The 1,153,433-nt window shown below is 42.0% G+C and overlaps 5 protein-coding genes, 3 long non-coding RNA genes and 1 pseudogene across 29 annotated transcripts; 3 read left to right on the top strand and 6 right to left on the bottom strand.

Moving 5' to 3' along the window:
- Positions 1 to 49,557: 49,557 nt before the first annotated feature.
- On the bottom strand, positions 49,558 to 51,351 carry JUN (Jun proto-oncogene, AP-1 transcription factor subunit). The gene has a single exon (XM_082420396.1). It carries the CDS (start codon positions 51,341 to 51,343, stop codon positions 50,318 to 50,320), a length of 1,026 nt encoding a protein of 341 aa, XP_082276522.1. The 5' UTR covers positions 51,344 to 51,351; the 3' UTR covers positions 49,558 to 50,317.
- Positions 51,352 to 55,418: 4,067 nt separating this feature from the next.
- LOC309659855 lies at positions 55,419 to 62,570 on the bottom strand. The gene is made up of 2 exons (XR_014263008.1): positions 59,691 to 62,570; positions 55,419 to 59,048 (listed from the first exon to the last, which is right to left on the bottom strand). It is a non-coding gene; the product is annotated as an uncharacterized lncRNA (long non-coding RNA).
- Positions 62,571 to 148,811: 86,241 nt separating this feature from the next.
- Positions 148,812 to 166,086, bottom strand: LOC309641164. The gene is made up of 2 exons (XR_014252546.1): positions 165,914 to 166,086; positions 148,812 to 165,748 (listed from the first exon to the last, which is right to left on the bottom strand). It is a non-coding gene; the product is annotated as an uncharacterized lncRNA (long non-coding RNA).
- Positions 166,087 to 288,104: 122,018 nt separating this feature from the next.
- Positions 288,105 to 528,013, bottom strand: LOC309640986 (uncharacterized protein). 3 transcript variants are annotated; one of them, XM_082420495.1, is made up of 9 exons: positions 447,334 to 448,742; positions 443,943 to 443,997; positions 419,426 to 419,646; positions 347,803 to 347,857; positions 337,567 to 345,445; positions 305,653 to 309,740; positions 305,380 to 305,505; positions 293,093 to 300,014; positions 288,105 to 289,116 (listed from the first exon to the last, which is right to left on the bottom strand). In XM_082420495.1, the coding sequence occupies exons 1-5, from the start codon at positions 447,385 to 447,387 to the stop codon at positions 345,336 to 345,338; spliced, it is 495 nt and encodes a 164-aa protein (XP_082276621.1). In that variant the 5' UTR covers positions 447,388 to 448,742; the 3' UTR covers positions 288,105 to 289,116; positions 293,093 to 300,014; positions 305,380 to 305,505; positions 305,653 to 309,740; positions 337,567 to 345,335. The 3 variants fall into 3 exon arrangements, 2 of the variants coding, with proteins under 2 accessions (XP_082276621.1, XP_082276622.1); XR_014252478.1 differs by lacking the exons at positions 288,105 to 289,116; positions 305,380 to 305,505; positions 305,653 to 309,740; ... (1 more) ...; positions 443,943 to 443,997; positions 447,334 to 448,742 and adding exons at positions 527,265 to 527,325; positions 527,838 to 528,013 and having other exon boundaries at positions 291,806 to 300,014; positions 337,567 to 342,082; XM_082420496.1 differs by lacking the exons at positions 288,105 to 289,116; positions 293,093 to 300,014; positions 305,380 to 305,505; ... (1 more) ...; positions 337,567 to 345,445; positions 347,803 to 347,857 and adding an exon at positions 411,811 to 415,866.
- On the top strand, positions 314,259 to 363,483 carry LOC309641077. Of its 3 annotated transcripts, XR_014252505.1 has the most exons (5): positions 314,259 to 317,141; positions 323,712 to 323,947; positions 324,298 to 324,584; positions 326,805 to 326,960; positions 358,710 to 363,483. It is a non-coding gene; the product is annotated as an uncharacterized lncRNA (long non-coding RNA). The 3 variants fall into 3 exon arrangements; XR_014252504.1 differs by lacking the exon at positions 324,298 to 324,584; XR_014252506.1 differs by having other exon boundaries at positions 323,712 to 324,584.
- A 77-nt stretch (positions 528,014 to 528,090) lies between the features above and the next one.
- Positions 528,091 to 944,156, top strand: FGGY (FGGY carbohydrate kinase domain containing). Of its 8 annotated transcripts, XM_082418642.1 has the most exons (18): positions 528,120 to 528,210; positions 546,545 to 546,697; positions 548,445 to 548,659; positions 567,832 to 567,943; positions 573,684 to 573,835; positions 601,434 to 601,522; positions 692,602 to 692,717; positions 740,344 to 740,472; positions 769,261 to 769,364; positions 807,524 to 807,631; positions 822,549 to 822,610; positions 833,895 to 834,042; positions 851,023 to 851,097; positions 856,944 to 857,064; positions 863,067 to 863,161; positions 865,035 to 865,126; positions 939,050 to 939,111; positions 943,928 to 944,156. In XM_082418642.1, the coding sequence occupies exons 2-17, from the start codon at positions 546,586 to 546,588 to the stop codon at positions 939,066 to 939,068; spliced, it is 1,749 nt and encodes a 582-aa protein (XP_082274768.1). In that variant the 5' UTR covers positions 528,120 to 528,210; positions 546,545 to 546,585; the 3' UTR covers positions 939,069 to 939,111; positions 943,928 to 944,156. The 8 variants fall into 8 exon arrangements, with proteins under 8 accessions (XP_082274769.1, XP_082274770.1, XP_082274768.1 ...); XM_082418644.1 differs by lacking the exons at positions 546,545 to 546,697; positions 939,050 to 939,111; positions 943,928 to 944,156 and adding exons at positions 539,424 to 539,590; positions 926,380 to 926,494 and having other exon boundaries at positions 528,099 to 528,210; XM_082418641.1 differs by lacking the exon at positions 865,035 to 865,126.
- Positions 944,157 to 944,203: 47 nt separating this feature from the next.
- Positions 944,204 to 1,049,250, top strand: HOOK1 (hook microtubule tethering protein 1). Of its 5 annotated transcripts, XM_082418161.1 has the most exons (23): positions 983,264 to 983,516; positions 989,924 to 989,972; positions 990,171 to 990,256; positions 996,705 to 996,777; positions 999,523 to 999,573; positions 1,000,865 to 1,000,997; positions 1,008,318 to 1,008,385; positions 1,009,568 to 1,009,630; positions 1,010,571 to 1,010,654; positions 1,015,831 to 1,015,997; positions 1,022,693 to 1,022,833; positions 1,023,972 to 1,024,173; positions 1,024,990 to 1,025,100; positions 1,030,664 to 1,030,751; positions 1,030,830 to 1,030,890; positions 1,032,546 to 1,032,686; positions 1,034,535 to 1,034,628; positions 1,037,668 to 1,037,702; positions 1,038,257 to 1,038,339; positions 1,038,960 to 1,039,060; positions 1,041,836 to 1,041,937; positions 1,043,830 to 1,043,898; positions 1,045,697 to 1,049,250. In XM_082418161.1, the coding sequence occupies exons 3-23, from the start codon at positions 990,234 to 990,236 to the stop codon at positions 1,045,865 to 1,045,867; spliced, it is 2,061 nt and encodes a 686-aa protein (XP_082274287.1). In that variant the 5' UTR covers positions 983,264 to 983,516; positions 989,924 to 989,972; positions 990,171 to 990,233; the 3' UTR covers positions 1,045,868 to 1,049,250. The 5 variants fall into 5 exon arrangements, with proteins under 5 accessions (XP_082274284.1, XP_082274286.1, XP_082274288.1 ...); XM_082418158.1 differs by lacking the exons at positions 983,264 to 983,516; positions 989,924 to 989,972 and adding an exon at positions 944,204 to 944,343; XM_082418159.1 differs by lacking the exon at positions 989,924 to 989,972.
- On the bottom strand, positions 970,485 to 1,125,644 carry CYP2J2 (cytochrome P450 family 2 subfamily J member 2). Of its 6 annotated transcripts, none has more exons than XR_014252379.1 (10): positions 1,125,355 to 1,125,643; positions 1,114,305 to 1,114,467; positions 1,111,601 to 1,111,750; positions 1,111,044 to 1,111,204; positions 1,108,266 to 1,108,442; positions 1,106,314 to 1,106,455; positions 1,103,355 to 1,103,542; positions 1,100,385 to 1,100,523; positions 1,094,867 to 1,095,234; positions 970,485 to 973,385 (listed from the first exon to the last, which is right to left on the bottom strand). XR_014252379.1 is itself a non-coding variant. In XM_082419983.1 (9 exons), exons 1-9 carry the CDS (start codon positions 1,125,562 to 1,125,564, stop codon positions 1,095,127 to 1,095,129), a joined length of 1,353 nt encoding a protein of 450 aa, XP_082276109.1. In that variant the 5' UTR covers positions 1,125,565 to 1,125,644; the 3' UTR covers positions 1,094,741 to 1,095,126. The 6 variants fall into 6 exon arrangements, 3 of the variants coding, with proteins under 3 accessions (XP_082276109.1, XP_082276108.1, XP_082276110.1); XR_014252380.1 differs by lacking the exon at positions 970,485 to 973,385 and adding an exon at positions 992,615 to 992,633; XR_014252381.1 differs by lacking the exon at positions 970,485 to 973,385 and adding an exon at positions 1,080,624 to 1,094,703.
- LOC309640246 (large ribosomal subunit protein eL43 pseudogene) lies at positions 1,024,185 to 1,024,871 on the bottom strand (annotated as a pseudogene). Its single transcript has one exon. The product of its transcript is annotated as a large ribosomal subunit protein eL43 pseudogene (transcript).
- Positions 1,125,645 to 1,153,433: the final 27,789 nt, after the last annotated feature.

Genomic DNA, 1,153,433 nt, shown 5'->3' with positions numbered 1-1,153,433 from the left:
GAGTTGTGACAAGTGAGCAGACATTTTCCAGATGTATTAACAGGCAAAAGACATTGTAAACAGAAGGAACAGCACATATATGAACAAGACCTTGAACTGTGGGCTGAAGGGCCAAGATAATGTAAGGTTACACCGATAGCGTAAGGGAAGACTTGCTGTAAGATATATTTGAATACATTGGAGTATGTGTCTTGTCATTTATTCATTCACTTGGTAATTCAACAGATATTTATTGAGTGCCTCCTATAAGCCTGGTAACATTGTCAAATTAGAATCGGAAATTACGAGACACCTCTGTCAAGATATCACTGCTTCTTAGCTCTAGAACTACCTCTTCTGCTTTAAAACAAGCAAGTCTACAGACTTTTTTTGTTGTTGTTGTTAACCTAAAAAGCTTAAATTATATATGTAACTTTTTAAAAATTTCTTTTTAATTTCTTTTTTAACATCTTTATTGGAGTATAATTGCTTTACAATGGTGTGTTAGTTTCTGCTTTATAACAAAGTGAATCAGTATACATATATATATATCCCCATATCTCTTCCCTCTTTCATCTCCCTCCCTCCCACCCTCCCTATCCCACCCCTCTACGTGGTCACAAACCACCGAACTGATCTCCCTGTGCTATGCAGCTGCTTCCCACTAGCTATCTATTTTATGTTTGGTAGTGTATATATGTCCATGCCACTCTCTCACTTTGTCACAGCTTACCCTTCCCTCTCCCCATATCCTCAAGTCCATTCTCTAGTAGGTCTGGGTCTTTATTCCCATCTTGCCCCTAGGTTCTTCATGACCATTTTTTTTCCCCCTTAGATTCCATATATATGTGTTAGCATACAGTATTTGTTTTTCTCTTTCTGACTTACTTCACTCTGTATGACAGACTCTAGGTCCATCCACTTCACTACAAATAACTCAATTTCGTTTCTTTTTAGGGCTGAGTAATATTCTGTTGTATATATGTGCCACATCTTCTTTATCCATTCATCTGTCCATGGACACGTAGGTTGCTTCCATGTCCTGGTTATTGTAAATAGTGCTGCAGTGAACATTGGGGTGCATGTGTCCTTATGAATTATGGTTTTCTCTGGGTATATGCCCAGTAGTGGGATTGCTGGGTCATATGGTAATTCTATTTTTAGTTTTTTAAGGACCCTCCATACTGTTCTCCATAGTGGCTGTATCAATTTACATTCCTACCAACAGTGCAAGAGGGTTCCATTTTCTCCACACCCTCGCCAGCATTTATTATTTGTAGATTTTTTGATGATGGCCATTCTGACCGGTGTGAGATGATAGCTCATTGTAGTTTTGATTTGCATTTCTCTAATGATTAATGATGTTGAGCGTTCTTTCATGTGTTTGTTGGCAATCTGTATATCATCTTTGGAGAAATGTCTATTTAGGTCTTCTGCCCATTTTTGGATTGGGTTGTTTGTTTTTAGTCTACAGACTTTTGTTCATTGGCAAACTAGCAGCAAAAGTCCCCTTTGAGTGCTGCTGGCTTTTGAGAGAAATAAAAGATGAAAATTTATAATAGATTAATGGGCGAGCACAAGGTAAAGAGAAGCAGAAAGAAATTCCAATATCTTTGGGCTGGAAAGGATCTTGGCTGTCATATGTTTTTACCTTTTTTTTTCTGCTGATGTCAGAGGTGACAGTGACCTGCACAAGCTCTCTTATGTACCCGTCTTGACTCCTTTCTTTTCTTACTGCCAGGGTCTTATTTCGGTATCTCATCATTTTCACCTGGATTATTACAACAGCCTCTAACAGATCTCCCTGCCTCCATGCTTGCCTCCTCCCACCCTCCACACAGCAGCACAGAGATCATTCAAAAAGCAATTGCTTTATTTTACTTTGGTCCTCAAAACCATTCAGTGTTTCCATATTGCCTGGGGCTGTGCTTCTCAAACTGTGGTTAGTGACCAGGTTTGGACAGTATTCAAAACAATAGGATGAACATAGCATCACTCTAGAATGTTCATTTTACTTGATGGCTAGTAATTAAAAATATTATTTTACATTAAAACAAATGAATATATTATAGAACACATGAAAACTTTGGGGGAGTTTACAAAGATTTCAAAGAATTTTCTTACTCGTAGCAGTTGCTGTCAGAACCTGTGGAAGTATGAATTTATTGTTTTCTGCTGTTACGGATGTTTCAGTGGGAAAATCTATAATGTCCTAGACCATAGGATAAAATTCAAATATCCTGTCTTCAATTTCTCCAGGATCTGTTCATGCCTGGCTTGCCACCCTCTTCTCTTTAATGGTTTCCTTGAAACTCTACTCACCAACTATCCCACCCCATTTAAAATAATAGCTACTGTAGCCTTCAGGATTCAGTCAGAAAACAAAAACCACTGTAAGTATCTCAAACAGAAATTAATTTTATACAGGTAATCAGGTGCTTCCAAAGCTGTTAGAAGATGTAGGGGAACAAAGGTTAGGGAAACCACTGTCAGTGTTCAAGAAAGCAGTAGTACAGGAATTGCAGGAAACTGCTGTTAATGATCTAGGCTGTCTGCAGCAGAAAATGGGTGATTTTCAAGAGGATGCCTGGAGGTTGCAGACACTGGAAAAACCACATGCCTACCGCCTGCCAAAGACCAAGAAAATGAATCTTGCTTCTCTTCTGTCTTTCAAATACTACATGCATGTCTCTAACCCAGATCCTGGATTGGTGGGATTGCTGGATCATATGGCAACTCTATTTTTAGTTTTTTAAGGAACCTCCATACTGTTCTCCATAGTGGCTGCACCAATTTACATTCCCACCAACAGTGTAGGAGGGTTCCCTTTTCTTCACACCCTGAGAGAGGCCTATCTTGATCTCAGACTTCCAGCCTCCACAGGACTGCGAGAAGATAAATTTCTGTTGTTAGGTCTGTGATGCTTTGTTATGGCAGCCCTAGCAAACTTAACACACTCTGGGATTAGGGACTTTATAAGACATAGTTGCTAGGCTTCCAGACTCCACGTTATAAGGGAGAACTTAGAAGGGCAAGAATGGCTCTGAGTTGCCAAGAGGCTCTCCAGCACAGCTGGTCTCTGTTGGGCACATGCTGAGAACCAGGCATGGCACTAAGCACTTTGCACATTATCTCATTTAATTTAATCCTTGTATCTACCAGTTTAATGCAATTCTCACAGCCACACTGTGAGTCTCGGAGGAGTTACTTTCCCAAGGTCCCCCAGCTGGTCACTAGTGTGGGACCCTGGGTCTGACCCCCAAGGAGGATCTCTCATCACTACATGCCTGGTTGCATGGGCACTTCCATCACTGGAACATCTATTGATCTTTAAGTCTATGTCACTTCCTCTGTTCCTTTTTATCAGCTCTCCCACTCCCCACCCAAGGCCAACCTCCTTCCTCCCCACAGAGCACACCATTTCCTCCTTTATTCCCCCAAATCTGTGATCTGTATGGACTTCTACCATAGTACCAAAATAGTATCAAAAATTGGAAATGGCCAATGATAGGAGAATGAATAAGTAAATGATGGTGTATTTATAGTCAGTATAATATTATATAATAATAATAATGGAATAATAATTACACAATTCAATGTATGATTCTAATGAAGAACTTACAAAAATGTTAAAGAAAGATTTCTTTTGAATAATGGTAAGTGAAAAAGCAGGATTTGCTGTGATTATTTGTACTTAAAAAATAAAATAAAATCCTAAACAGAAGGAAAAAATGGAAGAAATACTCTTAGCTGTAGTCATCTTTGGATGATTTTTTTCTCTCACTCCTATTGCTTATATTTTGCATCAGAATTGGCTACAATGAAGATGGATTTGTTTTATAAAGAGGCTTTTGAAAAACATCTATGTCCTGCACTAAAGATTTCTGCTGCCAATCCCCTTACATTCTGCTGAGGGACACAATTCAGAAGAATTCTCTGTGACTGGGAGAGAAAGGGCCACAGTGTCACAGAAACATCAAGAAGATGGAGGCTCAGGAGAGAAGCCAAAGACCAAGGAACTTTAGGTCCTTGTTTTTCTCCCCCACTATGGAGGCAGCTCCTGGGAGCCTTTCCAGATCGGTCAGGGTCGATACACCCATAGTGCCTAGCTAGGCTTGGAGGAAACTAAGGTGGCCAAACTCTGCCCCAAACCACCCCTATCTTGAAACCCCTCTAAAACCTCCCAGTAGCCTTCTGGACTCCTCTTGGATACGCTGAGCAGTAAGGAGTTCCCATGTTTGAGCCAGTCGCCTCCCACCTGCCCCTCCAGCCAGTTAAAGTGTTCTGCCCAAATCTATTCCTTGCTATCCCTGTCCTGCTGTATGGGTTCCCCAAGAACGAGGCTAGTTCTTTACTTGACGTCCTCCACTACTCTTTGACCATATGAATGCTCTCTAGATTGAGGTTCATGAGACCAGAGGTTATGTTTGTTTTGCTCCTGGCTGTATCCTTAGCACATGACACAGAACAAGCACCCAATAAATGTTGTAGAATAAATGAACAAGTGAAGGAGCAACTGAACAAATGTTCAGTCTCTGACCTAGGTCCTGGACCCCTCACCCTTTTTTTTGGACATCATCCAACATGGTAATGTTCCTATTCAAATGTAGAGCTCAGGAGTCTACCACAATAGGTCTAGGATGGTGGGAGCTCAATTCACAGGAACCATAAAATTCCTCATTAGAATATGCTATGTGTATGATGCAACTCAAGATCTTCATAGCTGTTGACAAAGCCACTTATGTTAAAAAAAAATCTGGGCTATGTTTTTAGGGTTTAGGGCCAGTGTTATAAATCTCAGCAGAACTGTGGTCCCTATTTTGACCATTCAAGACATCGTGCAATGTAGTGGAAAAGGCAGAGAACTAGGAGTTAAAAGACCTGGGCTCTGTCATTGCAGCGATAGTTTCTAGCACCAGGCACCAGGCTCACTCCAGGCTAAGCCCGGTGTTCAGTGCCTTGCCCTGTTTTGCATTTAATCCCTGTTGCAAACATAGATAGTATTTTTACCATGTTTTACAAATAGGGGAATTGAGGCTTAGAGGGGCTAAGCAACTGGCCTAAGCTTGACTCTATCATTTAATTGCCAAAAAATCTCAAGCTGGTCACTCAGACTCTCTGTGCTTCATTTTCCTTATCTGTCGAATGAGGATAATAATACCTGCCTTGGAGAGTTATTGGGAGGATTTATTAAAAGGCTGCAGTGAAAGTAATTATGAAAACCTATAAATTTGCAATACATTATTGTAAAGGCTCTGATTTTCCAGAAAACAGTCTGGAGACCTAGACTGCAATTTCCTCTCCTTGTCTGTGCATTCCAGATTGCTGTCAGTTGATGTAACAAATGTTTTCTTCCTTTCTCTAATCCTGTACTTTCTTTATAGATTAAGAGTAATTACTCCCAAATGGATACATGAAAGACCAATTTCTGCCTAACATACATCAAACCATCCATTAATATGTATTTAGATTTTTATTTATTATTCTTCATTAAATCTATTTCAAGTGAAAACAAACAAATCCGATCTTTTCTAGTATTAGATGATCTCAGCGCCAAATGTGTCTTTCTGCATTACTCTTCCAGCAGAGGGCACTGTTTCTCTGTAAAGCAGGTGGTCCTTCTCTTTCAAACACGATTGTTAGACTTTGGAGGGAGAACAATTTCCCAGGGACCCCAGAAATAAATGCATACTAAAGTACTAGGAATTAATAATAGGGAGGCTGTCATTTGGCTTTACTTCCTAAAGAGAATTTTCAGCTAGTGCAGAAATACCAATTTTTGTATTCTGCAATATTGGGTCAAGTCCCCTCCTTTAGAAATCACAGAACGTGACAGAGCCTTTTAGACCATTTAGCCCTCAGGTCACAAGGAAGCAGCCTGTGGGCCAAATTCAGTCCACATTCATGTTTTGTTTTTTCTACATTATTATTGTTATTATTAGGCTAACATTAGATTAAGCAGGAGATTGCAAATAAGATAAAGATTTCTTAGCATTTCTTTTTTTAAAAATTAATTAATTAATTAATTTTTGGCTGCATTGGGTCTTTGTTGCTGCACGCGGGCTTTCTCTAGTTGCAGCGAGCAGGGGCTACTCTTTGTTGTAGCGCGTGGGCTTCTCATTGCGGTGGCTTCTCTTATTGCGGAGCTGGGCTCTAGGCAAGCGGGCTTCAGTAGTTGTGGTGCATGGGCTTAGTTGCTCGGCGGCATGTGGGATCCTCCCAGACTAGGGCTCGAACCCGTGTCCCCTGCATTGGCAGGCTGATTCTTAACCACTGCGCCACCAGGGAAGTCCCTCTTAGCATTTTTTAAAAAAACAAATCAGAAGATCTCACAACTCTGAGCCCACATGCCTCCCTGGGGACAATTGGCTGGAGTTTAATAAATTCTGACCCCTTTGGGCAAGGCATATGCTTGCTACTTCCCCACCATCCCCATCCAGCCTGCCCCATGGGTGTACATCATCTACCTAGACCCCAAAGTACTTAAGTTTGTGACCTGCAGATTATGGTCCACCTTCTTCATGTTATAGATGAGAAAAACAGGCCCTAGAAGTAGGAAGTGCTTTACTCAAGGTCACAGTACAAGTGAGGCTCTGAGACCAGGCTAGAATCCCAACTTACAGGGTTATAGGGTTTCTCAAAAATGATGAGTGGTCCTGACTCCTGCCCCTGTGCTTTAGTCAGGAAGCTTCAGCCCTTTCCTCATCTCTCTCAGGAGGTTGATGTTCCCCAGCAGGTGGGAGGGGCCACAGAAGGGCTGAGACCGAGTAAGATGCAAGGCGATGCTGTAGAGGGCAGAAAGAGAGAGGAGAGGTCCAGTTTTGTTTCTCAGACTCCTGATTTCTTCTGCAGAGGGACAGGACTTGAAAGCACAGAGCCAGAGAGACTTAGTTCCTGACTCTTTCTGGGCCTTTGTTTCCTCATCTGTAAAATGGAAGCCCTATTACTTGGTGGAGGTTGTATGAAAGTTACTCATTCTCTGAGTAGAGCACCTGTGGTCCATTCCATTATGACTGCCTACTAGATGTCAGCGCTGAGGGCACAGCTACGCCTGGAACATGGGGCGCCCTCCTAGACGGTGGCATTATTGAGGAGAAACAAGACAGACAGGATTTTTGTTACCTTTGCCTGGAGAGGCCTCAACCCCTCCACATTCCAATAGCTCTTTTCCTAAACCAGTAGTTCTTACCTTGACTACACATTAAAATATCCTGGGGTGCTTTTGTGAATCTCCATACCCAGACTGCCTCCCAGATCAAGTGAACAGAATTTCCAGGGGTGGGATCCAGTCATCAGTGCTGTTTCAAGTGACCTTCGACACTCCAACATGCAGCGCAGATGAAAACCACTGTCTGGAATCTTCTCCCCACCCTGCCACAGCCCCGAGCCTCTTCTTTACCTGAGATCCACCCTGCATACGCACTTCCCTTCCTACTGCCCTACCCCTGCCCTTGGACTCTGGACAGATTAATTAAACCCCTCTGAGCCTTGGTTTTCTTATCAGGATAACGGAACCTCAATTAAGTCCAGTATGGTATGTGCTATTTCATGTAATTCTGGCAACCATGGGCTGGCATTAGAAAGGTTATTAGGTTTGCAAATTCATAAGATCATAGTCTTAGGGTTCAAAGAATCCTTTAGAAATCATATAACCCAACCTCCCCCCGGGCTGAAATTCCAACTTGCCTACCTCCTGAGATAACGGGCTTCCTACTTTCCAGAGTGGGGCAGTTCTAATTCTTAAAAGTTAAAACCATTTGTTGAGATGACATCTGCCTCCCTTGAACTTCCATCTCTTGGCTCTAACTGTGGTCTTCAGGAAAAGAGAGAACAACCCTCATTCTTTTGCTACATGGCAGACAGACATTTGGAAGTATGGTGATGACAGCCCATTTCACCAGGGTGAACGATCAGAGTCTTTTGAGTACAGGCTGGCTAGGACAGTTAGCAAGGTGCCCTACTCTCCTCTAGCCACAGGCAGAAACATGGCCTTCGCTGGGCTGACCAGACCTTCCCTTCCTAATTGGTCACATGAGTGGTTTGAGCTCACTGGTTGTCACAGGGGCTCCTGGACGAGCCTGTGGTGCAGTTCTTGCAAAACCCCTAGAACCGCTTGCTTCCTCTTCCTGTCTTTCTCAGCCTGGTTGCCAGCTTTCCTTTTGAAATTGTGCATTCCCTCACATTCTTCCCCCCATTGTCTTTTGGCCTGTATTCATCAAATGCAGTTTCTGTTGCATACGAGTAAAGACTCCTGGTTTACTTGGTAACAGAGTAAAGGAACAAATAACATTATGGAGTATTAATTTTAAAAAGTCTCAGAGCATAGATAAAGAGGAAAATAAATGTAGAATTTATATTATTTTACTTATTGTATATGCTATATGTAGTCTATATGTTATATATGTACAATGAATATTTTTTATTTTCATGTTTTTTTAAAATTAAACTCATTGTAAAATAACATGCACATTGTAGAAAAGTTGAAAAATACAGAAAATCATATATTACATATCACATATGTAAAATTATTTCTTGGCTGCTAAAAGTGTGAGTCTATGCCCCGGGGCAGAATTGATGTCATTCCACACTAGCCCAGCTTCTTGGTTACCTTTTGGTCTGTTTTTATTTCACTGGGAATGTGGACCAGTGCTTATTTTCACAGCCAAATTAATTAATGAGAAAATCCTCAGACTTTCCATTTATCACTTCCAAACGCCCACTTTTGATGAGTCAGTTGCCATTTGAACAATATAGGATAATTTTCAAATTAATTAAAACAAGACAACAATACACCCCATTTCTTACTCAAGTATCTCCAAGGGATTCTATTCTGACTTCATTAATCTTTGGACTTCCACTCTCAAACAGAGAAAGGACATTACTCATGTCTCCCAGTGGGGTAGGGACAGAACCCAGAGAGCGAACGGTTTGTCAGTTATGGAGAAGTGCTGGGGTAATTGGGACTATATCCCGCTTGGAGTCTTTCTAATTTTTTTTTTTTTTCCTTGCCAGACAATCAATCAGCCATATTTATATATTGAGTGGATACCTATTACGTGCTAGTTGTTTTACAAATACTTAGGGGAATGTGAAATACAAACTACTCTGGGACCTCTCCCAGAGAGGTCCATCCCCTTGATGTCCAAGTAGCAAGGATTGACAGATACGTAAGGAAATAAGCACAGAGATCATATTGTGATGTTCATTAAGTGTAAAGCAGCTGCTGTTTTGTTCTCTGAACACAGTATAAAATCAAGTTTCTCACTGTTTGTACCTTTTCTCTGCTTCTGCAAATATATTTAGTATCTGCTCTGCACAAGGCACGTTCCCATGTATCTCCCCTCGTAACGCTCATGGCAGGTCAGCAAAGGAGGCATGCTCATTTTCATCCTATAGCTGAGGGTGGGAGATCACCCAGCCTGTGAGTCGTCTCCTTTCTCCCTCTCCACGCTTTTCCCGGTTCTCCTTGTGTACTGCTGTGGCCTAGTCACCATGGTGCTCACGTGGCCCCTCTCTCTCTGTGAACCCAGGTTTCTCCCTCTCCTGAACTTGAGAGTCATACCCGAGTCACCTTGGGCATCTCCACCTAGATGTCCTGCAGGCGTGTGAAACTCAGTATGCCTTAGACCAAAGCCATCTCGTTTCCCTCCCCAAACCTATTCTGCCTCTTTTGCTTCTAATCCAAGTAAACATGCCATCCACTGACACCCTAGCCTGAGAATCAGCCTGGATGTCTTCCTCTCCTGCACAGACCTCTCCCATTCAATCAGCCATCGTTTCTACTTCCTACATTTGTTTCAAAACTATCCCCTTCTCTCCGTCTCCATGACTTCGGTCCTGGTCCAACTCTCACCCCTTATCTGCTACTTACTGTACCAGCCTGCCCCTTCTTCTCCAGTATCCACTCTTCTCCGATCCATCTTCCATGCTGCAGCCAATGGGATTCTTTATAAATGCAAATATGATCATGCTCTTCACCTGGTTTCAATTATTCAATGGCTCCCTAATGCTCTGGGTACAAAAGCCAAACTTCTATCAATAATATAAAGGTCCCTCAGGATCTGGTTTCAGTCTACCCCCCACCTTCTTGCTTTTGCTCTGACTATTTTCTGACTGGAGATTTTTTTCACTCTAGTCATCACCTACTGAACTCCCGTTCATCTGTCAAGATCCAGCTCAAATGCTATCTCCGCTACAGGAAGCCTTCCCTGACCCCTAAGATGGAAAAATTCTTGGGATGGAGGAGAATGAGATTAGGTATTTATTTCCCTGACACCTTCCCTGTTTGGTCACCCTGGTCTGGCTTTGACCCTCAACTGTCAGTCACTATTCCTTTCAAGGTTATCTTCTCTACACAACTCTTCCCTTCCAGGTCTCTGTAGCCAATTCCCTCCCCTATTCTTTTGGACCCGGGGTGGTACCAGCACCCAGGGTGGTAACAGCTGCCAGCCCTGAGTCCCTGCACAGCCCCTTTGGGTCTCCTACATTCCACCCACTCCTTGTAAATAAAGGATCCCTTTGTAAATAAACTTCCTTGAATTATACTTTTCTGTTTCCTAGAGGGACCCTAGCTGATCCACCAATGTTTTACAAACAGAATCACATTTCCCTCTGTTACCATTTCAAAACTATATTATCTTTGTTTCTGTTTGATCATTCACTGGTCTTGGTTTGTAACTCTTTTACTTGAAGCTGGGGGGCAAAACAGCTTTTCTACCGTATTTGCCAAGAGAGAAAAAAACGTAAAAATCCACTATTTTAATTTCCAGCATATAGGTCTTATCACAAGAATCTTAACAAACCACTTATGTGCCTCTCTCTCTTCATTAGACTGTGAACCCCTTGAAGGCAGCAACTGGATTTTCTCCACCATTCTTTCCCGAAACACAGCACTGTGCCTGGGATTTAGTAGAAACTCAATAAATATTCAGTTAATGAATAAAGCACTAGGAAGCACTTCTTAAATATCATAGAATAAATGAATGGGGAAAGAATTGGTACCCCGCATTTCACAGCCTTAGAGACTATAGTTGTTAACAGGTGAGTCTTTTTTTTTCCTTTTGTCCCCATGCCAGGATATTGGAGCATTATTTTGCCGGGTTTTGGAATTTCCTGAAAGGAGTTAAAAATACCTTTCTTACCCAAAGCACCTTTGGAACACATACTCAGAGAAAGCACCCTAACCAAGCTCTCACCCCCAAACTCCCCCTCCCTCTCATCGCACCCCTTCAGATTTGACAACTCTGTAGGAAACCAATTTGCTGTTAATCACAAGGGAGTTTTATTTACTCTGTTGCAAGAATTGAAAAGCAGTCATTTTTATTAGTGCCACAGCTGCTTCTTCCATCATGGAAGAAATACAATTATGCGTCTTCCTTTGGCTGAATGCAGACAGCTACAACCTCATTATTCATTCCGGTAGGAAGCAGGGCTTTATAATGAGCAGGGGAAAAAATACACTGACCCCTTATTTGTAAAGGGAACAAATCTTAGTTTCTGGAATGACATGGCCACTGCCAGCATAGCAAAAAAGGCTTTTTATTTTTTTCGGTTACATAATAGGTTGTGATAGCTTTAGAGGCCTAGCAGAGGCAGTCCTTATGGTGTAGGGGAAAGAGTGTGGGCTTTGCTTCAGGCCAGCCTGGGTTCAAACCCTGGCTCTGCTTCTTATCAGTACTGGACAGAGGGCATTTTCTTATCTGAAATTGGAAATAGGAATAGAACAGCTTCCCAGGGTGGTAGTAAGGATTAGAGATTAAATTCCTGTACGTGGTGTACAGCACCCATTGTGACATGGTCTGGCCCCCTGCCTACCTCTCCAGCTGCTACTCCCACCCTCCCTCCCCCCGAAGCTGGCATCTCTGCTGCAGCCATACTGAACTCTTCAAAACTCCCTAGAACTTGTCATACTTCTCCCTGCTTCCCTGACTGTGCACACGTGCCCCCTCTGCCTGAGTCACACGCCCTCACTTCCCTTGTTCATCTGGCAAACGTGTTTTCTTAATAGTGATGGCTCCTCTGTGAAGCCTGCCTCTCCCTCCCTCCCCTGGACAGAGTATCACCCCTCTTACCATCACCCTTTGCACACAGCTCACTATAGGATGTTGCCACACACTGAGATGGACGTGTCTGCTTATGTGTCCGTCCTGAGTATCAGTCTGTAAGCTCCTTAAAGAGCAAGAACTAGGAGCTCTCTCTTCTGTAGGGACAGCGCTGGGCAGAACTGATGGTCAATCAATGATTTACTGAATGAATGAATGAAGACTTAGGCAAAACACCTAGCTCCCTGCATGGTTGTGGCAGACACTGTGGCTTGGTTAAAGTTATACCATTTTCAACCTTCCCCACTCACCTGCTCCCACCACAGAGACCCCAGCTGTTAGGGAGTTTGGGAGAGCCCTGTCACCCAGTTTTGGCCAATGAGAAATTGAAGGAAGTCTGTTGGGGGTACGTGTGTTTCTTTTACTTTTCCTCAGGCATCCTAATTGGATCTTGACACAGGGTATTCAACTCTAAAGGCTGATTCCCCTTTACCCAGCCTCATGGGTTGACATAATGAGCAAAGTATGGTCTTGGAAGTCAGACAAAAGAGGGTTTGAATTTAATCTCCATAACTGTGTGTCCCACAATCAACATGGTACAGACTACTGACCTGGAAGGTGGATGGACTGAGTTTAAGTGCTTTTTAAAGTTGTTTGACCTCGGGCAAAAAACCGTCATCTTCCAGTGTCTTAGTTTCTTCATCTGTAAAATCAGAATAGCAATAGTACCTACCTCATAGGGTTAAGTAGGTTAATGAATATAGGTACTTAGAAGAGAGTGTGACACATACCTAGGACTGTGTGATGTCAACACTATTTTTATTAAGAATACTAGTCGTGTCGCTTTAGGCAATTTTATGTGCTCTCTGAGATCTGATGTGCACATCTATACAATGGCAGTTAGAAGTGTCTGCTTTGCAGATTGTGGCTAGGATGGCAATTCAGGCACTTAGAGCACCAGAGGCGGCACATAGCATGAGGCCACAGCTGGGCAAAGAGAGAAGAAAGACTATGCCGTGCTCTGGACCTGGTGTGTCTGGGGATGTCTGGACTGATGGTGCCTCACCTTTACTCCCTGGTACCCTCCTCCCTTCCTACCACCACGGAAGAGAGGTCCCTCCTGGGTGAGGCCAATGGCTGCCCCTGAGCTCTGAACCCCTTCCCTCTTCTCAGGGACCTTGTGCTGTTGATTCAGCCCCTGTCCCTTCAGCCTTCTCCTCTCCACTCACTCCTCTCCAAGAACATTTTAGATGGGCTCCTGTCTCTTTCACCTTAGAACAAACACCACTTCATTTAAAAAAAAAAAAATCAGCTTTAATCCAACTCTCCCTCTAGTGCCATTCTTTTTCTTTCCATCTTTTCACAGTCAAACTCCTTACCGTATTTGTCTACACAACAAATCTGTCTCCTTCCTCACCTCCCACTCACTCCTCCCGATGGTGCAGCCTTTAAAAAGTAGGTTGAATATTTGGAGTCTAGAAAAAGCAAGGTATAAAAGACACAAGGGCAGGCAGGGCTGGTTTCCAACCTGAAAAGGGGGCCTAGAGAGAAGGTATAGAAAGAAGAGGAGGTGATAGAGACTCTGGTGACCTTGGCTGCTGCTGGCCTTCAGTGCTGGATAGGCAATCCAGGCTCATGTGTTGGGCAAAACCCACAGTCCTCTAGGCTCATTACCCACATGCACACAGCTCCCTCCCACATTACGAGCCCTTTCCTGGTAGCACCTAACTTCTAATCAACCCTAGTCCAGACAGCCCCAAGCCTTCTGTGCCTTTCCAATTCATCTCCATTACTGTGTGTTCCACAATCAACACGTTGCAGATTACTGACCTGGAAGTTGGATGGACTGGGTTCAAGTGCTTTTTAAAGTTGGTTGGGGGGCTTCCCTGGTGGCGCAGTGGTTGAGAGTCTGCCTGCCAGTGCAGGGGACACGGGTTCGAGCCCTGGTCTGGGAGGATCCCACATGCCGCGGAGCAAATAGGCCCGTGAGCCACAATTGCTGAGCCTGCGCATCTGGAGCCTGTGCTCCGCAACGGGAGAGGCCGCGGTAGTGAGAGGCCTGCGCACCGCGATGGAGAGTGGCCCCCGCTTGCCGCAATTGGAGAAAGCCCTCGCACAGAAACGAAGACCCGGCACAGCCATAAATAAATAAATAAATAAAATTAAAAATTAAAAAAAAAAAAAATAAAGTTGGTTGGGGGCTTCCCTGGTGGCTCAGTGGTTAAGAATCCGCCTGCCAATGCAGGGGACATGGGTTCGAGCCCTGGTCCGGGAAGATCCCACATGCCTGGAAGCAACTAAGCCTGTGCGCCATACCCGCTCGCCGCAACTAGAGAAAGCCCACACGCAGCCAAAAATAAATAAATAAAATAAAGTTGGTTGATCTTGGGCAAGAAACCTCATCTTCCAGTGCAACTGCTGGGGCTTCACTGAAGTCTAAGCAATGCCAAGAAGAGAATAGTAAGAAGGTAAAATTTATATGTGGATGTAAGTTTTAAGATCTTTCCCACGTCTTTCATTTCTCCTGTTTCAAAATCATCCATAATCAACAGAGGCCAGGGGCAGATGCTGTCGACCTGGCTTTGATGTTGCCCACCTGGGAAATCACATAGGAGCATCTGAACTGCCTTGCCTGACAGACCCAGAAGATTGGAGCTAGTGTTTGTGAAGCAAACACATCAAAGCTCTGCCACATCCAAGAGCTCATTGGATTTAGGGCCCTTGCCAGCCCCAATTACAAAGAGACCAAGGTTCAGAGAGTATCAGGGTCAGTGGCATCTACCATTTGTAGGACTTGCCATGAGCCAGGCCCTGACCTGGCTGAGCACTTTGAAGACATTATCTCACTTGGTCCTTGTGGCTGCAGCCTTATACACAGGCGTTATTGCCCCTTTTACAGATAAAAAGCTTAGGATTTGGTAGAGACAAGGCTGACTCTGCTACTTCCTGATTAGATAGGTGACCTTGGGTGACCTTCTTAAGCTCTGTGGGCTACAGTTTACCATCTAGAAAATATCAGGGCTAGATTGAATGGGCCAAAATCCATTCCAAATTGAACTCTCTTGGGCGTAATACTTGCTGGTCATCTCCTCATAACTCCAAACTGTTAGTGTCAGCTCTGGATATTGGAGCAACATTAAAGAAGTTATTTCAGTTTTAGGACTGTAACTAAAGTGGGTGGAGAAAGAACTGTATGGTCTGTAACTGACATCCTGTTCATTTTTCACTACGTTGTTCTTGTGGGTTTCTTAGAACACTTCCCAGATTCTTCTAAATTTTAAAAGCTAGGATGTTGGAATCAAACAGATGACCCAGATTCAGTATTAGTCACAGCATTTGCTAGTTGTATGATCTTGAGAAGTTCACTGACATTTCTGAGCCTCTGTTCTCTCATCTGTAAGAGGAGGTGCTCCCAGGATTGTTGAGAAGATTAAGCAGGAAGGAGTGCGTGAAGCTGCTTGACACGTAGTAGGTGCTCAGTAAATGGTTGTGATGATAATTTGCTTTATTTTTTATTTGTATTTTTTTGAATTCTATTTTATTTATTTTTTTATACAGCAGATTCTTATTAGTTATCTATTTTATACACATCAGTGTATACATGTCAATCCCAATCTCCCAATTCATCACACCACCACCCCCACCCCCCCGCCACTTTCCCCCCTTGGTGTCCATACGTTTGTTCTCTACATCTGTGTCTCAATTTCTGCCCTGCAAACTGGTTCATCTGTACCATTTTTCTAGGTTCCACATATATGCGTTAATATACGGTATTTGCTTTTCTCTTTCTGACTTACTTCACTCTGTATGACAGTCTCTAGATCCAACCACGTCTCTACAAATGACCCAGTTTTGTTCCTTTTTATGGCTGAGTAATATTCCATTGTATATATGTACCACATCTTCTTTATCCATTCATCTGTCGATGGGCATTTAGGTTGCTTCCATGTCCTGGCTATTGTAAATAGCGCTGCAATGAACATTGGGGTGCATGTGTCTTCTTGAATTATGGTTTTCTGTGGGTATATGCCCAGTAGTGGGATTGCTGGGTCATACAGTAATTCCATTTTTAGTTTTTTAAGGAACCTCCATAGTGGCTGTATCAATTTACATTCCCACCAACAGTGCAAGAGAGTTCCCTTTTCTCCACACCCTCTCCAGCATTTGTTGTTTGTACATTTTCTGATGATGCCCATTCTAACTGGTGTGAGATGATACCTCATTGTAGTTTTGATTTGCAATTCTATAATTAGTGATGTCAAGCAGCTTTTCAAGTGCTTCTTGGCCATCTGTATGTCTTCTTGGAGAAATGTCGATTTAGGTCTTCTGCCCATTTGTGGATTGAGTTGTCTGTTTTTTTAATATTGAGCTGCATGAGCTGTTTATATATTTTGGAGATTAATCCTTTGTCCGTTGATTCGTTTGCAAATATTTTCTCCCATTCTGAGGGCTCTGTATTCATCTTGTTTGTAGTTTCCTTTGCTGTGCAAAAGCTTTTAAGTTTCATTAGGTCCCATTTGTTTATTTTTGTTTTTATTTTCATTACTCTAGGAGATGGACCAAAAAAGATCTTGCTGTGATTTATGCCAGAGAGTGTTCTTCCTATGTTTTCTTCTAAGAGTTTTACACTGTCCATTCTTACATTTGGGTCTCTAAACCATTTTGAGTTTATTTTTGTGTATGGTGTTAGGGAGTGTTCTAATTTTATTCTTTTACATGTAGCTGTCCAGTTTTCCCAGTACCACTGATTGAAGAGACTATCTTTTCTCCACTGTACATCCTTGCCTCCTTTGTCATAGATTAGTTGACCATAGGTGCATGGGTTTATCTCTGGGCTTTCTATCCTGTTCCATTGATCTATATTTCTGTTTTTGTGCCAGAACAATATTGTCTTGATGACTGTAGCTTTGTAGTATAGTCTGAAGTCAGGGAATCTGATTCCTCCAGCTCCGTTTTTTTCCCTCGAGACCACTTTGGCTATTCGGGGTCTTTTGTGTCTCCATACAAGTTTTAAGATTTTTTGTTCTAGTTCTGTAAAAAATGCCATTGGTAATTTGATAGGGATTGCATTGAATCTGTAGATTGCTTTGGGAAGTATAGTCATTTTCACAATATTGATTCTTCCAATCCAAGAACATGGTATATCTCTCCATCTGTTGGTATCATTTTTAATTTCTTTAATCAGTGTCTTATAGTTTTCTGCATACAGGCCTTTTGTCTCCCTAGGTAGGTTTATTCCTAGGTATTTTATTCTTTTTGTTGCAATGGTAAATGGGAGTGTTTCCTTAATTTCTCTTTCATATTTTTCATCATTAGTGTATAGGCATGCAAGAGATTTCTGTGCATTAATTTTGTATCCTGCAACTTTACCAAATTCATTGAGTAGCTCTAGTAGTTTTCTGGTGACATCTTTTGGATTCTCTATGTATAGTATCATGTCAACTGCAAACAGTGACCATTTTACTTCTTCTTTTCCAATTTGTATTCCTTTTATTTCTTTTTCTTCTCTGATTGCCGTGGCTAGGACTTCGAAAACTATGTTGAATAATAGTGGTGGGAGTGGACATCTTTGTCTGGCTCCTGATCTTAGAGGAAATGGTTTCAGTTTTTCACCATTGAGAATGATGTTTGCTGTGGGTTCGTTGTATATGGCCTTTGTTCTGTTGAGGTAGGTTCCCTCTATGCTCACTTTCTGGAGAGTTTTTACCATAAATGGGCGTTGAATTTTGTCAAAAGTTTTTCCTGCATCTATTGAGATGATCATATGGTTTTTATTCTTCAATTTGTTAATATGGTGTATCACACTGACTGATTTGTGTATATTGAAGAATCCTTGTATCCCTGGGATAAATCCCACTTGATCATGGTGTATGATCCTTTTAATGTGTTGTTGGATTCTGTTTGCTAGTATTTGATTGAGGATTTTTGCATCTATATTCATCAGTGATATTGGTCTGTAATTTTCTTTTTTTGTGACATCTTTGTCTGGTTTTGGTATCAGGGTGATGGTGGCCTCATAGAATGAGTTTGGGAGTGTTCCTTCCTCTGCAATTTTTTGGAAGAGTTTGAGAAGGATGGGTGTTAGCTCTTCTCTAAATGTTTGATAGAATTCACCTGTGAAGTCATCTGGTCCTGGACGTTTGTTTGTTGTAAGATTTTTAATCACAGTTTCAATTTCATTACTTGTGATTGGTCTGTTCATATTTTCTGTTTCTTCCTGGTTCAGTCTTGGAAGGTTATACCTTTCTAAGAATTTGTCCATTTCTTTCAGGTTGTCCATTTTATTGGCATAGAGTTGCTTGTAGGAGTCTCTTAGGATGCTTTGTATTTCTGCGGTGTCTGTTGTAACTTCTCCTTTTTCATTTCTAATTTTATTGATTTGAGTCCTCTTCCTCTTTTTCTTGATGTGTTTGGCTAATGGTTTATCAATTTTGTTTATCTCCTCAAAGAACCAGCTTTTAGTTTTATTGATCTTTGCTATTGTTTTCTTTGTTTCTATTTCATTTATTTCTGCTCTGATCTTTATGATTTCTTTCCTTCTGCTAACTTTGGGTTTTGTTTGTTCTTCGTTCTCTAGTTCCTTTAGGTGTAAGGTTAGATTGTTTATTTGAGATGTTTGTTGTTTCCTGAGGTAGGATTGTATTGGTATAAAATTCCCTCTTAGAACTGCTTTTGCTGCATCCCATAGGTTTTGGATCGTCATGTTTTCATTGTCATTTGTCTCTAGGTATTTTTTGATTTCCTCTTCAGTGATCTCTTGGTTATTTAGTAACGTATTGTTTAGCCTCCATGTGTTTGTGTTTTTTATGTTTTTTTCCCTGTAATTGATTTCTAATCTCATAGCGTTGTGGTTAGAAAAGATGCTTGATATGATTTCAATTTTCTTAAACTTACTGAGGCTTGTTTTGTGACCCAAGATGTGATCTATCCTGGAGAACGTTCTGTGCACACTTGAGAAGAAACTGTGATATCTGCTGTTTTTGGATGGAACGTCCTATAAGTATCAATTAAATCTATCTGGTCTATTGTGTCATTTAAAGCTTGTGTTTCCTTATTAATTTTCTGTTTGGATGATCTGTCCACTGGTGTAAGTGAGGTGTTAAAGTCCCCCACTATTATTGTGTCACTGTCGATTTCCTCTTTTATAGCTGTTAGCTGTTGCCTTATGTATTGAGGTGTTCCTATGTTGGGTGCATATATATTTATAATTGTTATATCTTCTTCTTGGATTGATCCCTTGATCACTATGTAGTGTCCTTCCTTGTCTCTTGTAACATTCTTTATTTTAAAGTGTATTTTATTGATATGAGTATTGATACTCCAGCTTTCTTTTGATTTCTATTCGCATGGAATATCTTTTTCCATCTCCTCACTTTCAGTCTATATGTGTCCTGAGGTCTGAAGTGGGTCTCTTGTAGACAACATATATATGGGTCTTGTTTTTGTATCCATTCATCGAGCCTGTGTCTTTTGGTTGGAGCATTTAATCCATTCACATCTAAGGTAATTATTGATATGTATGTTCCTATTACCATTTTCTTAATTGTTTTGAGTTTGTTTTTGTAGGTCCTTTTCTTCTCTTGCGTTTTCCACTTAGAGAAGTTCCTTTAGCATTTGTTGTAGAGCTGGTTTGGCGGTGCTGAATTCTCTTAGCTTTTGCTTGTCTGTAAAGCTTTTGATTTCTCCATCGAATCTGAATGAGATCTTTGCTGGGTAGAGTAATCTTGGTTGCAGGTTCTTCCCTTTCATCACTTTAAATATGTCATGCCACTCGCTTCTGGCTTGTAGAGTTTCTGCTGAGAAATCAGCTCTTAACCTTATGGGAGTTCCCTTGTACGTTATTTGTCGTTTTTCCCTTGCTGCTTTCAATAATTTTTCTTTGTCTTTAATTTTTGCCAATTTGATTACTATGTGTCTCAGCGTGTTTCTCCTTGGGTTTATCCTATGTGGGACTCTCTGCGCTTCCTGGACTTGGGTGGCTCTTTCCTTTCCCATGTTAGGGAAGTTTTTGACTATAATCTCTTCAAATATTTTCTCAGGTCCTTCTCTCTCTTCTCCTTCTGGGACCCCTATAATGTGAATATTGTTGCCGTTAATGTTGTCCCAGAGGTCTCTTAGGCTGTCTTCATTTCTTTTCATTCTTTCTTCTTTATTCTGTTCCTCAGTAGTGAATTCCACCTTTCTGTCTTCCAGGTCACTTATCCGTTCTTCTCCCTCAGTTATTTTGCTATTGATTCCTTCTAGTGTAGTTTTCATTTCAGTTATTGTATTGTTCGTCTCTGTTAGTTTGTTCTTTAATTCATCTAGGTCTTTGTTAAACATTTCTTGCATCTTCTCGATCTTTGCCTCCATTCTTTTTCCAAGGTCCTGGATCATCTTCACTATCATTATTCTGAATTATTTTTCTGGAAGGTTGCCTACTTCCACTTCATTTAGTTGTTTTTCTGGGGTTTTATCTTGTTCCTTCATCTGGTACATAGCCCTCTGCCTTTTCATCTTGTCTATCTTCCTGTGAATGTGGTTTTTGTTCCACAGGCTGCAAGACTGTAGTTCTTCTTGCTTCTGCTGTCTGCCCTCTGGTGGATGAGGCTGTCTCCATATTGGGGCTTTTTAATGAAGGTTTTCTGATCTGCTAGTGTTGGAGAGTCTCCTGCAGAGGCGGGGGGTGGCTGTGTCTCACCGTGAGGACAAGGACACTGGCAGCAAAAGTTCTGGGAAGTACTCCTTGGCGTGAACCCTCCCAGAGTCCACCATTAGCCCCACTAAAGAGCCCAGGTAGGCTCCAATGTTGGGTCACCTCAAGCGAAACAACCTGATTATTTGCTTTAAAAATGTTTAATCTGGTGCACAGTCAAGTGACATGTGGAAGATGCCAGGAAATGCTTACAGGTTTCAAATTTGGGATCTGCACTATGCGCTGAGCCGGTGGTTTTGAGCAGGAGGCCTGGGGAGTGACAGCAGGGTGGGGGGAGTGATGCCGAAATGATAATATTAGAGTCCACAGAATAACTCCCAGCTGCCAGGTCAAACAACTTGAGAACTGCTTCAGAGCTGTCAACTCTTCCACATTGTTGCTAAGAGACTGGGCTGAGGATGGGGGGAGGTATTCATGCCTCTAATTAAAGGGAGGGGAAAAAAACAGAGAGATGAGCTTTAGATTTTGGAGATGATTCTATGGACTCCTATTCACCGAATGCTAGAGACTTTGAAGATGGTCCACATGTTAAAGAAGTATGTGTTGAGTCCCGACTGTGTGCCAGGGATGGCTCTGGGCTCTGGAGAGGCAACGATGGACCAAGTCCCCGACCTCATGAAGCTTCTATTGTGTTCAGGCTTCTCCTTTACAGTCAGAGGACTGCTGGAGGTCCCAGGAGCTGAGTCACATGCCTAAGGTCTCAAGGCCACCTCCTGGGATAGTTGACCTTAGAATCTGGGCTTCCCAAATCCTAGATCAGGACTTTTTCCATCTACTACATTTTGCGAACAAGATTAATCTGCAGCAGATTTTTTTTTTTAATATTTTTTTCAATTTATTTATTTATTTGTTTGTTTTTTATTTTTGGCTGTGTTGGGTCTTCGCTGCTGTGCACTGGCCTTCTCTAGTTGCAGCAAGCAGTGCACGGGCTTCTCATTGTCGTGGCCTCTCCCGCCGCAGAGCACGGGATCCAGGCACACAGGCTTCAGTTGTTGTGGCTCACGGGCTCTAGAGTGCAGGCTCAGTAGCTGTGGCACACAGGCTTAGCTGCTTTGCAGCATGTGAGATTTTCCCGGGCCAGGGATCAAACCCATGTCCCTTGCATTGGCAGGTGGACTCCCAACCACTGCGCCACCAGGGAAGCCCCGCAGCAGATTTTAATGTTAACTGAGACTTCAGCACTTCAGCTAGATAAATAAAGGTCCTCGCTAGAGAGATTTCTGGAAACTAGTCCAAAAAAATAATGTTTATTTAATTTCAAGTGTCCCACTGAGAAATGTTGTATTTATTCTGAATTCCTGTCCTGCATTATTACACCCAGTTGAATGAGATTGGAGCGTATGAATGGAAGTGGTAGGATAAAATGAGAGGGAAGATTTGGGCATCTCATAACTGCTGAAACTTAGCAAGGCAGGGACGTCCAGAGGTCTGGGTCCAGAATCAGTTCCTGTCCCTTCCTACCTGTGACTTTCACCTTTCTGGGCCTCAGTTTCACCACTTGTGAAATGAAAGATTGGATTAGAATGGTCTCGAAATTCTTCTCCAGCTTTGAATTCTAAAATAAATCACCCAACAATGTTACTCAGCCCCAAAGGACCCAAGGTGTAATTCCAGAAGGCGGCTGTGTTCCAGGGATGGAGTCTTCTTTTTTTTTTTTTTTTTTTGGGATGGAGTCTTGAGCATTAATCAGCCCTTCCTCTGCGCCCATGTCCTGCAGCATCAGTCCCATGTGCCTAGTGAGCAGCTGTTTCCGCGTCCACACCTGAGATATTTGTGCCCTCAGAGGACAAGGACTGTGTCCCGTTCACTCCTGCATCTCTCCCCAGGACCCAGTGGCATACCAGGCAATGAGAGGCATTTCATACATGTTTGTAGAGGTGTCTTTAGTTGAAAAGAAGCAGATTCACAAAGGAATTTCGAACAAAAACTGTGGAAAAGGAGAAGCACTTCCAAAGGTTGCTGGGACAGAAACTTGGACTCCAGACCTAGCTAGTAAGTGACAGGGCGGACGTTCAAACCCCAGAACTGCTTGACTTCTAAGCCTGTGTCCTACCCCTTCCCCATCCTTGCACACATTCACTCATTTATTCAAAATGGTAGTTCAGTGTCATTGGAGGTTTAAGTGTACAAGCTCGGGAGTCAGGATCTCTGGGTTCAAATCTCAACTCCTCCACTTGATGCTCTGTCACTCTGAGCAGGTATTTTCACCTTGTCATACCTCTATTTCTTCATCTGTAAAGCAGGGATAATAATGGTACCTCCCTCCAAGGACTGTTGAAGGAAAATATGTGAGATGATGCATATAAAACATGTAGCATAAAGGCTGGTATTTAATAAGTGCTTACTGAGTGCTAAATGCTATTGTTGCAGATTCTGCTGTTGTTATTATTATTATTATTACTACCAGTAGTAGTAGTAGTACCTGCCATACACTGGGCCAGTAGTAGCAGTAGTAGCAGTAGTAGTAGCAATAGCAGTAGTATTTGCTACGCACTGAACCAGTAGTAGTCATAGGAGGAGGAGCAGCAGCAGTAGTAGTAGCAGCAGCAGATTTGCCCTGCGGTGGGCCAGTAGTAGTAGTAGTAGTAGTAGTAGTAGCAGCAGCAGCAGTAGTAGAAGTAGCAGCAGCAGCAGTAGTAGTAGTAGCAGCAGTAGTGGTAATAGTAGTAGTATTTGCTATGCACTGGGCTAGTAGTAGTAGTAGTAGTAGTAGTAGTAGTAACAGCAGCAGTAGTAGAAGTAGCAGCAGCAGCAATAGTAGTAGTAGCAGCAGTAGTGGTAATAGTAGTAGTATTTGCCATGCACTGGGCTAGTAGTAGTAGTAGTCGTAGCAGCAGCAGTAGTAGAAGTAGCAGCAACAGCAGTAGTAGTAGTAGCAGCAGTAGTGGTAATAGTAGTAGTACTTGCCATGCACTGGGCCAGTAGTAGTAGTAGTAGTAGTAGTAGTAGCAGCAGCAGTAGTAGTAGTAGTAGTAGCAGCAGCAGTAGTAGTAGTAGTAGTAGCAGCAGCAGTAGTAGCAGGAGCAGTAGAAGTAGCAGCAGCAGTAGTAGTAGCAGCAGCAGCAGTAGTAGTAGCAGCAGTAGTGGTAATAGTAGTAGTATTTGCCATGCACTGGGCCAGTAGTAGTAGTAGTAGTAGTAGCAGCAGCAGCAGTAGTAGTAGTAGTAGTAGCAGCAGCAGTAGTAGTAGTAGCAGCAGTAGTGGTAATAGTAGTAGTACTTGCCATGCACTGGGCCAGTAGTAGTAGTAGTAGTAGTAGTAGTAGCAGCAGCAGTAGTAGAAGTAGCAGCAGCAGTAGTAGAAGTAGCAGCAGCAGTAGTAGCAGCAGCAGCAGTAGTAGTAGTAGCAGCAGCAGTAGTAGTAGTAGTAGTAGTAGCAGCAGCAGTAGTATTAGTAGTAGCAGCAGCAGCAGTAGTAGTAGAAGTAGCAGCAGCAGCAGTAGTAGTAGTAGCAGCAGTAGTGGTAATAGTAGTAGTACTTGCCATGCACTGGGCCAGTAGTAGTAGTAGTATTAGTAGTAGTAGCAGCAGCAGTAGTAGAAGTAGCAGCAGCAGTAGTAGAAGTAGCAGCAGCAGTAGTAGCAGCAGCAGCAGTAGTAGTAGTAGTAGCAGCAGCAGTAGTAGTAGTAGTAGTAGCAGCAGCAGTAGTAGTAGTAGTAGCAGGAGCAGTAGAAGTAGCAGCAGCAGTAGTAGTAGTAGTAGCAGCAGCAGCAGTAGTAGTAGAAGTAGCAGCAGCAGCAATAGTAGTAGTAGCAGCAGTAGTGGTAATAGTAGTAGTATTTGCCATGCACTGGACCAGTAGTAGTAGTAGTAGTAGTAGCAGCAGCAGCAGTAGTAGTAGTAGCAGCAGCAGCAGTAGTAGTAGCAGCAGCAGCAGCAGTAGTAGTAGCAGCAGCAGCAGTAGTAGTAGCAGCAGCAGCAGCAGTAGTAGTAGTAGCAGCAGCAGCAGTAGTAGTAGTAGTAGCAGCAGCAGCAGCAGTAGTAGTAGCAGCAGCAGCAGCAGCAGCAGTAGTAGCAGCAGCAGCAGCAGCAGTAGTAGTTGTAGCAGCAGCAGCAGTAGTAGAAGTAGCAGCAGCAGCAGCAGTAGCAGCAGCAGCAGCAGCAGCAATAGTAGCATTTGCTATGCACTGGGCTAGGAGCTGGGTGACAAGCAGCCACAGACTTTTTTCCCGTAGAATTCCCTGCCTATATTGCTGTAATTCTAGAGATCAGAGATGGGCCTCTGACTCGCAAACTAAAGCGATCAGAGTGGTCTTGGTGAGAGTCACTTTGTACGTTAACCCAGCTGGAGGAGAAACCATCCAGAACTTCATGAATGCCAGTAGGAAAGGAGGGAGAGGCAGCAACACTGCCCAGCTGTACAGTGTTAGGTGCTAAGGGGGCAATCTTTTATATAATGATAAGATCTTCAGTCTATCTCCATATCTATGAAGAAAATCTGAGCTGATGGGGATTTTACAACAAAAATTAGATTTTTACAATAATCTAATTTCAACCTCTCAACCATAAAATAAAACCATGTCAGAGGTAGAAGGAGTCTTTATTGATAAGTCCACTGTTTTACAAATGAATAACTGGAGGCCAGAGGTGACCACCCGGGTGTTCCCTATCCCCCCAGTCTGGTTGCTGGTGGGTGGTGGAGTCAGATGGAGGTCCGGCTCTATCCTCCCCATGGGGCTCTGTGCATGACAGGATCCCTGAGAGCAGTTGTAGGTTATTTACGACTTGCTCAAGGTCACACATTTGGAAAGCAACAATGTTGAGACATCTTCCTCTCTCCCTTTCTTTCTTTCATTCAACACTTCACAAGGATGTCTGGCTCCAAGCTGGGATGCTGTACACGGGTAGCTTTCAATAAAAATCTATCAGAACAAAATGAATTTTGAAGTAGCTAAGAGCATGGGAGACTGACAGACATGGGTTCCCATGCCACTGGACCACTGACTACTAGTGTGATGTCTGAAGCTCAGTTTGTGTAAAGTGGAGGGGACAGCTCCTCCCTCCTAGGCTGTTTCTGTGTGGTCATTTGAAGGTTTTATGATTAACCTAAATTAGAGGCAGGATGGGAGTTTCTAACATACTGAGTCTCCCATTGTCCTGCCTGATCTGCTGTTCGGAGGAATGGGTTCTTTTCTTTCCTTATCTCTTTGGAAATGCCGTGCTTGGCCTAGATAACATATAGCTTTCTGTGTGTGTGGCACGCATTTGCATTCTCCACCAGATCTGCGGTATGTGTTTTCCAGCCTACTGAATAGACAGGCCCATTCATCACATGAATCAGTTTGTGCCGGTTTGTATTTTTGCCCTTAAGTGCTGCTGCAGCCCAAGCTAAGGCTGGGTCCTTGCGTTCTCCAACTCACGATTGCTGCCTGCCAGCATCACAAACCTTTCCTGGGGCTGGCATGAGTTTCAGCCAGCAGAGTCTGCACAGAGGCACAGGGGAACGTCTTCCGGTGCGAATTGGCTGTAAGTCACGACACCACGATGCTCTGGATGGAGAGCTGGCAGATGCCATCCGCAGATGCCCCTCAGAAACTCCGGCTGTTTTGCAGCCTGGAGAAAAGCTGGGAGTTATGGGGCCCTAGAGGCAGTACCTTTGCTTTCTGAAAAGGAAGCTGTAGTGCTGTGGGCTCCACCACGTGTGCAATGGCTGTGTCCAGACCTGAATGCCCCTCTCATTACTCACCGGAAATGAGTATGAACACTTCACACAGGAAGATGACTCGCTCCTCTGACAAGATGCAGAGAGCCATTCCAAGGAAATGATTTGCAATGTTTAAATATTCTATTTCTTAGTCTGCTTTTCCTCTGTTGAATCTGTTGCAAATTGATCTGGTTGTAGCATCCTTTGAACACCTTGGAGGATTTTTAATTGGTACTCAACGCCAGTTATAGAACTTCAAGGGTAATTCCTGCTCCCTGGATATTTCTGCAGCATTTGCAGTGGAGAGCATGGGTTTGTCATAGCAGTGGGAAATAACAAAATGAGCAGGTTGCTTTTATAATTGGAGATGAACAAACATAACAAAAAAATAACAGCTCACAGTTGTCACAGGTCAGGCTTGGGTATAAGGCATTATGGATGCCTAGCATGCCTGAACAAGCAGAAGGATGAAACTGGGAGAAGGCAGGGCAGGGGATCAACCTAGGCCCCACTCAAATCAGCTTAAGAGCAAGGCAACCTAGGAGACCCAACAGAGTAGCCAAGGGAATGGGTTAGTTAGCTTCTTATTCTCAAAGGTGGATGTGTCTGGAGTGGGAACTCCTGTTTGCATGCATTCTCCACAACCAGGTAGGGATTTGCCACCTTTGCGGAAGATCTGTCCACATGCAGGAGGTGTCCTACCAGCAAGGACAGATTCCAGAACCCAGCCCCCAGGGAAAGGAGCTGAGAAAAGTCAGGCATGGTTCCTGGCCACCAACCAATGGGCTGGGACAACAGCAGGCTCTGGGCTCAGGGAAGAGGCACTTAGACGGAAGCTAGTCTTACAGGATTGGGGAAGGCAGCATGGTGTCATGGGGAGCACCTGACTTTGGACTTGTGGGACTATCAATTCGAATCTCAGTTTTGGTACCTACTAGACGTGTGATCCTGGGTAGGTCACTTCACTTCTTGGGGCACATCTGCAAAATCATTCCTGCAGAGGCAGTGCAGTAACCAAGATCCTAGTCAGACAGACTTGGGTTCCAGGCCCTGATTCATCACTTATAAACCATAAGTACCTTAGCTTCTGTATTTACCTTCTGTAAGTCTCAGTCTCCCCATCTGTAGAAAGGGGCTAAGAGTATCTCCTCTTATCTCATAGATCTGGTGTGAGGATTAATTGCAACAATGCAGGTAAAATACTTAGCATTAGGCTCAGAACATAGAAAGCACTCCATGAATTGTAGCTGTTAATTTGTCCTGGGATGTCAGGTCCTGGTTGGGTTGGCAGTGAAGGCACAGGAAATGGGGCTTTGTGGTATGTGTTTGGATGGTGGTGGCAGTTTAGGGGATACCCCTGGTGGAGGTCACCATAGTTTTCCAGGCAGCCTGATCTTGGCGTCATGCACTAGATGAGGTGGTGCTTGGTCCTGGCAAAGTTACCAGATTCCTGGTCTGAGAACATCTTCTAAGCCCTGCTTGATGGGCGGAGGAGGCGAATGAGGGGACGTTGAGGTGACCTTTGCCAGATAGGCTTGCCTCAAGGACTGGGGTCTCCAAACTGGATGGGCAGGGCTGAGGCTGACAGATTTACAGCTCAGAGGGTGTTTTCCCAAACAGGATCTCCTTTAATCTGATTCCTGTAGCTTGCATCACCGACATTCTCCCTACTTGAAGAAACAGAGGTCCTGCAAGGCTCCCCAGGTGGGAGTCAGTGCAGTGCAGGCTCTGAACCTGAGGCCAAGCCCTGCTCCCACCCTGTGGCCACAACACTGGGTGCTGGCCCCAACCTCAGTCATCACAGAGGCCTGCTCTGTTCTCAGTACCGTAGGGGAGGCCAAAAGCATGGGCCCTGTTTCTGCCCTGACATGGGTGGTAATAATAATCCTGAGGATGTAATAACAGTTACTGTGTATTCCATACTCACTAAAGGTGTTAGGCGCTTTACATATGCGATCTTATCTTTTCCAAAGAAAAACACTGTAAATAGGATTTATTGCATCCATTTTATCGATGAGGAAAGGAAGGTTCAGTGAGGTTTTCCAGGATACACACAGCTAGAGGAAGAGCTGGGATTTAACTCCCTTATCAGTCCCCTTTTCATTCCTCATGCCATCTCACTTCCCTTCCTGCTATAGTTTATTATGCAGTCAGCATAAGCCTAATTATATGCAACAGACTATGAATCCTGCACGGTAGGAACCGGGTATTCATTTCCTATCCCTCTCTCACTAAGCCACTGATGAAGCCCTTAGTGGTCAGAAGTGACTAATGGGATTGTTCCTGTTCTGGTTTGATTTGAATTTCTACCTAGATTATTACATAAAAACTCTAATGAACAGGGAGGACAATGGCATGAGCAGTGCCCTTTCCTAAAAGCTACTGTGCTAGCATTAATTCTCACACTCTTTCTTCTCTCTTTTTGAATAGCTGTTCATGTTCTTTGCCAGTTTTTCTATTGAGTTATAAGAACACTTTATATATTAAGAAAATTAGTCCTATTTATTTGTTGTATATGTTAGAAATATTTTTCTCCATGTTAGAAATATCTTTTCCTATTTTGTCAATGATCTATTGAACGCATATATAGTATTTTGGGGGGTCATAATATAGTTTTGTGTTATTTTTAGGAAAGTGTTCTCACTCCAAGAGAAAAAATAAATTATTTATGTATGCAAATCTTACTGGTCTTTGACTTTATTTTCTCTTCTCTTCCACTAATTTGTAATTTTAATATCTCCCAATTCCAAACTATTTTAGTATTTATAACTTTATAATTTATTTTAATATCTGGGAGTGTATATCTACTTTTGTTGTCCTTTTTCAGCTTTCTCCTGTCTTCTCACCCATATTTACTTTTTCTCTAAACAATTATTCATATGGTACACCCTTTTATAGAAAAATGAGAAATATAGATAAGTATAAAAATAAAATTTTAAAAAATGAATAATAATACCATCCAAAGTTTACTGATATTAATTTCTTGAGGTATCTCATTCCAAACTTTTCCTATGTACAAACATACACACACACACATCTTTTTTTCTAAAAAAATTCAGGGGCTTCCCTGGTGGCGCAGTGGTTAAGAATCCGCCTGCCAGTGCAGGGGACATGGGTTCAGGCCCTGGTCCGGGAAGATCCCACATGCCGCAGAGCAGCTAAGCCCGTGTGCCACAACTACTGAGCCTACACTCTAGAGCCCTTGAGCCACAACTACTGAGCCTGCATGCCACGACTACTGAAGCCCACGCACCTAGAGTCCATGTTCTGCAACAAGAGAGGCCACCGCAGTGAGAAGCCCGCACACCACAAGGAGGAGTAGCTCCTGCTCACCACAACTGGAGAAAGCCCACGCACAGCAATGAAGACCCAAAGCAGCCAAAAGTAAATTAAAAAAAAAAAAAACCTGCAAAAAAAGGAAATAAAAAAATAAAAATAAAAAAATTCAGATCGTGCCATAGTAGAAAATGTATTATCTGAAATCTGTATAGCCATTGACTGATTAGTATGACCATTGCCTAATATACTATGTTTTATTTAACCATTCCTCTATTGCTGAGCATGCAATAAAAATTATTTCTAATTTTTCACTCAAGCTATTCATGCTTATTTCTGTCTGGGTGTGAATGAATCCTTTGCACATTTCTCAAGCAAGTTGATAAACATCTGGTCTAAGATATTCTTTAGCACCTTGGAGTTGGTTTTATGATGTCCACATCAGCTCATCAATATCTACTCAAAGACTCCTTCCTCCTTGAAAGTACCATTCAGACTGGGTGTAAAGGAAACACTCATCAGGGAGGAAGTTGGCACAGTGGTTAAGAGCATGAGCTTTGGAATCAGACAGAACCATGTGAATTTGGAGAAGTTGCCTAAACTCTGTTTCCTCATCTGTAAAATATGGACACCAATAGCTACTCAGAGGATGACAGTGGGGATTAAATGAGATTATACTTGTAAAGTCCTTAGCATTATGCCCAGCACACGGTAAGATGTTCAACAAATGACATCCACACAAACATTGTGTCCCCTCCAACTACTTAGCCACAGCTGCCCTCCCCTGCCCTTTCGAATTTTGCTGGTTGGCAGTCTGGGGATGGAACCGCTGAGGACTGAGTCATATCTTTAGAAGACTTGTTGTGCAAGGTATGGTTCCAGAACTAGCGGCATTTGCATCACTTGAACATCTCAGAATCTGAAGAAATTAGGTCCCATCCAAGACCTATTCATCATAGTCTGCATTTTAAAAAGACTTGCATGCACAGTAAAGTTTACGAAGGCATTGGTCTAGGTATCCAGGGAGCTGGTGGTGGTTGTGTAGGGGGGGGTGCGGGTGGGGATGCAGGAGGATATGGCATCTCTAGTCTTGAATTCTCTAGTCTGGAATTTGCATTTTTTTGGTCTCAAACTCATCACTCAGTAGCAATGTGCTCTTCACAAAGCTCCGATGACCTTTACCACCATGATGTAGTGGAAGGCGCTCCATCTTCAGATTTAGACAGAGCTGGGCTTCAATCCCAGCTTTGTTATCTGGAGGACTTATTAGCCAGGAAAACTTGAGACAAATCATTTCAACTTTCTTTTTTTTTTTTTTTTTAATTGAAATTTAAGTTGATTTTTTAAAAAATTAATTAATTAATTTATTTATTTATTTTTGGCTGTGTTGGGTCTTCGTTTCTGTGCGAGGGCTTTCTCTAGTTGTGGCAAGCGGGGGTCACTCTTCATCGTGGTGCACGGGCCTCTCACTATCGCGGCCTCTCTTGTTGCGAAGCACAAGCTCCAGTCGCACAGGCTCAGTAGTTGTGGCTCACAGGTCTAGTTGCTCCGCGGCATGTGGGATCCTCCCAGACCAGGGCTCGAACCCATGTCCCCTGCATTGACAGGCAGACTCTCAACCACTGCGTCACCAGGGAAGCCCCCATTTCAACTTTCTGAGTCCAGTTTCCTCATCTGTAAAATGTGGAGTGATACACCTTTCTCGGGGTGTTATTCGAGATAACCAGAGATAAAGTATTTAAGAAGCCTGGCACATCGTCAGGGTATAAAAAGTATTTCAACTCCAAAGACCTGAATTTGGATCTCAGTTCCACAACCCACTTGACCAGTCACTTCCTCTTTCTGGACTTAAGTTTCATCACCTGTAAAATAGGTGTTTAGGTCAAATAACCCCTGAGGTTTCTCTCTGCTCTCAAACTTGATAACTCTAAGGCATATTTCTGTAAACGTATTTGAATCCTAATGGTAGCTCATGGTTAGAAAAGAGACTACCACCATCCTGACAAATGATCTAAACTGCCTTTGAATTGGGAGACCTGAAAAAAGGATGGATTTTCTATGTATCGATGTATGTTTTCGACTGGTACAAACAAGAGACCCAAGGAAAGTGTTGATGGTTATTAAGTTGAATTTCCATATCATAAGGACATAAGCCTAGATGATTATATGGTGGGTACTGAGCTCTCCCAAGGTGGATTTTGAACCTCCGGAGTGTTTGGGGCACATATCTGATACTGGAAGTTCTCTGATTTGAATTAGAAAGCTGTCAAGACCACCTGAACTGAAGATGCTTGACTGGGGGAAGGGAAACAAAAACCTGACTTCTCACAATGGAATCTTAATAAATGATAGACAATTAATTAATTTAAAGTAATTGAAAGTATCCTAAGCAATTCTTTTCCCAAGCTTTTTTGAAGAGATTATGAGATCAGGAAAGTCAGAATACATTCAAACTAACAGTCTGTACCCATGAGAGAGAGAGAGAGAGAGCTAATTCCAGCATTATTTATAATCCATTTGTACATCCATTCATTGACCGAACTTGATTTGAGCACTGCTATAGGTAGACACTGTGCTAGGTGTTAGGGAATGGAGGGTCAGAGTAGAAATACGTTAGACAGTTACAATGTACTCTAAGAGATGAGACAGATACCCAAATAACTCTTATGAAGGATAAAAACTATCATCAGAGACGGAATGATGAAATGCTTTGAATATATAGGGAACAGAGAGATTATTTCTGGAGACTGGTACACATTAGAAATGACTTCTTAGCAGATGTGGCATCTAATCTGGGCCTGGAATGATTGGATTTGATCCATCAATTCAACAAGTATTTGCTAGGAACCAGTGACCCACAATGCCTCACAGACGATGCCTTCAGAGTTGGCTAGTTACGAGGGAGCTGTTTGTCAATTACTAATTTTCTATGATTTGCTCTTCTTCCTCTTCCTGTTATACCACCAGTTTTGGGGAAGTTAAACTTGCAAATTTCTTGGGGGATTATCAAAACCGGTCATTGTTAAATGTTGGTTTCTCCAAGCCAGACAAATCTGCATTCATTCAACACATATTTATCGATATAAACTGTGTTGTAGACACTACAGTAAGGCAGTGTGATTGCTATGTACCTTCCAGCTGGCTGGAGAGAGAGACAGTGTCAGATGATCTCACAGATACATGTGCAGTTGTAACTGATGAGTGCAGAGAAGGGAAGAAGACCTTTGTCGCTGAGAACTTATCATAAGGGGAGCTGATCAGGAGGGGTACCAGGGCAGACCTTGCTGAAGCATAACGCTTGACCTTTGACACGTTTGAAGTGTGAATAGGAGTTAATAGGGATGATGGGGAAGGACCAGTGCTCTAGATAGCAGGAATAGCATGTACCTGGGCTATTCTCCACAGGAGCTGGAGAGGAGAGAGCTGAAAGGAAGATGGTGCAAGATGAAGCTGGATCCATAGGGAGGGGAGTGATGATGCAGGAGGTTCAGTCAAAGAATTCTGTCTTTATCTTAAGAGTCATGAGAAGCCACTGAAAATTTCAAGCATGAAAAGGGATGGTCATATTTACATTTTGAAAAGATTCTCCAATTTGCAAGCTCTCAGTGTTAAACTAGTTGAGTTTATATACCTTCTGGCTGTGACAATGGGAATAAACAGAAGGCAGAAGAGTATAGATGAGGGGGAGGCCAGTTAGGAAGCTAGTGTTGCAGTTCAGAAGAAAGGTTATGTTCTTTTGACTAAGGTGGTGGCAGTGATGGAGAGATAAATTGGAGTTAAATCAATAGTATGGTGGATGGAACATGGGAGATAAAGGTGACAAAAGGGTCAAGGATGTCTCCTAGGTTCCTCTCTGGCATGCATAATTGGATGGATGGAATACCATTCACTGAAATGAATCAGCAGTTGGCCTTGTCTCAGGGCTGCCACATACAGTTGTGTGAGTTGTGTACTGCACAAGGTATCTGGCTGAGAGGGGAAGGGAGGTGCTGAGAGTCAGTTCATGCTCTGCTCGCCAAGCCACACATCCCAATTCAGGGCTATGTCTACCCAGGTTGGAGAAGCATGTTCTCATAATTTGCAAAAAGGAGCCATTCATTTGGCTAGATTAAAAATAGCTAGACCTTTGAACTCAGCAAGGCAGGCATCCAGGCAAGCCTGTATGGGGTGCTATCAGTTGGCGGGGTGGTTAGACATGGTAAAGCCAGGAGCAGAGTACCTGGATGGTGGAGGCAGGGGCTAGGGAAGTTGAGGAGAAAATGAGAGGGTGCAAGGAACACCAAGCTCAGTTTATTTATCCTGCAGTGGCGGTTTCTGGCCTTTACTGGACTCCTGACCCACAGGGAGGGATCCTGCCTGTGGCTCACCCTTCCTGTTATTTTGATTCTCTTGTTGGATGCCTTTGATGAAAGTAGACATGAAAATCCAGACGATCAGAGAGCAGAAGCAGTTTAAGAACCATCTAGCTCTACTCATTATATAGGTGAGAATGCTAAAGCCCAGGGGAATGGGATGCTTTGTCCCATGTCCCCATGCTGGGACTAGATCCTCAGTTCCCTTACTCACCACATCTTGCTGATCTTCCCTCTAACAAGAAATAAACTGACCTTTTGCAGGCAGCAAGGCACACCTGAAAGAGCACAGATATTGAGTAGGGTCAGCCTAGATTTGGGGCCCCACTTGCCATTTCTTTGCTGTGTGATCTTGGCTAAGTTACTTAATCTCTCTGAGCTTCACTTTCTCTACCTGTAAGAAGGAGATAAAAACACTCACTTTGAAGCGGGGGCTGTGAGAATTAATGTAAAGACTCTGGGACAGTAGCTATTCACAAGCCATGATCCAGACACCATTCTCCACTTCTGGTGTCTTCTCTAGCCCTGTCTCCCCACCTACCCCTTCTCTGTTCCTGAGAGTTTGGCAGAGATCTGCAGAAAATGTATTTCTTTGTAAGGTCTTTGTACAGCACTACATAAACTCAGCATATCAGATAAACACAATATTGAGAATGACTCTACATTTCCCCCTAACCTTGATTTGGGGGTTCTGATCCCTAAGGTGCAAATGACAATTAAACTCTGGCCCCCAAACCAGCCTTCTCCTTTCCCCCATGATAAATCTGCATGGATTTCAGGAAGCTTCATGTGAAAATAACACCTTGAAACCAGAAACAAAAGGAACTGGAGGCTTCTGCAGGAAGCATAATATAAAAGCCAGTTTTGCAGAAGATGAAGGGTGGGAGCTCAAAAAAAAAAAAAAGAAAGAAAGAAAGCGATCACTGGGAGGGTTTTTTTTTTTCTTTCCAAGTGATTTGTGATGGCACATAGTTACTTTCATTTGTTTCCTGACTTTGAGAGGCTGACAAATAGCAGTCTCATTTTGAATGTCTATAGTTACTCTTGAGGTTTTGTGCAGAGTGGGAAGGACTGTTTTGAACAATTTCTCATGGACAAGTGGAAGCTGTACTCTTGCTACAAATGATTCATCCAAGAGAAATGATACATAAACAAGACTGCCTGCTTGGAAAGCGGATGGGAGGGCGAGGTATTTCAGAAGGGCTTTTCACTCCCATGCCAGCTAACAATCAAAGCTTTTTTTTTTTTTTTTTTTTTTTAGAAATTTATCTTTCTTTATTTTTGGTTGCGTTGGGTCTTTGTTGTGCGCGGGCTTTCTCTAATTGCAGCGAGCGGGAGCTACTCTTCATTGTGGTGCATGGGCTTCTCATTGCGGTGGCTTCTCTTGTTGTGGAGCACAGGCTTCAGTAGTTGTGGCACATGGGCTCAATAGTTGTGGCTCGTGGGCTCTAGAGCACAGGCTCAGTAGTTGTGGTGCTCAGTTGCTTAGTTGCTCCATGGCATGTGGGATCTTCCCAGACCAGGGATCGATCCTGTGTCTCCTGCACTGGCAGGTAGATTCCTAACCACTGCGCCACCAGGGAAGTCCCAAAGCTAGCTCTTAAGATAGCAGAGGTGCTGTGAAATGGAGACTTCAGAAAGTTTTTTTAATCTTACATCTCATAGTTAATATCAAAGAAAGTATTTCTTAAATCTCTGACTAAGACCAGTTACTCTCTCACGGTGATCATGTATCAATAGGTTGATTCAGTCTTAAACCTTGTCCTGTTAGTGTCAGGGAAAGAGCAAGGGCTCTGGAAGTTGATCCACCTGAGTAGGATAAAGCCAGAGAAACATCCGAGGTGTGCAATTTAAGGAGGCACCATACTCTCTGGGTCGTGCGAGTGCTGACTCTGCACTTGTATGACCCTGAGAGTAAGGTGCCTCCTTAAATTTGCCTGTGCTATTTGCCTGCCCAGTATCCATTTGCCTTTCTGGTAGTCATACCCCAATTTTGCTTTGGGGATGTACCAGGTCCTATTGCTTGTAGAGGTGGTGAAAACTATCAGCTGGGCAGCAGGTATGGAGGGGGAGAAATGTAAATCAAGCCAGGACAATAGCATCTCTCTCTTCCAGGAATATGTCTCTTGAGTAGAGAGAAAAAGCACAGAAACATGATTGGGAACCATTGACTCCAACAGAGGCATGGGTTTCAGAGGAAGTCCCTCAGATTCCAGAGCTAGCTGCCTACCCAATGTTCATTCTCTCATTCACAAATGTTAAAGACTACATTTCCTAGACTTCCTTGCAACTAGGAATGGCCAAAGAAATATGTATGGAAGTTGCTGGGTGAGCTTCTGAGAAAGCTCTTTAAAGCTGGTAGGGTGCCTTTTATTGCCCTGATCTTTTCCTCCTTCATCTTGGCTGGAATGGGGACTTGACAGTTGGAGAGCACGTTGTAACCATGAAGTGACTTTAGGATGGAAGCCATATGCAAACAGTGGTGGAGCAGAAACAATAGAGCCCGTGCTTCTGAAGACTGAGAGCTGCCACACCACCTCTCTTCAGACTTCTTGTTCAACAGAGGAAATATATGTGTAACATTTTTAAAGCCATGGTGATTTGGCTGCTCTATTTTACTCAATAGGAGTGAATCCTGATTTATTATTATTATTATTTTTTAAATTTATTATTTATTATTTTTGGCTGTGTTGGGTCTTCGTTTCTGTGTGAGGGCTTTCTCTAGTTGTGGCAAGTGGGGGCCACTCTTCATCGCGATGCGCGGGCCTCTCACTATCGCGGCCTCTCTTGTTGCGGAGCACAGGCTCCAGACGCGTAGGCTCAGTAGTTGTGGCTCACGGGCCTAGTTGCTCCACGGCATGTGGGATCTTCCCAGACCAGGGCTTGAACCCGTGTCCCCTGCATTGGCAGGCAGATTCTCAACCACTGCGCCAGCAGGGAAACCCTGATTTAATTATTTTAATGATTATCCCCTGAGGCAGACATGAATGGTGCTCCCTAATTATCTATATGCTCCTCTACATTTCTCTTTCCCTTGCAGTTGGGTTGAGGCTATGTGTCTAATTTTGACCAACGGCCTCTGAGCAGGAATGACATGTCACTTCTGCACTAAGGCACTTAAGTGCCAGTGTGCTCTCTCCAGCTCTCTCTTCCCTGCCAGAGTAACACTGGAAGCTACATGATGAGATGGGGTGGTAGTGTCACAAGATAGAAGGAAATGGGATCTCTGTGTCACTGGATGTAGAACTCCCATTAGCCTGCCTTTGGGTGAGACTTTGGGTGAATGAGAAATTTACTTTTGTTTTGCAAAGTCAATGAGATTTCAGAGTTTATTCATTACCACAGCATAGGTTAACCCATCCTAACTAATACACCCCATTTTATAAATGAAAAAATTGAGTCAGCAATTAAGTAACTTGCCCTAATCAAAGGGGCTACTTAGTGACCAAGTCTATCTGACTTACAATAGCCAAGCTCTGTTGTCTCCATCTCCTCCATGATATTGGCCACCATGGGCATCCCTCACCCCGTTGGTTCCCTGTCATTTGCTTCCACCCAGGTTGTTCCTCCTGTCTCTCTGCATCTCTCTTTGGCCTGCATAAACTACAATGCCACATGTCCAAGTCTTAGGCTATGACATTAAATCATAGAATTATGTCTCATATTGTAATTCTGTCTTGGAACTTATTTTGAGTCTTGGCTGGTTGAGTTGGCCAATACTGAAAATGGCTGCTTAGCATCTGGCTTTTATTTGGTCTTTGGCTAAAACAAAACAAAATTCAAAATTAATTTTCATCACCGGGTTTATAGTATTTTCTGTTTTCTTTCCTGAGCACAGTGAAGAAAAAAAAAGTGAGATGTGGCTATAATACTGTATCTGAATCACTCAGCTTGGTGGGTTGGAACAACTTGCTCATAAGAAAAACTCGTGTATTCAACAGATGTTATGATGCAGGGGCCCTGATAGATTCTGGGAATGCAAGATGAATTTTTTACCACAGTCCTTGAAGGGGTACCCAATATAGTGACCTGTATACATAAAGAAGATGCAAAATAGTGTGATAAGCCCATAGAGAATCAGGGTGTATCAGAAAATGTGATGACACAAATGGGAAGGTTGTCTTTTCCACCTGGAGTGGTCCCGATTCCCACATGAATGTGTTAGTGCCACAGTTGGAAGAGATTTTCCAGAGATTGCTGAATATTGAATGTTGTGCTAAGTGATTTTCACAAGTCAACTCTCCACACCCCCTTCCCCACCATGCTTTACAAGTATTACATCTATTCCAAGGATGAGTAAACTGTTGTTCAGTGAAGGAAAGAGACTCGCCTAAGGTCACACATGTAGGATTTTAACTCATTTCTGTCCAACTCCAGAAATTCACATTTTCCCCAGTATACCAATCTGGTCCCTCTGGTAAAACAGATGGGTTTATTTCCACAACCTCCACTGTCTAATCCAATAAGTTTCCTGAGCCAAGCCCTCGGCAGGTCCATTGTAGCCTGGGCTTCTTGGAAATTCGGTGCTGGTCCTCCAGGGCTCCCTACCTGCTGAGCCTTATTCTTCATTCTGAAATAAGAGCTGCCCCGTAAACAGTATCTGGTGCTCGCTTCCTGGACTCCGGCTGGTGGGGCAAGAACATTTCCAGCACATATGCTTCCCTATTCCGTAAAAAATGTGTTTATACTTGGTTCCCCTGAAGGCAAACGACGCCCATACTTTTGTCCCGGCCGAATTTGTTGGCTGGGCTTTTTCTAATCCTTTACACCCTGCGAAGCAGGGAGCGCTGCGCGTGCCCTTTGGCGCCATCTACTGGCACTGTTCGAGTCTGACGGCGGCCCCTGGAGAGGAGTTGTGATGTATTCAGTAATTAATTGAAGGAATCCTGCTACTTCATTAGCAGATTCTTTTTTGCTACACGGACGAGAGAGTGACCAATTAGTAAAGAGAGTAGATATCAAAGACTTAACTTACTTTAAAGAGCCCAGGATCTCCTCTCTCTCACTTCTCCCACACCACCAGTTGTGACGTTCCTTCATCTTCAATTCTTTCTTCCTTTAAAAATATTTATTTTCTTACTATATAGAGATCAGGGCATGGGGCACACAGCTGCACACCTGAGCAAACAGAGTGGCTGACTGGTTTGCTGGCGTAATGAAAATCACTGGTTTTGAGCTCATTACTCTGATTCCACAATGGGCACCAAATCCCATTTAAGACCCACCCAGGAACTCTTCAAAGTGACGCTACTCCAGGTCTGCGCCTGGCGAGCGTGCCGCCTCTCTGAGTCTTTGCAAAGGAATAACCCACGTTTGGAGACCCAGGCCTGTCAGATCAAAACCAGGCCTGGCCTCCAGACCTTCAAACAAGTCACAACAGTGAACTTGACTCATCCATTTTCAAATTACAGCCTGTTCTCTTTACGAAATGGAGCAGAGCCTCTCAGATTGGGGCTGCCTGCTATATTTGATATATTAGGGAGAATCCTGACTCTTTCCAGGTTTCTGCCGGTCTGTTTTAAATCCAAATAGCTTGGCTGAGTGTGGTTTTTAGTTATTTTTTCATTTGAAATGGAATTCGAAACAGCAGGGGCATAAAGCCCAGATACAAATGGGAAAGAAAACATAAAAAGGTCCCTGGAGTTTCCCCTTCACCTTCCACATTAAGGAAAAGGAATATCATTGTAAACCAACTATCTGTCAGAATACCATGCGGGGAGGGTGATATTGCTGAGCCGCTGGAATTTTACAATATTTCTAATGCTTTTGGTTTTCTTCAGAGGCGTTTCGATGGAGGGATCAGGGGCACAACTTCAGAACCAAATCCTGCTCTGCCTTTTACAGTCCTGGGTCCTTAGCCATTTTCTGTAAGCACACAGAGTCTCAGTTTCCTCACCTGGGAACAAGCCTGCGCTAGTTACCTGATAGGCTATTGCGAGGTTGAAACAAGGTAATACAGAAGGCATTTACCATGGGCCTGGGCACTTCCCAAGAGCTTCATAAACAGCTAATATCATGATCAGTCTCTCGTAGCTGGGAATCGGAGCTTCTGCCTTCGGAATGAAGTGTTGACTTTCAGATAAAGCCTGGGTCCCCTTTGTTCACCGTCATCTAGCCTCTCAGATTGTTTAAGACTTGGAGTTTGGGTGCTATATTTGGACATGCCGCATTAACCACACCCCTTCTAGATCCACCTGCCCCGTGACCTCCTCCTCCCCCATCCCCTCCCCCCAAGGGAACGGTACCCTTCTAACCACACTGGTCTTCTCGTTACTTCTAACACACACTCTTGCCCAAGACAACAATGCTTTCCCCACCCACCCATGTGCCTAATTCCTCCAGGTCTCAGTTTAAAGGTCACTTCCTGGGGAGGCCTCCTTGACTTCCCTGACTGAGGCCAGCCCCTCCATCCCTCCACTGAAGCCTCCGATCGTGGCTTCCCAGTCTATGCGGTGACACTGCCGTCCAACTTCTCTGCAGCACTTTGCAAAGGGTTGGGCTGGATAAAGTAATTGTGATAATCTGTTCAATAATTTGTCTGGTGTCTCTTTTCTTTACCTGACAATAAGTGGTCAGGAATTCTGTCCATTTTGTCTATAAATAGCTGATGCTGGATGGATGGGCTCTGAGCCCTCCTTACCTTAGTCCCTGATGTCCCCTCTTCCTGGAAAACGATCACCCCATTTTTCTGTCAAACTCCCACTCATCTCTTTTAAGATACAATTCCAAATCAGCTCCTCAGTGAAGCCATTGCTGAATTCCCTTAGGTGGGGTACTTGCTCCCAAAGTATCCCGTATTTACCTGTCATGGCGATTATATATTGAATCCACCTGCTTTTGATAACAGGCTCCATGTTTTACACAGCTTCTCACCTCCAGCGCTTAGCAGGTGCCTGGATAGAGGAGGTGAGTGGATTCAATAAACATGGGGTAAATGAATAGAGCCACATGGCCTTCTGAGAGAGTGACAATCATTCAATCCCATACAGCTCTCCTCAGGTGGAAAGATTTTAAGACTATTTATGCCAAGAACTGGTTACTATATTACCTCCCAGCCATGGCTTAAGCCACGCAGTAGATACTCATCAACCTCTCGGTATTTTCTACTTGCAACACTGGATTTATCATTCACTTCTTATGCTTATAGTCAGTTCTAAGAATTTTCAGAGATCCTTCTCACATTCTGGTTCTGGGGTGTAAAGATCTTTGATTCGTTATAGGGAGGGAAAAGGATATTTCATTGTATATTGGATTCTCCTTTTTTAGGGTTCAGTCATGATGATAATAGATTTCAGTTTTTCTTTTCTACTTTTACTACTTCAACTATTGAATTGTGGAAATCCTGGTGTAGAAACTGATACTGATACAGTGCAATGAGCAGGTGAGTGGAGAAAAACACAGACCAGAAGTAGATATACTTAGAGGGCTTCTTGATGTTTCAAAATCTTGCTTGGAGAATCTTCAACTCTCTATTTTAATTGGCCTGGGTCAAGTTTTTTACAGTGAACATCACAACAGCGACTAACACTAATGACTATTGTTTTTACAGAATATTTTTACATATGTTATATCATTGAATACGTCCCTTCTGAGCATTTTCCATCCAAAGAAGCATGTTCTTGATGATTTATATCTGGAGTTCCCAACGCATTAGAAGAGATCAAATTGTGGATCACGAATGCCAACCTGGTTTTTGAAGCGGAGTAGATGCCCCTCTATCCTGGACTGAAAAATTTGATAATAATAACAGCAGATAATAATAATCTGTTTGACCTCCAGCACCTACTCCTTCGTAGGTCCTGATTGTCCTTTGAAAATCTTCTCCTCCTCACTTTCTTCTCTGGCCATGTAGTTTGATGAGACTCCCAAAACCTTGGTTTTAGAGGTGGGCAATTGACCTACACCTCAGCCAATCTAGTACGTCCTGTGCCTGACTGGTTCAGGGATGGATATGAGGTGCAATCAGATCAATGAAGTACCATCCTGGGAGGATGTGAGGAACTGCTATAGCCATCCTACTTATTCCTACAGACAGAGAATGGGAGCTGCTGGACACTATCAAAAGGAGACTGAGGATGAAGCTAACTCTTCCCACAGCAAGCTGAGTGATGGAGAGCAATCAAAGCCTCATGATACCATTTGAGCCCTGTATCCAGCCAGGTCTAGAGCTACCTCTACTGATAGCTTTTCAATGATATACTCCAATAAAATGCCTTTTGACTTTAACGGAATTTTCTGTCACTTGCAACCATAGAATTCTAACTGATACATTTATAATTTGCCAGTGCTAGGCTAAGCCCTTTTACGTAGGTTAGCTAATTTAATCCTTACGACAACCCTATGGGAGTAGCTATTATCTGCATTTCATAGCTGATGAAATAGAGGCTTAGAGAAATTAACTATCTTCCCACTCACAGGTGGGAGATGTTAGAGTTGGCATTAGGATTCAGGTCTTAGCTTTGCACTGTTTCCGGGGCATGGGAACATGGCTGGGGGGTACCATCTATCAGGCACCATCCACTTCTCACCCTCCCTTCCCAATACTCCTAACCTGGTCCTTCATTTTGCTGTCCTCCTTCTCTCTTCCCCTCCCCTCCCATACCTTGACTTTGAGACTCCAGGGAGATCAACATCAGCCCCTCCACCCAGCAAGCTCTGGGAGCCCAGGCTCAGCCCTTCCCCGGCCCATGGCAGGGGACTGGCTAAGATGACCCCCACATAGTCCTTCTGGCCACTTTGCTGTGAAGTCATGGCCCTTCCCTGGGTGTCAGTGATTGCTTCTTCCTTTCCTGGCCCAGAGCCATCCTCAGAGGCTCGTTTGACAGCACCCAGGGCAACCCAGGCTGAGAGGCACCCTGCTTGGATAAGGCATTTTACTGCTCGGGCATTCGTGTACAGCTGGCTCTGTTTGAAATCCTGTCCCTCTCTGACTTCACTTCCTGAATGTGCTGACAGGCCTTTGAGCCAAGCCAAACAGGTTCCCAACGCCCGTGCCTGCAGAGTATTCCCCTGCGAGTGCAGCTGGGGAAACAAAACTTTTCTCCAGCCCGCAGAGAGGACCTGCCAGCCCTTATATGACCAAGAAGCAGGTCCTGCGAGACGTCGTTGAATCTTAATGGGAAACGTTTTCATTTCAGCCCGGGTGGGGGGTGTGTGTGTGTGTGTGTGTGTGTGTGTGTGTGTGTATGCATTCACACTGGCTTGGGTGGGGAAGTGGAATTCCCGATCAGTTCCTCTTAAATTAACAAATCTACAGTGAAAAATGGCGAATTATTTCTTGCCTGCTCTATACAGGGTTTTACATATATGAACCGCTGACAGCCCTCTGAGGTAGACATGGCTAGCCTCATTTTTACAAAGGAAGGAACTGATACATAGCGATACTCATGGACTTGATCCATGTCTCCCAGGTTTGAGCTGCAGAGCACAGATTGAACCCCTGGGTACTTGACTCCAAAATCCCTGTGCCTCCGCTAACTCCTAATACCTCAATTCTCTCTACCAACTTGTAATATCTCGATTCTTCATGTGGTCAGAAGGGTAGCAAGGCTCTGGTGTCTTCTGAGTTCTGTGAAGTTCTACAAGTTAGTTTTCTTCTCTGAATCTCAGTTTCCTCAACCGCAAAATGGAATGATAGCAGTGTCTGTGGCAGGGAGGCTGTGAGGCTCCACTGAGATATAAATTCACGTGGCAGTACTACTCAAGGGCAGAGTCATATGTGAGCAAAGCTAGCTCTTATGAGTCAAGAAAGACCTCGACTCAGCTCGGGCTTCCACCAGTCACTTATTCCATGAACCTGAACAAGATGGAAACCTCCATTTTCTCATGTATACAATATAGCCGTAACATTTACCTTGTAATTCCCAGCAGAGTGCCTGTTACATAGTAGAAACTTAGTAAATGGTATATGTATTGAATATTATACAGGTTTTTGTTTATTATACTTGCGGCAGACACTGTTGTTTCCTACTGGAGCAGTTAGGAAAGGCTAAATAACGCTACAGTAACAAAAAGCCCTCATCTCTGTGTGTTAATACAACAAAGGTTTAATTTTTGCTTCTGTTAAGTGTCTATTGTAGATGCTGGGGGTGAGGAGGGACTCTGATCTACATCGCCGTCATTTAAGGACCAGGTTAATGGACATTCCATCTCTCTGCTTCCACAGTTGCCAAGGCTGGGAAAAGGAAACATGGTGAATTGCACACTCACTCTTAAGGCTCCCACCTGGATGTGAGAGATGCTACCACTGCTGGCATTTCATTGACTGACACAAGTCACAATGCCTCTCACCCAACTTCCAGGAGGTAGAAGACAGGGGAGTACTACCCTACCCTGTACAAGAGGAGAACTGGAAACATTTGGTGGAGAGCACTAATGACTATCCACCAACCCAAAAGCCACCCTCCATCTCACTTATTTTTTGCCATCAGAGCCTTGATTTTTATTTATTTTTAAATTTACTTTTGGTGTTCATTTTCCCATGTGCTTAGAAAAAGGTGATCCCAAGGGGGTGAATCATGACTGTAGGCCAATCATGGTGGTCCCATTCCCTTGCCAGGGATGAGTTTGGGTACAGGCATATGACCTGCTCCGGGCCAATGGGACCTGAAGGGAAGTCTACTCTGGTGGAAGTAGGGAGCTTCTAGCAGCATCTAGAAAGATGAAAGTAAACACCCTTGCATTGCTAGTGATTATTGTGTTTACCTATGATGCCAGGAACTGCTAAAGCTATCTTGAGTCCACACAAGGGGCGTCTTTGACACAATGAGAATGGTGAAACAGATAGAAAGCCCATGATGATGTCGTTGAGCCACTGTATTTGCCCTGGATCTTCTTTAAATTGTGTCTTCTGTTACTGGTCCGTGTAAGCATCCGAACTGGTGGAGTGGTCGATTATATAACAGCACAGGTACCTGCTTATCTTTTTTCAAGATTTGCTATAAGGTGAGGGCATTCCTCCCTCTGAGCATGAATCTAGGATAAATCAAATACACCTTGGAAGAGATCTGCCATCAGCAGAAGCTGATGGACAGACAGTCCCACGGAGATCTGGGAAATGCCCAAATTTTGTCCAGGTAGCTAGTGAAAACCTATAGCCTAAGAAGGCAGTAACTTAATGATCTGGTAACCCAATTTTTTTGAAGGAATAATGAAGCAACCATCAAGCAATGTCTTTTAGTGGATGTACATGAAGGAAGTTTGTGTAGCAAGAAACTGTCAGGGCTTCTCAGCACTAGTATTCTAGTCCCCCCAGAGTGGAGCGGTTTGCAGCAGGGCAACGAGAGTTCATTAGACGTTGCTGTAGCATGGATGAAATATCCCAGGAGACTATCTGATTACCTTTGCTCAGATGCTGTGTACATCAAAGAACCTTCTGATGACTAATTCAGTTCCTCAGGGTCCTTGATGTAGAATCAAGGGGGAGCCCCAGGATCACCAGGGCATCAGGTTCCTAGAAAAATATAGGAGAAGAATATGGTTCTTGATGGCTGGGGACCTAATTGTGGCCCCACCAGTCACTGCATGAGGGGCCTCAACAAAAACCCTTAAAACTCACTGGGAGCCTCAGCTTCTGTTCCTGTGAAACACAGCTACTAACAATGACACACGCAGGGTAGTGGTGAAAATAAAATGCAGTAGAAGAGATGAAATCATGTTGGAAAGGACAAGAGTACAAACTGGTGAGTACCAATCTCAGTGCTCATTCCTCTCCTCTTTGCTTACCCCACTCCAGGAAGGCAGGCCTTCCCTTAACTCCTAGGGTACCCGAGAGTTTTTCCAGGCTTCTCCTCATGCTGACCCTCCATCTGGAATTCCCTACCTCATCTCTTCTGTTCTTGACCTGATGAACTCTTAAGTCATCTAATCAGTCTCAGTTCAAGTATTTCTCCAGAAAGACCAGGATGACAATCAAACTCTTAGCATGGAACAGTTAGTACTTCACAACCCGACCCTTAAACTTTCCTGCTTCTTCTCCTTCACTTTTCTTCTCACACCTTCATTCCCAGCCTCTCCAAGCAGCTTACAAGTCCCTCAACACACCATGTTTTCTGATGCCCTGTTCCTTTGCACACAAGTTCCTCCTCCAGCCTTTTCTTCCTGCTGAGTTCCACTGGATCAACTCAGATGTCACTTCACCCATGAAGTCTTTCCTGATAAATTCTCCTCCTCCTGCATCTGGCACCTCTTTCTGCTTCATCTCCGTATCCTTCCCCACCAGACTGGGAGTTCCTGGAGAGCAGGGATTGTGTCGTGTTCCTCATTGAAGCCCCACTCTTAGCAAGGGCCTCAGTGAGACTGGGCCCAGGGGAATGCCCTTCTTTGGGATGTCAAAAGTCCAAAACCAAATAACTGGAGCCAGGGTCCAGAGTTAGGAAGGGATTGTTTCACTTTCTGGGGCCATCCCAGCTTCTAACCCTCTTCCCTTCTTCTTTAACATTCCACTTGACCCATGTAGAAGTAGGTGGTGGGGTGGGCAAGACCGAAAGGCATTGTCTTTTTCCTTGGTTCATTCAATGGGTATCTTCTCTAACAATAAAAGAGCATGAGGGATAGATACATTGGCATGATCCTTGTCTCTATCAAGCAAACACTGGGTACTAACTTCAGGACCCCTGAAATACATTAGCTTTACAAACAGAAAGTCCTCTCTGTCATTACCAATGAAATAGTGGTTTTTAATAAAGTCGCATGTAGAACTATTTTTTGTGCCTGCCTAATGATCACATATTGTCCTTCCCTATCTCCACCTCCAAGCCTAATGTTTCAGGCAGGCCCATTTTATATGAGAAGATGCCCGCTTAGTGGAGGAGGGAAGGGACGCTCTGTGTGGCTGGAAGAATGAATGTGCTAATAGTTTAATTCTTTTAAGAGCACTCATTGAGAACTAGGCTTTAGGACCTGGTGATTGGCCACGTTTGACTTTTCTGAGGGTCTTCAGTCCATCTGGAGTTGTGTGCCTGGAAATGGATGAGGTATATTTCACTAGAAGAAGTTAAGACCTGGAATTATTTTGGAGCATTTCAGTTCAATTGTCTATTCAGTCAACACACATTTTATAAACATCTCCTATGTAACCGGGCACTGTACTAGGAGTCTGGGTTCCACAGACGAGTAGGATAGGTTCTAGCCAAGAGACACAGAGGTTCACGATGGTGATACTTTGATAAGTGCTATCACAGAAGTTTGGATAAAATGCTGTGGATGCTCAATTGGGAATATTCGTTCCACCTGAAGAGGGAGTTAGCAAGGAAGGCGTCACAGAGAAGGTGCCACTTTTGCCAAACCTTGAAAAATGGGCAGGATTCAGCAGTTGAGCCAGAAGGAAAGGTATCCCAGTCAGAGGCATGAGTACAAGCAGAAGCATGGAAGGGTGAAAAGGCATGAAATTCAGATTCACACAAAGATACATTTCTCATAGTGAATGTGTAGCCATTCAGCTTAGAAATTATTAACCTTTTTCGAGTCATGGAACTTTTTGAGAACCAAATAGAGCTTAATGATCTCTCTCCCTAGGGGAGTGTGTGTTCATGTGGGCACACCCATACACAAACACAATTTTGTAGGCATTTTCATTGAGTTCATGAATCCTCTGCCCCAATGGACACAAAGGGTTAAGAATCTCTGAAATATACATATGTAAGGCAGATTAAAAGAGGATTAATGGTTTTATGTGCCACTAGCTTCATCTTCTCCAACTATTAGTGTTACCCAAACAATAACTCATTGAATGCCAAAATAACATTGACCTTTGAGGGTCTATAAGTATCTGATTTTCTGTCTCCAGAGTTTACAGGAGGTTACTGGTGAATTTCGTCTACCACAATTTTTTTTTTTCTATCCCTTTTGTTAGAATTTCAGAGATATACATTCAGAACGATAGTTGAAACAAACAAGCGTAGGGATAGGCCTGAGTTTCAGGCTTTTTTTTTTTTTTTTTAAAGTCAGAGTCTAAAGCAAACTGGGGAGTGGTGTGGCTTTTGTGTGCTGCACTGTTGTCTGGGCTTAGTCTACCTTTGCAGGTAATTAATTCCCAGCCTGCTTATTTTTTCTAGTTGGCTCTTGTTTAGCTTCCACAAAGCCCCACCCCAAAGTGCTTTATTGTCCCTCTTCTGACTATTCCTACAAATGGTCAAAATCAACTCACCTTCCGGGTTGCTGACATGGGCAAATTCACTGTTTGGCGAACTGTCTCTGCTCCCAGTAATCCTTCGTTAAATAAGTGTTATCACAATGGAGTGGATCTGATAGCTAACAAGTCAGTCCAATCCCTTCCACTCCTGGACATTCTCCCAAGGAGAAACTCTGTGTCTTTGGATTTACAGCCACAGGCAGATATTAGCACTCCCAGACCTGTTGGGTACTAGAGCACTGCTAATGAGCAAACAGCCCTGCCTCAATTAGTGGTTTGGGAAATATTCCTGGATATCCAATTGCTTTTGCTGCTTGATAATCTTACCTGCTCTTGGGATGAAAAGCAACCAAGCAAAATTGTTCCCTTGTTCAGGACTGCCTTGTTGATCTCTTAAGTTATATCTGTAGACGGAATTTAAGTTTGTCATTTCTCCCTAGTGAAGGTTTGATTTATATACATAATCATTGTACTGGTGTTCATGTTTTCTCTTGTGTATTTTTTTAATAGAATCTAGAGTACCATCTTTTGAGACTGATTCTATAATAATTATTTAAACAAGGCTGATTATTTTAGAGACAAATTAAGAAACTATAGAAGAATCTGAAATGATAAACTGCTATACTGGTAATTTGTCTACGCATAGGGAGGGGGGTGTGTGGAAAGAGAAAGAGAAAGAGAGACAGACAGACAGAGAGAGAGAGAGAGAGAGAAGGCGAATGAGGATGAATGAAGCTGGGAAAATGTTTCATCCAGACTGCAATTTCTGTGTTGACTTTTCATAAATTCTTTGCTTCTTAATTACCAAATAACTTCAGATGGCAGTAATGTTAACACCAGCAACTGAAAAGCAATGCTTCAGAACAGAGCTTGGGAAGAAAAAAAGTAGTAAAGGGAAAGGAATTCAAGATCTGTTATTGGTATGTGAATACGTTTATTGTGACAAGAATGCTGTTATAAATATTCATATGCAAAGACCTTCTCTTTTATCTAGGAACTGTTAAAATAAAGATTCCAAATTGGAAGGATACATCTTTTGTAAAAATCTGCCACTGTTCCTGCTTTGAGAATAAGCATCTATTGTTAAAATTTCCACTAACATTATAAATGGTCACAGCACATGCCACTTGATATGATCCAAACTTTAAAATGTTTGACTTCCCAGGGAGCTGCCCCTCTCCACCACAGCCTCCCTTCCCTCAGCCTCCTGAAATGCCACACTATCCTTTGTAAGCCACTCTGTATAGCTTGTTGGGGAGGGAAGAGTATAACTTGATGAGGTAATCAGCTACAGTTCTCTCTTAACTCCAGTAGGTAACAGTTTTCACTGCTTGATAGTAAGAAGCACTGAGAGTGATTTTAATGGACACTCTTAACTCTTTCAGCTCCACCTGGCCAAGTAATCTACAGGTAATGCAGAAAAGAGGTTGGGGGAGGGGTCACTTTTTCAATATTTTATTGTATTTTCTTAAATATCCTTTCTGGAATTTTCAGAAACAAAACATAAAAAAATTATATACTTTATTACAAATGGTAAACTCAGAGTGCTCCAAATCTCTTATTTACAAACAACGCTGGGCAGGACACCCAAACAAACAAACATGAAATAACTTACAAAGGCGTGAAGCTGTTTATTGACAGTAATCAGCTTTCATCAAATTAAAAAATATATACATGTACATACACAGTTATGGAAGGCAGTCCAGAAAGAGTTCATCTGCAGACTGGGCCTCGCTCTCGCAAACCTCCCTCCCGCCTCCCCCCGCCCCCACCCCCTTTGTGTTCTTAAGGAGCACTACAGAAGCAATCTACAGTCTCTATTGCAGTTTGCGACCCCTCCCTCCCCCCTTTAATACTGAATGAGATCGAATGTTAGGTCCATGCAGTTCTTGGTCAATGTTAAAGAAAAGTCTAACGTTCTGTTTGCGCGGGGACAGCCCGACCGTAAAGCGGGGCAGCCCGCGGGCGGCCGCTCCCTGGCTCCCTGCCAAAGGGAGGGCGCGCCAAGTCCTTCCCTCTCGTGCACACTGGGGGCGCCGTCAGGACGCAACCCAGTCCAACTTGGAAACCCTTGGCTTTAGTCCTCGGACACTTCTTTTTTCTCTCTTTCTCCCTCTCTCGCAACTTGTCAAGTTCTCAAGTCTGTCCCTCTCTGTGTTATTTGTTCTCCGTTGCCCCTCAGCCCCCGACAGTCTCGCCTCAAAACGTTTGCAACTGCTGCGTTAGCATGAGTTGGCACCCACTGTTAACGTGGTTCATGACTTTCTGCTTAAGCTGGGCCACCTGTTCCCTGAGCATGTTGGCCGTGGACGCCAGCTCCGAGTTCTGCGCTTTCAAGGTTTTCACTTTTTCCTCCAGCCGGGCGATCCGCTCCAGCTTCCTTTTCCGGCACTTGGAGGCAGCGATGCGGTTCCTCATGCGCTTCCTCTCCGCCTTGATCCGCTCCTGGGACTCCATGTCGATGGGGGACAGGGGCGGCGTTTCCCCGGGCATCTCGGGGACCGTCTGCGGCTCCTCCTTCAGGGCCTGCAGCCGCGGGTGCTGCACAGGGATCTGCTGGGGCAGGTGGTGCGGCGGCGGCGGCGGCGGCGGCGGCGGCGGCTGCTGCTGAGGCTGCGCGGGAAAGGCCAGGCCGGCCGCGCCGTAGGAGGGCGCCCCGCCGCCGCCGCCGCCGCTCAGCGCGCCCGGGTTGAAGTTGCTGAGGTTGGCGTAGACCGGCGGCTCGCTGTGCAGGCTGGCGCCGAAGCCGCCGCCGCCGCCGCCGCCGCCGCCCGCCACCGAGGCCACGGCTGGAGCCACCAGGCCCGCCCCGCTGACCGGCTGCGCCGCAGACGTGACGCTGGGCAGCGTGTTCTGGCTGTGCAGTTCGGCCAGGGCGCGCACGAAGCCCTCGGCGAAGCCCTCCTGCTCGTCCGTCACGTTTTTGGGACACAGGAACTGGGTGGGGGTCGGCGTGGTGGTGATGTGCCCGTTGCTGGACTGGATTATCAGGCGCTCCAGCTCGGGCGACGCCAGCTTGAGCAGCCCCACGTCGGGCGAGGTGAGGAGGTCGGAGTTCTTGGCCCGGAGGTGCGGCTTCAGGCTGCCCACGGGGTCGGCCAGGTTCAGGGTCATGCTCTGCTTCAGGATCTTGGGGTTACTGTAGCCGTAGGCGCCGCTCTCGGACTGGAGGAACGAGGCGTTGAGGGCATCGTCGTAGAAGGTCGTTTCCATCTTTGCAGTCATAGAACAGTCTGTCACTTCACGTGGGGTTAGTTTGGGCTGCGCGCAGAAGTTTCGGGGCCGCAACAGCGCGCTGGCAAGCGGGGGACACCCGCGCCTCCCCGGGCCTTGAGCAAGGAAAGTTTCTGGAAGAGCGCGCGCCCCCGCCGGCTGGCCTCCCCCGGCGCCCTCCTCACCGGCTCGCTCCGGGGGATAGCAGGGTTAGGACGCCGCCCGCGCTCTTACTTGTCCGCTCGCGCGCGCCGCCCGGCTTTGAAAAGTCGCGGTCACTCCCGGAGCTCTCTCGGGCCCAGCGGTTCCTCGGAGCCCGCGGACGAACTCGCTTCCCGGCGGCAGCAGGTAGCGCGGACCCCGCGGTGGCCGGCCGGCGGCGGGTCTCCGCCGTCCCGACTCCGAAGACTGTCCCCTCCTCCGCTGCGAGGGGGAGGGGGCGCCCGGCAGCCGCGGCTCGCGCTCGCCCAAGTTCAGCAACCGGTTCGAGCGAAGCGGAGCGCACGTCCTCCTCTCTCCGCCGCCTCCTTTTCTCTACCGCCGCCGCGGCAGCTTCCTTTGCAAAGGAAAGCTTTGCAAAAGTTCGCTCCGGGACCCGGCGGCCACTTGTCTCCTGTCCTCCTGGCCGGGAAACTTCTTGCCGCTGCAGCCGCTCTCCGGCCTTCCCCGGGCGGACAGTGGCCGCTCTCCACGCTGTCAGCAGCGCTAGCGCAGCTGGGCTCTCTCCGCCTGGGGGCGGCTGGAGAAGGGGCTCTCCCGGCGCTCCCCAGAACACCAGCCCGGGAGCCACAAGCACTAGCTCCGGGCCGTTGGAGAGAAAATGGAAAAGAAAATAAGATTTGCAGTCCTTCCCAGCTGACTGCCTGTCTGCCTGCCTGCGTCCGCGTACCTCCACTCCCGCCTCGCAGCTTCAGCCACACTCAGTGCAACTCTGAGCCCTTATCCAGCCCGAGCTCAACACTTATCTGCTACCAGTCAACCCCTAAAAATAGCCCATGATGTCACCCCAAGGCCTTCCCATTGGCTCGCGTCGCTCTCAGGAGGGCGGGCCCACCCGTCGCCATGGAGACCCCACCCTAGAAGATTCTTCTCTGGACCCGCGGAGGCTCACGGGATGAGGTAATGCTCCGTTGCCCTCCTACAGTTGGGCCCTTCTTTCTCCTCCTCCCCCCCGCCTCCCCCTCCACGCGACTTGAGCCCCTGTCTTCCTTCTTCCCTCCCCGGCGCGTCTTTCCCGGCCCGCCCGGTGCATTGTGGGCTGACGTCTTGGAGTTTGACTGCCTAGTGACGGTGGCTGCCGCGAGCCAGGCGGACTCGGGCGCTCGCAGGCTCTGAAGGAAGCGGGCTGAAGTTCAGGGCTCGGGGCGGGAAGGCAGGGGATGCGGGGACCCAGAAGGCGGGGGAACCGGTCCAGGTGTCTGGGGCCGAGGGCGCGGGGCGGGTGGTATTTCCCCACTTCAGGGCTCGATGTCATTTCGCCGCCGCGAGGGGCGGGCCGGCTGAGCGCCCGGGTCCCGGCCCCCCCCGCACTTCCGGGGGGGCGGGAGCACCGCCCTTAAGGTGGCTCTGTTAAGTCCCCTGTGGGGACGAGTGAAAGTGGGCTTTTAAGTTTAGGGGCGGTTCTTGAGAGTCGGACCCCACGTTGAGAACGCTCTGAAGTTTGTCTCCTGGTCAAGTTCAAGAGCGACTGTACGGCTGCGCCTGGAAGCCGAGTGATTTGCATTGCTTGAAACCTGGTGTTCGGCTAAGTCCCCGCCGCACCCACCTCACCCTCCCGACCGTGGGAGAAAGGGTGCGGGGGTTCGCAGCTTCGCCTCGGAGAGGAGGTTTCTTACAGGAGGTGGAATTAGCGGGCAGCTCGGTGTCTAGTTGGGAACGAGCGCTTAGGGAATCCGAAACTCGGGGAACCCGGGTGATCGTCTACTCCCCGCCCCCGCACAAGATGCATAGGCACACCACACATCCCACGTACACACGAACACACACACACACACACACACACACACACACACACACACACACACACACACCGCTCCTCCCGCCCTGATTTGCTTCCGGGAAAACTAGTCCGAGAGCAGCAGACACTTGCCAAAAGTCACACAGCGGGTCAGGAGTAGAATCAAGATTTAAAATTTCTCCACTCCCGGCCGGCCGGTGGGCCCATATCCTGTGTAGCCTCTAGGAAGCGCTAGACCCATGTAAGTGGTTCCTTTTCTGTGGTTGTTATTTTATCCTCCCCCAACCCCTCACCCCTTAGGGACAAAAGTGTATGGTGGGAAGAATACCGAAGTCAGGAATCGTGGGTTCTCTCGTGGCCAGCGCTGCCACGTTGTGAAGTGAGCAAATCAGAGAACTTCTTTGAGCTTCAGTTCCCTCATCTGCAGGTGGGGCTGGTGAGACCCACCTTACTGGGCTGAGTTAGCATAGAGTCATCGCCTCCAGGGCTAGGAGGTGGTCGCCAACAGCCCCCTTCCCTGCCCTTCTTCGGAGTTTCCCAGAGCGTCGATGGAATGCCAGGGTGTAAGAGTGTGACTTGGCAGGACCAGGTGGAGGCAGCAGTGAGGGCAGGAGGGTGAGGGAAGAAAGGGTCAGAAGTCAGCTCCTTCCAGAGTTTTCTCCAGGACTGGGGCTTGAAGTTGGACCTGCAGCAGCTTATGTTCCTAGGTTCTAATTCTGGCTTTTCAGCTTCTGAGCTTGGGGGAATTCAGCCTTGGGTTCATAGCCCAGAGCTTTAAGGTATTTGTGGCTTTGAGAGTTCAGATCCAACAGCCCGGCAGCAGCTGGTGTCAGGGAAATCTTGACAGCTTTCCTTTACTCCAGCACTTGCCTCTCATTGCCTTGTGCAGCAGGAGAAAACAGTAGCTGCTGTGAGCCAGGCACTGAACTGGGTGGGGGTAAGGATACAGTGATGACACCAGCCAGTTACTTTCCTCAAGGAGGGAACATTCTCCTCTATATTGTTGCCCTGAATCGTTTTCTTCTGTAATCGGGGAGCTGGTGTTTTTAAAATAATTTTAATGATAACAGTAATAAGAATCAATGTCATGTATTAAACACCTACTATCAGCCAGGCATTCACCGGAGCAATTTATATATACTCTTTCTCCCTACAACTATCTTGGGCTATATATATTATTATCTGGATTTAGTATATGAGGAACTAGACCCAGAGAGGTTAAGTATCCTGCTCAGGTCACAAAGGCAGCTGGAAGTAGACTTCAGGTGTGTGTTACATTCCCTTTTTATATCTTCTCTGCTGAGGGAGGCTCTTGTAAAGTATTGGTTGTCTGCAGAGGAAACGGCCCTTAGATGGTGGGATGGAAGAAATTGTCTTGCCCGATTCTCTGTAGCTCCTTTCAAAGCCTCCTTTCAGAGCTCCTGTATTTAGAAACTTCAAAACTTAGGACTTTATATAAATATATATCTTTTGCCTAAGGGTTCTGTGTGTTCCACTCTGCTTTATGTGGTTTAGTAGGCTGATTTTCTCCTTATGTTGAGAAATAGCATATTTCATCCAAAAAATAACAGATCTTTTCATGTTAACGCCCTTGCTTGGAAGCCTTCATTGGCTTCCCCTCACAACCAGGAGAGGGCTCGGATGCCTTTGTGTGGGAGAGGGGGCCTTTCACAACCTAGCTCCTGCTGTCCAGCCCCATCCTTCACTCCTAGTATCAGGAAAGGCTGGGCTATGCTGCCTTAACAAACAGCACTACCATTTCAGTGGCTTACCGCAGGGAAGTTTATTTCTTGCTCATGCCACGTCCCCACTGTGGGTCTGCAGGGGAGTTCCATTCACCGTGGATTTGGGCTGAAGAAGGCTTCGTCTTGATGCATGCTTCTCCTTACAGTCTTGGCTGGGTAGAGGGAAGGCGGCAAATCATTCAGTGGCTCTCAGAGCATCCACCTGGAAGTGACACACTGTTCTGCTCATGCATCCTTGGCCAGAGCAAGTTACGTGGCCATGCCTAACTTTAAAGCTCTGTAATCCTGCCAAGTGTCTCGAAGGGAGAGCGCCAGGAATATTTGGGAAACAACACTAATGACTCGAACAGTCTCCCTTTCTGTTCACCAAATGTTTGGCTTACTGTCCTCCCACAGGCAGAATTCCACTCTCTCCTCAAGGGGGATGACCCTAAAGACCCACCTAGTCACGGTATATCAAGCTCACTTTCCAGGGAGTGGGTGATGGTAGTAGACTCTATATCAGCTCCAGATGTGACTCTTCATCCAAAGGCAAGATATCTGCCCGGCATACTCTCAGTATGTAACAGTGGGACAGAGATGGGATAACTGCAATGGACACACTGATTGGAAAGTGAAGGAATGGGACACCACAGTGGACGTTAATCCAGAGCAGACATGTTGGGGACCCCCCCTACCCAACACCCCGATTAGATGTTGATTCTGCTCCCTAAGTGTAGCTGCCCTAGCCATTGTTTTCTGTGACCCCTGGCCTTGACCTCTGAGAGAGTCTTCCTTCTGTACATCTAAAGCAGGCATAGGAAATAGGTTTTCAAACCAGCTTTTAAAAATAGGGGTGGTGTTGGGGGAACAGAGTGATATTAAGTCTCAAATACAGTCTCCTTTAATCCAGGCTGATGTTCTTTTGGCAGTGCAACTCTCCCAAAAATGTAGGTTTCTTATCTATTTGATTCCAGGCGTTCCATGTGTCAATAGCCACAGCCAATTCTTTTCTAGACATGCCTCCATGGTTTGCCATGTTTCTTTGCTTTCTTGCTCTCCTGCCTGCTAATATCTCTCTCATTCATCTCCTTTTCATATTCTCTCTGTCTCTCTCTCTATTTCTTTGTCTTGCTGTCTTTCTGTCTATCTCTCTCCTGACTTGGCTTTGAGTGCTTTGCACTTATTGGGCTTAGGTGGGAGAGTCATACTTTTCCTCCCATTTCCTCCCTTTTCCCTTTTCTCTAATTGAAAGCATATGCTCGGTAACATCTTAATTTATCCAGAGGTTTTAACAATAGGTTTGAGGCCATACCTTTGACTTGAGCCATACTTCAGGGCTGATTTTAACTAGCCGTTTCTTGCTGAAAATCTTCCTTAATTTTACTAGTTGAGATTGAGAAACAATAGCCTCCTCTAACCCTCCATAACTCTGAATTTATAGATCGTCCCTAGTTTCTTTCATTCCTGCTTGCAAACTGGCCAAATCTTCTCTGAGCTCATCTCTTTTTTTTTTTTTTTTTATAAATTTATTTATTTTATTTATTTTTGGCTGTGTTGGGTCTTCGTTGCTGCGTGCGGGCTTTCTCTAGTTGTGGAGAGCAGGGGCTACTCTTCGTTGTGGTGCATGGGCTTCTCATTGCTGTAGCTTCAATTGTTGCGGAGCATGGGCTCTAGGCACGTGGGCTTCAGTAGTTGTGGTACACAGGCTCAGTAGTTGTGGCTCACGAGCTCTAGAGCACAGGCTCAGTAGTTGTGGCGCACGGGCTTAGTTACTCCGCGGCATGTGGGATCTTCCCGGACCAGGGCTCGAACCCACGTCCCCTGCATTGGCAGGCGGATTCTCAACCACTGCGCCACCAGGGAAGCCCTCATCTCTTTTTCGTAATAAGTTTCTAAATGCATCCAACAGCCATCAACACATGCTACTAATATTTTGTTTTACAATCTCTTGCCTCAGTTCATTAGGTTCATGATATGTCTTCTAAATTATCACAGTGATATGTTCACCAAATAGATCACCATCCTTTTACCTTCTGATAACAGTGTTCTTAGTTACTGCCCTCTAAACAAATGTTTACTTTGGTTATTGTTGTTATTACATTACCCCGTGTCTAGGTGCCAGTTTTTATATCCGTCAGGATAGGCTAGGTTTGCCACCAGAACAATCCTAATATCTCAGTGGCTTAACAAAAAACCTTTACTTCTTGCTTATACTACATGTTCAAGGTCAGAGGGGGTTTTCTCAATATACTCACTCAAAGACAGAGTCTGAAGGTTTCATCTTGAAATATGTGTGCTTCTACAATCATCACAATCACCTTCACAGGGAAAAGAAAGCATGGTGAATTCATACTGGCTTTTTTAAAAAAAATACATTTATTTATTTTATTATTTTATTTTATTTTTTTTGGCTGCATTGGGTCTTTGTTGCTGCACATGGGCTTTTCTCTGGTTGCGGTGAGCAGGGGCTAATCTTCGTTGTGGTGTGCGGGCTTCTCATTGCGGTGGCTTCTCTTGTTGTGGAGCATGGGTTCTAGGCACGTGGGCTTCAGTAGTTATGGCACGCGGGCTCAGTAGTTGTGGCTCGCGGGCTCTAGAGCGCAGGCTCAGTAGCTGTGGCACATGGGCTTAGTTGCTCTGTGGCATGTGGGATCTTCCCGGACCAGGGCTCGAACCCATGTCCCCTGCATTGGCAGGCAGATTCTTAACCACTGCGCCACCAGGGAAGCCCCCATATTGGCTTTAAAAGCTTCCTCCAAGAAATGACATGTTACTTATGTTTACATAGTATTGATCAAAAACTAGTCATATGACCATGTCTTACTTAAAAGGTGCGGGAAAGTGCAATCCTACTATGCACTTGGAAGTTAAGAGCTGGAAATGCACACCGCTGTATAGCCCAGGTTATGCTCTGGCAGCGATCCAAAAATCTTACTGAATGACAACCACGGAATTATTTCTCACTCATGCTGCATGCCCATTACGGGTTGGTTGTGTCTCTGCTTCAGACACATCATCTTTGCTCTGGGACCTTTTCTGAAACATTGCTGATTGCCATGGCAGACAGCAAAGAACATGGTGCTTAAAGCTTCTACTGAAAGCAGTTCACGTGGCTAAGCCTGTTGTCAGTGGGGAGCGGCAGCAAGTATTTGCAAATAGTAATACAGTCTACCACACCCTACACTACACATTCCTCCCATTCCTATGAGTCTCAGCTACCCTAAACATTTTCCATACCTCTGACATTTTCCTGGTTTTCCATTTATTTTCATCCTTAATAAAAATGCCACCTGGCAAACTCCTACTCACCCTTCAAGACCCTGCTCAAATAATTGCTCCCTCTGAAGCTTGCTGTTACCCCATTGCTCACCCTCAAGTAGTTATTATCTTCTTTGGCTCCCATCACACTGGGTACAGACCCGAAGCTGAGAATGTACATCACGTTTTCTTGTAAATGTCTTCTTACACCGTGACTCCAAATCCAGGAACTGTGTCTTACTCATTTTTATATTTCCAATGCTTAATGCAGTGCCTGGCACATGGAAGGATAGAAGGTACTCAATAAATGCTTATTGATGAGTTTCTTAAAAATAGTCTTTTCTATAGCAGAATTAAGGGGGTGTTTTAATAGTCAAATAGCAACAGTAACTTGTTTTAATACATAAAACTTCTAACAAATTCCCCTGCTGAAACTTCCCTAAGCACATCCTATTGGACTTGGGATAAAACCCAAATTCTTTACTTTGCCTATAAGATCTCACATGCCCTGGGTTGTCCTACCTCACCAGCCTGAAATTACTAGTACTTCTCTCCTCACTATTCTGCAGCCACACTGGCTATGATTGTATCAGTCAGGATAGCCTAGGTTATGTTCCAGTAAAAAAGCAACTCCAGATCTCAGTGACTTAAGACAAAAAAGTTTTATTTCTCGCTTCTGCTCCATGTCCGTCAAAAGTTGTCAGGCAGTCTGATCACTTTGGCTTCCCCTGGGATCCAGTCCAATGGAGTACGCACTTTCAGGAACATCGCAGACCTCATGGGAAAGGGAAAGGGAGCTTTGAAGGGCTCTAGCCAGGCAATTAGGCACATTTGCGGGAGAATGTCACATGTCACTTCTTACAATTCATTGGCTAAAACTAGTCTAATGGCCCCACCCAGCCACAAGTTGACCAGGAAATGCCATCCTATTTGTCTGGAAGGCAGAGAGCTGCAAATCTTTGGCGACCAGTCCTAATGACTCTCACACTGGACTTCTTCATTTCCTCAAACCAGACAGACTGTTTCTTGCCTAAGAACCCTTATATGAGCCCTCCTACCTCTTCCCTGTTCCTTGGTCAATTTTTATTTCTTTAGAGGTTAGCTTAAATGACACTTAAAGAGGCTTTCTTTTATATTACACCCCCGTACCCACCCCCATCTAAATTAGGTTCCTCTCTTATGCCTTTTCATAAGTCTCTGTGTTTTTTCTTTATAGCAGTTGGGATTTCAGGAGGGTGATAAATCACACCCTCTTTCGTTCCCTTCTGAGTTCAGAACCAGCTGAAAGTTAGATACAGGAATCAGATGAATGTGGATTGCAATGCCCACTTGATAGCTGATATAGGCTAGATTGGAGGGCATGGCAGACATGAGGCCATAATGGGTTTCCTCATGTTTCACCCTGAATTAAACTTACCCACAGGTCCCTGGCAAAGGCGGGCAGTTGCAGGCCTTTTCCAAATGGACAAGTGTTTGCATCCTGTAGACAAATTCATTCTGAGAAGAGAGAACAGATGGCTGAGATGGGCCTGCTTTTGTATACACCATCCCCCTTACGGTGATGTCTTTTCAGCACTCAGAACGTCTGCAAAACTTAAGGGATCATAAAGTAACAAGGGCCCTCTAGAAGCCACCTCCCAAGTTCTGCCGTTTTCCCAATGTAGGAATCCCTTTGACAGCATCTTCACTACTTAAGTGCTTCTAGTGATCCTCAGAGCTGGGGAGTGATGTCTACTGAATGCTGCCGATTGGACCTCACTGGGAATATTATGGACATGAAACTGTGGGAAGCAATTTTGATCAGTCAGAGAGATCTCAGAGAAGGTCAGCCGAATGGTGAGAAGCCAGAAACTATGACCCATGGAGAAGAATTGAAGGAACTGGGAATATTTACCCAAGGGGAAAAATAAAAGACCGTGAGACCATGTAGAGAAGTCTCCAAATAGCTGTGCAGCTATCACATGGGGGAGTTCACTTATTTTGCAGGTTTTGAGGTCAGGGCGAGGGTAATGACTAGAAGTTAGAGAGGAAGACTCGGCTACCTTTAAGGAAGAACTTTCTGAAGTTATAGTTATTTATCAATGTGATCGTTGCCTTAAAAGTAGAATGGAAATTCATCCATTCAATACATATTTACCGCTTACTATGTGCCAGACACTATACTGGGTTAGTTTATGATAATTCCTACTAAGCCCGTAGTAACTTGCAGTATTCAAGTTATACTTTGTTTTCAAAGTTCATAAAACCCTTTTAAAATATTCTCTTTTAGAATTTGTCTGGGAGTGGTCACCAATATTAGTGGCTTTTTTCCTCAATTCTAGAACTGACATTTTTTTTTCCTCTCAAAATTTGAAAACCTAAGATGATATTTTCTCATTTCCAGTGTTAGTTAGGTGAACATTCTTTGATCAAAACAATTGCTGGGAATTCCCTGGCAGTCCAGTGGTTAGGACTCCGGGCTTTCACTGCCGAGGGCCCGGGTTCAATCCCTGGTCGGGGAACTAAGGGCCCGCAAGCTGTACAGCATGGCCAAAAAAAAAAAAAAAAAAATGTTTTTAGTGTCCATAAGTCAAAATTACCTGTACTTGGGATGACTTAAGACTAGATACTCCCTTACCATTTGGGGCAGAAGAACTACAAAGTGTTCCCCAAACTCCTCTTCCTTTCCTCCTGAGCATACCGCTCAACTACATTTTCCAGCCTCCTTTGTAATTAGGTGTGGCCACATGGCTGAGTTTTAACCAGTGCAAAGGGGGTTAATGTGATGTGGCTCATAAAACCATCTCTCCCCATCTTCAGGGACATAGAGAAGGGCAGAGCCACAGGTGGAAGGAGCCTGGATCTTTGAATGACCACGTGGAAGATTAATTGCCCACTGGCCAGGATTATTTGCACTGGATTTTGCCTGAATGAGAAATCAACTTTACTGTTGAAACACCGAGATTTTGGAGTATATATGTTAAAGCTGCTAGTGTCTTCTTATTCCAACTGGTGCTGCAGGATGCCCTCGAAGAGAGAAGAAATATGGAACTGAAGTTAGGGATTTTGTTCTGCCCTTTCCTGTTTGAGGAGAATTAGTGGAGCAGGCAGAAGTGAAAGACATAGCACTTAATTACACACCAATGCTTCCTTGTGCTCATGTTTTCTTCCCAACTAATTTATAAACTTCATGAGACATGTTGCAATGTCTTACATCCTCTTTTATATTTAATCTTTTGGTGGATATTTATAGAGAAATGCCAGGTGCTTTGAGGATTTCATAAGAAATATAGGTAGCACTTATTGTTAAATGTTATTCATTTACTCAACAATTTTTGAGAATTCACTATGAGCCAGCCACTGGGAAGCATTGGTGAACAAAAGCTATGGTACCTGCCCACAAGTTGGGGTATAGCAAGGAAAATAGAGATAAAGAGGCAAGACTAGTCGAGCGTGATAAAGCTGTGAGAAAGAAGGACAGGATGTTCGGATGCACGTGGAAGGGACATCTGACAAGGTTGGCGGTCAGAGAATTGTCCTCTATTAAGGTGACGAATAAATTGAGACTCCGCAAGGATGAGCAGGAGTAGCCAGAAGAAGAGGAGACTGGAGAAAGAGTGCTCTAGGAATAGGGAATGCATGTACAAAGGCTTGGATATGGGGCTTGAAGATGGGGTGTGTTTGGAGGGACCAGAAGGTAAGCTGGAAAGGAAGAATGGAGAGGATGAGCATGAGAAGAGGAACTTATATATTATAAGAGGAACTTATATAATATATAAGTATGAGGCACATACTTAATAAATGCATACAGAAAGCCTTTTACTATACGTGTATGAATTTACCTAGGAGGAAATATGGCTGATTAATCATCAAGATATCAACAGTTGTGACATTTGGGTAATTTCTTTTTTCCTCCTTATGCTTCTCTGTTTGTTTTAAAACTTTCTACAATAAACACATATTGCACTTGGAATTAAAAAAATCAAAGTGGGGCTTCCCTGGTGGCGCAGTGGTTGAGAATCTGCCTGCCGATGCAGGAGACACGGGTTCGAGCCCTGGTCTGGGAAGATCCCACATGCCGCGGAGCAACTAGGCCCGTGAGCCACAACTACTGAGCCTGCGCGTCTGGAGCCTGTGCTCCGCAATGAGAGAGGCCGCAATGGTGAGAGGCCCGCGCACCGCGATGAAGAGTGGCCCCCGCTTGCCACAACTAGAGAAAGCCCTCGCACAGAAATGAAGACCCAACACAGCCATAAATAAATAAATAAAAACAAATACTTTAAAAAAAAAAAAAAAAAAAAGAAGTAACAGATGGCAATCCAAGGCCCCGTGTTAAAAAAAAAAAAAAAAAAAAAAATCAAAGTGTATTTTCTTCTTAGTTGTGATTGTACCTGCTGGGCCTCATCAGATCTTCAGAACAGTCATCTGAGCAAACTGAGGTCCAGAGCTGATACACAGTGATATTACAATTAGCTTTCCTCTGGTTCCATTCAGCCTACTTCCTCTCCATTGTGCCTGCCTCCCCTGCAGTGTCTAAGTACTGATGATGGGCTTTTCCTGGAACTACTGACTTTAGTGCCATGTCGCATGTTCGTGTGTATGTTGTTTGCAACTTGGAGAAACTGGATCCACGTCCTCGTGATCCTGCCCTCCTAAGAGGCTTTCCACACACAGAAGATGGTCCTCCACCTCCTGGTCTACATCCTTAGACCTCTCTCTTCTGTGATGCTCTCATGTCCTTTGCCTAGTTAGGGAGGAAATTGTTTCTCATTATTCTGTCAACCCATATCTTGATTGACTAGTGTGTTGGTGCTTGGCCAAACCAGTGACAATGAACACCCAAACATCTGAAAGTCTTGAAACACTGTATTAACATTCTCTAAGTTATGTTGCGGCGACAAACCACCTGCCAAATCTCAGAGGCTTAAAATGACATGAGTTTAATTCATGCGCATGTTACATTTCCATCCCGATCTAGGGCTTAGCTCTTTACTCTGAGACTCTGGGTGAAGAAGTGGCCCCCTTGAAGAAGTGACCCCCATCTGAGATATTGCTGGTGTGTGTCACAGGGAAGAGAGAGAGGTGACACCGGGGGATAGTTCTTAAAGCCTTGCCCACAGTCACTTCTGCTCACCTTTGATTGGCCAGAGTGTGTCACGGGGCTGATAGGGAGGGGCAGCCAATGTTTTGACAGATACCTTCTCAGCTCTCGGAATCTCAGCTTCTGTATCTATAAAATGGAACTAGGTGTAAAACATTATGGGATATTCAAACCATGGAATATCATGTGGCCATTTTAAAAAATGAGTTAATTGCCCTTAAAAAAAAAGTGTGTTGACCTGAGAAAAGCCCATGATATAGCGTTAGGTGAAGAACGCAAGTTGCCCAGTAAAGTGTATAGCTTGGTGTCATGTTTACATAAATTTAGAAAACCTATATCTGAGCATATTTGTTTGCATGAGGATATTAATAAAAATAGCTAGTGTTTAAGGAATGCTTACATCATATGCCGATTCTGTGCTAGGTGCTTTTTACGTGCATTTGCTCATTTAATCCTTGCAAAACCCAGAGAAAGGAGTAGAAAGTTATATTGAATAGTTATTATCAGCTATCTTACTTGGGGGTAGGATTAGAGAGATCTTATTTACTTTTAAAAGTAAATGATTTCTGTACATTTTTACTGATCACAGTAAGTGGATTAATCAGCTTTTGTGGTAAAAGAAACCACAGTAACATCTGAGTGCTGTGCAATGCTCAGTAATTTATTTTCTGCTCATGGGTCTGCAGTCAGCTGAGGTGGCATGGCTTTTCACGGCCCTTCTTGGTCTTCTTTCCTCCCCACTGCATCTGCCTCCCCTGCAGTTTTCTAAGTAGTGATGATGGCTTTTCTTGGAACTGCTGATATCAGTGCTGTGTTGTGTGTGCTCAGGTGCAACCTGGAGAAATAGGACCGAGGGTCAAATTCAGGTCTACTCCATGTGCCTCATTCTAGAACCCATCCTGGAGAAGTAGAATCTGCCAGGGCTCTGTTCTTTTCGTGGCAGAGGTGGGGACAAATGGAAACATGGGAAGCTTCTGAAGGCCTGGGCTTGGAACTGGTCTGTTGTCATTTTGGCCCACATTCTATTAGCTGAAGCAAGTCACATGGCCAAGTCCAATATCGGTGGAGCTGGGAAGTCATAGAGGTTTAGAAGGAGGGAGTGAATACTCACTGTATAGTAATCTACAATCAGCATTCGTTGCTTTCTTAGTTAAAAAAAAATAAATCACAATAAAGTGAGAAAAAGAATATTTACCAGTGATAGTTTAAATTGTGTTCAGTAGATTGCAAAGTCACTTTATGCATTTCTCAAAAATACAAGCTCCGTATCTACAGTTATAATGAGCACGGTGATAATAACATGGACATTTAATTAACCAAAGTATTCATTGCCTAGTAGGGCAGGTAGGCATTTACACCAGCTTGGCTTATGCTGCTCGTGGTGTAACATTCTGAGCATAATTCAGAGACTGTTTAATGGCCCTATGTATACATCTCTACTACTTGTGTGGCCATCTGCAATCCAAGGAACTTAAATCATGGAATCACAGACTCTCAAACCTGGAAGGCTATAGTGCCTGTGGTAGGCAAGTGCCTCTTAAGTTATATGGACAGCTGCTTTTGCCAATTATAGTCATTCTTGATTGGGTGTGTCTCACATTGCTGGAAAATGGTTATGGAAATCAAAATTCTTTCATTTAGCCCATGGGGACAGTGAGATCCCCAGCTGTCATTTACCTGAGTGGCCAAGATAGGATGGAGACCTAATTGTCTCTAGTAGGCCCAGGGCCTCTTGCTTTGTTTCTTTGCATAACATGAACATTCAAGCATATGGATCATTTGGGACTATTCACTAGGACCTGAAGCTTCCATTACTCTCTTTAAAAAGTATATTAAGCCTCCTTCTTTTACTGTTTCCTCTGTCTTAAGAGAACCCAAGTACTGCTTAGACCAACTAACTCTGAGTCATGCAAAAAACAGTATTGGCACAGACTCTGAAATGAAGAGAAGCATGTTAAATTCCCTAGAACACTGGCCGGGGAATCACGCGTATTTTAATTTCCTTTCTATTCTAGGTAATTTAGAAATATCTGCTGATATAGCTTATGGGAATCAATTGCATAAAGCAAATGTTTTACTAAGGACTTTATTTGTTAAGATTATGAATTGTATTTCTCAAGTTTCAGTCATTTATCCATCACTTTTTCCATTTTGCTATGTCCACTTACTTCTCTCAAATCAACTTACTATTTTTCTTTAGATAGATTCACTTTTTTAAAACTTAAAGGTATTTTTATAGGAGATGATATATTACCAGTGTAAATGGATGAGAAGTATTACTTGCCATAAACACTGATACAACTGTAAAAATAAATACATAATCATTAAAATAGATAACTTGTCTCTTATTCTACGTGTGGTAGGTGTTTTTCCACTGATATTTTGGAAAGGTATGGGCTCTGGAATCAGGAAGACGTGGGTTCAAATAACAACTCATTTTCTTCCCAATAATGTGATCTTGGGCAATTTTCTTTTTTTTTTTTTAACATCTTTATTGGAGTATAATTGCTTTACAATGGTGTGTTAGTTTCTGCTGTATAACAAAGTGAATCAGCTATACATATACATATATCCCCATATCCCCTCCCTTTTGCGTCTCCCTCCCACCCTCCCTGTCCCACCCCTCTAGGTGATCACAAAACACCGAGCTGATCTCCCTGTGCTATGCAGCTGCTTCCCACTAGCTATCTGTTTTACATTTGGTAGTGTATATATGTCCATGCCGCTCTCTCACTTCGTCCCAGCTTCCCCTTCCCCCTCCCCGTGTCCTCAAGTCCATTCTCTACATCTGCATCTTTATTCCTGTCCTGTTGGGCAATTTTCTTAATTGTTGAACATCAGTTTCTTATCCATAAAATGGAACAGCATTTTCATCCATAAAATGGAATAACTTAGTGATTGATTGCCTACCAGGTGCTAGGTAATGTGCTAAGTGTGTGGGTACAGTGAAAACTGGGTAAATGGACTTGGAGTTGAAGACTTGGATTCAAGTCCTATCTTATCTCCTTTTGGGTAAGTCATTTAATGTCTCTGAGCTTCAGTTTCCTCATCTGAAAATGAGTGTGATGGTTGCCATTTATGCCTACTTCCAAGAACTTCTGGAAGGAATGACATCATTACTAATGGGAAAGCCTTTGGTACACGGATACAGGCATTTCTGCTGTAATGTGACATGTACATTCCTGAAACACTCTGTGTTCTGCAGAGTTGTACATTAAAAATAACATGACTTTCTGCAAAAATAGGGTTAAGGCAGGCCACCGAAAACCTGTACAATATTGTAACCATACTGCTAAGATAAAACTCTAAATATCCTAATAAAAGTAATAGAGTTAAAAAGATCTGTTAAATTTTGACTAAATAAATACACCCACACCCACACATACATACTACAGCAAATGTAGGATTTTACCTTAAAACTGGCAAAGGCAGCTTGACGGAAGGCATGAGGAAGGCAAGGCAGCTGAAGTTATGGGGGCGAGGGTAAACGCTCAAAGATGGGACCGCACCATGCAGTAAGCTCTCTCAAGGAGTATGTAGGCAAACAGCCCAGCAAGAGGACGGAGGGTGAAAGGGCATTCTGCCCAGTACCCAGAGCACTGGGTGCCTCTGAGGCAACCGCATTCCACTCAGTGTAGTTTCTGCTCGGCCGCTGCTTCTCGGGGGGACACAGTGTTAACATCCCGGGAGAAATCAGTGTGGAATAAAGCAGCTTGCATGTTATGCCACTCTCATTCCTCTAGTTATCAGCCTTACCTTGTCTTCCAGTACCACGGGTCACAGCATCATGTACTGTCGTGGAGCAGTCCACACAGGCAGATGGGGGGAGTTGCAGTTCTCAGCCAGGAGCCCGTGCCCCGGTCCCAGGCTCCGTGAGCAAAACAAGCAAAGACTCCCAGAGGTAGAATTCATTCAGAGACGTGAGCCTCCTCTCCGTGCCCCCTTCCCTCTCTTCTCAGTCTGATCAGTCTAATTTCTTCTCCTTTCCTTGGTTTCATGCTTCCTCTTCCCTCCCCAGCCTGTGAGCTCCTTGAGAGACGGCTCTGTCTTATTCACTGATGTGCTCTGAAGACCCACACAGGGGCCCTGGAACAGAATAGCTGCATTACAATTGAGCCACCCTTTGTAGGTAAGGAAGAGCCCCAAACTCACTGAAGGGTCCCGGGGCTCATCGGAGCGCATCCGAAACACTGGGCACCTTGAGATGAGGATGGAGGCACTGCCCGCACCACCACCCCCACTCCGCCCACCCTCCAAGGACAGGGACAGTGTCTCATTCAGCTCTGTGTCCAGCATCCCTGTTGCTCCCAAGTTGAGGCAGGGACTCCTCAGTGGGTCCCAGCCCTGCTTTAGCCGCGAGAAGACCACGACAGGGCTAGCAGTATATCCTCCTCCTCAGCCCTCCTGCCTTCCTTCCTTTCTTCCTTTCAACAAATATTTATCGGGCCCCTATCCCATACCAGGCACTATACAAGGTCCTGAGGATGAAGTGTTGGGCAAGAAAGACCTGGAATCTGCCCTCACGGTGCTTCTGTGTGGCCTAGAGGTTAAGCGCTTAACTTCTGGAGCCACGTTCCCTGGATCTGTTATCTGGCTCTGTCCTTTTCTCACTATATGAACATGGCCAAATTCCTCTCCAAATCTGTTTCCTTACCTGTAAAATAAGGCTCATAATAGAATCTAATTCAAGGGCTTGTTATGAATATTGAATGAATTGACATATAAAGGACTTAGAATAGTACCTGACGCAGTAAGAGCCCAATAAATATTAACTGTAATTAGTAGTATTACAGTTGCTGTCTATAGATGATAAACACATGAATATAAAATCATGATAAGCTATAAGTATTATGAATGAAATTCCAGGAATAACCTGGAACTCTGTGGTTCTATCTAACTCTGTAGCTAGTAGACTATGCAAATGTTATCTGACAGGGGAGTCGGGAGGTGGTTGGGCCTGGGGACCTGAAAGATCTCTGTACACTTCTGGTTTGAAAGAAGATTAACAGTGGGAAACTTCTTAAAGGGGGTCATCTGAAAGGGCCTCTCTGAAGAGGGGCTGCAATATAAAGGATATAAACACTGACTCTCGCAGGAGGGGGGTGGCATGGGAAGGGTGTTCCAGGCAGAGGAAAGGTGGGAAAGAGCCATCCCTGGTGATCAGGTGATCAGGTGTTGAGGACCTTCCCCTACCGGCTCTGCACCTGGCCAATCTTGTTAAAAGATCCTTTGTTCCCAGTTGCTCAGTTTCGGTGTCTACTGTATGGGGAGCCCTCAGTGGTGGCTTTCAAGCGCTGGGGTCTGAACACTGGTACCACCCATATCCTCAGGATTCTAGAACTCCATGTCCTTTCACGCTGTTACTGTGACTCCCTCTACACTGCCATGCTGGCTGGGCCATTGTTTTATTTCTTAGGTTACACTTGAGCAGATTAAAGAAAGGAGACATAATGAGCATGCATTTCTATGTGCCATGGTCTAAATTCATTACCGATGCCCAAGTTTTAATCAGTATATGTTGCCAACCACATACAGTTTGGGTAACCTTGGTTACGTCATCTCATTTCCTCTTCCTTCACCAATACTCACTCAACAGATACCAGCTGAGCAAGAAGTATGTGCTCGTGTGACGGGGTAGAGGGGTTACTTGGGGCCTCAGCTTCTCCACCGACAGTGTGAAGGCTTGGGCCAGATCACTGGTTTTCAACTGCAGTGTTCACTCCCAATCTCCATTTTATTAAATGGAGCCATAGTCTCTGGTATACTGAAAAGCTTTCTCAAGTAGGGGAGAGATCAGTGGATTGACAACTAGCAGCTGAAGAGTTTTATTACTATGACCCAGAACTTAATTTTTCTCTGCCTAGATTGTTAGGCTTCGTAAGCCTCACTTGTCACAAGAACTCCATGGAAGGGGTTGTGAACTGCTGAACTAGATGTTCGCTGAGGTCCTCTCTAGCTCTGACATTCTCTGAATCCTGTAATTATTTTTCTTTTCTCTTTGTTTCCTTTCATTTAACACCATTTCATATGCATGTTTCCAAGAATCCACGGGGGTTCTCTCCCTTGTCAGCCTCAGGGATTCGGCTTCAGTTTTGCTTAGTACTTTCCCTATTGATCCCCGCTTCTTGATTCACTCTCCTTTACAGACCTTTTCAGAGCCTTCATTTCAATGAATCCTAACTGTGTGTGTGTATCTCCCCACACTCAAGGTCTTTATTCCTGGCACCAGTAGGCACTTAGCAACTGTTGGATGAATTAGTGAATTCTTAATGATTATCAAGAACCTCAACATATGTATCCATACATGTAATAACCTTTGGATCATTTGACTTCTTTTGTGAGGGTGTCAATTCGGACGGAATTGCTAGATCCAAAGTTATAAGCTGGTTTCCTGCTTTTATTACCGACTGCCAGATTACTGTGGCTTTTGTTTTGTGTAAGCAGTAGTAGTGCTGATAACACTTGTGGTAATTATTTATAACATTATCTTAAATAATTAATCAAATCAGAGTACTTCCTCTCTCTCCCCCCGACCCTTTTTTCTGGGTATCAATATCCTTTGTATCCCAAACTCCAGTGGTTTCCCTAAAGCCACTTGGATCAGTGCTACATGCTCTGAATTTAGCCAGAGAAAAAGAAATGGGCTGCTCCAGCTCTAGGTACCAGCAATGTTTCTGTCTTCTTGGAACCCTGCACCCTTTTGCCACCAATTCAGCATCAGCCTGGCTTGGGGTTATCTGCGATATTGATGATGGTGGTGGTGGTGATAATGATGGTAAAGATAACTATGAAAATATCATGGTAAAGATAACTATGAAAATATCATTAGCCCCATTTTATAGATAAGGGAAACTAAGGCTCAGAGAGGTGACACGGCTTGCCCTCAGTCACACAGCTAGGAATTGGCAAAGACAGGATTTACGTCTGTTTCTGAGTCAAAGCTGGTTGGTCTCTTTCCACAAAACTACACTACACTGCTCCACAAGTGGACCTACAGGGTCAGGAGCCTTGTGGGAGCAGCAGGTCTGTCAAGTTCTACAGGGCTGAGCTATTTATTGCTGCAGAGGACACTCATCACTATGCTAATTACATTAATTGCTGCCCACTCTGCGGCTAGGTGGGTGGTTTAACAACACCTAGCAACGTGGTAATGATGCCTGGGCCTGCCTTTCTGCGTGAAAATATCTAACTCTTTTTTTTTTTTAAACTCCTTCCTGTGGTGGCCAAAGATAGTAATTATAGGTTCTACTGGTCGGAAGTTAGTGACTTTCTACCTTGTAGGGAAAAGGTCAAGACACTGAACTTTGACACTCCATCAGCATCAACTGTGTGCTTGACACTTTAAGGGATCTTTTATAATCCTCATGACAGCTTAGAGGTGGGTATTATATTATCCTTATTTTGTTTCTAAGGGAACCCAGTCACCTGCTTGAGGTCACATAGCTGGATATTGGTTTAGAACTGAGCATTGTCGGAGGACAAATTTAGCCTCCACACATTTCCCTACACTATAGCACCACTCAATAGGAGACTTTTTGCTTCTGATGCTTGGAATTGAATTACACACCAGCAGGGTTGAGTCTGTATTTCAAACAGAGAGGAAGCAAGGCATTGGGAATCGGCGTTTTGCAGAGCCCTCCATTGCTAGAGGATGAATATTTGACATTTCAACCTTCCAACTCCCATCTCTTCCCCGAGCTTCTCAAGGAAATGTTAACAGAATTTTCCAGTTGACTTTTTAAGAAGTAATTTTGAAGACTACATCCATGTACTTCTTGTGAATGGACTAGGTGATTTTGGCAATTCATCATAATTGGCTGAATGACTTAACTTCCCCAGAAACCCAGATAACAGAGGCTAATTTAGGAAGTAGTTGACTTTGGAATGTTATATATGCATGCACGTTATGGGTGTGTCCATATTATATGTCAATAAATGTATTGTGTGTATGTGCGTGTGTGTGTGTGTGTGTGTGTGTGTGTTCTTCAGGAAGTCTTGAGGTACTGGTGGACTTAGATGATTTGGTTCCTTTATTAGCTACCATCTAGCTGTAAATGAGGTTTAAAAATATATTTTACTAATATTCAAAACAATTACATTATATAATGACACAGAGTAGTGGTTAAGATATCTGGAGCTAGACCAGAGTTTGAATCTTAGCTCTGCCACTTAACAGCTGTTGTGACTTAGGCAAGTCACTTAACCTCTCTGGGCATCAGTTTTCCCATTTCTAAAAATAGGGGTTAAAACAGTTCTCACCTCAGGGAGGTTTTTGAGGGCAGGGACTATGTCTGTACACTTCTCTGCACCCAGCCAGAATGAGGTTTGGAAAGAGCAGGCTTTGGACTTACATAATCCCTCAGCTTTGATTCTAGCACTCCCATATTGGCTGTGTGGCCTTGGAGAAATTACTTAACTTTTCTGGGCCTCAGATTCCTCATCTATGAAATAGAGGCTCATTATTCCTACCTCAAACGATTGTCACGTGATGAGGTGGGACCTATGAAGACCGAGTACCTAGGATAGCACATTGGAGGTATCCATTTCCCTTTTTTCATCCTAGAGGCTGATGACATTCAAGGATGGATGACTAAGTTCTTGTTCGATTTGTAAAACACATTCTTTTCTCTCACACTCCATTTTTATTTTCTCCTTCCCACCCTTTTCCTTTATTTCCCTCCCTTCCCTATCCGTCCCCTTTCTTTTTCTTTTTAGGTCAGCCTCCGTCTACTGTGACTCAGCCCCTCTGTCCAGGGTCACCTGGTCCCTGGATTGTCACAGCAGCTCTCTCCCTGGCATCGTCCATCCTCCCCTCCATCCGGCGCTCTATGATTTATTCTTCACACAGGGTGTCCTTCCATCAACCTGACCCAGACCTTGCTACTCCTCTGTGCCACTCCTTCCAGTATTCTCATCACACACAGAGCAGTCTGTGGCCCTCACCATGGCCCGCAAGGCTCTGTGTGAACTGTTTTCTGGCGAACTCTCTGACCCGTCTTCCTAGCGCGCTCTCTCTAACTCTGCTCCAGCCTCAAAGGCTTCCTGACTGTTATTGGAACTTTCCAAGCACGTTCCAGCTTTGCGTCCTTTGTACGTGCAGTTCCCTCTCCCTCCAAATATCTGTAGAGTTCATTCTCACTTCCTCAGTCCTCTGCCCACATGTCACCTTATCAGAAAGGCCTTCCTTGATGACCTTACATAAAATAACACCCCCAATCACTCTCAATCCTCCATTTCGTTTTTCTTCTCACTGACAGATTCTATATTATTCCTTTCCTTTTGATTGCCTCTCTCCCCACAATGGAAGCTAAGCTGTATGAGAGCAGACTTTGTTTTGTTTTATGCTGCATCCCCAGAGCCTGGCACATAGCAGGTGCTCAATTAATATTTGCTGAATACATGAATGTGTGTTGCCTCTGTATGAAATGGCAGGAAAGAGCCTCCATAGACACTCCAGGCCCGATGGCTCACTGACCAGTATTTATTTTACCCAAGCCAAAGTGATGAGCAGTGAAGAGGAGAATCAGGTGGTCTTTTAGGGGCCCACCCCCTTCACATATGTGCCTTGAAGACCAACGCTGTTTCATCTGTGGCAGTGACATGCCTGCTTTCACACTGCTTCGTGCCATAGTTGCAATGTTGTCTGGAATTCCCATGGCAGTTTTGCCATATGATGAATTTTGCTCACATAGATAGGTATCGATCACAGATAAAGATCACTCCTGGTTTATATTTAGTACCACCACAACAAACTGAAAGTTGGAGGTGTGCTACCTAATTGTTCCCAGACTATGAAAGCAAAAATACAAAGTCTGCTAGCACTGAATCACTCTTTTCCACCTGGCCTCTCCCTGCCTTCACCCTCCCTTTCCTGATTCTGTTCCTGTCGTAAAGTATGGTAGCTTAGTAAAGGGCAGAGTCACACTGGGCGTCCAGGGTTCCAGTCCCAACGCCACCACTTATTCACTGTGAGATCTCACGCAGGTTAACTCACCTCCCTAACCCTCAGTGTCCTCCTCTGTAGAATGGGCCTTGACAACACGTACTCAATACTATGTGTTGAATGAAAGATGGCAAAATGCAACACCTGGGTAGAGCGGTAGCCCGCAGTAATGCTAGTGCCTTCCATGCCTACTGATTTACACGACTGTGATATTCTTTTTCCTTATTTTTATTTTTATTTTTTTTTAATTTATGACTGTGATGTTTTGATATCCTTTCTTTGGCTTTGGTCAACCTTTAGGATAGACAACCCAGCTAAAAATGGAGGCAAGGCCTTTCAGAATCAGTACTTCATAAGGCTTTCATGGAGGTCTCACTGTTTGCATGGTGGGGTAGAAGATTCTGGGGCAGGCAGGTGGGGGGGTGGGATATCAAGGCACACAAGCACAGTTTTGCTCCTCTTAGTTTGATAGGGCTGCTGTAACAAATGCCACAATCTTGCTGGCTTCAAACAACAGAAACTTCTTCTCGCACAATTCTAGAGGTCAAAAAATCCAAACTCAAGGTGTCAGCGGGGCCACACTCCCTCTGAAGGCTCTAAGGGAGGATCCGTTCTTTACCTCCTCCAGCTTCCTGTGACTCCTGATAACACTTGGCTTTCGGCAGCATCTCTCCAATCTCCGCCTCCATCTTTGCCTGGCCTTCCCCTCTGGGTATCTGTGTGTCTCAAATCTCCCTCTTCTTTCTGCTATCATCCGCCAGTCATTGGATTTAGGGCTGACCCTAAATCCAAAATGATCTCATCTCGACATCCTCAACTTAGTTCTATCTGCAAAAACCCTATTTCCAATAGGGTCATATTCCCAAATACTCAGGGTTGGACGTATCTTTTGGGGGTGGGGGAGGGACACAGTTCGACCTGCTACAGTGCCCTCCGAGAATTTCAGTTAGGCAAAGGGACACAATACGCACAGCTGAGCAACCGGAGTCTCAAGTAAAGAGTAAAACAACCCCTCCTGGAAGGTGAGTAGGGGGTGTGATTCATTCATTCTTTGATCCAGAAACATTGCTGAACCCTTGCTGAGCTGCATGCAGGGAAGCAGAAATGATAAGGCATTCACAGACTGATGGGGGTGGGAGGGGTTGGAAAGGCGTGGTATAGGGAGAGAGTAACGGGCATTTCCAGCTCAGTGTGGTTGGGCTTGGAGGAGGTGGGCGCTGAAGCTTTGGGGGCTTAGCAGAAAGTTTGGGTTACAGCTCTGGAGGGGTGGTGGTCAGAGAAGTCTTCCCAGAGGGGGAAGGATTGTCTCACCTGAAGGATGAGGGAGTAGGAGCCAGCCACGCCCAAAGTGGGAGGAGTTCTAGGAAGAAAGAAAGAAAGCCCAACCTCTGTGGGTCCTCCACAAAGTAGGGGGCGGTGGGCTAGAGAGGCAGGCAAGGGGTCAGATTGTATAGGGTGCTGTGAGCCATCCGGAGAGGAGTGGAGAGCTAGGCATGACCAGATCTGCCTATTAAAAATAAAAAGTAGAGAAAGCCTGTAGTGAAAAGTGATTTTCCAGTAGATCTAAAAATTGTATTTATTATGTTATGTGTGTGTGTGTGTGTGTTTTTTTAAAAGAAGTATAACATATATACCGAAAAGTGCACAAGTTATAAGAGTGCAGCTTGATGCATAAGTGAATAGCCCTGTGTGTACACCACTTAGGTTGTTGGATTGTCAGAGCAGAGGCAGAATAGAGTTCAAGATGGGCCAATGACTCACAATTACTCTTGTTTGTCCTGTGGAGAAATGACCCCCATAACAGGAAGTTGCTGGGATCTGGAATAGAAAGACTTAGTTTTGAGCCCCATATCTAGTATTTCTCTGCTGTGTGATCTCAGGCAAATGGCTATACTTCCCTTATCCTCAGTTTTACCATCTGTAGAATGCACTAACAGTATCTGCCTCAACAAGATGGTGCGAAGGTGAAACAGGACAAAGGTGGGGAAAGCTCTCTGCATTATGCAAAAAAAGTGCTTGTGTGATTCTCAAATTCGAATCTGTCTCCGAACTGGATTTCTTCACTTTACCTTCTTCCTTCTCCACCTGACAGTGTTTCAGATAAACGAGGAGGGGAGGAGGAGAGTTACTCTTTTTGCAGCACTTTTTGTTTGTCTGTTTCCCATTCCAAAATACCTATTCCAGATCTGGACTGTCACTCCTGTACCCTTCTTTAGTCCCACCTTCTTGCTCACTATTGTCCTTCTCACTCAACCAGGCTCAAAGAGGCAGAGGGAAGAGGGCAGGGAGTTTGGGCCATGGAAAGAGGTTTGAGGGTGAAGATAAATCCGATGCTCCTTTCCCAGCCTTTGCTGAGGATGTATTGTCCCCAGCTCTGCACAGGGCATTTGGGATCGTGGGTGGGAGGTGGGGAGACACAGAAGGGAAACATAGTATTCACACTCAGAGAGTTATTTGTTGAGGCAAAACGGAAACAGGTCCATAAGAGAGTAGAGTCAGCTAAGGTCAAGGTCTTGCTGTTAAGAGGCAAAAAGCCCCTAAGGAGTTGAGAAACAGAAGAGACCATTAGGTAAAAGACCACGAAGAAGGTGAGCACTAGACTCTCCCTCTCTCTTCCCTTTTCAGATTCTTGGCATTTCTGCAACAGATACCTTTAAGCATCTATTGCATATCAGACCATTCTTTTATATACATTGGCTTTTATGATCCTTGCAATAAGACCAAAAGCTGAGTATTCTAATTACCATGTTTCGGATGAGGGGCACTGAGATGCCCAGAGACGTGCTCCGGATCCTACCACTATTAAAAGAAGGAAACAGCTTTGAACCCCCATTCATCCAGCTCCAAAGTTCCTCCTCTTTGCAGTCTGCTCTACCGTGTCACTGAATGTACGTGGAAGGGCGCCACACGTTTTATCGGGCTGCATCGCATTGCATGCATTTTTAGTATTTGTGTGCACATGTCAACAGGCATGTCAACGTGCCTGCTGGGTGAGTCGTAACAATTGCATTTTGAGTGTCTAACTGCATTATTTTGCTGGCAAAGCCTGGCTCAAGGAGAAGAGAAAAGGAAGCACACAAGCCCACTGCGTGGGAGGCCAGACACACAGTGAGGGCTGGTCCTTAAACAAACCAATGGGAAGCGGCTCTGGGTAGCCCCAGTAGCACTTCACTTTGTTGGGGGGCCCCTGGGTTTTTCCATGACTGTTCCGTTTCCAAAGCACAATTCATTTCCCATTCTTTTTTTTAAAAAAAGGAACTAATATTTGTTTAGCACCCATTATGTGCCAGGCATGGTGCTGGGCACTTTACATCTGTGATATCACTTAACTCCCACAAACCCTGCCAAGGGGACACCATTAGTGCCCCTGTGCAACCCAGGAGACAGATTCAGGAAGCTGGGGCCATTTGTCCGAGGTCACTCAACTGGGGTGGAGCAGAACAGGGGCTCCTGTCTGGTGCTGTCCAAACAACAGGCTACACTGGCATTTTAAAGTTATTGGTGGGCCATTTTATTTTTCAATAACGTTTTAAATGATCTCGAATTCATGACCCAGTATGCTGGCATACTCACTCTGCTCCTGATCTTTTAGGGAAAGAAGTGCTTTATCTTTTCATTCCTGAGTAACTGGGCTGTTTTGTCCCAGAGCTAAGAATCTTCACGCCAGGTCACTTGAGTGTGAGGTCTAGAGGGTACAACAATGGCCATCCTTGCTCATTTGACACTTCTTCTTCTTTTTTTTTCCTAAGGCACTGGCCTCCTTTCGAGACCTTCCCCACCATCACCATAGTTACGTGGTTGCCGAGGTAGCATCAACCATGACTGGGAAGGCAGGACCTGTGGCCTGGACGAGCCTGTGGTCAGAGAGAGCTGGTGTGCTCAGGGTCCAAAGGGACCTCAGATTTGTGATGGGCTCTAATAGTCTCCCAAAGCCCCCTGGTCCCCACTCACCATGCCCCCCATAGAAAGTAGAAGATGTCCTCTGTGTCACTTGAGAACATTTGACTTCTGAGACAAGCATTTGGGCCACCAGCCCCCTTTAAGAGTAGATGACAATTTTGAATACCTGAATGGTCTTAATTTTTTGCACTGGGCACACAGATTGACCAAATCTTTCAGAAGCAAGATGAATAATAAAGATGAAAGTTCTTGAAACCCTAGAGGCTGTCTTTTCAAAGCTCTTTCAAGGCTCATAAAAGCAGAGAGCAGTGGGGAGAAGGAATGGGGGAGAATGAGCTCTGAGCACGGGCTGTGGTGGGGAAAGCCCAGGACTCTGGTTGTGTGACCTTGGGGATACTCCACTCACCTCTCTGAGCCCCACTTTCCTCCTCTGCCATTTGCCCTTCCCCGCTGTCCGCTCCAGGTGGCTGCTGTGAGAATTAGAGAAGAATATGTTTATGGTTTGGGAGGAGGGTCCCAATACAGAGAAGACGCTGAGGCAAAAGTCAGGAGGCCTGAGTTGTCCTTTAGATCTGCCCTGGACTCTGTATCTCCTTTCTCAGGGTCTCCTTTTCTGCAGAATGAGGGGTTTAGCGTAAGTTTTACTTCCTCTGTGGTCTCTATTGATCTAACATGCCATGATTCCTATCTCTAAGTGGAGGGTTAACTTTTAAGAGATGAATGGAGCTTTTAATATTCAGCTATTCAGTTGTTCAACAAACATTTATTAAAGGACAGCCGTGTGTCAGGCACAGTGCTAGGTGATGGGTATAGAGTGACAAAACAGTTGCAGCCTGGCCCGGCATGGAGCTTCTTGTCTAGTATGAGATAGTTTGGGGGAGCTTCCTCATCTCAGATAGTTGAAGAAGTGCCGGGGCTCCAAGGGGAACACTGTTGGCTGAAAGAGCAATGTAACAGTAGTAATAGATGGGCAAATATTCATTGAACAAGTAAATCAATGCAAGCACCTTAGGGAAGCTCTTGGGGTGACCCTAGAGTTGAGGAGCAATTCCTAGGAGTCAGGAAAGGTTGTGGGTGCTCCGGCCAAGGGTGTGTGTAATTACTAAATAGTTTGTTGGTTGAGACACCTGAGAACAGGAGGATCTGTCCCTACCTGCCCAGTTCCCAAGGGAGCCATTTACTGGGAACAAGGAACAACGACAGCTTCCCATGCCCTGGCTTTTCCCCAGAGTTGAAGCCAGTGCAGATGCTGGAATCCAAGGGAGAAGAGAAGAGTGGCCAGAGAAAAAGGCCAGTGTTAGGATGACATTTGGGCCAAGCCCAGAGGATCCTCGAAGTTATGGAGTCTCATCTGTATCCTGTCGAGAGAGAACTCGGGCCCAGTTGGTGCCTAAGGCCACATGAGAGCTGGCTCTAGAGCCACGGTCAGGAGGCTGTCTGGGGAGGCGGAAAGAACCTGGGCTTAGGAGTTGGAGACTGACTTGGGTTTGAAGGCTGTGGAACATTGGGCAAATCACTTAACCTCTCTGAACCAGCTTCCTCATCTGCTAAGTAGATATCACAATGTTGGCTTCTCTAAGATGTTATGAGATGTAATCTGTCTCAGGCACCTAAAATCAGTAGCTGTGACTAACTACAGACTTGGTGATTGGTATTCATATATATTCCATTATCAGGACCCAGGATCTCTTTCTGTGCAATATGGAAAAGACAGCGCTAGAAACAACTTCAATGAGACAACTTAGAAGGAGGTTGTATTATCTTCAGTGTAAGTAAGATAGTGAAACAAGATGGGATTTAGAGGGATTTAGCTCTAGCATAACTCTCCCACTAGCCAGATGTCTGACCTGAAATAGGTATTTTTGCCCTCTTTGAAACTTGGTTTTCTCCTCTGTTAAATGGAGATAATCTTCATGCTCAACCTTTTCTCATCCATCCATTAAATATTTATTGAATGCCTGTTATGAGCCACACCATGCTTGGTGCTGAGGACACAGGAATAGGACACAGTCCCTGACCCTAAGGAGCTCACCATCTAGTGGGACAGACTGTTAAACAGATACTTACAATAGAGTGTAGTCAGGCTTAGCCCTGTCTGAGTGGACAAGGAAGGCTTCCTGGAGGAGGTGACATCTAAAGCTGAGAGCTGAAGGATGAATAGTATTTAACCACATAAAAGTAGGAAATGAATAGTATTTAACCACATAAAAGTAGGAAAGGAAGTGATGAGCTGGGAAGGGCATTCCAGGGAGAAGGAACTGCAGATACAAAGGCAAGGACACAGCAGATGTGATAATGTGGCTAGCTGAGTCTGCCTTTCTTCAGTGTGGACTCTGTAAAGGCAGTGGGAGACCACTGAGAGATTTTAAGCAAGAGAGTTGGAGTAACATCATCACATTTGCACTGTAGAAAGAACACTCAGGCTGAATGTGCATGTATCAAGTTTTATTATGGACACATAATTATTATTGGGATAAGTTGATTCTTTCCTCTTCCTTTCCCTGACCACATAAGATGGCTCACAGAAGATGAACTAACCCTCATGAGCATGCCTGGTGTAGGGTCTGGCACACAATAGGTGTCCAATTATCATATATTCCCCCCTTTTAAAAAATAGTCCCTGAAAGCACAATCCCCGGCATGCAGTGCAGGTTGGGGCAAGAACGCTGAGGGTGTGGCTGCCTGCATTTTCTGGCTGGTGTTCAGGTAGAGCTGACAGGATCTAGGTCAAAGGAAGTTCCCCAGACAGTTCAGTCTTAACCAGTCATCTGGGGTTTCAGGGAGGGCAGGTGAAGGTCAGAATATCTCCCCTATTTCAGGAGGCCTCTCCTCCTCACGGTCCTGGTCTTGAAAACTTACCAGGCATGAGCCATCCTGTTAATTTGTCCAAATCAGCTTCCTCATCTGTAAAATGGGTATGAAGTTACTTGTGCTGCCACATTGGGGGTGGGGGGTGGTTGTCGTGCGGACTGGAAAAAGTATGTGAACCACAAACAACAAAGTAACACGATAGATTTCACTAATAGCTACTGTGGGCCAGCCTTGTTCTATGAAGCTGGTATTATCCTTATCCCTATTTTACAGAGAAAGAAAGCAGAGTTCAGAGAAATTATGCAAATCATTCAGGGGCACAGAGTAAGTGGCTGTAGCCAGAGCCCTGATGTTTTAAACACTACACCATGATACCATAAACTGCTGTCCCTTGAGAACCACCAACTGCTCCTTGAACTCTCAGCATGATGCGGGTACTCCAGAAATGTGTGCAGAAAGATGGAAGAAAGAAGGAAAAGGGCAGTGTTCAAAGCCTGGGAAAGTTTTTCCTAATGCTTCCTGACCCCACCTCTAACCAACTCAGGTCTTCTCCCAGATGCACTCCAGGAAATGGTTCCTTGCCGGGCGTTAAAATGACCTGTTGCCTGTCTGACTCATTCGGCTGGGACTGGTGAGGGCAGGCTCTGTGTCTGGGTCATGGTGGTCTCCCTAGGGCCCAGCAGAGTACCTGACACTTGATAAATATGTGTGAATAAATTCTGTCCTTTGCCTGGATTTTCTGTCCAAGCTGTCCTCTTGACCAAGAGGTCTAAAGCAAAGGAGCTGGGGCTTCTGGGAAAGTCCCCTAGGGTCATTGGGCGCATACTGATGGAGGGCCAGTGACAAGTCAGTGTGCCACCCCCAGGCCAAGGCTGACACTGGACTCCCACAAGCCCCCACTGCTGGATGGACCCAGAGGGCTGGGTGACTCATCCCATTCTGCTCACCTTCTCCTTGGGACCTGATGCTGGCCGGCCGTGAGCAGAGCAAGGGGCCTGCATGTCACATGACGAACCCTAAGGGTTTGTTGGGTAGACCTCGGTGTGCAAGACACTGTACGTGCCAGGTGTGTTGAGTTGGGTCCACCTGACTGATGGCTCGTCCACAAGTCGCCTGAAAACCAGAACAATCCTCAGGCACATTGAGCAACCAGCTTCCCTTCCTCGCCGCCAGCCCCAACCCACCACGGCAGGAGCTGGGCCAGGGAAAGTGAAGAAACCTGTTCTGGGCCACCGCAGGGTGGGCGCGGGCGGGGCCCTGCTGGGAAAGGGGCGGCTGGGCCAGTTTCCATTGCTCCCGGGCCGGATGCAGCCCCGTGACTAGGGCGGAGGCCGGAGAAATGCGCGCCCTGGGCGCACCTGTGTGTCCTCCAGGGCGACGTTGGCTTTGGCAATGATAAGACTAGAGGCTCTAGGTCAGCGGTCACCCGGCGGGCGACTTCCGGCTGGTAAATCAGGCGAGCGGGCGCGGCAGCAGCGAATCAGCTGATAGATAGAACTGGAAGAGGCTTTGGACATCCTGTAGGTAGGGGAAGGAAAAAGAGGGAAGAGGCGGCGCCCAGAAACAACAGCTGGGTCGTCACACCACTGTCCTGACGTTGTAACCGCGCATTTTGCGCTTTACCCCTGCGCCTTCCCGGGCAGCACGATTGGGTGGAAAGAACCAGGGACAGAGTTGTATTTGAATCCAGCTGTCCCATCTACCGGCTTTTGTGTTCTGGGGCAAGAGACTACCCCTGCCTACCTGAGCCAGATTTGGCCAGATGAAAAATGGGGATTCCCTCCCTCTAAGCGTGGTGTAAGGAGTCAATGAAATCACATAGGAACATTGCCTAGCACATGAGTAGGTGCCCATAAAGCGGGGTTCCCTTTCCCTTCTTTGTTTCAGACCCAGATCTCACTCCCAGCCCAGAAGTCGCGCCCCATAGGCGACCATAGGACGGTGGGGTCTGGGTGGCAGGTGCCCTGGCTTGGTAATAACTCGAGAATCATTTGAACCTCTTTGCCAAACTATCAGATGGGATGGGGTGTGTGTGGGAGGATTCCGAAGGCCGCCTTTGGGTCGTGTTTCTGTGATCCTAGGAGGGCATTTCAGTGCATTCTTTGATTCACGTTATTTATTTATTCACAGATTCCTATCAGGCGAACGCTTCTTACTGCCTCCCCCGGCGACGTTCCCGGCCCGCCAGCGTTCTTTCTTCCATACAAGGCCAGCTTCCACCGGCTGCTTTTGTGTAAATAAAGCCTGGCCTTCCGCCTGCAGGTTGCCGCCGGGAGCCGGCTGATGGGGGAGGCGGGAACCGGTGCAACCGCAGCAGGTGGGCCTCGGGGAGACTGGGAGCCAGCCACGCCCAGCCCTGAGCGCAGGGGCGGTGCTCCGGGGCCCCCAGAAGGAGCAGAGCGAAGAAATCCAGGCTTAGACCGTGAAAGTCCCCACCCGCTAGCACCCTCTTCCATGGGTCACCCAGCACGTGTCAGGCCCTTGACAAACATCATCCCGAATCCTCCCAGCGACGCTGCGAGTATTCTCCCCATTTTATAGACGGGAGACCGAGGCTCAGCAAGTGTAAGTGGCTTGACCGAGGTCCCATAGGCAAAAAAAAAAAAAAGGCAGACCAAGAAATTCTAACCGAATTCTGGTTGCAAAACCTAGTCTTTTCCCCACCTCACTGGTCACCAGTGAGACCGTAAAGGTGGGAAGAAAAAAAAACAATAGCCACAACGAATCAGATTAACAGATCAAAGGGAGTTGAAAGGGCCTTCCAGAGCTTCCTCCTGTGTCTCAAACAGGAGAACTCGAACCACAAGATAAATAACAGACTATTTTTCCTGGGTGACAATTTTACTCTTTTTTAAATTAAAAATTATATAGATTTGTTAAAACAGATAACGATGGAGAAGAATATAATTTTCAGAATTATGGTAGCTGAAAATAGGAGACTTCAAAGAAATTTCAGGCTGTTTCCACAACGCACACCTTTTGTTCTATTGTCCAGAAACATTGTTGACGTCAATTACACAGATGGGCAAACTGAGGCCTGAAACCAGTCCCACTGAGGGCGAGAGGCAGAGCGGGAGGAGAACCGAGACTTCCGGGCTCTCGGCCTGGGGTGCTTTCGGTGGGGGGCGCGGGTCCTGTTTGTAAATAGGTATCCTCGGACAGCCACTGCCGATCTTTGTCGCTCTGTTAACCAAGTGCGGACGATTCTGAGTCATCGCAGGCGATCAGCGCGGCTGGGGCTAAAAGCGAAAGGGACGCGCGGGCGACGGGCCCGGGAGGGCGGCGGGTCGAGAGCCCAGGCGTCCACGCAGGCGGGGCCGCCGCCGGGATTCCCGCGGCACGAGCACGCGGGAAGCGCCCTGCCCCGGCAGCTCTCTGCGGTCCAGCCCTGCGCAGGCCGCGGGCGCCGCAGGCCACGCCCCCGCCCCAGGCCCGCGGGACCCGTTGGGACCTGAGAGCCCCCGCCCCAAACCCCTGCTCTCGGCAGGGGCTGAAAGATGCTCCCGGACCTCTGGCCAGTCCGCCCAACCTCAGGCCTCTGGGACCGGCGGCCCTCTCCTTGCGCGTGGGGACAGTCAGGTTCTTAGGCTTGGCCTTAAATCCGCCCCTGATAATTTGCTAACTCTAAAGTCTTGAGAAAATTACTTAAGCTCTCTCTCTGTTTCTGCATCTGTAGAATGGGAGTTAGCGACTCTTACCTCATATAATTGCTGTGAGAAGTAAATGTGTGCCTATCTGTAAAGGCCTAGAACATTTAAAAAACTAATTAAATGCTGTTTTACTATTATTGTTAGGCGGGCCCCGGTGGGAATCTCAGGCCAATTCAGAACTGGATGACCTGGGCACATGGACTTTCTTCAGTTCCCCCACCTGGAAAAGGGAGCTTCATGACACTTTCCATAACAGGGTGGGGGTGAGGACAGAGGGCCTCCCCGGCATCTGGCAAGTCCACACGTGGTTATGTTTGCAACTCGTTATTTGCCAGCAATGTCTTAAGCACTTTGCACTTATTAGTGCGTTTAATCCTACAATTACAGTGTGAGAGAGGTATTACTGTTTTCCGTTTCACAAGTAGGAAACCGAGACACAGAGAGGTTAAATGATTACCTAAGGTCACACAGCTACTAAGTAGGATTTGCACAAAGCCACAAAATCTGGCTTTCTACTCCATGTTCCTAACCCCTACCAGATGTACCAGGCACTATGCTAGGTCTGGGGATGCAGCCAGGAATAACGTCACACAGCCACCTCCTCAACAAAAGGCAGGATCTCCTTTCTGAGTTTGCTGGCATTCCTTCTATGTGCTTAAGCATTGCATGCACTTTATCATATTTTATATACCCACTGTGTGCACCTTGTACTCGGGAGGTATTCAACATTGCTAATTTCCCTCTTCCTGTATTTTTGGGGTCTAGTTACAAGTCTTTACTTGGAGGGTGGACCTTAGACGTTTTAGGTGATAGGGCACTTTGTATCTAGCAGGTGCTCCACATACCATACGAGCTCCTCCTTCCCTGTACTTAGTGATCTTCCAGTTCAACAGATTGAAAGTGCACACACTTAAGGTTTAGACCTTTTAATAATAATGATTGCTTCTGCCTCTGAGAATTACTGTCTGCGCCGTGGGGTTCCCAGAACGGAAGATGAATTTACTGTATTTATCACTTAATCATTTCCAAAACAGCTATGACTATGACATCTTTAATGAAAGGTGCAGAAACCTCCCTCTCCAACCCTCCCTCTTTGGGGTGCCTGTGATAACTCTTGCTGTAAATGGCTAAAGCTATTAAATAGAGAATGTAGATCTTCCTGCGATGCAAGTGTAAGCTGTCGTTACATTCATTGCTTAAATGGTATGATCATTTCAAGCTTGGCTTTTGCATTTGAAGCCTTGAGTTAAATGTGGAAAGCAAGAAAGAAAAATGCTTAACGGTTGGAAATAAAAACGTGCAGTGGGTAGGTTTCCAGAGTAATACAAAACAGCTTTAAATTTTAAAAGATTTGAAGCCTGGTCTGGTTCCAGGCAGCATACCCTACATTCCTATCATCCATCCTGGCTGTATTCTGAGGGTTAAACCACCTTTAGACAATGCAATGAGCTCAATTGAGGACAAAGTATTAAATTGTGAGTTTCTCTTTGAACATGGGATAGCTCGTGGAGCGCATTCAGCACATGGTAGGCACTCAAAGAGAAGCCATTATGATTAGAGACCGGGATGCAGAGAGAGCGTTGAAGACTTTCCACTCAACTGATTTTTATTGAGCACCTACTATGTGCTAGTTGCTTGTAAGTCCATTATTTCAAATAAGCTGCACAATAAGCATGTGAGGAAAATATCATGTTATAGAGGCAGAAATGGACACTTCAAGAAGTTCATTAACTTGCCTATCTCACCAGGGAGTAAGTGGTATAGTGTGAGTTGAAATTTGGGTCTGACTCCAAGTTCAGCGGCTGATTCACTGCACCACTCTGCTTTTTCCTGTATGCCTGGCTGTCAGTCATCTTAGACCTGGAGGCGAGAATCAGAGGGGACTTGAAGATCACCTCAGCCAGGGTTTCTCTGCCTCTTTGTGAAATCCAGGTCACCCTAGATAAACGCAAAAGCCTCACACGCTTTTTGAATGAGTTTCAAATTCCAAATAATTTAAATATCGTGATTCAAAACAAAGCATAGGGACAGCCTTTTCAGTATTATTTATTTACTTATTTTTTACCTTTTTGACTGTGCTCTGTGGCATGTGGGATCTTAGTTCCCCCACCAGGGATCGAACCCACACCCCCTGCATTAGAAGCACAGAGTCTTAAACCACTGGACCGCCAGGGAAGTCCCATTTTCAGTATTTTGTTTTTAAACACAGTAAGCCTCTCCAGGGTTCTAGCTCCTCACCTCCACCCATCCCAGTGGAGAGCTGCTGACGGTGCCCCCCACCTCCTGATCCTTTCCTTCCCGGGACGTCGAGCCCAGAGAGGAGTGAATTGCTGGTGACACGGTCAGCACTTGAACTTAGGTCTGACTGGCTAGCTCCAAGTGCGGTGTCTTTTGTCTAACAATCCCACTTGCCTCTCAGTTTGGTCTCTCACCACACCTTAGCTCAGGGTCCATGCTTCAAACCGACTTTATCACCTGGAGTTCCAGAATGTGTCATCCTTCCAGGCCTCTGCTTAGCCATATCTTCTGCCTGGAATGCTCTCATCCTGCCCCCACCCTCCCCACTCCACTTTGCCCGGTGAACTCCTGTGCATCAAGATTCAGGTGAAATGCATCTCCCTTAGGAAGTTTTCTGGACTTCCATCTGTATCCAAGTAAAGGGACTGATTCTTCTTTCCTGCCTGCCTGGGTAGAACTATCTCCTGGCATTTGTTATACTTACATGTTATTGACAAGTCCCTCCCTCTCAGTCACTTATGACCTCCCTGTGCATGCTGCCACCACCACCACTGCCCAAATTATGGTGGATTGGGATGGAACCACAACTTCGTATTTTTTTAGCAGTGACTGGCATATAGCAAGGACTCAGTAAATGTGTGTGAGAGAAATATATGTGTACACACCCACACTGAATGTCACTATCAAATTATTTTAACAGTCTTCACCCAAGCTCTAAGCTCTCATGGACAACTGTCCTCTTTTGAAGCAATAGGGAGCCACTGCAGGTTTTTGAGGTAGAGAGTTCCTTGATCCACAGGCAACATAGAGACTTTCTCATGGGATAGAAGCTATAGATCTCCCAGTTTCCAGGCCTTTGCCTATGTAATCTTTCCCTGGAAAGGTTTTATTTTATAAAAAAGAGGCTGGAGAAGAGAATTTGTTTTCATTCATTCTTTGTTTATTCAAAAAAATATTGCCTGCTATCTCCCAGGGGCTATTTCGGGCACCACAGATACAGTAACGAGCAAGGTAGATAAACTATCTCCCCTCATGTAATTTCCACTCTCCTGGGGGAGAAAGACAATAAATAAGTAAATAATAAATGTCTTGGTTCAGGTGGTAATAAATATTACGAAGAAAGAACAGGATCACAAAAGGCAGATGGAATGGAGGATGGGCAGACTGTTTTAGATGGGGAGGTCAAGGAAGGCTCTTTGACGAACTGGCATTTGGCAGAGGCTGGAATGCAGTGATGGAGGGAGCCGGGTGAAGATCTGGAGGAAGTGTATTCCAAGCAGAGGAAGCAGCAAGTGCAAAGGCCCTGAGGTGGGCTAGGGTAGGTCCTGGGTTGTTTTCAATGGCAGCTGCTGGTGTTAGATGATAATTTAGTAGTGAGATAAAATCAATATGTAGTTTGTTCTGAGTTCAACTCAGCTGTGGGTGAATGAATGAGTGAATGAATGAAACATGGTCTATCAGCCAGGAAATTGGGCTGAATACCTTGGTCAGATTTTTATAGCTTTTAGTCAACAACAAAATGAAGACTTGTGGAGCAAAATATAAGGGCAATATGATCTTTAAAATCAGTTTAAATGACCAAAATAGAACAAAGTCAGAGTGAGTTTCTGAGTGTAAAATAGATGGCATTTTACTGTTTATTCCTTAAAAAGGAATCTGCCAAATCCATCCCAGGGTTGTTTCAACAGAAATGTACAAGTTGCTTCCACTGTAATTTTGGGGATAACACTGAGATGCCACCTGCAGAGGGTAGCTTCAGCTTGATCCTGCTGGGGACTGCGGAATGGGTGTTACACCTCAGTTACCCCCACTCAAGGCTAAGGAGCTACAGCACTTGACTGTCCTCCCAAGAATAGCACTGGCCATTGAAGTCACACCAGAGTAGGTCCCCTCTGCCCTGCCAGTAAACAGTAAAGAGGAATCCCACTGGAATCTGGTCAGAACAATGACATTATCTGGTACAATAAGGCAGAATAAAAAAAGGTTGATCTGGACATTCTTCTGCCTCAGCGCTGCCTCATGCATGTAGCACTCATTATACTATCAATATAATGATTATAGGACCCAGGACAGTTAAGGGAGAGCCAGGGGCCCACGTCCCTAGGCACAGTTTGCAACCCCTTGGTTTGCTTTTACTCAGCCTTGAGGGTGGATAAATACACACTTTATGCCAAGAGGGCAGGGAAGCAATGTGAAGGCAGAAGGACCTGGATTCAGATTCTTCATTTTCAACTCCATGGAGTGCTGTGTGACCTTCAGCACTTTACTTAACCTCTCTGAGCCTCAGTTTTCTCCGCTAGAACTCTTAATAATCCGCAGGCCCAGACATTTCCACCACATTGCCTTGTCTTTCGGGCTCCCCAACCGTGTGTCTACAATGTCTCTGAAACAACAAAAATGATAATTTCTGTTTTTCAGGAACCAAATGAATTCTGGCTGAACTGTGCATAATTGATATTCATGCTTAGTAAGTCATTCAGCCTTTACTTTGCTTGTTTTCTTGCTTATAATTATAGGATCTTGGTCAAGAAACTTGAAATAAGTTGGCAGAGGAGAAATTTTATACCTTTCTTTAGAACTGGAGGGAAACTTTAAAAAAGGGCGGAGGAAAGGGAAATAAACTAAGATTTATTTAAGATGCAGTTATGTCAGGGGTGGGATCCACTGTTTGATCACTCTTTGCCTCCTGTTGGCCAAGCAGACTCAAGAGTCTGCGAGAGTTGCCTTTTGATATCAAGGTTTGGAGGTGGCGGTAAGTGGGAGATCTAAGAGCTATTGGAGGGGAAGGGACCTGGATGTCCGACATGCTGGTGGGCTTCTTAGGGACATGCCCGCTCCCAAGTGATTGGCAAGCCTGCTAAGTTTGGTGCTGAATGAGTAAATGAGTGATTTGTTCCACGTCGTATGATAGAGAGCGCCTGCCTTCTAGACCCAGTTCCACCTCTCGGGTAAGTCCCTTACCCTCTCTGGATTCCATTTCTTCCACAGTAAAGCGAGGAGCAACAGACTTGCCCAACCTACCTTCCTGGGTTGTTTCAAGAATCAGGTAACTGTCTATTACCTGTGATAATGTGTGGAGCAAGTAAGATAAAGTAACGGTAGGCTCTCTGGAACCAACTAGTATGACCTCAGGAAAATCTTATAACTTTACTAAAGCCTCCATTTTTGCATCTGCAAAAATGGAGGTAATACCCATCCTCCCAAATTCATAGGGATCCAATTAGACAATGGACAAGAAATCATCTTATAAATTGTAAAGTGCTGAAAGAAAAATGAGGAATTATCATTTTCCTCTTCCTCCTCCTCTTTGTCATTATTATATTCCCTAGTCCCTAAGAGGACCTCCAGTGTGGCTGTGCTCACACCCGCCTCATCAGGCTGCTGCTGTGCCCGGAGCGCCAGCTACCGAGTCGGAGAGGCTTCTGCTCAATTCCCCACTTTACCGACTACTAGCTGCTCTGGGACCCTGGGTGAGTCACTTACCCTCTCTGAGAACTTCTGAGAACTCAGGACAATGAGACCTACCTCAGAGCTATTTGTGGCAAGACCCAAGCAGGAGAACATGTGTGTGTATCCAGAAGAGCATCTGGTATAAGATCAATCAGTGCTGATTACTTCTCTTGCCAACCCCTCCTCCTCCACTTGGATCTTCAGACTTAAATCCGCGATGCGGTGGCTGTAGTTGGGGGTTGGTCTGGTTTATTCCTGAAGTTACTTGTCACATGCTAAGCTGAATCATGGTGAGTTGCATGAGTCTCTTTCTCCATTAGGCTGTGAACTTCTAAGAAGGGGATGTGTGACTTGCAGTTCTAGCCCTTGGTACGAGGTGGACGTGATGTTCCAGGCACAGGAGAAAGAACATGGACACTGGGTGCACAGATCTGGGTTCGAATTTCTCTCCACTACTTCCTTGTGGTTGGACCCTGGACAAATCATTTCCCTAAGCTGAGACTCAGTTTCTTCATATGACAAATGACCAAATAGAGGTGCACATATTTCAGGGTTGTTGGGAAGATTGGATACAATGCATATAAAATGGCTAGCGTGGTACCTGGCACGTAGTGGGCCTTAGTAAGTAACTCTTGACTGACTGAAAGCTCTGGCCAGCATTACATTCTGTCACCGATGCACGTCCTTTTCCTGGACAGAAGGAATTGGAGTGTGTTCACAAGAGTGGCACACCAAGGGGTATGCCACTTGCCACATACCATTTGCCCCAGAGAGGAAGAGTATTTTATTTCTGACATTGTTCAGAATTGCCTGCACATGGTGACAATAAAAAAAAGACTGACTTTTATTAAATTTACTTCTTAAAGTCTGCTACAGATAATGCCCCCCCTTATTACCTGCACCCAGAGTGGACGGCTCATATCCACCATCTTCGGTTCATCACTGGCTCACAAGATTAAGTGAGAGAGATGGTCTGGGGTCAGGGTGGGTGGGTTGGGGAAAAGATATTCTGTGATTGCAAAGTGGTGAGGTGACTGTCTATAGAGGTGGGTCCATGGCTCTGTAGGAGCACTGAGGTCAAAGCCACCCTCCCACCCTGGTTTGGGGGCCGAGATTTGCCAGACAAAGCTCACAGAGGAGGAGTCTTTCGGCTGGGCTTGCAGGAAGAGAGGGCCATGCCAAACAGGGAAGAGGAGGCAGGGCTGTCGGGTGGGGTGTAAGTGACAGTGCCTGCCAGGCACAGAATTTTCACACTGCACGCAATATTCTGGGAACCTCATGTAGGAGGGTTTTGTTGGGGCAGATCCAACAGGACATATTACTTGTATTTAAAAATCTCCCAGGGAATGTTCTTTGAATTTCCATTTTCTTGCAGGTTCTGAAGAAGATTCTAGCCTGCTGCTCTCTTGTTCTCCGAGTGCAGAGCTTGGTGGAACCCTGTCTTGGCCCATAGCCATTAGAATATTTCTCAGGGAAAGCCCTTGGACCAAGAAGTCTGTTTTTTCTTTTCTTTGGAAACTATGGTGCTCTTTGTGAAAACAAAGGCATTTGGATTCTGTTCAGGAAAAATGTAACCTACAAACAAATAGCCTTGGAAAATCTGTGCCTCCCCCTGAGTGCCTGGGTCAGGGAGGGCCGCACCCTTCTGCTGCTTTCTAGCTGGAGGCCACTTCCTTTTTCCTCTTTTGTATGTTGTCTCTGGCTGCCCAAAGGGCAGCACCTCCTTTCCATGCATCTTCCTTCCCTGCTGGTCAGTGCCCAGGTCTTTGCAAGTGCCCTTGCTCTGCCTGGAATGTTCTCCCCTCCCTGTCTGCAAGCCCTTAATCCTCCTTTAAGCCCAGCTTCAACATCTCGCCCTGAGTTCTGATTTCCCCCAGATAGTTAGTTTCCCCTCTACTGTGTTGCTCTGGGTAATTTAAGATTTAAATATTCTTCCTTTTTTTTTCAGTTAACAATTCCTGATCTTATTTTTAAAAACTGTAATAATAATAATGGGTGCCAACTTAAATTCTTGCTATGTACCAGGCAGTATAGTCCATAAGGTTACTCACCCCAGATGCAAAGTGCTTAGGAGAGAAATTGATACATCGTAAGTTCTCAATAAATGTGACTTATTATTATTTCTAATTCTCTCACGGCACTTGTAGCAGGTACAATTTTTCATGCACATTATAATGCTCAGGTTACTTGTCTGTGAGCTCCTTGAAGGTAGGGACTTTGTCTTCTTTCTCTGGTATCTCCAAGCATGTGGATATCCAAAGGGTATTTGGTGAGTAAACATCTCACCAAAGCCATTGAAACTGAAGACTGAGTGCAGAAATTTATTCCATGAGTTCCCAAATCAATAGAGTAGCTGTAGCCTAAAGAATTTAGAATGGGGAATCAGAAGATCTGGGCTTAATTCTATTCCACCTATCTACTAGCTTTGCGACCTTGGGTAAATTAGCCAATTTTTTTTTTCTGAGCCCGAACACCTATTTTCCATGAAGGGGATAATAGTTCCTAATTTGCCTCCCTCACAGGTTTGCCTTGAGCGTCAAAATGAGCTCACACATGGGAGAGTTTTGTGAATTGTAAGGTATTTTATGTATGTGACACACTATTGTTAGAATCATTTTGGACTCCATTGCCATCACCACCTTAGCTGACAGACATAAATCCACAGGTAACTCTAGTTGGACGAATCCCAACATGCCATTTTGGGTTTTCGCAATGTCTAAAAATGGAATTTCTTGATGTTTGGGATGCCAGGATTTCTTCTCTTCAAAGCATGCATCCAAGACAGTCGCCACAACCTTTTTTAAAGGTTTTTAAATGAACCTTGATTTTACCACTTGACTGCTTTAAAATCTATGACCCTAAATTTCACTTACATTCTCTCTTAGGAAATGTTCTCAAAGAATTGTAATCAAACAAGTATTTATTGGAGCTTGATGCTAGAGAGTATAAGGAGGAATGAAAAGAAGTATAAGACATGGCTTTACTCTGAAGGAGCTTACCATCTCATTTGGGAGCTTGGGCTGAGTTCTAGATTTGTGGGTGAGGTATGTGATCTGAGAAAGGAGAGATCCCCCTGTGTTGAGGTGGTTTGTGAAGATTTCAGGGAGAAATTGGGCCTTATGCTAAGCTTAAAGGAAGACTAATGTTTATACTGCAATATAATTCATAAGTCAACTCTTTGGCCATTGACTAGTGCTGCTAACACTTCCCCCTTTCAGCAGGGTTGTTGATTTCTTTAGCTCCTGGTGGATTTGGAGGTAGATATGAGAACATTCTAGAAATGTACTAGAAATGTATTCACTGACAAATGTCTGAATCCAAAAAGCTGCTAATATTTTGTGGCTGAAGTTTTCATGATGAGGAAATTAAAACTCTCTACTTAAAATTTTTTCAGTCATGAAGTATGTGTCTAAAAGATGTCAGAAAGAAAGCTGTTTACAGAAAATTGTTTCAGCATAACATTAATAACAAGTGCTCCTGGATGTGTAAAGCCAATACACACTGCTGTCTATAGGATAAAAGTAGTAATAACTCAAAGAAGAAAATTTTAAAAATACACAGTTGTAAACAACTTAGGAAAAAAAGAACATGAGAACATTAAGTCTAAATATTTAATAATGCAGCCAAAACCATGGTCAGAGGTAAATCCATAGCCTTCATGCTTTCACTTAAAAATAAGAATAAATTAAAAGAAAGCAACTAAATGTCTAACCTAGGAATTTAGAAAATGGGCAGCACAACAAAACAAAAAAAAGCAGTACAAAAAAAAAATAAAGTAAGGATAATAAGTAAACTAGAAAATCAACAAGATAGTAGAATTCATAAATAAGTTCATGAGCTGGTTCTTTGGTGGGAGGGGGAGTAAAATAGGCAAATCTATAGGAAATCTACTTAAGGAAAAAAGAGAGATAAAATCAAATAACTGATATCTGAAAATTTTCTATAATTTGTAAAGCACTTTCCCATTCCTTATGACTCTTGGTCCTAAACTAATCCTATGTGTTATATATTTGTATCTCTATTTTGCTAGTGATCAAACTGAAGATCCAAGAAGTGAGATTACTTTTTAGGGTCATACAACTGGTGAGTGGTAAAACCATGATTTGAACCCAGGTCTTCTAACCTTGTTGAATATTCTTCCAATAATCTCATAGCATGCTCTTGGGATGAATGTAAGAGAGGAAGACATTTAATATGTCTGTATTAGTTTCCTGTGGCTGCTGTAACCAATTATCATAAAGTACATGGCTTAGAACAACAGAAATTTATTCCCTCACAGTTCTGGAGGCTATAAGTCTGAAACCAAGGTGTCGGGTGGGTCATGCTCTTTCTGAGGGCTCTGAGGGAAAGGCATCCTTTGTCTCTTCCTAGATTCTGGTAGTTGCTGGCAGTCTTTGGTGTTTCTTGGCTTTCAGCTTCAGCACAATAATCTTTGCCTCCATCACGTGGTCTTCTCCCTGTGTGTCTTCACATTGTCTTCCCTCTGTGTATATGTTTTCTCTTCTTATAAGACATAGGGGCTTGTTTTCCAAATCTATGATATTTTTGCTATGACCTCATCTTAATTGTTTAATTGTATCTGCAATGACCCTACTTCCAGATAAAGTCACATTCTGAGATTCCAGGTAGACATGAATTTTGAGAGAACACTATTCAACCCAATACAGTTCAACCCTTATTTCCTATGATTGTGGTTTCAAAAGTCTTTACTGTGCTCCATCCATATAATGAATCTGTGCACGCATCTAGCCAGCTAGCCAGTGATCACTTACTGAGTGCTTCAAATGTGCCAGGTACCTAAATAGATGGCCCACAACACATAAAGAAAAAGGCATTTGAGATCTTAGGCCATATTATTAGAAGTTTACTAAGCTAGGGGCAGGTGGGAACGGTAGTCCTATTCTACTAGTCAGACCAATTAGAGAACTGTTCAGATGCAATTTAAGAGGGAGGTAAAGTGGGGCAAATTCAGAGGACAGAGACCTGGACTCTGAAATCTTGCCAGTCTGGCCACAGTTACTGTTAGAATGCCTAAGAAAATCTCAAGTGTGTACACGGGTGATGGGATGGGGTGAGAAGTAAGGGCATGAGAATGCACTTCTGATGCTTAAACGGCTGCCAGCTAGAGGAGTTTGTTTGTTGTGTCTCTGGCTAAAAGGACCACGACCAGCGGGTGGAAGCTACAGAGATTTGCATTTCAAGTCAGTTTACAGTTAAAACTAGGATTGTCTAAAGCCAGCTGGGAGTGGATGACACTGGTACCTTCATATGGGAGATTTGCAGCTTTTAACCTGCCATAGCTGCTGAGAGACACATCATCTGCTGGAGGGGTTAGAGGGAGAGTAGGAGAGGAGGGGTCGTTAGTGGATCTTATTACTCGCTGAACATCCCAAGCTAGGTACTAGTTAGAGATCTCTGTTTAAAAATTGTAGAAACACATACTCTAAAATTGCTTTGCACAAACATACTCTGTTTCTCAATATACAGTGGTTTTCATAAAATGAAGTTACTTTTATGTGCCAGACGCTGAGCTGGGGCCTAGCAATGCAAGATTGAAAAGACGTGGGCCCCAACCCACAGGGGCCCATAGTAGAGCGGGAGAGATCTAACACAAAATAGAGGCAACCAGCTATAATAATATATGAATTCGGCTCAATAAATATTTGAAGACTGAATGATTAGGTGGTTTCCTTCCAAGAATATTTTTGGTTATAGTCATAGCATTGCCTTTATCATAGGGTGAGCAACTGTCCCAATTTTCTGGGGCCTGAGAGGTTTCTTGGGACATAGTACTTTCAGTGCTAGAGCCAGGAAAGGCCTAAGCAAACTGAGGTGAGCTGGTCACACTGTTTTATAGGCTTTTTAAAAAGGAAGGAAGACATAAAAGCAATTATGGTAACAGTAGTAATGACAGTTATGGGAGCAGAGAGAGGGGCACACACTGTCTTTAAGGGGGAACCAGGCAGGGCTCAAAGCTTCATCAGGATGGGGACAATGTCTGTCTTGGTCATTGCTATATTCCCAGCACCCAGCACAGTGTTTATTAGTACATAATCAGAGTTCAATTGATATTAGTCAAATGCATGAATTAGTAAATACAAGTCAAAAAGCATTTCAGCCAAGCCTTGAAGGCTGTGCAGCATTTTGCCCATAGAAGAAAGGGGTGTATGTAGAAGTTTCCAAAAAATAGAGAATTTGGGTATAGTAATTGGTAAATATGAAGTTTAACGGAATCTACTATTTTCCTATGGCTATTAATATAGTTCTTAGGGAAAGCCCTTGAAACAATAAGTCTATTATATTTCCTCTATTCTTTTTTTTCCATCCTGCAGACCTTCCCCTGCCTTCCTTTTCTGCTTCCTTCCTTTTTCTCTGTTGGAAGAGATAATGCTCTCTGCAGAGAGGACACCACTAGGATCTCTCTCAGGGCAAGCCTAACAGGCAAATCAATTGTCCAGGAAAACAGTCTGCTTGGGAATGCGCTGAGGTACGGGCAGAGCAGGAAGGATGAGATTTAGTCAAAGAAGGACAGACAGTCTGGATGGTTGGAGCAGCACAGGAGGAGGAAGAGGGAAGGGCCTCATGGCGGGGAAAGGGGCTTGGGGCCACACGGTGAAGGGTCCAGTTGCTGAGTCGCAGTGCGCCATGTACTACTCCGTCTTGGGTCACGCAGGTGTTTCCTACTGGGTTCCCATGATGGAGGACAAAGTGTGAGCATTCCTCCTATGAAAGAGAGACATTTACTGAACAACTGCTATATGCCAAGCACTGTTGGGTGCTTTTATGTGCATGATCCACATACATGCATTTTGAAAGAAGCTGTTATTATCCCCATTTTACAAGTGAAGAAACAGAGGCTTAAAGAGATTTCGTGACTTGCCCAAGATGTTAACTAGTTGAACTCGGGTCTGTCTGACTTTACAGCGGTGGTTTCCAACTTCTCATCTTCCTTTTATAACTCAGTTAATAAAAGCAGAACCTTTTCCAGCCTCCTCCCTTTTACTTCCTGCCTCTTCTCAACACCAGTGGAGACTTCCTCACCAAATGCACCCAATATTTCCTTCCACTAAGCTCAGAGCACCCTGACCTCCTTAGAAGCAAGTCAGGATCTTGGTATCACTTTGACATTAAATATATTATTTCAAGCCAGAATACCCCTAAGACTCTGTGATAGTCTCTAACTTTCGTTACTTCTCAGGAGTATTTCTAGCAAACATTATTATACTATGAAGAGGTGCTTCTTAAAGGGACATAGTTACCCACAGCAGGAGGCTAGGGAATATTACTGATACAGACCCAAGCAGCCAAACCGTCTCTTAGTGCTTATAGCCATGATTTATTAGCAAAACAGAGAAAAACAGGAAATACCAGATTCCAGTCCAGGCACTACCATTTACTAGCTATGTTCCTTTACTTCTTTGGGCCTCAGTTATATTATCTGTAAAATGGGTGAATTATACTTGCTTTGCTTACCTCGCAAAACCGTATTGAGAGAGGACCTTGAGTGAAGTAATACATCATAAGTCAGCAAATGAAAGACAAAGGAAGGATGTTAGCTTTAAATCCTTTATGGAACAAAGGGAACAAAAATAATACATGAAATTTTATTTTTATTTCTTGGCGGTTAATCAGTTTAGGTAAAAGAAATCCAAATTCAATCTAGTTTATGCCAAAAAGAGAACTTTATTTGCTCAGATAGGTCAAGGGCAGCAGTGGGGCCAGCCTCGGAAATGGCTAGATGTGGGTCTCCGGTCCTGCCGGGATTCCTCTCTGACTCACTGCATATCTGCCTCATTCTCTTCTGCTCTTTGTGAGCATCCTACACATGCTGGGTGCCACAACTGCCCAAGCTCCGGGCTTGCCTTCCAACTTTTGTAGAGTCTTTTTTAATTCATGAAATATAACATATACTTAAAAGTATATACTGATATAGGTACAGTTTAGGCTTCCATTTTTCTCAGCTGGTTGTCAGAGAGGGAAGAGAGTTTCTTCCTACAGTGTGAGGTAGAAAAATCCCAGGGAAGCCCTGTGATTGGTGTGGGTGGGTCATGTGCCTGCCTTGGACAAATCACTGTGGCCAAGCATGGATATTACCGTTGACCCACCTCAGGTCTCCAGCCCACCTCATGTGGCCAAGGGTCAGAGAAAGCACAGACATGGCCACACTCACTTGTATTCACAAAAATGGAATTTAAGCAATGAAAGATATGAAAAGGGGATATTTCTGCAGGCTTCTGGTTTCTCTAGGATGCTCTAGCTCTGGGAGCACAGGCCTGCTTAGAGGTATAAGGGGGAATTTTGCACTTATTGCTCTCGGGATATCTTGCCTCTCCTTGCTTAATATAAGTTTGGCTCAGTGTAATGTACAGAATAAGCACCTACTTGCGTCATCAAACTTAGTATAGAGAATGGAGTGAAATGAACTGGCTCATGAATGAACTCTGGCTGGTGCTCGTACAAATCCCAGCATAGCTGGGAAGGCAGAAATTGAGTAAGTATCTGTGCTGCAAAAGAGAAGTCCAGGGGCTTCCCTGGTGGCGCAGTGGTTGAGAATCTGCCTGCCAGTGCAGGGGACACGGGTTCGAGCCCTGATCTGGGAAGATCCCACATGCCGCGGAGCAGCTGGGTCCATGAGCCACAATTACTGAGCCTGCGCGTCTGGAGCCTGTGCTCCGCAACAAGAGAGGCCGCGACAGTGAGAGGCCCGCGCACCGCGATGAAGAGCGGCCCCCGCTTGCCACAACTAGAGAAAGCCCTCGCACAGAAACGTAGACCCAACACAGCCAAAATAAATAAAATAAATTAATATTTAAAAAAAAAAAAAAAAAAAGAGAAGTCCAGAGCGCCCAGCAGCACATAACAGACCAAAGGATGTACTGACATCAGCCCGGCTCAGTGTCATGGTTGGGAGGAAGGCCTCCTAGGGAGACGGACTAGCATGCGTAACAGTTCTGGGGTTAGAACGCATACACTGGAGGAAGTAAAAGAGGGCCAGCGTGTCTTGATATAGAGAACCAGGGGAGAATGGCTCAAGATGAGGGAGGTAGGGGCCAGATCGGGCATCTTGAGAAATACTAAATTCTAGGCTCACAGTTCTTTCTCTCCCTCTTTAGCCAGGTCTGGCCTGTGATCATTCCAGGAGGCCTGTGGTCCAACTCCTAAACCTGCCCCATCCTGTCATGGCATCCCCTTTGAGAGCAAAATGAGCAGTGGAGGGAGCCTCAGCAGCTGGGAGATAGTTGCAGGGCTAGTTCCCCCTTTCAAAAGAGCTAAGCTCTGCTGCTCATAATACTTATTATTAATGGTAATCATCACATTGGACACCTCTGTTGCCATGGAACAAGCTGATCTTCAAATCTTCCGGGAGCAATAATTACTCCTCCCAGCTCCCCTATGAAAAAGGTAAATATGGGTCTGAACACAGGATGAGAAGCCATAGAGTCCTGAAAATCAGACTCCTTCTCTGTGGCCTCGAGCAGAAAAAGGAATAGGCACCAAAAAGCCCCTTTTGGCTCCCGACTCTAAAAAAGGGAAGGCAGACAGGGGTAGAGAGGGACTTGTGGCCTCACAGGTGTGCTGAGAAATTTAATTAGAGTGTGGGAGGTGTGCTTTCATGAGGGAAAGGGCTGCTGAGCGCTGCTCTTCCAGACTTCAAATTCCCCTTTAGGCAGAAAGAACTTCAGGATCAGGCAGCGAGGATGAAGGAAGGGGATGGGGAGAGCGAACATTTCCCATGAGATGGCACTAGTCTGGCTTAAAGAAGACCAAGCCAGGTCCAACTATTTGGCTTTCTAGGGCTTGGTGCTGCTGGGACAGGGAGAACCAAACCCTAATGGCATTCAGGTCCTACCTCCTGTGCTGCAATGCTCTCTGGAACCATGGCCTGTTAGGTCTTTGGTGGCCCAGAAAACCTTACTAAAGCTTGCCGGGGTTTTGCTTGGGCTCAAATATGACTTGTAGTTTGGTTCTCTGCCCTCACCCTCCCACCCTTCCACCCTCCCTCAAATGCATTTATTCAGCATTCACTGTGTCATAGGTCCTGCACGAGGCAGTAGGGATGTAACAATGGAGAAACATGGCCCCCAACCTCATGGGTTGGCAGGGAAATGGAAGCATAAGTAGATGATTCCAACTCAGGGTGGTACGCTCTGGGAGGGAAGTGCAGGGGATTGTGGGAGCCCAGAGGAAGGGCGACCTCCTAGGTCAGAGGGACCACGAATGCTCCTAGAGGGGCTCAGTCAGCCTGCCCAAGCTTATCCCATCGAGCCCTCTAGAAAAGAAGCCTTTCCCAACCACCCCAGCCCATGTGCAGCCCAGGCCTCCTCTCCTGGAAGCCTACAGCTCTGAAGGCCTGCTCTCAAAATCCCACTGCACTTCAACCGACTCTTGTGTTTTGGGACATCTCTTTAGGCATGGAGTTTTATGCTCTGAAGGAGAGAATGAATAACAATAGCTGCAATCCCTCATGTTTATATAGCGTCTTTGCAGTTTACAAAGCACATTCGCAGCCATCACCTCATCCTAGTTTACCACGCTGGAACTCGGGCTCAGCGAGTCGGAGAGACGGGTCAGGTATCCCAGCTCATCGCACCTGCCTGCGTGCCTCTCAGTGCTGGGCTTTCTCTCATTCCCGCTGCAGGTGGACAAGCGGGCAGCATTAGCAGCTAGGGCATCCCTGTGATTTACCTGCCAAGACTTCCCATGTGTGGTCCCATTTAATCCTCACACCAGTCCAGTGAGGGTGGCATCATCTGCCCCCTTGTATAGGTGAGGGAACCAAAGCTCTAAGAGGTCAAGTCATTGACCAGCATCCCACAGCACATCAGGAACGAAGCTGGGATTTCTCCTTAACTCCCAGCCTCTGCTCTCCTGGCTACACCATGCTACTTGGTATTTATATTGGTATTCATCTCTCAATGCCAAGAGTAGAGTAGGAGCTTAGGAAAGGTTCAATGTGTTCTGATTTATTAATTTGTATTCTTTTTCTGTATCATCTTCTTGTTCTCAGAGCGGGCGTGCAGAGGTGAGGGGAGAGAGTTTTGTCCCTGGTGTCCTGACCCCACTGGCACTAACGAAACACTAGTCCCTGAATGGACACCTGTTCTTTTTTGCCACCTGGAATGTGTCCAGGGAGGAATAGGATATGAAGATGTAGGAAAGAAAGTTGACTGCCCAAGGTGGATGTTTCCTTCCTGTCCCCTCCTCTCCAGTCCTGAATGTCACTGGGGGCAGCTGCCCAACAACCGGGAATAACTCTGCCCACCAGAACATCCTCTCCCTTGGCCAGAGCTAAGGACACGCTGTCCATTTCTCATGGGCCCCGTTTTCCCAACCTCCTTGCAGATCAGCACTCTTGGATTCATTTCATGACTTCATGGCTTTCTTTCTTACACCATGGAATCTTCTGGTTGTCTTCACTTGACGCTCATCTGCTGAGCTAGGCACCCATGGGTCTCTGGGAGTGTAGAGTTGAACACAGCCTCTGCCCTTGAGGCATTCCCAGGCTGGGGGGACCTTGAAAGCTCCACCCAGGGTGAAACAGGTGGATGGAAGGAAGTGCGGGGGCTTGCAGGTTCATGGAGGGGCAGCACCCGAGCAGGCAGGGAAGACTTTGGGGGGAGTGATCCTTGGGCTCGGGCTTAAAGGATGCACAGGGACTTTCCAGGCAGAGAGATAGAAGCAAGGAATTAGACGAAGAGGGATGCTTATCCATTCCTTGGTCTGTGTTCCCTTGATAAACTGCACAGATGTGTAAAGTCTGTGGACAGTCCCTAGATATGGGAACAGCTCGCGTGCCATGCTGTGTGTGTGGCTTCGTTCCTCATTCGTGAGGACCTCTGTCATCCCTGAATAGTGTCGTGGTCTCCAGCTCCCTTCTCATCTTTGAGCATTGACCCTGAACTTGTTCCATTTGATGACATTCTTCATAAAGTAGCAGCTAGCACGGCGCTTAAGAACAGTCTTCAGGGTTTCACCAGGCCTAATTATGAAGCACAGCTTTGCCACTCACTAGCTAGGAGAGCTAGGCAAGTTTCTCTGAGGCTTAGTGTCTCTATATGTAAAACAAGAAGGTCATAATGCCCCATCCATCTGTTGGGAGGTTTAGATCGGATCATGGATGTAAAGCGCTTGACCTGGAGCCTGACATATGACAAGCGAGCCCTAATCATCACCTATGGGGATATGCGAAGTGAGGGGCCCAGGACTGAATACAGGGTGACCTGGGGGAGCCTAGCAGGAGCTGGATTGTTGCCTCCTGGCCCAACGCTGGACTTCTCACACAGTGGATCATGGTGGCCCTTTTGGCAGGCACATCCCCTGCTGACTCACACCAGTTTGCCTAGTCGCTGGAAGCCTTAAGCCTCATTCTCAAGGGCTGTACCGCTAACTGACATCTCCCCAACCATTTGCTGGAGCCATTGGTGTTAAGAAGTCTTGTCCAGGGCCTGACATTTAGGCTTGTGAAATTCTACTCTACCAGGGGTACATTTAGCCCATCTATCAAGCCTGTCTGGAATCTTGGTTCTGCCACCTAACACTTGCTAGCGTGTTTCCTAGCAGGATTTCCTCCCTGACCTATCCATCCAACAGACTATGGCTAGAGAAGCTTTTTGAAAATGCTGTTTTCTTCATATTCCGCTCCTGTTCAAAATCCTTGCATGACTGCAAAATGGATAGAGCTTAACCTCCTTAGCCTGCTACACAAGACTCTTCGTGATCTAACACCAACTTACTTTTTGAACACTTTTATTCTATTTTTCCTGCCCAAATAGGGATGATAATCATTCCTATATCGTAGGATTTTTGTGAGGATTAAGTGAGTTCATAGTGGAAAAGCACTTAGAACAGGGCTTTCAAGAATCGTGAGGGGTCTGCGATCTTTTGTCGTTTGCAAAATAACAGGTTAACCTGGCACAATTCCATGGCTGTTAGGTCAGAGACAAGGATTTTATTACTCACAGCAATAGCAGTAGTCAGAGTATTAGTGTTTTCTTTTTGCTTTCTTTTTTTTTATTGAAGCATTGTTGACTTACAATATTATATTACTTTCAAGTGTACAACATAGTGATTTGATATTTTTATAGATTACATACCATACAAAGTTATAATAACATTATTGACTATATTCTCTGTGCTGTATATTAAAGCCCTGTGACTTAATTATTTTATAACTGGAAGTTTGTACCTCTTAATCCCCTTCACCTATTTCGTCCATCCCCCCATCCCCCTCCTCTCTGATAGTTTGTTCTCCGTATCTGAGTCTGTTTGTGTGGGGTTTTTTCCTATAAATTTATTTATTTATTTATTTTTGGCTGCGTTGGGTCTTCGTTGCTGTGCACAGGCTTTCCCTAGTTGTGGCAAGCGAGGGCTACTCTTTGTTGCGGTGCGTGGGCTTCTCATTGCGGTGGCTTCTCTCTTTGTGGAGCACGGGCTCTAGACGCGCGGGCTTCAGTAGTTGTGGCTCATGGGCTTAGTTGCTCTGCAGCATGTCGGATCTTCCTGGACCAGGGGTCGAACCCGTGTCCCCTGCATTGGCAGGCGGATTCTTAACCACTGTGCCACCAGGGAAGTCCTGTTTTGTTTTTTTAGATTCCACACATAAGTGAAAACATGTGGTGTTTGTCTTTCTCTGACTTATTTCACTAAACATAATACCATCTAGGTCCATCCATATTGTTACAAGTGGCAGGATTTCATTCTCTTTTATTTCTGAGTGATATTCCATTGCATATATATACCACATCTTCTTTATCCATTCATCTATTGATGGACACTTAGGTTGCTTCCATATCTTGGCTGTTATAAATAATGCTGCAATAAACATTGAGGTGTATATATCTTTTCTAATTAGTGTTTTCAGTTTCTTGTATAAATACCCAGGAGTGGAATTGCTGGATCATATGGTAGTTCTCTTTTTAATTTTTTGAGGAAACACCATACTGTCTTCCACAGTGGCTGCATCAACTTACATTCTGACCAGCAGTACACGAGGGTCACTTTTCTCCACATCCTTGCCAACACTTGTTATTTCTTGTCTTTTTGATGATAGCCATTCTGACTGGTGTGATGTGATATCTCATTATGGTTTCGATTTGCATTTCCCTGATGATTAGTGATGTTGAGCATCTTTTCATGTGTCTGTTGGACATGTGTTTTTGTGCCTTCTTTAGAAAAATGCCTATTCTGGTCCTCTGTCCATTTTTAATTAGATTGTCTATTATTTTTTAAAAATTTATGTATTTACTTATTTTTGGCCGCGTTGGGTCTTCGTTGCTGTGTGCGGGCTTTCTCTAGTTGCGGTGAGTGGGGGCTACTCTTCATTGTGGTGCGCGGGCTTCTCATTGTGGTGGCTTCTCTTGTTGTGGACCATGGGCTCTAGGTGCGCAGGCTTCAGTAGTTGTGGCACGCAGGCTCAGTAGTCGTGGCTCATGTGCTCTAGAGTGCAGGCTCAGTAGTTGTGGCACATGGGCTTAGTTGCTCCACGGCATGTGGGATCTTCCTAGACCAGGGCTCAGACCCGTGTCCCCTGCATTGGCAGGCGGATTCTTGACCACTGCACCACCAGGGAAGACCCTGTTTATTTTTTTAATATTGAGTTGTATGAGTTCTTTAAAATTTGGATATTAACCCCTTATCAGACATATCATTTGCAAATATCTTCTCCCATTCAGTAGGTTGCTTTTTTGTTTTGTTGATGGTTTCCTTTGCTGTGCAAAAGCTTTTTAGTTTGACATGGTCCCATTTTAAAATTTTGTTTTTGTTTCCCTTGCCTGAAGAGACAGATCCAAAAAATTATTTCTAAGACCAATTTCAAAGAGTGTACTGCCTGTGTTTTCTTCTAAGACTTTTATGGTTTCAAGTCTTACGTTTAAGTCTTTAATTCATTTTGAGTTCATTATTGTATATGGTGTGAGAAAATGGTTTGGTTTCATTCTTTTATATGTAGTTGTCCACTTTTCCCAACACCACTTATTGTGGAGACTCTCTTTTCCCCATTGTATATTCTTGCTTCATTTGTCATAGATCAACTGACCATATGCACATGAGTTTATTTCTGGGTTCTCTATTCTGTTCCATTGATCTGAGTGTCTGTTTTTGTGCCAGTACCATACTGTTTTGATTGCTGTAGCTTTGTAGCATAGTTTGAAGTCAGGGCGCTTGATACTTCCAGCTTTGTTTTTCTTTCTCAAGATTGCTTTGGCTATTTGGGGTCTTTTGTGGTTCCATTCAAATTTTAGGATTATTTGTTCCAGGTCTGTGAAAAAATGTCATGGGTATTTTGATAGAGATTACATTGAATCTGTAGATTGCTTTGGGTGTGAACATTTTAACAATACTAATTCTTTCAATCCATGAATACAGAATATATTTCCATTTATTTGTGTTCCTTCAATTTCTTTCATCAATGTCTTATAGTTTTCAGAGTACAAGACTTTCACATCCGTGATTAAATTTATTCCTAGGTATTTTATTCTTTTTGATGTGATTGTAAATGGGATTGTTTTTCATGATTTCTCATTGTGATAGTTCATTATTAGTGTATACAAATGCAACAGATTTCTGTATATTAATTTTGTATCCTGCAACTTTACTGAGTTCATTCATTAGTTTTTAATATTTTTAACATTCTGGAGTCTTTAGGGTTTTCTCTACATAGTATCATGTCATCTGCAAATAGTGACAGTTTTACTTCTTCTTTTCCAATTTTGATGCCTTTTTATTTCTACTCTTGTCTAATTGCTGTGGCTAGGGCTTCCAATACTATGTTGAATAAAAGTGGTGAGAGTGGGTATCCTTGTCTGGTTCCTGATCTTAGAGAAAAGCTTTCATCTTTTCACCATTGAGTGTAATATTAGCTGTGAGACTGTCATAAATGGCTTTTATTATGTCGAAGTATGTTCCCTCTATACTAAATTTGATGAGAGTTTTTATAATGAATGGATCCTGAATTTTGTCAAATGCTTTTTCTGCATTTATTAAGATGATCATGTGATTTTTATCCTTTGTTTTGTTAATGTGGTGTATCACATTGATTGATTTGTAGATATTGAACCATCTTTGCATCCCTGAAATAAATCCCACTTGACCATGATGTATGATCCTTTTAATGTATTGTTGAATTTGGTTTGCTAATATTTTGTGGAGGATTTTTGCATCTATGTTCATAGGGATATTGACCTATAATTTTCTTTTTTGTAGTGTCTTTGTCAGGTTTTGGTATCAGGGTAATGTTGGCTTCCTAGAATGAGTTTGGAAGTGTTCCTTCCTCTTCAATTTTTTAGGATAGTTTGAGAAGAATGCGATTAAATTTTCTTTAAATGTTTGGTAGAATTCCCCTGTGAGGCCGTCTGGTCCTGGACTTTTGTTTGTTCACAGTTTTTTGATTACTGATTCAGTTGCATTACTAGTAATTGGTCGTTTCAAATTTTCTATTCTTTCTGATTCAGTCTTGGAATATTGTATCTTTCAAGGAATATATCCATTTCTTCAAGGTTCTCCAATTTGTTGCATGTAATTGTTCATAGTATTCTCTTATGATTGTATTTCTGTGAGTATCGGTGTTTTCTTATGCCCATGCCCTGAGCTTCAATTCCCGTGGGATGATGTGAAGAGGTGCCAGATGACACCTGACATTTGTGGGTTGCATTATGGAGAGGATCCCTGAGTTCAAAGAACCTGAATCATTTTTAGTGGGTTGTAGGTGAGCCCTCCCTCTGCTGTAGAGTGGGACACTACCTCTATCTTCCAAGTCTGTTCTTATACAGACATCCTTGAAAAGATGGTTTGGAACAAAGGCAGTCAATGCCTCTGCTCACAAGTCATGTAGAAATGTGAAAGACCCATGGAGCATTGTCTCCCAACAAGGGCCAGGTGTGTTGTAAGTGCTGTGTAAGTATCAGCCATGATGAGGATGATGGTGGTGGTGTGTGTGCTTTGCTTCAGTGTGGTAGGTCTTCTCATTGACCTTTTAATATGACTTCTGCCCTTGGTGCCTTTAGTTATACAGTTCCTCATATCTGCCTACCCTCCTCTCCTGGCTAAATACTCTGTATCCAGTTTGAACATCTCCAGTACATCTTTCCTGACCACTCCAATACTACTGGAGCTCTCCTCTCTAAAGTCTGACAGTGTCATTTGTCTCATACTCTCAGCACTTAGCAAATACTAAGTGCTCAAGATCTTTGCAAAGCTCTTTTCTCCACTTGGTACTCCTACTTATCTCTCTTCAGGTTAACTCCACTTCATTCATTATTCATCCGCTTACATGATATTTCCTTCAGAAAGCATTCTTGATCTCTCCTGTACCCAGCCAGTATTAGGGACCTCCATTTGCTCCTGTGGCATCAACGGTGACCTCTAAATGACATTTCTTGCCTGGCTTCCCCTTGAGACTTGGAAGTTCTGGAGGACCCTTCTATGCCTAGCACCTACTGTAGTGTCTGGCACATAGAGACATTCAATTAACATTAACAAATGAATGAATAATTGCATGAATGTATGAATACCCATATCACATATTCATGCAAACTTAACAAACAAGTCTAACCATGTTGGAAGCTCCTGGAACATGTCCAGTGGTCACAGATACATCAGTAGGTGTTTAATATCTGTGGATTGATTGTGAGACATGAGACAATTACATGAGACATGTAATTGTCATTATACTCCCTTTCAGATGTGTTGATTTCATCTTGCTTTAAAGGATATCTGTGAGGCCAAGTGGACCTCTGTTTGAGAAAATAAAACATATATTATCAGAAGTATTATTCATTCTGACTTTATATGAGGGGAAATTCTAGTAAGCTTCCTCAAAGCAATTTAAAACCATAAACTTCATGTTCCTTTAACTTAGTAAATATCAAACTCATTTCATCCTTAATAGTTTACAAAATCAACACTAATTTAAACTAATGTTCTGTTTATAGCATTCATGGCAAGTTTCAAATTGCAAGTGCATTTTTGCAGTGGCTTTTGAAAGTTGATATTGGAAAGAATGACAGAATTGTCACCATGAAACCTAGAGCTGAGTTAGAGGCTAGCTCCCTGTTTTCCATAATGTGATAAAATTATACAAAGAATGGAAAACTTGGGAACTCAAACCAAAAGATGTGGACCCTCAGGACACTTGGGGAGGCAGAGATCACAGTGATTAAAAACTAGCCCTCTGGGGGCAAATGAGCCTGCCTTTGAATCCTGCTTCTCTTAATGACTGAGCCTCAGTTTCTTCATTTGTAAAAGCAGGAAACTATGGCACATATCACAGGATTGTCATGAGAATTAAATGAGGTAACACGTGCTTAAAAAAAAAACTTTGCACAGCATGTGGTACATACTAAGCTCTTAACAGATGTTAGCTGTTATTATTATTACTAATACTGCAGTCAGAAAGACCTGGGTTTGTAGCCCCTGGATTTTGTATCCCAGGCAGTAAGAGCTACATGCTGGGCATCTCAAACGGAGGGACATGAGGAGTTACTTAACTTTCCTAAGCCTTAGTTTCCTCATCTATAAAGTGGAGATGATAATAATACCTGTATTCTAACGTTGATGTGATGATAAATTGGCAGATGACATGTAATGTGCTTCAGAAATGTGTGGCATATGGTAAGCACTCAGTAACTATTAAGTAGAAAAAGAGTGATGATAATAATTATAATTCCCTGAATCTCTTTTTCTTTTTCTTTCATTTGTAAATCTGGTGTTGCTACATGGTTGTAAAAACTGGAAATGATGTTTACAAAGCACTTAACCCAGTGGCTGGTACATATTAAGTAGGTACTCAAGAGATGGAAGCTATTGTTTCTGGTCCCTCTTCCTACCTTTGCCTGGTTTCCAGCTCTGGATCAATGGAGGCAGCAATTTAGGTTTTGGGGGGCTTCTCTGACAGCACTGGGTGGGGGTGAGGGCACCGACTGGAAACCGCAACCTGGAAGTGAACTTCCCTAATCAGCACTGCAGGACTCCGACAGCTGGTTCTACTTTGGAATCAATTGGAACCTCCTGGGCCCCTTGCTCTTTCTCTGCAAGGAGTAAATGCCATTCCACAGCTAAGATTTAGAAATTTGCCACGCCGTATCAGAAACAGATCCAGCCTCCAACAAGGTCAAGGTTCTCCAGGCCGAGGCCCCAGCTCTGGAGCCTCTGCAACCTTCCTGGTGGCCTTGGAGGCTGAGGCTCTGGCCTGAGATCAAGGCTGCCTGAGGTACTGCCAATAAGCACTATCCTGTCGCTGGCCGTTAGGAACGGCCACCCAAACTCCAAACTGCCCAGATTTCCATTTCAAAGAGTGAGTCAAGTTCCAATATGGAGAGCCTGTTAAACAACAGTTTTTAGGATATGAGTGTTAGAGTGCAAGAATGCATTTGATTTGGAAAGGAATTGCTTCCTAAATGCCTGCCTTATAATTTCTTCCATCTGTCTGCATTTCTGGGGGGCCCTTGAGAGCTTCTGGGCCTCCAGAGTGGCCAGCGCTGGCCCTGGGTGCTGTAGGTACCAGAGGATGTCGGTGAATGGCCGTTGTCACCACTGCCTGAGGCTTGATGAGTCATCAGGCGAATAAGCAGCAGGCTGAGTGGAATCCTAACTCTGAGTTTACCAGCTGTGTGACCTCAGGGAAATCCCTTGCCTTCTCTGAGCTTTCGTTTCCTGATTTGAAGAACGAGGGCAGGGCTATATGCTCTTGAACTCCCTTGCAGCACTTTGATTTTCAGATCCCATCTGATCACAGATGCTATAATTGCTCAAAGGACGAAAAATAGTAGCTGCCATTAATTGAGTCATGTTAAATACTTTAATATATCGATGCATGAATTGAATGAATGAATGCAGAGATCAATTATCTCTTTTGGAAAAGAGAGTGAAAAGGGAGATAAAGTGGTGTTTTGAACACCCATTTTGTACTAAACATATGTATTAGACATATTCTAGATGACCTAATACCTCTTGTTTTGTCCTCTTTTCAAATCGGTAGGTATTATTATCACAATTTATAGATGCTTAAAGGGGTTAAGTAACTTGCCACATAAGTAGTACAGCCAAGGATTTCAACCCAGTTTAGCTACTTGGAAAAGGTATGTGGATCTGTCTTCCTCCTGAATTTTGAGCCCCCCTCCTACGTGTTGCTGATAAGCAGGAAGTGCTCAGGCCCAAAGAAGTCCTGAGTCAAGACTGATTAAATGGATGAGGCAGGTCTCAGTGATCCTCTTGGAGAGGAGCAGGCTCTGCCCAGGACGCACAGTGGGTGGAGGGGGTGGGACCTGGCAGAGCCCAAGCTCCTGAGTCCCCTGGCCTTGGGGTAGCCCCCTACCAGGCACCTCTGACAGACTACCCCATGCTTCTAGAGAAGCTTCAAGAGAAGTGGCAGAAAAACAGAAAGAGAGGAGGAGAAGGAAACAGGGGACAGAATACTGGGTCCAGCTGGACTGGGGCCAGGAATTCTGGGACACATCCTTTCCCCTTGATCAGGGCACCCTATACCCTCCTGTTTTGTATACCTGTGTGGGTGGGCAAACCTGGTGCCAGCCTCCAAAGACTCCTGGGAGGAGGCCCCAGGCCCATTTTATAAACTGGGAGATGGATACCCACGTGCCCTCATTCCCTCACTCCCCCTTCCCCTTCCCCAACCTTTCCCACCCCCCCCACCCCCCGAAATTTGTGCTGCTAGTCCTAGGGAATATGTCCTGGTGAGACCAGCAGGACAGAGAACCCAGGATTCCTTGCTTCCACTCAAGAGACTTTCCTGACTGCAAGCATCTGAAATTTGGTTAGTCATGCTTTCATTTTTTTCAACAAATAATTTCCATGCTCCTACTTTGATCCTGGCACTTCTAGACACTAGCTATAAAATAGTGAACAAAATGGAATCTATTACTGTCCTTGTGGCTCTTACAGCCTAATTGGAGGCTGGAGTGGAGGTGGGGGGGCATGTTAGTTTCCTGTGGCTGCTATAACAAATAGCCCAAAACAGGATGTCTTAAAATAACAGAAGTTTTTATTCTCTCACAGTTCTGGAGGCCAGAAGTCTGAAGTAAGATGTTGGTGAAGTTGGTTCCTTCTGTAGACTCTGAAGGGTAATCGGTTCCAGGCCCCTCTCTTACCTTATGGTGGCTACTGGCAATCCTCCATACTCCTTGGCTTGCAGACGCATCACTCCAAGCTCTTCCTCCATCTACACATTACCTTCTCCTCTGTGCGTCTTCTCTCCTTCTCTTTTCTTATTAGGTCATTTGTCACTGGATTCAGGCCCCATTCTGATCCAGGATGATCTCATTTCAAGATCCTTATCTATATATACAAAGACTCTTTTCTAAATGAGGCCATATTTACCAGGTCCAGGGTGGACCACCTATTGGGATTGCCCCATGCAGTCCACTGCAGGGGGCAAGAATAAAATGAAATCAACAAACAATGATATAATTGCACATGGTGGTGAGTGGTGAGATAGGAAAAGAAACCTGGAAAATTGTGGAATGGAGATATAGTCTACCTGTTGGATACTTAACCTCTCTGAACCTCACATTCTTTATCTGGAAAAATGAGAATATTAATGCCTAACTCACAAAGTTGATGTCAGGATTCAGTTGCTTGAGGGTTACATATGTAGTTGTTGATTGAACAAATGTTGAAAGTCCCTGGCTGATAGTTGTGTATAGGACTTCTTCTTCCACTGGCTTCAAATGTTCCTCTTCCTCCACATTCATTCATTCAATATTTTTTTTTAATATTTTTTTTCTTCCTTTCTTTTCTTTCTTTCTTTCTTTCATTTTTTTTTGGGCTGCATAGGGTCTTAGTTGTGGCAAGTGGAATCTTCATTGCAGCGTGCAGGCTTCTCTCTACTTGTGGCGTGCGTGTGCAGGTTTGCTCTCTCTAGTTGTGGTGTGCGGGTATTCTCTCTCTAGTGGTGTGTGGGCTCCAGAGTGCACGGGCTCTGTAGTTTGCAGCACGTGGGCTCTCTAGCTGAGGCACGCAGGGTCAGTAGTTGTGGTGTGCAGGCTTGGTCTCCCGGCGGCATGTGGAATCTTAGTTCCCCGACCAGGGATCGAACCCGTGTCTTCTCCATTGGTAGGTGGATTCTTTACTACTGGACCACCAGGGAAGTCCCCATTCAATATGTTTTGAGCCCCTATTCTGTACTAGACTTTTTTCCCTAGGCCCTGGAGATACTACAGGAAGCAAAATAGACAAAAATTTGGTTCCCTTATTGAGCTTACATTTTCATCATTGTGATGGTTAACTTTATTGGTTAACTTGACTGGGCCACAGGATGCCCAGCTATTTGGTCAAACATTATTCTGGGTTTGTCTGTGAGGGTGTTTTTGGATGAGGTTCACATTTAAATCAACAGAATGTGTAAAGCAGATTGCTCTCCCTAATGTGGGTGGGCCTCATCCCATCAGGTGAAGGCCCAAATAGAGCAAAAAGGCTGACCCTCCCACTAGGAAGAGAGACTTCTTCCTACTTGATGGTCTTTGAACTGAGACGTGGGCTTTTTTCCTGCTTTATGACTCAAACTGACACATGAGTTCTTCCTGGGTCTCCAGCCTGCCAGCTTTCAGGCTGGAACTTACACCACCAACTCTCCTCATTCACAAGCCTCTGGATTCAGACTAGAACTACACCATTAGCTCTCCTGGGTCCCAGCTTGCTGACTGCAGATCTTGTTGCTTTTCAACCTCCATAATCATGTGAGCCAATGCCTTATAATCAAGCTCTTTCTCTCTCTGGTTCTGTTTCTCTAGAGAACCCTACAATCACCATAATTTCCTTTGTAATTGTCCAACACCTTCTTCATCTTTCATCTCTTTTTATACACCAAACAACATTGTGAAGTAGGCAGAGCAAAGGTCGTGAAAACCCCCATTTTACAGAGGAGGACACTGAGACCTAGGGAAGATTCTCCTTAACTGCTATGTGCCAGGGCCCATCTCACCCTAGGAAAAACATTCTCGTGTCCCTGCAGCCAGAGGATGTGTGGGAAACTGAATGAAAAAGTTGTGCTCAAGTCAGTTTTTCTAAACCTCTTTAACAAGGGAGCAGCATTTTGATTCTGATTATGGTTATCATTTTTCTTTTTGTGGCCAGGGTGGAAAAACTATTACTCTCCTCTTTGATTTTTAATATAGCATTGGTCATCAATTAGAAACCTCTTAAGATTCCCTCAGGGAGAGACTGCTAAAATGTGGGCTAGGCAAGTCTTGTGAAATAATATACATGCAAGATCTTTTAAAAAAGCTTCAAGCGGACTTTAAAAAACAGTCTGGATGAGTCATGGAGACTCAGGTTTACAATGATTTTAGAATTTATCAGTTCCAGTCAATGCTAAAGAATGCTAAAGCCCGGAGAGGTCAACTGGCTTCCCAAAGTCCACAGTTTAAAAGGAGTATATTGACTTTATTGCTCAGATGTCTGGACTTCCCATCCAGTGCTTTGTTCATTATTTACTGCTTATTTACTGAATGCAGACACCGTCCCTACTCCTGCCACCTGCTCTTAGGGTCTTTTCATGTCAACCCTGTGGAGTGGGAATAAAATGGTGGTGGAAAGGATATTCACATGTTTAAAATGCAGGTTAGCACACGTGATCCTTCATTTGTAAGCAAAATATTTTGGAGTCAGGCAGACCTGGGTATCAAACCCAGCTCTGTTGCTTGCTAGTTGTGGAAGCCTGGGTAAATGACAACATCTCAGACCTGTTTCCTCATCTGCTAATTAGATCTAGTAACAGTATTTATCACTTTAATTTTTGTTCTTTTTTTTTTTGCATTCTTTTTATTTTATTTTATTTATTTTTTATACAGCAGGTTCTTATTGGTCATCAATTTTATACACATCAGTGTATACATGTCAATCCCAATTGCACAATTCATCACACCACCACTCCCACCCCCCCGCCACTTTCCCCCCTTGGTGTCCATACGTTTGTTCTCTACATCTGTGTCTCAATTTCTGCCCTGCAAATCGGTTCATCTGTACCATTTTTCTAGGTTCCACATATATGCGTTAATATGTGATATTTGTTTTTCTTTTTCTGACTTACTTCACTCTGTATGACAGTCTCTAGATCCATCCACGTCTCAACAAATGACCCAATTTCGTTCCTTTTTATGGCTGAGTAATATTCCATTGTATATATGTACCACAACTTCTTTATCCATTCGTCTGTCAATGGGCATTTAGGTTGCTTCCATGACCTGGCTATTGTAAATAGTGCTGCAATGAACATTGGGGTGCATGTGTCTTTTTGAATTATGGTTTTCTCTGGGTATATGTCCAGTAGTGGGATTGCTGGATCATATGGTAATTCTATTTTTAGTTTTTTAAGGAACCTCCATACTGTTCTCCATAGTGGCTGTATCAATTTACATTCCCACCAACAGTGCAAGAGGGTTCCCTTTTCTCCACATCCTCTACAGCATTTGTTCTTTGTAGATTTTCTGATGATGCCCATTCTAACTGGTGTGAGGTGATACCTCATTGTAGTTTTGATTTGCATTTCTCTAATAATTAGTGATGTTGAGCAGCTTTTCATGTGCTTCTTGGCCATCTGTATGTCTTCTTTGGAGAAATGTCTCTTTATGTCTTCTGCCTATTTGTGGATTGGGTTTTTTTTTTTTTTTAATATTTAGCTGCATGAGCTGTTTATATATTTTGGAGATTAATCCTTTGTCTGTTGATTTGTTTGCAAATATTTTCTCCCATTCTGAGGGTTGTCTTTTCGTCTTGTTTATGGTTTCCTTTGCTGTGCAAAAGCTTTTAAGTTGCATTAGGTCCCATTTGTTTACTTTTGTTTTTATTTCCATTACTCTAGGAGGTGGGTCAAAAAAGATCTTGCTGTGATTTATGTCAAAGAGTGTTCTTCCTATGTTTTCCTCTAAGAGTTTTATAGTGTCCGGTCTTACATTTAGGTCTCTAATCCATTTTGAGTTTATTTCTGTGTATGGTGTTAGGGAGTGTTCTAATTTCATTCTTTTACATGTAGCTGTCAAGTTTTCCCAGCACCACTTATTGAAGACACTGTCTTTTCTCCATTGTATATCCTTGCCTCCTTTGTCATAGATTAGTTGACCATAGGTGCGTGGGTTTATCTCTGGGCTTTCTATCTTGTTCCATTGATCTATGTTTCTGCTTTTGTGCCAGTACCATATTGTCTTGATGACTGTAGCTTTGTAGTATAGTCTGAAGTCAGGGAGTCTGATTCCTCCAGCTCTGCTTTTTTCCCTTAAGACTGCTTTGGCTATTCGGGGTCTTTTGTGTCTCCATACAAATTGTGAAATTTTTTGTTCTAGTTCTGTAAAAAATGCCATTGGTAGTTAGATAGGGATTGCATTGAATCTGTAGATTGCTTTGGGTAATATAGTCATTTTCACAATATTGATTCTTCCAATCCAAGAACATGGTATATCTCTCCATCTGTTGGTATCATCTTTAATTTCTCTCATCAGTGTCTTATAGTCTTCTGCATACAGGTCTTTTGTCTCCCTAGGTAGGTTTATTCCTAGGTATTTTATTCTTTTTGTTGCAATGGTAAATGAGAGTGTTTCCTTAATTTCTCTTTCAGATTTTTCATCATTAGTATATAGGAATGCAAGAGATTTCTGTGCGTTAATTTTGTATCCTGCAACTTTACCAAATTCATTGATTAGCTCTAGTAGTTTTCTGGTGGCATCTTTAGGCTTCTCTATGTATACTATCATGTCATCTGCAAACAGTGACACTTTACTTCTTTATCCAGCTGGAGCTCTTAACCACCATTCTAAATGTTAAATAATTTTCCATGTAATGATTCATTTGATGCTAATAATAATAATAACCACGATTCATGGAGAACCTACTGAGTATGAGATACTTTATTAGGCCATTTAAAAATATCTACTCTTCACTACAATGAGAGATGTGTATTATTTTCTCTGGCTTGCAGATGAGGAAGCAGGTTCATACTTTGCCTCATTTGATCTTTGTCATGATCCTTTGAGGCTGGTTCTCTTGTGATAACAGATGAGGAAATGGAAGTTCAGAGAGGCTAAGAAACTTGCTCGTGGTCACACAGTGAATTATAGGCAGAGCTGGGTCTCACACCCAGATTTTTCTAACTCAAAAGTCTTGGTTTTGAGTCACAGTGCTGCAGTTCTCAAAGTAACCCATAAGGTAGGCAGATACATCCCTGTTTTGCAGTGGGGAAACTGAGGTAATGGGAGGGGAAATGACTTACTTCATATTCTTCCAGCTTCATTATGCTTTCTGGAGATCACCATGCTTCGTAATTGCATGCAAGGGCTTTGGAGCTGATTGCACTGAGCACAGTGCCGGGACCTGGTGAGCAATCAGTAAACGGTAGCTGTTGTCATTTGCAGTGTGGGAGCTCCGCAGCCCACAACCTTGGGTACAGACCTGGTACCTGCATCCTGGACTGTCTGCATTCTATTTTGTGCTGGCTTATGCTTAGACCACAGAACTTTTCTATCATTTCCATTCAGTGCCCACTGATGACGCACCACCCCAATAAAAGCCACCTGAGTCTCTGCAAGGACAGCTCCCTTTGTGGGAGGTGCATCTGAATGGATGTGGCCCACAGGATAGCCTTGGAGCAGAGACCCAGCCCCTGACTCATGCTGAGCTGTCCCCATCTGGCTGAGGCTGGCCCAGGAGCTGTCCCCCTCCCTCTAAACCAAACCTGGCCCTTTCGTCTTGGCACAGACCTCCAGCTGCAGCCTTTGGACTTCAGGCTGCAGTCCTATTCACTCACTGATTCTTCCTCTGGCATCTGCCAGGATCCAGGAAGAGGGTTATGGAGCCTCTCTTTCTAACTCAGCTTTTCCCCTGCGTCCTTTATTATTGCTTGAATTGTGGGAGCCAAAGCTGAATTTCTCTCCCATTTCCTCTGAGATCAGTATCCGGCAAGAATCATCTCTGCACTTGAGAGTCTGGGGAGAAGTCACCACCAGTTCTGGCTCTTTGCCTCTGGAGGAAGAGTTAGTCACTTGGTTACCGCTGGCTGAAATTGATAGGAGATGTCATGGGGAGGAAACACGCTTCTTATGAGTTAGCAGAGCACAGTCTTCCAAAAAAAATGGCCTTTTTCTTGTACAGAGAAAGTTAGTGGCAAACTGATTTCCTCTTCTGGGAGTCCTGACTCTAGTACCCTAGATGCTGCCACTAATGATTCCTTTCTACTCAGCCCACAGAAGTCTTGGGAGGCATGTGACAAAAATGTGGAGTTGGGGAAGAGGAAAATGAGATATTTTAACACATTGTCTCATTTTATCCCCACACAACCTATGGTCATTATCCCCATTTTTCAAGGGTAAAAAATGTGAAACTCGGAGCGGTGTCTGAATTTGTCCTTGCCTGTCCAAGGTCACACAGTTAGTAACTGGCAGAGCCGACTTATGGACCCAAGTCTGTCCAGTGCCAAAGCCACAGCAGCGGAAGCGGCTCTTCCATCTCTTTCTCTCGCTCTGTCTCCTATTTTCCTCTCTTTTCCATTTGTCACGTCCTCCCATACCCACCCTCCAAGGAGTCAGAGATTTTCCAAAGGATTATATAAGACAACACACTGCCTTGCATACAGTAGGAGCTCAATAAGTACCCATTGAATCTGAATTGCTGTGCCATGCTTTTTAAGTGTGTTTGCATTTTCTAAAAGTATTCCTGGAAAAGATAATACCTAATGCCAACAACTAAATGGTGAATTTCTAGCACAGGGAATCTTTACTTGGACATTTCTTCCCCCTCCCTCTCTCTCCTTCCCTCCCTCTCTCCCTCTCTCCCTTCTTCCCTTCCCTTCCCTTCCCTTCCCCTCCCTTCCCTTCCTGTTCTCTCTCTCTTTCAAAACACTGGCACTAACCTAAGTGCTTTGTCAATATTTACTGATTTAATCCTCATTACCACTGTGTGAGGTAGGTACCATTATTATCAGCAGCATCCCATTTTGCAAATAAGTAAATGGGGCACAGAAAGCATGGCTTAGTTTTCTGCCTAGGAACACACAGCTTAGAATCAGCACAGGGGGAGTTTGAAGGTGGGCAGTCAGGCTCTTTAACCACTGCCAGCGCACTGTTCTGCCTGTCGAGGTGGGGATAGTTTCCGGGAGCCAATTCCATCTCTTATACCTACCTGACATTGTACAGTTTCCAAGATGTGTTCACATGTCTCATTCCATTTAATCCTCATCACCATCTGTGAAGCACAGACCATTATTCCTATTTGCCACAGAGGAAACCCAAGCTCCAAGAATTTAGGTGACTTGCTCAAGGTCACCAACTGGTAAGGCGTAGAGCCTGGGAGCCCAACCAACGTGTGATCCATTTATTTCCATGAATGAGGCTGGTGCCGAGAATTAGAGCTGACTGGAGAAAAGACAAAGCTTTGAGCAGGAAAAAAATGCTGAATGTGTTCATTTTTCTTTCTTGATAGTTGGATACAAGAAGTGTGTGTGTGTGTGTGTGTGTGTGTGTTTGTATGTGTGTGTGTGTGTGTATTCATGAAAGTATTCCTCAGACCTTGAGGTTTTAATAAAATGTGAAAAAAACTTTACCAGCACGTTCCCTTCCCTCCTGGTTTTTGGGCTCTGCATAATTTAAGGAAATGTAATCCATATGTCTGATTATTCATACTTCCATCATCAAAAAATATTGTTGATTCTTTAAGGAGCGTTTGATGTTCTGGAAACCAATTTTTTTTTTGAGGGCAGTGGAGAAGCGAGAAGAATTTTTTAAAAAAGCATCCTTCCTTTTCCTACTATTTTATTTCCATTGAAAAACATTTTATGGCATTTGACTGGGAGATGGACAAGTGGTCACTAGAATATTCTACTTTTTTCCTATCGATGTTTATTATAGTGAAGAGTCCAGGAATGTAGTTCTTGGCCTCAGGGCTCTGATATGGTAGGGAGGAGAATGAATACTTATGGAATCTCTACCCAACGAAGCCACTTTACCTACAAGGTCTTATGCAGTGTTCACAACGCCCCTGGGAGGAGGTGCCATTGGGTCTATTTTTATAGAAGAGGAGAGTGAGGCCCCGAGGCCAGAGAATGGTCCAGCTTGGATGCAAATCCAGCTTTGCCTGACTCCAAAGCCATGGTGCTCACACCCTACATCTCCTTCAAGAGAATACAAGGGTGTTTGCCATCCAATCCATTATCAATTCTATTCGCATCGTTGTCATCCTTATATCCCTAACAGACCTCTACACCCGAGCCACACCCTCCCAGGAATCCTTGCTCTTGTTGAGAGGGAGTGAGAGCGAAGGTTCAAATTCAGTGCCCCCATTCATCAAGTACCTACTGCGTGCTGACTGCAGAATGAGGGGCGGGGAAGGACAGAGGTGACCCTGACAGTCCCCTCTCCTCTGGAGCACCAAATCAAGTGGGGTCAGCCGATGTGCACCCACCACTAACAACCCCTCCAGGACTGGGACCTCTGCAGCCTAAATGCCACCTCCTCAAAGAGGCCTTCTCTAGCCCCTCATTTAAAGGAGCCCTCTACTCTCTACCACTTCAGTCTACTGTAATTTGCAACCTTGCACTTTTCACAAGATGACATTTTTCTTGTTACATATTGTTTTGTTTATTATCTATCTCTACTCCTCTAGAAGTAGAACAGTCCCTGGCATATAGAAGGCACTTAACAAATATTTGTTGAAGGAAAGCTTGTCTTCTTCACCACTGTGTCCCTACACCCTGAAACAGACTGGGCTTTTAATAATAATACTATCCAGGACTTATTGAGCACTTACCACATTCCAAGCATTCTTTGAATGATTCTACAGGTGTTATCTTGTCTGGTTCATCTCACTTAGCCTTACCAGACATCTCTGAGGTAGTTCCAATCATTACTCCCATTTTGCAAATGAGGAAACTGATGCACGAAAGGGCCAAGATCCCACAGCTAGCAAGAAGTGGGGTTGAGTTTCAAACCCAGGCAGTCTTGACCCCAGAGCTGGAGCTCTTAACTACCATTCTAAATGTTTAATGAATACGTGAACGACTGGGAGAACTACAGCCAAACAGAATGTGGGATTTGGATTTGGAAGGCATTTGGAAGCAATGTGCTATGTGTAGAGAAGAGAATCAATGCTTTGTAGCTGACAGAATCAAACTTTTCAGAGAAGTCGACAATTAAGCTTAGTCTTTGGGTGGGTAGGGTGTGAATGTGTGCATTCCAGAGTCAAGAGTCCGGAGTTAGAACCATGGTGAGGACAGAGGAGAGGACAGATCAAGCACAGGGAAGGCAGAGACGGGTAAGGAGGAGTGGGAAATAAGGCTGAAAAGGGAGGATGGGCCAGCAAGCGGAGGGCTTGGTGTGGGAATAGGGTACCAAGGAAGGTTTCCACACAGGGAGGCTCCATAACCAGAGCCTTCTGTTTTAGGCTGTATTTAGTCTTGTGTTTTGACTCCAGTGCAGACTGCATGTCACATCGCAGTCATCCAGTCATCCCAGGAGGTCCTCATTACTATTTCCACTGTACAGGTGACCCTGTGGATGCTCTCAAAGGGCTGGATTTTCCCGTTTATCAGCTATTAAATGGCAGAACTAGGGCTCTACCTCCCGCCTGCCCGGGCTGTTTCCACTACCAGGTAAACATTCCCACCACTCCAAGAAAGGAAGGATGCCACCATACCCTCCTCAACCTCCCGAGGGTAAGGGAGAGAATTCCCTGCTCTCCTCTCCCTTCTCAACATTTGAGGCTTTTTCCAGGGGAGAGAGTTTCTGATGAGAGGGTGGGGATAGTGGGGTTGGCTAGAGCATTAGTGGTGAGAGAGCCTTGTGGAGGAGGGGAAAACGAGAAGAGAGACAGCAAATTGTTTCTGGATGGAATTTTCCAGACAGGGCCTCAGTCAGAGAACAAATGTGCCTTCTGAATTTTCACTATAATTGTTATTGACCTTTAGTGCGATGAGCAAAATTACTCTCCCGTACCCCTCCGCCCCCAGCCTTTTTTTACCAAATTGTTTTCCCTGACTTTTCAAAAATGAGGTTTGGCCAGCCCAGCCCTGACTGGCGACTGTGGGAAAACAAAGCATCTCCTTATGGCCCCAAACCGAGCGTTCGCAATTAATCCATTGATCTCAGTAGAAAACCCTATTGTATCAGGGCCCGCCAGGAGAAAGCTGCATCCTGCCCCTCTCCCGCCCTGCACAGAATGTTCATTGAAGTCAACCCCCAAATTGATGGCAGGATATGGCCCTAAAAGCCTCCAAATTAAAGGGGCCCAGAAAATAATGTTGGCTGGGCAGCGGAAGCTGGGGTGGAGGAGGTGGGGGAGAATGGGGGAAGGGGCTGGGTTTCCTCTGGAATCCGTGGGTAGGAGCAGAATGTCAGGTTGTAGAGTTTCTGGTTGCCCTTGACTCTCAGTTCTCCTTAGTTTGTTCTGCAGCTTCAGACCCTTAGTTATCTAGTTTGCTGATTGTTTGGTTTTTTTGTTGATGCTGTTGCCACTGATGAAATTGACAATGATGACACTCACTAGGATCTACTGGGTCTGGAAGACTAGATACCGCCACCCCCTCTGCCTCATCTTGCTTACTTCTCTAGCAGCCCTTGGTGAAAGGGATGGAGATTATGAGGATTATCTCTGGTTTTTTTTTTTTTTTTTTTTAAACATCTTTATTGAAGTATAATTGCTTCACAATGGTGTGTTAGTTTCTGCTTTATAACAAAGTGAATCAGCTACAGATATACACACGTTCCCATATCTCCTCCCTCCCGCATCTCCCTCCCTCCCACCCTCCCCATCCCACCCCCCCAGGCGGTCACAGGCGGTCACTTTTTAAGTGGGTCCCACCTGTTATGGGCTTTACCCATTCTTTTTCATTTAACCCTTCAAACCCTGAAGGGGAGCAGAGCTGGCCAGTTAAACAATAACCCAAGACACAGTAGCCCAGTTCACCAGTCTTCGAGAGGCATTAAGCAACACTAGATTTGCAAAACATCTTTTTCCCAGAGCTTCTCCAAGGCAGAGTATGTGGATGGAAAGAAGAGTTAGATAAGTTGCCTGGGATGTGGAGTGAGCCCTGTAGGTGCCTAAACTGTCTTCCATGAGGGTGAGTGAGATGATTGCAGGACTTTGTTTTGCTGAATGGAGTATGTGGTGGGATGCTGCCGTCCTGGGACACCACACAAGCTTGTCAGTTTGTGAATTTGTGCACTGCTCACATATACCTTGTATGTTACAGGCACCATATGTAAATGTACATATAGGAGCCCCATTACATATACCGTACTGTAGACAACTCTGCATGGCAGGCCTGCCATGGTCCCCCTTTTCAATTCTCCCCTCATCCAATATGCTCTCTCTCTCTTCTAAATAAATGCTAAACAAATATTCAAAAACTTTTAAGCCTTCAAAGAACACCTACGGTATCAGTCTGGTCCTGTTGGTAGGTAATATTCTCATTTTACAGATGGAGAAATTGAGGCACCCCAGGATGGAATGACATGTTTAAAGACACACAATTAAGTAGTTGATTCTGATCCAACAAGAGTGTAAGCTCTAGGAAAACCAGGATACTTTTTATCTTATTCAGAGATACAGCTCCAATATCTATAGACCTATATCCCAACTGTGTCTAGTGTGGTAACGGACATGTAGATGGTGAACAATAAATATTGGTTGCATTAATGAGAAAGCTGTATTTTGCTCTTTTCTAGGATATGTGGTGCCCTGATTCTTCTCTGCCTGCCTCGTTGCTATACTGCAATTTGTCTGGTCCTTATGTTTTTCAATAATCTTCCTATAAGGATATTCTGATAAATCCCCCATAACATTCAATTATAGGAGGAAAGTAGGTTTCTTCAGACAAATAAAAAAGGTATACTTCCCTTGATCAGAAAACAAGAGCTATAGCAGTCTTCAAATTTCCCATCTTTGTCTTGGCTTCCACGGAGTTCAGAATTAAATTTGGTGCTTAATTTCATATTATGCTTGAGTTAGATTTTGAGTACAGTTTTTTCATGAATTCTGTGGTTTCAGATCTCTCTCTTTCTCTGATTCAATTTTACAGGTGTTTTTTGGGCTGTCGAGAAGACAATCTAATAATAATAGTGCCCATGATGTCACTAGGGCCATATGTTGTCCAGAGCTCCCTATATGTCTAAGATCTCTACTGGGAAGCCCTACCCAAGCCCAGACTTGGCTATAAACTTCATAGTTCATCTACACCAGTAGCTCTCTATTGAGGTGGATGTGGAGGTGGAGTGATTTTGCCCCTCAAGGGATGTTTGGCAACGTCTGGATGTATCTTTCGTTGTTACTGAAATCTCGTGAGCAGAGGCCAGGGGTGCTGCTTAACCTCCTGCAATGCATGGGATCGCCCCTACAATACAGAGAATCATCTAGCACCAAATGTAAATAGTGTCAAGTGTTGAGAAACCTTGATCTATACCTGTCAACTGTCATGAAGCATCTCATGGAAAGAATTGAACTTCACCCTTTTTTCTCTTTACTTGGCTGAGAGTGCTCAAGGAAAGCCTTTGGCCAGGCTTCCCGTATATTCTCTTTGGAGCCCCCATTTCCCCCTAGCCCCAGCTTCTGTCTTGCTCACATACTAGAGGAACCCAGACAGATGAGGACCCCATCTTATGCATCTTCTGACCTTTGATTTTTGCACAGGTCCTAGCATGGAGACTTTTCCTTTTTTTTTTTTTTTGGAGACTTTTCTATTTAAGGTACAAGGAGATCTCACATCTTTGGCATTGAGAAAAGAGAGAGAATTTCAGAATGAAATAATTTTCTTTTTCTTATTGCCTTCAGTTACACAGTCCCAAAGAGGAAGTTAATAAAAATATAGCTCCCCAGAGATCTGTCCTGATACGTTTTGAACAGAGCTTGGACATTTTTGCTGTGTTAACATCATTGTGATGAAGGCATTCCCCATGGCCACCTCTGCCATCCTGTGTTCTCTTAGTTGACTATCAGTAACATAAGCCCTTTGGGCCAATGGACAATTGTATTGCCAGCAAGATAGACTCTACTCTGTCCTGGCGCCCTCACAATCTCTAAGCTATAATTTTTCTTCCTCACAGTAAGCTGCCTGGTCTAAATTTCTGGACAGCTGCCTCACTTTCCCTGCTTGACACCTCAGATCTTCCTGGGTAAAGCTCAGACTTGAACTCAAGCCTCGTGAGTTGGAACCCTGCTGCCAAGTCTCTTTTCCTTGGTGTGGGCAGAGGGCAGGAAGGTGCTGGTCCTGCTTTTCCTACTCATCCTCCACCGACAGGGTCCTTCGTGCCATGAACCACGAATGTGATGATTTCCATGGTGCCATGCGGTTACCACCCTATCTGATTTTCAACATTACCTGTGTCTGCGTCCCAGTGAGGGACAGGATATTAGGAGAGGCAAGTTCAGGCTCACTTAATCAATTAGACACTGATTCATTCCATAGCATTTAACATTTTGGGCAAAAGTACTGTATGCCAAGCACTGTGCCAGCTGTTGAGTTCACAAATCTAGTAAGATCCTATCACTAGCTCACAAAGAGACCAATTGGAAGCATACGGTGCTCCGTGCATAAGTGCTGTGATTGACGTGAGTACAGGGTGTTGGTGCCTGGAGGGCACCCATCTCAGCCTGGGGAATGTGGTCAGAGAAGCCTTCCTGGAGGAAGGAATGCCTGAGCCAGGTTTTAAAGGGCTTCTATTGGCTCAACCAGCTCCTCTAGCCAGACTGGTCTCCCCAGCAACTGTGTCACACTGGTTCTCTTCCTCTTCATTCTTCTCAGCAGTCACTCCCAACAACATCTGTGTTACTATACTTGTGGCAATTCTTTTTTCCTAGACTAAAAAAATAAATAAAAATGAGAGAGCGGTGGGCCCCTTGAATTGGGGAAACTTCCTGTCGGAGAAGTTATACCCCAGCCTGTGAGTAAGCTGTGGATCACGAAGGTTCAACTTGGGGTGACTTCTGGTCGGTAGCCAGTGGTTCAAGGCACTCACTGCTTCTTATTAGAAATGGCTGCGTGGGGTGAGGATGGGGTTACCACTCCTGTCAACCAGCTCCAGCCCTGCCCCCGGCCCCCTCGAAGAGACCAGCCCCGAGAGGTCAAACCAGGAGGCAGAGTGTTTTTGCATCTTCTCCACAGCTCTGAGAGGCAGAGGTAATTGTCCCCATTGCCTTGCTGAAGAAACTGAGAGTCAGATGGCTTGAGTCACTTGCTAATAAATGCCCGAGACAGGATGCAAAAGCAGGGCTTTTCAGTCCAAATCTGCTTTCTTCACACCACCCCATTTTCTTTGCACAGCTGAGACTCCGTGACCAGTGAAGAAAAAATCAGAGCCCTGCCCTAGATCCCCTCAGGCTTGCTTTCACGGAGTTGCTTTGGAGATGAAACAGAACCAGAACAGAGCTTATGTGTTTTGTTATGTCACACCTCTTTTTCCCAAGATTTCAAAGTCCTGGGTCCATTTATCTAGATACTCAAGTTCTCAACAGGGGCGTTAGATAGAGGCTGGAGAGGGAAATGCTGTTTTGGAAAGAATGAAACCATTCTTGCAGTGTTTATATTCAATTCCGGAGACCTGGTTAGAAAAATATTTTTAAAAAACGGAAGGAAGAGTAACTATGCACTCACCAAACGTGGGCTGCTTGTCGTGGGGAACCTTTGCCCTGGGAGTCTGTTCCCGGGACTAGACATGTGCAGCCCCAAACTGCCGTTAGGAGATGAAAGGGAATCTTTCAACATTTCCTCCTATTGTCTGAGCTTTCTCCCTGCTTTGTCACCATAACATTCTTTTTCGGAATTCCATTAATGTGGAGTTTTTCCCTCCCCCAGAAACAATTAAAGGAGAGGAGCTGGCAAAGCCAGCCAGGAAAGACCTGTGGCTCACTCCTAAGTGAGTAACTATCATGTGTCTTGGAAAGGTTTGCTGCTTCCAGTCGAAGAAATTTGAGCTTACAGATCCTATCTATCTGGCAGCAAGATGTGATTTAGATTCTACAGTGAGGCGCTGGGAGGGCTGAATATGACCTGGGGACCAGAAGACCTAGGCTCAAATCCTGTTTTCACTCTTTACTAATTGCATGACTCTGAGCAAGGTAGTTAACTTCTCTGAACTTCAAGTGCATTGGTGAAAATAGGAATTCTGCCTCTGTTGTGTGTGCTCTTGTGAAAAGGAAATGAGATAGGGGATATGAAAGTATTGATACTTGGCACATGGTAGCTTTCAAATCTGGCTTGTTCTTTCTTTCTCCATCTTGTCACGTCCCTTCCACCTGCACAGACTCCAACATGAAGCTTCTGAGTTAGTCAAGTAAAAGAAGCAGGAACAGTCTAAACAGGAAGCTTTAAGCACTGACAACTCCATTTAACTAATGCTAAGTTAACTAACAACTTCAGTTAACTAATACATTTGTATGTATGTATGCGTGGAGCAGTAATTTGTAAGAAAAAAAAAAAAGGAGTACTTGACTGAGGCTATCTGTCCCTGTGGTTTTCCTCATTGCTCTGAGTACTAATGAGGAATATATATATATGACTATATAAAATATATATGTAGATTTTCTGTGTAAAATAAGCCTATCATTTATAATGCACTTGTTGTATTCTGGGTACTTTGTGAATATTATCTTGGTTAAACCTTGTAATCACATTATATAGTAGGAATTTTTATCCAAAAGTCCACATAAGGAATTAAGGCTTAGAGAGCTAGTCAGTAGTGGAGTTAGGATATTTTTTTAAGTCTTAATGTTTTTAGAGCAGTTTTAGATTTACAACAAAATTGAGAGGAAGTTACAGAGATTTCTCATATAGCCCTGCCCCCGCACATGCATAGTGCGTTCTGCCAACGTCACTCACCAGAATGGTACATTTTTTTTTACCAAGGACGAACCTACATGGACTAATCATTATCATCCAAAGTCCGTAGTTTACCTTAGGGTTCACTCTTGGTGTTGTGCCTTCCATGGGTTTGGGCCTATATAATGACATATATCCATCATTATCTTATCATACAGAGTATTTTCACTGCCCTAAAAATCCTCTGTGCTCTGCCTATTCATCTCTTCTCCCTCCCCACCCTTGCCCACTCTGGCAACTAGTAATCTTTTACTAGTCTCCGTAGTTTTACCTTTTCCAGAATGTCATATAGTTGGAATCATACAGTGTGTTGCTTTTCAGATTGGCTTCTTTCAGTTAGTAATATGAATTTAAGTTTCATTCATGTCTTTTCATGGCTTGATAGCTCATTTCTTTTTTTTTTTTTTAATTTTATTTATTTATTTATTTATTTTTGGCTGAGTTGGATCTTCGTTGCTGCATGTGGGCTTTCTCTAGTTGCGGTGAGTAGGGGCCACTCTCCGTTGCAATGCACGGGCTTCTCACTGCAGTGGCTTCTCTTGTTGCGGAGCACGGGCTCTAGGCACGTGGGCTCAGTAGTTGTGGCTCGTGGGCTCTAGAGCGCAGGCTCAGTAGTTGTGGTGCACGGGTTCAGTTGCTCTGCAGCATGTGGGATCTGCCCAGACCAGGGATCAAACCCATGTTCCCTGCATTGGCAGGCGGATTCTTAACCATGACGCCACCAGGGAAGCCCAGATAGCTCATTTCTTTTTAGCACTGAATAATATTCCATTACCTGGTTGTACCACAGTGTACTCATCCATTCACCAACTGAAGACATCTTGGTTGCTTCCAAGTTTTTTGCAATTATGAATAAAGCTGCTATGTGCATCCATCCATGTGCAGGTTTTTGTGTGGACATAAGTTTTCAACTCCTTTGGGTAAATACCAAGGAGTGTGATTGAAGGATCATACAGTAAGAGTATGTTTAGTTTTGTAAGAAACTGCCCAACTATCTTCCAAAGTGACTATACCATTTATATTCCCACCAGCAATGAATGAGAATTCCTGTTGCTCCACATCTTTGCCAGCGTTTGGTGTTGTCAGTGCCCCTGATTTTGGCCATTCTAATAGGTGTGTAGTGGTATGTCATTATTTTAATTTGCATTTCCCTGATGACATATGATGTGGAGCATCTTTTCATATACTTACTGGCCATATGTATATCTTCCTTGATGACCTGTCTATTAAGGTCTTTGGCCCCATTTTTTAATTGGGTTTGTTTTCTTATTGTTAAGTATTCTTCGTATATTTTGTATAATAGTCCTTTATCAGATGCGTCTTTTGCAAATATTTTCTCCCAGTCTGTGGCTTGTCTTCTCATTCTTTTAACATTGTCTTTTACAGAGCAGAAGTTTTTAAATTTAATGAAGTTCAGCTTATCAATTATTTCTTTCAAGGATTGTGTCTTTGGTGCTGTATCTAAAAAGGCATGCTCATACCCAAAGTCATCTGCATTTTCTCCTATGTATTTTCTAGGAGTTTTATAGTTTTGCATTTTACATTTAGGTCTGTGATGCATTTTGAGTTAATTTTTGTGAAGTGTGTTTGTGTCAATATCCGTTTGTTTTTGCATGTGGATGTCCAGTTGTTCCAGCATCACTGATTGAAAAGATTATCTTTGCTCCATTGTATTGCCTTTGCTCCTTTGTCAAAGATCAGTTGACAGTATTTATGCGGATATGTTTCTGGGATCCCCGTTTTGTTCCACTGATCTATTTTCAAGTCTTTCACCAATACCACACTGTCTTGATGACTGTAGCATTATAGTAAGTTTTGAAGTTGGGTAGCATCGGTCCTCCAACTTTGTTCTCCTTCAATACTGTGTTGAATATTCTGGGTCTTTTGCCTTTCCATATAAACTTTAGAATTGGTTTGTTGGTATCAACAAAATAACTTGCTGGTGTTTTGATTGGGATTGCATTGAATCTATAGCTCAAGTTGGGAAGAATTGACATCTTGACAATATCATGTCTTCCTATCCATGAACATGGAATATCTCTCCATTTATTTAGTTCTTCTTTGATTTCATTCATCAGAGTTTTGTGGTTTTCCTCACATAGATCTTGTATACATTTTGTGAGATTTATACCTAAGTATTTCATTTTCCGGGGTGCTAATGTTTTTAATGTCAAATTCCACTTGTTCATTGGTGGTCTATAGGAAAGGAACCGACTTTTATACATCAATTTTATGTATCTGCAACCTTTCTATAATTGCTTATTAGTCTTTTTCTTTTCTTTTTTTTTTTTGCCGGTTATTCTGGATTTTCTACTTAGATGATCACGTCAACTGCAAATAGAGTTTTATGTCTTCCTTTCCAAACTGTATACTTTTTATTTCTTTTTCTTGTCTTATTGCATTAGTAAGGACATCCAATACAATGTTAAAAGGAGCAATGAGAAGGGACATCCTTGCTTTGTACCTGATCATAGTGGGAAAGTTTCAGTTTCTTATCATTAAATATGATGTAAGCTGTAGGGTTTTTGTAGATAGACTTTAACAAGTTGAGAAAGTTCCTCTACATTCCTAGTTTACTCAGTTTTTATCATGAATAGGTTTTTTCATGAGTTGGATTTTGTCAAATAGTTTTTCTGCATCTATTGGTATGATTATGTGATTTTTCTTTTTTAGTCTGTTGATACAATGGATTACATTAAATATTGAACCAGCCTTGCATACCTGAAATAAATCACACTTGGTTGAATTAAGATTCTGCTTTTTCTGATTCAAAAGCCACCCCTCCCAGCACTGAATTTCAAAAACCCCTGTGATCTCTAATGCTCATATTAGTATTTAGAATGCACAATCTTGTAGTCACTCATACATTAGTTCAAGGAACTGTCATGTGCTAGGTACTATTCTAAATAGGGAGATTACAAGTTGTAGAAGATAATCTTTACCAGTTACCTAAAACTTGTGAACTTCAGGTATTTTTAAAATTTGTAAATGGAAATATTGTTTACCTGAAGATTTGTTTGGGAGGATTACATGAAAAAAATGTACGTAAAGCATCTCAGAGTGTGCTTGGCATATGGTAGGTGTTCATATACGATTCTCAGCACACTCAAACTGGTCAATTTGAGAATAATTATTTAAGGAGTTACAGACAGCATTAGAGAAAGCAATGAAGGATTGTTCTAGACCCTAGGGCTAACAACAGAAGGGAGATTTTACTCTCCTCGGGCCTGAAGGTGTGAGGGGAAGGACCAGTTATGGAACTAGAAGAGAGTAGCTATATAGAGAGGGCTGCCTTTCACAAGCTGTGGCCTTCAGTAGAGAAATATCATTAACCCATAGCAACCTGACATAGAAGGAGCCAGGGGCACCAATATCCCAACTTCACTCTCCTCTCATTTTCTGATCTCCTACTAGTGGTTCCCACTGAATCCCAACTGGGAGCCAGAGCTCAAGGGAGCCAACTGATGTCCTTTATAAGGTCAGCCTCCTGCGGCACAGAGTCAGATGAAAAGTGGAGAGAGTAGATCTGGATGGGCAAATGGAGAATATCCAGCAGAATAATCCATCAATATTTGAATCCAAATTCCCACTCTGAAATTGCTTACAGTCAAATAGGGAAGATGAGACTTTTACCCAGCATCCACAACACAGGGTAGAGTGGGGTGAGTCTATTACAGTAGGTTTGAGCTGGATGACCTGCCACTTCATATTTGTCACAACCTGTAGTGGTTCTCCAGTGTCTAACAAAACCTAGACTCTAAGCAGGCATTAAAGATCTGCTATAATGGAACTTGGATCATGTCGAGTCTTTCTCTCATCTGACCTTTGACAGTCACCTAAGTCATAGGCACTGTCATGACTCCATGCTTTGGTTGAACTGCTTCCTACAGCCCAGCAGGCCCTGGCCTCCCGCCTTCCCTCCCTTCTTTTCCAGCTCTCAGGGCACATTCCACTGCCCCCAGCCCACTCATAATCTTAGGATTGTTTTCCCTGTGCTTCTGCAGTGTGGTGCCTGCTTGTCATGATAGGATATGCTTCATTCAACAAACATTTCATTCAACAGACACTGAATGCCTATTGAGCCCCTGGCACAAGACAAAAAAGGAGCTACACAGGGAATTAGGACCGGTTCTTGTCCCTAAGGAGCTCATATTGTTCCCGGGATTAGAACTCTCCTGTTACTTGGCCATCTTCCTTCTAGACTATCGGCGTCCTGAGGACAGGGAATCTGTTTAATTATCTTTGTACTTCCAGTGCTTAGCAACTGTGTGGCACAGAAGTCTTTCAGAAAATGTGAAACCATAGAAGAAACAAGGATGGAGAGGGGGAGGAAGGAGGGAAAAAAGAATCAATTTATTCCACAGTTATTTGCTAAGTGCCTAAAATGGGCCAGGCTCTGATATATAATGAATAGCACAGGCTACACACATGCAGGTGTGTGTGTGTGTGTGTGTGCGCACACACGTACATGAAGCCTGAGGAATTGGTGATGAATGCCTGCAAAGCCCTGAGGACAAATCAGAGGACACCCTCTTGACTTCAGCTTTCTGAACTGAAGCTTTCAGAATCCAGATGAGAGAAGAGAAGGGATCTGTTTTGATGCCTGACAGTTATTGAGAGGTGGTGTGAGAGGACTCTTCAAACAGTTTCTGAAAGCAGGTGATTTTTTTGCAAATGAAGGCTTGTCGGCATATGGTATTTGGATGATATAATTTCTTTAATTGAAAGTGTTATCTTAACCAGAGAGTTTTGCAAAACCCCAAAACAAAGACATCTGTTGCTGTTTTTGTTCTTTTCCCCAGCAAACAATCTGGTGGTGAAAAATAGGAATGACTAAATGGAACGCCAGGGAAAATTGTGGATTTGAAAAACAAACCCCTACGTCTTTAAAAGGGGGCAATTAATCAAGGTACAAGGCAGGCAGCTTCTGAACAGAGTCTTCTGTAACATCTTGGGTCATTGTAACTCTACTTCTTTATATATGAATAATTATTAAGAAAGAACCAAGGGGACAAATTTGTGGCAAATTTAATGCATTTCTCTGTTGTCTGTGGACCTTAACTCTTAGCTCTGTGCTGCTCGTGCCTTGGCTGAATCTCCAGGCCAGACCCTTTGATCCGCTGGCCTCCTGGGTCTCCTGGACAACTCTTCCTGATGCACCTCGAACTCAGCTGATCAAAACTGACCTCATCTGTCCACTGGGACCAGCTTCTCCTCTTGAATTCTCCATTTTGGGGAGCACTCTACCACCCACTCAGTACCGTACCGCAGGACCTTCCCCCTCCTGGAGACCAGCACAAGCTAAAGTCGGGACTCACGGCTTCATCCTTGGAAAGATTCTCCACTCTGCTCCCTTTTCTTCACCCCCACTACCACTGCATCCCTCTCTCAGATTGCTGCCATGGCCCTGCCTCTCTCCAGGTCTGTATCTAACCTTGACCCCTGAATCAGTTAGGCTCATGGCAGGAGGCAGAACTCATCTCACATGGTTCAAATGAAGAGCCATTAATGAAGGGACAGAGAGGCCGGGGCAGGTTAATGTCATGAACAGGGGATGTCGAGGCACCCAGAGAGTAGCAACGGCTGGGAGCTGTTACCACCTCTAGGACTGAATGAACAGGGGAAGAAATAAAGATGTTGAAGCTCAGTGAGAACTAGAACCATGGAGGAAGGGCTGCCCTGTGGGAAATACCAGAAAGGCTATGTGGAAGCAGGGGAGGAATGGGGAAGATATCACATGGTGGATGCTTCCTCTACCCACCTCCCTTCTCCTTGCTGGAGCTCCCCATTGGTTGCACACAGATGTCTTGTTCTAGGGTGCCCAGAAGGCACAGTCAGCAGGGGTCAGCCTCCTGGGGCACAGAGCTGGCAGAGAAGGGCTGAGAATAGATCTGGGAACATGGAAGAGGAGGACCAAGGATGGATAGCCTCTCCCCTCTTATCTGTTCTACACTCTGATACCCATGTGCTAGTTCTAAAACCCTGATGATACCTCTCTTTGAATTGAACCACTTTTTTTTTTTTTTTTCTAGAGTGAGTCCTTATTTCCAGTTCAGTCCACACAGAAAGCATTCAGCATCACACTGGTGACTGGGAGCCACCTCTCTAATTCATGTAATATGTCACTCTTGGTGGTCTGTGGTCTGAGGCCGCTAATCTCATGCTGCAACGTGAATGAAACCATCCTGTTCTTCAGACCCTCTTATTCTCCCCTCACCCACTCCCCACCCCCACCAGAAACTGAACCACTTTCAAAACTCCCCAAAGCTCCTTAAATTGTCATTGAATCTTCCTTTGACCTCTTCTCACCTCCCTAGTCCTGTCTCTCACCACTCCTGGTCTTTACTCAATACCCCAGCTCTACTGCATTACTTCCAGACCCCTGAATACACCACGTTGTTCCACATCTCCATGCCTTAGTAAATGTTCCTTTCTTTCCCTGGAATACCCTCTTCTTCCCACCCAAACCTTCCCAACACTATCTGCCTGGTGAACTGCAAGTCTTCCAAACCTAGTTCAGATGTCACCTCCTTCAGGAAGACTTCTCTAACTGTCCCCTACCTGAGTTAATCACACCTACCTCTGAGCAATCTTCATTATATCCATTTTTATTTTTGCACTATTGATACACTTTGTGAATTGTTCTTGAACCTGTCTGTATCCCCCAGCCAGACTGGCCACTCCTTGAAGGCAAAGACTGTGTGTATCATGTGTCCTGGCATCCCAGCTGATTGTCATAGTGCTTGGAACATTAAATCTGTTCAGTAAACATTTAAAGAAGAAAAGAAAGTAGAGAGGAAGAGAAGGTAGAAGGAAGGAAGGAAGGAAATCATTTCAGCTGCTCAAAGCATTTTCAAGTGCCTTGCCTCATCTGACCTTCACAAGCAGTCTAAGTGCTGGACCAATCTTTGGTCTGATGCTAGGGTCACACACTAAAGGCTCCCCTGACAAGTGGACACAAGTTTCACACATGAATGGCAGCTCACTCCAGTGCAGCCAGCCCCTTCCATCTTTGGAAGACTGGCTGCCAGAAACTTCTTCCTTTGAGCAAAATCTATCTGTCTATAAGTTTTTCATGCTGTGGTTCTAGGCTTTAGGGCCACCCAGGAGATATCTATGCTCATTCCAAGGTACAAGCTCTTCTGAAATGAAGGCAACTCTGTTGTCCTCTGAGTTATTTCTCCTCCAAGCCGAGTATTTCTCATCCTTCAGAGGTTCTTCATCATGGAGTCTTTGAGACCTTTTATTACTCTGAGAGTCTCATCAGAATTTTTCTGTCTGCCAGTAGTCCTCATTCAAAACTGTGCCAAACCACTCAGTTGCTTCTCTTTAGGATATCAACACCATAGCAAGACACTGTACATCTAAAATAGCTCCATGTTATTGGGGTGGGGGGCTCCTATGTCCAGATAAGATAATTGAGGTTCTGTGAAGTGCCCGCTTGCCCTGCCTCATGTAGATGGTAAATAGCAGTGCAGGGATTATACCCAGAGCCATCTGGCTTCCAGAGCCCTTGTGTTTTCTACTGCCAGTGATACCCTCTCTTGCTCCAGTCAAGAGATGGAAAAAAAGAATGGAGGTGTGCACTGGTCAGTCTCCCCCACTGAACAACAGTCTCTTCAATGAGAAGATGTAATGAGGCTAGTTCTGAATCATCGGCAGTGACTTCCACATAAGAAGCACTTGAAAAATGAGACCATCGTCATCATTATTAAATGCTTTCCAAAACTTGCCAATTGATTAATATTCCAAGTCATTCTGGGATTTCCATATAATGAGGGTTTTGGAATCATACAGACTAGGGTTACTCAAAGTATGGTCTGTGTACTGGTGTCAGTCTGGTGTCACTCTGCAAACTGTTATGGGTCCTTGACGAGATCAGTACAGAAACTGAGAGTAAGCTGAGAAATATTACAGCAATTTGACATCACCATGGCATCCAATCGTGTGGTTTTGTTTTTTACAAAAGACTGAGAATAAAAACGTGTTCCTTCACCATAGACACCCTGAGGAGCAGTGATGCAGACCATTTGCCCAATGAACTGGTTCTATTTCCTTTGTATGAGAATTTGAAATTCACGTGGATGGTAGAATCAGTTTAGCTCAATTTGACACAACACCAATCACACCTACTGTGTGCTGTGTGGTCTGCTAGGGGCTGTGGGGAATGCAGGGATGAGCAAGGCATTGGGTCTTCCCACACCCAGCACTCATGTCAACTGTGGGCACAGAATAGATGCTCAGGAAATGTTGAATTCAGGTTTGACTTGAATGTACATTTACAATTCTGCAGGCTACCAAATGCGGGGCTATCTCCAGGACTCCTTAAGCCTGGTCAAGAAACCCTGAACACGTGGCCTGCAGTTGTGTGTTGTAAGCAATATAAGGTAGGCCTCCCTTTTGCGGATCTCCAAGTGTTTTGCGGAAAGGGAAAGGCTGACCGAGACCCCCAGTATTTAACCATGTGCTTGCTTGGGCTGTTTTTTTTTCTCTTTTTCATCGCGGTAGTCTTATCTTGCCAATGGGACTGTTTACTTTTGGAGAGTAGAGACCACATTTTGGACCACATTTTCTCAAATTCAAAGACAAACTTTTTTTCAAATTTATTTTTTCTGAAATCAGTATGGATCTTACAGTTGATATATGCATATATTGTAATCTTTCTTTTTTCCTCTCTTCAACCTAAAAGTTATCAAATCAACAATGTTTCTTAAAATCAATCGCATCTTAGAATTTAAGAAATACTGTAATTCCGTGGTACTCAAATCACTCTCAGAACCTTGTTGGACACATATAGAGTGTTCCCTAGATATCCCCTGGTTGGTTTATTACCTTCAGTTTTTAGAAACATAATCTAGACTCGCCCCAGGGCAGGAATATTAGGTGGAAACTAACAGGTTTTTTTGTATCTACAGTTGAAATAAACATTTGTTTACTAATTTAGCCCTAACAGCAATCCTTTCTCAGCAGGTAGCTTTAGCCCTACTTTATGGATGAGGAAACTGAGGCTCAGAGGGGGAAGCTGTGGTTTGAGCAGGGCCAACAGTGGGTCATTTGCTGAACTGAGAGTCCATGCCCTTTCCACTGTGCCAAACTGGTCATCTGTGTGCCTTGCAAAGCCCAATTCAAAAGTTACTCTTTCAGGAAGACTTCTTTGATTCCCTTTCCCAGATAATGGTGACCTTTATCTCCTCTACACCTCCCTGACACTCCTCCTGTGTCAAGCTAATGGCCTTAATGCTTTACGCCTTACATTATGGTGTTTTACCATGTCTTGGTTCCCACCGTTAGATACCAGTTCCTTGGGAGGCAGCTAAGAGACCAGCCTCTGCTAGGAGATGTTGGCACCTTCCTTCAGATTTTATTTTATTTTAAATGTTACATTTCCTTTGTAAACGTAATTTAAGACATGGCTCTGTCTACGTGGCTCATCTGTGATAGTAAGATGGGATTCTGGTCCCAACTGAGATCTTATCAGTCTACATGTTCTGGAGTGATTTCCTTTTTTTTTTTTTTTTTTTAAGCTTTAGAGTAACACAACTTATTCTCTGATAGTTGTGAAGGTCAAAAGTCCAAAATAAGTCTTAAGGGGTTAAAATCAAGGTGAAAGGAGGGCTGGTTCCTTCTGGAGGCCCCAGGCGATGATCCGTTCCTTGCATCTTCCAGGTTCTAGAGGCAGCCAGCATTTCTTGGCTCCTGGCTGCATCATGGAGTGATTTACTTTTTTTTTTTTGATTTAGTTTTTAATTTATTTTTTATTGAAGTGTAGTTGAATTACAATGTTAAATTCACCTGCCTCAATGTGATTGTTTGTTTCCTAGAAATAATGGGGTCATCCCACAAATTATGAGGATTGGAGGCTGTAATTATAGTGATATACAAATTTTCTCTGAGTATAATGGAATAATATCACTAACAGTAACGAAAGTCAACGTTTCTGTAGCATTTTATAAATTAAAAACTACTTCCCGTCTATTATATGTTGTTTCATTCTCATAATGACCTTACAGGGTAGGTAGCCTTATATCCATAAAGGAAAACTGAGGCCAAGAGTCATCTAAGGCACCCACTTAGAGCCAGTGAGTGGCAGAGCCAAAGCTAGAAAGCAATCATTCATCTCCATATCCACACTGCTTTTAACAATACAAAAAATGCTACTGTGGCTATTGTTATTTTTATAACAGTGCTCTACCTGATGTAAACTCATTATAGCAATGTATTCCCTGTTGGCCACGTATTTGAAGGAAATAAGTTGTGGAGCTAGCATTCCTCAGGTGATATCTCAGGTAGGTTGTTATGATTAACAGGCAGGCAGCAGACAATATCAGTCATATTTACCCTGAAGGTAAATGAACTACAAAGATGACGAGAGTGGAAAGAGCTCTGAAGTAGGAGGTCAACCACGTAGGTTCTCATACCTGCTGATGGACGGCCCACAACAGGTTCTGGACATGCTCAGTGCAGTTGCTCTCAATGAACCATGAGAAGGCTCCTGCCCCACTGACCTAGCTGGGTGACTGTGTGAGGTCCAAAGGCTATGCACTGCATTTGTCCAATGCTCAGAAAGCACTTCTCGGGTGTGGACATCACTGGGCTGCACCGTGGTCCCCGCCTAACCCAGGCTCACTTGCAAGGGAAATTCGTTTCTACAAATGGTTCTTGTGACACAAAGTTCCCATTGGTGGGTCAGATCAACTGATGAGAAGCTTCTGAGCCAGCAAAATTCCCTTGAGAAACCAGGGGAGGTAATGTCTTTTTTTGTGTCTATTCAATTCAGCTCTGCAATGGGAAACACTCAATTTCACCCTTCAAAGCCCGCTAGGAGACTGCTTTCTCTGGGAAGCCTCCCTTGGTCCCTTTACAGTTCAGCATTCTGGGCTACTTCTTCTCTCTGTACTCACTTGCATTGTTTCCATTTTATTCATCTCATGGTGTGGTGGAACTTGTTTACTTAGCAGTCTTCCCCACTAAACCAGGAGCTCTTAAGCCCAGGAACTGTGAAGTCCCCAGAGCCTACCAGGGGGCCTGGTACAGAGCATGTGTTCAGATGAGCAGGAGTTCAGATAAATAAATAACGGAATGACTTAGCATCAGAAGAGCCTAGAGGAGGTCACCAGCTGTATATGACTTGGGCACAGCAGAACTTACTTGGGTCTGACTGTCCTTTCAGTTAAAATGGACAAAATAATGCTTCTATTATGGTCAAAAGAGGTGATGTGTGTGGAAATGCTGTGGGACAGTAAGATTATATAATGCCAAGTGATGTTTCCTATTTCAGCAACCTATAATGAGCAAGCACTACATAACTGATATAGTTCTAGGCAATTCAATGGAGAAAGAGATAAGTCTCAAAATGGTAGCCTGAGGGTGTGTCTATGTCCTGCCTCTTAGTTTTGATGAAAATGTTGAGTGTGAGGACAATGGTTATCATTGATTAATTTAGAATGAAACACTTAGGCTTTTAGTCTTGTACTTGAAGTCACTTGACAATGTTGACACCAAGCTTTCCTCCAGTCCCTGTCTCCCTGAGATGGGAAACACACCCAGGGCCGCTGCAGCCTGTGCATTCCCACAACCTTGTTTGCTTTAACGCAATGCTGCTGCCATCTTAAAGTCTTTGTAATTTTGAACAAGGAGTCCCACATTTTCATTTTGCACTGGTTCCCACAAATTAAGTAGCAAATCTGCACATTCTTTCTGGAGGCAGCTGCATCCCCATTTGGATTAGGCTGATAGCTATGATGCTTTTTCTTTATTGAGCAGAAATCCTCCTCCCTGCTTTCCCCTTGCTCTAATTTGATCTTTGAAGCCTAAACTAGGAGAAGGATTCCTCTTTCAGCCGATGGTCCTAAGTTATTTTAAGACAGCTATGGTTCTCCTCCCCCTCCTGAGCCATACCCTCTCTTCTCTTTTCCCTCCCCATTACTATACTCATTATATTATCCTTATTATTATACATTCTATTTGAATGTAAAATGGGGCCTATTTCTCATGTTTATTGTATTCCATTTGTCTGCCTATGTTTTTTTGTACTGGTATTATACTATTTTATTAATTATAGTCTTGTGATATGGTTTAAAATCTATCAAGAGTAGTTCTTCAACTATTATTATTATAGTCCCAATCATCTTTGTATTTCTCCCCTGTTTATTCATCAAGAGGAACTTTAGAATCATTGCATTCCTGGGATAAACCCTGCTTAGTCATGGCAGATTATTCTTTTTAATACACACTAAATTCAATCCACTACCATCTTATTTAGAATTTTCACAGATATATTAATATATGAGATTGAACTATAATTACTCATTTTGATATCTTTCACATTTTAATATAAGGATTTATGATAGCTTTATAATATAAATGAGATAACTTTTCATATTTTCCTATGTTCTGGGAACTTCCAGTAGCATGACAATCTCTTATCTGAAAGTATAAAAGAATTCACTATATAAAGCCTGGAGGTTCTGAGACAGACTGTGAGGCCAAGGGAGAGGGTGATTCTAATGATAATTTTCTTAATTTGTTCCTCGGTTATTGAGATATATATATATATGTATGTATACACACATATATATGACATAAATTTATATGCAAGTTACTATATGCACTATATACTCTTTTTTTGCTTTCAAATTAATTAATTCTAGTCTTCATAGTTTCTTTTCTATTTCCCATCATTCCTTCTTTAGCATGGAGGATTCATTAAGTATGTTTTGGTAAAACTGTTTATTAATTCCATTTTCTTATTTAAAAATAGTAAGTTATCTAAGTAGAACTTTAGTATTCTAATATCTAAAATGTTCTAAAATCTTCCACTTCTTTTGGTTATTTTTCAAAATTGCTGTTTTTTAGTTTTAATGAGCTTATTACTATTATGTCCTCACTGGGCTTGTTCATTTTATCAATAAGAAATGATTTTTGTTACCTTTTGCCATTTTAAAATTGCTTTGTCTAATTTTTAATTTTTCCTGCTTTCTCTTTATGTTTATCTGACTTACACTGTTGCATACTTATTATTTTAAACTTTCCATAACAGTTAATGTACCAGACTTTTATATAAAAATATCTCTAGTTTTTGTTTTAAAATCTAACCTGAGAGTTTTTATCTTTACAAGCTTATTTCTGTTTATTCATGTATGCTTTACAGCTCCCTCACCATCTTGGTTAATAGTGGGTTTATAAGAGTTTCATGTCTTTTTAAATTTCAACTTCTGTGAAATCTCATTTTATTATCCCCAAACCCCCCATCTACTCTTCCCTCCATTTCCAAATCTCTGCCAATTTCCCCAAGGAGACCAGCAAATTGGATATATAAGCAATTCAATGATAAGTGTAGTAATTCTCAGACTTATGTATCTAAGAAACTTTAAAAAAATAGTATATTGATGGGCTACCTGAGGACCTTACAAATATCATATGCATTTGAATGAAAATAGACAGGAATAAAAAGTTTTATGGATGATTTATTGGTTGTAAGAAATGATCATATTTTGATCCATATGTTTAATGTACAATAAACATTGAATAATATCAGAAATATATGGTGCTCTTATAAGAAATGTATGTAACAGAGACCAACAATCCAGAAGGCAATATACATGAGTTGATTCAAGCTGCCTACGCATCATGCTGCTGTGGAATGTTCCAGGTTTGTGAATCAGGAATTTCTCATGAGCCCACCAGGCATTCTAATGTAGGGTATGCCATTTCTCCATTTCTTCTGACCAAAGCATCATGCATCTTATGCTGTATTAAAGAATACACAGACACACACACATGCACACATTTCTTACGTATATGTGTTAAATTACATTTTAGAAAAAAAATCCCAAGAGTTTTTTAAACTTTTTATTTATTAATTTTTCAGGACAACAATTATCTCATGGATTACAAGATTTCACAGAATATAATTTGGGAAAATCTGCCTTAGGAACAACTGGGTTATAATCATTCTGGGAAAGATGAAACCACAATGTGCTGATAAACTTGAAGAAGCTGTTATTCATCCATCTAGTCATTCGTTCTTACAACAGATACTTATGAAGCACTTACTCTGGGTCAGACATTGTGCTCACCTACTACAGCTATGATGTTGAATAAGACATACTCCTGGCCCTTGTGAAGACCTCTGTCTCCAGTGGATGGTCATAAGAAAGTGTGATGGATGCCATAATTGTGGGACTTACAGGGGATTAAAGAAGCATGGAAAAGGGGCCTCACCTAGCTGAGGCAAGAGAGGTCAGTCTTATAGAAAGCCCGAATGACTAGGAAAGTGTTAGGACACCAGAGCCACCACTAAGCACAGAGAGGGAGGTCCTCTATCTGTGCACGGTTTGTGAGGACACTCCTAGCTGTACGTGGACCAGAGGGCACATGGGCTTAATGTTAAAGTTAACATCACCGCCTCTCTGATGAACATTAGTGTCCCAGGCTGATATTCATGGAGGAGTTTCAAGAATTTGGGGTGTGATGGGTCCCAGGGGCCTCAGGCAGATGGTGACGTAAGGTGTTGGTGATTTCTATTCATTAAACTTCAAATACAGTTGAAAAGGGCCATCCAGTGGGTAGTATGGTGCTATTGAATGGGGGTATATTTTCTCAGATCCTGGATGGGGCTTGACCCAAGTGAGGTGTGAAATCACAGCTGCCTGAGATCCTTCATACCAAGGCTAGATGACTTTTCTAAGCCCTACAGATTGAATACAAGTCATTTTTTAAGTTCATAAAAATGGCCTAATGATTACGTACACACAATTCCAAGCCCCTTTAAAAGAAATTCACTTTGTGACCTTAGACAATTCATCTCTCAGGGCATCAGTTTCATCATCCATAATTTGAGATTTACAAACAGGATCAAGGATGACGAATATGTGCCTGGTGTGTTATTATTCTCCATCCACACATCCAGGATAGATGTCCTTAATTGATCGCTGCACGCCCTCAGGCTGAATCCAAACATGGCCTCAGACTCCTTCTCAACACTGCTCCACACATTCACTGCCAGATAAAACCGTTGTGTTTTCCTTGACTTCTGATGTCACTTTTGGTTCTAACATTTTGTTTTTAAGAAAGATAGAAAACTGTTCAGTTCATGTAGTTTGTATGTGAACAAAGAAAAGTCAAACCATCCAGGCATGTTGAAGTCTTGAAGGTAAGAATGATTTAAGCTTCTGTACATTCAACAGGAATAAGGAACAGTAGATATTTGTCTATCTGTTTACTTGACATCGTATTGTACAACTGTGGGATGGTTTAGACACCCTTGTCCCCCAAAGTGTGCCTGGTGTTTGCTAAGAGTATCACATTTTGAATTCTAAATGTTTCAAAGTTGTGGGGTTGCTTGCCATTTAAAGGAAGTTTGTGGTGGGTCCATTTGCAAATAGGCAACTCTTCTGTATTTCAGGTAAGCACCCTTTGATTTTTCTGTGGTGTTTTTGAGGTCTATTTTTCTTAAATGGAGCACACTGAGTATTAGCTGAATTAAGTGGGCTCCCCACTGAGGACAGGAAATCTTTGGGTTTTCACCTTTTGGTTTTATAAACTAATCTTACAAAGGTGTATAATCCAGAAATATCGACCTTTGGTAATAATGCTGGGGGAACAGCAAACTGGCATTTGTGTCTGAGGGTCCAAAGCCTCCCTTCTCCATAGAGATTGAGTTGCTCCCTGTCCTGCACAGTAATGCAAGCCTAGAACATTTTCCCAGCCATAGCAACTCCACTCAGCTGGGAGAAGTGACTGGGACCAGTCCCATAGCAAGAAACACCTGGCCTACCTGAGCCCACTTGAAATCACACACCAAGTTTTCCTTAACAGATTACTCCCAGGTTTCAGGAAGAATCCCCAAAGTGAGGGAAATCTGGAAAAAAAAAAATAGGAGTCCTTTTCCTTCACTCTTTGGCACCATCTTGCTCTTCTGGTATCAACATCCTTCTCCCAGAGCCTGGCTTCCTCCAACTCTCAATGGGTAACGTGGCCCTGTCCACAGGGAACTTAAAATTCATTCAGGGAAGTTCAACCCTATTAGGGGAAACTGTATACTCGTTGTTCGTTCACTCAGTGTGTGTCTACTGAAGACCTCCTATGTTCCAGGCACAGAGGAAAGTATAGATGATGGAGATGCCCTCTCTGCTGTCAAGAAGATCAGCCTAGGAGGGGAAGCAAGCAAACGAGCAGGTGGGTGCTGTGGTGGCAGAGGCTTGGAGTGCAGGGGAGGGGATGGCCTCGGGATCAGGCAAGACTCCTGGGGAGATGCAGACCATCTGAGTTTGATGGCCTAGCAGGAGCCAGCTGCTGTGGGGATAGAGAAATCAAAATGCAGATATAGAGATTACAAATATTAAGGTTTGTCTCTAATCTTAAGAAGCTTGCCATCTTCTAGTGGCAGGACTAGACTTCGTCGTTGAGTTCAGATGGGTCAACAAAATTTTATGGAGTTCCTGTTATGCACAATCTTCATGTGAAAAACTGGTAACTGAGAACACTAATTAGTGTCTGATTAGGTGCCCATTCTAGCGGTAACATTAAGTACTAAATGGAGGGAAACAGACCATGTGTGGTTGGACATTTTTTGCCCTGACAGATGCAGGTCACTCAACTGTTCAGAAGATCTAGCCAAGGCCATATGGTCTATTGAGGGACCATCCCATGATGGAATTCCAAGCCAACTCAGATGAGCACTTTCAGGACAGCACTCCTGCACTGAGTTCCTCTCTCCCACCTGTACATGCTTCTAAGGCTCCAGGAGTCACCCTGTATGAAAGGTATTTATTCTAACGTCTGCTTCTCCAGCAGTGAGTGCCTTGTTCTGCCTGGCACCTAGTGAAGACCAGGGCAAGTGTATCGAATAGGGAAAAGTCAGTAAGTGCAAAGCATTTTACCAACACGTGCCAACCCTGATCTTTATACATTACAAAGTGTAGACTTCCTCCTTGACACAAACAATGACAATAATCACAAAAGTCAACAGCAACAACAAAAACATCAACAGCAACAAAGAGCAACAAAAGTAGCTCATTACCAATATTGAATTAGGTGAGCCTTTTGAAGCAACTAAGCATCTCCTTGGAGAATTGTATCAAATTGGTCCCTGTATTCCTGTATCAAGTACCTGGTGTCTGGAGAGGACCAAACTGCTGGATGTCGACCAAACCATGAGTGTTGAAATCAGGGGCACAATGACACAAGCTCTGGAAGTGCATTGACAGTTTTGATAGACATTTATTGAGCATGTACTATGAGCTACATAATGCTATGTATTAGAGGGTTAAAAGCAACATATGCTTTGGTCTGCAAAGAACTCATAGTTTGTCAAGGGTGCTAGCATTTATTGATGGTCTATTCTACGTGAATGCATTTCTATATCTGTTTGCTCTTATAAGGATCCTAACAACTTATGTAAGAGAAGATGGTGATGAAAGGTGATCTCCCAGGGTATATGTAGGGGCAAAGACCTTTCCTTTTGACCTTTCCTTTTTCCCACGGAGCTGAGGAAGCTTCTGGTTGCACCAACACTAGGAGTTGGGAGTGACTGCAGAAGGAGCCTGAGAGAGGTGAAGGGCAACAGATCCTTGGGCTTTCAGAGACGCCATCTCCCTTCACGCTCACAGAATTCCCATCTCAGAGATGAAGACACTGAACCTCCCTGAGACTGGGAGACTTACCCAGAGTCCCTTTGCTTCAAAAGCGATGCGATACTGATCGAAGGTTGGTCTTTCTTTTGTCCTCCGTCTTCTATCCTGATGGAGATTTATGACCCCCGCCCCCCGACTCCTCTCTCTGGGGAAAGCCAGGCCCTTTGTCTTTACTGCCCCACCTGTTCAGGTGCAGTGGTGAACACCACAGTGGGAACCCAGCACCTCTGAGTTTCTGCTCAACAGCTGTATGACTTTAAGAAAGTCACTCACATTCTGGCTCAGAGTCGCTTCATTATAAAATGGGAATGGTGATACCCAGATTCAAATCTTGATCCTGTCACCTGCTGGCTTTCTTTCCTTGAACTTCAGTTTCCTTGTCTGTGAAATAGGGTGAAATCGTATTGGGTGGGTGACGTTCACAAAGATGTATGAAAGTGTCCTGCCAAAATCCCGGCACCTAGTTGACACTCATCAACTGTGCATTTTTCCCCTGTTTTAGGCAACCTGGCTTTCAGAGAACTCACCAGAACTTACAGGAAATGTTTGGGCTAAGGGTGTCTCTGTTTTCACCTCCTTCTCATTCTGTCCCTCCCCTAACCTCTCCACTCTGTCTTTGGTTCTTATCTCCATTGTAGTCCTAAACTTGTTGATCAGGGAGGGGAGAGAGAGCAAAACCATAAAGAGAAGTCTTAAGGCAGTTGGGCCCCTGCGAGGGAGGGGGGCAGGTCTCATTCTATTTGTACAGGTGCATTGTAATGCTGCCTGTGGTGTGAACATTTTCCACTTCATTACTCCTGGCCTGGGCCCAGGCCCTGGCTGCTCCCCTGGCCCCTGCCTTGGTTTAATTTCAGCAGTTCCTGGCCTTTGGAAGGCAGCAGTCACAGAAAAGAAAACAAAAAGGTCGCCATAAACAATTCTGCACATTGCCCAACCTGGGCACATGGGTGCATTCATAGAGCAGGAGCAGGGCCAGCTTGGCTGGGGCCGCAGGTACCCCCATCAAAGCACCTCAATCCCCAAGGGCTTCTGTCTGCTGAGCCCAATCTTTCTAACTGAAGTTGGCATAGGTTTAAGGTATAAACGTTGGCCATAACAAATACCCAAAGGCCCAGGATTCTGTCGGTGAAGTCTGTAAGCAATGGTTGAAATGAATAAATAATAGCTAACATTTATTCAGCACTTACTATGTGCTGGATGCTGTTCTAAGCACTTTAGATGAATTTTAGAGTGAGGTACATCCTGTTATTATTCTAATTTTGCAGATGAAGAAACTGAGGCACGAAGTATGATTCATAACTAGCAGAGCCAGATTTTGTCCCTGGCAGTCTGACTTCAGAATCTGCATATTTAAGTACTGTGCTAGGGTGTCTCCTGATACGACACATTCTATGCACTTACATTTTGATGATGAGAAACCTTGAGGTATGTTGCCAGTTATACAGTTATAGAATGATATAACTTGGACCCATTGACTCCCAGGATTGGATTAGACCATAGGTGATAAAACCTGATAATGTTGGGGTTCTCCATAGACATTGTCCACACTCCGCTTACATACCTCCACTGATGGGAAGCTCACTACTGTATGAAGTATCCCATTCCATTACGTGACTGTTTAACTCAATGGCAGTGTTGATGTCTCTATGTACAAAATGCAACTTTTTCCTAATCATGTTGGTCATCTATAAAAGAGCTAGTTCATGCGACTGTGCCTAGCAGAGTGCCTAGAACACTGTGGGCACTCAATAAATCTTTATTCCTTTCCTCCTTTCTCCTTTCTCTTTCACAAATTAAAAACAAAAGGAAAAAATTCTTTACTCACTATACCATCAGGAAGGTATATTTACAAAATAATATGAAGCTCCTGCCTCGTATGAAAGGTAAGAGGTTTAGTAGGGCAGGAAGGTCCAATTCTCACCTTCTTTCTATTTATTTCTTCTTCTCCTTCCTTTCCCAAGTGGTTTGTGAATACATATATACCAGTCATTTGCTAGTCATGGGGCTGCAGCAAGAAATAGAGTGCAGTCTCTGCCTCTGGGGAGTTCCATCTACCATGGGAGCCAGTCACATAAATAACCCGCAGTTAGAAGTGTGTACAAATGTTAGGGCAAGCCAGCAGTAGGAGAAACGGCTTACTCACTGTGTTCACCAAGGCAGGGTCTCCAAGACCCAGTGGGCAATATTTTTTCATGTCCTGGTAAACTTACTCTATGTAATTGAAAGAAATGTTTGCATCTGAAAGCAGTTTAAAATTATCCCCAAATGTGTAATTGTATTAATTGGGGGGCCATGTCATTATAGTAGAAGACACACCAGGAGTTGAAGCCGCTCCCACCCCTCTCATCTACTCGAGGGCATTACTCCTGGAATAGATCCCTCTCTCTCCTGCCTCGTCCATGCTTCCCTCTCCAGCAGGCCATTCCCATCAGCACACTAACAAGCTTGTGAAGGCAGCCATCTTTACAAAGAAACCCTCCGTTGATCCCCGCCTCCCTCTCATTTCTCTGTTCCTCTTTCTAGGCAACCTCTCGGAAGAGGTGAATCTCCTCACACTCCCCACATGCTCTCCTATATTCTTTCTTGAACCCACTCAGTCAGGCTTTGGCCCTCACCACTTCACTGAAACAGATGCTGTCAATGTCATGATTTGCTGTTCCAGAGAGGGGCATTGTGCCAAATCCCAAGGTCCTCGCCCTAACCTGTCACCAGTCTGACCTTATGGGTCACACTTTTCTGAAACACTTCCTTCCCTTGCCTGCCAGGCCTGGAGTCCTTGGATTTTCCTCCTTCAGGGGCCTCTCCTGCACAGCTTTCCTGCTGTTCTTTGCTCTCCATTAACTCTAGCCATTAGAATGCTCCAAGGATTGGTCCTCTTCCCTACACCCCCCCACTCCCTTGAGGATTTCAGTCCAGGCTGATGGCTTTCAATAACCTATGTTCTGAAGAATGGCAAATGAATGTCTCCAGCTTGCCTCTCTCTCCACCTTCTCTGTTTTCTCCCAGTGGATCTCCCACATGCATCTCAAAGTACCATATTTAAAACAAAACTCATGGGGCTTCCCTGGTGGTGCAGTAGTTAAGAATCCGCCTGCCAATGCAGGGGACACGGGTTCAAGCCCTGGTCTGGGAGGATCCCACGTGCCGCGGAGCAACTAATCCTGTGCGCCACAACTACGGACCCTGAGCTCTAGAGCCCGCGAGCCACAACTACTGAGTCCGCTTGCCACAACTACTGAAACCTGCATGCCTAGAGCCCGTGCTCCGCAACGAGAGAAGCCACCGCAATGAGAAGCCCACGCACCGTAACGCAGAGTAGCCCCCGCTCACCACAACTAGAGGAAGCCCGTGCAGAGCAATGAAGACCCAACACAGCCATAAATCAATCAATCAATTAATTAATTTAAGAAAGTAAAACGAAACTCTTTATTATCACCCCCAACCTGCTGCTCCCCCAGGATTTCCCATGTCTGGAACAGGCACCTTTATTCTCCCTGTGACTCAGGCCAGGAGCTGTGGCGTCATCATTGCTTCTTCTTGCTCACACCCCACCTTCAGCCACCAGCAAATCCTGTTGCCTCTTCCCGAGAAACAGATCCAAAATCTGCCACGTCTCACCCCCTCACTGCCACCACTCTGTCTGAGCCACCGTCCTGTCCTGCCTGAATTGTGGCACTAGCTTCCTAAACTGGTCTCCCTGTCCATCCTTGCTGCGCCCGGACGATTACTCATGTTGGAGCCGGAGCAAGCCACGTCACAGCACATCACTCCTCTGCCCAAGCCCTCCAGGGGCTCCAGTCTCACTCCAAGTGGAATCCAAAGTTCATTCCATCCCCCAAGTGGCCATTAAGAACTAGACCTCCCACTTCTTCTCTGGTGTCCACTCCTGTCTGTCTCCTCCTCCTTCTCTTTGTTCTAGCCACACTGGTCGCCTGCCTATTCCACACACGTGCCAGCGTGTTCCCACCTCAGGACCTCAAGCCTTCTTCTCCCTTCTAGCTGGATACTCTTGCACTATGGTACCCTCACGGCTGGCTCCTCGCTTTCCTCAGGTCTCCTCAGAAAGGACTCCCCAGATGACCCTATAGAAAATGGTACTCAGCATCACTCTTTTCTTCCCTCCGCTTGTTTTTTTCTCCATAGTGCTTCTCACTCTCTGACAGAATATGCATTTATGGGATTGTTAACAGTCTGCTTTTTCCTCTGGAACTTAAGCTCTTTAACAGAAGTTTGCTTTGTTCACTGCTTTAACCCCAGTATCTAGAACAATATTGGCGCATAGTAGCTGCTCAAGAAATATTTTTGGAAAGAAGAAGTTGGGAAATGAATGTTTGAATCCCAGTTCTGCCTCTAATTCCCTCTGTGACCTGGGCAAATCACTTCTCTTTGTGCCTCAGCACCTTCCGTCTAGAGTGGAAACAATGTCATGCCCTTCCAAGTTCAGCTGAGAGTTAAGAAAATCCAAAGAGACATGGATTGTGAAAGCACGTTGTAATGTATAAAATCAATGAAAGATCAGTTCCTCCCCATTTTGTCCAAATTGGTAAATGTATCTCAGATACGAGAATAATGTAATGAAAGTACATAGGATCTTGTTCATCCCTGGCGGCTTTGTTTGGAGTAGCCCAGGATGAAAAACGGAGGGAAAGAAACTTTTATAGGGTGACTGGTCTCCACTGGGAACCAGGCAGTGGGCACGGGGTGTGATCCAACCTACTATTTAATACAGCTCTGCCTGGTAGTTTACATGAGCTCCCTGAGGGCAATGTGTGTGTGTTTAATTGAAGTATAATTGATTTATGATGTTTCAGGTGTATAGCAAAGTGATTCAGTTATACATATAAATATATCTATTCTTTATCAGATTCTTTTCCATTACAGATTATTACAAGATACTGAATATAGTTCCCTGTGCTATATAGTAGGTTCTTGTTGTTTACCTATTTTATGTATAGTAGTGTGTATCTGTTAATCCCAAATTATCCCTTCCCCTCAATAGCCGTGTGTCTTTTGTTTGTTTTTTGTTTTCAGTCCTTCATGCTTTGTTCTTTATTTATTTGCTTATTTCATGACAGAATATAGTGACTTTTTTTTCTCATGATAGAAACTTTTAAGTCCTACTCTCTTAGCAACTTTCAAATATACAATAAATATTGTATATTAATACAACATTATTAACTGTAATCGCCGAACTATAAGTGCCGTGTGGTACATACCCAGGATTTATTTATTGTAAAACTGGAAGTTTGTATCTCTTGACCCCCTTCACCCATTTCACCCACACCCCAGCTGCTGTCTCTGGCAACCACCAGTCTGCTCGCTGTGCCTCTGTTTGTTTTAGATTTCACGTGTAAGTGGTATGATACAGTATTTGTCTTTGCATAATGCCCTCAAGGTCCATCTATGTTGCAAATGGCAGGATTTCCTCCTTTTTTTAATGGCTGAATAATATTTCATTGTAAGTGTGTACCACATTTTCTTTATCCATTCATCATCGACTCATGCAGTGATAGACAGGTTCTTGCCATGTCTTGAATAGCCATGTGTTTTTAACTTTGCAATTCCAGCATCTAGTTCAGGGTTGGCATCAATAAGAGTTTACTGGATTGGGAATTGGGTTTAATTTAAATTAAATTTTTTTGCTGAGGAAGGGGCTCAGTGACTGGAAGTGACTTGCCCAAGGTCGCTCAGGTAAGTGGTATTACTGTCCTGCCCCAGAACCAGAGTCAGTACACCATGCTGCTAAGCTCTGCAGACAACAACAGGCTGCTCGATTTGGTGTCTCTTAAAAGCTGTCCTGGGCAATTGGTACAGTCTTTGCACACACAACTTTCATTAGAGCAGGCAGTAGGCGATGTGCGGCCAACATAATAGCTTCCCTTTAATGCCTTTTGAAAGGAGCCCGGAAAACTCTCCAGTTAGAGAGCAAGGGAAAGGTGCAGGAGAAAACCTTCTCCTAGTCAGGCCTGTCTTTGCAGCACCTCCCAAGTTTTGATGTGCAGTTTCAAGGTTTCACTATGGCCAACGCAGTTGCCGTGGAGACACAGCAACAAATATTGGGAGGCCGGTGACACCTCCCCACCCCCACTCCCCCACCAAGCCTAGTAAAGAATGTTTGGGACAAGGCCTCTGCCCATCAGGCTGCTGTTTGCAGCTGAATGCAGCCTTTGTGACCAGCCTCCTGGCCTGCCACCAGGCTCCAAAGAGATGACTCGGCCCAGATCTTTCTAAATAGTGTTTGTGTTTCAGTTGTCCACAAGGAGGGGGAAAAAAGCTCTACATAACTCTAAGGAAATCATCCAGCCTGCGGCTGATTGGCAAGACAGAAATGATGCTAAGTCTCACTTTGCAAAGGCCCTTCAGGAGAGCCTTGCAGGAACAGGGCAAGTTCGCCCTCACTGGGCATGTGCAGGAAGCTCCGGTCTCACAGGGTCTTTGCAACTGCAGGGCCAGAGCAGTCTGTGCAGTCACTCCCAGCTTACCGATGAGGAAGTTCATGATCAAGGAAGGCCCACAAGTTGCTTCGGGGCATCATGCTAGCTAGTGGTGCTGCTGAGGCTGACATGTCCCATCATTATGAATTTTATCGGTATTTTTGTCAAGTTCCCTCGATTTCTGTTGCACAAAGGCTAGCAACTTTTCAGAACCTCTCACCTTGCACTGTGTTGTCAATCTTGAAAGAAAAAGAATACTGTGAACTAGAGAGATTAAGCCTTCGCTGGGAGTTCATTTTATTTGTTCATGGGAACCTGATCTGCCTCCTTATCATTGCAGGCCAGGCGTTGTGTGATCTTACTGGAATGTGCGGGCCCACGGCCTACCAGCTGGCTCCAGTTCTGTTTAGGGGGAAGGAGGTGGTGAAGGAAACATGACTTAACAGCAGGTGTTACTTTGAGGGCTAGAAAGGTACCATTGTCTCCTCTGCAATAAACTGCCTGATTTTCACCTGCTGACAAGTCACAAATTCACTTACCATTCCGGGTCATTACTTCATTAATTTAATACATCTTTATTAAATGTCTGCTGAGGGTCAAGCACTGGGCTTGGCTATTGGGCATAGAGAAATGAATAGTATTTGTTTAACAAGTACTGATTGAGTGTCTGCTCTGTGCTAGGTACTCTGTTAGGCCCTGGGGAGACCACACTTTCCCTGTCCTCAAGGGAGTTGCTTGTGGATAAGACAAGCAAACAGATACTTGCCATAAGGAAGGATTACTTCTTCCCTTGTAAGGACAGGGTGCTAGGGGAGCACCCAGAAAGGGCATGTAAATTAATCTCAACCTGTACTACCCACCTCAGTAGCCAGCAGCCACTTTAAATGTGCCTGGTCTGAACTGAGATGTTTTGTAAATGTAAAACACACACTGGATTTCAAAGTCTAAGTATGAGTAAGCGAAGTAAGTCAGACAGAGAAAGCCAAATACCATATGATATCACTTATATGTGGAATCTAAAAAAATGATACAAAATAACCTATTTACAAAGCAGAAATAGAATCATAGACATAAAAACAAGCTTATGGTTACCAAAAGGGAAAGGAGCAGGGGAAGGATAAATTGGGAATTTGGAATTAACAAATATACACTACAATATATAAACTAGGTAAACAACAAGGTCCTACTGTATAGCACAGGGAAATATATTCAATATCTTGTAATAACCTATAAGGGAAAAGAATCTGAAAAAGAATATATGTATATTCATATGTATATGTATAACTGAATCACTTTGCTATATACCTGAAACAGTGTAAGTCAACTATACTTCAATAAAAATAAAGAAGAAAAAAGAAAAAAGACAAAGTCTAAGTATGAAAAGCAGAGCGCAAAATATCTTGTTAGCAATTTAAATTATTACATGTTAAAATGTTAATAGCTTGGATGTATTGGGTCAAATAAAATCTACTATCAAAATGAATTTCTCATGTTTCTCATGATGTTGCTGCCCAGCAACCCTATGAGGCAGATATTATTTTATTCTTATCTCCATTTAACTGATAGAGAATGGGTTTACAGTGGTCAAATGACTTACCCAAGGTCATATGACTTAGGGAAGGTAATTGATTTGCCCAAGAACACACAACCAGACCTAGCCTCAGAGAAAGACCATTGATTATTTGGTTTAGAGATTGGGTCTTTGATGAGCATTTGGTTGTCTTCCCTCGGTGTGTATTAATCTCCTCTACAGAGGGCTCAAGAGTATGTCAGAAGGATGAGACATTTCCAATAATGAATCAATTTTAGAGAGCAGGGCAGACACATTCTGAAGCAAAACACTCATACCTGTGTCCTCCTTAACAACAGAGCCCCCGGTTTTCAGCTGGGGGTGTGGCTGCTGGAAATGAATTCGGTATTGTCTGACCTTCGTTACAGCTAGTTGTTGCCGGGTAACTAAGTTCTGGTCCATGGAGTGTAAGCAGAAGTGGCGTATGAGACTTCTGGGAAGTGTTCTTAATTGCAGGAGACATGCCCTCCATCCTGCTCTTTCTCTGTCTTGCTGGAGAGGGTAGCCACGCTGGGCCAGAAGGTGGAAACCCTGTGTGGAGGATGGCAGAGCAACAAGATAGAAGGAGCCTGGGCCTCTGCCACCATGGAGTGCATAACCTCCCTCTGGGCTTCTTTAATGTGTGAAAGAATTAAACCTCACGATGACCATGAATTTTCTGTCATGTGCAGCTGACCATAATCCTAACACCACATATCAAAATTTTCTCCAGATATGTCAGAAATGAGATGGTTATAGTGGAATGATCCCTGGAGTCAGAGACACCCAAGTCTGAATTCTTCTCAGGATGTGTGATCTTCAAACATTTGTATAGGTCCGTATTACAAATCAACTACTTTATTTTTGAAAAAGAAACACATGAAAATGATTGAAAAATAATTCAAACACAAATTTTAGATGATGAAAAGTTATTTAACGTCTCTGCACCTCTGTTTCTTCCACTGTATAATGGGACTAACAATACTTAAATGAATGTGTGTGTTTACATGTGTGTATGTGTAGGTATAGCAAATAGCACAGGGCTATGCACAGTAAGTGCTCAGTAACTCTTTCTTTCTGTCTCACGGACCAATGTGTGTCAGACGCTTCACAGAGACCTGAAGGTGCACAAGGAATAGTCCTCCATCTTCAGGAAAATCACAGTAGAATTGAGTAGATAAACTCTGTAGGAAAACACAACAACCAGCAAGAGGAGTGTCCCAAAGAGGTACAAAGAACTTGCTCAATAAGAACCAAAATTACAGAGTGACCTTGGAGGCAGGTAGACTGATTTTGAAACCTCACGAGGTGTGTGTGGATGGGCAGGCTAGCTCTCCTTTCTGAGTCTCAGTTTCCACAGCTGTAAAAGGGGAATAATGATATTCACGACTGTGCAAGATTGTGGGAAGTATCAAATTAAAGGAAGCATGTTAAAGTACTAATCACTACGACTTGGCCAAAATAAATGATCAATAAACATGACTAGTATTATCATTTTGGGCCAAGGAGATTAGGGAACGCTTCCTAAAGGATGTGGCTTTTAAGCTCAGACGTGAAGGATGAGTAAAACGTGGGAAGGGCTTTCCAAGGGAAAGAAAGTGTATTAGCCAGGGCGAGGAGAACAGAGTGTAAAAGGCAACTCGGAGGAATAGCAACACGTATACTGGGCTAAAGCGAGGGCTTCAGGGGAGTATAGACAGGAAGGAGCCTGGAAAGGTAGGCTGAGATGTCATCAAGAGAGCCTTGAATGACAAGCCAGGGATTCTGACTTCATTCCCTACATACTAGGGAGATTTTAAAGATTTTTTGAACATCAGCATGACATAGTCATGATGTGTGACTATGGCAGGTTATTTAATTTCTCAGAGGAAGGTCAGTAAATTGGGGGTTGGGAGCCCACTCAAGACAAGAGAGATGATGAGGGGATAAGTCAAGGCGTTTGCCCTGGGAATGGAGAAGAAGGGAGGCCTCTGAGTTACAGGCCACTGGGCACAGTGACTGGCTAGGTGTTGCCCTTCAGACACTCGTGCGAGAGAGGGGAGTGGGCCCAGTGTGACATCTCTGTACCCACCCCATCATCACCCCCCATGAGGGATTTCCTGGGCAATGTGCTTGGCTGGCCTGAGGGATCCCTGGGCACCCCGGTCCAGCAGGGCAGCTCTGCTTTCTCCTCAAGTCCCAGGTTCACCTCCACCCATGACTCAGTGTGAGAGGCTGATGGATTGGCTCAGTGACCCACAGAGAAAGGTGAGTCGGGTCCAGCAGAGTGGTGTCATCCTACCTGAACCAGTGTCCTGTGTTGTGGAATCTAGTAGAAAGGTCATCAGAAGAGGTCTGAAGATGCCTGGTTCAGTCACTGATTGCCAGGCAACTTGTTGAACCCTTATACACTGTTTTCTCTCCAACTATAAAATGGGTGTACCTCTCTGAGGGTGGGGTAATCAAATTAGATAATAAATTCTTCCATCAGTTCATTCAACCAGTGTTGACTGGCGCCTGCTCTGTGTCAATGTGCTGGAGACAGGGCAATGAGGAAGACATAGGTTATCTCTCAAGAGGATTGACTTCTAATGGGAAAATAGATAAGTAAATAGAAGCACTAGCACAGAACTAAACTTTCCAACATGTAGTTTCACATTTACTAACTCACTTAAGTCATCTCATGGGAGGTAAAAACAAATTACACTCATTTGCCAGATGAAAAAACTGAAGGCCAACCAGGCAAAGTGATTTGCCCTTCCTGGCATTCCTATGTTCCATTGGACATAATTCCATCACAGTCCTTAGCCCTCTCTATTAGGGTTGGAGGTTCAAACATTTATTTCCCCCACCTCCCCAAACTTTAAACTCTCTATGGGCAGGGCTAGCTTCTCATGAGTCTGTTGACCATTAGCATCTAGCCCAAGCTTGGCACATAGTAATAGAGGGCTGGCAGGCAGAGGGAGTGGGAGGGGGAACACAGCTAAAAGTTATGGGGCATCAGCCAAGTGTGGGCTTAGCTTCTCACCTTACCTTTGTTATTGGTTAATCTACAATGAAACCTTGGCACTGTGGGTATTAACATATCTGTTTTATAGGAAATGTGCCAGGGGCTGAGATGAGTTGTGGGATTTGCCCAAGGTCACATTGAGAGTAATCTCAGAGATGTCAAACTCAGAGATGACACGGGAGATGGTGTGTGTGTTGGGGGGGCGTGATGCGGCTGGGGTGTCCAGCAGTCCAAAACCCAGAACCAGAGCAAAGTTTCTGTAAAGCATTTGGCTGGTCCCTGGAAGTGTCTTTATCTGCCAGAGCCCGGTCCTGCCCTCAGGCTTTTACTAGCCTCTGTGTGCCTTTTGCTGCACTCCCCCCAGAGACCCTCGGTGAATACTTGCTGAATAAATGCATGAATGGGAGAGCAAAGGCATGGTAGAAATCACCACAAATGCTGAACTCTCCTTTTGTGAGGGCACTGGGGTAAAATGCTTATTTATGCTTTCTTTTTTCATCCTCTCCACATCACAGTGAAGTAAGCACCGTTATGGCTCCAGGTTTACAGTGAGAAACTGAGGCTTTAAAATGTTGAGACCTGGCCTAAAGTCAGAAAGATGGTAAGTGGCTTTGAATCCAGGCCTGTCAGGTTCCAAAGCCTGAACTGCCAAGCACTACTTTAACGTGAATACGTGCATCAATGAATTATGGCTCCCAAACACTTCTAGAAGTGAACCTCACACAAGGCCACAGCAGCATTCACTCCCTGATCAGGGATGTTTTCCCGTCACTCACTGATCTGACTCTATGAAATAGCCCTCTGTCTGCTGCTCCTCCCTCAGGGTCAGACAACTATGTCCAGTCACCCACCGAATCCAGCGATCTTTGGGACTTTGAAAACCTACGTTTGAGGGTGTGGATTAGCCCCTAACCTGAGACCCCCCCGGCCAAGGTACCCACAGAAGGAATCCCTCAGGAATCCCAGCATAATGCCAATGAGAGAGGACTTAAGGAATCAGGCCAAGTAGAGGAGAAGGCAATAGACAGGAAGTCAGGACATGAGAGAGTCGTGAGTCAGCAGTGTGCGTTGGCTGCCAAAAGAAAATGTAAACTTCGGTTGTATCACTAGGAGCATAGTGTCAAATAACAAGGTGACACTGCACTTCCTCCTTGGTCAGACTGGAGCTGGAATGCAGGGTTAAGGTCTGGTTCCACATTTTCAGGTTATCAGAGTCAAACCGGAACTTGTCCAAAAGCGCAGAAACGGAACATGGAAGGGAATGATGCTGTCATCCTTGTAAAGGCTGAGGGGCCTGCATTTCTTTTCCTGAGGAAGAGAAGAGGTGAGGAAGTTGGGAGAGTGGGCCCACCAGCCCCCAATTACTACGTGCCAAGCTTGGGCTACATGCTTTTTCCCAGAGGTTTCCCTATGACCGAGGCTATAGATTTCTTCTGCCTAATTCAAAGCTGAGGATAGGACTCAAGTGAGGCTATAACAGGAAGCTAGATTTGGACTCATGCTGAATGAGTGCCTTTCTACCAGTTTAAAAAGAGAACCAAAGAAGGAAACAATTTTGAAGCAAGAAAAACCTCAGCGAACCTCCTGTCTTTCTTTTGTGTGACCTGCACAAGTTACCCAACTTTCCTGAGCCTACAGTTTCCTGTCTGAAAGATGCAGGTGGTGTACATGAGAATCCAACAGCACGCGGTCTATGGGAGCAGTGCAGTGCAATGGTTACACACATGGCTCTGGGACTTGGAATGCTGGGATTTAAACCTCAGCTTAGTGTTACCTTGTTGACTGATTTTAACTTCTCAGTGCCTCAGTTTCCTTATCTGCAAAATGGGATTAATATGTGTAAGGCTCTCAGAACTGTACCTGTCAATAAAGTTAGCCATCATCATCCTTACCCTCACTCTTTATATATGAAAGTGACTGTCACACTATCTAGGACATAATAGCCGCTTCTTTTTTCTCCTCCCCCTCCCCTCGAGGCAACTCTTTCAGGGTGTCTCTGGGATACCAGATTCTTTTAATCTCTAGACTTCTGGAGAATGTTTCCAAATAGTACAACATCTATTTACATAGATTCAAAGGCAGCTACCTACCTCCATCTGAATACCAGTTTAGTGAAGAGGCAGAGCAAAAAGAAAGCCACCCCCTACTTTTAGAAGTTTCCCATTCTTATCAGTGTACTTTACAGATTACAGTGTCTTCTATCTCCTTGACTTCATTCCCTTACCAGTATGTGACTTGGCAGGCAGGAAGAACACTGATGAGGAAGCGGAGGCTCAGAGAGATTCTCTAACTTACGCAGCGCCGTTAGAACCTGAGTAGGTGAGCCAGGACTTGAATGCTAGGCTTTCTGACTCTAAGCGGCAGCATTTACATTGAGCATTAACCAGCCTCTGGCTCCTAGCCCCACACGTATTCTCGGCCTGGAGTTCTGCTCCAGGAAGCATGAGAACGTCACTCAGCCAGGCTCCAAAACTTGAAACCAAATCCCTGTAGTATTATTATTATTTTTTAATTTATTTATTTTTGGCTGCGTTGGGTCTTCGTTGCTGCGCACGGGCTTTCTCTAGTCGCGGCGAGTGGAGGCTACTCTTCATTGCGGTGCACGGACTTCTCATTGCGGTGGCTTCTCTTGTTGCGGAGCACGGGCTCTAGGCGTGCGGACTTCCGTAGTTGTAGCACGCGGGCTCAGTAGTTGTGGCTCGCGGGCTCTAGAGCACAGGCTCAGTAGTTGTGGCACATGGGCTTAGTTGCTCCGTGGCATGTGGGATCTTCCCGGGCCAGGGCTCGAACCCGTGTCCCCTGCATTGGCAGACAAACTCTCAACCACTGCGCCACCAGGGAAGCCGCCCTGTAATATTAGAGAGGATCAAGAAGGTGGGATGAGCCTGGAACCCCAGATGTCTTTGCCTGGAGCCTGAGCCCTTAGAGCTGGAGACCTTACCTGGGCCGCCCTCTGTTTTCAGGTGGCCAAGGTGGGCAAGACCAGAACTAAGCCACCAATGTCAAGAGCCCAGTACCCTCACCAGCAATGTCCAATCCTATACCTGTGCTATCCAATACAAGAGCTACTAGCAAGCTGGGCTCCTGAGCACTTGTGGGTGAACCATCACCCTCGTTTTATAAAAAGCTCGGTCAGGGAGCTTGTTGGCAAGTAGCATTGCCAGGACTTGGACCGTCTTGTCTTCCCCAAAGCCAAGCCCTTCTTTCACCACTACACCAGCCTCTTGTCCCACTCCCCAGGGAGGGTCTGTGCACCCTTCTGAACCCAGACAGGTGATTGGGTCATGTCTGCCTGTGCAGAGGGCCCTCCCTTCCTGCCCGGCTCCACCTGGACCCAACTCCAGAAGCCACCTGTGTTGTTCTACTGATAACAGTGTTTGCCCTTCCAAAGCCAGGGCCATAAAAAGTAGTTTCAAAGTCGCTGCCGCAGAAATGTCAACATGAGGGGAGGCCAGTCATGGTTTCTGAAGTGGAATATCACCTCTGGGCTGCCTCAAAGTCTGCCAGAAAGATCTTCGAAGTTCAGGAGCCAGAAGTCTAGACCTGCTTCTATCCCAAACATGCTGTCCTGCCTTGGGCGTGTTGCCTACTTTCTCTGAGCCTTGTTTTTGTCATCCGTGTAAGGAGACGGTTGGACTTGAAGACCTTCACGGGCACTTCTGTCCCTACAGTGTTTAATGCCCTCTGCTCTGGATCCGCTGGGTGGGCAACACCGAAACTCCCCGGGGTAACGTCTGTGAGATGCTTTATGTAGCAACCTTCCGAACAAAACCACCCCCAAACCTGGACCTGGATTTTTTTCAAAAACTTCAACAATGTCGCCATTGAAGTGGTAAAGCTACTCATTAATATCTTGTAAAAAGCAATTTTGTGAGTTTCTTAATGTATGAAAACAGCATCCCCCAATCCTGACACTGGGCCCAGAGCCCCAGAATATAAACCATAGACCACTAGGGTTCTACAGAGCTCAGGTGTTTGGACAAATTGCCCGTGCTTGAGAACACAAGGCAATTTTCTCAACTTTTAAAACGTTTTCTCCCTCCCCCGCCACCTTTTTCTGGGGTTTTCACCCTTGCTCGTAACTTAAACCACAAATAAAGCTTTAAGCCTCTGGCTGTGACGAGGGGAGCAGCGGCTGCCAAGAACAGCATGGCCCACGTGGGCCCTTCTCTGCGGCTCTGGAAAGCAGCTCTGCAGAGGACAGCAGAACGTTCATTTTTCTTTTTCTTTTTTCCCTCTGATTGCATAGAATATTGCCTTCTCTGTGCGGTGGGGAAAGGGCAGATTGGTGTTGATTCGTGGTGGGCGGAGAGAGATTGGCTGTTTTAGGTGAATCAGAACCAAGCCATGGTAACCCCAAAGATTCACCTGTCCCTCCGAGGTGAACCCCCTAAGATTGGCTTCCACTGAAGTCCTGTACTCTAGAACCTGGGACATATAGGCACTCGCTACATGTTTGCAGTTGAGTGAATGCACTTGTACCTTTTTTTTACTCTCAACACTGGGTAAAGCGTTCACATCCTCATTTTGTAGCTGAGGAAACCAAGACTCTGAGAGGCAAGCCAACTCATTCTGGGTCATTCCCAAGGTTACCTGGTAGGGCCGGTGTGTGAACCCAGGCTGGCACCAGACTGGACTCCTAAACCCATGCTTTTTCTGCGTCTGCCTCTCAGACACACGGGCCAAAGAAACACTGTATTCTCACCTCACAGCTGAAGCCCAGGCATGATGGGCAAGGCTTGTGGAAGTAGACGTCTCTTCTCCAAGCACTCTCTCCCATGGCTGCCAAACTTATCCCCATGGGGGTGACGCTTATAACAGAAATGCCAGCTCAACCCTCTTTCCTGCTGCCTGCTGGACGTCACTGCCTGGATTTATGCTCAGTTCTCTGGACAGAGCATGGCCCATAGTTGGTGATTATTGTTAGTTAAATAAATAAGTCAATGATGGTCCACAGATACTATCCAAACCTCAGCTCACCTTATCCACTACTAAGTCCCCATTGCCCAGAAAGGGCTTGGCAAATAATTGTTCAATGAATGAATGGATGGATGATGGATGGATGGATGAATGAATGAAGGAATGCATTTTCCCTTCCTCCTGCCGTCCGCCACCACCCCCCCCATAGTTTATCTTCCGGATTGCCTACTTCTGCTGAAGACACCACCATCCCCCTCCAATCACTCAAGCTAAAAACCTGGGACTTCCCCTTGGATACCCCTTCTTTTACATGACTCATCAAAATTGGTTACCACATTCTTTTAATTCTGCCTCTGACTTGTCTTTCATGCCTATCCTCTCCTCTCCAAATCTGAACTTACGAACTTCTTGCCTTTATTGTTCAAAACTCTATTGGTTACAAGGAGCAAAATGCCAACTTAAACTTGCTTAAGCAAAAGGGGGAGATTTAAATCAGAAGACTATAGCTGCCATAAAGATGATGAAGATGATGATGATGGTGATGGTGATGAGGAGGAGGTTTGATGTTGATGCTGGTGACGATGATCTGTCCTTTGGACTTAGTACCCTCTTGAATGGTTTTCCAGGCCTGTGTGGAGAAGGCACAGGCTTTTGACTTAGGAGATCTGGGCTCAAGTCTTTGCTCTGCCAGCTGAGTGACCTTGACCAAGCTGATTCCCCTTCTCCGAGATTTGTTTCTTTATTTATAAAGTAGTTCTGACACCACTGAGTTGTATGGAAGTCATGAAATAGGGGATGTTGAAGGAGGTATAAGTTCTGGAACACCATTCTCCTGGCCAAGGCCTCTATTGTCCCTGAAGTCTTCTTTGACCCCCACCCCTGAAGTGGGTTAGATACCCACAACCCTCTGTGTTTCCTTGAGGCACTGACTCATTCACAGACACTTCCTAAGTGAGCACCGGCTCTGTGCTGGGAGCAGAGCTTGGAACAAGACAAAACCCTTGCCTTCTTGGAGCTTACATTCTTGTGGGAAGACAGTCAGAGTCCAAATAATGAAATGACAATATAACTTCAGATTGGTAAGTGCCAGAGGACTTGGGGGTTGCAGCTCCTCCATCCTTGCCCGTTCATGTATTGGTCTCCTCCTCTGTCATGAGCTCCTAGAGGTCAAGAGCCCCAATTCACTCAGCTCTGTAGCTCAGGTACCCAGCACAGTACCTACTATACTGTCATAGTTCAATCAAAGTTCATTACTCTCCCCCATGATCCCATGATCGAATCTCATGATCACTATAGCATCCACAATTTTCTAATCACAATTTTTTCTTCAATAAATAGTCCTTAAAGTCTTACTGTGCATCGTACTCTGGCCTTTCACTGCCAAAGAGAGAAGTCTGTGCTATAGTCCTGTTATCAGAGACCTCACGGAAAAGGGAACATTCTAGCCCAGCAGGGGAAGCACTGTGGCAGAGGTTTGCACAAGAGCTGTTAGGCATCCAGGGGGACCCACTTATTCCGGTCCTGAATCCTTCAGAGATCCTTCGAGCTGTCAGCCCCCTCAGGGTGAACAGGCTTTGGCTTTTCCCAGAGGAGGATGGAGGGGCAGGATTTTTACAAATCCAGGCTGTTGATCAAACAGCAACAGCCGAAAGATAAGACCTGTCCCCGATGAGCCTCCATATTGCCCCTCGGTCCAGCTTACAAGTCACACCTGTCTTCTGGGGCTCTGTCATTTCCCCACTGAAAACATGCCCTATGCCTTAGAACAAAACTTCCTGGCCTGGGGTTCCAGGTCCTTTTTTCTGAGCCCAATCCAAGCAACCCATGCTTCTTCCCACTACCCACTCACATCCATTCAGCTCTGCCATCAACCCCCTGTGTGACTCGGGGCCCTAAACTCTCCCAGGTTTGGCTTCCTCCTCTGCCGAATGGGGGCTGATTTAACTGACTGGCCTTCACCACTTGCTTGCTTCTATCCACCCATCCAATAAATATTTACTGAATGCTCATTATCTGTGAGGTGTTGTTTCAGGTGCCAGAAGAGACAGAAATGAATGAATAGGATAAAAGTTCCTGCCTTCATGGAGCTTATATTCTAGCAAGGGGAAACAGGGAATAAGTGAATTAAAAATCAGAAAAAAGTGGTGTGTCAGATGGTGACGAGTGTGACGAGGACAAGGCAGGGAAGGACAGAGCACACCTAGGGCGATGGTTCTAGTAACTTCAAATGTGGTGTTATGAAGGGTCTCACTGAGAAGGTGACATTAGAGCAAAGACACAAAGGTGGATGGCAGCAAGCCTTACAGCTATCCAGGAGAAGGTGCCAGATAGAGGGAAGAGCAGATGCTCTTTGAAGATTGAATTTACTCCCTCCCTCCCTTTCCTTCCTTCCTTTTTGTCTTCATTTATTTCTTCATTCCAAAAAAATATTTTTAGGCACATGCCAGCAGCCATGCACTGTATTAAGACTTGCAGGTAAGAAGAGGGTCTCTTGCTTTTAAGTTGACAGAGATGGACAAGATAAACCAACAGTCCCAGTGGAGGGGGTTATAGGTTTCCGCTGAAGAAAGAGTATTTCATGGCAGGAAGCCCACAGGGAGCCTGGTGAAGCCCATGGACCTCTTCTCAGAGTAACATTTTAAAATGCATAATGTAAAAAGTATATGATTGCAAAGGCAGTCAATTATTTTTTAAAAGAATTAACAAAATATTGGATTGGCCAAAAAAGTTCTTTTGGGTTTTTTCTGTAACATTTTATGGAAAAATCCAAATGAACTTTTTTGGCCAACCCAATATACAGGAAAAATCAAATTGGTATAATTTATGAGTGTCTTTATTTACACATTAAATAATCACATCTATAGGTTTATTAACTTTGAAATTTCATAATATTGATGAGCATAGACCATTTGTGAGAAAATCTTCCAGAACTCTAGAGTGATATGAAAATTTATTTGACTTCTTTGGTGATAAATCACAGGTACAACGGGTATCACTGTGATCTGAGTGTATATTTGTAACCAAAAGAAATGTTAAATTTTGGTAGAGGTTAGTGAATATAATGATGCAATTATTTTCCCTCATGCAAGTTCACAAAGTTCCTGATTCTGACCCTAGGTTAATCTGTGCTACTATTTACAATAGCCAGGTCATGGAAGCAACCTAAATGCCCATTGACAGACGAATGGATAAAGAAGATGTGGTGCATATATACAATGGAATATTACTCAGCCATAAAAAGGAACGAAATTGGGTCATTTGTAGAGACGTGGATGGACCTAGAGACTGTCATACAGAGTGAAGTAAGTCAGAAGGAGAAAAACAAATATCATATATTAACTCATATATGTGGAATCTAGAAAAATGGTACACATGAACCAGTTTGCAAGGCAGAAATAGAGACACAGATGTAGAGAACAAACGTATGGACACCAACGGGAGAAACTGGGTAGGGTGGAATGGTGGTGGTGGGATGAATTGGGAGATTGGGGTTGACATATATACACTAATATGTATAAAATAGATAACTAATAAAAACCTGCTGTATAAAAAAATAAAATTCAAACCTAGAATCTGTCATACAGAGTGAAGTAAGTCAGAAAGAGAAAAACAAATACCATATGTTAACACATATATATGTAATCTAAAAAAAAAAAAGGTTCTGAAGAACCTAGGGGCAGGACAGGAATAAAGATGCAGACATAGAGAATGGACTTGAGGACACGGGGAGGGGGAAGGGTAAGCTGGGACGAAGTGAGAGAGTAGCATGGACATATATACACTACCAAATGTAAAATAGATAGCTAGTGGGAAGCAGCCGCATAGCACAGGGAGATCAGCTAGGTGCTTTGTGACCACCTAGAGGGGAGGGATAGGGAGGGTGGGAGGGAGACGCAAGAGGGAGGAGATATGAGGATATATGTATATGTATATCTGATTCACTTTGTTATAAAGCAGAAACTAACACACCATTGTAAAGCAATTATACTCCAATAAAGATGTTAAATAAATAAGTAAAAATAAAAAAGAGTGAAAAAAATTCAAAAAAAAGAAACTCTGTGCTAGAGGTATACACATGGTGGCTTCCAAGAGCACGAAGGAGGGCTCAGGAGAAACTTTCTAGACGGGGTGGCTTCTTAGCTGTGTTCTGAGGGAGGGTTAGGAGTAGCCAGGGAAATAGGGGTGGCGGGGCTCCAGGAAAGAACACCTGACAGCATGAAATAGTATGCCTCATTGGGGGAACTGAAGTTCAGTGTGGCAGGAACTCAGGGTTTGTGCAGGTTTTGGTGGGAAAGGAGGCAGGAGAGGTAGATGATGGGGTCAGACCATGGGGGGTCCTGGGTTCTAAGCTGCAGAATTGATCTGGAAGGTGTTGAGGAGCCCTTGATGGATTTAAGCAGACATGTCACAATCAGATCTGCATACTAGAAAGATCATTTTGGCCAATGTGAGGTGGATGGATTAGAAGGAGGGGAGAACTGGAGGGAAGAACAGTCAGGAAGCTGTTTTATTTTTTTTTTAACATCTTTATTGGAGTATAATTGCTTTACAATGGTGTGTTAGTTTCTGCTTTATAACAAAGTGAATCACTTATATATATACATATATCCCCATATCTCCTCCCTCTTGCATCTCCCTCCCTCCCACCCTCCCTATCCCACCCCTCTAGGTGGTCACAAAGGAAGCTGTTTTAATTAGTCCAGGCCGGAAAGGGCTATGAGTCCCAGGCAGTGGCTAGAGAAGACAAGAGGGGTACCAGGGACATCTAAGACCTGAACACTTGCGGAACTTGGGAGTCAATAGGGGTTGGGTAGTGGGGGAAAGGGAGGGGTCAAAGCCAAAGGGCAGCTCATCAGCAGGTAGGCAGCTGCGTGCAGGGGAGGAGCTGCCGGGCTGCCAGCCCTCCTGCTTGCCCACACCTCTCTGTCTTTGCGGAAGCTCCATCTCCTTCCTGGGATTCCTGCCCCTTTCATGTCGCCCCTCTTTCCTGGCTCAGATCACCTCCCCAACTTCACCTCTTCATCTTGCCGGAAGGCCTCTCTAGCAGTGACAGGTCATCTCTGAGCTGCAGCCTAAACATAAGAAGCCCTTGTCCAGCTCTGTTGAGACACCCGAGATCCCCGTCCAGGCAGAGCCCCCTTGAGCCCCTGTGGGTCCTCGATACCAGTCTCAGAGCCCGAGCAGCCAAGTTGGGACCTCAGTCTGGCAGCAGGGCGAGCCCGGAAGACTGCCTGTCCATCTGCAAGCCAACAACAGTCGCACTGGAATCAACAAGGGAAATGGGAAGGGAGAGACCCAGCCTCTGCGCCTGCCCTGGGCCCCATGCCAGTGTGAGCAGGGCTTTCCGGGCGAGGATTTCCCCTCTGGAATGGGAATAGCAGCTGAGGGCGGGCGAAGAGAGATCAGGAACGGCCTGTGCTTTCCAGAGGGCTTCCTTCCACAGTGTCTTATTTACTTTAGCTTCATAACAGCCCTTGGGGTGTGTGTGTGCGTGTGTGTGTGTACCTTCATGTACACACACACACACACACACACACATGCACACCCTTTCTCTGATTTACAGGTGAAGGAAATCAAGCCACAGAAGCTAAAGGACTTGTCTAAGGTCACCAGCTAGTAGGAAGCAGAAGGTGGGTGAGGAAGGGTGTTGCGAATGAGCACACCCCTGGGAAATCTTCAGGTCTGCAAAGTCCGCGGGGAGCTCAGACGGAAGGACTAGGGATTGAGGAGGTTCAAGGAGACAAGAGGAACCGTCACTGTGTCCTGTGAGGTCTCCCTGCTGGTACTCTCTCCCTCCTGCAGCCCAGCCCGACATCCCCTCAAGGCGGCCCCTGATGCAGGCTTCCAGCTGTGGCTCCTGGCGTGAAGGTCCCATCCTGGGTTCCCAGCCTACTCTCCTGACCTTCTCCCTTGCCAGCGCCCTACGCTCCAGCCACACCTGTCACACTTAGCCGGCTGGCACCATTACTGTTTCAGGCTTTTGTCCTGGTAAACAAGCTGTTTCTTCTGCCTGGTGGTCAGGGGAGGGGGAGATGGGCAGGGCACCTCTTGCTGTAACCACATTCTCCAAAAGTGGCACCTGTATGACAGCAAAATGACACGAGAGAAAGTGTGAACGGAGGACCTCGAGACAGTAGAGAAGGTGGTCAAAGGCAGCACCTTTTTAACATGCAACTTTCCCAGCCAACCAGGAGGGCCACCCTGGCCCCAGCCCACCAGGCTAACTAGCCTGTGGTGTTCTCACCTGGCCACTCCTTCGAGTGGCTGGCCCAGTGCCTGGAGCATCAGAGGCCACCAGGACGTCTTTGTGGAAGGTCTCGAGAGCGGGGAGGCATGAGGCCACAGAGGGAAATCAATTCCTCTCCCCTCTGCTGGGACTTCCCTCTTAGGAAGACAGTAGACCATCACTTGGGTCAAAAGCACAGCTGTGGAGAAGAGGAGGCGGGGGGCCGGGGGGAGGAAGGAAAAGGATTGGGGAGGGGAAGTGGGAAACAGAAGGGGGAGGGTGGGATGGAGGAGGGAGATGGAAGAAACATGGTGGGAGTTTAGCCACTTCTAGTAACAATCCCTGAACGTCTTTCAGCCACTGGAGGAGAAGTCCAGCCTGCCCAGAGAACAGAGGAAGTTGGCACTTCCTCTGAGGAGCCTGGAGGCCCCGTCATCTTCACAGCCGCATCCCAGGGAAGTTTGGGTGAGGGCTGGGCTGCCTGGGTCCAGCTTCCCGCCAGGCCTGCCAGCCTGTGGTCAGATCCTTGGAAGACTTGCTTACCTGGGTCGGGTCCAGCCCCCCTGGGTCGGGATGCCGTGTCTCAAGAGCCACTGGGGATGGGGTACAAATGTGTAGCCCGCCTGGGAAGCCTCAGGACTGTGACTGAGAGAAGGGACTTCCAGGGTCTGCTGTAAGACTCCTGACCCACTGGGGGACAGGGCTGCAGGGCTGGGTGAGAAGGAGTAAACACGCAATTTTAAAAAGGGCATAGTTGGAGGGGAGGTTTATGTAGGCTTCGAGGTGAAGCCTGAGCTATAAGAATAAAGGAAAGCACCCCGGGCTTCCCTGGTGGCGCAGTGGTTGAGAATCTGCCTGCCAATGCAAGGGACACGGGTTCGAGCCCTGGTCTGGGAAGATCCCACATGCCACGGAGCGACTAGGCCCGTGAGCCACAACTGCTGAGCCTGCGCATCTGGAGCCTGTGCTCTGCAACAAGAGAGGCCGCGATAGTGAGAGGCCCGTGCACCGCAATGAAGAGTGGTCCCCGCTTGCCGCAACTAGAGAAAGCCCTCGCACAGAAAGGAAGACCCAACATAGCAATCAATCAATCAATAAATAAATCTTTAAAAAAAAAAAAAAAGGAAAGCATCCCTCGTGGAGACCTGACTTTGTGCCAGGCGCTGTGTAAAGTGCTGGCGATATGGAATTATTATGAATGGCCCTACGTAGTGCACGCCCACTGTGTCCACCCCACTGGTGATTTAATACCACCGCCGCCCCCTGAGGGGGCCTAGGAATCCTCACCTTGTCATGGAGGAGGCTCAGACATCCAGCCAGTGACTGGGGAGCCCCACTCTCCAAGCCATCCTGGCTCTGTGGCTGCAGAAAGGGGGGCTGGGGCGGGAGAGGGACTTGTCACAGTTCAGAGCCCCTGGCGCCCAGGGTGAGAGCTGGAGGCACGCTCTGTGGACTCCTCATCCACCACACCCAACCTCTTGGAAGTGAAGGCCCAGGACTGCGAGGCTCTGAAACTATTTCAGGGGAGAAACGTCCATTTGCAGGATTTCCGGTTCATCGCCAGCTGCCAGCCCCATCTTCCCAATGGATGGCAGTTTCTTGGTTTCTCCAGTGTCAGGAGGTGTTCAGTGCCATGGGCTGCGGCTCTTCTCCATCGTCCTCCCGGGGCAGTAATGACAGCGCACCCACGTGCTGAGAGAGCCCACGTGTGACAGAGAGGACAGGAGAGGAGCAGCCAGGAGGGAGGGAGGGAGAGCCGGAGCTGGGCTGCAGGTGGGCCCGGCAGCCAGGATTCCCCCCCACCCCCCCACCCCGTAGGCTCGGGGGACCGGCTTCCCTGTAAACAGTGCAGCCAACTCTAAAAATACCCCTGCCCTGAGCTCCTGGGGTCTCCTCCAGAGCCTTCAGGGGCCTCAGCCCCTTCCCTGCAATGTCAAGGGGATGGGAGGGAAGTTGACTCGTAAAGAGGAGGGTTTCCTTAGCGAGGAAGGTATAACGATATTTTCTTCCTCTGCAAGACAGAAGGAGTACGCTCTGTGGGTTTTAGCAAGAACAACAACAACCACGAAAAAAGGCGAGAAGCAGCTTCGCCCATTCCCTTGTTAGTTATCAGAGAGCCCACCTCAGGTCCCAGGCCTGGACGTGCATTCACAGCCTGGGAACAGGGAGCCGGGAGAAGGGCTTGGGCAGGAAGCTCCAGCTGTTCCCCATATTAAGTGTGCGACCTGTGACTCCACCACTTGATGCCACAATTATAAAAGGGAATAATAATAGTGCTTACTTCACTTGGGTATGGAGAGGATTAAATGAGATGCTATACATAAGGCTCTTAGCACACAGTGCCTGACGTGTGACAGACTCTCAGAAAAGGCTTATTATTATGATATATGGGAAGCTATAACTGTGCCTGAATTCTAACTAAGATGTAGTTTAAAGGGAAATTTAGTCAGAAGGTCAAGAGAGTGGTGTTGGATAAAAAGAAGCGGGAAGGGTCTGAATCATAGAAAACTCAAATTTATTAATATTATTTGATAGATGGGGAAACTGAGGCCCAGGGAGCAGAAAGAAGGAGTCTCCTCAGGCCTGGCATTGTATTAACAGCTGCCTGCAGGTTTAACGTAAAATAACCGTGTGATGAGACCACTGAAAACCCTGCCCCAGTAGGGGTTAGGAGAATGAGGCCTTGCATTTATACAGCATTTTAGTGTTGGAAAGCCCTTTCCAAGGGGGAGACGGACCTCAGCAGATCACTGCCTGAGGGTGAGCTCCATCATGGTGGATGCTTGATGGGCAAGGACATGGCCAAACAGAACTCATCCTCAGGGCTGGTGGCTGAGTTATGCATCTGTAGACGGTAACCTTGAACCCAAGGGCCATGGGGCAGAGGCAGAGGCACAGGCAGGAAGAGCTTAGCTCAGCCTAAAGAAGAATCTTCTAACCCTGCGCTCTCCAGTTTGGGAGACACTAGCTAAACGTAGCCATTGAGCACTTGAAATGTGGCTAGTCTGGATTTTAAAGACAATTAAAAAAGAAAAAACAAGTGTAAAATATCTCATTAATCATTTTTTATTAGTTCCGTATTGAAATGATATTTTTATATCCATTGGGTTAAATAACATATATTATTAAAATGAATTTTGCCTGTTCCGTTTTAGGTTTCGTCCTGTGGCCTCTAGAAAATTGAGAGCCACACCTGTGGCTTGCAGTATCTTTCTGTTGGGCAGTACTATTCTAACCACTGCATCTGTACAACAATGGAGCAGGCTGTCTGACCAGGTAATGAGTCTCTCATCCCTGGGGATGTTTAAAAAAGCTGTTGTTCATGGAATTCTTAAGAGTTAGTTGGATAAACTCTGTAATCCCTTTAATTCTGCTTCAGTGTGGTTCCCAACTTTGAGTCTCTGAGGGGCACCTGTTCCTTAGAATATGAATGGATGTTACAGGAAAAAAGAGTGATGATCAATTTAATATGGGAAATTCTTGGTTGAAAAAAAAGTTAAGTGCCTCTATTCCAGGACTTCTCAGAACCTTCTAGATCAAATGTACGCCGTGGGTCTTCATGACAAGGACACTGTAGGCAGCATTCCCCTTATTAAATGAACTTTATGTTAAGTTCATTCCTTGAGCGTTGCTGTCCTCCAGTTCTCAAAAGAACATAGATTCTGTTGTCAGATGGCACTGAGTTCAAATTCTGACTCAAATCCTAGGTGACCTTGGATATGTTATTTCACCTTCATCAATTGTAAAATGAGGGGAAGAATATTCACCTCTCAGTATGGCTTTGAGGATTACACTGAAAAAACATATAGAAAATGCAGTGTCACGCCTGATGCATAGTAGGTGTTCAACAAATGATAACTAATTAACTAAAGCCCGGAAAGGGAAGTGGCTTTGCCAAGTTCACAGAAGAAATGACACTGCCAGAACCTGAACCTCCTTCTCTGGGTCCTTCTGGTTCACCTCACCTCTCTTTACCGATCAACAGCAAATAAGAAACCCAGTTCATGAAAAGAGATAGGAAGTTTCCTCAAATCTGGTATGATTTTATAGGTCAAGTCGGTTTTAAACGGGAGACAACTCTTTCTTTCTGTCCCTCCTGCCTTGTCCCCTCTGTGCCAATCCCAGCCAAAGGAAGCGGCAGCCAGGCCTGGCGGGCTCCCCCTCCCTCCCCTCCTGCTCCCGGTTCCTGTACCTGTGGTTCTTGGAGCCCCCAGCAGATGGGCTGCCTTTATCAGCCGGCTCCAAGCCAGAGGAGGAATCCTCAGGTCACATGCGGCTCCCTGGAGGGAGGGAGACCTTGTAAGTAAACACAGCCCCAGCGGAGGAACGGGGGGAGGGTCGCTGGAAAAGAATCCTTGACATTTTCATGACTGGATCAGGATTAAAGGCCACCAGGCATAGCTCTTATTGGCCGTTTCTGTGAAGAATCGCCAATCCAGGCAGCTCCCCTGGATTCAAGGCGGCCTTTAAATAGCCCTGGGAGCTGGGGCATTCCCAGTGTGCTGCTGCCTTGATCCAGGCCTAATCCCTTGCCCAGGACTGACCTTTCACAGTTTACAGAGCACTTTATCTCCTGGCTCAGTGGAGTCTCACAGAGCTCTCCGGAGAGAAGGGAGTTTATCATCAACCCCAATTTATAAATGAGGAAACTGAGGCTTGGATTGTCTGCCCATCACACCAGTGTCCTTGATGATGGGCCTTCCTTTGTGCCCAGGATCTGTACCCCATTCCCCCCACCCCATACCAGAACCCACATTCCAGGAAGGAGTGAAGGTTGAATGGGTGAATCTCAACATAATTCAGTGAATAAAGCTAGTCAAAAAACAGTCATACTGTATCATTCCATTTATATAGAACTCTAGAAAATGCAGGCTGATCTACAGGGTTAGAAAGCAGATGAGTAGTTGTTTGGAGAAGGGAGACAGGAGGAAAGAATGCAAGGGGACCCGAGGATATTTTGTGGTGTTGGGTAAGTACACTACCTCGGTGGTGGTGATGGTTTCCCAGGTCTGTACACAGCGAATTGTGCTCTTAAATTTATTGCACTCAATGATACCTCCAATAAAGCTATTAAAAAAAGAAAAAGATAAGAGGGGGAAAAGAAAGAAGGAGGTCGGCAGGCATATAATTAAAGAACTCTGTGAGAAGTCTTAAATGGGGACAGAGAGTTCCCTGGGCACATGGGGGAGAAGAGAGAGAATCTTCCCCAAGTTGGAGAGATGAGGAAAGAGTTCTTGGAACAGGTGTCTGAAGCGGCTCTAGGTATGGATGGGGAGGTGTGAGGTTAAGGAAGATGAAGGTAGAAGATACAGGGAGTTTGTTTGGGGAATAGAGAGTAGCGGACTCTTCCCTCCCCACTGCCCACTTTCTTCCCGATCTTTGAAGGCCTGAGGTTAAAACTAACAGCTGCAATTTTCTCTTTCCTTCAGAAACTGAGACACACGCCCTACTTGGCAGGCAGCTGGTTTTGCTAATAAGATCCCTGCCCTTCTCCCTCCTCCTCTGTGAAGCTCATCCCTTTAGGTCTGGCTGGGCCCCTGCCCTCTCCGATTTCCTCTCTCAGCTGAACTGCCAAATGCTTGCTGGGTGAGCCACTGCCAACCCCAGTGCCCAGGGCCCTGGGCACCCTCATTTCAGCCCTTTCCAAATTCCACAAAAAAGGAGGAGGTTTGGGGGATTCATGTGGGCGTGTGATGGGATTCTAGGTCCAAAATGAAATACCTTTTTTTCTCTTCAATACCCTTTGGCTTAGTAATAGACATGCGACCACTGGAGAATTTTGAATAATGAGTGTGTTAGAATATATTGTCAAAAAGCAGCAGGAAATTCAAGAATTGTTACAATGTCATGCACTGACTAGTTGGTTAATTTGCTCCAAAAACAATCACTGCTCTTACAGTTTGTAAAACATTAAGTTGGTTTTGGATGATCCATTATTCATTCATAAGGGACTCTTCCAACGACACGTGAAACCCACATACAGAATTGTGGGTTAGCGCTTGCTTTTCAATTTCCTCGGCATGGCTGTTGATTTTAAACTGCTCCTTTTCAAAAGTTTCCGTATTAATTAAATAAACTAGTCAGCCATATTCCCTGCTTCTAATTCAGCTCTCAAATGTAAGCTTGGTTCTGGAGTCAGCTTTCTAACCTTGGCTTAAGGAACATTAGTCACCGGGAGCAAAATGTGGCATCTGAACAGCTGTCTCGAGCATTCAGAGTCCAGGGCCTACAGGTTTGGAGAAGGTCAGGGAAGGGAACAAGTATTTATTTACTGAATACCTACCCTGTGCCAGGCACCTATAAAGCATAGCTCTTTTAATTCTCTGAACGGCCCATTAGTGTGTTCACACAGCTCGTGAGCGGTGGAGCTGGGACTAGAATGCAAACAATTCGATTCTAGAGCTTATACTATTGACCACTGTCCTATACGTTCCTCGTTTAACCCTCCCAACCCCAAGACATTATTATCGACCATTATCATCAGATCTGTCTTCCAGATGAGAAACGAGAAGCTCAGAAAGGTAATTTTCCCAACATACACTAAATGCAGATCCATTTGAATTCTGTGGTCCTGGGCAAGTAAGTCACTTCACCTATCCATCCATCCATCGCCCATCCATTCATTAATTCAACAGAATTAATGGCAAGTGCTTATTCTGTCCCAGGGACTGCCTGGTCCCTAGAGATGAAAAGATGTATAAAATATGGCCCCTGCTCTTCAAGAACCCAAAATCCAGTGAGGAAAGAAAACACCTAAACCACAATAAGAAAAAGGATTGTGGAATGAGAGGTGCTGTAAGAGGTATCTAAAAAGAGCTACAGGAACTTAGAGGAAAAAGCAGCAAATTGCTTGGTGAAGTAAAAGCAAGGAAGGCTCTAGAAAGAAGAGGACATTGAACCGATAACTATATGCTTCCCAGGTGGAGAAAAGGAGGGGTAGTCCAGGCAGAGAGAGCATCAAAGGCCACACGTGACACAGTGTCAGAACAGCTCAGAGGGTGTGTGCCTACCACCAGCTTTCAGTGCCGTAACCCTAACCCTAACCCTAACCCTAACCCACAGCAACTCTGTGAAGCAGGTTCTATTCAGACCACTTTATAGAAGAGAAGCCCAGGCACACAGTGGTCTTGCCTATGTGCCTAGGATCACACAGTAACTTGCCCATGACCTCACAGCTAGTAAGGAATCGAGTTGGAATTAACCCTACCCCAGGCAGCCTGGCTTCAGAGCCCACACTCTCAGCCACTCTGCTCTGAGTGTTTGGGGGGGGGGGTGCATGGCAGGCGAGGAGACTGGCCATACAAGCAGGAATTAGATCCGAAGTGTCTCCCTTTCTTCACAAGGCCTTAGATGTTCTTGGACCTCATGTAATCCATAAAAGTAATAATGCCATGGTGTCTTGTGTGTGTGTGTGTGTGTGTGTGTGTGTGTGTGTGTGTGTGTTGGAGAGGGGCATCCACCTTTCTATATAATGAGGCTGTAGAGAGATATTGTGCATCAGCTTTATTTGCTTTTGACTGGAACTCTATCTGCTCGCTGTAGGAGTACTGGGCATCTTACGCCCAGCTGCATTCCCTTGGCTTCAGGGTCAGTATTCAAATCCTTGTTTCCTTTCTGCATCCCTCACCAGACTGGAGAGCCCCTGAGGACCGAGCTCCTGTACCATCCCCCAGTACCCTGCACAGTGTCTGACACACAGTAGTTACTCAATAAACATTTGAATGAACGACTATTTGTTGAATGAACTCTGGGTCTTTGGTTAATAATTTATGTAGAGAGTAAAATTGCCTATGAGCTAACAAATCTAATTTGGTCAATAAAATCTTTCACCCTGTACAATCAATGGGGTAGGAGGGAATAACCTAAGGGTCTTTTGAAGAGGAACAATGTCGGGATTATTGGCCTAGATCAGTGGTTTACAAAAGGAAGCAGCGAAGCTATACTTAGAAAAAGCTTGCCATCCGGGGTTTTGATTCAGTGGATCTGAGATGGTGTGAGCTTCCCAGGTGATTCTGAGACGAGCAGGTCAGTATCTGGGTATGGCAAGTATGGCTCCCTTCCTGTTCTAACTTTTTTCTTTTTTTCCATCTCATTTAGCTTGTGCTTGACACTTTGAGTGATGGGAACTTCACAGCACCTCACAAGGCAGGCTGCCCAGCCCATCGTGAGAACAGCAATACTAATAACAAAGGTGCCAATACAGTCACCATATATGGAGCTTTTCTTTTGGATCAGAGGCACTGGATAGATGTTACTGATTCCAGAGGCTAAGCATGATTTATCCCCATTTTACAGTGAAAGAAACCGAAACTCAGAGGTTTAGTGGTGTACTCAGCGTCTCAGAGGTGGTGAGAGACGGGCCGGGAATCCAGCCATCCCGGGGGCGGGGGCGGGGGCCGGTGGGCCCACGTGCTTCCCCGGGGCGCAGCAGGTCCCCTGAGCAGGGGCGGGGGTGACTCTGGGGAGGAGGGGAGGGAGCCGGGCCGCCACGTCGCCGGCCCCGCCCAGCTGCACACTCGGCTCCGCCCAGTCCTCCGGGCCTCCCCATAGAAGGTAAGCCCGGGCAGGATCCCACGAGGGCCGGCGGGGCCTGGCGTCCTGCTGCTTTCAGTTTCTGAAGAGCCCAGCCCTGAGCAAACTGGGAGGCTGGGAGGAGGGTTCTGGAAGCCTTCCCAACAGATAGCAGATTAACTCCCTGCTGCCTGGGAGCCACCCACGTGGGAACGAGCTGGGTTATCAGCTCGCGGCCTCCCTGGCGGGTGACAGTCCCTGCGGGCACCCCCGGCTGCCCAGAGTCACCTGAAGGTGGCTCAAGGTTCCAGGTCCAGTCAGGCTCTGGCCAGGACAGCCAGGCTGGGAGACGAGGCGGCCGCCCCAGGCCCACCCTCCAAATATGGACCGATCTTCCTGCTTCAGCCTGGCTTGTCCCTCCCTCTCTAGGGCGTTGGTGTTACACAGTGTTAGCAAAATGCTTAGAATGTTTGTTTTCTTTCTGAGAAAGAGGCTGAGGGACATTGCCAAGACCAACATGAACTCAAACTCAGGGCTTTCTCTGTCAGATGTTTTTCTGGACAGACAGACCTGGGTCTGAGTACCACTTCTGCCGCTTCCTAGCCGGTGACCTTTGTGTAAATGTCTTCATCTCTCTGAGCCTTGCTGTCCTCATCTGTAAAATGGGGATAGTTATCCGTATCTCTAAGATATGTTCTGAGGAGTAGATTAGATAGAGATTATACATATTAAGTAAGTATTTAGTGCCTTCAATCAATGTCAATTAACATTATTATTATATCGTTATTACCAATGACTAATCATGACACTCAGGATTATTACTAATGCTACTGTGAGCATAGGTGTAAAAAAAATAGGCTCAATTAAAAGTTTTTACTGAGGGAAATAGTTTCATGAGATGTAAATAAAGAAAGAGGAGTAACTCTGGGCTGGAAAGTATATACACATGACCTCATGTAATATTCAAACAGCTTCACAAAGCAAGTGTTATACAGGTGGGAGAGTGGAGGCTCCTGGAGGTTAAGTAACTTGCCCACGTCACACACTGAGTTAGTACCTGGTGTCCTGGCCTCCCTCCTTCTGGGTGTCCCTTAAACCCCAGCTAGTCCACACCTGCCAGCCTCAGCAGAGGTGCCTCCATCTAAATGTAGGTGCCTTCTCTTCCCCCAGGCTCACCAATTTGGAGGGAAAGGAGTGAGCTCTGGAAAGTGGATAAAGGTCACTTCCTCCAGGCAGCTTTCCTAATTCTCTCCCTCTTCCCCTTGTAGAACAAACCCTCCCTCTTTTGTTCTCCTGGTGCATGTAGCATGTGACTGCACACCCTTGTGGACTGAGTCTCTTCTCCAGGGAGTATGCTTCTCTGAGGCAGACGCTGTACACTTCTTTCACCTTGGGAGGGTCAGTATGGTGCTGTAATTAAGTACAGGCTTAGAAGCCCAACTGCCCAGGCTCAAATCTTGGCTTTACCACTTGCTGGCTGTGGAGCTTGAATAAGTAACTTCAGTTCTCTCTGCCTCACTTCTCTTATCATAAAATGGAAATTAACAATAAGATCAGCCTCATGGCCTTGCTGTAGGATTGAACGAACAGCTAGATCTGTGTAGATCTAAATATACCACTGCGAATCTCTTGAGTGACAGATGTCCATTGAATGAAGACGGGATTGCTGAGGTCCTGAATTTTGCTTGTTAACAGAAATTGAAACATAAAAAGAATGTCACTGAGCAAGGGGTAAGTGTCGAGGGACCTAAGACCTGGTCCTGAATCTGTCTCTAACTTAGTGTGTGGACTTGGGCCTGTCTCTTCCTCACTCTCTTCAACTGAAAGAGAAGTTTGGCTCCCACAGCTGGATGGTCTTTGCAAAGTAATATTCAGTGGTATTAATTCTTTGCCTGTAGGGCTTTTACTGGGGTAATGTTCCAAGTTAGAGGTCATACCCAGAAATAAATGACTGGCTCACCATTGGAAGCACAAACCTCAACCACTGGTAGGTGATTGTGTTAACCATGATTAGGGCCAGCTTTTACTGCGCACATATTAGCGCTGGGCCTTGGGCCGTGTGCCATCATTATCCTGTTTATTTTTCTCAAGAACCCTATAAAGAGGTATTACTGTGATCCTGTGTTACAGCTGAGAAAACAGAGGCTCAGAGGTTGGAAGTAGTTGGACAGGGAGTAGAGTCCTTGTTTGTCAGATTCCAATTCCCTACTGCCTGCGAGAAGCCTCCCTAGAGCCTGTTCAAATACCTGTGAGGACAAGCAACATATTATCTTTCAAGGCGGTCCATTATTAGGCATCCTGAATAGCTGAGAAGGGTAAAGCTGCCATTTTTACATTTGCTTCATGACTTTGGACTTACACTCAAGGCAGTCATGGCTTAGGTACAGGGTTAAGGGAAGGGAGATTATAAATCCTCCCCCCCCACCCTCTGGAAGTCTTCAGGAGCAGTTTACTACAGAGTGGTCAGAAGACAGAAGCCTCTGTTCTCACCTTTCTGGGCCTGGCCCAGGCCCCTCATGCACAGAGTCTGACCTGGGGATAGATCTGAGGGATGTATTTCAGTATAGCCTAGACTGGGATTGGCTGAATGCAAAGAATCAGAAATTTGTGTCTGTAATCACCAGTCAGTTGAGATACATTCCCTTGGGGGTGGTATTTCAGGGAACATGTAAACAGAAAGTTTGGAGCAAGTCAGGACTGCAAAACTGAAAGGAGAAATTTTTTTTTTTTTTTTTATGGTTCCCTGGGGAGGCAGGGCTAGTTTATTTATTTATTTATTTTAAAATCTTTTTGGCTGCATCGGGGCTTCATCGCTACGCATGGGCTTTCTCTAGTTGCAGCGAGCGGTTGCTACCCTTCATTGCGGTGCGCGGGCTTCTCATTGCGGTGGCTTCTCTTGTTGAGGAGCGTGGGCTCGAGGCTCGCGGGCTCAGTAGTTGTGACACGTGGGCTCAGTAGTTGTGGCTCGCAGGCTCTAGAGCTCAGGCTCAGTAGTTGTGGCGCACGGGCTTTGTTGCTCTGCAGCATGTGGGATCTTCCCAGACCAGGGATCGAACCTGTGTCCCCTGCCTTGGCAGGCAGATTCTTATCCACTGCACCACCAGGGAAGCCCTTAAAGGAGAAATTGGCTCCAGGATTACTCACTTTGCCTGGCTTTGTTCGGTTTGTCCTTTTACCAAAAATAAATATCCTGCTTGAATAGCTATAGAGACTCATCATTGCCAACAAGATGAAGTCCAAAATCCATGGGGTGGCCCTCAAGGCTCTTCACTATCTAGTCCCAACTCACCCTTTTTACCTCTTCTCCCATCGTATACCCAATCCTATTTCCAGCCAGAGAATTCCATACGGTTCCCTAAATACTCCATGTTTGTTCCCTCCTCCATGCCTTTGTATATGGTATTCCTTTTGCCCATGGCATGCCAACAGATGTCACATCTAGATGACACCAATCCCATTTTAAAACATGTTGTATTTCCTCTTCAATTCCCAAGATTTTTCCAAATAGTCCCTGCAAAGAGAGAATCGTGACTGCCTTTTTAGAATTGCAACTAAACACATAAATAAACAAATCAAGGAACATCAAGTGGAAACATTTAGAGTTAGGGCATTGAGTGCCCTAACCAAAAGCATTACCAAAAGTATTGTGGTAAAACTCAAACTCATAAGGCTGCATATCAATGTGGTTTGGAAAATCTTGCGTTACAATACTACGAAGCTAATTTAAGGATGTTTCAAGAATGTGCTCCTAAGTTGTAACAATTCACTGTGTTATGCTAAAGTCCAACAATAGGACTGAAAAGCATTGTTAGGGGAACCTCTATAACTTGTTCAGGAAGTTAGCCAGGGTGGGGAAGGCTTCCCTGGGGCATTTTGAACGTGTCATTTTCATCACAGTTTCCAATGTATAAAGAAGGAGATTCAGAGCCCTGTTCTTCACAATAACAAAATGTTAGCATGAAGTCAGGTGGCCATCTGATCTTGTTTGCCCAGGAAGTTCTGGTTTTCACCCAAGGTCCTGAAATAATTATCAGTAGTTCTCCTTTTATTACCAAGTACCCTAGCGTGGAAGATAAATTGTATGTCCCACTAGCACTAGATAACCAAACAAGAGCTTGTCTAGGTGGTTGCTTTTCTAAGGCTCTGCCATCTATTGGATGTCAGTCCACTCTTGCAGACGCAGCCTTTGTCCCTTCCTCTGTGACAGATTAATAGCTCTGCCTACACATTCTCAGGGCACTTACCTTCACTCACTTTTTCTCCCACTAGGCTTTGGGCCTCCTCACCAAGCACCAGGCTGTATTCTGTGTGTCTCCTTGTGTAAGTCCCAGACACGGTGGGCTCTTAGCAAGAGGTTGTGGAGTGAATTATTTTGGAAAAAAAAATATTCCCCGAGAAGTTTTTGTTTGGGTTTACTTTATTTGCAGTCATCAAAGGAATAAAAAAGGCTTCATAAGAACTTGCCTTTATACCTAAACACTGAAAGGTAGATATGAAATACAAAAGCCTTCAAAAGGAAAGTCAAGAAATATTTAGGAAAATGACAAGAGGTGCCCGCACATGATTTTTCATTGTTGTTGTTAAATGTTAAATACGTATCAAGCCTCTTTGTGAGTCCTTTAATTTCATAATTTGAATAGTGACTGCATTTGCACTAAAAAGAATCAGGTTTCTTTCTACTTTTCTATATCCTTCTTAAACAAGTGTGTATCACTTTTTCTTGTACTTTTCCTTGAGCGGGTATGTTTTTTCTTTAGTAAGTATGTATTACTTCTTAGCTAGAAAAGTTTTTATTAGAAAAGATACAAATGTTGAAATAAAACAAAATCAGTTTTCTAAAAGCTTTGAAAGATCATTTAGATAAACCCTTTTATTCCATATTCCAAAGAGTCTGTGTGTTGGGGGGAGGGGAGAAGGCACATGAAAACTAAGACACTAACAGAGGGCCAGAGTATTTAAACGATCCAACAGAAGCTCACGGCCAGTAAGTGGCAAAGTCAATATCTGGACCTAGTTCTCTGAATCCATGTCTCTTGATCCCTGCACAACACCCCTCTAATTCTTTTGGATTGACAAAGAGCCTTTGAGCAGGGACAGTCTTATCTTGTCATACCTGGAGTTAGATGTGAGCTCCCTGCCTCAACGAGGCTTATTACATGGATACAGTTAAACCATGCACAGCCCCAAATTCAGAGTCAAGGAGAAAAATGGTGCATGAGTTAGGGTTTGCATCATGAGCTTTGGAATCAGGCAAGCTGGGGTTCAGATCCTGAATCCCCACTTACTTGCTGAGTGACTTTGGTCAAGTTACTTAACCTCTCTGAGGCTTAGGTTACTTAATCTCTCTGAGGCTTAGTTTCTCCCTCTCAAATGGGGAGAACAGTAAGTGTCTTGTAGGATTTGGTGAGGTTTAAATGAAATAGCATATGGAAAGCACTCACCAGTTTCTGAAGTAGAAAACATTCAAAAATTATAGGCATTAATATAATTACATAATATTAATATATTAATATTATAAATTAACTTATATAATTTTATATCAGAATTATTGTAATTATTACTACCCTACTCACCAAGCTTGCACTGAAGGAGAGCTTATCAATTTCAAATAGGGACACAGCCGACAATTCTTTCTGCCGTAATGCCCATATGCCAGTCCCAAAAGCAGCTTAACCTAAGAAACCTGTTTCTGAGGAGGTGGTGATTGACATAGGAATTGTACATAGAGAAGCCTGTGTGACTGGTTCCTTTGCCATCAGGCATTTTCCTATGTTCCTGGAGTCCTTGATAGCACATTTTTTTTTGTTTGTCTGTTTGTTTTGTTTTTTTGGCTTGGGCTTTGTCAAACTTCCTGGTGGGTAGTTTTAGTCATCCTTCCTAGCAGTTTGCAAGAGTAGGTTAAGAAGCTGGAGACCATAAAAAATGTCCTGATATGTCAGAAAAAGGGAAAAAGAAGGAAGATGGCGCCTCGTTTATTCACTTGAAATATTGCTGACTAGTTCTTTCTTCTTTAATCTTTCATGGTGACTTTCTTTTCTTCTTTCTCTTTTTTCTTTTCTTTTCTTTCCTTCCTCCCTCCCTCCCTCCCTCCTTTCTTCCTCCCTCCCTCCCTCTCTCTCTCTCTCTCTTTCTTTTTTTCTTTCTTTCCCCCTACCTCTACAGACATCTGTTTACCATTGAAAATAAAAGTAACCCTGAAACCCTGGCATCTAACAAACAAATCCATTCATTCAAGCACTAACCAGCTCATCTGCTATATATTGCTAAATACCCACTGCATCAGGTCCTAGGCCAGGTGTAGACATGCAGGTTATGTAAACTGTCTATGGAATATGAACAGACCTGGGTTGCAACCTCAGCTTCACTAGTTACTATAGATTTGATCTTCGACAGATTAGCCACTTACCCTCTGAACCAACTCCTTCTCTCAAACTCCCTGTCTCAGTCAGGGCACCATCATCCTCCTCCGGTCCCAGTTCAGAACCTGGGAATGATTTTATCCTCCTTGTTAACCCTCTTCCTCATGTCTAATCAGTCCCTCAGGGAAGCAGGATTTCACTCCTAACGAGCTCCTGAATGTGTCTTCACCATCATCTCCATTCCATCCAACAGATATTCCCTGACAGCCTGCTCTGTCCCAGGCTCTTTGCTGGGCATGAGGATACCCTTCCCCAAGGAGCTTCCGGACTGGTCAGATACACCCACAGACACACAATTCCCCTACAGTGAATGTGTGTGATGGTAATAAAAGCCCACTTTTATTGCACCCGTAACACTGCTAGCCGCTGTCCTAAGCACTTTAAATGTATTAAATCATTTAATCATCACAATAACCCAAAGAGATAGGTACTATTATTATCTTTATTTTATAGACAAGGAAACCTAGACAACAGAGTAAATAAGCAACTTGCCCAAGGTCACACAGCTAGGCAGCCATTGAGGCAGGATGCAAGGGTGTGGAGAAAAGGGAACACTCTTGCACTGTTGGTGGGAATGTAAATTGATACAGCCACGATGGAGAACAGTATGGGGGTTCCTTAAAAAACTAAAAATAGAACTACCATACGACCCAGCAATCCCACTACTGGGCATATACCCTGAGAAAACCATAATTCAAAAAGAGTCATGTACCAAAATGTTCATAGCAGCTCTATTTACAATAGCCAGGACATGGAAGCAACCTAAGTGTCCATCATTGGATGAATGGATAAAGAAGATGTGGCACATATATACAATGGAATATTACTCAGCCATAAAAAGAAACAAAATGGAGTTATTTGTAGTGAGGTGGATGGAGTTAGAGTCTGTCATACAGAGTGAAGTAAGTCAGCAAGAGAAAAACAAATACAGTATGCTAACACATATATATGGAATCTAAGGAAAAAAAAAAAAAAAGGTCATGAAGAACCTAGTGGCAAGACGGGAATAAAGACACAGGCTTACTAGAGAATGGACTTGAGGATATGGGGAGGGTGAGGGGTAAGATGTGACAGGGTGAGAGAGTGGCATGGACATATATACACTACCAAACATAAAATAGATAGCTAGAGGGAAGCAGCCGCATAGCACAGGGAGATCAGCTCGGTGCTTTGTGACCACCTAGAGGGGTGGGATAGAGAGGATGGGAGGGAGACGCAAGAGGGAGGAGATATGGGGATATATGTATATGTATAGCTGATTCACTTTGTTATACAGCAGAAGCTAACACACCATTGTAAAGCAATTACACTCCAATAAAGATGTTAAAAAAAAAAAAAAAAAAGCTTCAAAGCCAGCTAAAAAGCCATTGCTGTTAACCACCACCGAACTCTGCCTCTGCTTATGGACCCGGGAGAAGGGTTTCAGGGCACCAGAGGAGGAGCTTCTAATGAGACTGAAGGTCCATTGAGCTGCTGTCTGTGCTGAGCCTTAAACTCTGAGTAGGGGTGAGTTAGCCAGAGAAATCCTCCCCATTCCCACTGCCCCGCCCAGCGTGGGCCCTCGCCTTGACCAACCTCTTCATTGTTCCCACTCCATCAGTCTGTTCTTCCGACCTGCGCCAGTGAGCTTTCTAATCAAATCCAATCAGACTCATAGATATAGAGAACAAACTAGTGGTTATCAGTGGGGAGAGGGGAGGGGCAAGTTAGGAGTAGGGGATTAAGAAGTACCAACTGCTATGTACAAAATAAATAAGCTACAAGGATATATTGTACAGCAGAGGGAATATAACCAATATTTTATAATAACTATAAATAGAGTATAATCTTTAAAAATTGTGAATCACTATGTTGTACACCTGAAACATAGGTATTGTAAATCAACTATACCTCAATTTAAAAAAAAATCTGACCATCTCACCGCTTTTCTGCTTTCATTTTAGAACGTCTTTCCCTCATCTATAGGGGAGAGTCGAAACGAAACTACTCCGCACGACCTCTGCCTCGCTCTCAGCTTTGCTCCCACCGCCCCCCGCCGGAGCCACGCCGAAGCACTTGTGGTCTTCTGAGTGTACAGGCTCACTTCTGCCTCTGTGGGTGTCAGGTGTCGGATCCCACTCCCTCAGCTCCTACGGACGCTTCCGGGCTCAGCTCCTTTCAAGGACGCCTTCCTGGATCCCACAGGCAGAGTACTGTCAACAGCATTCTCATCACACCCCAGGTATTCTTATTTTAGCTTCTCCCCCTGAATCGGAGCAGTCGGCTTCTGAATCTGCCTCCTCCATTACACAATGAGCCCTTTGAGGAGTATTGGGCTCTCCTCACAGGGCCTGACACCTAATGAATTCTTAGAATGAGTGAATAAATGAATGAATGAGTATTGAGAACAAGGACAACTTCTATGTCTTTTTATCTCTTGCAGCTCAGAGTATAGTGCTCAGGACATGGACAAGTCCAGTTAAATACTGACTTACACATCTGTGGGGTACAATCAGAACTATGAGAGGGTAAATGCCTTCCACGAAGCCAGAAATATATCGTGAGAAAAGCACTGGACAGGCGGTTAGGACATCTGGGCCCCATCGCCAATTAGCTCTGTGGCCTTGGGCAAGACATTAACATTTCTGAGCCTCCATTTCCCCAGCTATAATACTGCTGTGAAAAGTTCAAGAGGGCATGGATGCTGAAGAACTCTGTGAAGTGCTGGATCAGCCAGTGGGAGTCAAAGGCATGATTCCTCCAGCTAATCTCCAAGTATCAGTCTAAGTTGGGTTTACTCAGTGCTACTGCAGGCCATGGGGCAAGCCTTTCCCACCCTTTCTCCTCTTCTTGGTCTGAGTCCAGGAAGATTTCCATCTGTACCTTGTTTGCAAGCCAGACTCTGAACCTAGTGTTTGGAAAAACAAGCAAATTATATTCGCCCAGGTGTATCCTGTCTACATACTGAGCTGTAAGGCCAAGTTTGTTCTCAGAATAAAGTGAGTACATGCACGTGTGTGTGTGTATGTGTGTGTGTGTGTGTGTGTGTGTGTGCGCGCGTGTGCGTGTGTGCATGCTTTCATTAGCAGGGCAGAGTTCAGGATAATAAAAGCAACTGTGGGGTAGTGGTGAGAGCTCTGAACTTGGCATCAGAATATTGGGGTTTTAATTCCCGCCATTGTCACTTCTGAACTGGATGACTTTGGTTATATTCTTAACCTCCTGTAGCCTCCCTCCCTCATCTCTAATATGAAGGCAATAAATTTGCCACAGATTCATTGTAAAGATTAAGTGAAATAAGGAATGTAAGGCAGCGATCCCAGAACCTGGTGTGTGGTATGTACTACATTGATGTTTACTTGTTGATTTTTACTTGTATTAATAATAACAGTGTCTAATGTTTTCTAGGTGCTTTCTAAGCATTTCACATGTATTATATTTTTTAAGTCTCATCACAGTTTTAAAAGAGAGATCTTATTATCCCATCCTAAAGTCTAGGAAATTGAGGCTTTAATAGGTTAAGCATCTACTCCAAAGTCACAATAGAGCTGGTAATTAAGAGAGCCAGGGCTCAGATGCATGTCTCTCTATCCTAAACTGAGGCATTTGGGACTTCCAATGTAAATATGTCTTAAGTCAACATTTTCCCCGTTATCCTACTAAGAAATTATACTAGTTCTGTGAAAAATGCCAGTGGTAGTTTGATAGAGATTGCATTGAATCTACAGATTCAATGCAATCTCTATCAAACTACCACTGGCATTTTTCACAGAACTAGAACAAAAAATTTCACAATTTGTATGGAAACACAAAAGACCCCGAATAGCCAAAGCAATCTTGAGAACGAAAAATGGAGCTGGAGGAATCAGGCTCCCTGACTTCAGACTATACTACAAAGCTACAGTAATCAAGACAGTATGGTACTGGCACAAAAACAGAAACATAGATCAATGGAACAGGATAGAAAGCCCAGAGATAAACCCATGCACATATGGTCACCTTATCTTTGATAAAGGAGGCAAGCATATACAGTGGAGAAAAGACAGCCTCTTCAATAAGTGGTGCTGGGAAAACTGGACAGGTACATGTAAAAGTATGAAATTAGAACACTCCCTAACACCACACACAAAAATAAACTCAAAATGGATTAAAGACCTAAATGTAAGGCCAGACACTATCAAACTCTTAGAGGAAAACATAGGCAGAACACTCTATGACATAAATCACAGCAAGATCCTTTCTGACCCAGCTCCTAGAGAAATGGAAATAAAAACAAAAATAAACAAATGGGACCTAATGAAACTTAAAAGCTTTTGCACAGCAAAGGAAACCATAAACAAGACCAAAAGACAACCCTCAGAATGGGAGAAAATATTTGCAAATGAAGCAACTGACAAAGGATTAATCTCCAAAATTTACAAGCAGCTCATGCAGCTCAATATCAAAAAAACAAACAACCCAACCCAAAAATGGGCAGAAGACCTAAATAGACATTTCTCCAAAGAAGATATACAGATTGCCAACAAACACATGAAAGAATGCTCAACATCATTAATCATTAGAGAAATACAAATCAAAACTACAATGAGAAATCATCTCACACCGGTCAGAATGGCCATCATCAAAAAATCTAGAAACAATAAATGCTGGAGAGGGTGTGGAGAAAAGGGAACCCTCTTACACTGTTGGTGGAAATGTAAATTGATACAGCCACGATGGAGAACAGTATGGAGGTTCCTTAAAAAACTAAAAATAGAGCTACCATACGACCCAGCAATCCCACTACTGGGCATATACCCTGAGAAAACCATAATTCAAAAAGAGTCATGTACCAAAATGTTCATTGCAGCTCTATTTACAATAGCCAGGACATGGAAGCAAGCTAAGTGTCCATCATCAGATGAGTGGATAAAGAAGATGTGGCACATATATACAATGGAATATTACTCAGCCATAAAAAGAAACGAAATGGAGTTATTTGCAGTGAGGTGGATAGAGTTAGAGTCTGTCATACAGAGTGAAGTAACTCAGAAAGAGAAAAACAAATACAGTATGCTAACACATATATATGGAATCTAAGGAAGAAAAAAAAAAAAGGTCATGAAGAACCTAGTGGCAAGACGGGAATAAAGACACAGACCTACTAGAGAATGGACTTGAGGATATGGGGAGGGGGAAGGGTAAGCTGTGACAAAGTGAGAGAGTGGCATGGACATATTTACACTACCAAATGTAAAATAGATAGCTAGTGGGAAGCAACTGCATAGAACAGGGAGACCAGCTCTGTGCTTTGTGACCACCTAGAGGGGTGGGATAGGGAGGGTGGGGGGGAGGGAGATGCAAGAGGGAGGAGATATGGGAACGTATGTGTATGTGTGACTGATTCACTTTGTTGTAAGGCAGAAACTAACACACCATTGTAGGGCAATTATACTCCAATAAAGTTGTTAAAAAAATAAGAAATTATACTAAAGACACAATAAGAGCAGAGGAAAAAAGCTGAAGATTCAAGTAATTGAAATATAAGCTTAATTACATAAGTATCTATGTAAACATGCACACTAAGAAAGATAATGTTGTTGACTGAAATTGGTTTGTTAAGAAGAAGAAGAGGAAGACAAGCACACTAATTGTGTCATTGCTTAGAGTAACAAACTAATAGATAGTGTCCAAAAAGTAGAGAGAACTAAAGGTGTTACATAAAGATATAATTAACATGGTAACCACTAGAACAGAAATACAAACCATCCTAAATAGCAGAAAAAGTATACGTAAAAATAACAAATCAAAACCGTTTATATAGTGAATGTCATAAATACATAAATAATTGTAAATAAAGGCTAACTACCTTCTGATTCCAGCCAAGATGGATAAGACGGACTGAATTTACTCTGCCACCCAGAAACAACCAAAAAGACGAGACAAAATATATTAAACAATGGTTTTCAAGACTCTAGATATCTGGAAATGAAGAACAGTTATCTCTGAAAGACAGGAAACAAATAAGGTGAGCCCTACAACTGCCCCAGTTTACTATCTTGAGAGAGTTTTCAGTTTTTGGCATAAGGAGGAAATCCAGGCAGAGCCTAGAAGACTCCCTGACTTGAGGAGATGAAGCTGAGAGTTCAGAGAGACAAAGGCAGATAGAATTCACAGGACAGAGTACTGAGAGGAAAGACTCACAGACAGAGGACTTTGAAGAGCTGCACAGGGTTTTGGTCAGCACACACATGAGGAAGTTATCCAAGACCAGGGAAAGAACCCTCCAAAAGGATTAGCACTCTTGCATTTGTGAGTAACTCGTGGGTCAAAGATGAAATCAAAGGAAATTATAAAGTATTTGGAACTTAATGAAAATAAAAATACTTCATATTAAAACTTGTAGAATGCTGCTAAAGCAGTACCTATAGGAAAATTTATAGCACTAAATGCTTATATTAGTAAAAAAGAAAGATCTCAAATCAATGACTTCAGCTTCTACCTTAAGAAACTAGAAACAAAAGAGCAAATCAAACCCAAAATGAGCAGCAGAAAGGAAATGTTAAAGGTCAGAGCAGAAAATATGGACTAGAAAACAGAAAAGCAATGGAGAAAATCAATGAAAATGAAAGTTCTTTAAGGAAGTCAATAAATCAATAAAACTTTAGTTGGACTAATCAGGAAAAAAAAAGAAGAGACAAATTTTCAATATCAAGAATAAGAAAGGCAACATCACTTCAGATATTACTAGGGAATATTATGAACAACGCTATGCCAATAAATTTGAAAACTTAGATGAAATGGACAAATTCCTTGAAGAATACAAACTACTAAAGCTTACTTAAGAAATAGAAAACCTGAATTGACCTCTGTCAGAGAAAGTGAATTTGTAGTTGGAAACTAATTCTAGGCCCAACTGGCTTCATTGGATGAATCTTACCAAACATTTAAGGAAGATTTTACACAATCTACACAAACTCTCCCAGAAAATTAAAAGGAAGGAATACTTTCCAACTAATTCTGTGGTGCCAGAATTACACTGATACCAAAACCGGACAAAGAAAAAAAATAAACAAAAACAAAATCCTACCAGCCAATATTCCTCATGAACATAGATGCAAAAATTTAAACAAAATTTTAGCAAATTGAATCGAACATATATAAAAATAGTAATACTTATGACCAAATAGAGTTTATCCAAGGAATGAAAAGTTGGTTTAATATTAAAAAATCAGCCAATGACATTTATCATATTAGCAAAGTAAAAAAAAAAAAACCACACACATTATGTTTATCTCAATAGATGAAATATCCATTCCTGATAAAAACTCTTAGCAAGCTAGGAATAGAAGGGAACTTTCTCAACCTGTTAAATGGTATCTATGAAAAACCTACAGCTAACATCCTACTTAATAGTAAAAGAATGAATGCTTCCCCCTAACACTGGGAAAAAACAATGATATCAACTCTCATCACATTTTATCAACATTGCAATGGAGTTTCTATCCAGTGCAACAAGGTAAGAAAAAATAAAGGAAATCCAGATTAGAAAAGAAGAAATAAAATTCTCTTTATTCTTAGACAACATTATAGTCTACAGAAAATCTGATGGAATCTAGAACAAAGCTACTAGAACTAATGAGTTCAGCAAGGTCACAGGATACAAGATTAATATTAAAAATCAATTGTATTTCTATTTAGTAGTAATGAAAAATTGGAAATTTAAGTTGTGGAAAATAATATTTACAATAGCATTAAAAAATGTGAAATACTCAGGGATAAATCTGACAAAAAATGTGCAAGACCTGTATACTGAAAACTATAAAACATTGCTGAGAGAAGTAACAGAAGACTTAAATAAATGAGAGATGCATCTTCTTCATGAGACCAGAGACCTAATATTGTTAAGATTTAGTTCTCCCCAAGTTAATCTATAGATTCAATACAACCTGAATCACAACCTCAGTGGACATTTTTGTATCAATTGACAAGCTATTTCTAAAATCAATATGGAATTATAAAGAACCTTGAATAACCAAAACAACTTTGAAAAATAATAAAATTAGAGACTTAACGCTACCTGATTTCAAAATGTATTATAAAGCTGCAGGTATCAGAACAGTATGGTTGGTATTGGTGAAAAGGCAAACAAATAATTCAACGGAACAGAATAGAGAATCAATAAGTAGAGCCATACATATATGAACAATTGATTTTTGACAAAGGTGTAAAGGCAATTTAGTGGGAAAGGATAGTCTTTTCAACAAATGGTACTAGGACAACTGGATAATCTATATCCAATTGCAAAAATATTGAACTTTGATTTAAACCTTGCATCATGCACAAACGTTAACTCAGAATGGATCATAGACATAAATGTGAAACCCCAAACTATAAAACTTCTTCAAAAAAAGCATAGAAGAAAATTTTTAACCTTGAGTCAGAAAGTTTTCTTAGATACAACATCAAAACCATGATCCATAAAAGAACAAATTGATAAATTGGACTTCATCAAAAATTAAGAACTTAATTTTTCTTGAAAGATACTATTAAGAGAATGAAAAGACAAGCCATCAACTGGGAGATAATGTGTGTAAAGCTTATATCTGTAAAGTGCTGTACACAGACTATAGTTGACCCTTGAACAACCGTGTGGATTTTCAAGCCTCCACACGGTTGAAAATCCATGTATAACTTTCAGCGGCCCTCCATATCCAGTTCCACATTCATGGATTCAACCAACCACAGATCATTTAGTACATGTTTATTGAAAAAAAAATCCACATATAAGTGGACCCACACAGTTCAAACTGATGTTGATCAAAGGTTAACTGTATATAAATAACTCTCAAAACTCAGTAATGAGAAAACAACCCAAAAGACTTAAACAGACATTTCACCAAAGGAAATATGGATGACAAATAAGCATACAAAAAAAGCTCAACATCATTAGGGAAGTGCAGATTCAGACCATAATTAAATACCACTACATGTGTATTAGAATACGTACAGTTAGAAAGACTGACCATTTCTAGTGTAGGCTAGGGTGTGGAACAACCAGTACGCTCATGCACTGATAGTAGGACTATAAAATGGTACAACTACTTTGAAAAATAGTTTGGACGTTTCTTATGATGTTAAACATGCACCTATCCTGTCATTCCACTTCTAGGTATTATCTAAGAGAATAACTTTTGATTTAGACATAGAATTTTTAAAACAATATTAATATGAGTATGTATATGAATGTTTATCACGGGTTTATATGTAATAGCTAAAAACTGGGAACAACACAAATGTTCATCAACAGGAGAATGGGTCAACAAACTGTGGTATATTTATACAATACAATACTATTCAGCAATAAAAAGGAATTAAGTATTATACATCCAGCAAGAAGGATGAATCTTAAAATTATGCTGTGTGAATACAAGGCAGACAAAAAAAGAATATATATTGTATGATTCCATTGATAGAAAAATCTAAAACAATACAAACAAATCCATAGTGGTAGAAAGCAGATCTGTGTTTGCTGGGGGTGTGAGTGGGAAGCAGACTAGGATGGGAGGGAGAGATTGCAAAAAGCTTGAGAAAAATTTGGGGCATGATGAACATGTACACTATCTAGATTGTGGTGATGGTTGTATACATATATACATATACATATATACCCATATATATGTCAAAAGTTATCAAAGTGTACATTTTGAAGATATTCACTTTATCATATGAAAATTATACTTCAATAAAGTTGGTACAAAAAACCCATTACTTACTTTAAAAGTAAAATGTATGTAAAGTTGAGAATATAGCATACAATTAGATGACAGAAATAAGAGCCAAACATATCTCTTATATCAGTAAGTATAAATGGGTATTAACTCACGAAAACACTATCAGACTGAATCACAAAGCAAAATTCAAATTAACCCAGAAAGGTTAAAAAGGTGGCAATGTGTAACAGGCAAATGCAAATTGAAAGAAAGCTGAGGTTGCCCATTCATATGAGAAAACATTGAATTCAGGTTTAAAAAAATACTAAGCCAAACAAGGAAGATATTGTATAATGGTAAAGGGTGCAATTCACAATGAGGATATAAGAATTTTGAAAATCAGTGAACCAAATTACACAGCAGCAATATTCATACAACAGAAATTATAAGAGATGCAAGAAGACATTAACAACAATAAAATCATGGTATTAAAAGGTAATTTATATACTTACCTGGCAGGGGAGATACCATGATCACGAAGGTGGTTTTCCCAGGGCATGGCTTATCCATTGCACTCCAGATGTGCTGACCCCTGTGATTTCCCCAAATGTGGGAAACTTGACCACATAATCTGTGGTAGTAGGGGAAAAAAATGTTAAAAAAAAAAGAGGTGATTTTTCCTCTTAGACTCTGATAGATCAAGCAGATGGATAAATAAATAAATAAATATAATAAATATCTAAACAACAAATGTAAAACAAATCTAATTGATATATAGTTGTTGCTCAGTATCTACAGGGAATTGGTTCCAGGACCCCCGCGGACACCAAAATCTGCAGATGCTTAAGTTCCTTATATAAAATGGTGTAGTGCGTGCATATAATCTATGCACATTTTCCCTTACACTTTAAATTACCTCTAGGTTACTTACAATACCTAATACAAGGTAAATGCTGTGTTAAGTTGGAGTGCAGCAAATTCAAGTTTTGCTTTTAGGAACTTTCTTGTTTCTTTTTTTTCCCCTGCATATTTTTGATCTGCGGTTGGTTGTATCTGTGGATGTGGCATCTCTGGATATGGAGGGCCAACTGTATTTCAAACTGTGTAATCTGAAAATGGAGACTACATCTTATGGTTTTACAAATCCCATTTTATACTCACAAAATTTGTCATATAATAGGTGCCCAAACTAAAAAATTTCTAAAATGCAGAAACACTTATGGCAATATTTTCTTCTTACAAAGCAAGAAAAATAGAAATTAAAATAAAATTTAAAAATAAATTTAGAGATTTATGTATTTCAGTTAAATAACTTTTAATTCAGACAGAGTTTTAAGCAACATTAATAAAAATATCATGTATTAAAACCATGGGATACTGCAAAAGCAGTTTCAGAGGTAAATTTATACCTCAATATTTATATCAATTGAAAAGTACAGGAGGTGGGCTTCCCTGGTTGCACAGTGGTTAAGAATCTGCCTGCCGACAGAAATAGAGACACAGATGTAGAGAACAAACGTATGGACACCAAGGAAGGAAAGTGGCGGGGGTGGGGGTGGTGGTGTGATGAATTGGGAGATTGGGATTGACATGTATACACTGATGTGTACAAAATGGATGACTAATAAGAACCTGCTATATAAAAAAATAAATAAAGTAAAATTCAAAAAAAAAGAAGAATCTGCCTACCAATGCAGGGGACACGGGTTCGAGCCCTGGTCCTGGAAGATCCCACATGCCGCGGAGCAACTCAGCCCACGCGCCACAAATACTGAGCCTGTGCTCTAGAGCCCGTGAGCCACAGCTATGGAGCCTGTGTGCCACAACTACTGAAGCCTGTGTGCCTAGAGCCCGTGCTCTACAACAAGAGAAGCCACCGCAATGAGAAGCCCGCGCACTGCAACCAAGAGTAGCCCCTGCTCGCCACAATTACAGAAAACTCGTGCACAGCAGCAAAGACCCAACACAGCCAAAAATAATAATAAAAGAAAAAAAAGATAAAGAAAGTACAGGAGGGACTTCCCTGGTGGTCCAGTGGTAAAGAATCCACCTTACAATGCAGGGGAAGCGGGTTCGACCCCTGGTCAGGGAACTAAGATCCTATATGCTGCGGGCCAACTAAGCCTGTGTGCTGCAACTACTGAGCCCGCATGCCTCAAAGAGCGAGCCCATGTGCCACAAACTACAGAGCCCATGTGCTCTGGAGCCTGCGTGCCACAACTAGAGAAGAGAAAACCCACACGCCACAACTAGAGAGAAGCCCATGCGCCTCAAAGAAAGATCTTGCTTGCCTCAACAAAAATCCTGCGTGCCTCAACTAAGACACGACGCAGCCAAAAAATAAATAAAAGAAATAAATAATAAATAAATCTTTTTAAAAAAAAGTACAGGAACCAATGGACCAAACGTATGTCAAAAATTTAGAAAAAAAGTAGCCAAATTGTTGGAAAGCAGAAGGAATAAATTAATAAATAAAAAAATGTAATGTTAGAAAACAGATCAGAATGAGTGAATGAATGAATGAATGAATAAATAAATAAATAGACTGATTCTTTTTAAAAAGCTAATACAACACAATAGATGAAATACTAGGTCACCTAATCACTGAAAAAGCTGTGGGGAAGAGGGGTGTGGAGAAAGGGCAATTACTAAAAATTATAGAAACATGAGAGTACAATCAAGAAACAATAAATCAAAATAAATATATGATTCTCCTTTGCAAACATTTTTTTCTAAAAATCTGGATGAAACAATTTTTGAGGAAAATGCAATATACCAAAACTGAGCCTAAAAGATATAGAAAATCTAAACAGATTGATCTGTATAGAAGAAATAGAGAAACTAGTCAATGATGTACTCCCTTTCCCAAATTTCACCCCTAAAGAATTTCACTAGAAAATCCTACAAAACCCTTAAAGCAAATAATGACAGTTCTATTTAAACTATGTCAGGTCATAAAATAAAAACTTTCAAGTTTTCTTTCTTTTTTTTTAAGACGTGAGAATTCACTGCTATCAAAATCTAACAAAGATTACACAAGAGATGGCTAGCATTGATTCAAAAATCCTAAATGAAATATTAACAAACAGGATGAAGCAATCAATTAAAAGAATAATACATCATAACCAAGTTGGGCTTAATCCAAAGCAAGGACGGTTCAATATGATTCATGATATTAGTAGATATAAGAAGAAAAACAACATAATCATCTCCATAGATACTGAAGAAGCATTTCACAACATTCAACAGCTGTTTTTTTAATTTTTAAAAAGCCAATGAAATAAGGACTTTTGAATATTCCACATGTGTGTCTCAATCCAAAAGCTAGCATTATACTAAATGAAGAAATTCTCATCCTGTGTTGTCCAATATGGTAATTACTACCCACAGGTAGCTATTTAAATTTAAATTAATTAAGACTAATAAAATTCCTCAGTCTCAATAGCCACATGTCAAGAGTCCAAGAGCCCCACATGGCTAGATGTACTCTTTACAAGTGGTCTCCTAAGAATGCCCACTATTACCACTACACTATACTAGAGGCAAAAATATTAATATGTAATTGGAGGCATAAATATTAGAAAAGATTAAACTGTCTCAGTGTGCATACAATATAGTCGTATACCTGGTAATACAGAGAATCAACTAAAAGCCACCATAAATAAATAGATCATTCAGTAAGGGAGTAGCATACAAAATTAATGTACAGAAATCAATAGTCTTCACATATGCAAATCACAATTAGAATAGTAAGCATAACTGAAAAAAATCCATTTATATCATTAACCAAAATATAAAAGTGTAGACTTTATAAGAAATATGCAACTAAATATGAAGACAACTTTAAAACATTCCTGAACATCACAAAACTTAAATGAGAAAGTACATTGTATTTTTATACAAGAAGCTGCACTATCATAAATATATCAATTTTCCTTATATTATTTTGTAAGCTCATCACAAGCTCAATAAAAATGCAGCATGTCCTTTTTTTTAATAAACTAGACAAGCTGATTCTAAAACTCCTGTGAACAAGTAAATGACAATATCCAGGCAAACTAGGGAACAGAATATCAGTATTGGAGGGTGGCTACCTTTACTATATAGTAACACATATAATAAAATATCAATGACTTAAACAACTTGGTATCCTTTTTTTAATTGACATGGTCCAATAGAACAAAATAAGACCAATAGTAGGCCCGTAGTCTATGAGGATTTAATTCATGATGAAAGTGACGTCTCGTATCTGTAGGGAAAAGATAAACTATTCAATAAATGATGTTGGAAAAAAATGACTAGAGTTATTATGACTGCATAACAAACTGCCCCAAAACTTAGTGACCTGAAACTATGATGTTTATAGTGTTCATAGATTCTGAGGGTCAGGATGTCTGAAAAGGCTCAGCTGGGGAGGTCTGACGTGGGATGTCTTATGAAATTGTAATCAGATATTAGCTGGGGCTGTCCTTATCTGAAGGCTTGACCAGGGCTGGAGAATCCACTTCTGAGGCGGCTGGCTCACGTGACTGGCAAATTGGTGTTGGATATTTTCTGATACCTTTAGTTCCTCTTCACATCAGGGGCCTCATAGCATGGTGGCTTGTTTCCCTCAGAGTGAGGAACTAGAGGATTCCAAGGTGCAGGATGCAATGCTAACTTTTATGACCTAGTCTCAGAAGGCACATGCTGTCATGAGCATCATATTCTCTTGGTCAGTTACAAAAATCCACCCAGTTCCACTTCGCTATGAAGGACTGTCACCGTCGCATTGTAAGAAGAGAATGTGGGGTGGGATCTATATCGATATGGCATTCTTTGGAAAATATAAAGTGTCACAGGTAGACATTTGGATAGGCAACTTCTGTGTATCTGTGGCTCATATTAAGATAAATACCAAATGTATTCTAATATAAGAAGTGAATCCATAAATATAGGAAGACAATATGGGAAAGAGAATTGCTTTGCAACCTGAGAATTAATCTAACATTGTTTTAAACTAATTAAAACGAATAAAATTAAAAGTTGAATTCCTCAGTTTCAATAACCACATTTCAAGGGTCCAATAGCCACATGCAGCTGAGATTTGGAAGATGAGGAAGGAGTGAAAGGGGGATGGATGAATGGGCCGAGCACTGCAAAGTGGGGTGAGGGGCATGTAGCACCCCTGGGGCTGTAAGGAATTTAGAGTGGCAGGATCGAATTTACATACTGTCAGGATCGCTTTGGCTGCAGGATAGGGACATGGATGGGAGGGAGGCAAAGAGGCAGGAGACCAGGCGAAAGGTAAAGAGTAGGAAGATGGCATCTGGCCTGGAGCCAGCTGCTGCTCCCCAGTGTCTACAGGTGAAACCACCCTTCTAGAATTGGGTTCAGTTCTAGGGGGCCAGTTCCAGAAACCTGCAGCAAACTTGAGACTTTAGAAATAAGCAAGGGCACAAGATAGTGAAGGAGTTCAAGACCAAGTGAAGGAGATGACTCAAAGCACCCAGGCAATTTAACTTGGAGTCTCAGAAACCAGACATCGTCACAGCGGCCGTCACTCTGAGTGAAGCAACTGCCAGGTCACAGAGGGGCAGACTGTCCCTGGAGAAGCCGGCAGGTTCCAAGGCCAAGGAGAGGAGGTTGAGGGTTCTGGGCTTTCCCGAGGAGTGAACAAGATTTCTTTCTTTTGAAGAAGCTCAGATTCTTTTTTCCCTCCCTGCTTTTTGTAAAGGCATCCATCATTTGAGTCACTTGAGAATAAAACTGTTTTCCTCGAGAAGATTTCTGTGGGCGCCCGAGTAGGCGTTGGGACGGCTGCTGTCAGAGAACGGGAGAACATATGGTGGTCTGTTGTGAATGCGATCTGTTTTTTGTGTTGTTGTTAAACTTCCTCTCGTTAGCGCTGGGCCTGTTATGTAAGAGCTTGAGGGTCCATATGGTTTGTTGCATAAGATGCCAAAGAGGAACACAGTTTTCTGTTGCACTGCAGCTACTCCAATTGCGAGTTTGGGAAACATGTGGCCACAGCATCATATTTGAGTAATGAAGTCAAGTAGCCCTGGGTCTGAACCTCAGTTCTACCACTCGTTAGCTGTGTGATCTTGGGTAAGTAACCTAATCTCTCTGAGATTTAAACTCTCCGAGATTTTATTTCCTCCTGTGTAAAATGGTGAAAACAGTACCAACTTCACAGAGTTAAGAGGATTCAGAATTAATAATACTAACTACAATTCATTGAGTAAATAAAATTTTTAGTGTTGCATGCTTTATAAATATTCTTTCTTTTAAACCTCATAGAACCCCTCGGAAATAGCTTTTATTATCTTCATGTTTCAGATGCAGAAACTGAGAAGATAAGTGATGGAATGGCTTCCCTCACCTAATAAGAAGCCACGGAGCTAAGATTCAAACGTATGTTCCTGTACAGATGAGCCATCAAACCTGGGCTTCTTTGCCTCCAGTGCTGGTGAAGTACAAGGCATATAACGGGCACCAGTAAATGTGACCCTGGACTATAAGCTCCCTGAGGGCAAGGCATTTGGACAATTTTATTCACTACTGAGTTCTCACACTGAAAGCGGTGCCTTGTGCAGAGGAGGCAGCCAGTAATCATTTTCAGACTAAATAAATGGATTTTGCATTCATGGCAGGGTTGCCAGCTCTGCCATTTACTAGCTGTGACCGCAGGCAAGTTACTGAGCTGGTTCGTGTTTCCACAGTTTTCTCCTCTGTATATTGCGGTCAATGGTGATTCCCTCCCAATAACTGCTCCATTACCGATCTTCCTCCAGCTTTATGAACCCTCTGTCGCAGGCTTACTTGTTTGTACTCTACACTACTTAGAACAAAATCCAAAACATACAACTACAACAACAAACGGACCTGTGCTTTCTAGAGCCCCATAAGACATTGTCCTTAGTGATGCAAATATATGCCAAGATTAATGTGTTATCTTCATCAGAGGGCTTTGCACTTCAGTGAGTGCCTTCTGGAAACATGGTAATGTAATCCATGCATAATTGCCTACTAGTAGAATTATAGCCAAACTATAGGCAGTTCATACCACTTGAGAATAAAACTGTATTACCTTGGCTCAGTGGAAACAAAGATGTGATCAACTAGTGATAGCTGCATAGCGGTGCAAGGGGTTGTGGAGGCTTGATTGCCATCTTGGACTAAACTGATCTTCCTATATTTTACAGCTGGGGGAACTGAGGCCCTGGCAAGGAAAAATGACTTGTTTAAAATCAAATAGCTAATAGGTATCAGAAGCAGCATTCGATTCCTGGTCGGTCTGATTCAGAGTCCAGTGCTCTTGCCCTAATTTTCTGACCTTTTCTTGGACCTTTTTGCAGCTTCAAGACAAAGCTTCTCCCCCTCCCCCACCCCCCAAAAAAAAGAAAAGAAAAGGGAAAGGGGGCACCTATGGAGCATCTTACCTGGGCTGGGCACTCTCTGTGAGACACTTTACAAACAAAAGACACTTCCGTTGATCCTCATTATAGCCTTATGAGGTGGGCAACATTACTCCCATTTTACAGATGAGGAAACAGAGTCTCAGCACCATGATGAAATTCACCTAAGACCTCAGAGCTGGAGAGAGAAGCCTGTATCCTCCTCCCCACCCCCGCTGAGGATTTGAACCCATACTCCAGGGCTAAATAGTCTTCCAACCCACAGATTCAGGACTTAAGCATCCCTGCCCTCCCACCTGCAGAACCAGCTGTGAAGCCTTGGGCAGGGGACATAACTTCTCTGGGCCTTAGTTTTTTCATTCTTAACTGAGAACCATCAGCATACATTCCTCAAAGTAAGCTGTGAGGATTAAAGAAACTCAAGTGCGTAAAAATGAATACAGAGCGTGGCTCCTTGTAAGTGCTTCTTCAATGTTAGTTCAAAACAAAAAAATCCAGCACTTGCAGCTTCTCTGTAGTCCCCGGAGAAGGCAGAGGAGCTGGTATGGCCCACGCAGGGCCCAGGGAGGCTACAGCCCGACAGGCCTGCCGGCGCCTTCCGCCTTCGAGCAGGTTTTGGCACCCGGCCCAGGACTGAGAAGTCCCCATTCCTCTCTCCTGTCAACTCAGCAGAACAGGCTGTTTCCAGAGAAGGTGGTTCCCCCTGAGAAAATGTTCTTGCACGCCCTGGAGGCTCTTGCCCTGCACGTCGTCCCAGCGATCAGCCGGGACAGGGCCTGGTCCCCACCCTGCACAACCACCACTCTTTTCCAAGTCCGCATCCTGACAAGTCATAAAAGGCAGTGTGTACGTTCTGAGCAGCTGTTGTCTTAGAGCACGGTCCCCTTTGGCCTGTGATGACGTTTCACCAGCTTCATGTCTCTGGGCCTCAGTTTCACACCCTTGAATATGGGCTGGTAATGTCTGGTCAACTACTGGGAAGGGAATCTGGGAGAGACCTCTGGAGACACGGCCTCCCCTACCTCACTGTCCATGCCTTTCTCAAATGTCTGCATCTGACCTCTGACCTCTGTCCCCTCCACCCCTACCTCGCTGGCCAAGGTCACTATTGGAAGTCCACATGACTCTTGACCTCTCAGCAGCAGGGGGAGCCCTGTGTCCTTGCCGGCTCCCTGCCACCCTGTTCCCTTGATCTGCCTCCTCCCTCTCTGGCCACTCCTTCTGATTCTCCTCTAAGGGTCCTTCCCCTGCTCCAGTCCTTACATGTTGCAATTTCTCCAAGATTCAGCCCCCAACCTCTTTTCTCCGCACTCCACACACCCTCCGTGTGCCTTCACCCCTGGTTTCAGGTCCAATCCTGGTACTTAGGACACAACACTCAGTCTCTATCCTGGAGGCCTCTCCTGCCCCCGGACCATCTCTCCAGCTTCCTTCTGGGCCTCCCAGCTGTCTGACAGCCACCTCAGACTCAACCTGCCCCACACGCCACGTGTAGATTCCTCATCCTCACCGCCCAGCCCTCCACCCTGTGATCCGAATCTCAGGGAAATGCACCACCATCCATTCATTAAACGTGCAAGGAGCAGCTTCGGGGTGCCAGGCACTGCTGCGGGTGCAAACAGGACAACAGGGGACAGAACAAAGTCCCTGCTCTCATGGCATTTATGTTCCGTCTACCAAGATGTCCAATGACCTGGGACTCGTTGCAACCATCTTCACCATCCATATGGAACTGGACACCAAGACTTGTCAATTCTGCTTTCGTAATATCACTTGGATTGGTCCCCTTCTTTCCAGCCATTCTTACTGCCATGACTTAGTTCAGGCAACTGCTTCTGACATGGTCTACCAGCCTTGAGTTTTGCCCTTCTAATCCACTTGACATTGCAGCCAGTGTGTTTTAGAAACACAAATCGGGTTATGGTCCTCTTTTGCTCAAAGCCTCCCATGGCCCCTTTCCACCACCTTAAGGGTGAAGTCCATTTAGCTGGCTAGATGTGTATCAGTCAGTTAGGGGTCTACCAGAGAAAGAGAGCCAGGGGGAGATTAGGAGTCTGTCTATCTACCTATCTCCCTATCTCTAACTATCATCTCGAGATTTATTTCAAGGAATTGGCTTCCGTAGTTGTGGGGCCTGGCTAAGCAAGTCCCAGAGGTGTAGGTCAGCCCGAAGGCTGGAAACTCTCAGGTAGGAGCTGACACTGCAGTCCACAGGTAGAATTGCTTCCTTCTCAGGGAAACCACAGTTTTGTTCTTAAGGCCTGTCAATGGATTAGATGAGGGCCACCCAGATTATTAAGGATAATCTTTACTTAAAGTCAACTGATGGTAGATGTTACCCATATCTACAAAATACGCTCACAGTGACACCCAGATTAGTGTTTGATTGAATAACTGGGAACTACAGCCTGGCCAAGTCGACACAGAAAATGAAGCATCACTACATGATACTCTTGGACCTGCTCCATCCTTGTCCTCACCTCTTTTTTTTCCCTCTGTCCCTACCTCACACTCTAGGCTCGGTCACCCCATGCCCTGTGCCAGCTGGCCTCGTGCCACCTGTCCCTACACAGGCCTGGAATCTTACCCACCCCTTTCCTAGATGACTCTTATTTGTCTTTAAAACCACCCAGGTGCTGCCTTCTCAGGAAGTCTTCCCTGCCTCCATCCTTGTCCAAGCCCTCTGAGATAAGTGCACTGCCTCTGAGTTTGCAAAAACCCCACTATTCCCACGAGATGGAGACTGCCTGTTGGCTGCATGGTCTGCCCCCCCAGCATGGGAACAGCTCTGGGACAAGAACTGAGTAACTGTCATTTTCTATCGCATCACTCTGTGAAGTCCCCACATTGCACAAATCCCAGTCAGCAATTATCTTTTTTATTTACTTGTGTATAAGTACCCCCCCACCCACCCAAAATTAGAATATAAGCTCCATGGACGTGGGAAATCATGCCTGTCTTATTCTGTGCAGTATCCCTACAACCTACTTGTGCCTGGCACATAGTAGATGCTCAATAAGTATTTTCTGAGTGAATGAATTAATATTTGTTTGAATGCATTGAACAATAAATACTTAAGTTCTAGGCACTATTTGGGGGGCTAGAAACATTATAATCCACAAGAAGGGCAGGGGTCTGCTCTCATGGTGCTTATATTCCAAGGAGGGGAGGCAGACAGCAACAAAGTAAATGTAAATAATCAGGCTAGGGGAAACGAAAATGTAATATGACTGAATGAATAAATGAAGGGGTGGATGAATGAATAAATGAATGAATGGCTGGGAAAAAATATAAATATATCTGGCTTCCTCTAGGGGAAGTGCCACATTGGGAGAGGGGTGGGAAATAGTGGAATGGGCACTGGGCTTGGAGTAGAAATTAGAACAGTCTGACTCGGTTCTTTGCTGGTGGTACATGTCTGAATAAATGACCTAGCCCCTTATACCTAGGTTCCCAATTTGGGATAAAGAGGTTTCAGGAATTGCTTTGTTTCTCTCACAGGGCTATCATATCACATGAGACAGCAACCATAAGTGAATTTAGTAACTATGAAACTCTGTACAAAAGTTAGGGGTCATTGTTGTTGCTGTTGTAATTGTTGCAAACCAAGCACTTGAGTTCTGCGAGTTAATTGTATTGTTTAGTTTGAGAGAGGCAGAAAGGAATTTTGGCATGAGACATGTGGGTTTCAGTTCCATTTCAGCCACAGAATGGTGAGCCGTGTGACCTTGAACGTGAATTATTTCACCTCTCTGGGTCTCACTTTCCTGATCTGTGAAAATGGGGAGAACATTTAGAGCCATCTCAGAAGGATGTTGCCAGGTTTAAACAAGACAGTCCATTCCAAGCGCTTGGCATAAGGTTGAGCCCATATGAATGGCTCAGCTAATGTTAGCTATTAATAGTCATTCTGTCAATCACTGGTGGCTGTTCATAAATGGAGCCATTCATGGTTCAATTTCTCAAGTCTCACATTTCTGCCAGGGAACTTCCCGAATTCTTTATGCACCAACACCTGTGATTATGCAAAACTCCGTTTAAAACCACAATCAGCATTCATATCCAGAACATAAACGAACGGAGAATTTGATGTTCAGTACACTCCCTCCCAACTTTCCAAAAAAATATTTTCTGGAACATAGAGAGAGATGCACTCTCCATTTCTGTAGAAAACAAGTGTTCCTGGTTTTATGATCCTATAACCCTAAACTGCTATGTTTTTTCATGTAAGGCATTTTAGAATTCCCATAAAGGAGTCCTTGTCGAGAGAAAACACAGCTGGTGCCCAATTAGAGAGGTGATCAAGACCAATCGACCGGCAGACTCTTAATTAAGCTGGACCCCAAGCTGCAGGAGGGATGGCGGCTGGGAAACTGAGGTGGCCCCGCATGCTCACGCAAAGGCAGTGAGTGGGGAAGGCAGAAGGTTTTCTTCGGGAGACAAAGAGTTGGTCATTTCAGTGACCCCTGAATTTAAGATTTATGGCTGGCTCTGCAGAAGCTGACACCTGATTTTGGCTCACTCCTTTCCAGGAGAAGCCTCAAAGTCTTCAACTTCTATTTAGGCATCAGTTCCTGTCTTATTTGTCATCACAGACCCCTGGGAAATTTCCAGAAGGGGAAGAGAGATAATCAGCTTCAGGAGGGCCTCCAGTGATGACTTGTCTGTGCTTCTCTCCAGCATGGCCATCTTCAGACAACTGCTATCTTCCTTACCAACCCAACACCCACACCCCAGTCTCTCCCATTCTAGCCTATGGCTGCCGCCTTCTCTGCCCCTCTTCCCACTCTGCCCTCTAGAGCCCCTATATGTACCAAATGCATGCCATTCAAAACCTGGCCGCTCTGTATGCCTCATCTCCGGACTTTAAGTGGAACCTGTACCATTCGCTCTCTCTCTGGAGATGCTTTGTTTTTCCATATCTCACATACCTCAGGGCCAAGAGGCAGGATCAAGTTTCTTGTCTCCCGGTGGTACTTAAGTCATAATCCTCTGCCCTCTGTCACACACACACACACACGCACACACATGCACACACCTACACCTGCTCCCAGGCATTTGGTAGCCATGTTTGGAAAGAGATGTTGTACTTGCTGTGCCCTGAATAGTTGCTCTGTGTCTATTTGTGAGGCAGTAGCAAGTGTGGTCTTGGGACCCGCAGCCTGAGGATCACCTGGGATCTTCTTAGGAATGAAAAATCTCAGGCCCCACCCCAGACCCCTAGGGGAGGGTCCCAACACTCTGCTTAATGAGCCCTGGGTGATTTTGATGCTGACCCATATTGGAGACCCACTCATGTAGCAGTTAAGTGCATGGTCTCTAAAGCCAGTTTGCCTGAGTTCAAATCCCACTTCTGACACATTAGTACACAACCTTGGCCAAGTTATGTAGCCCCACCTGTGCTGGGAATAAAAATGATACCTCTGTGTAGGGTGTCATGAGAGAATTGAAGCAGCTATACATATAAAGTGGTTAGGACAGTGTGTGGCATATAATAAGCTCTCATGAACTGTTAACTTTTATTACCGTTACCATTGAATGGAACTTTTAATAGATTCCTGGTTGTTGGATGTTTGCATCTCAAATCCTCCTGGTTGTCATCATGTACGACTTTTCAGTGATTCTTCTACATCTAGTGCTTCTCCAGCTTTCTACTGGAGAGGGGAGTGGGCTTCCACACAGACCTTTTTTGAGGTCTTATATTTATAAATCTATGTTTGATTATTAAAAAGTCATTATTTCCAAACCTCATCTCCTGGTGAAATGTACAGCCCAGGGAGCTGCAATATAGTTAATCAGTGGCTTGTTATAACCTTGCCTGGACTCCCATTCTCCCCAGGGAATGGAAGCACAGCTTCATCTGTCAGAAACTTGACCTCCTCAGCTCTGGGGACCTTCACCTTTATGCCACTCCAGCTACCCACACACAAAGCCACACCTGGCTTTTATCTTGGCTGGCTATTGCTCCACCCCTGAAATCTCAGACAGCAGGGTCCCACTCTCTGACCCCTCCCTCTTATCTTTCCAGAGCTCTCTCACCACACTGGCCCTTTGACCTCCTCCTGAATTCCAGGCTCTGGACACCTCCCTCCTTCCCTTCCCAGACTTTCAGATCTTAGTCTCTCTGTGTCTCTTCTTCTGATACATTGATGGATGGACAAGTTGCGTGAGCAAGAAATAAATTTTTTGTGTCTGTCAGCCACTTAGAATGGTTCTTGTGTGTTGTTGTGGTTTTTTTAAATTTCTGCAGCATGACCTGGGTCATCCTTACTTAGGCACCTGCCTCCTGGGTGAATGTGAAGATGAAAGGAAGGCATGTAAGTAGGGCACCAGGCCCAGTTCCTGGCCTGTAATAATTGCTCCAGGAATATTAGCTTTTACTCTTATCCACCCCCCACCCTCCAAATCATAGAGTCCATGGCACTACCTTGCAATGTGTCTGCAGATCCCCAGTCAAGTCAGTCTCCCTTCTGTTCAATAGCAATTCCAAACTTCATCCTTTATCTTCCCACCAGACCCACAGCCTTCATAGAGAAAATAGAAGCAATCAGGTGGGTACTTTCTCAATGACTTTTCTCCAAATCTGCAAGTTTCAATTTCATTGAAATTGAAGAGACAGTTGGGTTCTATGTCCTGACCGCAGGAATTGGAGGGCAGAAGTAGAAGTGACTTCTAAGACTGGGAAAGGTTAGATGTTCACTCATTCATTTATTCATCCATCCATTATGAATAACTAGTGAGAAGGGATCTGGGGCTTGGAGAGACATGACTTGAAGATGAGGGAAGATTGAGACCTAAAGGGACAGCCAGGACAGACCTATTTTTCTTTCCCAAATTGGCACTCTCTGTGCCGTCTCTTGCCCGCCTCGCCTACCCAGGTACATCCAGTGGCCAAAGGTGGGAAGTGGGAGACTGGACTGAAGCTCATGAATCAGGCCATCCCGCCACCATCCTGGGCATATGGAGGAAAGAACGAGAAGCCCAGTGAGGCATCTGTGAGGAAAGCTGGAGGAAGAAGATGAAGTGGGGATGACAGTTCCGGAACCCCCATCCACCTTCCATGATGGCTACCTGAGCAGTTGACCCACAAAGGCCTTTGTGCTTCCCCCACCTCCAGGCAGGTTTTCCTGGAACACCAGACAGACAGACAGTGATGTTTCTCCTCTCCAGACAGCATCCTCAGCAGCTACCGCTGACTCAGCCTCCCCACCCTCCATACGGGTGGGGTAAGTGGGCAGCCCAGTCTCCAGGGGTGATGCTGTAGGTGGCACCAGGAGAAAAGTCACAGACATCTGCGGACACAGAGACCTTTGATCTTCTCCCAAACCCAGGGACATTTGCAACTCTCTCTCCTTTACCTGTCACTCAGCCCCACCATCCGGATACAAATCCAAGCAGTCATCAGCACCCTCCTTAGGAAACTGGGATGGAAAGTCCTTGGAGGCAAAGCAGGTTCCATCTGAAAGGGGCTTAGGGACTGGCAAGTGCTACCCCTGGGGAGAAGAGGACCGCCCACCCATTCCAGTAAGATCCAGGAGTCCTGAGGGCAGCTCCTGAAGAGCCAGAAGAGCTGAACAGCCGATGTCCGGGGTGATATTCCGCTAAGTGCAGCAGGCACAGAACCTCGGGCCCACCGTACTTTAAGTCAAAGAAAGTGTTTCAGTATATAATATTAATGTATTTGCCTTTATACCAATGCAGTTGTAAAATATAATTATACATACACATATGTACATGCATATGTGCATGAGTACGTATGTGTACATACATGTATATGTATACATATATGCACATCTATGAAGAAAGGGGTCCATGAAGCTAAAAGTGCCTAGAGCCCACAAAAGTTCTCTTGCAGCCCTGCTCACATCACCTCTTGGGGTCTCAGTTTCCCCATCTGTAAAGTACAGATCATAACACCGTCTGCACCATTCGCCTCCACAGTGCCACAGTGCCATCCATGAACTATCACGTTCCCAATTCACAGTTTGGAAGCCTCCCCATGTACACCTCATACAACATCCAAACCTCCTAACTTTGCATTTGAAGCCTTTCACTGTTTTCCACTTTGAGCTTCTCCCGCTTCCCCAGAATGTACAGCTCTCCGACTAGAAACAGCGTGCGTGGCACTGTTTCCAGGATGAGCTAAGCCTCAAGTTCCAGCATGCCTTTGCACACTCAGAACCCTTTTGCATCAAAGATACCCCCTCTTCTCTGCCTGATGGTCTCCTATTCACAGCACTGCTATATAATTTGTCGGGTCCAGTGGACAATGAAAATATGGGGTCCTTTGTTCAAAAATTCAGAACTCCAAGTTGGCAAAGTAGAACATTAAACCAAGCACAGGGATCTTCTGAGCACAGGGCCTGGTGTGACAGCACAGGTCACAATCCTCTGAAGCTAGGTCTGGCTCCTCCTCTTCCAAAGTCAGCTCAGATCTCACCTGCTTTTTGAAACCATGCTTGATCCCTAAGACAAATAATAGGAAGCCACAAAATGAAGCACTTCTTATGTCCTAGCCACTGTGCCAAGCACTTTACAGCCAGGGGTTCATTTAATCCTCACAAATGTCCCATGAGGTAGGTAGGATTATGGTCCCCATTTTGCAGATGAAGAAACAGAGGCTCAGCAAGCAGGTGTCAGAGCAGGCATTTAAACCAAGGGCTGCCTGGGCCCAGAGTTCATGCTCTTACCAGCTAGGCTGTACCAACCCTTCTGACTCCATAGCCTTTTAATCTTGTGTTTGCCATCCAATTTCTAAACTCCCCGGCCCTCACCCTGTTCCCTCAGTCCCTGGGCATCCATTCTCTGCGCATCTCTGGCCCTTCAAACACACCAAGAAGTCAATGTCCTTCTTTCCAGCCCAGAGTAGCTTCTGCTTTCCCAGGAACCACACATTGAATTGAAACATCTTTTCCCTGGGACACCTGGGAATTATCAGTCAGTATTCTCACGTTCCCTGTGACCCCAAGTTTAGTCCGTTTGGGCTCCATAAGGTCTTATGAGCCCCATGCTTAACCTCCAGTGCCAGGGGTAGTTCAGTCCCTTTTTATCCTTTACCAGACATCAACGTTCCCCTCACTAGCCCGTTTCTTTCTCCGATCTATCTGACCCCCTACAGCCAGCCTGTCTTCTAAAAAATGCAGACCCGTTCATGTCTGCCTTCTTTAAGATCCTTCTGTTCTCCCCGTTTTCCTCAGCTCCCTGAGCCTGGTACACAAGACACCACCAGCCCCTCCACTAGAACCCTCCCACATGATCATCACTAATTACTTATTTGAAATTCCCGGAAAGAGTCATGCTTTCTCATGTCTCCGTGACTGTGCACACGACACTTGCTTACCTGGCATGCCCTTCCCAGAACTCTTAGAAAACTCCTTCTGACAAGTTGGGACTCATTTAGCCTCACCTCCTCCGGGAAGCCTTCCATACTGGCCCTTCCCAAGGCTGAGTTAAGGGCTTCTTCTCTGCCCTCCCCCCACCCCAAAACTCCCAGAGCTCGCCTCTGGCCCAGCACTTACTTGGGCTCAGACCCCTTTGGAGGTGGAGACCACATCTAATTCACCTCTGGGTCCCCAGCCTCTGGCACTGGACCTCTTTGGGACCTAGAAAGCACACAATAGGTATTTTCTGAGTAAAATCTATAGATGAATGACCATTGGGCCAAGATGCATCTGACCCTGGTCACCTCTCTGGCCTCAGGGGCTCCATTGAAACACAGCTGGGCGTAGCTACCTCTGCAGCATGCAGAGAACAGGTGTCTGTATTAGAGTAGGAGCACTGAAGGCTCTGGAAGGAAGCAAGATGGACAGATAATTGATTAGCTATTGCATTTGAAACTTCTGAGAAAAGACTTACATTCTCAGATGGATAAATGTGCTTAGAAAATGAAGTGTATTGCATTAAAAACTGAGACCTTAATTTCAGCAAAAAGAATAAGTTGTACAAAAGGAGAAATTTAATCATCATACTATATGGTTCAGCTGTGATCTACGGGGTTGCAATACTAAATGCTAAATCTAACCAAAAAATTATGTTGTAACTGGACTGGGAAGTTGGGGTAAGGGGAAGTGGCTTTGTAGGGAAGAGAGCTAGATCCTTCTCTTCCATCATAGCAAGTCGATAGAACATATCTCAAACTGAAAATGAAGGAAGAGATGTTTAAACCCATTATTTAGAAATATGGAGTTAACTATGGAAGAAATACTGGTGGTTGGCTGCCTCTGGGCAGTGAGATTTGGGGATGGAGGGAAATGGGGCTGGGGAAAGGGCCTTACAGGACTGTCTGACTTTCTGAACTATGTACGTGATGTTGGTGAAACACACATGTAATTTTTTAAATATCGCCTGTGGTTTGAAAGCAGGGATCTGTCGTGAGGCAAGCGTCTCTGTCCAATCAGCCTGACTCATCTCCTGAAACACCACTTGCGTAGTTCATCCCAGCCCTCCCAGCCCTGGAACCAGACTGGGCTGGGCCACCTCCCCTGCCCTCCACGACCCGACCCCACCCTGCCACGCACAGCGGCCTTTGCTCCCTACAGACCGGCCTCCTCCCATTTCTCCTGCAGACACTGCTGCTTCCACCCTTTGGCTTTCGCTCAGGCTGTGCCTTCTGCCTCCAGGTTAACACCTTTCCTCCCTTCTGCCTTCCCAGCTCTTCCTCCCGACACTAAGGCCATCGGGGACAAGCATGTCGGCTTTTCCCGGGCCAGCGTTGCAGACATCTGAGGGATGTCGTGGGCTGCCCCTCGCTCCCCTGGGCCTTGACACCATCCCTGCTCTCTGGATCTGAGTGAGAAGGCCTGAGGAGCCCCATTCCAGCACCATCACACCCACCTCTACCATCACAGCCAAGGATCTCTCTGAGTCTGTTTCCTCACCTGGAAAATCGAGATCTTCAGGACCACTCGCCAGGATGTTCATGAGGGTGGGCTGACATGACCTTTGTGGGAGGGCGCAAGCTGACCCCCCGCTTTCAGGCCTCCTCTTCTCTAGACACATCTTGCCCAACGGCAGCAGCAGCTGCAGTCAGAGCTCACATTTATCAAGTGTTTACAAAGTGTCGGCACTGCCCAAAATGGTGCATCATCTCATTGAACCCTTACAGTGGATAACAGTAGCCCCATTTCACAGATGACAAAATGGGGGCTCATCCAGGGTAACTTGCTGGTGAATCTACCTGTCGCCCCCCACATTAGACCACAGCAGCTCCAAGCCGAGGAGAACTGTCCACCCCTGTTCGTAGTGGCGTTATCACAGTAGCCAAAAAGATCCATCAACAGAAGAACGAACAGGTAACATGGGGTCCGTACACTCAATGGAATGTTATTCAGCCTTAAAAAGCAAAGAATTTCTGACACACGCTACAACACAGACAAACCTTGATGTCTGTGGACAGGATGCTAAGTGAAAATAAGCTAGGCACAAAAAGACAAATATTGCGTGATTCCCCTGATGCCAGGTTCCGAGAATAGTCAAGTTCATAGACACAGGGAGTAGAATGCTGCCAGGAGCTAGGGAGAGAGGATGGGGAGTCAGTGTTTAATGGTACAGAGTTCCAGTTTGAAAACGTGAGAAATCTGGAGGTGGATGGTAAAGGATGGTTGCAGAAAAATGTGAATATACTCAATGCCACTCACTGAAGTATGCACTTAAAACATGGTTAAAATGTTAAATGTTAAGTGGTATATTTTATCACAATAAAATGTTTTAACATGTAGTTAGAGACAGAAGGTAGAATGTATTTTGATGCCACTGCATTGGGCACTTATGAATGGTTAAAATGATAAATATTATTTATGAATATTTTACCACGCACACGCGCAAAAGGCGGGGAGATTTCTCTTTGATTTCTGTGGACCCAGAGTCTCAAGCAGGGCCTGGAACATAGCAGGTGTTTAAGAGTGTCTGTGGATTTGAGTAAGTTTCTGTGGGAAGGGAGCAGAAGCCTTCAGCCTGGGAGAGATGAACAGGATCAGGACGCTACTTGGAGTCAGTTCTGGGGCCTGTTCTAGCTTCTCTGCGGGCAAAAGTTCCTCGGATGCGTGGAATCCCCCAAGACAGAGACTGAAATGGTAATAACATTATTAGAAAGCGGCTATTAATTGCTAGGCATTTTACACGCATAATAGGAGCTAGCAATTATCGAGTACTTAATCTATGCTAGATGCTGTTCTAAGAGTTTTCATGCCTAACAATCCCTCTGAGGTTGCTACGATTGTAATCCCCATTTTGTGGCTGAGGAAACTGACACAGAGAGGTTAAATAACTCGTCAAAGTCGCCCAGCCAAGTCGCCATGAAACCCAGACTTGCCCGCAGGCAGCCTGGTTTGCTTAAAGACCATGGTTTGCGCTTCTGTATGGTGTCGTCCCTGGCATTTCTGCATCTTCCCAAACCCCGGCCAGGAGGGCATGGAGAGCCCCTTCAAAGGGGGGAGGGAAGTTAGGACCAGGGCTTTGGAGGCTCCACATTGGGTACCACCCCAGGTTTGGGCATCACCCAGATGCTGGCTGGCTCGGTTTTTATTGATTGCCTGGCTCTGGACAAGCTACTGCACCTCTCTGATCCTGTGTTCTCATAGCAACAGTATCCACTTCATGGGGTTTTCTAGGGGTTACATAAATTAGTAAGCATGCACCTTTTAGTGAGTGTGCTGCTGGGCGGGGGAAGCTCCCAAGAGGTGGGAGTTGGGATGGGGCTCACGCACTTCCTGGAATGATCTTGGGCAACTTCCCTTCCTCTCTGAGCCCCGCTGATCTCAGTCATGAAGCAGAATTACTAACACCAACCCCACAGGTTTGTTGTGGGGATTACACAAACACCTTGTTTTGTATTTATATCTATTTACAACCTTAACTCATTCTCCAAAAGTGTTTAAGGCAGCTAACAATAATACACGATTATTTTTAACTGGAAAATGAAGAACGGGGGGCAAAGAAAAAGGAATGGAAAGAATAAAAGAGGAAATAAGATAATTTTTAAAAGGGCCTGACTGTTCTGACACACATTAGGCACTCAATCAATATTGAGCGTTATATTCTGGCTGTAACATGTGGTCCAGGTGAATCTGGCTACTCAATGTAATCAGGGTCTGGAGGTGAGAGGGACTTCAGAGTGCGTCCAGCTGCACTCCTCCTGGAACAGGGAAAGCAGAGGTGAGACTTGAAGGGTCAGAGACCACGTCTCACTTCAGAGAAGCTTGGACTTTATTTGTATTGCACATTGGGCTTCGAGTAAGATTTCACTTCAAGAAAAGACTTCACTACTAGAGAGAGAGAGAGAGATTGAGAGAGATGACAGAGAGGCAGAGAGAGAACGGGAATTGTGTTTTAAAGAAAAGCACTGGTAACTAATTTCTTCATTTCACAGAGACAGACACCAAGGCTCAGAGAAGAGGCGTTAAACGCATTTGGCTATTTACATCTGTTGTAAGACTTTTCCTATGGAGAAACCCACCAATCACAGATAAACCCTTTTTTCATTGATCTCCATTTAGCAAACATTTCTTGAGCCCTTCCTCTGTTCATGCTGTCCTGCTAGGAACTAAGCTACGAATAAAACACATCTCTGCCCTCAAGGAGCTCACTGTTGAGAAATGAAGTCAGAGGTCCAGAGACACAGAGTGAAAGGGGCTACCTCAGGCTTGGGGAAGTCCGCCTGATTGGAGGCGTACTGGACAGCTTCACTGAAGAGGGGATGCTGACTTATGCCTCAGAGAAGAGTAGGGTTTTGTCGGGTAGTCAATGTGAGGATAGGTTCACTCTTTCTGATCTCAGCACTCCCCATACCCTGTCCTTACCTGGTATTACTTGTCTAACTCTCTTTCCTGCCAAGTTCTCAGTAATTTGTGGACAGAAAGGATACCTCGTCCATTTGTCCTGCTGTATCCAATGCCGCCAGCACAGGGGAAAGAAAGAAGAAGGGAAGGGACAAAAGAGGGCATTCTGGGCAGGAGGAAGAGCACATGCAAAGAGCCAGAGGTGGGAAACAATACGGTTCTAAGAACTTTGGGTTGTTCTGGGTGGTTCTAGCCTCCGCTGATGACTTGAGTTTGACCAGACATTTTTTAGATTTCATTTTGTGGTTGATGAGAAATCATGTGTCCTGAACTTGGATTCAGAGAATAGGGAACTCTTTGGTGGTTGGTAGTGTTATGGCAGCAGATACACTGTCTGAGGAACCTGGAATCTTGGATTTGAAATGAACCTGAGGGCCCTTCGGTTATATCCATTCACCTGAGAGATCATGAACCGTGTACAATGAACAAAAGATGTGGCTCCCATTCTCCAGCAACCTGGCCACCCTGACATTTCTGTTAACTGCCTCAATTATATTGCAGGATGTGTTACAGGATTCACCTTTTGGCTTTTACTAGATAATGTTTGTCCATAGTTATTGAGTGTTCACTTTAGGTGATGCATTTTACATACCACTAGTTCATAGACTCTAAAATGCAAGAGATTACAGGACACATTCTAATTTCAGAGATGCTAAAATCAGTATCTTAGGATCTATGAGCTATGATACAGTTATCCTTAAATTCTCTAATAAATTTTGGTGATATCCACATTTACATTTGAGAAACTAAGTCTCAGGGAGGCTACACACTTTGTCCTCGATCTCACGACACATACTTGGCAGAGCTGGGTAGCTCCAAAGACCCCCTTCCCTCTCTCCTTTTTTCCTCCCACCCTCCCATTGCCACCCTGAGTATTCAGGAGGCCCTTTCCATCATCTTGCAAAATCTTTCTAAGATTTTAGTCAATTTTGCTACAATAGGCAAAACTCTGCTCCTTCCTTCTGCTGCCACCCAGGCTGGAAATATTTTTCGGTGTTGCTTTGATTTTTCCTCCTTTGCATTTTCCGAGTGAGTGGACCAGTGTGCTCCCATCATTTCATAACTTTCCAGATTAGCCAAGTGCTCTCATGTGACCCAGTCCTCCGGGCTGTCACTTGAGTGGAGTGCTTCTATTTTCCTCCCAACTTGGACAGCCCACCAAGAAGTGCTCTGGGCTTGGGGCCTCCTTCCTCCCCTTCTTTGTTTTTTCTGTTGTTGTTGCATCAGCCAAAGATAAGCATACTCACCACCCCACCCCCTCAGGAGAGCTCTCCGCTGTCACCCAGGCCACTCTGTTGTCATGTGGCAGAACCAGGGCAAGTCAGACTGATCAGTGGGAGAAACCCTGGTTTGAAATCCACTGGGGGCCTGTCTCCTGCTTGGGCTTGGGCTTAGAAGAAGATGGGCAGATGCCAGTCAGGTAGAAAATAGCAAGAGGATAGATTCAAGGAACACGTGTGTGGTCTGGCTTGCTCACAGATACAGTAGTTAATGTTCACAGATATGCTGGGAGGTAGATGTAAGAACTGATAGGGACCTGGGAATCAGCAAGTACGGTCCCTCCTGTATCAGACGGAGAACAGAGACCCAGAGTCAAGAAGGGGATTGACTGAGGTCAGGCGGCTCATGGCAGGACCAGTATTAAAATATAATACATCCCCGTGTGCTTCAGGCCAGTGTCAGACTCTGAAAAGAGTGGCTTAGCTGGGTGGCCTATGTGGGGTGCAGACTGCAGTTGTGTGCCTGACACCCTATGTCAGCAGCCCTGCAACTCCCACTGCTGGACCCACTTAACTTCCTCCTCTGGACGCTGCCCTGGCCGTATGCCTGAGGTTTTTGCTCAGCTGTTTGCATCAAGTTATCCCTGTTCCCCTCTGACCTTGTGCCCTAGACCTTTAGGTTGGTCTTTTGCCTTATAAGGAGATCTTGCCTTACATCTCTGTTGGAGCCCTGGCCCCTGCCTTTTCCTCCAGCCAGTTTCCCAGAAGTTCAGACTCGGTCCCTGCTTCCTTCTTCCCTGGCCCTTTCCCATTGCCTGCTGTGGGACTTGCTGACATGATGCTTTTCCTGCTGCTGGGGATACCCCTGGCACCTTTGCCACACTACTTGCATTGATATCTGCTCTTCCAGGCCTGAACCCCTATTGGCACTACAACTGGGGCATTTGGGGATCACCAGTTCAGTTCTGCCTTCTTGATGTCTGGAATCCCCTTCTCCCCAGCCCAGGGTCTGCTTATCCCTGATGGCCATACTCTGATCCTGACACACAGATGGCTTTTCAAGCTTGTTACATGTTTGAGTTTTGTTTTTGAAAACTGATTTCCCTCTTCTGTTTAACCAGTGTTTACTGGATTATTGACTCCAAAGGCAATTGTTCTTAAGCCTGAGTGTGTTTTAGAATCAGCAGGAAAGCTTGGTAGACAGCCCTGCACCCAGCAATTCTGGTTCAGTGGCTCTGGGGCCTTGGCCTTGGAACCTGCATCTTTGACGAGACCTCCTTCTGATTCTGAGGCAGGTACTAAGAGAACCATGCTTGGAGGAATCCTGTTCCTCTGAAGGAAGGTGGCAGTTAATAAGAACAACAGGAATCTCACATGTCACAGTTTGCAGGGTACTATTAGTTCATCGACACCACCCTTTCATTAAAACGAAAACAAGACAAAATAAAATGCATCTTACAAACTAGTATAGAAAACAAGGGCTCTGGAGTCAGAGAATCGGGGTCCCCATTTACCAGTTAAGAGACCCTGGACACCTAACCTTTTTTATGCTGTGTTCACTCTTGCTTAAAGGGGCTCTACCTTAGAGCATGGTCAGTACTGAATGAAGTATTGTATGTAAATGTGCCCATTTTCATGTCCAATAAATGTTTGGAGAACAAAGGAAGAAATAAAGCTAATATGTTGTGATCTCTCACTGTTTGCCAGAAGGTGGGTGAAGAGCTTTATATGCATTATATCATCTCACACCCATGGTGGCCTCCCAGGTAGGGACATTCTTCCTCTTGAAGTTTCCAGGTTATGTGACTTGTCCAAGGCCACCAAACTAGCGACAGGGCAGCTGGAACTCAGACTCAGTGACTCTCACCTTAGAAACAGAAGTCCTACCTGCTGTGTTGTTGTGCTACTCAAACACGTAACTCACATAGTCCTTTAAACAATTCTTTTGGGATTTGATCTCCATCTCCTGACATCACCCTGTAGAAAGACCACAGGCCTGGGAATGAGGGAAATGGCAGTCCAGGCTCCACCGCTAATGACTGTGTGACGTTGGATAAGCCTTCTCCCATCTCCGGACGGAGGGGCCATGATTCTGCATTTAGATATGGGGCTGTACAGAAGGCTGTTGGGAATACCCACTGTGATGTCCTAATGGAAGCAGTTGATGGTTTGGGAGCAGAGGAGGAATTTGGTGTCTACATATACCCAGCTGCTGGCCCCTGCTCCCCTGGCAAGGACTTCTTGGAGCAGGTCCTCCTCACCTCTCCTCCCCTTCAGCTCTGGGTGCCAGCACATACTTTCCAGGAGATGCTCATGAATGGATATGCCTGTGTCCATTGGTGGTAGGGGGTGACATCTGCTTCCAGAGGGGGTGGGCACTGCCCGGGAAGGGATGACCACAGATGTGTGATGTCCACCTCTCTTTTCAGTCCCAACGCCCACCGTTATGGGGACACACTACAACGCAAGCCAACACCCAACACATTAACACAGGCTGGCCATGTAGATCTTTTATTTCAGCCTCTATAGAGAGGAGATGTACTCTTCCTGCTGGAAGCATCAGAAACAGCTAGAGGGCCAGGAACTCAAGTAGGTCAGAGGAAAGGCAAACCTCAAACCAGAACTCTTCCTGGCAGGGCAGGGCAGGGGTTTAGGGTGTGAGCTCCAAAGTTGTCGCCATTGAGTTCCAGCCCTTGTTCTGCCACCCACTAGCTGTGTGAACTTGGGCAAGTCATTTGACTGCTGACATGCTGCGTAAGTCTATCTGAGAAGTAAACGCACACAAAGACAAAGGCTGTCCCGTGATCATGTGCAGTGGACACGTGTTCTTGTTCAAGCCTGAGCTACCACTCTGAGGGACTTGGGCGTCATCTAATCCAGCTTCTCAAACTTCACTAGCAGTTGCTAACTTCCAGATGGAGTTTGGGGCACTGGGTATACAGCAGTACAGAGATATGCTTGTTCCAAGGAATTCACAGCCTAAAATTCCTAAAATCTTTGTTGACCTTTTCCCTCATACATGGGGTTGGCCAAATGTTTGTCTGGTTTTTCCGTAAGATGTTACAGGAAACTCGAAAGAACATTTTGGCCAACCCAATACTAGTAACAATAATGATATTAATGAACACCTTGAGCCATTTACTGGACAATTATTACATGCAGGTTCAGTGCCAGACACTGTATATATATATGAGTATTGTTGATATTCATAACAATCCTTTGGGGTTATGTATCACTATGCCCATTGAGGACGGAGACTGAGGCTGGAGGAGTGAGGGTGATTAGTTACTTGCCAGGGGTTCTGCACACATAAGTGACAGAGCTGAGACTGCAACCCAGATCCTTCAGATTCTAATAAATTCCTCTCCTCCCCAGGCCGCCTCCAGTGGCCTTCACCACACTCCTCCTCCCGGGCACAAAGCTTTACAGACGTCTGACATTTCTGCAGGACCTCATTTAATCCCCACAACCACCAGGAGAGGCAGGAACCTTTATTACCAGACCCATTTTCCATGTGTGGGATCCAAGCGCAGGTGAAGGAATCTGCCAACTGTAGCTCAGCTCGTGAGTTATAAAGACATTGCGTGTCTTAAGATCAAATAAAAGGCAGCTCTGAGGCTGCTGCTTGGTGAGAAGCCTTTTGCAGAGGCGAAAAATATGTGCAAACAAAACCAACAGCTTTCTTTATGTTCCCCAAAGTTACTAAAAATGCCTGCGGGTTTGCACACAAGCAGACGCTGTGCTGACAGTGCTGTGTGGCTTCTGTCGTGGGCGCTGGCAAGAAGAGACCTGGCAGGTATTTCTCACGTCTTGGTTAGACACTCACCAGACCAGGGAAGGAGCTCCAAGGTAGTCCCAGGGTGTGGATTTCTGCCAAGTCTCCTTTTTATTTGTCATTAAGTTAGGGGGAAAAAAAAGACACCTCATGGACGAGTGGATGAGCCCTTGAGGTGACTGGTGTTCTTGAAAAATGCTTTCTCTGTACTTGGAGTCAGACAGCCCTGTGTCCTAACTGGGGTTCTTTTCCCTGCAAGCCCCATGACCTTGGCCAAATTGCTTAGCCTCCCTGAGCAAAACTCAGTCTGCCCATCTGTAAAATAGGTAATGTGTTCTATAGGAATATAAGCTCCATGAAAGCAGGGACTTCTGTCTCTTCCGTTTGCTCCTGCATTCCGGTGCCTAAAACAGTGCCTGACACAGAGTTAAGTGCTCTTACTTAGTTGAATGAATGAGTGAGTGAGTGAATGAATGAATGAGTTGCTATCTTGTAGGGTCATTGTATGGTTGAAATAAGATGATGGATGTGAAATTGCTTTACAAACTGTAAATTGCCATACAAATGTGAGGATGTATTATTATACAGAGTATGGTCTGGTTTCTATCAAATGAATTTATTCAGTCAATCAGTCAGTGATTGCTGAGTGAGCTTTTTCTTGGGTCTGGCCTTGGGATCTAAAGAAATATGAGACCTGGTTCATTCCTTCAAGGGCCCACAGTCCAGAAGGAAGCCAGACAAGTAAATCAAGTACTAAAATACAGCAGAGACAAGCGTAGGGTGCTGTGGGAACAGACAGGAGAGACAGAGCTGCCCTGGAAAGGGGTAGGTCAGGGAAAGATGTTCCTGAACATTCTGGAAAAAATGTTCTGGGACTGTCCAAATCCCAAATCCGTTGTCAGACTCCTCCTAGCAAACCTAAGCCTTTGGGCCACTGGCTTCCTTATTACACCCTTTTAACTCTCATATTGTCATTTTCATTACAGTCACTCCCTGACGTACAGTTTCTCTTGTTCCCACGTGACTCATTACACCGCAGGGCAAAGCCCCCAACCTGGCTAATGGTGGCCCCTCCACTCACTCTGCTGCCCCACCCGTGCAGTTAACCACAGCCTGAGAAAAACATGCAAACACGCTAACTGTGCCTGGCGAGATACTATAGTTTATTCTCCCATCACTCTCCCAGTCTCAGCTATTTCAAACTTTCTCCTCTGTCCTCCAGACTCCAACCCCTCCTCCTCCGTCATCACTTCCAGCTGGAGACCTTGCTTCCCAGCTCACCAGGGAAACAGAAGTCGTCGCAAGAGAAGTCCAATGTGCTCGCATCACTCCTACCACGAGGACGCCCTGGGGAGGGCGGGCCTTACTCTGTCTAAGGGTAGAAGCAGAGGGGAAGCTTCTGGAGACATTCTCCAGGCAGGCAGCTGGAGAAAGGACATTTCTGCCCAGGTGATGGTCTCCACCCATCTGGAGGGGCGAGCAAGAGTCCGTCCCGTCGACTCACTGGGCGCCTGGCGGGGCGAGGCTGGAGATGGAGAGGTTACTGAGGGCCAGGGGGACACTGCTGGACCAGGGTCTCAGGAGGAGCCTAGGGGAGGAGGGGAAGGCCTCTAGGTGGACCCTGAAAGAGCGCAGGTCCTGGGTTTGTGGGCAGGCGGTCCCCTTGGGGGAGAAGAGGAGAGGCGTATCTTCCGGCGCTGGAGCCCACGCCCATGGCGTGACGGAGAAGTACACTGAGAAGGAGGATGGCTCCTGAAAGAACGTGGCCGGCGCAGCCCAGCCCGACCCCCGTGCAGCTACTCGCTCCATTCTCCCTTCGTTCCTCCATGTTCTCATGGGAGACCGCGGCAAGGCTCTCCACTGGGACTGAGAGGAGCGCACGTGTGAAGAGGCAGCTTCTTCCCTGACGACAAACGGAGGAAGACAAAGCCAACTGCAGATTCATTCGCTTGTTACACGTGGACGGCACGCTGACTGCGTGGCGCCGGCGGTCAGCGAGGCTGTCCTCACCCGCGGCCGGCGAGCAGCTCGCGTTCCAGGCAGGGCTGACCGCAGGCCCAGGAGGAAGGGCCCCGCGTGCCGGGGAGGGGGCAGCAGAGCAGGGGAGGGGTGGAGAGGCCCACATCCAAGTGGGCGTCAGGGAGGGCCTCGCTGACAAGGCGGCCTGGCACAGAGACGCGGGGGACGCCCACCAGCCTGGAAGTGGCTTCCAAAGGCACAGCGCGCCGGGCCCAGGCGGGTCTCAGGAGGGCGAGGAGCAAGGCGGAGGGGGCGCGGGCCGGGCACAGGTCCTACAGGACCTTCCGGGCTCCTCTGCTGACTCTGCCTTATGTTCTGTCTGTAATGGGAGAGCATCGGAGGGTTTGGCGCAGAGGAGTCACGTGACCTGCCTCTTGTGTTAATAGGATTCCTCTGGGGACTGTGTTGAAAACAGCCCAGGGGGACAAGGCTGGAAGCGGGGAGACTCCTTGTGAAGACTGGATGACCACTCAGGGGAGAGACGATGGTGCCCAGGTTTGGGCAGCAGAGGTGGTAAGACATGGTCAGACTCCGAACCGCTTTTGAGGGGAGAGCCAACAGTACTTGCTGACAGCTTGGAAGGGCAGTGTGAAAAAGAGAGAGGAACTAAGAAGGACTCCAAGGATTTGGACCTGAGCAAAGGGAAAGACTGAGCTGTCGTTAGCCAAGATGGGAAAGATGGCAAGAGGTGCGGGGATGTTCCGTGAGGTAGGAAGCGGATTTTTGTAAACATCCAGGTGTTGTAGGCGATGTGAGATGCCTCAAGATGTCCACGTGGAGGTGCTGGGCTGGCAGGGGAGAGGCTGGGCTGGAGGTGGACATTTGGGAGCCAACCGTGGAGAGATGGTATTTGAAGCCAGGAGGTTGCAGGAGATCACAAACGTGTGAAGGCAGTTACAGAAGGGAAGAGGACCGAGGACTGAGTCCTGGGCCTCCTGTAAACTGTGTGGGAAGATGTGGAGGAACCGGCAAAGCAGACTGAGGAGAAGCCACCCAGGTGGAAGGGGAATCAAAAGACTGTTGGTCGTAAAAGCCAAGGGCAGAAAGAACTTCATGGAGGCGGAGCAGGTGGTGAGTGGTGTGTTACCTGCCGCTGCCTGGATCATTAAGATCCAGACTGAGACTCAACCATTGGATTTATGGTCAGGGGTTGCTGTGACTTTAACAAGAGTACTTTTAGAGGGGAGGTGGAGGGTGATGTGAACTTGACCAGAGTGATTTCAAGAGCAAGAGAGAGGAGAGGATTTGGAGGTAGGGCGTGTACTCAACTTTTCTGAGTATCTTTGCTATAAAGAGGAGCAAAGTAGCAGGATGGTGGATGGAGGAGGGTGTGGGCTCAAGAGGAGATTGTGTGTGTGTGTGCGTGTGTGTGTGACATCACAGCACGTTTGTATGCTGATGAGAATTACCAAGTCTAAAGGCAAAAATTGATGGTGAGGGAGAAAAGGAGAGAATTACTGGAGCACTGGCCTTGAGTACACGAGACGGGATGGGATATGGTACCCAGGGGAGGAGTGCGGGTTTGCTAGAAGCCCTGGCATGCAACCATAATAACAAAAGAGAAGTCATAGGAGAGGAGCCAAAGAGACAGTGAAGTATATTCTCAGTGCTTAGCGCAGAGTAATAGAAACCCACACTTCCGTAGCTGAACTGTGTGCCAGGCACCGCTCTGAGCCATTTACATATATTAATGCAAATTCTCATAACAACCCTCTGAGATGAATATTGTTATTGTGCCCATTTTACAGAAAGAGTACTGAGGCATAGCGATATTAAGAAGTTTGTGCAAAGTCACACAAGTAGCAAGTGGCATCCCGGCTGATGACCACCACTCTCTGTCTCGGTATGAATGGAGGGATGACGGATGAGTGGGTGGTGCAAGAGAGGCTGCATGACTTTGGTGAGCCCAGAGGTGGGGCGCACTACTTGGTTTCTCCTTCTGAGACACCTGTTCATCCACAAAGCACTTTTTGGTCCTTACCTATTGAGTCAGAGGTTGGGGAGGCAGAGGTGGGGGGCTGGCTCCAGTTTCCAGTGTGGCCTTGGTGCAGTCTGGAAGGATGGCTTTCTCCCTACTGCCATGCATCTTCCACTGGTTCCGCAGGGAATTATTATCCTTTCTTTTCAGAAACACCCCTGGGATTCTGAACACCTGGAATGCCACAGTCCTCATATCTTCCTGATGAAGGGAAGGGAGGGAGAAAAGCATCGGGGTAGCAGTAGACCTGGTCCTGATGTGGGCTGAGGCCAAGTCACTTCCATCCTCCAGGCCTCATCTGTGAAACACCGGAGAGGCTAGGATGCTACGTACTTTATGGACTCACGTGTTCCGTCAGCACACAGGTCGTGAGTGCAACTGTATAGCAGGCAGGGACAGGGCATATGACAGCAAGCAGAAAGGACACATTCTGAGTTCGTGGAGATTACCGCCTGGGGAGAGGGGTGTGGCAGGGGAGAAACGGACAATTGCACAGTTATAAACCATGATGCTTGAAGGAATGTTGAAGGAACATTCTAGGACGCTATGACAGTACCCTTTCCTGAGCATTTTTGTAATTTGGGGGAAATCTGACTGAGGTTTGACCCCAAAACAGAAACTGCCTTTGTTCATTGTTTATTCATTCACTGATTCATTCCTTTTACAAATTATAATGAACACATCTTTTGGAGTAATAACTTTGCATTTTGCATTCCCCAAGGAAAGTATAAATTGTAGCTGACACGAAATGGGACTGGGAACCAGTTTATTTGTTCAAGAGAAATTTGACACGTGCTACTGTGTGCCAGGTAATAGGGACATGAGTACATAGGGCAAAAAGCAATGGTGTCTGTCCTCAGTGAATTCTCTGGGGGTGCCATGAGATCTAAGTATTGGGGGGGGAGTAAGGTGGACTAGGGTGAGACCACTGGGGTTTGAGTTTGTGCTTCAGCACACAGGAGTGTGGACCTAAGGAGAATTTTGGGACATTCTGTAGCCTCAGTGTTCTCGTCTGTATATAAAATAAGAACTTTTCTGGGTATTATTATACACTGTTCTAAGCGCTATGCAAGCATCATTTCATTGGCCCATAAAACAACCGTATGAGGTAGGTACTTTCCTATCTCCATTTAACTGATGGGGAAACTGATGCTCAGAGAGGAAAAGGGTTGGTGGCATCACAATACTGCAGAGGGTTCTCCCTCCCGTATTCCCATAAACAGGACAGGCACCTAACAGGAACCTTGGAACCATCAGACAGAGGGGTCTCCAAACATTTCTGATCCTTCATCTCTCAGCAGATAATATTAGACATGTCTTTATCCATCATGTTTGTTTAGAAGCATAGGTGTGTTCTACCATCAGTCTAAATAGCAAATACTAGAAAAGATTAACTTCTTATCTTGGATAAAATTAAACATAAATAGATTAAGTATTAAGTATAAAGTTGCTACCTGCCCCCCCAAACTTACTGAGCACTTGGAGACCACTTGGCCAGAGTGTCTTATAGGGGAGGGAAGATTTTGCCCAAAGGCGACATGGGGCAATATCAAGAGACATTTTTGGTTGTCATAATTGATGTGTGTGTGTGTGGGGTTACTGGCATCTAGTGAGTAGAGGCCAGGAATGCTGTAAAACACCTGACAAGGCACAGGACAGAGGCCCAAATGTCAGTGGTGCCCAGGGTGAGAAACCCTGGCTTGAACCCTAAAACTTGGACTGAAATTAGGTACGTGTATGGTCTCTGAGTGTGAATCTGGGCTCTGCCACTAGCTGACGACTGTGGGCACATCACTTAAGCTCTGACCTCTAGTTTTTTTCGGCTGAAAACGGGGTTAATAATACCACTGTGGGGAGGTGATGGCTTTAAGTGACATCCCTTCTGTGTGAAAGGCCAAGGGTTCATTCTCATCTTGTTCCACTGCCCAGCTCCTCAGTGAAGCTGACTGGTTTCCCGGGGTGACTGGGGAGGGTAGGCTGAGGGCCACTGGGGGGTTTGGGAGCCACAGAAGCCCTCTAAATGCGGAACATCCAGTCCACTAGGGATGAAAACTTCCAACACCAGGTTTCGGTCATTTCAAGACCTGAGGCAGAGTCCAGGCCAGGCCGTGAGCTCTGTGTCTGTGGAAGAGGTAAGTTCCCATCTACCTACAGCACTGCCATCTCCTCCAGCTCCAACCTCCTCCCTGAAACTTTCCTGTTCCACCTCCTGGGAGTCTCTCTGTCTTTTCTTTTCTTCTTTCCTTCTCATGAACAAACTTCAGACACCATGACACAGATACAACACAGTCCTGATGTCTCTGGCAAACAGACATGTAAATAGACCTTTATAGTCGGTGTTCTGGTACAGAGGGGACACCAGGAAGGAGGCGGCCACTGCTATCTGCGAATGGAGGGGGGTTTGGGAAAAGGGTTCTCAGAGGGGGTTGCTGGAGCTGCAGATACCCTCCCCCCCACCCCTGGTTAACCTCTAACCAGGTTAGATGCTTCTGCTACCAGATAGTCAGTAAGCTGCAGGTATCGCGTAGTCAGAGACTTCTATTTTGCTCCCTGATGTAGCCTCAAGGTCTAGAACAGTGCCTGGCACATCGTGGACACTCAATACATACTTGTGGAATGAATAAAGAGTATTTTAAAAGATGTCTAGAAATTTGCCAAATGGGCCTGGGAGGGAAGGGAAGGGAAGGGAAGGGCATCCCCAGCACGGGGAACAGAATGAGCAAAGGCAGGTAAATGATGAGAATTATGAAGGATACAGGAGGAAATGATGGGGTTTGTTAGTTAGCTGGGCAGATGGGACCACTCGGGCTGATAGTAGTGGCCTTTGTATGTGCATGACAAGGCATTTGAAGTCATCTCAGGATTAGAGGACTTTACAGGGAAAGGGCGGATGAAGAAGGAAAGTGTCTGGAGAGAGCATGACTGTACTCACTCAACAACATTTACTGAGCACCTGTGAAGTCCTAGGCACCGTGCGGGCCTCTTGTTCTTGAGAAGGTTATTGAGCTGGCCCAGAGGAGAGACAAAGGGGACCTGAAACAGTGGGGATGCAGCTCAGGAGATAGACTCACATGTCACTGAGTACTTGCCAGCGGCCTGCACTGGGGGTGGGTTGGGAGGGGGGCTGCTAGGGAGAAGGACCAGTTAAAGAAGACTCTGGACTCTGGTTTTAAACCATGGGAAGTGCCAGAATGCTGGAGTCATTGATAAAAATAGAGGCTACAAAAGGAAGAGTTCCAGCAGAAAGGGAACTTTTTGTGAGCCTCAGTTATTCTTTTTAATATTTGCATCATCATGACTACATACCAGCCATGTACTAAGGGCTTTAGGTATTCATTTCACATTTAATTTACTCCTTATAACAGTTCTGCAAAGGAGCTATTATCTCCCCTATTTTACAAATGGGGAAATTAAGGCACAGAGGTTAAAGGATTTGCCCAAGGTCATAGAGATAGGCAGGGGCTGGGAGAAGTGGTGATGTTATTGATTCTAGGACAATTGACTCCAAACCCACTCCTTTCTCCCTACACCAGCTCAAAGAAGGAGGCCTCCTGGCGGCCAACCTTAATCCTGAAATGCCTAAACTGCCTCTTCATGACCATCGAGGCTCCCTGGGCCTGAGCTGGGGCTACAGGGCAGGAAACCTGCATTGTTCTCAGGACTGGTTTATTCCCCACAGACCGTTCCCTCAATTGAGCCTTGAATAAAGGTTAAAGCCAACTTTTGCACTTTAGTCAGGAGGTTCCTTCCCATAAATGTGAAATCTTAGTCTAAATGAGGCTGTACCAATCTCTAAAATAGGGACGATCAGTAACGCATCTCAGGATTGTCCAGGGGACGAGGTGAGTACTCCCTGGAAAACAGCTGCATTTTGCTTCTTCGCAGTAAGAGCTTCATACAGGGGCAGGCAGTGGGGTGGGTGGTCGAGCTCCCAGGCTCCCTGGAAGCAGTTGGCTTGCATTCAAACCCCAGTTCCATCACCCAGTGTACTAGCTGTGAGATTTGGGGCAGGTCTTAACCTCTTAGTGCCTTGGTTTCCCCATCTGCAAAATTGGTATAATAACAGAATCTACTACGCAGGGTACTTGTAGAGACCAAATGAGTAGAGATTAAAGCCATGAAGCACTTGGAACACCGCCTCTGACCTCCTTGCCACTGGAGGTCTGGATCCTGATCAAGCAGAATCCCCTCAAGGACTCCTGCCTCAAGCTGTTCTCAGAAACCGGTCCCTCCATGATGAGGAGTTGCTGAGAGCAGGCTTGGATAAAGAGGAAGTGAATAGCGTGGGAGGAGGCTTGGATTCATTCTTTTCTCCAACATTTTACTCGGCACTTCATTTGGACCGTGTCAAACGCTTATGTGCTGGGGACCTTCCAGGTCTCACCTCCTGTCACTCACTCCAAGGGACCCACCATGCATTCTCATTCCGTCGAGCCTTTGCACATGCCAATCCTTCTGTCTGAAACACCTTTCCCCTTCTTCTGGGCCTTCAAAAGCCTTCCATGCGTGGATCTCAGCTCAGTGGCCCTTGCTCTGGGATTCCCTCCTCAAGGTTCTGGCCGCTCTCACCTCAGATCTTGGGAGGTATGACCCTCCTCCTTGTTCTGCAACACTGGGTGCAGCTCTCATATGGGGGCTGCAGCTCCAGGCTCCAGGTGGCCGAGTCTGTGCCAGCATCCTACTGCCTTTGTCACATGTCACCATGCACCCGTTACGTGCCAGGCACCGGACTGGGCTCTTGGAACACAGGGGTAAGACAAACACGTGTGTGTCAGCCTTTGCGGGGCTGGTAGCCTGGTGGGGGACACAGGCCAATGCTCAGGACCATATGGACGGCTGTTGGCGGCGGAGGGGAGGACGAGGGCTGTGACTTGGGAAGCGCAGCAGGGCTTTGTGGAGCAAGCAATAGTAAACCAAGGTGTATCTAGGGGGGACTAGAGGGGAAGGCAGTGTCCCAGGCAAAGGAAGCAGCCTCTGCAAAGGCCCAGGGTGAGAGGAAGCTGTGTGTCTCAGGATGGCACAGGGGTTGGCAGGGCCAGGGCTGCAAGACCGCTCTGGAAGGTGAGCTCCGATGGACCCCTTGACCATGAAGGGTTGCCTGAATCCTTCCTCCCTCTCCCACTCATCTGTGGCTCCAGGTGGCTTTGAGGACAGTCCCCCATGGCAGTTAACAGCCTGGCCTTGCAGCCAGCAAACCTGGGCTTCATTTGCGTGACCTCAACAATCTGCTTAACTGTTCTGGGTCTTACTACATCTTTTAAATGGGAACATTAATGGCCACCACCTCCTAGGGTTTGGGAGAAGACTATAGAACTTGATAGAATAAGCACAGTCTCTGGCACATGGGAAGAGCTTAATCATGTGATTGTCATCATAGCGGTAACAATAACATCTGATATTATTGTTATCACTAGTATTCTCATCCTTATTTCTATGACTGGATCTGAATCATTTCTGCCTCTCTCATGGGGGGCACAAAAGTCCCCTGTTGCCTGCCCAGCTCTTGGTCCTGGGGAAGAAGCAGGGAAGACGGGCAAGGGCCATGGTCATAGAACAACACTTTGCCCTCTACAGCTGTGCACAGGCCAAGGTATGAGATGTCTGTGGCTGTGTGGACTATTCTGGCAGATGCGCTGGGCACAGGATCTGGATGCTGTGTGAACACCTCGGCCTGGCTGGGAAAGCTGCCCGTCAGCCAGGTTCCCTCTTCCCCTTCCATGGAATTCTCTTTCTTGGGGGAAGAGCTGGCCCTCTTAGGGTTGGCTGTTCTCACGGTCCCTGTAGGATTCCGGGATACCTGCTGTGGTGGTAATTCTTCTTTTGTGGTCATTCCCATCCAATCAATGTTTCTGCTCTCTGTTTGCTCTGAGTCCCAGAGGACTAACCCCTAAGAATGGCATCACCCAGACTCCCGAGACGCTAAATTCTAGCTGAATCTGGCCACAGGGAATCTGCAGCAAGGGAAAGGAGTGTGGGAGGAGAAAGAGGTCAGGTGTCCATCCCTCCCTCTGTCTGCTCCTTTCTTCCAAAGTCTGGCATTGGCTGTGACCCAGAGAGCCATAGCACCGAGGTTGCTCCCCCTTGGTGCCAGCTCTCCAGCCTCCCAGAGCATGTGTTCCTTCTCTTCCCTTGACCCCTAGAGTGGCACAGGCTTCCCGTTGCCCTACCCCCAGGGTGCTTTGACCTCTCTTGCTGGTTTCCTTAACCCTGCCCTCACCACTAACCAGAGTCCTGCCATTAGAGTATTTGCTGCTCAGCCCTTCTGTGTGCAATTTGTTTCCTGCCATGATTCTGGTCAGTAATACCATGGAGGCGCCCCACGATTCCTCAAAGAGACCTGCCACAGCCAAGAGCCAGGCACTAGCCTGTTCCTCTCCTCAGCTGCTCATAACCTTGCTGTCTTCCAAGAAGGCAGGATGAGGTCCCATGTGGGCACCCATCCTGAAGGGACTGGAGCTGCCTAGCTTCCCGAGGCACATGGGGCTGCAGAGGAAGCCAGGGCCCCATCGAGGAGGGCCTCAGCGGCCATAATGGAGGATTTGGGATTTTACTGTAAGAGCAGTAAGTCATGACAGATGTTTGGGCTGGGGAGTGCCATAATCTGAGTTATAATTGTAGAGGATTTATCCTCTGTGAGGTTCTAGGGGATGGACTGTAGACCCTGAGAAGCTATCTGGGAGGCTGGCGCAGTAGGTCCCATGTAATGTTATGCACTGCCACCCTCAGAGACATCTGCCGCCTCCACCAGGAAGCCTCAGCTGATCACCGCATGACGAATCAAAGTCTCCCTTCCATTGTGTGCACAAAACTTTGTTATGGCAGTGCTCACAGTTGGCTTCTGTGACCTTCTCCTCCTCTCCAGGGTGAGTTCCTGGGCTCAGTGCCCACTCATTCCTAGGGTCCTGAGCCCAGCACAGGGCGGGTAAAGCAGGGCCTGCACACCGCTGAACTGGTGGGTACTTGCTAGTTCAAGTACAAGTGCCTTTGAAGGTATATCCTGTCATAACATTATCAATGAATAACGGAGGTCTAATATCAGATCAGCCTGCATCACCTTATCAAGCACAGAAAGAAAGTAAACATCTGACAAACATGGGCTCCATGCTGGGTGATTTTCCATGTGTGATGTCTTATCAGTCCACACACCAGCCTTGGGCATAGGCAGGACGGTCCCCATTTTACAGTGTGGAAACAGAGGCTCAGAGAGGTGGTCTAAATGGGCTCAGGTCGCCCAGCTTGTGAGCGGCAGAGCCGGCATGCAAACCTGGGTCTCTCTGTCTACCAAAGAGGGGAATGGGAAGACATCTGTTGGAAGAATTAGGCCAAGCCTGCCGAGGAAACTGGGCCTGGAAAGACACATTTGAATAATAACAAATCAATACAAATTCAACATTAATGATGCCTGGCTTCACACACTTTAGAGGCGTCAACCATCACCCACTGCCAGGGCAGAGAAGATGCGCCCTGAGTCTGTTCCCTCACTGTTAGCTATGGGACTTTATACAACCACTTCACAGCAACTACTCACCTTCAACAGCTTCTTCTAAGTAGCCTCCTGGACCTTCCAAGTCTTGGCTAGGCACCCCTTATGTGTGTCTATGTAGTCCTCGTAACTACTTATATACACACACGACATACAAATACCACACACACATGCACACACATAAGCATATGTGTATGTATGTGTGTGTACATATATATATATACATATATCTATAGAGAGCCTTGAGAATTCTGGAGGCACCTCAAGGAGGGCCTGAGAGATGTCTTCTCCTATGAAGAAGGCTGCAATGGTGGTGAGGGTGTAGGCTCTTTTTGAATGGCCCTGAGTGGGAAGGGCTGATGGGTGGAAGCTCCAGAGAGACCACTGTTAGACTCCCTTTAGAGTCGGTCTAAGGAAGAACTTTCTAGTGGTGAGCATTTCTTCAGGAGGCAGCAGGCTGCCCTGAAACCCTGTAAGCACAGGCTGGAGAGGAGCCGCGGAGGAGACCGCACTTCAGATGGACCGGGAAGGGGATAAGACTGGACGCGTCCTGACAGATTGGAAGATCTGTTATGAAAACAGAAACCTCCACTGATTAATTTCCTACAAAGTGCTTGGCCCATCACGTGCATGAATTCATTTAATCCTTACCTTAGCCTGTGAGGTAGGTGTAATCTATCTAGCTCATGGATGTGGAAACAGTGTTCAGAGAGTTAAGTCACATGCCCGGGAGATTTTGGCAGAGCCAGGATCTAAATATGAGCCGAGTCTGACCCCGGAGCTCCCCTAATAAGCCCGCTGCCACCACCTCACCCAGGATTTAGGTTCATACAGGCTACACCTGCGTCACCAGCACAACTTTATTTTGTTTTGTTTTCATATGCCTCAGTTTCTCCTCCAGGGTTCCTACCTCTCTGATGCTAGCCTAGCAGGCAGGCCATCAGATACAGTAGGCTCTGGAAGAGTGGAGGGCTGGCCTGGGTCATTGTTTCCAGATTGCTTGGTCCCTCCCCAGACTCCCTTTGTCTCCTTCTAGAAGGAATCCATCATTTATCAGCTTGTTACTGGACCTCTGTACATATTTACGGATCCACATGGCCTGGGAGGGGTAAGCAGGTGACATGAGACATGGCAGCGACAGCTGAGAGAGGTTTCAGAATGGTCTGTGCCTTCAGGTTTAGGTCTGATGAAAGAAAAAAAAAAAATCTAAACTCAAACCCAGCAGGCTGCCTGCCAGAGTCTGTGAAACACGGTCCAAGCTAAAGCCAGTGTCGGCCAAGAGGGAAATTACAGGCCTTAAATGGGAGACAAGTCTGCACAAAACTTCCAGTTGTGTTTGGCATAAGTTTGTTTGCATACATATGTGTTTATGTAGATGTGTTTTTCAAAGTGCGTCTTTTATTTATATATGTATTTAGCCATAAGACCCTTTTTAAAAACAGTGTACAAACTGTACTTTAAAATACTTTAGCCCTGAATGATATTTGGGGCAATTCCATTTAGTTTAGTTAAAAGTCAGCCAGTATTTACTGACAGCCTATTTTGTGCCAGGTACTGTGCTCGGCCTTGGGGTCTAGGGATGCAGAAGCCATTACCCTGTCCTGAAGCAGCTCATCGTCCATAATGGTTACTTTAAGGGATGTGGCTTAAAGTGGCTACTTTAATACCCACTGCTGTGTTCCTATATGACTTGATATTGCTAGGTATCATTTAATGGAGCTAGGTTTTTCAACAGTATAAACACAGGCAATCTTTCATTTACTTAATTTTTGTAAAACAAACATTTGTGATTTCTGTGTCATGACTGTTTGACAAAGGAGATAGAAGGAGCAATAAGACTGTCTTTGAGGGCAGAGATGATTTTAAATTCCTTTTTACTTCCCATCACACCTAGTAGGTACTCAAGAAATACTTGCAGAGCTAGCCAGGCTTGGCTATATTCATTCATGGAGGTGTATTAGTCAGGTATTGCCACAATAATGCTAGGTAACAAATTGCCCAAGACTCAGTCGCTTACAACTAGAAGTATTTTTTCTCACTCATGGGTTTGAGGGGTGGCTGGGTGGCTCGAGTTCTGGCTACAGGTTCAGTGGGGTTGTGGGTCAGGTGTGGGTCTGTTTCATTTGTCTCATTCTGCGGGCCAGGCTGAAAGGTAGCCTCTGGTTGCTCTTCTCATGGTAAATGAGCGAGTAAGCAGACAAGAACATGATGAAACAGGTTATGTCTCTTGAAATCTCATCCCAGAACTACCATGCTGTCATTTCCCCCTTTTGCTCAACATTCCTTTGCCCATGATAAAGCCCAATATCACTGGGCAGGGAAATACATTTGCCCACTTTAATGAGAGGCCCTACAAAGTCAAATGCAAAGGGTATAATTCTAATACAAGGACAGCATGAAAATTTGGAGAAAGGTACTGGGCTTCGGAGGTAGACTTGATTCCAAATTTGAGTTATTTCTTACCTGCTTTGAAGACTAGAGACATCGTTTAACTCTTCTGAATCTCTTTCTTTCTCACATACTGAGTGCTCACAATATGATGGTCACCGAGCTAAGTATTTTAGAAACATTGCTGTATGTAAGGTAGGTAAGGTTGGTTTTCAGCCCCCATTTAATGGATTAGAAAACTGAGATTGAGGGAGGTAACAGACATGCCCAAAGTCACATGCGTTCAGAGTTTCATGCCAGGCTTATACATGCCACTTCTTCTTGATTGAAAGAAGGTGTGTATACTGTCTGCCATATAGAGGAGAGGGTGCTTGTTTCAGGTGAATTTCTGTTTTCCCCTTATAGTATCTTGGAACCTCCCAGGTCACTGAACTTTTACTGTCTGATGAACTTTTCCCAAGGGATAACCAGCTGATGTGACTGGCTACCACCACCCAAGTTTCAAAGTTCATTGTGGTTAGAAAAAAGTAAGGGCTATTATTAGCAGCAATCGGAGGGCAATCACACTTCCCAGTCACGAGTCTTCAGGAGGAAGGACACTTGAAGCAAAGCCTGGATGGCATTGGTGGTGCAACGTGTTTGGTGCAGAGGGGAGTTTCGTAATCGCCATGCCTGTCAGGTGATGCCGAGGTCTCTGCTCCCCAGATATCTTTCCACTCTGGGGCCAGCTGCTTTGACATCACTCGGGAAGGACAGATGGCAGCTTCTCTTTTGCAAGACTTGATTCATGTGGCATGGAAGATACTAGCAAGAGCAAATCTTGGATCACACTGACCTGATTTGAATCAAGGCTGTGCCTCTGGCTGGTTGGGTGGCCTTGCCCTCTGCAGCACTGTTCCCTCTGCCTGCACGACCCCTCCTTCTCAGGGCCAGCTCTCTGCCTAAATGTCCTGTCATCCAGGAGGTCTTCCCTGACCCCCTCCAGCCCTTTGCTCCCTTAACACCCCAGACACCCCCAGGCCCTTCACTCAGGTTATCCTATTGCTTGCTTCATTCGTTCTCTGCTACTAGAATACCTGCTCTGAGATGGCAAGCCCTGACTCTTGTTTCCCACAGAAATTCTCCTTCCTTCCTAGTGCCCAGGGCATAGTAGCCACTCTAGGAACATTTATTTATCTAACGAATTCAATAATAAATTACTAAAAGCAGGCCATTGCTTCATGACCTTTCTGTGGTGGATTCAATATTGTCCGGGCTGTGGAAGTCACTTGGCTCTAAATCCTTGCCACTCCAAGTGTGGTCCTTGGATCTGCATCGCCTGGGAACTTGTAAGAAAAGCAGCGTCTCAGGCCCCACCCTAGAACTACTGAATCAGGAGTTGCATTTTAACCAGATCTCAAGCAATTTGTGTACACATTAAAGTTTGAGAAGCACTGTCCTAAACAGCTTTAGGCTACTTCTAGAAATCAAATCTAAGTGTGGAATCTTGCTTTGAGATAGTCAAAGACTGCCCCAGCCTCTAAAGCCAGCTCCATTAGCAGAAGCAGCCTGGTATTTGTAAGGGTGCAGACCCTGAGGGGGGACTGCTTGGACAGGATTGCCACTGTTGGGGTGGATAGGTGACATGTTTGTTAAGCAAGCAATTGCCTGAGTCCTTCTGGTGACTAGTTTCAGGAGCATGCTGGACGCCCCATGGTCCCCTGGAGGATTTTCCATTAACTCTCTAACAGGGACACAGGGATGGGCCAATGCTTGGTGTCTAGTCTCACTGTAGATCTGTGAGGCAAGCAGTATAATCTCCACTTTATGTGGGAGGAGGCTGAGGTCCAGCGAGGGGAAGTCACTTGCCCATGGCTACATAGTCGGGGAAGAGGTTCAGTGGGGATGTTCTCTTTGCTCCAAGCTGACTCTCCAAGGAAACTGCCCTTCTCACTCTGACAGTAAAACCTCTGCCTTATTCCACGTTCTGTTCTTAACTCCTCTTCATGCAGGACTAACTACATTCTCTGAACCATGTGAACTGGCTCTTCTCCATGCTCCTGACCTCAACTCTTAACACGTATGCCCACGGCTCCCTCTGTTCTAGCCACACTGGCCTGCTTTCTGTCCCTTGAATACACAAATGCTGGTGCCCACGCCAGGACCTTTGCACTTGCTCCTGCCTGCAGACCTCCAGATCTCTCTGTTTGCCTGTTTGCCTTCTTCTCATCATTCAGGTCTTGCTCAAATGTCACTTCTTCAGAGAGTCTTTCACCAACCACCCCAGGGAAAGTCATCCTCCCCACCCACCTCTCCACCCCAACCAACCATCACTCTCATTCCCATTATTTTATTTTTTTCATAGCGCTTAGTTTATCCAATATTACCATAATAATTTGTTCATATGCTCTCCCCGCCCCTCCTTCTCCCTCCGTTAGAGTGGAAGCTCAGTGAGGACAGGGGCCTTGTCTGGTTAGCTGCTGTATCCCCAGACTAGAACAGTGCCTGACACATAGCAGGGCTCAATGATATTTGTTGAAGGTATGAACGCGGGATCATATTGAAAGTTACAACACAGAGTAGATGCAGCACGGATTTTGCCATCTGATAGACCTAATTTTGAGATCCTAATTCAATTTCATGACCTTTGGCAATTCTCACTTAGCTATGTGAGCCTCAGTTTCCATATCTGTGAAATGGGGATAACAACCCAACTCAGAGAGGTGGTGAGGATCACATAAAACCATTTAAGAGATAGAATTGGGCATAATTCAGATCCTCAGTAAATGTTAGGAAACTCCTCAAACCCGCTCTACCCCTCACATCCTGAGCCTTAACCGTGACTGAACTTTTTATCGTTCCTCTGAGCACATCAGCCTGGTTCTCACCTCCAGGTCTTTGTTCATGAGGTACTTTGTCTGTACTGCCCTTCCTTCATCTTTGACTGTCTGCAAGTACTTACTCATCTTTCAGAACTCTCAGTAAAGTCTCCTGCTCCCCAGGAATCCCCATTCTCTGCATCATGATAGGACCTCACCCAAACATCTAGTCAGAGCCCCTGTGACACTGTGGCATGATTTCACACCTGGATCAGGGGGTGGGCATCTCCTCTCTTCCTGGCAGGTGGGAAGCTAGTGCAAGTCCTGACATAAATTCACTGGAGAGGTAGTCATTGTGATAAAGAGGTGTATTCGAATTACCCATGGGCTACAATTGATTTTGACCCTGTCTTTGAATGTAAACTCCATGAGGCAGGGCAGTGTCTGCTTTTCTTATTGCCGGTACATGTCACTTGCTCAGCCCTTTGGAAGGAAGCATCTGATAAGCATGTGTTTCTTCTCTGACTTGTCTGGGTCTCGATTGAAAATGTTAACAATGGTAGGCATGACTTTTTGAACTCTTTTTGCTTTGCTCTGCCTGAGTCAGATATAAAAGGAAAACAAAGTGAAGCAGAAAGGGATGGAGGGGACCCTCATCCTCTTGTTTGAACATGTAAAAGCCCCAGATTTGGGATGTCACCTTGGGGAAGCCATCTAATTCCTGGATTCAGAGTGAGCCTGATTTCTGCTTTTTATGAGAGCAAGGCCCGTTGTCCACTTGGGCTGTGGCATTACTGAATTGAATTGCCCTGTTATATCCACATCATCCCTCTGTGACGTGCCCATGGTGACGCAGAACCCCTACACACACCCACCTAGTGGGCACAGAACCCCAGCCTGTGCTCTTCTGTTTCTAGTCTTGGCTAAGTTAGCCTACAGAGATAGGATTTGCAAACCAATCTCTGCCCATGGTCTGGTTCATAACAGACCTGTTCCCTAAATGGTGTGGGGTGAGGCATGGTGCTGAAGCATTTCTTGGACAGTTTGATCCAGCTTGAGTGGAGAGGGGCAGTGAGTTGGTCCTAATAGATCTTGAGGGCCTACCGTGTAAGAGACATTCTGTATACATGATCCCTAATTCTCACAATGACCTTTATTATGCTCTACAGATGAGGCAGCTGAGGCCCAGAGGAGTTCAACGAGTCCCCACTGGCCCACAGCCGCTATGGAGGAGAGCCTGTTGCTTTGTCTTCCAGCCCAGATTCAAGGTTAGAGCCAAGGAAGTCCAGGTTAGATATACCAAGTGCCTTGACTGAAAGGTCACATCTCCTACACCCCTGATAAGTGGCAGACTTGGGATCCAAACCGGGTCTGCCTCACTCCCAAACTCTAAGCTGCCTGCTAACCCACACCAGCTCCAATTCCCTCTTTGTCATAATTGAGGAAGCAATTTGCCCGAGGTCACGTGAAGAATTAGAGGCTGTGCCACACACACATTGTCTCTGCCTGAGACCACACCACCCGTCCTCCCTCGGCATTGCCCTGGGAAAGGGCTTCCCGAGAATGGTCTCAAGGATGACTTCTGATCCCCGGCTGACCCAGGTTTCTTATGAAGCCGAATGAGTCACTTTGGGGAGGCTTGTGGCCCCTCCTCTGAAGCACTGTTTCTGTGTTTAGTCTGATCTGCCTCCAGGGGCAAGATGATGAAATGGAGGATGGCCTTGGACAGCTTCTGTCACTTGCATGCCAATCTGTCCTCGTGTTTTCCTTTTGCCAGAGGGTCTCCAGAGCTGGGCTAAAACCCATGAGCTCAACACTGGAGGGAAAGAGAGCTTATCTGCAACTCCAGCTGTAGAGAAGGAATAGTCAAGGGGACTGGATGACTTCCCCAGAAAGCCAGGCTGAAAAGTCCTTCCGGTCTCTATCAGGGAGTCACAGCCCTGGAAAGATTCTTAGAAAGCCTAAGTAATTGCAGCTTAAAGGCTGGAGTCAGGTCTGTGATCCAGCCCTGCTCTGCCTCTTCCCACTACTTCCCGTACTAGCTCAGCATGGTGGTGACTTTAAAATGAGATATGTGTCATACGCCTGGTCTAAAGAAGACAAGCAATAAATAAAGAGCTGTGTGTGTGTGTGCTTTCCCCTCTTACGTCCTCATTTATAGACAGAGAAATAAGAGCCAGAGACAGAAGTTGTGATGCACACAGACACTTGGGAGGTAGTGACAGAGCCGAGTGGGAACGCTTGTCTCTGGCCTCCCAGGCCAGTGTTCTTTACTCAGCATCACAACCATAAGGATGACATTTTTTAAACATATCCCTAAATTAGAATTGGGATTCCATGGCCTAGAGGCCATGGAAGCATAAAGAAAGATAATTCTCAGAGAGCATAGGGTGGATACACTAAAATGAAATTGTTCTTCAAGCACTGCAGCATCTGAAAAGCCCTTCAAGGTAGAATTCTTGTATGGTCAGGGCAGTAGGCATATGGCCAGACTTGATCCTTTTCACCCAAGGGACAGTTAAACTCAGCACTGTCCTCGTGCCCATTCCACTCCCCAAACCAAAGGATTTCAGCCAGGTGTGGTCCAAGAGAAAGTCAAGGGCAGAATACAGGCATATTGTGTACGGGCCCTGGAGCCAGCTGGGGCACCTTTATCTATAAGATAAGGACTGTGAATGAACCTTATAAACCATAAGTTAACTTTAGTAATTTTGTTGCTATTATAAAGGACTATTCCAGAAATAACCTTATCCCTCAAGGCCCAGGGCCTTTTCACTGGTCTCTGAGACCACATTAGAGGATGACTCTTACATCACAGCACAATATAAGGATGGCATTTGTTAAGTATATCCCTGAACTGATAATTTGAGGGAAGTGACATTCATAATTAAGAGTCAGAGATAGAGCCCCAGCATCCTTTGCTGCCTTCTGAACATCAAGAAAAGGCTCAGGCACGGCTCTGGTCATCTTACTGACCTTCAGGTCTCTGTTCAAATGACCCCTTCTCAGTGCAGCCCACCCAAACTAAAATTGCAAAGTTGCCACCAACATACTCTATCTTCACTCCTTAATTGACTCTTCATCTTCACACTTACTATCATGCAACATACTACATATCTTACTTACTTTGTTATTGCCTGTGTTCCCCCACTATTTATTTAACAATACTCATATGCTTTAAGTGCTTTACAAATATCAGCTCATTCAGTCCTCAAAACAACTGTAAAGGGAGATACTATACTTGCCTCTCTATTCAGATGAAGTAACTGAGGTACAGAGAGGTTAGGTAACATGTCAAAAGTCACACAGCTTGCAAGTGGCAGGGTTAAGATGTGATCTCTGGAGTCTAGCTCCCAAGTCCCTGCTCACACCCACCACGCCGTTCCACCCATAGGATGTGACTTACACAGGGGCAGGGCGTTACCTGTTTATTCCCGGTGCCTAGAGTAACACCTTGCACACCATGGTACCCAGTGGTTATCTGTTGGATGGAAGGTTGGTGAAATGGTGCTTCTACTATTCCATTGCTTTCAAAGCTATTCCCCATGAACCAAATCTGTGGATCATAGAAAGGCAGTGGGGCAGGTAGAAAGATCATGGGCTTTAGTGTCAGAAAAAAGGGGGACCACAGTCCTCACTCTGTCAGTCACACATACAATATTACCTGAGCACGTGACCTTAACAAAATCATCTAACTTCTCTGAGCCTTGGTTGCCTCATCTTTAAAATGGAGAGAACGGTTTGTTCCTTATAGGGTTATGCGTTACAGTGAAAGGTCAATGTAGATAAAGGGCCAGGCCCAAAGCAGGTACTCAGTAAATATCAGTTCTCTCCCTCCTTGGGAAAGATGGAGGAAAGCATAGTGAAACTCCATCTTCCTTTTGCTGAGCAAGCCCTTACTTTTCCAGAATGAATATATTAGGGTCAGGGTATGGGGAAAGCAAAGAAGACCAGGAGATGGAAAAATTTCACTTTTCCCTTCTATTGCAATTAAGACTGGAACAACTTCAGTCAAATCAGCAGTATATTTCTTTTGATTCTCAGATAAAGCTGTATTGACGTCACTTTTTTTTTTCTTCTGTTACCTTATTAAGTTTGGTTGCCTATAACATAAAACACCGGCTCTTCAGAAGTGGTTTCCACCATATTATTGAGCAGGCGGGATGATTTCAATCTATCTTCCACCAGAAAACAAAGTCTGCTTTAAATTAGAGAGAACAAAGTTGTACATCTGATGTTGAAGTTTCCCATTCTTCCTAATTTGTACGCAGAGCTTTTAAAACTCTAAATATTTGTCTTACTTCTAAGACTGTTTCCTTCAAGTCTTAGGGATTCTGCTGTGAAACCAACCAAGAGTCCTGGGCTCAGGCTAAGTTGGGTTGTGGTGCTTGGAAGTTGCTTCTGCTTTCCGGATTCGGTGAGCGCCTTGACATCAGATGGCACTGGAAACTTCCACAAACTGCCATCAGACAGAGGTCTCTCCTTCTATATGGGGAGGTCCAGGGTCCACGATCCTCTGGCACGTGCTCTGTTCTCTTTCCTGGGTCCTCCTTTTTCTCACGGTGTGAATCTCGCATGGCAGCCACACTGAATTAACTCAGTCTCTGCACTGGCTTTGCACATGCTGTTTCTTCTTCTTGGAATACCCTTCCCTCACATCCTCTGAACTCAGAAATCTCCTACTTAATCCTCAAAACCCTGGGGCCTATGGTTGCCAGCTCTGTGTCCTTTCCTAGCAACTAGCCCTTTTATCATCTTTAAATGTTCTTGTTTTTTTTGTTTTTTTTTTATCTCGGAGCTCCTTCAGAGTAAGGGTGATGTTATTCATTTAAATATCTTCAGGCCCTAGCATGGGGCCTGGTCTTCAGCAAGTGCTCAATGAATGATAGATTTAAAGAGCAGTGCTGATGTTTAAACTTTATGTGCAAGTGAACAGGGAGTTGGGTCCTTGATGGCAAAAGCAGGAGGATGAGGGGTGTGTGGACTGCTCCCTAGGAGAGCCCTTGGGCCAATCTGGTCCAGCCCCTGTGATTTTGCACACGAGAAAGTGTGAGCTTAGGGACATCCCCGTGGCTGCATGTGTAACTGGCAGGGCCGAGGTCTCCTGCCCCTAAGTCCAGTGCCTGCCTGTGACATCAGGATACCTCTTGTCCTCATGAGAAGGAGCTGCAGGAGGACACGGCTGGAGGAGCGGAGAAAGGCATCCTGGGGCAAAATACTGGGAGTGAGCAAAAATCATGGGAGCATGGCCTGCCATCTCAGCAGCAGGCTGCCTGGCGACTTGGAGGATGCTGATAAGAAGAAAGCCAGGGGGAGGGCGATGGGGAAGACCTCTGCAGTGGAGACTTGGGCTTTTCAGGCAAGAACCACTGGCCTGAGTCAGCACGGGAAGCAGGAAAACGTGCCACAGAGCCGTCCCCAAACCAAAGGCTTCTGGCTCCTTGCAGCCAGGCATCTAGCCAGACATGAAGGAAAGGGGACATTGCAAAAAATCTCTAGTAGGAGGAAGTGGTTTGCATTTCCTGCTTGAAGGAGGATGCTTCATTTTAATAGAATTCAGTAGAATTACAGGGAAAGGGGAAGTATCTTCAGCCTTCCGCTTGGACCTTGAATTCTGCCGCTTGTAGAGAAGGAGGATTCAGAAATGGCCTTCCAGGGAACCAGAGGGAGGTTTTGAGCAAAGACTCTCAACCAGGGTAGGAATGGATGTCACAGAATACATTTCCATCTATTGAACACCTATTCTGTGCTAGGTACTTACCTCAGCTAGGCCTCCTGACATTCTCCCCAAGTCCTGGTAGAAACTCAGGTTTTCAGAGGGCAAGTGGTTTGCTGGAAAAGACACAACAAAGCAGAGCCTCCCTCAGATCCGCTCCACAGACTGCTGCTGTATCAAAGTTTGCTCCCAAAGCCGACTGACGATCCCCGAATCCTTTGGACCTCAGTCTAAGTGAGCGTCTCTTGTCTGTGAGCTGAACGTCACCAGGCCAGTCCCCTTCCCTGCTTTGCAAATCTCAGTTTTGCCCAGCTCATCCCCTTCAGGAGACTCCGAGAAGATTAGACTATGAGTGTCTGAGGACAGGCTCTGGTTGAATTCAGCTGGTACCCATCCCAAAACCAGGAACCGAGTAGATGCTCTACAAGGGCTTCCTGCGTCAGGATCTTTCTGCGTATTAGCTCATTTCACTCTCACACCAAACCAATGAGGTAGTTTTATCATGCCCATGTTTGAGATGGGAAAGCTGAAAGTAATTTTCTCAGTTGATTGTCTGTTTAAAATAAAGGTGTTTCTGAGTATGGTATAGGTAAGAAGTATCCTATTTAATTGTACAGTTGTCCCTCGGTATCCATGAGGGACTGGTTCCAGGATTCCCGTGGATACCAAAATTTGTGGATGCCCAAGTTCCTCATACAAAATGGTATGGTGTTTGCATATAACCTACATACATCCTCCTGTACACGTCTCCTGTGTAGTAATCATCTCTAGATTACTTATAATAGCTAATACAATGTAAATGCTACGCAAATAGTTGCTAGCGTGCAGCAAATTCAAGTTTTGGTTTTTGGAACTTTCTGGAATGTTTTTTCCAAAAATTTTTGTCTGCCGCAGTTAGTTGAATCTGTAGATGTGGAACCCACGGGTGCGGACTGTTGACCGTACTTCTAAATCAAATCAATCTGGCTTGCCACCCCCCTGCATTTGGCAGGGAATTTCATCTCAGTTATATGAGGTGGAGGTAGCCCCAAACTCTGGGGGTTTAAAAGGAATGGAGTTTAAGAAAGAGTCTGTCTCTGGTCTTCAGCTCCAAGATGTTCCAACTACAAGGGTGATGTTAATGAAGCTTCAGTCTCAGAGCCCCTCACTTGCACAGGCCCCCTCTGAGAGGGACCCTGGAATGTGTCCACAGGTCGGATATTAGAAAATTTGCAAAAGTGTGATATTTTCACTTCAGTGGGTGGAGATTGCTGCCTCCTTCCACCCACCCTCATCTCCTCCATCACACTTCCCATCTCCTCCATCACACTTCCCATCCCCTCCATCACACTTCACATCTCCTCCATCACACTTCCCATCTCCTCCATCACTTCCCATCTCCTCCATCACACTTCCCATCTCCTCCATCACTTCCCATCTCCTCCATCACACTTCCCTTCTCCTCCATCACACTTCCCATCTCCTCCATCACACTTCCCATCTCCTCCATCACACTTCACATCTCCTCCATCACACTTCACATCTCCTCCATCACTTCCCATCTCCTCCATCACACTTCCCATCTCCTCCATCACACTTCCCATCTCCTCCATCACACTTCCCATCTCCTCCATCACACTTCCCATCTCCTCCATCACACTTCCCATCTCCTCCATCACACTTCCCATCTCCTCCATCACACTTCGCATCCCCTCCATCACACTTCCCATCTCCTCCATCACTTCTCATCTCCTCCATCACACTTCCCATCTCCTCCCTCACACTTCCCATCCCCTCCATCACACTTCACATCTCCTCCATCACACTTCCCATCTCCTCCATCACTTCTCATCTCCTCCATCACACTTCCCATCTCCTCCCTCACACTTCCCTTCTCCTCCAGCACACTTCCCCTGCTGGGTGAGTCGGAGTGAACATGGGCACTTTCTATTTGTAATTTTTTTCCTTAAAGAAAGCTCCCCACATTGTATATGGTTCAGGCCCCACGAAATCTAGCTCTGTTCCTGCTGTGCTCCACTCAGAGGAGGCAGTGCCCCTCCACATGTGCCCTGGGCAGCTCGCCTTGTGCCCCTGAAGCCACGGTTCTTCCTGTTCAGTCTTCTGGCTTTTCACTTTCAGAGGTGCTGCCCCTTCTGGAGGGAGAAGGGTGCTATACGGGAGTGGGATGCAGGTCCCCTTTTTTGGAAATAGAAGCTATTACAGTTTACTTTGCCATCTTGGGGAACCCCTGCCAGGGTCAGTCCATTCCCCCTTTGAACTAGAAGAGCAGCCTTGCCCATCCCTCCCCCACAGAATGATCGATCCCTATTTTACCAGGGAAGTAGGGGAGAGGATGTGCAGGACTGCTCAGACCTTCTGAAAGACAAGAGTGGCCTCCTGTCTTGTGAGAAGAGGTATTCCACAGTATGCGAGGAAGCAGACCAAACAACAGGCCTATTTTTTTTTTTTTTTGACCTCCTGCCAGGACGCATGGACTGAAGGGGATGGGGCTTCCTGGAAGAAGTGGCATTTGAACTAGGCTGTAAAGAACAGAAGGGTTTCTGTGGGATAACAGGGTGGGGAAGCCATGATTGGAAAGGGTCCGGAAGTACATATGCTTTGCAAACAGTGTCAGAGTCAAAGAACAGAGGAAAGGCCAGCAGTATAACAGTAGGCATGGTGGATGTGTTTGTTTTTATTATCTTAGATGAAGTTCAAAGCAAAGGTCTCTGATATCCCCTGAAGAGAGAACATCCAGGTTGTTTTCCTGCCCAGAGCAAAGTAAACAGGATTATTGGAACCTGTGGTGGCCTCAGCAGGACACTGCTGCCCGTCTGGCTCCGGGAGAGAGGGCAGTGTGGAAATGGCAGAGATTAGACACCGCCCTGGCCTCTGGACTTGGTTCCTGAGGAAACGCCTTTGTTGGGACAACCTGTCTCAGACACTTGGAATCTATATCTCAGGTCAGAAAATATGCATAGCCTTTGACCCAATCATTCCGCTGTTAGAGATCCAGCAAGAAGAAATAGTTGCTGATGTGTGTAAAGCTATGTGTACAAGGATGCTCAATTCAGTGCTGTTTATAATAGAGAAAAATTGGAAGTAAATATCGAGCAATGGGGGGTAAGTTAGGAAACTTAGAGTGCATCTATGTGATGGGAAAATATTAGTCCATGTTTATTGGTATGGAATATTCAGGATATTTTGCCAAATGAAAAACTGGCTGTAAAGCAGTATTACTATCTGCTCTCAATTATGTAATATATATTATGCTGACATTCACTGAACACTTACTGTGTGCCAGGCATGGATCTAAGCATTTAAAATACATTAATACATTTAATCATGCAACGAGCTTATGAAGAAGATGTTTTTATTATCTATACATTGCACATAAGGCCACTGAGACACAGAGTGTTTAGGTAATTTGTCCAAGGTCACACAGTAGTAAGTGGCAGAACCTGAATGTGAACAAGGCAGCCTGTCTCCAGAGCCCATATGGAAACCACTAGGCTGGTATGATCTCTCCTCCTGTGTATATGTGTGTTTGTATAGTTTTCTCTCTCTTTCTCAAAGGATTTACACCTAGATGTCAACTATGTGTTAAATAATCTTCTCCTACAACAAAATAATGGGCTATTTCTGTGGTACAAGTGAAGATTCTAGCTATTTTGCAGTTATTACTATCTTACAGCTGGTGTGGGCCCTGGAGAACATCTTGACCTTGAACACAGAGACCACAACACATGCCTATTTGGATCTTCCACTGGCCAGACACAGCAACTCCCCAGTTCACTGATTTAGCGGAGATGGAGTGCCATTTCTGCACAGGCCCGTTCTAGGTTCTGAGGATTCAGCAGTGAACAAGGCAAGGCACACAAGGCCAATTCCCTCATAAAACTTACATCCTAGCTGGGGAGGCAGGCAGGTAACCAGTAGATAAATAGCTAAGAAAAATACCACATGGAGTTCAGTGCTGTTGAGAACTGCAGTTCCAATGGTGGGATAGGGACCATTCAATGGTCAGGGAAGGTGACCTTTCAGAGGGGACATTTCAGCTGAGACTTGAATGACCAGAAGAAGCAAGATTCATATCTATACTTCTTCATCTATCTTCTCTATCACTCATCTATCTCTATCTCTCATCTATCTCTAACTATCTACCCAATCTTAGAGAGGGAGAGAGAGAGAAAGCTCGCTCAGTAAAATGTTAACATTTTAAGAAGCTGGGTGAAGGGTACTTTAAAATATTTTATATATATGTTGCAACATTTCTGAAAGTCAAAACTGTTTTAAAATAAAAGGTTGAAAATATATGAAAACAAATATATGAGAAATAAAAATGATCGTTCTACATCCAAGGAAGTAGTCAAGAGAGCTTGCTGTTGAACGGCATATGGTAGGCGAGGAAATCAAGGGGTAGGTGGATGCTGGTGCCATCGACTGAAGTGGGGTGAGGCTGAGGTTTGAGGAGCAGAAATCAGCATTCTTTTGGGGCCCTGTTAATTGAGATGCCTCATAGTCACGGTTTCCAAACTGCTGTACATTCATGTCCTCATTGGGTCTTCCCCTGTATATCTGTGCGTTAGTTAGGATTGGAATGATATTTCTTTTCTGCCAATGAAGAAATTGAGGCCAAGAGTGTGAAAATGATTACATAAGGTCTCGTGGTGAGTGTGTAGTCGAGTTAGGGGCCAAAGTCAGATCTTCCAGATCTACTCAACACAACATTCCTAAAGCTGAGTCATAAGAGGCGCTCCGCATGTATTTTCTGCTGCTCCTAAGACCCTATAGACATTGAACAAGCCGGCAAAAAAAAAAAAAAAAAGTATATGGAGGAAGCACATAATTCAAACTTAATTAGGTTGTCTGGGAGTGGTTGACACAACACTCTTTCTTAGAAACTGCCAAGGATCTCCAGTGGCCCCTGACCCAATCGAATCCCCAGGAGGTACAATGCCATGGGCTGCAACTTGACTTCTCTTGATACTAAATTATTATTCAATTTTTTTATTCTATAATAATTATTACAGATGTAGGTAAGACCACCTATTCCCATGCAAAGATAGTTATGAGAATTAACACCCAAGGGAGATAATGCAGATGAAAGGGCTTTGTGGTCTTCAGTACCCTGCTGGACAGAACTCCTGGCTGGGTCTTGGGCCTTGTTCATTGTTTCCAAGCACATGGCAAGTGCTTCAAAGTGCTTTTGGAGCTCATGGCTTGTGACTGACTTCACTTCTGCCGATTTGGAGACCAATTTAAAATTACAAGACATTACAAAAGTGAAACAAAACACAGGAGCTTAGAGAAACAAAGATGGTTATCACCAAATCAGTACCTACCAAGGTCCTGTTACCTCATTTAATACCCCCAACAATATTTTGAGGCAATTCTGTTAGCCTGGTTTTACAGAAGAGGAAACTAAAGCTTAAATCAAAACATGACCCTACCCCTGCCGTGAGCCCATACTGTCTAATGTCAAAGCCCCCACCCTTTCCACCGTACCACCTGGCCAGGTTGACCCTCTCTACTCCAAAAGACGAAAGCTAACCCAATCACAAGGTGCAAGAATGAGTTGCCTTGGAATCCACACTGTTTGCAGGTCTCCACCACCCCAAATCAACGATCTGCATTATTTCATTGGGATGGTATGCATGCTTGACTTATGTTGGCACAGAGCAAGCTATAAATTGTGCCCATGGACCCATGGAAGCCTTTTCTCACATTGGAGATGTTTATAGAAACAGAAAACATGGCCTCTGCATAAACATACTGGTCCTCTCTATGTCAACATCCTCATAAATAGACGTATCCAGGATCTCTGCCTGGACTGTTTTCCATAGATACTCAGCAAGCCCATGGGGTGGGTTATGATTACCAAGGAGGAAGAAAGAGGCCATTCCTATGTCTAGAACTTATCCTGACAAGAGGCCCACTTCACTGGGGGCTATGAAAAAATTCCCCACCCCTACTCCCCCTTCTCTGTTGCTAACAGCTGAGTCTTGTCCTTTTGGATGTCCCTCCTCTTTTTTGCAGCTTTGATCAGCAGACTCCTGACCTGGAAATCTGGAGTTGTAGAGCTGTTCTCTGCTCCTGGAGAAGCGGATCCGCCCTGTGGATTCCATACACCTCTGCTCTCATTGCTCAGTCTGCAAAGCTGTCCCGCCCTTTAGCACAGTGGACTTGCCTAAGGGTCACATTAGGGACTGCTTTTAATAGCCCCATTCTGCAGATGGGAAGAATGAGGCACAGAGAGGGAAGGGCTCATTATTTGGCTTTACATTTCTCCCAGAGTTTAGCATCTTTGCCTTTCTCAAGGAAATTTACAGTGGTTGTAGATTATTACCACTGTAGCCATCAATATCTGTATCCATGAAATGGCTGCCAGAAAACAGCCAGCACGCATTCAGATTAAACAGCACTTATGAAGATACTACCGTAGAGGTGGGGACAGGGTTAGGGAATAGCACCTAGGAACTTGCAACAGTCAGGAGACTTTGCCATCTGTTTGGGCTGAATCTTTCCCCCCAAAACTCGTATGCTGAAGTCCTAACCCCTGTACTTCAGAATGTGACTATATTTGGAGATAGCGTCTTTAAAGAGATAATTAAGTTAAAATGTGGTCATTAGTGTAGGCCCTAACTGATGTTCTTATAAGAAGAGGAAATTTGGACACAGACAAATACAGAGGGAAGACCATGTGATGACAGAGAGAAGAAGGATAATTACTCTCTCTTCTGAGAGAGTCCTCAGAAGGAACCGCTCTGCCGACATGTTGATCTTGGCTATCTAGCCTCCGGTACTGTGAGAAAATAAATTTCCATTAAGACCCCAGTCTGTGGTACTCTGTCATGGCAGTCCTAGCAAACCAACAGACTACTCTCTAAGCTTGAAAGTGAGGGAAGGGAATAAACAGCTCAACTCTTTCCCTCCCTGCCTCTGATCTCCTGCTGGGTCCTCCAGTGAGCTGAACCCAACTGAAAACCAGGTAAGATAAGGGTGTAATTAGCATATGATCACAGTGAGAGCTTTGGATAAGGGCTAAGCCCATTCATTCATTCATTCATACATACATTTATTCAACAAATATTAATCAGATATCTACAGTGGACCAGGAGCTAGTCTGGGTACCATGGATACAAAGATAAATAAGATACTATCCCTTGCCCCCTAGGGGCTAACAGTGTAGTAGAGAAGGCAGACCCTACGACGTGTTCTACTCTGTAAATAGCCCACTATACAATGCAGTCTGTCTACTAGCCGGTACCTGCTGTTTGAGCATGGAGCTGTGGCAGCGCAGAGGAGGGCTCACTCACTCAGCCAGGGAGGTGGGAACAGTACCACAGAGGAGGGACATTCCAGCTGGCCCTTGAAGGATGCATGGGGTTTTACAGAGAGATAGAGGGAAGGTCATGCTGGGCTGAGGGACATGAAAAGATCCAGAGATGCAAAAATGGAAGACCCCTTTGGAAGGAGAGGCTTAGAGATAGATGTAAACCTTGTGTAGTTAGAAGCACTTCCTAATTGTGATGCCTCACAACACTAAGGTCTGTGTTCTGAGTACTTGTGGCCACATGGTGCCGTGGCAAGAACAGGGTTCTAGAGTCTTGTGTTCAAGCTCCAGTGCCAGCACCTTCTCCCCGGGTGACCTTGGGCAAATCACTCAACACTTTCAATCTTCTGTTTTCTCTCTGGTCAATCGTCTGCCAACCCTATTGGGCGCCGTCTCTGTTCAAAGCCCTGGAGCTGTATGAGCACATGCGCTGGCCCTGGGAGCCCAGATTAGAGGGAGGGGCAGACCCTATACTGAGCACCTTTGTGCAGACGGGAAGGTTCCCAGTGCTCTGCCTCAAGTGCTCTGGGGATACGCAGGTTAACACACCGCCCTGCACACTTCCTGGGGACGTGGAGGGAGTCTGGGGAAAAAACAAAAGAGCAAATGCTTATAAACTGTTATTCTGATTGGGTGGCAGTTGTGGCTGCTGGCTCATGTTACGTAAGGGTTCATGTTACGTAAGGGTTCATTGTTCTTACATACAATCCTCACTGTACATCCTGATCACTTTTACCTTCGTACCTTGGCTCACACCACATCCACCTTATGCCTCTGACTATTGGATTCCTAACCATCCTTCAAGGTCAAGGTCCAGATCCACTGTGTCCAAAAATCCTGCCCAGAAGACAGGCCACAGAAGTATTGCCTTCCTCTCTACTCTGTTCCATCTATGGGCTCACTGGGCATTTATCCATTAGTAAAAGACAGTTGGGCGCTCTTCTAGGAGCAGTGTCTGGTCCACAGCTGTCTGGATCGGAGAATGCCAGGGCTGGATGGGACCTTAAAAAGCCACCATGGAGCCTCCAGTGTCCCAGCTCGTCCACCTGGCAGTCAGAATGATCACCCAAAATATAGGCTGGAGTGTGGTCCCCTACTGCTTAAGACCAGGTGACTATAATTTATTGACCAGACAGGGATACTTTGGAGGGCAAAAAGGAGTGCTATTATCATAATGTTAGGACAACAGGCTTAGACACCAAGCCAGCTAGGGCAGACAGTCCCTGTGTGACCCACTTACCTCTCCTGGACTCCAGCCAACCTGCAGTGTCCCAGCCTCTACTGAACAACTTGCAGTTAACCAAATATTTTTCACTTGTTCTGGCCCGTATGCCTCGTACATGCTGTTCCCTTTGCCTGAAATGCCATCCTCTTCACCTTGTCTATTTCATCTCTAAATCTCAGGCCAAGGGTAGCTGCCTATATGAAGTCTTCTGATTTGCTCCGCACAGAGGGAATTACTTCCAGCACATGTTTTCTGTCTCCTAGCACAAGGTTGTCCCCACCAGTGAGCCACTGGCCTCTCCACTCAACTCTTGAGTTCTCAGGCACCCTTGTCTCCCCATCCACTGGTCCAATATCTGTGTCTGACCCCCAGGAAATGCTCAGTGTTTATTATTATTATTTTACAGATGAAATAGTTCACCTTTGCACGTGTTGCTCTGTGTTTTCACTTCATTCTTTTCCTATTTAACTTTTGATGTGTAGGTTAGACATCCCAATGAGGGCTGACTGCTCAAATATCACATCATGAAGATGGAGGTTTATTTTATTACTCCAGATTTTCCAGCAGCTTCAGAACCTGAGGCATGGCTCTCTGTGTCTCCTGGTGGGAAAATCCTCACCCCATACGGCAACACACGTTGAGTAAAAATTGCCAAAAATCTTTCAGAGCCAAGTGAGGAAGTGAGTGAAGGAAACAACAGGTATCCCCGTCCACGCTGACTAAATAAATGCGTGAAAAAGAAAGGAAGGAAGGGACAGAAGGAAGAAAAAAGAGACTAATGTTCTCATTTTGCTTTTCAACTAAACCTGAATAGGACTTTACAAAAGGCGGCTGGCAGAGTAATAGGCAGAAGCATAAGAGAAGGAAAAGGAGCTAGCTTTTACTGAGCGTATATTGCATTTAATGGACTAGCATTTGGAATTTATGTGCTCTCACTTTAATTTAAATGTGACAACACCCCACTAGGGCAGAGATCATCATCTGGGTTTTACAGATGAGAAAATTTGGGCCCAGAGAAGGTAAAAGATTTTTCTCAAGGTCACACAGGTTTAAACTGCGGCTTGAAGGGACGTTATACCCAGGTCAGTGTAACTCTACCTCTCCTGATTTGTCTCCACCTTAGGGAGAAGTCTAGAGTCTCCCAGCAGGATTTTCAGAAGAGTCACACCCATTTGGATGAGTCTCTTCTGAGTGATTTTGTTTTTAAAAAGCAGCCCCCTCATTTCATAATCACAGCGTATAGATATGAGAAGGACAAGGCCATGTCTTGTTTGCCTCCACAGGGGTTACTCCATACACGTCTACTGAATGTCTGAGATCAGGTTCTCTGGCTTTCTGTGGCCAATCCACCCCAGCAGGCCCACTTCTCTGAGCCTTTTGATCTCTTCCTCTCTTCTTTGTCCTGGCATTTCTACTTAACTTAGTGTGGGCACTTCCTGTGAGCTTCTGCAAGATCCCCACAGCCAGCGCTGTAGCACATTGGGACTGTCTCTCAGGGTCCCTGCCAGGTGTTCAATCCTGTGTCGGAGGAGAGGTGCTCCCATGTCAATAAACTCTCTGTCATCCCACTGTCTATTGCCTCTGGATCCAGCCCCACACACATGCTCCTGGCACCTGCCAAGGCAGGTTGGGTGGGGCCTGCAGCTCCTTCGGGGTGTAGCCCCTTTCCTGGAGGCCCAGAACATCCCTGGTGGGATAATGGTGTGACGTGATCCTCATTTTTGGTCTGGGGGTCTGGAGAGAAATTCCTGAAGCAGATGTGTGCTACTTTGCCAGACAAAGTCCTCTGTGTCATCTGCAAGCAAGGGGGACTAGTCCATAATTGAGAAGACTGGGCCACTTCTGCAGCCCAGAATGTCCAGGCCGGGCTGGAGTGTCAAGGTCCTCAAGTGCTTCATCCCAGATGTCTTAACCCTACATCTGAGGGTCCCACTTCTTCCCAATCAGGGCCCTGACCTTAGTCAGTCCAAGGTGGAAAGTTACGACTTTACTGAAACTCTGCTACCCTTCTAAGTACGTCCTGGGCCCAGTCCTCAGCTTTTTCTGCTCTCCAGCTGCAGGAGAAGAGAATCTCTTGACAGGCTGCCAAGGAGGCCCTCTGAATTTCACACATTGTCTTAAATTAGTGATTAATCACTTCCAGCCTTTCACTGACTTTCTCCAATACATTGATAGACCTCAGTGGAGTCATCACATTCCATAGTCTTAATGACTACTTTCCCCCAAGTCTCTCAAACGCCTGACGTATGGCACCAGCCAGTGCTTTTCCTTATACTGTCATCCCACCCCAGCTCACCAAGAGTGAAAATCCTCCCAGTTTCAGGGCTTCAGGACGCCAGGTGCTGTCAGTACTGTCCCTGCCCCAGTGGTGGCATGCTAACTGCCAGCCAGCTGACGGGTGACCCAGCTCCAAAATCCTAGATAGAGCCATTCCTGCTACCAACAGCCTTAGGATGTGTGTCTTGGGAAAGAGACTCTGAGACGGATATTTGTACGCAGAAAGTTTATCAGTGGGTGCTTCTGGGAACACCCCCCCCCCCCATGAGGGAGTAAGCAAAGCAGGATTGGATGGAGGGAGAAGTTGAGCTGGGGTGCAGTTGCCACGGACTCTGCGGCTGGGATGGCCCTTCTAAGTTGTCACAAATAGAGGCAAGGGGGCAGGCTCATGTACCTTCCACATCTATCCACTGATGGACACGTGTTGCCCCTAGAAAGCAGCACAGCTTTTCTCGGGACAGCACCCTTCATCTAATGGTCATTCTTGGAGAGGAAGCCAGCTGTGAACTGTCAGCAGCCATCACCCCTGGCAAGTGGGGAAATGGCCTTAAGGGGATATCCGGGCAGTATTGCACAGAATCTACTACACTGAATGAATGAATGAATGAATGAATGTTCTGCTGCTCTTTCGAGCTACCTTGAAAATCCTTGGAAAAAAAAAGAAAAAAGCTCTTCTATTCTGTGGTCTTTTCAGACCCAGCAGTGCTGGTTGCCCAGGATTATGCTGTATATTTGGTACCTTCACGTTAGAAAGAACCTTTGAAAATCCCCTTCTAGTTCAATCTACTTATTTCCTGGATGAGAAAACTAAGATCCAAAATGTGTAAGCAACTTGCCAGAAGTCCTACAGTGCATTTGTGATTGAGCCGAGACATCACAAGTGTTCTTTCAGCTTCAGAAACAGAGGTCGAAACACACAAGGATTTCCTCTGATGTATAAAAGAAGCCTGAAGGCCCAGAGTTGTTTGCAAGGTCTCTAGTTATCAGGGATCCCCCATTCTAGCACATGGCTTCCATCCTCAAGGTCACCTCAAGTTCCAACATGGCTCCTGGAGTTCCTTCTATCACCTCTGGTTCTAGATTAGCAGCAGGAGAAACTGGGGGAAGCAACAGGACACGTACTCTATCCCTTTTCAGGAGTCTTCTCTGAAGCCCCACTTGCCCCCTCTGACTATATATCATTGGCTAGAACTTCACCCAATGGCCACTCCAACTATAATGAGGCTGGAATTCTGTCTTTATTCTAGATGGCAATTTGCCCAGCAGAGAGCAGAAGTTCTACATCTAAGTGCAAAGGGGAAAATGGATATTTGGTTGGTAACTTACAGAATCTGCCTCATTGGTTATGGGACTGTAAAAAAGCATACACTTAGGGATTATACCTGGATTGGTCCCCTCTTAGATGTTGGATGAGTTGAAAGTTATTTAACCTCTAGACCTTTAGTTTCTCCACATGTAAAGCAGACAACGATCCTTAACCTCACAGTTATATTGTGAACTGCCCTGTGGAAAGCACCTAACCCAAGGTCAAGTACATGAATTGGCAGAATGGCTACCCCTCCTTCTCCCAAGTACCAAATAACTTGATTACAACTCAATGTCATTACATCCCATTGTCTTGTTCTAAAATTCCAAAAGAACCATTCCCATCTTGCTCTTGGAGCACAGTTTGGTTGAGACGTGTCCAGCATTCCACCGATTTGTTGGGGATTGTTTAGTTTTGTTTTCGTTTTTTTGTTTTTTTGGCTGTGTTGAGTCTTTGTTGCTCCATGTGGGCTTTCTCTAGTTGCGGTGAGCAGGGGCTACTCTTCCTTGGGGTGCACAGGCTTCTCATTGCGGTGGCTTCTCTTGTTGCAGAGCACGGGCTCTAGGCGCATGGGCTTCAGTAGTTGCAGCATGCAGGCTCAGTAGTTGTGGCTCCCAGGCTCTAGAGCGCAGGTTCAGTAGTTGTGGCACACGGGCTTGTTGCTCCGCGGCACGCGGGATCTTCCCAGACCAGGGCTCGAACCCGTGTCCCCTGCATTGGCAGGCGGATTCTTAACCGCTGTGCCACCAGGGAAGTCCCTGGGGACCATTTTATGGGAGGAGAAAAGAAAAGTCTGACACGAGGATTTCAACAGGCTTCTCTGTGAGTTCAGCTGGTGGCAGACAGACGTAAACCCCAAACAACCCCCGGAGCACTTTTGAAATGAAAACCTTTCTTCTCCATTTTTCTTACTCAGGAGGCCAGATCCAGCCTCTAATATTGCCACACATGCCCTGGGCAGCTCCTCCCTATGCAACGCAGCCACTGCCTGCTCTCCACAGGACCCTCTGCCCCTTTGGGCGGCTCAGCTCCTCAGACAGCTTCTGTTCATTGAGTCAAGCTCTGCGGGAGAAGCCGGGATATAGAGGTGTGTAAGGTAAGGTCCCTGCTTTTGAGAAACCACAGTCTGGTGGGGACACCAATATGTAAATAGATCATTCCACTTTTGTTAGTTGAACGATCAGTAAAAGGAGCCAGGGGTACAGAGCAACACCTGTCCCAGTTTGGGGTGGGAGCTCACAGAGGACTTCTCAGAGGTGGTGATGCTTGAGCTGCATCTTAAGGGAAGAGTAAGCGTCTCCTTAGCTGAGGAAGAGGACCAGGAATGGGGAGGGTCCCCAGGAAAGAGAATAGCAAGAACAAAGGCTCAGTGGAATAATAATATAGTTTGGTGACAGTTGGATTGTAAAGGAAGAGACAGAGGGGCCTCATTATTGGAAGGACCGTTGGGTCTGACAGTCAAAGTTTCAGTGACTTACCTCTTCTCAGCTCTCAGAATAGGCCATTCTGGAAAGCAGTGAGCGCCCATCAGTGCCAGATTCAAGCAGTGGTGAACGGTGGGGGATAGAGAGTACTAAATCTAGTGTAATTGTTCTGTAATTGATCACTGCTACAGTCACTTCCAGTTTTAGGATACTGTGATTCAGGATGCTCCTGGAGAGTGTTACTCAGAGATGTGTTTGCCTGAAAACATCTGGCCTTAAGTTTCTTTGTGTTTTCCTGGCAGACCCTAATTCTCTTTAAATAGAAAACACACAAGAAAAAAAATGGGCAACTTGGAACACCTTCACAGTGCTAAACAGCCACTTTCACACGCCATCTCCTTGAAGCCTCACAAGTAGTTGTGAGTAAAAAAGATGAGCCTAAAATTTTTTTTTAACAGATGAAGAAACAGATTCAGTGGCACGCCTTCATTTACACAGTTAGTGATGAGGTGGGGAGTTGAATCTAAGCCCACCTGACTCTGAAGTCCATGCTTCTACCACCATCTTAAATGTCTTGGTTTGGTTGGATAGAACTTTGTTTTACTCCCTTCCTTCCTTTCTCTCCTCCACTTTAAATCCCTGCTCTTTTGGGAACTTTCCCTCCAGGATGACCTTGAAGTTGGGATCGTAGCCAATTATTCCAAAAGAGACTCCAGAATTGGCTGAGGTCGGGTTCTCCCAAGGAGAATGGGCCTTTGTTTGATGGTTCATTCTTCTGTTAGTCAGCTCTTGCCACAGGTGGTTGTAAGGGTCCAGATCACAGAAGGTTAGCGCTACAAGGGACCTCAGTTTACTGGAAACCGCCTCCCATTGTTTTACAAGTGAGGTCACCGAAGCTCTGATTGGGACAGTGGGTTGCACATGGTCGCTCAGGGAGTGAGCAGAATTTAACGTAATTTCATGAGAATGTTGTGTTTGGATTTACCATTTCTCTTTTCCTAATGGATTTTTGGCTTCAGGAAGAGAGACAGTGAGCCAGGCATGAGTCTAGACATGCAGACCGGTGGCAGGAGTTTCTGTGCTGGTTCAGAGACTGGTGTGAATACTTGAAAGAGTGTGGGAGAGGATCATTGGGTTTCTGCTGACTTGGGATCATCACCAGACAGGTGACTATTCTCGGTGGGAATCCCAGGACTAAAGGAATGTAGAGGACTATGTGGACACTGCAGAGAATTAGATGTCTCCAGGAGGGAAGGGAGTTTACCGATTATTGAGTACAATCTTTTTATTTTACAAATAAGGAAACTGAGGCTCAGAGAGGGGAAGTGATTGCCCAAGGTCATAAAGTGAGTGAATAACAGAGCCAGCTTTCAACCTAGCCCTTATGAAGCAGGAAGGTCTGTGGGTCAGTAATCAGAGCACCAGACGTTTGGGTTCAGCCTCTGATTCTGCCGCTTCCAGCTGTAGAAAGTGTAGCTCTGTGTCTTTAGAAAGTTGCTTAGGATCTCTGAACATCAACCTCCTTGTCTGTAAAATGAGGTCACTGCCCTATACTCAGAGTGCTGTTGTGAGAATTAAATGTGACCCTAGCATAGGTGCAAGTGTCTGGCCCACAGTAGCTCATTTCCAGGCCAGAGCATCCCACTTTAATATTACCAGAGCATCGAAGCCTTGGTAATATTATGTTGAGGCAGGGAAAAGAGAGAGTTCTTACGACGATATTACACATAAAGGTGTCGGGAAGTCAGGTTGTGAAGATGCGGGGTGTGCTATGAGTCTGGAGCACAGGTGTAGCAGGATAACACATGAGGCTGGAGGAGCCAGCAGTGGCCAGGGCCTGGGAGGTGTTTGGTTGTTGTTTGTTTGTCATGAGAGTAGCTTATACTTAATCTTACAGGTGAAGGGAAACCACTAAACGTTTTTAACCCAAGAGAATAGCATGGTCTGATGTGAGTTCTTTAAAGTTCCCTATGGGGACTGTGTGTCTGATGAGAGTGGAACCAGCGAACCCCTAGGAAACTAATGCAGTTTTCCACGGGAGACATGGAGGGCCTGAGCCAGGGCAGGAGTGGCTAACGCGGGGTAGATGGCAGAGAGAGGAGAGAAAAAGCAGCAGGGCCTGGAGACTAATTTAAGGTATCCTCACAGACACACCCAAATAATGTTTAACCAAACGCCTGGACGCCCTGTGGCCCAGTCAAATTGACACACAAAATTAACCATCATAGGTATTAAGTTTCCTGGGTATTTTTTCCCCGTGGTATCTTTTAGCTTAGACACTAGAGAGGGCAGCCTGAATCGTGGAGCTGAGCAGTATGCATGGACAGTAAAAAAATCCAAGATAAACTCTCTCCTTCTGGCTAGAGGACTAGGAAGAGTGGGTCCTGCAGGATCAAAGGTGTTTGCGCTTTAGGAGGAAGCAAAATCTCATTTTATTTTACTCATTTTACTCTCTTGGCTTGACCCCAAGGCAAGTCCTAGTCATGAGCTACATTCCCGCAGTGACAGTGGCAGCTTATTAAGCACGTAAAACTCAGAAAGAACTCTTCCTCTGATCAGAAGAACTGGGTAAAGGGATCCCTGTGGCCTAAAGACTATTTTGGGGTGGGTATCTTTTTATTTCTCCTTTTTTCTCCCATTGATTCATTCTCAGGGAGGACTCAATTGTGAAAAATGTGTGCTAGCATAAGGGAGCTAACATCCTGGCTTTCTATCCAGTGCACCAGGAAAATGGGACTCTGAGTATGAGAGAGGGAAGGATATCCGAGAAGAAGGAGCTCAAGAGAGGGGTTCCTTAAATTTGTGGATGAAATTCTGGGCTCATTCCCTGGCTGCACATATAAGGAACTGACCCAAAGCAGCACAACAAAAGCTTATGACTTAACCATTGTACAGAATACTTTCCAAGTCCCAGGCTTGCCACTGGGTGGTTCATACATGGGGTTGACCCTAGTAGCACTGCAAAGGCTTTAAAAACTAAACTGGCATTACAACCTTAGCCCAAAAAAGGTAGGTTGGGACTTGTGGTCTAACCCTAGCCATGTTAATTGTTTGTTTAAAACAAACAAACAAACAAACAAAATTCTTCAGACACTCTTAAGAAGACCCAGAGTCTCTTAACATAATATTCAAAATGTATCCAAGATACAATTCAAAATTAATCAATGTACAAAGAACAAAGAACCAGGAAAATTTCAATAACTCTCAACGGAAAGACAATCAATACCAAGCTGACCCAGATGTTGGATTACTATGACAAAGCCTTAAAAGCAATTATTATACCATGCTTTATGAAGCAAGAGCAAACATTATTGAAACAAATGGAAAGATAGGATTTTTCAACAAATAAATAGAAGCTATTGAATAAAACAGAAATTTTATAACTGAAAACTACAATAACAGAAATAAAAAATTCACTGGGGTCGGTGCGGGGAGGGAATCAGTAATGTAATGGAGTCAGTAAACTTGAACTTATATCAGGGGTTGGATTGGCCATCTTTTTCTGTTAAGGGAGAGATAGCATATATTCTAGAATTCTCTGGCTATTCAGTCCCTATTGCATTTCTTCAGCTCTGCAGTTAGAGCATGAAATTAGTCACAGAAAATATGTACATGAACAGGCATGTCTGCGTTCCAATAAATCTTTATTTACCAAAGCAAGCAGCTGGATTTGTCCTGATTGGAAAAAAAAAAAAAAAAAAGAACGGTCTCAGGGCCCAGTGCAAAAACATCAAAAGATTTAGCACACATGTCATTGGTTTCCCAGAGCAGAGGAAAAAGAAATGAGTAGCAGAAAAATATTTGAAGAAATAATGGCTGAAAACTTCTCAATTTTTATGAAAGTTAGGAATTTGCAGATTCACAAGACTTAGTGAAACCCAAACTGGATAAACTCAGTGTAAAACACACCCAGATACATCATAATCAAATCAAATATAATGAAAAATATCTTGAAAGTAACCAGAGAAAATTGGGGAACAATGATTGCATATTTCTCAATAGAAAACATGGGAGTCTAGAAGATAGTGGAACAGCATCTTTAAAGGGCTGTGAACATTTTAAAAGAGCTGTCAATTCAGAATTCTGTATCCAGTGAAAATATCCTTCAGAAAAAAAAGGCAAAATTAAGGTATTCTCAGATGAAGAAATGTTAACAAAATTTGTTATTAGTAGATCTGTTCTAAAATAGTTGCTAAAGGAAGTTCTTTGGGTGGAAAGAAAAATAATAATAGAAGGAAACTTGGAACTTCATAAATGAAGAAAAAATAAGATAAAAAGAAAGAAGACACAAATTGCCAATATCAGGAATAAAAGAAAGAATATCACTAGAGAACCCACAGACATTAAAATAATAATAGGAAATAGTATGAACAACTCTATACCCATAAATCTGATCACTCAGATGAAATGGACCAATTCCTTAAAAGACACAAGTTACCAAAGCTCACTCATGAAGAAAAACACAACCTACGTAGTCTTATATCTATTAAAGGAATTAAGTTTATAGTTAAAAAACTTTCTAATAAAGAGAAGTTTGCGCCCAGGTGGTTCCACTGGTGAATTTTACCAAACTTTAAAGGAAGATATAATATTAATTATATATAATCTCTTTCGGAAAATAAAGAGAGAAATTCCCAACTCATCTTCTGTGGCCAGCATTATCCTGATACTAAAAGCAGAAAAAAAAAACAGTAAAAGAAAATAAAGTTAAACAAAATATTAGCAAATCAAATCCAGCAAATATAAAAAAGATAGTTCACAACTAAGTAAAATTAAAGAAATGCAAGGGTGATTCATCATTTAAAAATAAAAGAAAAAAAAATAAAAGAATGTAACCACTATATTAGACTAAATAAAAACTACGTAATAATAGATGCAGAAAAAGCAATGTCCATTCTTGACAGACTATCAACAAACCAGGTATAAAAGGAAAGTTCCTGAATCTGATAAAGGACATTTACTAAAATCTGGAGTTACATATTGACACAGGAATAAATCTCAAAGATATAATGTTGAATGAGAAAGGAAATAATTAGGGTGATATTTTTAGTATGACATCATTTATGTAAAGTTTTATTACATGTAAAACTGTTACATATTGTTCATGGATAAAGTATAAATGTTTGCAAGGAAATAGAAAACAGTAAAACCAGAAAAGTGGCCACATCTGGGGAGTGACACAAGGGCATAGGGTTGGAGATTGGCTCACAAGAGAACACAGCTTTACTATAATGCTTGAATTTTTCTTTAAAAAAAAAATCTGAATCAAACATGATAAAATGATATGATTTGAAGAGCAGAATGGAAGAAACATGACTGTTCATTATATTTATTCTCTATACTTGTCTGCCTGGTGAAAAATCTTACAATTTTTAAAAATCTGGTAAAACACTGTGATAAAAGGGTACTCAGGATCTTATAGAAGTACAGAAGCCTTAGATAGAAGGGAAGAAGGCTGGGTCTTGGAGGACCTCCTGCAGAGGAGGCTAATAATTCTTGAACACTTACCATGTGTCAGGCAATATCCTCAAGTAGTAATGCTAGAAATAATAACTGATTTCACACAACAACCTTATGAGAGTCATACAACCATCCTCTTTTATTGAGTAAGAAATTGAAATTCAGGTTAGGTAACTTACTCTTGGTCAGAAAACTAGTGAATAGGGAGTTGGGATGGAAACTAGGCAGTCTGGTCCCAAATCCTGAGCCGGTCACCCTGAGAACAACCCTCTGCCTTTCTGAGCAGAGTGGTGAATTGACCCGATCTCTACTTGAGAGTAATTTCTCTGCTTGTGTCTGGAGAGACATTTAGACTTAGGTGAGGCTGGAGGTTGGGAGATAGAAGGTTATTTCTGTCTAAGCCTTTCTCTTTTTTCTTATTGATTTTCTTCCTGAATTTTTATATATTCTTAACACAAACCTTTGTGTTTTTTATTTATCAACATCTTTCACCATTCATTGTTCATCTTTTCCCTTTATTTGTGGTGGCTCAGGTATGGAGGTTTTTCATTTCCTCTGGAAAATGGGACCTGAATTGGTGGTGAAAACTAGGAGGAGAGAAATTCAAGAAAGGTTGTGAATTTTTTTTTTTTTTTTTTTTTATGGCTGAGTAAGTAGTCTATTGTATATATGTACCACGTCTTCTTTATCCATTCATCTGTTGATGGACTTTTAGGTTGTTTCCATGTCTTGGCTACTGTGAATAGTGCTACTATGAACATAGGGGTGCATGTATCTTTTTGAATTATAGTTTTGTCTGGATATATGACCAGGAGTGCCATTTGCAGCAACATGGATGCAACTAGAGATTGTCATACTAAGTGAAGTAAGTCAGAAAGAGAAAGACAAATACCATATTATATCACTTATATGTGGAATCCAAAATATGACACAAATGAACCTATCTATGAAACAGAAACAGAATCAGAGGCATAGAGAATAGACCGGTGGTTGCCAAGGTGGGGGTAGGAGAGGGTAGGAGTGGGAGTTTGGGATTAGCAGATGCAAACTGATATATATAGAATGGATGAACAACAAGGTCGTAAGGTATAGCACAGAGAACGATATTCAATATCCGGTGACAAACCGTAATGGAAAAGAATATGAAAACGAGTGTATATGTATGTATAACTTTGCTGTATAGCAATAATTAACACAACATTGTAATTCAACCCTACTTCAATAAAAAACAAATTAAAAAATAGAAGGGAGAGGTCGTGAAGGCAGCGGAAATGGCAGTGTTTGGTAAAGCTTCCTGCCTCCCATCACTTGGAGATGAGGCTGGCCAACCTGCAGGGGTGCTTAATTTTCTCTGTTCTGTTCAAGTCTAACCTCCTCCTAAGGCTGACTTATGCTGGGCTTGGCATCTCCCACAGCACCTAGCTGAGGGTCTACAGGGCTGGAGCACTTGACATCTAGAAGCCAAGGACTGGTCACGGTTTGAGACATGTTCCTCACTCCTGGGGTAGGGAAACGAGAAAAGCACCAGCAGTGCAGTAAGGTTTTCATAAAGCTAAGTTTATTCAGCTAAACTTTATTGTGTGTGTGGTTTTTTTCCAAAGGGTATGTGGTTAAATTTCTTCCTATGTAAGAATAGTGACATTTGGGACTTCCCTGGTGGCGCAGTGGTTAAGAGTCTGCCTGCCAGTGCAGGGGACACGGGTTCGAGCCCTGGTCCGGGAAGATCCCAAATGCCACGGAGCAACTAAGCCCGTGCGCCACAACTACTGAGCCTGCATTCTAGAGCCCGTGCCCTAGAGCCCGCGAGCCACAACTACTGAAGTCCCTGTGCCTAGAGCCCGTGCTTCACAACAAGAGAAGCCACTGAAATGAGAAGCGCGTGCGCCGCAACGAAGAGTAGCCCCCGCTCGCTGCAACTAGAGGAAGCCCACAGCAGCAACGAAGACCTAACGCAGCCAAAAATGAATTGATTAATTAATTAATTAATTTTAAAAAAAGAGAGAGACATCAGAACCAGAGCAGAGAAAATGAAAATGGTGACCTTTGATGTTTAAAAAAAAAAAAAAAAAAGAATAGTGACACTAGATGGTGAATTAATTGCTTTCCAATGTTCTTGTTTTGCCAGATAAAAAGTTGGCAATAAGTCTGTTGGTGCCTCAAAGTTATTTTTATATTTTTCTGCTCAGTTAAATTAAAAAAATATCTGAGAACAACTGTCAGAAAGAGCATGGGCTTTTGAGTCTCAAAAACATGTGTTTTCAGTTCTGTCACATGTATCAGCTATACAAATGGGAGGGAAGTCACTGAACTTTGGTGAATCTTTGTTCCTTCACTAAAATAGGATAATTATACTCACCTTAGAAACAGTATGAGGATTAAATGAGATACCTGTAGGCCTAGTACATATCCATGAATGGATCAATTCGGGTTTATTTTGTTGCCCTCTGTCTTCCTGGAGGGCAGAGACTGGACTTTATTTGTATATCCTGACAATTATCTAGTTGAGACTTGGATCATAGTCAGTGCTCAAAAACTCTGTTAAAAACCACAATGAGATACCACCTCAGGCCCATTAAGATGTCTACTATTAAAAAAAAATTCCAAAAGAGAAAATAAGATGTGATGGTGAGGAAGTGGAGAATGTGGATGAACTGGAACTTTTGTGCATTGCTGGTGGGAACGTAAAATGGTGCAGCTGCTATGGAAAACAGTATGGCGGTTCCTCAAAAAATTAAACACACAATTATCATAGGATCCAGCAATTCCACTTCTGGGTATATACCCAAAAGAAATGAAAGCAGGGATTTGAACAGATATGTGTACACCCATGTTTGGAGCAGCATTATTCACAACAGCTGAAAGGTGGAATTAACTCAGGTGTCTGTTAACAGATGAATGGATAAACAAAATGTGGTATATACACGCTTGGCATATTATTTAGTCTGAAAAGACAAAGAAATCTGACACACGCTACAACAGGAATGAACCTTGAGGACATTGTGCTAAGCAAAATAAGCCAGTCACAAAGGACAAATATTGTATGAGTCAATATGAGGTGCCTAGTGTAGTCAAATACATAGAAACAGAAAGTAGAATGGGGCTCCAGTGGCTGGGAGAAGTGGGAATGGGGAGTTCGTATTTAATGGGTATAGAGTTTCAGTTTTGCAAGATGGAAAGGGTTTCGCAAGATACAGCTGGATGGTGGTGATAGTCACACAACAAGGTAAACACAGTTAATGCCACTGAATTGTACACTTCAAAATGGTTAATATTGTAAATTTTGCATGTTTTTTTTACCATAATTAAAAATAAAAACTTTAAAGTTTAGAAATTGTCTGTTAAATGAAGGAACTGATAAATAAATATGGGGAGGAGAGAGCCACAAGAATGACTGAAGCAAGAGCCTTTTAAGCAAGGAAATAGACAGCAAGCGTGCTCAGTCCATGGAGAACCAGCTAAGAGGCCTGCTGGGCTGTGGTGGGGTGAGTGAGGCGGGGACTGGAGGAAATGAGGGCTGAGGGGCAGCCAGCCGGATCACGCAAGCTTTGCAGGCCCTTGCACTTTATTTTAACTCAATATGATGGGAGGGAACACATATGAGCAGATAGAGGAAGGAGGGCATCCTGGAAGCCAGGAAGAGGGGCAGGGCTGTTGTATCAGAGCTTCTGCGTCCCTCTTCCCCAAGCACCCACCTGCCCCTTGGACAGAGTGACCAGACGATGTGCAGGTATTCCCTGGGGACTCATGGCATCCTCTGATCAGACCCCTCCACCTTTGAATGTCCTGATGGTAAGTTTGGCTGGACAGGGGGAAGTATTGTTTTCCCCAGAGACCACTGAATGCACATCACTGCTCTTGGTTTCTAACATAGGAGGAAGAAGTGTGAAGGGTGGGGGCGTGGTTTCTTTTATCACACAATTATATTAGAAAGCTGGTAGCTACTCTGGGCAGGGACCCACCCACGCCAGGCCTACATGGGAGTTGCCCCTGTGGGTGGCCCAGCTTTGCCCTGGAGGAGCTTGAGTTTTCTGGCTCTGACTTCTTTAGTTCTTCATATTCTTGAGAAAAGGCCTGTGCCATGTTTCATGTGAAAGCCCAAACCAGATTCCCCCAACTCACTTTGAGTCCTATGTCACTCATGTATTCCCTCATTTATTCATTCACTCATTGATTATTTTTTGAGCACCTACTATGTGCCAAGCACTATTCTAGACCCTGTCGCTGAGTTGCTCAAAGAATCAATGTGGGAATCAGACAGATAAACCTGGAATTATACTAGGTGTGTTAAGGACTGTGATATACTGATAATAAAGAGATAAAAATAAGCTGGCTAATATTTATTAAGTGCTTACTCTGTGCCAGGCACTATTCTAAGTGATTTGTAAACATTGACTCATTTAATCCTTAGGAAAACCCTGTGAGGTGGGTATTAGCAACACCCCATTTTACAGATGCTGATACTGAGGCACAGAGAGGTTTAGTGGCAAGAACACAAAGCAGCGAAGAAATGTTGTGTCCAGGAACAACAAGCTGGGCAGTCCAGCTCCAGAGCCTTGTAACACTCTGATGCCTCTACGTGAGAACTTTGGGGAGCGTGGGTAAGGGGCATCACCTAGGGGAGGTGCCACCTGCATGTTGGCAGATGACAAGAAGTTGGCCAAGCAGAGGGCAGGGGCGGAGGATTTGTAAGGACTCTCACCAATCAAATTTTCACCCATCAAAAGTTTCAAGTGCAAAGTTGAGAAGCACGTCAGGACAAAAGCATTCCAGAAAGTTCCAAGAGAGGTGAGGCAGGAGATGAGCTGGGACAGAGGGTCTGAGACAGGCTGCCAAGGGTGGGGGGCTCACGTCTTTAGGTACTGGGAAACCACTGTAGGCTTTTTTAGGTCTGAAGTGATGTGATTACCATGACCCCTTTAGGATTTTTGCAGGAGTTTTGTTCATGGTTTGGGTTGACTAATACTAGCCAATATGTAAGTCACAAGGAATTCCTCTCTCCAAACGGCCTAGTGATTCACCATTTGCACCCTCTTCCCACTGAGCTTTATTCTCTGGTTTGCACTGTGTCCTGGGAGGCTGACCCCTAGGATTGCATCTGGGGACTCCCTTGCCTCTGTCTTCAGCTGGGCTTGGCCAGTGACAGGCAAAGGCAAGGAATTAGAGGATGGGAGCAGGAGAGGCTGGGACACTTCCCCTCAGCTGCCTCCCTGCTTCTGTGCCTCTCTCTGTCAGTGGCTACGTTCCTCTAAAACTACAGCTCCTGCCCATGGCCCCCTCCATGGCTCCACCTCTGACTGGGCTCCAGCAATGCCTGGCCCTCCTCTTGTCCCATTAGGTCTAGGGCTGGTGATAGGTCCCACTGTTGCAGGTCTCTGGGTGACTCAACATCCCTTATTGGTTCCCTTAGCCCCGCCCATCCCTATAAATTATCCCTTCACTACATCCTCTTCAGAATCCCAGCAGAATCAGCCTTCTTCTTCTTGCCATAATTAGTTCTGCCAAGAACTTCATAAAAATGGCCATTTACTGAATACCAACTGTGTGCTTGGGGCTTCACATTTTTTCCCATTTAATTCTCACCACAGCCCATGAATTATAGATCATTTGGATCCGTTTTCAAGGTGAATAATCTGAGGCAGGCACATACACAGATGTTAAGTACCTTGCCCAAGACAGTGTAAGCTTCTTGTCCAGAATCACACAGCTAGTCAGGAACAAAGTCAGAATTCAGTCCCGGGTCTCTGGACTCCAAAACTTATCATCTTTCCACTGCTCCATGTCACAGAGTAAATCCTTATAAGTGCTTAGTTTGCCAGACTCTGGAAAATCAGTGAGGGCTGTAATAGTAAAATCTCTAGGGGAAGTGGGAATGAGGTATTTTGTGGAAGGATGTGTGTCTCTGGAGGAGAGGCAGATCTTTAAGTAAAAGTTCCTGAATGTTGCCAATCCTGCATTGATGGAAAACACAACGGAGGATGATTACCCAGAATAACTCATGCTACACAATGTAGTTCCTCTGTGGAGGGGAGTGGAGGCCTTAATGAGTTCAAAAAGAAGAGGAAACTCATCCCTCCAAGACCCACAGCAGAAAGCATAAGGGTTTATTTATAGAGAAGAATTTTATTATTTTTTAAAGTCACTGTGGGTTCCTGCACAAAGCTTAGGAAAAGGCACATACTCGTGGCCAGCGGTCAAGGGAAACCACCCTGTTTCTTGGCAGTGCTGTGGCTGAAACGGCCCTTCCCAAAAACAATACGTGGGGGAAGGAAAGGCAAAACCAACAGGAGGTTTTAAAACGCTGTGGTTTGCTTTTCAATTTTTTTTTTTGGGTGTGTGTGTGTGTGTGTGTGTGTGTGTGTGTGTGTGTGTGTCTTGGGGAATGGAGTAGGCAGTGGGACGGATTCTACAACTGGTCGGAAATGTAGTACCCCTTCATATATACAATGGAATATTAGCCATAAAAAGAAATGAAACTGAGTTATCTGTAGTGAGGTGGATGGACCTAGAGTCTGTCATACAGAGTGAAGTCAGTCAGAAAGAGAAAAACAAATACCGTATGCTAACACATATATATGGAATCTAAAAAGAAAAAAGAAAATGGTTCTGAAGAACGTAGGGACAGGACAGGAATAAAGACGCAGACGTAGAGAATGGACTTGAGGACACAGGGAGGGGGAAGGGTAAGGTGGGACAAAGTGAGAGAGTAGCATGGACATATATACACTACCAAATGTAAAATAGAAAAGCTAGTGGGAAGCAGCTGCATAGCACAGGGAGATCAGCTCAGTGCTTTGTGACCACCTAGAGGGGTGGGATAGGGAGGGTGGGAGGGAGATGCAAGAGGGAGGAGATATGAGGATATATGTATACATATAGCTGATTCACTTTGTTATAAAGCAGAAACTAACACACCATTGTAAAGCAGTTATACTCCAATAAAGATGTTAAAAAAACCCAAAACCACAGTGAGCGATAGCAATACAGACAGTCCAACAATTCAAAGAGAATGATTAATTAATTAATTAATTAATTCTTAGTATATATAAATGTCCTTTAAGTAACGGTTTTTTATTAAAACGTCATGACTCACAAAAAAAAGAAAAAAAAAAAAAGAAATGTAGTGCCCCTTGTCCTGAGCGTTCCTGGAGCTGCGGTTGCAGTCATGCCTTCTCTGACCTCCTACTGCCTCCCTGCCCTCATCCAGGCCCATCTGCGAGGGTTAGTGATAATAATGCAGCTATGATAACGCCTCCACCTTAGACTTTAGTAACTCTCTCTGTTTCCCAAACTCTTTGGTATTGTAACAAAAATGGCTGCCTTTATCCTAAGTACTTGTTTTTTTTTTTTTTTTTAAATTAATTAATTTATTTATTTATTTATTCATGGCTGTGTTGGGTCTTCGTTTCTGCGCGAGGGCTTTCTCTAGTTGCGGCAAGTGGGGGCCACTCTTCATCGCGGTGCGCGGGCCTCTCACTATCGCGGCCTCTCTCGTTGCGGAGCACAGGCTCCAGACGCGCAGGCTCAGTAATTGTGGCTCACGGGCTTAATTGCTCCGCGGCATGTGGGATCTTCCCAGGCCAGGGCTCGAACCCGTGTCCCCTGCATTGGCAGGCAGACTCTCAGCCACTGCGCCACCAGGGAAGCCCCAGTACTTGGTTTTTTATCCTCATGATTTTATTTCATTTTGGAGCCAGTCCTTATCTTCACTTGACAAATGAAGAAACTGAGTCTCAGAAGGTTAAATACAATGCCCCAAATCACGCGGCTAGTGAGGAAGAAGCTGAGATTTGAACCCAGGCTCATGGCAAAGCTGGTGTCTTGTGCTTCTGAACCGTTCCGGGGATTGATGTTATGTTCCCATTTTCCAGATGAGGAAAATAGAGAGAGATGGAGGAAATGCTCCAGACCACTGGCTAAATTGGGTATGAACTTGGACCAAATGCAGAACTCAGGATGCCCCCCAGGCAGGGCCCGTGCACAGGCCCGTGGCTGCGTCTCACAAATGGTACCAGCTGGTCAGGTGGACAGACCACCACCTGCCAGGACACATCAACCAATCACAGAGCTTTTGTTTCAGACCCAAACAGGCACCCACCTCGGCTCTGATACATCCACAGCTTTGCCTGGTGATACCATCAGTTCTTACGCATATTTTTAAAGAAGAGGCCTTCAACAACTCTCCCCCTGCCAAAAAAAAAACTCAAGAGGTAGGTGGTGATTGAATCTGACATAAAAGAACCCAGCCTGAAGGACATCTGAATTTACCTCATGTTCAACCCCAAGAGGAATCAGAGCTGGAGAAAATGCTCTTGCCTGGAACACCTCTCCATAGACTCTTGCCCTCCTGCATGCTTGGTGCCCTGAACTCTGATTCACCATCACTCACGAGCTGTGTGTCCTTAGGCAAGTGACAGAACTTCTCTGAGGCTCGCTTTCCTCAGAAAACTATTTTAGGTTTTCACGGTTAGGAGTTTATTCCTTCTAAAAACCTGACTAGCTGCACGGGGACCCAGCTGGGCCTTCTGGACCTACAGGGACACAGGACCAGTGCTGAAGAGTAAGGTGGCTGCTAAAACTTAAACTCTCCCATCATGATTCACAGTTTATTTTAAATGTGGAAAGTTTTAAGCCATTACAAAGAATAGTGTATATGTTTGGAGCTGGAAAATTCTGCTCTTCTTTCACAGAATTTCAGAGTAAATAGGTCCATACAAGCCATCTTGTCTGACAAGCCCCTCATGGTATAAAGATTAAGGTCCAGGAAAGGTAAACCCTGGATTGAGACTTCATGAGGGCTTGAACCAAAACACCAGCGTTCTTTCCAGTAGGTCTTGCCTTTTAGAGTATTCCCTCATCTTCATACAGGAATAGTAACTAACTCGTATCATTTTTCTGAGGATAATAAGAATTAAAGCCTATGCAAATGTTTTGTACACTAAAACAGCGTGCATCTGACAAGAGTTATCATTCATCACAGACAGAGTCATACCAGTGATGCCGAGGAGGCAACGTGTGATGGGCCCATGGGGAGGTCTTGCTTGAAAACATAATTGTGCTTCCATTTGTTTTCAGTCAGTATATTGACATTGCTTAGAGATTGTAATCAACATTGAAGGTAGGCGATATCTGATTTCGGTTCTCAAAATGGGTGCCTGAATGTTGAGAGAGACTGTTCATCAGGACTCTCAAACTCACATCCGTCCAGAAATCTGCAGATGAATGCCTCACTGTGGGTGGTGAACTCCTATCTGCTCTAATACCAGCTGATTTTTGCCAGACAGGAATGGAAATTTGCCCCCTTCATCATGATGATGGCTGCTTTTTATACTTAGGTGCAAGGATGGGCTCCAGATTTTCTTTAAACCTTGGTTGAGCCCTCCCAAAACACACCTGCAAAGCTGATACAGGCTGTGGGACACCAGGGAACGTACTCTGTTAGTCCAGGTGTTAACTTTGGTGGCTTCTGTTCCCCTGCTTAGCACAATATGGGCATCTTCTTCTTTAAGTCCACTAGACACCAGGACCATGTTACCATTACTTACCCCTGAGGCTAGGGTTGTAGGCCGAGGGTGTCAGGGTATGGAAAATGCATAGGCTCTAGGCAGGTGGCCCAAGATTGGGTCTCAGCTCTGCCATTTACCAGCTGAACAAGGGACATAATCACTCCAACCAAGCCTCAGTTTCCTCATTTGTAAACATACAATACCCACCACCCCGGGTTGTGGAAAGGAGTAAATGAGATGGCAGGTATGAAAGGCTTAGCCCATAAAAGATGCTCAAATATGGCAGCTCCGTTCTCTTTTTATGAACCTTAGCTTATGTTCAAAGTTCAGTGCAGGCTTCAGCCCTTCCAGAAAGGTTTTCATGACCTCTCTTGACCACAGGATGCCTTCCACCTATAATTTCCAGTTGCCCTTTATAATTGACATTTAGTGGACAATCCTTGGCATTCCCAGGTAACTTTTCATATGTACATGATGCTTTGCCTCAATTAGGTCATCAACTCCCCAGAGGACCTTCTTTTTCCCTTTTCATGAGCTTAATTCCTTGCATTTTATTTTCACCAGGCACTGACTTGTGTCAAGCTTTCTCACAACAACTGCGTATGAGAGGGAGCCCCATGGACTGGATATCCCAATGGGGCAGCTGGCACACAAAGTTGGATAACTAGAAAGACCTAGGTAAATGTATAGTGTTCATGGTCACCAAGGAGACTAGGCAAGAGAGTGTCGATGATCAAACTTAACCTCACTTCCACTCCTAGAGAAATAATGCAAAGGGCAATTTTCAGGGAGAAAGCAGGTGTGGTAGGCTGAAAAATGTCCTCCAAAGATATCAGGTCCTGATCTCTGGAAGCTGTGACTGTTACCTTACACGGAAAAAGATGTAATTAAGTTAAGCATCTTGAGTTGGAAAATTATCTTGGCCCAGACGGGCACTCAATGCAATCACAAGCATCCTAATGAGAGAGAGGCACAGGGAGATTCAACATAGGCAGAAAAGAAGAGAAAGAAGGTCCTGTGTGGATGGAAACAGAGAACAAGGCCTGACTGCGACAGAAGAGAAGAAGAAGTGTGTTGGAAGAAGAGGGAACCAGAATCAGAGAGAGAAGATGGTGTGCTGCTGGCTGTGAAGATGGAGGAAGAGGCCACGAGCCAAGGAATACAAGGAATGCAGCTGTAGATGCTGGAAAAGCCAAGGAAGTGGATTCTCCCCTGGAGCCTCCGGTGGGAGCGTGGCCCTGCCAGCACCTCGATTTCAGCCCAGTGATAACTGATTTCCAACTTCTGGTCTCCAGGACTGTAAGTGAATCAATGTGTGTTGTTTTAAGCCACTGAGTTTGTAGTCGTTTGTTACAGCAGCCCTAGGAAACGAATTAGAGCAAGCAAGGGAAAGAAGTAGCAGAAAAGAAACAAGGATGGGGTGTGGAACTCATGTGAGGTGCTTGAAATAGCCCTTCAGAAAATACCAGAGGACCAGGTTGCTCGTCCCAGCCATTTCATCATCTGGCTATTTCAGCTTGGGCAAATCACTCAACCTCTTGGAGCCAGGATTTCCTTATCTGGAAAATAGGATAATAACCTACCTGTCATGTGAAGAAGCTCATAAAGGCCAGCTGTTATTATCTTAATATTAAAGTAGGCCAAAATATCATGGCCAGCTAGCAGAGGTGGGTTCCCATCACGCTTCCGTGGAACATGAGAGCCGGGCTGAAGCAACCTGCTCACGAAACTGAATAGGAGCCCCTTTTTATTCATTTCACAGGGAGGGAAAGGAGACAAGAGGGATAGTTTTATTAATTTTATGTTTTGTTCTCATACTTTTCTTTAGGCCTTTGGCCTTGCCCATCACCAGAAATCAGTTAGGATGGCATCTTAGTGCAAAATTATACATTTAGTCATTTTAAGTTTAAAAAAGTCAAACAACATTCTGCCTATAGGTGATATTCTGCAGAGACAACCAAGACCCTGAGGCTCTGCATCAGAATCAGTCTTTGAACCGCTGCTAGAAACTAGCTGACCCCCAGAGGTCATTCTGCCACTTCCTGGTTGGGTGACCTTAGGGAAGCTCCTCACCTTCTCTCTGACTCAGTTACCTCATCTGTAAAATGGGGATGCCCCCTTCCTCAAAGGGTACTTTTGTGGGGTGGTTGAAATAATACAGGTAAAGTGGGTATAGAAAGTGCTCAAAAATTGGCAGCTTTTAGCAAGGTTATTATTTGTTATTATTGTTGCCCAGCTCTCACTGAAGCTAATTAACTATAGCAAAATTTCATCCCCTATATTCTTTAACCAGTTAGCTACAGCTCCCACAAGAACCTTGTGATATTGGAGCAGTAGAGCTTAGTGGATAAGAGGCATGAAGTTAGAGACTAACCTAAATTTGCACCCTATTCACACCACTGGCTGTGTGGTATCAGGCCAATCATGGGAACTTTCCGAGCCTCCATTTTCTCATCTGTAACATGCACCATCTTGGTATTTATCTCTCAGAATCGTGAAGAGAATTATTCAAAATGATACGTTTAAAGGGCTTAGCCTAGCTGGCACATAGTAGGCCCTTAGTCAATATTCAGCGAAGTAAATTCCCTTGCTTTCATTTTCATTTAAAAATAGAGGGGGAAAAGAAGTCTGAAGGTCCAAGGCAACGGAAGTTATTGGGCCATTAACCAAAGGTGAAAACTGCAGCTTCATGCCTGGCGTTTGTGCCACTTAAAAAGGTAGAGTTATTTCTAGGAGACTGACTTAACAGGAAATAGGACCTCTCTCTTCCAGAAACCTGAGGTATTGGCCTGGAGAAAAATCCCTGAGCCCAGAGGCTGTTCACTGGTGACCTTTCACAGGCAAATTTACCCAAAGCCCGGAGGGGAGAGGCGTGGGCCCACCCCTTCCCAAGTGCACAGCTGTGGGATTTTCCTCCTGGCCTTCCTGGGCCTACCCTGCTCTGCCTGACTGGGCTCCCTGGGGCTTCTGTCACCCCTGAAACTGTTGTGGAAAGTTCAGCTTGAGAAGAAGAGGGAACTGGGCTGTTTTGCTTTTTTTTTTTTTCCCCTTCTGTTTGAAAGTCGAACAAACCCACGACTTGATTTCAGAAAGTTTAACCCAAACCAAATGCTCTTCTAATGGGGGGAGGGACCACGCTGTGGAGCACCCGGGCATTTTGACTTCGTGAAGACGGTGACAGTGGGCAGCGCCAGATCTCTCCAGAAATCAGACGTTACAGGTTCACAGGCCAGCAGGGACCGCTGGAATGTTGCTTAGTTTTGGACTCCGGATTTATAGTCCAACCCCGCCTTCCTCACCCCCTGGAACTTGATTTATTGTTGTGCAGATCCAGTGGCTCTCCTCCAACTTTATTTCTTTCTTCAGAAGTAAACAAGAATCTTACCGCTCCATAACCTCCCCGAAGTTTGTTTGTTCTTTCCTCCGTACAGTGTGGGCCATGTTTGTTCCCTGGGAAAGTCTCTTCTCTAATTATTTTCACATTGCAACAGTTTCTGCTTCTTCTTCTTTCTCTGAGGTTTATAAAAATGCTGATGGTGGATTTGCTTCAGGCGAAATTGTGCTGTAAACATTTTCTCCTAGGCAATTGGGAGCCTCAGTGACTGGAGGCCATGTTGCCTTTTCTTATAGTGTAGAGTGCCAGAAGGAAATGTGAAAATCTTGAAGTGCTTCTCTGGATGGCTGGAGGAAAAATAGGTACATTGGTAAAATAGGGAAATTCTGCTGATCTTGTACAAGGGGACTTCTTTGACAGCTCTGTGTACAAGACTCAGCTAAGAGTCACAGATGTAGAAAACAAACTTATGGTTACCAAGGCGGAAAGGCGGGGGCGGGATAAATTGGGAGATTGGGATTGTCATATACACACTACTATATATAAAATAGATAACTAATAAGGACCTACTGCATAGCACAGGGAACTACACTCAATACTCTGTAATGACCTATATGGGAAAAGAATCTAAAAAGGAGTGGATATATGTATATGTATAACTGATTCACTTTGCTGTATACCTGAAACTAACACAACATCGTAAATCAACTATAAAAGTTAACACAAAAAAGACTCAGCTGAGAAAAAGTCTTCCTCGAAAGTTGAGCTTTCATTTAAGTTGAGATCTTTCTGCCTCCAAGCACAGATGGAAAGTTGGTGCATTTTAAGGATAAGAATTTAGGAAATCAAAGGCTGATATTCCTAGCAAAATCTTGGATTATGGAACAGGTAATGGCTTGTTCTCACCAAGAAGTGTAAATCTAATCTCGATGTTTGCATGTCCAGTTTGAAAACTGAAAAATCTGTCTAACAGTAGCAATCGTTGGTTCTGGGTGAAATTGAGGCTCAAAAGGATAGTGGGTTGTTTGTTCCTCTCATCCTTATATGGTCCTAAGGGTCTTGCTTGTTTCAGTACAACCTCTCCCTACATCTATCCCCCAATAGCATTACCACCTATATCTCTAGAATTTCAGATCCACACATCCAGTTGGCCATTGTTTGAGGTTCCAGGCCTGGTCCTAGCATGTCTCCTAGTATCTGATAGGAACCTCTTTTACATGCAGCTGTCCAGTTTTCCCAGCGTCACTTATTGAAGAGACTGTCTTTTCTCCATTTATATTCTTGCCTCCTTTGTCATAGATTAGGTGACCATAGGTGCTTGGGTTTATCACTGGACTTTCTATCCTGTTCCATTATTCTATATTTCTGTTTTTGTGCCAGTACCATACTGTTTTGATGACTATAGTTTTGTAGTATAGTCTGAAGTCAGGGCACCTGATTCCTCCAGCTCCGTTTTTCTTTCTCAAGATTGCTTTGGTTATTCGGGGTCTTTTGTGTTTCCATACAAATTGTAAAATTTTTTGTCCTAATTTTGTGAAAAATGCCATTGGCAATTTGATAGGAATTGCACTGAATCTGTAGATTGCTTTGGGTAATATAGTCATTTTCACAATATTGATTCTTCCAATCCAAGAACATGGTATATCTCTCCATCTGTGTCATCTTTGATTTCTTTCATCAGTGTCTTATAGTTTTCTGAATACAGGTCTTTTGCCTCCTTAGGTAGGTTTATTCCTAGGTATTTTATTCTTTTGGATGCAGTGGTAGATGGGATTGTTTCCTTAATTTCTCTTTCTGATCTTTTGTTGTTAGTGTATAGGAATGCATGAGATTTCTGTGTACTAATTTTGTATCCTGGGGCTTCCCCGGTGGCACAGTGGTTAAGAATCCACCTGCCAGCACAGGGGACACAGGTTCAATCCCTGGTCCGGGAAGATCCCGCAGGCTATGGAGCAACTAAGCCCATGTGCCACAGCTACTGAGACTGCACTCTAGAGCCCGTGAGCCACAACTACTAAGCCCACGTGCCACTACTACTGAAGCCCACACACCTAGATCCCGTGCTCCACAACAAGAGAAGCCACCACAATGAGAAGCCTGTGCACCATAACAAAGAGTAGCGCCCACTTGCCGCAACTAGAGAAAGCCCGCATGCAGCAATGAAGACCCAACACAGCCAAAAATAAATAAATAAAATAAAATAAATTTATAAAAAACAAGATTTTGTATCTTGCAACTTTACCAAATTCATTGATGAGTTCTAGTAGTTTTCTGGTAGCATCTTTAGGATTTTCTATGTATAGTATCATGTTATCTGCAAACAGTGATAGTTTTACTTCTTTTCTAATTTGGACTCCTTTTATTTCTTTTTCTTCTCTCATTGCCGTGGCTACGGCTGTCTAAAATGGATTTTGTATCCTTACCTTCAATCTACACTCTCCTCACATTTCCCACCTCGGTGAGGGGCACCATCATAAGCTAAGGCCCCTTGTGGGAAGCCTGGAGGCATCTGAACTCTCTCTCTCCTATCTGATCTGGCCTTAGTCCTGTCCACTCTAGCTGCCCAGTGGCTCTTGAATTGGTTTGCCTTCGTCTTTTCTCACAGCCATTGCCTTATTCAGACTTTCATTGCCTCTCACCTAGACCACTACTATAGACTCCTTATTGGTCTCTGCCATGATCTGAATGTTTGTGTCCCACCCCCCACCATTCCCCAAATCATATATTGAAATCCTAATGCCTGGTATGATGGTGTTAGTAGGTAGGGCCTTTGGGAGGCAGTGATTAGGTCATGAAGATGGAACCCTCATGAATGGGATTAGTGCCTTCATAAAAGAGGCTCCAGAGAGCTTCCTTGTCCCTTCCTCCATGTAAGGACACAACGAGAAGTCTATAGTCTGCAACCCAGAAGAGGGCCTTCACCAGAACCTGACCATGTTGACACCTTGATCTTGGACTTCCAGCCTCTAGAAGCATGAGAAATAAATTTCTCTTGTTTTTAAGCTACCCAGTCTGTGGTATTTTGTTTTAGCAACCTGAATGGACTAAGACAGTCTAACCCACAAATCTCACTTCCTTGCCCTCATTAAAAGAATTGTCTCCCAAGCTAAGAGAGTGTTCTGACCACAGGATCAGATCATAGACATCACCTATGTCCCCCTCACCCCACTGTCCACACAGGCTAGTCCAGCCCTGAAACATGGCTGGTTCCAGCCTTCTCTCCAGGCTTGTTGTGCTGTTCAATGCCCACATCCACCCACCCATCCACATGGCTGGCTTGTCCCCCCAGTACACACCATGCTCTTGCATACTTCATGCTGCTCCCTGACTCGGAGTACTCTTCTGCCCCTTGTCTAACTGGCAGAAGTCCGTTAAACCTTGAAGGCCCGATTCATACATTAGCTCCTCTGTGAAATCTTCCCAGATACCCCTAAGAATGTCTGTTGCTCCTTCTCAAGTGTTTCCAAAGCAGTCTGTACACATCTTTACACTGTATTTTTGCCTTAGCCTGTTCTCACCTGTACTCCCCATCCCCCATCCCCTGCCCTTACAAGGACTGTGAGTCCCTGGAGGGCAGGATGTGAGTCCTTCCTACCTTTATATCCCTTCTATTTAGGACAGAGTCTGGCCTATGGGAGGGACCAGGGATGGGTGTGGAAAGATTTTATGGACTGAATTGCTCCCCCCGTCCCCATGACCCAAATGTATATGCTGAAGCCCTAACCTCCAATGTGATAGTATTTGGAGACAGAGCCATTGGGAGGTAATTAAGTTAGATGAGGTCATGAGGATGGGACCCTCCTGATGGGATTTAGTGTGCTTATAGGTAGAGACACCAGAGAGCTTGCTTGCTCTCTTTTTCCTCCACCATGTGAGGGCCCAGTGAGAGGGCGGCTGGCTGTCTGCAAACCAGGAAGAAAGCCCTCACTGGGGAACCTTGATCTTAGACTTCTAGTCATCAGAACTGTGAGAAATAAATTCCTGTTGTTTAAGTCTATGGTATTCTGCATGGCAGCCTGAGATGACCATGGAGTTGCTATTAAGTCCATTTCAGCACAGACCCCCTGCCCCGGGATGTACTTGTGGTGATGAGGGTGAAAACATGGTTTCCAGCATTGCTTGGAAGACCCTGGACAAAGCTTTCATCCAGGTCTGGGGGAGACCAAGACTCTGAATGGAACAGGGCAGAGGCTGCTGCCATAGGCTTCAAACTGTATCCCCTGCAGGGTTCTCCCTTCAGAATAAAGGGGAAATCATCTTGGATCCCATCTAACTTCAGGTACCATGCTCTGTCTAGGACCTCTTGCTGCTATACGCCGTTATCATCTTGGTCCCTCCCGCCCCACCTTCCAAGCCTGAATTTGCCACATCCCTAACAGCAGGAGGAATTGAACTGGGGCCACCCTGGCTCAAGGTCCTGCTCCCCAAGCTCTGATATTGCCCTGACTTGGCTTCTTTCACACATGAGGAAATCCCAGCATGCCTCAAGGATCATACTGCTTTTGACTGATGGTACATGTTTTATCCAGGAATAGGGCAGCAAAGAGGCTATGAGGCTGAGGGCAGTGTCTCCTCTGCTAAGACTTGAATGAGGCAGGAAAGATTCTAGGATCTGAAAGGTCAAAACTACAGAGTTTAATTCATTTATTCAATTCACTTTTCAGAGAACCTACTATGTGCCAGGGATTGGAGTTAGGTGATGAGGATACAAAGATGAGTTAAATAGCATCCTTGTCTTAGAAGACAGCGTCTCTTGACTCTGTGTGGGAGGTTCCCTTCTGGGACCTGCCTAATCCCAGCCTCAGCCTGAGGACTAGGAAGTCTCTTGAGCTCAAAGTCAGGCTGCACATGCAGGATGGGTAGAGCTGGGCTGGGGGTAGGGAAGTGAGAGAGCTGAAGGTCAGTTCCAGGAACGTCTGAGTCTTGCAATTATCTGGGGCCCTTACTTTCTCTGTGCCTCAGTTCCCTTGTCTATAAAGGAGGGACCTGCATCCTTGCTTGTTCACACTACAGGACTGTAGGCACCTGCAATGTGGTCAAGCCTAGGGATGCAAACATGCACCCAGTACAGTGTCTACTATAGGTGCTCAAAAAATATTGGTTGAATAAATGAGAACAAATGAGTGGTTTCTGTTCTCAGCCTTAGAGGGAAAGGTCATTCACTTATAGAGTGCTTGCTGTACTTTGCCTATGTCACAACATAGCATATGCTACCACAGATAACAGGACGAGATAGCGTAAGTTGAGGCTCCATGTGGAGCAAATGGTTTGCTTTCCTTCTCCACTGGAGGGACAGCAGTTTCTGTTCAGGGATGCTGGGAAAGGCTCCACGGAGGAGGGGAGCTCAGAGCAGCCCTATGGTAAGGTTGCATCATACACTCTTGAACCCTCCCCCAAGGCTCCTTGGAATACAGCAGAGTTTCCAGGGAGGGTCTGCTTGCATCTCAGCCTCCTTCTTCTTGAGCATGGCAGGGAGATGCACAGGGATTGTGCATCATGGAGGCAAGACCCTTTCTTGGGATCCTCTGCAGATGGAGAAGAGGTCTTTGTGGTAGGGAGACTCCTTGGCCCTGTCTCTGCTTCTGTGTTTCTAGATATTTTACCATATCTTCCTCTCTTCCTCCCTCTGGGTCTTGGTGTGCCTCTGACTGTCTTTTATTTTTGCTCTCATGATGTCTTTTCTTCCTGCCCACTTCCACTCTGGTTGGAGGTGTTTCTCTTTTTCTCTCTTCTCTTCTTTTCGAAATGAAACGACTTTGGAACTGACTGCGGTTACTTTTGACCTGGAAGTTCTTTGATCACAGGCTCCTTGAGGTCAGGAATCCACATCTATCTGTTCACTGCAATGTACCTGACATCTAGCATAGAGACTACACTCAGTAGGGACACCCAAATATTGTTGATTGAATACGTGGAGAAGGTACGTTTGCTTGGGAAGGCTGAGCAGGGTCAGAATAGGGCCTGGAAACTCTGAGCAGGGAAGCTATAGCTTGGGTCTGGCTTCAGTCTAAGCTTTAAGGGAAAGGGCAGAAAAACATCCCTTGAGAGTTTTAGATTGTCCAGCCCAGATTCCTACGTGAAAAATCTGACAGATTCTGAGTAGAAGCATCTCTTGAGAATAAAGAGGCTGTGTCTACAAACACGTTCCCTGGGTTTTATCTCTTAGAAACATGAAGACCTGGGAAACAGAAAGTTCTAAGGCATCCTGATGCTATAGGAGCACTTAATGCAGAGCCCCTATCCTCAAGGACCTGACAGTCACCTCATAAAGATCTTAATTGCAGTAGCGGTCCCCATTCTTGTCCTGTCTCCGGATGGCTGTATGAACCTGCACAAGCTGCCCACTCATTGGCCCTGTCCCATCTATAAAGTGAAGGGTATGGGCCAGATCCCTAAGGGCTCTGCCAGGATCGGCTGTTCTCGGATTTGCGGTAAGGGATGGGCTGGCGATTTGATAAGGATTCCTTATCAGAAGCTGTTACTCTCCCAGGAAAGATGGGAAACAATAATTTGATTGATCTGCTCATTGCTGGCAGCACTGAATGTGCCTCTGAGCTGTATGCTGACTCATACAGGCCTTTCTAGAGGGGCTGCTTGGCTCAGGTATGATGCTACCTTCACTGTGAATGTGGTAACCAGCACATGTGAGCATAGAGCACAGAAATCCAGGTCTCTAAACACAAGTATACGTATGGAGGATAAACTAAATGTTTCACAACTTGAATTGTCAGGAAAATAGTACTTGGTTGCCTGGTTCATCTTTATATTTCCCCCTTTGGGTGGTCCTCCTACCTTCCAACAGATACATACTGACCACAGCTAATGAGGTCAGGCAGTGTATGCCCCCTGAACCACACACAAACACATCCACCCATGTGAACACCCAGCATACATACACATGTCACACACATAGACACAAGCCTTAGACACATAGAGAGAGTCTATATGTTGTACACACAAAAAAACCTGCCTGCATACCGAGATATTCTACTTTTGCCCTTAGGACTAGCATTTGGGGATACACAGTGTGGCTGGCAGAATAATGGCTTCTCAAAGATGCCCACGACCTCATCCGTAGAACCTGTGAGTATGTTATGTTACATGGCAAAGGAAACTGAGATTGCAGATGGAATTAAGGTTGCTAATCAGCTGACTTTAAGATAGGAACATTAGACGGGACTATCCAGGTAGGCCCAATATAATCACAAGGGTCCTTAAAAGATAGAAGAGGAGGCAAAAGAGTCAGTGTCAGAGTGACACAATGTGAGAAAGACTCCACCAGCCATCGATGGCTTTGAAGATGGAGGAAGGGACCATGAGCCAAGGGATGCAGGCAGCCTCCAGTTGGAAAAGGCAAGGACACAGGTTCTGCTCTAGAGCCTCTGGAAAGGAACACAGACTCCACACAACTTGATTTTAGCCCAGTGAGGGCTGTGTTGGACTTTTGACTCTAGAACTCATATGATCATTAATTTGGGTGCTTTAAGCCACTGAGTTTGTGGTAATTTGTTACAGCAACAATAGGAAACTAATACCCACACAGGCAGAGTCCTACCACCATGGAGCCCATGGTCTAGTAGACGAGACAGAACCAAGGTTCTAGAATGCAGAATAAAAAGACTATAATAGGATCAGCTCAGCCTGCTGAGAAAACACCCAGGAGAGCCCCCCAACCCAGACCTGAGAACGAAGGGAAGGTTTTCTCATAGAAACTCCATGAGGGAGGGACCAACGCTGACCAATGTCAGCAACACCTACCACTGTATCTGCATGTACTGTGTCCAATAAATATGTGTTGGAGGGAGGAAAGAGAGAGGGAGAGAAGGAAGAAAGATGAAAGAAAAGACAAAGCTAGGGCCTGATAGATAAATAGGGTTTAAGATGAGTGAATACAAAGCACGGGAAAGTGTTTCAGGCAGACGGGACAACATGGACAAAGACCTGAGGGTTATTTAGAGGACTAAATAAAATTTAGTTTGGCTGGGACACAGTGCCCCACAGGGAATGGGGAAAGATGAGTCAGGGCAAGGTACAGATCATAAGGGGCCTTATCAGCTATAATTAGACATTTGGCCTGTATCCTACATGCAATTGGCATTCTCTTTCTCTCTCTCTCTTTTTTTCTGGGGGCAGTTTCTCTCTCTCTCTCTTTCTCTCTCTCCCTTTTCTCTTGGTTTCTATTTTAATATCTCTTAAATGGAATGTGTATATTCAGTCTCACTTAAGTCAAATAAAGCTTATGGAAACATCTCATTCTTGTCTTGCAGCTTATATTTCAGTCACTCCCTCCATTTTAGCATTGCTTTACTACCTAAATCATCTATTTTCATTTTGGGTAAGATGGGCTGGTCTGGTAGACGAAGAACACTGGATCTGTAATCACGGTCATCTGGGTTCGAGTCCACACTCCTCTATTTACAAGCCAGTGGCTCTGTATTCTCTAGTTTCTCAGTCTGTAAAATGGGATCAGGATAGTGCTTACCTCATGGGCTTTCTGTGAAGATCAGATGAGTTAGTCCATGAAAGAGCTTTCAAAGCACTAGGTATACATCATGTAGTCGATGGCAGCCATCTGCCAAAATCATCACTCGTGGTATAGTTATTCTCAACCAGCCATAACCATTGTGCTGGTAAGTGCCCATGTCCTCCAGGTCCCTCTCACCCTTCTGCACCCCAAGAGGCTGACCTACATGGACCATGTCAATGAGCTCCCTGGCCCTCTAATTTATTTATTTATTTATTTATTGGCTGTGTTGGGTCTTTGTTGTGGCGCACGGGCTTTCTCCAGTTGCAGCGAGCAGGGGCTACTCTTCGTTGTGGTGCGCGGGCTTCTCATTTCAGTGGCTTCTCTTGCTGTGGAGCACGGGCTCTAGGCACGGGGGCTTCAGTAGTTGTGACTCATGGGCTCTAGAGCATAGGCTCAGTAGTTGTGGTGCAGGGGCTTAGTTGTTCTGCGGCATGTGGGATCTTCCCGGACCAGGGCTCGAACCTGTGTCCCCTGCATTGGAAGGTGGATTCTTAACCACTGCACCACCAGGGAAGTCCCCCTGGCCTTCTAGTTTCCAGTTGACCCCAGCCTATGGGAGGCATCAGCAGGAGGTCCGGAGAGTAGATTGGGGCATTTGTTCTCCTTGGCTCCTTCCTTTCAGGGTTTCTGGGGCTCAGCTGATTTCCTTTATCAAAGGTGGCCTCTTCTCTGGAGGCCCTCTCCCTACAATTACGTACTTCTGGTTCCAGGAACTTCTCCCTCTTCTTGTCCTTTAAGACCCAGTGATGGTAATGGCTTTCCCACCTTTGCAGGCCCCAAGGTTTCCTTCATACCATCTCTTGTTGGTTTCCTTAGCACCTAAGTAATGGTCCTTTCATTAAATGTCCCCCCAAATGACCCCGTTTGAGCATGCCTTCCGTTCTTGCTGGAACGCTGACCAAGACAACTTTCTTTCAGGTATTGGGCCTGCTGGCTTAAGAGGCCAATAAGACCTCATCCTGTTAAGGAAGCCCTTGTCCCTCTGGTGAGCTGTGGAACCTTCAATGAGGTGACCACATTGTCACAAGACCACTTCTTTTTCATTCTGCAAGAAGCTTTGGAGGTATCAAGGAAATTTGTAATCTTAACATACATGATGACCATACTCCGTGCCAGAAAATGAAACCAAAACCGAGTGGCCCAGGGACAATACTGGGCTGCTGTGGGTTTCCAGCTGCCAAGGGGCGATGAGTCAGAGTGACTGGTGTGAGGCCATGAGGGGAAGTAGGTCAGTGGATCTAGGGACCACTGTAGTCACCCTGCTGCCCTGAGCCAACTCTGACCACGCTCCAGGGCTGTGTGGTCCCTTCATCCATATGCTTCTCCAGCCCCATTCTTGAGCAGGCTCTCTCCTGCCGGCAACACCACTGAAATGGAATTTCCAAGTGGTCTTCTCCTGCTATAGCCCTGGTGTGACACTAAAGAACTTGAAGTTCAGTTGTGTCTATACTTACCCCATTCACGTGTGCAGGACCCAGCACCGGCACAGCCCTCCTCCGCCTGCTCCTCACCCCCATCCCATACAGTGGTTCCTTTCTTGTTCAAACCAGGTCTTCCTTTTTCAGACTGAGAGCTTGTTGTGGTCAGAGAATGAGTCTTTATATCCTTGGTACCCAGCTCAGAGTTTGCCTTTTAGAGAGTCCTGAGGCTAGCAGGAGAGTTAGAAATATAGGCTTTGGCAGCAAGGAGATGAATCTTGGTTCCCTTAGCCTTTTATGCATCACTTCTCACATTACTCTGTTAGTATCTTCTGATTCTAGTCTCAATACCACTAACTTTAGGTAAGATATTTCATGTTCTTGAGCTGTATTTTCCTCATGCATAAAAATGGAGAAAAAATTACCCTCCTTATAGGGTTGTTACGGTAATTAGGTAAGATTAGCATATACAAAGACCTTAGCATATTAGCAAACACAGAAACTATTATTGTTATTACACTGATGAATAAAACTTTCTGAAATTAGAAACCCACATACCTACTTGTCTATAATTTCAAAATAGACAAGGACACAAGAGAAACATCAGAAGATCTGATCAAAGCAGATGAAGCATCGTGTTTCCATTAATGTATCCACCTGTGTCCACGGAGCAGCAGTTTCCTGTAGCATGAGAGGCCTGGGTTTTGAGGAGGGCTTTGGATCTCAGATTTGTCAATTACAAGTTGCTGACAGGAGACATGTCACTCCACATCCATAGCCTCAGTTTCCACATCTCCAAAACTGGTATCCACTCAAGGTTATTTTCTCACTGGATGATAATTGAGCACCTACTATGTGTCAGGCACTATTCTAGGCTGTAAATATAGCCACAGACAGGACAGGATAACCCCTGCCCTCATGGGGCTTACATTTTAGTTGGGGAAGGGGCAGGGGGTGGGGAGAGACAGATAATAAGTAAATGAATCCATAAGCTAATTTCAGGTGTTGATAAACATTATGGGGAGAATGAAAGAGGATACTGGAATATAGAATAACCCTGTGGGGGGATCGGGTTGGGTTCCTTTACTAAGGTGGTCAGGGTGAGACTCTCAGAGTAGATGACTTTGGAGCTTAAATAAGAATGGAGAGAAAAAGCCAACCATGGAAGGATCTGGGTAGGGGTTAAGTATTCCAGGCAAATGGACAACCAGTGCAAAAGTCAGAGGTTGAACAAGCTTGTATATTTAAGTCATTAAAAATAGACCAGTGTGGCTGGAGCACAGTGAAGGAGACAAGGTCAGAAGGTAACGAGGATTAAATGAGATGGTGTGACTGAACTGTCCAGAACAATGACACTGGGGGTGTGTTTGATGAGTGCTGTCTTTCCCTCAACAACATCTATACCTTGAGGACCTACTGTGCGTCAGTGTAAGATGCAAAATTCAGAAAACAATATTGCTATCTCTAAGGAGCTCATGGTCTAATAGGAGAGGAAAGATATCCACTTTAAAAATAAACAAATCAAAATGAGGCAAGTGATGAGACCTGAAAACCAGTGATAGTACCTGGGTGATGATATAAATATAGAATAGATACAGATATGGATGTGGGTGTGGATGTGGACATTGGATGTTGGATACGGGTGTAGAAGTTGGATGTGGATGAGGATATAGATGCGGATGTGAATGTGGATGATGAATGTGGACGCAGATATTCGATATGCTTGTGGATGGTGGGTGTGGAGGTGGATTCGTATATTACATATATATATAATGGAATGAATGAATAAGTGATTGAATAAGTGAATACATATAAAGGAGGCAGAGAGTCCTGGGTGGATGGCTGAGGAGAAGGCTTCCTACCAAAGGCAGAGGTAGGCAGAGGTGGTGATGCAGAAGACATGTCCACCACTGGAAGACACCAGCTGGGCTGGAACAGAGGGTTCCTGTAAGGAAGTAATAGCTGGGAAGTAGGTAGAAGACCGATCGTGAAGAATTTTTGATTTGCCCTGTGGACCTGTCACGTTATTTATACTTGTACAATTAATAGACATTTGTTTAGCACATGAATGAACAAAGCATGTCTACAGCAGGCCCGAGTTTCTATGAGCATATTCTATTTCTCCAATTTCTCCATGCGAAAGCAGAAACACAGAAAATGACTTCCTCCTGCCCTTTCTCCATGACCATTTTGAAGTCAGTTATTATGTCTTAAATTCAACAATCAGTGAAACATAAAAAGGCTCATTTCAGGCTCTGATGGGGGAAAGAGGATGGAAGAGCCAGTGGTGATTTTTTAAAATGTCATACATTTGTGTATTTCTTTATAAGAAATATTCTTAATGTTAAAATCTGAGCATGAAACAAAAATCAGGAAGGTTCAAAAAATAAAATTATTATAAATGTCAAAATTGGGGTGGCCCAGGAATACATATCGGCAGACCATAAGGACCCTCATGATTTCTACTATCCATTTGATTCTGTTCAGCTTCATGGTCAGAACCAATCACAGATTTAGACTATAGAACTCCCCACACAAATGTTCTTCTCATGGAACTGTGTTTTGGCAAAGGAAGCTCTGGGAAAAGCTAATATATGCCATTGAATATAGTCAGTATGATTTAAACTGAAGACTTTTTAAAGCAGGGGTTGCCAGTTGTTCACTAGAACTGTAGAACTGCAGAAAAGATTTTAATAATATACTACAGAACATGCAGTTTTGAGCAATATAACTTGTCATTAAGATTTTTTAGGTTGAATTAGTTGCAAATTACGTCACTAAAATTACCATAAAAAACTGAGCCAGGGCTTCCCTGGTGGCGCAGTGGTTGAGAATCTGCCTGCTAATGCAGGGGACACGGGTTCAAGCCCTGGTCTGGGAAGATCCCACATGCCGCGGAGCAACTGGGCCCGTAAGCCACAATTACTGAGCCTGCGCGTCTGGAGCCTGTGCTCCGCAACAAGAGAGGCCGCGATAATGTGAGGCCCGCGCACCGCGAAGAAGAGTGGCCCCCACTTCCCGCAACTAGAGAAAGCCCTCGCACAGAAACAAAGACCCAATACAGCCATAAATAAATAAATAAATAAATAAATAAATAAATAAATAAATAAATAAACAAACCCAAAGTTTAAAAAAAAAAACAAGAAACAAAAACTGAGCCATTGTAAGGGTTATGGGCTATGAGACAATTACATTTTTGTAGTTGTCAGCCCAAAACAGAGTTTTAGAAGTGTAGATATTAAGCTGTCCTTGCTGCCAATAATTGTATAAAAGATCACTTGCCCGTTGAAGTAATAACTTCAGCCAAAGAGAAGATCCTTTCCCCCAGTCTCTATGGGAATGTGGCACGGGGCATGTTTGTGAATTAGCATCCAACTATGATAGGCAGGATCCAGCGTTGGCCTTTGTAGCTCAGGGGTCGACATGAAAAGGACCTCAAAAAATACTGGGTGACAGTGATGCCAAGAGAAGGTTGCAGCTCTCTTAGAAAAGGACAGCTGGTAGCGCAGTGGTTGAGAGTCTGCCTGCCAGTGCAGGGGACGCGGGTTCGAGCCCTGGTCTGGGAGGATCCCGCATGCCGCGGAGCGGCTGAGCCCGTGAGCCACAATTACTGAGCCTGCGCGTCTGGAGCCTCTGCTCTGCAACGAGAGGCCGCGATGAGGCCCGCGCACCGCGATGAGGAGTGGCCCCTGCTCGCCGCAGCTGGAGAGAGCCCTCGCACGGAAGCGAAGACCCAACACAGCCATAAATAAATTAATTAATAAAAAAAAAAAAAGAAAAGGACAGAGTTGAAATAGCAGAGTTTTGTTTTGTTTGTTTAGAGAATGTAATAATTTGGAAGAGTTTTTAAAATCAGGGAGTGAGTCCATTTTGCCTTCCCTGGCTGCGATCAAATTGGTTTGCCTTTGAGGCAGGTGAAAGCTAAGCGCTTGGTCCTGGTATAGGTCTTGAGTAGCCCTGTGTCCCTCAGTTTGACAAAGACTGTCCTTCCCGCCCCCGCCCTGAAATCATTGCAGAAGCAGGGGTCTTCTAGTGTTTGGCACTCAGACCAGGATTTCAACCTGCTCTAGGACACATTTCCTGCACATTTACCTAAAGAGCCCCACACCCAAATGTCTTGTTTCCCCCGAGAGCCTCTAGACCTAAGCTGCCATGTGTTGGAAGCCCAGGGCCTGTGGAGTGGAACAATATGACTCCTTTCTCCCCCTCATAAGTTTTGGAAGGTTCAAAAAAAGCAGGTGCAAATCACAACTGAATTTGAAACCCCAGAGGAAGCCAGAGCAAATCAACTTAACAACAACAAGAAAGCTTATTACAGAAAAACCTGGAGATAAACTTCAGCTGTGGTATCTCCGAGCAATTATCAACTCCCTGGCTGATTTCAAAGCCCCCTCAGGATCTCGTGTAGATTGAATCCTCATGATCTTGTCTCATGTGAGGACCAGTGGGCTGTTCTTGAGCCGTAGGTCTGTGGTTGTGGGTAAATATATTGATATCCTAGCAACCTGTGAAAGCCACAGTACCCTAGCCAGGGCTTGTTTTCACTTTTTGTTAGCAGGAGAGTAGGTTTGAGGTGGGAGCCTGGGGATATTTTGAGCCAAGCAAAGAGGTTCTTGGTAAACATATGAATTCTCTAACTTCTGGTCATCCTTGGCTGCCCTTTGCAAGTTGGGGTCATCTTCCCATTCAGCCTTCCCATGTCCTCCGGAAATTTGAAGTTCGCTCTTCTTTTAAAAATGTAGAAACCATATCATTCATTCACCAAACTTTCACTGCTTTGGGGTGCCTAGCTCCAGGCACTGTGCATGGTTATGAAAATGGAGGTGTTCAAGACAAGGTTTCTACCCTCAAGAAGCACACTGTCTAGTCAAGAAGACTGATTGCAACAGCCATACCAGACCTGCTGCTTCCCACCTTCGTGTCCTTGCACTTGACCTTTCCTCTGCCTGGACAGAATGCCCTTGTCTCCCTTTCTCCTCTAGGGGAGGCTTCCTCCATCCCTACCCACAGCCAAGTTGTCCACACCTCTGGGATGCTCTTTACTTTGGTCCCACATCTGTTTCACATTTTTCACCTAGTATAGGATGATCTGAGATCCTGTTTATTACTTCTTCCAGACATATTCCTGCCTGGACTGTTTCCTGGCACATGGTAGACACATGATCATTATTGGTGGAATGAATGAGTGAATGAATTCACAGGAAAGGTGTAGCACTCTGAAGCTTAACTGCCTCAGCTTAAATGCTGACTCCAATGCTTATGGATTGGGCAAATGAAACTGAGTTATTTTGCTTCCCAATACTCACTGTTTCTATCTGTAAAATGGGAATAAGACCTGTTTCACAAGGTTGTTGCGGGGATGAGCAAATCCTTGATACGTGCTTAGCAAAATGATTGCCACTTGATAAGAGCTCCATGCATCGTAGCCATTGGGAGAGTCATCATTAGTACACATCTACTGGTTGACCACTAGGTGCCCTGTGCTGAGGATATAAAATGAATAAGGAATGGTATCTGCCATCAGTGAACTCCCAGCCTGATTGGGGAGACAGATGCAGTAACAGAAATTAACAGGCTGTTTTACCAGTAAGTGGGATTAGGAACACAGGGGTAGACACCTAACCCAGACTGGGGTGGAGGGGCTAGATCAGTGAGGAAGGAATCAACAGAAGTGATACTGGGGGATCATGAGCTCTAAAAACAAAAACAAATTCAGAATCTTGAAGGCCTATGCCCAAATCCTGCCTTAAATATTTCCAACATACTTCAGCATTTCCTTTTTTCTAGCTGTATTATTGACTTTCATTATTCCTTGACTTCCATGAGCATACTGCTTTACAATTTACCAAGGGCTTCCACACACCATGTAATGGTTTTATTCGATTCTCCCAACTTCCCTGTGAGGCAGATAAAGCAGGTAAAATAAAATTCAGTTTACAGGTGAGGAAATTGCGGCTCAGAGAAACCACACAGCTTCTGTGTGATATCAGCTAGATGTGGCCCCCATTAAGTCTGATGCCTTCCCATTCCCATAGTCTGTACGCCTCATGAACAAACCAGTAGCCCACCACCTCTGCACCTTTGCCACACTATTTCCTTCACCTGAAATGTCCTCCCCATCCTCTTTGTCTGAATCTTTCTCTTCTCTGAAGTCGCTACTCTAACCCTAACTCCCCTGGGGAGTCTTTCCCTGTCCACACAGCTGGCAGGAGTCTCTTGAACTCCAAGAAGACTCACTGTCTAGGCTGTAATAGGACATTGACATCCTCTGGCAGAAGCTTTTGGTCTTTTTCATGTGCCTGTGTCTGCCTTCCCTACCTGGCTGCGAGCCTCTGGAGGGAGAGTACTTTGTTAATCTCTGTAATTGACATACAGTAGATGTTCAGTAAATGCCTGTTGATTAAGTGAATGGCATCAAGGTTGTTAGCCAAGTTTCCTTTTAGGCTGATGGGAACATACTTGCAGGAGAAGCAGAAGAGCTTTTATTAGGCAATGAGGTCCTGAAGGTGGAAGTGAGATGGAGCGTCAGTGAGCACAGAGTCTGCCAGCAAAGCACATGTATAACAACTATACAGATTGGAAAGTTCCAAACAGAGTAAGACACGTGTAATGGGAGAACCCAGGTGGTAGATGGAGGGGATGGAAGCACCGACAGAGGGAAGGGGCAGTGGGGAGATCTGAAGAAGGTCATGGAGCGTGAGAAGGAACTGACCAGGAAAACAAGGGGTGGCAAGGCAGAGTGTAGACAGGGGCTCCCAGGTCTACAGAAGGAATAAAAACCAAAAACAACCCAGAGTCATGAAAAGACATGAAATGGATCTGAAGATAATATGGGATATTGTTTAAGTGCCATCCTGAAGTCCAAATAGATTCTGCCTCCGCAATGGATGGATGGATGGATGGATGGATGGATGGATGGATGGATGGATGGATGATACGAACATCCACTCAGAATAAAGAGGAAACATAAGTCAAAGATAAACTCATGACTCTGAATACTAGAATTGTTCATATTGATAACTATGTGTTGACAAAAGCAAGGTAAATTTATTCTTTAATAATCAGGAACCAAAGGTTAGCAATTTAAAAATTACTCTTTTTTTTTTTTCACACACACACACACACTGTATTTTATTTTTACAAGAGATAAATAAATATTTAAATATTTAAATAAATAAAAAGATAAATATTTATCTCTTGTAAAAATTACTCTTAATCCCCCCATCCATATATAACCACTGCTAATATACTGGTGTAGGTCTTTCCAGTCTTTCTTTTATGTCTCTCTTATCCATCTGTCTGTCCATCTAACTATATACCTACTTTCCTCCATATCTACCTATGATCCTTCTATTTATTCATCCATCAATCCATCTAGTCTTTACTAAAACAAAAATAGGCTCATCTGGCACTTTACATTTTGTAACTTAATTTTCTAACCAATTTATTATAAGAATCCAGTTATGTCTACCTATTTTTAACTCAGATTCTAGTAGGTGCATAATATTCCTGTGGAAAGTACCAGAGTTGATACTACAATTCCCTACTTGTTTTTGCCATTATCAAAGATACTTCAGTGAACGTGGGTACTCTTTTTTTTTTTAACACCTTTATTGGAGTATAATTGCTTTACAATGGTGTGTTAGTTTCTGCTGTATAACAAAGTGAATCAGCTATACATATACATATATCTCCACTTCTCCTCCCTCTTGGTCCAAAGTTCCAGCACAGAGGCTTTCTCTAAAGCTGATGGGGTTCTGGCTTGATTGAGCAAAGCTTGAACTTGATACAGGGACGGGTTTAATCCTCTGACATAAATCACCTGTCTCCTGGAGTGACACCCCTTCATCTTCTCTGGATTTGTCTCTGCAGCCGCCAGGCAGGGTGGAGGGACCTCTGCCGCAGCACAGGTACATTAATGCAGCCATCGGCAATCGCAGGCCGTCTCCAGCTGATACGGTTTGACGGCACCAGCCCTTCTGGCACCTTCACAGCTCTGGTGATTCAGAGCTGTCAATTAACACAGCTGCAAGAAAATGTCAATGATGGATTTATGGTGTGTGGCAGTGACTTCATGACCCATAGATGGAAAAGCAGATGCCTTTGAAATAAGACTAGTCAATTTGGCAAGAGGAGGAGAGAGAGACCTACCTTATATAGTAAAACAGCACCCATTCTGCTACTTCCTTGAAGTTCAAGAATTCAATGGCTCCACACAACTTCCAGGAAAAATACCAAACTTTTTAGTCAAGCAAAGAGGTAAGTAATGTGGTAGAAAGAGGATGGGCTTGAAAGTCAGAAGTCATAAATTCTAGCTCAGTTCTGCTCCCCACTAGCTGTGTGGCCTGGGCAACTGGCTCTCCTCTTGGGTTTAGCTTTCTCCATATATAAATGATCATACATAGAAGATGTCTGAGTGAGTAAATGAGTCAGTAAAAAGTCATGCATCATTTGAAAATCACTTACTGAGGGAATCTGATGTGCAGAGGGTACACAGTTGAGCTAGATAAACCAACCCCTGACTTTGGAACTTGTATTCTCAGGGGGTGGGTACTCGGGGGTCAGAACATAAAATAAATAGACTGTCAAATAATGATTAAGTGCTCTGTTGAAGACAAAGCAGAGGAATGGTAGAGACCAGCTGGGTTGGGTTGGGTTGGGTGGTCTGATGATGGTGACTGGGTAGGTAAGGCTGGAATGAGAAGATAGAGAAAGCCACAGGTAGAGCTGGGGAGGAACAATCCAACCTGAGGGAACCACTATACAAGGCATATATGTGAGCTCGGTGTTCCATTAATTAAACACATATTTACTGTGTATCCCTCTGCTCTACCACAGGAATGGGAGGATGAACAGGAAACCCACAGGCTCTGCCCTCACTGCACTTGGAGTGAAGTGGAAGAAAAGGACTATTTATTAAACAGGTGATTGTGACACAGACTGATGGATGAGCACCAGGAGGATGAGCCGGAACTTGGGGTACTTCTGGGAAAATATGACAGGAGCCTCTAAGCTAGCCTGGGAAAGCTGGGAAGGCTTCCTTGAGGAGGTGCCACTGAAGCGGAGTTCAGATCAAGCAACATCAAAGCAAAACAAAACAAGCCAGCATGGAATTTGAATTTGAATTTGAACCGACCATTGGTCGACCTGCCCATGCCCACTCTTTGACTGGCCACATTGGGATTCTGCTGGACCCAAAGTGATGTTGCAGAAAGTCTTTATTCATTTGGAAGAAGCCCAGGACATCACAGGAAAAATACATGAGATTCGTTAAAGCATCAATAAAACATTCACGCTGTCACATTATCACTTATCGCAGGGCTTCTCAAACTTGGGCTCACATCAGAATCCCCCTAGTGGACTTGGTTAAACAGAGTGCTGGCCCTGTGCTACCCCCTGGTTTCTGATTCAGGATGCTTGTGTGGGGTCTGAGAATGTGCATGTCTAATAAGTTCCCAGGTGATGGAGCTGCTGCTGGTCTGAGGACCATACTTTGAGAATAACTGACTTCGAAGGGGTGCTTGAGTCTCTGGGTAGGACTTTTAGGGCCATGGGAGTGTTTTCTAAAACTTCCTCAAAGCTGATGAAGGAGAAAAGAAAGAGCAGAGCTGGGTACAGGAGCTCCCAGGCCAGGACATCTGGGACCCTTCCAGAAGGATCCTCTCCAGCCTGGTTTCCCCTTCAGACTTCTTGTAGCCAGTGGATCCCAAACAACAATACTTACCCTTGCTTTGGCATTTGTGTTCTAACATGTAAATGCACTTAGAATTTTTCTTCTTTTCTGAGAGAAAGGTAGCAGGGCTTTGCCAAACCAAATACACATACTCGAACACACATTTCAGCTTGGCCTCTTGGATAGTTTACCCTCAGTTCTTTTTCTCTCTCCCAAAGTCCATATTAATTCTCTGCTGGGTCAACTCCCAAAGATGTTGCTGTCATAGCCTCTGGGCTCTGGACAATGTCCAGACAAACCTGCTGGGCAGCGTGTGAGGGGAATAGAGCAGAGCAAGTCCCGGCTTTGCAGACACCTCACTCTGGTTCTGAATTCCTGACCAACCACGTAGCAATGACCCTTCATGGGAGCTGCCTAACCTCTCTAAGCCTTCGTAGAATGGTTGGGGAGGGGGAATAGCTCCACAGGATTGTTGGGATCTTGGCCAGAGATGATGGATGTTAAGCCTGGGGGCATAGGAGGCTCCCAGCAGGTTAGGGACTCACAGCATTCTGTCATGTAAAGTGGTGCTGGACACAGAATTGCTGGCTCCAGGTCCATCACCCTCTCCCACATGGCTTCCAAAACACACAAGAGCGGCTGGAGGGGCCATCGCTCAGTGCTTACTAGCCCACCTCTGGCATATTTCCAGGCCCTTGACATCTTTTGCCTGGATTATTATTTTTTTATGAGTTAATTTTTTATAGCTTTTTTTCAGTTTTTAACATTATTTATTTATTTATTTATTTATTTATGGCTGCGTTGGGTCTTCCTTGCCGTGTGTGGGCTTTTCTCTAGTTGCAGCGAGCAGGGGTTACTCTTCGTTGTGGTGCACGGACTTCTCATTGCAGTGGCTTCTCTTGTTGTGGAGCACGGGCTCTAGGTGCGCAGGCTTCAGTAGTTGTGGCACACAGGCTCAGTAGTTATGGCTTGTGGGCTCTGGAGCACAGGCTCAGTAGCTGGGTGCACAGGCTGAGTTGCTCTGCAGCCTATGGGATCTTCCCAGACCAGGGCTCAAACCCGTGTCCCCTGCATTGGCAGGTGGATTCTTAACCACTGCGCCACCAGGGATGTCTGGCCTGGATTATTGCAATGGCCTGTAAATGACTTCTCTGCCTCCAGAGTGCACCTAAAATCCCTCTTATGCCTCATCCAAGGGAACTTTTGTAAAGCAGAGGCCTGATCATACCTCCAAAAACTCTTCAGAGTCTCTCCGCCGTCCAGAGCAGGGACCATGTCCTCAGCGCCTACAGATGGCAGTAGGAAATAAAAGTGAGTGCCGGGACCATGGGTAGGCAACAGGGAGCAGTGGGGATTATGGTGAACTGAAGCATAGCTGTCCAAAGGCATTCAAACTCAGAATTCTGTAAAATCCTCCATGGGCCAAGTACAGCTTGTCCTGGCACTGAGTGTAGCCTTGGATTACCAGTGTGTGAGAGCTCACCTGGTGTATGAAGTCCAAGCTCCTTAGCCTGGCTTACAAGGATCAGCATCCTCCTCCTTGCTCTGCCCTGACTTGAAATTCATACAACTGTCCAACTGTTCGCAGTTCCTCCACATGTGCTGGTCCTTAGCTCTGTACTTTGATCAAGGCTAGAATGCTTTTCCCCTACTCTTCACGTGGCAAAGTCCTGCTCATTGCTTAGAACTCAATGCAGGCAACACCTCCTCCAGGAAGTCTTCTTTTCATTCACTCCTGGTTCTGCCAGATGGGTTATGCACCTTTTCCTGGTGCCCCAATGATATGTGGCTTTTTTCCATCGTTATACTCATCACATGGTACTACAATTGTCTCTTTTGCATCTGCCTCTCCTGCTAAGGTGTAAACTCCTAAGATTAGGGACCAAGTGTGATTCACCTTTGTGCCTAATGAAAAGAAGCTGTTCACTCATTGTTTAATAAATGAATGATGGGAGGCAGGTGGTCTCCACAGCAGTGAGAAGTCTGAACAGTGGCACAAAGGGTGCACCCATTAGCAACAGGCAGAAATTGGGAGAGGCACAGGACTGGTCATCCCTCTCTCCCTTCCCAGGATGAACATCACAGGAATGAGTATAGAACAATGAAAGTAACAGAACTGAAGTGCAAGAATGTTCTTGACTTTATCTCTCAAACACTAAAGACTGTGTCCTCTTATTGCTGATTTAAATTCCCAAGAGAAAATCTGATTGTCCAGTTAAATCCCTTTAGGCCCCATGGGACAGCTGCCCACACCAGACTAGCCCAAGATGCTGGCCAGGCTGCATGTTGGCTGCCTATGGTCAGGGGTCCTTCTTTGGTCCAATTGGGGCAGGATCATATGCAAGAAAACATGGCACCTTCCATGGATAGAACCTCTCCGAAGGGACTTTGAGTGTGGCAGGTGAGTTCTCTAGCTTGGGTGGTACAGGGTTCAGGACTGAGACTAGGGTGAAGCAAATGAGGTACCTAGGGTGCAAAATTTCAGGAGCGGTCACTCAGGGTCATGTAGGTGCCTCACTCACCTCGCTCTAATCCTAGTCCTGATGGGTCTGATTTTCTGCATGACTTCAGGAATTCCCTGTCTCTGATCTTCAGTTTCTTCATCTGTAAAATCAAGAGGTCAAACTATTTGGCCTGTTAGGTTCTTTTTGGTTTTAGGACTCCTTTATACTCCCCCAGCTTTGGGGACAGCTCACCTTCCCCCATCTTACCCACTGGACTTTCCCCCTTTGTCTGAGGGACCTGATCATCTCTTGATTAGCTGCCCTGGCCAAGCCTGGCTTGATGTCCAAGGGTCCAGCTCACAAGCCACTTAGCAAAGGCAGTCATGAAAGAAAACATAACATCTGTTCTGGGCTTTCATGGAGGACATGCTTCACATTCTTCCCCTCAAAGCAAAATGGATCAGCCTTGACCTGGGGTCAACCAGGGAGAAGTAATCCTCAGGGGGTAGGGTGCCATTCGGTGCTCAGATGAAGTCATTTACCACATGGTCGTTGGTAGCCCTGAGGAATGAAAGGTATTTGCCTTCCCTATTAATCATTCAAAAAAGTTTGTGAACATCTTGGGTCAAATTGACAGTTTGCATCTTGCACACAAAGGGGCCTAAGGTTTGACTCCCACTTAGTAAAAGTCCATGTAGGTTTGTTCCTCTGAGGATAAGCCAGAGGACCACAGAGATAGGAAGGGGAGATAATGGGAAGGCGGGGAGAGGAGGCAAGAAGGTGTTATTCATCTAGTCCAATCTCAGACCCAATGCTTGAACCCAAACTAAGAGGGTTCCATCAGTCATCCTCCTCCAAAGACAGCTCATTTCACTGACGGATGGCAAATGTTATTAGAAATATCTTTTATAATGATGAGCCAAAGTATATCTCCTTGACACATCCATATATTAGTCAGTATGGAAGAGGAACAAGTCAATTTCTCACCCAAATAGTTGCCCTTAAAGCATTTGAAAACACATCCTACTTGAATCTCCTATTCCCCATGCAAAAAAAAAAAAAAAAAAATCCCTAGTTCTTTCAGTCCATCCTTATACAATAATTCCAGGCACCCATCCCCTCTGGCTCATCCTGATCCCCCTCTTCTGGGATCATAGTGTATTGGTGACCTTCACACAGTGTGGGATCAGACCACACATGGTTGTGCAAGTGTGCAGAGCAGATCAATCATCTCAACACACAGATGCCATTGGGTGATGACAGAGCCAGGAAAGAGTCCAGTTCTATTGATTCCCAGGTACCTGGGGCAGATGGAAAGACACCAGTAAACCAGCGAGAGAGGGGACTAGCCTTTGCAACATGCAAATAGTTGCATGGAATTTGTCATGTGGGTACCATCCCTGGGGGCTCCCGTGGACCACACATCTACACAAAGCCAGCACGCCCATAGATACAGAATCCAGATCTGAGCAACCAGATGTGCTATCAGCCAATCAAACAGGTAACAATTCCATGGCTAATGTTAAAAAACCGATAATACAGTGTAAAGGGAAGGCCTGGATGAAGACTCACACCTCTTTGATGTATATCCGTGTTGCCTAAACTCTCTTCTTTCCTTGATTACTAACAACCATGGAGATGCTCGGTTCCCTTTATACTACATTTCCAAGAAGCTCATACAATGTGTCAGCTCAGTTTCCCTGGCTTCCCTTATTCCAAAATTCTGGAACAATTATTCCCTCATTTCATATGGTACCAGATTTTTCATTCTGCTTTTAATGATGCTGTGATTTCTTCTTTAAGGTATATATTAGTTCCATGAATATTGCACAGTATTACTATGGTAATGGAAAGGACACTATTCTTGACTTATCCCAGTGGTTTCAGCTGCTACGTACAATGACATCTCCCAAACTTTTACCCTGAGCTATACCCTAAATCATGCACTACATCTTTCCAATGGTACCTCTCCCTTTGGGGGTCCCACAGGTACTTGAAATTCATCATCTCTCCTCCCCACCCAGACTCTGAATAATCTACCATGATTAATGGTCCTGTGATCACTGCCAATCAGAGCACTGTGCTGCTGAGAGAGGAAATTCACATTTCTTGAGCATCCACTGCGAAGCTTAACAACTGTGAGGTACAAATATTATCTTTATTTTATAGAGAAGGAGACTGAGGTACACTGTCTTCTGCCCCACGTTTGATCCTTTAACAAATGCAGTGGGCTCTGCTTTCAAAGTACATCCAGAATTCTAGTGCATCATACACATTTGAAGAATAACTATCTTGTTTCCAGCAACCATCATCTCCTGCTGTGGTTATTGCAATAGCCCCTAACTAGGTCTCTCTGCTTCCATGTTTGTTCCTCTAAAACTGAACTTTGTAAAGTCTCCAGAGAGAAGTCTTCATGTGATTCAGATAAACTCCCTGCTAAATTTCCATCTCACTTAAAATGATGTTCTTCTCATTGTCCTAGAGGACCTATGTAATCTGCCTCCAGTTCCTCTTGGAACTCACCTCCAACTGCGATTTCTCCCTCTCCCTGTGCTCCATCACATGGGCCTCCTGGAACTGCCACAAGCACATCAAGACACTCTTGCCAGAGGGCACTTGTACTTGTTTTTCTCTCCATCTGGATACACCTCCTCCAGATAGCCACATGGTTTCTCCCTCATTTCCTTCAGCATCCCGCTTAAATAGGACTGTATTCCCTGACCACCCTATGCATCATCTTCATACTCTCCCTTCTCCTCTCCTCACGTGCTCATTTTCTTTTTCTTCCTGACACATCTACAGCCAACATATATATTCAATTTTTATTTGTTTGTTATCCAGCTCCTCTCACGAGAATATAAGCCTCATAAACTTTTATTCTTGTGACAAAATCTATTTTATCTTACATCAGGGGTCCCCAACCCCCGGGTCATGGGCTGGTAGTGGTCTGTGGCCTGTTAGGAACCGGGCTGCACAGCAGGAGGTGAGCGGTGGGCAAGCGAGCGAAGCTTCATCTGTATTTACAGCCGCTTCCCATCGCTCACATTACTGCCTGAGCTCCACTTCTTGTCAGATCAGCGGCAGCGTTAGATTCTCATAGGAGCTCGAGCCCTACTGTGAACTGCACACGTGAGGGATCTAGGTTGCGCACTACTTATGAAAATCTAATGCCTGATGATCTGAGGTGGAGCTGAGGTGTTGATGCTAGTGCTGGGGAGCGGCTGTAAATACAGATTATCATCAGCAGAGAGGTTTGACTGCACAGAGACTATAATAAATCAATTGCTTGCAGACTCATATCAAAACCCTATCAGTGAGTGGCAAGTGAAAACAAGCTCAGGGCTCCCACTGATTCTGCATTATGGTGAGTTGTATAACTACTTCATTATGTATTACAATGTAATAATAATAGAAATAAAGTGCACAGTAAACGTAATGCACTTAAATCATCCTGAAACCATCCCCCTCCCTGCCCCAGTCCGTGGAAAAATTGTCTTCCATGAAACTGGTCCCTAGTGCCAAAAAGGTTGGGGACCACTATATTACATCTAGTAGGCGCTCAATAAATAGCCAGTGAAAGAATGACTAAGAGGCAACTGGTAAAATAGGGAGGACCCGAGATGGTATGGGATTCAGAGACCATCACCTACAAGAATTATTGGGAAGGAGGAAGAAAATATGACCTGGAAGGATAGCACAAGGAAGGGAGTCATGAGGACTGACTTCAACTATTTGAAAGGCTGTCATGCAGAGTAGAAGATTTATTCTGAATTTTCCATAAGGTAAAACTAATACTACTGAGTAGCTCGCCAGGTGGACAAAAGCGGTGTGGCAGGCATTCAAGACAGAGAATTATTTGAGCACTGGGTTGATGCTGAGACATGGAAGGACATGGCTTGTTTGCTGAATACCAGTTAGTCATGTGTAGCTGGAGGGGAGGGGTGGTGGATGAGGCCACAGAGATAAACTGGGTGGGCTATGTAAATATGTCATGTCACGAGTTTTGACTTTTATTGTATTTATTTATTAATTTATGTAAACATCATATGCTCCCCATTTAATGAGCACACATTCTGTTCTAGGCTCTCTACTGGGTCATGGGGATGAAAAGAATGGAATATAAAATCTCTGTCCTTAAAAGATAGTAATGGGCATTAATTAAGTTCCTAACGGCCTCTGCACATAACAGGTGCTCAAAAAATACTGAATCCCTGAATGCAGGCTAAATTTTTCTAGTTAACACTTAAAACAATCCTATGAAGCAAACGAAATTTTACCCATTTTATAGGTCAGGAAACAAAAATTTAGAGAAGTTTTCTGTCCCATCTCTATAGAGTTGGTTAAATTTTGAGCCATCATTTAAACCCAGCTCTGTCTGGCATCAAAAATTTTTCCTTTTTTGCATTATGTCCTCTTGTCACCTCAGAGGAGCTCAGACTCTCATAAATGCCTTCATAGACCAGGGAAGTACAAAGAGGAGGGATGGATCTACTATATACATGCAGGAGAGTTTTGAGGGGGACCCTGAAAAATGAGTGAGACTCTTTAATCTCCTTGCCCAAATAGTTAACAAGTACCTAGAATGTTCCCAGAACTGCCTTGCTACCAAATCCTGGGAAGCAAGGGTCACCAAGATTGAATGTTCCAGCCTTAAGTTGTACAGTCTGGGGTTAGAACACCAGCTTTCCCCTTGATTAGCTCTGTGACCCTGGGCTATCACTCTTGTTAACTCTCAGTTTCCTCATCCATAAAATGGATATTAAAAATTGTACATCCTGGGACATCACTACAGATCCTATGGCTATTATAGGGAAATAAAGGAGTACTATGAACAACTCTATACCTACAAATTCGACAACCTAGATGAAATTAACCAATTCCATGAAAGACACAATTTGCCAAAACTCACACAAGAAGAAAGATAACCTGAACAGGCCTATGTCTATTAAAAAAATTGATTCAATAATTAATAACCTTCCAAAACAGAAAGCACCAGGCCCAGATGGGTTCAGTGGTAAATTCTACCAAACATTTTAAATAAATTTTACTAAATCTCTGCAATCTCTTTCAGAGGATAGACGCCGAAGGCATACTTCCTAACTTACTCTATGAGGCTAGCATTACCCCAATACCAAAAACAGACAGACATTATGAGAAAAGAAACATACAGACCAATATCTCTCATGAACATAGATGCAAAAGTCTTCAAAATATTAGCAAATTAAATCCAACAATATATAAAAAGAATTATGCACACAACCAAGTGGGATTTATCCCAGGTAAGTAAGGCTGGTTGAACATTAGAAAATCAATTCATGTAATCCATTACATCAACAAGCTAAAAAAGAAAAATCACTTGATCATATGATCATATCAATAGATGCAGAAAATACATATGACAAAATCCAACAACATTCATGATAAAAACTCATAGTGAATTATGAATAAAGGAGAACTTCCTCGACTTGATAAAGAATATCTACGAAAATCCCACAGCTAATATCACACACGATGAGAAACTCAAAGCTTTCACACTAAGGTCAGGTACAAGACAAGGATGCCCCTCTCACCACTCCTTTTCACCATCATACTGGAAGTTCTAGCTAATGCACTAAGACAAGAAAGGAAAAGAAAATAACAGGTATGCAGACTGGGAAGGAAGAATAAAACTGTGTTTGTCTGCAGATGACATGATCATCTAAGAAAATCTGAATTAGCAAAAATCTCCTGGAACTAATAAGTGATTATTACCAGGTTGAAGGATACAGGTCAATATATAAAGGTCAATTGCTTTCCCACAAACCAGCAATGAACAACTGGAATTTGAAAGTAAAAATACAATACCATATACATTAGCACCCAAAAAAATGAAATACTTAGGTACAAATCTAACAAAATATGGATGAAATTTATGTGATTAAAACTACAGATCTCTGATAAAAGATATTAAAGAAAAACCAAATATATGCATAGGAAGAATCAGTATTATCAAAATACTGGTAAGTATCAAGTTCTTCACAACTTGATCTGTAGGTTCAATCTAATCCCAATCAAAATCCCAGCAAGTTATTTTGTGGATATTGTCAAACTAATTCTAAAGTTTATATGCAGAGACAAAAGGCCCCAAATAGCCAACACAATATGGAAGGAGAAGAGCAAAGCTGGAGGACTAAAACTACCCAACTTCAAGACTTATTATATAAAGCTACAGTAATCAAGACGGTGTGGTACTGGTGAAAGAATAGACAAATAGATCGGTGGACAGAGTAGAGAGCCCGGAAATAGACCCACATAAATATAGTGAACTTATCTTTGACAAAAGAACAAAGGCGATACAATGGAGCAAATTTAGTCTTTTATACAAATGGTGCTGGACCAATTAGATGAACATATGCAAAAAAAAAAAAAAAAAAAGAACCTAGATGCAGACCTTATACCCTTCACAAAAATTAACTCAAAATGGATCACAGACCTATACGTAAAACTTAAAAGTATAAAACATAGAAGATAACATAGGAAAAAAACCTAGGTGTGGGTATGATAATGCCTTTTTAGACATAACACCAAAGACATGAACCATGAAAGAAATTATCATTAAGCTGCACTTCATTAGAATTAAAAACTTCTGCTCTGTGAAAGAAATGTCAAGAAAAGGAGAAGATAAGCCATGACTAGGAGAAAATATTTGCAGAAGACACATCTGATAAAGGACTGTTATCCAAAATATATAAAGAAATCTTAAAATTCAATGACAAGAAAACAAACAACCTGTTTAAAAAATTAGCTAAGAACTTAACAGATACCTCACCAAGGAAGACATATAGATGGCAAATAAGCATATGAAAAGATGCTCCACATCATATGTCAACAAGGAAATGCAAATTAAAGCAGTGATATACCACTACATACCTATTAGAATGGCCAAAATCCTGAACACTGACAACACCAAGTGCTGATGAGGATGTGGAGCAACAGGAACTCTCATTCACTGCTGGTGAACCTGCAAAATAGTACAGTCACTTTGGAAGACAGTTTGGCAGTTTCTTACAAAACTAAATACATTTAGCAATAACAGTCGTTGAAAACTTATGTCCAAACAAAAACCTGCACAGAGATGTTTATAGCAGCTTTATTTATAATTGCCAAAACTTGGAAGCAACCAAGGTGAATGGATAAATAAACTGTGGTACATCTAGACAATGAAATATTATTCAGTGCTAAAAATAAATGAACTATCAAGCCATGAAAGGAAACTTAAATGCATAATACTATGTGAAAGAAGCCAATCTTAAAAGGCTATATACTGTATGATTCCAACTATACGACATTCTGGAAAAGGCAAAACTATGGAGACAGTAAAAAGATTAGTGGTTGCCAGAAGTTGGGAGGGGGCGGGGAGGATGAATAGGTAGAGCACAGAGGATTTTTAAGGCAGAGAAAGTACTATGTATAATGTTACAATGATGGATATATGTCATTACACATTTGTCCAAAGCCATAGAATACAGTACCAAGGGTAAACTATGGATTTGGGGGTAATTATGATGTGTCAGTGTAGGTTCATCAGCTAAAACAAACATACTGCTCTGGTGGAGGACGTGCATAATGGGGGAGGCTGTGCATGTGTAGGGGCAGGGGTGACGTAAGACATCTCAGTACCGTCCCTTAGTTCTGCCGTGAACCTTAAACTGCTCTAAGAAAATAAAATCTTAATGAAAAAAATGTACCTCTCATAGGAGGTCATTAGGGAATTCAGTGACATAAATCATGTAGAATATTTAGCACAATTCCTGGCACAAAATAAGCAATCACTGACTCTCAGCCATGGGATAATGAAGGTAATGATGATGAGGGTATTCTGGCTCCAGCTGACAAAGCCAAGGACACGTCTGGCTAATAACATCAGCTTAGAGGCTTCTAATCTGAAAATATTCAGAATAAAGCTGGGAACCCGTTCTTCACAGCCCCACAGTGAGAAGTGCTGTACCTTAGGTAGGGCAAGGAGGAAGATAAATTGCTCTTCAGCCCACAGTGCTATAAAACCCAAGAAAAGTTTGTTTTTGTTCTAAATCCTTTTTAAATTAATTCTTTTAAGGAAATAGTATGACATTTGCCTGGGGTCTAATCAGAATGCCTATAGATTTATATATTCGAGAACGTTAATACAAAACACTTTTCAAAATTCCCTTTGCTTTGGGGATGCTGATCTGCATTTTGTGTAAGTCTCGGCTGTGCTCTAGGCGGCTGCTCTAATATTTCTGCTGAGGCAGGCAGGGTCCACCCACCCAAATGCATTTCATCTAAGTGTGATTTGGTCTGGGACATCTCGGTAATCAGGCAAGACAAAGCAGATTGAAAGCATGTGAGCAGCCAGTTTCCCAATGAGCTGAAACAGGCTCTGTTGATAGAAACCACTCCACACAGGGCACGGGTGGGATGTGGTGAGGGAGAGGGAGAGAGGGAAGCCCGAGGTCAGGTTGTGATGAGGAGGTAGGAGTTTGGTCAAGCCCGGGGTCTGTCTGGGATGCCAGCCATGAGAAAGCAAGCTTCAGCACAGCTGTCTCAGATATGGAGTAACCCCACATATTTATATTTCAAAACTCATTTCCTAGGGGGGATTTTTGGGAATTCACAACATGTTGTTAAGGTCAGAAAATCCTTGGGCCTTGGTATTCTTCTCCCAGGACTCTATAATATTCAGTATGAGGAAAACCCAAGAAATGACCCACTCTGACTTGAGAATCTAATATGTGCTTTTCTTAATTTTCCTCTAATTATCACAGAAGAGATTACTAAGTTTCAGAGAGGAGCAGTAATTAGTGTTTGAAGACCCAAATGTCCTAGAAGGGCCCTGGGAATCTACTGGGGAGGAGAGAAGGAGGGAGATCTCCGTTTATGTCACCTTCTAAGTTGTGAGCAGGGCACTGGAAACTGAGACAGGAACGTGGGCAGCCAGTGAGCAAGCCCTGTTCCAGATCATTCTGGGGAGTTTCGCTTCAGTTCAGAGGGCTGTTCCAGGTTCCCTCAGGGGTGATTTTGGAGACCCCACAGGACTTCCCAACTGAGATAAGGAAGGAGAGGTCATCCTTATTCCCTTGAAAATGATTCCGCCAAGCCCATCACGTCAACCTTCTGGACCAGTGAGCAAAAGAATAATAATACACATTCAGTCTTCTAAAGGGAAAGTGTCATCACTTATCCTCATTTTTATTGTACTGGAAGTAGGTTTGCCAGATAAAATATAGGATGCCCAGTTAAATTTGAATTTCAAATAATGAAAAAGTTTTTGGTATAAGTATGTCCCAAATATTGCATGGGATAGACTTATACTTAAAAAATTATTTACTTTTTATTAGAAATTCGAATTTAACCAGGTATCCTGTATTTTTATTTGCTTAATCTGGCAACTCCTTCCACAAGTCACTAGATAACTTCTTACAAGTGTCCCCTTGCAGGGGGTGGGAGGTAGCAGGACATAGCACAACTTGCTATGGAGATGGGGATGATGATAAAATATGCCACTGAGGGGTAGTCAGCCTCCTGTCACTGAGACTTCACTTGGTAGTTCCCATACCTTCCCTGTACCCTTAACCCCTCACTCTTCAGCTCCTGGGGAAAACAGCATGGACCCTGAGCCAACTGCTTGGGTTTGAACCCTGGTTCCACAAATTGTTAGCTGTATGACCTTATATTAAGTAACGTAACCTCTCTGTGTGTTTCTAGGTTTCTCATTTATGAAATGGAAACAATAATAGCAGTTCCCTTAAAAAGTTGTTTTGAAGCTTAAAAGTACTTAGATCAGTTCTTGGCCCATGGGAAGAAATAAATGTTAATCATTATCATTCTTCTTCTTCTTATTCCTCGGTAACTGTATATAAAAGGAGTTGGGCTGGTGAACATCCTGTGGTCACGTCAAAGCTGGGGCAGAATTTTGGATCACAGAAGACTTTGTAGAACCACTGTAGTTCAGAGAAGACAAAGGCTTTGTGGACATTTAGTGCCATCCTCTTGTTTTACAGGTGAAGAGAAAACTCAAGGCAGAGAGGACAAATGGCTGGCTCCAAGCTTCACAGGTGGTTGATGGTAAGGTCTTGGGTGAAAAGGCAGATATAGATCAAAAGAAACTAAAGGAATTGAGCTAATGGTGGAGAGCCTTTTTGCTAGAATCGTAGAATTACAGGATCATGGAGCCACCACGAAGAGCCATGGCAAAATGTGCACCAGGGTCAGCCTAAGGCGAGCCACTGACTCAAGAGTCCAGGGTTGATGATTCCTCTTCCAGTTTTGCCCTGATGTTTGCTACGTGTCTCTTGGAAAGTTCTCACCTTCTCTGGCCGTTGGTGTCCCATCTGTCCAACAGAGATAATCATCTTAGCTCTGTCTGCTTCCTAGGGCTATTGCAAAACCTTTGGAAGGAATGACACTCTGGCCACCTCCGAAAAACTCACTACCCCACTTTGCCCTTTTGGCCTCACCCCAGCTCATCAGAGTGCTGCCTTCCTTCACGTCCTTGGCTTCTGGCCCTCAAAGGCCTGGGGTATCTGGACCTCAGCTGACTGATGACCGGCAGATTCCAGTAGGTGGGGTAAGGGTGGAGACGGCCCCTTCTTGCTGGTTTACATTACCCATCAGCCTAGATTTAAGCCATGCAAAGACAGCCTCTGAGCTCAGCTCTCAAGAAACACCTCTTGAATTGAGCAGTGACTTTGCTAAGAAGCAAGTCTGATCTTGACACTTACCAACCTAACTTGCGTATAGGTGTGAAACTGGTCCCCGCCCACACTGCCGTTTATTACTTTTTACCCAGTTACCTCTGATCAAATCCATTCTTTACATGGCTGCTGAGAGGTCCTTCTAAACTAAAATGTAATTAAGACAACTATTTGCTTAAAACCCATCATCCACTGCAGAGATTTTTTTTTTTAAGTTCATGGATAGGCTTCAGCAAATTCTTGAACACCCTGAAATGCACACCATATTCTGCTTGTGTGCACATTAACTTTGATCAGCTTCTCAGAGGGCTCTGTGACATCTCCCACGTTGCATTATGCACCCCTCCCCCCCAGAAAATGTTTTCACACTTCTGCTCCACAGGATAAAGTCCAAACTCTTTAATTTGTAGGGCATACAAAGCCCTTCATGATATACCAGCTTCATTTTGAAGTCTCTTGATCAATTGCCCAAACACATCATACTATTCCTCACCTCCTTGTTTTTGCTCAAGGTCTGCCCTCTGACTTGAACATCTTCTCCTTCCTATCTCTCCTGCTGAACCCCCTCACCTGGTTGACTCCTACTTAACTATTATAACTCAATTCAAGAGTTCCCTCTTCCAGAAAGCTTCCTCTGACCCTCTCCTCCACCCCACACTGGAGGAGAGGTCCCCCCCTGGCCTGTCACAATGCAGATGCAGCCACTTCTCTAGAATTGCACCATTCACACTGTGCTCCCATAAAATGAAAGGTCTTTGAGGATCAGATTGTGTCTCGCTCACCCTTTCCCTCCTCTCTTTCCCTAAAGCCAGTGGTCCTCTGGGACCAGCAGCATCTGCATCACCTGGGACCTTGCTAGAAATACAAATTCTCAGGCCCCACCCCAGACCTACTGAATCAGAAACTCTGGGAGTGGGGTTAGCAAGCTGTGTTTTAACAGGTCTTCCAGGGGATTCTGATGCCCACTAAAGTCTGAGAAGCACTGACCTGGAGAGACTCTCCTATCTCTTGCCTGGTCTACTGGGACAGCGCCTCACTGAGCTTCGCCATCTGTTACTTTCCAATCTATTCTCCACACTACAGCCAGATTACTTTGTTGTAACATGTAAGGGCCCTGCTCAAAAGCCTTAAGTGTCTTCCTTTTGCCCTTAGAATTAAAGTCAGATACCTCAACATGGTCTACAGGGTCCTCCATGATCTGGCCTTGCTTTTTTAGTCCAGCCTCACCCTGCATTTCCCCTCCATTAATTCTCTACCACCAGACCCACTGGCTTGCTTTAACTTCTCAGACCAGCAATCCCTTCCTGTCTCAGGCTATGTGCTGGGGCCAGGGAGAAGGACACAAGTGAGTCACCTTCTCTGCCGTTGAGAAGGGGCAGTCCAGTAGGAGAGACAGATATGGACACAAATAAACATTTAGATTACAGGAAGCAGAGGAACAGAGTTAAGTACGTGGTACAGAAGCAGCCAAGATTAATTCCATTTGGGGGCTTCTTTTCTGTGGCCATGTCTAAGTGTTTCTAAAGCTCTAAGGGGTGGGTTTTCCCATTTGAACATTCCAGCCCTAGTCATTCCATTGCCCTGAGCCTCAGTCCCCAAATCTGTAAAATAGGGGCGTGGGAAGGGGCACATCAGGATGCACGAAGAGCCCACCTGAGCACAGGGCAGGCCAGGCCTGCAGTAGGGGCTCAGCAGGGTAATGGTTCTCCCTTATTTCTGGAGCAGAGTCAAGTTTAGATTGTGGGGAGACCTGAGCCTCAGCAGAAAATTAAGTACAGCCTGAAAAAAAAAAAAATGAGTTAAGGAGCAAGCTTGAGGTTAGGCCTAAAGAGAAAGGAAATTTCCCCTCCACGTTGAGAAATCTCCCTCCTGTGGGTGTGGTAGCGAATGTGAAAGTGGAACCTCCCTCCTGGCCCCTGCACTTACCAGAAGGGGCAGTGAGGCTTGCAAAGGCCTGACAGAAAGAGCAGCAGCTGAACAGGAACTGGGGTGCCGGTTCTGGGAAGCTGGGGGCTTCTGGGGCAGAGCCCAGAGGCCCAGTGTTTACAAAGCCCAGAAGCACCTGCCCCCAGACTGTGTTAGACACAGAGCAAATCGCGTGGAGCTCTTGGCGCCATCCCCGGTGCTAGAAAGTTGGAGAGAAAGCCAGGATCACTTCTCCAGGGCTCAGAGCTCCCAGCTTTCCAGACAAACAGCCCAGCTATGGCCACTGGGAGGAGGTGGGGGACACAGAACAGGTTGAATGGGTTAGCTATTCATGTATTCATTTATTTATTCATTCATTCACTCCCAATTTCTCCATCTTTAAAATGGGAAAAGGAATTCCTTTGCTGTCTATTTGGAATGCATATAGTGGGAAAGGGTGGAGGAAGGGTTGTTATAGAGATCAAATGAGAGAATACATTCAGTCGTCATTTCATGTACACTAAGTAAGCATCTGCTATAATAAAAATAATAATGGACACTTACAGAGTGCTGCTTTAATCCTTACAACCACTCTCTGAGGCAGCCGCTGTTATTTCCACTTACGGATGAGGAAACTGAGGCTCAGAGAGAGAAATGTGCCCAGATCACATGGGTAGTCAGTGGTGGAGCTGGGATTTGAACACGAGCAGACAGGTGACTGGTCCTGTGCTCAGAGCCACAAACAGGGCCTACATCTTATCTCTGGCACTAGAGTGGGGGATCTTCAAAGTCAGGAATGATCATCTATTGACCTCTGAATCTGCAGTGCCCAAGCCACAACCCAGGATGTAGTAGCTGATCACTAAGTGTGGGTGGGCAACTTGAATATCTATAAAACAAGGTGAAATGAAGCAATCTGGTAGGCAGACAGGGAAGCAAATGGCATTGTGATGTAACAGGTAGGTCCCTACAAAGGACTCCTTGGAGTTTGTGCTGGGTCAGTATACCAGTCAGGGTATCAATGGCCCATCAATTTATTTATATTTAGAGGAGGGCTTATCTGCAAGGATGCAGATGTAGAAGAATCACAAGGGAGAGCATAGCAGCTTAGTGGCTGCTGAACTTTTCCCAGAGGGGAGGGAGAGTCCTGCAGAGTGGACCACCTTAGGAGAAGCAGCGAGGGACATGGCCAGCTCCAGTGCCCTTGCAAGGAGGGAATCATTCCCTCTCTCCTTCTGGTCCCCTTCTGAAACTCCCAATTGGCCAAGAACCCACTGATGCCATCCGCACAGATCAACCTCCTGGGCACAGAGCAAATGGGGAAAGCTGGAATATGGGTCTAAAAGGGAAAACAAAAGATATTCTGCACAGATGGAAGGGAAGTGCAGGTGTTTACTGGAAAGCAGAGCTGGAAAGGACATCCCGTCGAGGGAAAGGATGTGCAGTCACATTGTCCGGAAGGCTTGGAATACTTTGGTATATCAAAGGCATTGGGAATGAGAGATGGAGTGGTAGGAAATAAGATTAGAGAGAGAGGCAAGGACTGGGTCATGAGGAGATAAAGCAGGGGACTCTATTCTGCAGCACTGAGGAACCATGAAGGCATTTAAGCAAGGAAGTGACTAGCATGTATAAGTTTAACATATTATTATTAATATTATATAAACGCTTAAGGTGCCTGATATAAGATAGATGCTTTGCAAATGGTGGTTAACTACAGCGGCCATTCCCCAGTGAGAAAGCAGACTCCAAGAAATTAAGGAAGGTCGGGCCATATTGCAAGAGCCTGGTCTTGCCAGAGTTCAGCTGCAGTTCACTCTTGATTTCTGTCCTGTAGGATGAAGCCAGCGTGATTGGCTGCATGAAAGTGAGCTCTGTCTCTCTGCCCCATATGCAGGGTTTCCCCCCCGCATCAGATAAGCCCTGTGTAATCTAAATCCATTTTGATCTCAACAGAGATCTATGTATACGTGCACACACTTAGAGCCATGGGCTGCAGACCTGGTGCTCCTGCTTGTGATTTGAGCCATGTTATCAATACTTGCGAGGGTAAACTTGGGAGATCAAAGCTATCCAGGTCGGAAAGGCTAATATTGAAATTCCAGACTTGCAGGCACAGCTCTGAAATTCCATGGCTCAGAATCAAGTTCACATACAAAATCAAATCAAACATTTGCTTGACAGAGTTGTAGGGCTCTGGAGTGTGGGTGGGGTTTGCATTTAGGAGAAATTGGGGGCCCGCCCAGAATGGAATTCTGTGAAATTCTGGCTGAGGATAGTCTTTCGGTTAAAAGCTCTGTGTGACCCTAGTTGGAGTAAATATATTTTCATGGCCCAGCTTTAACATCACAGAAATGTTTACAGTCTTTGGAAATAATACATTCTGCTGCTCTCAAGAGGTAAGACCTGGAGATACCACCATTTACCTTGCAAGGTAATATGAAAACTAGAGATAATGGGCATAACTTTCTGAAACATAATAGGCTCTTAACACAAGGAGCTGTTTTTATAATTGGCCCCGTTCTTACTGTTCCATCCCCTTCACCACCACAAACATGCAGACAAATACAATACTCTTTGCAGATGCCAAACCATCTTTGTCTGCTTACCCCATTCACTTCAGTAAACCTTTGGAGAGTGCCTTTCACATGCTAGGTAGAATGTAAGGCTTATTTTGAGTGCAAAGATGAAAAAGATGGCCCCTGAAGTAGATCAGTCTGGTCTTGGGTGGCAGATACACTCAACTACTAGTTATAATACAATGCAGATGACTTAGAAGTGGGACATACCCAAGTCTGTGAATTCACAGGTAACAGAAAGAGTCATTCATTCTAGTAGCAATGGATTAGCTTTTGTGGATGAGCTGGACCTCCAACCCTTTCCCTAATGTAGTATAATAAATAGCACTGGATCTCAGAAACATAGGTTCAAATCCTGGTTCTGCCACTTTTTGAGCTGTGTTATCTGGAGCATATAACTTAACCTCACTGAATCTCAATTTCCTTGTCTGCAGAATGGGGATAATTATAGGATCTACCTCATGGAAGTGTTGGAAGAAATAAGGAGATATCCATGTAAGGCACTTAGCACTGTTCCTTGTAAAGCTAACACATAGTAGATTATTAAGCTACCATCATTTCAAAAAGGAATTAATTTAACCTTTCATCTTGAAAATGTAACATCCCTTCTTATTGTGCTGACATACAACTTAATTATATCTTACATCCATGTAATTCTTTTAACAATTTTATAGTAAGTTGAAACATACACAGTTGCCAATATTTGACCAATTTTGACCTATAAAACGGCAACTTCATAATAGCTTTTGAAAGCACCTTCTCCTGCAATGTCTCATTTGATCTCTACAAGAATTTCGTGAGTGTGTTGGCACCTGTGGGATGTCCTCCCACGGTCCTTTTCCAAAAGTTTCTCCTCCTCCAGTTCACACGGACGCTGAGACACCATCATGTTCAATGGCTGCTGCTGTTTGCCAAGGGTAAGCATATGGCCTAGTTGGACCGAACAGTTTCTTCTCTGAGATTTTTTTTTTCTTGTCTGAGTAGAGTCCTAGAGACTTTTGCTAGACTTTCTCCAGTAACTGAAATTGTTCAGTATTAAACTCTGGAATAGTTGGTGGCTCTGTTTTCTACCATTCATTTAACTAATTAGCATATCTTGAATACCTTCTATGCTCCAGGAACTGTGTTGGGGGCAAGGGATTAACAAATGGATAAGATCCTTTCCCACAATGAACTTTATTGTACTTGAAGAGACTGAAACTAAGCGAGAAAACAGATCAGTTATGGCAAAGTGTGGTCAATGCTGTGCTGGGAGTATGCGGAAACAGCTAGGCTACGTCGAGAGAGGAGGATGCAACCAATACACCGATAGCTGCAGAGAAAACGCTGGAGGGAGCAGGAGTGGGATTTCAGTCCCTGGTTCCAGCAGCATCTGAGGCCATGCTCTCTTGCTCTCCTCCCAGCACCTTAGTTATTCAGTTTTCCTTGGATCTCATGTTATAGTTGAATTCAGTTCAGCTTCTATCATCTGCAGTCAGAAGGACCCATTGTAAAATATAACAATCTAGATGGAAGCATTTATTCTTCTCCCTGTAACAATGAAACAGGTAAGGGTATGTTTGGAAAAGTGGGTCTGAAACCTAAGCCACGCAAATCCTTTTTGGATATGTAGCTTAAGTACAAATCATAAATAACTAATGTAATCTGGGACATGGCATGAGATTAAAGAAATAATTCATCAACTTTAGTTGGGTCATTGCTCTCATCACCATCTTTGACAGCTTTCTAATGTTCAACAATATGAAAAGATTGATAGGATCAGAGTATCTGGAAGTTGAAAAGAACTTTAAGGATCATGAAATCAGAACTCATTTTACAGATGTGGAGATGGAGGCCCAGGGCAGATACATGACATGTTCAAAGTCACATAGCTTGAAGGCGGCCAGGTTAGAGTTGAACACAGGACTCCTGACTCTCAGTCCATGTTCAGGCTACCATTGACTCATTCAAGAAACATTTGAGTGTCTATTATACATCAGGCCCTGTTGTAGGTGTTGGGGTCACAGTGGTTTCTGCCCTTATAGTTTCATTCTAAGTGGGGGGAAGACAGACAATAAACAAATAAATAGAAAATCTCATGGTACATGCTAGGAAGAACCTAAAACACGACAATATGAGAAAGTATGTGTGTATAGGGGGAGGAGTCATGTTATTCTAAGTCGAATGGTCAGAGAAGTCTTCTCTGAAGATGTGCTGTTTAAATCAGGATCTGAATGGCTGGAGGAGTCAGCCATGTGAAGATCTGAGGGAAGAGTATTCCAAAGAGAGGTGACAGTTGGTTCAAAAGCCCTGAAATTCGAATGAATTTACTTATTCAAAGAACAGAAAGAGGGATAATGTGCCTGAGGCACAGTGAGAAAAGGGGAACGAGGGGTTGATGTGAACTGAAATTGGAGAGGTCAGCAGGGGCTAGATTGTGGCTTTTGGGGCCAAGGTGAAGAACTGGGTTCTTATCCTAAGTGTAACAGGAAGCTATTTGGACAGTTTTAAAGAAAGAAGCAAAATGATTTAATCTCGAAGGTCAATGACTGACGATGTAAACCTGAAAAAGAATCAGTAGAAAACCTTAGAGGGCAGAGGCCATGGACTGCTGCTCAGTTGCTACACAGCTGGTTATCTGGTCCCCTTATTCCTCATTGATTAATCAATGTGGAGCAGCCTAACAAGTAATAATCACCATGAGAGCAAACCACAGAGAGGTAGCCAGAAACGGCCAAGAGGTTCATCCCAGCATTAAAAGTTACCAGGTCAAACCCCACCTGGAGATGGACATTCCATCCATTGGACCAGGAGGGGCATTCCAGGCAGAGGGAAAGCATGTGGTGCAAAAGCCCAGAGATGGGAGCCTCACAGTGAGCTGGGAAGAGAGAGCAGGGGCCCTCAGACAGCATTTCATTTTGTAGGGGAGAAGTAGGTGTAAGGAAATATCACCATGCGAACAAGCGAGGAGGAAAAACAGACTGATTCATCCATTCATTCATTTATTCAAACAAATCCTTATTGAGCCCAGTCTTCATGTAAAACGGTTCTAGGTACAAAGACATAACAATGAACAGAACAAAGATCCTGCCTGCAAGGAGCTCACGTTCTAGTAGGAAACGACGGACGGTAAATGAGAAATGTAACCATATGTCAGGAGCAGGTAAGTGCTGTGGAGAAAAATGAAACAGTGTGTGTGTTTTGTCTGGGCATTTTGTTCTCTGCCCAGAGGGGTCTGGCTTACAGAGAAAGCAGGAGAGAAACGCAGTCCTTGCTCTATTCATCTAGCTCTGCCCAGCAGCTGGCTGCTTCCCTACCGAGGAAGCCTTCCTGCTCTTTCTTGGCACAAATCACTGGGGTTGAATGTACAAGGGCAGGGGAGGGGAGGATGAGGTCAGAGAGGTAACAGGGCCAGGTCGTGTAGCGCCTCGTAAGCAGTGTCAGAATCTTGGGTTTTACTCTGAGTGTGATGTGTTTGCTAGCACAATGGGAAGGAAGGCACAGGGAGAGGTGCCCTATATTTGTTCCCAAACAATCCTACTTCATTCACCTGTCCTTGCCCCTGCCCTGCTTTGGCTAATACATCCTCTCTGCAGGTAGATAAAGAAATCAGAAACTTTCTCCCTCTAAAGAGACATCTACCAAACGTCCAACTCTCTTTTAGCCCCTTTACAGAAACCCCTCCAGAAATTTTTGAGTTTGATGGGGGGAGGGGTAAACCTACTATTTCCTTCAAACCTAATAACATCCAATTTAACCCACTCTATCCCCAAGGTGGTCTTCTTGGTGGGAGGGCTCCAGGATGAAAGAGGAGATGCCAAGGAACTTGGTCTTGGGTCTGCCCCTGTCTGTCTGTGTCCGCTTGGGTAAGTCAATTCCCCTCTCTGTGGGTGAGGGGAGAGTAGTAGCCGAATGGGGGCTCAGACTTCATTCTCTCTAAACTTATTTCCTACTCTAGTATTCCTTGAAGCCCCATCATTCCTTTCCTTTTCAAAGGGCTGCCACCTTCAGGCTTTGAAATGTGTACACTGTTGAAAACAAGGAGTAGGAGGTTCAGGGTGGAGAGGGGAGGCAAGGCTGGGCCGAGTGAAGGGCGAGGCTGGCTGGTCCAACACCATGGAGGCTGGGCAGCGGGAGCATGGGGTCCCTCTCGGTGACTTGGGGCAAGTACTAGCTCTCTGTGCAGAGGGAGCTCTGACAGGCTAACGCAAACCAGATGTGCACCAGAGGGAGCAGAGCCTATTACAGAGTGTTGTGAAACGGCCCAGGGGAGGTAAATAAGCAAAAACAGGCCAGTTGCCTAGCAGCATGTACAACCAAACAAGCCCCAGCTCAGTTGGCATTGGCAGGGGCGGGACTGTTCTCTGCAGTGGGGAAGAAAGAACAGGGAGGGTTTGAGTCTGATGGGGGCCTGCTCCCCAGCGGCCCTGCCCCACTCCCGACAGGCAGCTCCTGCTCTCGGGGGGGGGGGGTCTTTGCACCCAGCCAGCCCCACAGGGCTGGGGAGCTGAGAGGAGGGAGGGACTGTGTCCACTGCTAAGGGCTGTGCTCTGGTGTATCCACCAGGCCAGGGAAGAGGGGGACCACAGCTATAAAGATCTATTAAAGCTGCGCTGTGTGCCCACCTGTGCTTTGCACGTCACATATTTCTTGAGTACCTACTTTGTCCCAGGCACCACGACTGACCCCAGGGATAGGCAGAAAGGAACAAAGAGACACCCTGCTCTCCACCTATGGGAGGAGACATTGAATGAGGAATCACATAATCGAATGCACGATTATAAATTGTGATAAGGACTATGAAGGAAAAGGAAGATCAGCATGAGACCATGAAAGAGGGGGTTGGATTTAAACAGAGCATTCAGGGAAGGCCTCTCTTAGGAGGACAAATTGAGATTTAAAGGATAAGTAGGTGTTAGCCAGGTGAAAAGAGGGGAAAGAGAGTACCAGGAGGGTGGAACAGCAGGTGAGAGATCCCTGAGTCAGGAGAGAGCCTCTGCTTAGGAGGCAATGATAGAAGGGAGAGTGGGCCTGCAGAGGAGTCTGGAAAGGGGTGGTGAGTGCAGAGGTAGGCAGGGGCCAGATCACAAAGGCCCTTACGTGATAAGGATGGGGGTTTAATTCTAAGTGCAATGAGAAACACTTGGCATTTATTTGTTGATAACATTGGGGAGGAGCTCTAATGATCAGATTTATGTTTTTAAAAGATTATTCCTGGGTACAACGTGGCAATTCTGAAAGGGAACAAGAGAGGGGACGAGAAGGCCGGTTAGGAGGCTCCTGCAATAATCCCAGCAAAAATGTCAATGGCTTAGATTGAGGGCAGGAGAGCGGGAGATGAAGCAGCAGAGAAATTCAAGGTCCGTTTTCCATTGACTCCAATATTACAAGTCAGGTATTATTATCTCACTTATAAAGGTTGTGTAATTTTCCCAGGTCACACAACTCCCTTGGAGGGGCAGTTCATAAAGGACAGATCTGGACTTGGAACCCAGATCTTCTGGACTCCTAAGCCCTTAATCTGTTCATAACCCTGCACCACCAAGACTGGTTTTCGCCAATGACCTGCTAAGGATGCAGAGCTGAAGACGGTTGGCTCTGGGCAAGTGACAGGGGTAGAGTCACAGTAGCAAGGGAGGGTGTGTGTGTATGATGTCTGTGTGTGTGTGTGTGTGTGTGTGTGTGTGTGAGTGAGAAAGAGAGAAAAGAGGGGGAGGAGGAAGATGACGAGGGATGACAAGGCTGATGAGGAGGAGAAAGAGGAGAGGGCAGCAGGCAGAAGTGCTTGCACAGCTTCCCAGCACGTTTCCCGCCTCTGTGTGGCAGCTTTGCAAGGCATCTCTGGCTACTGTCAATTAGCTTTTTCCAGGCCAGTGTTTGCTTACCCCCAGCAATGATGGAGACACACACTCCCTCCTTAGGGGATGGTTGAGGCAACTTCTGCAGCTCAGCAACAAGCTGGTCTGGGAGTCAGGAGTTGGTGGTTACTTCATGGGTCCAGGCTTGGATCCCAGCTCTGCCTATGACCTTGGGCTGATTTATGAACTTTTTTCCATTTTCAGTTTGCTAATCTGCAAGATGGACATAGTAATACCTGTGTTGTAAGGTTAGTATATTTAAGGAGATATTGATGCTTAACTTAGTGCCTACCACAGAAGAAGCACTCAATAAAGAGTGTCCACTTTTATCATGGTAGCTGAAGACCCTTGTCAGAATTAAACAAGGAGGTCTGTACTCCACATCTACAGTGGACATCTCCCACTCCTGCCATGTTCTGCTGTTCAGAAGAGCACTGGCCTGGGAGTTGGGAGACCTGAGCTCTCCTTCTGGCTCTGCTGCTGAATTGCTGTGTGACTTTGGGTGAGATCCTCTCCTCTCTGAGCTTAAGGTGCTCTCACCTATAAAATAAGGGGGTTGTACAGATAGGATTCTAACCCAGGGCCTAGAAAAAAGACCGTGCTATTTACTTGGGGCTGCTCTGGTGATGGAATGGAGGAGCAAGGCCCAGAGGATAACCTCAACATAAATGCTTTTAATTAAATGTGGATTTTTTTCCCCTGAATGCTCTCTAACATCCCCAAAGAGTCTGCACTTTGGGTAAATGTGACCTACACAATAGAGTTGCCTATAGCCCCACAGATGGGTCCTCTGGTCTCTTGTTCTACTTCTATTTCTTCCACTCAGAGACAGTTCATCAACCACAAGATTGTAGGATCTCTTTCCAGCTTTCAAAATTCCTTTGAGCTTTCACAGTGTTGGAGAAAGAAAACAAAAGATAAGCAAAAGTGGAGTGCTAGAGTGAATCCCATGCTGCTGGGTTGGAGTTGGAGACATCAGCATAAACGCTCGTTTAATTTAATGAATATACACATGGAAAGAGATGCACGTACATGTAGGTTAGTAGACATACATATTTTCCTGGCTCTGTCTACTAAAAGGGCCCAGAAGCAATGATACTCCAAGAGCAACAAGCTCAACTTAAATGCCCAGGGCTTGGTTTCTAAATATCATTCTCCAATAAAAGAAATCAGGATTCCTTGGAGAAATGCAAGATGAGCCTAGAGTATCATATACTAGCAAAAAAAAAAAAAAGTGTGTTCAAAACTAAGCCAAAAAAGGATGGGGAATGTCAAAAGGACCCAGGAACCAACCTGAAAAGAGCTCCCAGTGGCCAAGGCTAGAACAATTTGAAGAACAAAATAAAAATTGTATTAAATCGTACCCAAAGAATAAACTGTACTGTATTGAACACAAATAATAAAATAAATACACATGAATCCATATCGATATAGATAAATGATTAACTGAATAAATAAGTTGGGGGGAAAGGATCAATCTTCTTTACAGACCATTTCCCATAATGAGTGTAAAAGAAATGAGGGAAATAGAAAATCACCATGAGAACAGCACAGTAATAATCGCCTCAGGTAAGATCCACTGATGAAGGCTAAAATGAATGGATGAAACCTTAAGGAGAAACAAGATATTTTGCACAGCCTCAAACTACTTTCCCCTAAATATGTATTAATACTGTGGCGATTTTAACATATGTCCTAAATTCCTTGATACTCCTCTCTCCAGAGGTAGAGCTTAATTCCCTGCCCTTGAGTGTGGGTTAGACTTAGTGACTCACTCAATTCTAGTGACTAGAGTATAGGAGGAAAAAAAGAGCAGCTTTGCAGTAGAGAAACCTGGCAGACACCACCTTATATAGGTGTTCCAGGTTAGCATTACCAGGGATAAGCCATGGTGATATGGGGTACCCACTGACAGGACGAGGTGAGGTGGCAGATCATTGATGTGTATTCTTCCCTCAGATCCATAACCTCAGTCTAATCCTGAGAGAAACACCAAACAAACTGAAAATCATTCCGCAAAATCTTGTCTTTCTTGATCTGTATCAAGATCAAGGTTATGAAAGACAGAGAAACTGTCACAGGTTGGAGGAGACTAAGGAGCCTGGAATGGTAGAGTGGATCCTGGAACAGAAACAAGGACATAGGAGGAAAAACTAGAGAAATCTGAATCACATCTGTAGTCTAGTTAATACTAATGGACCAGTGTTAACTTCTTAGGGTTGACAAATGTACCTTGGTTATGTAAGATGTAACATCAGGGGAAGCTGGGTGAAGGGTATGTGGGAATCTGTACCATCTTTGCAACTTTTCTGTAAATCTAAAATTGTTCCAAAACAAAAAGTAAAAACAAAAACACAAAACCCTTTAGAGTGTAAACTCTTCTAGGGGAAAGGTCATAATGTATATTTTTCTCTATCTTCTCAGAGTTCCTAGCAGTGTCAAATATTCTCAAGGAATTCTTGTAGAAAAGACTCTTCGGGAGGACAGAGTGTGTCCTAATCATAACTGTATCCTCAGCATTAACTAGTGCTGGCATGTGAGAGATGAACGTGGCTCTGGGAGCCTGGAGAATGGGGTGCCAATTCAGGTTTCACAGTAAATGACTCTGTACACCTTAGGAAGCTCACTTCATCTGAGTCATACTTCTTTACCTAGGAAATGGGGACAAAAATACTACTTGCCTTATAGGGTTATGAGGATTAAATGAGACAATGTATTGTGGGGAAAAGCTTTATAAATGGCAAAGCCCTGTGTAAATATTCGTTATATCGACACACAGATGCTTATCAATCAGAAGTTCCACCTGAAAGTATCGGTGTTTCCCCAGCTCTCCACCTATGACACACCTATGCACAGAGTCAGGGCTGCAACCTTCCCTTCCGGTGCTCACCTAATCCAGCTACCTGTCCGTACACATCCTGGATAAGTTAAGCACGTGAAAATGTTCAGCCCTCTTTTCCTAACATGGAAAGAACCATCTTCATTCTCTGCTTGCTTTCGTTCATGTGCTGGCAAAGAGAAATGAGGAAATCCTGGTTGTTCCACAGCATCTAAGGCTTCGTAAAACTATGAAACTCTATAAAGTTGTAATATGGTGAGTAATAATAATAATAATAATAATAATAATGTCTACCATTTATGCTGGGGTTCTAAGGGTTATATGTGAACTAGTTTAATATTTTTTAGCCATTTTTGCTCCGTCTTACTTTTTTCTGCCAGATATGAGTATCATTATCATCTCCAATCTGCTTTAACATGATTCAGTGTATATTCAGTGAGCTCTGTAAGTCTATGTTAGTTTATTTTATTCTGTACCCTGGGAAGTCTTGTTGTCCTAAGGAGGAAAACACATTCCGGGGGTATTTAGCCAGCATTTAGTCAGAGGTGTTTAATTAAGAGGTCACACTTCAGAGACAACATTTCAGTTATATTTCACTCCGTTTAACACCAAAAGTTTTGTTAATTAACATAACAGATGTTAGAAATAGGTTTTTATTGATAAAATTAATGATTTTAAAGATATGCAGTTGGCTAAAATATTATGGAAGCAGTGGTCACTTTTGTATGAATAGTACACAAGAATCTAGTGGGCTCTTTACTTTTCACTCTTTGGAAGTGTGGATGAGGCTTGATTCTAAAACATTTTGAGTACAGCTACTGATGTAGAGCATTCTGATTCTCTGCCACTATGGCGGCCATGAAAACGGGCTTCTCAGATCACTGACTGCATGAAGCCTAAGAGCCCTCACCTCTGGACTCTGCAATCCATCACTGCATTAGCACCTGAGCCATGCTCCCACCTGCTGCTCCCAGCCCATGACTGCACACACCAGGAATACTAAGATAGGCTGGTTGTGAGGAGATGACAGATGAGTACCATTGGCTCAGGACTCCCAACAACTTTGCCAAACTTCCCTTGGGACTGCGCTATCATCTAAGACACTTCCACCCAACTTTCCTTCCTTCATTTTCTCTCCTTCATTTAGGGTTAGACCAGCATCAGTGTCTAACACTTTCCTCCCAGGATCCCCCAGCTCCTTCTTTAGGAGCTTTTCTGTCACACATTTAAATTTCCCTAATAAATCATCACACATTTAAAACTGGACAGCTACATGTAAAAGAATGAAATTAGAACACTCCCTAACACCATATACAAAAATAAACTCAAAATGGATTAAAGACCTAAAAGTAAGACCAGACACTATCAAACTCTTAGAGGAAAATATAGGCAGAACACTCTATGACATAAATCACAGCAAGATCCTTTTTGACCCACCTCCTAGAGCAATGGAAATAAAAACAAAAATAAACAAATGGGACCTAATGAAACTTAAAAGCTTTTGCACAGCAAAGGAAAACATAAACAAGATGAAAATACAACCCACAGAATGAGAGAAAATATTTGCAAACAAAGCAAAGGACAAAAGATTAATTTCCAAAATATACAAGCAGCTCATACAGCTCAATATCCAAAAAACAAACAACCCGATCCAAAAATGGGCAGAAGACCTAAATAGACACTTCTCCAAAGAAGATATACAGATTGCAAACAAACACATGAAAGGATGCTCAACATCACTAATCATCAGAGAAATGCAAATCAAAACTATAATGAGGTATCACCTCACACTGGTCAGAATGGCCATCATCAAAAAATCTACAAACAATAAATGCTGGAGAGGGTGTAGAGAAAGGGGAACCCTTTGCACTGTTGGTGCGAATATAAATTGATACAGCCACTATGGAGAACAGTATGGAGGTTCCTTAAAAAACTAAAAATAGAACTACCATATGATCCAGCAATCCCACTCCTTGGTATCCAGAAAAGGTGAAAACTCTAATTCTGATGAAACTAGGGGCAGGACAGGAATAAAGATGCAGAGATGTAGATAATGGACTTGGGACACGGGGAGAGGGAAGGGTAAGCTGGGACGAAGTGAAAGAGTAGCATTGACATATATACACTACCAAATGTAAAATAGATAGCTAGTGGGAAGCAGCCACATAGCACAGGGAGATCAGCTCCGTGCTTTGTGTCCACCTAGAGGGGTGGGATAGAGAGGGTGGGAGGGAGACACAAGAGGGAGGGGATATGGGGATATATGTATATGTATAGCTGGTTCACTTTGTTATACAGCAGAAACTAACACATTGTAAAGCAATTATACTCCTATAAAGATGCTAAATAGATAAATAAATAAATCCACCTTGTGTCTGCTTCTCAGAGGAGCCAGAACAGCATAAGTGGCACTGAGAGTGCTCTGAAGAAACAGACAGTACAATTGGGAGTTGAGATGGGCTCATCCCCCACATGGCAGGAGAAGGGGACAGAGTCAGGGTTGCTAGGTGAGGCACAGATGGTCCCTGGAATCAAGTGGTGGTCTCACTAAAAAGATTTCATCAGTGGTGACCTGAAAAAATGTCCTGGTGGAAGGAAACTCTGTGGCAGGTTCAGTGATGTAAACATTTGAAAAACAAGGGAGCACAAGGCCTAAAAGACTAGGGAGTTGGCTGGTTACTCCTAAGTTGCATTAACACCCAAAAGACGGATAATGAGAGAGTGAGGGTATTTAACAAGCAGTTAGTGCCCAAGTATGAGAGTCATCAGGCCTCTATGGCAGCCTGCACAGAGCCCCTCATCACCTGTGACTGAAGGGCAACTCCAATCGAAGGGCATGCTGAAGCCCTAACTGTGAGAACTGCAGAGCTCCAGAGATGTTTGAATGCTTAGTCAAGGAAGATCTGTTACTTGAAGGACAGAGCCCTGGTGTGAAAACCTGGGACCCTGAAATACGGGACAGGGACATCTGGATGGGTCCCCCTGAAGATGTTGACTCTGCTGACTTCCAAGCCAATATCTAGGATTAAATCTCCACACAACTCAGCTGGAGGTATGCTGGGTCTAGTAAGAGAGGAAAGAGACCACACACTTAAAAAGTTGCAAGAATGAGGTGTTATGCACCAACAGGAGCCAAGGGACTACCCCTGAGATTGGATTTTGAGGATGCTTGATCAAGGAAGCCAGAAAGCAAGACTGGATAAGCAAGAATTCCTTGACTTGGGGGCACATTCTGGGGACATGGGACTTAACGTTCCAGGAAGGACACAAGGATGAGGCAAACTCATCCTAGGAATGTCTGTTTAGAAGTCTGGAAAAATGATGGTCCACTCTCAGGGAAGTGGAACTGCCAGAAGCATCCCGGCAAATGGTAGAGGAAGGAGTAGAGGGGCTGAGAGATGAGGCACGTTGGAATTACCATAATATATAAGGCCAGAAGCTCCACCTGAAGACACGCTATTCCCCGAGGCCAGCAGCAGTGCACTGGTGAGAGAAGCACAGCATTGCTGAGTCCAGAGGTGGCCTCCTCTGCAGGCCAGGGATAACTGCCGAGAGGCCATCACAGAGATGGGCTCTTTGATAGCCCCAGGGGGTGATGTCCCACCCACCCAAATAATGGAGGTCAGGTGGTGGTGCTTAACCACCAGAAGCCAGGACACCACAATTACTGTAATGACTAACAAGGTCAGAGAGGTAACCAAGGGAGATTGACCCACAGGGCACTGAGGAGATGGTTAATAGCACGTGATGTCCGTAGGGGAAAATAGACGAACAGTCAGCCAGGATGATGCTTATTATCTATTACCAAGAAAAACAAGCATGGAGGGGCAGGAGGTTGAGGGCTGTCGTCACCCTCATAAAAAGCCATGATCCTTGTTCAGTTCCATACCTGAGCCAATTTTCAGATCCAGAACTCATTGGTGCAGAAGTGGCTGGGTCCCTCAGAGGAAACACCCTGGAGCACCATGAGAAGCACATACTGTGATGCTCTCCCCCGTCCCTTCCTAAATGGACCTATGACCATTTACCTGGGTGACTATTCTGGGGAAAGGCGGAATATCAGGATTGGGTGCATTATTAGTTACAGCTAGTGCCGGCGTGCCTGGGAGGATGCAGGGAGGCTGGTTCTCCAAGAATTGGAAAACCACCACCTGGATTCAGCTGGAAGGTATTACTGCTGCCAGAGTGAAGAAGCAAGGCTGGGGTAACACTGACAGGAACAGGAAGCAAACAGGAAGGAGCAAGTCCCCTCTTCCTCTACCAGGCTTACAGTCTCTCTCTAGCACCCCATATTGGCAGAGCCTAAAAGGGAGCTGGTGGTAAAGGAGGCATTCGGTTGACAGAGTCCCAGCCCAGCATCTCAAAACGGAGAACGGAAGTGGGAGGTGGGGGAACAAGGGGTTGTAACCCAGAGACAGTCTCTTTGTAACTTACACACAGAGCCATCCCCAACACTGGTGACAGTGATTCGGTATCTTTATTCTTTAATTTCTTTAAATGCTCCATTATAATAAGTACTGACATTTGCAAATCTCACTGTAGTTTTTTTTTTAATCAAGCCTATTGTCTCATTTAATCTTTTGAGAATGATAGGAATCATTCTTTCCCTGTTGAAGATAATGGTGCCCAGAAAAGCCGAACACCTGCCTAATGATATAAGACATATAAATAGTAGACTTGGGTCTCTCGGATCTCATGACTAGGGTCTTTCACTACACCCTACTGTCTTCTCAAAATCTGGCCACAAAGCAAAAGCACTAGTGACCCTATCTTTATTAGAGAATCCTCAATTAAACAAAAAGTAATTCAGGTAAGCATATTTAGTAAATATCATTTTAATTCTCCTTGAGTGAGTTAAATTTCATCCATTCATTCAACAAATATTTGATGAGTATACTCTGTGCTGTAGAGGAAGATAAAACCTGAAACAGAATAGGCTATCTGTCCTCAAGGATCTCCAGTATAATGTGGGAGATAAAAGTGACAGTGAGTAAGAAGTGTTATTCTAGGGGTGATATAAGATGCCAGCAGAGAGGACAGCCACGCTTCTCTACTAGGGGAAGGGAAAGGAGGGGAGGGAAGTCAGTGAAGGCTGCGGGGAGGGGATGACAGGGCCTGAGCTGTGTTCCAGGAAGAGGGCACAGCCTAGAAAAGTCCAGAGGCTAGAAGGAGCAGGGTTCATTTAAGGAAACTGCTTTTGTAAGTGCATCAAGCCTCCCTCCTGGAGAATGGGCGGAGAGGAAGGCACTGGAGGAGAAGGAGAGAGGTACCCAGCTATCTTGAATATTTTGAATGCAGTCCTGAGGGCACTCGGGGAATCTTTGTCTCAGGGGTCTGCTCTTCAAACAGCGGCAAAGCCAGAGTTTGCCTTTGGCCAGCTCATTTGCGTGCTTGAGGTGGCAGAAGGTAAAACCTTCCCCTCTCGTGGGTGCCCTGGACTAGGAGGGTTCTGCTCTAGGTAGCCAGGACCAATTGGTCCTAAGTCCATTGCTGAAGAAATTCTCGTCTTTCTTGGTTCCATTAGATCACTCTTTGATGTCACAGGGCATTTTTCAGGGAAAACATCCGCCAAACTTTCCTCCTGATATCTGGGCAATGTCCCCACAGAGAAATTAAGGAGGAGAAAGCCCCTATTTGGAAAGCCCCAGGTGATCAAATTTCCAGCACTCTGTGTTTTCATTCTCTCTCCTTAGCTCTGTGAAGATCCCTTTCTGAAGTCACCATAGACTCTAAATCCCCATCTGAGAATACAACACAAAGAAATCTGCTCCTCCACGTAATAAGCCCAAACTCACTACCTCGTCACCTAGCACACTGAGGGGCTGCAATGATTTTGAGCTGAAGGAGAAACTTCAGATCCTTTCAAAAAAAGGTCCTGTCCATAATCAGGACAGCTGAGCATGACTTTTGGCGGTGGTCATATTCTTAAATACTTTAATTACACCATTAACAATGGTTCTCTCTTGGGGGTCGATTACCAGGGTACTTCCACACCCTATGTTTTTATGTTTCTGTATTGTCTGAATTTTTTTAACCATCTGTATCATATATGTAATTTAACAAATGTGTATGTAAGAATATACTTAAAGCCCTCGGAAACGTTATTCTTGTCACTAAAAAGAGTGTGATGTTTTTAGAGCACAGGAGCTGGAGGGAACTTTTGAGACAGATTCTGACTCCAACTGTGGTCCCCGGTCCAGCAGCATCAGCTTCGCTTGAGCTTTTTAGAAATGCAGAATCTCAGATTAACCCTGGGCCTGCTGAATCAAACTCTGCATTTTAACAGATTCGTAGGTGATTCCTATACACATTAACATTTGATCTAGTGTAGCCAACTTTCAGGACTTTGATCACTGAGGCAACAGGAGGGGTAACAGGAATTATTTGTTAAAGTTCACATAGCTCCTCAGTACCAGAACTAGGGCTTTAGCTGCTATTTTTAACTCCTAGACCAGGACTATTTTCATGCCTTCGGGTTGCCTCTCCAGCTTGTGGTCTTCCTAGAACCTCAGCTTATTTTTCTGTACTTTATAAGTGAATGCATTCTAGGTCTCAGGGCAACATGGAAGGTGAATATCAAATCTCTTAATACAGCTCAATACTTCTGGGTAAGATAAAGCACTGCAGTCTAGCAATTAGGTCCACCAGACCTGGACTGGGCCCCAAATCATATTCTAATAGTGTTTGAAAGAAAGCCCAAGGTGGATTTAAGAACAAGTAACAGTAGGAAAGCAAGCCGGGCCAGTGACATCAGAGCATCTCTGGAAACTCAAGGGCAGGGGAAATATCCAGGAATCCCGTAGTTATTGGTTCCCATCTGTACAGGTGATGGAATGAGTCAAGTGCTGGCTGCTGTGTTACAAAGAAGGGAATCACCTCTGATTGAGTATTCAGTGCTTTTATGGGTATTAACCAGCCAAGCTGTTCAGAATTTGAATTCAGCTCCCTGTACACACTTACCCAGAGGAAATCATCACAGGCTGTTGGCATGTCTAGAGGAAGAAAGCCTGGGTCTACAGTGCTGGCTGCCCCTATGGATCTGAAGTCATCCTCAGACTGGGGTGTATCTTTTTTTTTTTTTAACATCTTTATTGGAGTATAATTGCTTTACAATGTTGTGTTGCTTTCTGATGTATAACAAAGTGAATCAGCTATATGTATGCATGTATCCTCATATCTCCTCCCTCTTGTGTCTCCCTCCCACCCTCCCTATCCCACCCCTCTAGGTGGTCACAAGCACCGAGCTGATCTCCCTGTGCTATGCGGCTGCTTCCCACTAGATATCTATTTTACATTTGGTAGTATATATAAGCACATGCCACTTTCTAACTTCGTCCCAGCCTCCCCTTCCCCCTCCCTGTGACCTCAAGTCCATTCTCTATGTCTGCGTCTTTATTCTTGTCCTGCTTAGACTGGGGTATATCTGACTCAAGAAAAGTCTGAGTCCAGCTCCAACCAGCAGAGGGACCAGATCACAGGAAGGCATCCCCAGTGCCACATGTCTGGAGCCAAGGAGTCCTTGTCTGAGACCTTTGGCGATACCTTGGGAGGCCAAAGGTACAGGCTGAGCCAAAAATACACAAGAAAGGTGGAGTCCCAAACATCAGAAGTACTGTCCAGAAATGAGGTTCAGTGCAGGAAATGAGCACAAGGGAGAAGCCACTAGGCAAGAAGAATGGTGTGGTTAGTAACTAAGAGGTGAGCGATGCAGGAAGGGTCAGTTCTGCCTCCAGTAATCTCTAGTTGTGTGATCCTGGGTGAGCGCATTCTTCTTTCAAAGGCATCATGTATCAAATTAAGTAATATTATTGCAAGTTAATATCATATCTTGTTCAAATTAAAGCACTGAATTCTACTGATATAAGGAGTTGAATACAAAGTTACTCCCTGCTATGGTCTGAATGTGTCCCCCCCACCCCAAACTCACTTGTTGAAATCCTAATGCCCAACGTGATGGTATTAAGAAATTGGGCTTTTGGGGAGGCTTAGGTCATGAGGGTGGACTCCTTATGAGTGGGATTAGTGCCCTCATAAAAGAGAAGCCACAGAGCTTCCTCCCCCCTTCAATCACATGAGGACACAAAGAGAAGTTTGTCACCTGATAGAGGGCCCTTCTGTGACCATGCTTGTACTCTGGTCTCAGACTTCCAGCCTCCAGAACTGTGGGAATAAATTTCTGTTGTTTACAAGCTACCTAGTCTGTGTTATTTTGTTATAGAAACCCAAACAGATGAAGACACCCCCTCTTTTGTGAGAGATCATTTTTGGGGGGGAGGGATGGGGTAGAAGGAACAAACATTGCCTTATATTCAGGCCTGCAGGTGAACTTACTCAGGGTTTTAGTTAGTGAGTGGTCGAGTGGGATTCAACACAGTCTCATCCCAGAGTCTAAGTTCTCAGCCAGAAAGCTGTGGCAACATTTCCTTCAGGACAAGGCTCCAGCATCACCTGCCCAAGCCCTCCCTGAGCAGTGCCCCCTCTTCTTTCCTATACACATAAGACCTGGTTAAGTAGCTCTGCTCTGCCATCCCTTGGGACTCCAGGCTTTCCTTATAGAACTTTGCACACTGTGCTGTAAATTGGACAGGAAAACTCTTTGAGGGTAAGGGCTGTGTCATATTCAACTATGACCATGGCACTTAATAAATGCTCAGTAGAGAAACTTTGTTGAATGACTCTCAGGATATGATAAATCTACTTTGCCAGATAGGGTAGATTAGCACTCTGTATCCATTTCATCCTCCTTCTAGTAGATATTGCTATAATGTGGGAGCTAGAAAGGTAAAACATACATGTCCTAGACTCCCTTGCAGCTGAGCTTTGGATGTGATTTAGGTTTGGCCAATCAGATGCATGAACATGAATTCTGGAAAGCAGAAGTGAGGGGACCAGCTTCTGCTGACTCTGCTGCTTCTGGGGCAAGCTTAGCTGTGAGGATGTTTGGTTTTTTGGTAGCATCCTTAGTGGAGGGCCCAGAGCTGGGTTGCTTATTTTGTGGGGGTCAAGAGACAGGGCACCAGGGGTTCATTCTGTTGGCGGGGACTGTAGCAGGCATAACGTGGCTCTTCCTGGTCCTAGTAGCTCTGGAGTAGTTTTGGAACCAAAGCTTCCATTCCACAGAAGGTCCAGGAAGAGATAGATCTCTGCCTTGCCCAGGACTTTGGGCTCATTTCTAAAAGCTCAATCTAAATTCTATTTATTCAGTCCTTCCAATAGCTCCACAAACCATTTAATACTAGATGTTTCTAGTTAGGCCATTGCCTCTGCCACTTCACTAGGACAAATACAGTCACTTAAACAAGGTAAAAGGCAGTCCAGTGAACTATGGTGGCTCTGCCTCTCAAGGTCATTCAAGGACTCAGTTCTCTTTTCTCTTGGTGCCCAGTCACTCCCTAGGGTGCTGCTCTCATCCCATGGTTGTAGTTTTTCACCACAGCCATGCCCCATGTTCCAGTATGTGGGAAGTAGGCAAGAAGAAATGCAGGGGAAGCAGCTTCCTTTTAACGAAATGAATTAAAAAATTCACACATCCCTTCCTCACAGACTCCATCGGCCATAACTTAACCAGAGGACCCCCCCTTACTGCAAGGGGACTGGCAGTAAGAATGCATTAGAGGGAGCTGAGAGCGAAAACAGGGAAACCAGTTAGTTTTTGCAGTAGTCCAGGTCTTTGGATGCTAAATTTCAGATACTTTTCACTACACCACAATGTGTACTTTGAGGTACTGGGGCTAGGAGTTTGCAAACCACATTTTAGGCTTGGCTAGCTAGTGACCTATTAAACTCTGCCAATAGAGGTGAAAGAGGGAGCCTGCACAGCTGGAGGGGTGAGAGGGGACTACTCCTTCCTGTTTACTTTCTATCTCCTTGGCATTCCTGTCTGTGTTACTGAGCGATGCTTCTTTACCCTGGCAGCAGGAGTTCCTGTTAGGACCAACAGTTAAATCCACATTGCAGCAACATTCATAGAACCAGCCTCACTGTGCCCCCTCAGTGATACCAGCCAACCCAGAGATCTGGGTCCCCAGCCAATGGGACCCCTCCTTCAAGCTCAGAAACACCATCATAAGCCAGGTATGACCCCTTCTCACAATCTAAGTTTCAGCTTCATAAGCTCTCACCCTTGTTTTTCTAAGTTTTAACCTCTTACCCCAACATAATAAAGGCCATTTATGAAAAACTCACAGCTAACATCCTAATCAATGGGGAAAAACTGAAAACTTTCCTTTAAGATCTGGAACAAGGCAAAGATGTCCACTCTCACCATTGCTATTCGACAGAGTACTGGAAGTCCTAGCCAGAACAATCAGGCAAGAAAAAGAAATAAAAGCCATCCAATCAGAAGGGAAGCAGTAAACTTATCTCTGTTTGCAAATGACATGATCATACACATAGAAAACCCTAACAATTCTACACACAAACACCCCCCCACACACAAACACGCATACACACACATACACACAAGCAATCTTGAGCAAGAGGAACAAAGCTGGATGCATCATACTTCCTGACTTCAAATTATATTTCAAAGCTGTAGCAATCAAAACAGTATGGTGCTGGCATAAAAACAGACATATAGCCCAATGAAACAGAATAGAGAACCCAGAAATAAACTCATGCATTTACAGTCAACTGATCTTCAACAAGGGTGCCAAGATCTTCAATAATGGGGAAAGGATAGACTCTTCAAAAAATGGTGCTGGGAAAACTGGATATCCACATGCAAAAGAAAGAAATTGGCCCCCTATTTCTCACCATACACAGAAATCAACATAAAATGGATTAAAGTCTTAAACATAAGACTTGAAACCTTAAAGTTCCTGGAAAAAAAAAACAAGGAAAAACCTTATTGACATTGATATTGGCAAAATTTTTAAAAATAATGATGCCAAAAGCACAGGCAACAAGCAAAAATAGAGAAGTGGGACTATATCAAATGAAATAGAAAAAACACACAAAATGAAAAGACAACCTATGGAATGTGAAAAAATATTTGCAAATCACACATCCAATAAAGTGTTAATATCCAAAATACCTAAGGAGCTCCTACAACTCATTGCCAAAAATACAAATAACCTGATTTAAAAATGGGCAAAGGACCTAAATACACTTCTTAGAAGAAATTCAAATGGCCAACAGGTATGAGAAAAGGTATTCAACATTTCTAATCATCAGGGAACTGCACATCAAAACCTCAATGGGATATCACCTCACACCTGTTAGAATAGCTGTTATAAAAGAGACAAAAGATAACAAGTGTTGGGAAAGATGTGAAGAAAAAGGAACTCTTGTGTCTGTTGGTGAGTATGGTAATTGGTGCAGCCATCGTGCAAAACATATGGAGATTTCTCCAAAAAATTAAAAATAGAACTACCATATGATCCAGCAATCCCACTTCTGGGTATATACCCTGAGGAATCAAAAACTGTATCATAAAGAGATATCTGCATTTCCGTGTTCATTGCAGCATTATTCACAGCAGTCAAGCACAGAAACAAACTAAATGTCCTTCGATAGATGAATGGATAAAGAAAATAAAGTGTGTGTGTGTGTTTGTGTGTGTATGTGTGTGTATACACACACACTGGAATATTACTCAGCCTTAAAGAAGGAAATCTTGCCATTTGCAACAACATGATTGGAGCTGAAGGGCATTATGTTAAGCAAAATATGCTAAGCGAAATAAGCAAGACACAGAAAGAGAAACTGCATGATCTTATATGTAGAATCTAAAACAGTCACACTCATAGAAACAGAGAGTAGGTCAGTGGTTGCCAGGAGCTGGGGGAGGAGGAAATAAGATGATGCTGGTCAAAGGGTACAAAGTTTTAGTTATCTAAGATGAGTAAGTTCTGGAGATCTAATGTACACATAGTGATGATAGTTAACAGCACTGTGGTGTATACTCAAAATTTGCTAAGAGGATAAATCTTAAATTAAATCTTCTTAACACACACACACACAAATGGTAACTATGTAGAAATAATAAATATGTTAACTGTTTTGTGGTGATCATTCCACAATATATACATATATCAAAATATCAAGTTGTACATCTTAAATATATATACTTTTTATATGACACTGATATCTCAATAAAGCTGTTAAAAATTTTAAGCTTTGCAATCAGGAAAATAGCAGAGCTGCATACTAACAATGTGACCACGGGTATGACCCTTAACCTCTGTGAATCCTAATTTCTGCATTTGTAAAGTAGGTATAGTAAACCTCTATTGAAGATGGTCATTGTGGGGGTCAGCACATGCCGGGCACGTCATAGGTATACAATTCATGACAGCTATTATCATTAAAATATCTCACATGGAGAGCATTTGATTTTAGACTATTAATTTAACAAATATTTTTTAAAATGCTCTGTAAATGTTAGTTTTCTTTCTCTTTTTTCTTGCCAACCTTCAGGTGCCTCTGATTCATGACTTCTCTCATTCATGTTCCTCAGAGTCACTTCCCTAACACATTCAACTTGTCCTCACTTCCTTTTTCTCCCTCCAAAACCTTGACCTTGACAGCATCAGGAAGAAAACACTCAGCACAATACCTGACGTTTGTACACATTCAATAATCATTTGTTGTCTGTCTGATCTCCTCTGCTTTCTAACCACTCACTCCTGGCTTTTCCTGGTTCTTACATCCTCCAAATACCTTTGCTTCCCAGTCCCTCATGACTGGGACCAAATATCCAGACAAAAAGACAGAGGAAGAAAGTGAAAAGAAGACACCTTTCACCCACCGCATGGCCTCCTTCTATTTTCAAGGCCAGTGACACGTTGACAACCAGCTTCCCTTTAACCTTGGCCACCCGGAGCCCTATCAGCCACCCTGGGCGGGCAGCTAACACCCATTAGCAGTTGATCAAGGAGTAATTAGTGAGCCCAGTCGGGGCCATTAGCATTTCTAAGTTCCCATTTGTAAATCATAACTGGCTTGAGTGGGGTGCAGAAGCAGCTGGTGTGGGGAGATCCAGTCTGGAAATTCAGCTGCAGCTCCCACTATAGTACATATTAGAAATTCTTGGGAACCTCCATAGGCCAGATATTTCCTGTCTGCCTGCCTGCCCACCCGCTACCCCACTATCACTACATGTACACACTATCCACAGGGGGTAATAGTCACCAAGACCTCTGGACCTCTGCTACAGCACAGACGTTCAAATGTCTCCACTCCTAGTAAGAAAGGGCTTGGCCATATTGAACAGAGATTTGGAGTTAGACAGACTTGGGTTGGAAACCCAGCTCCTGCACTTACTAGTTTGGTGACCTTGAACAAGTCATTTAACCTCTGTATCAGTTTCATTTTTGAAAAACACTCTTTTCTTTACAAAAGAGTTTTTATTACTTTTCTAGCAAATCAAAAGGGTATTTGATGGTAAAAAGATCAGTGTTTGCCAGGGTTCAGGGGGAAGGAGGGAGAGATGAATAGGTGGAGTACAGGGGAATTTTAGGGCAGTGAAACTATTCTGTGTGATATTGTAGCAGCCAATACATAACATTATGTATTTGTCAAAACCCACAGGATGTACAAAATAAAGAGTGAACCCTAATATAAACTATGGGTTTGGATTTAAAATATTGTATTATTGGTTCATCGATTGTAACAAATGTACCACACTAAGGTAAGATGTTAATGTTAAAAGATAAACTAAAGCATGTTAAAATGTGTAAGTTTATTTGAGCAAACATCCATTCCAATAGGGCAGCGCCAAACCGGAAATGGTTAAGAGGGCTCCAATAACAGGAGCAGGGGGGTAGAGAGGTCCTAGACTTTAATGGAGAAGACGCAGAAGCAATGCAAAGGAAGCATTTAATTAGCTCTAGCTTCAGCAGTTGCCTTATTTGGGGAAGCCTAGTTGGCCATTTGTGATTGGTTGTCTTCAGGTTCCAAGCTCTTAGCCTTGAGGCATTTATAGGTTAGGTTTGGGTTTGCTTAAGCAGGCAGCCACAGCATTAGGAAACCACCTCTGTCTAATGACCTCTTTGTTTAATTAATTAAATATTAATAATAGGGGAAACTCTGTAGAGGGGGGAAGAGGTATGTGAGAACTCTACTTTCTGCTCAATTTTTCTGTAAACCTAAAACTGCTTTAAAAAAAGTCTATTTTTATTATTTTTTTTAAAAAAGAGTCTTGGACTAGTTATTCCTTACCTGGAGTTGCCTCACCCAGTACTGCTTGAACTTTGATGTACATATGAATCACCTGTAGGTGACTCTGTCAGTCCAGAGTGGGGCCTGAGAAACTGCATTTCTAACAAGCAAGGCTGTCGGTCCCTGACCGTACTTGGAGGTGCAAGGCTCCAGACTGAGGCAATAATTGTCTAAGTAAAGGAGCTGTGAAGTGGCAGGTGCTGAACAAAGTGGGACAAATATTAATATGGTTCCCTTCCCTGCCACAAGTTAGGTCTTGAGAGGACCCAACAGCTGGCTCCAAACTTCAGGGACTTAGCATTTAAATAACAAGTGGGTGCAGGGAATTCCCTGGAGGTCCAGTGGTTAGGACTCTGTGTTTCACTGCCTGGGGCCCGGGTTCAATCCCTGGTCAGGGAACTAAGATCCTGCAAGCCGTGCAATGTGATCAAAACAAACCTGAGTCCATTTAGGAATAGAATTGTCAAATAAAATATAGAGCATACAGTTAAATGGGAATTTCAGGTAAGCAACAAATAATTTTTAATCTAAGTATATCTTGTGTAAATATGTTCCTCAAGAACCAACCTACTTCATCAGGGAAATGCCTCTCTTCCATCACTTTCTTATCCACTTATTACTCATGAGCAAATGGCCAGCAATGACTGGATGGGTAGGAATACTGAGTGTGTGTAGGCACACTGCTACTTATCTCTACCAAGTCACTGCTAACACAGTGCACCTGACTTTACAGTTTACTAAACACATCCTTTAGTTCAATGTTTCTCAAACTATAATGCACATACAAATCACCCGGGATCTTGCTAAAATACAGGTTCTGATTCAATAGGTCTGAGGTTCTGCATTTCTAATAAGCTCCAGGTGATGTTGATGATGCTGGTCTGTGGACCACTTAGATCCCCTTTTCCTGGGATTTGATGACATGAGGAGAAGGGAAGCGGATAATCCTAGGTGGTAGGTTGTATCATCCCCATTATATAGTTGAGGAAATAAAGCCTTAGATTAAGTGGACATTCTCAGGGCTGGGGAGAGAGAGAGGGAGATGGAGAGAGAGGAGGAGGGGGAGAAAGAAAAACTTATCAGGATGTAAATCTGGATCTACCGTTCTGTGCTATACCATCTCTGCAGGAGGGAGAAATCTTGGGCCTACGTCCCTTTTTAGTCTTTCACAGGCTGTATGATCTTGGAAAAGTCATTTGGCCTCCCTGCATCTCAGTTATTTCAACTATGAGAAAGAAGGGTGATGACCACTGCCTCCCAGAGAGTGCCTTGAGAGGCAAGGAAAGGACCTGTGAAAAGGTCTTAGACTCTGTAACATGATACAAATGCTGGCTATTATTTCTATTAGTACTTGAGAACAGCTCTTTAAAAGATTGTTCGAAATGCTTTACATGTGTCAAGTATTTAGTCCTTACAATGGCCCTAAGAGGTAAAGAGTATGATTTTTATCCCCCTTTTACAGTAAAGGAAACTGAGGCACAATGAGGTTAAGTAAACTGGCTAAGGCTGAGAGCTAGCAGAGGCAAGGTTTGGGCCCTGGCAGTCTGGCTTCGCAGCCCATGCTCTTCAGCTCTAGCTATATTGCTTCTCTGTAGGTATTAGCCCACCTCTCCCCCTGCTGGTTTTATAGATAGGAAATTGAGGTTTGGAGAAGATAAGTGACTTTACAATGGTCACAGAGCAAGACTCTACCTACATGAACCACACGGAATCTTCACACTTTTCTCAAAGCAATTGTCTGGTCCCAAGAGGGCCCCACCTCTCTACCTTGCAGGAATCCAAAGAAGTGTCTCAAAGGTGGGGAGATAGTCCTAAATATTGTGTCCTGGGGAGGGGAGTGGAGAGGACCAAAAGGATCCTTTCAACTCCCTTCCAGTAAGGCCAAGCAGGTGAGACCACGTCAGCCCCTTGGCCCACTCATTTCTACCTCCAGGCCAACACCCTCCAGTGAGACCCTAGAATTCATCAACGCTGGGCAGACACACACTGAGATGAGATGGCTTCTTGACCTGAAGGTGAGCAACATGCCTTTGTGTAACAGATGCAGCCCAGAATTCTAGGACCAAAGTCTGGCTTGCTACATGTACTCAACAGTTATAATTTTAAGACAATTTGGTAGGAAGGGCAGCATGGGTCGTGAAATTTGGAAACCAATTTCTGGCTCCACCATTTTCTAACTGAATGACAATAAGCAAATTTCTTCAGCTGGCTGGGTGTTGGTTTCCTCCTCTGCAAAATGAGGATGATGACAATGTCGCTATGCAACTGAATGTCATCATGGATGTGGAAGCACACTGTCAACCCCAAAGGGCTGTACCCTTATTAATTACGACTAATATGATCGAGTCCAACCTGCCCATTTCTCAGTAGAGAATGGTCAGGACATTACCAGCCCCATGACACATGACCACACCACTCTTTCTCCCTAACATACCTTCTGTGTTCAGGCCTGGCTGCCAATCCTCTACATGGGATGTCCCTCCCTGTTTCCCCACTTGGGGAAATTCTCCTCGTGCCTCAAGGCTCAGCTCAGATGCTGCCTTCTTTATGAAACCTTCTCTCCTCAATTGGAATTAATTACTCCTTTCTCTGTGCTTCTACGGTATATACTTTTACTTTTATTTAGAGTGAATGAATGTATATATTTGGGATTAGATACCTGAGGTAGAATGCTATTTCCTCTACTAATTCTGAGACCTTGAAAAAGTGATTTACTGTCTGAGCCTCAGTCTCCGTTTCTGTGAAATGGACATAGGAAACAAACTTGAAAACCATTGTCAAGCCTAGGGTACGCACATACAAATTTGCCTGCCGTGTGACTCTGGACCCACCAGGGATTCGATGCAACCTGTCTCAAACCTCATTGAAAACAGTGTCCCAGATTTGTGACCTGCACCATTGTAATAACAAAGTAAGAGTGTATAATCCAATGATTCGGCTCATGAGGCGACCAGAGACTTGAACTCAGAGTCTTGACTATGTGATGAACTCACTTCTTTTTGCCATTATCACCCACCCTTTCAATTTCTGCTCTGGGAGACCAGCTAAACTTGTTTCTTAAGTGTTTCTGTTTTTCAGCTCTGGTAGTGTTCATAGTTATATTTGACAACATTTATCTCACAGGATATGGTGACACGTAAATGAGTTTGTTACAGTGTTTGGTGTATGGTAAGCTTGATAAATGGTAGCTAACTAGTAGTAGTAGTACTGTTACAGCATTAAGGTAATTGCATACTTCTCTTTTCCCCTAGAGGTTCTGAGTGTTTTGAGAGTAGGGCTTGTCTTACCTCCCACAGTCCCCAGCACACTGTTCCTGGCATGGGAATTAAAATGAATGTGAAGGTTATTTTTAAATGATGAAGCACCCTACAAGTGGGACTTGTGATTATTGAATAGATATTGGTAGAAATGAACTGAATTGAACCCCTCTCTGGTCACGAGGACACAGGGAAGAGGAAGCATGGAGATGAGGGTTTATGAAGGTAGGTGTAGAACTCAAAGAGAACCAGACCCACACAGAAGGTGAGGAGTTTTAACCGGCTTGACGCCAGCATGTGGGAGACGGATCCACGCGATGGCAGATGAGGGGGAAGTAGCCGCCTGCTAGAGCCTGGAGCTACCTGGGTTTGGGTGAGGACTCAGGGCTGCAGTGGTGGGGTGGGGATGAGCGGACGGATCTTGGCGTATTTCCTGGATCGTCTCCGGGGTGAGGTGGGTGCCCAGGCTGTGCCGCCCCTGGAACTCCTCCGGCAGGGAGTGGTGGCTGCTTGTTCATGTGTGAATAGCACTGCCAACATAGAACCCCTCTCCCCTTCCTGCGACTGAAGAGGGAAAGAGCTTCCCAACAGCCTCCTGGTGGCCCATCAGTGCTCAGAAAGTCGGCCGGGTCACTAAAGTGGTCCTGTGATCTCAGCAGTGCACTTAATCTCTTTGTCCTTCAGAGTCTTGTGTCTTTAAATAGAGGATAATAATGTCCACCCTGGTTACCTGGAAGGTCGTTGAGAGGGTTATATATTGAAAAACATAAGGTATTAAAGAGAAATTTACTGGTATCTATCACCAAAGCTAGGTACAGGATACACAAGAATGAAGCAGACACAGATCCTACCCTCAAGGAGCTCACATTAGTAAGGGGAGAAAGAGAGAGAGAGATTACCATACCGTGGTAAAACAGAATTATTTATGAAATGTTGAGTAATAGTTATTGACAATAATTACATAACAGTCATAGCCCATTACCTTAATATTATTGTACGATCACGATATAATGTTATTTTATTAGTGTTATTTTCACAGCAAACTTAAGAGGCAGTTATTACTATCCATGTGTACAGATAAGGAATCAAAGATGTAGGTTAACAACTGGCCATGGGTTGCAAAGCTGTTAAGTGGCAGAGCAAGGATTCAGATGCAGGCAAGCTGACCTGAGTCCTGGGGCTTAGCTACTGCCCCTCAGCGACAGAGGGCTCTAGGCTGCAGAGGAGGCTCCTGGGGGCCCTGCCTCTCTCCTCCTTCATCATGCAAGTCCACTAATGTTTACTGATTTTGCTCTGTGTCAGATGCTGTCAAGCCTTGGAAAATCAACAGTGAAAAAGGCAAAATCATTGTTCTTCCTTTGCAATGTAGACATTCTAAAGGGAGTAACAAATGAAAAGCCAAACACAAAGCCACCTTGAATGCAGGCACTGTGCTAAGCGCATTACAAATATTATGTAATCTTGGAGACCCTCCTACAAGGTCCCATCATTAGCCTCATTTTACAGATGAGGAAACGGAGGCTTGAAGAAATGAGACAGTTTGCCCAAGGTCCCATAGCTAACAAATTACTAAGCGAGGATCTGAACTCCAGTGTCTGACAAGAGAGTCAGACCCCAAAGCATAGGGTCTATCTGAGAGCTAAAGACCCACTGGGTACTAGGATGGTAAAGTGTGAGGTACAGGAGAAGATCTCATTGAGATGGAAAGACTGGAGACAGCCTCTCCAAGAGATGATGTGACATTTAATCCAAAGCTGGAATGATGGAAAGTTCTAATGGCTGGGCACTGTGTTAGGTGTTAATTAAGCCAACTTCCCCCATCATCTCCAGGAGCTCACAGTCTCCTGATAAAAAGAAAGACAATGCAGTAAGTGCTAGGACTGACCTCTTTCCTATGTTCCAGATGTACCTGGGAGAATCCAGGAGAGAGCGCTTAATTTTGCTGGGGGGCATGGATGGGTTGTAGCGTCCTTAAAGGGGGCTCTGCTGAGGGTGGAGGGCACTACATAAGCCAAGGCACGGAGAGAGCCATAGTTCAAAGTCCAAGAATAGCTGAGTTCACAAAAAGCCTCGGCTGCCATGCTAAGGAGCTTGGCCCAGATCCGAGAAGGAGGCTGTGTTGGAAGCCCAGGCCATAGACTCTGGAGGCCTAGAGCAAGTACCTACTGTGTGCCAGGCAGTGCTGTGGGTGAAGAAGAGGCCATGGGTCAACATCAAGGTGAGGGGGCAGAGGCAGGCTAGGTGAGGAGGGAAGGTTCTCTTACTCAGCTTGGCAAGTTTAGTGGAGTCTTACTTGTCAGGCAACCCTACTGATGCTTCAGGAAAGGTAACCAGTGATTTCTGAATGAAGCTCTGAACCTGCTTCTCAAGGGTGAGGGTGGTGAGACGTCAGACTCCAGGAAGGAGGGACTGAACGCCTGAACAGGTTACCTGCCCAGCCTGGTCAGCTGGACGCTTGCAGGATGATCTCAGAAAGGGTTCTTGACCCCAATCATGCTGAAAGCATGTTGGAATCAGACAGACCTGTGCTTTTACTTTTTTTCTTTTCTGTGCTTTGGTTTCCTTGCTGTAACACAGGGATAACAGTTATATCTATTCCACTAGGTTGTAGAGGATATACGAGATAACTCACTCATTATTGTTGTGAAATGAAATAACTCAAGAAGGCGTTTAGCACAGTGCCTGGCACAGAGTAAGTGCTCAGTAAAGAGGGACTGTGGGTGAGAAAGAAAAAATAAAAGGTTTCTGTAGTAATCGGGCAGTGGGAGGAAGAAAGGAAACAACTGGATGAAACCATTTAAATCCACATCATCAGTAAAAGTGATTTGCCTACTGAAATCCACAAGTCTCAGAGTTGGGAAACTCATTTTCCTAAAGAGGGGATGCAAATGAGTTTCTCTGTCTGTAGGGACAGCATTTCTCTCTCCCTCCCCTTCTCCCTCCCCAAAGAGAACTGCTCTAGGGGAAGGAACCTCAAGTTTGCAGAGTAGCTACCGTGTGCAGGGCCCTTTATCAAGATCTTTCTTTTATATCCACCCAACACCTTGGTTGCGATGTAAATTCTATTCACTCCATTTTATGGAAGAGGAACCAAGACTCTGGTTGAGCGCTACACCAACACCGGTCCGACATCCACCCAACATCCCAAGCTCATGTGTGATGGATCCTGGATTCAGACCCACCTCTGTTGAACCAACATCAAGGCTTTCATGGTTCCTTCAGCTCACAGGAGGCCCTCCCTGGGCCTGGCCAGTACTCACCACTCAGCTTCTGCCATGACACCACTCAGCACCAGAGGTCTTGAAAGCACTCTACCACCGAGCACAGAATCGTTTTCCCACAAGCTAGGTGGTTCAGTTGTATTAGCCCCACTTCACCCCTGAGAGAAGGCAATTGAGTTAATTACTTGAGCTGAGAGCCCCTGGATGGTATCAGCTGAGATAACAATCTCAGCTAGTGGCTACCAGGCCCAACCCGAGCTTTTGCCCCCTATCTTCCCCCAGAGAAACAGCAGCACTCAGTTGATCACTAACATGATTTGGATAATTTTCTCAACAGCCCTCCAGTGGAGCAGCTAAAGAAGAAAACCGTAAAAGCCCATCAGTTCAGAGGCACAGCTACCCCTTTATTATTTCTTTCCCCCGTAGTCGAGAAAGATAGATCTGCCTTGGACATCTGGCTGGGACACGCACTTGCTGGGTCATCCTAGCTTATAATGTCCTCTCTCTAGGCCTCCTTGTAAAATGAGATATAACAGAACGTGTGATTCATGAGTTGTTTCAAGGACTAAACTGGTAAAGTTTGTAGAGATGTCCTGGGATGTGCCTGGGGTTTAGGTGGTGCTTGATGAGGAGAGTAGAAAGGGAGTAGGCAGGTTTATTGAGTGCCTGTTGGATGGCAGGAAATGCATAGACAATATTTTATTTGATCCTCACAACAATCCTATGAGATAAGTAGTATCACCCTTATTTTGCCGCTGAGGAAACTGAGTCAGAGAGCTTTATTCGAAGTTGTACACCTGGTAGTAGCAATAATTCAAGCCAAATCTGGGGGACTTCAAATCCTGATCTCTCTCTTTTTTCCTCTCTGTTTCTCTTTCTCTTTCATTCTCTCTCTGTGTGTGTCTCTCTCTGCCTGTCTGTCTCTGTCTATCTCTATCTCTTTCTCTGTCTCTCTGTTTCTCTCACTGTCTCCCTCATTGTCTCTCTGTCTCTCTCTCCATTCGCTCTTCCTAATCTTCTCCCCTTCACTCTCACTTGCCTCTCTTTCATTCTCACTCTTATTTGCTCACTATCTTTCATTCTTGGTCTCTCTCAGGCCATGTTATTTCCTTAAATAACTAGGAAAAAGGAAAGGGAAAAGACTGGACAAAGATATGGCAGGCAGAGCAGTGATGAAAAGCCTGAGCCCAAGAAGGGAAATTTTAAAGGGTGAGTAGGAAGGGTTAGGAAGGCAGAGAGTCCTTCGTCTATGGATTTACATACCCAGGGTCAAGGCCAAACCCAAGGCAAAATCCAACCTCTAAAACACCTCCAGTAAGTGAGAAGAAAAAGCACAACTTTTTCTTCTATCCCTGTTTCATTGGTGAGACTCACATCTCACCTAGAGACTGGGTTCAAATCTCCAGCCCCACCACTTTAGCACTGAGACTTTGGACCAAGCCCTTCACATCCTCTGAGCCTCAGTTTCCTCATCTGTAAAATGGGCATCATAGAAACCTCCCTGCCCCCAGGATCTAGGTGAGGATTACAGGCAGTGCTGTGCACCCTGCCTGGTACACGACAAGTACTCAGCAAGTGCTCAGCAGAACTAGTATGGCTGCTATCACAACCCTGAATAAAGCTATGTCCTTAGTTTCCTCAAAACTCTTTTCTCCATGTGGGTCTTTTGTAAGTGTGAACTTTTCCCTTTCTGCAGACTTCCCATGGTGATCTGCCCCCTTTAACTACAGAGGTGTCAAGGAATCTTTGTGAATCAGCCATCAAGTGTAGGCTGCTGATGTGACTCTGGGGTTAACTTACAAGTGACTAATTTTTGGAGGCACGATTTTGTACCTTCCCACCAGTGGCACCTGGCTGGGTGTAATTACTGCTGATGAGTTTACTGAGGGGCTCATTAAAGTGTTGGTATTAATATCCATATGAATACTTTCAACAAAACCTTTTGTTCTTGGAGGAGGGGATGTAGGAGGTGGTTACGGGAACTGTCCTGCTTTTCCAAACTTAATTGTCTAAATACAGTGCTGTCTCAGCAATTCAGGACATTTTTTCCCCACTCTCTCTCTTTATTCACAGGGCACTGCCAAAAGCCTACTTTGGCAACAGGAATGATTAGTTTGTGTTTCAATAAAATCGTTCCCTCAGAGTCACTTTATCCCAGCAGGGCACGGGGAGCTGAAATGTGCTCTCCTTAACCAGTTTGAACTGTCATTTATTAGAGATGAGTCCGGGGCGAGATTTGTGGGAGTTTGGATGAAGAGGAGCTGAATAGCTTGTAAGGGAGTCATCTTTCTTTTAGCTGATACTTTGGGCTCCCCATGAATGTCAGGGTCACAGTCTCCCTAAAGACAGACCCACCTCCCTTTTCACAGGCTGCTGAATTAATAATTGCTAACAGTGCTCTGAGTGGCACAGCGCAAAGCTTTGCTAAGTTAATCTTCACAATAACACATAGAAGAAAGAACTATTGTCAGCAGTCTCATTTTGCAGATGGGGAAACTGAGTCTCAGAGAAATTAAGGAATTTGCCCAAGTTCACACAGAAATCAAGTGGTGGCATCAGTATGGGAACCCAGGTTTGTCTGATTCCAGAGCCTAAGCTCTTAACCACACTCCTCTGCTGTTTGAAGCAGTTTGGGGTTCCTGGGACCCCATCCACAGGCTTGCACAGGGTCACAGAATTTTGTAACTGGGAAGTCTTGATTTGCCTGAGAATGAGGGGTTCTTGTGATATGGGACTTCCAATTTTAAAACTGGGACAGTCCCAGTCAAACCAGGACGAGTTTGTCATCTCCTACAGGCTGGAAGGTTGGCCAAACTATCGAAGAGATAAAAAGTGAAAAAGCTTCCAGACTAATATGAGGCACTCATTACCTCTTCCTCTCTAAGTCTATAGATGAGGAAAGTGAGGGTAAATGACTTACCCAAGGTCACTCGGCTCCTTAGTAGACAGAGCAGGAAATGGAAAACAGATCTTGAGACTCTCCTGTCATTTCTTTCTTCCAATGAGCGAAGCTGCAGAATTTCAGTCAAGGAGCATTTATTGAGCTCTTACTGTGTGAGCAGCTGGGCTGTGGGTCAGCAAAAGCCCAGGAGAAATAGGAAGCATCTAAGCAGCACTGTCCAATAGAACCTTCCATGATGATGAAAATGTTCTATATCTGTGCTGTCCAATATGGCAGTCATTAGCCATATGTGGCTAGTGCGACTGAGAAAGTGAATTTTTACTTTAATTTAATTTTAATTTAATAGTCACATATGGCAAGTGGCTACCATATGGCACAGGTCTAATGGATATGATTAATATTTCAGAGGCATTTTCTTTAAGAGAACAGATTCTATCTTCTATTGTGGGCTCACTCTTGAAGATGAAATTATTTCTTCCTCTTAAAGAGAAGGACTACTATACATAAAATAGATAAACATCAAGGACCTACTGTACAGCACAGGGAACTATATTCAATATCTTGTAATAACCTGTAAAGGAAAATAATCTGAAAAAGAATATATATATATGTATAACTGAATCACTTTGCTATATGCCTGAAACATTGAAAATCAACTACATTTTAATAAAAAAATTAAAAGTTAAAAAAAGAGAAGGGAAGATGGGAACAGAAAGGAAGTACCATTTATGGATGGCATACTGGGTACCAGGACGAAGTAAGCATTAACTCACTTATTCTGGAGGACTGTGGCCAGCGATTCTGCAAGCTTTCTAACAAGCTTCCAGGTGATTCCAATGCTGCTGGTTCAGGGACCACACTCTGGGTAGCAAACCCTGTCTCTCTTGAAAAGCTAAACTTCCTCCCTTCCTTCCGCTGTCAGGAAACACTTACTAGACACCTGTGGAAAGGAGGAGACATTACAAGTTGTAAAAAAAAGTCATGAAAGCTCTGAGAAAGAGTTCCCTGTTTGACTTGAAAGAGAACACCTCCACCATCAGAGATTTGAGGGGCTCTTCCTCAGGTGAGCTTCATCCAACAGCCAATCACATATCAGTTTCATCAGATGGTACACAACCAACCAGGAAAGGGTTTTGAATGAGAAGCGTGAGGGAGAACAAAGAACGTGTGCTTTGGAATGAGGCCGACCTGGGGAAGGATATCAGTTCTGCTCCTTACCAGTAATGTGACCTAGTGCGAATCGCCATCATTCATCCCTCTGAGCCTCCATTTTCACCCTTCACCCTAGTGAAAATGAGGTTGCAATTCATGGTGATGGAGATGGTATAAGAGAAATCACGTGTGTAAAGTGCTTGACCGAGTACACACTTAACAAATGGTGGTTTCCTCCTTCCCTCTCTCCCTCCTTCTTTCTTTCTTTTCTCTCACCTCTTCTGGAAAGTCTTCTCCAAAGGCCACTCCGAGCACTAGAGAGACGATGGTGCCTGTATTCAGGTCAGTCCATCTAGACTTTATCCCAGTTGGCCACTTTCAACTCTATGAGCTCCAGCCAGGTTTGGAGTTCCACAGGAAAGGCCAGGAACCTTGCTACTTCTCCTTCTTACCCAGGGCCCACCACAGAAACTTCTTCAGGCCCTCTTCACCACCTTATTTCTGCATAGATTGGAAACACAGCAGAGAGAGAGAGAGAGAGAGAGAGAGAGAGAACATGCCTAATCACTAAACTGTGTCTGTGCTGAAATCCAAATAAATTTAGTGTAAAAAGATTAAGTATGTGATTTTCTTGACAGGAAGCAAAGTTCACATGAAGGGCCCATGTTTTAAATGACGGTGATGATTTTTTGTTTTGCACCTCATAAGAGTCTCAGAGGGAAGAATAGAATTTTTTTTAATTAATTAATTTATTTTATTTATTTATCTTTGGCTGAGTTGGGTTTTCATTGCTACATGCGGGCTTTCTCTAGTTGTGGCGAGCAGGGGTTACTCTTCGTTGTGGTGAGCGGGCTTCTCATTGCGGTGGCTTTTCTTGTTGAGGAGCAGGGGCTCTAGATGCACAGGCTTCAGTAGTTGTGGCACATGGGCTCACTAGTTGTGGCTCACGGGCTCTAGAGCACAGGCTCAGTAGTTGTGGCGCACGGGCTTAGTTGCTCCGGGGTATGTGGGATCCTCCCAGACCAGGGCTCGAACCTGTGTCCCCTGCATTGGCAGGTGGACTCCCAACCACTGTGCCACCCGGGAAGCCCTAGAATGTTAATCTAAGATGAGTGCAACTTTCTTCAGCAACCATTCCTGGGGACGACGGTGACCCTACACTCACTTTCAGCTGTTCATCTTCCCCGTGTGCTTAGTCAGGGAGAGGGGGGTCTCTTCACCAGGGTCCCTCAGCCAACTGATTTGCCATACAAGTCATTCCAACACTGTTGATTATCTATTCCCTGTCTGAGCCACCTATTGAACTGTAAGTTTCTGGGTTAGCTATGTACTACACATTCCTAGCAGCGTTTGACATATACTTAGAGTTCAATAAACATTTGTAAAAATGTATTGATTTGTTCATTGTTTTGATAATCCCTATGACGGTAGACTGCAGTATTGATTCCAATTCTTCAACCCACACTACCATCCATCTCTGCCATGGCTAAACTCCTGCCATGTCCCTTTTCCCCACCTCCACACCCACACACATGCACACACACACACACACACACACACACACAGCGTTTCTGATGCTGTAGGTCTGGGGTGACACCAGAAACAACTCAACTATAAAAAGAGCTTAAGAAAAAGCTCCAAAGCATGCATTCTTCTTTGTAACACCAAAGGAAAAGCAAAAGAAGGCTTGTTCTGATGAGCCTCCTATTTATTTTCCTTCTATAAATGTGCAGAGAAGACTAGATTAAGATAAAAGCTGGAGAGAGGCCACCCAGAAATGAGAGCTCAGCTTTTAACGGTTATTCAGCCTACGTCTGATGAATGATTGCCCTGAGACCGGAAATGGTTTCTCCTCCCAGGCCCCGTTAGACCAGGCACTTCTGGGCTGGGTCCCAGGCCTCACGGTGCTGGATCTTTTCAGGGTCCAGGGTCCAGGTCGGGGGCCTGGAGATCCAGAGCTCCTGTCATTTTCCTCTCCTCCCTCCCTCCCTCCTTCCTTCCTTCTCTCCTGGCAGAGACTGTATCCTGTTGCTCTGAGCAAGCCTAAGAGAAAGGCCAGCGGCAAGTGAGCGTGCTGGGAATGAAGACAAATGAGTCCCTTTTCTGTGGGGCTCCTGGCATCCTGTGGGAGGAAGGAAAGGACAATGCTTTGAGGGAGCTGGCTCTGCTGACCCCCTCCCGGCGGGCTCCCCCTCCCCTTTCCGGTGCCACGTTTGTCAGCCCAAAGCCTGCACTTCCTGAGTAATCATTAGATGCACGCGTGAGGGTGAGGTATGTGGTCCCCCATGCCCGGGGCAGATTCCTGGCCCAGCCTCAGGAACTGCAGCTCGGAGAGTCCGGGCTGGGACCCTGAAACACAGAGAGTCTTGGCTGCTTCTCTCTCCCTGCCAACGTGGCTCCTGCCAGGTCACTGCACATCCCTGGGCCTCCGTTTGGCATGCTTATGAGTGCCTTCTGTGTGCCTGATATGGCCATCTGCATCAGCGCTTTCCAGACCTCAGTGGGCACCAAAATCATCTGGGGGCTTTGGAGCCCTCCACCTTGAATGTGCCAATCCTGCCATCTCGGCACACAGAGCAGACATGTCATCACTGGAAACGTTCTGGGATGATGCCAGGCCCCCTGGAATGAAAGGACTATCCCTCTCTCTCCCCTTGCCCAGCTATTTCCAATCTCTTTCTGATAAATTGGTAGATGAGAGGTTGGTAGGCACAGGGATGCTGGAAGTAGTAAGGAGTAGCAGTTAGGAGAGCGACCTTCAAAGACAGATTCCCAGCAACCAAAACACAGACCCACCACCTGATCCACAGCCTTGGGCAGAACGTGTGACCATTAGGTGCATCCCTTTATTCATCTACAGAATAACAATAATAGTAATAACAACAACAACAACTTCCTAGGACTGTTGTGAGAGTTAATTGAGTTGATATGTCCATAGTTGGTATGTCCAAATATCTTAAAATAGTATTTGGCAAATTGTAAATACTATATAAGTGTTAACCAATATTATTATTATCCTAGAGGTTCACAGGTATATTTCTCCTTCATTGAACATATAATGAACATCTTTTTTGCACCTCATGTCAGGCCAAGCAGTGGTGTTTTAGTAATGAATAAAATGAGCTTCCTTGTCCTCAAGAAGCTTTCAGGATAGCAAAGTCTTTTAGACTCATAAAGAACTAACTATAATATAATATTGTCACAGGCTGAGTCCCCGAAAAACTAGACTTGGAAGGTGTTTAGCACACAGGATGTTTTTAGGGAGTGCCTTGGGATTAACACCTGTGGAAGCGGGCAAGGTCAGAAGAAGGATTGGCAGAACGAAAGGCACTCCAGAGTTGTCTGAAGTTAGGTCAGGATGGCCAAGTCTTTATACCCCTGAATTAATCAGTCACTGGACGTGGGCTGCCCCAGGAAGAGCTGCGACTTTGGGGGAGGTGGCTCTTCACAGCTGAAGCATCTCTGAGGGCTGTCAGCTGATGGTGTTCCCAGCAGCTGGAGTCATCAATTACAAGTTCCTCATTGAAAGGAGGTCTGGCTAGGTCAAAACAGTATCCACCCAAATATGGAAGGGCAATTCTGATGAAATGACAAAAAGGACAGATGAGTGCTTCAGAGGATGAATAGTTAATAATATATTTTAAACGCCACATATTTCTATGGCATTTTATATTTTTCAAAACATTCTCCCATACAAAAGCTTACTCATGATTTCCATGCTGGGTTCCGCAGGCAGGCTGGGAAGCCATATGCTCTAAAGGAAAAGCATTGGATTTGGAGCAAGAGAAGACACTGAATCCCAGCTCTGCCACTGCTTAGCTGGGAGTTCCTGAGCAAGTTGCTCGTGTTTTCTGGGTCTTCTCTCTGAAAAGGAAATGATCATACACAATTCACAGACTGGCTGTAAGGATTTAATTAAGGAATAGATGGAAAACAGTGTCTGGCACATAGTCAGAACTCAAAAAATAGTAACAACACAAAACACAACTTCAAAAAAAGCAACAACAATAAACATTATCTTCCCCATTTTACAAACAAAAGTGTTGAGACCCATAAAGGTAAGATTCATCCCTAAGAACTCACAGTGGACTCTAGGTGGATCCAAGACTATTCTACTCAATATAACCTACTGAGTTCAGTGCTATGTAACCCCATAGCTTTCATCTTACCTACAGAACCTATAGAAGTTGCACACCTTTGAGGGCTCAATCCAGATGTTCTCTTTATGGTTAACGTTAGAAGGAATCTTAGAGATTATCTTCTTGTAACTTTCAGATATTCAGGGTTCTATGTGGCCTAATCTCTACATGTAGACTATCAAGAAGCCTAGCCCAGTAGTAATTAAGGACAAATTCCTGTATTTTTCTTATGTCTCGTGGGAACTTTAAGGAACACCAATTCTCAGCAACACTCCTTGAGAAATCTTTCCTCCTTAACTTATTGAATTGTACTATTGCTCCAAAACCACACACTTAGCAAATACACTGGCATTATCTCTCAGACTTTAGCCTTCAAGGTTTTCTTTTCTTTTCTAGCTCTTCTCCTCAACTCTTTATTACACAGATCACCTAGTTTCCCTTTCCTTCTGCCTTTCGGTTTCTGTTTCTTCTACATTTTCCAGATTCACCATCACATAATTTAAGGACCCGTATTAGTAAAGATAGAACTCCATAGGTGAACTGGATCTGTGAAGGAGGAGAAGGAGGAGGCTAGGGGCAGGGACAATATTCAAAATTGTTAACAGCTGACATAGTCTAGATACTCACGGATCAGAATAGACTGGCCAAAGATTTGGATTAGGGTCCCGGAGGCTCCCTACTGTGTGATGACTTAACTATTTGATTGCTGACTCAAGGGGAGGTGTGAGAGGTCCTGGGGGCGGTCTGGGATGGCTGAGGTAGCAGAGGGAACCAATGAAGGGATCAGGGCAGCAGCAACTTATGAATCGGTAGGAAAATATTTCGGTTGTTATTTCAACAACTAGTACAGTCTTACAAGTAAGTTGCAAACTGTCTGTCTCCCAAGCCAATATACATCTTCTGTGTGGGGCAGTCAATGCATTTTACCACTTCCATCCCTGGCTCCCTAGTCTCTGGTGTCCAAGGAGAGCCTGTTGATTTCCAGGTACCTTCTTCATAGGGTTCTTTAGAGTACTAAGTAAGTTAATACATGTTAAAAAATGTTTAAGCAGTACCTAGTAATGGAAGTGTCCAATAAATATTATCCATTATTAGTAATTAGAGCCTTACAGGCATTTCTCATTTAATTTTACAACTTATAAGGTGGGAACTATTATCCCTATTTTACCAATAATAAAACTGAGGCTCAGAGAGATTAAGTAATTTGCCGAGGTTCACACCAAGAGTAAGTTATAGAGCATGAATTTAAGCCCCAAATTGAGGGACTCCAGATTTATTGTCACTACACCTACTGTCTCTGGCTCCTTCCCTCTGACTCTGGCTCCCAAAGTTTCTAGATTTGGACAACTACAAGCCCCAGGCTGGTTCTACCTCTGAAGACTCAAGCATTCAAGTTGAATCAATGCACACACTAGGGGACTTCCCTTAAGACTCTGCTCTTCCACTGCAGGGTGGGGAGGGTTCGATCCTTGGTTGGGGAATTAAGATCCCACATGCTGTGTGGCGCAGCCAAAAAAAAAAAAAAGCACACACACACACTATGGACTTCCTGGATTCTGCTTTACTCTGTATTCCTAGAGGCCAGAGGTTGAAGCCAGCAAGTCCAGCTCCTCTAACATCCCGTCTTTTGGAATGGATGTGAGCATGCAATGTTTAGTCTATTGTTTGTTTCCAGCGAGTCTACTTTTCAAGCTGCTTTACTGGAGGATTACAACTTAGGAATCCAGAACGAATGGCTTTTCCAAAGCACTCCTGATCATGTCTTTTGCATTTATTCATGTTGAGATGTTTTATCATGTTACTTATCTGATGCAACCAAAAATGTCAAATGTCATGGTGGCTGGGATTAAGTGACAGGCAACTCAGAGGTGCTGTGTGCAAAGCATGTGAAGCACATTCTCAACCCCCCAAAATGTGTTTTAAAGTTGAGAACTCTTTGTAATGACTGCATTGAAATTTCAAAACTATTCATTATGTTACAGTTATTGTAAATTTTGACAACTGCATTCGGAGGTATGTTTTAATGGAGTCTATAGTCTAGTCATTGACTCTAGGGAAATGAATCCCAGCTCCACCACTTACTAGATGTGTGACCTGAGGCAAATAACTTCATTTGTTGAGGCCTCAGTCTCCTCATCTATAAAAAAAAAATAATAGTATTATTATATTTCATAAGGCTATTGTGAGGCTTAATAAGCAAGTGCATGTTAAATGCTTAGACGTGGTTAGACATGATATTAGCTCAATACTAATTGACGTATTATTCAGAGCCAATAACCCTGATTTTTCTAGAGATTTAATAATTTGGGTAAAAGCAATTAGTATAATGTTTGGCACAGAATGAATGCTCAACAAGTATTCGTCATCAATAGCGTTGCTGTTGTTTTGGCGTTATTATTATTAAACCTGGAGGGTTTTTTTACCTTTCATTCATTCAATCAATCACAAACGTAAAGTCAGACATTGCTCTCAACACTGGAATGAGTCAGACATTCTTGGTGTCTAAAAGGTCACAAAATCATGGGGGAGGCAGACCGATCAAGAGAGAAGGGTTTCTGGAGGGTTTTTATCATATATGGGTGTTGAATTTTGTCAAAAGCTTTCTCTGCCTCTATTGAGATGATAATATGGTTTTTCTCCTTCAATTTGTTAATATGGTGTATCACATTGATTGATTTGCATATATTGAAGAATCCTTGCATTCCTGGGATAAACCCCACTTGATCATGATGTATGATCCTTTTAATGTGCTGTTGGATTCTGTTTGCTAGTATTTTGTTGAGGATTTTTGCATCTATGTTCATCAGTGATATTGGCCTGTAGTTTTATTTCTTTGTGACATCTTTGTCTGGTTTTGGTATCAGGGTGATGGTGGCCTTGTAGAATGAGTTTGGGAGTGTTCCTCCCTCTGCTATAATTTGGAAGAGTTTGAGAAGGATAGGTGTTAGCTCTTCTCTAAATGTTTGATAGAATTCACCTGTGAAGCCATCTGGTCCTGGGCTTTTGTTTGTTGGAAGATTTTAAATCACAGTTTCAATTTCAGTGCTTGTGATTGGTCTGTTCATATTTTCTATTTCTTCCTGGTTCAGTCTCAGAAGGTTGTACATTTCTAAGAATTTGTCCATTTCTTCCAGGTTGTCCATTTCATTGGCATATAGTTGCGTGTAGTAATCTCTCATGATTCTTTGTATTTCTGTAGTGTCAGTTGTTACTTCTCCTTTTTCATTTCTAATTCTATTGATTTGAGTCTTCTCCCTTTTTTTCTTGATGAGTCTGGCTAATGGTTTATCAATTTTGTTTATCTTCTAAAAGCTACAGTAATCAAGACAGTATGGTACTGGCACAAAAACAGAAATATAGATCAATGGAATGGGATAGAAAGCCCAGAGATAAACCCACGCACATATGGTCACCTTATCTTTGAAAAGGAGGCAAGAATATACAGTGGAGAAAAGACAGCCTCTTCAATAAGAGGTGCTGGGAAAACTGGACAGCTACATGTAAAAGAATGAAATTAGAACACTCTCTAACACCATACACACAAATAAACTCAAAATGGATTAAAGACCTAAAAGTAAGACCAGACACTATCAAACTCTTAGAGGAAAACATAGGCAGGACACTCTATGACATAAATGACAGCAAGATCCTTTTTGACCCACCTCCTAGAGAAATGGAAATAAAAACAAAAATAAACAAATGGGACCTAATGAAACGTAAAAGCTTTTGCACAGCAAAGGAAACCATAAACAAGATGAGGGGACAACCCTCAGAATGGGGGAAAATATTTGCAGATGAGGCAACTGACAGGGGATTTTACAAGCAGCTCATGCAGATCAATATCAAAAAAACAAACAACCCGATCCAAAATGGGGGGAAGACCTGGATAGACATTTCTCCAAGGAGGATATACAGATTGCCAGCAAACACATGAAAGAATGCTCAACATCATTAATCATTAGAGAAATGCAAATCAGAACTGCAATGAGATATCATCTCACACAGGTCAGAATGGCCATGATGAAAAAATCTACAAACAATAAATGCTGGGGAGGGTGTGGAGAAAAGGGAACCCCCTTGCACTGTTGGTGGGAATGTAAATTGATACAGCCACTATGGAGAACAGTATGGAGGTTCCTTAAAAAACTAAGAATAGAACTACCATATGACCCAGCAATCCCACTACTGGGCGTATACCCTGAGAAAACCATAATTCAAAAAGAGTCATGTACCACAATGTTCATTGCAGCACTATTTACAGTAGCCAGGACATGGAAGCAACCTAAGTGTCCATCGATAGATGAATGGATAAAGAAGATGTGGCACATATATACAATGGAATATTACTCAGCCATAAAAAGAAACAAAATTGAGTTTTTTGTAGTGAGGTGGATGGACCTAGAGTCTGTCATACAGAGTGAAGTAAGTCAGAAAGAGAAAAACAAATACCATATGCTAACACATGTATATGGAATCTAAAAAAGATAAATTAAAAAAAAATGGTCATAAAGAACCTAGGGGCAAGACGGGAATAAAGATGCAGACCTACTAGAGAATGGACTTGAGGATACTGGGAGGGGGAAGGGTAAGCTGGGACAAAGTGAGAGAGTAGCATTGACATATATACACTACCAAATGTAAAATAGATAGCTAGTGGGAAGCAGCCACATAGCACAGGGAGATCAGCTCGGTGCTTTGTGACCACCTAGAGGGGTGGGATAAGGAGAGTGGGAGGGAGATGCAAGAGGGAAGAGATATGGGGATATATGCATATGTATAACTGATTCACTTTGTTATAAAGCAGAAACTAACACACCATTGTAAAGCAATTATACTCCAATAAAGATGTTAAAAAAATAATAAAAAATAAAGAAAAGAGAAAAGATAAAGAAAACACAATAAAGTAGATCAAACATACATATTTATAAGGAAGATCATTTTTAAAGCAAGTCTTCTTAGCATGTGAACTCCTTGCGTTAGGGGTCATATATTTTGAATGCTCTAACCAATACTGAACACGTTGTGGATGTTTAATTAATACTAAGCAGAAAGACTGTCAAGACAATTATATTGTGGGAAAATGAATGATGAATTTAAAAATTACAATTAACCAATTAAAAAAAAAAAAAAAAAAGGAGACTGCCAGACGGTCTTCCAGAGTGGCTGTACCATTTTGCATCCCTACCGGCAATGCGTGAGGGTTCCCATTCCTCCACATCCTCACCAACGTTTGGTATTGCCAATGTTTGGGATTTTAGCTACTCTAATAGGTAGGTAGTGGTATCTCATTGTTGTTTTAATTCATAATTCCCTGACGATATATGAGGTTGAACATCTTTTCATAAACTTACTTGCCAACTGTGTTTCTGCTTTGGTGGGGTGTCTGTTCGGGTCTTTTGCCTATTTTTCAATTGGGTTGTTCATTTCTTATTGTTGAGTTTTAAAAATTCTTCGTGTGTTTTGGATAATAGTCCCTTGTCAGATGTATCTTTTGAGAATGTCTTCTTCCAGTCTGTGGCTTGTCTTCTCAACATCTTGAAAGTGTATTTTTCAGAGCAGAAGTTTTTAATTTTAATAAAGTCAAGCTTCAGATATTTTTAAAAACCAAAAAAAAAAAGAGAGAGAGAAGGGTTTTAGCTGCTGTGACAGAATGAAAGGCTGTACTGGGGCCAGTCAGCAGGCAAGACTGGTGGAAGCAGTAACTTCTGGATCAGAAACAGTGAGAAAAACTCTGCTGAAGAAGGCATTGAGCTGAGGGTTGATGGAAATGTGGATATTCCCTGGAAAGACTGGGCCACTCCAGGCACGCAGCCTTGAGAGATGAAGCAGCAAGTGTTGCACCTGGGAAACTGCAGAGGGTTTAGAATGGCTTTATGCATTGCGACAAAAACATGGTAAAGGAATTGAATGAGACAAGAGTTGGATAAAGCACGACGGTGGAGGGCCTTTTATGCACAGTAAGGACTTGGGCTCCAGCTCATTGTAACCCCTTGACCAGATTTAAGCATGAATGTGAAGTGATGGTCTCTATGTTTTAGGCCCCTGGAGGCTGTGTGGAGGGTAGGTTGGAGGCACCCATATGGGGAGACCAATCCAGAGACAGTGATCTGTGCAAGAGATGATGAAGACCAGGACTAGGGTGGGAGAGCAAGAATGGAGAGGAGGGAACAAATTTTACAGGTCTTAGTAACTGCTTGAAGGTGGGGGGTGGGATTCAGGTGACTGGGTGGATAGTCACACCATCCTCAGATAGTACAGAGAACACAGGAAGACAAAGAAGCAGGTCTCAGGAGATAGTGATGAGTTCAAATTGGGGCACATTAGAATGGTGATGCCCAGGGCACAATCACCAGGCAGAGATGTTGTCTCTAGGCTGATATAACAGATACCATAGACTGGGTGGCTTAAAGAGAAACATTTATTTCTCAAAGTTCTGGAAGCTGGGAAGTCCAAGATCAGGATGCCAGCAGATTCTGTGTGTGATGAGAGCCCACTTCTTCGTTCATAGATAGCTGTCTTTTCACTCACTGTGTTCTTAAATGGCAGAAAAACCCAGAGATCTCTAGGGGGTCTCTTTTATAAGAGCACTAATCCCATACATGAGGGCTCCACCCTCATGACCGAATCAAGTCCCAAAGGCCTCACCCCCTAATACCATCACATTGTGGGTAAGGGTTTCAACATATGGATTTGAGGGGGCACAAACATTCAGTCCATAACAGATATCCAACAGCCCCCTGGAGCTCTTCTGTATCCTTATAGATAAGGATTTGAGAGTCCTCAACACACAGGTATTTAGAACCAGAAGGTAGCTAAGGTTTCTCAAGAGAGGTTTGTGAGGTGAAGAGGCCTGAGGATAGAACCTTGGGGAACCCTGGTATTTATGGGGCTAGCTGAGAAGTGGTGCCCACAAAGGAGACTGATAAGGAAGGATACAAGAGTGAGGGGTAGAGAGAAAAAATGACAAGGTGTCCAGCTAAGGCCAAGGTCTTGGGCATCGTACAAGTGTGGATTTGAGTCCAGGTTCTGCAACTTACGAGCTCTGTGAGCTTGAGAAACTTACTGAAAACTCTGAGCTTCTGTTTCCTCTTCGGTGAAATGGGACAACAATAGCATCTAGCTCATAGGAATGTTGTGAGGATGGGATGTTGCGATGACGCAAGTAAGGTGCAAGAGGAAGCATCCTGCACTCATTAAGAGCTTGGCAAATGTTGATGAATCAGGAGGCTGTGTCACAGAAACCCAGAGGAGATGGAGTTGTGAGGAAAGGGGACTGTCAATCCTGCAGGTGTCGTAGGGAAATCAAGTGAGACAAGGCCTTAAAGGTGACCAGCGGATCAGGTCGTTGGAAGGCCAGTTAGTGATCTTGGAAAGCACTGCTTCAGCACAGGTGCCTGATACAGTAGGTTCCCAGAGTGGGAAGAGGACTTTTGAGGATATCTCTCATTGTAGCTTTATTATTAGACACGATGTAAGAATAGAAGCCCCACCTTGATGGGAATCTCTCCAGCCCTGGATGACTGCAAACCACCCACCAGCCTCCAGCCGGAGTGCCTGCCCCTCATCTCCCATAGTTCCTCCCCAGGTCAGAACCCCATCACACTCCTGACTACCTGCCCAAATGTAAGCCCCACAGGAGCCTCAACCCCTCTGGGTCCTGAGTACCCAGCAGAGGGCCAGGCACCAATCTACCTGCTGGGACACAGATGCGAAGCAGTAGCCAAGCCTGGCTCTTGCGGAGTTTACATCCTAGTGCAGGAGACAGACAATGAGCAGGAGACTCCAGACAGGGATATAGGCTGTGAAGGAAGCCCAGGTGTATAACAGGGTGGAGAGTAGGCTGGCGGTGGAAGGAAGCATTAGATTTGGGGTAAGGAAAGGTCTTGGTGAGGGGCTGGCTTTTCGGCTGAGAGAGCCAGCCGTGCAAGAATCAGGAGGAAGAGCAGTCCCAACCCTGAGACCAACAAGCACAAATGTGCTGAGGTGGCAACAAATGTGGCCTGTGTGAGGAGAAGGAAGGTCTGTGGGGCTAGAGTCAAGGGGGAGGGAAGGGACACAGGAAATAAGATTGCAGGGATAAAAACAAAAACCAAACAAATAATACATAAAAATAAATAATAAAAACATTAAAAGTAAAACTTTTTAATTTTTTAAAATTTTAAAAATAATTAAAAATTTAAAAAATAATGCCATTTGCAGCCACATGGATAGACCTAGAGATTATCATACTAAGTGAAGTAAATCAGAAATATCATACTAAGTGAAGTAAATCAGAAAAAGACAAATATCATATATCACTTATACGTGGAATCTAAAGAAATTATACAAATGAATTTATTTACAAAACAGAAACAGACTCATAGACATAGAAAACAAACTTATGGTTACCAAAGGGGAAGGGGGGGAGGGATAAATTAGGAGTTTGGGATTAGCAGATACAGACTACTGTATACAAAATAGATAAACGACAAAGTCCTACTGTTTAGCACAGGAAATTATATTCAATACCTTGTAATAACCTATAAAGGAAAAGAATCTGAAAAAGAATATGAATACATATGTATAACTGAAATCACTTTGCTGTACACCTGAAGCTAACATAACATTGTAAATCAACTGTACTTCAATAAAAAAATTTAAAAAAAAGATTGCAGAGAAAGGCAGGGCCTTATCACTGGTGTAATGGGCCCCCAATTTCCTCACTCACACCCCCCCTTCTGATGGTCTGCCCACCTTGAGAGTGTCCTGAGGGCCACTGTCACACACACTGAGCCCACTCTACAGGTGCGACCTCAAATGTCCTCACAGTGTCAAGGCTGTGTGTCTCTGTGCTGACAGCTGTGGTGTCACCCACCTGGCCCATGGGTTCTCTGGCATAAAGGGCCCAGGGCCTGTGGCAGAGGGAAGCATTGTTCTGAAGCTTTGTATATTTCACTCTATGGCTAGAAAAAGAAAAAGAGACTTTTCCCTCAAGTTTTTATTTGTAAAATTTGAAATTTACAGAAAAGATACAAGAATAATACAACGAGGATATGCTGCCCTTTCAGTAGCCCCACCAAGTGTTCATATTTGGCAACATTTACTTTCTCTCTCCCTCTCCCTCCCTCTCTCTCTCTCTTTTCTACTCTCTCTCCCTCTCTCCTATGTGTTTATCCATTTTAAATTTTTTGCTGAACCATTTGAATATTAGTTGTAGACATCATGACAGTTTGCCCCCAAACACCTCAACATGGATCTCTTAAGAACAAGGAAATGGGAATATTCTCCTACATAACCATAATTTTCACACTCAGGAAACTTATATGATACAATACCATTATATAATATAAAGTCATAATATAATATAATATAATAATAATATAATATAATATAACATAGTATAATATAATATACAGTCATATCCAGGATCCAATCAAGGATCACAAATGTTAATTATCATGTTTTGTTAGAATCTCCTTTTATCTAAAATAATTCCCTAGTTTTTGTTTTTATTTTGGGGTTTTTTTTTAGACTTTTATGCTAGTGAAAAATCTGAAGCATCTACGCCAGTTGTGCAGAATGTCCCTCGGTTTGGATTTGTCTGATTATTTCTTCTTAAATAGTTTCAGGTTGATCAGTTTTGTCATGAATACTGTATAGACGATGTTGAATCCTTCTCAGTGCCTCACATCAGGGGCCACAGGATGTCCCATCGTTGGTGACATTCTCTTTGATCATCTGGCCAAGTGGTGTCCACCCAACCTCTCCACTGTGGAGACAGCTTTGTAGTTGATAAGTAACCTATAGAGTGGTGCGTTCAGACTGTGACTATGCCGGTCCCCATTTTTTCACTCAATGGTTTTAACGTCCAGTGATGATTCTTATTTGAATCCAATATTATGGTGGTTGAAAAATGGTGATTTTCAATGTTTAGCTTTCCTGTTACATTTCTTAAATGATGTGCTTTAGTGAGGAAGAGCTTTCCTCACCACCCACCTCCAGGACTTATCCACTCCTGATATTCTTGGTGCTTGGGTTACGCTGTCCGAGATTTGAATTCCATTCAAATTGAAAGTCCAACTAGCCTAACTTAGGAGAAGGTGATGCAACTTAAATCACAGTTCCACTAAGGCTGGGAGAGGGGTCATTCCTCAAAGAAAACTTGATGTGCAACCATTAAAAGTGGGAAAAATGGAAGCCAGACAGGCAAAAGCAACAGCTACTCATTATGGCAAGGAGTTAATATTGATAGGACTTCTTCCCATTGCTGCCTGACATATCCTAGTACCCAAAATAGCACTGGCTTAAAAACAATAGAAAGAAATCCTAGGTCAACACATCAGGAAGCTATTCAGGAATGGTTAGGGCTCATAGTGGCCCAGACTCCTTCTATCCTATGCTTCAGTGGGTGTGGCCTTCATTCCCATGGTTACCTCTTGGTCCCCAATAGCTCCTCTAGCTTAAGTTTTCAGCACTATATTTCAACCAGAGGCACGACAAAAGTAGAAGAAAGTCATATTTCTACCCTTTAGGAATATTTTCTGGAAGTTGGACATGCCATTTCCGCTGGCATTCTACTAGGCTGAGTTCACTCATATGGCTATGCCTTGCTACAGTGAAAACAGAGGAAGTGTGGTCTTGGGTCCAGACAGTCATTTGCCCAGCAAAGAACTGGGGATTCTATTACAATAGAGGAAGGAGAAAACCAAACTGAAAAACAATTAGCCCTTCGAAAGACCCCACAAGGTACATGCTCATTCTAAAGGGGAGAAAAAACACAGCTCAGGGAAATTGAACAACCCGGTAAAGGTTGCACAGACAGTAGTGTCTGTTTGCTGCCAACAACACTGTGCTAAAGTCATTCTGATTTTATCTCATTTGATCCACTTTCTAACTCTGTATATCAGTATAGATTTGTTAGATTGCTTTCTTGGTGGAGTGAGTTACAGCCTCATGACATAATGACTCTAGTGACAGCAGGTCTTTCTTAGAAATGTGCTGTTCATTCCTGGCCAATGTTCCCTAGACGACCAGTGCAAACAGCTGAAACCCTGATACGTATGTGGCAATGACAAGAGATGCAGATGGAAAATAGAATGGCAGTGGGTATGTGTTGGAAAATACCCCAGCCTGGGAGCCTAGATACCAAGTTTCCAGCCCCAGCTCAGTCACTCATTAATTGTGTGATCCTGGTCCGATCATGACCTACTGTGCCTCAGCTTCCCCCTCCACGTGTTCCTTCTAGCTGTGACTCTCTCTTATTTTAGGTCGTATCTGTTTGCATGATGACTCAAACTGGGATCTGGATTCTAAAATTTTAAAGCCTCTACTTCCCTATGTGGTGCAATTTTAGAATCTGTTGGATTGCAAGGCCATGCTTGCTAATTGGGTTTGCATTTTGATTTTATAAAATCTCATAGGATTAATGGGAAATGTTCATTAACCAGAAGCTCTTTGAGAGCAGGAACTGTGTTTGATTTTTCTCACGGTTGTATCCCCAGCAACTGTTGAAGTCCCTGGTACATGGTGAGCTCTGCAATACTGAATGACTTATTGACCAACCTAGACAATGTCCTTGCTAGACAGACATATGTGATTAATTATTCCCCTCCCCTGCTCCTTAAGAGCAAGCATGAGCTTCAAGGGAAGGAATAAGGAAACTAGGATTTACACGGCACTTATTTTCAATTTACCTCATTTACTTTTCACAATAACTCTTCAAGAAAGCTCTAATAATCCTCTTTTTATAGATGAGAAATCTGAGATTCAGAAGGATGAAGTGACTTCTTAAAAACGGCATAATTTTTGACAAAAAATGTTCAGAAGTTATACTAAGAAAACTATAAAACACACCTGAAAGACACAAAAGTAGACTTGAACAGCATTTATGCCATTTACTGTCTCTCAAAGCAATTCACAAGGTCATCCCAAATTCAACAGCAGAGAAAATAGACTCCATCTTTTGCTAACAGGAGCAGCAAATAATTTGTGGCCATGATAGTGTATAACAAATATGCACGTGTGAAAAAGAGTGGGGCACATCTCCATGAATGGATATGGAGTGACTTCCAGGAAGAAAAGCAAAGTGCAAAAGCGTATATTTTGTGTAAGAAAGAGGAAGAAATAAGGAAACAGAAATGTATCTTTCTACTTACTTCTACAAAAAGAAATATAGGAATGATAAAGCAGGCAGCAATCAAGTTGGTTACCCACCAGGGCTTGAGGGAGTGAGATGGAAAGGATTAACTCTACGTTTTTGTAGAGTTTTGAGTTTGGAAGCATGTTAATGTTTTCAATATTCAAAAAATAAAATTAAATCCACAAGGAAAAATGTAAATCTGAATACAAATAGAAATAAATGTACCAGTAAGTACTCCAGTTACTGGAGGGAAAAAAAACTGCTATAAAAGACATTGAAAAAATTGGAATACAGACTGTACATAAAATTATTCCATTAAGGTTAAAGTTCCAGAAACTGCACTGAGGTTATATTAAGAAAATATCCTTGTTCCTACGTAGTACACATGAAAGTCCTAAGAGGTGTGATTTATGCAGCATGATATATGTAATCTACTCTCGAGTGGCTCCAAAAATAAATTCATATTATTATATAATATCATAGCATGTCCCAAAAATCTTAGTGCAGTTTTAAGCTGCAGTAACTTTAGAAGTATAAATGCTAAAAACTTACAAGCAGTGGCATTTTAAAGCTTACTTATATTTCTTTTACATTTATTTACTTTTGTGATTTTTGAACACTTTTTGTTGTAAGTTTTTGTTTCAGAACATTTTTGTTTGTTCAACCAGAGGGACTAAAACAACAAATTAGAAGAGAGAGAGAAAACGAGATAGCAAATGTGGCAAAATGTTAAAAATTGGTGGATCTGAGCAAAGAGTTCCCTGTACTATTCTTGTAACTTCTCTGTAAGTTTGAAATTATTTCAAAATTTAAAAAAAAATTTTTTAAGATTATACAGTTGGTAAGTGAGGCATCTATGTTTCATTCCTAGGGTTGTCTGATGTCCAAGCTCAAGTTCATTCTTCTTCATGGCACTGCCTTTCATAGTGAGTAGGAGGGATGGATTCACACTGACCCACCCTCATCCTCTAATCACTGGGACCGAGCAGGACCATGGGCACCACTGGCCAGGACTGGGCAGTCAGCATGCAGCCGTGGAGCAGAGGAGGGGAAAAGCTCCCACCGCCCTTGGCTTTGAAGAACTCACTCTCTAATCCACTGAGCTAACCATCTCCAGACCTTTCCTTGCAGAGAACCGTGTAATAGGCATGTAAAAGTGATGAAGGGGATTGCTTTGGAAACTTGTGTAAATAACTCTTTGGGCAGGAGAAAGATTGCCAACACCTGCTTTTTGTTTTCTGGTATTTATTAGAGCCACCCTGTGAGGGACCTCTAAGCTTCCTGGATCTTATTCATTTATCTGAGTTCATTCTTGGTTCAGGGTCAGCATTGTTGGGGGGTGTAGAAAAAGTTGGCAAGGATCAGAGGAGGGTCACTGATTCTGGGCTTTCAGTAAGTGAATATGGTTCAGAAGTCCCCAAATCAACAGTAATGATCTTCAGGCCAAATCTGATTGTTCATCATGCTTTTCCTAACCCATTACTTCCTACTCTACTCCTCTCACAGTCATTTATTAATTTATCCATCCGTCCACCCATTCACTTACCCAGTAATAATAATTAGTCTCGTATCATGATAGGCATTGTCCTAGATGCTGGGAATACGGTGTTGAATCAGACTGGTCCATGCCCGCAGGAAGAGAAAGGGATGGACGATTTAGTACAGCATGATCAGTGCTGTGACAAATGTAGGTACAGGGTACCTAAGCCAGACATGTGAGGCCAATCCAGAGAAGTCTCTGGAGATTCATCTGGAAAGTGGTAGGAGTGGTGGGTTAGAGGAATAGCGTGAATAAGGGCAGGGGAACCTAAACTTTTGCTGCTTAAAAGTGTGGTCCATTGATCAGCCGAATCAGCATCACCTGGAGCTTACTAGAAATGCAGTCTCTTGGGCCCCACCCTACACCTCCTGAATCAGATGCTGCGTATTAACAAGATCCTCGGGGAAGTCCTATGTACACTGCTATTTGTGAAGCACTAGTCTAAACACCATTCTCAGGGAAATCACCAGTGGTTGCCAGGCATCACACTCCTAGTCCAGAACACCCTGCTCTCAGCCCCAAGTGAGAATGCCCTACCTTGCTTCAAACCCTAACATCCTCAGCTATCTTATGGTTTCTGGGAAATGAGAAGTTCCTCTCCCTGGAAGAGTTGCCATGTCTAGCTTTCTTCTAGCTATAACACCGGCTGTACTTTTGGACCCAATAATTCTACTCTGAGGACATTAGCCCAAGGGAAAAAAAAAATCCAAAAGAAAATAGTCATTTATACTCAGATGTAAGATGTTTACAGCCATGTCATCTTCAATCATAAACAATCAAAAGAGAAACAACCCAAATGCCTAGCAACGGTGCAGGAGTCGAGGGCGGGGAGCTGGGTGTTCCCTAAGCACATGCGGGGGAAGCCGGAGCTGCCTCTGGGGACACGTCAGGATGTCCTGGAACATGTCCTGGCTGAAAAGTCAGGAAACCTGGGTCTACTTTTCCTTCTGCCCCTTTGAATTGGACCCCTTTGGGTAAGCCCATTCCCATCTGAGGTCTTCAGGTTCTTGGGTGATCTTTATTCTGTGACATTCCATCTGTGCTCCTTGGTGCCCTATATCCTCCCAGCGTAAGCCTGCCCTTCCACCCAGAGAGGCGAGGTCAGACCACAACGACCCTGGGAGGGGTGACGTGGAGACAGAGGTATGAGCAGAGCCAACAAAAACTGCAAGGAGATGATAGAGAAAAAGAACATGTACTGAACTCCTAATCTGTGTAGACTCGATAATACTAATAAAAGCTAATGTTTACTCCACGCTTGTTGTTTGCCAGACTGTTTTAAGTGCTATATATGAATTAATTTTCTTAATCCTCACATCAATACTATAAAGTCAGAATGATTATCACCCCCGTTTTCCAGATAAGATTTAGGAATTGCCCCAAGTCACTCTCCTAGATGTGGCAGTGCCAGGAGTTGAACCCATTGTGATCTGTCTCAAGAGCTCACACACTTAACCCCAGACCCAGTGGTGATCCCCAGACCAGCAGCATAACCATCACCTGGCAACGTGTAGGAAAGCAGTACTATCCAGACCCACTGAATCAGAAACTGGGTGCTGGGGCCCAGCAATCTCAGATTTAACAAGCTCCCCACCAACCCAGGTGATTCAGATGCAAGATACATTTCTTGAACCACTGTTCTAGCCACTTGCTGTTTTTAGTATTCATAACAATCCCTAGAAATAGGTATAATGAACACCACTATATCACCGAGGCAACTGAGGCTCCAAAGGGTCACATGCTTATGGTCCAACAGCTAGAAAATAGCAGAGTCAGGATTTGAACACAAACCCACTGATGCCTAAACACCAGCTCTTTCTAGTATACCATGCCCACCTTCAGTCCCTCTGCAAATGTCAGTTTACCTGGAAATAGAGGAGGTGGAGGAAAGGCAGAGGAAGGCAGTGGTTCTAATGGGGGAGGGGGATGCAGGAGGAGGGTGGAGAAAGACGATGCATGTGGGGAAATGAGCCAAACATCCTCTCTTTGGTCACTGTGCCCCTGGGATGGTGGTGGCTGTTTACTTCTGCCTGGTTGGCCAACCCCGTATGTGCCGGGCTGCTGATTTTCCTGGGCTCCACAGCACAGGACCTATTTTTAGCTCAGCCCTGATGGGACATGTTTGCCCAGTGTTGCCAAGTCATAAGAACCATCACACCCTGGTAGCAGGAGGGCTCTGCTTGGCTCACAGACCACACAGGGCTGCCTGGGCATGCACCCAGCCTCCGCCCAGATGCTACTTCCACCTGGGCAAGCCCTAGGTGGGGAGAAAGGGATTCCAGGGGAATCCAGGCCATGGCACATCCTTTCTTTGGTCACAGGAGGCTGTTGCTGATGCAGGTCTCAAAACTCGGAGGCCCAGAGGGGCACTGTGACTTATCCCCAGTCACCCAACCAGTTGGCGGTAGGGTGAGAATCAGAAGCCAGGCTTCCTGACTTCTTTTCCCTCACAATGTAGATGATCTTTGTGTCTTCCAATATGTTTGTGTATTTGTGTCCTATCTGTTTCTGCTAACAACAACAACAAATTATCCCAAGGAATGCCAATGCCCATTATAACAGATGGAGCTTCCCAGGAGGCAGTGTGCAAATAAAGAGAGCAAACCAGCAACCACAGGAGACAATTTTTTATGCACAGCAACAGCAATCCGGAGAAACTGGTCAAGGGAGCAAATATTGTGGCTCCTGGTCACAACTGTAGGTGGTATTTTTATGCTAATTTCCCCCCAAAGTGCTAAAAGTTTCTTCCTCTTTATTATCTAATAGCTCACCACAACTCACTTAAGAAGGAAAAAAGCCAGAGATGCTTTATTATTATTAATCATAAAGATGTTTGCAATGATAATAACTGCTATATTTGCTGTCAGGCTCTCTGTTTTGCATTCATTAGCTCATTTAAGCCTCACAATAACCTCATGAGCCTCATTTTACAAATGGAGACATGAAGACTCAAAAAGTGTTAGTCAGTTGCTCCAGGTCACATAGCTAGTAAGTGTCAGAGCATCAGAGCCAGGCCTGGAGACACCCAAGCATGTCAGCTTCACCATATGGCACATGTGCTCTAGAAAATTGGAGACTGATTGGGAAAGCAGGGGACAAACATGGGAAAGTGCCTTCACATAGCAAACGGGCTATTCTGTAGCATGAGGAATAAGCAAGACCTGTTTCCTAGCCGAATCAGAGCTGTTGGGTGAAAGTTCCCAGGATGCAAATATTATTCATGTACGAAGGGAGCATTGTGCCTCCTCGAGTAAGCAGCCTCAGATGTCGCCCCCAAGTCTGGAGGTGTGCCACTAGGAATCGAAGATGCTGTGTCTAGGACAGAGTAGAAGAGAAGAGTAAACCACCCCCAAGATTCCTCCCAGCTCGGAGATTCTATTGTGCGTGAATACACCAGCCTCTGCAGGGTAGATGCCACACTCAGTACTGCCCCGCTGATGACCCAGCACAGGCCTGCTCAGTCAGTGGTGAGGACACATTTGCTGGGGCATGGTGTTATTGGAGTTGCAACTGACTTCCTCTTCATGGGCCTCAGAATGGACCAACGGGGGGCAACTCTCTCTTGGCCACACTAGCAGGTCTCAACTCTAGCAAATGGTGATCCAGAATAAAGCCCTCATTTCCTAATCTCTCTGGCTCCTAAATATGGGAATGTGGCTAAGGTCTGGTTAATCAGAAGTAAACAGAACTGGAGTGTGCAAATTCCAGGAAGTGTCCTCTTCTGCCACTCTCTTGCCTGAAAAACAGATCTAATGATTCAAGCATGAGCAGCCCTCCTGAATCATGAGGTGGAAGCTGTGAGCTAAGGATGGCAGAGCAGTAAGACAGCAAGAGCCCGGGTTTGACAATCAGGGGACGGCCGCCCTAGGCTTGTGATGCTCACGTGACAGGAGAGAGAAAGAAGCTTTACCATTACTTGAGGGTTTCTCTTACTCCCAGCAGAATCCAATTCTAATTCTTACAGAGTTGAAAAAGTTCAAAATTCAAAAACAACCACATGAAGAAATGATTGTGAAGGTAAATCTTGAAGGGTTATTAGGATATAAATAGTCATGGAAGAGGAGAAAAGAAGACAAAGAAGAGAGGAAGAAAAAGAAGAAGGAGAAGAAGAAGAAGAAGAAGAAGAAGAAGGAGGAGGAGGAGGAGGAGGGGGAGGGGAGGGGGAGGGGAGGGGAGGGGGAGGAGGGGGAGCGGGAGGGGGAGGAGGGGAGGGGGAGGAGGGGGAGGGGGAGGAGGAGAAGAAGAAGAAGAAGGTGAAGGAGAAGGAGAAGAGAAGGAGAAGAAGAAGAAGGAGGAGGAGGAGGAGGAGGAGAAGAAGGGGGAGGAGGAGAAGGAGGGAGGGGAAGAGGAGGAGGGAGGGGAAGAGGAGGAGGAGGAGAAAGAAGGAGGGGAGGAGAAGGAGGAGGGGGAGGAAGAGGAGAAGGAAGAAGAGGGCAACAGCAACAAAAATGACAATGATGATAATGACAGGAATGTGTCCTGTTTACAACCAGGCTACAATATTCCTGATGCCCAATGTGTGAAGAACTCTACGTTCCCACGGCCACCGTCCTAATTCACATGCATGCCACATCTCAGTGAAATTTTGGGTCAGCTTTCTATTTGGCATCTGTCTCCAGTCTCTCCTTGCCTCTTCTCCATCCATTCTGCAGACTGTTGTCCTAGACATCAATATCACTCCCTTGCCCCTAATCCTTCCAGGCTTCCCTTTGCATTTCAGACTAGATAAGAGCTCCTTAGCTTGAAATGTGCCAAAAATCTACCATGCCTGCCTTATACCCCCTCCACACCCCACACCCCTCATTCACCTTCCATTTCAGGAAGAGTAAGTCACTGTTCCTCAAATGTTCCTGTTAAATTCCTGTCCCTGTCTCTTTGCTTGCACTGGCTTGCCCTTTGCCCTCATCTCTGAGTGCTGACACCTCATCTGTCCTTCCAGTCCCTGGTCAAATGCCCCCTTCCACATGAATACTTCTCAACTCTTTCACTCCAGCTGTGATCAATCTCAAAAACTCACGCATTTTCTGCTACACCGGGCTACCTCCTTCAATGTTCACACCAGAGCCTGTCTATGGCAAGAGGACTTGACAAGAGAAGGAAAAAGAGGAGGAGGAAGGGGAGGAGGACAGATGTCTCTCTCTGCCATAATCTGGCCTTTTCTGGCTCTTCATTCCTACAGAGATGTCCTAGGCCAGGTGAATTAAAGGAGACATTCCAAGATTTTTCCACCTCTGAGACTGTATCACTGTGGCCTCCATCTGTAATCTTCCTTCCCACATAAAGACCTTCTTGTTTCTCAAGGCTCTGCTCCAGTTTACTCCTCTATGGAGCCTTCATGATCCTGTCATCTCTCCCTTTTCTGACCACCTCTGATCTCACAGAGCATTCATCATGCTCCTTCCTCCACTTTATGGATCTGAGTTTTTATACTTGCTGGACAGAGCACGGAGCTTTGGAATTAGATTTGTCATTGGACAAGATAGTAACCTTGCTCAGCCTCAGTTTACCTCTCTGTAAAATGGGCATCCTAACACCTACCTCATAGAGTAGTTATGAAGATTAAATAACACAAACTTGTGCTAGAAGCAAGGTTAGCATCACCTGCCCATGAAAACCCAGCCTACAAGTTGAGCGTCGCTGTGATCTCAGTAACACCTGAACAAGATGGGCTTGACTGTGTGGTGGAGGACAAACCCTGAAACTTCCAGAGGCAGAGAGACAAAAGGACCAGGTAACCTCAGGTAAAAGGCTTCTCAAGTGCCCAGTTTAGGCCTTGGGACAGCCTGGGCTTCCTTGTCACCGGGAAGCTTAGGAGAGCAACAAGGAAGTTCTCATTGACCTGGTGAAGCTGGTCCAACAGGAGAAGCTCTGATGGGAGACCTCAGAAGATCTCAAGAGATGTGAGTCAACTGTCCCCCGGTACTCTGTGCTGGCCAGACCACTCTCAGGGAGCTTGGTCCTCTCAGAGACCCACTCTATCAGAGGGATTTGAATAAATGCAAGGTTTCAGAAGAGGGGGGCAGCTGGAGGGTAGGCAAAGATTCCACCCTCATTAAGCTCATTGAAAAATTCATTGAGCTAAGATAAGTCTGAGGAAAGGTAGTTCAGAGAGCTTGGGTCCTATATTCAATGGGCTGTCATAGGGATAGAAAAGAGTGAAGTGGGTCAGATGCAAGAGATGTAGGGCATGGTGAGAATATACTCACAGGCAGCTGAGTACAACTGACTATTACACAGAGTGATATGGGTCCAGATCTTCCAGGTTTTCTAGAGAAGATATAAATCTGGGTTTTCTTGTGAAGTGTTATAATTTTTCCTTTTGGCAATTCATTCAAAAATTGTCATTGCTCTGAACCAACCAACGCTGCAGGCCAAACAAAACACATCTCTAGAAAATGAAAGAGTCCCTGAGCTGACAGTTTGCAATCTTTGGATGAGATGATCCCTAGGGTTGCTTCTAGATTGTACTCTATGGTTATAAAATGGTCCATAAATTTGGGGTAGGTTGACTCAAACAGTGGGTGTTGGCATCATGTGTCTTAGGAAAACATACCCTGTTATGTCTCTTTAGTCCCCACCATTATTGCTCCCATCAGCCAAAGAAGGGTTGAGAGCACACAGGGGCTGGAGTCAGGCAGATCTGGGTTCAAATCCCAGTTCTGCCACTTTGTAGTTCTGTGACCTTGGGCAAGTGATTTAACTTCTGACCTCAGATTCTTCACCTTGAAATAGTAGCTGAATTTGAGTTTACAAGTGTTTTATTTATTAACTTAGTTCTCTAAACAACCCTAAGATGGGCAAAATTACCATTACCTCTATGCCACAGATGAGAAGACTGAGGTAGAGAAAAACTAAGGTCACAGCTAGTAAATAGGAAGCCGAGATGCAAACTCAGACACTCTCTCTCCAGGGTCTGTGCTCTTAGCACTTTATAATACTGGCTTGAATCTGAGAAATGGGGATGGTAGTGGGAGTGGACCCCAGGATTTTTTTGAGAATATAAATGAGGATGTATATAAGATATTTATCCCAGTGCCTGCATATTCTAACAATACAAAAAAAGGCACTTATTAACCTTTTTCAATGTTCATGCTCATGCTCTCTTTCTCCTTGTGTCTGTCTCTGTCTCTCTCTATATATTCTAATTATTAGAGTCAGGATTATTTCAATACCCACCTCCAGAAAAACCCTTTTCTATTTACCTCCACACCATGGCTTATTCCTATTCATTTTCCTGTTCCCTGCAATCCCTCCAGAGTTCTTCCCCAACCTTTTTGTTTAATCCTAGGGATTATTTATCAGGTAAATCTATCATGAGGTAATGTTTTAATAACACATTTCCCATCAGATAGTGGCTATTACGTATTCCCTGTAACCAGCCATGCACTATGGTAAATATTACCCTAAAAAGGAAATTCATGACTCACGAATAACTGAACAGCCACCTGGGAAGCCAGGGAGTTCTCACTTATGAAAATTATTATTGTTTGATTGATTTTTAACCCACCCACTGCCTGAGGGTCCTTTGAGTCATGTTGTACATATGCAGCATGCAAACCAGTGGGGGCTGATTGGCTGGGGATGAAGTCAGGGTTATTTACAATCCTATATTTATAATATCTACCTACAAGGGAAAAATCTCCTCTGTTTTATGCCATTACCTATAATGAGGAATTTGCTGGCAACGCACCCTCGCGAACACTGACAACGGCTCCCGCGCCTCACCTGCCCCAACAGGCCAAGAGATGCTTCCCAGTTCCTTTCCCCCATCCCAGGGCTGAGCTGTATGGAACATTCTCAGGTCTGGCAGTCACTCATGCCTGGTTTGAACCCCGGCACGGTCACTGACTTGCTATGTGATTTCAGGCAAGTGACAAACTCTCTGAGCCTCAGTTTCCCCCCTCAGGGATATTGCCATGAGAATTAAATCAAATAAAGTGGCATACATAGTAAAGTGTTCAAAATATGGCTTTGCTGAGGGGGCATCGAAGAACGTGAGGTTGGAGAAATTCTGCTCCAGGACAATGGTGGCTATATTTTTGAGATCATAATTGGGAAGGGACAAGGCTTCACACACATTTTAGAACCATCAGTCATTTGTTTGCCTTCTATTAGTAAGTCTGGAAACAATGCCTCCTCCATACAACAAGGTTGAAATTCACATTACCTGTCCTTGAGCACTTACTACAGGTCAGGAACTGGGGTGGATAGATGCAGGGTCATTTAGAGATGAATGTCATATCGTCCCTGCCATCACGGAGCTCACGAGTAACCAAGATTCTCTGAGTTAGATGTAGTGTCCAGACCACCTTAATTCCTGGGCCTTGACCCCAGACATTGAATCGTAATCTCTGGAGAAAAAGCCACTGGTCCTGCATTTTCACAAGTCCCTCTGATTGATATTATGTACGCTTGTCGGCAGTTAGCAGCATCCAAGATTTATTGTGTGTTGATTATTCATTCCTTCACTGGACAAATATGTGCTGAGGGTATTTCTGCACCAGGGGCCGGTCTAAGTGCGTTATATGCGCTGTTTCAGCACATCTATACAACAGGTACCGTTAGCCTTATTGCTCTAGCCAGAGAGCTAAGGAAAGTACACACTTTACATGACTGGATGTGTTAGGTGTCATAACAAAGGGACATAGAATGTGCTCTGGAAACCCCCAAAAGGGAGAAACCACATCTAATAAAGAGAGGCAGTGCCAGGAAGCCTCTAAAAAGGGCCAGATCAAATTTCCCTCCAGCAGAGTTTTGGAGTCCTTCAGGGATGGGCAAGGCACTCACTCACAAAAAAAAAAAGGCAATTGCTCCCAGGCTCCCTAGTTACAAGGTGTGGAAATGCAGACGAGCTGTCCCACAGAGAGATTTATACATCAGTAAGCACTTTGTGTGTTTCTCAGACATAATTGATAGCTTAATAATCATATCCATATGCACCAAGAAGGAAGCATGGGGCTTTTCTATTAATGTGAGGTGTTTTTAAAACGAGTTGTCATTCTTCAACTAGTTTGTGTCAGTGACATCTATTTTTCTCTAAGTAAAACTAAGTACAGTCTGTGGTTACAGAGCTATGAATGTGATGCCTATCAGATATACAGGATTAAAAAGAGAGAGAAAGAATAGTCAGTGTTGGCAAGGGTGTGGTGAAAAGGACATTCCCAGAAACTGCTGAAGTTGATGGGAGTGTAAATCGCGTTACACCCTTTCTGAGGGTTATTTGGCAGTATGTGTTAAGAACTTGAAGGAATATTCATACCTTTCAACTGTATCATTCCCACTCTGGGAAACTCTCCTCATGAAAAAAGCAAAGGCTTGGAAATACATTTATCAATCATTATGCTGTCCCTCACAGTGTGATTTTTTTTTTTTTTAAGGGCATTAAATCAGAAAGAGTTGAAACATTCCACCACAGAGATTGGTTAGGTAAATAACCACAAGTTCCCATAATAGAGGTGAAATACAACGTAAGCCCCATCGGGGTAGGGATCTCGTCTCCTTTGTTCATGCTGTATCTTCAGCACCTATCACAGTGCCTGGCACATAGTAGACACTCAGCAAATCTTTGTTGAATGAGTATAACACCGTAGTCAGGCAGGTGGACCTCCTGGCCCTCACTCTCCTCATCTGCAAAATGAGGGTGAACATAGAATGTTTTCCATAGGACTCTACTGAGGATTGAAGGCCATAATGAACACGTAAGGTGGCATTAACATAGAAGCACAAAATAAATGCTGTCTGCTGTGATTATCCACGGGAGTTCATAAGGGAGTATCCTCATGGTTAGTAAACACCAACATCCCAGCTAAATTCAGTGAGACACAACAGTTGCAATAGGAAAGTACAAACACAGTATTTATATTTAAAAGATGAGAAGGAAGCTTACTAAGTTCAGTGATATCTGAACCACGGAAACACCATAATTTTCATGAGCAAAGGAACAATGTGCCCCTGAAAGACTTGTGATGAAAGACAGAGTTTAATACATCCATGCCTCACTCTCTGCATTCACAGCCCCTGAAGGGATCAAAGCAACTCGGCAGGATCTGGGGGCCGGGGCCGGGGAGCGGGGGGCAGCGGGGGAGAGAATCATGCTGTAATCAATTATCAAAATGGCAAACACAGGGCTTTGAAAACTTTATTCACATCAAGCCACATGTTCGATGTTGAGATTTGATCTTTGTCTGCGTGCTGATAAGAGGCCCCCCAAATGAAATTTAGTTCTTGGCATACTTCTAGAATTGGTAGAGAACATCTGGGAACCTCAGGGAAAGTTCTGTCATTTGCTATTTCAAGGTTTTCCCGAAGCGCTTCTTGGCTCTAGACAAAGCACATGCCCAGACGGCTTTTCCAGAACTTTGTCTAACAACTTCAGTTAGATCTCGCCAATCTAAAAATCCTATTGGGTAATTCATGTTTTCAGAGCTTGCCATAAAACCTCCTGGTGGCATGGGAAGCCCACAATAATCTGTGGTTAAGAGCAGTGATAATTGTTTGGAGTGTCTTCGTGCTTTAAAGGAGCTACAGACAGAGTTCATATTATGGAATTTTAAGATGTTTCCCAGGCCACCAGCCTTAAATACCATCTGGGAACCCAGAGGAAAGCCAATGACACAAAAGCATTTTCGTGGTTCCACCTCCACCTCCACTGAACTGTTGGTCCAAAGGTGGGCTGTGGAGAGGGAAAATGGGTGAGAAACCAGTCTTGTATGTACAATTCAAGTATCAACTACTGAAATCAAGCGTGAGAGACCCCTGACTGAAAGCATATTTATTGAGAGACATGTTGAGAACATTCATTAATCACAAAACAAGGGGAATTTTTTTTTTTTGTTTTAAACTGCCTAAAAAAATCAAAGCAGAGAGGTTTGGCGAGGTGGTGTGCTGGTTAAAATTCAGATTCCCAGGTTCCAGGCCAAGAAATTCTTACTTGGTGGATCTGCATGCACACTGTTATCTGCATTTTTAATAATCATACCAGGTGAAAAACACTAATCTAGGAAAACTTCAGTTTAGGAAATAAATCCTATTTTGCTTGAGAAATTACTTTAATTGGCTTTTTGGACTCTGCAAATGTAGGTGCCAGGGCTCATCTTGATGGAGAGGTTAAAAAAAGACAGGACTTACATTTTTAAAAATTTTACAACATAGTAGAAGTTGGGGGTTTCCCACTGTCAGCCCCTGTCAGAGTCTAAGTGCTTGAACTTGAGAGAGAATGGAACATGGCCAGCCCCATGGAAGGAGGGGCTGAGTCACTGCCTTCAAGGGGCGGATGATGAATTCCACCAACATGCTGTCTGACATTTAGCTTTCCTTGTCTCCTTTCTTGTGATGTGACTTCCTTACTTCATCACCAAACCTGTAGTAAAATGCTGTATACAAAATGGCTCTGTGTTGGTAGTGCACCGGGGGCTGAGGAGAGAGGAGCATGCCGGGGTTTTCCGGGGAAATAACTAGAGAGAACTGGAACAGCCAGGAGGAGCAGGGGTGTGAGAGTGAAAAGTGGGTGAGAATCGAGGTGGAGGGAAATTCATAGAACAAAGAAGGAGGGGTTCACGGGGCAATCTGCAGACACTTGAGGGACCTTCCCTCTGGAACCTTTGAGAAGACTGCTGGAAGCCCAGGGTTTGTGGAATATCATTTACATACAATAAAATACTCCCATGGTACATGTACGATTTAATCAGTTTTGACAAATGTATATACCCACGTAATCATCATCACGGTCAAGATCTCCACCACCATCACCTAAAAAGTTTCCTTCTTCCCATCTTATCAATCAATCACCACACACCCCTGGTCATAAAAAATGGTCAAACAAGTTTTTGTCACTGTAGATTAGGTTTGTCTCTTCTAGAATTTCATATAAATGGAATTATACAGTATACACACTTTTGTATAGGATGATATTTGAGGTTCCTCCATGTGGTGGCATTTTTTCAGTAGACTGGTTGGTGGCTTGATTTGATGAGCAGTGACTCATTGTATGGATAAACCAAAATGTGTTGATTCATTCACCTGTTGGTGGTCATCTGGGTTGTTACCAGTTTGGGGATAGTATCAACAAATCTGTTACGACCATTTGTGTACAAGTCTTTGTGTGAACATATGTTTTCATTTCTCTTATGTAAATAACTTGAAGTAGAATTGCTATGGTGTAGGGTAGTTATATAGGTATCTGTTTAACTTTATAAGAAAATGCCTTTTTCCTAGAGTGGTTGTACTGGTCTTGTTACCACCAGCAACACAGAAAAATTTTAGTTAATCCACATCCTCTTCAATACTTGATATTGCAGTCTAAGTTTTGCCATTTTAATGACAGTTTCCTGGTGTCTCACTGTGATTTTAATTGACATTTCCCTAATGACTAATAATATTGAGTATCTTCTCATGCTTATTGGCCATTTCTATATCTTCTTTTGGAAAGTATCTGTTCTAGGATTTTGCTCACTTAAAAAAAATATTTTTTGTCTTCTTATGTTTTAAGAGTTCTTTATATATGCTAGATATTTGTCCTTTGTCAGAATTATCTACGACAAATATTTTTCCCAGTCTATGGGGTACCTTATTATTCTTTTGATGGTGTCTTTGGAATAGCAGTTTTAATTTTTCATGAAGTCTAATTTATCTAATTGTTTTTATACTGTTTGTGTCCTATTGAAGAAATATTTGCCAACATAAAGGTTGCAAATATTTTCTCAATGTTTTCTTCTGGAAATTTGTAGTTTTAGCCTTTACATTTAGATCTATGATCCATTTTAAATTTTTTTGGTGTTGGGATTTAAGTTACTAGGTTAATGGTCTTGTTCCTGATCTTAGAATGAAAGTATTCTGTCTTTCACCTTTACGTATGTTAGCTGTAAGATTTCCACAGATGCTCTTTTTTAAAATTTTTATTGGAGTATAGTTGATTTACAATCATAGATGCTCTTTATCAAGTGATTGGGGAAGTTCCCTTCTATTCTCAAGAGGTGTTTTCTTTCATTATTAAAAACATAATGAATAAATATAAATTTTTTAAAATGCTTTTTCGGCACCCATTAAACTTTTCTTTTTTCCTATTAATATGTTAAATTATATTAACCAATTCTTAAGTGTTAAACCAAACCTGTATTCCTGGAATAAACCCCATTTGGATGTGGTATATTACCCTTTTTAAATATATTCCTGGATTTTATTTGCTACTTTTTAAAAGGATTTTTACACCAATCTCATGAAGGATATTAGTTTTTTTTTTCTTATAAAGTCTTTGGTTTTGATTGCAAGATAAGGTTAGCCTTATAAAATGAGTTGTGAAGTGTTTCCTCCTCCATTCTTTTCTGAAACAATTTAAGTAGGATTGGTATTATTTCTCTCTTAAATGTTTGATATAATTTACCTTGGAAGCCTTTATTTTTATCCATGGAAATGTTTTAATAACAATTTCAAATTCTTTAGTTCATTTAGGGCAATACAAGTTTTCCGTTTCTTCTGCTACCTGTTTTGGCAATTTGAATATTTTAGAAATTTGTGCATTTCATTTAAATTGTTGAATTTTTGGTATAAGATTGCTTATAATTTACCTTATTGTTCTTTAAATTTCTGTAGGACTTGTAATGATGTCCCCTCATTTATTCCTGTTACTGATCATTTAGGCCTTCTTCCTCTACTACTTGATGAGTCTACTGGAGATTTATCCCCTTATTTATGTTTTTAAAAAAACAGCTTTTAGGTCAACTAATCTATGACAAAGGAGGCAAAGATATACAATGGAGAAAAGACAGTCTCTTCAATAAGTGCTGCTGGGAAAACTGGACAGCTACATGTAAAAGAATGAAATTAGAACACTCCCTAACACCATACACAAAAATAAACTCAAAATGGATTCGAGACCTAAATGTAAGACTGGACACTATAAAACTCTTAGAGGAAAACATAGGAAGAACACTCTTTGACATAAATCACAGCAAGATCTTTTTTGATCCACCTCCTAGAGTAATGGAAATAAAAACAAAAATAAACAAATGGGACCTAATGAAACTTCAAAGCTTTTGCACAGCAAAGGAAACCATAAAAAAGACAAAAAGACAACCCTCAGAATGGGAGAAAATATTTGCAAACGAATCAAAGGACAAAGGATTAATCTCCAAAATATATAAACAGCTCATTCAGCTCAATATTAAAGAAACAAACAACCCAATTCAAAAATGGGCAGAAGACCTAAAAAGACATTTCTCCAAAGAAGACATACAGATGGCCAAGAAGCACATGAAAAGCTGCTCAACATCACTAATTATTAGAGAAATGCAAATCAAAACTACAATGAGGTATCACCTCACACCAGTTAGAATGGGCATCATCAGAAAATCTACAAACAACAAATGCTGGAGAGGGTGTGGAGAAAAGGGAACCCTCTTACACTGTTGGTGGCAATGTAAATTGATACAGCCACTATGGAGAACAGTATGGAGGTTCCTTAAAAAACTAAAAATAGATTTACTATATGATCCAGCAATCCCACTACTGGGCGTATACCCTGAGAAAACCATAATTCAAAAAGACACATGCACCCCAATGTTCATTGCAGCACTATTTACAATAGCCAGGTCATGGAAGCAACCTAAATGCCCATCGACAGACGAATGGATAAAGAAGTCATGGTACATATATACAATGGAATATTACTCAGCCATAAAAAGGAACGAAATTGAGTCATTTGTTGAGACGTGGATGGATCTAGAGACTGTCATACAGAGTGAAGTAAGTCAGAAAGAGAAAAACAAATATCGTATATTAACGCATGTATGTGGAACCTAGAAAAATGGTACAGATGAGCCGGTTTGCAGGGCAGAAGTTGAGACACAGATGTAGAGAACAAACATATGGACACCAAGGGGGAAAACTGCGGTGGGGTGGGGATGGTGGTGTGCTGAATTGGGCGATTGGGATTGACATGTATACACTGATGTGTATAAAATTGATGACTAATAAGAACCTGCAGTATAAAAAAACAAACAAACAAAACAACTAATACGAAACTTTCATTGGGTTATTTGTATGGAAATATGTTAATATAAATGTTTCAGACATTACATGAAATTTCTAAAAATCTTATATGTTCTGGTATAATGTTATAAGTCATAATTCTAGTTATTACTTTAAAATGTATATCTCAGAAATAACTAAATTTCCTTGTCAATTGCATTATTATGAACTTTCATCAAATCTTTAACCATGGTCATTTTTAAGTCTTTTGTCATTTACAGACAGTTCTGGGTGTACACTGATGCTTTTGCTATAAAAGGTTTTCATCTTCAAGGAATTCATGGAAAAGACTCTGACAAGTACAGGTTTCTGGTAACTGACTGTACTGCTGAACTGAATGAATAAGCATTTTCAGAACTCTAATGAAAAACTGATGAACTCATAAAAGTGCTAACAAAAGATCAAGATGAAAAAATAAAAATTAATTACATGGGACTGAGTGAACTGATGAGGATGATTATAATTTTTGTGACTTTCTGTTTGAATTAAAAAAAAAAAATCCCACAGGGACTCAGAGGTAAAGAATATACAAATCTATTTTCACTGCAAAGTAAAGGAGCTGTTACAGTGGAGGATTACTGGACTGAATGTCAATATTATGACATAGTATGAGTGTGTTTCGCATTTGGTAATTGCAATCATTGTTGCTTTTGTTGTGGTCATCCATTTACAATGCTTGGTGTCAGTCTATTTATCTCTTGTAAAAATAAAATACAGTGTGTGTGTGTGAAAAAAAAAAGAGTACAGGTCTTTCACCTCCCTGGTTAAATTTATTCCTAGGTATTTTAATTATTTTTTATTTGCTTGTACAATAAATGAGATTGTTTTCTCGAAAAAAACCCAAAAAAACAAAAAAAAAAAAAAACAGCTTTTAGATTCATTGATTTCCCTAAGATGATTACTTTATGTCATTGCTTTCTGCTATTATTTTTATTATTTCTTTTCTTCTACATATTTAGGTTTGAAGCAGTTTTCTTCTTCTAGATTCTTAAGGTGGATCACTGATTTTGGACATTTCTAATTTTCTAATATAAGCATGTAAAGCCATAAATTTCTCCCTGACCACTGCCTTAACTGCATTCCACAAACTTTGATGTGTGTTGTCATTTTCATTCAGTACAATATATTTTTCTAGTATACTTTGTGATTACTTTTTGACCCATGAATTATAGAGAAATGTGTTGTTTAATTTCCAAATATTTGAGGATTTTCCACACATATGTCTGGAAATATGATTTCTAATGTAGTTTTATTGTGGTCAAAGAGCATACTCCACATGACTTTAATACTTTTAAAAGTATTATTTTCTTGCATATGGTAGATCTTGTTAAATGTTCCATGTGCACTTGAAAAGTAGGTGCATTCTGATGTTGCTGGGTGGAATGTTCCATAAATATCAATAATATCAAGTTGGTTGATACCTTTGTTGAAGTCTGCTATATTTCTTTATACTTGTTACAACAATTTGTGGATTTGTCTATTTCCCCTTTCTGTTCTGTCAGTTTTTGCTTCATGCATTTTGAAAATCTGGGGTAGGGATTTAGGAGTATTTTGTCTTTCTGATGAATTGACCCTTCTGTCATTATGAAATATCCCACTTTATCCCTGGTCATATCGTTTTTGCTGAAGCCTACTTTGTCTGATGTTATCATAGAGAATCCAGATTTCTTAAGACTGGTGTTTTCATGGTATATTTTTTCCACCCTTTTACTCTATGCCTTTATATTTAAAGAGATTTCTAATAGTATATTGTTGAGGCTTGCTATTTTTAAAATCTAGTCTTACAATATCTGCCTACCAATTTGAGTGTTTCCACTACTTACATTTAATGTAATTAGCAATATTTTGCTTCAATCTACCATCTTGTTATTTGTTTTCCATTTGTCCCATCTGTCCTTTGGACATTCTTTACCTTTTTCTGCCTTCCTTTGGATTGATTATTCCACTTTCTCTCCATTATTAGTTTATTAGTCTACCATTTTATTTTATTTTCAGTGATTTCTCTAGGCAGGGGTTAGCAAAATACAACCTGTAATCAAATCTGACCCACTATTTATTTTTACAAATAAAGTTTGATTGGAACACATCCTCACTTACTCATTTGTGTATTGTCTATAGCTGTCTATCTAGCTAAGGAGTTTCATGCTATAAAGGCAGAGTTGAGTAGTTGTGACAGTGATCAACTCACCCACAAGCCTAAACTATATACTATCTGACCTTTACAGAATAAGTTTGCCAACTCCTGCTGTAGTATTTACTATATGTTTCTATAACTTACCACAATCTACCTTCAAATAATATACCATTTCACATATAAAAACTGTAATATCTTATACTTTCATTTTTCCTCTCCTGTCCTTTGTTCTATACTTAACTTCTACATATATTATAATCTCCAAATATATTGTTATTATTTTACTTTGAAGAGTCCATTATTTTTGAAGATATTAAGAAATAGGGATTTCCCTAGTGATCCAGCAGTTAAAACTTCGTGCTTCCACCACAGGGGGCATGGGTTCAATCCCTGGTCAAGGCACTAAGATCCCACATGCTGAGCAGTGCGGCCAAAAAGTAAAAAAAAAAAAAAAGTTAAGAAATAAAAGGTATTTTATATTCACTCATACATTTACCATACTTTGCATTCTTCACTTCTTTTCTACATCCAAATTTCCATCTGTTGAAATTTTCCTTCTGTCTAAAGGACATCCTTCAATATTTCTTATAGTCAGGTCTTCTGGCAAGAGATGATCTCAGCTCATATTTGTCTGAAAGTTTTTATGTCATCTTCATTTCTGAAGACTATTTTCATTGGGTATAAAATTTTAGGTCAACATTTGTTTTTTTCTTCTTCTATTATTCAGCACTTTAACTATAGTGTCCCATTGTCTTCTTACATAGTTTCAGATAAAAAGTCTATAATCATTTTTTTTTAATCTTTGTTCCTCTTCACATAATGTGTTTATTTTTCTTTGGTTACTTTTAAGATTTTCTCGTTATCACTTGTTTTTGAAAATTTGGTTATAATGTGCCCTGGTGGAGTTACCTTTGTTATCTTGATTGAGGCTCATTGAGCTTATATTTTTCATCAAATTTTGGAATTTTTAACTATTATGCTTTCAAATATTTTTCTGCTTCCCATTGCCCTAACCTCTCCTGTAATTTTGTTAAACCACTTCAAAATTGTCTCAAATGTCACTAAGACACTGTTAGTTATGTTTTTCAATTATTTTCTTCTATGTGATTCATTTGGATTGCTTCTATTACCATGTCTTCAAGTTTACTAATATTTTCTTCTGCAATATATAATATACTCTTAATCTTTCCAAAGACGTTTTCATTAGCATATATATTTTTTAATCTCTAGAAGTTTCATTTTGTCTATTTTAAAATCCTCCATCTCTCTCCTCACTATATACATGTTTATAATAATTCTGTATAACTTAAGAGCTGTTTAAAGTCCTTCTCTGCAATTCTATCATCTCTATTACCTCTTGGTCTGTTTCTATTGACTGTTTTTATATTCCTGATTGTAGATGACATTTGCCTACTTCTTGGCATATCCACTTGTTTTTTAGTGGATACTGACTATTGTGTTTTATGCTGAGGGTCTGGATTTTGTGGTTATCCTTTAAAGAGTGTTGAGCTTTGTTCTAGCAGGGAAAGTTACTTGCTGATCAGCCTGATCCCTTCCAGACTTCCTTTTAAGACTTTTTAGGGCAAGTCTAGAGAAAGCCTTTACTCTAGAGACAGTTTAACCCTCTATTAAGGCATCACACCTCTCTGGTCCCTACTGAATGTCCCAGATGATCTATGAGGACCTTCTACTCTTAGTGGTTGAAGTCTCCCAATTCTGTGACCTCTGTGAATTGTTCAGCCTACAGCTCCCCAGTTATCTATCACCTGGTCTCATGGAGTTATGTCCTAGGCATAGATGAATTAATATTCAGCAAAGACTCTGAAGTACTTTTTCTATGTTGCTCTCTTTTCTCTGAAACTCTGCTCTACAATTTTGGGTCACCTCAGCCTCCCAGATCTCTGATCTCTGTTTTCTCAACTTCGTGAGACCACTGTGTTCGGCTTAGGATTCCCTTGGCTGAAATGAGATCCAGAATGTGATTCTAGGCAGAAGGCCAAGGGCTTACCTCACTTATTTCCCTTTTCTTGGGAATCACAATACCATACTGTTTGTTGTTCAATGTCTGAAAACAGTTGTTTTGTATAATTTTTTCCAGTTTTCTTATTGTTTATGATGGGAGAATATGTCTGGACCCTATCACTCCATCATGGCCTGACATAGAAGTTCAGCTATTGCACTTTTATTTGTACATTAGAGAAAAGGGTAAACCTCAAGACTGGAAACAGGGATATTCATGTTACAATAGCAAAATGGAACAACATTTACAAAAAGTGATGTCTAAAATGTGAAAACCATCCTAGCCTGCATTAAAGGAAGTATGGTGTCTAAGACTAGGAAAGAAATAATCCCACTTAATCCCACGCTACACACGATTGGCCTTGTTCCCACATTCATTTATTCCATAAGCATGTTTTGAGCACCATCTTTGTCATTGTCTGTGCTAGGCACTGAGGATACCATAATGAATGAGATATAGCCTTTGTCCTTAAAAAACTCATAGACCAGGGAGAAATAGACAATATGGAAATAATCATACATCATGATAAGTAATACGGTAAAGATAATCCCAAGGGTTATGAGAACACAAAGGAGGGATAGCTATTCCAAACTGAGTGAGGGTGGGAGTGTCAAGGAGGACTGTCTATAGGAGATAATGACTTATGAGCGGAGTCCTGATGCATGAGTAAAAATGCATCAGATGAAGAAAGTGGGAGGAGTTGAGGGTAAAGCACACACATGAAAAAGTCTATTTAATTTCTTCAGGGAATTACATGTATTTCAGAGTGGCTGAAGTGTCAAGTGGGAAGAAGAGGAGTGAGGTGAGATGAAGCTAAAATGAGATGTAGGAGCTGGGTAATACAAGGTCTTATTAAAATTTTTAATTCTATTCTAGGAGAACTGAGGAACTATTGAATAGTTTATCCAGGTGAATAATAGCCTAATTTGTATTTCAGAAAAATATCATGGGCTGCAGTTTGGAAAACAGGGCTGTATGGGGGAAATAATGATCCATCAGGAAGATTTAGCATTAATTTAGGCAAAAAACGCTTTGGACCTAATCTGTTATTGGAAATGGGAACCAAGATAAGTAGATGAATGAGAGATACTTAGAAGGTATAATCAACTGAGCCTGAAGAGTGGCCAGATATGGGTAGTAAGGAAAGGGAGGAACCATAGACAGCACCTGGAGTTTGACTAGGATGACTCAAGCATTCTATTAAGGCATAGCAGATTTCTTTTTCTCTGTCTGTATTGACTATTGTTTTGCTATGTGTGTGATTCCAACCTTCTGGTTACCTGGGCCTAGGCACTTCCTCTGGGTGTTTGAGATTGTTTCCTGTCTGCTAAGCTGCCTTCTATCTCTTGCCTCTTCTAACAGTCAGAATGTGTGTGAGCCAATACTCCTGGCTGCTCTCCTGGTTCTGCCTGGATTACCAGGTTGGGTACCTTACTGGGTATGTCTCATTCCTCTATCTGCTCTAGACCCTATATGTCCAGCTCAACAGTTCTGCCATATTTCTTTCTATGATTCATGGAAAATTGTGACATAGAGCTGACAAAATAATACTTGGAGATCAGCACTAGAAAGGAGTTAGGCACTATGTGGAACAACATGTCAATTTTGCAGCTGAAAAAAATTAAAAACATAGATTCATCATTCCATTGATACATTCCCTAAACCTGTGTTGATTTTACTCCCCTTCCTGGATCAAATACAACTTATTAGTAATTATAACTCTCCCATGTATAGAGGCATATCTGTATATTCTTACAGTCTTGTATTGGGTAAGAAAGATGGTGATTTCCTTGCATTATGGATATCAAGACTGAAGGATAGAGGTTCAACCTACAAAAAGTGAACCTAAGAACTGATCAAGAAAGACTGATGGGACCATGGTCAAGACTACTAGCTGTTCCGTAATATGGGTTCTCTTCTCCTTTTTTGGTAACAGAACCTTCAATTTTTAGGTGAGTGCTTGGCCCATAATAAAAACCTTGTAGTTAGGTAAATGTGTCAAAGTCCCAACAGAAATCAGATGACATACTAAAAATGGGATAAGCCAAAGAGGATTTATTTATAAAGGGGCTATTTACTAAGTTTGGGTATGGAGGAACTGTAAGTATAATGCAGTAATCTAGTGCTCATAGCAGCTAGGCTGTTACCTCCCTCGTTGCCTAATGGGATGAAGGGAGGGAACAGTTACCAGAGCCTAGAAAAAGAGAGAGGCAGGCAAACTCAATTATTTTTCAAGGATCATAACCCTCAGTTGAGGGATAGAGCCTACCCAATGCAAACTTGAAGGGAGGGATCCAGATAAATAAATACCTGATCTCATGCTTCTTTTTTTTTTTTTTTCTTTTTATTATCTCCTGCTAGAGCCCCTATTGTCTGAACTAGAACCATAAAAACCAGAGGTTACCATCTCCCATTGCTGAGGTCCCACAGGCCAGCCTCCCATGGCAGAGAGCAGATGAAGAAGAGTAGGCAGTGGGTCTGGAGAATCAAATAGCTGGCATATGGGCGTTATATAACTACATTTTGGCCAATGTAATAGAAGCAGAAATAGTGTGTTCCACTTTGGGGGGGCACACCTTTAAAAGGAGGGGCATGTCTTCTTCCTTCCTATACGCTGGATTGGTGACTAGAATTTATGAAGCCATCTTGGCCCATGAGATGGAAGTTCTGTCCTGAGATTGGCAGAACAACATGATAGAGGGAACTTGGGTGCCTGAGGATCAGGCAATTAGTTCTGGTTGTCTACATTCACCTGAGAGAGAAATAAACTTGTAACCTTATGTTGGGTTTTCTGTCACTTGCAACTGATACAAATCTTAATTCAGAGACCAAGCAGGAAATTTTGGGGGGATTTGTACTGTATTGGTTATGATTTTTTTTTAACTTATAAATTTCTGAAATAGACTTCGTCTAGCTTAAGCAAAGGGGAAATTTATTGGAAGGATGCTGGGGGTGTCTCAGAGAATCAAAGGAAATGCTGAACTACCAAGATAGGAGAACCCAAGGCAGTTCTGGTATCTCGAAATTCTTCATGGCTTTTCACCCTGGAGGACTGCCACAAATGTGACTCAGCTCCAACAACTCCCAGGCTCTTCAGCAATCCATTCCAAATTTCATATTTCTGTTAGAGAGAATCTGATTGGGCCAGCTTGGGTCAAGCTCTCATGTCTTTACTGGGGGGGGGGGGCAGGGTGGGGGGGTCACAATACAGACAGGGTCACTGGGGTCCTCCAAGATTCTTAGAACCAAGAATGCATTGTGTGTCAGACAGTCACTCCAGTGACTGTGACCATCATCTCGGTTTAAACCTATCATTTAAATACTAACAGCATGGACAATAATAATGCCTGGTCCACAGTAGCTACCAAATAAAGACATTACTTGATGTTATAAGCTCATTACAGGGGTAAGGATGGGCAACAACTCAAAGCCACAATTTTTTGTAAATTCAAAATTGTAACTAGATTCACCAAAATTCTCAATACCTACTCTAAGCCAGGACCTATGTTGAATACAACTGACAGGGAAAAAAATGACTAAATGTTTTCAAGAATTCATAAGACTGGCAGAGAAGAGAAGCATGTAGACAAATGATCGTAATAAAAAACAGCAAGTCATATGCCATAGTAAAATTAAGTGTCAGATTCCTTAAGAGAGAACAACTGAGAGAGTTGGAAGAGGTGATGTTTGAGGCGGGTATATGTGGATGAGTAGGAGTCCTACAGGCATAAAATGGAGGAAGAGAATTCCAAGTAAAATGAATAGCAGGTGCAAAACTACTGAGGCATTTAAATGCTCATCCACATTCAGAGAAAAGCTAAGACCTCCATGTGAATAGACTTCTAGGTACTGACTGGAAACTCCTTTATTCATTCATCAGTAATTCATTGAGTACTGCTCTGTGCAGGGTTACCAAGGAGTCAAAGATAAATGAGATGCAAGCCTCACCTTCAGAGGGAGAGGCAAACACAGTGGCTACAATCAGATGAGCGCTAAGCAGAGGGGAGAAAACTCTACGTGAAATGGAAATAGGGGAAAGGACGTTATCTAGGGACTTAGGAGGAGGATCCTAGAGCTGTAGGCAGGAGTTAGGACCTTGAAACTCATGCTATAGCTGCTTGAGTTTCTTTATCTTGTAGGTCATGGGACCGTCTAAAGTTAAACTCACATGCGTTTGTTAAAGTAAGACGATTCTTATTTGCTGAGGCTGTTTAAAACCCCTGACTCAAGACAGATAAATCCCATTTGTTTCATGCTTGTGTGCCAAGCACTGCGCTAGGGATTTTATATATGTTCATTTGAGCTGAGATTGGTCAGCAGTTGGAGAGTCCTACACACCCAACTTTGGAGGTGAGCAAAGCAGAGAACAGAGAAAGGAACACTGTGTAGTGTGAGGGGAGGAGGATGGTTGAGGAGGTTAATGCTATTTTGTGAGTAAGGTACAGGAATTTACATTCCGCCTGCATTTCTGAGAAAGGTCCCTGCTCTAATCAAAATGGTTACCATTTATTTGGGTACGTATGGTGTGTCAAAGCCTAGATTATTCCATCAGTTAGGAATACAGACAGCTGCAAACTGATTAGGCTAACCAGGGTCGATTTGTCTCAAGCAATGAGAAGTCCAGGGAAAAGCAGCCCAACAATACCAGGAGAGGTGCAAGCTCTTCCATCTTTCCAAGATGGCTGCTGAATCTCCATTTTTGTTCTCTATTCCTTGGAATGCACTTCCATGCCAAGAAGGAAGAAGGTGAGAAGAAAGGCTTTTGTCAAAAAGGTTTAACTTTCTTATTCAGGACCAGGTACCCTTTCTAGAGACTCCTGCTTACATTTCATTGGCCAGAACTACATCATTTGGCCACACCCGAGTGCAAGGGAGGCTGGAAAATGTAATGTTTTAACAGTGTGTCTTTGCTGCCCCCTCCACATCAAGTTAGTTTTGAGTCCTAAAGAAGGAGGAAATTGGTAGCACATGGGCAGCATATATAGTCTCATTCCATGTTTCCAACAGTTCTATACGGTAGATAAAGTTATCCCCATTCTACATATAGGAAAATGGACTCAGAGAGGAAAGTAAATTACCCAAAGTCATACCAAGTAGTGAGTATGCAATCACTACTTCATGGAATAAAGATTTTAAAACAAGCCTGTATCATTCCAAAAGCAAAGGATTTTTCATGATACCAGCCTGTCTCCCTTAGCCTTGTGACCTTGAGCAAGTCACTAAATTTCCCTTAGCCTCCATTCCAAGATCTGTAAAATGAGGATAATCACCCCTGACTCAAAGTTTCTTAAAGCATCAAGTTAGATGGTGAATGCAAAAGGGTTGGAAAGGATAGTATCGATGGGACCCTGATTATTATCCATATACATCTGCCAAAGTGTCTCTCCCAAGGTTGACGAGCAGGAATGGTTCTTGGAGAAGCACAGCTCCCATCACTGGTATTTGAGCTTGGCACCAGTAAAATCTCTTGACTGGCATTTCCTATTTGGGCCCCATGACAGTTTCCCAGGAATTTCCACTGGCTGGGTTTCCTTTGTCCATTCCAATAGCTGCCCATGCAGATAAGTTATGAGCCACATTCCACAGCAGGTCAGATGAAAACAATGTGCAAACCACTCGTCCATCTCTCTTGCCTTCTTCCTCTGTGGCTGTTCCCCAGCTAGAACTAAACTCAGGCCCCTCCTCTGACTGTGCTTCTTCTGGTGCCCTGTTTCAGGATGGAAAACCATCTGAGCACCGAGGGTGTCAGTCCAGCCACAGACCCGCCACAGCCCACCCTGTTTCTTGCTCTAGGCCTGGGTTCTTGTGCACCTGTGCCTGGAAAGCTTTGCCTTCACTGTTTTTCCCTGGACAGCTCCTCCTCCCCAGCAAAGGTTCAGGCTAACCACCAGAGCCTCCTCTTCTATACCTCTTCCCCTGTGCTTCCAGGAAGATGTTTGTTTTGTTTTACATTCTCTTCTGTATTAGCACGGGGCTTTGTCCATACTTTTATTACAGTGTAACACATAGTCCACCAGATTGAACTAAACCTCATCACAAGTCTGGCTTTGCCTTACTGGCACCAGAACCTTACCAAAAACAAACAAAGTAATATTGATACCCAAATGCATGTTCTTTATACTGAAAGAAGAAAGGATAGAAGGAAGGAAGGGAGGAAGGAAGGAAGGAAGGAAGGAAGGAAGGAAGGATGGAAGGAAGGAAGGAAGGAAGGAAGGGAGGGAGGGAGGGAGGGAGGGAGGGAGGGAGGGAGGAAGCCACAGATATAAATGGGGGGAAAAAGTCCCATCTGCTCCTTCCCTTCCTGTCCCTATTCCTTATAATCACTTAGCTATGTATCTGGTGTGGCACCACCATGGACAAATCGGAACAAAGAATCATAGCTAGACTGCCAGAGGGCTCCTGCGGAGACAAGCGTTCATTTTTTAGAATCTGGTCATCTTTCCATTTCAACACATCTTTCCATTCCATTCTACGAATATACCATCATTTTTAAAACCATTTCCCTACTTTGGAAGCTTCTGGTTTTTCACTGTTTCAAATGATGCTGGAGTGAATTTGCTTGAAAATATATTTGTGAGCATATGCGCTGGTAAATCTGTGTGGTAGAGTCCTGGAAATGGAATTTTGGTGGAGACTCCAAATTTAGACTCCCACTAACTGGATATCATCTACCTATTTCCTCAGAATCTCATGGACCCTGGATATTGTTGATCTTTTTAACTTTTGCAAACCTTGAAAAAAAATCTCACTACTTAGTTTGAATTTCTTTGATGATTTAGTGCAATTGAGTATCTTTCTATATGTTTACAGGATATATCTTTTTCTTCTTTTGTGCCATCACTGTTAGCATCAGAATCTTGACTGCAATGGGTTCCACTCAGTCCTGAGATCCATTTCTAACAACACCCCCATTAAGTTTTTCAACTCAAGACCATATGACAGTGAGGCGAGAATTTGTTAACAGTGACTGAGACAACACTCTGGAATTAGAACTCCAAAAAGTTTTCCCCTTTGGAGTTTATTTGACATCATTGTGTTTGTCAACCACGCACACCATTCACTGAGGTTCTGAGGGCAACTTCCAGACCATCCTCATTGAGCACATATTGAGGGTCCTTCACTTGTGTGGCTAAAGGAAGAGTTTTATGTGGAGGTTTGTATATGGGGTTGGTTTTTAAAAATTTTTTTTCAGTTGACTCATCTGCACGGCTTTTGTCTTTGCTTTGTCCCAGTCTGGCTGCATCCCTTCTGTGTGAGATGATGTCTAGCTCTGCAGTATTCTGACCTGGGAAGTCACCTTCTCAATTTAGAGACCTTGGTATTAAATAGTCGTAGCCAACTGCCTTTGTATGATGAGTCAATTGCATTTCATTTCAAAGTCAAGGGGCACCTACTCTGTGCTAGACTTTGGGAATACAAAAATGGATAAGACTCAGTCCCTGTTTCAGGGGGAGCCTGACATCCAGTGGAGATGAAAGCCACGTAAAGGGGATTGTCATGGTCATATGGTTAAATCACCAAAGAGTGGAACCCAGGTGCTCTGGGAGACAGGTCAGCTCCCCTGCTTCCCACTGATGACATCTCAGGCAGGTGATGTCAACTCTGCGTGCCTCAGTGTCTTCATCTGTAAAATGCAGAACATAGCTTCCCTTACTTAATAGAATTATTATGAGGACCATGAGTTAATTCAAATAAAAGGGCTTAGAACCTGTCATGTAGTAAGTGATCAATAAATGGTGGTTTTTCAAATTAGTATCAGTATTATTTTAATAGCACAGCAAAGGGACCTAACCCCATCTGGAGGCTACTGGAGAAGGTAATGGCAGGGTCAAATCTTCAAGAGTAGAGAAAGTAGATGTAGCCTTGATCTAGAGATGAAAATATCCCATTATTATCATGTGCTGAGCAGTGACAATGGGCTGGACATTTAACCTTTATGACCTCACGTACAAATGAAAACACTCAGACACAGAGAGGTTATGTAACTTGCCCAAGGTTAACACAGCTAGTAATATATAGTATTTTTATTTCTTCTGTTTTATAGCTAAGAAAGGTGAAGCGTGAAGTGGTTTTAGGGGCAAGATTTAAATCCATGTCTCTCAAACTCCTAAACCTGTGTTCTTCCCACTATGCTATGTTGCCATCCAAGGGAGTATATGAGTCTTGTCTCATTGGGACTTTTGAACAAAACATGGGCTTCTTTATGCTTCGGTTTTCTTCTGTCTAAAGCAGGCATCTCCACACCTCTCCTCTCTGCACACAGCCCTTCTTTCAAGCTCCAGGAGAGTCTGTGACAATGAGTGGGCTCCCTCTGCAAGATGCCTTGATTCCTTTGAAGAAAGGCAGCCAGGAAATGTGAGGTATGGTGATGGTGGCCTTTTCAAGGGTGGGTGATGAGTGGAAACTTCCTGACATTTCAAGTGACAACATCAGAAAGAAGTGGAATTTTCCTGAGGCACAGGCAGGAGATCTCACCAGCTATTGATTTGGGGTGTGCATCTCGCATTTAACCCAGTGATTAATTTGGAAGGAGGCAGCATGCATGCTGGGCTTTCATTTAGTGAGTTTAAAAGCATACGGCTTCTGATTTATTTTTTCTTTATTCGTGCAGGGCTGTTTTATTGCTAAGGGTTGAATGACAGGCTTCCCAGCAGGCTGTAAAGACAGGTAAAATTTAAATAAGAAACATAAAGTCTTTCAAGGCACTCTATTTATCTTTTATAATTTATTAATCACACCTAGTGAAGGCTGGTTGACCCTCTGGGAACCAGTTCAGCAAAGGAAAACTATTCGGCAGTCTCAGCTTGCCAATCCCCTTGCTTTTCTTTTTCTTTTTTATGGATGAGAAAACTAAGGATCCCAAATAGGAAGTAACTTGTCCGAGTCATAATACGGGTTAGAAATGAAGTTAAGTCCTAGCCCTGCCTGGCAACCTCGGGATCACTGAAACACAAGGAATACGTGTAGAGCTCCAAATATGTTCCCAAAACGTTCAAAGTATTTTCAAAACAAATTGATGAATTAACATATGCACTCCCTTGTCTACATCTCTTTCGTTTTCCTAAAGGACAAACTTCAGGGTGAGGCTTACAAGATCCTTTAAGAGCTGGCCTCTGCTTAACAGACAAGCTTCATCTCTGTCTTTCCTCCTTTGAACGCATCCATTTATACGGAACATCTTTATCTTTTCCCATATAGAATATCCTTCTTACTGCTGGGTCGATGAATATGCTGTCCGTCTGCCTGGAACATTTCTCCCTGGATGGGTGGCTGGATGGGTGGCTGGATGGATGGATGAAAGAATGAACAAACAACCTAGGACCTGGGTTTATAGCTCATTTCATTAGAAGTCACTGCCACATCAGGTGAGTGCTCATTCAATCAGTTCAAATTACCTCTAACCCCCAAGAATTTTAACTTCCCTAGCATGACTTTATCATTTGCCTGAGATTCTCCAATTGCAACCTTTGGGTCTGAAATGACCCACTTAATTCAGGAAGTTGCCATACTTCCTGTGGTACAAGTCTTCCCTCTTAAAACTTCAAGAATTTCTCTCCATTTGATGCCTTACTAGGAAAATCCCCCCCATCTATAAGCACACGGATTCCAAGAAATCAAATAAAAATTTGAGAAGTTCAGAGTGAAAAAAAAAAAAGAAAAAGCAGTCGTATTATGTAAGTGAGCCACATTACTTTGAAGGGTGGTACAAGCTCAAAAAGCAGGCATTCCCAAAAGGGATTGGGGATGTACAAGACATGATATAAATGTGATAGGCTGCTGAGGGGCAGGTAGAGTTCACAGGGCGGGAGGGGTGGGTGAGCATGGAGAATATGTCTTGACTATGTTGTTAGCCTCATGGAAAAGACAGAACCCTAAAATAAAAGGGTGGAGGGATGGGGTGCTGGGAAATTTGGGCAATAGGTACACATTTTATTGAGTACCTACTACGTGCCAAGCCCTGTTCTGGGACCTGGGTGTTTTCAGAGAAAAACGTGTGATGGAAAGAAAGTTTAGAATTCAACATCATGGAAACCTGGATTTCAATTTCAGTTCTATCACTCATTACCAGTTTGCTCTTGGATGGTTTATTTTCGTCGCCTCATTTGTAAAATGTGTGTGTCTTTTTGTCCTTTCATGTTTATCAATAGCCTACTATGTCATTCAGACACTATGCTAGGCACTGGACACCCAAGAGTGAACAAGACAGATATGGTCCCTGCCCTCCCAGAAGCTTACTGAGTAAGGGAAGAGACTGACAAGTTATTAGAGTAAGCTATTTGCTGTGGGACGATTAGCAGGGCTGAGATAACACTTGACATACAGGACTATTAGGATTAAATGAGATAAAGTATTTGAGAGCCCACCACGCCTTTGATAAGAGCACAGCACAGGACTGGAACAAGACTGCCTGGGTTCAAATCCCAACGTGGCCACTTATTAACTATATCACTTAAGGAAGTTACTAAGCCATTTTCCTCATCTATAAAATGGGGATAATGACAGTACTCAACTCATGGGGTTGTTAAGAAGATTAAATAAGTTAATATATGTAAAGAGTTTAGAACAGTGCCTGGCACACACTAAATACACAGTAGATATATATTAATTATTGTTTTTGCCGTTGCTGTTTGCACACGCTGGCCCATGTGTGTGCTCACAATCGCAAGTTCCCTTCCTCTACTCCAGTGCTCTTCTGAAAGTCCACGGCCCTGGCAGAGGACAGGAGTCCATGCTCATGTTCCATCATATATCAAAGACTCAGACTGGTAACTACAGAAAGGATTGTTCTCAGTGTAATTTATAATTTATTCCTGTCCAAGCAATTTGCCTTGTTGAGCCTTTGAAGAGCACAGAGTTCTTTCCTGTACTTGGCTGAACTGAGCACAAAAGGTCATGGTAAAATTAGAGCTACAGGGATGAGAGCGCCTGGAAAAGAACTTGGGCCCCAAATGGATGACAACTGGCTCCTTCCCTGGGAGCCTCATGGGAGAAAAGGCCACGTGTTGATGTTCAGCCATAAGGGGCCTTTGGGTCTCACACACTTGTGAACAATGCTTGGCTCTGCAGATACAAGCTGTGCAATCTCCTGGGTCATGTCTACATCTTAGGATCACCATGAGGATTATATGGAATGACTAATTTTCAAATGCCTGGCAGTTGTCCAGCCTTGTCATCAAATGATGTTCATTAAATTCTCAGAGCAAGAAGAGCTTGCTTCAGGGAGGTCAGCTCGGTGCTTTGTGTCCACCTAGAGGGGTGGGATAGGGAGGGTGGGAGGGAGACGCAAGAGGGAGGAGATGTGGGGATGTATGTATACGTATAGCTGATTCACTTTGCTGTACAGCAGAAACTCGCACACCACTGTAAAGCAATTATACTCCAATAAAGATGTTAAAAAAAAAAAAAAAAAAAGAAGAGCTTGCTTCTTCTCAGCACTGAGTGGTGGTTGCTGCGGGGTTACGGTTCTGCTAGTCAAACAGCTAAACATCTTTCCTCCTCCAGTGTTTGAAGATCTGGTCTACACCCTCCCGGGAATGCAGCCTTAGAATTAGTTGTCCAGGCTCCATGAAGGCAGGCACTGGTGAGTCTAGCTCCTCGTTGTGGTCCCAGATGCTCCCTGGCATGCAGCAAGAATGCAAAGAATACTTGCTGGAAGGATAAACTGTAAGAACAGGCACAGAAATGTAGTACGTTTGGAAGGAGGCTGGCGTGGTGAAGGGACTCAAAGCCACTGTGTAAGGAACATTTGTGGAACTAAGGCTGCAAAACTGGAAAAGGAAGGCTGGGGAGACAGAGGTCTTGTGAAAGGTGATTGAATCAGTCAGAGTTCAACCAGTAGGACAGACAGATAACTGAGATAGATAGGTAATAGATGACAGATGATAGATAGATAATACATTCATTAAAGGAAAATTAATGTTATATATATATATATCTCTCAAATCATCATGTTGTACACCTAAAACCAATACAATGTTATATGCCAATTGTATCTCAATTTTTAAAAATGTCAAATAAATAAATAAAAGTAAGGGAGCTGTTTCAATGACACTTGGGAAAGTTAGGATCTGTTGTGTCAATACCAAGAATTTCATGTGTCTGATTTTTGTCTCTTTCTTGTTTGATTTTATTAAACAATGCCACTCCAAAAAAAGAAGAAAAAAAGTGAGAAAATTTACAATCCACATTGTTACAGGAATAGCACAAGTTTGCTTTTTAATAGAATACCAACTATATGAGGGTAAAATCTTCTATAACTGCAAATCCCATCAATTTTTGTCTGAAAGCAAGAACAGCAAATTAAGGAGAAAGTAGCTCAGTTTATTTATAGATTTAAAAAAATCCAGTCATGTTTCATATATTCAATAAACTAAGGGCTTTTGATTTACATATAGGAAGCATATGCAAACAAATTGAAGAACAGGCTTAAAATATTCTAAACTCTGACGAAAACCTATTTATTACATAGGGACTCGTTTGTAGACCAACCCCCGAAATAAAATTTAGCAATAAATGTACTAAGTATTCACATTTTTCTAAGCAATGTATTAATAATCAATTTTATATTATCTGTACAACAGATTAAAAAAAGAGGGATATCTTTTAAAAGGAAATTTAGTAATTTACAATTCTTATTGTTACTACAATTGTTAATTATCCTGTGTAATCTGGGGAGCTGGCTAAGCAAACATCTCCAGGTAAGCAGTCAGGAAGGGAGGACCCACAGGGAAGTGAAGTCATTGCAGACCCCTGCCGGCTGTGTGGACCAGGAGAGACTTCCTGGGGAGTTAGGGTTAGAGCAGGGACTTCAGAGAAGAGAAAGATTCAGACAAACAGAGAGGATGGGGAGGGCATTTCAGGTGGAGGAAATAGCGTGGCAAAGGTGCAGAGGCGGTGGGCTCCTGGTATGTTCGAGGGGCGTACAGACTGTGGGAATGGGAAGGCACCAGACTTAACCCTGGGGGCTGCGTCTAGCTGATATCACACAGAGGCTGTGTGGTTTCCCTGAGCTTCAATTTCCTCCCTCATGGACTGGATGTTATATTACCTGCTTCATCTGCCTCTCAGGGAAGAAGATTTGGACCCAACTGAAGAAAGAACTTCCTAACAGGTGGGAATGGGTTTCTGAGTCCTTGCTATGGGCAGGTTTATTGGGAGGGTGACCTGTGAAGACCGTTCCCATGCCCACGATTTTGTGATCCCATTGAGTCAGAGATGCAGGCCCAGCTTCTGACGTTGCCCCTCACACATCAGCCTCATTCAAATACTCAGTCAACATTTGTTGCTGGCCTGCTCTGCACCAGGCACAGTAAGATCTGAGAGGCACTTAGATGAAATGACACCTGCATCACTTCAGTTTTAACATCCAATAAATCTCTTCCTAGGAATTGAGAAGGTGCCACTGACACCCTTAAAATTACATCACAACAAAGACAGGACAGTTAAAACCATGTACGTCAATTAGTGGGGGGAACGCCAGATTTGTGGATCACGTGGCCTGGGGCAAAAGCTTCGACCTCACCCCTCGGGCAAACACAGAGGTGGCTACATTGCACCCGTTGGTCCGTAGTGGATCAAGACCTCGCAATTCTACATAAGGATATCGAATCTCTTCAAATTGCAAAAATATTTTAGACACTCTTTCACCTCTTGAAATCCCTGCACCTATTATTGTATCCTCTTCCTGAAACCCTTACAGCCTGTTTCAGGTATATAATGCTGCATAACAAAGTGCCCCAAACATAATGCTTTAAAACCACAAAAATCTTTATTTTGCCCCCGAATCTGCAATTTAGGCTGGCTGAGAGGAAAGAGCTCACCTCCGCTTCACTCAGTGTCAGCTGGGTGCCATGAAGGCTGGGGGCTGGAATTAGCCAAAGGTGGGCTCCTGCACATCTCCCTCTAATGTGTGTGGCTTTTCCACGTGGTGTCTACAGCATGGCAGCTTCAGGGTAGCCAGACTTCTTACCAGTCAGCTCAGGGCTCCCGAGGCATGTGTCCCAAGAGAGAAAGAACCAAGGAGAAGTCGTATTGCATTTGGGTGACCTGGCCTCAGAAGTCACATGCATCGCGTCTCTGCCCTCTCTGGGTGGAAGCAGTCACAGGCTGCCACCCAGATTCAAGAGCAGGGAACACAGAACCCCCTACTTCCCCATGTGAGGCATGCCAGTCCCATTGTGAGAGGAGCACGTGGGACGGGAGATATATCATGGTGAATGTATCTCTGAAAAGTATAATCTGTATCCACTCTTTCTATCTGAAAAACTCGTGCTTCAACACCCAGCTCAAATATCACCTCCTTTATAGAGCTCCCCGCCCATCCCCCCAACCCCCCGCCATCTCCCTGAGGGCTAGTTACCTCCTCGATGGGGCCTAATTGCACCTGGTACATCTGCTTTCAGAGCACTTAGCACCCTGAAATGGTGTTGTCTGTCTCTTTCTGGAGACTGTGAATGGTGGGTTCTTCAAGGTCTGGAGCTGTAACATGTATTTCAATGCTCCTACCTTTCGGTCCTGGGGAGGTGCTTAGGAAATAGATGTTGCTACAAGCTAGATGGGGGTTCTCATACCCTGGTCTACCTGCAGCAGAATGCCTGGGTGCTTAATCAAAATGCAGACTCCCAGACCTGCATCAAACCTGCTGCACTGACTCTTGCAGGTGGGGCTATAGAAGCTACATTTATTCAACTCCTCGCATGATTCCAATGGGTATCAACCTTTGCAAGCTATTGTATCCCCAATGCCTAGTACCATGCCTGGCATGTGGTTGCCACTCAATAAATACCTGCTGAATGAATGAATGAATAAGTGAGTGAATGAATACATATTTTTAGACTCAACTAGGTACACAAGAGTCAGTTTGCTCTTTTGGCTAACATGACGTCCAGGTCTGGCTCCAGGGTCAGATAAGCAGACATCCCTCTAGGTTAGGCCCAGGTGGGACTCAATGCCCCCACTGTCCCTTAAATGGGCTGGCTTCCTGGAGGAGGTGGCTGAGCCAGTAGAAGGGAGAGACTCTTGGCAGGTGTAAAGCTGGTGCATTATCTCACCCTCTACCATTGGGCTCCTTTTCCATCCCCACCTCCTGCTCATCTCCCCACCCCCAAGCATCCTGTCACATCCCAGATCAGAACCATTCTGGAAGCAGTATTTGCTAGTTTGACATTTCAAAATAGCATCGAGGAGGCTAAAGATAGCTAGGTTACAAGGGAGGTTAAACAGCTTGCCAAATGACGCTGAGCAAATTCGGTCTCCTCCGCGTCGTCCAAAGAGTACTTTGATGTTTTCCCTGTTTGCAGGAGTAGAGTACTGGATGAAGGGGGAAGAGGATATTGAGCCAGAAGCCGAAGAGCACAACCCTGGTGTGAATTCAGTGAATGGTAAAGGAGTGTGTGTTTCAGAGGTCTAGTTAACAAACTCTGCTTTCTCTAGCTGTCTGGGACAAAAAGCCTGACATGGTAAGACCCTGCTTGCTGGGCTGCCTGCGTGGCCCCGGGTCTACCTATGCATCTGGTTTCCACTGGGACCAACACAACCATGAGGAAACGATTGGTCCATTTGAGATAGTAAAATTTTTAAAATGTCACTAGCCTTTTACTTCCTTTTCATTTCTTCCTGGCTCGCTCCCATTTTAACTAAATTGCCCCAAGCCAGGACTGCGTGACTGTGGATGTGGGAAGGTGGAGGCCAAGAGCGTGGTGACTGCACGGAGATGCCGTGTTCTCCAGGAATCAAGTATCCACGGAGAGATCGGCGTGTCCAAATAATAATACCTACCATTTATGGACTGTTTACTGCTCGCCAAGCTCTCTGCTAAGTTTCTTACATCCTTTATTTCATTAATTCTCACAACAGCCCTATGCCTTAGGTAATATTATGGCCTCCCTATAAATGAAGATCTGCCAGCGCTGTAGAGATGGGATTCCAATCCGGGCGCGCCTGACTCCAAAGCCTGCTCTCCTCCCAACCATGTTACAGCATCTCCCTTTACAGAGACGGACAAGGTCCATCTTCCCCCACAGGCCCTGCATTGAATCCATTCCAGAAATCACAGCAGCTTCAAAGAGCAGACGGGTGCCCCTTGCGATGGGCAGGCCACCATGGCAGAATGGTGGGGAGGGACATTCACACCCAGTGACTCAGCAGCAGCCCACTCGTCTGACCTTTTCCCATGTCACAGATATCTAATGAAAGGGTCAGCCCTGCTTGCGCCCTGCAGCCCCAGGGGCAAGTGGCAACCTGAGTCACAAGAGACGGACTGAATGTCAGAGTTGAAGTGAGTGTCTCTGCCTCACCCTCTCTAAATGTGACCGCAGCTGCCCATTCAGTGGTGGCAGTGCTGTCACAGCCAGAACATGTTGGCAGAGAGGCAGGCAGGGTGCCTGAGGGGGCAGGATGCTGGTCGTCTGGCTACAAAAGAGGGGGGCGGGGGGAGGCGGCCCAATTATGCCTGGCTTTGGTTCCAAGCTCTATAATCGGATTCAGGTGCTTCCAAAAGCTCCTGCCTCTTCCGAGCAAATTCAGTGAAGGGCAGGGGGAGGGTGCGCTAATGGTTTCCACATTGGGGGCCCTCAGCAGCGAGGCCTCTCAAGCTCAGGGGCGAGGAATCTGACCTCGCCTCCAAGTAAAGCCCTGCTCTCTGGAACACAAACGTGTTCATTAAGCACCTCTTAGGAGTGAGGGTCTTAGGCCTTGTGGGCTGGACTCTGGGAATATGGTAAATAAGCACACACAGATGCAGCCCGCCCGGCGCTTACAGCTGGTGGGAGAGACAGAGAATGGACCAGAAAATTGCAAGACAGAGTGAGGAAGGCTGCAGGCACTGTAGGAGCAAAGAGAAGGCCACCTACCCAGATTTAGGGGTTCAGGGGAAGGGTTGGTTCCCTGTGTTAGTGGCTGAGGCCGTGGACTGAAGAGGAGTGCATCAGGGAATCCGGGGGTTCCAGGAGCAGGGAAAACAGCCCATGAGAAGAACATGGGGCGGGGGAGGTGTAGGGCAGGCCAGAGCGTAGGTGCAAAGGCCCAGAGTGTAAGGAGTTAAGTTAGGAATGCGGAGCGGTTGGTAAAAACTTTCAGTCTTGTAATCCAGCAAGGGGAACAATTGAAGAATTATAAGAAGGCCAGATATATAAGGAGATCTGTTTAGAAAGGTCAGTCTGGCCGGGATGGGACAAGCTGCGTGCAGGCGGACCAGTGAGGAAGCAGCGGGGGTGATTCAGGGCAATGCCAGTGATGTCCCAGACTCGGGCGGAGAGGAGGGGAAGGGTACATCTAGTTATGAGGCCAAATCAACAAATGATATGGTCCTTGCCTTCAAGGAGAAAACAGGTTTAGCTGAAAAAACATTTTCTCCCTTAATTCATCCCAGCCTTATGTGACCGGAAGGGAGCTTAGGGGTCACTGAGTTCAATCTCCTTTGGCAAGAAGTCCAGTGGTTTTCAATCTGGGTTTGAACTCCTTCAGTGCGGGGAGGGAGTGGTGGAATATTAGGCTGCTTGGGAAGAGTCTGGGTGGGCAGCTGGCCTGGACACAAGCATTCTTGAAGTTTCAGAAACCCTTGGACCTGAGAGACTGTATATCCTCCTGGCAAAGCCCCTGGCTCCAGGCAATGGGGCAGTTTTGAGGCGACATCTATTCTGTCAGCTGTGACGGAGCAGGCTGCTGCCCTCCCCCAGAAGAGGGGGGCCACGGAGGTTGGTTGGGGGCTGAGGCCACTTTTCTGCCAATAGACCCACCCACAAGTGCTTGCTGAGTGACTGCCCCGTGCCCAGCCTTGTTCCTGGAAACTGCTGTGATAACACTCCCTGGGTGAGAACCAACACTGGCTGACCTTTTACATGGGCAGAATCCGCAGGGAAAAGTTGTTGAAAATTTAATGACAGCAATTCCTTAGGCTCGTAAAACTCTTTTAAGTTTCTCTAAGCACAGATGACAACATCTTCTCTTACCCTGAGTCAGGTTCTACAGCTCTAAAGCACTCACTCAGTCAGTGTCGTGCTTTACCCGCAGACAAGCCAGGGAGAGGCAGAGATCCTGGGCCCTAAAGCCCAGTGACCTGGATTCAAATCCTCACTCTACCCCATACGACAGTGTGACTGTGGTCCTTGCTTTACCTCTCTGAGCTTCCTCTTCTGTAAAATAGGAATAACACACCTATTTTGAAAGGTTGCTGGAAGAATTAAATGAGAAGATACTGTCTAGCCCAGTGCTTGGGAAAGGTTAATTTCCTCTGCCTTATTTCTCTCCCATTCCTATATTCCAAACAAGGGCATATCCAAGGTTGAAAAACTAGAAGAAGTGGTGCCTGGCATAGAGTGTCTTAGTCAGCTCAGGCTACTGTAATAAAATACCATAGACTGGGTGGCTGAAATAACAGACGTGTATTTCTCATGGTTCTGGAGGCTTGGAAGTCTGGGTGCCTGCGTGGTCAGGTCTGGTGAGGACCCTCTTCCTTCTTGTAAATGGCTGCCTTCTTGTTGTATCCGCACATGACATGTGGAAGAAGCTCTGATGTCTCCTCCTCTTCTTATAAGGTCACTAATCCCATCACAAGGAGCTCCATCCTCATGACTTCATCTATACCTAATTACTTCCCAAAGACCCTACTTCCTAATGCTATCACCTTGAGGGGTAGGGCTTCAACATATGAATGTAAGGGAACACAAACATTTCGTCCATAACACAGTGAGTCTGAAATAAACCTTAGTTTTCCTTTTCCTCCACTTCAAGGCCCTGAACTAGGGCTACCTCTTCTCCAGGCTTCTTTTTATGCGTCCTCTTGCGCTTCCTGGCAACCCCCTGTGAGAATGTAATGAGAGCCATGGAGCCTCTCTCCTGAAAATGCACATGTATATAAATAGGTACCATGCACACCTTCTTACCTACCCAATTTTGCTTACAATTTTGCAGAGGTCACAGATCCCTGAAGCTCATTCATGAACTCTAATTTAAAACCTGCCATAGTGCCCATATGACATAAAGTACCTTTTGCCACAAATTGTGGTTCAGTTTTCTAATTTCCCCAGGTGGATTATAAACTACAAGAAATAGGGGGCCAGCTATTATTGTTCAAGTCTGCATGCCATATAATGACTAGAGAGAGGTAGGTATATAGTGAATATTATTGAATGCTTTGGTGGATAAATGGATGGATGGATGGATGGATGGAAAGAAGGATGGATAGATGGATGGAAAGGTGGTCGGTGGGCATGTGGGGGATAGATGGGTGGATGGATAAGATGATGAACGTGTTGTCATGCTCAGAGAAGGGCCCAACCAAGCTCCCCTTGAGAAGATAAATTCATGGTGGTGGGGACCCGAATACTGGGGGACATTGAAAGCCCTGGCTAAAGACCTCTGAATTAACTCAGTAGAGAATATAAATATAAATTCTAGAGGGAACAGAAGCAGAGGAGGCATGGAGGGAACAATGTGATAGCAGGCTGGGTCTGAAGCAGGGCTTTGGGCTGGGGTGGGAGAAGACTCTGAGTCAGAAAGCCAAGTAGGAAGATGGATAAGAGGTGGGGGAACCTCTGATGGAAGTACTGAATGGAAAGCAGAAGCTGCAGGACCCATTTCTAAGGCAAACTGGAGAGAAGGCAGGACCCAGGAGGGAAGGGAGAGGGTTGAATGGAGACACAAGAATTCATCGTCTGTGAAATTCTCTGAGCCAGTCATTCAACGATCGTTTGTTGAGCCCCTCCTGTGTGCCAGGTTGTTGTAGGCACTGAGGAGAAGTCCCAGTCCTTGCCATCAGATAAGAAAGACAGAAACACTAGTAAAAGTTGAAATTTACAGAGCACCTACTATGCACCAGCCACTGTTCTGAAGGTTTAAAGTGACTCTCCTCAACAACAACCGTACGAGGGAGGTATTATTATCATCCCCACTGAACGGGTAGGGAAACTGAGGCACAGAGAGGGTAAGTTACTTCCCAAAGTTAACACAATCAGTTAAGTGTGAGGGTCAGGATTGGAATCCAGGTTCCAGAGCTTATGTGCTTCATCACTGCACTATATTGCTGCCTTAAATGAATGATGAAGCAGTAGTCATAATGCAAGGTGATGAAAGACATGTTGGCAGTCTGAACTGTTACAGTGGGTTATAGAAGCGGGGGCGGGGTGATTGACTCTGGTTGGGTGAGTCCAAGAGGATTTGAGAGAGGAGACCCTTTGGAGCTGGGCCTTGAAGAATGAGTAAGGTTTTTTAGGCATCCTGCGAGTAAGGGGTACAGGTGAAGAATGAGGGGAAGGACATTCCAGGCAGAGAAATCAAGCTGTGTAAAGGCTACAGGCACTGAGGCATGAAACAGCAGAGACCTGTGCAGGTAATCATAAGTAGTTCTATGGGACTGCTTTGCAGGACTGGGAGTTGGGAAAAGGGGAGACAAGCTGCATGTTGGAAATAACGCTTAGGGATGTTCCCTCATACTTGTGTGAAGATTTATGATGTTCAACACATTTTTCTGTCTCTTTTGATCACTCTGAACAACCCCAACAAGTAAGCAAGTCAAATAGTAAGTCTATCCCTATTTTGGAGATAAGGAAACATGTCAGAGAAATTACATGACTGGTCTAAGGTTGTATCAGCATGTAACAGAGACCAAACTAGACCCTCTGATGCCTAACTTGAATAATCTGGGCACTTCTGGCACACAAAGCATTTTGCTGAGCATTGATAAAAAAGATGAATACGATTGAGTTCTCTGTGTTTTCTGCTACAAAGGGAAAGATAAGGCAACTCAGATCACCAAAGGACTGGATATAAAGCCTTGAGAGAAAAATAACTACCAAGAATAATCAGCATGAGCATAGCGCTTCACAGTTGCAAAGCACATGAACAAACAGAACCTTACTTGATGTCTAGGAAGACAGTCTGTGGCAGATTGTACATGTCTAGGAAGACAGTCTGTGGCAGATTGTACATATAATATTTTTGTTCCCATTTTTTAGTTGAAAAAACTAAGGTTCAGAGATAGTAATCGATTTGCCTAAGGTCACACAGCTTGTAGGTGATAAAGCTAAAGACTCAAACATAGTTCTTTCTAACACCAAAGTACAAAACCCATGAGATCTGTTAATATGATAATAGCCAGTATCCATCCTATGATTACTATGTGCTAGCCACTGTGTTCAATGCTTGTCATTTCATTTCTGCAAATATACCATGAGATAGATGCTGCTGTTAAGCTCATTTTAAAATAAAGAAAATTGAAACTCAAAACAGCTCAGGTCCTCCCACCACTAGGATGATCAACCAACCACCACACAAAGCCCCTGCTCTTTGGCACCATGCAATACTGTCCTCACTGACTTTGGACTCTTGTCTAGCCCACCTGAACTAAGGAAAAGAATGCTTTGAGCTTTGCACAAAACCTCTGTGAAAGCAGGTACATTTGATGATGAAAAGTTTCTAACTATTCTATACAAAACTATCCCCTTTGTGGGAGAGCCAGTTAAAAAGGCTTTGACTGAAAATCCACTGGGTTCCAAGACTCCTGGGATATCCCTGGTTCCTTCACAATCAGGACTAGAGACCATGACTTTCATTGCTCTGGGAAAGAAAGGGCTTAGACTGGGCAGGAGCCAGGCACGAGATAGGCCTGGGCTGCAGGGCACCGTGTCCCTGGCCTGGGTGTTGAAGTCGGCAGGCTAGAGCTGGGATAACAGAAGAACCAGCTAACATTCACTGGGTAGTTACTTTGTGCTAGATACGCTTCCTAACCTTTAACAGAAATTATTCACCCTGTCATCTGCCCAGTGAGGCAGTAAACATTACAGCAATCTTTCAGATGAGAAAATTGAGGCCCAGAGAGCTTAAGTGACTTGTCTAAGATCATACAGCAAGTCAGTAGTGGAAGCAGATTTCCAGCCCAGCTCTTCTGGCCCCAGAGCCTATGTGCTAACCTACATGTTACACCTGGAGGAGGCTTTTGTAGCCAGCAAGCGGAGCTCTCCATTTAACCTGTAAGAAGGGCCCAGAGAGGTCATAAAACTTCATCAGTAACACACAGCATCACCCAACTCTCAGTCCAGTACTCAAAAGTTTCCACTCCAGAGCCATTCCACTTCTCCTTCCTCACCTCCCTCTTCTTTGTGGTAGCCTTGCCTCCAAGCTGGCCTTGTAGGTTAATGGGAACCAGCTCAGGAGTCAGTCAAACTGGGGGTTAAATCTTGGCTGTACAACTTACCAGTTGTAGGTACTTGGACACGCTGCATGGTCTCTCAGCCTCAGTTTTCGTATCTATCAACTTGTTATATAGTCTTATTCACCTAGAAGGGGGACTGAAAGGGTTAAATGAGGTACTGTTGGGTCCTTCTGCATCATTGTTTTTATTTCTTCAGAGAGCTGTGAAGAACACCATCTATTGGACAGAGCTCATCCTGAACGACGTCCAGCACAGACTAGGTCCTCAATAAATCACTGAATGCATGCATACACATTCTTAAATAAATGAGTGTCCAGCACAAAGGCCAACGTAGGTAAATAATAGTTTCTCTCGGTGACCTCAGAGGATCCGGCTGTCTGCGTTAGGCTAATAAACTAATTTTGGTTGAGGTGTCCATAGCTCCTAACAGTTGAAACTAGTGTCATTCTTCAAGATCAGATTGACATTTTAACTGCAACTTTCTAGTAATCGGACAAAAGTAGGCTTTTTAGTCCTACCATGGGAGCTTCCGGAAGAAAAATTCCTTGAGATACAACAAGGAGAGGTAGAGGGAAGAACAGCAAATTCTGGGAGGGCAGGGGAGAGCTGGGGTGAGGAGGGAGCAGCGGAAGGTGGGGAGAAACGGATTAAAGACCCTGTAAGCCCCCTGCCCGCAGGTTCCCTTGTTTCCACCGCTCACCCCCCAAAGCCTAGGACCATCCTGGGCACGTCGTGGGCGCCTCATCACTTTTTGTTTAAAAAAAAAAAAACAAAAACACGGGATGAGAATGAAAAAGGAAGAGGGGGCGGGGAGAACAAATCGGGTAGGGGGAGACAGAGATGAAGAGAGAAAAATCAGAGACGGAGCTCCAACAAAGACCCGGAGACTACAGCCAGAGGCAGAGAGAGGGTGACTGGCGGCGGGCGGGCAGGCGGAGCGCCGCGGCGGACCGGAGCCCAGCGCCGGGATCCCACGAGCGCGGCCGGACCGGGCGGCGGCGGCGGCGGCCTTGCTCCCGAGCGCAGCGCTTCCGGCCGCGGGCCCCCGGCAGCCTGCAGTGGGACGTGGCCGGCGGAAGGTCATGGCTGGGCCAGGGCGCTTTCCTGGCGTGGGGGTGGAGGACCTGGGAGCGCTGACCTTTAACTTCCCAGGTCAGACCACCCCGCGCGGCCTCTGACGCAGGGGACCCACCCGGTGTTAGCCGGCCCGCGGGGACGTGTCCTCTGGCCTGACCTTTTAAGTCCCTCCCCGCCTATAAGGCTCAGACAAAGTCCCTCCTTTCCCCCAGCCCAGGGGTTCTCCCACTTGAGCGCATCGCAATCACCGTGAGGCTTTGTTCATTAATTTAATCGAACGATTTAATTAAGTCCGTGGTTTAATTGTTGTTAAACCCATTGTTGCCCGCTCACCCCACCCTCCTGTTTCTGATTCAGTGGGTTTAGGGTGGGGCCTAAGACTATGCATTTCTAATAAGGTCCCAGGTGATGCCGATGACTCTGTTCCGGGCACCAAAGCTTGAGAACCACTGCCCTGTATGGGACAACTGTCTCCCTCATTTTCCTCCTTAGTCCACAGAGTACCTCCTTCGGCCTCCCGCTGAGCCTGCAACCCTTGACAGCTAAAGAAACAGGCAGGGGAGAGGGGATCTGCATTTGGGCAAAGCCAGGAGGGAACCGGGGAATCCCGACTCCCAGCGCAAGAGGCCGGCCCACAGCATCAGCTGCTTCCTCTAGTCTCTAGGGAGACCTGTGCGTGGGATCCAGAACAGGGCAGAGCCCTGAGTAGTAAAAGCTGAGTGGAAAGCAAGGTTAATCAAGTCCCGCCCCAGGAAAGGGAGCAAGACAGTCCTTTTCTTCAGGAGAGGAGAGAGTGCATGGAGGATGCCTATCCACCAGCCAATCGTGCCCCAAGCAGTGCCACTGACACTCACTTATTCCAGAAAATGGTAGCTGAGCAGCTACTCTATGCCAGGCACTGTCTGGGTATTGGGGATAATGGAGGAAATAAGACTGAGGTCAATGTCTTTAGGGAGAATGCGTTCTGGTAGGGAGATTAACAATAAACATAGTAAAGAGTAAATTATTGAGTATGTTAGAAGGTAATAAATGCGATGGAAAAAAGAAAAACAAAACAAGAGTAAGGTAAGGGAGTGCCAGTGGGTGCAGTTTTAAACAAGATGATCAAGGTCGGCCTTGTGGGGAAGGTGACAGTTGAACCAAGAGTTAAGGTAGTTAGCCATGTGATAGCTGAGAGGAGAACATTTGGGTAAGGGGAACAGCTGGTGCAAAGGTCCTGAGGCAGGAGCATGCCTGTGTGTTTGAGGCCCCATGAAGAGGTCAGTGTAACCGGGGTAGAGGTGCGGTGCAGGAAGAGCTGAGTTGGAGATGAGGGCAGAGAGGTAAGGGGCAGGCAGGAAGATATTATAGGGCTGGGTGGGCCATTCATAGGGGCTTGACTTTTACCCCAAGATGTTCCTCCATTTTTCTTTACTTTTTTGCCTTGACTGTTCTTGCCTTTTCCATCTACAATACCGTGTTTAAGAATAGTGTTAATCTGGCTCACAGCTGGAGCTGGTTCTGAGAAAGAGACAACTTTCAGTAAGTCAGTCAGCCCCTCCTTCTCAGATTGGGGGCTTACAAAGTTTGTAATAATAGAAGGTTAGAAAGAGTAATGAGATAGCAGGATAGAAGGTTAGCAGTTCACGTTTGCCTCAGCATCCTCAGCATTCTCTTCTCCCATCATTCTCCACGCCTCCTCCAGGCTCTAGTTTCCCTGATGCCCCTGCTCCCTGACTCTCCCCAGCCTTCTACATCAGCACTGTCCAATCAAAATACAACATGAGCTGCACATGTAATTTAAATTTTTCTAGTGGCCACATTAAAAAAAATTAAAAGAAATAGACAAAATTAATTTTAATAATAGATTTGATTTAACCCAATATAACCAAAATAGCATCATGTCAACATGTAATCAGTACAAAAATTAATGAGATGTTTTACTTTATTTTTTCCTATGCTCAGTCTTTGAAATCCAGAATGTTTTTTATACTTATATCACACCTCAATTCAGCCTAGCCTCATTTCAGGTAGTCTAAAGCTTCATGTGGCTAGTGGCTACTTGGACATCACCACCCTAGACTATACTCCTGATCTTCCCTGGCCTTCCCCTCCTCAACATAACTCCTCCTGTTTCCAGAATAAGCTGACACTTCCTTCAGGAAGCCTTCATTGATTTCTTCACTTCCCTCATTGGTCTGTGAGAATTAAATGAGTTAAACTCTGAATATAGAGTACTTAGAATAATTCCTGGCACAAAGTAAATTCAATTGAGCTTTTAGCTATCATTATTATACCACTTACTGCAATTGTAATACACTGATTGTTGTATAACTCTTATTTCCTGTTTTCCTCTCCTGGCTACACTGAAAGCTCCATGAAAGGAAAATGGCTGCCTTTTCCACCACTCCACCCTCAGGACCTTGTGTCTGGCACAAGTAGATGAACAGTCAATATAAATGTATTGAATGAATGAATAAATGAATAAGAAAATATGCTTGGAGTTATGATTAAGTATTTTAATTCTATCATTACAGTAGATAATCATAATCCTGGATGACATGATATCAGGTTCCATTTTTATAGAAGATCAGACAGTAGGTACTAAAGAGAAATGAAGTCTGGTTTCAAAAATGAAAAAAAAAAAAAAGCAGGGTGGTGTGGTGAAAGGGCCCAGACTCTGAATTCAGACAGACCTGGGTCTGAAGTTCTGTTACCTCACTCACTACTTGTATCACTTTGGAGAGGTTAGTTAATTTCCCTGTGCCTCAGTTTCCCCATCTGTAAAATGGGGATGTGAGCACTTCTTTACATTATGTACCTACATGCATAGTTAGTTTGTAAGTGGCAAGAACACAGGTCCCAATCTCAGCCCAGCTACACTTTGGCATGTTATTTACCCCTCTGTGCAGCAATACCTGGGTGTGAGTGTGTGTGTGTATTCTGTTAGTGTTTAATGAGATATGATACTATACATACAAAGGTTTGATACACATTAGATGCCCACATTAGTGTCTTTAGTTTTTCTTTCATTTCCAACCAGCGGCATGGGATCTTTCTATTCTCCTTCTCCTTTTCTTCATCAAAGGAGAAAAGTTCAAGCAGTTTATTTACTATTTTGGGGAAATTTCACCATCCTGCCTAGTAGGTAGTGTGAAACAGGTTCAAGTTAAGAAAAGGCCCTTTGTCAAAACTGTAAAACACGCCACTTTAGTCTCCCTGCCGTTTTGTCTCTTTCTTCAGCCTCCCTACTTCCAGAAAGTCCTTCTTTTGTACCATTTTGATTCTTGGCATTTTCTTCTCTCTCTGGCTCCCAGAGACAAAAGTAATTCCCACCCACACTGAATTTTGCTGCGTGTTGAAGAGGAATTCCAGGCACCTAGAAATGGTTGCTACTCATTCCTCAGCGTTCTCAAAGCTCTCTCTAGCTCTGCTACAGTGCTTTTTCCATTACTTCCTAATGTCTGTTGAATGCATTCTCCCCCACCAGACCCCTGAATGGTACGGGCAGATACAGCCACGTCTCTCTGGATCCCAGCCCTTAGCAATCAGCCAGACACATAGTAGGTGCTGGATGAACACGTGCTAAACGCATACGTGCACGCATGATGTCTGAGTGACTGTTTCTCATTACCTCCCCTCGGAAATGCCCAGAAGACTGACAGTTGTGTGCAGTGAGAGCTGTAACAGGAGGAGGTTGGCTGCTTGTTTAGAAATGAAATGGAACACGCCGCAAAGCTCAGCTCCACCGTCTGCTTTCCTTTGGTGTCCTCTGGGGACGAAGGGGAGGAGGGAGGGGGTGGGGAGCCCAGGAGGGCTGATAAGGTGCCCTCTTCAGCACTGAGTCAGCAACACCCAGCCCTGTGGACAGAGGAATATCCCGCTTTCGGGGGCTGAGTCACATGAATAACTGGAATAGTTGTTGTTTAGATCATAATGAATTCCCAGAACCTTTCCAGGCCAACCAGCAGGCACTTGCTCTCTCCCTACCCTAAGAGCTTTTCAGCTTTGTGACTTAGCAGAAAGGAGGAGCCAGGCCTGGGGTTCTGGAGGGGAAGGGCAGCAGGGGAGTGGGGTACAAGCATCCTTGCCATTCCCATCAGCCGGCACTGCAGGTTGTTTCTGGACATTTTTGTGTTTCCAAGAAGGTGTAGAAGGAGGTTGGCATTGCGGGCACAAGTCCTACACAGTCCACACAGCTGTCGTGTCAACTGGGTAAGGTGTGGACCAGAGGCCCTGGCACCTCTCAGTAAGCAATTAGGGTGTCAGTGGATACTAAATGCCTCAGGAGCCCAGACAGGTTATCCTCTGCTGAAATGTCATTAGAGGTCTGTGTACCTTGGATGAAACAAGATATCTATCTGCAGCCCTAGAAGAAGTGTATGGGGGAGGAGAGAGGTCGGCACCCCAGGCATTGTGGGACTGGTGCACAGGTCCACAGGGTGTATCTTCTCAGCTGCAAGTCCCAAGACCAGCAGCTCCCAGAAGCGCCTGTTCTGAGTGTCACAGAAGCTCTCGGGGAATGCCTCATCCAAAATATTGGCCGAGTTCAAAGCTGTGTCTCAGTGTTTCCTTCCTGAGAGCATCCAAAGAAGATCTCAGGCTTCCAAAATTTTTCTCTACCTTCTTTGATACCATATCTACTGTGAAAGTCCCACTTAGGCCAGCAAACTGCCCCTAATGCTGTATCACTCATGCTTATGCTTGTGCTAGGGCAGTGGTTCTCAGACTTGAGCATACATCAGAAGCACCTGTAAGACTCATTAACACAGAGTTCTGGACCCCACTCTCAGAGTTTCTGGTTCACTAGGTCTTGGGTGGGCCTGGGAATAGGCATTCCTAACAAGCTCCCCAGAAATGCTGAGGCTGCTGGTCCAGGATAACACTTTGAGAACCACTGTCCTAAGGCAGAGTTCTGAAATGTATTTTGTCAAAAACCCATTTGAGAATCCTTGATAACCCATTTGATAAGCCTTGCCACCACTTCCCAGAAAAACAATACACAAATGCTGAAAAACTTTGATTACAACTTCAGCGTTCATTAGATTTGCAGAAATTCATCCATGAATGTCTAGGTTACAAGAACTCCTGCTTCAGGGTCCAAACCAGAATTAACAAGTAAAATGCAGATTAATACAGTACAGGAAAGCAGCTTTCATGACTAAAAGCAGAGGCATTTCTTAGCAAATTGGTTGAGTATTCGTTTTCTAAAACTAGACAACCTGGTTTCAAATCTGGCTCTGACATTTGCCGGCTGTGCTTCAGTTTCCTCATCTGCAGATGTGGGTTGATAACTGAACCTATTTCACAGGGTTTGTAGGGTCTGAATGAGTTCATACATGCCAAATGGGTAGAATAGAGCCTGGCACATAGTACACATGCAATAATTGTTCCCAATTATTTCAGCTCAGTTGAGTCCTACTGATTCCCTACCTCCTGACATATTCCAAGTTCCTCTTCCCCAGCCCAACATCCATTGTGACTATATAATATGCTTCTTCTAACACTTTAGTGCACATATACATTCATGAATCTGTGGAAGACACTGCTGGTTATTCTCCCAATATCAACTCTCATCTTCTATAGTACAAGTCCATTTTCCAGACTTCCCTGTAGATAGGGTTCTGAATGAAAATTAAGTTCTACTAATAGACGCACTTGAATGAGATTTGAAAAGTAAAAATGAAACAAAGGAAATCCTGCTGTTTTAGATCTTTTCTGCTAGCAAGCCCAGTTGTGGAGACATGAAGTTTTTCTGCATTGTATTACAATAACCCATCAACAGTTTTACGACTTTCAAGAGTCAGTTTTAACAGTATCAATAACAGCTTCCTGCAGCTGCCTTTCTGATTCCCTAGATAAAAATATGGGACTTGTTCTAGTTCTAGAAGCTAGAACTCATGATTCAATTTGGGTCCTCCTGATGTTCACCTTTCTGATGGGGCAGAGGTAGCAGGTCTCTCTGGAAATTATCCTGGAGCCTACACTCCTCCAGCCCTTGCAATGATCCTATGAGCCTCTAATCCCCATATTGAAAGCCTTTCTGCTCAGAATACCGAGAATGGCTTCCATTTCTTGAATTGAACACTGAATAATAGAGTCTATTTCCCTCGCCCTGTTGAGAGCTATTAGGCTAAGACCATGTCTCATTCATCTTTGTATCCTTCATGTCCAAAATTGTCAAGAGAGGCTTCTGGAAAATGAACCCCTTAAAGAAGTGGGTGGAGCCACTAACCTAAGTTAAAAAGGGGCTTGACTGCCAGCGGACTGAGGCAGGTCATTTATTTGTATTCACCAAATGACCTTTGAGGGCAGAGCTGCTATCAGACCAACCAATGAACAACACACTACCATCACCAAAATAACAAAAGGTAGGGGTTGAATGAATAGCTGAAACAGCAGTGCCAGCTTTGAAACAGGAAGGTGCAGACCTTCCTTGCTCCTCACTGTGGGGCAGTTCTCTCCTCTGCAGATGCCCCTGGCCCCTCAGAAGCCCAGTGGAGATGTCAGGAGATAATAAAGGGGAAGAGAATGTGAGTAGTTCCAATAGCCTGGCTTATGAATATGCATCAGGAAAACTGCAAAGAATCGAGAAAAGAATAAGTACTGCTGGGCACAACCCCAAGGTCTGAGGCCCAACATGGCTGGAGACCAGAGGGGTTGCCTGTGTGGGGTACAGGTGCATGGAATGAGGGACATAGTGCAAAAACCTAAGACGCATACAGTGGGAAATCCATGCACTTTGGAAATCAGACTGACTCATGATGCAGTCCCAGGTCCGTTGCTAATCTCTGTGTGACCTGAGACAAATTCTTCCAGCTGCATGAGCCTCTGCCCCTCACTCCTAAACTGAAGATTATAATCCTTATCCCAGGGGATTAGCACCCCAGCAGAGGCAGCACCTGGCACACAGCCCTCCCCGAGACCCCTTCAGATCCTCAATCTCTGCACGTCCCTCAACCCCAGTCTGGTATTCTTTCTAGTGTTAACACCTTGCCTTATAAAATAACTGATTTAGTGTTTTGTTTTCTAATGATGGTGCCTGAAGGTAAGTCACTGAGGTTTGTGTGAAGGGCAATTTCTCAATCCACTCATTTTGTCTGAAAATGCTTAAGGCAGGAAGTAAGATTCTCGGAAGTTTTTAAGTGCAGAAAGGATGGAAGGTAGGAGGGAGCTGTTCCAAGAAGATTGCTCCTGCCAGCTGGGGAGAGAGTGCAGGACTTGGCTTTGCTGCCCCTGTGTAATCATGTTGTCCACGCTCATCAGTGGGGCTATTAGCATTTGAGTCTAAGCCAGTCTTCCTGTGGCATCCCGGAGGATGGCTGCCTCCTTCCATGTACGCTTTGTAATCTACTGTAGGTTTATTGTGATGAATTTCTCCGCCAGAAAGACCAGAATGTTTCCACTTAGTGAGAGAGACGGCTATCTCAGATATCTCACCCGTCTTTTCACCAAGATATGTCGTATTTCCTTAGGGTAGAGAATATCTGAAGTTCTTCAGGACAGGTCTAAGCCCTAAAACACTGGGAGGGCTGTTTATCCTTTTAATGAGTCTGTGATGTTCCAGGGGCCCCTTGGCATCTTCTATGAAGCCTGTTGTTGGGTTTGTGGACTGAAAAAAATGCACAACCTAAAAGTTGAGAATTATGTTTTATTTGGAGGGCTAAACTGAGGACTTAAGCCCAGGACACAGCCTCTAAGATAGCTCTGAGAAACTGCTCGGAAGAGGCGAGGGAGGAGCTGGGATATATAGGAGTTTCTGCAACAAAGACCAGGGAGTCGGAACATCAAAAGATTACTGTTAATTAAAGAAAGCCAGATATCTCAAGTTAAGGAATTTAGCACTTTTCTATGTATGGGAAGATGCAAGAGTTTGGGCTCACTGAAATCATTCCTTTGATGTGCACCTTAGCTATTTGCAGCCAGTATCCTGTGCTTTCCCATCCTGAGTCTCCTCAGGGTGCATCATGGGGGGTGACTGTAGTGACTGAGGGCTTGGCAGTGGGCAGCCCATTTGTCTCCATCCTGAGTTCCCTCAGTGCTCACCATCGGGGTGGCTGTAATGGCCTGATGGCTGCAACATCCTTTGCTTGAAACGGCAGGCAACATTTTTTATGGACAGGTTCATCCAGGACAGGTAGGACTCAGGGAATTAGCCTCATAGAAATTGAAGTACCTCCTAGCAGTGAAGACACATATACAGAACCTCAGTAACATCAACCATAGGGGAACTTGGAGAGATGACCCCGATACCTCTGTGGAAGTAGAAATCAGAATTAGGAAGAAAACTACCATTACTGGCACCCATTATGTTCACAGCATTGTGGCAGGGGATTCTGTAGCTCTCGCAGACTGGGCATGAAACAGTTACGCTGTCAAATTCTAGGCTTCAGCAGCCAGTGGGAATATTTGATGTTACTGCACAGGAAGCTTATCCTAGACTGAATAATTCCTCCACAGGAGGGGAGCCTTTTTGCAGGTTGAACCCTGTCTGGAAGCTGCTCTTTTCTTGTTAAAGAGCCAGGGGCAATAGCTATCATCCTGTTCTCCTGCTCCTGCCCCTCCCCAGCCAAGAAAGTGGTGCAGGCAACTCAGTGCCAACAGAGAAACACACAAAGCTCCAGGTAGAGATCCCCAGAGCTCCTACTGTACTTTGTGCACAGTGGAAGAAAACAGACCTCCTTCTTAGCTGTTGATGACCACCTGTATCTTTAAGCCCCTGCAGACCGAGAGACTGGGAATCCTCTACCATGGCTTTAAAAAATTACCAAGTGGAAGTGACCATTGTTTTGTCTACCTGAGCAGGATATAGACAAGGAGGAACTCAGAAAGGGATGAGAACAATGTAAAAACAGGATGACTAAGAAGAGCCTCTAGATCAGAGGGCTCCCAGATCCCTGGTGAGAGACTAATACCATAGGATGTATTGGGGTGTGATAGTATTGGGGTGTGTTAGGTATATGTGTGTGAGAAACCTGTTTTGCAAAGTGTGTGTATTATACATACAGAAGGGAAGAAAAGATTAAATAATGAAATAATAAGCAAGATGCCATTCCAGATATTATTCTACATGAATATCTGGCATTGAGGGTATTCTAATAATTCTTACAATTAAAATTCTCCTAAGAAGCTTTCTTTTTAGGACTTGACATTAACAAGGGTTATTCTCATTATTTTATGCCACTTGTTAAAAAAGAGTGTTTCAGTTATTCCTCATAGAAACACTGGGAAATAGTTCCCTATATCCATTTCATAGACAAATGAACTAAGGTGCAGGGGTGTTAACTGAGTTGCCAAAGCAACATAATTTATCAAGTAATAGAGCTAAAGTGCAAGTCCAAATATACCTGATTATTTACAAACCTGTGCTCTATTTACTAAACCATGACCTCGTCACCCCCATCTGTGTTCTAATCTGTGGCATGTCCTCTTAGGGAAGAAGGAAGCCAATTCCAGGGGGAAGAACTAGGACAAATAATTTTTTTTAATTAAACAATCCAATAAAAATAAAAGGAACAAAATATTTGTCAAAATAAGCCTTCTGACAAAGAAGATATACATGGCAAATAAGCACATGCTTAACATCATTAGTCATTAGGGAAACACGAGTAAAACCCACAATAAAACACCTCTACTTGAGAGCTAGAATAAGATTAAAAAGACTGATCATCCCTAATATCTGACTACCTATTTATAGCACAGTGTTGAATGAAGTCAGTGTAGGGTGTTGGAAGAAAATGTTCCTGAGTATTCACTGGCATAAACTATATTTTTAAAGTGTTATGGCATAACATATAGCATAGAAAAAAACTTTTATATACATTTGAAAATCTGGACCATTCTTCATTAATGATTATTGGCGTTTCTCAAGGGCCAGTAGAGGCAAAGACAAAACCGCTAAACCATCTGGGGGACATAATTTTTCCCAGGAAAAACTTAAATCCTCAGTTGTGTGTGTGTGTGTGTGCTAATTCAAAGTATGTAAATTCCTCCACTTGAAAGAAGTAAAGAAGATTTTCTTAACATGAAAAAAAAAAAAAAAAAAAAAAAGACTGATCATATCAAGTGTTGGTGAGGATAAAGAGCAACTGGAACTCTCAAACATGGCTGGTAAGAATGTGAAATAGTACAACCACTTTGGAAAACTGTTAGATAGTGTCTTAAAAAGTTCAACATACACCTCCCATACAACCCAGCCATTACACTCCTAGATATTTATTTACATAAAAGTGTATGTCCGCACAAAGACCTGTGACTACATGAATATTCATAGTAGTTATATTTGCACTGATGTGCATACTGTTATACATAGCAGCATCCATACAAAGAACAAGGTATTGATATACTCTAAGTCATGGATCTCAAAATAATTATGCTGAGTGAATGAAGGAAGACAGAAAAAGAATACATACTATATGATTCCAATTACAATTCTAGAAAATGCAAACTGATCTATAGTGACGGGAAGCAGATCAGTGGTTACCTAGGGATGGGGAGAGCAGGAGAAGAGACAGATTACAAAGAGACATGAGGAAAATAGAGGGAGGGAGTAATGGACATACTCCTTATTTGAATTGTAGTGATTTTTCATGGGTGTAAACATATATCAAAACACATCAATTTGTACTGGTTGTTGTATGTCAATTGTACCTGAAAAAAATCAGTAGAGATAGGCTGCCAAGAAGATACAGCAGTAAGAAATAGGAGAAAATAAAAGCAAAATCAAGCAAGGGAAGTAACCTAAAAATAAATGCAATATAATAGTTAAGAACCCAAGCCATAGACTCAGTTCTCAGCTTAACCTTAAGCAAGGCACTTAACTGCTTCTGTAAAATGCAGATGATAATAGTATCTACCTCACAGGGTAGTTGGGACAATGAAATGAGTCATACACATAAAGCCCTAGACCAGTGCCTGGCACTTAATAATGATTCAATAAGCACTAGCTATTATTATTGCAGAAATCATTGTTTTTCATCTAAAGTCAACCCTTTTCCACTGGAAAAATCTTAAAGTCCCATCCAGCTGATAAATCCAGAAATGAAACCAGAGGCCAGTGATTTCCAAATTCAAGTTTTCTGTTGAAGGTCGATTCCTCCTCTTGAACATGGCTCACTGTGGCTCCTTGAGATTTTGCAAGTCAAGTGCTAAATAATGTATTTAACTGCCCAATACACTCACTATCCAAGCATCAGGGAAATAAAGGATAACAAGACTCCCTTAGTGAGGGTGAGGGGAAGCAACAAGATACTGAGTCACTGGGGTAGAGCATCACCTGGATTCTGTTGCACTGCTCACTCTCATGGATATATATTTGTTCCTTGACCAATTATTCTTGCTGCCTTGGGTTCTACAACCAGAAGGACTTCCTTTGGCCAGTGTTAATCAGTACCAGAACTGAGAGGAGAATTGAGGAGCATTCCATCATAAGGGACTGTACCACCTTGGTAGTTCATTTCTGTTTGAGTCATGAATGTGGATCAAGGGTTGCTTTCAGGGTTGAACAAGCACAGGTCTCTGTTTCCTAGGCTCGAGTCTTTCTTACAGCACAACTCTTTTAAGCCCTTTCTTAGCCAAGCCTATTGACTGCATTGGGTTAGAGGAGGGAGGAGGCAAGGGAGACTCAGTTTGCTGGTACCCAATACCAGAGATCTTGCCCAAATTTTACTTTTGAATTTGGACCACACATTTGTAGCATCAGTTTCTTAATATCAATCCTGGGGACTCTGCACGTCTCCCTAAATCTTAGATTATTGGCCTCTGCCTCCAAGTTTTAAGAATCATAGGCTGGAGTAGTGAGGAAAGGCTCATTTTTCCTGCCATGTAGCTCCTGTCTCAACTTCATTACCCATCCAAATGTGCATTTCCAACTTTCCCAGGCAGGGATACACAGGAGAGTTGCTCAGAAGCAATCTGGGGTCATCAGGCTTCCCAGATTCTGCTGGATCCTCCCAGATATACAGTATCCTAATTGATGCACCAACAGTAAGACCATATTCTTAAGGCACTTGTTTATCTGATTCAACAGATTCAAATTCCTAACTACAGGTAGAAAGAAATTAATTCTTTGAACAGGGCTGCAAATCCACCCAGCTATTCTCTGTCAGCTATCAGACGGGCCAAAATCAATAACTTACTTGAAGAAGTAGCCAGAGGTGGCAATATTTTGACATTTTTCTACCAGGTTCCTAAAGTTCCTATATTGTGGGCAACACTCTGAGTTCTAGCAGAAAATTGATAATCTTTTAACCAACTGATTTTCTACCACCTAACAAGGATTACTGGTATCTCAGCCCCGTATGGCAGAGTCCTCACAACTCCCTACTCTATCCTGACTCAGCCAGTTTTATATTAGGGGATCTGTCAGTGGTAACATTCCTGCATTAGTCAGGATTCTTTTGGTTAGAAGTGACAAAAACCTGTCTCAAATGAGCTTGGGCAAAGGGATAACTTACTGGAAGGATGTGGGAGATTCCACACAATTGAAGGGGAAACGGCTAAGACTTCTGAGGGTAGTGACTTAGCCAGCTTTGGTCACTGTTGTAGGCCCAATACCTGGAATGGAGTCTGTTGAATGTTAAATGAATAAAAGACCAAACTACAGTAAGGGCAAGGTTGCCACATGGCCTTGATAATAACTAAAACAGCACTTCATGCCCCAGGAAGAGAGAGGAGATGGGTCTTTATAATAACCAGCTTTGGGTTGTCTCCCCAGTCCATCTATTGTCAGAACTTCCCTGCTTCCATCATCTACATGGTGTCCAGGGATCATCCCCAGGAAGCTAAACTCATACTCTGTGATCCTTCCTCCTGGTCAGTGTTGACTGTGGCAGCATTGGCCACAGGATTGGAGTGTGGCCAATCACATCTGCTCTGCAAGAAACTTTAATTGGGCCTGAGATTCAGTCTCTTTTTGGGTGGTTGAATTGGTTACATATAAATGTAGATACTGATGGAGGCTGTTATTCAAAGTGAGAGAGAGGAGGTTGGGGGAGACAGGAAGAGGAGGAAGAAGGAGAAGAAGAAGGAGGAGGAGGGGGAGGGGAGAAGAAAGGAAGAAGAAGAAGGAGAAGGAGAAGAAGGAGGAGAAGGAGAAGAGGAAGAAGAAGAAGAGGAAGAAGAGAAGGGGGAGGGAGGGGGAGGAAAAGAGGGGAGGAGGAGGAAAGAACAAGAAAAGGAGAAAGAGAAGAGAGAAGAGCAGATAGCATTAGAGAGAAACAGAGTGCCAAATGCTTTTGAGGTCCTGGTCCAATTCCACTGCCAGGCTCGGCTGAATCCCTGTACTTGGGTTCCAAGAGATGTCTTTTTTTCCTATAACAATTTTCCCTCATTCACAGAAGCTAGCTCAAGTCCTTTTCTGACACTTTCAACCAACAGATACCTCCCACCAATAAAAATATGGACACTGAGAATTCAGAAGTATACAGATCTGCCTGTTAGTGAGAGAACAGACAATAAGCGCCATGGCCTTTACTACACCCTCACTCCTGAAAAGAAATTATTTTGGCTGCAGATAACAGAATAGAACTAATAAAAGCTTAAGAAACAAAGGTATTTTGTTATTGAACTAAACTAGGAGAGGGGAGGCAGGCCATTGATGGGTTTTTTGCAAGCCCCAATAATGTCACCAAGCACCTAGCCATCCTCAACTTACTGGTTTTCTATCTTTATGTTTTTGGTCATAAAAGGCTACCACATAGCTGGGCATCTTGAGCAAAATCCAGTGGCAAACTCAGAGGGACTATGCTTGCCCCCATTGTGTGACAGGTCTGATATCATGTTCCTGGCCCACCATCAGCCTCCTTCAGGGCCCATCCTATAAGCAGCTGTGATATTAAGAGAAGAGTCCATGATAGAGGTGAAAGTCTGGCACTGGAATCTAAGCCCTTGTTTTTTCTTCTCACTATTTTATGTTGGAAGAGTCACTGAAGCTTTCTGTCTCAATTTCCTCATATGTTTTTAAAAAAAGGAAAATCGTTATCCTCGATGGTTGTGAAAAGTAAATGACATAATATATATAACTGTGCCTAGTTTAATACCTTGGAATTGACACATTTCTCAAAGAATGAGACTTTCCTTCCTTCTTCCTTCCAGCCTCCTAGTTCTCCTAGGGGAGAAAGTACAAGAGCCAGCTCAGGAAAAGCATGGGCTTTGGAGTCAGACAGATTTTATTTCAAATCCTGGCTCTGCCATTTATTAGCTATCTTGCTTTGATAAATTACTTCATCTTGCTCACTGGCAAATATTTACTGGGCACCTACTATGTGCCAAGCACTGTTCTGCCTGCTGAGGACACAGGAATGAATTAGAAAGACATACTCCCTGCTCCTTAAAGCTTATATTCTAGTTTGCTCATTTATTAAGACTAATAATACATTACATTCTATTATTGCTGTAAGTATTAAAACAATTCATGCAGAATACATGTGAATAGCAGATGCTCTCTAAATGTGAATTCTCGTCTCTCCTTCCCTTTCTTAGGCTCTATTGGATGCTGGAAAAAGTATTGGCTTGGATGTTAGAATGCTGGCATTCTAATCCTAGCCGTGCAGTTGACTAGTTAGTTGTGTGATCTTAGGCAAAGACTTTAACCTTTCTGGGTCTCAATTCCTCCTCTATAAAATAAGAGGGTTGTTTGAAATAATTTTTAAGACTCCTTTTGTTTGAATGAGATTCTGTATTTCTCAAAAGCAATCATTCACCTTGATATATTGTGGCAGAATGGGTATATTAGACTATGTGATGATTTAAAGACAAATTTATAACTAACATTCATCAAGGACTCACTAGGTCCAAGCATTGTGCTGTATCCCTGTTTTCTGCTTTAATCCCATGACAACTGTATAAGGCAGGTATTACAATCTTCAGTTTATATGAGGAAATGGAGCCTCAGAGAAGAAAATTTGGTCAAAGTCACTCAGCGAGTCAGAGGCAAAAGTGCCATTGATACCCACACCTTTCTGACTCTAAAAGCCATTAGCTTTGTCCTTTACTGCTACCGTGTGGCCACTGAGAACGTGTTATAAGACCAATTGAACAGAGTTAGTGACTCTGTAAATGAATCAGGATGTCATGTCGGGAACGAGTGCCTCCTGCATGGTTCATCCATGGGAAGACACAGATATAAGTCTGGGCCCCTTCTGCATCCCAGGTCCTATTCCTGGCTTCCCCTACAGCTGCCTCTCCCTACCTCCATCTCTGTGGATGGGTCCATGTGATGGCTGGGAAACCAAACATTATTGTTCAGGGATGATGTTTTTCAAATTGGACATCTGCTGCTTATTTGGCTGGGAGTTTGGCAAGTGTTTCAGTTTGTTGTGGTGGTCAGACCTAGAAGAAATAATTAGGTAGTCATGGCAACCAGCATCCCAGGAACACCACAGTGACGCCAAGGAGAGAGCACTGAACGGAGGGTCCAGATGTCCACTCTGCCATGAATGCTCTGGCCTCAGGTTCCTCCGCAGGGCATCTGGAACTTCAGTTCTAAAAGTCTCTCAATAGGAGAATGAAATATTTAATTCCATATGGAAAGAGATAGGTCCTGAGATCCAAAGAGCACCTGGACAGGTGGTTCAAAATTCATACGAAGCTTAGAAAGACTAAGGAGGGGTGCAAAAATGCGTCTATGAAGCATCCACTATGTCCCAGGAACTGTGCTATATGTGTTGTACCATCACCTCAGTTCATCCTCATGATATCCTTTGGACAGAGGAAGAAACTGAGGCTTAGAGAGGTGACATGACTTGCCTAAGATCACACAGCTAGAGAGTAAAGGAATCAGAATTTGAACCCTGGTCTAGCTGATCCTAAAGCTTTGCTACAACACCTATACTTATCAGTGATCAGAACCTTTCCTAAGATCGCTTCTGCTAGAAGTGGAACAGGGGCTGAGTGGAAGGTTAAGATGGCATCAGTTCTGAAGGCCATGTCACTTGTTGATATTCTCTCCCCTATGTTGCCCAACTTGGTGGGATTCTGCCCTCTGGCATAGACCTAAACCATTTTAGCATAGGCTGAACATCTTCTCACCCCAATTATTTTAAATCCATGTTCTCTCTACAGTATTTCTGTTGTGCCCTAGGCATATACTGCAGTTGAGTCTGAGCCCAACTCTCTCTCTTTCTTTGCCTTATTGAAAAAAAAAATGACAGAATGTGCAAGATGCTCTCCAATTCCTGAATCATGGATCACCTCTCTGACTCAGAAGTTGGATTGCTTGTTACCTTATAGATCTTTGAAAATTCCTGTTCCCCTTGCCAGGTTCAGAAAAATCCCACTCTTCAGTGATTTTTCTTCCTTTTTCCAGCTTCCTCTAATTTTTTTAGAGTCTCATGATATTATTATATACCCTTTGCTTGGTGAGGGCAGGTTATCTGGCACTCATGCCTGGTAGGCTCGAGGAACAGATGAAAATTCTGATATTCCTGAAAAGTGGAATCAGAGGACCTGCCTTTGAGTCCCCTTTCTGCCACCAACTAGCCTGTAACTTTGAAGAAGTCAGTGGACATTTTTCCATGTGCCAAATGAGAAGTCAGACAAACTCCACCTGAAGGTGTCTTTCAATGCTAAGATGTGGCAATTCAAGTCAGCCTTCTAGTAAACAAAATTTCAATTCCCATTTGAAAGTTAAGATTGTTCAACCTGCTCCTCACTTTAGAATGGACAGGGTTACCTTTAAGATGGATGCAAATTCAATCTCCTCACCTTGAGCTCTGGATTTTTCTACTTCACATTCTCTTTGAGTTCTGAGGAGGTAATCTATGAGCTTTTAAGAGAGCTGTCCTTCTCTCTCCTGATGGGTAGAACACTGAATGAAGGGCAAATAGAGATGGTGGTGGTGCCAGCGAAGAAAGTAAACAAGTTAAATGATACCTTCAAAGAACTGAAGGCAAGGGTTGCCTGGGTCAGGCTGTCCTCACTATTACCATATTTCACTGTGCTTTGGCCACAGTGGATGATGGTGTAATAGAAAGGGCACAGCCTGTGGAACTGGTTCTGTCACTCACACCATCTATAAAAATTAACTTGAAATGAATCAAACACCTAAATATAAGGGCTAAAATGATAAAACTCTTATACGAAAGCATAGGTGTAAATCTTTGTGATCTTGAATTAAGCAACTATTTCTTAGATATGACACCAAAAATACAAGCAACAAAAGACAAAAAATAGATAACTTGGACTTCATCAGAATCAGAATCTTTAGTGCTTCAAAGGACACTATCCGGAAAGGAAAAAGACAACCCACAGAATGGGAGAAAATATTTACAAATTATGTATCTGATAAGACACATATCTTTAAAATATAAAGAACTTTTACATCTCAATAAAAAAAGACAAACAACCCAATTAAAAATGGACAAATGATCTGAATACATATTTCTCTAAGTAGTCCCCCCTTATCCATTGGGAATAAGTTCCAAGACCCACAATGGATGCCTGAAATCGCAAATGGTACTGAACCCTATATATACTATGTTTTTTCCTACACATGTATAGCTATGATAAAGTTTAATTTATAAATTAGGCACAGTAAGAATTTAACAACATTAATTAATAATAAAATAGAACAATTATAAGAATATACTGTAATAAAATTTATGTGAATGTGGTCTCTCTCTCTCTCTCTCTCTGGCTCCCCCTCAAAATTATTATACTGTACTCACCCTTCTTCTTCTTGTGATGATGTGAGATGATAAAATGTCTACATGATGAGATGAAGTGAGGTGAATGATATAGGCACCCTGACGTAGTCTTAGGCTCCTGTTGACCTTCTGATGATACATCAGAAGGAGAATCATTGGCTTCAGGTGGTCCTGGATCATTGAGCCATGATGATGTTGATGCTTGGATGTCAGGAGCAGACGACATGGAAGCTTGCGGGGTCCTGGGTGGGACGGAATGGGACTGCATGAGATTTCATCGTGTTACTCAGAACAATGCACAATTTAAAATTTATGAATTGCTTATTTCTGAAATTTTCCATTTAATACTTTCAGATCATGGTTGACTGTGGGTAATAGAAACCGCAGAAAGTGAAAATGAGGATAAGAGGAGACTACCATACAAATGGCCAATGAGCACATGAAAAAATGCTCAACATCCTTGGCAATCAAGGAAATGCTAATAAAAACAACAAGGACACAGAATTATTATTAGGGCAGTCAAAATACTCTGTATAATACTATAAGGATGGATATATATCATTACACATTTGTCTAAACTCATAGACTATACAACACCAAGAATGAATTGTAATGTAAACTGGACTTTGGGTGATTATTATGTGTCAATATAGGTTCATCAGTTGTAACAAATGTACCATTGTGGTGGAGGAGGCTAATAATAGGGGATGTTATACATGCATGGGGGCAGGGATTACATGGGAAATTATACCTTCCTCTCAGTTTTGAGAACATAAAACTGCTCTAAAAATAAAGTCCTTAAAAAATTAAAATAAATAAATAAAAATAATAAAAAGTGTTGGGGAAGATGTGGAGAAATTAGAATCCTTATATGCTGCTGGTGGGAATGTAAAATGGTGCAGCCACTTTGGAAACCAGTCTGGCAGCTTCTTAAAAGATTAAATGTAGAGTTACCATATGACCCAGAAATGCCTCTCCTAGGTGTATACCCAAGAGAAATGAAAATATATGTCCACTTGTATATGAATGTTCTTGTACACAAATGTTCACAGTAGCATTTTTCATAATAGCCAAAAAGTGGAACTCAATGTCCATCAATTGCTGATGGGATATATAAAATGTAGTATATCCATACAATGGGGTATTATCTGGCAATATAAAGAAATGAAGATTCTACAAGATGCTGATAGATTCTACAAGATGGCTGAACCTAGAAAACATGATGCTAAATGAAAGAAGCCAGTCACAAAAGACTACATATTGTATGATTCCATTTATATAAAATATATTTTATATATTTAAAATATATGGATATATAAAATATCCATAATAGGAAAATCTATAGTGACAGAAAGTAGATTAGTGGTTGCTTAGGGCTGGGGGAAGAGGGATGCAGGAACAGGGGGTGATAGCTAAAGAGTATGGAATTTCTTTTTGGGGTGATGAAATGTTCTAAAATTGATTGTGGTGATGGTTGCACAACTCTATGAATGTACTACAAACTATTGCATTACACACTTTAAATATGTGAATTGTATGGCATGTTAATTATATCTCGGTAAAGTTGTTACTCAAAAAAGTAATAACCTAGGTTGGAGTTGTTGGTGAAGAGTAAGTGAGGGAATAGGGGAAAAAAGGTTGATTGGCTAGGATTTGATCATGTTGAGGCTGGTTAATAGGTACATGCAGGTTCACTATATTATTTTCCCTACTTTGCTATATGTATAAAATTTTCTATAATAAAAATAAAACAGCAAGACATAATAGGCTGGCACTAAATGCAACTATTACTATTATTATTATATCCTAGAGCCAAGCACTGAATTTAAGAATTTAAGCATATACCCCTAAATAACCCATTATACATCTGACAGTTTTCCTTTAACTTGCTTAAATTCCTTTTGCAGGAGTTAGCTCTTTTCACCATGGCCCCAGAGGAGCGGGAGAACTGGTCACAGACATGAAGACAGCATGTAACCCCTGATTTGCCCCCTTCTTTATCTCCCCATGGCTAATCAGTCACCCGCTCTTGCCAATTTTCCTTCCAAATGACTCTTATCTTCAGCCACCCTCATTACCCATGCCACCTACCTAGACCAAGCCCTTGGCAAATTCTACCTAGGCTACAGCAAGAGCTCAGCTTCTCTCACAGACGTTCATCATTCCCTCTCCCGAATCTAGTGCCCATCTCTCCTACACACCACCAGCAGACTCTTCCCATGAATGTCCTTACTTATTCCTTTCCCCTGCTCAAAGATTAACAGGCTCTGCATTGCTTATGGCATAAACTCTTAATTTTTCTATCTGGATTCCTAACATCTGATGCCATCCTGTGAATCCAAACTTATTTTTATTTCAAAATTTGTCCCTATTGCTTTGATTTAGCACTTCCATCCACTGTGTGCTTTCAGGCATCCATGTGCTTCAAGGGAGGTAAATCTGAAATAGTCTTATCCAATCATGTTATTCCATTTTTCTTCCCAGTGACTGGTTTGGGAATGAGCATGTGATGAAATTCTGAGCAGTAATCCAGGAGAGGAGGTCTTTTGGGGAAAGTACATCTTGGGGGAAAAAAAGTATTACGCATAAAAAGACATGGAGGAAGAGATAGGCCCTTTCCATCTGCCTCCAGCCCTAGACATCTAGGCACTGAGGAACAAAATGTGATGCCTGGAATTGCTGCAGCCCTCTTGTGACCATGAAGAGAAGGCCAAGAGAATGAGAGATGCTGTTGAGCTGGAGACGTAAATCCACTGAGCTGCTGAATCAAACCAAACCTGGAACTGAGCTACTTCTACACATCTTATTACATGAAATAATAGATGTCCTTATGGTGCAACGCAGTTTTACTTCAAATCCTAAATCTTCGTGAACCATCTCTATATAGAGTCTCCCTGACTCTGGTTTAGGAGACAACCAGACTCTGATTTCCAAGCCTCTTCCTGTGACTTATTAGCTCCTTGAATTTGTCAAGTTACTCACTTTTTCTAGTCCAGTGCTTCTCATATGTTAGCCTGCATCAGAATCACCAGGGGGGCTTGTTAAAACACAGATTCCTGAACACGACCCTCAGGGATTTATTTTCAAGAGGTTTGTGAAGGAGCTGGAGAATTTACATTTCTAACAAGTTCCCGGGTAATGCTGTGGCTCAGAGGACCACACTTTGAGTAAGAGTGTCCTAGGCCTAAGTTTCTTTTTCCACAAAACAGACATGAGAGCATTCCCTAGTAGGTTTTATGAGGATTAAACATGATAATACAGATACAGTGCTTGGCCCAGTGTCTGGCACAGAAGTAGAGCTCAGAGATGATAGCTATTAATGTTAACTTGGGAAAATATTAATCCTGCAGCTGAGGGCTCAGTTTGTGCAAATTCCAGGTTCAGAGTCATTTCTCTGGAGTTCTGGGACCTTGCATAGCAAGCTTTCCCAGACAAAAGAGCCAAAAGAAACCTGTTGACTGGGGATATTAACTAGGTGGCTGTGGGAGAATGACATGAGTGATTTGCTGGGATGATTAGAAATCATCCGAAATATGGCTAGGTTGAGAAGGAGCCAGGAGGAAGAATGGCCTTCACTTATCAGACTCCCATTAAAATGGTTTGTAGTGTGTCCCAGCTTTATCCAAATGATTAAAGAGGTGAGACCTTGAAGAGGGGTGGGGGAGGGAACCAGACTGGCCGTCGGCTTTCAAAGAGAGGAAGGCAATAAAAGATTAGTTATTAAATAAATGAAGTTCAGGAAATGATCCAATGTCTTGGGAGTGTTCAATCTCAGAAGACGAGAAGCTTCTAACCTTGTAGAGTCAAAGAAAATTCACAGAGACACACACTACCTCAGGCATGCCATTCTCCTGCAGTTTCCCAGGGTAAGGAAAAATTAAGAAGACTGAGAAATCTGGATTAAAAAAAATTTTCCATGAATTCTTTTCCTAAAATTTCCAATAGACCTTACTTTTTTTTACTTCCCAGCAGTAAAGAAAGGTTTCTATCGCTGTTGTTGTTGGTATGTGGCATAAACACAGCACTTACTGAGTCCTTAATATGTGCCAACATGATGCTAACATTTATCTGCATTATTTCATTTAATCCCTTTAACAATTCTAGGATGTAGGCTCTATTGATGTCTTTTAGAGATGAGTAAACAGGTTCAGAAAAGTGAGTGGCTTGGGTCATATGTCTCATAGAAGTGTCTTTAACCTGGACCCAAATGGTATTTTAACTTTTCAAATAATATGTACCTCTATTTCTCACTGTTCTCCCCAGAATGTCAAGTAGGTGTTAATATTCCTGTTTTTTAGATAGGGACCTGGAGATGTAGAGGATTTACATGATGTGCCCAAATGCCATCATGCATATGAAGCTGTGAAATCAGAGTTGGAACTCAGAGCACCCTCTCTACTGCATTACACTGCCCATGGAAATCACTCAGTTGTTTTTTAGGGGTAATTGTATGACATACATATTTATAATTCCTTTCCCATTGATAAATGAGACACAAGTTTCCCAAATCTCTTCTCACACTAGTTTCTTAGAAAGTGTTCACCTTCATTCTAATTTTCGTTCCTTCTTGTTTCCATTTCCCCCCATTGCCAGAGGAGGTACCACCTCTCCAAACAACTCACCTTCTGACTTTGCTATGAATTTTCATGTATGTACGAACCCTAGAGAGCCAGAGTGACTATGTCAGAGATCTTTCTTCTTTTTTGTCCCTATTTCCTTTTAATTAGTCCTCACCACCTACAACTTGCAAAAGGTCAGACATTATTATCTTGATATTAGAGATGAGGAAATTGAGTCAACAGAAATGTTAAAAACATTTTCTACCACACAACCACACGGCTTTAGTCAGTGTTCTTTCTGATTTTAAAGCCTGCACTCTTTATAAGTCTTTACCTTGAGTTGGCCAGAGATCTGATCTTGAGAAGAGTCAGAATCTGTCCACAGTCAGCTTAAGATCAGACTGATCTCAAGCAAATTGCTTATCTTCTCTGGTGTCTGTTTCCTCTTTTGTAAAATGGAATTTCTGTTAAGTTTGGAGGTAACATGTGTAAAGTGCTGGCTACTGTGCCTATAGCAAAAGACATCAATAAAGGCAGATTTTATATATATGTATATATACACATATATATGAATACATACATATACATACATATATACATAAACTTATAAAAGTGTTACAGTGTTCGCTCTTATGTTTAGCTTTGATCCATTTTGGGTTAATTTTTTTTTTTAGTTAATTTTTGTATATTGTTTAAGATAAGGGTCCAACTTTTTTTTTTCCACATGAATATCCAGTTTTTTCAAATACCATTTTGTTGGAAAACTATCCTTTCCCCCATTGAATGGTTTGGTATGCTGGTTGAAAATCATTTTACTACATGTGTGAGGGTTTATTTCTGGGTTCTAATTTTGTTCCATTGGTCTATGTATCTATCTTTATGCCAATACCTCACTGTTTTGATTACCAAAGCTTTTCAATAAGTTTTGAAATGAGGGAGTATGAAACCTCTAACTTTGTTCTTCTTTTTCAAGATTATTTTGGCTATTCTGGGTCCCTTGAGATTTCATATAAATTTTGGAATGTGCTTTTCTATTTATGAAAAAAAAAATCATTGGGATTTTAACAGGAATTACATTGAATCTATAGACAGCTTTGGGTCATATTCACATCTTAACAATATTAAGTCTTCCTGTCTGTGAACACAGGATGTCTTTTCATTATTTGTGTCTTTAATTTCTTTCAGCAACATTTTGTAATTTTCAGTGTACAGGTCATTTGCTGCATTGATTAAGTTTATTCCTAAGTATTTTATTCTTTTCGATGCTATTGTTTTCTTAATTTCTTTTTCAGATTGTTCATTGTTACTATATAGAAATGCAACTAATACTTTGCATGTTGATTTTGTTTTAACTTTTTATTTTATATTGGAGTGTAGCCGATTAACAATGTTGTGATGGTTTCAGGTGCACAGCAAAGCGACTCAGCCATACATATGCATATATCCATTCTACCCCAGTGTATGTTGATTTTAAATTTTTCAACTTTGCTGATTTATTTCCTAGTTCTAACAGTTTTTGTGGAATCTTTAGATTTTGTACATATAAGATCATGTCATCTTTGAACAGAGACAATTTTACATTTTCCTTTCCAATCTGGTTGCTTTTTATTTCTTTTTCTTGCCTAATTACTCTGGCGAGGACCTCCACTATTATGTTGAATAAAAGTGGCAAAACCAGGTATTCTTGCCTGTCCTGCTCTTAGGGGAAAAGCATTTAGTCTTCCACCATTGAGTATGATGTTAACTATACGTTTTTTCAGATATGGTCTTTATTATGTTAAGGTAGTTCCCTTCTATTCCTAGTTTTTTGAGTACAGATTTACATTTTTTAAAGACATTTTTGCTACTCAGTGGAGAATGGACTGGTTGGGGATGAGCTGATAGCAAGGAGACCCTTTTGGAAGCTGTCACACTAGAGTTTTGTTTTGGTTTTGGCCACACTGCGTGGTTTGCGGGATCTTAGTTCCCAGACCAGGGATTGAACCCGGGCCATGGCAGTGAAAGTGCTGAGGCCCAACTACTGGACCACTAGGGAATTTCCTGTTATACTAGTTTAAGCAATAGGTAATGTCATCCTGAATTCGGAAATTATCAGAAAGAATGAAGAGGAGAGAATGGTTATAAGAGACTTTTAGGAAATAATGTTAGTAGATCTTAGTGATTGATTTGATGTGCTAGAAAGGGAAGGGTCAAGGATGCTTTCCAGTTTTCTGACTTGGGGAAACTGGATAAAGAAGAACCCTTTGAGGAATAATTTTGTGAGGAAAGATGATGAATTAGTTGAAGATGAGGCACTCAGGGACAAGAAGTTAGACGGAAGGGTCAGAAGCTTGACAAGAAAGGCACAAACTGGAGAAGTTTTGATGTATTTCCATCCAGGTGGTAGTCAAAACCATGTGTATGGATGAGTTGAACAAGGTTTACACAAACAAATTCTTGGAGAGGCCAGGCGGGGAACAACCATAGTGAATGGACCTGATGCTGTACTCTCAGGGGTCACAGGGCCTGGGGCAAATGACCACGCATGTCCTGCCCAAAGACTTTCCAATGTAATCAGCCAAGCAGAGACTGCTGGCTTGCATGCAGGTCTTCTCCCACCCCATTGTTCTCCCTCATAGACCTAACAGAATAGGTTCCATCATCTTAATGGAATTTCAGGGAGCGTGACCAACCAATGGGGTGGTAAATAGAGTCAGGAGACACCCCTCGCCTTCCCCCTTGACATCATTCCACAGAGGCAGATGTGGCTCCAGCTGCAATTGGCTCTGTTTTTAGCAGCATTACTCAGAGCAGTGGCTGCCGGGAGCTCAAATTTGAGAGCCTGGGGGTCTTTAATATGAGAAAGCCAAGAGATCTCAAGGCCGAGGCCAGCAGACCTGCCTCCTGTTTCAGGGTCTGGAAGCACAGTTCTTCAAAACGTCAATGTATTAATGACCTGCTGAAGGCTTGGCTTCCAGTGCATGGGATATGTGGAAAGAAAAGGTTATTTTTGTTGTTGTTTTTATACATAAATAACACAATCTGACTTTTCAGCACTACAGATAGGTCTGGGCAGCCAGGATGGAAGACCCCCCCACCGGGGTGACTTTCTGGAGCCAGTTCTTACATGAGCCTGAAGCTCCAAGGGGATTTGGGCCTGAGCAACCAGAGGTCAGCATCTCTGTTCCTGTTTTCCCTATGAATGGCAGGCCAACTAGGGCAGGAGATTGAGATAATTGGCCTACATTGTTGAGACTGATTTTTGAAATGCTAGATTAAACAAACTTAGCATGTCTGTGATTTTTGCCTCTTTGATGCAGACCAGGGAGGAGATTTTAGGAAGCTCTTTCCAGTGATAGGAATAATTAGCTCCATTAAGCAACTAGCAAGCAAATATATTCACCTTTAAAATCCTAGATCAGATGTCACCTTCTGCATCCAAACTTTTGCCTATATCATTCCTTTGGGGCCCCATAACATTTACTTCTGTTTTGAGCCTAACTAGACCATACTTTGGGCTTCTCAAAAGCAAAGAGAATCGTATTCTAATTCTTCATGTATCTGCTCCAGGGCCAAATGAGAGGTGCCTCATACACATTGTGTTTGAATGAATTAATGTATGGTTTTATTGTTTCATTAAGGCATTGTTCCTTCCCTCACAGTGCCTACTTCCTGTGGCTCCCACATAACTTTTATTTCTTTTAGCGATTGTATTAGTTTCCTAGAGCTGCCATAACAAAGCACTACAAAGTGGGTGGCCCAAACAACAGAAATGTATTGTCTCACTGTTCTGGAGGCTGGAAGTCCAATATCAAGGTGTCACAGGATCAGTTCCTTCTGAGGGCTGTAAGGGAGATTCTGTTCTGTGCTCCCCTCTTTGCTCCTAGTGGTTTGCTGGAAATTTGAGGTGTTCTTGCTTTGTAGATACATTGCCCCAATCTCTGTCGTCATGTTCACATAGCATTCTCCCTGTGTGCACATCTAAACTTCCCCTTTAATAAGGACCCCAGTCATATTAGATCCAGGACCTACTCTACTCTAATATGAACCTCATCTTAATTAATTTCATCTGCACTGACACTGTTTCCAAGTAAGGCCATATTCTGAAGTTCTGGAGGTTAGAATTTCAAATTATGAATTTGAGGAAGACACAATTCAACTCCTAACATGTTTTAAACCTAGCAATTTTCACAGCACTCTCCACTCTCATAGCTTTTTCCAGGTCAGGGATTATGTCCTGTTCTTCTCGCAAGGCTGAGGTGTAGTAGAAGGAGCTCTCTCTAGAAAAACAAGTCACTCCTACTTCCTGGCCTTGGTTTTCTCATATGTAAACTGCAGAATTAGAGTAAATAATCCTTCAGGTGACTCCCAGCTCTGAGATTCTTGGATTTCTCTGGTACTCACTAGCCTCAGGGCCTGCTGTCTTTTCTAGGAATTCTTCCCTCATCATTAACTAGCAGCAGACCTCACCATCAGTATGTGACTGTTACCGATCAATGGCACTTCTCATTTTTTATTCAATAATTTCCATAATCTTCTATAGTTTGTTAATCAACATTTTTTGCTGGGTGTGAAGGTATACTCACAATGTAATTTTTAATAACCTTAAAGAAGATGTTATCCACACAGTCCGAAAGTAGTTCACACTCAGTTGTCCAAATGATGATCTAGCCTTCTCTGAATTCCTGTTGCATTAATGAACAACTAGGTCTGGTATCTACCTTGCGACCCAGACACCTATTGTTCACCTCTATCAGCCAGTTCTTTCCTTTATGCACATTTCTCTAGCCACATTATATGTGTATGTCTCTGTGCATCTCTGTATGTATCATCATTATTAATATCCATTCCTACCTTTATGCCTTTGTTTTAGACATTCTTTACTCCTCACATATGTCCTTTTCCCACCATCTCCTACTCATCAGTCAAGATCCTGCTGAAATGCCACCTCTTCCATGAAGCCTTCTTTTACCTCCCTAGGCGAAAGAACTCGCTCCATTCTCTGAGCTGTCATTGTACTATATGTGTATTTTCTTTCACATTTAATCAGTTTCTACTTTGTATCTGCAGAGGATCCCGCCTCACCACTTTTCAGCTCCAACTCTGAGTAAATCAATTGAATTTTCAAGTCTCAGTTTATCCATCTGCCAAGTGGGAATCATTATGCCCAACATCTAGAGTAGTTATGAGAATTATTTAATACAATAAATGCAAAAGTACTAGAACACAGTAGGTGCACAATAAATGTTAGTTCCCTCTTTGTCATCTCCCGTGTCAGGTTGGTGCATTTGTTCATTTCTGTACCCCCCCCATCACCTTCTAGAACAGAACCTGGTATTTGCTGGATGCTTAATAAAAGATGGATACACGGATTGATGGATGGATGGTAAATTGAAGAACCTGTGAGAAAAGTTGAGAATACTCAATTTGGGCTACTACTTTTATATCAGCAATGCTGGAGTTGAGTCTTCATGGCCCAAAACCATGATCTAATTGGTAAACAAAGAAAAATATTTCTGGTCCCCTACATACAGGCCCTCACCCCACGCCCCAACCCCAAACTCACACATTATTTATTTATTCACTCCTATTCAGACACTCAAAATGCTAAAGCTGCCTCTTGGCTGCTACATTCAAGTCTGCCTTTCTCCCTGGGCTTGACTTGTTCTATGTATTCTTTCTTGTTTCTCTCTATTTGTCCATCAGAATTTACACGCTCCCTGTGCTAATCACTTAGGACTCCAATTGTCACCAAACAAAGTCTTTAATTAGTAGCAGTAAGGGCTTAATGATATGGTATCATCCTCCAAAATGGCCCTGAATGAGCCTCACTTTATGATAGCCATGCCCTAGTGTAGTACACTCTCATGTTGAATAAGGATGACTTGGGTGATCCTTAAAATATTGAGAAAGTGACTGTGTGTGATGTCCAAGGCGAGGCCATAAAACACATTGCTGCTTCTGCCTTGGGCTCTGGGATTGCTCACAGTGGGGGAAGCCAGCCACCATGTTGTGAGGACACTCAAGCAACCCTAAGAATAGACTCATGTGGAAAAAAACTGAGGCTTCCTGCCAACAGTCAGCACCAACTTCTCAGTTATATGAGAGACCCACGTTGAAAGTGGATCTTCTAGCCCCAGTCAACACTTCAGATGACTTTAGCCTAGACCAACATCTGATTCAACCTCATTAGAGTCTTAAGGTTTGAACCACCAGCCAAGTCACTCCCCAATTCCTGACCCACGAAAACCATGAGGGATAATAAATATGTATTTTTGATTTAGGCCACTATATTTGGAGGGGATTTTTTTGTGTAGCAATAGATAACTAAGACATTGGGTTACCCAAGAGCAATTGACTCCTTATACCCAAAGACTAAGAGTACAACTCCTGCATTCCAGGAGGTACAAGTCCAGTGAGAGAGAGGTTGGGAGCAGATGGAACTATCTTGAGTTCCTACAAATGAAAAGCAGGGAACACTTCAGTTACTTTGTAAAACTTCATGAGAGTATCTACAAAAGGTGAATATGTACAAATCCTAACATTCAGAAATTCCATTCACAGATATGTACTCAACAGAAATGCATTCACTAAAGACACATGCAAGAATTTTTAAAGCAGCGTTATTGATAATAGCCCAAACTCAGGAACCACCCAGATGCCTGTCAACAGTAGAATGGATCAGTGAAATGTAGTATATTCACTGGAACACTGTGCAGCAACAAGAGTGATCAAGCAAGCCACAATTACACACAGTATGGATACATGTCTCAAACATCGTGTAGAGTAGAAAAAGCCAGACATAATAACATCTATCTGTGATTCGATTTGTATAAAGTATAAAAAGGCAAAATTAATCTGTAATGTAAGGTAGTAGTTACTTTCAGAGAGGGTAATAAGGGGGCTGCCGGGGTGCTCGTGATGTTCTGGTTCTTGACCTCAGTCCTAATAACGTGGGGCAGATTCCCTATTTGGAAAAATCAGTGAGCTATACACTTATGATTTATGTACTTTTCTGTATGTATGTTTACTTCAATAAACAATGTACTTTTAAAAGAGGACTTAATTTTGAAAAACAAATAAGTGTATCTGAGAGCAGTACAAGTTTAAAAAGATCTTGCTTTATATTAAGGAGGGAGATAGGAAATTCCTGGTCTGCCATTAACTTGCACTGGGCCTCAGTTGCCTAACCATAATAAAATAACTATAAATATTCATTTTGTACCAACTATACCTAAAGTATTATGTCAAAAAGCAAATAAGTATGACATTGTAATTAATTATAAAACAATATTTCAGGACAGATGATATTATACTCATTTTATAAATACGGAAACAGAAGTCAAGAGAAATTGAGAAACTTGCCCAGAATTACACTGTGTATCAATGACATGGGTTGCATTTGAACCTAAATCTCTGGCTCCTGAGACTGCTTTTTTCACCAATGCCACGTGCCTACTGAAAAGAGGGAGGTAACTAGGTGTGATTTCTCTTCCTCCAGTACAAGATTAGGATCTATGCAAGTGTAAATCTATATTGCATGTGTATGTAGGTTTGTACACACACACAAACACACACCCCTATGTGTGTGGGGGGGTGTATGTGATTGTTCATGTACTGAGTTATGTGGCCAAGGCTCTGTCTACCCAGCGCCAAGATCTAGACGGAAATTGAAAAATGTGAAGATTCACAGGGATGATTCCAAACATTTAATTTTTAGCATTGAATAATTCAAGGAACTGACTAGACCCTCCCTCTGCTGTTCATCCAGATATTTACTCAGTACAGACACTGACTCAGGTTCAGTGACCTCATGGGTGAATTGATCTGTACAACCGTCCTTTGGTATCTGCAGGGGATTGGTTCCAGGACCGCCAACCCCAGCACTAAAACCCACGGATGCTCAAGTTCCTCATATAAAATGGTATAGTATTTGCATATAACCATGCACATCCTCTTGAATACTTTAAATCATCTCTAGATTACCTATAATACCTAATAAAATATAAATGCTATGTGAGTAGTTGCCTGCACAGCAAATTTAAGTTTTGCTGTTTGGAGCTCCCTGGAATTTTTTCCAAATATTTTCCATCCTTGGTTGGTTGCATCCACAGATGTGGAACCTGCAGGTACTGAAGGCTGACTGTATTCATTTCCCTGATGTTTTTCTTGCTTCTGCTATTCCTGATCTTGAATTTAGAATAATAAAACTCCCAAATTGAAGCTGGGCACATGGTCACTAAACTAGAGACTACATTCGTCATCCTTCCTTGAAGTGGGACACGAAAGAGGGTAAATGATGCATGGAACCTCCAGGTTACCTCCTTAAGGATAATGTCCTTTATGCAGGACTTGTTTTTTATCCTCCCTGCATGCTGGAAAGCTGACGAGACAGCAACCCAGCCTCAACCAGAGAGAAGGATGACACTCTAAAGATGGTGCAGAAATCAGCTGGAAGAAACCTGTGTGGCTGGTGGAGTAGAGCCACCCCACTAACCCCACTGCTTTCCTTTGTCTGGTAAGTAAGAGAGGAAGAAACCTGTTCACATCAGCCCAATGTGAGGGCTCCGTTCAGCCTCCCTAACAAGTGTAGCTTTATAGGAGGGTGTTAATGCACAGAGACGCATGAACAAGCACCTTGGCCAATGGCCAATAGCTCAGCCCTCGGAGAGCAGACATTTGGGTCCCCAAGTTGGAGACCACTCTGTGGGAAGCAGCCTCAGAGGAATGGATAATGTCCTCTTTCCCCCATGGCTGACAACACAGTCCCATATGCACCTTTTTATTTGATCCCCAACACAAACATGTGGGGCAGAAATTAACTTTATTCCACTTTGTTGGAAAACTGGGTCTCAAATAAGTGCCTTGGTCACATTAATAAGTGACATGGAGCCAAAAGCTTTTCATCATTCCTGGTCTCCCTGGAAAAGGAGCTACACGGAAACTTGAGGCCAAGGAAGGGGTTCCTGACAGATGGCTTTTCACCATTCCCACAGAGCCACACAATTCAGAATGGCAGTCCAGGCCTCCTCTGCAAGAAGGTAAAAAAAAATGCAGGAATTTCAGGAATCTGACTCTAAATCAGCCTCGCTCTCTGTCCTTTGCCAGCCTTGGGTACAAGCTGGAATAATTGGAAGCTTTATGATCATAACCTAGACTACGGCATACTCATTCTCACTGGAGCCTCGCGACAAACCTGTATTTTTATTTTTCCCATTTTTTATAGATGGAAAACCTGAGGCTCAGAGAGCTTAAGCAACTTGCCCATGGCACCCCAGTGAGTAAGTGAGATTCTTCACATCAAACTCTCAGCTCTGCCTGAGCTCTGGCTCAGTGTCTGGCTCTTTTGAAGTGTACAATAAAATGTGAGTTACTATTTGGAATGGCAGGTAGGGATTAAATTGAAGTCTCCTGGACCTAAATCCACTGTTCCACTTGGCCTCTGTCCTGATGCTTTTTTCCTGTCCCTGAGGCTGCCTTGGTAACCTACCCAGTAATTATGATGGCATCACCAGCATGGTTTTACTGTGTGCCAGGAACTGTTCTACTTGCTTCATTTATTAACTGTGTCCATGCCCTCCAGACAAAGACCACGAGGAACAATCTGTAGTTGAACATTGGGTTGATGGACTCATTGTAATGAGGGAGCGTGCACATCACAGGGAACCATTGGGTGTTTCAGCAGAGGGTGACAGAAAGGACTTATAGGATGTGTACTTAAAGGAACTGAAGTCAGGTGATCTTGGAGAGAGTTCAAGGAAGTAGGGGTTTGCTCGGTATTGGGTGCTATCAAGAAGCAAGGATAAGGCAAAATATTATACATAGGATGGATAAACAACAAGGTCCTACTGTATAGCACAGGGAACTATATTCAATATCCTGTGATAAACCATAATGGAAAAGAATATGTAAAAGAATGTGTGTATATATATATATATGCATATATATATATATATATATATACACACACACACATATGTATATGTATAACTGAGTCATTTTGTTGTACAGAAGAAATTAACACAACGTTGTAAATCAATTATACTTCAATAAAATTAAAAAAAAAGAAGCAAGGATAATTCTGATTTGATACCTTAGTGGATCTTATCTAGAAAGAGGGAAGAACAGAAAGAGGCTAAAGAAGTAATTAATAAAGAGGCAGCAGTCACTCACGCATATTAGCTGGGAAAGGGGGACGTCTGGTATTTTTGTGGTTTGCTTAGTGACCCTGTTTCTGTAAGTGTTTAGAAAAAATATAAAATAGCCCTTTTTTGGTCTCATTTGTGAGATGATTTATGTTCAGCAAGAGAACACTGCAGCCTGGCTGCAAGGGCGAGGCCAGCACCTAACAACCATGTTTTTAGTGCTGGGCCAGTTCACAGATGTCCAGCAGCTTCTTCTCATCTGTTTCATCTTCACAAGAATTCTATTTATGACTTAGATCCTATTAGTATCCTAGATGCGGAACATGAGATACAAAGGATGTGAGCAACTTGCCAAGGTCCCACAGGTAACAAATGGAAGCACTAGGGTGAGAACCCAGGCAGTGTGGCCTCAGAAATCTTCCCTCCTGACTGGTGGGTATAATATTCCACCTCTCCAGTTACCTCCCCGGGGCCTAATTCCATCCGTAAACCCTCAGCGTTTGACCCTAATGGGACACTCCTGCTGACTCCCCAACCCTATGCTGTGGATTCCCCCCAATCCCATGGCTGGATTCCACAGATCCTCGGTGGCCCAGACTCACTCTCTGGAAAACAGCTGAAACTCCTGACCTGAGAGCCTGCCTGGACCTTTCGCTCATTCCCATCCCAAACTTTCTGGAAACCTGCTCCGCCTGCTTTGCTGGACAGCCCCCTCATCACCTCCTATGGCTCCCCGATGTCCTCCCCGCCCTGGCGAATGAGGCTTGTTTCTGGAGGGGCTAGACTTAGGGCCTGCCCAACCCCAAGTGCCTGTTGTGACATCCTGAAAGAATCTGATGAAGGCCCCCTAGGGTGTTCGACGCTGCCTGCCAGCTTGGAGGTGGGGTTGTATAGGAAGCACTAGCTGAGCCCCTATTTAACAGATCTATGTCCTCTGGGCAAGTTACTTCACCTCTCTGAGGTTCATCTGCTGTCAAACTAAGGGCACTAATGACCCCCTCCAAGTGCTGCTGGAGGATCAGATGAGATAAAGTATTCTTCTTTTGGTGGAAACTGAGGAAGGGATTACGTTTTCTGTCTGGGTTGATATGGAACAGACTAGAGAGAGTGAGCAAGGGAGGGCGACACAAGCTAGAAAGCATCCTGTGCAGGGGAGCCTTCTAGAACTATTAGTCTTCCCCTCCTCTTAGGAGATAGAAGGAGCACCAGGTTGGGGTCTATACCCTAGAGGTTATGAGCACAGACACTATCACTGGGCCTCACGGTTCCTTGTGCCATCAGTGCTAGTGTGTGGCCTCAGGCAAGTTGCTTAACCTCTCTGGGCTTTTCTCTCTTCACATGTGACACGGGAAATAACACCACTTGCACAATGGTTGTGAATGGGCAGCGGGTCAGCATCTGTGGAGTGACTGGACCAGGACAGGCTTTCGGCAGAGGGAGGTTCCCTCCATTCCCTCCACCCTGCGAGGGTGTTTGTATTTGAAAAGAGGCTGAAGGGGAAAGGGCAGTGTCTAACTTCAAGGTCGGAAGGGCTGACACAGCCCTTTCAGGCTTTTGGGGTCGGGGGAAGGAGGGCATCCCAACCCCCATTCAGCGAGTGACCACCTATCGTGAACAGCTCAGTGCAGGGCCAGGCTGCCAAGGTGAGGGTCAGGGGCGGGTTTCAGTCTTTGGTGGGCCTGGGAATGCAAGATATTGAATATAGTGGAAAAGTATTGAATTTAGCCTCAGAGATACTGAGTTCTAGATCTGGTGCCACCATTTTCTGGGCTTGGGAGAGTCACTTAACCTCCATCTTCTTCTCCTCTCCCTCCTCAAGAACTGAAGGGAAGTTCCTATAAACCCAAGGTTAAGTACTGAACTTCTGCTTTTTAGTCTTCACCACAACGATCTCCAGTATGTAATATCGTTATGCCCATTTTACAGAAGAGGAAACTCAGGCTTAGAGCGGTCAAGGAGCCCATCTTAAAGACACACAGCCAATAGCGGCTGGGCTGTGACAGACCCAGGCGGCCAGACTCTAGCGCCTGTGCTCTCAACCTCTCCCATGAGCACAAAAAGCATCTCAAGTTTTCCTCTTTCTTATCTGAAACCCTGGAGGAAGAACTGCCCCCCTGCTTTCTTCCAGGAAGCTCTGAGGATCAGACGGGCTGACGGATGTGACTGGGACGTGCTCTGTTGACTGCAGGATGCATGGCAGAGATTTGGGGGTGTCCTTGCTCACTGTGGCTTTGGAGGGCAGCGTCAGCACAAAAGAAGTCCTCAGCATGGATGAGAAAAGCAGATTTTAGCTCCAGGTAAGGGGCAGTCTTTCTGAGGCAGGAGATAGATGGGCCCCAGGCTGAACAGCTGGAGTTCGTCCCCTGTGGACAGGTACTTCAAGATGAAGACAATAGCAAGAGGGAGGAGAAACCGAGCCCTGCCCAGATAAAAGATAAAGAGACCACATATTCCTCATTCTCAAGGTCAAGGAGACCTTCCCGACTACACGTGTGTAGAAAGGCTCCTCAGAGGTCAAAAGGGAGGGGGCACCACCCCACAGTAGGTGATGTCAACCTACCCATAGCCCTCTTCGCTAGAATCCGTCTTGGCTAAGAGATGTGTGCACGCACATGGCAGGACACTGAGATAAACCAAATATGGACTCAGAGCCAGGCAAAGCAAGATGATTAGCTAGAAGAAATGCCCCATATAAGTGATTCAAACTACCTCGAAGGCACAAATCTCTCTCTGAGTCGGCCCATGTGTGCCTATCTACATGAACTCTTTTTCCTCCTAATAGACACTTTGTTTCACTACTTTCCACCTCTTTGTGGAAACTCATTTCTACAAAGCTGACGGGCCAGGCACCTTGTCACTGCCCACTGGTCCCCGGTGGTCTCGTGGCTAGGATTCAGCGCTCTCACTGCCGCAGCCTGACTTCAATCTCTGGCCAGGGAACCGGAATCCTGCTTCAAGCCACTGCAGGCCGAGGCTACCCAAGATCATGCTCCTGAGTGAGTTGGGTTGCCTCTGAGGCAGGAAGCCTTCCCAGCAAAAGAAGCACCTGATGAGAAAGCATGGGGGTTCCTTACACACCTAAGGTAGGTACTGGAAGCTTCTAGCACAGGGCTCTGCCCACGGGAGATGCACCATTCAGTGGGGTTTCCCTCCTCTTCCTCTCCTCTTTTCTTGTTAGATGTTCTCCAGCCACCATTTCCCCTCAGATTCTGTGAGTTCTCCTGTTTCTGTGAGGTTGCCTGAGCCCAACTAGATCTGAATGTCGTTTGCCAACTTCCTCACAGCCTCTGGGGCAGGGGTGGATCTGCGGGAAAACATTTTGCCTGAACTCTGGCTCGGACTCCTGCAACATCTGTGGAAAACAAGGGAGTTTACCACACAGCCCTCTCCCAATCACACACTAATTTCATGCTTGGCTCCCCAGAGCGACCTTTCTCAAGAAAAATACCATTTAAAACTTTTTCTCCACCTCTTTCCCTCTTTCTGAGAGAGGGAGTTCTGAGGCCAATGACGGAGAAAGAGTCTTTGGTTTCTCCCCTGCAAATTGTTGTTCTAATAGCCTGGGCCAAAGCAGGCAGAAGGGACCTCTGAGTGTACCCTGGTGTGACCTCCACACCGCCTGAGTGGGGACAGAGCAGGGACTGAGATGAAGGGCTAACAAGGCAGCAGTGGCTCCTTGACAGCTTTCCCTGTCACCAGAGGACAGGAGAGCCCTGTTTTCTCAGGAGCTCTGGGAGAGGAGGATGAGGAGGATGAAGATGATGATGACGATGATGCTGATGGTGAAGAAGAAGATGATGATGCGGATGAAGAAGAAGAAGAAGATGATGATAGGAGAGAGACAAAGAGAGACAGAAAGAAGGAGAGAGAGAGAAAGAGGCACTACAACGCCAAAAGGAATTTTCCATCCCTTTGAGATCCAAAGCCCTATGACTCAAGGTGTGGGTCACAGACCAGCAGCATCACCATCACCCATGAACTTGAGCTTGTCTGAAATGCAGAATCCCAGGCCCCACTCCAGATTGACCAAATCAAAACCTACATTTCATCAAGACCCTCCGGTGGTTTGGAGACACATTAACGTTTAAGAAGCACTGTCCGACATAAGATTGCCTCCAAGCTCCTAGCTATGTTCCATGGAAGTCCAAATACCTAGTGCACATTCTATGGAAGTCCAAATTCCTCCCCAAATTGTCTGTGAATTCCCAGGGAGCTCACTCTCTGAGAGTCACCTTTGGTAACTCTGGAATAATTGTTATTTCCCTGCATTAGACAGTTTATAGCTTCTTTTGCCCTCCTTTGCTCACTCTCTCTGTCTGACCTATATCAAACCAGATTGGAAACTGAGTCCCTTTCTCAGTTTCCACTAAAAAGCAACTCACACAGAGCATTTGTGTGAATGTGTAGGAGATTTTCCCCAAATGTGTTGAGTAGTGGGGATGGGGTAAAACAACAACTGTAACCACTTTATACTGAACGCTAGACATCTCTGATCTTTGACTACACAACACTGGGAATTCTTCACTGGCCCCTCACCCCAGGTGTTCCCTACTTCACCTCATCTCCCCGGATCATCTCTTTCTATCTCTCCTCCCTGGTCCCAATCTTCTCTTCTCTGCCCATCCCTTTCAGGAGCTAAGCTTCCCTCATTTTCTCATACAGAGCAGTAATGACATCCCTTCTGTCGTCTTCATACTATGCTCCTAAGATTCCCCATCTCTCCTACATGTCTCAAAACCCATCTTTATAGCAGCACTATTCACAATGCCAAGAGGTGGAAGCGACCCAAGTGGCCATCAACAGATGAGTGGATAAACAACATCTGGTATATGCACACAATGCAATATTATTCAACCTTAAAAGGGAAGGCAATTCCAACACATGCTACAACAGGGACGAGACTTGGGAACATTATGCTAATAAAATAAGCCAGTCACAAGAAGACAAATACTGTATGATTCCACTTACATGAAATATCTAGAGTAGTCAAATTCATAGAAACAGAAAGTAGAATGGTGGTTGCCAGAAGCTGGAGGGAAGGGGGAAATTGGGAGGAGTTAATGAGTACCAAGTTTCAGTCTCACAAGATGAAAACTTTCTGGAGATGGGCTGCACAGCAATGTGAATATATTTAACATTACTGAACTGTACACTTAGAAATGGTTAAGATGGTAAATTTTGTCATTTTTTTCCACAATTAAAAATTAAAACAAACAAACAAACAAACAAAAGACCTCTGGGCAAAGAATGTATCCTTCTGAATCTTAGTTTCCTCACTGGATATTGAGGATGAATATATGTGCTCTCCTCTAAATACACCTCACAGGACTTTTGAAGCTCATGTAAATTGAGGACTTTGAAAGAAAAAAAAAAGACAATTCTTTTCCCAAGAGGAATTCTGGTGCCAGGGGTTTAGTTCATTTTCCTTTGTAGCCTATATATCTCTCATTTCCTTCTCCTGTCCTTCCTAGGCTCCACCTCTCCCCTAACCCTGCTCCTCTTCCTCCACCACTTCCTCTCATGGTGTGCCTTAGCATTCATTTCCTTCCTTCTCTTATGCTTCTGATCTCTCTGGGATTTCACTGACTTTCAAGGCTTCAAGTAGCTCCGTGGATAGATGAACACCTATCTATAACTCCTGTCCAGATCTCCTTCCTAATTCAAACTAGTTTATCCTATTGTCTACTGGACTTCTCCCCTACGCACCTCAACTTGGCATGTTCAAAGCCAAACAAGCCACCATTCCCCACCAAGCATCTCCTCCAAGGTTCCTACTCTTATTGAAAGGTCTAAAAGCCATCTCCCTGGTTGCAAAAAAAAAAAAAAATCTGGGAATCACCCAATGACTGCCCCCCTCTCCTTCCTACCCTCACTCCTTAAAGGCCTACTCAAGGGAGAGGGTCTCAGATGAGTAATTTCTCAAAGGTTCATTTCTCTCTTAGGTTACTGTCGGAGGACACTGCAGGGTGGCTGTGCTCTGCTCTGCATGTCTTCTTCATTCCATGATCCAAGCCGAAGGGACATGCCATTCTTATGGCAGAGGGGAAAAAAGACATGGCTGAAATTTGCAATGGCTCTTAATATTTCTGCTTGGTCTTGGCCTAAATCACTCCCACTTTTGTTCCATCAGCTAAAGCAAGTCATATGCCCACATCTGATGTTAGTAATCTATTTCCTTATTGCATTGCAAACAAAGAAAATAAGACATGCAATGATGAGGAGGTAAATTTCAAATAAATAAAAGGCAATTCTGTTACCACGGCAGGAGATGGACTCATTAAACTCATTGACCCAACTGGGGAATAGACTTGAACATCTGTAGTGCTTTAATGAAACCTGGCCTAAGGCAACTTCAGACAATTCTCAAGCCCTCTCATTCCAGGGGAATCATGATAACCCACACTCTGCAGTGCCTATTGACAATACAATCTTTTGTTTTTAATCTTCTCAGCTTTGAGGGTGGCATATCTCAATCGGATATGAAACGGGAGAGGGCAAGGAAACTGAGAATGACTGTATGGTCCTATATCATGGGATCTCATGTCATGTTACAGATAGAACATGGGAGCTCCAGGAGGTAATGTACCACGTCTTCACTCCAACAACCTGGAATTTGGAGAGTTAGAGGGTTGTACTTCAAATACAAGTCTCTCTAACCCCGAAGTCCCTGCTTTCCTCCTCATACCTTGAAATGCCTTACAGAATTAGATAGCTATTACTGCTTAACAAATGACCAAAAGTCAATAATTCGAAACTTATTATCTCACAGTTTCTGCGGGCCAGGAATTAAGGACCAGCTTGTCTAGGTGGTTCAGGCTCTGTCATGAGGTGACAGTCAAGATGTCAGCTGGGGCTACAGCTTATCTACAGGTGTGACTGGGGCTGGAGGATATGTTTCCAATTGCCATGGCTGGCAATTTGGTGCTGGTTGTAGATCCTCTCCATGTAGACCTCTCCATAGGTTGCTTGAGTGTCCTTACAGCACGGTGACTGACTTCCCCTAAAGCAAGCAATTTGAGAGACAGAGCATGCCACGGAAGCTATCCTAGCCTCAGAAGTCACATCGAATCACTTCCGCCACATTTCATTAATTAGAATAAGACTGCCCTACGTTCAAGGGAGGGAAATTAGGCTTCACCTTTTGAAGAGAGGAGAATGATGGACATATTTTAGACCACTACACTTAGCAAATGAGAAAGAATTTGCAGCTCTGGTGTGAGTTGCCTAGCCTTTGTTTAAAATGAATTAGAGGCTTCCAACTTCTCTCAGGTTAAAGATAAAAATCCTCAACAAGACAGCAAGGCCATGCATGCCCTACACACTGCGTGCCCCCAGCCTCAAACCAGGTCTTTCCCCTTTATGTTACACACCTGGAGTGTTTTCATTTCTTCTTAAATACTGCACTCCCACCTGCCTGAAAGCCTCTCAGAGATGTTCCCTCAGTCCTCTGTGCCCTCCCCCAACCTCCTCTTGCCTTGCTAACATTCACTCATCCTTCAGGTCCTGGTTCAAAGGTCGCTTCTTCATCAAACTTTCCCTGATCCCTCAGACCACATCAGGTCTGGTCAGAAGCTTTTATGGATCTCTGAGTTTTTTTTTAATGATACTTTTCATTTGCAGTTATGTATGGATGTGATCATTTCATCCACATCTCTCTTTTCCACTAATGTTCAGTCTGTATTGAGATTAATTTTTTATTCACTGTTGCATCCCCGGCACTTTTCACAGTGTCAGGAACGTAAGGTGTACTCAATTACAAATGTGTTGAATAATAAGTGCCCAGACAATGTTCTCATAGCAGAAGGTGTGCAAACAGAGGTGGAACCACCTCTTTATATGCGTGTTTGAGGGGAGGTTCAAGCATCAGATCAGAGCTGACTGGATGACTTTTAAGGTTCTTTTCCTTCAGGGGAGTCTTTGAGATTCTGTGAGTCTGTGATTCTAGGGTTTCCACTCACTGGGAGAAAACTCTGCCTCCCTGGATGACTCACCTATGGCCCAGGTCTCAGGTCTCCTGGCTCCTAGGACACACCCTCTCAAGGGGCAGCTAACTCCAGGCTCATCTGGCAGCCTGGTACTCACGTCAAGCACAAGGAAAGGTTATGCTGGAAACCTTGGGAGCAGCTCCCTGGAGGCTCTAGCAATGGGACCCTCCATGGTTCCTTTAAGAAGTTTTACAAGGTTAAGGTTTGCTCTAAAAATAAGCCCACAAGGCTTTTAAAAAGCTTCTAAAACCATAGGTCCACAACAGCCATTTTTGAAGGGCCAGTGAGCCTTTAAAAGCTTCAAAAGCCACTACTTGGCCTGCCTGCCACAGAGGAGAAAGTTCAATATGCAGTGTGTTTAAAAACAGACCTGCTTTTAAGTCTTCTAGAATCTGCACCTGAAACATTCTGCTCCTGTCAAAGGGGTTCAAGATGGAAATCAGTATGTGTGAGGCTTGTTTCCCCAGAGGCCAGGTTCTTTGCACAGTAATCAAGTGCCCCAAATAACCACAAAACTGCAGTTAGTTGCCTATAGAGAGATTAGCTCAGGTTTTTCTTTCCTGTTCCCTCTCTCCTCCTATAGGTCTCTTCATATTATGGGGTACTGTGGATTATTCTGTTAAGTGCATACAAACACACACACACACACATAGGATCCATGGTGTGTCAAAGAAAAGTGCCTATCAGATGATCGGCAGCGAATGAGGAAGGGCACTTATTTGTTAAATTGTTCTCAAATACAATGTGTGGCACATAAAAGGTAGGCAGTTATATTTATAGGTATTGAATACCTATATTTCAGGTGGGAAGGCAGAGGTTAGAGATGAATGGAGAGCAGTAGAAAGAATATCTCAATGAATCAGAAATATGTTCTCCCCCAGTACGGAGATTCCTCAAAAAACTAAAAATAGAGTTGCCATATGATACAGCAATCCCACTCTTGGGCATATATCCAGACAAAACTCTAGCAGCACTATTCACAGTAGCCAAGACGTGGAAAGGACCTAAATGTCCATCGACAGATGAATGGATAAAGAAGATGTGGTGTGTGTGTGTGTGTATATATATATATATACACATATACACAATGGCATACTACTCAGCCATAAAAAAGAATGAAATAATGCCATCTGCAGCTACATGGATGGGCCTAGAGATTATCATACTAAGGGAAGTTAAGTCAGAAAGAGAAAGACAAATACCATATGATATCACTTATATGTGGAATCTAAAATATGACACAAATGAACCTATTTATGCAACAATAACAGACTCACAGACAAAGAGAACAGGCTTTTGGTTGCCAAAGGGGAGGGGGACCGGGGAGGGTTGGACTGGGAGTTTGGGACTAGCAGATGTACACTATTATATACAGAATGGATAAACAACAAGGTCCTACTGTATAGCACAGGGGACTATATTCAATATCCTGTACTAAACCATAATGGAAAAGAATACAAAAAGGAATTTATATATATATATATATATATATATATATATATATATATATATATGAATCACTTTGCTGTACACCAGAAACTAACGCAACATTGTAAATCAATTATACTTCAATAAAAAAAAGAAAAAAATATGTTCTCCCCAAAGACATTTTACAATTTGCAGGGGGATTGGAGAGGGGTACGGGGTATGATGAACCATATTTAAGCTCCTTGAATCCATCAAGCCTCAGTAAGGAATCCCCTATCGACCCCTATACATAATGAGGAACCTGAGAAATTAAGATGATTGCTCATGATCCCACAGGTTTATCAGCCTCTGTGCACAAATGTTCTTCATTCTGGTATAAAGGGACAGTATGACTGCTCTAGACATAGACTACTGAGGTTTGAATCCTGGCCTCACCACTCACCAATTGTAAATCTTTGGGCAGTTTTCTTCACCTCACAGACCTTCAGTTCCTTTATCTGCAAAACAAAGATAATAGCTAACATAGAGGGTGATTAAAGAGATAAATTACAATAATCTGTGTGAAACTGTTATCAGCATACCTGGAATATAGTAAGCATGTAAAATACGTTATCTCATATGAGAGAATAATTACTTTATCCTGAGTAATAAAGTATTTCTTCCCTGTTTGGGGGCAGAAAGGAATGAGCAGAGAGCTCATTTGGAAGGATTACAGCATTTAGGAGTCAGAGATGGCTACAGAACTGAAATATCTCAGGTGCATTCTGGATTACCATGGAGAGCAGAGATTCTTAGACATGAGCATGCACCAGAATCTTCTGGAAGACTTGATAAAACACAGCAGGCTGGGCTCACCCCCGAAGTTTCTGATTTAGTGGGTCTGGGGTAGGACCTCAGAATTTGCATTTCTAACAAGTCCCCAGGTGAGGCTAATGCTGCTGGTCCAGGGACCACTCTTTGAGAACCACTGTCCTAGAGCTTAACGAGTGGTAAGCAGTAATTTAACAATGATCCTCCCCAGCACTGAGCACATTCATTTTATGTCTTGTCTCAAGCAGTCCTCCCAACAGAACTCCAAAGTAACTACTTACTCACTTCCTTTGTAGAAATAAAGAAACTAACATGGGAGTTTGTATAACATGGGAGTTTGGCCCTTTATGACACAGTCAGTGGCAGAGCTGGATTGGAAATCCAAGTCTGATTGCCCCAAAGTCTGTGCTCTTAATCCCCATTTAGCAAATGAGTAAACTGAGTCACAGAGCAGTTAAATCTTGCCTAGATCCCCCATATAAAAGGTAGCTGAATTCATTTTCATATCTAGATCTGTCTGACCCCAAAGTCCAAGGCCTTAACTCAAGCTTCTGTGCGAAGCAGGGTATGTTAAAGGCTGTATCCATTCCAGCATGGAGCCCAGGACCTCTTCCCTGGTGCACGATTTTCCTTTGTCCTTTCCTTTTTGCTTGACTTCTCTGGGTAATTGCCTCCTTCCTCCAGGCCCTTGACTGGGTAGGCAGTCTTCGTGGGGATCGAATGACCACAGAAGGAAAATAACTTAGAACAGGCGATTCTTCATTCTTCCTCAGCTGGTGTTGTCCCTTCAGAGCCTGGAAAGAAATGTGGCCTCTGCGCACTTTAAATTGGACCATCAATTATTTGTGTCCTGAATATGCAGAGCTCATTAGGGCTGCATTGGCCACAGTAGAGCACCTGGGCTGAGAAAAGTAAACTTTCCTCAGCTATTTCAATCCACGCTGCCCCTCCAGAGTGGAGCCCGGCCCGGGACTGCCAGTCACTAATGTGACCAATTATTTCTGTCCTCAGTTACTAGGTCATAAATCCTGCCCTGGCACCAAGTCCCTGGTTTCTGGTGGAAGAAGGTTGGGTTTTAGGAACGACTCTACCTTCTGGCTGTGGAGTGGCGTGATACTGTGGTTAGGACTCTTGGACTTGAAGCCAGAGTGTTGCTAGGACATCATTATGGCCTGTCAATAACCAGCTGCCACATTCCTGCTTTACTTCTCAGCTATCAAATGGGTCCAGTGCCTCCCAAGTTTGCTCGTGACACTGTGTTTGAGAAAAGAGGTCAGGCATCTATAAGGGACCACTGGGAATATCTAGGTGTATCTGAAATCTCTGATGTGGTTTCCTAAAAGGAAGGTGCAGAGTCAATCCCAGGCTTCTTCCCGTTCTAGGGCCTTTGCACTTACTCTTACCTGCCCAGAATGTTCTTCCTTCTGTTGTTTGGATACCTGGATTATTCTCACTCTTCAGTTATCTCCTCAAACTTTCCCTTTTCAAAGAGGCTTTCCCCAGCTCCTACCTAAAGTCCCCCTTTCCTTTCTGTGCTCCAATTACTCTCTGAAACATCACCCTCTTTTCATCCTCTTTGGCATGGAACACAATCTATACTTACCTTGTTTATTTCTTTGATTGCATGTTTGTTACCCAATGATGTCACATGCTGCCAGGTTGAGCTGTCTTTGTGCAACATTCTGAATGAGAATTTGCTGTCCCCTCTGTGAACTCCACTCCCCCGAGATTAGGAAGCTTGCTCTTTAAAAACTCTGACAACCGCTCATCAGGGCAATTTGGGTTTTTCAAACCAAGCAACCAAAACAAAGTGCAGAAGTAAATTGAGTGCTGAGGGTGACACCTGATTGAAAAATGTTTGTATTCATTAACTTAGTTTTATTGTTTTTATTGATGGTCATTAGATGTTATAAATTTGATCTGTTTTTAAAAAGGCAGGGAAAACACAAATGGAAAAAGACAAAAGACAATCCCTGCTTTGAAGGAACTCAGTTAAACGGAGAGACAGAGTAGCAGACAATTGCGCAGCCATTTGCTAAGTTTGCCAATCGAGGTAATAAAACTGCATGGAGGCTTGTGAGGTGAAGAAGGGCAGAAAAAACCAGCATGAGTAAAGCCAGGGCTAAGAAACAGGACAACATGTTCAGGGACTTACAAGTAGCTCAGTGAAGGCTGAATGTGAGCAGAGGGGAGTGAAGGACCCATAAATAACTCTAGCGCTGCTCCACCCCATCCTGACTCTGGGTTAGGGCTGTGTGATTATTTGTCTGTCTGTGTATCTGTCTGTAATCTGAATCCCAGATTCCAAGCACGGCGGTACTTGGTGGTCCCCAGTACCAAGCATGGTGCCTTCCCAAAATCAATACTCACTTATCATTTTCTGAATGAGCTTTGAATAAATGGCCAGGTTTCCAGGGCGATCGAGGTGGCAGGTGGCAGACATATTTGCAAAGTTGCAGACAAGGCTGAGCAAACTGGGGAGAGAGAAAGGGAGCCTGCACTTTGGTTGATGTGTAGGTATTTCACAAAGGTTTTGGCCAGCAATTTGGCCAAACTAGCATTGAAACGTGGGAAGAATAATTCTAGTTTTACAAGCCATAACCAAATGTCATTAAAATATGGTAGATAATTAATACCCAATAAAGGAAAATTAGAGTTATTATTTTATAATTTCCCCCAAATCTTATTATATATAAGCAGTATCTAGGTTCAGTTGTCTACTTCAACTTAATGGTTTTGCTAATAAATGACTAAAGGAAAAAGAGATCCTTTGGTAATGAAGTTTAAAATGCAGGATTTGAAATCAAATGGATTTCCTTTCTGACCAAAGCTTTGCCACATTCTACATGACCTTAGACAATTAACTTAATCTCTCTGAACTTCAGATGTCCTTCCCATAAAACAGGGCTAAAATTGCAAGTCTTATTGTGGCAATTAAATAATGTGTTTCAATTATCTACTGCTGCCTATCAAACCACCCCGAATTTAATAGCTTAAAACAAAAACTTGTGATGATATCTTACAGTTCTCTGAGTTGCCTGAGCTTGGCCAGGTAGTTTTTGCTTAGAGCCTCTCATGAGTTGTAGTCAGATGTTGGCTGGGGCTAGAGTCATCTGAAGGTTCAACTGGACTGGACGTCCAAGATGGCGCACTCACAAGGCTGGCAGTTGCTGTCACCTGGGAGCTCAGCTAAGGCCTGTTGATTAAAACACCTAAACATGTGCTTTCCGTGTGACATGGAACAGGAACACAAACAAGAGCACAGCAACAGGGCTGGGTTCCAAGAGGGAGCATCCCTAGAACCAGCACTACCAAAGCATCTCGTGACCTTTTCCTGGCAGTCCCAGATCATCACTTCTGCTGTCTTCTGTTGGCCAAGTAAGTCACTGAAGCCAGACTAGATCCAAGGAGAAGATAGAAGTGGACTTCACCTCTTGATGTGAGGAGCAGAATGCGTGTACAGAGAGGGAAGGAATTGGGGGCAGCCGCCTTTGGAGACTATCAGGCGCACGGTACATGGCGTATCTTAGTCATGGATGAACATCTGTTCTCTCCTCCCCATCTTCAATTTGACTCATTACTTTTTCAAAATCCTTTTGATATATACTTTTAGAAAGTCAGAGCTAGGCAAAATGGCACTTTAAAGATGATCTAAGAGATTCTTCTCTTATTCTACAGACAGGAAAACTGAAGCCCAAAGAAAGGCAATACTCAATCCATGGTCTCTGTCCTTACGCTGTGTCCCAGGTTCTCAACAAAATAGATTCTTAGTAAGTGTTTGCTCATGAAGCAAGTGGCTCTCCACACCATATTACTGTTTATAAAGTATTTCCACATAGACCCTCAAAGGCAAAGTGAGGTAGTGAGACGTTACCAGATTTTGGAATAAACAGATCTGTGTTAGAATTCTAGCTCTTCTACTCCCTTTATGATTCTCGGTGAATTGCTGAACATCTCTGAGCTTCAGATCCCCTTAATCTAAAGATAGTCTAATGAAGCATAGGTTTCCAAGACACTGTGAGTGCTTAGGTCATTAATTCAAGTAGCTGATACAAACCAAGTGCTCAGTATTTGGCAGCCATGTTTGTTTCTTATTAAGTTTCACAAAAACCCTGTGAGGTGGGCATTGTAGTCCCACTTTACAGATTGGGAAACTGGACCTTGAAAAGAGTTAGTGCTTTGCTTAGCACAAACAGCTAGCAAATGGCAGCTCTGGGACCTGAAAATCAGGTCAACCTCGGAAGCACCTTCCTACCCATTACCCCCACCCTCACTGCCCACACATCTATCCTTTGTAGTCTACTCGAAGAAGCAGAGAGGAGATCCTGGGTACCAACAATTTATGAAATTAATGACTACTTAGGACTTTTTTCCATTAGGGGAGGGAAATCTGCAGATCATAGTCTGCCCATATTTTAGCACTTTTTCTAGCACTTTAGAGAGTTTATTTTATTTTTTAAAATTTATTTATTAATTTATTTTTGGTTGCATTGGGTCTTCGTTGCCGCGTGTGGGCTTTCTCTAGTTCCAGCGAGCAGGGGCTACTCTTCGTTGCGGTGCGCAGGCTTTTCACTGCGGTGGCTTCTCTTGTTGCGGAGCCCGGGCTCTAGGTGCATGGGCTTCAGTAGTTGTGGCATGCGGGTTCAGTAGTGTGGCTCACGGGCTCTAGAGCGCAGGCTCAGTAGTTGTGGCACACGGGCTTAGCTGCTCTGTGGCATGCGGGATCTTCCCGGACCAGGGCTCAAACCCATGTCCCCTGCATTGGCAGGCGGATTCTTAACCACTGCGCCACCAGGGAAGTCCTAGAGTTTTTATATTTTCCATGTTTCTTTGATCTTCAATAGCACATGAGATAGAAAAGGCCAAGATTATCATGTCTATTACATAGATGATAAAATCAATGCTTACTTTCAGCAAAATGCCCATGGCTTCCCTTCATACTCTAGCGAGAGGAGGCTGATCACACTGTTTGCCACAAGGCAGATAAATTAGAAGGAATAAAGAAGATAAAAAGAAAACTTAGAGGGAATCAGAAGATTGTGAATATAGCTTTTTCATCCTCATTCAACTGGTGTCATATCGCCTTTTGAAAGGCCAAAGATGAACCTTGTCAAAAACTGTGACATTCCTGGAAGGGCATCATAAGCAGAAGAAAATTAGAACAAGAGTAAGACAGAAACCATGGGGGAAGGGAAAGGGAACCAGATACCCAATGGGCAGACTCGGGCTGGCCCCTAAAGAAATCTTCACTTCCTGATCCACTGGACAGGGAAGGATTATAGCCCTGTCCAGCCCCTCCTCCCCCAGCCCCCATCCACTCACCCACCCCCTTTAGTTGTTGACTCCACTCTCCATGCAGATATTGACATTTGTGTCAGCCCAACACAGGGCCAGTCCCCGGGATGAAGGCTACACCCCTCTGTGCATGGCACACGTTTTAAAAAGGTTATTTGAAAATATGTGTTCTAGATCCCATGAGAGAGTGACTTGAGAGGAGAAGAATTATTTTATTGTTTTCTGGGTTGCTTTCCTCCCCAACTATCACCCTTTCCCCTACTATGAAGAAAACTCACTTGAGAAGCTTCCCTTTCCCCTCTCCTTCCCTCTCCAGAGCAAGATCAGAATTGGCAACATACTCTCATCTCCAAATGATAACAAAGTAGAATGATGTCTGGGGAGGGGACTCTCTGGCCTGGAAGAAACCCAGCTTGTGTACAGTGTTTCTGTTCCCTGTCACCAGGCAGTCAGAAGACTCTGGTTGGAGGACCAGCTCTACCCCTTTACCAGCTGTTGGCTGGGGACAAATGACATACTGCCTCTGAACTTCACTTTACTCAACTGTAAAATGGGCATACTCCCCAGAAGAGTGAGGAGACCCTTCTGTAAGATGACTCCAGGAAACATGTTTCATAAAATGTTCTCCATGTAAAGCTGTTACAGTGAACTTGGCAGGTCCCCTCTCCTTCAACTCCAGCGCTTTCTTTCTCCTCTCACTGCCAACTTATACCCAGATATGCCCATGGAAGAAATGTACTGTCCCAAAGACAATAACATCTTGAAAATGGGATTCGAAGGGATAAGGGGAGGGGAGAACAAGCCTTTCAAATGACAGCAAGTGGGAAGTCTTGAACTGCTTTTTCTTCTTTTTAAAATTACAGTTTACATAAGGGTAAACCTGTTGAAAAGAACATTGTTCTGGAATCCTGGAAAATGAGCTCTGCTGGAATTTACCATATGACCTTGGGCAAGTCACTCTGCTCTGTGAACCTCACTCTTCTACAAAGGGGGTCCCTAAAGAGGAGTGTTGCATAAGAGAATACACTCTAGACACAGACAGGCCTGGCTTCAAATCTCAGTTCCTGTGGCTTACCAGCCATATGACCTTGACCACTCTAAGTCTCAGTTTCCTTGTCTACTAAGCAAGGTTATTAAAAGTACCTATCTAATATGGTTATCCTGAGGATTAAACGAAGTAAACTACATAAGAGATTTAGTAGCTTGCTTGGTTGATAGTAAGTACTGAAGAAAAGGAAGTTGCTATATTATTAGAACTATCATTATTATTATTAGTGTTATTGTTACTGTAAAACTGTTTGGATTTCAAGTAAGTAAAGCTCTATCCCTCAGTTCTCTGCACTCTCTAAGTTGAGGTCAGTCTCAGCAGGGGTTTATTTTGAATGGCCCATTCTCCCCAGGGCCCACAGCAATACCCCAAAGAGACGGTGTCCATCCTGTCTGGCACACAACTTGGGAAGGGAAATTAGGCCCTCCTGTGCCCTCTTTCTGGAGTCTTATATTTTCTTTCTGGCCCTGCCCTGCCTGGCCCAGGTCTGATAGCTGGAGCTGCTGTGCTCTGGGCTCTCACTAGTCAAGCAGCCAGGAGTGAGAGGAAACCAGAATAAACATGTTTTGCAAGAGCACAGTCACTTTTAGTGAAAGCAATTCTAAATAAGGACAATACAGAGCCTTGGCCTCCTGTTGGCAGCTTCCTCCACAGAGGGGTTTGTCGTGAAAAACCAAAGGTCAGACTGATAAGCTGGGGGTGCCTGCAACCTGGCTTGCAGGAAGCTCATGACAGGACCTCCTCATTCATCATCTGAACCCATCACAGGCCAGAGGGTGTGGGTACAGGGGTGGGGAATCCAAAGACCCAACTGGAATCCAGTCTCAGCTCCTCTATTGTGACTTATGGCCTGTCCTTTCACCTTGCTGAACCTCAGCTGCCTTATCTATATATTTTTTTAAAAAGGAATAAAATCTGCTCTGGGTTCCCATGAAAACTTCAAAAAGATAGTTAAATAAAGGTGGTTATAAACTTTAAAGTGATTTGCAAAACTCCGAAGTTTATCAGAAGTAGGTTTTAATCTCAGCTCCATTGTCTGCTAGCCATGTGACCCTGGGCAAGTTAATTTGTTTGTTTGAAACTCAATTTTCTACTTTGTGTGTTTCATACTTGTCCTGGTCTAGTGATCCCAGAGGTCATCAAAGCAGCAAAGTATGCTAAGTTGGTGTAGTTTCTTGTTGCTTAAAATGTCCAGAGATCTGATATCAGTTTCACTAATCCAAAATTAGGGTGTCTCTCTAGAAGTTCCAGGGGAAAATCTATTCCTTGCCTCTTCCAGCTTCTGATGGCTGCCACAATTCCTTGGCCCATGGCTGCATCACCTTAGTCTCTACCCCTGTGGTCATATTGCCTTCCCCTCTTCCATGTGTAGTCAAATCCCCCTCTATATTCCTCTTATAAGAACACTTGTGATTGCATTTAGGGCCCCCCTGGATAATCCAAAATAATCTCCTCATCTCAAAAATTTTAATTTAATCACATCTACAATGTCTTTGCTACATGAAGTAACATTTACAGATACTAGGGATTAGGACCTGATACCTTTGAGCTCTATTATTCAGCTACACGTAGGGATATGTAAGTAGTCGTATTCCTACTACGCTTATTAACTTCATTATTAAAGAGATGGAGGGTGTCAAAAGGATTTCACCATTAAAAAATATCTTGTGATTGAAGCTGAGGATTAGGGACTATTGAGGTGTACCAGAAATAATGTTGAAATTCTTCATATTTCTATGCTCTGCATAGAAGTCCATCTTAGTTATCTCTTTATCCCAAGCAAGTGACTGAGCAGAGACATTCAGTACAAGCTTGATGAATGGATGAATGAATGCATGGAAATACTTGCATAAATTCGAATTTCATTTGGGTATAGAAGAGTAGTTGTGTGTGTAGACTAAAATCAGATGACCTGAATGAAACCATGGTCTCACTTATCAGCTATGAGATTTTGGGCAAGTTCCTTAGCCTGTCCAAGAAGCTTCAGTGTTCTCAGATATAAAATAAACATAATTAAAGTATCTACCACATAGGGTTTTGCAAGGAATAAATGAGATCCATATAAAGGAATTTTCATCGTGCCTGGCATGTGATAAGCACTTGTATAATATACACATTAGCTATTATTAACTTTTTTTTAACATCTTTATTGGAGTATAATTGCTTTACAATGTTGTGTTGCTTTCTGCTGTACAACAAAGTGAATCAGCTATACACATACATATATCCCCATATCCCCTCCCTCTTGTGTCTCCCTTCCCACCCTCCCTATCTCACCCCTCTAGGTGGTCACAGAGCACGGAGCTGATCTCCTTGTGCTATGCGGCTGCTTCCCACTAGCTATCTGTTTTACATTTGGTAGTGTATATATGTCAATGCTACTCTCTCACTTCGTCCCAGTTTACCCTTTCCCCTCCCCGGGTCCTCAAGTCCATTCTCTACGTCTGTGTCTTTATTCGTGTCCTGCCCCTGGGTTCATCAGAAACATTTTTTTTAGATTCCATATAAGGTATCACCTCACACTGGTCAGAATGGCCATCATCAAAAAAATCTACAAACAATAAATGCTGGAGAGGGTGCGGAGAAAAGGGAACCCTCTTGCACTGTTGGTGGGAATGTAAATTGATACAGTCACTATGGAGAACAGTATGGAGGTTCCTTAAAAAACTAAAAATAGATCTACCATATGACCCAGCGATCCCACTACTTTGCATATACCCTATTACTAACTTTTAAAAGTTTCCAAGTTTAATTCATTTAATATATCCTTTGTATATGCCAAGAATTGACTCGTTTCGGGGGAAGGGAGAGATGGTTAGTTTAGAGAGAAATAGAGGAACTAGAAATACATCTTCAGACTTACGCTAAAGAATTCTAAAAAAAAAAAAAAAAAAAAAAAAGAATTCTAATTGTTTTACTCATCTTCAACCCAGATTACCACAAGGACCAGGATTGGGCTTTGCCTCTAGGTTTTATTCCTTGGTAAAACAAAACAAAACAAAACTTAGATCAACTGAGGTCTTTCTTTCTTTTAAAAATTCCTTCAACAAGTATTTTCTGAGCACCTATGACTTAGAACCTTCCTGAACTCCTTTCCACTGGGGTCAGGGACTGAACCAGCAGTTGAGAGTTTCATGGTCCAAGGCAACAGCCTAGAGTATGGCACGGCTCTAAGCCATAGCTGTGGCTCACATGATCAGATGGAATTGGGTAGGGACAAGACTGGCAATTGAAAGAATAATATCTTCATCAGGGAGAACTGGAAGAGATACCAAAACATAGATACCAAGGCCCAAGAGATCAGAAGGCCTGGGGACTGATAAGGAGTTGGGTGAGAAGAAACGCCCAGAATATATGTTGTTGCTGTGCTTGGCTTTTATGTGTTGCTTTGTGTGGAAGAGCAGACTGCATTTAAAGGACTTATTTTCAAGGACTGTAGGCTCTACCAAGAAAACAGATATGTATACAACAAATTTAAGATGGACTGTGAAAAATGCAGCTTTAGAAGTGTGACAGGGCAGGGAGATGAAAGCAAAAAATCCAGCTCAAGGACAATGGAAGGGGATGAAACTGGGAAAGTGTTCCAAAGAAAGTGACATGACATTTCAATGGGTTTCATGCTGTTTCCTGTAACCCCTAGCCCTTTCAAAACATACTTTGAAGAATCAAACACAAGAGACCAGGAGAGATTATCTGGTTTAGACCTCTGCTTTCAAGGGGCTGTTTATCCCTATTTTATAGATAAAGGTGCTGAGGCCCAAAGAAACACAGGAAATGTTGGTGAAGAGAAAATGATAACATAGATCTTTCTGCTTCTTAATATTCTCTACTTCTAGACAGGATAGATAAGGAGGAAATACAGTTTTTTAAAATTGTAATTGCTAGATCCCTTGTATCAGCTAAAAGTATGAACAGTTGAGAATGACAAAACTCCAAACAACAATGGGTTAAATAGACAGAAATGTACTCCTGTCTTGTGTAAAAGAAATCTAGAGATAACTTGTACACAAACGTCTACAGCAACACTATTCACAGTAGTCAAAAAGTGGAAACAACCCAAATGTCCATTAACAGATGAACAGATAAACAAATGTGGTATATACATATAAGGAACTATTACTCATCCATTAAAAGGAAGAGATTACTGATATATAATCCATCCGATGTGCATGAATCTCAAAAACATTATGCTAAATGAAAGAAACCAGACACAAATGGTCACATATACTACGATTCTATGTATATGAAATGTCCATAATAGGCAAATCCATAGAGACTGAAAGCAGACTCATGGTTTCCAGTGACTGAGGGAAGGAGGGAATGGAGCGTGACTGCTTAACGGGTATGGTGTTTCCTTTTGGGGTGATTAATATATCTTGGAACTAGATAGATGTGATCATTTCATAACCTAGTGAATATACTAAGTGCCACTGAATTTTACACTTTAAAATGGTTAATGGACAATTTTATGTTACATAAATTTTATCTCAATTAAAAAAAAAAACAATCCAGAGGTGGGAAATTCAGAACTGGTTGGCAACTTTACGACAACTTGAGGGATCTACACTCTTTCTATCTTACAGTTCTGCCATCTACAGCTTTAACTTTTACCTCATGGTCCAAAATAGCTGCTCAAACTCCAGTAATCACAACTGCATTTCAGTTATCAGGAAGGAGAAAAGAAAAAAGAAGTGAAATAGGGAAGGACCCTGAAGAATGACATATACATTGAGATTTGAAGAATGTACAGGAATCAGCCAGAGGAAGAGTGATGAGGAAGAGCTTTCCAGAAGAAGGACTCAGAGGGTACAAGTCTCAGGAAGGAAAGTTTGGTGGGAGAAGTCCAGCACAGCTGGCACATGGGGAGTGAGGAGGAGAATCTTGGAGCATGGACTGGATTTCCTAGCCCACCATAGGCCGTCTGGCTCTGGAAATCTGCTATCTTTCCTCTTGCCACCACAGTTCTGGTTCATTTTACCATACCATACTCCAGAGCCTTAAGGAAATTGATTCCATAAAAATAAATGAGAGAAGAGTCTAGAGATGGCCTTTGGTATGCATAAAAGCACACATTTTATCTTCCAGTCAAGGACTTTTTGAAGTTATTTACCTCTCAAAGACAGCTGCCAAGGACCCCATGACTCAAGGGTTCTCTCCCGCCTCCTGAAGGCATGTTTTACTGCTGTCCTTCTAAAGGTCCTCTCCATTGTCTCCCTCCTTCTATGACCTCATTCTCAGTGCCAGTGAGAGCCAAGGTAAATTGTGCGGACTTACAGCCAGGGCCAGCTGCTGAGATGTGAACTGGTTATTTGTCTCTGCAGGTCCCAGGGGAGAGGCCTTTGGTAGAACAAGGAGGAGGAAGCCCTTGCCTTAGGTCACCAGTGTCCACGTCTCTCTGTTTTGGCTTTGAATGGAGCTGGGATTGTATGTGCCAAGGGGCACAGCTGGGGCCAACCTGCCCTGGCTGAACCTCTCACACCTGAAGAGAGAAAGCAGAAAACTGCTGTGCTCAGCTAGGGCTCCAGGACAATTTGGTGTGCCCTAAAGATGCCACGGTTTGTTGTGATGACAAGAATGGCAGAGCTGGAGGACCTGAGTCCTGGATGGGTGACAGGATGTTCCCAAGGGCAGAATTTGAAGAGTTAACCTGGTCAGCTCAAGGGTTACAGGTTATCTCATTAAATGTCTTTTGGTGTTAACCCAAGAAAACTCCCTCCAAATTGCTAGATTTTTGACCAGGAAAGGTGGGGACAGAGAGGAGACAAGAATGCAAAGATTAATAGGGAATGAGAACATGAATACTGCTGTGTATATGAATGAACTCTTAGCCGGGAATAACTGCTGCCTGTTGATTCCTAACCACGTGCTTCACTCTAAGTGCATTCATCACACGTTTAAATTCATTTTGTCATTGCTCCAATGCTGTAAGGTGATATGATTATCTCCATTTCACAGGTGAGAAGCTGAGGCTCTAAGAGGTGACATAACTTGCCCAAAGTCACCCAGCTATTAAGAAATAGTGTATGATCTCAAGGTCCAGGATCTTAGTTAATATCCTTCACTGTTTCTCTTTAAACTCTACTAACCAGCATTTCCCTATTCAGGCAGATATGGTGTTTCACAACACAGGAAAAGATGTGAAGAAATCACCAAGCTCCTCTTGGATTAAAAGCAGAAACAAGGTAGCTGAAGATGTGAGATGCCTGGCTGAAGGCTGGCGATGGACAGAGGGTGGAGGAGAAGCAGGGCCCTCTACTTCCTGCCATCTTGCACTAATCTGCAAAACTCCTGATATAAACTGGGTAGTTTCCATTCACCCTTGCAAATCCCCTTTCCACCTCAGTTTCTCTGGGCCTCAGAAGCCTGGCCTCCATGGTCCCCATCAACCCTCTGGCTTCCACTTGGGTTTGGCCAATGGGAGGCAACCTCAAGAGACTTGAGAGCAAGCGAGAAAGGTCAGAGTATTTATTCCCTGCTCCCTCCTGCGAGGCCACAGGTTGGCAGCGGTTGTGCTCCTCTACCAAAGGCCTCAATTCCCATCAGGTAGCTCACTGCTGAAGCTACCGCACAGCTCCTACTCTCTCTAAGGGCCCCCTTACCCTTGTTTGTTTCCCTTAATTCCATTCATACCTTTGTTAATAGTTCCTTTGTTAAACTGTCCTCAATAACCCCATTCCAATGAGTCATCTGTTTCCCATTAGGACCCAAGGTAATTCAGTACGAGAGTTTTAGGTCTGGAAGCCATGTCAAGTGTCTACTACTAACCTGCTGTATAAAAAAATAAAATAAAATTCAAAAAAATAAAATAAAATAAAACCAAAAAAAAAAAAAAAAAGAGTACTACTCTGGTGGTTTTCAATTTTTCTATTGTTACCTGCAGAGATCTAGTCAGAACCATAATTATAAAACTGATGAAGTTCTGGAAGGTCACGGAACCCTGCCGGCTCCGCATCCCACCCACTCCTCTTCTCTGCCTGCCTCCAACCGCTCCTTGAAATGTGAGGGTTGTAGGGAGCCCACTCCGGAACCAGCTGACCTAATCCAAACCCCTCACTCACACCAGGAAAGAGGCAGTTGGCAAAGTTTCCAAAGTGTCCTTTGTTGGCCCGAGTGGGTCTGATTTATGCCCTGGGCCTTCATCAACAGTTTGCCTCAATATCTTCCAAAGTGTAAAGTCCCGTAAATCTTCCCGGGGAGTGACAACTCGACCGCCGGCCCCTGTTATACAAATACACAGAAATGTCATTAAGGCAACCAAGAGCCCCACTGGCTTTGGCAGAGGTCTTTTCTGCCAGGCTCAAGTTACCTAAAATCAATATTTGAACAAGGACAAAACCACATGTTTTCAAAACCAAATTAGAGGGGTCTAATACCAGGCCTGGAGATGTGGTTACATCACGCGTGCTCCAGCAGGCCCTCTGGGGGCTCTGCCGTTGGGCTTGACCCAGCTGCACAGGCTCCCACCCCTCTGCAGTCACTGGACTTACCTGTCCTGAGTGTGTGACTTCACCAGACAGGTGACACCGAGGGACAGACTGAGCAAGAAATAGGAACTTAGAGGAAGTTAGGTGTGTTCCTTTGTGCACGCCTCAAGCAGTGATTCAGGATCTGTACCAGGCTCTCCACAAAGGTCTGGGAGCCCTAGAGTGAGCAAAGTCATGAGTCTCTGCTCCCAGGGAACTCACACTACAGCGTGGGAGTTGTTTTATAATTGAGGTATAGTTGATTTACAATGTTGTGTTAATTTCTGCTGTACAGCAAAGAGACTCAGCTATACCTATATATACATTCTTTTTTATATTCTTTTCCATTATGGTTTATTACAGGATAGATAAAACAAAGTCATTTCAATACCGAAGGATGAGTACCAGGGATGCAGGGAAGTTCAGGATGCCTTTGGAGGCAAACGGCAGGGACAGGTAACCCAGGGGCTGATTAGCGGGCCTGTCAGAGAAGCCTTCCAACAGCAGATATGCTAAAAGGTGCTCTATCTAACCTATTATTCTGGCTTTGTATGTGTGAGGCCCAGGAAGGGAAGGCGGTCAATGAGAGGAGAGAAACCCTGCCTTCTCCCAGAAGGGAAAAGTGTGAGAGGAAGAATTTGAGCTTTTCTCCCTGTTGTCAAGCTGGGGACAGTAATGGAGCACGCCCAGCTCGGCCTTTCTGGGCCTTCTCTATTTTAGAAACAGTCTGCCACAGACATCCCCCACCATCCTTTCCCCAGATTCTCTGCAAGAGTGTATGGTAAGGATGGGCAGGGTTTTTGCAGCTGGGCCAGCCCACTGGTACCTGTTGCTGTGTGGGTATATCTTACTCAGAGGGCAGCAACAAGGCCTTTGGCTGCACAGCTGAAGCCACGTTCTCTGGGTAATAAAGCTTTCAGTAACTTTGCTCTCCATCTGCCTCTTGTGTCCTGAGTCTCTCTTAAAAGGGAAGTGTTCACAATAGTTTCCTTCCAAAACAAATAACATGCAAATTGGTTCAGGGTATATTATTAGACACAACTATGGGACACAAAATTTTTTTTTCGTATTGTACTTAGAAAAATAAGATAAAATACGGCAATATATGAACCATGGTTATATTAATGTGTGGTGATACAAGGTTTTCTTATTTTTTTAAGGTAGTTTCTCCTTAAAAAAATCAGTATGTGCTATTTTTCATCTTAAGGGGGGAAACAGGTAAGTGTAATGAAATGGCCTTTCAAATTTGACAAAAATATAAGAGGAACTTGTAAATCCTGAAAAAGACGTTGCGGATCCTGGATGGAGCAGTCCCAAGTGGCTGTCAGAGCAGGCCCGGCCTGTGCTCATTCTCTTTTAACTTCTTAAGGAACTTTGTGTTCAGTGTGCAAGGCTGGAGTCCCTCTCCTCCTGAGGCAGGAGCCTGTGACCTGTCTGTGCTCATCACTTGCCAGGACCCACATGCTGTATGACATGTCTTTCCCTGGGGAGTGAGCTCTGTCACGTCCCTGTGCAGGTGTGCACACCCCGTACCCTCGGCTGGAAATACCTTTCCCCCAAGGCACATGATGAAGACACGATGTTCAGTGCCCCCTTCCCCAGGACATCTTCCCTGTTTTGTCTCTATTTTCCCTAGGCAAACTGGGTAGAGTAGACGTGTTCTACTCTCTACACGCGTTTAGAATTTAGCGGTGAAAGTACCTGGCACTTTGCATTGGAACTGCCTGTTTACTTACCTGTCTCTCAGCGTCAGATCTGCATTCTGTTCACTCCCTGGCTTCTTTAACTATTCATTTCCTTCAACCAGAACACTGACTATGCTCTACGACAGGCCAAGTACTGGGCACTGGGGGTACAAAAAGGAAAAGACAAAGATTCCGGCTTCCAATGGCTTATTGTCTAATAGAAAAGAAGTAATATTTCTCTTCCACAGAGTAAAGTAGAGCTTGGTGGTGAAGGGAAGGTAGAATTTAGCCAAGCAGATGGCAAAAAGTTTTAAAAGAAAGAAAGATCAAGGGAGAGTAAATAGCAGCCAAGACCCAGAAGCCTGAAATGGTCCATTTTATGTAGGAACTTACAGGTAATTCAGTATGGTTGGGAGAGTAAGTGCAGCGAGGATGGGACAGAGGGGGCCGGGTGAGGTGGGAAGAGAGTGCAGAGAGGCCGTAAAGTGAGGGGTAGGCCTGAGCCGGGATGTCGAGGGCTGTGTGTGCCGTGTTAGGGAGCCTGTACTTTATTCAGTAAGGGATCGAGGGCTGTTGGAGGCTTGGCGGGTCCTAGTCAGATTGGCGAGTCAGGAAGATTGTTCACCACTGTTTTCCCAGCGCCATGAAGAATAGAATCTTAAGAAACATCTGATGCTGAATCAGAACATCCTCGCCTGTCCTCAGACACTCCAGGATCTGAAAGGCCAGGCCTTTCTGCCACGGAGAGGAGCAGCCGCCTTCTCCTGGTGGGATCAGAACTACCACAGTCCTGGCTTTAACAACTTGAACTCCATTCACTATGGTGCTTAATTCACACCCACCCCCAGGTCTCTCTACTATTACCTACACTGTGTACACGTCAGGGTGGGCACAGCAGACACCCTTTCTCTCCCTCCCCCACTTGGTCCATCAACCACCAAGACCTGTGATTTCCATCTCACTTTATCTCCCAGATCAGCCCTTTCCTCAGCATCAGGCTAAACCTGCCAGACTTTAGGCCTCTGGGATAGGCAGCTTCTGAAGTGGGTCCCAGTGCTCCCCTGTATTAGTTGGTAGTGCTGACCTAACAAAGTAACACACAAATGGGGAATTTATTGTCTCACAGTTCTGTAGGCTAGAAGTCTGAGATCAAGGTGTTGCCAGGGTTGGTTCCTTCTGGGGGCTGTGAGGAGAGTCTGTTCCAGGCCGCTCCCCTTGTAGATAGCTGTCCTAAAGTTCACATGTTGGTCTCCCTGTAGGCATCTCTGTCTCCAAATTTCCCCTTTTTATAAGGACACTAGTCATATTGGATTACGGCCCACCCTAGTAGTTTCATTTTAACTTGATTACCTTTGTAAAGACTCTCTCTCCAAATAAGGTCACACTCTGGTGTACTAAGGGTTAGGACTTCAACACATAAATTTTGGGGTGGGAGTGACACAATTCAACCCACAGCCTCCCCCAGTAGTTAGGTCCTCATGTAATCCCCTCCCCCTGAGTGTGGGCCTTTATGCCCCTGCCGTGCTTACTACCAGTGACTGCAGGTGTGTGATTCCAGGTGAAGCATTTTTCTGCAGCTCAGGCTGACCCTGGGGGATCTGACCACACTCCTGACAGCTGGGAGGCATGTCTCTATGTCTGTCACAATGAGTGGGCACATCACTCAGGTAGAAGGGGCATAGGGAGGACTTCTAGGAGGAGGTGACACCGAATTCTGAAGGATTTTGCCTAAAGGGAGAGCAAAGGGCATTCGAAGTTGAGAGCTAAAATCAGGAGAGACAGGAAAGGAGTAGGAAGGAAAAAAGACAAGAAGTAAATGAGAGGAATGTCTACACCAGCACTTCTCCACCTTCATGGACCTTCTCTCGTTGTCATGATTCTGGCAGGATAAAAGGCTCACCTTTCACATCACACCCCCTCCTCATTAAACTCACAACCATCAGGGCCTCCTAAGTGCTCCCTCAGGGATTTTTGTCCGTACAACTCAGGCTTCATGGGTGTTGTGTCTTGAACAATGCAGTAAGTTGGGCAGGCGGGAAGGAGGCTGGTTTTAGGGTAGACCTTTTCTGGGTACACAGGTGTACCTACAAATTCTAGGGGGAGGTTCAATCCGGTGAGTGGAACAATTAGACCATGAGAGGCTGTGGTGACAGCAGCAGGTTATAGTCTAGAAAAGCGAATAACAGGGCCTGGCATTTAGTAGATTCTCCATAAATATCTGTTGATGAGTTGTCCTGCTCTGTGACGTCCTGGACAAGAAGGGGGGTACACTGACAAGTGCGTGAGTCTAGGGATATGGAACCCTGAGTTAGGAGATACCAGGAAGTCTGGAACAGTGATCAGCATCAGGTAGGATTCTGCAAACAATTGAATCCCAATCAGTATTTCAGCTCAGGGCCCTGGGATTCAAGACAGCGACCACATAGGGGAGCAAGCAGAAACATGGTCAGCACTGCAGTACCAGGGACCATGGCCAAACCAGGGCATTTCACTTTTTTATTCATCAACACATCCTGTCCTTCATTTGTTCATTCATCCAACTATCCATCCATTCTCTTCTACATGAAATCTTTCCATAAAAGATAGCATTTGACTTCCCTCTCACTTCCCTCTTTTCCAGCCATAAATCCTTTGCAGAGAAGTGATTGTTAGTAAGACAGAATAAAGACAGAAAGGTGTGTCAGCACAAAAATACATCGAAGATTTACTAAGAAAGTTGGTCAATATTAGGAATCAAAATGCTGATTTGGCTTTGAATGTTGATGTTCCACTCTGAAGAATTGGAAGACCCTCAAGCTTTATAGATTTACTGCTGCCCCTTCAGGTTGAAGCTGAGATTCTGAGCAGAGGAGGAGGATGTATAGGCAGGAAGTGGGTGTAAAAAAGAGAAGGGGATAGACAAGGGAGGAAGAAAGGCCCTGGATCCCAAATATCTGTATCCGTTGGACTCTGGCATGGGGGATGGCAACATGAGAAAATAAACGTTTCAGATCATCTTTATGTGTGCTCAGAAATAAAAAGGATTTTCATTTTGATGATAAGAAATACCCACAAGTTATCCTGGTATTTTGTTCAAACTAGGACCAACCTTTCCTAGGCCCTGGGGACACCAACATTGATTAAGATACAGTCCCTGCTCGGGGAGTCCCTCACATTCTAAGGGAGATGGCAGACAAGCAGACAGAGCAACGTGATGGAGGATAGTTGTGTTGATAAAGTGGGCATTGCATCCAGACTTGGACTTTCAAGAAGACTTAACAGAGGAGGTGTGGTGGCTGAGAGGCTGAATTTTGAAAGAAAGGTTGGAGTTATTCAGACAAAGAAGTAACAAGAGTTGTAGGCAGTAGGAAAAGAGCCAGGGCATGAAACGCTGGTGGTGGTGATTAGAGAAGGGGTATGAGCAGGAAGGAGAGAGGTGGTAGGGCAAGAACTAGGTCAGGAAGGATCTTGTATGACAGGATAAGAGTTTAAACTTTATTCTGACTGCTACCGAGAGCCATTTGAGGAATATTCCGCAGAACTGTGATCTTAAGTCACCAAGATGGAACTACTGGAATTTCTTGGATGCCTCCAACCGTTTACCTCTGGGTCCTAGGCTCTCATGTCTGGCCTGAAACTCATGCAGCCTTTGGCTTCATCCTGTGCCTTGGGAGCAAGGACTCACACCCCTGGCCCAGAGGATGGGCTCATTTCCATGACGTTGGGCCACTGGGTGGAGCCTCACTAGGTGGGGCCTTCCAGAAATGAGCTGTACACCCATGATGTCAGAGGGGTGGCACATGGGGAATGGAGTGGGGCGTAACCGCTGCTATCACTGTCCTCCCTCTTTCCTCCTGAGAAATTACAAATCCCTCCCCAGGATGCTGATCAAAGAGTCCTTGCACTTCTGGAGAAATTCAACCTTTTGTAAAACCCAAATTACTTCTGGAAACTGTAGGATTGTGAAAAGACCTCAAGCTTTGTAGTGAAGTTGATCTAGATTTGGATCCTGGCTCTGTTACAAGCTGTGAGACCTTAAGCAAGTTAATTACTTTCTCTGAGTCTTAGTTCTTTATCTATAAGGTGGAGATAACAATGCCTCTCTCACAGGGTTATTAGGAGTATCACAGAAGAAAATATTTGTAATTATCTTTGGCAGTATTATATTAGTTCTGCCCCCAGAGAATTTTCTTCTTGTGGAGTTTTGTTCTTTTATTGGTCATCCAGGGCTCACTCAGTTCAGCTGTTCTGCCCTAGTAAAAGAATTAGGGAAGTATTATTTGGAAACACGGATGCCATTGGCCAAACTGAAAAAAATGTGGCTCATCTTGAATTCGTTAGTAAATTACACTAAGTCAGGCACCACGAATTTATGAAGTGGGAGTGCGAAGAGCTTCGGACTCAAGGTACAAGTCCTGAGCTCCTATTTCTGTCTATGTCCTTGGCCAAGTCCCCCCTCTGGAAAATGAGGTCCTTTCTGGTCCCTTCCAGTCTTGATGGTCTCCAGAACAAGCTAATAAATGATGAGACTCCAACGAGTCATGCTTATGGGGGAAACAGGAGATGAAGCACCAAAGGGAGTCCCTCTTTCTTTGTTTATGTAAGTTCTGTGCATTTCCACGCAGGCCTGCAGCTAAGAAGAAATTCTTCCATGGGAAAAGAGTTAAGAAGTTCACGCTCCAAGGATGAATCATAAAATATTCCAAGAATGTCAGAGAGAAATATGACCTACCCCAGGGGACCCCCAGGGGGAGTGAGAGAGGTGAGCAACTGAAGTTGCCACACTCTGAGTCTGGTGCTTTCTGCAGTCTGATTTTAAAGAGATTAACATGATGCAATGCCAGGATGGGACTTCTCTCCACCTGTCTCTATCCCTGTCCTCTGGATACAGAAGTCCTTTCCAGGGCAAACCCACTGACGCTATCTTTGGAATCAGACATCTGGATTCAAAACCCAATTCTGCCACTTACTGTGTGATTTTGGCCAAGTGAATTCGTCTCTGAGCTTCAATTTCTTTACCTGTCCAAAAGAAATACACATATCTATGTCCCAAGATCTTTTAAAGGACTGAATGAAATAACATAATAAAGCCTTTAGCCTAGTATCCTAGGAGAGAGTCCATCAATGGCAGTTAATATCTTAAGAAAAGGCAGCTGGGTGGAGTGGCCATGTGCTGCGTGCATGGCTCAGGCCCTCTCTGAATCACCCTGCGTCTCGATGGATGAATACAAATTATGAGGTTGGTTTGGTTTCCAAGCATAGATCTAGAGGTCTCTAAAGTATGGGGAGGGGAAGCAGAGACTTCTTCCAGCAACGTAAAGGGAGAAAGAGAGCTTCCAAGAAGCCGAGTGGCCAGAGGAGCAGCCCTGGCTATCCGTCTGAACATGGACCTGTAGCTGGGCCGATACTGGGAGGGCGGGGCTCTGAGGGGTGTGGTAAGCCCGATGGGATTCATTCAGTAATCATTCAACAACTCTCTGCTGGGCACCTACTATGTGTTAGTCCCTGGTTCTGGAAACTAGAGACACAGAAGAGAACAAGTCATTGCCTCTGCCTTCTTAAAGCTGACATGTTAATGGAGGAACAGAAGTTAAACAAAAATAATTAACTGATATCTTTCAGGTAGTATGTATTTCCCTGATTCAGACAAATTAATCTCAGGTTTCTGAAGGGAGGCAGAAGGGCTGGCAGGGGTCCACAGGTTGGCAGCAGTCTCTGTCCCCAGGTGGGCAGTGTCCACAGTTGGCAGCAGGAGCGATTCACCGTTACTGGGGTTGAAAGCACAGGTTCGGAAGTCAGACAGCCAAGGATGACACCTCACTCCACCAATTTCAAACTCTGGGCCTTGGGCGCATTACTTAACCTCTGGGGGCTTTAGTCTCCTGCTATGTAAAAGAGGTGAAAACACAATTACCTTTGGGGTTGCTATGAGTTTTAGATGAGATGATACATACAAGGGCTTAGCAAGCACCTAGCTCAGAGTAAATGCTCAATAAAGGTGAACCATTAATTAGACTGTTATTATCCTATTAATTAGCATGACCAGAATGTATGGGTTCATCTGAAATGGATTCCTACAAGAAACAGCAATGGGGTACATGCGGAAGGAACCCCATGACTAGGGCAGGAGCTCTGTCCTGGATCTAGCAATGAGTGGGAGAAAGCAGAGGGCACTTGGGGTGAACATGAAGGGGGAAAGAAAGTGGGACTCCAGTGGTCAATGCCAAATATGGAACCTAGGCACATTTGGCAGCAGAGCAAAAATAAAGAATTTTCAGACAACCTGAGGTACAAAGAGAAAGTCGGGATTCAAGCCAAAGAGTAGCTAGTCATATCTCATCTTGACTGAACACTTCCATGTGCCAAGCCCTGTGTGTTTGCTATACCGTTTAATAATTCAGCAGTTCTCTGTGGTAGGTATTATTATCCTTTATTTTACAGATGAGGAAACTAAGACTCAAAGAGATTGTAACTTACCAAAAGTCAACCAGCCAGCAAATGTTCTTAAACCTGGATTTGAATCCAGAGGTATCTAATGCCAAAGCCCATGTTCTCAGACATAAGGCCATTCTGTTTTTCCCAAACCCACTTGGCCTGCTTTAATCAGGATGGTTACTTTCATTCAACTGACAAACATTTATTAGGCGTCCACATTGTGCTAGCCATATGCCATGGACTGACCTGAGCTAAAGTCCTCAATAACTCTTAGTATGCAAAGAAGGACGTGCAATTGAAGGAGTCCTGCTTGGAAAATGGACAGATCTTTGTGACTAGTAAAGGGACAGTTTCTGACAGCTCGATTCCTCAAAACGTACCTCAAAGGCCACCTAGCTCATGTTTTGGCATGTTGTATTGCACTGAAAATGGTGTTGCAGAATGAATCTGGGTCTCTGAGTCAGAAGACCTGTTGTAGGTCTTGGACATGTCATTTAGCCTACCAGAGCCTCAGTGTCCTCCACTGCAAAACCAGAATTTAAGACTAGAAGCCTAAAAAGACCCTTCTGGGATGACAGAAGGACTTTTGGCCTTGAATTAAAATCTTTGAGCTTCAAGGGAGAGCAGCCAAATGGTGGAACAGAAAGACACTGAGCTTACCTCTTCTCATGAACACACCAAAATCACAACTATTTGCAGAACAGCCATTGATGAAAAAGACTGGAACTTACTAGAAAAGATCTTCTACAGCTAAAGACATAAAGAAGGAACCACAACAAGATGGGTAGGAGGGGCAGACTCATGATACAGTCAAGTCCCATACCCCCAGGTGGGTGACCCACAAACTGGAGAATAATTATATCACAGATGTTCTCCCACAGGAGTGAGTTCTGAGCCCCACGTCAGGCTCCCCAGCCCAGGGCTCCTGTACTGGGAAGATGAGTCTCCAGGGCATTTGGCTTTGAAGTCTAGTGGGCCTTAGTTTCAGGAGTCCCACAGGACTGGGGGAAATAGAGACTTCACTCTTAAGGGGACATACAAAATCTCACACACTCTGGGACACAGGGCAAAAGCAGTAATTTGATAGAAGCCTGGGCCAGACCTACCTGCTGGTCTTGGACAGTCTCTTGGAGAGGTGGGGGTCAGCTATGGCTCACCCTTGGGACATAAACACTGGTGGCAGCCATTCCTGGGAGCTCTTTCTATCATGTGGATGATGGTGTTGGTGGGCACCATTGTGGAATCCTCCCTTAGATCATTCATGCCAAGACCTAGCTCCAACCCAACAGCCTATAAGTGCCAGTGTTGGGACTCCTCAGGCTAAGCAACTAACTGGGCAGGGACACAGCCTCATCTATCAGCAGACAGGCTGCCTAAAGATCTTCTGAGCCCACACCTGCCTCTGGACATGGCCCTGTCCACCAGAGGTCCCAGGACCCAGCTCCACCCACCACTGGGCAGCCACCAGCTCCGGAATCTCCTGAGCCCTGGCTCTGCCCTCCAGGAAGCCTGCTCCAGCCTCTGGACCAGCCTCACTCACCAGAGGGCAGACACCAAATGCAAGAAAACCACAATCTGGCAGCCTGCGGACCCAGCCTGCTGACAGCAGAGCAGACCCTACCCTGGAACCAGCTGGGCCACGGCCCTGCCCACTAGCAGGCCAACACAAGCTTTGAGACACCCCAAACCCCATATCCAACTGCGTCAGGAGCCAGCCCCACACCCCCACCAGATCTGACACCAGGGATTCCTGGGCCCTGCAACCAGACTCATAGACCTGGCTCTGCCTGACAGCAGATCTGTCCGGCATTAACCCTAGGACCTGGTTTCACCCACCAGTGGGCGGGCACCAGCTCCTGAGTCTTCTGAACCCTGACTCCACGCACCAGTGAGCCAGCACTAGCCCCGGGGCCTCCTGGGGTTCTTCAGTCAGCCACCTTGAGACCTGGCCCTGCCAACAAGCAGCTGGCAGCCTCTGTATAAAGCAAGGCCTGGCAACCAACCAGACTGGAGGCCAACCAAGCCTACCGGGCTGTTTACATAGTCAGCCAAACACAACAGAAGGACCCATGAAGCCCTCACGGGGGAACCCCTGGAGCACATAGCTTGGGTAACAAGAGGGGAGTGCACTGCTGGGACGCATAGGATATCTCCTACGGAAGACCACCTCTCCAAGCCTGGGAAATGTAATTAACCTACCAGATACCTAAAAATACAAACAGCAACTTAGGCAAAATGAGGTGACAGAGTAACATGCTCCAGATGAAGGAACAAGACAAAATGCCAGAAGAAAAAGTAAGTGAAGTGGAGACAGACAATCTACCCAAGAAAGAGTTCAGGGTAGTGATCATAAAGATGATCAAAGAACTCAGGAGAAGAACAGATACACAGAGTGAGAAGTTAGAATTTTTTTAGCAAAGAGTTAGAAAAGATAAAGAACAACCAAACAGAGATGAAGAATAAAATAACTGAAAGGAAAAATACACTAGAAGGAATCAACAGTAGACTAAATGATACAGAGGAATGGATCAGGGAGCTGGAAGACAGAGTATTGGAAACCACTGCTGCTCTACAGAAAAAAAGAAAAAAGAATGAAAAGAAATGAGGACAGCTTAAGCGACCTCTGGGACAACATTAAGCACACTAATATTCGTATTATATGGGGTTGCAGAAGGAGAAGAGAGAGAGACAGGTTGAGAACATATTTTAATAGATAATAGCTAAAAACTTCCTGGGAATTCCCTGGCAGTTCAGTGGTTAGGACTCAACACTCTCACTGCCAGGGCCCTGGGTTCAATCTCTGGTTGGGGAACTAAGATCTCGCAAGCTGTGTGACATGGCAAAAAAACAAAACAAAAAAACAAAACAAATAGCTGCAAACTTCCCTAACCTGGGAAAGGAAACAGTCATCCAAGTCTAGGAAGTGCAGAGAGTCCCCTACAGGATTAACCCAAAGAGGAACACACAAAGACATAATGTAATCAAAATGTCAAAACTTAAAGGTAAAAAGAGAATCTTAAAAGCAGCAAGGGAAAAGCAACAAATAACATACAAGGGAACTCCCAGAAGACAATCAGCTGACTTTTCAGCGAAACTGTGCAGGCCAGAAGGGAGTGGCATGATATATTCAAAGTGATGAAAGGGAAAAACCTACAATCTAGAATACTCTACCCAGCAAGGCTCTCATTCAGATTTGATAGAGAGATCAAAAGCTTTACAGACAAGCAAAAGCTAAAAGAGTTCAATACCACTAAACCAGCTTTACAAGAAATATTAAAGGAACTTCTCTAAGTGAAAAAGAAAAGGCCACAACTAGAAACGTGAAAATTACAAAATGAAAAAGCTCATCAGTAAAGGCAAACATACAGTAAAGTTAGCAAATTGTCTACATACAAAGCTAATAGGAAGGTTAAAAAACAAAAGTAGAAAAATAATCTATATCCACAATAATCAGTTAAGGGATACACAAGTTACATGTAAAATATGATATCAAAAGAAGTAATCATGAGGGGAGGAGAGTACAAATGCAGGGTTTTTAAAATGCATTTGAAATTAAGAGATCAGCAACTTAAAACAATCATGCATCTATATAGATGGCTATATAAAAACCTTATGCTAACCACAAACCAGAAACCTATAATAGACATATGCACAAAAAAGAAAAAGGAATCCAGATATAACACTAAAGATAGTCATCAAATCATGAGAGAAGAGAACAAAATAAGAAGGGAAAAAAATGTTCTACAAAAACAACCTCAAAACAATTAACAAAATGGCGATAAAAACATACATATCAATAATTACATCAAATGTAAATGGACTAAATGCTCCAATCAAAAGACATAGAGTGGCTGAATGGATACAAAAATAAGACATGTGTATATGCTGCCTACAGGAGAGTCACTTCAGATCTACAGACATACACAGACTGAAAGTGAGGAGATGGAAAAAGGTATTCCATGCAAATGTAAGTCAAAAGAAAGCCCGAGTTGCAATACTTATATCAGACAAAATAGACTTTAAAATAGAGACAGCTACAAGAGACAAAGAAGGACACTACATAATGATCAAGGGATCAATCCAGGAAGAAGATATATAATTGTAAATATATAAGCGCCCAACACAGGAGCAGCTCAATATATAAGGCAAATATTAGCAGACATAAAGGGAAAAATCGACAGTAACACAATAACAGTAGGAGACTTTAACACTCCACTTACATCAATGGACAGATCATACAGATAGAAAGTCAATAGGAAAACACTGATCTTAAATGACACATTAGATCAGATTGAGATTGACTTAATGAATATATATAGATATACACACAAAAAAAGAAAAAGGAATCCAGATATTCCATCTGAAAGCAGCAGAATACACATTCTTTTCAAGTGCACAGGGAACATTCTCCAGAATAGATCACACGCTAAGCTAAAAAACAAGCCTTGGTAAATTTTTAAAAATTGAAATAAAATCAAACATCTTTTCTGACCACAATGCTATGAGACTAGAAATCAACTACAAGAAAAAAAAATGCAACAAACACAAACATGTGGAGGCTAAACAGTGTGCTACTAAATAATCAATGGATCAATGAAGAAACTAAAGGGGAATCAAAAAACACTTGGAGACAAAGGAAAACGAAAACACAATAATCCAAAATCCATGGGATGCATCAAAAGCAGTTCTAAGACAGAAGTTTATAGAGATACAAGCTTACCTCAGAAAACAAAAATCTCAAATAACAACCTAACCTTACACCTAAAGAACTAGAGAAAGAAGAACAAACAAAATTCAAAGTTAGTAAAAGAAAAGAAATCATAAAAATCAGAGCAGAAATAAGTGAAATAGAGAATAAAAAAAAAAAAAAGAAAATATCAATGAAACTAAAAGCTGGTTCTTTGAAAAGATAAACAAAAGTGATAAGCCTTTAGCCAGACTCAAGAGAAAAAGGGAGAGGGCCCAAATCAATAAAATCAGAAATGTAAAAGGAAAAGTTACAACCCACACTACAGAAATACAAAAGACCATGAGACTACTATGAACAACTATATGCCAATAAAATGAACAGCCTAGAAGACATGGACAAATTCTTAGAAATGTACAATCTAAAATATGAACAGACCAATTATCAGTAATGAAATTGAATCAGTAATAAAAAAGACTCACAACAAACGAACGCCCAGAACCAGACGGCTTCACAGATGAATTCTACCAAACATTTAGAGAAGTGTTAACACCCATCCTTCTCAAACTCTTCCAAAAAATTGCAGAAGAAGGAACACTCCCAAACTCATTCTACAAGGCCACAAACACCCTGATACCAAAACCAGACAGAGATACTACAAAAAAAGAAAAGTACAGACCAATATCACTGATCAACATAGATGCAAAAATCCTCAACAAAATACCAGCAAACAGAATCCAACAACACATTAAAAGGATCATACACCACGATCAAGTGGGATTTATCCCAGGGATACAGGATTTTTCAATATCCACAAATCATTCAGTGTGAAACACCACATTAACAAATTGAAAAATAAAAACCATATGATCATCTCAACAGATACAGAAAAAGCTTTTGACAAAATTCAACATCCATTTATGATAAAACTCTCCAGAAATCGGGTATAGAGGGAACATACCTCAACATAATAAAGGCCATATATGACAAACCCACAGCTAACATCATACTCAATGGTGAAAAGCTGAAAGCACTTCCTCTAAGATCAGGCACAAGACAAGGATGCCCACTCTCACCACTTTTATTCAACATAGTATTGGAAGTTCTAGCCACAACAATCAGATAAGAAAAAGAAATGAAAAGGAATCCAAATTGGAAAGGAAGAAGTAAAACTGTCACTGTTTGCAGATGACATGATACTATACATAGAAAATCCTAAGTACACTACCAGAAAACTAGTAGAGGTCATTAATGAACTATGTAAAATTGTTGGATACAAAATTAATATACAGAAATCTTTTGCATTGCTATACACTAACAACAAATTATTGGAAAGAGAAATTAAGGAAACAATCCCATTTACCATCACATCAAAAAGAATAAAATACCTAGGAATAAACCTACCTAAGGAGGTAAAAGACCTACAGTACAAACAGATGGAAAGATGTACCATGTTCTTGGATTGGAAGAATTGTTATTGTTAAAATGACCATACTACAGATTCAATGCAATCTACAGATTCAATGCAATCTACAGATTCAAGGCAATCTACAGATTCAATGCAATACCTATCAAAACACCAAGGGTATTTTTAACAGAACTAGAACAAATAATTTTAAAATTTGAATGGAAACAAAAGACCCTGAATAGCCAAAACAACCTTGAGAAATAAGAACAGAGCTGGAGGAATTATGCTTCTGGACTTCAGACTATACTATAAAGCTACAGTGATCAAAACAGTATGATATTGGCACAAGAACAGATACATAGATCAATAGAACAGAATAGGAAGTCCAGAAATAAACCCACACACTTATGGTCAATTAATCTATGACAAAGGAGGCAAGAATATACAATGGAGAAAAGATGGTCTTTTCAAGTGGTGTTGGGAAAACTGGACAGCTACATGTAAAGGAATGAAATTAGAACATTCTCTAACACCATATACAAAAATAAACTCAAAATGGATTAAAGACCTAACTGTAAGACTGGAAATCATACAATTCCTAGAGGGAAACATAGGCAGAACACTGACAGAAACCGTAGCAAATTTTTTTTGGATCTGTCCTTTAAAGCAAAGGAAATAAAAGCAAAAATAAACAAATGGGACCTAATGAAGCTTAAATTTTGCAGAGCAAAGAAAACCGTAGACAAAATGAAAAGACAATCTACTGAATGGCAGAAAATATTTGCAAATGATATGACCAATAAGGGGTTAATATCCAAAATATATAAACAGCTAATACAATTCAACATCAAAAAAACAAACAACCTGATTAAAAAATGGGTAGAAGACCTGAAAAGACTTTTTTTCCAAAAAGGACATGCAGATGGCCAATGGGCACATGAAAAAGATGGCCAACATCACTAATCATCAGGGAAATGCAAATCAAAACCACAATGAGATATCACCTCACATCTGTCAGAATGGCTATCATCAAAAAAACACAAATAACAAATGTTTTGAAGAAAAGGGAATCCTTGAACACTGTTGATGGGAATGTAAATTAGTGTAGCCACTATGGAAAACAGTATGAAGGTTTCTCAAAAAACTAAAAACAGAACTACCATATGACCCAGCAATTCCACTCCTGGGTATATACCTGAAAAAAATAAAAACACTAATTCAAAAAAATACATGAACCCCAATGTCCATAGCAGCATTATTTACAATTGCCAAGATATGGAAGCAACCTAAGTGTCCATCAGCAGATGAATGGATAAAGAAGCTGTATATACAATGGATATATATACTACAGAATACTACTCAGCCATAACAAAGAATGAAATTTTGCCATTTGCAACAACATGGATGGACTTGGAGAGTATTAGGCTAAGTATAAGTCAGACAGAGAAAGACAAATTCTGTATGATATCACTTATATGTGGAATCTAAAACATACAACAAACTAGTGAATATAACAAAAAAGAAACAGACCCACAGATATAGAGAACAAACTAGCAGCTACTAGTAGGGTGAGGGAAAGGGGGAGGGGCTATACAGGTATAGGGGATTAAGAGGTACAAACTTTATGTATAAAATAAGTTACAAGGATATATTGTACAACACAGGGAATACAGCCAATATTTTATAAAAACTATAAATGAAGTATAACCTTTAAAAATTGTGAATCACTATATTGTATACCTGTAACATATATAATATTGTACAGCAACCATACTTCAATAAAAAATAAATAAAATAAAATAAAATCATTGAGCTCAAATCCCACCTCTACTGCAAGTCTACTCCGTGAATTTTGGTGATTCAACCTCTTATACCCACCCCATCCCACATCCTGGGTTTCTTTGTTAAACAGAGGTAATTGATTAATCCACATTCAATGAATCTTTCAAGTGGTGGCTGTTTCCTCCCCCACATTCTTGCATCATGGGGACGAGACTGGAGATTGATTAGGTGTCTTCCTTCTTACATCCAGCCCATTGTCCCATGCCTCTCCAAAAATTCACCAGCTTAGGAGCTCATCAGACACCTGACAGCTGGGAGAATGAGTGCCTGATCTGGGGGTACAGCACTACAGTTGTACCACTCAGCTCTACTTGCTTTGAATAATAAGTTCAACTTAACTGAATAGCTCCTCTCGGAGCCTGTTTTCTTTTCCCAGTGAAACTTATGAGAGGAAAGTTAGTGGGATGAACTAGTCCCTGCCACTGCAGTTGGTCTCCTGGAGGCAACAGATTTGCCCTGGTCATCATGTCCTTCCTGTCCATTTACTATTAAAATTGGTCACTGGAGTACCAGAAGATGCCCCCGTGATCCCCCTGGGTGTCAAACCAATCCCTCCATGCCCCCATTGTATAATAGCAGCCCCACCTCCTGCTGATGATCAGAATCAATGAACTCTAAGTGGTGATTCCTTTCCTTGCCTGCTGGTCTTTTGACATAAAAAGCCCAAGGTGACCGGGAGGTAGAGATAGCTTAAAGTTTATTGGGATTCTTAGAGTGCATCCTGGTGGAAGTATTCTTCTTTTGGGAGCCAGTGCCTCTAAATCCTCAAAGTCCAGAGCTGTGGGGATTAAAACACAGATTCTCCAAGTGGATCACTAGGAGACATGGTAGACAAGACACTGTTACTTCTACTCCTTTGTTCCTGGACCCCTGAATTCTACCTATTGGGGACACAGCACCATATAGTGGTCATTGATTTAGCATGTTTACTGCATCCTGGAAGATAGTGCTCATCTTTGCAAGGTGCCATTTCAAGGCTAGCACTTTAGACGCTTCTTCAAAAGGCCATTCCATCACTGTATCGGGGGCAGCTTGTGGATTATACAATATATGATAGGACCAATGGACCTCATCATATGTCACGCCTTATGTCCTTTGCCGTAAAGTGGATTACCTGGTGTAATGCGATATTAAGCACAGTAGACTCTCTTATTAATGGATTGAACACTCTGTAATCTTTGGATGGTGGTCCTGGCCAAAGACTTGCAAGTAGAAAAGGCAAACCTATACCCAGAATATGTGCCACCAAGTGACCCCTACTATTTGAGGAATCTATCATCCGCACTGCTATCAGGGAGCCTAGTTCTGTGATATTATCTTCTACAATTAGCTCAGACCCCAGTAGGACAGGCAACTAAGCTTCTCAATAATGCTTGTTCTCCTCTGTCCAAATCATTCCCTTTTGTGTTGGTAAACTGAGTGTCCTCCCACAAAACATGATTAATTGGTGAGTTTTCTAGCCTTTCCTGTATGTTCACTCTAATATGCCCACTGCTTTTGATCCCTTCTTCCATCATCTGCCATGGCCATTCTGTTGATTCTACTTTACCCAGTGTTGGTTAACACTTTTTTTTGAAGCTTCTGGGATCCACTGTATCATCTCCTGAGGTTTTCCCTAGGATATTAAATCTTATTTCACAGGATAGTATTATACAAATGAACTATCATTTATCCTACTTTATGTCCTGCTTTCCTTGATCCATCACTCTTTGGATGCAGGTCCAAATGCACTCTCCCAGTTCTTGCTGGTTTGTGTTGTGTAGGTCTTTCAGCTCCTTCAGGGTATAGGCCCTCTCCTTCTTCAGCAGGCCTAGCACTCCATCAGACTGGTTATATTAGGACTTGATGTATTTTCTGGTCTGGAGGCCATGAGGAGAGGTGGAGATGGATCCTTGTTGGGGGGATTTTGTCTTGAAAGTCAAAACTGCACTATTTCTATAAGCCAAGAGGGCTCAGAGATATATGTTGGGTCCTAAGGTTTTCACATGCAATCAACCTAGGTGTCCCCACCCCAAGTCTCAGGATTCTTTTCCTTCCCAAACAAGGGCTTACCCCTACTTTAGCTCGCTCACCGTGGTTGAGAATTCAATCTTCTCTAAAGCTCTGCTACCTTTATAATTAAGTTCTGGGACTGAGACTCAATGTTTTTTCTGCCCTCTGCCTGTCTGTATGCTGTATGCTGCCAAGGAGGACCTCTGACTCACATTTTGTCATAAAATGGTGATTAATCACCCCAGTCTTTCATACCTTTTTCCAATGTGTTAATTATACTTAACCATCTGATTCCTTTGTCCTTATAATTACTCTTTCCCATAAACCTCTTAAATGGTTGAGATATTGCATGGCTAGTGCATTCCTTTCCACTGGTATCCCATTCACCACTAATTGAAGTGTTAACAATTGTATTGTCAGGGCTATCAGGGCTCTACATATCACCAGCGATAGGGTATTCATTGCCTTTCAGGATGCCCATTCAGTTAGCCCCCACTGAGACAAGGGGTCAGGTCTTTGTAACCCTGTATCAACAAGCCATTGGATGTGAACTGCCCCTAGAGAGCGGGTGCAAAATGTGATCAAGGTAGCTCCTTTAGTTGAGGGGCAGTTCCAGGGGAGAGGTGCAAATGTGAGCCGCCAGCTGCTTCCAGAAGCCAGGGGACTGAAAACCTTCATCCTGATATGGGCCACTCAATACAACATTCTCTAAAATAACTTGAAATTATAGGAACAGTCTTACCACCATCATTCACACTGCAAGTGAATGTCAAATGCCATCTTACCAGTAAGGCCTCTCCCTGGCACTCTGTTCCTCTCACTCTGTTTCCTTTTTCTCCACAGCACTTATCTCCCTCTGAAACTCTGGTTTATTATTTATCTCCTACTGTCAGATTGTATACTCGAGACTTAGGGTACCCACTACCAAGAAGAGGATCTGGCACAAGACAGACCCCCAACAAATAGAAATGAAATACCAAATATTTATATAAACCTACTCCGTGCATCTCACTGGAACTGATGTGAGGACTAAAATCTCTAATGTGTAGGAATCTAGCTCACAGTATACACTTAATACAAATAAATAATATAAAAAAATATAAATGTAAGTAAAGAAACGTTTGTGAATATATGCCTTTATATATGGCCTTGGGATAAGGAAAGGACCTTTCTTCTTTGAGGAAAGATACTGCAATTTGAGCAATTCAGCAGCATGGAACAGAGACTGAACTCCTTATCCAGAGCTTAAGGGCAGGCCTTTGACTCTCCATAAGGTAGGGAGATTTAAGACTAGCTTTTATTTCTTCCAGCACCAGCATTTAATTGCAGACTTAACAGGGTCTGAGGTCTATGAAAGATTCGCCTTGTTTCTCTGAATGTGTACATTATTTACCATAGAGTCTATAAAATATTTACCTTTTTCTCAGCCGACTGCACCCTGCTCAGTCTTAACTACCTCACTGCTGCTCAAAGCTGATCAAATAGGTGGCCGGCATCTCTCCAGAAATGGATGGAGTGAGCAGCTGGAAAGGAACCACATTTGATGCATTTGTCAGAGCACATAGCAGTCAAGGGTGTTGAAAGCCTTTCTGAAGGTACTAGGGTAGAGGTGTGGGTCTTTAATCCCTTCCCACTTCTAACTACCTACCTACATCTATTCAGGGTGCACTTATAGAACAGCTACTGTCAGCTAGAGGTCTTGAGAAGATGGATGGGAGGAACACACATTCCTATGTCCTTGTTGGAGAAGACAAGTCCGATGATGAAGAATCACAGCAAGAAGAACACCCAGATATTGGGCTAACTCTCCATGTGAGCAGAGTGTGCAAAGCACGTGGCCTTAGGAACTAGATTTCTAGGTTGAAATTCCACCTTACTCCCTCACTGGTGAGCGTATAACCCTGGACAAATTGCCTAACTTCTGGTTGCCTCAGTTTCCTCAGGACATTAATAGTCCCAATTTCATGGGGTTGCTAAGCATACAGTACCCGACACATAGAAAGCGCTCAATAAAGGTTAGAGATGAGGAGAAAGGGGAGGACAATCCTAAGGACAGCTCTACGTGGTAAATATGTTATGATCCTCCCTTTATAGATGAGGAACTGAGATTTAGACAATTTAGTACTTTGCCAAAATTTACTTATTAAGTGGAAGAGCCAGGATTCAAGCTCACGTCTGCCTAATTCCAAAGACTCTACTTACAATCACTGCTTACACAAACACACACACACACGCACACATTCATACATAAGAAAACATGGCATAATCATCATGTGTACCACAGTTTCAGTGATACTACCAACCAACCTTCAATGAGATGAGATTTTCTTGCTATTTGTCCTTATAGCACCTCTTTCACTACAGTCACCATGATTGTAATAATTTATCAATTTGATCATTATGTGCTACAGTCTGGGTCCCTCCCTAAACTGTATGCAGACAGGTGCTTGTATTCACCATGTATTCCCAGTGCCTTGATGAATATTTCATACACACTGTCATTTAATTTCCACAATAATGTTAAGATGTAAGCAATATTTTTCTCCCATTTTATTGCTAATGAAACTGAGGCTCAAAGAAACCCGATAACTCATAGAAGAACCCACAGCTAAAAATAGGAGAACCCAGCTCAATCTGTTCCAAAGCCCATGCCCCTCTATTGGGCCATACTCTCCCCCAAAGGAAGGAAGAAGCCAGTGTCCAAGGGTAGAGGAACAAATTTCTACATATTAAGTGCCACCATGGCAGGCATCATACTGAAATTCATTATTGACGCTATCTCTTTTACTCCTCAAGACAAATTAATGTTCAAAACAAGATTGTTTTCTAAGACAAGTTTTTTTTGCAGACCCAGATGCAATCCCTGTTGGGCTGAGCTGGTGTGGGGGGAAGAGGAGGCTGGCACCGAGCATGAAGTGACTGGGGAAAACTGACAAGGCTACAAAGCCCTTCAGTGTAGCTTTGCTCCAATACTTCACGTTCAAAGAATAAGGCCAGCTCAGTTGGGGCTCAGGCAAAGGCCAAGTTCAGGAGCTCAGTCCTGGCAAGGTGGGGAGAGGGAGGGATCAGGAGATAAGTCAGATGCTTTGACCCCATCATTTTGACTCTGACTCATACGGCACTACCTGTTTGCTATACTAATGCTCTTTCTCTTATGCTCTTGAAAAAGAAAATACAGGTACCATTGATCTTCTTCATCTTTTATGTTCAATTGCTGGTTGATTCTTAATGAACACTACTGGTAGAAGTACTTGGCACAAAACAAAGTTGATAATGATAAAACCACACATAGTATAATGTGTTACTGACTACCAGTTAACAGAAATATCAACCCTTCTTAAATAAGAATAGATTTTCAAACTGAATTTTATAGAATTAATGTTCACAAAAGTAAATTGACAGTGGCAGAAGCTATAATCAGTTCAACTGAACATGGAAAAAATAATGATTGATTAATATAATACTCATTTTACAATTCACAAAGAAATATTTGATTCTAATAAAATTTCAGTGGGGGCTTCCCTGGTGACACAGTGGTTAAGAATCCGCCTGCCAATGCTGGGGACACGGGTTCCAGCCCTGGTTTGGGAAGATCCCACATGCTGCGGAGCAACTAAGCCTGTGCACCACAACTACTGAGCCTGTGCTCTAGAGCCCATGAGCCACAACTACTGAGCCCGCATGCCACAACTACTGAGGCCTGCACGCCTAGAGCCCATGCTCCACAACAAGAGAAGCCACCGCAATGAGAAGCCCACGCACCACAACAAAGAGTAGCCCCCGCTCACCACAACTAGAGAAAGCCCGTGCGCAGCAACGAAGACCCAATGCAGCCAAAAATAAATAAATAAAATAAAAAAATTTCAGTGGGGCAGTCAGAAATAGTGAATTGTGCTGTACAGAAATTCAATCAAATTTATAAACTGGCTCAATAGAATTTTCTCCAGAAAACAAATTTTTGGATCAACATGAGTACAATTTTGATGAAAATAGTTGTTTCATATAGTAACAGCTTAAACAATTTTTGGGTCAAATGCAAGGTCTCTGAATATCTTATTCATCTTACCCAGGGTCTGGTGCTGCGCTGGGGGCCTTACTTAATGTTATCTCTTATCCTTACGACAACCCTTTGTTATAGGATAGCAATCCCCCGGTTTTCAGATAAGGAAACAAACCAGAAAAGGTAAGCAATCTGCCCAGGGTAGCCCATGATTTAGTACCAGGGCCAGGATTATTTGTTGATTAAAACAGAATAGTCTCATGGAATAATGGTCACCTGGACCTCCCTTCCTAGATTTCAGGACATTTTGCAAGGGGCGGAGGTTCCTCTTTATTTCTTGGCCTCTCCAGAAAGGCAGGTGTGGCTGTGCCACTTTTCAGGTGGAAATGTTGAGACCTCAGGAGAGAAATGCACTAGCCTAAAGCTTCACATTGTATGAAGGGTTTGAGCTTTCCCTGATCCCCAATCCACCATTCTCTTTACTCAATGAAATGACCTGCATTATAATGCTATCTCTAGAGGGGTGGGATAGGGAGGGTGGGAGGGAGGGAGACGCAAGAGGGAGGAGACACAGGGATATATGTATACGTATAGCTGATTCACTTTGTTATACAGCAGAAACTCACACACCATTGTAAAGCAATTATACTCCAATAAAGATGTTAAAAAAATAATAATAAAATAAAACAGATAACTAATAAGGAAAAAAAAAAAGTAACTAGAAGCAGGGAGCTCTCTACTCCAAGAAGGGTAGAGTTGTATGGAATGTAAAGTGATTCATTCAGGGCTGATAGTATTCAGGGAATTTTGTCTCCCCACCAACCCCCATCTCCCAAAGTAAAACTATCCATCAAAGATACCCGAATTAATACATCTTTCAAAGAACAGCCCATGGTCCCTGCACTCGTTATTCAACACTCAGTGAAGGGAAGGAGCCTAAGCTGGTCATTTGCAACATATTAATATGAATGTCTTCTGTTATCACTGGTTTCTCCACGAAGCAGATTTCTCCTATCTGTTCAACAGCTATCTAAACTGGGGGTTCATGAGGAGAAGAACTAAACACATTTCAGGTCTCTGGGGAAAGAAATTAAATGTTTCTATTATGATTTCCATTTTTTTAAATCCAAATCAATAAAATCATACTGAACCTTATTCCACGTTCCTGGCATGACACCTTAGTGTCCTGTGATGAAGAAGCAATTTTATAGGACAACTTAGGGGATCACCTGCCCTGGTTCAGGGGATCACCAGACCTTTCAGTTTTAAAACTGAACACAGTGTCAGGCAAATCTGGATGGTTGACCACCCTACTTGTTCACTACTGTATTATCAATACTAGCAACCATGCTAGTACCTGGTGTGTAATGACCCTCTGCTACTCCCACTAGAGTTCTCAGTGCCTTGATTTCTTTCCCTGTAGAATGGGAACAAAGGGGGCTAATACTTGTCCCGTCTCATTCACAGTGTTATTGTTCTATATAGTAATGTTGAGGAAGGACTGTTACTGTTATTTTTTTAACTTATTACATCTAGTAAAGTAAAAGAGAATTTAAATAATCTCTGAAAAATGCTATCCAGAGTGTCAGCTTTTTGAGACCGGAACAATGTTTTCCTGTATTATGGCATGCAGTACAGTGCCTGGCAGAAAAGATGCTCAAAAACCTAGTCAGATGAATAAAAGAATGAGTAAGTGGATAGTTAGATGAATAACTACATGAATGAACATAAAGGGATTAAATTAACTCATTTCATAGGATTATTTTCAGAGACAGAAGTTTAATCCAACCCTTGCATTTTTCAGAGCCCACATACAAACAACAAATTCTTGATAGGGTTAAGATTAAAACTGGGTCATTTCAATATACTAAAATATGGTAAAAAAAAAAAATTCCCAATTAACTGTACTCATTTTCCCCAATGATATTTCTTTTCCCCAGCACCAGAAACTTTAATTCAACCTGTAGTTTACAGCTCTTCTTTCAACAGAAGCCTGAGGGCTTGTCTAACAGCAGAGCACTTGGGTTTGAATCCCATCTCACATCTACTCTCTGCTCTTATACCCAGATAGTGATAAGCTTCAGAGATGGCTTCAGAGAAAGACCTGAGAAGCTGGAGGGGGTTATCCAGGAGCCCAGGTCATCGAAAGACATTAGCATCAGCATCAAGAAATTGCAAGTTGTACCAGAAGCCTGACCAAAGCAAGCTAGAAATCTCAACCTGCTTCCATCCTTTCTTCTACGTTGCTTTTCCAAATCCAATCTCCTTCTAGGCCCCCGTCAAATTTCTCCTCTTGTCTCTTTGGCTTCCGTCATAGTTAAGACTCCATTAGACTCTGAGTAACTTGAGGACAAGGACCTACTTTATTCATCTCTAGATTCCAGCACTTAGCAAAGTGCCTTGTAGCATAGGAGCTCAAGAGGCATAAGAATGAATAAATGAATTTAATGCCTAAAAGTTCCAGTAGTACCCCAAATTACAGCATCTGTGCCTAGCTTGAAGTGTGGTTTTGAGAAATGTTAAATAAATGTGTGAAATAATGAATAAATGATTGATATGAATGACTACTATTAATGGACTATTGATTATGTGCCAGGCACTGGCTAGGAACATTTTGTATGCTATCTTATTTAATCCTTTCAATCATTTTCTCTGTAGTGCTTAGCACTATCTAACATACCATGTATTTTAACTTATTTACCTTGTCTACTATCAGTCTCCTCCTCAAGAATTTAACCTCCACAAGGCCCTAAATCTTTGTCTATTTTGTTCACTGCTGCTTCCCCTGCTTAGAAGAGTGCTGGTACCAAGTTTATATTCAATAAATATTCATGGTATGAATATTGAATAAATATTACTATCCTTACCTTGCATAGAAAAAGCTAAATTTAGTGATGCTAAGAAAAAAATCCCTGATCTTGTGTCAGACATTCCAAGTCTTGCATGCTTTCACTAAAAACTGGTCACACATTATGATGTAGGTAATATCATTATTCTAGCAGGGTGGACACTGAGACTCAGGAAGATAGGATCCCCAGCTCGAATCAGAGAACAGTTCACCTGATAAAAGGCTGGGTCACAGTTCAAACCCTAGTTCGTGTGGCATCAAAACTCTTGCTCTTGCCATGACCTCAATCCACCTTGCAATGAGAAGGCAACCCATCCCTGAATTAGAATATTCACGGGAAGGTGTTGCACACCTAGGAAAAATCGAGAGACCCCATTACAACCCAAGTCAATTTAGAAAGACCCCATTGAACAAAGAGCATCCTTTTAACATTAACAGTGCAATAAATGTTGAATGCAGGAGATTAGAAAAAAGTTATTCGGAGGAGAAAGACATGCCAATAACTTGAGCTCTTAATGAGATGCCCACCGCATCTAGGATGAAGCAGTTTCCCAGGGGATTATTTGATGTGGAAGGAATAGTAAGCAGCTCTTTAGTGGCACCCAGACACATCCTCTCACATACACACCTGCTCAGGGCTCAGTGAAGACAGTGCGTAAATGTCTGGAATATTACATAAAAGCTGTCTGCCCAACCAGTCAAAGCTATTAAAATCCATCTTGCTGAAACGAACCCTGAGAGCAGGTCAAACAAATCTAATTTTTATTGTTCCTTAAGGAGATGACTGTGTCAGAGACAAAGGAGAGAGGCAAGAGGCCAGTTAGAAAGAAAAAAAAAAAAAAACCCTAAGAGGCCTTAAAAAATTAAATGTTCAAAAGAACCATGGCAGGCAAGATAAATGATATATTACAGTGCTGGTTTAAACCTAATTGATGACTAATGTTGTAATGCATCTGAACCTACACTGATCTATTATCCGTCTGGTTCAGGATGAAGGGACACTGGGAGGAGAAAAATTGCTAACTGTTTTAACCTGATGGAACTTTAAAAAAATAACCAGCCCAGTTACTTTAAAAGATAAATGGCTCGGTGGTGACCTCCTAATGTATATCAGGGTCTTGCAATGCAAAATCAAATGTTAATTAAATAGAATCCAGTGCAGGAACGGTGCAGCAGGAGCATGGTTTAGAGCCCAAGAGGCCATAGGGAATTGTGTTGTCGGGTTTCAAAGAAACTACCAGTGGAGAGGCAGTAATGGCAGACCACATAGGAGTAATCGAAAAAAATCAGATGTACACACAAACACCATCTAGATAACACCTACATAAAAGTTATACAGAGTAGCCTGTGGGCACAGCTAAATCACAGTCATTGGAAGGGCAGGGTTACCAACAGAGTTGCTTAAATTCAGTGAGGTGGATCAGAGAGGCTTTATTTTCTTGATCAGTTACAACACAACCTCAACATAACCCTCAGAAAACAAAACAATGCAAGATGTAAGAATACGTCAAAAGGATTCAAGAGCCAACTTGAAATGGCTCCAGATGGCCAAGTCTAGGATAATGTTAACCACAAAAGAGTGAATGTAATAAATTGTAACCAAAGACTAAAATAAGAGTCAATGAGCTCATACTGATATTAATAAATGAATATATGAATGAAAGAATGAATAGATGAATGAATGAATGAAGAAAAGGGAAATCTTGTTAGAGTAGATCCAACTAGTAAGTGTGTAAGACATGAGGGAAATAGAAAAGCATCATTTCACAATCAGCAAGATAATAACTGTTTCAGGCAAAAACCTGCAATAGATTCTAAAATTAGTGAGCAAAAAAATGTGAGAAACAGAATATTTATATGTTTCCACAGTATCTCCACTTTGAAGACAGCTGGACCAAGGGACCACAGTTATCACCAGTAATGGTGCAGGTGGACATCATGTGCCTCCTGTTAAAATGCACTGAGAACACCACAGTGGTATTCTTGATAGAAATGCATAACCAGAACTTAATCATGAGGAAATATCAGACAAACTGAAGAACATTCTGACCAGAAATTGACTAGTCAGTTCTCCTCAAAGGTATCAAGGTTGTGTATCCAGTATCAAGTCAAAGAATGACTCAGGAAGTATTCCATGTTAAAGGAGATCAAGGAGATATGGCAGTGAAACACAACCTGTGAGGCTGGGTTGGATGCCGGACCAGAAAAACAGACATCTGTGGGGCAACTGGAGACGTTTGCATTAGGTCTGTGGATTAGATACCAACATTGTATCAATGTTCCTCTCATAAATTTGATAGTTATACAATGGTTATTTGGAAAAAAGATTAACATTTGGGGAGTTAGAGTAAAATACAGACTTTCTTTGTTCTAATTTTGAAACTCTTTTGTAAGTCTGAAATTATTTCAAAATGAAAAGCTAAAAAAAATTAATACATAGAATGCCATCATTGCACTTTCTCTGAGGAGCTATACCTAGAACAAGCTGTTCTCCTCAGAGGTGGGGAGAGCTACCACAAAAACCTGTATGTCCTTGCTCAATTGGGAAAGGAAAGAACCAAGAGCAGAAAGAGGTGATCATTTTGATCAAGTTCATCAGAGAGGGTTAGATACCTACAAGGCATGAGCAACCACAGAACAGTTTTGCCTGGCTTGCTCATGCCCAGGATGGTATCTGACCCTTTAGGTGCAGGGGTTGCAAACGGGTACACTGAGAACAGCTCTCTACTGACTGTGGCTTAGGAGAGGGAATCACTGTTAACAACTGTGATAATAATTACACCATTTAATTCGCACTTACTGAGTTAGTCTTTGTGCTAATGTCCTTAATATATTATCTAATCTAAGATGTATAAAAGCCCATGAGAGAGGTACTGTCCATATTTTAAGAAATGGGAGAAGACATATTTGTTTTCTAAAACAGACTTGTTTCACTAAAAGAGAGATTTAGCAGTATTGTTAAAATGACCATACTACCCAAGGCAATCTATAGATTCAATGTAATCCCCATCAAATTACCAATGACATTTTTCACAGAACTAGAACAAATAATTTTTAAATTTGTATGGAAACACAAGAGTCCAAATAGCCAAAGCAATCCTGAGAAAGAAGAATGGAGCTGGAGGAATCAGGCTCCCTGACTTCAGACTATACTACAAAGCTACAGTCATCAAAATAGTATGGTACTGGGACAAAAACAGAAACATAGATCAATGGAATAGGGTAGAAAGCCCAGAAATAAACCCACACACTTATGGTCAATTAAACTATGACAAAGGAGGCAAGAATATACAATGGAGAAAAGACAGTCTCTTCAACAAGTGTTGTTGGGAAAACTGGATAGCTACACGTAAAAGAAATGAAATTAGAACATTCTCTAACACTATACACAAAAATAAACTCAAAATGGATTAAAGACCTAACTGTAAGACCAGATACTATAAAACTCCTAGAGGAAAACATAGGCAGAAGACTCTTTGACATAAATTGCAGCAATATTTTTTTGGATCCGTCTCCTAGGGTAATGGAAATAAAAGCAAAAATAAACAAATGGGACCTAGTTAAACTTAAAAACTTTTGCACAGCAAAGGAACCATAAAGAAAACAAAAAGATAACCTATGGAATGGGAGAAAATATTTGCAAATGATGCAACTGACAAGGGATTAATTTCCAAAATATACAAACAGCTCATACAGCTCAATATCAAAAAAACAAACAACCCAATTTAAAAAATGGGCAGAAGTTCTAAATAGACATTTCTCCAAAGAAGACATACAGATGGCCAACAGGCACATGAAAATGTGCTCAACATAGCTAATTATTAAAGAAATGCAAATCAAAACTACAATGAGGTATCACCTCACACCAGTCAGAATGGCTATCATCAAAAATTCTACAAATAGGTTCAGGGAACTCTACTCAGTGTTCTCTGGTGACCTAAGTGGGAAGGAGATCCAAAAAAGAGGGGATATATGTATACATATAGCTGATTCATTTTGCTGTACAGTAGAAACTAATACAACATGGTAAAGCAACTATACTCCAGTATAAATTAATTTTTAAAAAGTTTAAGAGAAAAGAAAAAGTCTACAAATAATAAGTGCTGGAGAGAGTATGGAAAAAAGGTGTCCTCCTACACTGCTGGTGGGAATGTAAATTGGTGCAGCCACTATGGAGAACAGTATGGAGGTTCCTTAAAAACTAAAAATAGAGTTACCATATGATCCAGCAGTCCCATTCCTGGGCATATATCCAGAGAAAACTATAATTTGAAAAGATACATGCTTCTTGAGGTGAGATTGAATTGCTATAAACTTCCCTCTTAGAACTGCTTTTGCTGCGTCCCATAGGTTTTGAGTCATTGTGTTTTTGTTGTCATTTGTTTCTATGTATTTTTTAATTTCTTCTTTGATTTCTTCAGTGATCTCTTGGTTATTTAGTAGTGCACTGTTTAGCCTCCATGTATTTGTGTTTTTTACAGTTTTTTTTTTTTTCCTGTAATTGATTTCCAATCTCATAGCGCTGTGGTCAGAAAAGATGCTTGATATGATTTCAATTTTCTTAAATTTTCCAAGGCTTGATTTGTGACCCAAGATGTGATCTATCCTGGAGAATGTTCCATGTGCACTTGAGAAGAAAGTGTATTCTGCCACTTTCAGGTGGAATGTTCTATAAATATCAATTAAATCTATCTGGTCTATTGTGTCATCCAAAGCTTGTGTTTCCTTATTTACTTTCTGTTTGGATGATCTGTCCATTGGTGTAAGTGGGGTGTTAAAGTCCCCTACTATTATATACAATGGTATATTACTCAGCCATAAAAAGAAACGAAATTGAGTATTTGTAGTGAGGTGGATGGACCTGGAGTCTGTCATACAGAGTGAAGTAAGTCAGAAAGGGAAAAACAAATACTGTATGCTAATATACATATATGGAATCTAAAAAAAAAAATGGTACTGATGAACCTAGTGGCAGGGCAGGAATAAAGACACAGACATAGAGAATGCACTTGAGGACATGGGGGGGAGGGGGAAGCTGGGGCAAAGTGAGAGTAGCATCGACATATATACACTACCAAATGTAAAATAGTTAGCTAGTGGGAAGCAGCAGCATAGCACAGGGAGATCAGCTTGGTGCTTTGCGATGACCTAGAGGGGTGGGATAGGGAGGGTGGGAGGGAGGCTCAAGGGGGAAGGGATATGGGGATATATGTGTACATGTGGCTGATTCACTTTGTTGTGTGACAGAGGCTAGTGCAGTATTGTGGAGCAGATATACTCCAATAAAGATCTATTTAAAAAAACCAAAAAAAACCCAAAAAACAAAACAAAACAAAAAAGATACATGCACCCCAATGTACACAGCAGCACTATTTACAATGGCCAAGACATGGAAGCAACCTAAGTGTCCATCAAAAGATGAATGGATAAAGATGTGGTATATATGATTCAACAAATGATACAAATGAACTTATTTACAAAACAGAAATAGGCTCACAGACATAGAAAACAAACTTATGGTTACCAAAGGGAAAAGGGGGGAAGGGATAAATTAGGAGTTTGGGATTAAAATATACACAATACGATATATAAAATAGATAACCAACAAGGACCTACTGTATAGCATAGGGAACTATACTCACTATCTTGTAATAACTGATAATGGAAAAGAATCTAAAAAAGAAAAAATATATATATATCTGAATCACTTTGCTGCACACCTGAAACTAACACTACGTTAGAAATCAATTATGTTTCAATAAAAATAAAAGAAATAAATAAAAGAGAGATTTATCAATTTGGCAATGGATGGAAGTGATAACTCCATAGTCTATGCTTATTATTCTTAACCCTAGTATACTCCACAGCCTCAGCAAGAGTGCAGAACCCACTTACCAATGACTTTTTAAAAATTTAACTAGATTTGATCCATAGTTTAGGGTGAAAGTTAAAATGTGAAAAGAAAAAAAAAATAAAAAACCCAAACCAAGGAATTTCTTAGCCAAGTATACAAATATATAGGCAAGAGTGTCGCAGGGTCATTTAATCTACTTAGGACACCTATGATATCCAGCACTTAGGTAGAACTTCACTTGTTTCACAGTAATCATTAATGTGCTAATTGCTAATGATCTTCATCTGTTCTTTTGAGTCAATAAGAATTTAGTGAACATCTTCTTGTGCAAAATATACTGCTGGGCCGCGAAGGGATAGAAAAATAGAAGTTACCTATTTGGACCTACTGAGGGCAAGCCATGTTAAGATCCATCATAGCAATATTCCTTCCTCTCCTTCTCCCTCCCGCCATCCCCCTCCCACCCTTCTTCTTCTTCCTTCTTCTACTCCTTTGCCTCCTCCTCCTCCTTTTTCCTCTTCTCCTCCCCCCTTCCCCCTTGTCTTTCTCCTCCTCTCCCTCTCCCTCTCCTCCTTTTTCTTTCAAACTATGGAAGCACAGAAAAGGGAGGAATTCATTTTAACTGGAAGATTTAGGAAGACTTATGGAGTGTAGAGCCCTGAGCAGGGTCTTGAACAGGAGGCAAGACTTTAATATGCAGGGATGAGAGAAAAAGCTTTTCAGGCAAGAGACTCATTGGAGCAAAACAATATTGGTGGGGGAAGTTCAAGGACATAAGAACTAGCGTGAGTGGTCAGAGCATGTGTACATGAGATGATAAGGGTAAGGAGCAAAGGGCAAGGGGTAGGAGTGGTGGGACTGCCGAGGGAGGATGTGGCTGATCCTGAAGAAGCCATTAGTTCCCTCAGGAGGGCTCTGCATTTGGCCTTCTGGACCAAAGAATGGTTACTTGTAGGAGGGGTAAGTGATGAATAAGCAGATTCCTTGTCATCATCCAAGACCTGAATCTAATTCGTGAAGGTTAGGCTCAGGAATCTGCATTTACACTCTTGAGAGAGTCTCACAAACACCAAAATGACTCTATGAGACCTCCACCTGGGCACAGGTTGTTATTATTACATTCTTTTTAAAGAAAGGATTATATGTGCTGTTGTCCTTCAAGGTTCTCTGTAATCCAAACTTTTATAATATAAACTGGCTGTCTCTCTGCTTTATAAGAACCAGGAGAGTTTACTCATAAGGGCTCACTTTCCAGGATATATTTTGATGGAAGTGGATGATATGAGTGCCCAAAGTTAGGAAAATAAGAACAAACACTCTTGGGAAGAATTACTAGCTTCCCTGTTAGTGCAGGAGCTGACAAACAAGCTCCCCTATACAGAGGCGCTGGCTACTTTCCAGGCTGGCCATGACCACTCAAGCTCCCAGACCACTGGCTAGAAAGGTCAAAGTCATATTTTATGAAGCTCAGCTAGTTCAATGAAACATCATGTTGAAAAACCTCAAGTACTCTGTAAACAGATTTCTAGGGTTTTCTTGAAAGGTTTATGAGAACACCATGGCTTAGCACAAAGTTATGTGAGTGAAAGGACCGGAATGCACCTCTGAAGGGATGTGTGTCGCTTTGTAAATCTGTGCCTAGCCACCCAGATAAGAACACAAGTTTTGAGGTCAGGAAGACCTGGGTCCAAATCACAGGTCTTTCATTTACTAGCTGTGTGCAGAGGCAAGTTACTTAATTCCTCTGAACCTCGGTTTTCTTGGGGCTATAATGCCTAGTTCTCAAGGTTATTTTGAGGGCTGTTCTCTTCCCCCAGATATCTATATGACTCATAACAACATCTCTTTGGGTCTTCACTAAACTGTCCTTCTCAGTGGAGACTTCCCCAAGCTCTATATTTTATGCTGAAAGCACCTCCCTACCTGACCCCAACACTTCTTATCCTCTTCCCATGCTTTAATTTTCTCCTCAGTACTTAATATAATACACTATATATTTTACCATTTTTATCTTCTTTATTTTCTATCTCCAACAGTAACATTTTAACAACAGAAGAGTGGGGATTTTTGCCTGTTTTGATCACTGCTATAACCTCTGTGCCTAGAATAGTACTTGAAACAAAATAAGTGCTTTATAAATACTTACTGAATGAATGGATGGATGATTAAATGGTTAGTCAATGGGAAGATTCCAGGGCCAGAACTTTTGGTCAGTATGGCTTGGTAAGTTCATGCTTCCACTGTCCTTGAGTGCCAAATACCCAGAAATAAGAGATCAACTACAAAAAGGAAAAAACATTAAAAACCTAACTGTGTTATATGAGAGGTTAAAATTAGGAGAACAAGCTGGTGGAAGGTATTTGGGAACTTTCTGTACTATCTCTGAAACTCTTCTGAGAGTCCAAAAATTATTTTAAAATAAAAGTTAAAAAAAAATAACTGTGGTTGAAAAAAAAGAAATATTAGCATCTCTGTGGCCTAGAAATAGAACCAAAACACAGCAATAATCAGGGGTTAAAGGTGTGGCCCACTAGGCTCTTCACCTAGCCCGCCAAGACTGTGGGTAGTTGAATTTCTGGGTCAAGGAGAACCACATGTGGCAGGGACCCAGAGTGAATCTCACAAGCTAAAATTGAGAATCTGGGCAGGACTCTCCAATCCACAAAGGGAGGCTTAAAGTCATACTACCTGTTGCCCAGGGCTATGGCTTGTGTAGTGCTATGGGAAGGAGATAAACAGCTGTGCAACTAGGACTTGGGCCAAGCTATTTGTTATTGGCTCTCTTCTAGACAAGGGTGGAAAAGCAGTATTTGAAAAGATAGTGGATGAGAGGTTTTCAGCATGAAACATAGACCATTGGACTCAGACTGAAACACGAGGAAGGCCAAAGATAAATAAAAATTGAATTGTACTTTCATAAAAAGGGCAGAACATCATGGATACCAAGAAAACTCCAAAGCTACTAGAGAAAAAGGACAGATTGTCTACCACAGAATAATAGTGAGGTGGATGGCAGGTAGCTCATCAGCAGCAATCTCTGCCAGAACTCAACAGATACCTACAAAGTGCTGATGGGGAAAAAGATCTCACCTAGACTTCTATATTCTGTCTTACTATCAATCAAAAGTATTAATCTATTAGTTTGCTAGGGTTGCCATAACAAAATACCACACGCTGTGCGACTTAAACAGAAATTTATTTTTTCACAGTTCTGGAGGTTGGAAGTCCAAGATCCGGGTACTGGCAGGTTTGGTTTCTCCTGAGGCCTCTCTCATTGGCTTGCAGATGGCTGCCTTCATGCTGTGTCCTCACGTGGTCTTTCCTCTGTGTACGTAAATTCCTGGTGTCTCTTTTGTGTGTCCAAATTTCCTCCTCATATAAGGACACCAGTCAGATTGGATAAGAGCTCACACTAATGGCCTCATTTTAACTTAATCAACCTTTTAAAGGCCCTATTGCCAAATACAGTCACATTCTGACGTAGCAGGTGTTAGGGCTTTATCATATGAATGCGGGGGGGCACAATTCAATTCATAGCAAAGAGTAAGAGAAATAAAGACATATTCAGATCCACAAAAATTTAGAGCATTTATTACCTATAGACACTTGCTTCAAGAACCATTAAATGCTGTTTATCACTAAGGAGAGAAGAAAATACAAAAAATACTAGAAATACATCCAAAAAGTAGTAATTAAGTTGATTATAAATGAATTAAATTCATCTGTTGAAAGCTAGAGATTATCACATTGGTTTTTTAAGACATCCTGTTACATGAGTCATAAAAGAGACATATCCAAAACACAACGACCCAAAGATTGAAACTAAGTGGATGAAACAAGATATAACAGCCACATATGAATCAAATAAAGCTGGTACAGCAATATTAGAATTAAGCCAAAACAATTTAAGGAAAAAAAAAACATTAGTGAAATAAAGAATACTAGATAATAATGAAAAGAAATTCTGCCAAGAAGATGTAAAAACCGTAACTTGTATTTATCTAAAACCTAATAAAAATATAGAGAACAAACACTGACATAGCAGATGTGTAATCATGACTGGAAATTTCAGATCATCTCTCTCAGAGATGATTTAACAACCTTGAGTATATATACATTTATACTCACACACACAGATACATGTAAGTTTATAACATAGAGAATATATACATTCCCCTTGAAAGTTCTCTCTGCCTTGTTAATCTGGCATAAGCTTTTCAAACTTCAAGACTGAATCTTACTTGGGTCTCTTGGGAAGAATTAGTCATAACAACTCTGGGTTCCCTTAATATCGTCCACATATCTTCTATAGCACTTATCTTAGTGTTTGTAGAAAGGTACCTCTTTGTTTCCACTAGACTCTGAGTCCCTTGTTGGCACTGGTGTGTTGTCCATCTCTGCAACTCCAATTCCTGGCACATAATACATGGTTGGTAATTGCCTGTTGAATTAATGAATCCATACTTTCTGCCCTTGAGAGCTCACCAGGTAGAATAATAAGCAGCTAACATGCACTGGAAAAGCCTAGGTGCTGAGCACTCTTCTAAGTGCCTTGCAGGTAGTATCCCATTAGGCATGACAGCATCCCTACAAGGTTAAGTGTTCAGATTATCTCCCTTTACAGATGAGAAAATTGAGACTAGTGAGCTTTTGTGTTGATAACTTGTCCAAAGTCACACAGCTAATAAATGGCAGAACCAGAATTTGGTTCCAAATTCTCTGATTTCGGAGTCTGAGCCCTTCACCATCATATTATGCTACTCATATTTTATATATGAAAACACAATCACTAATGGAAATGGGTACTGGCCAAGCAACCATTGAAGTAAATAGTCAATACATTCAATGCTATTTTGCTGAAAAGATTAGTTGCACAAATTCGTATCTTGACAAACTGTAAAGTGACTCCCGCATCTTTCCCTCTTCTCTGGAAAGCACTTCTCTCTCCCACTTCTCTGGAAGGATGTCTTGCGTGGGAGATAAGGGAAGAAGTCACGTGGTCCCTTTCCTTGGAGTCCAGCTCCTCTCTGAGGTCATTCCAGAACCCTCCTGGCTACCCTACAATTCTACAGTCTTGGCAGGAATTGCAGAGTGGTGCCCTGTGACTCTCAAATCCATCTGGCTTGATGATTCTCCGTGTCCTTAATAGGGACAGGAGAGACGAGTGGTACTAAGGGCCCATGTAGACAATTGGGCAGCTGCTTTTTTCTCTATGTTATCGAGAAAGTTCAGCTATAGGTCACTCAATGGATTCTGAGAAAGACCTGGGGTGGAGGGGAGCAAGACAACCATTTGCTTCTCAACCCTCATCATCATGAAAACATTATGAACTATTTTATATTTTTGGTGCCTGGATCATATGGGTCATGAACTAACATATATACACATACAAATACACAGATATACACCATTGACAGCTTTATTCTCACCGAAGTCACAGTCAAGAAGAAAATACTGCTTTATTTGAGGAGATACGTATCAACTTCTCTTGAGTTCTGGAAGCCCTCATGCTCCATCCAGCGTCACTGAGAAATTATTATACAGCTTACACTGCCCATTGTGTCTGTTATATGGTACATGTGACCACGGTTTATGAGACAATTTACCACCGAATAATTTCCCGCCAAATGTGGAAGCTAGAGACAGTTTAATTCATGTCTAACTTCAAAGCTGAAGCAATTGAGGGCTGCAGCTGAGCAGTGAAACAGTTGACAGGGTGAACATTGTAAAGGTTTTGTCTACAAGATTTAGAGTGCAAATTTCTGGCCAGTAATTTAACATCAATGATCCTTTTTAAGAAATCATCTTGAAAAGCTCCTCCGGTTTTCAAGGTAGATCTCTTAAAGCCCCAAATTGGTGAGAGAGATAATAATCAAAATAACAATACTCTGTTTTTTGGTAGAGAGGGTTCGAGTTTTAAAATGTATTAACAATTTAGTCCTAATACGGATTTTGCTAAGGCTTTATTCTCCCCCCAAATTAAAAATGAGAAAAATAAAGTTCCCAGAAAAGAAATGACTTATCTGTGCAAAATCACACAGTTGTTAGGAAGTATTATAGATAAGACTTAAACCTAGATTTTCTTGTCTAATACAACACCCTTCCCCCATACCAAAGATTGTCGGTTGTACTTTACTTTGTGGTTATTTTTAACTGCCTTCAGATGTGGATTCCTTAGCCAAAGAGCTAGAATCTCTGCTGTGTTGCACAAGGGAAGGACAGTCAGAAGATAGCTGAGCTGAGAGGGACCTTAGAGACTATCTAGTTCCATATTTTTGCTTTAAGATGAGAAAAGCAAGAACCAGAGAGATGGGGTTATTTATTGAGACGAGACCAGGGTCAGAATCCATCTTTCCTCATCTTCAGCCTTTCTGCTACTCCCTGACACTTTATCAGAAATGTTTCATCTCCAAACTCTTGAAATTGTATTTATTTATTCAATCTACATTTACTCCTCACTTGCTATGGAACAATTAAAATGGTTTAGTTACTGAGAACACAAAGATTTATACTACAGAAACTCTTAGTCCTTTAGGGAAGATAGATACATAAACAGTTATAGTTACTATTGGAGGTTTACACAGATGAAATGGATTAGCAAAGAAGGCGTAATTAATTAGGCCTATGCAATAGGGGAAGACTTAACCAAGAAGTAACAGTTGAGTTTTCAAGTAAGAGGAGAAGTTTACTATCCAGATCATGGAGAAAGGGTTTTGCATGAAGAGAGAATTATTTGTGTAAAGGAATTAAGGCTGTGAGAAATCACCGAGAAAAACATGCCAGTCCTTAGGTATGGGTAAGTCACGGGAGACTCAGAGTGACAGGAAAAGAGAGTGGAAGGAACAGAGTCAGATGAAGGCTTCATATGTCATAGCAAGGAATGAGGACTCTCTCCACAAGGAGATGAGGAACTTTAAAGCATGGAAGGCAGCAGATTTGATTCACAGACTGACTTTGTGAGGTATTATTATTCCCAATTTTAGAGATGGAGAAACGGGTTCACAGAATAAATAACACGCTCTCATCATCCAATGTGTGTGTGTGTGTGTGTGTGTGTGTGTGTGTTAAACAGCCTCAACCAAGACTCGGGTACTCTGAATCCAAATCCCAAGTTCTTTAGACATCACCATGCTGCCTCTGAGAGTAAGTGCTTTTTAAAGGGAGAGACGGAGTCCTGAGGTCCTTCCAAAGATGTACAGCATGGAGAGTACAGAGGCCCCATATGACTCCTTCCCTGATGAAACACCCACCTGACCACTGCTTACTTCCCAGAGCCTGCTTTACTATTGGTCTGTAGAGTTTAGTTTATCTTTCCCCAGCTTCTGAAAAACAAGTGAATGAAGCAACCACAGTTTTCTCCGCTTAAGACCCTTAAGGGTTTATGTTGACAGGACAGGCAGTAAGATGTAAGAGGAAGAAGGCACTGCTCTCTCCAGCTCTGCCCTCAAAAGAAGAGCTCAGCCAATGCACAAAAACACTCCACAGTCATACTCTCCCTCTCCCTCCCTCCCTGTCTCTCTTTGTTTCTCAGATTATTTTGTCTCCAGACTCCTTCCCAAGAATCAGCATGTCAAGCCTGCCCTTTCTACATGATTCTAGGATCCAAACAAATTTTATTTATCCCTTCTGCTCAAAAAATGCATTGATTCTATGTTTCATTTCCTCTGTGATATACTTTCTGCTTTTTGTGGTTATAGAAATGAGAAACAAAGAATCCCAGATCAGAAGAGTTTTAGTAGCAACTTGGTCCAACTGAAGCATCTTTTGTAGCTTTTGTATCTATAGCATCTAGCACAATCATTTGTGGCCAATTCATTGAGAGTTTGTACCTGGCCTACAGTAGACCCTCAATAATTTTTAGTTAAGTTGCCCCAATGCTTGATTTCCTCTCTAGCATCTTGGGTAAAAACTGGAAGAAAAAAAATTAAAACAGCCATCTATGTACAGCTGAGCAAATTTCTAAAAATGTAAAAGAATACAATCAAGAAAATAATAATTACCAGGCCAGCCAAGGTCCAGTTAGAAAAACAGAAGCTAGACCCAGTAATTCAATAGAGGAAATTTAATAGGAGAAACTCATTTCATGTGTCTTGGGAGAACTAAAGGTGCAAATAGGATAGAGTAGTAACCCAGCAATTAGCAGGAACCCACTGTCACCCTTAAGGATGGCAGGACAAAGAAAAGAAATGGTATCAGAACTGAGAAGCAAAGCCACATAGAGGGAGGGGTTGCCAGGGGGAGATGAAACCATTGCAGAATCACAGCCACCCTGGAAATGCTGCCTGAGCAAGCAGAGTACTGCACTAAGGCAGCTATTCAAATAGCCAAGCACATGAAAAAGTATTTGATTTCATTAGTCATAAGGGAAATTCAAGATAAAACTACAATGAGATGCCATCATAAAACCCATCAGAATGGCTAAAATTAATGACTAGCTATATCAAGTGTTATCAAAGATGTGGAGCAACTGGAACTCTCATACATTAATGGTACCATTGTAAACTACTTCAAGCACTTTGAAAAACTGTTTTTCAGTATCAATTAAAACCAAGATGCAGGAATCCAATACTGGTATTTACTTAAGAGAAATGAAAATACATATCCACTAAAGACATGTACAAAAAAATTTATAGCAACTTTATTCATAATAGACCCAAACTGGAAACAACACAATTGTCCATCAGCAGGAGGAATGGATTAGCAAATTGTGAAAAATGTGTACAATGGAATAGGACACAGTAATAAGAAAGAACAAACTATTTATAGTCACAAAAATGGATGAACGTTATAAACATGAAGCATAATGAAAGAATCAATCACAAAAGACACTATGTGGCTCTATCTACATGAAGTTCTTGAACAGACAAAATTAATCTATGTACATGGAAGTTGGATAGGGATTACTTCTGGGTATGGGCTATTGACAAGGAAGAGGAAAGCAGGAGACCACTGAGATAAAGGAAATGTTCTATAGCTTGATCTGAGTGGCAGTTACATGGGTCTATACATATATGAAAAAATTCATTGAACTATAAACACTTAAGATTTGTGCACATTACTGTAAGTAAATTACACATTTTAAAAGTACCAAAATATTCCCTAGGATAAGTAATATGGTAATGTACATCTTTGTGTATAGATCATAACCCACATATCTGTCTACATAAATAGAAGAGGCCACGAAGTATGGTGTTAAGCATGCCAACTCTGAAGTCAGACTGCCTCGGTTTACATTCTAGCTCTGCAAACTACCACATGTGCAAGTGTGGGTGTGGCATGTCAACTCTACTTTTCTTACTTTTTTCCTCATCAATAAAATGGAAATAATAATAGTACCTACCTCATAGGGTTTAATGAGATTTAATTGTCCTAATACACGTAACTCACTTAAAATATTGCCTGTACATACTAAGTATTTGGCTATTGTATTCAGATTCTCCAGAGAAACAGAACGAATAGAAGATTGATTGATTGATTGACTTTTAAATTGTTTTCTTTTCTTTTCTTTTTCCTTTTTTTTTTTAAGGAATTGGCTCATGCAGTATGGTAGCTGCCAAGTCCAAGATCTGCAGTCAGAAAGCTGAAGCCCTAGGAGAGCCAGTGGTGTAGTTCCAGCCTGAACAACAATAGGCTTGAGACCCAGGAAGAGCAGATGTTTCAGTTTGAGTCCAAAGGCAGGAGAAAAACAATGCCCCAGCTCAACAATAGTCAGGCAGGATGAGCTCCCTGTTATTCAGGGGAGGGTCAGCCTTTTTTTTCTATTCAGGCCTTCAACTGTTTGAACGAGGCCCACCACACTAGCAAGGGAAATCTGCTTTACTCTGTCTGTCAATTTAAATGTTAATCTCCCCAAAACACCCTCACTGAAACACCCAGAATAATGTTTGTCCAAATATCTGGGCACCCTGTGGCCCAGTCAAGTTGACACATAAAATTAACTACTACTAATTAGCTATTATTATTAGTGAATTTCCTGGATTAAGGAATATTGACATATTAAAGGTTCTCCATACACATGTCACACAATATCTTTGAAATCGTTTGTACCAGTTTACATTTCAATCACCAGACTACAAGAGGGCCTGGCACACCATTTAATGAAGAAAACTATGTACAGATGTTACAGAACATTAAAAGGAAAGAACAAAGCACTTTGGTTAGGCAATAAGCACCGAGACTTGCAGCTTTAAGGGGAGCGCAAAACCCTGAAGAAGGCTGGATACGGTGATTTAAAACTAACTTGCTCTTAAAAGCTCCTTGTTTCACAGATCCCATCTTGAAATTACTGTCACCACTTTTGGTACTTGTTCTGCATTTTGAGCCCCACTCCTGTTGACTTGCCTCCCCAATCCGTCTCCAACTTGGCTACTGCCTACTTGTCATCCTCTTGTCTTGCCCTGGCACTCTTAATACACAGTTTCAGCAACTGCTATCAAGCAGCTTTCTTAAACAGATGGTGGAAAAGGGGATTCTAGATAAAGGAATTAGCACAAGCAAAGACAGAGAGGAGAACTTTTATTAAAGGTGAAACATATGTCTACCCCTGGGCTCAGTAATTTCAGTACTAGGTATTTACCATATAAGAAATGAAAGCATATGCTCTAGTGGTGGTAAGAGAGTTTATGGCCTTGAAATTCACGATGCGTGGGAGGAAGGGTGTATGTAATAACTCAGAGTCATCTCTCACCTGTCCCACCACTTCATCACCTTCTCCACTCACTCTCCAGTCCCATTCAGTAAAAATTTCTTAATGTTCCTGAATCCTGCTCTGCTTTCTTTTGTCTCTGAACCTTTGCATGTGCTCTTCCCTCAGCTTGGAACACCATTCTTTTTTTTGGCCATGCGGCACAGCATGCGGGATCTTAGTTCCCCAACCAGGGATCGAACTTGCGCCCCCTGCATTGCAAGCGCAGAGTCTTAACCACTGGACCTGCCAGGGAAGTCCCTGGAACACCATTCTTTTTTTTTTTTTTTTTTTAATAAATTTATTTATTTATTTATTTTTGGCTGCGTTGGGTCTTCGTTGCTGCGCGCGGGCTTTCTCTAGTTGTGGCGAGCGGAGGCTACTCTTTGTTGCAGTGCGCAGGCTTCTCATTGTAGTGGCTTCTCTTGTTGTGGAGCACGGGCTCTAGGTGCGTGGGCATCAGTAGCTGTGGCACGTGGGCTCAGTAGTTGTGGCTCACGGGCTCTAGAGCGCAGGCTCAGTAGTTGTGGCACACGGGCTTAGTTCCTCCACAGCCTGTGGGATCTTCCCGGACCAGGGCTCAAACCCCTGTCCCCGGCATTGGCAGGCAGATTCTTAACCACTGAGCCACCAGGGAAACCCTGGAACACCATTCTTAATTGTTATCTGTTGACTGGCTCCTACTATCCTTAGGGCTCATCTCTTGAGCATAACCATGCCTATATACCTGTAAGTCAGGATGGCTGAGAGAAATGTACATCCCGAGTAACCCTTCAAACTTGGCAGAAACCTAATTAAAGCTTTCAGATGATTCCTCATTGCTTTTAGGATCAAAATCTGGAAACATGTGGCCCAAAACAATCTGGTTCTGATTGCCACTTCAGTCTCATCTCTCAGCACTTCCCCTTCATGCTCCAAGGTCCAAGTATACCGGAAGTCTTTCAGACCCTTGAACTTGACACCCACTATTGCCTCTGGGCCTTTGCACGTGTTCTCTCCCCACCAGGAACACTCCTCTCTCTGCCACTCACTCCTCTAGGTGGCTGACTTCTATTCACCCCCAAGTCTCAACTTAACGGTCACTTTCTCAGGGGAATATTCTGTGGGCCCTAGATTTGATTAGCTATTTCCCCACCCAATCCAAAGTTTCCTCTCTCCTTAAGATAATACTCATTATGCTTTACGGATTATTTACTTTGTCTTTTTCTCACTAGACTAGAAAGTCCATAGGGTGAAAATGGTATTTATTTATTTTACCCTTTCACCTCCAAAGCCAAGAACACTGTCTCCAGCAGCTTTTATCTCTATTATTTACATAGTAGGTACTTCAGTTTATTGGCTAAATAAATGAATGGTGTGGAGGTGTGTGCATGTGTATGCATGTGTACACACACACGTAAGAAACTTTGAACAGTTATAAATGCCAGATGTGTTGGTTAATCTCCATTTACCCTATCTCCAGATCCATTTGCTGCCCTACTTTGCCCTGCTCTATGCTTTGGGAGGCTGACTCTGTTAAGTTATATCACATTTGCAATCTGGCTTCCAGTTGGATTCAGTCAATGGGAAGCACCAATGGAAAATTAGGAAGCTGAGCAAAGAGAGGCTGGGACAGTTCCTCCCGGCTTCCTTCTTGCTTTGGTGCCTTTTCTCTGGCAGCAGCTGTGACCATCTATGGCTGTAGCCCCTGCTGAGAGGCTGCTCTCCAAGGCTGCAGCTCTTACCAGACTCTAATATACTGTTTCTTCCTCTTGCCCCTTTGGGTCTAGAAGAGACACTGGCTTCTCACTGTTAGTACTCTCAAGGTGCTCCCAAATCCCTTGTTTGCTCCCATCACTCTCTAAGTAGTCCCTTCATTACAGTCTCTTTACTTAAACTATCTGAATGAATCCTGGTTCCTTATTCTCCTCTCCTCTCCCAACTGCCAGCCCTCATTTGGAGGACTCGCTCAGTTGCCTGGCACTTACTATTCTACTTACTGATCTCTTGTCTCCATTGGATGGTGAGTGCCTTGAGGGCAGAGAAAACATCTTATTTATCTCTGCATCCCCAGGGTTTAACACAGCACCTGGCCTATACTAAATACTTAATAATAATTGATTGTTGGTCCCCATCTCATCTGTAAAATTGGACTGAACTATGTCTAAAACCATTTCTAAGTCTTCCCAAGCAAAAGAGGCAAAGAAAAAGTTCTTTTTAGATCTCCCCTCCTGGAAGAGCTGCCCAGGAAGATGCAAACACATTTGTCTTTTTTGGGATGATGTTGAAGCTGTCTCCAGTGGGGTAGATGCCTAAAGAAGCCCATCTTAAGCAATTTATGTTGGAGAAGAGATTTACCGCAAAATATCACAGTTCAGATCAGATTTAATAGACCAATAAATGGCTGCTTAACAAGGACATTTGGTTACTGTTACATTAAGTTTCCTAAGGGACTTTGTTCTGTTCTACTAAAAGGCTGCAAAGGGCTATAAAAGTACAGGCCTTCCAAATTTAATTTTTTTTAAAAATTCAGTCCTTTTTGGAAATTGTTTTTCTTAAGTGACAGTATGAAAACAAGCTTCAAACGTTTTCTTTTCTAGGCACTTCCTTCATGTATTTTGGAGAAAGTTTGGCCTGACTTACAAGGAAACCCCTTAATTGTCCCTTAAAAGTAGAATTGCGTCATTGTGGATAAGATATGGTGTCCAAATAGCTCCCTGGGGGCTGGACGCTTGGAAACTCAGCATGATTTTAATTGTAAGCAGACAATTTGTTTTGGATTGTATGCAGAGCATGAAAATATAACTGCTATAGGATCTAACAACATATAAGAGGATTAAAGTCTAGTATTTCTCCACTGCTTTACTTCTTGGTCCTAGGCATTTTTGCAAGCCAGGAATTCACCGTCTAAAGTTATTCTGTGTCCTTTTGAAAATCTGAAATGTATTAATTATTAGATCCTATCTCCTTGAGGGGCAATGTCAGTCTTGTTCACTCCCATGTCACCGGTGCCTAACATTATTGCCTATGTCATCTGTGCCCAATAAATATACTGCATTTCATCGATTCTAAGACATACTTCTTTTCATAGTTTAACAGCTCTGAAATCAGAATGCCTTATATCATCAATGGCATGTCACAGATTAATTGGCTTTTCCTTTTTCAGTGATACCTAAAATCATGATACCTGTTACAGCTGATGGTATCTTAGACTCAGTGAAATGTGGAATGCCGAGTGCCTATGCTGAGCCAGATTCTATGTCAAGTCCTTTAATGCATTTTTCATTATACCTTGTGATAATAACTCTTAAATGTAGGCACTAATATCTCCATTTGACAGACAAGGCTCAGAGTAGTGCAGTCAATTGTCTAGAGTCACAATTTCTGATAGAGTTGGCCTCAAACCCGAGCATGATTTCCAAAGCCCATAATTTTCCCATTATATTGTGCTGTCTCCCAGTGGAGACTTCAGATAAATGTATTTTAGAAACTATATATGTTAAAATCTGGGATGCTTCATTGCAGCTTTAACTTTCTCTACCCTGGTTATCCTTAATTCAAGCAATGAATGCCATCTCAAAGAACTCTCAAAAGAGATCAAGATGGATTAATTAGTTTGTATTCTTGGTGATAGAGTGAAAGAAATATTGGAAGTATCCATGGATATCTCATAGCTCCAAGGCTAGGTGAAGGTTGGATATAGTCGGGACTCAGGAACTACTATAACCAGAGACTCCAGGGCTGACAGGACAGTATCTTGTCTCTGCTTCTCTCTGTGTACAGCTTCATTCTTCTCTTTTACTGGAAGTCCATGATTTACACTAAGCAAAACAACGGCCCTTAACAGCTCCAGAGTCATACATCTTAGAGCTTCAGCTAATGAGACAGGTTGAAAGAACTCTTTCTAACCCAAACCTAAAAATCACAAAGCATGGGCTCATTGGCCCAGAGTTCAAGTATCTGCCCTGCTCACCCCTGGAGCTGGAGTCTTGGGTGTTGTCAAACTGGACTCATGTGGCAGGTCCCACGGTAACTATGTGGCTGAAGTTGGAGGACAAGCAGGGCAAGTCCCAGAAAACAACAGTGGTAGGCAAGAAAATCCTCTGATATCTGTTCTACAAAGCCACCAGAGATGTCCGGAAACCATATTTGCAGATGATCAGAGAAGAAGGGAAAAAATATTTCCAGTCGAAGAGATTGGTGGGAAATAGAACTCCAGATGGACCTGGAAGGATGGCTATGATTTGAGTGTGTGGAGATGTGAGGGGAGGGCTTTTCAGGTAGGGAAGCAATGTGACAAATGCATAGTCTAGTTAGGAGCAGGTCATATAGTAACACAAAGACATAGCTGTAAATTTAATTTAGTGGCATTGAGGAAAATATATAAGAAGATGTGATAAAAGAGACCTGACTTTGTTTGAGGAATGAGGGACAGCTTCCTTGGAAAAGTGATATGTGAGCTGTGATGAGAAGGATGAGTAGACAAAAACAAAGTGAAGACCAGGGATGCTGGAGGGAACACCTCTAGGCAGAGGGAAACGTACGTAAAAGATCCTGTGGTGGGGAAACTAAGGCAAGTTTGTGGAACTAGAAGGACCAGCTGCTTCGGATCTCTTTCTGGGTCTCCATTAAAGCCCACTGAGGGATTCCCTTATGCAAACCTAACCAGGTCATTTACCTGCCTAAAGCTCTTCTACTACTTTCCATCACTTTCCAAATGGCTTACAGTGTGCTTGAGATACTGACCCCTCCATCCCTGGACCAAGCGTCCTCCTCCATTTACTCCACTGTGCCGTAGGGAATAAAATATACTCTAATTTTCTATGTACCATGATGAGACAAAAGCTGAAAAGCACCAAAGAGAATAAAGTTCAAATATCTAGCTTACAACTTAGTTCTCCTCTCTAATTTCACTGCCAGGCACATCCATCACAATCTTCCAATTTTCACCTCTAAGATATAAGAGACACATATGAGGCTTAATGGGGAACTGGGACAATGTAATTTCCTTCCACTTTCCCTCCCTACTTGCTTTCAGAGTAGCATTTATAGGTGCCTTCATGAAACTGATTCCTGAGGATTAGGCCTTTCTCTGCACTCTCTCCTTTTCTATGCATATGAGGCATACAAATTTCTTTAATATTTTCCCCCAGCCCTCTTCCTACCACAACCCCGTCAAACAAAATTGTTTCACACCTCTGTGCCTTTGCACTTCTTCCGTCTTCCTGGAATGCCTTGATCCAAATCCTTTGGAGCCCTAGTGCTGAGGGATATTAATAAGTATTGCAAAAAAAAAAAAACAAAAAAAAAAAAACATGATTGCATTTGGGAGCAAAGAAGATGAGGAAGCCCTGGCTGACCAGAGTTAAAGGGTGACTTCACCACAGGATTTCTCAGAGCTCTCCGCATGGTGAGTTGCACTGTGAATTTCTAGGAAGGGTAGTTATTTGGGATCCTGGGTTTCCCAAAACTCATTAACCAAACAGCCATTGTAGGCGGGACTTACATTTCCTCATCCCACAGATGGGATGAGGAAATGTTCCCAAGGTCACAGAGATGGGAATATGAAGAAATATGGGGTTTGGGTTTAGGATGGAGAGAAGTAAAGGAGGAGGAAGAGGGTGAGACAGAGAAGGCAGAGGAGAAAAAGGAGGAAGGGGAGGAGACACCTCTACCAGAATGAAGGCTCCCCTTCAAACCCCAGAGATGTGCCAGATCGTCCCTGCCTACAAGTGATTATTTCCCCCTTGGCTGAGTCCTCCAGGGTTGGGCTGTGTGGGGCATAAAAAATAAGCAAGCAAAGCCACCTCCTGCTGCTACTCAGGGGCCCGGTTAATAACCATCCCTAGACGGTGAGGAGTGTGCCCCTCCTTTTTTTGTCAAGGTCCCAGCTGCAAGAAGGATGCTCATTGCTTGCTGTTGGGCTGTGACGATGCCTTTTTCTGCAGCCTTTCCTTCCGTATCTCAAACAATAGCTCTTCATGCTCTGGTCAGAGTTCACTTAAGGAATGAGAGTCAAAAGGCAGATGGCTGTGGCATCACTAGTTAATTATTCTACCAGGACTGTATTTTAACTACTTGAACCAACAATATACTAATATTAACAATAATGTTATTGATCAGGGTTACCATACACTCAGCATCTTTTATGTATCAGGAACAGTGCAAAACAATGTGCATAATGAGTGTTCAAAGAATGGTAGCAGGATTATTATAAATATGCCTTTTTTTGTCCTTGTAACTGCATGAGCTGCTTCACCAACTTGGGTTGCAATTAAGGTCACATTTTCATGATTAAAAATTAAGATAAGCATGGCTCTGGCTCCCCTCTCTCTTTTTGCTTCCTCTCTTTGAATTGCTTTCCTCATCCAAAAACTCAGTGCTATTTCTAATAACTCTCAAAGGGAGAAAAGGAGGCTTTGGTCCGTGTATGAGTGGCTCTTTCTAGCTTCTGACACTACTGCATGGGGTCATCACCACAGTCTGGTCCCACCTAGTTACCTTCACGTTCACCTCCTGCCTTAGTGCCATTCTTACTATTTTAGACCCTTTCAAAGCTGCAGAGTTTTTTTTTAAGGAAGGACAATACTATCTTCCCAGTGTTATTCTTGGCCAAGGTTGCTCCACATCTGTGCTTCCAACTATCCTCAAAGCATTCCCACCAGCAGAATCACAGGCCACACACTTGACTGAAATGACCCTTCCTTTGCACCTTCTGAGGGCTAATACTGAACCTGGATAATCAGTTCAAAAATTTTTTCATGGGCTGTTTTTTTTTAAGCATCCCTCGGTGTCCTTTTTGCCAGTAGACTTTAGTTGGGCCATCTCTAGTCATTGGAAAGAGCATAACACAGTTGAATATCCAAAGGAGAGGTCAGATCTCAATGTCTTGGGTCTCTGTGCAAATATTCCTACATCCACCCAAGAGATCCACTTCAAATATGAAGGGAGGGAAGCCTCCCAAAGCCACAAATAAAAGGCTTTGTTACAGAATTCCCTCTGGCACTGTGTGCCCACTTGCCTTATGTTTGTGCAACTAAAAAGGGCCACCGTGTGAGAGACTCCTTTCAGATCAAAGAAAGTTGACTCCACTGGTGCCCAGGCTTTCTCCTAGACAGGGATGCAATTTCTAAATGGCAGCTTACTTTAAAAAAAATGTTTTGGACCCCACTCAGGTACCCCACTACATTTAGGCCACTGTCCTTTCTCTGTCTGGTTTGCTGGCTCTTTCTGTTTCTCCTATGCTCTAAATGTGAGTTCATAACCCTCTGCTTTTCTCTTTCTCTTGACATCTAAGGTCCAGCTTCAGCATCCACCATGTTGGTGACTCTAAGATCCTCATTTCCTTACCAGAGCTCTGTTGGGTACCTACCTAGAGTCTGGCACTTACATGGTGCCCAATAAATTCCTTATCTCTAAATGCCAAAGGACATCTTCATTTATATAGCCCCTTTCATCATAAACTAAACCTGTCTACAATTGAGTTTTTCTTCCCATAGAAATCGACCTTCTCCAAGTCCCCTTCTCTTAGTGGTGCCACCGGCTTCTCAACCAAATTTCAAGTCGGTGGGATTATCTTGGTCAATTTCTCCCCTCCACTTGCTGCTCTATTTTGGCCCATTTCCACACTTGTAAAATGGGATAATAATAGTGCCTCCCTCATAGCACCCAGCATAAGAAGGCAATAAATGCTAGCCATTATTATTGTTTATATTCAGGAACCAGAATTACTATATTTGGTGTGACCAGGAACTTGTCATGATCCACTGAGGATGGATCCCCACTTAAATTGTGGTTCTTAGTGTGATGACACTGTACACACACTAAGAGGGTTATTATAAAAGGTGTATTACTCACATAATGAGGCTTTCGGGGGAGATCAGAGCGGCTGGCAAGTACATCCAAAAATGGCTTGAGAGAGGGCAGGGGCAGGAAACTTGGTTGGGTTTTTATGGTGGGTGGGGGGTGAGGGTTCCCATGCATGATTTAAACTTCCCACTGGTGCCAAAGGAGGGAGTACTGGGCTTTCTTATCAGCTTGCCCAGATGTGGGGAAGAAGACGAAGGAGAGGGAGGATGAGGCTTAAAAGTATCCAAAAAATGGAGTCAGACTTTACTATAAAGCTGGGGACGTCCCTGGTGGCGCAGTTGTTGAGAATCCACCTGCTGGTGCAGGGGACACAGGTTTGATCCCTAGTCCGGGAAGATCCCACATGCCATGGAGCACAACTAAGCCCATGAACCATAACTACTGAGCCTGGGCTCTGGAGCCCACGAGCCACAACTACTGAAGCCCATGCACCTAGAGCCCCTGCTCCGCAACAAGAGAAGCCACCGCAATGAGAAGCCCACGCACCGCAACAAAGAGTAGCCCCAGCTCGACGCAACTAGAGAAAGCCCGCGCATGGCAATGAAGACCCAACGCAGCCAAAAATAAATGAATTAATTAATAAAAAAAAAATAAAGCTAATAGGGCAGACCTCAGCCAGTCAGCTACCAAATCTTCTCAACTTTTAATTTGAATTCTCTCTAATATGTGCCTCTTCTCTCCCCTCTTATGATCCTGAATGAATGAAGGCTCCAATAACTTTTTCAATTCAGGTAGCACAAAACCTCCTTTCTGGCTTCCCTACCTCTGTTTCTTTGACCTCCTCCTGCCATATTTGTCCCAGCCACCTTTTTGCTAATGTAATATCTCAAATGTGAGTTTCCTTAAGTGGTTCCCCATGTAACTTTTTAAGACATAGTCAGAAAATTCCTTGACACTTTGCCTAAAAAGAGGTGGGGTCTATGTCCCCTTCCCTTGACTAATGAGGTACAGCAGAAGTGATGCTATCAAATTCCAAGACTAGGTCAGTAAAGGCCATGCAGCTCTACCTGGTTTTCTTGGAATGCTTGCCCTGGGAAAGCCAGCCACCATCTATGAAGTCTGGCTCCCTGAGACCACCATGCTATAGAGGCTAAATACAGGGGCTTTGATGTATTTGTTTGGGAGGCTATATACAGGGGCTCCTGTTGATAGCTCCAGCTGAGCTCCCAGCCAGCACCCAGCTCAACTGCAGCCTGAGAATGAGCCATCTTGGACACCCAGACCAACCAAGACTATCGCCTACAGCCTCAGAAGACATCCGACTCAAATGGTATGACAGACCCCAAACAAAAACTTCTTAGTAAGCGCTTCCCAAAGTTCCGACCCACGACATTGTAAGTAAATTAAATGGTTGTTGTTTTACATCACTAACTTTAGGGTAGTTTGTTATGCGGTAATAATGACTAGAAAACTCTCATTTTTGGCATTAAAAATTTGGACTGTCAAAGTATAATTTTTTAAGAATATCAACAATTATATATGTAGAATCTAAAAAAAGGGTACAAATGAACTTATCCACAAAACAGAAATAGAGTTCCAGATGTAGAAAACAAACTTATGGTTACCAGGGGGTAAGGGGGAGGGAGGGATAAACTGGGAGATTGGGATTTATATAACACACTACTATATATAAAATAGATAACCAGTAAGGACCTACTGTATAGCACAAGCAACTCTACTCAATACTCTGTAATGACCTATATGGGAAAAGAATCTAAAAAAGAGTAGATATATGTATGTGTATAATTGATTCACTTTGCTGTACACCTGAAACTAACACAACATTGTAAATCAACTATATCCCAATAAAATTTTTTTTAAAAAAGAGTATCAACAATTATAAAGTAAGCACAAGCACAAGAGTAATCTAAGTTATTAATGAGGGAACCAGCAGATTACTAAAAATCATTCACATGTGAGACATGTTTTATGTGCTGAAGAAAGTACATTGGAAAAAGACTGCTTGGTTAAACACAAAACTGGTTAATGTTCTACAAGGAAATAAAACCATAATCTTTGGGGTTATTTTTCTTCCAAACAAAAATCATTTACATCTGTCCTGGAAAACAAATCTATAAGTTATTATCTTTCTTCACAGACTGTGGGCCTTAAACAATAGTAAATCATGTGCCAAACATTAGAAAATTAATAATCCTACAGTAGGCCTATTAGATAGTGCTCCAACATGATACTGAAAGAACACACAGCTAAAGTTTTGTCTAAGTTTTCGATAATTTTTCTTACTAGGACCTACACTAGATCTCACTTTTTCCTAAAAGCTTTTTGAAGGTTGAAAACAACGAAGGCACAAATGGAGGAGTAGTGGAGCTTCCGTCTCTGTGGCAGACAGTGGGAAAGAGACATTAATGGGTGATGATGTTCTAGCACCTTCAAACCACATCATAAAATCACCTGCCTGTTTCTTGTATTGAGGCTGTCATTTAGCTAAATCTGTGGTTTGCAGATATTATATGGGTTAAAAAGCTGACTGAGTATTTTGACTTTGGAAATAATGGAACACCTAGTAGTGAGGATGATGTTGGGGGAATGGCCTGAATATCGGGTTTTCAGACTCTAATCCTAAAGTCTTTAGCATAGTGTGATATATTTAATCTAAGTAGGAGATATTTGTAGAGAAAAACAGAACAGGCCCTGGACTAGGAGTCCTTTTTACAAGCCACCATTTACTAGCTGAATCACAAAACGTGGTTTCCTGGTCTGCAAAACTGGGCTAATAGTACTTATTTTCCTAACTCAGAGAGAGTTTTGGAAATGGTACAGCTCTTTTACAAGAAAAGGATTATTATTATTATTACTATTACTACTATTATTGTTATTACCCAGTTGAGGACACAAACGGGGGAAAGGAGGAAATCCATTCTAGTAGGCTGCTGGGCCTGTCTAAGTAGCTGGCAGAAGTTCTTAGTGCAGCTGACTACTACCCATGGAATTGTCTGAGTGAACAGGATGTTTTGATATATATTGACAGGGGCAGCTCAGGAAATCCCCTCTTCACCCCAGCAGTGACTCACCGGGACTCAGAAAAACCAAAAGTGAGCTGGGGGAGTCTCCTGAGCCTTGAACACACTGGATCGAGAGAAGAACTGGTCCTCCAAGGAAGGGAGGAAGTGCTACTGCAGGCTTTTGATTTGCAGAGAATTGGATTAAACCCTGGCTCTGCCACTATGTGGCCACGTGACAGCAGGAAAGTTTCTTTTCCTCTTTGAGTTTTAGTGTCCTCACCCATAAAGGGAAGATAATAATACCCAGCTCAAAGAGTTGGTGGGAAATTTGAAATTGGAGAGGGAAAAAAAAAAATCAGAGAGTTCTTCATAGAGCAGGTAATCAAAGAAAACCCCCAATCCCCATTGACAGCAGAAAGGCTAAATACATGGTGATATAGCTACACAATAGAAGATACTCAGCAGTGAAAGGAATAAACTAGAGCCATATGCACCAGAGGGGGAGAATCTCTGCAATATAATAAATGCAAATGTGTGTATGTATATGTGTGTGTGCCTGTATATTAAAAGTAGGGAATAAACATTGCAAGAGTCAAGAGAGTTTGGAAAGTGGTTAATTTGGCTGGGGGTAGAGGGAGAAGGAAAGAAGAGGAACACATGGGTAAACACCAACATTCTAGTTGTAATGTTTGGTGGCAGGTTCAATAATATTTTATTTTACTATTAACAATGACGATGGGAGTTTACTCATTGCTAACATGATAAGAGTATATCATGAACTAAGGATTACAATTAATTCAGTTTTTGCAACAACAACACAGAACGAGCACTCAATACATACACCTTCCTGTCTCCTGGTCTCCTTCCTAACCTCCTTCTTATTGAAATTTTTATTTTAAGAGCAAAGCATTTTCTTTGATGTATTTGTTTTCTTCACACTGCATACACAGTCCTTTGTCCCACACGTCTTTAATTAAAGCTAGAAATTATTGGTATAGCTATGCTTAATTGCTTCCATCTTTGGTAACTGTTTTAGTTATACAGTTGTCTGCTTCTCTTCTCTATAATGTCTTTTCTAACTTCTATTTCTCACTCATGTTTGCAATATAATAAGGGGGACATGCAATAAGATATTCAAATAATTGAAAAGAAAATGCTATAGTGCAGACAAGCTAAAGCCAAGACCTCAGAGCCGACACATAAGGCCTTTCACAGTCTTGCACCAAACGCAGACTTAACCCTCAATACACATCCTTTCCAGTCAAACCGAAAGACTTGTTGTTCCCCAACACATTGTGACTGTTTACACCTCTATGCTGTACCCTTCTCGAATGCCTTTAGCATCATTTTTTTTTCCCTTGGAAAATTCCTGCTCTTCTTTCAGAACCACACTTAAATGTCACTTTCCCCATGAAGGCTTCCTGAGCACCCCCAGGGAGGTTGTTGCTATCTCGTCTACACTGCTACATTGCTTGAAAAATACCGCTACGTTAGCCCTTAACACAGTGATTGTAATTATTTCTTCACACGTAGTTCCCCTACCACTCGAGAGGAGGGACTATACCTCGTTCACCTCAGACGTGTCTGGCGCATTACGGACAAGAAAAGAAAAATGTGTAGGAGTGAGTGAGAGATTGTTATATCAAATATTTCATACCTCCCCTGCTCACAGGCAATTCCTCAACTGACTTGGGAGTGCTAACAAGATCAAATATCCAGCCAGGGAGGCTTCTTGGAGAAGGGATTTATCTGGAGCCTTGAAGGATCAGGAAGGATCAGAAATATGGAAAAGGGGGTATCTTCTCTGAGGACTCCATCAGTCCCGAGTTGCTGTCTTTCTTGGTCTGCACCTGGAAGACCCATCCCCTTCCTGGTAACAGAGCTCCCGTGAGTCCCAATAAGGGAGATTACTCTCTTGTGAGAGAGTTTCACAGGAAACACACAAACACTTGTGGATACAACTTTGGGTGGCCTGGAAACAATTTCCAGAGGGGGAAAGTTGTAAGATATTTTTGTATTACTCCTATTTGGTGAAATATGTTCCATCTTCTGAACGTGTCCATCGATGGAAGGGAAGTTGGTGTAACCGAACTCAGACTACAAAGGAGGTCAGTTAGACAGTGAACACTATAGCAGTCCCTGGTAAGTGATATGTGTGCATATCAGCAAGTACTACAGGCTACCAAGAAAAAATAGTACGGTGTAGTGACTAAAGAAGAGGATTTGGAACTAGAATTGGGCTCAAGTTCAAGTTTCATCTACCCAGTCAAATATCCTTGGACAAGATACTCAACTTTTTTGATCATTTAGTTTGTCACTGATGATACAGTAAGAAAATTAATTTATCTCACAAGATTGTTCTAAGATCAAATGAGTAAAAACAAGGAGCATATCAGAAGTGTTCAATAAATGGTAGCAATTACTATTATTTAAACTCTCTGAGTCTGTTTGCTTCGAGAAAGAAAAAAGGTGAGGGGCAGGCAATGTTACCTACCTCCCAGGAGGTAGGTAAATGATGAAGCATTCAGTACAAATATTTAGAATAGTGTTTAGCACATGGCCCAGCATTCAGTGAATATCTGAATTAAGAAGAGAAGAAAGCTTAAAATGAGGAAGTTGATCTAAGTTTTGTTTAGTATTTTTTTCCAGAGGTGTAATCAGAGACCCTCTTTAACAATCTTAAATAGCTATGAGCAATTTCACCAGGAAAAAAAAAAAAATCTAATGTATGTATATACTTTAAAATTCTAATAAAATTGTAGTGACCCTCTGAATTCTACTTAAAAAACAGAGTGCTTGGATCCCCAGGTTTAAAATCCCTGGTCTAAATAAAGTTATAAAATATAGGTCAGAGGAAATGGGAACTACACTGTAGATTTTCTTTTCCTTGGTTTTAAATGAGTGGGTCTATTATTCATTTAAAAAACTCTTGTTAACTGAGGCAGACAGACTGTTAAGTATAAATTAATAAACTCTCTTGGTGAAAGAAAGAGGAACCAGTGGCAAATATTTAATCTTTTCTCTTCGAAGTTGGAGTGGTTTAATCTCTGCCCTTTTTGAGCATGTTATAGATTTTAATCCCCTTTTGGCCTCTTCTTTTGATTAGAGCTAATGGAATTGTTCCCCCCGTATGTCCTCATTTTCCATTCCTCAACCTGTCTGGACTTTTGCCTCTGAAGGTTAACATCACTATGAAGTAATGTAATCCATCTTTACTAGTTAGACAGATTTATTCAGAGCTCTCTCCCCACAGCTGTCTGTAAGCACGGTGAATCCGACATCCAGAATCGCCCACTGGGGTTGGATATTATATTTATAGTATCTAAGCCCAAAGCTAAGAAGCAAAGAACCCTCAAAATCCCCACAACTTGAGTGAACTTAGTTTCAATTAATTTGCCTCACTTCAGAGCAGTGGAGTTAGCCTTACCAACATTTCTGGGTTGGAGAAAATGTGCAGATGCATAGATTCACAAACATTAAAGTTTAGAAGGCTGTCTAAGGGACAGCACCATTTCTTATGGAGCGTCCCTGTGAAAAGCTTCTCAACAGAGGCCCGGGTAGCTACTATCAATTAGTTGGAAGTACCTTAGGACCAGAGACCTCTTTGCCATTTCTGGTATTCTAGGGAATGCCTTTGGGGAATATCCTTGTCATCATCTCCACACTTGAGTCCCTCTTTGGAAGGGGACCTCCTAATAGCCTTTTCCATGGTGAGGCCATAGAACTTTCTTATATCCAAGAGTCAAAAACGGTCTACCCCGTTGGAACTGACTTCCTTCTTGGGAAAAAAAACCACATCTAGTCCCTCTTCCACTTGACAAACGTTCAGTGAACTGTTTAATTGATTGCTCCACTTACTATTTATTGAGCAGTAACTATATCCTAGGCACTGTGCCAGACACTTGGGGTACTGTGGTGAGCAAGATAGACCCCGGCTCTTATAGAGCTTATATCTCAGCAGGAAAGAGACTTGATGACAACTGTGATTTTTCGGATCTTCAGGCTCAACACTCATAATTTCATAAACACTTGTATGCAGTTCCTTCACCATCCTGCTCAGCCTCCTCTAAATTTGGTCTAATTGGTCTAGGACCCTCTCAAAGGTGGGGCTAAACAGAACACCAGGAGGAAGGCAGGGGAGAGCTTGGCCTATCATGACTATCCTGGATTAATTGCTTTTCCTGGTGAGTCTCTGAAGTTCTCATGATTATCAACCTTCCGTCTGAGTCCCCCCAGCTGCCCTACGGGCTAGGGGATGGGGGCAATGCCTAGACAATCTGAATGACCTGGAATAGCTGTCGGTTTCATTCTGATCTTGGGGCACTCCCACTGTAGGGGTTACTTTGAATTGAGACCATGGACTTCTGGATCAAAGAGATCTGGGTGTAAGTCTCAACTTTGTCACTTACTAACTTAAGCAAGCTGGGCCAACTTTATGGGCATGTGACCCGTGCAGTCATGAGGGTAAGGGAAGGGGGGAACCATGCTCAGAAGGAGTCTGAACTTGGTTTAATGCTCTGCTGTCACCATCTTGAAATTCTTAATAATTTCTCAACATGGGGCCCTGCATTTTTACTTTACACCAGGCCCCACTAATTATGTAGCTGTAAGCAAGTTATTTAACCTCTCAGCTTTCACGTCCTCGCCTAAGACAGGGATGATGATGATATCTACTCCACAGGTATCTGCGATCTTTACATGAGACAGTGTGTGTACCATGCATATTCCATAGTAAGGGCTACCCCCAACCAGTGTAAGTCAATGGCATTGTTATTTAGACTATCTCTTCTGAATTTATTATCTATGCTGCTAAAGTGAGCACTTCTAACTTCTATGTGCCCTTAATTATCCTATTTGTACCTCTTCTATTCTTCTAACTTAATAATACCTGCTTGGGAAAGGGGAGTTAACGTGTTTTTTTTGTTTGTTTGTTTGTTTACTGGGCATCTGATTTTTTTTGTTTGCAAATACCACTTCTGCGTAGCTTATGCAAAAGGGAATTTTTGGAATGATAACATGACCTCAAAACAAACAAAAATGATAGTAAGACTGGAGAATCAGGCTTGGAAATGAGTAGGAACTAAGGCAGCTTCACTCCCAGGCAGAACAGTTCTGAAGGGTGGAATGCATGAGCTCCTACCATTTTCAGTCTGTGTCACTCTGCTGAAGTTTCAAATTCCAGAGAGAGCATGGCCATGACCTACCTTGGTTCACATGCTCACCCCCAGGCCAGGGAATGGCAGGGCATCTGATTACAGTATGTATCATAGATTGGAGGTGGAGGGGACTCTGCAAAATAAAAATGAGGTGCTAGGGCTTCCCTGGTGGCGCAGTGGTTGAGAATCTGCCTGTTAATGTAGGGGACACAGGTTCGAGCCCTGGTCTGGGAGGATCCCACATGCCGCGGAGCAACTGGGCCCGTGAGCCACAATTACTGAGCCTGTGCGTCTGGAGCCTGTGCTCCGCAACAAGAGAGGCCGCGATAGTGAGAGGCCCACGCACCGCGATGAAGACTGGCCCCCACTTGCCGCAACTAGAGAAAGCCCTCGCACAGAAACGAAGACCCAACACAGCCAAAAATAAATAAATTTATTAAAAAAAAAAAAAAAAAGAATAAGCTGCTAACTTAATTTGACTTAGGAATAGTCTTGATTAGTTTATAAAAAACAAAAAAAATGAGGTGCTAGTAGAAGGGGGACATTGGTTTGGAAAAATAAAAACAGAACAACAAAATTTCCCCAGAGTGTCTGCTATGTACCCGTCTACCCGTCACGCTGCTAGGGTCTTTTGCATAGTATTCATTTGACATTACATTTACTAGCATGAGGTAGGCACTCTGCAGATATTTGTTGAGTAAGTGAATAACCGAGTGAACTTATTTACCTCTCATACAACTCTTGGAGGTAGGTAACAATAGTTCCATTTTACAGAAGAAGAAACTGAGGCTCTGAGAACAGAGTTTGCTCAAAATCACACAATCTACAAGTGGCAGAGTTGGGATTAAAACCTGATTGTTTGATTCCAAAGCTTATTTTTGTGCCACTTCATGCTGCCTGCCTTTCTTGGGGTGTATGTGAGCGACTGTTCTAAACCTCAGGACCTCCTGCAGTGCTGCCCCAAAACACAGGAGCTTGATGCATTATCGTCATTGATGGGTTCTAAAAAGTTTATCTGGGCTGGGAAAAGTTCATTTTGTGATTCTCCACTAATTTCAGAAAGGAAGTGGCGCAAACTCTTTAACCTGGGGCAGGATCTTTCAGTCTCTTCAACATTAAAAGGGTATGATAATGGTGTCTCCTACAAGGTTATTGTGTGATAACTGAGAGGATGTTTGTAAAGCCTTTAGCACAGTTCCTACAACAGAAAGCCCTCAGAAATGACACCTTATCTATAGGCTCCAAGAAGTATAGAGAAACAGGAAGAAAGTGCTGGGGAAGGCATCAGGTTTCAGTATCATATTTCATCAAAGTTAAGTCTCTACCAGCTGAACTCTTAATTTACATATCTCTTAGAAAGAAAAAGCATTGCCAATTAAGTTGTGACATGCCTTCTTATGATTTCAAGTTTTTAAAAGTTTTATTAATACTGAAAAAATCTCTTGTAGACATAATTAAACATGATTTAGATAATTTTTAAAGAAAATCTCTTTTAGACTTCTTTGACATATTTTTTAATCACATATTGCTCTTTTAAAAAAATTTATTGGGCTGCCCTGGTGGAGCAGTGGTTGAGAATCTGCCTGTCAATGCAGGGGACTCGGGTTCGAGCCCTGGTCTGGGAAGATCCCACATGCCGCGGAGCAACTAGGCCCATAAGCCACAACTACTGAGCCTGCGTGTCTGGAGCCTGTGCTCCGCAACAAGAGAGGGCACGATAGTGAGAGGCCCGTGCACCGCGAAGAAGAGTGGCCCCCACTTGCCACAACTAGAGAAAGCCCTCGAACAGAAACGAACACCCAACACAGCCAAAAAAAAAAAAAAAAAAAAAAAATTTATTGAAGAATGGTTGATTTACAATGTTGTGTTAATTTCTGCTGTACAGCATAGTGATTCAGTTATACATACATATATACATGCACACACACACACACATATATATATATATATATATATATATATATATATATATATATTCTTTTTCATATTCTTTTCCATTATGGTTTATCACAGGATATTGAAGATAGTTCCCTGTGCTATACAGTTTAATCTTGCTGTTTATCCATTCTATATATAATAGTTTGCATCTGCTAATCCTAAACTCCCAATCCGTCCCTCCTCCGCTCCCCCTCAGCAACCACAAGTCTGTTCTCTAGGTCTGTGAGTCTGTTTCTGTTTTGTAGATAAGTTCATTTGTGTCATGCTTTAGATTCCACTTATAAGTGATGTCATATGATATTTGTCTTGCTCTTTCTGACTTACTTCACTTAGATAATCTCTAGGTCCTTCCACATTGCTGTAAATGGCGTTATGTCACTCGTTTTTATGGCTAAGTAGTATTCCATTGTATATACATACCACATCTTCTTTATCCCCTCATCTGTTGATGGACATTTAGGCTGCTTCAATGCCAATCACATATTGCTCTTGTGTACATGTAAAAAGGAAAATTTAAGCAAAATACAGTGGTTAAGGTATTCGTAAGACTTCACATTCAGAATGGTTCGTCTCTTCTGAAGCACTTTCCTCTCAGCTGTTGATATGTTTTTCCACACAATATTGTCAACTAAGTCACCAAGAGAGTTGGGGAATGCAGCATTTCTTAAAAGAGTGCTACTCTGCTGTCTTGGAAGTTTCTGTCAAGCCACCAGTACCAATTTGCCAATTTTGATGCTGGTGCTATTTTCATATTCTACTAGAAGGTACAAATAGAAGGTTTCCAGACAACAACTGGAACTCATATTTGATCCTCCAAAGGACCGTAGGTGGTTTGTTGATTAAAACGTCAATGACTGTGGTTGTCCAGTCATTCTGTCCAGGAATAATAACCAAGTACCTCCAGGCAGGCAATACAACAATGCATTGCTGGAGCCTTGTTATCTGACATCATCGATTGTAAGGCGTGCCCTGATTTCTGTGATGTTAAATGTTAAATAAGAATGTGTGTCTTAGAATACATGAAATAGAGCATTAAGAAAGTTCTGGGAATGAGATGTCCTCAGACCTTTGTTTTATTCCTCGATTTGTCACAACTAGCTTGTGAAGCACAGTTGTGCTTCACAACTGTGAAGCATTTGAAGAGAACTTAGGTATAATTTTGTTGAATCCTCTCACTTCACAGGTAAGAAAACTGAAGAGCAGAGAAGGGTTGTGACTTAGATCATCCAAGGACACTCTGAGTGGGAAATCCTAACTTCGGTTCCTCTGCCCTGAGCACTCCACTCTGCTGACTCCTATGAGAAAAGGGTTATTTCAGAAGAGTACATATCATTGGTAATCCAATGTTGTTCTGTCACTAGGAGCGCCACAGGGTTCTCTAATGGGCATCTATTCTGGGCATTTCCAACTGCTTTAGTCTTCTTGGCCTTTAAGTCCCAAATCAAATGTTCTCTCTTCTGCAACGTCTTTTCCAAGAGTCATTCTCAGGCCCCTGTCCCCACCTCCAACTCCCTAGGCAGTTAATTGCTCCAGGTTTTCTGGTTTTACAACACTTACTTCCTGTTCCTCTCATAGAAGTCATCATATTGTTAGATATGAATTTATTTGATTAAAAATTTTTTTTCACATGGAATATTACAAACATACACAAAGTAAACAGAATAGTTTAATGAACCTCGATGTACCCATCATCCGGCTTCCACAATTATCAACGTCCTGTCATTCCTGATTTTTCTACACCTCCCTAGCACTCTCTACACTCTAAAAATTTTTTCATTTGATGTAAAATTCACATGTAATGAAATGCACAATTACAAATAGATATGCTCATGTAACCCACACCCCTAGCAAGGTTTTGAGCATTTCCATCACCCCAGAGAGTTTTCTCATATATTTTCACAGCTAGGCTTCCCCCTAACCTTCAACCTTCCACCCATCAGGCAAACACAGGTAAGTTTTTTTTCCATCATAAATTATGATGAATTTCACATAAATGCAATCATACAGTGTATGTTCTTGTATGTCTAGCTTCTTTCTCTCAACATAATTTCTATGAGATCCATTTATGTCATTGTATGAATCAGTACTTGATTCTCTTTTATGACTAGTATTCCGTTGTATGGATGTATGACTGTTTATCCATTCTCATGTTAATGGACATTTGGGTTGTTTCCAGTTTGGGGTATTAATAATAAAGCTTCTGTGAACATTCATGTACAAACCTTTTTTATAAATATGTATTTCTTTTTCTCTTGGGTTAATACCTGGGAATGAATTGCTGGGTCACAGTGTAGATATATGCTTTTGGAAAATAGTTCTACCATTTTACACTCCCACCAGGAAAACAGGGGAGGTCCTGGTGCTCCACATTATCTCCAGTATTCATGTCAGTCTCTTTTTAATTCCAGCCATTCTAGATGTTATGAAGTGCTATCTCACTGCAGTTTGAATTTGCATTTCCCCGATAGCTAAAGATGCTGAGCACCTTTTCATGGGTTTATTAGCCATTCACGTGTCTTCCCTTATGAAGTGTCTGTTTAAGCTTTATGCTCATTTTAAAAATTGGGATTTTTAAAAATTATTGCATTGTAGTCATTCTTTATATAATCTGGATTAAAATCTTTTCTCAGATATGTATATTTCTTCCCACTCTGTGGCTTGCCTATTGATTGTCTTGTGTCTTTTGATGAAGTTTTATTTTATCACACTTTTTTATTTTGTGGTTATTGCATTCTGTGTCCTGTACTATTGGCTTACATGCCACCTCCATCACTAGGCTGTGGGTTCTAGAGAGAAAGAATATAAATATTTTTATCTTGTGCCCCAGCCTCCAGCACAGAGCCTGACCCATGAGTACTGCACTAAGGCTTCTGGAGGTAGGGAGGAAGACATATATATTCTCCTTCCTGTCTGATATCTCTTTGGGGAATCATCCCCGACTCTCACTATTCAGTCCTGCTGGTACAGGTTCAGAAGCTCAGCTTTTCTGAATCCATCCCTAGGAATGCGCACTTGACTAAAACTGGGCCAATCAAACTTTGTTCAGCATTCTTGCAAGAAATAGGAACATGGAGATACCCTCACCCTCATCTTCCAAGATTTAGGAGGACACTGTAAGGCTAAAGCAATTGCTAGCCATCTTTGCTACCACATGCATTGCTCTTAACTTGAATATGAAGTAAACACGGGAATTAAGAAATGAAAAATGGAGAACAAAAGACCCTTAAAGACATCATTTGAATCCCTGGACCTACGCTTTCCTAAAGTTCATCTCCCTTCTGAACTGCCCAAGTACATGAGACAATAAATTGCCTTTTGGTTTATTTGTTGTTTAATCAAGCTTGATTTGTATTTTTATTTCTTACAACCAGAAGTCCTGTTTAGTATACTCCTTAATGTTACACCCTTGCCTTCAAGTCCCCGTATCATTTCCATAGCTCCAGAGGTCCTTTGGGAGGTGAAGGAGATGGAGTGGAGACTGATATTTTTAAGTATCTGAAAGTGTATAAACGATAAAACAGGAGTTCTGGTTCTATATATTATGTAGCAGTGTTGAAAGTCACAAATTTTTCATCATGATAAAAACAAAATGAATTACAAGACATATCATGGAAAGACCTGCCACTAATATGTCTGAGTGTACCCCACTTCCTACTATCATTTTATTTCATCATATTGTCATCAAATATTTGATCAATAAATGAATAAAAAAAATAATCCTCAAAAAGAGAAAATTCTCTTTTAGTAGTGAAATGTTTGTCACATAAAAATTTTGAAAATAGAATTTATCATGTAAAATTGATAAAGTAGAGTTGTTCTGGTTCAAGACGTATGTATGTGTGCATATCTGTGTATGTGTGTGTATATCTGTGTGGTTTATGTGCCTGTGTGTTGTGTTTACGCGTCTATGTATGGATGTGTTTGTCTGTTTATGTGTGTGCAGTGTATAAGTGGCTATGAGACTGTGTGTGTACATATGTGTATTTGTGTGGCTTGTGTATCTGTGTATCTATATCTGTTTGACTCTGTGTCTGTATATTTGTGTCTATATTTCTGTGCATTATATTGTGGTCTAATTTGCATTTGTGTGTGTCTATGTATGTGTACTGTATGATATATTCGTGTGTCTATGTATGTCTGTGTGCTCTTTGTATAATGTATATATGTCTCCATGTGTGTTTGTATAAATATGTATATGTGCTTATGTGTAAGTCTGTGGGAAGGTTTGTGTGGCTATATGGGTGTATGTGTGTGCGTTGTGTGGTTGGGGGCAGCAAGAGGGCAAAGTTACCACCATCCCATTCTGTACTTTGTGCAAATTAGGAAAATTTGCCCTCTCTGCTGGGGCAGAGCAGCCTCGTAGGCCCAGAGTTTGGCTGGCAGAGTGGGGACGGGGTTTCAGCCCCCACCAGCCCCCTCATCTGGTGTCTTGAAGAAGAGAACAACCTGGCAGGGGAGGGGGGCATTGTGGAAGGCCTGGGAGTCCATTCAGCCTCTTCTTTGCCGTGCAGGCACCTTCCGATAGGATCCAGTCTGAAAAGTACCCAAACTGATGTTCTCTGATGGTTTCCAAATGCCATGATTCTCGAGAAGTGAATGGCAGTGGATACTGCACAGGCTCCAGGGGCCTCCTTTGATTCAGCCCCTGAGGCCTGGAGCATGTATGTCCTAACAGGCCGACTCCCACACCTCCTCTGGCCTTGTCATCATCTCATGGCCCTGGACTCTCTTCTTCCACCTGTTCCCTCGTTGTAGAAAAACACTCATTGGGGTTTAGGGTTGCACATTGTTGTCATGGCTCATCACATAGTTTGCACTTTTGATGAAATGACTCATGGCCAGGAGGCTGTGGGGTTGAAACTAGGCAGCGTTAGGGGAGAAGGATGTACGTGGTGTGGAACTGGTTAGGATGGTGAGGTTTGGCAACTGGGGAGTGGGTGAGCAGCTCACATATGGAAGACAAAGCTGGTGTTGCAGAATGAAACCAGTGAGATTATTAGGACTTGTATTCATCTGAAGCCTTATATCCAACATGAGCATCTCTGCCCACTTTAGCTTCTCAGCAGAAGCTGCCTCTTCGTTTTGGCCTGTGGCGTCTTTTGATAGATGACTTCCGGCAAGTTGCTCTGCCTTTGGGAGCCTTCATTCCTGCAGCAGGAATCTCTCCTCCCTCAGGTGCATGGCTGGGAGGAATCACTGTGACACTGCATGTGGAAGTGCAGAGCCAGTGCCCAGTAAATGTTAGCACAGTCTTTCCTTTCTCTTTGTACCCAATACCCCCTCTTCTTCTCACCATGGGTTGCCCCTAGCACTTTCTCTGTGCTTTTAGTATAGCAGCTAGCTCTGGCCCAGCACTTAGCAAGTACTCAGTACATGTTTGTTGACTGAAGAGATGAAGGAAGGAAGGCAGGCAGGCAGGCAGGCGGACAGAGGGCAAGTAATAAAGTAAGTTGGAACATTCCCCCATCTTTGGAAATGAGCTACTGGCATCCTTTAGAGAAGAGAGTTGAATAAACTAATGATTTTGTATACAAAATATGGCTCTAGGTGGTGGTCAGGATGGGGAGCTTGGCAGCCTTTCTGGTCAGTGGTTTCCCCTTACTGACCATCTGTTGGGTCTCCAGTGAACTATTTCAGTTATTTTCCTCCTGAGAAGACAGTGTGGATTTGGAAGAGAGAGTGTATGCAGTGGCACCTGTTTCTGACAGAGGATCAAGTTTAAGGGAGGCTTAAAGGAGTCTAAGTTGAGAAGGAAAGAAAGGAAGAAAGACAGGAGAAAACAAGTTGGATTAGGAGCGAGGGACCCAGGAGGCAGGTAAAGGCTGTCACCGCCATAATTATGTGCCAATGATATACCCACTATTACAGAGCACTGTGCTAGTTGCCGAGATTATAAAGTAGAAGGCATGGTTCTTACCCTGCAGAGGCTTTCTGATCTAGGGAATGGAATTGGATAGAAGACTAAGAAGTGTGGAACACTTACTATCTGTTCAGCCCTGGGACACATGTTTTAAGATCTATCTCAAGAAATAAATATTACTTTTCCTCCAAGGAAACTGCAGAGAGGTTAAGCAATTTTCTCCAGGTCACTCAACACACAAGTAGGAACTAGGAGAAGAACCCAGGTCTGTCTGCTCTAATGACTTTGTGCTGCTCACAGGAGTGTGAGCAAGGCCATCAGTGCAGGCATGTAAAAAGGAGAATGAACTTTACAAGGTGTCCTAGGGCCAGTGCCGCACGAGTAATCCATGATGATTGTTGCAGAAGCTTAGAATACGAGATGTGTTGAGGCCTCAGATAGAAGAGGGAACTTTGCCGAGAAAGTAGGCCCTCAACTAGACGCTGAAGGCAGACTATGAATCCAACAAGAGAAGGATGGCGGGGGAGGCTTTCCAGGTGGAAGGAGGCATAGTGTGCGCAAAGGTGGGAGCTGGGAAGATTCACACCCTCTGGGTTTGTGTTGTGCATTGTGGAGTACTGGAAAGAGCCCAGCCTGTTCCAAACTTACTAACAGTGCAGCCTTAGGCCAGTCACCTAATCTCCCTAAGCTTCAGTTTCCCTATCTGTACAATGGTCATGATAGTAGTCACTTTACAAGGTTACTGAAGACCCTTAGGTCTTCAATGCATGTAATGCACCTGGTTCCTCAGAATCACCCATCTCAGTTAGACCTCAGTCTAAATCACGTCCCCTCTCTCATAGGATCCTATGTCTCTTCCTACTCGCAACTGAATCCATATAGATATAGATATAGATAGATATATTGATATATGCTTAACCTCTCTGTACTTTATACACACACACACACACACACACACACACATATATATACCTGCATGCTTATTTACTGAATGTCGGTTTTGTGACTGTCAGTTCCACAACGACACGGACAATGTCTGTTTTTCTCAACACCATCTCTTTATAGAACAGTAGGCACTCAATAAATCTTTGTTAAGTGAGTGAATACATAAATGTCTGAATGAATAAATGAATTCATGATTAAATGAATAACCACACCTATTTCTGTGCCATGACTCTAAGAGTCTCGGGGAAAATAAGTCTTTTCTCTGGTGAGGGGCAAGTTGTTAATGTAGGAAAAGCATTCAGAGAATGCAGTTAGAGTAGCAGAAGGCCTCCACAGGTCACCAGGGAGAAGGCCAGGCCTCCTGTCTGCCTCCTGGTGTTGCATGAAACAGTCTCTGAGCAGGAAGGAAGTGACACAAACTTCCAGTTCAGCTGGTTCCAGGCTTTCACAACCTAGCTCTTTCTGTCTCACTTAAGCCTGATGTGCTGCTTCACGGGTGTGACTTGTGACCTGTCTATTGGACACTGACTCTGCGTGATCCCCACGCTGCCTGGCAGCGACCCTGAGTGGGCGTCTAGACTTTCCAATAATTGAGTCTTTTAATCCAATGCAACACAATAACCCTTTATGTCAAGTGAAGGAGGAGGAGCGGGGATAAACGGATTCACTAATAACTACCAGGCATTTGATACGTTCTAGGAGTTCCATGACAGAGGTAAGGACAGGGGACTGAAGGATACAGAGGAGGCTATATGGCCCTGCCTAAGGCGAAGCAGTGTACACGCAGTTGAATAACATTTATAGCTTTCAAAATACGGTCTGTATATCATCTCATCTCAGTCTCCCTGTAGCCATGGAAACTATGGAAAGTAGGGATGGTATGTACATTATTTGCTCCTAACATATAGGGAACTGAGGCACCTGGGCTTGGGTCAGGATACAGATCCTGTTTCAGGGCAGATATGAACTGAGTGCCCAGATCTCGCGATTATCAGTTTAGGGATCTTTCTTTCTACTGGACCTCACCGTCACACACTGGACTTTATATTGGTCAACAGTGTGAGGGTGCCTGCAATGTCACAATCCCCCTACCCTCTGTAATGTATTTCCAATGCACTTTTGTGATGGGACATCAGAATCTAATAAATCAGAGGTTGGCAAGCTAAGGCCCACTGGGGCACACTGGCCATTGTATGCTTTTGTAAAGTTGTATCGAAACACAGTCATAACCTCTTGTTTACTTTTATCTATGATTGCTTTGCCCTACAAAGGCAGAGTTGAGTAGTTGCAACAGAAACTGTATGACTCACAAAGTCTAAAATATTTACTATTTGGTCCTTTATAGAAAAAGTTTACCACCTCCTAGAATAAATGAATAGAATGGAAGTAAATGGAAAAAAAATAGATTCATTCATTCACAATAGGCATTTTCTTTCCATTTAAAAGAAAATGAGAATGGGCCACAAAATTACGCCTCTTGTCACTTGGCTGGATGACACCGAACAAGTCATTTATACTCTCTGGGTCTGTTTCTGCACCTAGCACCTTATAGAGTTGCTGTAGGATTTCCGTGAGATAAGGTATATGTATCAGTTATGATTAGGTTTGGCCCCATGGACAGAAAACACAAAATTAAAGTGTCTTGCACAAGAGAGCAGCTTCTTTCTTACAAGTGGAAGTGGGCAGTGGGTGTTCGTCTGGTGCTGCATGGTGTCAGAAACTTAAGCCCTTGAACCCTGGGGCTTTGCTGTGTGTAGCTTTCATTCCTGAAATCCTCTCATGGTCCAGGATGGCTGCTGGTGCTCCAGCCACTGTGCTGTTGCTGCTATTACCACTAATGATAGCATGATGATAAGAAGAAACAAACCTCAGATCAAATACAAAATGCCTAGTAACAGAGATATCTATAAAGACCAGGAAGCAAATCCATATTAATTCAAGTTTAGCCAAGATGAGACCTCCTGCCACAGTTCCTAAGGCAACCAGTATATTTCATTTATTCTATTCCCGAGGTACAATGAGGAGGGTCTGGAAGCTGTCTTACATGTATTCAGCATCTAACACTTTACAAAGTATTTCCATATTTATTACCTCATTTACTCATCACAATACTCTGGAAAGGTAAGATGAATAGGTCTTAATATTATCATTCCTGCTGTACATGATGATTCACACAGGTGCCAAGTAACCAGATCCTAGTACCTCCTACATTCCCAAAGAGTCCATGGTTAGATCTCCGGATATTTGTTGGAAATGAAGGTGAACAGTCATGGTGTAGAAGAAAGAAAACGACCCTGTACGGGAGCAAAACTTGCCACCCCAAAATGTCTCTTTGGCACGTGAATTATTTACAGCTGAAAACAATCAAGGCCCAAAAAGACTCGGGAAGAAACTCGGATGTCCTCCTTAGCTGCCTAAAGAATGTAGACAGAGGACCTCTTCCAGGAAGAGAGCTATCATTGTACTATAGTATGAACTAGGTATGGTAGACTGAGAGGAATCTAGGAAGGTTTTTTTGCTTGTTTTGTTTTTGAAAATTCCTCCCTGTGTCCCACTGTCTTAGCACACCCAGCAAACATTTGTTTACCAAACATTTGCTTTTCCATCTTCAATGTAAACTGCCCTCCTGCCTTTTGAAGACGTAAACCATTACCCCCAACATCCTTTTTTTGTCTTTAGTGTAAGATGTCTTTTCAGAGTTACTTAGTTTTGCTGGGTCTCTCCCATGTACACGTTATTAAACTTTCATCTGATTTTCTCCCGTTCATAATGTCAATTTAATTCTTAGACCAGCCAGAAGAATCTAGGATAGAGGAAGATTTCTTCCTCTGGCATCCCCAAACCAGGCCCTCTAGCCTGGTTTGCAGCTAATCACGTGGCCTCAGCCCCACTGAGCCACTATCCTCGCCTGTAAGACCAAGATGAGAGCATGTATTTGGGGTTGCTGTGAGGATAGCAGAGTGACTATCACGCACATGGCCCATACTCCAGTTCTGTGAAATCACAGTTATTACCGAGGCTTACCTCTTATCACCAGTGTGTTCTTCGAAAATCACTTCCTTTTACTGCACCTCAGTCTCCTTTTCTAGGAAAATAAAGAGTTAAGACTTCTTAAACTATCTTCCAAATCTCAGTCCCATCAGCTTGGGAGCCTGCCTTTTTAATAGATATGGCTTATGTTTGAGCTCAGGTTGGAATCTTCCCTCCTGTTACTTACTGTGAGTCTCAAAACAAGCTAAAAAACGTTTCGGGCTCTTCGCATCTGTAAACTATGGACAAATAGTACCAAGCTAACTGGAAAGCTAAGGATCATGAAGATTAAGTGACACAGGCGTGTCCGGGACCCACCAGACTGTAACTTCCTTAAAGGCTGGGGTTCATTTGTTTTGTACATTTACAAACTGTGACACCTTTTCAGAGGGTTGTTCACAAAATTAGATGAGAACATTTTCGTAAAGTATCGGGAACAAGACCTCACGCAAAGTAAGCATTCAACAAATATTATTAATTTCTTTATTTTAACACCTGTCTGCAAGAGACTTGGTGTTCAGTGCATGGTTGAGAAGCGAAGTTACAGGATACACGTTGGACACGTACCCACCAGCGGCTGAGGGGAGTTTGCGTGGGTGAGTTCTGCGAGAAGCGCCCCCAGAGTAGGAAACTCCCGGCCTGAGAGGACAGAACCCACTTCAGGCCTTTAAAAGCTCGGGGAGGTGGGAAGAAACTGGAAGAGGCCGCAGCCCACGCCACCCGCCAGGCCAGCGCCGCAGGAGGCCACGGCAGGGCGCAGGCGCGGGCCAATCCCGGGCCCCGTTCAAAGGGCCAATCGGGGCGAGTTTTACAGGGGTCGCAGCCGGCGGGGGCGGGGCCGCGCGGAGGGCGGGTCGGACCGCCCAACCGAGGCTTGTTGCGGCTCCGCGCGGTTATCGGCAGGGCCCCGCTAGCTAAAATGTAATTTCAGATTGGACAAGTAAGTGACCCTCCTCTCAGTCCCACGTGTGTATCAGGGGCTTTAGCAAAAGCGCAGGCTCGCAGCGCGCACGTTCTCCAACTCGAGAGCGCAGCCGGGCCCAAGCCTCCCTCCCCTTTCCCGCAGTCGCTGCCTCCTCTTCCTCCTCTGGCCGCCTGAGTCTTAACGCCAGCCGTGCGTTGGCCCCCGAGACCTTGTTGAGTCCCCTGTGTCCACTCCTGGGTGAGGCGTACGGCCACTCAAGAGAAGGGTGGGCCCTTACTGCATCCCCAGCGCTGCCTAGGAGATGTCTGGAACTCGGGGTCCCCTGCCATCACTATCCAGTTAACTATGTTAATTTTCTCCCCCCTTCCCACCGTATTTTAGGACGTTTCCCCAGCCGTTTTTGAACCTTTTAATTCCAGTCTGGCTACCTAAGGCATTTTAAGGCCAGTGCTGCTTGTAGCTTTCAGCAGCTTGTGGTAATGTTTAAAGTGCAATTTAGTTTAGATGGTATAATGCTCTTTGGCTACAGTTATCCTGGGTAGGAAAGGCCTAGGAGTATCTTTCTATTTTTATTAATGTCCTTTCTTTTTAAGATGAACAAGATGCAAAATGGTGAATTTCCCTAATCATTGGCTATTTTCCACTAAAGCGCTCCTCATGTCTTAACTAATTTCGTCTCTAAATTAAAGAGTCAAGTCATTTCCAAGATAGGGAAGAGCAGTCATTATTAGGTTACTTTTTAAAGTAGGATATCAGGAGGGAGAAAGGGATTATGCTTTTGAACTACAAATCAGTAGAAATAAGGCAAGCCTTCTCTTAGTTTGTAGCTTGGTATATAGGTGGTAGAATTCTGCTTTGTTTTGTTTTGCTTGCTTTTCCCCTCTTTCCTATGATCCACCAAGTGTATATCCTGAAATTGTACTTTTTAAGTTGCCAGCTGGGTCTTCCAGCCTTTTGACTGCCTCCTGGTCTTCTGGGAATCTCCTGTTAATGAGGTCCTGTGGTTGGCTTTTGACTTGGTGGCCACTGGCCTGGCTCTTGGAGGGAGCCAGCTGAGGAGGGCCTCCTGGTGGGAGGCTCAGATAACTCTTATTAAGGATGGCTGAGGGAACAGAGAGGGTGAGAAGGGCCTGGAGATTGATTTTGAGGGGGAGGGAGGTTGGGAGCCTCCCTGCTGGATTTGGAAGTCAAAACATGTGTATTGGGAGAAAGGAATAACCCAGAGGGTGGAGATCTGTGTCTTTCTGGATGAAATTAAGAAGTTTACTGGGAGGAGACTGAGCCTTCTTCCAGGCTGTGTTAATTTTTAGTGTGGGCCTTGTCTTTTCCTGGAATCTGGTTCTCTTTCCCTAACCTTTCACTTGGTTCAAATCACAGTCAATTACCAGCTGGTTCTGAAAACAGTTTGAGGTAGTGAATCTTGCCCTTAAGCTCACAGCCAGAGTGGGACCACCCCCCCACCCACCCAAAGTATTTGAAGTAATTATTTTACCAGAATGTACTACAGAGATTATTCAACCTCTTACCTGCCCATATTTTTATAAGGTGGAATTTAGAGTCAACCCAGCTGATGTAAGAGGCGGTCATCCAAACCAGCTCTTGTGTTCATTCGTTTGTTCACTAATTTGGGAATGTGTTCTTGGCCTGGCATTGTGGTAGGCTCTGGGAAAGCAAGGATGAACAAGACTTGGTGTTTGCTTTCAAGCTTTCATCCAGTCTGCTTCTGTCTAGTCTGGCAAGGGAGATCATATGATAGTGAGCTTAGTGCTGTAGCAAGGTAGAATAAGATTCTCCTCTCTAATGGCCTGTATGGGAAAATAATCTAAAAAAAGAGTGGATAGATGTATATGTAGAACTGATTCACTTTGCTGTACACTTGAAACTAACATAACGTTGTAAATCAACTATACTCCAATAAAAATTAAAAAAAAAAAAAAAGATTCTCAGGAGTTGAGAGAAGTCCAAATGGCCCAATATAGGCTTTTATTGAAAACTTCTCAGAGGAGATAATACCCAAGTTGAGTTGCAGAGCATCGGTGTGATTGGGTTGGAGAAAGACAGAGGAAAGGGGATTATCTGACTTGGAACAGCATGGGCAAAGCTATGCAAGTCTGGTGTGTTGTTGATTAGTATGGGCGGACAGGAAAGGGTAAGGGGAAATCACCAGAAAGGAGGTTGGGAAAAGTGAAAAGCCCAGATCAGGGAAGGTCAGGTGAATCAGGTTAAGGGAGTTTGAAATGCATCTCCAGAGCAAGCAGCAGCTATTGAAGTGACACTCTCAGATTTGTGGTTTAGAAAGTTAATTCTGGCTGCAGGGTGGAGAATGAATTGGAGTGGTGAAGACTGGAGAGAGGCTATTATAATGCAGGTGAGAGATGGGTTAGCGTAGTAGCTATGTGACTAGAGGAGAGAGATTAGAATAGAATGGTTAGGAATTAATTACTGATTGAATGTAGGGGATGAAGAAAGGATGTAGCAGTCAAGGTACCACAGGAAAGAAAAGGCATTCCCTACTAGGAAACAGCTTTATTGAGGCTTTATTTATATCAACAGCTTTATTGAGGTATACTTGACATACAGTAAACTGTACATATATAAAGTGTCTAATTTGAGAAGTTTCAACATATGTATTTATCCATGAAACCATCATTACAATCAAGATAAAGAACATTTCTAATACCCCCAAAGATTGCTCATGCCCCTTTCTAATCCCTCCAAGAACCAGTGAGTTGTTTCTGTCACTATTTAAGCTTTTTTAGGATTTTATCTGTGGGGTCATACAACATGTATCTTTTGTGTGCGGTGGCTTTTCCTTAGCATAATCCTCTTGAGTTTATCCAGGTTATGCGTGCATACATAGTTTGTTTTTTTTTTTTTTTTCTGAGTACAACTATACCATATTTAGTTTATCCACTAACCCTTCGATGGACATTTGGATTATTTGCTGCTTTTTGGCTACTACAATTAAAGCTGGTATGAATATTTCTATAAATGCCTTTGTACAGCCTTCATTTCTATTAGTTAAATACTTAAAAGTGGAACGGCTAGTTCACATGGTAGGTGTATATTTAACTTGTTAAGAAACAGCCAAACCGTATTTCAAAGTGATTCCAGTTGCTCCAACTGGTGTGATCACTCTTTTAAGTTTTAGCTATTCTAATAATGTGGAATCCTCTCATGGGGTTCTATTGTGCACTTCCCTAATGACTAATAATTTCAGACTTCTTATCTTGTTGCTTATTTCCCTGTATATATTTCATATATCTTCTTGGCTGAAGTGTTTATTAAATCTTTTGTCCACTTTTTAAAAATGGGCTGTTTGTTTCCTTATTGACTTTCAAGAGGTTTTTATATATATTCTCATTATTAAGTTCTTTATCACAGCTGTGATTTGCAAATATTTTATCCCATTTCGTGGCTTATATTTTCATTTTCTCAGCAGTGTCTTTTGAAAAGCAGAGTTCTTAATTTTGCTGAAGTCTAATTTATCAATTTGTAATTTTGATAAAGTCTATTTTATCAATTTATTCCTTTATGGATCATGGTTTTGGTATCTTAGAAATCATGCCTAGCCTGAGATCTCAAATATTTTCTTTTTTTTTTTTAAGAAGCTTTATTGTTTTTTATTTTACACTAAATCCAGGATCCATTTCATATTAACCTGTAGGACCAGATGTGGACAAACTTTATTTTTTTCATATGGTATCAGTTGTTCCAGCACCATTTGCTAAAAAATCTATCCTTTCTCCATTGAATTGTCTTTGTACCTTTGATCAGAATCAATGTACCATGTGTATATGTGGGCTCATTTTTGGATGTTTTATTTTGTTCCATTGGTTTCTTTGTCTGTTTTAATGCTAGTACCACTTAGTTTTGATGACTGTAGCTTTGCAATAAGTATTAAAGTCAGGTAGTATAAGTCCTTCAACTTTGTTCTTTTTAAAAGTTATATTGGTTATTCTGCATCTGTTACATTTCCATATCAGTTTTACAGTCATTTTGTCAGATTCAAAATAAAGGCCTGTTTAGATTTGAATTGGAACTTCATTTAATCTATACATTAATTTGGGGAGAGAATTGACTTCTTAAATATTGAGTGTTCTGACCCATGGACACAGTATATCTGTTCATTTATTTAGGTTTTCCTTAATTTCTCTCAGCAGTGTTTTTTAGCTTTCAGTAGATGGGTCTTTGTCAGGTTATCTGTAGGTATTTCACATTTTTTGACGCTACTGTAAACAGTATTGTCTTCTTAGATTTCAACTTTCAATTGTTTGTTACCACTTGTATATTGATCATGTATCCTGCCATCTTGCTAACTGACTTATTAGTTCTAATAGCTTCTTTGTGGGTACCATCAGATTCTTTATGTGATCATATCTGTGAATAAAGACAGTTTTACTTCTTCCTTTCAATGAGGATGTCTTTTATTTTTCTTGCTACAGTGCGCTGGCTAGAATCTCCACTCGGTGTTGTGTAGAAGTGATGAGAGCAAATGTCTTGCCTTGTTCCTGAGCTTAGGGAGAAGCAGTCATTTCTTCAGCATTATGATTTATGATGTTAGTTGTATATTTTTTGTAGAAGCTCTTTATCAGGTTTAGGAAGTTCCATTCTATTCCATCTTTGCTGAAAGGGTTTTTTCTTTTTTTCTTTTTTTTTTTAAATGAAGAATGGGTATTGTATTTTGTCAGTTGCTTTTTTCTGTAACTATTGAGATCATTTTTCAAAGACTCTTAATATGATTAATTACATTCATTTTTTTTTTGGAATGTTACATTAACTCTGTATTCGTGAGATAAATCCCACGTGGCCAGGACCTATGTTATCCTTTTTATATTTTGTTGGATTCTGTTCTGTTTGCTAAAATTTTAAGAATATTTGCATCTGTGTTAATGATGGGTACTGATATAGTTTCTTTCCTTGTATTTTAAGTTTTGTTATCAAGATAATTCTGGCCTCATAGAATGAACAGGCAAGTATTTCCTTCTTTTCAGTTTTCTGTAAGCGTTTGTGTAGAATTGCCATTATTTCTTTTCTTAAATATCTAGTAGAATTCATCAGTGAAGCCATTTGGGCTTGGAGTTTTTTTATGGGGGAGAAGGAGAAGTCAATTGATTTAATAATATAGGACTATTCAGATTATCTGTTTCTCCTTGAATGAGGTTTGATAGTTTGTGTATTTCAAGGAATTTGTACATATCATCTAAGTTGCTCATAATATCCCCTTATTATCATTTTAATATTTATAGAATCTGTTGTAATTTCATCTCCCTCATTCCTAAGACTGGTTATTTGTCTCTTTTCTCTTTATTTTCTTGATCATTCTGGCCAGAAATTTATTAATATTATTGACCTTCTCAAAGAGCCAGCTTTTGGTTTCATTTATTTTCTTTATTGTTTTCCTTTTCTTTTTTAACTTATTGATTTCTGCTCTAAAATTTATTATTTCCTTTCTTCTGTTAACTTTGGGTTCCTCTTACTCATTTCTTTCTAATTTATTAAGGTGGAAATTAAGGTCATTTACTTGAGACTTTTCTAAGGTAGGCATTTGATACTGTAGATTTCTAAGTATTGCTTCAACTGCATGCCACAACTTTTGCTGTTTTTATTTTCATTCAGTGAATATACTTTCTAGTTGTTTTTAATGTCTTTTGGACCTATGGTTATATAGAAGTGTGTTATTCAGTTTCCAAATATTTGGGGATGTTCCACATATCTTAACTATTACTGACTTTTAATTCCACTGTAGTCACAGAGAGTACTTTGTATGACTTGAATCCTTTTAACGTTTTGAGACTTGGTCATGGCTCAGAATGTGGTCTGTCTTGGTAAATGTTCCACGTACACTTGAAAAGAATGTGTAGTCTGCTCTTGTTGGATAGAGTGCTTTTTACATGTCAATTAGGCAGCTTCATTGACTACTCTTAAGTTTTATGTACTTGCTGATTTTCTGTCTATCTGTTCTACCAATTATTGAGTGACATATTTAATTCTCTCATGATAATTGTAGACATATGCATTTCTCCTTGCAGTTCTATCAGATTTTGCTTTATGTATTCTGATGCTCTGTTATTATGTGCATTAATATTTAGGATTTTTAGGTCATCTTGGTGAATCATCCCCTTTATTATTTCATAATTTCTGATGATATGTTTTGCTCCGATAGCTACTTAATCATTATTCCTGATAATATTTTTGCTTTAAAATCTACTTAGTGTTATATTAATATAGCGAACTTCAGCTTTCTTTTGATTGCTCTTTTATGGTATATCTTTTTCCTTCTTCTGCTTTTTAACCTATTTGTCTCCTTATATTTAAAGCGGGCTTCTTATAGGCAACATATAGTTAGACTGGGTAACAAAGCAAGGCCTGACAATCTCTGCTTTTTAATTAGGGTGTTTAGACTATATATAATGTAATTCATATGGTATGTTTTAAACATATCATCTTGCTTTTTTTTTTTCTATTTGTTCCATCTGTTTTTTGGTCTCTTCTCTCTCTTTTTTTTGTCTTCTTTTAGATTAATTTTTTTAAATTCCATTTTTCCCCCTTTATTGGCTGATTAGGCATATCCTTTTTTCAGATATTATTTTAGTGGTTGCTTTAAGGTTTGTAGTGTACAGCTTTAATTTATCAGAGTCAACTTTCAAGTGGTATTATACCACTTCATATGTAATATAAAGCCATATAACAATGTATTTCTAATTCTTGCCTCATAGCCTTTGTGCTACTGCTATTTTATGTTGTATATTTTACTTCCACGTATGTTTTAAACCCCACAATACATGGTTATTATTTTAGTTTTAAGCAATTGTCTTTTTAAGACATTCAAAAAATTTTTAGAAGTCTTTATATGTACCACATAGTTACCTTTATGCTCTTCCTTCCATTTTATGGATCCAGATTTCCATGTGATATTACTTTTCCCCACTTCTTGTGGTGCAGTTCTGCTGGTGGTGAATTTTGGTATGTCATCTTTGATATGTCTGATAAAGTCTTTATTTCAGCTTTAGTTTTGAAAGATTTTTTCACAGCGTAAAGAATTCTAGATATAAAGTTTTGTTCTTTTAGTCCTTCAAAGATCTTGCTGTACTGTCTCATAGCTTGCATTATTTCTGATAAGAAATCCATTGTCATTCTCATGGGTTTTTTTTCTTTTTTGCATAATCTGCCACCCCCCACCCTGACTGCTTTTAAGTTTTTCTCTTTATCATTGGTTTTGAACAATTTAATTATGATGTTTCTTGGTTTAGTTTTCTTTATATTTCTTGTGCTTGGGGTTCATTGATATTCTTGATTATATGGGTTTATAGTTTTCATCAGATTTGGAAAATTTGTGTCCATTATGTCTCATATATTTCTCCTGGTCCCTTCTTTGTTCTCTCTTTCAGGTATTCCCATTTCACATATATTAGGCCACTTGAAATTTTTCCACAGCTCACTAATGCTCTGTTTATTTTTTAAAAATCTTTTTTTCTCTTTGTTATGTTTTAGATAGTTTCTATTACTGTGTCTTGAAGGTTACTAATCTTTTCTTCTGTGTTATCTAATCTCATATAGTTAACTTTTCATCTCAAACATTTTAGTTTTCATTTCTAGTATTTCAACTTGAGTCTTTTTTGAAATCTTGCATGTGTGAACTTTTAAGTTCACTCTTTCCTTTAGCTTTTTGAACATATGAAATTCAGGTATGATAGCTGTTTTAATATCTATGTCTACTAGTTCTATCAAATGTGTCAATTCTAGGTCAGTGTCCATTGATTTTTCTCATTTTAGTAGTATTTTCCTGCTTCTTTGCATGCCTGGTAATTTTTGGTTGAATATCAGACATTGTGTATTTCACCTTTTTCAGTGCTAGATATTTTTTGTATTTCTATAAATACACTTGAGCTTTGTTTTGGGGCATGTGTAAGTTATTTGGAAACAGTTCGATCCTTTTGAGTCTTGCTTTAAGCTTTGTTGAGTAGGGCTAATTCTTCTTCACTGCTGAGGTAAAACCCTTCTGTGTACTCTACCCCATGCCCTGTTAATTATGAGGTTTTCCACACTGGCTGGTGTGAATAGGCACTATTCATGGCCCTGTGTGAAGTCCACTGATTGTTCTCTGTGATCCTTTTGAGTGCTTCTGGCTCAGATAGTTTCCTCACATACATACAGTGATTGGTACTCTCCTGAATACTTAAGGAGCACATCTTCCTGTGCAGCTCTTTCCTGTCTTGTACTTTGCCCCAAGAATTCTAGCCTCCTTGTTCTACTTAGACCTCTAGCTCTGGCTTCTCAATTTGGGAAACTGCAGGGCTTGGTATGGATTTCCTCTTCTGTGTCCTCTGTCCCAGGCATTAAGCTTGAGCAGTTTTAGGACACCTCATTTTTTCCCCATCTCTTTGAGATCACTGTAGTTTGTTGCCTGATGTCCAGTGTCCCGAGAACCTTTGTTTCCTGTATTCATTATTTTAGTTGTTTTAGGTGGGAAGGTAAATATGGTGCCTGTTACTCCATCTTGGCTAGAAGTGGAGGTCCTCAACTGGAATATTTGAAGAAAATTTTAAAAGGGACTATTTGAGGTTGTGAGGAAGGGATTTATATAGGACCCTGGAGGTCCTATAACCCCTTCATCAACTTAAATTATTTAGAAAGTTCTTAACAACATGGATGACAAAATGAAGCAGAGTTCATACAGCAGGTACATATGCAGTGCTGCGTGTGTGGGCTGGGTTTAGGCAGAGTGGAAAAATAAAGTAGAAATCATTCAGGCTAAATGTATGTGTTGCCAATCCCTTGGGCAATCTGGATTTTGGGCTGAGTTATACTGAAATCTGTTGCAGACCAGGCTGAGATCTGAGTATCTTGAATTCTGCTACACTGGCCATGGGATGAAGAGATTAAGAAAGGACTCAGTTACTGATCAGCTATGGGGGATGAAAGTTGAGAAGGCAAATTATAAAATCAAGCATGATTTATATACACCAAACTCAATGTAGTTTACCAAATTCTGGGATTGTAGAATTATGTGGCCAACTTTGATATTAGAGTGTGGCTGTTGTTCGGCTGTTTTAAATCATCATGTGACATAGTGGACAGAGCACAGGGTTGAAGATCCTCTCTGTTTTTTACTGACTCTGTGACATTGGGCAAGTGACCTAAATGCACAGAACCTTAGTTACCCCACCTCTGGGTTGTGGACCCTCCGAAGTTGTTGGGAGGATCAGCAAAGCTGTCTACTAAGTCACTAGTACCAGTCCTGGAAGAGAGTAAATGCTCACGCAAAATCTGTTGATCCAAGACGAGGGTTGGCACAAAATGTGAGTTTGAGAAACATTGCGATTCATGTGAAGATACATATTGACAGGACATATTAATAGATAACACTAATTTCTAGGGACCTATTAAAGGAAGAGTAGGGTATTTGAAGAGGGCTACCTCAAAGCCCACCTTCAAAGGCACTTTGTGAAGACACCCAGCTCCCCTTCCCTTTTCTCCTGAACAAGTTGTTCTGATGTTAGTGTCCGAGGTTGGGTATTGGGCTGGATGGGCTACTGATTTGTCCCAACATGTGTTGCATCTGGGGGGCCTCCAGGAAGGTAGAGAAAACCTGCTGTGTGCTCACTGTGGGCTACTAGCCCAGCTTCTCTCATCTCCACACAGCATCATGTGGGAACATGGGTATCTGAAGATCATTCTTGTTAAATGTACCAAGTGCCCCGTATCCCTTCTTCCTCCCTCTTTATTTTAGGAAAAGCCATGGCATGGAGGGGCAGTTATAGGAACTAAAAGTATATAGCAAAGAGGAAGGAAAACTCAGGAGGTCGTGAGAGTCATCTTAAAACGTTTGAAGGGATAGCTCACCTAAAAGAGGTTAGGTGGTTTGGCTGATCCCGTGGGATAAAAATGAGGACTAGAGGGTGGAAGCCATATAAAGCAGAATTCAACTCAGTACGAGGATCTTTCTTATTATTATAGTACTAGCTGCGTATTGTGAAAATTCAAACAGCACAGAGAGGGGAAGTTAAAAATTGCCCTTCAAGCTTCCACTGCATTTCTTTTCCCTAGATGTCACTGCAGTAAGCAGGCTTTTGCATATTCTTCCTGAAGTTTTGTATGTTAGGTCCTTATACAATACAGTGGTTCTCAAATTTTAGCATCTGTCAGGGTAGCCTGACAGATGTGAGCCGCCTTCCCCAGAGTTTCTGAATCAGTAGATCTGGGCTGGAGCCTGAGAATTTGCATTTTTAACATGTCACCTGGTCATGCTGTTGCTGCGCCTCTGGAGATCACAGTTTGAGAACCACTGTTGCTTTTCCTCTTTACAGAGTTAATACAAATGCGTTCATACTGTGGTGTCTCAGAACTTGCTTTTTTACTTAATAACATATAATTAGCAATTTTCTTTAGCTCCTCCTTGTTCTTAACAGCTGCTTCTGTATCAGTTTTAGCAATTCCCCTATAAATAGACATTGAATTTGTTTCCAGGGTTTTTGTGAGTGTGCCCTTGCCTTTAAAAAAAAAAAGTTGAAATGGACATTTTTTTTTTTTTGAAATGGACATTTTTGTATACGTCTTTTAGATGAGCCAATCTTAAATTCTTAGAACATAAATTCTTAGAAGTTCAACTCTTGGGTAAAAGAGTAGATTTTGAAAACAGAAAGGAGGTTGAACCAATTATTCTCCCGCTAAAAGTGTCTGAAACTGCCTTTTTCCCCAGACTCTTGCCAAAGATAGGTACTAGCATTTTCATTTTCTGCCCATTTTTTAAGGTGTACGATTCTATCTCAGTATTGTTTTGATTTGCATTTCCCTCCATTATTTGTGAGCCTAAAGGTTCACATGTATGCATTGTATGTCTTTTTCTATGAACTGCAGGTTTGTATTTCCTGCGTCACAGGAGGAGAGAACAGTATGAACAGAGGCACCAAACCTTCATTTGAGGGATTGCTAGTAGCTTTGTAGAGTTGGAGCCTCAGGGGTTGCAGTCAGGGAGGAGGCAGGGAGGTAAGGTGAGAGGCTCAGGCAGAGCCATAGCTTTGAGGGCCTTGTGGGCCAAAGAAAGAACTTGGGCCTTACTTTGGGCAGAGGCAGTACTGATGGTGTTTAAGCTTACGGTGTAGCTCTTGGCAGTTTTAACAGGGCGTGTTTCTGGAGGGGCAAGCTGTCCAATAATCTTCCAGTAACTCATTCTTTAGGCCTTTCACCCTGGGCCTTGAAGCCACCTGGCCATTCTTGATAAATAGGTAAACACAAGACTAGACCAGAGACCTCAGCCGGCCTCAGGCTGGGCACTGTCTTCAAGGGAGGAGTTTTGCAAGATGGTGCAGGCACTGGATTTTGTTGCTCTACCTAATACTGTACTGCCCTGAGCCCTTCCTGAATTTACCGACATCTGACAGCAGTCATCAAGGTTGGTGGGTTCTTCTGTTGTTTTTATTTGAGTGACTTTCTGTGAAAAGCTGTGGATTTGGGCCAATATGCTAATGATAATGACATTGCTTTGAAGTTCTGATTAGTTCTGTAGAATATCATTTTATAGTTAATTATGTCAACAAATCAACAGCAACCTCTTGGAGAAGAAAGTGACAGAGGGAGAGAAACTACATATATATTTAACAAATTGTCAGAACTCCAAGAGAAGTAGGAATTCATGTATTACAAAGAAGAGTCCACTTAACAATAAAAAATCACTAAGTTTGCCTGTAATTTTCCCTATTATGTGCGTAGCTTTGTAATTGGCTTATGGGGTTAAATTATAATAACTTTGCATTTAGAATCAGGACACCAGCCCTGGCTCTCTCTGTGTCTGTTCTGCCACTTTTCTGCTTCCAGGGTCCTGGCATGAGAGTAAGAGGCTATCAGATTCAGGCTTTGGCTTTTAGTGAACTCAGGCTGTGAATTGGGTTTGTGAAAGATAGACCCCATCTTTCTTCTCCCCTCCGTGCATATATCTGTGGGAATGGGGCTCTGGGTCAAGGAGGATGATTGACCTGGGAAGGGGTGCAGTGCTTCACACACAAGAGAGGCTTGCTGATGGTGCTTCTAGAACTCTCCAGGGACAGAGAATTTTTAGAGGCTTTTTATTTCAAAAGGTATTTGACTATTTTATACATTAATAATTTCTCCCTCCCTCACAGCCCAGGAATTCCCCTATTACTGCATGACACATGCTGTGCTTGTCTCCAGGTAGAAGGAAGTAGGGGGCAGAACATTCTCAGTTAATAGCTAATGTTTCTCACAGTAGCATTTATAGTGACATAGGTGGTTGTTATTAATCAGAGCATGGAGGGGGCATTTCTGATGGTTGAGTGTCTGAGAAGTTTTCACAGGATGAACAGACTTGTAATTGTGTTCTGAGTGTGTCCAGGATGAAAGCAGCTTGGTTAGGGAAGGAAAGCCAAGTCATTTCAGGGATGGATAAGAGTCCTGCTCTGGCTTAGGCAAACCTGAATTTGAGTACAGCCTTCTTCCTCTCCAGGCGTCGTGACCATCCACTGGGTATCGGTCCTCTCAGGATTTGAGTGTCCTCCCCTGTAAATGGGGGAAGGGTGCGTGTCATAAATGTGGGCCCCCCTCTCCCTTTCTCTGCAAAGAGAATAGCTTGGTAGGGCTATTAAAGGGCTTGGAAGGCATTTTAACAAGTCAGGAGCTGCTTTATTGGCTCACAAGTATTGAAGAGAAGAGAGCATAAGCAAGGTTTTATGGAAGAGGACATGGGAGACTCAAAGTTTAATTTGCTTTGAGGTGATGTTTGTTTTTGGAGTTTGGGGATGTCATTTGATGTGTCAGATTTTCCATCCATGATTTCGTTAGGGCCTATACTGTGCATTTGGCCTCAGCATGGTTGGGGTTTGTGTTTTCTTTGCGTCAGCTGTCGTGCTGTTGCCTGTGTGGCTCTTGGAGGGTGGTGGGTTTTGGCCACCATCCAGGACTGCCTCAGAATTGATCCCTGTGGCTGCCACATTGTGAGGCAGGCATGAGGATTTGGTGAGTTTTGCCTTTTCTGCCTGTTGGAATCCATCTTTGAATTTAAAAGGACAGCCAGCCGTTCTTCTGTCTGATTTAATACCATATCCCTCCTCCAGTCACCTCGTATTTGTCTTTAAAAATGGGCTCAGGGGCTTCCCTGGTGGCGCAGTGGTTGAGAATCTGCCTGCCAATGCAGGGGACACGGGTTCGAGCCCTGGTCCGGGAGGATCCCGCATGCCGCGGAGCGACTGGGCCCGTGAGCCACAGCTGCTGAGCCTGCGCGCCTGGAGCCTGTGCTCCGCAACGGGAGAGGCCGCGATAGTGTGAGGCCCACGCGCCGCGATGAAGAGTGGCCCCCACTTGCCACAACTAGAGAAAGCCCTAGCACAGAAACGAAGACCCAACATAACAATCAATCAATCAATCAATAAATAAATCTTTAAAAAAAAAAAAAAAAATGGGCTCAGTCCCAAGCATGAAGATCCTCAACATCCTGAAAAATACTGGGTTTCTGATCCAATGATTGGAACGGTGATGAAAACAATAAACTGGTACTTCTTTTACCAACTAACGTCTCTGTATTCTGCAGAGAAAGGTGGAGTTGGAATAAGATGCTTGGCTACAAGAGTATAGCTAAGATTCTGGTGGCAATCTGGAGACACCTTACTGCCATGTGTAATATTACCAGGTGCATTAGGTTGAGCTTGAAGTACACCAACAAGGCATAACTTGAGGCATCACTATTTGACTTTCAAAAATCAGCTTCTTACATTAAATTGTCAGCTCTTTAAAATCAGAAATGATATATTTTTCAGCTTCCTATTCCTAGTGTCCTGGCACAGAGAAAGCACTTAACATTTGCTTACTGGAATTTGAGCTGTTAGACATGGTGAGAATACCTAGGTATAGATCATGCATATTAAGTGATTGCAGATGTCCAGAGGTGATTTGATGGTGAAAGGGAAGGTTGGCACATGTTAATAGTCCTAATAGTTGCTGCCATTTACTGAGCATGTACCATACATCAGGCACTATGCTGGGCACTTCGGTTATACAATCCTAGTTAATTGTTCAAAGAATACAATGAGATTGGAGCTGCAGGAGACAGCCTTTCACTTTAAGAGAAGTATCTGTCAAGAAGCTGTACTTTTTCTCCCATGTGTATTTTTGGTAAAGCCAGTGGAGAACCAGATATTATTGCCAGATTAGCGCTTTCCTTCCCATCGCGAACTTTCTCTCCATCTTAGAGCATGTGCGAGTTGTTTAAAGTGGTATTTAGTTCCTTCTGTCAAGGAGACTAAAGTTGACCAGCGTACTCATTGCTTATCTTTTTCTTCCCAAACCTCCCAACCCCCTGATTGCAATATAACTAAATAAAAAAAAAAATTGTGTGGGTCTCGTGTACTTGAGCTCCCAGCCAAGGCCAAAGATCAAAGTCAAGAGAGGATATTGAGCTCCCTCCCAGGTCCCTGGGACGCTGTATTTGCAGACACTGTTTCCAAGTCAGTCCTGGAGGAGTAGCCCTTTAAGAAATAGGACTGCAGTTAAGCTCATCCACTTTGGAGCCTTGTAGTCTTAGGAAACATTGTTACTGGTCTTTGGTCACTTAGGGGAAGACAAGGAGGAAAATACAAGAGAACAATTCCCAAAGGTTGGTTTTCAGCACCGGTATTTGAGCATGACCCCTTAGAATCTCTGGGATAGTTGTGCAGAGAACAGCCTCCCGTGTCTGTGACCCTCTTTCCTTTTCTCACGCTGCCTTTGAGCAGCTTGCATGTTTGTTAAAGAATCAGCCATGAAGCCTGTGGTTTTCTGTGGCACATTTCTAATAATATTTGTAAAGGCTATTATTTAGTAAGGCGCATAAATATTTATCACAAGAGCAGTCTTTTGATCGTGAACAGGGGCCAAAAGCCAGTCCAGTCTGCGCCGGGCACTTGGCTGGGAGGCTGTTTCTGCCCTTCGGAGCCTCCTGTAGACTGAAAAGTTAGGTAAGGCTCGGGACGTGTGTGCAGCCAGCTTGAATTTCTCCCTGTAGCTTTTCTTTTCTCTTGGCCTTCACGATCTGTGTCCTTATTTCTCTGTCTGACCAGCCTCCCTATATTCCCTATCAGTTGTTTTTCTTTTTAGAGAATTTATCTTCGACTGAAATGAATGAATTGGAACTAATGTTCTGACTCTCAGCATTCATCCATTGGGCTCTGGAGCCATACCGTCCTGGCCTGGAGTCCCAGCTCCTCTGGTTTTGTGCTCTATGACGTTAAATAGCTTTATTGCTGAGAACCTCAATCTCCTAAGCTGGAAAATGGGCTCATAGTGCCAACCACACGGGGTTGTTACAAAGGTGACGTGAAATCACAAAATCGGGTGGGCGATTCGCAGAGCAGAGCTTAATAAATGCTAGTTGTTGCTGCCTTTGTTGTTGATATTGAAGAAGATTTTGAAGGATTTGGTTTTCACTTTTAGGTTGGTGTGTGGAAAGAGCCCTAATTACTGCCTTAAGAGGCCAGGGTTCAAATGCAGGTGCTGCTGTTGTTTACTGTTTGTGGTACTCAGGGAAAATTTCCCCATCCCACCAAGGTATAAAATGGTGATAGGGTTACCAGCTTGACTGGGTTTCAGTCAGAAGATATGAACAAATGTATAAAAGTGCCAGGCATGTGGGAGGATCCTAATCCTTTTTTAAAAAAACAAATTGGAAAAGGGAATAATGTTTTCCATTTTGCAGTTACTTTATTTCTTTGAGGCCAAGAGGACCTGGAATACAGTTTGGAGTCTAGGACACAGCAGAGAGTACCTATGACCCAGGAACAAAGGGCACAGAAAGGGGAGACAAAGAATCTGAGTTGCAGAAACTCCTCTGGCAGAGTTTTTATAACTCACAGGGTTGAGTTTCAGGGAAGCTGCCTAAGGGCTTGAACTTCTTTGTTTCCCTTCTTTCAGGGTCCAGGTGTGGAAACAATCATAAAGAGATCACTTAAAACTATAGTAATGGGAAACATGGTGAACTTGAAATATTTAATTAGGATCTATTTCTTACAAAAACATGAACTGGGAGGTCTGTGCGAACAGTGCAGGGAGGGTATGATGCCCTTGTTCCCGTGGGTTTGACTCTCTTCCCAACTGATGTCTCAGTTAAATGGTCTAGAAGTAGGTAGTTTGCCAGAGAGAGGCCACCTGGTGTTGAGGAAGGGTCAGTCTCTGAAGGTGGGCAGCCTGAGTTCTGAGTTAGCCAGTTGTAGACAGAGTAGGCAGGAATACCTAGCAGAGTCCTTGGCAAATGGGCATATACTAAATGGAGGGTATCAGGCAGTATATCATTCCTGAGAATGGTTAGGGATTTGGGAGCCAGAGGGAATGAGATTGCTCTCAACTCCATCCCTTGCGAGTTATATGACACACTGGAGCAAGTTATTAACTAGTCTAGGACTCGTTTTCCTCATCAGTAAAATGGGGATGATAACAGTAATTATCTTCAGGGGTCGATGTCAGGATAAAAAGTGGATTAAGAATGTAAGCAAGCTGCTTAGCAAAGCATCAGATACACAGTAAATTTGTACCTTTTATTATTTCCCTAAAGATAGGTTTTAAAGGTGTCCACTGAGTCTCAGAGACTTGGTGAGTTCGTGCTATGTGCCAGGCACTGGGCTGGCACTGGGGATACAGCTGTGGTCCAGACAACACTGGAGTTAATGTCTAATGGCAAAGCTCCACTCTCCATGCAAGTGTGTGTGTGTGTGGGGGGGGGGGGGTTCTCCCAAAGGATGGGCTCTTTCCTGTTTAGCCAAGAGATGGGTCCAAAACCCAGAGCTGGGGGAAGCCCTGAGTCAGCTGCAGAGTGGAAATCTTCCTCTTTGGATTTTATTGGAAGTAAATCAGGATGTCTGGGTAGTGGGTGGTAAGATGAGGAATTCCTTGTAGAGGAAGACAGTCAAAAGTGAGGGAGCCAGACCTGAGGAGCTGGGCCCGCCCCCTGGGGGATCCTTTTGTCACTGGTGCTGGCAGGAGTACAGAGAAGCCTGGGTGATGGCTGGCCAGGTCTGTGTAATCCAGAATGTTTGTATAGATTCTTCATTTCCTGTGTTTTTCCCCTTGTTTCTCCCTCCAGTGTTTAGAATAATCTTGGATAGTTCTAGCCAAGGACAGAGAGTTGTTGACCTGTCAGGATCAGGGTTGGGGAGCAGCATCCCTGGGCCCTTCCAAGTGGTGACAGTGGGAAGCTAAGAGAAGGAACCCCGAGTACAGCAAGAGGATGTGTATGTGGTCAGTTCGGGGAGGTGGAACAGCTAGCCCGGTCAGTCTTCCTCCTCTTTGCAGATAAAGAAACCGAGGAAGATCTGAGCCATGGCACTGTCCTATTTTGTCCTTCACTGTATTCTCAGCTCTTAGCAGGGTGCCTGGTGCCTGGCACAATCTGCATTTCTTTGCATATCAGTCATTGATTGCAAGATGCATCATTGCATCATTATTTCATATACCACTAAGAAGGAAAGAACATGCTACTGATTAGTTGTAAGATGCCATTGATTGCTGAGTCACTAATTTTGAAGAAGCTAAACGTGAAAAAAATGAGTGTCTTCGAATTAATAAAATGTAGTTGTAAGCATCCAATAAATATTTGTTAATTGGATGGATGAAGCATACAGAGATTAGAATCAAGGAGAAACACTAGTGCAGATAAGTACAAACCTAGGAATCCAAACTATTAAAGCATTAAAGCATGAACCTGTTGATTCTTGTTTTCTATGGATTCACTGATTTAGGTGTTCATTCCGTAAACATTTATTGAAAACCAGTTATGTACCAGACACTGTACTGGTTTGGGGATATAGAAACTGTAGGAGCTGGAGATCCAGAAATCAATCAGTTCCTTTCTTCAGGTTCAGGCCAGTAAGGGAGACGGACACAGAAACAAAAAATTCACAGAGTGGTTTTTAAAAAGTTTGAAAAGAAAGTAGGGACACAGTACTCTGGTGGCACCAGGGCATGGAGAGAGGCAAGGAAGTCTTTCCTGAAGAGGTGGGGTTGAGCTGGATCGTAAAATGAAAGTCAGCAGGCACACAAGAGAGGAAGGAAGTAGGAAGGGAAGAGAAGTATGAAGTGGAGACAGTCCTGTAGCAGTGCGGTACACCTGCGGTCCTGCGAGGGGTTCAGGGTGTCTGGAGCTTGGTGTGAGAATGGGCAGGACTGAGGTAGATGTGGCTGGACAGCAGGCAGAGGGCAGCTCCTGGAGGGCCTGGGATGCCGTGCAGAGGGCCTCAGCCAATGGTTTTCAGCCATCCTGAGTCCTGAGGAAGGAGCCAGCAGAGCGATTGCTGGGGGGAGGGTAGAGGGCCAGGCAAGGGTGATCTTTGCTTCAAACAGAGCAGCTCTGCTTTGATCTGTTTTATTTCAGTTTTTCCGAGTAATGGCTTGAAGGAAAGATACCCCTTTTGGATGCTTGAAGGAATGCATGGTTTGAAAACTGGTGCCACTGGTCATACGGGCGAGGAGACGAGAAGGCACTTAGGCTGGAGCCTGAGAGTTGTTCTCTGGAGCTCAGATGAAGGTAGCACATGTTCTTAACTACAGATTCCCCACTGGCCTCTACACCTGCCCGTGAACCAAAGGGGGCCACACACCTTTGGGAAATCTTCGTGATCAAGTCAGAAGCTATCACTCGTAATGAAGCTGTTTTTGACTGGGATAAATATCCAGGAAGCTTTAATGGAACATCTGCTGGCTGACTTCATTTTAGAATTCCCAGGTGTGACCTTGCCAAGGAAACATTACCTTTTTGAAGTGGAAGGGTGCAGAACGCTGCTGCGGTTGAAATTAGACTCTGGGCGCTGAGGCCGCCCCGAGCTCACCTGGGGAGTTGTAGCATGTTCACCAGCATGGGTATCTTGGGGGCTTGTTCTTATTCTTTAAAAGGCCAGTCTGGAAAATGAAAGCCTCTGTGAGATGTCTGTGTCATGGGGGCTAATCTGACCAGAGGGACTCAGAGCGGCAGTGAAGGCCAAGGAATTCCTGAGTGTTCTCTGGTCAGATTTCCTTGTAACTCACAAGGGGTCTGTAAAGAAAACAGATTGTCTAACAAGTTCCTGATCCTGTCTCCCTCGAGGCTCCTTCCCAATTCCCAGTCACTTCCTGACCCGGCTGCAGTATATTTACCTCTTCTCCAAACCTGTATCGCAAGCTGCTAAGAAGGAAAGGAAGGGACATGAGACAGATGTGGGACTTTGGGTCCAGGCTGCACTTGAGTGGTGCTGGCTAAATCTCTTAACTTCTCAGAGACCTATTTGCCCATCAGTATAAAATGCATCAATGTGCATTTACTGTTCTTAAGTGTGTGGACCTAGCATTAAGAGAAAAGTTACATATCTCTTGGCATCTCATCTTAGTCACCTGTAAAATAGATTTTTAACTATACTCACCTTCAGGGGGAGAGGGGAATTGGATGAAGGCAGTCAAAAGGTACAAATTTCCAGTTATAAGACAACTAAATATTAGGAATATAATGTACAACGTGATAAATGGAATGAACACTGCTGTATTTATATATGAAAGTTAAGAGAGTAAATCCTAAGATACCTCACCACACAAATTTGTTTTTCTGTTTCTTTACTTTTATATCTCTATGAGATGATGAGTATTCACTAAGCTTATTGTGATAATCACTTCTTAATGTATGAAAGCCAAATCATTATGCTGTACACCTTAAACTTATACAGTGCTCTGTGTCAATTATATCTCAATAAAACTGGAAGAAAAAAATAGTCTCACCTTGTAGAGTCGTAGTGAGTAGAGGGGCTGTATGTACTTTTTACAGTGCTTGTTGGCACATAATAGGCCCTCAGTAGATAGTTTTTTGAATGAATGGCCGACTGGGCAGATGAGGTTCCTTTTCAGCGCCATGGGCATTGTCCTTGTTGCGATTCAAATTCAGTGAGACGAAAATGCATATCTATTGCCTCCAGATTCTCAGCTCTATAACCCGTTATTTATCCTCATAGCACTTTTCACCCAGTGTCACGACTTTGCTTGAATAATTAATGCAGTTCGTAAATGCTCACCATCTGACTCCCTTCCAAGAACAGAAACTCCATGTCTGAGGCCATGCCTGTCTGTTCACCCACTACCTAGCTCAGTGCCTGTTAGCACCCTGGCAGCAATGAACGTTTTGTTGGATGAATAAATAATCAATGGCTACCAGTTCATCAGCTGCATCCCTTCATTTCCACTTTCAAGTTGTCCCATGCTTGGCTTTGCAGACCCACTTGGTCTTCACGTGGTTTTGCCCTTGATCCCCGCAGGTGGAGGGACGGCAATGCCCGGCGGAGATCAGGAACTCGGGAGCTACTACGTGGGTGTGGACGTGGGGACAGGCAGTGTCCGTGCAGCTCTGGTGGACCAGAGGGGCACCCTCTTGGCTTTCGCAGACCAGCCAATCAACCAGTGGGAGCCTCAGTTCAACCACCATGAGCAGTCCTCCGAGGACATCTGGGCTGCGTGCTGCATCGTCACGAAGGTACGGCCTCAACTCTCGCGTTCTCACACGTGTTCCCCTGCTCCCACCTGCTGAGTGTGTGTAGTGTGTCCATCTGGTGCCAGGGACAACATCGGGGTAACTTTAGACACAGGCTTTGCCTTTAGGGAGCTCATGGTCTATGGCAGAGACCAACAGACAGCTGGGATGTAACGTGATAGGTGCTGGGAGCAAAGTGACTGTGGCTAGAGCTGAGGAAGGGGCCAACACTGAGGGGCTCCAGGTAGACAGGATGGAGGATGCAGAACATGTAGACAGAGGATTCAGTCAGATGTGACCGAATGTGAAGACGTCACTGATAACCGTAGATGACCTCTGCTGTGCCCTCAGGTGTGCCCAGTGCTGTGTAAAACATGTTAACATGCATTATGTAGTCGGATCCTCACAACGACCCTATAAAGGTACCTTCATTTTACTGAGGAGGAAACAAAGGCAGTTAGTAAGTAAGAAAGGCAGTCTGACTCCAGTGCTGCACCCTTAGTCACTGGACTGTCCTGCCTTCCAAGTGGACAAATGAGAGGAACCTCATTTTGTTCAGAGGGAACTGCATGTGCAAAGCCACAGTGGCCTGAGAACACGGTGGGTTCTGAGAAAGGAAGGAAGTCAGGCAAGCCTAGTGCATCTCTGAGTTGTGCCAGGTAGACGTTTATCTTGAGTGGCCTTGGTTTGCGGTCAGCTTGCTGGCTTGGGAACAGGAGTGATGCTGGATGAGAATTGTTCCCTTTTAGTTTCACTCGACTGGTTTTATATCCTGGTGATCAGGAACGACAGAGATGCTTTTGTAGTTTTTTCCAGAGGGAAAAATAAAGTCCTGGTTTCTCTCTTCTCGCTGTTCCTAGTTTAGTTCCTTAAATATTCATGAAGGGCTTGGTAATTTGCAGATGGACAATTCACCATTCTGTCCGTATTGATCAGTCTGTTTAAACTTTAATGAGCTCTGGGCTGATGTTAGTGCCCCCGGAGAAGAAGGCAGGGAGAGAAGGTCGGGGTGGGAGGCACTGGAGCATTATATAGGAATAAAACGGGGGCACATCTTCTCTTCTGCCTGTTTAATTTTCCTCCTCCCTCCCCCTCCCCGCCCCGTCCCAGCCCCCGCGTTGGTGAGAATCTTCTACTCTTTGCCCTTGGGTCTCCTTTGTTCTTCCAACATATAGCCTTTCTCGCCATTAAGGAAATTGTCAAGAAGAAAATATAATACCCTGATGAAAAGCTACTTTAAAACAGGTCTCCTCTAAGTACAACTTGGTTTAATGTTGGATTTTTAATCATTTCCCGGTGGCAGCCACCTCTTCATCTGCTTGAGCCCCGTTAGCCACGTGAGCGCTCTGGGCATTTGTCCTTAGTGAGGATGTCTCTCTGTAGCAAACCTGGATAAAGCTATTGGGTCTTAGGCTGTTCCCCTCACATGGGGTATGGCCATGTGGCCGCATGTCAGAAGCCATATGATAAACATGACACATCTACTCACAGCTATATTGCTATGTGAGGTTGAAGGAGGGAAGCATGTTTATATTAGAGTGGTAACACACCAGAGAGCACAGATTCTGGAGCCAGACTGCCTGGATTGACATCCCAGTTTCAACATTTATTAGCTTGTCATCTTGGACAAGTTACTTATGGTGTCTTGCTTGAGTTTCATCATCTGTAAAATGGAATGATGACTGTACCTACCTGCATTGGGTCGTTGTGAGGATTAAATGAGTTAATGCATATAAAATGTTGTAACAGTGCCTGGAAATGAGTAAGCGCTATGATTCCTATGGCGATGATGATGACAATAACAGAAATGAGTAGATTCTGGAGGAGAGTGAACTTCTAAGATGAAATACTGAGAAGTCAATGTCAGTAAGGGAGGCACCTCATGGGAATATTCACTCCTTTTGTCGTTAGGGTTCTTTCCATGTAAGATTTTGAGAAGCAATGGTCTGGGGCAAGGGGTGACATAAAATGCATCCCGACCTGTCTTGTCTTTCTCAAGGACTTAAGGAAGTCAAGAGTTTGAGAGCAGTTGTACTTACTGCTTCCTTTTCCCTAAGTTGCTCACATTGCCTGAGACGCTTTCCCCTTAGTCAAGTTAATAAAAACAATAAGAACAACAGTAACAGTATGATGATGATGATGGCAGCTCACATTTCTTGGGCACTGGTTATGTTCCAGGTACCATGATGAACACTTCATACCAATCACTTCATTTTATCCACACAACAGCCTCTTTTTTTTTTAAAAAAAAAACTGAAATATAGTTGATTTACAATGTTGTGTTATTTTCAGGTGTACTATTTTTTTCAGATTCTTTTGTCTTATTGGTTATTAAAAAATATTGAGTAGAGTTCCCTGTGCTATACAGTAGGTCCTTGTTGGTTATCTGTTTTATATATAGTAGTGTGCCCATGTTAATCCCAAACTCCTAATTTATCCCCCTACCCTTTTCCTTTTGGTATCCATAAGTTTGTTTTCTGTGTTTGTAGGTCTAGTTCTATTTTGTATCTAAGTTTATTTGTATCTTTTTTTTTTTTTTTTTTTTAGATTCCACATACAAGCAATATTATATGATATTTGTCCTCTGTCTGGCTTAGTTCACTTAGTGTGATAATCTCTAGGTCCATCCATGTTGCTGCAAATGGCATCATTTCATTCTCTATTATGGCTGAGTAATATTCCATTGTATATATGTACCACATCTTCTTTATCCATTCCTCTGTTGATGGTCATGTAGGTTGCTTCCATGTCTTGGCTATTGTAAATAATGCTGCAGTGAACATTGGGGTGCATGTATCCTTTCGAACCATGTTTTTCTCTGATATATGCCCAAGAGTGGGATTGCTGGATCATATGGTAGCTCTATCTTTAGTTTAGTTTTTTTTTTTTTTAAACATCTTTATTGAAGTATAATTGCCTTACAATGGTGTGTTAGCTTCTGCTTTATAACAAAGTGAATCAGTTATACACATACAATATGTTCCCATATCTCTTCCCTCTTGCATCTCCCTCCCTCCCACCCTCCCCATCCCACTGCTCTAGGTGGGCACAAAGCACCGAGCTGATCTCCCTGTGCTATGTGGCTGCTTCCCACTAGCTATCTATTTTACATTTGGTAGTGTATATATGTCCATGACACTCTCTTACCCTGTCACATCTCACCCCACCCCCTCCCCATATCCTCAAGTCCATTCTCTAGCAGGTCTGTGTCTTTATTCCCATCTTGCCACTAGGTTCTTCATGGCCTTTTTTTTTTTTTTTCCCTTAGATTCCGTATATATGTGTTAGCATACTGTATTTGTTTTTCTCTTTCTGACTTACTTCACTCTGTATGACAGACTCTAACTCCATCCACTTCATTACAAATACCTCCATTTCATTTCTTTTTATGGCTGAGTAATATTCCATTGTATATATGTGCCACATCTTCTTTATCCATTCATCTGTTGATGGACATTTAGGTTGCTTCCATGTCCTGGCTATTGTAAATAGAGCTGCAATGAACATTTTGGTACATGACTCTTTTTGAACTATGGTTTTCTCAGGGTATATGCCCAGTAGTGGGATTGCTGGGTCGTATGGTAGTTCTATTTGTAGTTTTTTAAGGAACCTCCATACCATTCTCCATAGTGGCTGTATCAATTTACATTCCCACCAACAGTGCAAGAGTGTTCCCTTTCCTCCACACCCTCTCCAGCATTTATTGTTTCTAGATTTTTTGATGATGGCCATTCTGATCGGTGTGAGATGATATCTCATTGTAGTTTTGATTTGCATTTCTCTAATGATTAATGATGTTGAGCATTCTTTCATGTGTCTGTTGGCAATCTGTATATCTTCTTTGGAGAAATGTCTATTTAGGTCTGCTGCCCATTTTTGGATTGGGTTGTTTTTTTGTTATTGAGCTGCATGAGCTACTTGTAGATCTTGGAGATTAATCCTTTGTCAGTTGCTTCATTTGCAAATATTTTCTCCCATTCTGAGGGTTGTCTTTTGGTCTTGTTTATGGTTTCCTTTGCTGTGCAAAAGCTTTTCAGTTTCATTAGGTCCCATTTGTTTATTTGTGTTCTTATTTCCATTTCTCTGGGAGCTGGGTCAAAAAGAATCTTGCTGTGATGTATGTCATAGAGTGTTCTGCCTATGTTTTCCTCTAAGAGTTTGATAGTGTCTGGCCTTACACTTAGGTCTTTAATCCATTTTGAGTTTATTTTTGTGCATGGTGTCAGGGAGTGTTCTAATTTCATACTTTTACATATATCTGTCCAATTTTCCCAGCACCACTTATTGAAGAGGCTGTCTTTTCTCCACTGTATATGCTTGCCTCCTTTATCAAAGATAAGGTGACCATATGTGCGTGGGTTTATCTCTGGGCTTTCTATCCTGTTCCATTGATCTATGTTTCTGTTTTTGTGCCAGTACCAAACTGTCTTGATTACTGTAGCTTTGTAATATAGTCTGAAGTCAGGGAGCCTGATTCCCCCAGCTCCATTTTTCGTTCTCAAGGTTGCTTTGGCTATTTGGGGTCTTTTGTGTTTCCATACAAATTGTGAAATTTTTTGTTCCAGTTCTGTGAAAAATGCCAGTGGTAGTTTGATAGGGATTGCATTGAATCTGTAGATTGCTTTGGGTAGTAGAGTCATTTTCACAATGTCGATTCTTCCAATCCAGGAACATGGTATATCTCTCCATCTATTTGTATCATCTTTAATTTCTTTCATCAGTGTCTTATAATTTTCTGCATACAGGTCTTTTGCCTCCTTAGGTAGGTTTATTCCTAGATATTTTATTCTTTTTGTTGCAATGGTAAACGGGAGTGTTTTCTTAATTTCACTTTCAGATTTTTCATCTTTAGTGTATAGAAATGCAAGATTTCTGTGCATTAATTTTGTATCCTGCTACTTTACCAAATTCATTGATTAGCTCTAGGAGTTTTCTGGTAGCATCTTTAGGATTCTCTATGTATAGTATCATGTCATCTGCAAATAGTGACATCTTTACTTCTTCTTTTCCGATTTGGATTCCTTTTATTTCTTTGTCTTCTCTGATTGCTGTGGCTAACACTTCCAAAACTATGTTGAATAATAGTGGTGAGAGTGGGCAACCTTGTCTTGTTCCTGATCTTAGTGGAAATGGTTTCAGTTTTTCACCATTGAGGACAATGTTGGCTGTGGGTTTGTCATATATGGCCTTTATTATGTTGAGGAAAGTTCCCTCTATGCCTACTTTCTGCAGGGCTTTTATCATAAATGGGTGTTGAGTTTTGTCGAAAGATTTCTCTGCATCTATTGAGATGATCATATGGTTTTTCTCCTTCAATTTGTTAATATGGTGTATCACATTGATTGATTTGCGTATATTGAAGAATCCTTGCATTCCTGGGATAAACCCCACTTGATCGTGGTGTATGATCCTTTTAATGTGCTGTTGGATTCTGTTTGCTAGTATTTTGTTGAGGATTTTTGCATCTATGTTCATCAGTGATATTGGCCTGTAGTTTTCTTTCTTTGTGACATCTTTGTCTGGTTTTGGTATCAGGGTGATGGTGGCCTCGTAGAATGAGTTTGGGAGTGTTCCTCCCTCTGCAATATTTTGGAAGAGTTTGAGAAGGATAGGTGTTAGCTCTTCTCTAAATGTTTGATAGAATTCACCTGTGAAGCCATCTGGTCCTGGGCTTTTGTTTGTTGGAAGGTTTTTAATCACAGTTTCAATTTCAGTGCTTGTGATTGGTCTGTTCATATTTTCTATTTCTTCCTGGTTCAGTCTCGGCAGTTTGTGCATTTCTAAGAATCTGTCCATTTCTTGCAGGTTGTCCATTTTATTGGCATAGAGTTGCTTGTAGTAATCTCTCATGATCTTTTGTATTTCTGCAGTGTCAGTGGTTACTTCTCCTTTTTCATTTCTAATTCTATTGATCTGAGTCTTCTCCCTTTTTCTCTTGATGAGTCTGGCTAATGGTTTATCAATTTTGTTTATCTTCTCAAAGAACCAGCTTGTAGTTTCATTGATTTTTGCTATTGTTTCCTTCATTTCTTTTTCATTTATTTCTGACCTGATCTTTATAATTTCTTTCCTTTTGCTGGCTTTGGGGTTTTTTTGTTCTTCTTTCTCTAATTGCTTTAGGTGCAAGGTTAGGTTGTTTATTCGAGATGTTTCCTGTTTCTTGAGGTAGGCTTGTATTGCTATAAACTTCCCTCTTAGCACTGCTTTTGCTGCGTCCCATAGGTTTTGGGTCGTCATATCTCCATTGTCATTTGTTTCTAGGTATTTTTTGATTTCCCCTTTGATTTCTTCAGTAATCACTTCGTTATTAAGTAATGTATTGTGTAGCCTCCATGTGTTTGTATTTTTTACAGATCTTTTCCTGTAATTGATATCTAGTCTCATAGCGTTGTGGTCAGAAAAGATACTTGATACGATTTCAATTTTCTTAAATTTACCAAGGCTTGATTTGTGACCCAAGATATGATCTATCCTGGAGAATGTTCCATGAGCACTTGAGAAAATTGTGTATTCTGTTGTTTTTGGGTGGAATGTCCTATAAATATCAATTAAGTCCATCTTGTTTAATGTATCATTTAAAGCTTGTGTTTCCTTATTTATTTTCATTTTGGATGATCTGTCCATTGGTGAAAGTGGGGTGTTAAAGTCCCCTACTATGATTGTGTTGCTGTCGATTTCCCCTTTTATGGCTGTTGGTATTTGCCTTATGTATTGAGGTGCTCCTATGTTGGCTGCATAAATATTTACAATTGTTATACCTTCCTCTTGGATCGATCCCTTGATCATTATATAGTGTCCTTCTTTGTCTCTTGTAATAGTCTTTATTTTAAAGTCTATTTTGTCTGATATGAGAATTGCTACTCCAGCTTTCTTTTGATTTCCATTTTCATGGAATATCTTTTTCCATCCCCTCACTTTCAGTCTGTATGTGTCCCTAGGTCTGAAGTGGGTCTCTTGTAGACAGCATATATATGGGTCTTGTTTTTGTATCCATTCAGCCAGCCTGTGTCTTTTGGTGGGAGCATTTAATCCATTTACATTCAAGGTAATTATCGATATGTATGTTCCTATTCCCATTTTCTTAAATGTTTTGGGTTTGTTATTGTAGGTGTTTTCCTTCTCTTGTGTTTCTTGCCTAGAGAAGTTCCTTTAGCATTTGTTGTAAAGCTGGTTTGGTGGTGCTGAACTCTCTCAGCTTTTGCTTGTCTGTAAAGGTTTTAATTTCTCCATCGAATCTGAATGAGATCCTTGCTGGGTAGAGTAATCTTGGTTGTAGGTTTTTCTCCTTCATCACTTTAAGTATATCCTGCCACTCCCTTCTGGCTTGCAGAGTTTCTGCTGAAAGATCAGGTGTTAACCTTATGGGGATTCCCTTGTGTGTTATTTGTTGTTTTTCCCTTGCTGCCTTTAATATGTTTTCCTTATATTTAATTTTTGACAGTTTGATTAATATGTGTCTTGGCGTGTTTCTCCTTGGGTTTATCCTGTATGGGACTCTCTGTGCTTCCAGGACTTGATTAACTATTTCCTTTCCCATATTAGGGAAGTTTTCAACTATAATCTCTTCAAATATTTTCTCAGTCCCTTTCTTTTTCTCTTCTTCTTCTGGGACCCCTATAATTCGAATGTTGGTGCGTTTAATGTTGTCCCAGAGGTCTCTGAGACTGTCCTCAGTTCTTTTCATTCTTTTTTCTTTATCCTGCTCTGTAGTAGTTATTTCCACCATTTTATCTTCCAGGTCACTTATCCTTTCTTCTGCCTCAGTTATTCTGCTATTGATCCCATCTAGAGTATTTTTAATTTCATTTATTGTGTTTTTCATCATTGCTTGGTTCTTCTTTAGTTCTTCTACGTCCTTGTTAAATGTTTCTTGCATTTTGTCTATTCTATTTCCAAGATTTTGGATCATCCTTACTATCATTATTCTGAATTCTTTTTCAGGTAGACTACCTATTTCCTCTTCATTTGTTAAGTCTGGTGTCTTTTGACCCTGCTCCTTCATCTGCTGTGTGTTTTTCTGTCATCTCATTTTGCTTATCTTACTGTGTTTGGGGTCTCCTTTTCACAGGCTGCAGGTTTGTAGTTCCCGTTGTTTTTGGTATGTGTCCCCAGTGGCTAAGGTTGGTTCAGTGGGTTGTGTAGGCTTCCTGGTGGAGGGAACTAGTGCCTGAGCTCTGGTGGATGAGGCTGGATCTTGTCTTTCTGGTGGGCACGTCCACGTCTGGTGGTGTATTTTGGGGTGTCTGTGGCCTTATTATGATTTTAGGCAGCCTCTCTGCTAATGGATGGGGCTGTGTTCCTGTCTTGCTAGTTGTTTGGCATAGGGTGTCCAGCACTGTAGCTTGCTGGTCGTTGAGTGAAGCTGGGTTTTGATGTTGAGATGGAGCTCTCTGAGAGATTTTCACCGTTTGGTATTACGTGGAGCTGGGAGGTCTCTTGTGGACCAGTGTCCTGAAGTTGGCTCTCCCACCTCAGAGGCACGGCCCTGATGCCTGGCTGGAGCACCAAGAGCCTTTCGTCCACACGGCTAATTTTGTAGGTTTGTAGTTTTGCATTGTTTTTCTAAAATAGGGTTCCTTTCTCTGCTTGGCTCCATCACTTCCAACTCTGTCCCTTTGAGCCTTGTGTTGTCTTTAGGAAAATGGCATAAGCAGTTCTGTTCCTCCTCTGGAGGGAATGTGCTTTGTCACATCAATGAGAAGAGGTTTTTCCAAATTCACATTCACATTCACAGGGGGTGTGGGCTCAATCCCTGGTCGGGAAGCTAAGATCCCACAGGCTTCACAGTCAAAAAACTTCTGCCCACTGTTCCCACAGTGGGAGGTGTTCCAAGGATGCAGCCTTAAGAGAGGGATGCTGTTGAGACCATCTGCACGGTGTATGTGTACGCGCTCTATCTTTAGTTTTTCTAAGAACCTCCATACTGTTCTCCATAGTGGCTTCACCAATTTATTATGAACTCTGTTTTAGAGCTGGAAGAAATGAGCTGTTAAGAGGTAAAGTAACCACCCAAAGTCAGGGGTTGGGCTGCTGCTGTCTCCCTCTTGCTCTTTTTTTGTCCCTCCCTTCAGCCTCATCTTATTCCACATGCCCGCATCTTGGAAATCGTATTAAGCTACCTGAATTTTTTTTTTAAATTGGCACTGAATGGAGAACTTTGAGCTTATCCTGATTGTTATATTAAGCATTCTGAATTACAAGTGCTTTTACCCAGCTGTCTGCTTATGTGGAAAATGTGTGCCCCCCGAGCAGGGGTCATATCTTGTTTATCTGTATTTCCTTAGAGTTCCTCACTTGTAATGTGCCCCATTCATGTCTGTTGAGTACATGAATGAGTGAAGTATCTGTTGTTTTCATTATCTGGCATGCTCTTCTCTTATCTTTTTTTTTAACCTGCCCAGCTCCTGGGTACCTTTTAAGGTAAGCTTAAGCATTACTTCCCCCTGGGACCCTTCCTGGTTGACCGCTGACAGTCCCTGCCCACCCTTGACAACCTCAGAAGAAAGAGGGTGAGAAACCCCTCTCTGCTGCCCCAGAGTGCACGTCTTCACCTGTATCATTATCTGGTCCTTACCAGATTGTGTTTTAATTGGTGACTTGTTTTAACCATGAGCTGAACTCTTGGAGAGTGTCATCTCTGTGTCCACAGCATCTAACACATTGCTTGGCACAAATTTGATGCTCAGTAAATGGTTGCTGAATTAATGTTACTTAGAGCTAAAAACAAGCAAACAAAAAACATTCTGACATCCCTCATCTTGTTCAAATGTTGCAATAACTCTATGACATAGCTTGCCATACTTCCTATTTGACACGTGAGGATATTGAGGCTCTGAAACTAATGAGTATTAGAGACAGACCTAGACCCCTACTGAGATGGCTCCAAATCCTCTTCTCTGTTCTACTCACCACTGCCCCTGAAATTGTCAAGTCTTTATTGGGTTGATGCCCACATATCTAAAGATTTCTATGGAAACACACAAGTCCTAGAGCTTACGTCGTCCTTGATTTTAAGGGCTTATATCCCTTTTTGGAGCCGCAAATCTTACTCACCTCAACAAGGCAAGAACATTGCAAGGTAGTGTCTAGTAACAGCTTCCATTAGGAAGAAGATAAGCTGGAGGTATCATTCAGCCAGCAGGTATTTGTCAAGTGTCATTAGTCTGCAAATATTTATTGAGAACCTACTATGTGCTATGCTGTTTGCTAAGCACTAGATTATATATGGGAGCGAGGGCTACAACAAGTTCTCTGCCCCTAAGGATGAAATAGTTCAGTTGCATGGAAAAAAATAATACCCATGAAGCCAACGAAATACCATTTTGTTCTAAATTGTACCAGCTGTATGAGTAATGGTTGGAGAGAGAAGGAGCAGAAGAGGGAGTCACCCATGTGGGACTGAGCAATCATGTCAACATCCTATATTTATAGAACCTTTATGTTTTACCAAGTACGTTCCTATCCATTTGATTGTCATACAAGGTAGGTAGGGGAGGGGTTGTTATTCCCATGTTAAATTGAAAAGAAATACTGAGATCCAGAGAGTTAAGTGACTTTCCCTAAGTCACCCAGGAAGTGGGTGATAAACCTGAACTCAGGCCAGATCTCTGTATTCCCTCCATCTCCAACACCACATACCTTCATCTTTTGTCTGGATTAGCATTGGAATGTAACTGACCTCCTCATCTATGTCTGTGCCCTTCCCCTCTCCAATTGTGCTCCTTCTTGAGCTGGAATGATAGATATATGTTAATGCTAACTTGATCAGGTCACTCTTGCTCACAGCTCTTCTGTAGCCCCATACTACTGCCTGGATGGAACTCAGAATCCTTAACATGGCCTGTAGGCGCTGTGTGGTTTGGTTTCAGCCTGCTCTTGGCTCATCTCATGATGCTTCTCTCAGCTCTGCCTTCCACCCATATTCTCCTTCTGTCATAATCCCACACATGCACTGCTCTCCCTGTCCTCTGGCCGGACTTTTGCACGCATTCTTTCTTCTTTCTGCACACTCTTCCTGCCTTCCGCTGACATATTTCACTCCTCTTCATCCTTGGATCCATACTGTCTGATACAGCAGTCACTAGCCACATGTCACCGTTTAAATTTAGTTAAAATTAAATAGAGTTTAAAATTTGCTTCCTCCGTTGCAGTAGCCACGCTTCAAGGGCTCGGCAGCCACGTGTGGCTGGTGGCTGCTGTGCTGGACAGCACGGATACAGAACATGTCCATCACTGCAGAAGGTCCCTTGGGTAGTGCTGCGCTGGATCTTAGTTCAAAAGGCAGTTGTTCAAGGAGGAAGCCTTTTCTCGCCCAATGTTACCTCCCAGCTAAGTCCTATTTTTACTCAGTGTTTTCACATCTCTCGTACTTTTTCTTCATAGAACTTCACATGGTTTGTGAATCATTCATTTTTTGATTAATATCAAATAGTAAAATCATTCTATAATCAAGTAATAACATAACAAAATAAGTGAAGTAAAATAAAATAATTCCCATTTGTGGATTAATAGCTGTCTTTTCTACTAGATTTTGTACCGCAGGAGGGTAGGAACTATAGTTTGCTCACCCAGGTCCTAACGTATAGTAGACCCCGGAAATGTAAAAAGAATGAATGACTCAGGACGTTGGGACCTCCCTACTCCCAGTCAATGAAGAAAGCTTGAGGAAGGATGTAGGGTTAAAAGTGAGACTTGAGAACACTAAGAGTGGATGTTCAGGAGGAATATTACGGACGGAAGCGCTTAGGTGGAGAAGTTAGAGTCAACCCCGGCTGGAGCAGGTGGTTTCCAGTAGGAGGAGGAAGGGGAGCTGGAATTGGTGATGGGGGCATACCTGGGGTGGCTGGTTCTGAGGCCAGTTGGGAGCTCTTCTAGAATCATCCTGAGTTTCAGACTGACCAGCAACAGATTCAGGATGGCTTGGAGGAACAGAAACTAAATTCAAGGATGCCAGTTAGGAGGCAATTTCCTTCTTCTAATGAAGTTCTGGAAGCTGAGATTTGTTTGAACCATAAGGTCTGGGAGGCCTGGGGCTATGTCTGTCTTGTTGAGCGTGTGTCCTCTATGGTGGCACATGTAGGTGGTTAATACTATCTCTTTAATAAATGAAGGGCTGGGTTAGGATGTTGGCCGAGGAATAAAGAGGCAGCGCAAGACTGAGAGACTTTGGAAGGAAGATCTAACAGGACCTGGTGACGATGGAAAGGGAGGAGGTAGAGGCAGTTTCAGAGTTTCTGTTCTTGGAGGAATGTTGGTGTCACTGACATAAATGGCAGTGTTTGGCCTCTGTCTCTCTACCTTATGTTCAAGGGACAGTACCACACCTGAGCTAGGATGCTGTGTAGGTAATGGACCAGGACTGGATTTGTTCATTTTACTGGTCACTAGAGTAGATTTTGTAAAACTGAAGGCCTCCAGGGGCCTTGCAGGTAACATACACCCCACACAAGCTGTATTAGCCTTGTTGTTATTCCCACCTCAGGGCCTTTGCACTGGCTGTTCTCCTGCCTGAAACACTTTTTCTGCAGTTGTCTACAGGGTCAGCTCCTCAGGTCCTTCAGGTGTTTCCTCAAATCTCACTTTCTCAGCAACTACCTTCCCCTTCTCCGGCATTCCTGATCCCCCTGACATCACTTTCTAGTATACTGTACATACACTATATAATTTTTTCGGTTTATAGTCTGTTGTATATCCTTACAACGTAACCTCCAAAACAGTGAGGAATTAAAAAAAATATTTTGCTTTCCATTGTTTCCCAAATGCCCAGAAGTGTGCACAGCATGACCTTAGAAGGGGCTTGATTGTATTTGCTGATTGACTGAATGAGTAATTGAATTTTGTAGGCAACAGGGAGTGATGGGCCTGAGGGAACTGGGGATTTCGTAACCTCATGCACACCCCCAAAGCTGACAAAGGCATTCAAATCAAGATTTAAAAGAATACAGTACCAGCCACACAGAACTCTACTTCAAGCTGGATTCCGTGAGGCCCCAGGCTTTGACCCTTGCTCCAAATACAGCTAAAGATAAAACCAGGTATGCCTCTGACCCTCCAGTTCTCAGTTTGGAAGATTTCTGAGGAACGCTGTCTCCCCACCCAATATGGCACAGCCTGCTGATTTAAAACACATGCAGAATTGAACTGGTTCCCACAGTCAGAACAAAGCGATGCACAATCCCTTCCCCAAACATTTGTTTGCTGCCCCATAGCTACGAGTTGACAGTTGCGAGACATGGACCAGGTTACCAAATGAAGTTGCAGAAGTCTCCTTCTCTGGAAATTCTTTAGCAGAGCAATGTGCTTTCTCTCTAGCCTAGGAAATTCCCTTGATGCCAAGCTGTTGGGGTGAGTTTACTAGCCTGCTTTCTTCTTCCATTAATGAGCGTATAAAAAAGAATCCTCAGGTCAGCAGGTCAAGTCCCAGGGGCCTTCTGGGTAGTGTGACCCTGACAGCCATCTCTCTGAGATGGTTTAGAAGGGGGTGGGGTTGGGGAGTGGAGGGGGTCCTCATGATAAGCATGATGAGCATGGTCATAAGGCATTTCCATATAAGGCTGGGGAAATGACAGTGGCTGCCTAACCAAATCAGGTTTAAATGCATGTCACAATTATTCCTCCAGTTCCTTGTGATAGGTTTCCGTTTTAGAGATGGAGACACTGCACTTTTGAGGCTGAAAGGCCATGGTTAGAATATAGAACTCTGTAGGTCTTCGAGGGGATTCATAAAGTAGATTGTAGAGAATATTTTCTTTGCTTCTACTGGAAAGTCGCTCCCACCGTAATTCTTAGGAGGATTTGAGTTTATCCAATCTTTTCAGTTGTTTATCCTGTCATTTTATATGTGCTTACATGACACACAGAGCATGCTATGCTTCATACATCAGAAAGATTCCATGAACACAATTAGTAAGGCATCGAGTGAGTTTTCCATCCTTCATATTTCCTACAAAGGTTTATCTGTTCCAGAGCACTTTCAAACTAATTGACGCTCTAGATCCTTACCTAGGAGTTCTCTCTCTCTCAGGAACCTGAGGCTCAGAAAGGTGATGAGATTAGTGCAAGATTACCTGATCCAGAAGTGGTGGAGTTGGAACCAGAAGGTGGCTCTTTTGACACTGTAGCCCATGCTTGTTTCTACTCCAAAGCTGCCTTGTGATATTGAGTTTTATTGCATCTTCTACATGTTCCCTCCCAGTTCCTCTCTTGACTAATTGCAGGCCTATGTGGGGTGGGCTTGTCCAAGTCAGGCGTGCACTGTCTGGGCACAGAGACCAATAGGGCTGCAAGACAGGTAGAAGTTAGGGCTGGCTTGTTGATTGATAGATTGATGCTCCATGAGTTCAAAGAAGATTGGAGGCAGCTAATTTCCTCAAATAATGGCTGCTACTTATTGTGCACCAAATGCCAGATGTTGGGCTAATCACACCTTATTTTGCTGAATTCTCATAACATCATTAGGAGATGTAGGTCTAAGTAATAGCTTTGTGTAACCAAGGAAACTGGTTTTCTGGCTTCCCAAAGTCACATGACTAGTCGGTGGCAGAGCCAGGTTTCAAACTCAGGGAGTCTGCACCCAGTACCATTGATCTTAGCCACTACCCAGTGATTTCCAAGCCAAGTTGGAAGGACATTCCAGGTAGAGGAGGCCATGCTTATAAATGCTACAGAGACATGATCCAGCAAGGCAAGGGGGTGATTAGAATGGCTGGAATTGTGTAACATGCCCTGGGTCACATAGCCAGAGTGACAGAGCTAGGATCTGAAACCAGGTCTTTGTGGGTCATTGTCATGAGGCCATGCTGACAGGGACTTGGGTTTGCGGCTCACATTCCTCTAAGTCTTGATGGATCAGTGTAGTAAAGGTGTACAGGGCATTCACCTGGTGATGTGGGGCAAAGATATTGCCAGGCATCCCAGATGGCTCACTAGCGATGTTCTTGCATAGAGCACATGCCCTCTCTGCAGCGTGAGTCTCTTGGGCAGGCAGGCAGTGGTGGAGTAGGAAGAACACAGGCTCTGAGTTTGAATTCTGGCTCTGCCATCGACTGGCTGTACGACAGGATTAAGTTCAAATTCTCAATCTTTGGAGCCCGCTTGCTGTTCCCTTCCCTCCCCAGTCTTCCACTTATTTTTTTAAGAAATGGAAATACTAAATGTTTCCTCAGTGGGCTTTGTAAGGATTAAATAAGATGATGTTTGTAAGTACCTGGCACTCAATAGGTGCTCAATATATGGTGGCATTTTATAATTTATTGTTATTATTTGAAAAAAATTAATGCTTTTCTGTGTTGAAAAATCTGTAATAATTGTGTGTAGTTCTTATTTGAGGAACCCATTAAATAGTAAGAAACAGAATCCTAAATGACAAGCCCAACATTCCAAAACAGGAAAAAAGAAGACTTGTGCATTTTAAATGGTGATGGACACATTTGAGTTGACTTTTGTGGTATTTAAAAGGTTATTGTCATGTTTTAAGTTGGCAGGAAATGTTAATGAGTATGATCACTCATGCTTTTTCACAAAAGGAAACCATAGAAACAAAAATTTAAAAATAGAATTAATCAATAAGTCTGTTATTCTCCAGCTTAAAAAATTACATGACAAAGTGAAAAATCTCCCATCTCCTCCAGCTGTCATTTCTGTTCTCAGAGGCAACCACTATTAGCAGTTTGTTGTATATTCTTTTTGGTTTTTTTGTACCTTATTAATATATCATGGATGTATTTCCATTTTGTCTTTTATAGCTCAACTTCGTAAAAAAATATTTAACAGCTTGGGGTATAATTTACATACTATAAAATCATCCATTGTAAATGTATAATTCAGTGATTTTATTAAATTTACACATTTGTGCAATCATCCCCATAATTCAATTTTAGAATAGTTCTGTTACCCCCCAAAAGTTCCCTTATGCCTGTTTGTAGTCAGTCCCCAGCCCCAGTCATAGATAACTGTTTTCTGTCTTTATAGTTATTCTTTTCTAGAAATTTCACATAAATGGAATCATTCAAGATGCCTTCTTTTGTGTGTGACTTCTTTCACTTAGCATAATGTTTTTAAGGTTCATTCTTGTGGTTGCACAGATAGTACTCTTGCTGAGTACTATACTATTGTATGGATATAACACACATGGTTTCAACATTTGGTTAAACCATGATGAACATTTGATTTGTTTACAGTTTTAGGGTATTATGAACAATGCTGCTGTGAATATTCACATACAAGTCTTTATGTTGACATACATTTTTATTTTTCCTGGGTGGATACCTAGGAGTGAAATTGCTGAGTTGTGTGGTAAATTATGTTTCACAAAGTGCCAAACTTCTTTCCCAAAATGGCTGTATTTTACATTTCCACCAGCAATGTACGAGGATTCCACTTTCTCCATAATTTTCTAACACTTGGTATTGTCACTTTTTTATTATAGCTGTTATTGTAGGTGTGTAGTAGTAGCTCTTTGTGATTTTAATATGCATTTCCTTAATGACTAATGATGTTGAGCATATTTTTGTGTGCTTTGGCCATTTGTCTTCTTTGGTGATGTGTATATTTAAATCTTTTGCCCATTATGTAACTGGATTGTTTATCCTCTTATTATTGCGTTATAAGAGTTCTTTATATATTCCATATATGTCTGTTATCAGGTGTATGAATTACAAATGTTTTCTCCTGATGTTTAGCTTATCTTTTCATTTTCTTACTGTTTCTTTTAAAGAGCAAAATTTTAAAAATTTTGATGAAGTCAAATTTATTACTTTTTCTTTTATGAGTCTTGCTTTTTAATAAATCTTTGTCTAGCTCATGTCATAAAGATTTTCTCCTGTAAGTTTTATAGTTTTAATTCTTACGTTTGGGGATATGATACATTTTTTGAGTCAATTTTTGTGTATGGTGTAAGGTAAAAGTCAAAAAGTATATGTTCTTTTTTTTTTTTTGCATGTGGGCATTTAGTTGTTTTAGTACTACTGTCATACAGTCTGTCCTTACCTGGTTGAATTGTCTTGGCACCTTATAAAAAATCAATTGACCATATAAGTTTGGGTATATTTCTTATGTTTCTAGTCTGTTCCATTGATGTATAAATTTATCCTTATGCCAATGCCACACTGACTTAGTAATGGTAATTTTATTGTAAGTTAAAATCAGGTAGCGTAAGTTCTACAACTTTGTTCTTTCTTTTCAAAAGTGTTTAGGCTTTTCTATGTCCTTTACATTTCTGTATAAATTAGGAACAGCTTGTCATTTTCTTAAAAAAAACCTTCTGGGATTTTAATAGGTGTTGTGTAGAATCTGTAGATTAATTTGAGATTGCCATCTCAACAATGTTGAATTTTCCATTTCATGAATATGGCATATTTCTCCAATTTGTAGTTTCTTTTGTAGCAATGTTTTGTAGTTTTTGGAGTATAGGTCTTGAACTTCTTTTGATAAATTAATTCCTGAGTATTTTGTTTTTCTGATGCTACTGTGATCAGAATTATTTTTGTATTTCAATTTTGATATGTTAGTTGCTAGTGTATAGAAATGCAATTGACTTTTATATGTTAATCTTGTATCCTGTGATCTTACTAAGGTTGCTTATTAGTTCAGGTAGATTTTTCTTTTTGATAAATTTCTAAGGATTTTCTGCACATGGGATTATGTCTTCTGCAAAATAATACACTTTAACTTCTTCCTTTCCGATCTGTATGCTTTAACTGTCTTTTTCTTGCCTTATTGCATTGGCCAGAACCGCTAGTACAAGGTTGAATAGAAGTGGTGAAAGAGAACAGCCTTGCTTTGTTTTTAATTGGAAGGAATCATTCATTTTATTGTAAAGTATGATGTTGACTATAGGTTTTTGTAGATGCTGTTTATCAGGTGTGGAAGATCCCTTCTTTCTTGGTTTATTGAGTGTTTTTTATTTATTTATTTATTTATTTATTTATTTTTTGCATCTGTTGAGATGATCATTTGGTATTTGTGCTTTATTCTGTTAGTATATGTTATACATTAATTGATTTATGGATATTAAACGACTCTTGCATTCCTGGGGTAACCCCACATGGTCATGGTGTATAAATGAATGTTTTATATGTTGCAATATTGGTTTGTTAATATTTTGTTAAGGATTTTTACACTTATGTTCATGGCAGTTATTGGTCTACAGTGTCCTTTTAATTTGATATCTTTGTTTGGCTTTGGTATCAGGGTAGTATTGGCCATGAAATGTTGGAAAATGTTCTCTCCTTCACTATATCCTAAACAAATTTGTATAGGAGTGGTATTGTTTATTCTTTGAATGTTTCACAGAACTTCCCAATGAATCCATCTGGTCCTAGAGTTGTTGTTTTGTGGGAATGTTTTAGGTACAATTTTGTTTTTCAAGAAAGACTGTTTCTCAGTTTCTTATGTGGCTCCGGCCAAGTTCCATAGCCCCAAAATGGTTGTTTTTGATGATTTTGTCCAGTTTTATGCTTTTATTTTGCTAAGAAGATTTGCCAACCTCTTCATACTACCACACTCAGAAGATGCTTCTCTACTTCTTCATTTTTAATGGCTGTAGAAAATTCTGTTTTACAAGAATACCATAATTTATTTAATAAAAATAGTTCTTCCAATTTTTAGGTGTATTCTTAAACAGTTAACATTTGTTTATATGTAATTTTACTTACTCATGCTAATAATTCACTAAGATAGGTTCCTAGAAGTAGGATTGCTGGGTCAAAAGTTATGCATTTTTAAATTTTAATAAATACTATACTATATTCTTTAAAATTTGTACTAAATTATCACACTGTTAGAATAATGTAAAAGAAGGTCCACTTCTCTCTGTCTTGCCACTACTATATACTCTGAATTTTTTACATTTTTGCCAATAAGAAAAACAAAGATTGGGGTATTTTTATTTGCATTTATTTAATTTTAGTGGAGTTGGGAATCTTTTTATATACTCTTTGACTATTTCTTTTTATTTTATGAAGTGACTTGTCATGTCCTTTGCTTAGTTTCCAATTAGATTGGTTGTCTTTTAAATTAATTTATAGGATCTTCTGATATTTTAGTGATACTGAACTTTTATTTTTCTGTTGTAAATACTTTATTCTGCCATTCATTTCCTTCTAGTCATAACTGTTTTCAGTCTTTTAAAAGCCTGTATTTTAATTTATGTTTTTGTTTATTTGTTTTTAAAACAGAAAGTTGTACAAGGGATTGATTTAAACCAAATTCGAGGTCTTGGGTTTGATGCCACGTGTTCTCTGGTTGTTTTGGATAAGCAGTTTCATCCTTTACCAGTGAATCATGAAGGTAGGACCATTTCTCTCTCTTTTCTTGGTGGTGGGAGACTGGCTGGGGCCCAGGTGGAGCATGATATCAGTGTTATCACTGTTAGTGAGATTTACAGGTGGAGCATGGAGCCCCGAAATCATGTCCCTAGAGGTTAAAGCTTGGGCAGCAGTTAGTAGGAGAGGGGTGACATTGGGATTAGGTGGATTAGGAAGAGACTTGGCTCCGTAATGCACAGGAGCCACAGTAGAAAATCTGATGTAGGATGGACATGGGATCATTAGCTCAGAGTGAGTAGCCTTGAAACAGATAAGTGGTCTGGGCCTTTTCAAGGAAGGGAGTGTTGTCTGTGCCTGCAGTTGTTTTGCATATGAAGCTCCTCCACCACATTCATTTGAGTGGATGAATCAAGTTCACTTAAAGAAAATAGAATAAGACAGACCGGACCATATATCACACAAAAGCTGGAAACAAATGGTCTCTCTATTTTCAATAGCCAGACCAAAGACATTCCCATTTAATGACGTTGTTCTAATACACTCTCATTACACTCTCATTGCACTCTCTCATTACACTCATGAGTACTGTAATGAGCTGTTTCAAATGTAAGTGCCAACTTTTATCCACTGCAGAAATTTTTCATGGGTGGTGAGGATGTGTCCCTTTTGGGATACTCTAACCAGTAGTGCTAGCACTGAGGTTGCAAACCCAAAAGTCAGGTAGGTAATGTAAATGAATATAGTGCGCCAGATTTGAGAAAAACAACAGCACATGTGCAGAGATAAATTTCAACTGACATTTAACCTTTTGATGAGTGGCAGACATTTGGGAGCAGTGGAGACTATGGTGCACTGGAAATTGCATGCTCCATCTAAAGGAGTGTGACTCTGCATTTTCAGTCGGTTGTTGCCAACGTAGGTATCACAAGCATGTTTTGGGCTAGGCTGTATTAAAGAATCCTTAGTAGTGGACACTGCTGTAGCAACACCTTTCTTAATTGGCGGCTATGGATACTGGGGCACACTGGGACACCCTGTCATTGGAGTCAGGCAATCCCAGATCTTAGCCCTGCTGCTGCTGAGCTTTGACACCTTGAGTGAGTCACTTAACATCTCCATGGCTTGGTTTCTCCTCTGAAAGAATGGGCATAATGAAATAGTAGCTTTGCTGTGAGAATTAAGTGAGAGCCAGACGCCTGAATGCTCAGAAAAGTTTCTTCAGTCCGGTTATGAATTCCTTAAGTTAGGAGAATGTGTCTTACTTACTCCTATGGACCTAATGCATGGAACAGTGATTTTTATAAATGACATGCCCTGCAAAAGTATGCAAATGGATGAATGATTAGAGCACAGTGGTAATGGTGGCCATCTTTTACACACACACATTTTTTTCTATTCATGCCACATTTACTAGCACCCCCTGTGTGCCAATCCCTGTCTGATGTAGTGTTGGGGCTTCAGAGACGAATATGAGTGGTCCTTGTTCTCAGTGGCTGACCACTGGCTCAGCTGGCATTGTTCCGGCCCAGGAGGACAGGGCAGCCCCCGTCTAGACCACTTCAGAGAGCAGAGACCCAAGGAATGGGACTGAACCTACAGACCTCAGTTCAGCAGCAGCAAGCCCTCTCCAGCCATGGAGTGGGCTGCTTGGGGAGGCTGCCAGCACTTCTCTGTTGGCTTGTTTTAAGTAGCGGTCAGTTGATGGTCCGTTAGGGAGGCTGTGGGAGGAATTCTCATCTTGGATGGGATTTTAGATGTTAAGAGCCCTAAGTTCCAAGGACTCTGTACCTTCTAATCTGCTAAAACACATGGTTTTTAACTCTGGTAGCATATTAGAATCAACTGGAGATCTTTTAAGATTACCAATTCATGAGCCTTACCCCCAGGGTTTGTATTCAGTTGGCTTGGGGTGAGGCTAGGGCATCAGTGTTTTTAAAGTTTTCTCGATAATTCTAACATGTGGAGAATTACTGGGTGCAGATGAATGGACAGCTAAAACATTAGGAATAAGAACATCTGAAGTAAAGGAAGAGTTCCTTGTTAAACCTGCTTATCCCAGCACCCTCCCAGATGCCATCTTTTTTCTCATTGTAGAGAGAATTGCCTCCTGTTGACAGTTCTCCTATTAAAAGTGTTACCTAGGTTGCAACCTGAATTATAAGTGTTGAAAAAATTGTATTCCACCTAAAAGGTTAAAATGTACCCATTCATCAAATGCATCCAGCTGCATGTGCCCTCACCAGTTTCTTGCCTTTCAACAGGTTCTATTAAGGTTAGATTTTAACTGCAATGGATTAGCCTGTACTAGAAAATGAAATTCAAATTTTAAGGATGAATTAAGAGGGTCTTTAAAGACTTCTGCTTACCTGATAATGACCCATTCTTGATTGGTTAATTGGAGTAATTGTGAAGAGCAGGGAGTGGGGTCAGGAAATTAACCATCACCATTAAAACCAAACCCATAAGACCAGCAAAACTTACCTTTTTTAGATGGTAACCGAAAAGAAAAAGAAAAAGAAAAAAAAAATCCCAAGGAAATTAAGTACACTAGTTTGAGAACACTGACCTACAAGATAAAATAGTCTCATTGTTTGCCTTTTCTTATTTGGTCTTTCTTCCTTTTCAAGATCAGACCAGTGCTGGGTTGGACAGAGGTGCCATTGCTGTGTGCTTCCTACCTCTGCAACCCACCTAGCTCAGACCATGACTGGGTGAATCATTCCAGCCACAGTAGCTCTTGGGAGGGAGAGGAACCCAGGGAGATAATTTAGGGTCAGGGAGGAAGTTACTACCTAGGTTACTCTGTAACAGAAACCTAATATTTAGATGGTTTTCTGATTCACAGTTATTTCCTTCAAGTATCCCTGGAACACCTCCTGTGAGGTCTTCACAGTATTAATTTAATGAGTACAGGGATAAATGATCTGCCCTAAGGTAAACTGACTATGTAACCCAAATTCTGCTCTACCAGATTATTTCCAGTTCTCTTAAAATATGATGCCTTTATGGGTCTGTGCTCTGTTGGTTTCACGTGCTGTTTCTATTGTGTAGCCCCTCCTCCCTCACTCCTTCTTCACCTGCTTATCCAATGGCCAGGCATTTTCAGAATTAACCTAAAGCTTTCCTGCCTCTTGGAAGCTCCCTGTGCAGCCTCGGGCTCAGCTAACTGGGGCCTTCTCTATGCTCTTCCTTCTCTCTGTACCATGTCCAGGACTTCTGTCCCAGCAGTCATCACTCCATACAGGCTGTTTTTCCACTTACCCACATGTTCCGTAAGGACAGAGACTGTGGCACATTCTTCTTGGTATCCCAGCACCCAGCCCTGTGCCTGGCATGTAGCAGATGCTTAATAAAAGATGAAATGAACTTTCAGTGGAGTCATTTATTTGTGATTTTCTACAGGCACTGAAAAAAAGATTAACTTCCAGGTTGTTGTCTGTAATGAACATTGTTAATTAATAATCATAATAAATATAATAAAGTAATTGATTCTACACAATGCTCAGTGTGTCGTTCTGAGAGCCTCTTCATGTAGAGGTAGTGGCTGATCGGTCTGTCTTTACAATAGAAAGTTTAGCAACAGGTGTTTTTGTCTTGAAGCAGCTGCAGACAGATTCTATACAATATTTAAGATGCAATGCAGATATTGTCCCCCCCAACACCCACACACCCACATTGTGTGTGTGTGTGTTTACGAATGTGTGCCCACATACCCACAGTCTGATTCTGTGATGGTTCTGGAATAGGACCTGGACATCAGTATTTTTAAAGCTATCCCAGGAGATTCTAATGTGAAACTAGGGTTGAGAACCAGAACTTTAAGCAGTTTTGACATACAGTAGAATCACTCAGCTGTTTAAACAAAATCTTAGATGTACCTATGGAAGGGTTCATGTACTTTCTCTTAATTTAAATGTATTACTGTTGTTTGAGGAGTTTTTGTGGGACCTGAAATCTCTCCAGGCCGGCAAACCAATGAGTGAGTCCTTGACTCATTATGATGATGACCTAATTTAGATGTGTCCTTAGGCTGACTTTTTTGGTAAGTTTTAAAAATTCTTTTTCAAATATATGGAAGAGTAAGGAAAATAAGATAACAGCCTCCTATGTATGTATGAGGATAAACAGATGAGGTTTTGCCACATTTGCCACAAGTCCTTTTTTTTTTTTTTAAGAAAGAACCACTTGAAGCTTCAGTCCATGCCCTCCTCCTCCCCTGCCCCTCTGCCCAGCAGGTAATGGTTCTGCCATAGCTGGTGTTCACAAACACATTTCTTCTGTGCTTTTACCACATGTGTGTATACCCACAACAACAAACAATATATACTGTGTTTAAAAATACCCCAGCTGGTGTCATTATTCATGTTGATGTGTGTAGCTCGAGTTTAAATTTGTTTTACTAATTTATTTATCCATTTCCTGCACAGATCTACTTTCAAAGCACACTTTGTGCTTTTCCCAGCTGTGAGGTAGTAGGCATGTCTTCAATCTCGGAGTCAGTTTGTCATTGAAAACGGCCTAGATCTCAGAGTTGTTTTAAGGATTAAATGAGACGATGTGTGCAAGAGGTTCAGCACAAGGCTTGGGACACACACACACAAACGTGCATGCGCAGGTTTATAAACACTCATTATTAGCAAAATTATATAATTGCTGCAGTTATTTTGCCAATAAGTAAAATAACGTGTGAAGTGCCTATCTCAATTACTCTTGGGTCCCTTTTATCTTCCCCGTTTATAATCTCCCAGGTATATTCCTTGCTGTTCTCTGCATTTTGCCATCAGAGGAAGCAGAGGACTGTGAAAAGAATATTGGCTTGCCCATCAGTGCAGGATGAATTAGCAGAGTCTGGGGAAGAGGGAAAGGGACAATTAGTTTCTCTGTGGGCCGCAGGATGGTAGAGGTAGGATGTGAGGGACACTGCCCAGTCTCCTTTTCCAGCTGATTTTAAATTCTGTTTCCTGTGATTTATTCCTCTTGAGGGCCTACTATGTGACAAGTACTTGCCATATCCTTTATGCACATTATCTTTTGTTCAATGAATGAAAAATCTCAGTTAAGCCTTATATGCTACATTTTTCAGATAAGGACACTTAGGCTAAGAAAAATTAAATAACTTTCTCAATATTTCTGCCTATACTGAAAGAACGTTCCCCATTAGGTCTGCCTTGTTCCAGAATGGAAAAAAAATTCCAGTGATTCCCACCCCACCAAACAAACCAACCGAGTAAGGAAAAACACTTAAATTAACTAATTTTAATTAGAGTGACTAGAGGAAGTGAGAATATAGGCAAATAAAAGCCATTATGTAAATGTATATGATATTATACCTAAAATATTTGTCCATATTTCAAGGAGACATACCTTAAAAAGCTGAAGTATTGTTTTAGGCTTATTTCATTGGCTCTTTTCTTGAGTATATACCCAGAAAAGTTTTTCTAGAATAGGTGGGATAGGAAAGGAAGGGGAAAAGTTGAGAGAGAATGAATGGTAATACAATTAATTGGTGGATCTTGACTGGTTTTTCCTTTAGACGTTTAACCCTGGGACTGTAGTCAAAGAGCACATCTCTTGAAGGGGCCGAGATTTGGGTAGGATGTACTAGTCAGTGTTGGTGGTGGTCCTTTCACTTGTTTCTTGTTGATGTGTGAAATTATACAAGCAGTTTTGCAGATTTTTGCCCTTGGGAATCCATAAGTGCCCCCTTGAAAATTAGAAGGATAAGGATGCACCTGTGTCCTCATCTCCCTTGTTTTTGCTAGGGGATTCTCATCGAAACATCATTATGTGGCTGGACCACCGGGCGGTCACTCAGGTCCACAGGATCAACGAAACCAAGCACAGTGTCCTGCAGTACGTTGGCGGTGTGATGTCCGTGGAAATGCAGGCCCCGAAGCTTCTGTGGCTAAAAGAGGTAAGTGCATAGGGTTGAGGAGCGATTACTCATAATAGCAGAGGATTCCATTTACTGAATCTATTGGTACCAGGCACCCTGCTCATCACGGCTGTTGTGTTTGATTTTTGCAGCAACTCTCAGGAAGGTTGATCCCATTTTATTGATTCGGTTGTGGTTAAGTCATTCTGCTTAACTCAGGCAAGGCACTGTGATAAGTATTTGATGCAGATTATCTCTTTGAATCCTAATGGCAACCCTATAAAGTAGTTTTTTTCTTTTTCTGTATTTGTAAAAACTAAAGCTAATAGAGATTCGTCAGCTCACCCAAAGTGACTCAATAAGTATGCAACAGAACCAGGATTTGAACCTAAAAATGACTCTGAAATTGATTTTCTTAATATCCGCTGTTCTACTGAAGTTCAGAGAGGTTAATTATCATTCCAGTTAGAAAGTGGCAGAGCTGGGATTCAAGTCCAAATCTTCTGACTGGAACATTCTTTCTCTACATACTTTTAGCCCCCAGTGATTAATCTTTGGCCTTAGTGGCATTTTATGGAATGCCTTTCTCATCTCACCTGAACTTGTGTTTGCATACCCTTGTGTGATAAGGTGATCTCTGGCTAAGGCACTTGCAGGTGGTTCCCATTTCCAGATGTTAGAATCATTTATGAAGTGTGGAGAATGGTGATGTCAGCTTAATGGTTCCCGGTAGAGATGGATGTGTGAGAAAGTTCAAGTCCTCTGGGAATTGCAGGAACTTGAAAACCCCTAGGTGGTCTGGTGAGGAGAGAATACATCTAATGATAAGACCTGCCGTGATTCATTTACTGGCCCTGAGGTTTCAGGTGGATTGAGTCTTCAATTACTCAAATGTGGGGTTGGGGAGAGTTTAAAGGTGATGAGGAGGTGTCCTTGGATTGCCACCATGGGGCAGAAGGGAGATAAGTAAAAAGGGCGTCAGTAATCAAGGCAGGCGTGGCTTGTTACTTGTTTAGTATATTGAGCCATTTTGTAAGTTTTAATTTGCAGAAAGACTTCTATATTTGCTAAGAGTTTGAAAACACAGAGTGTTTTAGGAGTTAGGGGTTTCTAGGATCCTAATTCTGACTGTATTTGCATCACACTGTGTGACTTTGGGCAAAGCAATTCTCATCCCCAGGCCTCACTTTTTCCATCTCTAAAGTGAGAGAGTTGGACTGGATCAGTTTGGAAACTTGATACAAAAATATCCTGAAATACAAATCAGTGTATTGATTTGTATTTGCACTGCCTCCACACTCTGCTATGTGTGCTATAGGCTTTAACTGATCTCATCCTAACAACCTCTGCCTGGTAGATGGCATGGGAAACTGAGGCTCAGAGAGAGGGTTATATGACTTTCCCAAACAGACGATAGAGCCAGAATTTAAACCTGTGTCTCCTGGTCTCCAAATCCCAGCTCATCCCATTAGTCATGCGGTACTAAAATCCTCTGTGAAGCATGCCACTTTGGGAAGGACCAGGAATGAGGGTGGTGATGGTCTTTAAGCCAGCCTAAACATGTGCAAAAGAACAAATGGGTTGGCTATGTCACCCTTCTGGACCACAGGTGAGGAATAGCTGTTCTGAATTAAGTGAGGAGGATTGAGCAGGTGGTCATTGGTGCAGTACCAGAGCCTTGTTGAGCACCTGCTTCGTAGCCAGCTCAGGGCTGTATATCCCAGGAGATCTAAATATACCTTTGGTGTGAACCTGTCAGGATATTTACCTGTGCGCTTGAGATCTAACTGCACTAAATAAAGCCCATAGAAAATAATTAAGTTCTAGATTTGTGTGGCAATGATTATGACCTAAGACTGACCATCCATCCATCCATTCATCCATTCATCCATCCATCCATCCATCTAATCAATTCCATTTCAGAATTTTCTGAGTAAGGCTCTAAACAGTGCCTCACTGTGCATTTAACTAGCTGAAGGTTGAGCCTCAAATCTGTTTTTCAGACTTTTTCAATTTTTTTTTTGTCTTTTTGGTAAGCATGCCCAGGAATCCTTGCTGAGAGTTCCTTTGGTTTTACTGTGATTGCAAATTCAAAATCAAAACAACTTCTCAAATCATGTTTCGTACCTTCTCCTTAAAGCCTACCAGCACAGCTTACAGCTCTTCTCAAACTTCAGTGTGTAAATGAATCACCTGGAGAGCTTGTTAAACTGCAGATTCTGACTTAGTAGCCCTGTGGTGGGAACTAAGAATTTGCATTTCTAACAAGCTCCCAGGTGATGCTGATGTTGCTGGCCTGCAGACTCACAAAACCACTTTCAATGCTAAAGGCTCTGCCTTTGTATCCTGAAAAGCATCCATGTGTGGAGAATCGGGAAACAGTACCTTCTTTTTATTGGGCTTATGGGAGACTGAGGCACCGGGGAGTACAGTAGCTTGAGTTGCTGTTCAACAGCACGTTCGAAGTCAGAACATGAGAGTCTGTGCCAAGTTTACTGGGCTGCCATTTGTTTACTCTTCATTCATTCCTTAATTTGCCAAATCTTACCTGAGGTCCTGCTGTGAACCAGCACTGTGGTAGGAACTGGGGACATGGGCACAAAGAGGACTCGGCCTTACCCTCAAGGGGCACAGTGACCACTGGGGACAATGGTGGGGGAGCATAAGGAGAAGAGAGGCATGGAACCAGAGCCAGCAGAAGATGCACTGAGCGCCGAGATGCAGGAATATGCAGAGTGCTTTCAGGGAAAATAATTTGCTCCCTGCACGAGCTACTTGAGATGAGCCTCAAGATATGAGTGGAGGTTTTGCGTAGTAGAGAAGACAGGAAGGATACAGTATTCAAGAGAGAATGAGGTTCATTATGGTAAGGTGTGTAGGCCCTAGGACAGGAGCCTGGGATGCTTCCCTGAGTGTAGTAGGAAATGAGACCAGGTAAGTAGCCCGGGCTCAGTTTGTTAAGGGCCTATTTGGTGAGAGAGATTAGTGGATGGTTGTTAGGCAAGGGGGGAAGTGTCTTAGATACCTTTGGCAGGGTGAAGAGATTGGATTAAGAGTGAGAAAATGTGTGTGGGGGGGAGTAAGAACCAGTTTATTTATTTATGTTTTTATTAGTATGTATGCATTTATTTATTGACCATGCCGTGCAGCTTGTGGGATCTTAGTTCCCCTACCAGGGATGGAACCTGGGCCCCAGCAGCTAAAGCACCAAGTCCTAACCACTGGACCACCAGGGAATTCGCCTAGAACCAGGTTTCTTACTTTCCTCATTATAGCACTTAGTTGGCCTTGCTTTGCCCTTAGGATAAACTCCAAAATTTGTAACCTGGCCCAGAAGATGGTATATGACGTCATTTTCACCTCCCTCCTCTGCTTCCTGTGTGTCTGTCACTTTGCTCACTCTGATCCATCCACAGGGATCCACTCAGAGTGCCTCAAACACACCAGCTCTTTGCCACCTCAGAGTTTTGACTAGGGGTTGGCAAACTAGGGCCATGGGCCAAATCTGGCCTGTTGCCTGTTTTTGGATGTCCTGGGAGCTAAGAATGAGTTTTACGTTTTCAAATGTTTGAAAAAGAATCAAAAGAAGAGTCATGTTTTGTGACTTGTGAAAATGATAGGAAATTAAAATTTTAGTGGCCATAAAAAAAGTTTTATTGGAGCACAGCCACGCTTGTTCGTTTATCTACTGTCTATGGTGCTTTTGCCCTACAGTGGTAGAACTGAGTATTTGAGATGGAGAGTGCATGGCCTGCAAAGCTGAAAATATTTACTCTCTGGACTGTTAGAGAAAAAGTTTGCTTACCTCTGGTCTTCATGATGCTCTGATGCTGTGCCTTCTGCTTGAATAGTCTTCCCTCTTCTCACCATTGATTATTCTAACTCATCATGTAGGTCTCAGCTTTATTGTCACGTCCTTAAAAAAGCCTTTCCTGACCCTCAAATAAATCAGAGGTCTCTTGTCATTGTACTCTTAATTTTACTTCATTGTATCTTTCATAAATTGTAATGACACGTCAATTTGTATGATGATTTGTATAAAAGCTCACCCCCTCCAACCACAGTAATCCACAGGAGGATGGAGATGATATCCATTTTGTTCCTTGTTGTGTCCCTATCCCTAATTAAATGCCTGGCAGATAGTAGGTACTCAGTAAATATTTTCTGAATGATTTGAGTGGGCCAATAAGGAGCTATTGCAGTTTTCCAGGTGAGAAGTGATGAGACCTGAATTAGGCACTGTGGGATGGAGAGGAGATGGGTTCCAGAAGTCGTTAGGGGTAATGTCAGCAGGACATTGAGGCTGATTGGCCATGAGGGGTGAGCTAGGTGGAGGAGTCAGAGCTGACCACTCATCTCAGTATTGCTGTCATTCATGTGCTCCTTGTCCTTAGCCCGGAATCAGATGTCAAAGGGAGTTGGGCAGAATTTGGAGTTCAGACTTCTCAGAAGACAGAAGTGATGTACTAGGACCACCGTACCTTTTGGGCAAAGCCACTCGGGTCCTAGTTCTGCAATACGGAATTTTAATCATGTCCTTTACATATAAGGTTTGTGTGTTTTAGGTTGACGTATGTCTCCTTAATAAGAATTGTCAGATAAAAGGAAAAATGCCATTTGATTTTTTCATAACCCCCAGCAGTCTGGCTTCTCCATTTGGTCTCAATGATTCTGACTCTCATCTTAATGAAGGCCAAATGTAAATTAAGTTCTCTCAGGCTGGAACAGCTGGAGTCTCCTATCTTTATAAACATGAAACATTGTAGGGTAACAAGGTGCAGGCTGAGGAAGGTCAAGCAAGTTAACAGGCTGATGCCGATCCTGACAGCTCAGTGTTAATGGAAGATAATTATCTGGCTTGTAGCGGATGCATGGAGATATTCCAGTCTGTCTTTTAACTCATTTCCTCTTTTTGCTATTGTCAGCAGAACAGAAAACTAATCATTTTATAGTTTGCAGTTTTCATTGTTCATTCCAAAGGTCTGGAAGCAGCTGGCTGGAATGTCAGAGGATTTTGTTGATGGGTTTAGAAAATATATCTGCCCCTTTCATCTCCCCAGTCCATGCCCTTCTGCTTCTGTTCCCCTGATAACATATTGGGAAAATGAATAAATGATTCTCTGATTGGTTCTAATGTGCTTTATCCAGTGTATGTAGATTCTTAGGAGGAACCTGGGAGTTTGGATACCCAGAGGGGTGGTTTGATAACTTCCTGCTAGCTGTGGAAGGTGCTAGCACACCTAGCATTGGATGCTTTGCAGTAGGATCTCTTGAAAAGAAAACTCTGTTAAGACTTCAGGAAAGCCTGGTCTTTGTCCCTTCTGTACAGTAAGAGGCTGGCACAGTAAGGGCCTCGACTGGCCTTATTCTTTCTTTCTTCTTGATGATATAGTAACAATTATTCTCTTTTCTTTAGGTTTCTCATCTTGAAACTTTATGAAAGATAAACAATGTCAGTTTCTTTCTTGGAAATGCGCCATTTCTTTTTTGACGGCAGTTTGGTGGAAACTATAGTCTTTTTCTGTTAGTTACTCTCGCTTTAAATTTCGTGCATAGGTCTGATATTATTTACCTACATTCATCAGATCTTAGCAGTACAGCTCATACAAGATTGGAACTTTGGGAGATAGAACACAGTTCTGTAACAACAAAAAAAGTACAGGATTTGAAGCCAAACACACTTGCATTTAAATCTTTCTTCACCATTTACCAATTTTGCAACCTTAGGCTAAGTCAGCATCTCTGAGTTTCAGCATGCTTAGCTGTCAAATGATGATAATAATATCAGCCTTGTGGAATTATTATAATTTAGTCAGATATTTGTAAAATATCTTATTCAAAAAGTAGTTTAATTCTCACTTCCACTGTGCATAAAAATGTTTGTCTCTACTGATGGGCATGTCAATAAATTTCTAGCACCAATCGAGAGAATTTTAAACACTAGAATATCTTATTTTAAGTAGCTGAGTGTAATGAGTGGTATGTTTTTCCTGTTTGAATAATAGCTACGGAAACCATCTAAAAATGACCACAAAGTTGTCAGAGACAATCATAGAAAATAGTAGAAGAGTATAAAACATATTTTCAGAGTCATTCATTTATTTGAATCATCCACATCCTATGTGTAATACCTATACCAGAAAGCAGCCAGCTTTGAATTGCAAAGCAGATTGACTTACTGAATACCTTCTACTTGTTTCCCCTAAAATTCACCAGTGCCTCCAGCTCCAGAATTATTTTATTCCACAATGATTATTTAATCTTTACACTAGTCTTGTGGGGTAGATATTATCTCTTTTTATAAATGAGGAAACTGAGGCTCAAAAAATTTAAATGTCTTACTCCTAGTCTCGTATCATGTAAGCACACGTACATCAAGAACCATACAAACAGCTCCATCCCCCATCCCCCTCCTGTGGGGGCCTGTGAAGTTCACTGTGGGAACCCAGAAGTGTTCTCGGCCTTCACAAAATTACAGCCTTTAAAAAAAAAAAAAAAAATATATATATATATACACACACACACACACACACACACACACACACACATACACACGTATATGCATATGTATTTATTTATGTGGCTAAGCTGGGTCTTCGTTGCGGCATGCAGGATCTTTTAGTTTTGGCACGTGGGATCTTTAGTTGTGGCATGGAACTCTTAGTTGTGGCATGTGAGATCTACTTCCCTGACCAGGGATCAAACCGGGGGCCCCTGAATTGGGAGTGCGGAGCCTTAGCCACTGGACCACCAGGGAAGTCCCCAAAATTACAGCCTTTTTGGACTAAGCAATAAGAACAGAATAAGGAATTAGATGAAAACAGTAGCTAAAATGTATACAGTGCTTATTATATACCTAATACTTGTCTAAGCATTTCATCCATGTTAAACTCATCGAATCCTCACAACCACCCTGTGAGGTAGGTCTCACCTTTTACAGATGACAAAACAGCCTCAGAGATGTTAAGCAATTTGCCTAAGGTTATTCAGCTAATAAATGGCAGGGCTGGGGTTTGAACCTTAGCATTTCAGACCCATAGAATGGGCTTATCATCATTTTACTCTACTGCCTCTTCAAGTGTTTGCCTTGCAGGGTTTGAATAATCTACTTCAGAGAAAAAACTTGGAAGTAACGACTTCAGGAGAATCTGAGGCTGGGAACAATGGGTGGTGGGTTCATTTTTTTCATTTAAAAAGTCTTGGCTGAGTGTCTCCTATGTGATGGGCACTGGGGTTGCCAAGGTGAGCAAGACAGATGAGGGCCCTGGGTAGCCTTCTGGGAACTTAGATTCTAGCATAGAACAGCAGAAAATAGACATGGAGACAAATACATATGCAAAGTGATTTTGTTTTCTGGAAAATGCTATGAAGGAGAATGGCAGATGAACAGATTTGGCATAGCTAGTGTGCTCTCTTGGGAGGTTTTGGTTGACAAGAATGATGAGACTTTCAGGAAGAGGGAGCAGCAGATTCAATGAGGGGAGGAAAGCACCTGAGAGATCAGCATAGGAGGTCAGCAGGGCTGGCAGGTATGAGCAAGGCAGGGAGTGGCAGGAGGCGGGGTAAGAGAAGTGACCAGGGGCCAGATCCTGCACAGCCTTGAGGCTGTGGACAGGAATTTCGATTTTATTCTAAAAGCAGTGAGAAATGGTTGATGGATTTTAAACATGCGTGTGACATGGTCTGTTTTATGACTTCAAAAAAATCCTTCTGGCATATGTACTGGGTAGATAATAAATATTTGTATAGCAACAAGAAAGTTTACACTATAATGTGAAAGGGAAAAAAAAGTATGAGGCTGTGCAGTCTTATAAATGCATTTGTCTTAAGAAACTTACAGTATAGAAAAAAAAAAAGGCTGTATATTACAAAAAACAATAATGAGACACTATCCGTGGTTGGTATAGTTTGCTAATGTTATAGCACAATGATAATGCTTTTATTACTTCTTTGTACTTTTCCATTAAAAAGTAATCTTATAGTTCCAGCTAACCTTTCTGGTTGACAACACTTCGTTATTTAGCATGGGATTTTTTTTTTTCTTCTTGGGATTATTTTCCTAAACCATCTGCATTGTATGAGGGACTTTACATGCAGTATTTCATCTAAGCCCCTCAGTGACACAGTATTATTATCCCATTATACAGATGAGGAAAACAAGACCCAGAGGGCTTAAGTAGCTTGCTTCCCCAAAGCTAGGCAATAAGTAAGTGGTAGAGCCAGGATTCTCACCAAGTCCAGCCCGCCTCCAGCCCCTGGGCTCTATCCGTTGGCCCTCACTGCCCTGTTGCTCATTTCTGCCCATGTGCAGGGTTACAGGCTGGCAGCCCGCAAGCTGAATCTGGTCCCCAGATGGGTTTTGTTGGACCCACCCTGTGCTTGAAAAAAAATTCTTTTTTGAATTAGTGTCCAACATTTAAAAACTAAGAAACTTCACATAAAAATCCAGATTTTTCTGCTTCTCTAGAAAAAATAACAAAAGGATTTAGCAGTCCTGGGTTCACATTCCCATGTGGAAGGAACTGGCCAGAGCTGTGCAGGGGCTGCCCCTCGAGAAGGGGTGAGTGTCCTTCATTTCACAGTGGTCCCCACCCAGCCTGCCTCACCACTTCCTTTTCCAGCAACTACCCCTCTAGGCACTTGGATTTGAGACCCAGACTGTGGGAATTTGTTCAAGGAATCCATCATTACTTTTCCTATAACAAAATGCTTAGAGAAATGGAAAGCCTTTCCACATGGGGAATTTCTTGGTCAGTGGATCTAAGGATACCATACCCATGTTCTCTTACACCTCTGGGTCTTTGCTGAGGTCTTCCTTCTGCCTGGCAAACTTAAAATCATTTCTTTTCACTTGGGGAAACTTATACTAATTCTTAAAACTCCAGGAAGCCTTCCTTGACTTTCTCCATGTTGATTGGGGTCCTGTCCTCTGTCCCCTATGGCATCCTCCCCTTACCTCTACCCTGGAATTCATTAAACTATATTGCACCTCACTTATCTCCAGGTCCCTGGTGTCTAGGGCATTGCTTAGCATCTAACACTGATAACTCAGTAAATATTTTAACGGATGGATGGATGAACTTATCAAATCATTTATCATGCCATTTTTGATTGCTGGGTTTTGTCTGTCCAGATAGTTCCATTCCAAAGTAAAGATCCACTGCAAGTTGAGTGTACTTTCATTTTCTCTTCCCTGTTGTGGAAAAGAAAGTTTGGAGTATTACTACTCCTTTCTACCCCAGAGCCATCCCTTGGCTGCAGTCTGTTACCTTGAGTCACTGCTTATTTTGTGAGATTGACGCAGTAACTCCTCTGGGCCTCTCCTCTGTGTCTTTGTGCTCTGAGGGGACTAACCCCTTTATGTTGCTCCCTTCACCCCCAAGAAAATCCAAGACACATCAACTGAATCAAACAAGCTCTCTTTAGAATGTTTATACTAGGGCCGTTTTACGTTTGGACCAGATTCCTCCCAGCCTTTGAGCACTGCGGACGGTACTGTCAGCTGATGTTAGGGCATCTGTTGTGGATTTTCTCTCCAGGGTGGTCTTCCCATAAACTGGGCTCGTAACTAAAATATATGGAGTGTTGAGGCTGATGGCCTGCCTTCATTTACCTGGACAGTGAATCCTTTCCTATTCCCTGCATTTGCATATTTGATTTATGCCAAATATGTGCTGTATTCTTTTACTTTTATAGTCCAACAAAGTAATTTGAAAAAGCAGGCCAAAATTTTTTAAAAAAAAGAAGGACTTGGCCTGATACCTAATAACATTTAATAAATGTCAGCTATTGTTATGATACTGTATTTTGTATTTTACTTTATAACTTCTATGACTTGGACATATGTTTTCTTTATTTGATTGGTGACATGGCCTTGCAAGTTAAATATTACTATTTGTTACATTTTATAGATAAATATAGTAAGCCTCAAAGAGATGCAATGACTTGTCCACAGGTATCAGGATTGGGTCTTTATGAAGGTCCTTTTGGATCTAAATCCTGTCTTGTTTTTTTCGTTTGTTTTTTTTCTGCTGCACCATGTTCCTTCCTCATTTGGATTGGTGGATTCTTGGCTCCATAAGAGGAGGGACCAAATCTTTCTCTCCATACCTGACTATTGTCTTCCCTGACCCAAACACAATGCTTGGCATTGAAAAAGTATTCAATAACTATTTGCTAAATGAATTCTTGTTTCCTGGTCCGTTCCAGACTTATGGCTGTAATAGCATAGTCCACGTGCCCAGCTTCTTTGCTGCCAGCCTTGTCCGACCACTGTGTAGGGGTGTCAACTACATCTAGGCATTTACAATATAACCAGAGAAGCGAGAGAAAGATTGCTAAGTTTGGCTGGCCTTATGCTCACGTGGTATGATTCAATGTAAAACAAAAACCGAACAAAATTCTTTCCTCACAGTGGTTAAAATGGAGGTCACATCTATTGGAGGAAAATACTGTCTTTAGAAAAGACACTAAAAAAGACAGTGCGGTTAATGTGTGTTGTGATATAGGAACTCATTAGCGTGATCAGCTGCACTAAGGTGAACTGTTAGCTTGGAAATCTGGGGGCCCAGGATAGGTGGATGTTAACTGGGGAAATGGAGGAGGGAGGCCGGAAGTCAGACAAGATGCAAGTCAGGGCATTCTTCTGGAGGGGTAAGTAAATCTCATTTCTCTGAACATATGGGTTGGTTTTATTCTTTTTTTTTTTTGGTTCTGTTGTCTTCAAAATGAGAATAACTGTTCTGCTATTGTAGGGATATATTCATTTAATCAGTGAAACAAACATTCATCTAGTAACTGCTATGAGGAAGGCATTGTGCCTGGTGATGGGGAGACAAGGCGGAAGCCAAGAGTATCCTTTAATCTCAAGGGGCTCCCAAGTCTAGGACCAAGTGTAAGAGGCTGTGAAAGCCATTTTTTCCCAACATTTTATTATCAAAATTGTCAAACATACAGAAAAGTTGAAAGAATTTCATAGTGAACACTTAGAACCATCACCTAGATTCTGCCATTAACATTTTACTGTACTTGGTTTATCACATATATATCCATCTATATGTCCTTCTATCCATCCAGTCAATCCACCTTAAGTTTTTGGAGTAAGTTGAGATATTGTTACCCTTGTGAAAGCAGTTTGAAATAATACCTTTCCAAGATACTTACTAAACTCTATTTAAGATATTGACCCTGTTTGATTGCTGTCTACAAACATCATCAACACCTGCACTAGAATTTATTAACTATCTACCGTGTGCTTTTAACTCTGCTATCTTATTTAATTCTTTTGAAAATCCTGTGAGGTAGATGTTATCACTTACTTCGCAGATAAAGAAGATGAGGATGCAGGGAGTTAGATGGATTACTACCTACTGACTCTGTTACTTCTGGCAGTGTTGGGATGCGAAAACCTGGGTTTTCTAACTCTAGGAAATGAATTTAAGGAGACAAAAGTTAGCTGGCCAACTCCAGTCTTTATCAGGCAAGGTGCCCCTGTCTACCCTACAGATGAGATACCTAGTTCTCTTAGTTTAAATTTCAGATCCCAGATACCACATTTGTATGGCTTAAATTTTTAAGATAAATATGAACTCTAGAATAAAAAAGTTATCCTAAGTTAGACTCACAGTTAAAGAATCACGCTTGAGACCGGGTGAGGTCTAAGATTCCCTTCACTACACAAACTTCAACCCATTCCTATTTTGTCTGTGCTCCAGCACAGGGGTCCCCAACCCCCAGGCCGCATACTGGTACCTGTCTTCGGCCTGTTAGGAACTGGACCGCACAGCAGGTGGTGAGCGGCGGGCGGGCGAGCAAAGTTTCATCTGCCGCTCCCCATCGCTCCCCATCGCTTACATTACCGCCTGAACCATCCTCCTCCCTGCCCTCGGTCCGCAGAAAAATTGTCTTCCACGAAACTGGTCCCTGGTGCCAGAAAGGATGGGGACCGCTGCTCTAGCATGTTAGAGTTACCTCCCAAAGAGCTGGCCTCTTCCTCCTCTTTGCATTTACCTCCTCCTGAAACATCTGCAGTTGGAAAAAATGAGTAAATGATCCAGCTAGTTCCTTAGTTCTTCTGAACCCCAGGGTCCTGGCAGTACTTCTGCAGCTAAGACCTCACTGGAGGCCAGTCTCTGTGCATGAAGCTGTGTCCACTCTGCTGGTTGAATGACAAAGGGACTCAGGGATCCCCATCAAAGCCCACATCTCTGAATCCTTCCTGTATGGAGAGGCTGTGGATTAGGTGAAACTTGGGAGTGACCTCAGTAGTAAAAGGAAGTCTGATCTCAGCTCTACAGCCTCATCAATATCCCTACCCACACCCTCTCAAAAAGCTGCTTTAGTCTGGCTTCCAGGCTGTGTCATCTCAAGAGTCAGTGTCTTCTGGCTCAAAAATGCTAGACCAGGGTGTGTTCGGAGGGAATTAGAAGCTTCCTGGGTAAGTGGCTCTGCCCTCTCTGGCCTCTGTCTCTCATTCGGGCTTCGCTTAAGGGTCTGAACTGTGGCACGGATAAATGTTTTCTTCCAGTAATGCTGCATGTGCAGAGTATTGGAGCTTGCCCAAGGAAAGCAAAGCAAGCTACCAGGACATAAGATCTTTTTACCAATTAATTATTCATAATATTATTAATAATAGGGATTTCATCTTCTCTAGTACTATTTGTATTATTCACCACTGGTTAGTGAAAATGACCAGTCATGGATGAGCACCAGTTCAGGGTCTGGCATTTGGGAACAGCCATAACCCCTGAAGTTCTCTTTCAGTGCTGGCATTCTGTGAGCCTAAGATAGATGGGGAGAGAATGGGGACCAGAGTGAAACCTACTGCAGTTGTCTTGGCATGAGGCCGTGTGGTCTGGCTTTGGCCGGGGGTCAGAGACCAGACCATGGACCTGAGGAAGGGAGTGAACCACTGTGCAGGTGTTTATCAAGCACCGCCCATGTCCTGGGAAGCAGCAGCCGGGCAGCGGTGAAGGAGTATTGGGTTTGGAATTCAAGTGGCCGAGGTTTCACACCAGGTTGTTCGCTTACTCTCTGCATGATCTTGGGCAATTCATTTCACGTATGCGCCTTAGTTTCCTGTTCATGAAATGGTATTGACAACAATATTTTGTATCAGAAGTTATTTGGTAAGTTGTAGGGTGCTGGTGGTAGGAATGTATTTTCAGATGATGCTTAGGACAGAAGTTGATTTTTGGGCAAAAGGTTAATGGGGTCTATTTTTCATATACTTATCTCTAGATGCAGTTAAGAGAGCTAAGAGTGAAGGGAAGAATCCACATGGTCTGAGGGTAGGCCCTTTTTTTTTTTTTAACCGTGCTTAATCTTGATGGACAACTTGGGGAGTAGGTAGTAGTATTTGTGTTTGAGCTTGTGGGAACAGGCTAGGAGTGAGTGCTAGAGCAGGGCATCTAACTCAAATCTAACTCAAGCCTGTGCCCTTTCCACAGCAGCTCACAGACCCAGGGTTGTGGAGAGCGGAGGAATCGGGGAGAGTAAATCCATCCTCCGATGCCCCAAGCAACTGTTTAGAGAGCAGTTTCACTTGCACTGCATAGTAGCTTATAGGGTACTGTCTTCAGTAACCAGCATTCTCAGGATGATGGCTGTAAGAGGAGATGTCTTTAGACCTCAGAAGAGGTCTAAAAATACTAGCATGGTACCCATCGGTTCCTGCCGGAGTTGACCGAGGACATTCATTCATTCAGCAAATATTTATTGAAAATTTATTTTATTTCAAGTACTTGGTTAAATGCTGGGAGTATAGCTGTAAACCAGAGTCCCTGTCCTCAAGCAGCTCATATTCTAGAAGAGGGACATAAATAAAGTCACAGTGCTCTTTAGGTAGGATGGAAATTCAGTTCCTTCTGGAAATATGCCTGGGTTAGGGGAGAGGAGTCAGGAGGAGGTGACATGTAGGCTGGGGGCTGATGGAGGTAAGCACTCTGTAGGGTGGATGGACTGGCATGGGAAGAGGTCTGGCAATCCGAGGAAAGGAGGCCTCTGTGGGGCTGCAAGTAGAGCGTGGTGCGAGCCTAGAATGTGAGAAAGCAGTTCTAGTTCAGTCTAAAAGCACCTTTGGAGGCCCTTTTGCGTACTCAGTACCATTCATTGGTGGGAATTTCCTTTTTGGACATCATGGGATGGAGCCCTAACCCCAGTCATAGATAAGCCAGAAGCTTCTGTCACCCCTGTTCTAACCATTGCACCTCAGGGCCTGGACCTGAGAACCCAGTGACGACAGGCTTGGTGTGCTTCTGTGGCTGCAGTGTCCTCCCTGGGCCCAAGGAGAAGCCCTCCTCATTTCAGTCCTCTCAGGACCAGACTAGACAATGTCCCAGAGTGCAAGGCAGAGAATGAACCCCTCTTGTCCAGGAGGGTGGGACGGAACCCCGGGCGGGGCCTCCTCCTTCTCTTTGGTGGGCGTGTGACTCAGAGGTGGTGACATCAGCCATGACTTCATTCACCCAGAGGAGAGGCTGGCTGCAGACCGCGAGTGGTCTGCCCGTCCTTCTCCACGTTATGTCTCATTGTCGGGACCTTGTCATGGTCCTGCTCTTGTTTTCCACACGTCTTTTTCATTTTGCTCTTTTTCTGTCATTCTCACTTTATTCCCTTCTCATGTTTAAACTATTCTTTCTCTTCACCCCATCTTCCCTTTCTCTCTCTCTTCATCTTTTGGTCTTGTCTTTTTCTTCTCATTTCTTCGCCACTTCTCTCTTCTACTTAATCTTTGTTTCCTTTTCTTTCTCACTCATCTTCTCTTTTGCCTCCTTTTTCCTTTCTTTCTTCCTTTTCCTCTGTTCTGTCTCTTTCTTCTGTGTCAGAAATGTGTATGGAAACTGGTCCTCCTGCCTTCCACCTCTTCTCCCCTCCAGACTTCCCACCATGTTTTTTCTGTCCTAACCTTCCTAAAACTGGAGTCACAAATCACCCCCTGCTCAGACCTCAAGGTCCCCCCATTCTCTTGTGGCCTGTCTAATGAATTCAGATTTGCTTCCTACTCCACTTCAGTGCACATCTCTCAGGCTGACATTCTCAGGGCTCCTTTTCCATGGCCAGGGATGCAGGTGCTGCTTCTTCCTGCACTTTTGTTCAGGCCCGTTGCCTCAGCTGGACTGCCCTCCATCCCATCTTCCTTAGTCTTTGCCTTCCCTCCACAGCGAGGTCAGGCACTCCCTCCCAAGTAATACGTTTCTTCTGCTGCCTGCCCACAACAGTGCCTTTCTTTCATGACCATGCAGCATCCTTAGTTTATAAATCAGATATTTTCAAACTTGAATTATTCTGTGCTACTTCTGTATCACGGCTGAGTGTTTCCTATGCAGACTCTTTGCTATACCTCACCAATAAGCAACCTGAGGATTAGGACCAGTATATTCCTGCCTTTCATCTATGGTTACCTTCATATGTAGCACACACCTGGCCACAAACCAAGACTGATAGACAAATTATTGCATGGTCAATAAGTATTGCATTTAAGAAATAGTTATTTCATGTTAACTGTAGGGCTACAGGTGAGTTAATTATGGTCCTTCCTTAAAAGGACCTAAGAGTCTAATAGGGAAGATGGATAGGCCCCATATAATTTGAGAAGAGTAAGGATTGTGGGGGAAACTAACATTTACTGGGGATGTGCCAGGATGAGCATTGTAACGTGCATAACCTCACTGAATTGAATCCTACTATCAATATAATGAGTTAAACATTGCTGTCAGTGAACAAAGGGAAACCCAGAGATATTAGGTGACGACTGGCCAGGAGTAATGTAATTACCAAGTAGGAGATCCAAGGTGTTTTTTTTTTTTTAATTTTATTATTTTTAGAAATTTATTTGCTTTACAATTTTGGGTTAATTTCTGCTGTACTGCATAGTGATTCAGTTATACATACACACACACACACACACACACACACACACACACACACACACACACACATACACACATACACATATAGACATTCTTTTTCATATTATTTTCCATTATGGTTTATCACAGGATATTGAATATAGTTCCCGGTGCTATACAGTAGGATCTTGTTTATCCATTCTCTATATGATAGTTTGCCTCTGCTAATCCCAAACTCCCAGTCTATCCCTCTTCCACCCCCTCTCCTTTGGCAACCACAAGTCTGTTTTCTGTGTCTGTGAGTCTGTTTGTTTTGTAGATAAGTTCATTTGTGTCATATTTTAGATCCACATATAAGTGATATCATATGGTATTTGTTGTTCTCTGACTTACTTTACTTAGTATGATAATCTCTAGGTCCATCCATATTGCTGCAAATGGCATCACTTCATTTTTTTTATGGCTGAGTAATATTCTATTGTATATGTGTACCACATCTTCTTTATCCATTCATCTTTTGATGGACATTTAGGTTGTTTCCATGTCTTGGCTATTGTGAATAGTGCTGCTGGGAACATAGGGGTGCATGTATCTTTTTGTTTTTTGTTTGTTTGTTTTTTCTCTCCAAGCATGTATAATGCTCATGATAAAAGGAGTAAAACCATCACACACACACCTTGGAAACATTATGCTAAGTGAAAGAAGCTGGTCACCAAAATACCACTTTTTCCATTTACATGAAATGTCCAGAATAGGCAAATCCATAGAGATAGAAAGATTAGTAGATTAAGGACTGTGGGCGTCAGGGGAAATGAGTAACAGGTTTCTTGTAAGGTGAGGAGTTGGCACTAAAATCATGGTGATGGTTGCACAACTCGGTGAATATACTAAAACCCGTTTAATTGTACACTTTAAATGGATAAAATGTATGGCGTGAATTATAGTTTCATTCGGATGTATGACCAGCAGTGGGATTCCTGGGTCATATGGTAGCTCTATTTTTAGTTTTTTTAAGGAACCTCCATACTGTTTTCCATAGTGGCTGTACCAATTTACATTCCCACCAACAGTATAGGAGGGTTCCCTTAGGAGAACCAAGGTTTGAACTGAAGTGTGTCAGTCTCCAAAGCTCCGGCTCCTTCCTGAAGATGGAAACGTGGCGGGACTGACATTCTAACTAATGAGAACAATCATTTAAGACGTGCTTACTCTGAGCCAGATGGTGTTCTGAACACTTCACATACGCTTGCTTGTTGTTCTCTCAACAGCTCTGTGGTGAAGGTAGTACTATTGTCCTCTGCAATTCTCATAGGACAGGGAAGGAGAAGTGAAGAGTAGTTCAGTTGCTTTCTGAAGGCCACACAGCTGTGATGTATTAGAGCCAGGATATGCACCCTTGCAGTCTGACTCTGGAGAAGAGGCAGTGGCGTGTGCAAAGGCACCTCGGTGTAGAGTAGCACGTTGTGTTACTAGAACTACCGTTGCATCAGTCAGATTGAGGAATCAGACGGGGGAGGGGAGGGGTGCTGAAACGCAAAGGTGTTGAGAGGTGAGGCTAAATGGAAGCCTGGAGCCAGGTCACAAAAACCTTACAGTGTTCAGTGTCCTATACGAGGACCCTTCACAAAAGGTGCAGAAGTGTTCCTTAGAAAGGGATGTTTTCTGTGACATTGGACTGTTACACATCCATCATACGAAAGAGTTTATGAAGTTCTGCTCTTCTACTAGTTGAGTATTGAAGGGATTTCTCAGTCGTGGACCTTGTCTGTGCCCTGCAGGAAGTGACAGTGGTATAAATAAAGAAGGAGATATATATACACATATATACATACCCAGATGAGCCCCCAAGAAGTGCCAAATGGGACCGTAAAGTACACCCATCCTTTATGTGTTGGGGGTAAGCAAAGTTTGGGTTGAAGAAAATTGGGGAGAGAAAGAGGAGGGCCACCACTGGGAGCCAGCCTGGACTGGACACCAGGTTGTCCTCAGATGTCCCAGAGCACTCGACATTTGATGGAGCACTTTCCCACCTCAGCCCCCTCTCCAGTACGCTTGGCAGCCGTTCAGCCTGGTGCTGCACTGACGCAGGAGTCCCAGCCAGGAAGTGAATAATCCATTTTCCAATTAAAGTGAAACTTCTCCAAAGGACCTGCTCACCCCAAGAAGAGAAATTTATCTTCCTGGCAGTCTGGCTTGGCTAGGATATGTCTCTGCCCCTAAGACAGATGGTGAAAAGCCATTAACTTGAATGAGAAAAGAGAAACTGGGACAGTCCTTATTCACAACCTCATTCACTTATCCATTCATTTCTTATTTCCATTTACATAAACTCCTATTTAGCTTGCACATCTCTGCTCATTCATTTATTTGTTCATTCATTCACCTGATGTTATTCATCGTCTATAGATCAGATACAATGCGAGGCCCTAGGAACAGAGAGACTGAACAAAAACACAGTCCCTGACTCTTAGAGATTTCAGTTTAGGGAGAGAGATAGACATGTGAACAGATGATGGGAAGTGCTATGATGGGGCTATTCACTGAGTATTATGGGGGCATAGCACAGAACACCCTACTCAGCTTAGGGGAATCAGAGAAGATGTCATGGAGTGCGTAACACTTGAGTCCTAAATGATGAGCACATGTTGGCCAGGTGAGAGAGGGAGGGTATCCAGATAAGGAACACTATGAATAAAGATGTAATGGTGAGAAAAAGGACAATGTACTTGATTTTAGTGCAGTATCTCAGACCTGTCAGAGACGAAGCTGGCAAGTAAGACATGGTTTGTACATGCCATGTTAATAAATTTAACCTTTAACTCCAAAGGTAGTAGAAAACTTTGAAGGGTGCAAAGGGTACTAGATTGAAAGCTCCCTGTGGGTGGGGCTGTGTCTGTTGTTTGCTCTCATTTCCCTTGCACTGAGCACAGTACCTGACATGTAGAGGATACCAAATAAATAATGAATGAATGATTTATATAGTCAAATATGCATTTTACATAGGCCATTATATGCTAACTGGCTGTGTAGAGGGTGGGAATTGAGGGGGTTAAAATTTGAAAGAGGCTGTATCAGTTAGGGTGGTGACAAACCACCTCAACACTTGATGGAGTAAAAAAGCAACCATTTACTTACCTCGTAATTATGCAGGTTACTAATTAGGGATGAGCTAAGCTAAATGGATTTTCTTGTCTCTGCTGAATGCGTTCAGGAGTCTCCGGAGGGCTACTGGGTTTCCTGATCTTAGCTCTGTTCGGCTGTGTTGAATGTGTGGAGCCTTGGCCGGGACGGTTGGTTTTTGCTCCACGTGTCCTCTCATCCTCCAGCAGGTCAGCCTGAGCTGCCTCATGTGGCAGCTCTACATTCCAAGAAGACAAGAGCAAGGTCTTCAAGAGCTCAGTTCAGAAGTAACACAGTGATGTTTCTGCTTCATTGCGTTGGTCAAGCCAGGTCCTAAGCCCAGCCCCAGTTCAAGTGGTGGAGAAACAGATTCACCTCTTTTTTTTTTTTTTTTTTAATTGAAGTATAGTTGATTTACAATGTTGTGTTAAACTCTGCTGTACAGCAAAGTGATTCAGTTATACATATATATATATACACACATTCTTTTTTTATATTCTTTTCCATTATGGTTTATTATAGGATATTGAATAGAGTTCTCTGTGCTATACAGTAGGACCTTGTTGTTTATCCATTCTGTATATAATAGTTTGCATCTGCTAACCCCAAACTCCCACTTCAGCCCTCCTTCAACCCCCTCCCCCTTTGGCAACCACAAGTCTGTTCTCTATGTCTGCGAGTCTGTTTCTGTTTTATAGATAGGTTCATTTGTGTCGTATTTTAGTTTCCACATATAAGTGATATTATATGGTATCTGTCTTTCTCTTTCTGACTTACTTCACTTAGTATGATAATCTCTAGTTGCATCCATGTTGCTGCAAATGGCATTATTTAGTTCTTTTTATTTTTTAAGTCTGAGTAGTATTCCACTGTATATGTGTACCACATCTTCTTTATCCATTCATCTGTCGATGAATATTTAGGTTGTTTGCCATGTCTTGGCTGTTGTGAATAGAGCTGTTATGAACATAGGGGTGCACGTATCTTTTTGAATTATAGTTTTTTCTGGATATATGCCCAGGAGTGGGATTGCTGGATCATATGGTAATTCTATTTTTAGTTTTCTGAGGAACCTCCATACTGTTTTCCATAGTGGCTGCACCAACTTACATTCTCACCAACAGTGTAGGAGGGTTCCCTTTTCTCCACACCCTCTCCAGCCTTTGTTATTTGTAGAGTTTTTGATGATAGCCATTCTGACTGGTGTGAGGTGGCACCTCATTGTAGTTTTGATTTACATTTCTCTAGATTCACCTCTTAATGCAAGGAGCTACAGAGTCATACTGCAAAGGGCATGAATACAGGGTTGGGGAGAATTCTGGCCACTTTTATGGTATACCATAGATAGGATAGCAATGATCCAGGTGATAGAATGTGATGGACTGAAAATAGGATAGTGAAGATGTGGTGTGATGGGTAATTTTATGTGTCAACTTGACTGGGCCACAGGGTGACACTGGTTCAAAAATTATTCTGAGTGTGTCTATGAGGGTGTATCTGGATGAGATTAATATTTGAATTGGTCAGCTGAGTAAAACAGATTCTCCTCCCTAATGTGGGTGAGGCCCATCTAATCAATTGAAGACCTGAATAGAATAAAAAGGCTGAGAAAGAGGGAACTCCTCCTACCTGACTGCCTTGAGCTGGAAATTGGTCTTTTCCTGTCTTTGACTGAAACCTTGACTCTTCTTGGGTCTTGAGCCTGTTGGCCTTTGGACTAGAAATTACACCATCAGTTCTTCTGGTTCTCAGGCCTTTGGACTCAGATTGGAGCCCCTGGGTCTCCAGCTTGCCAACTGCAGATTTTGGAACTTCTCAGCTTCTATAATCGTGTGAGCCAATCCTGATAATAAATATACATATATGAAGAAATATACAAATGTACATAAATGTCATATATATGAAGGAGATATATATAGGATATATAAGATATACATATTACAAGATATATATTATATATATAAGGTATATATATATTACATAAGATATATATATGTAGTCTCCTGTTGGTTCTATTTCTTTGGAGAACCCTGACTAATACAAGGGGGTGAAGAGGTGGGAACCTCTTCATGGATTAATTGGGAGTTTAAATTAGAAGGATGATTGGATGTAAGCAATGAGAGAGAAGGAGAAGATGACTCCTTGGGTAACTGGATCCCCTGACATAGAAAACCAAGGAGGAGGAAAACATTTGGGGAAAATAACAGATTCTGTTATGGACGTGTCGAGTTAGAGGTGCAGTGGCGCATCCAGGAGACGTGTCTCAGGAGAGTTTAGAGTTTGAGATCGTGCATGTTACTCAGCTAGTAGTTGGTTGGAACCTTGGGAATAATTAAAATTGTCCAGGAAGCATGTGAACAGTGAGAAGAGCATTTGGATGAGTCAAGAACATCTATCTGCATTTAAAGGGAAACTAAGGAAAAGGAGCTCAGGAAGGAGATAGAATAGCAATGATGAGAAGGGCATGAAGGGATCCAAGAGAGTGAGGTGGTAAGGAAGACCTCCTCACGTCTCTGTTTGTCCAAGTCTCCCACTTTATTTCATGTCTGTTCCAAGACCTTACCCAGTCCAAAGCCCTCTCTTCTCTTAGACAAGACCTTACCCAGTCCAAAGCCCTCTCTTCTCTTAGAACCCTCCCTTCCACAGACAGTACCACCCACTAGGAACTGTGTTATCTAGGTTTACCATGGCATCCTTCTCTCCTCCTTCTGCATTTTATTGTGCTTTAGGGAGGCAGACCCCTGACCTAGCACTGGGCTGGGCATTAGAGATGTACATTTTAGTCTGTCTTTCCACTTATGTGTTGTGTAACCTTGGGACAGTTGTGATCCCTTTCTGGGTTTTACTTTCTTAACCTGCAAGGTGAGGTTTATAATTTCTTACCTTTCCCTTATTCTTTGCCTTAAAGAATTATACAGGTCAGATGAGATCATGCATGTCAAAGCGCTTTGAAACACGTGAAGCTCTGCAGTAGTAATTAGAGTGAAATCCGTTGACTTATCAGGCACTCCACATTATTTCATTTAACCCTCCCAACGTCCTTTGAGGTGGATGCTAGTAATGTGGCGTTTGAGGAAACTGGGGCTTAGAGAAATTAATTTGCCTAAAGCTGCACAGCTGGGAAGCGGTGAGGACAGTAATCAAACTCAGGTCTGCCCGACTCCAAAGTTCTTAGGGCCCACATACCAAAGCCTTGTTTTCCTAATGCATGTGGTGGTATCACATTCCTGGGCAAAGTCAGCTTTGCAGAATACGAGCCGTTTTCATGCAAATGATAACGTTTTTATGGTTGGAAAATCTGCTCTAGTGTGGATTATACATTTACCTTTCTGTACAACAGTAGAGCTTTAGGGGAGGTGTGGGGGGAAGATGCATATATGTATCCAGTTCTTGAAAATTAAATAATTTGAATTATACAATGGAATTCTTTCATTTTATAAATAAATTCTGTGAAGGTACAGTTAAACAAAACCTTCTCTAAAGGGGGTGATCTACCTTGTCATTTTAGAGTTTTGTTTTTTGGGTGTCATTCTCAGCAGTAGCATAAATATTTATTCTACTTGACCTTTAGGCTTCAGCTCAAATCTATCCTCCATGAAGTCTTTTTTGGCCACCCAGGCCCCAAAGCCCTTTCCCTTCTCTGAACCCTGTTTGTGATTACTCATTAGAGGCAGATATACGGCCACACAAAAAATATTATGAGAAAGTTATGAGGCTGACTCACCAAACCTTGGTATCAGGCTCATTACATTATCATCATACGTCATCTTGTTAATTACCATTTCCTTTGCACACATCTTTCTCCAGCTTCATTGTAATTTTACTTTAAAAGAGTTTGACTTTAAGTTTCTTTATACCTCCTGAAACTTTTTGCATTTAAAAAAGTTAGCGGCTTTTTGCCCTCCAGGAGTTTGAAATTTTGAGATGGACTTAGGCACGTGAATATATAATAAGGACACAGCAAGAGATGGAGGGATTCACTGAAAAGGTGATATTTGAGCTGCATTTGAAAATCAAAGGTAGAAGTGTGGTCATGAGAGGAGATGGGAAAGTCAATCCAAGTAGAGGCATCAGCCTCAACAGAGTCAGGGAGATATGAAAGAGTACAGTGCGTTTGGGGAAGAGAAAGAAATGAGGTGAGATCAGGGTGGGGAGTGATGAAGACAGGGATGATGGACAGTGAGCCAAGGAGGAGTCATACAAATAATGGCCAAGTTGGAGCTAAGTTATGTGTCCTGAGAGCCATGCCAAGGAGATAAAATGTGATTCTAAGCCGCAAGGAACTGTCGAACCATTTTAAACAAAGAAACGTCATGGTAAGTTTTAAGTTTTTAGAAAGATGTCACTGGTAGCACAAACCTCTCAGCCTATCTGTCGGACTTAAAATATCTCCAGTGTTTGGTCTTTTTCTCTGCGGATGGGAGTATGAAACACAGTTATTTCATTCATTCTGGGAAGTTTCTGTTTGGGGATTATGACCCAGTCCGTGTTTTCAGCATCTTTTTTTTTTTTTTTTTTTTTTTAAAGAATGAAGTTGAGGATTAAGTTTCTTCATGAAACATCTCTCCTTTCTGGGCCATCAGCCTGTGCCCTAATTCTCAGTCTTGAATATAGAGTGAGGATAAGGTTTTGCTTTTTTAAGGGCCGTTGTGCTGGAAAACAACATCGTGAGTATTTGGGATGTTCTGGCAGGACCATTTACTGGGAGGGAATTAGGGAGCTCTGTTCCTCCCTTTCATTCACTGCACACAGCAGGGAGCCCAGATAGAATCCCACTGCAAGTCATAACAAAATACTTAGTTGATCCTTTTTTAATTGGTCATCCCTACTTTCCCATGCTGCTCCTAGACCCTCTCATCTCCCAACATACATTGCAGTATCTGCTTCATTTTACCCCCAAGTTCCCTTGGCATCTAGAAGCCAGCAGAGACCTCACTGCCTCCCTGGACATGGCAGTGAGAAGGAAAGGGAGAAAGCCCCATCTCTCTGCCCCAGGCTGGCCGGGTGGCTGCTGCCCGGCCTTGAACCTTGCATACGCTGCTCCACCTCCGCCCTCTGCCAAGACCCGCAGCTGTGTGTGCTTTGAGTGTGGTTTTATGAAGTAATAGATGATTAAAAAAGAGATTTGTTCTCTTTGGTGGCTTTCAAGCCTGAGGGATTGCTTAGCTCAAAGGATTGTTATTGGAATGCAGAAGCCTTTATTGCCAAGTCATACACCCCAATCACTGCTGATTTCTTTTTTTTTCTTGAAAAGACTACTTTTTGTTAGTTGCTTGGTAACTGGAGGAGAGGCTTAACTCCTTCGGCACAGAGAGCTCCTAGTTTGAACTGGATTCAGCACCCACACGATGAGATGCACCTAAAGTTGGCTTGTGTTGGGGACCTGCTCTGTGTTTGCTCTAGCCCGTGTACCATTTGTGCATGGAGGTTGTTGTGAGGGATGTAGAAGTTAAGTGAGTTGCCCAGAATTGAAAGTGAAATCTCTGAAATTTAATAAAACATTAAAAAAAATGTGTTTTGGAGCGCTTTTCTTTTTTTTTTTTTTTCTTCTGTGAAGAATGGTAATAGCTTCCATCATGATGCTGCCAAAAGGCCAAAACCCACAGCTCTGCTAGATCTGGAGCCTCAGGGTGGTGACTGTGGCCTGGGAAGGAAGGAACACTCACTTTAGAGTGGGAAGCCCCATGTGGCTTTGGGTTGAGGCCTTGTCATCCGAACCTCAGTTTCTACATCCTTCACCTGCAGACTGTTGTGTATCACCTACAACCTCTGAACCATCCTGAGAATCCAATGAGATGAGGAACGTGGGGGCACTGTTGTAAGCTGTGGAAGAATCTAAGAGGGCAGTCGCTGTGCCTGATGCAGGCCCAGTGGTTCCAAGGATAGAATTAATTCAGTAAGATTGAGGCCCTTGGCTGAGACTCTGCTGGTTGGGGAGAGGCAGGGATGGAGAGATTTTCTCATAGAACTGGATTAAGAATCCATCCACGGGGGCCAATAGGCCCTTGGCCAATCTGGCATCTGATGACTAAGCACTTGTGAATCATGTAGCCCAACCTTAGAACACCATGGGAACCTCATAGGTAGTGTCAGCATTTCCAAGTAAGGGATCTGGCTTCTGGAGACATCGCTCTCATCCAGGCAAACGCTTTCCCCCTCTCCTTTGCTGGCTAAGCTGCAGACTTTGCTTTTGTGGAGAAGGCAGGGAATACTACTGCTGTCTTCTCCCCCAAGACCACATGTGTTTTTAAGGATGCCTCACACTCCTAATATGATGCCATTTCTGGTTACTCATTCTATGGAGAGTTTGAGCCAGGGTCTCTGGCTTTGCTCGGTGAAGCCGGCGTTATCTCAAGAAAAGATGGCGCCGCCAGGCTGCTTTGTCCCTCCTGCCCCCGATGTGTCTCTTTCTGGCCAGAGGCCTGATGCTGTCTCTGAGACATTCTGCCTGGGTTCCATTGTCCACAGAGGCTGTCTGCGTGGCTACAGGCTGAAAGCTCTCATTTTGCAAGGTCTGTAATGACTGTATACAAGATCTAACAGAAGCAGTTATTTTCTGAGTTGAGGAAGACTGCTTGGCTTTGGCTGGTAGCACTGATTGTTGCTGCAGTGGTTTCGTGGTTTATTTCTGATTGGCCTTGAATTTCTGAAGTCTTTAGAAGGAGGATGCCTTTTCTCCCTGAGAACTGATCACCGAAACCACGGAGCACATGGAAAGAGATTTGGGGGACTACCCAGAAGACATACTAGTAGCTTGACTCATAGTTTCAAAGGCTACCATTTTCTGACTGATCTATTAGCATATAAAGATACTGCTAGTTCAGAGCTATGTTTGGCATATTTAGTCAACTTTAAGTGTTGTTTTGTTTAACATTAAGACGTATGGGTGTTCAAAGGAAAGTTTAGCCCTTTCTAGATGTAAGCGCTCACCCAAATGCTTAGGAATTTAAAACAAACAACCAACAACAACAACAGAAGATGGGCTTAACACTGCCTTTTACATCTGAGCCCTTTTGATGTTATTATTGTTTTAATGGGACCCTGTTCCTGGGTTAATACTCAGTTTCTCTGCTGTGCGTGGATGTCTGTGTCCAGAGAGCGGTGATAGGGGAAGAGAAAATAGGAAGAACTCATAGAATTTGAGGGCAAATATAGATAAAGACTAGTTGTATGTCTATAAAATAGACAGAACAGCACTCAGGACTTTTGTGTTGTTCTAAGGAGGTAACACATGTGGAAACCCTTTGTAAACTCTGAAGCTCCTGTCACCTGAGAGAGATTGGAAGGTGAAACTGAGCAATTTGTCTAGTTGTTCAACGCATCGAATGTCTGTTGTGTGTCACCTGCTAGCAGATACTAGAATATGTCTCTTTTGGATCTTCTGTCTTGTTGCCTTTAGGTTCCCAAAGATACCCATGTACTTAGGATACATTCCTTTTTGTTGTAGCCTCTTGGGGAGGGAATAATTGAAACCAGGACATGGAGAGTTGCCTGGGTGGTAGGAAACCTTTCTTGCTGCTGCTTCTGTCTGTATTGATCTTCTCTTTATGAAGTCCTACTTCTCCAGGTCCTTGGCAAAAAAATGGCCACTTCACAGTTTCCAAGTTTATCTCACCTCCAGTTCCACTCAAAGGCAGAAGTTAAATGACTCCATTTGGATCCTGATTCTAAATTCCTGGGAGAAGGAACCTGATTGGCCCAGTTAGGTCACATGTCCACCTCTAGTCCAGTTAAGTGTGTCAGGGGGACTGGAGTCATGTGATTTCTACCTCACAACTAAGGGTCCAGTCCTGTGCTGGGGAGGAGAAAAGACAGTTGTGGGATGTTATGGTGCATAAAACTGACAAGGTCCTTGACCTCACTGAGCTTACAATCTAGCAGAAGAGAAGGACATTATACAGATACTTTCGGGCTGATATGGGTTATATGACAGCCAGACCTCACCTGAGGAGGAGATCCTGAAAGACCTCCCCAGGGAAGGATGGGTTGGGTTAACCAAAGTGGGCAGAGCAACAGGGTGGTGGGTGAGGAAGGAGTGTTCTGGACAGAGGTGGCAGAGGAAGGAAAAAGCCCTGTGGCAGGAAAAAAAATCTGACCACATTGGCAGTGTGGAAGAAATTGGAAGCAACAAATGTTTAAAAAGTTATAAGAATAGCTTGATTCCGTACCGTTCTCTCTGGCTTAGATTGGAAGTTCTTTGTGGGCAGGGACTATCATTCCTGTTGCCTTTGGAACCAGTTAGCCTGGGGAGACTTTTTCATGGCAGGACACATTGCATTTCATTGGGTAATTTCTTAGTGTGGTTTTTCTCCGCAGTTCACAGCTGTTCAGCTTTGAAATCTTTTTATATGTCTTGAAGTGTATCCTCTTGCCCTTCACTGGGAAGATGGATTGCATACCCTTGCAGAATGTACTTCCTCCTGCTCCAGGTTGGCAAAGAGGAATAAAAGGGAAATTATAGTCATTTTTGGAAGGATCAATAATTGCCAATTTTTCTTTCCTGTATAGTACTGCTTTTATATCACTCACCATTCCCAGCCCCTGAACAGATGTTTTATTGGGCATTGTTGGCTATGCTTTTGTTTTGAAAATTTTGAAACATTATTGAAAGAGGAGAGGGGGAGAAGAAATAGCCCATAATTGATTCTAATATGTATTTCATTTGGCAGAATTTGAGAGAGACTTGCTGGGATAAGGCGGGACACTTCTTTGATCTCCCAGACTTCTTATCGTGGAAGGCAACAGGTGTCACAGCACGGTATGTTAATTACAAGTTGGATTTTATTTGTGTTCATCCATTCTCGGGTGTCTGTATATATATATATATATATATATTGCTTTCTTAACTCGCTTTGACTGGATGTACTGTTTGTACATCTGCATGCGATTTTGCATACTTGAAACATCTTGAATCCATCTTCCACCTCCACTGCACATGCCCAAACACCATTGTTCCTATGAGGCCTGGAATGTGGGTATCCAAGGTGAAGACCATTCATTAAAATTGGACACATTTAAAGGAGATGTGAATAGTCCATTGTGAAATGTGACTGTTTTTCCAAAGGCACTTTTTACATGATGAATAAAAGAAACATTTTTTGGCCCCTAAAATTAAGGCAAGAGTTATGTTTTTCAAGGAAGGTGATTTTAACTTTAACTAGATGGGTGTGTTAATGAAGCTATTTTGCTTTTTATATCAACGTACCTGAATCATCCCGGAGTGTAGAAGTATGTATGTTGAAGTCAACAGTATTTCCCAAGAAATTACAAATGTTATAAATAAGTTATGTGCTGCACGTCAGAGACAATTTTAATACTCATGGAGTGTGCTTGTGGCTGCTACAATGGATGTGTGTGCAGATGTGCATATATATGGACAGACTGGACATGTACTCTCAAAGCATGCAAAGCTGTTGTCATCTTGACCTCAGATTTCAGGGGATGCACAAAGGGAGGGGGCCGTAGGGCAGGGAGGGGTCTTCTTATCTTGAAAATGATTTAGAATTGCATATGAGAAAGGGGATCATTTCCCAGAGGACCGATAAACCTGCATGAGTATGTATATATTTAGGTATATCTTAAAGTCTTCTCTTTGAGAGAGGGCTAAATCCTCCCTATATTCCCTTTTATTTAAACTCATGAGAAGCTGGGAATGGGAGTACCATTTTCCCTGTGTTCTTTCTGTCTGTCTCGTTTTGTATGATTGGGACTTTCCTTGTAGAGAGTTGATGAGAGTGTGATAGTTCATTTGGCAGCAGGGGCTTCCAGAAAGGAGATAGTAGAAGACGTCTTTCACAGGCACATCATTCATCTTGTTGATTATTCTCCCCTCCCACTAATGAAATGCTAGGGTGGAGGGGATTCACATGCATATTAAAATGGCCTCAGTAAACCTCAGGTACTCATCCCTCTCTGGGGAGAGGGCTCTGGAGGAGTGGTCTGAACTTTAACCCAGAAGGTGCAGTTAGTCACCATTATATTGTTATCATCAGTGGGGAGGGGGTTGTTTGGGTGAAGATCTCATCTGGACATTCCTCTTTTGGTGTGATATTAATTGTCCAGAGTTATTTCTGGAAGGACCTTTCTCTAGTTTTTTTCCCTATCTTTGTGCAGTAGTGAAGGAAATGTTTTGATTATTTTAGCCAAATGGACCTAGGAGTCAAAGCAGTGCTAATAGTGTGGGTATCGGTAACAATCCATTGGCCCACAAGCCTTGAGAACTCAAAAGAAGAACTACAGAGGGAGGAGGACCTTGATTTTCCTTCTCTTTTTCCTTGGGTGTTGATCAATCCAGCTCATTGATGTCCTCCCTGGTTTTTTCTGATGGTGCTAGATAGTCCACACCCCCATTTCCAAGTGTCTAATGCCGTATTAAGACACCAAGAAGCCAGGTTTTTGAAGCTAGCTCTGGCTCAGATAGATTTAAATGCATTGCCTTGCTTATCCACTGTGGAGTTACAACATGACTTATCCTCAATTCTGCCACACAAGAGTTTGGTGACCTTGGGAGTGGCCTTAACCTTCTTTGAATCTCACTTTCCTTATCTATAAAATGGGGATTGTGATACCAAACTAGCCTGATTATAGGAATCAGCCGAATCATTTATTCAAAGCCCAGATCCTCAGGGCTTCCAGTTTCAAGCCCACTGAACCAGAATCCCTATGGGATACCTGGGAATTTGTGTGATTAACAAGTGCCCCAGGTGGTTATATGGTCAGGTAAGTTGGGACAACATTGCCTTACAGAGTATACGTGAAAGTAATATGTAAGGTGGTCCATACCTGTGAAGGATTGGACGTATTTTGAAAGGTCGGATGGATTTGGTAAATTTAAAGATGGACAGCTTCTCATTGGCCTATCAGAACATGCTTGGGGGCTTCCATTGCCCACCTGTGACAATCTGAAATCCTGAGGAAGCAGAAAGTTTAGTGCTCAGAAATGATTTATTGACTGTCCAATCATCCCTGCCATTTTTTATTGGCTGAGACACTCATGACTTATTCTACTTTCCTTAGTATGAATTTGCAGTCCCCTCCCCACCCCTTGCCCATACTCGCCAGCACCTTCAGAGGCCTCCCTTCCAGCTTCGCTGTCCTGGAGAGCTGAGTCTGTGGACCTTGGGCACCAGGCACCAAGTTCCTCTTGTAAAGATGGTTGCCCTCTCCCAGGCACACCTCTCTCTTACATCTGTCTTTCTTCTCTGTTGTTTCCTCAATCTCTTCATTCTTTCTTCTCTATTTCAACCTGCATGATCAGGCGAAACAAGTAATCTCAGAGCTTTCTCAATTATAAATATAATTGGGATAATGGCAATACTTACTCCATGGGGTTATTGTATGGACTGACTGAGTGAGGTGACAGAAGAACTTCCAACACAGCACTGAGAAAGTTTTTGAAGGAATTAGCTATTTTATTTTTCTATAAATTTATTTATTTATTTATTTTTGGCTGTGTTGGGTCTTTGTTGCTGCACGCGGGCTTTTCTCTTGTCGCGGCGAGCGGGGGCTACTCTTCGTTGCGGTGCGCGGGCTTCTCATTGGGTGGCTTCTCTTGTTGCAGAGCACAGGCTCTAGGCGTGCAGGCTTCAGTAGTTGTGACACTCAGGCTCAGTAGTTGTGGCTCGCGGGCTCTAGAGCGCAGGCTCAGTAGTTGTGGCACATGGGCTTAGTTGCTCCGCAGCATGTGGGATCTTTCCGGACCTGGGCTCGAACCCGTGTCCCCTGCATCGGCAGGTGGATTCTTAACCACTGCACCACCAGGGAAGCCCTAGCTATTTTATTTAGTTTCCTTACTCTATCAATTTTGGCAGGGAGTCTTTGCATTAAGTTTCTGGCATAGCGGAAAGAGGGAAATCCTTGTAGTCAGACTGACCTGGGTTCAATGTCTCTGCTATGTACTGTCTGTGAGAAGCTGGAGTAAATTACCCCCCTCCCCCTCCCCAACCCCCCACCCAAATTCAGGTCCTCATCTGGCCGTCCTGTCAGGGTTAGAGGTACTGTGGATAAAATGTGTAGCACATAGTATTTAAACAATTCACAGTTCTTTTAATGAAAAATCCCCATTGTCTTTCCATCTTCTAGAATAAGGAAGATGAGGGTCTGAGTTTGAATGTACGAATGCCAAAAAAAACTCTGGACAGTGGAACATGAACTTGGCATCCTCTGGGCCAAGGAGAGGTTCAGATTTGGTGTTTATCTGGCTCTTACTGTGATTGTTTTGGGAGGCTTTGGGGAAATGGGTGCCAAAAAGGCTAGAGGGTGTTTTTTTCCCTTTCTTTTTTTCTTTTTATTATTCTAGTAGAGTCATGGCTAAAAAAGTGATCAGATTTCACCTTGTCTTAAGCCTTCAGACTTGTTTTTGGCAGTGACAGTGTGTAAGAAGTCTTTCTCCTCCTCCTCTTATCTGTTTTTCTCTCTTCTCCTGCTTTCCCCTCCCCCCCCCCGCTTTATTTATTGTTCTTATCTTCTAAAATATGGCAGCTACTCTTGTTTTTCTGGGTCACTGAGAAAATCACCACTTTGGCCTATGATTAATTTGTAATTCAGCTCCATTCTTTTCATTATATTGATGAAAATAATTATTGCTATTTTTTAAAATAATAATTTATATAATCATCATCCATCATCATTTATTGAGTGCATTCTCTGTATCTGTGCTAACTTTTTAACAAATGTGAACCCCATTAGTCCTCCCAACCATCAGTTAAAACAGGTGGTGGTATCACCATTTTGCAATTCAAGAACTAAAACTCAATGTTTTAGTAATTTGCCACGTTCTAGCCTTTAGTGGATAACTGTCCAGAATTTTGGTAACATGAGAAGTGGGAAGTCAGAAATTTGAATAATAAAATTTTGTATAATCAGACAAAAACATATTCATATATATAAATCCTCCCTCTAAAGAGATTTGGGGTGACTGATAATAGAAGATAAAAACAGTGATAAAAATATTAAAAAGTCACAATGGAGTGAAATATTAATAGAATAAGATAAAGCCAAGAGCTTCATAGAAACTATATGGTTCATCATAATTACTAATTGATTGTTTCCAAGCTTCCTAGTGGCCAAAGAAAAGGTGAGAACATAATCAAGATCAACTGAGTGAACACATAAGAACCCAACTGCTGTTCAGGAGAAGAACTCCCTCTAACATTGGGGTCTGAGAGCAATTTCTCCTAGATTATCAAGGGTTGGCGATATTCTGTAAATTATCTAAAAGTATGTCCTTTGAAATTCAGTTATAGTTTCAAATAGACTTTATTTTAAACCTAGTTTTAGATTTACAGAAAAGTTGTGAAGATAGTACGAGAGTTCCCATTTACTTGACACCTAGTTTTCCCTATTATTAACATCTTATGTTTGTGTGATACATTTGTCAACAATTGATGAACCGATGTTGATATATTATTATTAACTAAATTCCATACTTAAATCATATTTCTTTAGTTTTTACCTAATGGCCAAGATCCTATCCAGGATACCATATACATTTAGTCGTATCTCCTTAGTCTCTTCTTGGCTGTGACAGTTTCTCAACTTTGTTTCTGATGACCTTGACGGTTTTGAAGCGTGGTCATATATATTATAGCATGTCCCTCTAATGGAATTTGTCTGACGTTTTTCTCATGATGAGACATGGGTAGTATGTTTTTGGGAGGAAGACTACACTGCCATTTTCTGTTGAGTACCATTCTCATCATGTCATATCATATCAAGGGTACATACTAGCAGCATGTCATCACTGTTGATGTTGATCTTAATTATCTGGCTGAGGTATTGTTTGCCAGGTTTCTCCACTGTAAAGTTACTCCTTTCCTCTTTCTATCTTGTATTTTTGGAAGGAAATCACCATGCACAGCCAACACTAGGAGTAGGGAGTTATGCTTCAGTTCCTTAAAGATGGAGTTGTCTACATACGTTATTTTGAATTATTTTTATAGAAGATTTGTCTATTCTCAATTCATTTATTTTTATTGCTTTGGACGAAAAGAAATTGATTACCAGGTTCCTTATGCACAAGAGACAGTTTGTTTAGTTTGCTTTATAAGTTATATGTTAGAATTTCTGAGTTTTCTATGGCATATGGGGAAACAGGGCTGAGTTTCTAAATCTCAGGTTTATTTTTCCTTACATTTTGTATATGATATATTACTCCCCCCCCCACTACAATGTACAATTCTGTGAAAGTTGTCAGTAAATATTCTGTTTTCTACTTTGAGATGAATTTATGCTCTTTAGAATTGTAATCCTTTTAAAATAGCAATTATTTTCCTGATTTGCATGGCTCTCTATGTGTGGGGTTTATAAGGGATATTATTATTCTGTTATTTTTCTTATGGTTATTTGCTAATCTGTCAGGAGACGATTATGGCAGGTTATTGATCCAGATCTATAGTCATTTTCCAAATATAATCTCCAGGATCTCAAAAATAGTATCATTATTTAATGACTCTTATTACTGTATTTCATTTTTTAAATTATAAATCTACTTTATACAATTTATTTTTTTACTCTATGTATTATTGTATTTTCCATATCAAATATTATCTGAAGACATGTTTTTGATACCTGTATAATATTCTATCTTATGTCTGTATAATGTCTGTGTTAGTTTTGCCAAGTTTTTAGGCTTAAAATGATCTCTTATTTTAATGTGCATTTTTATTATTAAATGCAGTTACCTTTTCTTATATTTATCAACCACTTGTTTTATTAATTTATGTCAATTAATGTCAATAATTGTATCTATTAGTATTACATGTATTGATTGCCTATTTCTGTCAACTACTAATATTTATATTGGATTTCAGTGTTTTCTTAAATATTGGTGAGAATTCATGTTTTTGTTTGTTCGTTTTACTATTTTCCCCAAGGTGTTATTTTTGAAAAAAATTTAAAGCTACAGAGAAGTTGAGAGAATGGTATATGGAACACCATATCTGTACGTACATCAGCGATCTCCAGCCTTTTTGGCATCAGGGACCTGTTTCGTGGAAGACAATTCTTCCATGGACCGGGGTTGCGGGGGTTGGTTTCGGGATGATTCAAGTGCATTACATTTATTGTGCACTTTATTTCTATTATTATTACATTGTAATATATAATGAAATAATTATACAACTCACCATAATGCAGAATCAGTGGGAGCCCTGAGCTTGTTTTCACTTTCCACTCACTGATAGGGTTTTGATATGTCTGCAAGCAATTGATTTATTATGGTCTCTGTGCAGTCAAACCTCTCTGCTAATGATAATCTGTATTTGCAGCCACTCCCCAGCGCTAGTATCACCGCCTCAGCTCCACCTCAGATCATCAGGCATTAGATTCTCACAAGGAGCACGCAACCTAGATCCCTCGCATGCACAATTCACAGTAGGGTTCTCGCTCCGATGAGAATCTAATGCCACCGCTGATCTGACAGGAGGCGGAGCTCAGTAGCGGTCCGTGGCCCGGGGGGTTGGGGACCCCAGACCTATAATTCATCAATTAACGTTTTCATTACATTGTGCTCAAAAGTGTTCTATCTCTGACACGCATATACGTGTTTATTTTGCTGAACCATTTATAAATGAATTGCGGATACCACCTTCTTTCCTCATAAATTCTGCAGTGTGATCCCCAAGAGTACTGTCCTTCTCCTGTGTAACCACAGTGCTGTTATCACACTTAGGACAATTAACATTAATCCTCATTATTTAAATTCCTAACAGGTGCCCTATTGTTAACTGTTCAAAGTGCCACTCACTTTTCCTTGCCATTGGAGTTCTGACTGATAGAGACTACATACAGAGCATATTAGCTAGATGAAGAATGAAAACCTACCTCATCTTAGAAAATACTTATTAACCTTTAATGTATAGAGCTTCTGGTATACTGGGTGGATAATGCAGCTCAGAAGTGAGGCTAAACCAGCACTTACATGTTCAGGTGTATGTGTTCTTATATGGAGGAAGGCAGGCCCGATATGCCAAGCAGATGTCATCAAGTCAAGTAACTGAGTCAGCAGCATGAATGCAGACCCTGCTGAGGTGTGCTTACCTAAAGCCAGGGCACACTGGTTGCACCTGGGCGTGGAGAGTGAAGGCGTGGGCTCGATGTTATTCTAGGAATGACTTAGTACCTTATCTTTCACACAGTGACCCCTTCAAACATGGCTTAATATAGTCCAGTGTCACAACAATCAGAAGGATTTCCCTTACACCCTCGGAGAAAATTAAGTCAGGGGATGGGGTGCAAAGTCAGCTGCGCTTCCTCTGGTGCTGCTGTCAGTGGAGAGCGCGGGCAGGGAGTGGGCTCATCCTCCCTCAGGGCTGAGACAGCAGCACGGGAGGAAGAAGGGGTAGACTTCCACGATAGTATCTGCCTCTGGTGGCGTGCCCGCAGTCCACATCCCTTCCTTAGTACTTGACGTCCTGATTACCTCACTCAGTTGCATATCTAAGATAAGACTTGATTTAAAAAAAAAAAAAACAGCTTTATTGACAGAGAATTCACATACTATACAAGTCACTCATCTAAAGTATATAGTTCAGTGCTTTTGATAGATTACATTATTTTTATGAATTTTAGTAAAATATCTATAGCATAAAATTAACCATTTTAAGTGTGCAATTCAATGGCATCAATTACATTCGTGGTGTTGAACAGCTATTACCACTACCTATTTCCAAAACTTGTTACCCCAAACACAAACTCTGCAACCATTAAATAACAACTCCTTGTTCTTGCCTTCCCCCGCCCCTGTTAACCTCTAATCTACTTTCTGTCTCTATGAATTTGCCCATTCTAGATACCTTATATAAGTAGTATCTTATATGTCTGGCTTATTTCACTTAGCATAATGCTTTCAAGATTCATCCATGTTGTAACGTGTAAGAATTTCCTGCCTTTTTTAAGGCTAAATGATATTCCATTGTATGCATATGCTACATTTTGCTTTTCCATTCATCTGTTGGTGGACCCATGATGGATAATTGGGTTGTTTCTTCCTCTTGGCTATTATGAATAATGCTGCCGTGAATATTAATGCATAAGTATCTGTTTGAGTCTCTGCTTTCAATTCTTGTGGGTATATATCTAGGAGTGGAATTGCTGGGTCACATGGTAATCCCATGTTTAGCTTTCTGAGGACCCACCCACTGAACTTTTCCATAGCAATTGCATCATTTAACATTCCCACCAGCAATGTATGAGGATTCTAATTTCTCTACAGCTTCACCTGTTTTTATTTTCCTGTTGTTTTGTTTTTGTTTTTGTTTTAAATTATAGTCACCCTCATAACTGTAAAGTGGCTTCTCACTGTGGTTAACGACTTGATTTTTTGTTAGAAATCTATTGAATGAAAGTAAAATTGATTGAATTTAGGTCATCCTAGAGGTAACATTTTTTGGCCAGAACTTGGTTGAAACTTGACAAGGATTCTGAAGGTAGTGTCATAAAATTAAAGAGTTCTGGGAAAAAAATAACAGTTATTTCTGATATGATTGATGCTAAAACTCTTTTATATGCATTGTTTTATGGTTATGTTGAAGGATGATTTCTCAGAACAATGGTATAAAACCATTCTTCTAGGTTCTAGGAAGAATGATTCAGTCATCCTCTCGCATCAGCTTATTTTTTGGTATCTTTAATAGTGCTGAGAAATGGCCTGTAAATATTAGATTTCCTTTACCCTTATTTTGGGGAAAGAAGAGTGCTCTCACTCTCTACAGAAGAAAAATTATCCTTATCTCTTCACTGATGAGTAATAGAAATAATAGAAAATTAAAAATCACAGTGGTTTGAACACACAAGCGTTCATTCTCTTCTGTAAATAAATACAGATGTATAGAGTTTTGGGCTACTATGACAGTCCCACAAACTCATCAAGGACACTAACTGTTTTGGCATTATTACTTCATTATCTTCAGCCCTGACTTCCATCCTCAAAGATACCTCATGGTCCAGAATGGCTTATGGAGTCTCTGTTTTTCAGCCCACATTTCATATAGCAGGAAGAAGGAAGGTGGGAGTTGCATAAAAAGGATGTACACACCTGAGTCAGCCTTCTTTAAAGAACCTTTGAAGAGCTACGTAATACTTCTGCTTGCATGTCATTGGTTTATGCCCACACCCAGCTAGAGTGGAGCCTGGATAAAATAGGCTTTTAGTTGGTGCGTTGTGACCTGAATAAAATTGAGTTTCTCTTACTACTAAAGAAAAAAAGCGAGAATTAATACTGAGCAAATAAAAAGATAATCACAAAATTGTAATTTCTCAGTAAGTTACACTGACCGATATCCCAGATACTAATTTATAATCCTTCTATGATAGTGACAGAGAGACGGGTGAGCACAGGACAGGTCATAGGGGTGGTGATATATAGTTTGAAACAACTGTAGCTCACAGTTTGCTTCCTTCATTCATTTCACTCACTCATTCATTTATTCTTTGCATGTATGTTAATAGAGCACCTAAGAGGTCTCTTCTCTCTAGTCTAGCAGTAGGTAGGTACACATTTATTTAAACTATTCAAATTCATGTAAGGGCTGGAGCCAAATACTCCTTAGCTCAAAGTTTTGCTCTGCCATTTATCAGCTGGGTGAACATGGGCAAGTCACTTAATCCTTCTCAATCCCAGGTTCCTTTTATGGTTGAAGGGGGACACAAACTACATGGCTTTGTTTTGTGGAGAAAATGGAGCACTCTGGGTGAAACCTCTAACCAGTCTGTAGTACAGAGTAGTGCACAGGAAGTGCTACTTTCGTTTATCTTTGCCTTCAGTCTTTATTTTTTAGTTTTACATTTTAAGGTGAAGCTAAATTCAGTTAAACAGCTTACAGGTGGGGTGTGGACAGTGGGCCATTTAGAAACCAAATAACCTGTTGGACAACTTCTCTCCCCCATTGGGTTTTGTCTTGCCTTCCTGAAGGGTTCTGTGAGTCAGGGGGTGTGAGAGTGTCTCCAGAGGTCTCAGAGCTGTTGTGGGCGTGAAGAGATGAGCAGATGGCAGGAGACCACAGGCCGTCAGTATTCAGAGGCTGAAAGTCCAGGGAGGGCAGGAGAGAATGGAATATGCCGGGGCAGGAGGGGAACGGAGTGTTCATATCGGGGCTTCTCACCCATGCCTACAGTTGAGGCACAGACCCGCAGTGACTGGGAGTCCTGCTGCTACCCTGCACTAATGCTTAACTATGGGATCAATGACTGTCCCTCTTTATCTGCTCCGTTGAGTCAAACCCTGGGGAAGGTTGAGGTTTCTTCTTTCACTTTTCATCAGTAAAGCAAATCTCGATGGAAAAGGTTAGGCATCCCCACATTTGTCCTTTGGGACAAAGGTGGTAAAAATGTGTGACCTTGGGTGGTTATGATGTGCACCCTTCAATAAGAACCACTAGTCTGAATTTGCTCAGTTCCCATAACTTCTTTAAAAAATAATAACAGCCAGTTTTTATTGAATACCTGCTGTGTATCAGGTACTGTTCTAGGTCTTTTTTTTAAGATATATGTGTATATGTGTATATATATATATTGAAGTATAGTTGATTTACAATGTTGTGTTAGTTGCAGGTATACAGCACAGTGATTCAGATATATATATATATATATATATATATATATATATATATATATATATACTTTTTCAGATTCTTTTCCCTTATAGGTTATTACGAAATATTGAGTATAGTTCCCTGTGCTATACAGTAGGTTCTTGTTGGTTACCTATTTTATATATAGTAGTGTGTATATATTAATCCCAGCCTCCTAATTTATCCCTCCCCCTTTCCCCTTTGGTAACCATAAGTTTGTCTTCCATGTCTGTGCGTCTATTTCTGTTTTGTAAATAAGTTCATTTGGATCTTTTTTTAAAAAAATTCCACATATAAGTGATATCATAGGATATTTGTCTTTGTCTGGCTTATTTCACTTAGTATGACAGTCTCTGTGTTCATGTTGCTATAAATGGCATTATTTCATTCTTTTTTATGGCTGAGTATAGTATGTGTGTTGCGCGCACGTGTGTGTGTATACCACATCTTCTTTATCCATGGCTCTGTCTTTTTTTTTTTCAGATCTCATGTGCATACCTCTAGACATGAGTTCTGTATGCGTGAAAGATAACGGCCAGTATTACTAATTTTCCAATTGAGCAGCTATGTAGCATTTCCTTTACTTAACAGTTTTCTCTGAGACCTCGAATCACTTTTAGAATTTAGTTTTGTTTGCTCTTTAATATGGTAAAGTGGAACAATCTTGGGATGGGGTTCCTCATTTACAAATAGTATGATGGTATAGTCTTTGCCAAAAATGTTTTGGAACTGTAAAAGTGCTAAAAAATAGAGATCTCATTTTCCAGGTGATATGACAGACTCCCAGAAGGGTCTCACTCTGAAGGTGAAACTAGTAAGTGAAGTATGAGTTAGGTTTTAAGGGGAACATCCCCACATCATACATTGTTTAGGGGTCCTTCCTCTGACCCGAGAAGGCCTCCCTCGGGATGGACAGGACATCTCAGTCTTGGGGGCCTCTTAAATTAGTTTGCTATCCAGGATGGCTGTCACTGTAGGTGAACTCTTGTGAACCTAGTTATTGGGCCTTTTGAATATGCTGTACCTGTGCGACTCTGGGTAACCTGTAAGTTTCATTCACTCTGATTAAAGGTATCAGTATTCAGTCTTGGAACCCGTGATACTGTAAGGGCTGTGAGGCCTTGGCGGTGCTCAGGACCCACATTATTAAGAAACACACGGTGGCGTGGTTTGAAGCTTGGGAGATGTGTGTGGTCCAGCCAGGTAACCTTGGGCCCCTGGCACTCAGTCTGTCTGCAAGATTTGGTGATTGAGCTAGTGATCCATTTAGCCCCTCCCAGGACTAAAACTCTGAGTCTGAGAGGTAATGGTGTTGACCAAAGTCTTGCTTTGGCTTCTTTCTTAAACCTCATTTTTTGGAAAAAGTACTGTAAAAGTCTAACATTAAATTCAACCTTTGGGGATGTAATTTAGTGTCAAAATGCTATACTCTTTCCTTCTTTTTTTCACCTCTTCCAGTTGGTTTAATATTTTTTAGTATACCTTCTTTTTTTTCTTGTTTTCTTCCTTCCTCTCTCTAAATTATTGTCAAGGGCCTTTGAAGAGAATTCTTAAATGTTATTGAGAAATTGCAGGCAGGGAGTCCTTTGTTCCCAAGTCATTTAGAAGATTGCCTTTCCTTTTGTTAAATACGAAAAATTGTCAACCTGTATTGTGAGAAGGTGCCAAAAACTGCATTCACCAATAAAAAGCTTCAGCTCTCACTATTGCCCAGATATTATTCTTTTCAAAAGCTGAGTGCTCTCCGCAGGCTTTCTAAACAATCTTCGGCTCATTCATCTTCCTGGTTTCGTTACATTTTGAACCTCTCTGGGTCTGCATAGAGTGGCAGCCTGTCTTTTAAAAATTAATGGGTTCCAAATGCCATTCAAGCCTATTTCTGCCCTCAACCTCCTGCTCCGTTCTCCAGCTCTGCCTGTTAGGAGTCTTATATTCTGTATAAATATTGAGCTGGAGATAGTTTCTAAAGAGGTGTTTGGACTTTTAATTAGCACTGACAGCCTGTCTGCTTGGGCTTTTGCTCTGCGGTCTCCATGGAAAAGTCAGGCAGGTCAGTATGGAGGGGGCGGGGAGGCCCGCAGTGGATATGTTCCTGGCGGCTGGCCCTAGAGACACTGAACTCTGAGCCAACCATGAAGTCATTTTGAATTTAAGGAGTCTTGCTAATCCAAGGCAATGTGTCTTAATTTGACAAAGTAAAGACTGCCCGATAAGCAACCCTAACTACAAGTTCTGTGAAACTGGGGGTGTTTGTAAGTTTAGATTGTGCTAGAGAAATGTGGTGATGTGGAAGAATGGGTTCATTTTCTTCTGTTTACTCCCTTTCCCAGCCCCTCCCCCCTCCCCTCCTCCTCTCTTCCTCTCTCCTTCCCTCCCTCTCCCTCCCTCCCTCCCCCTCCCTCCCCCTCCCTCCCTCTCCCTCTCCCTCCCTCTCTCTCCCTCTCTGTCTCTCTCCCTCTCTGTCTCTCTCTGTCTCTCTCTCTCTCTTTCTTACTTACTTTGGCCCAATTCAGCCCTGCAGTCTGGCCTCTGCAGTGGCTTGATGTGAAATTTGAGAAACATATGTAGTTTTCTATTTCAGGAAAATGATCTCAGGAATTGAATGTGTTTTTTTGGTTGGCTGTTAAGCTCTGATCTTGCCCAGTGTGGTTTTTTGATGATGGGAAAGAGGCTTCAGAATGCTTTTTATCAGACTTTCGTGTCATAAACCTTACAGCTTGGTTGCTTTCGCTGGGCCCCCGCCCCCTCCCCAGCCCACGACACAATGTCATCTATTCTGTCAGGAGTGGGAAGAAGTGCGCATTGTTCACATTACAATCAGTTCATTGCTGCGGGCACGCACATACACGAAAATGGCCGCCGTGTCTGTCCTTCACAAAAGCTATTTTAAATGTAGTTCAGTGGAGGACCAGGGGTCTGCATACTGTTGCCCATAAAGGAAAAGGGATCCATGGGGGAGAAGTTGGCCTTTGTTTTGCCTTGGAAGGGCCAGTATTCTTCTTTGTTCTTGAGGTGAGAGCCAACAGTGGGCCCAGTGCCCTGCAAACTAAACTTCATTGATCTAGCCACGCGATGGATGTGCAGACCAGCAGCGTCACTGGGGCCTGATGAGAGCGGAGCTGAGAGAGGGGCTCAGGCGAGTGAGGCTGGCACAGGCGCTGGCTGAGAGTTGGGTTGGTGGGAGGCGGTGTCACTTATTTTCAGTTGGGTCCGACCTGCCCCATGTCTAAGGGTTTCCAGTGGAATGAGGCATGGCCCTAGCCCGGGAAAGGCTCCCTGACCTGTGGTTCTCCACTAGACGTGAGCTTTTTGAAGGTGGTAGCATGTCCATGTTCATCTTTGTATCCAGGGAGTACTTGCTGAATTAATAAGAGAATCATGTGCTCAAGTGGAGGTCTCTACAGAATATGCTGGGAGTACAGAGAAGGGACTGACCTACCCACCTCAAAAATTGGGGTGGGGTAAGGGACACAAAGGAGGAGAAAGTCCAGGAAAGGCTTACCTGGAGGAAGGGAGCTGACATTCCTGGGCAATATGCAAGTTATCCTATTTGATTCTTACAGTGTATCATTTTTATAGGTGAGGAAGCCAAGACTCAGGGAGGTCAACGAACATGTTCAAGATCACACAGCTACTAAGGAGCAGAGGCTGGATCTGAACCTAGGTTTGCATGGCTCCAAAGCAGTGCCCATTGCAATGGCCCGTCCTTCTCTCAGGGGAGAAAGGATGGAAACCCTAGTGCCTTTCACACTGCACTTGTCTCCTCCTCTTGTTTGGTCTGTAGTGAACTGATCACCTCCTTCTGGCCCTAAGATCTGACCTTTTGTCAAAAGGGTTTGGGAAAGTTGAAGAGACTTTCAGGCGGTGGTGGAGGTGGGCTTCCCAGGAAGTGAACGCACTGAAGCTTCAGCTTCAGGGACCCTTGCTCGCATGGCCCTGTGAGTGCAGGTAGTTGTTGGGAGTCATAGAATGTTCCAGGTGGAGGGGGGTTGCAATCAGTAAGCATTTCTATGTAGGCATTTCTGATCTCAGGAAAAGGGAACCTAAATCCCCAAGGCTCCAGGTATTTGTTTTAGTTTTTTCTCTCATTGTAAATATTCATTACTGTACGTGACCTTGTATTCATAATTTTGTATTCCCTTCTTTACGAGTTCCCCCATATAAAAGCTTCAGGCCCTTCAAGATGTGGATTTGCCTGGAAGTGGTGTGAGAGCACCCTTCACGGAGGAAGGGATGTAAACTCAAGGAAGCCACTGAGCTTGGGCTCTGGGGCAGCACGCCAGCCCTGGGACTCATTGTGTGACCTGGAGCAAGCTTCTTACCTTTTCTGCACTTCATTTCCCTCTTTGTACCCTGTGGGCTTGCTGTAGAGACTGTAAGCATTCACGGGTATAAAGCTTGTAGGACAGCGTGCTTAGGACTCAACAGATGTCAGCTGCCTCTGGTGCTGTGATTGTTATTTGTTACTGGTATATGAGACCCACATAGATGGAGCTGAATACCCGTGTCTGCCATTAAAACATTGACCTTCTGAGGGGGATAGTGCAAGGACAACTTCAGACTTACATTAAAAAGCCCACAGACTATCCCTTTATGCATTGATTTCCTTATCATCTTTGACCATCATCCAAATGGCTTCAAATAAATTTCATTATGTGGAAAACTGGTGATATGTTCACAGAGCTGAGACAGGAGCTGTCTTCATCTCCAGCCACTCTTCATCACACACCAAGATTCCAGCCCTGTCAGATGTCTTGCCCAGTCCCTGGGCCTTTTCCTGTCTTCTTTGCACATGCTGTTCCTCTCTCTAGAACATCATCTGCCTGCTTTTCTCCTTGCTGAGCGGTTGCTCATCCTTCAGAACCCATCTTAAATGTCCTGTTGTTTGTGAAGCCCTGCAGACTCCCCGGGGCAGTTAGACACTCCCTCTTCATTGTTCCTCTAGTTTTCTAGCACTTCTCTGGTTGTACTGTAATTATTTCTCGGCACATGTTTTTGTTGTCCTAGCTTCGGAACCCTTTGGATGAAGAAACCACAGTTTATTCACCTTTGTAGTGTGTATGACGCATATTAGGTGCAGAGAAATTTGGGAGGGATTGGAAAAAGTGTTTCTTTTCGTGTCATTACAGTATGTCATTTTTACAGATGAGGAAACTGCGACTCAGAGAGATCAAGGAACACATTCAAGATCACACAGCCACTAAGGAGCAGACAGGCTGGATCTGAACCTAGGTTTGCATGGCTCCAAAGTGGTGCCCCTTTCTGTGGCCCATCTTTCTAGCAGGGGAGAAAGGATGAAGACCCTAGTTCCTCTCACACTGCACTCGTCTCCACCTCTTGTTCGATCTGTAATGAACTGATCACCTCCCTCTGGCCCTAAGATCTGGCCTTTGTTGAAATTATTTGGAGAGTATAGGACGCATATTAGGTGCAGAGAAGTTTGGGGGGATTGACTGGAAAGAATTTTTCTTTTCATATCATTATATTTTAAAAGCCACAATCATTTGTTCCAGAAGAGCTGTATGGTATGATTACACAGAATCATGTTTTCCCATTGGTTTTTACTCCAGTTTAAGAAAGGTTCTTAATGTCTGATTGATCTTCAATTTGAAATGACTTTGTAGCGTTTTCCTTGTTTCCCTGCTTCCAGCCCTCTGATTTAAGCAGATGATGCTCTGTAAATAATTACTTGTGTCTTCCTTGCTCTAAACTGTAACTTGGTGAGTATAGGGCCTTTCATGTTTGGTCTGCAGCTCTATCCCCAAGACCTAACCCTGGGATTGACACAGGGTAATAGTTCTAGAAGAACTATTACCTCTTCTAGTAGAAAAAAGTATAATAATAATTTTAGTGGTATTTTATGCTAATAACAGTATTTAACACATGCTGGCACTGTTGTGTGCACTTCAGACATACGAGCTCCTTCAGTCCTCCCAGCAGCTTTGTTTTATATGTACTATAATTACTATTCATATTTTACAGAGAAAAAAACTGAGGCTCAAAGAGGCCAAGGACCTTCTCCAAGACCACACAGCCGATGGGCAGCAGAGCTGGGATTTGAACCCAGGCAGTCTGACCCCAGAATGCAGGCTTTTTACCACAATGGTGTACTGCCTGTGATTAGTACTAATTAGCTCGGCACTTATTTGTTAACCGATTATTAAGGGAATCCCACAGAGACCTGTTTTTCTAAAGCGCAGAGTTCATTTGTTAGGTGTTTATTTACCGTAAACCAGTGGTTCTCAAAGCGTGATCCCCAGACCAGCAGCATGAACATCACCTGGAAATATATTAGAAATGCAGATTCTCTGGCTTCACCCCATCTACTGAATTAGAAACTCAGGGAGTGGGACCCATTAATCTGTGTCTTAACAAATCCTAGAGGAGCTTCTGATGAGAACCACGGCCCAAGACTAAATCATTTTCTCTGGAATTTTACTTCCTTCTTTTGGCTTTTCTTCTTTTTCTTCTTTTTTTTTTCTCTCCCTTTCCCTTTCCCTTCTTTTCCTTTCCAGGGTAGAAAATAAGAACATTTTAATTTTTCCCAGGTTTATTGAGATATAATTGACATATGACATTGTGTAAGTTTAAGGTATGCATTGTGTTGATTTGATACACTTATGTATTCAAAATGATCACCATGGTAGCACTTAAGATCTATTCTCTTAACAACTTTCAAGTATATAATAAAGTGTTATTAGCTATAATCACCATGCTGTACATTAGACACCCAGAACTTATTCGTCTTATAACTGGAAGTTTATATCTTTTCACCAACGTCTCCCCATTTCCCCCACCCCCAGCCCCTGGCAACCACCATTCTCCTCCCTGTTTCTATGAATTCCACTTTTCCAGATTGCACATGTAAGTGATATCATACAATATTTGTCTTTCTCTGTCTGAGTTATTTCATTTAACGCAATTCCCTCAAATTCTGTCTGTGTTGTTGTAAGTGACAGGATTTCCTTCTTTTTCATGGCTGAATAATATTCCACTGTATACCTATGCCATATCTTCATCCTTCCATCCATTGACACTTAGATCATTTCCATTTCCAATGTACATTTCCCACCAACTGTTTAAGCCTTACTGGTTGTATCTGTGTTGAGGGAAGCGGTAAGAGCTAGAGCTAGTCACTAGCATCCTTGCCAGAGGGTGTCCTAAGAAATGGATTGTAGGTTTTGCAAAGCAGCAAGGACTCCAAAGTACTCCAGAGAGTGACTGGTATTCTTAGGAATGGAATTCTGGGAGGTTCAGTTCCAGAGAAAACCAGGTACCAGGTGAGACATTTTATGTTTTAAATCTCCTTGTTTTCAAAAAGTTATCTAAAAGCGATTTAACTATGTCAAGATTTAGTCTTAAGGTTTTTTTTTGTGTTAAAGAGGCCATTGGTGCAAGTCAAGACCTAAGGACTGTAAAAATATTGATGCAACTGTCAGAGGTACATGGTATTTGACCTTCTATTAATAAAGACAAATTACCGCATTTCTGTGATATTTGAGTCTGCAAGAACGTCCCTTAATTCTGCTGGTATTCCATTCCACAGCTACTGGGGCTGAGGGGACAAGGGACACAGGCTTGTGTTTCTGATTTATGAGGTGGAATAGTAGTCTGATTTACTAAACTGAAAGTCAGAGAAGGTTCAGATAACAACAGAGTGAAACTTCATGAATGATAACAGCCACAGCAACAACTCAAGTATTTGCTGGTATAGCAGCAAGTTTGGCCTGAAGTCATCCATAGAATAAAATACAAGCTGGGGGGAGTGATTAGTAGGGGAGCACAAATAAATAGAGGGCAAGGCGAGTACTGAGCTGATTAAACTGGAAGCAGGAGGACTTTGAGGGAGGTTTCTTCGTGGAGCTTTCCAGGATGTAGGGAGTGGGGTGTTCATTGTGGCTGTTTGCTAACACCGTCCCACTTCAGGGATTGTTCCTTTTCACCCAGATTTTAATGGCGGGTCATGCCAGCATGGCAGAGTAGGGTAGTACACCCTGAGTTACTTAAAAGACGTCTCAGCGTACACAGGGCAGCGTTTTTATTTTTCACCCTCGTCTTTGCTTCGTTTAAAGAGAGCACTTTGGAATCGGTTCATCTAAGCCTCCAACTTCAAAGGGAGCTCATTCTAGTTTGACAGCAGTCACATCCATTTTTTGCCAATTCTTTGACCTTTGGGACAACATGCCCTCAGGTCTGACCTGTCAACTGTCTGTAAAAATCCATCCCCATCAAGGACTTAATATTTTCAAGAGCACATCTGAAGGATGGGAACCCTTCTAATTTTGTTCCTGCAGGACTTGTTTTGGGAGAAACCAGCTGCTGCTTCTAGTCTTAATGAGATGTGACTTTAGAGGGGGCCTCGACTTACATTATGGTCCTGTACCCTTTTATTACAAGCTACGCATGATGTTTTTAGCCATTCACGTCAGCATTTTTCTCCAGCTGCAGTCAATTTTATCTCATTCTTGTTGATCATGATCATTTGACTGTGAAAGTATAAAAAGAAATAAAAAAAACACAAGTGTTTCCGAAGGCCATTTGCCATGGGAAAATAGAATATGGTGACCTTTCCACTTATGTCCATTTGGGGGCTTTTGGCCACGAGGGTCAGTTCACATGTGGCTTCTGGGACCATTCTTTGGTGTGTTTCAGGCAGTCCAGACGTCTTGAAATTCTGCAGAATGAAAAGGAAAAGCCAGAGAGGAGTCTGACTCGATTCAACTAGAACCTGATTGGCTAATTAGGATAATAAAATTCCTGATGCATCTTATTCATGTCTCTGCAAAATAGTAAAAATAATATTACTTTATGTTTAAATAGTTCCTGTCTTCTTAAAGAACTCAAGCAGGGTCCCTTTCTTTACGCCCTCTGTTCCCAAAATATATCTGAGATGTTGTACGTGGTTTCAGAATGCAGGCACATCATCATGAAGGATAAATGACTGTGGTGTTGGGAATAATATATTATTGGAATTACCTAAAATGGGGGCTGAGGAAGCCTGTCAAGCTTCTAATAGCTATGAGACATTTTTGTATCTCAGTTTCTTTATCTATATTGTAGGGATAATATAGTATCTTTCTCATAGGCTTATCAAGACCGTTGATTGTGTTAATACGTGTAAAGCTTTTACCTAGTAGTATTGGCACATGGTAAGTTCTCAGTAAGTGCTGTCATTTGTGTTGGTTTTAGAATCAGTCGAATATGAATTTAAATGCCTCCTCCGTCACTTACTGGTCATATAGTCTTGGGCAATACTGATAACGATCAACATAGCTGCCATTTACTGAATATAACTTATAATGCCAAGCATTATATTAGGTCCTTTATATACATTCTTTTTCTCTCAAAACTTACTTTAACTTTCCAAGGTATGTATGATTATACCCACTTCATAGATGAGTAAGTTAAGGTTTAGAGATACTAAGAAGCTTGCCCAAAGTAACAGAGCTAGATTAGTAGCAAAGCTGACTCTCTAAAGTTCTTGTTCTTAGTTAGCTACTTAGGTTCCCCAAGCCATAGTTTTATCATTTCTAATAGGAATAACAATAACTCTTTGTCAGGATTACATACGGAACGTAAAGTATTTGTTAACTACTGGGCACTTTTGACATGATGCACTGTGATATTATTATCACCTCCTATTACAGCTTTCCATGCAATAGAATTTTCCTTTTTTCTGTTCCTCATGTCATGTATATATCTGTAGGGATTGAAAGAAAGTTCTTAAGGATGGGTTCTTGCATTTCTGAGGGCTTCAGAATCACATGTATGATTTGGTGCTATATTTGGTGTCTGGGTATCTGTGTGTACATGTACTTTCTATCCAGTCTAGAAGTAGATGGATGGGTATTAAATCTGGGTGCTATGTAAAGAAACTCACAAATGTTCAAAATCATGGACTTGAACATGAAAATGTCTTGGCTCGACATTTTGCTTTTCTGTTTATTCTGAAAGTTGTTAAAAAAAACTGGCTCAGCTGAAGCCAAGCATTTGGGAACCAAATCAGTTTGGATGGGTAGGGTGGAGTCAGCATTATACATACATATTTGGCACTCAGAAGCAACAACAATCCTTATACTAGTATGTAAAGATATAATATAGTCCATGATGTTTTAGCTTGTGTTGCCTGCCTTAGTAAGTGAAAACACTTTGTAAAATTGGGCTGCAGACTACTGCCCCATTTCTCCCTCTCCTTCTGGTGTCAGATCCTCCACATGAAGGAACCTTGCCCATTTTCTTCATTTATTCAATTACCCATTCACTCCTTAACCCCCAGCAATATAGTTTCACCCTTAGTACCCACCTTTGGATCTAAATCGCTTACCTATATTTAGAAGTGATATTACGATATTAACATTAAATCCCAAACTGCCTTGTATTACTGACATGGATAGAGAGGATGGAGACCTCACTGTGATCATTGTCACTGATCACACAGAGGTTAAGTGATGCCAGAACTGGGGTTGAAATGAGCAATGCAAAGACTGAGGCCAAAGACGAAAACTCGCAGTGCTTTGGGGTAGGTACTGTCGCCGTGCTGAACTTCGGTGTATTCCTGATTGATCCCCACTTTAGAGATGTGGACAATGTCGCGGGACTGAGATATTAATACCCGGCCCAAGGTCACTTGGCTTGTAAGTACTTGCCAGGATTTAAACGATAAAACTCAGACTCATAATCACTACAGTCCTGCAAGCCGCTCAGTAAGTATTTGTCAATTAAAAAAGAATCAGTTCCCTCAGTTCTCAAAATGAAGATAAATGATCATGTCATACATTATGTTTCACTGTGAAAAATGTTGTAACTGCAGAGTGTACAGTACAATGAGAAACATGTGAGGCACAATGAATTATGGTGGGATTGGGGGCAGAATGAGGGAAGGAATGGGGAGACCAGCGTCTCAGGGAGGAAGCACCAAGACTGGGTTCCAGGCCTTTCCTCTGAGCTACCAGGGCAGCCTGCATTTCCCCCCTGCCCTGGGGCATACTCTTCAGTGTTCTCATGTGTTTACTCATCTTTACCTCCCACTGAACTGTAAGCTCTCTAAAGGCAGGGCCTAAATCTTGTATCTTCATCACTTAATACAAGAGCTGGTACCTAACAGCTGTTTAATAAATACAGAATGATGAGTGAATGAGCTGCAGGGGTGAATACAGTGCACAGGTGGAGACAGGACATTACAGCCAAAGACTTGAACGTGAATGAAGGTGTGAAAAGTCATTGCATGTCCAGAGAAAAGTGGGTGGTGTGGAGTGGACGGGGCATGGAAACGTAGACTGGGGTCTTGTGAAGGGTTGGGTCTGTCATCTGAACTTAAGTGTGCCATGATCAAGGGTGATATCCTTCGATTTCTTGAGTGCATGCCTTTCTTCAGTACCTCTTCATCTTTTCAAGGACAAAGACAAAGGACCAAAAGCTGGGCTATATCGTGGGAGTGACAAAGATCTATTTTCATATCCCACTTCTGCTACTCATCACCTGTGTGACAGTGGGCATGTCACCTAGCTTTGTTGTCCTGCTTATTATAGAGCAGGCATTCAGTGAAGGTTGGTTGAATGGACTAATTAGTGTAATTATATCTTTTTGAAAGAAAGCTTTGAGGAATTTGAGATAGAGCTACATAAAAGACCTAGTGCTGTGCCTGGTGTTTATTCACCTAGTGGAAGACATGGCTTAGGAATTTCTAGGCATGAGGGACCCTGGGTGTTTGGACACAGTAGCAGCAGTGTGGTTCACAGTGGCTGGTCTGCCTGGAACAGAACCAAGCTAGTGGCAGGGTAGGCTAGGGGCAGTCAAATCCCCAGGGGGAGGGACAATTGGGCAAAAGGAAGCAAGGTTTGTCGGGGCTCGTCAGGTCAAGGAAAAGGCTCCAGTCTCAGTGGAACCCTGGATGGCAAATCAAGTAACAGCTGAGAAGCTCAGTGGTTTAGACCTCGGCTGGTAGAGAAGCCAGGGTTCAGGGAAGCCTGGGAGTGGGGCCCCTGGGCTCCTGAGGCCTTGGACTCCAGGCTAGGACACAAGTAGCACAGTCAACTCCAGACTGCCTTGTGTGGCTGAGCCTAAGCCTACGGTTTGCCCCCTGCATGGGCTGGAAAGGGCTCATCTGAAAGGTGGTAGGGTCATGGAAGAAAGGGACTCATGCATTTTGATTGTCAAAAAGTAAAACAAGGTATGCATTATCAGTGAGCTGGATGCTTCTGGAAGAGTTTTATAAGTGTGCTTTGGATTTATAAAGTAAAATATGATTTTTCTTTCCTTTCTCTCTATAAATCATACCAGAGAGTAACATTTTTTTTCTCTATACTAACTTTGACAAATACTGGACCATGCTGTGTGTATGGCCAGTGTATAGGTTTAGAGAACGCTCGGTTTCTTCACTCCTCACACACTTATCAAAGCCCTGTTGTGTGCCCTGCCTTTAAGGGACATTGAGATGAAACCAAGGCTCCCCCAGTCACATTGCAGTGCAATGAGCACCATTATGGAGGCCCTGTAGATTCTAGATTCTGCAGCCGCAAAAAGGGGAGTGATCAGCTCTGTCCAGGCAACCAGCACAGGCCTCACAGGATAGGAAAGGGATGAGCAAGAATTTACCAGGTGGATGACGAGGGCCACCTGGCAAACAGGCAGCAGGTGCAAAGCCGTAGGTGTGAAAGACCATGATGCGTCTGCAAAGGCAGAGCTTGTTGGCATAACCAAAACGTAGGGCACATGTCAGGAGCATTTGGAGAGAAGAACAGGCTGTCCCCGTGTGCTTTACTCAGGCTTTGGGCTTTTGGGCGCAGACTGGAGTCAGACTGCATGGCTCTAAACCCTTGCCCCATCGCTTCGTGCCCCTGTGATCCTGGGCAAGCACCTCGATTTTCTGTCCCTCCTCTTCCTCACCTGATGTAATAACAGGACATACCTCACAGGGTGGTTGTGAGAATCTGAATAATAACATAAAGCACTTCGAACAGTGTCTGGCGTATCAATTATGATGATGATTATATGAGCTATAGAATCATATAATTAACAATGATCATTGTTCTTAAATTGTAACCTATAGTCCGGGTGGAACAACCTGATAAGAGTGATGCTTAAAAAAGGTGGAGTGGAGTGTGACTTGGAGCAGAGGACTGGGGCTGGCAGTGGACAAGTACTGCAGTATTCCCAGGGATGTTGGAGGGCTGACCTAATGTAGTGGAAGAGGAGACAGGTCTGGAAGATGCTGGGAAGGCAGACTTGCTCGAGTCTGGTGAGCGATGAGATGAGGAGGGTGAGAACCCTTTTCTCTCAGCATTCAGCAGTTGTGCTAGATAGATGCTGATGTTCAGGGCTAGCATGTCCATATTTCAAGGCACCACCGTGGTTTTTACGAAAGTTCTGCTTCCTGCGTTGCCACTGAGCTCACGTCCATATTGTGCATGCCGGGCAGAGTTCTCTTCATGATGTTTTCAGCCGACTTAAATGTAACCCATGATGATGACCATATTTACATAATGTGTGGCTGGTGAAATCATGGAAGATTGGAATTTCCCATTTTAATTCCATTTTAAAGATGCTTGTTAAGCAGAAGGATATAATTCATTTTTCAAACTGCTGAAATGTTATTTTGGCCTCTTGAATCAAAGGCATTCCGCAAGTGTTTTCTTTATTACATGCCTTAAACTTTAATTAGAATTTAATTATAAGATCCTGATGGCATGAGTAAGAGGAGCAGATGGGACAGTAAAAGCAGCTTAGTGAAGGAGGATTAAAGATTAAAAGTTGCTCGTTAATGGCGTAAGGAATGAACAGAGAGCTAAATTACTATGCTTTTCTGCTATTCTGATGCTTTTTCAATTCTGCAACTTAGTTTTATTCCTGGTTTGAAACTGAAGAATCTTATAAAATAGATTTTTTTATTTCATTTTATCAATCACTGGAGTAGGTTTGTGCGTCTAAAGTAAACTCAATGGACACTTTTTATTTGAATCTCCATTCTAAACTCAGAAGGATCCTTTACTGTTGGTAAATATTTTTGAACACGAAGATAGAAAGCAGTACCAGGGTACAGGCTTTTCTGCCTCTCTTGCTTTATGGGTTAAAAAAAAAGAAAATAAAGATGGATAGATGTTTCAGTAGGTGTTTATGCAATTGTGCTTCTAGAACTTGGCTGGACTCAAGTCATTTTTATAACATGCACCCTGTGGGATGTGTCAGCTCTGGGACAGGGAAGGAACACTGTGTGTGGGGTCAGGGTCAGAGCCTTCATAATGTGCTCTTGGACAAATCACTTCATCCCTCTGATTCTCTTCCCTAACCTGTAAAAATTATTAAATAATTCCCACTTTAGTGTTGTTGTGAAGATTTCATCTAAACACAATAATTCTGTAGTGCTTACTGAGGGCCTACTAGGGCAGTGCCTGTCCTCAAGAAGCTAGCTCAAAGACTAGAGGGGAAGTGGACCAATAAATAAATCAAGATGATGTAATATGTCGTAGGAGAGGTATACATACAGTGCCAGAAGGATGCAAATCACTAACACAGACAGTTGGAGCCAGGCGATAATGTATATATAAGAATGCTATTAATATAAAATGCTTTACAAATATAAGCCATTTATCAGTATAAGGTGATGAAGTTAGGGGTCCAAACCTTCTGATTATTCTCAAAGCAGATAGAACATTATTTACAAACAGGTAAAACACAAAACTGGTAAAAGACATGGCAAGATGGTGCTTTATTTCTTCTGGCACCTTGTACAGCAGTTTGTACATAGCTCACACAGTTTGGGTTCAAATCATATTTGCTGAGTTTATCTGAAAGAGGCTCACGTCTTCTCGTGAGTAAACCTGAAATGAGCATAAGAGAGATTTTGCTACAGGTGGGTGGTGAAGGTGTGAGTCCATGAAGCCAGGGTAGGTTGTTCCATGGGAACGTTGGCTGTCTACTCAGAAGGTAGCTCATGTGCCCCTCCTGCCCTCAGCCTGCCCCACGATGGGCCTTTGCAGCCATTCCCCTCACTCCTTGGGTCGTTGGCTGGAGGCGTGGTAGAGATTTGGAGTGGGGACACCTTGGGACTGCCCCTCACATCACACAGTGAGGATGGCCCATTCTGCTCCCGGGGGTATATCTAGCATGACCTTATGCTCGGCTAAATGATTCCACTTCTTAAATGCTTTTGCTCCTAGTTTATCTTTCTCTTTGAAATCTTAAATTTTGAATCTCTCTCCTCCCCCCACTAATTACAAGCTTAATGCAGACCAGGCGACAGTTGAAAATAAAGAGGAAGGGAAATTACATAATGAAACAAAAAGCATTTCATCTCCTATCGTCTAGGGACAACTTTTTTTCTTTAAATATTTTGATGTCCGCTCTGTTCTCGTTGTTTGCAAATTCTGTATTTTCAAACTCACCTACTCACTGAAATTTATTTGTAACTCCCAAATTAATACGGAGTGGTGCTTTTGTGGTCATTCTCAGACGTGCACGGAGCAGCAAAAAAATTTCTGAGTTGCTCCGATGTGCTCATTCCCAGCAGAGTTTGAGCAAGGTGACCCTCTGCCCTCAGGTTTCTCTTATTGTGTTATAAATGTGTCCTTTTCGTGGTCCATTAGTGCCCCATTGTTCTCATTTTTGTGCTTCTTGTTGGTGATTTTACTGTTTAAATGAGCCCCAAGCCTAGTGCTGAAGGGCTGTCTGTGTTTCTAAGTGCAAGAAGGCTGTGTTGTGCCTTATGGAGAAAATATATTAGATAAGCTTTGTTCAGACATGAGTTAAGTGCTGTTGGCTGTTGAGTTCACTGTTAATGAATCAACAATATATATTAAATGGCGTGCTTTTAAACAGAAGCACACAAAAACAAGGTTATGTATTGGTCAGCTGGTAAACATGGAACCGGAGGCTTGCAGGAACCTAACCCTGTATTTCCCCTAGGAACGGTGAGTCTGTGTTTGTGGAGACTTTGTAGAACCTAATACTGAGAACCGCCTGTGTATCTTTCTACTCTTCTTGCTCTCTCTTCCATCTCACAATAGCTCAATCTCTGTGTTGTGTGCAGTATGTATATATTTGCTTAAGTCACATGTGCATATGTTTAGCAGTTATGGTGTCACATGACACACTGTGCTGTGACATATCTTTTAACTCATCAATTGTGTTGGCCTTTGGCCTGTTTGCACCCAGATCCGTTTGTTGCCCTATCCTGCTCTATTCTGCATTCCAGATGGTTGACCCCTGCCCTCTGGCAATTTGACACCAGTGGGAGATGGGAGGATAGGAGAAAGGGAAGCCAGAGCATTTGTCCTTCCCTCTCTGCCTCGGACAGCATCGCTGGCAGTGGCCACATCCTCTGCATGGCTCTCCCACCCACAGGGTAGGTCCCCATGGCTCCAGCTTCTGCTGAGTGACCCTGGCTCTTGGGCTCCAGCAACCATACCTCCTCCCTTTGTCCTTTCAGCCAGCAGGTGGGAGCAGCTTCCTGCTGCTGCTAATCTCTGAATTTCTTCCCTGTCCCCTGGGTAAAGCATCAGATTCAAACACCAAAACAAGACCAAAAAAAAAAAAAAAAAAAAAAGAGAGAATAGTAGCCAGGGTCCAACACCATATGAGAGAGACTGAGAAAGGAGTGGAGAGAGTCATCAGCACCAGGGCCATACGTGCTGTGTGGTGCTGGTCTCTGCGTTGTGCACAGGTTAAGCAGCTGAGATGCCGTTGGTGGTTGGAAAGCAGCCAGTGCCTCTGGTCCTGAGCGTATTTGTCTGGAATATGATGCCCCTTAACCTGACTAGCTCATCCACTGAGGGAGAAAAAAAATCCATTCTGATAATTATACTGACAGGGTTCTACCAGGGCCTCATTCCCTAGAATATATATATTTTTTTCTGGTCTCTTTTTATTCCCTTCTTTACGTTAGGACCTTATCCCAAGAGTATGAGGTCCCTTGTGGGTCTTACATTCCATTTTGAGCCTCTTGTGTTGGCACAGTCCTTAGTAAAAATGTATTTTCTCTGAGCCTTGGCCACACCCCTTGAAGTGTGGATTCACATAAGGGTCCTCAGAGACGAAAGACATTTTTGAAGAACCACTGTACCAAGCGGCCTTAAATATTTATCACCTGCCACATGTAAATTGTTCATCTATTTGCTTTACCTCTTGGACCAAAAGGTTTCTTGTCTCGTTTCTGCTAAAGTGGAGATCACAGAAAAGCTGCCTTCTACCTTACTTTCCTATCCCTTTGGTGTTTTCCTGTCCCAGGAATATGGGACTTTTCTCTATCCTCGTAGCAATACTGGGAAAGGTTGCTTCAACCTTTCAGTATTTCATTGGAAGGAAATGTGGAATGATGATGGAAAAAGCCTCAGATTCTGGGGCAAGCAGAATGGGCTCTGCAAGCTGTGTGGGTTTGGGACTCTGATATTTACAGTTTAAGTCGGTTGGGCAGGTAAAATGGGACAGCACGTGAACAGCACGTAGCACCATTCCTCGTACCCGGTGGGGCTGCCATAAAAGGAAGCTCTCTCTTGTCATTTTCTTAGCTCCTCTATCTGGGACTTTCCAAATACATTTTTAAGCAACCTAGAATAAAATATGCTATTAATAATAACCAAAAGCATGCAGTTTAATCTTATTAAATAAACCTGAAATGTTGCTCAGACACCCTTCACTATTTATGGAATGCCTTTGTAAAAAAATTTCGGTTTTGCTTAAAAAAAAAAATACCTGCTGCATCTTAAAGGCTGGTTTCGGCCTTTGTTATTCACACCTGGAAACATACAGAAGTTTGGATAAGTTTGGCATCCGCATGTGCATGCATATATATGTATATATCAATATTTATTCTTTCTTTCTCTCTCTCTCTTATTCTTTCTCTCTCTCTCTCTCTCTCTCTATATATATATATATATGTATATGTATGTATATGCAGGCACACATATAACTCTTTAAGAAACGTTCTTCTAGTGTTTTATTTTCTTAAAGTCTGTACTTCACATCATTTTTTTTCCCCCAGAACTGTTTATCCTCACTCCAGACATGACCGTTGGAAAGGTGGCAGAAAAAACAAACGGCTTGTGTGTTTTGGGGCAGTCTGCATTCCTTTTAACTCCCTGAAACCGGGCTTATGCTTGGGTTTTCAATCTATTTGTCCTGGGGCCCAACCCCTTTGATTCCTGCTTGAAAATTAGCCTGTTGTTCAAGCTCACACGAGAGCTGCCCCAGAGCTCTCTCGGGTTCTCGAACTAGAGATCTATGAAGTGTTTGACTTTATTTGTAACTTTAACCACGGCAGCCTTAACCGGCCTTTTGTTTTCTTCTTTAACTTTATCCTTGTAACCTTAACCTGATTTTGTCTTCAAATCTCCATCCTCCCCCATCCCACAATTCCTAATCCCTCTTTTATCCTCAGATTTTCCTCCAAAGTCAAGAGTATGACATTTAAATCCGTCCTTTAGGAAGTGTCTAAAATCTAACACAGACATAGAGTTAGGTCTTTTTTTTTTCTGGGTTGCTTAGGAAGATTAAATAAAGGTTTTAGAAAGTAGAATTCAAAAAAACACAGGCAGAAGTTGTGGTGTGGCTTGGGAGTAGGAGTGTGGTTTTTAGAAAGTACCACGATGCTTCACTTGGCCTTGGGGGGACTTTTTTTTCCTCTGCGAGGAGCCAGGAGCCAGGACCGTGGATGGTTTAGGCAGAGAAGGATTGAAGGGATAACTGCTTCCAGACCCTGAGCCTTGAACTCTCAGCGATGGTTCAGGCTCTCGAAAAAGGGAGCAAGAGGCATTAAGAGGATGGGAGAGTCTCCACACAACTTCCTTTAGCTCCAGCTTGTGTGCATTCATCTCCCAGCGGGTCCCTGGCCCCACGGAACATACTTCCATACCTCCATCAACCCTCACAAGCCTGCGAAGGAGACCGTAGTGTTTCTCTTTTACAGTGGAGGAAACTGAAGCTCTTCAAGGTGAAGGAAATTTAGGATCTAACCAGGATTACAATGAGTCTGGATTGCCCAGTTTGTGGACTGTCTTTCTCCTTCCTCCAGTGCTTTTTCCTCCTTGGTTTCCATGGCCCCTCTTTGGAGCTTACTTTCTTTTAATATTCCTGCCAAAGGGAGGGACTAAGATGTGTGCATTATCTATGATGCGTCAGGCACTGTTTTATGCAATATACATCCATGCAGGGTACATTCTAATCAGAATCCTATGAGAGGGTGGTGGTCTCCCCATTTGAGACAGGAAATCCCTGAAGCTTTGAGGGTTATGTCATTTGCCCAAGATCACATGCGAGCCCAGATGTGACTGCATAACCTTTTCCCTGCCCACTACACCAGCTCCCCACGTTAGGACGACGTCCCAATATTGGGGTGAAGCCACTCAGATTAGAAGTGGTAGATATGTGGCCACGAGTGCAGAGGTGTTGTGTGTCACGCTCTTTTGCAATCTCGTTTTATTTCTAGAGATTCAAGGCAGAGGTAGGCTTGCTTTCTCAGTCTCAGTTTCCTTAAAAACAAAGGTAGCAAGAATAATGATGAATATGGCTCGGATGTGAGTATCTGTGTGTATGTACCAGGCACAGTTACTTGGTTTTTATTTATCTTTTATTCTTCCAGGTCAACCTTATAACAACTTCAAAGTGTTCTCTCATTTACAGATTTGGAAATACTCAGGGAAATGGAGTCACTTCCCTGTCCCACCTCACATTAGTAATTAAGTGGAGGAGTAGGGATTTGAACCTACACCAAAACTATTTCTTACACCTACACTGTTCTCCTTCCACTCAGCATATGGGGCACACATCCCTGGGAGCACATGTGGGGACCTCAAGGGATACATAAGATGACTTATAGTAGTGGAAGGATAGGGGTTAAAGAACACTGATTCACAGAGTTAAGAAGTGACACGCCCCTTTTCAGCTGTCTTATAAACCACTGGATTACATCAAGGAGAAAGTCTTAAGTGTAAGGATGCCTTTTATAACTTCCTAAAACTTCATCCTTTTTTTTTTGTTTTTTTTTTTTAACCAAGAGAGAACAGGGCTCAGGCTCTGAGCCTTAGGCAACAGAACCTAAAAGAACACAATGACATTTGTTATGCTTTCATTGTACTTAAAAGTTTTCCCTATTTAAAAAAGTATTATGGCATGTTTATACATGCAGAATAATATAATGCATATGTAAGGTATAAAGAATATTATAATGGACATCCATGTACCTATTACCTACTGAAAAATGACACACTGTTTTCAGGTACTATTAGAAGCTTCTGTGTATCTGTCCCCGTCACATTTTCCTCCTCTCTCTCCCACCAACATCTTTCATAGTCATTGTACAATTGTCAAAATCAGGTAATTAACATTCATACAATACTGTTATCTGATGTATAGAATTTATTCTAGTTTTGCCTGTTGTCCCACTGATGTCTCTTTTTCTGGACCAGAACCTAATCTAGGATCACAATGCGTATAGTTGTCAGATCTTCTTTGTCTCCTTTAATTTGGGACAGTTCCTCAGTCTTGTCTTTTATGACCATGACATTTTCGAAGCATCCAGCCAGTTGTTTTGTGTCATGTCCCGCAATTTATCTGATGTTTCCTCAGGATTACATTCAGGTTATGCATTTTTGGCAGGAAAACCACAGAAATTATGTGCTCTTCACAGTGCACCGTATCAGGAGGCACGCGATATCAATTTGTCCCATCACTGGTGAGGTTAACTTGTGATGTCACTTGGCTAAGGTTGTGTCTTCCAAGTTTTCCACTATAAAGTTACTATTTACCCCTTGGTAATTAACATTACCTTGTGGGGAGATAACTCTGAGACTGTGTAAATATCATGTTTCCTATCATACCTTTGCCCTCTAATTTTGGCATCTATTATTAATTCTTGCTTGAGACAATTATTCCTGTGGTTTTGCTAGGCGCTTTTCTATGTTTATTATTCCTTCTGTATTTATTAACTGGAACTCTCCTTAGGTGGCTTTCCCCTTGTCTCCCATTTATTTATTCTTTCAATTATTTATTAATATCAGTATGTACTTTTGAATTCTTATTTTATTCTATTGGTTATGATCCATTATTATCATTATTTTGTTGCCCAAACAGTCATCGACTTAACCATTGGGAACCCCTTCACGTTGGCTTCTGTGTCCTTTAGACTTGTCCCCATCTTTGGTTGAGCACATGTTTACTTTCAGACACTATAGGCTGTCACTTAGTACTTTCCTTGCCCAGCCCTGGAATCAGCGATTCTCCAAGGAGCTCTAAGAGAAGCCGACTCTTGCTGTGCTGCTTCCTTTCCTCCCAGTCGCTCCTTCATCACTATAATACGATTTCTACTCTCCCCAGTGCACTGATGCTGCTGTTGTTACAGGCAGTGGGTATTCTTGGTTCTTATGTTACTGTGTATCAGGTCCTCCCTCTGTATCACCTCTTAGGCCCATATCAGGTCCTCCCAGGAGGATGGTAAAGAAAAGTTGCATTGTTTCTTGTTTCAGCTGCCGATGAAGCACCCAGGTGTGCGTGGGCTCTGAAAGACATTCCACAGGTATAAACTGACAGTGCCTCACCTGTCCATCCTGAACCATGGGGCTTCCCTGTTGACGCCACCTGTGAATCTCCCTCTGTACCCACACATACACAACCTGGATGTGTAGGGGGACTGATGCTCCCTCTCTCCCCATGGTGGGTATTCTGAGACAGTTTATATGGCTCGGGGGATTGGAGTGTGGAGGTTGGGGGATGGTACTATGGGATGGAGAATCAGTCTCTTTTAGTGGGGCTAGCTTGCTAATGCAAATTCATCTTGCCTCTCCTCCTTATCTGTTTCACTCCCTTTGTTTACCCTTCCCTCCTGCTCTTTGAGATTGCACTTCCTGTTGTAGTATCGGTACTTAAACCTCTTGCTCAGGCTCTGCTTTCTGTGTTTAATACTCATTCTCTATAATCCCTTAACTTCCATAATATCATATGTTCATGCATTTATTCCAATTCATTCACTCATTCATTTAAAACTTACTTCTTGAGACCTTCTCTGTGTGAGGCATTATAAACAGGTAGACAAAGACCTTGGTCACGTGGAGCCTATTATAGTGGGGGAGACAGACATAACCAAGTAACCAAATAAAAATAATTCACCTCAATGACAAGTGCTCAGAAGAAAATGCAACAGGGAGATGGTAGAAGGGTGGTCAAACGAGGAATGGCATGGAGAAGGTTAGTGAGTATTCTCTAAGAAGGTGACCTTGAGCTGAGAGGGACTAAGGAGAAAAAGTGAGCTCCAGAAAGAGGAGGAAGGGCAAGGACTCCCAAACCGGGATGTACACTTGACCTGTTTGAAGAGCACAGCAAGGAGGCCAGTGTGACACAGTGAGCAAGGAGCTAGTTGTTGGAGTTCTCTGGCCAGCAGAGGTGGAAAAGGACCACTCCTTGTAGGACCTTATAGGGTGTGCTTCAGAGTTTGGATTTTTTCCAGATGTACCGGGAGGCCACTGCATAGTTTTGGCGAACGAGTGACATGATGTGATTTACATTTTAATGAGCTCTTTCTAGCTGCTGTGTGGAGAACAGATTGTTGGGAGATAAGAGTAGAAACAGGCAAGAGGCAATTGCAATAATCCAAGTGAGAAATGACTGCGCTTTCGACCAGTCATAAAGATGATGGAAAGTGTTTAGATTGAGGATCTAGTTTGAAGTTGGTGCTGAAAAGGCTTGCTGGTGTGGTGGAGGGGAGGTTTCAGGCAAAGAGTAGTCAAGGATAAATCCCTGACCCTTCTATTCCCTTGAACTTGATGATAACATACGTGCTTACACCTTTCTGACACTTCTGTCTGGGTCTCATTCACAGGTTCCTCTTCTAGAGTCTCTTTACGTTAGTTTTCAGAGGCTCCTGACCTTAGTTCTTTGCTCTTTTTATTCTGCCAGGGGTTGTACAGCAGAAGACACAAACTAGCATTCCTGTAGGATCCCTGGAGGTAGCAGATAAGAGGTGCAGGCTGAGATAACTGCACATGCTGACACCATGTGAGTGGGGACAGCCATGGTGAACCGTGTAGCAGGAGCCTGGTCTCAAGGGGGCTTCCTGAAATGATCTCAAGAGAGGGGATGCTGGGCCCGTATTGCAAAGCCTTTTGGTCTTTCAAGACAAACCAGAAATCCAGATTTTAAAAAAAAATTTGCAATCTTAAGGGTTTTATACGTTGGCTGAAACTTTTTTTAGAACTCTGTGGGGGCCAAACAAAACAAGTCTGTGTTCCAGATGTGGTCCATGGGCCACTGGTTTGCAACTTCTGCCGAAATATTCTTTCTGGGGTAACTCAGTGTACATGGCTTGGTTTTCTTGATTTAATTTATAAGCCAGTGACTTCCAAATCTGTATTTCCAGCACTTTTCTTCAAAATATAAGTAGCCACTGGACATAGCTACATAGCTTTTTTTGAACATTTTTATTGGAGTACAGTTGATTGACAAAGTTGTGTTAGTTTCAGGTGTATAGCAAAGTGAATCAGTTTTGTATATATATATATATATATATATATATATATATATGGAGTTATATATATATGTATATATCCATTCCTTTTCAGATTCTCTTCCCATATAGGTTATTACAGAATATTGAGTAGAGTTCCCTGTGCTGTACAGAATGTCCTTGCTAGTTATCTATTTTATATATAGTAGTGTGTATTGGACATAACTACATAGCTTTCCACCGTTGTCTCCTACCAGAAGGTCCCAGGTTCACGTTCCCCACCACCCTGCCCCTTTCCTGCCTGCTTCATCCTAATGACTTGCCATCTTTTCTCAGAGGTCCAGGCTGAAACCTGGCTTCAGTCTTGACGCCTGCCTTTCCGACCAACGTCGTATTCAGAAGTCCATCTCCATGTCTTGTTTGTGTTACTTTCTAAATAGTTTTCAATGTGCCTTCTTCTTTTCCCTCTTCTACAACCTTAATTCGGTCATTGAGGTAGCTTTAGAAGCAATTTATCTAAGGCTCCATTATTATACCCATTTTACAGATGATGAAAACTGAGACTTGGAGAAAACTTGTAATTTGTCCAGATCACACAGTAGCAAGTGGCAGAATAGCAATTTGAACCCAGGCAATGTTAATTGCAGAATGTGTGTTCTTCATCAGTACAATATAATGAATTGCTCATCTATATTTTAGGAGATGTAAGTAACAAGTATGTGATCTTGGTACTCATTCCACAGTGTATATGTATGTCAAATAATCATGTTGTATACTTTAATATATACACAATTATGTTTGTCAATTATTCCTCAATAAGTTGGAAAAAAAAAAAAAGAACAATTCTGTGGAAAATGGAAAGTGTGTTAGAAGTGGAAGTAATCAACTAGAATTGCCTAGATTTGCTTATAGCAGACCTCTTCTAGTAAGTTGATAAATTTATATATTTTTGGTTACAATATCATCTTGATATAAAATGGTGCTTGATAAGTACTCAGGGGGTATTTGAAAACACATCTTTCCCTTGCAGATTTTTAGCTCCTTGTTTTAGATACATTTTCTTCATCCATGAAATCAGCTGAATCACAGAGAAGTTCAGTACAAATTGTGAAAGTTCAGTGTTCACACTGAAGATGCTTTAATGTCATTTACAAATATGATATATAAGGGAGTCCAGGTGTCTGAAAGTAAACAAAATTGACCCCTGTGACAGGGAGCCTGTTGCCTGCTGTCTCTGAGTCCCGTTTTTGGATGGGTTCTCTGTAGGTCGTCTGCATCTTCTGGCAGCCTTCGCCCAGCTGTCCCCAGCAGACAGGCCTGGTCTGGGCTGGCTGTGGAAGGAGATTCTGCCTGCCTCCCCTTTCCATGGCATTTTCTAGAGAGTTTTATTTTGTTTTGTTTTAATGGAGAGCTGCTGGCAACTGCATTATGACCATGTGGCAATACCCAGTTGATGGTCAGTTCTCTGCTTACTTTAGAGGGTAGATTTTATTTTGGACAAATTTTAGTCACCCACAAGAGAGCAAGCTTGTTCCTTGGTACTCTGATGCTCTGAGTTCAAACACAACCAAAAGCCTTTGCAAGAAACCCTCGGGGATTTTTCCACCAAAAAAATGTAGCTGTGGTGAGTGAGAGCTTGAACTTTGGATTCAGACATTCCTGGGTTTGAGCCCCACCTCCTTGCTCTGAGCCTATTTTTTAGTCTGTAAAATGGGAATAATAATACTGCATAGTATCCTTATGTCCACTGAATTAGATAATGTCTGTGAAACCCTTAGTCAAGTACTGGCCTATAATAAGCACTCAGTAAATGTCACTTATTACTATTATTATTGTATTAATTGAGTAATTATTATATTAGCTCAGGTAACATTTCTTCACTCAGCTCCTATAATGTATTCCCTTAGCATAGCTCTCCCACTGAAGGAACGGCTTAATTATTGTTAAGCCGTGCTTGGTCAGCATTTCTTCCTGCCCAATTTTGAATGCATGAATGAATTAAACAAACACTTTTTGAGTATTTTCTAGGTGCCAAGAACTGCACTAAATACTACATGATTAAGAATGACGTGCTGTGAAATTTCACCCCTTTTTACTCCCTGTTTTAGACCAGAACTGCATTATTGTGTTTCCTCAAATGTGCCATCTCTCTCCTACCTCCACACCACTGCGAAGATTGTTCCCGTGGCCTGGAGCGCTCTCTCTCTCTCTCACTTATCAAGCTGGCAGATTTCTACCCTTTGTTCAAATCTTATCTGAAGCCAACTTGACTCCTCCAGGGAGATTTAAGTGCTTTTTCTATTGTCCGTGTGCTGTGCTTTGAGTACATTATTCCTTTGTAATATGAGTGTGTGTATTATAATTGTTTGCCTGTGTCTCTTCTCACTGGACTAGGAACACTTTGAGGGCAGGGACCGTGTCTTTCTACTTTTGCCTTCTTAACAAAGTGCTTACAGGAACGTAACTCTATTTATTGGTGAGTTGGATGGATGAATGGGTGAGCAGATGGAAGAAAGAAGAAAAATGATATGTGAATTAAAACAAATGAATAAATAAATGAAAGAACCGATGAAAGACACAGGGACCTGACCATAAAACCTTAAGATATTGTCATGCTTATAGAGGAAACAGGAATGTAAACACTCTCAGGGTGCAGTGATAAATGCTTAGAGATCCTTAGGGTATAAATAGCAAGTGGTAGTCAACAGGTTCTGCCTGTAGATGTGTCTTGTTTCAGCTACTCCGTGTTTGTTTATTTATTTAAAAAAGTAATTCAGGTACTGAATATAAAAATCCAGACCTCCGGCTTCTCAGATTTGGCAACACTGGGCCATTCATTCTTTGTATGGAACAGTGTCCTAGAGCTGGAGGAGCTGACAGGCAGGGGCTGCCTTTAAGTGTAGGTGAGTGCTCTGCGGTCCCCTCAGCTTTACTCATTTATGTTACCATCCTGACCTTGAATGCACTTGGGTTTGCAACCCCTTCTGTAGAGGGAGATTGGGAATTTCTCTAGGTGGGAAGTGAGAAAAAGGACAGTTTAGTGTGGATGGAAGGAAGGAGTGGCAGTGAGTAGAAATGCCTGGAGATGTGAAAACTATGTGGGATATTGGCATAATTCCCATCCACCTGAAGCACACAGCTGGTAGGGGACTAAAGGGATGGCTAAGGCCAGAGAAGCCTGCGGGGGCCCAATCAAGGGTCTTTTTTGTGTTTTTTGCTAAGGAGTTTGGCTTTCAACCTAGGGTAAATGGGAGGAATGACATGGTTGTGCCTTGTAAGGTGGATAAATTCCAAAGGGCGAAGAGTAGATGGAGGTGGACCTGATAGGAGGCTATTCTCTAATTCCGTGGTTCTCAGCCTGCGTGATTTTGCTTCTCAGGGGACACTTGGCAAAGTCTGGAGACATAAAGAGGGGGTATGGTGTTGGCATCTTGGGAGTAGAGGCTAGAGGTGCTGCTAAACATCCTACACTAACAAGACATCCTCCACAACAAAGAATTATCCATCCCCATATGTCAGCATTGACAAAATCGAGAAGCCCTGCTCTGTCCAACTGAGACATCAAGAGGTCATGAGCTCCTTAGTGACAGAGTGAAAGGGATACAGTCAGTGTATCTGGGACGTAAAATCAGTGAGCCTAAGTGACTGATTATTTGATTGCGTTTGTTTGAGGAGAGAAAAGGAGGATGAGCAAGTAGGGAGATAAAGCTGAGCAGGATTTATTTAGCAAATAAAGAAGAAGCCAACCTTGAAAGGTAACTGAAAGTGCTATGTTATCAATGCCATCGTTCATGCCTATTGATTAAACAGCACAAACAAGCACTTATCTTTTTTCATCTTTAAGAACAAACTGATATTTGTAATTGTATTGGGATCTAGCAAACTTAGCCTCTTAGGGGAAAAAATATAGAAAGATTTCCATTTATAGTCTGGTGCGTTTTTTGCAAAAGATTTTTACTTTAGGGTTTTGAGATAAAATCATGAGGCAAAGGTCAGTTTAAGTGTGGTCCCAGGTCACTTTTCTGATGTTTTTCTCCCTCTAGAAATTCGTTGATCCTTTAGTACAGCGGTCCCCAGCCTTTTTTGGCACCAGCAACTGGTTTTGTGGAAGACAGTTATTCCACGGACCAGAGGGCGGGGGATGGTTTCAGGACGATTCAAGCACATTACATTTATTGTGCACCTTATTTCTATTATTACTGCATTGTAATATATAATGAAATAATTATACAACTCACCATAATGCTGACAGGAGGTAGAGCTCAGGCGGCAATGTGAGGGATGGGGAACGGCTGTAGATACAGATGAAGCTTTGCTTGCTCGCCCGCCACTCGCCTCCTGCTGTGCAGCCCGGTTCCTAACAGACCTGTGGCCCAGGGGTTGGGGACCCCGGCTTTAGTATGTATCCCTTACAGAAATTCATCAGAAAATGGGAAATTATGAAGGTAACTCTATCAAAGCGTGTTTGAATTTTTCTTCTAACATGACTGTTTTGGCGCTTGTTTTTACTAGTTAAGGGGAAATGGAACTTGGAATTGACAGCTCTTAACCTGCCTTATGCTAAAATTAATTTGATCTCTTCTGTTGGTGCAGGAGAGTCAGCTTTTGAAGGGCCAGGAAGAGGACGGGGTGGGGGCGAAGGAAAGGTTGATTAATAGTGACCTGGCATACTACTCAGTCTTGGACAAAAGCTTTTTAAAGTCCCAGATCTTCACCACAAATAGTGCTTCATCCAGGGTCTGCTTACCTGGAAACATCTTATGTCCATTCAGGGTATATAGATCAGGCAGGATTATGAGGAATGAGATGGTGAGTACACTTAACCTCCATCTTCACATAATCATAGCTGTTCTTTGTTTTCCCTCTCTGGAAACTGCCATTATGAGAAGAGTGAGAAGGTGGGAGAAGGTTCCACTGGTATTTGTCCAGTCCCCACTGGAACACATGTGTCCATTCTGTTTTGTCAGTGTATCAGCCAGAGTCCCTGCAAGAAGCAGGTGGCACACTCCAGTGGGGTAATTTGAGAAGAGTGGGCAAGTGTGGGGTAACCACAAGGGAGAGTGTGCAAGACCCCTGGGCTACCAAAAGTGGAGCTGGTGGCAAGGGCAGGGGGCGGCTGTGTTACCAGGTCCTGGAGAGCTTGTGTACGGAGAGGCTCAACAGTGTGACCTTTGGTAAAGAACCACAGGCAGGCCATACTTCCCTCTTGCCTGCTGATACCCCTCAGTGTCCCCCGCATTGACCAAACCCAGGCCGGAGGGCAGAGAACCTTTTGGTGTGATCCACACCATCAGCATCCTGGGTCAAAAAGCGGGGTGGAGAAGGAGAAGGAGCGTGAATCCGGAGAGGCAGATGGAAGATGTCTAGGACATGGGGGCATTCCTTTTGATTGCTTGCTTCTTGTGGTCAGATATTTGTGGAAGAGTCAGGTGGCGATGGAGGCTGTGCTTTGGAGTCGGAGAGTCTGGCACAGAATTCTATCTGCTCCACCTGCTAACTGAGCGAGTCTCAGCTCTTCTAAGTTCCCCAAGCCCGTGTTTCCTCATCATATAATGGGAGTGAGGTTAATGCTACACCAGAAGGTTTGGGAGAGCCTCAAAAGAGAAAATATTTCAGTGCTGTTGACTGGGACTTGGAAAAGACTGGAAGAAGCTATAGTAAAATGTGAGCAGTGTACCTCAGTGAAGTTGTTTTTCTATATAAAACAGATACAACTGTGTTTTGAGCTTATAGTTGCTTTTTTTGTTCACTGTATTTTTCTGTATTTCAGATTCCCTACTGTCAGAAAAAGAAAGACATCCATAAGGGCTATTAATAAATACGTTGGTACTGCCCTTCAAATTATGATTGTTGGCTAATATTGTGCTCTCTGCCTTACTGAGGTGTGTGAATTAGCAGCCACAGCAGAGCTGGCTTGACTGTGGACAGACCGTCGTATGTCATTTCTTGTGATGTGGCCATAGGCTCAGTTCTAGTGTTCCATCCCCAGGAAGCCTCTGCTGGTGCCCCCGCACCCCCACCCCAGTGCTTCTCCTCTGAGCACCTATAGCCCAAGGCTATTCCCAGCACTTAGCACATTGTGTTGCAATTACTTCCTGTACTAGACTGGGACCTCCTTTAGGTCCATGCTATGTTTTATTCATCTCCATATCACCAGCCTTGTCTCTTATTTGTAAATGCTGCCTTCATTCCTGTTTCTCAGGTTCCCCTACCTCTCTACAGGGAGTCCTCAGGCTCATGTACCATAGCTTCTACAATGGAGAACAGCAAATTCCAAAATCCTGGGAAGAATTTTGATTATTTTCATATGGGTCAGGTCCACCCCCTTTATTGAGTCAACTATACCCATGGGAGTGGTATGTTATAAAGATCTCAGCTTTAGTCAAGGATCTAGTCCCAGGGGAATCTGTTGTGGCCAGTGGGGTGGGGTCTATACAATCATGTCAGCTCTTATTTAAATCCATTGGTTGCAGTGGAGGAGGATGAATCAGTTAGGAATGCATTCAGCTTCATGACAATACTAAGAAGCTTTTATTTAGATCAGTGGGTTGCAGTGGGGAAGAAACATGGATCAGGAATATATTTGCAAGAGTGCAAACATTGTTTTCTGGAGGATGAAAGAATCTTAGATATTACAGTGGTTTGTGGCTTTCTAAATCTCATCCCTACCTAACATTGTAAACAGGTATACAAGTATTAAAATTTCATGGGGGCAGGGATAAGGAAAGGAATGTCTAAAAAGTCTCTTTAGTGGGGTTGATGGTGAAAAAAAGGTTGAGAAACACTGAGTTATAATGACAATAATAATACCTAACACTTACGGAGTATTTAACAAGTGCTAGGAACTTTTTTGGATGCCTTATTGTATAGTATTAATTCGTTTAACAATATACCCATTTTACAGTGGTTTAAACAAGTAGACTTGATTTCCTACTCCTGCACTCCTAAATAAAAGTCCAAAGGGGGTTTGACCTTGTCAAAGCCAGTGTATCTTTAGTTCTGTAGACTTTTCCTTCATGCTAATTACCTCATGGTTGCAAGATAATTGCTGTAGCTCTAGACATTACATCTACCTTTAATGCTAGAAGAATGGGGAAGAAATGGAGAAAGCTGTATCTCCTTTTTTCTTTTTCTTCTTCCTCTTCTTCTTCTTTTTTTTTTTAATGAGAAGCGTAAGAACTTTTACACTCCCACTGGACTGCTTAGGTATCATTGGGTGGAATTAGGTTGCATGGCCACTTGTAGCTACAAGGGAGACAGGGAAAGGGAGAACAAGATTGTCATGGTTCACTTAGGTCTACATAATCTAATCTGATAGCCAGCTATGACTATTTAAAATTTTTTTCTTATGGAAATATAATTCATATTCCATAACATTTATCATATTAAGTGTACATTTTGGTGGTTTCTAATATATTCACAAGATCATGCAGCCATCACCACTATCTAATTCTAGAACATTTTCATCATCCCCAAAAGAAATCCAATTTCCATTAGTAGTCACTCCTCATTACCCCTACCCCCAGCCCCTGGCAACACTAATCTACTTTCTGTCTGTATGGATTTGTCTGTTCTGGACATTTCATATAAATGGAATTATACAGTATGTGGCACTTTGTGTCTGGGGTCTTTCAGTTAGCGTAAGTTTTTCAAGGTTCAGTTAAGTTGTAACATGTATCAGTACTTTTTAAAAATCAGTTCCTTTTTATGACTTGTTAATAGTCAACTACATGGATATACCACATTTGTTTATCCATTCATTTGTTGATGGACATTTAGGTTGTTTCCGCTTTTTAGTTGTTATTATAAATACTGCTATGAACATTCATATACAAGTTTTTGTGTGAACGTATTTTCAGTTCTCTTGGGCATATTCCTAGGAGTGCAATTACTGGATTATATGGTAACTCTGTGTTTAACCCTTTGAAGAAACACCAGCCTGTCTCCAAAGCAGCTGCAGCATTTTATAGATCATGATGGAAATGAATCAGTTTCTCCACATTCTCACCAACACTTGTTGTTTTCCATTTGTTGATTCTACCCATCCTAGCAAATGTGAAGTGGTATCTCATTGTGGTTTTGATTTGCATTTACATAACAACTACTGATGTTGAGCATCTTTTCATGTGCTTGCTAGCTATTTGTGTATCTTCTTTGGAGAAATGTCTATTCTGATCTCTTGCCCTTTTTTTCCAAATGGGCTGTCTTTTTAATTGTTGAGTTATAGTGGCTATTTTAATTTAGATCAGTTAAAATGAAATAAAATTAAAAATTCAGTTTCTCAGTCTCACTGACCACATTTCAGGTGCTCAGTAGCCATGTGTGGAAAGTGGCTGCATTACTGTACGGTGCATGTATAGAGCATCTCCATCACTGCAGTGTAATGGACAGCACTGGCTTAGACCATCAAGACTGATCAGTTGGAGTTGGGGACATGGCCACTGTAAACAAAATCAGAATTTTCTTATGCTAAGGGAAATGGCTTAAACATTAGAACATTCTTCAGAGAGAGTAAGATGTCCTGGTCCTCAGAGGTAGGGATAAACATATTTAGTATAAACCTCCTGAAGATGCATAGAATTTTCCCAAGGGAGGAGCTGGGGCAGGGAGTGAGTGGGAGGCCAAAATTCTAGACCAGGGATTGGCAACCTTCTTCTGTAAAGAGCTAGATATTAAATATTCTTGCCTTTGCTTCTACATGGTATCTGTCACAACTATTCAGCTTTTTCGTGAAAAAGCAGTCAGAGACAATGTGTAAGTGAATGGGCGTGACTGTGTTCTAATCAAATTTGGTTTACAAAAACAGGTTGTGGGCTGGATCTGGCCCACAGGCCATGGTTTGTGAGTAACATTATGTAGAAAGGTATGGAAGTTTATAGAGGCCTACCATGCTACAATAAAGGGAATGGTAAGATATTTGGCTTTAGAAAATAGGCTTTGGGGATAATGGTATATAGAGAATCAGTAGGAAGAGAGACAAGCAGATTGTAGGTATCCTCAGTGCATGTCAAAGTTGTTTTGTTTTGTTCTGGCATTTTTGTTTGTTTTTTAAAATATTTTAAGTGACAAGAAACCATCAGAGGTTTTTAAGTTGGAAATTATACAGTTATGTTGGCTTTTTAGACAACCCTCTGGCACCATTGTGAAAAGCAGATTGGAGCAAGGGAAGCTAGAGGCAGAGAAGACCAATTAAGAAGCTGTTGAAGAGCCTGAACAAAAGTAGTAGTATAAACCAAGTCATTCTGTTAATGAGTATACATACGTGTCTCCCTAATCATGTCAGGCTGTTTACAGAATACCCATGACAGTGCCACAGGTTAAGCGTTTGTGTCTTGGGTACAAATAAAGATCTGCTAAATATCATGCTAATTGCATCTGTACAGATATTGACAACCAAGCAGATAACTTGTCCCCACTGACTTCTTCACTGTGGGCTGGGCAAGAAGCAATGTTGATTTAAATGAGGTGTGAAGAGTGGGACTTGGACATGCTCTTTTCATGTCCCAGGAGAGTCACCTGGAAAGCCAGAGAATTGGTGCTGAATATTACTCTGAGAACATTGGTGACCTTTGGAAAGCTGTGAGACTGGAGTTGAGTGGAGAGACTGTGGCCTTGGAAGAGTTATTTCTAAATGGGGAGGTGAGCTCCTTCGCCATGGCTCAGTTCTGAAAGGCCCTTGGAGGGGAAAAGGAAACCTTGATGCACTCCTCATTTATGAAGTTGGGTCCAGAGTTGAGCACATTATGGAGGTTTGCCTGGGAGTGTCTGCCATCAGCAAAGATGAATTATCCACGTGTACTTCGAAAATAGCAAATGCAAATTATGTGTCCATGGATATTTTTTTTCAACATAGTAATCCTTCCCTGTGAGTACACAACGTATTTTCGAAGCCAATTTTGCAGACTGAGGGACGAGAACTCTACGATAAATGTTGCTAAGCTGTTGCTAGGTTGGTTTTCCTACTGGTAAGCATATTAGTACAGAATCCTCTGAAGTTTAATTTGGAGTGGGATAATGTGTAGTGATTTCTGAGAGTCTTTATTATGTGACCATACTCATCAAGAAAGCATCTTGGCTTGTTCACTAGTTAAATCATCACTGATTCCTAAAATTATGAAATATAAATTAAAATATAAGAAACAGCTTTGGGCTCTTCACAAAGCAGAATTATACCTCACCCTAGGAATGAAAATGAAGGAATATCGTACTTGCACAGCTATTTTTCTCTCCGGATGTCCCGACTTCAGATACTGTGAGCATCAGAAAAATGTCTCCTGAACCTGATTTTGAGTGGTCAGACCTATGTCCAGTGGGAATTATGAGTAGTTCCAAGGGTGGAGTGGACAGAGGTGATGACATGAAAAGAGACTGCCCCTTTGACCAGGCCTGGTTCATGAAGTCATCTTTCCCAGAGTGGGTGGTGGGTGGGTGTGTACCTGTGCAGGCCCCTGTGGAAGCAGAGGTCCGCTGCCTCTCCAGTAACACTCGAAGGGCAGAGGCTGTGGCTCGCCCTGAATGTCAGTCTTTGATGTTCTACGGAGGTCTGATGAGAGGAGTGAGGGAACCTCATCCCTTCTCTGAGTCCAGCACCCTTGAACAGAAGGGACAGACTGAGTCCAGAGCATACAGTGTTCACTGAGTTTGTCAAATTATTTTTCAATCTTGTAGGGTTTGGGACTTTCCCAAGTGTATTTTGCCAAGTGTTTGTACACTGGTGTCTATTAAGAGCAGTGCACTCTGTACATGTCTGATTCGTCTCCCCTAGAATGATCAAAACACTGTAGCTTGGAGATCTCTGACGTCCAGAAAAGGTCTTCTGAATTTTTAAATGTCCTTTTTGCTCTTTAATGAGACCAACAGAAATGGGTGACTCCAGTGATCACAAAGAGGCCCACGTTTGCTCCCAGCTTCCTGACAACCAAGGAGCTTTGGGCATGAGTATTTTCTGGGGTATTTGTGCCAACAGTGCTATTCTAGGGCATGTTTCTGATTGCTTTACATACACCTGCTCAGCAAAGCTGTTTTTGAGGGATTTGTCCAGCAGTCATTAACTTTTTCTTTTCTTTCTTTTTTTTTTTTTTTTAAATGAAGCTTCTCAAGTCTTTTCTAAGAACAGGGAAATCTCTTTGTGACAAAGAATAAATAAATGCTAGCTAGTTAGATGACCTAGTTCCTTCAACAACAACAACAAAGAAGTGCAGAGGGGGGAAAAAGAGAGAGGGAGGAGAAACTATAATGAAAAAGACTTAGGAAACATATGGACCACTCTTGATATATGGTTCTTATTTGAACCTTCACTCAAAAAACAACTGTTAAAAGAAGAAAGTAAAATAGTAGGAGAAGTAGGAACACAGAATGGACATTTGGTGATATTAAGGAATTATTTTAAATTATGATACTATTGCAATTACTTTTAAAAAGATATCTCACATTTTATAGATGCATGCTTAAATATTTGCAGAAAAATAATACAAAGTCTGGAATTCTCTTAAAAAGAACTGAAGTGAGGTACAGATGAAACAGGATGACCATGAGTTGAAAGTACCTGAAGCTGGGTGATAGGAACATGAGAGTTCACTTACTATTCTTTCTAATTTTGAACATGTTTATAATTTAACATACTAAAAAGTTTTTTAAAATTGACAGTTTGGAATCTCTGAAAGTCTTGGGTTCCTAAGGGAACTTCTTTTGGTTGCCTTTGCTTCTATTCCCACCTCCCTAAACCCCAATGGAGGGATATTTTCCCCTTTAGTTGTGGCTGTTTCCCTCTGTCTCTTTCTCCCTCCCTCCCTTTTTCCCTCCCTCCCTATTTCCTGTCTGCCTGTCTTTCTGTTCCCTCCCTTCCTGTCTGTCTTTTCTGTTTTCCTGTCTTTCTATCTTCTTTTCTTGCTTTTCTTTCCTTTCCTGACCTTCACTGGGGCTGACAAGAAGACACATGTTTTGTATCAAGTTGCAAATATACTTGGGACATATTATCATGGCAATACAGAGGCCAGGCACTTTCTGGAGACTCAGATGAAAGAGGCAGGCTGCCAGTGCCTGCCTGACCTCTAAGTGGTCTTACTGGGCTGAGGACAAAACTTGACTAAGCCACCCTCCCCAACATCAGTCATTGCAACTGGTTCGTAAAATTATTTGCCATGATGAGAAGGATTGGGGTCAAAGTTAACTTCTTATCATTAGTGTGGATTTTCAAAGGAGACGTTGGGACCCCAGTCTTATGTTGTCAGTGTCTGTGACTTGGAAGGAGTTCCTGGCTTTGAGGTTTTGCTATGAGATTGGTCTGATTTGGTCAGTGTCTGAGCAGACAGAGAGATTAGATTATTGACCCCCAAACTAGCCTCAGAAAGTAAGTCATGATGGCAAGAATCACCTGCAGAGATTTTTAATTTTTTAAAAAAACCTTTTAGTCAAGATACTTGGGCAACCTGCTGGGAATTCTGATTCAGTAGATCTGAATGGAAACAGAAGCTCAAATCTGTAATTTTGTTAGCTTCCCATGATTCTTATGATCATTCGGTTGGGGATCTTCTAGATTCAGGGGTTTTTTTTTTGATAGATTGGAGGGATTCTGGTTGCTCAAGGAGCAGATCGAGATTGTATTTCCATATAGTTCTGCTTTATTAAAATGGATGTGGCAAGTTTTCCATTGGTGTTATTGTTTTTAGTTGTTTTCATTTAAGGTGACCTGTTTCTGAGCAAGGCTTTGCATCTAGTAGTTATTACCATAAGCATAAGGTAAATAAATGGTGAATACAGAAAGTCAGGAAAAGGACAGATAACTAATACTTATCGAGTGCCTGGTATTGTAGTCGACTTGACTCATCATTTATGTTTTCTCCTTTAATTTTTGCCAGAGCCCTGGAGAGCAGTTATTACTACTCGGTTTTGCATTTGATGAGATTAAAGTTCAGAGAAGTTCAGTATTTTATTCGAAGTCACACAGTGAACCCGTGACTGAAGGAGTATTTGAACCCAGATTTGTTTGTCTTTTGTGCCACACAGCCTTTCTGAACTCTGCCGCCCATTTCCCAGTCCTTTCTTGGCCCCAGAGGATTGTGTAACAGGAGGGGAAATCTGTTTAGAGGTCAGGAAACCCTACCAATGGGGCAGGCTGCCAGAGCTTCCTTTGCTGGGCTGTACCAGAGTGTTTGTTTTTCTTGGTCCAGTACTGGGTAAAGGTCCCACTGATAGCTTTGTCACTGCTCAGAACGCCAGGTGTCATCACTGGGAACTGTTTGGCAAAGGAACATGACAGCTGAGGGACAGAAGCCTCTTCTAGGTGGTTTGCCCGTATCTGAATTTGTGTGTGTGTGTGGCACCTTGTCACAGGCCTGAGATGTGGGAGTTTTGTGCGCACCATCCAGCATCTTGGCTTTCTCTGACAATGTGAAGGTCAGAATGTCAGATGGAAAGAAAAAATTCCCCCAGTGGATTCCAGGCACTCACTGTCACTCACCTGGTGTATCGCACACTGGTCTTCCTTCCTGTGGCCTGTTTTCCAAGTCACTTTCCTCAGAGGAGATCCTCCTAAAAATGCAGGTCTCACTATGCTCCTCACTTGTGAAATCCCTTCAGTGACTCCCCATTCCTTGAGCCCCTCAGCATAGCAGTGAAGACCCTTCCTGGGCTGGCTCTGTCCCTCCAACTGCATTTTCTACTCCTCCCTGCATCAGGAACAGCCAGAGTCCTTGCACTTCACAGCTGTGCAGCCTATTCTAGATGCAGAGGGGAAAAGAACCCCAAGAAAATGGATAGAATTTAGTTCTAACTTGCATGGTGCCTGGCAGTATTTGACTTTTCCGTGTGATTGTTGTCTGTCTCTCCCACTGTACTGGAAGCTCCCTGAGGGCAGGGCCTTTAACTTGTCTCCTGCTGTATCATCACATGGGGAACAATGGCCAGTACATAGGAGGTGCTCACAGGATGGAATAGATGAATGGTAGTCACTATTCAGTGCCGTTCAAGGTCAAAGGAAGGCTGGGTTATTGGCTGGAGTGTTCAAGGAGGGCTTCACAGTACACCCTTTGTGAAGGAGTTCGGCTTTGAGGAATCAGCAGAACTGGTTGTGGCTTTAGTCTTAAGAGAATCAGAATTTTTTGTAGGGCTCTTGATGTATTAGAAGGAAGATGGGTTTTAGAACCAAAGAGATCCAGGTTCAAATTTGGACTCTTTCACTTACCAGTTTTGTGACTTTAAGATCTCTGAGTTTCAGTTTCTTCACCCATAAAATGAGATTGATATTACTCTCTTTATTCTGAGGAATTAAAGTGTTATCATATATAAAGCATGCAGCATAATGTCGGTCATGTATTAGGCTCTCAATCAGTGGTACAGATACAGTGCGACTAAATGCCTGGGAAACGGGGATTATTTAGAGGAGGTAGTTAAATTTGATAAAAATGGCGCAATTGTTAAACTGGCACAGAAGAATCAGAGTTAGATTTCACAGTTTTGTGGCTTTTTTCATGTGCTTTGGAGATTTCTCTCACATTTCTATACATTTTTTTTTAACCTTTGAAGAATTGGGGGAGGGGTATGTGCCTCCAGCCTGCCCACCTGATGCATAGATTCCCTCTGCCCTACCACTAGGGGCCTGTTTGAAGGGAAGGCTCTTCTGGCAGGGGGATCATGAGGAGAAGAAGAGGGGGATGGGAATCAGCTTTTTTTTTGAGGTGGAAAAATTGGAGCTACTCTTCCCATGAGAAACAACATACACCTGACTTTCCTTCTGCTGTGTGTGTGCGTGCTTCCCTATAGACGTTGGTGTAACAGTTTTCACTGAGGTCATGATCCTGGCCTCTACCTAATTCTTCCCCTCGTCTTACGCCATCCCTCCTTTTCTCACTTTCTTCACCCACATCTGCTTCTCTCGGGTTCCTAGAGGATGCCGAGTTCTTTTCTGCCTTGGCTTCTTTGAGTCTGCCAGTCCCTTTGACTGAAGTTCTTCTCCTCTGGCTCTTTTCACTTTTCAGAAGGTCAGCAGGCTCCTTCTCCTGCAGTAGTATTGGAGCAAAATAATGGAATTGGTTTTTCAGTGTTTATTTTACATCATACCAAGGAATAATATTTTAAGCGTGTTTGTAATTCTTAATTTTTTTTAAACAGTGACATTTAATACATTTCAAACACACAAATGTAGGCACGTGGTAGGAAGCCTTCCTCTGGGCGCTACTGCTGGTCCTGCTCTTGGCGTCAGTCCCCGCTCCCCTGGGCTCCCTGTAAAGCTTCTGTCTCTTCAGGGAGGGCGGTTAACATCACGCTCCGCACCTGCACCCGCACCCGCACCCTCACCCTACCTGAGCCTTCAGAACCACCGCCTCCGGGCAGTTCTTCTGCCTTCGTCTGTTGCAGGTGGTTTCGTCCCTGTCCCTACGAATCCGGTAGGTGGCCCTGCTGGGGACCCAGTTCCTCCCCCTCCCCAGTGGGAGATGGGTGGGGGCAGAGGGGTTACGGGAGCGGAGTGGCAAAGAGGGGCCGGGAGTGCTTGTCATTAGGGTATCCAGGAGGGGAAGGAGGGCACAGTTGGACGGGAAGAGTCAAGAAGGACAAAGTTGCTGACGAACGTCTGAAATCACAGTATCATGCCAACAAAAATAGCAGTAATTCAGGACTCAAAAAACCAGCACAGTATGCTTTCATACCAAAACGTGGTGGTGTATTCACAATTCTCACCTTAGAAGTTATCTCCTCAGGGAGACCCCCTCAACTGGGACTCTTCTACCTTCCACGTTGAAGTCCCCGTCGCACTTACTACTCTCTGGAAATACACTGTTTCCCCTTTTGTATTGTTTAGTCATCTAAATATATTGTTTAGTCGTTGGAATTCCCCAAATGTAACCTAAGCTCCATGAGGGCAGGACCCCTGCCTGCTTGCTCCCCAGTGCCTAGACCCGTGTCTAGAACGTAGTCAGTTCCAATCAATATGTGTTGAATGAGTGGACGGGAACAATTTTGGCAATCCAGGTTGCTTTGGGTGAGATGAACATTGAGGAAAGGGGTGTAGTTGCCTCCAGTTCTCTAAGCCAGGTCAGGCAATGCTGATACAGGCTTGGTTATTGTCATTACAATTATTATTTTGTTTCAAAACCTTTGAGGATGCCAGGCACGTTGTGGAATTGAGGGAAGTAAAAATCTTGCAACAGATGGTACCACCTGCAAAAGAGAATAAGTCTAATTTTTTACCCCACCCTCCACTCCCTATCACAGATATGAATAAACACACACCAAATTGTTTTTAATGCTCCCTTTGGAGGGAGGGCACGTTTAGTATTCTGAGTCAGGCAAGGAGAGTCTGTAGCCACAGGACAGCTGGGAACTCAGGTCCATGGAGGGCGCCCGGGATGGAGGTGAGGAGAAGGCGCCTCCTTGTCTGGTGACAGCAGCTGGGGCCTTCTCTGCTTCCCTCCCCACAAAAATCCAGTTGGAACCAGCGCATGCTGGGATCCTGCCTGCCAGACAGAAACAGATGGCCTCAGGCCGCCGCCGATCTGGTGGCACCAACTGCATAGCTGCTGCTTTACTCATGGTCAAGGGAGACGGAGATGGAGACGGTGGAGGTGAGGGCCGGTCACCTTGCATTCCCTCAGCAGCTGAAGTGACTCACTTTGCCGTGGCTGAAGTTTCAGGTCAGGTTCTGTGGGCTGCAAGAATTCTGTCTGCTCACGCCAATGAGAAGCAGACTTGGCTGGGAATATTTGTAAACCTGTATATCTTCAATCAAAGCGTTTGAAAAAGATACTTTATTTTTTTCCCCTTCATCCTTCACCTGCCACAGAAAGGGCTTGTTGGAGTTAGCTTAGCAGTCATTTGTTAAGTGCACTCTCCCCCTGTGCAGCTCTGAGGAGGACAGCAAAAGAGGGCGTCAAAGAAGCTTCCCTCACGTCCCTGAGGATGTATGAGCAACTCGGAAAGGCAGAGCGGGAGATGGAAGTAACATTGCATGAGGAGTTAGATGGTTTACTTTCTGGGGCCAGGATCGTCACCCACTAGAGGCGGGACCCTTGGCAGGTCACTTAACCTCCATGGCCTCCTGCTGTCTCATCTCCCACACGGGAAGGTAGGACTGGATTGGGAACATCGGATAGATTAGCTCTCATGCCTGTTCTTATCGATTGGAAATTGCTCTCTGGAGCAGGGTGGGGGATGACTGGTAAGTCATTCTCAGCTAAGCGAGAAAGAAATATCCACTCTTGATGTTCTCCAAGAGTATGGACCCAGGGATAGTGGCTCACAGGCCAGATATTACCTGACTCGATGGTAATTTCTGCCCCTGTTATTTTATGATTCCATGTGTCCTACAGGGATCATTTTCCAGTCTTAATCATTGCCTGAGACTTTATTAATGAAGGTGAGGAACATACACACAGTCTGACTTTTCTTGAGAGTTTGAGATTCTGTCATTTGACCTTCCTCTTTTTAGAGAGAGAAACTATTAAATGACTTGCCCAAAGTCATTCAGCTAATAAGTGATAGAACTGGAATTCAAACTCAGCTCCGCCTGCCTTCAGAACCCAAGTGCTCAACCACCACCCTGCACCACTCCCCAGCTGGAGATTGTCATTAAACGTCCACGGGAATGGCGCTGGATGTTAAGGACACAGAGATCAGAAGGGTGCTCGAGAGGTCTGTTAACTGCTATCTGCCCATCTCTTTTGAGCTTACAGAGCACTTTCGAAATACTGTGAACATATACTGAGTGCTAAAGACCTATACAGAATTTTTTTTTTACCTGGATTATTTCATTTAAACTTTCAAAGCTATTACTGCTTTTGTTCAGGGGAGATAACTGAGGCTCAGAGAGTTAGGCAGCTTGCCCCCGTGGCTGGGACTAGAGCTGAGGAGGACTGCCCACCTCTGGAGTCTGTGATGGCACCTGTTCGTGCTGGCGAGTACTGAGTGGACCACTTGGCAACATTAGAGGTGCTTTTGAGTATGAAAGGTGGGGTGGGTATCCCCCTCACTTAGGTCTCTTCTGTCCTCTAGAACTTGGGGAAAATACTGCCCTTACTTCCCAGGGTGAGCAGGGAAGGTTCCCGGCTGCACTTCCTGGGCGCTGTCCCCTGGCTGGGGCCGAGGGGGCTCCTCTGGTCCAGGAGTGCTCAGCCAGCGTGTGAGTGAGTGGCTGGTCACCACGTGACTGACCTCATGCGGCGGGAAACTTTCTTCCCCTTCGTGAAAACTGAAAACATTAGACCATCAGGTGTATGACTGCACTGAATGCAAGAGATTACAAAGAGGTGACCTGCCGAATAGGTGACCTGGAGTAGACCTTTAGAAAAGTGAATCTCCTGTTGGCCCTGCTAAAGTTAGTTTCAATAATTCTGGTTTTTTTTTTTTTAAACTATCTTAGAATCTTAAAGGTTAAAGAATAATAAATACACATACCTAAGTATATAGAGAGAGATTTAAAATGTGTGTGAAAATAGGGCTCTTCAGAGGGTAAGTGGAATAGTACTTTCTACTTCAGCAGTCTCTCCTCTTGATTTTTTTGCTTGGGGAACTTTCTGTCTTTCCAATCAACTCAATTCATTTGGTGCTGTTGCTTTCCTTTTATGAAAACGATTAATTCTGGGGATTCAATCAAAATAGACTTGAAAAGACAACCCTCAAATTGCAAATATCAGGGAATCTGGAATTTGCCTTTTCTGGGCTGAAGTTGTTTGTGGGTAAGTTTGCTGCCTCGCCCCTGCCTCTACCCCACAAGAAGAAGTCTCACTCTTTTCCAGGTCCCCCCTCCCAGTTCTTTTCCAGCAGACGTGCATACGCACCCATGCACACCCACGTGTGCCTGCGTGCTCACACACGTTTTTGACTTTGTGCTAATAGGTAAAAAAGGCCAGCATCAGCAAGGCTGGGCCGCAGGCCTGTCTGGTTTAAATCTGAGCTGCCTGGGAGATCTGGGGTAATAAGTGAGTGACAACAGGTGCAGATTTTGTTACACCCTTCTGAGCTCAGCCCATAGTTCTTTCTTTGATTCTTTTCACCCAACACCCTTGCCTTAGTTGCGTCCAATAAATTTTATAGCTGTGTGATCCTGTTTCAGAGCGGAAGGGAGATTTTTCTCTCCACTTGGCTAAATGGTGCCTAAGTCAAAACCCCACTTCCTGCCCCCTCCTCACTTCTTAAGAAGTAGTAATAAGGAATAACCGCCAGCCAGAAGCTGCTGGTGGGTCCGGTATCTGCAGTCTTGCACGTGAAGAGCTAATTTTCGGGTCCTGTTTTAGAAAAGCCAAGAATTAACTTGCAGAGAATTAACCATTTGGGGAGAAAATAATTACTGGGCTTTTTCTGACCTGTGATAACTGGAGCCACTGGCGGATCCTTCATAGTGGTGTCAACGCCCACTTCTATTTAAAACAAAGTATTGCTCTAGGGGCCTTGAAAGTACTATCTGGATGTGCTCTGTGGCACATTTTTGTGTGAGCCACACTGAATGTTGGCGTTACAAGGGGATTTGTTTCATATCTTTTTGGTGCAAAGTCCCAGGGCAGTGAGACATTTTCTTTTTTTTTTTTTTAATTTTTTTTTTTGTATCGGAGTATAGTTGATTTAACAATGTTCTGTTAGTTTCAGGTGTACATCAAAGTGATTCAGATATACATGTATCTATTCTTTTTCAAATTCTTTTCCCAATTAGGTTGTTACATAATATTGGGCCAAGTTCCCTGTGCTATACAGTAGGACCTTGTTGGTTATCCATTTTAAGCATAGCAGTGTGTACATGTCAATCCCAAACGTGTATGGCTTCTGCAGGTGTCAGATGTGTTCGTGGGCCCTGCATGCAAACTTGTGGTGAGGCCCCATCAGGGTTCCTTCAGAAACAGGCTGTGGTCTGAGAAGAGGATTGTTTCTGATACGGTCCAGTGTCCTCTAGAAATTTCGAACCTTGCCCAGCTGCTCTGTTGCCCAGTGTGTGGATTTTTTTTTAAAGTATCCTAGCCCACGATACGTTTGGAAAGGAGATGGTGGACTTTTCCACTGGTTATTGGAAGGGACCTGAATACAGTGGGTCAGATGCCTCCGTCTGGTCAGAGTACAGCAGAATGTCACGTGGTCTCATGATGCAAATACCCACTGTCCGCTGCCAGCTTCACAATCTGGATGTCTGTCCTGCGTTCTCTCCTGATCTCCAGACTGCACAACGAACTCATCGTTAGGTACCTCTACTTGCCGGCTCACAGGCACCTCAGGCTCCACTCCTTTTCCCTGAAATAATTTTGCTTTTCTTTCAGTGTTTCCTGTCATAGGGAAGGTGCTATCAGTATTACCCAAACCAAAAACCTTGATATCATACCTCCCATATCCATTACTGTTCACTAAATGAGGGGCAAAAACTATTATATTGCCCATTCACTATCTCTGGGATCCATTATCCTCCTGACTGGCCTCCTTGGCTCCCACCATCCTCCCTGCCTTTCCCCCAACTTCTATCCCACCTCACCTTCTCACTCGCAACTTCTACCCCACCTCGCCTCCTCACTCCTCACCTCCCTCCCCGAAACCGGTGGTCCGTCCACCTCTAGTCTTATCTTTGAACGTGGATCTATTACTTCTCCATTTGAAACCCTTCGGTAGCATCCCATGCCTGCAGTTTTCAAGTCTTACCTCCCTAGTGCGGAGTTCAGGCCTGCTGTGATCTAGCTATTCCCTGATGCTCCCAGCTCACCCTCTGCCACTCTCCTGGTGGAAGGGATCAAAAAACCTGGATCCCTTCATTTTCTTTCAACTCTTTGTATTTTTGCACATGCTATTTCCTCTGCTAGTAATGCCGTTTCCTTAACTGGCTTAATCAACTTCTATACTTTTGTGTTATTAGGTTATAGTCCTATTTGTGGCTTGTATAAGATGGCATCTTTCTTTCTTACGTGGTAGTCTGGAGACGGATGCTTTCCATGAGATCCTCCAGGAACCCAGGTGGCTTTGAACCATCCTTATGTGATGCTCTTGTACACATGATCCAAGGTGGCTTTCAGCCTCGGTCTCCTTCCAGGCAGCAGGATAAAAGATGGATGAAGAAGAAACATACTTTTCCCTTTAGGGGCACATCCTAGAAGCTGTACATATCTCTCCTTCCCAATCTTTCCCGCCTCCTGGCTGTCTGGTACTCTGCTTCTGTGGTAGTAGAAGTAGTAGCAGCAGCAGCGACAGTAATGGTGGTGGTAGTAGCAATAGATCTCTAGCAGAAGTCGTAATAATAGTAGCAGGAGCAATAACAGTAGTAGGAGTAGAAGTAGTATCATTTCCCATTCAGTTTCAGAAGAAGTTGAAAGGTTAAGTGGCCTTGGTCACAAAGTCACACAGCTAATGCATCGACAGCCACATCAGCATTCGAACCCAGAGCCCTCTTACTCCAGAGCCCACCACCAGCTTTCAGTCCAATCACACTGAGTGACAGTTGTTTCTTTACATGATTATCTCTCCCTCTAGAATCTGAACTCCTTGAGAAAAAGGACTTTTCCAGTTCACCTTTGTCTTTGTAGAGCTTGGCATAAGGCTTGGCATATAGTCAGTAATCAGAAAGTAGTTTAGACATATAAATCAAGGTTTCTTAACCTTGGCACTCTTGACATCTTGGGCCAGATAATTTTCTGTTGCAGGGCTGTCCTGTGGGCTGTTGTAGGATGTTTAGCACCATCCTTGGCATCTACACACTAAACGCCAGTCATACACCTCTCTACCGCCCTGTCAGGGAGACCAAAAATGTCCCCAGGCATTGCCAGCTGTCCTCTGGGAGGCCAAATTCCCCTGGTTAGGAACCACTGATTTAAATCAAGTGACAGCCAAGGAGCCTTGAATGGTGCTCACATCCAGAAAGGACATCTTCAGGATTGGTAAGGCTGCTGAGTCTCTCAAAGATGATGATGTGTTTTCCAGGCCTCTGTGTGTCTGGTGTGCAGAGAGGAGGCTTGCTACACTCAGAGGGTGTCTGCGGAGGCGGCCGCAGTGATCTCCCTGAGTATGCCAAGCCTTCTTGGGAAATACCAGAGAGGGTCCCTCTGGAGGCAGATCTCGCTGGGCCCTGCAGATCTGCTGTCTGGCCTGGCACCATGTGGCAGAATCTCATCGCCTTACCCAAAAATATGCTTTTGTAACTCTCCTGGCAAAACAGGGACCGTGTTCTGTTTCCTGATTTCTCTTTTCTATTTCCAGATGTGTCACTGGTGACATGTGGAGCCCATGGAGAACTCTGTTGCAACCCAAGTCTCTTATTCTCTGCCAGCCCAGTTGTCATAATTTTCCCGCCATCTAAGCCAGTCTAAGTTATGTTACCATGTGGTGGTCAGTGTCTGGGTATCGTTGTCACCTACGTTATTCTCGGGCCTGTAGCATGTTGCACGGAGAAAGCTTTATAGGTTTTTCTACAAAGGGAGTTAGCCCTTCTGTGCTTGCATTGCCTTTATTGATGACAAGGGACAGGAATTCTAAATCTGCCATTTATTTGTTGTGTCATTTTGGACAGTATACTTAGCTTCGTTGATACTTCATTTGTTTACAAAATAGAGTAACCTATTTGTCCAAGCTATCCCTACAGAGTTATTATAAGAGCAGAATAAGATAATCTGTGCAAAAGGCTTAGATTCCCCAGTGTTATATACTATTAATGCACGTTTTGCACCCAAGAAGACTGCAGCATCCTCGTTCTTCGGCGCTGGTTGTAAGTTGAGTTAAGGTAGACGCTATGTCTGCCTTTTTCTCCCAGTTCCTAGGACCTAGAAAGTATTCAGTAAATACGTGATGAATGACTGTATGAAGAAAAGTTGGACAGTCGGACCCTGTGGTCCATTGCTCCACTGGGGGCTGGAGACAGGGGTAGAGAGTTATTGCGTGGTTTACGTGTCACTTACATTTGTGAAAGACGTTCCAAGCAATCACATTTTTAAGAGTTTACAGAGTGTTTACTAGAGGTCACAAACTTGAGTGCCTGCAGAGGCAGTACACACATAAGACACTGGCAGGCATGAGATAAGACAGGTGAGGAGGGACCCAGGAAGCTGGGGAGAGCACTCCCAGCCTGAAGACACGCAGTTCATGTACTTCGAAGTCTCTGCATCAACCAAACGAAATATGTCTTTGGGCCAATTTAGGTCTTCCGGCAGCCATTTGTGACTCCTAATTTACAGGGTACCTAGGATAAACCCTGGCGCAGGTGCTGGGCAGATAAAGATGAGGCGCTCAGAGTCCAGTAGCAGAGATGGACAGGAAATGAATAGTGGAAAAATGAGAGTAGCTAAGATGTATTGAGAGCTCCGCCAAGCTCTGTTCTGTGTCCTTTACAAATGACAACAGCCCAGTGTGAGGTAGGGGGTATTATTGCCCCTGTAAATGGGGCTAGTTAAGATGCAAAGAGGTTGAGTAACTTGCCCAAGGTTGTGAAGCCAGTAGCTGGCTGGTGATGAAATGTAATGTGCTGTAGCCAGTGGTGGAAGAACACAGCAGCCCCCTTCTAGATCTCATCCTTCCACTCTTGCCCCCCTCCTGTCCATCCTGCACACATCAGCCTAAGTGATCTCACAGGGTCACTGAGATCAGGTCCCTCGCAGTCTCCCAGTTGCTCACGCAGTAACATCCCTTCTCCGAGGAGGCCCCGTGCCATCAGGTCTGCGCTCAGCTCCACTTGCTCAGCTGCACAGGCCCCAGGCCCTTATGGTCACTCTCCCCTCCGCCCAAGTCTCTCCTTCTTCTGAAGGACCGTTGTCATTCCTCTGGCCTCAGCTCCAGGGTCCTCTCCTCAGAGGCCCACCCTGCCAACCCTGTCCGAAGTCAGCCTCCTGCGTCACTCTCCTCCTTGTCATCCTGCTGGTTTCCTCCCTGGCACGTGTGCTGGCCTGGCTGACTCCCCCACTGGGATGTAAGGTCCAAGAATGCCAGGACCTGTCCTGTTCCCTGTCTCATGCCATTGGTGACACATGGCCAGCACAAAGTAGACACACGATAAAGACATGTTTGTTGACTGAACGAGGCAGCAAGTGGGAGGAGGCTAACTTCACGGTGCAGAATCAGAGAGATTGAGACCCACCTGACGTCATATAGATTAACGATGGCACAGTCGAGATTTGAGCTGATCATGACAGCGCCTTGCTTGAAACCCGTCATTGCCTCCCCATATTTCTCCAGTTAACGTCCCCGGCACTTGGCACTTGGCATGGGCCGTAAACCTTGATGTCTGGCCTTGCATCGCCTCCAGCCCCACGGCCCCCGGTTCTCTGCACACCCTCCCTTCCTGCTGTAGCCACGCTGACGTTGCTGCCGCCTAGTCAGTCCACGTTCTGGCCGGTGCAGCCCTCTTCACATTCTCTTCCCTCAGCTCTCATTATCCTTCAAGTTTCAACTTAAACACGCCTTCCCCAGGAATCTGTACCCAAGCCCCCGGACCAGATTCGATGCCTCTCAAGTACGCTTCATTGCATAGATCACCACTGTCGTTACATAGTCATTTTTGTGATTCACTGTCTGATTCTGGCTCTTCTGCCCAGGCCCCCAAGAAGGGCAGCTGGTTCATCTCACTCATCTCTGTGTACCCAGGGTCGCCTCCTGGGCCTGTTAGGTGGCAGGTGCTATGTAAACATTTGTCCAGGGACTGAGTGAATGAATCACTGTCAGTAAGTGAATGAAGAGCACCTGAATCTACTGTACCCACCTCCCTTCTCTGGGAAAGCTCCCTGATAACATTCCACAGCCTGGCGGGCGCTTGCCCTTCACAGAAGTCTGTCTGTATCTGGTAACCAGAGAGGTCGAGCTACAGGGATAAGGAGCCTTGTGTTTGTCTTGTCCCAGCACAGGAAAGGGAAGAGCTTTGGCTCTGACTGTTATAATGAGGACTAAAATTAGCCCTTCGGGGGTGATCTTTGTTTACCACTGCCCAAGGCCACTGTTCTTGGAGAAAGGTCAAGAGAACTGGACAGGAGGTGGGTGTTTACAAGTTCTGTCCTGACTAGCCCATGATACCATGCCTCAGACCCTCATTCCCCTGACCCCTCATTAATTAGATCTGAAGAGGCAACTTCAGACGTGGATTTTGTCTTTGAAGAAGGATCTAGAGCCCAAGACACCATCCTGAAGGCTTTGTTCTCCTCCTCCCCCTCCACGCTCAGTCAGTCTCTCACCAGGTCCTTGTGACGCCAGCTCCTCAGAAGCGTCTCCTCTTCCTTGGGGGATGGGCAGGGGCATGGTGGGGGGGGGGGGTCAGAGCTCTGCTGTCGCCTGAGGAGCCCTGTGTTTTAATTTGCATTACGTGTGACGGTATCTGCCGTGACCTCCAGGTTGGGCGTTCTTCAGGGTTGGTGGTGGGAAGCCAGGTCTGTACAGAGGTGCAATCAGAAGGGAAAAGTGTGGGTCAGAAGGGAAAAGTGTGGGTCAGATAAACCCGCTTTTACCCTCAGAACAACTATCCCCCCACCCACCCCGTAGTGGAGCTCTCTCTGCAGGCCAGGCACTAGCTAAGCACACAGCCTGCACCACCCTGGACTGGCCCATTCCCAGTCACGGTAAGAGCCAGACATGGCTCACTAGCTCACCTCCAGGACTTCTGTACCTATTCAAGCCTAAGGACGGCACATCAACTCTTGCTTTTTTAGTTAATAACACTATTTGAGACCTAGAACTTCATTGGTTTCTAATCCCACCAACACAACTACCTCGTGTATACACATCTCACTGTATACACATTCATAGGGACTTGTAAAATGGTAGGCAACTGATATTTGTTGAAGAGGATCTGGAAGAGAAATCGCAGTTGCTAATATTAGTGAGTAATTTTGGCTCTGCAACTTTGAGTCAGTTACTTAGTTTAATTCTGCTTCTTTTTACCAGGACTGTTGGGAGGCAAAAATCAGATGTGTCAAATGTGCCTAACCATTTTTCCTTTTGATCAGCATGGCTGTCCTCCTGGTTGGGACACTGCCCTCTCCCTCACGCCTCACTGGACAATGCTTGTTCCCCCTGCGGGTCTCACTGAGATGCCACTTCCCCAAGCAGTCCTTCCCTGACCCCCAGGGTTAATTGGGCCCCTCTTAATTGTAAGATTTCATGGTACCCTGCACTTTTCCCACTTAAGACAGCTGTAAGTATTTATATAATTTTATGTTAAATGCTGACATCTTCTGCTCCCTCCAGGGTACAGGAGGGTAGATACCATATCTATCTTATTTCCTTCCTTGACTGGCACAGAATTGGCATTCAGATTGACTTTCCCTAAGGTCAGCGTTAGACCTCCATGTCACTAAATCCTCTTTCACTTGATTTCACTTTTTATTGTGGAAACCTTCAAAGGTACACAACAGTCAACAGAAAAGAAATTTCATACAGGTACCCATTACCTGTAGTGGCTGAGAACATATTTGTCCTGCATCCCACTTCCTAAGCGATGGGTCTAGTGACTGCTTTGGGGGAAGTGTTAGGGAAATACTTAGTACCTATTAACACTGATGTTACAGATGTGTCAACATGCGGCTCGCTCTGGAGATTATGTCCGTGTGCACATATGCATGTGGCAGTGATTGGTCTAATGGACCAGGATGACGGTAGACATTTAACTTAATATGTTCTGGTTTGGAGTTTTCACATAAACGCCACTGAAAACATGAATATTTCAGACCCTTTCTCAATCTAGAGTGGTTATTAAGCTCAGGGGAACAGACTCTGTTTGGAGGGAATCTGAGCCAATTTATAGGCTGACAAGAGAACTGTGTGATGATATAAAATCCACCCTCCCCATGTGGTCTCTGCACCAGTCGGGGAGAGATCTTGGGGTTTCAGAAGAGACCATTTAATGGGGAGATTTTCCATAGGTTTGATGGACAGATTTCAGGAGAAGTATGCAGTACGTGTGTGTGTGTGTGTGTGTGTGTGTGTGTGTGTTTAAATGTGCCAAGTGAAGCTGAAGAAAAAGGAGTACTGCTAATACTAGGTATTGTTAATGAAGGCTTGCCCAGGTCAGTTGCTGTGCCAGGAGGTCCTTTACAGTATATCTGTTCCTCACAGCAAGGTTTTAAGTTCAATGTCATTACCCCACCTGAGATGTGAGAAAATGGAGTGGTTCAGAGAGTTGCCCATGCCTAATCACATAGCAAGTGGCAGAGCTAGAATTTCAATCCAGGACTACCTATTTCCAAAGCCTTTGCGCTTTCTATTACACAACATCCTGAAACATTCTTTTGTTTACTTGAGAGGTAAGTACCAGTTGGGAACTTATTCATTTCCTCCTTTATTCATTGTAAACCCAGAATGCTTTACAAATTCTGCAGCAGCAGCCAGCTCTAAGGTTTAGGCATGTCATAGTTTTTGGTTTTTTTTTTTTCCAAATGGCTGACGTTGGTGTTTCTCTGCTTCTGGCTTGGAAGATTTTTCAGAGTCAGATATCTATTGTGACAATATTTTTAAACCCTTACTGAAAGTGCCAAGGCTGTCCCATTAGTTGTTCTTCCACTAGGCAATCCAATCCATATCGGTGCCTTATGGGTGCATTACAGTGGCTGGGAAGTCCAAGACTTTGCATGTGTTTAGCAGTTATCAGTTAATTGCCTAAGTTGTAACTTTTCAGTGTTAGGAATTCTATTAAGAAACACCATAATAAATTTGGTCTTATTCCAGTTGAGGGGGAAATAATTAGGAAATGACTTTATTTTGACCCAAGGATAATAAATATCTCTCGCCTCACTTTTAGAGGTTTAACATACTGGGTCACTTCCATGACCCAAGCTAAGTTTCAAGTTCTTTTTTTTTCTTATTACTTCCCAGCAGCTACCTTTGTTCAGTTTAAACGAGGCCATTCCTTGTTCCCAGGCATGATTCAAGTATTCATACTTCTGTGTCTTTGTTTATAATGTGTATAGCATTTACCATCTTATGACTTTTTAATACCAACTTCATCATCTACTTCTTTCTCAGATTTTTTCCAGCCCTTGAAAGCGCGACTGCATATTGCCTTTCTATGGTTTGTTTCTCCATGGTTTGAATTTCTGTTAAGGCTGCTTATTAGTGTCACTTACACCACAGTAATGAATGGGCTCATTTTCCCTCCTTCACTGGACTGAGGACTGGGACTCACGGTTTATCTCCATGCTCCTGGCACCTCCCACAGAATCTGCACTGCGTAGCCACTCGGCGTCTTTTACTAAACTGCCGTCTAAAGGGAAACTTGTGTGCTTTTATTTAAATAAGACCATAAATTGGGCACAACTGTTTTCATGACTTCGAAATTCCCAGAAACGTTACTCTTCAGTATTGTTCTTTTGTTGAGATCGAAGGGGTTGGCTTTACAGTAAATCAAACGAATTGCAGAATCTTAGGACCAGAATAACAACGATAATAATGATAAAAACTAGAAGTCACCTGCATCATCCATTCTCCTCTCTTCAGGTCAGTTCCCCAGCCACCTTAAACTGACATGGCCGTCCTTTCTTAAAGATCCCTTTGAAGAAGGGATTGTTGTCATCTCATGCCAACTCGTGTCTTCTAGTCTTGTAAGTTAGGCACTTTTCTCTCAGTTAGTCTGAGTCCTCCTTTACTGAAATTTATGCTCGTTGCTTTCATAGAAATGGAAAACAGTTTCTTTCAACTGAAAATATTTCCCTTCCTAAAGATGGTTATTCCATCATTCCATATCCTTCTCTTCCCCTGGTGTAATTTTCCCTTCCATCTGACATTCCTTTCTGTTCTCTATTTCCAAACTATTGAATGCTACACTCTTAATTTACTGGTCTTTTGCCTAAAAATACTCAGGCTAGGTATGATTAGTAAGTGATCATTGATTTCAGGTGTACCTAGAAATATGTCTCACACCATTAAAATCAGTGGATCCAGCCAGGTTGGTGAGTAACTGAAATACTGTGACCCTCTGTGATCTGTGGTGGTTTCTTTCTAAGCCTGCCATCAGTCATTCCCATCTCAGTTTCTCCGGTTGCCTAATTTACAAGACATGATTTGTTTGTCATAAACCTTGCTTTGCAAGGTTCAAAAGAAACAGAAATGATGCACAAGGGAAACAGTAAATATAGGCCATGGATTTTTTTTTTTTTCAGATCTGGTTTATAAATAAGCCTTTCTCAATTAGAAAAACACATGATCATCTTAAAGGAGATAAAAAAAAAAAAAAGACGTGGTACACTGTAAGTGCACTTTTACCTTTTTGTATGGTTTCTCAATTAAGAAACCCCATGAGCTCCTTTGTGCTAGTTATTAAAAAGAATAGTAAGCAGGCAACTTCCCTTCCTTATTTAGTTTAGCAAGGATATTGACTTACACTTGAGCAGAGGCCTCTGGGCCCTTTTGTTGGTTGGTTGTTTTGTTTTTAATTTGAATGCATTTAAAAACTCAACACATGGACTGAGTTGCAGTGGTAGAGCTCCAGTTCAGCCCTCAAAGCCGACTTCCAGTACAAGAATATAATGGGTATGCGTGCAGGTTAAAGAAGACATCAGTGATAGGTACTGAGTCAACGAACATTTATTTAATGTCTTCTATGTGTTAGCCTTACTGGAAAGTCAAAAAAGCAGAATGTACATCTAGTTTACAGTTGAGGGTGGGAGACAGACAGTTTAGCAGGCAATCATCATGCAGCGCATGCTAGGATAGGAACCAGTGGAAGCACCATGGAGGGGGGATGAACAACACACCCTTGGACAAATTCCCAAAGGAATCGACACCTGAAGGTGATTAAGATTTACCAAGGGTCAGTAAGGTAAGGGTGTTTCAGACAGAGGGAACTGCGTGACCAAGCACAGAAGCGAGTGGGAGCAGGACCCATTCCGGAAGCTGCAGTTTGTTTCAGCCAGAGAATAGGCAAACCACCGATAACTTAGTACTCCTCACCCTAGTTTCCCTAGGATGTGTATCTCAGGCACGTTTTTCATTTTTTCTCTGGTTCACGAAGTTAATTTCTCAAGCCTTCTGTGCTCCCCTAGAGCTTTGTATTTGCTCGTATTAAAACCCTTCTTACATTGTTTTTTGCATTCCCCCCTGTACGACTATGTTCCCTTCCTCCCTCTGAGCTACTCAAGGGAGGAGATCCAGTATTCGCCTCTGTATCTCTGTGACACCATGCTCAGTGCTGGCAAAAATGTGTCTGGGAATTAATGAATCACTCCATGAATGCATGAAGTATTCTGACTGGTTTTGACCCTAACTTTGCTGAGGGAGCACAGTTTGGGCCCAATATTGGTATGCCAGATATGAATCAAGAATTTGGTTTTTTTTTTTTTTTTTTTTTTTTTTTAATATTTTCTTATGTCCTTTTTTTTCTTTCTTTTTTTTTTAAATTTATTTATTTATTATTTATGGCTGTGTTGGGTCTTCGTTTCTGTGCGAGGGCTTTCTCCAGTTGCGGCAAGTGGGGGCCACTCTTCATCGCGGTGCGCGGGCCTCTCGTTATCGCGGCCTCTCTCATTGCGGAGCACAGGCTCCAGACGCGCAGGCTCAGCAATTGTGGCCCACGGGCCCAGCCGCTCCGCGGCATATGGGATCCTCCCAGACCAGGGCTCGAACCCGTGTACCCTGCATTGGCGGGCAGACTCTCAACCACTGCGCCACCAGGGAAGCCCCAAGAATTTGGTTTTTAAATATTGTATATTAACACATGTATGTGGAATCTGAAAAAATTGGTATAGATGATCTTACTTACAAAGCAGAAATAGAGGCACAGACGTAGAGAACAAACATATGGATACCAGGGAAAGGGGGGGCGATGGGATGAATTGGGAGATTGGGATAGACATATATACACTATTGATACTCTGTATAAAATAAGTAACTAATGAGAACCTACTGTATAGCACAGGGAACTCTACTCAGTACTCTGTGGTGACCTGAATGGGAAGGAAATCCAAAAAAGAGGGGATCTGTGTATACGTATAGCTGATTCACTTTGCTGTACAGTAGAAACTAACACGACATTGTAAAGCAACTATACTCCAATAAAATTAAAAAAAAAAAAGAATTTAGTTTTTAACTCAATTTTACGTTGAGTTGAGCAAGAGTGAGCTGGGTTGCTTAGGTTATTATTTCATTTAGTTCACATAATGGTCAACTCAGAGCAGAAAACCCATCTCATTTCTCTGCAGTGTTCTTAACATTGTCTCAAAGCAAGGTTTCATTTGAATATTTCTTTCCTTAGTCTTTCCTTGATCAGAGGTAGCTGTGATACGGTGATGATGATGATGACGACGATGATGATGAAAACGATGAGAACAAAAATGGCTACTGTGTGTTGGGCACGTGCTGTATACCAGGTGCTGTGCTACATGCTTTATGTGAATTAACTCACTTAATGAACTTATGAGATAAATACTACTATTCCTGTCCTTAAGGGATGAAGAAAATGAATGCAGGGAAGCATCACCGTGTCTGATCTAGACTCTGTACATGCTCAGTAATGCTTTCCTCATAGCAGCAGTGAAATCAAAAGACTGGAGGCGCCCTGAGGAGGTTGGGTATTTTGTCTCCCATCTGGAGGCAGGATCATGCTTGAACTGAATGCCTTGGTACACACACTATGCCTAAAACATCTCGTCCACAACCTCGGTTCCCCTGACGAACTTCTATTCACATTTCAGGACTCACAGCTCAAACTACTCCTCTAAGGGAAGCTTCCGTAATATCCCCAGGTAGGGTTGGCCTCTTCCTGCATTGCTCCTCTTAAATACATTGTATTTCACCTGTGAAATCCCCCTGTCAGTGTCACACGGAGGGTGTGCTCCTAGAGGCAGTGTGTTTTATAGTTAAGGACATGGCTCTGAAGCTAACTGTTTGGGTTCAAACACTTGCTCTCCCCATGTGAGCTGGGTGAGCCTAGGGTGCTCTGCTCCCCCAAGAGACTGTTAACCCCCTGAGGCTAGAGAGATGATATTTACTATAAATGCTTAAATGGCTAAGTCACAAAATTGCCATTTTCTTGACATTAATAGCAAGGCTGACTGTATCCTCCTTCTGAAGAGCTGATGTACTGTTTCTTGATCTTGATCCCTGAAGGATATTGAGAACTGAAATTGTTGTTGTCATTGTTTTTAATGGACTATTTTTTAGAGCAGTTGTAGGTTTACAGCAAAAATGAGCAGGAGGTACAAAGATTTCCATATACCTCCTGCCCTACACATGCGTATCAACATCCCCACCTAGAGTGGTGCATTTATTACAATGGAGGAACCTACACTGACACATCATAATCACCCCAAATCCATAGCTTACATAATGAAATCCATAGCTTACATTACTGTTCTCTCTTGGTGTTGCACATTTTATGGGTTTGGACAAATGTAAATATGTGTCCACCATTATAGAACCATACAGAGTAGTTGCACTGCCCTAAAAATCCTCTGTGTTCTGCCTGTTCATCCCTTGAGAACCTAGGTTTAAGGCCATCTTTTTGTTTGCTTCTTTTTCTTTTCCATTTCCATTTCATTTTCCTATTTTTGTTCCTTTCCTTTCCTTCCTTTTTTTAGAGACAAGATATCTTGAAAGTTATGCAAACTTCAAGTCTATACTTGTAGTTCACCAACTCTTTTTTTTTTTTAAGTTTAATTTTATTAGAGAAGAGTCGATTTACAATGTTATGTTAGTTTCATGTGTACAGCAAAGTGATTCAGTTATACATATACATATATTCATTCTTTTTTAGATTCTTTTCTCTTAGAGGTTATCACAGAATACTGAGTAGAGTTCCCTGTGCTCTACAGTAGGTCCTTGGTTATCTATCTTATATATAGTAGTGTGTGTGTATGTTCATCCCAAGCTCCTGATTTATCCCTCCCCCTACGTTTCCCCTTTGGTAACAGTAAGTTTGTTTTCGATATCTGCAAGTCTGTTTCTGTTTTGTAAATAAGTCCATTTGTATCACTTTTTAATTCAATTTCACGTATGCGTGATATCATATGACATTTGTCTTTCTCTGTCTGACTTCAATTAGTATGGTAATCTCTAGGTCCATCCATGTTGCTGCAAATGGCATTATTTAATTCATTTCATGGCTGAGTAATATTCCATTGTATATATGTACCACATCTTCTTTATCCATTCCTCTGTCAGTGGACATTTAGGTTGCTTCCATGTCTTGGCTATTGTAAATAGTGTTGCAATGAACATTGGGGTGCATGTATCTTTTCGGATTATGGTTTTCTCCGGATATATGCCCAGGAGTGGGATTGCTGGATCATATGATAGCTTTATTTTTAGTTTTTTAAGGAACCTTCATGCTGTTCTCTATAGTGGCTGTACCAATTTACATTCCCACCAACAGTGTTAGGAGGACTCTCGTTTCTCCACACTCTCTCGAGCATTTATTGTTTCCGGGCACCAACTCTTTCTTTTAATGTTTTCTCCTCTTTGTCTTGTTTGAAAAGTCTTAATCTGGCTCTCTCCCCTTTGTGCTAGAGAGATACTACTTTGTGTTAAAACTCTCAGCTCTGCAAGCTAAGTAAGCAGGCAGCTCCTTGGTTGCTAGAACAGTTGGCATCGTAACTGAGAAGGGCACTGGCATCACCGTGGTGACCTCCACTTATCATTATGGCCATCCTCATATTGGCATCCTCAGTACCTGGAGTATAGTGAGTCCTGACAAAGGGAGAATAGGTGAGGGAAAGAATTCTCCAAGAACTTGTGCATTTTGCACCATGGGAGAAGAATGGCATCATTTCTAGAGACCAAACCAAAATTGATAGAGAAAGAGAACTACAACTATAAGATCTGCTAAATATTCTTAGGAGCTATAAGTATTGAATACCTGCAGGTGGTATCACTGGACAAAATCAAGCGTAGCAGTTTGGAATGTTTATTGTAAAGGAAGTCACTATGTCTTTCAAAACAGTTGAAAGACAAAAAAACAGTTGTCAATGCCTCTTAAAAGATAAAGTAAAACATATTTGTTGAGTGCCTACAGTATGTTAGGTACTATGCTAAACTATAGCATAGTATAATTCTTATTATAACTAGGGGAATTTGTAAAGGTAATCCCAGCTTATCAAGGAAATGTTGGTTTTATAACTTGTTTATGCATTTATTTATATTGAAGAGTATTCTAGAGTTAAGATGATGTTTGTTGGGTGCTCCAAAGGCCTAATAGCCAAATGGCCAAATGGAATAAAGGAATGCATGGGGCCAAATGGCAAGAGCTATTTGAATCTGCCCCTTTCTCATCCTCTGCCATGAATCTTAAATTATCTCTTCAAGGCAGACCAGCCCTAAATGACCATATATTAATATAACTCTCTTTTCCTTGCTCCCCACCACAAGTAGTTGCATTAGAATAGCTTTGCTCTTTTTCACATATTTCTTGTCTGTAGCATTAGATCCCAGGCTTACTGATGTGTACACTTTAGATAACGCTGGATCAGGCCCAGTGCTCAGCTTGACAAATGGCACATTTGGGATGCCATTAGGACTGAAGAATGTTGAAAGATAAGGATTGTATAGACACCACTGTCTCTGTTGATACACAGTGTGTTGTCCTGTAATAGGATAGGCCAAGATGAGCTAACCTTGGAAGAGAGATTTTAATACTGGAACTCATAAAATGTTTGGGAAAGTTCTCCCTTGTGATTCAGACTGGGATAGGTGCATATGTCCTAATCTCTTCTAAGTTATACTAAGATACAGCTATGATTGGGAATAGGTCTTGGTATGAATAACCTCATATTCATACTAAGGTAGACCTTGCAGAGGAAGCCAGTGCCAGAATGTGGGACCTTAAAGACAAGAGGTTTGGAAGAACTAGAAGGGGGCCAGTGGTGAATCTTTGGATGACCAGAGCCAAAAGGCTGAGATCAAGGCTTATGTCCAAGAAGTCAGAATAAGCCTGAAATGATTGAGTTAGAAACCCAACATCACCAGAATGGAGAAGAAGCTAGGGCAATGGCAGAGGCAAACCAGAGGCAGGGTCGGGGGGTGGGGGTGTGAAATCTGAGGATGTTCCCATCAAAAGGCAGCCCCAGCAGCCCCATTTTAATGGCCTTTAGCTCTGTGGTCTGCCACTGGAAACCCTTGGGCCCATAGCCCTGCCCACTTAGTGGAAGAATCTAGGGCAGGATATAAATTCTTGTCATTCTCCATGTCTTTTGATACCATAAGCTCTATGAACACCCTGTAATGCCCTTCATAGTGTTTATTAGAAATTCGAGTGAGCCCTTCATGGATTTTTCTCTCTTGCTAGATTCTAAGCCCCATGAGGGAAGAGACAGTATCTGTTCTTGCTATACATTAAGAGCTTACTGAATGTTTGTTACTGAATGTAGGACGGAGGGAGTGAATTGCTCTTTTGTTCCTTTTTCCTCATTTGGGGAAAACGCTCAGCCCTTGAGGTTTGCAGGCTCTCTCTGAGACGTGCTTTGCACTGTACTGTTTCCCACTGCCAGCCCCTGGCACATGTGGTTCTTTCCACCTGGAACTTTCATCCCTTTCCCCACTGACAGTCATCTCTGCCTCTCCGTCTTCTGCTCCGCCTCTTCCTCTGCTCATGTAGACCAACCATCCATCTGACTAACATATTTTTTCTTTAGCCATCTTGATGCTGTCAGTCTGGTTACTGGGAGCTCTGAATGTCCTGGAACCCATTTAGTCTTTTTAGGATAATTTTGCAGATTTCTACTCTTATTCATGACAGATTGACATTACAGCTGAAATCTCAAAAGCAGTCTTAATTTCCCCATCTTGAATGAGCATCTCGTTGTTGTCCCTGTGTCCCCACCTATGGTGTGCATCCTGAACAGCTTGACTTTTATCAGACCATCCTCACAGGAAACCTAAGGCAGCAACTCATTTGCTACCTAGAGCTCTGTGTTTCTTGAGCTCTTCATCCCTTTTTAGTCTCATATTTTTTCTTTATTAAGAAAAGGAAATCACAGACAAGGTCAACACAAAGAAATCAAATATCTCAAATTTCTTATACTCTTCACATGCTCTGATTGGCCTTTGCAGGGATGTATAAATAGCCTTTCATGAACTGTCCTGAATACGAGCATAGTTAACAAGTGTGGACTTTTAATGGTTCAGACCAGGGTTTGAATTTCTGCCTTGCTCCTTCCTAATGCTTGACTTCAAATGAGTTACCCAACCTTACTGAGCCTTCGTGTCCTGCTCTATCAGATGGGGATACTGATAGTATCCTTACCAGTTGGTTGTGGGAACAGTTGCGATAACCTCCATAGAAGTCCTGGGTACGGTGCCTGGCGTATAGCAGGGACTCAGAAAGCTCTCTAGTTCCTTTCTCTTTCGCCTTTATTCTTCCCCCTTCTCTCATAGTCCCTCTAATTGTTATTATCCTTATATCTTAGGAGATAAATCCAAACCCCTGAGTCCAGGGGCTTCACCAAGATCTTGGAATGTTTTGGTGGCGACATTAGAATCCTTTGTTTTCTGACTCTTAGGTCTCGTTCTCTTGGGGGCATGGGAAAGCTCCCTGGACTTGATTACTTATTCATTCCTTTCATGCTCCCCATATTGTCACGGCCACCTTCGAACCGTGTTATCGGCAAGCCTAACTGAAAAGGCAATTTAATATTGCCCTGTGTTGCATCATGGCATATGTTATTTCGGTCCGTCTTGGACCTGTCAGCAAGTCTTGATGAAGTACAGAGCCAATAGTAACAAGCCTGGAGTCTGACAGCTCTTTAACAGGAGCAGCTCTGATGGGTGCAGTGGTATTTCTTCAGAAATAAGACCCTCTCGGTCCCTTTGTTGATACAATTAGCAATCCTATCCAAGTCGTATCTCCCCACGAGCTGTATCATCAGTGCTGGTAATTCGGTCTGTTGTATGGCTTGGAAAAACAGAGCCATCATAGGCCTGGGGTGTACTGAATGCCATAGGCAGGAATACCTTGGTAATTTATCCCTACTCTCAGCTCCAGTTATTCTGTTATCCGCTCACTTGTTCGATTGAGACTGTCCAGGTTCTGCCTTCCCCAAGCAGAGAACAAAAGGTTTCCCTTGAAAGTGGGGGCCTGGCAGTGTCAATACAGTGAACTGCTTATAAATATTGCAGCAGTGCTGACTTCATTTTTTATAAAATCATGTTGGAGAAATATGGGATAATGATCAGGCCCCTGGAACTCAGCAGGCATGCGCTTTTGATGTGTGCCTTGCTCTGGGTAAAAGCAGGAAAGTCAAAAGTTCTCCTTGTTCTGGCTGCTTCATGGTTAGAATCTTGGTGACACTTGCCCTTTGTTTCTCCCAGAGTTTGGAGGCTCCCAGCAGCCTAGAAAAACTCCGATATGTACCTAGTGGGCCCATGGTAATATTTTTTAAATTAATGTGTTTTTTTAAGATGATGATGATAATTATAGCAGTTACCACTATTGATCATCAAAAATGGTTTTAGATTCTGTTATTTTAATCCTCCTAAGACTAGAGTCATCTGGCTGGCCTGTTCTCTCTACACCCTCTATCTTCCCAACTACCCTTAGGTTTTTTCTTTTGTCTTGCCAGATTCCCTAAAAACAAATCCTCAGGGTATAAACCTAGCAGCCAGAGCTCTGGGAATTGAGTTGGGGAAAGGACCTTGAAGGCCAACCTGCGAAAAGGCAGGCCCTTACTTCATCTCTCTGGTCTTGTCAAGATGCCTCTGCTCTTATCTGAGCCTTGGACCCCACTCTGTCTGAGGGTAAACCTGAGTCTTCTTCAGGGTGTGGGGGAGAGAGAGTCCAGGTTGCTCATCATGAGGGCACACGGGGGGTCTAGTATCTTCCTGCATGGCTTTCAACCATCCTATTGATTTTAGCCCCACTTTTATTCCCACTTTCCATGTCCTGAACTTTTCTGGGTCTCTTTAGGGTAATCGTTGTGCTTCTGGGTTTTTTCCACTGCTACTTAAGTTTTATCTTTCTACGTCTACCAAGAGAGTTACTACTCATCTATCCGTCTTTTCTGGCTTTCAGATTTCTGTTGCTGTCATCTTCTATCCTGTCTTCTTTGACATTGTAGGGTTTTGCCTTTTTGAAATTTTCTTCCACTGCCATTTTTTTAGAATTTTTAAAGGGAGCAGAGGTCAACATGTCTAGTCAGTCTGGCATCTTTAACTGGAAGTGTCTTTGTTTTTCAGTTTTTAGAAAAGGAAAGGAGATGTGTTTGAGACTTGGCATGTTTTTGTGTCTGGGGAAGTAGGTGATGGGAGGTACATGAGGTAGGCAAAGTGCATTTTCAGAGCTGTCTTTGTTCCGTTTAGGGGGATGGTCTGTTCAGGGAGCCCAGGGCTCTGCTGCTGCCCTTGGACACTCCAGGGTTCTAACTTCTGTCTCCCTTAGGGCCTGTGCAGAGGGAAATAGCTGAAGATCTGGGCCTTAGAATACAAACAAATAAAAAGTGATTAGGAACCTGAAAGCTTCCTCCTGTAACTGACATCCTAGGGTTCTCATTCATTACCTAATAAGCACGCATTGAGTTCTCAGAATTTGCCAGAGAGGCACTCTGCTTGTTGCTGGGGAATGACATGATGGATGAGGCAGATATGGTCCCTGCTGTGGGAGGTCATTGACAGGCCTGATATACTGAAATTCCCAGAAGGCCAGGTAGAACATCAGGAAATGAAACAAAATAAAATAATAACATTCTGTTATGATGAGAAGGTAGATCCTTCAGTACCTCCTGGCCTTACCCACTCACACACCCTCTTGCCTAAGATAGTATAAAATGCAGCAAGCCCACAGTTCTAGACTCCTCCAATCTGTCAGGTCCTTTAATCAACGTGGGGCACTGAGACCACTGAATTTCAGGCACACCTATATAAAAAACAAGGGCAACCCTAGGTGGCCACATCCAATTATACCATCATGAATCCTTGATTTCACATGCATGTTTTTACACTGCTTGTTTGTTAGTTCTGAGTTAAACAAAGAAAAAAGAAATCTGACTTTAGTTGAGTTCAAGTTGCCATTCTAAAAAAGTATGATTTCCTCTTTAACCCACAAGTCTTCTTGGTGAATTGACCCTTTTATCACTATGTAATAGACTTCATTTTCCCTGGTAATATTTCTTGTTCTGAAGTCTACTTTTTGATGTTTGTATAGCTACTTCCACTTTATTAGTAGTAGTATTTCTATGGAATATCTCTTTCTATCTTTTTACTCTTTAACCTATTTGCGTCTTTATAGTTAGAATAAGTTTCTTGTAGACAGCATATAGTTGAATTTTATTTTTTATTTTTATCCAGCTTGATGATTTCTGTCCTTGCATTAGAGTTTTTAGGCCATTTACATTTAATGGTTGACTTTTAATCCACCATCTTGCTATTTGCTTTTTACTTCTTCGATATAGTCTATGTAATTTTCCCCTTTACCTGCCTTCTTCTAGATTGCTGAAATATTTTTTAGTATTCTATTTTATCTCCCAAATTGGTTTATTCATTTTATCTCTTTTTTACTGGCTCTTCAAGGATTTATAATATGCATTTTAACTTATCAAAGTTTACCTTAAAATTATTTTATACCCTGTCACATATAATATACTTTCATGTCTCCCTATTATTTGTGCTGCTATTGTCATATTTTTTCTTTGTACATATAAGTCCCACAATGCATTGATTTTTCTCTAAATTATCTTTTAAAGATAAAGATTTAAAGTCAATTATCTTTTAAAGAAATTTTAAAATAAAAAGTCCTTTGTATTTCCCACATATTTCCTGGTTCTGATATTTTTCATTCCTTTGTATAAATTCATATTTCCCTTTATTATCATTTTCCTCCTGCCTGAAGAATTTCCTTTAACATTTCTTACAATGCAGGTTTCTTGGAAATGAATTTTCTCAGCTTTTGTTTGTCTGAAAAAGCCTATGTTCCACATTAATTGTTCAAAGATCCTTTCCTTTTGCTGAACATAGAATACTATATTGATTTTTCTCTTTTTAAATTACCTCAGTGCTTTAAAGATGTCATTCCATTTTCTTCTGGGTTGTGTTGTTTCTGGTGAAAAGTCTGAAGACTTTTTTATCCTTGCTCCTCTGTAATGTTTCTTTTTCTTTGACTACTTTTAAGATTTTCTTTTTACACGTTAAAAAAAAAAATTTGATTATAATCTGTCTTGATGTGGTTTTGTGTTTATCTTGCTTTGGTTTCATTGAGCTTAGCTCTGTGGATTGATAGCTTTTATCAAATTGAGAAAAATATGTGGCCATTGTTTCATCAAATATTTTTTTAACTTAGTTATATTTATTTTTTATACAGCAGGTCCTTATTAGTTATCTCTTTTATACATATTAGTGTATATATGTCAATCCCAATCTCCCAATTCATCCCCCCACCCCGACTTTCGCTCCTTGGTATCCATACGTTTGTTCTCTACATCTGTGTCTCTATTTCTGCCTTGCAAACTGGTTCATCTGTACCATTTTTCTAGATTCCACGTATATGCATTAATATACGATATTTGTTTTTCTCTTTCTGACTTCCTTCACCCTGTATGACAGTCCCTAGGTCCATCCACGTCTCTACAAATGACCCAATTTCATTCTTTTTTAGGCTGAATAATATTCCACTATATATACGTACCACATCTTCTTTATCCATTCGTCTGTTGATGGGCATTTAGGTTGCTTCCATGACCTGGCTATTGTAAATAGTGCTGCAGTGCACATTGGGCTGCATGTGTCTTTTTGAATTATGTTTTTTCTCTGGGTATATGCCCAGTAGTGGGATTGCTGGGTCACATGGTAATTCTATTTTTAGTTTTCTAAGGAACCTCCATAGTGTTCTCCAGAGTAGCTGTATCAATTTACATTCCCATCAACAGAGCAAGAGGGTTCCCTTTTCTCCACACCCTCTCCAGCATTTGTTGTTTGTAGATTTTCTGATGATGCCCATTCTAACTGGTGTGAGGTGATACCTCATTGTAGTTTTTTTTTTTTTTTTTAATTTTATTTATTTATTTGTTTATTTGTGGCTGTGTTGGGTCTTTGTTTCTGTGCGAGGGCTTTCTCTAGTTGCGGCAAGCGGGGACCACTCTTCATCGCGGTGCGCGGGCCTCTCACTATCGCGGCCTCTCTTGTTGCGGAGCACAGGCTCCAGATGCGCAGGCTCAGTAGTTGTGGCTCACGGGCCTAGTTGCTCCGCGGCATGTGGGATCTTCCCAGACCAGGGCTCGAACCCGTGTCCCCTGCATTGGCAGGCAGATTCTCAACCACTGCGCCACCAGGGAAGCCCCCTCATTGTAGTTTTGATTTGCATTTCTCTAATAGTGATGTTGAGTAGCTTTTCATGTGCTTCTTGGCCATCTGTATGTCTTCTTTGGAGAGATGTCTGTTTAGGTCTTCTGCCCATTTTTTGATTGGATTTTTTTTTTTTTTTAATATTGAGCTACATGAGCTGTTTATGTATTTTGGAGATTAATCTTTTGTCCATTGATTCGTTTGCAAATATTTTGTCCCATATTGAGGGTTGTCTTTTTGTCTTGTTTGTAGTTTCCTTTGCTGTGCAAAAGCTTTTAAGTTTCATTAGGTCCCATTTGTTTATTTTTGTTTTTCTTGCCATTACTCTAGGAGGTGGGTCAAAAAACATCTTGCTGTGATTTATGTCAAAGAGTGTTCTTCCTATGTTTTCCTCTTAAGAGTTTTATAGTGTCTGGTCTTACATTTAGGTCTTTAATCCATCTTGAGTTTATTTTTGTGCATGGTGTTAGGGAGTGTTCTAATTTCATTCTTTTACATGTAGCTGTCCAGTTTTCCCAACACCACTTATTGAAGAGACTGTCTTTTCTCCATTGTATATCCTTGCTTCCTTTGTCATAGATTAGTTGACAACAGGTGCGTGGGTTTATCTCTGTACTCTCTATCCTGTTCTATTGATCTATATTTCTGTTTTTGTGCCAGTACCATTTTGTCTTGATTACTGTACCTTTGTCATATAGTGTGAAGTCAGGGGGTCTGATTCCTCTAGCTCCGTTTTTTTCCCCAAGATTGCTCTGGCTTTTCACAGTCTTTTGTGTCTCCATACAAATTTTAAGGTTTTTTTGTTCTAGTTCTGTAAAAAATGCCACTGGTAATTTGATAGGGATTGCACTGAATCTGTAGATTGCTTTGGGTAGCATAGTTATTTTCACAATATTGATTCTTTCAATCCAAGAACATGGTATATCTCTCCATCTGTTTGTGTCATCTTTGATTTCTTTCATCAGTGTTGTATAGTTTTCTGAGTACAGGTCTTTTACCTCCTTAGGTAGGTTTATTCCCAGGTATTTTATTCTTTTTGTTGCAATGGTGAATGGGATTGTTTCCTTAATTTCTTTTTTTGATCTTTCACTGTTAGCATATAGGAATGCAAGAGATTTCTGTGCATTAATTTTGTATCCTGCTACATTACCAAATTCATTGATTAACTCTAGTAGTTTTCTGGTGGCATCTTTAGGATTCTCTATGTATAGTATCATGTCATCGGCAAACAGTGACGGTCTTACTTCTTCTTTTCCAATTTGTATTCCTTTTATTACTTTTTCTTCTCTGATTGCCATGGCTAGGACTTCCAAAACTATGTTGAATAATAGTGGTGAGAGTGGACATCCTTGTCCTGTTCCTCATCTTAGAGGAAATGCTTTCAGTTTTTCATCATTGAGAATGATGTTTGCTGTGGGTTTGTCATATATGGTCTTTATTATGTTGAGGTAGGTTCCCTCTATGCCCACTTTCTGGACAGTTTTTATCATAAATGGGTGTTGAATTTTGTCAAAAGCTTTTTCTGCATCTACTGAGGTGCTCATATGGTTTTTATTCTTCAGTTTGTTAATATGGTGTATCACATTGATTGATTTGCATATATTGAAGATTCCTTGCATCCCTGGGATAAATCCCACTTGATCATGGTATATGATCCTTTTAATGTGTTGTTGGATTCTGTGTACTAGTGTTTTGTTGAGGATTTATCCATCTATATTCATCAGTGATATTGGTCTGTAATTTTCTTTCTTTGTAGTGTCTTTGTCTGGTTTTGGTATCAGGGTGATGGTGGCCTCATAGAATGAGTTTGGGAGTGTTCCTTCCTCTGCAATTTTTTGGAAGAGTTTGAGAAGGATGAGTGTTACCTCTTCTCTAAATGTTTGATAGAATTCACCTGTAAAGCCATCTGGTCCTGGACTTTTGTTTGTTGGAAGATTTTTTTTTTTAACATCCTTATTGGAGTATAATTGCTTTACAGTAGTGCGTTAGTTTCTGCTTTATAATAAACTGAATCAGCTATACATATACATATATCCCCATATCTCCTCCCTCTTGCGTCTCCCTCCCACTCTCCCTATCCCACCCCTCTAGGTGGTCACAAAGCACTGAGCTGATCTCCCTGTGCTATGTGGCTGCTTCCCGCTAGCTGTCTGTTTTACATTTGGTAGTGTATATATGTCCATGCCACTCTCTCACGTCATCCCAGCTTACCCTTCCCCCTCCCCGTGTCCTCAAGTCCATTCTCTACGTCAGCGTCTTTATTCCTCTCCTACCCCTAGGTTCTTCATAACCATTTTTTTTTTAGATTCCATATATATGTGTTAGCATACAGTATTTGTTTTTCTCTTTCTGACTTACTTCACTCTGTATAACAGACTCTAGGTCCATCCACCTCACTACAAATAACTCAGTTTTGTTTCTTTTTATGGCTGAGTAATATTCCATTGTATATATGTGCCACATCTTCTTTATCCATTCATCTGTCGATGGAGACTTAGGTTGCTTCCATGTCCTGGCTATTGTAAATAGAGCTGCAATGAACATTGTGGTACATGACTCTTTTTGAGTTATGGTTTTCTCAGGGTATATGCCCAGTAGTGGGATTGCTGGGTCGTTTGGTAGTTCTATTTTTAGTTTTTTAAGGAACCTCCATACCGTTCTCCATAGTGGCTGTATCAGTTTACATCCCCACCCAAAGTGCAAGAGGGTTCCCCTCTCTCCACACCCTTCCCAGCATTTATTGTTTGTAGATTTTTTGATATGGCCATTCTGACCGGTGTGAGATGATACCTCATTGTAGTTTTGATTGCATTCCTCTAATGATTAGTGATGTTGAGCATCGTTTCATGTGTTTGTTGGCAATCTGTATATCTTGTTTGGAGAAATGTCTATTTAGGTCTTCTGCCCATTTTTAGATTGGGTTGTTTGATATTGAGCTGCATGAGGTGCTTGTAAATTTTGGAGATTAATCCTTTGTCAGTTGCTTCATTTGCAAATATTTCCTCCTCCCGTTCGGAGGGTTGTCTTTTTGTCCTGTTTATGGTTTCCTTTGCTGTACAAAAGCTTTTTGGTTTCATTAGGTCCCATTTGTTATTTTTGTTTTATTTCCATTTCTCTAGGAGGTGGGTCAAAAAGGATCTTTCTGTGTTTTATGTCAAAGAGTGTTCTTCCTATGTTTTCCTCTAAGAGTTTTATAGTGTCTGGCCTTACATGTAGGTCTTTAATCCATTTTGAGTTTATTTTTGTGTATGGTGTTAGGGAGTGTTCTAATTTCCTTCTTTTATATGTAGCTGTCCAGTTTTCCCAACACCACTTATTGAAGAGGCTGTCTTTTCTCCATTGTATATTCTTGCCTACTTTATCAAAAATAAGGTGACCATATGTGCGTGGGTTTATCTCTGGGCTTTCTATCCTTTTCCATTGATCTATATTTCTGTTTTTGTGCCAGTACCATACTGTCTTGATTACTGTAGCTTTGTAGTATAGTCTGAAGTCTGGGAGCCTGATTCCTCCAGCTCCGTTTTTCTTTCTCAAGATTGCTTTGGCTATTTGGGGTCTTTTGTGTTTCCATACAAATTGTGAAATTTTTTGTTCTAGTTCTGTGAAAAATGCCATTGTTAGTTTGATAATGATTGCACTGAATCTGTAGATTGCTTTGGGTAGTATAGTCATTTTCACAATGTTGATTCTTCCAATCCAAGAACATGGTATATTCTCGATCTGTCTATATCATCTTTCATTTCTTTTAACAGTGTCTTATAGTTTTCTACATACAGGTCTTTTTTCTCCTTAGGTAGGTTTATTCCCAGGTATTTTATTCTTTTTGTTGCAATGGTAAGTGGGAGTGTTTCCTTAATTTCTCTTTCAGATTTTTCATTATCAGAGTATCGGAATGTAAGAGATTTCTGTGCCTTAATTTTGTATCCTGCTACCTTACCAAAGTCATTGATTAGCTCTACTAGTTTTCTGGTAGCATCTTTAGAATTCTCTATGTATAGTATCATGTCATCTGCAAACAGTGACAGCTTTACTTCTTCTTTTCTGATTTGGATTCATTTTATTTCTTTCTCTTCTCTGATTGCTGTGCCTAAGACTTGCAAAACTATGTTTAATAATAGTGGTGAGAGTGGACAACCTTGTCTTGTTCCTATCTTAGAGGAAATGGTTTCAGTTTTTCACCACTGAGAACGATGTTGGCTATGGGTTTGTCATATGTGGCGTTTATTATGTTGAGGTAAGTTCCCTCTGTGCCTACTTTCTGGAGGGTTTTTATCATAAATGGGTGTTGAATTTTGTTGAAGGCTTTTTCTGCATCTTTTGAGATTATCATATACTTTTTCTCCTTCAATTTGTTAATATGGTTTATCACATTGATTGATTTGCATATATTGAAGAATCTTTGAATTCGTGGAATAAATCTCACTGTATCATGGTGTTTGTTCCTTTTAATGTGCTGTTGGATTCTGTTTGGTAGTATTTTCTGGAGGATTTTTGCATCTATGTTCATCAGTGATACTGCCTGTAGTTTTCTTTCTTTGTGACATCTTTGTCTGGTTTTGGTATCGGGGTGATGGTGGCCTTGTAGAATGAGTTTGGGAGTGTTCCTCCCTCTGCTATATTATGGAAGAGTTTCGGAAGGGTAGGTGTTAGCTCTTCTCTAAATGTTTGATAGAATTCGCCTGTGAAGCCATCTGGTCCTGGGCTTTTGTTTGTTGGAAGATTTTTAATTTCAATTTTATTACTTGTGATTGGTCTGTACATATTTTCTATTTCTTCCTGCTTCAGTCTTGGAAGGTTATACCTTTCTAAGAATTTGTCCATTTCTTCCAGGTTGTCCATTTTATTGGCATATAGTTGCTTATAGTAGTCTCTTATGGTGCTTTGGATTTCTGCGGTGTCTGTTGTAACTTCTTTTTCATTTCTAATTTTATTGATTTGAGTCCTTTCCCTCTTTTTCTTGATGAGTCTGGCTAATGGTTTATCAATTTTGTTTATCTTCTCAAAGAACCAGCTTTTAGTTTTATTGACCTTTGCTGTTGTTTTCTTTGTTTCTACTCTGATCTTTATGATTTCTTTCATTGTACTAACTTTGGGTTTTACTTGTTCTTCTTTCTCTAGTTTCTTTAAGTGTAAGGTTAGATTGTTTATTTGAGATTTTTCTTGTTTCTTGAGGTAGGCTTGTATTGCTATAAACTTCCCTCTTAGACCTGCTTTTGCTGCATCCCATAGGTTTTGGATCATCATGTTTACGTTGTAGCTTGTCTCTAGGTATTTTTTGATTTTGTCTTTGATTTCTTCAGTGATCTCTTGGTTATTTAGTAATGTGTTGTTTAGCCTCCATGTTTTTGTGTTTTTTACGTCTTTTTCCCTGTAATTGATTTCTAATCTCATAGCATTGTGGTCGGAAAAGATGCCTGATATGATTTAAATTTTCTTAAATTTACCGATTGTGATTTGCTTGATTTGTGACCCAAGATGTGATCTATCCTGGAGAATGTTCCATGTGCACTTGAGAAGAAAGTGTAATCTGCTGTTTTCGGATGGAATGTCCTATAAATATCAATTAAATCTATCTGGTCTATTGTGTCATTTAAAGCTTGTGTTTCCTTATTAATTTTTTGTCTGGATGATCTGTCCATTGGTGTCAGTGAGGTGTTAAAGTCCCCCACTATTATTGTGTTACTGTTGATTTCCTCTTTTATAGCTGTTAGCATTTGCCTTATGTATTGAGGTGCTCCTGTGTTGGATGCATATATATTTATAATTGTTATATCTTCTTCTTGGATTGATCCCTTGATCATTATGTAGTGTCCTTCCTTGTCTCTTGTAACATTTTTTATTTTAAAGTATTTTATCTGATATGAGTATTGCTACTCCTGCTTTGTTTTGATTTCCATTTGCATGGAATATCTTTTTCCATCCCCTCACTTTCAGTCTGACTGTGTCCCTAGGTCTGAAGTGGGTCTTTTGTAGACAGCATATATAGGGATCTTGCTTTTTTATCTATTCAGCGAGCCTGTGTCTTTTGGTTGGAGCATTTAATCCATTCACATTTAAGGTAATTATCGATATGTATGTTCCTATTACCATTTTCTTAATTGTTTTGGGTTTGTTTTTGTATGTCCTTTTCTTGTGTTTCCCGCATAGAGAAGTTCCTTTAGCATTTGTTGTAGAGCTGGTTTGGTGGTGCTGACTTGTCTTACCTTTTGCTTGTCTGTAAAGCTTTTGATTTGTCTGCCGAATCTGAATGAGATCCTTGCCGGCTAGGGTAATCTTGGTTGTAGGTTCTTCCCTTTCATCACTTTAAATATATCATGCCATTCGCTTCTGGCTTGTAGAGTTTCTGCTGAGAAATCAGCTGTTAACCTTATAGGAGTTCCCTTGTATCTTATTTGCCGTTTTTCTCTTGTTTCTTTCAATAATTTTTCTTTGTCTTTCATTTTCTCTGTTTGATCACTGTGTGTCTCAGTGTGTTTCTCCTTGGGTTTATCCTGTCTGGGACTCTCTGTGCTTCTTGGACTTGGGTGGCTATTTTCTTTCCCATGTTAGGGAAGGTTTTCAACTTTCCCATGTTAGGGAAGTTTTCTCTTTAAATATTTTCTCAGGTCGTTTCTCTCTCTCTTCTCATTTTGGGACCCCTATAATGTGAATGTTGATGCGTTTAATGTTGTCCCAGAAGTCTCTTAGGCTGTCTTCATTTCTTTTCATTCTTTTTCTTTATTCTGTTCTGTGGCAGTGATTTCCACCATTCTGTCTTCCAGGTCACTTATCTGTTCTTCTGCCTCAGTTATTCACCTTTTGATTCCTTCTAGTGTATTTTTCATTTCAGTTATTGTATTGTTCATCTCTGTTTTTTTGTTCTTTAATTCTTCTAGATCTTTGTTAAACATTCCTTGCATCTTCTAGATCTTTGCCTTCATTCTTTTTCTGAGGTTCTGGATCATCTTCACTATTATTATTCTGAATTCTTTTTCTGGAAGGTTGCCTATCTCCACTTCATTTAGTTGTTTTTCTGGGGTTTTATCTTGTTCTTTCATCTGGTACAAAGTCCTTTGCCTTTTCATCTTGTCTGTCTTTCTGTGAATATGGTTTTTGTTCCACAGGCTGCAGAATTGTAGTTCTTTTTGCTTCTGCTGTCTTCCCTGTGGTGGATGAGGCTATCTAAGAGGCTTGTGGAAGCTTCCTGATGGGAGGGACTGGTGGTGGGTAGAGCTGGGTGTTGCTCTGGTGGGCAAAGCTCAGTAAAACTTTAATCCGCTTGTCTGCTGATGGGTGGGGCTGGGTTCCCTCCCTGTTGGTTGTTTGGCCTGATGTGACCCAGCACTGGGACCTACCCTTCTCTTTGGTGGGGCTAATGGCGGACTCTCGGGGTGCTCACACCAAGGAGTACTTCCCAGAACTTCTGCTGCCAGTGTCCTTGTCCCTGTGGTGAGCCACAGCCACCCCCCACCTCTTTAGGAGACCCTCCAACATTAGCAGGTAGGTCTGGTTCAGTATCCTCTTGGGTCACTGCTCCTTCCCCTGGGTCCTCGTGTGCTCGCTGTTTTGTATGTACCCTCCAAGAGTGGAGTCTCCGTTTTCCCCTGTCTTGTCAAAGTCCTTCAATCAAATCCTGCTAGCCTTCAAACTCTGATTCTCTAGGAATTCCTCCTCCCATTGCCAGATCCCCAGTTTGGGAAGCCTGACGTGGGGCTCAGAAACTTCAGTCCTGTGGGTGGACTTCTGTGGTATAAGTGTTCTCCAGTTTGTGAGTCACCCACCCAGTGGTTATGGGATTTGATTTTATTGTGATTGCGCCCCTCCTACCATCTCACTGCATCTTCTCCTTTGTCTTTGGATGTGGGGTATCTTTTTTGGTGAGTTCCAGTGTCTTCCAGTCGATGAATGTTCATCAGTTAGTTGTGATTCCAGTGCTCTTGCAAGAGGAAGTGAGTGCATGTCCTTCTACTCTGCCATCTTGAACCAGTCCCCCAAATATTTTTTATTAGATGCTAACAGGGTCAATTTTATGTTGTGAGTGTCTGGATTTTATTGGCTTCCTTTAAGGATTGTTGAGCTACTTTGTGTGGGAGGCTATTAATGTACTTTGGGCTTAGTTTTATCCTTTGCAGACTTTTTTAAAAACTTTGTTAGTGCAGGTAGTGTAGTCACACTGCTAAGGCATGTGTCTTTTGGGGTCTCCACTGAATGTCTCAAGTGATCGGTGAGGATGTTCCACTCTTAATTGTAGTAACTCAGGTGACTCCTAGCTCTTCGTGAACTCAGAACTGTTCCGCTCATAGATTTCCAGTCACTCCTTCATCAGACCTCACGGAGTGTCAGTGTGCATATCTACATCTCAGTAGTCAGCAAAGAGTTCATGGGACACCTGTGCAAATTTTCAGGTCCCTCTTTCTGCATTGCTACCTCCTCTTAGGAAGTCTGTGCTTCCAGCTGCCTTAAATTCCCTGGATTCTGATCTCAGTCCCCTTAGATTATGACACTGCTGTGTTTTCCTTGGCATCCCTCTTTCTGCTTTGTGGTCTGGTGTGTGCTCCCAGGCAGAAAGCCAGCACCATCTTAGGGCTAACCCCATTGTTTCCTTCTCTCAGGGAATCACAGACCTGTGCTGCCGCTTGTTCAAGGTCTGAAAACAGTTGCTTCTTATGTTTACTTGGACTTTTCTAGTTATTTAAGGCAGGGGGGTAAAATCCAGTCTCTGTTACTCCATCATGTTTAGAAGCAGAAGCTTCTATTATTCCCACTTTAGTGAGTTTCTGTCTTGATGTGGCATTTAACTTCATCAAATATTTTCTATTCTTCAATATGAGTTGATCATTTTTCTCTCTCTAAATAAAATACTGTGGTAAAATACATCCATATATCTTCTGTTATTAAAACACTCTTGAATGTTGTTCTTGATTTATTTTTTTCCGCATTTTTATATTAAATTTGGTCATGTCTTATTTAGAATTTTTATGTTCTCATTCATAATGTGAGAGTGGCCTCTGATTTTTGTTTCTTGTCTCTGCTTGGTTTTTGTAACATAGCCTACCTTCATAATTAACTTGGGGAACATTCCTTTTTTTTCTAGATTCTGAAATATTTTGGAGTACTCTGTTCCTTGAACATTTGTTAGAACTTTCCAGTACAACCATCTGGGCTTGAAGTTTTATTTGAGCAGTGATTTTTAACTGCTGACTCAATTTCTTTAATGGTAATAAATTTATTAAGGTTTCCTGTGTTTTTGAGTTAGTTGTGATAAGTTCTGTTTTTCTAGTAAGCTGTCCATTTCATCTAAATTTTCAAGTTTACTAGCATAATGTTATTCATGTAATTCCTTTTTTTTTCCTGTTAATGTCTGCTTTATCTGTAGTTATAGCCCCCATTTTCATTCATGATATTTGTTATTTTTACCTTCTCTTCTTTTTTCTTCCTCAGTTTTTAACAGAGGCTTTTCTGTTTCATTTGTCTTTCTTAGAACCATGTTTTGGCTCTGTTGATTCCCTGAATTTTATCTTGCTGTTTTATGTCTTTCATCTGCTTTTATCTTTACTACTCCTTTTTGATCTTTCTTTCAGTTTAATCTATTACTGTTTTTCATAATTTCTTATGTTACCTGCTTAGGTTATTAATTTCAGACATCTTTCTTTTCCAGTAAAATATTTTAAACCTCTAAATTTCTTTGTGAAGTACCACTTTACCCATCTGGTCTCTGCTTGTATTGTAAAACATTCTTCCTTTCTCTCCCCCATATGAATATATAGAATTGAGTTTGTTGACTGCAGTGGTGTCTTTGAATTCTTCAGTAATTTTAGTAGTATTCTTCTGGTTTACCTGTTTCTTCAAATTCTCAAAGAATAATAAAATCTTTAAATAAATTGTCTCTCTTTTCAAGTGCCTTTTTTTTACTTCTAAGAGCTCTTACTTTATGTGTTTCACATTATGTTGTTCAGTTCATAAACTTAAATGAATGGTAATATTTTTCTTTGAGCATTTAGTCATTGGAGTCATCCTCTTTGTTTTGCTAATATTTTTGATCTTGTATTCTACTCGGATATTTATGTTGTCATATTTTTAAAAATTTGTATTTGCCATTTCTTTGCTGCCCTTTTTTTTTAAAAGAAAAAAGCAAAACTTCTTTATCACATTTTTAAAAACCTGTACTGTAAGCAAGGTATCCCTTAATTTTAACCCCAGTGTGATTATTATCTTTCAACCAGTTGTAGAATTCAGCTCATTCACATTTGTTGTAATAACTGAAATAATTGATTTTATTCTTTATATTTTATTTTTGTCTTCTGTTTATATTACATTACTTGCTCTCTCTTTTAATTGGTTTAGTTTGGTTTCACTGTTAATTTTCTCTTTATTACCTTTTTATTCCTTGTTAATTTGAGCATTCTACTAAGCTTTTTTTTTCCATTAGTGATTACCCTATCATTTCTTACAACCAACATTAAACTTATGTTCTGCCCACAGATACAAAGTCCTTTTCCTGCGTACCCCTTGTCCAATGTCTGACTTTGATGTTTTGCTTACTTAATATTTTCAGTTCCAGGCTATCATTAGATTTTCCTTCTAATATAGCATACCTGTTGTGTTTCAAGAAAACTTAATATTACAAATTCCTGTTTACATGATCATCATCTATTTAGATTTAAATATGTATGTACCCATATATACATGGGTATGTATATATATGTATGTACACACACTATGGAGAGAGAGAGAGAGAGAATATGAATTAATATCAGGGTTCACCACCACTGCTTCCTGTAGTCTTTGATTTCCTCTCTGTTGAGATAACTGCTCAGAAGCAGTTGTTTTTTGTTTATGTTCTTTCTCAAGTATTGTCCTCGGAGAACATATATGGGAAGTTTACTTTTGAATCCTTGCACGTTGAAAATCTTTTCCTTTCCTGACAGCTGAATAATATTTTTTCTGGATATAGGATTTTTGGATCATTTTTCTTAATGGTCTGTACATTTTTCCACTGTCTTCTACATTCCAGAGTTGTAGATGAGAATTCCTTAGCTAGGCTGAATCTCTTGCCTGTGTAAGTAACTTATTCTTTCTGTCTGGAAGCTTGTATAATTTTCTGTTTATGCTTGAACTTCAAGTATTTCCTGGATTCACTTCCTGGACTTAATGAGACTTTTCACTGCAGGCTCAAATCTTGCTTCAGCCAGTTTAAATAAATAAATAAATAAATAAAAACTAGTACTGTATTTGCTTAATTAGAACATCTCCTTCATCTTTTCTTTTTTACCTTTTCCTCTTCTTTAAAAATTCCGTCTGGAATTCTTGTTATTCTCATGTTAGGCTGCCAGATCTGCCCTCCAAGCCTCTTATTTATTCCCTCATTATTCTTTGGTGTCTTTGTTATAGATAGTAAGATATTTCGTTCACTTGGTCTTCCAGATCATTAATTCAATTTTTAACAGTGCCAGTGTTTTGTTTTGTTTTTTTAATTCTCCTACAGAAATTTTTAATAAAATTGAAAGTTAGTGGTTTTAATTCAGAGTCTTTCATGCTGCCTTCTGATTTCTCGTTGCTTTCATTATTGGTGTTCTCTTCCAATTGTTTTCATCATTTCTACCTCACTGAGACCTTCCTCTTAGAGGTGTTCTGTATGATCTTCTCTCTCAGGTAAACTAGTCCCCTAAGTTAGGTATTATTTTTGTTTTGCCTACTCCTTAGTTTATGTTCTTTCAACTCTCATATAGGCTATAGGCTTTTATAGTCTCTTTGACATTAACAAATCTGAAAGCTGTGAAAGATACAGCAGTTTCTGCCCTGGTGTTCTTGCTGGCAGGGAACAAATAGTGAGTGACCCTTTTCCCTGGGTGGACTCAGCTCTCCTTTCCTGCTGCCGATCTTTGAAACTATTCACCCTGCTAGTATAACCCCTGTCTTTCTTGGGCTCCTATCTTGAATTCTGATCCTACAAATCACTCCTCCCACCCATGCTCTCACACACGAGAATGTAGGTGCACGTAAACACACACACACACACACACCCACACAGGCTGATAGGTCAGCTTGCCTGAGGGTGAATAGCTATCCTGAGAGTGCAGGTTATTCACTAAAACACCTGAGGGAACGACAACAGTGGTCCTAATAGAAGCCTCAGAGGGAGGCAGGCCTTTTGTTCTGCTGCTGCTAGCTTGCCTTTACTTACTAACACGACAAAGTCCTGTACTTGCTCTCTCTCTGCTGGAGGTTTCTGGAGAACCTGTGGCCTCACATGTACTCTCTAAGTATTGCCAGTTGTGCTGCTCTCGTAGATCCATATTACCCAAGAGTTGATTTAAAGAGACCCAAATGGGAGGGACACTCATAGTGTCTGAATAACCCTGATGCAGGAGGGACTTACCAGAGGCATCTGCAGCTGTAAAACTTCCTGCCTCCTGGGTTTGGTCACCTTCACTCCAAGCCTACTCTCTGGCCACTTATTCTAACTTGCTGTGAGAACTGGACATCCCTGTCCTTGCCCTTATTGGGGGTGGGGAGGGGGAGTCTACCTGGAATAGCTTAGTTATGCTGTAAAGTGTTGAGCTGTTTAACTATTGCTCTGTTATAAACCACAACCAATGCTCCATAGTTCAACACAATAATCATTTATTTGACTCACAGGTAGCTCATTTAGGCTGTTCTCTGTGGGGTGGTTCTTCTGTTCTCAGCTGGACTCACTCCCTCCAGTCTTGGCTCCCTGGAGATGTGTGACCCAGGCTGGGCTTGGTGGTCATTGCTCTGCCCCACATACCTCTTATCCTCCTCCTGGGACCAACGGGCTAACCCTGAGTGATCTTCTCAGAAGTGCAAGAGAGCAAGCAGAAACACATAATGTATCTTGAAGCTTAGACTTGAAACTGGAAGGCAGTCACTTCTGCCTCATTATTTTGGCCAAATCCAGTCACATGACAGAATCCAAAGTCTAGAGGTAAGAAAGGCGGCCCTGCCCACAGTGTGGGGTTGGGAGGAGGAGGGTGTAGCACTACAAATTAAGTGGCAAAGTATGTGGGTACGTAGAGAGCGGAAGACTTGGGACCATGAACTCAACCTGCCTCAGCATTTAAGAACTGCAATGAAACATTTCCAAGTTATAATGCTACTTCAAAGGAGACAGCCATGAGGTTAGCTTGGAGGTAGTGAGGAAACTTGTGCAGAGGACACATTGGGACTGGACCATAAGAACAACATAGAGTTTTCCAAGTAGACAAGGTTCAGTGAAAGGAGCAAAAATCAGTCAAGACGGAAAGGGCGGAATAGAGGCACAGAAGTCTGCAAATGAATGGGGCATTTGGGGAGTGAAGAGTTGTCCTATGTGGATCGATCATTAGAAGCAATCCTTCCACACAGTCTTTTGTTTCATTGCATTGTTCTTTCCAGTGAGCTATCATAGCTTCTAAAAAGTTGGAATTTCAGGCATTGTGCCAGGAAGAGTTATCCTATTGTATACTCTTCAGAACATGCTGCATAGATGGCTGCTTTCTTTATACCTCAAAAAATTATTTTGCTTAAATAAGGTGAAGGGTTTAGCACATATGTATTGTTTCTACTGGGACTAGTGTTCCTTCAATATATTGGTGCCACTTAACTTAGCTCAATGTGTTCTGCCACATGTGCCACATGTGAAAAAAAATACTGATAAATAACATTTGTTTGCTTTCAAAAGACATTTAGGTTTCACAAAATGTGAGCTCTTCTGTGGAGCCCTCCCTGACACTTTCTCCCCCTTTCTCCCACCAGGTTCTCCTGCTAAAAGTTCTCATTTCTCTCTCTACTTTCTTCAGAACATTTTTGTTAGGATGTGATTTATTTTAGTGTGATTGTTTGATCACTGTCTCCTCAATTAAATTGTCAGCTTCTAGGAGAGCAGTAGACCAGGTCTTCTGCGTATAACTGGTTCCCCAGAGCCTAGCATAGTGCCAGGGTCATAGTGACTGAATACTAAATATTTGTTAAGTGAGTGAGTGAATGAGTGAATCAGTGTGAATGACTGAATGAGATAGGCCTAGACTATTGGCTCTATGAGATAGGTAGGTTTTGGTTTATCTGTAAAACTGCTAGAGTTCCCCAGGTTTATCACTTACCTGTGGTGAGGCAGACAGACCATATTCATTCTCTAGAGCTTCCATTCAATCAGTATTCATCATGGATTGACATATGGCTGAATGTGGACTAGGTACTGGTGATGTGGAGATCATTAGGGCTGGTTTTGCTCTGAAGGAGTTGCTGGTTTAGTGGCAGAGAAGGAAAGGGGCAAAGGCAATCATTGTGCTAAGTGTTAAGATACAGGTATGTCCACATTGAACTTGGAGAAGAGGCTTTGGACTCAGCTGGCCCTCCACTGGGGCTTTTTGAAAAGGGGCAGTCTGAACTGAGTCACGAAGGCTAATCAGCCGTTAGACACATAACAGGGAAGAACATTCTGGGCAGAATGAAGTAAAGGCTTCAAGGTACAGGGAAGTGAGCAATCAAGGCCACTATAGGATACTTCAAGTAGTTCAGTGTTGCAGAATGGAGAAAGCAAGGGTGGGGATGGCAAGTGAGGAAGCTGGAGGTCAGCATGGTCATGTCACAGAGGGTCGCTCAAGCCCAGCTAAGGACGGGACTTTTTCCTGAAGGTAGTGAGGAGCAATTGAAGGGTTTTAATCAAGGGTTGGTGTCATCAGATTTCACCTTATGAAGTTTGCTCTGGACACAAGGGAGAACAGATTGGAAGGCATGGGACTCTTGGGAAGAAGATATATAAAGAAGCAGTTAATTATACAGTGTGATAAGGTCTGTGTTAGATTTGGTTCCTGCTCTGTGATCTCAGAGGAGGAGCATCTAAACTAGAACTGGGGTCTCAGTCTAGGCTAAAGGAAGTGTTTCAAGTTATCAGGGTGAAGAAGCTGGGAAGAATTTTCCAGGCACCTAGAAGTAGGGCAGAGGCACAGAAGTGTTCGAGAATGTGACCTTTTCAGAGTGCTGCAAAGGATTCTTTATTGCTGGAGTGTAGAATACTAAGAGGAAATTGATGAGAAATGAAGCTGGAGAGTAAAACGCCATCCAGAAGCACGTCTTCCTCCTGTTAAATATTGCGTTAGACTGCAGTTATCACATCTATACCAAGAACTTTTTTTTTTTAACTTTTTTATCGTAGAGAATTTTGAACATGTACAAAATAGAGAAGTATAGCGAACACCCATTTAGCCGTCCTCAGCCCTACAGCCGTCAACCCGTGGCCGGTTCTGTTCCATCCGCAACACCATTCACTTCCCCTTCACTTGCTCTTTTAAAGCAGATCCCAGATAATATATCATTTTATACATCAGTGTTTCAGTATGTATCATTTAGCTAAGAAGTCTTTTTCAAAACATAACCACAATTATCAGTTTCATACCTAACACTTAATAATAATGCTCCGTATCATCAAGTAGCTAGTCATTGTTGTAATTTCTGTTTATCTCACAAATGTCATGTAAATATGAATATAGATATAAATACAAATATTTACATACACTGTTTGATCCAGACCTAAGTAAAGGGCTGGGCCCCTTTTGAAAGGGAAAGAAGATGCTCTCAGTCATTAACAGGTGTCAGTGGGGACTTTTGATTTAAACAGGGATGAGTAATTACCTACTTCAATTTATTCTACTTTTTCAATACTATTGCAGATATCTGGACGAGCATTAGGCAAAATATAAAGGAAGCCAGGCTCATATTATTGGTTCTACCTCTCTCCCATTTTCTTAGGTCTCTCTGCTCCCTGGTGTGCAAATGGACATACTCTGCAGAGAAAGGCTGGGATGACAGTTTCTGGAAGATGGTTGGTTTGGAAGACTTGGTTGCAGATAATTACAGCAAAATAGGTAAAAAAATAATTTTTTCTGATTATGTGTATGTACACTTGAATATATTGGTGTTTATTTTTCATTTGTCTTTGTCTGAATTAAAATATAGGAACACAGCCCTGTTTTTCCAAGAGAAGCGAGTAAGTTGTGATGGGTAGGCCATGACTAGTAGGCCCTTGTATTGGGGCTTATGGGAACTGAGTTATGAAAAGCTGCCTTGAAATGTAGACTCTTAGACGTGGGGCTAGACTGAGGAAGATATTTGCATGGAGCAACTGGGAATAGCATAATCAAAGGGATGTGTGTGGATTGTCTCCAGTCAGACCTAGGAAAATGTCTTGTGATTTAGGTTCAAGGAACCAGGCAAGGCCATACAGAAAAAAATAATTGAAGAGGTCAAAGTTGGAAGGATCAGGAGCAAGACATAAACTGGAACGTGAGCCAGTGGTTCCTGACTAAAGCCGTAGGGTCCCTGACTTCCAGTTTTATGTGACACTAACTGGGTAGTAAAGGTGTGGATGATTGGTAGGAATTTACCTGGTAAAAGAATTCAGATACTAGGTACATATAATGGTAGCTGATATGTTAAAGTTTCAGGTTTACACGTTCATGTCACAGAAAGATGTTTATTTCTTATCGTTACTACCTACGATTCTAGTAAGCTGTCATCAGGTAGGCAATTATACCTAATAAAGAGAAGTACTTCTGTATTGTTTAGTTTGCTGGCTAGGAGGTTGTAACGAGACAATTTATAAGTACTGCGGATTAAACAGGATGGCAGAGTATTTCCCTTTTATGTAGTAGAATAGAGGTAAGTGATTATCAGGCAGCGCTGCCATTCTCATAACATGTCCTCCAACTTTGGGTCCAGATTAGCCACTTCATTTCTCATCAGTTCCCAGCCAGTTAGTGGGAAGAATAAAAAGGACCAGAAGAATCCATCCACATTCCTTGGAGGAAGCATAACATGGAAATGGGCCACATCATTTCTGATCACATCCTATTGATCGGCACTTGTTTTTTTTTTTTTTTTTTTTTAACATCTTCATTGGAGTATAATTGCTTTACAGTGGTGTGTTAGTTTCTGCTGTATAACGAAGTGAATCAGCTATACATATACATACATCCCCATATCTCCTCCCTCTTGCGTCTCCCTCCCACCTTCCCTGTCCCACCGCTCTAGGTGGGCACAAAGCACCGAGCTGATCTCCCTGTGCTATGTGGCTGCTTCCCACTAGCTATCTATTTTACATTTGGTAGTGTATATATTTGACCGGCACTTGTTAACGAGGCCTCATTAGGCTGCAGGGGTGGCTGGGAAATGTGGTAATTGGCCAGGCAGTCAGGTGACCATTCGTGTGACTGGCCAGAAGTTGAGAGCTGTGCTATAAAATATGGGTGAACAACTAGTAGTGTCTGCCATAGTTTCAACCCCCCTTGAAAACCGAGTCACTTAGTAGGTCATTTCAGTCCAACCTTTCTCTGGTGGAGTCCTCATGACTACTCTCTGAGATTGCAAGAATATAAGAGTAGAAATATGAAAGATCCAAGTAGCATCGATACTGCTATGGTGTGGACAGCATAGCTCAGTTGTCCATGGTCTGTTCAACTACTAATAGCTAAATCTGGGGTAAAGAACAGAGCCAGGGTAGTATGCAGAAAGAACCCTTCTGGACTTTCTGTGGCTCGACTGAAACCGTCATAGGATCTGAGCTGGTAGAGAAGGGGAGGAGCTTGGGACCAGGGGAAGGGAGGAAGAAAGCAAAGCAGCAATCATTAGTCATCAGCTGCATTCTAAGTCCTTTGGTCGGTGATTTGGTAGGTGATTAATTTATTTATCTCATTTGGCCCTCACAAACCTATTTGTCTAGCTTTTCCATTTTACAGATGGGAAAACTGAGATTCAGTTCTTTTGTCTACTGTTTAGTTGTAGGGTCAATAGTAGGACTAGGGTCTCTGACTCTACACCTTTCTACCAAAGCAGACTTCCTCCTTGGGATATCTGAGACCTGAGGGAACTGATGTGGCTGTATGGCTGGCCTCTAGCAGGATTAAGCAGAAGTCCAATATTAGCACCCAAAGCCAGTTTGAGCTTGACTGGAACAAACATCCATAGTCCACACCTAGACAGGAGTCAGAGTGTGATGGGCTCTCGGCTGATGAGTGGATATAACTTCACAGGGTATAAAAACTATTAACACTTTAAGTCATATGGTGGTTAGTTTTAAAATTCTGGGTATTCAGACCATCTGGAGCCAGCAACTGAGATAGCAACTGGGGAATAGGGTCAGTCTTTTTATTCTGGGGGCTGAGGGAGCCAACCAGAGGATGGCGGGTCAGGACTCCAGCCAGCCAGACTGGGGTTTTGGACAGTGCCTCAGGTCCAGCAGGGGAAATGGGCAGCCAGACAGCAAAGTGATACTCAACCAAAAGCTTCTGGAGGACAGGGACTGTATCTGCCGTACCCTTGAGTATCTTGGCATAGAAGATGTTGGTAAATATCTACTGACAGAATGTGTTTGACTTGAGCACAATTGTTTGAATTGAGACGGATTGGAAAGAGTTAAGAGAAAACGGTGGCAAAGAGATATCCCAGGTGTCTTTGTTTGCTCTGGCTGCCATAACAGCATACTATAGACTGAGAGACTTAAACAACAGAAATTTATTTCTCACGGTTCTGGAGGCTGGGAAGTCCAAGGTCAAGGTGCCAACAAGGTAGTTTAATTCTGAGGCCTCCTCTTGGCTTGTTGGCAGCTGTGTCTTGCTGTATGTTCATGTGATCTCTCCTTTGTGTGTGTGCAGAGAGAGAGCTCTCTGGTGTCTCTTCTTATAAGGACACTAAACCTATCAGATCAGGACCCCACCCTTTTGGCCTCATTTAACCTTAATTACTTCCTTGTTGACTCTTATATCCAAATACAGTCACATTGGGGGTTAGAGCTTCAACATAGGAATCTTGGGGACACAATTTAGCCCACAACCCCAAGGTACTAGTGCAGTGGTCATTAGAGCTAAGGCAGGGCCACTAAGTCCTGAGTCCCCAGTCTGGTGTTCTGGAGGCTCCCCATGAGCTCCCTGCCTTGAAGAAGAAGCATCAGGACTGAGTACTAGGGGAGGGACTCTTGTCCTTTAATTGAGGGGTGCAGGCAAGTTGGGTCTAAAACACTGAACTGGGAGCAAGGGTAGTTTTAGTTTTAGCACCGATGGTATGAACTTAGACAAGTCTCATAATGCTGTGTATCTTTATAGTCTTGCCTATGAAAGATATAGTTAATGTAGAATGAAAACTAATAGTTTACTGTTTCTGAGACATGATACTATTGCATTACAACCAGTATCCTTTTAAATTTTCAAAACAGCGTAACAGAGTTATTTTTATTTATCCTGTTCTACAGCTGAAGAAACCAAGGTTCAGAAAGGGGAAGGGTGTCTAACCTATGGTTGCACAGTTTGCAAATGGTAGAAGCAGAATTCAAGCCTATGTTTGGAGGATTCCAAATCCTGCTCTAATCATTTCGCTGTATTGACTTCCAAATAATGTTCATTGTGTGTCTATAGTAGGCAACAAATAAACGCTAATCCTCCTTCCCCTTCTATATTTCAAGCACATTTCTGTGTGCTTTCACATACCTTGTTGCATGTAATTCTTAAAACCAGTGACAAAAGTACTGTTATCTTGTTTACAGATGAGAATCAGAGATATAAGTAACTTTCTATAACCACATGCAGAACCAATAAATGATGTCAGGATTGAAACCCTCCCTGTGGGAGGCCCTAGAAGGAGCTAATATTTTACTGGAACACAAATTTCAACTTCAATTGCTTCATTGTTTAAGTGATTTTTAAAATTTATATGTCCACCCTTTCCCTCAAATTTAGTTGTTTGTTCCTGAGTATTCCCATGGTGTGTTGAACGCAGATTTATTATAGTACACATTGATTACCTGTTTACATGTCTTGATTCTACTATAGACTATGAGCTCCTTGACCTGTGGATTTTCACTTATTTACATTTGTATTCTGGCCCCAGCACAAGACATGGCACATTTTAGCAGCTAAATTACTCTTTGATTAATAAGTGGATAAATGAATGACTGGGGTGGCTGGTACTCGGATGTCCACACTTTTTGCTTTTAAAAGCTCTAGTGATGTTTACTGATTTTAGCAGTTACCTTAGGTGACTTGGGTTCAAGTTCAACTCTGATTTTCTGATTATTTTCATCTTTTTGTGCTCCCCTCCCCTCCAACAGAAGACCCATGTTTAATTAGTATATTAGCTCTGCTAATAGAGCAATACCTACAGGAAATATTCATTAAAAGTCCATAATGCTAATCTGGCAGAAAATTTCCAGAATAATTTTATTAGATTTTGCCTGTTAAGTTAATGGATTTTTAATGGATGTCCTAAGGAGCCATATCATTAACCAGAATATTACCATACATGAATTAAAACTTACCCAGTCATCAAAATTAATTGTATGATGTTTCCTTTGATTTTCATTTCTGGTGACTTGAACTTGTAGTTTCAGTCTGAACCAGAAGTGGAGGATGTTAAAGAGGATATGAATTCTCAGTTGGGACTTTCAGAAACTCCTCTGGAAGCTACCTCCAGGCAGTCGTAGCAATTCTTGGAACTATGAGAAATGGATCTCGGAAGCCTCCCTATGAAGTGTTAAACATTTCCAGTGGACTCACTGTCCATCAAATGTGGACACTACAGTGCAAAACCTTTTAACAGATTTGAACAGCACATCATGGATTTGAGCGTTAATATAATTACCATAATTTGCTCCATGTGGAGCTTTTAGCCAAGTCTTTACCAGCCTTCCTGGGCTCATGCAGTAAATAAATGCTTTCCCTGAAAACTGAACACCTCAGCAACTGATAGTCTTATGGAGGGACATTTTTGAAATAAATTATTTATGAAGTGTAAGTTAAGGATCAAATGCAATATTTATATGGTGCATTTCAAGGACAGGGGAGGAAATTTACAATGTTTTAAGTAACTACTTGCAAGTTTCCAAAGATAAAATGTTACTACCTAATGCCTTCCTCAAGGAGGTATTTGGATGGTTTGGTTTGGGAACATTATACAAAGTAAAAGAAAAAAATAGTTTTGTGAATCAAAAGAATATAGTAGACATTTCTTTTTTTTTTTTAACATCTTTATTGGAGTATAATTGCTTTACAGTGGTGTGTTAGTTTCTGCTTTATAACAAACTGCATCAGCTATACATATACGTATATCCCCATGTCTCCTCCCTCTTGTGTCTCCCTCCCACCCTCCCTATCCCACCCCTCTAGGTGGTCACAAAGCACCGAGCTGATCTCCCTGTGCTATGCGGCTGCTTCCCACTAGCTATCTGTTTTACCTTTGGTAGTGTGTATATGTCCATGCCACTCTCTCACTTCGTTGCAGCTTACCCTTGACATTTCTTGACAATTAAAACTATACTAGTTGATTTCTTCTTCAGAATTGATGGAGAAAACCCAAACCAGTATTTTGTAGGGAATTATATACCCATAGTCCAATTAAATGATCTGTGTCAATAGATTTTGACCTTCAGTTCTCTGTGAATCATTCCCTGGTTACCTGTCTAATCCTAAACATGTATCAAAAGCAAACAAGAAGAAAGAGATCAGCAGGGAGGAAGGACCCTTAGGAAGAGAAGCAACATCCCACCTGTTCTAATTGATTATCCAGGCTCTCTTTCAGCAGGTTCCATTGCTTTTTCACTTCCTGGGAAAAGTGCTTCATTGTATTATTGGGGCAGGCCACTTTATGCATGTGTACAGCATGGCTGAATTATAGAGTGACTATCTGCATTACAGAAAGAGCCTTGTTACATAAAAAAGTACAGTGCGTTAGCTTATAGATCATTCGTTTTGTGGGGTCAGGGAAGCCAAGCAATGCAGGAACTTAAAGTTCAAGTAGAAGGAGTTACTAACTGTTAAATGAGAGGCAGAAATGATGATGAAGCCGATGTAAAGGGGACCATTCCTTAAGGGGAGGGAGACTGCAGTTTTTCACTGGGTTTCTCTCCCTTTATAAGACCACGTTTTAGACGTCAGACACTGTGGGCCCTTCACCTGGCACATGGTACATACTGATGAAGTATTTGTTGAATATATGTTTGAATGAAGGATTTGATTAAATAATCCCCCCTTTGGCTTTGATTATTCCTAATAGTTAATGGACCCTATAACTTCTTTTGAATTAAATGATACTACTAGGTGATAGACCGTGTTTTTGTTTCATAAATTCAGTGTTCACAGTCCTTTTTTCACTAACCTGTTCACCACTTAAGAAGGGCTCCTGTGGAAGACACCCTCCCCCACCCCCACCCCCGAATGAGAGCTCATTTCTACAACAAGTCTCTCAGAGATTTTCCGGACAGGAAATATTATAGACTCCTTCACAAAAAGACCCCAAATAACTGAAACAACTTATTTTAGGAAGATTGGGAATATCGCTTTTCCATAGAGTAAAATAAACCCTGCAGTTAACTGAAGCTGAATCTTAGATATTTTTGTCCTGTAGGCTTAAAATTATAGCTAAAGAATCTTGACTAATGACGTGTATGTGTTTGGGACATAGATATGCCAGTACTCACCACTGTCCTGCTCCAGAGTCCAGCCAGTTGAGAACATTTCACAGAGACACCTGAAGCAAAGCATGATATTGACTTTGGTTAGACTGAATTAAAGAGCAGGGGGCGGGATCCTACCCTTTTTTCTGAACCTTGGGACCTGCATGGCACTGACTTGATCCATTCATTGGCAGGCCAAGGAGCTGAGACAAAGAGACAAGACATCTGGCTGGGCTTGCTTCGGCACTTGATCTGCTGAATTTAAACTCAAACTCCAAGAGCTCACTGGCCCTCAAGTGGTTTAAATCCAAAGAGCCCACAGGTTGTTCAAGAAGATAGACACATGCCAAGCCTGTACTGACCCCATTTCAAGGCTGTTGCTCCACTTCCACATGGCCCCGTAGATGTTGGTTTTTTCCAGAGTCTCATGGATCAGCTAAACGATTCCTCCTTCCCAGGCTGGAAAAAGTAAAGAGTATAGAAGCAGGAGATGGGAGTGTTTATACTAGGGCTACTCCATCCTTGGGGAAAGAAGAGGAAATCCCCTTGTGGAAACATGCCCAAGGGGTTTTCACCAGCAGTATTTATCAGGACCAGTGTTGGGAGCCTGAGTCCAACAATGTCATCCATAGTTGTGGAGATTATAAAATCCTCTTAAGCTATGGATACTCAGTGTTCTGAATTTGCCCAATAGAACTGGACATGTTTACAAGGATTTATCCATTCATTCCTTAGAATGTGAAACTTGTTTTTCATTTAGAGTTTTGCTGAACTGCTGCACCATCTTGGTATCACAAGATGCCAGTGCTGTTTTAAGTAATTTACATTGGGAGGTCTGGAGACACCTTTGGCCACAGGTAATCGCAGCATTTTCCAGGCTCTGTTGGGGCCAGTTGTACGACCTCTTCCTTGTCCTGAAGGAGGCCATCCCGTGGGTGCTCTGGACTGGGCTTTGCCCTTGACCTTGAGCCTTTGATCTTACCCTGTCTACTCTTAACATCCTTCTCATTCCTGCCCAAGTGGCAGAACACAGTCTTTCTAGTACTTGAGGCAAGAATATATCCTCTGATATATATATATCAGAGGATATATATATAATATATATATTTCTCTGAGTATCGTACTGTCTTACTTTACCCTTTAAAATTAAACTTCTGCCTGATGGAGAATGACCTAGAGTTCTTCCTGTCAGTTAGTGACCTATCCAATCATGCATCCATCCCTCCAACCATACTACTGAGTGCCTCCTATGTGCTAGGTGCTGGTCTAAGTTCCGGAGAAACAAAAATGAATTCATCATGGTCCATCCCCTTGAGGATCTCATGTCTATGGGGGTGAAGGGTGGAGATAATTGAATTAATAATCTCAGTGTTTTTTGTGTTTTTCAATAATCTAGAGATGTCCAAATTACTTGGGTAAGCAGAGCATGAAGTCACTAATAACTAGAGGCTGTATCAAAGAAGTCTTTGCATGAGCTAGCATTTGAGACGTGTCTGAAAAAATATAAGTAGTAGTTTACCAAGCAAAGAGGGGAAATGATTTGTGAGGAAGAAGAAACAGCATAGGCAGAGGCATGGAGGCATGGAAGAGTGTGAGTGTCTGTGAATGGTTGAGTGTGGCTAGAGCAGTGGACCTGGGATGGGGTGGGGATGAGTGGCGGAGGATGGGATAGGAGAGGGGCCTGGGTTTAATTTCCAGTGGGACTTCTATCCTTCCTTGAAGCTGGGGCCACTGGTAAGAGACTCAGCGTCACAAGATTGGCTTCATTGCTCTCAAGAGATGGTTCTAATTACTATCCTGTCAATGCTGTAAATAAAAGTGAAGGCAGTTTTAGGAGTTTTGTAGCTCCTATGAAGATGAGAAAGAGTGTGTGTGTGTGTGTGTGTGTGTGTGTGTGTGTGTGTGTGTGTGTTTCCCAAGCCCATTTCTTTCCTTTAATCACTTACAGTACCCATTACGTACCTTCCTTTCCATCAAGATTTGTTGGGAAGCTGAAATGACATATCAGATCAGAGGACAATGTCTACAAAGCCTGTAGACATGTTAGCTGTTATCATTTTTGAGTGTACCTTGGCACTGGAGGACAACAGTCTTCACTCCCTGTATACTCTATGTTTCCTACCAGTGGGCCTCAAAGAAGTACCTGTGCTCCCCACTCTTCACCACCCTTAGATTCCCAGAAGTACTATTTCAGCTGCTGGCCCTTCCAGGAATAGCCCTGCAGAGCCAGAAGGGCAAGGGAACAGTGATGACCACATCATGTTGGAAGGTGATGGCTTTCAGAGGTTTTGCTGTATACAAGGTTTCATGGAACTGTGCCTCCTTTCAGTATGGCATCTGGAAGATAATTGGGAGCCTCCCAAAAGTGAGGTCAACCTCCAGCTTCTCTTCCTACCACTGGACAGCCAGTGAATACCGGAGCCAAAAGGGATCATGGAGATTTTGCTCTAATACCCTCATTTTATAGATGAAGAACCAAGACTCAGGGAGGCAGGGTTAATTTCTTTGGTCTTGCGGCATCTTAGTGACAAAACTGAGATCAGAAACGAGGTCTTCCAACTCCCAGTCCTGTTGCACTACTCCTGTCGCACTACTACTATTTTTTCAACCAGTTTTGGTCATTTAGCCAATCTGGATACTGTCACTTGAAAGGGACTAAGCACTAGGAGAATGTCACTGAGGGAAAGACTTAGGTGAATTCACCCAACCCGTTGTCCAGTCTTCAACCTTGAACATGAAGGAACTGAACTTTGCCCAAGCAGCTGGAAATGGTTGCATCTTGGACTATATCAAGCAAGCTTTTTAGGGACTGATGTAGATAAAGTAAAATAATTAAGTAATATATTATCCATTGCCTATTTTAATAGTTAAGGGTTTGGTCACCAGAGTCAGACATTCCTGAGTTCAGTTCTGGCTCTGTCATATGTATTGTTGGATGTGGTACTTGATTCTTCTGAGCCTTAATTGGTATATTTTGAAGATTAAAGAAAACATTGCAGGTAATGTTCCTAACACATACAGAATCTTCAGAAAATGTTACTTCTTAGTATCTTAACAACTTTCTGTTTTCCTGAACACAAACTCCTCTCTAAGTTATAGGTCATGTATGCCAAGGCCAGTTCCCCTTGAGTAATCCCATGTAATTATTACCAACTTCTTCTGACTTTGGGGAATGTCTTTTTCTGAGCTCCACCTTTGTATTCACACAACTTTTTTTCCAAGTTGGATATAATAAAACTAATCAGATGTCTGCTTCTAAATCATAATCTGTTTCTAAATCATAATCACATTCTTAACTCTTTAAGAGGTTACCTTGGTCTGAATTACAGGTTTCCCTAAATTCTTCAGTCCCCAAACTGGCAATCTTTAGTTTTTTCCCATGAACAAAAGAGCACATATCCACAGGCAAATAAAAAAAAATACAGGATGCATTGGTGATAATTAACTGGGAAACTCAGTGACTAATGTTCCTACAATGCTTTACAACTTTAGAAGAGTTTTTCTTTTCATGTACTATCACATTTATATTTCCCATCAAATTCGAAAAATAGGTTTTAACACAGATTTACATTTAGGGGAACCAAAAATCATGAGCTTTAAAGTCAGAAAGACCAAGGATTATATACCAGATTACCTATTGTCTGTATAACCTTGGATGAATCACTAAACCTCTCTGAGACTGGATTTCTTCATCTATGAAACAGGTATAGGAATACCTACCTTGCATCGTCCTTATGAAGCAGTGTATATATATATATATATATATATATATATATATATATATATATATATATATATATAATATGAAGTGTCTGACTTCTGGTAAGACCCCAGTAAACAGTAACTAAATTAACCAACAAAAGAAGATTCAGTACTCTATATCATAGTGGAGCTAACATTGGGCTCCCCTAATGCCAAATCCTATGAATAACTAAAAAGGATTTATGATCATTTTATTCGAAGGAAGGAAAACAAAGAAGGTTGGGCTAATGAGGTGCAAAGACAAGGTCATATTAATGACTGAGTAAAAAAAAGAGAGGAAAGACTCTTATTTTCCTTCTTTGCTCTTGTTCATCAACTTAACAGTACTAGGCATCGTGCTGCATGCTGGAGAATAATGGTGAACCAAAGCCAGCAGGGTTCCTGCCTTCCTAGAGTGTTTAGTCTAGTGGAGAGAGCATTAATCAACCCAGAACAAAATTGCGACTGAGATAAATGCTACAAAGAATGGGGAAAGGGGGCTTCAAGGGTATAAATATAAGAAGGGGTATGAACTTGTCAGAGAAACTAAGAAATGTTTGAGGAGGTGATGCTGAAAATAGGTTGATATGCATTAACTCTGTGAAGAGGGGTGGGAACAGTGCTTGAAGCAGAGGAAACAGCATTTGAATGACTCTGTGGCAAGAGGGGGCACGGTGAAATGAGGCTAGTGTGGCCAGAGCTGAGAAAGTTGGAAGCAAGCAGGATGCAAGAGGATGCTGAAATCATTATCCCAGAGAACTAGCTTCATTCAGACCAAGCGTGGCTGAAAGAAAACAAAACCTAAGAACAGTATTTTGACTATCTCAGTCAATTTTGTACATTCATGCCTAATCAGGCATCCACAGTGAAGAAAATAAATTGTAGATATGATCTTGGAGCCCCTGAGAATAAGATTGAATTGCTACTTAGAGGTAGGAAATGGTCATATGTTATCCCAATTTTCCAAAAGTTTGGTCCCTCAAAACTATTGACCTGTGTCCTTCATATTAATGATATAAGATATCTTGGTTTTGATTATTAAGCCTATAATTGTGAAAGAAGATGTCATCAGGAGGTAGCCTGGGTTCACTATGAATAAGTCCTGCTATCCTAACCTTAGGTGTTGCCTGTTCTTGAAATTCTTTTCTCAGTAACACTCCCTGTCTGGGTGGTTGGTGCATAGACCAAGCTCCAGTAGCACCTGGTGCTTCCATCTTGTCTGTCTGCTTTTATATCCTCTTGTAGACTCTCTGTGTTTTAAGACTCTTTGTCTCCTCTTTGTGTCCCAGCATTACCACTAAATGAATGTTTGATAGAGGCATAGATGGATAGGGAGATTGAGATCCAACACAGAACTCTTGATTTGCCCACACAGCCCAGCCGCACAATGTGCTGCTCCTTCGGGCATCTCCATCTCAGTAAAAGGAACCACAGTTCTCCCAATTGGTCAGGGCCCAAACCTAGAAGTCATTCTTGATGCTTCTTTTTCTCTCACACCTTACATTCAGTTCATCAACAAGTCCTTTTTGCTTTGCTCCGAAAGAAACCCGGAATTAGGCTATTCCTACCCCTTTCCACTGTTACCCTCCCAGTTCAAGGTACTTTCATCTCTTGCTGGGTTAGTGCACCAGCCTCTTCATTGGTTTTCTTGGTTATGTTCTTCCCTCTGATAATCCGTTTTCTACTTGGCAGCCAGAATATTATTTTTAAAATGTAAATCAGATCATGTTACTCTCCTGCCTAAATTCTTCCAGGGGCTTTTCATTACAATTGGAAAAAAAAATCTAAATCCCTTGCCATGTTATACAAAGTCCTATGTGATATTTCTCACCCTCTGTCTCTTTTTTATTGCTTACCATGCCCCCATGTAGTCACCATCCAACCACAGTGACCTTCTTTCTGTCCTCAAACATTTCTAGTGTATGTTGCCTTTGCATTATCTCTGCCCTCTGTCTGGCTCGGCCCTTCTCAAAATATTCACATGGCTATCTCTTTAGGTCTCAGCTCAAATGTCATTAGAGAAGAGCCTTCCCTTCCTACCTGCCCTAACATCCCCACCCCCTGCTCTAGCCGTATTCTGTTTCTCTGTTGTGTTTTCTTCTTAGCACTTGTCACTATCTGAAATTACCTTATTATTATATTTATTTATCTGTTTATTGACAGAACAGCTGCTCATTAAATATTATTTAATAAATAAATGATTTAATTAGAATTTTGAGAGCACAATAGATCAATAAAATGGCATAGAAGAGAAGTATCCTGCATGCTACATATTTTTGAGAATTTTTAAAGTTTTCTCATAATGAAAGTAGAGACATTTGAAATGAATATGTTCAAGAATTGATCCCAAAATGGCTGAGAAATTATCTCAAAGACTGTAAAGGGCCAAATCTCAACCTATTTGTGAGTTCCTGGTATGAAACGCGGCATTGCATTTTAAGTTGCCCTTGTCAATATTTTCAATCAACAACTTAGATGAATACATAGAAGACTTGATGAATAAATATGTAAATGATACAAAACAAGGAACCGTAATTAATACATTGAATAACATAATCCAAAAATTATTTTGAATGTCAGCAGACTAGAAGGTAGTCTAAACTTAACAAGGTGAATTTTTACCAAGGATTTATAGTCATGTCTTTTCATTAGAAAATACAAGGAAGGAATGACAGAAGATATGAATAGACGTTTCTCCAAAAAGACATGCAGATGGCCAGCAGGTACATGAATAGATGCTCAACATCTCTAATCATCAGGGAAATGCAAATCAAAACCACAATAAGGTATCACCTCACACTCTTGAATGGCTATTATCAAAAGCACAATAAATAAGTGTTGGCAAGGATATGGAGAGAAGAGAACATTTATGACTGTTGATAGGAATGTGAATTGGTACAGCCACAGTGGAAAACATTATGAAGGTTCCTCAAAAAATTAAAAACAAAACTACCACAAGATGCAACAATTCCACTTCTGGATATTTATCTGAAGAAAATGAAAACACTAACTTTAAAAGGTATATGTGCCCCGGTGTTCATTGCAGCATTATTTACAGTATCCAAGATATTGAAGCAACCTAAGTGCCCATCGAAAGATGAATGGGTAAAGATGATGTGGAATGTATATACAATGGGATATTATTCATGGTTGCCAGAGGCCGGGGGTGATGGATGTTAACTAGACTTACGGCGATGACCATTTCACAGTATCTACAAATATTAAATCATTGTGCTGTACACCTAAAACTAATAGTTATATGTCAATTATGCTGCAATAAAAAAAATACAAGGAAGGAAAAAAATGGTGCATATGTAAACTCAGTAGTAACCTAGATTTCTTAGAGAATACTTGGTTGCTAAGGAGTAATGAACCAAGTAAATATTTGTTGAGTACTTATTATGTACCAGCCACTTTTAGATGCTTCATAACTATTAACTTATTTAATCCCCTTAACCAGTCTAGGTAGGTACTATTATACTTATTTTACTGATGAGTAAACTAAGGCCCAGAGAAGTAAGTTGCTCAAAGTCACACAGTAAGTAATGGAGCCAGAGACAGGTCTTCTCTAGAGCCTGCACATCTGACCACAAGGCTGCAGAGCCTCCTGGGGCTGAGCTGCACTAATACAGCTGCACTATTCAGATCAGGATAGGAAGAGCCACTTCTCGTCGGATTAGATCTGAAATCCTGTGTCCCATTCTAGGCCTCACATTTATAAAGGCCACTGACAAAATAATTAGTTTATCTGCAGGAAAATGACCCAGATAGAAAAAGATAATTTAGACCCAGTGAATGCAAGAAACAGTTGAAGAGTCTGGGGTTGTCTGACTTAATGAAATCACCTGCCCAAAGTCAAAATATTAGTAAATCATGGAGCTAGATCCTAATCCAGATCTGCTGGACACCAAAGCCCCTTCTCATTGCTGACTCAAGGAGATGCCTCAAGAAGATCACAAAAGACGGCTGCCATCTCAGAGGTTCCTTCTTCCCTTTCTCTGAAATAGCCTAGGGGAAGGAGGCCTAAGGATGTGGCTCCCAGATGAATAGAACTATCTCGGCTCCTCTGAAATTCCAGAAGAACAAGTGAACAATATGACAGCTTACAAAGCAGCATGTGTTTTAATTACATTAAAATGTACAGTTCAGTTTTGGATTTTTTCCCCCATTTTCTGAAAGTTATTAGCTTCTAGATCCTGGTTGGACACCTGAGCTCATGCCATGATTGTCATCCCTTTAGAGGACATTTAGTTCAATGTTCTTGAAAGGCAGCCATTTCCAGTGGTTGCCCTTCTCCATCGCATGTAGCACGTCAGCTGCTGCCTCTCCTGCTTAGCTTCTCTTGGTCACGCAGTGGATGGGTGACGACCTTGGCCTCTGAGGTGGTCCTTACCTCTAGGAAGTAAGGAGACCTTGGCCTCTGCTTTGCCCTTTACCCCAGTTCTGTAGAGTTTTGATGGTGAGATACCCATGCATGACCTTTTCAGTTTCCCAGCACGGCCTAACCTTTCTGAGAATCCACATCAGAAGGCTGCTGTGGTCAGGTTGGCAAGTCACCGGTTGACTAATGGCCTTCTCCAAGGTTTGCTGGCAGATACCACGTTGCCGTGAACTCTATTGATCCCAGAAGTTTGCCTGCTGCTCAGACAGCCTCTGCGGGCAGGAGGCAGCCCTGTCACCCATCTGTTTTCGTGGCGAGGAGAATGAAGATGATCTCTTTGCGGTATCGTAAAACCTAGAAAGACATTAAAAATTCCGTTAAATTTTCATACCCTTTTAGCTGTTGAAATGTACAATCTATTAGGAGGGGAAAAAAAACCTCCTGCAATTTTATTTTCCCCGCTGCCCTTACTTCAGAGGCTACTTAAGGGACCAGGTAATGATTTTACGATGTTTATTAATACTTCATGTTCTTCCCTTCCCGCAATCTTTTCTACCAAGGACTATGCATTTGTCTTTAAATTGAAAGCACAGAAGCTGCCAGGGGATCTTTAAGATACAGAGCTTTTGCAATATCATATGTTGTCCTGTTATGGACATTGTATGTAGATATCTGTTGTCTCAGAGATGCTGGGTGGGTGGGGGACATTTATTTTTAAAATGCACTATCAGGGAATGGAAAGAACATGGGTTTGGGAGCCATACGTATATGAGTTTGAATCTTGGCCCTGCCATTCCCTGGCTGTGTGACTAGTATGAAGCAAGTAACTGAACCTGAGTTCACCCACCTGCCACATTGAAGAAGTAATTCCTGAATAATATCTGGTCATTAGAATGACCTCATACAGAGACCTCATAATGCAGGCCTCACAGAAAAAATCTTGTCTGATCTGAGTACTCAAATTATTTTTAGTTTCTCTTAGTTTTTCTGAATAATTATTTTTATTTTCTCATGGGCATCCTATTGAGTCACTGGCAAGATATTCCTCACCCCTTTAGCTGCTTGAGAATTTAAAGCAAAATTGAGACTCCTTTTTAGTGGATTTTAAAGCCATTGTTATATATGTTTAGGCCCATCTCAATTCATTTTGTTCCTATCTTTGGCTTTATTTAATCTTTAATTAATCTTTATTTAATCTTTAATCCCACTCCCCTTGTTCTGTCTTTGCCTACTAGTTATAAGCTCTCTCAACTATTTTCTAAGACAAAATAGTATATAGAAAAAACTCTGGAACATAGTAAGTACTCAGTAGATATCTGGTAAATGAATGGATGTAGAAGTGTTAGAAAATGCATGAAGAAAGGCTTCTGAGGAGAGTTAAAACAAAGGAAAGAAAGTTGAGGTCATGAGTCCTGCCTCTGAGATATCTAAATGAAGACAAGGAGTAGGCAGTTGGGTCTATGCTGAGACGAGAGATATGGTTAGAAATAGAGATTTGGAAGTCATCAGCCTAGGTGATATTTGAAGCTCCTGATATGTGTCAGAGACTCTAGCAGAAGAAGACAAATGGATCTGGGGGAAAGGAAGTGCAACACTTAAAGGCCAGGTAGAGGAGGATGTGCCTGCAGAGGAGGCTAAAGAGTAATGAACAGGGAGCTAATCAGACCGGGAGACATGAGAATGGGAGGGAACAGTCTCCGGGGAGGTTGAGAGAGGAAATGAGATTAGGACTCAAAACTATCCATTTGATAAAGTGACTTTATTATACTAGTGGGGGCAGGTGATAAGGGTTGAGAAATGATGATTAGTACAACAGCTACAACTAACATTGACCGGATGCCAGACACTGTGCCACGTGCTTAATATGGATTATTATACTGCAGCCTGTAGTCATCTTATACCTCCCCCCACCTTTTACAGAAGAGGTAAATTGAGTCCAATGAAATTAATCACCCAGAGTCACACAGCTGGCTAGTGTGGATTCAAGCCACATGTCAGACATGTAGTCAGATATGTAGTCTGAGATGGCAGACTCAGAATAATAGCTGAGAAGACAGAGCCAGCAAGTGTAGACAATTCTTTTTTTTTAATTTATTTTAATTTATTTATTTATTTATTGTTGGCTGTGTTGGGTCTTCGTTGCTGTGTGCGGGCTTTCTCTAGTTCCGGCGAGCGGGGGCTACTCTTCATTGCCGCACGTGGACTTCTTATTGCAGTGGCTTCTCTTGTTGCGGAGCGCTGTCTCTAGTAATTGTGGCTCGCGGGCTCTAGGGCACAGGCTCAGTAGCTGTGGCACACGGGCTTAGTTGCTCCGCGGCATGTGGGATCTTCCTGGACCAGAGCTCGAACCCATGTCCCCTGCATTGGCAGGCAGATTCTTAACCACTGTGCCACCAGGGAAGTCCCCTAGACAATTCTTAAGAAATTTGGTTGGAAGGGAAAGAAAGAGAAATGGGGGCAGTTGCTAGAGGAGGAATAGCTGAAAGTGGATGGAGTTTTCTGTTGCTTGGTTGGTTGAAGATGGCAGAGGTTTGCTTGAGCAGGTCTACTTGCTGATGGGAAGGTTCCGGTAGTGAGTGATAGGTTGAGGATACCAGAGAGAGACGGGAGAATGGGCACTGTAAGGTCCCAGGGAAGGCAGGAGGCAATGGCTTCTAGACAGGAGCAGGGATATAGCCCTTCTACTGTAATAGACAGGAAGAAGATGGGGAGACCCGGGGGAGTGTAGGCTCAGAATGGGAAGTTGACGGAGCTCCCTTCAGGTGACTTCTGTTTTCTCTGTGAAGCTGGAGATGAGATGATCATCTGTGAGTGTGGTAGAGAAGTGGGGGAGTCAGAAGTTTGAGAAGAGTGGAACAGGTTTAAATAGAGAATGTGGGAGCAAGATGATTAGAGAAAACCTGGAGGATGGATGAATGGTACTGAGAGCCTGGGTGAGGGGTGGTCATGAATTTATTATTAATCTGCCCTGTTGTGTAATTTTCTCCAGCAGCACTCAGCATTCTGGTTGCAAGCACAGAGGGCAGGATTGTTCATTTGTTGTTTTGTTAATCTTAGTGAAGAGTAGCACCACCCATCCAGTTCTGCAAGCCCTTGACACCTCTTTTTCCTGGATTCCCCATATCTACTCAGTTACTAAGTGCTGTCAGTTTCATCCTCCAAACATCTCTAATTCATGCCCTCTCCACCAAGTTTATATTCCTGTAATCTCCCATCTGGGCTATTCAACAGGCTTCTAGCACTTCTCACTGAGTGGAAACTTGCTTTCTTCAACCCATTCTGCATACTGCAGCCAGCATGAACATTTTATAATGAAAATGTAATCCTGTGACTTCCCAGTGTAAACCTTCCCAAGTCTTCCCAGTGCTTTTGGGGCACAAAACAGAAGTTCCACCATGGCCTTCCCTTCTGGCACCATTCTCCCCTCTGATGTCTGTCTTCTGGTCCACTGCCCTTCTTGCAGTCCTCTGCGCATCACACCCTTTTCCTCACCACCGAGCCTCCTCTTATGGTCTTACTGTCTTGCCTCTAGTGTCAAGTCCATGTTCTAGGCAGACGAGGAGCAGGACCAAGGGCAAAATTGTGCATGTTCAATGAGTCTGATTCCATTTTAGAATGTTCTCTTTGACAACTCACCAGCCACTTCTGCTTACATCTCATTATTACACAAATACGACTATCTGCAAGGGAAGCTGAAAAAAGGTAAGTTTTTCACTTGGTTGCATGGCAGCCTCCAATAAAATCAGAGTTGTGTTATTGAGAAAGAAGGGAAGGATGTGTGGCTAGGTAGGCAACTCTTAGTCTCTGCCATAGATGAGAAAGTGTTTTCCAGGTGAAGGGTTTAATGAAGGGTATTGCTGATAGAAGTGAGAGCATACATAAAGGTTCAGAGCTGAGTAATAGGGTGTGTACAGGGAAGAAATTGCTGGAACGTTGAGTTAGAGGCCAGAAAAGGGGAGGGATGAAACTGGAAAAGTAAGCAGGGACCAAAGTATAATGGCCTTTCTATGCACAATGAGTTACTTAAGCTTTATCCTATATCTTCATGTTCTCAAAATGGTATCTTGTACCCCAAATGACGTCAAGCAAGATGGTCCATTGAGTATGGAAAGAAATTTAGAATTTCTATTTATTTTTATTTCTTTTAAAATTCCATTTTTATGTATGTTTCATAATGCACACATATAACGCATAAATTCAAGAGCATATGTATGTAATTTATAAGTAATATATATATATATATTGGGAACTGGTGCTAAAGACTTAGTGGTATGCACAATCAAAATGTTAGAAACCATTGCATTAGGCAACAGGGAGCTATTGAAGGATTTTAACAAGGAAATAATGAGGTTCATTTTGCCATCTCTTTCCTTAACAATATAAAGTTCTTTAAATTAAAAAGATATGTTTTTAGAATGTTAGTACTTGGAAAGGAACATAGAGAGCATCTACCTGGTTTTACAAGGAAAACAACTGAAGCCCAGGAAGGTGAAATAATTAGAGATGGTCTCTGATTTAGTTTGAGGCAGATCCTGGGCTCAAACCCACATCCTGTTTCCTAATGGTCCTTTCTGTGTTTTCCCTACACAATTCTTCTCTTCCTGATTCTCATCCTCTTTCTTCAACAATTACTCTCCTCATCAGAACCACAGACATGTGGGAGCCAAGAAGGGAACAAAGGTGTACATATCTATTAAGCATGAACAACCAACAAAATAGAGCTATTGTGAAAGTAAATTAACCAGTTTAGCCTTCAATTCTATTGACTGTTTTGCTCTCAACCTAGAAGTTTCAAGGCACAGATTCCTACAGTTTCTGTTTCCATGATGCTGAAACCATCTACAGTTCAGCTCACTGGAAAGACCTTTGACATTGTATTTGCAAAGCTAAGGGGCGACAAGATTGAACTGAACAGCTTTCTGACTTGGAAAGATAGTCTTTCTGAGGGGTGCGCTGCTCCGCTTTATCTCGGCTCTGTGCATATGAAGAAACATGTGTTCCCATGGGAATGTGTCTGTGTTTGGATATATTTCACAGAGAGTATCTTGTAAAAACTGATAGGGAAAAAATCTGATTTATAGAATCCTATTTCCTGATGCTGTGAATACTGGTTCAGGTCTATGTTAACTACTTCTTGGCCAGTGTAATTGATTTATTTCCTCATGCCATCATCAGCCGAGCTATGCAAGTAGGGGAAGCACAGAGCTGATAACCAGATGGTGAACACGATCTGTACTCTCTCGAGTATTCTAAACTATTCAGAAACTTCAGTTTATAGGGGTACAGACCAAGGGTTAGGTGTCTCTAGACGAATGTGTTTGTCAAGTTGATGATCGTGTTTACCAAGATCCTTTTATCACCAGCTGAGTCCTCTTTTAATGGCTTAGGTCACCCTGGAATTATTTCAAAAACCAGCCTGATGTTAGAACCTCCTGTGGGCTTTGCCAGACACAAATCTGAAATGAAGTCTGTAGTCTTCATGGTAGCAAACTCCAACCTCAAGCTCAATTATATGAATCATGGGCAAATGTTTTCATGTTTGAGCAAGTTCTCGCCCCTGACCGTTTATTTAAAAGAGAGACCCTGCTTAAAAACATGAAAAAGTTTTGGGATATAGGAATCTTGACTACCTTTCCTAAAGGGGAAATTTTATATATATATATATATATATATATATATATATATATATATATATATGTTTTAATGTCTTTAAGCAGGCTCACTCTTAAATATATATAATTTATTTGAGATTCTATATAGAATCCTATTTCATATATATATATATATATATATATATATATATATATATATATATATATATATGAAATTGTGTGTGCATATATATACACACATACACTAAACACACTTATCTGTAGTTTTAGGACCAGATAACAGTTTTTATTTGACAGTCCTGCATAGTCTGAGATTTAGTTTGTATATTGAAATAATTGCCTTTTATGGAACATTCTAACCACTTTGGGCACAACAAGAAAGAATCCAGTATATACCATATAATTTTATGGTCGTTTCTGAAGGAACATATATATGACTAGAGTTTCTGATTTTTATTACTTAGAATGTAGGCTGTTGCTACAATAAAATCTCAAATTACCATGGCTCAAACAAGAAAGGGTTTTCTTTCTCTTGGTCCAGGGCTGTACTGCACCTGAATGGATTCAAGGATACAGGCTTTTCAACTGGTGTTCTGCCAGTCACAGGGTTTTGACCATATGACTGAAGGAAGCCCATTCCAGCCCTCAGGAAGGAACAAAGAGGAGGGGGAACATACAGTCCTCTCCTTCAAGGTCATGAACAAGTACTTATACAGATCACTCTTACTCTCATCCCCTTGACCAGAACCTCGTCACAAGGCCAGAACTCGCTGCAGGAGGGGCTGGGAAATACATTCTTTAGCTGCCGGCCATGTGCCCAGCTGTACTATAGAAGGGACAGAGGATGCATATTGGGGAACAACTGTTAGTCTTTGCCATACTAATTAAGTCGATGTATGTTTTCCAACATCTTTTTTTCTATCTTCGATAGAAATGGATGTCAACTCCTATGAGACTGTTCCTCAGTCTACCCTAAAGCATGAGGGAACAGGGTGGCATGAGAACTAAACTTAGTTGAACATCTACTCTACTCTATGTCCTTTATTTACGGTATCGTTTAATTATTATAACCACCATGAGTAGGTATTGTTCTTCCCAGTTTACAGGTAAGGAAACTGAAGCTCAGAGAGGTGAAATAATGTCACAAAGCCAAGTGGTAAGTTTGGCACCTTTTAATTTTCTAGTTATTACAAAATTTGATTCTGGAAAAACAGCTGATTTTCCCTTTCTGCGCCTCCATTTCCTCTCCTGTAAGCTGAGGGGATTGGACTATATCAGCTCTTCTCAAACTGCAGGCCTTCTTAAAACACTGATTGCCAGGCCCCCTGTAGAGTTTCTGGTTCAGAAGATGTGGAGTGGGGCTTTTCCAACGAGCCTCCAGCCATACTTTGAGACCCATTAGAGTAGATGATCTCTCAGATTTCTTTCAGCTGTTTCCTACTGGAGGGCCAGTGACCTTCATCTCCTGTATTGGTGGGTGATCAGAAACATTACTACTTCATGCAGTGACTTCCCAATGGCTTTGGCCAAGTTTAATGATGATCCAGGAAAAGTCTCAGTATTCATTTACTGATTTGTTCAACCAGTATTTATTGAGTATTCCATGTGCCAGGCATCGTGCAGAATACTGGAGATAGAGTATGATGAAGACACACCTGGCCCCTGCCTAGGATGTGCACATAGACTGTGGAGAAAACAGATTATTCATTTACTGTTGTTATTGAAAAGGATGTGCAGGGCCCTATGAGGATAAAATACTCTTCTCCAGAATTTGCGATGATAGCTTCAAACTTTACCTAAGCAGGTTTACTTTCTGCTGTGGTCTTAAGTCATAAATTGTCTGTTTTCTATATCTAGTTTGAATTTTGTTCTTTGCTTTTTGAGGTATTTCTGTCGTGCCAGTTCAGTAAGTGGCATTTTCAATGAATTTTTGCCAGCCTAAACGTCGCCTTCCTGTCCTAGATGAAACCTTGGCTTTGTTCAAAATTTGCATTTTCATTTTTAGCAGATACTGACAGTGTAAATAAACAGCAAGAGCAGAAACCCTTGTCTAAAGCAATTTCCGCACTATTAATCCAACTTCAATGAAGTTAGAAGTCCTAGGGAGATGAATTCAAATAGTCATCTCCATCCCCACCTGTACCTCCAGCAGTTTGGCTTTTATAAAGAATAAAAGTTGAAGGATTCAGAGTTCTTGAAGGGAGGATGTCTAGTATAAAAAGAGAAGGAAAGGGAATAGCGTCTTGATAACAGTTATCGTTTGTTGAGTGTGTATTATGTGCCAGTAACTGTTGCCAAACATTTTACATGAATTATCAAGTAAACTTTCTGACAAACCAGTGAGGTACAAGTTCTATTATTATCTGCCTTTATAGATATGGAAATCAAGGCTCACAGAGGTTACATAACTGGCCGGAAGTCTCATAGTTATTTGCTGGAGGAGCAGGGATTCAAAACCAGGCCTTTCTGACTCCAAAAGCTCATGCTTTTTACCAGTAAATTACAACCCCAGTCATTTCAATCCATGCATTTTTCATGGGGATGGTGCTGAATCATTCGGCTTACTGGTTTTCTGACTCATCTCACTGAGCAGGGCCATATCCGATGTGTCTTCTGCACTTTGCCTTGTATCCTCTTTCTTCTTGCCCATTTTTCTAGCACAGTGCACCTACTCCATCACCTTCTTTCTTTCCATTGGCCGTAAAGCAAAAGCTTCTTATGGACTGTCTCTGTGATACTGTAGAAGTCTGGTAAGCTTGCCAGGGTGTAAAAGTACATTTGTTCAGAACTGTAATGTTTATTTGAAAGGGATGTTCAATCACAGATCTGACTTTTTTATGAGCCTCATCTATATCCTTCTGATTGGAAAAATGTTTCAGTCAGTAATGCCTCCATGAAATTTCACTATCACATGCATTTATTTTTAAAGATTTGGCAATAAAAAGCACTCGAATTATTGATAATACATAATACATATGAAGTAAATAATGTGTGTTTTAAAATGAAATTTACCACGATAGTGATGAGAATATGGGCTTTTATTTTTTGTAAGTCGAAGACTTATGAAAGATGGGTTATCCGTCACTAAGGAATATGTAAGCCCATTAATCTGGGGGTTCAGTTTTTCTCTTTTTATTGGCAAAACATGATTCTACTCTTCAAAAGAAAGAGTTAGGAGTTTTACTTTTTAAGCTCATTAAGATGGTTCCAAAAGTCTTGGCTAGCAAACACCTTTTTAAAAAATCAATTTTTCAATAATTTAGAGTGAAGCAGACCCATATAGTTACATTTCCCTTAAGGGAGATATGCTTTCAAAATAATTAAAGTAGAGGCAGCTTTATAGATCTTGAGAAAATGTGCTCAGAAAATGTCCTTTGATTTGCTATGAACCCGGAAGCTTTGATAAAACTGGACAGACCTGGGATCAACTTCCCACCTTCATCACTAGCTCATGGCACATGACCTAGAGGTACAGAGGATGCTACCTGCCCACCTCATCTGTATACTCTTATCCCTTTTCTTAACAAAAGTCAGGCTTTCAGCTGCATATAGAGCTCTTTAAAGACTACATTTCCTGGCTTCCTTTGCAGCTACATATGTTCATCTAAGTTTCGGCCAATGAGATATAAGCAGAAGTGTTCTGTGGAATTCCTGAGAGGCCTCCTTTAAAGCGAGGTGAGGGGGCTGTTTGGAAAGGCACCCTCCTGCATACCTGAATCAGGTAGGTTGGCTGGAGTTCTTGCAGCCATTTTAGCTAAGGAAGACAAGGGCCATACCCCAGGGTTGGCAGAGTAGGGAGCTTTGTGGTGCTACCATACCTGCCTTGGATTTGCTATCTCTGGACTGCTCTACAAGAGAAATTTATTTCTGGGTTTTTTTAATGTCACTATTTTGTGGGTTTATAGCTACATTTAATCATAACTAATAAAAATGGTGACTCATCAAGTTTGGGGAAACAGCAGGAACATTAACATAATAAGTTTAGCTGTCATTATTGAGCACCTTCTATATGCCAGGAACTGTTCTGAGAGCTTTATTTGTAGTAGCTCACATAACTCATTCAACAGTCTTTTAAGACACTGTTATCCCCATTTTACAGGTGATGAAACAGAGGCATAGAGAGGTTAAATAACTTGCCTAGTGTCATACAACCAAGCCAGGAGTTGAAACCAGTCTAGCTCTAGAACTTTCTCTAAACCACTGTGGGAAGGTGACTTGACAACATTTTCAAAACAAGCAAAAGCTAGACTCAGACTCCAGCTTTTCCCCATATAGGAGATTTATCCCCTACACCTGACTTTGTCACTAATTATGTTGAGTGTCCTCTGTCACTTCGTTTAACTCCCCCTGTGCCTCGGAGTTTCCACCAATAAGAGGCATGTAACAGTACCTCACCATGTGTATTGGGCATCCACTCTGAGCCTGGCACTCTGCCAGGTACAAGAATACGTTAGTGATGGTTCTGCCCAAAAGGAGTCCACAGATTGCTCAAAGAGTTGAGACCTGAACCTTGAGTAAAACTGAGGAACAAGGGAAATGCAGAACAACATTACCACGTCCAGGGAAGTTTTTGCTGCTTGGCATATAGTAGGCAACCCATGAATGTTTCTGGAACTGAAGTGACAGCACATGATTAAGTGCCGTATGAGCAGGAGGAATGGAGACCTTTGGAGTCCAAAGTGCTCAGGCAGTAAATGTCTTACTAAGGGTAAGTTCTCGGTTAATGTTGGTGGGGTCAGTAAGTGAAGGAGTCTTGCAGATTTGGTAAGATTTGGGTCGGTGGTAGGTAAATTAGGCTGCTCTCTCCTTCCTGCTCTTCCCGTATGTCAGGTTTAGTTCCTTGAACACATTCCACGCTTGCCTGCTTTGGTACCTAATACTTTTCTCTCTTCTGGCCACGCTTTCCCAGCCTCTCTTCCTAGAGAAGTTCTGCTCGTCCTTCTGGTCTCAATGACCTACAGGGAGGCTCTCTTGAGTAGACCAGATCTCTCTAACATACCCTCCAGATGTGGTAGAACCCATCAAAATGGAAGACTTGGTTCTATAGGCAGTACATATTGTGAGAATTTTGTCAGCCAGAATTATCCTTGAAAACCCCATAGAAAGTGAGCTCCACGGTGGAAACTGACAAACCAGCACAGGCAGTAATTACAGTATTTATTTCTTCTTCCTTTGAGACACTGGCCTATTTTAGGGTCTAGGTTTATGAAAAAATTAGATCACATTCAGCCGAGCACCCCTAGGGGGTTACGTAGTAGACCATGATATAAATGGCGCCCTCTGAAATTGTTCAGTGCCTGCAGAACTGTACACAGTGGGCTTGTTAGAGTCATATGTAGCAATAGGAGACACGTGCACTATGGGAAAATCAGATCTGAAGCCAACCCAGCTGGGTTCCCTGAGTGGGATGGTGAAATAAATCACTTGCATTATTTATATTGTTTAATTTCTCTCTGCATCTCTCATTTGCTTCCTGAATCCTGTGTACAGTTGAATTTGTGTGTCGTATCTATGCAAACCACAAATCTTCTGCACTTCCTTTTATAACGCTCATTATGTTTGAATTTTTCATGGATTGTTTGTAATTATGGGTTTAATGTTCCTACTCGATTATACATTCCATGAGGGTAGGGGCATGTCCACCTGCTGTGGCCCCAGCACAAACACAGTACCTGGCGCAGTTTTTCTAGGCAGTTCCTTGCCAAACATTGATGTGGCTTTCCACTCCCCGGCCTTCAAGACGATCCACTGAACTTCTTTCTCACTTACTCAGGGCCGAGATCTGGAGCTGCTGAGGCACTCAGTTAAGCGTGGGGGGAGATAAAACCTGCCTGGGCTGGTGCTGCTCTAATGCTGCAGAAACTCCTGAAACTGATAATTATCTAGAGACACTTGATATATGAAGGGCCTTAGGAGCTTTGGCTCACCTTGGCTCATCATCACCTCATTAAGCCCCCCACCAATGAATGCTCGTCTCACCATTCCCACTGCCCACCCCAGGCCCCAAAGCTCCTCCCCAGCCTGACTTTGAGGCCCTTTCACAAGTGAACGTCACTGAAACATGACCTTGAGCATATGTCAGTGTTGGTTTCTGAAAAGACTATCCAGTAACACCAGCGTTATCTTCTCCCTTTTAATTTTTCCTTTTACTTTGAAAAGAGTAAAAGTAAAGGCAACTAAAGAAAAGTCAGAAAGTAAATGAAAGCAGAAAATAATCTTACCACTCTAATACCCCAATACAATTTTAATTAACTTTGCCTTTTTTCTGTCCAATGTAACACAACTGAAACTATATACTATCAATAGTTTATAGTATACTATATACTATCAATAGTTTATAGTATACTATATACTATCAATTTATATACTATATACTATCAATAGTTTATAGTATACTATATACTATCAATTTATATACTATATACTATCAATAGTTTGTGACCTGCAGTTTTTAAAGTAACACTATTACATATTCATATTTCCATTTTTCCATTATGCTCTTTATAAGCATAATTTTAATTACAGCATAAACTAAAATTTTCCAAAAACTTGAAAATTTTATGTATCTAATTTTGCTCTTGTAAAGTAATAATAGACACTTACATGTAGTCCCTATCGGAGGAAAGCAATCAGGCTGTGTCATTTTCTCAGATTTCATCTTCCCAGCTCTGGAATTCTGTAAGAAAAGGCTGAGTACACTTAGGATGATAAAGGTAAAATATAATATCTCAACTCTCAGTTGTTTAAAGGCCAATGGCTAGGTTAGTTCTACCTCTCCACCTATCCTTTTGATAATAATTATTGTTCATTTATTTTGTGTGTGCTGTCTGGTCCCACACTGTAGTATATGCATCAAGAGAGATGTAATCTCTCTGCAGAGTCTAATTCTGCTGTTTCCTCCAAATTTCTGTTATCTTTTGAATCTGCTTGCCTATTTGGGTTTCTGTCTTTCATGTTAGAGCCTGCCTTCAGAGTATCAGGTGATCCTTGGCTATCTGTTTACATTTGAGAATGGTGTACTAAATAGCTGATTGAAAATTCTGTACAGGGCTTATCAGCACGGTCCTTACTGTAGGGCAAGCTGGATGGTTTGCTTAGTAAGAGAATCTTTGGGTCTCTTCTCTTGCTCTCATTGGAGTCCCCAGAAAGAGTATCTTCCAATATTTTAATATCCTATAGCAGGGATATAGGCCTGGCTTCTCGAGTTCAAGAAAGCAGGGTAGGGAAGAGGTTGGATACCTTCATATTCATTATGAAATCTTTTTCTGTTTCTTCCCCTTTTTCACTTTAACTTCCCCACTCTTAACTGCCTGGTATCCTGTATCCAGATGCCTCAGTTTTGCTTTTTCCAGGGAATAAGCATCCAGTCTTTGGCCAGGTTGGGGAAAGGGATGGTCATGCCGGTGTCAAGTCACTGTTGAGTTTACCTTTTTATTAAGTAGGCTTTCAAGCAGACCTCCTATTTTCAGCCACTCTTTAACCTCATTTCCAGAGATAACATGTGCCACTAAATTCCTAAGCCTTTTGGAGTTCTGCAGGGCAAATTGTGTTGCTTCTTAGCTTTCCTTACAACCAATTTAGGATTCAGGTAGCTTAGGATTGGTAAATCTATTACCATTCATGTTTCTTCTTTCTAGCCTCCAGAAGTTTGTTGCTGCTATCACCTTTTACATGTTTTTGGCCTTATTTCTTTTAAAAGACATACCTCTTCTATCTCATACTCCTCAGGATGACGACTATCACAAAAACAGAAAACAGCAAGTGTTGGCAAGAATGTAGAGAAATTGAAAGTTTTGTCTGTTGTTGGTGGGAATGTAAAATGGTGTATCCACTATGGAAAACAGTGTGGTGGTTCCTTAAAAAATTAAAAATAGAATTATCATATGATCCAGCATTCCATTCCTGGGTATATACCCAAGAGAATTGAAGGCAGAACTTGAAGAGATATATATGTACACCCATGTTCAAAGCAGCACTATTCACAATAGTCAAGTGTCCAATGACAGATGAAAGGATAAACAAAATGTGGTATATACATACAATGGAATATTATTCAGCCTGAAAAAGGAAGGAAATTCTGACCCTTTCAAGGATGAACCATGAAAAGATTATGTTAAGTGAAATAAGACAATCACAAAAGGACAAACACTATATTATTCCACTTATATAAGGTACCTAGAGTAGTCAGATTTAGAGACAGAAATTAGAATGGTGTTTGCCAGGGTCTGGGGGGAGGGGAGAATGGGGAATTACTGTTTAATGGGTACAGAGTTTCAGTTTTGTAAGATGAAGAGAGTTCTGGAGATGGATGATAGTGATAGTTACACAACAATGTGAATGTACTTAATTGCACACTGAACTAAAAATGGTTAAGATGGTAAATTTTATATTATGTTTGGTTTACTGCAGTTTTTTAAAAAAAGGAATACCCCTTTACTTTTATTTCACGCCCATCGTGAGAGAGAAAACTGATTAATATGTTCACTCTATTACTTAAATAGAAGTCCATTGTTTCCTGTTTTATAGGAAGACTTTTGGAAGTTAAATGACTTGCCCTGGTCACAGAGCTAGTCATAGGCAGGCGAGGATTTGATCCCATTCTGGGAGGAGGGCTGGGGCTCTTACCTGCTGTGTTACATAGACCAATTCATTCTTTCAGTAACCAGCAAATATTCATTAAGCATTTTCTTTGTCCCATCACTCTTGACAGTAACAGTGAGCAGGAATGTTTAGCTTATATTACATTACAGTGTGAAGAAGGGATTCCATACAATAGCAAGAACATACATAAAGAAGACAGTGGCAACTATTGATACGTGTTACGATGGAAACAAAGTGCTGACTGCAGTGTGGTGGGAAAGACTTTTGAGTTGAGACCTCAACATGAAGATGGTTTCAGCAATGTGAACATGTGGGCAGGAGTGTTCCTGGCATAAGAAACAGCATGTGCATAGGCCTACGGAGGGGAATAAGCCTGGCTCCTTTGATGAATTTAAAAAGACCAATTTAGCAGGATGTAGTCAGAGAGGGGATTGGCAAGAAATGGGGTAAAAGATGTGTTAAATGTGGAGCCTCATGAGCCTTGAAGTAAGGCAGCCAGAGTTTTCCTCGGGGTTATAACAGAAAGCCACTGGAGGTTTTTCAGAAGGGAAATGATGTGATGATTTTGCTTTTTAACATGCGGTTGGCTTTCACCAAGTATCTACCGTGTAGCAGGTGCTTAGGTAGACACCAGAAACGCAACAACGAGCAGACGCTTTTTCCCACAAGGAAATTATAGTCTGGTAAGGAAGAAAGAGCAGACAATGCCAGTAACACACAGCAGCGTAGCCCACAGTGTGTGCTCTGGGACTAGAGATGAGTTTTAGGAAAAAGTGTTCCATGATCAGTATAGAAACCTGTCTAACTTAGTGCAGCTCAACATTTCCCAAATTTACTTGCACCAAGAGCTTCTTCTAAATAACATCTTCTAACAGTTCTTTGAACTCATGGAGTGTGAAACACACGCCGGGAAACACTGAATTTAGGAAAGATGACAATTGAGTTATATGGTGGTGGGATGGCTCTGCTGAGAAGGGAACTAGCACAGTTCAGGGCGTGGAGGAGGCAGGCATTCAGGGTGGCCTTCCAGGAGGAGGTGAGCCCTGAGTTGCTTCCTGAGGGGGGTAGAGAGGTTAGCCATGTGAAGAAGCAGGGAAGGATATTCCATAGAGAAAGAACAGCCTGAGTGCAGCCATGGAGGCCCAAATAGCCACCTCATCATCCTAGGAAAATAGATGTACTAATTTCAAGCAAGACAAAGATCCATTTGCTTGTTTTGCTCTGTAGTGGAAAGAGTTGTTTTAAAATGGAGACAGTAGAATGCAGTTTTCCTAATCTGGATTTTAATGTGAACTGCCGATTTCTGCTTTCCAGTAGGCCCCTGTCCTCTGTTGCCACGTTCGGCCTGTCCGAACCTTCACCGTCTCCTTTCCACACCCTTCTCCTCCCCTGCCCTGCACACTGCGCAGCTTTGTCTTGGGAAGGCCAGACAGAAACCCCTCGCTGTGCACCTTTCTTGCCTGTGTCAGGTGGCGGAGCCTTCCTGGAAGTGTGGATTTCCTGTTAGTACCTACAGCTCTGTTGGCACCACTCTTTCACACTGCCGCCCAGTTTTCCCTTCCACGTTCTTCCAGGTTCATTTTGCATCTGATTGGTGTAAGGCAGCATAATTAGAGGATGTCACATTTCCGCCGGAGGGTCTCCCTCCTGTGCGCCCAGCCCCTTCCATCTGATAGAATAGAGGCTCTTTACATGGATTATGTTTTCTTCATTGTTATTAAGTGATTAGTAAAAATAGCTTCCACTTATTAGCACTTACTAGGTACCGGACACTATGCCAAGCACTGTATATTACCATTTAATTTTCATAACCCTAAGTATGTGTTATTAGTTCTGTTTTACAAATGAGGAGAAGGGGGCTAGAGAGTCACTTGCCCAAGGTCACTCAGCTGATCAGAAGAGAGGGCATTATTTAAACCAAGGGTGCAGTTGTAAATTTCACGCATCCAGTACACAGTGTCATTAAATATTCTAATTGTAAACATTTATTTTCTGGGGATTCTGTGGTTACGTTTGCTTGTGTTTCAAACTCACCAGGAAGCTTTAAAAAGTACGGATTCTAGGGCCCCACTTCATAACCACTGAGCAGAAGTCAGATGGGGCCCGGGAATTGCTGTTTTCGAAAGCTCTCTGTGGGATATGCAGTGGTTCTCATCAAAATTGCTTCGAGGGCCATTGCTGAGCCCCACCCCAGAGTTTCTGCTTCGGGAGGTCTGGAGTGGGGCCCGAGAATGTGCATTGCTAACAGTGTCCCAAGTGCTTTTCATGCTGCTGTTGGGGATCCCACTTTGATAACGCTGGTCTGATGCAGTAGGTAAAAAATGAGGGAACAGAGCCAAGCGATAAGAACAGGAGGGTTAGCATTTGGAAAGCAAACGCTAATGCATTTTCTTTTCTTTTCTTTCTTTAAGTCCTTGAGGCATTATTTGGTTCTGACCAAACATTTTAATTAAGAAATAGGAAGGGAGATATGTTGGAGTGGGATTTGGAGTCAGACAGCTGGTATCAATTCCCAACTTCACCACTTAGTAAAGCTCTAGGCTTCAATTTCCTCTGCTGAAAAATGGCGATGCTAATAGCTGCCTCCCAGCCATTTCATAAATGGCATTTCAGTCTCCATCTCTTCCCTTTGCACTTACCTCAGGAAAGAATTGCGAAAATCCAAAGGCTTCACTTTTAGTCTTAGGTTCAGGAAGTTTTTCGGGCTATGGAAACTAGCTATAGTGTGATTTCATTTTTTGAATTATTTAGACCTGATATAGTTGGTTTCTCTTCTGACTCTTTTGCCTGCTCCTTCATTGTTCCCAAGAGCATATGCGAGGTGGAAAAACGGTAGTATCCTGGAGCATCTGTTGGATAGTACGCTAGTTCATGGCCTGTGGCATTGGCTCTGGGGAGAAAGCAGTACCAGCCTTCCACTGGAGAGGGAGACTAGAGGTTACTAAGCAGAACCTCACTGAGGGACTTTGCAAGTACGTTTGGAAGACCATAATTTTCCCAGGAGGAAAGAGTAAAACTAAAGCAACACCTGAGCTTTGGGATATCGGTGTTTTTACTCACTGGCTGACAGAAAGGCTTTACAACCAGAGCAACTAGATCCTAACTTCAATCCTGCTATTTATTTGAAGTGGAACTCAGACAAGTTACAAGTCCATCCTATATCTTAGTTTCTTTACCTACAATATGGGGATGACCTCCCCTCCCTCACAGGCTTAATAAGAGTTTAAATGAGATGAGAGCTGTAAGGTGCATTGTACCATGCTTGGATCACTGCCAGTGCTTAGTGCAATGTGGCCCCCTTCCTTTGTACCATGATTTGCTTCTATGTAACTTCCTCTATAAGGGGGAAAAAAAGAGGAAAATAAAATACTTATGGAAAATCAGTTAAGTGCCTTGTGGTGTTCTAAGCTCTTTTATATTCATCATCTCATTCATTTTTTTCACAGCATTCCTTTTGAGTACTATTCTTCCCAGCTTATACAAGGAGAAGCAGCAGTTAAACACATAACCCAAATTCTTACATCTGATAAATGATGGAGTGGATTTGGACCCAAGTGTGTCTAAATTCAATACTTGGGCTCCTTCCATCCTATCTCACTATTTGAGCAAGGAACCTGGGACAACATCCATCTAAGGAAGGAGATGCAGGGTTTCAGGTTTGATTTTTCTGGCTGGAGAAAAGTATTCATACTTTTGCCTTGTTTTTCTAGTTCCTTAAGGATGTGAGCTACTGGAGGGTATTAGACACCTATTTATGGCTTCCACTTCTAAGTGAGGGATAACAGAGGTGCCATTCCTAAACTCCTCAAGTAAACCATGATGCCATGCATTCAGAGATGTTCTCGACAGTATTATTTATAAAAAGAATGGTTAGAAATGACAGTGTTGAATTTTATCTGAGCCCTGTGCTCCTGGAAAACAGTGAAGGTTTATAAATGTCCCCCAGCTTTACATTCCAGGAAATGGCCTACTGCAGAGAAGTGTCCTTCCCCATGTGACTTGGATAAGACTCCTGGATGCCTCCTTTGTTCACTTCTTACGAGGCCAGACACAGACCCTCCAGATTCCCATTCTTTGCCTTATGAATGATTAGCTGCACTGCTTGTCCCCACTGATCAGTTGGAACAAAATGCATGTTAACCAAACTTCGTCCTTCCTCAGGCCCCTGAACTTTGGCCTACCCTCAGCCTGAACCATCATACAGCCCTCCTTCAGAGTCCTGTATTAGAGTTCTCCAGAGAAACAGATTGATAGGGTGTGTGTGTGTGTGTGTGTGTGTGTGTGTTTGTGCACACGCACATTATAATGAATTGGTTCATACAGTTGTAGAAGCTGGCAAGTCCCGAGATCTGCAGGGTGAGGTGGCAAAGTGGAGACTCAGGAAGAGCTGATGTTTCAGTTCAAGTCCAAAGGAAGGAAAAAAGCCCCTGTACCAGTTCAAAGGTTGTCAGGCAGGAAGGATTCTCTGTTAGTGGGGGTTGGAGGTAGGTAGAGCAAGACATAAGCCTTTTTGTTCTATTCATGCCTTTAACTGATTAGATGAGGCCCACCCACGTTAGTGGGGGCAATCTGCTTTACTCAGTCTGTTGATTTAAATCTTAATCTCTTTCAAAAACACCCTCACAGAAACACCCAGAATAACGTTTGATCAAATATCTGGGCACCCTGTGGCCTAGTCAGGGTGACATATAAAATTAACTATCACAGGTCCCTCCCCCAAAATAGTCTCGCCTCAGGGTAAGATGCTTTCTGATCTACTATCCAGTCACACCACTCTTTCATGCCATTTCTCTACATTTTGTTCTTTCTATCCTTGTTTACTCTGTAAAAGAAAGACCCCTTTTGTCTAGCTCTTGGGACACTTGCAGATCTTGTGGTCACAGTATTCTCCTTATTGCAATAATTTTCCATCCCTTACTGCAAATGCCCCTTTACCCCCTTACAATAATCCTTACTAAGTCTCTCCTTACTAAGTCTGGATCTGTTTTTAATTTGACAGAAACAAATTAAGTGTCTGAAACTAAGGGATTAGTTAAGTAATATGGCACATCCATACTACAGAATATGATACATTTTCAAAAAGAATGTACTCACTGATGAGTAAAGAAGTCTGTGATGTATCACTGAGATTAAAAGGCAGACTATAAAATTGCATACTTGTAATATCCCTTGTATCAATACATAAAATTAAATACTTGGGTATCTTAATATTTTGGAAGGGTATTCTCTATTAATTTCAGTAGTAGTTATCTCTAGGAGGAGGAAAATAAGGGAAAGGTTTTTTTTTCTCCTATCTTTCTGTATTGTTTGATTGTCTGTAATGAAGTTGTATTATCCTTGTAAACTGAAGAAAAACCACGGTGCATAATAGCTTTGTAATCTTGATTTTTGTTTAAAAAAATAGTCAATTCTGGTTATTCAAGCCAGGGCCTGGTGGACTGGCCTCATGGACACCCCCCTCCATGGATGTCCACCCTTGATCACCTTCCAGAGGCTGTACAATCCCCAAAGTCTCTCCAAAAGGCAGAGTCCTGCACAGTTTGTCTGTTTCTTCTCCCAGCTGAAGGCACTGAAGTCTGTTGGAGATCTGGGCTGGCTTCCTCTGCCCTCGGTTCCCCCTCTGGGAGCAGTCCCTCTGGCCATTGTGAAAGGATGAGAGGGCTGGTGACACTTCTGGGCTTTGGGCCAGCCTTTTTCATTTTGCGCAAGGTCTGTTCAGTCTCCCAGGTCCTGTGTCCAAAGAATGAGACTTTAAAATGGAGAAATTAGATTTTGTTTTATGTACAAAGCTTGATCTTCTTATCACTTGAGCATTTTCCCCAAAATCTCCATGAGCCTTCTCCCTCCACCACATACATACTGGATGACCTAGAATGGAGACTTAAAAGACATTAAGTTAGAGCATCATTTTTGGACACTTCTGCTGAATTCCCATGGCAACATGGTTGAGGGCTTCAGGGATTTTACTCTGACATTTGGCTCAATGCCAGCCTGGCAAATTCCACTCCTCCCCGTGGGTCCTGCAGTGCCAGCGTCCTCCTTCACTCAGAATGAGGTCATTGTCTTTGTGGTTAAATAGTGGACACTTTCTGCTCTTCAGCTTTTGTTCTACAGTACAGCCTTAGAGATTTACAGTTTTACAGCTCCAAATTACCACCCCTCCCCTCTAGAATGCCTCCACATTGGCAGCCTCTCACCACAGATTAAGTTCTAGATTAGAACCTCTGTTCCTCAGCCCCCCAAATCTGGATGTCTCTTAGGTGTCAGGGCTAGGGCATCGTCACTTTGGGGCATTTCCTTTTCTAGTTGAACCAGATCGGATTTATATACTGATGCCATTTGGGGGGAAAAAAAAAAGTTCTGGTTCTTAGAAAAAAGTTTAACAACCATAGCCACATTCCATTTTTTTTCATATATTTGAGATGTTTCTGGGCTTTGGTGGTGAAAGAATCTAACGTCTTAGGATAAACAACAACAACAAACTTAGCCCTTTTTGCCTTTATGTGCAATATTTCTTTGTAGCTTGACTATTGAAACACAACAGCTATTAAACAGCTGTTAAACTGAGTTCTTCATAGCAGCCTCTCCTTGCCCAGTTGAGTTCCCTATACATTCCCCTCTCCTCCTTTATATGTATATTTGTCTGTCTGTATCTGTGTATTCATTTCCCTTTGCAGGATCTCAAAACACAAAGACCCTGGTCTTTTAATATTGTCTCTGTATTGTTGAGTTTTGCTATTAAACCTGACCAAAGGGACACACTGTCGTCTGCTTTCCATATTCTTCTAGTAAATGGTTGGTTGTCAGGACAACGGCATTGAAGTGGAGGGTCATTGATAACCACATGAATTCTTTAAACAAACATGATGAGAGCAAATTCCAGTGTGTGCTTGAAAGCTGCAAAAGAAGAGGAAAGGTTTCAGACAGGTTCTTCCTTTTACAAATTTGATACTCCCTTTAAGAATTAGCTTCAGTTGGAGTTGCTCGTACTTTCATTAAAAAACCCTGAATCTTGGCAGTGCCCTTGTTGGACAGTGTGCTTGTCCTTCCAGCATGTTAAGCGGGACTTGAATAGCACCCCGACCTGAGCACCTGCCTGTGCTCTTGACAGAGCCCCTAGCACAGCAAGGTGGTCCTCCACTGTGTCTCAGGAACAGACACAGAGTAAATGCCCAACACACATTGTAGGAATGAATGATCTCAAGTCTTCACAGTGTCCCTTATAGATGCATTTATGATTTATATCTGCAAAGAAACTGAATTCAGAGACTTTAAGTAACTTTTTCCAAGACACTTAAAAGTGTGAGGGTGGGGATATGCACAGAACTAGAACCCAATTCATCCTGGCTTCTAAGACCACACTCTTTTCGTTATAACACACTGCCTCACTGTAAAAAAATAATAATAATAAGGAAGAAACATTTTAAAAAGGCAGAACACTCCTAAGATGAAGTATATGCTTTTCAAAACAGAGGTGGAAAACCTTTTTCAAAGGTAAAATCGTTGGGGAAAAAAGAAAAAATAATATGTAATTTAATGTTCATTGAGAATAAGCAATTAATTCTGCCCTCCAGGGGTGAATTTATGTCTAGCTTATTTGCACATGAAAGTGCAAGATTGGCTTCATTTATATGAAAGTAAGACATCTGGTTGGGAAGTAAAAAATTTGGTCAATTACCTGAATCATGTTTGGTCTACATGATAGAAAAGCCCCAGATGTCTTCAAATCACCAGATGTTTGGCGTTGTGCGGTTAACACCAGACCCACCATCTGACTTTGTCATGTGAGAGCTTGCTGTTTGATTCCCCCATTGTTAGAAGGCTGTTATCATTTTGTAAACCAGCAGTTTGCAAACAGTAGTCTAGACTAGAGGCCGACACTGGCCCCGACAAAGTGTTCACTGGTGTGTGACAGGATGAGAAAATAAATTCATAAAAGGAAATGTATTTAAGTGAATGTCCTTTATTTTGAGATCATCTTCTTTCTCTTTTTTTCAGTGATAGAACATTGTGTCAAATGATCGTGATTCTAGGATTTTTTTTTAATGAATCTAGGGGACCAAATAAAAAATTGAGAACCCTATGTCAGTCCCCAGTTTTTTTAATGTGATTTTTATATTTTACTGGATCGTGCAAAAAGAAAATAAAACTGGTAAGACCACTGCTCTAAATCTGGTAATATCTTCAGCACAATGACAGCCAAAATATTTTCATATATTTCCTGAATTTGCCTTCCCCTAGCAGTGGGGGAACTCTCCATGGCAGAACTGTTTGTCTGTTTCTTAAAAGCATTGGTCATCTTAACAGTCAAGGGTTTTGCTGACAAAATCATAACTTTTCCTTTTGAAGCAAACATTTGGTCCTTAAAATAACTCTGAAGGGAACACCTTCAGCGCTTTTAAAACATTTCACTCTGGAGACATGCCATGGAGACACGACCATGGGGAGACACTTTTTGTGCTGGAAAACTGAATTCCATCACTGTGAATATTTTAACAGATTTTCACAGTTTCTGCAGTTTGCTCTCATAACCCCCAAAGCATATATCTCCACATGCCCTAACATTGAGGATCTCTCCTCAAGCTTTATAATAACCTCAGCCAGAATGTGCCAGGCAATATCCCATACACCAGCAGTATGGCGTCATAATAACCATGATACCTCACATTTAATCAAGCATTTGCCATGTGGCAGACAGCATCCTAAAGTGCATTGTATGTATCATCTTGTTTGATTCTCACAACCTCTTTGGGAGAAAAATAGCATTATTGTACCCTTGTTAAAGGTGAGGAAACTGCAGCAGGGAAATTGAATCAATTGAATCACTTGCCCAAGTCACAAGCCCTGTGATTGGTAAAGCCAGGATCCCCACCCAAGCCTGCCCACCTCCTGACCTGACCTCCTGAGTGCTTTGATAAACTGAAAGAGCTCTACCCTCAAGGCAGTTAGAATCTAAAATAGAAGAAGGAGGCACAAGGAAAAAAGCCATTATGTAGAACAGAATGATGTAATTCCAAGAAACATGCTGTGGGATTGTAGAGGAAAGACTGATTAATTATGATCTACCCAGGAAAGGCTCTTTGGAGGTGGCCTTAGGCTAGGTGAGGACAAAATAGGGCATCAGCAATTAACTAGAGAATTAGGTCACTGTGGGTGTCAAAGCGGATGATTTCAAGCTAAAAAGACTGCACTTTGTGCTCTGCATAGTTCAGAATTGGCCACCTACACCGCTGGAATCCACTGGATCCTTGCCACCTCTCCTGTTCTCCCCGTGACTTAGACTCTGACTTAGGTGAGCTTCCTGCTCCCATTGGGGGAGGGGGCAGGATGGCACTGTCACAGCAGGGAGTATGGAGAAGTGGAGGATGCCTGCCTCTAGTTGGGAGCCCTAGGGTTCAGTCCAGACTCTACTACCACAGGGAGTGACCCCAGGGAACCCACCTTTCTCCTTGGTTCAGTTTTCTCTGCTGTAAAAGAAATACACTGAAGTTGATGGTCCCTAAGGGCAATTTGAAGTCTGTTTTTGAAGAGGAAAGGAAAGGAAGGAGCTAGATGATTCAGCATGCTGGGATTTCATGTTCCTGGACATGACCCACCATGGGAGCCTCTTGTAAATGAAGCTTCCTCCTTTTGTATCCATGACAGTCAACACACACTTGAGATCATTCTCCCTGGCTCCAATATCTACCCCCTTGAATCTACGTGGTACAGTAGAAAGATCTCAGACTTTGGAATCTGAGAATCCTGGATTGAAACCCAGACCGTGCCCCTCATCAGATAGGTGACTTTGAATAAATTATGTAACCTTTCTGTTGTGTTTATTTCTACAACTGTAACATGGTGATTCTAATACTAGCCTAATGGATTTGTTGCTAGCATTGAAGTGGATAGCAACTAAACAATGCTAAGAACAGTGACTGAGAGTCCGTAGGTTTTGATAAATAGGCACTATTAGGATATTTATCTTCCTAAAATACAAGTTGTATATTGTATACAAGCCACTCCTCTGCTCACTGACCTATAGTGGTTACCAATTGCTTGTTAGAACAAGTCCAAAGCCCTTGGCCTGGTGTCCCTCCTTAGTGATAAGACCTGGGGCTTTTCACCTATAAGTTGACCACCATCCACTTCTTGAATCAGACTTGACCAGGCAAAGAGAATTTGAGAGCCTCTATTTCACTAAGGATGATATCCACAATGTCTTGTCACCATAGCATCACTGTACCTAGTGAGAGGCTTGGGCCTGCTGGTCAGCCGTTTTCTAGGCACGTGCATAAGCCTTAATACATTATATTGTGCCCGAGTTAGAGAGATGAGAGTGTACGACTGGTGGGGATTATATTAGGGAACATGTTCCTTGTCTCAGCAGCATTCAAGAGTTAAACTTGAATCCAGTCTCTGCTCTTGACTCTCCCAACTGCTGATATTCAGCATCCTGGGTGTGTGTGTGTGTGTGTGTGTGTGTGTGTGTGTGTGTGTGTGTGTGTGTGTGTGTGTAATCTTTTTATCTAAGTTAGTTAATCTGTACTTTATGTTCTTTTCTTTCTAAAAGAAATCTATAAATTCAGTTGGATGAATATTACTGAGAACTTATGTTCTGGACACTGCTAGGTGCTAGGGGGAGGGGAAATGAATGCAGAGATAAATAAAATTGTCTTTGAGCTATTCTCTGTCAAGTAGGAGAGAAGGAAAGAGATAGACACAGGAAAAAACAAAACATAGCATAAGGGTTATTTAAAATTTGATTTAAAATATATGGTATGTTTATTGATTGAACACCTACTACAGGTCAGAAGAGAAGGCTAGGGACATAAAAATATAAAAAAGAGAGTCCAAATCACAGAAGAGCTTACAAGATTATAATAGTGACAAAGTATTACTCAGAAGAGGTATTGGCTGGGAATAGTGTCTACTGAAAGTAAGCCCTATGAGGGCAGAGGCCCTTATCTATCTTGTTCTTTAATTCATTGTCAACATGATAACAGTGCCTGGCACATAGTAGGTATTCAGTAAACATTTCTTTAATGAATGATGAATGCTAAGGATATCATCAGAAAATTATTTACTCAGTAATTTAAAATAGAACATAATTCCTAGTTAAAACAAGATTATTTTTAAGAGGAAAATGAAGGGAAATGAACAACTTAATGTTTTGGAAGATGTCTTTCAACAGGTGGCAGAACATGTCAGGTTTGAGTTTTTCATTACTTTCTCTGAGTGAATAGTTCTGGGTATGTGTACCTCCCATTCAGGAGCAAGAATTACTAGAATGTTTTTCAGTCATTCTTATATCAGTTGTGGTTCCAGGTGTAGAAAACTCCGTGAGCCAACCTGCCCAGGTAAGATCTCTGTAGAGGAATTTAGATGCTAGGTATGCATCAAGCCCCTGATTCTATAAGTTCTTTTAAAAATAAGTTTCCATAGCCAGTCTACTGCCAGTCATGAGCACACAATAGTATTTTGTTTTGTTTAGCTGAGGGTTTGTGGTTCACGTAACTTTCGAGCTCTACCAGAATTGGACCAGGTCTTTACACATCTTTGAAACTACCCCAGCACATAGTATGCCCATGTGAAATAACAAACTCATAGAAACCACAACATTCTTTTGAAATAACTCCAGCCTATTGTTTGAAAGTTGGTCTTGGTTTTCGTTCTCCCACCTTGAAACCAGATTGAAAGTGGATTCAATCTGAAAGGACTCAGAGACCCACTCTGCAGGCAGGGCAGGATGTCACTTAGAACTGTCCCAGCTGATCCAGTTGGCCTGCTGACCTTGGCAAAACTAAGCGGGGACGGGGGGTCCAGTGCCAAACAAGGAGGAACCGGCTTGCATAGCACCCACGCCCAAACCTCTCTCTGACATTTCCACGGGCTTTGAGCCAGCTCTCCCCCTGGGTTTCATCTCATGTTTGTAGGAATACAAAGGAACACTGAACCTTCCACTTAATACAACACCCCGCCCCCAGCTCCCCCTTCCTAGAGGGGATAACAGTTCTGTTGACCATTATAATGCATTTTCTGTCTCCCAGCAATCCACACAGTCATTAATTTCTGCGGCTGACGTCAGGAAAGAGGATTATGTGTGTGTCTGAAACTGTTCCCAAAGTGCTCATTAGTCATAGATAATTGAAAAACTGGTAGGGGAAGATTTGGTGTAATAGAACCCCTGCCTGTGAAGAGCAACTGTAACCACCGGCTAATTGTAGGCCCCAGCTCGTGACCCTCACGCCAACTCTGCCCATCAGAATGGGAACCAGTGGACAAAAGCCCAAGAGCCCTCAGAGCAATTGCTTTTTTACACCCCAAGGTGAGAGTGTGTTCACAGGAACAGAAGCCAACCAGATCAAGAAAATAAGTGGACTGGCTTTGGGCCTCTCCCCTGCCTTCAGGCTGAGGAGCAGGGTTTGGCAAAGGCTTGCGGTATTCTCCTTACTTTAATTTTGCTTTTATTTTAATCTAACTAGTTTCTTTTGATCACAAAAGGAATACAAGGCCAAGGTACAGAAGAAGCACAAATGACAGAGAAGAGCGCCCTGCCCTGGATCCCAGTCCCCGCTGTAACAATATTCTGCGTATTTTTCTAGGACTTTTCTGAAAGCGTATGTGCTTACATTTCTGTGTCCTCTAACAAAATTCATAAATGGGATCATACTCTGAATGCTACTCTGCATCTTGCCATTTTCACTTAATTTATCTTGGACTCCCTTCCAAATCCATATCTTAATTCTTCCTCATTCATTTTAATGGCTATGAAGGATTCTGCTGAATACATGTGCCCTAATTTATTCACCCTGCACAGATTTAAGGGGGAAAACACCTTCAAAAATATTACACAAGAAACACATGTTCAAGGTAGAACAATTAGAAAGTATAGGTTGGGGACTTCCCTGGTGGCACAGTGGGTAGGAATCCACCTGCCAATGCAGGGGACATGGGTTCGAGCCCTGGTCTGGGAAGATCCCACATACCGCAGAGCAACTAAGCCTGTGCACCACAACTACTGAGCCTGCACTCTAGAGCCTGCGAGCCATAACTACTGAGCCCGCGTGCCACAACTACTGAAGCCTGCTTGCCTAGAGCCCGTGCTCTGCAACAAGAGAAGCCACAACAATGAGAAGCCTGCGCACCGCAACGAAGAGTAGCCCCCGCTTGCCGCAACTAGAGAAAGCCCGTGCGTAGCAATGAAGACCCAACACAGCCAAAAATAAATAAATAAATAAATAAATTTATTTAAAAAAAAAAAGAAAGTGTAGGTTAGTAGCAAGAAAAAAAAATCATAATTTCACTATCCAGAGAAAACCTGTTCTCTGTATTTTTTCCCTGGGACTGTGTTTTTACAAATAAGTCCATCTACATCTTTGTTGTTGTTCTTAAAAAGAAGTCATCTCCGGGACTTCCCTGGTGGTCCAGTGGTTAAGACTTCGCCTTCCAATGCAGGGGGTGCAGGTGAAACCCCTGGTCAGAGAGCTAAGACCCCACATGCCTCAGGGGCCAAAAAACCAAAACATAAAACAGAAGCAATATTGTAACAAATTCAATAAAGACTTTAAAAAATGGTCCATGTCAAAAAATCTTTAAGAAAAGGAAGTCATCTCTACATAATGTTTCGCAGCCTGCATTTTTCAGTTGGCTCTGTTGTTTTAAAAATAAAAATGATTTCCTTTTCTTGCCTTTCTCGCTGCAGGTTTATTTTCTTAAATGATAAACAAAGAGCTCAAAGCTGTTGGTCATCAGGCTACATGGCCTTAGTTGGCTCCGCCTGAGGTCCCCTGCTGCCTCTCTTGCCCAGGAGGCCACAGGTCTCCTCTCCTCCCTGGTGCCCTCTTTGCAAACATATGAACGCCTCAAACACTCTGTGTCCCTTGGGGCTCCCTATGGTGAACGCGCTTTTCACTCTAATGGCATCCATCTCCCCGAGCACTGAAACCAGCAATCTGCCACCTGTCTTTCCAGACCAGGCTCAAATGTCACCTTCATCTTGATTTCCTGCTCTCCCCCGGGCCACCCTCACCGTCCCTCCTCGGTGCTCTGGGATCACCACGCACATTCTCCTTTGAGAGCGTTTCATCTATGGTCTGGAGAGCCTTGGTTTGCACAGACCACTGTGTGAGCCTTCTGAGGTCAGAAGCTCCTCTTTCACTCATTCGCCAGCACCTAGATCTGGGCACAGGGTAATCGAAAATATCTGGGGCCATCCTCATTACCCCTGTTCTTGAAATGTTTGCTAAAATGCGTGAATAAATGGTTGAATGAAGAAGGGAAGAGACTGAAAATGCTGAGGCTGTGAAGTTCTCATTAAGTCTGGGAAAACCGATGCTGTGATTAATTTAATTTTATGGTGAAAGAAGAGCGAAAGGAGGATTATTTCCGGAAAAGTCGTCAAGACACACTAAAGCCTGCTTCTGACAGCTCTTCTGGTCCCCAGTGCACTTCTGGCTGATAAAGTGTGATTTCCTGGGATGAATTCTCAGAGATTCCCGCCTGTTTCTATCATCCTCTCTTATGCCAAGCTGTTTCCCTTTGGGCTCTAGCTAAACAAAGCTTCTTCCTGCTTGGGGTCCAGATAGACGGTTCCTGAATGCTGTGGTTCCAGTTCACAAGAGGGTGTTAATCTTTGTGCATATTTATTTTTGTTCTTAGACGACTGGATGGAGGAGAAAGCCTGGCTTACTGCCCTAGGTCGGGTTCTTTGGAAGCAGATGCTGAGACAGATTTGGGGGTATAAGATGGTCATTAGGGGTTGCCACCTGTGAAAGGAAGGGGGCTGGAGTAGGATTGGGCGGAGGGAGAAATCAAATGTGATGAAGTCCCACGAGACCTTGGCCGACCTGGCAGAGTATTCTGGAGTGAGTGGTGCCCATCAGAGCCCTCTGATCCCACTCTGCTAAGTCTCTAGGTGTGGCCACCCTGGGAAAGGCATCACCTCATCAAGATGATACTCGAGGAGCTGGCAGCTGTCTGCTGACAGCTGGCAGCTGACCTGACTGCCCACTGGACAGCAGGTCCATCCTTAATGGGGATCCAGGTGGTGATGGCTCCCTATCTACCATACTCCCCATATCCAAGCAATCACCACGACCTGCCATTTCTTTTTCTTTTTTTTTTTTTTTAACATCTTTATTGGAGTATAATTGCTTTACATTGTTGTGTTAGTTTCTGCTGTATAACAAAGTGAATCAGCTATACATATACATATATCCCCATACCCCCTCCCTCTTGTGTCTCCCTCCCACCCTCCCTATCCCACCCCTCTAGGTGGTCACAAAGCACCGAGCTGATCTCCCTGTGCTATGTGGCTGCTTCCCACTAGCTATCTATTTTACATTTGGTAGGGTATATATGTCCATGCCATTCTCTCACTTCATCCCTTCCCCCTCCCCGTGTCCTCAAGTCCATTCTCTAGGTCTGCATCTTTATTCCTGTCCTGCCCCTGTGTTCTTCAGAACCATTTTTTTTTTTTTTTAGATTCCATATATATGTATTAGCATACGGTATTTGTTTTTCTCTTTCTGACTTACTTCACTCTGTATGACAGACTCTAGGTCCATCCGACCGGCCATTTCTTGCTCCACAAAATCTCTCCTATCTGCCTCTGTTTCTGCATCTCACTTGCCAATAACGTTAACAAATGCCCTTCTCTTTTCTCTGGTTACTGAGATAGCTTCACCACTGCTTTTCCTTATCCCGTTCTGTCCTCTGCTACAGTGCTGCCAGAGAGACCTTTAAAAAGATGCAAATCCATGTCTGTGAGTCTGGGTAGTATATTCAATATCTTGTAATAAACGATAAGAGAAAAGAGTAGAAAAAAAGAATCTAGATATATACATATATGTATCACCAAATAGCTTTGCTGTACACCTGAAACTAACACGATATTGTAAATCAACTCTACTTCAAAAAAAGAAAAAAAAAAAGATGCAAATCCAGTCACCTCACTCCCTGGCTTAATGCTCTTTCAGAAGCTTACAGTGATCTTGGTGATAAATTCAAACACCTTAGTCTGGATTTCCCTACTTTTCTCTCCAACCTTATAGGCCTCCTCCACCCCCTGCTGGGCCCCACCCCAGCGTATGTGCCAGTTCAGTCAGCCCGGTTGGCCGTCTCCCTTCTTTCTTGGCCTTTGCTCAAGATGCTGCCTCTGCTGGGAAATCTACCTGTGCTCCTCCAGCATGTAATTTGAACCCAGATCTTATGGCTGCAAGCCCAGGCCTCTCTCTGCACCTCGCCAGCCAAGGCTTCTTTCTAGATGACTGTCCAAAAGGCTTGGAAGTGTACCCCACCCTGCTAATCCTTTTTCTCTTCTGAACCTTTTTTTTTTCAGTGAAAATGACAGCCTTTGTGTTTGTGAGGATTGGGGATGAAGGTGGAATAGAAGTTCCCATTTTGACCTTCCTGTGAAAATTCACCCTGAAAAAAAAAAAATCTGAATGTAGTGGGCAGGATTTCTAAATGATGCCACTTTTTAAACATACATAATGTTTGTTCTACAAATACATCTCTTGATTCCTTCATTCACTTAGAAGCTGCACCAGAATGTAAATGTAAAGAATAAGAGCACGGGTTTGGTATCCGTCAGAGTGGAATCCATGCCCTGTGCTCCAACACTTTCAGTGACTTTCCCCATCCATCTGTGCAATGGGGACAGATTAGAACAGTACCCACGTAGGGTATGTTCCCATAGGGTTATTGTGACAATAAAGTGAGAAAATGCATGACATGTCCTTAGCACGGTCCCCAGCATAGAAGTGCTCAGTGAATGGGAATGCTGCCTTGTATGTGCTAGCTAGTAGACATAGTGACATGATTGAGACAGTGTCCAGAGCCAGACTGTCCGCAGCTAAGGGTGCTGCTCTCCTCCAGGTTTCTGCTGGTTGTGCATGCAAAGCAGACTAGAGGCTCTCTGTGCTCTCCACCCCATCACTTGAGCACCTGGACCTTATCCTCCAGTCCAGTGCTGTCCAATAGAAATATAATAGAAGCCAATATGTAATTTAAAATTTTCCAGTAGCCACATTAAAGTAAAAAGACATAAGTGAAATTAATTTTAATATATCTCATTTAACCTAATATATCCAAAATATCATTTCAATATATAGTTGATCTAAAAACTATTAATGAGATATTTTACATTCATTTTCTCATATGAAATCTTTGACTTCTGATGTGTATTTTCCACTTAGTACCTCTCAATTCAGACTCTCAATTTTCACTGTAAATACTTGATTTAGATTTCTTAAATTAACGTTGAAAAAGTAGATTTGCACGCCCAAGTTGTTCCAAACGTACTTAAAAGTTTTTCAGTAACTGAACTATCAGTTTTGAAATTGAAATGGAAATGAATTCACATGAAATTAATTTAGCACCTTGGTTACTCGGGCCACATTTCAAATGTTCAATCCGCATGTGCCTAGTGACTCACATATTGGACAGTGGCACTCTAAGAAGCCATGCAGCGGGTTCAGTCTTCTTCTGCTTCTTTTTCTTAGCTAAACTTTTTCCAAATTGGATAGAATTTGATAAATGGATAAAAATGATGTTGTGGAGGAGCTTTGTTTTCAGTTAGGGGAGGTCGTGAGCCATTCGCCCTCTGCCTCCCTCTCTAACCACCCCCCCCCACCCCCGCCGCCACCTCCACCCGCAGAAGTCCTGCAGCACCTCTGCGCATCCCTGGAACTCCATGGAACAATTAACAAGTGGCAGGAATCTTAGCACTGAGCAAATGGCACACATTCAGAATCTTGGACCCTTGGAGCTCAGAGGGATCTTAGCATATATAGAGGTCCAGCCCCACCCTTCTTGCAGTGCAGAAATACTTATGATAAATTCTTTGGCTGGGGTGGGTGGAGGGCGTGACTCAGCCCCTGCTGAACACCTGGGAGCAGATGGATCCCTTCATTCTCTAATGACTTACATGGTTCTCTGTGTCCTGATCTCATCTCCCTAACTAGGTTGGGGGCAAGGATCGCCTCTTACAGTGACACAGCGCCCACACAGCGCAAGACAATCAATAAATTCTTAACTGAAGGCCTGACTGACTGCAGGAATTCAAGGTCACCCAAAATATCAGGGTCACTGCATTGCACAACTCCAAAGAACACCATTCACATTGTACTCTGTGGTTGTGCAAGTAGCAGCCTTGTAAAGTTTGCAAAGTTTAGACTGGGCTCTCTTTTCCAGCTGAGAAAAACTTTTAAGAAATTCTTTGTTGAAACAAAATAATTTCCTCCCTTATCTTCTGATAGGAAGCAACTACATAAGTAAATTTTCTCAACTTCTTTAGGAATATACGTTAATCAGGGAGTGTGTATGGATGTGTGAATGTGTGTGTGTGCGTGCGTGTGTGTGTGTGTGTAAGGTATGCTGGTAGGGCTGCTGTGTTAGGAAGCTCGTTTGGAACAGTTTGACCATTTCAACCTAGGCTCCAAGAGGCCACTGCATTTGTATCTTTTGGAATTTCTCATGAATGGAATCTTTCTCTGATTTGAAAGATGCCGTAGAGCTCTTGGCTCTGTAAAGCACCCCAGAGCATGACCTTTGGGAACCAAGGACATATACCAAATGAGTGTAGGGACTCTTCGCAGCTGCATGGTTTCCATCTTCATGAAGCTGAGAAAAGGCAGAGGAGAGGGGAGGGGGCAGAGAGGTTCTCTTAAGAAAACCCTGTTTGCTTTTGTGTTTTTCAAACTGACAGGTGTTTATTTTTTCTCCTGTCTACCCAGGAAACCAAGTGCTGCCTCCTGGAACTTCTCTTGGAAATGGGCTCACACCAGAGGCAGCAAAGGACCTTGGCCTTCCTGCTGGAATTGCAGTGGCAGCTTCACTAATTGATGCCCATGCGGGAGGACTAGGTAATCTCTTACTCCATGTCACTACCAACACTGTGTTCAAACTCTCCTCAGAATCAAAGACACTCCTTTTCTATTTTTAAAGCAGAGACTGAGAGCTGGTGATTCAAGATACAGTAAAGTAAAACCTTTAACAGTTAGGCATGTGGGTAGAATTGTAGAACTTTTCATCAATTATAGGATTCATTTATAATTTTATTAATTTCTCCATAAAATAATAGAAAAAATGATGTGAATAAATATCTGGGTGGTTCTTTCCTTTACCGAAAATTTGATAAAGATACATTAACTTCCAACCAGCATGGATGATGATGGTGTACTTACCTGTACTGCTTTTTTCTACAGATACTCCAAAACCCTTACAATTCTAATTTTATTTTCATAATATATTTGGCTTATATGCTATGTCCAATTACTTGGGTATATTCCTGATTTCATCTTCTAAATAAGTTTCCAACCTGGCATTCTTGTATTCATTTATTCATTCATCAAAGACCCATTGAACACTTAGTATGTCCCAAGCATGGCGCTGGGGGACAGTGAAGTTAATTAAAAACAAACAAACAAACAAACAAACAAGATCTCATCCCCAAATGGAAGGCAGACAATGAGACAAGGTTTACAGTAAAGTGTGATAACTCTATCCTCTTCTTCATCCTTACTGCAGTTTTTTGGCAGGGAGGGAGGCATTGTTCAGATTCTCAATATTTTTCACTTCAGCTGTAGCCAAATTTTTCCTAGCCTTTCTTTCTAAGAGTGTTTCTTTTTAAATTATGGTTCGAACTTCATGAGATCAATTTAGTAGACCATGACCATTGGATTTTCAGAATAGAATGGACCGACCAGAGTAGAAAATCTCAGAGTATGTCTAGCACAGTAAGGGTAAGCACTTTTTTGTGGAACTTACGTTTCCACTTGCATTTTATGTGTCTGTGCATGTGTATACTGGGCCATGATGAAAGTGAATTTCTTACTATGAGTTACAGTCCAAAAAACTTTGAAAGATATTTTAGTCCCTACTTCATATTACAGACAAGAGTTATCTATTTAAATGCTTTCATCAGGCTGCATTCCCAGAACTCTGTCCATGCATCTTCACCTCCATGTCTTTGCACATGTGTTTCTCTGCCTAGGATGACTGGTCCTCCACTTTGCCCACTTGCTAACTTCTACTCTAAGTTGAAGACCCATCTTAGATGCGTTCTCCTCTGTGTAGCTTTCCATGGAAGACACTTCCATTTATGTTGAAATTCTCTAAGCTGTCCTTCTTTCAGCACTTTTACCTACCCCTATGGAAGAAATGATTGTGTTGTAATTGCTGTTTTATCTGCTTGTCTTTTCCACCAGATTATAAGCTCCTTGAAGACAGGGGCATTGTATTACTCATCTTGTGTAACCTGTGCTGAGCTGTGTCTGGTTCTTATAGGTGCTTGATAAATTTATTAAATGAATAAAGTCACATTAAGGCAAGAATAAGGTAAAATAGCCCTACCCTGTAGAGTGAAAGTTAATCTTGTTTCCTTATACAGCAGATTATTAAGCAGTGACTAGTTCTACTGCATGGTCTCTGGATTTTCAGAGCAGGATAGCTCTCATCTATCTACAAACATGTCTGTCTTATTCATCTTTATGTGTTCAGGATCTAACACAGTGCCTGAGAAATAGTAACCAGCCAGTAATGCATGTGGGTTGGAAAATACTGCTATAGGCAAGGGTGTTTCTTTCCCTTTTCAGTGTGGGCAGTGTCTGCTTTTGATTGGAATGTCATGATTTTGGTTTTTAAGAACAGGTACAAATAGAATTTGTGGTCTAGACAGACATGGAGTGTTCCTGTCTCCTAGTAATCCTGACCTCCCATAACCTGCTTGAGGCCCGGGAAGCTTCCTCCATCATGCTCTTTCACTTATCCCTGGGCCAGCAGTCTCCGTCATCTACCCGCACCCAGGGGACAAGCACTAGGCTTGGACCACCACATGCTGAAAGTCAGCAGGCTGCACCTTGGGAACTTGCAGGACTCTGGTTCCCTTGTCAGTTTCCCAGACCTCCCTTAGGAACAGACCGAAACACACCTTCTCACTTCTGCCCAGGACTCGCTGCGCCCTCTAGGAAGGGAGACTGTGTCCTTACAGGCACCTGGTACTGAAGACACTCAGAGATGTAAGTCTAACCACACTGAAAGGAATCCAGTCCGTGAAACGACCCCCCTCTTTTCCTAAATCAGAGATGGTCAGTGGCAGAAATTTTTACCCTTAGAAGCTTTGGCTGAGATTTTTTTTTTGCCCTTTAAAACACAAATGCATGGGGCTTCCCTGGTGGCGTAGTGCTTAGGAGTCCACCTGCCAATGCAGGGGACACTGGTTCAGGCCCTGGTCCGGGAAGATCCCACATGCCTCAGAGCAACTAAGCCCGTGCGCCACAACTACTGAGCCTGTGCTCTAGAGCCTGCGAGCCACAACTACTGAGCCCACGAGCCACAACTACTGAAACCCGTGGACCTAGAGCCTGTGCTCAGGAACAAGAGAAGCCACCGCAATGAGAAGCCCGCGCACCGCGATGAAGAGTAGTCCCCACTCGCTGCAACTAGAGAAAGCCCACGCGCAGCAACAAAGACCCAACACAGCCAAAAATAAATAAATAAATAAAAACAAAACACAACACAAATGCGCTTACGTTAGTGAGTTTCCCTTGTGTTTTCCAAAAGTAAGTTCTTTAAGTGGAAAGATAGCCTAGGACCTTGGCTTCTTAAAGGGCTGAGCCTAGGGGCCAGCATAGAAGAGAAGAGAGGCCCGAAAATCTTGAAAAGGTCGTCCACCCATCCAGCCGTGCAGTTACTAAAGATAGCTACTGAATGTGTGTAAACATGGTGGTTACTGGTCTAGGCACTGGAGATTATAGCAGTGAACCAAGCAGCCAAAGCACCACACCTTTTGGAGAGAAAATTCTCATTCTCTCCTGGCCTGCATGTTTGTAACTTAATAGTATTGGTTTGAGACAACTAACCCCTGAGACATATCATGATGCTGTAATAAGGGCTCTGAACGTGGAATCTGAAGATCTGGGTTTAAATTCTTACTCTCTCTACCTGTGTACCTTGGGCCAAATATCATACCTCTTCACACTTCCGAATTTCCCCTTCTGCCATACAAGATAGTGATGCCCTCCTCACAGATGTGTTATGACATAAACAGGTAAAGCAGCTGGTGTAGCATCTGGCACATAGTAGGCACGCAATAATGAGGTATCTTTCTTCAATTTTTCTCACTCTGGAGTGACAGTGCCTGGCACAAAGTAGGAGCTTTATTAATGGAAGTTCCCTGAGTTACTATCCAGGAGAACTGTCTTCCCTTTGCATAGGCAGTCGGAGAAGAACCCCAGGCTCCTGGACTTCATCTGCCTTCCATGAATCTGCCCTAAATTTCCTTCCCCAATACTCTTTTACAGAACACAGGATTCACTACTTTAAGATTCTGTACAGATTGTGGTCAGAAGCAACCTCATGATCTGGTTAGATGAACTCCATGCTAAGAGATTGTCAAGTGTCAGGTTAAGAATCTGGCTTTGGAGTTGGATGCCATCCAGGCCTTGCACAAACAAGCCCCTGACAATCACGGTCCCTTCAAGTGCTGACCTGGTGTGACCTACCTTGGACCCCACATTCTGACTGGTACGAGGGGTCGGCATTCTGCTTTGGAGAAGGACTCTTGGACTCTCAGTCTCCAGGGAAGCCTGGGACGGGAGGATAAAGATCAAAGAAGCAAGTGGAACTCAACTCATGATTTTTCCAGTTCTGGAAAAAAGAGGAGGAAGGACTTGTTGGGAATAGAAATCGAAGCTAAGAGAACATTTTGTACTTAAGGTGCTGGTTCGTAAGTTCTCCCGCAGATAGCCAGAAGACGGGAGGAGGTGTGTTTGCTCTTTGTGGGGGTGGTTCTGGCCAGGGCTCCGGCTGCTGCTCTCTTCCTAGCTTGTAAAAATAGTGGTAACTTTGTTCCAGGTCTGTTCTTGGCTCCGGCAGCCCAGCTGTCCTGAACGGCAGTAACAAGCTGATTTCTGTCTCAGGCCCTCCCCCCTAGTTGTTCTTCTTTATCAGACCAGCTTCTGATTCTCCATCACATCCTGAAGCCGGGCTGTCTCCTCCAGGAGCCTTCCCTGACTCCCCCAAGCTGACTTAAGCCCTCCTTCCTCTCGCTCCCATGATGCCTGGGACTTGCCTCCTTTACAGTACACATCACCCAGGTTTATGTGCGCAACTTTGTCTCATTTACAAGTTTGTGAACTCTTTGAGAGTGAGCCCCGTGCCATTTCATTCTTATATCCCAGCAATCAGCGCAGTGTTTTGCGTGTGGAGGACCGTTAACACGTGCATATTTAGTGAATGAGTGAATGAATGGCATCCCCTGCGTGAGGGATGGATATTCAACTGAGAAGTAGAGTAACCTCTCGTTACAGAGGCGGCTGCCCTGTACATTATGTGTACCTGGCTCAGTTCTTCATGAAGCGAATGAGTTGTTCTGAGCGCTCCCTGATCCAGTCCTGGATGTCTGGAAACTCGTGTCCTTTGTGCTCCCATCATGTTAGCAGGTGTTGGCCAAGAGCAAACGTTGTGCCTAGGTTTAGCGTCACTCTGATTCCAGATACTGGGTTTTTTGCCAGATGTTGATTTGGCTTAAATTGCTCACTAGGCCAGATGTTGATTTGGCTTAAATTGCTCATCTGAGTTTCAGAATCAAACCAAATTGAGGATTTTGAATTTCTCCCTCCCCTCCCTTCCCCTCCTCTCTCCTCTTCCTTCCTTCCTTTCTTATAGCAGAAGAATTGGTTTAGCCCATCTTGCAAAAGGAGCTTCTGGTCCATGCCCTCTTAGAGCAACACATAGTTAATTCCAGTGAGCAGTAAAGCTTGCCAACTTTTCTTCTCACCATTGTCAGTGCTCTAGAAGCAACACTGATTCTCAAAGCAACTTTATACATACTATTATTTTGTTCCATTCGTTAAATGAAATAATGAGGCTCACAAAGACTACCTAACTTACCCAAAGTCACACGGTTAGTAAGTGGTAAATGCATGATTTAAACCCACACTATCTGATTCCAAAGCTCACACTACTGATCACTATGCCTTATGGAATGCATATCTGTTACAGTGTGCTCCAGTCTACTCTTGAATTTGACACTTAAAGTAGCATTTGAGCGAGTAACAAGTGTTAAAAAAAGAAAGTCTTTCAATAAATATTTATTGATGACCCCCTTTACTAGTTGATGAGAGTATAAGGTGAATATGAGAGAGAACTGGACTTGTGGGAACTTGTAGTCTAGTAGAGAAAACAAACATTAAGTAAACAATGCAATTATATGTTCCAAGTATATAAGGCTTTGGAAAAATATGGAATGGGCCCAGAATTGAGACTTGAAGAATTATAAAAGGATTCCTAGAGGAAGTGATGTCTGTAATGTAACTGCAACATTTCCTGCCCTATTATTGCTTCTTGGTAAAATGCAATTCATTTACTTGTTGTAACTTTCCAACTTCAGTTAGGCTTTATTTCTAATAATAATAATAATAATAACAGTAATACCACTAATAAAACAAGAATCACTACCCATATTGGTACTACCTTTCATGTGCCAAGTACTCTGCTGGACACTTCATATACTTTATCTCTTGCTTCTCATGATGATCCTACAAGGCAGAGGTTATTTCCCATTCTGTACGTGAGGAAGCTGAAGGCAGAAAGAGTAACATTTCCACCATCACATAGCTAGTATCGTGGCAAGATTTGAACCTGAGTCTGACGTCAGAGCCCTTGTTCTTTTTCTTTGTACCAGTGGTTCTCAACCAGGGGGTATTTTAACTCCCCAGCCGCCTCCACAGGACATTTGGCGCTATCTGGAGACATTTCTGTGATTGCCATTTGGAAAGAGGAACTGGTATGGCATGTGGTGGGCGGAGGCTAGGAATGTTGCTAAACGTCCTACAGAGCGCAGGGCAGCCCCAAAGCAGAGAGTTATCCCGCCTCGAAGTGCTGGGAATGAGAAGTCCTACTCTAAACCGAAACCCTTCCAATGATAGTATTTCCCTTCATCAATTCAGTTTATTTCCGTAGAAGCCAAAACACAGCCCCAAATAAGGGTCTTACTGATATATTAGTACTTTGTCAAAATAGACTTTGTGAAATTAACTCTTCAGTGAAAATAGTTGAGATAAGACAGTAGAGTGAAGACTTCAGACTAGGGAATATAAGATGATTCCTGCCCCTTCCGTCTTACCCAGAGTCTGACATGAGACCACTTGTCCAGCTTTCAGCACATCATATACACTCGCCTCCTTGCCTTTGGTCATGCTGTTCGCTCTGTTTGGGGTGACCCCGCTCCCCACCTAGACAGTCCTACTCACGTGTCAGCAGTCAGGCTACATGTTACTTATACAGTGGAGATGTCTCCAAACTGAGCCCTGCTCTTAGAAACCAGGATTCACTCCCTCCTCTGTGTTTCTGCCACACTTTCACCTATTTCATTTTTCCCACCAAATCATGTTCACTCTGCCCATCATTCAGCATAGGACCCACAGAGTCAGTCCCCTGTGACTCAGTGAGTTAATTAAGATAATAAAAGTGAGAGGATTTTGAAATATACAAAACAAGGATTGCTAAATCCAGGTAGGGGAGCCTTTAAAAAATATATAGATACCTACAGCCTACCCGCGAAGGATCCTGAGTCTGAGTGTCTGGGGCGGGGCCGGGAAACCGATTATAGGATGGAAGTCGTCACCTGGTGCCCAGAGGAGACGGTTTGCGGGACAGGTTGGCACTGGGCACACAGGTCAGAAGCAGAAGTGGTGTGCAACTCTCAGGTAGGCAAATCAGACCAAACCACAGCTGTGCTGAGAAGGAGCCAGGCCCAGGCTCGGACCGGAAACTGGGCGCAGGAGGGAGTGTGTCCAACAAGAAAGAGAAGCTTGGATCCAAAGAGGCAGACGGTCTGTAAGGAGGGGGATTAGAAGAGCAGATAAAGTCTTGCTGGGCAATCTGGAAGGAGAAAAGCGGTGTCAGTGCCCAAGCAGATAGGGCGAGGATGACTCCGGGAGTTCCTGGATGTGAATCAGAAAGGGGGAGGAGGAGTTTGTTGGTGCGATTTTAAGGTTATTGTGTTAGGCTGAGGTTTGGTTTAATGAGAACCACTGCCGCCTGAGACCAGAGCAGCCGCATGAGCCTTGGTGAGGGGCAGAGGGGATGGGGGGAAGGACGGCTTTGGGTTTGCTGTCCCCAGACCCCAGGCCTTCCCCGGAACACTGCGCTTCTCTGGACTGTGAGGGATGAGCCTTAGCTGGGAGACCACTCTTTTCTGTGGTCAGAAATCAGGGAGAAATGCAGGCCTGCGGGGCTACAGCCCCTTCCTGCTGTCCTACCCCTCTCTAAATCTGTGCCACACAACCCAAGATATGCAGCTGTGAGCCTACCCTGAAATGGTTAACTTCTTTATTTTATATACAGAGTCCTGTTTGGATAATGAGTGATCATAGGCTTAAGAACTAAAAGGTTGCTCAAAGACTTTCTGTATCAAATTCTTCAATATGCAGATGAGAAAACTGAAGCCCAGAAAAACAGTGAGTCATCCAAGGTTACCCCAGCAAATTACCGTCAGAGTTGAATTTAGAAACTGAGCCTCCTAATTCATTGGTCAGGGGCCCTGCCCCTGTTATGCCACACCATCTCCAAATTAGGAAAAGGGAATGGTTTTGGGTATCTGGAACTCTATCCGTCGTGGAAAATAAGAACAGGCAAGAAGTGGGTGTATTCACACCTGTGCTTATGTATATGTGCAGCTGTATATGCATTGCATGTACATACACGTGTATGTGTGTATACATCCCTGTATGTGCGTATATGTTATTCCGTTCTACACATGATATCCCATTTAATGGCTGCAGTCAGGATCCTGGCTGGCTATCAAATAGGTAAACTAGTTGTTCTACGCCACTCATGAGTAAGTCTCTTCCATTTCGTGGTCACAGTCTGCATTAAGGGTCTCCCTCAAAAGCTGGTAATAATAAAAATACCTGGCATTTCAAGTTCCTTCTGAAAAGTTCAAAACAATTGTTTTTGTTTCAGTCTGTGCCCAGCTTTGTGCTGGGCACTTAAATAGTCAGTGTCATCAGCTCACAACCACACTGTGGGCTGCCATTGTTTTCTGCATTTAATATACAAGGATATCAAGGTTTAATAACTTGTTTCAGTGTGACATTTCAGTAAATGATAAAGTTGGATCCTAGGTCCAAGTTTTTTTTTACTCCAGAGCCCATGAGCTTTTTCCCGCTTGCCCTTCTAGTATATTTATGTATGTCTAGGTATGTCTGTGCATTTACTTACCTTAGCCTATAATTACACAAACATATGTCTATATCTAAAACGGAAGATAGAGCTTCTATTAAACATTCTTCCAGGTAGGTTTGTTTCTAGATCCATTTTATGGATGAGAGAGTTGAGGCCCAGATTGGGGAAGGGACTTAATAAAATATACTTCAAACAGCACACATGTTTGGGGCTCTCCCAGTCACGGGGAATAAGACCAGGCTTATTAGACCAGGCTGGCTATTTTTTGACTGTGTAGTGGAGAGATCAGTAATACTAAAGTTGATAATAATTTTGTTGATTATTTTTGTTGATTAATGTTGAAATGAATGTTGATATTAAACTTATCTGTGTAGTGACTTGCCACTTTCAAACCATCATCCTGGTATTTTTGCTTCCATTAATGGTTGAGCAAATGAACACTCCAGTAGGTGAAGGGATTTGCTTAAGGATACAGGATGAGGAAGGATTGGATCCAAGACTGTAATGCTGATCTGTCTCTCCCCGTCATTTCACATTTACTTTGGTGAAGACTTTTCATCAAACAATGGAGCAAGTGCTTCCTTCTAAACAGAGCAGAGCGTGTTGACTCAGTGTGAGTTCCTGTGCCCAGAGTCCCTGATTTCAAGCAAATCTCTGACCAACTCATCAGCTTCAGAACCTTATCTGGTATCCAGAGGGAATTTTTAACCAGAAGGTTCTACTTATTCACTCATGTATTAATATGTGACTGAAAAGATGAGCTGCTGTTTTCCTTCGCTGAGCTTGGGAACAAAAACAAAAACACACAGAATAACCCGGCCCCAGGTCCTGATGCTGCCAACCACCTGTTAGGAGGACTTCCCACCCCAAGTTCAAAAGGTAGAAGACTGCTGGAAAAGTGTTTGTTTGGGGACCCAAAGTCTAAGATTGCACTTGCGTCACTGGCTGTGAGAGTAGGCTTACCCCAAAGGTCCACTGTTTTTCATGGCACAGAAACTCAGCACATGGTGCTTCACATCCATGTAATAACCCGGAGCGCTAATGTTTACTCTGGGACTTGCACATCCGCAGCTGTTGGTGGGAAAATGCACATCTCCAGTCATCGCCCCTCCGCGGCAGCCTCACATCTGAACTGCTGTCTGCTTCCTTATCATCTCCCCATGGGCCTGGGTAATTTCCTTGTTTTCAATTTTCTCTTAACTAAGCATTCATATGAGTCATTATAAAGGGTGAAGAGAAAAAAAGATTGTTTTTTCCCTGCACTGAGGATCTTGAGGATTGCTTCCTGGCATCCTGCAGCCATTATAGATGTCTAGAGAAACTAAGAAAGAAAATTTTTGGGGATATAGAAACATTGTACTAGTCTCTAGTTAGATCTTTTAGTATCATCTCCCCCACCCCAGCTTGATAACTCTAATTTTGTCATGTTGTGTGCTATGATATAGGAATGTGACTTCTAAGGACAGTGAAAATGAAAAAGTCTTGAGGTAACACAACAGTAATTAAGAACACATAACTGATTCAAATCCTGATCCACTTCCTGTCTGTGTGACCTTGGGAAGTCACTTGACACTTCATGCCTCAGTTTTTCCATCTGTGAAATGGGAATAATAATCGCACCCACCTCATAGAGTTGTTTGAAGAATAAATAAGCTAATATCTGTAAAGCACTTAGAACAGTGTCTGGTAGTGCTATGTGTATTTAGGTATGACTAATGGGATCTCAGCTGATTTACATTATGAATGATAGCAGTGAGCAAGAGAAATTCAAAGATTCATTCCTTTATTTACCAAATATGTGATATCTTCCTTTTATGTGCCAGGCATTGTTGTAGGGGTGTTGGATATAGTAGTAAATAGAGACAAGCTCCTACTCTGTAGAGCTTCTATCTTGCTGGGGGTGTTCATAACCTTACATATAAACATATATGTGTATATTTTTATATGCACTGAATGCATGCATGCATATGTATGCACACACATGCACATGTATGGGCATGTTCATGCATGTGCTTATGTGTGTCCACATGTGTGCATTTGTTATACATATCTGTATGAGCATCCATGTATACATGTGTGTGCACAGATGTGCCTATATCTGCATGCTCATAAATGAGTATGTATGTCTGAATGCTTGTGTGTATGTTTGTGTATATGTGTGTGTGCCAGTATACACAAACACACACACACACATACACGCTTGGATATATGTGTTTATGCATGTGTGGATATATGTGTGTATATATGTATGTGTATAGGCATGCATGTGTGTTTATCAGGTACTGCTAAGTGTTATGAAGAACAGATCTGTGTAAAGCAATGGAGAGTTCCAGGAGTTGCTGCCAGTACAGAGAGTTCTGGAAAGTTTAATCCAGAGTGGTGACATTTGAGGAAACAGACCTCAGTGAAGTGAGGGAACATTTTATGGTTTAAGAAGCAAGGTAGCAATTAATTTAATCAGCAAATATGTGTTAGGCCCATACTTGTATGGGCCTCAGATGCCATACAGGGCACTGGGGCTGCCAGAGATGAGCCAGTCCTCTCTCTAGAGGAGCTTAGCAGCTGGTGGAGAAGGCAGACCTGTCATCAGAAAAATCTCATTGTAACCTGCATGCTGCTTTTCCCAGATGAGAGGGAAGTGTCACAAGAGGGCAGGGAATAGATCAACTAGCTCTGCCAGGACAAGTGAGAGAAGCATCACCTAGGAGGTGGAAACGGGATAAGCATTTCAAGAAGCAGGAACAGAATGTGAAAAACTTCAGAGTGTGGAATGGCCTGACTTCATCAAGGAGCATTTCAGTATGGGAAGCTTGCTGTTCAAGTGTGAGGGGAACAGTGAGAGATGGCTGGGAAATCAGAGCCGTGTACCATGGTGTGGGCTCTGCGCTCCCAGCTTTGCCACTGGTTATTAACAAGTTGCTCAGCTGCTCAGTGCCTCAGAGTTCTCCTCTGTAAATGATAATGACAGTGGCGCCTCATCTGGCGGTTGCATTTTATAGATGCCTTCTCCTGACACATGGTGAGCCCTTAAGTGTTAGCTCTTCCAGGTCAGAAGCTCAAATGTAAAAAGCCTAGAATTCCAAGTCAAGGAGGTTGGATGCTAAAATTAAGTTGGATCAACCCTATCTATTCACATAGCTTCCTCAGCACTGATTGTCATGTGAAAACTATGTCAAGTGTTCTACATGAAGCATTTGCCTTTTGGAGTGCAGCTCTGATTTGTAATACCAATGGGTGATAGTGCAAAGGAACAGTTAGAGCAGTAAAAAGAAAAAAAAATGCCAGCTCATTTTAAGCTTAGAACAAAAGTGTTCACTTCAATGGAATGAAGCAGATGTTTATTTTCCCAGTTCCTGGGAATTCGGAAATAACCCACTTGCTGCCAGGGCTTTGCCGTCTACCTTTGCAACGTCACTTACCCAACCTGCAGAAGCATAGCTGGAAGGGAAAGTGCATTTCCCCACCTCTGACTTCTGTATCTCAGCATCGTTGTTACTCATCCATCAGGCCTGAGGGTGGGCAGTGCTACTTTTCACTGTCTCCTACCCACTCTGATCTTGGCCACTGTCTCTGTGAGAGGAGATTTATCTCTGGTCCTGTCATCTCTCTTCAAATCCAAACAGAGAATGTACAAAGTCTGCCCATGCTCACTGTAGTCTGAGCTGCTGAGTGTTCTTCCAGAGCCCTTTAGGATTTCTGTGCCCATACTTCTGAATGTTCCATCTTCATTTTGTTGGTGGCAATGACAAATTTTCCCACATAACTTCCCTCTGTTCCCATTTTGGTTAGAAATGACTGTTTACTGAACACTGAGAATGGAAAATTCATAGAGGGGCAACGTGAGAAAATAGGTTATTTACACTATTTCCAATTACCCATAGTAAATCGAAATCATAATACAGATAATCCGAAAAACTGAGTATTTTAATTTGAACATAGTTAGGTTTTTGTTTCGCTTGTTGGTACATCCGATTTCTGTCCTTATTTACATATTGTAGTGGTTTTCAAATTTGAGTATGCGTAGTCAACTAGGGAATTAGTTAAAATGCAGATTATTGGGTCCCTGCAACCACCACTATGACAGATTCACACCAATAGGTTTGACGGGGGCCTGAACATCTGCCTTGTATCTGGTCCCCACATGATCCTAATGGACTTCACCACTAACACCTTAAAAGAGGGCTTTTGTGGGAGGGCTGGTCTAAACTCAAGTTGGTTACAGTCAAAAGTCATCTGTATGTAATCCAGAAAGAACAAAACTGAGTCCAGGCTAATTGAAAGACTGCATTTTAAAATTTTTATTTCAAAAGCAGAGCAATAAAGAGCTCTTCCAATCTGGTACACTTACCATGATCTGGGCACCACCTAAGCGTTTACCTAGACAACACTTGATATGCGCAACAACTATGGCTGCGTACATTCTTCCCACCCCCATGTAAGGGCCACAGTGAGACTTACCTTGGCTCAGGCATGTGGGTGGGATGGGAAGAGAACCTCGAAGGTCTGTCTGACTCTAGGTCTCCTGTTCTTACCATCAGATAGCTTCAGCCAAGCCTCTGTTAACTGAGTTAGCCATGGACAATTTTTTTTTAGTGTTCAATAAACAGAAAACTTGGAGCATCTTTGGATCAAATGCTCAGGTCTAGGGAAAGCTGTTTGTTTTAAAGAGATTGTGTTAGGCTGTTAAGCTGTATTGTTACAGTTTCCTGGGCTGAATTTAGCCTAGAGAGTTAAAAGTATGCCAGCCTTGTGACTCACCACTGTGAAAACGGAGGGGGGTGTGGACTCCGCCGCCAGTCTCAGTAACATGAGTGAAGACTCTATACACCTTTTATATTCAGGCCTCTCACCACTGAAAGTTGTAAAGAAAAACCCACATAGCTCAATTCTGCGAAATGCATTAAATATTCTGGAATAATTTGGCTCTTATTCACACATTGTCTGCTTTACTGTGGTGTAACCTTATTGCCCAGCCTAATGCATGTGGGCTAATAATTCTTTCCCCATGTGCCTGTCTCTGAATGTAACACATAGACAATAACATTTAGACACTTAAGTAGATGATTATATTACTGTCTCCCCCACTTAGACTGTGAGCTTCTTGTGGGCATTGTATCTGGTCATATTCATCTCTGTAACTTCAGACCCCAGCACTTAACCCAGGAAGCATATGCATCAGTTAATGTTTTTGTCTATAAACAACATGCTGTGGCAAAGTCAGTGACGTAAAGAAATGGAGATATAACATGAGGACTAAGTTCTATAGGAATTTGAGAAAGGGAGAAGTCTCTTTCAGTAGAAACATTAAGGCAAGGGAAGAACAAAGATACTAATAGTCCTTGAGTGACTTCAGCATGGCAGGAATGTGCTGGGTAGGCTCCTTGTATGATCATCACATCATCCCCAGCCGCTTGTTCAAGGTCACTCAACTAGTAATGAGAACCCCAGAACGTCAGCCGCCATGGTCCTTTGGGGAAGTGGGAGGGGTAACCTGTGAACCGTACCCAAAGTAATGGGTATCTTCTCCACTGGAAGCAATGAAATGTAGAAGAGTCTGGATGGAGAGAATAGCAATAGCATATGTGAAGGCACTGAAATGTGTTGAGAAATGGCAAGCGTTTCAATTTGGCCAAAGCCTGTGATATCTATGAGAGATTCCTGGAAGATGAAGCTGTCAGGGTCAAATAGGTGGGGAGAGAATGGCAGTACTTGAGCACCATGTTGAAAAGTCTGTGCTCCCCCGCTCTTCTACCCAGGCATTGTCAAGCCACTGAAGGTGGTTTTAAGCAAGAGACTTATTCCACGCAGGACTTATGTATTTCTATTCACAATAGTTTGGGAAGAGGAAGATGTGAAGGAGAAGGGGTAGCCTGAAATAGGGTTGTGGCAGAGGGCTTTGAAAGGAAGACAGGGAATTTGACATCTTCTTCTTCCTTCTCCCCCTCCCCTTCCCCCTCCTTCTTCTTCTTTCTAAATCCATTGATTAGGCAAGAGTTGTTTACAATTTTGGATGCTCTTTATATTTCTCCTATCTATTACTAAATTAAATGTATGAAAGTATCTTTTTAAATTTGAAATAAAATTTCTCTCATATTTGGCAGTAAATAGTAAATAACTTTTTAACCTTAAAGTAGCAGAGGAATTCATCCAGTTTCTAAGCGGGGCTTTCATTAAAACCTGTTGTCTTTCATGGAGATATCCACTTGACTTGAGGGGCCATAATCAAAAGAGAAACCCAAAGAATTGGGCTTGATACTTCTACTGCTTTACATGCTGGACATTTGCTGATTTGAAATCTGCAGCTGAGACTCTGGTAAGGGTAAGTGAAACACCAATTTGGTAATCTCTCCAGGCTGGGAAGACAACAACTTGAGTTCAGGGATCATTAAGGATGAAGAGTACTGATAAACACCGTAGGCTTTTAGTTGGGACCATAAGAGTAAACTGAAAAAGACAAACTTTACAGAGGCTGAAGCCTGGCTTTGAATCAACTCAGCGCTTGATTAAATTCTGTTAATCTGTCCCTACTTCAGCTAGCTGCAAGAAGGAAAATTATATTTTTTCTGGAGGAAGATAACATAATCAGAGGTTCAACTTTTCATATACAATTTCTCTATAGAACAATCTAGTTATACAAAATATAAGAATTTTCATAAAACAAGAGAAAAACCAAACCCACAGAAGATCCAGATGTTGGAAGTATTATACATGGACATTAAAGTATCTTTGAGTAATTTGTTCAAGAAATTATAGGAGAAGATGGAGAATTCAGAGAACTGGGAGTTATAAAAAGAACCAAATAGAAATTGTAGAACTGAAAATGCAGTAATTGAAATTAAGAACTGAAAAGATGGTATACAGTTAACAGCAGACTCAATATAGCCAAAGGGAGAATTAGTGAACTGGACAATAGGTGGGAAAAATATCCATGTATATCCATGCTGCAGCACAGTATACAAAGGATAGAAAATACACAAAATACACACAAGAGTATGAGAGATGCGCATGGTAAAGGGGTCTAGCAGAGATATAATTGGAATCTTAGAATGAGAGGAGATATATAATAAAGCAGCAGCTATATTTGAAAAGATAATTTCCAAAAGTTTTCCAAAACTGGTAAAAAAAACTCAAGTGAATTATTTTAACATTGGAAAAAAACTATTAGTGCAATTTCATATTTTAAAAAAAGAGGAAAATGATATGATAATTTTAATAGTTGTTTAAAAAAAAGGTCTTTCATAAAAAAATTTAAGACAGAGTCATGACTTTAAAAAAATCTCGGTGGGCTTCCCTGGTGGGCGCAGTGGTTAAGAATCCACCTGCCAATGCAGAGGACACAGGTTCAAGCCCTGGTCTGGGAAGATCCCACATGCCGTGGAGCAACTAAGCACATGCACCACAACTACTGAGCCTGCGCTCTAGAGCCCGCGAGCCACAACTACTGAGCATGCGTACCACAACTACTGAAGCCCGTGCACCTAGAGCCTGTGCTCTGCAACAAGAGAAGCCACTGCAATGAGAAGCCCGCTCACCGCAACAAAGAGTAGCCCCCGCTTGCCGCGACTAGAGAAAGCCCGCGCTCAGCAGCGGAGACCCAGCACAGCCAAAAATAAATAAATGAATAAATAAATTTATTAAAAAGAAAAAAGAATCTTGGCAAACGAAGAATAGAAAGGAACTTTCTTATTCTGATTAAGGATATATAGAAAACAAAACAAAAAACCTAATTCAAACATTAGACTTAATGGTGAAATAACACTTTCCCATTCTCACCACTTCTATTCCACATTTTATTGTAGGTCCTAGCCAGTGCAGTAAGTCAAGAAAAATATAAAGATTAGAAGAAACAAATAAAACTAACATCATAGATGACACAATAACACACATATAGAAATTTAAACATTTTATAGATAAAATACTAAAATTTATAGATAATTCAGCAGGGGTGCTATTCAAAAAGTCAAGACAAAAATAAGTTTCATTTTTGTAAAGAAGAAACATTTAAAACAATAAAATTTTAAATAGCGTAATTAACAATAATATAAGAAATCTAATACCTAGGAGTAAATTTAACTGCACATGTGAGAGACATCTATGCAGAAAGCTGTAAAACGTTATTGAGAGAAAATGAAGAAGACACAAATAAATGGAGGGATATATGATGTTCATTGATTGGAAGATGCAATATTACATAAATGTGACAGTTCTCCCTAGTTTGTAGTGTAGACTCAATGAGTCCAGTTCAAAATTCTAGCAGATTTCTGTGTGAGGGGCTAGAAATTGATGATCAGATTCTGAAACTTTTATGGAAAGAGCCAATCATAAGACAACCTTGGAGAACAGCAAAGTTGGGAGGACTTAATACTAACAGATATAAAAAAACTTGTTATAAAGTAATTAAGGCTGGTATTAGGGCAAGGGTATAAAAAAAAAACTTGTTATAAAGTAATTAAGGCTGGTATTAGGGCAAGGGTAGACAAACTAGAGGAAAAGAGATTAAGGAGTCTAGAAACAGATTCACAGTTAATTTATGACAAAGGTAGTACTGCAGAGCTGTGAAGTATGTTAAGTGGATATCAATATGGGAAAGATTGAATGTTGCCCCTTGCCTTATACCATACAGTAGAGTTTATATACAATTTATAGATGATGGAATATTATTCAGGCATTAAAAAGAAGGACATCTTGCCATTTGTGACACATGGATGGACCTAAAGAACATTGTGTTAAGTGAAATAAGTGAGACAGCAAAAGGCAAATACTGGATGACTGTATGAGCTCTCTTACATGTGGAATCTAAAAACAAGCAAACAAGCAAACAAACAAATCCCAAGCTCATAAATACAGGGGACAGGTTGGTGGTTGCTGGAGAAATGGGGGAGGGGGTCAGAAGGTACAAATGAAAACTAAGAAATGAGGGGTGGATACCAAACCTTCCCAGCTAAGTTCTGATAATTGACAGTGGTTCAGTACTTCAGTGAACTGTGAAAATGACTTTGAACCCTTTAATCGTTTATATTTTTTACATGTTCCTCCCTCTGCCAGGGTACGAGTAAAAGCGAAAATTTACTCGTTTCCTGTTGTGTTTTTTTTCCCACTAGAGGTTTTCTTTTCTTCCCACTATTATAGTTTAAGTTTTATCCTGACAAATTCCAGGACACTAGTCAAATTCTTTTTCTTTTTTAATGAAATTTGGTTGCATTACTTGATTGATAATAGCCCAAATGGACTCAGGCCACACAGCGCCATAGAAAGAGGATGGTATGAAGACGGAAAGAACACCTGTGGACCTGCCAGAATTTAGTCTGTAGGTTGGCACGTAGATGGCAGAATGTGGGGAGGATGTGGATGATGATGAGGACCAGCAAGCTTTGGGGCACTGCGCCCAGTGACAGCATAACAGGTGTGCCGGGGCGACGCAAGGTTGGAAGGCCCGGCAGGCGGAAGCTGCTTCATGTTGTCTGTTTGGTTGCTGCCTCTGGTCTGCGCTGCAGGTGGCCTTGGGAGTCGTCTCTCCAAAGAGCCCACAAGGAGATGCGCTGACATGGACACACTCCAGAGGTCTGCCCAGAGGTGCTTCGAGAAGACGGACTGAGTGTTATTTTTTAAATCACTCAAGAATTCTTCCCTTTAGAATACAGAACTTAGAAAGAGAGCAAAGGAAGAGTGAGAAATAATATGAATATACAGCATATATCCAACAGAAATGTTGGATACCAAAAAACCACCCAAGAATACCCACAACTCCATTTCTACAGTCTCATGGTTGGAAAACATGATCTCCAGAGCCAGACTGCCCGAATTCCTATTCCACACCATCACCTGCTCTCTGTGATCAAGGGTCATTGACTTACCTGCTGGCTCTCAGGTTCTCATCTCCAAGATGGGCCTCATAACCGTAATTGTGAGGATCCAATACCACGGTAATTTCCATAAAGCACTTAGAAGAGCTCCCTACATAGGTATGAACTGTTATGATGATAGTGATGTAGAGAAGACCTAAGGCTTTTGAGGTAGGCTGCAGCGGGACCCAGGGTGAGTGGCCACAGCCAAGGTGGAAGAGATCTCTGACCATCACCTCAAAGGCGAAAAAGGTCCTCAGTGGAGAAGCCCGTTTGGACCCACATGGGGTGAGTCCATTCCTCCTGCTAGAGACTTGCTGTGCCCCTGTGGCAGCCGCGGTTAGGCTGCTGGGTACCAGTGCCCTTGGCTCCCAGGAGACTGTAAGCCCTTTGAGGACAGGGATTATGCTTTTTCAAGCATTATTTCCCCTGCAGTGCTGAGCGCAGTGTCTCATGGAGAGTTGTGCTCAGTAAAGGTTTATCGAATTGGATCCTACTGAACGGAGGAGGGAGAGAATATTATTCGGGGCCTAACATGTGCCAGCACTTTTCTTTCAAAACAAGATTGTATTTTTACATTTTACTTTGAAATCATCACTTCCCTTTTACAGAGGAGGTACTAGAGGCTCAAGGAACTCCACTCATTTGCCTGAGGTCATGTGGCTGGAAATGACTCTCTGAAATCCAGTGCCCTTTTCAGGCCATTGCCCTGTGCCCCAGGGCCTGGGAGACAGGCACAGAGAAAAGAGAGCAGAGCCTAGCTGGAGAGCAGAGCCCAGGGCTGCTGTCCTGAGAACGTGGGTGTCAGAAGCAGGTGCGTAGGTGGAAAGGGAGGGCTGAATCTTGATCTCTGTTGAAGCAGCGATGTTGTTTCAACTACAGTTTTTGAAAAATGCCAGGGTATTCCTGTGGGATTTGCTGTAATTCATTTTTGCTCTCGTCTTCCACACTATTTATTTACCTAAGCCTTTGTTCTCTTTGAAACTATTTGAGCCACATGTCATTCATTGTGTTAAAACCCTGGGCCCTTTATCCTGCTCAGGTTTTTTTTTCCTCTCTCCAGCTGCTCTGCATAGCACTTAATTCTCTGACTCTCTGGCCTGACTCTTATCCGGCAGTAGGTCGCCTTACACTCCCACCCCCATTCTCCCGGGAATGGGGGCCAGGAAAGGAGGATCCAGCTTCAGACTGTATTTTTCTTTTCTGTCTCCTTGTTGTCTAAAGCATGAGGCAAGGTTAGATCAATCAGTCTAGGTGTGGTGAAGCCCCGTGACCCTCCCCAGGGGAAATCCTAGCCCCATAGAAACTTGGCTGGTTTTGGCTCTGGGAGTGAATTCCAGGCTTTGAAGAATCTGTCAATGTTCAACTAACCCCACAAAACCTCTGGAAGTTTTTGATGGAACCGAAACTCCCACCAAGGGAGGAGGCCCTGAGCGTGGCATCAGAGGCTGGGGAGAGAGAGAGCCAGGGAGCCAACTAAGATCTTTTCCTCTGAAATTCAGGCCTCTTCCCCAGGTTCAGGTGTCCTAAAGAGTCTGCCTGAGCAAGTCCCGTCTCCCCTTAGCATTTTCCTGAAGCCTCTCACTGGCCTGCTCTGTGTCTTTAAGGAGATTGTCAGGGTGCCTAGTGCCTTTCTCACCTGCAAGGAGCCTTCAGATAATTTTATGAATGAGACCATTTGTCTAGGGGCAAGAAAAGATTGCTGAAGGAAACCTAGTCCTGCTGTCTCCTGGGAGAAGTTGGATACTGATATTTACTTAGCAGTTCTTCTGTCTTGCCTTATGTGTAGGGTGACCACGTATTACAACTTGCTCAGGACTTGGTTTGGTACTTCCTGGGACACTGGGAGTACAGTACTAAAAGCAGGAGTAATGACCCTGTAAAGTAGATACCATTACTCTCACCTCACACCTGAGAAAACTGAGACGCAAAGAGGTGAGTTAGCTTATGGCAGGCTGCACAGCACACTTGGGGTGGACCTGGGAATCCAGGACTATAAATTGTCTGACTTCAGACCCTGAGCTTTGTCCAGCCACGTTCTTCAGAATACAAGGTTGCATCTCCATCAGACTGTGCAGCCCAGCAGCTCGCATCATCTCTTTCTCTCTCCTGTGTCTTTGTTTAACTGTCTCTTTTGTCTCCAGGGCTACCTGAAATGCCTTTCCTTTGGTGTCCCCTTCCCCTACTGACTGAGGAAGCTCCTGGCTCACCTCCTCCAGGAAGCCCTTCCTGACCGTCCAAACTAGGTCGGGGTCCTGGCTCCACGCTTTCATTAGTCGTGTTCAGGTCTGAGTCACTGGTTGTCCCATACTGTCTTACAAGTGTCTGCCTGTATGCCTTTCCAGCCCTCCTAGACTGGGGTGTTGTAGAATAAAAGGAAACAACTTTCATCTTTAGAGTTCTAGCTCCTCACACAGTGCCCGGCTTATAATTGGGGGTCAATAAATAGCTGGTGAATTAATTAATTTATAAAACATCAGAAGACAACTGTGTGATTTAGAGTCACAGTTTGAGATCTATTTAAGGATTTATTCCTTAAGATACATTTGTGGTACTTGGACCAGTTCTCTTATTTTAATTTTTTTTTTATAGTGCTGCAATGAACATTGGGGTGCACGTGTCTTTTTTTTAATTTTTAATTTTAGAAAGTAAGTAATTTTTTGTGAGTTAACTTGGCAGTTTAGATTGCATTTCAGCTTGACCCTTTACCATGTCTAATGCCTGCGAGTGAAAAATTGTCTTTTATGAGGTCACAGGTGAGAATGTCCAAGCAATCTAGAGGCTGTGTTGAGGTTAGGAAGAAAGGAATTTCTGAAATCAAGTTTTTGCTTTGTCTTTACTATGGATTTTGCTAGTGTTCTCTGAGTCTCAGATTTCCAAGTTATTACCTATTAGCCTACCTTTGAGATTCAATCTTTCTGGGTAGAAGGGAGGAACAGAGTAGTGAGGCCCAGTTATCTGAGGTTTTATGCTTTGTTCTCTGACCCTCCCAAAGCTCTTGTATTGACGTCTGATGGGTGCAGGTCATGGATGAGTGTAGCACTTAGACAGAAATGACATTTGCCATCACCAAGTTGAATTGCAGGACGAATGGTGCTACATGTTATCGTGGCTTTAGGGATATAAACAGCTTTTGGTTTATTATCAACAATGTTGAAAATGTTAGCCTGGATCATTCCTACTACCTGGTACCCCATTTTCTTTATTCCCCTGAGCCCCCCATTATACTGTCATCAGTTGTATACCCAAGGACAGAAAACAAATGTTCCAGTCAATCTAAGTAAGCCCAGATCCCTCTGGCAAAGCACGCACCATGCTAAGAGGGAAATGCCTGAACTGTCAGGCCAAGCCCTGCTCTTAACACCAAAGACAGAGTGGTCAAGTGATGACAACAATGGCACAACTATGTGGAGTAAACTATGATCCAGGTACCGTTCTCCTCACCTCATCTTCACAATAGCCCTATGAGCTACATTCTGTCATCATTCCGATTTTATAGACGAAGGAACTGAGGCCCAAGAAGATTAAGTGGCTTAAGACTTGCAGCTTGTAGACTTGAAGTCAGGCAGTCTAATTCTAGAGCCCTCATTGTTCACCATTATGCCCTAAATAGTGCAAATATCTAGTAAAGTCTGTTCGCATCTCATTTAAACAAAGACCTTCCCTATTATGTTTCCAGCTCTGTGGTGGGGTGGAGTGTAGGGGACAGGGATGGTGGCAGTGTCAAGGTGTGTAAAATTTCTTTGTAGACTTTTTACGTGGGATTTTTTAAAAAGGTGAACCTACTTTAGGATTTAGATTGGATGCATTCTAAATGGCATTTCTTTCAAAGCCAAGGTGATGCTTCATTAAACGCTGGGATCACAGAAATCTTTTCAGCTGTTTCACTCCCTTTCATGTGTTAGGATTGAGATGAACCCTTTGGGCTTGCTTTAGTGGATTATAACAATAAATCCTGAAAGAGATCTGAGTTCAGCTCTGCTGTTTGTGAGTACTTAGAATTCTTATAAGTGGTTGTAAAGAAAGGAACTAGTTTCTGTAGCTCCATGAGATTTAAAGTTGGGTGGATCTGCATGTGACACCGTCCTCCCCACTGTAACTCTGGGAGAGCTTGGACAAGTTCCTTGAACAACTTTTGGTCTCATTTTCTGAATTAGTAAAACAGTGTGATAATAACTACCTCTCAAGCTTGTTATAAGAATTTAATACAACAATATTTGTAAAGTGTGAGGCACAAAGCAATCTTTCAATAATCAGAAGGACCATAGGACCTTTACTCTTTACCAGTGATTCTGACAATTCTAAACAAGGTGTGTTGTGAGGCTCCAGTAAAAGTTTTACCGTCACCCATGAGTTGTCCCTCAAAACTCTTCAGTATCTTTCACTGTTAGGTATATTTAAGGCATGGAGTATTTGCCCATGATTAAATCTCCTACCTTATCTAGAAAATGTCTTGTGTTTTACCAGTACATGCCTTGTGCCACACACATTCATTCCTTTGTTAAACAACAACAACAAAAATTGGCGAGTCTGCCCTGGCCTCCATCGGCTCACAGTATGGTAGAAGGAGACAGCTGTGCAAACAAATACGTTACAGATTCAATGATAGTACCGTGTCAGAGGGTGGGGCATAAGGAAAGAGGCCTGGCCAGTTCTCTCTGGCTGGGGTGCCCAGGGGGATGGGGGAAGACACGGTCAGGAAAGGCTTCTGATGAAAGAGCTGGGTCTTCACCATGGAGTCTGTGTTCCCCAGGGAGATTGTTTGGGGATGGAGTGTACTGTGGAAAGAACATTCTAAGAAGAAGGAAGAACATGAGGAAATGTTCAGTGGCCTGGCCGAGCAAGGCCCATTCAGGAATAAGTAGGAAGTCTCTACACTTATGCCAAGCACTCCTGTAGGTCCCGGATTTCATGGTCCCATTTATTGAGTACTGGTAGGTCCCACATACATCTCACTTAATCCCTACAGCAATTTTATAAAGTAAGTGTTGTTATCCAGAATCTTCAAATATGGAAGTTGAGGTTCTAGAGATCAAGGCATTTGCCCAAGAACATGTCAGTGGGATTCAAGCCTAAGTCTGAAGACAATAATAGCAACAGTAATAAAAACAGCAAGGATTCCTGTAGTGCTCGGCATACTCTAACCAGCACTGTCCTATGCAGCACCCACTAGCCACATGTGGCAACTGAAATTAAAGTGGAAAATTCAGTTCCTCTATTGCACTAGCCACATTTCAAGGGCTCAGTTGCCACCTGTGTCTGGTGACTGCTCTATTGGAGCACGCAGATAGAGAACATTTCCATCATCTCAGAATGTTCTCTGGACAGCATTAGTCTAAGCACTTTACATATGTTAACACATTTAATCCTTATAACAGTCCTATGAGGAGGATACTATTCAAATTGTACAGATGTGAAAACTGAGGCATAAAGGAGATAAGAAACTTAACCAAGGGCCCATGATGAATGAGTCCAGGTTTTTAAGCACAGCAGTCTAATGCCAAACCCATATATTATTTTCTATATAAAATGAATGAATATTAGTCAAAAGAATAAATTCAGTATCTTCTGGTGTAGAGGCTGGTGTTTGGTCCTCTTCAGAGAAAATGCCTTTGATATGATTCTTACCATTCCGGGAGCTTACAGTTATTGAAGCAGGCTTTGCATACGTGAGGCTTTGCATACATGAGGCTCCAGAGAGCCTTCTCCCCGGGGACCCTATAAAGCTCTTGGCCAGCTTAGTCAAACAACTCATTTGGTGGAATTTATCAGTCAGTTCATTCCTCCAAATGGCCGATTCAAGAGTCTCAAGTTGATAACAGTCTTAGGTAATGTTCGAAATCCTTCGTGTCCTTTTTTCCTTCAGAGAGGGTATCTGGGGTTGTTATTTTAAGAGCACCTTTTTCAAGATACCAATCCATCCAAAGCAGACCTTTTTTATTTTTCAAACATAGGGAAAAAACTTCAGACTAGGAGACTAAAAATCCTAGTTTGAGCCCTGCTTCTGCCTCCAAGTAGCTAAATAAACTTGAGTAAGTTACTTTACCTCTCTGAAATTCAGTTTCTTCAACTGTGATCTCAAAATAAAATAACACATAGGATTTTTTAAAAGCTACATGAAGGGTACAGTGTTTAAGGATGCTTTGCAAGCATAAAGTACTTTATATAGCTATAAAGTATGAGATAATTATAGCACAAATGCTAGAGCTTGGGATGTTTTTCTTCTATATAACCTTTTAAAGTTTTCAAAGCAGTTGTGGCTTGATAAATTACAGGATAACCCACTCTTAATCATAACATTTGCAAAATCTCTTTTTTCTTTGACATAAATAGATATTCAATAAATGTTTGGATGGAAGGATGGATGGTTGGTAGATGGGGCAGAGGGAGGGAGATAGCACATAAAGGAAAAGAAGTTTTAATTTTTTCTTCTAATTTTTCCTTTTTACTTTTGTTTTTTTAAAACGTATTCCTTGATATGAACTGTGTTCTTGTATATGTGGAAGGGGAGGAGTCATTAAATAAAAGGCCCTGAATTGATTCATTGACTCAGTATGCTTGTTTTTCTGCTATTTGTTTTCCATTCAACAGAAAATTTACTAAGCAACTACCATTAGCTGATCATTGTGCAAGTTTCAGGGAAGACCCAGTTGAACATCTCACAATTTTATTTTTTTTTGGTGCCTATTTCTTCAGCTGCTAATTTTGCCCTTTAAACTTTCTGAGGAATGCTGAATTCAGTGACACATGAACAGTCATGTGAAGGGCCCCAGCAGTGCTGAGGGCTGTGCTTATCAAAACCCCGTCATAGGAATTGTTTCCTGATGTACACGTGAGGCCCATGATCCCTCTATGGATTGTGAAATGTGTTTATGCAGAAAGGAGAAAGCTCCTCCTCCCCTTTGTTGCTTTCCCTACTTTGAGCCTCTTTTCCCTGGGTCGGCCCCTCCGCACTCTATGTGGCCAAAGGAAAAATGAGATATGTCAGGGCTGGGATTCATGTGGTCTCACAGAGGCATCAGCCCTGCACAGCTCTTGGATCAGATCAGTTAGGCAGAGTGCAGAGAACCTCTCTGGAGGGGAAATTGGGCAAGACCTGCCTCTCACCAGTGTTGTACCAGCCTGGCCTGAGGTTTTCTAAGTCTCCTCAGGACTTGAGAATATAGGATCTTGGGAGGGATTTTTTTTTCCTGCCCTCCTGTTTCCAGGCAAGGAGACAGTGGACTTGGTATTTAAAAAGAATCACTGTGTATATTATGTACTGAAAATGGCTGGAAAAGAACCTCTATCTGTGATCCATTTCTCTCCTTGGGGATGTGAGGGAGCAGTTTAAACTTTCAGGTGGTTTGTGGCAGAATCAGGGCTCAAACCCAGATCTTCAAACTCTAAACCCATGGCTCTTGCTAAATTTCCCTGGTGAACTGACACTTCCAACTATATTTCCTTTATATAAGACAAGTATCACTTCATAAAGTGAGGGATTCTAGAAAGAACATGGGTTTTAGGGTCAGACAGAACAAGGTCAAGGTGCCATATCCTGGCACTGGTCTTACATCTCTGTGACCTTGGGCAAGTTACTTTGCTTCTTCTGTGTATGTCAAAGGGAAGAAAGAATATTTATATTTTGTAGATGTTGCAAAGATTAAATGAGACGATATTTAAAGATTTTAAAGCAGTATCCAGCCTATCCTAGCTATCTAACATTTTTTCTAAAAATGTGGGAAGAATACAACTGTCTCTTGAGAAAGAGTTCAGATGATATTGATAATATTGATGGCGATAGTGATGGTGGTAGTAGTGACATAGCAACCATTAATTAATCATTTAATTTTAAACATTCCCTCTATATCAGAGCTACCATGTGATATTGTTATCTTCTTCATTTTATAGCAGGTCTTTCTGTCTTCAAATTCCATGCTTTTTTCATTGTAGCACACTTGTTCCCAGATTTTAAGCCTAGTAATATCAACAATGAATCTGCTAACGAGAGAAGAAACAGAGAAATATTTTCCACAAATTTCTTTTTTCCCATGTTTAACCCCCTTTCAGGATTGAAGTACCCTGTAAGATAAACTTTGTCCATGGTTTACATATGTGGGACCAGTAAAGGCGGTCACCATCAGGAATTCCTTGAACTTACTTATAACACGGTGGACCCGCAATGGCCAACCCCTTTTCTGTCAAGGACCTTAGGATCAATATATTTAAGGCCACAATATTTTGAGATACGCAGATGAGTAAACATCATCCACCTGGTTACTGGGTTTTTATCTTAGAGAAAAACCTAAGACCTAGCAGTTCAGAATCAGACTACGTGGATGTGATTCCCAGCCCTGCTTCTGGTGAGCTGTGTGACCTTGGTTCAGTCACTTCTCATTTCTAAGCTTCAGTTTCCTCCTCTGTAAAATGAGGATAATAATAACACCAATCACATTCAGTGGTTGTAAGAATTAAATGAGACAGATGCAGAGAGAGAGCATGCAAATAGAGCTCAATTAAAATTATATCTAGGGTTTCTTCCTGTTCGAAAGCCTTTGTGCCCTGGATGGGGAAATTTATCACCCAGGATTTCCCAGAAAAATGTAAAGCACTCTCAAGTACATAGAAAAGAGGGAATTTAATACACAAAAATGGTGACCCAGTTATGAAGGAGCCGTGAAGGGCTATATTCCCTGTGAAGCAAGCCAGGGGTCAACAGAATGGACGCTGTTGCCACCCCCTAGCTGGAGGAACATAGGAGGAGGTTGTGTAACCAGAGGCGAGGGGCAGTGAACACAGGCCAAGTGGGAGCATTGGTGGCCCTGTCAGCAGAGCTGAAATCATGGAGGAGACGCAGCCACCTGTCACGGGGGAAGCGGGGGAGATGCACTCTGGCTCTCCAGTGCCTTCAGCCCTCAGACCTCCTGGCAGGGCTGGCCTGGTGTCTGGGAACCATGGGCTGCAGGGGCAGCCCCACGATGCCGAGCAGAGCAGGGGACTTGGTGAAAACTTCAGGTTGCTTCCATGTCTTGGCTCTTGTAAGTAGTGCTACAGTGAACATTGGGGTCCATGTATCCTTTCAGATTATGGTTTTCTCCAGATATATGGCCAGGAGTGGGATTGCTGGGTCATATGGTAGTTCTATGTTTAGTTTTTTAAAGAGCCTCCATACTGTTCTCCATAGTGGTTGTAGGCCCTGCAGTTTTTCTTGTCCCATCCTGATCCCTGCATTGAAATGCTTCATCTAGGCTTCTCCCTCCCTCCCACAGGACCGTGAGCATCCCGAGGACAGGGACTGTCGTCTTATCCTCACATTCTCAACTACTGGTACTTTCATTTTCTACTCTGTGCTGGCCACTGTGGTCGGTGCTGGGGGACTAAGCACGTGGACGAGACAGTGCCAGCTTCTTGCAGCTTTTATGATTAAAGGAGAGGCAGACGGGCTGTGGTAGTTCTGTAAGTTACCAGTGTCTTGTATGCTAGCGAAGCCCAGGGGGGACTGGGAGCTGCATCTTTCCTGGAGGAACAGGGAAGCCTCCCGAGGAAGTAACATTTGAGTTAGGAAGGAATTGGAGTTCACCTGGCAAAGAGGCTGGGGAATGGCATTTCAGGCAGAGGGCAGAGCGAATGCAAAGGTCTGGAGGTGGGAAGGAGCACTGAGGATTAGAGATGGAGAGCGGGGAGGCACAGCCCGAAGCCCATGGAGCCGGAGGGAGCTGTTCTCTCCCGCATCCGGCCTCTGTGCTCTGCCCTGATGCTTTCCACCTCCTGCCTGTGTCCTAGCTGGGAATGTTTGCATGTTTTTGGCTCCCACATCACACCCAGTATATCGTTTTATGTGTACAAAGTGCTCGTTGGATATTTGAGTAAATGACAGGCGACTCAAGGCTCTAAATGGTCTCTCTAACTCTCCCCTCGCATTTATAACTTCACTTGCCCAGCAAATATCAAGGAACACAATCTGTGTGGAGAAGCAGCCTGAGCTTATACCATTTATGGGAAACTCTCTGCCACCTGGCATTCTTTCAACAGAAACTCACTGTCAGTCACTCTATCCTTTATACCGAGAGTTCTGGGATGAGTAGTACTAAGAATGGTGAGCCAGAGATGCCGAGAAGATCCAGTCATCAAACGATTCTTTTGCCTTCGTTGAGATTGAAACGTGATGTGTTAAACCAGATTCCCTTCAGCCCTGCTACTTACTAGCAGTGTGACCTTGGATGGGTCACTGCATCCATAGGTGGGCCTTCCTTCCTCCACTGATGTGTGGGGTTAATAATATCAACTTGACAGGCTTAATATAAAATGAGACTATACATATAAACATTCAGCATGGTGCCTGGTAGTTCGAGAGCAAAAATCACTGATGGCTGTTGCTTTTATTATTCTAATTACAGTTAGTATTATTATTCCAATGTTCGAGGCTGTACACTGACGAGAGTAAAGCAAAAACAGAACATGTTTCCCTGTTCCCCTGGCAGGCCGGTTACGTTCTTTTGGTTTCTGTTTGAGACTGGCCTACACATGGAATGCTTTCTCAATGTTGTTTGGTATAAAAAAAGAGTATTTTATGTTTGTTTTAGTTTTCTTTCCTTCTTATTTTTTTTTAAGAGGATTTTGTTTTGTTTTGGTTTCTCACAGGAGTGATTGGAGCAGATGTGAGGGGGCATGGCCTCGCCTGTGAGGGACAGCCGGTGACGTCACGGCTGGCTATCATCTGTGGAACATCTTCTTGTCACATGGGGGTGAGTTTGCCCAGCAAGCGAGCGAGGGCGGGGCTACCACACTCCAGGGAGGACAGCCCAGCCCAGGAGGAGGTCTGAGCTGCTGGCCCCTCCCCGCCTCAGTTCCTTCCCTTCCTGCCCGTCCCCCCGCCCCCCGTGCTGTGTCTAGTCGAAAGCTCAGCCCTCCTTCCAATAGCCTTGCTTAGATTTGCCAGATCTTTTTCCAGGGGCCAAATTCTTAAAAAGTGTGAAAAGGGTTGAGTCTGCCTTTGACATCACCCTGGCTAGAGAGCCGAGGTGGAAGGGGTGAAATCGGATCCAGAGATGGCCAAGCCTCGCTCCCAGACGATCTGTCCCTAATGGGTAGCTGAGTCTTCTCTGCACAGGGGTGTCTATTTTCCTTGGCCGCTGAGCTCTCTCTCAATCAATATAAATCCATCTGCCTGGGAGCAGTCTGATGATGTATAGAATTAGGCTGCATATCATGACTTCAAAAGAACACTGATAAGCAATTTTCACTTTGTTAATTTTTCTTCATGAATTAGTGGAAAGGCTTTCTCCAAGATTGCAGTTAAAATTTAGTGCCTGCCCTAAAATTTATATCTTCTTTAAATGCATGAGTCTGAAAGCATTCCATTTCGATAAGTACCCATTTCTACCATATTTTTATTTAAAAGTCGTTACTCTGTTAAACTAAGATGGACGATGGACGACTCCTTGGATTTTTCCCAGATGAGTAAAATAGAGGGGAGGGTGGGGGAGGAGGAGGAAGGCAAACGGGAGAGTAGCGGGGACATGCGTAAGGATTAGAGTGGGATCTGGGATACAGCCCAGGGCAGAATCTCTACGACGATGGAGGGACTTATGTGCCATGAGAAGCTGTGTTTAGTTACCGTGGGGACCAATGAGCCTTTTGTACCATGAAATATTTTGGTTGAGTAAATATTGATACCTTTACTTATCCAGTGATCCTCTGCTTTTGTGTCCGGGGCTGTGCTAAATCCTGGGGACGTAGGGATGACATAGGACCTCCCATTGGTGAGATAGATGATGACAGGTATTACGGTACAAGGCCTCACAGGATAGATTCAGACTGAACTCGAGATACTGAGCATCTAGTATGTGCTAGACATGATGGCAGGGGTTCTCACACGTTTCATAAAGATGATGGGGCCACCCAACTGGTTTCCAGTCCCAGTTCCTCCACTTCCTAAGGATGGTCCCTCAAGCAAGGCACTTAACCCCTCTGGGCCCCAGATTCCTCATCTGTGAGATGTGGAGAGTTGTAGTACATGTCTCATAATATTGTGAGGATGGATTGAGGTGACATTGCCAGGGTTAGCTCTCCATCACTTGCACTGGTGTTGCTGGGCAGAAAGGACACAGTGGCTGCCTGGGGAGGGTCCAGGATTAGGGACAACTTCCTAAAGGGACAGTAGTGCTGGACTTCTTGCACCCCCTCCAAAAAAAATTTCCTTCTGTTTGTATCTGTGGACGAACTCTTAAATGGAACTTCTTTAAGTTTAAAAGCCCTGGCCTCTTTCTTCCCCTCAGCAGCCCTATTGTAAGGCTTGGCTGTCAACTGAAGGGAGAGATCTACGGAGGCCTAAGGCCACCTTGAACAGGAGGTGCCCACCAGGGCAGTCAGACCTTATCTCCCCCGACATGAGTCTACACTTGCTAACTTCTCTTCACTGAACACTGTTTTAAACCTTTTTAAATCATCTCCCATTTTCACAGGGACACATCTGATCTGGTTTCTCCTGTAAAGCCTAAATTTCAGGCATTTTTACCCCACTCAGTTGGGATTTATGAGCAAAAGCAAATCCATATGACTGTGAGTCTATGACATCCGCATGTCTCAGTTTCCTGGTCTCTTAATGAAAATGATGTTCGCTTGTTGTACAGCATCCATTTTACAAATTAAGCAACTAAGGCCTAGAAAAAGCCAGTAATTTTCCCAAGGTCACCAAGCTATTCAGCTGGAGCTGAAAACTCAGGTCCAGCTCTGTCTGAGTCCCAAGTGCATCCCCCTCAGTGCCTTACTGTGTTGTGCATGATTATGATGTGTCCATACAGAGGTGGAGAGAGCGTGGGCTTCAGAGTCAGACGGGTGTAGGTTTGGACATCTGCTTATGTGCTTTTTGGCCCTGTGACCTAAGGTGTGCTACTTAAGTTCTCTGAGCCTCAGATTCTTCATCCGTCACACTGAGGGTGAGGATGCCAGTCTTACAGGGCTTCTGGGTAACATGAATTATGTACATACATCCATAGTACATAGTAGACACTCAGAAATTGTGGGGATTCTTATTACACTTTCCTAGTGATATAAAAGGCTCACATGAAGCAACTGTTGGGCTTTAACGAGTTTGATGGGCAGCTGCAGTTGGTTGCAATGAATGAAGGCCATAAAATGCGAGTTTATTATGGTCGTGTTGTGCTGGAAATAAAGTCCCCACTCCCACCCCGCTTTGTACTTGGGAGTGGGAAGGGACCTTCTGGGCCAAGGGGATTAATCATCAGCTTTAATGTTATGTGGTGAGGGCGAGACTGTGGTCATGCTGGCGTCGGAAAATGCCTTTGATCTGGCTCAGGTGCTGGACACCCAGCAAGCCAACAGCAGTGACACCTCTGTGAGGTCTAGGAGAGGTGCAGGTCTGAGGAAGCGCTCCCAGGGAAACTCAAGGACCCTCTTTGTTGTGGTTCTGGCAAATAAAACCACCAACTGTCAGGGAAAATTCACCGAACAGAACACAGAGACCAGAGGGGTCTGTGGGCTTTTCAAAAAAGTGACTTCCAACTTGGTCTGAAGGATTCTCTTTCTTCCTGTCTGCTCACTGCTGATGTTTCTAATTCTGTAGGTTGATTGGGTCAAAATTCCCAGGAATATTTTGTGTCTGATCCTGGTGGCTTCTTTCTAGCTCACCCAGAATGAATGAATGAAGGAATGTAACAAGTATTGGTACTTAGGAGTTGCCTTCCTTCACATCCCTGTTACTTCTAGGAATCTGGAGAAAAAGCCTGAGGTTGAACATAAGCTTTACTAATCAGGCCTTTGATATTTTAGAAGATACGAGTGTGGGCTGCACATTTATCTTCCTCGTAGATGATTTAATTAACAAGGAAAAAAAAATACTGTTCTTTTTTTAACTGCATGAAAGCAGAGCTGCTTGTTCAGAGTTAATTACTACCAACTCACCAAAACCCAAGATCATACGCAGCAGGGGTGAGCCAGAGGTTGAAAAGTCACAGGGTCAGATGGAGCTGATCCCTGCCATCGCTCCAGCACCCCTTTTCTCAAGCTGTCAAGTCAGGTTGTAACTTGGCAACTTGTCTTTAGTCAGCATGACAGATGGAGAGGGGACCGTGGGGAGGGGGTGGGGAAGACTGAATAGGTAAGGTTTGAGCAGAACGATAGCTGGTAAGAGCTGGGAATTACATCTGCATCTTAAATCACTCAGAACTGAAGTTTTCTCAAAGTCTTAGATGACTGTAGGCATGATGGTTCTCTATCATGCAGTGGGTGTGGAATTTCTAAAATAGGCTCTTACGCTGGCTTCACCACTTACTGTGTGAGTTTAGGTAAGACACTTTATCTTTCAGTACCTCAGTGTCTTCATCTATTATATGTGGGCAGTAGTATTTACCCAGAACGTTGTTTTGAGGATTAAATGAGGTAATCTTTGTAAGCAGCTTGGCACTGTACCTAGCACCATATACCAAATATGGTATTATTGTTAAAAATGATTCATTGAAGCTAGAATGATCCATGTGACAATGGATTTGAATTAAAGACATCAGGATGAACTCAGGTTGAGCTTAATGTAGATTACAGATGGATACATATAGAAATAGTTACAGACGTGCAGGTATACAGGTTAGTAAACATACATGTATTTCCTAGCTGTGACAGCGGAGGGGGCCTAGAAACAAGGACACCCTAGCAGATAGTTGCTACAAGCACTCCTGGTGCCCAGATCTTGGTTTCTAATACCATTCTCCAATAAAAGGATCAGGGCTTCTTGGAGAAATGGTTGATCCTAGGACCAGGGCTGGAAATAGACAAGATGAGCCTAGAGTATCCTGTAGCACCAGAAAGTAGGATAGTGCTCAAAACAAAACAAAGTAACAACAAACCCCGCCTCCCCCCAACCCCACAAACTGAAGGGATTATCAGGAGCCAACCAAGGGAGCTTCCAGTGGCCAAAACTGTAACAATTTGAGCAGAATAATAAAGTGTGTTGGCGTATAACCCAAAGTATAACATAAACATTATGAGCCCATACTGATATAAATAAATGAACAGAAGAGACTAATCTATCATGCAGGAGCATTTATATAGATAGTCCCCCCTTAAGGAAGTGGAGCATAACTTCCTGTTCCTTCACAGCAAAGGAAACCACATAAACAAAATGAAAAGACAACCCACAGAATGGGAGAAAATATTTGCAAATGACATGATCGACAAGGGATTAGTCTCCGAAATTTACAAACAGCTCATGCAGCTTAATATCATCAAAACAAACCAATCAGAAAATCGGCAGAAGACCTAAATAGACATTTCTCCAAAGAAGACATACAGCTGGCCAAGAGGCACATGAAAAGATGCTCAACATCGCTGATTATTAGAGAAATGCAAATCAAAACTACAATGAGATATCACCTCACACCAGTCAAAATGGCTATCATCAAAAAAATCCACAAACAATAACTTCCTATTCCTTAAGCATGAGCTGCACATGGTGACTTCCTTTCAAAGAGGACAGTACAAAAAGGGAGAAAAAGAATAATTTTATAGTGGAGAAATCTGCCACACTAACTTCAGCCAGGTTATCAAGGTCAGCACCAACAGTGATAAGTCATGTTGATAGTATGTACTGCTGACATGGTGTGAAGAGAATGGCGCTTTATCTCTGTTATCTTCCTCGCAAAAACCCATAACCACGGTCTAATTAATCATAAGAAAAACATCAGACAAATTCCATTTGAGGGACATTCTACAAAATACCTGACTAGCACTCTTTGAAACTGTCAAGGTCATCAAAAAACAAGGAAAGTCTGAGAAATTATTACAGCCAAGAGGCGCCTAAAGAGATATGTAATGTAGCATCCTGGATGGGATCCTGGAACAGAAGAAAGCTGTTAGGTGAAAACTAAGGAAATCTGAATCAAGTAAGGTGTTTAGTTAATGATATCATTATCTTTCTTTAATTGTGACATATGAACTTAATGTAAGATATTAATGATAGACAGAACTAGGTGTAGGGTCTATGGAACTCTGTACTACCTTCCCAACTCTTCTGTAATCTAAAACTGTTGTAAAATTAAAAGTTCATTTTAAAAAATTATTCATTACATCATTCACTCATTATCAAAACATTTTCTTGTGTGTGCACGGCTAAATACTAAGGGTATTAAGGTAAATAAGATAGCGTGTCATGCCTGCCTTCATCGAGAAAGACAGACAAGAAGGAGATGACTACAGTTCAGAGTGGTAATTCCGATGGTAAGTTTAGGCCTGAATATGGAGAAGGGGACGACTCAAGCTTCCAGTAGACAGGGAAGCTTTCCTGTAGGATGTGCTATTTGTAGGACTGTAGTTTCCCCCCCACACTGGGATGCTATTCCTGCCCAGTTTCAGGCACTAGACCCTGGCCTCACCCTTCTCCTCTTTCTCTTCTGTGTCCACATCACCCACAGCAATACCAGTTTGCTCCTGGGTGGGATGTGGGTATTGCAGGTCCATTGGGAGAGCACCACAGGAAGGGAGAATGTCACAGCTAAGAAGAGTGTGGGCAGGTTTCTCTGTCTTGGACTCTTTAGCAAGTGGCATTGGCAGAGGTCACTGAGAGAGGTGAAGAGGGAAGGGAGTCCATAAGGCACAGAGAGGACCACCGTTACACCTCCCAGTGAAAGAGCTGAGCTACTGTGCATGATTCGCCAGGACTCGCTGTTGTCAGCCTCTGGGATCAGTGTTCTCAGGAGTCAGTCTCTCCATACTGAGGCTCGCCCTGGGCCCTGCAACTACATGTATGGAAAACAGACTGTATGCTAGGCATCGATTGGCAAGGAGAGGTTTGATGTGGTTCCATGAGCAGTAAGACAGCTTGTGCATTCAGGAAGCTCAGCGTAGTGTTTCTCCTGGCATTTGACGCAGGACAGTTCTACAGTGTGCTGGACAGAGGATGTTCAGCATCCCTGGTCCAGCCTCAGTCATTATAAGGAGACGTTAGCTGCTACCATCTATTGAGCACCTACAGTGTGCCAGGCACTGTGCTAAATCCTTTATGTCATGTCATCAGTTCAGCAATCCTGTGAACTGGACACCATTACTCTCCCCATTTCACAAGTGAGGAAACGGAGGCAAAGAGCAGTTAAGTGGGTCACACAGTGTGACACACAGGAAGGGGGGACGCTCGTCTGAGCCCTCTAGGGGACTGACCCTAGAGTCCTTGCTCTTCCCTTTCAGGTACACAGCTTCTCCCAAATGCCTAGAGGAGAGGGAGAGCAGACTCTATTGGAATATGGGCAGATGTTGGTGCATACATCTCACCAAAGAAAAGGTTTGAATGACAAACACCTGAGAAGATACTCAACATCATTAGTCACTAGAGAAATGCCAATTCAAACCACAGTGAGATCCACTACATGCTTGTTAGAATGGCTGACATTGTGGTGAAGATGTGGGAAAGTGGAACTTATGTGCTGCTGGTGGGAATGTGAAATGGTACAACCACCGTGGAAAATAGTTGATCAGTTTCTTACAAAGTCAATGTACACCTACCGTGTGATCCAGCTGTTCCACTCATAAAAGCATATGTCTGTACAGAAACTCATAGCAGTTTTGTCATAGCCCCAAACTGGAAACAGCCCAAATGTCTATCAACAGTGAATAGATAAAGTGTTGGTCCATTGTTAGAATGGAATACTACTAAGCAGTAAAAGGGAATGAGCTATTAATATAAGATACAACATGGATTAATCTCAAAATAATTATGCTGAGTGGGAGAAGCCAAAGAGAAAGAGTACAAACTATGTAATTCCATTTATTAAAAATTCTAGGAAATGCAAACTACTATATAATGACAGAAAGCAGAATGAGTGGTGGCCTGCAGTGGGGCAGTGGGCAGGGTAGGATTACAAATGGGCACAAGGAAACTTCTGGGGGTAATGGATATACTTACCTTGATTATAGTAATGTCTTCACTGGTGGGTGTCCTCTATGTCAAAACTTATCAAAGCAAATGTTTTAAAAATGCGCAGCTTATTGAATGCTAATTATAGCTCAGTAAAGCTTTTTTATTATTAATTAATCAATTTATTTATTTGGTTGCACCAGGTCTTAGTTGCGGCACATGGGCTCCGTAGCTGGGGCTCGCATGCGAACTCTGAGTTGCAGCACGCATATGGGATCTAGTTCTCTGACCAGGGGTCAAACCCAGGCCCTCTGCATTGGGGGCACGGAGTCTTAACCACTGCGCCACCAGGGAAGTCCCAATAAAGCTTTAAAAAAAAAAAAAAGAATACCAGAAAAAATAACAACAATAATAGTAGTGTCTGCAATCACTTATATAGTGCTTACTATATTCCAGGCACTGATTTAAATCTATCTCTAAAAATTGTTTGGTCCTCATTTAAAAAATAGTACATAGTAGGTGCTCAATAAAAATACTAGTTGTCACTTCTTTCCTTCTAACCCAAGTTAATTCTCTAGCTACTCTGACATATTTTACTGTTCTGCTCTTTCGATCCCTAGCACAGACCAATAGGTATGGTTATTTGTGTTTTAACGGTAGCAGTTTGTAACTCAGATGGAGCTGACTTGCCTAGTGTGTCCACGTTAGTGGGTCCATGTCTCCGTTGCCCCCCTTGACCCATGCTGTCCAGTTGAGAGCTGGGGCATAATAGATGCTTAGCGACCGTATGTCTGGATTGCTCCCCACCCACGGCCCTCGCTGACAAGTGTGCAAGCGCTTGGATTTTCCTAAGTCTCCTTTCACTCCTTCCCAGTCCAGTGGGGCTGTCTTTCAGCATCCGTCTCTGCTGAGTGGGGACCAACTAACTGGGAGAAGCCCCCCGTGTCTGAGGTGCTGTCAGTCTTGTTTCCCACCCCACCTTACCGGGGACACCTGCGAGTTCACTCGGCCTCTCTGGGAAGTGAGAGTCTCACTGAACAGCTTTACCTCAGTGGGGCCTGGGAGATACAAACCAGCCACACTTGCCCTCTCTTCTTTCCTCCACCACGCAGTCTTCCGGAACTCTCCATTCCCATCTATCAGCCCCCTGTGCCCTTGGGGGGAGAACAGGATCCATTGCCAGCAGCTCTTCAGGATGCACTTTGGCTCGGAGTGGATCTGCAGCCTGATCTCTGTTCTGTTGGGAAAAGAGGGTTCAGGAGCCCTAGAGTCTTGGGCTCTAACCAGAGAAAAGCCACCCTCAGACCATGCCACGTCGTTGGAGCTGCATTCTTTGGGTGATGACTGTAGCAGCTCTGTGTTTCACCCAGGCCCGAGCTAGAGCAACAAAGGATGCTGTGCATCATTCCTCACAAGGGAAATGCAAAGGCAAATGCAAACCCCAGTGAGACCCACTACACGCTTTTCAGAGTGGCTGAAGTCCGGCAAGGATGGGGAACTGGAACTCTCACACGCTTCTGCTGGGAACGTGAAATGGCACAGCCCCTTTGGAAAATAGTTGAGCAGTTTATTACAAAGAAACTCATACCTACTGTGTGATCCAGCCGTTCCACTCCCATAAAAGCTGGGCAGGACTGTCTGGTCCCATGTTTCTGGAAGCCCACCAGGAACGCAGCAAAGGCCAGGTGTAACACAAGGCCTTTCATAAGGTCAGAAACAAAAGCCTCTGATGAGAGTCTGTCAACTGGCCTGAGCTCAGCTTTCCACAAAAGACGGCAGGCAGCTTGCCTGGAAGAATGGTAGAAGCAGAGGGAAAAAACAAAATTAGCAGCAGTAACAATAGCAGCTAATGTTTACTTCATGATTATCATGGGCTAAGAAATGTGCATCTATTACTGTATCTAACCCTCATAATAACCTTATGCAGTTATCAGCATTATCCTCCCATTTTACAGGGACTGAAACTGGGTCTCAGAGAGGCAAAATACTTACCCAAGTCATATAGCTAGAAAGTCCTAGAGATAGTTTCTAACTCAGGCTGTTTGATTCCAGAGCTCACATTCTCAATTCTTTGCAGAACCATGAGACTGGGGCCATAGCATGGGTTAGTCATGCACACGGGTGTTTTGCAGAAATGGAGTGAAGTGATTACAAGGCAGATCTTTTCCAAAGGCTGGTGAGAACTGCAAAGTGAGGGCTGGATGCAGCTTGACCACAGTGTTCTCATTTTCCCTCCTTCCCAGTCTTTCAAATCTCTGCCTTTCAAGGGGCCCCCAGTCTAACGATAACAATAAAAATAAATAGCATCACTTGTCACCATCATCCCCTGGGCGGAGAGTATTTATGAGACTTTTTATTTGTCATCTTCCCTGTTTCTGTGCTGCTTTGTGGTCAAGTACCGAATTAGGCAATTTGAAGACATGTGGCTAACTTCCCAAATCACAGAGATGTTTTGTATTCGTTTGGAAGAGCATGAAATGAAAACCACATTGATTATTTTTTTTCCCCTTTTTCTATTTACCACTCATCTGCTGTATGGGTGACTGTGATACTGTGGCTGCTGAGGACGACCTAGCAGTGATGGAAGTATTTGTGCTCTTCCAGCGAATGAGTGAGGATGAAAAGGAGGCTGAGACAGCCAGGGCAGAGCCCTCGCCAAGTGTCGGCTACTGTGCCACGGGCCTCAGCACACATCAGCGCATCTGGTTTATTAAACTACATAGTCACTAACCGAACGAACTTTTTGGCCAGCCCAATGCATACATTTAGTCCAGGGGTTTCAGGATTTTTGCCTTGTTGCTTCCCCCTTGTTTTTTCATCCCCATCTCCCACTCTCCTTGTGCGCTCCACCAAGGGCCTCTTTTTTCACCTTAATTAAATTTTCATATTTTTTTGTCCCCCAGAGCCATCAGAAGTTTGGCGTAATATTCTGTTCTTCCACTTAACCAGTGTTAGAACACCAGGAGAAATAACATCTAAGAGACCAAAGATCCCAGAAGAACCCATGAGAAATTTTTTGAGCAATCAGTGCTGAAGGATTGAGGTTGAAAGTCTCTTTCTAATGAACAGTCAGTGGCTCCCTACTGCTGATAGAAATTAAAAGGTTCAGTGTGAAAACTGAGTGGACATTTTGGCCATGTTATAGATTTGAGATATATTCAGTTGAAAAAGAATGGAAGTCTTAAGTCCCGAGGAGGTGAAAGTTACTGCAGTGCTGTGATGCATTGTTTTAAACTTTTTTTACTGAAAGATAATTCACATACCATAAAATTCACCCCATGCCATGTATTTTTCAAACCTCTAGAGAACTGAGTATAGTGATGTTTGAGAAAGAGAAATTCTCAGTGCCCAGATTTTAGGTTATACTGTGGAATGATACCAGCACGGGATCTTTATTACTTACAGAGGTAACAGAAAGATACCACAAAGCAGTAAATTTCCACTTGCTTGCACTTAGGGTAGCACCTGACACATGGTATGGGTCTAGTAAATATTGGATTGATAGATGGGCAGAAGGATGGACAGAAATATACTGGGCAACCATCAAGGTTTGTTGAAGAATAAATCGTGCCATACCAGTTTGGTGTCCTTTTTTTTTTTCTTTTTTCTTTTTTCGTTTTTCGTTTTTCGATGGGTTGACAGGCTGTGTGGTGAATGAAGGGACATCCAGCATGTCAGCTCTCTGGTCTTCAGGAAGGCTTCAGGTTCTTTCTTGATGAACTGACCCTTCCCACTTGACACAGCAGCGTTGGTCCATTCAGTCACAAAATTCCGTCCACCTGAGAATTGATTTTTTTCACTGAATTATACCTTGAAGCAGGCCATAAGCAAAATCATAAAACTGATTGAAAAGTATTCGTATCATCCAATTGCCAAATTTGTGTTTGGGCCTCCAGCCATTGGTTTTAGCCTTGTGTGGAGCCAGGCAGAGACTGAGCCCTGATTCTGTTGGTTGGGGGGATGTTTAACTGGAGGGTGCTTTTGAATGATTGATCAGCCGCCCAGGAGCTGCTTGACGTAGACAAGTCACAGGCCACCCTGACTTACGTACCTGCCATCCGCCTTCACGTTAAACTCCACTGCAAGTTCCTCAGGTTTCTATGTAACTCTCAGCTGAGAGATTAGCTATGATCTTCAAAGACAGGGCTAGGGTTCTCTGGAATTAGGGAGATGGCCCACAAAAAAAAAAGAGGGAGCCCACAGAGAGGATGGCCAGTTATATTAATATATGTACACATTCTTCTGTGATGTGCAAGACCCTAATTTGCATGGACCTACTTTGACAGATTCATAGTGAAGATGGTCCTGAATACTAAGTCTGATGGCTTCACTCTCCCAATTAAAATCTCTCAGCGAGTCTCCTGAATTCTCGCTCCACCTAGGAAATCTCACGTGATCTGAGCCCTGCCCACCCCTGGCCTCATCCCCTGCTATCCCTCACTTTTCATCCTGTATTCTAGCAGGTACATCTCATATCCTTATATGAATTCCATGGGGCCAAAGTTTGAGAATAGAGAATATCCAGATTTTAGAAAGTTAATACTGTACGTCTACAGTATATTACATAACAATGCCAGTGAGATCTGGGGTAGCACCCATAATCAATCACATTTGTATTTCTGTAGTAAGACTTGCGAATATTCAGACCAAGTAGGTTAAATAGGTTCTAAAGAGCAAGATATTTATTCATTTTGCCATCCAATGAATCATCAAAAAACTTTGGTATTTGGAATGCTTTGAATTGAAGTATAGACTTCTTGAAAAGAGCCTGTGCTTTCTCACTTGGCCTTAAGACATATTTTTCTCTCTGCCTGGAGTGGCCCCATCTCCCTTCTACCTGGTGAGTATCATTACCACCAGAATCATCATCATTATTATAATTCACATTTATTGAGCACTTACTATGTTATTTGATACTCCCAGTAAACTCTGGGATGGCCCTCATTGTATTATGATCCCAAATGTTCAGATAAGGAAACTGAGACTTGGGGAGGTCACAAGGCAAGGAGGAGGTAGAACTGAGGTTGAACCAAAGCCCAGGGACCCTAGAATCTGTGTTCTTAGTCACTACAGTATCCTCAGTATGTGTCTTCCCCAAAGTTCCCCAAAGGTCAGGTGGTACTTCCATGCAACCCTTGTTTCTTTCTCCAGCATGTCTGGTGAGTTGTACCTCCTCAGAGGCCCTCAGAGTTCTTTAAGCCCAGCTCTTGGACAGCACTTACCACTCCCTGTCTTCCCCACAAGGCTGAGCTTATTGAACAGTCAGGGAAAAGCCTACTTCATGCTCTTTGACCATGGCACATAGTAGGCACTCAACACATCGTATGTTATCAAGTTCACCCAAAGAGGTGTGCTAACAGATAGCAAATAATTTGTATCCGCTGTGAGGTTAGATAGTAAACACCATCACAATTTCAAGGATAAAAAATTTGGATCTAAAAAAGAAAAAGAAATACTCGCCAAAAGAAGGCTACTCAAGTTTATGTGTGGTATGTAAAGAAGAGGAATTTGCTGGGGACAGTATTTTAGGGATGAACAAGGAACATGTTTATACTTAGGAAACAATAGCTAGGATTTATTAAATAATTACCATGTGCTAGTTTCTCCGCTAGGCAGTCTATATATAGAATATCTAATCCTCACAATAAATATGTGAGATTAATTTATGAAAGAGAAAGGTGTAGTAGCCATGTTTTAGGTCAGAATAAAGAGTAATACAAATATATTCAGATTTAACAGAAGTCAAATGTCATTAGAGGGCGGTAGCCTAAAATGACCCAATAGGGTATATTTCTCCATCCAAGAGATGATAGAATTGAGGTCAGAAAGATTACAGAGCTAGGACACGGCAGGGGAAGCCAGGTCTGGCTGGTCTCCTGTCTTTTATATTCACTCCTTGAAAACGTTAACATGGTACCGAAGTATATCCCACTATCCTACCCAGAACTGGGTCCGGTTTCGAGTTCTGCTTCTGGAAAAAGCTGCTGGAACTTGGAAGGAAGCACATAATACACAGCTATAATGTTTAAGAGAAAGTGAGCCCCACGAGCAAAGTTTGGGATGGTTAAGAGATGGACTAGTTCTGACTGCTTAAGAGAAGCCTTATGAGTTGGCTTAATTTTCTTGTTTATTAAAGTTTTTGTGATCATAAAATGACTAACTCTTTCTTGGTGCTTTAGAGTTTGTAAAATGCCTTTTGGAGTGTAATGCTTAGAATTACTAAGTGAGGCAGACAGAGCAGGTGTTTTCTTTTTTTAAATGAGGCTCAAAGAAACTGAGTGATTTGTCCAAAGTCCCACAGCTAGTAAGGGTTAGGGCCAAGACTCAGATACATATGTGAGCAAACCCCAAGCCTCTTCTGCCACGTGCTTAGTTGGTTCATCTTTGTTTACTCAAATTGAAGGATCCTGCAGTTGGGGAAAGTCTGGTTCCTCACAGGAAGGGCTCTTGATTCTGCGTTACTAGTCCCCATTGTGACTGTAAATTCTCCATTGAACTGCCAGCCAGTGGTTCTCAATTACTATGCATAAAATGTCCCTGGAAACTCCTTACAAATGCAGTTCTTCAGGTGCCACTCCCACGGGGAGTGATTCATTGAGTCTTGCTGGGAAGGAGTATTTATGAATCTGTCATTTTAACAAGTGCCCCAGTGATTCTAATCAGGAACTTTCAGAAAAATGGCTTTAAGCTCCTTCCGAGTAGCAGTTATATCTTTCCGTCACTGTTTCCTCAGTGCCTAACAGAGCGCCTTGTACATAGAAGGTACTCTAAATTTACTTCAGTGAATTACGGAGTAAATGAATGTAAAAGTAGTATAAAATGTAGTACATTAAGTTGGATGGTCAGTCAGTCCCTGCTGTTTTGGGTCACGCTTGGAGATTCCTTGAGTCTCCATCCTTTCAAAGAAAGCCTCTCTTGGTAGGCTTAGGTCTAGACAGATTGAGAAGTCAGGACTTGGAGAGAGTACCTCGTAGAATCTGCCAAAAATTAGAGATTGTAGAATTCTTATTTTCTTATGAAAAGCAGGATGAAGTGAAACCATGGGGGACCCCATTTGCAGCTCTGTGCAGACAGACTCAGAAACCAAAGCACAGACACACCAGGATGCAACAGGAAACCACAGGGGTCTAAGATCTTTCAGTGTAAATAGGAAGTCAGAGTTTACTTTTGAACACACAAGTGCCAAGTTGAAGTGCAGTGTGTAATCCACCTCTCTGCCCAGGCCTTCCTTGAGCCCAGGCACAGATGAAAAATGATGCCATCTGGGTAAAAGTGTTTTCAAATGTTTGTTCTGATCAGGGCTTGGAGCTTGCTTCTTTTGTTTGTGCTGGTGAATAACTTGGGACACAGGTGCAGTTTGGACTTGAAAGCATTAATTGCTCTCCCTGGTTTTCCCTGTAGTGATATCTGAAACTCCCGTCTTCCTCTACAAAGTAATCTTAATCCACATACGTTTATAAAGCATTTGCCATTGACAGTTGCCTTTCATATACCGCATCTGTGGACCTTTGTGTCCAGGTGCATAGTAGTGGAACGTTGGTGGACACTTAATAGGTACTCTGTGCCAATCGGGTTGACATCTGTAATCGCATTTGATTGCTACCATTGCATTGGAAACTAATAAGTAGGATACAAATGATCATCACCGTTTTGAGATAAGGAAAATGTGAGAGCGATAGAAAAGACATGGGTTTTGAAGTCAGATAGACCTATATTCACATCCAAAATACTTAAACTTTCTTATCCAGGGTGCCTTCTTTTATTCAGCCAGTTGTTCTTGAGCTTCTACTGTGTGCCAGGCACCGCAGTGAAAATGGTGAGCAAAAGTGGACACAGACCTTACAGTCTAGTGGGGAAGATGGATTCTAAGCAAACAATCACAAAAATAGGTAATTACAGACATTGATAGATGCTTTACATTCATACCCTGCTGGAGGGAGTACAAATTGTTATAATCACTTTGGAAAACAGTGAAGCGTTGTTTGAATATGCACATACCCTGCACTCTACCAATTCCATTCCTAAGTAAAAACCTGGAGAAACTATTGTACCCTTGTACCAGTGTGTACCCAGAGACAAGTACAAGAGTATTCATAGCATTATTTTTCATAATAACTCCAAATTTGAATCAACCCAAATTTCTACCAATAATAGAATGAATATACTTAATTGTGTTATATTCTTACAGTGGTATACATACTTAAATTGAAGGAACTACAGCTACATAAAACAATGTAGAGGAGTCAAACAATTTTAAGTGAAAGAAACAGGGCATGAAAGAAAATACAGAATTATTTTATTCATATAAGATTCAAAGAAACAAGAGAGTCAATACATTTTAGGAATGTATGTATAGGTGCTGAACCTAGAAAGACAAACAAGGAAATAATTTTTTTGCCATGAATATCAGGACACTGGTTACTTACATGACGGTGGGTGGGGTGCTGGTTGTTGAGGTTAAAAAAAAAAAAAACAAAAGTGCCTTCCCAGAGGGGCTTTGGAGAAGTGGCATTTACTGGTGAAGGATGGATGAGTCTTTATTATCAGTCTTTGAATTGTGCACATCTGTTTTATACACTCTTCTGTATGTATGATATGTAAGTGCTGTGAAGCGGAGGAACAACCGTGGGAACGTAAAGCCAAGTGACTGATAAAGTTTGGGTGGTCGGCTTCTGTAAGGCAGGGATGTTTGAGCTGAGATACTTTGATTAGGCAACTAAGCAGAGTCTAGTAGGGAGCAAGGAGGGTTATATGTGGCGGTGGATAAGAGGAAAGTGGTCCAGGAAGAGTACAGCAGGATAATGGGAGGGAAATTGGCAGATTGGGTGTGGGACAGGAGGGAGGCGTGACACAAGTTAAGGCTGGAGAAGCAAAAAGGGTCAGGACATGCTGGGTTTATAAGCCTTATGAAAGATGTTGGTCTTTTATCTTAAGAGAAACTGAAAGGTTTTAATCACAGTGGGTAACATAAGTAGATTTACAAAGGATCAAAATAACTACAGTTTGGAGAACAGATTGGAGAGAGACCAGAGTGGATGCTAGGAAACCAGATAGAAGGAGATTGGAGATCGGGTGAGAGATGATATCGCAGTAGCTTGTCTCAGATTATGGCGGGGGAGATGGAGAGAAGTGGATATATTTGAAAGATGGTTAGAAGGTGAAATTCATGGTACTTTTGGCAGTGAAAATGCCCAGCTTGCAGGGTGCATGCAATTGGGGCTTCCCAGGAGAAACCTTTCTGTTTAAAATGGATGTTAAGGAGACAAAAGAAACATGACATCTAAAAGCAGTGTATGATCCTGAATTGGATCCTAGACTAGAGAAACTGTTTTTCCTTTTCCTGTAAAAGACGTTTTGTGGACAACTGATGAAATTTGAATAAGGCCTATAGATTAAATAATAGAATTGTGTCCATGTTTATTTCTTGATATGATCATTGTACTAGGGTCATATAAAATAATATCCTTCTTTTTATGAAATGCATACTTAAGTATTTAGGAGTAAATGGGCATTATATCTACAACTTACTCTCAAATGGTTCAGAAAAAAATTTTTTACATACACACAATGTGTGTGTGTGTGTGTATGTGTGTGGATGCATGGATGGATAGATAGATTAGATAGATAGATAGATAGATAGATAGATAGATAGATAGATAGATAGATAGATAGATATAGATAGATATTCTTTTTCATATTCTTTTCCATTACAGGTTATTACAAGATAAGTAATATAGTTCCCTGTGCTATACAGTAGGACCTTGTTGTTTATTTTATATATAGTAGTTTGTGTCTGCTAATCCCAAACTCCTTGTTTCCCCCCGCCCCTTTGGTAACCATAAATTTGTTTTCTATGTCTGTGAGTCTGTTTCTGTTTTGTAAGTTCATTTGTATCATATTTTAGATTCCACATATGATACCATATGATATTTGTCTTCCTCTGTCTGACTTATTTCACTTAGTATGATAATCTCTAGGTCCATCCATGTTGCTGCAAATGGCATTATTTAATTCTTTTTTATGGCTGAGTAGTATTCCATTGTGTGTGTATATATATGTGTGTGTGTGTGTGTGTGTGTGTGTGTGTGTGTATCACATTTTCTTTATCCATTCATCTGTCAATGAACATTTAGTTTGCTTCCATGTCTTGACTATTGTAAATATGCACTTATTAAATTATAAAATATGCATGTATTATACACTCTCTGCATGCATGATATCTTTCACAGTAAATTTTAAACTATAGAGCCAGGTGATCTTTTGTGGTTTGGATAGTCAAGGAAGGCTTCTGTAAAGCAGTGATGTTAGAAGTGTCATATTTTGGTTAGAAAAGAAAGAGGTCCAAGCAGAAGGGACAGTATGAGCTTCATCTGTGAGATCATTATCCTCTGCAAAATTTCTTCTCTCTCTTCCCTTCTTTATACCTTTTGTTGTTGTTGTCAATTTTTGTATAATTGTGTTTGTCAGGACCTTCAGTATTATATTGAACAGTTATAATGATTAAAAAGCCATCTCATCTTGTTCCTGATATTAGAGGGGCTGTGTCTGAAATTTCTCTTGTGAATATGATATTTGCTGGAGATTTTTCAGATATATAGATATATCAGTAATTATAGATGTAGATATTCCTTTTGTGAAATTGAGACAATGATCTTACATAGCATTCAGGACAGATGATCAGTAACCCATGCTTGAATAACCACTAAAGTTGATTTTATCTGACAGTTCCCTTCCAGGGCCAGGGAACAGCATCACTATGAACGTCACAAAGGCAGGGACTGTCGACTCTCCATTGTATCCTCTGTGTCTGTCCTAGTGCCTGGGACTGAATTAGGCATTCAGTACTTAATGAATGAATGAATGGAAGATACTTAATAAGTATTTGTTGAATGAATGGGTTAAAGTTAGAAATTATTTTTTTAAGGGGAGCCAAAAACCTCGCTGCTCTCTACAGCCCCCCACACGCTGCGAACAGTCAGTGGTGCCGCCGTCCTTCCGTGCTCTCAGCACGTGGCACAGTCAGCTGGGCATTTGACGTGGGGAGGAAGAAATGAATGATTCAGTCACAGAACATTCCGTTGCTGGCTATTAGACTTTGCTCCTAATGATTCACCTTTATTTGAACTGGAGCCAGGTGGTAAAAGATGGTTTAATCAGGACAAACATAAAATACTCTCTTTAGTGGAATAATTGCTTATTTCATTTTCTCCTTAAAGTTGGCCATTCATCTCATGCCAGTGTCTTTCAATTTATGTATGTTGCCATGAAGTATTGAAAGTGATTGTTCTGAATTAAGTCAAAAGTACTTACGAAGAATTGTCTTAGTGTGTTAGCAGAGGGTTCAGAATTCCAGTATGAAATTGGAAAGTGGTTGGTAGAGTGGCAGGCTTACATCCAAAAAGATTTGAATGCCCTAGTAAGGTTATATAAAGGTTTGTTGGTGAATAACTGAGGGAAGTTGGTTGTCATAAAACAGGCAGTTAAGTAAGAATATCTTAGTAGTTTTGAATACTTTATGGTGGTTCTAATCGTATATATACTTCTCATTTTAAAGGGGGTTTCATTTAATAAGTTAGTTAAAGTAACAGCCAGTATTAGAATGTCTAGTGTCCAGAAACTGATGACTTTTTCCTGACTTGGGTCTCTGTTCAAAAAGCCTTTGATGACTCCAGAAAGTAACAGTTAATTTATGGAGCCCTAGCTAACTCTGTCCACCTCCTCTCCCACGTACACTCTCCGCTCCAGCTACCTGTAACGAGATCTTATAATGGGGGTCTTCCTTTCCTCGAGCTTTTGGAAGAGGCCCTAGAGACCAGACCACCTACGCAGGGCTTCCTAAAAGACTGTAAAACTAGTGTTAAAAGCCACCCTGAGGATATAAAACAGAAGTAGAAGTCCGAGGAAAGAAGCCAAGGTTGACTGTTGTATCTTAGATACTAAGTCAGAAAGTGAGGGCTGCTCTGGGAACGAGCTGTATGTCCACTGAAGACAAGGCAAAGGTGTGTGTGCGTCCAGCACAAGGGATCCAGCTGGGTATGTCGTAAATGGGACCCCGTCCCAAAGGAATGAGTGAGGAGCAGTTGGGTTTACCCCTGAGGTCCAGGAATGAAAGGGAGTCATGAGCAGAGCAATGGAGAGATGGAGAGGGATAGAGAGAGGGAGAGAAAGCACACGCAGGCGTACTACTGTGGGGTTATGGGGAGTCCCCAGTGGGCTGGTTGTAGTGAATCACCAGAACCGCATCATGAGAGAGTTCATTTTGGACCTGCACCCCACCCTGAGGACATGTCGGAGCCAGATCACGACCCTTTCAGTCAAGTAAGACCTCCCCGAGGCACCTGACCCGTGTAGAGCAGACTGAGCGGCAGGCAGCTGGCCAGCAGAGGGGAGGGTGGAGGAGGAAAGATAGGAGCAACCCGAACCCCACAGCCCCCTGCCCCCAGCTATGCTTCGAAGTCAGTGGTAGCCAAAGGAGAGAGACATTTTCAATTAGATGGGATGGGAGTTTTAAATATTATTGATAAAATGGAGTGTTCACATTTAATGTTGAAGGTGGACCGAGGACTTTTTATTATTTCAGGGTGTAGGAATAGTATGGCTCTGCCTGAAATTTCATTCCCGAACTAGGAAGAAGAGTTCACAGAACAAATTTTACAGGGAGTAGAGAAGTGAACAAAGCGGTTTTCCTCCTATATGCCGTAACTATGCGGGCCCTTCCATAAACTAGGACATACTCCAGGCTCTGGCCGTTCTTCCCTCTCTCTCCTACGTTGACAAATCTTTTTCTGCTTAATCATATAAGACGACAACATGCTGTAGTAGCTTCCTTCTAAAGAACTGGAGAGAGGGAGGAAAAAAAACTCTCTCAACCCCGTATCGGACTCCTGTATCCCCATTTATCTGCTGTCTTTACTTTTCTGCCCTCATCTATCACTTTTCTCTTTGTTCACACCACTCCAGCTGCACTGATTCTTTGTTGTTCATGTAAGATGGCAAGCACACCCCTGCCACAGGGCCTTTGCACTTGCTCTTACCTCTCTGCCTGTATCACTCCTAACTCCATGCTTCCCTCCCTCATTCCCTGGCAGTCTCAGTTTAATGTAACCTCATCGTTAAGGTCCACCCAGATCACCCTGTATTAAAATAACAACACTTGCCCTCATGACACTACTTAACCTCTCTTTCCTGCTTTATTTTTCTAAAAAGCCTTATCACAGCTGACAGATTATATATTTGAATTTTCCTGTATTTTTATCACCCCACTTTCCACCACACCATATAAATTCCATGAAGGCAGGACTTTGTTTTTTTTCCCAGCTATATCCCTAGACCCTTGAACAGTGCCTTGAATATGGTAGCCACTTACAAATACTTCTTGAATCAAGGAATGCTTCCTGACTTGCTTTGGCCTTTCCGTATGCTATTTCTTCAGGCAAGAAAGCTTCTCTTTCTCTTCCTTTTTTACACCTCCACCCCAATGAGCCTGCTAAAATCCTGTGCATCCTTTGAGACCCCATTTGCATACCACCTCCTCTCTACCTCTGTCCTATTCAGATGTTATCGCTCTCCCCAGAACTCTAAGCTCTCAGTTATGTTTCACTTTAATCTTCACCACTAGATCGTCCTGCTTCAGGCTCATGTTCTTTCTTGATGTTTAGGTTTCAGAGATGACTCACTCCGCAACCGCAGGTCCTTCTCATGTTGTAGAATTGCAGACTAGCTGTCTTTAAACTCCATACAACAGGATAAATCCTAAATCTAGCCTTTCTAATCCCTCAGCATTTTCCTTTCTCCTTCTCTTTCTCCTCCTCTTTCTCCTCCTCCTCCTCCTTATTTTTCCTCTTCTCTTCTTCATCATAAAGTCCCAAGCACATATATGTAGGTCATTTTCTTCAAGCTTCTTTCATTTGCTGGTCAAGGAGATAGCCCATCTCTTCCATTGATTGGCCTTCCCTGTGACCATGCTACGTAAGGAATCCTTCTCTCACTTGGCCTATAGAACAGCTGAAATGCCCCCAACCATTAGTATTATAAAGCGAAATGGTGCCTCTCAATAATGACTTTGGTAAACTGGTCATCTAATTTTTTTTCAAGTGTACAATTTGTTTATATTTACAATACCCTACAAAAATAGAAATTTAGAAACTTTAGTTTTTATTAACTTTTTTAATAATTTTAATTCATTGAGTAATTTTAACATAATTTATACATGGGGGAAATGACATTGGGTTGTTGAGCACATGAAATCATTTTCTATCTTCCCTGAAATGGTTTGGGAGATGAGGCTGGTCAGTCATTTTAGCTCTGTGCCTCCCTCGTAAGATCCCATTAAGGTTTTGACCAAGAAGATGGTAATATTTCATGATGAAACTTGGAGAAGTTAAAATTTTACAGATGAGCTTATGCTTTTTCTCACTTTTTTTTTTACTTCCTCCCTATTTTTATTCCCTGAGACCATTTGCATGAGGAGGAATTTCTTCAGAATCCCTAGTTGAGAACCACTATAATGGACAAAATTGGATCTGGAGATAAATTCTCTCACAACTTCTATGGAGTGAGATGCATTGAACAGTAGATTAAACAGCTTGTTTATATACTGTCGGTCACCAGCCTAAACAGCACCTCATCTGTAATAACTGAGCCTCCTCCCATGATTCCAGGCAAAAGTCATCACAAGTTCCTTTGTGTTACTGTAGCACTTTATTCATATGTTATGTTGTTGCACTCATTTTATTTTATAAAAATGTAGCAAATGGGTGTCTCTGCCACTAGACCTTGAGCTCCCAAGGGCTGGGACAGTGGTGCATTCATCTCTGATACTCAAGATCTAGCATGTAAGAAACGGTGAAAGCTGAAAGAATATACTGAGCTACAGTCTGCCCAGTCCCATTAATAGTCGGTGGGCATTTCTTGAGTAACTGCTATGTGCCAGGTATTTTGAAATACTGGTGATCTTTATTCCTTATAGTGACCCTAAAAAGCTTTGTTATACCTGTTACAGATGAAAGAGGGTATAAGTGATTTACCCAGCCACAGAGTCAGTCAGTAGCACACCTGGCCCTGAACTCAAGTCACTGGGAGCCAAATTCTGTGTTCTTTCTCCCTTCTTAGAGCTTAAAAGATCTTTCAGGCACCCGTTGATAATGCTTAGCTACCAACTCTATAACATCATGAAAAATATTTCTAGAACTGTGATCATCCATTCAGAGAACAGTTAAGAGACCCAGAGGGAACTTTAAAGATCATCTAATTGCGTTCTCTCATTTATAGGTGACAAAGTGGAGTCCCAGAGAGGACAAGGGTCTTGGCCACTATCTCCCCTACCAGCTTGAATCATACTATTCTTCCCCTTCCCATCCCCCCTGCAGTCAGTACTCTTAAGTTCTTAGCAAGTTTGATGACCCTGTGTATGGCGTAGCCCATGTTGACCTCTCTAACCCCATGTTGCACTCTTCTCCTTCCCCTTCTCTCTCCTCCAGCCCTGCTGTACTACACTCTCTGCTTCCTCTCCTTCTCCCTGAAATGCCCTTTTTTTCACTCCTCCTGGCTAACTCCCACTTAGCCTTTAAATTTTAGTTTAGGCATCATCTCTTCCTGGAAGCTTTCAGACTACATTAGGTGGGTTTCTGCGTGCCCCCATGGTACATACCTCTATCACAGTGCTTGTTGTGTGGTTTGTTTGTTGTTAGTTGGGTGTATGTCATCCTTGCTCAGTGGCTGTGAATTCCTCAAGGTCAGGTATTGTGGCCTGTTCATTTCTGTATCACTAATGACTGGTATAGCCCCTGACACAAAGTTGGCTTTCAGTGAATTTTGAATGAAGCAGTCGCTCACTTAGGATTCAGGTCTGAAGTGGGACAAGCACTGAAGATGTGGTGGTGTTGAACGCTCACCTTTTTTTGGTATCTTGAAGGTGTTCTTGAAGGCTCTCCCAGTCTTGAGGATCCAAAAAGCCCACCATTCCATAATGCCCAGGTGGTGGTGTTGAACTGCACCAAGAACTTCTGTAGAAAGGTCTGGCGTGGCCTGTGCAGCCTCCTCACCCGGTTTTGAGGCTCTCATAGTATCTGTTCTTCACTGCCACTAAGGGAAGAAGCGCTCTCAGAGCAAGGAGAGCTGGGGGAGGGCATCTAAGCCAAAGTTGTCAAGAGGAGTCATGATATAGAAGACTAAATTCAAAGGCCAGGCCCTTGAGACCAGGCTTGTTATGAGTGAGAGATGGAGATGAAGGTCTTGGGTGAGATGTTACCTGAATCAAGGCAGAAGCAGGTCTGAAGTGGCTGACAGTTTCCCCTGCCCCTTTGAGATGTCCAAGGCTCACATTTATGTATCGGCTTTTCTGCCAGTGCTGGTCAGGTGGTTTAAAAGTCCAAGGTCAAAGTAGCAAGTTTGAAACATTCAGAGCATGGAGGGGCAGAAGGTGGTAGAGAGCACAATTTGGGTAAGAGTAGATGGATTAAATGAGGTGAGGCAGTGAAGGGCTTTCTGGAGAAATGTATTAGAGGCAAAGCCTCTTTTCCCCTGCCTAGAACTGTTGACTTAGCAAAGTAGAAGAAACCACACATGCTTACACATTAGGAGGCTGATCCAGAGCTTGGAGGCTCCAGAGGGCCAGGGAAGGCCCAGCTCTGTGTGGAACACTTACGTAGCCTGTGACCGCAGGAACTCTTGGGCAACATAACAGATAATTATCATTCACTATGCATTCAGTTGTGAATCAAAACAAACCAAAATGAACCACTGTGCAATTTCGGCCTCTGGTAATCCAGAATATGTGTGCTTGAGAGGGGGCAGCAGTGGGTTTGTGGACTTCTAGCTACAAAGTAACCAAAACATAAATTGGGATTATTTCTCCCATTGCCTTCAAGAAAAAAAAAAAAATCCCTACTCTTTAGCATGTCGTGAAAGGATTTTCATCGTCTGACCTCTGCCTGCCCTCCACTCATAGGTCTGACATTAAATATTTGCATGTCCTGCACCATGGCTGCCTGACCTTGGGCAAGTTATATAACCCCTCTGAGCCTCAGTTCTCACATCTGTAAAATGGGGATATAGACACCTATCTTACAGGCCTGTAATAATTATTACATGAGCTAGTGCAGATAAAGGCAGTAACCCAGGCTTTTGCTCACAGTATGTGCCAATTCAACATTTGTGTGATTTACTGTATATTCTACATTCCAGCCAAATCATAACACCTTCTTCAAGCCATTGTTGTGCTAAGAACTTATATCTTTATTGAAGTGCTTATCGGAGTCTCTTGCCATTTTGAGATTAGCAGTCAGACATCATGATGACACTGAAACCTAGGACAAGGACAGTATCTTTTTCATCTTTGTTTCTCCAGGGCTTGACACATAGTAGGTGTTCAATTAAATGTTTGCCAAAGAAGTGTGTGAAGTGTCTCTGCTCTAGAGAGTCTTGATTCTCCACAGGCCCCAGATGTTTCCTGGGCCCTCCTCTCTTCGCCTGTCTTAGGGACCTGCTCGGTGTCAGAAACCACACCAAGTGCTTTGCATGCATGGTCACAGCTAATAGCCCCACAGCCCTAGAAGGCAGCTGTGGAAACTCTTCACAGATGAGTGCAGAGCCTCAATTAACAGAAATGCTTCAAGTGTAAGCATTAGATGTGTTTTTTACCATCAACCCATTAGGGACACAACTTGAGATCCAAGCCATCCTCTGGGTCTGGCATAAAAAATGAGACACAGATTTCTTCCACCTAAAACCTACCGAATCTCCAGCCATCCACATCCTCTGCCGGCACCTCTGTTATTTGCACATGAGCAGGATTAACCAGGCTGGTCTGCACCCTTCACTCAGAAAAAAGTAGATTAAACATTGCCTGGCTTAACATTTCCCGGTTCAGAAAGTTAAATAATCAGCTATCACTTGTTGATTATTTACTGTGTGCAGGCAGTATGTCAGGGATTTCTCTCTGTTGCCTCTGATCTTCCCAGACCTTCTGGAAAATGAATACTCTTGTCTGTCACTGACATGGAAGAAACCAAGATTCGTCAGGCTCTCATAACTTGCTGCATGGGCTGTGATTCCCAACCTGGCTGAACTGAAATGCCTATTCTTCATGGCACTATTCAGCTTCCAGGACGCAGTCTCACCGGCCCCCAGGCCTCATTAACCAGCACTCCCCTCTGTGTATCCCCCAGGGGCAGGTATAGTGGGTGGAGGAGTATTTCCCCCTACCACGGCTGAGTGCTCAGTCACCACCCTCCAAGAGCAGGCCAGTGAAGTGGAAAAATAGCTCTTACTCCTAACCCTGACATCTGTCCCTCAGGCGAGAGCCAGATTCTCAGATTGCTAGGCCAATGGCACATAAGCCCACGCCGCACACAGAGGGTATCAACACACAGAGTGTTCTGCCAGAATTCACACATCCTGGGAGCCAGGCTGGCCCTGGTGGCCAGTTTCATTTAATCTTGTGTCTGATTGCTGCATGATGAGTGGAGAGAGGGAGAAAGGCAGGACCCTAGGGAAGCATACTGAGCTCCAGAAACCAGGCTTGGTTTGCTCGTTAAGGGTACCCTTAGGCAGTGCCCTTACCCTTGCAGGCACCACGGGTCCCTTTCTGTCAACCCACAGCCCAAACTAAAACCGGGAAGGAGAAGGGCTGGTTCCACTGAACCCCTTACATTCACCTGACTTTTCTGGTTCCCAAACATCCAAGAAGCAGCTGGCTATAGTAGGAAGAGCTTTTGGAGTCAGACAGACCCGGATCAAATCTCCATTCTACCACTTGGCACCCATGTGACCATGAACAAGGGCTTTGAATTTTTGTGAGCCATGGTTTCTTCATCTGTAAACCAAAGGAAATGGCAGCGTTCTCATGAAGACTATACCTGAGAATATGTATGAAACCATCAGCACATAGTGGCAGCTTGGCAAGTGTTAGCTGGCCTTCCCTCCCTCTTTCCCCCTTGTTTATTTGCAATGCCTTTAAAAAAGAATAAAAACCATTGTAGTTGTCATTTGTTATGTTGTAAGCCAAATACATGACTGATTAATAACACAGAAACTCTATTTAAACCACTCTCCCAGAACCGTAACCCTGTCCTACATCAGATCATATATTTTATATTTTACAGATAGCTGCTTTTTTCCCTTTTCTAACCCCACCTCCACCCGCATTCTTTTTTCTAAGGTAATCCAGATGGGCCCTGGTCCGTTCTCATACACTAAATAGCCTATAGCCTAGCCAGGGTTAAATCAGGCCTGCCTTACATGCAGAGGATCTATTCATAACAAAAGCTGCCTCCTGGCCATTGCCCACAGCTGAACACTGTTACTCTGAAGCCCCCATTTCATTGTTTCTGATTGTTCTGCAGTGTTTACATATCGCCTGTATTAGCCCGGTCTTTTATAAGAGTACAGGCACAGGGCATACCCTCTCAATCAACTTCCCCTCCGAGCATCTTTCTTCTTTAGTCCCCTTGCCTCTGTGGTACAAGCCATTTCTCTTTTATAAGAACTCATTTAAATAGAAAACAATTTTTAAGTAGTTTCTGGTTTTTTGGGTTTTTTTTTAAACATGAGTCTCCCTTAACATTCCTAAAGAACTGCTATTGAATAGGGAGAGTATGAAAAGATACCCTGGAATGTGTGAGTTCTCTCTCTTCTTTTCCTCCCCCACAGTATAGGAAAATCCCATCATGTCTGTTGAATTTGCAAGGGACATATTCCATCTGAGGTCCAGGAGGAGCTGGGCTGGCTCCAGACCAAACAGTGAAGAGGGTGCTGCTCTCTGCCTGCTGTGTCCTTACCTCTCCTTTTTACAACCTTTTTTTCTCTAAAAAAAAATAAAAAGTGTCTCAGAAAAGATACGGACTCTTTGGTCTGATTTGAGTTTAAATCCTGATTCTGCCTTGTTTGGAAGTTTGGGAACTTGAGTTAATATCTCGAAGTTCAGCTCCCTTTCTCATCAAAATCAAGTGTGGCACAGGCTTGCCCAGCATCTTAGGCGGGGGAATGTATGTGAAAGTGCCCCCCATGGAATGACAGAGAGGCTTCAGGGCATGTCACTTCATTTGACTTGATGGCAGTGGCTCTGCAGCACCCTGGATGCCTCATCCAGAAATGGCAGGACGGAGGGCCGTGATCACTTATCTGCCGTGGACACGCTGTTGCATGTGCCACCTGTGTGCTCTCCCTGGTAACACAGTAGGTAGCCAGAGAAGGTTGGGTTTCACAACTTCTCTCCCTATCTCCCTTCTCCTGGCCTTCTCCATCCAACCATCACTGTATTTTAATGTTCTCATCAGTCTCCTTTGTTACAGAGAAAATGTAAGGGGTAAACCCCTTTACCCTATGTATTGCATAAACACTTCTCAGTTTATAATACTTTTGTAGTCATTCATTGAGGGAGCTATCCATGTAACTATGGATAGTTTTTAGTTCTCTTCGCCCAGCCAGACTGGCCTTCTCATCTTCTGTGAGGCCAAAAATGGAGAGAGAGTTCTGCAGATAAGGATTCTTCAGGTCTAGGGACTTCCCTGGTGGCACGGTGGTTAAGACTCCACACTCCCAATGCAGGGGACCAGGGTTCGATCCCTGGTCGGGGAACTAGATCCCATGTGCATGCTGCAACTAAGAGTTCACATGCCACAACTAAGGAGCCCACCTGCCTCAACTAAGACCCAGTGCAACCAAATAAATCAATTAAAAAAAAAAAAAAAAAGGATTCTTCAGGTCTAGACTTGTATGGACTTGGCTCAAATTCCCCTGAGCATTCCCTAATTAGCAGGAGTGGGGTCTTTAGGGAGCACTTCCAAAAGGCAACGACTGATGCATGTGCACAGGAAGTCTTTTATCAAAAGAGGCCCCAGTATAAATCAGCCAAGGCTCTCTTTGCCTTTATATAGTATGCTGTTAACAGGGTAAAGCCTCACTTGTATTTAATCCCAGTGATAGATCTTGCCAATAGAACTGAACCCATCTGAGTGATAGTTTGATTCTTATCTTGCTCTCTCTTCTCTAGAGCCAGTACAACCTCTGTACCCTACTTTAGAATTCTAGTCAAGAGGGTGTCAGATCGTACTTTTTAAAATTAAACACCCACATGTATGCCAATCCATAAATAAGAAGTACACTTTGGCCAGTATGGAGGTGATGATATTAATACGGGCTTCATTTCCCTGGGTCACTGAATGTACCAGGCACTGCACCAATGCCTATAATAGACTGTGGCACATTTAATCTTTACAAATCTGTAAAAAGAGGTCCTATGTGCCCCATTTTTCAGATGAACACCCCAAGGGCCAAGGTGACACGGCAAGTTAAGACAGAACGTTGAGAGTTAAACCAGAAAATCAAAGTCCCTGGTCAGATTTATGAGATGATATCTGAGGCCAGACACGGGTATTAAAGCAAACAGTCTTAATAAGGGAAATGCAGAAACTGATCAGGAGCAGGGCTGGGAGAGAAGTGGCCACAACTTAGCAGTTAAAATCAGAGCATGTCTGACAGAAGCGCTGTGTCATAGGTGCCAAGGGCCTGTTACAAGGGAAAAGGCTGTGTCATCCTCCTCTGTGCCAGCTGATCAGCCTCGGCTGAGAAACGACTCCCAGGCATCTTTTTAAAGGAGCCCTAAATCCTGTAAGAGGGAGCTGCTTCTCCTAACAGCTCATTTAGAATCAAAGGAGCCTTGGTTGAGCCATGTTTGAGAACCGCTTAATAGTACTGTGCTCACTCGTGGAGGGTGTGACAGAAATAGAAAATATGGTTCTGATTCTGAGGGTCCAATTTGCTATGTGCCATCAGAGCAACAAGAGCTAAGAATCCGTCTGATGAATAAATACTGTGCAGAGCACCCCTCCTCCTCTTTAGCTCCCTCCCCTACACCCCACGGCCCGCTCCCCCGTTACAGAAGAAACCAGTCATTGTTTACCCACCACAGGTTGTTTGGGCTGTGAAAAAGATGCAAGATACGAGTTTACACCTTTGGGGTCATACAGCTCTCAGAGCTTCCAAAGCTGAAGGTAGTCCAAGCTCCCTGGAGCCAGTCAGGCATTTGTACAGGGAAGGCCAAGTGTGGCTTCTGGTCTGCAGGGGAAAGGAAACTGGGGGGAACTTTAGGAAGACCCCAAAGTTTCCTTGGCTATTTAGTCTCTCTTGCAATCAACTTCAGTTGCGTTAAGTGGATGAGAAACATCTGAATGACATTTCTGTTGTGATCACATGTGGCTTTCAGCATGATGAAGAACGAGGCTTAAGGAGTCCAAAATCCTTTGCAAATAATTCAGGACATTGCAGGCAGTATCTGGCAGCCTCCCTCCATCCCAGATTTGGGAACCATTTGGTTGGGTGATACACCTGCTCAGTGCCCTCCCTGCCCGCTTAGGCTGCTAAGCCCCAGGGGACATCTGTGAACAGGTTTCATGTGTTCTTGTTTTGCTCAGACTGAAATAAAGGAATTGGGTTTCTAGGAAAGGCAAACTCTTTACTGGAGGACTCTGAACCTTTCCAAAACCTCCAAATAGAGGAGAGGAAAATTTGGCAGGCCTGAGCTTTATTAACCGTGGGTCACTTACAGGTGATTGGACATATGTTATATTCTATTGTTGCTCTTAATGCCAGTGAGATTGTTATGTTAATAATAATTTTAGCCATGCTCTACATTTGTGTGATGATTTCATTTACAGAGCATACTGTGTACATATTGCATCATCAAGTACCTGTTATGTATGTATTTATAGATCTAGGTATATACGTTCACACATGTAACATGTGTTAGGACAGCCTGCAATATGGAAGCTAAGGGAAGATGCAGGGAGGCACACTCAACCCGGCAATGGCGGAGAAGTCAGCGTTTAGAGAAGGCTTCCCAGGGCAGGTAGTATGGAGTGGAGTCTTATAAAAGGACGTGTAAGAGTTAGTCAGGGGAAAGTGAGAGGGGCTGCCTTTCAGTCAGAGAGAGGAGAATTGATGAAGACTCAGAGATGAGAAAGAAAAGGGGAATTGGGGGAATTTCTAGGGCAGTTTCTCTCTTGGGGAATTTCTGGGCCTTGATGGGTTTGCTGCAGTAAAAAATGATGGGGCAAAGGGCGGGGGAAATGGTCACATGTATGATTAGGCCAAACAGATCAAAGCCAGGTCAGAAAGGTCTCATGCCATGGGGAGCATCTAAAGGATGTAAGTAAGGGAAGTGATATAATTAGGTTTGTGTATTAGAAGGATCATTGGGGTGCAGGTATGGAAGTTAGAGTCTCTGAGTGGGGCTTGTGGAGGAGCAGGGAGAAGGACAGTATTTGGGGCAGGGAAACCAGTTTAACTGCTGTCGCAATAACCCAAGCAAGAAAAGGTATGGGACTGACTAATGTAATGACAGTGGGGAGAAATGCAAAGGCTTGTGTTTGAAAAATAGAGTTGATAGTCCATGCAACCTACAGTAGAGCAGATGAGTGAGATCAAGAAGTGAAGAATGATATCCTGCTGGATGGGTAAATAGGGTACCATTCACTGAGACAGGGACCCCCCCGAACAAGAGGAGCCCCAGGAGGAAGGATGACAAGGTCTATTTTGGACATGGCAATTAGACGTTCAGGTCAAATGTCTTGTATGGAACTCAGGAGCAAGTTCGGAGTTTGGGATAAAAATTTGAAACTCAACAGCATAAAAATTATCATAATACACATGGGAGTGTGTGAGCTGACCCTGAGAGTTGTGGTAAGTAAGAAAAATCCACGAGGGAAGAGAAAGAAGAGCCCACCAGAGAGACAGAGCTGATATGGGGTAGGGTCTGGACCTGACCCCGGGTCTTTGGACTCACATCTTTCCACTATCCCAAAAAGGAATAGAATGAAACCATCTGTGTTTCACGTTTATTGAGAGCATGTTATGTCCTAGGATCATTATATACTTTATACCATTTAAGACTGGCACAAAACTCTAGTAGGTGAGATTATCTCCATTTATAGATAAGGAAGCTGAGACTCAAAGAGATTCAAAGGTTCACGGCTAGGATGCGACCAAACCAGAATGGAAAACCAGGTTTTCCTGACTCCAAGGTCTATGCTCTATATTATTGTACTAAACCGTGTTTATTTACTGCCTTTAAGATAAGATGTGGTTCCTCACCATTTCGTAGGAGAGGCAAACAGCTCACTTCAGTTCAATCTGAGAAGTACAAAAATAGAGGTGAATGCTAAGAGCCCCCATTCATAAACAGAATTCTCTGTGCTCTTTTTTGTACTGTGTAGTGAGCTGGGAGTTGGCTGGAATGTGTATAAATGGTTTTTTTCTAGTAAGACGATAGCACAGTCCATTTGGAGGGAGAGATGAGCCACCACGGAAATACCCAGCCCCACACATGCCTGCGGCTACCCTCGAACATTCCCAACCTGGCTGGAGACACTCAAAACAAAACCTCCTGTTCCCTCCCAGGACCACTGGCGCCTGGAGCCTGCCTCCTGCCCCTGCCAGAGGCTTAGGCCAAGCTCTGGATGATGGGGTGGGGGAAGGCAGAGCGGACGTCTCTGGAGCGGCTCCCTGCCCTGAGCCCAGTCGTCACTCCCAGAAAGAGGTGTGAGCAGGCGCCTGGGTTTTATCACCGCGGGGAAACTCAGCTGACAGTAGCATAGCCTTAGATCGAAGTCAGCCAATGGCATCCACTCATGGATCCAGCTTGGGCACAGACGTGAAAAGAGGCAGGAGCACATAGAGAGAGACTTCTAATCCCAACCCCACCATTTCTGATCCTTGCGATCCTGGGTAGTTTGCTTACTGCCCCCGTCCCTGGGTCTTCACCTGTAAAACGGGCTGTGCGTGCTTGACCCCATGTACTAGTAGGGTTATTCTAAGTCTGAATGCAAATGTACACTCAGAAGTCCCTTGATACCTGAGTTACTACCCAGCCCATCCTGCCCTCCCATACCTACTAGATTGTAAACTTCGACAGGGCAGGGATTATGTCATTTACATGGCTCTTGACACCCATCTTTCTGTCTTTTTATATTTAAATAGTAGTTTGAACTCAGTCTGTATCCAATAAGTATGTGCTGAATATTTACTCAGCTAATGTAAGATGTTATAGATAGTAGCCATTGAATATAACCCATGAAGTTGGCACTCAAGAAGAGCCCCCAGTAATCTTGGCCACAGGTCAGAGAGGTAGTAGAACAAAGTGGATACTTACAGAAGCCCCAAGAGGTAGCCCCATGCAACCCCATGAGCCCCAGGGCATGTGAGGGCAGAGTCTGTGTTGAAATAGCTTGCTGGAGAGTTCTGATTGGCCAGCTAGGGGAGAATGACTCAACTTCCCAGAATCTTCATCTCAAAGACAAGAGAGATCTTAAACATCTCTAGTCCAATCCATTTATTTTATAGATAAGGAGAGTCAGATCTAGAGACAAAAATAAGTTGGTAGATCATACCTTGGATCCTGCTTGTATCTTGTAATTACTCCTCTCGTATTTACTAGCTATTTGACCTCCTTCAGCTTAGATGTCCTCATTTGTGGAGTTTGTATAATAATAGGACCTCATTGGGTCCTCACTGGGTCTCATTGGGTTGTCATGAGTCTTAAATGTGATAATGTCTATAAAGAGCCTAGAAGAGTCTGGCACATAATAAGCCCACAATAACTGTTAGCAATTACTATTTGATTTCTATTTCTTCTTCTTCTTATTTCTATATTATAATTTCTTCTTCTTACTGCCTGACTTTGAGGGTGGTTTCACTGAGACTTTTTTTCAGCCACTGTATTTTAAAAATTGAATCTTTGACAAGCAGTAGGATATGTTGATGCAAAAATATACCCATCCTTCAAATCATGTGAACTTTTATATAAAGTAAAATGTGGAACTTTAAGCCCTCATGAGAATCAAGGTGCTTGCACAGCTTCATGACTCTGAGCGTTGCTGCCTGGGATGCCCTCCCTCTCTACCTAAAGAAGCACTTATTTGTCCTTCAAGGCCTGGCTCCCATGTGGCCACCTCTGTGAAGTGCTCACTCTTCTCCCAGGCAGTCTGGGCTTCTACCACCCTTGTCACCCACCTCACTGTAGCACTTGGCATGTTTCGTTGTAATTTTTTTATTTCCACTTCTGTCTGCCCAGTCTGACTAGGAGCTCCTTGAGGAAAAGGGCCATGCTTTATTGTTAATTCTTCTCCTCCAGCTCCTCCTCCCTCTTCCCCCTCCCTCCTCCTCCCTCCTTCCTCATCTCTCTTCTTCTTCTATTATTATTATTGTTGTTGTTCTTGTTATTTTGCCTTATTATTTTTATAACTTTGTTGCTGATCTCAGTGCCTAGCATATAGTGTGCAAACAAATGTTTTGTTTTTTAAATATTTTATTTATTTATTTATTTTTGGCTGCATCGTGTCTTAGTTGCGGCATGCGAGATCTTCCTTGCCACATGCAGGCTCTTTCATTGCGGCATGCGGGATCTTTCATTGTGACACATGGGCTCTTCCTTGCAGCCTGTGGAATTCTCTCTAGTTGTGGTGTGCGGGTTTTCTCTTCTCTAGTTGTGGCATGCGGGCTCCAGGGTGCGTGGGCTCTCTAGTTGAGGCGTGCAAGCTCAGTAGTTGTGGCACACAGGCTTAGTTGCCCCGCAGCATGTGGGATCTTAGTTCCCCAACCAGGGATCGAGCCTGCATCCCCTGCATTGGAAGACGGATTCTTTATCACTGGACCACCAGGGAAGTCCCAAATGTTTTGTTTTATTGCAGGTTTTTATAACTTTATTCACATCACACATAATTAAAGAATGTTTCAAAGGTCTACATACACTTTAAACAATACTAAATTGAATACTTATGTACCACTACCCATGAAAAAGAATATTATGGAAGAGAATATTACCGGTACCTTTTAAGTGCAGAATTTTAACTGTGTGATCAAAGAAATGTTAACTACTTTCTTGCTGTATTTTGCTTAATGTTCTAGTTCTTAAAGTAAGTTTGAATCTTGATTTGGACCTGGCTCATGATAAGTAGTCCTTCCAAGTTTATACCATCTGAAAATGTAAACTTTGCTTCTGTATTGTCATCTTCTACTTCATTATTAAGACCATTGACTAAATAAAACGAAGAATGAATCTAGAGACCTCCTTAATGCTTGCAGTTACTTTTGCCTGTGGCCATTCATCCCAGTCACTTGACTATCCCACCATGCAAGCCTCATTTCAAGGAGAACTAATGTTTACTTGGTATTTAACATATAATAAGCTGTTTATATGTGACAGCTTATTTCATTTTCACAAAAGTCCTCCCATATTTATATCATTCTTCCCATTTTGGAACTGAGGAAACTGAGGCTCAGAAAGATTACCTTTTATAAGGTCACCGGCTGGAACATGGTAGTCAGGATAGAATCAAATAGATCTTTGACTCAGCCCTTGCTTTCTCCTCTGCTCTACACAAGTGTATGGGGGAAAACTTATCAAAAGTCTTTTGCTCATGAAGATTCCCTAACCCACTTGTCATCAAGGCTAAGAGGTTGGTTCAATCTGAGTGAGTCTATGTTGGCTTTAATGACCCTTGCTTTCTGCCCTTGAAAAGTAAATGAAGGACTCAAAGAATCAATGGTAGCCTAAAATCAAGGGCATACTTTAGCAGAGACAAATACAGAACCTATAGAGCCTGGCTGCTTTGTATTTTTATAACCTAGGGCATGCTATTTAAGTCTCTGCCTCAGTTTACACATCTGTACAATAGGAATAATGATAGACTCTTCCCTTTAGGGTCATTGTGAAGATTAAGTGATTTAATTCCTGCAATGTGCTTAGAATATGGCCTTTGGTAAGTACCCAGTCAATCGTAGCTGTTGTTGTTGCCAACAGCACTTTATTGCTGGAAAGTCAGTGTCCTGTACGGACGCCTGTCATTAGTGGAGTAAAATGTGCTCCTTCCTTTTGGATCACAGAGCAGCCTTCAGGCCAAGATAGCCATCAGCATGGAAAGAGCTTTCACAAAAATATTTTTAAGTATTTAGGTTTATTGCAGAGGATTAAAGCACACATAAATACATGAATGTGCTCACTCTCTCTCTCTGTCAAAACAAACTATTACTTGTTTTCTCCCAGAGTTTGGGAGTGATTAGAGGTGCTCTGGGGAACATATTTCTGTGTCCTTGTTTCCTTGCTTTAGTCATGACGTCTGATGAGAAGTGTGTGCCATTCCAAATGAGTGAGCACAAGCAGGAGCCAACTCAGAAATTTCTGGACAGAGCCAGGCAGAGCCTTCACCTGCCATTTTTGATCAGCAGAGCCCCAGTCTGCCAATGGAGTTCTTCAAAAGCTGATGCAAGAACATCTTTAAATCGTGGGGTTTGGGGTTTCGGTGGGGGGAGGTGATGCAAAGCTCTCCTAAGCAATTTATGTATACAAGTTTTGTTTGTTTGTTTGTTTTTTAAAAAGCATATCCTGGGGTTTGAGGCCAGTATCTACCTGAGTTCAAGTCCCACCTCGGCCATTTACTACCTGTGTGACTGTGGACAACATGCAACCTCTCTGAAACTAATCTGGCTAATGGTGCTGGAAGAGTTCTGGAAGGGAAGGGGTGCAGGGCATGAAAAGAGATGGCTTGACTTTGGTGGGTATCCATCCACCTGTCCAAGCCCTGGATCCCAAGTGCTTGGCATGGGCTGTCTTATTCACCCCAAAGCAGCTGGGGCATGCAGTGTAGGGCAGTAGTTTCTAGAGTTGGCATGTGATAAAATTTCCACTGGCAAAGACAGAGTGACAAAAATGAAGACCATTTAGTGTGTGCTTCTTCTGTCTGGAACACTCTCTGTATCATATACCAACACAAACACACACACACACATATACAAATACAGACAGATATACATATACTAACACCTGAATAATTTCTATGTATGTTTTCATCTTAATTCAAGTATCACTTCTTCAGAAAAGCCTTACCTGACCCCTAGACTATATTAGGTCCCTCACTTATGAGCTCTTATAATAGCTTTTGATATTCTTTCATTTATTTATCACAGTTTGTATTTATACGTTTGTGTGATGTCCATCTTAGGGTGACCAGTTGTCCCTTTTGCCTAGTGCTGAGAGCTTTCCAGGACATAGGATTTTTAGTGCTAAAACTGGGAGAATCCTGGCCAAACGTGAATCATTGGTCACCCTAGTCTGCCACCCTCTGAAGAGAGCAGCTCCATGAAGGTGGAGACTATGCTCTTTTGTTTACATTTACTTTCAGTGCCTGGATCACAGTAGGAGCTCAGGAAACATCTGTTGAACCCATAAAGGAATGAGTGAATATGTCAATGAAAGCTAAACTGTCTTTTCTTGCAGGAAAAAAAAAAAAGAAAACAAAAAACCTTTTTTTCCCCCTGAGATTATTCTTCTTCCTTTAGGTGTTAAATTTACCCTTTTATAAATTACCTTTATTTGACAAAGTTTAAAGTTGCTAATATTGTATAGTCTCCTGCCTTCCCTCACCCCCTTCCTCTTTGGAGGGTGGAATTCTTGCTGATTTGAAGACTCACTCATTTAGTGAAAAGAGAACCAGAATAGTTAGAGCTCAGACATTTAAGGAAGGTTTATCCATATGCTGAAGTGCTGTACTATAAACTTTATGAGGGCAGAAATTATGGTTATATTCCGTTCACTTCTATATCCCCAGGGCCTGGCGTAGTAAGGGCTGAATAAATATTTGTAGAATAAATGAATGAACAGATTCTCTGCCCAGCCTCAAGACACGCAGGAGGAGACCCAGTGTGCCTAACTCCTTTTTCCTCCCTACCTTTTAATACACCCTTCCACAACCATAATATCAGTTCAGCATTCATCCCTGCTTGGTGGATGAGAAGCTCATGCCATTCCAGATGAGTGAACACGTGGTCCATCCCTGCCTGTCCTGGTTCATCTCTTGATGTCCTTTCCTAACACCTAATGGGCTTCCACGGTCTGCTACCAAAAAAAGATGTTGCCGTATCTTGAATAATGAGAGCATCTCTCTCACCTGCATGTCTTTGTTCAAGCTATTCCCTTGACATGGAATGCCTGTTCTAATTCATCTGGCTAAATCTTACTAGTCTAAGCTTATGTCCCATTCTCTAAGAAGCCATCTCTGGACCATTTCATTCCTCACCCGCCGTGCCCCTCCACAGTATTCTATGTTTTGTCTTTACCATCCCATGGACCACACTGTTTTCTATTTGACTGTTTACTTATCTAACTACCCTGAGATGAGGAGCTTCTTGAAGACAAGAACTCTTTCTGATTCATCTCTGTGTCCTCAGCACCCAGTTGAGAGAAATGGTATGCTATAAGGTGTCTAATAAGTGTTTGTAGAAGGAGGGGGATATATCAGTTATTTCATGCCATTAAAATGCTAGGTTAGAAACAAACATAAAATCCTAGCGGTATACAAAAGGACATGTATTTTTGTTCACAAGTCTATCGATTGGCTGGTTGATTCTGGTGATTCGGGCTCGCCAGTTGCTGGTTGACTACAAGGATTTGCTGATCCTATTTGGGCCCTCTCATGTATCTGAAACATCACGTGTGACAACTGAGCTGACTCAGCTTGCTGCATATCCATCCAGCAGGCTCGCTGGGGCGTGTTCTTGTGGCAGAGGGAGAGAAGGAAGAGCAGAAGGACACAGTTGTCGAGGCCTAGGCCTGGAAAACCGGTGCACAGTGTCACTTCCGCCTCATTCTGTTGGCCAAACCAAGTCACAAGGTTGACCCAGACTCAAGGGGTGGGGACCCCACCTCTCAACAAGAGGCGCTGCGAAGTCATATTGCACAGTGGGTGGAAGCAGGGAGGGCTAGAAAATGGGGACCATTATTACAATCAGTCTACCACAGGGAGGGAGCTGGCCAGGAACAGTTTCTTTCCAAAATGATCTCTTTTGCTACCTTGACACCTGAATGAGTTTATCAGAAAGGTTTCCAGAGGTGAAGCCAGGCCTGTCCTTTGTCAGGACTAACTTCCCCACCATCAAAGGTATTTAATAAGAAGCTGAATTCCGTGGTCATAGAAACATCACATGGGAGGAGGGTAAGGCTCCTTCTAGCCTTGAGGGACAATATTTTCACATACTTTGCCCCTTTCCTTCCAGATCAGCAAAAACCCGATCTTTGTACCAGGAGTCTGGGGCCCTTATTTCTCAGCCATGGTCCCTGGGTTCTGGCTGAATGAAGGTGGCCAGAGCGTTACTGGAAAATTGGTAAGTTGACACTTTCTTCGTATGGTCTTTAATGTTTTTACACCCTTGACTAGTCCATTTTGTTACATTCCCCGTATACCCAGGATCTGGAAGATTTGCAGACTCCTACATCAGAAGAATTAACTTTCTCTTAGCCTAAAGTCTCACATATGGAGCATATGCAGCCTGTGTTTGCCAAAGGAATAAATGTTGATCCAGGCACGGATGACTAACCCATCTTCTCACCTATCTTTCTTTCTCATAACAACCCATTTTTCTCATGGCAACAGGAGTAATATTCTACTTTGTAAAAAGGACTGTGTTAATCTCCAGCCAGAATCCTTCAATGGTTCCCTGTAGCCCTTGGGACATAGCTCAGATAGTTTTCTGGGCACATCATTCCCTTTGTGGTCTGTCCCCTCCAGTCTCACCCATGTACTTGTCACTAAGGCCAGATTGCCCTACTCACAGCTTCCCCATGGCTCCTGTTATTCTACTCCTCTGTGCCTTTGTATATGCTTCTTTCCCTACTCGGAGAGTTCTTTATCACTTGCTAGTTTTACTTGATCTTTAAGATGTAACTCCAGTTCTTAGCACATTCTGAGATAATCTGTCTTTTCCAGAAATCTACGCACTCTTTAAAGGCATGGGTTATATCATACTTCTCTTTGTATTTAGCTCAGTGCCTGGTTTGTAGAAGGTGCTTGGAGAAAATGTGTTGAATTCATGGGGTCATCTCATAGGGAAGACAGAAGATCTATAAAAGTGAGATGAGTACTATACCAGAGGTACAAGGCACAGAGTTCGCACAAAACTAGATTAAGGAATTCTTTGCAGGGGAGAAAGCATTTGTACTGCACCTTAATGATAAATAGGGACCAACCAGACAAAGAAAGGTAGGGATATTCTTCTAGGTAAGAGAACTTGCATAGGAACAAAGACATGGGAGTAAAAAATAGCAAGGCCTATTTGAGGGTAATTGCAGAATTTCAGTTGTGGCATAAACTGTTCTTAGAAGAATGACTTACAATAAAAGTTAGAGAGCTGGGCAGGGACCAAACAGAAGAAGTCCCTGTAAAACATGCTAAGGAGTTGAACTTCAGGTAGTAGACCACGGGGAATAGGTGAAAGATTGGAATAGTGACGGGTGTTGTCAGACCTCTGTTATAAAAACTGGCTAGCAGCCGTCAGGAAGAAGGCCTGAGGGTGCACCACTGGATGAAGAGAGACCAGCTTTAATAGGTTAGTCCACAGACAAAAAGCCATGAGGACTTTGGCAATAATGGACAGTGGCAATAATGACTGAGAATTGAGGTCAAGAGATCAGCGGACCTTGGAGGGATTAAATGTGGAAAGCAAGGGAAAATAAGACCCAGGCTCAATTACTCAGCCTCACATTCACTATGTTGCATTGAAGTCATCTGTTTATGGTCTGCTCCCCTACCAGCTCTTCTAAGTGTCCAGCCAAATCAAAAGTGATCTGATCTGAAGCTGGATGTGGATACAAATAACCATTGATTTCCATTTCTTAGTGTGTTTCTCTTTTATTCTTAGCTGCCTCAAGTTCTCTCTCAAAGTTGATGCACACATAGGTGGTGGCTGGATTCAAAGAGCATGTTTTGTGCCTTCACTCTTGTGCCAGGCTGTAGAGATACATGAACTAGTCCCCCATTAGTCCCTGGTTTTAAGGAGCTCATTGTCTAGTAGGGAAGCACAGTGAGTATAAATTAAATAACATCTGATAGGTCTTAATAACCACTTAGACTTTTCTAGAAAAGTCAAGAAAAAGACATCACTCTATGCCTGAGGTACAGTGGGATTGAAACTTTACAGTCTCCTATTTAAACTAGTGTCATGTATTTACACAACTTTCAACTTAAATATCCACTCCCTTTCTATGACACATAGAAAACCCGTTACTGAAACATAGCCCTTTTCAAGCCCACATCATGGTATAATTACCCTTAGGAGAACCAGAACTCATAACAGACACAACCCAGAGTCTTTTTTAACAAGGATAACAATCCAGTAAACTGACTCTTTGTGCAGGATGCATTGTCCATGAAGCTGTCCATCAACAGGTTTTCAGAGAGTTAGTTTACTAATTGACCATCTGTGTCAGTCTAGAAATGCTTTTCCCAGTATTTGACTCAGAGTTGGCTCTGTTGCTATGGATATAAGCCATCTTTGCCCAAACATTATGACGTATCTTGGTGGGCAAGAATTGGTTATGCCTGTTTCCTAAGCCTGAATTTAAATTTTAAAAAATGACCCTTTTCTGACCATTAATAAAATCTTCATAATAGTCCACTATGGTTTTTGACAAGAATCATGGGACTTGCTGGTCTTTATCTAGCTAGTTGATTTTGCATCATCAACCAATGAAGTTGCATGTAGAGTTACACTTAGGGCAGTTCTATGTATAGAGTTTCATTGGACGTAGGAATGGGGTATGACTGACTTACCCATGGGTTACAGAAAGCAAAATCTAAGGAAGTCGAGAAGTTAGCATAATGGGGCAAAATCTGAATCAAGAACAAAACAGACTGTCCAATAAATCATCAGTCCAGAGAGGCCAAGCAAAGAGACAGAAACCACCTATAAAATAAAGAGATATAAAAATAATAACAATGATGATGGTAATAATAACAACAATAATTGTACCTTATTGAGTACGTTTTCCTGTGGGAAAGATTTATATATATATATATAATCATGTTAATCCTTGAATGATACTCATAATAATCACAATGCCTAATATTTATTTTGAAGACTTATATCCCAGTCTCAACTCCAAGAGCTTTTCATGTCCTATTTTATTTAATCCTCTGATACCCCTATAAGTTAGGTACAGTTATTATCCATATTTTACAGATGAGGAACTGAAACTCAGGGTAGCAAGCACAGCCTGGAGAGATTCCTGATGCACTGTCAATGGCCTTTTTACCTGTTTCCGTTGGTACTCACCTTTCCTTTCCATTTACTTATTCTGGTTTATCACTGGTTTTACAGCCTGTTGTCATCATACAGAACACCATAAGAGGAAGTTACATTGCTTTTATTCTGTGTTTCATATGTACATATTCTCTCATATGCTATGTCTGAAAGTGGCTGCTCTGTTATTACATTGTCCAGAATATATTATAAACATGCAGTTGTAAATATATCATCTAAAGCAGAAGGGAAGAGATAGAAGAAGAAAAGGGAAGTAAAGGAGGGGAAAGAAGAGAGGGAAAAAAGAAAAAAGAAACAAAATTTATCTAAACTCTAGATTTGGAAAAAAAGATATTTTGTTTCATTTTTACAATTAAATACAGATCTTCCATCACAAAGCAAAATCCTTCATTCCAAGTATATGAATAGATTGGTACTTTAAAAAAAAATCTCCATCTGGTTAACTTCAGGATGAAGAAAAAAATAGGATAGGATCTTTTCTGGCTCTGGAGCCTTTGCAATTTCATCTGTCTGAGATTTGGGCTTGTTTTTCACTCATTTCAAGCTTGTGCTGCTGCTATTTATTTCCTCTTAGAAGGGCACATACCCCATTCCCATGGATGATTTACTTCAGTTCACCAAACACCCATCAAAGATTGTCTCGTGCTTGTTGATACACTCTCCAGAATAGTTTTGCAAAAACCATCACTTTTTGCCCAGGCTTTTTCCACAGAGCACCAACTGGTACAGTCACTGTGTCCAGATGCTGAAGCTTATTTCCAACTGGACCTCAGCCATCCCTCTCTCCAAGCACTCTTCTCTGTCTTACTTGAAGTCATTTTTATTGGGGGAGGCATCGGGTAAGAGAGCCTAAGACAGTTTCCTAAGCTGCCCTTGTGGTGGAATTGGCTTTCTGGGACAATTGGGCTTGGTGGGGAGTTACCTTTGAATTGTTTGAAGCCAGAATTTAAATTTATAGATTTGGGCCACAGGGTCATAATGTTTGCAGGGTTCTAGCTCTTGGAGTTTTAGAATTGGAGCATTGCGAGTGCCTGTCTGCCTCCTTCCTTATCACCAAAGCCCCTCAGCCTGGGGCTAGCCTCAGGGGGCGTCAGCCAGCTCTTCCATATGAAGAGCTTGCCATGTCCTCAGTGCTGTCCCGGTTAGAGGTAGTGATGTCATCCCTTCATTCAGTCACTCTTTCCAGCATGTTACAGAGATTTCCTGAGGGATTACTCTGGACCAGGCAAGAATATGGTCACACATGATTCCTGTCCTCCAGTGGCTTATCATCTAGTGGGAAAGTTGGATATGGAACTGACAATTATAATTTATTGTAGCACATAAAAGTTGATTGCACTACCCCTACAGCCGACTGGGAGAATCTGTTCTATGCTCAGCACATTGAGGCCCTCATGAAGATTCAGGATTTCATCTGATCTTCACAGCATGTCTATGTGGTCAGTTTTATTATGTCAGTTTTACTAGTGACTAAGGCTCAGAACAGTGAGGTAACTTGATCAAGGTCTTAACAGTTGTAAATGGGGAGAGCCTTGATTCAAACCCAAGTCAGCTACCGGAAGCCCCAGATCTTTCCAGAATTGAACCTGACTTTTATAGAGCTGCATTTCTGAATTTTTCTTAACAGTTCTCTTGTAGACTTCCTTGAGAAGCAATTATTGTATCAGTTAGTGTGCCTTTCTTTTCAAGTATATTAAAGCACATAGAGTTGGCTGGCTTTGTAAGGCCATGAGAGAGAAACTTATGTGTTATCAGCCTTGACAGGATCTAGGTATATAGACTTATGTGTGTCCCCAGCATCTCACATTAGCTAATTGGAATGACTTCATGGATACAAAGACCAGCTCTGCATAAACGGATGCCTCCGTGTTCTCTCCTCCTGCCCAGGCTTTCACTGTATTTTTTGTACACCCACCTGGATTCCTGCACAGCTTCCTAATTACCTTACTCTTCTTATAAGGACACCAATTCCATCAGATTAGGGCCCCACCCTTATGATCTCATTTAACCTTAATTACCTCCATAATGTCTCCATCTCCAAATGCAGTTGTATTGGGGGTTGGGCTTCAACATCTGAATTTTGAAAGGATACAATTCAGTCCATAACAGTCATACATATTTCAAAAAAGTTCTGAGAAACAAAGCATAATCCTTTGTGTTTACCTACATATTTACCATTTCCATTGTTTTTTATTTCTTTATGAAAATTTAAGCTTCCACCTGGTATTTCCCTTCAGCTTGAAGAACTTCCTTTAGCATTTCTTTTGTTGTTGCAGGCCTACTGGCAAACAAACAAACAAACAAACAAAAACACACCTTCTTAGTTTTCTTTTTTCTTCCTTCAGCACTTAAAGATGTCAATGTATTGTATTCTGGCACCATTGTTTCTTATGAGAAGTCAAACATCATTTATTTTGTTCTTCCCCAATGTACAGTGTATTCTTTTTCTCTGGCTACTTTTAAGATTTTCTCTTAATCTTAGTTTTTATTATGGTGTGCCCAGATATGGTGTTTTGGGAATTTATCCTTCCTCCCCCAGGTTTGCTATACTTCTTGAATTTGTAAATTCCTGTCTTTCACCAAGTTTGGGAAATCTTTAGCATGTATATATTTAAATGTCTTTTCTGCCCTATTTGCTCTTACTCCTCCTACTGTGACTCCAATTACACAGTTTTAAGACCTTTGTTCCATATTGTTCCATAGCCCCTGAGGGCTTCTGGGTTTTTTTATTCCCCCCAATATTTCTCTGTCTTTCTCTCTCTGTCTCTCTCCCTCTCTCTCTCAATTAGACACTCTCTATTGGTCTTTTTTCAAGTTCATTGACTCTTCTGTCTGCAATCTCCAACCAGCTCATGGACCCATACATTTCAGATATTATATTTATCAATACGAGAATTTCTACTTTTTAATCGTTTCCATTTCTTTGCCGTTTCCTATCTGTTTGTTAGTTATGAGAGTGTTATCCTTTACATCCTTAAGCATTGTTAAATTACTGGCTTTAAAATTCTTGTCTTCTAATTTTAACATCTGTGTTATCTCTGGGTTATTGTTCATTAAATGGCCGTTCTCTTAAGTAAGAATTACATTTTCCTGTTTCTTCATATGTCTAGTAATTTTGACTCATATCTTGAACATTGTTAATTGATGTATTGTAGAGACAGTGGATTATTCTTATTTCTCTGAGGAGTATTTTTTTTAAGCAGGTAATTTAATGACAACTCAAACTCCAAGTTTTGTCTCTCCTTTGTTGAGTTCTTTAAGCCTTAGTTGGGCTACTTATTATGTAATTCAGAGATCATCCAGAGATTAAGGTAACCTTTATGCATAGTGTTGAGCTCCCTTTCTATGTCTCTCTCCTTTCTGAGATCTCCTTACCTTTTATTTTCTAGTTGCTATGGTGGCCTTGAACTCTGACCTCTCATTTCTTAGCTATGAAGACTGCATATTTCTATCTATCTGAGTATTAGCTGTCCTGCATGGCACTGATTAGGGCCTGCTCTCAGGCAAAAATCTGTAAAATCAAGAAACACATATAAAACTGTTTTTTCCTTCAATGTGTCTATTCCTTCTCAGTTTCTATCTGGCTTTGGTCACTTTCCAGTATCTTCAGAGAATTGTTTGATATATTTTGATCAGCATTTATAATTGTTACCTGGGAAAGAATTCATATGATAAGAACTATTTAGCCATTTTAAGGAGTGGAACTGGGCAGAGGGGTGGTGGTGGTGGGATGAATTGGGAGATTGGGATTGACATGTATACAGTATACACTAATATGTATAAAATAGATAACTAATAAGAACGTGCTGTATAAAAATAATAATAATAAAATAAAATTTAAAAAAAAAGGAAAAATATTTCAGATGTGGAAAAAACAATATACTGGCTTCAGAATTTTTAAAAAGGCAAAATTAAAATGAATAAACATTTAATCAAAAGTCTCCAAAAAAAAAAAAAGAAGAAGAAGTGGAACTCCTGACTGATTTCTTTTAAAGCAAATAAGATTACGTTTCTTCCCTGATTAAAACCCTTCTGTTGGCAATCTGTATGTCTTCTTTAGAAAAATGTCTATCTAGGTCTTCTGCCCATTTTTGGATTGGGTTGTTTGTTTTTTTGATATTGAGTTGTATGAGCTGTTTGCATATTTTGGAGACTAATCCCTTATTGGTCACAACGTTTGCAAATATTTTCTCCCATTCTGTAGGTTGTCTTTTCGTTTTGTTGATGGTTTCCTTTGCTATGCAAAGGCTTTTAAGTTTGATTAGGTCCCATTTGTTTATTTTTGCTTTTATTTCTTTTGCCTTGAGAGACTGATCTAAGAAAATGTATTGCTACGATTTATGTCAAAGAATGCCTATGTCCTCTTCTAGGATTTTTATGGTGTCACGTTTTAAATTTAGGTCTTTAAACCATTTTGACTTTATTTTTGTATATGGTGTGAGGGAGTGTTCCAATTTCATTGCAGTCAGAATAGCTATCATCAAAAAGTCTACAAATAATAAATGCTGTAGAGGGTGTGGAGAAAAGGGAACCCTCATATGCTGTTGGTGGGAGTGTATTTAAATTGGTGCAGCCATTATGGAAAATAGTATTGAAGTTCCTTAAAAAAAAAAATAGCGCTAAAAATAGTGCTACCATATGATCTAGCAATCCCACTCCTGGGTATATATCCAGAAAAAAGAAAACTCTAATTCAAAAAGATACATGCACCCCAATGTTCATAGCAGCACTATTTACAATAGCCAAGACATGGAAACCACCCAAATGCCCATCAACAGATGATTGGCTTAAGAAGATGTGGTATATATATATATATATATATATATATATATATATATATATATACACACACACACACACACACACACACACACACAATGGAATATTACTCAGCCATAAAAAAGAATGAAATATTGCCATTTGCAGCAACATGGATGGACCCAGAAAATATTATACTTAGTGAAGTAAATCAAACAGAGAAAAACAAATACTATATCACTTATATGTAGAATCTAAAAAATAATACAAATGAATATATATACAAAATATAAACAGACTCACAGACATAGAAAACAAAGTTATGGCTACCAAAGTTATGGAGGGAGGGACAAATTAGGAGTATGGCATTAACAGATACAAACTACTATAACCTAAAATAGATAAGCAACAAGGATTTACTGTATAACACAGGAACTATATTCAATCCTTGTAATAACCTATAATGGAATATAATCAGAAAAAAAAAAACTGAATCACTATGCTGTAAACCTGAAACTAACAAAATACTGTAAATCAACTGTACTTCAATTTTTAAAAAATCTTTCTGTATCCTCTCATTGTACTTAGAATAAAATCTAAAGCCTTTGCCATGGCCTGCTTGATTTTCTCCACTTTCTACCTCTCTATCCTCATTTTATACAACTTTCCTACTTATTTACTCCAGTCTAGTCTCACTGGACTCCTGTCAATTCCTAGGACATATGAAGCTCTTTGCTACTACAGAATCTTTGCATTTGTCTTTCTCTTTACTTGGAAATTGTTGGTTCTTTTTTTTTTTTTCATGTCTTAGCTTAAATTTCACCCTCAGGTCTTTCCTGAACCCTCTACCTAAAATCAGTGTTCATATTACAGTAACTTATCCATTTCCTTCAAAGAACTAATCACTATCTTTAATTATTATATGTGTTTGTTGACTCTATACGTCAATAGAATATAATCTCTGTGTGGACAGAAAGTACACCTGCCTTAATTGCTACTGAATCCCCTGTGCTTACTGACTATGACCAGAGCAGAGTAGGTGTTCAATTAACATTCATTAAATCTATAAAGCCTTATCAGACTAGACTATATTTGAATATTGGGATACCCATTTTCCCTTCATAAGGCAGAGCTTTGTGAAAACGACGACTTCTATTTGTCTTTGTATCCTGAATTATTAGAATGATGCCTAGCACAAAGTAGACATATATCACGTTAGTTTCATGAATAAGTGAACTAACAAACTGTAAAAATGAACAAAGCTACCAATTTTGATGGTGAATGAAATTGACTAAACTATCCCTGCATTAAATCAGAATTGATCGACTTGTAAGAGAAATTGTCCTATGTAAAGCTTATATTAAAGTTGTAAAAAAAAAAAAAGAACACAAAACACATAGTTTATATTTTCCTCTCAGGAATGTTTGTTGTTCCTAGGAACTGTTCAGTATTGAAACTCGCAGTCCTTTCCAGCAGTATAAAAAAAATTGTCTGGATTGGGCTTTCTTCTTTCATTAGATTTTCATGAGAATTTGAAAGCTGGGAAAAATCAGGCAAAATGTTTTTGCTTTGAGATAAGAAGATTAGGTAAGCAAAGAGTTGAAATAGCTTAGATGAGTAAGTGACATTACAGGTAAATACAAATGGAAAAAAAGCAGTTGTCACAAGTGATGAACATTGCTCTGAGCCTAATGATTGTTTTACCTGTAAAGAAGGGAAAAGACAACCTCAAGACTAATAGATAGTTTTGGTGGCGCAGTGATTAAGAATCCACCTGCCAATGCAGGGGGCACCGGTCTGAGCCCTGGTCCAGGAAGACCCCACATGTCCCAGAGCAACTAATCCCGTGTGCCACAACTACTGAGCCTGTGCTCTAGAGCCCACGAGCCACAACTACTGAGCCCACGAACCACAACTACTGAGCCCGTGTGTCTAGAGCCCGTGCTCCACAACAAGAGAAGCCACCGCAATGAGAAGCCCGTGCACCGCAACGAAGAATAGCCCCACCCCGACTCGCTGCAACTGGAGAAAGCCCGCGCGCAGCAACAAAGACCCAACGCAGCCAAAAATAAATAAATAAATAAAATTTTAAAAAAAGAGCAGATTGCTCCATCTCCTATTAAAAAAAAAAAAAAGAAAAGACGAATAGATAAAACTGATTTTAATAGAGAAAAACCCATCATGCAATAAGATAGCTTTGTCTTAGCAAAATGATCATGGAACCTAAAATTCTTAAATTTTAAATTTGCCTTTGTGATGTGTTTTTCTTGCCTGTAAACTCTTTTTTTTTTTTTTTTTTATTGTATTGCCTCATTTAATTTTCATTTTATTTTTTATTCCTATCATTTTAAGAGTCAAGTTTTATTTTCTAGTGTATTATTTCTATTCTTTTTTTTTTTAACATCTTTATTGAAGTATAATTGCCTTACAATGGTGTGTTAGCTTCTGCTTTATAACAAAGTGAATCAGTTATACATATACAATATGTTCCCATTTCTCTTCCCTCTTGTAAACTCTTTGCCAACGGTTTTGCTATCTCATGCGGTGCAGTTCTCTGTGTAATTTTACAAACTCTTTCCTATTTGTCGTATTAACTTATTCAGTGTTTTAGAGAGAGAATTAGAAATGGTCTTGTCCAAGGTCATGCCCTGAGCCAGAGTTGAGCTCAGGTCTCAGGAGTCCTTGTCTGCGTTCTCTCTGCCATATCAAGGGTCAAAAACGCAAATGCTTAAAGGAGTCAGATAGCATAAATGAATAAACAGACCAGGCAAAGAGGTATTTTTTTACTTCTACAGAGAAGTTTCTTTTCAGCTCTCAGTACTCTCGGGCTGAATTCCATGTTCCCTCCTTTGACAGATAGATTGGCATAGAGAAATAGATTGCTACTACAAGTAAAACATTAGTGCCATCATGATGATAAATTAAGTGGTGGTGCCTCTCACAAACTGGAGGGTGCAGGCCTGGCTGAAGGGATCAGTCACCACTCAGCTCCAGCTGACCCTTGCCATGGGGGAATATGGTGACCCAGTGTTTTACGTTCACCAGTTCTTCAAGAGAAACCAAAATCTGGACTTAAAGTGAAATCTCCCAATTTTAAAATATTGGCTCATTTTTAAAAACATTATATATCCCAAATAAAATACATCTGTGGGCCAGATGCCACCTCATACTACCCATGTATGATCTCTGTGTTATACTGTATTGCATTTCTATTTTTCCCATGTTCCAAATGCAGGTGCCACCTTAATAAGGAAATGCCAAAAAAAACCCACAATTCAAAAGTTGTGTATTGTAAGATGGTCTTTTCCTCTTGATCCTGACCCAAAAGCCATCCTGAAGAAGATCTGACTCCACCCAGCTTAAGCTTCCTACCTATCCAAATAGCTTGTAGCCTTTTCTGCCTACTCCTACAGCTGCCAGCTCTCAGAGCTGAAATCTGAGAAGATGGGGGAAACAAGAAAAGAGTCATAGAGTCAGGATAGTTCTGTCTATATATTTCTAAGGCAGCCACTTGGCAAATATAGTTATTGTGGTCACACTTGTTATTTCATTGGGAAACAAATAACCACTTAATGGGATGCTGTGATCTTCTATACTGTGCTAAATGCATTAGAGAACAGAAGTAGAAAGATCAACCCTTGGAACAGGCGCTCCAGACTTTTAAAATGAGTACTCAGTTATTTGACAAACTGGCTCCTTCTTTGTTAATCAGGGTGGGCCTTTGCCATCAGATGCTGTGGGAAAAAAAAAAAAAAACTGCAGCTGACCTTTTAAGATCTTGTTCTTCCAACCATTTTTACTCTTTTGGTGGTACTTCCTTCTCTTTAATAATAGGTGTTATGATCTAAAAGCCACCTATATATCACTCACTACAACCTTCCCTGCAAAGCAAATTTTACTGTCCACATTTTACAGTTGTAAGAGAAGAGGCTCTGAGAGGTCAGGTAACTTAGGTAGCAGAGAATATAAGTATAGACCATGAGTTTTGAACCTAATTCTGTTTCCAAAGCCCATGTTTTCAACTACTGTCTTAAAATGTGGATTTTATTATTATTCAGGTATGATGAGACCAGCAGATCAGGAGATGATTGCCACTGAAAGGATAGTTTGTTACTCACAGTTCTCAAGAAGAGGGGCCCGGCTAAACCACGCAGGGCCAAATGGGAAGCACTAAGGTTGTCCCTAGTTGTCTGGTACCTGGCTCTGGGGTGATCAGAGCAGGGAAATAGAGGAGGTGGTGAGGAGGTGTGCTCTGTATTAGTCAGTTTGCATATGAAAGGCATGCTCACAGGCCAGTGGAGTCCTTTACTATCTCTAGGAATTGGCTAGCCCTGGAAAGGGCAGTCTGTCCAGGGTCAACAGGGCCCCAGATCCCAAAGCATCACAAATACAGAAAAATAAAAAGACATGATTAAAACGACCACATTTCCTTTTCTTAGACCCAAAAGTTCAAAGTCATCCTTTCACTCTGATTTTCTTATACTCTGTAACTATTCAGTCACTAAGTTTTGTTTTATTTTCTTCAAAATGTGTCTCATTCATTCTTTCGAGATGCCAGGCATTGTAGGCACTGAAGAATGGGAAATAATGAGGCTTTTGATTTAAAAGAGCTCAGAGCGTAAGATAAGAGATAGACATATAAACTAATAGTTATAGAAGAACTTGATAAATGCTGCAATGGAGCAAGGGCAGGGGATATTCGTGCCTCGTATTCCCAGTGTCAGCCTCTGAGCCCTGTCTGTGTTTCCTACCCTCTGTGCCTAGTCCTCTCCCCACTGTACATACCCTACTGCGTTAATTTTCCTTAACTTGTCATTATTTTGCTCCACAAATCGAAATAATTTCCTGTGGCCTACAATTCAGTAAAACAGTAGTCACTTATCTGACTTTTAAGAACCACTGTCTGTCCATACCCTCCTCATGCATCCATATTTTCACCACTTCATTTATTCTCTAATTTAACATACAGTTACCCTCTGACCATTGTGTGCCCCACACAAACAGACACAAATATAAAGCGTGGTAAGTGCTCCCAAGAAGTACATGGTATTCTGTGGGCATGTGGTCCATTATGGTTTGTACATCCCACATTTATCCAATAAATACTTATTGAGCATCTATAATATGCCAGTCTCAGGGCTAGACCAGTCTTCTTACTGTCTATACCCAGATTCGTCTTTCCATCTTCATATCTCTACTCATCACAGCCTCCTTTCTGGTATCCCTTGCCTCTAGCCCTTTACTCCTCCAAACTGCCTGTTCTTGGCAATTATTATATATACAACTATATAATAATTGCCAAATGTTATATATACAACTATACAGTAATTGCCAAATTACTGACTTCTTGCTTTATGCTATTATGTATTGTATGTATTTCTTATTTTCCACTCTATCCCAGAGCCTAGTCCCGGTACCTGGTGCATTAGGCATTCGGTAAATACCAAATAACTGCATTCATGCATGTGGGACACATGCTAGCTTCTGTGCTTCCTCCGGGAAGCTCATTTAAATCTCCCTTCTCTGACCTCCTAAAGCACTTCCCATAGAAACTAGCATCAAATCAAGTAATGGCTTTAATTATCCATTATTGATGCCAGTGGCTTCATTGTGATGCTCCGACTGGATTGCAAACTCTTTAAGGTCCAAACTGTGCCTCATTGCAGTAACCCAAAACTGAACCTTCGGCAAGTAAATATTCAAAACCTGAATGATTTTCTTTCCATTGAAATCACCAGTCGCTTTGGTATTTGAAACATTTCTGCAGCACTACACAAATGGAATTTGACAACTTATACCTGGAAGTTGCATAGACAATGTGACGTGGTAGTTAAGACCAAGGACTTCAGGTACAGAGAGACCTCAGTTTGAGAACTAGACCTGTCACTTACTCCCCTATGACCTTAGGCAAGTTACTTAATCTCTTCTAGTCCTGGTTTTCTCATCTCCATGGTGGCTAATAGTATCTTCTTCACGGGAGGGTTATAAGGAATAAATGAGATAATATATGTAAAATGCATGGCTTAATATTGGTATATGGTAAATGAGTCAGTAAATTTTAGGTGATATCATTTATTCTGTTGTTGGCATTATGGTAGGCACACTCTATGTCGCAGAAATCCTGTTTTAAAAGGAGACTAGGACGGGGTTAGGGGGAGAGGAGGTCGCTGAAGCTCAGAGCAGTTAGGTGACTTGCACAAAGTCACATAGCTAGTTGGTATCAGAGCCAGAACCCAGACCCAGCCTCGGTGTCTCCAGAACAAAATCTCGTCCTCTTTACACAGACCTGACGCTCAGGAAGCATGCTCGGGGAAACTCTCTCCATGAGGCCACAATAACCGGTCTGTTCGTAGTTTGAATGAAAATAAATAGGTCAGAATGGTTGTTTTGGAGATTCATGTAAACATTGAGCCGATACACAGATTAGGTTCAGGAACTCAAGCCCATTGTTGGGTGTGTTTTAGCAAGCAGAGTCACAGCATGGGGAAACACATCCCTTCCTGATGCACAGTGCATATTATTTTGTTTAGAGCCACCAAGTGGATTAAGGAATAAATCCTAGACGTGGAATTTCAAATGACACGATGGTTGTCTGCAGAGCTCAGACATTTCTGTCCTTGGAGAGCTCTGTCCCAGTTTCCCATGCGATAACTCCTCAGTCAGGGGAGATTCTCTTGACAGCTCTGGGGCAACTCTTTTTTGTGTTTTTTTAAACTGGGACTCCCTCCTCATAGACTCTTTCACTAAGCTTCTCCATTAGTAAGACGCAGAGAATAATTCAGGGTCTGACATTGCCCTGGGGTAACAGCGTGGGGTAACGGGGGGGGGGGGGGGATGATGTAATCCAGAGGTCAGTGCTTTTAACACCCAGGCCGGCCCCCCTCCACCCCATTTACCCTGAATTACACCTCCTTCTCATGCCTCTGTCAAACCTCATTCTTGGACCTGATACTACCTGCTGCTACCAGTTCAGCCTTGGGAGTTTCTTTTCCTGCTGTTCTTCTCTTTAAACTTCTTTGTTTTATAAATCCAAGAGGCCAGCAGTTGGTTAAACAAAGCTAGATTTCTGAAAGAGCTGAGACACTCTTGCTGAGTTAGCATTTTAACATTCTTGGATCCTCTGTAGACAAAGAATTGAAAGAAACAGACATTTTAATATATCTTCTTCTGGCTTTAACATAGACTGGAGAAGCTATAAAATTGACCCATCTCTCTTGTTTTTCAGATAGATCACATGGTGCAGGGCCATGCTGCCTTCCCTGAACTACAAGCCAAGGCCACAGCCAGGTAACAGCTCTCTCTGTTCTCTACAGCTTTCCATGCCCGACCACATTGGGGGCACTGACTTTAGGCAGCTGCATGATTTTCAGATCCTGTGAGCAATGAAAATGCCTGGCAGTACTTGGTTATAAGACAGTCATCTGGATGATACAGGACATACATGTATTAATTTTCAAAACAATCTAAGAGAGTTCACAAAAAAACTAGAGATCCTCCAAGAATATGCCAGTAATCATGGTTGAGAAGCTCTGACATAGAAGAAAGAGCATGGATTTTTTGAGTCAAAGTTTCTTGGATTCAACTCCAGTTTTTCTCCTTAATAACTGTGTGACCTTGGGCAAGTTATTCAACTTCTTTAAGCCTGTCTTTTCATCTGTGAAACAGGATAGTAACTGATAGGACTGATTTCTAGAATATATTGTTAAGTGAAGAGAGCAGAGTATATTATTTATTTATTTATTTATTATTTTTTTGGTTGTGTTGGGTCTTTGTTGCTGCACGCGGGCTTTCTCTAGTTGTGGTGGGTGGGGGCTACTCTTCATTGTGGTGCGTGGGCTTCTCACCGTGGTGGCTTCTCTTGTTGCAGAGCACGAGCCCTAGGTGCGTGGGCTTCAGTAGTTGTGGCACACGGACTTAGTTGCTCCTCGGCATGTGGGTTCTTCCCTCACCAGGGTTCGAATCCATGTCCCCTGCGTTGGCAGGTGGATTCTTAACCACTGTGCCACCAGGGAAGTCCATAAAGGAGTGTTTATAATATACCCCTTTTTATGTAAAAAGAAGGTGATATAAGAAAATATATGTGTATCTACTCATTTATGCAAAAGAAATATAGGGAAGTTAAACAAGAAAGTAATGAGGTTGTTACCTATAGGAGGTGGGGTAGGAATGGGATGGAAATAATGGGGAAATGGGAACAGGGTATAGGAGGGAGCAGCACTTCTTTGAGTATACCTGTTTATATAACTCATACTCTTAGAATCATGACGATGCTTCATGTCCCCCTGAAAATAAATAAAAGAGAGATAGATAGATAGATGGATGGATGTGTATGGTGGGGGTGAAATACAAACAGTGAAAAAAAATGAACCTATAGTATTAATAATAAATAACATGATCACACTAACGGGGGTTTGGGAAAGAAAAGAATTAACCTAAGTAATTTCTACAAAATTATTAGCCAATATGCTTCAAAGATTAGGAAACTTAAGGAATTACTAGAGAATTGTCCCAGATTTGAGGAGACTAAGATGCTACTACATCTAGAAACAATGTATGATCATGGGTTAGATCTTGGCCAGAAAAAAGCACATTAGTGGGGAAAACTGTCAACATTCAAATATGTATGGAGATTAGTAATAATACTGTATTTATGTTAATTTCTTAGATGGTGAGTATAGGGGAAGTCTGCATACTATTTTTGCAATTTTTCTGTAAATCTAAAATTATTTTGAAATAAGTTTGAAGAATAATTATTGAATGAATTTCATGATAATAATGCTTAGTGGTTGGGCTTTTTAACAAAAGTAAGGTATTTTATAATATTTTCAGAGAAACCCCATTCATGTAGCTAGTACCTGGCAAAAGGGAGATAGTCGAAGGTGGAGGTTACTATCCTAGATCCTGGAGCCAAATTGCCTGTCTCAGCTGCACCCTTTAGTAGCTTGTTACCCTGGGCAATGTACTTAACCTCATTGTGCCTTAGTACTTCACTGTACAGGAAAATAATAATAGTAAACACCTCATAAGGTTGTTGAGAAAATTAAATGAATTCAAATAGTGTCTGGGATATAGCAACATTTGCTGAGCTATAATAAGTATTCAGTAAGTGGTAGTGGTAGTGATAAAAGCTGTTGTAGTTACTCGTATTAGACATTTCCATTCCACCAAGGGACGTCTGTTCTTATGGGGAGGCACACCTGCACAGAGCAGAATGAAGTGCATACTGACTAGAATATAAACACTGTGTCATCAGGGTGTAGAGAAGGATTGATCCCACCAAGGAGTTTGAGAAAAGTTTCATAAGCTTTCCCTTCTAGGAGTCTCTAGTTACAATGTCATTACCATCTACAGGGATCATACCACTTAGCCAATAACTAGCACTTTAGTTGGCTTAGAGACCACATAACCTAGAAGAGGGATGCCTAACCTCAGATCACCAGGGAACCCCTTAATTGTGTGCAGAGTTTTGTTGATTATATACTTAACGCGTACATTTCTGGGAAGAGGGGCCATAGCTTTTATCAAATTCTTGAGGGGATCCAGCATTTTAAAACCTCTAGCCCAAAGGAAAGAGCACAGATGTAGAGTTTAGAGATCTGGATTCAAATCTCAGCTCCCACATACATAGTTGTTTGAACCTTAGTTTCCTTATCAGAATATGGGATAGTAGACATGAGAGAACCAGCCATGGATAGCTCTGAGAATTTATTTTGAGTTTACGGAAGCAATGTATTTGGAAAGGCTTTGTAAACTGTACGATGACAATGACAACAACCACTACTACTACTTCTACTACTATTACTAATGATTATAAAAGAGGCGGACATTTTGGAGGGGATTGTTCTAGGGTTAAGCAGCAGATGTCAGTCATCCATCACCTGCCTACCTTCTCATGGAGTAGCAAGAACACTGGACTGAGGTCTTGGCTTCTGGTACCAATTCTGCCATCAATGTCTTGGTGACTCAGTTTCCTCACCTATAAAATTACAATAATCCTACCCTGCTTAATTCATTTTCCAGGTGTTATGAGGATGAAAGTAGACCATGGAAATGCCAGTCTCTGAAGATCTTAAACCTCAACGCAAATCTAAGGGATAGGTTAGACTTTGCAATGAAATACTCAAAATGTCCAGAACTTTCTTCTGTAGCTGAACCTCATGTGAGTAGTTTTGATTGAAAATAGGAAGAAAGGGAGGATTTATGGATTAGCATGTAAACCCAGAGAAACAGCAGCATAGGGTGGTCCAGAAGCAATAATTTATAGAATTCAATCTTAGAGTCAGACTGGATTTACATCCCACGCCTCTTCACATGCCAGCTGACTTCATCCCGCTTTCCAACTACCTCTCTGTATTTTTCCCTCTCTTTAGAGCTAAGTTGCTCCAAAGCTAAGTTGCTCCAAAGCATTGCCTTGTACTCTTGGTCAGTTTCCTCACTCCTCCCTTGCCCACTCCAGTTTGATTCTGTCACCATCGCCCCTGAAACGTTTAATGTTCAGGTCCTCAGCGACCACAGGATGTCTTCCAGTCCCCTTCCTTGAGCTCTCAGCTCCATGTGGCACCAATGATCACTCCTTCTCCTTCCAACACTCTCTTTTCTTGGCTTTCCAGAATGTCACCCTCACCCAGTTTTACTTCTGTATCTCTGACTATTTGTTAATCTCCTTTTCAGGCCTATGATCCTTTTCTCTATCACTAACAACAAAGTTCATCACAGCTACATTCTTGGACCTCTTCTCTCTTTGTGGTCTTTCCCGTGATCCTATCTACATTCTTGGCTTCATTTCCTTCTATATTTTGATGACTCTCAAAATTTTATCTCCAGTTCATATACTTAGTGGGCATTCAATATTGGTTCTCTTCCCTTCCTATTTCTTTTTATTGTCTTGCAAAGGAAAATGTGTCTCTATCTTATCAGGTCTATAAATAGACTATATCAAGACTAGCACTCACTATGCTTCAGATCTTAGAAATAGGAATAGTTGTTATTAAGTGAAGTTAGTTATTTGGAAGGGACAACAAATCCCTTGGAATCAAAAACTGTATGCCTCTTGTGGTACGACTTAGTGCTGTCTGCAAACAGCAATGCAGGTCACCCCTATCTCAGAGCTTAGCATCAGCAAATCCTATTTGAAACCATAGAAACAAGTGTTGATAAACAGATTGAGTATTTTATACTCTTGATTTACTGTAATCCTTCTAGGCTTCATCCTGAAGAGAAGCGTTCTGTGAGCTTATGAATTAAGTAAACAATAACTAGATGTACCCATGCATGTAAATGGCAACTGGAGTCTCTTTCTATGTAGAGCCAAATATCCAGAGATGTTACTGCGTAGCCAGAGATCGCCTTCCATTGATTATAACTTCAGCTCTTTTCCTCTAAACTGCCCATTATTGTCTTACTTTTCTTAAAGAATCTTTACCAGTGGTTCAGAATGAGGTTATGGTGATGGCACGGTTCGGTGGGAAGATGTTGGCATAATCCACAAGTGCTGGATTCAAGGTTGACAGCAGAGCCAAGGTTAAAATCCAGGTCCTCTGACTGTCTGATGAGTGTCTTATGAGCACTTATGGTATAACAGTGAACAAAGAAAAAAAAATCCCTGTTTTCATGGAAATTGTGCTCACGCACATACACACACATATACCTATATGTGAGTGTGTGTATGTTTATGTTTGTATGTATGGAGAGAGAGAGAGAGAGAGAGAGAGAGCGCACATACTCCAGGAATTGGTAAGCATTCTAAAGAAAAATAGAGCTGAGTAAGGAGACATAGAATGACGAGAGGTGTTGGAGTGACAGATGGGAACTATTTCAGGTGAAGAAGCCATCCTTGATGAGGTGGCACTCAAACAGGACTCTGAACTGAATAAAGAGAGAGATCAAGCCATGGTTATATGGAGGAGATCCCTTTAGCCCAAAGGAACAGCAAGTCCCAAGGCCGGGAAGCAGCAGCCAGCTTGGCAAGCTCAGTGGACATTGTAAAGGGCACTGTGACTGAACCAAAGTGGGAGGGAATGGGGGACAGATGAGAGCTAAAATTTAGCCAAGGGTCAAACCATGCAGGTCACTGTAGAAAGCTCTAAGACCACTGCACTTTATTCAAGATTTTTGTTTTTGAGCAGACGGAAGACACAGTCAGATTTACCTTTTAAAAGGATTACTTTGGCTGCTCTGTGGAGAATAAACCAGACCATTGGTGGGGATGGAGGGTCAGTGGAAGACATGACTCCTGACCTCAGCAAGTTTATGGTCTACTGGAGGAGGAGGACTGGAGACAGAGAAGCCCAGCCTGTTCTGAGCTCCTTTTACAGCCGTCACTGCAAGCAGTGGTCATTTCTCATTGTGATTCTGTTAATTTCCGGTCTCTCAGGGGTGCAAGGTTCTGCTAATTCCCATCCTCTCTCTCAATCTGTCTTTCTTTTATCCCACTTTCCCTGGAATGTTTTGTTATTCCTTTGAGAACAATCAACTTTTCTTGATATGATTTATTCTTCAAACCTCTTTTGCTTCTGTGATTTCTATAATCCCACTGAGGATAACTTTAAAAATGTACTGGTCCCCCATATGCCAAATCTCAGGGTATATCTAAATCTTCCCATTAAAATCTGTATAAATCTCCCCCCCCCAGAGCAAGAAAAGGAGAAAGAAAGACCAAGAACATTTTTTAAGAATTTTCAGTGTGCCTGGCACTGTGCTTAGTGATAGTTTTATATATATATATAATCTAATTTAATTCTAGTTGAGGAAATGAGTATTATAGGGACTCCACTTCTAAACATTGTTTTCACTGTGCATTCTACTCTTGTGTTCTCAGATTGTTCCCTTGGCCTTTATGGCTTCTTCAACCTTGGTCCCTCAGTCTGACAACTGGGGCCATCAGTCTATCCACAAGTACTGACTTAGGCTCCCCTGAGCTAGGGCAATCATAGAACCAGGGTGATGATATTAACACCTTTCATCCCCTAGGGTGTGCCAGGATAAACGGTAAATTCTTGATGTCTCTTGAATGAGAAATGTTTTTCTAAATAGACGTAAGCTGGATATTACAATGCCTTTCTTTGGCTTCCGTTCTACAGGCAAGGATAAGAAAGTGTTCAGGGCACTGGGGTCCTCTCAAGAAGACTGAGGGCTGTGCTGGCTTAGGAAATCAGTTCTTCATTTTCTGCCTCTCAGCAGATTCACTGTAGCCCAGCATAGTGCCTGGCACATGGGTGGAAGTGCAGGGTGGGGTGTCACAAGATGCTTATTCCTTTTCTCTGCCCCCTTCTGTGGGATATACCAGCACGCCTGGAAGGTTGTGTCCATATGACTCCAGAGATCTACTCTTTTAGCAGCTGTACTACAGTGAGAGGGAGAGGTAAAAATAACCTCTAATAGTCCATGCGGGGTCAATATTCATACATTCTACACTTCAGTAACCGTGTTGAGCACCTGGTGGGATACATAAGATGTGACTCTTTCCCAAAAGGAATTCAGATTCCAGCAATGGATACAGATAAAATTAAGAGGCAATTATCATACAGTGGAGGAAGGGCCATTCATTCATTTGATGGCTACTCTTGGGTGGTTCTGTGTGCCAAGTTCTCTGCTAGATTCTGAATGTATACTGGTGATGGTCTGCCTTCATGAAGCTTAAAGTCCAGAGGAGGCCATAGGCAGTTAACAAGTAAATGAACCCATAAATAAGTCTATGGCGACCAAACATGATATGAAAGAAACTAACAGAGTAGGATGATAGAATATCAGGGAAACCCCGTTTAGATGAGGTGGTCAGGGAGGCCCTAGCTGATGGAAGCACAGTTAAGATCTGAAGGATATAAATGAGCTAACCATGTGGAGAGCAGAAGGGAAGAACACCGAAGGTTACCAAAGGGGAAAGGTTACTAAAGGGGAAAGGGGGGTCGGAGGGATAAATAACGAGTTTGGGATTAGCAGATACAAACTACTGGATATAAATAGATAAACAATAAGGTCCTACTCTGTGTGTGTATATATATATATATATATCTGAATCACTTTGCTGTATATCGGGAACTAACACAACATTGTAAATCAACTATACTTCAATTAAAAATAAAAAGATGAGTCTAGAACAGTGGGATTAGCAGATACAAACTACTGGATATAAATAGATAAACAATAAGGTCCTACTCTGTGTGTGTGTGTGTATATATATATATATATATATATATATATATATATATATATATATATATCTGAATCACTTTGCTGTATATCGGGAACTAACACAACATTGTAAATCAACTATACTTCAATTAAAAATGAAAAGGTGAGTCTAGAACAGTGATTGCCATAGGCAGGTAAAGAAGATAAGGAAGAGAATTCTAGGCAAGAGGGAGAAGAATAGGCAAACATTCAGAGGTTAAGACCTGCATATTTTGAAAAATTAGAAGTAGTTTAGTGTCACGAGAGCATGATGTGTACAGGGGTGAAGAGGGATGAAGAGTGGAAGGCATGTCTGTAACATGGTACAATGTAGGGAGAGCTAGATAATGAAGAACATTATGCCAAACAAGGAAGTTTATGCTTTATCTTGAGGACAATGGGGAGGAATCACTGAAGGTTTTAGATAGGTATGGAGTCATCAGAGTTGCATTTTAGACGAACCACCCAGGAAGGAGTGCAGAAAACCTAGTTGGAGGGACACAATTTCAAGACAGGAGATAAGTTAGAGGGCCAGTCCTCTAATCCAGACATTTGAAGAGGGCCTGCGTAAAGTAGTAGCAGTTATGAGGGGGAAAAGCATGCTGGTTAGAGGAATATTTAAAATAATAAACTGGCAGAACCTGGTCCAAAATTAAATTTGGAAACTGAGGGAAGGAGAGGAATCAAAAATGATACCCACTCTGACTCTGCCCCCAAAATGGTTGCTTGAGCAACCACTTAAATGAGATTGCCTTTGGTCAAACCAAGGAGTGTAGAAAAAAGAGTGAGTATATCAGAAAAGATGATGTGTGTCATTTTAGACATTTTTTAATCGAGGTCCGTTTGGGCATCCAGGAGGAAGCATTTGATGGGTGCTTGGATATTTGACATGGAACTCATCATAGAGAAATGAGCAGGAGATAAGGGCATATATTTGGAAGTCTTCAGCACTAGCTAGTTAACTGGAGCCCTGAAAGGAAGATGGGATCATCCAAGGGTATAGAAAGAATGAGAAGAGGGCCAAGGACAGGTCTCTGGGAGTCTTCATATACTTAAGGGACAAAGAGAGGAAGAGAACCAGCTGGAAAACCAAAAGGGTATTGTCGCCTGGAAACAAGGGGATGAAAACAAATTAGTAAGAAGTGATCAAGTGGTACAAAATGCAAAAGACAGTTCAAGTAAAATAAGGCAAATAATGGTCTATTGGAGACAGCAACAAAGCGGGGATTTCTCCTCATGGTGGAGCCAGTCTCAGTAGAATGGGGCGGGCAGAATACCTATTGCAGTGGGTCAAGGAGGAACTGGAGATAGTGTGGAAGCTTCTTTTCCAAGACTTTCTCTTACTCCTAGAAAAGGCACAAATTCTTCTGTTAGACCATGCGTTCTGATTTGGGGTTTGAAAGTAGGGTCACCATACTTTTGGGCATCCTGTGAATCCAAAGAATTAAATGGTTTATGGAGAAGGAAAGTAGAGATTCCAGGGGTGTAGTCTGCATTGAAGATTGTGAGCCATAAAGTCTGAAAAAATCTTCCCTGACTCTAGAAGTGAATTTCCTGTGATGGAAAACAAGAGGGAACTATTTATTGATCAGCTATCATTTTATAGTACTCAGGACTCCATATTTAATCTTCATAACAGCCTATAAGGTAAAAGTATTAGCCCTGATAGCAAAAAAGTAAACTAGGCTTGGAGAGGTTTAGTGTACCTGGTCAGCCACCTGGTATACAGTGAAGTCGCTTTGTGATTCTTGAAACTGTATTTTCTTCTTCATACACAACAGGACTAGGAAAGCAAGGATTTATTTCTCTCTCTAAGAGAGGATAAATGAGTCTGGAGTTCATGAAAAAGAGGGAGACCTATCACTAGGAACAGTTAATATGTGATTCCCGAGCTGGAAGAGGGCAGACCGCCATTTGAGAAAGAATTGATAAAACATACAAACTGAAACAAAGTCAAAACCAAAAAAGGCACCATGCAAGGTTAAAATTATGTGAATAATGATGTGCATTTGTTATTTTAATGTTTTCCAAGTGCATTTCATTTTGAATGATATACTCAGATAGCGCACATGGTAAGGGATAATTGAAAAAATGTGCAGGAGAATGGCTGCATTCAAAGAATAAACATACAGCTGCGAGGAGGTTAGGAGTCAAAGGGGTAAGCATATGCCCCATCCCCCAGGGATCTCATTAGTGCACGAGTGACCGTATATGTAGAGGCTAAATGAATCTCACTGTTTGCAAAGACCCACAGTAAATGAGACAATGACAAATCAATAGTAATTAGGCCGATAGGTTCTTATTGACCCAGATGTCTGAAACCAAATGCCCTGCTCTGAGATTCCTTGAGAGACAAAAGATTTATAGACATGTGCTTCTTTTTTTTTTTAAATCCCCTTACTCTAAGTGCAATGATGCTCTTCTCAAGTTCAGTGTTGCTAGAATTAGTGCAGACTCTTGACTTCTGGCTGGAAAGGATGTTTTTGTGGCCATCGCTGGCCGTGTGATTGTGTTGGACCAGGAGCAGAGAGAGCTGGGAGATAGAAAACCAGGGTGTGATCGTATTCTCCCCAGATATGTGGTTCTGGCCCTACCTTCCATGGAGATCTCAGAGGATCCTTTCCTAATGCTGTCACAGAATCATTCTAAAACAGAGTTTGAATGTAGGGCTTTGACAAATAATTCCTGGCTGGGGATACAGAAAACACATGGCTTCAGAATCACAGAGAGGGTTTAACTTTGGACTCGGTCACATGTCTGCACTCCTTACTCATCCCCTCTGTAAAGGGGTGTGAGCGGTACTCGGCTCAGTGGGCTATGTTTGAAGGCCAGAGGAACAAGGAGCCGCAGTTGATGTTACTCTGGTTGGTGAGCCTTTTCCCAACAAGATCTTCATCTTCTAATACAATGTAGGGCCAAAGATTTTTACAGACAGGAATGAGGAGTCAGGGCAAGAAGCAAGGAGAGTGCCTGGTAGGTAGGACTGCCCTTGCCTCCGCCCAGCACACTTCTCACACTCACACACACGTGCACACACACATTCTCACACTTACACACATACACGCACTTACATAGAACAGTTTTGTTTTTCTATATTTTCTATCTTGGAGTTCCACATAAAGTTTTATTTAATAGGTGTTTGAAAACCACTACTCGTTTGTTTCTTTCTTTACACTTAGTTTAGAAAACTTTTAGGAATTTCATGGGATCCAGAGGGACACTCACAGTGTCACAAAACTAGAACTAGAAATCGCTGAGCTGCACTCCTAAAACATTTTAAATGTAAATAATAAATATTATCTTATGTATCTTAGATATCAACCTCCCTTGGTCATTGATCTCCTATACTTTTTTCCTACTATTATTCAAGCCATGTTTAAGGCTGTGGTTCCAAGGGGACCAGTGGGAAGTGGCATGGGATGCCAACCCACTTTCTTCTAGAATTGTCAGTTCAAGAGAAGGAGGCACCTTTAAAGAGGGGAAGGGTGACGAACTTCTGTGTCATACAGTGAGATTTCACCCAGTGAGGTATTTTATACCCATTATATGTATGGGAAAACTGAAGTTCAGAGAGGTTAAGTCACCGGCCCATGTTACCCAGCTAGGACAGTTAGAACCATCATCTGAATGCAGGACTGCCTTGACTCCCAAGCCCATCATTTCTGTCTCCCTCTCAGGTACATAGACTGAGAGAATGAGAAAGGTCATCTGACTCTCTCATTCTACATGTGAAGAAACGAAGGCTTAAAAAGAGAAAGAACTAGTGCAATGTCGTTTGGTAGGTTTGGGCTGGAAATCAAGCCTCCTAACTCCTGATCCTAACTGCATTCACTCCATCATATCACTGCCCTTAGCAAACTCCTATCCTGAGTCCGGGAACCATCTCCATTCACCAACATATTATTATTATAATTAGGAATACTGATTTTTAAAAAGCCTTTACATATGTCCAGTAGTGTACATTTTGCAAAATCCTGTGTCTTCATCTACATAGTCTCCTTTGATCTTCACAAAACCCTGTGAGGTCAGTTGGGCAGGGATTATGATGGTTGTTTTTACAGATGCAAAGAGAGTGGTTCAGAAAGTTTGAATAACTTTCTCACAGTAGTGGTTACACACCTACAATGGAGTAAAGCGATTCTTGGATCTGGTCTTCTGAGTCCAAACCTTTCCACCTTCCACCAGGACAGGCCTCCTATCCTTGATGAGAGTACAGCATGATTTGAGAGTGTGGTTTTTTGATTTCTATGGGTTGGGGGTGGTTTTTTTTGCTGAAGCTTTTTGGACCCTGCTTACTTTCTGGATCTGATATGGGAGTACAAATGATTTCTTTCTACAAAGCAATTTGCTCCCTGACCCTACCCACCCCCCCTTTTAAAAACAAAATCCACTTCTCTTCCAGATGCCAGAGTATATATGCATATTTGAACAGTCACCTGGATCTGATTACGAAGGCTCAGCCCGTGGGTTTCCTCACTGTTGATTTACATGTTTGGCCAGATTTCCATGGCAACCGGTCTCCCTTAGCAGATCTGACACTAAAGGGCATGGTAAGTAACAGTCAGTCCTTGCACGAAGGTGAAGGCGGGCCAAAGGGCTACAGAGTTTGAAAGAAACAAAGTGAGGAGAAGGCAAAAGAGGAAAAATAAACAAAGCCGGCCAACAGCCCACTGGTTTCTTGCAGATGCATTGCTGTTGTGAAGGTTCTTGCCGCTCCTCAGGATGATCTGCTGGAAGTTCTCATTGTTTCTGAGCCACCCTTGCGAGCGTTCAAAGCAGGATTTCTTACTTGTAGCTACTGCTGCCTCTTTGTCCCACGGAGCGGCTGGAAGTCGCGAGCCCCTGCCTATGTAATCTTTGTATTTACATCAGTTTGAAGAGTCATGTTCTCCATCTCCATCTCCAGGCTGCCGGGTGAATAAGTGGTAAATGTTACCACCTATGGTCTAGCTTACTGCAGCCACCCATCTGCCTAGGCCCTGAGTCAGGGCTGCTCAGAATGCATGCCAACGTTATTAGGGTTTCAGATAAACTCTGGTAAAAGTAAAATAAAATTAATAACTTACGTTGGTGGTGAAATTCGGCTCTTAGTGACCTTCAGAGTCACTTCTAGTGCAGATATTTGGGGCCGGAGGGGCCAGGATGACCTTGGTGGAAGAGCTCACAATCACTTAAGCTAAGAGATAACATCTTGATGGCCAAGTGAAATCGGTTGGCTAAGAATAGCTTAGCCACAGAGAATTGTGTTTGAGGATGGATGAAGCATGTGAAAGCTAGGGAAAAAGAGCTAAGCTACAGTCCCAAGAGGCTAGGAGAGACCACAAACAAGAAAAGAGGCCATGAATTCAGAATTCAGATGTCAAGAAGTGGAGAGCAGAGTGTGAGGTGCATCATGGCGGGGGTGTAGAATGGAGGCCATGAGCAGTGCAAGGTTTATGCAGTGCGTGACAATGGAGCAGGCCTGCTGGCTTGAGGAACTTCAAAACTTAACAGGCTTTGGCTTTGTGATTAATTCTATTGAGAATATTTTAAATATTTTTATGAGACCAACAGAAAGACCCAATCTTTATTTTCATTACCTGCTTGACATGAGCAACTTCTGCTAATAAAAGGGAGTCATGGTGGAAAGAAAAGAAATTGGACATAGCGAAAGTGATGTCTGTCCGGAGTCCATGAAGCGTGCCCACACAAGAAATAATGGTCTTGGCCTCCTGTTTGGCCCATGGAAGCAGAAGAGGGATGTCTGGAGAGGGCCACGTGGCCACAGGCTATAGCTAGAAAGCCATACTTTCAGGTAACCGGCTTTCTGGGTACAAACAGAGGTTAGGGGAAGCACACATTTTGTATGAGTACAAAAATCCATGTCTTAATTAGAGACAAATATCTAAAGCCAAATATAGGAGACACTTAAAATGTTAAAGAAGTGAAGAAGCATGACCAGTTCATAAAATGACCCCCAGACAAAGCAGGGTTGTATCGTAAAATGATTGCGGCTCTGAAGTCCAGGGCTTGGATCTGGAGTCCTTCCTTTGGGGTCCTTTCCTTGCCAACACCTGCTGTACCAGCTTCATCATCCAGCATGGCAGGTGCCATGGCTTCCCAGTGGCTTTGGTCTGTTTCTTAAAACCAACCCTGACATCCGGAAACTTAAGAATTACCGTCATTAGGATTCCAATAAGGGTAGCCCAAACACAGACTAGAATGCCAAAGGAAACAATGGAGTGCTTTTAAGAGTGTCTGTCTCATTAGAATAAGTATGAATAAGTATGTAATCACCAAAGGAGACTTCTTGCACGGGGACATATGCCCAATGGTATTAAAAATCCTGGTATATTTATCTTTTTAAAAGTTCTCTTGTTTTATAAACATACCTCATACATCACCTGATGTTTCTTAGCAGTGATTTCCCTTAATAACTGCCCTTGGGTTAGCCTTACCTTTGAATAGCTGTCATTTGATGAATTTACCTCACAACACTGGAAGGAGAAGATGACCTAGTTAAGATAGAAGGAAGGAAATTCTGGGCTAAAAATTTTCCCCAAAATCTCTCCTTTTTTTAAGATTTTTATTTTATATTGGAGTATAGTTGATTTACTATGCTGTGTTAGTTTCAGGTGTACAACAAAGTGATTCAGTTATACATATACATATATCTATTCTTTTTCAGATTCTTTTCCCATTTAGGTTATTACAGAATATTGAGTAGAGTTCCCTGTGTTGTACAGTAGGTCCTTGCTGATTATTTTTTATATAATAGTGTGTATGTGTTAATCCCAACCTCCTATCTTGCCTCCCCCGCACCTTTCCCCTTTGGTAACCATAAGTTTGTTTTCAAAGTCTGTGAGTCTGTTTGTTTTGTAAATAAGTTCATTTGTATCATTTTTGTAGATTCCACATATAAGTGATATCATATGATATTTGTCTTTCTCTTTTCGACTTACTTCACATAGTATGGTAATCTCTGGGTCCATCCATGTTGCTGCAAATGGCGTTATTTCATTCTTTTTTATGGCTGAGTAATATTCCATCGTATATATGTAACACATCTTCTTTGTCCATTCATCTGTTGATGCCGTTTAGGTTGCTTCCATGTCCTGGCTATTGTAAATAGTGCTGCAATGAACATTGGCGTGCATGTATCTTTTCTAATTATGGTTTTCTCCAGGTATATACCATATATATCATATGGTAGTTCTATTTTTGGTTTTATAAGGAACCTCCATACTGTTCTCCATAGTGGCTGTATCAATTTACATTCCCACCAAAAGTGTAGGAGGGTTCCCTTTTCTCCACACCCTCTCCAGCATTTATTGTTTGTAGGCTTTTTGATGAAGGCCATTCTGACTGGTATGCGGTAATATCTCATTGCAGTTTCGATTTACATTTCTCTAATAATTAGCAATGTTGCATATCTTTTCACATGATTTTTGCACATCTGTATGTCTTCTTTGGAGAAATGTCTATTTAGATGTTCTGCCCACTTTTTTTTTTTTTTAAAGGATATTTATTTTACCTTTTTTTTTTTAAAGGAATTCCTTTATTTTTATTTTTTATTTACTTATTTATTTATTTTTGGCTGTGTTGGGTCTTTGTTTCTGTGCGAGGGCTTTCTCTAGTTGCGGCAAGCGGGGGCCACTCTTCATCGCGGTGCGTGGGCCTCTCACTGTCGTGGCCTCTCCTGTTGCAGAGCACAGGCTCCAGACACACAGGCTCAGTGGCTGTGGCTCACGGGCCTAGTTGCTCCGCGACATGTGGGATCTTCCCAGACCAGGGTTCGAACCCGTGTCCCCTGCATTGGCAGGCAGATTCTCAACCACTGTGCCACCAGGGAAGCCCCTGCCCACTTTTTGATTGTGTTGTTTGTTTTTTTGCTATTGAGCTGCATGAGCTGTTTGTATATTTTGGAGATTAATCCCTTGAAGGTTGCTTTGTTTGCAAATATTTTCTCCCATTCCATAGGTTGTCTTTTGTTTATGGCTTCCTCTGCTGTGCAAAAGCTTTTAAGTTTAATTAGGTCCTATTTATTTATTTTTGTTTTTATTTTCATTACTCTAGGAGGTGGATCCAGAAAAATATTGCTGCGATTTATGTCAAAGGGTGTTCTGCCTAAGTTTTCCGCTAAGAGTTTTATAGTGTCTGGCATTACATTTAGGTCTTTAATCCATTTTGAGTTTATTTTTGTGTATGGTGTTAGGGAGTGTTCTAATTTCACTCTTTTACATGTAACTGTCCAGATTCCCCAGCACCACTTATTGAAGAGACTGTCTTTTCTCCATTTTATATTCTTGCCTCCTTTCTCATAGATTAATTGACCACAGGTGTGTGAGTTTATTTCTGGGCTTTCTATCCTATTCCATTGATCTATATTTCTGTTTTTGTGCCAGTACCACACTGTTTTGGTGACTGTAGCTTTGTAGTATAGTCTGATTCCTCCAGCTCCGTTCTTCTTTCTCAAGATTCTTTCGGCTATTCAGAGTCTTTTATGTTTCTATACACGTTTAAATTTTTTTTGTTCTAGTTCTCTGAAAACTGCCATTGGTAATTTGATAGGGATTGCATTAAATATGTAGAGTGCCTTGGGTAGTATAGTCATTTTGACAATACTGATTCTTCCAATCCAAGAACATGGTATATCTTTCCATCTGTTTATGTCATCTTCGATTTCTTTCATCAGCATCTTATAGTTTTCAGAGTACAGGTCTTTTGCCTCCTTAGGTAGGTTTATTCCGAAGTATTTTATTCTTTTTGATGTGATGATAAATGGGATTGTTTCCTTAATTTCTCTTTCTGATCTTTCATTGTTGGTGTATAAAAATGCAACAGATTTTTGTGTATTAAGTTTGTATCCTGCAACTTTACCAAATTCACTGATGAGCTCTAAGTAGTTTTATCATAGCCTCTTTAGGATTTTCTATGTATAGTATCATGTCGTCTTCAGACAGTGACTGTCTGTCTTCTTCTTTTTCAGTGTTGATTCCTTTTATTTCTTTTTCTTCTCTGATTGCCGTGGCTAGGACTTCCAAAACTATGTTGAATAAAAGTGGTGAGTGTGCACATCCTTATCTTGTTCCTGATCTTAGAGGAAATGCTTTCACCTTTTCACTGTTGAGTGTGATGTCAGCTGTGGGTTTGTCATATATGGCCTTTATTATGTTGAGGTAGGTTCCTTATATGCCCACTTTCTGGAGAGTTTTTATCCTAAATTGGTATTGAAGTTTGATGAAAGATTTTTTTGCATCTATTGACATGCTCATATGGTTTTTATTCTTCATTTTGTTGATGTGGTGTATCACACTGACTGATTTGTGGATATTGAAAAACTCCTTGCATCTCTGGGATAAATCCCACTTGATCATGGTGTATGGTCCTTTCAGTGTATTGTTGGATTTGGTTTGCTAGTATTTTGTTGAGGATTTTTGCATCTATGTTCAAATCTTTTTCCCTCAATCCAATTTTGGATAACATCAAAATAATCACCCTGAATCTATTTATCATGTTACCCTTTTACCAGAAGCTACAATGTGACCACTTTTTCCAACATTCATTCACAGAATGTGTATTTGGTGCCTACTTTGTAGCAAGTACTGCTAAAGTATAATCCTTACATTCATGGAGCATATTTCAAGGGAGGGAAGTGCTTGATAAAATGTTAAGTTTAAAAAATACGTAACATCTAGAATGTCAAGAAAATCCCAGTAGGACAAGAACCATATATGATTTTTTCTTTGGGCTCCTGAAATATTTACCTGGGCACATACTAAGTGCTTAATACGTACTTATTGATAATTGATAGTCAACATGGAGATAATAAGAGGTCATCTGTTGGTTTAGAAAAATTATACATGTGAGCAATCTGCTAATTCTAAATGAATTAGATCACTACTGACTCTTACTATCCCTATGATCAGTATTTAAAACCAGTCATAATGTCCAGGTAAATGAAGATAAGTTTCCATTTTATTATAATTATGAGTGCCTTTGTTCATCAACGAATTAACTAATTATTTTAACAAATGCAGGCCCTGTTATAGTTGGTGGGGGATATAAGTAACTGGGCACAACTGCAGCTTTCAGGAACACTGGTGTTTTGGTGGGGTCGGGGAGGGGAGGCAGGCAGAATATATAAACAGGCGATGGGGCTACAGGGTCAAGCTCCAGGTGCCACTCACTGTCCAGCGCTCCTTAGATGTGTGGAAGATGATGGCCTAACATGGTCTCAGCACTCAGGAAAGGCTTCAGATAGGAGGTGACATTGACACTGAGTGACAGAGGGAACAGGGTCTGGGACCAAGGGAATCATAGCATGTGCAGTGTTCTAGAGGGGAGGAGAGCATGGCATGTGAATGTTCAGGATTTTTTTATATCGTTGTCTAACCAGTGATAGATTGCATTTAGCATTTTATCTAGGTAATTAAAAGACCTTCTCAGAGAATGACTGGCCGCTCCCTGTTCTCCTTCTGCTTCAGCAGCATCACACTCTTTCTCTCCCCTCTGTTGGCTCTTTTCTCTTACCCTTGTTAGACATTCATCCATTCAAAAAATGCTTATTGGTCACCTACTACGTGCAGGCCTATGCCAAGCTGAGGGAACACAAAGAAAAAAAGAAACTGTACCTGTTCCAAGTTCACATGAAAATGGGGGAAATAATATTGTACATGTGTGAGAGTGTGCGTATGTGTGTATGTACATAATGTATGATCCCTATAATACAGACATCTATACAGGCCGAAGGAGGTGCTCAGTAAATATTTGATTCTGAATTTTATTTTTAGGTGGCATTTGGGCAGCAAACCCTGATGCAGCCTTTCTCTGCTTCGCTTGAAAATACCTGTGAAGATAAAAAAAAAAAAGCATAAACTCATTCTGACTTTAACAATTAAGATGACTTTCAACTAGGAAAACTAGAATTGACAATCTCAGAGAGAATCTGGGAGGACCTTCCAGAATCTAAAAGGCTAAATGTAACTTGTTTGATAATCATAATATCTGACATGAGAACAAAATAAACCACCAGCCTTGCAAAAGTTGGGACCTCTCCACTTTCTGGTCCCTAGCTTAAAAATGCAAGTTCCCTTTAAGCCTAAAAACAGAGCAGTCATCCCTCTACTCTGCTGCTGATGATTAAGGTTTTTTGTTCTGTTTTGTTTTGCTTTTTGGAAGCAGCCAGTGAGTTTAGTTTCCCAGAACTCCTCCGCAACCCGGACCTTATCTTCCGTTTCACTTCAATCCATTAGAAAACTGCCAACCCAAGTAGACAACTGGGCTGGAAGTCTGATTTAGAATGAATGGTGATGCACTGCAGTTCTAAGGACCCTGAATCAAACTCTGTTAAAGGGGCAGAGATAGGGAAACCCTGTGAATTTGAAGGAGGGGTGTAGTTTTGCATGTCTACCATCTGTTCTAGGATTAGAAAGCAGAGTGGTGAGCTACCTCAGGGCAACAGAGGGACACAAAATAAAAACTGCTGGACTCTGGGAATTGGCAGCTAGCTATAGATCTAAAGAGGTAAATCCAAGTTACAGTTAGTGGGGCTGAGAGTAAATTGTGTACTGTATGCTGGGAAACACTGAATATGTATAGTGCTCTAGTTAAAATGAATTTAAAAGATAATAAAGTGAGTCCATTAGGAAAAACATGTTGCACACAAAGAAAAAGAAATACCATTTTGAACACTTAAGGGAAAGGCCTCTTAAAATTTACTTACTACTGAAACCAAAAGAAAATATTTTAAAACTCCTTTGCATATTCAGTAGGATTTTTTTTTAAAGCACATCTCTATGAAAGAGAGCAGAAACTTATTAGGAAAAAAAATGAGTTCAGATGGAAGGGCAATGGAATGAGGGGAAAAAAAGGAAATGATAAAGACAGCTAAAAATACAAAAGCAGAATTAAAACTTGCATTGAAGGTTTTAATGCAAAACACATAATTTTTACTGAAGAAAATAAGATCAGAGCTGTCATAAGACATAGTATATATTTTAAATTTATAAGAAAAAATTTTGATGTAGGGGCTATGGCTTATTTTCTTTTTAATTTCACCAGTGCTTAGGTCAAAGATAGGCACTGAATAATTGCCTATGGTTAAGCAGTTAGTTCAGTCTTCACTTGTCAGGTGAGGAATGAATAGTGTGACCTGCTCAAGGTCACAACACCGAGAAATAGCAGGGCTTAGATGAAAACAGGAATCCCGACTTTTAGGATGCACACTCTTGAGCCTCCCTTAACTCATACCTCTGGACTTCACGGAATGCACTGACTGTAAAAAGTGAGTCCCTGCAGTTCCATCATGCCTGGTTTCACACTGAACCACGTTCCTCAGCCCAGTCCCTGCTCCCCTGTCTGACCACCAGCCTTCTCACTCGTTCTCCCATTTTTCCCCTTACCCTGATTCTTGGATTTAAGCTCTGACCCTGTCTCTTCTCAGTAATGGTTCTCTTTTTCTTTCCACCCTCACTGACCCAGATTTCAAAAGTAATCACCACTGCTGGTTTGACCTGGCTCTGAACCTTTCCGCTTTAGGTGCCTACCCTTATAAGTAGGAACAGGGCATACCCCAGGAATCCTTCTATTAGGCTCGATAGAATCATTTTCTTTTGTCTGGTAAGAGTTGGCTCCCTGCCATGTCACTAGCTGTTTCATTTCTCCATTGGTGATGCATATATTGACCTGCAGCATTGGGCTAAAAAGAGGTGGCGGTTATGGGGTGGGCAACTTAATAGTATGCTTAGACCAAGTAGCCATCAGTGTAAATATTTCTCCTTGCCACTTGATAAATGAGGCACGGAGAGGTAAGGGCTGTACATATGATGTTTGAAAGAAGCAGAGGCTTGGGTAATGGCAATCAGCCACAAGACATTTAACACCAGTGATTCCAGGTTCTTTAAAAACGAAACGAAACGATGCTTTTTAAAGAAATATGACGTGGTCACACATAAAGAGATGAAGCTAAATACGCACCACCAGGAATGGTTGCATGTTTTAGATAGTTTGTGTATGTGTGATTGTTTTTATTTTGAATGGTTGGTTAGATAGCTTTCACTCTAGTGAAACAGTAAAGTGAGCCCAGGATTTGAAGCCAGACCTGTATTGGCATCCTGGCTTGAAAATGTGCCAGTTGCGTGACCTCTGAGGTTAGCTCTGTGAGGTCTGTCTGCTCATCAGGAAGCGGGTGCGGCGCAGGGTCGTTGTCAGAATCAAACGGAGAGACTGTCACACAGCGGACAGACCGCAACAGCAGCTGCTTTTGAATCTGTAGCTCCTGCTGAGTGGCCCTTACTTGCATGTTTACAAGATGGCCTTTGAATCCCGGGCAGCCAATCATGAGCCGTCCACCTTAGTCCCAGGACCAGTGAGGCCTACCAGTCACGGAGGTCACCAGCCATGAACAATCAGCTAGAGAAGCTGAACAATCACTTGGTTCATCACAGGAACCAAGTTTCATACAGGTGTAGAGATTAGTCTTCTCTACTTAAGTATTTAAGTTCTTGGCCCTCAGTTTCCTCAGCAACACAGTAAGCAGCTCAACTTTGGTACACCTTACAAGACAGCTAGAGCTGTAGGAGTTGTGAAAGAGTCCTTGCCTCCTTGTGTACATGACCAGTTTTTATTCTCCAATTAATATGACCTCTTTGTTATGGTGGTGTTTTTTGAAAAGTTCTTCTCCTGAAATGCCCACTCAAAGAAATAAATTACCTCAGAGATATATCAGGCCGTGAGAACACACCATATTCACCAATTGGTTGAAATGTGTTTTTCCTGCTTCACTTTGCAAGTACAACACTACCCAGAACGGAAAGTTATTTTCTGGTTCTTTGAAGAGCTGTGATTTCTAACATAAGTCCATATGCTGCTCAAACTGCTAGAGAGGTTGAGTGCTGTTCCAAGCGTTCTTCAAAGCAAGCACAAAGCAACATGCATGTGGAAAACTGGGAGAGAGTCAGGAAAGAAGCGTTAAGAGATCTTAGCCAGTTCCCAGAGTGACTCCCAGCTAGAGACAGGCATCACTAAACAGAGTCAGATGCGGTGGAGTCAGCGACTCGGATGAGTATTTGCAAGAGCTCAGGAGAAGTCAGGGGCTGTATCCCTGTGGCTTCCTCCGATGGGGAGATGGATGATGGAGCTGGAAGCTCATGGGCCAATTAAGCAGCCTTTGAGTGATATATTTTAAGCCTTGGAAACACATGGACTCTTTGATATGAGTTTGTTGGTGTTTTTGTTATGATATAATGCTGTTTTTATGTACCGTTTTTTACATATTGTTTTTCCCTATGAAAAATTGAATCCTATAATGAAGCTTAATATCCTCAGTATCACTTAACTGGTTTTGGATAGTGTATTTTTTTATTGAAGCAACTAATTTACCAACTGGTATTGTGATTTGTAATACGTGCTGTTTTTTCAGGGAACGTGATGTACCAAACACCATGGTAGATGCTTTCCAAGCATCATCACCAACTTCCCTTACAACCCTGCAAGACAGTGTAGTTACTGCGTTAAAAGGAATGGAGAATCTGAGGGTCAGAGAGTCTAAGTAATTTACTCAGGGGAGAAAAGACCAGAAGTGGTAGTAGAACCCAGTCAGTTCAAACCGAGGTCACTGACATTCTCTGAGAGGAAAAAAATTCAAATATGAAAAACTAGATCTTTATATTTTTGGCATTCCTTCTGCTCTGTTTTCAGTATGTCTGAAATATTTCTCCCTCATTTTAGTGATTTTTAAAAAAATGATTTTGCATTACAGAATCAGACTTTTCTTTTTTAGTGCTTTTTATCTTTGCTGTATAAACCAAACAACAAATAAAACTGGGGGTGAGAGGGGTGGTGTGGACTGTGGACAGGGGCCCTTCCCAAGGTAGTGTATAATGATAAAAGACTGAGGAGTGGGACCTCCATGGCGGTCCAGTGGTTAAGACTTCACCTTCCAGTGCAGGGGGTGTGGGTTCGATCCCCGGTCAGGGAGCTAAGGTCCCACATGCCTCGTGGCCAAAAAAACCAAAAAAAAAAAAAAAAAAGAAGCAATATTGTAACAAATTCAATAAAGACTTTTAAAAAATGGTCCACATCAAAACAACTCTTTTAAAAAAAGATTGAGGAGTGAATCAGGTGGAAGTCTGCCAGGAAGACCCCAGGAGATAAATAATGAGAAAGAATTAAGGCCAGAGAACCAAGGATGGGATCCAAGTTGGTGTGTAAGTCCAAGACAGGGTTAGAGGACAGCAAGTGTGGACCAGGACGGTTGACCAAAACAGCCTTGGTTACACTGGTGCAAACGTGTGTTAAAATGACTTAGATTTAGAGCATCAGAAGCAAGGCAGACCGAAGTGTGAGGTGCCTGGTACATCTGGGAAACAGCAAATGGACTAGTGTCACATGGTGTAGAGTTCACCAATAGAATAAAGTTGTGAGGAAGAATGTCAGTCCATCATCCAGTCGTTGTATGTGTATTATTGTCTGTTGCTGCTATAATAAAATACCACAAACTTAGAGGCTTAAATTTATTATCTCACAGTTCTGTAAGTCAGAAGCCCAAGCTGGCTCAACTGGTTTCTCTGCTCCTGTTTTCACAAGACCAGAACCAAGGGCTTTTATCTGGAGGCTCTGGGAATAATCTGCTATCAAACTTCCTCAAGCTGTTGGCCAAATTCAGCTCCGTGCAGTTGTAGGACAGAGGTGCCTGTTTCCTGGCAGACTGTCAGCCGGGGATCCTCAGCTTCGAGAGGCCACCCACATGCCTTGGCTCACTGCCCCCTTCCTCCATCGTCAAAGCCAGCAGTGGTGGATCAGGTCCTTCCCATGCATTGAATCTCTCTGATTTCCACTTCTACCTCATCTCTCCTGCTTTATTCTTCTACTGTATCTCTTGGCTGACTCTTTTGTCTTCCTCTTCTGCTTTTAAGAGCTTATGTGATTACATTGTGCCCGACTGGATAATCCAGGATAATCTCCCTATTTTAAGGTCAACTGGCTAGTAACTAGTTCCACCTGCAAAGTCCCTTTACAGCAGTGCCCAGATTAGTGTTTGATTGAGCAATCAGGGGATGGGAACCTTGGGGGAGGGGGAAGCATCTTTAGAATTCTGCCTACGACATTGTGTTAACACATTTATGTGCATTTCCCATTTCTGGGTGAGTTTTCGGCAATGCCAAGCGTCAGTGTCCATTCCTGATACTGATACCTATAAATATTTTCAGGGAAATTTGTCCCCCTTTCTCTTCCAGGCTGCTGACTATCTCAGACCTGTTCTCCAGTCCCTGGCCTCTATCCAGAGGTTTTCCGGAAATCTTTCTCTGATCCTCCTCATTTCCTTGCTATCCGGTCATCAGCGCCTCCTGCATTATTGACTAAACAAACAGCATTTTTTTGCCCCTTTGTGTTCTGAAAAACTTTCAGTCAATTCCCTTGAGCCTTGGATACCCCCTCAAGCTCTGATGACCTAGAAAATCTCAGGACAGGGAATCCTGTTTTCTTGTCTTTTGTAATCTTTAGAAACCCCTTGAGATCTATTTCTAAGCCTTTTTTTTTTTCTTAGCAACATATATAACTACTTAAATTCTCTTAACAACTAAGAAGGGAAAAACGTAGCTAACTAAATTACTGATATATTTGTTTATAATCTCAACTACTCCAGGGCATATGGACCTATAATTCACAATACCAAGGTTTAGGGCAATCATTTCTACAATTTATTGTGCATTAGGACCTTGTTAAAAATGCAAAATTCTGGGCCCACACCAAAAGTTCAGTAAATTAGGAGTTGGATCACAGGAAATCTGCCTTCAACTCAGATCCCGGGAAAGAGTTAAGAGATGTGCCTAAATTCGCACAGCTGCCAAGTGGTAGCAGGATTTAAGCTGAAGTCCAGGATGAAGATCATCCGTCTTTCCTGTTCACAGAGTAAATGGAAGTGTGTAGGTTGATAAGGACTAAGGCTTCTCCAAGGAGTCCTTGCAATTGAGTCTCCCACTGTCCTACTCCTGGGTGCCCATCAGGGGCACGCTGCTTCTCCACACTCCTAGACGTGCAGACCTTTCTCATACGATCCTGATGCTGACGGCCAGCACACTTTCTACCCTACGTTCCCCACCCTGTACAACCACTGGTCTTCAGTCCCCATCGCTAATACCCTGACAGTACCCACAGCATGTTGCAGGAGATCCTTTATTGCTGTATCCCAATTAATGAATGGGATTGAGCCCCTCATTGCAATTCAAGAGAAAGGCAGTGAACATTATTAAGAGAAAAGGAAAGAGAATGAACATTTATTAAGCACTACAAGTGTCTAGCTCTTGTCGATTTGGTACAGCTTGCTGAAAAAGTAAGACGCTGTGCAAACGATAACTCATTTAATCATTAAGCACCTTGAAGTATTATTATTCCTATTTTACAGATAAAAAAAAAAAATGAGCCTCAGAGTGGTTACAAAACTCACACTGTCCTGCAAGCAATTAGAGGGAATGTTGAGATGTAAAGCCAGGTGTCTTACTCCAGAGCACATCATCTTTCTATTCACCTACACTTCTCTTCTGAGCTCAGAAATCCCAATAGTATTTACATAAACATTTTATAATCATTATCTAGGAGGTTGAAATTATCCATTGCAGTTCGTATCTCTTTGGCCACCATATGCCACTTTCACACACCTCTAAATATTAACTATGAGTGTTTTCTATTACAGTCCTCTTTTCACAATAACCAAAATAAATAAACTGTGCTTACCATTGCAGCTCTCCGTGGGACTTCCCCACACATTTCACTCTCTCGGCCAAGCATTCGAAAGAGACACGCGCACATCTATAAACAAATTCCTTCCACTTATGCTTCCTTCCCACTTTTTCTTACTGATAGAGCCATTCAGCCTTCAGCCAAGGGTATAGGCTTCTCTGGCCCATCCCAGCTTTCTCGCTGGTTACAAAGCTGCACCTCTCCCAGGACATCCCTGACATTCTCAGGGCACTCCCACCTTCATACACCATGACAGCTCCCTGAGGGTCCTCTGTAGCCTCCTGAGTGGTCCACATGGCCGGCACTCCTTAGAAAGTTCCATCTTGGGCTGAATGCCATTTGATTTTTGTCAAGGTGGGGCTGGGATTCCTGATACTTGAGAGAGAATCAAATGATCATCTGCCCTTCTAGTGTCTCCATTTGCAAATCAGGTAAGATGTCAAGGAAATAGGGATCCTGGACCATAGTAATTTCACAGTTTAGAGAGGTGTCTTTCACTGAGTCACATTTCAACCCCCTGGCTCTGGTGTTAGTGGTGAGGGAATGTTGGAAATAGCTATGGGAGAGCCATGTTTGCTTATTTATTCTCTTTTGATACTGAATACCTTCCATATGGTAGTCCATGTAATAAATTCCATCTAGAAATTCTTCTCAGGAATAATTTTGTCTCTCTTGAAGCATAGGTATGTTTCATTTGTCATAAAAGAAAGGCTATGTCATCCATTATATGTCCCTTTTTTGCCATAGCTACTAGTAAGCAAGCTCAAGAGTTAAATTTAGTGCTCATTTACACTGATTATCTCATTCTCAATTTCTGAAGAAAAGAAGCTATCTTCTCTTTTCTTCCTATGACTTTGAAGCTCTGAAGGCACTAGAAATTTAGAGAAGGGCCCATGACATCTTTTTGCTTGAATATCAATACTTTGGGGAAGTTCTCATGCATATTTGCTGGGATTAAGGAAGCAAAATCTAGTGATATTTTACCCCTCCTCTCTTATGGGTTCTTACTAATTGAGAAGACTATCAGAGCCAGTTATTGTCAATACAGAGCCCTGGGGTTCCTAATAAATTAATAGGAGAATGCATCTTATATAAAAAGTCAAATTCCTCCCCTACCCCCATCACAGTTTATCCGCCTTTGGCACTCGGGACCCTCCTGTGGATGGACGTGTGTCTGCCAAACAGACACACACCCAACCACGTGGAGGGTCACGGCTTGATTCGCATCTCACTGATGACCAGCGAGAGGAGGCCAGAGGCAGCCTACCTTCTGGGCTGGCTCTGGAGGAGAGCTCTAAACTGTGGCCCAATCAACTTTCCCAACAGACCACCAACAGAGATGCTGTTGAGGCCAAGCGAGTTTTGGAGACGAGTTAAAGAGAGACCATTTATGACTAGTGATCTTTACTCAGGACCAGTGCACACCGTGGGGCTAGTTGCTGCCACGGGGAGTTCAGCTGAGGGGGGCTTAGGGCAGGGCTGAAATCCTGTCCACTCTGCTCCTTTTTAAAATTCACTCTTCCAGATGGGATGCCTTTTGCATTTAGTCCACCTGGAGGGAGCACCTTTTTCTAATTCACACAAAGACTCCATATAAGCTACATATAAGACTCCATATATGCTACATATAAGTAGGGTGACTACTTTTACTCCATTCTCGTACAAGCCACTCCTCTGATGAGGAAGGGTAAGTGTGGAGTTTGGGGGAGGGGGAAGAGCATGCAGTAAGCAACTAGAAGTGATGGTCCAGTGTTTTTCTCCCTTGGGGCATGGAGGAAATATACCCCTCCACCTCTGTGAATATATGAGGGGCTGAGGTAGTAAATACTGTCCTCTCATAATTGTATAATATGACAGAGAAGGATAGGATGTTAGGAGAGAGAATGGTGTGCAGAAGGGAAAAGGAGCATTGAAGTGTCACTTACACATTCAACAAATATTAACTTAGCGCCACTATGTGCCAGGCACAGTGGCAAGCATGGGAGATACTGTGGTGAGTAACACAGTCTGTTGGAACACCTAGGTTCTGGCTTCCATGAACCTCTGGATTCTCTCTTAAGCAAATTATTTTCTCCTCTGTGAATTGAACTTCTATGATATCTGTGTTGCTCGTGTTCTCCTAGTTCTAACATTCTTATTGTACATTTAGGTCTCTAGGGACCTTTCTGAGAGATGTTCCTTCACAGAGTTATTGGCTGGGGAACATGCATCTTTAGAGCTCCTTTCTGATTTCTCATTCAAACCTCTCATGCTCCTCTGTGTTCAAATCAAAGCCGTTGTTCTCACTGACTGGCCCCATGATCTGCCAAAAAAAAAAACCTATCAGCAGGTAGCACTACTGAATTTAGGAATACCCGCTTCAGCCAACTTAGATGAGTAATCAGAACAGCTGGAACACACGATGCTAAGTGAGGACGGGAAAGACTAGACACTGGCGAAGAAAGCAGGGCTGACCCCGGGCAGAATCACTCAGAGAACACAGGGAAGGTGCTTCTGCTTCAGAATGAGGGCAACGGGGGGAGAACTTTTCACATGATCAATTTGCATTTGAGAATAAGCACTAGCTCCCTTGTAGAGAGGAGCCTAGCGCCATTAGAAACAGGAAGATTTGATCAGGAGCTATTTCAGCAATCAGGAAGGATGCGATGGAGGCCTGAATTAAAGAGATGAGTGACAGTGCGGACAAAGAGAGGGGGTGGCTTCAAAAGAGATTCTGGAGCTCAAATGTATAAGACTTGGAGACTGATTAAATCCTGGAAGGGAGAGAAAAGTCAGGGGAAAGTGTTCCCAGGTTTCTGGTTTGGGTAGTGGAGTGGTATCTGTGCCCTGTAACAGGCCAAGGCTGGCCCCTTAATCCCCGCTGGGGGTGGAATCTGGAGAGAATAATAAATGGGGCTGGAGCAATGAAGGACAGGGACTTTGGTAGACCACTAGGCTCTCCTATTTTAGTACAGGCTGCATGTCACCTCCTCATTGAACTCAGGACCATATACACTGTAGGGCCTGAGAAAAAGTATGTTACGTGAATTAATTTTGTAATGAAAATCTAAAGTGAACTCTGGCGTTGATGCCCACCAACTTCAGACTAGGCTTGAAGAAACCAGCAGTCTTCACCCTCTAGAAATGTCCCAAGAGGACACCTTCGTGAATGGGAGACATGAAAGTGAGACTGTGAACAAGTCTTGAAACTACCCAAATCCAACATCCTGTTCAGTTCTGGAATCTCTCAGAAATTGACATACTCCATATAAGCATGTGGTTCCGATTGACTCTAATGGGATTCCCTGGTAAACCACAGATTCTAAATTATCCCCTAGTAGGTATCACATTTATAGTAGACATGTTATTTTACTCTGAATACCCCCTGGATGCTGGTCCACTGAATTCTGACAGTAGCAGAATTCGGAATAAGATCACCTTTTACTAGAATGCCACTGCTACGTGTTCATCTCTGTAAGCCAAAGAAAATAGGTGTTTGTAATAAAAGAATAATGTTTTTAAAAAAGAAAGATATTTAATTCCATGCTAAGAAATATCAAACACAATCTCCTAAAAAAAAAAAAAATCTCCTTATAGTATTTGTTTTGTTTTTCTTTAATCCAAGGCAAGGCATTTTCTGTGGGGGAAGAAGGGATACTTTTTCCCAGGTCTGGAGATTAAACAATTTAGTAGTCACTTCACGTTCAGCTTACAAAAAGGGGATTTGCATATGAACTTGTTTCGGCAAGAAAACACATCTGAACGTGTTTCATGGGAACTATCTCTAACCATGGCGCCATCTCCTTCTTTTCTTTTCTTCATCCCTACAGGTCACCGGATTGAAACTATCTCAGGACCTCGATGATCTTGCCATTCTCTACCTGGCCACAGTTCAAGCCATTGCCGTAAGACAATTTAATGCCATTTTTAAAGAGACTTAGATCTATTAACAAACTTTAGACCATATACTCCCCAAGATACATCATATGTTTTTGTGTCAAAGATTCTAGGGAGCTTGCCAAAAATAGATGCTTGTCTGTGCAGAAGGAAATTCTAAAGGTCTTTACCTGCTTTACTAGTAGCCTCACGTAGCTGAAAGCTAAAAGGAGTTAAAGTCTTTGAACATCATGCTTACCATCTATCTAATTTGTCTTCTAAGTTCATTAAATAGAAGCAAGCAAGTAGATGCCATGTATGCTTGCATTAAGAAGAGCTGGCGTTAAGATTGTCCAGATTTATAAAACACATGATATTGTTCACTTTGCAAAAGGATCCAGTCTGGGGTTCCTTTAAATAGTAAGCTTCCTTGGAGCATGAAAATGTTTATTTTTATAATTAGCTGCTTAAATGAAAGGTTTGGATGGTTAGGGAAGGAGAAAGGGGGGAATTTAAAGTGTTAGAAGCTCCTAAACTGAAGATCAATCAAAAATGAAAACAAACTCCTAGAAGCCCAAACATCATTGTCTAAGGACTCTTATTGTCTAGAGGTGATCCATGAGTGAGCTACAGAAGGGTTCTAAACCCTGAAATCACACACGAAAGTTTGCACGTGTGTGCATGTTAGAAATTGCATTTGAAGGGAGTGGGTCATGGCTTTCAGGATCTCAGGGCTGGTAGGAACCCCAAAATAACAGTTAATCCAGTAAGGCTTAGCTGATCTGGAAATTGAATTGGGGACCAACAGAAAGGAAAAAATCAGTTCACTGAATTGAGAGTCAAAATTTATTTTTCAGAAATATACCTATTTAAACAAAGTACTTTTGTTTATTCATGCTATATGGACATATTTATATGCTATTCAATCTGTTTCTCCACATACCACTTTCATATCCTCATTGCTTCAAATAATAGAATTACTTGCATTTTTTCTGTATATCCATGTCATCAACAAAATTGCTTTTCTTATGTTTAGATTTATCCAGGTACCACATACACACAATAAGAGAGCAGAACTGGCCAACTCAATTAGATTAAACAGTCCTTTTTAGTTTATAGACCAATTTGACTGTATCTTCCTGAAACAACTATCTTATTGATTTAATAGCCTGTCCAGTTCAGTAATATCAGTCAGCCTGCTTTATTTATGGTAACTTGATCAAAAAAAGACAATTCTGACATCTATCAAAATGGCGGGAGTTAACTACCATGAAAAAATGAAAATGGAGAACAAAAATACGCATCAGTAATAAAAACAGTTATTTAGTGATCCTGCTTTACAGTAAAGATAATAATAATATCGATAAATAATATAGTTTGGGGGTATTATGTGCCAGGAACTACGCCAAATATTTTACATACGTTATCTGACTTTACCTTATGAGGGAGGTATCATAATCCCCCTTCCGAAGATTAGGATCTAAGCCTCAATGAGGTTAACTAACTTGATGGGTTTCATACAGCTAGTAAGTGGCAGAGCTGGGATTTGAACCCACAGCTTTCTAAAATAAAACTAGGTACACGATGAATTGAGGAGCTTTTTTGTTTGTTTTTGTTTTGTTTTGCTTTGAATTTTTGAATTTTATTTATTTTTTATACAGCAGGTTCTTATTCATCTATTTTATACATATTAGTGTATATATGTCAATCCCAATCTCCCAATAATTGAGGAGCTTTTATTTTCTGATGTTAATATCACTGTGTGAAAAGTCTCACAGTGGAATGAACCACTTGCATTAAAATAAATAATCCTGGAAAAGCAGAGGTGCGTGAGGCTCTTCCTTCTGAGTCCATGCTAAGAGGGGGACACGAAGAACGAGGCCACACAGGATGAGCCAAGGGGCACCATCCTGTGATGACAATCACTGGTCCCTCTCACTGACACCCACTCTCTGTGCCAGGCACCAAACAGGGTACTTCACCCACCCGTGAGTAACCCAGTAAGTAGGTGGGATCGTCCTCATTTTACAGACAGAGGGAACACTGCTTGCCAGGGTCAAACAGCTAGTGTATGGTAGAGTCAGAATCTGAACCTCTGTCTGTCTACTCTTAGGCTTTTGCTCTTTCCATGTTACCATGCTGCATTTTTCTTTGATCGGTTTGTAAAAGCTACATGATTGAAATAAGCCTTCAGGCATTCCTGAGAACAGTTTTGATTTGACACATCTTAGACGACATCATTAATTTAGCCAGGATTGTCTCACAGAGGTCCCCTTACTGGTAAGAAGTCCAAGAATGTATAAATTAGGTTAAACCTAATGCAGGCTGCGGGCTAGGGAGGGCTGGGATGGGGGAAAGCCAACTACATTTTCCCAAGTACTACACACTTGGAAAATCAATTTTGTATGTAATGGGCCGTACATATATTAAAAGCTATCATATTTATTCTGTCCATTGTTTTAATGACCTTTATAATACCATGAAGAGAAGGCAATTTAAGACAGATTTTTCGATAAGGCTATGTTGTATAGTCAGTTGAACTGTGAGTTCAGTCTGTTTTGCAAAAGTATCTGGGTGTTCTGATCTTTTAGTGCATTTGTGCATTTTAATGTGCATTTTAATGAAGCATTCTGATAACAGATATTTTCCCATGATGTTCAACTTGAAAAAAAAAATGTGTTCATTGACTCTGAATATTGCCTTTACACCTATTTGTTGTGAAGTTAAAGTTAAGCAAATTCTTCTCTGTAGTAATATCTATGGTTGATATTTTGTAAGAATGGGATGGAATTAGAGATATCGTAATGAAGTTAACTTGGGACTATGCAAAACCCTCCATGAAGTGAAATTCTCTCTTGACCAAGCTTAATTGAAAGACCTGTCAAACACCCCGTTTATTCATAGCCTGTTCATCTATAGCTTTCTTTGCAGAATAGACCCTTAAAAAGTACTATTTGCATTTGAAGTCTCCCCATTTGCATTTGGTTCTGTACATTCCCAGTGGAATAGCCTAATTTTAATTTAAATTTCTCTGTGAAAACATTTTTTCCAGAAAGGTGAGCACAAAATCATTTTAGCACAAAGCCCTTTGGTGGGGCATTTAAAGAGGGTGGAGTGTTTCACACAGTGGCGTCTGGGACACCGAAAGGGAAAAGGCCCTGTAACTAACCGGGCAGCCCGAGTGGGAAATTCCTGCTGACAATGCCACATGGGAGAGAGACAGGCTGTCACAGCCCCTCTGGAGCGAGTGCCTCTTGTTTGGATTGCTTCTTGCCTTTTCCCAGGGAATGTGCTTTGTGTTACTCTCCTCTCAGGCCTGCTAATCACATGAGGCCTCAGGTCTCTGATTTTAGAAACATCAGAAATATCGATTTTGCATGGCATTTCCATGCCTATGGGGAGGCAGCTTCCCCTCCCCTAAGGCAGATTGCATGGCTTTAGGCAAACTATAGAAATCCTAAATGGGGATAATAATATGCAGTTTTTGAGTTTTCCATGAAATTAGAGGTGATATTAAGGAGCACAGCAGAGTGCCTAGCATATAGCTAATAACCAGAATAGCTCTCATTTCTAAACGCCTTCCATGTACTGGACACTTCTATGAGCTTCAGATACACTGTCTACAGCAGCAGACTTGTAAAATAGATGTTACTGTATTTCATCAAGTCTAAGACCACATTTTAAATTTTTGTTGCATGTTAACATTTCAGACAATCCACGGAGTTATCAAATGAAAAATATGGTGTTATTATGCCCATTTTTAAAATGAGAATTGAGTCCTGGAAAGGTTAGGTATGGATTTGATTCAAGAAATAGGTGAAATGCCTGAATACCATCCCAGCTTTTTTTTAAATTCAAAAGCCATGCTCTTATCTCCTGCAGATTCATGCCCCTAGAGTACACTAGGGTTACCTGGAATCCACAGACACCAAATGATCCGTGGTAGATATAAGGGCATTTGTAGAACTACGGAAATTAGTTATCATATTATTTTATATATGACTTTTCTCTGGGGAGGTCAGTAGGGTTTATCATATTCTCAAGAGGGTTCGTGACCCCCCAAAAGCTTAAGAAAGAACATCTGGGGGTAATCAGCCATACTCAGTAAGCGGGATCTGGCCTTATAGGGTGCAACATGTTTTAAGTTTTTTTTTAACACACTACATCTGTGGATGATCTTTGGAGGCCCAAGTTTTACCTAATCCATATTCTTACCATATTCACTAATAGCTTCAACAAACCTGAAGATCTATGGGCTGGAAATGCTTGGTTCTGCTCCTGAACTGCCCCCATCCCTCATCATTTACTACACAGCAATCAGGATTTCACAGCCCCCTGGTCCCCAGATCACCCTCTAGCCCTGCCTCTCCCAGAGGCACCCTCTGGCCCCAGGGAGACAGCTCTCTGTAGAGTCCTGTGAAAGAAGCTTCTACATCCCCCCCACCCGGGGGTCAGGGGAGCATCCTGATAACTTCCTAAGCCCTCTTCCTTTACTTTGGTTAAGCCTCTGATGCCGCGTGCCCTCAAGCTGAACTGTCTTCTCCTCCTCTGTGCACCTGAACACCATCTTCCCAGCACCACTGTCACACCTTCAGCGAATCTGTGATCCTCTTCTGTCCAGCCCGAACCCCGCCTTCTTGGTGGTGGCACCATCTCTTGCCTCCCAGATCCTTGACCTCCGTATTCTCTCTTGACCTCCTCCTCCCCCTTGACCTTCTCCTCCATCCGCTTCAGCCGCTCACTCGCATGTCCACACCTGGGACTTGGTCATCCCCCAAAGTTGCTTACTCTCTGAACATCTCAAAGGCTATCTTGCCACCAAAAAACCCTCTCCCTCATTTCTCCCCAGAGCCACTTTCTCAATCATCGCCATGTGGCTGCCTCCTAAGATCATATCACAGTTCATCTTTTTTGTTTTTAATCCTTCTCTCAAAAAAAAAAAAAAAGGATGATTTTTGGACTTCCAGTTTTCAAACTTTCTAGGAAATTATGATTTTTTAGCTACTCGAATACGCTAGCTAAAAGTAATGACTTGTACATTAAGATTCACCTCGATGACCCTATGGTAGTGGTCTCTTGTCAAGCATCAGTAATTTTTACTTTAGTGAACTGAGCAAGACAAGGACGATAGATAACACATTTTCAGAAGAAAGGAAGACACAAGGGCTGAAATGAAAATATGGTGGAGCCCTGAACCAACCAGAGCATGTGGTTTCTGCATCATCCGAGATCACTAAGGACTGACTGGGGATGGATTCTGGCACTGGAAGCCTCCTTATTAGAACCACTACCTGGTTTCAGGTGGTAACAAAGGTTCTTTTGCCAGCCTGAAGTCTTGTGTCCTACCTTCTTTGTGCAGTTAGAGCCCTCTTTCCACGTTTCTGCTGCTGAGTTTGTTGGTGCCATTTCCAAGGAACAAACTTCTTTAGTTCCTCTTTAGGGAAGGAAAACTGACTCAGAGATCTCCAACTGTTATCATTGGAGTAGAGCTGCCAATTACTCCATTCCCCGTACCTCATAGAGGACCTGGGCCGTAATGGACACTCATCAAATATGTATTTGAACGAACTGTGTTAATATGAACTGTGTTAACATTGTCAACTCTTTTTGTCAACATTGTATAACTACTGATAGAAGCAAATGGTGCAATGATTCAGAAGGTTTTGGAGTCAGGCAGGCCCAGGTTGGAATTCCTGCTCTGCAACTTAATATAATGGTGTGATCACGGGCAATGTAATCTTGAGTCCTGACTTTCTGAGGTAGTGTATCTAGAGCTCCTAGTGCGGCATCTGGTACTGGGTAAACACTGAGTAAATGTTCCCGATCATTTACCTTTGCTACCGTACTGATGCTTTCTTCTGTTCTTCCCTTTAAGTTTGGGACGCGCCTCATTATAGAGGCCATGGAGTCAGCAGGGCACTCGATCAGCACCCTTTTCCTCTGTGGGGGCCGCGGCAAGAACCCGCTTTTTGTGCAGATGCATGCGGACATTACCGGTAAGTCTAAGAAGAAGGAGAGAAAGTCACTGTAGGCTTGGCAGCAAATGGGCATGGCCAAGATCTAGACAGGGTAGAGAACAGGAAGATATAAGTAGTGTGCCAAATTATTTTGAATATATTGAAATGTATTTTTTTTTCTTAAGACAGCTATGGTTGTCACAGTGGGGAAAGTGACTTCTATGTGTATCTAACGATTGGATCATGGTAAGAAATGAGACACGAGAGGTCAGCAAGGACTAGATCTTAATTCAAGTATTTACTCGACAGTCTTGAGTACCTCTTCTGATCCCCTCCATTGCGGGCAGTATTGAAACTACAGAGATGACGACATGATCCCTGCCCCCAGGGAGCTCAGGGTCTATTGAAGAAGGCAGACAGCAGACATGTCAAATCTAGTGTGGCAAGAGCTCTGAGTGAGAAAAGCACAGGGTATTATGGAAACACCGTGGGCCACCTCGCCCTGGTTTGGACCTGTGACGGTGCAGAGCAGGTGACTGGAGGAAGTGATAAGGAAACTGTTTGAAGAAAGATTGCAGAGCCCAGCCATGGTGGAAGCTGTGGGTGTCTGGCTGCAGATGGGGGTTTGGGCCCTAAGACCCCCAAGATCCTGTGATTCCTTCTCGGCTCATCAGAGTCAGGGATCGTGACACAGATGGAGAGAATCCAGGGTAATGGGCTGATCTCTCTGTGATATGAGCAGAGCAGGATCTGTAGTGCAGACCCCTGGGCCCCATAGGCAGGAGGCTTGCTGCTATCCCAGAGGCTGGCCTGGGCTTCCATCCCTCTAGACCTGTGCCCTCATGCCCCTTGCTCCTTTCTCTCCCTGTGTCTCCTGGGGACTGATGTCCCCCCTCCCCACCCCATCCCGGGGTGGCCAGGCACCAGGGCTGGGCAAGGATAGGGAAGTAGGAGAGAATTGGACCCTGCTCACAGCCCCACCTCCAGTCTCATCTGAGCCCACCCTCCACTGGCCTCTGTTCATCATGATCTCTTGCTGTCCCCTGTCCCCTGGATTCCTTACCTCTGACAGCTGGGTGGGTCCAGGTTTCTGCCCCTGACTCTCCCTTCCCCGTCCAGGCCATGCAGATCCCTGCAGGTGAGAGCTTTCCCAAACATGATGGGCAAAATTTACCCCCTGCACATCGTGAGATCAAACTAAATAAGTTACTGATCCCCATCTTAAAGGTAGGGAGACTGAGGCACAAGCCAGAGAACAGTATCAAAAAGCACACAGTCTAAGGGTAAATATATAAAAATAGGTATAGAAATGACTACCATTAACCACGCTCCCACTCTGTGTTGATATGAATCACCCTATTTACATTTAATCCGCACACACCACCAAAAGGTAGAAATTGGTGTCCCCGTCTTACAGACAAGGAAACTGAGGGTCAGGAAGGTGAGTTAAATTAACTGTCCAAGGTCAGACACCCAGTAGGGGCAGGACCAGGATTGTACCAGGTGTGTCCAGACCCAGCGTCCCCTACACTATGCTCTGACCCCGGTTTCTTAACTTTTCTGCTCAGTTTGTAACCATTTGATGATGACTCCTCCTTTCCTAAAGTGTCCAAAACCTATGGCAGTAGGCCATTCTGAGGCAGAAAGAAGAAAGACGTAAAAAGGAGCCCAGATTACCTTAGATTTTTCCTAGGAGAAAAGCCATGACTACATTTTATCTCAAAGTCAGCTAGCTTGTTCAAGTACAGTTCAGACTTAAAATCTGATCTGTGAGTGACTTTTTAATTTCCAGCCTCCAAATAGCCACCAAAACCTCCTACCTGGATTCAGGAGGGGAGACAAAATCAACCTTGGCTAACACATCACCCAAGGGAATGGGAAACAGGGCCCCCCAGAGCAGGGCAGCCAGTGAGACCCAGGTCCTGACTCTGCACCGCTGCTCCAGCCTTTACGAAAGTGAGTTCTCTTCCAGGCCTCACACCCCTGAGCTGACTCAGAAGCAGGGGTGCAGTGGCTTCAGAGAAAGTTCTGCTTTGGAAACTGTTCTCCTTCAGGCTCATGAATGAAAAGGCTGTTAATCGTTATTTGGATTCCAATTGAAACTGGACCCTTTGTCTCTGACTGTGGACCAGTTACAGTTCCGGACAAAGGGGCCTTTTCTTTGGCCTGAAACTCCTCTGCCTTGGGAAGCCGGTGATTGACAAGTGATGGCAAAGTGCATCTGCCTTTAAATGCTTTGGGTTCTGCTAAACTCATTAATGCGTCAGATAAAATAGTTCACATTCCAGGCAAAGCTGCCTTCTTCCTCTCCTTCACCCAGCATTCTGAGAAAAGAACACATTTGCATTTGTTTCTGCAAAAGATGGGTACACAAGCCGGGGGTGTATAGGTAGAGCGTTTGGTGCCTTTAAACGTTGTAATTGCTCTAGTTTTCCTGCAAAGAAAGCTGTAGAAAGAACCATAGACCTGGTACATGATTCTCAGGAATACATGTGAAAAACACAATGGAATTTGGGAGATGCTTTGGAGATAGAGTGGAGTAATGGAAAGCGCAGGGGACCAGCTCTGTGACTTTGGGCAAGTTGCTTTACCTCTCTGAGCCTCATTTCCCTCTTCTGAAAGGTAGAGACAATATTATTTCCCTCAGATAGATCATGCTGAGGAATTAATACTCACAAGTTTGTGAACACCAATCTCTGTGCTTCACTTAAAATAGGTGTTCAATGAATGTTAGCTCACTTCTTCCCTGAAGGCAGCCCCACGCCAAAAAGGTGGTGCGTTTCAGAAAAAAAGGAAGTTAAATATTTTGTAAGCAAATCTTTGCCATTTGGGGAACAGTTTGCTCCTGCCCTGGGCAAGCAGGGAGAGTAGGGTTTTGCCAACTTGGGAAATGTCCTCTACGTGAGGAGGAAGAATCTCCCTGTACCCTGGGCATATAGTTAACTGTGGTTTCAAGAAATACTTGGTGTGTACTAAGTAATTGTAGGTTTCCCTCACTGACTTGGGACTAAATGTTCCTACTAAATTTTGTTTTGTAGAATTCTGGCAGTTTCAGTAGGGGTTTCCCTCTTCCTGCCTTATTCATTATTTCACTCATTTGCTCCTTCATGTATTCATTCTCTGAGTACACATGCTGAGCTTGGTGCGGGCATGCAAAGAAGAACAATAATGTCCTGCCAAGAGGGCCATTACAAACAGAAAAAGTGCTCTCGTGCTCTGACCACTGTCCAGCGAGGACGGGGTACCCAGAGGACGCTGGTGGCAGTGTGAGTCAGATCCAGGCAGAGAACAGATGACACACTCAGATTGGATTAACTGGAGAACACTGGAATAAAGGGTCTATTTACAGAGGTGTGGGCAGGGTTGAGGGAAACCCCGGTCACCAGGCAGTACCGTGGGGCTGCTCGCAGTCTGACCACCCCTAGACTTGCAGGGGCTGGGGCAACAGGTAACCCACCTGAGACTGAGGGGCTACGTGAAGAGGGGCCGCGTGGCTGGAGACGAGCTCAGTCCAGGATGTGGCCGGAGGACAAAGGGGCTACAGACTTTGTCCACACGGCAGTGTCCCAGGACCCAGAACAGGTGTTGGGGCCGAGGTGAGAAGAGGGTGGGAATAACTGAGATGCGGTAAACATTAAGAATCATAATAGCTAATGCCAATTTAGTGCCTCCTCTAAGCACTTTTAACCCTCACAGCAACTCTGTGAGATCAATGGAATTTTAACCTCATTTTGCATCTGGGGAAACAGGCACAGAGGGGTTAAGTAACTTGCCTAGGATCACACAGCTAAGGCAGGGAGGAAGCCAGAATTCAAACCCTGGCAGCTTGGCTCCAGAGCACTTTGGGCTGCAACTGGAGAGCTGATGGGGGATCCACCCGGCTCCTCTGGTTTCCCGTTCCCGAGGAGAGGGGCCTGTGAGTAGTTCCTCCCTGCTCAGACCAGTGAGGCTTTGACAGGGTAAGGAGGGCTAGGAGGCGAGCAGCATGTGGAGTGCTGTCTTCTAAAAAGTCCCAGGGCCGTGGGATGGTCATGGTCACACCCCCGTCCCCATGATCCCCAGACTCTGCAAAAGCTTGCGGTGCTCTCTCCTGATGCAGCCAACACAGCCCTTCCGCGTGGCCTGGTGTCTTTCCTGATCCTCTGGATGGTTGATGGGCACCTGCCCCATCCTTTCCCTGCTGGTCCACTTTCCAACCCAGATGAAGTGCGTGGAGGAGGGCTTCACCTCTCACTGAGATTCATCCTAACAACAGCGGCCACCACTCTCAAGGGCTTATCATAGGCCAGGAAATGTGTTAAGCCCCATATGTGCCCTTTTTCATTGATCCTCACAGCAAATCTGTTATCATCCCCATTTTACACAGGGAGAAACTGAGGCTAAAGGGTTTAAGTGACTTGCTGAAGGACACAGGGCTAGTGGAACCAGGTCTGAGCTTTTCCCAGAGACCCCACCCCACCTGATACTTGTCAGCAAAGTCTCCAGTGCTGGCCCTGCAGTGTGGTGCTGGTACTCCTAAGTCCCCTGGGATATGTGTGGGAATTCTGTCCTCCACCCCCTTTGTCTGGGACGGCTGGGGCAGCTGCCCCAGCCCTGGAGTAGGACAATGAGTTAGGAGATGGTGGGAGCACAGAGGAGGATGTGTCAGGGAACTCTTGCTAGAAAAGATAGGAAGAGAAATTCAGTCTTTGGAAAAATAATGTCTTTGAGTAGAGGAAGATCTCATAGGTCTGGCCACAGAGCTTACCTCTGTGGAGTTTGCTGCCATCTCCTGATTAGCAAATATATTTATATTTTATGTACGTTTCTTTTCATATACACACACACATAAAATACTAAGAATTCTAACTTATTCCTATTCACCTTAAGTCCACTGTGAACCTTCAGCCTCTGGGAGTTGTCATGTGGAGTGTTCCTCCCTGCCTGGTGGACCCCTACTCATCCTTCAAATGCTTGTTTAATCCTGAGCTCCCCTGCTCTGACCCCCTTCCCCATCTCGAAAATTCATTCATTCATCATGTAAGCAGTTACAATGCGCTAGACGCAGCTCTCAATTCCAGGGATTCAGCAGTGGACAAAAAGTCCCTGCCCTCATGGAGCTTATGTTCTAGCAGGCAAGACAGACAGTAAACAAGAGAAGTAATAACACAGTGTTGGAAGGCAATGAGGAAATCATGAGGCGGGTAAGGGATGTTGTGGGTAAGTTGTCATTTAACTTCAGATGGTCAGGAAAGCCGCAGTGGGGTGGGGGGGGATGTTTGCACAGACTTGCAGGAGGGAGTTGCCATGGGGACATCTGGAAGCAAGTGACCCAGACAGAAGGAACAGCACAAGCAAGGGCCCTGAAGCAGATTCAAGAAAGAACAAGGAAGCCGGGCTGTGTGGCCCGGAGGAGAGGAGAAGCCAGTCAGGGTGGAAGAAGTGGCACCGGTCCTGGAGGGCCTTGTCAGCCTTGGTAAGGGCTTTGGCTTGTACTCTGAGGCCCCTGAAGGAAGGATTCATCACACCCTCTCTCACTACTTCCCTTTCCTTAGTGCATCTCAGTTGGAAACCCAACCCCCTGTGTGGGCTTTATCTCTCTCTCATCCATTTCCTCTTTGAGACCTGAAGAGCAGGACAGTCTTATTCATCTCTATATCACTGGCCCCGCAGAGCGCTTTGTAAATGTTTGTTTAACTACTTGAAATGGCAGGTAGCAGCTAGCAGAAGCTTGGAAAACCTGGGCAGAAAGGTCTCCTGAGTTCAGATACATATAGATATATAAATAGATGATTGATAGATAGATAGATAGATATAGATATAGATATAGATATATGGTGTTGGCTTCCAGGGGACCCTTGGCTACTGCAGCAGCAGGCAGAGGCAGGGAAGTCCTTTAGAACCAGGTAATCCCAAAGAACAGGGAACTGCAAGGGGGAGGGGAGGGAGCACTGCCGCTGCCTTTACATCAGGTGTTTGTGCTGCTGGAGCTGCTGGCCAGCTCCCCACGTGGCCCCTGGCCCGACTACTCCCTAACCAAGGTGTGGCCTTGTCCTGCGCAGGCATGCCTGTGGTCCTGTCGCAAGAGGTGGAGTCTGTTCTCGTGGGTGCTGCTATTCTGGGGGCCTGTGCCTCGGGGGATTTCGCTTCTGTGCAGGTACGTGAGGACCGAGGGGTGGGCTGCGGCCCCTCCCCTGTCTGGGGCTGTTCTTCCTCTTGACAGCAGTGCATGTCTTGCGAAGCACACACAGGATGTAATTAAGAAATGATAGGTTCCAGCCAGGGAAAGCACAAACACTTCTAGCCTCAGACATATTTATTGCAGTTTTCGTTTGACTTGGCCTCCGTTACTGTCAGTCGTTCTGTCTTTCTGTTGGTTTTCTTTTTTTCTCCTTTAAAATAGCTCTTATATTATTTCATTTGAATTTCCCCTTGACCATTTTTCTTTTAGCAAGTGAAACAGGTAAGGTACAAAACAAATTTTTCATGTGAATTTCTGATTTGTATTTGCTTCTTTCATCTCCACCCACCACTTTTCAAATACCTATGAGGTCTCTTTCAACAAGGGACACAAATGAAAATGTTAGTAAAAGGGAGTTAGAAGAAGAAATAAGGAACAAAGATATAGGAAGAAGGAAACAACTCGATGGCAATGATGGAGCAGACAGTTTGACTCTGAGCTTCCTGGCAGCCAAGACAAAAAAGAACACATGATAAGTTACATAATTCTTATTTTCAAAAAGAGGAAGCATACTAGTTTCTTTGGGAGACAAAGCTTTTCCTACCACTGAATTGCAAGACATTTCACATGTGGGTTTTATGGAGAGACTTTGAGTGGTAAAATAATAGGATTAACAACAGGTTTACAAAAAAGGTAGAGAAGCAGTATAGTTTAAGGCTGAAAGCACAAGCTCTGAAGTCAACCCTTGGTTGACTTCCAACTAGTTCTGTAACCTGACCATTCTGCTCTCCACTCCATTTCTTTATCTGTAATAATAATCAGGAGCACATTATGAGTTCTTTCTCTGGACCAGGAATGCACGTTCAGTCCCGCAACAGCTCTATGATTCCCATTTTATAGTTGAAGAACCTGAGGCAAAAACAAGTTAAATAACTTGGCTTACGTTGAAGCAGCTAGTAAATGCCAGAACCAAGAAGTCTAGCTCCCAAGCTGTAACTGAAAGTTGAAGAAATATTTGTTCAGCTGAGCACCAGAGAGCTTAAGTGACTTGCCCACGGTCTCAAAGTCAGGACTAGAAGCCAGGTTTTCCACCAGTAGCCCAGTAATGAGAGCTTTATTTATTGTGACCCTCTTACGTACCAAGAACTATGCTAGGTGCTTTTCATATAACCTTCCTGGTACCTCTCACAACACACACAGGCAACAGAGATCCAGAAAGATTATGGAACTCAAGTGTACACTATTGGAAGTGGTCACACGCAAGAGTCTGATACCAATATCTGTGCTCTTTGTGCCACATTTTGGGAAGTGTGGTGCACGGCACCCTGCCCAAGCCTCTCAAGTTGATGCTTGTGAAATATCCCTTCCAAAGAATTGAACCCACTCATGAATGCGTGTGGACCTTAACTGGAGTTTTTAAACAAAGATGGTAGAGTTTTCAGCTTTTTTCTGGATTTTCTGGTGCTGTCTCAGGAACATCACATGGAGATGTTTATTTATTGTTGAAATGTCAGTGACTTGTCAATTATTATTTTAATGTGTTGATTTATGAAGATGTTCTCATAACTAGGTGCCTTGCACTTCCTGGGACAAAGCATAATTGCCAAAACAAAACAGTAGAGTTGCTTACTAAGGCCCTGCATAGGTTACTGCATATTATGGACTGGAAGTTTCTGTCCCCTCAAAATTCACATTTGAATCCCTAACCCCACAGTGTGATGGTATTTGGAGATGTGGCCTTTGGGAGGTGATTTTGATTAGATGAGGAAATGAGGGTGGGACCTTTATGGTGAGATTAGTGCCCTTATGCGATGAGACACCAGAGCTTACTTTCTCTCTGCCATGTAAGGACACGGCAAAAAGGGGGCCATCTGCAAGCCGGGAAGGGAGCCCTCACCAGAGCAGCCATGCTGGCACCTTGATCTTCGTGCCTCCAGAACTGTGAGAAAATGAATTTCTATTGTTTAAACACCCAATCTGTGCTATTTTGTTATGGCAGCCCAAGCAGATGAAGACACCTCATTGAATCTTGACAGTCTCCCTGCCTGCGGGATAAGGCTTTTTATTCCTGTGTTATATGTGAGGAAACCCAGGCTCAGAGAGGTTTCAAGAAATTTGCCCAAGGCTGCAGTTAATAAGGGGCAGAAGCAGAATTGAAATCAAGGTCTCTCTGGATTATATCCTCTGTTGATTTTCATTCTTTTTTTACTTTAGCCTAATTTTTTTTTTTCTCGAAAAAAAATATTTGGCTTCTTAAATGTTCAAAGGTGAATTTCCGGAAAAGAAATGTCATTGGTCACAAATCAGGAGACAGTCTGCCACTGAAACAGAGTAGTGTGACAAGATCTGACTGCTTTATCAGATACTTCATACCATGCCTTGTGGCACCTCATTGACATCTTAGTCAAATCTGGAGTTTCTAGCTCTGAGAAGATTCCACTCACATCCTCTCCTAAGTGGAAACTGAGCTTCATCCCACACTGACATCTTCTTCACTACATAATATTTTCCCTTAATATTCTGGAACAGTATCTAAGATATGGTAGATCGAAAATTGGAATTGTTGACTTGAGTAGCAGCTGCAAGGCTCACAACATCTTAAAGACAAGTTCATGTCTCCTATTCAACCCGAGGAATTATGTGCCTCTCCTGACTATTTTTAGGAGCCACTGTAATCTAGTAAATAAAGCCCCCAGGTGCCAGAGACCTGAATCTTACCTGTCATCTCATGCCTGAGGGAATCCGTGTGGTCTTAACCTCTGTGCATGGTTGTTGTACATCTTCAGACAATGTCACTTGGCCTCTCCAGGTGCTCATTTCATTTGTTTGTTTTATTTCCTTTTTAAAAAATGTTTAAATAAGAATTGCCATTCCTGTGGAACTGCTGAGATAGAGCCTTTGAAAGATTCAATGACCTCCGTGAAGCCCAGGTATAATTGTCAACATTGTAATAATGATTATATTTGGAAATGTAAATGCCTGTCAACTTGGCTTCATTCACCCCTCTCTAAAGAAGAGGTGCCAACCTATGTGCCCCAGGCCTGGAGACCAGCTCAGGATTCTGGCAAGTTGAGAATTACTTCCTCCCTGTGATTCATATTTTTCAATCTGAACTTCAACACAGTTTTTTCTTTGAACTTCAAAGATCCTAGCTTGATCTTCAGGGTGCCTGGCACTCCTTCCTGTAAGAAAGCTGAGCAGAGCTTGCCAGCAACTCAATGATTCCAGCAGGCCAGATGTTTTGTCTTCTCATAGACCACACATCTGGTCGTTGGATAAAGGATTTCACTTCTTATCTAGATGGGCAGACTTTGGTAGACTCAGCCAGAGTCATCTCCTTCAGAATGAAGGAAAGTCATCTTCTTCATCTTCCTTCAGATGAAGGAAAGGCTAAGAAGACTCCAGAAGACCCAGGCTGCAGACCTAGGGAAGAGTCCTACGTGCCCAGGGAGACAGGGTTTCCCAATTTCCTAGGCCCATGAATGGATGACTCCAGCCAGGGGTAGAGCGCTATACCTTCCTTTGGCGGTACCAACAGATCAGAAGGACTTAGAAATGTGGATTTTACTTACAGCTATTGCAAACTTCTATATATTTTAATTCTGGGGGAAGTTTATCAGCTGGAGGGAAAGGGATAGTGGATGGAATTTTCTGATGGGGGTATTAATGGGCGAGATTGGTCAAGTACAAGGTCCATTGCTATTCCAAATTTTGAAGCCTGCTGACAGTTCCTGCTTCCACCTCTTGTTCATTTATCCGTTCATATTCTCATCCTCAGAGTCTCTCTCTCCCTCTCTTCCTCTGCCCTTTCCTACCCTCCCTTCCTTTAGACAACTAAAGTCTTCCTGCTATTCCCTTTCCAAATTAGGATCTCACAAAGGGTAGTTATAGCCGTCCATCTGCATTAAAGAGTAGAATGACTAATAATATCTTAAAGAATTGTTCCTCTCCAGAAATGGTGTTCTCCTTTTAGTAGTTTTCAAAACTATTCTTCCACTAGACAGGGTGACAAGTATGATGTCACAGTTGTCTTTGTATCTGCAGCTTAATAAAATGGAATCAAATCACAGAGATGCCATTTTCATGGTAAAAGTTCATCTATTGAGTAAGTGGGAGGGGATGCAAGGAAGGAAGTCTCCCTCCCTCCTTATAGTTATCCAGGCAGTCTTGGCATCTGTGGCCTTTCCACCTGACCACTCCCCCATCCCTAGAATGTCACCCATCACTCCTCTGACCATCGGTGTGCTCCAAAGTGATCCTCTCAAATTCTGAATATCATGGAAAGCAAATAATTATAATTAGAAGTTGGGAGCATCCCATAACAATTCTCTAGGCTCCCAGGCCCTGGGAAATAAACACACTGGAAAAAAAATCACTTTATGAACTATCAACATGCTTACATTCCCTAAGCACAGACAATAGAGAGGTTCTAAGAAATGCAAAGGACACATAAAACAAGAAACCGGTTTCAAGATGCCATGAGAGAAAACTCAATCCAATGGCAAAGAGGCAGAAATACAAAATGGCTTTCCACTTTCTGCTTCCTTCAGCCCCTCTGCAGATGTCATTAGCTTCCCGTAATGTCTTATCTTAAAAGAAAGTTTCTTTACCCCCAAGACTATTTATATAAAATAAGCTTTAATTCTAACTGTGCTATTGATATTTATCTTGACACCCACCCTTCCCCCCAAAAAAAACAGTAGAGGAAGCATCTGAAGCAAAAATCAGCAGAAGGAGACAGTGACAAGAGATCAAAATGAATTCAGCCATCATTTTAATGGTAGTACCAGAGTAAAGAAAATAAGCGCTTGGAATCAACCAATTAATCAAAACCCTTTTTCCTCCCACGGTGTGAGGGTTGCCGCCTCTGTAAACCATTGACTCCGTGCGTTCCCACCATCAACTTTCCCTGTCACGTTCCAGACAGACTCCTGTGTCTCGCAGACCAATGCATCTAAGTGGCCAGTGGAGAGCGGTGATTACTCACCCTTTCTGTAATGTGTGCCCACAGGATAAACTATCCGCGCTGACCGCAGTGGTCTACCCTCAAGGTCAGTCCTTGCAAACATCCTCACTGCTTAGCTGAAGCCTCTCCTTCTGTTCTTTTTCATGAAATTTACTTCATTTAGAGCCAGTTTATATTCATCACCTATTATGTGCTTCAAAGCCTGTTATTTTTTTTATGCTATACAATACGTCTCCATTCTGTTTTATTTTGTGAGAGTCAACTTTCTGTGTTTTTTAGTCCTGTTTGGCTTCCTGTCACCATAAATACCAGTTTTACATTTTGCAAAGTGAATTTGATTACCATGATCTTGCTTTCTGGAGGTTTGGAAAGACTGATATATAATAGATGTTCAGAAATATGAAACCATGCCATTTCTTGGCACGTTCAATCTTAATTTGCTGGGTTTCTTTCCTTTTTCTGGAATACAACTACTAATTCATGTTCATTGGGAAAAAATAAGAAAATTCAGTTAAGCTGAAAGAAAAATATGAAAACACTGATATTACTACCCTAAAACAACCACTATATTAGATTCTGGCTTCTATCTTTGTAATCTTTTTTACATACTTTTAAATTATTTTATACTTTTCTAAATTACAAAACTGTGTTCATACAATGCATATTGTTTTGTAGCCTTTTTTCCCCCACCCAAAAATACATAGTAAACATCTTTATTTATCATGTTTGTAGGCTGTACAATTTTCTGCCCCATAGTATACCAGCGATCCCCAACCTTTTTGGCACCAAGGACTGCTTTCGTGGAAGAAAATTTTTCCACAGATGGGGGTGGGTGGGCAATGGCTCAGGCGGTAATTCCAACGATGGGGAGCGGCCGATGAAGCTTCGATCCCTTGCCCTCCGCTCGCCTCCTGCTGTGCGGCCCAGTTCCTGACACGCTGCGGACCAGTAGCGGTCCGAGGCCCCGGGGGTTGGGGACCCCTGCTATATACCATGACTTATTTCCCCAGTCCTCTAGTTTTGAATACTTAGGTTGTCTCCGTTGTTTTAAAGAATGCTGCAACTAACGTCTCTGTATCTAAATTTTTGCCCGCACCCTAAATTATTTACACAAACTAAATTATGGAGGTATAGTTGTTTGGTCAAAAAGTTTGCCTAACTTTTAGGATTTTGATACATATTAGCACTTTATACTCCCACCAATAGTGTGTGAAAATTCAGGGCTCACATTCCTTGTGTATAAGGCATCTTTTGCTGTGAATTTTAGTTTCATTTGGCTTTCATTCCCAGGTCTCTTAAAATCCTATTTATTTCACATATGGTCCTGATACTATCAGTTTTTTTTAGTAACCTTTTGCCCTTTGCTGCTTAAGCATGTGTTTCAGGAGATAGGAGATTCTGGTTTCTAATTAAATGGATTCAGGTTTCTGATTGGATTTTCTGTATCCTGTCCCATATGTGAGCGCCTCATAGAAAATCAACAGAAAACCTGAAATGGTAATTAATAGTCTAAAGAAGGGTTAAATTAAGAATGCGATGCTGGTCCTAACATTCTTTATACTTATTGCCATACCTGGTTAACAGTACATTCTTATCTTTTTGAGAATTGCTCCCACTCAAAAAAAAAAAAAAACAAAAAACCAACAACAAATTCAGGTTCTGATTAATTATACATCTCCTTGTTCCAATCCAATTGGCAGAATGGCACCATGGATATAAAAGTCAAAAATTAGCGCAAAATTAGAATTCTATTTTTAGGAAATTATTTCAATTTGTCAGATATGTGACATTTGACTCTCCTGTTCCTCACAGGGTGATCCTGGAACAGGGCCTGTTCCTTTCCATCCTTTGTCATTCATAGAATCCTTGCATCAACCAGTGGATGTTAACAGTCCCCACTGCGCAGATGAGGACAGTGAGGCATGGAGAGGTCATATGACTTTGCTTGATACAAAGTCCATGCTCTTTTTGTTCCATCAAACCATGTTCTTCACATTCCAGTAAATATATATCTGTTGCTCGGAAAAAGTGTAGATTCCAGTATAGCCCTTTAGCTGCGCTTCTACAGGGTAGTATGGTTTATAGAACATATCAGCAGCACATGTTTAGCCTCACTGCTTGGTTGAGTATGGGACATAGAAATAAAAAGAAAAAATGTACCCTCTTTGGTTTGGAAATTTTCTAATTCCTTTGCCTGGAGAAGACTTCATACCATACTCCCAGTAGTGTTTTGTTTTATTTATTTGTATTTAATCATAATCTGTCCATTTACTTTTTATACAGATATATATAAAAAAGCACTTTAATTAAGAACTTTAATTAAACGACACTTTTTATAGTATTGTTATTAACACAAAGATTTAGGCTAACAAATTTTTTTTCCAAATATCTCCCTCCCCTTGCAGTTTTTACTCAGGAACTTAAGATTTGGGCTTTTATAAAAGAAAACAGTGGCCAAACATCTACTGAGTACTTTAGAAACTTAGAAGGGTTTCAGAACTGTATTTCTAAAATAAAGTTTACCTACCTCTTTGACTTCATTTTGTTCAAGACAACATTTTATACTGGTGCAAATCTGAAAAAATATGTTATTTAGTAGAAATGAATGCCTGTAAGTACTTAATTCCTCATTCTAATGATCATTTATGCTTTTACTTTTTATAATAAATGTCTTAGTTGGAATAAATCAGAAATGAATAAGTAGGACTTTTTTTTTTCTCCCTTTACTCTAGGATGTCATGAATAGATTATCCATGCTGTATAAATTTAATATTCAACACAGTAAATTAGGGTATGGAACCAAATAAGAGATGAGGGAAGACAAGACCTTTAGTTAAATCAGGAATTGTCTGTAATTGGGAAAAAGTTCTGAAAAATGACTACACACACACACAGTCATATACACATACATACCACATACTACTGGACAAAGTTTGATTCAGAGTCATGGAATGTTTAGAGGTCTTACTGAAGTCTATGAAAGACTTTTGGTTCCATCATTGAGGCAAATGATCAAGAAGTATGCAAAAGAAGAAATACCATTATTACAGTTGCTTATTGGAGGTGTTTGATACGCTGCAATGAACCATAAAGTACCACGTGTGTAGAAACTTGGATGGCATGTCTCTCATCATATGCATATCAAAGAAATTTGAACATTTAAAAATTTAGTACCATGTTAAAAGTTATACATAAGGAAATTTCCTATACTATTATCATCATAATTTTACAAGTGAAGAAACAGGGTAGGAGGGTTTAAGTGACTTACCAAAGCCCATGGCTAGAAATGGATGGAGCCAGAATCCAAGGCCTAGCCTAGGATTTCAAAGCTGAGGATTGTTCAACTTGGTCTTACATGGAAGTGGACTCCTCTGGGGCTGAGTGTGATAGCCATTATTTTAAAAAACTAGTACCAGTTTTTTTAGACAACTAGAATTTTTAAAATTTATTTTATGGAAGTGTAGTTGATTTACAATGTTGTGTTAATTTCTGCTGTGCAGCAAAGTGATTCAGTTACACATATATATATTCCTTTTTGTATTCTTTTCCATCATGGTTTATCACAGGATATTGAGTACAGTTCCCTGTGCTATACAGTAGGACCTTGTTGTTTATCCATCCTATACTAGTTTGCATCTGCTAATCCCAAACTCCCAATCCATCCCTCCCCCACTCCCCCTCCCCCTTGGCAACCACAAATCTGTTCTCTGTGTCTGTGAGTCTGTTTTTGCAGACAACTAGAATTTGAATGTACATTAAAATGTCCCTGTGTTAGTCAAGGCCCCCACAGAAGTTACCTTCAAATTAGGGTAGTTTTAGAGAGTTTAGTAGAGGGACTATTTACAGACTGGGGACCGGCCCTGGAGAAATCACAAGGGAGGATATAGTATGCTGGGGTTTGTAACAGCTGGACCTTAAGAGGTGAAGGGAGAGCCCAGTTACCGGAGCCCCTGAGCCCCCGAACAGAGGGCTGTGTGGAGGCGGCCGAGTCAGCTGGCTTGCCAGTGACCCTGGAAGTGAAGAGCTGGGTGATTGTTCCCATTCTCCTCCGGCTCTCTGACTCACTGTCGGGCTCCCCACTGGCTGGAGTCAAAGTCAGAGGGCAAGAGAGCTCATTGATGTAGTCCGTACAAGTGAGCCCGGCTCAGCTCAGAGAAGGGTGGGAGGGGGTCTTTAGGAGCGAATGCAGCTGTCCTCCGTAGTCATCCAGACTGGGCTGTGCAGGTCTGTCTGCGATCAGAGGCCAAGCTGTGAATGGTTTGTTACAGATTTGCAATGAGATAAGGGACTTGCATCAGAATGTAAATCAATTACAACATTTTGTTCCTAGCAAGATGTTCCCAGTGAGAGAATCAGGGTGTTTGTTTACTTTCTGGAGCAAACTCCTTATGTCATTATGGACGGGCCCTTTGAGTAACACTGATCAGATCTGTCAGCTCTGCAGATGACAGACAGGCTGGGGTGCTCAAAAGGGACCCACTTATCCCTGCTTTCCTTTTTCTGCCTTCCCTTCTGCTAAAGACAAGAAAACTGTGCCTCTTCTGAGCTGGGCACTGTGCTAAGGTACTTGAGATGCCATTTGATTCTTGCAAGGTAGGTTATTCACCTCACCATTACAGATAGGAAACTGAGGCTGAGAAAGTTTAAATAACAGATCCATCATCTAACAAGTAGCAGAGCTGGCGATTAAATCCAGAGCTGACTCCAAAACCTGTGTTTTTTGTATAGGCTGCCCTAGGGCCATGCTTAAAATTATCTGACATTAATACCCAGGAAACAATGCAGGGTTCTAGGGGGATTGCCTTGTTTGGAGACCTATGGCTGTGTTCTCTGCTATTGGTAACAACCACCAATTCATGGTTTCTGGGAATAGACACACCCCAACTCCCAAAAAATCAGACAGCACCATTTATGGGTCCCATGTTACTCTGCTTTACAAGGCCTTTCCCAGCCCAGCCAGCCGGATCAGAAGGTGAAGTCAGTTTGTTTCTAAGTGGCTCTTGTCTGTTTCTATCTCTTTTTAAATCTGGGAGGTGGGGAAGAAGATGGGGAGAAAGAATTCATGAGAGGGATACATTTCCTTAGAAATGTTATTAATTGGATGGGCAAAACAAGAGAAGGAAATAAAATAGCTGCTCCTTACGAAGTAAAGGCATCTTCTTCCCTTATCTCATTAAAAATTAAAAACACTCTTGGTTTAAGTAGGGCAAATTAGTAATTAAGTGCTATATAATCAACTTCTGTAAACATAATATTGAAGGGGAGGCCAAATTAATCACTCTTCTGGCTTGTTTTTGCCCCCATCAATGCACCTTTTACTTGGGTCCTTCCTGTGATGTCAGGATGCATTTTCTGCTCTCCTCTGCAGCTGGAGATAGGGTGGGCTGTGATAGCTGGGCTGACAGATGACAGTGGGCTACATCTGGAAAAGGCATGTGTCTTGGCCTTGATTCAACTAGGTGATCAGGCTCCCTATTTAATATTTTGAGGCAAGGCTCATCAGCAAGAGGCTGCCACATGGCAGGGACGGTCCTAGATGGTAGCAGGACAAAGAAGATTTAAACACATCTTGGGGCCCATGGAGTTCCGGTCGGGTGGGGAGGAGGTGGACACAGACATATACAGTTATGAAAAAGTCAACACTAAATGTAATGACAAAGACACAGCGCCTTGGCTTGGGCTCAAATCATGGCTCTGCCACTTACCTTGAGTGAGTTACTTAATTTCTCTGTGCCTCAGAGCCCTCATCAGTAAAACATAACAGTGATATCTGCATCATAGGTATATTATCTCACAACTCGTGTTGTAAGAGGTAAACACGTTAGTACATGGAAAGTAGAATAGTGTCTATTTAATGTTGGCTCTTATTTGTTTAACTACAGTTGCTATACAGTGGATAATGGAGCACCAAGGAAGGAGTGTCTTCTATTGTCTTAGGGCTAGAAATAGAAAGGTGCTTCTGAGAAGGCAACATTTGAACCGGGCCATATAGGATTAGTTGGTGATCGAGCTGGAACTCTGTTTGGAGGGGCATGTGAACCGGGCTGGCTCTTAATCTTTGCAGTAGAATACCTTCTCTGAAAGCAGAGGAAGGAGCATGTGCCTCAATCCTGCACAAATCTCTCTCCATTTCAACTCAACACAATAAATATTAGTAATAACTGCTGGAGCTCCGTCGTGTTATGGCAACTGCCTGCCAAGTCTGGGGGGGTGGAAGAGGGTAAATGAGCTGAATCTGTTGTGGACGGGATAAGAGGAAATCAAATGAGGCCAAAGAAAGTAGCCCACTAAGTCACCTTGCTACACTCAAGGTGATGGCATCTCCTTGGCTTTCTAGCTATGTGAACCAGCCTGGCTGGGCAAGGTACTTAGTTTCTCTGATCCTCAGTTCCATATTAACTGACCCCACTGAGTTACTGCAAATATTCTATGCATGAAAGCACAGTTAGCACAATGCCTGGCATGCAGAAAAGTACTAATATTAATATTGCCTGTATTAATTTGATCCTTACCCAAAAACCAGTAAAGTAGGTGGTAGCATTGTCCCACTTTATAAAGCAGGAAATTGAGGCATCAAGACTGATAAGCTGACCTGAGGTCACATGGATGGCTAGTGGGGGGGGGGGAGGGCTGCAATTTAGCTGGTCTGGCTCTAGGCCCACTCTCTGCATATCCCCTGCTGCCCAGTGTCTCAGAGGGCACCTAGAGCTGGCTTTACATATTATATGCTAGAAATAGGGCAGAGGTCACTTGATTATGTCCAGGCCCCTCAGTTGCTAATGAGGAAGAAATCCTTACTCCTGTTTAAAGGAATGATAGGGTTGAGCCTATGACAGTGGTAACCCTTTAACAGGTGGGGCAGGTGGGGCAGGCCAGAGTGACTCACCAGGAATGATCAGCCCTTGGATGCAGTGGGGATGCAGCTGCCTGCACTGAACTTGGCAGTTTTGCTTAGGGAAGAAAACAATTTGTTTATTTTTTTATCATTCATACTCCTCTTCCATAAAGGATTTGAGGAAGCTTATAATAAATGACTAAGCAGAATAAAACTAAGCAAAATAAAACTCACAAGTTAGAAAGTATGTAGGAAGATAATACACCAACTACTTAGACTAGGGGGTCCTCAAATATATCTATGCCTGCAGATACCAGGTAGGCCATGTAAACAAGCAGAGAACAAGATGATTTCATTCTGTACCGGATTGGAGAATGTATACTCTGCCTAAGGACATTGAAATTCAAATTGTTTTAACCCTGCATTGGTGAGTGTCAGACCAAGCAGATGTGTGGGACAGATTTGGCCTATGAGTCTCTGACCCATAAATAAGGGGATTACTTTGAGCTTCCCAGCAGCCAACACAAAACTGGAAATATGTCAAGTCATATAGTGTCCACAGAGTCAAGGAAGTATACCAGTTTTCCAAAAGATACCACAGTTCCCTGGTACCAAATTCTAAGATTGCCATTCCTTTAAAAACAAACCAAGAAATCATTCCATGGAACTTTACAGAAGAAGCAGAAGAATTCATCCTATACTACCTTGCTAAAGGTCCAGAGCAGGACATTGAAACTTGACTTGAGGTCAAGAATTGCCGGGCCTTATAACTTTCTGGAGCTGTCACCTGCCCCAGGGGTAGAACTGAGAATACCCAGCATGGTGGATGGATGGCATGTCCCTTACCACTCTTCCCTGAATATTCCTTCCCTCAGGCAGCTTCACAAACAAAGCTGCGTCACTGACCTAGGAGTGTCTTAGAGGACCTCAGTACTAAAGCTTTTTCCCAGCCTGGCATCAGGGAAGTGCTAAAATGAAGCACCCATCAATCGAGAAGGGCAACAGATGTCGAAGCCTATCAAATGTCAGTAAACAGCAAGCCTTCAGAGGCCACCGAACTTGGCATCCTCTTAGCAAAAATACACTGTTGCCTTCAAGAGGGAAAAGCCATGGACTTTTATAAACTGCATTAAGTGACGTATTTTTTTCTTAATCTCTACTTTTTTTTAAGGGCAAATTTTATGTTCCCAGAGTGTTCTAGGCTTTCAGTCCTGGAAATGTAGGTCTTCAAAATATCCTCCCAGTAATTATGAGAAGTTTCATGTTCAACTTATCTAGTACCCTCCCTTTTACTGTTAGCAGTATGATTCATATTATAAGCAATAAATAGGACCATAGTTAAGAGCACAGACTCAGATGTCACATAAATCTGGGCTCCAATCCTGAGTTCAGATGCTAAAGCTGTACGTTAGGTCAGTCCCTTTACCTCTCTAAGCTGGTTTTCTCACTGTAAAAATGAGACTGTTAAGAGTGCCTGCCTCATAAGATTGTTGTGAAGATTAAATGAGATAATATGTAAAGAGTATTTAGCACAGTTACTGGTGTGAATAAACGTTCAGTGAGCTATACAAAACTAGAGTAATATTTATGATACCTATCATTATTAGCTGACTGTAAATCACACGTTGTTCTAGCATTTTATGTATATTATTGAGATGGCTGGGCCACTCATTTGCCTGTTTGCTCTCAGATAGCTTATTCACGCCTGCCCTGCTGTGTATTATATTTCCCAGGCTCTCTGGAAACTGGCCACTGAGTAGATTTGGCCAGTGGGAGATGCTGATGGAAGATTGACCTGCAGGAAGCAAGCAGGGAGAAGTCAGGTCATTTCTCTCTTTCACTGCAGCAGCAACTGCATCTCCTGTGTGATTCCAGCCCCCAGCCTTTCCCTTCAGGTCCCAGTGCTGACCACTCAGCCCTTCTTTGGTTTCAGCTCCAGCCTGACATGGTCAGCCCCCGGCTCTGGCCACACCACTACCTCCCATCATCTCTTGATCCCTAAGAGGAGTAGCGGCTTTTTGCCATCCCCGATCTCTGAGTTCCTTCAATATCATCTGTTTGGCTTCTTGGTTTCTTGTGTCATCAATGAAACCAATTTCTTGTGCTCAATTCTTTTTGTTGAATGACCTAGAGTGGTTTCACTTCTCCTGACTGGACTCTGATTGATACAGTCACTTTTAAGCATTAAGAGAAGTCAGTCCTTACAGCAAATCCACTTCCCTTCCTCTCTCCCTGTCGGAATGAGCTAGACCAACAGGAGAGAGGGTGGCCGGTTATCATAGAGAGCAGTTCACTTTGACTAAGTGACACCCAAAAGAGAAGAAATTGACATTAGCAACTTTAGTGAATACCCAGCTCTGAATAAGCCCACTCTGAGTCAGGCATTGAGGCCAGTGGCCACAGGTAGCTTAGCACCTCTCTCAGGAGACACAACTTGATTGCAAGTCAGAGCCAGGCACAGTTCCAGGTAGTGTCTAGTCAAAAGGAATAGAAACTCCTCTTTCTTGAACCAGAACTCTGGACCATTCTAAGTGAATCACTATATTACATATGTGATTATTCTCATCACCCAAATGAGGAAATAGAGACTCAGAGAGGGCAAGCAATTTGCCCAAAGTCACATAGCTATTAAGTAATGGCATTAGGAGTTTAAGTCTGTATGTCTCAGAGCTTATGTTTATTGAGACATATCTTTTACTCAAGGTTTTCCAAGCTTTCTTCCTATCTCAAAGGAAATTATAAGAAAGCTACATGCATAACTCATATTGCTCTGGTCTTGTTGTAGATGTTTCCTTGCAGAATCAATATTTAGCCTTTCTCACCTAACTCTCACAATAGGTTTATGTGCAGAGTTTCTTGTTTTCAGTTTTACAAATGAGAAAACAGACTCAGAAATTAAAAGAACTTAACCAAGGTCACACTGGGTGTTAATATTCAAGCTGGAATTTGAATACAGGTTTTTGTGTCTCCAAGCACAAGCTGTTTCTACTGGTGACCTCCAAGTAGTGGATAGTGTAATAGAGGGCCAAATGTTTTACAATTTTAAAAAAGAAAAAGAGGAAAAGCAAGGCCAGGTTCCCCACCTTCAAGGAGCTGACAGGCTAGAGAAATAAAAATGAAGTAACCCGAAACCAGAGAGTGCCATTAACATAATCTGCTCCCTGGTAACAGCTACAAGCAGGAAAAGAGAAGTGTGGCTTTGTATAAGAAGTAGGGCTTGAAGTGGAAATGTTAACTTAGGATGAGTAGAGAAGCAGCAGGAAGTGGGCTTTTCAGATAGAGGTGCTAGTGAAAGCACAGGAATAACACAGACAGAAAGACGTCAACTCAACTCCTAGGAAAGCATCCCAGTTCGGGAGTAGCAGAAGAGAAAGCTCGATATATAAGGACCACAGCTGATAGGGAATGGGGCTTGTCAGCTATAAAGGAATCATTAGGAGTTTGATCAGGAATCTTGGGAGCATCCTTGGCCCAACATCCTCTGACTCTATCATTTTTTATAAAAAAATGTTGCAGGCTAATAGTCTCATTTACTTAAAATCAACAACATTAAGCGCTTCTTAGATAATAATAGTGCTTCCTGCTTAAGAAAAAAGCCTGTAAATTAATTCAGCCTGGGAGTAATGACAAAGATATATTATTTATCTCCAACAGTTTGGAAGCCTCCCTGAAATATAAGGGGACACTCTTTAAATGCCCCTAGGAAGTTATCCTGTTTCACTAGAGTGCATTTGTGTTATAGAGTGTTATAACATATCAGGTTTGAAAATTTCAGGATGAAGAAGGCACCTTCTGAGACAAGGCCACTGAGATATGGGAAGCAAGCAACCCACCTCACCCCACCTCAAAATCTACCCCCTCGCCCCTCCCCCCATCCTCAGCTGACACCTTGGCCGAAGGAGCCTGTGTGTTGCAGTCGATCAGACTGAAATTCCTACCAAGTTGGCCATGTCAGTTTCACCTGTCAGCATCTCTGATGAGGAGGGATCCTGACAAACCAGACTGGTTTAGATAATTGGCTTATAGCAGTTGTCTTCATCTTGGTAAGCTGACTAACTACTATAGACAGACGTTTACAGAGGAGAAATTTATAGACAATCCTAAAGTGGAGATTCGAGGAAGTGCTTAGACAACTGGGAAGCAACAGGCCTTAGTGAGTCCAGTGATGTGGTGGGGAGCTGGGACCCCTCTCTTCAAGGGGCTCCTAAAAGGATAGCAGAGGGTATTCATGTAGTTTCGCCAGTGATCGAGTATGTGACTTTGCGGATTAACTCACTTAGTCCTCACAACAATCCCATGAGGTCCTGATATTCCTTGTGCTTTGCAGATAAGGAGGCCAAATCACAGAGAGGTTCAGTACTTTCCCAAGGTCACATCCTAGTAAGATACGCTTGGTTGATGTTCTGACCCTGTAGTCTGCTCACTGGGAGAATACTGGAACCCATCTGTAAAGTTGCCTTGGGACACTTCCTCATGGTCAGGCCTTCCCCCACCTCCACCTGTGCTTATCTCTAGCACTGCCCTTAGATGTTTCCATGTCTGCTTACCCCACTTGGGTGTGAGCTTCCAGGGAAGGATCCCAGAATTCCTCACCCTTAATCAGTAGCAGGTGCTGTGTAAACGTGTGTTGTACCAAAGCGGAGGTGAAATTGACAGAGAATTTGTGGTCTCCCTGGAGCTGGCCGAGCAGACTGGTTACCCAGGGAGCCAGCCACTAAAGCAAGGGTGCTGCTGTGATGGATGTGGACGGAAAGCCCTTAGCAGGTAAAATCCGACCCAAGACCACCTAGTTCTTAGCTCTGTCTCTGAAAACAGCTTTCCCTGTTCACACTGGCACTCACTCCAGACTGTCCCTGTGCTTCTCAGTTACTCTCTCTTTTTCAAAGATGAGCTCCCCCATCCTCAGTGTCGGTTCTGTTACTGAACAACTCGATATATAACCTGGGACAAGAGGTCTACCTCTTTGGGCCTCAGATTCCTCATCTTTACACTGAAAGAATTAGGTTCTGGTTTGCAAACAATTTAAAGTAGTGGATCATTTGGGAGCACACTGTACCAAACAGATAGAAGCTGAGCCATGTCTCCTGCTCACCGTGTCACCCCCTCCCTTTCCCCATGGCACGGCATGACCCCTTAGAGGGTCTCAACTGAACGTAAGAAGCACTGGACTCGATCGCTTCAGAGGCAATAACCCAGGATATATTAAGGTAATTAACACGAATACTTAATAGTATTGTACAATAACAAAGTAACTTCACAATGGAAGATCCAAGCCACTGAGGAAGGTGGGTTCAAGGGCTCCTGGCTGGACCCCTGCGCCTGCTTGTCTGTCGGATGCCGTGTGCTCCTGGAGGAGTTGTCGGCTTGGCCTGATCGGGTACAGTGGGTTGGGGAAGCTAAAGCCTCTGGACCCCATCCTCCTTGGCTGGGAATAGACCGCGTGTCGTGGAATTCTATCCGGCCACTCTTGGAGATTGATTTTCCATCTGAGGATCTGACCTCTTGCTTCACCAGCAGAGGGGGTCAGACTGTCCTGGGGGGGGTGGTCAGCGAGCTAGCCCCCTGAAAGGCCTTCCCTTTCTTTCTCTTTCTCTTTCTTTCTTTTTTAACTGTATGTTTCAAAGGGAATTTCCAATTACTCTGGGGGCTTAACACCACCGGTTTGAATCCCTCTTGGCATTGAGAGTTTTGAGATAGCCATACCACCCCCCCATCGGTGCTTTGTGCTAGGAGATTACTAAAGATTTAATTCCATTTATGTCATTGGATTTATTTCAAAAAAAATCCAAAAACCTTTTGGAGTCAGGGATGAATGCCCCATTTCCTTTATTTTTTGTCAGTTTTCACAGATTCCTTATGCGAATGCCTCAAGGGTAAATATCTTGCTTTAGTTATTTCCGTATCTGCAGTGCCTAACACAAAGACTGACGTGGACTGCTTGGTAAATATTTGTACATCATTCAACAAATATCCCCCCAGGTACAGTGATGTGTGAAATAACCATTGTACTAATTTTCATCACATTTACAGTCGAGTGTAAGAGGCAGTTAAATACAAATAAGTATATAGTGTATCTTGGGTTAAGGGCTGTAAAGAACAACAGTTTCAGTGGAAGAACACATTTGAATGACTGATGAATGAATGAAAGTAAAACGACCTCAACTGCCAACCCAAAATCTGTCTCACCTCATCTCTTTGTAAATAATTATTATTGCTATTATTTTGATTATCACAACTGCTACCATTTCTTGAGTATCCACCACGTTCCAGGCTCTGTGCTAGCATCTTCCTATTTGGTACATCAGATTCTCAAAAGAACCTTGCTGTTTAGGCCTTCTTACCCCTTATTCCAGATGAAGAAATAAGGCCCAAAGAAGGTAATTAACTTGTTCATGATAAGAGAGCTAATAAATGTCAGAGATGAATCCAAGTTGGTCTGACAGAGCCTTTGCATTAAGCAAAACAGAAAAAATTCCAAAGGTTATCACCAGGGATCCAACACGGTGTCCCTGTTTGAGGAACACCACCTCCTACCTTGTTGCGAAAGATCAATTATGTTAGGTGAGAGGAGGAAAAAAAGAGAAAAATCTATGCTGGAGAGTGAGAGGGAAAAGAAGGAAGATAGTATTCTTGAATTGGCCATCTTATCAGCCTAGCAATAATAAACCATCACCATGGGAACAGGAACTCTAATTAATGGCAGATGTTGAGTCACTTTAAAAACCACACCATCTGAATGCCGAGCTGGTGCCGTAACCCTCTCTCCCCTGCCGCAGCTGGGAGCATGCTATGATCTTGTTGGAGAGACCCATCTTTCGTGGGTGGAGCAAACTCTGGACTTGGCATCAGAAGACTTACATCTGAGCCCCAAATCTGCCTTTCTGAGCTCTTTTGCCTTGAACAATAAGCTCACCAAAAGTGAGAGGTGGCTATCATTAATTTTGTCATTATTATTATTACTAGTAGTAGTAGTAGCTTTCTGAGACTCAATTTCAAGATCTATAAAACAGTAAGTAATATCATTTCATCAGTTACTACAAGAAGTACACTTACAGCGATGCCTGGCGTAGACAGTGTGCCATAGTATTTAACCATGGTGACACCGATGCTGGAGGAGAAAAAGAGGAAGTGGGAAGAGGAAGAAGAGCAGTTGCAGTGATGTACGTGCGTAGAACTATGAAATCTCTGAGGTGTGATACAAATGAGGGCATTCTACTCATTGTCAAAATATTTTTGGTCAGTTCCTGGGCTGGTAGCCCATTCCTGTGTTTAGTTTTCTCAAAGGTTCTATTGTCTGTGTTGCCTGTTTGTCCAGCCCAGTATGCATGTCTCTCCAGCTTCCGGCTGTGCAGTTTAACTGGGGGAAGGACAACCAGGACAAAGAATTGACAGAAACCATGAGAAAAATTTACTCAGAGCCCAAGTTCTCTATAGGCCAGGATTTTCCAAAGGGTGTTCTTTCATACATTAGAAGGTATTCCTGGAAAGAATTCATTTGGAAAATGCTACGTTCAAGTTAACTAGGTATCTTTATAGCGAGACTTTGCATAAGCCTTTAATATATAAACTTGCGTTGTGAATCTCCCGGGTTGGGGAGGCATTTAGAATATAGACTTTCATAAATTTACTTGACCAGAGAATTAGTCTTTCATGGAGCATCTTACTTTGCTCAAGGACCAAACATTGGGAAATGCTGCTATAAGCCGAAGGTCAAGACCATCAAGTGTACAAGTAGTACAACATAACAGGTTTGAAAGCCTCCACCAATCTTCCCATCAATTCATGTGTCTATTTAACAAATTAAAAGAGCACCAGTGCTATATTTGGCAGTGACTACATGCTAGATGGTGGAGAAGCAACAGCAAGATCCATGTATTTCCCACTCTTACCCTCTCGGAGCTCTTGTGCGCCTATTGAGGTGAGGGAGAAATTGCCTGGCAATAGCAATGCAGTGTGACAGTGAACAGATGGAGATCACAGGGTGGCGTGGTACCAAGGTGGGGGGCTTCTTATCCAACTGAGTGGGTCAAGAAAAGTTTCCCCGAGGAAGGAACTTCCAACCTGAGATCCAAAGAACAATTAGAGCTCGTAATACATTGTCAGTGCACTTTCCCATGTGTTGTCACATTGCATCCTCACAGCAACCCTCCAGGTCAGACACAATGAGTGGTAAAAGGAAAGTTGTTAAGTGCTGCTTAATGAGCTCCTACTACAGGTTAGGGGCTGTTCTAGGCATTTTATACACTTACTGCATTTAATCTTCACAACAATGAGTGACCTCAGTTTACGGATGAGAAATTAAGTCTCAGCTTAAAGTAGCACAAAGCTGCACTTGCAATTTGTGCAAAACGAGGATTGAACTCAGAACTACATGATTCCAAAGCCACCTCCCATTGCATCATCCACCAGTGATGAGCCCAGCCAGTGGCTAGTCCATGACAGAGTTTTTACCAGAATGAGGAATGTAGAAGAGTAAGCAGAGCATCATAAATGTTTTCTTCTTAAATGATTGATGTTATCCTGAGAAGTACCCTGGTCCCAAATGTTTAGTGTAGAAAGTCCTATGCTTTTTTTTTTTTTTTTTTAATATTATCTTGTATGAGAAAATCTTTTTTATTTTGAGTTCTTACTTGGCAAAATAAAAACTTGCTAACGATATGCCATTCTCCAAAGTAATTTCGGAAGTATTAGTATCCATGAAATTTAAAAATCTTGGAAATATTCTGTATGCTATTTTACTGAACATACTCATTCTAAAGATGAGAGGAATATGAACCATCACATTGCTTTGGGTCTGCTGGTTTGAACTTGGATGAGTTACTAAACTCCACGGGCTCAGGTGTCCAGCAGCCGTAAATGGATACAAAGTAGAATAACGTGGCATCTCCCTAAACGCACACATACACCACCGGTGGCACTCAGGATGACTTTAGCTGGCATGTGGACACTCGTTTTCTAATAGTTATATATTTATTTTAATGTATATTAGAAAAAAGGTAACCAACACCGTACCTATGTTTTCATAGACATTTCTGCTTAGAACAAGGCAGTTTGAAAAAAGAAAAAGGAATTTATTTGGAATTTAGAAAATATATTACATGTATAATACTACAGATGGTACTTGGACATGGAAACAATTATGAAGATGGTATGTGAGTAACTAAAATTTGTGAAATAATAAGATAACATGTGTGAAAGTGTCTCATGCATAGAAGGCCCCAGTAAATGCTTCCTTCCTTTCTGATTCATCTGGCTAGCAAGTGGCAGAGCGCAGGACTAACCCTCATAGCCTCAGACTCCCAGTCCGGTGCCCCTTCCAGGACACCTTTAACTCTACTGCTTCCTGTCGGCCTGCCTCACCCAGCATCCTACCCCTCGCCACTCATCCCTCAGGAAAAATGCAGTGAGTAGGTATTTCAGAAGTGACTAGTGGCTTTGCAAAAATGTTCTGATGAGTGTCAATAATAAATAAAGTATACCTAACAGCATAGACAGTGTTAGCATTTGGAAAAACAGGAATTGGAATCTGAGAATTGAAAGGGCCCTCAGAGATCATCTCACCCAATCCTGCCTTTTACGGATGTGGAAGTTGGGACTCAGGGAGAGGAAGTGCTTTGTTCAGAGCTCTTAGCTGATCAAACCAGGATGCGGATTCATATAAAACGTGCAGATATAAAATGTTACATGTTTTTGTTTTTGTTTTTTTTAAAAAAAGACCTGTTTCCTGCTTTCCAGAAAAGTAGCAGGGATGTACCACAAAAGGACTTTTATTTCCACAAATCTAAATAATGTGGAAGGTCATGCTTCATACTGTGCCCATCAAGAAAACATTGTAAATGATCACTGGAGAAGGCATTCCTGGTGGTATTCTTTTGTCTGTTTGCTTGCTTGTCTGTTTTAATTGTAAAATACACGACAAAATTTACCATTTTTGCGTGCACGGTTTAGTAGTGTTAAGTATTATTCACATTATTGTGCAACCAATATCCAGAACTCTTTTCATCTTGCAAAACTGAAACTCTGTACCCATTAGACAACAATTCCTCACCTCCCTCCCCTCCAGATTCTGGCAACCACCATTCTGCTTTCTGTCTCTATGAATTTGACTACTCTTGGTACCTGATAGAAGTGCCATCATATAGTGTTTGTCTTTTTTTGTGACTGGCTTATTTCACTTAGCATAATGCCCTCAGGGGTCATACCCATAGGAGCACGTGTCAGAATTTCCTTCCTTCCTGGTTGTTTTCTTGATGCGACACAGCCTGTTCTCTGTGGTCCCCGTTTGTACCCATCATCACTGTGAAGACTTTGGCACGCTTAACATTTTAGTGACTTCTCTCCAGTGGGGAAATATTGGGTTGGCCAAAAAGTTCATTCATATGAAAAACCCGAACGAACTTTTTGGTCAGCCCAATATCCCAGTTGGGGGTGACAGCAACAGTGAAAAGCGATATCTGAGAAGAACTTAAACCCCCTTCTCCCAGTCTTTTCTAAGTAGGTGACAAGGGAGAGAAATGAGATTGCATGCTGCATGCCCCACCCTCACCCCCAATTTCCTTCATTGCTTCCACCCCAAGTCTTCAGTCAGCCGCAGAGGAGCAGTGGGGCAGTGGGGTTAGTGGTTTCAAAAGTGGATTTTCAAGTAGAATATAGCCTTGCATTCCAGTCTAACCTCTGTAACTTACTAAATCTAGGATGTTGGATAATGCGATTAAGCTCTCAAAGCCTCATTTCTATTATCTGTGAATGGACAGAATAATACCTGTATCCAAATTTAAAAAAAAAAAAAAAAAAAGCTTGCTTTTTTTCTCCTTCTGAGTGGTGAGATATTATTTTCTGGATACTCTATTTTAGTTTCTCAAGTTAAAAAATAATAATACAGTGACCCCCGTCCACTGGATTGTTCAGAGATGGGATGTGATGTTATCTGACATTTTGGCCACTGAGATGTCTTGTTCTAGGCTGAGGATTTTAGGGAACCTCATGACATTGGAAAGGAGACGATGCTCATCTATTATGCAGCATCTGTATGTCAGATACATTACTTTTTCATCCAGAACAGAGTAAAACTCTATTATGGCCCTTGACTCTTTGCATCATTAACATATACTGTCTCCCCAGCTTGTCTTAACCATCCCTGTTCCCGCAACTCCCACCCTTGAACAGCACCTAGCATAATGCCCAGAAACCTACAGATGTCCCCCCTCATTTAAAGAAAAGAAAAAGTGTTTCTTTAATGCATTGGGGATCACTCAACATTTGCCTGCGTTTATTTGGCCACTAATACAACCCCATATCTTAAGATACTCTCTTCCCACTCCGATACCCCCATGGCCTCATGATAATAGGTACCATTCATTCGACCTCTCAAGTCTGGCAAAGAAGGAAGCCTGGGTATAGAAACTGATTTTGGCTCTTCTCTGAGCACTCTCCTTGCTGACCACTCAGGAATTTTTTTTTTGACCCTGGCTTTTGACCCTCCCCTCTTCTTTCTTTTGATAAACCGGACAGCTGTCCCCAAAGGGATGCATCCATTACCTTTCACTAGAGTTGAGTTTACTTTCCGTTGCATGTTTCTGTTTAAAAAGAAAGCCTTTTAAAAGGGTCGAGCATACACTGAGTGTGTACTTAATTTTTTTTTTTTTAATTTATTTATTTAATTATTTTTGGCTGTGTTGGGTCTTCGTTTCTGTGCAAGGGCTTTCTCTAGTTGCGGCGAGCGGGGGCCACTCTTCATCGCGGTGCGCGGGCCTCTCACCATCGCGGCCTCTCCCGTTGCGGAGCACAGGCTCCAGACGCGCAGGCTCAGTAGTTGTGGCTCACGGGCCCAGTTGCTCTGCGGCATGTGGGATCTTCCCAGACCAGGGCTCGAACCCGTGTCCCCTGCATTGGCAGGCAGATTCTCAACCACTGCGCCACCAGGCAAGCCCCTGTACTTAATTTTTAATATGTGTGTGCCCACAGCCAAGAGAACAGAAGAGAAGCCTTAAATAACAGTGAGACTGAATTGTACCTGTGTGTTTTATGTGGCACTGATTCCTAAATGTATATATTCTTAGCAGCCAGGTATTATTTAATACATCCCCATTAGCCAAGATGCCAAATCTAAATGAAAACCACTTTTAAATATATTTAATAATATTATGACTTTTGGTTGACTGTCAAACTAACATAACTGTATGTTTTCCCCAAGCCAACCCTCAGTCACTGTCTTACATTTTTACTCTGAGTGCTAGTTCTTTTGTGCTATCAAGCCAATTTTGATCATAAAACAATATATACCACAGACTTTCAGCATCGTTTTCACTGGGCCCTTAAATGTGAATGTTTTAGAAAGAGAACAACCCTGAGTTGTTTGGTTTTTTTTTCTGGCTGAAAAACGAAATGTCTCTTCTTCATGGGGTGAGCCCCTGAATTTAAAAGGAAATTAATAAATGTCTTAGAGATACTAAATTGTTTGTAGTTTCTGTAACAAATGGTGTCTGCCTTTTGACTTGTTATTGCTTTTAGTGTTTTGTACTAAATGTACTATGTTCATTATTTTTTCTTGCGATGATTCAGACTTCTGTTAGTTTTGCAATAGCGCCACCTAGGGGCTCTTGGGAACATTGAATGTGCTGCTAAAATGTTCTCAGTTCCTTTTAAAAAAGCAATCCCCCTGCTCTTTGAGATGCAGTGACAAAAGGCTTGTGGGTCTTGGGGTTGAAGAAGGGAGAAGGCAGTAGGAGCCTGATGAGATAGGTTGCTAGTTCCATCCACCAGGTTTCCAATCTGGAGGCAAACCAAAAAGAGCTATAACTAAAAAGAGTTCTTTTTATAAAGAGCTAGCCAAACTTGGAGTAAAATATTCTGTTCTAGAAGATTTTTTTAAACTATTAATAAAACATCAGTGCATTTATTTAACATGTTTAACTCTTGTTCTTGTTTTCAGTAGTTTTCTTACTGTTTTCATCCTTCTGATAGGCATTTCCTGTAGAGATTGCAGTGAAATGATTCTTGCATGTGGTGCTTTGATTTGCTCTCTTGTAGTAATTACTTGCCTCTCACATCTCCAAATGTTCTCCTGTTTTCTGTCTTCATTGTTCTCTGTATTAGTCCTTACAAAGTTTTAGTTCAGCCTTTAGCCTATTTATTCTTTCCACTAATGTTTCATTATCATTTCTTCTAGTTTCTGGGTTCTTACATGGTTCTTTATGTTTACATCTTAAGGCTTTTTAAAACCTGACTGAAACTATCACAAATGTGTTTATTAAAGACATAATACAATTCTTTGATTATATAAATGCTGATAAATAACTCTTATAAAACTCTTTTTTGCACCATATTAAATTCAAAATAGGGAACATGTGTTTAACTTTGTACACTGTAGACGTTCTATGATTCATTTTAAAAAGTAAAAATAGTGCATAGCAATACATAAAATTCTTATAAGCAGGTATTAGCTACGTGTCATATCTCTTTGTAGATGATGATGACAGTGACGGTGATTTTAGACAACATGTGTTGATGCTTTCTACATGCCAAGCACTGTTCAAAGCACTTTACATGAATTAACGTATTTAATCACCACAGCAATATCATGGAACTGGATCTAAAAGTATTCCCGTTTCACATATGTTTACAGAATGCTTATGCATTCCCAAAGGGGAAACTTCAACAAGGTAACGTATGAGCCTGCCATAGTTAGTGTGCAATAAAAGAGTTAACATTATTAGTTCTTTCTTGTACTTTGGGAGTCAGTTTTGGTCACTTTTCTTTGTCCCATTAACCAGCTTTCCCTTTGGAAGCTTGTGCTTCCCTTCACCCTTTGATACCTGTCTGCTTCTCCTCACTGTGTGCCTCTAGCTTCATCTATTGAAAAATCACTGTCTGCCCTCACAGAGCTCATATTCCCACTGGGAGGAGTCCAGTAACAAGTAATTCCAGAAACAAGTAATCACCATAAATAATACGATTTCAGGTAGCCAAAAAATAAATAAATAAATGAAAATGCTGTGAGAGAAAGTAAAGCAACGTAAGGGAGGGAACAAAGAGAGACCAGGCAGATGAGGTGGGAAGGACTGGCTGTGTGAAAGGTGGGAAAGGCCCTCCTGAGGAAGGATGTTTGAGATGAGACGGGAAGGGCAGAGAGCACAGGGAGTGCAAAGGCCCTGGGATGGGAATGAACTGAATGTATCTGAAGAAAAGCAAAAAGACCAGGGAGGCAGTCCTTGTTCTCAAGTTTCTTAGAATCTTGCAGGGGAGAAATACAGTAAAACAGACAACTGTACTAGAGTTCGCTCTGTGCTGTCTTAGGTGATGTACCTCACCCAGCCTTCAGGAGGCAGAGAAAACGCTCCAAAGGAGTGACAGTTGATTCATGACTTGGAAGTGTTAACTAAACAAAAGGGTGTGTGTGTGTGTGTGTGTGTGTGTTTTCAGGGTCTGAGATGGGAGGAGGGTGTACAGAATTTTAGATCTTGGGAACAAAGGCTTCACGAACCTAAAGGTCAACTCAGTATGTATTGGATGAAAATGTGAATTTGAGTGAATAAACGAATGAACAAATTAATGCTTTTGTCTTGTAGGGGCAGCTCATAAGACGGAAGTATAAAGCCGAAAAGCATTTTGTTAGTTCACCTTGATAGATCACTGTTCCAAATTCTGCCCATCATTTCCCTGTAGGCAGACTCTTATGAAGACCCGTATCATTATCAAAAGGCTGCTTGCCTAGTAGATCATTCAGGGATTTATTGGGAAAACGAGCTAAGCAGTCATTTTAACCTGGGGACTGGACATAGCCAAAGCCCAATGGCCAGCATTCCTGTCTTTCCTGAGCATTGCTTGGATGAGAACTATGGGATGGATGAATGGTTGAAAAACGAAGTCATAATCTCAGGGCTGTGCATAGAAGGGAGAGTGTCTGTTCGTGTTCGAGACCCCAGAGGTAACTGCTGGCTTGAAAAGTAGGGGCCTGGCTTCTGGTCTTCACTCTACTTGTGGTTGCGGCATTGGTCTCTAACCTGTACAGTGGAGTGGCGCCAGGCAGTGGCTAAGGTCCCTTCCAGCTCTGGAATTCTGTGTTCATCTTACTCTGCCTGATGAAGAGAGGGAGGGAGTGAATGTGCATGGGCACCAGCCCTGTCCTGGGGTACTCGCTCCCCCAGAAGCCTGGGCTTCTCTTGGCCCAGAGCACACCAAGAAGCTGTCCTAATCTGCCACACCCATGGGTGGGTTCTGGCCGTCCACCACCTGTGTTCCTGCAGAGCCATGCATGACCACGTTCCTGACGGCCTCCTCCTTCCCCTGTGTCCTTTCTTCTGCAGTGATCCAAGAGCTAGGTATTCCTGATGTAGCCTTTTCTTAGAGTCCACACAGGGATCCTCTGGTCTGCCCATTTTCCCTCTCCCCTTCCTGCTCTAAAGCCACGTCACAGGCATTCAGGTCTCAGCCCCTCCACTAACCACCTGTGTGGCCTTGGTCAGGTTTCTTAATCTCTCTGTGCCTCAGTGTGGATAGCAAATAACCCATAGGGTTATTTGTAAAGATGAATGAGATAATTCATATAAAGCAGTTAGCACAGTGCCTGGCACATCGTAAGTGCACCATGCATTGCTGCCTCCCTTCCTCAAATGTTTTCTGCCCCGTTCTCAGGCAAGCAGGAAGGATCCTGAGGTACACAGGACACCTCTGCCCTGAGGAGTGCAGACCAGTGCCTCCTGTGAGGCACATGCTTTCCCTAGGTTACCTCACTGAGTCCCCACCACAATCCAGAACAATGCTTATTCTTCTCAGAACTCTTTTCAGACTGCAGCCCAGAGACCAGAGAAGTCATGTGACATTCCCTGCAGCATACAATTTGTAAATGGCACAGTTGGAATCAGAGCTCAGGTCTCTCAGACTCCAAATCCAGTGCCCTTTCCCCCACTTCACCCAGGCTGCCATCGCCTGGCTTGTTTTGAAGAGAAAAAGAAGAAGCAGTGCATCATGGGAGTGATCATATGGGAAATCAGCTCTCCTTCCCAGGACATCCACTACCAGCTTTCAAAAGAGGGGGGACCACTAGGCTCGAGAGCCCAGCTCCCAGCAGCCCTTGCATCAACCCATCTGAAAAGGATCCGTCTTTAAAAGGAAGGAGCCAGAAAAAATAATTCATACTAAAAACAAACTCTGTCATGAGTCATTTGACTTTGCTTTCCCCCGAACGCATAGTTTATGTCTTGGGCGAGCTAAGGCTAAAGGAACATCTGATACGTTTTAAGCTAGCAGAGCTATTATTTAAGGAGCTCTACATCCAGTGTGTGCCCATTGGACCCATGGTTTAAATCAAGGCTTGTGCTAAGGGAGCCTGACAGTTTGTCACTGCTGTTGTAGTTGTTTCGGCATGTGATTGTGTACGAGTTTTATCAAGGTGACAAGAATCTTTGGTCCACGATTCAGAAGTTCTCAGGTGGTGAACTAACCTACGCAGTAGCTATTCTGAGTGAATCTGTGCCTGAGAGGAATGCGTATAATGTGCATCTGTTGAGATGGGTGAGCCCCTTTGGAAATGAGAGGGAGAGAATAGGGGAGGGCAGCTTCCCAAGGAGCTGCTCTCTGGTTGCATCAGCAGAGGAGGGAGACTCAGCCCTGGGTCAGAGTATTGCTCAATCCTGGATGAACAGGACATAACCCAGAACACGAGGCAAGTGTCTCGGCCTCTGTGGCCGACTCGCTCCTCTTTAGATAACAGAAAAATGATGGAAATCGACTTACACTGTAAAAACTCAAAACATCAAAGGGTAAACGGGAAAGGCACAAACCTCTCCTGTTCCCAGAGGTAATCGCTATTATCCATTTTATATGTCTTTCTAAGCTTTTTAATGCATTCATAGACATATATGTGTATATAGGGTCATATAGTGCAAACTGTTCTGCAAGGTTTTTTTTCACTTATTAGATATTTGGAGTATGTCAGTGCATATAGAGCCACCGCATGTCTGTTACATATTGGTAGTAATTCCACAGTCGGCATATATAAAAAACGATTTAACCAATGTCCTATTGATAGACATGTAGGTAGTTTCTAGTATCTGGCTTTTGCAAACAGCAATCAAAGGATCATCCTGGGTATGGTTCTTTATACACAAGTATGAAAAGTTCTCTTGGAGAGATACAAAAAAAGTGGAATTTCTACTGGAGGGATTTGTGCCTTTGAAATTATGTTAGCTGTGGCCAAAATGTCCTCCAAAAAGGCTGTCCCAATTTGTATTCCTGCCAACGGTGCCCCTGTTCCTTTGCCAACACTGCATATTGTCAGTCGTTTAACATTTTTGCCCATTTCTCGGGCAGAAAATGACTGCTCATTGTTCTTTTCCTTTGCCTCTGTCCTGTTGCTAGTGAGAATGAACATTTTCTTTATATCTTCAGTCTCTTAATTTCTGTCTTCTGTTAATGGCCTATTAACATCCTCTCTTCATTTTCCTCTAGGGTCGTAGGTCTTTCCCTCGGGGATTTGGAGGGGTTCTTCGTGTGCTCTGTGCATCAGTCCTTTGTCTGTCAGTTATCTTGAAGACTTTCTTGTAATAAGACCTTCAACATTCACCTTTGCTTACAGTGTCTTATACAGGAGTTTTAAATTTTCATATACTCACATCTGTGAATCTCCTTCTTTATGGCTTCAAGATTTCTTGGAAGCTTTCCCTATAAACGATTTCTTTTCCTGGAGCTGTGTTTTTCAGAATAATAACATTTTAGACTACAACACCCCGGGTTAGCAGAATGGTCTCTGTTTTTGCAGACATTCTTGATAATTTCACCATTAATTATGGGGAAATTTTGAAACCATATGGATCAGTCCTAGGCAAATGAGAGGCAGCAGGGAACTAACTAGGAGCAGGCAGCCTGAAGTCATATATATGGGCCTTGGACCATATCCAGACTCCTGTACTTACCACTTGATTTGGGAACATCACTTTGCTGCTCTGAGCCTTAGTTTATTTCTCTGTAAAATGGGGCAAATCACAATTTCAAAGGGTTACTGTGAGGTTTAACATCTCCCATATCTCAGCCTACTCAATACGTGTTTGTTTCTGCCCCTCCTGATAAAAGGTCTTTTTCTCCCCCCGCACATGTAAATGTAACTGGTCACTTAAGACTGTTGACTTTCATCTCTTCTGAGGATCTTGTAGTTGAATCGTGGAGTCACAGCTTGCCCAAGAGTCTGAGGCAATTTCCTCATGATGCATCTCTGTGGGCCTAAAGGAAACGAAACACCTACACCATTGCTCAATGCTGGAAAATTCTCCAGGGTGGCCGACCCCTCTTGGCGGAGAGAAACCAGGGCTCTGGGGGGCTACTCCAGTCTATGTGGGTGGAGAGCTTTTGTAGTTCCTGGACTCACTGAGCCTCCTGCTTGTGCGGGAACAATTCCCTCTCCTTTGAAATCATCCCCTCTTCCCCTCCCCTTGCCTGGCATCCTTCACTTCTTATAGCAACACAACACGTGAAGTTGGGAGCCCAGACACTTGAGCCAAACTGCCTGGGTTCAAAACCCAGCTCTGCCACTCTTGTGAGGCCTGGAACAAATGTCTTTATCTCTCTCTACCTCAATTTCCCTATCTATAAAATGGGAGTACTGGTATGACCTACCTCATAGGGCTGTTATGAGAGTTGATACTTATAAAGCCCTTGGCATATAGTACAGTGATCAAGGAGCTACAAAGAAATCATATACAGTATCTGAATCCTGGCTCCTCCTTTCACAGCCAGTTGACTTTGGATAATGTACTTATTCTGACCTCAGCTCTCTCATTTGTAAAATGGGTATGAAAATAGCTATTTCATAGGATTGCTGGGAAAGTCAAATGGGATAACGTATGTCGTGAATATAGGGCTTCAGTTATTGGTGGCTACTGTGGTGATGGTTATTGAAAAAGACAGGAATGAATATGCAGGGGATACCCCAAACTCAAAAGCAGAGAGGCTGGTGATTAAAAGAGAAGGTTCTGGAGTCAGACACACTGGGTTGGAATTCAGCCTCCACTACCCTTGGCCCTGTGACCTTGGACCTAAACCTTTTTGTCATTCAGTTTCCTGATCTGTTAAATAAGATTGATAGTGGTGCCTACCTCTAGGCTTGTAGGCTTGTTATGAAGAGGAAATGATGATAAACCAGGAACATAGAAAATGCTTAATAAAATTAACTGTTATTGTTACTCATATCTCCTGCCCATCAAGGGGAAGATTCTTGTCCGCAGCCAGGAGTCCCTGGGTAGGAGAAGTGGCAGCACAGCCAGAGCCCCCGCCCAATCCATTCTGCTGGGTTTGGAGCACAAGGTAGGAAAGAGGATCAAAACTCAAGAAGGGAAACTGAGGCAGAAGCCTGGTTTTTACAGATCAACCAAAATGATTGAGGTAGAGAGAAAAAAATCACAATTAAGGATGTCCATCAGGATTTATCTGCAATGATATATTTCATTTTAATTCTTAAAGCAGTCCTATTGGGTAGGTTCTGTTATTTCCAGTTTTCACCTGGTGAAACTGAGGGTGAGAAAATGCAAGTGACTTGCGTAAGATCACACAGCTAACAAGTGGAGGAGCGAGGATTTGTGCCCAGAACCATCCGGCTCCAAATCCCTAATGCTACGCTGTCAATATCTGTCCTGCCTCTGTTGGGAGTGACTCAGAGGCCAAGCAGGAGCGGGCTGGGGGGGGACCCTGTTTCTCTGGGGGAGCAGAGGAGGTGGAGACAAGGGCAGTGGGCCTGGAGCTGACAGGCTGCATGTAAAAGTTTGGAAATTTTGCCCTGAAAGACAAGAGAGTGTTTTCAGCTGAGGCCATTTTCAACTGTACCCTGTGTACTAGGCCAAGGGTAAACAAAAACACAGCCATAAATAGCACTCCCCAGAATTCTCGTCACAACAGCCCACTGTGCTCTTTCTGTTTGGAGATGACTGTCGAAACACTTCGTGTGAAGAGGTCTGAATCTGTTACTGTTCACCAAGTCAGTCACAGCCCATTCGAACGAGGTGCCTTGGGTGTGAGTAGAGATGCAAGAATCATCAGGTGACCAGCCATTATGAAGTCTCACCAAATGGCCTGCCCAGGAAACCAGCATCCCTAGACTAGGGCCAGGCCTTCCTAATGCCACTGCTTGGAAGGGGCCCATCCTAGTTCAGAGGGCCTGCCCCAGCTCCTTACAGAATATGTTTTTATAGCTATCCTTTCTCTAATTAAACATAAAGTATCAAAGCTGGAATCAACTGAACAAGTCATCTAGTCTAGTGCATTTAAAAGATGGAGACATTTGGTTCCCAGTGGGAGGTGACATTCCCAAGGTTATAGAGAGAAAACCTGAGACTGGAATCCAGGCCTCCTGATTCTTAGTCCAGAACATGTCTAACGCTGCCGTCCTGAACCTTTCCAACACAGTTGCAAAATTTCTGCCAGCCTCTCCAAAGGGCAAGGCTGGAAGGTGGGAGAGGTGGGAGGGAGGTTGTGTTTGTCCTTGATACTTTCTACCTTGCCCTCTACATCTGTTCCCCCATTTCAGTGTTTCCCCTCACCTGTCAAAACTAACTAGTCCTGTGAGCCCAAATCTAGAGCCTTGAGAAGCAGCTTCTCGGGTTTGCGGAGTCATTCCTGCTGCCCTGTCCAGGGTTTTTTCCTGCTGTGGCAGTGCTGCTTCTTGAACAATGGACAGGCCCACAGACCAGGAGGATGCCTGGCTCAGCCCCTCTTGGGTGGGTTTCCCAGGTGAGATGTGGCCTCCCCAAGTATCATTTCCACATCTCCAGAGGCAGGCCAGGAAGAGGAAAGGGATGAATGTTAATTGATCACCTGATAACATGCTGGATTATAACCACATTTAATCTGTAACTGAGGCTAGGTGTACTGAAGTAGGTGGATGTTATCATCTCCACTTGCAAACAGGAGCAAGAAGTTAGAAAGGCAAATCATTTGTTCAAAGCCACACAGCCAGAAAGTGAGAGAGTTGGGACCTGAACTTAGACTTGTGTGAAAATCCAAAGTATAAGCTCTTTCAAGTTCACCGGGCTAGAGAAAGTGTGCACACAAGCGCACACACACACAGAGGAAGAGTGCCTTCTAAACTGTGAAGAGCCCCCACCGTGCAGGATGATGCGGATGACAGCACCCAGTCCAGGCCAGGCGTGAAATGGCTCCCGACAGGCGCGTGCTTAGCCTCTGGGGAAACTGGCCTTCCACGAGGAAGTCTGCGGAGCACAGCCGTTACTCATAGAAGCTTCTTACGAGGAGGGGAGTGGAGGGGCTCTTTAGGGGCAAGGGTCTCTCAGCTAGTCCAGTAGTTCTCAGACGTCATCAGAGGGCTACCACAGGCAGAACCGACTGTGTAATTTATGGGATCCGGTACCCAAATGAAAATGGGGGCCCCTGGCTGGGGGCAGGGAAGTCACTCGTGGCTGACAGGTGACCCCCAAGGGTTTCCAGCTTCCCAGTTGCCTACCCAACCCTCCGTGGCAGTGGGGAGTGGCGGGGAGAGACACTGCTTGCCCGGCCCTGAGACACTGCAGGCTCACAACCTGGCCTGGCTCTCCCCACAGCTGTGCTCGTCCCTACACTCCCGCCACCCCATGCCATGCTGTCGCCACCCCATGCCACCCTGTCGTCACCCGAGGGGTGCATGGTCAGCAGTGGACCATGCAGTGGAGAAATGGGGTAAGGTGCCAGAAGGCAGGGAGCAGGCTGGTCCTGGAAAGGGAAAGGCCCCACGCCCAGCACATGCTCTGCTGTCCCATCAGCCTTCATCCGCAAAGCACACATTCAAAGGTAAAATTAAGAATTTCAAAACAGGGACTGCAGATCACTAAAGCCCAAGCTTGAGCCTTCCTGGCGTGGGACCCTGGACGACTACACAGGTGACATACCCGTGAAGTTTGCCCTTACTGCAGGTCCTTAGCCAAGTTTCACTAGTACAGAGGAAGTGAAGAAATAAGGGCAGTATGTCGAGTTTTTAACAAAGCTATATGTAAACAATTTAAATGATTTCCCTGTATTCTGAGATCACGGTAACTTTTATTTTATTTTTTTGCTTTGATGTTAAAATCTTTTTTGTTACGACATAATGGTCAGAGTAAATGTTAAGTAGGTTTTTTGGTGTTTTTTTTAAAGGTTCTTGTTTGGCAAAATAAGACGCTGACGATTCTTTGTAGGTCTCCAAAAGGTTTGGAGATTGTATTGGTCCAGGGATTGGAAACTCCTGAGCTGGGGCTTTCGAGGAGAAAGCCCTTCCTGATTGTTGGGGATGAAGCCTTTTCCCCAGCTGCTGGCATCAGAAAGGCATACAGTTAGTAATTGTGATATATTTCAGTATTTTCTAGGTACATCTTTGCTTTTGTGAAGTCTAAACTCTGGTGGAGTCTGTGAGAAGAGGCAACACAGAATAAGGGCATCAAAATCAAAATTCAAAGGCTGAAACTCCCAGTTCCCTGTGACCCTTGAGAGATCATTTCTCCAAATATCCCAACCATCAGGAGCTCCACAGAAGTAAATTGGAGAGGTGATAACACACCCAGGACAGACCCAGCCTATGTCTTATGTCCTGGTCTAATTATTAGTAATCGATCATTAAACTGTCCAGGACTCAAAGGAGAATTTATTGGGATAATAAACTACGGCTACCCTTATTAAAGGCTCCTTCACCTCTCCTGGGGCAACAAGCCCCACAGAGGCTGCTGTTTCCCTGGGCAGGAACCCATGGTGGCCAGTTGAAGGGTTGCATTTGTCCTGCCAGAGGCCTGGGCTGGTTGACAGCCTGGAGCCTGGAAGATCCCCTTGTGGTGGTAAATCTGTGTGACTCCCAGCCCAGCGGCTCCCACCATTGTATTTTTTTGTATCAAGTCGAAGGCCAACCCACTTTCAATTCTTTGATGAGGGAAAATATGTCAACACAATGGTCCACTGAACTCTGGAAATAGACAACATGCAATGCTTTTTGGGGTCTGTAGCCTAAATGGTTTTACTCCAGAAGATGTGGAATTAAACATAAAGCAGACAGCTAATTGCTATTAAACCCACATGCTCCAAACCAACCATTACGGTCTCTTCTCAGTTACAGAACCAGAGAGGCTTTCCCTAGAATAGACGTTGGTAGACTGGGCTTTGGGGTGAGAAGCAAGAAGGAGGAAGAAGGGGAAGAGGAGGGCAAGAGAGAAATAACACGTCACAGAGGGGTGCAGTTCTGAAATGCACAAAGTCTGTGCCATTTAATTGGGATTACTTTTTCTTTTTATCCCATGTGGATTTCTTTTTATCCATATGGAAAGAAGTCTTTGACAATACCTGCTTCAGAGTCTCAGGTTTAAGAAGCCAATCACTGACCCGAGGAAAAAGAGACATAAATCACTTTCAAGTTCTTCAGACAAAGAACAGCTCAAGGCAAGCTGGAGCGTTTGCAGGGCATTTTTGTGACATTTCTGGATGCCCTTTGTTTCCCCCTTTCAAGAAAAGCCCTTTCTTTGCTTGCCTTCTCACATAACAGCTTGGGATTCTTGTCCCCCCCAAAAATGCATTTGAACTTGTGGGTTTGTTAAGAGTCAGGGCATGAAGCATTTTTCCATGGTAGAAAATTCTGGCATTCCAAAGCAGAACTAATGTGAGATTTGGGAAGGCTGCCCTATTTATGCACTTAATTAGGGCTCCCCAAAGGCAGCTGATCCATTGGTGTCATAGGAAACCGACGCCAAGGCCAGCGAAGGCTGAAAATGTGTGAGTACCCAAGAGGGGGGCGAATGTAGATTCCACACCTGTTCCCCACTGACTTGGATCAGGACTCAAGGGATATAAAGACGAGGGCTTGCCTGAAATGCTCATTTGGATCCCAGGCCTGATTTCATCGTTCTGTGTGTCACCAGTGTTTGAGTCAAGTCCCAAAACACTTGGAGATAAAGGATCAGAGTTATAGGTTCTCTTTGGATCTATGAAATAAGGTCTTGGTTCTGAAGATCTGTGAAGTTGACAGAATTACAGTGGAAAAATTATAGACTTTAAAGACCAACCAGCCTGTGCTTTGAGTCTTACTCTGCCACTAGTAGATGGTGTCAGTTTTTGAAGAAGTTATCCAGTTATTTCCGAGATTTAGTTTTCTTCCCTATAAGAGGCCATACTAATACCTCTTCCACGGGTTCATTATTGTAACAACAGCTAACATTTGTTGAGCAATTACGGTGTGTAAGGCACTGTTCTAAGAGCATGAACTGTATTAACTCTTCCATCCTCTGTAGACCGTATAAGGTAAAGTCTGTATTAGAGGTTGGCAAACTGCTCCCCATGGGCCAATTTTTGCCCACTGCTCATTTATGCAAATAATGTTTTACTGGAACACAGTTATGCCCATCTGTTCATGTCTACTCTGTGGCTTCTTTCATGCTATAGCTCCAAGGTTGAGTAGTCGAAACAGAAACTGTATGTCCAACCAGATCTAAAATATTTACTATCTGGCTTTGTACAGAAACAAATTTGCCAACCCCTGCTTTAAATTATCCCAATTGAAAGATGAAGAAAATAAACCATAGACATTTTTTGGGGTCTGTGCCCCACGGCATGTGGGATCTTAGCTCCCCGACCAGGAATCAAACCCACACCCCCTGCATTGGAAGTGCAGGGTCTTAACCACTGGACCACCAGGGAAGTCCAACCATAGACATTTTAAATAGCTTAACTGAGGTCATACAGCTGGTGACAGATAGAACTAGGATTAGAACCCAGTATCCTGACTCCAGAACTTGTGATCTTCACCAGTATCCTACATGTATAATAATATACATGAATTGCCCAGTGCAGTGCCTGATGCATAGGAGATGCCTGACACATCTGTTTGCTTAGCGATCCTTTGCATTCCCCCACGGTTCTCCTTTTCCTTCTGCCTCCTTTTGCAGGTTCATATCAATTCCTATTGCCTTTTCCTTCTCTTCTGCCAGATTATGTTTTCAATTCTGCAGACTTCTGGGCAATTTTATACCCATTATCTCAATGCATCAAACAACCCTGTGAGGTCGGTATCATTATCTTCACTTAAAAGATGTAGAAACCACTCCTGACCTCTGAACTCCCAGGAGTTTTTACACTTCATTTGTTAACCCTCAGAGGAAACGTTGCTAGGAGCTTTGGGAACATTTATTTAATGCTGAAAACTAACATTAGAGAAAAAATCTTGACAGTTACTCAAGAAAGGATTACAATCTAATTGGGGTGAGAAAATAGTGTAAAATATTGGAACAACAGCAGGCATTTTAAAAGTTAAGTTATTTAGTACAGATCGTGAGTGGGTGTGAATTCAGGGAGCTGGGACAAGAGGATGGACCGGGGGTGTGGGGTGCAGGCAGGGACGGTTTCCAGGAGGCGGTCCAATGTGAGCTGGGCCTCGAACGTGGGGCAGGATTTTAAAAAGAGAATCTCAGATTTGAGTATCATGGGAGTGAGGAAAGGAACCACAGAGAGAAGACACAGAAATGGAAATGTCTCAAAGGGGCAGGCCCAGCAAATCCCAGAGAACTCTGGCAAATCAGAATGAGTAAATAGGGAACAAGTTGTGTTTGACTTTGAAGGCCAGAGAGAGGGCCTTAGAATAATAATAGTGCTAATTATGATAACACTTAGGTGCAAGATTGCTGACCCAGGCACTCTAGATTCATACTCTCCTTTAACCCCACCAACCCTTCAGTGATATAGGTATTGTCCTATTTCGCAGATGAGAACATTTGAGGCTTAGATTGTAGCAATCCAATGTTAGTGGGAAAATTAGAACTATTCCACAGGTCTAGTTCAAGAGCACAGGGCTTTTTGTTGTTACTTTTCTTCTGTGGATACACGTGCTTGCAGGTGGGGTTTTAGATATGCCCATACAGTATAATCTTAGGCTCTGCTGGTTAAATTGTTCTCGCTTTCTCTGATGCTATAATCTATTATCAATTGCTCGTGGACTCAGATGGAGAACACCAGGAATTAGAGGCTCTACACCTGGACCACTATGATACCTCCCGTCACAGGCACTAGGGAGCCATGGAATGCTTTTGAGTGGGAGATACCATAATGAAAGGAACTACTCTGCCAACGAAGTCAGGCTGGATGAGAGCTGGGAAAGACAGGAAGGAGGAGGTAGTATGAACTCACAAGTGTGATATGCAGTTGTTAGTTCACCTTGGATTGAGCCACAAGAGCTAGGGTTTGGGGTGACTGAAGAGGACATGGCAAGAAGAGAAGGGCAGATTTATGGAGTCAGAGGGCCATGACCAGCACTGCTTAGACCTTACTACTAGACAGCCATGCTTGATGAACAGAGGACTTGGAGTCTGAAGATTTAGGTTCTTATCTTGGCTCTGCTGCTAAAGTTGCACTGTGTGAAGAAGGAGGGAGAAGGGAAGAATTATATGCTGTTTGAGTTAGACAGCATCTCATGTGTCTTCCCATCAACTCTGGGAGGTGGTAATAATAAGAGCAATAGGTAACGTGTAAATACTTCTGTGTGCCAGCACTTTCTGTGTTCTCTTCTAGCCATTTCTATATATTTTTAATCTTCATAGAAACCCCATGAGATAAGGGGCATTGTTATTCCCTTTGGATAGATGAGGTGACTGAGGCACAGAGAGGTTAAGTAAAATGGCTATGGTCACACAGCTGGTAAATAGAGAAACTAAGCTTTGAACCCAGGCAGTTTGGCCCCCAGAGTCCATGCTCTTAGTCATTTTCACACTGTCTCTAAGGCACGTTTTACCTCGAGGAGTGTTCTGGGGGTAAGGTTATTCTATGCCACCCTGTAACCTGCACACTGACAGTCCTGCCTCTGCACCGCAGGGTCAGGGACCTCTCACTGAGAAGGCTTCCTGCCACAGCCTGGTACTTCTCACAGCTGTCCGGAACCTTTCACTCCATCCTCCACCCAGACTCTCACACCCTGACCTCCTGGCTCCTGGCCACACCCATTGCCCTTGATTCTAGCTTCCCACCCCTGTAGGACTTGTGCCCCTGTACCACACCTCCAGCTCCCCTTCTCTGAATAATTTGTTTTTGTCCTTTGGACACTTTTACCTCTTTGTCCAAGGTAAGACTCTAGCGCCCAGGTTCCTCCCCCACCCCATGCCAGCCCACACAAGTGGCATCCCCATCAGATTTGTACCAGCTTCTGGGAACAGGACCGGACAACTTGTTCAGCCACTTTCTCAAGGGCTGGTCCCTGGCAGCTTTACCGGTCCCACCTGTTTCCAGCCTGGTAGTTGCCAATCCAACTAGATGGGGCTATTCTGGGAGCAGCAAGAAGACTTAGTCACCCTAGTTGAGTCTTCCTTAACAAAAGAAGTCAAAAGGCCTTTTGTTGTTGTTTGTTTGTTTTTGTTGTTGTTGTTTGTTTTCTTAATGTGCATTAAAATTCTGCCCAGGATGCACTTCCCTGGTAGTCCAGTGGCTAAGACTCTGCGCTCCCAATGCAGGGGGCCCAGGTTCAATCCCTGGTCAGGGAACTAGATCCCACATGCTACAACTAAGAGATTGCATGCCACAGCTAAAAACCCGCATGCCACAATGAAGAGCCTGCACTCGGCGACGAAGATCCCGCATGCTACAACTAAGACCCGATGCAGCCAAATAAATAAATAAATAAATATTAAACAAAAAAAAATTCTGCCCAGGATGCTATAGCAGTTAAGACATGGCCCGTGAAATCAGAAGGATATGGGTTCAAAATCCAGTTCTGCTACTTGCTAGCTGTGTCATCCTAGGAAAATTGCTCCATCTTAGTTCTTCATTTGTAAAGTGGAGCTAAAAGAAGGCCTATCTTATGGGGTAGTCACAAGAATTCGGTGAAAGGATGTACGTGAGCATGTATCACACCACCTGACCAGCAGTAAGTACTCAGTAAGTGGTAGTTATTATCAGCATTATATTAAGTATCATTATATAAAGTATCATTCAAGACTCCCTGGAGATAGTTCATTCAGACAGTTATTTACTCAACGGACATTTATCAGGAGGCAGCTGTTTGCCAAATCTATGCCAGGTACAATTATAGGATGTATGTTTATGAAAGGAAGGAATGCATGTTAATCACTTATAGGCCAGACACTGTTCTTGGCATTTTAGGGACATATTTCACTTCATCTTTTTTTTTCAAGTACATATTCATTATTTTAGTTTTTTAGTTTTTTAACCTTATAAAGTATATATATATATATACATTTTTTTTTTACAGTAGGTCCTTGTTGGTTATCTGTTTTAAATATAGCAGTGTGTACATGTCAATCCCAAATTCCCAATCTAACTGCCGCTACCCTCCCCCATAACCATAAATTCATTCTCTAAGTCTGTGAATCTGTTTCTGTTTTTTAAATAAGTTCCAAAAAGAAAAGATACAAATGAACTTATTTACATTTCATCTTGATAAGGGCTTTGCAGGCAGACATCATAATTGTCATTTTACCGATGAAGAAACTGAGGTTCATAAAGGTTAACTCCCCCAAAGACGTGGCCAATGATTGAGTGTAGCCTTAAATCAACCAAGATATTCTGAGATCAATTCCCCACTATTGAGAGATCCACATTTTACTCTCATACTCATGCAATCAAATGCCTTTATCTCTGCACCTTTCTGGTTAAAAGGAAGTACAAAGGAATGTGGTTTTTATTTCATCCTTATTGGTACAAACCTCTGAAAGAGGTGAGAGCTCTGCGCCTATCTTAGCATTCCAGCGATGAGCCTGGTGGGGACTGCCCTCCAATGATGGGGGATTTCGTCATCCTTCAGGATAACTTCTCTGCTTACGTGGGACTAGAACTAGAGAGGGAGAAGGCAGCAGGTAAGGAGCTTATATTGGACTCACCCAAGGCGTACTTTGCAAGTTATTTTGTTTTTTTAAATCAGTCCCAGTCATAAGCTTGCTTTTTGGATCCATGCCTTATGCCTCTAGCCATTGAAAGCCAAGTATGTCAAGGGAAAAAAGGTCCTTCAGTTAGTTGAAATTTTATTCTGTTTCTACTTTGGTGGTTTGAAACTAATTACAGACTCTGGGTTGTGCTTACATGTCCAAAATGAAATGAGAGTTTGAGCCAATTGCTCTAATAACGAGGAGAGGAAAATCCACTTTTCTTTCCATTATCTAAAGATTTCAGGCATATGTGAGTTTTTTTTTTTTTAAATCAAATTATGTGAAAAGTTGGCCTCAAGCCTTCATTTCACTTTGCCGTTCTAGAAACTAGTCTGAAATTTTGTTTTGGAAAGGAGATGACATGCCTTAGACTGCTTCGGCGGAACAAGAGGGTCTTGTTGGAGCAATCGCAGGCTAAGAGATTTTGGTATTGTTATGATAAAATGTTTGTGTATGCTTGGGGGAGGGAGGTGTATTGCAAAGGATGACTCTTCATTTAAATATTTTTTGAAAGGCTGGAGTACCTAAAATAAATTTCAAGATGAACAGTTTCCATTCATCTCACTTATTGATTCATTTATTTGGTCCTCACTGCTGCCTAGAAGGCCCGCCCAGCCTGGCACCCACTCCTTTTCTGACTTCATCTCCAGCTCTTCGCCCCTTGCCCAGGCCGCTCCATCTACCCTGGCCCCTTCACTCTCCGTCCACATACTAAACACACTCCCACCCCTGGGCTTTTAGACGTACAGTGCCCTCTCCATGGAATCCTCTTCCTTAGATATTTGCATGGTTCATCCCCTCATCCCCTTCAGATCTCTGCTCAAGCATCATTTTATCAGAGAGATGCCATTCCTGCCACCCTATACAAACTGCCTTGTCTACTCCTGTCATTCTTTTTTTTTTTTCTTTTCACACACACACACTGTATTTTATTTTTACAAGAGATAAATAGACTGACACCAAGCATTGTAAATGGATGACCACAACAAAAGCAACAATGATTGCAATTACCAAACACGAAACACACTCATACTATGTCATAATATTGACATTCAGTCCAGTAATCCTCCACTGTAACAGCTCCTTTACTTTGCAGTGAAAATTGATTTGTATATTCTTTGCCTCTGAGTCCTTGTGGGATTTTTTTTTTAATTCAAACAGAAAGTCACGAAAATTATAATCATCCTCATCAGTTCACTCAGTCCCATGTAATTAATTTTTTTTTTCATCTTGATCTTTTGTTAGCACTTTTATGAGTTCATCAGTTTTTCATTAGAGTTCTGAAAATGCTTATCCATTCAGTTCATCCCGTCATTCTTTATCCCTTATCCTACTTGATTTTGTTTCCTTAGTACTTATCGCCATCTGACATAATGTATGTGTATATGTATATGTGTACATGTTCATATATGATTTTAATAAAATATTTTTAGAACAGTTTTGTATTTATATAAAATTATGTAATTATATCTCTGTGAAGATATACAGAGAGTTTTCATAAACCCCACGCCCAGTTTCCCTTATTATCAACATCTTACATTAGTATGGTACATTTGTTGCAATTAATGATATGCAATTAATGATACCAATATTGATATGTTATTATTAGCTAAAGTCCATAATTTATTCAGATTTACTTAATTTTTTTTTTTTTTTTGTCCTTTATCTGTTCCAGGATCCCATCCAAGATATTAGATTACACTTAGTCATCATGTTTCCTCAGGCTTCTCTGGTTTTTGATGACCTTGACAGTTTGGAGGAGTACTGGTCAGATGTTTTGTAGAATGTTCCTCAACTGGCATTTGTCTGGTGTTTTTCTTATGATTAGACTGTGGTTGTAAGTTTGGGAGAGGAAGACCACAGAGATAAAGTACCATTCTCATCACATCACATCAAGGGTACATACTATCAACATGATTTATCAGTGTTGATGTTGACCTTGATCACCTGGCTGAGGTAGTGTTTGCCAGGTTCCCCCACTCTAAAATTACTCTGTTTTTCCACTTTCCATACTGTTCTAAGTATGGAAGTTACTAAGTGGAGCCCACATTTACAGAGTGGAAGTTATGCTCTACTTCCTTACGGGCGGAATATTTATACAAACTTGTAATTCTTCTACATGGGACACTCATCTCCTCTTTCTTTCTTTCTTTAAAGTCATTTCTTTATGATAGCATGGGCTTATAGATATCTGTGGTATATATGGGGTTATAATCCAATACTACTTATTTTGTTGCTTAATTCTTCCAGTTTTGGCCATTGCAAGCTCCTCAATTGCCTTCTTTATCTCTCTGATATAACTTCATAATTCTGTATGTATGTTTTTTTAATTGCTTCTTTAAATTTGGGCACTATAAGATGTTCCAGGCTCATCTTTTGTATTTCTTGCCCTAGCCCTAGAATCAGCCACTTCTCCAAGGAGCCCTGATTCTTTTTATTGGAGAATGGTATTAGGAACTAAGATCTGGGCACTAAGTGTGCTTCATTGCTACTGAGCTGTTGTTGCTTCTAGGGAGGCCAGCTGACAGTGTAAGGAAATATATGTGTGTATACACCCATCTCTATACATATTATTATATGTAATCATCTCTGCCTACATTAAGCTACACATTAGTTTATACTGATGTCTCCAACTATAATCTGTTACTACGTGAACCGTTCTAGCCTTCCTTTTTGCTTATCTGTAAACTCCCACTCAAATAGTGAGAAACCTGGCTCCCATCATTCACCATCAATTTTTTAATTGTTCAGTTCCAGTATTCTTAAATAGAAATATCAGAATTGTTAACCCACACCCCTATGTGATATAGCTTTATCAACTAGAGTACAGTGCTTATGTACAGTTTCTTTTGCCTTTAGTGTTACAAACTCTACTCATTTCCAAAATTACTTAGGTCAGCACCTTTATCTCCCACGACCTTCGGTGAGATTGTTTCATACATGTGTAATACAGTTAGATTGCTTGACACATACTACATTCCATCACAGGATTCCCCTCACCTCTGAAATTATTTTTTTGAATTTGCATACATTAAGGTTCAGTCTTTGTGCTGTAACATTCAGTGGTTTTGACAAATGCATAATGTTGTATATACACAATTACGGTATCATATAGAATAATTTCAGCACCCCCCAAAAAAATCCCCTGTGCTTCACCTATTTAATCATCCCTCCCTTCTCCCTGAGCCCTTGGCAACTACTGATCTTTTTATTACCCTAGTAGTTTTGCCTTTTCCAGAATGTCACGTAATTGGGATCATGCATATGTATCCTTTTCAGACTGGTTTCTCTCACTTAGTAATATGCATTTAAGATTCATCCATGTCTTATTGTGGCTTGGTAGTTCATTTCTTTTTATTGTGTAATAATATTCAGTTGTATAGATGTACCAGTTTGTTTATCCATTCACCCACTGAGGGACATCTGGTTGCCACTGGTTTTTGGTGACTATGAATAAACATTTGCATACAGGTTTTTGTGTGGACTTAAGTTTTCAAATCAGTTGCGTAAATACCTAGGAACAAAATTGCTGGGTTGTATGTTAAGACCATGTTTAGATGTGTTATAAACTACCAAACTGTCTTCCAAAGTAGCTGTATTATTTTGCATTTCCACCAGCAAAGAACGAGAGTTCCTCTTACTCCACATCTACGTCAGTGTTGACATTGTCAGTTTTGCAGATTTTGTCTATTCTAATAGTTATGTAGTGGTATATCATTACTGTTTTAATTTGTAATTCCCTGATGGCAAATGATGTTGAGTATCTTTTCATATGATTATTTGCCATCAGTCTATCTTCTTTGGTGAAGTTCATATCTTTTGCTCATATTTTCACTGGGTTGCTTGGTTTATTATTGTTTAATTTTAAGTATTCTTTGTATAGTTTGGATACAAGTTCTCAGATACATGTTTTACAAATATTTTCTCCAAGTCTGTGGTTTGTCTCTTCATTCTCTTAAAATTGTCTATCACAGAGCAGTTTTTAAATTTTAATGATCCAGCTTATCATTTTTTTCTTTCGTGGATTGTTCTTTTGATGTTGTATCTAAAAACTCATCATTAAACCTAAGGTCACCTTGATTTTCTCCTGTGTTATCTTCTAGAACTTCTATGGTTTTACGTTTTACATTTAGGTTTATGATCCATTTTGAGTTAAGTTTTATGAAAGGTGTAATGTCAGTATCTAGATTTTTTTTTTTGGCATGTGTGTGTCCAGTTTTTTCAACACCATTTGTTGAAAACACTACCCTTTATCCTGTTAATTGACTTTGCTCCTTTGTCAAAGATCAATTTGATTGTGTTTGTGTGGGTCTACTTATGGGCTTACTCTTCTGTTCCATTGATCTATTTGTCTGTTCTTTCACCAATACCACATTATTGTGATTATTATAGCTTTATAGTAAGTCATGAAGTCAGGTTATGTCCATCCTCTAACTTTGTTCTCCTTTAGTATTATAGTGACTAATAAGTATTTTGCCTTTCCATATAAGTCTTAGAAACATTTTGTTTTGTTTACAAATAGCTTGCTGAGTGTTCAGTTGGGACTGTGTTGAATCTATTGATCAGGTTGGGGAAACTTGTCATCTTAACAATATTGAATCTTCCAATCCATGAATATAGAATATCTCTCCATTTACTTAAATATTATTTTTCTTTCATTAGAGTTATGTACTTTTCCATGTATAGATTCTATACATTTTGTGTTAAACTTATACCCAAGGACTTTGGTTTTTTGCAGTATGCTATTGTAAATGATTTTAACTTCAAACTCCAATTTTTCATTGCTAGTAATTGGTGGGATGTAATTGACTTTATATATTAACCTTATATCTTGTGACTTTACTTTGTTCCCTTACTAGTTTAAAAGGTGTTTTGTTTATTTTTTTTATTCTTTGAGGTTTCCTACATAGATAGTCATGTCATCTAAGAATAAAGATAGTTTTATTTCTTCCTTCTCAATCTGTATGCTTTTTTATCTCTTTTTCTTGTCTTATTGCACCAGCTAAGAGCAAAACAATCTTGAATAAGAGTGGTAAGAAAGGACATCCTTGCCTTGTTGCCAGTCTTTGGGGGGAAAGCATTCAGTTTTTTCTCATTAAGTATGATATTAGCTGTAGAGTATTTTGTAAATGTTCTTTATCAAATTGAGGTTGTAGAGTTTTTTGTAGATGTTCTTTATCCAATTGAGGATGGTCCCATATATTCCAAGTTTGCTGAGAGTTTTTAATCATGAGTAGGTGTTGGAGTTTATCAAATGCTTTTTCTGCATCTATTAATATGATTATATGAATTTTTATTCTTTAACCTGTTGATGTGGTGAATTACACTGATTGGTTTTTTTTAATGTTGAACCAGCCTTGCATACCGAGAATAAATTCTATTTGGTTGTGGTGTGTATTTCTTTTTATACATTGTTCAATTTGTTCAATGAAAAATCAGTTTCATTGATTTTTTTCTGTATTGTTTTCCTGTGTTCAATTTCACTGATTTCTGCTTTTATTATTTAGTTTATTCTTCTTGCTTCTTTTTCTTCTTTTTTTCTTTGCTTAATTTAGGCTTAAATTGCTCCCCTGTCTTTGGGCTTCCACAAGAACTCCTCCTTAAATAGAGCCTGCATCTTGTAGCTCTTTCAGTTGTTATCCACTATTATTACACTAGAGCCCTGTTTGTATCATTTTAAGGTATAGGGAAGGGAAGCAGCCTAGAATCTTTTGATTTAATCCTGGGCCTATGTCCTTGGGTTGTGACCTTCACAAATGTTTCTTACCTTTTTTCCTCCCTGGTAGGTGAGAAAGGGAGACTGGAAGGAGCTACAGTTGGAGGGATGTCCTTCCCCTGGGTGGGATAAGGCTCTGGTTAAGCCTTTTTCCCTTAAAAGTAGACCTTTGTTATAAAGAACTCTCTGGCGTATTTTCACAGTGTTTCTTCTTTTTCACTCCTGCTGGAGCCAGTAGGGGATCATTCTTGCCTCTTTACAGTGAGAATCTGGTAGTGTTCCTGGAGGTGAAACCCATGAAAGGGTGGGCCTCCCAGTAAGACTGAAGCCCCAGAAGCTTCTCAGTCTCATGCTAGTCTACGCTCAGCCCCCAGCACTTCATCAAAATTATCACTTAAATGTCCCTACCAGTTTGTGGCTCCAGTGGCTTCTGCTCTAGGTAAGAAGATCTCAACTGCAACTCTCTAGAATTATCCTGTTTCTCCAGATCTCAGCGTGGTGGTTTGCTCTGTAATCTCAGTTCTCCAAACAATCCAAGACAGATCAGTGATTTTCAGTTTGTTAGCTCTTTTCTTGTTATAGGAATGGGGGTAATGACTTCTAACTCCTTTACACAGTTGAGCTGTAACTGGAAGTCTCTCTATATATTTCCTTAGTGTATTTCCTGATACTCTTACAAGGGTATAAACTTATGAAAGCAGGGGCTATATCTGTTTTATTCACTGGTGTATCTTCAGTAGCTAAAATAGTACCTGACTCAGAGTTGGTGCTTAATAAACATTTGTTAAATGCATTGATTAATCACTTGATATTCACTGAGCACATCAATATACTAGGCACTGTGCTTGGTATGGAGATACAACAATGAAAAAGAAAGATCCCATGTGTCTACAGTCGTTACAGTGACAGTAGGGGGTATGGTGGGCGTACACTTTAAATGGAAATGACAATAAACTACGGATTAGAGGATAGGGAGGTACTGAAGCATAGAAGACACCTACCTAAACTAGCCTAAGCAAGAGGAAGGTAAAACATTGCCAGAGGAGGAAACCACCATGTGAATTGACTTGTAAAGAATGAGTAGCTTCTAGCCCGTACGATGGAGGGTGATCCTGGCAGAGGGACAGCATAGATCCGATGAAGTCCATGTCGGACAATGTGCAAAGCGATTTTCTCCCCCACCTCATGTAATGTTTAGTGCTCCACACAAGGCAGGCACCATTAACTCATTTCACAGATCAGAGAGTTTAAGTGATTCGACAGAATGTCACCAATGCTGAGTAATGGAGCAAGTCCCTTTGAGTCCAGAGTCCACTTTCTTCCTGCTACAAAGATGATTAAAGCGTGAGTTCAGAGCCTGGTGGAGGAGCCAAACACATAAACAGATCTTTCTGGGTACCAGTGCTCCCTTTGAATTTGCTTCATTGTTGTTTTTCTTTAAGACTGCAGAAGTAGTCTAGAAGCAGTGAGTTGCAAATCAGGGCTGCTTTGCAAATGCCCACAAACCACTGGGGGGAGTTTTGTCAAAGAAGGCGGGAAAGAAAAATAAATGTGGGTTTCTGCTCTTTAAACCTCAGCCCAGTGAGGCGGACTTCCTGGAATACTTCAGGCCGCTTCAAAGGCCTATTGTGGGAAGTCTCCAGATGTGCGTGAAAAACCTCACTGGGGAGCTTCCCAGTGAAGAGGCCTTTTAAGCTTGAACTGAGATGAAGGAAGTTGACGTGATGAGTCCTACCAGGTGGCCCGTTTTCTGAAGGCGCCCAGATTCCACCATAACCTTGAGAAGGCGGGGGGATTAGCCAGTTCAGATGCCTTTGCCAAACAGTGCATCTTTTTTGATTGCGGACAGCAGGGGTCTTTTTTTTTTGCTGGAATCAGGGGTGGGGGGCATTCACCAAATGATTTATCGACCTTTAAATTGTTAGTGACAGCCTGGTCATTCCTCCGGCATATCTTGGGAGGGCTGGGAGGGATTTCAGGATTGGAAAAAGTCGAGGCCCTGAGTGATTTGTGCCAGTTCTTACAAATGATGCCTCTTGCCGTTCTGAGAGCCGGCATCCTCTGGATTCTTACTCGGAGGCTCTGCCCTGAATCTGTGCTTAAGCTGTCTACCCAGTGCACTGTCTGACTTCAGTTCGAGACCCCATCCTCTTCTTGCTAGACACGGTGGAGTCAGAGAGACCCAGGTTCAAATCCTGGCTCTCCGGTTCGCTTTGTCATCTTGGACAGAGTAACTTCAAATTTACCAGGTCTCAGTTTCCTCAGCCATAAAATGAGGGAAACCTAGTCCCTGCATCATCCTCTGGCTGTGAGGAGACGAAAGGCTGAGCTGATGCACTCACGGCACCCAGCACAGAGCCTGGCGCAGAGTAAGGACCCAGTCTGTTTTTATTCCCTTCCTCTTCCGTCCAGTCGTAAGGGAAGATGGGGGCTGTCCCATTTGGCCTTTGAATGTTCCTTCTGTAGCTCTTTAAATCCTATCCCTGCCTGGTCTGTATGCGCTTAGCTAAATATTTTGAGCTCACAGTGTATTTAGGGGGAAGTTCTTTTGGCTACAGCTAAAATTAGGCCTCTCTTTTGCTCCTCTGTTTACCACCCCACCCTTCCTATTTTAACTAATTAGAGGCATTGACGCTAAGAAACACTTGAGGAAAGTTGGGAGAACAGCTGGGAGTTGTTCTAGATAAGGGCAGCTGCTCCCTCTCAGCGTGCAGGCGCGGAAGAGGATGCTCCTGACCGGGAAGCAGGAAGGGTGCCTTGGAGGAGATGGAGGAATGCCAAAGCCTGCCCCATCGGCAGACAGCAGGGTGTGTGTGTGGGGAGGGAGGGAGTCTTATTACTGTGTCCTCTACCTTCTGCTCAGAGAAGGGGGGCGGGGGGTTCAGAAAGAGCAGCAGAGACAGAGCGAAAGAGGGGAGGAAAGAACTGAAGGGAAGGAAGGCTTTAAGAAGTTCAGCTAGGTGGCTAGTTATTTAGTTGGTTATTTCATGCAAAAGGCTGTCCTCCCACCTGGATTACTACTGGATTCTCCCAACTGGTCTCATGCTCCAGGTTGCTCTCCCACTGGAACCAGAGAGGGTGTGGGAAAGTGCAAATCTCTTCCCCTAAAACTCTGCATTGGGTTTCCACTATGGAATTAAGGAAAAATTTCAGAACCCATCACATGGCCCCTGAGTGCCTGGGATGCCCTCCCCCTCCACCCCTGCCACCGCTACATCTCAGCCCTCTGCCTTTCCCTCATCTCCCTTCTCCAGGTCTTCCTTTCCTGCAGACAGATTATCTGAGTTTTTTATCCAGGTGTCTCTACGTTCTAGCTATATGACCTTGGCTGGGCAAGTTACTTCACTACTTTGTGCCTCATTTTCCATATCTGAAAAATGGGGACAGTAACGGTAATTGCCTCAGAAAGTTGATGTAAGGGGTTAAATGAATAAATAGTTATTCAGTATTTAGAATAATGACCAGCATGTAACTGCTCAATATTGCTGTATCTATTGTTGTTGTCATTGCTATCCTTGTTATTATTTCTTTTCTTCCTGTGGCTGTAATTCTGCCCCTCCCCCCAACACACAAACATTTTCTTGACCCAGGTTCTCCTGTTCCTTCAGCCATAGGCTTAAATGTCACTTCCTGAGAGAAGTACTCCCCGACCCCCCCAATCTAAGCTAGTGTTACTCAGGTAATATCCTGTAGCCCCTTCTGCTTCCATTCCACAGTACTTAGTGTAATGCATTGGTATAGATATTTTTGAGAGTATTTGTTTACTGTCTGTCTCCCCTGTAAGACTCTTAAGTTTCCCAAGGGTGAGGACTATGCTGATTTTGTTCACCAGTGACTGCCAAAGCCTAAAACAGTGATTGGCAGATAGTAAGTGTTCAATAAATGTATATGAAGGGAGGGAGGAAGGAAAGGAGGAGAGAGGGAGGGAGGAAGGGGGACAGGGGAAAAGAAAAGGAAGATTATTGGGAAAAAAGAAAAAATACTTCCAAAGCTCACTCTCCTTGGGATCTAGTTCTCTCCCACTCCTTAGGATATCCAGGGCTGCAGAATACTTCTTGCCACTATCTCCCTCTATGCTCACTTCTCTTTCCTGTGTCCCACCCCTTTGGGACCTGCTCTAGGCATCTCTATCATGTTGATATGACAAAGAAACCTTCCAGTATATTGACTATTCCACTAATCCCTTCTTGTTAAACACAATGAATGGGCAAACATTTGTCTTCTGGAGATACTGTCTTAATTAAACTCTTATAGGATGAAAACTCCAGGTAGTGAGCCATAAACATGAGCAAGCTTTTGGTGTCACCTGTTCGCTGGGGCCCTTACTTTTGAAGGCTCTTCCTCCAATAGCACAGAAATTTTCAAAGCTATCATGGCAGAATTTGGGGGTCAGGAGACTTTTCATCTGACCTCATCTTTGCCTGACTCTATGTTAAATTCTGAGCCCTTCCGTTGGTTCCTGCCCATAGCCAGCTGTGATACTCGAGCACCTACGCCCCTGGTGTGTCCCCTCCTGGTGCAGTTCATGCAGCCTCCCTCCTGGGTGTCCAACATGGGGACTGACCTTGCCATGACCCATCTGTCAGAGGAGACCTGGCAACTCTTGTCTCGTGGGTAGACCACCCAGAAAGTTTGCCTGGAACATCATTTTATTTTTAGGGGAAAAATACAAAAATATATTTTAAAAGATAAAAAAGGAGGACATGATACAGCATGATATCAAGGATGTTTTACAAAGGAGTACAGTCTTATTTAACAAATGGGCTTGAAGTGACCTGTTGTGGGGATGCTGACTCCATAGTGCTTTAGCAAAATACGTCTTAATTTTTTTTTTACATGATCTTTCTTTCTTTCTTTTCCTTCCTTCCTTCCTTCCTTCCTTCCTTCCTTCCTTCCTTCCTTCCTTCCTTCCTTCCTTCCTTCTTTCTTTCTTTCTTTCTTTCTTTCTTTCTTTCTTTCTTTCTTTCTTTCTTTCTTTCTTTCTTTCTTTCTTTCTTTCTTTCTTTCTTTCTTTCTCTCTCTCTCCCTTTCTCTCTCTCTCTCTCTCTCTCTCTCTCTCTTCCTCCCTCCCTCTCTCCCTCCCTCCCTCTCTCTCTCCCTCTCTCTCTCTCTGGGTCTTACTTGCGGCACACGAGATCTTCAGTTGCAACATGCGGACTTCTTACTTCTGGCATGTGAACTCTTAGTTATGGCATGCATGCAGGATCTAATTCCCTGACCAGGAATCAAACCCGGGCCCCCTATGTTGGGAGCGCAGAGTCTTACCCACTGGACCACCAGGGAAGTCCCTGTCTTAGTTTTAATGAACTTATAAACCAACATGCTTCCATTTTGAAGTAAAAACAACATCCCATGTCACAGAGATGTTTACAGAGTTATTTATCTAGCAAGTGAGAAACATGCCAGAAACAAATTTCTCTAAGGAACATACTGGGATTTTTTTTAAATATCTAGATCTTCATCAAGGATTGTGAAGTCCTAAAGATAATCCAAAATCTGTGCCTCAGTATAAATAGTTCCTGGCCTTAGAGAGATCCAGTAACTATTAGTTCTCAAATATCAGTCTCAAAAGGGGTGTCTTCTCTTCCTGGGAAGGGTGATTCCATAAGGAGGAATGTTGGGGTTCCTTGCAGCTCAAAGCTATACTAAGACCCACACTCATCACACCTGGCAGAGAACTTCCTGGGCTGCCATGGAGGCAAGAGGGTCCCAGCCCAGCATCACAGCTTCCGCCGGCATCACTCACACTGCCTTCCTCTCTGAAGAGCTGGGTCCTTCCTCCCTTCAGGAAAACTTCCTGCAGGAGGTGGCATTTTAGATTGGCCATTTCTTCACCCATCCATTCATTCAGCAGATATTTATTGGGTGAGCATCACCAACAAGCTAAGCCCTGCGCTTCAGCATGACCTATAGGCACAGTCCCTACCCTCCAGGAGTTGTTGGTCTGATGACAGAGTCAGAGAATAAAGAAATCATTGCACATATAACCAATATACTCGTTATGAGAGCTTAAAGGAGAGGTACAGGGTGTGATAGGAGTGTTTAAATGGGATTTGAGATCCATAAATGTGACTAGTGATTCCTGCCTTCTAAGACGATTAGCTTATGAGGGGGGGAAAGTTTGCCCTGGAGGGGAGATTTGACCACAGACATATTGCCAGTGCATGTGATAGTAAAACCAGACGGACCTTTTAACCAGTCTTCTTATTATATTTTAGTTCTCTAAAGACAGTGCACCCTCCCACCCACATTGTCCACACCCGAGGTGAATGGCTTACGCCACCCTGCCCTTTGATATACCACTGAGTTAAACAAATGGATTCTAGCTCCGGGGCTTGAATTCTGGATCTACCGTTTACTAGCTGGGTAATTTTTTTTTTTTTAATTTATTTATTTATGGCTGTGTTGGGTCTTCGTTTCTGTGCGAGGGCTTTCCCTAGTTGTGGCAAGCGGGGGCCACTCTTCATCATGGTGCGTGGACCTCTCACTATCGCGGCCTCTCTTGTTGCGGAGCACAGGCTCCAGATGCGCAGGCTCAGCAACTGTGGCTCACGGGCCCAGTTGCTCCGCGGCATGTGGGATCCTCCCAGACCAGGGCTCGAACCCGTGTCCCCTGCATTGGCAGGCAGACTCTCAACCACTGCGCCACCAGGGAAGCCCTAGCTGGGTGATTGTGAGCAAGTTACTTAACCTCTGTTTACCTCTCTTTTCTCCCCTGTAAAATAGGGATAATAATGATAACACCGATCTTACAGGGTTGCTGCAAATATTGATGAGATAAGGCATGTACACTCTTAACATGGTGCCAAACGCATATGACACCAAAAAATGTTAGCCATCATTCCTAAGGAGTGCTTAAGGAGTGGTGATGATTCTTATTTCCATCTCTTCCACAAGAGCAGAAGTAAGATCTGGTCCCTAAGCAGGAATCTGGTGGGGATGTGTGAGAGAGTGGGGGGCGGAGGAAATGTCCTTCCAGTTTTCCAATTTAAAACCGGCCTCCCCATAGCCGTTCCAGCCTTGAAAAGCTGCTGGGCTCCCCTTGAGCTCCCTGTGCAGGTCCTGCTCACACTCACTCCTGGGTGGAGGCTCCCACCCCGTGCACCCCCAGGTAAAGGCTTTGCAGTTCCAGGCAGCCATAGTTTCTTGCTCCAAGATGTCTGTGCATAAGGACACTAGCATTTTCCATGGCCTCATGTCTTCTATCTTGACACGCATTTTCCTGTCCTCCCATTTCCTCCTCACCACCCTAAGGAAACCGAGAGATGCCTCTTTGGGAAGGTCTCAGCCATAGGCACTGTGTTGAGTGTCCAGAGGTTGCACTTAAACTCCCAGGTTGTCTAGAGCTTCTGCTGCTTTTGAAAAAAAAAAAAGGACCTTTACATCTCTGGAGTAGGTGCCAGATCTTGCAGCACTTACAAGGACAAATCCATTTCTTACTGAATAATGGAGCTTCAAACCCTCATGACTGGCTGATGGAAGCTTTGGCCAGGTCTGTGAGGAATCTTTGCAACATCATTTCTCTTGATGTTCTTTTCTTACGGCTGCTGTCCTCTGAGCAGGAGGCGGGGCTGAGGCTGTGCGGCTCCGTTACCCCCCGACCTTGAGTGAGCCCTTTCAGACCTGAAGAAGCAGGCTCTGTGCAGGCAGCCCTCAGTCCCAGCCCTCACTCCGCCTCCACCTAAATGCGCAGATGCCTCAGCCCAGAAATCTAAGAGCTCTTGAGTTACTTCTGACAACTCTTGCTCCGTGACACCCCCATCCGACCCATCAGCGAAGCCTCCTGAGCACCTCTTGTATCTGTGTGCGTCCCTCTTGTCCAGCAGCACGGCCCTAATTTCCCCCAGGACCCCTGCACCTGGCCCCTGCCAGGCTGAATACAGGCTGAATACACTTCTGGCTTCCCTGCGGCCCCGGGAAGGAGACTGCAAGCAAGGGCCGTGTGGGGACTGCCTGCCTCTCGGCTCTGTCTCGTTCACCCTTTCCTTCGCTCCGTCTGCTCCAGACACGCTGGCCTTCTCATGCCTCAAATGTGTTATTTTTTCTTCATCCATGTGGTCCTCTGATGTTTCCCCCATCCTTCACCCAGCTAAAGCCAGCATATCTTTGAATGTCAGCCAGGCCATAACATACAGGATGCATACACACATACATGCCATATCGTTCATACCTGCGTACCATACATAGCAAGAGGCAGTGGGCCGGTCCCTGGGGGAGGAGGGAGCCCTCATCTCTTAGATTCGGCCAGCTCTCCGACAGAGCGAGGGAGGATCTGAGGAGGCAGCTGTCTGAGGTAAAGGCTTTGCAGTTCCAGGCAGCCATAGTTTCCCTTGCCACGCTGCTCCTCCTCATGCTTCTGAGCAAGGCGTCCAAAGGGAGGCTGTGGACAAGATCATTTCTTCTTCTCTACTTGCCTGTAACCTGACAGATCACTTCTTGGTTATCTGGCAGAGATTAATTTGACTTCTGCAAACAAACTAGCAAAGCGTTTCTGCCCAAACTCTCAAACACAGTCTCACCTATCCGTCTGGCTGCATCCAAAGCATTCGTTCCAAGAATTTTTTGTCCTTTTGGGCTTCACTCTCCCAACCACAGAGACTAGGCAGGAAGGGGGAGGGGGAGAGGGATGGGGAGGGAACGGGGGAGGGAGAGAACGTCAGAGTGACTTGAGGACATTCACAAAAAGTATTCCACTCGCCTTCCTCCACTCCCCGCACACATTTCTGGCCCCGCTGGGACTCTCTTCCACTCACCAGCCCTCCCATTTTTCCCCCACCCAGAGCTCTTCAGCTCATAAGAAAGATCTGCAGCCCGGGAGTCAGGAGTCCCACATTCTAGTCCTGGCTTTGACACCAGCTGGTTTTGTGATCTTCTCTGAGTATCGTCAGTTTCCTCCTCTGAAGCATATTCAGCAGCTGGATTTCACCCCTGAATCCACTGGGCGCAGCGGTAACCAACATTTGTGAACACTTGCTTTATGCAAAACACCAGGCTAGGAATTAATGATTTCTTATCTACTCGCAATCCCTATGAGGCAGATATATTATTCCCATTTCACAGAGAAGGAAGATAAGACTTAGGAAAATTAAGAAACCTGCCCAGGTCCACAGGTTGGTAGAAAGGAGGCAGGTTTCAAACCCTGATCCGCTCTTTCCATCACACTAATCTGAGTCCTAAGTATACTGCAGGAAAAGAAATCTTGGTGACTTTTTACAAAACAAGAAATAGAATTCACCCTCTTTCATTCATGCATTATGCAGAAGATGGGATGCCTTTGTTGCATTTTCCCCCCATACATACCTCTGCCTGGGAGCTAAGAAGAGGAAACGCACACATCAGGACTTCACGTACTCATCTGTAAGAGCCACAGACCCAGTACCAGAGGAAGATGAAGAAACAGGAGCGGGAATGCTGGGTGCTGTGAGGCTCTTAGGTGTCAAAGCAAACCCAACCCAAGCCTTTGGCTACATGATGAGCAAACTGAGGGCCAGAATGGTCATAGAACTTGTTTGAATTCACCCCACTGGAGAGCAGAGCCTAGCCCCCAGGTCTCCTGACTCTTCCCACAGAATCTCCCACGTCAAATAGTCCTCCTCCATTCAAAAAGAAGAACCTTCAAGAACATTGATTTTGTACCCGTCTAAAAGCCATGCCGAGCTATGCTAAAGGTATCCGGCGTTGCAAACGTATTCTCACAGAAACGCCCAGCTGGACACACAAAGAAGCAGGTCTCCAAGGAACAGGGTAAGGATTGTCTGAAGGGATCTGTGCTGGTGAGATTACAAAAATCATAATATATGAATAAATGAACATATGGAAGAAATCAAGCAAAGCCCTCTCCTTCTTCCCATATGTAAACTCAGCCTTTGCCTCAAGTCATTAAGCAAACACAGATGCAGCCAAACCAGGCACCAGATGGCAAACGAGAGCTGGAAGAAAAGGTAAAGAAAGCTTTCGGTGTTTATTCAAAGATGGGAAAAAAGCCATGATCCAAAATGCTGTGGTTTCCACAGAATGGTCACCTGGGGTCACCAAGACCCAAACCAAGGCCCAAAAGTAACCAAAACAAAACAACACAAAACTAGAGTAATCATGATTGGGAAGTTGTAGGAGAACCACCACTGTCTTCTGTCAATGGAATACAGTGTCAGAAGAAAGTGATAATTCAGGGAAATGAAAGAAAAGGTTAAATAAAGTAGAAGGACCAGAGAGGGACGGGAAAGTGGGAAGAATGGGCTTTTGCTGAGTACTTGCATGTGCCAGGAGCTTTGCACCCTTGGTCTCATTTAATCTTTACAACTACCCATTTAGGTATTGGCCAAGCTTTATAAAGAAGGAGATTTCATAAATGGGCCAGGAGATTAGGTTCCAGGGTCACATCACGGGAATTCCAACCTAGCTATTTCCAGTGCTGTATGTGTACTGTTCCCAGCTTTGCAATCAGAGAACTCTGATTTCTAATCTTATATCCTGCTGTCAGATCATATAATATTTAACACAGAAAATATGGTCCTTGAAAGACTCCATTTACCCTGTAATCACTGAGCATTTGCCACATGCCACGCCCCTGGGAATATGCTTGGGTTATAGTTGTGTACCAGACACGCAGGGGGAGTCATATGGCGCTCTCTCACCCCTTCTGCCCATCCCACTAGGTGTAAGGAAGAAAGTGACCTCGTCAGCTACTGCCTAGAGGGGAGACCAGAGGAGATTGCAGACTGGGGAAGAGAGCATGCCTGAGAACTTGACTTTACTTCTATTTCACAAAAGACACCCTTGCACATTCCTCACCCCACTCTTAGCTTGTACATTGGGGATGAGCATCTGTAATGACAATCCAAAGGGTATCCTAGCTTTTCACTGTGCATGAGTTTATGTATCCGGGATAGGAAAATTCCAAAAATGCTTCAGTTTCAATGAAAAGTTTAAAGGAACATGAAAATGTACCCCCTCTCCCCAGATCATTCAGAGCACTCCGTAGCTTGCAGGTAGACCGGCAAGGCAGAAGCTGCTTGCAAGCTAGGCAGACCAATCTCCCAACTCCTCCGCTAACTAACCTTGCTTCCTAGGCAAGCTGCACAACTGCTTTCGTTCCAGTTGCCTTGTCTCTAAAACAGAGTTAATGTGTACTTTGAAAGGCTGTTGTCAGACTTTTTTACTTTCCTCTTACTCCTCTCTTCCCACCTGGCCAGTCTCTTTACAGCCATTTCATTTTTTCATTTTTTCCCATTTTCTTCTTTTACCAAATCCCAATCCAGATGAATCCAGATTTCTACCTTATGCGTGCCTAAAGGCCCCTGAACACTATAAGGAAATACTATACAACAATAAGGCAGGCTTCTAACATTATGTATTAATGATCCCCAGATAGTCTCCCTCACCCTCTAGGTTCTAGGTGGGTTTGGCCTCTGGGCACCAGAAGGAGCCTGGAGGATAATGAAGCTGTTTGTTTCCCCAGCTCCGTCCTTGCTGAATTGCCACAGTTTAGCTGATTCATGTACCATGTATCTGTACCATAGACCACGATTCTGGCACATGGTCCTCTCCCTCTTCCCATCTTCTCTCGGGTGGTAGGAATCACTCCCTCCCCTTGCTCCTTCAGGCCAGGAGGCGGTAATGGTTCCCCGCTGTTGCTAGTCTTCTCCTAAACCTTCTTTTCAACAAACCCTTTATTAAGCTTTACATCAGCTACCCAGTGTGAGTGTCCATCTGTTTTCTCACAGGAACTAGACTAATATGTCAGATTAATTTCTCATTTTCTGCAGTGATCATATCAAACCTCTCCAATTCCCAGCCCCATCTTTCCTCTCACATTCAGACATATGACCTCCTGTTTATTCTCAACCACCAACTACCTCAAAAAGAAAATAAAAGCCATTAGAAAGACATCTGCCGTCAAACCTACATTTCTCATATCCAGTGTAATGCTGGAGCTGTCTCACACTTGCTCCCAAGAGCCAACTGTGGGCATCTCTGCCCAGCTCCACGTTCAGTGACATCACATTAGCAGCTTGAAATGAGCCATAGTGGAAGTCTTTACACCACAGAAATTGGCAAACACTACAAATCAGGGCCTTTTTTGTTTTGATAGAGCCAGTTGTTGAGCATTTATCAGCACACCACTGCTTACACCCAGATGCTGCCTTTTTCTCCTTTACATTTGTTACAATGGAGAGATAGATGCCCAACCTGTTATCAGAGGCCCCTCCATCTCCCACTGCCTCTGATAGTTCGTTCGATCCCTTTCCCTGCATATTTAGCCTCTCCTTCCATACTGACTCCTTCTCTCATCAGCATTTCAGCCTGCTCTAGACTTGTGCTGTCCCATTCAGTCGCCACTCATCAGATATAGTTACTGAGCGCTTGAAATGTGGCAGGTCCAAATTGAAATGTGTAAAAGACACACCAGATTTCAGAGATTTAGCATGACTACAAGAAAGTAGACTATCTTATTAATACTATAATAGATTAAATGAAAGATATTAAAATTAAATTCACCTATTTCTTTTCACTTTTTTAAATGGCCTCTAGGAAATTTAAAATTACTTATGTAACTCACATTATTTCTGTTGGGCAGCGCTACCATAAACTCTCATCTTAAAATAAAATCCCCTCTTCTACCTCTCAGCCCTTCCAGTTATTGCCTCTTACAGGCAAAAATGTTTTAAAAAGCGGCCAGTCTCACTGTCATGATTTTCTTAGCACCATCTCCCTCCTCCTTAGCCAAGGATGATCTAGCTTCCACTTCCACAAATCCGCTAAAGTAATGCTAGTCTAAGTCACTAGTGCTAACCTAGGCCATGCACAACACAAAGGGCTTTCCAGGCCTTACCCTGCTTTACCCTTAGCAGCATTCTGCAATATGGAACACTCCCTTCATTGAAACACTTTTTTTAAAAATTTATTTTATTGAAGTATGGTTGGTGTACAACGTTGTGTTAATTTCTAGTGTACAGCAAAGTGATTCAGTTATACATATATATATACATTCTTTTTCATATTCTTTTCCATTATGGTTTATTACAGGATATTGAATACAGTTCTCTGTGCTGTACAGTAGGACCTTGCTGTTGATCCATTCTCTATATAATAGTTTGCATTTGCAAACTTCCAATCCATCCCTCCCCTACCCCGCCTCCCCCTTGGCAACCACAACTGTTCTCTACGTCTGTGAGTCTGTTTCTGTTTCGTAGATAAGTTCATTTGGAAACACTTTTCCACTGACAACATACTTTCTTGATTTTCCTCCCGCTGCTCTGAATGCTGCTTTCCACATTCCTTTGCCAGCTGTCCTTTCTCCTCTACCTAGCATTCTCTGTTGGTCTTCTACCAGGTTTTGTCCATCTCATCCACTGCTAAGGATTCATTTTCTACTTATATGGCAGCAGCTCTACAGCTGTTCACATGACATCTCCACCTAAAGGTCTCACGGGCATCTCAATTTAAACATGTTCAAATCTGAACTCAGCATCTCCACCTTTGCCTACAAAACTGGCGTTAGCTTAGGACACGGCACTGTTGGTAAGGGCACCACATCTACTTAATCACTCCTGCCAGAACCTCAAGGACATTCTGAACCCAGCCTCTCTTTTCCCTCCACTTTGGTCTCTCCTGGTCTCTTTCTAAACTATACCTCGTGTCTCTTGAATTCTTCCACTTTGCTTTAACTCCACAGTCACCATGCTAGTCCAAGCCACCATCAGCTCTCACCCAGACTGCTCCAAGGGCCTCTTGAATGGCCTCCACCTTTACCACTCTCTAACCCGTTCTCTACACATCAGCCAAAGTGATCTTTCACAAACTTGAATAGGATGGCTTTGGCTTAAAACTCTCCAATGGCTTCCCCTTGACTTTGGCATAATGTTGGAAACCCTTAATGTGATATTAAAATGCCACCCAAAATCTATTCCTGCCTTCATTTGTAGCTTTGTCTGTTATCACTCTTTCCCTCTGTTCTACCTACTCCAGCCATCTTGGACTTCTTTTTGTCCTTTGAATGTGCCACATTATCTTGACTTGGGGCCTTCAAATGTGCATTTCCTTTAGCATGGCACCCTCTTCATCACCTTCTTTACCTGTCCAACTCCTCTTTAGCCTTCAGATATTTCCCTAAGCCCCCGGACTAGTTTTGTCTCCCTCTGGCACTCTCCTATAGCACCTGTGTTTTTCTAATAGACTCTAAACTCCATAAGGTCAAGGATCGGAGCTGTCTGGTTCACTGACGTATCCACAGTGCCTAGCACAACACGTGGCACACGATAGGTACTCAATAACTAGTTGTTGAACAATAAAACATTATCTGATTCAAACTTCCCATTTTGGAGACGAGGAAACTAGAATCTAAAGGAAGGAACCAACTCATTCAAAATTGCAGAGCCTAGACTCAGATTTGTACAGGACCAGAGCCTCCTGATTTCCAGATGAGTTTTCTTTCCAGTACATCATGTGCCTTGTCAATAACTTAGTAACCAGAGGGAAGCAGACTGAATTCCCTATGTCTTGTGAAAGCCAGAGCAAGCTCATATTCATAAACACAGCTGACATAGTTGTTGTTTTCTTTGTTTGTTTTATGTAAAAGGCCTAGAAATCCAACCCAGAAATAGACTCCACGTTTCTAAACCTACAACTTTTATTCCCTACAGCCCCTGTTCTGCTCATTTTTCATCTTCCTTCCCCGCATTAACCAGAGGCATCAGCTGGCATCCAATGTTGAATGGTTCCTTCATTCCATGCTCCTTATCACTCCCCTGCCCAGGCAGCATGTTACATGTAGCAGAAGATTAGGAAGTGCTGTCTTTAAATAGAAGCACTCGAGAAAACATTACAAGATCCTGTGTAATCCTGGGGTGCAGATGGGTATAATAATTATAAAAATAAAAATAACAAATTTTTAAGCTATTACTTGTGCCAGGCACTAAATTAGATGGTTTGCATGCCTTTTCTCTTATCTTTCTAACTCTATGAGTAATTATTTCTATTTTTCTATTTTACAGATGAGTAAACTGAGGCATAAAGAGGTTATTAAATTGCCTAAGCCATTCAGTTAGAAGAGCCAAGGTTCTGATCTAGGCAATCCAGAGCCCATGATCTTAACCATGTGACATCTGACAATAAAAAACAGGTTGACCTGACAGTTAGGAAATACTAAAAAGTACAACTGAGGGAGATCCCAAAGTTGCTTTATACAGATATCCTACCCCTGATTTATTCATTCATTCATTCAATCACTCATTAATTCATTGATCCATCTACTCATTCGTTCTTTCATTCTCTCAACACTATTTATTGAAAAGTCACATTATATCAGTTGCTGGGAATACTAATAAAATTAATGACCTCTATCCTCTGAGCTCTCACCGTCTAGTGAAAGAGGCATATAAGTAAACAGACATTTATCCTACTATGTGCTAAGTACTAAGATAGAGGGAAACCAGGGAGCTTTGGGAACACAAAAAAAGATTATAAACCAACTTAAAAGGACACTACGATGATTTATCCTGGACTTGCCTTCCATGCTTTCCCCTCACTCTGTCTGACCTCTGCTCCCTCCTTCCTTCCCAGTTTCCCTCCAGCCTTTCTCATGCTTTTGGTGCTTTGGTGCCATCTTTGGCCTCCCCAACTCCTGGTTTCAGACTCAACCTCTCTGCTTGTCTTTTTCCTCCTGATGTTCGTTAGAAATGCATTCTGGCTTAGCCAAAGGCACTTCTGCACCATAAACCAGTCTGAGGCCGGCCCCAAAGGCTAGACCAGTGCATGCATGCCCTACTTCTAATGTGGCTCTAGTCTAGGAGAGTTGGAGATCCAAAACAGGGAGCTTTAAGGAGTATGGAGGGCAGGATAGATGGATAGATACCGTGTGTCTTAGATAATTTGGTTATTTATCAGCCTAAACACAGAGAAATTGATTAGTGACTACCCAACATCCCTTGAAGCTCAGTCATTATGTCCTGCATGTCCCACACCACTTTTTCATTACCCTGGAATATATTGGTCTCTGTGCAGTAGTGGAATCTTTGGTTTTGCATCAGAGTAAAATAAAATAAACCCATCACACTTGGAACATAAGGAAATGTTAATACCATCACATTTTGATTCTTTGCTGCCAATTATGGTTCCCGATCTTTTGGCCAAAGAATCTTCCCAATACAGAATTAACGTTGAAGCAGGAAGTGTAAGTTTCCAAGGTGTTCGGACCCTGAGAGCTTTCAAGATGTTGCGTTTTCTCGAGTTGCAGTCTCCTGCTGGCCCACTCCATCCTAAACAAAGTTTCTCCCCTGCAGTCATAAATGAAGCATATCCTGGCTAAAGAATTTTGTGGATTAGAGGCACCAGTTGAATTTGGCAACTAAAAGAGAATTAGTGGTGATTCTTATTGATCGATGTGTTTCATTTAATAGATGAAGGACTCACCCCTATATATGGAAGAAATCAGAGTCAGAAGAGGTATATGGATTGAAAGACAAAGAAGGAATTGAGATTCTGGAAATAACCATGAGGTGGAGGGGGACATTTGATAGGAATGATGGGGCAAGCGAGAGAATTGGATTAATGGGCAATTGAAGTCAGAAAGTGGCAATTAGAATATTGGAAACACTTTGAAAACACAAGACTCAAGCATTGGATGGGTCTTGTAAACAGATGCTGAAGTCTTACATGATGATGACAAACCTCCAGATGGATAGGGAGACTCAGATCTAAGCCTTAGCCTCATTTAACAGCAGCAAGAGGCTGATGATGACAGCACTGAGATGCAGGGGAGCTAAGTATGATTATATCTCTGTCATTAGGTGGGATAAACTTCAGAGTAAGTGTTTTTGCTTGCAGATGGAGGAGTAATCATCTGGAAATAATAGTAAGGAGCCATGAGAATATTGACACCCACCACCTTCCCCAGCCCACCTACCCCACCAACCTGAAACATATACCCAAGTAATACATGGTAACTCTTACTTTTAATAAAGTTTCTGGGAAAATAAGCTTTGTTTCAGTTGATGGGTAAATAGTAGTAGTAGTAGTAACAACAACTATAGTTTTAGTGATTTATTCCATAACAATAGACCAATAAAATAGGTATTAAGATTCCCATTTTTAAAATTGAGACTCAGAGTGTTAAGTGGCAGAGCTAGGATTTGAATTATGGTCTCTATATCACCAAAGCCTTTGTCCCATAGTGAATGGTTAAGAATAGAATTCCAAAACTGTGTGTCTCCTCATCTTTCAACTGGGGATATGAAGTAGGTAAAGTGTTCAGTACAATACTGGGCCGTAGTAAGTACTCAATAAATGTTAGCTGCCATTATTGTTGTTGTTGTTGAGTTATTGTTATTAGTATTATTTTTATAGCTTACTACATTACCTTATATTCTCAGCCAGAAATATTAGTAGGACCATTTCTTTTTCAGTCAATAACAGATTATTAGATGGGTGATAGCTTGCAGTTTTGAAGTGTATAATCTAATGCTTTTAGTAAGAAGCTTGATATTTTGGCTTTGAGAAAACCCATAAGAGCCAGGTCAAACTCACGTAAGTAAGATGAGTAGTCGTTCAACTATTCATTTTAGGACCCAACTCCTTAGCAGTCAGGCCAAGTATTAGGACCACACTTCAAAATATCACAGTGGTAGGTAGCCTTACCTATTGTGGAACCTCACCCCTCTGCCATGCTTGCATGACTGAGTTGGAATGAAGCTGTACCTTGCTGGGGAAACACAGTGGGTATATTCCCTCTTACAGTGAACCTAGTTTAAAAAAAAAAAAAAAAACTAATAAAATGTGCCATTGAGAGTAACTGGCTCATTTGTCAACTGAGAGTTAATCAAAAAAAGACATGTACATGGAACCAACAGATTGCAGAGCTGGCAAAGACTTTAGAAATAATCTAATCCAACCCCTTTATTTTGCTGATAAGGAAAGTGAGTCCCAGGAAGGGGAAGGGTCTTACTCAAGGTCATACAGCTGGCAGTAATTTTGTTTGCTTCAAAAATTAATATGAACAATCTTTCCATACATCACTGAATCCATCTTCCTGCCTTTGTAAGCACAATGTCATGACTATAATTGAAGTTGTCTTTGATGGTGGAGAAAGCAAGCTTTTAGGGTTTTACAGGGCCCTAAAGTCATCAGAGCAAGATAAATTGTCATGAACTGATGCTGAAGATCTGTCTATTGACTGTGAGCTCCTCAAGGATTAGGCCTGGTCTTATTCATCAGTTAAAGCAAGTTTCAAATCCTAGCTAAGCCATTTACTAGCTTAGGAAAGTCACTTAACCTCTCTGAGCCTCTGTTTCCTCATTATAAATTTAGATAATAAGACCTTCATTACAGAATGTTTGTTAGCATCAAATGAGGCAAGATATAGATACACAGTGCCTGACCAAAATAGACATTTAATAAGTGTACACTTTCAACTAACCTTTAGCTAATGTCCTGCTAAAAGCTATGGACACATCAATGAATAAGAAAGCCAAGGACCCTGATTTCACAGAGCTTAGGTTCATGAGGGAGAAGTAGAGGTGAGAGCCAAAGGAAGAAGTAGACAGTAACCAAGGATGCAGATAAATTAATATAATTTCAGGCCATGCTAAGTGCTATGAAGGGTTATGAAGACAAGAAAATAGGATCATGTGGTAGAGGGTGTTCAGTAGAAGTAGACTGTTTCAGCCAAGAGTGGCCCAAGTCAGTCTCTTTGAGATTATATTTGCAGAGGACCTAAGTCATATGAAAAAGCCAGACAGTCTAAGATCCAGAAGCGCACTCCTGAAAGAGGCAGGAAGGCCCCCAGCAGGGGCAAACTTGCCACGTTCAGTCAACAGCACCATAGCCATTGAGTTTGCAACACAGCCAGCACAGTGAGCAAGACCTGAGGTGAGGTTGGAGACATCCACCCAAGTTCGACCTTGCAGTTCTAGGCCATCTTATGAAATTTCCTTCAAAAAGCATCCATTACAATTTTCAGGAGTGAGGAGAGCTATGATATAACAAAAAAATAAATATTTGACCTCTGTCCTTGACCTGGCACACAGCTTCTAAACCCCTGGGAATCTGGAGTGAAGAGTGTCTTTTGTATACTAAAGAGATGACTGGGGACCCCTAGATAACCATCAACACAGGGGTTGGTCACCAGCAAGACCAAGGCATGATTAGAGGGTTGGAACTTTGAGCCTCACTTCCTGACCTCCGAGTAGGGGAGGGGGCTGGAGATTCAGCTAATCACCAATGGCTAATGATTTACTTAATTGTACCTACGTAAATGAAACCGCCATAAAAACCCCTAAACAACAAGGTTTGGAGAGCTTCACGTGGTGTGCCCCAGAGAAAGCATGGAAGCTCTGCCCACCTCCCACCCACCTCCATTATACCTTGCCCTATGCATCTCTTCCATTTGGCTGTTCCAGAGTTGTATCCTTTATAATAAACTGGGCATAGCAAGTGAACCATTCTCCTGAGTTCTGTGAGCCATTCTAGCAAACCTGAGGTGGAAGGGCTGGTCATGGGAACCCCCAATTTATAGCTGGTCAGTCAGAAGTACAGGAGGCCCAGTGACTTGTAACTGGCATCTGAAGTGGGGGCAGTCTTGTAGGACTGAGCCCTTCACCTCAAGTGACACTAACTCCGGGTAGTTAGTGTCAGAATTGAACTGAATTGTAGGACACCACTTGGTGTCTGAAGAGTTGGAGAATTGATTGGTGTGAGGAACCCACATATTTGGTGTCAGAAGTATTGTGGGTAAAAATAGCTCAGAGAAACAAAATCTAATTTACTTCATTCGATGATCCATCCAACAATTTTTTTTTTTTTTTGGCTGTGCCGTGTGGCATGTGGGATCTCAGTTCCCCAACCAGGGATTGAACCCATGCTCCCTGCATTGGGAGTGCAAAGTCTTAACCACTGGACCACCAGGGAAGTCCCATCCAACAAATACTTATAGATCACCTATTCTGGCCAGGCACAGTTCTTAGTGCAGTGAATGAATCAAATAAAAACCCCTGGCCGCATGGAGCTTGCATGCTAATGGAATAATAAATATGTAAAGTTTATGGAGCATTTACTATGTGCTGCACTATTCTAAGTGCTTTGCCTGAAATAACTCACGTGGTCCTCAAAACAGTCCTGCTAGAGGCATACTGTTCTTATCCCTATTTTTAGATGAGGAAACAGGCATAAAGAAGTTAAGTCATTTGTCCATGATAATGCAGCAAGTGGTAAAGCCTGACTTCAAACTCTGGCAGTTCGTGATAGTCGGAGTGTCTTTCTGAAAACTCACTCTGACTGGTCGTGACTGTTGTTAGGGTACCAGTTAGGATGTGGGTCAGAGATTGGGGTACTTGAATTTTCAACAAAGCTATGAGTAGATACTATTATTTCCACTTTATAGATGGGAACACTGAGGCTTAGTTCACACATCTGGTAAGTAGCAGGGCCCAGATATGATCCCAAGCCTATTTATCTCTACAACCTGATACCTTTCCACTAGCATCTCCATTTCCTGCAAAATTGGAGAGCGCCACATCCCTACCCCTCCTTTATGATCAAGAGACTAATCCAAGGTGTATTTTAGAGTGAATATTGGAGAAATAGGCATTTGAAATTTTTTATTTCCATTTTGTAGGCATTCTATAATGGAAAATAAAATATAAATATACCAACACATACTTATAACATACACAGTGTTTTTTCTTTTACATTCTTTTAAATTGAGGTACAGTGTACATAAAGTGAAATTCACAGATCTTAAGTGTACAGTTTGATGAAGTTTGATAAATGTGTACACCCATGTAATCAACACCCTAATAAATAAGATATATGTATGTGTGTGGATGTGGATGCGTAGGTAGGTACGTAGATTGATACCATGTATTTAAAATTATAAATGAGGTGTGAGTCTTCATGTCATGATTAGTAATGAAGACCTACCCCACTCTTTCCTTTCTCTAACCCCTTCCTGCTTCTCAATTGACATTGTTGTCATGGAGGTTACACAGAATACCAGGTGCAGGTCAAACGATGACTGTGTCAAAAGAAAAACAGAAGAAAACAAAACAAATAGCAGAACAACTAGCCATTTCTTAATGCTTGTTGGAGGAAAATCACATTGCTATACTTTGTTTTTCTACGGAGGGATCATGTGCCTCAGCCCACACATTAACATGTGAACTTGTTGTTCCAGTAAAATGAGTCAGAGCTCCTCAAGAAGGCAGATTCATGTATTTCAGAACTATGTGTCAGCATCTCTGAAAAAAGGTACAGTGTACTGTATTGGTGTGTCTCACACACGCACACACACTCATTCTCACCCAAGGAGATGGCACAACTAATAAGCAGCAGAAGTGTGATTTGAATGCAAGCCCAGGGAACGCAAGCATCAGGCTTTTTTGCATTGCAGAGAGGACAGGAATGTTGGGTCTGAGTGTAGGGTTAAGCAAAGGCCTGGAGTCTGAATTCTGGCTTTACTGCATATTCGCTTTCTGACCTTGGGCAAATTCCTCATACTCTGTTCACTTCTTTGTTGATAAAGTGGGGATAGATGATGATATCTGTGTCATAAAGTCGTTTTGAGAATTTAAAGGGTCATGTACATAAACCAATTTGTACAGTGCACAGCACAGAGTAAGCACCTGCGAAATGTTGGCTGAACCAGTAACCTAGCAACAGCCATGGAAGTTGGTTGCTGGGCCAATGGATGCCTTGTTTTTCGGATCATGTACTCCATCAGTTAAAATTTTGAGCTTACATGCTAAATGCATGCAAACTTATTTACAAAAAAGCATATACATATTCTACTGTGCTTGTAGATTATTTACACTATAAAACAGCTGAAATATAGCTGAAATAAATGTTATTTTATAGTGAGGTCATCATACTAACATTATGCAATAGCTAAAGGTACACTGTTTATGACCAGGTGAGTTTTTAATGATTTTTTTAAAATGATTATTGATGATTTCTAAACGATTTTGAATATGTCTCTATATTTATATCTCAAACAGTATTCTTTGTTTTTCTTCTTTTTAATTGACATATAGTTGATTTACTATATTATATTAGTTTCAAGTGTACAGCATAGTGATTCAGTATTTTTACAGATTATACTCCATTAAGAGTTATTACAAGATAATGGCTGTGCTTCCCTGTGCTGTACAATACATGCTTGTTGCTTATCTATTTTATATATGGTAGTTTATTTCTCTTAATCGCCTACCCCCATCTTGCCCACCCTCCCTTCCCTCTCCCCACTGGTACTCACTAGTTTGTTCTCTATATCTGTGAGTCTGTCTCTGTTTTACATATACATTCATTTGTATTATTTTTTAGATTCCACATATAAGTGATATCACAGAGTATTTGTCTTTCTCTATCTGACTTATTTCACTAAGCATAATATTCTCTAGGTCCATCTACATTGCTGCAAATGGCACAATTGCATTCTTTTTTTATGGCTGAGTAATATTCCAGTGTGTGTATGTATGTGTGTGTGTGTATAAAGCATCTTCTTTATCCGTTCATCTGATGATGGACAACAAACAGTATTCTGGATAATTTTGATTTTTTTCCCAATTCTTGTCTTATCTGACTAGATCTTCATTGTTTTTACCTTACAATACAAAGAGCTAGCACCAAGTTAGTAAAAGTATCATCATTTTTTTGTTTCCTTGAATCTGAATTATCACCATTGCCTTTAATCCATTGGTTGAATCTTTCTCAGCTGCTTGCCCATTTTGTGAGGGTTTATTTAAATAAAATTAGATAATACCTAGAAACCTACCAACCTGGAACATGTAAATGATGATGTGTAGCAAAGCCCTGGAAACTGGGGACATAGAATGGAGTGCCATGCTGTCGTCCCTGGTGTTGTAGAGCTCTCACCCTTCCCTTAGGACACCTCACACATCTTACTCACTCATGACTGTCTGATGTGTGGACCAACTGATGGATCTGGTGACAATCTGCATATTAAACTTGAATTAATTTCTTTAGACTAAAAGTCATATAAATGGCACTTCCAATATTTTCTTCTGGAATCTTAACAGATCATCTCCAGCACTCCTTGGAGCACATGTATGCCATTTTAGAAACACCGTTAGATGATCTTCCATTGCCTCTGTCGTGAAAGTCATCACCCTTTCATTCAGCAGCTCAGCAAACATTAACCAAGCAGCTGTAAGTGCTAGGACCGTGTTAGGCATGAGACCCTCAGTAACATGGCTCCTACCTTCAAGGAGTTCACAGTATAGGTCCCACCAGGCCCGGTCCTGGTTATTCTTCCCTGTAGACCGTGACTCTGGACATGGCCAAGCTTGCATTGAGTGCCCTTTGGTGCCTTGGTCTAGATTGCCTGCCAGCCTTCCCAAAGTCTTAAGGCCATTGTTCCCCTTCCACTGGGTGGGAGAGAAGGTATCAGATCGCCTGCTCCCCAGATTGCCAACATTCCTGTGTCTGCCACTCGTGGAATCCCCATCTTCTCCACGGGTGAAGAGCTCCTTTCTTTCTTGAACCTAACTTCCCTGGGTACCTCACCCAGTATAGCCTAAAGCCCTTTGGTGGCTCCCAAGCCAGGCCATTACCACATGAGAGCTGGGAGTTCCCTGTGCCCACACAGGCCTGGTGTCTGCCTGTGCTGCTCCCAGGGAAGTGGTGAGCCGCGTGTGCGGACTGGTATCTCGGCCTTGACACAGCAGCAAAGGGTCAAACCCCATGAATGCAGTCTTTCATGGCCTTGGTACAGGGCTCCTATTTTTTCCTACAGAAACTCTTACACTTGCTTTCAGAAGTGACAATCAAATGTGAACTTTCATGGTTTATTTATAGCTCGGCCTTATAGAGAGAAAGAAAAGAAGTGATTAAAAGGCGATTTTACCAAATATTTTGTTTTTAAAAGCTTTCATTGTGTGGGCAAAAAGGAAAGAGAAAAGTCCCTGTCTTCGTTGTGCTGTCTAGACTCCCAAAGAGGGTAGTGTGCTACAAATCCAGATTGTCCGACTCCTGCCTGCTGACAAAAAGTATGAATTTTGAGGCCAACTTCAAATAAACCCTTTGAACAGAAATATATTGTGGGGGGTGACTATATTTAGCACATGTCAGCATTTCCATAATAAATTCATATTGTTGTGCTATGGTAATTTCCAGATTTACTGCAGCCAGTGGGTTCATGAGGTTTCAGTTTTATGTTAATTATTTGGAGAAATGGGAAAACTCAGCAGTGCTATTTCTGATGACAGCACTGATTCTCTGGGCATTCTCCATATTGTGTCAAATACCCTTAGTGAGCCCTGCGTCCCAGGAGAGAGGAGAGTGAGCACAAGTCATTTTGACTGCCTGTAGAAGCATAATTATTTTTTAATATAAATTTAGTTTATTTTTGGCTGCATCGGGGCTTCATTGCTATGCATGGGCTTTCTCTAGTTGCGGCGAGCGGGGGCTGTTCTTTGTTGCTGTGCGCGGGCTTCTCATTGCGGTGGCTTCTCTTGTTGCAGAGCACGGGCTCTAGGCACACGGGCTTCAGTAGTTGTGGCTCGTGGGCTCTAGAGCGCAGGCTCAGTAGTTGTGGCTCACGGGCCTAGTTGCTCCGCGGCACGTGGGATCTTCCTGGACCAGGGCTTGAACCCGTGTCCCCTGCATTGGCAGGCGGATTCTTAACCACTGCACCACCAGGGAAGCCCATAACTTTTTTTTTAGAGTGCAGTACAGTTTTATTTTCCTTCAAATGATCAAATCCCTATATGCCACTGTATAAAGTTTAGAAGACAGAAAAAACAAGTTAACAATAGAAAAAGCTATCACCCATGCTCTTGAACCTGTTAATATTTTAATATGTTTTCTTCCATTGTTTATGACGCATGTGTAACACAGTTTCTGAGATAGAATTGAAAAACAGCTGTATTTTTTTACTCTCACTGTCCCTTTACAGTTGTGCACTAGAGCTAGTTTCTCTCTGCCCTGATTAAAAATTCTGTTACTTCCATTACTTTCTTAGATAAGTAGAAAGTCACTTAGATAATACAAGTTCTGTAGTCCCTTTAAGTCAGGAGACATAACCAAAATTCAAACATTAGAATACCAAGGAATATATAAGAATCAGCACTTCATTTTTTATCCAAAGGTAAGACAACTCCTCACTCCTCCAGCTGGGACTGTTGCAAATGTGAGGAGGTGGCTGTGATCAGATTCTCCTTTTTTCCTCATTCACTTTCTCTACCGTATATATTAGCTTTTTTCTTGTTCTTCTGAGGTGGTTGGAAGGTGTAAGGGAAGAGAGCTCAGGGGTGTAGGAAAGTTCTTATCTTAATCAGCATTGTCATAAATGGACTTCATGCTAAGTTTAATAGGTGTTTACAGCTAGGCTCCATTGTAGATTTTCTTTGGAGACTTTCCACTTCTGGAAACCTCTCACTGTATCCTATCCTTGTCCTTTTCCTTCTCTATTCTAGTAGATTGCTTGCTCTTTTAATTCCTTAAAAATCCAGTAGGGGACTTCCTTGGTGGCGCAGTGGTTAAGAATCCGCCTGCCAATATAGGGGACACGGGTTCAAGCCCTGGTCCGGGTAGACCCCACATGCCGCGGAGCAACTAGGCCCGTGCGCCACAACTACTGAGCCTGCACTCTAGAGACCATGAGCCACAGCTACTGAGCCCACGAGCCACAACTACTGAGCCCACGTGCCACAACTACTGAAGCTCATGTGTCTAGAGCCCGTGCTCTGCAACAAGAGAATCCACCGCGATGAGGATCCCGCGCACCGCAACGAAGAGTAGCCCCCCCCTCGCCGCTACTAGAGAAAGCCCGCAAGCAGCAGCGAAGAGCCAACGCAGCCAAAAATAAATAAATAAATTTATAAAAAAAAAAAAATCCAGTAGTTTGCCTCAAGCTTCTTTATGCAGGCTCCCTCCGCCTCATTAGGTGGCCATACTGGACAGGATCTAAGGCAACCCAGGAAGCCCTCTCACCTGTGGCCACCTCAGGTTCATGGGAAACAGTCATGCCTTTTGGAGTCTGACACGTTCTGGCAGTGCTGGCTGATCCCAGGACAACACTCCTTCACTGCTACACCGAAGCTGCCAGCCAGCGCTTCTTCTCCAGAAGAACCCACTCAACCCACCGTGTCCCACGCCCTCAGGGATGCACATCCAGATCCCTGTGGCGTCAGCGAAGCCATGCTCTCACCTCTCCCCTAGAAGGCCTGATGCTCAGTCAACACACAGCTGTCTCCTGAAAAATCCATCTCTTTTTCTGACCTTCCACATGGATGAAAGGTTTGAGTTGATTTATGGGTCCTCAACTACCCTTTTTTTCAAATTCTTCAGGGTGGTCTGTTTCCAGCTCACTTTGGTATCTCATATCTGTCAACTTTGGATCTCAGACAAAACTTCCATTTTAGCATTCTTTCACGTGTACGGTCCTTAAGTTCATTTATCCCGTAGACAATTCGCTGAGCGCATACGATACACCAGATGCTGAGTTTGGCAGTGGAAACAATTATAACAGTTCCTGCCTTAAGGAGCAGGAGTCTAGTTGGGGCAGCTGATGTGCTAACAAAAGACTGTGGTGCCATGTCATAAATGCTGTGACGGATGGAAGCACAAGTCTCTGGGGGAGCAATAACTCTCTAGTTGGGCGGCAGGTAGTGGGGATGAGTCAGGGAAACCTTCTGTGGAATCAACACCTGAGCTAAGTTTAACATTTAAATCTGTACTTTCTTGAGAAACAAAATAACCTCTTTTTAAACCTTTGAAATCTCTGTCACTGTTATTCCTCAATAATTCATTTTAAAAATAAGCAAAGGTAACGTGAAGAAAGGAAAGAAGAATTCCCTGCTATCCGCCCTGTGTCCACACATCTGTTACAGTGGGAAGGAAAGTGACATTTATGGAGCTCCTTCTCTAATACAAGTTTCCTGGATCCCACCCATGAAGGCAGTCCTGGAATGTCGGCTCCAGTCTGAAGCCTAAGCACAACCCGAGGAGTATTCCCCTAGGGAATTTTCAAGCTTCAGAGGAGGCAGGAGGAGGCGGGGTCCTCCCTAAAATAGGCAGAGCAGAGCACCGCTATGAAGGAAGAAGCAATCCCAAAACAAGAGAACCAGTGGCAAAGTTGGCAATGGGGATGGCTGAGACCATCTCAGCAAGACATGGGGCTTACTTTAAGGGAATCAGAACTTAATTTATGAAAGAAAATGTTATGACGTATGTTGGGGTGAGCAGAGCTCTTAAAATATTCTTGTTAAGTGGAACGGCAGTGACCACACTAAGATGTTTTTACTCTTTTGCAGAATGGCCCCAGTCTGACCTTCGTTGGTTCTTATCCTTTCACCTTGATTCCCTTTTCAATAATTTTTCATAATTTTTCAAATCTCCTCCTTAATAAGGCTACCATTTCTTTCTGCTGTCAGTGTGCTTGCTACTCTCAGCATCTCTGATCTCCCAAACAGCACTTTTAAATCCACTGGGGGCTAGGAAACCAGATAACTAGTTCAGAATGTCCATGGCATCCTTGGGGAAGAGTTGGTAGGACATCCTTGCCAGATTGGAAATATGTGTAAGTGATTAGCAGATGAAAAAGTATCAAGTTTCTTAATCCTTGAATAACTATTGAAAAGAAGTTTATCTGCTTCTAACATAGTATTTGTCACACTCTATTTTGATCACAGTAAATGTCTTTTCCATTCTGTGGTGAGCTCTTTGATGAAAGGACCCATTCATTCTTCACCTCTGTATTCCATATATATTAGATACTGTGCTTGGCACATAGAAGGGGCTCAATACATTTTATGAATATTCTAGGTACTGAGATTAAGCAACAAATAGACAAAGCTCCCAGACTCTGTAGCTTACATTCTGGTTAGAACAAGGAACGGAGAGGAAGAGAAGGAACACATAAACCAATAAGTACACAAATTGTCAAAAAGGAATTAGTGATAAATAATAAATATATTATTTATATAATTATATAATTAAATATATATGTGTGTGTGTGTGTGTGTGTGTGTGTGTGTGTGTGTGTGTATGTATATATATAAATAAATAGATCATAAGTAAGGTGGTAAGGATGGGCAAGGAAACACTTGGATATGTTTTGAAGGTACCCAGGGCCTTTCACATTCTGTGTGGTAGTCAGCTTTTTACATTTCTTTCCTCCTCTGCTCGTGTGTGAGTTTCTCCAGGGCAAAGAGTATATCTTATGCAAATCTGTATCCCTAGCACAGTGTCTGTACATATTGAGTAATTAATATATAGAGAGAGTAAGAAGTTGTACATATGTGACCTCAGAATGACTACATCCTTTACAATAAGAGTTCAGTAGCTGTTCCTAAGACGGGACCTATTCTGAGGAGCTTTGTCATGCTGTTGCTTGCAATCTCCCCAGGTAAGTCTTTGGAATCCAAAGTTTGGGTTTACTCCATTCCCCCTAACTTTCCCATAAACTTAATAGCATTGGGAGACTGCCCAAGGAAACTTGACCTTTCCATTCATATAATGGAGCCAACACAATCTATGGTTGATCTTGATGCTGTTCACTCTGACTGTGTCCACCAAGACACTGCAACTTGCTGATTGCCCGCTAACCGCATTGTAAAGACAAGAAAGTCCTGAGGTCAGGTCCATTAGACTCAGCCCAGAGGTCTCACATCTGTATGAACAGTTGCAGAGACTACTGGGAAAAGACCTAGAAGTGAAATGAAGAGGTCTTAGATATTCTATCTTAAAGTACAGGTGCAAAGTGGCTTCTGTTCAGTTACTGCTGTTGTGAATTAAGCAGGCAACGGGCTCAGTGGCTGATTATGTTGCCTTCTCAAGCCCTCGTGTCCAGGCAATGCAAAGGGGAAATAATTCCTTCCCACCACACCCTGCAAGCCATAATAAAAGTGCTTTGCCTTCCAGATTGTTTATGCCCTGGAGGTCTCAATAGGCAACCATTTATTAAGCCCAGGCTGTGTGGTCATAGATGTAACCTTTAATGTTCACTGGATTTTAATCTTATCACCAGAGAAAGTAAGTTGAAAAAAAAAAAATGGACTCACTGAATCTCTTAAGGGAAGTAAATTCTAATTAGAATGTTCTTGCTGGGACTTACCTGGTGGCTCAGTGGTTAAGAATCCCCCTGCCAGTACAGGGGACAGGGGTTCAAGCCCTAGTCCGGGAAGATCCCACATGCCGCAGAGCAACTAAGCCCGTGTGCCACAACTACTGAGCCTGCGCTCTAGAGCCCGGCGCCACAACTACTGAGTCGGCGTGCCACAACTAGTGAAGCCCGTGCACCTAGAACCCGTGCTCCACAACAAAGGGAAGCCACTGCAATGAGAAGCCCATGCACTGCAACGAAGAGTAGCCCCCGCTCGCCACAACTAGAGAAAGCCCACGCTCAGCAACGAAGACCCAACACAGCCAAAAGTAAATAAATAAATTTATTTTAAAAAGGAAAGAATGTTCTTGCCTATGACAAGCCTCACATTGGTATTAACTTTCCAACTTAGTTCTGTGTGTTCTGTTTTCCATTTGACAGGAGGCAATGGCAAGAATGAGCAAAGTTGGGAAAGTTGTGTTTCCTAGACATGAGGATAAAAGGTATGTTTATATGTTTTCTGTGCACCGTGCTGAGGAATGAGGACAACAGACACATGCAACTTTAGAGCGGGAATAAACCACAGGAGTCAGCAAGCCAGGCCTTTCATTTAATAGTTGATAAAACTAAGTCTCAGAGAGGTAAAGTCACTTTCAATTCCCCAAGATCACGGAGCTAGATAGGGCCAGACCTGGAGATCAAATCCAAACTTTTGAACTCTCAAACCAATGTTTTTTTCCCTAGGTCATTAGCAGTAAATCTGGTCTCCTCTGTTCTAAAATGGGGATCTCTTATGTCTTCCACACAGTAGCATCTGTCTGTTCCTCCACCCTTTGCATCATGTGACTTTGAGGGCTGCAACGTAACTTTTATTTTATATTGAAGTATAATGCAATTGAAGTAATTTACAATATCCTGTTAGTTTCAGGTATACAGCACAGTGATTATATATATATATATATATATATAGAGAGAGAGAGAGAGAGAGAGAGAGAGAGGGAGAGATATTCTTCTTCAGATTCTCTTCCTTTATAGGTTATTATAAAATATTGAGTATAGTTCCCTATACTATACAGTACGTCAACATAACTTTGATTAATGTTTTAACCCCAATTCACAAACACTAATTTATTGAGTGCCTGCTATCTTCAAGGCATTATGCTTTTTGGCATCTAGGCAGGATTTAGAAGGGAATAAGACAATCTTATTTATGCAGTAGATCATTTCAAGCCAAAGGGATATGTTATATAATAGAAGTATTACCAGGTGACAAAGTAACCCAAAACAGAAAAGAATTTGACCCTGTAGGAGTGAGGCAAAGCTTTTGAGAGGAGGTTAAGTCTAGCTGACTTTAAATGCTTAAAAGAAGTCGTCAGGCCAAAACCGAAAAGCACTTTGTCAGTAGAGGAATAACACAGGCAAAGTTATAAAGATGGCAACAGCATTGTACATCCAGGAAACGATCAACAACTCATAATTCTAAAATGCAAAGTATGAGATGGGAGATGGCAGGGAGTGAAATTGGGTGTTGGGGGGGAACAGAGGGGGTCCTCTCATAATGAGCTTTGAGGCCGTGCTAAGGACCTCAGACTTCATCCTACTGGTGAAATGGAGATACTGAATTTTACACAGTGGTGGGACCTGGTCAGATGCAGATATTAGAAAAATCCTCTTAGTGGATGCGTTAGGGGGCCTAAGGGTAGGAGAGACCAGGTGAAAAGTTTTTCAACAATCCAGCTGAGAGAGGAAAAGGACCTATATTGAGTCACTGGTAGTGAGTTTAGAGATGAAGGAACAACTGTGCAAGTGGCTTTTATCATTTTAGGAAAGTATTTGAGGTTAAGACATAAAAGCAAATTCTACCTTATATAATGGACAGGCAAAGGTGCTGGTCCCACCAAAGCATAATCGACATTTAACAGAGTGGAAATGTCCATGGAAAAAGCCATCCCGTATCTTTTTATTTTCTTAAAGAAAGTCTCCAAATGGAGTTGGGCTGTTAATCCTCTGAATGTAAACCCCTCTCTAAATACCAGGGTGAGTGGAGCAGGCCCTTACATGGGGGAGCTCAATGCAGGAACGTGGAGAGAACTGAGTTCCCCATGGCAGTGGGAGCCCTGGGCTAGCAGCATCCCTCTTTTGTTGACATTAGAAACAGATTATTCTTCTCCATCTCTTCACTGACCCTCTGAAGACTCTTGAGGGAAGTCTGTTTTTAAGTTCTTTGAGTAGATTCCACGTGTTCTTTTGAAAAGAATCCTGGGCGGCTTGCTGTCAGCCGCTTGAGAGAGGCACACGCGATGCTCTAGCACCATCTGCAGGCGGCCTGAAGATTTGCAAGTGGAAAGAGCCAGTTTCCTTCTGGGCTACACTCAACATCTCCTTGACTCAAATCACGTTCTTGTCTGTATAGAACACTTACTTAGGTCTGTGCCACACAGACCTAAGAATGGAAGGAAACATTTATATATCATATATCTGATAAAGGATTAATATCCATATACAGAGAACTCCTAAAACTCAATAACCAAAAAGCCAACAACCTAAATCAAAAGTGGACAAAGGACTTGAATAGACATTTCTCCAAAAATGATATACAGATGGTCAATAAGCACATGAAAAGATGCTCAACACCACTAATCATTAGGGCAATACAAATCAAGACTACAATGAGACACCAATTTATACCCATTAGTATGGCTACTGTCAAAAAACCAGAAAATAACAAGTGTTGACAAGGATGTGGAAAAATTGGATCCCTTGCACACTGTTGGTGGGATGTAAAATGGTGCAGCCACTGTGGAAAATAGTATGGTGGTACCTCAAAAGTGTAAGATAGAATTACCATATAACCCAGAAATTCCACTTCTGGGTATGTGCCCAGAAGAACTGAAATCATGGTCTCAAAGAGATATTTATGCACCCATGTTCATAGCAGCATTATTCACAGTAGCTAAAACATGGAAGCAACCCAAGTGTCCACTGACAGATGAATGGATAAAGAAAAAGTGGTATATGCATACAATAGAATATTATTCAACCTTAAAAAGGAAGGGAATTCTGAAATGTGCTACAACACGGATGAACCTTGAGGATATTATGTTAGTGAAAAGAGCCAGTCACAAAATGACAAATATTGTATGGTTCCACTTATATGAGGTACCTGGCATAATCAAATTCATGGAGACAGAAAATAGAATGTTGGTTGCCAGGGGCTAGGGAGAAGGGGAGAAGGGAGAGTTATTGTTTAATGGGTGGCGTTTTAGTTTTGCAAAGTGAAAAGAGTTCTATGGATGGATGGTGGTGACGGCTGCACAATAATATGAAAGTACTTAATGCCACTGAACTGTACGCTTAAAAATGGCTAAAACGGTAAATTTCATGTTATGTATATTTTACCACAATTTTAAAAATTGGAAAATAAGAAGCACAGGGAAAGAAGCACCTTGGACCTCAGCTTCCCATGTATAAAAAAGGAAAATATAGTCTCTCCATCTTTTGACATTTCAGGATAATAGAAGGATGTAAGAACAACATTAGCCCACATTGTGTAAGCACTTGACAGTCTGCAGAATATTTCATGTTCATGTTTAAAATTCAGTCACTCTATGACGTAGGTGCTGTTATCATCCGTCTTACAGCAGGGAAACTGAGGCTCAGACCATTTAAAGAAGTTGCCCCAAATCACCTAGGCTTCTCTGCCTGGAAAGCCGATGCTTTTCCCACTGTACAAAGAATAAGGCCAATGAACAAAGTTGCTGCAAAGTTGTCAGTATTAAAATTAGAAATCTTCAAGTGTATGAGAAAGAGTACTGACCGAAGCTTCCTTCTAGAAGTTTCCCAAAGTCAGAAAATCCATCTCATATAGTGAAAAAATTGCTTGACGTTAGATTGTCAGAGAGTAGCATTTGAAGAAGAAAATTGCTGTCCCCAAAATCATTCTATGATTAATAAATTTGGAGGCTCATAGAGTGGGTTTTAGTATAATCTACATATAGTGAGATTGATGGTAATATTGGAATGTTAATTTTTTAAGTAGTAACCATAACTAGCATTGATATCACTTGCTATGAGTCTAAGTGCTTCTCAAATACTACCTCATTTAGTTCACATAACAGTTCACATTACCTCTATTGAGATAGGTCTTATAATTTTTCCCATTTACAAATAGAGACATTTAGGAACAAAGAGATTAAGTAAAACATCCATGGCCACACAGCTAGTAATGGGGCCAAGCTGAGATGCAAACCCAGGCCTCAGAGTCCAGCTCTTAACCCTGTGTTTGGCCCCATCACGGCTCTTAAGTTACCAGAATTCTTAAGGTAGAAATGCTGGGCAGGGGTGTGCCTATTAATCTGTTTAGCTCTGCACGTTACAGGTAGAAGTCCCTGTGTGCATTCAGGGTTGCTCTTACACTCTCTGTCCCCCAATTCCCAAGCTTGCACCAATGCTCCTTCACGAGGACTTCTTTTCAGAGCACCCCAGAATCTCCCAAGACATGCTAGACAGGGTTCATCAACCCCTTACCTCACGTCAGCTCCTCCCAGCCAGGAGGAATAAGGGCCAAGCTGCCGTCTGCAAGTATAATTTGTCTTAGCTACTATTGTCCTATTCAAGATTGTGATGCCAAGGTAGCTTCAGCTGCTCTGCCTTCTAACTCACGGGCAACACCAGTTCTAACAGGTCTTACCTGAAGACTCAGCTGGATAGTACAGGAGAAAAGGGTCCTCTGTGGGATGCCTGGAAGGCAGGGCACAGCTCCAGGGAAGGTGTTAGTCGCATTCTCATGGGGTTTTACTCCCAGATAAAGGAGTCCGCAAAGGAAATGTAGGTGTGGAATGTGCAAAGGGTGATTAAAATGTTCAATCTCATCCCTGGTCAGGCTGTGACGTTAAACCAGTCACTAAACTGGTGGGGGAGGTGGGGTAATCATATATGAAATACTTATTGAAGCTGGGAATGTGAAAGGCCCTGTGTCAAGCCTGGCACTTCCACTGTGTCATAGTGGAGGCTTTGAAGTCAGATAGCCCTGAGTTTGAATTTCAGCTCTGCCGAGTTTTAGCAGTACTATTTTAGATTTGCCTCTTTGAGCAAATCTCAGCTCTAAAATCTTTACCTCTAAAATGGAGATGTAAGTTCACCCATGGAGGTTAAAGGTAGTGAGTGTGGAACATGTGGTTCAGGATGCTGTCAGCATCCAAACAATGGGAAGTGTCTGCAAAACTGTAACAGGTAACACTTCTGTTCTTCTAAATGTCAGGGGAAGCTGCATAACAGTCTTGCTTGAGGTCATCCAACATATTTATTTTTCTCCTGCAGATATTATGACAAGAAATATCAAGTATTCCTAAAGCTGGTTGAACACCAGAAGGAGTATGCATCCATCATGAAAGGGGACTGAAGTGAGCTTGCATGGCGGATGCCAGGTTTCATGTCATTGCATCAGGGGCCTCTGTCATTTCACCTTATATTTAAGACCCTTAGGTATCATTTCATCATTTCTGTATTTTCTTTTTAATAAAGAAAACTGAGACGTGTGCAACCAGAACTAGAGTCTTCCATTTCACAATACCACCGTTGTTTACTTGGTAGTTTCCACAGGCACCATCATGGAGACAGAAACTTCACCAAGAGTCATAGGATCTCCTATGGGACTAGAACTTGGGGATCATTCAATCCAGGAGAAACTGTCCTTGGTAATTGATTCAATGTCAGCCACTAAGGACTTACTTCAGGTAGGACATCTAATGTTTATTCTATAGGTGGCTAAAAACTTATTAACTTTTTATTTGGAAATAATTTCAAACTTACAGAAAAATTGCAAGAATAGGAATAATACAGGGAGCAACCATGTACCTAACTTTTACCTTTGAATAGTTATCCCATCTGCTTTCTCATTTATATGTTCTCTTTCTATATGTGTGTGTGTGTATATATATATATGTATTCGTATACATATGAATACATATACACACAAATTTTTATGAATCACTTGAGAGCAAATTTCAGTAGACTTAATATTTTTGTAGCACTTTTATTTAATCTATTCATATTCCAGTTTTGTCAATAATTCAATAATGTCTTTTATGGCATTTTTCTCTCCTGAGTAGGATCCAGTTTAGACTCAGATATCGCATTTAACTGCAGAATAGTCATCTTGCAAACATCATTTTAAAATAGGTGCAGGCAGGGATCATCAATGGATCCAGGAGGAAATTTTTTTTTTTTTAACATCTTTATTGGGGTATAATTGCTGTACAATGGTGTGTTAGTTTCTGCTTTATAACAAAGTGAATCAGCTATACATATATCCCCATATCTCCTCCCTATCCCACCCCTCTAGGTGGTCACAAAGCACCGAGCTGATCTCCCTGTGCTATGTGGCTGCTTCCCACTAGCTATCTGTTTTACATTTGGTAGTGTATATATGTCCATGCCACTCTCTCACTTCGTCCCAGCTTACCCTTCCCCCTCCCCATGTCCTCAAGTCCATTCTCTAGGTCTGCGTCTTTATTCCTGTCCTGCCCCTAGGTTCTTCAGAAACATTTTTTTTTTTTTAGATTCCATATATGTGTGTTAGCATACGGTATTTGTTTTTCTCTTTCTGACTTACTTCACTCTGTATGACAGACTCTAGGTCCATTCACCTCACTACAAATAACTCAGTTTCGTTTCTTTTTATGGCTGAGTAATATTCCATTGTATATATGTGCCACATCTTCTTTATCCATTCATCTGTCGATGGACACTTAGGTTGCTTCCATGCCCTGGCTATTGTAAATAGTGCTGCAATGAACATTGTGGTACATGTCTCTTTTTGAATTATGGTTTTCTCAGGGTATATGCCCAGTAGTGGGATTGCTGGGCCATATGATAGTTCTATTTTTAGTTTTTTAAGGAACCTCCATACTGTTCTCCAGGAGGAAATTTTGATGAGTAACAGGATATATGCATGGTCTTAAAATGTCTCCTCACAGATTGTTTATCAGTTACAAGAAGAAAAAGAATGTTAACCATACAGGGAAGAAATAGGGCAGCATCTTGATTGGGTGATCAAAATTAACTTCAGATGGGTAAATAGACATCATGGGCCTCCAGATGTGATAGCCTGAAAAAGACACAACATCATTCTAGCTGGGAATGCGTAGCCTGGATCTAATCATAAGGAAACATAAGACAAAACTCCAATTGGGCAGCATTCTGTTTTTTAATGGACTATACTCTTTAAAAATCTCTCTGTCATAAAGACAAAAGTGTATGGAAAAGAAACATGGTGGCTAAAAGCTTTTGATATAGACAAGTATTTGAAAACACAACTACAGTTACCTTAGTTGATACCCTAACACACACATACCAACACAAACATACACACATGTACATACACACACACATACCATTTTGGACCCAAGAGTAACTGCTAGTTTTGATTCTAGAGCTGTCATCATTCAGATGAGTTTGAATAGAGAACATATGGAACTTCAGCAACATAAGTCAGCAGGTAGAGAAGAAAAAGCCATTACAGCTCAGTCATCAAACCTCTTTTTGAGTACTTATTCTGTGCCAGGTATTGTGCTACGCACTGGAGTACAGGGATAAAGGAAACATGGTCCCTGCCTTCAGGGAGTTCCCAGTCTAAAGAGAAACAGAGACAAGTAAATTGATCACAGTACACTGTAAGAGGTGCCACATTAAAAGAAGGCACCTGCTGCCATAGAGCACATCCAACAGCAAGAAAAGGAGGAAGCAGTGGAAGGTTAACAGATTGGATGGAAAGCATTATGAGGTAATGGCTGTGAGCCCTGGCTTGGGATTCTAGGCCTGGCTCCACCTCTGACTTGATGTGTGACTTGGAGAAAGGCCCTCAATCTTCCTAAACTTCAGATTTTGAATGAGGATATTCATAGTACCTACTTTACCAGATCACAATGAGGATTAAGTGAAATAATACCTGTAACGCACTTAGCTCAGTTGTCTGGATCATGCCTGTGTTTTTGCAGGACCTGGCACCGAGGAGATGCTCAGAACAATAACAATAAAAATTTTGAGTAGGATGACCACACCCAGTTGCAAAGGCCAGCTCTATAATAACATTTTACAGTATCCAAAGGATATAGAGATCTTGGGCAGGGACTAGAGTGTGAAGGTAGGTGTGGCTGTCCAGTCCAGCAGGCTCTGACAGCAGGAAGAAGCCCAGTTCATTCACCTAGACCTCAGGCCAGAACTTGAGCTGTGGATGAGAAGGATTAAGGAGTCAGACTCAGCACCTCAGGGAGAAGTCAGGTATAGCAGGATCTAAGGCACGATGTCAGGACCACAGTCAGACAGGCTTAGGCTGCTAATACTGATCAGCTCTGACTTAGAAACCAGGTCAGGCCTGGGCCCACTCAAGCAAAGCAGCCGTGAATGCAGAAGTTGAGCCTGGCTAGGAACACAGAGGTGGAAGAGTGAATAATTAGCAGCTATTTGCCAAGTTCTTCCTGTATGTTCTCTGCAATTCTTACCACAGCATAACTTACGGTAACATTAACTTCATGTTCCAGTTAAGAAAGCTTAAGACTCAGAAAACATAAACAGCTTGCCCAGAATCCCTCACGTGGCAGTAGAGACAGGATTCGAATCCAGATCTGTCTGGGTGGAAAGCTTTGGATGTTACCATCTTGTAACAGCTGCAGAGAAATCCAGCCCCACAGCCTGCCCTTTAGCTAGAGTACTCGTGCTGTGGGTGAACAGCGGGGCTACTGGGCCTTCTCTCAGGCAACTCCTATCCAAACCAACCCTGGGTTCCCACTGCTTTATAGAGAAAGGAAAACACACACAGACGAGGCAAGGAACATGGGAACCCTAGAAATCCTCTGGCATCTTAACAGTGAAGAGCACTGTTAGAAAGGCTGAAAAACCTTGTGTAAGATAACTTAACCTCTAGGCCTCAGTCTCCCCCCCTCTGTCAATGGTATAATCCTGCTACCTACCTCCTAATGTTGGTCATAAGGATTCAGTGAAGAAACTCTATAAAGGCCCAAGCACAGTGCTATGTGGATAATAGGCACTCTACAAATACTGTTTCCACAGTGTTCTCTGGTGCCACCTGGCCAGATGGTTAATCCCTAAGAAAATAATTCTGGTTCCTACTATGAAGCCAGTGTTTTAGGAAAATGTAAATGCCTATATGGATTTCTTTAACCATGTGTAGCTGGAGAATAAAAATTTTAATGACTCCAATACTCACCTTCTTGCACTGGGAAGGGAGGCTTTATTTAATGCACACATGTAAAAAAGTATAAGTGTATTTAGCTTTTATGAATAAGAATTACAGTGTGGCCAGAGTGGTTTGTGGGATTTTTGTTTGGTTTGGTTGCCTACTGAAAGCTTTTCTTTCAAGTTGAAGCCAGCCTTGTTTCACAAATCATTTTGCTAAGGAGCACATTTTGGGTTTTTCATTTTGACCAAAAATACTTCCCATATGTGAAGAACATAAATGTGGCTTTCCAAAGAGCCCGAGAGAACAAAAGCTGGGAGAGGGAAGTGGAGAGGAAAAGACAAGGACAGCGGAATGGGTGACATGGTGCAGAGCGGCAGTAAAGGACAGGACCCAATGCCAGAGTTTGCTGGAGTCCAAATGCCACAGCTAGAAGGGATGCCCTCGCTCAGGGAGACCCCGACTGGGTGGTTGGTCTTGCTATTCACACCACAGTCTATGTTGTTGCCAGTTGCACTGGGGAGCAGAGGGATAGAGAGTATGCGTTCCAAGGGGAGTGGTGAAAATACCGTAGGGCATCCCTGGAAACACCCAGCTTTGAGGAGGCACCAGGTCAGCAGGTAAGGGTAGCAAGCTGAGCATTAGAGTCTTAATGTTAAGGTGATCCTCTTTCTCACAGGCCAGAGGATAATCAGGTTAATTCAGCTTTAAGTTTGTTGCCCTGTCACTGCCCTGGTTGCTCTTGTCGGAAACTGAGACTCTCAGGGCCTGTGTTCTCTGCACCTAAATAGTTCCCAACACATATGAGTGCTCAGTATATAAATAGATACACAAAGATGAGACATTTTTCTGCACAAAGAAGACAGGTAGAACTAAAAATACCTCAAAAATATCTCACTTGCAGATCAAACAATCTATGATATGTGTTAGCGAACCTAAATTTAAGCAACACTGAAAACTTTAAAATGTGACGTGGTCATTCAGGGTTAAGAAAATCATGCCTTATACCTAACGACTCGCTTTTAGTTTTTCGTTGTGCATGTGTGCGTGCACACACACACACAACACCACACACCTCATTTTGGGTTGTACTTCAAGCTCAGAAACCTTTTGCAAATTTTCAGTGTTGTTACAGACCATTCCCTGCATGATCTCTTATGGGAAACCAATTGCATCGTAGTCCAGAAATACCCATTGTTCACCAGGGCTGCAGTACACATGCTTTCAGAATTCAAGGGCATAGTTACAAATAATTACCATCAAAGGATTTAAAATGAAGGACATTGTCGCTAAACAAAAACTAATGACCAAGCAGAGCTGTGTAATGTAATTATACTTAAGATGGGCCTTCTGATGAATTACAGAAGAATCTTTGTGCTGTCTCGTGTCTCCATAAATGCGCTTAACTGTTATTGACAGTAATAGGAGGAAGTCTTGGACATAAAAACCTTTTTTTTCCTTTTCTAGTTTCCACAGAGAGAACTTAAAAAGCAGTGCATTTTTAAAAAGGATGTTTCTCCCAGTACTTCTAAATATTTGACAATTATATAAAATTTGTAAAACAAAAGTAACTTAAATAAAAACAAAGACTACTGCTAATAAATTAAGGTTTTCCAGTTTATTATTAGCTCACCCGTTAATCTTATGGTCAATCTCTATTCTGCACAGAAAATCATTTAAAATTACATATTAGAACAAATGCTTCTAAAGACCTAATTTTATTTGCTTAAGTCATACCTGAAGTCTTGATTAGAAGTGTTTCCTTATTAAAACCTAGGGTGAGCCTGGCTCCCTACTATACAATTTTAATACACTTGAGGTGGAAAATATTTTACTTATTATTGTCTGGTATTTAGGCAAAGTCAATAATGATGCCTTCCATTTGAATATTTCTTTGCAGTATCCACGTTGACTGCATGCATGTAATCTCAGCTGCTCCTTGTAATAGATTGGTGAGGGGAGGCCTGACAAAGGGAGGGATCTCATTTTATAAAAACCACGGCTCCACGAGTTTAAGTTACTCGCCCAAGATTGGGTAGCTGGAACACAGAGGCAGGATCACTCCAGTGCTTCTTCCTAAGTAATTCAATTAGCTTATATGTGCAACAGAGGATGTTTCATTAGTTAGCTAATTGCTCTCTCCTCTGTGGTCCCCCTCTTTAGAAGATGTATGAATATCTAGGAGGCCCCTTCTGATGCTCATTGGTTGATCAAAGTACTGCGTTATTTCTATGGGCAGCAGAGTGGTGAAGTGATAAAGGCTTGAGCCACGGAGTCACTGAGTCCTGCCTTCGGATCACAGCTTCACTGCTTACTAATGCACACAGTGTATGAACTCATGCAAGCTAGTTAACCTGTGAGTCTCTGTTCCTTATCTATAAGGTAAAAGAAATGAAAATCTGCCTCACGGCTGATGTGAGAAGTAAATGGGATGATGTTTTGAAGTGCCTGGCCCAGTGCCTGATATAAAATAGAACTGCAACAAATATCAGTTTTTCTCCTCAACCCATCCATTTTTACATTATAAAGTAAATGCGTTTTTCTAGAAGCGTCTAGAAGCATTGTTTCCAGTAAAGTTGGATGACTTTATATCCATTTTCTATAGATGAAAGTTCTATGTTCCATCCATAACAACCAACCAGTACTGGGCCCTTGCTATGTCAAGAGTGCTGGAATAGTTCCCGTCAGTGCGTAAAGGGGCCAGCTGCAGGTTGCAGAGAAAGGCGACACACATAGATAGATATTTAACAAGCCCAGAAATGTCATACTAGATGCCCAATGCACACCACGGTTGATAGGTTCTACAAGAGGTCTAAGGATGTCAGTAAGGCAGGCCTATCTGGAAAGGCTCATCTGTAAGTGATGAAACATCCAGCCCTGCCTTTCTCAGCTCTGCTAAGCTCAGGTACTGAAGATCTTTCACCCGAAGATTCAGCTCTGCTCCATCCCCAAGATAAGCCAGGCTGAGGCAGGCTGTGTACACCCAATTCAGACCAGCTGCAGCTCTTCCCCAGCCAGTGAGTCTGGAATTCGTCTTTCTGCCAGTAGGCCCTAGGCACTGGGAACCTCACTAAATCACAGGCTTCTCCCCAAGGGACAAACATGTTTATCCAGTCTGGTATGACCCCTTGAAATTGCTCAATTCTTCTTATGCTAGGCACAAAGAAAGAAATGTTGAGTCCACTCACATGGTTCACTGCGTTATTCCTAAGCCATTTGTCAAAGTCCATGCCTCACATTATATTGCGTTCCACATGTAATCCTCCTGAGCTCTGTTTACTTATTCTCTTATTTCTGGCCTCGCTAATCCCTTCAAATTTGACTTTTGCAACTGTCTCCCTGGGTAGAACCTTGGCTCTCCTTCAACCATAAGTTGGTTAAATTCACCTTCCTGCTACTCTGACTTATAAATTGTCTCTCCCATCCCACCTGGCCCCAGAAATCCCTCTCCAATTAAACCATATGGAAGGCTTATCTACCTGAACTCAGCAAACAGAAACTAGAGGTAAGCATCTGGCCCTCCAGTTTCCCTCCTGGGGCCAGAGTCCTGCTTGGATTTTAGGCGGTTTGATAGAACCCTGATACATTATCTAGCACTTACGAGCTCTCTCCCCCAGGGCCAAATGCAGTTCCCTGTAATTCTCCAGCCACCAACCCAGGCCTTGCTTTTGCCCATACAGACCTCCCAGAGAGAATCCAAGGGACTCAAGCATGCTTTCTGGCAAGAAACTTCTATTGCGATGCCAGCTCCGCTGACATGAGTGATAGCCAGTGAAGATGTTCTCCGAGGGCTTCCCGTTCCTGATCTCTTATGGTTGAGTGGAATCTTGTAACCAGTTCTGTTTAATGAGCTGTGAGAAATGATGGGTGTGATTTATGGACCAAGTCTTTGTCAAGTGAGAATCCCCAGAGCTTTCTTTTCTCAATAACCAGCACTGTTCCAGAAAAAGGTTCTCCCTCCTCCTGGGCTACAGAGTAAAGATGAGTCAGAGCAGAGCCCCCAGCCAACCCACAATGAACATGCAGCTTGAGTGAGACATAAGTTTTAAGGTTGTTTCTTCCCTCAGCATAATCTTTTCTACCCTTACTGATGTACCTCACAACTGATATACCTCAAACTATTAGCACCAACCTGACCCATATGAAGCTAAGTTTGCCATGATCTGAACATCAGGCTCAGTCTTGTTACATTAATGCCCTTGGTCCCAGTCCTGAACAACCTTTCATGCTTCCTTTCCCCACTAGTGTGTGTTGAGTGCTCAATCTCCCAGGAAATCAGCAGGACATCCTCTTATTCTACTCCAGGGTTTCCCGAGAGAATGTCACTTGGGATGGTGCTGAGCTGCAAGTGATAATAACCGAGAGTAGCTTATATAAGATTTTTATTTCCTTATTAAGAAATACGGAGACAGGCAGTCATCAAGTTGGCGTGTGGATTCAACAATTCCATCAAAGATCCAAGCCCATTTTATCCTTCTGTTCCTCCCACCTCAGCCAGCTGGCTTTTGACCTTAGGTTTGTTACTTCCTGATTGCAATATGCTGTCACTTTTAGAGGCATCTCATTTTTCACATAACAGCGTCCAGAGCATCCAGGACCTTCTCGCAATGCCACCTTTTTTGATCAAGGAAGAGCCTCCCAGCAGACTTCTCCTTAGGTCTCATTGGCCAGGTTCTGCATCACAGATCTGCCACTAGGGATTCTTAAGACTGGCTTAGAGAACTCAAGATGCACTGGGACTGGGCATATTGCCATTCCAATGAAACCATTGTTCTGTTAGAAAAGGGGAGGAGGCAAGAGCTGTTGTGTAGGCAGCCAGCAGGGTTTGATCTACAGGGTTTGCCAGAATAATAGGTTTTCCTTGGAAAAGTGAGCCAGGGCCAACTAAGTTTGGGAAACACTGAGTTAAACAGGCTTTTGTTATTATAGGGTATCTTAGAATAGTCTAAATATGGTATGTGCATTGTGAATCTCCTAGAGAGAGATAAGTTGTGGGACATCTTCCAGACTTATTCCATTTTTGTATCGAGCATTTTATTGCACTCATATAGAACCACTATAGTAATTTGAACCCAATGGACCAGGAATCCATAATGTTTTGACCTGAGTCATATGAATGTTTCTTTCATGTTATCTGTGACTAAGGTTTATTCAGCAAATTAATGGTTACTAAATGCAATTTGGTTGTTTCACCTAATTATAGAAACAAAATGCTATTTACTACATGACTGTATCAATTTACTATATTCACTACTTTACTATATCAAATATTGTCTTACAAATGAATATTATTAATTATCAAGGTCTAAACTAGTCATTAAAAATAGGCTTAAAGAAGATTTTTATTTAGAAACACATTATAATAAATCTTTCAATTCAATTAAATTGTCCTTTCAGTTAAATTAAATCGTAGCTCTTGAAGCACCATAGATCAAGCCATTGGGATAGCTAGTGTCAAATACTAGCTGAAAATTCAATCCTGCATTTCTTGGTGATCTTTTTAAATTTAGTATTTCTATTTATTCTAACTTTAAGTCTTCCTCCCCTCTATTATATATTCCAGGTAGGAACCCCTCTGGTCACACACAGCAGCCTGAGGACATCTCACGCTTATCTCCCCTTCCTGTGCACACCCTAACCGTAAACACACATACATACCTACAACACGGACAACCTCAACATAGTGTTAGAGCTTCGGCTACAAAGAGCAGAAAGCTCTTTCCTTGAGACCAAGAAAATACCAATGGGAAATATATCTAACATTAGCTAGTTTGTGACACATGGAGTTTCTAATACTAAATTTCATGAGTTGCATTAAAATTGAGCTGATCTAAATTCCAATCTTGTATAGAAATTTTAATATCATCCTTTTGACAATAGGTTTCTAAGACTTTTGGTTGATTATACGTTAATGGCTTTAGAAGAAGTTTTGGCATATCCTAGAAGATTCTAAAAATACTTGTCACAGTTAAGAAGGATTTGAAGAAACTATACAGTTGAGTTATGTTAATAGCAAACATGTTTTGTTTTTTTTTTACAAATGTGCATTTTCCTTTTTGACATCGACATAGTAATTTTTAATTTCTGAAACATATGGCTTAGCTGTTCTACACAGGTGTTATATTGCGCTGGAGAACGTATTGTGCTTCTGTATATTCAAGCATATGTTTCAAACCTACTCTTCTTAAAACAAACACTTCATAGACTTCCTGCTATTTATATTAGAAACATATACTTGACCTTGATATCACCTGCTCCTTTTAATACAGGGTCTTGCCAGGAAACTTCTGGGAGCTTATGAAATCTACAGGAAATAAGTACAATGTTGACTTTATTCTAAAGGTGATTGAGTTGGTGAGGAAGTGGTTAAAAAAAACACCTTTATGACTGTAAATGTAGAATGAGATAACAATGTGTTACCCTTTTAAACCTTTCCTTATCATTTTCCTCTCCTCACAAACTTTTGCATTTGTACTTAACTCAGTGTTCTAAAAATTATTGTTTCTCATACTACACTTTAATCACAGCTCTCGTTTTCAAATATATTATAGTTTATGTACCAATAAAAATAGCTAATAATGATAGTATCTTACACTGGATAAACTTGAAGAGTTTCCACTGGCCAAAACAGGGCAATTGTTGCATCAAAAAAAGAAACAACTATAATGGATTAATAGGTATATACCAATATATAAGCATCCATGAGTGGTCCCTAAATATGAACATGACTTAATTTATATTTATCCACTGGATAACTCTGCAGCATACTGCTCATCAAATCATATCTTTGCAAATAGATTCAGTCAAATCCTTCCACCCTGGACCTGAAATACAGGGTGATATTAAACTGAAATTGTCTCTTTTAGGAAAATGAAGGTCCATGTTCCTCATAAGAGAGGAAGAATAATAGGTAGTCTTCTCCAGAGAAACAGAACCAACAGCGTGTATATATGTATACACATATATACATATATATATATACACATATATATGTGTGTGTATATATATATCTGTGTGTGTGTATGTGTGTCTGTGTGTGTAGATAGATAGATAGATACTTGTTATAAGGAATTGGCTCACAAAATTATGGAGGCTAAGATATCCCACAAGCTGCTGTCTATAAGCTGCAGACCCAGGAAATCCAGTGGTATATAAGTTCAGAGTCCAAAAGATCAGGAAGAGCCGATGATATAAATCCCAGTCCAAGGGCAGAAGACAATGTCCCACCTTAAGCAGTTAGGCAGAGAGAATTCTCCCTCCACCTTTTGGTTCTATTCAGGCCCTCAAAAGATTGGATGAGGCTCACCCACATTAGGGAGGGCAATCTGCTCTACTTAGTCTACAGATTCAAATGCTAATCTCATCCAGAAACACCCTCACAGACACACACAGAAATAATGTTTAACCAGATATTTGGATACCCCATGGCCCTGTCAAGTTGACACACGAAATTAACCATCGCACCATCCAACTTCAGATCTATGGTTCCTCTAACGTAGTGATTCTCACTCCCAATTGCATATTAGAAGAACCTGTTTGGGTTCCACCTCCAGATATTCTGACTGAATTGTTCTGAGATGTGGCCTGGCACTGGTATATTTGAAAATCTCTGCCAAGTAACTCTAAAGTGCAGCTGGCATTAAGAACCACTGCAATCTAACTATAGCAGTAACTTCATTTTTTCTCTGGGAGAGAATAAGAGAGACTATCCTTCAGGAAATACACTTAAAAACACCATCACCAGCAATAACAAGCCACTAAATGCCGGACATGGCAGATCAGATAGTAATACTCATTTAATCCTTTAAATAGCACTGTAAGGGGCATATTACTATCCTGATTTTTGTGATAGTAAAATAATAAATGGTAAGTGAACTGAAGCAATAATAAATAATAATAATAATAATTAATAAATAAATAAATAAATAAATTACCAATAGTCACAGAGCCAGTAAATCGTGAAACCAGGACTCAAACTAACTCTGCATGCATGCAAAACCCATGCTCTTCACAATATCACACTTCAGATACATTTACTTCCTGGATTCTTAGCTAAAAATAGGCTGCTGTCTAGGCTGAGTAGGTAACTTCTCAGTATTCAGCCTGTGGTGACAGACATTTTCATTATTTTTTATCAAAGAGCCACCTCTGGGGAAGTGAACGCTGCCGGGCTCACCTTTACAGGAGAGGGAAAGAAGGCATGTATGAGCCTGGCTTGAATGAGAGTGCACATGGTTGTTTAGAATCACTGCCTAATGGTGTTGTTTTAAAATAAAGTATAGATTTTAAGTGCCGTGATCAATATTTGATAGCAATAAACTACCTCTTTCTATAGAGAACTGAGAATTTCTATATAGGAATTGCTCTGGGGACTCAATTTGGTGGAAAGTAGGAGCTACCAGACTTCTCACAAAACTGCTTTTACAAAGCCCTTTCCATAAGAATGAGAAAACGTCAGCTGTCCAAGATCAAGGAATTGAAGGGGAAAACCAGTGGAAATTGTGGAAAAGCAAAAGCCCACAAACCCTAACAACCCTACTTGTCACTGCTGCTGTCTCTCAGACAGGCAAGGATGTTTATGGAACCATCTGACCGAGGCTAAAAGGAAGAGATTAGATGCTCTGTGTCTTTATAATTAAATATTATTACTATTACTATCTTCCTTTAAAGAAATCTCTTGGATTTCCCATACATCTTCACTTCTTCCACTCTCAGAGTCTAGGTTCTAACTACATCTAAACGCTTCCTAGCTAACTTCTTGCCTCTATCTGTCTTCCCTTTATCCTAGCCTGACTTGTTGCTACCAACCTCATCATCAACTCTCGCATTCTGTCTTCCATTTGGTTTCCTATTTTTAAGGGTAAACTGAAATAAAAGGAAGACCCTGGTAAGGTCCTAAGTGGGGGTGTGGAAGGAGAATCTTTCATCACTGTGGTGGGGTTGTGAGGAGCTGGGAGACAAATGCCAGAATGATCTTCTGGAAGGGATACCAAGGTCAAGGTAGGGCAGCCGGCCAAGCCAGGTTGTTATACCCAAGAGTGAGGTGAGGAATAAGTGTGAGAAATGGAGCCCAAATGAGGAAGAAGAGAGCAAGAACTCACGTGAGAGGCAGTCTAAATGAGTGCTGGAGACACAGTGCTGATGATAGTAGCATCTTTTTGTATGAAGTCCCAGCATGACTAAGCCAGGTTTATTTAAAGGACCTGGAATGGTATGGATGCCCCTGCTCTGGCTTCAATACTCTGGCATACTTCTTCTTTTTTTAATTATTATTATTATTTTTAAATTTATTTATTTATTTTTGGCTGCGTTGGGTCTTTGTTGCCGCGAGCGGGCTTTCCCTAGTTGTGGCAAGAAGGGGCTACCCTTTGTTAAATGGTGCACGGGCTTCTCATTGCAGTGGCTTCTCTTGTTGTGGACCACGGGCTCTGGGTGTGCGGGCTCAGTAGTTGTGGCTCGCGGGCTCTAGAGCACAGGCTCAGTAATCGTGGTGCACAGGCTTATTTGCTCTGCGGCATGTGGGATCTTCCCGGACCAGGGCTCGAACCCGTGTCCCCTGCATTGGCAGGTGGATTCCTACCCACTGCACCACCAGGGAAGTCCCACTGTGGCATACTTCTGAGCAGGGGAACTCTTTGGCCCATATAACCCCTGATGGATCTATCATTGGTGCTGGCTGTTGTGTCACTGTGATTCTGAAACTTCCTCCTCCCATCAGATGTTTCCTATCCGTCTGGGACTGTCTGGAAAGCAGTGGTGCTTCAGTAATCCTAAACAGGCTCTCAGCAACACCTCCTTCTTCTAAACGTCACGATACCTGAAGCCCAGAATGGTTCACAGCACATTGACTATAATAGATACTTAGGAAAACAACCAGTGTAGCAATGGGAAACCTTGCCCCAGAGTTTCAGTCGGTCTGGAAAACAGGGAATTTCATCATGACCTTTGTTTTTGTCAGAATTTAATCAGGAAGTAGAAACCACCTGAGCATTCATAGTAGCGATTCCAAAACTGGTAAAGTTACACAGGTAACGGAGGAACTGAGAGCCAAAATGAGGACAGGGAGGCAACCCAAGAGTAATTGACAGAAGGAGGCCATTAAGACCCTAGGTTACAGGGACAGAGGGAGAGGTGGTACCACTGGCCTCTGGGCAAAAGCTGAGACCATGGCAGGACTGTTCATGGAGATGTAGCTGCTGCTGGAGTCATTGTCCCAGCCAGGGACTCCAATCTCCCACCCTCCAGTGTCTCACTGTTGCCTCCCATTGGCCATATTCAGCTGGAAACCATCAGAAGTGGGAGGCTGAGAAATGTATCCTGCAGGGGTCAGCCCTCTGCAAATACAGAGCAGAGTGGGGTTCCAGTGAAGAACCTACCTAAGGCAGCATGCCCCAGAGAGGCTAATCGCTCTTCACTATTAATCAAAATATTGATACAAGGCCCTCAGACATACCTCCATACCAGTATTGCTCCTTGCTTCACTCTCCACAATTCATACTTCTGCCATCTTTATGCCAACCTGCCCACTGTGCCTCATGGAACCCCCATTTCATTCATACTACTCTGTGCCCCGAACCTTTTCTCCAAACACTCTCTCTTTATGACTTTAATTGAATCGTGACTCTCTCTTAGCAAAAACCTTGTGTCATTCTTTCTGTCATTCAACAATGATACGTTGAATGAGAATTATATCAATGATAACTAACCTTGCGCTGTTGTTTGTGTTTTATACATAGTAAGCCCTGCTGTTCTCGCAACCACCTTATCTTCCTTTTTATAGATGAGAACACTGAGACATGGAATACTTAAGAAACTTCCTTGTAACACAGCTTATAAGTGGCCAAGACAGGAATTAAATGTACAGCCAGGCTCTAGAACCAAAGTCTTGTCCAGCATACAGCCCTGTTCTAGGAATGGACATATAGTAGTGATCACTACAGAATGATTCCTGCTAACAGAGTTCAGTGGGAGAAGCTATTTTTAACTTCTCATTTTGAAATAATTTTAGTTTTACAGAACAATTGCAAACAGTATAGAGAGTTCCTATATATGCTTCCTGCGTCTCCCCTAGTGTTAATGTGTAACACAATCAAAGCATATTTATCACTAAGCATTAACGTTGGTACGATACTCCTAACTGAACTACAGACGTTAACAGACTTTACCAGCTTTTCCACTAATGTTTTTGTTCCAGGATTCCATGCAGGACACCACATTGCATTTAGTCAGCATGTATCCCTACTCTCCTCCAAACTGTGCCAGTTTCTCAGACTTCCTTTGTTTTTTATGACCTTAACACTCTTGAAAATTGCCAGTTAGGTAATATGAGTTTGTCTGATATTTTCTCACAATAAACTGGAGTTATGGATTTTTTGGATGAATAATCTAAAGGTGGAGTGCCCTTCTCATCACATTGTGTCAAGGATACATGCTATAAACATGACTTATCACTGGTGATGTTAACCTTAATCATTTAGTGAAGGTGGTGTATGTCATATTTCTTTACTGTAAAATTACTACTCTTACAGTAACTGCTTTCATATTCTATTAGTTAGAAGGGAGTTGACTCAACCTAGCCTACACTCCAGGGGAGAGGAATTAAGCTCTACCTCCTGGAGGGGGGAGCAACTGCTCTTATTATTTGTAATTCTTCTGTAAGAAACATTTGTCTCTTCTCCTCCAATTATTTATTTATTTATTCAATCATGTATATCATTATGGATTCATAGATGTTTGTTTTATTCTTTAGGTTATAATCCAATACTATCATTATTTATTTTGTTGCTCAACCTGTTCCAGCTTTGGCCATTGGGAGCTCTTTCAGGTTGACTGCCATGTGCTTTTCACATATCACCATTTTTTAAAGCACTTCCTTGCTCTCTGTCACTGCGAGATGCTCTAGGCTCATCTTGCATTCTCTCTGCCCCTAGAATCAGTCATTTCTGCAGGGAGCCCTAGCTCCTTTTATTGGAGAATGATGTTAGAAACCAAGATCTGGGTGCTAGATGTGCTTCTAGGCCATCTCGGTGCTAGAAAATATACGTATGTATGTATACTACCCCATGTATATACATATAAGAAGAATTTAAGTAAATAAAAGCACAAATAGGTTGTTAAATAAATTAACTATGAAGAAAAACGCCACATTCTGTGTAAAAGAATTATAGATGTGATTTAATACAAATGGGGTGAGGCAATGGTCAGTGTGGTCTTCTTTGTAGCAGGAATACTTAAGCCAAAATCTTCTAAATGAGCAGGAATTAGCCAGGCTAAAGGGCAAGGAGAGAGCATTTCAGGCAGAAGGAGCAGCCTCTGAAGAAGCACTTAGTAGGACGAGCTCAATGCATTTGAAGAATTGGAAGGGATCCATCATGGTGAGAGCAGAGTGATCCAAGGGAAATGCGACTGCAAATGGGCAGAGGTGGGATCACGTAGGGCCTTGAAGCCCATGGTAAGAATCTCCTTTTATCATGAATGCAATGGGTTGCCACTGAAAGGTGTTAAATAGGGGAGGGAGTACATCCTACTTCACATAGAAATGTAGGGTTATGTGAAGTGGGAACCTCCCCAACTGCCTCAGCTGTCCTTTCCCACCTATTAGCTTTTCTCTGCTGGCGCCCATCCCCAGGAAGCCATATCACTCTGGTCCACACAACAGTCTTATCTTTCCAATTTGTTTTGGATTTCACCAAGGCCATATCTATAAAATGTACTCACGTGCGGGATATGTGTATACTTTTGTTGTAAAGTGTGCTCTCATTTACATTATTTATGTAAAGCCTTTTCTAAGAACAGATTTGAATCCAAAGCCTCACAGAACTCCAGGCTCTGCTAAATAGTAAGAATAATGTTTCCTTCTTTTCCTCAGTTGCTAAGAAGTTCATGACTACATATGTACGCACTCAGTTGTATTTTCCTGTGAATTCCTGATAAAAATTTTTCTCCTTTCCTCTTTTACTGATTGGTTGTTTTTAGTGACTGTTCGGATTGTTTACTTTATTATACCTGTACTTTTGTTGTAAATAAATTGAAGACCTTTTTTGAAATGAGGACAGTTACAATTTACTTTAAAAATTAACAAAGAAATAAGAAGCCCATCCTATCACTGGATGAGCCCATCCTACAACTGGATGCTGGAATTTTCTCTTTGGCACCCCAACCAGCCTCAGCCTGAGGATTTCAGTAACGTGGAGGTCCTGAGTTGCTCTGTCTCTCTGAACAGCTCTAATTACTGCAGAGTTATTGATGTTTATTCATTGTTGGGCCAAATGAATTAACAATGGTCTGTTGTTTTTGTTAAATAATGAAGCACTGGTTGTTTAAAAATGTTCATAGTGCCTTACATAAAAACTAAAGCGTTACTAAACTTAAAATACCTTAAGAAAACAATTTGTTTATTAAAATCATAGATTTAAAAATGCATGGATCAAATGTAACTATTAAAATGAAAATAGTAGGTTCTATATCATCTATGGAGTAGTATTGCTGGAATGCAATAAAGACAAACAATTATCCCCAGAGGAACACTATTACAATCATTGCTTAATTACGGTTTATTTTTCCTTTCCTCTTGTGATAATTACTCGCTCCTTCAGACTAAGAGATACTGACATTTCACTAACAGCATGATTGTTTTTATTCCACATACCCCGTGGTGGTTTCCTCTCATTTTAGTCCTAAGACAATGTGTTCAATTATTTGCAGGTTCTAAATTTGTTTTAATGGTGTCTGTGTTTATTTAGATTAATGACTCTAATTTCAAAAATTAGAACAATTTTATTTTGATATTTTACAAATATATTGAGTGCCAGTTGACTTGTTAAGGAATTCTCAGTCCTCATACCATATAAAAACTTAAGTTTGAAAGTCAAGCCAGAAAAGTGTCGAGACTTGGAATTGCAAGACTTGGATTTGAATGACAGCTCTATCACATACTAGCTGTATGTGAACTTAGATGAATCAATTAATCCCTCTGAGGTTTTCTTTTCTTATTTTTAAGATAGAGTTGGTAGTCATCCCTCTATCCAACCCACTAGGCTGTTATGAGGTTCCAATGGAATAATGTCTGGAAAACTGTTCACTTTGTACACTATAAAGTTCTTGTCAAGGATCAGTCATAGTAAGTGTATTCATTCAATTCAAAAACATTTGCTAAGTACACACTATGCTCCAGCCCCGGTGCTCGTGCCAGAAGTGTAGAGATGTTTGAATAGAAGATTATGATGATGATGATGATGACAAGGTTTCATAGAGTTAAATATGTACACAATATTTCTTATGTCTATGAAACAACATCGGAACGCTATAATGGAGTTAGGATATTTCCTCCTGTTAAATCTTTTAAATTTATGTTCTACTCACTCTGGAAGCAATAATTTTATTGTAACTTTGTCATAGATATTATATGCTGAGTGTTAACAATTAATATAGCTGAGAATCTGGATTTGCAAAGGATATAATTTATGATTCTATTTCTAGTACGAAAGTCAGCAACTGATTAATTTTTTATTAAACTGGTGAATTTTAACAGGCTTTATGCTTAGTTCTCAGCGTTGTCCCTGATCAACTCTTTCTATTTCGGACTGACAGTGGGCCCAGGTCAAGTTACGAGACAAATTGTCACAGAAAAAAGACTTTTGTGACCGTCTGTATCACCTATTTTTCAGGAGTTTATTTCAGAGTGCAGAAATGGCATTAGGACTCCAAGAGTAAGAGAAATGTGAGCTGTAGTTACAACAGGGCAACAAGGAACTGAAATTCCTGCAGGGACAGCAAGAGACAAATTGATATGCCGAGTTCAAAAATCAGTCCTCAAATACCGATGGACCATTTACCATGTACAGAGCACTAGTGACAGGGATACAGCAGTGAATACAGACCTGCTACCCTGCTCGTGAAGTTTAGAGAAATGAGGAAGAGTCAAGAAGAGTTAGGCGGAAAAAACAGTACTTGGGAAGACTTGGAGGAAGAAAGAAGTATGACACCTGTAAGTTACTCTTGGGGCTTGGAGGACATGTTCCGATTTGTTCTGTATATCTGTGTATCGCTTCCAATGTCTGGTATTGTGTTGTACACACAGAGACGAACAGCAGATATTTTAAAATCAGCAATAAATGATGAACACTAATGACTATGGCATCACTGGATCAGCTGACCCTCCCAGAGCTGGTGTAGCTCTGAATGCCAGAACATTAGTATCTCCACTGGTAAAGTATGAACCATGATATTCACTATATAGGATGATATGGAAAAATAATGAGGTGATATATGAGAAAGTAATTTTTTAAATGTGAAAACATCATCAATGTGTTCATTGTTCATCTTTGAAACAAACAGAGGAGTAGTAAGAACATGGAAAAGAAGAACTTCCAGGAAGATTCTACATTGGAAGGGGTCAGAATCCTGAACACTTTCTTAGTTTTAGTTTCAAACATATCAAAGAACAGACTGTATCTGAAATCAGAAATAGCCACATCTGTGTCAATCTGTGGACTTGGGGGAGAAAGAGAAAGTGCTCAGGCTGTCAGTGGAGTAAAAGAATAATCATTCCTTATGATCAAACCTCACAGGCCAGTGAACCTGAGTTTCACACAGCAGAGTAGAAGGTGAACAATTTGATTAAAGAACATATTAATGATGGCAATCAGCAAGTTTGGGTAGATCCTCCACAGACTCAAACTCCTTGTGTTTATATATTTATATACCTACAGACAGATACGTGCATTACTATGAAACTTGTTAAAGCTTTGTTTGGAGGTTATGAAATGATATACCTGAAAACACATTATAATATACCAATACTTATAGAACTCTAAGAAACTGCTATTATCTGTAATATTTTGATTCCAGTGCCATTACAAACTTATGGGCAAGGCTTCTTAATAATGGTCCTTTGGGAACTTTCACTAAATGGTCTTGAACGAAATCCAAGTCTCAAATTGCTTAAACAAATTCCACTGTCTTCTGAATGGTGCAGTCGTGCTGCTTCAGGATGTGAGATAATGTTATTGTGACCCGGCAGCTTTAGCAGAGCTAACTCTATTAATAAGGCCAAATAGGCCGTTATCTAGGATGATAAAAACAAATAGCAAGCAACTTTTAAAAATAACCATTGAGATATCCTTGGAATAATGCCACACATTTAAGTCTGAAGAAGAAAAACTAATTATTTGGAGAGGGAGTGCACTCCCATATTGCTCATCTTGCCTTTTACTTAAGTATGGGAAGCGGTCAGACTATAATGATGTGCATCACATACAATGAGCTTAAGTAAAAGGCCTTCAGGATGTCTGCGATTAAACATAAAAGCTACTCTCTCCATGCTGTATAAATAAATAAATTAAATTAAATTTAAAAAAAAAAGAAGCTACTCTCTCCATAGGGCATTTCCATATTATAGACCCTGTAGATTTATCGGTTAATTTACTGATCATATTATACCAGGCATAGCAAATAGGTTTCAACTCCCCTGCCCATATTAATTGATGGGTAGTGGCTGCTGGGGGTAGTTTGTTGAAAAAGGCTGTGATGACAAAGCCAACTCTGAAGCAAAGATCATGGATGTGTGTGTTTGAGGTTGGAGGTGAGGGTTAGCGGTCCCTATACAGTGGTAGTCTGTATTAGGAGAAAGGCTGATCAAGCACAGGCCAAAGGTTACACAGAGACTAGCTACTCATTTATTCATTTGTTTATCCTTCACCTCTTCAAAAAAGACACAGAAGAGAATATCTGTAATATAAAAAGATTTTAAAACTCAGGGCAAAAGGAAAGTAAGATCAAAACGGTAAGTGAAGGCCACTGCGAAATGCAAGCCACAAAATCCTGCACACTTAGCAATGGGGGCTTAACATTTGACTCTGAATTTCCTAACAGCCAAATTAAATATGGAAGTCATAATCATTTACAAGATTCACATTGTCAAAAATATAAGGTTGGTCATGTAATGTGAAGTGTAAGACAGACATATTCGTATAAAAGAATAGGTGTGGAACTAGAAGACGTGAACTTAAATCCAAAGGCTGCCACTTAGTAACCACGTGACCTTCAGCAAGTTGTTTAAACTTGACTGCCTCAGTGTCGTCATTTGTAAAATTTGGATAATAATGCTGCTTCATGAATTGCTCTGAAGTTAAATTATGAAGTGAGCATGCTCTTTGTTTTTCATTTGGTCACCTAGATCCATGCCCCTCACCTCTCTGCCCTGCAGACTGCATCAGCCAGGCTCCCTTTGCCCTCTGGCTTCCTGTTCAGTTCAGCCAACAAGGAGTAACCTCTCCCCACCTCTTCAATGCCAAGAGTCTAATGGTAGCTGGTCCCTTTATGACTGTAGCCCTTATGGGCAGCAGCCTTCCAGAGCACCAGCTCTCACCAAGCTCCATGATACTGTGGCCTCCCCTTGCTTCTTTAGGCCTAAAGAGTAACAGCTACTTGACGTTGCTATCTCTGGGTGCCTCAGGATCACTTTTTGGTCCCCCCAACTCCATTCATACTTCTGTAAACTGTCTCTGCATTTAATTCTCATCAGAATCCAATGTGAGCATGTTTTCTGTTTCTGGCCACGGCCCTGACTGAGACAATGAATATTTATAACAAATGAGAGGGAGATGGGAATAGAGTCGATTTTTGAGCCCCTACTACAGCCAAGCAGAGAACCAGTCACTATTTATCACAGATATTCAATAAATGCTGATAAATCTGAAGTAAGGGGTCTGAGACAGGATAAGGGAGAACAGATTTCACCAGAATTTGAGACACAGGACTCAGATCCTTTCCATCAGATGACCTCCTTTCTCCAATATGGAATGTCAACAGAAGAAAGAGAAAGAATCAGGATTAATCGGCCCATTTAGCCTGAGCAACAACAACAAAATGCTAGCATTTATGAAGATGTAAAATCCTGTTCTAGGTTTCAAAAAAAATTCAAAGGGAAATGGTGCAGCAGAAAGCAAGTACATGAATTTTCTTTGTGCCATTTTAGGTACCTGGGGGAAGAGTGGAGGTGAGTGGGCATAATAGAATTAATGGAATGCCTACTGTGCTCTTGTGCCATTCCATTTTGGAATGATTTATGACTTTCCAAGGATGTGCTATCAGAACGGAAGTATTTTGCCTCCTTTTCACACAAAAAAAGATACTTTAAGAATCACAAATAAAAGAGAAAGTAACAAGAACCCATGAACTATGTTCCGGCACAGGGACAACCAAAGGTTTGTGGGCACCCAGCAGATTCTGCTGTTGTCCCTAGAAACCACCAAAGGCAGGTAATTCCAAGTGCTTCCCTACTGAAGCATCCGACATGTTACTGCGGTCAGGAGAGGCTCACATCCTCAGATCCTCTTTATTGATAGAGATCTGTTTTTTTCTCTGTTGACACACATTTTTACAGGAGGGCAGAGATGTCTTAGATCTTTTGTGCACAAGTTGTCCCCATAACCAAAAAGACAGACCTTGTACAAAATAACCACAGCGCAGGGGAGAACTCACAAACAAAGAAAAAGAAGCATAAAGTGAAATGTTTTGCTTTTCTTTTCGCCATTTTCATCCTGTTTTGATTTCCAACATGTGCAAATCGTTCTGTTGCTATAAAACTTATTAAATGAAGTAAAAGAGCAAAGACCAAAAATGTAATAATGAAATGAAGTTTTAATCCCTTACAGTTTTTTGGCATCATCAGCTTGATTATATTTGATATACACTGAAGGGTTTTGAGTTTTAGATGGAACTTTTCTTAAAACTGTTCATGCGTCCCAGATGTGACCTAGTTTCGTTCTGGGAAATGGATGCTGAGTGTTGCACAGGCAAGTCAGGCAGGCATGGCTATTTTAGGAGCCATTAATGTAGTATATTTACAGGAACCAAATATGTGACTCCAGCTGGCCCGTGAAAAACCTTCATTGAGCATGTACTATGTGCTGAGCACAGAACTGTAAACACAAAGGACCAGTCCTGATCTTGAGGAGCTCAGAAACCAGGTAACAAACATGTTATATGGTAAAAGAAAACACATGTAAAAATAAAGCCAAGGCATTACGTGTGCAAATGTCAGAAGCTGGAAGAAGGTAGAGAAGCGTTCCATAATATGTAGGCAATTTTTTTTTGTCTTAGGAGAGTTAAGGGAATGCTTCACAGAGGAGGTAGAATCAGAACAAATTCTAAAGTTTTAGTTCCAGCTGGGAAATTCTTGTCATTTAGGTCATGACTTACTTATGAACAAATGAATTTATGGTCCACTTGGATTGACAAGAAAACAGATGGAAAAAGCCTAGGATAAGGCTGGGCATAAAATAAGAATCATTAAGTGCTTTATCTCTTCTCCAGTATTATTTTAATTGAGGTAAAATTCGCATAACATAAAATTCATCCTTTTCATCATTTTACACTGTACAGTTCAGTGGTGTTTATAAATTCACAATGTTTTACAAGCATTACCACTATCTAATCCTACAGTATCTTCATTATCCTACAAAGAACGGCTGTGCCCACTGAGCAGTCACTGGGCCTTCCCCTTCCCCTCCAGCACCTGGCAACCACTGATCTGCTTTCTGTTCCCATGGATTTGTCTGTTCTGGACATTTCATATAAATACAGTCATAGAATATGTGGCCTTTGTGTCTGGCTTCCTTCACTTAGCAAAGCGTTTTCAAGGTTCATCTAAATAGTAACATGAATCAGTACTTTATTCCTTTTTATGGCTAAATAACATTCATGGTACACAAATACCACATTTTGTTTATCCGTTTATCAGTTGGTGGACACTGAGTTGTTACTACCTTTCGGCTGTTGTGAATATTGTTGCTATGAACATTCACATACAAGTCTTCATTTAAACACCTGTTTTAAATTTTTCTGGGTACATATCTATAAATGGAATTGCTGGGTCTTATGCTAACTCAATATTTAACTTTTTGAGGAACTACCAAGCTGCATTTTCCATTGTGGATGCACCATTTTACATTATTACCAGCAATGTATAGGTGTTTTAATTTCTTCACACCTCACAGACACTTGTTATTTTCTGTTTGTTTGTTTGGTTTGGTTTGGTTTGGTTTGATTCGGTTTGGTTTGGTTTGGTTTGGTTTTGCTTGTAGCCACCCCAGTGGGGGTGAAGTGGTATCTCATTGTGGTTTTCATTTGTATTTCCCTAGTGACTGATGATTTTGAGCATCTTTATATGTGCTTATTGACCATTAAAATGCCTTCTTTGGAAAAAAGTCTATTCAGATCCTTTGCCCATTTTTAAATTGGATTGTTTGATCTTCTTGTTGTTGCATTGTAAGTTATTTATATATTCTGCAGACAAGTCTCTTAACAGATAGATGATATGCAAATATTTTCTCCCATTCTGTAGTTGTTTTTATTTAAATGACAGTGTCCTTTGATGAACGAAAGTGCTCTTTTAAATTTTTATAAAGACCAAGTTATCTATTTTTTTTTCTTTTGTTGCCTATGATTTTGATATCATGTTTAAGAAACCAGTGCCTAATCCAAGGTCATGAAGATGTACACCTGTGTTTCCTTCCAAGAGTTATAGAGTTTTAGCTCTTACATTTAGGTCTTTTGATTCATTTTGAATTAATTTTTGTATATGGTTGAGGTAGATATCCAAATTCCTTCTTTTGTGTGTGGATATCCAGTTGTCCCAGTACCATTTGTTGAAAAGACTATTCTTTCCCCCATTGAATGTTCTTGGTACCTTATAGATGTCTGGATTTATTCCTGGATTCTGAATTATATTCCATTGATCTATATGTGTGTCCTCATGCCAGCACCACAGTGTTTTGATTACTGTAGCTTTGTAGTAAGTTTTGAAATAGAGAAGTATGAAGAATTTTGTTCTTTTTCAAGATTTTGGATATTTGGTATCCCTTGCAATTACATGCAAGGGATGTAATCAGCTTGTCCATTCTTCACAAAGGCAGTTAGAATTTTGATAGAGATTGCATTGAATCTGTAGATCAATTTGAGGAGTATTGCCTCTTAACAATATTAAGTCTTCCAATCTATGAACATGGAATGCCTTTCCATTTATTTAGGTCTTCTTTAATTTCTTTGAGCAATGTTTTGTTGTCTTCTGTGTATGAGTCTTACTCCTCCTTAGTTAAATTTATTACTATTTTATTCATTTTGATTTTAAATGGAATTGTTCTGTTTTTTTCAGATTGCTCATTGCTGGTGTATAGAAATATTACTATAAGATTTTTATATGTTGATCTTGTTTCCTGCAACTTTGCTGAATTCCTTTATTAGCTCTGTGATATATATATATATATATATATATATATATATGTGTGTGTGTGTGTATGTATATGTATACATATATGTAGATTGTATATATATTCATATCATCTGTGAATACAGATAGTTTTGCCTGTTCCTTTTCAATTTGGAGGCCTTTTCTTTCTTTTTCTGGACTTGTTGCCCTGGCTAGAGCTTCCAGTATCACGTTGAATAGAAGTGACAAGAGCGGACATTCTCATCTTATTTCTGTTCTTGGGGGGAAAGCTTTCATTCTTTCACACTGAATGGGGTTTTTATACATGGCTTTTATCATGTTGAGGAAGTTGCCTTTTACTCCTAGTTTTCTGAATAATTTTATCATGAAAGATTGTTGAATTTTTAACTTTGTCAAATGCCTTTTCTGCATGAATTGAAATGACTGTGAGGGTTTTTTTCTTTTTTTTTCTAATATGATGTAATATACTGATTGCTTTTCATATGTTAAACCACCCTTGCATTCCTGGGATAAAAATCACACTTTGTTATGGGGTGTAATCCTTTTAATATGCTCTTGGATTTGTTTTGATGATATTTTGATGAGGATTTTTGCATCTATATTCATAAGGGATATTGGCCTATAGTTTTCTTTTCTTGTAATGTCTTTGTTTGATTTTGATATCAGAGTAATGCTGACCTCATAGAATGAGTTAGGAATTGTTCCCTCCTCTTCTGTTTTTTGGAAGAGTTTGAGAAGGATTGGTGTTATTTCTTGAAACACTTGGTAGACTCTACCAGTGAAGCCACGCAGTCCTGAGTTTTTCTTTTTTGGAGGCTTTTGATTATTTATTTATTTATTTAAAATTTTATTTATTTATTTATTTATGGCTGTGTTGGGTCTTCGTTTCTGTGCAAGGGCTCTCTCTAGTTGCAGCAAGCGGGGGCCACTCCTCATCGCGGTGCGCGGGCCTCTCACTATCGCGGCCTCCCTTGTTGCGGAGCACAGGCTCCAGACGCGCAGGCTCAGCAATTGTGGCTCACGGGCCTAGTTGGTCCGCGGCATGTGGGATCCTCCCAGACCAGGGCCCGAACCCGTGTCCCCTGCATTGGCAGGCAGATTCTCAACCACTGTGCCACCAGGGAAGCCCCGAGGCTTTTCATTATTGATCAAAATAATTAGGTCTATTCAGGTTTTCTGTTTCTTCTTGATTCAGTTTTGGTAGTTTGTGTGTTTTGAGTAATTGATCATTTCATCTAGATTATCTAATTTGTTGATACACAAATGTTTACAGCGTTCTCTTATAACCATTTTTATTTCTATAAGGTCAACAGTAAATCTCCATTTCATTTTTTATTTTAGTGACTTGAATCTTTTTTCTTGATTAGTAGATCTAAAGGTTTGGTAATTTTGTTGATCTTTTCAAAGAACCAGCTTTTATTTCATTTATCCTATTTTTCTATTTTCTATTTCATTTATCTCTACTCAAATCTTCATTATTTCTTTCCTTCTACTTGCTTTGGATTTAGTTTGCTAGTTTGGATTTTTCTTTGCTAGTTTCTTAGGAAGTTTAGATTATTGATATAAGGTTTTTGTTTTTTCTTAATGTAGACATGTTAGAACCATAAATTTCCCTCCAAGAACTGCTTTAACTGCATCCCATAAGTGTTGGTGTGTTGTGTTTTCTTTTTCATTCATCTCACAGTATCTTCTAATTTCTTGTGATTTCTTTTTTGACCCATTGGTTGAGAGTGTGTTGTTTAATTTCCACATAATTGTGAATTTGGCAGTTCTCCTGTTTGTTATCTTCCTCCCTGCCTCCTTCCCTCTCTTCTTTCCTTCCATTTCTTCCTTCCTTCCTTCCTCCCTTCCTTCCTTCCCTTCTTTCTTTTTCTTTCTTTCTTTCTTTCTTTCTTTCTTTCTTTCTTTCTTTCTTTCTTTCTTTCTTTCTTTCTTTCTTTCTTTCTTTCTTTCTTTCTTTCTTTCTTTCTCTCTTCTGTCTTTAAAAAGGTTTTTTTGTGTGTGTGTGTTGAAGAGCACTAAACATGAGATCTACTCTGTTAACAAACTTTAAGTGTACAATACAGTATTATTATAGGTTAACTATAGGCAGAGTGTTGTACAGCAGATCTCTAGAAGTTTTTCATGTGACGTAACTGAAACTTTATACCTGTTGAACAGCGCCACCCCATTTTCCCTCCCTCCAGCCCCTGGCAACCACAATTCTATTCTCTGTTTCTATGAGATTGACAGTTTTAGATACTTCATATAGGTGAAATCAGGCAGCATTTATTTTTCCGTAACTGGGTTACTTCACTTAGCATAGTGTCCTCCAGGTTTATCCATGTTGTCACATATGGCAGGATTTCCTTCTTTTTTAAGGCTGAACAATATTCCATTGTATGTATATACCACATTTTCTTTATTCATTCATTTGTTAATGGATATTTAGGTTGTTTCAATATGTTGGTTATTGTCAATAATGCTTCAATGAACATGGGAATGCATATATCTTGTAGAGATCCTGATTCCAATTCTTTTGGATATATACCTCAAAGTAGGATTGCTAGATCATATGGTAAGTCTAATTTTAATTGTTTGAAGAAACCCCATACTGTTTTCCATAGAGGCTTCACCCTTTTACATTTTACATCTACCAAAAGTGTACAAGGGTTCCAATTTCTCCACATCCTCACCAACACCTGTTACCTTTTAAATATATATATAATAGCTATCCTAACAGGTGTGAGTGATATCTAATTGTCGTTTTGATTTGCATTTCCCTGGTGATTAGTGATGCTGAGCATCTTTTCATATACCTATTGGCCACTTGTGTGTCTTTAGAGAAATGTTAATTCAAGTTCTTTGCCCATTTTTTAATCTTTTTTTTGTTTTTTGTTTTTTTGGCTGTTGAGTTGTAGGGGTTCCTTATATACTTTGGATATTAATCTTTTATAAGATATATGGTTTTAAAATATTTTGTCCCACTCTTAGTTTGTCTGTTCATTCTGTTGATTGTTTCCTTCACTGTGCAGATTTTTAGTGTAATTACATATGTAATTTAGCTTTTGTTGCTTGTGCTTTTTGGTATGTTATGCAAGAATCATTGCCAAACCCAATGTCATGAGCATTTCTTCTATGTTTTCTTCTGGACTTTTATAGTGATTTCTCATTTTATTTCATGGTGGTCAGAAAAAATGTTTTGTATGGTTTCAGCCTTTTTAAATGTATTGAAATTTATTTTGTGGCCTAACATATGGTCTTTCCTGGAGAATGTTCCATATGCACTTGAGAAAAAGGTGTATTCTGCTGCCATTGGGTGGTGTGTTCTATATATGTCTCTTAGATCCAGTTGGCTTATAATGTTATTCAAGTCTTCTGTTTTCTTGCTGATTTCTGTATAGTTGTTCTATCCATTATTGAAAGTGGGGTATGTATATATATAATGTCCTACTATTACTGTTCAGCCCTTTAATTGTTAGTTTTTGCTTCATATATTTGGGGACTCTGTTTATGTGTCTATACTTAATATATCTTCTTGATGGATTATGCTTTTATCACTATGTAATAACCTTTTTGTCTTTTATAACAATTTTCCTTAAACTCTATTTTGTCTGATATTAATTTAGACAATCCAGCATGTTTTGATTAGTATCTGCATGGAATATTTTTTCACATCTCTTAATTTTCAACCTAGCTTACCTTTGAATCTAAAGTGAGTCTCTTGTAGATATAGTATGGTTGAATCATGTTTTTTAATCCATTCTGCCATTTTTTTGCCTTTTGATTGAGGTTTTAATTTCACTTACCTGTAATGTAATTACAGATAAGGAAGGACTTCTATTTTGTATAGGCTGTTTATATGTCTTATATCTTTTCTTGTTCCTCAATTCCTCCATTACTGCCTTCTTTCGTGTTCAATATGTATTTTTTAGTATTCCATTTGGATTCCTTTCTCATTTTTTCCTACACATTTTTAAGTTATTTTCTTAGTGGTTGCCCTAGAGATTACAATTAGCATTTTAATTCATAACAATTTAGTTTGAATTAGTATCAGCTTAGCTTCAGTTATGTACAAAATGTTTGTTCCTGTACAATTCCATCCCTCCCTTTATGTTATTGTCACAAATTACTTTTTATACTTTGTGTATCCATCAAAATAGACTTATAATTATTATTTTATGCCATTTTCTTTAAATCATATAGGAAAAACAAGTAGTTACAAAGTAAAAATACATTAATATTGACTTTTTATTTACCTATGTAGTTACCATTATTGCTCCTCTTGTGTTTTTTCCTTTCCCTTCTCCCTCTCTTCATTTGTTCCATTGTTCCTTTGCCCCTTCTTTCCTTGTTTCTTATTTTCATTTCTAAAACATTGGTAGAAAAAAGAGAAAGTTGTATTTTATTATTATTTTAAATTGGGAAGCTTATAATGTCCTTGGTAATTAATCATTTCTCTTGTCTTTGACACTCACATGGTGTGTTACAAAATTGATTTGCCTTTTTTTATAGGCAAATTCAGCATCCCCAATTAGATGGCAAGCATAGTAAGGGGTAGACACTCTGCCGTATACTTTTGCACATTTCCAGTGTCAAAGGAAATGTTCTGTCTATAGAAGATACTTAATAGGTGGTTGTTGATGTCCTAGATATCCTGCCTCCTTCCTTCAGGTACGCAAGCTATTATTATCCCCATTTACAGTGAGAAAACTGACAACCAAGAGAGTTCAGAAACTTGACCATGGCAATAATAAGAAGGGGAGAAAAGCATGTTCTTCTGGGCTTTGTACGTGACATTGTTTTTCAGGCAACTTGCCTCAGTTATCTCTGACAAGCCTACAACAAGCTTTCCCACCACTAGCACCAACTTGTGGCAACAGGCAGTACTTGTAATGAATAATCCAACTGAGACAGCATTCAGTTTGAGATGCCTATCTGTTCTTTTTGAATCAACACTGAAAGCAAATGAAATAGAATTATTTCCCACAGACTTCCTGAGCAGTAGAGAGAAATGTTTGAACCTTATTCTCAACTGAAGGACAATACTTGTGAGGGTAGCTCTGCACGCAAGTCACAATGAACAACTTCAAGTGGAGCAGGGAAAGCAGCATGACCATAGTTTGCTATTCTCGAGACTTGAAGTGTGTGGTACTTGTCCTTTTAGCTCACAGACCTCCTTGCTTGGCTTGGGGAACAGAATGGGATAGTAGAAGGCACAGATGAGGCTTTTGGGGCCAAACAAAAAGGGTTTTAGTTCTGGGCTATCTGCCATACGTATTGCAACTTTGAAGAAGTTACTTCCTCATTTGCAAAACTAAGGATTGTTGCAAGGATTAATTTAAATTGTGTACGTGATGGTGCCCGGAATAGAAGAAATTGATATTAGCTTTCTTTCCATCCATGGACCCGTCTCACTTCTCCACTGCCCCCGTCCCCCCTTTCACATTGTCCAGAGTCCTCATTCTCTCTGCCTCCAATCCCTTATAAAATATATGAGCTGATAAATACTTTCACCCTGAAGTGTAAATGGCTATTAGGTTCAATATTTTAGTTTTTACAGGGATGTTATTATTTTAACACAGAACTAAAATCCAATGTCCAAGGAATGAAATTATAATTAGGAAATGTAACCTGCTTTGGTCATAGAAATTCAGCCTTACTAAACACCATTCCCCATAAAATGGAGCCAGGGCTTCTTTGAGAAATGACTGGTGTCAAGATAGGGACAGGAAAGTACAATACAAAGGGAACCTGGAACATCTTGTGTATGGAAGAGCTTAAAAAACAGTAGAAGTATGCAGAAATGACTCAGAAGCCAACTTGAAGGGGTTCCCATTGGCTGAACTTGGGACAGTTTAATGATTAAAAAAAAATAGTGGCAAGAATTTATTATATCATATTGAATAAAAACACGTTTATGAGTCCATATTTATACTTTAAAAATAGAAGGTGGATATGGAGATAAGAGGAAAAGTCTTTTTTTTTTTAACAGAATAATGTCAGCTAATAGATGTAAAAAGAATAATGGAAGTAGAATAGCACCATTTTGTGACCACCATGGTAATAATTAATTTAGGCAATAATTAACAATAGAAGAAAGCACTGGGTGACAAACTTTTGGGGAACCATATATTCACACAGTCTCAAATTACTAAGTAATTACAATGGAAAACATCTTTACAATGGAGAAATCTGGTGGACACTATCTGACTAAACTATAAAATCTAACATCTCCCATAAGCAGACAATCCAATGTCATATTCCTGCCAAGGCGACACACTGAGCTCCTATATAATCTCTGCTAAAAATGGTTAAACCAAATCTGGTCATGAAGAGACAACCTGACAAATCTTACTGGACTGGACTATTCAAAAATGTTGCTGTCATGAAATCACACACACACACACACACACACACACACACACACACACACACAGGCTGGGGAACTGACCTAGATTAGAGGAGCCTAAAGCAACTTGGCAATAAGCACAACGCATGGTCCTTGATTTCTTGATTTTTGGATTCCAGAGTGGGGAAAATAATTGGGGACAATTAGGTAAATTTAAAGAAGGATTGCATATTTAATAATAATATTTTATCAATGTTAAATTTCCCAAGTGTGATAATTATATATGTGGTTATGTAAGAGAATGCCCTTATTCTTAGAAGATTTAAGGGTAAAGGGTAATTTTTTTTTTGTTCTATTGAAATATATATATGGAGAGAGAGAGAGAATGTGGCAACTATAGCCTAAAAACCAATTTGAACATAAAAAAAATACACCCCCAAGAGTAGGCCAGTTATTCAGTCCAAATTGTCAACTTAATTATTCCTCAGAAAAATCATGTGAAGTTTATAAGAAAAATTGTATTTGAAATAACAGGTCCAGCTCATCTTCAGATAAAAAATGTCAAAATCTTCATCCATTCAAGGTCTCTCAGTCATGTGTTTTAGTCACTAGCCTTCACTCAGCAGATTCTCTAACAGCGACAATTAATTTCACTCATCTAGACATGATGGCTTCGCTTGCTTCACAGTGTTAAACAAAAAGAATCTTGACTGCCTGAAGAAATATTTCAGTAGCAAGGGAAAGTACAGAAACAATGACTGAAGAACTGTACATGCTATATTTTATTTTGTAATGATTGTCTTTTAAAAAATCAGTTCTAACCACAAAACACACACACACACACACACACACACACACACACAAAAGAACACAATTTTTGGAGGTGATGGCTGAGTTTAGAACTTTGATTATGGTGATGGCATCATGAGTATACACAGATGTCCAAACTCATCAATATGCATATATTAAATGTGTGTAAATGTTTGTATATCAATTATACTTCAATAAAGCTTAAAAAAATGGTTCTGATCTCCGCTAGGAAAATTCTCCTCTTTACATTTGAAAAGAGATTTTCTGAAGTATGCAATTTATTCATTATATGATCAGTTTCTTCATCTATAAAATAAAGATTAAAAGTGTTACCTACCTTGTCAGTTTGTTGAGGATAATGAATTAGCAAAGATGAAGCACTTAGAATAGAGCTTAGCACCTAATAAGTACTCCATAAATTTTAGCTGTTACTATTGTTGCTGTTGTTGTCATAGGTCTTTATGGCCTGAGGACTGGATATCTTCATGGTTACCAATCATGTTCATACAAAACACTGTTGCAGCGTGAAGTCCCATACGTTAATGAAATGTGCATCTTCTCTCTTTTCTCTCTAAGGCTAAGCCCTGATCAGTTTTTTAATTAATGTTTGTTTTCTTTTGTTTTGTGGATATCTGGAAAATATTTCCAAATCATATAACACAGTATTTATTTATTTGGTTAAATCATTTCAAAAATTTTTTTAACCATAACTGGACTTCTAGGTATTTCCTACAACTGCTCATATTAACAAACCCATCTCACATCTTTCCTGGCATTTCTGTCTTTGTTTTTACAGCCCAACTTTTTATGGCTAGATAGCTCCCCCCTTCTTCTGTCCTTAAATGATCTGATAAATTTCTTCCTTTTAGCATTTTGGTATCTTAAGATGTATTAAATTCTATAAAGTTATATTATCTAACACATGGAGAGTGAGGAAGATACATTTCCTCAGGCAAAAATCACTTCCTGTATTTTCAACTGATATATGTGTGGAGGTTTCAGAATACCATGTTTAGCCACAATGGTTTCAAGTATAGTTTTCTCAAGCTATAATAAAATATAAGCAGTATCTCTAGCACAGTGACCCCTGTCATTCTTAGAAATCATGCTCTTATTATTATTTCTGCGAACCTTGTCTCCTGAATGTGATTTTATTCACTTTCCATTTATATAATGTAAATTAAAGAACTTCTTATTTTAAAATATTTATTTTCAATACCCTTGAAAACAATAGGAGCTACCTTGGGTAGTTATACTGTAAAGTTAGATTTTGCTTGCTTTTTAGAGACAAACATCTGTGGATTAAGTGATTAGCCACTATGTGTCAGTGTTTAGATTTTATTTTGAAAATCTGCTTGCATGGATTAGAAGGATTTTTGTACAGAGGAAACAGGTCACCAACAGAAGGAGGCATATGGATCATCTCTTCTAACAGCGTGTAAAATGACGACATGTCTTGTAATTCACTTAAATAAGCTGAGCTAGAAAGTACAGGATTTATATGTCTAAGTGATACTTTAGGTTGGTTACATCATCAGTACATTTTACTAAATGTTTATTTTTGCTACCTGTTGTTTTTATGTTTTTGAAAGCATAGCTTTTGAGACCATATACCTTGCTATTACATTTTTTTCTCATCTGAGTTCCTTAGGACAAGATAAAATAATCTGGTCCAATTTTATTTGACTTAGAGCTTTGGAGTGAGTTTAAATATGCTTAGTAAATGAAATAGTTATATTTATTTTCACTCAATAAATGGCAAACTAATCATTCCTTCCCATCAGTGTAAAATGCAATTGATAATATCACCCTATGTTGTGATTTATCTTTCATAACTTTTGTTTCCCCAGGCACTCCAGTTTTAAATTCTCTAAGGCAGCATTTGTTTAGTGATTTGACACCAAGCCCCTACATGAAATTATAACTGTGGCTACGATCCCTTTCCATTTTGGTGCCTTCTCAATGCAAGAACCAAGAATACCAGCATGCTTCCTATGTGACTATTTTAACTTTGTGGTTATGATGCTATTGCCCCAGTTAAGGTTACCTGTCCATGCTTTTTCTGAACCATGCTTTACCGTTCTGAGTGATGGTACCCCCACCTCTACCTAAATGACTGTGGGCATTACTGCTGTTCAGATGATACTGTGATGTGATACCCAGATCCCAACATGTGGGAGTGCTGTTGGCAGACAGCCATCAGCCTTTGTGAATTGCCTAGGCTGTCATGCCACCTTTCCACGATAGTCCACATCCAAGGAGTCGTCAACATGGTGGCATAAGGATCAAGCCCCCTTCATCCAAACTCAGACAACTCAGAAGGGTCATTCCAGCTTCAGAGCTCCCCAGGGATTGGTTGGGACTTTCAGTAGGACTGCATCACAGCCTTCCTTCTTTCTCCCTCTGAGCACTTCTGCTTCCTTTCCTTCCCTTCCATGGCTGTTATTCCCCAGAGCACTTCTTAATAAACCTTTTGCATGCTAATCTCCATCTCGGAGTCACTTCTTGCAATTTATTCTTATAGTATAAATTTAAAATCCCTTGCATTGTAGATGTACATTCATCAGTGACAGACATGACTTCACCCTTAATTTGAACTTGCACTTGGCTTGAACTTCTTCATTGAAACCCTAGAATAATCTCTTTTTGGGCAACCCAACAGGTTAGTAATAACATCACTTGTAAATACTGAACTAAAATGCATTAAAAAGCAGTATCATTAAGTGATATAAAATCATGTAAGTCTATAAAAGCCCCAGAAGCAAAATTCTCAGTGTCATGTACAGTCTCCAAATGAACATTAATTTCATAACAGGAGTGAGTTCCTGGCCAGGGTGAAGTATTCCCTTTTATACACAGTGGGAGGTAGTCCACATCCTTGATCCCCTTTCTCCAGTTTCTTTCTCAGTAGTCACCTGGGCTGAAAATACCTGTGGGGATGAAGTTTGTCCTAACCCCATCACCTAAAAGTTCAGATCTACTGAGTGCCCAAGTCAATTCTGTCCAAGATTGTCTCTTTATCAAAGGCTAAAACTCACCCATGGTTAGTGTTTGGGATTGGTCTTGCTTCCCTAAACCCAGTACAGTATTTAACAGAGCTAGGCACTTGCACTGACTGTGATCACAGGCCTGAGAACTAGAAGCTGTTTTAAAATGTCAATTTTTGTCATCATCTCTCTTCCCTACCTAGGGCTTGTAAATCCCCTTTCCCAGGGCCTGGGCATTCTTATTCCAAAATATCTCCCAGATTCTGAAAACTGTTACAGTCTAGAAATGTCTCCTGTTGCATTTAACTGACGGTGGATCTCGATGCTGATCGGATGTTGGATCTTCTGTGTGGGGGAATGCTTCAGGAATGAATGCTTTGCTGGCGAGGTCCACTGGATTGTCTGCTGCTGATATGGTGACTCTGCTAGAATGGCTGCTCTTTTTGAATGTCTAGTTCCATGCCTGTCCAGGCCAGGGTTTTCTTCTAGCTGGTGAACACCCTCGGCCATTCAGGGTATCTACATATCAGCAGAGAAAACCTTAGACTTCTCCATTTTTTCACTCCATGGCTTGTGTGTGCAAGACATAGATTTCCTCTTTGCAAGAGAGCCTACTACAATTCTTTTTAAGGTACTTAATCAGGGATTTTCTCCTTTTATCATGTATCCATCCACTTAGAGTCCAATTCAGAGCTTAAAATCTCATCCTGACCTAGTCTTTCTCTTAAAAACTTTTTGGTTTATTTTAAAAAGGTAATATTAGTTCATTTTGGTAAAATAGGAAAATAAAAAAAAAATCACAGTGAATAACCTCTACAAACATTTTAATATATCTTCTTTAAGTTTTTTTCATGAGTGCAAACACACACCCACACACACACACCTTAAGACATACACACAGTGTAAATAATAGCTAAAATAGATTGAGCAACTATTATGAGCTAGGAATTCTGTTAGGCATTTTATATGCGTTTGGTCTTCACAGCAACGATATGAGAAAATGTGGAGAGAATTGCTGTTTTTGTTTTTGTCTGCAGTCATCCAACTCCCCTACTCCATCCACATGGGGCAACCACCCCATGATTTCAACTTGGGTCTGCAGTCCTGGTGGGGCAGCCAGTCGAGGTCCTTTGTCCTTTTCTGGCAAAAGGTTGGACACATATCCCTGACAGACCCATCAGATGCCCTTCCTGCAACTTGAATCTTGAACAGAATGACTCAGAAAGACTTGCAACCATTTTATCGTATTCATCTGGGTGGTGCGCTCCTGAAAAGACTTCTTATAATTTTTGCTACCTAGATCTGATGAGCTGCCCTGGGACCTGCCCTTTCTCATGCAGAGTTCTTCAGATTTTTCTCCGAATCTGTGAGATTTTCTACACTTGCAATAACATTGTTTTCTTTATAGTTACCAGGTTTGATCTCACCCACTTACCACCAAAAAAATCCCTAAGCAATATAGAAATGTGCAGAAATATACAAGTATTATTCGAGTTTACAGATGATAAGATCACTATAGAAATTTTCAAAATTATTGTAAAGTACAAAGAAGGTAAAACTTACCAATTATTCCAAAACCTAGATATTATCATTATTACTATTCACATTTTTGTTTATTTCCTTTAGTCTCTCCTCTCTCTCAGTGTGTGTATATACATACATATATACACACACATGCATACACAGATATGTGTTTATATATATACAGAGAGAGAGAGAGAGAGAAATCCCATACTATATGTACAGATTTGTATCATCACTTTTTAATTTTAATATTATTTTGTAAGCATTTTCCTGAGTAATTAAACTTCTTTCAAAATAATTTAAGAACTACAATATATTTTATTGTATGGATATATCATAATGTAGTTAATCATTCCTCTTTCAGACATTTAATGGCTGTTTCTTTTTTTGCTTTGATAAATAGCACTGCAATCAACAACTTTGTTGGCATCTGATTATTTTCTTTGAATAGATTCTGGAAGTAAAATTGACTTAAAGGCTTTGAACATTTTAAAGATTCTTGATATCTATTCTCAAAAACTTTTCAGAAACATTGTGCCAATTTATAATTCCATGGCTAGTGCTTAAAAGTTAGTTAGTTTTATTCAGTTCTCCAAATATGGATGCTGACTTTTAGAAATGAATGCCAAAAGTTGGAAAATAACAGCCTATATTGTATCAGGCATTTCTTTAATATCTTTTTTTTTCCTGGTATAATGTAATGCAAGCTAACTTTATAATTAAAAACTTAGAAAAATATTCTAAAATGCTTGTTCCAGTTGTATATGAAAGTGTACTTTACTCTTTTCAACATTATTTTGTGTTGTTTTATTTCAATGATTCATGTTTTGCACTTTTCTAACTTTTCATATTTGTTTGCAATATTTGTATTTCTTCTTCTCTGAATTCACAATCATGTCCTTCACATATTTTCCCATTAGATCTAGTATCATGAGGACAACTGGGCATCCTTCCCGAAGGATCTATTCTCTGCTTGTATAGAGCCCAGAAGGATAACTCAGTTGCCCCTCAGTTACTCTTCTTAAATACTTCAAGTAGTTTAATCAGCTGTGGCTCTTAGTAGTAAGTGTTCTCATACACTTCTAAGCATATATGACTGCAGTAACTCATATTTGCAAAGGAGTTTTTAATTCATAAAAATCTTCCACATCCGTTATCATTTTTGCCTCTGTGAGGTATGCAGGGCAGGTTAGCGTCATTAGCATTATTTCAGGAATGTGGTGGTTGGGTTCCAGAGGAGAAAGCTGTCATCATTGCCAGTGAGGGGTAAAGACTCAGACAAAGTCTTCAATTCTTAGATCTTTTACTTTTCATTGTCATATTACTAATGTTGCTAGTGTCCAGAAGTATAAAATACTCCACACAGGGTAAGAAAGTTCTGGAATAATGTTAAGGGACTCAATAGCAAATGCATGTACTGTATTTTTAGAATGAGACTGATATATATTGGGGGCCTTTTAATTGCAGTCATCCATCGGTTTTAAACTTTCAATGTCTAAGTATAAAGATGCAGTAATATAAAGGATCCAGCTGCATTTTTACACAGAGCATGAATTGATGAGTTTATGAATGAGTGAAGTGATGGAAATCAACAGCAAGACTAACAATATGCCAGCCCATTTCAATAGCCTAAGCCATACATCAGTACCTTGGAGAGTTTCCAATTTTACACCTCCCCCTCCCCCATGAACATTCTCAGAAAAGACAGGTTTTCAACCGTTAAAGAAAAATAAGAAGCATTGTACATTGATATCTTCCATGTTTTTTGAAAACTAAAAGATCATTTAATTTTTCATTTTCCTACCTTTTGCCCCATTTAAAATAAAATTGCCCATGGTTTGTGATCTCGTGAGAGCTTATTTGATTTAAGCAGCTTTATAGTATTTTTCCCCCATAGGAAACACATTTCTTTGCCTTATCTGCAAATTAAAATATCCTTTTCTAATGAGAGCCTAGAAGAAAATCAACTCTCCCTATCTGGAGTGGTTTTTATTCACGGGTAGGATCTATTTCTGCAGACGTTGTGGAAGCAGAGTGTGGGTCTCCATAGCTGTAGCCAGGAGCTGCCCTACCGGCGAGGAAGGAGGCGGGAAGATGCCCGAGACGGCCCTGTGTACTCTTAGGCCCCCGCGGCCGCTTCTGCCCTTGGGGCTGCGCCTCGGCAACCCCCCATCGCGCACGCGCACTCGCTGCCCCCCCCCACCCACCCTAGCTGCACCTGCCAGGTCATAAACCCCTTCCCACCCTCTCGCTCGCTCTCCAGGAGGCACTGTCTTGTCTCACGTTGATTGGTCGAAGCCCAAGAGGGCGCCTCCAATCAGCAATCCCTCCTGCTCAACCTATTCCCGCTCTTCCCGCCCCCTCCCCGCCCCACCCGTCCCCCTCCGGCACCTATCTTCTTTGTGACTGGTGCGCGCCCAGGTCACTCATTGCGGCGGGGAGAGGTGTGCCGGAGTGGGAAGGACGGGTGGGAGGACGGCGGGGAGAAAAAGGGAGGGGAGGGGGCGGGGCTCAGGTGCCGAGCGGCGCGGCCAGGGCCAGACAGGGGAGGGGGCGAACTGCGGGGCGGGGCAGGGGCAGCGGCGAGGAGGGGGTTACGCCGGCGACGTCGGCAGCGCGAGGCTTCGCGCGTGAGCGGCGCGGGCGCTGGGCCTGGCTACCGAGCTTTCCTGGCGGGCGAGCAGGTTCTCGACGCCGGCGCCTGGCGGAGCGCGGGGAGGAGGGAGGTTTTGGTGTCAGCGGTGTAGTTGACGGCTGTCCCAGCCATGGAAGAGACGCAGCCGCTTCCGCAGTCTGAGCTGCCACTGTGCGACAGCCTCATCATCTGGGTGAGTACGAGGGGGCGAGGGGGGCCGGGGGACCGCGCAGAGGTCCTGGGGGGGGTGCCTGGTCACTGGCACCTCTCAGGTGAGCCTGCGGAGCAGCGGGGACCACCTGCGCCGTAGCGGGGGCCACCTGCGCCCCGGACTCCGCTTACTGCCCTCCGCGCCTCCAGTCGCCCTTGACCGCGAGAGTGCCACCTACGGGTCGCGGGGCAGGTGTGCGTCCATGAGTGAGTGTGCGTGTGTTTATGTCTTTGAGGGCGGGGGCAGGGTAAAGGGAGCTCTGGGGGGCGGGACGGAGGAGGATCATCTTACCGCCCTGATCGTGCTCCTAACAGCTGTGGCGGGAGCCAAGCGCCCATCCCTTTACTCCCCGCTCTCCCATTTTCTGCCCCTGCCCTGCGCCCAAGCCCTAGACTTTCTGGGCCACCGACACCCTTGCCTTCCGTCTGATGAACTGCCTTCCCATAGTGACCTTTGTGCCACTTGGGAGTGAAGATCCCCTCTGAAACCTCCCACCCACTGCAACCACCTTCCTCTACTTGGACGCAGGTGACCAAGAGGTGGTTTTTAGTTCGTGGATCAGTGCTTCTCCCTGACCCCAGGACATCCATTTTTGTAGAAGCCGCTTAGAAGAGATGTTTCCACGTATTTCCTGCGTGGATCAGAAGATATGTTAAGGGTGGGGGCTCGTATTCCCTTTTTCTCACTGGTTCCCCTCCCCTTCCAATGGACAAGCATTTTCCTTAAAGAAAAGAACTTGGCATTTTCGTTTACACTTTATCCGCGTTTAGTATTTCTGTTAATTTGTTGGGTTTGGACATGCAGGATCTGTCCCCACTATTCCCGCCAGCAAAACAATGTCTCTGTCACCTTTTGGAGGTGCTCAGCGATCAGAGAGAGCTGACGTTCAGGTGTGGCTTCTAACCCACATTGGGCAAGGTTGATGCTCGATGGTCCACAAGGTGCTGTCAATGATGCTCATCCCTAAACCAGGTGTTTAGTTTTGTGTAGGGTACTGTGTGCAGAATGGAATGTAAACAGACTGGATTAGGAGGCAGTAATTGGTTGATGAGATTCCCCGTCTGTCTCTCAATGCATGTAATTAAAAAGAATGAGAAATTAGGGAAGGTTTCTGACAATGTGTGAAGTATATTGGAAATAACCATAATGTAAAGCAACCTTTTACACTTTGGAGGTAAATAGCTTTTGCTTTAAGTAGAATGCAAGCATCTGGAGTTTCTGAGTTAAAAGCAATTAGCTAAGTGTTCATCTGTATTTTCACTTAAAAGAAGTATTGGGATTTAGATGCCATGTTTAAGGCTGTCATGGAACAAGGCAACATTACTTCTAATGATGTGTTTTATTAAACAAGTGACTAATTAAAGGGTGTATCCTAATCTGTTGCATTGTTGCTCTAGACATCTGACTTACCTAGTAAACTTAGTCTTTGTGATGTCATTGACTTATATGAGAGTTGGTGGTGAAGTATAGGATTTTCTTGAATTGTATTTCAAAATTTAAAATATTTTGTGACTGTATCCATTGTTTTAATCAGTATTAATAAATAGTGAAGTTCCTACTTTGTATAAGACACTGAGGAAGAAAGATATCAAGAATAATCAAAGAATTTTCAGTTTTAATTGATGTGGCAGGCAGAGCTGTGTATTTTTTATAATGGAAGGCAAAATTCCTTAAAAACTGTAAAAATATTATTTATTTATATTTAATGTTATTTTTCTGGCTGCGCCATGTGGCATGTTGAATCTTAGTTCCCCCGCACAAGGGATCGAACCCGTGCCCCCTGCATTGGGAGCACAGTCTTAAGCACTGGACCGCCAGGGACGTCCCATGTAAAAGTATTGTTTATAACATAAGGAAAGATAAGGAATCATAGATGACAGAGTATAATTGGTTGTTTGCTTCTCCAGTTCTCTCTCAGGCTGCTGAAACACTATGGAGAAAATGGAATTGGCGTGCAGACTGTTGCCGCTCAAATGCTGCTACAGCCAAATCCGCCTGTTCCCATACACTACCCAGCTTTACGATTAAGAGTTACCACACAGTTCCTCTCTTACTTCTCTTTGCAAACCTTTATCAGTACCCTGTTTGAGCCCCAAACCTTCTCCCCATCAGGAAAACGACCTCCTCCTTATCTTTGGCTCTGGCTCTAGATCCACCTCTTTCACGTCTTCTAAAACTTTGCTCTGTCATTTATCCCCTTTCGGTATTTATTTTTTCCTTTCCATTAATTAGCTCTTTCCTCTCTACATGAAAACTTGCTCTAATCTTCCCTCTCTTAAAAAGAAAAACAAAGAGCCATCACTCCCTATTAAAGCTACGCTGTATTCCCCCCTTCCTTCACAGTCATATTTCTTGCATTTTTAAGTACTCAGCCTTTATACTTTTTGAGCTTTTATTTACTCCTTAGCCCATTGCACTTGAGCTCTTTTCTCTAAGGCCTTCACGTACTGGGATTGGCAAACTGGCAACTATTATATTATCCTTATCTTAATTGATGGCTCCTTTGTGAAATTATCTTCTGCCTTAGTTTCTTAGGTTCCTGTCTCTAGGCTTTTCTTTACCTCTGGATGATTCCCAGTGAACTTTGCTGTTCGTCAGCTACTGCATAGTTGGTCTTACCTCACCTCCCCAACTTTCTGCAAACTGGCGTCATGCCACACTCCTCCGTGCCCACCATGCTGTGTTGACTTTCTGTTTCTTGAAGTTAAGCTCTTTTTTTTTTTTTTTTTAATGCATCAGGGCTTTTTAACTTCTCTTCCGTCTTCCTAAAATATCCTCCTTCTAGTTCTTCCAATGGCTGGCTGGCTTCTCACCATTCAGTTCTTGGGTCTCTTGTCATCTTTCAGAGACAGTCTGTGACAGTGAGTGACCTACCTGTCCCCTACTCCTATCCCATTGTAACCCGTTAACCCCTTTTTGTTGTGTCTGTAACACAACATTTTCTGAAGTTATCTCGTTTGCACTTTGGGGTCAGAGCTCTCGTCTGACCTGTTTTCTGCTTTATCCCCAGGAACAAAAACTGACTAGGATCTGCAGTACAACATTGAATCAAAGTGATGATAGTAAATATCCTTGTCTTGGTCCTGACATCAGAGACTAGTATTTCACCACTGATTATTCACCACTAAGTATATAGGTTTTTGTAGATACCTAGGATAAATTTTTAACTGTTTCATAGAGGATTGATGAATTTCAACAAGTAGAAATCAGGAGAAATGAGTTTTCCAGACACAGGGAAGAACTCCTAGCAGTAATGTAATAGTCTTCTTTGAGGATAAATTGAAAGAAGGTAATGGAAGACACCTTTGTCATGATATCCCTGGAGTCTTAATGAATGTGCTCCCTGCCAAGCTAAGTTATGTTACGTGTTGAGGGGAAGTTGTAGGAGATATAAGATTAAAAAAACATTATGATGGAGGTGAGAAGACGGCTGGTAGTAAACTGTGTTCTTTCAGTACTGGACATTGTTCTTGGACAATAGAACCATCCTTAACAGAGAAGTCATCAAGGAAAGTTGGTTAGGTGAAGAGATGCCTGTTTTGGCAGTTCTTTAAAAGTTATATTTTATGATTTGGAGCTCACCTTAAAATAATGAGTTCTTAGAAATGTTATACTGCTACTTAGCAAAAAATTCAGGGCTGAAGGATAAATTTGGGCATCATTTACATGGTAGAGAGAGTTTGAAGTACGTGTGTGAAGATAAATTTAATTCTGCCTCTTGGCTCTGTGACATTTGAAAATTTTAAATCTTTGGACTTTAATTTCTTCAATAAAATTAGAGTGCTGGACCAGGCTTTTCTTAATGGTTTACTTGGTTCTTTCATTCTTTGACTTCAACATGCTGGTGAAGGAAAAACTAATACCGAATGTATGCCCAAATTACAAAAAAAAAAAAAAAGGGCCGAATCATTTTTATGAAGATCTTAAAACTCAGAGCAGTGATTCTCTTTCTGAAATGAGCAACTGAAGGAAGAGAATGTGAGAATAATTTGAGAATAGAGTTGACCCAGAGTTGAGTTTTTGTTGGGTATCAGTGGTGAAAACCCCTTTTCTTCCTTGATTTCTTTGACGTTTGTATTGAAGCAGTTCAGGAACAGCATTTCCACATTTCTGATTGTTTGCTTTATTTAAAAATAAAGAAGAAAGTAAGATGCCATTTGCCAGAGCACTGTGTTTAGTGATGGAAGCCCTGTTTGTCCTTTTTGGGTCACTCACCAAAAGACTTTTGCATCTTCACCTCTATGAAGAGTAGTCTGAAAGGGTACATTTTCTTTTGTCCCACTGCTTTGGCTTCACTCCACTCACTGAGCTTTATAATTTATTCACACTTCTTGGTTATAAAGTCTTTCAATTTAGCCAAATGAAGTGACATTCTCTGTTATCTAATTTATTTTGCAACTAGTTTAAGAGCTTCCAAGAAATACTTTTCATGGCCGTAAAAAGAAGAAATTGATCTTAATCTGGGTGTGGTGGGCCATGAGGCACTCAGTGTATTTACTCCTTTTACATATTTCTTTACTATTTTGCCTAATATTCTGTGTCTCATGAAGTTGTCTTTTTTAAAATCACTAATCATACCCATTTTGTAGAAACTTAATGATGTAATGTGTAAGTAAGAAGGGTTGAGAAGTGGGAGCCACATTTTACCTGAATGTATATGATTATCTTCCTTTTAAAGATGCCCTAAACCCTGGGGTTTTTCTTCCTTGTACATCCACCCAACTGCAAAATCCTTCTTATTTTATATTTTAAATATTCCATGAATTCATGCTGTCCTGTTAGTCAGCATTACCCTAACTAATCTTAGCATTCCATGTTGTCAGAAAGACATTGCAGGAGCCTTCTAACTGAGCAAGCATAAAGCTACTCTCTCCCATTCTCTGTGTCACTCTTGCTGCTATCCAGAACATACTAAAGATGTCTCTTCCTTGTCACTCTTTAGTGATTCTTCATCACCCAGAGCAATGGTTCTAAAAAACTGATGTGCATAAGAATCACTTGGGGATTTTCTGATTTAATTTGTCTGGAGATTCTGATACATATTGTTCTTAGACGCCACACTTTGAGAAACCCTGACTCATAGCTAATGTGCTAACAGCTGTTGAGTTTGTACCACGTGCCAGGCACTGATCTAAGTACACTGTGTTTGCTAATTTATTTAATTCTCACAACCAACTTGTGAGGTAGAAACTATTCTACTGTTTCCCCATGATATAGGTAATACCGTTAAGGATAATTCCAAGTTTCTTGCCATGACTCTGAGTTCTGACCCATGCCTGTTTTTTACCCTCTTGGTTGTCTCCCTTAACACTGAACAAGCAGAGAAATCCAGCAATACTGAACTGCATGTTACCTAAAAATACCATGTCTTTTCTTGTACTTGTGCTTTTATCATGTTGCTATTTCCTGAAGTTTCCTTCCCCTGGCCCTTTCTTTACTCAAGATCATCCATTGGAATCATCTCTAAGAAGTCTTTAATAAATACAAGCCCTAATTAGGTTAGTTAACTCTTGTATATTTCAGAACATTTTGTGCATACTGCAGTCATGAGACTAGAAGTGACATCTTCTACAAATGATTTGTGTCTTTTTCTCCTCTCCTTAACTCTGGATTGAAGGTACTTGAGAGTGGAAACCTGGTGTTTTTCCCTTGTAACTCCTTCCTATACTACAGTGCCCTACGTAGAGTAGAAGCTCAGTAAAGTATCTTTATCTTTGTGCTTTGAAAGTAACTGTGGCTAGGTATATGTAGTTTGTGTCATTCTTCCATTTTGTATTAGGATAATGGAGACAGATTTGTAGAATCTCAAAATACAACAACCACTAAAGGTGTATTATGGTGGTAAACTAAGGAATTATAATTGAATAGTAAAGGAGATGAATATGTGTGGGAATAGAGAATCATAGTATATTTAATTTAAGATATTTATGGATGGAGATTAGATTTCTAGAAAGTATATAATCCATTGATCTCTGTTGTAATTTGCTTTCAAAAAATTCCTCTATCTTGTATTTGCTTATTAGGAAGAGTTGCCACTGTTTCACTTCTATTTTTAAAATGTACATGAATGTTTAACACACAGAGATTTGAAAAGTTAGTAGCATCTAAAGCCAAACTAGATAGATACAACTTGACGTGATGGGTGGGCCCTGGACTGTTCATGCTCTAAGGGTAACTGTTGGTAACAGGCAGAAGTCCTGCCTTATTTAGAGCTTATTGATTAACTAGGTAGTTTTAGACTTGGCATTTCTAGCTTTTGTTTTCCTACCAAATGATATGAGTGAAATTTTAACTTGCAGATGTTAGGTTTCTTTTCCTGATGTTATTCTCCTAAAAATTGACAAAACACAGACTATTACTATCTTAAGAGTTCGACACGTGTTTTTCAGAAATTCTGAAGTACTTCGTACATGACATCAATATGTTTGACTATTTTAGGTTTGATAATGATTTTATGAAATGTTAAGTATTCTTATAAAAATATAACAGTCAATAGAAACGTATTAGTATAATTTCATTTGTTTGGCAGGGTCTGAATTTAAACAAAACAGTTTTCTCTCTAGTGTTCATTCATATATATAAATTGAGGGGGGAGGGGAGTAAAGCAGTTAAGTAACTTGCTTTATGTCATTTTAGCTGCAGACATTCAATACTGCTGCACCTTGTCAGGATGTGAAACAGCTGACTAACGGAGTTGCCATGGCACAAGTTCTTCATCAAATGTAAGTAGTGTTCCACACTCTTCCTGAAATAATTGTAAACCCAATTTCAAGGGAGAAAATTTAGACTTGTATTCTAAAGGTTATTGAAACTTTATCCTTTCCAGTGATGACAGGCATATGTTGCCAAGGCATTCTTGCATGTAAGGAACAAAAAATTTTACCACCTGATTATTTCTTGCTTGTTCATAGAGATACATCTTAATTAAATGAGCAATCAGGATTCTTATCTATTCAAGAGATGTTAATTTTAAACTTGTTCTGGTCATGTTCACAAGTTATAGTTACTGAGAAAGAAACAGGTTAAATGAGTGATATAATTTCTTATACTGTAATGTTTCCTTCAGTTACACTGTTGTCATCTTAAGATATCAATACATGGAGATTATTATTTTTGAGTTAATTGATGCATGAAATACTGGATTTGGAAAAAATACTAAATTTAAAATCTATGTTGAATTAATAATCATAATTGTATGAATCCACCAATAATGAAATGTTGTGTAAATGACAATTTAAGTCACAAGTGCTGGGTACCTTAACCAGTAAAGTGATTCTGTTTGTGTTGGACCCCTTTTATATAATTATACAATATCAAAAGTTCCTAAATCCATTACTTCATAATTTTTGCCAAACATTGTATAAGGATTAGGGTTGTAATATCTACAATATGAGTTGTACTCTTAATAGGACAAACAGGGCCAATTCTGTAGTCATAATTTTTTTTAAATTAATTAATTAATTAATTTTTTTTTTTTGGCTGTGTTGGGTCTTTGTTGCTGTGCACGGGCTTTCTCTCGTTGCGGCGAGCGGGGGGGAGGGGCTACTCTTCGTTGCGGTGTGCGGGCTTCTCATTGTCGTGGCTTCTCTTGTTGCAGAGCATGGGCTCTAGGCACGCGGGCTTCAGTAGTTGTGGCACATGGGCTCAGTAGTTGTGGCGGACGGGCCTAGTTGCTCCGCGGCATGTGGGATCTTCCCCGGCCAGGGCTCGAACCCGTGTCCCCTGCATTGGCAGGTGGATTCTTAACCACTGTGCCACCTGGGAAGCCCTGTGGTCATAATTGATTAATTAATAGTCATACTGATTTTGTATTAGCTTACTTTCATGGTAATATATCTTCAATGAGACCAGACTCCTATTTCTGCTACATGGTTTTATATATCAGAAATTATTTATTTAATTATTGCCATCATTTTGTAAAGGCTTTTTATGATTGACATTGAAAAACACTGTAGATGGATTAGAAAAAATTCTTTACCAGTCTTAGAAAAACAACTTCAAACAATATCATAATCTTAGTTACTTGGAATCTTCAAGATGATCTAATTTGAATAGACAGATTTTATGGTTAACTCAAGATTAACACTTTAAAAGATAAATTTAGCATGTTAACATTTTTTTTGGCAGTCATTCTGAAATATGCCTTACTCCCCTGCTTTCTTAAAAATGTTTCTTAATTATTTATTTATACCCTAATTGGTTTCAAAGTGATTTAATTGGTCAGAACTAAGAATTCTGAATATGGTCCTTTCTTGATGATTTGGGAAAGTCATCATTGTTTTTTGTTGTTAGAATGTACGACCTGGCCTTTTCTCATTCTTGTGGGTGTTGGTGTAGACGCAGCTACGTTGTTTTGGTATAGGTGTAAGGCCGGTGAGCATTCACTCACTTCAACAGTGCCATCCAAAGATGTCATTTATATGTATTGAAGTGTCTTTGATAGCTTTACACCACAACGCAGTAGATGAGAGCTGTTTTTACTATTATATGGTGATACATATGGCTCTCTGACCTCCTGTATGCTAACACTGTACCTGATGTTTAGAGTAGGGTCAGGTCAGTTTTAGTTAAACTGTATCCTTTATCACCAGCTCATTCTTACATAATGTGTTGGATTCTGTTGTTACTGCGGATCCTGTGTCTCTCTGATTTTTCTTTTTTTATTCTCTCTTTTGTCTCTTACTGTCTTCTCATAGCTTCTCTGCAGGAATAATAAAATAGCCAACCAATCAGAAAGCTCTCATTCTTCATAAAACAAATGACAGTGACCTAAAATTGGGCCTAAACCTCTTTTTTGTTTCATTTGTCTGTTTTTGCATGTACTTAGATGTCTACACCTCCTTATCGTTCGTATAAGAGCCAATTTAAATTTATTTTTCTTTTTGAACCCCCTTCCTCTTCTGTAAGCTTTTCAGAAGTCTGGATCGAGACAGTGAAACTTATAGCATACATTTTCCCCTAGTTGGGTCAGTGTATAATATTCCTGCTAAAAAAAGCAAATTTTACCTTATTTCTTTGAACACTTCAAAGCACTTTATATATGTTCCAATTTATTATGTATTACGTTGATGGCTGTTGTGACTCACATCAAAGTTATTACTGAAAATGAGAAGGAAAAGTTTGCTTTTTAAGGAAGTAGCAAAATCTGATGAATAATTCTTTCATTAGTTACCTGAGGCAGGTATGCTTCTAAATAATAAAATCTTAAAAATCAATTCCCAAAGTATATGACTTACACATGGTGAGCCATGGAATTGTTGCTAGGAGTCTACAGTTCTTTAATTGTTATCTTAAGTCTTAATACATAATATGTATCTCTTTTTTAAATGCAGAAACTGTTGTTATTTTAAAGACACATGGGGGAAAAATTATAACTACAACTGTATTCATTTCCCATGGTTTCCATAACAAAGTGCCACAGATTAGGTGGCTTAAAACAACAAAAATTTGTTCTTTAAGAGTTCAGGAGGTTAGAAGTCCTGTATCAAGGTATTGGCTGGACCATGCTCCCTTCCAAACCTCTAGGTCAGGGTCCTGCCTTGCTGCTTCTAGTCTCTGGTAGCCCCAGGCATCCCTTAGTTTGAGGCATCGTAACTCCAGTCTTTGTTTCCGTCTTCACACGGCGGTCTTCCCTCTGTGTCTCTTCTCCTCTTCTTAGAAGGACACCAGTCGTAATGGATTAGGGTCCACCCTAATTTAGTGTGACCTCATCTTAACTTGATGACATCTGCAAAGACCCTACTTCCAAATAAGGTTATATTCACAGGTAGCGGGGTTTAAGCCTTGAACATTTCATTTTGGGGGACATAGTTCAACCCATAACAGCTATAAATAGTGCATGCTACTTTTTAGCTTTGTCACTTTAAGCACCAGATAATTTCTCTGTTTTGTTCTATTGTCTTTGACTAGACGTTTTTACAAGAGGGAGAAGAATGAGACAGAATGTAGAATATCCAGAGACCTCAAGTATCATGCACTTACTTGTTCCTTCCTTCATTCAGCAGATATTTGAGCATTTAAAATAATAAATCATGAAAGCCAACATATGAGTATTTACGAAATGTAAGACATTGTTCTATACCCTGTACATATGGTATTTCATTTAATTTTTATTACTGTTTTGTGAGGTAGGCATTATTTTTATCCTCAGTTTATAGGTGAGGAAACAGAGGTTTATAAAGGTGAAATGACTTCAGTAAGTCAAATAATGAGTAAAATAGCAAAGCCCAGATTTTTATCACTTTGGCCTGACTCAAGCCAGTGCCCTCAGTCAACTGTAATCATTTCAGCCTAGTATCTTGAACCCCTCCTGATAGATTTTTACTTTGGAGTCTTAATAAATGAGAGGCCAGATGTGCATGTCCAAAGTACAGATCACAATTTGATGTGTTAAGCGCACAAGGCCTTTTGATTATTTAAGAAGAATGGTGTCAGGGTGTCCACTGAAGCAACACAGCTATGTTGTGTCTAGTAACCAGCAGGTATTAATTACTACCTATATTTAGTTGGTAGAATTGTGAAGACAGATACCATGGGTGGAGTTAAAAAATAATCCTGTAGTGTTTCTTACTTAGTTTTATTAGAAAACGTTGGACCACATTTCACTTCCTTAGTCTTGCGTTCCCTTCTTATTTGGTGTCTCTTAAGTTTCATTGAAGTTCTGGGAAATACTAGAAAAAAGGAGCTAATTGTTGGGGCCAAGAGTCTAGTTAAAGCATGTAGATGTGGCAGTGCAAAAAAGTAAAAGAAGGATATGTCCTGAATGTTCTGAGACTGGATATAAAGTTTAATAGTGGGAAAGATTGGCTGCAATTATAATTGTTTGAGAAGGATGGATTTGTTTATAAGAGAACAAGAGTTAGATTTCTATGGAGAAGTTAGAAAGTATTTCTCAGGGTATTATGGACTGAATGTTTGTGTCCCTTTAAAATTCGTATGTTGAAGCCCAAACCCCCAGTTTAACTATATTGGAGATGGGGTCTATACAGAAGTAATTAAAGTTAAATGAGGTCATAAAAGTGGGGAGACATGATCCAATAGGATTGAACTCCTTATAAGAAGAGAATTCAGAGAGCTCACTCTCTGTCTATAAACATACAAAAAAGAGGTCATGTGAGCACACAGCAAGATGGTAGCAACTAGAGATCTCAGAATGAAACCTACCTTGATAGCATCTTGATTTTGGACTTCCAGCCTCCAGAACTGTGAGGAATAAATTTCTGTTGTTTAAGCCATCTAGTGTGTGGTATTTTGCTGTAGCAGCCTGAGCACACTCTAAGACATAGGGCTAAAGCTGATTTGAGATGGGAAGGAAGACAAGTAGGAATGCAAGACAAAAGGAGGAAACACTAGAAGAGGTTATCTCTAGATCCATTTTCTAAAGGTAATTACAATGGAATTATAGAATTATAGAATCATATATGAAGTTTTTTTTAGGGTCAGAAGACAGGTGTAGTAGGTAGTCAGGGTTCTCCAAAGAAATAGAACCAATAAGATATGTATATATACACATATGTATATGTACACACACACACACACACACACACACGGGATGAGAGAGAAATTTAAGAATTGGCTCATGTGATAGTGCAGGCTGGCAACTCCAAAACCCACAGAGTAGGTAGACCAGCAGGCTGGAGATCCAGGGAGGAGTTGATGTTGCAGCTATAGTCGACAGGCAGTCTACTGGCAGAATTTACTCTTTCTCAGGGGAGGTCAGTCATTTTCTTAAGGCCTTCAGCTGATTGGACGAGGCCCACCCACATTATGGAGGGTAATTAGCTTTACTCAGAGTCTACTGATTTACATGTTAATCTCATCTAAAATACATCTTCACTACAACATCCAAGCATGTTTGACCAAATATATGGGTACTGGGGCCCTGCCAAATAGACACAAAAAATTAACCATTGCAACTGGCATACCTCTTCAACTTAAACTGATGTCAAAAGAAAGTAAATTTACTTTGAGAGTTTTGACTCATTAACTAAATAAATTCAGTCTTTTCAGGTAAATACCTGGTTAGAAATATACCATTTATACACTTAGCCAAGTTATTTTGGTAATTATAGCCTTAGCATCTGAGAAAAGTCAAAAATAATTAACATTAATTTGCTCAAAAGAAAATGGTTACAAATTCCAAAGAATGAATTGAAAATGGCGAAGCCATTTCTGGTTACTGTAGTCAGAAGTGACATCTTCTGTTTTAGCACATCTGAGGCAGAATGATTTCTGAAAAGCGAGGCACTGTTTTCAGCTTTGCATGTTTAAATTCAGGATACCGCCTTGGAAATAACCCCTTTAATTTCTTCCTTCACTTTAGTTGGCTTATCTGTAAAGTAAAAATTTAGGTAAGACCTCTAAGACCTCTTCTAGCACTAATATTCTGTGATTTCTTGGTGTTCGATTACTCCTTAAAGCATTTATCACATTCTCCTTTGAGTGTAGTTATTTGTGCTCTTTACTTTCTCCCTTTAATAGCTATTTCTGTAAGAGTCAGGATAATAAATTATTCATCTTCATTTTACTCTTACTCAGAGGAAGCATCCAAGTATTTGTTTAGAATATAATCTGTTATTGTAGTTGACTATTTATAATCAGGTGTTATTCTTCAAGGCCTTATTAAATACATAAAAATTTGATATAGCAAGTCTTTGTCTTGGCCATCAATGTCAGTATCGGACTTAATACTAAACTTTGCCATGTACTGGTGTCACTTGGGGCAAATTATTGTCTTATTCTCAGTTCACTGAGGAGTAAGATTGGGGATAATGGATGCTTTGCCAAGTTACTATGATATTTAAATGAAGTAATATGAAAAAACATCAAGCACAGTGCTTGATACATAGTAGACATGTTAAAATGTTTTCCTTTTTTTTCCCTTTAGGATTGGGATTTTTACATCTACCTACCAGGGTGCCTAGTATGAGATATTTAGTAAATGTTTGTTAAATTGAAGATGTTAATGACTTAATTAATTTACTATGAGAGATTCCAAAAGAAACCCTTAGGAATAACAAAAAGTTCAGTGGGTTCATTTTAAATAATATTTACTATTCTTATTAAAGACAGGCTTTAAGATGGAAAATAACTTTGAATCTGTTGATTAAATTTGGTATTTTTCATGTAATAAAAACATTTTAATGTTCAGCATTTGTATTCTTGTTGTAGTGATGTAGCTTGGTTCAATGAATCTTGGTTAAGCCGAATTAAAGAGGATATCGGTGACAACTGGCGAATAAAGGTATGTAGAATGAATGCTAGAAGTACTTGATCCAAACAGTGGTCTGAAATTAGCACTAATCTCAACTAAATCTTATTTTTTAAATTAACTGAAGGGTACATTTTATTGTGTATAGTTTGAGTTTTGACACTTGGGTATGTTCTTATACCATCATAATTAGATATAGAACGTTTCCATTAAGCAGAAACATGCACGTATGCCCCTTTCCAGTTAATCCTCACTCTTGACTTGGCCCTGGGTGGCCACAGGTCTGCTTTCAGTCAGTATAGGTTTAATTTCTGGAGTTCCGTATAAATGGAATCAGATATTATGAACTCTTTGGTATTCTTTTACTCATGTATTGTTTTTGAGACTCATCCATGTTGCCTGTATTAGTAGTTATTTCTTTTTTTTTGCTGAGTAGTATTTCATTACACTGATTTACCACAATTTGCTTAGCCATTCCCCTGTTGATGGATGTTTGAATTGTTTCTGTTCTTTCTTCTCTAATATTGGTAATTTATGTCTTTTATATTTTCTTCCTTGATAAATCTGGCTTGATGTTTTTCAATTAAAAAAATTTTTTTTTGAAAAGGACTAGCTTTTGTTTTCTGTTTTATTGATTTCCTTTCTCTTCTTTGTTATTTCCTTTCTTCTTTACATCTGCTCTTTTTCTTGCTTCTTAAGGTGAAAGCTTAAGTCATCAGCTTTAAGCACTTTTCCCTAGTAGTAAGCAATGCCTTAGCCACATCCCACACATTTTAACATACTGTGTTCTTATTTTCATTTAGTTCAAAATATTTGGTAATTTCCCTTGTGATTTTTTCTTTTGACCCCTGGGTATATTAGAAGTAGGTATTTCAAATTCTAAATATTTGAGGTTTTTCTACATATCTTTCTTTTATTTATTAATTTCTAATTTAATTCCATTTTGTTTTGAGAACATACTCTGAATTCTTTTACATTTACTAAGACTTATTTTATGACCTACTATATGGTCTGTCTTGGTGAATATTCCATGTGCACTTGAAAACAACATGTACTTTGCAGTCCTACAAATACAGATTATTACAGCCTTGTTGATAGTACTGTTTACTTCTTTTATATCTTTATTGATTTTCTGTCTGATTATTCTATAAATTAAGGGGGGAGGAGTCCTCAGATCTCTAATGATGATTGTGGATTTGTCAATTTCTCCTTTCAATTCTAATTTTGTAATCATGTAATTGGAATCTGTGTTATTTGGTTTATATACATTAATTTTTTATGTCTTCTTGTTGAATGAATCTACTTATCACTATAAAATGACTTATTTTTATCCCTGGTAATATTTCTTTTTTGGAAGTCTACTTTGTCTGATACTGATGTACCACTCCCGTTTTTTTAAGATTATTTTTGCCTATTATATCTTTTTCTCTTCTTTAGTCTCTCTGTGTGTTTATATTGAAAGTGATGTAGAAACCTAATAGTTAGGTCTTGCTTTTTTATCCATTGACAATCTCTTTATTTTGTTCTTTTTTAAAAAAAATTATTTATTTTCATATATTCCTGTTATTTAAATCCTTGAACATTTTTTAACTAACAGTTTTAACTTTTTTATCTTCTGATTCTTTCATCTCTCATTTTTAGGCTTGTTTCTATTGACTGAGTTTTCTCCTAATTATAGTTCACATACTCCTGCTTCTTCACGTGTGTAGTAATTTTTTATTGGACGCTAGACAGTGTGAATTTTATTATTGAGTGCTGGGTTTTTTGTATTCCTTTAAAGAGTGTTGGACTTTGTTCTTACAGGCAGTTAAGATACTTGTGAACCAGTTTGATCTTTTCAAGGTTTGGGGGGATGGAAGGCAGATCTAGAGTTATTTTCTCTTCTAGGGCTAGATTAGACTCACTACTAAGCTGTGACCTTTTTGGGGTTTTTAGTGAATGCTTGTCTGTATTAGCATAGTCATGATCTCTTCACTCTGACTGGTGGGAATTTCAGCAGTTTCTGGCCCTGTGCAATCTTCAAGGAATTGTTCAGTTTATAGTTCCCTAGATTGTTGTTTCCTCGGAAATTATTTTTGTTTAATCTCATTGAGTTTCACCCATGCACATGCAAATTAGTATTCAGCCAAAGAGTCAAAGGGACTACTATGGAGATTTCTTTCCAAAGCTCTCACCTCTTCATTTATCTGCCCTGCAAATCCCAACTACCTCGACCTTCCTGAACTTCTGATGTCTATCTTCTCAACTCCACGAGAACATCAGGCTTTGTTTTGTTTCCACCTCCCTGTGCCATGGTATGAAAATTGCCTCTAGAGAGAAATCTTAGACTAGTGTAGGGCTCATCTTTTTTGTTTTCCTTCTCTTAGAAATTAGAGTTCTATATTGTCTTTTGGCTAAAGCTTGAAAACAATATTCCTTGTATTTTGTCCTGTTTTCTAGTTGCTTGTGGTGGAGAGTAAGTCTAGATCCAGTTACTCACTCATGACTGAAGGTGGACATGCTCATAGCTAAATCTTTTAAGTTGGTACTTGAGTTCGTTGTGGCTCACTTTAAATACAATCACTCTGGTTCAGCTATCTAAGGAAGAAGACATTTTTTCTTTAATCAAACTTTGAATAAAGCTTTGATGTTTAAAAATCATGTATTTGTATTTATAGAACTCTAATATATATTTTTGTTGTCATTTTTATCAGGAAGTTTTTATTGTATTTCACCTTGACATATATTTTCTTTCATTGTTAATATTAAATAATTTATTTCTTATTTTTCCTCCGTTAGGCTAGTAATTTAAAGAAGGTACTTCAAGGAATTATGGGTTATTACAATGAGGTATGAAAATCATCTGACTTTGTTTAAATATAAAATACTCTGTGATAATTATATTGACACTGAAAAATGACTTGGCTTTTTGTTTATAACATTTTACTGGTTAATTCATAATTGAAATATATTATGATTTTTCCATTTTTAGAACACTCAAATTTTGTTAACATAAAGGGGCTAAGAAGTAATATATTGATTTGTAAAATAATGTTTCTATATTGATACTCTTTAAATTGATTTTTTTCTCAAATAAAATTACTTTCATCTTTATATAATTTGATTTTATGCAGTGCTATAAAGTAGACCTTATAACTAAATTAAAGTACTTTTCTATTTAAAGCATTGTTTTGATATTTCTTTCCAGTGTAAATAACAGCAAAGACATACTATGAAATTATGCTTGTGCAAGTGAATTGGGAAAAAATGCAAAATAAAAGTAGTATTAAAGTCACATTAGATAATGCATTATTCAAGTGATTTGTTTTTCTTATTCAGCATCTTAAGAAGTTCTCTAGCAGGATTATTTGATATAAGAAAGTTTATTGCTTAATGTGTGAAAGCTTTTGGTTTGGTTTTGCCATTAAAGAATTTTGTTTTTACTTTCTAAAGTTTTCATACAGTTGAACTTGTAGTTTCTTCCAAATAATTTTAGAACTAAAATTTTACAATTCATTAATGCCTAAAACTCATTTTGAAGTTTTCTGGGTTTTTTTTTAATGGCAAGAATACTTTTTAGTATCTTGAAAAAAACAATCTTGGGAATTCCCTGGCAATCCAGTGGTTAGGACTTGGCACTTCCTCTCCCAGGGTCCGGGTTCAATCTCTGGTCAGGGAATTAAGATCCTGCAAGCTGCATGGTACAGCCAAAGAGAAAAGAAAAAAACAATCTTAAAAAAAAGATAGAGCCAGGAAAGATTAATCCATTAGGTTTGTTGTTCATTTGGTTTACTTTGTGGTTCTCTGTTCATTGAACATGTATCAAAATATTATGAATTTTCTTTGACTTAAGTCTGTTTATTTTTTTATGGAAAGGCATAAGTTTTATCATAATTGATCTCTCTGACAGTGGGGTAAAGGATATTTGTTATAAAACCATTTTAGTTGCTTTTGGTTGGTTCTCAGAATTTTGGGAGGTTGCTTGAACTTTACTAACTGGTTTTAGTCAATAATTGTGGGTTTATCATTTGTTAATTTATCTGAGTCATTTCATGAACCCATTTTCCTTGTAATAATTCCATGTAGTCAATTCTCTGTAGCCTACATAAATGAGTGATCTAATTTATTTTCAACACTGCAGTTTTTGGGACAACAGATTTCTGAAGAACTTATCCCTGATTTAAACCAAATAACTGAATGTTCAGATTCTGTGGAGCTTGGGAGGTTGCTCCAGCTAATTTTAGGTTGTGCTGTCAACTGTGAAAAGAAGCAAGGTAAGTGAATTTCAGTCATTTGAGGATATCTACTTTCTAGAGACAACCTACATTGCTATAGGAAATCACATAAAAATGTACTATTGTAGGTTGGTGGAAAGCACACTGAAATGTAAGCCAGAAGATCTGAATTCAAGCACAGCTCTGCCATTAAAAAGCTATAAATCTTCAGTATCCTAACTGTACCTGGATTCTGAGATTCGTATTCAGTGGCTAAATAAAATGTACTTTAATTAGGTTAATTTAATCAATGCTTAGGACTTAGTGGATATTCAATAAAAATTGTACTTCTTTATTTGATACCTTATCTCTTTAACATGTGAGAGACAGAACCTTAGGTTGATTCAGATTTTCATAAATGATTATGCAGCTACTAAATTATAATCCAGGCTTCTTCAGATGATATTCTGCTCTTTTCAGAAGAATGCTTCCAAGGTATCCTCCAGATAAAGATAAGCAGTCTGATGATATAAATGGAATTGGGGTGCTATATTGGTATATATGAACACAGTGACCCATATCTTGCTGAGTACAAAAAGAACATTTTTGGTTGAATGTAATGAATAAAATGTGAACTGAACAGACCAAGGTCTACTTCCTTCAGGGGCTTCCATCAGTCTGGGTGATGACATTTTTGATGCTGATGTTTTTTGCATGCTCATCCAAAATTGGCCGTAGGACATCACCTTTATAAAAGAATGTTGGGTGCTGAAGTTTGTAAAACATTTTAAGTCGGAACCTTAGAAAACACATTCGGTGTTATCTAACTAATGAAGAGAACGTATGAGACAAGATAAATTCAGTAAGAATCAATTCAGGAAGGAGAAAAATGAAATACATGAAATCAGCTATAGCTTATCATAAAAAAGGGTTTGGGTATCAGAAAACTTTCATATTAGTCCATCTCTATTATTAACTGGCTGTTTTTTTTCTAGGGCAAGTCAGTACTTCTCCATAGGCTTTTATTTCTCATAGATAATGTCAGAGGTCTCCATATTAGGGTGTTTCTGTTGTTTTGTTTTGTTTTGTTTTTTAATGAAAGTAAGAAACGTTTTCTTGTGGAAAGTTAAAACTTCTATAAATTTTTAACTACAAATTGACAAATAGTAATTCTTTTATGAATTAGCAATTTTCTGTTATCGTGATCCTTTTTATTTTTCTATTTAATGCTTTGTTTCTATTTCAATTACTGGTTATTTATAACATCTTTTTGCTTAACTTTAGCATGTTTGTTGGTTTTAATAGTCTTTTTCAGAGAACCAGCTTTGGGCTTTGATTCATTTTGTTTGTACTATTTAATATCTATTCTGTTATCTTGTTGCTTCTATTGTGAATTAATCAGTTCTTTCTATTCTAAGCTATAATTGATGTTTTAAGCTATAACTTTCCCTTAAGTTTTGTTGCCTCCTATAAATATTGATATAATATGTAGTATTTTCATAATTTAGTTCTAAGCATTACTTAGCAATTTTGACATCAGATTTTTAAAAGGAGGCTCAATTCCTGGGTACATAAATAAAAGTTTAGCAAGTAATAAATATAAAGAAATAGTTTAATTTTCATTATTTAGAAAGTCAGGATTATCTAATTGGATTTAGTTTTGGAGGTATGTGTCTGGGGTCTCAATTTTTAGGAGTGAGCAGATAAATGGAAAAAAAGCTTGTGTAGTAATTTAATTAAAATGTAAAACCAAAACACATCCATAATATAAACCACCTTCCACATATTTATACTTTTCAGTGAGAATTGATTTTTCAAAATGATTCAGAGGTATTGCAGCAGTCTTAATCTTGAAAGAATTAACTAATTTGGTTAACAGTACCCTGTTTATCTTGGTGTGGAAAGAGAAAAATTTTATGAAGGTTTCAGTAGACTTGAAACACTCCATTATCCAACAAATCCATTTAAAAGAAATCATTCCATTGCTTGTGCCTCATCTAGTTAATTCTTCTCCCTCCAACACACACCCACCCCCCCATAGAATTTAGTGGTCGGGTGCATACCAGAATCTATCAGAATTTTTTTCCAGTACTTGGCTTCACAAATAAAAGAAAGATTTAGAGAACTTTTAGAAGTCTTCCAGAAGTATCATTAAAACAATAAAAGTATTAGAAAATAATAAATCCTTAAAATTTTTGGAAAATTGTTTTAGGTGGAGAACACACAGTTGCTGTCGATCTAAACCTGCAAATACAGGAAAAACTCTTTCTCATGATTCATCACTTCTAATTGTGACAGAATCAACTTATTGCACTCCCACACGTGTGTGTGTGTGTGTGTGTGTGTGTGTGTGTGTGCGCGCGTGTGTGTGTTAAGGTATAAGGATCTCCTTAAGGTGAGACTTGGTGAATGTCGAGCAGGTGTTTGTAGGAAGCTGTGTAAGTCTCTTCATTGAAAACCTTCCTGAAATGAACTAAGTAGGTGATAAATGAAACTTTCTGAGCTTAGATCTTAAGAGTTCACTGAATACAGGCATACCTTGTATTATTGAGCTCTGCTTTATTGTGTTTTTCACAAATTGAAGGTTTGTGGCAACCCTATGTCCAACAAATCTATTAGCACCACTTTTCCAACATCATTTGCTCACTTCATGTCTCTGTGTCACATTTTTGTAATTCTCACAATATTTCAAACTTTTTCATTATTATTATGTTTGTTATGGTGATCTGTGATCAGTGCTTTTTGGTGTTACTATTGTAATTGTTTGGTTTTTTTAAAATATTAATTAATTTATTTATTTATTTTTGGCTGTGTCGGGTCTTCGTTTCTGTGTGAGGGCTTTCGCTAGTTGCGGCTAGTGGGGGCCACTCTTCATCACGATGCGCGGGCCTCTCACTGTCGCGGCCTCTCTTGTTGCGGAGCACAGGCTCCAGATGCGCAGGTTCAGTAGTTGTGGCTCACAGGCCCATTTGCTCCACAGCGTGTGGGATCTTCACAGACCAGGGCTCAAACCCATGTCCCCTGCACTGGCAGGCAGATTCTCAACCACTGCGCCACCAAGGAAGCCCTATTGTAATTGTTTTGAGGCACCATGAACTGCACCCATAGTAACATGGTAAACTTAATCAGTAAATGTTACAAATGTTGTGTGTGTTCTGACCGCTCCACCAACCAGCCATTCCCCCATCTCTCTCCCTTCCTCAGGCCTCCCTACTCCCTGATACACAACAATATTGAAATTAGGCCAGTTAATAACCCTGCAGTGGCCTCTACATGTTCAAGTGAAAGGAAGGGTCCCACATCTCTTAGTTTAAATCAAAAGCTAGAAATGATTAAGCTTAGTGAGGAAGATATGCCGAAAGACAAGATAGGCCAAAATCTAGGCCTCTTCCACCAAACAACCAAATTGTGAGTATGAAGAAAAAGTTCTTGGAGGAGATTAAAAGTGCTGCTTCAGTGAACACACCAATGATATGAAAGCGAAACAGTCGTCTTGTTTATATGGAGAAAGTTTTAGTGGTCTGGATAGAAGATCAAACCAGCCACAACTTTCCCTTCAGCCAAAGCCTAATCTAGAGCAAGGCTCTGACTACAATCTTGTGAAGGCTGAGAGAGGTGAAGAAGCTGCAGAAGAAAAGTTTGAAGCTGGCAGAGGTTGGTTCATGAGGTTTCAGGAAAGCCATCTCCAGAACGTAAAAGTACAAGGTGAAGCAGCAGGTACTGATGTAGAAGCTACAGCAAGTTATCTAGAAGATGTAGCTAAGATAATTAATGAAGGCCACTATATTAAACAACATATTTTCAGTGTAGACAAAACAGCCTTTTATTGGAAGAAGATGCCATCTAGGACTTTCATAGGTAGATAGGAAAAGTCAATGCCTGGCTTTGAAGGACAGGCTGACTCTCTTGCTAACGTAGATGGTGACAGAGTTGAAGCCCGTGCTCATTTATCATTCTGGAAATCCTAGGACCTTAAGAACTATGCTAAATCTAATCTGCCTGTGTTAAAAATGGAACAACAAAGACTGGGTGACAGCACATCTGTTTACAACATGGTTAACTGACTACTTTAAGCCCACTGTGGAGACCTACTTCTCACAAACAAAACCATTCCTTTCAAACATTACTGCTCATTGACAAAGCACCTGGTCACTCAAGAGCTTTGATGGAGATGTTCAACAAAATTAATGTTGTTTTCATACCTGCTAACAAAACATCTATTCTGCAACCCATGGATCAAGAAGTAATTTTGACTTTTAAGTCTTGCTATTTAAGAAATACATTTTGTAAGGCTATAACTGCCATAAATAGTGATTCCTCTGATGGATCTGGTTTTCAAAGTGCATTGAAAACTTTCTGGAAAAGATTTACTATTGTAGATGCCATTAAGAACATAGGTGATAAGAGGGTTCCCTTTTCTCCACACCCTCTCCAGCATTTATTGTTTGTAGACTTTTTGAAGATGGCCATTCTGACTAGTGTGAGGTGATACTCATTGTGGTTTTGATTTGCATTTCTCTAATAATTAGTGATGTTGAGCATCTTTTCATGTGCTTTTTGGCCATCTGTGTGTCTTTTTTGGAGAAATGTCTATTTAGATTTTCTGCCCATTTTTTGATTGGCTTGTTTGGGGTTTTTTTGATATTGAGATGCATGAGCTGTATGTATATTTTGGAGATTAATCCCTTGTCAGTTGCATTGTTTGCGAATATTTTCTCCCATTCTGTGGGAGAAAATATTGTCTTTCCATTTTGTTTATGGTTTCCTTTGATGCATAAAAGCTTTTAAGTTTAATTAGGTCCCATTTGTTTATTTTTGGTTTTATTTGCATTACTCTAGGAGATGGATCAAAAAAGATCTTGCTGTAATTTATGGCAAAGATTGTCCTGCCTATGTTTTCCTCTAAGAGTTTTTATAGTATCCAGTGTTACATTTAGGTCTTTAATCCATTTTGAGTTTATTTTTGTGTATGATGTTAGAGAATGTTCTAATTTCATTCTTTGACATGTGGCTGTCCAGTTTTCCCAGCACCACTTATTGAAGAGACTGCCTTTTCTTCATTGTATATTCTTGTCTCCTTTGTCATAGATAGATTAATATACCATAGGTGTGTGGGTTTATCTCTGGGCTTTCTATCCTGTTCCATTGATCTATATTTCTGTTTTTGTGCCAATACCAAACTACTTTGATTGCTGTAGCTTTGTAGTATAGTCTGAAGTCAGGGATCCTGATTCCTCCAGCTCTGTTCTTCTTTCTCAGGATTGCTTTGGCTATTCGGGGTCTTTGTGTTTCCATACAAATTTTAAGATTTTTTGTTCTAGATTTGCAAAAAATGCCATTGGTATTTTGATAGGGATTGCATTGAATCTGTAGATTACCTTGTGTAGTGTAGTCATTTTGACAATATTGATTCTTCCAATCTGAGAACATGGTATATCTTTCCATCTGTTTGTGTCATCCTACACTGTTGGTGAGAACGTAAATTGGTACAGCCACCATGGAGAACAGTATGGAGGTTCCTTTAAAAACTAAAAATAGATTTGATCCAGCAATCCCACTCCTGGGCATATATCCAGAGAAAACCATAATTTGAAAAGGTACATGCACCCCAGTGTTCATTGCAGCACTATTTACAGTAGCCAAGACATGGAAGCAACCTAAATGTCCATCGATGAATGGATAAAGAAGATGTGGTACATATATACAATGGAATATTACTCAGCCATAAAAAAGAATGAAAGAATGCCATTTGCAGCAACATGGATAGACCTAGAGATTATCATACTGAGTGAAGTAAATCAGACAGAGAAAGACAAATACCATATGATATCACTTATATGTGGAATCTAAAAAAGGATACAAATGAACTTATTTACAGAACAGAAAGAGACTCACAGACTTAGGAAACAAACTTATGTTTACCAAAGGGGAAAGGTGGTGGGGAGGGATAAATTAGGAGGTTGGGATTAACATATGCACACTACCATATATGAAGTGGATAATCAACAGAGACCTACTCTATAGCACAGGGAACTCTACTCAGTACTCTAATAACCTATATTGGAAAAGAATATGAAAAAGAATGGATATATATGTGTATGTATAACTGAATCACTTTGCTGTATACCTGAAATGAACACAACATTGTAACTCAACTATACTCCAATGTAAACTAAAAACTTTTTAAAAATAAAGAAATGTTTCTCTTGAGGGGAAAAAAAGAACATAAGTGATTGATGGGAAGAGGTCAAAATATCAACATTAACAGGAGTTTGGCAAAAACTGATTCCAACTCTCATACATGACTTTAAGCAGTTCAAGACTTCAGTGGAGGAAGTAACTGGATATGTGGTAGAAATAGCAAGAGAACTAGAATTAAAAGTGGAGCTTAAATGTATGACTGAACTGCTGCCATCTCATGAGAAAATGTTAACAGACGAGTCACTTCTTATGGATGAGCAAAGAAAGTGGTTTCTTGTGATGGAATCTACTCCTGGTGAACATGCTGTGAAGACTGTTGAAATGACAATAAAGAATTTAGAAATTACATAAACTTAGTTGATGAAGCAGCAGCAGAATTTGAGAGGATGGACTCCAATTTTGAAAGAAGTTCTACTGTGGGTAAAATGCTATCAAACAGCACTGCATGCTACAGAGAAATTGTTTGTGAAAGGAAAGGTCAATTGACATGGCAGACTTCACTGTTGTCTTATTTTAAGAAATTGCCACAGACACCCCAGCTTTCACCACCACCCTATTCAGTCAGCAGCCATCAACATCAAGATAAGATCCTCCACTAGAAAAAACGATTACCACGTGCTAAAGTCTCAGATGATGGTTAGCATTTTGTTAGCAATAAAGTACTTTTTAATTAAGGTTTGTACGTTGTTTTTTTAGACATAATGCTATTGTCACTTGATAAACTACAGTATTGTTTAAATATAACTTTTATATGTACTGGGAAACTAAAAAATTCATGTGACTCACTTTATTGTGATAATCGCTTTATTGGGGTGGTTTTCAACTGAACTGGTACTATCTCTGTGGTATACCTGTACATGTGAATTCATCTCATAATACTGAATATTTAACAAGAGGAAAGAAATTGTCATAATTGTTTTAACATTAATTGCAATTTCTTCTCTTTTTCTTCCTTGTAAGAAAATTAGAGATTTTCTTTAAAACATTTATAGATATTCTTATGAATATTTTCAGTTCTGCTTATTTGTTTACAATGGACATATTTTTTGTGGTAAATAATATACTTGCATAAAGAATTATGTGTAGTGAATGAATTTTTATGTTGTTAATTGAATGACTAAATTTCTATGGGTAAAGAGTAAGGTTTTTTCAGATCTGATTTTTTTTTTTAAATCATAGAACATATTCAAAATATAATGACACTGGAAGAGTCTGTTCAACATGTGGTCATGACTGCTATTCAGGAGGTAAGTTATATCATGATCACATATGTATGAAAATCCTAAACCCAATTATATAAAACTGTTCACATAGATTTTATGGATGTGTATTTCACTGCCGTATAAACGAGCCCTTTGTAGTAGGTTTACTTATCTTTGGCTGTTGTGTCCTCCCTTCTTTATTTTCCCCCAAAATTTCTTATAAGGACTTCAAGCCCAATTTTAGTACCTCTGCATTTTAAAAGTTAAATTAACATTGTCAGTTTCCTTTAAATAACTTCAACTAAGCAGGATAAACAGCCTCTTCCCAGTTAGGAGTTTTTATAACTTCTCTTTTTTTCTGCCAGGTAGAGTAATCTTTTCTGAAATTTTAAAGTGTGTGTGTGTATGTATCTCATATGCATTTTCAGAATGTTAGAACCGTGAGCAAATATAGTGAAAATTAGGTTTCGGAGCCAGATAACCTGGATTCAAGCCAGTCTAGTTATCTAAGATGTACCATAGAGATTCAGAATTCATTCGGTGCACGTTCATTCTTAAAATCAGACCAAAAGGCTGAGATGAAGTCAAGTGAAGAGGAGGCCTGAGGGAAAGTTGAGTGAAGGGTTAGTGAGGAAAACATAGTTTGGAAGAGGCATGACTTAGAGGGAGACAGCATCTAGGACCTTAGAAGTGTGTATACTCTGAGTGTGCATTGCTGGCTTGAATTCAGAACATCACTATGCGTAAATCTGCCTTTCATATGCAGAAAAGTTATTTTACAGGATCCTTTTTTTTTTCATATAATTGTAACTCCTGCTTTTGAAATGACTTCTCAAATTAGGAATTTTGCCACATCACTCATTTAAAGCTCTATTTTTAAAGTGCCAATTCATGTTACGGAAGAATAATTTTTTTTATTATGTGATGTGTTCAGTTTTACCTAGTAATTCATCATTTAGAACTTGCATTATAATTTTTCAGTACATTAATATTTTAAATATATCTAAATATTTCAAGCACATTTTACTTATGTCCTCACTAATGTAATGCTTGAACATTGTGTTATTTAGCTTAAACCTCTATTCATTTTTTATTTGAATAATATGAGGATCATCAAATTAAGGCAAGGAAAAATTAAACATAAAGCATTTTACTGTCCTTTCAAGTAAACATAGTTTTTTACTGTGTAAATCTTTATTGTACTTAATTTTACTATTTTAATTCTAGTTGATGAGTAAAGAAATAGTGAGCTCTCCTACAAATGATGCTGTTGGAGAATTAGAGCAACAGGTGAGTATTTTAGTATGTGAGGAAAATGTTGCAAACAGTGATAGAGTTCCTTTGTCAATTACTATCTTAAAGGCTTACATAGGAGATCACATACAAGGTTATTTTCTTCCATGAAATTTAGACAGTTTATTCTATAAGATCTTAATTGACTATTATTATGCATTCCTTCATGAATGCAAGTAGTGTTCATCTCCAGAGTTTTTAATGATCATGTTTGAAGAGATGCGTGACATTAAACTTTCCTGACATTTGTTAATACATATGTGGCCCATTCTGTATAGTTACATAATTAAATAGTACTTAAAAATTCTGCTGAATTCTAATTTATCTAATAAGGAAACATGATTTTTGTCACAATTGCTTTCCTCTAATGTTGAAGAATTAACTCAAAGGTCCTGTAGTCAAGGCTTCTTTCCCTGGTTGTTTTACACAGTTGTTTTACATGGAGGAAAAGGCACACTCCTCCTCTGTATAACCCAGTCTGGGTTATAAGGGGAAGGGTAAGAGGAGAGGTAAATGCATCAAATACTTTTCCTGTTATATTTTTGGACATCTGACTTTCATGAGTGTCACCAGCCATCTCAAGAAGTATTTCAAATTAAAAAAAAAATTTTCTATAAAAATTTTATTTAAATGTAAACATGCTGTGCTCTAAATTTTTTTCTGCGATAAAAATAAACAGTTCATCCTCTAACACTCTGTTTTAAATATTTCACAAAGATTTACATAAAATTTTATTTCTGTGGGACCTTAGCCATAAATGTTAATGAGACTCTGTTGATATTATTTACACAAAAACAACATATTACTACTTATTTGTTAATAAGTAAATTTTAAAAGCATTTCCAACATCAGTGTATATATGTGTTTTGATAAAAATATATTTTTCAATTTGTTTCAAAATGTGATTTACTAAGAGTTAGGACGTTTTCTATTTCAGCTTAAAAGGGCCCTGGAAGAACTTCAGGAAGCACTAGCAGAAAAAGAAGAACTGAGGCAAAGATGCCAAGAACTAGATATGCAGGTATGGATCTGAGAATAATTTCCTCTTTAAATTTACAAGAGTCTTATTTTAATTAATTAATTAGTAAAGTGTTTTGGAGGTTGGGTTTCATTTCATGGAGGGACCATTGAAAGGGTCTGTTATAGGCTTGACTATTCAAACATGAACTTTATAATTTTTCTTTTAGAGTTGAAAATTGCTTGCTTGACTGCTTCACTGAGAGGGTCATTCTAATTGCAGAATTTCAACTGCTTAGATGACACCTTAGTTTGTTGTTTTGTAAAAAGGGGAAACTAAAGTATCTACTTTATAGGGTATGAATATTAAGTGGGGTTCTTTATGGAAATAGTTAGAAGGGCTTGACCCTCAATAAATTTGAGATCCAAGTTTGTTTTGCTAACACGTATGTGTATATGAACACATGTATGTAATTCTTGGGTTCATATGCACATACGTGTTAGCAAAATAAACTTGGCATGAGAGACAGTAGTTAACAGTTAAAGGAGTAGATTGTCAAACCAGGCTGCCTGTATTCAGAACCTGGTTATGTTACTAGCTGGTTGTATATGCTCAGGCAAGTTGCTTAATTTCTCTATACTTCATATTTCTCTTTTGAGAAATGATGTGTTAATAGTATATATCTCCCAGAGTGAAAATTACATTTAAATGAATTAATATACATAAAGCACTTAAAGCAGGGCCTGGCACATAAGGGCTGTGTATATGTTTGCATGTATTTTTATTATTGTTATATGAAAATGCAAATGTGAAAATTATGCAATAAGTCTTGAAAAATTATACAAAGATTTAAATGTACCATCATATTATGCTGTATGTAAATTGCACTTTTCATTCAAATAATGAGCTACATAAATAATTGACTCTCTGAAAAGTGTGAGGACAAGGAACAAAGGTTATGGTAGGATTATCCTTGCTTGATGAGATAAATATCTAAAGTGATAAGGCTGGGTAATATTTCTAATGTTCAAGGGTCTGCAAATAAGGAAACGAGAAGTGACTTGGTCAGGGTGACTCAGCTCCGTAGGGCAGTGACAGCACTAGAATCCAGATCTTCTAATGCCATCTTTAAACATCACTCCTCTATGTTTGAACAAAGCCAGTGTTTATATTTGAATGAAGCTAGTGTCTCAAAATTATGAGAACGTCTACCTTTTCTCCTTTTTTCTTTCCTAACCACACTCACCTCGCATATATATCATCACATATACGCACAGACTTGCACAGCGTCAGAGATGTTTTATTTTCAAGTAAGATTATATCCTCTCTCCAGAATACCTCATATAAAGAATAGAGGATTGAATCATTCAGATATTACCAGTCTCATGTAGGATCTCTGTACAGTTTTCTGAGAAATTCTTATTCAAAAAAGAACACAAAATTCTGTGTTAAAACATTTCAACGTTTGTAACACATGATGGAGAGTATGTGATGATCTGATTTTAGTTGAAAAGTGTAGACATCCCAAGTTTTGGCATTTTTAATTCCAGTATCAAAATAGAGTCAACCCTCAACTATCTGCTACACATGTGAAATGAATATAATCAAAACTGCATATAATCAAAACAAAAATAATTAATTTAACATATGAATTTCACACAGGTGTATATGATACACACCCCAATTTTATAAGGAAAATTATTTTTGAAAAATGTTTACTTTTAATCATATGTCACTTGAGAGTGATTTTAAAATTTGGGGGGGAATTCTTTTTTAATACCCAACCAAAGGAACCAAAAAAGAAAAATAAGCTGCAAAGAATTTCACCGAGGGCAGGTGAACAAACAAAAGGGCATAACCTAATGAAGTTAAATTAAAAGCTAGTAATCAAGGAAAGAAGCAGGCATATGATGTTGACAGAGGTGCTGCACGGCAGGAACCTGCTGTTCTTCCTTCATCCCCAGCCCATGCAGGGGAATCAACAAAAATCTTGAGACTTCTCACAGTAATGTACCCAATCAGAAGGAAGTTCATGCTATGAGTCCTTCATTTTCTTTGGACTGGGGAAGAGTGGAAATGATGGCTAAGAAGAAACTAGGGGCCTGACTCTTTCTGATAGGAACAAAGGCTGTAGGGCCACACACTGAATTGGGGAAACAGTCTGATGCCCAAAGGAATTTCTCCATGGGAATGGAATATACTTCTCACCACCCTGGTATGAAGTACTTAAACCTCAGAAGTGAGAGCCTAGCCCAGGTGTTACAAAAAGATTGCCCGTTGTCTCAGCTGCCCCCATGCCGCCGCCCCCCACCCCCACCACTATCTTCCCTGACCATTCACAAGGCTATATAGAGAGGTGGAGAAAAAACAGTCCCAACTGTCACCCAGAGGGGAGAAGATACTGGGCCATGGGTTACAGTGGAAAGGGTGTCCAAGAAGTCTTCAACACTATGCCAGAACAAACAGGGTATCTTGACTGCCCACAGAACATGAACTAGATGAAAAGAATCAAAGCATGACATCTCTGTGAACATTACAGACTAAAACCAAAAACAGATAAGAGCATGTAAAAGACAACAGCCAAGCTTAGAAAATAACTTTCACTTCATTTAGTATTACAATTTCATAAGAACACATCAATAGAATAGACTAGGTAGTAGGACAACAAAGTGAAGATATAAAAGGAAATTGCAGCTAGATAGAAACAAATCAGTGAATAATGTTTAACACCAAGCCTTACCCTAGTTAAGCTATCAGACTTCAAGAATAAAGGAAAAACAACTCAGTCAGTCAAGTAGAAAAGGTAAATCACCCACAAAGATAAGAAAATCAGGCTCCCCTACAACTTCCATGCCAGAATATAGAGGAGCAATATCCACAAAATGCTGAGGCAGGGAAACAGCATTAACTGAGGAGTGCAGGTGCCGACTCATGAGCCCTTCTTGAAAAAAAAAAAAACTACTCATTGACACAATCCAGTTAGCAAACATGTTTTAATCAGAATAAAGAATGCAAGAACAGAGGAGATTCTGTAGTGAAAGATCTGGTGATGAAGCTCGATCCATTTAAATAAAGATCTGTGTGAGTTCTGTGTAAATTATGGTTATAGATACCGGGACAACTGAAATTATGACTCACTAAGTCAGGAGTAAGGCCTGATTATGCGTACTTTAAAAAAAGAAAGAAAGAAAAAAATCCACATGAGAATTTGATGTAAAGTTTTAAGAAACTTTCATGTAATTTTGGTCCAAGATGATTATGGGGCCTTGGGGCAAGTTAGGACGGGTTTATCAACCGCTCTTTACCTGCCTTTCCCAGACATTATTCATACCACCTGGCAGCAGTAGGTAGCACTGCTTCACTTACTGCAGTAACAGAGGCTGGTTATTCTTGCTTCTAGTATGTTAGAGAAAAGCATACTTTTACCCAGCATTATATAAGATTCAATGAGGCAGTGATTTTCAAACTTAAGGTGTCTACAAAGTATGTGCGACTGGGCACAATGTGATAAAGAGGACTCCAGCTATAGAAGTTTACTTTATATTTTAATTTTTAAAATAAACAATTATAAAAATATTAAGTCTGAGTGATGTGAGAATATAAGTATTATTTTTGAGCTTTTTTTTTTTTCTTTTTTAGCGTTTTGAACTTTCTGTCTCTTTTAAATAGCTCAGAGAGAGACAGAGACAGAGAGAAACAGAAAGGGACAGAGGCAGGTACAGAGTGAACCTAAACAAAATATCACCATGGCATCTTGTTAAAAGAGATGCCTAGAACCACCACTGGACACTCTAAGTCACCCATCTGGGATGGGTCCAAGGAATTCGCATGTTTAATACCCCCCTCCTTCATATCTGTGATAAAGCTGGCTCTAGAACCACAATGTAAAGCATGGATAAGAACAAGGTTGGTTACCCACTAGGTATTGAAAACTAAGTTTGCCCATGCTCCTCTCCCTTCTTCAGGGGATTCTTACCCAGTTTGAAGACGGGGTATTATTTCTCCTCTACCAGTCTTTTTACAACAGCCCCTACCTTCAAGCTAGAACGAGATATTCTTTTCTCTGTGGGCCCCCACCCCCCATAGTATACTTCCACCAAAGCACCACATTTTCTGTCCTGTAATTGTTTACATTTCTGCTGTAGGGATCTTAAAAGGGCACAACCTCTCATTCTTTTTTGTATCCCAAACACTTAGGATTGTACATGACAGGTCATAGTCACTAGACTGCTTGCATGACAAGAATGGATGCATGCGTTGAACTTAGGAAGAGAAACTGTTTCCTCCTAGTCTGTCTGGGAACAGTTTCCCAGCCTTTGTTTGTGTTTCTCATTCGGAGGACAGTGTTTGTAACTTGCCTACACTGTATTTAAGACTATAATTTGATTTTAATTTCCTGTTATTACCTTGGTGTGTCAATATGTAGTCCCATTCCCATAACTGGACTGAATTGATTATAACTTTTGAAAGTATAAATAGCAAACTTGTGAAATAATATATTGTAAGTTATGGGAGGTCAACCTTTTTTCAAACTAATATTAATAAAATCACACATAAACTTCTGGTCTTATAAAAGGTCACAGCCTTAGCTGTAAATTTTTAAAGATGTTTTTAAATGAAAAAGAAATAAGACTGAGAGAGCAAATCATGCTTGTTAACATAAATATGTAAGTAAAATTAAAAATGTATCAAGTACTGATGTTGATGTGATTCTAAAGTTACATGTTTGTATCCATTTTAAATAGTTTCAGTGTGCAGTTGCATTCACTTCAGGTTTTTGTTACTGATTCATTAACTAAATAATGTGCCTGTTGCCTGAAGACATGATATGTAACTGATAATTTTCTACCAGGAACCTAAAATGGTAACTTTGTATATATGTGTTTATATTTTGGCTTACTAGGTAACAGCATCCTAAAAATTTATACCTAAAAGGGAAACAAATTAATTTTTTTAAGTTCTTTGGTATTTAGAGATTTTAGAGACTTAGAAACATTTTCTTCTCAGAACTAAAGCAAGCATAACATTTGAAAGATATTCTTATATGTATTAACTCTGTTTTCTCTGTATTAAGAAAGTTGATTTCTTCTGACCCAAATCTCCTAGACCCAGAACTCCAGAGTTCTAAGGATCCTTAGAAATTATCTAGTCTGCTTGACCAAGCTATTTAATGGCTTGGTCAGATTTATTCTAAGCTTTTTTGCTATTGATGCTTATGTTTGTGTATTTGTTTTTTTAGGTGACAGCACTTCAAGATGAAAAGAATTCACTAGTTTCTGAGAATGAGATGATGAATGAAAAACTTGACCAGTTGGATGGCTCTTTTGATGATCCAAATACAATGGTTGCAAAAAAGTATTTTCATGCACAGTTGCAACTAGAACAATTACAGGAAGAAAACTTCAGGTAACATTTGTAGTGGAAATCATTTTATACAGTTTTATTAAACTAGCTAAAAAATCATAATATCAGCAACTAATTATTAAGCATTACAAAGCATGTTTAGGATTAGTATCCTAAAAATACTGTTGAGAATACTGAATGGTGTAAGTGGTTCCTGCCCTCATAGGGCTAACAGTCCAGTTTGGCAAGTAGGATACATATGTAAAAAACAAAACAATTCAAAATACTGTGTGATACGGGCCAAATGAAGGCCACAGGCAAGTCCAAGAATAGTTTAAAGGAGTGATTGCTGAAGCCTGGGGAGAAGGGGGAGTTTCTTACATAGGAGAAGGAACTTGATAATAAATGGAAAAAATGTAAATCTTAAGCTAAAGAAGATGCTTTTCATATCAACTTTTATATTTCTTCTTTAAAAAAAAAAGTGTACATCTAACCTTTAATAAAAATTGATTGTCTCTTATGTGCTTACCACTGAGCCTTGCACTATAAGGCCTTGAGAGTAGGTGCTCCAGTTGTACTGTATGTATTTTTGTTGTTGTTACTTTATTTTGATGTGATTTCAAACTTACCAAAAAGGTTGCAAGAATAGTATAAGGAGCTCCTTTATACCTTTCATTCAGATTTGACAGTTGTTTTACAGTTTTCTTCATTTGCTTTAGCAGTCTCTTTACATAATCATATATATATATATATATATATATATATATGTTAGTTTTTGGAACCATTTGAGAGTAAATTGGAGACATGCCCCTTTACCCCTATATACTTCAGTATGTATTTCCTAAGAACCAAGATATTCTCTTATAAATCACAGCATAGTGATCAAAATTAGTGAATTGGTCATTGATACAATATCATTATCTAATCCACAGATCATATTCAAATTCCAGCAGCTATTTCAGTGTCCTTTTTTTTTTTTTTTTAAAGAGCAGGTGATATACAAGCTGGCTTTTTTTTTTTTTTTTTTAATTTATTTAAACACTATTTTATTTATTTATGGCTGTGTTGGGTCTTCGTTTCTGTGCGAGGGCTTTCTCTAGTTGTGGCAAGTGGGGGCCACTCTTCATCGCGGTGCGCGGGGCCTCTCATTATCGCGGCCTCTCCAGACGCGCAGGCTCAGTAATTGTGGCTCACGGGCCTAGTTGCTCCACGGCATGTGGGATCCTCCCAGGCCAGGGCTCGAACCCGTGTCCCCCGCATTGGCAGGCAGATTCTCAACCACTGCGCCACCAGGGAAGCCCTCAGTGTCCTTTATAGGTAATTTTTTTCTTGGTTCAGAATCTAATCCAGGATCATGCATTGCATGTAGTAAATGGATCCATTTATTGATAGTAATGGATATTCAATGGACAATAATTCCATTACTGTCATCATTTGTTTTGATGCTTAAATTGTCCCAGATTTGACCACTGAGAAACCTTTCAATTTCAACATGTTGCTATCCTTCTTTGAGTATTTTCTTACTTTCTGGCACAACAAAATGTTCCAGACTCTTCTTGTTCTTCCTCAACTCTAGAATCAGCCATTTCTCCAAGAAGCCCTGATTGCTTTTAGTGGAGAATGTTATTTAGAAACAAAGACCTATGCTCCAGATGAAATTTTCTGTCATTTCTTCTGAGCCACCTTGGTGTACAGAGCTAGGAAATACGCTTGCACAGGTTCATACCAGTCCGTGTTCGCACACGTGCGTATACGCACATATCTGCATTTATTTTCATACCTACAATTATGAACAATGAGTTCATCTTATCATCTTCCATTTTAGTCCAGTGACTTCAGGGTTCATTCTGATTTTCTCCATTTCCGTATTGTAACTCCCTTCTCCAACAGTGAGAAACCTGGCTTCCACTTTCCTCAGTACATTTTCTCATTTACTCAATCCCAAAACACATAGGAAGTAAGAATTGCTAACCCATACCTCTGTAAAAAGCAAACTAATACTAGACTTCAGTACGTTTACAGTTCTTTTTTTATAAGATGACATTTGCCTATTGTGAAATGAATAAATACTGAGTACAATTTGGCATGTTTTAACAAATGCGTATATTTTTTGTAACTCACACTTTTATTGTTTGATAGATCATTTCTATCACTACAGAAAGTTCCCCTATGCCCCTTCCCAGTTAATCCCTACCTCCCAGAGAGTAATTACTCTTCAGATTATTTTCCACCATAGATGTGTTTTCTCTCATCTAGAACTTCTTATAAATTGAATTGCAATATGAATTCTTTGGCGACTGGCTTCTTATGCTCAGCATATTTGTGAAATTTACAGATGTTGCTGAATATGTCAGTAGTTCATTCTTTTTTATTGCTGAGTAGTATTCCATTATATGGAATTATTTCTCATTATGACACATTTTGCTTATTCATTTTCCTTTAGATGGGCATTTGGGTTTCCAGATTTTGGCTAATATAAATAAAGCTGGTATGAACATTGTAGTATAAAACTTTTTGTGAACATATTTTTTCATTTCTCGTTGGCAAATACATGAATGAACTGGTATTGCTGAGTTACACATTGTGTTTAATTTTAAAAGATACTGGCAAACCATTTCCCAAAATGGTCATATTGTTTTACATTCCCACCAGCAGTGTTTGCTGCTGATTGCTCTAGTTACTCTGCCTGTATAACATAACTTGGCTTTATCAGACTTTTTAATTTTAGTTATCCCAGGGGATGTGTTAAGGGTGTTGAATTGTGGCTTTAATTTGCATTTTCCTGATAACTAATGATATGGTAAGTCCCTTTTCTTGGGCTTATTGGCAATATATCTTACTTTGTGAATCGTCTCTTCACACTGTTAGCCTACTTTTAAATTGGGTTGTTTGTCTTTATTACCGAGTTGTAGGAGTTTTAAAAAATATATATTCTGGATACAAAATCTTTGTCAGATATACAAGTAGTAATATTTCATCCATTCTGTGGCTTGCCTTTTCATTTTTCAAATGGTATCTATGAAAGAGTTAAAGTTCTTAACTTCGATGAAGTCTGATTTATCAATGTTTTTAAGATTAGTGCTTTTTGTGCACTGTCCAAGAAATCTTTGTCTACTCCCTTGTCATGAAAATACACTCTACTATATTCTTCTAGAATCTTTATAGTTTTAACTTTCACATTTAGGTCTGTGATCCATCTTGAACTGATTTTTTGAAACTAGTGTGAGGTGTGGATGTGAAACTTTATTTTTATTTTCCTTATGAGTATTTAGTTGTTCCAATATCATCAGCTGAAAAGAAATTTATTTTACTCTGTCAAATTGCTTTGGCACCTTTGTGAAAAATGATACAACCATAAAATTTGGGTCATTTTCTGGACTCAGTTCTTTCCCATTGATCAATTTTTCTATCTTTATGCCTATAAGACACGATTTTGATCACTGTAGCTCTAGAGTAAGTCATTTAAAATCAGGTAGTGTGAGTATTCCAACTTTGTTCTTTCTTCTCAAAATTTGTTTTGGCTATTCTATCCTTTGCTTTTTTAGTCAGTTTCTGTAAAAACAACAACCTTTTGTGATTACGATTTGGATTGTATGTGATTGATACCTTAACCATATTGAGAATTTCTGTCTGTGAATGTAGTATCTTCGTCTATTTAAGTCTAATTTCTCTAGCAATGTTTTGTTGTTTCCATCATAGTTTTATGTGTGCCTTCTGTTAATTTTATTCCCAAATATTTAATTTTTTTGCTGTTACAAATACAATTAAAACATTATTCTGAAAAGTTACTGCTAATATATAGATATACAATTGATCTTTGTATATTGAAACTTTTATCTTGTATCTTGAAACTTGTGTCTTGTATTTTGAAACCTTTCTGTCTTGCAAAGTTTCTTAATTCCCTTACTGATTCTTCTAGTTGTTTATTTAAGTAGAAAATCCTAAGGAATCTACAGTCACCTTGTCTATTAATAGAGCTTTACCTCTTCCTTGTATTATTTCTGCCTTGTATTTATCTTCTTTGTTTTGAGCAAGAGCAAACATCTTGCTTTGTTCTGGGTCTTAGGAGAAAATGTTCAATTAAGTACTGTCAATTATGAAGCTAGCTGTAGAGTTTTTAAATTTGCTTTTTTATCAGATTGAAGGAGTTCCCCCTGTATTTCTGCCTTGCTACAAGTTTTATCATTAATTGATGTTGATTTTTTGTCAAATGACTTTTCTGCATCTTGAAAAGATGGTTTGGTTTTTCTTTTTCACTCTTTTAATATGATTAATTTTTGAATGTTAAAAAATCTTGTATTCCAGGGGAAACCAATTGGTCATATTTTATTATCTTATATACATATGACTGGATTTGGTTTGCTAACATGTTGAAAGTATTTTTGTGTCTGTCTTTATAATAGATATTGGCCTGTAACTTTTTTCTCTTGTAATGTCTTTCAGGTTTTGTTATCAGAGTTTTGTTAGTCTCATAGAATAATTAGGAAGTGTTCTCTCCTCCTCTATTTTCTGAAAGAGTTTATGTAAGAATAGTATTTTTTCCTTCAGTATTTAATAGAATTTATCAGTAAAACAATTGGATCTGTGGTTTTCTCTGTGAAAGGGCTTTTAATGGCACATGTAATTTCTGTAATGGTCATAGGGCTTTTCAGATTTTCTGTTTCATCTTATGTCAGTTTGCTAAATTGTTTTTTCCAAGGTATATGTTTATTTGATTTAAGTTGTTGAATTTATTGGCATAAAGTTGTTCATAATATTCTATTAATTGTCCCTTTAGTGACTGTAGGAGCTGTAGTGGTATTTCCTTTTTCATTCCTGATACTGGTAATTTGTGTTTTCTCTCATTTTTCTTGGTCATTCTTGCTAGAGGTTCATCAATTTTATTAATCTTTTCAAACACCCTTTATTAACTTTCCATATTGTAAGTTTTAGATCTCTGTTCTTTATTTATTTTACTTCCTTTGGATTTAATTTGCTCTTCTTTTTTTAGCCTCTTAAAGTTAGATGATTGATTTTAAGCCTTTCTTCATTTCTAAAATTAGCCTTTAAAGCTGTAAATTTTCCTCTAAGCACTGATTTAGCTGGGTCCCCAAAATTTGATTGATTGTGTTTCTATTATTATTCAGTTTGAAATATTTTCTAATTTCCCTCGTGATTTCTTCTTTGACTCGGGGATTATTTAGAAATGTGTTGTTTAATTTCTAAATATTTAAGTCTTTTCTACAGACTTCATATTGTGACTGATTTCTAATTTAATTTCCTTGTGATTAGAGAACATATTCCATGAGACTTCAGTCTTTTAATATTTATGATACTTATTTTATTGCTCATTATATGTTGTATTGCGGTGAGTGTTCCGTGTGTACTTGCAAAGAATGTGTGTTCTGTTTTTTTGACTGACGTGTATCATAAATATTAATTATATCAAACTGGTTAATAGTGTTATGCAGATCTTTTCTGTATTTTTACTGACATTTTTGTTTAGTTCTATCATTTATTGGGAGACTAATGTTAAAATTTTTTTTACACAATCGACAATAATTACCGATTTGTGGATCTCTGATTCTGTCAGTTTTTGCTTTATCTATTTTAAAATCCTGTTTTTACTTATATACACCTTTATGATACGTCTTTCTGATAAATTGACCCTTTTGTAATTATGAACTGTCTCTCTTTATCTTTGGTAATACTTTTTGTCTTAAACATTTTTTTGATGTTAATATAACCACCCCAGCTTTCTTTGCTTACTGTTTGCATGGGACTTGTTTTCATCGTTTTACTTTTAATATATTGTGTCTTTATATTTAAAATGTTTCTTGTAACTAAAATATATTTGAGCCTTGCTTTTTTTATCCAGTCTGAGTCTCTGCCTTTTTAACTGGTATGTTGAATCCATTTGACTTTTATGTAATTTTTGACATGGCTGTATTCAGGTCTATCAATTTTCTATTTTTCATTTGTCATATCTAGTCTTGTGTTTATTTTTCTTCCTTTTTTGCATTATTTTCAGTTGATCAAATACTTTTTTAATATTTTAATTACTGTATTGTCATTTTAGTTTTTGTTGTTGCTCTAGGCTTTGAAGTATTTATTCTTTATCATAGTCTATACTTAGAGTTAATATTTTACCACTTTACACGCTATGTATATTTTTGGATAACTTTAATATATACGTTTTCTCTTCATCTTTTGAAATTAAAATTCCCGTTTGAACTAGAAAACCAAGCTCAGTGTTTTAGAAGTAAAAATGAAAATTCTGAACGTCATTTGCTTCTCAAGGCTGTTTTAAAACCAAGAGCTGAAAAGTATCTTTCTTTTTTTTTTTTTTTAATTGATTGATTGATTGATTGCTATGTTGGGTCTTCGTTTCTGTGCTAGGGCTTTCTCTAGTTGCGGCAAGCGGGGGCCACTCTTCATCGCGGTGCGCGGGCCTCTCACTATCGCGGCCTCTCTTGTTGCGGAGCACAGGCTCCAGATGCACAGGCTCGGTAGTTGTGGCTCACGGGCCCAGTCGCTCCGCGGCATGCGGGATCCTCCCGGACCAGGGCTCGAACCCGTGTCCCCTGCATTGGCAGGCAGACTCTCAACCACTGCGCCACCAGGGAAGCCCTGAAAAGTATCTTATTTCTTTAGTTTTTTCTTCTTTTGAATGCAGAATCCAAAAACACATTTTAGAAGTAAGTTTTGCTAAGCTCATGTCTCAGTAAGAAAACAAATAATAGAAATTACATTATAAATACTTGTTTTCTTTATGCAAGGCTCGAAGCTGCAAAAGATGATTACCGTGTTCACTGTGAAGAACTTGAAAAGCAATTAATTGAATTTCAACATAGGAATGATGAATTGACTAGTCTTGCTGAGGAAACAAGAGCCCTGAAAGATGAAATAGATGTTCTTAGGTATGGCATGTCTAAATATAATTATGTCACTTCTAAGTTATTACTTAGTCATTTCAGTATTCCATATTTTAATCAGGGATTCTTAGAGTTTTCCCTATGTATCAAGTATTGATCAGTGTTTATCCAGCCTCCTAGTCTTTACTTCTTTTATGCTTGTTGATAGTTATGGACCGTTTAAGGATAATATTTGATTCTTGTTGGGACAGTTTCATAAACCTTTTTCTTATTTCTCATTTAAGAAAATGATACCTTTTTCTTAAAAATTTGTAAGCTGAGTTACTTTTAGATACATTTGGCTTGACCTTCTTGTGCTTACTCGTATATCTTGTGAAATTTTTGTGTAAGGAAATGCAGTCACAAACCATATTTTGACATTTGATAAAATATAGATAAGAATCCTAACATTTATTTCAAGGTTATCTCAGGTTTGTCTTATAGTCTTTGACAATATAAAATTTATATTTAGCTTTTGCCTGTAAAATGTTACCGAAGCAAGTAGTCTATCCACATGACTTTTATATTTTCTGTTAAATTTTCTTAATCAGCCATTTTCTTGCACCATTTTTAGTGTCCTTATTTTAAACGAAATCTTTATAACCATTAATTTGAACTTGCATGTGATATTGAAGTGGTTTGGTTTATTTATTTATTTTTGCTCTAGCCCAGTTGTCAGGTAAGCACAACTCTAAAGGGAAGTGCTTTGCTAAACAAATTATAAGTTGAGTCAACTTCCTTAATATATCAAATACTTAGAGCAAAACTACGTTAAATATTATGCACAAAGCACAATTGGCCTGTAAGCTACAGAGCAGCTCAGAATTGTTCAATTATATTTAGAAAACCATTCTTTTTTTATACATTTTTCTGATATATAAAATAGTTTGATAATTCCGTGTGTCAAATTTGAAGCATTTTTATTTTGATGACTTTATAACAGAAGGGTTGAACTTTAGACAGTTTTAGGCTTGAGTCTGCCTCCAAAGTTCTCGCAAAGTTTATGATTTCTTTTCTCGGTCCCTCTCATTTTTTTTTTAACCAATCGATAGTCCATTTGGAAGACTCATTTTACAGCCAGAATAACATTGTTATGTGTACTTACTAGTTTTTACACAGTAATGTTTAGTCTTTGTTATTATAGGGCTACCTCTGATAAAGCAAATAAACTGGAATCAACAGTTGAGATATATCGTCAGAAGCTACAGGATCTGAATGACCTTCGCAAGCAGGTGAAAACTTTACAGGAAACAAACATGATGTATATGCATAATACAGTCAGCTTAGAAGAAGAATTAAAGAAGGCAAATGCAGCACGTACACAATTAGAAACATACAAGAGACAGGTAAGAAAAAATCTTGATTTTTTAAATCAGTAAAATTGAAAGAGTTCAACTTTGAGTTATCTAGGTCTTTTACATTACTGTTGGCTTCTGAGCTTGTATATTTTTTGGACATTTTTATTGTTTTATTAGTATTTCTGGTAACCAGTGATAAATGCCTAGAGAATGGAGTTATAACCTAAAATATTCTCTTCTGCTATTTATCAAACAACCTAGATAAACAGGGTAGAAGGCTGATTTTTTTTTTTTTGGCTAAGTTATTATTTGTGTATTTTAAAACTTATGATTATTCTTCTTATCTACATGCCATTTCCACAAATATTTTTTTTTGTTACATAAATTAACCCATTTTTATAGGCTAGCAACATTTCAAATGGTGGTGCTTGACTGGTCCTTCAATTCCTTCAGTCCTCTGATGTCAGACTTTACTGTGACAGCAGAAGTAGTATTGTAGGTCCAGGCACCACCAGCTACCATTTCATGCAGGAACCACAGTGCCAAATGCCCACAGCTCATCTCTTCATCTTGGTTTTGCCACAGAAGGAGCAAGTGTACTTGGCATGCTGGCTGATTTCAGTTTTCTTCACCATTTTCCTGAGGGAGGCACCATAACGGGTCCCGTATTTACCCACAATTCCAACCTTCTTGATGCGTTCAGCCACGTTGCCGCAACCTAGGTCCAAGCCCAGAGAGTCCACAAATATTTAGATTTAGACTATAATCTTACTATAAATTTTATTTCCAGTTTCTCATTTATTGAACTCTGAAAAGCTATCAATATTATATACTCTCATTTTTTACTTTTGTTTCCGATAAAAGGTTCAGGATCTTCACGTTAAACTTTCCTCTGAATCCAAAAGGGCGGACACACTAGCATTTGAAATGAAGCGGCTTGAAGAAAAACACGAAGCTTTACTTAAGGAAAAAGAGGTAAACATAAATATAAGTGATATGTAATACGTATGTCTTGTTTTAGTTTTTAATACTATCCTTGCTGTTTTAAGAATGGAACTGATGTAATCAATTCTATCTTTCTCCAAATTGAAATTGGTGATATAAAAGAAAGTCTTGTAGACATTCTTTATGTGGTTTTGTAAGTTTCCCTCATATGGGAAGATGAAGTCACAGAGCCAAGGTCATGTCTCAGGGCATGTTTTCCAGCTCTAGACTGTCAACTCCTTGAGAGCAAGGACCATAGATGCAATTTTTTAACAGCTTTATTAGAATATAATTTATATACCATAAATTTTGCCCATTTAAAAGATATAGTTCAGTGGTGTTTAGTGTATTCACAGGGTTGTGAAACCATTATCACAGTCAAATTTTAGAACACTGTCATCACTCCAGAAAGAGACCGTGTGCCCATTAGCAGTTACTCTGCATTCTGAGCCCCCTTTCCTCAGCCTTAGCGACCATTAATCTACTTGCTGTCTCTATAGATTACATGAATATAATATATGAATATTATATATATATAATATATTATATGAATATTATATATATGAATATATAATCATACACTTTGTGGTTTTTGTGACTGGATTCCTTCATTTAGCATAATGCTTTCAAGGTTCAACCATGTTGTAGCATGTGTCAGTACTTCATTCATTTTTATTGCTGAATAATAATCCATTGTATGGATATACCACATTTTATTTGTCTGTTCATCAGTTTATGGACATTGGGTTGTTTCCACTTTTTGCCTATTAAATGAATAATGTGGTTATGAACATTTATGTACAAGTTTTTATGTGGACATATGTTTTCTTTTTTTTTTTTTTAATATTTATTTATTTTTTGGCTGCGTTGGGTCTTAGTTGCAGCACGTGGGATCTTTCCTTGCAGCATGCGGGATCTTCATTGTAGTGCGCGGGCTTCTCTCTAGTTGCAGTGTGTGGGCTTCTCTCTAGTTGTGGTGCGCAGGCTCCAGAGCACAGAGGCTCTCCAGTTGTGGCACGCGGGCTTAGTTGTTGTACAGCATGTGGGATCTTAGTTCCCTGACCAGGGATCGAACTGGCGTCCCCTGCATTGCAAGACAATTTTTCAAGCACTGGACCACCAGGGAAGTCCCTTCATTTCTTGAGTATATACCTAGGAATGGTATTGCTGGGTCATATGGTAACTATGTTTAACTTTTTTAAGAACTACCAGACTTTTCTAAAGTGGATGAACCATTTTTCATTATCACCAGCAATTTGTAGATTCTAATTTCTCCACATCCTTGACTAAGTATATTAAATTTTAATTTTGGCTATCCTAGTGGGTATGAAGTAGTATAGCATTATGGTTTTGATTTGTATTTCCCTAATGACTAATGATATTGAACATCTTTGCCTGTACTTACTGGCCATTTCTAATTATCTTTGAGAAATAGCTCTTCAAATTCTTTGCCCATGTTTTGTCATTTGCTTTTTAAATTTCAAGTTCTAAGAGTTCTTTATATATTCTGGACATAAGTCCCTTGTCACATACATGATTTGCAAATACTTCCTCCCATTTTGTGGGTTGTCGTCTCAGTTTTTTTTTTTTTGATGGTATTTTTTTTGCAGCAGAATAGTTTTTTTATTTGATGAAGTCAAGGTTATCTGTTTTTTCTTTTGTTAGTTTTATGGTGGTGTTTCTATGAAACCATTGAGTAACCTTAAGGTTGTAAAGATTTATTCCTATGTTTTAAGAGTTTTATAGTTTTAGCTCTTATATTTACTCTGTGATCAATTTTGAATTAATTTTTTATGTGGTGTGAGATAGGTTTCTAACTCTATTCTTTTGTGTGTGTATATTCAGTTGTCCCGGCACCATTTGTTGACAAGACTTGCCCCATTGAATTGTCTTGGTACCCTTGTTAAAAATCAATTGACCATGATACTGTAATGATGGATATATTATACCTTTGTCAAAACTCATAAAAGTGAAACAGAAAGAATGAACCCTAATGTAAGCTATGTCCTTTAGTTAATAGTAATGTGATTATTATTGTATTGGCTCATCATTTCTTACAGGTAACCACAATAATGAAAGATGTTAATAATAGGGGAAATTAGGGAATGGGGGGAGACGAGGGAATATATGGGAACTTTGTGCTTTCTGTTCAGTTTTTCTGCAAAAAAGTGTATTAATTTTTTTAAGTAAAAAAAAAATCATCTGGCCATAAATATATGACTTTATTTCTGGACTTTTAATTCTTTGTCATTGATGTGTATGTCTAGCTTTATGCTAGTACCACACTGTCATGATTACTGTAGCTTTGTAGTAAGTTTTGAAATTGGAAAGTATGAGTTCTCCAACTTTGTTCTTCTTTTTAAAGCTATTGTTTTGGTTATTCTGGGTCCCTAGCATTTCTTATGAATCTTAGGATCAGATTATCAATTCCTGCAAAATAGCCAGATTGAGATATTGATAGGGATTGCCTGAATTTGTTGATCAGTTTGGAAATCTGGCCACCTTAATAGCGTTAACTTTCTGATCCATGACTGTAGGATAACATTCCATTTATTTAGGTCTTTAGCTTCTTTCAGCAATGTTTTGTAGTTTTCCTTGTACAAGACTTGCACCTTTTAAAGCTTTATTCATGAGTGTTTTATTCTTTTTGTTACCATTATAAATGAAATTATTTTTTCAGTTTCATGTTTGGATTTTTCAATGCTAATGTATAGAAATACAATTGATTTTTGAACACTGATCTTGTATTTTGCATCCTTGTTGGATTCACTTAGTATTTCTAATAGTTTTTAGTAGATTCTTTAGGATTTTCTATGTAGAAGATCAGGACATCTGCAAATACAAATAGTTTTACTTCTTCCTTTGCAATCGGGATGCCTTTTGTTTCTTTTTCTTGTCAAATTGTCCTGGCTAGAACCTCCAGTACTTTGTTGAATAGAAATGGCAAGGGTGGATATCCTTCTGTTGTTTCTGATATTAGGGAGAAAGCATTCACTCTTTCACCATTATGTATGTTACTAGCTGTGGGTTTTCTTTGTAGATGCCCTCTATCAGGTTGAAGAAGTTTTATTTTATTCCTAGTTTGTTGCATGTTTTTATCCTGAAAGGTTTTTGGATTTTGTCATCTGCTTTTTCTGGGTCAGTGAGATGATGTGTGGTTTTTGTCTTTTATTGTATTAATGTGGTATATTACATTGATTTTTGATATTAAATCAGTTTGCATTCTTGAGGTAAATTCCACTTGGTCATAGGGTATAATCCTTTTTATATATTGCTAGATTCAATTTGCTAGTATTTTGTTGAGTGTTTTCCCATCTATATTATAAGAGATATTGGTTGGTAGTTCTCTTTTGATGTCATTGCCTGGTTTTGGTATCAAGATGATACCACATAGAATGTGTTGAAAAATTTTTCCTGCTTTTTAGGTTTTAGCTCACTTAAAGTCTTTATCTAGTGTGTCCACCCACTAGGGTCATCTCATTGACTTTTTCTGTTAACTGGTTTTTTTTTTTTTCCTGCATTGGGACTGTCCTGTTTCTTTGCATGTTTCATACTTTTGTTGAAAATATGACCTTTAAAATAATATAATATTTCAACTCTGGAAATCCAGATTTTCCTTCAACCTCAGAGTTTGTTGTTATTGCTGGTTTTTTTAGTGACTCTTTTGGACTAATTCTATAAAATCTTCTTTCTTTGTAATGTGCAACCACTGAATTCTCTGCTCAGTTACCATTGAGATCAGTTAATGATTAGTCAGATATTTCCATAGATGCCTTGAGCCAGTAACTCTCCCAACCTTTGCCAAAGGACTCAGTGTGTATTTTGGAAAACGTCTTCAATTCTTAGGCAATTTAAAACTCTGCCTTTGCCTTTATTTCCTGTTTGCACAGGGCCTCAAGTTTATCCAGAGCTGAGACATTGGGGCCCTCTCAGGTCTTTTCTGGGCATGCACACAGCTCTATATATAGCTGGCCTCCTGGATCTCCAGGGATATGTCAGAACTTTTCTAACTAAGTCCTCTATGGATTTCTTGTTTCTCAGCTCTTCCTTGTAAGTTTTGGGCAAGGCTCTTGGTTTGCCCTAACTGGCATCACAGCCTCCAGCAGCTATAGTGAAAACAATTGCTGATGATTGTTTTTGACACATCAATCAATGAAAAGTATGACTGGGGCTTCTCCAGGTTGCTTCTAGACAGACCAAATAGTGACAGTTCTCTAAGCATGGTGCTTTTTAGGAGGAGTTTCATATCCAGTCTGCCCATTCTGGTGGTGGCTAAGCTGCTGTTTTTCAAAAGCTTCAGAGATTGAGAGGGAATTCCCTGGTGGTACAGTGGTCAAGACAGTACTTTCACTGCCGTGGGCCTGAGTTCAGTCCCTCGTTGGGGAACTGAGCCGTGTGGTCGGCCAAAACAAAACAAAAAACAGGAACAAAGATTGAAAGGCTGCTGGTTTTCAAGGCTACTCCAGAGTTGCGGAGAGGGTGCTAGTAGTAAGAATAGTTAAAAGAACAAAAAGCTCACTGTTCTGAGATTTAGCAGAGTTTCTTTAACAAGTGCTCCTCAGATCACAGCAGACCTTTGATTAGTTTTCGGAGTCTGGAAAAGCTGATTTTGACAAATTAGCTAGCGTCTGCATTGCATTTGTGAAGGAACAGATTTATAGGGGTCCTCATGCCTGACTGTAGTTATAGTTCACAGTGCTCAGGGGTTCCTGCGGCATCTGTGCACCCTGGCCTAAGGACCCTAACCAGTTTACTGTTAGGTCGATTTGAACCACATCATGGACTAAGCAGGGTTTTGTTTACTGATTTGAAATATGACATTTAAAACATGATTTTATGTTAAAGTACTTTTCAAGTTCTGGGAAGAGCGTTTAAACATGAGCCTTTTGTACAGAATGTAGAAATTTGTCATTGGCTGTCAGCTGTAAAATAAAAGAGCCAACGATATGAAGTCTTAGCATGCTATCCCTAGGAAATAATGTTTTTCCACAAATTCATACTTCCAGTATGCTACTTAGAGTAATAGAAGGAAATAACAAGTCTCCAGCATCTCTTACACGCCATACTATAGTGTAGATATTAGACAAACTTTATCTCATTCGCTACTCAGAACACCTTTGCAGGGGCTTATGAATCAGTATTCTCATTTTGATGATAAAGATCTAAAGCCAAAGAGTCAATAACTTGCCTTAGATAGTATAGCTGGAAATAGTGAAACTGAATTCAGGGCACGATCTGTTTGCCTCCAAAGTCCATGTACTTTTATTACTCTACAGTTGCATATTTGTGCTCTGTTGCATAATTACATTCATTTGGTTCAAAGATAAACTATCTAATGGGGAAAATCACAAGCTTTGTGTTGTATAAAATCTATTATTTATGTGATTTATACAAGAGAAATTACCCCTTAGCACTAAAACTACTAAAACATTGTCATTTTTAATTAAGTAAGGAACAGTTATCAAATTAAATTAAGATAAATTATTTTAAGCATAAATTAAATTGCCTGTGGGCAGAATTAAATATTTTGCTTATATAAACGATTCTTTTTTAGAGACTAATAGAACAGCTTGATACTCTGAAAGAAACAAATGAAGAGCTTCGATGTTCACAAGTACAACAGGATCACCTAAACCAAACAGGTGAATTTTGTTGCATTTAGAAAAGGTTTTTTTAATGGTAGATATACTGAAATGTTAATCTATTTTTTTGTTGTTTAGATGCGTCTGCTACAAAAAGCTATGAGAATCTTGCTGCTGAGATTATGCCAGTGGAGTATAGGTAAACTTGTTTTTATTAATTGATAACCCATACTTAATATTAGAAACGGGATTTCTTCTTCCTTTTTTAAATTTCTAAGCCTTTAACATTTTCCATTTTACGAGTCATATGGCTTGAAAATTACTTTGTCTCATGCTTATGCTTTCTAAATCAGATTGTTACTGTTACTATGGAAGCTTGAAAATTTACCAGAAATAAAATTTCACTTACTAGCTGAATAATATATTCTAGTTTTTATAATACAGCCTTTATTGTGTTGAACTTATTTTTTTATCCTTAATCTCTTTGGTAATACTTTAAAATGACAGCTATTGAGTGGACAGGAATTTCCTCTTTTAAACACTATGGAAAACCTTTTTAATACTTGGCATTCAGATCCACACTGGTGAAAAAAATAGGAGAGGAGCTGTCGATTGCAGGAGGATTAAGCTGGAGTTAAATAAAATACAAATTTTAGAGGTTCCTTTTGACCTAACTTTTATTTTGGTATTTTACCGCTCTGTTTACTTCTAGGTATTTGACTAATCTGGTATAAAATTTTATTTTCCTTTTTTGTGGCAACAGTTTTATTTGTTAATTACTTCTAATTCTACTCTTTATTTAAACAGCTTTATTGAGATATAATTCACCCATTTACAGATATACAGTTCAGTGGTTTTTAGTGTAATCACAGAGTTGTATAACCATCATCACTATCTAGTTTTAGAACATTTTCATTCTCCGCAAAAGACACCCTGTACCTATTAGCAGTCATTCCCCATTCCTGCCTCCCCTCCATCGCCAGCTCCAGGCAACCAGTCATCTACTCTGTCTCTATGGATTTGCTTGTTGTGGACATTTCATATACATGGAATCATATAATATGTGTCCTTTTGTGAGTGACTTCTTTCACTTTGCATAATGTTTATAAAGTTGTTGATTTTCAATTTGTTCAGTTTTTTGCTGTTAAGATAGAGCTCTTTACATGCTGGGCTGGAAACTAACTTGCACTTTTTAGTTAGTAATATCCAGTGATATTAATCATTTAAAAATAGCCATTTTTTTAAAGTGATGGTGCTGGCATTCAGAGGAACAAATATTGTGATTAATTGAAATTAGTTGCTTTTGGGGAATGGAATTTAGGAGGGCAGCAGGTAGGAAGCATTACTTTTTTATTTAATACCATTCCTATCATTTGCATTTTTAAAAACATATATGTAAACCTTTAATAAAAATTTTTTCTAAAAACAAAAAGTCTAGAGACAGTCATATGACTGTCATTATCATAAAAGTATACTTAAAAATTTTGAGCAAACTGTAGTTTCTTAAATCTACTGCTTTTTATTTATATGTTTTCTAAGGATGTGCTATATTACCTCTAGTGTGAATAGTTTCTAAATTATCAAAGTAAAATAATTCATATCATCTCTTAGGGATTTACATAATAAACATTTATTGATATATAATATAATCTTATACTTGTACCTTTAAAAACTTATCATTTGTTTTTTTGAGACATAGTCCTACAGGGCACAGTTTTTTCTTAAGAACTTTCAGAAGCTTTGGTAATGTTTCAAAATGAGCTATCGAGTGGACAGGAATTTTTTTTAAAAAGCAAAGAATTTAAAAAACTCTTATACTTAAAAAAAATTTTTTTAATTGCTTTTTAACATCAGGGAGGTGTTTATTCGACTGCAGCATGAAAATAAGATGCTTCGATTACAGCAGGAAGGTACTGAGAACGAACGTATTGAAGAACTTCAGGAGCAGCTGGAACAGAAGCAGCGCAAGATGAACGAATTGGAAACTGAGCAGAGGTGACTGACACACTCCTTCATAATAGATAGTCGTAGCGACTTCATCACCTAACCACAGTCTTGATTCGCAGATGTGGAAGATATCATTGTAGTTCAAATAATTAGGATTTGCACAAGTTTCGATTTTTGTTTTTTCATCTCTCACTACCCATTATTTTTAGCAGCCTTTGTTAAAGCAGGTTGCTTATTCTTGAATTTCATTTAGATGTCTTCATAAATGACAAAAAATTAACAGATGAATAAATGACAATCTGGTTTTCAGCTGGAGTCTTGTGCATAGATGGTACATAGATTGTGGAGTCAAATTTGAATCCCACCTCTACTGAAACTGGGCAAGTTACTTAAATTCACACTTAGTGTCCTCAGCTATAAATTGGAGATGACACCTATTTGCAGGTTCTTATGAAGATTACAGATAATGTGTTTAAAGCAAATGGTGTACTTATCTGATATCAATGAGGTGTTCAAAAATTATAATGTTTAAAAAAAATAACGTTTATGTGGTGCTTACTAGTGTCAGGCACTTTTCTAAGCCCTTTTTTATATTAACTCAATAAATTCTCACAATAACTCTATGAAGTAGTAACTATAATTATCTCTTCTTTTATGGACAAGGAAGCTGAGGTGCAAGGTGTAACTTGCCCAGAGTTACACAGCTAGTAAGTTCTGGATCCTGCATTTGACCCCTCTGTCAATCTGACTTCAGAGTCTGTGCTCTTTAACCACTTTGCTAACCTGCCTCTTATAAATAGCATACTGACAATGAAGGTATTTGGATTTATCTGACCTACCTTTATTGGATCTTAGAGACCACCAGGAATTTTAAAGACACTTGAACCTTGTCTCTCAACTTGTATGTATGCTATTACATCAACTGCAGTTAAAAGAAAAATAACGTTTTAGCTTTCTGAAGAGACCATTAAATATTGCTGTTTTATATGGTTCAGTATCAGCACTGGAGATCCTAAGTTTCAGCTATTAATATAGGAAGATAGACATGTGAATAATTATTATGTGATAACTGTAATATTGGAAAAGTGGAGTATCATGATGGGCAGGTGTGTTGTGTCATATATATATATATATATATATATATATATATATATATATATATGAAGAGAGAAAGTCAGACAGATAGTATTTCTCTCTCTCTTGCTGGTAACTTCAATGGCAGTAATGATTGAGCAGGGTTTTTTGTTTTTTTTTGTTTTTTTTTACTGGAGTATAATTGCTTTACAGTGTTGTGTTAGTTTCTGCTGTACAACAGAGTGAATCAGCTATATGTACACATATATCCCCTCCCTCTTAGACCTCCCTTCCACCCCACCCCCATCCCACCCATCTGTAATGAGATTTTGCCAAGTTAAAAAGCTGCAGTAGTTGCTAGTGCCAATCTCTTTAGTTGAAATAAAAGTCATGAAGAAATGGTTGGAAAATGGTGGCCTTCCTCTTCTCCCAACACCCTGTGAAATCTGAAACAAGAAATGGAAACCTAGTTTCCATTCATTAAAAATACAACTGAAGGAAAACTGAGCTAGTTTTCTGATTTTTATACCAGTGAGTACAGTGCAGAAATGTTATGCTTTGCCACTGACTCATTAAGAACCTTAAATTTTTAAATGTGGCCATATATGCTTTTAGGATAAAAATGTCTTTTATTTAAAGAATATTTCCTTGAAAGTAGGCTACTATACCATATATTATACCTAGCCACAGATAATTGTTCAGCTTTGGTTATTGCTATTAAATGTATACTTTATGAGTTAAATTGCATCAATGCACCTTTATAGATCCTTAACTACTTTGACTTTCAGTATAAATGAACACGTGTGATTCATCTTATAATAGGCTGAGCAAAGAACAAATTCGAGAATTGCAGCAGCAGATTGAGGACCTCCAGAAGTCTTTGCAAGAACAAGGCTCCAAGTCTGAAGGAGAAAGTGTAAGGAACTTAAAAGTTAGGATAATTCTGTTATGTATGGACTCTCTGTAATAGGTCCTGATGTCCAAATTAATCTTGTATTTGAAAGTGCTACCCTTATCATGGGGGGTGCCCTTAAATACCGTATATATCTGCATAACAGATGCAGTGATTTTGCCAACTTGGAGCCTATAAATTGATCATATGGATTGGAAGGTGATTTCTATCTGCCTTACTTCAACAGCTACCCTTAAGTTCATGGTAATTCCTGATTGGGAGCATGCTACAATTGAGGCCTTCACAGTTTTGCTGGGATCCCAACAGGACTGGCCTGAGAAAACCCTAGTGAGAGTAATCTGCAGTCAGAATAGAGGAAAAGAGAGAATGAGAAAGTGATTTCTACCAAAAGAACATTCAAGAAGTAGGTCACATCAACCTCCAAAGGACAGAAATCTTAAAGCAGTCTTGAAGTACATCACCCCTTATTTCTTCCCTCCTTTCATACAGACTCATGGCCTTGCCATTTCTCATGGTTTTTGATGGCAAATAATTGTGAGGGCAGAGGTAAGAGGACTTAAAAAAGATCAAACAAACAGCCTAAATCTGAATAGAACTAGCCATGTTTATATAGTTCAATCTCTATATGCAGAGAGGAAAAGAAGTAATAATTGAGGGAGGAATGTATTTAACTAAAACAACAACAAAAAGATAGGGCTAATGTCATACCTGACACATTGGACCTGTCTTCAAGACCACACAAGTATTACAGCAAATATTTTCCTCTGTTTCCATTGGGAAGTGTGACAGAAACTGAATATCTGCCCTTGATTCTTTTGCACTTGCCACCCTGTTTTCATGCTTTTCAGTATAGACTAAATCCTTCCTTAACTTAGTGCCCCTTGTACTTCTTTTATAGCCTAGCATTTAAGCTAAAATTAGGACTCAGGGCCATATTCTTGTTAATATCCCTCGTAAGAAGGTGTGTTTCTGTTGTGTTAGCAACCTGTGTACCTCATTCTTAGTCTGGACTTGGAACTAGCAAACTCACAGAATGAGAGCAAAGCACAGGTGGGCTGACCTACAGCCCATTCTTTCCTCTTCTTTTCTGCAACAGCTTGCATCTCAAACAGTCCCCCAAGAGAATTATTTGATGAAAGTTTGGCATTTGGAAAATATAAATAGACTTTGTAAAATGGTATGGATGAGCAGAGATTTTTTTTGAACTAATATATGAGAGAGAAAAGGAACAACATTGAAATGGGAGTTGGATCCATAAACTCAAATTGAAGAACTGCTTTCTTCCTCCACAAAGACTTCAAAATACTGAATGGGCTTTGTGCCAATAGCTCCTCAGTGGGCTATGCTATTGGGAGTCTAGGAAGCAAAATGAAGGACAAAATGTTCATTTCAACAAAAAGCCCTTTTTATTGACTATAACCTACATACAAAAAAGTATGTTGTGTATGTGCATTGTGTATGTGTGTGTGTGCATATTTCCTAGCTCTGCTCATGGAAAAGGCTTAGAAACAATGATCCCAGTAAGCATGCTTGAAACTGAGCGGGACGCTGTAGGGCCCTCCCGGGTGCAAAAGTCTTTCTCTGTCTCCCATTTGATGTTTTAAGGAAAAAGGCTTTGGCCTCCTAGACCTTCCCTGAGTTCTAAAGGGCAGATTCAAACAGTTACTAATTAGGGAAGGGAGGGAATGCAGAAACAGAGGAGAAGCACTCAAGAAACAACAGTGCAGATGAAGCATGGTCCTGGTTCCTCCTCAAAGGATGTACATAACAATATATCTCTGAGTTCTTCTACAGGAACTAAGATCCCCACCCAGGTGGAGGATGGTAACTTGAGGCTGAGCACACGATTTCTAGAGCACTGCCCTGTTACCTCACCACCAACCAATCAGAGAAAGGTCATGCACCCTGCAGCCCTCCCTCAAAATTTTGCCTATAAAAACTCTTCCCTGAAAACCATCAGGGAGTTCAGGCTTTTTGAGCATAAGCTGCCCATTCTCCTTGCTTGGCCCTTCCATAAAACTTTTTCTGTTCCAAAAAAAAAAAAGATAGGGCTAGATGTGTGTTAGATATTGATTGGATAGAATGTTAGGTAACTATACTTGTATTGATGAGGGAGAGTAAATAAAGAGATGAAAAGGAAGTTTGAAAGGGTTGAGTTTCCTTTCTGTCTTTTATATGCTTTATGTGATTTTCTCTTTTTTCCCTGGGGGCTTGGAAAATAGAAATCGTCTCATGCATGGCGGCATCTCATATGTGCATATATACGGTATTGTAACCTCTCTAATACAAATTTTTTTAAGCCACATTAAAAAAATTTTTTTAATGGGATCATTTTGGGGTAGTACATTTTGGATTGCAGTGTTTTAAGGATTTTAAATTTATCTTTTTAAAAAAATTTATTGGTGTCCAAATTACATTTTAGATTATATATTTTAAACTCTTCAAACTATTTGGTAGATGATACAGAACTAGCATTGCAATCTAAATTCTTGTTCTTTTAAAGAGGAAATTTTGTGTTTTAAATTTTATTTTTTAACAAAATCCAATTGCTTCATTTTGATGTTAATATTGAAAGTGCTTGCATTTATGATGATAAAGTTTTATTATAGAGATAATTATTTTTGTTCATTAAGGCTATTCTTTAGTGAAGGTCTAAAATCTTAAAATTTGTGTTTTAGATGGATGATTCTTTAGGAGTTTAAATGTTTGATACTCCTCAATATATCACATTCAGCTTGCATTTGCTATTTTCCTTTGAGTTCAAATTTTATTTTCATTGTATTCAATAATATGAAGTATTTTTCTTTCTGCTATTATACTTTCTTCCTAATTTAATTTCCTATTCTCTTTCCCTTTCTTCTTTGAAGTAAGAATATACCTAAAATCTTCTGTTTTTAAAAGTATGTTATTAGAAATACAAATTTTTAAAGCATTTATAATTTTATATTGTATCCCTTCAAAAGGAGGTAAAGAGATTTCAATGTCTGGAAAACTTATTTGTCACAATAGTTATCTTACAGCAACTTTTTCTAATTTTTATAGTCCAGCAAACTAAAGCAGAAGTTGGAAGCTCATATGTAAGTAAAACTGATATTCATTTCAAATATGAGAGGGGAAGGGTCTTAAAAGCTTCTGAAGTTATTAATATCCTTTTCTGATTTTGTTTATTAAAAGTAAAAACCCTGATGCCAATTCATTGTTCACCACTGCCACCAAAAGTGAAAAGAAAAACAAGGGAAAAGGGTCAGCCTACCTGCTCATGATCCCAGTCTCCTACATTTTTTAATCGCTAGTGTCATTTGAAGAGTTTATAAAGCAGACAACTGTCACAACTAGATTATGTGGAAGTGTGGGATGTTTAACCTATAAAATATTTACTTTAACTTTCTTAGGAAGCAAGGGTGGCAAGGGGAAAACTGTAAAATTTTTGGCACCCACCATGTGTCAGGCAGTTTACATCCTCATAACCAACCCCTAGAATATTTGTCAGGTATTATTCCCATTTCACAGATGAAGAAACTAAGGATCAGAAAGTGACTTGCCCACAGTCCACAAATGTTATGTGGCAGAAACCAGTTTTCATTCTTAGGTCTGTTTGGCTCCAAAGCTCCATGCTCTTTCCACTACTTAGGGAAAAACTAACGGAGGTCCATGAAGAATTACAGAAGAAACAAGAGCTCATTGAAGACCTCCAGCCAGATGTAAACCAGAATGGTAGGTATTTGTAAAAACCTGGATAAGACTTTATGTAAAGACTTGACTTTTTTAGTTGAAGGATGCAAGAACTGTGTATATAAGTCTTCAGGCAATGCAGATACGTACATCGCAAATAAGAATAATAATAATTTTTAGTGATGTAAGTAATTAATAAATGATCATATCCTAAAGCAAAAAAAAAGGTAAATCTAATAAAATGACCTGATTGATATATAGGAGTATCAAACATTGTAAAATATAATAAAATTAATACTATGGAAGTGTAAATAAAATAATTTATAATCAGATTAAAATGAACTTCAAACTTGTAGAAAGAATGCTTTATTTTGTGATGGTTGTGCTTACATTGTAAGGTGTATTTGCTCAATGAAATACTTGATAGAAGGGAGAAAAATAATTCAGTAAAGCAGATTAGAGATATTTTTTAAGAAAAAATAATACAAAATGATCGGGGATATATTGGGTGTAGTTCAAAAGTTTTAGATAAGAATTGACTACAAAGAAGAAATAAAATGTTTCTCTTCTAAGTTCTCATTATCAGTCTTTAGAAAATATAATTTTTTTATGTGAAGAGGGAGTATTTTAAATTGCTCGTTTCATTTTCTTTTCAATAACAGTACAAAAGATCAACGAACTTGAAGCTGCTCTTCAGAAGAAAGATGAAGATATGAAAGCAATGGAGGAAAGATACAAAATGTACTTAGAGAAAGCAAGAAATGTGAGTGGCTTATCTTTCAGGGTTTTAGTCTTTGTGACTTGGGTTCTAATTGGGCCTATCCCACCTCTTCTTGGATCTATGTCACATCGCTTTGCTCCCCACTACCCTGCCTTGCCAGTCAGGTTCTTGGTGCGTCTCCACCTCAGTCCTCATGTTCTTTCCCTCTCACTCATCAGCATCAGAAAATACTACACATGGCTTCATAGGGACAGTTAAATGTTGATTGTAGTGACCTCATATAGAGAAACTGACTACTGTAAGGTATGTAATCTTTAGCTCTTACAGTGAACATTTGCCTTTGTGAAAATTGAGCTTTGCAAACTTGTTTAAATTGTTTTAGCATTAAGTCTGTATTAGACAGTTAAAGATCAGTCTAAATGTTCACCAGACTAATTATTCTTTTCCTTATTTCATACTTTTTCTTCAATATCTGTAAGTACTGTTCTCATAAAATCTTTTATTTCCATGAATATATTTTCCTAATTAACTGTAAGTATTCTCAGAGAATGTTAATGTGCCCTTTTCTAGTTACTGAATAAAGGAAGAGAATTTTATGACAGAGCCTTAAAATACTGCTAACATGTCTTCCCTTTTTATGTTTAAGTTTTTTATTTATTAAGGTGTAAATAGTACCTGCAGCAACAGGTATGCCCCAAGATCTCAAGGCTTAGCAGGATAGAAGTTCCCTTCTTGATCACACGAAGTTCAGTGGTCAGCGTGGGAGGGGCCATACCCTATGCAGTCATTCAGAGCCCCCGACTGACTGACGAAGGGTCAGCCTTCTTCACTAAGGGGTTCTCAGATTTACTCGACGTTGTCTAGCTGCAGAGGAGGGAAGACAGCCGAGATCGTATGGGGCATACGTAAATCTCTTCCCTTGCATTTCAGTGGGCAGAACTCAGGCACGTGGCTGCACCCAACTTCAGGAGGCCGACTTGCTAAACATCGGGGCAGTCTGCCACAGTTCAGTGTCTCTGTTACAAGTGTGTAAATGCTTTCAGTAGAAAATTTATTGAAAGGTTCCCAGAGACAACTGCTGTTAACAGTGCATTTTTTTCAGTGCCTATTATCTCCGTGATTGTTTACCATAACACACCCACACACACAATTTGTATGATCGTATCACGTATGATTTTGATCGTGCGATTTGTATTTTTAAACTTAATGTCCTCATGTTATATAAATGTAGCTTCATATTTATCGAGCACCTGTTATGGTAAGCACTGGGAATACAGCAGCAAACAATACACTTGTGTATGGAGCAGACTGCAAAATTAAAGAGTTAGCTACATAATATTCTTTCAGTTGAGTAGATATATCATTGTTTACTTAGTCAACATCCTATTGTTGGAAACAGTTTGTTTCCATGTCTTTCTTTTTTGCTCCTAGAAATAAGGCTATGGGAAATATATTTATACAGAAAGTTTCCCCTTATTTTGGTTTATTATGTTAATCTTGTTCCTAGGTTAATGCCAAACAAAGTTTTTGGGTCAAAGGATAAGAACATTTTTAAGATGCTTGACATGTATTTCTACATGATATTCTAAAAGTATTATAACTAATTAGACAAAGCAATGACAATGAATACTGTATTCTTGCCATCATCAAATATTATCATTTAAAAAATAGTTGCTTTTTTGGTAAACATGATTTCATTTTTTACCCTTACGCTATTTCAGGGGAGAGGTTAAAATAGTAACATACGTACATGATAGAAAGCTCAGAAAATATAGAAAAGTCACAACCATACTTTCTATCACTTAGAGGCAACCAATTTTTATGTGTTCTTTGTAATTAAATTATGATTTAAAAACTAATGTGTCTGCTTTTACAATGTGTACTTCATAAGGGGAGGTACTTCATAAGAGTCAGTTGCCCTGACTCTGGTAAACTGCTGCAGCCCCATCTGCCACAGTGCCTGCCACGTTTAGCAGTGAATCGTTTTCAATGAACCACAGTAATGTTCAGGGATATTACTTTCTAGTCTTTTTTCTTTACCTCTATAAACATAGATGAAATTTTCTTGTTATTAAATTTTAAATCTTTTAAAATAGATTTGTAATTAGGTGATACAGATGACCTTATTATTGTAAACTTGTTTTGCTTATAATTTATACCTAATATTTCTGAGTTGATTTGCTACCATACTGCTGACTGCATAGTTTAGTTCAGTCTCTGAACAACATTCTGATCAAACTTTGTTTTTGCTTACATTTGGTAATTTACATGGATATGATTGAATACTCTAGAATTTACAGACAAAATCATCAATGTCTATTATATTTATCTTATATATTGAATTACATCTAACTAGATAATAGTAGTAAAAGATTGTTGCTAAGAATTTTTTTGTGTGTTAGTTACTCCTACTTTGTACAGTTAGCAAGTTCCCATATAACTATTGAATTCATTTTAATTAATTTAAAAAAATGTTTTAATTTATCTGATTCAAGTTAAAGGTAAAAAAGCGTTATTTCAAGACCTCAGTGCTCAAAGCTTGATAAGGCTAAGTAACTATTTCTGAGTACTGAGCCTGGAGAAGGAAATTTGATTTGGGGATGCGTATCTTCCCATTTTTGTACTGAATTTTTATACCATTTCTAGTCTGTAGAATGTTATTTTTGTTACTCAAATTAGAATGTAAAACAAGTTATAGTTCCTGGATCACTTTCTGGATAATGTTCCACTTTACACAGATTTTACACACTGTGTTCTTATTTTAGTATTTGACAAGATAAAGTGAACATAAGAGATTTGTTTTTTCCCTTTAAACAGGTAATAAAAACTTTAGACCCCAAATTAAATCCAGCATCAGCTGAAATAATGCTACTTAGAAAGCAGTTGGCAGAGAAAGAGAGAAGAATTGAGATTCTGGAGGTAAAACTTCCATATTCATTTATCTCCTCTTAATTATTCTGTCAATATATAATTAACTGCTGTCAGTATTTGCCATTAATGATCAAATTTCACAAGAATTTAGAAGTTAGGAGCGTCATGTTTTAGCACGCAGTATGCTTATTACAAAGCATCTCACAAGCCCACAAGATGGGCCTCTACAAGTTTATGTATCTTGCTGCATTGTATGTCTCTCCCTCTGTAACAGCCAATCATATAGATAGCCCTTCTTTCTAGTAGAGTCCTGCCATCATGCTCCTTTTAATATTGTGTGGATGAGAGTTCATTTAAAAAAAAAAACAAAACTCACCTTTTTAAAAAGGTACTATACTCAGTTAACCAGATTCTTCTTTACTTTTCTTCTCCCAGTAAATCAACTAGGAAGGTTATGTTGCAGGGAAATACACTATATTCATTTACCATTTTCTTCATATTATTTCTGAGCCAGTAGATAGAGACTGTGGTGGAAATAATTTATTTAAAGCTTTAAAGACTTTCATATACAGAGTACACACCAGCCTTAGGGTGCACTTGCTGTAAGTGTTTGTCCAGGCCACGTCAAGTGTTGTAAAAAAGCACCAGATAGAAGTGTCTCTGTGAAGAAATACTATTCATTCTTCAGGATCCAGCTCCAATATCTCCCATTTATAAAGCTCTCCTTGTATATCTTAGGCAAAGTTAGTTGTCTCTTTATAGTGACTCCATGTACTTTGAACTCATGAATTCATCCCACAATAGCATTTTTCTTTATGGCATGTGTCAGTGTCTTGAGGGCAGAGGCTGTATCATATCTCTGTACCCCCAGCATTAAATACCACATAAATCAGAAGCCAAGGTTACAGCTTTACTGTTAACTTGTCTTAAAGTTATCACTCCTCCTCTCTGGTCCTCAGTCTCCTCATCTGTAACATAATGGGACTTGAACTGAATAACCTATGAACTCTAAGTTGCTTTGAATATTCACTTCCCAGTGAAAGCCAATGAGAATGTGCACCAATGCTGATACTTGAAATGTAGCTCCCTTACAAGTGTGATGACAAAATGGTGCCTCTAATATAGGGCTCTGAGGAAAATCTTCAGTTAAGTCACAGCATATGGGCCTTTAATTTATGTGTATTTATCTGTACACACACTGCAAAAAGTAAAAAGGAGAAAACTAATGTTTATAGCAGACGTTATTCTGTCTGCATCCTTCTCGGGCAGTCTCTGTCTGGAGTGGATGTGAGCGAGAAGATGGGCATCTTACCTCCTTTGTTTCCTGTATGCTTTTCGTACCATGAGCATCTTGCTGTAGGAACATTCAAATGTTTTAGATGCCACCTATATCTGGCGCTCCACAACATGTACAAAATCAGCTTTATTAGAGTAATTAAGAAATGAACGTCAGTCTCTAGGATGGCACGCAGATAGGGCCCTGGGCAGTCTAGCATACAGTCACCAAGGACTGAGAGAGAACAATTTGTGCTAAGCTTTACAGGAAATTTTAAAGGATTTTCTGGGGTATTTTTCCCTACATCCTTTTTCTCCTTAGTTTTGACTCTCTTTGTTTTGTCACCTAAGCCAGTTGTTACTTTTTTTCTCTAGATATAGGGGACAGTAGCATAAGAATCACTCGTTTTCTTGTTTGTTATTGTTTAATATCTGTTCTACCAGTACAATTCCTAAAATAAAGATTTATTAGTCACAATCTTATTCTTTCCTAAAGGTGCTGGGACTGCATTTCCCATGATTCAACTTTACAATTTGTATACTTTCTGTGCCTCACAATGCATTCTTCACATTCTCTTGATCATGGGCATAGTGAAAAAAATATTCCATTTTCAGTAATTTGGGTTTATTTTTGGGATTTTAATAGTCCTCATATCTTTTTCCAGAGTGAATGTAAAGTAGCAAAATTCCGTGATTATGAAGAAAAACTCATTGTGTCTGCCTGGTATAATAAGGTGAGTTGAAATTTAGCCAGTGAATCAATGTTTAGAACAGTGTTTATCAAACATTTTGACCATGAACCACAGAAGGAAATATACTTTATACCGCAAATTAGTATGTGTTCATGTTTATGTATAACTGAACAAAGTTACCTTGACTGTGTGTGTTGCACTCAGGTGTTTTCTGTTATATTCTCTTGGTTTTTTTTAAAATGTTGGTCATAATCCAAATTTACTTTATATTTTAATATTTTTAGTTGATTTTGACTTTTTCAAAACCACTAAATTGATTTCATGACTCACCAACCTTTAAGTTAATGCACATGAAGCACTCATACAGTTCTTAAACATTTTTAAAATCGCCTTGAGCCAAAACATTTAATTTGTGCTTCATAAAGGGTTTCTGTTGAAATACAAATATCTGTATAATGCAAAATTAAGTGCTTCTAGTACTCAGCGTGCATTTTAACATCCCTAAAGCCTCTCAGTGTGTCCTTTGTTGTATTTTCTTTTTTTTAATCCAGACACTGCTCTTTAAGAGTTGTCTATCTGTCCTAACATGGAGAAAATAGTATAAAATAATTTGATATATTTTATTTTGTCACCCTTAGTATGGTGGGGTGTTTTCAAGAGTAGCATTTCCTGATGTATATGGTTCTTTTGAGTATTCTAATCAGCTAGCATAGATAATAACACAGCCATTATCCACCTTAGCTGCCATTTATGTAGTATGAGAGAATATCAGCTTATAGACTCTCCACACGTGAAGCCTGTGCTTCACCGTGAAGAACTGGTTCTCCATCCTCAAACATGCCTTTTTCTTCCATGTCATCATCCTTTCTGTCTGTGTTTTCTCCCTCCCTTCTCTGTTTGGTGAGGTCTGGCTTAATGTAGCAAGGCCTTGAAAGAGATCGTGTGAGGTGTCCCCAGAACCCTCCTTCATGGGTTAGCCGTCCTGGTTAAGACTGGGGACAATGTATTATTTTCCTTGTTGTTCTGTGGCCTCTTGATATATATAAATCATCAAAGATATGAGAGCCAAATAATGCATTATTTAATCATTTTTCAACCCATACATTTTGAGCATTTACAATATTGTTGTCTATTGTACTAGTTACCAGTGAAGCTAAGTTCAGTAAGATCACTTTATGTGATCTAGTGAGAGAGGAGTAGTGACTTCTTCCCTTAGTAAGAAACCCAATAGCCACAACTACAATAATTTGTCACATACTGATACATAGCTAGACCATAGTAAATTTGAACTATTCTGTGATTCTCAAACTTTAGCATGCATCAGAAGACTTGTTAAAACACAAACTATTGGACTTAACCTGCAGAGCTTCTTATTCAGTAGGTCTGGGTAGAATCCACAGGTATAATTTGCACTTTTAAATTCCCAGTTGTGCAAACGTTAATCCAGGGACCACACTTCAAGAACCATTGATCCTAAGCTTTTCTCTTGTGCTGTGTCTGCTCATAATGGCTGGAGTAATGGCCCCAACACAAAAATTTGCCTTGGGACTTTTTTCTATTGTTATAATTAAGCTTAATTCTAGAGCATGATTTTAAGCTACTGTTTTTAACAATTTCACATTTAATGGGTCAAAATAGAGAAACAGGGATTTATGCCTTTGTTTTCTCCTTTCTTACTGGCAGTATCACGTGCAGTGTAGCTCCTGAACCCTTAATTTTTCTATAACAATGAGGAAAACACCAGCTTTATAGAATTGTTTTGAGGATTAAATGACTTTGTATATGTGGAAAGCACTTTGCAAACTCTACATAGTCATGTTGTTTGTTTATTTTTGTTCAGAGTCTAGCATTCCAGAAATTAGGGATGGAATCTAGACTCGTGAGCGGCAGTGGTGCTTACAAAGACACAGGGGCTTGTGCTCCTGCCCGGTCTTTCCTAGCACAGCAGCGGCACATCACCAGCACCAGAAGAAATCTCTCTGTTAAAGTTCCTGCTACGACATCTGATTAAACTGCAAAAGAACACATAAACAGAAGTGCCCTTAAAATATTTTGTATCTTTCAGCTAACTACCAGGTTGGAAAAGAAGTGTATGATTCTGGATATCAGCGATTTTAAAATCAAAATGCATAAAATTAGTCTTGCCAGCTGATTTTGAAAACAGAATGTGAAATTAGCTATCTGGGGAAGCACATGTGAATAATTGGAAGATATAATAAGGCAAAAATCTCAAACATTTGTCTTTTGAGAGTATTATATTATTTCAAATTGACTTTGTATATTTTAGTTTAATGTTTTCAGTTGTACCAGTAACTAATTTGCAATGTGTAATCGGTAATATGTAATCTAAAAATACATCTATTTTATTGTTTTGGTACATATAAAAAAAAATAGTTGCAAGGTAGGCATGTGGAGAACTATACAAGAGTTATATTTTTTGACTTGACCTACACAAGGCGTTACCTCTGTCCTCTAATTCTGTCACTGAATGGGTATATTTTATCATGTAATGGAATATATAACATTTGGAAGATTGGACTGTTAAAATGACTTCTCCATAGTAGAAGTGACTACTTGGCAATTTTGCAGATTTAGAAGAGGTCACAGTTCTCATATGTACCTACTATAAACTAAGGTTTCTGTACCGCATGGTTGAAATGTTAAGGGTATAGAAATGAACTGACTTTAAGAGATGACTTTCTGATGGGAAGCAAGCTAAAAAATATACTTCGTGTGAAATGCTCACACTATTTTAATATAATTAATGAAGATTACAATTATTATTACTTTTAAGCATAAAATTATCAGGGTTTCTGCTAAAAAAAAAAAGATGCATTAGTAGTTTTGCCTCTTCACTGAAGAGAGATAGTGAAGTAGAGGAACAATTTGGAATCAGTTTTATCTTGCTTACTAATTAAGGAATTTGTCTTGGTTTGAGTTTATGGTATTCAGTTCATTTCTGCCCAAAGCTCTTTTTTTCAAAGGCATTACTCTGTTATTTTTGGTCATTTTTAAGAGTCACACTTTGGAATTTTAATTTAGTTTAGTTAAATCTGTGCTGTCCAATAATGTAGCCAAAAGTCACATTGGCAATTTAAATTAATTAAAATTAAAAATTCAGTTCTTTGGTTGCACTAGCCACATTTCAGATGGTCAATAGCCATATGTGGCTAGTGGCTACAGTATTGGACAGTGCAGATATAAAATACTTTCGTCATTGCAGAATCTTCTTGGACAGTGTAGTACTAAATCCTTTTATAATAACTTGGAAACACTCATTGATGTTAGACCACAAAAATGAAAAAAAGAAAAATGTTAGGACGATTTCAGATATGAAAAGTAATTGAATTATGATGTAACTAGTATCTTACATTCCTTATGGTTGAATACCTTATGTTGTGACATAATCTTTCCAGTGCTATTCAGAACTACATACCTATCAGCATATGTCTAGACCACGGGTCAGTGAACTTTCTGTAAAGGGACAGATGGTCAATGTTTTAGTAAGTATTTTAGGTTTTTGTGGGCCATATGATCTATTGCAAGTACTCGACTCAGCTGTAAGTATAAAAGCAGCAGCCATACACAATATGTAAATTAAATGGGTGTAGTTATATTTCAGTAAAACTTTGTTTGCAGAAACTGGCAGTAGGCCAGATTTGGCCCGCAGGCTGTAGACATCTGTTCTAGATTTTATTCTTAGTTTTTTTTTTTTTTTCTTGCAAATATGAGTATTGTTCCAGTTACAGTATTATTCATTTAGATACTTGGTTTTTAGATTCCATACCAATAAATGTTTTCTAATCACTGAAAATATAAGAATTTCATACTATATTTGGGTCTCTGAGATTAGGGAGCATCTGTCAGGATATTTTATCAGGGTTACTTCTTTTGACTACCTCTTAGATTTTGGTGTTCTTTACTGGTACAATTATATTGTTGGATTTCATTTTCCTATATTATTGTAGTCTCTGCTTGCCTGTGACTTTTAGTGAAATGAAATAAGCCTTTGAAAATATTTTAGCATGCTAATTAAAATTTTCTAAATATTATAGCATTTTAGTACATTTTGGTCAATGTAAGACATCTGCTCCTTTGGTGTTTACTACTTGCTTATAATTGAGATTTCACAAGCTCTTCAAGCTCCCTTTTAATGAAATTTATTGTAAAACATCAATTTCAATAAATTAGTATTTTCACAGTTCAATTGCTTATAAATTTTCAATCATTATATTTGGAATTTCTGAAAAATTCATGCAATTTCTGAATAAGGATGTAAGGCTAGATTCTTTTTCCTAAATAGAGAAAAAGCAAATTTTGTGATTTATCACTTTTCTAGTTGGTAGAATTTTAAATGCTCAATATGTATTTATACTAATAAATTACTAATGTAATTTAAAGTTCTGTATTATTGTGATTAATCATATGGAAATTCAGGAACTGATCAGACGTGAGAGTCTTTTCCACATCTGGTTAATGCAGTGAGATTGACACCCTGTGGGTGGTAAAGCATTATAAATATTCATCTTGAACCATGATTTATACATGTCTGTGTTGTGAGGCTTGAGTGCGTATACCAGGGAAGAGAAATTCAGCATTTATCTCTCTGATAAGGAATTGAATGTCCCAGTGATTATAAAGTAAAACCACAGACCAATTTGGGAATGATCTTTAATTTTGAGTATTTGCTCTAAGATTAATAAATATTCCTTTACCTTTTTAAAATAAAAGTGTGTATACATATGACAATGATGTTTATCCTCAGCTTAACTTAATGTATTGTGAAATATTTGAAGTTCACTCTATTTTTTTTTAATGAATAAGGCTGTTGAACTAATGACTTAATATAGATGATTAAGAATTAATGTCTTGTCTAGAAACATAAACTGAGTAGCCCTTACTCAGATGTCATCATCTTTGATGATAACTGGAGTGCTCATTTGAATGTCAAATAATGCTTCTGCATCTACACCTGTTGCTGTATAGTGGCACATGTGGCCCAGTGGGTTGGCTTTTAGGCCACAGTACTATGTGTTAGGTTCTCTATATGTATATTTAATGAGAAACATTCCTATGTAAAAATGTGTGTATATGGTTGTATGCATACATTCTTGTTGTGAACCTGTACCTTGCAAAGAAGTAGTATGGAAATTTGTAAAGCACAAACATAAAAGGAAATCGTGTGCAGTTATTAAACTTGATGGAGCTTAAATGTAATTTTTAGTTTATAAAAGGTTCTTTCTATTTTCTATGGCAAAGACTTTGACACTTGAAAAATAGAAGCAATACTTGATTTATTTTTGTATTTAGTATATTATTTTAAATAAATGATTGTCCAATAACAATACTTGTCAAATGTTTTAAAGTAAATAAACTTTCTGATTCTGTGTCTGATATGATGAATTTTTAGTGGGTACAAGTGCACATTTATTTGTTGCTTTAAATAAAGGACTTAAATATTTAGATTGGTAAAGAAAAAATAATTCTAATTTTTTTCATTTTTTTTTTTTTTTTTTTTTTGGTGAATGATAAGATGTGTAAACATGATTTTTTTTGGTGTGCTCTTTTATGTCTCCAATTTGCATTATCATGGAATCCAGAATGTTTCTGGGTTTTTTTGGCAAAGACTGTGACTATATCCATTCTTTCTCCCCTTTTTCCTTTAGCAATAGAACCCCATAAATTCTTCCGGGATTTCTCAAAAAAGATGAGAGATCCATTTTTCTAAAACTTTCAAAGTCTTTGTCTTAGCAACCTTAATGTGCTCTACCTTTGTTTTTTTAATGTGTCTGTCTCGCTACACTGTTTCTTGAGGTCACTGGCCTTATTTGGTTCATCTCTGCTTCCCTCACAACACTCAGCACAGTATCTTCCACACAGTTAGTTAGTAAATATGTACTAGCTGCACTAGAATTGCTGATGGACACAGTGTTTTCTTTAGAAATCCAGTCTCAAGATGCTCTGAAGAGATCAGGGGGTGCATTGGAAGGAATATCTGAATAGGCAAAAGATCTTCCACCCATAGACTCAATAAACTGCTTCACATGTATCAGTACTTCTGAGAAAAATCCAGAAACTAGAAAGACTCCTACACACTGGGTGACTAAGAAAATACCCACATTGAAAAAGGTAGGAAATGCTGATACCCTCTCACCATAAACCCCACCCCAGCAATGTGCCATGCAATTGGCAAATGGGAGGAAACCCTCAACTACCTTCTTCAACCTGAGGAATGAAGGCTTTGGGCCAAACATCTAGCATCACAATTTTTATGGCTGCTACCTGAAGGACTAGCTTCTAACTCACCCATCTCTGGAAGCTGATTGATAGGTCCTGGCATTTGCTAGTTCCCTGGGACCTCAAGGAACTATAAGGCAGTTTTGACCTTGTACAAGCACCTGCCCAGCTCGTTCCCCTTGGCTAGGAGCTGAGTGAGCAGGCAATAAAGTTCAGCTCCCAGCTGCTCCCTGGAAAGGGTTTGACTGCACATCTGGCAGTCTGACTTTTCCAGCTGCTGCCTGAGGATTTGCCTTCTAACTAGCCTGCATCTGGTAGATAATGGGGTAGGCAATTATTAGTCCTCTCAGAGCTTAAGTGGGCATGTGGGCACTGCCTGTGGCTTTTCCCCTTAGCTCGCTCCAGTGAAAAAAACCAAGCCTCCAGCTTCTCCCTGGAGGGAGTTGAACTACACAACAAGTGTCGTGATTTTTCCAGCTGCTATCAGAGGGTCTTACTTGCCTGTCTCTGGGAGGTGATGGGTCCTAGCCTGTACTTCTCCCTCAGGGTCTACAGAGAAAGCAACAATTTTTAATGTCCCTGCATGCTCTCCCCATGACTCCTCCTCCTCCTCCTCTCAGCTCACTCCAATAACACCCAGCTTTCAGCATCTCTTTAGAAAGGGTTAGACTGCATACTAGTGCTCTGACTTTTGCAGCTGCTGCCTGAGGGTCTGGCATCTAACTTGCCTGTCTCTGGGAGCTGACAGGACAGGCAATGACTAGTCTCTTGGGAGTTTGAACAGGTGTGCAGACACTTCCTGCAGCTCCTACCCTCAGCCTGCTACAGTGATAAAATCAAGCCCTCAGCTTCTCTCTAGAAGGAAGTGGACTTCACATCAAGCCCCCCCCCCCCCACTTTCCAGCTGCTACCCAAGGGACAGGCTTCTAACCCACATGTCTATGAGACCTAACATGACCCAACATTTGCTAAGACCCTGGGGGCAGCAGAGAGCAAAGCAGGCCATTCGAAAGGGTGGTTGGTCTGAATAAGGGTGTAGAAATTTGCCACAGTTCCTCTCCCAAGTTCATTGCAGAGCAAGTGAGTGATAAACTCCAGCTTCCAACTTCTCACTAAGGAGAAAAGGAATTGGTTTACTCATGTAGTGCCCCAACTTTTCTAGCTGTATTTGAGCTACTGGCTTCTTTCTTGCCTTCTTGAGGCATTGAGGGCTTGGCATACTTTATTCTCCTGGGGGACACTAAGAACAAAGATGGCAGTTTGGACAAGCACAAAGGTTTGAGAGGCACCCAGGATCTCTGGCCAGGATGATTGGTGAGGTTTATTTCCTATACTATGAGGCCAGTCCATGAAGACTGAGAGAGGTGGGTGTTTAATGTGCAGAAACCAACATAGAGAGTCAAGGGAAATGAAGAAAGAAGGAAATACGTTCCGAATAAAAGAACAAGATAAGTCTCCAGAAACTGACCCTAATAAAATGGAGATTTGTGATTTTCCTGACAGAGAATTCAGAATAATGGTCATAAAGATGTTCACCTAGGTCAGGAGAGCAAAGCATGAACAAAGTGAGAATGTCAACAAAGAGGAAATTTTTTAAAGTACCAAGCAGAAATCACAGAGCTGAAGAATACAACTGAACTGAAAAAAATTTAAATAGGCTTCAGAACAGAATAGATCAAGCAGAAGAAAGCACTGACAAACTAAAAGGCCACTGGCAATCAGAGGGGCAAAAAAAAAAAAAAAGGAAAGAGAGAAGATAGCTTAAATGACTTATAGAATATTCATTATGAGAGTCCCAGGAGGAGAAGAGAGAAAGGGGAAGAAAGTTTATTCGAAGAAATAATAGCTGAAAACTTCCCAAACCTGGGGAAAGAAATAGCCACCAAGGTCCCTGAAGCACAAAAGATACAATATAAAATGAAAAAGACACATTATAATCAAATTGTCAAAAGTTAAAGACAGAATTTTGAAACAGCAAGAGAAAGGTGACGTGTTACATACAAGGGAAGCCCTGTAAGAGTATAAGCAGATTTTTCATCAGAAATCTTGCTGTCTAGAAGGGAGTTGCATGATATATTCAAAATGCTGCAAAAAAATAAACAAACCCTGCTAACCATGAATACTATACCTGATAAAGCTGTCCTTCAAAAATGAAGGGGAGAAAAATACTTTCTCAGCTAAACAAAAGTTGAAGGATATTAAACAGCCACATAAGAGCATGAGAAGTTATGAAACTCATTAGTAAAGGTAAATATACAGACAAAAACAGAATTCCATATTACTATTTCAGTGGTGGATAAATCATTTTTCATTCTAGTAAAAAGTTGAAAGACAAAAGTATTAAAAATAACTAAAACTAAATTATGTTATTGGATACACAATATAAATAGAAGTATATTGTGACATGACCATATAATGGGGAAGGAGAGATGAAAGTGTAGATTTGTTTGTAAGTGGAGTTGTTATCACCTTAAATAGACTGTTACAACTATATTTTATATAAGCCCCATGTTATCCACACAGAGAATACTTAGAGAAGTTACACGAAAGAAAAGGAGAAAGGAATCAAAACAAATAATAGCAACAACAACAAAACACAAAGACAGTTGGAGAGAAAAAAAAAGGACAAGAGAACTATAAGACAAGTAAATCAGTTAACAAAATGGTAATAGGAAGTCCTTTTCTATAAATAATTATTTTAAATGTAAATTGATTAAGCTTCCCAGTCAAAAGATATAGAGTGAATGAATGGATGAAAAACCAAGACTATGCGCTATCTTCAAGAAAGAAGCGGACAGGCTGGAAAATGAAGGGATGTTAGAAATGTAATATATCCCTTTCTTACAGCAATTGAAAGAAAGCAGAAGTGGCTATACATATATCAAACAAAATAGACTTTAACTCAAAAAGTGTCTCTAGAGACAAAGAATGTCATCATGTAATGATAAAGAGTCAATTCAACAAGAAGATAGAACAATTGTTGGGTGCAATATATATATGCACCCAACAGGGCACCTAAGTACATAAAGGAAATACTGACAGATATGAAAGGGGAAATTGAAAAAAATACAATAATAGTAGGAGACTTTAATAAGTCTCACTTTCAATAATGCATAGAACATCCAGAAAGAAAATCAATAAAGAAACAGCTGACTTGAACAATACTATAGACCAAATGAACCTAACTGATACACACAGAATTTTCCACCCAACAGCAGGCACACATGGAACATTCTCCAAGATAGATCACAAGTTAGTTAACAAAACAAGTCTTAGTAAATTTAAGATCAAAGTCATACCAGCTATTTTTTTTACCACAGTAGAATGAAACTAGAAATCAATAACATCAAGAAAATGGGAATATTTACAAATATGTAGAAATTAAACAACATACTCTTGAACAACCATTGGATCAAATGGGAAATAAAAAAAGAGAATTTTAAAAATATCTCAAGAAAAATTAAAATGAAAACACAATGAAACTATGGGATTCAGCAAAGCAGTACTAAGAGGGAAATTTATCGGAATAAATGCCTACATTAAAAAAAAAAAAAAGATCGCAGGGAGAGCAGCCATGATGGCAGAGTAGAAGGACCCTGAGCTCACCTCCTCTCACGGACACACCAAAATCACTACTAACTGCAGAACAACCATTGATGAAAAAGACTGGAACCTACCAGAAAAGATCTTCTACAACTAAAGACATAAAGAAGCAACCACAATGAGATGGGTAGGAGGGGTGGACTCATGATATAATCAAATATCATACCCCCAGGTGGGCAACCTACAAACTGGAGAATAATTATATATAATAATTATATTATAATAATTAAATTATTATAATAATTATTATAGGGAATTCCCTGGTGGCACAGTGGTTGAGAATCCGTCTGCCAACACAAGGGACACAGGTTCAATCCCTGGTCCAGGAAGATCCCACGGGCCACAGAGCAACTAAGCCCATGTGCCACAACTACTGAGCCTGTGCTCTAGAGCCCACAAGACACAGGTACTGAGCCCACGTGCCACAACTACTGAAGCCCGCCTGCCTAGAGCCCATGCTCCACAGCAAGAGACGCCACTGCAGTAAGGAGCCAACACACCGCAATGAAGAGTAGCCCCTGCTCACTGCAACTAGAGAAAGCCTGCACACAGCAAAGAAGACACAACACAGCCAAAAATAAATAAATTAAATTTATAAATAATAATTATTATAACACACAGGGTCTTGTGCATACTAGGACCCAGGGAAAAAAGTGGTGATTCCATAAGAGACTAGGCCAGACTTACCTGCTAGTATTGGAGGATCTCCTGTGGAGGCGGGGGGTAGCTGGGGCTCATTGCAGGGACAAGAACACTGGCAGCGGTAGCTCTGGGGTGTACTCATTGGCGTGAGCCCTCTTGGAGGCTGCCATTTTCTCCCCAACACCTGGCCTTACCCAACAGCCTGTAGACTCTAGTGCTGGGACTCCTCAGCCAAAAAAACCAACAGGACAGGAACACAGCCCCACCCATCAGCAGACAGGCTACTTAAAGTCTTCCTGAACACAGAGCTGCCTGATAAACATACCCCATGACATGGCCCTGCCCACTAGAGGGACAAAACCCAGTCCCACCCACCAGTGGGCAGGTACCAGACCCTCCCACCAGGAAGCTTGCACAAGCCTCTTAGATAGCATCATCTATTAGGGGACAGACAGCAGAAGCAAGAACTACAACACTGCAGCCTGTGGAAGTGAAACCACAATCTCAGAAAGTTAGACAAAATGAGATGGCAGAGGAATATGTCACATATGAAGGAAAAAGATAAAACCCCAGAAGAACACCTAAGTGAAGTGGAGGTAGGCAATCTACCTGAAAAAGAATTCAGAGTAATGACAGTAAAGAGTATCCAAGATCTTAGAAAAATAATGGAGGCACAGAGTGAGAAGATACAGGAAATGTTTAAGAAAAAGCTAGAAGAACTAAAGAACAAAAAAAAACAGAGATGAACAATACATTAGCTGAAATGGAAAATACACTAGAAGGAATTAATAGCAGAATAACTGAGGCAGAAGATAGGATAAGTGACCAGGAAGACAGAATGGTGGAAATCACTGACACCGAACAGATAAATAAAAAAGAATGAAAAGAAATGAAGACAGAAGAGACAGCTGGGACAACATTAAATGCAACAACATTTGCATTATAGGGGTCCCAGAAGGAGAAGAGACAGAAAAAGGACCTGAGAAAATATTGGAAGAGATAATAGATGAAAACTTACCTAACATGGGAAAGGAAACAGTCCCCCAAGTCCAGGGAGCGCAGAGAGTACCAGACAGGATATACCCAAGGAGGAAAGCACAAAGACACACAATAATCAAATTGACAAAAATTAAGGACAAAGAAAAAATATTAAAAGCAACAAGGGGAAAGCAACAAATAACATACAAGGGAACTCCCATAAGGTTATCAGCTGATTTCTCAGCAGACACTCTGCAGGCCAGAAGGGAGTGGCATGATATATTTAAACTGATGAAAATGAAAATCTTACAACCAAGAATACTCTACCCAGCAAGGCTCTCACTCAGATTCAACAGAGAAATCAAAAGCTTTAAGGTCAAGCAAAAGCTAAGAGAATTCAGCGCCACCAGACCAGCTATACAACAAATGCTAAAGGAACTTCTCTAGGTGGAAAAGAAAGTCCATAACTAGAAACAAGAAAATTATGAATGGAAAAGCTCACTGGTAAAGGCAAACATACAATAAATGTAGGAAGCAATCTGCACACAAATATGATATCAAAACCAGCAATTGTGAGAACAGGAGAGCACAAATGCAGGATATTGGAAATGCATTTGAAAGAACAAATTAAAAGAACAGCAAATTAAAACAATCTTGTTTGTCTATATACTGCTATATAAAAACCATACAGTAACCACAAACCGGAAATCTACAATCGATATACACAGAAAAAAGAAAAAGGAATCCAACACAACACTAAAGTTAGTCATCAAATTGCAAGAGAAGAAAACAAAAGAGGAAAGGAAGAAAAAAGACTTAGAAAAACAAACCTCAAAAAATTAACAAGTTGTTCAGGGGGGAGGGGCAAGATGGTGGAAGAGTAAGACGCGGAGATCACCTTCCTTCCCACAGATACAGTAGAAATACATCTACACGTGGAACTGCTCCTACAGAACACCCACTGGACGCTGGCAGAAGACATTAGACCTCCCAAAAGGCAAGAAAATCCCCACGTACTTGGGTAGGGCAAAAGAAAAAAGAAATAAAAGAAAAAAGAAATAACAGAGACAAAAGAATAGGGATGGGACCTGCACCAGTGGGAGGGAGCTGTGAAGGAGGAAAGGTTTCCACACACTAGGAAGCCCCTTTGTGGGCAGAGACTGTGGGTGGCAGAGGGGGGAAGCTTCAGAGCCACGGAGGAGAGCGCAGCCACAGGGGTGCGGAGGGCAAAGCGGAGAGATTCCCGCACAGAGGAGCGGTGCGGACCAGCACTCACCAGCCTGAGAGGCTTGTCTGCTCACCCGCCGGGGCGGGCGGGGGCTGGGAGCTGAGGCTCGGGCTTCGGTGCTACCTGGGAGGGAGTCCGGGAAAAAGTTTGCAGCTGCCGAAGAGGCAAGAGACTTTTTCCTGCCTCTTTGTTTCGTGGCGCGCAAGGAGAGGGGATTCAGAGCGCCGCCTAAACGAACTCCAGAGACGGGCGCGAGCCGCGGCTATCAGCGCAGACACCAAAGGCGGGTGCGAGCCACGGCTAACAGCGCGGACCCCAGAGACGGGCAGGAGACGCTAAGGCTGCTGCTGCCGCCAACAAGAAGCCTGTGTGTGAGCACAGGTCACTCTCCACACAGCCCCTCCCGGGAGCCTGTGCAGCTTGCCACTGCCAGGGTCCCGTGATCCAGGGACAACTTCGCCGGGAGAACGCACGGCGTGCCTCAGGCTGCTGCAACGTCCGCAGGCTTGTCCCACATCCATGCCCCTCCCCCCCCCACCCGGCCTGAGTGAGCCAGAGCCCCCGAAGCAGCTGCTCCTTTAACCCCGTTCTGTCTGGGCGGGGAACAGACGCCCTCAGGCGACCTACATGCAGAGGCGGGTCCAAATCCAAAGCTGAACCCTGGGAGCTGTACGAACAAAGAAGAGAAAGGGAAATCTCTCCCAGCAGCCTCAGAAGCAGCGGATTAAATCTCCACAAACAACTTGATGTGCCTGCATCTGTTGAATACCTGAATAGACAACGAATCATCCCAAATTCAAGAGGTGGACTTTGGGAGCAGGATATATTAATTTTCCCCCTTTTCCTTTTTTTGTGAGTGTATATGTGTATGCTTCTGGGTGAGATTTTTGTCTGTATAGCTTTGCTTTCACCATTAGTCCTAGGGTTAGGACCGTCCGTGTTTTTTTTTTTTTTACTCAAAAAAAAAAATTTTTTTTCCTAATAAATGTTTTCTTAATAATTTTTTCCTTATTTTCTAATTTTAGAAATTAAAAAAAATTTTAATAAGTTTTTTCATATTTTTTATTTTAAAAAATTAAAAATTTTTTTTCTTAAAAAATTTTTTCTTAATTTTTTAATTTTTTACTATAAAAAATTACTAAATCTATTTTTAAAAATTAAAAAAATTTTTTTCTGAATACATTTATTCTTAATAATTTTTTTTCTTATTTTTTATTATAATAGCTTTATTTTATTTTATCCTCTTTCTTTCTCTATTTTTTTCTCCCTTTTATTCTGAGCCGTGTGGACGAAAGGCTCTTGGTGCTCCAGCCAGGCATCAGGGCTGTGCCCCTGAGGTGAGAGAGCCAACTTCAGGACACTGGTCCACAAGAGACCTCCCAGCTCCACGTAATACCAAATGGCGAAAATCTCTCAGAGGTCTCCCTCTCAACATCAAGACCCAGCTTCACTCAATGACCAGCAAGCTACAGTGCTGGACACCCTATGCTAAACAACTAGCAAGACAGGAACACAGCCCCATCCATTAGCAGAGAGGCTGCCTAAAATCATAATAAATAATAAATAATAAATAATAAAATAAGGCCACAGACACCCCAAAACACACCACCAGACGTGGACGTGCCCACCAGAAAGACAAGATCCAACCTCATCCACCAGAACACAGGCACTAGTCCCCTCCACCAGGAAGCCTACACAACACACTGAACCAACCTTAGCCACTGGGGACAGATACCAAAAACAACGGGAACTACGAACCTGCAGCCTGTGAAAAGGAGACCCCAAACACAGTAAGATAAGCAAAATGAGAAGACAAAAAAACACACAGCAGGTGAAGGAGCAGGGTCAAAACACACCGGACCTAACAAATGAAGAGGAAATAGGCAGTCTACCTGAAAAAGAATTCAGAATAATGATAGTAAAGATGATCCAAAATCTTGGAAATAGAAGAGACAAAACGCAAGAAACATTTAACAAGGATGTAGAAGAACTAAAGAGGAACCAAGCAATGATGAATAACACAATAAATGAAATTAAAAATACTCTAGATGGGATCAATAGCAGAATAACTGAGGCAGAAGAACGGATAAGTGAGCTGGAAGATAAAATAGTGGAAATAACTACTGCAGAGCAGAATAAAGAAAAAAGAATGAAAAGAACTGAGGACAGTCTCAGAGACCTCTGGGACAACATTAAACGCACCAACATTCGAATTATAGGGGTCCCAGAAGAAGAAGAGAAAAAGAAAGGGACTGAGAAAATATTTGAAGAAATTATAGTTGAAAACTTCCCTAATATGGGAAAGGAAATAGTTAATCAAGTCCAGGAAGCACAGAGAGTCCCATACAGGATAAATCCAAGGAGAAACATGCCAAGACACATAATAGTCAAACTATCAAAAATTAAATATAAAGAAAACATATTAAAAGCAGCAAGGGAAAAACAACAAATAACACACAAGGGAATCCCCATAAGGTTAACAGCTGATCTTTCAGCAAAAACTCTGCAAGCCAGAAGGGAGTGGCAGGATATACTTAAAGTGATGAAGGAGAAAAACCTACAACCAAGGTTACTCTACCCAGCAAGGATCTCATTCAGATTTGATGGAGAAATTAAAACCTTTACAGACAAGCAAAAGCTGAGAGAGTTCAGCACCACCAAACCAGCTTTACAACAAATGCTAAAGGAACTTCTCTAGGCAAGAAACACAAGAGAAGGAAAACACCTACAATAACAAACATAAAATATTTAAGAAAATGGGAATAGGAACATACATATCGATAATTACCTTAAATGTAAATGGATTAAATGCTCCCACCAAAAGAAACAGACTGGCTGAATGCATACAAAAGCAAGACCCATATATATGCTGTCTACAAGAGACCCACTTCAGACCTAGACACACATACAGACTGAAAGTGAGGGGATGGAAAAATATATTCCATGCAAATGGAAATCAAAAGAAAGCTGGAGTAGCAATTCTCACATCAGACAAAATAGATTTTAAAATAAAGACTATTACAAGAGACAAAGAAGGACACTATATAATGATCAAGGGATCGATCCAAGAAGAAGATATAACAATTGTAAATATTTATGCACCCAACATAGGAGCACCTCAGTACATAAGGCAAATACTAACAGCCATAAAAGGGGAAATCGACAGTAACACAATCATAGTAGGGGACTTTAACACCCCACTTTCACCAATGGACAGATCATCCAAAGTGAAAATAAATAAGGAAACACAAGCTTTAAATGATACATTAAACAAGATGGACTTAATTGATATTTATAGGACATTCCACCCAAAAACAACAGAATACACATTTTTCTCAAGAGCACATGGAACATTCTCCAGGATAGATCATATCTTGGGTCACAAATCAAGCCTTGGTAAATTTAAGAAAATTGAAATCGTATCAAGTATCTTTTCCGACCACAACGCTATGAGACTAGATATCAATTACAGGAAAAGATCTGTAAAAAATACAAACACATGGAGGCTACACAATACACTACTTAATAACGAAGTGATCACTGAAGAAATCAAAGGGGAAATCAAAAAATACCTAGAAACAAATGACAATGGAGACACGACGACCCAAAACCTATGGGATGCAGCAAAAGCAGTGCTAAGAGGGAAGTTTATAGCAATACAAGCCTACATCAAGAAACAGGAAACATCTCAAATAAACAACCTAACCTTGCACCTAAAGCAATTAGAGAAAGAAGAGCAAAAAAACCCCAAAGCTAGCAGAAGGAAAGAAATCATAAAGATCAGATCAGAAATAAATGAAAAAGAAATGAAGGAAACAATAGCAAAAATCAATGAAACTAAAAGCTGGTTCTTTGAGAAGATAAACAAAATTGATAAACCATTAGCCAGACTCATCAAGAGAAAAAGGGAGAAGACTCAAATCAATAGAATTAGAAATGAAAAAGGAGACGTAACCACTGACACTCCAGAAATACAAACGATCATGAGAGATTACTACAAGCAACTCTATGCCAATAAAATGGACAACCTGGAAGAAATGGACGGATTCTTAGAAATGCACAACCTACCGAGACTGAACCAGGAAGAAATAGAAAATATGAACAGACCAATCACAAGCACTGAAATTGAAACTGTGATTAAAAATCTTCCAACAAACAAAAGCCCAGGACCAGATGGCTTCACAGGTGAATTCTATCAAACATTTAGAGAAGAGCTAACATCTATTCTTCTCAAACTCTTCCAAAATATTGCAGAGGGAGGAACACTCCCCAACTCATTCTACGAGGCCACCATCACCCTGATACCAAAACCAGACAAAGATGTCACAAAGAAAGAAAACTACAGGCCAATATCACTGATTAATATAGATGCAAAAATCCTCAACAAAATACTAGCAAACAGAATCCAACAGCACATTAAAAGGATTATACACCATGATCAACTGGGGTTTATTCCAGGAATGCAAGGATTCTTCAATATACGCAAATCAATCAACGTGATACATCATATTAACAAATTGAAGGAGAAAAACCATATGATCATCTCAATAGATGCAGAGAAAGCTTTCGACAAAATTCAACACCCATTTATGATAAAAGCCCTGCAGAAAGTAGGCATAGAGTGAAATTTCCTCAACATAATAAAGGCCATATATGACAAACCCAGAGCCAACATTGTCCTCAATGGTGAAAAACTGAAACCATTTCCACTAAGATCAGGAACAAGACAAGGTTGCCCACTCTCACAATTATTCAACATGGTTTTGGAAGTGTTAGCCACAGCAATCAGAGAAGACAAAGAAATAAAAGGAATCCAAATCGGAAAAGAAGAAGTAAAGCTGTCACTGTTTGCAGATGACATGATACTATACATACAGAATCCTAAAACTGCCACCAGAAAACTACTAGAGCTAATCAATGAATTTGGTAAAGTAGCAGGATACAAAATTAATGCACAGAAATCTCTTGCATTCCTATATACTAATGATGAAAAATTTGAAAGTGAAATTAAGAAAACACTCCCGTTTACCACTGCAACAAAAAGAATAAAATATCTAGGAATAAACCTACCTAAGGAGACAAAAGACCTGTATGCAGAAAATTATAGGACACTGATGAAAGAAATTAAAGGTGATACAAACAGATGGAGAGATATACCATGTTCCTGGATTGGAAGAATCAACATTGTGAAAATGACTCTACTATCAAAAGCAATCTACAGATTCAATGCAATCCCTATCAAACTATCACTGGCATTTTTCACAGAACTAGAACAAAAAATTTCACAATTTGTATGGAGACACAAAAGACCCCGAATAGCCAAAGCAATCTTGAGAATGAAAAATGGAGCTGGAGGAATCAGGCTCCCTGACTTCAGACTATATTACAAAGCAATCTTGAGAATGAAAAATGGAGCTGGAGGAATCAGGCTCCCTGACTTCAGACTATATTACTGATTACTACAGTAATCAAGACAGTTTGGTACTGGCACAAAAACAGAAATAGAGATCAATGGAACAGGATAGAAAGCCCAGAGATAAACCCACGCACATATGGTCACCTTATCTTTGATAAAGGAGGCAAGCATATACAGTGGAGAAAAGACAGCCTCTTCAATAAGTGGTGATGGGAAAATTGGACAGGTACATGTAAAAGTATGAAATTAGAACACTCCCTGACACCATACACAAAAATAAACTCAAAATGGATTAAAGACCTAAGTGTAAGGCCAGACACTATCAAACTCTTAGAGGAAAACATAGGCAGAACACTCTATGACATAAATCACAGCAAGAGCCTTTTTGACCCAGCTCCTAGAGAAATGGAAATAAGAATACAAATAAACAAATGGGACCTAATGAAACTTAAAAGCTTTTGCACAGCAAAGGAAACCATAAACAAGACCTAAAGACAACCCTCAGAATGGGAGAAAATATTTGCAACTGAAGCAACTGACAAAGGATTAATCTCCAAGATTTACAAGCAGTTCATGCAGCTCAATAACAAAAAAACAAACAACCCAATCCAAAAATGGGCAGAAGACCTAAATAGACATTTCTCCAAAGAAGATATACAGATGGCCAACAGACACATGAAAGAATGCTCAACATCATTAATCATTAGAGAAATGCAAATGAAAACTACAATGAGATATCATCTCACACCAGTCAGAATGGCCATCATCAAAAAATCTACAAACAATAAATGCTGGAGAGGGTGTGGAGAAAAGGGAACACTCTTGCACTGTTGATGGGAATGTAAATTGATACAGCCACTATGGAGAACAGTATGGAGGTTCCTTAAAAAACTAAAAATAGAACTACCATGTGACCCAGCAATCCCACTACTGGGCATATACCCTGAGAAAACCATAATTCAAAAAGAGTCATGTACCAAAATGTTCATTGCAGCTCTATTTACAATAGCCAGGACATGTAAGCAACCAAAGTGTCCATCATCGGATGAATGGATAAAGAAGATGTGGCACATATATACAATGGAATATTACTCAGCCATAAAAAGAAATGAAATGGAGGTATTTGTAATGAGGTGGATGGAGTTAGAGTCTGTCATACAGAGTGAAGTAAGTCAGAAAGAGAAAAACAAATACAGTATGCTAACACATATATATGGAATCTAAGGAAAAAAAAAAAAAGGTCATGAAGAACCTAGTGGCAAGATGGGAATAAAGACACAGACCTACTAAAGAATGGACTTGAGGATATGGGGAGGGGGAGGGGTGAGATGTGACAGGATGAAAGAGTGTCATGGGCATATATACACTACCAAATGTAAAATAGATAGCTAGTGGGAAGCAGCCGCATAGCACAGGGACATCAGCACGGTGCTTTGTGACCGCCTGGGGGGGTGGGATGGGGAGGGTGGGAGGGAGGGAGGTGCGGGAGGGAGGAGATATGGGAACGTGTGTATATCTGTAGCTGATTCACTTTGTTATAAAGCAGAAACTAACACACCACTGTGAAGCAATTATACTTCAATAAAGATGTTTTTAAAAAAAAAATCAACAAAATGGCGATGAGAACATACATATAGATAATTACCTTAACCATAAATGGATCAAATGCTCCAACCAAAAGACACAGACTGCCTGAATGGACACACAAACAAGACCTGTATATATGCTGTCCACAAGAGACCTAATTCAGATCTAGGGACACATACGACTGAAACTGAGGGGATGAAAAAAGGTATTCCATGCAAATGGAAATCAAAAGAAAGCTGTAGTAGCAATACTCATATCAGACAAAAATAGACTTTAAAATAAAGACTGTTACAAGAGACAAAGAAGGACACTATGTAATGATCAAGGGACTGATCCAAGAAGAAGATATAACAATTGTAAACATACATGCACCCAACATAGGAGTACCTCACATCCATAAAAGGAGAAACTGACAGTAAGACAATAATAGTGGGGGACTTTAACACCCCACTTCCATCTATTGACAGATCATCCAGACAGAAAATCAATAAGGAAACACAGGCCTTAAATTACATGTTAGACCAGATTCCCTTAATTGATATTTATAGAGCAGTCCATCCAAAATCAACAGAATACACGTGGAACATTCTTCTGAATCGATCACATTGTGGGCCCCAGAGCAGGCCTCAGTAATTTAAGAACATTGAAATCATATCAAGCATATTTCCCGACCACAATGCTATGAGATTAGAAATGAACTACAAGAAAAAAAAAATGTAAAAAAAAACCCCACAAACACGTGGAGGCCAAGCAATATGCTACTAAACAACCAATGGATCACTGAAGAAATCAAAGAGGAAATCACAAAATACCTAGAGACAAATGAAAACGAAAGGACAATGATCCAAAACCTGTGGGATGCAGCAAACACATTTCTAAGAGGGAAGTTTATAGCAATACAATGTTATCTCAAGAAACAAGAAAAATCTCAAATAAACAACCTAGCCTTACACCCTAAATCAACTAGAGAAAGAAGAACAAACAAAACCCAAAGTTAGTAGAAGGAAAGAAATCATTAAGATCAGAGCAGAAATAAATGAAATAGAGACTAAGACAACAATAGAAAAGATCAGTGAAACTAAAAGTTGGTTCTTTGAAAAGATAAACAAAATTGATAAATCTTTAGCCAGACTCATCAAGAAAAAAAGAGGACTCAAATCAATAACATTAGAAATGAAAAAGGGGAAGTTACAATGGACACCACAGAAATACAAATGATCATAAGAGACTATTACGAAAAACTATATGCCAATAAAATGAACAACTTAGAAGTGGACAAGTTCTTAGAAAGGTGTAGTGTCCCAAGAATGAACCAGGAAGAAATAGAAAATATGAACAGACCAATTATCAGTGCTGAAATTGAATGAGTAATTTAAATACTCCCAACAAACAAAAGTCCAGGACCACATGGCTTCACAGGTGAATTCTACCAAACATTTAGAGAAGAGTAAACATCTATCCTTCTGAAAATATTCCAAAAAATTGTAGAGGAAGAAACACTCCCAAACTCATTCTATGATGCCACCATCAGCCTGATACCAAAACCAGACAAAGATAACACAAAAAAAGAAAATTATATGCCAATAATACTGATGAATAGATACAAAAATCCTCAACAAAATGCTAGCAAAGAATCCAACAATACATTAAAAGGATCATACACCATGATCAAGTGGGATTTATCCCAGGGATACAAGGATTTTTCAATATCTCTAAATCAAACAGCATGATACACCACATTAACAAATTAAAGAATAAAAACTATATGATCATCTCAATAGATACAGAAAAAGCTTTCAATAACATTCAACATCCATTTATAATAAAAGTTCTCCAGATAGTGGGCATAGAGGGTACATACATCAACATAATAAAGGTCACATATGACAAACCCACAGCTAACATCATACTCAATGGTGGAAAGCTGAAAACATTTCCTCTATGATCAGGAGCAAAACAAGGATGCCCACTCTCACCACTTTTATTCAACATAGTTTTGGAAGTCCTAGCCACGGCAATCAGAGAAGAAAAAGAAATAAAAGGAATCTAAACTGGAAAAGAAGTAAAACTGTCACTGTTTGCAGATGACATGATACTATACATAGAAATCCTAAAGATGCTATCAGAACACTACTAGAGCTCAAAAATGAATTTGATAAAGTTGCAGGATACAAAGTTAATACACAGAAATCTGTTGCATTTCTATACACTAACAACAAAATAGAAGAAAAAGAAATTAAGGAAACCATCCCATTTACCATCACATCAAAAAGAATAAAATACCTAGAAATAAACCTACCTAAGAAGACAAAAGACCTATACTCTGAAAACTATAAGGCACTGATGAAAGAAATTGAAGATGACAAAAACAGATTTAAAGATATACCATGTCCTTGCATTCAAAAGAATCAATATTGTTAAAAAGAACATACTAAACAAGGTAATCTACAGATTCAATGCAATCCCTATCAAAATAAAACTGGCATTTTTCACAGGTCCAGAATAAAAAAAAACTTTTAATTCATTTGAGACACAAAAGACCCTGAATAGCCAAAATAAACTTGAGAAAGAAAAACGAAGCTGGAGGAATCAGCCTGCCTGACTTCAGACTATAAATTTACAGAAATCGAAACAGTATGGTAGTGGCACAAAACCAGACATATAAATCAATGGAATAGGGTAGAATGCCCAGAAATAAACCCTCACACTTATGGTCTATTAATCTATGACAAAGGAGGCATGAATACACAATGGAGAAAAGACAGCCACTTCAATAAGTGGTGCTGGGAACATTCTCTAACACCATATACAAAAATGAACTCCAAATGGTATAAAGGCCTAAATGTAAGACTGGGTACTATAAAACTCCTGGAGGAAAACATAGGCAGGACACCCTTTGACATAAATTACAGCAATATTTTTTGGATCCGTCTCCTAGAGTAATGGAAATTAAAAAAAACAAATGAAACTTAATTAAATATAAAAGCTTCTAAACAGCAAAGTAAACCATAAACAAAATGAAAAGTCAACCTACAGAATGGGAGAAAATATTTGCAAACAATGCAATGGACAAAGGCTTAATTTCCAAAATATACAAACAGCTCACACAGCTTAATATCACAAAAAACAAAAATCTCAATCAAACAATTGGCATAGGCCTTAAATGGTCATTTCTCTAAAGAAGACATAGAGATGGCCAACAGGGACATGAAAAGATACTCAATATCATTATTAGAGAAATGCAAATCAAAACTTCAGTGGGGTATCAACTCATACAAGTCAGAATGGCTATCATCAAAAAGGAATGAAATTGGGTCGTTTGTAGAGAGGTGGATGGACCTGGAGTCTGTCATACAGAGTGAAGTAAGTCAGAAAGGGAAAAAACAAATATTGTATATTAACGCATATATGTGGAATCTAGAAAAATGATACAGAGGAACCTCTTTGCAGGGCAGGAATATAGATGCAGATGTAGAGAACGAACATGTGGACACAGGGGAGGAAGGGGAGGATGGGACCAACTGAGATTAGGATTGACATATATACACTACCATGTGTAAAATAGATAGCTAGTGGGAACCTGCTGTATAGCACAGGGAGCTCAGCTCAGTGCTCTGTGATGACCTAGATGGGGGTGGGAGGGAGGTGGGAGGGAGGTCCAAGAGAGAGGGGATATATGTATACACATAGCTGATTCACTTTGTTGTACAGCAGAAACTAACACAACATTGTAAAGCAACTATACTCCAACAAAAAATAAAGTTAAAAAAGTCTATAAATAATAAGTGTTGGAGAAGGTGTGGAGAAAAAGGAATCCTCCTATACTGTTGCTGGGAACGTAAATTGGTGCATCCACTATGGGGAACAGTATGGAGCTTCGCAAAAAACCTAAAAATACAATTAACATATGATCCAGCAATCCCACTCCTGGGCATATATTCAGACAAAACTATAATTTGAAACGATATATGCACCCCAGTGTTCATAGCAGCACTACTTACAATAGCCAAGACATGGAAGCAACCTAAATGTCCACTGACAGATGAATGCACAAAGAAGATGTGATATATATATATATATATATATATATATATATATATATATATATATATAAATAAATAAAATGGAACATTACTCAGCCATAAAAAGAATGAAATAATGCCATTTGCAGCAATACAGATAGAACTAGTGATTATCATATTGTGAAGTCAGAAAACAAATACCATATGATATCACTTATATGTGGAATCTAAAATATGATACAAATGAACTTATTTACAAAACAGAAATTGACTCACAGATGTAAAAAACAAACTTGTGGTTACCATAGGGGAAAGGGGGGAGGTATATATTAGGAACTGGGGATTAACATATACACAGTACTATATATAAGATAGATAAACTAGCATAATACAAAAAAAAATCATCAAACCATAAAAGGCAAAAGAAAAAGAAAGGATCAAATAAAAAATACAAAATCAACAGGAAAACAAGGTTTAAAATGGAAATAAATACATATCAATCAATAATTACCTTAAATATCAATGAAGGAAATACTCCAATCAAAAGATATAGAGTAGCAGATTGGATTTAAAAAAAACCAAGAGCTTACAATATGCTGCCTAAAAGAATCCCAATCTAGGGCAAAGGACACACATAGATTGAAAGTGAGGGGATGGAAAAAGATATTTCATGCAAACAGAAATGACAAGAAAGCAGGGGTTGCAATACTCATATCAATCAAAATAGACTTTAAAACAAAGGCTATATGGGGGGGGAGGTCCAAGAGGGAGGGGATATATATATATATATATAGCTGATTCACTTCACTGCACAGCAGAAACTAACACAACACTGTAAAGCAATTATACTCCAATAAAAAAAGGCTATAAAGAAAGATAAAGAAGGACACTAAATAATAATAAAAGGATCAATAAACGGAGAGGATATTACACTCATCAATATTATGCACCCAGTATAGGTGCACCCAAATACTAACAGACATAAAGGGAGAAACTGACAGGAATACAATAGTAGTAGGATATTTTAACACCCCACTCATATCAATGGACAGATCTTTGAGACAGAAAATCAATAAGGAAACAGAGATCCTAAATGACATAATAGAACAGTTAGACTTAATTGATATTTTCAGAAAATTACATTTAAAAAAAAGCAGAATGTACATTCTTATCAAGTGCACATGGAACATTCTCTAGGATGGACCACATACTAGAGCACAAATCAAGCCTCAACAAATTTAAGACTATAGAAATTATTTCAAGCATCTTTTCTGAGCACAATGGCATGACATTAGAAATCAACAATAGAAAAAAGAAATGAGAATAAACAATTACATAGAGACTAAACAACATGCTACTAAAAAACAAATGGGTCAATGATGAAATCAAAGAAGAAATTAGAAAATAGCTTGAAGCAACTGACGATGAAAACAGAACCATACAAAATCTATGGTATGCAACAAAAGCAGTTCCTAGAGGTAAGTTCATAGTGATACAGGCCTTCTTTAAGAAAAAAGTAAAATCTCAATTAAACAACCTAACCCACCACTTAAAAGAATTAGAAAAAGAAGAACAAACAAAAACTAAAGTCAGCAGAAGGAAGGAAATAATAAAGTCAGAGAGGAAATAAATGAGATTTTAAAAAATTAAAAAATAAATAAAACCAAGAGCTGGCCTTTGAAAAGGTAAACAAAATTTACAAACCTCTGGCCAGGCTCACCAAGGAGAAAAGGGAGTGGACCCACATAAACAAAACTAGAAATGAAAAAGAGACATAACAATTGATACTGCAGAAATACAAAAAACCATAAGAGAATACTATGAACAATTATATGACAACAAATTGGACAACCTAGAAGAAATGGACAACTTTCTAGAAACAGAGCCCACCAAAACTGAATCAAGAAGAAATAGATTACTTGAGCAGACCAATAACTAGAAATGAAATAGAATCTGTAAAAAAACAAAAACAAAAATAAAAAAACTCCCTACAAACAAAAGTCCAGGACCAGAGGGCTTCACTGGGGAATTCTACCCAACATACAAAGAAGAACTTATACTGATCCTTCTTCAACTCTACCAAAAGATTGAAGAGGAAGGAACACTCCCCAAAACATTCTATGAATGTTCTTCATTCTATGATGAAGCCATCATCACCCTGATACCAAAACCAGACAAAGACACTACCAAACAATAAAATTACAGGCCAATATCTTTGATGAATATAGCTGCAAAAATTCTCAGCAAAATATTAGCAAACCGAATCCAACAACATATAAAAAAGATCATACACTATGACCAAGTTGGATTCATCCCAGGGTCACAAGGATGGCTCAACATATGCAAATCAATTGATGTGATACACTACATCAACAAAAGAAAGGACAAAAACCACATGATCATCTCAACAGACTCAGAAAAAGCATTTGATAAAATTCAACATAGATTCATGATAAAAAAACCTTTAGGAAAATGAGTATAAAGTGAACATATCTCAACATAATAAAAGCTATTTATGACAAACCTGGAGCCAATATAATACTCAATGGTGAAAAGCTGAAAGCCTTCCTGCAAAAATCTGGAACAAGACAAGGATGCCCACTCTCACCACTTCTATTCAATACAGTATTGGAATTCCTAGCCACAGCAATCAGACAAGAAAAAGAAATAAAAGGTATCCAAAGTGGAAGGGAAGAGGTACAATTGTCATTATATGCAGATGACATGATACTATTTATAGAAAACCCTAAAAAATCCACACAGAAACTATTAGAGCTGATAAAGGAATTCAGGCATGTAGCAGGATAAAAGATTAACATAAAGAAATTGGTTGCATTTCTTTACACTAACAATGCAGTATCAGAAAGGGGATGTAAACAAACAATCTCTTTTAAAATTGCATACCCCCCCCCCAAAAAAAGACTGAGGAATAAGCCTCACCAAAGAGGTGAAAGACATATGCTGAGAACTACAAAACATTAAAAAAGGAAATTGAAGATGATTCAAAGAAATGGAAAGATATCCCATGCTCTTGGATTGAAAGAATTAACATTGTTAAAATGACCATACTACCCAAAGCAATCTACAGATTTAATGAGATCCTTATCAAATTACCCATGACATTCTTCACAGAACCAGAACAAATAATCCTAAAATTTATATGGAACCATGAAAGACCCAGTATTGACAAAGAAATCCTGAGGAAAATGAACAAAGCAGGAGGTATAATCTTCCCAGACTTCAGATGATATTTACTACAAAGCTACAGTGATGAAAACAGTGTGGTATTGGCACAAAAACAGACATTCGGATCAATGGAACAGAACAGAAAGCCCAGAAAAAAACCTACATAGCTATGGCCAATTAATCTTTGAAAAAGGAAGCAAGAGTATACAATGGGAAAAAGTCTCTTCAGCAACTGGTGCTGAGAAAGTTGAACAGCTGCATGTAAATCAATGAAGTTAGAACACACTCTCACACCACATACAAAAATAATCTCAAAATGGCTTAAAGACTTAAACATAAGATATGACACCATAAAATTCCTAGAAGAGAACATAGGCAAAACATTCTTTGACATAAATCATACTAATGTTTTCATAGCTCAGTCTCCCAAGGCAATAGAAATAAAAACAAAACTAAACAAATGGGACCTAATCAAACTTACAAGCTTTTGCACAGCAAAGGAAACCATAAACAAAACAAACAACCTACTGAAAGGGAGAAAATATTTGCAAATGATACCACTGACAAGGGCTTAATTTCCAAGATACACAAACATCTTATACAACTCAACAACAAAAAACAAAGCACCTATTCAAAAAATGGGCAGCAGACCTAAATAGACATTTCTCCAAAGAAGACATACAGATGGCCAAGAGGCACATAAAAAGATGCTCAACATCACTAATTATTAGAGAAATGCAAATCAAAACTACAATGACGTGTCACCTCACACCAGTCAGAATGGTCATCATCAAAAAGTCTACAAACAATAAATGCTGGAGAGGGTGTGGAGAAAAGGACACCCTCTTACAGCATTAGTGGGAATGTAAATTGGTATAGCCACTATGGAGAATAGCATGGAGGTTTCCTTATAAAACTAAATATAGAGCTACCATATGATCCAGCAGTCCCACACCTGGGCATATATCCAGAGAAAATCATACTTCATAAAGATACATTACCCCAGTGTTGACTGCAGCACTATTTACAATAGCCAAGTCATGGAGCAACCTAAATGTCCATCAACAGATGAATGGATAAAGAAGATGTGGTACGTATGTACAATGGAACTCAGCCATCAAAAAGAATGAAATAGTGCCATATGCAGCTACATGGATGGACCTAGAGATTATCATAGTAAGTGAAGTAAATCAGACAGAGAAAGACAAATATGATATCACTTATATGTGGAATCTAAAAAGTGATAGACATGAACTGATTTACAAAACAGAAACAGACTCACAGACTTAGAAAACAAATTTCTGTTTACCAAAGGGGAAAGGTGGTGGGGGGGAGGCAGGATAAATTAGGAGGTTGGGATTAACATATGCACACTACTATATATAAAATAGATAACCAACAAGAACCTACTGTATAGCACAGGGAACTTTACTCAATACTCTATAATAACCTATATGGGAAAAGAATCTGAAAAAGAATAGATATATGTATATGTATAACTAAATCACTTTGCTGTACACCTAAAACTAACACAACATTGTAAATCAACTATACTTTAATAATTTTTAAAAAAATGTAAAAACTAAAGGTCTCAAACAACATACTCTTAACCTTCAAGGAACTAGAAAAAAAGCTAAGCCCAAAGTTAGCTAAATGTTAGAGCGAAAATATACCAAATAAAGGAGAATGATAAAAAAACAACAACAAACCTAAGGGTTGGGTTTTTGTTTTTGTTTTGTTTTTTGTCAAAGATAAGCAAAATCAGGAAAACCTTAGACTAAGAATAAAGAAAACTCAAAATCATAAAATAAAGAGAAGACATTACAATGGATGCCTCAGAAATAAAAAGGATCATAAGAAACTATTATGAATAATTAAATTGTATAAAATTGGATAATCAAAAATGTATAAATTCGTAGAAGCATTCAACCTCCCAAGAACAAATCAAGAGAGAATAGAAAGCCTGAACAGATCAGTAACAAATAAGGAGATTGAAACAGTAATCATAAACCTGCCCACAAAGAAAATCCCAGGGCCAGATGGCTTCATGAGTGAATTCTACCAAACATTCAAAAAGAATTAATACTAATTCTTCTAAAATTCTATCAAAAAATAAAAGCAGGAACACTTCCAAACTCATTTTATGAGGCCAGAATAACTTTGATACCAAAGTTGGACAAAGACTTCACAAGAAAGGAAAACTACAGGCCAATATCTCTAATAAACACAGATGCAAACATGTTTAATCAAATACTAGTAAATCAAATTTCAGCAGCATATTAAAAGGATATAAACCATGACCAAGTGGGTCTTATCCCTGAGATAAAAGTATGCTTCAATATACGTAAATCAATCAATGTGATTCATCACATCAATAGAATGAAAGATAAAAATCACGATTATCTCAGTAGATGCAGAAAAAGCATTTGACTAAATTCAACACCTATTCATGATAAAAAAAAAAAAACTCAACAATATAGGTATAGAAGAAACTTACATCAATACAATAAAGACCATATATGAAAACCCCATATCTAACATCATAATCAACTGTGTGTGTCTATGTCGGGGGGAGACTAGAAACTTTTCCCTTAAGAACTGGTACAAGACAAAGATGTCCACCCTCACCACTTGTACTCAACATATTATTGGATGTCCATACCAGATCAATTAGACAAGAAAAAACAAATGAGGCATTTAAAATGGGAAGGAGGAAGTAACATTATCTCTTTGCAGATTTCATAAGCATATATGTAGAAAACACTAAAGACTCAACCAAAAACAACTGTTAGACCAATTTTAAAACTTCAGTAAAGTTGCAGGATAAAAATTGACATACAAAAATTGGTAATTCTATAATACACTAACAGTGAACTATTCAAAAAGGAAATTAGGAGAGCAATCCTATTTACAATAGCAACAAAAAGATTAAACATACTTAGGAGTAAACAATCAAAGAGGTGAAATATTTGTACACTGAAAAATATAAAACACAAGGAAATTTAAGAAGACATAGATAGTTGTAACAACATCCCATGTCCATGGATTGGAAGAATTAATATTGTAAAGATGTCCATACTACCCAGAGTGATCTAGAGATTCAATATTATCCCTATCAAAATGCCAATGGCATTCTTTACAGAAATAGAAAAAAAAAATCCTAAAATTCATATGGAAACACAAAAGACCCTGAATAGCCAAAGCAATCTTGAGCAAGAAGAACAAAGCTGGAGGCATTACACGGCCTGGTTTCAAACTATATTACAAAGTTATTGTAATTAAAACAGACATATAGCTCTTCCACCATGTGAGGTAAAAAGAAAAATCTGTGACCAGATGTGGGGTCTCAGCTGACCATGATGACACCCTGATCGCAGACTTCCAGTCCCCAGAACTGTATTTTCCAGTCAGGACAAGATGGCAGAGTAGAAGGACCTGACTTCACCTCCTCTCATGAAAACACCAAAATCACAACTAACTGCTGAACAACGATTGACAGAAAAGACTGGAACTTACCAAAAAAGATATTCTACTTCCAAAGACAAAGAAGAAGCCACAATGAGATGGTAGGAGGGGAGCATTCACAATACAACCAAATGCCATACCCACTGGGTGGGTGACCCACAGACTGGAAAATAATTATATTGCAGAGGTTCTCCCACCAGAATGAGAGTTCTGAGCCCCACCTCAGGCTCCCCAGTCTGGGGGTCTGTCATTGGGAGGACGAGCCCCCAGAGCACTTGGCTTTGAAGACCAGCAGGGCTCGACTACAGGAAATCCACAGGGCTGGGAAAAACAGAAACTCCATTCCTGGAGGGTGCATACAAGTTTTTGTGTACCCAGGGAAAAAAGCACTGACCTCAAATGAGCCTGGGCCAGACCTACCTGCTGGACATGCAGGGTCTCCATGGGAGGCAGGTGGCGGCTGTGCCTAACTGGGGGACAAGGACACTGGTGGCAGAGTTATTGGGAAGTACTCATTGGTGTGAGCTGTCCTGGAGGCCGCCATTTTGACACTGAGATTTGGCCCCATCCAACAGCCCTTATGCTCCAGTGCCGGGACATCTTAGGCCAAACAACCAACAGGGAGGGAACACAGCCCTACCTATCAGCACACAGCCTGCTTAAAGTCGTCCTGAGCCCACGACCGCCTCTAAACACACCCTTTGACACAGCCCTGCCCACCAGAGGACAAGACCCAGCACCACTCACCAGAGGGCAGGCACTAGTCCCTCCCACCAGGAAGCCTTCACAAGACTCTTAGACCAGCCTCACCCACTAGAGGGCAAACACCAGTGGGACCACAAACACAGAAAGTTAGACAAAATGAAATGGCAGAGGAATATATTCCAGAGGAAGGAACTAGATAGAATCCCAAAAGAACAACTAAGTGAAGCAGAGATAGGCAATCTCCCTGAAAAAGAATTCAGAGTAATGATAGTAAAGATGATCCAAGATCTTGGGAAAAGAATGAGGCACAGACTGAGACAATACAATAAATGTTTAACAAAAAGCTAGAAGATATAAAGAACAAAAACAACAACAACAAAACACAGATGAACAATACAATAACTGAAATGAGGAATACACTACAAGGAATCAATAGCAGAACAATTGAGGCAGAAGAACACATAAGTGAGCTGGAAGACAGAATGGTGGAAATCACTGCCACAGAACAGAATAAAGAAAAAAGAATGAAAAGAAATGAGGACCTGAGGTCTCAAACTCATTTCAGAGTTTAAGAGAACTTTGAGTCTCTCAAATGAGTTTAAGAGACCTCTGGGACAATATTAAACACAACAACATTTGCATTATAGGGGTCCAAGAAGGAGAAGAGAGAGAGAAAGGGTCTGAGAAAATACTGGAATAGGTAATAGATGAAAACTCCCCTAACCTGGGAAGAGAAACACTTCCCCAAGTCCAGGAAGTGCAGAGAGTCCCATACAGGATAAACCCAAGGAGGAACATGCTGAGTCACATTGACAAAAACTGACAAAAATTAAAGACAAAGAGAAAATATTAAAAGCCACAAGGGAAAAGCAACAAACGACATACAAGGGAATATCCATAACCTTATCAGCTGATTTTTCAGCAGAAACTCTGCAGGCCAGAAGAGAGTGGCATGACATATTTAAAGTGATAAAAATGAAAATCCTACAACCAAGAATACTCTACCCAGCAGGGCTCTCTTTCAGATTTGACAGAGAAATCAAAAACTTTACAAACAAAAGCTAAGAGAATTTAGCACCACCAAGCCAGTTTTACAACAAATGCTAAAGAAACTTCTCTAGGCAGAAAAAAAAAGGCCAAAACTAGAAACAAGAAAATTACAAATGGGAAAGTTCACCAGTAAAGGCAAACATACAGTAAAGTTAGGAAATCATCTGTACACAAATATGATATCCAAACCAGCAATGATGAGAAGAAGAGAGTACAAATGCAGGATACAGGAAATGCATTTGAAATTAAGAGACCAGAAACTGAAAACAACCTTGCATATATATAGACTGCTATATTAAAATCTCATGGGAACTGCAAACCAAAAATCTACAATAAATATACACACAAAAAAGAAAAAGAAATCCAAAGCCAACACTAAAGATAGTCATCAAATCATAAGAGGGGAAAACAAAAGAGGAAGGGAAGAAGAAAAGACCTACAAAAACAAATCCAAAACAATTAACAAAATGGCAATAAGAATATACATATCAATAATTACCTTAAGTGTAAATAGACTAAATGTTCCAATCAAAAGCCATAGACTGGTTAAATGGATACAAAAACAGGACCCATATATACGCTGTCTATGAGAGACTCACTTCAGATTTAGGGACACGTACAGACTGAAAGTGAGGGTATGGAAAAAGGTATCCCATGCAAATGGAAATCAAAAGAAAGCTGGAGTAGCAATACTCATATCAGACAAAATAAACTTTAAAATAAAGACTGCTACAAGAAACAAAGAAAGACACTACATAATGATCAAGGGATCAAGCCAAGAAGACGATATAACAATTGTAAATATATATGCACAGAACACAGGAGGACCTCACTATATCAGGCAAGTGCTAACAGCCATAAAGGGAGAAATCGACAGTAACACAATAATATTGGGGGACTTTAACACCCCACTTACATCAATGGACAGATCATCGAGACAGAAAATCAGTAAGGAAATACAGGCCTTAAATGACATATTAGACCAGATGAACTTAATTGAAATTTAGAGGACATTCCATCCAAAAGCAGCAGAATGCACATTCTTCCCAAGTGCACACAGAACATTCTCCAGGATAGATCACATCTTGGGCCACAAAGCAAGCCTTGGTAAATTTAAGAACATTGAAATGATATCAAGCATCTTTACTGACCACAATGCTATGAGATTAGAAATCAACTACAAGAATAATACTGCAAAGAACACAAATATGTGCAGGTTAAACAATATGCTACTAAACAACCAATGGATCACAGAAGAAATCAAAGAGGAAAAATACCTAAGAGACAAATGAAAATGAAAACATGACGATCCAAAAGCTATGGGATGCAGCAAATCCAGTTCTAAGAGTAAAGTTTATAGCAATACAATCTTACCTCAGGAAACAAGAAAAATCCCAAATAAACAACCTAACCTTACACCTAAATCAACTAGAGAAAGAAGAGCATAAAAACCCAAAGTTACTAGAAGGAAAGAAATCATGAAGATCAGAGCAGAAATAAATGAAATAGAGACAAAGAAAACAATAGAAGAGATCAATGAAACTAAAAATTGGTTCTTTGTAAAGATAAACAAAACTGATAAACCTTAGCCAGATTCATCAAGAAAAAAAGGAAGAGGGCTCAAATCAATAAAATTAGAAATGAAAAAGGAGAAGTTATAACAGATACCACAGAAGTACAAAGGACCATAAGAGACTACTACAAGCAAACATATGCCAATAAAATTGACAACCTAAAAGAAATAGACAAATTCTTAGAAAGGTACAATCTCCCAAAACTGAAGCAGGAAGAAACAGAAAATATGAACAGACCAATCACAGGCATAGAAATTGAAACTGTGATTTTAAAACCCCCAACAAACAAAAGTCCTGGACCAGATGGCTTCACAGGTAAATTCTACCAAACATTTAGAGAAGAGTTAACATCTATCCTTCTGAAACTATTCCAAAAAATTACAGAGGAAGGAACACTCCCAAAAGCATTCTATGAGGCCACCATCACCTTGATACCAACACCAGTCAAAATATCACATAAAAAGAAAATTACAGGCCAATATCACTGATGAACATAGACACAAGAGTACTCAACAAAATACTAGCAAACCGAACCCAACAGTACATTAAAAGGGTCATACACCATAATCAACTGGGATTTATCGCAGGGATGCAAGAATTTTTCAATATCCGCAAATCAATCTGTGTGATACACCACATTAACAAATTGAAGATAACAACCATATGATTATGTCAACAGATACAGAAAAAGGTTTTGACAAAATTCAACACCGATTTATGATTAAAAACTCTCCAGCAAGTGGGCATAGAGGGAACCTTCCTCAGCATAATAAAGGCCATATATGACATAGCTAACATGATACTCAATAGTGAAAAGCTGAAAGCATCTCCTCTAAGAACAGGAACGAGACAAGGATGTCCACTCTCACCACTATTATTCAACGTAGTTCTGGAAGTCCTAGCCATGGCAATCAGAGAAGAAAAAGAAATAAAAGGAATACAAATTGGAAAAGAAGAAGTAAAACTGTCACTGTTTGCAGATGACATGATACTATACATAGAGAATCCTAAAACTGCCACCAGAAAACTGCTAGAGCTAATTAATGAATTTGGTAAAGTTGCAGGATACAAAATTAATGCACAGAAATCTCTTGCATTCCTATACACTAATGATGAAAAACCTGAAAGAGAAATTATGGAAACACTCCCATTTACCACTGCAACAAAAAGAATAAAATACCTAGGAATAAACCTACTTAGGGAGACAAAAGACCTGTATGCAGAAAACTATAAGACACTGATGAAAGAAATTAAAGATGATACCAACAGATGGAGAGATATACCATGTTCTTGGATTGGAAGAATCAACATTGTGAAAATGACTATACTACCCAAAGCAATCTACAGATTCAATGCAATCCCTATCAAATTAGCAATGGCATTCTTTATGGAACTAGAACAAATCATCTTAAAATTTGTATGGAGACACAAAAGACCCCGAATAGCCAAAGCAGTCTTGAGGGAAAAAAACGGAGCTGGAGGAATCAGACTCCCTGACTTCAGACTATACTACAAAGCTACAGTAATCAAGACAATATGGTACTGGCACAAAAACAGAAACATAGATCAATGGAACAAGATAGAAAGCCCAGAGATAAACCCACGCACCTATGGTCAACTAATCTATGACAAAGGAGGCAAAGATATACAATGGAGAAAAGACAGTCTCTTCAGTAAGTGGTGCTGGGAAAACTTGACAGCTACATGTAAAAGAATGAAATTAGAATACTCCCTAACACCATACACAAAAATGAACTCAAAATGGATTTGAGACCTAAATGTAAGACCAGACACTATAAAACTCTTAGAGGAAAACATAGGAAGAACACTCTTTGACATAAATCACAGCAAGATCTTTTTTGATCCACCTCCTAGAGTAATGGAAATAAAAACAAAAATAAACAAATGGGACCTAATGAAACTTCAAAGCTTTTGCACAGCAAAGGAAACCATAAACAAGACGAAAAGACAACCCTCAGAATGGGAGAAAATATTTGCAAACGAATCAACAGACAAAGGATTAATCTCCAAAATATATAAACAGCTCATGCAGCTCAATATTAAAGAAACAAACAACCCAATCCAAAAATGGGCAGAAAACCTAAACAGACATTTCTCCAAAGAAGACATACAGATGGCCAAGAAGCACATGAAAAGCTGCTCAACATCACTAATTATTAGAGAAATGCAAATCAAAACTACAATGAGGTATCACCTCACACCAGTTAGAATGGGCATCATCAGAAAATCTACAAACAACAAATGCTGGAAAGGGTGTGGAGAAAAGGGAACCCTCTTGCACTGTTGGTGGGAATGTAAATTGATACAGCCACTATGGAGAACAGTATGGAGGTTCCTTAAAAAACTAAAAATAGATTTACCATATGATCCAGCAATCCCACTACTGGGCGTATACCCAGAGAAAACCATAATTCAAAAAGACACATGCACCCCAATGTTCATTGCAGCACTATTTACAATAGCCAGGACATGGAAGCAACCTAAATGCCCATCGACAGACGAATGGATAAAGAAGATGTGGTACATATATACAATGGAATATTACACAGCCATAAAAAGGAATGAAATTGAGTCATTTGTTGAGACTTGGATGGATCTAGAGACAGTCATACAGAGTGAAATAAGTCAGAAAGAGAAAAACAAATATCGTATATTAACGTATGTATGTGGAACCTAGAAAAATGGTACAGATGAGCCGGTTTGCAGGGCAGAAGTTGAGACACAGATGTAGAGAACAGACATATGGACACCAAGGGGGGAAAACTGTGGTGGGGTGGGGATGGTGGTGTGCTGAATTGGGCGATTGGAATTGACATGTATACAATGATGTGTATAAAATTGATGACTAATAAGAACCTACAGTATAAACAAACAAACAAACAAAACAACTAATACTAAACTTTCATTGGGTTATCTGTATGGAAATATGTTAATATAAATGTTTCAGACATTACGTGAAATTTCTAAAAATCTTATATGTTCTGGTATAATGTTATAAGTCATAATTCCAGTTATTACTTTAAAATGTATATCTCAGAAAAACTAAATGTCAATTGCACTATTATGAACTTTCATCAAATCTTTAACCATGGTCATTTTTAAGTCTTTTGTCATTTACAGACAGTTCTGGGTGTACTCTGATGCTTTTGCAAATATGTTCCTATAAAAGGGTTTCATCTTCAAGGAATTCATAGAAAAGACTCTGACAAGTACACGTTTCTGGTAACTGTACTGCTGAACTGAATGAATAAGAATTTTCAGAACTCTAATGAAAAACTGATGAACTCATAAAAGTGCTAACAAAAGATCAAGATAAAAAAAAATTAATTACATGGGACTGAGTGAACTGATGAGGATGATTATAATTTTTGTGACTTTCTGTTTGAATTAAAAAAGAAATCCCACAAGGACTCAGAGGCAAAGAATATAGAAATCAATTTTCACTGCAAAGTAAAGGAGCTGTTACAGTGGAGGATTACTGGACTGAATGTCAATATTATGACATAATATGAGTGTGTTTCGTGTTTGGTAATTGCAATCATTGTTGCTTTTGTTGTGGTCATCCATGTACAATGCTTGGTGTTAGTCTATCTCTTGTAAAAATAAAATACAGTGTGTGTGTGTGAAAAAAAAAAAGAATCAAGAACAGATGAATACAAAGGATGATCGACAAAGGACGAACAGGTGATGTACAAAACATACGAGACACTTCTTAATACCCCCAAACCAGAAACAATCCCAATAAATATCCATCATCTGGTAGATATGTATTATATCCATAAAATGGAACATTATTCAACAATAAAAAGGAACAAAGTGCTGAAAAAAAAAAAAAGAAGTAAAACTGTCGCTGTTTGCAAATGACATGATACTATACATAGAAAATCCTAAAGATGCTACCAAAAAATTACTTGGGTTCATCAATAAATTTGGTAAATTTGCATCTATAGATTCCAGGCAACCCCTATCAAATTACCAATGGTATTTTTTTGCAGATCTAGAACAAACAGATCTTAAAATTCCTATGGAAACACAGAACATCCTGAATAGCCAAAGCAATCATCAGAAAGAAGAATGGAGCTGGAGGAATCAGGTTCCCTGACTTCAGGTTATAGTATAAAACTACAGTAATCAGAACAGTATGGTACTGGCACAAAGAAGACTTATAGATCATTGGAACACAATAGAAGGCCCAGAAATAAACCCACACACTTATGGTCAATGAATCTACAACAAAGGAGGCAAGAATATACAATAGAGAAAAGAGAGTCTCTTCAATAAGTAGTGCTTAGAAAACTGGACCACTACATGTAAAAGAATGAAATTAGAACATTCTCTAACACCATATACAAAAATAATCTCAAAATGGATTAAAGACCTAAAAATATGTATATATGTGTATAACTGAGTCACTCTGCTGTGACTCACACAGCAGATTGGCACAACATTATAAATCAACCATACTTCAATAAAAAAAAGAAAAAGAAAAAAAATGGAGTAAAGACCTAAATGTAAGACTGGATACTATAAAACTCTTACAATATAGCATAGGCAGAACACCCTTTGACATACATGACAGGAATATCTTTTTGGACCCACCTCCTAGAGCAATGAAAATTTAAAAAAAATAGACGAATGGGACTTAATTAAACCTAAAAGCTTCTGCACAGCAATGGATGCCATAAACAAAAATACAACCCATAGAATGGGAGAAAATACTTGCAAAGGATGCAACAGGCAAGGGATTAATTTCCAAAATCTAAAAACAGCTTATGCAGCTTAATATCAAAAAACAAACAACCCAATTAAAAAAGGGGGAGAAGACCTAAATAGACATTTCTCCAGAGAAGACATACAGATTGTCAATAAGCACATTAAAAGATGCTGAATATTGCTAATTATTAGAGAAATGCAAATCAAAAGTAAAATGAGGTGTCACCTCACGCCAGTCAGAATGGCCATCATCAAAAAGTCTACAAACGATAAATGCTGGAGAGGGTGTGGAGAAAAGGGAACCCTCCTACAGTGTTAGTGGGAATGTAAATTGGTACAGCCACTATGGAGAATAGTATGGAGGTTCCTTATAAAACTAAACATAGAGCTACCATATGATCCAGCAATCCCACTCTTGGGCATATATCCAGAGAAAACCATGATTTGCAAAGATACAGGCACCCCAATGTTGACTGCAGCACTATTTACAATAGCCAAGACATGGAAGCAACCTAAGTGTCCATCAACAGATGAATGGATAAAGAAGATGTGGTACATATATACAGTGGAATATTACTCGGCCATAAAAAAGAATGAAATAATGCCATCTGTAGCAACATGGATGGACCTAGAGATTATCATACTGAATGAAGTAAGTCAGACAGAGAAAGACAAATATATGACATCATTTATATGTGGAATTTTAAAAAAGGGTACAAATGAACTTATCTACAAAACAGAAATAGAATTACAGATATAGAAAACAAACTTATGGTTACCAGGGGTAAGGGGGGGATGGATAAATTGGGAGATTGGGATTGACATATACACATTACCATATATATAAAAGAGATAACTAATAAGGACCTACTGTATAGGACAGGGAGCTCAACTCAATACTCATAATGGCCTATATAGGAAAAGAATCTAAAATCTAAAAAAGAGTGGATATATGTACAACTGATTCACTTTGCTGTACACCTGAAACTAATAAACACTGAAAATCAACTATACTCCAATGAAAATTTTTAAAAAAGGAACTTAAAGACAGGACAATAGGAGCAAGAATCAAGATGGCACAATAGAAGGACGTGGAGCTCAACTCCTCCCACAAATACATCAAAAATACATCTACAGGTGCAACAATTCTCACAGAATACCTACTGAACACTGATAGAAAATCTCAGATGCCCAGAAATGCAAGGAAGATCTCCCTCATAACTGGGTAGGATGAAAGGGGAAAAAGTAAAAGATAGAAGCAGGACAGGACCTGTGCCCCTGGGATGGAGCTGTGAAAGAGGAAAGGTTCCCACACCCTGGGAAACCCCCTTACCAGAGGCGAGATCAGCCAGGACGGAAAGGGAAATTCAGAGGCTTGGAGGAGAGTGCAAGCAGCCTGTTTGTCTCAGGTTGAACAGAGAGAGAACAGCACAGAGGTTCCATGCTACTTTGCTGCAGTCCCCAGCCTAAGAAGTGTGCCTGCTAGTACATGCAGGGGCTGAGTGCTGAAACAAGCTTCAGAGGACAGACCCAGGGAGAGGACTGGGGTTAGCTGTGTGGAGACAGCCTGAAGGGGCTGGAGTGTGGCATGGGCTGCAACCAGGGGCGTCTGCAAAAGAAGCCCAGCCCACCATAGAAGCAAAGCACCATTAAGAGGCATATGAAGGGAAGGGTGGGGTCCACCATAGCAGCCTCACTCTTGGTGTGCTCACAGCCACCATGCACTGCCACTGACACCCCACTGTTAATGCGTGTGTGAAGGGAGAGGTGGGGCCTGCCATAGCAGCCCCTTTCTCGGAGCTGCCTCTACAAGCTCTGGGAGCATGCAAGCACCAGTGCCAGAGGGCTGCCCGCATGTGGATGTGGGGCTGAAAGCAGAGCTCTCTCCCCACAGCTGTGTGATCTACACCAACATGACTGGCTCTGTAAACTCAGCACCTGCAGGACATCAGAGTGGACAATGGGTACTCCTGTGGCTGGGACTGGTCCGACCTTAGCAGCTATAGTCTTTGTGAGCACATGCACATGAAAGCGGGACCAAGGTTTGGGCTGCTTCCATAGCTTCCATGGTAGGACCAGGCATGCAACTACAGCAGTCCTGGTACCTGATTTCAGTGGATGGGTACTTATGGATCTATGCTGGTGGCTTTGTGAACACAGAGCCTGAAGGACACTGGGGATGATTGCCTGCATTCCCACAGTGGAGGCAGGGCCAAGGGTAGTGTGAACAGTATACTTTGTAAGCCTACACAATGGGTGACAGATGACACCATAGAGTGCACTCTCTGGTGGACAGCTCCAGCAAAGGAATAATCAGTGGCTCCTCTTCCAGAGGGAGCGCTCCAATCCTGCCTACTTAATACTGCAGCTTAGAAATGGATCTAGAGCTTCTACTCCAACAACTAGGGAGCAGACCCTGACAACCACAGAGCAAAGAGGAGGCCCCATTCAACATCCAGTGCAGGCTCTGGTCACCACAACACCAGTCATACCTCCATCAAGGGAATAATGGCCAGCACACACTGAGGAAAGAGGCGGCAGGCATAAATACTAAAACAGCCCTTGCACCAAAAATATTAAACCCATGCAAGCTACACAGGGGTCCTTCCACAAAAAAACAGCCCTCCAAGACTACAATAGATAATTCTTTCTCCTAAATTCATAAAGTAAGAGAAATGTAAGTAAAATGAAGAAGCAGAGGAACCACTCCCAATTTAAAAAATCAAGAGAATTCCCCTGAAAGAACAAACAATGAAAGAGACCTCTTCAGTCTAACAGACATCGAGTTCAAAAAGGAGATAATGAGAATATTGAAGGAATTAGGAAGGGCTACTGATAGAAATGCAGATTACTGTAAAATTAACTAGAAACAATAAAGAGGAACCAAGAAAAATTAGAAAATTCATTTGCCAAGACGAAAGCTGAGCTTAAGGGAATAAATAGCAGATTGAATAATGCAGAAGAATGAATAAGTGATCTGGAAGATAGGATAATCGAAATCACCCAATCAGAACAGAAGACAAAAAGCCAAACTGAAAAAAAAAATGAAAGCAATAAAAGGGACCCATGGGATAATAGGAACCCTTGCATAATAGGGATTCCAGAAGGAGAAGAAAGAGAAAAGGAGATCAAAAATATATTTAAAGAAATTATGGCTGAAAACTTCTCAAACCTAAAGAAGGAAATAGATATCCAGGTACAGGAAGCACAGAGGGCCCCAAACAAGATGAACCCAAACAGAACTACACCAAGACATATCATAATTACAATGGCAAAAATTAAAGATAAAGAGAAGATTCTAAAGGCAGCAAGAAAAGAGTTAATTACAAGGGAACCCCCATAAGGCTATCAGTTGATTTCTCTACAGAAATATTGCAGGCCAGAAGGGAGTGCCTAGATATATTCAAAATTCTGAAAGGGAAAAATCTGCAACCTAGGATAGTCTACCCAGCAAGATTATCATTTAGAATAGAAGGAGAGATAAAGAATTCTCAGACAAGCAAAAACTAAAAGAATACAGCACTACTAAATCTGTCCTAAAAGGAATATTGAAAGGTCTTCTCTAAACAGAAAAGAAGCAAGAATCTACAGGAAAGAGAAAAATCACAATTGGAAAGTAAATCACTTAAATAAGCCAGTATATCAATTTAAGAACAATAAAAATTTAAAAAATTCTGTGAAAGCGATGATAACCACAATGAACAGCAAAAGGTAAAACATGAAGATGTAAAAGAGGACATCAAAATAATTAAATGCAGGGGAGGGGAGTAAGAAAACATAGACTTTTTTTTTTCAGAATGTGTTTGAGCCTATATGACTACTAGTCTAAAGCAAGTAGATATAGGAAGGGGTTAACATACTTGAAAAACAGGGTAACCACAAATCAAAAACATACACTAGATTCACAAAAACCAGAAAGAAGAGAACGCAAGCATAACACAAAAGAAAATCTTCAAACTACAAAAGGAAAAACAAAAAGGATCATATAAGAAATAGAAAAGCAACAGGAAAACAAGGATTAAAATAGAAATAAATACATACCTATCAATAATTACCTTAATGGTCAATGGACTAAATGCCCCAATCAAAAGACAAACACTGGCAGATTGGATTAAAAAAAAAAACAAAACAAAAAACAAAAAAAGAAGCTACAATATGCTGCCTAAAAGAGATCCACTTGAGGGCAAAGGACACACATAGATTGAAAGTGAGGGGATGGGAAAAGATATTTCACGCAAAGAGAAGTGACAAGAAAGCAGGGGTAGCATTACTCATATCAGACAAAATAGAGTTTAAAACAAAAGCTCTAAAGAAAGATAAAGAAGGACACTATATAATGATAAAAGGATCAATACAAGAAGAGGATATTACACTCATCAACATTATGCACCCAATATAGAAGCACCTAAATATGTAAAACAAATACTTACAGACATAAAAGGAGAAATTGACAGGAATACAATAATAGTAGGAGACTTTAACACCCCACTTACATCAATAGACAGATCCTCTAGACAGAAAATCAATAAGGCAACAGAGATCCTAAATAATACAATAGAACAGTTAGACTTAATTGACATTTTCAGGACATTATATCTGAAAAAAAAAAAAAAACCCAAAACAGAATACACATTTCTTTTCAAGTGCACATGGAACATTCTCTAGGACTGACTACATACTAGGGCACAAAACAGCCTCAACAAATTTAAGAGTATAGAGATTATTTCAAGTATCTTTTTTGACCACAATTGTGTGAAACTAGAAATCAACCACAGAAAAAGAAACAAGAAAAAAACAATCACATGGAGACTAAATAACATGCTACTAAAAACCCAATGGGTCAATGATGAAATCAAAGAGGAAAAAAAAATCTTGAGACAAATGACAATGATATCACAACCATACAAAATCTATAGGATTCAGCAAAAGCAGTTCTTAGAGGGAAGTTCATAGAGATACAAGCCTTCTTTAAGAAACAAGTAAAATCTCAGTTAAACCACCTAACCCACCACCTAAAAGAATTAGAAAAAAAGAACAAACAAAAACTAAAGTCAGCAGAAGGAAGGAAATAATAAAGTTCAGAGAGGAAATAAAATAGAGATTAAAAAATTAATATAAAAAATCAGTAAAACCAAGAGCTGGTTCTTTAATAGGGCAAACAAAATTGACAAATCTCTGGCCAGGCTCACCAAGAAGAAAAGAGAGAGGACCCAAATAAACAAAATAAGAAATGAGAGAGGAGAAATTACAACCAATATTGCAGAAATACAAAAACCATAAGAGAATACTATGAATAATTATATGTCAACAAATAGGACAACCTTAAAGAAATGGACAACTTTCTAGAAACACACAGCCCACCAAAAGTGAATCAAGAAGTTATAGATTATTTGAACAGATCAATCACTAGAAGTGAAACAGAATCTGTAAGAAAAACAAAAAAACAAAAAAAAATCAACTCCCTACAAACAAAAGTCCAGGACCAGATGGCTTCACAGATAAATTCTACCAACATAAAAAGAAGAACTTACACTGATCCTTCTCCAACTCTTCCAAAAGATTGAGGAGGAGGAAATAGTCCCAAAGACATTCTAGGAAGCCCCCAACACCCTGATACTAAAACCAAAGACACTACCAAAAAATAAAATTACAGGCCAATATCTCTGATGAATATAGCTGCAAAAATTCTCAGCAAAATATCAGCAAACCAAATCCAACAATACATAAAAAAGATCATGCACCATGACCAAGCTGGATTCATTCCAGGGTCACAAGGATGGTTTAACATTTGCAAATCAATCAATGTGATAGACCATGTCAACAAAAGAAAAGCCAAGAACCACGTGATCATCTCCATAGATGCAGAAACAGCATTTGATAAAATTCAACATCCATTCATGATAAAAATGTTTACCAAAGTGGGATTAAAAGGAACATATCACAACATAATAAAAGTTATTTATGACAAGCCGAGAGCCAATATAGTACTCAACAGTGAAAAGCTGAAAGCCTTCCTGCTAAAATCTGGAACAAGACAAGGATATCTACTCTCACCCTTTCTATTCAACATGGTATTGGAAATCCTAGCCACAGCAATCAGACAAGAAAAAGAAATAAAAGGTATCCAAAGTGGAAGGAAGAGGTAAACTGTCATTATATGCAGATGACATGATACTATATGTTGAAACCCTAAAGACTCCACACAAAAACTTCTAGATCTAATCAACGAATTCAGCAAGGTAGCAGGAAACAAGATTAACATACAGAAATTGGTTGCATTTCTTTACACTAACAATGCAGTATCAGAAAGGGGATGTAAACAAACAATCTCTTTTAAAATTGCATCCAGAAAGGGGATGTAAACAAACAACCCCTTTTAAAATTGCATCCCCAAAAAAAAAAGACTTAGGAATAAGCCTCACCAAGGAGGTGAAAGACTTATATGCTGAGAACTACAAAACATTAATAAAGGAAACTGAAGATGATTCAAAGAAATGGAAAGAAATCCCATGCTCTTGGATTGGAAGAATTAACATTGTTAAAATGGCCATACTACCCAAAGCAATCTACAGATTCAATGAGATCCCTATCAAATTACTCATGTTTTCACAGAACCAGAACAAATAATCCTAAAATTTATATGGAACCATGAAAGACCCAGTATTGACAAAGAAATCCTGAGGAAAATGAACAAAGCAGGAGGCATAACCCTCTCAGACTTCAGACAATACTACAAAGCTACAGTGATGAAAACAGTGTGGTCTTGGCACAAAAACAGACATACGGATCAATGGAACAAAATAGAGAGCCCAGAAAAAAACCCACACAGCTACAGTCATTAATCTTTGACAAAGGAGGCAAGAATATAAAATGGGAAAAAGACAGTCTCTTCAGCAATTATTGCTGGGAAAGTTGGACAGCTGTATGTAAATCAATGAAGTTAGACTACACCCTCACACCATACACAAAAATAACCTCAAAATGGCTTAAAGACTTTAACATAAGATATGACACCATAAGACTCCTACAAGAGATCATGGGCAAAACATTCTCTGACATAAATTGTACCAATGTTTTCTTAGCTCAGTCTCCCAAGGCAATAGAAATAAAACCAAAACTAAACAAATAGGACCTAATCAAACTTACAAGCTTCTGTATAGCAAAGGAAACCATAAACAAAACAAACACATACTGAATGGGAGAAAATATTTGCAAATGATGCCACCAACAAGCCCTTAATTTCCAAAATATACAAACAGCTCTTACAACTCAACAACAAAAAAACAAACAAGTCAATCAAAAAATGTGCAGAAGACCTAAATAGACATTTCTCCAAAGAAGACATACAGATGGTCACTAGGCACATGAAAAGATGCTCAACACCACTAATTATTAGAGAAATGCAAATCAAAAGTACAATGAGGTGTCACCTCACACCCGTCAGAATGGCCATCATCAAAAAGTCTACAAATGAATGCTAGAGAGGGTGTGGAGAAAAGGGAACCCTCCTACAGTGTTGGTGGGACTGTAAATTGGTGCAGCCACTATGGAAAACAACATGGAGGTTCCTCAAAAACTAAAAGTAAATGATCCAGCAATCCCACTTCTGGGCATATATCCTGGCAAAACTATAATTCGGGGCTTCCCTGGTGGCGCAGGGGTTGAGAATCTGCCTGCTAATGCAGGGGACACGGGTTCGAGCCCTGGTCTGGGAAGATCCCACATGCCATGGAGCAATTAGGCCCATGAGCCACAACTACTGAGCCTGCGCGTCTGGAGCCTGTGCTCTGCAACAAGAGAGGCCACGGTAGTGAGAGGCCCGTGCACCGCAATGAAGAGCGGCCCCCGCTTGCCGCAACTAGAGAAAGCCCTCACAGAAACGAAGACCCAACACAGCCAAAAATAAATCATAAATAAATAAATTAAAAATTTAAAGAAAACAAAAAAACAAAAAAAAAACAAAAGTATAATTCGAAAAGATACATGCACTTCTATGTTCATAGCAGCACTATGTACAATAGTTGAGACATGGAAGCAACCTAAATGTTCATCAACAGCTGGATGGATAAAAAAGATGTGGTATATATATGTACAATGGAATCCTACCCAGCCACAAAAAAGAGTGAAATAATGCCATTTGCAGCTACATGGATGGACCTAGCGATTATCATATTAAGTGACTTAAGTCAGAGAAAGACAAATAGCATATGATATCACTTATACATGGAATCTAAAATATGACCAAATGAAATTATCTACAAAACAGAGGCAGACTCACAGATATAGAGAACAGACTTGTGGTTGCCAAGGGGGAGGGCGGGTAGGGAAGGGATGGATTGGGAATTTGGGATTAGCAGATGCAATCTATTATATATAGAATGGATAAACAACAAGGTCCTACTGTATAGCACAGGGAAACTATATTCAATGTCCTGTAATAAATCATAATGGAAAAGAACGTGAAAAAGAATATATATATAGATATAACTGAATCACTTTGCTGTGCAGCAGAAATTAACACAACATTGTAAATCAGCTATACTTCAATTAAAAAAAAAAAAAAGACAGGGCAATGGAATTTATCCAAACCGAAGTACAGAGGGAAAAGAGGCTGAAAAAAATTAACATAACTTCAGGATCCAGTAAGTCAATATCAAAGGGTCTAACATATGTGCAACTGAATCCTATGTATATGGGGGCAAGATGTGAGTTCATAAATAATAATTGAAGAAATTATTTATTTATTTATTGAAAAATAATTTGAAGACCAAAAGGTATCCAAATGTTCTCAAAATATTAAAGTCATTGATCCAGTAACGTCAATGAACTGCAATTAGGATAAACAAAAAGAAAATTCTATGAAGACACTTTATAACCAAACTGCTAAGGAGTAATAATAAGAGAAAAAAATCTACAAAACAGCCAGAGAACAAAACACTCATAATGAATAGGAAAAAAAAAAAAAAGAATTATTGTGGACTCTTCATCCAAAGCTAATCAGAATAAAATGAAGGCTCAACTTCCATTACAAATATATTTGGAACTTTACTTTCAGAGACTTAATGGCAGAAACACCAGGGAATACGTGTGATAGAGTAAAAGTTAAAACCAGGCAAAGAATCCCTTGTAAAGTATGTCACAGCTGTACAGCATTGGTCCAGTTTCTGCTACATTTATAGTCCTGGCCTGTTCCTGCTATTCACAGTGCTGACCTTGGGAGACAGCAATGTCCTGAGGAGTCCTGTGTCATTCATCTACACTTTCATTCAACATAAAAAGAGAAATAGCATTTATCACGGTCTGATTGTGGCCCGGATAGCACATTTGTAAAGGAATGTGAAAAAGGGCTTCTTTCTTTCTCAGTTTCAGCTAGAGTCCCAGTTGCTGCCAGTCAAGTGGTCCCTGCCAAGTGCTGGTGAGGCCCCAGGGCTAAAGTAAGGCACTGGGACCCTGTACAGGCCCTGCCACGGGTACGTGGAAACAGCTTTTGTAACCCTGTAGCCCACTGCCTGGAAAGAGGGTATATAATAGGTGGTAAGGGGAGGAAAGGACTCTCCTGGAGTAAACTTTAGTCAGGCTGCTCTAAACTCTCTAGGCGTTGACCTTGGTGACTGTCCTTGTCGGGCTTGCAAGTTGCAGCAAGATTCTTGCTCAGCCAGATTAGAGGGAAACCCTTACCCTCAATATCTGATCACCCGGGCCTGCCTTCAGCCAGACTCCTGTGGAGTCAGTTTAACCTTGTCCTTTTCCATCCACTGACCCCACCCTGCTTCTTGGCTGTAAAGCCCCACTTGTCCCTGCTTTATGCAGAATTGAGCCCAGTTCTATACTGAAGACTCTCTCCTTCTATTGCAATACTGGTGAATGAAATCTGGTTTTGCCACTTTACTACTGTTCAGCTCTGGTTTTCTTTAACAGGAGGGTACTCCTTACGTCCCACCCATCTCCCACAAAGGAGGGAGGGACATAGTTACCCCTCACCAGGGAGGAGGCTTCAAGCCAAGAGGGATTTACCTGTGCTGTGTGGAGTTCCTGGAGTACAAGAACGAGTGCCACATGGAGGTGTGAAACTTCCTATAGGCAATAGGCTCAGTGAGGGCGACTGCAGTGGCTCTCTTGAGAGGGCTCTTTGGGGAGGGACCTCCACATAATGTCATCTTTGTCATAATGTGACATATTGTGGACCCTGTTGCACAGCCAGCTTGGGGTCATCTTGGATCCTAGCAAGAGGACTGCCTGCACTAGTATTATGGGATAAAAGGAGCTGAATTTGCAGATGCCCAAGATTGGGAGAGAGACATTAGGTAGAGGAAAAGCATGACCCCCTCAAGGGCAATGCACATGGAGGGCCCTGGTGGATTTGGGGGCCTCCTATGTGTCAGACACAGATACAAAGGAAGAGGGAAAGGGGAGCAGGAGCTTCCAAAATGGACCAGGAACAAGAGAGTTACAAAAGTGAAGAAAACAAAATCTTTGTGTCATGCTTGGACAGGAAGAGAATTCATATTTTAGAGTTTCTCCAATGAGCTTTGGGGAAAGAAGGAGACATTTTACATGGCCAGAAAAGTCAACTACTCTCAGTCATGTGTCCCCAAGCTTTCTGGTTAACTGTGGTCACGCTCTACTTGGCTCTGGGTCCCATTGCATCTATTAGGTCAGGATGAGTGTCCAGGGGTTTTCCATTGATTCCACAGGGAGTAGGTAAATGCCTGCCCACTTAGAATCATAGAAAATGAACAGCAGCGCAGGAATGGAATTCAGAGATGACTCAACAAAGTCCTTCATTTAACAGTTGAGGAGAGGGGCTTCCCTGGTGCAGTGGTTGAGAATCTGCCTGCCAATGCAGGGGACACAGGTTCGAGCCCTGGTCTGGGAAGATCCCACATGCCGCGGAGCAGCTGGGCCTGTGAGCCACAACTACTGAGCCTGCACGTCTGGAGCCTGTGCTCCGCAACAAGAGAGGCCGCGATAGTGAGAGGCCCGCGCACCGCGATGAAGAGTGGCCCCCGCTTGCCGCAACTAGAGAAAGCCCTCGCACAGAAACAAAGACCCAACACAGCCAAAAATAAATATAAAAATAAATTAAAAAAAAAAAAACAGTTGAGGAGACTGAGCACATAATGGAAAGTCTTTTGGCCAATTTCTCAGTCTTCTACGTGGATGATCTGACTGAGGGAAAAAAAAAGAAGTGGAAGACAAGATCTCAGGTGTTCTGGAAATTCAAGGACTGGTTTGATTGGTTTTATTCTAGAAATATCATTTGGGTTGTTTTCTAGAGATGCAACTTTCCAGGAGGTTACAAAGAAAGTACCCTCTGGTGGGTGGCTTTGGTTCTCCCTTTCTATTCTTCTAGCAGCCGGGAAGGACCAAATCTAACTCCTACATATTAGGAAAGGTTACCACTGCATCCAGACATACTCTCGGCTCTCTCAGACAGACTCAGGTGAGCACCAGCGAGACTCAGTCTCTGTCTCTGTCTCTCTCTTGCCTGCCACCCTCCGACCACCAATTTTCTCTCTTGCTTCTTCCCTCCCCCACCCCACCTCATTCTAATTCTCTCTCTCCTCCCTCCCTCCCTGTTTCCCTTTCTAATGGTCTTCACTGAATTGGCTTTTCTCTGAATCCCAAGCAACAGGAATGAAAAGCCCCAGGTTCTCATGACCCGTTTTGTTCTGAGCTATTTAAATTACGTAAATCTAACCACCTTAGGAAAAAAGACCTTCTGTATGGTTTAGGCCTGTTTACCAGGTGTGTTTGTGTTTGTCTGCATAGGGGTTGGCATCAAAACCCCATGGACTATCAGGGGTACCTGGCCTTCCAGTTGATGCCATTTTCTCCCCTCAATGACCACATGCAGGAGGGTTGAGCAGGATTCTGGCATTTCTCGTTCCTGCTATAAAATATTCTACCAAGGCTCAGCTGTTGTGTTTAGGCAGGGAATACTTGCCAACCGAAAGCCGACATCAACTTGTGAGAAATGATCACACCCACCACATTGTCAAATCCAGTATGAAATGGCTTGCGAATAAATAATGCCTGAGAGGGGATTTAAGGTTAGAAGTCACCTCGAAGGCAGAAAATATTTCCACATTTGTTTCCCCCAAACCTGCTTTGCAGGTTTGGTTAAAGTGGTCACATTCTTCTTGGTCCTGGGGTCCAAGGCCAAGGAGTGTATCCTTAGGTAAATCAGAGAAATTTCTTCTCCATAGTAACCTGCCTATAAATCAGGAATCCTACCTGCCCTGCTGACTTCCCAGGGGCCATTCAGAGGCAGAAACAGGATGAGCTTGCCCAGTGCTACCAAGTGTGAGGGCCTTTCTAGCTGACCTCTGTGGCTGCCCCAGGGCCCGACTTCTCTTATCTACCATTTCGCACCACTCCGACCCGGGCCATCTCAACAGGCCAGCAGCAAGTCCCCGTCTAAGGAAGGAAGCAGGAAGGAGGCAGATCACAGCTATGACTTTTATGATGTGCTTTATGGTTTCCAAATCACTCTGGTTTTTACAGCAGTTCTTCCTTTAGAGAAGGAATCACTATTCTCTTTTCACTTCCTGGCTGGAGAGGCAAATCACTCACAACATACCTGATTTGCTCAAGGCTCCACTGGAGATGGCAAAGCTGGGGTTGGGATCCTGTTTCCTCTGAGTCCAGTTCCTATGACCTGTCCTCAGAGGCACTGCATGCTGCTCCCTCACTGCCGAGCAGGCGCTCCTGCCTCGGGGGGACATGGCCATTCTTCCTGCTTTCCTTCCCCTCTCCCTCCCCGACAACTTCATGCCCGAGGAACGGCACAGAGGCGGTGGCTGACGGGAGAGATGGTCAGGCTCATTCTGAAGTTCAGACTCAGCTTCTCATTGTTTGGAGGCCTGAAGGTAAATTTTTGCACAAGGGAAGTAAAGAAAATAAACAACTCAGTTCTTGCCAACTGTTCTCCAAGGCACATCCGCTTACCTGAAAGACAAAAATATAAGGTGAGTTACCTGTTCGGGCGGCGTCTGTGCCCAGCAAGGACTGAAACCTTCTACCACGTCTTGTGAAACCTGAGCAAACGGAGGGCCTGCTAGGCCCTGGGGCTTTATGTACTCGGCTTACTTGATCGAAGCCACCTGAGTTAACCAAAGCCCAGCGAGCTAAATCCACAATCACACACTCCGATGCCTTCAGGGATGAGGCAGGTGAGGCACAGGTGAGGCACAGGGTGTATATGAAAGAAGTCAGAGGCCTGGGTTGATCTAGCAAGTGAAGTCTAGCCTAAGGCCTTTCAAAAATCCATTAGCAAACAATAATGACAAAAGCAGACAAAGAACAAAATTCTAGGTAATTTTTCTCGATTGTTAAAAGAAAATTGTTGAAAAGTATAAGCAAGTAAACATCAGAGCAAGGTTTCTCAAGTATGAGGCATCTTTTCTCTTTATCCCGTTTCCCTCCTTAATGACTGGAAATCTCTCTGCCGTGGCTACCTGCCCAGGGCAGAAGCCATCTCATCACACCTGTGCTTCACCTGTTCCGGGTTTCCGCCACACCCTCCCCCTCATGAAGGCGCTCCTCGCCCGACTTGTGTAACAGCACCCCACGCTGGTCTCTACCACCAGCCCTCTTGTGGGTGTTTTAATAACTTACTTTCTCCCTAAGTAATATATATTCACTACAAAAAGAAAAAGAATTGTGAAAAGTATAAACACAATAAAAGATCTCATAATCAGGCAGAACCCCTGTTAACATTTTGACATATTTCCTCATGGTCCTTGTAAGGATTCTCCAGCACACCATCACTGGGATTACTCTCTGTAGCTAATTCTGTGCGCTGCTTTTACTACTTTGTGTTTCCCCACGTCATGAAACTTTCTTGGAAATAGTTAATATACGCATGCCTCTATTTTGTCCTTGCCTGTGATGAGCTGCTGAGGAAATAAAATTAGAGAGTATCTGCAAAAGTGTTTAGTAAGTTGAAATATGCTTCAGAATTATATCGTACTTATATTGTTTTGTGCCTGTTTCCCACCAGCGTGTGCCTATTTATCTCTGTTCCCCTCATCCTTACCTCTTTACCCATCACAAATAGTACAATGAGGAAATCTGTTAAAATAGTACCAGATCAGATGTATTGTAAATACCCAAGATTTTCCTAGAAGAATCCAGATATTGTGACAAAACTGGACCTAGAGAGTCAGGAACCAGGGTTAAAGTACAGGTTCTGCCAGTAACCAGCTCTGGGCTATGAGTAAACCCTTTATTCTTACAGACCTAAACATGTCAAACTTGTCAAACATATGAGATAATCTCTCTCCTAACTACATTATGTGGCTGGGCAAGGATACCAGTAAGACAGGAGATATGAATTTGCTTTTAAAATTATGAAAACAAGGGCTACTTGATTTCAAAGCTTCATCCTGGACCACGGGAAACATGGACCTTCTCCTTGAGGCTTCCACTAACTAACCAGGTCAATTACCTCATTAGTAAAATGAGAACACCGACCTAGGGTTTTTGGGAAAAGTTCTTCCTAACCTTATCTCCTATGATCCAGTGACTTTTTAAACATTTTTTTGAAAAATGAGGACTCAGCCTCTTGCCTTTCATGAAGCTGTCTGCTGCTTTGTTGGATCAAGTGGGAAAAACTTAAATGAGGAAAAGGAAATATAAATTTGCAGTAATAACTTTGCTATTTGCCCTGATTATGTACGTATCCTAATTCCACACCTGATCATCGTTTGCAAGAGAAGGGCAGGAGCTTTCCACACCCCATCCCTTGAGGGAAGCTGTTTTTAGAAAGTGCTAGATCAAGAATGAGGCAAAGCAGCTGTGCACCAAAGCCGGGAATATGGCGGGGGAAAGCCAGACAGTGGTGTTGACTTCTTAAGTCAGTGCATCTTTCAGGTTTCTATCTCTTGAAAACTATTTAGCTAGGCCTCATTCTGTTACAGCTGAGGGAATCCCCAAATTGCTTGCCTTCTAAGAATTTCATTCTTCTCAGGCAGAAAGACAGAAAGTGAGACCAACTGCTTGCAAAAATGGCTCCAATTTCCCCTCTCTCCCTGTACCCCCATCATTTGCAATGTGATTTCATAGCTCTTCCCATAAAAATTGTGCTATTTTCCCTTCTCCTTGCACCGGGTCTCACCTTATGACTTGCACTGGCAACAGAATGCAGGGGGGAGTGATGGTTGCCAGTTCCCAGCCTGGCCCTTAGGAGGCATTGTGTGCTTCCTGTTCTCCCTCTTGGGGTCTTTATCGTCCACATGAACACCAGCCGGGCTAGCTTGCTGGAGGATGAAACTTGGAAAAGAGCCCCATTGTCCCAGCTGAGGTCATCCTAGATCCGCCTTCAGCCAGCTGACCTCCCAAAAAGGCCAGAGAGGCCAGCTAAGATCAGTTGAGCTCCCAGCGCAACTGCAGACTCGTGAGCAATACACACTTATTGTTTTAAGTCACTGAGTTTTCCACCTTTGTTATGCAGCAATGTAATAATTGATACATATGATATGAACTTGCTGAATCTTAAAATGGAAGGGCCTTTAAGTGGGGAAATGAGTTACATTGTAATTATGCAAGAAGGAGCACTAGATGAGAACGAAGGAACTTGAGTCTTAGGCCCTGTTCTGCCAATTCTTTGGGCACGTAATCTTGAATAAGAAACAATTCTCTCTTATTCTTAGTTTCCTTACATTAAGAAATGGCATACTACTGATCGATTGCCTGTCTAACTATTAATAACTGGGTTGCTGTAAGGATTAAATGAGATAATTTGCTTGCAAATGAAACCTGTAATTAAAAGGGTGTGTTATAACTCTCAATAGCAAAAAAAAAACAGTGAGTCAAGAATAATTATAATACTTAAAATACACAGGTGAAACTTTGCACTATAATAGGAAACCTGAAGCTCTTGTAGACAGGAAGACTGGAAAGTATTCCCATATCTCATGTCTGCTATCATGTTAGGAAGTGACTTGTCCAACTTGAGGAAAAGTGGCATAGAACCAGAGGAAGAAAGACACAGAAGATCTAATCACAATCAGTCCATATACACTCAGGACAGTGTCCTATAGCAGGAAAATCTGGGCTCCGGATCACGCATACATGGGTTCAAATTCAAGGGCCTCCCTTTCTGTACTTTAGTGGCATGATCAACAAAATGATACTGTCTCAGCAAATCAATCTATATTTAATTTAATGATAAGAAACCTATCATGAATTTCTGAGTGTCAACTCAGTGTAGCATAGTTACCTTTTTTAGGAGACACTGCTAGGAAGAACACAGGCTTTAGTGTTTGATAAACCTGGTTAACATTGAGTTCTAGCTCTGCCTTGTGAGCTTTATAGCTTTTTAGATGCTATAAATGGCCCCGCCAAGCCTCAGGGCTTATCTCTAATGTGGTGATAATAGGAATCTGAAACTTGTAAGTTTACACTAGAACACATGCTCCTTAAGAGATATTTTTTTCTACTTCATTCATTGTCATATCCTCAGGGCTGAATGTCTGACACATGATAGATGCTCAGGAAATATTTATAAAATTAAGAAACTGGGAAATTAGTTGAATTGATCTCTGCAACATACCTAACTCAATACATGGAATATACTAAAATTTTTCTCACTAATTTTACATTGTTATAAATTAAAACACCCTTTTGGAACTGGCTGGCTTGGAAACATGAGAGTTTTCACTGCATCTTCTTTTGTACATTTCAAGTTGTATACCATGTAAATGTATTAATTAGGTTTTTAAAGGGTCATTAGAATTTGAAACAGCAAAAGGACCTCTTCAGGGACCTGTTATAGAGTAGAATCTCATCTAGTTAAGCCTGTGGCACTTAGAGTCACTTGTGATGCCCATAATGAGAAGCAAGTAGCCCTTTTCCTTGCCCCTCCCCCAGCCTCTTCTTAGCAATTGGCTCTAGTTCTGTGTGAATGGGTTGCCCTAAAAAGATCTTGGAACATTTAAAACTCTATAAAGAAGGCAAGTGTTCAACCTTCTCTCTGGGAGACAGGCAGGGTCTGAGCTCTTGTTCCAGTGTTCTGGGGGACGGCACAATGTGAAGCTGAAATCTCCATCAGAGTCAAGCCAGGACTTAGGAAGTAAGGGCATGAGTCCTGGTGATGCTCCACGCAGGGAATCCTGAGTTGCAACCAACAGCAAGAGTGAGTCATGCTGGGACTTCCCTGGTGGCACAGTGGTTGGGAATCCGCCTGCCAAAGCAGGGGACACGGGTTCAAGCCCTGGTCTGGGAAGATCCCACATGCCGCGGAGCAACTAGGCCCCTGAGCCACAACTACTGAGCCTGCGCCCTAGAGCCTGCGAGCCACAACTACTGAGCCCACGTGCCACAGCTACTGAAGCCCGCGTGCCTAGAGCCCATGCTCCGCAGCAAGAGAAGCCACCGCGATGAGAAGCCCGTGCACCGCAAGGAAGAGTAGCCCCCGCTCACCGCCAACTAGAGAAAGCCCACATGCAGCAACGAAGACCCAATGCAGCCAAAAATAAATAAATAAACAAACAAACAAAACATGCTTTAAGAAAAAAAAAAAGAGTGAGTCATGCTGGTGTGGACTGAAAACTGTTGCTTGCAATTCCAGTTAAACAGTGAAGGTTGCCCTCCATGAGCCATCAGTCACTGCAGCTGCCCCCAGTGGTGTGCTCTGAGTGGAATTCAGGATGGAGAAAAAGAGGATACTGGCCTAGAGTGTTAGGATGCATATAAAGGAATAATTTCAATGAGCCCAAAGTCTTGCATCTTCCCATAAAAAGAAAGGCACTAAAATCATAAACTTGAGATGTCTGGGTTTTTTTGGTTTTTTTTTTTTTGTGACTAGCAGTAATCTTTTGATGTTTGACTACATGGTTTTTTTCCAGCAAAAACTCCTATATATCCTCATTCTTCCTTATCGTTTGGGAACAGTCCCTAAGAGCTATCTGACAGGCTGCCTTCCCAGGGTAGAGTCCTCAGTAATGCCTCGAATAAAACATTCTCAACTTTTAGGTTGTGAGTTATTTCTTCCTGTTGAACCTGGAGACATTCCAACTAAAGCAAAGCATACCAGGGAGAAGAGTAGGGAAGGGCTGAGTGTCTGGGTTCCCACACTCTTATTTCTTGCTACTCACCTACTGAGAAAGGCAGAAAGGCTTCCCTTTTCTTAAACCGTCCATTCTCCAGAAAATGCTCCGGATTGAACATGTCGGGGGTGGCCCACTCTGCGGGGTCCCTGTGCAGTGCAGTCAGGTTGGTCAGGACCATGGTCCCCTGGAGAAGGCAGCAAGGACTCAGGTAAGACTTTACCCACACGACACACATATGCAGAGGGGTGGCAGTCCCCCCAGCTCCCACACCAAGGCTGATAGCACCCTAAACTCCCTCAGCTTCCCCAATCCGCTCCCTCTGAGCCCAACCCCTAGGACCCTGCTCTTTGCCATGGGACAGCTTACCATGATGGACTGGAATTGTCTGCTGGGAATTTTACCTGGGGAAGTGTGACTACTGACTGCAGAATGGATCTCTGCAGGGACTTGTCAGTGTATAATTTGGGAGGGAACATGTATGCATCAATAAGAGAAAAATGTGACATCTCCCACTCTCTTCCCTCCAATGTCTAGTCCGTTCTACAGAGAGTTTAATAATAGAATGAGGTCGCCCAGTGAAAGGAACCACTATCCTTCCAGATACATAACAAGAAACCCAGGAGTCCTCCTTAGTGCCTCCCTTTCCCTCATTCTGCCTTCATCCAGTCCTTAAGCTAGGCTGGTCAACTGTACTTGAAATTTCTCTTGATTCTGTCACCTCCATTTTATGTCCACCACTGCCCTCTGGTCCAGGCTACCACCTGGCTTGGTTATACTCCTATAATAGCCCTAACTATGCCCATTCCTCTCTTCCCCTTCAAGGTGCTCCACACACTGAAAGCAGAGTTAGCTTTAAACATGATTTAATCATTCCACACCCGTCCACCCACCACACCTGGAACCTGATAGATACTCTTCAGTAGCTCCCATCACTCTTAGATTAAGGACACATCACCTGCTCCCTGTCTGAGCGACCCTCCTTCTGCCTGCACTCCCACTATATCAAGCTTCCTTCAGTTTCTCAAACATGCCACATGTTCCCACTCATTTCTGTGCCTTTTTACATGCTGTTCACATTGCCTGAAATGTCCTTCCTCCCCACTCTGTCATCGAGTTAACTCTTAATCATCCTTTAATCCTCAGCTCAAACATCACTTCCTTTGGGAAGTCTTCTCTGTCTGCTCTGGCTCCCACTCCTCATGGCAGCTAGCTTGCATCTTTCTAAAAGCCAGTGAGTTTTTTCCTTTGGGCAGTTACCATGGTTTGTACTTATAAACGTGCATGATTATTTTCCTCTGAGTTGTTTTCTGAGCCCTAAACGTTTTAGGTGCTTAATGAACATCTGATGAATTAATAAAGAATAATAACTGCTATTTTGAGCACTTTCTACAGTCAGCACAAGGTTAAATATTATACATGCATGACCTCATTACATGTTCACCTGTGAGGTGGATTTAAATGCACTTTTACGGATAAAGAATTTGAAGCTCTGAGAGGTTGAAGAAGATGCCCAAAGTCATAGGGTGGGAGGAAGTAGAACGATGATTTGAATTAGGATGTTTGACATCAGAGTTATGACTCCTAGCCTCTACAATGTATAGTCAATGGGATCTCGCAGTTCCCAGGATGATAATTCCAGTCAATATTAAAAATCAATGTTAGAACAAGTCTGTTGAGCTGGGATGATTCCCTGGAGCTAAATGAATTGCTATAAAAATGCAAAGATCACCTGTGAGATAATTTACCTCAGCCTTCACCCACAAGATGATCAATCAGCGAGAAAATAGTAAATGCAATTGCTGCAGGAATAGCTGCTTTTCCTGGCTCTGCAGGGATGGTGACTAAGGGGTGTCCAATGCGGAAGCTCCTCTGGCTTTGCCTTGAGATCATCCCCAGGTACAACAAACAGAGCAACTTAGACAAACTGGAATGCATCCACAGAGGCCCCCCAAGGTGGAGAAAAGAAAGAACTGTAAATGTGCAGTGTGCAGAGAGGACACTAGGGGGCACAGGAGAGCTGCCTGTTGAGATCCTAAGAGTGGTGGGCAGAGTGAGAGCAGAATTTCCTTTGTGAGGACCGGGAATTAAAGAGGGACCCACTGAGGAATATTTCAGGGAGACTCTTTTAAAGTCAAAGTAAAGCAACTCCTGTGGAGAGAACATGGTGTAGTACAAAAAAGATGAGCCTGGGAATCAGAACAGTTCTGTTCCTGGAACCCAACTCTTGCCACTGTAGCTGAGAGATCTTATGCAAGATTAATTACTCTCTGAGCCTCGGCTTCCAAACTTATAAAATGAGGATAACAGAAGTATTCTGAGGACTGGCTAAGACATTTTAAATAACCTATATAGTCCATGGAACATAATCCTGTTTAAAAAGCATTGGTTCCTTTCTCTCCTTTTCTGATATTTAATACTGCACACAATTGGATTGCTTTCCCTTGTGAGACAGTCCCATCAAGGGGCTGTAAGACAAACCTGGAAAAATACCAGTGGGGATATTATGTTAGAAACACCAGCATCAATGTGATGTTGGCCCAGGAGGTCTCAAATGTCCCTTCATATTTCAACATTCTATAACTCAGGATTATGAAGAAGAATTTTCTAAAGTAAGACTGGCAGGTCCCTATCCTGTAAGAAGCTCTCTCAAGGCAAAGAAATGGACCTCATGGCAAAGTCTGACTGAGAATTGCTTCTTGCTGTATCCCCAGAAATATTCACAATGCATGTCACGTAGTAAGAAATCTCACAGCAAAGAAAAGCCAGGCTTTGCCTAAACACAGTTGACCTAGGAATCCCCCTTCCCCTCCATAACACCTACTAACATCCAGCTGAACTAATTTTCTAAGATCATACCCAGGGAACAAAACTAGTATTTCATCAGGCATAATATATCTCTCTCCCTATTTAAGTGATTCTCTAGGACAAGAACACATGTTACTTTTCCAATTGAGATTCCCACCATTTACAAATATGAACTTGGAGATCTGAGACTGTGAATGAGCCCCTAATTACCTTGGGCAGGTGGTATCCACCCAGGGTGGTGTCCACTGTCACCTCTCTGGGCACATTCATGGGGATGATGTTTCCCATTCTCTGCACCTCGTGGATGACAGCGTTGGTGTAGGGCATGGACTCTCGAGCTGCTGTGCTCGGCTGCTGTGATTGGCCAAGCACCCTGTCGATCTCAGCTTGGACTTTTTCTGGAAAAGCAGAGGAGGTTCTATCATTCTATTATTCCATAACTTTCCTTGAGCCTCGTTAAGTTAAGGAATGGAATAACCAGGATCAAAACGGCTAATGTTATCGTAGGCTCTCTAGACTAGCTCCTCAGGGAGGTATGTGAGTGGAAAGTGGGCCCTGGTGTGAGACAAATCTGGTGGCAAACTCTTGCTCTACAACATTCCTGCTGCACGTTGCTGAAATTCTTTGAGTCTCAGTTTGCTCTTCTTATTCGTTAGGATAAATCCACAACCGCTTTAGGATGTTTTGAGATTTACATGAACTGATTTAGGGAAGCAACCAACAAATGAAAAAGAATCCCATTAATTGTGCCCCAGTATCTGTTTTCTTCTTTTTCTACAAAAATAGATATTTTAGCTGGATACCTGGTTGCACAGCTAAAGACTACATTTCCCAGATTCCCCTGTGACTGAGTTCTGGCCAATAGAATGTAAGTAGAGGGGATGTTTAATACTTGGAAGAGGCCCTTAAAGGAAGGGTGTGTGCTTCCTCCTCCTTCTTCCCTTCCTACTGGTGGAAAGGCAACCTTAGAGGTGAGCCATCTTTGAGAGTGCCAACAAGGGCACCATTCTAGATACAGCAGAGCAACACAATGGAAAGAGCTTGGACCCCCAAAGGGTTCTGCAGAGTCCAGCTTAGAGTTTCTCATTTGAAAGAAAAATAAAACTCCTTTTTTTTTAACTGAACATTTAAAAACTTTTAAAATTGTGGTAAAATAAACATAATATATAATTTACTATCTTAATCATTTTAAGTGTGCAGTTTAATAATGTTAAGTATATTCACATTGTTGTGCAACCAATCTCCAGAAATTTTTATCTTGCAAAACTGAAACTCTATATCCATTGACGAGGAGGCCATTTTGCACTTTCCCCAGGCTCTGACAACCACCATTTTACTTTTGCTTTCTATGAATTCAACCACTCTAGATACCTCATATGAATAGAATCACACAGAATATGCCTTTTTTGACTGGATTACTTAGTTTAGCATAATGTCTTCAAGGTTCATCCATGTTGTAGCATGTGTCAGAATGTTTTCTTTTTAAGGCTGATTAATATTCCATTGCATTCCACATTTTGCTTATCCATTCATCCAACGATAGAAACTTGGGTTGCATCCACTTTTTATGCCATTTTAAGCCATTGTTATTTTGGAGCCTCTAATAGGGAAGCTATATCAATATGCTAACTAGGTGGCTTTTAAATTTAAAAAGGACTTCCTTGGTGGTGCAGTGGTTAAGAATCCACCTGCCAATGCAGGGGACACGGGTTCAATTCCTGATCTGGGAAGATCCCACATGCCACGAAGCAACTAAGCCCGTGCACCACAACTACTGAGCCTGTGCTCTACAGCCCACAAGCCACAACTATTGAGCCCACGCACCACAACTACTGAACCCCACACGCCTAGAGCCCATGCTCTGCAACAAGAGAAGCCACCGCAACACGAAGCCTGAGCACCACAAGGAAGAGTAGCCCCCGCTCGCCACAACTAGAGAAAGCCCGCGTGCAGCAAAGAAGACCCAATGCAGCCAAAAATAAATAAATAAATAAATAAAATAAATTTATGAAAAAAGTATCTGATAAGTAAAAACACAGAGATTTAAAAATAAATAAAGAAATAAGTTTAAAGAAAACCCTGTAATTCACAGTTACAAGTGCATTTTATAAGTGCATGACTCAGGACACATAAACATAAATATACACACATATAAAACAGACATTTATTCATATATATAAGGAAAGAAAGTTTCACAAAAAAAGCCTTATCCTTAATACACAGAAAGCACTCTGATTTCCCTAATCTATTTTTTTTAATTTAGGGAAAAAAGTTAGTCTCGATCCACTGAATTGACTTTATGTCCTGTTAATAAACTTTTACCCACAGTTTGCAAAACTGAATCCCAACAGTTTTTATCCTTCATGTGCTTAAACTGTTCTGGGGCCTAGAAAATGAAAAATCATTGTAACAGTCACTGTTCTCGAAAGGATTACAGTCTGTGGGGAAGATATATAAATAATGTGTGGTAAGCAAAGTAATGGAGGTGCAATTAGGCAATCTCTAAAGGAAGGAAATGCTAGTATTTTCCCAGAAGTGTGGGAAAACATCTTAGACGGGCTGTGGTTGAGTAAACTCTTCAAGCATAGCTAGGGGTTTACCGTGTAGAGAAATTAGGGAAACACATTTTGGTATTATTCTTCTAGGGAAGAGCAGGTGTGACAGCCCAGAGGTACAAATAAGGACGGTGAAATTAAGTGACATATGACTTAATGACGCCCCCATGCAGGGTGGGTAGAGTCGAGGCTGGACAGGCAGAAAGAGGCACAGCAGGGGGCATGATATACCAGATTAAGCAGTATGAGCATTGTCCACAGGGCAATGGAAGACATTACTTAAAAGGAGGGAAGGCTGCGACCAGATTTCACACGTGAGTGGAATGGAACTCTTTCCTGGAACTCACCACAATGTCGGTGGACTTCACTGTTTTCCCCACTGGACTGCGCGTTTCCTGAGGTCTGGGACTCTCTGTTATAGTTGTGTTACATGGACCCATCACAATCCTCACAGAAAAACCGAAGAAGGTTCCCGTTCTCAAGTCCACCTGGCCCAGGAACTGTCCTACCTATCTCTCCATCCTACTGTGCTATCTTCTGGTCCCACCTTGGGACAGTGTGTTCCAGGGGGCGCCATTCTGACCTGGCCCAGGCTCATCCACTGACATGCTTACCTTGGATTTCGGGATAGAGGGCCATGTAGAGCAGACCCCAGCGCAGGGTCGTCGAAGTTGTCTCCGTTCCAGCAAAGAAGAGGTCCAGGGTGCTGTAGATGAGGTTTTCTTCATGGAAACTTGAAGTAGCACTGCCCTTATGCTAGAAAGCACAATGATTATTGGTTTATTCAGATGGTTCTTAGATGCCACAACACAGGGGCCCTCATCCTAGAGAAAACGTGGAAGGAGAGAGCCCAGGAGAAATGCCTTTCCCTTTGGTCATCTCAGGAGGCAGAGGCTTATTACTGCAACATCACTACAGTCCTCCTGCCCCAAGTGCTGGAAGCTTTTATTAGCTTTGGTGGATGAAACAACACAACTAATTTTTTTACACCCATAATTTGGGAGAATCTAGTATTACACTGGAAAAACAGCCTTGGGTTCCAATATTAGCCACACCATACACTATCTGTACGACTTGAGCAAGTTAATAAACCTTTCTGTGCTTATATCCTATTTCACAAAACAGAAATAACAATACTCACCCCTTAAGATGGCATTATGAATTATGCGAGATGGAAAGGACACAGGGCAAATTCTCAACAAATGTTTGTACTGATACCAGAAAGAATAACTGAATTTCTCTAAAGTACAATAATTCTCATATCCCCTGTTAATCTTTTCCTTTTTAGGTCAAACTTCTCTGATTCCAACAGCCATTCCTCATGGCACTCCAGCATCTTTGCCACGTTCCTCCAGAAGCTTCAATGCATCAACATTCCTCCCTCTGTGGTCCCACACCTGCACACCATATAGCAAGTGGCGTCTCCCCCTCTGAGGAGTAATCAATGTTTCTATTAATGTTATGCCAATAAGGTGAAACACGAGTGGAGTTGGAAAGACATCCACATTTCTGCCAACCCCAGGAGAACGAATGAATAATCTGATGAGTCAAAGATAATGACACAGATGCAGTGATGTGTGTTAACCAGAGGTGTTACTATGGCAAAGGATATACATCCCATTTTGCTTTTTTCCTGCTTCTTTCCTATAGTAATATTAAAAAGCGGATGACATGGTGATGAGGGAGGAAGGCAAATGTCCGTCCCATTTGAGGCTAATCTCTGGCAACGGACACAGATTTACTTGTGTTCTGCACTGGGAGCTGGGGGAAGGGGTAGGTAACTGGGCACTGGTCCAACTAATAATGAAACAACACTTATTCTTCCTTTTGTGTGTATCTCCCTCAGATATGGGCAGAGGACAGAGACTAGATCATGAGAAGGCAGTATTTGGGCTTTCCAAAGCCCTTAAGCCAAATACTGTTAAACCTCTATCTTTATTTCTAATTGTCTCATCAATGAACTCATACATCAATTCTGAGTTAATGTTATTCCTACACTCTATGAAGTATTGCCTCTATTTTCCTCCCCTGTGGTAGGCTGAATAATGACCCACAAAGATGTCCATGTCTTAATCTCTAGAACCAGTGAATGTTACACGGCAGAAGGGACTCTGTAGATACAGTGAATTAACGATATTGATATGGGAAGATTATCCTGGATTATCCCAGTGGGCCCAATATAATCACAAGAGTCTTTATAAGAGGGAGGCAAGAAAGTCGTAAAGAGAAGATGTGAGGATGGTGGCAGAAAAGATGCTACATTGATGGCTTTGAAGACAGAGGAAGGGGCCCTGCGTCAGGGAGTACAGGCAGCCTCTAGATACTGGAAAAGTCAATCAGTGGATTCTGTCCTAAAGCCTCAAGTAGGGGCCAGTCCTGCCCGCACCTTGACTTCAGCCCAGTGAAACTGGTTTCAGCCTTCTGACCTCTAGAACTGTAAGAGAACAAATGCGTGTTGTTTTAAGCCCCACGTTTGTGGTGATTTGCTACAGCAGCAATAAGAACCCAGAATCCCCTCATTTGCTCTTTAAGAGTAAAACTCAGGTAACAGCTCTGGTTTCCTCACCTTTTCTATTTCCTTGAGGTAAGCATCAATGAAGTCTCTTGCTTCAGCAGGATTCCAACCTCTCTTGTGGTTTTCAATCACATGGGCAACAAACATTTTCAGTTTCTCCCAGTTCCTGAAGAGCATTTGGTGGGGTCCAGGAAGGAAATTCATTATCCTTGGAAAGACATTGTAGAGCTGATGGAGAAAACAAAACAGTCATGGAGACAAGGGAGTGCCAGTTTTCTACTTTTGAAGACAATGAAACCATATTCTCTTTCCATCTCTTTTATTTACTTAAATTTAACGCTTGGAGTCACCCTTGACTCTTCTTCTCTCTCTCAACCCTCTTCTTTCCCCTCTGGCAAAGCATTTCAGCTCTCCATCCAAAATCTAACCAGTCTCGGACCACTTCTCACCACTCCATGTGCTTTGTCTTCCTGTACAAACCACCAACATTTCTTACCTGGATGCTGTAAAGTCTCCAACACGTTTCCTCATTCTATCCTTAACCCCATTCCCAGTCTATTTTCCACTGAGCTGCCAGAGGGATCATTTAACTGTTTAATTGATTATTTCACTTTTTGGCTCTCAATCCTCCAATGACTTTCCATGACATTTAGACAAAATTCTACACCATTCTCCTAGCCTGGAGCTCTACGTGAGCTAGCCCCTCACCCTCCTGCCACCTCCTCTCCTATCACTCCCTGCCATCTTGCTCTCTTTCACTCTTTCAAGTCCAGTCCCATTGGCCTCTGTGAAAACATAAAAAATGTTCTTGTTTAGGACACTGCCTTTGCTATTCCTTCCATCTAGAATGGTTTTCCTCTGAAATCTGTATAACTCCATTTCCTTTAATTCATTAATGTGCTGCTCAAATGTCACCTACATGGACCTGTCTTACCTGATAATCTTACAGTTAGTAGCACTTCTGGTACTCTCTTTCCATTCCTTTATTTTGTTTTATTTTTTTCTGTGACAACTGTCATTAGTATGTGTATGTATATATATTTGGGTGTGTATGTGCGTGTGTGTGTGTGCAAAATGTCTATCTATGTATATGTATCTTTGTATCTATCTATGTATCTACATACCTATGCATGTATGTATCTATCTATGTATCTATCTATCTATGTTAAATATGTACGTGTATTTATTTATCTGCCCCCACTATGATGTAACCTCCATGTGGGTAAGATATTTTTTACTGAAATAAAGTGGTCTTTGACTATATTTTCTCTAATAATACATAGTAGAAAATAGATAGCGTAAGGTAATAGAAAGTTGCCTAGATTTTAAATGAAATAGGCATGGGTTTGACAATTAGCTCTGTTTCTTTCTAGCCATAATACTTCAGTAATAATAGTAATAATAATAATAATAGTAGTAATGATGTGATTTGTGGCTACTTTAGCTGCCAGTGGAGCCCGATGGTTATTTTCATGACTAAATGACATGAGATCCATACTGCACTTGACACAGAGCCAGCAGACCACTATGGGATGTGCTTACATATTCCCATATCTGCTTGCACACATCAGGATGATCCAGTTCATGTTTAAAGGACTGCTGTAAAAAATTATCTGAGATAAAGTATGAAGAGTTGTCCATCAAAGTGCCTGGTCTACTTTGGGTCTCTAAGAAATGCTTCTTACCCCTGCCCTACTGCCCCATCCTACCCTCCCAGGATTTCTGTTCCCTGGGAACAGTCAGCCGGGTACCCACTGAACTCCCATGACTTCCTAGGTTCTGTCTTAACAGGAGGGAAGAAACTGGAATAACTGGATGGGGGGGCTACCACGGTTAGAAGTGAGAGCAAGGAACATTATTCAAAAATAACACTGACAATAAATCATAATAGCTCACATTCATTATGCCCCTTTAATGTGCCAGGAATCAACTACTTTATCAGTGTTGGTGTGATGGATCCATAAGTCTCCAGGTAAAGATACTTGTTAAGAATAAATAAAACCCTTGGGGCTGATTTTCCCCTAGAATTGTCTTCCAAATCCAGAAATGTGGCTGAGAGGCCAAGAAGCTGAGTAGAGGTTTTGACAGACTCACAGCACTGCCAGGACAAAAGTGGAGAGCAGGGCCCACCAAGGAAGGGGTGAGGTTTGACCCCTCTAAATCTATACCCTGCAAAGTTAGAAGACTGATAATATCAAGTGTGGATGGACATGTAAGTAGTGCAACCACCTGGGAAAACTTTAAGTATTTTTTACAGGTGTAAATGCAAGAGAAACGAGTGGATGTGTCCACATGAAGGATTGACAAGACTGTTCATTCCAGATCCCCAAACTGGAAATCCCCCGAGTGTTTATTAATAGGGAACAGAATAACAAACAGGGGCATATTCATAAAATAGAAAAGTAAGCAGATTTTTTTTAAAAAGTACAACTAACATATGAATCTGAAAACAATGTGCCGAGGGAGAGTCAGGCAAAGAAGAGTACTTCTGAGGGAGGATGGACATGGAGGGCTAAGGAGGGACATGGAGAGGAGAGACACAAAGGTGATGGCAATATTGTGTTTTTTAAAGAAAAGAACATAGGTCCATAGGTGCACTTCATGTAAAGTTTTGTACCTTACACGAATGTTAGAAACGTTCTCTGTCTATAGTCAATATTTAACAATATTATGTAAAATACTAAATTTAACAGATTGACTGCAAACATGTTTGTGTTAAAGTAAATTTTAAAAGGTTATATGTTAGCTTAAAAAAAAAAGGAAGAGCTCATCTGTGTCTGACATCAGCCCAATATCCTTATCCAAGATAGGAAGTGAGAACTGCCTCACCTGGCACCACATTGATGTCTCAAGACATGTGACCTCATCCAGCAGCCTCAGCAGCTCCTGGAACTGATTGTCCTCGTAGTCAAAGCGCTCCCCAAATGTGATGGAGCAAATAATATTGGAAACTGCATTGTTGATTTTGAAGTGAGGGTCGAAAGGCTGTCCTAGAGGCAGAAGAAGCGATGGATCCTTCAGATTGGTTTCTTTCTCTTCCACTGAGAGTCTACTCTACATGACATATGACATACTGACTACAGAACCACCTCTGAGACTGTGGCCCCAGCACCCTACACAGGGTCTAACATACAGCAAGTATTCAGTCAATGCCTGGGAAGTCAAACTGATGACCAGGATTTAAAACCAATAATAAGTTTAATACCCATCTTCTTATTCTTAATTCTTGAGCTCCATGAGGGCAGGTCATGATTAGCTGTTCACTGTTATCCCCTCAGTGCCCTACGCAGTGCTGGGTGCAGGACAGGCACGTAGACTCTTATTAATCACCTGGTGAGTGAATGAATGAGCCACAGTTCCCTGCACCTGTCCTATGACACACTCACCGTTCTCCTCTACTATTGCCTGGATGAGGAAGTGGGTCTCTTCCTGAATGCGCTCCTCTAAGCTCTTCCTTCCTAAACCAAAGTTCTTCAGTGTTGTCAGGGCAAACCTTCTTTGTTCCTTCCATACCTGGCCTATGGACATGATCAAGCCTGGGAAAAAGAAAGCCAACCTTATGAAAAGAAAGCCAACAAGAGCCATGGGGGATAATGCATCAGATGGAAGGAAGGAGAAGGGCATTAAGGCGCTTGAAAACTATTCACAGAAATAATCCCAAAGCAATAGATATAGTGGCTAGCATTTACTGACTGCTTCTAATGCCAGACACTTTAACATTTTTAATGCGTTGTGTAATTTAGCAGTCACAGAACCTCTCTGAGGCAGGTCCTATCATAACTTCCAACCCTCCCAACAATTTTTTTGATAAGGAAACTGAGGCACAAGGGATAAAAGGAAACTCTGCAAGGTCTCAGAGTTAGTAAGCAGCTGAACAGGCATTCAAATTCAGTTCTGCCTAACTCCAAAGCCCATGTTTTGATTACTTGTCACATAAGTATATGTAAGTATTTATGTTATGCAACATACCAAGAATGCACTTAGGGATTAGACAAAATCCATACTCATAAGGAGGCAAGGCCTTTAGGAGAGGTCCTATCTAAGCTGGACCTTAAAAAATAAATGAATCATTCAAGAGCATGGAAGAGTGAAAAATCTATGTGGAAAGAAAAACACAGGCAAAGGAAAAAAAAAACCGTCTTGGTGTGTTCAATAGATGATCATTTATTTCATTAATACAGGTGAGGCCACACTTCTTTCATTTCTTCACTTCCAGAGCACTCTTCAACTCCTTCTAATATCTGCCTTAGGCCTCTACCACCTCAAGGACATGGCCTTCCCTGCTGTCCAGTCCAGGATCCTTTTCAACCTCATCTTGATGTGTCAGCAGCATGAGACACTTTCTTCTCTCTTTTCCCAGGACGTGACACTCTCCAATTTTTCTCCTAATTCTCTGACTGCAGAGAACTTACCATACCTTTTGTTAATTCATCTTCTATTATATCTCAAAATGATCTAGTTCTTCATTCAAGTTCTGCAAGCCTCTTCTCCCCTTATCTCTGCTCCATTTTTGGGAAAATCTCATTAGCTCTTTCTGTCCCTCAGCTCCAGACATACACACAAGTGTCTGCTTGACTCTGCAGATTTAAAGGCATTTCAAACTCAGCATATCTATGACTGAATTCATGATTGCTCCATACAACTCCCCACCCAGGCCAGCCAACACCTTGCCCTCCTCCAAATATTCCTTCTTTCCTTTACCTACCCATTTGGGTATCTACCTCAATACCTCATTCTCTCTCTGTCTAGGTTATCATGTCTTATTGGATTTGCCTCCTGAATATCTTAAATCCATATATCGTCATGGCCACTCTCCTGGTCTAACCTACTGTACTGTCATTTCTTGCCATCTCCCTAGTCCAAGCCACCACCTTCTCTAACCTAAAGTGTTGCAATAGTCTCTTGCTCCCTTTATTCCACTCTTGACATTGCAGCCTAAAGAAGTCTTTAAAATGTACCATGTAAGTATGATGATTCCTTTCTCTACTGAAACTGTTCAAGAGCTTCCATTATTATTAGGATAAAAAGCAACATCCTTAACAAGGAGATGCATGGAACTATTCCTGGCCAAACTCAGCACCTTCATCTCCATTTAATTTTCTCCATTTAATCCCTGTGCTTCCCACACTGGCCACCTTTCAATTCCTCAGTTCACTGTCCTTCTTCCCACCTCAGAGACTTTTCATACTCTATTCCCTCTGACTGATTGCTTCTTCACATTTGTCATTTACTTACATTAGCTTTTCCTGAGTCTCTGAATTAGATTAGGTACACCTAAGAAGTGCACCCTGCTCTTACCTTCATAACAGTTAAGGCCTGAAATTATTAGAGTAATTGATATTGTTTTCCTGAATGGAATGTAAGTTACAGAAGAACAGGATTTTGTCGTTCTACTCACTGTTCTGGCACTGGTGCCTAGCACTGGGCTTCACGTGGCTGATAATAAATAGAGTGAATGGATGTAGAGTTAATGGATGAAATATTTCAAAGAGGAATTGAGAAGCACCTGAAAAATATGGTGCTTTGGTAGAAGAATAAATCTGAGTTTTTCATTTAGATTTTTAAATGTGTTCGTTTATTTAATGATCATTTTAAGTGTTCATGCCAAACTCTTCTAATATAGATGGAAGGGTTAAGATACCTTGTGGGGCACAGCCTTAATAATAGAGCATAAGGAACTAGAGGCAAGAAGGGATCACATAATCAGCAGGAGGGAGCAGATCCACATCCATTTTCCTAGGGAAGAGATCTGAATGGGAAAGCAGAAAGAGAGAGCGAGAACGCATTGCCTTTCTTAAAAAACACATCACATCACTGAGTGATGTGAATACTTACTAATTAAAGCAGCCAGAGTGAGTTCATGCAGGTGATGCAGCTTCTCTCATATCCCTGACATTAGGCCTAACCCTGCCAGGTTCCCTGAGGGGGTGTCTGTAACAGGGAAATGCGGCCACTCAGCTTCTTTTAGGGGCAGGAATTTTATGATGGGCCTGGTCCCTGGGAGTGTTGGAGAATTATAGTCACAAAGGTACCTTTCACAGACTACAAGAATATCAAATGTACACATCTTATATTAGTCAAGAAACTTACCATTTTTCTTAAAAACACGTTCTCGAATAGGGGTTATAGGGCGGTTCACAAAGTTTTGGTCCTGGTGGACAAGGACTTCTTTGATTAAGGGCAATCCAGTTATAATAACTGAAGGCAAGTCACCGAATTCCAGGCTAAAAAGGTTCCCATATTTCTTCACAAACTGAAAAATAGTAAAATAGTCACAGAATATGCACTTGTCTGTGTGTCCAGGAATAGAGGGTTTGTGTAGCTGTGGGAGCTTGGATGGGGGGAGCGGGGGGGTCTGTGTGCGCACCTGTGTGTGCACTTAGGTCTGATGGTCTGATAGGGATGTTTCTACCTGTTTCCATTTCTCCTCCTCTCAACTAGACTTGGGCTGAATCCACTACAGGACATAGACATTCCTTATAAACATTCATTCATATGTTCAACTTCCTCGAATTGAGTGAGTGTCCACCATTAGTCCTGAGAATAAGGCCTAAAGATTTAACAAAATAAACAAGGTCTTTAACTGCAAGCATCTTAAAATCTAGTGAAGGGAGAGAATTCATACATGTGACTCACCAGAGAAGGCTGAGATATGTTTAGTGAACATGGACTTCTTAGTAAATCATATCTGTTTAACCAAGAGAGAATGTCCCCTTCCTCAACATGCTCTAGGTGACAGAAAATTCATTATAGGGCTGGGACCAGGTATGGAGACGAGCACACTAGTTCTGGAGCCATGTGCAAACCTTAACTCTATGGTTGACTAGCTGTGAGCTCCAGGGAAAGTTGCTTCACTTGTTCGGAGCCTCAGCTATAAAAGGAGAAAATTATTCTTCCCTCAAAGGGTTCTGTGAAGAAGAATGAGAGCAGCGATGTGAAAGGCACTTTGTTCCCTGGTACCGGGCAGACAGCCACTCGAGCCTCTGGGGAATGAATGGGCTCTGTGTGCAAAGGGATATGGAAGCACTTGCTCATGTGACAGACAGGACAAGAGCACAGGGATGATGTGCGAGAGAAAGGAGCTGGTGGTCACAGACAACCATGTCCACTGGGTGCCATGATAAGCACCTTTCACGTTTTATTTCATTAACCTCACAACTACCCTATGGTAGTAATGATTTTCCTTGCCTTTCAGTAAGAAAAATGAGTCCTAGCAGAAGTAACTTAGCCAAGGTGACAAAGCTATTGGGTGTTGGTGAAATTTGCCAAGCACTGTGTAAGATTTAAGGACAAAGCCATGAACCCAAGATGGTGCTTGGACCTTAGAGTTTAGTGGTTGTAAGAGAATGAATGTGAGAATGAGGGTGAGGGAGCTGGGAGAGGAAGAGTGAGACAAAGAGAATGGAAGAGTGTGTGGGTGTGTCAGGAGTGTACACAAATGTTCAGGTATGTGCAAATATGGCTTGGACCGCAGTCAAGGGTCATAAATCAAAGTCATCCCTGACATGCTTACTCAAGAGAGGAATCTAAGTAGACCTGCCCATTCCTGCAGACTGCAGGGCTGTGTCTTACTAAGGCTGTGGTATCAAACAGAAGCGCTCATTTCCTTCAGGTATCTGTGGCCCCACCTCCCCAGCTGCCATGCACTTATGCACTCCCATGTCACCTCAAGCTCCCTGGACTGTGTCACCCCTTCAGAGCAGATACCATGGATTTAGTCTCATTCCACCACCCTGCTCCCATATTAAAGACCAAGCCTGAACTCCATCCTCCCATTGTCTTGTTGGTCTACAGTCTTCCATCCATGTTTGTTCATCACTAGCACAGTAAGTCTGTCTTGTTAGAAAGAGCAGAGCCAAGATTCCATCTTAGTCTGGTCTGCCTCTAAAGTGCACGTCTTGTTCTAAGAAATGGCAGGAATGGGTCTGCATAAATCAAGACTTCTTATTTCATCATGCTGAATGCCTGGATGAACTTCTTAGGTTTCACAGAAAGCATTTCTTGACTATTTCAGAATATATAGTAAAATATTTTTGGAATGGCTGAAAATCTCAGGTTAAGCTAAAGGACTCCTAACTGACAATGTATACAACCTGGAATCTCAGCTTGTTCTTGGAGGGGACTTAGCACTCCAGTAGTGTTTACTGAAATGAACTTCTACAGAGTTTCACCTCTTACCAACTCTCTGCCCTTGTATATTTCTAGTCCGACAGAACTACATCAAACATTTTTATGGCATGATCAACTGTGTAAACATGGATACATCAAAGGATCTCCTGCAGCCCTGGTACCAATGGTGGTGATGTCTACCAATTCTTAAGTAACCATACCAGTCACTGTGCCAATGGCTTTACTTGCAGGTAAATGTAAGTCCCAGTGTCATCTGAGAAGACTTTGTAAGGTAGAGAATACATTTTGATGTACAAAAACAAACAAGTTCTTAAGAAAAAGACAGTGTAAGGGATAAAAAAAGAGGTTAAAAATAAGGTTGTTCAGCCTCCTACACTATTGGTAGGGATGTAAGAAGGTACAGCCACTATGGAAAACAGTATGGAGGTTCCTCAAAAAAACTAAAAATAGTGTTGCCATATAACCCAACAATCCCACTCCTGGGCATATACCTGGACAAAACTATAATTCAGAAAGATACATGTACCCCTATGTTCATAGCAGCTCCATTCACAATTGCCAAGACATGGAAACAACCTAAATGTCCACCGACAGATGAATGGATAAAGAAGATATGGTACATATATATGATGGAGTATTACTCAGCCATAAAAAGAATGAAATAATGCCATTTGTGGCAACATGGATGGAACTAGAGATTATCGTACTAAGTGAAGTAAGTCAGAAAGAGAATGACAAATACCATATGATATCACTTGTGGAATCTAAAATATGACACTACTGACACAAACGAACTTATCTACGAAACAGAAACAGACTCACAGATAGAGAACAGACATGTTGTTGCCAAGGCAGGGTGTGGGAGAGGGATGGTATGGGAGTTTGGGGTTAGCAGATGCAAACTATTATGAATAGGATGGATAAACAACAAGGTCCTACTGTACAGCACAGGGAAGTATATTCAATATCCTGTGATAAACCATAATGGAAAATAACATAACAAAGATTCTATATATATGTATAACTGAATCACTTTGCTGTACAGTAGAAATTAACATAGCATTGTAAATCAACTATGCTTCAATTTAAAAACAAGGTGGTTCAGGAGGCTAAAACAGGCTTAAAATCAGAAATGAAAATAGAAAAATCAAGAGAAAAGGAATAGCACAGTAGCTATAAAAGGCAAATAAAAGTAATAGGGTACAGGAAATTTCATATGAATGATAGATATTCCAAACATAAGATGAAGCACTTAAATAATAAAGTAGAGCAAAATAAATGTTTAGAATACAAAAAATTAGAAGTGGTGAGTTAGTGAGACAAGAGACTGAACCACGAGATGTAAAGTTGAGGACAATTCTACTTAATTTAAGTTCTTAAATTCAAAAGCCAACAGAACAAAGACAGGAAAAGAGAAAAAGGAAAAAAGGAAGAGTGTATCAATTCTAATTCCCACTAGCAGTAGCTGAGAGGGTCTGTTCCTCTGAGCACTCACCAGCACTGAGCTCTGTGTATGGCAGGAGTCGGGGGGTGGGGGTGTCGGGGGAGGGCGGGTTGGGCACAAGGAGGGCTAAGATTCTCTCTCACTCGCTAAACTGTATTTTAAAATGTGTCACTCAATGCATTTGCATTGCTTTTATAGTTACAAAGCGTTTCTCTCCAATAAAGCACAAAAAAGAAACCTAAGGCCATAGGGAATAAAGCTTTATAACACTTCTTACACTTTTTAAGTCGTAAAATCCTTCAAAAATCTAGTATGTCATAGATCTGGTAAAGCAAAACCCTGTACACATGAATGTATTTATGCATAAATGCAGTTCACCAGTCCCCTGGGGTCTCTGAACTCCTGCTAAGAATACTGGTCTCACTGGTAGTTCTTGGTGTTATGCTAGGTTTCTGAGAACAGCCTGTGGAAATCAAATTCAAGTTCAATCCAACAGATTTTTATAAAATGCTTTCAGAGTTGTCAGGCACCTTCTGACATTGCTATGTTATATGTGAGGGCAATACAGAGATCAATATGCTATGGTGTTTTCCTGAAGTGTCAAAGTCTCTTGGGGAAGGCTGACTACAGAAAAAAACTAATGCATAGTGGAAGATGATATATGTTATAATGCTGGAGCAAGGGGCATGAAGCTATTGAAAGAAGAGAAGAATTCCACTCCAGGTACGGGAGGAAGTTTCTAAGAGGAGCTGATACTTGGGCCAGATCGTAAATGAAGGTGTGGGTACCTGCAAAAGGATATGTGTTGTGAAGGCAAAGATTTTAGGCTGTGGGAATAGCATACACCAGTGCAAAGACAGGAAAATGTGGGCTTTCAGGAACAAGTGAGCTCTCTTTTCTGACTGCAATATAGGTTCATTAAAGAGCACTAACCCTGTGGTTGGTCAAGGCTGGGTGCTGGAGGTACAGGTCCTTAAGCTTAAGATGCCCCCAATCTAATGGAGCATACAGATAAGTAACCAGTTCTTATTATTACCATTCTGTACAGTAAATTATTAAATGGGGGAAAGCAGGAAGCACATAAGGGGACCAAAGGCTAGGATAGGTTTCTGGGAAAAAATACCTTCTCATTTGTGTACGGAGAGGGTAAACAAGCCTGGCAAGGTAATGTGAGCTAGACCAAGGATATACAAATGTCAAGTGAAATATTTTGGATCTTGTTTTGTTTGCAACTAGAAAACTGAATAGGAGAGGTAAGGGCAGTGAGTGCTTAAGAACTTGGATTTTGAAGTCATATAAATCCATTTATATCCAGCTTCTGCTTTCACTTTCTATGTGATTTTTGGTCAAGTTATTTAACTTCTCTGTGTCCAGTTTCCAAATCTATAAAATGGGGGATATTACTAATTCCCATCGTTGGGATGGTGGTGATAAGTAACCATAATACTAAAATAAATAATAAAATTATTTATTGTTATTGTTATATTTGGGAGTATATTTTAGCAAAAGGACTCTGGTTAGATCTGGACAAAGGAATGCAGGGGAAGTGTCCAGAGAGTGGATTAATGCAGCCCACGCAGCAATCAGGCCAGACAAGGTATGCAACCTCAACTGGCTTTTCCTTGAGTTTGTTACTATAAATTTTTGAAGGAGGAGGGTGGTAGATATAGAAAGAAGCATCAACTATGTGCTAGGCACCCTGGCAGTAAACTGATATTCATGAACTTGTTTGATTCTTATAATAACCCTACAATGTATTCTTTGTTTTCAGAAAAAGAAGCACAGAGATTTAGTGCCTAGCTGGTGGTCATAAATTTGGGCTCTTCCGAACTCGCTCTGTATGTCTCATCCTTAACTGAAAGCATGAAGATATTCTCTCTCTCTCCTTCTGAGTGATGAAGCTCCCTAAATATTAGCTGGCCACATGACTTCCCAATCAAAAACCACATTTCTCAGCTTCTCCAGGTGTGGCCAATGGGACGTAAGTAGTGGTGATGTGTGCATCTTCTGGGTCATGTCCTTAAAGGAAAGTTGCTTCTCACCACCTGCTCCTTTCCCCTTTCCATGGACTGGAACTCATACATGAAGATGCTGTAGGACGAGAGCAGCATGATAGAAGGAACTGGGGTTTCTGGATGACCTTGTGGTACAAAGCAGCCTTCCTAGCCTGGTCTTCCTGCCTACATCTGAACTCACCTTTGAGAGAGAAACAAATTTCACTCTTTCTTTACACCACTGTATTTTGGGGCCTTTTTATTACAAGCAGCTTAATGTATATCCTCATAATACATTTATCCACCTTATCTACCATTCTCCCACTTTAGTCCAATAAGATTTTCTCTTATTTAAATACATGCACATATAGCTGTGGTAGAGGAAGTTTAGAAAAAAAGGGGAAAAACAAGAATGGTTCATGTTTCTCATCATGCCATACAAATAGGCCAGTTTCTTCACTGTCCTCTCACTTTGTTTTAGCTCATGTCACTTCCTCCCATTTAAAAATCTCCTGTCCACTTTACTCCATATAACCACTTGCCTAACATTTCTTTCCAGTTCAGCCAAATTTATTTCAACATTCTATAGAGGTTATCCCCAGGGCTTCCCATTCACAGTGATCCCACCTCATGATATCTCATTTGGTTACCAAAAGTTTATAACACACATTTCATCATACACTGTCTTGTACTGTGCCTGTCATATAATAAGCACTTCATAAATGTCTGTTGGATAAATGAACCCCTGAATAAGTCAATTATCCTCTAACTACATCGTGAAAAGTCAGGTAGCATAAGTCAGAGAATAGGTAAATGAGTCAAATAGTCCTGTGTCCAAGTCCTTGTTTGGCCATTGTCTATGTTGAATAACTTGGGGAAATCGCTTTACCATTTTCAGCCTATCTGCTCAGTGGTAAAATGGAAACAACATCAGAAGATTCCTAACTTGTGTGTCTTTTGTGAAGATCAAATGAAAATGAATATACATCCACATACAAGACCTAGCAGATAGTTAATGTTATAGTTGATAGGTAATGATAGATAGGTAAGTAAAGATAGATAGATAGGTAATGATAGGTAGTTAATGATAGGTACTTAATGTTTCCAAATTGCTGGAATGTAAATTTAATTACAACTAAATCACACCATTTAACTCCATTTTTTTTACAGCCAAAAATATTTCATTGCAAACTTATATAAAATAAAATTTAACACTTCTGATGAAAAATCTTTGGGCCAGAGATAAGACCCTAGCCTCAGTTTCATCCCTGGCCAGTTTTATGACATGAGGCAAATCATTTAACCTCTTTAGTCATATCTATCTTAATGGTAAAACAAGGGCACAGACCAAGTTTCTGATTTCAGACAAGAGTGAGTAAAAGCATCCCATTTTACTCCTCCTCCTCATCATGATACTGACACACACAAAAAGTAACACCAATAAAACCGTTCTCTGTAGTCAAAGGACCAGATAAAGGGTGGTCCACCAGGACAGAACATTTCAATCTTTGTACCTTCCTTTTCTGGAGACAAATACCATAAGAGATGTGGCCCTCCCACATCCTAATGAGGGGTTACAGCTGTGGAGAAGATGCACGGAAACTTGCCTTCATCCTACCTTTGCAATAAGGCGGTGCCCCTCCCCTGCTGACTCTATGAGCTGAATTGTGACTGTCACCCCTGAACTGCAGTAAAGAGACTCCTTGAAGTAGTCAGTGGGCAAAATTCTGATTTCTACCACTCTACAGAAATAAGGAGGCACCTGTATCCCATGGAGATGATATGGTTAGATTACTGACTTCCCCCGACCCCCTGCAGTAAGGAAGAGGCTACCCTACTCAGAGGGGCCCCAATCTTTTGTCCCCATCCTCATTCTCTCCAGCCTGCACTGATGAGAATGTGGGTTGGAGTCCTATGGGGGTGGACAACACCTAAGTGGGGTAGACCAGTATAGCATTGCAAAGACTTTATAACCTAAATTGACATTTGAACCACAATCCACAAAAGTGAACATTCTGAACATAAACAGATTGACTATCTGCCAAAATAAAAGATTTACATAGAGTCCAGAGTCACATAACAAAATAAATCAAATGTCCAGAATATAGTCCAAAATTACTCATGTTACCAAGAACCAGAGAAATCTCAAATTGAATGAGTTGAAACCAATACTGAGATGATAAAGATGTTGGAATTATAGGATAAAGATTTTAAACCAGCTATTGAAAATATGTTTCGATAAACAATTATACTCTCAAAAAATTTTTTAAATAGAAAATCTTAACAAAGAACTAGAAAATATACATAAGAACCAAAGAGAAATGTTAGAACTGAAAAATACAATAATGTAAACAAAAAACTCAAGAGAGCAACTCAGTGGCAGAGTGGTAATGACAGGATAATCAGTGAAATTGAAGACATCAATAGAAAGTGTCCAATCTGAACAACACAGAGAAAACAGATTGAGAAAAGATAAAACAACTGAGCTTCAGGGACTGATATTAGAATAACAAAAGATCTGTCAGTTGTGCAATCAGGGCCAAAGAGTACCAGAAGGAAAGGAAAAAAACATGGACTTGAAAAAATATATGAAGAAATAATGGCTGAAAAATTCTCAAATTTGGTACTAGAAAAACCTACAGATCCAAGAAGTTGTGAGTGAACCCAATAAATCCAAAGAATTCAACACCAAGACATATAATCAAATCTCTGAAACCAATAAAAACAAAGAAAACTTCTTGAAAGCACGCAGAGGAAAACAACTCATTACTCATGGGGAACAACAATTCAAATTACAGCAGATTTCTCATCAGGAACTAGAGAGGCCAGAAAGAAGTAGCACAACATTTTCAAGGGTTTAATAAAAGAAACTGTCAACCTAGAATTCTATATCCAATGATAATATACTTCAGAAAAGAAGGTGAAATAAAACATTCTTAGATGAAGGAAAGCTAAGAGAATTTTTTTGCCAGCAGACCAGTTCTAAAAGAATAGCTAAAGAAAGTTCTTCAGTTAGGAAAGAAAGAGCAACAGAAAGGGTAAATAAATGGGTAAATACTGTAGACTAATCTTCTCTTCTGGAATTTAACGAATCATGTTTGACAGTTAAAAGAAAAATTATAATACTGTCTGAGGTGGTTCTCAATGTCTGTAGAAGTAATATTTAAGACAATTTATATATTATAAAGTGGGGGAAGATAAAAGGACCTAAAGAGTTTTAAGGTGTCTGTATTCCACCTGAAGTGGTAAACTGTTGATACTTACTGCAATAAGTTATGTACACATAGCATGTAATCTTTACAGCAAGCACTTAAAAACAATACAAAGAGATATACTCTAAAACACTATAGATAAATTAAAATGTAATTCTCAAAAAATGTTCAAGTGACCCACAGGAAGACAGGAAAGGAGAAACAGAGGAGTAAAAAACAAAGTGAAAAATAGAAAACAAATAATAAATTGGCAGACTTATGTTTTAACAAATCAATAATTACATTAGATATAAATGATCTAAATTCACGAATCAACTGTCTGATATTGGCAGAATGAAAAAAAATTACCCACCTATATGTTATCTACAAGAAACTCATTTCAAATAAAATGGTATAAGTAGATTAAAAGTAAAAGAATGGAGAAGCATATATTATGCAAATACGAATCAGAAGAGAACTGGTGTGGCTATATTATATCAGATAAAGTAAAATTCAGGCAAAGAAAATTACCAGAGATAAAGAGGGACATTACATAATAAAGAGCCAATTCACCAAGATGACATAACAATTTTAATGTGTATACACCATCTAAAAGAGCTGCCAAATACATAAATGAAAACTACCAGAACTGACTAGAGACATAGAAAAACAAGTAATTATAGTTGAAGACTTCAACAACCCTCTCCTAGTAACTGATAGAATCAGTAGACAAGAAGTCAACAAGGGTTCAGAAGAACTAAAGAACACAGTCATTTAATTATATCTAATTGACATACAATATAGAACACTCCACCCAACAACAGCAGAATTCACATTTTTTTTCAAGTATGCATGGTGCTGTATCTTGGGTCATAAAACCAACCTTAACATATTTTTAAAAAATTGAAATTATGCAAAATATGTCCTCTGACCATAATGGACTCCAACTGGAAATCACTAACAGAAAGAAAACAGGAAAATCTCCCAATATTGGAAATTAAACAACACATTTATTAAACAAAGGTACAGGTTTAGGAGCCTAGCTTTAAAATTGTGTAGACTAATCCTGTACCAAATGTGTGTTTCTCCCAGAAAGTGATAAAAACCTTCTCCATCTGAATTTGAGTTTATATTATAGGCTTGTGTTTTAAGTGCTCCAGGTATTTCTAGGGAAAGGGGAACTATTATTCGTTGGGCACCTACAATAAGCTGTATTAATATTGACCATTCACTGTTTTATTTAATGTTCACACCCACCTATCACAGTGTTGTCTGTCAGCAAGGTACCTGTGCTGAGAGGCAGGGAAGCAGCTGAAAATGCTTGAGAAAGTGCTGGATGTTGGAGGGAATTCTAAGGAATTCAGAGTGACCACAGTTAGGGAGCCCTGATGGGAGATGATTAGAAAGAAGTGGAAAGAGGCTACAGCAAGATTTCCAAGTGGCTCCCTAAGGAGTCTGAAAGCTGGGAAGCAGCAAGAAGCCCTGAGAAAGCCTAAGCAGAGGAGTGACATTTTAAAATGATTACTTTAGTGAGAGTGGATTGCAGGGCGAGGAGGCTGAATGTGAGGGTCTCAGTCCTTGTGGGGATGGGAGCAATTCAGTTGAAAGGCGGTGAGGATTTAGGTAGCAATATCACCATTTTCCACATGGGAAACGGAGCCTCCGAGAAGGAAAGTATCGGATTTCCCCCCCCCAAGGATAATAATATTAAAAAGACAAAGTGATTATAAATATAATGTCCCCGGCTTCCCAGGTGGCGCAGTGGTTGAGAATCTGCCTGCTAATGCAGGGGACACGGGTTCGAGCCCTGGTCTGGGAAGATCCCACATGCCACGGAGCAACTGCGCCCGTGAGCCACAACTACTGAGCCTGCGCGTCTGGAGCCTGTGCTCCGCAACAAGAGAGGCCACGGTAGTGAGAGGCCCGCGCACCGCGATGAAGAGTGGACCCCGCTTGCCACAACTAGAGAAAGCCCTCGCACAGAAACGAAGACCCAACACAGCCAAAAATAAATAAATAAATTAATTAATTAATTAAAAAAAATGTAGTGTGTTCCAATAATGGCTAAGAAGCAGAAAAATGTTTTTTAAAAAAATCACTGATTTAAAAAAAAAAGTCCCAATAATATGTAACAAGACACACAATTAAATGACTTAAAGAACACATCGTGTCTGGCACACTTAAATAGTAAACAGTTAACAAAATTTCATCCCTAGTAGTGGAATCATGCCGGTTGCTGGTGAGGAGAGCGAGCCTCAAAGCTCCCCGGGGGCCCGCTTTAGCCTCAGAGCCCCCCAGCCTCCCGCCCTCGGTACCCGGAATGGCCCTTGTCCTGCAGATCAGGGTCAGGACGCGGCCCTGGCACCTTCGCCCACTCCTACCCTCTGAAGCGACAGGTGCCCCTTCTCAAAGTCCAGATGGAAGAAGTTGCCTACGAAGGGCAGGCGCGGGGGCCCGGGCGGGTAGTTCTTCGGGCGCCGCCTTTTGAGGAAATCAGCAAAGAAGAGAAAGGCGACGGCCCCCAGCAGGACAGTGCGGGGACGGAGAACGGTCCAGAAGGCAGCCGCCAGGGAGCCCACCGCCGCGAGCATGGCGGCAACCTCGGCTCGCTCTTCCGCGGTCTGAACCAGCGAAGGTCCCGGCGGCTCTCAGCCTCTAAGCTGCCAGCACTGCCCTCCTTCCCCGCCTGCCCCCGGCCCCGCCCCGCCCCCCCCTTCCCTCTCCAACCCTCACTCCGCCGCGCCCCTACCCTGGCCCGCTAGGCTTCCGCGGAGCCTGGTCTGCAGGACCCGTCTGGGCTCTTCCTCAGGCCCCGCCTCCTGCCGCGCCCCTAACCCGCCTCCACCCGGTCCTCTACTCCCCTCTGCCTTCTCCCAGCCCGCCTGCCGCCCACCAGACGCCTGTGGCCGGATACCTGGGAGAACAGCAAGGGTCTCGGAAAAGGCCTGGCTACAAGCGTTTTTATTATCTAGTTAGAGAGCCTGTCTCTCTGTGAGACCATCGGGGCTCTTGGGTTTATGATGTCATCGCATCTCAGAGAGGGCCGCGGACACTTGAGCTCTGTGTTTTTCTATCACCGTCTCACCAAAGGACTGGAACCGCGCCTGGTAATAAAACAGGAAAACAGCAGCACCTGATATTTCCTGGGCGCTTACTATATGCCAGACTTCTTTAGATGAATTGCTTAATTCTGACAAATTTATGCAGATACCCTTCGTTCCATCTTGCAGTTGCAGAAACTGAGACAGAGGTTAATATCAGATACGTGGTAAATAAATGAATCCACCGGTCTGCAGCACATTTAAAGGAGGCCCTGTATTTGTAACTGTTTCGAAGTTTAAGAAGCATTACATCAAAGCTCTAGCACTTAGGCTAGTCTTTAATAGGTGCTTAATGAACATTGAAGGTAGGTGTCTTAGTCCTTGTCCTTTTTGGTTTGCTTAGTGAGATTCTTCCTCTGAAGCCTCAAGATGGTGTAGGACCCCAGGTTCCAACCTTCTATGCTATCCTGTGTGCCCACCTGTGTCTCACCATTTGTGAGATGCTCAAAACGTGAAGCATAGTACTGGAATAGTATAGCACACACTCAGGTTCTCAACATATATATAGGCAACCTGCTTAAAATCTTTCTTTAAAAAGAAAAGAGCATTCAAGTCTCTTTTCTATCTTCCAAAGTCTATAGGGAGATACTAGTCAGAGTTTAGTTTTTATCCTTTCAGTCCACATCTTCCTGTTTCACTCTAGTTGTTATGCATCCATGCAGTGTTTCTAATATTTATATAAATGCTGTTTTTAAAAGAATTCTACAATCAATTTTTTTTCTCAGTATTTTGTGTTTGAGATCTATCTGGGTTGATACACGTGGCTTTAGTTTATTCACTTTAACAGCTATGTAGTTCTCTCACTACCCCACAATTTTTTTGGGGGGGTATAATTTGACATATAACATTGTATTCGTTTTGGGTGTACAGCACAATGATTCATCTGAGCAAAATGATCACCGAAAAGGTCTCGCTAACAACCAATACTATACACAATTACAAATTTTTTTTCTTGTGATGAGCGCTTTTGAGATACACTCTCTTAGCGACTTTCAAATTCGCAATACGGTATTAACTACAGTCACCGTGCGGTACTTTACATACAGATGATTATTTTATTACTGGAAGTTTGTACCTTTTGACCCCCTTCATCCATTTCGCCCATCCCCTTCTCCTGGCCTTTGGAAACCACCAGTCTGTATCTATGAGCTCTGTTTTTGTTTTTGTCTCTGTTTTCAGAATCTACATATAAGTGAGATCATATAATATTTGTCTTTCTCTGTCTGACTTATTTCACATAGCATAATACCCTTGAGGTCCAACCACATTGTTGCAAATGGTAAGATTTCCTTTAAAATATATATAGATCTCACATTTTTCTTATTCATTCATCCATTCATGAGCGTTAGATTGTTTCCATATTTCGGATATTGTAAATAATGCTGCAAGCAATATGGGGATGCTATCATCTTCTGTGTTTTCATTTTATTCAGATAAATACCCAGAAGTGGAATTCCTGGATCACATGCTAGTTCTATTTTTACACCACAATTTATTTACCCATTTCCATATCAATGAACATTTAGGTTTGTTATCTCCCTCCTTCCCTTTTTTGTTTGTTTGTTTTTGTCTTTTGTGGGTTTTTTTTGGGGGGGGGTTGTTTGTCTTGTTTTGTTTTGTTTGCATTTAAACAATGCTGCAAGTGAGAGATTGTGCCATGAGCTGGAATGGATGATGTAACATTTAAGATTAGATGATCTCTATTGACTTCTTTTCATGGACTTTGTATAAATCAAGTGCTGGACTTTACCTAAAAAGGTAATGGTTTCGATGTATTTATAATAAACTGATTTAAACTTCTTCTACAAGAAGAAAAATTAAGAGCACTTCTTTGAAAACAAAGATGAAGCTTCACCTAATTTGCTTTCTTCTTGGTTCCTTCTGAAGTAAGGTCTCAAAGCTGTGATTAATATTTTTTTCATATAATGAATACTCTCAGGACATTGTATAGCCTGTGTTAAGTACAAAGGGAAAAAAAGACATTTTCCACCTTAAGAGCTTTTACCATGATCAGTATGACCTTCCCTGGTTGAATATTGTTCTCTTCTTGTTCCATTAAGTTAAAATACAAGTCAGCACAGGTATTTGGTTCCTAATATTTTAAAATGTAGTATGACTTTAAAAAGTATTTTGTATAAAGTTGTGTGTGTACTGTGTCTATACCTCAGGTTCAAGTTACTGACTTTATGTTCTAAAGAAAAGTGAATAACACAAAATTAATAATATCCTTAGTTATAACAATAATGAGGTGATTACTGGTATTGGTGTTCAGTGTTATTTTGTACTTTATACTTTTCCCTTTATGTTCTCTGTCTTGTACCAACTAATCCCCCAAATCACTGAGTTGCTCTTAAAAAAAAAAAACAAAGAAGAAAGAAAGAAAAGGAAGAAAGAGAAAGAAAAATGTTGATATTGTGTACATATTTTTTGTCGATCAAGTCACACACATGAAAGCATGTAAAGCAACTAAGTGGAATATTAATTGCTTGCTGGGAAATTATCAGATTAGTCCCTTGGTTCTTATGCCACATGAATTCCTAGATAAATTGGTAATTCATTAATGAGTTAATTGTGATTACTACTATAAAGTGATTTTTTTCAGCATTAATTGAAAACTGTTATGTGAAACCTGTCTATCCAGAGAAGTTACACTGTATAAATATTAAGAAGTACTTTAGCTAGATTATTTTTGGTATTAAATTATATGTCAAGTACTTGAAGTGAATTTGAGTTTAAAAGTAAGGCATATTTCCTAAATGACAGTAATAAATTCTTAATTTGAAAATTTCTTATTTTGAAATTTTAAAATTCTATTAGGTGTCTTTTATATCTTCTTCCAGCACATAAATACATTGTTTGACAATTAAAAGACAAATGTTTTCTGAATGCTTTTAAGTATTTATTTTATTTCATTTATTTATTTAAATTTATTTATTTTTGGGTGTGCTGGGTCTTCGTTGCTGTGCGTGGGCTTTTTCTCTAGTTGTTGCAAGCGGGAGCTACTCTTCTTCGTGGCGCATGGACTTCAGTAGTTGTGGCACACGGGCTCAGTAGTTGTGGTACACGGGCTTAGTTGCTCTGCAGCATGTGGGATCTTCCCAGAACAGGGATTGAACCCATGTCCCCTGCATTGGCAGGCGGATTCTTAACCACTGTGCCACCAGGGAAGTCCAAGGATTTATTTTAAAAATTGATGTGGTATATTATTTTTAGAAAGGAATAACTTGGCCCATCAGGATTTTTTTTCCCCTCATTATCTGAGAGTTGAAGGGCTTCCTGTAATAATTGTGAACAAACTTAATCTAAATGTGTTAACAAATATTCTTCTGTACTTTATTTGTATATCTTTAATGCCCTGAAAATCTAAAGGGTAATATAAGCTAACATGTTTTAGAATATCCAAGAAGAAAAAAAAAAAACCCTGCTTTTTATATCAGCCTTTTAGATTTCTTGAAGATTTTGGTGAAGAATAAGAGTACATACTACAAGTATTGACAAAAATCTGAAAAACCTTTTCTATAAAACACACAATATTTAAATAGAGTTAGTCATGGAGGATCAGTGTTCAACAGTGGATATTTTGTCTTTTGTGTTTATATTATTATATTCAAATTGCAAGTACAGCTGACCCTTGAACAACAACATGGGTTTGAACTGTAAGGGTCCGCTTATACACAGATTTTTTTCAATAGTAAATACTACAGCACCACACAATCCTTGGTTGGTTGAATCCATGGATGGTTGAATCCACGGATGGTTGAATCCACAGATGCAGAACTGTATAACATTTTAATATTTGCCAAAATGGTATTGTAAAAGAAATCCTAAATATCTAATATTTTTTTTTAAGTTAAGGAGAAATAAAGATTTTCTAAAACAAACATTGAGGGAATCTGTTGCTAGTAGATCTGCCTTACAAGAAAGGTAAAAAGTAGTTCTTCAGAAAGAAGGAAAAAGATACAGGTCAGAAAATCAGACTGTATAAAGAAAACGAAAAGCATTAGAAAAAAATAAAGTAAAATAAATATTTTGTTTTCTTTTTCTTAATTGATCTGATAAATAAGTTTGTTCAAAATAAAAATATTAACCATGTATTCAGTGATTATAGCTTATAAATAAGTGATATGAATGTTGTAAGGGACAGAAGGAAGGAATTAGGAATACTCTGTTATAAAGTATACTTTCACTACTGATGAGGCAGTTTGGTATTACCTGAAAGTGGATTTGGGTCACTAGGAAATGTGTATTATGAACTCTAGGGCAACTGCTGGACAAATTTAGAAAAAGAAATTTAATCAATATGCTAAGACTGAAGACAAAATGGAATTATATAAAAGACTCAGTTAAAACCAGAGAAGACAGTTAGGTTGCTTCCATGTCCTGGCTATTGTAAATTGTGCTGCAGTGAACATTGGGGTGAATGTATCTTTTTGAATTATGGTTTTCTCCGAATATATGCCAAGGAATAGGATTGCTGGATCACATGGTAGGTCTATTTTTAGTTTTTAAGGAACCTCTATACTGTTCTCCATAGTGGCTATACCAATTAACATCCCACCAACATTGTAAGAGGGTTGCCTTTTCTCCACACCCTCTCCAGCGTTTATTTTTTGTAGATATTTTTGATGATGACTATTCTGACCAGTGTGAGGTGATACCTCATTGTAGTTTTGATTGCATTTCTCTAACAATTAGTGATGTTGAGCATCTTTTCATGTGCTTCTTGGCCATCTGTATGTCTCCTGTGAAGAAATGTCTGAATGTCTATTTAGATCTTCCACCTATTTTTTGATTGGGTTGTTTGTCTTTTTCATATTGAGCTGCATGAGCTGTTTGTATATTTTGGAGATTAATCGCTAGTCGATTGCTTAGTTTGCAAATATTTTTTTTCTCATTCTATGGGCTGTCTTTTCATTTTTGTATGGTTTCCTTTGCTGTGCAAAAGCTTTTAAGTTTAATTAGATCTCATTTGTTTATTTTTGGTTTTATTTTCATCACTCCCTAGGTGGTGGATCCAAAAAGATCTTGCTGTGATTTATTTCAGAGAGTATTCTGCCTATGTTTTCCTCTAAGAGTTTTATAGTATCCGGCCTTACATTTAGGTCTTTAGTCCATTTTGAGTTTATTTTTGTTTATGGTATTAAAGAATGTTCTAATTTCATTCTTTTATTTGTAGATGTCCAGTTTTCTCAACACCACTTATTGAAGAGACTGTCTTTTCTCCATTGTATATTCTTGTCTCCTTTGTCATAGATTAGGTGACCATAGGTGCATGGGTTTATCTCTGGACCTTCTATCCTGTTCCATTGATCAATATTTCTGTTTTTGTGCCAATACCATACTGTTTTGTTTACTGTAGCTTTGTAGTATAGTTTGAAGTCAGGGAGCCTGATTCTTCCAGCTCCATTTTTCTTTCTCAAGATTGCTTTGGCTATTCAGGGTCTTTTGCATTTCCATACAAATTTAAAATTTTTATTCTAATTCTGTGAAAAATGCCACTGCTAATTTGATAGGGATTGCATTGAAACTGCAGACTGCTTTGGGTAGTATAGTCATTCTGACAATATTGATTCTTTCAATCCAAGAACATGGTATATCTCTCCATCAGTTTGTGTCATCTTTGATTTCTTTCATCAGTGTCTTATAGTTTTCTGAATACAGGTCTTTTGCCTCCTTAAGTAGGTTTATTCCTAGATATTTTATGATTTTTGATGCTATGGTAAATGAGATTGTTTCCTTATTTACTCTTTCTGATCTTTCATTGTTCCTGTATAAGAATACACAAGATTTCTCTGTATTAATTTTGTATCCTGCAACTTTACCAAATTCATTGATGAGCTCTAGTTAGTTTTCTGGAAGCATCTTTAGGATTTTCTATGTATAGTATCATGTCATCTGCAAACAGTGACATTTTAATTTCTTCTTTCCAATTTGGATTTCTTTTATTTCTCTGATTGCCATGGCTAGGACTTCTAAAAACTATATTGAATAAAAGTGGAGAGAGTGGACATCCTTGTTCCTGATCTTAGAGGAAACGCTTTCAGTTTTTCACTGTTGAGAATGTTTGCTGTGGGTTTGTCATACATGAGCTTTATTATGTTGAGGTAGGTTACCACTATGCCCACTTTCTGGAGAGTTTTTATCATAAATGGGTGTTGAATTTTGTCAAAAGCTTTTTCTGCATCTATTGAGATGATCATATGGTTTTTCTCCTTCAATTTGTTAATATGGTGTATCACATTGATTGATTTGCGTATATTGAAGAATCCTTGCATCCCTGGGATAAATCCCACTTGATCATGGTGTATGATCCTGTTAATGTGTTGCTGGATTCGGTTTGCTAGTATTTTGTTGAAGATTTTTGTGTCTGTGTTCATCAGTGATATTGGCCTGAAATTTTCTTTTTTTGTGGTATATTTGTCTGGTTTTGGTATCAGGGTGATGGTGGCCTCATAGAATGAGCTTGGGAATGTTCCTTCCTCTGCAGTTTTTTGTAATAGTTTGAGAAGGATTGGTGTTAACTCTTCTCTAAATGTTTGATAGAATTCTCCTGTGAAGCCATCTGGTCCTGGGCTTTTGTTTGTTGGAAGTTTTTTAATCATAGTTTCAATTTCAGTACTTGCTAAAATGTGCACCGCTGGGAGCGCTACTCCAATCAATATTCCTTGGGGCTTCTGCTGCCAATGTCCTTGCCCCCACAATGAGCTATAGTTGACCTTTGGCTTCCCAGGAGACCCTCTAAGACCCCTAGTTAGGTCTAGCCCAGGTTCCTATGGAGTCACTGCTTTGCCCTGGGTCCCAGTGCATATGAGACCTTGTGTGTGCCCTCCAAGAGTAGAGTCTTTGTTTCCCCCAGCCCTGTTGAGCTCCTGCACTCAAGCTCTGCTGGCCTTCAAGGCTAAATGTTCTGGAGGTTCTTCCTCCCAATGCCAGACCCTCAGACTGTTTTGGAGGGCTATTTTTATGTGGGAATATCCCTGTGTAACCTGCGTGGGTTTAATATTTTTTGGTTTGAGGGCTGTTTTTAGTATAGATGTCTGCAACCTCTTTCCTCAGTGCATGCTGGCCATCATCCCCTTGATAGGAGGTGTGACTGATGTTGTGGTGGCCAGAACCTGCACTGAATATTGACCAGGGGCTCCCCTTTGCTCTGTGGTTGTCGCTGCCCTGTCAGAGGGGGGTCTGTATCCTAGTTGTTGGAGTAAAGGCCCTCAGATCTGTTTCTTAGCTGTGTTTCTGATCTGCAGTGCAAGGTAGGCGGGATTGGAGCATTCCCACTGGGAGAGAAGTCACTGAGTATTCCTCCTCTAGAGCTGTTCACCTGTGGGTGTGCTCTGTTGTGTCAGCTTTCACCTGTTGTGTGAGCTCTCAGATTACATCAGATTACACTGTTGTTGGCACTGTTCTCAGCCAGACCTTAACCATGGGTACACTGGCAGTTGGCCCTGATATCTCTCAGATGTTGTTTTCACTAAGCCACCAGCATAGATCCACTGAAGTCAGGTCCCAGGATTGCAGTAGTCCTGGATTTGGACCTGCTGTGGTCGCTATGGGGGCAGCTCAGACTCTAGCCTGGTCCAACCCCTGCATGTACGTGCCCACAAAATCTACAGCTGCTAAAGCTAGACCCATCTTGGCTGCAGGAGCACTTGTTTGTTCAGATGTTCTGCAGACACTGAGTTTATAAAGCAGGTCGTGGGGGTGTCAATCCGTGTTTTGCACAGCTGCAAGGAGAAATTTCAGCTTTTCTTCCTTAGTTGCATGGCCCCTGGGGCTCAGCTGTGGTTTCAGCCCCACCTCTGCATGTGGGCCACCCACAGGGGTCTGCTCCCAAGGCTTCCCTGGAGCACACAAGTCTGCCCCAGTGAGGAGGGGGCACAAAGGTGGCAGCAGTTGGGGTCGTGAGAGTGCCTGCCACAGTGGGGACATGGTGCGGAGGAGAAGGCGGTGGCTTCCAGGTTGTGGGAGCCCTGCCTATTCCCCAGGTGGCAGGGTCCAGTGCGTGGGGAGGGAGGCTGCAATGGCGGCCCTGCCCCTTGCACATCACTCAACAATGGTGCTTCATTTCTATGGCATTCTGAGTTTCCTCCACAAGAATTCCCGGTTGCAGATTTCCTTACTCCTGTCCCATCAGGCTGTCTCCTCACAGCCAACAACAGTCCTCTCCCTGGGTCTGTTCTCCAAACCCCATGTTCCAGCATCTAGCCCCCTCTGCACAAGTGGACACACCTCTCAGGCTGAGGCATGCAGGGCTGTGGTAAGGACCATCTGTGTAAGTCTCACTCTGTCCTGCCTGCCACAGGCCAGTTGCTGCACTCTCCTCTGATAGCTCCCAAAGCTGCCTTTCTGTCCCAACTGATCTCCCTACCAGTGAGGGGGCTTCCCCCAAGGTGGGAACCTCTTCTCTCCTTCAGCTCCCCGCCAGGGGTGCAGGTCCTGTCCCTCTTCCTCTCCTCTTCCTTTTCCCTTCTTCTTTCTTTCATCCTACCTTGTTACACAAGAATCTTTCTTGTCCTTTTAGGTGTCTGAGGTCCTCTGCTAGTGTTCAGCAGGTGCTCTGAGAATTGTTCCATTTGTAGATGTATTCTTGCTGCATTTGTGGGGAGAGATGAATTCCATGTCCTCCTACTCCTCCACCATCTTGACTCCCCCATTAATGTTCTAAATACACAAATTAAAGACAATATCTGTCAGAGTAGATAAAAAACTGAGACCCCATTTCAGATTGTTTATTGTTGGTGAGTAGAAACACAACTTATTTTTGTATGTTGATTTTACATCCTACAACTTTACTGAGTTCATTTATTCTAACATTTATTAGTTTTAAATGTGTGGAATCTTTAGTGTTTTCTACATATAAGATAATGTCATCTGCAAACAGAGATAAACTTGGTTCAGCATTGAAAAGAATAAAATACTTAAGAATAAGCTTAACCAAGGAGGCAAAAGACTTATACATTGAAAATTCTAAAATATTGTTGAAAGAAATTAAATAAGACACCAAAAAATGGAAAGATATACCCCTGGAAGAATTAATATCGTTAAAATATCCATATTACTCAATGCAATTCCTATCAGAATCCCAATAGCAGCAGTTGAAAATATAGAAATATTTTCTATAGAAATAGAAATATAGAAAATTCATATGGAACCACAAGGGACCCTGAGTAGCCAAAACAATCTTAAGAAAGATATCTCCATAGGCTTGTACATATTAAAGAAATGTAATCAATGATTAATAAACTTTCAAAACAGAAAGTTCCAGATCAAGAAGCTTCCACTAATGAATTCTACCACACTTCCAGGAAGAAATTATAGCAATTCTCTACACTCTCTTCCAGAAAATAGAAGCAGTGAGATTACTTCCCAACTCATTCCATGAGGCCAGCATTACACTAATAACAAAACCAGACAAAGCCTTCAACCTCTTTACCCTACTGAGAGCTCCTGACTACCACCCCCCCACCAGGACTCACCATGTGGGAGCTGCTGATGCCAGGGCACAGATAGGAGCTGGACACAGAGAGATCTCTGTTGGGGGTGCTGTGGAAGGCCAGACTGAAGGATGTGGTGAAGGGTCTGGACAGAATCATGGGGCTCCCCATGGCTGAGCAAAGGGTCAAGGACAGGTCTCCAGATACCCTGGACCCAGATCCTGTCTCCCACTGACTTGGGGTCAGGTTGTGAGCTCCTTGGCCTGTTCTTTAAGACCTCTATGCTCTAGTCTCACACATACCATACCCTGTGACACCTCTGGACGTCCCCTTCCTTAGAAGAAAGGAAAACAATATCTCTCATGAACATAGATGCAAAAGTCTTCAACAACATATTAGCAAATCAAATACAGTGTTGTATAAAAAGAATTAGAAACCATGACCAAGTGGGATTTATTCTAAGTATGCAAAGTTGATTCCATATTAGAAAATCAATCAATGTAATCTCATCACATCAACAAGCTAGAGAAGAAAAATCATATGATTATAACAATAGATGCAGAAAAAGCATTTGACGAATTCCAATGTACATTCATGATAAAAGCTCTCAGCAAATGAGGAATAGAGGGGAACTCCCTCAACTTGATAAAGAATATCTACAAAAAAATTATAGCTAGCATCACAGTTAATAGTGAGAAACTAGATGTTTTCTCCACAAGATTAGAAACAAGGCATGGATGTCTTCTTTCACCACCTCATTCAACATTATGCTGGAAATCCTAGATAATGCAATAAGACAAGAAAAGGAAATAAAAATTTATAGATTGGTAAGGAAGAAATAAAACTGAGATTACAGATTTCATGTTTGTCAATGTAAAGAACCTCAAAGAATCCACAAAATGTCTTATGGAACTAATAAACTATTTTAGCAAGGTTGCAGGATACAACCTCGGATTGTATTACCAAAGTACTAATGAAAAAAGATTAATATACAAAAGTCAATTTCTTCATTGAGTGCCAGCAATGAACAATTGGAGTAAGATATCCTTCTATCTTGTTGTTCACCATCCCCTATGGTGCAGGCTTTGTCTCAAAATTCATACCAGGTTCAACAGAACCACAGCCATATTCTACTCTGGGATTATGGTGTAAAAAGCTTTTAAATTATTTATTGAAGTGTATTGCACATATAGAAGGAGGAGGTTATGTTACTGAAAGCTTGGCCTTTCTGTACACAGGTGCCAAATCAAATCCCAGAGACAGAGTTTTGGGTGAAGTAGAATAGGATAGCTTTATTGCTTTGCCAGGCAAAGGGGGACACAGTGGGCTCCTGTTCTCAAAAACTATGTGTCCCAACCTGGGAGGATTTGAGGAAGGATTTTATAACAATGGTTCGAGGTGGGGTCTCTGACAAGATTAGGGTGTGTGCAGGGCCTGCACTCCCTTCATCTCATCTCAGGTTGTCAGTCCCCTAATCTTGATGAGTTTCTCTGGTCCCTTTAATCTTGCCTCTGGTGGTTTCTTGGCTGCTCCTCCTTTGATTAGCAACTTTTCCTATCTACTCTTTGGAACCCAGGGAAGGTCATGGAGGCTGGAGAGGCTGGAGTCTTGCCTGCAAGAAATGTGCAACAAAAGGGCCTCCATGCCTGGGAGCCCCACAGGGCCCCACTGGGTTTCACTCATTGGAAGGAGGTCAAGAGGGCAAGTGGCTATTTTTTTTCAAGTCACGATGGGGAAATTGTTCTTGTCACTTCTACTCATATTCCATTGTTACAGCAGGCAGGTAGCTAGATATGAGCAAAGACATGAGGGCAGGGGCTAGGTGACAGGAAATCATGCATCTTGTAAAAGGTGGGGGTCCATAGGCAGACAACGAAGAATGGAAACCTTCATACTCACAGGAAACCACATATTTTGGGTGATAAGTGTCCTGGTGGCAGACAAAGAAAGGTGGGGAAAAGCAGGAATCCCTTGGTTGAATGTAACCTGTTGCTCATTATGCTCTCATTACAATAAAATTAGCCTTGCAGGTAAGAAGTTCCCATCATGTGCTGACGCCATGACACTTTTTTTGAGGGGGTGGGTGAAGTAGAAGAGAATAGCTTTATTGCTTTGCCAGGCGAAGGGGGACACAGCAGGCTCCTGCCCTCGAAAACTATGTGTCCCAATCCAGGAGAGTTTGGTGAGGAGTTTGCCAACTTAAAGAAATGCACAATGTGAGAGTTGTGAGTTAAGTTTTATTTGGGGCAAAATGAGGACGATAGCCTGGGAGACAGCATCTCAGATAGCTCTGAGAAACTGCTCCAAAGAGGTAGGGGGAAGGTCAGTATATATGTGATTTTGGTGAAGGGGGTGTACCTGCAATCAAGCACATATTTTTGCAGAAGGTTTCTGCTAGTCATGAGGAGTAGACGTCACCATGAAGGAATTTACTGCTTTTCTAGATATGAGGAGATGCAAGAATTGGGCTTATAAAATTGAAACAGGAAGGAAGGGGGCAGGGCACAAAGTTTAAAGAAATGACATAATCCGAGGACATGACATAAACTGATTAGAACCAAATGGGTACAAGATGGTGGACAAGTCAACTTCCACTAGACCCTGAATCTCAGTATATGGTCACTGTAACACATCAGCAAGCTAAATGACACACCAACAGGCACCATGACAGTTCCAAGGCCGACCATAAGGATCAAAAAGTGGGCAGTGGCCCAATTCCTGGAAATCCCTGCCCCTTCCCCAAATAGCTGGACTACTCCTCCCACTCATTAGCTTATGAAATTACCCACCCCTATAAAAACTGTCAACCCCATACCCTGGTGCCTTTCTCACCTTCTGAGACGGCCCACACTCTGTGGAGTGTGCTTCCCTCTAAATAAATCCACTTTGGGCTTCCCTGGTGGCGCAGTGTTTAAGAATCCACCTGCCAATGCAGGGGATAGGGGTTCGAGCCCTGGTCCGGGAGGATCCCACATGCCACGGAGCAACTAAGCCCAGGCTCCACAGCTACTGAGCCTGCGCTCTAGAGCCCACCAGCCACAACTACTGAAGCCCCCACGCCTAGAGCCCGTGCTCCACAATAAGAAGCCACCGCAAAGAGAAGCCTGAGCACCGCAATGAGAAGCCTGAGCACCGCAAGGAAGAGTAGTCCCCGCTCGCTGCAACTAGAGAAAGCCCGAAAGCAGCAACGAAGACCCAACGCAGCCAAAAATAAATAAATAAATTAAAAAATAATAATAATAAAATAAATAAATAAATCCACTTCTTATCTATCACTTTGTCTCTCACTGAATTCTTTCTGCAATGTGACATCAAGGACCTGAGCTTCATTAAGTCCTGAAACCAGGTGTATGATCTCAGTTGGAAGACTGTGAGCTTTGGCAGGGTTTGAATCCCAGCTGCGTAGGTTCAAGTCCCAATCTGGGTTTAGGCTGGGTTCGAGTCCCGACATATGGGTTCAAGTCCCAATCTGAGGTGCACGGTTTCAAAATCAGCTCCTAAAAATATCTAACTATATGAAGATCTGTTCTGCCAGTTTTTTCAGAGCACAGAATGCCTCATTCCTAATCTCCACCCTGAACTCCCTTCCGGGGATGTTGAAGGTCAGCAGTTGCTGCAGCACTGTGATTTAATCCTTACAGAGGTAGATGGCAAGTGCCAATTTGTAGTTGACAAGTTTTATGGCAATATTCAAGGGTGGGGTTCCTAACAAGATTAGGGTGTGTGCAGGGTTTTAGGTGGTCAGTCTCCTATTCTTGATGAGCTTCTCTGGTCCCTTAATCTTGCCTCAGGTTGTTTCTTGGCTTCTCTTTCCTTGATTAGCAACTGTTTGAATCTGGGCTTTGGAACTCAGGGAAGGTCATGGAGGCTAGAGTCTTGCCTACAAGAAACGGTGGACAAAAAAGGCCTCCATGCCCAGGAGCCCCACAGGGCCCCAGTCAGTTTCACTCCCCCCTTTTCTCTGATACTTGAGGAGAACAGATGTTGGGAAAGAAAAGAAATAATCATTTTGGATAGAGATGTTAATCATAATCTCTGCAGAGGAACTCAGTTTTAAGGGGACTCAGTTTTAATCCCCACTTCGGTTTTATCTTTCCCCAAATCTTTCAGGGAATGGGGCAATGGCTGCTCTACTTCCTGCTGAGATGGGGCATAGTCCTGTCTAAATTTTGGGGGAATAGTTACCGAATTAGAAATATTTGAGTTCCAAGTCCTGGATCCAAGTCTTATATGATTAAGATTTCAACCCCTTAGGAATAAGCCTGAAACCTGACCTGGACCTGGCACTTTGGAGAGACTTGTTGTAGCTAGTTGTTTTCAAGCCATTCCCTATAAGGGGGAAACCCATCAAGGCAATCCTGAAGACCCACAAATAGGAAGCTGACCACATATCTAGCAGTTAGAATTATCGAAAGAATCAGCATATGAGTCTATAGTTTTGTAGGTAAAAGGTGTGAGAAAGGATGAGAAAACAGAAATTTCATTCCGCTTGTTGAAACAAAGACTTAAAGTTTCCCAAAGGGTGAGATGTTTGTTCTCAGGAGTCTGCTTGCTAGCTGTAGGCAAGCTTGGCTGGTTAGTCTTGCCATGGCACTTCTGATGTAAGCTAAAAAAGAACAAAAATCCCTCCTCCCCTTGGGAAGATGGAGCTGGGATGAAAATCAGGTAATACGACCCCTAAACTTCTCCTTCCCCAATGAATATTCTGCCCCTTCATTTGTATGCCCCTCATAACTGGCTTGCTAAAGAAACCCAGGGCAGCAGCTACTCATCTGTCTGCCCACTCTCCCTCTGAGGGTGTATTCTTGTTTAAATAAATCTTCACTTTACTTTCTTAACCTCCCTGTCTCGTTTCCAAATTCTTTCCACGATGAGGCAAGAACCTTAAGTTCACCAGGAACACCATCAGCAGGAACCTAGCAACATGGCAACAACTAATTTGCAGGAGAAGCTGGTAAACGAAGCCTTGAGCTGGCAGCCACGTGTCTATCTAAAACCTGGGGTGGGGTTCTCTTGCTAAAAGAGAAAAGGGGATCATTAGTATTATAGGAGAGCAGTTTGTGTTAGTGATAAGTTGTGTGCCGAGCTCATTGGGAACCACCTGTAAACATATCTATCTTGTGGATCAGAGTTGGAATTCAAGTAGGTTGCCTTGGATCAAAGTTGCAAGACTCTGTGTGCTCCACTTTGCTTAGTCCCAGGAATCAGTGGTAGCACAGCGTCCTTGTCTTGCCCCATCTCTTCCACTTTTTGCACCTTAGTCATGAAGACTGAGTGCAATGCCTTGTGTCTAAAGATGCCACCCTCTGATATGCATCCGTTTCTGCTCCCAGAGGTTTCATCCCTCTGCCAGTTTCACAGCAAGATTCCTTCCCCTTGACTCTCTACTTCTTGTTCTCTTTTTCCTTCCAGAAAACTCTTTTTTGCCTTATTTAACAAGTGTTACCTTCATGTACCTTTTTGGGATTAAGGGCATGCTCCTTTTAATTTCTTAATCGGACACTCCAATAAATACAAAGTATGGAGGTGGGGTGTAACTTATTCTCAGGAGGGTAAAGAGTAAGAGGGTTACTTTGGCAGTAACTGCCCTCTGTTATTCCGTTCCTCCTCTGCATTATTCACCTTCTGGGCAAGGGCTTGCAAATGTAAGTGATGAGTCTCTAACACTGCTCACTGAATCATCCTTGGACTCTAATTCTAAGGATCCCACCCCCTCACTCTTTAAAAGCCAGTGAGTACTGTTTCTAACTGAATCTATTTGGGAAGTCACAGAGAGAGCAGCGGAGCTTTGTAGTTTTCTTGCAATGAGGCACATGTGTGATGTAGAGAAGTAACTAAAGTTCAATATAGCTGGCTGCTATAGTGGAGGTTCATTCAACAAATTTTGTATACCTCCAATGTGGCAGGCATCACCTCTCCTGCTAGTAAAGGAGATACAATGTTAGGTAAATATATATCAGTCCATGTTCTCATGGAGCTTACAGTCTAGATGCTGTGCCCAAAGGAACATGAGTTCCCAGATCTATGATTAGTCTTTGTATGTTTTAGATGTTTCCTCCTTATGCACTGCAGACCGTATATATGTCACTGTTACTCATGCCCTGAGACAGTCCCTGTTGTCTCTTAGCTTCTCATAGCTGGAAGTCCATTATGGACTGGCCATGTTGCTCACCAGTCCCAATTATGCTGTAATGTTGCACATTATACTGTCATTACTTTCTGGTGGGGATTTTATTTCCATGATGCTGCAGAAATATATATGTGTCATCACCAAAACATTCCACTTCATTTTAAAGCTAGTTAGGGTCAGGTGGTCAGCCATGAACTAAAAAATCACCCTCAAAACTCTTACATTCTATTCTGGGTTTTGTTTCTAATAGCTAAAGGACTTTCAGGAAATCATTTAGCCTTTCCAAACTTCACTTTTTTAGCATTAAAATGGAGACCAACAATTTGTATTTATCTTCCTCAAAATTGTAGGGCAATACCAGTGAGATAATGAGTGTCAAAATGATTTGTGAAGTGTTTTTATTATTATATCTTATATTCTTTAAGAAGTTTCTCTCTCTTTGTTTAGCATTTACTCCCTGTATCACTTGGCATTCTCTACACCCTAAAATTACTCTATCTGATAACTTTTAACTTAATAACTTTTACAAATTCAAATAATGCTACGCTCCCGAACAACTGTATCAACTCACTCTGTCACACATACACATGCACAATGGTTATTGATCGTATATACTTTTAAGCTCTTACCTACCTTTGTTTTATTATTTCACTGTCCTTTTGCTTTGTACATATCAAATAAGTGCAGAAAAAAGTAGTGAGAGTGATAGGATTGCTAGTAAGATAAAGGTATTATTTCAGTGGCTATTAGAGATAAAAATTGAAAGTGATAAGAAAATGCTGCGTATTGCACATATAAATAGAATGAAATATTTGATTCTTGAGAAGAAAGATAAAATCAGGTATGCAAAAAAAAAAAATCAACTCTACATAACTTAGAAAGAGACATGGTTGCAGGACTAACTGGAGACTAAGAGATGAGACAGAAATAGGACAAGATCCAGGACTGGATTAATGACATCTCCAGGCATCTAGGCTGCAGGTCCCGTTCCATTATCCCATCTGATGCTGCTGCTGGAAAGAAGGGACTCTACCTCCTTTCCCTCCAGTCTTTTACTGCTCCAAAGCTTGAGGGGAGAGATTCCTGCTGGCTTGGCTTAAGTCACGTGCTTGTTCCTCTGCTAGGAAAGTCAGCTGCCTTGATTTACTATCCTATCATGATGTCACCCAGAGGGGAAGATTTAATTTCCCAAAAGAAGATCAGGGTACTATTAACATATAAGTGACAATGGATGCTAAATGGTCAAATGGTGTACATATACATATATATGTATATATACACATACACACACACACACAAATGCATATACATATGTAAACATGACTATGTAGTACATGAAAAAGATACGTATATGCACACAGATATACACACATATCTATACACACATATTACTACACACACACATTACATCATACAACATGTGACAAATGTTTAGAGGCGGCGAGAATCAACAGGGATGGGGAAGAGTGATGGATAAAATTTTAAAAAAAGGAAGCAGGTGGATGTAATTAGAGGATTGGCATCAATGTTTAATGCCAATTTTACCCTAACGTTGGTCCAGAAGAGGTTAGAACACTGAAAGTTTGTCAAAGTAATATACAAAATGAAGAATAAATTTGAAAATTCCCTGAGCAGACAATACCATTGAAGCCACGTAAACACTAAATCTAGCTTCTTTCATGAATATAAGTGAACCTTAACTTAGATTGCTTCTTGTAACTGCCTCTGATAATCATACAAGAAATTTAAGTCATCTTCCTACAATGCTATAAAATAATCACTATTATCAATCCCCTGCCATCTGGAAACTTCCATTATAATAACCAATCATTGGAAAGGTTGAACAGCTTCCTAATTTTCATTTTATACGTCACCCTGAAGAGTCATACCTCTGAGCTTCCTAACAGTTTTGAGTTTGAAAGCTGCCAATCTGTGAACTGTTCTTATGTGCATAATAAACCCTTACTAAATACTACTTCATTGGTCTGGCTTTAATTTTTCTCTTTCTGGATTTTTGACAAAGTTAAGCCCGATGGAATGGTTTTGGATGAAACTTGTTACAAGCCACTGACGTTGACCAGATACTAAAGCCCTTTTGACCCTCCGTGATTAATGAAAATGTACAGGTGAGAAGTGTGTACACTGCAGCGATGAGGAATTTTATTCATTGTTGTTCAATAACCACTTACTGAGCACTTACTGTGGGCCAGGCTCTATTCTAGGCTCTGGAGATACAGTGGGGAAGAAGACAAGGCCCCAGCTCTAGTGGAACTTACGTTCTGGTTGGAGACAGCTGATAATAAACCAATTACAAAAATAATCAGATGACCCTAAGCACTATTCAGGAAAGTAAAATGGAGCTGTTTGAAAGAAAGTGACAAGTTGTTTCTTAAGGGTTGGTGGTCTAGGAAGGTCTGCCTGAGTAGGAACAGTTAACTCATATCTAAATGCTAAGAAGGAGCAAAAAAAAAAAAAAAAAAAAAAAGATGGTATAGTTGAGAGGAGAGGGCAGAATCATGCAGAAGGACTAATAGTGACCCTATATGGGAAGAATCTTGGTGTATTCATGTGGCGGGGCAGGGGTACGGGAATGCTCCAGAGGTAGGAGAATAGAAATCATGTCAGACAAGGAATTTGTAAGCCACAGTAAGGAGTTCGGAGTCTATTTTAATTTTGATTAGAAGCCACTGGAGGTTTTATTTTTTTAATTAATTAATTTATTTTTGGCTGCGTTGGGTCTTTGTTGCTGTGCGTGGGCTTTCTCTAGTTGTGGCAAGCGGGGGCTACTCTTCTTTATGGTGTGCAGGCTTCTACTGCGGTGGCTTCTCTTTGTTGCAGAGCATGGGCTCTAGGAGCGTGGGCTTCAGTAGTTGTGGCACGTGGGCTCAGTAGTTGTGGCTCACGGACTGAGTTGCTCCGCGGCATGTGGGATCTTCCTGGATTAGGGCTCAAACCCGTGTCCCCTGCCTTGGAAGGCGGATTCTTAACCACTGCACCACCAGAGAAGACCGCCACTGGAGTTTTTTAATCAAAGAGTGACATGATCTGCTTTTTTTTTTCTGTTAAATGACCCTCCTTCCTTGAAGAAAATGGTTTGCAGGTGTAAGAACAGAGGAAGGGAGAATGGTTAGGAAACTATTGTAGCGAATAGGCTGGTGGATAATGACTCAGCAGCGAGAGTAAAGATGGAGAGAAGCACCTGGGATTCAGGATGTGTCTTCCAGATCTCAGAAATGAGTTCATCCTTCTAGTTTCTCAGGCAAAGAACTTTTGAATCATACTCATTTCCTCTGTTTCTTACACTTCAAATGTAAATTCGCAAATTGAGGTGTCTATCTTCAAAATATATCCAGCATTTCTCACTGCCTCCTCTGCTGACACACTTTCACAAGTATCCTCATCTCTCATCTGGATTATTGCAAAAGCCTGGTCTTCCTGCTTCTGTGGTTGCCTTTGGAACATTCATACACATTCATGCACGCATATTCATGCCAGAGCGGTTCTTTTAAAAAACAAAATCAGGGCTTCCCTGGTGGCGAGTGGTTAAGAATCTGCCTGTCAATTCAGGGGACACGGGTTCGAGCCTTGGTCTGGGAAGATCCCACATGCCACAGGGCAACTAAGCCCGTGAGCTACAACTACCGAGCCTGCGCGTCTGGAGCATGTGCTCCGCAACGGGAGAGGCCGCGACAGTGAGAGGCCCGTGCACCGCGATGAAGAGTGGCCCCCGCTCGCCGCAACTGGAGAAAGTCCTCGCACAGAAACAAAGACCCAACACAGCCAAAAATAAATAAATAAATAAATTTATTTAAAAAAACAAAACAAAACAAAACAAAATCAGATCATGTCATTCAACTGCTCAGATAGCTGTGCAACAACTTCAGTCCTCATGATGTGCTGGCAGGCCCTACCGTCTGGCTCTTGTGGTTTCTCTGACCTTATCTAGTACTCTCCCAGGGGATCTTCCAGTCTACTGCAGTCCACGTGCCTCCATCTTTGAACGTGCCAGGCACACTCCTGACTCAGAGCCTTTGCCCCTGCTCTTTTCTCTGCCTACAAAGCCCCTCCCCAAGATATCTACATGGCTCTCTCCCTACCCTCCTTCTGGTCTTTGCTCAGAAATTGTGGTCTCAAGAAGGATTTTTCTGACTACCTTATATAAAACTGCAACTCCTCCCCTTCCTGTTTTCTTTTTCTTTCTTTCTTTCTTTTTAAAATTTTATTTATTTTTGGTTGCATTGGGTCTCTGTTGCTGCGCACGGGCTTTCTCTAGTTGCGGCAAGCGAGGGCTATTCTTCATTGCAGTGCACGGGCTTCTCATTGCGGTGGCTTCTCTTGTTGCAGAGCACGGGCTCTAGGCACGTGGGTTTCAGTAGTTGTGGCACGCAGGCTCAGTAGTTGTGGCTTGTGGGCTCTAGAGCGCAGGCTCAGTAGTTGTGGCGCACAGGCTTAGTTGCTCTGCGGCATGTGGGATCTTCCCGGACCAGGGATTGAACCCGTGTCCCCTGCATTGGCAGGTGGATTCTTAACCACTGCGCCACCAGGGAAGTCCCCTGTTTTATTTTTCTTTATAGCATGAATTCTCACTTAGCATACCACATGCTCTGATTTTTGTTTATTCTCTCTCCCTCTGTCCCCCAGTGGAATGTAAGATCCATGAGGAGCACAGAGTTTATAAAACTCTGTTTTGTTCACCAATTGATATCGCCAATGACTAGCACATAAATAGATGCTCAATAAATATTTGTTGACTATGTCAGCAGATGAAAAAAAAGGAAAGGAAAGAAGAATAATAAAATTCACATTCTAGGAAGTACAGAAGATAAAGCAATCTGAAAGAGACATTAAAGTTAAGTGGGTCAAATATTCAAAAAGATAATGAAGAGATTAGATTTTATAAAGTAAAAATGGGTTATTTTACACATAACAAAATGGCATATTTATGTTAGCATCAATAGAATTTCTAAATATAAAAATTTAATCTTTGAAATTATAATGATCACACAATGCATGTAGTACTTGTTAAGTGCTGGTAACATGTAAAGCATTTAAAAAATATTTTAGAGACTAATTTAATCTGAGGAAGGTGAGATGGGAAAACCAAGGCACAGAAGAGGAGGAACTTGCCTGAAGTTATTCATCCATTAAGTGATGAAGACAGGACTCAGACCCAGACTGTCTGTGCCTCTAACCACTCCTCTTGTTTTTCATTTTTCTAGGTACTTTAATTCCCCAATTGTACTGTTTCTCTGGCCATGACCCTCCTTGGGACTTATTTTTCTTATCTATAAAATGCATGATATGAGGTTAGGCTACATAGCATGCTGAATTTTGTAAAGCGAAGAGTGTTTGCAAGATACGTCAGGGACTGCATTGCCAGGTCCTGTGGAATGTCACCTCTGAAGTTTGAAAACTAAAAGAACAGATTAGAATTTGACCTGGGAAATTCCAAGGCTATTTAGTAAAAACCCATAAAACACCATTAATTTCTGAAAAGGTCATTCTCCCAAAGACAGGCAACACAGAACAGTACTTGAGAGTGGGGTTATTTGGAAAGCTCAGGTGAAATCTGAAGTTCTGAACCGCTCCTTGGATGCGATGGGTTGAGACTGCCCCCATGTGGCCACAGCGTGAAATTGTAGACGCAAGCCCGCTCTCTTAGTTTTCAGGAGAACCCTGCTATATTCTTGTTTTCTTCCAACCACTATGTCACTTGATGTAAAGCCATTGATGAGACTCTAGCCATGCCAGCATTTTTCTAGAGAACATTCATAGTTTGAACTGATCACAAGATAAAATTCTGTTGGGACCATGGCATTCCTAGCCCTTGGTAATCTGGGGCCAGATAACCTATCCATCCTTGGTTCCATCTAAGGTTTTTCTCTCTATTTCCTGCACATGACAGGCATTCTCTTCCTTCTGGGCTTCTGCATACACAATCCCATGGCCTGGAATACCCTTTGCCTCCATTTGTACTACAAGAAACTCCCATAAGGCCCAACTAAAAAATTCTGTGTGACCCCTGTATTTCTGCCACCAAGATCCTGAGTTATTTTGGGAGGAATGTCATGCTTTTCTTGACTTTGCATCTCCCAGACCCTAGGACCGTGAAACCCACTAGCAAGCTGGTACCTCTTGCTTTCAATTGTTCTTAATTGTGTTTTATCTCGAATTTTAAACAATAGAAAACAACTAGTTCAGGCATCCTTATTTCCCACCTTGACTATTGAAACATCCTCTTAAATGGTTTCCCTGCCTGCTTCCATTCTTTTTCTCCTTCACTTATTCTCCAAACAGTTGCCAGAGCAAAATGTCCAAAAATCTACATTAATAGGCCACTATTTTACAAAAAAACCTTCTGCTGGCTTTCCATTACTTGCTGGAGTGGCCTTCAAATATTTTGATTATGTACATTTATTAATAAAATACTTCTCAGCATGTACCCACAGCATAGATTTGTTTAGGTATTTATAAATTGTATAGATGTACTACTATAGTCATGAATCATGTATGTTATAAAACACATAAAAATAAAAATAAAAGGATTAAAAATAAGAACAATTCTTAAAATATTTTTGTAAACATATAAAAATCCTATTGCACTAATAATCATATTTTATGGTGAGAGTCATGTGATTGGATGTACTTGATTGTTTTTGAAGCTCTTTGTTCAACACTGTGTTACTCCATTTCAGTTTACTTGGGTGCTTCATTTTAATGGCTGTTGTAGCAATAGTAATAGAAGTTCAGAATTTTTTTCAGCATCTCAACGGAGAGCCTTGTGCAACCTTCGGTGCAAATGCAAGTGTATTTGGAAAATACTGACTTAAAGAACAGGATTCCAATTCCAAAATGGCATTCAGGAGTCTTTAAAACCTGGCCCAACCTATGCTTCCACACTGGCTCTGAGCATTGTCTCCTGTACCCTGACATACTTGATCTCAGATCAACCACACAACTTTGAGTCCAAGGCTGCACCATACATTTTCACATTTCTGTGCTTTTGCATGTGCATGGAATGTACTTGACTTCCTTTGTCTGCTATGAATTTCTAATCATCTTTCAAAAGTATGCATATAAAAGCCATTTATCTTTGAGATTTTCCAAATTCCACCCATAACCCCTAGACTCAGTTGTTTCCTTGTTTGGTGCTTGTATAAAATCTTTACATTCTCTCCAACTATAATTTTTTTTAATGAATTATAGATTTTTGATTTATTTGTCCCAATTTTCTGCAAGACTTGTGGGAAGAAACTGTTTATCTCTGACAACCTTCTCAGTTCATGGGAGGAGTTCAAAAAGTGTTTGTGAAGTGATAAGTGAATGCCAATAACTACCAGTAAGTCTGCACATGTCCCCCAGACAATTCAGTCATGAATAAAACACCAGTCACCTCCAATTACTAGATGGCAGGTCCTAACCTCTGTAGTGAGACATCTTGATCTCCTATGGCTAGAAGCCTTTATTACTTTTCCTTTGCAGGAGACTTCTTGCCAGGGGCTTTTCATAATGACCTTAGTCACCTGGGATTATTCTCCGGATTATCTAGGATTGCTGCTATTATGTGTGCTATGCTCAGCGGAGAAAGAGGAGAATATCCCTTGGACATTCTTGGATACCCAGGTTTTTTTTTTTTTTTTTTTAAACCTTGTTCTCTATCATCTGATCTGACTAGATTTTGGGGGGTAGGGAGGAGACATGGTCCAATTCAAGAAACTGACCGGGAGAATCAAGACTTTCTAACAATGAATAAATTGCTCCTTGGGCTGCATGTTCTGTTGTCAACTTGACATCACTGGCATTCCACCTAAGGGCTCTAAGAAGCCATGGGCTCCATGTACTGGAATCCCCGTCCGATGGGGTTTCAGCTTAGAGCTGGCCACTGAGCATCACCAGGAGGAGATTTGGAAAGTGGGAGGGGAGGAAAAGCAAGAGTCAGCTGAAGCCATGAGCAAAGGCAGGTAAGGGATTCTCAGAGGTTTTCTTACAAGCTCTTGAGACCATTTACTTTTCTGCTGTAGACTGACACTACTGGTGGAAACTTTTCAGAGATCTTCATCATCTTTCTGGCAAGCTATTTTGAACTACCCATTTCAGTTCCTTGGGCTCAGTCTTCAGGGTTGGCTTCCCTGACATTTGCTCCCCCAGCTATTCCAATGACGTGCAGTTCCTCACCTCCTATATCCAACTCCTTACCCTTGGAATTCATGGAGTTGTTTCTGTTTTGCTAGCGAAACTCTGTGAGGTATATACAGAATAAGTTAGATAGTTGGGCTGTTGACCATCTGTAGCAGGTATCTAAATCATCCTCAAATGTAGGGGTTTAGAACAACAGCCATTTCATTGCTCTCAGTTCTATGGGTCAGGACTTTGGACTTCCAGAGCTCAGCAAGGATGTGCATCACAGTTCTGTGAGGTGCTGCCTGCAGGGGCTTGACTGAGACTGGGAGATCCAAAGTGGTCTCGTGTAACGTCTGAGGCCTTGTGCTGGCTCTCTGCTGAGACACCTTGATTCTCCACCACGTGGCCTCTCTCTCCACGTGGTCTGCCACCACTCAGTAGTCTGGCTTGAGTTTCTTTCCATGGTGGCTGGCTTCCAAGAGGGGGAAAGCAGGCACTGCAAGGCTTCTTAAGGCCCAAGGCTTGATTGGCACAGCATCACTTTGTGATATTCTATTGGCCAAAACAGGTAACCAGCCCAAACTGAAGGGACTCTCCAGAGTCCTCCTTTTGAAGGGAAGAGTGGTGAAGTCACTTTACAAAGAGTATGAGAAGGAATGTTGCAGCCACTTTTGCAAACAATTTCTGCACCAGCTGAGGAAATGGAAGCATGGAGAGGTTAAATAACTTGCTCAAGGTCACTCAACGGCTAAGTGACAGGGCCAAGATTTGACTCTGATTAATTTGACTGCCATGTTCATGTTCTTTCCCACCACACTACACTGCTTTAAGACTTCCTTTTAATTTATCTCTAAAGCTTTTCCTGACTACGTTTGTATGTCCAATTTCCACATGGCTTCAAGGCCCAGAAAAAATTCTACCTTTCCAATTTTTCCAAGCTTGAAATAAACAGTCCTCCAACTTACCCTTCTGTAGCATTTTTCTTGAGGTCTTTCACATTAAAAAATAAAGCAAAAATGTCTCTATTTCAGATAACTAAATCAGAAGCTTCCCTTAGTGTCTTAATATTTCAGTTAGTGTATAGGGTTTTATCTTTCACATAAGCCTGCTAGAATCCTGTAAGCGGGCTTGGGTCCTATATACCTCCCTTACCTCTTAGATCATATGGCATAAAGTCTAGTGCACAGCAGTTAATGAACAAATACCGAATAAATGAACATGTGAATGAGCCCCACCCTGTTCCTTAAGAACCATTCTGACCTCCCTGTGTACCAGGAAATGCATAGCCATTAAAAGTAAGCTCGAAGAGCCTCAGCCCTACTCTTCATCACTTAGGACCCCCTCCTGGCTTCTCTTCTGACTTTGCTCTTTCCATGCCATGTCCAGGTAACTTCTGGCCCTTGGCTTAGCATCATGGCTTTGGCTCAGCTTTTAAGTGTTGGTTTTGACATTCTTGGTTTTGGCCCTTGTTGACTTCTGAGAACAACATTGGATTGGATCTTATACCTTGCTTCCCATCTTTGTCATCCAGACCATGCCTTTACTCCATTATAATCTTCATGAGAACAGGAAAAATGTCTTGCTCGTCATTGACTGACCCCCTCAATACAAAGTTTAAAAAACATTATATAGATTGAAATAGCTGGTGCCCTTAACCAGACCCACTTTAGTCCCTAAGGAGATTGTGGTTCAGACAGAATGAGTGACAGATGTGTTATAATGAAGTGCTGTGGGGCTGCTTTTGCCTTAGGGAGGAGCATGAGGGCAGGCTGCATCAGAAGGGCTTCCCATGAGCCAATAAGCTGAGCAATCTTGAGTGAGGCATGCTTAACATAGCCATAATGAACCTGGTGTCAGAGGAGCCAACCCATTGCCAATTCTCTACACATATGTTGATCTTTTTTTGTTGAACTTCCCTGGAGCTCCTCTGCTTATTTAACTTTCCTTAATAACTAGCAGATGGCTTCTGTCTGGGCAATCATCAGCTGGTGCTTAGCAATGGCAGATTCAAGAGGAGGCATGGGACTTGTTAGGGGTGGGGGAATCCAGATGCCAACATGCAGAATGCCAGGTGAAGTTATCAGGCGTTGTTTAATTGGTGTTGGAGACAGTGAGGACAGATGAGAGGGGTATTAGGAAGAACCCTTCCTGGGAGGGGGAGACTGCTGCTCAGAGAGCCAGGCACAATTAGAGATGACAATGGCAGTGGAAACCAGGAGCAACTCCGGAAGAGAGACCAGTTCTTTTCTGAGTACTCATTATGTAGCAGCATGTATTATGCATACAGGTATGCAGTCAATCAACATATACGGTATGTAAACTGGGACCCACCATTTATTCACATATTCATTCATCCAACAAATATGTGTTGAGGTCCTAACTGTGCATTAGGCCCCATCCAGTGCTCCCAGGCACTAGAGTTAAAGCAGTGAACAAGATATGGTCCCTCTTGTTTCTGTCATTGATTTGCATGAAAATGATTAAGTGCATTCAGGTGGTACAATAAGCAAACAAATGGTTCACTTTGCTTTAGAGGAAGAGGTTCAGGTAGACAGTACAATGGCATGGAAAGGGTATTCAGCAACCGGAAGAGACTCAAATTTTGTGTAGCCAGAGGAATGAGAGAAATAAGCAAGGCCATAGAATTGGAGAAAACCTAGGAAAGTCCAGGAAAAGCTCTCCACTGGTTGGTCCTAGTTGCTCTTCCTGGATGTGAGAGTACAAATGATGTGTCATGTGTGAACAAGTCAAACTATTTACAACAGTGGGTGTCTGTCCTCTGTGTCAGGGTCCAGGCACCTTCTCTACCTGATGCTCACTAAGCCCCCAGACCTGTCTTCATGGGGCTTATGGACTACTGATGGGTGTGGGAAGCATTCAGTCATGCATTCAGCAAATGCTTGATGAGCATCTTCTCTGAGTTAGACACTGTTCTAGGTCCTGGGGCTGCAGTGATGAGTTATATAGATACAATAAGAATAGATTACCTTCATTCTAGAGGAAAAAAAAGTAACAAATAAATACATGGTATAATTTCTGGCAATGATAATTGCTATGAAAGAAAATTAAGTAGAGAAAGTGGATAGAGACAGCAGTGTGTGTGGAGGGGCTGGCCTCATTGAGAAAGTGACATTTGAATGGAGACCTACATGGACTCAGGCAGTTGGCCATGGCAAGGTCGTGGGGAAAGCATTCTAGGTGGGGAAAGCACGTGCAAAATGTTTCTGATGTGGTAAACATTTGGAAAGTTTGAAAACTAGCAAGGAGGCCAGTGTAACCAGAGTACAATCCAAGGGAGAGAGTAGTAGGAGATGAGTTTGGCTGAATGGTCAAAGTAATATCATGTAGAGATTTGTAGCCCAGAGTAAGTGGTATAGACTTTATTATAGTAGTAACAGGAAGATTTTGGAAGGTTTCACAAATTTCCACCTTTGCATAGATTTCATTTCTCATCCACTCTACTTGTACTATGTGGGTGAGGTGGCTTACCATAGTCACTCAGGGACCAGGCTAATGAAGAAGCCTGACACACACTTCCATGAATACCAAGATAGGGGGAAAGAAATGCTAATTCTAATCCAACTCCACAGAATTCTTTCATGTCCTCTCTCCATTTCATATTTGTATGTCTCTTCTTTCACCGTGAGACTCTTGGTTCCCCAAATCATCAATAT

The sequence above is a fragment of the Balaenoptera physalus genome, assembly GCF_965194825.1.
Source record: "Balaenoptera physalus genome assembly, chromosome: 1".
In the NCBI taxonomy this organism is placed as follows: Eukaryota; Metazoa; Chordata; class Mammalia; order Artiodactyla; family Balaenopteridae; genus Balaenoptera; species Balaenoptera physalus.
Note: the sequence above shows the minus strand (reverse complement) of the source record. Positions and strands in the feature narration are given on the sequence as shown.

Bases quoted from the DNA above. Each gene is read 5' to 3' on its own strand.
- JUN (XM_082420396.1), bottom strand. From the start codon at position 51,343: ATGACTGCAAAGATGGAAACGACCTTCTACGACGATGCCCTCAACGCC.
- LOC309640986 (XM_082420495.1), bottom strand. From the start codon at position 447,387: ATGAGAGGCTCTAAGCAAAAACTACCTGGCCAAGCTCAGGCAACTCAG. The intron at 443,998-447,333 runs GTAAGATATCAT...TTTGTTTTGCAG, and splicing joins CTCAGGCAACTCAGAGAACT to ATAAAGGAACTGAAGGTCTG. The intron at 419,647-443,942 runs GTGAGTGGTGAG...CGTCCCACCCAG, and splicing joins TGCCCAAAGATTTACAATTG to GACCCCGCAAGCTTCCATGT.
- FGGY (XM_082418640.1), top strand. From the start codon at position 546,586: ATGCTTGAAGGAATGCATGGTTTGAAAACTGGTGCCACTGGTCATACG. The intron at 548,660-567,831 runs GTACGGCCTCAA...TTTTTAAAACAG, and splicing joins CGTGCTGCATCGTCACGAAG to AAAGTTGTACAAGGGATTGA. The intron at 769,365-807,523 runs GTGAGTTTGCCC...CTTTCCTTCCAG, and splicing joins CATCTTCTTGTCACATGGGG to ATCAGCAAAAACCCGATCTT.
- HOOK1 (XM_082418158.1), top strand. From the start codon at position 944,218: ATGGAGACAGAAACTTCACCAAGAGTCATAGGATCTCCTATGGGACTA. The intron at 1,030,891-1,032,545 runs GTAAACTTGTTT...TTTTAACATCAG, and splicing joins ATTATGCCAGTGGAGTATAG to GGAGGTGTTTATTCGACTGC. The intron at 1,038,340-1,038,959 runs GTAGGTATTTGT...TTTCAATAACAG, and splicing joins GCCAGATGTAAACCAGAATG to TACAAAAGATCAACGAACTT.
- CYP2J2 (XM_082419982.1), bottom strand. From the start codon at position 1,125,564: ATGCTCGCGGCGGTGGGCTCCCTGGCGGCTGCCTTCTGGACCGTTCTC. The intron at 1,114,468-1,125,354 runs GTAGGAGTGGGC...ACTATTTTTCAG, and splicing joins GGCACCTGTCGCTTCAGAGG to TTTGTGAAGAAATATGGGAA. The intron at 1,100,524-1,103,354 runs GTAATTAGGGGC...TGCCTTCTCCAG, and splicing joins GTGGATACCACCTGCCCAAG to GGGACCATGGTCCTGACCAA.